General features: G+C 38.4%; 3 protein-coding genes, 1 non-coding gene and 3 pseudogenes across 12 annotated transcripts; 4 read left to right on the top strand and 3 right to left on the bottom strand.

Annotated features, from left to right (window-relative positions):
• Nucleotides 1-142: 142 nt before the first annotated feature.
• On the bottom strand, nucleotides 143-514 carry LOC122737814 (annotated as a pseudogene).
• A 19,822-nt stretch (nucleotides 515-20,336) lies between these two features.
• LOC122737651 lies at nucleotides 20,337-20,438 on the bottom strand. The gene has a single exon (XR_006354462.1). It is a non-coding gene; the product is annotated as a U6 spliceosomal RNA (small nuclear RNA).
• Nucleotides 20,439-33,513: 13,075 nt separating this feature from the next.
• Nucleotides 33,514-199,333, top strand: GFOD1 (glucose-fructose oxidoreductase domain containing 1). Its single transcript, XM_043988035.1, is given in 3 exon segments — nucleotides 33,514-33,555; nucleotides 33,557-33,767; nucleotides 189,941-199,333. Coding segments are annotated over 3 exon segments (1,173 nt in total). The 3' UTR covers nucleotides 190,861-199,333.
• A 52,158-nt stretch (nucleotides 199,334-251,491) lies between these two features.
• Nucleotides 251,492-280,984, top strand: TBC1D7 (TBC1 domain family member 7). Its single transcript, XM_043975375.1, is given in 12 exon segments — nucleotides 251,492-251,847; nucleotides 252,901-252,971; nucleotides 254,175-254,292; nucleotides 255,113-255,118; nucleotides 259,222-259,300; nucleotides 264,097-264,115; nucleotides 264,117-264,176; nucleotides 264,178-264,282; nucleotides 268,759-268,896; nucleotides 273,070-273,215; nucleotides 277,222-277,351; nucleotides 280,478-280,984. Coding segments are annotated over 10 exon segments (882 nt in total). The 5' UTR covers nucleotides 251,492-251,847; nucleotides 252,901-252,971; nucleotides 254,175-254,180; the 3' UTR covers nucleotides 280,565-280,984.
• A 21,544-nt stretch (nucleotides 280,985-302,528) lies between these two features.
• PHACTR1 (phosphatase and actin regulator 1) lies at nucleotides 302,529-993,072 on the bottom strand. Of its 9 annotated transcripts, none has more exons than XM_043963320.1 (16): nucleotides 992,861-993,072; nucleotides 975,891-976,012; nucleotides 973,940-974,074; nucleotides 945,542-945,688; nucleotides 562,779-562,943; nucleotides 475,638-475,718; nucleotides 430,152-430,319; nucleotides 427,780-427,986; nucleotides 403,967-404,288; nucleotides 372,177-372,424; nucleotides 370,334-370,490; nucleotides 330,742-330,797; nucleotides 322,323-322,384; nucleotides 316,614-316,754; nucleotides 309,083-309,159; nucleotides 302,529-306,503 (listed from the first exon to the last, which is right to left on the bottom strand). In XM_043963320.1, the coding sequence occupies exons 3-16, from the start codon at nucleotides 974,013-974,015 to the stop codon at nucleotides 306,488-306,490; spliced, it is 1,923 nt and encodes a 640-aa protein (XP_043819255.1). In that variant the 5' UTR covers nucleotides 974,016-974,074; nucleotides 975,891-976,012; nucleotides 992,861-993,072; the 3' UTR covers nucleotides 302,529-306,487. The 9 variants fall into 9 exon arrangements, with proteins under 9 accessions (XP_043819255.1, XP_043819262.1, XP_043819269.1 ...); XM_043963327.1 differs by lacking the exon at nucleotides 992,861-993,072 and adding an exon at nucleotides 976,460-976,476; XM_043963334.1 differs by lacking the exons at nucleotides 975,891-976,012; nucleotides 992,861-993,072 and adding an exon at nucleotides 974,342-974,578.
• On the top strand, nucleotides 461,335-462,017 carry LOC122725982 (annotated as a pseudogene).
• Nucleotides 602,471-602,935, top strand: LOC122725993 (annotated as a pseudogene).
• Nucleotides 993,073-1,153,433: the final 160,361 nt, after the last annotated feature.

Genomic DNA, 1,153,433 nt, shown 5'->3' with positions numbered 1-1,153,433 from the left:
CACAGCTAGTAAGTGTTAAGTGTCTGAGACTGGATTTGAACTCAGGTATTCCTGAATCCAGGGCCAGCGCTTTTAACCACTTCGCCATCTAGCTGCCCCCAATACGCTTATTTTTGAAAATGTACACAACAATGTTGAACCATTTCATGCATCTTCAGCAGCTGGAGCATCTCCACCCTTGGTGTTCCTAGTATATATCACTTGTGCTCTGTTTGGAAACTAACTTAATCAGACCTTTACTGAACAGTTCCTGAAGGGCTGCCTGAGCCAGAGAACCCCAAATCTTCAGTCTTTCTGAGACCACTGCAGGGGTGATAAGTTTATAGTTGGGGACCTCCTTGCAGAGTTTATCATATGTTGCTCTGTCAAAAAGAACCAGATTGTTGAGCTTGTCTCACACTTTTCCCTTGGACCACTTCTTCTTCTTAGCTTTGCCCCAAGACTTTTTCACAGGGTTCTTGTCCTTGGCTGACTTGCCGGCATCTTTCTTCTTAATATCATCCTTGGGCAGCATGGTGAGGCTCCAGGAACTCCTGCTGCTGCTGCCTCCAAGGTAAGATGTTGGACAGAAAGGAAGGGGATGGCAAGACAACATTCATTTTTTAAATAAGATATTGAGTTCCAAATTTTTTTTCCTTCCTTCCTCTTCCTCCTCCTTAAGACAATTTGATATAGGCTATATATGTGATAACTACCAAATTTACTGAGAACTGATTCCCCACCCAGTCCCCCCTACCCAGGCAGGTGAATTGCCTGGGGCTAACCAATCTTTGTCAATTCCAGATTCTTGATTGACTTATGGATCTCCCCCAAGCAAACTATCCCCTCCCAATGGTTCCCCACCTTACTCTCTGAACTTTATGTTACTATGTAAAAGGGTCTACCTACATTAATTAGTTTCTATTTATACTTAAGTAGTGTCCATACTTAACTCAGGAGCAGTTCTATGGTTTCTTTTGTTAAAGGTTCATTTACATTAAGTTCCCTTTTGTTCTGTTATCCCATAAAAACCCCCGTCCTGGGTTCCCATCTTTGGGTATTCCTAGCTTCTGCCTTTGCAATACAATACCTCCAGCTATAGTTCCTCTGCCCCAATTAAAGACCTTATTTTCTCCTATATTTATTGTTTCATTAATTTACAGGTTAACCATGTATAATCATGCAAAACATATTTCCTTATTAGTCATGTTATGAAAGAAGAAACAGAACAAAAGGGGAAAAAAACTATGAAAAAAAAACAAAGAAAGTGAAAAAAGTATGCTTTGATCTGCATTCAGGCTCCACAGTTCTTTCTCTGGATATGTATACCATTTTCCAGTCTTTTGGAATTGTCTTGGATCATTATATTGTTGAGAAGAGCTAAGTCAATCATAGTTGGTCTTTGCACAATGTTGCTGTTACTATTTACAAGGTTCTGGTTCTGCTCATTTCATTTTGCATCAGTTCATACAAGTCTTTCCAGGTTTTTCTGGAATTTGTCTGCTCATTATTTTTTATAAGTTTGTGGGTTTTTTTGTTGTTTTGTTTTTTTAATTTCTGCAGGGCAATGAGGGTTAAGTGACTTGCCCAGGGTCACACAGCTTGTTAAGTGTCAAGTGTCTGAGGTTGGATTTGAACTCGGGTACTCCTGAATCCAGGGCCGGTGCTTTATCCACTGCGCCACCTAGCTGCCCCTCATTATTTCTTAATATGAGGAAAATGTGTACCTTGATTTGTTTGAGTCCCCCAATGATCCAGATAATCAGAACAACTTATGAGGAGTGGCTGTATTGGCTAACACATCAATAATCCTTTGGAGTGACCAGAGTCAACCTAACTGGAAAATTAGTAACTCTGAAGCCAATTAAGCTAATACCAGCATTGAAGCAGATTCTGAACTATTTGGTGATGGTGGTTTATGGACCTTCAAGAGACATTCCTATTGACCTGGGGCTTAGGATAAATCAGAAATTTCTCCTGTGAGAAACAAAACCAAAGATGACCAGATAACAAAACAGACAAGTCTAGGAATCAAGGGACTATTAAAGTTTAGATTGACCAACTAGATATCAGGACAGACACACCTAAGAAGTAAGGGGAGATAAAATTCTATAGCAGGAAAGTCAATTAGGTGAGGTTACTACCTGATTGATCGAGGAGACAGAGATAACCCCAAAGGTCAGGACCATCATTAAAAAAACAAAACAAAACAAAAACCAAACAATAAATCCTTGACTCTCAGGAATATGACAAACATTCAGGCTCTCCCCACTCTGCCCCAAAAAGGAACTTTCCATTTTCAGGTGAACACCCCATATATCCTCTATAAAAGCTTTTGCCTTCCTTCTGCTCTGGGAGGAGGAATGTTTCTAAACCCTCCTACCTAGGGGTGGTGGTGGTGAAGTCTTTGACTTCCCACTCAGTCACTGTCTTTTTTTTTTTCTGGGACAATGAGGGTTAAGTGACTTGTCCAGGGTCACACAGCTAGTGAGTTTCAAGTATCTGAGGTCAGATTTGAACTCAGGTCCTCCTGAATCCAGGGCCAGTGCTTTATCCACTGTACCACCTAGCTGCCCCTTCAGTCACTTTCTCTAGCACCAAATAAAAGACCACTTTAATTCTAATTGGGCTGTGTGCCAGAGTGTAATTCTTTATTGAAGAATACCTAAGGACACCCACCTTCCTCTTCTGTGACACTATCTTACCTGACTACAAGTTATGAGACTACGAACATATCCCACTTACAGTCTAATTATCTCCAGCTCTCCCCCAACTCTGGTTATGGGACTCAATTTTTTGAGAGATTTCTTTATCAAGACATCTTGTAATCAAGCCTTGAACTGTGAGCTGCTTATCACCAAGGATACTTTCTGATTTGTATATCAAAAGCCACCTCCTTGACCCCTGGAATTCCTTATTCCCCCTACCCTTGGGAATGGAACCCACTGACTCATTCCTTTCTAAGCCGACCTTCCCCTCCAAAATTTCTCAATTGCCTTTGTTTTATATATATATATATATACATATACATACACATACACACATATATGTATACACACATATATGTATATACATACATATAAATATACGTACACATACATATATGTATATACACACATGTATACACATACACAAATATGTATATACATATATACACATATATACACGTATACACATACACACATACATACATATATACACACACACACACATATATGTATATATATATGTATGTATGTATGTATGTATATACCCACACAATCTATTACCTGGTGTTCTATTCAGCATAGGCAGGATAGTACCCTTGCAGCACGTAACATTTTTCTTTTCTTCCCTGCTTAATAAAAACCTTTCTTTAGTTGAACAGTCATTGTCTTTCTCTGGTTTCCTGCCCTTTTAGGAAGAAGGGGATTTAAACTATAAGTACTGGTCTTTGCATTCTCCTGTCTTTCCCTTTGGGGAATGATAGATCTAAATTCCATAGAGAGGTTTGCCTCGGTTTACATACAATAGTATACCATTACATTCAGTTACCACAATTTATTAATTTATTCCTCAATTCATGGGCACGCTCTCAATTTCCAATTCTTTGCCACCACAAAAAAAACCCAGCTATATTTTTGTACATATTAATCACTGTCTTAACAATCTAGACAAATCATATTTTGACTTGTAGGTATGACAATTTCTGGGTTTTAAATGCTCACACTGAAAATTTAACAATTGCCTCCTGAGAACACTTTTCATCCAACTCCAGCATATACCTGGTTGGACTGGTAAGTACAGAGCCTTGTTACACAAGATCTTGGGCTTGAGAAAAGCACTGAGGACAGCAAGAAAGGCATTTGAAGCTCTGTTAGGGGCTAGAGAAGGAACTAATAAAACTACTCCGGAGGCAGGGGAACTCCTCAGCTCTTCTTTGGCTTCTGTTTTCTCTCAAACTCAGACAGATTCCAGAAAAATCTAGAAAGACTCATGTGAACTGATGCGAAGTGAAATGAGCAGAACTAGAACCTTGTAAATAGTAACAGCAAAATTGCATAATGACCAACTGTGATTGACTTAGCTCTTCTCAACAAAACAAAATGAGGAGATAGTGAGAGAATATCTCCTATCAATAACTTCAAGTAAGAGGATCCCGAGGAATCCCAGGGTCCTAATGGAATTTTCAGAGGTGATTACAAAAGTACTGTCAGTGATCATGGAAGACAGGAATGGTGCTGCAGGACTGGAGAGAGGCAAATGTCCAGTTTTTCAAGCTTGGGGGGAAGGTGGAAGCTCCAATCAATTACCCTCATATTAGTTGGTGGGGGGAAAGGAGAACTGCTAGAATGGAATATTAAAGGGAAGCTCTATTAGCATTTAGAAAGGGAAATAGTGGCCACTTACATTCAGATATGTGTTTGTTCACAATATAATGCTATATTAACCTGATTTCCTTTGTTGATAGGGTTAATAGATTAGGGAAATGCCATGGACATGGGCATAGGATATTTAGATTTCACTAAAGCACTTTGCCAGATTTCTCTGTGACATTTTTCTGGATAAGATGGAGAGATATGAAGTATGTAACATTATCATTCAAATAGAGTTCTGAATGGATTGACTGACCAGACCCAAATATTACTTGCTGGGTTGATGCTAACCTGTAGTGATATCTCCTAAGGCTTTGCCCCTGGCTCTTTTTTATTCACCATTTTTTATTAATGACTTGAATGGCAGGTTTACCAAATTTATAGATGATTCAAAGCTGGGAGAGGGTAGTGAATACATTGGAAGATCCAAGAAGATTATTGACAAACTGCAATAATGGACCAAATCTAAATAAAATAAAAAGTCCAAGTCAATACTTACGAAAATCTTTGTAGTATCAGAGTGGATACTACTTCTACAAATCAACCCTTCCAAGCCTTGTAAATAGCCTTCATGAGTTACTGTAACCAAAAACCCCACCAAAATCCAACAACACCTTCCCAGTCTCCGCCACCATCTGGCAGTTAACAATCTCATGAGAAACTTCTCTGAACCACCTAGGTTGATTGTTATAGAATACATATATAGTCCATTATTTGGCTAGTATGATAAGCCTTTACAATGTAATAGGGTCTAACAGAGGTTATGCTTTACTGGTGTGCCCTTTTTGAGAATATCAACTACTTGTATTGCCTACTTCATTGGGTCACCTCCACTCACCAGTGAGGCATTGGAATAGGACTTTAGTGGAAGAAAAGTATGATGTATTCCTGCACAAATAACTGCAGCAAATTAATCCATATTTCAATGCTTTATTCCTACAATATATGTGCTACTCAATAACTTCATGTTTCTGTGCTATGGTGTCAACCAGCTGTGAACAGGAGATGAAACATTTGTACAAGCGCCAGCATTTGGCATGACTTTTTCTTTAAGGGGGTGGCAAGAAAGCATTTGTTTACTCCAGGCAAGATTTGATAATTGCACTGTTCTTGTGTAACTGTCAATCAGAGACTGAGCTATTGCTATAATGCATAGGACTTGGATTCTCACAAAATAAATAAAACTGTGCCATGAGTTTTCTGGCTTTAAAAAATATGTGCATTTGTTTTTTGTTTTTTGTCTTTTTTTTCCAGTGAGGCAATTGGGGTTAAGTGACTTGCCCAGGGTCACACAGCTAGTAAGTGTTAAGTGTCTGAGGCCGGATTTGAACTCAGGTACTCCTGACTCCAGGGCTGGTGCTCTATCCACTGCGCCACCTAGCTGCCCCAATACGTGCATTTGTAAAAGGCAAAATGGAAATATATCCCTTGTTTTCATATCTCTCCCACCCCCTGTTGTAATCACGGCTGCTAAGTCTACATTCCTTTGTCCCATTTCTAATGGCTGGCATTTGGAAGCTTAGATCAGCTTGAAAGAGCATTGAGTGAATACAGAAAATCAGTTCATCCACTGTCAGTTTCTCTTTCACTCAGTTTGTTTTTCCTTGGCTCCTGTGACTCCTCCATTTGTCCTGATGGGTCTCCATTTTTGTCCTTGCTTTGGAGTCCTCTTCATAGCTGTGTGGTAAGGTGCAAAGAAAGCTGCATTTGAGATCATAGGGCCTGTGTTCAAATCCTGACTCCTACCACTTACAAACTATGTGACTATGAACAAGTCACTCGAGCTCTCTGTTCCTCATTTGTAAAATGAGAGGTTGAGGGGCAGCTAGATGGCACAGTGGATAAAGCACCGGCCCTGGATTCAGGAATACCTGAGTTCAAATCTGGCCTCAGACGCTTGACACTTACTAGCTGTAAGATCTTGGGCAAGTCACTTAACCCTCATTGCCCAACAAAAAACAAAAGAAAAAAAATGAGAGGTTGGGCCAGGTGACCTCCAAGACCCCTTCCAGCTAGAAGACAATGATTTTTATGGGAGTGACCCAACTACTTTCTCAGTTCTAGCTCTTTTTTCCTTCATACCCTTTGATGTGATGATTTCATCCTTGATTTTCCCAATTATGGACATTCTGTGTTTCATCTACTCCATCTCCCTCTTGGCTGTTCATCTGTCTTTTGTTGGCCTGCCTTGCTGCCCAGGATCTCAGCATCCTAATATCAAAAATCCTTGTCACTGAAATACCATGACGATGATCCCTTTTGGGGTGTCATAGGCTTGAAATGACAGAGGCTCAGTTTCCATCATGACAAAAGAGCAAATCGAAAGTTCAAACATACGATCAATTTCCTGTTTAATTTCTGTGATGCCAAATAACTGGTTTGACTTTTTTTCCCTCTTGTTCAAATGACTGGTTCTTTTTGGCACTGGGCAGACATGGCATGGTGAGTTAAGAAAGAAAATGCTACAATAATAATAATAATAATAATAATAATAATAATAACTGTTAACATTTATATTAAGGTTTACAAAGTATTTTTCATACATTATCTCATTTAATCCTTATGACACCTTTGAGGTAGATACCACAGATATTACTATCCTTATTTTACAGATGAGAAAACAGGCCCAGAGAGATCGGTGAATTATCCAGTAGGATACAATTAGCAGGTGTCAGAGACAAGATTTGAACCCCAGTGTCTCACAAATGAAAGTCCAGCATTCTTTCTTTCTTTTTCCTCTGCAGGGCAATGAGGGTTAATTGACTTGTCCAGGGTCACACAGCTGGTAAGTGTCAAGTGTCTGAGGTCAGATTTGAACTCAGGTCCTCCTAAATCCAGGGCTGGTGCTTTATCCACTGAGCCACCTAGCTGCCCCCGCACTCTTTCTTTTATGCAGCCAGGTGGTACAGTAGAGTCCTGGGCCTGGGGTCCAGAAGACCTGAGTTCAAATCCAGCTCCAGGCATTTACTAGTTGTGTGACCCTGGGCAAGTCACTTAACCTCTGGCTGCTTCAGTTTCTTCAACTATAAAATGGGGGTAATAATTGTACCTACCTCATAGAGTTGATGAATCAAATGAGATAATATTTGCAAAGTGCTTAGCATGGTATCTGGGGCACAGTGGGAGTTCTATCAGTGCTTATTACCTTACTTTCCCTTCCCCTGGTGGTTCTTTATAATTATGTACTAAACTTTGAAAGGAACAGGAGATATGACTGTACTTAGTTGAGACATGACCCTTTGCAAGATAAAAATGCCTGAAACTGAACACAAAGGTTAAGAAAGTCTAAGGGGTTCATTGGACTGGTTAGGACACCCAAATGAAACTGGAACTGAAGCTTTTGCTCTTTGGGTCCTATGAGTAAGTGGAAGAAATCCTCATGGTGTCAAACAACAATAGCCTGTTAATCTATGGTGTTAATTGAATCACTTATCCATGGGCTGACTCAGAGAGGGCGGATTCCATGTCCTGATCCAAATTCCCAGACTCTACTGCCCATGATTCTCTGCCAGAAATGGGCTTGCCAGGGCATGCGTTGGTAATTGAAACAGATGATATCATTGGGAACTTGTGTTTGCGAGTGGGGCCACTTAAGTGAATATTGCTCTCCCTTAGAAAAGAACATGACCTAGGTATGTGTTGCTGACTCAGTAGCACCTAAGAGAATCCCACAAGTGATGGAATCACATTAGTTTAAGAGGAAATTGAGGTGATAAAAATACCCCTGTGTTAGAATTATAGGACCTAGTGCTGGGAGAGTGGGGGTTAGTCATTATCTAGTCCAAAGATTTTAGGCTTTCAGAGTTGGATGGGACCTCAGATGGCATCTAATCCAATTTACAGGTGATTAAGAATTGTGTCTACAAAATACACTGAAAGAGGTTATCCAGTTTTTTCTTTAAGACTTCCAATGAGGGGGATCCTACTATTTCCTAAGTCCAATCTGGCCTCAGACACTTACTAGCTGTGTGACACTGGGCAAGTCACTTAAACTCCATTTCCCTTAATTTCCTTAACTGTTAAATGGGGATAATACCTACCTCCCTTGGTTGTTGTGAGGATCAAATGAGATAATAAATGTAAAGTGCTTAGCACAGTGCCTGGTACATATTAAGGACTATATAAATGGTATCTATTTATTATTGTTGTTGCTATTGTTGTTATTATTATTTTTATTATTATTAGAACTTCTATAATTGGGCAGCTAGTTGGCACAGTGGATAGAACTCTGGCCCTGGAGTCAGGAAGACCTTAGTTCAAATCCAGCCTCAGACACTTACTAGCTGTGTGACCCTGGGCAAGTTACTTAACCCTGTTTGTCTCAGTTTCTTCATCTATAAAATGAGCTGGAAAAGAAAATAGCAAACCACTCTAATATCTTTGCCAAGGAAATCCCAAATGGGGTCAGGAAGAGTTAGACATGACTGAACAACAATTATTGGGAAGCTTTCCCCACCTTTGAGCCAAAATCTGTCTCTTTGTAGCTTCAGCCACTGGTTCTAGTTCTGTTGCTTGCCACCTAATAGGACAAGTCTTATCTGTTTTCCACATGATGGTCCTTCAAATATTTGAAAACACCCATTCAATTCAACAAACCTTTAAGGCCATACTATTTATGAGACATTGCATTAGGTAGAAGTGACAAAATAAACACGCAAACAAAAACAAAATAAGGGATACAACATTTATCCAGTTAAATAAATACAAAATATGTAAAAATAATTTCAATATAAGCCTTTCCTCAACTGATAAATGGTCAAAGGATATAAACAGGCAGTTTTCAGAAGAAATCAAAGCTATTTGAAGAAATGCTCTAAATCACTATTGACTAGAGATATGCAAATTAAAACAGATCTGAGGTTACCACTTCACACCTATCAGGTTGGGTGATATGACAGAAAAGGAAAATGATAAATGTTGGAGGTGATATGGGAAAATTGGGACGTTAATGCATTGTTGGTGGAATTGTGAACTGATCCAGTCATTCTGGAGAGAAATTTGGAACTATGCTTAAAGGGCTAGAAAACTGTGCATAGCCTTTGATCCAGCAATATGACTACTAGGTTTGTATTCCAAAAAGATCACAAAAAGGGAAAAGGACCCACATGTACAAAAATATTTAAAGCAGCTTTTTTTTTTGTGGTGGCAAATAACTGGAAATTAAGGGGATGCCCATCAATTAAGGAATGGCTGAACAAATGGTGGTATATGAATGTAATGGAATAGTATTTTCCTATAAGAAATAGTGAGCAGGATGCTTTCAGAAAAGCCTGGGAAGACTTACACAAATTGATGCAAAGTGAAGTGAGCAGAACCAAGAGAACATTGTATGAAGTAACAGCAACAATTTGTGATTATCAGCTGTGATTGACTTAGCTCTTCTCAGCAGTACAATGATCCTTGACAATTCCAAAAGAATCATGATAGAAAATGCTATCCACATTCAGGGAAAGAACTGGCTGGGAACAGATCACCATGGTTACTGTCCCACTGGAGTAAGAGAAGACCTGGTCTTTTGTATTTTTACAAAACAAAGACAGGGAAGGGAATTACCAAAGCAGTACTGGGAGGGAAATGCAACAGTGGAGAGGATTTTGGAATAATGGGCAATGAGTAAGATATACAGTACCCATCCATATCTTTTTTTTTTCTGAATACAAGTATTTTATTATTTTTCAGTTACATGTAGAGATAGTTTTCAACATTTGTTTTTATAAGACTTCCAATTTCCAATTTTTCTCCCTCCCTCCCACCATCCCCTAGACAGCAGGCAATCTGATATAGGTTAAATATATATATATATATATATATATATATATATAATAACATTAAACATATTTCTGCATTAATGCTATAAAAGAAGAATCAGAGCAAAAAGGAAAAACCTCAAAAAAGAAAAACAACAGCACCAAAAACAAAGGAAATAGTATGGTTTTATCAGCATCCATATTCCACAGTTGTTGTTTTTCTGGATTTGGAGAGCCTTTTCCATCGTGAGTACTTTGGAACTTTCTTGTACCATTGTATTGGTGAGAAGAATCTAGTCTATCACAGTCAATCAACACATAATGTTGATCATATTATGTACAATGTTCTGGTTCTGCTCATCTCACTCATCATCAATTAATGCAAGTCCTTCCAGGTTTCTCTGAACTCCTTCTGCTCATCATTTCTTACAGCACAATAGAATTCCATTACATTAATATACCACAACTTGTTCAGCCATTCCTGAACTGATGGACAACCTCTCAATTTCCAATTCCTTGCTACCACAACAAGAGCAGCTATAAATATTTTTGTACATGTGGGTCCTTTACCCTTTTTTATGATATCTTTGGGAAAAAGACCTAAAAGTGGTATTGCTGGGTCAAAGGGTATGCTCAGCTTTATCGCCCTTTGGGCATAATTCCAAATTGCTCTGCAGAATGGTTGGATCAGTTCACAGCTCCACCAACAATGCATTAGTGTTCTAATTTTTCCACAGCTTCTCCAACATTTATTATTTTCCTTTTTTGTCATATTAGCCAATCTGGTAGGTGTCAGGTGGTACCTCAGAGTTGTTTTAATTTGCATCTCTCTAATCAATAGTGATTTAGAGGATTTTTTCATATGGCAATAGATAGCTTTGATTTCTTCATCAGAAAACTGCCTGTTCATATCCTTTGACCATTTCTCAATTGGAGAATGACTTGGATTCTTATAAATTTGATGTAGTTTTCTAAAATACATTGGGAACTAAATCAAATTTATAAGAATCCAAGTCATTCCCCCATCCACATCTTTCATATTATATAAGGAGGGCTTCGAATATTAGATTGAAGATTTTGTATATTATCCTAAAGGTAATAGGGAGCCACTGGAGGTTTTTGAGTAGCAGAGTGACATGTCCAGATTTGTGTTGCAAGAATATTGATTTGGCAGAAATTTGAAGGATGTGAAAAGGAGAAAGACTAAAAATAGGGAGATCAATTAGGAGGCTGTTGCAACAGTCCAGTTAAGAGGTAACGGGGGCTTGAACTAGATTAGAGGCTATGTGAATAGAGAGAAGGAGATGATAATAATAATATGGTACCTAATATGTGCCAGGCACTTTGCAACTATTATTTCATTTGATCCTCAAAGCAATCCTGGGAGATAGGTGCTATGATTATCTCCATTTTACAGATGAGAAAACAGAGGCAAATAGAGGTTGAGTGACTTGCCCAGGGTTACACAGCTTGTAAGTGTTTGAGGTCAGATTTGAACTCAGATCTGTCCTGACTCCAGGCCTGACACTCTATCCACTATACCAAAAAGATTTGACAATTGACTAAATATGGAAGAGAGAAGAGTCACAGGGAATTCTGAGGTTGCAAATCTGGATGACTGGCTAGTGGGATGGAGTTATCCTTAACAGAAATAGGAGTGTTTGGAGGAGGAATGGGTTTTGAGGAAAATAGAATGATTTATAGAGAGGCATCATGGAGCTGGCCTTGGTGCCAGGATGTCCTGGGTTTAAGCTCTGTCTCTCACACATATTGGCTGTGTGACCCTGGGTAAGTCACTTAGACCCTCAGTGCTCTAGCCAAGGTTTTTAAGGCTGCAAGCTGTGGAGAAGGTGTTGATCTGCTTTGATACAGTGAGTTTCTTCACTCAGTAGTTCTTAATCTAATAAAGGGCCTGTCCCCTAGTCTGTCAATTATTTGCTTCATCTGACTCCAAATCAGGGTTCTTCCCAATGCCTTTCTTCTGTGGGTGCTATGCTGTGATTCCTTAGTATTGGATGAGATTGGGGCTGTGATTTAATCAGTAGAGGGAAATTCTGATATTTGTCAGTACAGATCTTTCCAAAAAGATCTTGACATGCATTGGGCTGGAACTACTAATGTAAAATTCAAATCATGCAGCCTTATACCTGGAAATAATAAATCAACTTCACAAGCATAAGATGGAGTAAGGGATAGAAGGAAGTAAACAAGCCTTTATTAAATACCTACTATGTGCCATCTGCTGTGCACTTTACAAATGGTATTTCATTTGATCCTCATAACAATCCTGGGAAGAAGGTTGTGAGAATAAAATTGGATATTAGATCATAAATCTCCCCTACTTAACTTTTCCCTAATTTATCTCCCAGACTAGTAAATGGAAGAAGCTTCTGGTTTTCTAGGTAGAGCCTTTATTGTATGGTAGTCACAAGGTGATGTTGATTAGAAGGATAGGAAAGTAGAAATACAATACAAATCGTCTTAAGTCTAGGCTTAGTCTATATTCCTTATAAAAACTCACCAAACCGAAAAGGCCACCTTTGGAGAGAGAGAGAGAGACCGTCTGTGCCGCGCCGTCAGGAGTCCCGCCAAGCAGGCAAAAAGGCCTACTGCCGTTCTCTCCACCCCGGAAGTCAAAAACCCGGCAGGCAGTCTGACATGCGCAGCAGGCGGACTGTTCATCTCCTCCCCAAAAGGGTGGTCCTTGAAAAACTGGCGTCTTTCAGGTGCTTCAGTGCTTTTGCCTGTGGAAGGAAATGCTTGTTAAATTTTAAGGTATTTAAGCTGCTAGAGTTTGGGGTATGCCACATTGTTTTAACTGGTTCCCCAATTCTCTGCATGCCAAAGTGGCAGGGGTTTCTGAATTGTCATTGATCTTTCTAATGCTGTCATAATGTTCTTTATGGTAGAAAATGTGGAGTTCTCTAGCATCAAGGTGCTATCACTATCCCCACATTACAGTTGAGGACTGAGGTAGATAGATGTTAAGAGCCTTACTCGGGGTCATACAACTCTTAAAATGTCCCAGGCTAGATTTGAACTCAGGTCTTCCTGTCTCCAGACCCAGAGCTCTATCCATTGTGTCAGCTGGCTTTATGGATAGACAACAGTTGTCCTGAAAAATTGGTGGTGGTAGATTTTAGTGGACTGCAAGATAATGCGGGGCATAATTTATAAGACTAGGGAGAAAATCATCTCCCTGTAATTTGCCTTTGAGAGACCTCAGTCTTGTGTTTAGGTACCACGGTTTAAGTATTATAGTATCATTATCATCATTGTCATCATCATCATCAATAACTGATAAACTGGAGATTGTCTAAAGGAAGGCAACCAGAATGTTCCATGCTTTGAGTCCATCACATGTGATGTTGGGGGAACTTTCCATGTTCCTCAGTGGAGAACATGACAATTGTATTCAAGTATTTGAATGATTATCACATGGAGGAAGAATGAGACTTGTTCTGTTTGGACCCACAGGGGCAATGTATGGAAGTTACAAAGAGGCAAACTTAGGTTTCATATCAGGAAAAACCTCATAATAATTAGGACTGTCAAAAAATTGGGATGGGAAGCCCCAAGAGGTGGTGGCTCCCCACTCCTTGAAGGTCTTCAAGTAGAACCTGGGCAATCATGTATCAGGTACATTATAGTGGAGAGTCCTTTGATTATGGATTGTATTAGATGGCTGCTGAGGTCCCTTCTTGAATTCTGTTATACTGTAAGATGCCTATGGGACATAAAGTTGGGAATGTCCAGTAGGCCAACACACTGCTATTATTTCCCCAACCCCCAAGTCTTCTTTTCTCCAGTTTAAACAGATCCATCTCCCTTATTTTACATTTATGAAAATTGAGACCCAGAAAGGTTAAACCTTTTGCCCAAGGCCACCAGGGTATGAAGCAGAACAGCTGGAATTTGAGCAATGCTTCTTGGACTTTGGATCGCTTTCCACTATACTACAATGCCTTCCTTTCATTCTCTTGATGGATTCAAGGTCTGGACTCTTCCCACATTGAATACCTGAGAACAATATTAATAACTAATTACAGGATCAGGACCAGGATTTTTCTCCTTTTCTACATCCTCATCTAGAAATCAACCAGTGTAGGAAATCTTTCTCAAAGACTTACCCAGGACAAGAAATTTTAAGTTTAGGCTAATGGGTAGATTCCTGTTCATTCTATTTTCTCAGGCAGGTTTGGGGAAAATATGGGTTTTCCCTTTTTTCAGACAGGAGATATGGAAATTGATAAGTCTCTTTGACCCGAGATTTGGATCAAGACCCTCATTGGAATATAACCCACCTCTCATTATAATATTCATTCTCTCATTAATTGTTAACCAGTCAGACTTGATTGCCACTCTCAGAAACACCTGCTCTTCTAAAGACATATGAACTGTGAGCCCACAGCCATGAGGGGTCTTTGGCGTTCAAGAGTGCCACTGACTTTTTTGTATTAATAACATGCTAGCCTTATTAATAAAATGATTACATCACCCAGAAATTATGCCTTTCAAACTTTTAAACACCACATACCTCAGGTTTTCATGGATCTGGTTGTATATGATGAGCCTAGCTCTCCATCAAACCCTAGCTTTCTGTATTTGAGGGAGGCACTTGTGCTAAGACATTTGCTCTGCATGTCTACTGCTATTCTGAATGACTGGTTTTGGACTCTTGGCTAAGTTCTTCTGCTTGTTAAATTCGTTGTAGTTTCCCACTTGCCTTCTCTTTCCTTCTGTTAATTAGTGAATCTGTGTGGCTGATCAACAATGAAACACGTTTCATTTTGCAACTGTACTGTCTTTAATGAGAAATTCAGGGTATAGAGTGGTCAATGTGTTCTTCTATTTAATTGGGTATATTTGAGGGGAAAGGGGAAGAGACATTTAGATTGAAAAGCTGAGGTCATGATCCCCATCTCTCAACTACAAATTGCTCTTGAAATTCGTGATCAATTTTGAACAGCTGTTTTTATAAGCCAGACTTTTAAACTGATGTTTTTCTGATTTGCTAATAAATGTGTGTCTGAGTAGCTTGTTAATGATTCAGGTTGTTAAACAGTTCTTCCCCTCCTCCCCCCTTGTACCTATTGATCTATTTTGAAAAAAACACCACATTTGCTTTCTGTTTATTTATAGAGCTATTACACTTTGTTACTACATCCTGTGCTCTAGATTCTTAACAGGCTGACCAAGGTAACAAAAGTAAAACAGTATCCCATTACTCCTCAGAAATCATGGATCCAAAGAGGAAAGTGCCTCAAGAATTCTCAAGAGGTGGCACAGTGGATAAAACACTGGCCCTGGATTCAGGAGGACCTGAGCTCAAATCCAGTCTCAGACACTTGACACTTACTAGCTGTGTGACCTTGGACAAGTCACTTAACCCCCATTGCCCTGGCCCCCCCCCCAAGAATTCTCAAGAGGTCAGGATTTAACTGTAGTATTTTTAATCTTCCAGATGGATTCAGGTATATTACTATCAAATACCTGTGCATTTCCTTTAAATTTATTTATTCTATTTGCTATCCACCCTCAGTAACACCATGATTTGGTTGAGTTTGCTCATGAAGTCTCAGATCTTTCCTGTAACATCAAGATTCACACTGAAGAGAAACCTGTGGTCTCACATTTGCTTGGGTTACAAGGCCTTTTGAGTCATGTATGTTAACTGGGTACAGCATAGGGATAGTTACATAAGCTCAATTTCTTTGAAAGTTCTCCCATTTTGTGTCACACATATCTGTAAAAGGAGATTTTGGCTGAAGCCAAGTGGTTGATTTTAAGGAGCTGAAATATATTTCTTCTAGGCAAAGACTCTTAGCAACTTTGATTGGAAATTAGTTCTAAGACATAAGGGGTCAGCTAGGTAGTTCAGTGGATAGAGCAGCAAGCCTGGAGTCAGCAAGACTGAGTTCAAATCCAGCCTCAGATACTTTCTGTATGACCTTGGGTAAGTCACTTAACCCCTATTTGTCTCAGTTCCTCATCTGTAAAATTAGTACAGCACTAAAGAAGGAAATGTCAAACCACTCTAGTTTCTTTATCAAGAAAACCCCATGGACAAAAGTCTGTGGGGTCATATAGAGTCAGACACACTGAACAACAGCTAAGAACTATAGAATTGAAGGTAACATTTTAGGAAAGAAAAATCAAGGACCTTATGCCAACATTAAAACAAAGGTTTTTTATTTTTTGTATTTCTTTTGTAAAAGTCTATCAGAACATTTACAGTATTTGGTGAAGGGCTAGAGAGCAGTGTAAGTTTTCCCTGATGATAATGTAAGACTATAGATTTAGAGGTGGAAAGGATCTTTGGTAGATGATGTATGTGCAAAGTTAAAGTAGTTTCATTTTTGAGAATAATAGGAATATTGGTGAATTTGTTATTTTTGAATTTCCTTGTTTTCCCTTGACTGAGAGGACAAAGAGAACAAGTGATTTAAAGTAACGTGAATTGATAACCAAAATTCCACCATTCATTAAAAAGGCTCTCTGGTTGAGAGATCTATGATATGTACAACTAGGTTCTGATTAGTTTGAATAATGAATCCCATAATATGGCTGCATTATTCTAATTTCCACCATAAATTTCCATTGGGCTGGAACCAATGACCATATTTTGCATAATTATAACTTCAAACAATGTGAATTCAAATACTTATAATCACTTCTTGGGATTCATTATTACCCTAATTCAGGCCTACTTATACAACTGGGAAGTGATCCTGGCCTCACTGAAGACTTCTTATGCATCACTCCCTTCCACACAATTTACAGAGAAGACATTTTGGTCTATTACTGTTTCTTACATACAACTCTCCATCTTCTACTTTTGTATTGTTGTCTCCTATGACTGTCTCCCATGACTATAATGTTCTCCTTCTTCATCTCTGCCCCTTGGAATCCTTGACTTCCTTCAATACTCAGCTTAAGTGTTACCTTTTGCATGAGGTCTTTCTGACATACCAGCTCCAAATTTCTAGGGCACCCTCTTCTGGGTTATCTAGTAACTACTTTCATGTATTTTGTTTATACATATGTAACCTCTGTTTCAATACTTTGATTAGAGATAGTATAGATACTTCATTACTGTAGCTTTAAGAGCAAATGGAATGTTGTAGAAAAATCAGTGTTGATGTGAAAACTGAAAAATATCTTTCGAAGAGGTAGAGAGAGAGATCAAAAGAGAAAGAGTGAGCTTTTCACATTTGCTATGAGATAAAGTGTAGATAAATAGACTATTGAGAATAACTTGAGGGAAACGTAAGAGACTGTTTCCTGTCATGACTGGAAAGAAGCTGGAGAAGACACAGAGAAAGGATATGGAGAGATCATTTGTGATGAAGTTGTTTTCACTTTCATCTTGCAAATAGTAATTTTAAGAAGAGACTTTACTTAATATCTTGAGAGAAATGAATGACAGAGGACTGTTTTTCACAGATAAAGAGAAATCAACTGGCATTATATTGAAAATCTGAGGTGCCACTGGGATCTTTCACATAGTCAAGTTGTTTGTAAATGATTATACCTTTATGTTTATTATTTATTTCATGTATTAATAAATTGTATGTTCAGCAATTTTATTATTTAATTATGTGTTTAAGCAATTTGTTACATACAAAAAATAAGTGTATTTTTAGGATAAGAGATTTCCCCCAGTTCATTAAACCTCATATGGGTAAGACCATAAATTATAGTATCAAAAATTAGAATGGAAGTAACTTTGGAGGCCATTGAGTCTAACTCCCTTATTTTAACAGATAAAGAAATTAAGATTTAGAAGGGTTAAGTGGCCTGCTCAGGGTCATGCAACTGGTAACTATCTATTGTCTCCCCATTACAGTATAAACTCCTTGAAGGTTGGAACTGTGAATTTTTGTTGTATTCCCAGAGCCTAGACTTAATATATGATTGCTTGCTTGATTGACTTTGACTCAGTGTACCAGGTGGGTAAATACCAAAACTGGCTTGGGGGATGTTCTGAAATGGAAAATGTTATTCTTGTTTGGAGCCCATGAAGCACTCAACCATTTTGAGCTAAAGGAAATTGGAATGGGCCATGCTGTTAGGCAAGGGGAAGTGTCGGTAGATAGATTACTTTAGGAATTGTATTCTCTAGTCTGGGATTAAGGATTTTTATTTGTGCTTCTCTTAACCTTACATTTTCTGTATTACTTTTGAATGTATATTTCTTTTGTTCATTTGTAAATAAATCCCCATAAACACACTTCTGTGGTCTCAAATGTACACCTGGTAAAGAGAGAAAGAGGAATAAATGCTGGAATTTAATACCCAAAGATACTGTTAATGGTTAAGGAAGGAGAGGTGAAAGAAAGGTTTTGTGGTAAATAGTAGAGCTGCAAGTGAAACCTTGTTTTCTGACACCAAATACAATGCTCTGTTCAAAATATCTTACGAAAGATGAAAGCCATAAGGCCTAATATAAAGATTTCCTGGACAACTTCCAAGAGTGGGAGCCAATGCCCAAGTCAGCTGACTGAAGTCAAGAGCCCAGGATGCTTCATGTCTTTCAGCTTAGAGTCACTCTACAACAACAGAAGGTTGAGTAATGGAAGAGTATGATGCAGAAGAGAAAGGAAGAAGACTACCTTGGAATTGTTGGAGCAATGTGGATTTGAAATTCTTCCTTTAACAGGTAGAACTTGACTGACTGGGGTAAAGGTTGGACTAGATCTAGGCTTCTTAGGTTCCTCAGAGGTCTTGGGTCCTCTGATTCTGTAATGAGTAAGCTACTTCCCAGGCATCATAGTAAGAAATAGAAGCTCTTTGGTTTCTCCCAGAAGCAAGAACATCTGTCATTTGTCTTGGGATGGCATAAAAATTGGACACCCCCATTATAACACATCAAAATGCAAGGGAATCCTTACTGTCAAGCCAGCCTTAAGATCAGCTTATTATTTGTTTAGAATGTCAGCTAACCAAGGATTATTTATTATTTCTATAGCTTGGTATATTTCTAATTATGAGTCCTCTGGAGGGTGTACATATGGGGGAGAAGGGAACAATGTGAAGAGAGAGGAATTTTCTCCTTGTGCCCAATTAATAAAGAGAAGTGGTGGACCCTTCAACATACCAGGCCATTAGATATTTTCCAAAGCTAGTGTGCTGGTCTGTCTGCCTCGGCTTCTGCTACTCTAATGATTTAGATAAAAAAGGAGCTTTAGTTCATATAGTTTGGAGCTTTCATTATCCATAGGAAAGCTGTAATGACCCCCAAATTAAGGAGAGCAAGGTAATAAAAATAAAGAAAGAACTAATTTTGAAATATTTTGTTTGAAAATATACTTATTTATTATGCAAAAATCTCCCTCTGTATTAGGTCAATGATTTGCAATTCTAAGTGGCACTGACTTAATTTTCATTAGTATCTTGTGCTTTTGCACATAGCAATCACTTAATAAATATTTGTTGAATCAATGAGTTAGAGTATTTCTATAATCTAGTGCAGCACTTGAAAAATTGAGAGAAAAAGATGGGTCATATTTCCACATAGCCACCTAATAGCTGTTTTGGTTCTAATTATCTTTCTTTGGCCTTAAACTGTTGATTGTGAGGTTATATTTAAACTTATTATGAAGACAGTTAAATAAACCAGATGCAGTTTTTAAAAATTATGCTTTTGGTCATATGGGCAGTCCATCAGATTAATCCATAGACAAGTGCTTTAGATGAGTCATAGATCTAGGGTTGGAAAGGTCCTTAGAACTAGGCTCAGAATAGAAGAAGAGGGGGGAGATGAGCTGGGTTGCATCTGGGAAATGGAAGACCACTGTCAATGATCCATAGGATCATAGATTTGTAAATATAGAGATGGAAGAGACCTCAAAGGTATTGAGTTCAAACCTTTTATTTTACAGATGAGGAAAGTGAGATTAAGTTACTTGCTCTGGGTCACACCAGGAATAAGTAGCAGAGTCAATATATGAATGAACTCAGGTACTCTGACACCAGATTTAATGCTCTTGTCACTGTGTCAAAGGAAGGTTTATAGGAGAAGCAGCTTGGCACAATGAATAGAGAGAGCATTGGACTTCAAGTGAGGAAGTAGAATAAGGAAGAACATTTCCAATCCTGCCTTGGAAGCTTATCATCTGTGTGACCCTGGAGAAGTCACTTAACTCTTCTCAGGTCTCAGCTTTCTCATTCATAAAATAAAGGTAATAATGGCTTGCCATATATGCGTGGTATATCTGTTTTACTTACTTCATAGTGCTGTGGTTTTTTTTGTAAAAATATGAAATACTTCATGAATTTGTGTGTCATCCTTGCAGCGGGGCCATGCTAATCTTCTCCGTTCCAATTTTAGTATATGTGCTGCTGAAGAGAGCATTGTAGTTGTTGTTTTGATGATTGAATGAGGTAATGTGTGTATAATGCTTTGCAAACCTTAAAATGCAATTTAAATTCACATTTCCACTCTTATTGTCCTTTAAAAACCTTTTTGTTGTTGTTTAGTAATTTTTTTAGTTTTATCCAACTCTTTGTGACTCCATGGGGTTTTTCTTTTTGTTTTTTGGTGAGGCAATTCGGGTTAAGTGACTTGCCAAGGTCACACAGCTAGTAAGTGTTAAGTGTCTGAGGCCGGATTTGAACTCAGGTACTCCTGAATCCAGGGCCGGTGCTTTATCCACTGCGCCATCTAGCTGCCCCCTCCATGGGGTTTTCTTGGCAAAGATATTGGAGTGGTTTGCCATTTCCTTCCCTAGCTCATTTTACAGATGAGGAAAGGGAGGTGAATAGGGTTAAGTGATTTGCCCAGGGTCACAAGCTAGTAAGTGTCTGAGGTTGAATTTGAACTCAGGTCCTCCTGACTCCAGACTCAGAACTCTATCCACTGTGCCTTCCAGCTGCCTTTACAAACCTTAAAGAGCTATATAAATATTAGCTATTATAAGTGCCTTGCCACCTCCTTTGAGATACTTATCTCAAGTCGCCCAATGCTACAAAAGTACCTCTCTTGAACACAGAAAGTCTTCTGGGGATGCTCTCCTGGAATGTAAAGATCTCAGAAGAACCAAATTGCAGGTGACCCAAAAGATTGTGGATGTGAATGGGCTATAGCATATCAGCAACAGTAGCACACGAGTCAAACAAAAATTATGTAACAAAAGTTGCCATTGTGGAGAGTTATGGTGTTATTAAAGAAGTGGGCCAGCCACTCAGAGTGAATGAGAAGAGGAGGAGAGCCTGGGCAGGAGCTGCTGTGGTCTCCACAAAATACTTTTAATGTTACTAAAGTCTGCATGAAGTTTTAAGTAATTAAAGCTTAATACTCCCTGAAGACTGTAGTACAAGAATTAGATGAAGGCCTCTAGAACTTTGGACAGGTCTTTTTGGAGGACATATTGAAATACGTGAATGTGAATCATGTAGAAAGAAAAAAATAGCTGGTCCCACCAAACCCTTATTTTACCATTGAGGAAACTGAGGCTCTAATAAATTAAATGACTCCCACATGAGTGGGAGTGCTCTTTCCATCTTCCTGTGTAGAGTCTAAGGTATGGATTGATTATGTTCTCCATCAGAGGAAGCTGTTGCTGTTCTTTGTCCTTAGTTCTCAAAGGACAACAGGTGTTTGAGGGCAATTGGGGTTAAGTGACTTGCCTAGGGTCACACAGCTAGGAGTGTCAAGTGTCAAGTGTCTGAGGCTGGATTTGAACTCATGTCCTCCTGACTCTAGGGCCAATGTTATATCTCCTGCGCCACCCAGCTGCCCCTATTAAAGGAGGCAATATCTAGATGGCAGTTGCATTGGATGCATAATCTCTACATGGTGACATTTTGATGAAAAGTTTTAAAAAATAAGTCATATGGATATGTTTGTTCTACATGTTGCTAAACATCTGAATATTTGTAAACATCTTCAATATTCCTCAGCTTTGAGACATCTGGATACTTTGTAGAGTACAAACATTCAGATGATAGGAATGCATTTATTTCTTTTGGCATTTTGCCCCAGAAGATCCATCATAAATATCCATTGCCAGTTAAGCACTAGTGACAAACTTTCTTTTTTTGTTGTTTAAATCTTTAACTCACCTTTTATTCCCTCTACCTTCTCCACCCTCACCCCACACCATCACAGCTATATATTTCAGCCAAGCAACTACACAAACATGAGGTTTCCTGGAGATCTAAATTATTCTCCAACCTGAATGGCACACTCCCCACAACTGCCATCAGTCAAGGAAAGGGAGGGATGATGTTCAAGAATAAACTAAAATGTGCTTCTGTTCCCTTGAGTCAGGCAGCATTATTTGATGGGTGAAAATGTGCTGAGCTAATTGTCACATTTTTCAAGTACTCATCAAAAAATACAAGGACAAGGAGAAAGCAAAATAGCTAGCTATAATGGAATGGTAAAAGAAGATTTTAAAAGTCTACCAATGGAAACATTGGGAATATAATACAGCATGAAAAATTATTAGAAATGTTTAGTACAGCCCTAGGATTTCAGGTAGCTATTAAAATTCCCCCCACTTTGCAAAACTTAATTCAGGAAGGAATTAAATGCTTCATATTCTACAAATGTTAAGACCTATGAGAAGGATAAATATTTTTGGAATAGTCAAATCAAAATGCCCAAAGCAAGTTCCTTCTTAATTTGGTTCTAATAAATACAAGTGAGCCTTTCTCATAGTAAAGTGGCATTTTGGCTAATAATCAGATGTAGCTAGCAAAATTGTAAATTCCTTTGCTGTGGATATTTCATAAATATTAAAATTTCTAATCCAAGGACAGAACACCTAAACCTATACCTATATTTATAAATCCCTACAGCTATAGTCACATATATATACATATTTTAAATTATTTAAATTAAAAACTACAATATAGAATATATAAATATATCTATCTACATTTTTTATCTTTTAAAATCCTATTATTCTATTGTTATATGAAAGTCTTGGATTCTTTAAAAAAACTTATTGGTATCTTTTTTTCTGTACCACTATCATTTCCAAACTGCATCTTTCCCCCTTACAAGGAGCATTCCTTATAGCAAAGAACAATAAAAAAAAAGGAAAAAAAAAAAGCAGCTCAGAAAACCACCCAATGCATCAATCAAAATATTACAGTACATGAAATGCTCCTCACTCATATTCCCCAACATCTTCAAAGAAGGGAAAGAGATGCATATTCTCATGGAAGTGAAAGGCCTGATATAAGGGACAGAGGTAACAGATAGGACCTTGTACAGGAAGAGCAGGGAGCAAGTCAGTTTGGCTGTAGAAGAGGATGCAAGAGGAGAAGTAATTATGTAATCAGTCAACAAAGATAAGCGAAGAGATATAATTGAAAAGTTTTAAATGCCAAACTGAAAAGTTTGTATTCTGGCAATAGGGAACCATTGAAGCTTCTTGAGCTGAGGATGGGAGCCAAATTCCTTGTCTCTAGATAAATGGCCTATTATTGTGCTTAATTTGTAAGAATGAATACTCAGTGCAGCTATATTGTTTATTGCCTACAGATGCACATGTGCATATTAGTATGTAGGTATGGGTTTTGTATTATTTTTTTTGTTGTTTTTGTTTTTTTTTTGCATAAGGCAATGAGGGTTAAGTGACTTTGCCCAGGGTCACACAGCTAGTAAGTGTCAAGTGGTCTGAGGCCGGATTTGAACTCAGGTCCTCCTGAAACCAGGGCCGGTGCTCTATCCACTGTGCCACCTAGCTGCCCTTGTGTTATTTTTAATATGTGTAGCAGGTCATGGTATTGTGTGATGAGAATTATGTTGCCTTCTAATTAAGCTTCCATTGTTGACTAGAGCAATGTTTTGCATTGTTCACCAAATCAATTCTACCACTACGGGGAATGAGAATTGAGACTTCTGACTCCATTCTTGCACCCCAGGGCTCCCACAGACTAAGACTCAGTTTCCTGGCCACCTGTTCACTCTATGGGTTGGTCTTCTTTTTTCTTAAGCAGCTTAAGGACAGAGGCATAGATGTGCTGGTAAATGTTTAACAGGTGAACCTCTTGGGGGAGGGTAAGTTTGCAGGACATACCCTTAAGTTTAATCTACATCATCAGTTTTTTTCTGCATCACTTTATAAAATATGCACAGTAAAAAATAAAATGTGCACAATCAATGGAACAGTAAATGAAACCCTGGTTTGTAGTATTTGCTGATTTCCCAGGTAAATGCTCACACTGAAAATTGTCAGCTTGTTGGACGCTGGCTCTAGCACACTGCTGGTAGAGCCTGAGTTTTGTATTTGTATTCCCAGTGCCTAATAAAGTGCCTGGCACACGGTTGGTGGCCTAATGCATGATTTTCATTCATTCATTCATTCATTGAAGATGTATTCTTCAGCTTTGAAACATCTGGATTCTTTGTATAAAGCAAACATCCAGTTGATAGGAATGAGCTTACTTCTTTTGGCATGTCCACCCTTGAAGATCCCTCACGTCTCCATTCCTTACCAGTTAAGTCCCAGTGACAAACTTCCTTTATTTTTATCTTTATCTTCACTTTTTATTCCCTTGACCTTTTTCCAAACTATTACAACTTTAAAAAAAATTAAACATGAGTCACAGGTAAACTGTTCTTGATGGCCATTAGGTTTAATGACTATTACTATTTCAACCACAAGGCAAAATATCAACATGATCCCCATTAGAAGAACTGACCATGATTAAAATCTCATCTACAAAGGTATCTGATAACCTTCTACTAAGCTTCTTCCTTGCTAAGAGCCAGCTTATAGAAGCTATCCTATGGTTTTGGGGGGGGTTTGTGATAGGGCAATGAGGGCTAAGTGACTTGCTCAGGGTCACACAACTAGTAAGTGTCAAGTGTCTAAGGCTGAATTTGAACTCAGATCCTCGTGAATCCAGGGCCAGTGCTCTATCCACTGTGCCACCTAGCTGCCCCCAAGACAAGGGCTTCTTATACTGTTCTGCTTTAGACCCCCTTTTTACCCAAGAAATTGTGATGTAACTCTGTGCATATAGGTATGTAAAATAGGTATACATAACCTTTAACTTTTGCCCAAATTTTTGTGACCCCCCATATTCATTTGGGTGACCTTCATCTGGGGTTGAAACCCACAGTTTAAGAAGCTAGGGCCTAGGCTATAGTCAAGAGCAATCCAGCAAAACCTACTCCCTCTGTATTGGTCAAGTCAATCAATCAACTAATTTAACCAATTCCTACTATGTGAAAAATAATTTAATAAAAATTTAAATAAAATTAAAAAGAAAGCTTCTGGTGCTTCAAATCTCTTTCCAAAAACTCAGATAATTAACCATCTGGAGAGCTTATAACCAAGTCACCAACTTTATCTGAAAATAGTAGGGGGCAGGATACTAAAAAAATGTGGATTAGGGCAAAACCAGGTTTCAAACTTGTTTCAATATTATTTTAAAATAACAAAAATGAAGTTTGAAGCAGGATTTAGTACTCAGTTGTGACAAAAGCCTGATACTAATATGTCACCTTTTCATTTAAAGGCCTGAATCATCTACAAATAGGCATGTCTAACAATCTATGCAATAAATGACTTGTTCGAATTCTTTACCATGCTCACCAGATGTCTTGAAGCACTATATGGGAATGAAATCCTTGGTAAAGTACATAGGAACTGCTCTTTTCAAAACTTCACTGTGGTGAAAATACCAGGAAATGTTTTTCATCCTGACATGTTTATATTTGAGTTTACTTTATAATGTACTTTGAAGCAGCAGGAGTAGGGGAAAGGGCACTTGACCTAGGACTTGAGTTCCAGGTTTCTAGTCTGTATCAATGATTTTTTAACATGACCTTGGTAAAGTCACTTAACTTCTTTCAGTTTCTTTGGAGATAAAAGTCTATTAAACAAGGCTGGGTTTCAGGGTCCTTTGATTATATCAGAGCAGGGATCCCCTGGTGAAAAATACTCTCCCTCTAACAATGAAGATTAGGGTCATTATTTAAAAAAATTTTTTTTTGTTTTTTGGTTTTGTTTTTGTTTTTTGCGAGGCAATTGGGGTTAAGTGACTTGCCCACACAGCTAGTAAGTGTCAAGTGTCTGAGGCTGGATTTGACCTCAAGTCCTCCTGAATCCAGAGCCAGTGCTTTATCCACTGTACCACCTAGCTGCCCCAATTTAGGGTCATTATGATCAAATACAATATTTTATAAAAGCTTTGAAAAAGTTTAAATGTAAGGTAGAGCTTTATAACATGGAAGGGCCTTATCCCAATTCTCACTCATACTGACAAGTAAGGTCCCCAAGAGAAAGACTATTTATATCTTTCCTTGAGGATTTTAGAGGTATTCCTGGGGAGCTTAGGGGGTATCTTTCTGTTGTTACTGACTCAAGTTCCTATTCTATTGTGTTCTCCATAGTATCAATCACCAGTTACAGTTTACAGTATCTTTACAGTATCTTCCCTGTTTCATTGATTGACCCAGTGTTTAGTGCCCTAATATCATTTAATCAATGAACACCGATATACCTTCTGCCATAGGAATATTTACTGAGGGGATATATCAAAAATAGAAGTTGCAAAGCATTTCCACCAATACCATGGGTACCCCCTCCAATCCCCCTATACTATCTTTGTTTGTTTGTTTTTTGGTGGTTTTTTTTTGTGTGTGGGCATAGGGGGTTAAGTGACTTGCCCAGGGTCACACAGCTAGTAAGTGTCAAGTGTCTGAGGCCGGATTTGAACTCAGGTACTCCTGAATCCAGGGCCGGTGCTTTATTCACTGTGCCACCTAGCTGCCACTCCCCCTCCCTGCTATACTATCTTGATCCCTGGATGAGAGTAGGCTCAAATGTAAAGTAGTTGCCACAAAACTTTCCCCCAGCGAAGTCTCAATTTGGAATGCGGCATAGTAGTACCGGTCAAATTGCTCAGTTACTATAGGACATGGCCTTTGACCTGATTGATTTATGGCTAGGCTGGATCTCCCAGGTTGCTCACTGGTGTCATCTCAGACTCAATTGCCAGCAAACTGGTGCAGAATCCAGTTCCTGGACCTCTGATGCCTCTTTCTTTTGACTTTTTGAAGCTCACAAGGGTCACTAACCCATCTCCAGTATTATACACAAGAACATAAAAGAGTATACATGACACAGAAAAACAGACAGGGATGTGTTCATGGGCTACATGTTGGACAGTGTAGGGAGGGCTTGAGACCCTCCCCAATTAGAGGCTTAGAGTGTGAATTCTTTGATCACTACCAGGAGAGAGATGATTTGGATGGTTCCTGCTTTTTGTAAGCAATTGAAGTTTGGGCTCAGCTGCCAATCTCACCCAACACAGTAAGCAGATGGAAAATAGTCTCTGCATGCTTCCAAGGTCCACACAGGGAGTTCCATCAGGCTGAGAGAAGAAGCTGAACATGCTCACAAGGCTCGGGAGCTCATTAGCCCATTTCACCATTACAGGAATTGGCAAATGATGAACTGGAGAGCCAAATCTGGTTACTACCTGTTTTTGTATAGCCATCCAGCTAAGAATGATTTTTAAATTTAAAAATAGATAAAACTGATTTTTAACATGAAAAAAAAACCCATTCTTAGTTCGGTAGTGCCCAAGCAGGTGGTAGGCAGGATTTGGCACCATAGTTTGCCAGTCTCTGACTTCTGACAGCTAACCTGGTGGATGGAGGGAAGAGGAGGGAAAGGAACAAGCATTTATCAATGCCTACTATGTGCCAGGAATTGTTGTTGTTGTTCAGTTGTTTCAGTTGTGTCCCATTCTTCATGACCTCATTTGGGGTTTTCTTGGCAAAGATACTGGAGTGGTTGCCCCCCAATTCCTTCTCCAGCTCATTTTACCAGGTGAGAACTAAGGCAAACAGGGTTAAAATGACTGGTAAGTTAGTAAATGCCTGAAGTCAGATTTGAACTCAGGAAGAAGAGTCTTCCAAACTCCAGACCTTCTCTTTATCCATGGTGTCACCTAGCTGCCCCAAGCACTCTGCTAAGCTCTTTAAAATATTATCTCATTTGATCTTCACAATAGCCCTTGGAGGTAGTTACTATTATTATCCCCACTTCATAGTTGAGGTAACAAGGCAGAAAAGGTTACATAACTAGTAGGTTTGAACTTGAGTCTTCCTGATTCTGGACCCAGTACACTATCCACTGGGCTACCTAGCTGCTAGGATATAGTGCCAGGCTTAAAGTCTGGAAGAACCTGGGTTCCACATAGTCTCATTTTGGGTTCAAAATAAACAATGATTCAAATTAATTTATCCAATGTGACCCCTGGGTAAATCACAACTTCTCTGTGTTTCAGGCAACTCTCTGGGATGAATTTACCAGGTTGTGAAGGAATTTTAAACGCCAAATGGAATTTATATTTATTTGTTCCTGGACAGAGGAGAGAACCAAGAGAAGAAAAAGTTTCAAAGAGGAGGTGGTCAACAGTGCCAAGTGCTACAGAGTTCATTCTTGAAGAGCACAAATAACATTAGAAGTGATGTCTTGACTTGCAAGTGAATTGGATGTAAATGCGTCAGAGCTGAGCAAGGTCATCAACCTCATTCTCTCCTCCAGAGTCACTGGAATCCAGTGGCAAAATATAAGTCAAGACTACTGTCAATGGCCCCACTACAGAGAGGTCAAGAAGGATGAGGATCAAGAAAAAAGCCATTAGATTTGGCAATTGAGAGCTCTTTGGTAATTTTGGAGAGGGTAGTTTCAGTTGAACAATGAGGTTGGCAGCCAGGTTGCAGGAGGTTAAGAGGAAAGTGAGAGAACAAGGGAGGCATCTTTGGAAGACTGCTTTTGCAAGGGGTTGACCTGAGAAGGGGAGGAGAGATATAAAATGATAGCAGGCAAGGATAGTCAGATCTTATCCATGTCCTCCCCCAGGTCTCCTCAGGAGATCTTCCTCACTCAGGAAGGCTTTCGCACTTTCTCTTTCCATTCATCATCTATGGATCACCTTGAAATTGGGTGTCAAAGTTGTTTTTTGCCCCAGAGCCCTTTGCCCCACCCCTTACTTTTCACTGGCAACAGCCACTTGCCTGTAGTTTTTCATTTGTTGTTTTTGTACTTTTTTTTAGCCCTGCCCTCAGATTGTTTGGTAATCTCAATGGCAGCTGTGACAACAATTAGTATTAAAAAAAACAAAAACATTACAATAATGGAGGCCCTGGTGGGTCTTAGCATTGTTCACTTTAATTACTTAATGCAGCCATTTAAAAAAACTTCACTTCAGAAAAGAACTCTTTTAAATTAGAAGTGGCTAAGTGGAAGCTAATGACTCCATGAGACATCAAGAAGCAATTAAACAAAGAATGAAAAAGAAAGAAAATATGAAACTATCTTATAGGAAAAACACCAACTTGGAAAATATGTGGAGGAGAGAGAACCTTAGAATCACTTTACCTAAAAGCCATGGTCAAAAAAAGAGCTAAAACATTTTTTTTTGTGAGGCAATTGGGGTTAAGTGACTTGCTCAGGGTCACACAGCTAGTAAATGTCAAGTGTCTGAGGCCAGATTTGAACTCAGGTACTCCTGAATCCAGGGCCGGTGCTCTATCCACTGCACCACCTAGCTGCCCTGACATCATATTTTTTAAATTACAAAGGAAAACTGCTCAGATATTTTAGAACCAGATTGCAAAGTAGAAATGGAATCTACCAGTCACTTCCTGAAAAATTACAAATGAAAACTCCTAGGAATGTTATAGCCAAATTCCAGAGCTCCCAGATCAAGGAGAAAACACTGAAAGTAACCTGAGGAAAACAATTCAAGAACTGTGGAGCTACAGTCAGGATCACACAAGATCTAACAACTACTACCATAAAGGAGTGGAGGGCTTGGAATATATAATACTCTGGAAGGCTAGGATTACAATTAAGAATATTCTACAAAGCAAAAGTGAGTATAATCTTATTGAGGGTAAGTGGAATAATGTGATTCCATATTTAACCAGTTCAACTTGATTCTCTTATTCCCTGTTCTCACACCCCAGTTCTGATTACTCCCATTACCTGCCTTTTTGGATTCTACAGTACTTCTATGGTACTGAATGCTGATGAAGGAAGTCATAAAATTTTGCTGAGTAGGATCAGGACAAAGTTATGTTATATAATTTCAACCATGCTCTCACAGTCAATTCTGACTGACCCTCTATCCCATTCCCCTCACTATTCTATACCTTCTTTTCCTTTTACCATCTCTTCAGTAGAGAACCTAGTTAAATACTTTATTGAAAATATTGAAAAATCCATGGTGCTTCACCTGAATCCAGATCTGAAACTAGAGATTCCAAGAAGCAGAGATGAGGAGCAAAATGCATTCCAAACATAGGATGCTGAAGTGTTGAAATTAGGAGATACTTGAGGCAGGAAGACCAATTAGGAGACTATTTCAATAGTACAAGTGAGAAGTACTGGGACTCTGAACTAGGGCAGTAGTTATCTGAGAGATGATAATACTTAGCACTTATATAGTACTTTAAATTTTGCAAAATGCTTTATAAATATTACCTGTTTTTATCTTCTCAACAAACCGCAGGAGGTAGGTACTATTATTATCCCTATTTTACATATGAGGAAGCTGAGCTCAGAGAAGTTAGGTGACTTGGGCCACACAGTCAAAATTTGAACCCAGGTCCTTCTGGACATCCTGTCTAAAACTGTATATATTGCCACCTAGCTGCTATGGAGAGAATAAGATGCATGGGATTTTGTAGAGGTAGAAATAAGATTTGTTAACTAATTGGATATGGGAAGTGAGAGTTGTTGAAGAGGACAGAGGTTGCATACCTGGGTAACTATAAGGATAGTGGTGTTCTCAACAGAAAAAGTGAAGTTCAGAGGGGATTTTTTTTTTTTGAAAATATAATAAGTTCTACTTAGGATACATTGAGATAGAGATGTCTATAGGCTTTACAATTTGAAATATCAGTAAACCCCCTGTGGAGAGAGGACCAACCAGGGCTTGGAAGAAAGACCACGTCTGTATATACATAGATTTGGGAAAGAATTAAATCCATGGGAGTTCGATCAGGTTAACAATTGAGAGAGTATAGAGAGAAAAGAGAAGATGCTTTAGGGTACACCATACTTAGTGGGCATGTCATGGATAGTGAGCCAGGAAAGGATACAGGAGAGTGGTCAAACAGGATAGGAAGACAACCCAAATACATACATACATACATACATACTACATACATACATACACACACATACATTGTATTTTGATATTCAATTTTCTATGTGTCTTTGTTTCCAGGCCCCTATACTCCATCCTTCAAGAATTTTAACTCCTTTTATAGACAAGGACCAGAGGGGTTTTGTTTTTTGTCATTGTGTTCCCAGTGGCAGGCACATATTATACACATGAACTTCATAAAAGTGTTTTTTTTTTAAATAGCTGCATTAAGTAATTAAAGTGAACAAGGCTGAAGACAAGTGCCATCCATTATTTTAATTGTTCTTTTAAAAATGCTAATTGTTGTCACAGCTGCATTGAGATTACCAAACAATCTGAAGGTGGGACTAAAAAAAAGTAAAAAACAAAAACAAACAACGAAAAAACTACGGGGCGAGTGGCTGTTGGCAGTGAGAAGTAGGGGTGGGGCAAAGGGTCTCTGGGGCAAAAAAACAACTTTGACAGCCAATGCCGTGGTGATCCATAGACTGCAGTGACTATGAACTTGGCAACAAGTCTGTTTGCAGTCAGAATGAATGAAATCCAATGGGAGAACTACTGCAGGAGGGCGACAAGGCTTGTTTAACTTAACTGGCGATCCTTATGAAAGCTGATAATTTTCCTGCAGAAGAGCTTCTGCTTCAGAGATGACAGCAGGAAAAACCTCGCACTCCTTTGCAGTCTCCAAGGCAGACCCTTCCCTGCCTCCTGCTGCAGCGTGAGCCAAGCAGGCTCATATTTCCATTCACCTCAAATCTCCTTCCAGCGTTTAATGCATTGCCTAGGACTGCACACACAAATGAATGGGGAAAGGGGATGTGGCGGGAGGGGGAGGGGGCAGTAAATGAATGGAGCTCGTGAAAGGAATTTTTTTTTTTCCTTTCAAATTACGCTTACTTGCTAGGGGGAGAGGAAAGGGAAAAGAGGCCCGGCGTGTGATGTAGAAAGTAGGATATGAAGAAAGGCTAGGCAAGCGGACAGTGGATGCGTTGTGCAAGGATCTCTAACTGCGTTGGAGTGGCCTGTGGGCCTGCTGTATGTAACCCAATCCAGACAGGCTGGCTCTGCCTCACAGCTTCGGGGAGGAACCAGCTTGGGGTATATGGGACAGGACCGGAGCTGTAGGTGCCTGGGGAGAGGTTACAGTCAGCAGCGCCTGACTCCCCCTGGTGCTGCTTGTCCAGCTGGGTTAATAAGCACGCCATCACGACCCTCTCTACATTTATTTGGGGCGGGGTTGGGAGGGAAGAGAGGAGAAAAGAAGGGTGAGAAAGGAAAAGAAATAGGAGAAAAACCAGAAGGAGGTGGAGGAAGAGAAGGAGGAGTGGAGTTGGGGTTCTGGATGGAGGAGATAGCAGACAGAAAAAGAAAACAAGCGACAAGTCCGGAGGGCGGGTGGGGCGAGGCGGGGTGGGGGTGGGGGCACTGCTCAGCCCGGAGGCCAATGGTGTGGGGAGCTCCGGAGAGGGCGGTTGCAGGAAAACCCAGGGAGCTGACAGCCAAACTCCCTAACTCCGCCTTCCTCCGGGCGCGAGCGATCCGGGAGCGGGCTAATGCTGCTGCTGCTGCGGGCGAAGATGGCAGAAGAATGAGGGGGGATGCCGATCGTCCGTGACTCTCCGCCGCTCAGCAACTTGGACCCCCACCCTGCCAGGGGAGCTCGGCATCCTTCTGAGCGAGCCTCCTTGTGGCTGCTTCGTTTTGGTTGGTTTTGTTACGGGGAGAAGAGGATAAGGACAAGACAAGCAGATCCACTCCTCGCTCTGGAAGGTTGCAAGCTTTTTGCTTTTGGGGGGCGTCTGCGAGCTGAGGGTGGGTGGGACTCGCAGCCGCGAAGACAGTCGGGCGCGTGTGTGGGAGGGGTGAAGCGGGAGCCCTACCCACCACCCCCGGGGCCGCAAAGGTGGGGACGCTCGGTGGCGGCAGTGGCGGCAGAGGAGGTGGAGAGGCATGAGCCGGCTATGGAGCTGCCCGGGCTGCGCGCGCGGAAGTGGGGTGCCGCTGTGGCTGGTGCCCAGCCTGAGCCGGTGCTCCGCTGGGCATCGGGGGCATCTGCGTCTCTGCAGCCACCAGCGGCGAGGGCGGGAGTCTCTGGAGGCCGGGTGCAGCGGCAGCAGTGGCGGCGGCAGCAGCGAAGACTGTGAGCCACCAACTGCATCCCTGAACTGGGCTCGGTGCTCCAGAACCCTTGCGTGGCGCACGGCACCCGAGGGAGCTGGCTGGGGCTTCAAGGTCCGGAGTGGGGGGTTGTATGTGTGTTCGACTGGAGATCCCGGTGGCTGCACTATTTAGCGGCCATGCTGCCCGGAGTGGGCGTGTTCGGCACCAGCCTCACGGCCCAGGGTCATCATCCCACTCCTGAAGGACGAGGGCTTTGCGGTGAAGGCACTGTGGGGCCGGACGCAGGAAGAAGCCGAGGAGCTGGCCAAGGAGATGAGCGTTCCTTTCTACACCAGTCGCATCGACGAGGTGCTGCTGCACCAGGATGTGGACTTGGTCTGCATCAACCTGCCTCCTCCTCTCACCCGGCAAATCGCGGTCAAGACCCTAGGTGAGTGAGCCCTCTGCCTTTGCGCCTTCCTGAGACTCCTCACTGTCAAGCCCTGTGCCCTTTCTCCTCCCCTTTCAGGCCTCTCCCCTCCCACCCCCCCTTCCCACAACCGTAGGGAGAACCCACAAACCCAAACCGTACCAGATACTCCGTCTTTCTCTGCATTTTTTCTACCTTCTCCAACCCCAAGCCTTCCCTTCTCTGGTTCTAAGGACGCGCATCCTCCTACACGTGTATTAAGAGGATGGTGTGTGTGTGTGTGTGTGTGTGTGTGTGTGTGTGTGTGTGTGTGTGTGTGTTTGTGTAGGGGGAGCCGGGGTGATGCTGAGACGGGTCAGATGCTGATTGCCAAGCTTGGGCAAACCGGCAGTAAGAAGAAACCACATGCTGAGTCGTGTGTGTGTGTGTGTGTGTGTGTGTATGCAGGCGTGTGTTGGCCTGTGCAGTACCAGCTAACACTGAGTAAATGACACCCCACGTGTTTGGGCTTCTCCTGGCGGAGGGGGGGGGGCGCTGAGAGTTTGCTATATAACTCTGCCAGCACTTTGTCTAGGTAGTTTGTCTTTTTTCCCTTTGGGTTTGTTTGATCACAGAGGCTTTAGAGGGAAAGGGTTCTGGGATCGCTAGGGTCTGGAAGTATTCCAGTCTGAGCCCTTAGGACAGGAGGTGGAAGGAAATAAGGTGTCTCCCCCCGAGGATTTTCTGTGGCTTTTTGAGGTTATTCAAACCCAATTGGGCTAGCTGGAAGGCTTTGGTCTGACTATATGTTTATTTGGGCTTTGCTAAAACTGCAAACTTTGGAGCTGTCTTTGACGTCCCTTTTGGTCATAGTCAAGCTTCAGGTTGGGATTTACATAACTGCTCTAAAATTCTATGAGAATGGAAGTCATGGTGTCCTAAGTATAATCCCTATTTGTACCCAGGAAGGCAAAGTCTCCCGGGTTCCTTTTGTAAGTACTGTTGTTTCCATCCCTAATGTCTTTCAAAAGCATTTCTAAAGCTTTAGTGTTGAAAGGCTTGATGGTGATCTCATTAACCTTATCATCCCAGTCTCCTAGATTAACATCTCCTTCATACTCTGGAGGAAAAAAAAAAACTACCTCACAGTACACTGTATTGTTAATCTGGAGTCCTTCCCAGGGACATTGCACACCGTTTAACTGGTACTAGAAAACAAACATTTGTCTGAAGTGTCATCAATGGGGTGACATACTGTTCTTCAATATTGGGCTTTTAGTGGGAAGAAAGAGGCAGAGCATGCTAAAATGATCTCTTATTGCCAAAAAGTTGGAGGGAGAGATTAAAAAACAACAACACCAGAACCATTTAAGAAATACTCTACCTATAAAGATTAAGCAAGATCACATTCAAGGAAGAATCCTAGGGAAATTAAAAAAAATTATCCTGGACTCTTGACAGGTGAAGGTTGTACGAACTGTGACTAAATCACAGAGTTACAAACGGGTTGTAAAAAGATTTCTCAAGAAATAAATAATTTTTACTAGCACATGCTACTAGTAGATATAGTATGGGTCTTAGAATCAGAAAGAGGCAGGCTCGGATCCTATTTCAGACACAACAGTTGAGTGACTCTGGACAAGTTATCTAACCTCTTAACCTCATTTCTTCACATTTAAAATGGGTTTAATAGGGGCGGCTAGGTGGCACAGTGGATAAAGCACAGGCCCTGGATTCAGGAGAACCTGAGTTCAAATCTGGCCTCAGACACTTGACACTAGCTGTGTGACCCTGGGCAAGTCACTTAACCCCCATTGCCCTGCAAAAATAAACAAAAACAAACAAAAAAATAATATTGTTAAAAAATGGGTTTACTAATAGTACCCATCTGACAGGGTTGTTGTGAGGTTCATATGAGATAACAGGCAAAACACTTTGCAAACCTTAAAGTGCTATATAAATACTAGATACTATTGTTATCTCTAGGATCAACCCTGGAGATTATAACAGTTTATATTCAGACTTAAGGAGTCCAAGCACAGGGTCAACACTTTTTTCCTTTTTTTTTTTTTTTAGACATGTACTATGGTGGGGTATGGTAGAATGACATGGAATCAGGAGACCTGGGTTCAAAATACTGACTCAGGCTCTCACATTTGCTAGCTGTGTGGCCCAGAGCAGGGTCATTTGAGGTCTCTGAGTTTTAGTTTCATAATCCTTAAGAAAAAAGATGATACTGGTACCACCCCTCCAATATATTTGTTGAGAGGAAAAGCACTTGAGAGTTTGTCATATTGGGGAGGACAATAAAATTACTACTTTGGTCTTTGCATACCAACATGATAACTGTGCAATAACAATTTCACTTCAGCGGGAATGTGGTATGAAGCTTAGTCAATTTTGGGCCAACAAACTGGTTCGTCTAGACCAGTAAGGCTATACCAGCAGGATTCAGTTTCTGATATTCAATTTACAAAAAATATTTGTTAAGTGGTTGCTGTGTGCCAGGCACTTCAGATACAAAGACAAAAATGAAAATGTCCTTACCCTCAAGGAGCTTTCATTCCTTTTTTTTTTTTTTTTTTTTTGGTGGGCAACGAGGGTTAAGTGACTGGCCCAGGGTCACGAAGCTAGTAAGTGTCAAGTGTCTGAGGTAAAATTTGAACTCAGATCCTTCTGAATCCAGGGCTGGTGCTTTATCCACTGTATCACCTAGCTGCCTCTAGGAGCTTTTATTCTAATGGGGAGGACAACATGTCCATATGAATACATAGAGATCCATGACCCAGGGTGGGGAAGAGGGTGACAGAGCATCCTTTTCTACTAAGGGACCCCCATCTCTGGCAGTTACTGAGGATCAAGCTCAGTTCTGGGGGAGACTGAACTGTAAAAGAGGTTGATAAGGAGATGACAGGTCCTATGAAGCTGGAGAATATTTGAATTAGAAGTTTGCTGGTCCAGTTTAAGAAGCATTGATATAGGGAATTTCCAGTAGAAACCTCTCTCTTTTAATGCTGACTGATGTTTGCTCTGCATCTTATAGCCAGTAGAGAGCTCCCTGGAGACACTTAGGGTTTAAGTGATTTGCTCAGGGTGGCACAGCCCAGTCTTGTATTCTTCAGAGACAAGAACTTGAACCCACGTTCTTGATTCCAAGGTCAGCCCTATTCTCTATTCCAGGTAGCCTCAAACTGGTTTGCAAAGTGTTTACATACATTATTATATTTTTTGAGCCTAGCAACCTTCCCCTCATCCCAGGTAGAAATAACAGGTTATGCTTCCAGTTTAATAGATGAAAGGTTTGGGCATAGGGTCATTGATTTAAGAGATGGAAGGAAGTGGGCAGCTAGGCGGTGCAGTGGATAAGGCACCAGCCCTGGATTCAGGAGGACCTGAGTTCAAATCCAGCCTCAGACACTTGACACTTACTAGCTGTGTGACCCTGAGCAAACCACTTAACCCCCCATTGCGCCCCACAAAAAAAAGTAAGCATAAGAGATGGAAGGATTTTAGAGGTCATTTGGTTCAGTAGTGTCAAAATGAAATAGTAATGGGGGCCAATACTCCCTAACTAAGGATCCTTTGGGGCCTGCCTTTTGACATAGTTTTAAAATTATTATTATCTACGGTTTATGGTATTTTTATTTATTTTGTTAACTATTTGCAATTATAGTTTAATCTGGTTCAAAGGGCGGTGGGGTCAGCTACATCTTTGACACCTCTGATGTAGCTCAATTCCCTCATTTTTTAGTATCCTAACATCTAGAGTGGGAAGGGAAGCCATCTAGTTCTACCCTTTATTTTACATTATGAGGAAATCTGAGGCCCAAGGAGATTAAGTGACTTGCTTGAGGTCTCAAAGGAGGATTAGAAGGGAGATCAGCATTCATTAGAGTCAGCATTTATTCCACTAGACCAGATTGCCAGTAAGAGAAGTTCCACTGGCAAAGGTTTGAACCCAGGTCTCTCTTTAGTCCAGTACTCTATCCACTTCTGCTGTCTCTGTTTATGACAGAATTCTATCTGATGGTGTGGATCCCAAGGATAAACACATTATAGGAAGGATCTATTGCAGCGGTGGCTTTGGGGGGTCCCAGAGCTATCCACTTATCTGGCATGACCTAATGCTTAAATATATCATGATGTGTCTGTATGGAGGGAGTGGGGTTATGTTGCCTCACGATAAATAAAACAAGCCTTGTTATGCATCAGTAGTACTCTCTTTTGTCATAAAACATTCTAAATAAAAATGGTGTTTGTCTTTTTAAGAGCCTCTTCAAACCCAAGATTTAGCAGCTGGGTGTGCTACAGCTCAGAGAATAGAAGGCCCATCCATAAAGCATGATTGGACAAAGGTTTTTGTTTTTGTTTTTTTCAATTTTTCTATTGTCCTGGGCCTTTTCATATTTTTTTCTTTTTTCTTTTTGCAGGGCAATGGGGGTTAAGTGACTTGCCCAGGGTCACACAGCTAGTAAGTGTCAAGTGTCTGAGGCTGGATTTGAACTCAGGTCCTCCTGAATCCAGGGCCAGTGCTTTATCCACTGTGCCACCTAGCTGCCCCTTGGGCCTTTTCTTAAGCCTTGTAGTATCTCTTTAGTGCTAATTGGATTAGAATTCAACCTTTACTTTGTTGCTGTTGATTTCTAGATGTGGGCTAAAGTTAGTGGTGCATCTATAGTAGAATTAGACTTTGCTAGGATTTAGGTCTCCAGGGAGCTCTCTACTGGCTATAAGATGCAGAGCAAACATCAGTCAGCATTAAAAGAGAGAGTTTCTACTGGAAATTCCCTATATCAAAGCTTCTTAAACTGGACCAGCAAACTTCTAATTCAAATATTCAGGAAACAGTCTTTTTTTGCTTTCCACTCCATCACTGGGAAATCCAGGGAACAAAAGCCATTCTTCCAGGAGCACCTGCAGATGCACAATAGGTTTTTCTTTTTTGGTTGACTCTCTAGTCACAGTTGGATCTCCAACAAACACAATGCGGTAAATGAATGAAGCAAATAGGAGATTATATTACTGAAGCTGGGTTGGGCTGCACTCAGCTTGTTTGTATTTAGTGTTGAAATTAATGTAGATTTGAATTTTTATTAGTAATATGTGTTGCTCTTTTTTAATATAAAGACACCAGGGCCAACTCACTATCAACAAGCAAGAGTTTCTTAGTTGTTTATAGAAGGGCTGACTGGCTCACCTTTTTTTTAAACTTTATAAGCAGAATGGTCCTTTTAAGTGGAGTTATAGTCAGGCTACTTTGTTATCTACTACTACTACTACTACTACTACTACTACTACTACTACTACTACTACTACCACCACCACCACCACCACCACCACCACCACCACCACCACCACTACCACTACAGCTAGGTGGCACAATAGATAGAACACTGGCCCTGAAGTTGGGAGGACCTGAGTTCAGATATGACTTCAGGCACTTACTAAATGTGTGATCCTGGGCAAGTCACTTAACCCACAGTGGCCTAAACATCCTGGGGCCCTCTCCAGTTATCTTGATATAAATCTTGCCATTGGATCCAGATGGCCCTGGAGGAGAGAGTGAGGTTGGTGACCTAGCACAGCCCTCTCTCACTTAAATACAATTCACTGCAAGGCATGACATCACTCTGATGTCATATAACAATAACATCTAACTAGCATTTATAAAGTACTTTAAGATTTGCAAAGTCTTTTTACATATATTAACTCATTTCATTATATAGGAATCAGATCTTTGATTAGTTTCATTATACAGTTATCCCTTCCACATGGGGAGCAATTAGGATGGGGTGCCCCTGCAATCTGGAAAATCTGTGTAAAATTTTCCCCTGTCCCTTCATACTAGAGAAGAAGTCTGATTTTCTTCTTTTTCTTTGATGGGCTGTTTACAGTACCTTATTGTAAAATTTGGGTTAAGTATTTGGTCATAGGCTCCGTGTCGTCTGCTGGCCTTTGAGTGTTGTCTGAGGCTTTCAAAAAACTTCCCCAAATTCCCATTCAATTTCTTATGTCAACCCTTGCTATATTGAAACCAAGATGTGGAAAGTCGAGATGTGAAGGGGATAACTGTCATTGTATATTAACTAATTGAGCTACTGGCCACGGTAACCACTATTTAAACACCAAGTCAAGTATTATAATAACAAGGCATCTTTCATAGAACCACACTATTGATAGAATGTAGAAATCAATGTATATGACTGCGGTGCTTTCTGACCTTCTGCCTCAGTAGACATCAAGAGTTGAATAACTGAGATTTTGTGTTTATGTGCAGGCGGCCTTTGTTTTCCCTTTGTAAATTATTTCTAGCCAGAACTGCATGGTAACGACTGTTCAAGAAGACATGAGAGGGGCAGACATTTGACACTTACAAGCTGTGTGACCTTGGGCAAGTCACTTAACCCTCATTGCCCCCCCCCAAAAAACTTAAGCAGACATGAGAACTGTTGTCTTTAGAATATTGAATCTTTGTGGCCTGCAGGAGGACGGACTGTTGTTGGTGAATTGTGTCCTCTGGAATAAGTCATCCTAAACTGGACTTTATTTTCTCTATTTTCAAAGGCAAGGTGGTCATTTCCTCCACCTTTTACAAGTGACTATTGAAAGCGCCCTAGATTTGCCTTGTAAGTACACCCACTATCATGATGGAGGAAAACCAGTGGCTAGAGCCAGCTATCAGGACTAGAAATGAATTAACAAAAAAAGCATGATTAATCACTGCGTTCTGAGTACAATGCTAAGTACTCTGGATACAAATACAAAAGCCCAATGGTCTGTGCCCCAAGAAACTTTATATTCTAGTAGAAGAAACCATAGATAGAGAGGAATGGTGGTCAGGGAGGGTGATTTGGTTTAGAAAGTTAAGATAGTAGTCCATAGAATTATAGAGAAGTATCCGACACAGCCTCTCCGGGGCTGTGTTGTTGTTGATCAGATTATAGTTGTAATGATGCTAGGGTAGCAGGCATGGGTGGCAGGAGGTAGTTCCAGTAGGCAGGTGTCTAGTTGTAAAGTGAAACAGGCTGGGAATGTAGAATAGAGTGAGTCATGGGAGGCACTCATGATCCAGGCAGCATTGGTCCTAGGAGTTTCAGGGTTAAAAATGTTGTCGGTCCCAGTAAACATTTATTAACCACATACTATATGTCAGTCAGTTAGGTGGCACAGTGGATAGAGCACCAGGCCTGGAGTCAGGAAGACTCATTCTTCCTGAGTTCAAATCTGGCCTCAGACACTAGCTGTGTGACCCCTGGGGCAAGTCACTTAACTCTATTCACCTCAATTTCCTCATCTGTAAAACAAGCTGGAGAAGGAAATGGCAAACCACTCCAGTATCTTTGCCAAGAAAACCTCAAAAAGGGTCAGACTTGACTGAAAAACAACTGAACAGTAATATATGCCAGACACTGTGCTAAGCTTTGGGGCTACAAATAAAAAGAGACAATTTATGCAGCCAAGGAGTTTACAATCTAATGGGGGAAGTCAGCACACAAAAGGAAACTGAAAAGGAGACCATAAGAGGGTGGGATGGTCTAAAAGCATTGTAGCTGGTGGGAAATGGGAGAACCCTTGTACTGAGGCCCCTCTTTAAGGCTGATTAGATGCCCTGAAGCTTGGCCCTGCTCTACATTTAAAAGGTCCAATCAGAGAGGCAGAGGGCATGATGAGACTTGAAGACCAGGCTGATTCAATCTTACAGGATACTGAGATGTCCCAGTGATGACTTTCCTGGGGAAGGAAGCCTTTGATAGTGAGGTCCAAAGAAGTCCCAAAACAGTGGGGCTGGTTTAAGTGGGGAAGATTTAAGAGCACAGAATCTGGTTTGAGGGGGGAGTCATTGTCCATTGTTGGTAGGGAGGGAAAAGAAATGTTAGCTATATTGTAAGTAGTTGTACATTCTGTATGACCAGCGGCATGACCCTGGACAAGTCACTTAATCTCTGTTTGCCTCAGTTTCCTCATCTGTAAAATGAGGACAATAACAACATCTACCTCCCAGGATTGTTGTGAGAATCAAATGAGATAATTGTAATTTGCTCAGCGCAGAGCCTGGTACATAGTATTATGTAGATTCTAGCTGTCTCATATCAACAGAGAATAGACACTCTTAGCTATTGTGCTGTGAGAATCTAGAGCCCAGAGTGAGCTCTTCCTCAGACCATGGGCTAGGCTGCCTGCATGTGACACTTGGCAGCGACCATGTAGTAGACTTTTCAGAAAAGGTTGCTAAATAAATTAACAACTTAGAGAAACCGAGCCCTTCTAGCTTTGCCAGAAAGAGTTTTCTTCCCCCAGAGACAAAAATAGAATTTAGAACTTCCTTACTCCAAGTTTTTTTGAGCTTGTGCTCCTGGAAAACTGACAATGACATTTCTCATCCTTTGTTTTATATCGTAAGTTATCATTGGAACATGTCAGAATAGTGATTGCCCTGTGGTAAAAAGTGACAGTTTCTGTTTTAATGAGTTTCTTTTTTCTTCAACAAAAGATCATAAACTTAGTCCATAGGTCTCTTTTAGACCTGCAAATTGTGGTTTCCTTTGGATGCTAATGAAGATTTTAGGGCTTCAACCTAAGCTTTGATCTTGAGTACATTGAGGCCGAGCCAGCCTTTGCCCTAACTTGTTTGTAATGGACTTGGCTGAGAATTTCAAGATTCCTCTCCTTCCTAGTCTTCTCCCAACCTTGTTGACAGCTGCTTGAAGGTAGAAAGTTTTACTGCTTTGAGGGTCTTATGCTCCCAGAGGCTGGACTAGAAGATGAGGATGTAGATGGGTTCAACCTACTGCCATCTCTGTCAAGAGCAGAGCTATCCCAGAAGAGGAAAATGTACCCTGGACTTAAGTATGTTTCCTTCTAGCAGGGTACTCCATGCTGGGTTTTCCATGCCTTTTTTAAGGTCCCCTGTGGCCTCCTCCACACCTTTTGTAAATAAATTGTTTGGAAGCACTGGTGGATTACTAGTAAAATTCAGATACACGAATTTGCAGAGTATGAGAAGTCCCCAGACATTGCATAAACAAAGGAAGCTACTGTAATTATTTCTAAGAGTAGCTAGGTAATGCCATTCTCATTGTGTAGAATTGAAATTTTGTTAATTTGAACCATCACCAAACCGAATATTTGCTTTGAAAAAAAAAAAGAGACAATTTTACGGAACTTTAAAGTTAAACAGAGATGCTAGATGTCTTTGAATTCCTCAAACTGAAGGGGAAAGAAAGAAACCTCAGGGAGTCAAGGCTGGATGTATTTTGTGTCTTTCACCAAGAAAGAATGAACAGGTAGTCAAATAGATATTTTGGCTTAGAGTGATCTTATGGCACAACAGAAGAATTTTATATGGATGGTGGCTCCCACTGAACTAAAGAGAGAGAGAGAACAAAAGCTAGCCACCCGATTACATAAACATACATTAAGCCTATATAAAGAGTGGTATGAGAGATACAAAGCTTAGCTAGCTGGTAGTCCCTGCCTTTAACTGAAATGTTAGCATTACAGGTTCAAATGAGATAATTCTGCTTAGCAACATGATCAGTAGTTAAGTAGCATTTCAGTTTTTTTTTTTCTTGAGGACATTTAATTTTTCTGGATTTTATCCTCTAAATTTACAGAAATATAGTTAATTTTAATTAATTAATTAATTAATTAATTAATTAATTAATGAGGCAATTGGGGTTAAGTGACTTGCCCAGGGTCACACAGCTAGTAAGTGTTAAGTGTCTGAGGTCGGATTTGAACTCAGGTACTCCTGACTCCAGGGTTAGTGCTCTATCCACTGCGCCACCTAGCTGCCCGATAGTTAATTTTTTTAAGTGAAAGGACTTGATTTTAAAGATTTTAGACTATCTGAGTCTCTTTATACTTGAGATTTTGAAGGAATCACATAGTGATGATGAATTCAGGAAAGGAACTTGGACGGAGGTAAAAAAGTAAATGATATTTAAGGAAAATCCAGAAAAGTCCAAGCCTATTTTTATTATTTTCTTGCAGCAAAGAAGTTTCATCTCTGATCCTTATTGCTATTATTTGGTACCTTCAGCTTTTAGATTCTATATTCTTTTGCTATATTCAAAGCCATTGGAGTCTAAGAAGAATGAAGACTCCAGTGCTGGTCAAAGAAGTAGAGTGCATCCTTGGTATGGAGAGTTAAATTGGGAGTTGCAATGAACTGAGAATGAGGAGACCAGGGTTCCTATATTGGGTCATTCAATCTTCCCAGGCCTCAGTTTCTTCATCTGTTAAATGAGAAAGGTAGACTTGGGGTATCATGAGGACCAATGGCTGGGAGGTGTGGGGGGATGTTGGTTCACATTAAGAAGCAATTTTCTAATAATCAGGTCTATTCCCTATCAGGGAGCTGGAATGACTGAATTGAGTGAACGGTTGGAGTAGATCCTAGTCTTTTAAACTGTGGGTTTCAACCCAATATGGGGTCATGTAACTGAATGTAAGGGTTGCAAAAAATTGGCAACAGTAAAAGGTTATGCATGCCTATTTTATAAACCTTTATACCCAGGATCATGTAAAAATTTCTCATGTGAAAAGGGGTCAAAAGTGGAAAAAATTTAAGAATCCCTGGATTGGATGACTTCCAAGGCCATTTCCCTTACTCCCAGATGGAAGAACGCAGGTAGATACAGCATGGGTTGAGTAAGTGATTCCAAAACTTTTTTTTTCTTTAAATTTACAGCAGCACAATGTTAGTATTATTCCTTGCTATCAGCATCATGGCACACTATGGAAGAGTCTGGAGATTCTCCTTACTTGAGAATATGTTGTACTCAATTGCTGAGGATGGATTTCATACAATGCATATGTAGTTCCAAGTATAAGTTCCATACAACTAAGGGCCCACCTAGCTGATATCCTGCCTTTGAGAATCACGGGTTAGACCCAGTGGTGGCCCGCTTGTGCCCACAGGTGTTCCACATCCCACTGCCATAAAGCAACAATAGTAAAATGTTCATATTGAAAAAAAAATAGGTTTTTAATGGGAAAGCTTAGAGTCTAATAAAAGGACTTTGCGATTTCTCAAAGATATTCTAGTCCCCACTCTTTTCCTTTTCAACCCTAGGACCAGATTGCTGTCCATTTGCGTGGCCTGTCCCAGATGCACACTCTATTGGACAAGCTCTCTGTAGGGTCTCTCCAAATACAAGTTGAGATCTTCACTATCTCTGATCCTAATGCTCTTTAATAAATACTTAAACACTTAAATACTCTTGCTAAAACTTATAATTTATTGGCGACCACTCATTAGATTTTAGATAGTATAGCTAGAATTTTAGCCCCCTTACATTTCCAAATGCAGCTTTTCTGAAATGGCTTTTCTAAGATCTTCACCATCTCACAACTCACTGGAAGATGTATAGTGTATTATAACCCATTGTGCTTCTTGTTTGTGGATTGTGAAAAAAGGATTTCACTCAATAGAACAAAACTCTGTCTTCTATGTTCTTTTGATAAGTCTCTTCTATTTGGATAAACATGAAAATCATTATAGATTGCTTAGAACAGAAGTGTCAAACTTGTAACCTTGGCTACAAGGCTGATTAGGAAATATTTAATCAAATAAATAAAAGCACAATACAACACAGATAATGTTAATTTGTGGTTTTTGGAATCCATTTGCAGCTGGCTGGGCTCCATTTCTACTTTTCTGACATCACTGCCTTAGAAGATGTAATGACAGAAGTAAATCTGTTCAGCGGTCCTCTGATAATAAACATCAAGTCAGGAATAAAACAGGAAGCTATATGCTTGCCAAAGGTACTGACTGGCAGCTGTGATGGAGGAGTTTTTTCTGATAATCATCTTTTATCTTTCCATCTCTCTTTAAGCCTCACTCTGAACCTATTCTTTCTTCTTCTTCTTTCTTTCTTTCTTTTTGGTGAGGCAATTGGGGTTAAGTGACTTGCCCAGGGTCACACATTTAGTAAGTGTTAAGCGTCTGAGGTCGGATTTGAACTCAGGTCCTCCTGAATCCAGGGCTGGTGCTCTATCCACTGTGCCACCTAGCTGCCCCGAGTAATTAACTTTTGACTTTAGTTTCCTTATGTAAAGGTGAGAGTAGACCTTTTGGAAATTTGCTACAGTTATTTTATGAACAGAATTATTCATTTTTTGAAAATTTGATTGATAGCTTTTATTTAAAAATTGCTTTTATTTCTGTAACAATTGGAATGACGCCACCTGCTGGGGAGTTACGGTAGGAAAGCTCCACCATGAGGAGAAGGCGTCTGAGGGCAAGCCATGCACTCAGGTCCTTGGCGTCAGGAAGTGACATTTGCTTGTGGGTACTGTCTATCAAAGCTACCAACCAATTAGCTTGGAGCTGTGTGTGAGGGATGTTCCCAGTTTCACAGGAGGCTTCTTGGAGGAAGGAGGAAGTGTTGAGTCCTTTTTTTGTTCCTGACCTCGCCATGGTGGGTTGGATGATGGGGTCTCTTAGAAATAGTTATATTTTTACCTTTATCTCTGATCCTAATGCTCTTTAATAAATACTTAAACACTTAAATACTCTTGCTAAAGCTTATAATTTATTGGCAACTACTCATTAGATTTTAGATAGTATAGCTAGAATTTTAGCCCCCTTACATTTCCAAATGCAGCTTTTCTGAAATGGCTTTTCTAAGACTTTTGAGACAGCAGGCATGTCTTCCCCCTCCCTTCTCCACAGATTCCTTTTCTTGTAACAAAGAAAAAAAAGTTAAGAGGGGAAGAAAAAACAGCTCAGAAAAATGGATCAACATATCAACTAAACTTAATATTTATAATACAATGTTTCACACACATAGTCTCCTATTTTCATTATAGGTAGGTCCATTTTTTTTCTGCTTCCTTTCTAGATCAAGCTTGCCCATTATTATTGTGCAGCATTCAATGTTTTTTTGTTCCTGTTCTTTCCATTTCCATTGTCATAGTCATTGTAAAAAATATTTTCCTGTTAGCCTTATCCCCACCATTTAGCATAGTGCCTGGCACTTAGTTCATTGGCTGTTTCTGCTTATTCCACTTTGCATCAGTTCATATTAGTTTAAACATGTTTCTCTATAGTCATCATAGTCATTATTTCTTATAGCACAGTAATATTCCATAACTTATTTAGCTATTTCCCAATTGTTGGGCATCTACTTTATTTCCAATTCTATGTTACTATGTTCCAATTCTAATGTTACTAAAAAGTAACATTAAAAAGAAATATTTTAAAATAGAATTATTAATATAGAAATATCAACTTGTATCTATCAAATGAGGGTTCAGAACTAGGTGATCCCTAAGGTAAAGACCTTACTGGCTCATTTCTGATTTTAACCATAGGACCATACAGCTGTATCCACATAGTTTTGCGTGACGATCTTGGAGGAGAGTCAGGATCAAAATTTGTCTGGATGAATGCTAATTGCATATGCACACCAGATGGTGAGACACTTGAAAGATAGGTGTGAGTCTGGAAAGGAGAATTTCAGGTTTAGTTAGCTATTCATAGAAAACTGTCTTGGTAAGCTCAAGAGACAAGGGGAGGATCCTACAGGAAATATGACTTCTAAATACTGTTCTAAAAACTGTTTCTTCCAGAAGAAGGATGTGTATGAATGTGGTTATGCATATATATGTACATATATATTATATGAGAAGCTATTTCCCTATTATGGTGGTATGTTGGTACTTACTTAAGGTGAGGTAAAAGAAGATCATCAATCACCTGTAGGTATTACTAATAAACACATTATTCCAGCCAGTCCAGCTACTCATCTTTGAAATTGTGGGCTTCCTATCAGGGTGTTTGGACAAATCAGGGATGCCTTGGGTGGCTGGACTTTGTATTGTATAAATCAAAAGTAGGCTGCTGGCCCCTAAAAAGAAAAAAAAAATCACTTCGCAAAAATTTCTTAATAGAATAGAATAATATAAGATAGTCTTTATAAAATATTGCTTGTCTCCATTCACCACCTTTTGCAGTTTTGTTAGCTCCTGGCAATATGGAGATCTTTTCCTTCAATTAGTCTACTTTCCACTGTCATGTGGTGATTCTATAGAGCCAGCAGGACCTTAGTCTTTTGATTTTTGAGGTAATTAGTGTTAGCTTTTGTCCCTGCATTTCCCAGTTTGGTTTGGTATTGTGGTATCTGTCAGTCATTGTACAAGTTTTCTTGGGTTCTCCACACACGCATGCACATGCGCACACACACACACAAGGATGAGATTTAGCATTAAAGAATCTTGTTAAACTTCCTTTGAGAAATCTTGTATACTCAATTTCCAGAGTTTATAACGAAGGATACTGCAGACTTTGAAGGTGGTTCTCTTAGAGGAGGCCATGAGAAGCTTATTAACCAACCAGATCATTGAGGCAGATCATTAAGTGGTTAGAGGTTGACATTTGTAGACAAACTCATATTGGGCCCCCAAGATAGATTCCATTCTCAATGAGTGGGTTTTCTGGTTCCTAAAAAGTAACTGTGATAGCCTCATCTTCTTCTCATCCTCAGTCATTTTCTCAGCCAGACATGGGTACTTTTCCACGATGCTTTATGGTTTACAGAATGCTTTGAGATACTGATTCTTATAGTGACCTTGTTAAACAGGTAGACCAAGTGTTATTATTTCCAATTTTTACAGATGAGAAAACTGAAGCTCAGAGACATTAAAATGTGCTCAAGATCATACAGTTAGTGACAGAGCAATGACTTTCCATTTTGAATGACACTACCACCACTGTTTTATTGGCTTTTCATTTATTCAACAAAATTTACTTAGCTATTGCTATAGACACAGTACTGTGCTAGGCACTGTGGGGAATACAAAGAAATAATAACATAGTTTCTGCCCTTGAGGAGTTTATAACATAATGCTATTCTATTCAATCAACTAAAAAAATTATTTATTGAGGGCATATTGGTCCTAAAAAAGGAGCTGTTTATTTATTAAGGACCTGTTGGGTACAGAACACTGTGCTAGGCACTACATAGCTTTTTAGCTATATTGGGGTTACAGCATAGTAGGGGGATAAGATACGGAGACAGAAGCAAAAAGGCAAATATAAAATAAAGTATAAATTAAGGCAAAAAATTAACATAAGTACATTAGAGAGTTGGTGGTGAAGTAGATAGAATTCTGGGCCTGGAGTCAGGGAGTCTCATCTTCCTGAGTTCAAATTTGGCCTCAGAGACTTATTAGCTGGGTTACCCTGTGTAAGTCACTTAATGTTTGCCTCAGTTTTCTCATCTGTAAAATGAGCTGGAGGAGCTCATTTTTGCCAAGAAAACGCAATGAAGAATTGGAAATGACTGAAATGACTGAGCAACAACAATAAGAAATTCAACAAATGAAGGAGGAGAAGGGTAACATTTCAGCCACAAAATATAGGCATGGAAGTAGGAAGGTGTGGGGTATGTTTGGGGAGCAGAGAGTTGTCCAGTTTAGCTGCAGAATAACATGAATAAGAGTAACATGAAACAAAACTAGAAAAGTAGCGTGGTATCAGATTGTCCAGGAATTTTACTATTTGGCAAAGGAGTTTAAACCTTATTTGGCAGACAATGGGGACGTATTGAAGATTTTTGAACATATGCATTATATGACCAGGTTGATTCATAAGGAGAATTATTTTGGAAACAGCATATGTTTGGATTGGAGACAGGAGAGAACAGAGGCAGAGAAACCTCTAAGGTAATACAGTTCAAGTAGATGGTAATGAGGGTTTGTACCAGAGCTGTGAGAGTGAGAATAGAGAGTAGGGGATGAATGCAACAAATATTGAGGAGGTAAAAGTCAACAGTGTTGGCAATTGATTATATATGAGAAGTGAGGGAGTACTCTTGTTGACATGACAGAGAATTGTGGACTAGATGGTATTCCAAATTAGTGGATTCAGAATTACCTGAATGAATAGATCCAAAAAGTGGTAGCCATGTTAGCCCGGGACTAAGTTTCCTGGAGTGTCCCAGGGGTCTGTAGTTCACTCTTTTTCTTAAATGAATGAATGAGTGAGTGAGTGAACAAGTATGTATTAAATGCTTCCGCTTTGTGTGCCAAGCACTGTGTGAAGTGCTTGGGATACACACATTTTTATCAATGACTTGGATGGAGATAGATGGCATGCTTGTCAAATTTTCAGCTGATACCAATCAGGGAAGGATACTTAAGAAGGGTTGAATCTCTGTGTTCACAAACTAAGGTCCTTTCTAGCTCTAACATTCTTGGATTACTCCATTTCTAGAGCCACGGATAAAGTCCAGATGGAAGGGTTGGTACCCTGGCAATTTTTCAGTGGGTTATTAACTACCAGGATTTTCTTCCTCATATGATCAGAAATGCCAGCATTCAGGGAATTGAAACTGAGCAAAGAACCACAGATGAATTAGACTTAATGTATTCTAACCTTCCTCCTTCTTCATTCTTTTCTTGGAGATCAAACAAATTTTAAAAAGTGATTTCACTGATTTGCTTATGCAGCAAGGTGGTACAGTAGATAGAGAATTGGACTTGGAGTCACAAAGACCTGAGTTCAAATACAGCCTCAGACACTTAGTAAATGTGTGAAACTGGGCAAGTTACTTAAGTTCTGTTTGCCTTAGTTTCCTCAGGTATAAAGTGGGTATAATGTAGTGAGGATAAAATTTGTCAAGTGCTTAGCACAGTGACTGACACATAAGTGCTTATTCCACCCCCCCTCCCATGTAATATAAGCACAAATAAGTGAAAGACATACTTTCTACACTGCATAGCTGGGAGAATTGAAGCTTAATGAGGTGATGTGCTTTGTAGCACTGAGCTGGTCAGTTAGCATTTCTTGAGGATGACATTGAAAGCTGGAAAATCCTAGCTGTCACTGATGCGAATAGGCAGAGTTCAAATATACTTCCTCTCCATTTCTACATTTTAAGGCTAAATAAAGCACTAAGTAAAGAACTTCTGATTTTCTCTAGATTTTTTCATATTCAAGATACAAAAAAATGGTACCAAGAAGTTTCATTCTCATCATTCACCACAATTGCCTCCTCTTCCTCATCCATCATTCCATCTCATTGTATCTCTAATTGAGATAATAACAAAGGACACAGTTACATAGGGGGAAAGAAAACAGCTTGGCAAAAGGCTGGAGAGAATCTTAATGAGAAAAGCTCACAAAAGCTGCAAAAATTTTATGCTGCAAGAAAAGTTAAAGGACAAATGCTCTCCATGTGGTAGACTCAGTCACCTAGTTTGGAGAAGAAAAAGAATGATTAAATTAGGAGAACCTATGCAATCTGAGAAGGGGGTGATCCAACATTACTCTGTTAATGGTTTTCTATATAGTGGCTAATGTTGGATAGATTTTCTTTGGATGCCTAGTCATTTTGCTTTTTCTAGTACAAGAGCTGCTGCTGGAATGCAGCTGTAACCAATTGGATAAAAGAAGATAAAAGTTCTCCTGCAGGGAAAAGATGTCCAGTGAAAGAGAATTTTGACATATTTTTCAATAACCTCATCATTGTTGTTCAGTTATTTTTCAGTCGTGTCAAGTCTTTGTGACCCCATTTGAGGTTTTCTTGGCATGGATACTGGAGTGGTTTGCCATTTCCTTATCCTCCTCACTTTACATATGAGGAAACTGAGGCAAACAGGGTGAAGTGACTTGCTCAGGGTCACACAGCTAGTTAGTGTCTGAGGTCAGATTTGAAGTCAGGAAGATGAGAACCTCACCATCTATGAAATGAGCTGGAGAAGGAAATGGCCAACTACTCCAGTATTTTTGCCAAGAAAACTCCAAATGGGGTCATGAAGAGTCAGATACAACTGGAAAAAAAAAAGACTGAATACAACCTCATCATTAGGCAGTGACAGTTATTAGAATTCATATAACAATAACAGATGGGATTGAACAATGCAACACATTGACTATTTAGCTTATGTAAAGCTTTGAAGCTTAATATTGGGGAAAAGGTTAATATTAGGAGAGGCACACATCAGAAGATCTCTGAACTCGAAAAATGGTCACTTTCAGTGATGTAGAAATCACTGGGGCTTGTATTTCAACTAATCATTACTGATCTTCGTGCTGGCTTTGTTTTTAGACTTGAAATTTAGGACCGTTTTTCAGCTTTATATTTCCAGTGCTTAGCACAGTGTCTGGCACATTGATGGTACTTCATAAAATGCCTATTAACTTGGCTTACTTGTATAAGATTAAAAATAATTGATACAGGGTTGGCTTGGTGCAAAGTATGAAATCATCTGCTCAATTGGCTTCCATATTATTTGAAAGTGAGAGAGTAAAGTACTTTTCAGTTAAAACATGAAGGGAATATATTCCATTTTTAGGTCACTATAGGATTGCTTCAGGTGTTATTGGTGACCATCAATGTGAGAAGACTGTGAAAACATTAGCAGGTATCCTAGTTAGCCAATACTGACTAGTCGATCAATCAGTCAATCAATCAATTAACCAATCATCATTTTTAACTGTCTACTACATGCCAGGTAGTATGATAAATGCAGATGATACCAACACAATAAATGAAACAATCTCTGCCCTCAAGGAAATGATATTGTAACAGGAGAGAAAAAAAGATGTATCTATACAGAACATGTATGTGTACATATATATGAAATTTAGATAAATACACAGCAGTTTAATGCAGAGTAGTTTGAAATGGAGTATACTCCAAATTGAGGAGATCCAGAAAGACTTCATGTAGAAGGTAGTGCCTGACTTGCATCTTGAAGGATGAGAGGGATTTTTATGAGGTGGAGTTAAGGGGGGAGTGCATTACAGGCATGATGGACAGCCAGCCAGAACAAAAACATGGAAATGGGAGATATGGAGTATTATATGTGAGGAACAGAGAAAAGACAAGTTTGACTTAGATTGCAGAGTTCAGGAAGGAAAGGAACATCTAAGAGGCTGGATAGATAGGTTGGGGCTATGTAGTAAAAGACATTGGAAAACCAAATAGAAGAGCTCGATGAAAATGGTCATTCTTATTTCATCCAAAGATTTCTTCTTTGTCTGATTTCTGTCTTTCAGATTTTTTTTTCAGATGTGGGAACTGTATCTTAGAAGTTGTTGATTTCTCAGAGCCATACTACAGGATGACTTTGTTAGGCATAAGATATTTTGTTCCTTCTCTCTTTTTCCTCCTCATTACCCCATTTCCCTTTCCTCTCTATGTGTTAAGACTAAAAACTACAAGTTTTCAGTAAATAGAGATGCTGTGTAATTAGAGTTTCTTATGAATCCTCTATCTGTCATTCCTAGTTATGTGGCCATGGGCAAAATAAGCTTTAGTTTTCTTACCTGTTTTTTTTTTTTTTTTAAAGAATGGAGGCAGCTAGGTAGCACAGTGGATAGAATGCTGGGCCTGGAGTCAGGAAGATTTATATTCCTGAGTTCAAATCTGGCCTCAGACATTTACTAGCTGTGTGACTCTAGGCAAGTCACTTAACCCTATTCACCTCAATTTCCTCATCTGTAAAATGAGTTGGAGAAGGAAATGGCAAACCACTCCAGTGTCTTTGCCGAGAAAAACCCAAGTAGGGTCATAAAGAGTTGGACATGACTGAAAAAACAACCCCCCAGAAATGGAGATAACAATCCTCACATCCACTTCACTGGGCCATTATGAAGAAACTGTGATGTAAACTTTAAAGTACTATGTACATGTGAGTGAAGGTGATAATAATTTTAGCTCCAAGTACAATCAAGTCTCCATTACTTGAGATCTACTTAGTAGATTTTCCTGGGTGATCTGGGGTCCAGTAAAATCAAACTTACTAGGGGGTTTAGTGGCTGCTATTAGTGGTGAGTGAGTATGTTTGCGCACAAGATGGTATACACACACTAAGTGTGTCTTAATATATGCTTCTTAACTCAATTCCCAAACAAATTTAAAAATTATTTATTATATTTTATCACCCACAATTCTTTTTTCTTCCATTAGCATGTATAATCAAGAATGGATTGTATAAAAATGTCATTACCCTTGCCTAACATTCTCTTCAATCTCCCTCCCCCAAACTCCCCCACAGCCGAATAAATACATCAGAGGGGGAAGAAAAAAGAATCAGACAAAAAATGCATTCTGGGCAGAAATGTCTGTGCCACGTGCAGCCTCCTCAATGCACGTGGCTGTGTTTGCCTGAGACTCACACAGCAACCCTTCCTCCCCACATCCCCCGCCCCCAACCCCCAGTAGAGCCCATATGGGAGATTTGTTTATACCCATAATGCACTTCTCTTAAAATCCTGGGGCCCAGGTTTATAGCCATTTGGGTATGGAGTTCTCTCTGACTTAATGTGCACAGCTGTTCACGTCAAGGGCACCAAGGCAGGCTGCCTTTCTCCCTCTTAGCTCATGTGCGCTACATGGTTTTGTCTCGGTGGTTCTAAACAGTCTTTTCATGCTTACATAAATTGGCTTACAGCTGGCATGCAGTTCGTTGCTTTTCCCCAGGCTGCATTTGTAGAATTAGTTCTGTCCGGAGTGCAGTCTCTTACACTGTGATGAGGGATTTACTAAGGACAGTTGACATCTGTTTATTCTTTTCTGTCTCCTTCTCTCCTCCCCCCACTGCCAATCCTCTTACTATCAGGTATGCTAGCTTTATACAGTCCTAGGGGAAATCAGTGGGAGCTATGCATATATACATCCCCAGGTGGAATATTAACATATTTATTCATTTTCAACTTTCTTTTTTCAACATTTATCCATTTCACTTATTCAACAGATGTTTGTTGAATACCTACTGTGTGCAAGATACTATGAGGGGATACAGAGAGGAAATGGGTGTGGTCCAAACATAAAAATAGTTTATAAGGCTGTACTGTGAGAATGTGATGAATTATTCCAAGTACACAGACCACTTTATTCCATTAATGAGGAGCTTTGTAGCTTTGGGAAATGCATGCATCAGACAATAAATATCTTCCCCTAAAAGACTGAAAAGTTGAACAAATGCTAATTATCTTCCTTTCTTTACTTGAGTACATTTAAAAATCCTAAAATAGTAAGTTGATGGATGGGATGGAATGTGGCTCTTTGTCTCCTCTTATTTTAGTCTTAAGATATTTTCTAGGTAAATGTAATGATATACTGCGCACACCCAGTTTTTCCATATGGGATTGACTAATGGTAGAAACGGAGGCAGCTAAGTGGTACAACAGATAGAGCACTAGGCAGGAGTCAGGAAGTCAGGAAGTCTAATTTTCCTGTGTTCAAGTCTGGCTTCAGACACTTACTTACTTACTAGCTGTCACTTCAACCTGTTGACCTCAGTCTCCTCATCTGTAAAATGAGTTGGAGAGGAAATGGCAAACCACTCCAGTGTCTTTGCCGAGAAACGCCCGCCAAACCTTCCCGATATATTAAATTAAATTTATTAATGACTGAAACAACTGAACAAATGGTAGTAATGGACAGGAATGGGTGGTGGTAGGGGGATATGCATGTGTATTGCCACAGGCATGCGGTCCAGTTGAGTACCTTTAGTTTTGTTACCATGACAGACTTTTGGGAAAACTGGAAGCATGGCTATGTGTCCATATGTTGGTATCATAACACTCTGAAGTGTTGCTTTGCAATCAACCTTGCAGCTATGAAATCAAGTCTTTGAGCCATCTTTACCTCACCCTGTTCAAATCCAAGGCTGCCCTGGGCCCTGAAAGAAATGTCACAGATGATAGGAAGTTTATAAAAAAAAAAATCTCACGATGCCCCCAATTTTTTGTTCACCACATCTCCTTACAATTAGCTCCATGGCACACATTCTTTTACTCAAACTTGCCTCCTGAACAGCTAATGTGGAAATGACACCAAAAGCAGCCTTTTCTCTTAGAGGAAAAGCTGGTCTGCTTGGTTGGGGGAACCATCACAGAGGGAGAGCTTTGTATAGTAGAAAGAATAAATGAATGAAAAAATATATATTAAGTGCTTACTCCTGCATGAACCAAACACCATGCTTTACAGATATAAATGCAAATCTAGTGCCTCCACCCAAGAAACTTATATTCTATTGAAAGAGTAATGCATACAGAGGAGTAGGGGCCAGGAAAGGGTATTTTGGTTTGGAAAATTACAGGGATGATGGGTGGAGCCTTGGGGAATAGATTGGCCCGCCTTTTCCAGTAGCTGCTTTGATTATACCACCAGAACTGGGATGTGGGAGAATTGGTATCAGGACCATACCCAGGCCATGGAAAAGTCACTGGCTGGAGAGTGAAGTGAAATATGACAAGAACCAGGCTTACATGTAGTGGGTGACATTGTTACCAGTCATGATAGTGTGTGTGTGTGTGTGTGTGTGTGGGTCCCCTTTAAGTGACTCATGAGAACCTGGCCAGTGAATGATGTGGCTAGAACAAGGAAGAGGCCCAGTACAGATACCTGGCTTCCAGTTAATAGTAACTGTGTGATGTTGGGTAAATGATTTCATTTTTCTCAAGATATTTCCTCAACTCTTAAGAGCTGACATTTATACAGAACTTGAAAATTTGCAGACAGCTTTACCCTAAGTATCTCATTGGAGTCCCCTAATAACCCTAAAATAGGCTCTATGGTAGGTTCTATTATTCCCATTTTACAAATGGAAAAATGGACACTTGAAAAAGTAAGTTTCATAGCTAGCATCAGAGATAAGATTTGAACTTAGGCCTTCCTGGGTCCTGCACTCTCGCCATGCCCCATAGCTTCTTTGTAAAATGAGGAGGCTGGACCAGATTATCCCCGAGGTTGTTGCTAGACCTAAGCATTTTATGACTCTGACAAAACCGTTCACATCTTACAAAAGTGCTTGATTAGCTGCTTTATTTTCTTCATTCAGCTTCTCTCATGTTCTATAGTGTCAGTGAAACATTTGGTGGAAGCAAGCACAAATCATTTAAGGAAGTATCGCATGTGTGCACACAATCGTATTTTCAGTTGTAGCTGAAAAATATTCATCTTTGTTTCAAGTCTGATTTCTTTAAGGCGCAGCCTAGCTTCATTCAGTCCCTGGATCCATTCTGGTTCATATCATCACTTTTGAGCCATCTTTTAGGGTAAATCATTCAGTGTGTGTGTATGTGTGTGTAAAACATTGTGACAGGGACAAGGAAGGAGGATAGGGCCTTAGACACAATCCCTGCTGCCCTTTGGAAATCTGGCAAATAATCAGACCACTTGATTGATTACTAAATCATAAGATTCCTTTGCATCGCCTAGGATTTGAAGAAGCTTATTGATGACAATATTAATGATCTAGAGTCAGAAGGAAGTTCAGAGGCTAGGTGGTCCAACTCTCTCAATTGGTAGATGAGAAAAGTATGTTTCATGGAGGCTAAGTAACTTGTTATTACTACTTCATTTATTGTAAATTTTACTTTTTCATTTTTCATTTTTTGAGGGTTAAGTGACTTGCTCAGCGTCACACAGCTAGTAAGTGTCAAGGGTCTGAGGCCGGATTTGAACTCAGGTCCTCCTGAATCCAGGACTGGTGCTCTATCCACTGTGCCACCTACCTGCCCCCTAAGTAACTTGTTTAAATTAACAGGTAGTAAGTAGCAGAACCTAGATTTGAACCCATGTACTCTAGATCCTAACCCAAAACTTTTCCCATTGCATAATGCTGAATATAGTTGTAACTTTTTGTATACGCCATGAAGTATTTTTTAAAACAACAACAACAACAACAAAACCCCAAACTTGTCACTGGCTGAGTAGGTCTACTTTATGTGACATAATTTTTTAAAGGCTCACCTTTAATTTTAATTTTATTTTTTCTCAATCACATATAAAGATAATTTTCAACATTCAGGGTTTTTTTGGGTAGGTGTGGTAATGAGGGTAAAGTGACTTGCCCAAGGTCACACAGCTAGTAAGTGTTAAGTGTCTAAGACCAGATTTGAACTCAGGTCCTCCTGAATTCAGGGCTGGTGCTTTATCCACTGTGCCACCTAGCTGCTCCTCAACATTCAGTTTTGTAAGATTTTGAGTTCCACATTTTTCTCCTTCCCCAAGACAGCAAGAAATCTGACATAGGTTATACAGTACAATCATGTTAAACATATTTCCACATTAAGGCTCACTTTAAAAAAAATTGTTTTCTTCCTTTCCTGTTATCTCTGTTGTATGACAGGAGAGAACATTCTTCCCTTTATCTTCCAGGGAGGAGATACATTCCATGAGCGTAGTAGAATGATTGGTATTTTGGAAGATAGTCAGCAAGGTAGCTAGTGTGCATGTGTGGGCACACACATTCATACTTGGTGGTGTGGGGGGTCTTGGCTTCTGACAAAGCCCAGCCTGATGTGCACCCTCCTGATTGTGTAGGTGCTGCCACTGTCACTGAAGCATTAAAAGGCGTCATGTGTCATTTCAGGACATGCTGCAGGCACCTGAGGTTTGTTTTCTCTGTGGGCTGCCCTGGACAGCTGTCCTACCTGGCAGTTGGGAAAAATACAGTTTTGCCAAAGCACAGATACTGCCCTGTCAGCTAAAGAGCTTCCCAGGGCCTGAATCTGTCTTTGTGCTGGCCAAATTCAGAGGGAGGTAAGGGGAGGAGGGACAAAGCAGAGCTTAACCCTGCCAGGATTGAGTAAGTGGCTAGGTGCCATCATCTTTCATAAGGTGACCTGCATATGACTGATTGTCCCTGCATTTCATTATCCCACCTAACAGAGAGTAAAACATAGAACTCTAAGTTATTAGTGCATAGCCATCACCGTTCTGACACTCACACTACCCTGCCAGGTCAACCTGAAAAATAATCTCAATTAAACTCAAACATTGACTAAGTACCTACTTTTTGCAAGGCCCTACTACACTAAAAGTATGAAATAATTTTGGAAGGACAGATTTTGAGATTCCACTTCCTTAGGAAGACAGATTTTCTCCCAATACAAGAATGATTAGTTGTTTTGAGTTTGTGGTAGATGATAAAGCTATTAAGTGCCATTTATTCTTTATTCTCCAACTGCAATTAAATAAGTAATCAAAAAAACCATAGTACCAGATTGGGACTCCAGGGGATTGAGTCCAATGCTTTGCCTCCACAAAGGACAACATTCAAACCAGCCCAGGCAGATCACCAGTTACTGGTGATTTCTGGAGATCTCTGGAGAAGGCCAGTCAATAGCTGCACTTGCTATTATAAATACTAATTCAAATATTTGCCATTCACTACAGTCAAGGCAGTGTTTCCTAATGTCTAACTTAAGTTGAACCTGACTCTTTTCATAGCAATTTCTATTACTTTTCTCCCAGATGGAACAGACGTCTATCATCATCTGTAGGTTGGTTAATTCAGGTGTTAGCATTTTTACCATTAGGGCACATATCCTGTCTTTTAAAATTCTTCTTGGGAGTCAGGAGACTTGAGCTCTAGACCTGGCTCTATCATGAACTCTGTGACCCAAGACAATCCACTTCATCTCTCAGGGCCTCAGTTTCCTTATCTATAAAATGAGGTAGTTCAATTAAATTATCTGACGACTCCTCCAACACAATGATCCTTCCTTCCTTCCTTCTCACAGCCAATGGCCTTTGATATGAAGATCCATTTCTGATCACTTGTAGCCCTCTTCAGAAGTTGGATGCTGCTGCCTTGGCACTTATCTTGTTGGGAAGAGAGAGAGTGTTACATGTGTTTGTGTTCATAGACTCACCCTTAACATAATTTGGAGAGTGAAGCTCAGCAAACTGCCTTTGTCCTCCTTCTTTTTCATTGCTTAATGTCCTTCTTTAAGCCACTGGGTAGTGCAGTGGAGTCTGAAATGACCATTGGAAGAATCACTCTGATAGTTCTCCAGACCTGACCTCCCTGTGGCTATTGATGTTGGCCCTAAATACTCCATACCATCATTTCATCCATCTCAGATACTTTGTGGAGTAGCCAGGAGAGGATGGACCCCAGCCTAGGAGGCCAAGGAGTATAGATTTTCCTGGTTTTCTGTAATGACAAACATCTTTTGATAACTGGTGAAGTTCAGTAGGTTGGAAGGAATTTGGTGTTATCCAAAGAATGCGATGAGGTAATTTGAACTGGTTTCATTTCCGAGTGGCATGCTCTCCTCTTCCTCTCACACTTGACCAAAGCGAAAGTATGTTGAAAATGAGACTCATGATCCCTCAGTCTGTTCTACTAAGCCCTGATGTGATCTGAAAGAAATTAATAATGCTTGTTTGAGATTTGTGTGAACCAGTCTGTCACTAGGGTTGTGCAGCATTGCCTATTTGTATAGTCTCAATCTCCTTGCTACATTGTAAACTTGGGGGCAGGGAAGCACTATTCCACTCAATAAACAATTATTATTATTATTTTTTTTAGTGAGGCAATTGGGGTTAAGTGACTTGCCCAGGGTCACACAGCTAGTAAGTGTTAAGTGTCTGAGGCCATATTTGAACTCAGGTACTCCTGACTCCAGGGCCGGTGCTCTATCCACTGCGCCATCTAGCTGCCCTTTCAATAAACAATTATTAAGATTTTACTACATACAAGGCATTGTGCTAGGTGATGGACAGATAAAGACAATAAACAAATCAGTCCCTAGCTTCAAGGACCTTCCATTCTACTTGGAAAGGTATATATAGTACACAGATGCCTAGATAAAAAGTAACTTGAGGAAGGAAAAAGCATGAATACTTTGGGGGGTGGGGAAGGCTTCATAGCAAAGGTACCTGAACTGAGCCTTGAAAGAAGATAAGGAATTTGAGAAGCAAAGATAAGGAAGGAGTAAGTTCCAGGTAGAGAGGAGGGCTAGTGCCAATGGAATGCCAAGTATGGGTAACAAATGTTGCAGTTTGGTTCTGATGTGGAGAATGTGACGTGAAACAAAAGAAGTTTAGAAAAGTAGATAGGAGCTAGATAGCAGATTATCTTCAATCCCAAGATGAGGAGTTTGCATTTTTCTCTAGTCAATGGGAAATAGGAAACCACTGAAGATTTGCTAGCTGGAGAATGACGTGGTTAGACCTGTGCTTTACAAATGTTATTTTGGCAGTCACATTGACATTTTTTTTTGGTTTCTTTACCAGGTATGGCCTGATGATTTCTATATCTTACCTGCTTGATAAATGATTATTAAATGGTTTGATGAATGGATTCTGATAGGAGTTTATGGCAAACTAGTTGATGATCTATAGGACATATCTATCTGTATCTATATCTAGTATAGTTGTGGCTAGATAAAGGAGTTTACTGATGTTTCTCTTTGGGTGTCTCAATCAATGATAGGGGCAACTAGGTGGTATAGTAGATATAGTGCTGGCCCTGGAATCAGGAAGACTCATCTTCTTGGGGTCAGATCTGGTTTTAAGACATTTACTAGCTGTATGATCCTGGGCAAGTCACTTTACTCTGTTTGCCTCAGTTTCTGTATCTGTAAAATGAGCTGGAGAAGGAAATGGAAAATGACTCTAATATCTCTGACAAGAAAACCCCAAATGAGTTTATGAAGAGCTGGACATGACTGAAAAAGAACTCAAAATTTTAAAAAAATCATCATTTTTCAATTAGATGTCCATTTTAGAGTACTGCTATCATATATGTGGGAGAGCTTGGCCCTTTATGACTTCTTTTACCACCATCTTCGCCGTAGATCCACACATAGTTTTCAGCATAGGTACATGGGCATAAGAATAATCATGCCTAGTATGTGTGAATTTTGGACTTTTTATCAGTGGCACCTAGACTTACTCAATATTTTAAAATTATGTATCTTACATGTTGTTACCTGAGATAGTCAAAGCACCAGAGGAAGGCTTTTTAAATAGGATTAGATCCTCTATGGAAGGTTTATGGAAAGACAGAAAAAAAATCCCCCAAGAGAAAAAATTCTGCATTGGTGATAGGAATGCCCACATCACTGAAATCCGAGACCCATCAAATTATCAGTCTCTTTGTAGTTGAGACACAGGCTTTTTAAAAAAGGGACTCTAATGGTTACCATCCTTCATGATAAAGAAACAGCTATGATAAGAAGTCAGAAGACTTTGACTTTAGCCCAGGATCCTGACACAACCTATTTTTGTGATATGGGGCAAGTTACTTAATCAGTCTGATCCTTATTTTCCCATCTATAAAATGGGTATAATCATTCCTATCCTGAGGGTGCAACAGGATTATGTGAGTATGGATACATACACACACATACACATGCAATACTTTGTAACTTACAAATGCTACACAATATAAGGTATTGTAACTAAAGATATATTTTATTCATGAGTATGCTAATCAATTCTGTGTGGCATGTTTGAGCGGTAGTCTTAATAGAGTTAATTCCATCAAGCTGGGGAAATTTGATGTTTTGGTTAATAAAATATTCCAATTTTTTCTTTCTGTATTTACATCATGCTGGATCACCATCCTCAACAAATTAGAATGCAATATAAAGACCTCAATAGGGAAGCTGCTGGACATAATTTAATCTCTCTCTGATGAATCAGAAGGGATTGAAGGATCTTGCAGTGACTGAGGGTCATCATCAGAACTATAAAGATTCACTTTATTCATCGGGACTGGGAAACAAACGGTAGTTCACAGAGTTTTACTAGACTGCTCACTGACAAAGGGTTTACAGTATGGGAAGTCCAAACTGCTTTCTTCTCCTACTAAGACTGTTTAACAAACCACGAAAAACAAGCACTTTTTTTTTTTTACCTACTTTGAAATACCATATATCTTCTGTCTGGGGCTCCTGGTCCAACTGGTGCCCAAGGCAAATGCTTTCTGTTCTTTTCCTTTTAAATCCTGATGCAGGATTTGCATGAATGATAATGGCTCTGACATAAAATCTCATACATTGGCTCACAAAAATCTTTGAATAGGTGTTTATTTGCATTGTGAGCATAAATTTGTTGCCTCTAAGCTTTTAATTCCTATAAATGTCTGACATAAGAGTCAGTGTGGGAGGGGCAGCTAGGTGTCACAGTGGATAAAGCACTGGCCCTGGATTCAGGAGGACCTGAGTTCACTGGCCTCAGACACTTGACACTTAACTAGCTGTTTGACCCTGGGCAAGTCACTTAACCCTCATTGCCCTGAAAAAAAAAAGAGTTAGTGTGGGAGAGTGGAAGATCATGAGATCTGGAGACAAGGCCCCAGTCTGGGGTTGCAGCTGGGTCACTTACTTGCCATAAGACACATCACTTAACTTCTTTGAACCTCAGTTTTCTTATCTGTGAAATGGGGTTGATTATATAACCTACCTCCAGTTAGCTCATGTGAAACCTAAAGTGCTATTAATATGCATCCTTGACATCACCATCATGATCATCTTTAAGATGGAGATCATTGTCTTTGCATTACCTTCTTCCCAGGCTCTGGTGAAGAAAGTATAAACCATAAAATAGCTACATAAATATAAATTATATTTATGGCTTTCTAAATATAGCATTGATATAAACTTGCATAAAGAATTTGAACTTTACAAAGACAAGCATTGCGGTGGGTAATAGGTTACCTACATAATCTTGGACTCATTGCCCTATCTTTCTGATCCTCAGTTTTCTCAATCAACCAACCAGCATTTATTAAGTATGTAGTATAGCTCAGGTGCTCTAGCTTGCATTCTATTGAGGGGAGACAACATGTACAAGAAGGAAAATGTACAATGTATACCAAGTATGGTGGGTGAAAGATAAAATGACTGAGGAAACAAAGGTTCGATCTCCTGAACATAAAGATTTTTAAAGCAATGCATGACAATTGCCTAACAAACTGGGATTAGACCTCCTCATCTTAATACAGGGGGCATAGAATAATTATACATTAAGAATAATGAGGGGCAGCTAAGGTGGCACAGTGGATAGAGCACCGACCCTGGAGTCAGGAGTACCTGAGTTCAAAATCCGGCCTCAGACACTTAACACTTACTAGCTGTGTGACCCTGGGCAAGTCACTTAACCCCAATTGCCTCACTAAAACAAAACAAAACAAAACAAAACAAAACAAAAGAATAATGAGTTAAATAAGATCAATTAATTAAAAGGAAACAGGACATTAAGTAATCTGATTTCTAATTGGATGAAAGATGAGGAACTTTCCAATTTGGGGTGGGGGAATTGAATAGGTGAAGTTTCCTGAATTCAGAAAAAGAGGTAACCTATTCCCCCAAGTGTCTGTAAACAATCAAAGGATTATGGAAATAATATTTTATGGATCAGTACAGGGCAAGACATATGAGTTGTTTGAGATATACAGTTGTGAGAAAATTCTTTGCATCAATCTTTGGCTCTGACTGGGTTTCTAGTCAGCATAACCTAGGTCCTTGGTTAAGGGTCTCTAAGCAGGTAAGGAGAGGTGGTGGTCCATCCAGTTTTCCAGCCATGCAGGGCTAGGTTCAAACAATACCATAATTGGGTTTCTCTCCCCCCAATTCCACAATTAACAAACTTTTCTTACAGGACAGAAATTTGATTAGACCCATACTGAATAGAAATGAACTGAGATAGCTTCAGAATTGAGTCACAGGATGAAGTCTCTGACAGTTCCTAAAATGAACAACTTGCTGTCCTAATCCCCTGCAATTCTCACAAAAGTAAATATAAGGTCAATTCAGGAAAGTGGAAGGGAATGATGAAAAATTAGAAGGTCGGACTAGATTCCATCTGAGGCCCTATCTAGCTGTGACATCTATAAAATTTGAAACACATTTTCTGAGTCCAAAAGGCAAACTATTATTTAATTAATCAAATCCTAAGACTCACATACATTATTATTATTATTCAGTAGTTTACAGTAGTGTAGTGTATACACATAACTCCTTTTGCTTGTAACTCAGGAGCTTATTCCCTTCTCCTGCACCACCATCCCCCATCATCAGGGCCCCAGGCAACCTGTGAATATCCCTATGTGCCATAAATGTGAGTTATTTATCTTTTTTAAAAAGTAGAGTTACTGGAAGGAGACACAGTCATTTGTGGCTCCCTATAATCAATTCATACTCTTAGGATGATGTTGGTTATTTGAATTTGGGATTGACACAGCACATTAAACCGAAGGGCTCAGCAGTATCATTTGAGCAGCATCCTTGGTGCATGGGGATTTGGAAAGCTTAGATAAGCCTCTGGAAATGTGGCTCCATTAGGTGAACACTGTCTTTCCATTTTCAGAGTCTATTTCACTTACCTTATTCCACCACAGGAACTGGTCCAATAATGAGAATTTGCATTAGCAGTCACTTTCCTCAGAGTTCATGGCACTTTCCAGACATGATAATCACATGTTTGATCCTTACAAGTGAGCAGGGAGCAGGTCTTATCACTCTTCCCCACTTTACAGACCTTGGGGCTACAGAAAGCTCTCTTGGATGCAGTAAATGCTATTGAATACTCTTTATTGCAACTGTTATATCCCTCTGCTTGGTGCTACTTCCTGGGAAGGACTGAGTCTAGATTGAATGAAGTGATATGATTAAGAAAGGATGCCCTTCATGTATAACCTCTATCAGATTGCTTACCCTTTCAGAGAGGTGGGAGGGAAGGGAGGGATGGATAGAATTTGGAATTCAAGACTTTAAAAGAAAAGTTAATAATTGTTTTTATACATAATTGAGGAAAAATAAGATATTATTAAGAAAAGAAAAGAAAGGATGCCCCTTTCCCTCCCCATGGCCAAAAGGCAAACATATTCCTGTTGAGAGAACTACAAGGATAACTGAGAAAAGAAAAATTGAGCACCACCATGGCACTAACAAAGGTGGTTGACAAGAAATAGAGTTACTAAAGTAAACCGCTTTTTTGGTGCTGACCAGTACCTTAAGTGATGGGAGGCATACAAGTAATGGGTTGAAGGGTGCATATAAATATCAGAGAAGGGAAGGGAGGGAAGGAGTCTGTTCTGGTTAATTAGTTGCACTGTTACTGCAATGATAGTGGCACAGTGGAGGAGTCACAGCTATGGTGATGTATTTAAGTCACCTGAAATGTTTCAGTGTTGGATACTGCATTGAGAGTCAGAGTCTAGCTGATGGTGGGAGGAGAGCTGACATCTAAGACTTCATACAGGCTTTTGACGACTACTTTGACCATGTCCCTAGGGAGCACCAAAGGCTCTAAGGGTATGCAGTGAGCTGAGGGTCCATATTGATCCTCATTGTTATCACCACCAATAAACACTTATGGAGCATTTTCTGTCTGTGGGTCAGGGGCTAGGCAGTGGTGGTCATGAGCTTATAGTCTAGCCAGGCTTAGAAGACATATAATATGAAAACAAGAAATTTTTACATTATAAAAAACAGCCTACCATGACTGCTAGGTGAGTTGCAGAGATTTAAAAACCTTTTAGGAAGCTATTTCCTTCCCTTTGAAAATTCTTTATCACCTCTACTGGACCCTAGTAATAGATGGGTTGACTTCTGAGAATGCTGGCCCAACAAAGAAGGTCATCTCTGGAGTATATTGAGGTCTGGGTCTCATTCTCAATACTTTACTCCCCGTGAATATTATAGTGTCCAGGAGGGCTCCAGAAAAAGGCCTCCCTTTGAGAATTGATGGAAGAAGGTAGAAAGGACTTCTTTGAACCCCTGACTCTAACTTCTCTTTTTTTTTTGCCCCTTCCCTCCTCTTTCCTCCCATCGACAACTGAATAAAGGCAGTATGCTCACAATGACTCCTTGATCCCTCCAAAGTTTTACCTCTTTGGCTAGAGTGGAGGATGGAAATTCTCAATCCTTGCAGCCTGATGTGACAAAAAGATGTGAAATCAGGGAAGGAAAAAAAAAAGTGATTCCAGCTCCCATTTTGGCCCAACTTGGCTCTTCCTTTAGATAATACTGGGATTTTAGCTTTGTTTAGATGAAATAAATGTGTTAGAAGAATTTGGAAGGAAAAGGAATCATTTTCTGGGTCATTGACTCCTTGCTGAATTTCTAGGAATTGCATTCGAAAGCCTGTACTCTTACCTACAATTAAATTTCTGTGCTTCGAGGGAATCTTCATCATGACTTAATGCTGACTTAAGGCTGTGAGAAATCATCACCCAGTGAGGAAAAACAACATCCCTCCCTGCCCCCAACTAATCTAATTAAATTGAATGAAAACACATGCAAGTTTCATAGACTCCTTGAACAAAAAACATGATAATTAACTTTTAAGGTGGAAAAAAAAGTGGCCTTTTAAAATCAGGCAATGAAATTCCTTGTAGTAGTAAGCTAGAGATATTCATGAAGTATTCATGTCATGAAATCATGAAAAATATAGAGTTGGAAAGAGAAAATTAGAAATCATCTTTCCAACCCTTTTACTTAAAAAAAATGTTATGAACTAGGAAATATTAGCACATGTGACCATTTCTGTCTATATCCAAAGAAGGTCAGAAAGAGATTGCACATGAAACAATAAGTCTATTGTATACATCTTATTTTAAAAATATATATACATGTATACACACATGTATATATAATATATGACACATGTATGTAAATATATGTGTATGTATACATACACATACTTTAATTTGATAGTACTAATAGGTCCTTTTTTGTTGATCATTTCTGAACCTTTTTGCTCTTTTCTGTGCATTGTTTTTTTTGCAGGCAATGAGGGTTAAGTGACTTGCCCAGGGTCACACAGCTAATAAGTGTCAAGTGTCCTGAGGCCAGATTTGAACTCAGGTCCTCCTGAATCCAGGGCCGGTGCTTTATCCACTGTGCCACTTAGCTGCCCCCCTGTGCATTTCTTAAATTGTTTCATTGATATTATTTTTAAAAACATTATTGTCCCCACTGTTCTCCTATCTTGTACTCCACTCCCCACTATCCCCAAAAAGCAAATAAGTAACATTGAGCAAAACAAATTCGTATTGGTTGCATTTGAAAATTTATGTGTCCCTTTATATAATTTCAGTCCACCACTTTTCACTGAGAGGTAGGAGAAATATTTCATCTGTAGTCTTCCAGAGCAGGAATTAGTCACTGCATTGATTAGAGTTTTTAAGTCTTTCAAATTACTTTTCTTTACAGTGTTGTGGTCACTCTATAAGAATTCTACTGTTTCTGCTCATTTTGCTCTGCATCAGTTCATATAAGTCTTCCGAAAGACTTCTCTAAATCCATTTCTTGAATCATTTTCTTATACTAGCTTCCTCATTTTACAGAATTGATGGAGGCTCAAAGAGCCTCAAGTGATTGACTAAGGTCATCTCAAAGTCATTCATGAGTTTCCCTAATCTAGCCTGGCAAAGACAAGAGACAGTTCAGCTCAGACATCTCTTCCTTGCTCACCTGACAGTACTACCGAGGATTTCTCTTCACTGACTTCTCCCCCCTTTCAGCTTCTTTTTTGTGTTTTGTTTTCCCCCATTAGATTTTAAGCTCCATGAGGGCAGGGACAGTCTGTCTTTCTTTTAAAAAATATGTATTTGTATTGCCCAGCATTTAGCACATTGCCTGGCACATAGTAGGTGATTAATAAATGTCGATAAATTGATGCCGGTCCCATATGTTTTCCATTTTAACCAAATTGATTGTCATCAAGTAGGATTCTCAGTTTCCCCTCCTCTAAGCACATGTTCTTCTGAAGAACTGCTGCTATACAGCTGAAAGTATCATGTGTTAAATGTGTGTCACATGGGTAGGAATATAGATATGTGCACTCTATCCATATGTCATGTGGGAGGATAAAATTATATGAGACAGAATTGGAAGAACATCTAGGATGGAGGAAGCAGATGTGCCTGCAGTATGTCAGGCAGCAACTTAAAGTAGGATGGCCCCTTTGGAGTTAGACTAAATGAAATGAGCCCTTTGAGAATTCATTGCCTAGTACTCTTTAATTATCTCTTTTGCCTGCTCTTGTTAATTATTTTAGAGCATTTTATATCTTCAGCATGAATGTGTGACAATAATGGGTGGGAGGCCAATGCCATTCTCATATGGCATTGAACCTGTGTATAGAGAAGGCAAGTGATTTGGCCAAAGTCATTTCATCTGTTAGTGCCACCTTGTACATAATACAAAGAAAATTTTCTCCCATCTGCATTGCTTTTACTAGTTTTCTTTCCTTGATAGCATTTTCCCTAACCTAACAACAAGGAAGCAAAATTGTTACTCACCTAATATAAATTCTTACCCTAGGCAAGTGGTAGGTGGTTATTATCAAAGCTGTATTAATGGTAGAGTAGGTTTAGAATCCTCCCTCAGCCCTAGAGTTTCTAGTCTATATATAAACCCACTGAGCCACATGGAACTTCAAGGTTTAATTACAGTCAATGGATAACATTTGAAAGAAAATGCCACATCTCCACTGGTTCCTTTTTAATGGAAGGATCCAGGTGCAGATGGCACATGGCCCTCTGTATAGAGATCTCATAAAACTGGTCTGACTCCCATGATGCTAGTTCCTGAGCTGGATATCTAGAGATAGCTGGCAACAATTCTTTATGATCAGCAAATATTTGTTCAGCAGCTACTGGTGTGCCAGACACCGTGTGGTAGGTGCGGAGACACTCATGTGCCATTGATAGTCAACTGTATCAGTGGAAAAGTAAAGAAGGTGAAGATCACCTTCTTGCCTACTTGCCTTCTGGTGTGGTCTGAAACTGTATGCACTGACTGGGAGTGGAATTGAAAAGAGAGATGCACAAAGTGTCTGCCTCTGTGTATTTCATGTGAAGAGAGATTCTAATTTCTCATTGGCTGAGAGAGTCACCGTTTGCCGGTCCTATACTGTTTTCAATCTTGTTTCATTGCCCTGAAGGGCAGCTTGGTACTTTGGCCCTAAATGAGCCACCCTGTCTTTATTTGTTCCAAGTGGGTTGGTCTGGGCTACTAATAGTCATTTGGTAGTTTGACATGGAGGGAGGGAAGAGGAGAAAGTGTGGATATGTTCCTCTCCCAGGGGAATATCTAACTCACGGAACTGTACTCAATGGCAAACTTTAGAAAACAGCATTCTTTTTTAGATTACTCTTATAATAAGAAAGAACTAGATTTTCCCTCTTCCTTTAGAAAAGTATCCCTTGCTCTTAACCCATTGTCTAACTTGGAATCATGAAAAAAAAAGTGTGAGAAGGAGACTCTTCCAATCTATTAAGACCTACCTCCATTAGGAACTTCGTTTTCATTCTGCAAGTTTCAGCTGAGTCCTGTGCTAGGTTAACAAGAAAAGAATGCCTGTATAAATGTTGATTTTCTTCCCTCCCCTATTCCTACCAGTGTAGGACATGTTTAACTAATAGACAACTTGGTAAAAATGGGGGCAGCTAGATGGTGCAGTGGTTAAAGCACCGGCCCTGGAGTCAGGAGTACCTGAGTTCAAATCTGGCCTCAGACACTTGACACTTACTAGCTGTGTGACCCTGGGCAAGTCACTTAACCCCAATTGCCTCACTAAAAAAAAAAAAAAAAAGGAATAATAGCTGTCATTATATAATGCCTACTATGTGCCAGGCACAGTGCTAAGTACAAATATCATCTCTTGATCCTCACAACAACCCAGGGAGGTAGGTAATATTATTGCCCCCATTTTACAGATGAGGAAACTAAGGCAAAAGAGGCTAAATGATTTGTCCTGGATCACCCAGCTCGTAACTGTTTGTGGTTGGATTTGAATTCAGGTCTTCCTGACTCCAGGTCCAGCACTCTATCCACTGTACCAGGTAGCTACCTGAATTCAGCCAATAACTAAATTCATGTGTTTGAATATGACCCAGTTAAAGAGTCTTATCGATTATAGGACTTAGAAAGCCAGAATTGAACTTAAAAAACCAGGGATCTTCTGTTCTCTCATTTTTCCTTAGGCTCAGAGTTGCCCAAGTTAAGAGACTTAACCAGAATCACACAGGTGGGTGATTAGGAAAGCTAGGATTCCAACACAACTTTTACAATACCCAACTGTGGTTTGATTTTGGCTCAAGGAAGAATTTGGGGTTAATTTGTTTCTCTGACTGCCCCTCCCCCCACTTCTTTTAGAGTTCCAGTGAGTGAGTTTATGCATTTTTAAGTGAAGGAAGATAACTGGTGCTACTTGACCTTCTGTGTACTTCACACTGCCCTAATATGGGGCTTTGTGTGGGTGTTTCCCATTAATTTGACTGGGCTGCTTCTCTGAATTAGCTTGTTTAGATCCATCTATGTTTGCAAGCACGGTATGCAACTAAATATCAAATTTGCTGCTGGCTGCTACTTGGACTTCATGCCTGAGGTCAGACTTTTCAGGAAGCTTTGCGATGTTTAGTGAAACGTGTTGTGACTTAAAAAAAAAACAACACACCAAAAAACAAAAAACTACCTTTCATTCCATGCCCTTCCCATTTCCTAGTGCCTTCTAAAAACCAATTCTTCTGCTGAAGTTTGTTCAATTCAATTCCACAGATACTTATTAGGCACCTAATATGAGCAAGGCTCTGGGGGAGTGGTCATACAGGGAGAAGGAGATCCAGGCAAGGGCAGCATCCCGGATGCTAGGGGTGAGCAAAACCCTTCATTGTGGGGAGTGAGATTGAGTAACCTCGATACATACGTCTGAAGTTGAGTTCAAAACAGCCTTTTAGAGGCAGAGGCATTGGCTAGACATATGAGCCCTTGACAATTTGGGAGTTTCTGTTGCCCCTTGGAATTCCCCTGCTGAGGAAGATCATTGTAGTATCTGTGAACCTAGGATTGGCTTTCTCCCAGGAAACACAAGCCCCAGTGAGCACTGACCAGGAGGCTGGAATTACCTGGGTGATTTATTGATAGGAACTTCTGAAAGAATTAGTCCTAGCATGTAAAACTGAGTTCAGATCAGGTTAGAAACAGGACGCATACCTGAGCCCCTAGCAATATGTTGTTCCTTGGTACCCCCTTGCTTTCTGGGGATCCTTATGCTTCTACTCAGAAGCAGAGGGGGGCAGGTGTCCATTTTAGGATGTATCCTGTAACGGAGTCCATTTACATAACTCTGTGTGTGCCTGTCATGCTACAGAGTGATAGGGCCTAAGGTCAGTCATTAAGGTCAACCTTGGCAGCACAACAGAGCCTCATCCATATTTGTTAAGTATCTCTTTGAGATTTTTAATGTGAGTGACAGCAGGAGGCAGACAGCAGAATTCCTGAAAGCTTCAGTTTGTCCACCCAGGCATGACCCTTAATCCAACCTATAGGGAATGAATGCTTCTCTCAGCACACAGGAAGACTAAATAACATGAATATTCATTGGGAGCTGTCACTCTAAGTCCCATGCTGTGTATCTGAATCAGAACCATGCAGTAAGCACACCTCAGCCCAAAGGAGTGTAAAGAATACAATCAGCAAACCTGTGAAGTCAGTGTGAGAAGTTTCATCTTATGTGAATGTGTGGTTGTATGCATATGCATAGGGGCACCAAGTCTCACCCTGAGGAGGATGCTGTAAATAGGGTGTTATAAGGAGGCAAATCTTGAAGGATTAGAAAATGCAAGGGCAGGATTGGAGGATATGATAGGAAGGCATGTGTAATCATTGTTTATTACAAACAATAATGTAAACATAAGTTGCTATTATTATTATAACTATTAGTTACTAATAATTAATATTAATAATTTAATAATCATATAGTGTGCTAAGGTTTACGGAGTGTTTTACACATGTTATTTCATCTGTTTTCCCAATATTCTAAATTTAACATCCTTCTGTTTGCCCCTTTCCTTACTCTAAGTGGATCTTTTTAAATGTGTAAGGTATTGACATGTGTGTGTTGGTTAGGGGTGTGGTCCAAGGAAGGGAAGAGAGAATGATGCCTTGCTCTCTTCACCCTTGTGCTCACAAAATTGAGGAAATAGAGGGTGATAGTGGTGACCAGACACTTCCATTGATACTCTAAAGATTTTTCACCTCTATATTCTCTACATATTCTTTCTCTTTAGTCTTTCAAAAGAGAGTGGTCTCTTTGTCACACAGTATTACTTCTCTCCCAGAGAAGCAGGCACATTTTCCTTGGTATAAACTTGGTTCAAAAAAAGGAATAGAAGATACTGCCTCTACACGTGAGGAGCCAAATGGGAGAATTAAACACTTAGTTACCATCTTTCCCAAGATGCTCTGAGCATTAATAGGCCTCAGCATACTCAGTGTGGGAAATGAAGAGCAGAAACTCTAATTTGCAATCCTAAATATCCTATTTTAGGGATCAGAAAACTGAGCTGCAGAACAGTTAATCCATCTGTGCAGGGTTGCCAGCAAAAGTTTATTGACCATTATAATATATTTATATGTTTGTGGTTGGTTTTTGTAGTTGTTGTTCAGACCTGTGATTTCATAAATGTGGGTAACTTCCAGTGAGGAAACTCCACCCACTATTTGTTTCATTCAAGTCTGACTCTTTGTGACTCCATTTGGGCTTTTCTTAGCAAAAACACTGGAGTGGTTTGCCATTTCCTTCTTCCAGCTCATTTTATAGATGAGGAAACTGGTAAACAGGGTTAAGTGACTTGCCCAGTGTCACAGAGCTAGTATTTCAGGCTGGATTTGAACTTAGGTCTTCCTGACTCCAGGCTCTAACCACTGTGCCACCTAGCTGCCCCTAGCACCTACTTATATAGATCAGCCATTCTTTAACTTATCTTTAGAGACTTGCCAAAGGCTGAGAGGTCATAAATAGATCACCTGGGGTCACATATCTAGTAACTCTCAGAGACAGGACCTGAACCCAGGTTTTCCTGGTGCCAAGGCCAGTCCTCTATAGTCTGGGTTAGGCTGCCCTCACCATGTTCTGGTTATAAAATACTTTAAAATAGGGGCAGCTAGGTGGCACAGTGGATAGAGTACTGGCCCTGGATTCAGGAGGACCTGAGTTCAAATCTGGCCTCAGACACTTAACACTTATTAGCTGTGTGATCCTGGGCAAGTCACTTAACTCCAATTGCCTCACACAGCACAAAGAAACCTGCAGAAAATTCTTTAAAATACGTGATCACAGGGGCAGCTAGGTGGTCAGTAGATAGAGCACCAGCCCCTGGAGTCAGGAGTAACCCGAGTTCAAATATCCGGCCTCAGACCTTAACACTTACTAGCCTGTGTGACCCTGGCAAGTCACTTAACCCCAATTGCCTCACTTAAAAAAAATAAAATATCATGATCACTCTTGATCCTCACAAAAGTCCTGTGAGCTCTGCTGCAAAAGTCTTAATATCACCAGTTTTATGAGGAGGGAACCATGTCTCTAAGAGTTAAGCAGCTTTTTCATTGCCAGAAAGCTAGGATGTAGTAAAACAAAAAACCCTAAATGCAGGTCTTCTGACCCAATCAACTCTCTCCACCATGCTACCGTTAGCCATTTGGCAGATCCCAATGCATCTTCTGTAACTTCTCCAAAAGGACAAAGAAGGGTATGCTCTGTCAACAAGATTATTTCTTGTGCCTTAAAGTTCTAGAGACATAAAATGGGAGAAATCTCTCAAGCTCCTCTAAACAAGAGCATGGGAAAAATAAGTAAAACTAAGAGTCAGGAGGGAGCAGGGGCCTCGAGTTCTTATCACAACTTGAACACTTACTAACTGTGTGACTCATCTTTACTTGCTCTCAATTTCTTCATCCATAAAATGGAGATATGATATTTGCACTAACTACTTCACAAGGATTTTGTGGAGAAAGTGCTTCTTCATAAAGCCCTCTCTAAACAGGAAATATTATGAATACAGATCGTGTTGATATCTCTTTTGGATTATGACTACAGTGGTTACTCTATAAGTAGTTCTATAATGAGGGCAAACACATTAATAGCAACTTTGGCTTAGACATGGGCTAAGGTACCTCTGCAGCATGGCAATCTATCGAGCTGTGCTGTCCATCAGAAATATATGGTATGCACGGATACTGTGTCTCTCTGCTTCTGCTTTTGTCACTATCTCTCTGTTCTCTCAAGCAAGTCATATTGGCCTTCCAAACCCAACTCTTCATTTTCCTGAATGTCTAGTGCTAAGGAAGTAGAGTCTATATAACATCTGACACTTCAAAGAGATGTGAGTCAGACAGGAGATGGAGGTCCTAGTCCTGGCTCTCACTCATTGAATGGAAATGCAAAACTGGGGGTTTCCCAAAGCCCTTTATTCCCCCTCCAATTTTTTTGTGGGGCAATGAGGGTTAAGTGACTTGCTCAGGGTCACATAGCTAGTGTCAAGTGTCTGAGGCCAGATTTGAACTCAGGTCCTCCTGAATCCAGGACTGGTGCTTTATCCACTGCACCACCTAGCTGCCCCTAATACCCTTATTTTCAAAATTATTGTCATGGGTTTATTTTTTTATTTAATGTATTTTATCCCCTTCCCCTAATTACATGTTAAAACAAATTTTAAAACGTTTAAAAAAAGTTTTGAGTTCCAACTTTGATCCCTCCCTCCCTTCTTTTATGAATAAGGATATTGAAACCCAGGAATGCTAAGTGACTTGCTTACAATCCTCATAAAGTGTTTTATAATTTTTAAACTTTAAAACTCCTCAATATTAATAACTTGGGGTGAAGGCATGATAGAAAAAATATGAGCTTTTATTTGATGACTATCAGTTAACCACAGGATATAGTTTTCTTCTTATAGTCAGCCAGGTGGCTCAATGGATAGAGCCCTGGGCCTGGAGTCAGGAAGACCTAATCTTCAAATTTGACCTCAGATTCTTACTAGTTGTATGATCCTGGGCAAATCATTGGTCCTCCGCCTCAGGTTCCTCAACTGCAAAGTGGTAATAATGATAGCACTTATCTCCCATGGTTGTTGTGAGGGTCAAGTGAGATCATATTTGTAAAGAGTTTAGCACAGCCCCTGACCCAGAGTAATCCTATATAAATGTTAGTCGTCGTCATTGTCTTCATCATGATCAGCAGCAGCAGTAGTTCTCCTCCTCAGCATCATTGATACAAAAAGTTGCTGTCCTAAATTTTAACTTAGTTTAGCAATTTCTTTTAAGCACCATTTATAGTGTTTTTTAAAAAAATAGATTCATCCTATCACATCCGTAGATATTAAGTTATAAAGTGTCAAGGTACATGAATGGTTTTTATGATGATTTTGTATTTTTCTCCTGGTCTCTGGTTAGAGGTGCGGCTTGCCTGGCAGATGTGTTGTGGGCCTCTGTCATGTGACAGTGCTACCATGTTACAGAGAATTGGTGTGGCAGGGAAAACATATTGCATTCCTTTGAAGTGATAACACGTAGAAGTGGCTTTGTGCTCATCCTAGGTGAGGCAGCTAGTTGTGCTTCCCTGTAGAGATTCTCCAAACAGCTCACAATCTTTGTGTAAAACCTACTGAGTAAAGTTCAGAGTTATATATACACTTGTGATTCCTTCAGTGTAGCTTAGCTTGAAGTTGACCCACAGTTAGTCTCTTTGAAATGGACCAGTGACTCCTAGAAACAGTATTGGAGTTACCATTTGGATCTATCTACTGGCCCCATTGACAGCTAGGTAGTATAGTGCATAGAGCACTGGGTTAGGAATCAGGGAGACTCATCTTCATGAATTCAAATCCAGCCTCAGGCACTTACTAGTTAGTTGTCTGATGCTAAGCAAGTAATTTAACCCTGTTTGCCTTGGTTTCCTGGGCTGGAGAAGGAAATGTCAAATCATTCTAGTATCTTTGTCAAGAAAACCCAAGTTGGAGGGGTTTCATAAAGAGTTGGACACAACTGAAAACAGACAGCAACAACAACAATGGCCCTCTACTTTATGGAGAATGCTTCTCTGTTATACCTTCCTCTGACTCTCGTTGCTGGAGCACTTCACTCTGCTGTTCTATAAGTATTTATTGAGTTCCCACGTACTATACCCAACACAATGCTAAATTAAGGCAATCCTAAAATGTAGTCTGCCTTTGTGAAGCTTATAGCCTAGTTGGGGGAAAAAAGAGACTGTCATTGGATGGTACATGATTAGATACTAGAAACAGTGGAACATAGAGAAGGGATATATCAAAGCAGTGTGCTACCATGGAAAGAACACTGATCCATTAGAATGTAAGCTTCTTTAAAAAAAATGCAAAAAAAATGGGGCAGCTAGGTGGTGCAGTGGATAAAGCACTAGCCCTGGATTCAGGAGGACCTGAGTTCAAATCTGGCCTCAGACACTTGACACATACTAGCTGTGTGACCCTGAGCAAGTCACTTAACCCTCATTGCCCCACAAAAAAAGATATAAGAATGTAAGCTTCTTGAGAGCATGGGCTATTTTATTTTTGCTTTTGGATGTGTATGCTGCCTCTATAACCTACTCTAATTTCTGGCACAAAGTAGGTATTAAGTAGATACTGTTGAATGAATAAATGAATGAATGAATGAATGAATTTGGAGCTAGAGGACTTATGCTTAGACCTTGCCTCTGCTCATTACTCTCTGGCACCCTGGGCAGATTACTTCAAATTTCTGGGTTTTAGTTTCCTCATCTGTAGAGTTTTGGGGGAGAAGTTGGACAGGATCTTAAAAATTTCCTTTAGTGCTAGATCCATTGATCCTATATAATTTGTGAGACCATGTGAGAAGAAAGCATGATGGTGGTGAAACTTGAGCTAAATCTTGAAGTATAGCTACATTGTCATTCTAAGAAGGACCATCAATCAGTCCTAACTGGATTTCTCCCTTCCCCTAGCTTTCTTCATCATCCCACGCAATAAATGGCATCCTTGTATGGAGTTGGTCCATGGGAAAGATTTCAACTCTTATTATTTTTGGGGGGTGGGGCAATGAGGGTTAAGTGACTTGCCAAGGGTCACACAGGTAGAACTTATTTTTTGAAGCTTATGCCAGCCCATCCTAAGATGCTTGTGCCTTCAGTATACAGTTGTGTGATATTCACTTGGAGGTGTTAGCGAGGGCTGGGGGGTGGACAACCTATATTAGAATAATAAAGTGTAAAGAGGGTTAAAAGGTATCTTTTAAAAATATACCTGGGGGGGCGGCTAGGTGGCGCAGTGGATAAAGCACCGGCCCTGGATTCAGGAGTACCTGAGTTCAAATCCGGCCTCAGACACTTGACACTTACTAGCTGTGTGACCCTGGGCAAGTCACTTAACCCCCATTGCCCCGCAAAAAATTTAAAAAAAATATACCTAGGTCTGTCTGTAGTGGAAGGCACTATACCTGAATTCAGGAGAGATCTGGCTTCCAATCTTAATTCTGACATTTATTAATTGTTCGATCATGAACTGAATCTCAGTTAAGGAGAGGGCAATATGTGATGGAATATTTCTGGGCTATAAGAAATGATGAGCTGGTCGACTTTAGGAAAACATGGAAAGACTTGTATGTAATAATGTAGAATGAAACGAGCAGAACCAAGAGAATGTTGTGTACAGTAACAGCAATATTGTTCAAAGAATAATTGTGAACAACTAAGTTACTCTGATTATCATACTCAAATCAACTACCAATGACCTATGAAGGAAGATTCTATTCACCTCCAGAGAAAGAACTGGTAAGAAGTATGCATATATATATATATATATATATACACACACACACACACACACACATATAAATATATATGCATATCTGCATCAAATGGTGGCCTTCTCTTGTGCAGGGTGGGGAATGAAGGAGGGAGAGAGACAATGCAGAACTTAAAATGAAAAAAAAAATAAAATAAAAAAGAGATAATTACTTCTAATGTCTGCCTTAGAGGATTATTGCTAGAAAAAGAACTTTACAAAATTTAAAGCACTATAAAAAGTTCTTCTTCATCTCCTCCTCCTCCATTACTCTATTTTTGGGGTTTGTTTATTTTGTGTGTGTTTATGTGTGTGTTTTTCGGAGCAATGAGGGTTAAAGTGACGTGTCCCAGGGCCCCTTCCTCTATCACTCTTACTCTTGGTCCTACTCCTATTCCTATCCCTACTACTCTTTGCCCATATTTTTGTAGAGAAGGGGGAAAGTCTCTTTGGAACCTCACTCAAGGGTTGGGTATAAATTTGGAAGAAATAATTATGGCCACAATTTTTTTTGATAGTAGGAGGAAGGTCTAAGGCCCCCAGTATGTTCACTGTGTCCAGATTTTACCACTTGAGTTTCCAAGCACTTTTACATACATTATCTCACAGCTCATTGATTTGGAGCCGGAAGGGTACTTTCAAGGGCATTTATTCTGCCTTCTTCATTCTATAGAGAGACCCAGAAAAGTTTAGTTATTAGTTGTTAGCCTAACATCATACAGGTAGATAGTGATCGAGTTGGGATTTGAATAAAAAATCTTCTGATCCTAAATCGAGCATGCTTTCCAATGCCTAGTAGTAGTCAAAACAATTCTGGGTGTTTAAGAGGCAAACTATTATTATCCCTCTTTTATGAATGATGAGACTTTTAAAGGGCATTCAAAGGCTTGAGTTGGAAGTGAGGTTTTTCTGACTCCAAGGCCAGCACTTTCCCCATTACACTATGAAAATTTGGACACTTTTAATTTAATTGGCTGTAGTGTTCTGTTAACCAGGAAATAGGAATTTGCACAGATTTTGTAGGGGGCCAGAGAAGTGTATTATTCCATATGGATACTACATCCCAGATGGAACAAAAGAGAAATATCCCAGCAAGAAGGTCCTTAATATGCATCTCTTTTTTTCTGCTTGTCAGCCTAGCACTGACTTTTTTTTCTTTTTTTTTTTTCTTTTGCTGCCCAAGTGGCTGGGGATTTCTGTCAGACTCTGCAAGCTGACTGAGGGAATCAGCTGCATGTCAGATTTTCTGTTTAGTTTATTTTAGTCGTGTCTGACTCTTCATGACTGACCCCCATTTGGGGTTTTCTTGACAAAGAAACTGGAGTGGTTTGCCATTTCCTTCTCATTTTACAGATGAGGAACCGAGGCAAGCAAGGTTAAGTGACTTGCTCAGGGTCATACAGAATTTCAGATACTGCCATTCAAAAATGAAACTTTCCTTTTGAGAGAAACTTGAGCTCTGGGTCCAATATTAGAGACATCTCAAGTTTTTTTGTTACACATTTAATTCCTGCAAACAGGATCCTCAGAGATTGCTTTGAAAATGTTCATAAATTCAGTCACTACTTTGTGGGTTGAAGATGCTGACTTTGCCTAGATCTAGGTCTTTAAATGACTCCTCAGACTCTGTATTTGGAAAGATAGAACATATTTTGAAGCATATACTCCTTCTAATTTGGTTGGCAAAGCATGGTCATTGTGTTCCATTTTGTATTTAGGAAGGATTCTGAATGTAGCATCTGATTGTTTGCAGTTTCTTGCAGCAGACACTCCTATCTCTGAGCCTTCTCATTGGCTGTCCCCCATGCTTGAAACAGCTTGCTTCTTTCAAGTCCCAGCTAAAATCCTACTTTCTACAAGGAGGCTTTCCTGAGCTCTCTTTAATTCTAGGGCCTTCCCTATGAGATTATCTCCAATCCATCCTGTATATATTATTTGTACATAGTTGTTTACATTTTGTTTCCTCCATTAGACTGTGAGCTTTTTAAGAACAAGGTCTGTTGTTGTTTGTTTTTTTTTTGACATTTGTTTGTATCTCCAGTGCTTAGCAGAATGCTCAGTACAACATAGGCACTTGATAAATGATTGTTGTCTTTTCATTTTTTTCAGCCAATATTTACAGTATGCCCATTTTTAGGGAAAAGTAAACAAATACAGAGTGGGGCTTGCTCTGGACTTCCAGTACAATGAAATGTCAGTCGGTCGGTCAACAAGCATGGCTCCCTTATTTCACTGGAACTAAAACAAAAACAAAAACAAGGCAAGCAGTGTAATAGCATTTGATGTGTGTGTGTGTGTGTATGTGTGTGTGTAATTGCATATTTATTAAGCATTGTGTAAGGATGCAGAAGAAAATGAAGAAATGGTCTCTCTCCTTAAGCTCTTATTCTTCCTGGGGAGGTGGGTACCATCTTAAAAATAACTAAAATACAATTATAAAGCAACATATCAGACGTGCCAATTAACAGAATATAGACTGTGTTAGTTCTGAGGGGTTGCATCGTAGAGCAGTAATTTAGACATTGTAATAGCTGATAACTAAGACCCCTTTTATCCAGCAGCAATTTCTGTTTTAGGTGATAAATAAGGCTTCTGGATAGAGGTTTGAGGTCAGTCTTGAAAGAAGTGAAGGGCATAGATTGACAGAAAAAAATATCCTGACACTCAAGTTCTCTGGAGAAGTATGGGTTCTAAGAGAGCCCTGATGGATCCAGACAAGATTTGGGGGTTGAGATTTGAGCCAGAGGATATATGACAGGAGCTCCCTTGGCTTTCAAGGAGCTAGATATACTTCTATCGAATCTGATTAGCCCTTAGGCTAGAGGGGATGGGAGAAATAATAGAGGGGCCAGAATTGGGATTCCCAGGACACCGCCTCTCTTCAAGAGGAGTTCTAGATTCTGTAGTCCTTTCTCCATGAGAAATGGGGTGGAGAGACATGGATGAGAGGAGTATTATCCATTTGTATGCATGGGCCCTTCATTAGGGGGCAGCTAAGTGACTCAGTGGATAGAATGCTGGCCATGGAGTCAGGAAGACTCATCTTTTTGAGTTCAGATATGGGCTCAGACACTTATTAGCTGTGTGACCTAGGCAAGCCACTTAGCACTGTTTGTTGCCTCAGTTTCCTCATCTTTAAAATGAACTGGAGAAGGAAATGACAAACTGTTCTAGTATTTTTGCCAAGAAAACCCCAAATGGGATCTTGAAGAGTCATTTGAAACAACTGAACAACAACAAAAGTAATGAAGGGTTCATCTATCAGAGGCAGCCTGTATTTTTATTTTTGTAGCATAAAATCTTAGGGTTGAAAAACAATTTAATCTAACTCCCTCATTTGACAGATGAGGAAACAGGCCTAGAAAGATGAGATAATTTGCCTCTGGTTTCATAGCTACTTAGTAATAGAATAAGGATTTAAATCCAGGTCTTATGAAACCCAGTCTAACATTTTTTCCATTGCCTCAATTTTCCTTTCTTATTAGAAGCCTCTATTTGTAATGGTTTTCTCAAATTATTTTGTTAAATTTGTTCAATGTCACAATATGTTATGTACTTGTATTATAAATAACATTCAGAAGTCATGAATTATGTCAGTCCCTTTTGTGACTTCTCCCTCAAAGTTGCCTCTGATGTTCTTTTAAATCTTTATTTCAACTACCATAAAAATGCTGAGGGGAAGGGGTGGGGGACCTACTCATTGTGACTTGTCCCAGGCCCTATTGTTTATTATGTATGACCTTACCGGATATCATGTGAAATTGGATCTCTGGGATGCAGAGGTGGCCATTAAATGATCCTGTGGTGTTTGACTATTGGATAAGACATTTTGCTTATCCCCCTCACAGGAATATCTAGCTCATGTGTGGTGATGGGGAAGCAATGCTCCACACACTGCAAATCCCAAAGTGGGAGGAGACCAGGGTCATCAGTACCACTTAATTAAAGATCCGAGATTACCTTCTATTTACATCATGTATCTCATGTGTGTATGGAGTTGTTTGCATTGTTCCCTTCCCATCAGAATGTGAGCTACTTGAAGCCAGGGACCATATTTTGGCCCTTTTTTGTATCTCCAATGTTTAGTACAGTGCCTGCTACATACACCTCATAAAATGCTTGTTGACCTAATTTGATTTTAGTGTATGTCCTGATGGTCACCAAAAAGTCTAGCTTTGCATCTGGATGAGAATTACTGGTCTCATTTTTTTCATGGTCTAGATATGTGATTTCATTGGCATAGGGAACTCAACATGAGGAAAACCCTCTACTAATGCAGAATTGCAAATGTTCTGCAAATTATCGTCTCAGAGAATTGATAAAACATTGAGAAATTAAGTGACTTACCCAGAGATTAAGTGACTTCAGAAGTGGGACTTCAGTCCAGGTTTTCTTGACTCTGGGGCCAGCTCTCCATCTACCATGCCACACTGATTCTTCTCTTCCCCCACTTTTCTCTCTCTTCTTCTTTCCCCTCTTTCCCTCTCCCTCTCCTCTCCCCTTTCATATAATGTATATAGATATAGTATATATGTGTACACACACATATGGTAAAGAGTCAGTGTGTTACACACACATATAATGTATATACAGGGGTGTATGGAGTGTTCAGGGAGACACCTCTGGTGTGAGGGCTGCTGAGCCCTTTTCAGGGCTGCTCATCTGCTTTTGGTCTTGCCCTTCATCCAACTTTCACCTGTGGCTCCAGGAAGGTGTAGCATGCACAGCAGCCACACCCTGGTAAAACCATCTCAGCAGACAGGTTGAGGGTAACCTTTCACCAGGTCTTAAACCTGTTGGTGAATTAGGGGGATGTCTACCCCAAGCATGTGAAGACTTCTTTATGGAGTGGGTAGCTGAGAACAATTTGTTCCAATGGTCATGAAGGTGGATGAAGCTTTTAGTTATAATTTATTTACAATAATTAATATGATATATAATTATATCAACATATAATGTAATATATAAATATATTATAGTACACTAATCATATATAAATGTTATATATTACATAATACACATTAATAACTATAGTTCTATCAATATATGATACATAAATATATATTCTTCTTTGATCCCGAGAGACTTTATACCAACCTTATCAGCACTCTTTTGTACATGTTTATTTTTTGTTTAACATATACAAGTGACTACAATACCAATGCCTTATTGTGAAAAAGAGGTGACCATGAGCTCTTTTATGTTATGTCAACAGAGTGTAAACCATGGAAGGTCCTACCAAGCTGGAAGAATTTTTTGTATAAGTCTGGTGACAGATCATGTGCCTGTTGTCTGTCTTAGCCTAGCTAAATCTGGAGAGGCTCATCACCAGACTGAGCACAGGTGATCCATTTTTCATCCACTCTACCTCTGGAAACCCCTCTGCTGAGTTAGGGGCTATAGGCTATAATGGTAGAGGGAATATCTACATTAATAAATCTGACGATCCTTGATATATAGATGTATATTGAGAAAAGGACTGGACCTGTGATTTCATTGGTGTAAGGAAGTCCAAGGTGAGAAGACATTTTCTACCAATGTAAATTGGTACCTTCTTTGAAACTTTATAGTCTTAGAGAACTGCCCATATCACTGTGACATCAAGAGACTTGCCCAGGGTCATGCAGCTAGTGTGTGTGTGTGACAGAGGCAGGACCCAGGTCCTAATGGCTTTGAGGCCTGACGGTTCTTGTTATAACATACATGTTCTTATAGCTGTAGGGAGGATGCCAAGGATACCTCCTATAGACTTCTCCCATTAGTACATCAGTATAATGGGTTTTCAGATTAGCAAGTTATTACCTGGGGAGGGGAAGGTGGAGAGATCTTGCGTGTAAACTCTCCCATAGTGTAATGGATTTGGATAAGATGTGATACAGAAGGAAACTGTGGTAGGAGGGAACAGGGCTATTGAATAGGAAAAAAGACTAAAGAGATGAGGCCCAAGTGGGTACCATATTTGGGGCTTTATGACTGGAACAATGGGGTGTGGATTTGGAGATCTTAGGAACTCTAAATCTGAGCTCTTGTTAATTTGTTTATGCAGTATGAGATGAGTTAACACACAGGTTAGTCATTCAACTTGGATAAAAAGTCCTGTGTATATGCTCGAAAAGTCCATATGTGGGTCAGGGCCTTCTTGAGGTGGGGGTGGGGGAGGGTGGAGGAGAGAGGAGTACAAAGACCCACTGAGAGCTCTCCTTGGTGCTGCCTCAGACCTCAGCACTCAGAACTAGCCTCTTCTGCCAGTCCTGTCCATATCCCTGTTTTCAACTAGCCTGTCTCGTTTTTACTGTTATTGCTCTGATATATCCTCATGACCACATCCCTCTCCCCTGGAATTAGACCTGCCTTATGTGTCTTGACAGTTAGCACTATATTTTATGAAATGGAAATGATGATTCCCATTCATTGGAATAATGTGGTATTCCCCAACTAGGTTTCCAAAATGTTCTGTCCAGAACTTGTTTTTGCTTTTAAATTTTTGATAAACTAGCGTTTGTTAATTTTATCTTACAAACTCCCAGCATAGCAACTGCAGAAGCCCACTCACTGTGCAATACTGGGGAAAAAACCCCCTTATAATCTTGTTCCTGTTCTTTGGATAGGTATATATTTATAGCAGGAGGTTAAAGTCAAGGTTGTGGTATGGTGCTTCAGTGACCTCCTTTTTTTCCTCCAACATTCTCCTTGAATTTCACTGCCGGCACTTTGGAAAAAAATTCTTTTTGTATTTGAACAAATTCACATATAAATCTGTCTCTGCCACCCAGTGCATTCTATCTAATCAAGGCAACAAGCTGCAGGTTTCCTTTTGTTGTGATCTTTTATATGGCCTCTGAAGTGCAGTGTACAGCATGAGATGTTCGAACTTGCAGAAATGGCCAAATTTGTATGCGATGTGACTCTGTGGGAGAGATCTCTGCTGCTCCTTTCTATTAAATGGCATTTCTACTCAGCGGTTATCACAGGCATCAACATCCTAATTTTAGGGAAGTAGGGAGAAATTGTGGTTTTTCTTTAGAGTATTTCTTTCAGGAAGAACAGAAATACTACATAACAGAAAAACATATATTCTGTTTTCCCTTTAAAGTCTTCCTTACCTGGCCTTGGGTAGTTCCCTAAAATTGTATATTTTGCATCTGCCAGGAAAAAAAAGAAACACATCATACTAATGACTATATTCAGACTGTGTTCATTTGCCTTTGGCTTGGAAAATAAATAATAGGATCTTACTTTTAAAAATAATTATGATTTTCTAAGTATTCTGATGGGGAAAAGGATATTTGGACCGAAGATCCTTAGGAAAAAAAAAGACCTAATCTAATTGGAGAGGGCTATTATTATTGTCATTATGGAAGGGTTATGGCCATATATGATTTTAGCTGAATGGTAAATCTTAGCTCCTTATTTAGATACAGATTGAATATTTCCTTCAGAATTTAAATATATATACGTGTGTGTATATCCATATATGTGTACATAGATAAACACACACACATATAATTATCTTTCTACCAATAATTCCCATTTCTTAAATAGAAACAGTCATATGAATATATGAATATATATTCATATTTATACATTTATTCAAATATTCACATGCATATATACTTATGTGTGTATATATGGAGGAGTGGCAGAGAGAGAGAGAGATCACTGAGGAAGGGGTAAAACAAAGATTGCCTTCTGATGCCCTTTGCAAAATGTTGAATTTTTTCTCTCTCATCCATTCAACTCTGAGGAGGCTAGATATTGACGTCTGACTATTTACCTTGTTTGAGATCTTTCTTCTTCAAGCATATACAGGCATTTTAGTGTTTAGCTGTCTGAATTTCAGGTTCATGACATGCTATTCTAAAATTTTCGCTATTACCCTTATTTTAGTCTGTGAAATATGTAAAGGTATAATTGTATTTTAGAAGGCAATGGGAAAATATTAGTGGCAGTATTTTATTTTTGGCACAAAATTTGATAAAATGGATTAAGTTTTAAATTCGGATATTTTCCAAGATGCTGCAGGCAGAATTTATTTTTGTAGAATACGTCACTTGCAAATGACATTTTTCATAGTTAGAGGCCTATTGTCTGCAATTATTTCATATTCTTTGCTTTCCTAGAAGCTTCTCACATCAAACCATGAATTCAGTAACATGGAAATTAAAAATATAGCACTTTATAATGGAAAAAATGGGCATGAAAAGGGATAAAAAGAATATTCAGAGATAATAGAGAAACCTAAAAAAGACTACATAAAATGTGGAAGAAAATGGAATAAGGATATTGTCTGAAAGGAATATGACTTTGTTTCTAGTTGAGAAATAGAAGGAATTACTAGAGAAAACATAAATGTTCTTGATTATATGAAAATAAAATATTTCATATAACAAAACAATATAATAAGAAAACAAAATATTTAAGGCAAATATTTCAGATAGACTTAACAACTAATATACACATGCTACGTAAAATCTACAGTCCTAGTTTCCAATGGATAGTCAGTGGTTGTGAACAATTTACAAAAAAAAGAAACATAAATTGTTACTGCTCTCTTGAAAAATGCTTAACCTTATTACTAAGCAAGAGGTACAAGTTAAATCCATTCGGAGGCCTAGACCCACCAAACTGACAAGAATAATTAAAAAACACTGACAATGCCAGTTTTATGGAGAAGCAGGCATACTCATTGTTGGTAGAACTACAAACTTGGGGGTTATTTTTAAAAAGTAATCTGGCACTATGCAGCTAAAATTGTAAAATAATCATGTTGTTTTATCCCATAATTCCATTTCTGGTTCTATAGTATGAGAATGTTTTTTTTTAAAAAGCTATTCAGAAAGTTATTTTTTAATAGCACCCATTATTTGTGATGGCAAAATAAAAGCAAAAACACATGTGATAGCAGCCTTAATGTTCAATGATAGCAGAATGGTTAAACAAGTTGTGGCACATTAATGTGGTGGCACACTATGCAGCTAGGTCCTAATTATTGTGATCAGTGAATCCCCTGAAGTGATCCTCATTGCATAGTTCCATTGACCATATTTTGCATAATTAAAACTTTGGATAATGCAAACCAGAATACATTTGACCACTTCTTGAGACTGATCGTTCACACTAATAGAGACCTGGCTGTAATGCAATTAAAATGAAGAACTTAAAAAAAAAAAAGGGAAGGGGACCATTCAAGAAGGGGAGAGAACAGGTATTTATTAAGTACCTACTATGTGCCAGGCACTGTGCTAAGCATTTTATAAATCTTATCTCATTTTATCCTCATGACAACCCTGGGAGGTAGATGTTATTATGATCCTCATTTTGGGGGGGGGGCAGAGCAATGAGAGTTAAGTGACTTGCCCAGGGTCACGCAGCTAGTAAGTGTCAAGTGTGTGGGTCAGGATCTGAACTCAGGTCCTCCTCAATCCAGGGCTCATGCTTTATCCACTCCACCACCTAGCTGCCCCTATGATTCTCATTTTACAGTTGAGGAAACTGAAGCAGACAGAAGTTAAACAACTTGCCCAGGGTCACACAATTAATGTCTGAGGTTGGATTTGAACTCAGGTCTTCCTAACTTCAGGCCTAAAGCTCTATCCAGTATGTTCTCTAGCTGCTTCTATATGAAAAAGGAATTTCTATGAAATAATTCAAATTGAAAAAAAAAATCAGAGCCAGAACAGAGCACAAAACTACAATTGTATAAAAGAGAAAAGTAAATTGGGAATGAACGGATGAAGAAACCTGATAGAGACTTAGAGGGAACGACTGAAAAGTTAGGATATCTTACATGCTAAATTTTGTTTAAATTAAATTGTTGCAAAGATGGTTTGAGCAAGTATAGATGTTTAATAGTAAATTTTCAATAAATCACTCAAGGAAAACAAAGAATATCCACTATATGTTCACTATATGCAATCTTGTCAAATGAGAGAATTTAGAGGGGGAAGGCACCTGGGGAATCATTTTGTCCAACATCTGCCTTTTGTAGATGAAGAGACAGTGCCCTGATGCCAATGAGTGACTTCCCAAGGTCATGTGTCCCATTAGTGGTAGGGCTCCTCTGCACCCCCTCCCTTCTTCCCTGAGGCCAATGCTTCTTCTCAGGAGCCTGTCAAAAGCAGGTAATTTGGTACTCACCAGTTCCTTCAGTTACTGACAAAATGAGTTCTGACTTGAAATATTGTCATCTCTTGGTTTGGTGGTGGTCACTTTCTGAGTTTAAGCCAGTCCTGATAAACTGCTACTTATCATCTCAAAGGATATGTTTACTTTGGTTCAACAATGTTTATTCAGTTCTTTGACACATCTTTGATTTCGCTCTTGTGGATACTGTCTCCAGCTGTGAAGATAGTAAGCCTTTGAAGCCTCCTCCTCATCTTGCATATATGGTAGTAGGTAGGTGTCAGCGTATAGAGCACTGGGCTTGGAGTCAGGAAGACTTGAGTTCAAATTCAATCACAGACACTAGCTTTGTGACTTCTGTCTGCCCCAGTTTCGTCATCTGTAAAATGGGGATAATAACAGCACCTTCCTACGAGGATTATGAGTTTTAGATAATAGTTATAAAGCTCTTAGCATAGTGTCTGGCACATGGTAGGTGCTTAATAAATGCTTGTTTCCTTCCTTCCCTGATCCTGCCATCCTATTGGAGGATATGCAGAACTTACAAAGGTATTCCTGTAGGTCTTTTGTTATCCCTCTAGTGCCAGTGCCAAGGCTGTCCCCTTGTCATCCTCCTACTTTAACTATATGATTCTCCGACCTCCTTTCTGGTCATGCATTTTCTCAATGATATCCCAATGCTACTTCCTTCTCACAAATCATTGTGGGTAATAGGGTAAAGTCCATTTATGCTCATTATACATTTCTTGTACTTTGGGGCTTCTATGTCCAATTTTGGTTTTGGGGGGATGATGTTTCATGTTTTGCAGCTGTGTTGGTACACCAGAAGGCATGGGTGGTGTTTAAAATTTCTTTTTAATGGGAGTTGTTTGGAATTGTTGAAACAAATGCCCTAAAGAGAATCTAGCCCTTATTCTTCAATTCAGTTCAGTTCTTTGCCCAAGTCATTGGCCAGTGAGCTGACCAGTACTACTTGTTGTTAATAAATATCAAGGCCTTACTATGCATTTACAGGTCATAGTGACAGGCACTGTTGGGAATGAAGGAAAAACAGATTCACTTAAAAAAGTATAACATTTATCTGCTTATTGTCTGATCCTATAATGAAAGAAAGTTCAATTTTGGTACTTCATTGTAGTATACATGTGACCCTGGATTTTTCTAGGCTTAGCGAAAGATAATACAAAATAGAAAGCTTCAACTATAGGCTTAGTAATAGATTTAGTGGCTATGCCCAAGAATCAACCTAGCTAAGTGAACCAAGGCCCATTTCTTTCTGTTTCTCTGTCTCTGTCCCTGTCTCTCCCTCACACACACACACACACACACACACACACAAACACACACACAAATTCATAACAGTTCATAAGAAGCATCTGGTAAGGTGTGGTAGAGTTTAGAATCCTAGGTTTAGAGCCTAAAGGGACCTCAGTGGCCATCTAATCAAACTTCCTTATTTTACAGATGGGGAAACTGAGGCATAGAGAGGTTAATTGGCTTGTACATAGTCTTGTATATGGTCATATAGGAGGCAGTGAGTGACAAACGGAGGATTCAAATCTAAATCGTCTGACTCCAGGTCCAACTCTCTTTCCATCACTGTATTTCACTGCCAGTTGTAATGTATATTGGTGGATGTTTTATGCATGCTGATGAAATCAGTTTTTGTTTTGTTTTGTTTTGTTTTGGCAAGGCAGTGAGGGTTAAGTGACTTGCCTCACACAGCTAATAAGTGTCAAGTCTCTGAGGCTGCATTTGAACTCAGGTCCTCCTGAATCTAGGGCTGGTGCTTTTCCACTGCGCCACCTAGCTGCCCCCTGAAATCAGTTTTTTTTTTTTAATATGGTCTAAATTTATTTTCACATAGATATGAACTGTCTCTGCATGGTATAAAAGGCAGTGGATTGTTGGCAAATAACAAATGAATTTGAATCTTATAGATGAAGCAATCTGTCCAAGGCCAAAACATCTTATTTTCATTCAATTCATGTTTGAATTATTCAGATAATTGCATGAGCTCTCCAATTAACTTGTGAGGAGAGAGCCACAGGGAAGAGCAGTAACTAAAGGTGGAATAGCAGGATGGAGGTATACTGAAGGAATGCAAAATTTTGGCAAACATGAAGCATTAAAAAATTAAACCAATATTTAATGCTTTCGTAATGAGGGGAACTAATGGTGTTCATATAATAATCCAATTACTGTTTACATTGAAAGCTGTTCCCTGATTGAATAGAAAACATATCTGGTTTTGATTTCAGCAAACATTTGTTAGCAAGATTGCTGCCTGGAGACCAAACCAGTCTTGTCTGTTGATTTTTCTAGGAAAGTGTAGAGTGTTTCTCTTGTGTCATAGAAAGTCTACACTGAGAGGAATAATATGAGTTAACCTTTTAAAAGTCTTGCATATTTAACAGTCTGAATTAACCTGATATCTCAGTGAGTATATTATTATTATAATAGGTAACACTTACATATGTGCCAGGATTTCTATTAGGTCTTTGGGTATATGGGTACCCAAAAAGCAAAAGAGAGGACTCTGTTATCCCATGTTCATATGATGTTACCAACCTACTTCCTTTTCCAGTCATGTCTCTCGAACAGTGTCCTTTATGGCTTTATAGAGTTGGATAAATGTGAATTCTCTTTCTTCTTCTCTTCTATTTCCCTTTATTGCCTTCCCTTCCTCATTTCCCCTGCCTCTTCCTTCTTATGATAGTTATAGTAGTTGGACACAATAGAGTGTCAAAGATGACAATGATGATGACAATGACATTCTCTTTGTGATACAGTGACCCATAGGATGAATTTCTCTCATCACGGAAAGGTGTCATTAAAGTGTAATCCTTGTTCTTCAAAGCTAGCATTATGACAGTATTAAGGGAGGCAGCATAGTAAAATCAATCTAGCAATCAATAAGCATTTATTAAATGCCTGCTAGGGAGGGAGGGAAGAGAGGGAACACAGATTTAATAAGCACTTTGTGTGTACCAGGTACTGAACTTTACAAATATAATCTCCTTTGATGTGTACAACAACCCGGAAAAGTAGATACTATTGTGATGCCCATTTAAAAGTTGAGGAAACTGAAGCAGTCAGAGGTTAACTTTTGCCTAGGGTCATACAGCCAAAATGTCTAAGGATGCAATTGAACTCAGGTTTTCCTGACTACATGTGGCCAGTGTTCTCCCTGTCCCTGTCCCTCTCCCTGCTCTCTCCCTCTCTCTTTTCTCCTTTCTCTCTCCCCCCTCCTTCTCTGTCTCTCTCCACATACACACATACACATATGTGAATATATACATAAATGTGCATGTATATATGTGCTTATATACATATACCCACATATGTTGAGGTGACCATAACAAAAATGAAACAGACCATGCTTACATTTTATTTAACAGTATACTATAAAATAAATTGACCTGGAATTAAGAGAGTTGGGTTCTAGACCTGGCTCTGATACTAACTAGTAATTTATTTCACCTCTTTGGGCCTCAGTTTCCTTATCTGTAAAATGAGGGGGGTTGGACTTGATCTTTGAACCTCTTTACCACTCCAACATTTTAATTTCAAGATGTCCCAATCCTTACTATTAAATCTGGTTTTGGAGGTAGTGCAGCTTCTATTTTTTCTCATTCACCCCTCCCCCTATAGCTGCTGCAAGGGAAAAGCATGATTACCCAGTGGATTTTAGACCCATAGCCTCTGCAGCTCAGTAACTTAGGAGAGTTCTGCATTTCAAAATGAAATGGAGAGATGAGATAATTAGCAGCATGTGTTCAAGAGTGAGGGCTTCTAATGGATTGTTTGTATCCAATGTTGTTGTTGGTTCATAACTTAATGTGTATTCCTAGGCATGCCCAGTGTTACCTTGAAATCCCTCAGTGAATTTGTACCTTGTCCTGAGAGTAGATACAGTCTCTTTTCAACTCTTCAAATAGTCGTTATCTATATCTATTAGGTCTCATGAGGACTGTTTGGGAATATGTTTCCTAGAGGAGAAAATGCTTTTTTTTGGAGGGGGGATCATAATAGCTGCCTTTAAGTATTGTACTTAGATATTTAAGGATTAGGTTTGTTCCTTTTGTCCCCAGAGGGCAAGACCAAAACTAATGGATAAAAGTTTCCGGAAGAGAGCTGTTTTCTGCCTCAGTACAATGAAGAACTTCCTAGTGTAAAAATGGGACAGGATGTTTCATTAGGCAGTGAGCTTCCTGTCATTGGAGGTGTAGAAAGACTTGAGGGACACATTTTGAGTATGATGTAGGGAGTCTTTGTGCATCAGGAAGGGGATTGGATTAGATGTCTTTTAAGGTCTTTTCCAACTCTGAGGTTCCACAATTTTATGAGCCTCAAATGGCTGGTGCTGCCCATTTTCTTTTCTCTTGCCCTTTGACTTTGGGACCTTTTTATGGCTCCATAAGCTTTCTTGCAAACCAATGGCAATGGAAATAGGAAGTTCATAGCTTTGGTAAATTGGTGGGATTGGTTAAAAAGTAGTATCTGTGAATTTCTGTTATTTGTGTCTGTACTTCTAGTCACTTAGCATTGCAGATAATTAAGTAGATGCAATTTTTTATTTGTTTATTATTTTTATAAATAAGTTTATTATTTTGTTATGCATCCCAAAGTAAAGTTTTTGTAGAACAAAGTGCATAGCTTTTTGGGCTGTAAAAATACTTTCATGCCAGAGACTTCGAGCTCCTTGAGAGCAGAAGCTATATTTTATCTTTTTTTGTATCCCTAGTTCTTAGCAATTGGGCCCTTAAGAAATATTATTGTAGGCAATGATTTTTTATTTATTTCAAGGCACCTAGTAGGCACTTAATAAATGTTAATTGACTGTCCATTTTGGTAAGGGATGAGAACATAAGAGCATTTCCTTCCCTAACCAATAACTAAATGTTTAGATTTAGTTCAAGTACATTGGCAGGATAGGCCCTGGATGGATGATAATTGCATGCTATTGATGCACATCCATGCACTGGTTCACATTGGAGCTCTGGGGGCTTCCAAAAACACTTAGTTCTCTGCTTAGTTTTATATTTTGACTGTTGATCATATTATCTATCTGTTTAACCACTGAATTCTAGAAGTTCAGCAATGAGTCAGTCAGCTAGGTATAATGGGAGATGCAAGAGAAATTTAAAATTGATGACCCTCTAGCGACTTAACAATTTGCTTGGGGATCCATGAAAAACTATTAGAGGGTGTGACAAAAAAGGATAATCATGGACTAAATTGTATGATAGTCAGATGATCTGCTGTGACTTCAATGAATTCAATTAAAATAGATTTTTTAAAATTTCCCTTCCAGAGAAGTAATGGAACTAAAATCCAGAACGAGACATGCAAATTTGACATGGCCAATGTGGGAATTTGTTTTTCTAGATTCTGTATATTTATTGTGAGCATTTAACAAAAAAATTATCCTAGGGAGGAGTAGTATGTGAGAGAGAAAATAAGTAAATAAATTAACAAACAAACAAATAAATAGATAGATAGATAGATTAAAAAGTCTTTATGCAGTCGATTGAATTTCAGTAGGACCTTAAAGATTGGAAAGGATTTAGAAAGATGGAGAAGAGAACAGACAAGATTCTAGATGAGGGTAAATAAAATAAAGGACACAAGAATGAACATGATGCCTGAGTGGGGTACAGTAAAGTGACTGTCTTTATTAGAGTAGCCATGTGGTAACATCTTCCTCAGCCTTTCCATTTTTGAATTACTAACTTAACCAGGAGTATGATTTACTAACATGTTACTCTTGCCATTTCTTGGGGTCTCAATTTCTTTATCTGCAAAATGAAGTGTATGTGTGTGGGGAAGGGGAGTAAATGGTCTTTAGCCATAACCAGTTAATGAAAGTCACATCGAATCTCCACTATTTAGGAAGGATTCCTAATGAGATGTAGTAGTCCCTTAAGGTCAGGAACTGTTTCTTATTGGCATCTCCAATGTGGATCACAATGCCTTGTCTATTACAGGTATGTCAAATTTTTGTCAAATTGATTTTTGTTGAACTGAAGTAAAAGAATTTAGTGGCTAAATTCGGGTAATCTTGATTGATTTCTATTTTTTTCTTAAGAGCTCAGTTGAACTATTTTATTATGCGATAATTGAAACCATCCATTTTCATCTCAAGTCCCCTGGCTTTTCAGCACATCTTTTAACTGGTGAAAGGGCTGGCTGCTATCCCCATGGAGGTGACTTCATTTGTCTTGTTTCCTGAGTGAGACAGTTACATACCTGTAATGTATGTGAGTGATATAACAAACAACTGCTCGGGGAGTACTTTGTGGCCATCTGGTGTGGTACGAAGTCCAGGTCAGGGTTAAATCCCCTGTGAATAACGGAAGTCTTCTTTTCCCATTATTATTTTTTTTTTTAAGAGGAGCAGAGTGTGGCTGCTGCTGGGGAGGGACCGGCCATCACCTCAGTGACTGTGCATTCGGGTTGGAGAGAGGTGATTTTTCATGCAGTATATCATATGGGGCAGTGGGATGTGCACATTAAAGTGGCTTCTGTCAAGCATTATGTTTTGAATGCAGGGGAAGGGTATGAGGAACGCTGGGAAAAAGAACTCAATTAGAGCCTCTTAGCTGGCAAAGTTGCACAGTCTGTGGCAACGTGGGCAGTGAATGATAAACAGTCATTAAACATTTATATGAAGGTGCTGTGATTATTGGTTTGGGATTTTTCCTTGTGGTTGATGAAAGGACCATTCCTGAAGTATGATTTAAGTGGTGAATTACAACCTCGCATGTCTTTAGATATGCCTAGGTCACAGAAGAGGGCATACAGAGGAGGCACACGGAATATGTCCTTCATCGATAAAAATGCTATGCCCTTCCCTCAGAGACCTACAGGGTCCAGACTCTTTGCTGATCTGATGGAGCCCTTGAACCCCTTTCAGAATAGTATTTGTAAATGCGCAAGATAAAGTACATAGGAATATAAAGGAAACCAATTTATATGTTGTTTTGTTTTGTTTTGTTTTAGTGAGGCAATTGGGATTAAGTGACTTGCCCAGGGTTGCACAGCTAGTAAGTGTTAAGTGTCTGAGGCCGGATTTGAACTTAGGTCCTCCTGACTCCACGGCTGGTGCTCTATCCACTGTGCCACCTAACTGCCCCGAAACCAATTTATATGTAAACATACGAATGTAGAAATATAAACATGTCTGCATACAAATAATAAACTATAGGAATATAAGTACATATGTATATACATATACATAGATACATTTATTTTTCTGTATTTCTATTTCTTATTTTCATATTATTTAAATTTTTCTCATTAATTTCATATCGTTTTCTTAATTTAATATTATATTCCTACATATATTTTGATAACTTTCAGTGTATATATGTGTATATGTACATATACATATAATGAGCAGCTAGGTGGTACAGTGCATAGAGCACTGGGTTTGGAATCAGGAAAACTCATCTTCCTGAGTTCAAATCTAGCCTCAGAAACTTATCAGCCATGTGACCCTGGGCAAGTCATTTAACCGTTTGCCTCAGTTTCTCATCTGTAAAATGAGCTGGAGAAGGAAATGGCAAAACACTCCAGTATCTTTGCCAAGAAAACCCTAAATGTGGCCATGGAGAGTCAGACAGGACTGGAAAATGACTGAATAACAAAAACATACATATGAGAGAGAGAGAGAGAGAGAGAGAGAGAGAGAGAGAGAGAGAGAGAGAGAGAGAGAGAGAGAAGGAAACACATAAAGTTCATGAACCACACTTTAGAACTGTTGACTCTAACGCAGGAGAATAACAATAATGCTAGCTAACATTTCTATAGCACTTTAAATACATTGTCTCCCTGAATCCTCACAACATCATGTCATCATCATCATCATCTCTCTTTGTTGTTTGTTATTGTTCAGTTGTGTCCAGCTCTTTCTGTCCCCATTTACAGATAAGGAAACTGACCTTATGAGAGATTGTTACTTGCCCAGGGTCAATATAGCTAGTGAGTGTTTGAGGTAAGATTCTTCCTAAGTCCAATACTATGCCTCTAATAATCAGGTCTATTCCTGCAGATGGAATACAGCTTTGAGGGAAAACTTGTGTAAAGTTATACATAAATTATAATAGAGCATGTGAAAGGGGGAGGTTGTAGTAGGTCTTTTTCATGAACTCACTGGAAAAATTGCCTAGGAGCTACATTTCATGGTGATCCCACAGTTCTGCTCTGAGCAGCTACTGATATTGAGCACTTTGTATCCCTTGTACACTGCTGATTATACCAGACTCGTATGTATATATAGCTTACTATTCTTTTGTAGCAGCTAATTCCCATGGACGACAAAGCCAACCTCTAGTATCGCTCTGGGAGCATTTTGACAGCAGTACTGGAGAGCAGGGTATCAAGAAAGGTGGGCTCAGGGGCAGCTAGATGGCACAGTGGATAGAGCACCGGCCCTGGAGTCAGGAGTACCTGAGTTCAAATCCGGCCTCAGACACTTAACACTTACTAGCTGTGTGACTCTAGGCAAGTCACTTAACCCCAATTGCCTCACTAAAAAAAAAAAGAAAAAAAAAAAGAAAGGTGGGCTCATTCCTTGTTTTTCTTCTGCATGAGATCATTCCCATGCTGTTAAAAATATTCCCTTTGAGGAAAAACACTTTTAGTTCAGATGAGATAAAAGTGAGACAGTGCTGGAGAATCATGGTATTGTGGAAATGGTGCTGGACCAAAATCTGAAGACTGGGGATTCTATTCTTGGCTTTGCAGCTTACTAGTTGAGTGATCTTGGGCAAGTTAATTAACCAGCCTAAGCTTTAATGTCCTCATGTATAAAATGAAATGCTCTCTAAGGATATAGGTTATAGAGCTGGGAGGAATCTTGGATATAAATTAGGTCTACTCTCTTCATTTCATAGATGGGCAGCTGAGACTTAGAGAGAGGATCATAGACCTAGAGCTAGAAGGGAACAGAGAAGTTGTATCTGAGGCCAAGATTTAATTTAAGTGACTTGGTCATTTTCACAGATACTAAGCAATAGAAGTGTGATTCAAACCCAGGTCTTTTGAATCTGGATGTAGTAGTGGTAGTAGTGGCAGTAGTAGTGGTAATAGTGGTAGTGGTGGGGTGAGGGTGGTGGTGGTGGTAGTAGTAGTAGTAGTAACATTCATATAGATGAAGCTAGATGATACAGTGGATAGAGTGCCAGACCTGGAGTCAGTAAGACTTCTCAGTTAAAATCTGGCCTCAGGGGGCAGCTAGGTGGCGCAGTGGATGGAGCACCGGCCCTGGAGTCAGGAGTACCTGAGTTCAAATCCAGCCTCAGACACATAACACTTGCTAGCTGTGTGACCCTGGGCAAGTCACTTAACCCCAATTGCCTCACTTAAAAAAAAATCTGGCCTCAGACACTTACTAGCTGTGTGACCCTGGGCAAGTCACTTAATCCTGTTTGCCTCAGTTTCCTCATCTATAAACTGAACCAGAGAAGGAAATGGCAAACCATTCCAGTTCTTTGCCAAGAAAAACCCAAATGGGGTCATGAAGAGTCAGACATGACTGAAAAATGACTAAACAACAACATTCATGTAGCATGTTAAGGTTTGCAAAGTACTTTTACATATGTTATCTCATTTGATCTTTACCACAACTCTGTAAGGTACATGGTATTTTTATCCTGATTTTACAGATGAGGAAACTGAGGGGGAAAGAGGTCAGGTAATTCACTCCTAGGGAATACATTGCTGCTAAGGCAGTTTTTGAACCTAGATCTTCCGGACTCTTCAGTCCAGCACTCTTATACCCATGACACCTCCTCCCTCATTTCTTCTAATGTCAAGATCTAAGTTTATATGAAACCCTATCTTAGTGAATCTAGAAAACCACATCCTATTTATGGTAGTGAATTGGGGTAGTGAACTGTTCATGGGAACTTCAGCCTATCTTTCTATTCTTGCCAGTCTTCCTGGTGTGAAATGGAGTGAAAACTCTGGCAAAAAAGAACCAAAACAAAAACCTAGCATCAGTGGAAAATAGAGATTACTTTGATGGGACTCTCACTTACCCTCTTAAAGTTCATGGGCACTTGAGGCTCAGAAAAAGAAGAGAAGCCTTTAGCAGAAGAAACAACTCCTATTGTCTTACTAGGAGGCTGCTAGGTGACTCAGTCAATAGAGTACTGGGCCCAGAGTCAGAAAGACCTGAGTTCAAAACTGGTCCCAGACACTTACTAACTGTGTGACCCTGGGCAAGTCACTTAACCTTTGCCTTAATCCACTGGAGAGGGAAATGGCAAACCACTCCACTATTTTTGCCAAGAAAACCCTATGGACAATATTGACAATGCTATAGTCCATGGTGTCATGATGAATTGGATATGACTGAATAGCAACTCTTCCACTAACTGCTGTCCATAGGTAGCTAGAGGCTCAGGGGCTACAGGGCCACACCATTGAGTCCATGGAGAAATTCTGGTGGGCCTTATTTAGAGTCATCTAGTTGCCATTGTAGTTCTGTATCAACCCTGGCCCCAGGCTCTGTCTCTTAATTTCTTTTCCCCTTTCTGACTTTCTAACATTTTTCAGGATCCAGGAGTAGTGTACTAGAAAATCCTACCTGTGTTTACCCCAATAGCTAGGATCCTGGATCTCAATGGCTTCCAAGCACTGATTTCACTTGAGGAGCAGACAGCATGACATAGTGGATAAGTTATTGGACTTGGAGTCAGAGAGACCTGGGTTAAAATCTCATCTCACATTCTTATTATCTGTGTGACCCTGGGCAAGTCACTTAACCTCTGTTTGTTTCGGTTTTTTCACTTGTAAAACGAGGATAATAATAGCACTCATCTCCCAGAGTTATGAGGACCAAATGAGATAATATTTATAAAGCACCTAGCACAGTGCCTGACACATAGTAAGAGCTATATAAATGTTGGCTAGTATTGTTTATTATTCTTAAGCATGTGGCCCTGGGCAAACAGATTAGATTTTTGGCAGATTTGAATTTTTGGGAATTCAACAAATGGACTAAATAAAGACTTATTAAGCACACACTATATACAGTTATATATAGTACATATGTACTTCGCATGAAGATATTTGTCTTCATATACAACATGTGGAGGTTAGACCTGATGACCCCAAAGGTGCTTTCTGGCTCTCATTCTGTGGTCCTTTTATTGAGCAAATGGCCTGCCTGTCACAGAGGTTCTGGTGAATTTATTGAACACCTAGGTCTTTTAGCGCACAGGTGCCCTATCCCTCATCAACAAAATGATTGTTTTAGGTGGTCCAAAACCAGTGAGACTAACCACATTTCTTGCTGTCATAAGCCTTCCTGAAACCATGATCTACTTCCTTCTAGGCAGTCTGAGGCAAAACTCTTAAAATGATGACAAGAACTCAGATCACAGAGACGCGCCTCCTGATTGGGCTCCAGAAGTGTCAAGGCAAACTTGACTTGGGCATACTGACTTTCCAAATCTAAACTTTTCCACTTCAGCTGCTATTGACACAGTCTTGGTTCTTACCCAGCAATGCTGGAAAAAGTCAGATGTGGGATGGAACCTTCTGTTTTCTCACTGTCAGAGAGAGGAGTGTGATTCACCCACTACACAGCACAAGCTGTGAAATCCTACTAAGGTTTCTCTGGAGATCAGGCGATTGACATTTATGAAACTGGAGCAAACTGGAAGTGCATCCTGGGTATTGGCACACAAATGAGCAAGTTAGTTAGCTATGTCTGGTGGCCATCTCACATTGGACCCAGAGGCTCCTTTGGACAATGCTATGACCTCTCCACACAAGGATAGCTTTTTGGTTTCCCAGTAGGAAACCAAGAGAGTCTCCTAATCATGAGATGTGGCTTCATTGCCTCAGTCCCCTATAGCAAGTGTTCTGAGTTTCTTCTGCTCCACTGGCTTGATGGGTCATGAATTGGCCTGTGTTTTCCCCTGGGCTTGTCTTGAATGCCACTGGTCACTCATCAATGCCTTTGTGCTGTAATTTAGTTTATCTGATGGATGAGGGAGCTCATCCATCATTCTTTTGACCTCATACCTTTGCATCGGGGAATGTTTAAAAACGCAAATGGTTCTGTGCTCTCACTGATGTGGCTTCTCCCTTCAGGGATGCAGCTTACAACCTCTGTGCCTACTCATCTTACACTTTGTCTTCTTCATGTTCTCCCATAAGTTTGCCATAGAGAGTCCACGCATTGTGATGGAGGTCTTTTTTCTCCTCTGATATAACAAGGCTCCTAATAGAACACATTGTTGTTGTTGTTCAGTTGTCTGAGTCTTTGGAATTTTTTTTTTTGGCAAAGATATTGGAGTGGTTTGCCATTTCCTTATCCAGCTCATTTTATAGATGAGGAGACTAAGGCCAATTGGGTGAAATGACTTGCCCAGGGTCACACATCTAGTGTCTGAGGCTGGATTTGAACTCAGGAAGCTGAATCTTCCTGACTCCAGGTCCAGCACTTTATCAACTGCACTATCTAGTTGCCTAAGAACACATGGGCTACCCAATAAATCCTGGACACTTTTATTATCCCTTGCTCTTGCCATAGGAGGATTTCACAGTTAGATACTTATCTTTTGTTCTCTCTGTATTAGTCACCCTGGATTGGAAGGATGCCACTGCCCTTGACAGAAATAGGGAAGTGGGAAGTGGGAAGGTTTTTTTTTGCGGGAGAGGGAAGATGAAGAGTTCTGGGCATGTTGACATCTGGGACATCCAGTTTGAAATATCCAATAGATGATACAGGACTGAGGGAGAAACTGGGGTTGGAAATCAAGATCTGAGAGCCCCTCCCCCCTAGAAAAGTGTGAGGATGATCTACAAAAGAGTAGATCATTGAAGATGATACTTAACTCTCCACCCCAAAAGGTGCCTCTGATGTAGAGGGGGTAGAAGAGTCTCTCAGTGAAGCTTTTCTGTGCTTTTAAACGAGCCTCCTTGTGGGCCTTCCTTTAGGTTCCATTGTGCTTTTTAAGTAAGTCGGCCGTCTTCAGGGGATCCTTGAAATGCTGCGTACTGTTACCATACTGATAGCAGAAAGTCAGGCATCTTGGGCATCAGAGACCAGTAAGTGACCTGAAAATGAAGTCTGCATTTCCACTGATGATTGCAGTTTCTCTTCTCTCATCTCCCCCACATCCTCCCCCACCTTCCTTTCTTTTTTCCAGTTTCCTACACAAGGTAGTGACTAGTGTTCTGGGGTGAGCAATGATCACACTCTTTTGAGACTTCAGTATGAGGCTGCTCGGTGTGGAAATAATTACCGAGGAGCCACCGATTTCCAGGGAGACTGAAAATGAGGGAGAATCGGGGGTGGGGAATGGTGGTCAGTTTCTGATATGGAATTCCTATAATTGGAAGGGCCTTTAGGGGCCATCTAATTTGGTACCTGCCTTACCCTCAAGACTGGTAGAAGCTGTAGTGAGCTCTAGTTAATTGCATTTTTTAAAAACTCTTGTCAAATTCTACCCTGGACATTTCTATTTAGTGTAGTACCTGCCATTATCATTTGATGTTTAACTGCTTATATGTTGCTTGTTACTCTTATTCGCTGGCCACCTTGACATACTGGAAGATATCTGAAAAGGGAGGAATTAGTTGAAAATATTGATTATTCACTAAGCAAAGTGATTATGGTATCTACGGCAAGGACTAGGCTTGCTTTCTTTAAAAAAATTATTTAAAAATCTTACTAGAAATCTATTTTTCTCTCCATCCTACTTCTTCATCCCACTGGGAAAAAAAGAAAAATAAATTCCTTTTTAATAATATGTACAGTCATACACAAAATTCACTTCATTGGCCATGTTTAAATATGTATATGCACATATTTATGAATATATACATATATATATTTTGTATGTGTGTGTATATGTGCATATGTGTGTATATATTATACACAGTCACAGACACACACACACATAAATTTCATCCTTGATCTGTCACCTCTGTATTGGGAAGTGAACAGCACATTTCATCAGCCTTCTGCAGTTAATGGTGGTTGTCTGTCTTTTTTTGTTTTGTTTTGTTATTGTATAAGTTGTTTTCCAGGTTCTGCTAATTTCATTCTTCATCATTTTATAAAGGCCTTTAAATTGTTTGTTTTTATAGTATTGATGTTATAGTGTAAATCGTTCTCCTGATTCTGTTAGTCATTATCAATTCATACATTTTTTCATGTCTCTTTGGAATCATCTGTTCCCTCATTTCTTTTTCCTTTTCTTTTTCTTTTTCTTTTTCTTTTTCTTTTTCTTTTTCTTTTTTTTTTTTTTGCAGGGCAATGAGGGTTAAGTGACTTGCCCAGGGTCACACACCTGATATGTGTCAAGTATCTGAAGCTGAATTTGAACTCAGGTCCTCCTGAATCCAGGGCCGATGCTCTATCCACTGTGCCACCTAGCTGCTCCTGTTTCCTCATTTCTTAAGCACAATAGTACTCCATCACATTCATAAGCCTTCTTATTCCTGAGTTCAAATCCCATGTTCAATACTTCCTACTGTATGACTTGGGTCAAGTCACTTTCTTCAGTTGCAAAATGGGGTTAATAATACCTCTCAGGGTTCCTGGGAAGATTAAATGAGATATTTCTGAAGTGCTTAGCAGAGTCCCTGGTTTAATAAATAAGCACTTAATAAATATGTATTTCCTTCCTTCTCATGAGTGACATGTGGTAATGACCAGCAAAATGGCCGTGCAGCCCATTTCTGTCCTATGAAAAGTTCATAAGGGCAGTGCCCATCACTCATGAGGAAATGGGAAAACAAACTCTGCCTAAATCGCCTAAATTTCTGTTTGTGAGCACTGCTCAGAGACTTCAGCTGGAGGAGGTAGCCGTGGTATGGTTGTGCTCTAAGAGATCTCGATTTGGAATCAGAGGACCTAGGTTTGAATCCTGTCTCTGATGTGGAACCTTAGGCAAGCCACTTATGCTTTCTGGGCCTCAGTTTCCTTATTTGTAAAATGAAACAATTGAACTATATGATCTGAGGTCTCTTTTCTAGCTCTCTGATGTTAGGCAGTCTTTGTAGTCCTGAAAATAATTCCATTCAAATTGTGTGAATTTAGTCTTTTTTCAAAGTGCTAGGGAAACCCACTAATAAAAATCATGGCATTTTAAAGTTTGTAAGATGCTTTACATACCGATCTAATTTGAACCTCCCAACAGCCCTCTGAGGGAAATACCACAGCTATTTTTATCATCACCATTTTATACTGAGGAGGAAACCAAAGCAGAGAAGCTAAGAGACCTGCCCAAGGTCACATAACTAAATAAGTGTTGGTTGAGATTTGAATTCAGGCCTTCCTGACTCTAGACTGTTTTTCTATCTCTGGGAGTCCCTGATATTTCACTTTTTTTTCTTTCCAAAGTTAGCCTCTGTAATTTCATTTGAGCTGCCCCTCCCAACCCCACATAAGGAAGGTAGGATTTAAAAGAACCTTGTGGTAAATACTTCTGTCAAGCCAAACAAACAAGTACAACAAAAACAAACAAAATCACTATATAATACAAATAATGAATCAAGTGGTTTTTTTTGTTTTGAAGTTATAGATTTTTGTATAGCATGTTGGGTGTATTATTAAAGTGAGTGAGCATCCCAACACTCCTGCCACCTTCTCCTTCAGAAATAGGGGCATAGAGAATGCACTTATTCCTCAAATTCCATCTTCACAATACTAAGGGTATTGTACCAGGGGTGCTGGTAAATATTTAACAACCAGATCACCAGGAAAAAAAAGTGTGTGCATTATACAATTTGAAGTTTAAGTTGCATTAGTAACATTTTCTCCATCACTTTCTTAAGTCTAGACTATCAACAAAACCGAAAATCAACTCCTGATTTGTAGCGTCTGCTGATTTCTGTGTTGTAAATGCTCCAAGTGGAAATTTAACAATAGCCACTCGAGAACTTTTGGAGCTGGCCGAATTCAGCGCATGGAATCATAGACCTACAGCTCAAAGAGATCTCAGAGGCTTTTCAGCCCAACCTGCTCATTTTACAGATGAAGAAACTGAGGCCCAGGGAAGCTACATAACTTGCTCAATGTCACACTGATAGTAACACCTGAAGAAAGATTTGAACCCAAGCCCTCTTGACTCCAGAGCCAGTGCTATTTCTACCATAACAGGACATTCAAATCAGACTTTGAAAGTGTGCTCTCTCACAGTAGCAGAAGTCAGTTGCTATTTTAAGGACCATTCACACTTTGAGGCACCAGAACCTGGCATGTTCTTTAGCCGGATCTGCCGCATTCCTAATGCTGTGACCTTCATGCTGGGATTAAGTGTTCTTGACAGGGTGTATTATATATTTTAAAAATATAATCTCTTGTCTGTTCTAATTGATATATCTAAACTTTGAAGCACATGGGTTTGCTCATATTAGTATCCATCAATAAATCACCAAACATTTATGTGCCAGGCATCTACAAAGTCCTGGAGACACAAAGATTAAAAATGAGAGTTCCTGCCCTCAGTTTATATTCTATTGGGGGAGATGATATATACATGTATAAGTGCACATGTATGTTTAAGTGCATGCACATAAATTCAATGCAATTTTTTTGGTGGTGGAAAGCTCTAACAACTTGGGGGGGAATTAGGAAAGCCTGTTATTTTTGTTCAGCCATTTCAGTCATGTGAAGACCGCATTTGGGGTTTTCTTGACAAAGTTTATTAAAAGCCAGGCAGGTAGTACTGCTTCTGTCTCTTAGAGAGTCACTTAATGCTCTGAACCTCAGTTCCTTCATCTATAAAATAAGGGAAAGGGGAAGGACAGATGTTCTCTCTGGTGTTTTCCATTTTTTTCTTTCTTTTTTTTTTGGCTGGGCAATGAGGGTTAAGTGACTTGCCCAGGGTCACAAAACCAGTAAGTGTCAAGTGTCTGAGGTCGAATTTGAATTCAGGTCCTCCTGAATCTAGGGCCGGTGCTTTATCCACTGCGCCACCTAGCTGCCCCCACTCTCTGGTGTTTTCTAGTTCTAAAATTCTTTAATTCCAAGTACCTGGCACTTTAATATTAAGTGGAAGCTCTGGTACTCTTCAAGAGTTGGGGTATATTAAAGGAATGCCTGTTTAAAATATTTCTTTGGGAAATTTGCCTAGAATCTTCTTAATACTCTCTTCATTAGGTACTATACATTCCAATCAAATTGGCCTTCCTCCTGTTGCTCACACACAGCGCTCCATCTTCCATATCAATGTTTGCACACTGACTGGTCCCCAAGCTTGGGATATACCTCCTCCTCACCTCTGCCTGTTAGAATTCCTAGTTTCCTTGAAAAGTCAGCTCAAATGTCAGCTAGGTGTCACTTGTAATAAACTTTTTTTTGGTAATAAACTTTTAATAAACTCACCCTATTGCATAAAAATCCATACTTGTTAACAAAAAGAAATATTTCTCACTGTCTTGCTCTCTTGCTTGCTCTTCTCCCTCTGTTTCCTTCTCCCTCTTCCTTTCTTTCTTTCTCCTTTCTCCCCTTACTCCCTCTCTCATTCTTTCTCCCCCCCCCCATGTCTGTCTGTCTGTCTCTCTGACTCTGTCTCTCTGTCTGTTTCTGTCTCTGTCTCTCTGTCTCTCTCGCCACAAAGCAACCACAGGGTTACTTTGACACTATTCCCTCACTAGGTTGCTGTATCAAAGATTGTTAGCACTGTGAAACCTTCCTTTGGAAAGTTAAAAGTGTTAGAGAAATGTAAAGTGTTCTTGTTCCTTCTAGTATTAGTGAATGTGAAATGACCTTTTAAAATTCATAGGATTATAGGTTGAGAGGTAGAAGGGATCTTAGAGGTCACTAAATCCAATCCTTTTATTTTACAAATGAAGAAATTGAGACCCAAAATTTAATCCTGGACATTTTATAAAAGCTGGGTTTTATAGTAATAGGTGTTCAACTCCCTTTGGTTCATTCTCCTTTAAATCATTCAGGTATCACTGTCAAAAACAAGATAGAACAGGAATCCCTCAGCCACAGGCTGCCTTCCTGCTATTTTGTTTGGCCTAGTGGCCAGAGTCCTAAGGTTTCCATCCCCCTTGGACATTCTGAATGTGCCTGACTTATTGATTGCTGTATGGATTGACCCAGGGTTTTTGTTTACAAATCCCCAGGTGAATTGTCTTCTGGGGGAAGCATCCATTCTCTTCTCTGCATGTTGCTGATGCACTTGTCTGCAGCAAACAATTCTACCCATCGTGGACACCTTCCTGCTGGACACCCGCAGGGCATTGACTCAGTTTCATGACAACAGGGACTCTGAGGGGGCAGGAAACCTAGTTGGGGTCCTTGTGGACCCACTGCTGCTGACCAGCCTCTGCTGCAGTTGTCGAAAGGAGTGACTTTGGTGCTCTTTGGAAGGGAGTGCTCTACTGTGTCCTCTCTCTGCAATTAGGAGCTTTTTTTTTCAATTCATTTCCCAGGAGCTGCCCTCTGATCCAGATAACACAATAAGTGATGGGCAGGATCAGTCCAAGGCCTGGGATGCTGAGCAAGGTGAAGTAATGTGTCTGTGGTTGCCTGGCACTCGTGTCTTCTCTTATAAAGCCAAATCATGCTGCACTCTCTCCTTTTGTGTACAGCATTCTTGCCTGCTTCGTGCATGGAGCAGGATTTTTTGTCGGACTGTGGTCACCCTCCAAAAACCAAGCTGGGTCCATTGTGTGAGGAAGGAGTCAGAACCAGGCTCAAATGTGTGTCTGTTTCATTTACCTAATTTCTCCCTTTGGGTGGGTGCCCCTCAGCATTGTGGTGCCCATTTCCTGTCAACTTTACCTCAAGGACGCATAGGGAGGAAGAGGAAGCTGAGGTATGGGGGTCCCTGCTCATGTCAGCAGTCATAAACAGATATGAGCAAGGGTGCTCAAACTCTCTGCCCCATCCTCCCTTCTGAAGGAGCAGGGATCATATATTTTATTTTGTTTTAGACCAACCCAGAGAGAAATGGCCAGCAATTCTATTTGCTTTCTTTTCTTTCTTCTTCTTCTTCTTCTTCCTCCTCCTCCTCCTCCTTCTTCTTCTCCTCCTCCTCCTCCTCCTCCTCCTCCTAGCCCTCCTTGGCAATGGGGGTTAAGTGACTTGCCCAGGGTCACACAGCTAGTGTCAAGTGTCTGAGGTCAGATTTGAACTCAGGTCCTCCTGAATCTAGGGCCTATGCGCCACCTAGCTGCCCCAAATTCTATTTGCTTTCTGGTGAACTTTAGCTACTAATGGAATGAGTCAAGGCAAAAAGTTGGGTGGTCTAATGTAAGCTCCTTGAAGGAAGGATTGTTTTTTTTTTGTTTGTTTATAGCAGCCAGAATGGCGATTTTCATACACCAGGCACCTAATTGTTGGTTGATTTGTCAGGAGAGGGTGGAAATTTTCAGTTTTTTTCAAACTTTGAATGAGGATCCCTGACCCAGAACCCTGAATCTTTAGATCAGTTCTTGAGTGGAATACAACATTTTTTAGTACTGTCAACTTTTGTTTGTTTCTAGGCCAGGAATTGGGAACACAAGAATAGATCTACAAGATAGATGTATGGGACATGCTACATTTAGTGTTTGTTTTATTTTGTTTTGCAGGGCACTGAGGGTTAAGTGACTTGCCCAGGGTCACACAGCTAGTTAGTGTCAAGTGTCTGAGGTCATATTTGAACTCAGGTTCTTCTGAATCCAGGGCCAGTGCTTTATCCACTGCGCCACCTAGCTGCCCCCTACATTTAGTGTTGGACCAAACTCTTTTCACCTATAAAGGTAGTTTAGTAAAAGTCAAAATTTTTGAGCTAAAATGGTACTTTCTCTGATTTGCTTATGAAGCTTCCTTGTAAAAAGAAGATGTAGGGGAAGGATGATATTCGTCTTCCTATGTTTGAAGTGATTTTATGGAAGTGGGAGTAGACAGTATGCTTGGACACAAAGGGCAGAACTGGGATAAGTGGGTGCAAGTTACAATGAAATAGATTTTGGTTCTACATACATAACAAAGAACTTTTGAATGGGTAGAATAGTGAATTTCCAATCACTGAGAGTGTTCAAGGAGAGGCTAGATGACTTGATCTGGAATATCACAAGGGGGACTCTGCTTTGGGTGGGAGATTGGTACTTTCCAGCTAAGATTCTAAAGGAAAAAGTTGCCCACCTAACTCGAGAATATGCCATATTGATGCCCTTAGTGATGAATTGCAGCTGTTCTGTCTCTAAAAGCTGACCTAAATTAAGTGCCAATTGGGACTTTGTGATTATTCTTAATATTCTTATTATTCACATCCCAGGAGTAGAGAGTTTCTCTCCTGGAGACTAGATGATATGTTTACTAATGAAATAATCAGAGAGAGTAGAATGTGGAAAGTGGAACAGCTCTTCCAGGGTTGTGTTTTACCTTCCCCTGTATTTTTAGAAATAGCCAATTAAACCAAGATAGTTAACTCCTTGAAGGCACTGACTCTTTCACTATGTGTTTATACCCTCAGCATCTAGCACAGTGCCTGACACATAGAAGGCATGTAACAAATGTTTATTGATTATGAAGTAATTGGTTTTAAAATAATTGGTGTTCCAGTGAATAGAGCACTGGACCTAGGGTCAAGAAGGCTTGAGTTCAAATTCAGCCTCATACATTTCCTAGCTTTCATTCTGGACAAGTTATCTATCTTCTCTCTTGTTTCCTCATCTGTGAAATGGGCATAAAATAGCACCTATTTCCTAGAGTTGTTGTAAGGTTCAAATAAGATATTTGTAAAGTGCTTTGCAGACTGTAAAATACTGTATAATCAACCAATGAACATTTAAAAATGCCTACAATGTGCCAGACATTGTGCTAAGTACTGGGTTTTCAATGTTACACATATGAGCACAGCTATTATTTTATTTTCATTAATTGGGGAGGTAGATAAGGGACTAGAAGGAGATAAAATAAGTTGTCATATATAGACTACAGAATTTATTCCAATAACCTTGGGCATTGATTGCTAGTATAGACTGATACTGTCCCAGAGACATACTTCTGATGAACCATGGATGAGTCCAGGTCTGCAAGCTTCCTGAAGCTTTCAGGGAAACCTTTGGTTTAAACAAAGAAATCAGACCAGTAGTATCTGGAAGGACTTAATACTTTCCACTGAGATGGAAATAATCTGAGTAAAAAAGATTGATTTCCCCCCTCTTCCATATGAATGAAGAACTCGGGGATGAGCCACTTGTCACTTGCAGAAATATTAGCAGTGAAGGGTTCCTGTTTGAGAGTCATTTGCTTTGGGAATATTTTATTGATGCATCTGCCAAGACCTTTTCTGGCTCTTCCCAAATGCTAGTACCTTCCTTCCTAAAGTTACCCAGTGTCTCATATGCCTGTGTATGTGTTGGTATATCTGTACAGACTGTCTTCCATGACATTGGAGCCTGCCATGCCTGACTACCCTCCCTAACTACATTATATTTAAGTACATGGTACTGATTTGTATGAATTCTCTTTATAGTTTTTCTCTTTAAACTGATTTGTGCTTGTCTCCCTCATTTCCTCCTTTTTTTGTGTCTTTATATTCACAATGCCAAGCACAGTGTGGCACATAGTAGGCACTCAATGAATACTTATTGATTAATTGATCTAGTAGGCATTTGATAAATGCTTGTTGATTGACTGCCAAGGTATAATTTACACCCAATTATAGAATTCCAAAAGGGAGAAACTATTGGGTGGTAACTGGGACATAAATTGGTATGGGTATACTCCTCATGAAGCATCATTGCCAAACACTGTTTGGCTTCTTTGAGCCTCAGTTTCCTCATTTGTAAAATCAAATGATCTGACTAGATTGATGTTGTTTATAGTTCTTTAAAATTATATGATTTTCCCATTCTCATTGGTTTATTGAGATTCAAGGTACACACAATTCACCTATAGTTTCAACACAAGGGTTCTTTTGACATTTCAGACCTCAGAATCAAAACTCCCAATGTCTTGTTAATGCCACCAGAACCTAACCTAAGGATTGAATTAGTTGGAGGAAAGGAAGATTTTTGCATCTGTGTCTATAGAGAGGCCTGAGGAAGATGCTCCGTATGATGCTTGGGTCATAGCCAGTCCCTGTTTTTCAACAGCATATTGGTTTATTTTTTCCCTTCTCACTCTATTTTTTTCTATAGAAATTACAGCTTACAATTTCTGGTTCTATTAGGTTGAGGCTTCTTAGTGGAAAGGAAGCAGCTGTTAAAAAAAAATCAATCCATTACAGGTTTCTATGTCAAATTATACCATTAGCAGACCAGCCCTGGGGGAAAGTCCATGACTGACCAGCAAATCAGCCTTGACCCTTTTGAAAAATCTACTCTCTTTTCCACAATGTCCCTATGGCAAAATGGCCTGGGAACTCTTCTGAGACTGTCACAAGTCTGTCTGGAAGGATTCTTTAAAGCAAATGTGAGAGAGGTGGGGAAACTGAGCCTATGAGTTTGAGTCAGATCATCAATCATGATGGGACTGATAGGTGTGAAGGAGTTAATGAAAGGTTTCTGTAGGTGTATACACAATCCTCTGTTGAAATTATCCTGTTTTAATTTTCCTTTGACCCAGAGTTTTGTGTTTGAATGTCAGTTTTATGCAAAGAGACAAAAAAAAAGCTGAAGAGGGGAAGAATGGCTTGAATAGTTTTAGGATTTTATTGGTATATAGCCAGTTATTTGGCCCTATGTTGGATGAAGTTGGAGCTAGCAGGGGAGCAAAGATAAAACTGTTCCTCTCTTATGGAAGCTTTGTGACTCAGGATCAACCCTTTGTTGAATCATAGCGTCGACCTTTTACTGTGGCAAAAAGAAGCCCTGAAATTTAAGAGCCTCACACACACACACACACACACACACACACACACACACACACACACACACGTGAGATTTAGGGGAGGAACTCTCTCATCTCTGACTTGATTGTTATTTCATATAAATTGCCAGGCAGAATATTTCAACAAGAACACTGAAAAATACAGAATAATATGTACTTATTTTTTTGGAGGAGGGGTGGATGGGTCATGGTAAAATTAGCCCAATGTTCACTGCTAATGCTCCATGGAAGTGTTTGGTGCCTTTGATAGGGTTCTGGAGCCCTCGTTGCTTCATTAGGCCCGTTCTCTTTCATTTCTTCTGTTTCTACTTCCCTTCTCTTCCCCTCAAGTAATTCCTTTAACATTCTAGCTGTTGCCAGGGCTTCCCTCCTGAAAGATTACCAAGGGTATTTGGCTAAATCCTGAGCAGGGTGAGATGATTCCACTGCAGTCTGGGAGATGAAGCATTAGGCCTTGGGTTAGAGGAAGCTTTAGAAGGGGTTTGTCACCCTTTGAGAGACTAAAGTGAATTCTGTTGCTTCATAAATTTTGTATAGAAACTCACATTATTTATAAACCAAGTCCCATGTGTATCTGTTGTGCCCAGAGGGTGTTAAAGAAGCTGGAGGGCCAAACTGGATTCTAGTTTTCAAGTAGAAATTTTGTTGACTTACTCAGAGACTTGAATTCTGGGTACTGTCATCTAAAGAGGATGTTTTCTCTGTCTGCTCCCTTTCTACAACTTAATCAGAATGTCAAGTCAACTCAATCAGCATTTGTGAAGTGCTTACTATGTGTCAGACACTGGGAATACAAACACAAGCTAAAAGAAAGAGTAGACCTGCTCTCAAGGAGTTTATATTCTGATGCAGGAGGGCTACATGTGAAAGGGAGCTGAAAAATGATGGGGGGAGAGGGTGAATAATATATTTATCAGGTTTATTGTTAATTTAATTATTAACATTACTTAATATTTATTATTATAGCACTTATGATATGCTAGGAACTCTGTAAAGTTTTTGACAATGATCTCATTTGATCCCTGGAAAGCAGGGGCTATTATTACTGTCATTTTACAGATGAAGATACAGAGGCAAATAGGGGTTAAGTGACTTGATTAAGGTCCCGCAGCTAGTAAATGTCCAGGCCAGATTTAAACTAAGGTCTTCCTGCCTCCAGGCCTGTACATTATCCACACTAGCTCTCCTACACACTCATGTGTAGACATGGCAGAGAGAATCTTGGAGAGTCAGGAGTAGAGCCGGGACAGGAATGACTGGTTTGGGTCCTTCCCTTAAAATGATAGTTCTGGGAGGAGCTGACCAATCAGAGGAAAGGGCCACAAGGGTGGAAGGTACTTCCAGGGTGAGAAGGTCACAAGGGAAGAATTAATTTATAGGCTGAAGTTCTACCTTCTACACAAAGACTGCCCTGGCAGGCACAACCCTTATTGATCACCCCATTTTGAGCTCTTACAATCTTTTCAGGCAATACTTCGGAGCTGGTTGAGTGACCAAATCCAAATAAAAGTCAGTGGTGGATCTATGTCCTTCAAGTTTTCCTAGAGTGCTTTGTCTTGTTCCCTTTTTTCTTTCTTTTCTTTTCTTTCTTTTTTTTTTTTTTTTTGGTGAGGCAATTGGGGTTAAGTGACTTGCCCAGGGTCACACAGCTAGTAAGCGGTAAGTGTCTGAGGCTAAATTTGAACTCAGATCCTCCTGAATCCAGGGCCGGTGCTCTATCCACTGCGCCACCTAGCTGCCCCATCTTGTTCCCTTTTTTTGCCCTCATTGTGCTCTTACTGTTGATCTCCCATTATTCCTGCAATAGAAAGTAAGTTCTTTGAAGGTAGGTAAAGATTTTTGTAATTTTTAGTCTTGGCATCCTCCCTGTCAAGCACAGTGTCCTGTACAGAGTAAACAATAAGGGGAAAGTCTCTGGTAGGGTGCTTCTTGTATCACCATTTAAAAATCAATGACTTGGGGGCGGCTAGGTGGGGCAGTGGATAAAGCACCGGCCCTGGATTCAGGAGTACCTGAGTTCGAATCCGGCCTCAGACACTTGACACTTACTAGCTGTGTGACCCTGGGCAAGTCACTTAACCCCCACTGCCCTGCAAAAAAAAAAATCAATGACTTGTAGGATCATTTAGATTTAGACCTGGAAAAGTCCTTAGAGATTATCAAGTTCAAACTTTCCATTCTACAGATGAGGAAACTGAGTCAAAGAGTTGAAGCGACCTGCGAAAGGTCACACATTTAATAAGTGTATGAATCAGGATTCCAGTTTAGGTCTTCCTGACTCCAAGTCTATCATTCCATCTCTCCTGGCTTTGCTTCTGACTTCTGAAAATGTTACCATCTTGGCTTAGCTGTCTCATCATGCTGGAGCTTTCCTAAGTACTTGGTACCTTCTCAGCTCACCCTGGGACATTCTTATGTCATGCTAGGCCCCCTGTCCCATTGGTAAGTTCCTTCCTTTGAGGACCTCCATTTTGGGGATGAGTCTATTTTATTCCCTTCTCAGCTGTGCTTCTAGCTCTCTCTCTGGATTTTCCCCCCATGGCCCCATGCAGGTACCTTCTTCCATCCCCATCTCTAATCCCCCCACATCCCTGGGGGCAGAGTTTATCTTTTATTTTGCTTTTATTTGTTTCTCCAGTACTTAGTACAGGGCCTAGCACACAGTAAGCACTTAATCAATACTCTTGCCTTGCCATGCCTTGTTTTACCTATCTACTCTGCTACCTAACTGGCTTAAAACAATATGGCAGGATTATTAACATTTTGGATGATAATGGGGATCCAAAAGAATCTCAGTAGGATTAGAATAATGAGACAAATCTAACACGATGACATTTAATAGGGTTATATGTAAAATTCCATGCTTGTGTGTGTATTTTTTTTAATCAACAGCATATGAACAGAATGGAGAAAACATGGTTAGACAATGGGGTTAAATGTGATAATGTATACAAACTGCCTTATAAGCTGAAAAGTACCTTAGACATATGAGTGTGCTTGGATTATCATCATTCTTTCTCTCAAGACTTACACACTGCTGAGTGGGGTTCCTGCCCTCCTGCCTACCCTGACAAATCAACAAGGATGTATTTGGTCACCTACTGTGGACCTAGAATAGTGCTATCTTTAAGACCATGGCCCTTTGCTTTCCTTGTTTCAAGTCTGAAGCTGTAGAAAATGGACCAGATGAATGGCAAAGTTGCAAATGCAGGACCACAGACAGAGGTGATGAGGTTCTTTTCTATAATCTTACAACAGAAACACAGTATAGCCTGTTGGCTATACTAAGGTCACAGTGTGGATTGATCATATATTCATCCCCTAGTTGAGTAGATTGTTGTTGTTATTGAGTCGTTTCAGTTGGGTTCAACTCTTTGTGACCCCATTTGGGGTTTTCTTGGCAAAGATATTGGGGTGGTTTGCCATTTCCTTCTCCAGCCCATTTTACACATGAGGAACTGAGGTAAATAGGATTAAAGTGATGTGTCCAGGCTGACACAGCTACTAAGTGTCTGAGGTCAGATTTGAACTTAGGAAGATGAGTCTTCCTGATTCCAAGCCCAGTGTTCTATCCACTGAGCCACATAGCTGCCCTGTTGAGTAGATTGGGGAATTTTAAACACCAGGTTGGGGAATTTTAAATACCAGCACTTCTATAATTTATTTTTGCATGTGTGAGGCAATTAGGGTTAAGTGACTTGCCCAGGGTCACACAGCCAGTAAGTGTTAAGTGTCTGAGGCCGGATTTGAACTCAGGTACTCCTGACTCCAGGGCCGGTGCTCTATCCACTGTGCCATCTAGCTGCCCCCAGTACTTCTATAACACACTAGCAAGTTAGTATTTATAGTTTGAGGGGTTTGGACTAACTGATCTCATAAGATCCCTTCCAGTTCTGACATCATATGGTTCTAGGATTCAGTGGTTATTTGTAGTCACAAAGCAGGAAATAACAAGTTTGTCTGTTTCCTTTCCATTGTACAAAGAGTGGTCTAAGGTAGGAGTTAAGACTTTTGCACTTAGAAACTTCTGATTCCATTTGTGGCCCATTTTGCCTATCTTGTGGGGTCTTAGGTCATAGACTCATAGATTTAGAGATTAGAGGGACTGCAGAAGCAATTTAGCCCAACCCTACTCATTTTACAAATGAGGAAATGAGACCCCAAGAAAGTTAGCTGACTTACCTAATGGTGTTGTTGTTGTTTGTTGTTTAGACATGACTGACTCTCATAACCCCATACTATCCATGGGGTTTTCTTGGCAAAGAAACTGGAGTAGATTAAGGCAAACAGAGATTAAGTGACTTGCCAAGGGTCATACAGCTAGTAAGTGTCTGAGGCTGGATTTGAACTAGCATTCTATCCACTGAGCCACCTAGCTGCTTAATGTCACACAGAAGTAATAAATATTAGAGTTGGGATTTGAATCAAGGTTCTCTGAGTCCAGAACTAGTGTTCTTTCTGCTGTAACCTAGTGTCTCTTTTGGACTCACTACTTCCAGCTGATAAACAGAAGCATCAGTCTTTCCTATCAACTTCCCTAGGGAGAGTTAATACACCCTTTAAAAAATTTAATTTAATTTAATTTAATTTAATTTAATTTTATTTTTTACCATTTGAGTAGACAGCCTAGAATCAAAGACCTTCCCATGCTAGAAGTAACCTTGTCATTTGTGGTATAATGGAAAGAACAATGAACTTAGAAGACCAGGGCTTTCCATACTGGGTGATTGTGAGGAAAGCTGAAAGGGCTCTCAATATAAATGCAAGTTACCATGATTAAATGAGAGCTTCTGAGGAAACTGGGCCCCAGTGACTTGCTCAAGGGCAAAGAGCTATTTCAGAGCTGGCCTAGGACTAGAATCTAGGTTTCTAGAGTATGGGTCCCTCTACCCTTTTGCCTATGATTTAGGATTGGATTTCTCTGTAATTAAATGATAGTCCTCAAGCTATGCTTAACATGCTTGGGGAAACATGAATGTATGACAGGCAATCCTATGACAGTGTGGATCTACTGACATTATATCCTACTTGACTGATCTGCTTAAGGAAACTGGGAGAGGGAGAGTGATTGGTGAAGAACAAAAAGTTCAGCGGTTGCAGCATCATGGAATTTCAGAACTGATAGGGACCATGCCAAGCCTGTAGTTTAACTCAGGGCTTCTTAATCTTTTCCCACTAATGACCCCTTTTCACCCTAGAAATTTTTACATGACCCCATGTATATAGGTCCATAAAATAGGTATATATGACCTTTTATTGTTGCCAATTTTTTTTGCAACCCCCACATTCATACAACCCCATATGGCATCATGACCTACAGTTTAAGAAGTTAGGATCTAACTAACCTCCTTGTTTTTTAGAATGGAAATGACTGAGATTAAGTGATTCACCCAAGGCCACATGGCAGTCTGAAAACATTAAGGACTGAAAGAAAACAGTTGTGGGGAATGGGCATATCCCCTGAACTGGCAAAATGGCAAATGCAGGACCACAGACAGAGGCAAACTAAATTCCCAGTTTGGTGTATTTTCCATTATAGCACAGTCTCTTTTGTAGGTGCTCTTAAAACTATAGCTGTTCTTCAAGGGTTACTTTTGGGGAAATTGCAGTAAACAATGAATAAGGGGTCTGATGTGGTGGTGCATGGCTATAGTTCCTTCTACTAGGGAAACTGAGTCTGGCAGATCTTGAGCTCAGGAATGCTAAGCTGTAGTAGAGCTAAAGCAGACAATCTAGTGTCTGCACCAAATATAGCACTAATGTAATGAACCCCAGTGATTGGTGGGCCACCAAGCTGTTTAAGGATGGGTGTACCAGCCCACTTGGGTAAATAGAGCAGCTTAAAGCTTCTATTCTGATCAGCATTGGGATCAGCCTGTGGAAGACTGTTGGCACTTGCTGCCTGAGTGAGATAAGGAGACCCCATTTGTCTGTATCCTTTCTTTCTATTCCCTCCCTGTCTCCCTCTTCTCTCTTTCTCTAACACATATACACTACAGATATAGCATAAATATGACATACATATAGCACATATACCACAATATACAGAACATATGCTACATATATCACACATATAACATATTTATATATAGCATATATACTACATATGTGCAGTGCGTGCTATATATACATACACATATACACATCTATACACACATATACAAGCTTAGTTCGGCTAATACATCATGTCCCACTGTATCATGACAATGGTTTTCTTCCTGAGTAGAACCTGAATAAGATAAGGAGACCCCATTTGTCTGTCTCCTTTCTTTCTACTCCCTCTCTGTCTCCCTCTTCTCTCTCTCTTCCCAATACATATATACTACAGATATAGCATAAATACTATATATAGCACATATGCTACACATATTACATATATAACATGCATATACAGCACATATACTACATATATGTAGTATGCCAAATATACATGATATATACATACATATATACATACACACACATATATAAATTTAGTTTGGCCAATACATCATGTCCCACTAAAAACCATAACAATGGTTTTCTTTCCGAGTAGAACCTGAGTAAGATAAGGAAAGCCTATCTGTCTGTCTCTTCTTTCTCTCCTCTCTCTCTCTTCCTCTTGCTCTGAACACACATGCATATACACATACTTACATGTACACATATATAGACCATGTATATGTACACACACACTCACTTATAGAACATGTACATGTCATATATACTTGTGTGTATGTGTATAACTGGTGGGGGAGCCATAGAATGGGGACAAAGCCTCAATATCTGTAAGGTTCAGAGATTTTACAAACATTAGCAGTGGTTGGAAGAAAACCATTATTATGGTAAGTGAGACATGCTATATTGGCTGAACTAAGTTGCTTGACCCTATAAGACCAAGGCTGAAAAGACACCTCTCTCCCCAACAGGCTAAAGTGAAATCCACTTCTAAGTTCTGGCCACCCTGCCATTGATTTCCTAATGGCAGGTCTTTGGGGGAATTGAAGTAATTGTTTGGAGCTTCACATTCCTCCTCTAGGAAAAAAGAAATAATAGGTTGAAGAGGAATAGGGGCCAAGTGAGCAGTCCTTCTAATACCTGCTGAAGGGTTCCTTGGAGCTTGAAGAAGGGTCCTTCCATAGTAAAAGGTGTTTAGTTGTATTATTATGATGATTATAGAGGACACCATCTCTTTGTGGTTTAATAGAGAGTACAAGTCAGAAAAATAATAACTGACTTTTTCATATATCATCAACTCATTTGATCCTCAAAATAGTTCTGTGAGGTAGAAACTACAGGAATTATCCTCATTTTGCAGATGAAGAAACTGATGCTGAGAGGATACATGGGTCACACCATTTGTAGATATCAGAGGTAGAATTTAAAACAAAATCTTCTTGACACCAAGTCCAACCCTCTGTAGACTGTGCCATGTTCAGTCTCACGGAACTAAATGGGAAGGTTATTCTATCTTTTTTGGGGGGGGCAGGGCAATGAGGGTTAAGTGACTTGCCCAGAGTCACATAGCTAGTAAGTGTCAAGTGTCTTAGGCTGGATTTGAACTTAGGTCCTCCTGAATCCAGGGCCAGTGCTTTATCCACTGTACCAACTAGCTGCCCCTGGAAGGTTATTTTATCAAGCAAGAGTCATTAATGTGACTTCAAATCTGGTGGCAGATACTTAACAATCTGTGTGACCTTGGGCAAATCACTTAATTCCTGTTTCCCTCAGTTTCCTCATCTGTAAAATAGGGATAATAATGGCACCTACCTCCCATGATTGTTCTGAGGATCAAATGAGATGATTGTCAAGTGTTTAGCACAGTGTCTGGCACATAGTAGGTGCTTCATAAATGTTAGCTATTATTATGATTATGATTATGATTATTATGATAGAACTTTTAATTGGTATCAAAGTTCTGTGTCTGGGGTGTGAAAGTACAGCCATAGCCACAGGAGCATCTGAGTATTCTCTTTCCTCTTAGGCGTGTTTCTGAGTCTGTCTGCTTCTGTTTAGGTCTGAGGCAGAAATACATAATATTTCTTTCATTAACCCCATTTTGGATGCAATCCCACCTCCCAAGCTCAGAGCATAGGGTGGGGAAATCTTCCTCAAAGTACATTCTTCCACAGGGAGCTTTGTTGTTCATTTGTTCAGTGAGGTGACTTCCTGGACTGCAGCATGCCAGGTCCTTCTGTCCTCCGTTATCTCCCCAAGTCTGTCCAACCTTATGCTTGTTGCTTCCATGACATTATCTATCCATCTCATCCTCTGCATTCTCCTTTTGCCTTCATCTTTCCTAACATCAGGGGCTTTTCCAATGAGTCCTGTCTTGATGTTATGTGGCCAAAGTATTTAAGCTCCAGCTTCAGTATTTGTCCTTCCAGTGAATAGTGCGAATACATTTCTTCATTTACTGATGGATTTGATCTCCTTGCTGTCCAAGGGACTCTCAAAAGTTTTCTCAGGAGAACCCAAAGTCTTAGTTGGAGGCAATTCTATCAATTCTCATTTGTGCTGAGCCTCCTGCTGGGTGGGCAAAGTGTTTGACTTACTTAAGAATCAAATCAACAGTCAATAAGTATTCCAAGAAATTTTCCTGGGGAGTGCACAAGCAATTGGAAGAGTCAAGATGGGCTTCTGGTCACTCAAGCTGAACCTTGAAGGAAGCTCAGAATTCCAGGAGGCAGAGGTGAGGAAGGAACAGATTTTCAGAATGGAATATAGCTGCTTCGAAGGTAAAGAGATGGGAGAGGAAATATTCTCTCTAGGGAATGGCAAGGAGTCCTGTTTTGTTAGATCAGAGAGTGTGATGATAAGGGTAATTTGTATTAAGTCTGGAAAATTAAATTGAGACCAGATTTCGGAGAGCTTTAAAAAATCAACCTGGGGGATTTTTAATTTTATCCTAGAGGCAAGAGGGAGCCACTGAAATTTCTTGAGCAGAGGAGTAATGTGGCCAGACTTGTGCTTTAGAAATGCCAATCTGGCAGCTGTAGGGAGGGTAGATTTGAGATAGGGAAGGACTGGAGGTTAGGAGATCATTGTTGGGGGGGGGTGTCAGCTATTGCTGTGGTCCAGGTGAATGATGATAAGGGTCTGAATCCTTTTCTGTCTGAGCTCTCAACCTTCTCTACCATGCTCCAGAAATCTCTTTATCCTGGAAGCCCATTACACCCCTGGAATTCACACATTGGAAGTCCCCTCTGCCCCTGTAGCCTCCTTCTCTTGATTGGATAGCTCCTCTTAGAAGCTCTATTTAAGGAGGGCACCCAGGCTAGCCATGTCTTTATTCCTTTCTAGGCTTCACTCCCAACTTTCTTTACCATGGCTTTGCTCTCTACCACCTCGTCAATTTTCTTTTAGGTTCTGTCTTCCCTTATTAGAATGCAAGCACATTGAGGGAAAGGACTGCCTTCTTCCTTCCACCCCCCAGATATTTGAATTCCCAGTGCTTTGAATATAGTAAGTGCTTCATAAATGCTTGTTGACTTGTTGACTGAACTAGGGTGATGGATGTGTATGAGTGGATAGGAGGGGACAATCCAAGACATGTTGTGGAGGGGGTAGTCTGGGTTCTTTAGGCAATGTGGTGTTAGATTTTACTTGGGCTTAAATAATAATGTTAATATTAATAACAGAATAGCTAGTATTTAAATAGAACTTTAATTTTTACAAAGTGTTTCATATTTGCTCTCTCATTTGATCCTCACAACACCCCTGAGAGGTAGGGGTAACCATGGACAATTTTCTTCTCTTCTCTGGGCCTGGTTCCTCATCTGTAAAATAGCTTTAAGTTCCTTCTCACTCTCTAAATCTGTGAACTTGCTTTGTTTAATACCTGCTTTGTTTTCTAATAGGACCTTGTCTTCATGCTACTAGTGGAATGGGAGGCTTGGGATTCAGTTAAATGGTACATATTAATTAAGGGCTCATATGTGAAAGACTCAATGGTAGGCATTGGCAATGAAAAGAAAACAAACAGTCCCTGTCCTCAATAAAAACTTCATTTTCCTAGATAAGAAATGAGACTTTAGAGGCAGAGATGGAAAAAACAAAATCTAGGTTCAAGGGAGTGCTTCCTAAAGACATCGTATCTGAGCTTGAACAGAACCTTGTTCCAGCCTAGAGGTCTTTCTTCAGGAATTACACACTTAGTATTTTAAATGATACTGCTTCCAAGGCTGAGCCGCATTTATCAAAAAGTGGGAAGGCATAGAAATTGAAGAACATGGTTATATAATCACCTTTTCCCTTTTTCAAGGGATAAAAGAAACCCATTTGATATCCGTTGCTATGAATTCAATATGGATTTGTTTATCTATCAATTTGTCCTCTCTGTAGGATTTCCATTTACCTTAAGAGGATGATGAGAATGGGCCTTACATTTTCTTCCCCTGCTTGCCCCCCCTGCCCCCCGCAAGGACTATCCTGTTCCCTCCTGTAGCAGTCTCCATTTCGATTTCTGTCATCCTTGGTTTTGTTATGATTTATTGCCCAACCTGTCCCCTGCAGTGGTTTCAGTGGAGAACTGTAGTGTGTGGGAGGGTGGCTGGTTTCCAGAACTGACACATACAATTCAGGGCCAACACTAACTCTGAGACTGTTGTTTTGTGGGGCTGAAGCTTACAACTGACCCTCTCTGTGCAAACAGAAAGTTCACAAGCTTTTTTTCTCACTCTCTCACACATCTGGGATAAAGAAGCCAGATGTCAGAAAGTTGAAGGGGTTGGGGAACCAGTGGAATATGATCTTATAGCATTTGTTGTTGTTGTTGTTTGGTTGTTTCAGTCATTTCCAACTCTCTGTGACCCCATGTGAGGTTTTCTTGGCAATGATCCTGGAGTGGTTGTCCATTTCCTTCTCTAGCTCATTTGACAGATGAAGAAATGGAGGCAAACAGGGTTAAATGACATGCCAGGGTCAAAAAGCTAGTAAGTTTCTGAGGCTGAATTTGAATTCAGGTCATTCTGACTCCAGGACTGATGCTTTATCCACTGTACCACCTAGCTCATCTTTTTTTTTTTCAATTTAAATTTTAAAATTTAATTTAAAAAATTACTGATATTTAATTTGTTATAATTATCATCAATGCAATGCTAAAGGTGTTAATGTTCTCAAAAATGTATTACAGCTATCCCTTCCACATCATGACTTTCCCCATCAAGATTTTGATCTATCATGGCTCATCATAAGAAATTAACTGGGAATTTTTTTGGGGGGTGTTGCAGAAGCAGCAAATGACACTAAAAGGCCAGCAGATGATACAGAAAAAGTTTAGAGACACAGAAATGCATAAAATGCACGTATAGTATTGTGTAATATCAACACATTTTATCTTTTAATGCCATAATAATCTAGACTTCTCTTTATGAAGGGAGGGCCAATTATACAGATTTTCCAGGTCATGGGGGCTGTGCTCACCCTAACCCCTAAGATGTGGAAGAGAGCGGTATTACCAAGGATGACAACAACAACAACAATAGCAAATGATGTGTTAGCAGTGCATTGAGTTGCTGGTCCCAACCTACCTTTCCAGCCTTCGTGTACATTCCTTTACTCCTCACATTCTGCCCATCCAGCCTGGTCTGCTCTTCCTACTGTTCCTCACACATAACATTCCATGCCCTGGCCTTTTCACTGATGTCCCCCATGCCTGGAATCCACTCTTTCTTCACCTCTGCCTCTCAAAATCCTTGGTCTCCTTCAAAACTCAACTTAAGCACCATCTTCTCCTACTTGGTACCTTTCCTGTTCCCCAACAGGTACTGGAATCTTCCTCTGCCAATTAACTTTGCATTTCTTTTGTGTATACCTATATATATATGTATATGTTCTCTGTCTGCCCTCTTTCCCTCCCTTCTACACCATCCCCCAAATGCAAATTCCCTTAGGGCAGGGACTGTTCACTTCTAATTTTTGTATTCTCAGAGCCAAACACAGTGCCTAACACAAGTAGTTGGTGTTTAATAGGTGGTTTGTGATTGATTATACACACAGACATTCTCTTCCCAACAGACTCATAAATCAGGGCAGGAGTTCTTTAGACCTTTTTTGGCATTATGGATCCATCTGACAGTCTGGTAAAGCATATGGACCCCTTTTCAGAATAATGTTTATTTGCTTACACTTATTATGGAAGGAAATACTAAATTTCAGTTAGAGGTTGGTGAAAATGAAGATGTATTGTTTTTTCCCATATACAAGGTCACAAACCCTACTGAAATCTATTCAGGGACTTCTTCATCTTCTTCTTCATCACCATCATCACCATCATCACCATCATCACCATCACCATCACCATCACCATCACCATCACCATCATCATCATCATCTTCTTCTTCTTCTTCTTCTTCTTCTTCTTCGTCTTGCTCTTGTTCTTGTTCTTCATAATATTTCCCCTCAATTGCATATTAAAACAACTTTCAACATTTTAAAAAAGTTTTGAATTCCAAATTCCATTCTTCTCTCTCTCCCCTCCCTCTCCAATGACTTCTTGTGTGGACATATTTGCTTTTTTTAAAAAGTCCATAAACTAAGCTATGTTATCTCAGTATTCACCAGTCTTGCAATTAGAAATTATACTTGACTCTGTGTTTCTCTTTCCTTCCCTATGGTGGGCAGTGTTACCACCTTCAGTTATGAGTCATGAAGTCACAGAATATGAGCTTTAGGGGGGACCTTAGAAGTCACATTTTATTTCGAAGTATATAGCACTATACCTTGTATAGAGGAGGTAATCAGTTCATAAGAATTAATTGCTCAGGGCAGCTAGGTGGCACAGTGGATAAAGCACCAGCCCCGGATTCAGGAGGACCTGAGTTCAAATCTGGCTTGACACTTACTAGCTGTGTGACCCTGGGCAAGTCATTTAACCCTCATTGCCCCACACAAAAAAAGAATTAATCGCTCAACTTAATTGTCATACTCTGCTAGGTGCTAAAGGAAGGGAAGAAATTTGAGCTGCACTGGAAAGTTTTGAACTTGGAGGCAAAGGATCTGAGATGATAAGAGCACTTTACAGTTAAGGTTTGCAAAGAGCTTTATAAATACCATCTCGTTGGAGCCTCACAAAAATCCTAGGAGATAAATGCTATTATTATTATCCTCATTTTACTGATGAGGAAAATGAGGTGGAAAAAAGTTAAATGACTTGCTTAGCAAGTAAGTGTCCGAGGCCTACATTTGAATTCAGGTCTTCTTGACTCCAAGTCCAGTGCTCTGTTCACTTGGATAGTATCCCAGCTTTACCTGTTAGTACTGTGCCTCTGTTTCCTCCTCTCTAAAATGGGGCAATTGACTTAGATGACCCCTAAGGTTCCTCCAACTCTAGATCTAAGATTATCTGATAGGAAAAGAACCCATAGCTTGTTCTCCTCTAAGTCAACAGATGGTAGCCTTCTGACCGCACTTCTCTCACACATAGAATCGTCCCTATAGAATTTGAGAATCTCTGAGAGCATCTGGTCTAGCTCCTTATTTAACTGATAAAGAAATTGAGGCTCAGAGGAATCCAAGTGATTTGCTTGGAGCCATCCACTTAACCAGCTGCTTCTGTGATTTTGCCCGAGACATTTCCAGGACTCTCCCCACTCCAATCCTCTGCTCATTCCTCTCTGACTGTTCATATTCTGTACCTTTATTAAGGCCCAGGTTGATTCCCTTTTCCCTGTTACCCTTTCAGAGGCAGCTAGGAATTACTGTAGATGAAGGCCTAGGTTTACAGTGAAGAAGACCTGAGTTAAAATGTAAGCCTTAGACACTTACTAGCTGCGTGACCTTGGGCAAGTCATTTAACCTCTGTCTGCCTCTGTTTCCTATCAACTGTTTAAAAAAAACCAAAACCCAAAAAAACAAACCTGTAAAAAAAAAAGACTATAATGGTCCATACTTTCCAAGGTATGTTGTGAGGATCAAATGAAATAATGTTTTTAAAGCATTTAGCACAGTGACTGGCACATAGTAGACACTTAACATGTTTATTCCCTTCCTTGCTTTCTGACCATTCTGACTCACCGTGATAGTGAGACCAGAGGAGGAGAGATCACTGTGGGTTGGAACGGTGACTTCTCATGGACTACCTTGTATTATTAGTTATCTTATCCTTGAATTCTTTACCTTCCTTCCATTGTCAACTCTTTCCAGTCCTTTCAGGACCTGCTTCAGTGTTTGGTTGATTTTGTTATGCTGTCAAGTGTTAGTTACAGTTTTTAGGTCCTAAGGATGGAATTGATGGGGAAGCCGTAGGTGTCATACCTGCTGGAGGCCTGGGCCTAAGGCCCACATAGAAGCTGAGACACCACAATACTCTGTCAGCCATTCACTTGTTTTGATATGTAATGCCTTAGGGATGGCAATCAAAATAAGCCAGACTGGACACTAGTACAGGAAATGGATAGAGATCTCCACTCAGAGGAAGGATGAGGGATAGGATGATTCAGAGGTCTGTTGATACCTTAAGAGCTGAAATCTGCCCTCCCCCCGCCCAGTCCCCCACATCCATTTTTGAGAACTTCACGTTCTGAAGTCTACAGGCAAGAGAGGAGATTGTTTAAAAATACCAGGAGGGGATGGGTAGATGACTCACATGTGGTGGGAGGTGCCATTTCAACCGCAGTCATTTTGTTCTAGTGGGAGCCTTTACTAATCAAATTAAGGCCCTCGGAGAAGCTAGTTTTGAAGAGGGATTAGTAGCAGGAAAAACAGGTCAGACAGAAGCTGGGGGGCAGGACAGATGAGGCAGTTCTGGTTTTTTGAGGAGAGCACAGAGTCCCAAGGAGAGGACTGGATTTGGAAACAGAGGACCCTAACTTGAGTCCCAGACACCTGTGTAAAACTGAGCAACTAACTCGCTTTTCCTCTCTGGGTCTCCCTCTCCTCTGTAGAGTGAGGGGGTTGGACTCAGTGACCTGGTCCCTCCAGGCTCAAGAACCTAGAAAGTAACAGGAACAAGATTGGAGGAGAAAGTTTTCATTTGCTGGCCACAGCTTGCACCAGCTCAGGCCTGCTGCAAAATGGGCTGAGAATAAGAAAGCAAAGATGAAAACGTCTGCTTGCTAAAGATGGAAGCCCCCGCTCCACCCCTAAATGGGCAACACAGCATATTTCCCAACTTGTAGCTTTTCTTCAGCTGCGGCTCTTTCTGTTACAGGAGGCTCGATGTGCTTTCCATTCAGCACTCACACACTTTTGTTTCTAGCTTGGAAACGGCCCGCGTTAATGCATCAGCTATGCTTACCACTTTGGCTGACCAGTAACTACCATAGTCACTAGACTATATGACCTCTTTTGTCTTTTGAAAAAAAAAAATGGGCTTGCACTAAATATCCTTAAGTCCATATAATTACTTTATTCCTTTTAATTTGACTTGGGACTTGGAGTGAATGAATCATAGAATCATTGAATTCTAGAGCCAGAAGAAACATTATAGATCAGAGATTCTGACTCCTTTCCATTTTGCAGATGAGGAAATGGAGACATCTGGCATGTAAGGCAACTTTCCCAAGGTCCCACATTACATCCTGATTCCTGGCATTACTTTCCCTGACTCCAGGCCCCCAGGTGTTCAATTATATACCAATGATCAGACAGTTCTTATATAGTAGCAATCTATATTTATATAGTGATTTAAAGTTTATAAAGTGCTTTCCTCCCAAATGTCCCATGAAGTAGATGGTGCATTCTTATTCATATATATGTATACTTATATATACATACATATATGAATAAGAATATATATGTTTATGTATGTATGTATGTGTGTATGTGTGTGTGTGTATGTATGAAGAAACCTAGTTTCAGAAAGGTTATATGACTTCCCCAGAGTCACACAGCTAGTAAATGCCAAAACTGGTATTCAATGCATTTTCTTTCTCTCTCTCTTTCTTTCTTTCCACCAGGCAATGAGGTTAAGTGACTTGCCCAGGGTCACACAACTAGTAAGTGTCAAGTGTCTGTCTGAGGCCAGATGTGAACTCAGGTCCTCCTGAATCCAGGGCTAGTCCTTTATCCAGTGTGTCACCCAGCTGCCCCCTTCCATGTTCTCTTCTTAATGTAGCTTTATCTTTTTACTACTCAACAGAACCTGTCCTGGTTTTCCAGGTAGATGGGAAAATGAAGTTATTTAGCTACTGTTAGTTGGTTTAGTTTAATAGGTAGGATTTACAGTGGCATTAGTTTAATCTTTTGTTCTCTGAATTCTTTTTAAAAAAAAATTTTTAGGTGAGGCAATTGGGGTTAAGTGACTTGCCCAGGGTCACACAGCTAGTAAGTGTCAAGTGTCTGAGGCCAGATTTGAACTCAGGTACTCCTGACTTCTGGGCCAGTGCTCTAGCCACTGCACCACCTAGCTGCCTCCGTTCTCTGAATTCTTATGACACTATTATTCTATATTGTCTTCTGTTGTTCCCTAGGCATTTTATGGAAGAAAGATTAGACTTGTTCTTCTTGACTCCAGAGGCAGAATTGGGACAGTTGTATGAAAGTTATGGAGAGGCTAGTTTCTGTTCAATATAAGTAATTGTGTGATGGTAAATGCTTAACAACTGGCTCTTTCAGGAAAAAAAAAGTATATATATGTGGCACACTTCTAAGTTTAATCTTCATTATTAATATTTTCTCCATCACTTTTATAAGTCTAAACAACCATAAAAAATAAACCAAGCCCTGTTTGGTAGCATTGCTGATTCCTGAGGTGTTGATGCTCATAATGAGCTTTTAAGAGTCAGCTCTCAAAGCTCTGGCTCCAGCATATCTTCAAAATATAAGTAAAAACTTTTTAACAATTCAGAAAGTGGTCAGTTCACCATCACTGAAAATCTTCAAGAAAAAGCTGAGTGACTTCAGGATGTCATGGAGGGAATCCTTGTTTGAAGTAGGGATTGGACTGGAGGATCCTTTAAAATCTTTTCCAGCTCTAAGAGTATATGTATATCTTCTCTCCCTATCTAAACCATAAGCTTCTCAAAGACAGGGTTAGACTCTCTGACTTGTTTGGCTTTACCTGACATACCTAACATGGTGCTATGTAAGTACACTGTGTATGACCATTTGGATTTTGAAGAAAAATAAATTCTTATCATCTTGACAGCCAAATGGCAAACCACAATTAGAAACTTTTAAACAACCTGTGGGATAAGGTGAAAATAAATATGTGATTTAGACACAAAGGTTGATATCATAAGCAAATCAGGGTAGTATGGAATATATTACCTGTCATATCTATGGACGAGGGAAAAATTTGTGACCAAAAAGAGATATAGAGCATTACTGGATATAAAATGAATAATTTTGATGACATTAAATTTAGAAGTTCTTGCACAAATAAAAACAATGCAGCCAAGATTAAAAAGAAAGCAGGAAACTGGGAAAAAATTTTTATAACAAGTTTCTCTGATAAAGGTAACATTTTTCAAATATATAGAGAACTGAGGTGGTTTAATGGATAGAGTACTGGGTCTGGAGTCAGGAAGATCTGAATTAAAATCTGGCCTCAGATACTAGCTGTGAACAAGTCATTTAATCCTCTGTTTGGTGAAGAGGAATCTACTGGAGAAGGAAATGGCAAACAACTCCACTGTCTTTGCCAAGAAAACCTCATGAACAGTATGGAGAGTTGGACATGACTGAATAACAACAAGAGTCATTCCCCAATTGATAAATGGTCAAAGGATATGAACAAGCAATTTTCTTTTCTTTACTGATATTTTATTTTTCCCAATTACGTGTTAAAACAATTTTTACATTAAAATTTTTTTTGAGTTCCAAATTCTATTCCTCTTTTGCTCTACTCGCCCTTCCCTGAAATAGTAAGCAGTCTGATATAGATTACACAGAGCAATCATGTAAAACATTTATATATTAGTAATTTTGTGCATGAAAATTCTCAGTAAAAAAAGGAAAGAAGGAAGGAACAAAGTGAAAAATAGTATGCTTCATTCTGTACTGAGACAATATCAGTTCTTTCTCTGGAGGCAGATAGCATGTTTCATCATGAGTCTTTTGGGATTGTCTTGAATCATTGTATTGCTGAAAAAAGCTAAGTCATTCACAGTTCTTCATCATAGAATATTGCTATAACTGAGTATAGTGTTCTGGTTCTGCTCATTTCACTTTGTATCAGTTCATGTAAGTCTTTTCAAGTTTTTCTGAAATCATCTTGCTTGTCATTTTTTATAGAACAATAATATTCCATCACAAACATATAACACAGCTTGTTCTACCTTCCTTCAATTGATGATCATCCCCTTGATTTCTAATTCTTAGCCACCACAAAAAAGAGCTTCTATAAATATTTTTGTACAAATAGGTGCCTCCCCTTTTGGTCTTTTTGGGATACAGACCTAATAGTGATATTGCAGGATCAAAGGATATGCATAGTTTTATAGAACAGGCAATTTTCAAAAGAAGAAATAAAAACCATCTGTAATCATATGAAAACATTCTCTAAATCACTATTTATTAGAGAATGCAAATTAAAACAACCTACCTATCAGATTGGCTAATATGATAGAAAAGGAAAATGGCAACCCCCCCCCCCACACACAAAACCCAATCCTGGTATATTAATGGATTTTTGGTGGAGTTGGGAACTGATCTAACCATTCTGGAGAGCAATTTGGAACTATAACCAAAGGGTTATTAAACTTTGCATACCCTTTGACCCAACAATACCCCTGCTAGGTCTGTATCCCAAAGAGATCAAAGAAAAAGGAAAAGGTCCTAGATGTACAAAAATATTTATAGCAGCTTTTTTGGGGGGGGGGATGGAAAAGTATTAGAAAGTGAGGGGATGACCATCAGTTGGGGAATGGATGAACAAGTTGTGATATATGATTGTGATGGAATATAATTGTGCTATAAGAAGTGACAAGCAGGATGATTTCAGAAAAACCTGGAAAGACTTACATGAAGTGATGCAAAATGAAGTGAGCAGAACCAGGAGAACATTGTACATAGTAAAAGCAATATTCTATGATGAAGAACTATGAATGACTTACCTATTCTCAGCAATATAATGATCCAAGACAATTCCAAAGGACTTATGCTGAAAAATGCTATCCACCTCCAGAGAAAGAACTGATAGAGCCCGAATGTAGAATGGAGCATACTTTAAAAAAAATATTTTTCTTGATTTATTATTTATTTTATTATATGTTTTTGGTGTTTTCTTTTCTTTTTTGATTTTTTTGTTTTTTGTTTTTTCGGGTGTTTTTTGTTTTTTTGTTGGGCAATGAGGGTTAAGTGACTTGCCCAGGGTCACACAGCTAGTAAGTGTCAAGTGTCTGAGGCCTGATTTGAACTCAGGTCTTCCTGAATCCAGAGCTGGTGCTTTATCCACTGCGCCACCTAGCTGCCCCCTGTGTTTTCTTTTATAATATGATTAATATGGAAATATGTTTTGCCTTCTCAAGGAGGGGAGAGGGGAGAGAACTTGGAAATCAAAATTTTAAAAATAATGTTAAGAATTGTTTGTACATGTGATTGAGAAAAAAATTAAAACAAAAAAAACATTCTGTAGAATGCTTCACATTGATACTAATGAACCTTTCAGCTCTTTTCAAAACAAGTAGGATTTGTTTTGTTATCTGTCAAGTAGCAAAAAGCCTCTTCATTGGGAATTCTGATTCTAATTTCTAGGGGGGCATTTATGCTCCAACTATTCTGTGGGACCTGCATTTGTTCTCCTTCATTTGGTATCTTTTACCCAATCCATGACCTCTCCAGGATGACTGATGTCCCCACAGACATCAGGAAAAAGGAGAAATTATAGACTGGGGTTTGTCACTGGTTCTGGCTGGCCTCTTTAGTCCTATTTGCCTATTTCTCCATCCCTTCCTTCCTTCCCTCCCTCACTTCTTTCCTTCCAGAGAAGGTAACACTGCTATGATGATCATATACTGGGTGACACCCCATAATCCTACAGAATACCCTAGGGATTGCTTTCCTGAGGGAAGCTGTAAGAATTGTGACTTTCTCTCAGTTTGGCTAAAGAATATTCCAATGGACATTCCTTCCAGTTCAGCTCATTCTTGGCTTACCTTAGGATGAGGGTAGGGAATGAAGTGAGAGTTAGGCAGGTACTTTGTGTCTTTTGGTTGTCTGAATGCCTTTTATTCCCTTCTGGATACCCCCTATCAGAAAGGATTTTTTTTTTGGCTTCTTGGACCAGGTTTTTTTCCTCCTCTTTTTCTTTTTTTCTCCTTCTTTGGAGTGGAGAACTCATGTTGATTACTTACTGAACTGATTTTGGCTGGGGCTCCTATCTGTGGTCATGACATTAGAGAAAATCAGTCATCGAACAGGCATAGTGCAGTGTTGACTCTTCCTCTGGAGATCAGAGAGGTTGCAGTCCCATAATGCCAGAACATAGACAGATATGGGGAGTGCTGTTTGGCCCATGAGATATTGCAGTAGAGGGCAAACAGCACCAGGGCAGAAATGAGAAGAGTTGAGCTCCAGTCTTAGCTCTCTTACTAATTGGGACTATGACTTTGGACCTCAGTATCATCATTGATAAAATGAGGGAATGGGCTAGAAGATTTCCCTGACATCCCTTCCAGCTCTCAAATTTTCCTCTTCCTTCACCACTACCTCTTCCTGCTCTTCTCAAGTAATTATAAAAAATACAGTTTGTCCCAGGCAAATGATCAGCTACCCACAGAAGCCATCTGGCTCCATAAAAATGTTGCTTTGGACTGGGAATGGGGGATACAAGTTGTCTTTGAAGTTTGAGTGAGGAAATTCTAGGGAAAAGTTTCTGGAACTGACTAACATAGAGGAGGAGCCCGTCGAGAGGGTGTGTTGAGCAAGAAGGTCCCTAGCCATTCTTAGCATATGGTTTACTGAAGGTTTCTTCCTTTTTCTCTAGGCCCCTTGTTTACCAGTTGTGGATGACAGAAGGCTTTGGATGAACAGTACAATTCAAGCAGAGCAATTCTACAGTTGTAGATGCTTTGTTATATTCTTTATTGTTGTTCAGCCATTTTTTTTTTCAGTGGTATATGACTCTTTGTTACCCCATTTGGAGTTTTCTTGGCAAAGATACTGGAGTGGTTTGCCATTTCCTTCTCCAGCTCATTTAATAGGTCCTCTTTTGATTCTAAAGCCTCAGGGGCCTTGATAGCACTGATATGCTAGGTAGATTCTAGGAAGGTGTTTGGAGGATATGCTTCCCATTGGCTAAAGATGTCGGTTAAGTCCATGAATGGAAGGTTTATAAAAATATTAGGTGGTACAGTGGATAGAGCACTGGCCTGGAGTCAGGAGGACCAGAGTTCAAATCTGGTCTCAGACACTTAATTAGCTGTGTGACCCTGGGCGAGTCACTTAACCCTGGTTGCCTCTAATAATAAAAATAAAACACTTTGCTAAGATATCAATATGTAGAGACAGAAAAAGACTTTAGAGATCCCCTTGTTCAAATGCTTCATTTAACATGTGGTAGCTGATGCACATTAACATTGCTCAAGGTCAGAGAGCTACACATGGGATTTGAATTTGGGTCACCTGACTTGGAAGCCAGTGTTCTTTCTTCACACAGGGTCCCACAGTGAGCTAGTGTCTAAAAAAAGTTAGACCTAGTTCTAGGTCTAAAAGTAACTCTTGTATATTTGCTTCATTTTCATTTGCAGACTCATTTTCTGTGGTATGTTTTTTTTTTTAAGGGTTCCATAGGCTTCACCAGATTCCTTTCTTTCTTTCTTTCTTTCTTTCTTTCTTTCTTTCTTTCTTTCTTTCTTTCTTTCTTTCTTTCTTTCTTTCTTTCTTTCTTTCTTTCTTTCTTTCTTTCTTTCTTTCTTTCTTTCTTTCTTTCTTTCTTTCTTCCTTCCTTCCTTCCTTCCTTCCTTCCTTCCTTCCTTCCTTCCTTTCTTTCTTTCTTACTTCCTTTCTTTCTTTCTTTTGGTGGGGCAATGAGGGTTAAGTGACTTGCCCAGGGTCATACAGCTAGTAAGTGTCAAGTGTCTGAGGCCAGATTTGAACTCAGGTACTCCTGATTCCAGGGCCAGTGCGCCACCTAGCAGCCCCTATGGTATGTTGTTTTTGAAAAAAAATTTCATAAAGGTACAGTTCTTTAATGGATTCTTTCCTTAGACTTCTACTTGTTCCTTGGGTTCCTTTTCCTTTTGAGTGCTTCATTAGGAATTCTCCTGTTGCTGATATGCTACTCCAGGGAATCCCCAAGGAGAAAGTCAAAGGTATTCACTCAATAAACATTTATTAATTCAATTCAGTATTCTTAAATGCCTCCTATGTGCTAGTAACTGTGCTAAGTGCTGGAGATAAACAAGCAAAACACAGTCCCTGCCCTCAAGAAGCTTACAATCTAAAGGGGAGGCAGCAATAAAGCAAGCAAATATAAACAAAGTAAGCTATATTGAGGATGAATAGGAGATAACAGAGGGGAGGTGCTGGAATTAAGAGGGATAGAGGAAGGCTTCCTATAGAAGGTGAGATTTTATTTGGGACTTAAAGGAAGCCAGGGAGGTCAGTAGTTGGAACACCTACTATGTGCCTGGCACTATAAGTTCTGGGGATATGAATAAGAAAGAGTTCCTGATCTCAAGAAGCTTACAATGTAACAGAAAAGGCAAGCTGAAAAGGGAGGAGGGGGAGGTTGTTTAGGGTCATGATGAAATCTGAAGGGAGTACAGCTGAGTGGGAAATAACAGATTCAGGCACATGTGTTCACCTTTCAAATAGTGGTGAATTCTTATAAGGTATAAAAAATCAAGTACAAGGCCTCAAAAATGCCAATTGAGTCTTTAACAATTTCTCATAAAAAAAAAAAAGGCCCTGGGCCCTGCAAATAGGAAATTGTACCATGTGAGTTACTTCAAATTTCAGGATGTGCCAAGGACCCTGGCTGGAACTTGCCTCCATTGTTAAATGGAATGGTTAACTTTTTAGTAAAAGGAAGAGAGGAAGAAAAAAAAGACCAGTGAAGGAAACTCTAGGGTTAGAAAAAAAGATGGGCAGAGCCCAGCTGTGGAAATGGTCCTCCCAGAAGGACTGACTTGATTATAGTTCTGTTGTTGCCTTCAGTCCCAGCTCCCTCCCTAATGTGTGAAAACAAACAAACAAAAATCAGCAACCCATTGTAATCCAATTTTAATATGAAACCTGCTTCCTCCAGATGTTGAGCCAAAGAAACACACTGGGCTGCTCCATACATAGAGAAAAGAACATTCCCTTTTCCCTCATCAGGAAGGTGGCTACCTTCCAGTAGGGAAGGGTTCCCAGCAAGCCTATCTTGGATGAATTGTCATCTGACTGCACAGCCCACCTTGGAGGAATGGTATTTAAGCTACAATATCAGTGGTGGAATGAACAAGCTTCCAGTGAAAGGAAACACCTAGCAATAGAGACATAAATGAGGTACAATTCTCCCCCTCCCCCTCCTCCTCATATTTATTGGATGCTTTTAGGTTTGCAATGCATGTGGTGGGTTTGAGTTTTGAGTTTCTTCTATTTACTAGATGTATAACTGGGCAAGTCACCTTTTTGGGTCTTGGTTTCTAGTATAAACTGGAAAAAATAATAGCTAGCTTTTATTATCAAATGAGCAAATGAATTCACCACTATTTGAAATGTCTTTCCCCATTATCTCCTTACCATTCTGCCCCAGTCACTCAGCAAACACAATCACTTTCTTTGGACTTTGGTTTGATTTAGTTGCCTGATGGAGAGGGAATAGAGAATGAAGGACGGAGGGGTGGGGCATTAAGGGGCTTAGCTTTCAGTGCCAGGATTATGAGTAATGCCTCCTTAAAATTTTTTTCCCTCCTTTTCCTCTTTGGATTCCAAACAGTGAAGGACCTACATCAGCATATCCTGTATGGGTCTGTGACATTGATTCCAGGTCTCAGAAATTGTTCTCTGGTTTCCTCTCAAATTCCCACCCTTTCCAGTGTTCTGGGAGAGTTTAAAACCCTTTTTTGTCTGTACTAAGCCAAGTGGGCCACCTGTAGTTGAAGTTTTCAGTCCACATGTTGTCAGGAAGTGTCAAAGGCTGTGAAGAGTGAGCTGTATCTAAAGGACTGGAATAGTCCACCTGGCTGCCTGAGGCTCTTCCTCCTTCACTGGGAAAAAGCAGAGTTGGAGCTGGACAATAGCTTCTTACCCCCACTTGGATTCTAAGTATCTAGATAGTATTCCCCCAAACTTTGTTTTAAAGTAGGTGTTGGTGTCTTGCTTTCCCAGGCCATCACCCACTGGCCTTGGTTTTTGCCTTGGGTATCTGACTGTTTTTTCTTACTTCTGTCTGGTAATACACCTCCCTGTAAGCAACTTGATTCTAGTCTTGCAAATCTATCCAGATAAAAAGAATATCTCAATTGGTCTTTCTCTTTACATAATGTTGCCAAACGAACCAGTTCCTAGTTAATTTTATTTAGATGTAAAAAGAACCTTAGGGATCATCTAGTCCAAAACTCATTTTATAGGTGATGAAACTGAGGTTCAGAGAGTTTTGAAGGAATTTGTCCAAGGTCACAGAGATCTTCCTTTGTTTCAAATATGAGCCTAGGTTGACTGTTTGAGTGACTTAGTGTTGCAATTCAGAGCTCCACATGTGGATACTTTAGATTTTAAACTTTTAAAAGTCGAATTATATGATCTATTGTCTTCAAAAGGGTGTTGTGAGGAAAATGATTTGTAAATCATATATTTATCACACATATACATACACACATGTATGCATGCACAGAGACATGCATATATACTTAACAAACCCTATAATTTCATCAGTGTAGGGAGAAGATAAAAAACTCCATCTACCACTGTACATAAGTACCTCCTTTGTAGTTCATAGTCTTAGAGAACTGGTTAGGGTATTGAGAGATCAAGTGATTTGCCTATGGTCACATAAGCTGCTATATGGCAGAAGCAGGGCTTAAGCCCAGATCTTCTTCTGAGACTAGCTCTCTATAATTACCATCATCATCTTCATTTAAATAATAACTAGCAATTATATTCAAAGCACTTTACAAATATCATCTCAGTCGATCTTCACAACAACTCTGTGAAGTAGGTACTATCGTTATCTCCATTTTACAGATGAGGAAACCGAGGCACAAATAGGTTAAATGACTTATTTAGGGTCATGCAGCCAGTAAGTGTCTGAGTCAGGATTCAAAATCAGATCTTCCTGAGTCCACCTGCCTCTACTAGTTGTTATAATAATGCAATTCATTTTAGCAAATATTTAGTGCTGACCATGCGTGGGGTTGTCTTGCTTGACATTGTGAGTACAAAGATACCTCTGTTCCCCCATCTATAATATCTGGGAGTTAGAGAAGCAGATCTCAAAGGGTCTTTCCCATTCTACATGGCTGACCTGAGGGACCCATCTAGGATTCCAAATCGATTGCTTTTCCCTGTATACCACTCTGTGCCTCGTAGTAGTGAGAATGAGTAGGCGAAGGGAATTGTGCCTCCAAAATGTTATTTTCCACCCTTTCCTAAATCTTGAACTGGTTTGTGACCTGATTTCTTGTCGACCTATTGGCCTCATTTCTCAGGCTCTGCCTTCAACACACCTGCGCTGTTTTGCATGTCTACTGTATCCTTTACAGAGAGGCTCACTACACGAGCAAACCTCCCAAGGAGAAACAAATTTTCACCGAACCGGCTCCATGCCAGCTGCCTTTGGGACTGCAATGAAAACAACATCCTTCTCATGACTAACATTGTTTCCGAGCAGAATTCTCCCCATCATCCCCAACTCCAACTTAAAAACAACGGGAGGAACCACAGGGAGGCATTTGCCTCACTGACTGAGATAAGGCACTTGCCATATTGTGCGGAAAATTTAATTAAGCCAAGTGAGACAATTGGAACAGCATCCTGCCCAGAGAAGGAAAGGGAATTAACCTTTGCCCGCTGCTGCTGTGCCCAAGGTCACGTTGAGTCATGTTATGATCAGACTTGCTTCTGAGCTCGAGGGCAGATGCCAGCTGATACTCTGCCCCTGTGCAGAGCCTGGAGAGACATTGGGCTCAGGGCTTCTAGCCTTTCTTCTTTTGCGATGTTTGGTCGGGAAGAGTGTATTTCTTGCGTGTCTTAGTCAGAAGATAAATTCTCTGGGAACAAAGCCAAAGGCTTCTGTCTTTCAGAAGCTGACCTGGGAATCCCTCTGACAGCTATCGATCTTTGGTTGGGTAAAGTCAGAGGCAGCCTCTATTTCTTCATAGTTCACGTTGAACAAACAGTAGCTGACCCTCTTATTGGACTCTTCATTTTAGAAAGCTGTTTCTGTGTAATAGATGTAATCCTCACATTTGTTCAAAACATTTTTTTAAACAAGCAAGCTTTTGTGATGGAGAATTATGTGCATTATTACCCATATTTTACGGAAGGGGAAATTGAGGCTCAGAAAGGGAATTCTCTAAATGGCATGCAGTGGCATGAGTGGTCCCATTCTGATGAGTACTACAAACAAATCATGTTTACATGGAGAACCTCAAGCCTGAGTAATGCATTCTACCTTACTTTGGCAAAAACAATCTTCCTTAAGGATTTTAAAAATAAAACAGACACTTGCCTTGGGAGCCCGGGTAAGTCACTCAACCTCTGCCTGCCTCAGTTTCCTCATCCATAAAATGGGGATATTAAGAGCACCTATCTCACAGAGGTATAAAATGAGATTGACATTTATAAAGTACTTTGCAAACCATAATGCACTATATAAATGCTATTGTTATTGTTATCCTAGTGAAAACATTAATTACTAGTGGTCAATGTTCTGGTGATTGCCTCTGAACACTTAGCTAGGCCGATCCTTAGATAATGGCCATATATAGTAGTTTCCAAGCCTGTGCTCTTGTAAACTTTGTCAGCTTGGTAGGATCTGCCAAAACTTTCCTTCTGCTGATATAATTTTCAAAAACCAGGGTCATTCTCATTCCCTGATGAGGTATGGGAACAGGGCTTCAGTGAAGGGGAAAAAAAACACCCAACCTTGTAGACAAACAGACCTCTTTTTTCTTTTTCTTTATTTTTATACCCCCCCCCCCGAACATTTAAAGGAAAAACTAAGATATTCTCAGGATCTGACCAGGGACAAAGGCACCTGTGGCACTAAAAGATTGTCCATCTTCCAAGTAGGCTTTGCAAAAGATGGTATTATTTGAAAGGCTTCTGTGGGGCAAAAGGAGCTCTTACATAAAATTACTAAGAAACAGCGAAAGCATGTTTGATTTTCCATTAGCCAGGGAGGCATTTTATTTCCTACAAAAATGGTAGCAGACGAGAAAGCAATTAGCGTTAGTGGGTTTACAGTGACGTCCCTGGAGTCAGTATAATACTTGGGCCAGATGTCTGTGCTTCGCTGGTCTTCTGTTCAGAGAACATGTCAGAGTTATTTCTAACCCTACCCTGTCTCCCACCCTGTCTCTCCTTCATCTCTCTCCTCCCTCTCACCCTCACACACAGCCCCAAAATAACTCTGTTAAGAGAACAAAATATTCCCTGAACAGCTGAAGAAGGGCTGTTCTTTGGAGAATGAACAAGCATGTAGCTTTTTGGGAGGGGAAATCAAGAACAGGGAAAATGGACTAAAGGCCTGAGTTACTAAACAGTTCAGCCTCCTGATTCCTTTCCTCCCCCCTACCTCATGAATCTGTCCCAAGGGTTCCTTTATGCCAAAGCTTATCTGGGACCAGGTCTTAAAGTGGATTGTAGGGGGAGAACAGGAAAAGAAATGTTCTATTTCCCTTCTTTATCTCACTCCTACTGTCCTATACCTCTCAACCTGCCCACAGGCAGGAGAATCAAGAACAAATCAGGGAGGGGCAGCTAGGTGGCGCAGTGGATAGAGCACTGGCCCTGGAGTCAGGAGGACCTGAATTCAAATCTGGCCTCAGACACTTAACACTTACTAGCTGTGTGACCCTGGGCAAGTCACTTAACCCCAATTGCCTCACAAAAAAAAAAAAAAAGAACAAATCAGGGAAATAAAAGGGTGAGGGGGATGAAAGTAGAGGGAAAAGAAAAAGATGAGAACTTTCCCTACCCACTTAAACCCCTTAAACATTTGGAATGCTATTCCAGCTTCTTCCAAATTTTGTCTTTTTGGGGACCACAAAAAAAACCCTTGGGATTAATGAATTAAACTTCATTCTGAAGTGGCCCTGTCACTTCTTCCAAGATCTGGTTTTTAATGGTTTTCAGGAACACAGCATGAATCTGTGAAAATCATAATAATCACATATTCACATAGCCTTTTACAGATACCAAGCACTTTCACAAAAATCCTCATTTGAGAATTTGGGTCATTTGAGTATAACAAGCTAGAGGTATATAGAGCCAGTGCTGCTTTATTTTACATATTGGGAAACTGAGGCTCAAAGAGGTCACATGATTTGCCTTAAAGTTTCATGGGTAGTAAGTTAACTAAGGTAGGATTCAAACTTGGGCCTTCTGATTCCAAATTCACTAGTCTTTTCACCATCCCCATGCTGCCTCTTTAGTGTAAGGTTATAAATCAGAAAATCTGGGTGCTAGTCCTGTCTTTTCATTTAGTTGTGTGATTCCAAGCAAATTACATAAATTCTCTGGGCCTCAGTTTTCTTACGCATAAAAGGAGGGAGCAGAACCAGATGATCTCTGAGGTTACTTCCAACTCTAAAAAAATATTATAATTCCATAAGTCAGTGGATATGAGGAAGAATGGGTCTACTGTATACTACAGTGTTTTCTTAATTTGTCCCTGCTTGGCAACATCCAGCAACCCCTCCATCCCATTGTTTTCATATCATATTCACTCAGGAGATTTTCGTATTTTTCACACCAAGAGAACTTATGCCTATCTCTACTGGAGGATGAATTCAAACCATCATTGCTCAGTCATTCTGTATTGTAGCAGATGCAATGACCTCATCCTAATCTAGTCTTTGCTGTTCATTCACTCATTCATTCAATCACTCATTCATTCACTCATTCATTTGACAAGCGCACTTCCAACAGTGCAAAGCACTGTGCTAGATGGTGATATTGAAGCAAAAAGAAAAGCAATCTCTTCTCTGAAGGCATTGATATACTGCTGTTAGCTAACAAGAACACCTGATTTGGAGTCAGGAAAACCAGTTCAAATCTTGCCCTAGACACAGATTAGCTGTGTGACCCTGGGCAAGTCACCTGATTTCTGTTTGCCTCCATTTACTTATTTGTAAAAATGGGGATAATGATAACACCTACCTCCCAGGGTTGTTTTCAGGAGAAAATGAGGCAATATTTCTAAAGCATTTTGGAAACTCTAAAGTACAATATAAAATGTTTACTATACTGGGAGGAGATAGCATTTCCACAGGTAACTTTGAGGGAATTTGAAGAGAGAGATAATACTAATAAATATGGAAATCAGAAACAGCTCCCCCTAAGAAGTATCATTATTTTAAAAAAGAAAGGGTCAAGAAAACATCCATAACCACCAACCCATATGCCTGATTTTTTATCTATGAGAAATCTTTATTTAAATGATCATTACATATATCCAGACCACCCTTGATAAAAATATGAGAAAGACCCCTGGGCAAGTTTTCCATAATACATGTCAATTTCATAATCAACACAATTAAAGATGGAGAGCACTCCATTGTATTATTTGGTGGTGTTGTTTTTAAAAACCTTTGACTAAGTAGAGCAAAAATGGGTACTTGAGTAGCAATTTTATCTCAATGGTACAGGTGCTCCTGACTGATACAGATTGGAATCAGTGCACTTATTTTCAGTGTATGAGATTTTGTCTGTGTTTTCTCATAATTTTTCCAAAGAAGTTTTACCCCAAATATTCTTCCTCTTGTTTTTTTTTTTTTTTTTTTTACCATCCCACGGGTATTAATGTATTACTTAGATTATTCATCTTATCTAAATTGTCTCTTATCTAAATTTGTGACTGGCTCACCTTCTTTCCACTGTTTAATATATTGCTTGATGTCAGTGCTCAGAAAATGACAGAATGGTGCTTTCTTCATATTCTTTTCTATCCTAGAATCTTGTATGATTTTGATGTAGTCTTGGATTATAAGTTCATCAGTCTTAAAACAGGAAGAGGGCAGCTAGGTGGCACAGTGGATAAAGCACCAGCCCTGGATTCCGGAGGACCTGAATCCGACCTCAGACACTTGACACTTACTAGCTGTGTGACCCTGGGCAAGTCACTTAATCCCACTGCCCCACACACAAAAAAAAAACAAAACAAGAAAATAGGAAGAGATGTTAGAGTCCACCTAGACCAATCCCCTCATTTTACAACTGAGGAAGTTAAAGCCCAGGCAGGTTAAGTGATTTGCCCCTTTTTCTCTTGGGGGAGCCTTCAAGTCTGCATTTTTGTCCTGTCAGGTCAAAGGTTTTCTTAAAAATCAATAAACAGTAAGCATAGAAGCATTTTTTTATCCTTTATATCTCTCATATCTCTCAGCTAGTTGAAAGACTATTTTCGATATGGTCTGTTGTAGAAAATTGTCTATAAAAGCTTATCTGTTCCCTTCTCATGTTTTCATTGTGACTACCCTCTAGGCATGCATAAATGATTCTGCTAAAGTTACTTTTGAATAATTTCAAATTAAAAATACATTTATTGATATCTTTTATTTCACACTTTCTAGATTTTCACATCTCTCTTCTTTCTCTCCTCCCATAGTCATCTCTAAAACACTGTATTTTTCTTAAAAAAGGAAAAAAAATTGAAAGAGATCAATATATTTTGTAAAATTTGACATTATGTATAATGTTCTACACCCATGGGCTTTCCCCCACCTCTACAAAGGAATGTCTTCTTATATCTTTTTTTATGTGACTTGGGCTTTCTTTGTAATTTTGTAATATTTATTTTCTTCTTTTTTTTTGGTGGTTCTTTCCATTTACATCTACTTTGTTTCTGGGTTGTTGTTTTTTCTACTACAAAAAGTATTTTGTATATTTTGGTGTATATGGGACCATTCTTTTTTTTTCTTAATCAATGACCTCCTTGGGGTATATGCCCAGTGATGGAATCTCTAGGTCAAAGGGTATGAACATTTTATTTTCATTATTCTGAATTGGTGTTCAGAATGGTTGTATTAATTCAAAACTCCATTGGTGTTCAGAATGGTTATATTAATTCAAAACTCCATCAACAATGAATTAGTGTACTTGTCTTTCAACACTTCTTCCAACATTGATTATTCCCATTTTTTGTCATCTTGGTTAATTTTCTGGGTATAATTTCATATTATTCATGAAATAATTTCTGAGGTATAATTTCAAGGTTATTTTAATTTGTATTCCTCTTATTATTAGGGATTTGGTTCATATGATTGTTAATAGTTTACAGTTCTTTTGAGAGCAGTTTGTTCATATCCTTTAACTACTATCTATTGGAAAGTGACTTTTGGTCTTATAATTTAACTGTCTACTCAAATCCTTATCTGAGAAATTCAAATCAAAGATTTTTTTAAATCATTAAATCAACCACTTCCCTTTTTATCCTAGATGAATTAATTTTTTCCAACAGTGTTTCAGTTTTATGTAATCAGAATAATGTGTTTTATCTTTTTAAAATGACTATTCTGGGGCAGCTAGGTGGCACAGTGGATAGAGCACCAGCCCTGGAGTCAGGAGTACCTGAATTCAAATCCAACCTCAGACACTTAACACTAGCTGTGTGACCCTGGGCAAGTCACTTAACCTCCATTGCCCCCCCTCCCCAAAAAAGACTATTATTTGTTTAAGAATTCATCTCCTAACTTTAGCTGTGAAAGCTCCTTCTAATTTATTTCATGGTATGATCTTTAATGTTTAGATTTTATTTTTCATTTTGAATTTGTTTTGGATTATGGGCTAATATGTTGTTCTAAGGCAAATTTTTGCTAGGTGGTTAGGCGGCTTCCTAGTTTTTCCCAATATTTCTGATCAAATAGGCAGTGCCTTTTACAGTCTTTCCAACATTGATAATTTCCATTTTTTTTTTGTAATTTGAGTAGTATGATGTAAAGTCTCACGATTATTTTAATTTTCATTTCCCTTATTATTGGTGGTTTAAGGCAAGCTTTCATGTGCTTGCTGATGTATTTTTTTAAAATAGCAAAGAAAATCATTCATCAGCATTGTTTATTTGCCTAGTGATATTTTGTGTTGCAATATGAGTTTTTTTAAATGTAGAAAATTATACAATGTGTTTATTCTTATTCCTTTTAAAAAATTCTAAGTTTGATAAACATCATTTAAAGTGCACATTTTCATATACATAGTGGAACAGAGAGGACTATACATGAAACTTTGAAGTTCTTTTGAAAATTTTTTAATTTTATGCTGAACAGTTATCTATTGAGACATGATTCTTGGTTTTTATATTTGTGTTCATTTCTGATCTACTGGGATAACAGACTTTCAAACATTCTTTCCTAATTGACAGTTTCCCTTCCTATCTTAGTTTCTAAAGATTTTTTGGAGCTTAATAAAAACAAGCATATAAGTAGATAGTTGCTGATGTCTTAGTTTTTTTGATCTTAATTTCTGTTTGTGTTTGTGTATGTATGTATGCATTCTTTGTTTTTGGTAGAAGCACCTTATTTGAGCCTATCCATCCTTTTGTGATGTCTCCAACACAGAAGTCTACAGTATGTATTTTGTAAGTGAAGCCTTTATGGTCAAAAATTTGTCTTTAACCTGGTTTCAAACCTTACTTGCTACATGCACAGGGAAGGACAAAAAAAAGATGAAACATATTTTCTTAGAAGAAATTTCTTTGGTTTTCTGATTTATAGTAATAGACTAGAGTTAGTGGTATAATGGAAAGATTGTCATGTTAAGTCAGCCTAGGTATGATCTGAACCTCTCTTCCTTAATAACCGCCATGGTCTGAGACAAATCATTCCCCATTTCTGGACATTGTTTTTCTCAACTGTACCATAAAAGGAGGGACTAGACTGATGATCTCATCCGGCACGAAGTCCGATGACCCCTCCATAGAAGTAATATTGCTTCTCTGACAGAGCACCTATGAAAGAGAGAGCTTTCTTAGTGGAGGTACAGGAAAAGACCACTGCTTATTTGTTTCCCCTTAAGCTATTCCAAAGACCCACCCTTTAGTAGGAGGACAACAGCAAAAATATTACCCATTTCCTTCTGGTATGGAAAAACTGTTCCCCATATGTCCTTATCATTCTTGTATTCATTGGATCTTCAAAGCATTTTGTAAGTATTAGCTCATCAGCACAAATGCCTGTGGTGGGAAGAGACTGTCATTCATCCCATTTTACTTGGGAGTGGGCAGCATCAACTAAGAAATAATTTAGTAACTTTGGATTTAGACATTTCCCCCAAGGTTAGCACTGGAGATTGAATCATGGAAGGCATTTTATTTCCCAGTGGTAGTGCTGAATTCAAATAATCAGACTGAATTTTCTCCCTAGATTTCCCAAACTCTTACCTTCAAGGTACAGAAATGGAAATAAGACATAATTCTTCAGATGGGACCTCATCAGTATGTAAGACAAGGTTACTTAACTCCTTTAATGCATTCCAGGCTCATGTAGGAGACCAGGAAATAGGAATTCATGGCTGATTCACATTTAACTTGTAGCCTTTGGGGCAGCTAGGTGGCGCAGTGGATAAAGCACTGGCTCTGTATTCAGGAGAACCTGAGTTCAAATCTGACCTCAGACACTTGACACTTACTAGCTGCGTGCCCTTAGGCAAGCCATTTAACCCTCATTGCCCTGCAAAGAAAAATAAATAAACAAATAAATAAATAACTTGTAGCCTTCTATGCCTCTCGGATCCCCCCCCCTTTTTTTTTTTTTTTGCTATTTTCATGCTTAGTCATATGTTCCCTATACATTATTTCTATTTTCATCTCTAAGTATACAACCCTTCACTTTGATCTTATTGAGTTGCTCAGAAACCTTCAGTGATAGTTCATTAATTACAGAAGAAAATAAAAGCTCCCAAATCTGTTGTCCAAGGCCCTTCACAACCAAACTCCAATGCATTTCAATATGTGTCACCTACCACTTCCTTTCACTCTGTCTATTTATCAGCCAAACTTGACTACTTGAATTTCATTCTGTCCTCTTCTACCTACATGCCTTTGTATCCATGACCTCTGGTTTCTGGAGTGTTTGCCCCTAACATATTTTTCTGCCAAAGTCTTTGAGATCTTTCAAAGTTTAGCTTAGCTATCGCCTTCTCCATGAAACTTTCGCTGAATACTCCATGGCCCGGCTACAAGGAATCTCTTCCTCCTCAAATCTCTCATTCCACTGTGTTTGAATTTTTTAATGCAATTATCATAATTCTGTGTGTATGTATTTACTACTAAACCCATTCCCTTACTGAATCATAAGTGCCTATGGAGCAGAGATCAATCTTGTTTGGTTTTATTTTTCCATATTCCTGGGTCCTGGTAGAATGCCTTGCATACAGTGGGTGTTTAATAAGTGTTTGTTGCTTTGAATTGAATTCCATAATGGTCAGCCCACATATTTCAACAGATTGGCTCTAATTATTCTCTCCCTTTTCATCTTTATTTCTGTGGAACTGGCTCAACTTTCCACTTAGGCATTGGAATGAGGAGACTTTATTCTCTTAGACATAAGGGAAACCTCTTCTTCAAAAATTTTAGCCTTATGTAGAAATTACTATGGGACTTCAAAAGGTATAATTTATGTATTTATTTATTTATTAGGATAAAAGTTCAACTTCTGGGAAAGTGGACAGGGGCACATACAACTTTTACAAAAGAGTCTGAAAGAATCTATTTGAGTATAAAAAAGGGAACGTTGCCTCAGAAACAATACCACCTTTCTCTTTTTAAACACATTGTTACTGTAACTGGCTCCTGATTAGTGTTTCCAGGATTAGGAGGAATGAATAGAATTAACTTGTGTCCGTGGAGTTATCATGAATAGAGCTTAGAGATGGGCTCAGAAAAAGGACTCAGTTGGTGTCCAGTAGGTCTCTGAGTCTCCTAAATGTCAGTCCTTGTTTCCATCCTTGAGCGTCTGTGCTCAGGAAGCAATTCCAGCTGGTGTTAACCCAGACCAGGAGACAGAAATAGTTATTCATATCTAGCAGCAACACAGAGAGCTGAGTGGATCCAGCTGTGAGGGCCTGATTCAACGGTAGAGCAATGGACTGCCCCAGTGCCTCTGGAATACAGAATTACCTCCTTTCAGATGGAATCTGGTTATAAATCTATGATCCTGACAGAAAGATAAGCATCTATAATTTTGTGGGGAGCAAGAGCAAGGGGCAATTAGACACTCAAGTTTGCCTGAGAGTCCTATTTGTTGTTTTAGTCATCACAGGATTTTAAGCTGGAAGGGAAGTTTGGAGACCACCTACATCTCATATCCAGGCTTCTACCTTCCGATGATATGGCAGAGCTGGCCAGTGGTATGACTCTTCAGAGGCCTGCCTAGGATATGCCATATAGAACTTGAAAGTAAAAAGGGAAATGAAAAGAGATATAGTGATGGGGAAGATAATCTCATCACAGGAAACTGAAGAATGAAAGGAAGAGCAGCATTATATCTGCTTTTTTTGGTGGGGGGGGGGGCTTTGTACTCTACTTCTTATCAGCTCTGACAGAACTGAAGGGGCAGAGTGGTAGATAGGGCGTGGTTCACCATTAGCTGTGTTCGAGATGGTGACCATCTACTATAAGGGCAACGGGCCTCCACTATGGAGGTCTTTTTTTTTTTTTTGTGGGGCAATGGGGTTAAGTGACTTGCCCAGGGTCACACAGCTAGTAAGTGTCAAGCGTCTGAGGCCGGATTTGAACTCAGGTCCTCCTGAACCCAAGGCTGGTGCTTTATGCACTGTGCCACCTAGCTGCCCCTGGAGGTCTTCTTGTAACTAGGTTCTCAGGCCAGTGAAGAAGCTGATTTTGAGTCTTTAAAGTGTGGCAGAGATACTTGAGTGGTTTGCCATTTCACTGAATGGCTGTTTTCTCTGAGACTTTAGCTTATAAAGGCCAAAGTCTCCCACTTCATCCAGAGCCATCTCCTGTTGTCCTGATGTATATCTTATCACTGGACCTAGATGACTTTGGAGGAGAGTGTGAGGCTGATAACTTTGTATAGCCCTGTCCCACTTAAATCCAATTCACTTACAATTTCAGACATCACCTTCCTGATGTCATTGGCCCTCTTTAAGACTGAAGGACAAACAACAACAACTAAAACAAACAATAGTGTCCCCATTTTACAGATGAAGAACTGAGTCAAATAGGGGTTAAGTGACTTGCCCAGGGTCATACAGCTAGTGTCTGAGGCCAGATTTGAACTGGAGTCAGATCTTCCTGATTCCAGGCCTGACTCTTTAACCATTCATTGTACAATGTCACTGCCAATGAATACACAGGATCTCTTAAAAATTATAATTTTTAACATTGCTTTGAATAGTTAGTTAGCAGTGGTTCTCTAAGAGAAACAATGTCTTAGTTGAAAAATTATGTTATTATAATATATAATATATTAAAACACAACTATATTTGAAATATAATTATAATACTTATACAATTATAATTGTATTAATTATATATATTATATTATGTATAATACCTCTGTCTTTTAAAATAAAATTCTTTTTAAAAATTCTCCATATAACAATTGACAAATGTCTGTAACATAGCTTTCCTCTAATCACATTTAGCCATAGATCTTAGAATATTATATCTTAGAATATTATATATGATATATGTAATTATATATAATACATATTTCATTGATTTGTTTAGTGACTTTATGGTTTAGACCCAGCATTTCTTTCACATGGAGTGACCATTTCATGTAGGCCTATGCACAAAATCATAGTAGACAATACTGTAGACAAAGCCCTATATAGTAGAAAAAAACAAGGGTAAATAGAATTAGGAGATTTGGGTTCAAGTGCTGTCTCTGCCATGTATGAACTCTATAATAATATGTCTATATTTACCTTTCAGAGACTCAGTTTCCTCCTCTGTGTAAATGGAAATTAATAAAATTCACACTGTCTCTCTCATGGATATAGAACTTGTGAGGACAATCCTCTGTAACTTTATAGCATGATATAAACATGAATTCTGATTATTAATTATTATTATTAGCTTTTCCCTATTTAAGTTATTATGATCCTCCCCAGGAAAACTTGGACTGACTCAGTAACAATAGATCACTTTATCATTTTATAGCGCAAGTAGAGTATAAGCCCCTTGGGTACAGGGGGTTAAAAAACACTTTCTTCCTCCTCATTCTCATCTAGCACCTACTATACAGTGGAAACTCAATAAATGTTGAGTGACTATTATTAACTAGTCAAAAAGAATGTGATCTTGTCTTTTAAGGAGCTCTGTGAAGTTATACAATATTATACATGCATATGTGTATAATAGTGCCTATGTAAATGTTGTTCCTGAGAGTCCAGCTGTGTAGAGAAATAAACACTATTGATTTTTCTTGGTTGCTTTGTGATTTTCAAAGCAGAGATTCCCAGTGTTTAAAGATCCATAATGATGGGAATATAGGTTTACATGGAAAAAGATCAATATGAGTTAGCATACATCAGTAGAACCTACAGAGGAAAGTGATTTGCTAATTCAGCCTCAATCCTTTTTCCTCCTCAGGAATTATAGGGAGGAATAGAGTATATATCTATAGAGAATGTGCTACACATTTATATTTATATGAATTTCTAATCATTCCAATGAAACATATTCTAATACATGTTTATGTGAATGGGAGTGGTTTAGATTATAGGATATGAAATTGTGTATCAGCTCAAAATCAAAACTACTGTGCTATACTTAAAGGCAATAGGCAGGCAACAATCATATACATATATAGATATAGATATAGATATATCTATATCTATGTACATATATGTGCCTATGTAAATGTTGTTCCTGAGAGTCCAGCTGTGTAGAGAAATAAACACTATTGATTTTTCTTGGTGCAACCAACATTTACATAGGCACATATATGTACATACATGCACACAAATATATGTTCCCCCAATTAAATGTTAAAACAATTTTAAACATTTTTTTAAGGTTTGGGCTCCAAATTCTATTTTCCATCCCTCTTTCTCCTTTTTCCTCCCTGAGACAATAAGCAATCAAATATGTTATACATGTGCAATCATGTAAAACATTTCTGTATTGGTCATTTTATACAAAAAGATGCAAACGAAAAAGAATGAAAGAAAGTGAAATATAGCATGCTTCAGTCTGTATTCAAACAATATCAGTTTTTTTCTTTGGAGGTGGATAGTATGCTTCATCATTACTCCTTTGGGATTGTCTTAGATCATTGTATTGCTGAGAATAGCTAAGTCATTCACAGTTCTTCATTGTACAGTATTGCTGTTACTGTGTGCAACATTCTCCTGGTTCTTCTCATTTCACTTTGTATCAGTTCATGTAAGTCTTTCCAGGTTTTTCTGAAATTATCCTGCTTGTCGCTCCTTCCCTTCCCTTCCCTTCCCTTCCCTTCCCTTCCCTTCCCTTCCCTTCCCTTCCCTTCCCTTCCCTTCCCTTCCCTTCCCTTCCCTTCCCTTCCCTTCCCTTCCCTTCCCTTCCCTTCCCTTCCCTTCCCTTCCCTTCCCTTCCCTTCCCTTCCCTTCCCTTCCCTTCCCTTCCCTTCCCTTCCCTTCCCTTCCCTTCCCTTCCCTTCCCTTCCCTTCCCTTCCCTTCCCTTCCCTTCCCTTCCCTTCCCTTCCCTTCCCTTCCCTTCCCTTCCCTTCCCTTCCCTTCCCTTCCCTTCCCTTCCCTTCCCTTCCCTTCCCTTCCCTTCCCTTCCCTTCCCTTCCCTTCCCTTCCCTTCCCTTCCCTTCCCTTCCCTTCCCTTCCCTTCCCTTCCCTTCCCTTCCCTTCCCTTCCCTTCCCTTCCCTTTCCCTTCCCTTCCCTTTCCTTTCCCTTCCCTTCCTTTTCTTTTCTTTCTGTCTTTTTTTTTGGGTGGTTCAATGAGGGTTAAGTTACTTGCCCAGGGTCACACAGCTAGTGTCAAGTGTCTGAGATCGGATTTGTACTCAGGTCCTCCTGAATCCAGGGCCAGTGCTTTATCCACTGTGCCACCTTGCTGCCTACTTGTCATTTCTTCCTTCCTTCCTTCCTTCCTTCCTTCCTTCCTTCCTTCCTTCCTTCCTTCCTTCCTTCCTTCCTTCCTTCCTTCCTTCCTTCCTTCCTTCCTTCCTTTCTTTCTTTCTTTCTTTCTTTCTTTGGTGAGGCAATTGGGGTTAAGTGACTTGCCTAGGGTCACACAGCTAGTAATTGTTAAGTGTCTGAGGCCGGATTTGAACTCAGGTCCTCCTGAATCCAGGGCCAGTGCTCTATCCACTGCGCCATCTAGCTGCCCCTTGTCATTTCTTATAGCACAATAATATTCCATCACAATCATATACCACAGCTTGTTTAGCCATTCCCCAGTTGGTGGGCATCCCTTCAATGTCCAATTCTTAGGTACGACAAAAAGAACGGCTATAAATATTTTAAACAAGCATTTATTTTAAGCATTTACTATGTATCAGGCACAGTGCTAAGTGCTAGAGATACAAATACAAGCCAAACAAAAGATGGTTCCTGCCTACAAAGTGTTTACATTCTAAAAGGAGGAGGAAGAAATAAGCATTTGTATAGTGCCTACTATGTGCCAAGCATTTTTTACAAATATTATCTCATTTGATCTTCACAGTAACCCTGTGAAGTAGAAGCTATTATGCCAATTTTACAGTTGAGGAAACTGAGGCAAGTAGGTGCAGATCACACAGCTAGTAAGTGTCTGAATCCAGATTTAACTTCAGATATTCCTAACTCCAGGTCCAACGCTCTATCCACTGCACTACCAGCTACCTCAGTTTCCCCCCAATGGGGGAAGACAACACATAAAAGGGAGCTGAAAAGCAGCTGTGGGATAGGGAAGAGAGGGAGATAATGTATCCCTGCAGAGGTATGAAGGAGAAGGAAGTCTGGAGAATGCTACACTGTATTAGGTATTCAGGACACAGGGACAAAACCAAAAAACTCCAGGAGTTCTGTTAGAATAATATAGCATGTACACAAATAAGTGTAGCATAAAGAATATTCATGTGGGGGAGTGTATTAATAACTAGGAGGATCAGAGAAGGCTTCCTGGATGAGCCTTGAAGGATGTCTAGAATTTTGAGAGGTAAAGATAAAGAAGTTAGTAATGTTCCTGAGAGTGCCACCATGCAGAGAAATAAACACCATTGATTTTCCTTGGTTGTTTTGTAATATTCTAACCCCATACCATTCATGGGGAACAACTTGTAGAAATGCACAAGGATGGGTTATGTAGTATTGAGCTCAAAGGACAGCTTTTAGTCCTGTTTGACTGGAATGTAGGGGAATGGTATGAAAAGTAACAATAATAATAATAATAATAATAGCTTGTATTTAAGGTTTGCTAAGTTCTTTACAGATGTCAACTCATTCAATCTTCCCAACAACCCTCAGAAGTAGGTTTTACATTTTACAGATGAGGAAACTGAGGCATGCAGAAGTTAAGTGTCCTGTTCAGGGTCACAGAGGTAATAAGTGTCTGAGTCTAGATTTGAACTCAGGTCTTCCTGACTCCAGGTCTAGAGCTCTGTCCATTGTGGTACCTACATGACTTTAAGTAGATGGCAGTTAGGTTATGGAAGATCTTCAATACCAGGGTAAAGAGATTTGAATGAATAAATTGTGATTTTTGAAATACTCGTTGTCCCTCCAAGTAGTTTGTTGGCTAGTCTAAAATCCATAGCTAGAATGAATGAGTGAATGAACGAATGAACGAATGAATATATAGGCTCTGTTTGACCACCAAGTTCCTTTAGGTGGTTTTTCAACTAATCCAGGATAGAAAGGTATCATGTATTTGTTCTAGCCCAATCCATGAAGAAGTGAAAGACTTTAAGTGACTTTTTCTGCTAAAGCTATTTTGAGGGTACTGGGTAGTCAACACGATGCTGCTATCACTTGAATAAGGAACAATGAGATTGGATCCCACTCTCTGATCTCATATCTAGACTGAAGTGTGGGTCGTTTTCCCATAGACTTATTGTTTTTGTTTTTTTGTTTTTGTTTTGCGGGGCAACGGGGGTTAAGTGACTTACCCAGGGTCACACAGCTGGTGTCAAGTGTCTGAGGCCGGATTTGAATTCAGGTCCTCCTGAATCCTGGGCCAGTGCTTTATCCACTGCGCCACCTAGCCGCCCCCCTTTCCCATAGACTTATGAAGGAGAAAGGAAGTTAGGGTAGGAGAATGAAGAAAGTCCTTTTGGAGTAGATCATCTTTGTCTCTTGTGCCCTCTCCCCACTGTTTCCTACCTATGGAGTATACCCACCACTCTATCACTCCTATCTCCCCTGCTCTCATTTGTCCTCCTCCTGCAGCCTGAAGCTAAAGGGTCAGCTAGCTTAAGGGTAAATTGAGTCAAAGGTCACTGCCCAAGAAGAAGCACTTTTCTTTGTGGCAAGAAGTGGTTTGGATCTTCAGATGGTCTTCAGGATGTCCCTTCTGTGTCTAATCAGCCCCGTTCTGAAATCATCCAGGAAGAATGAACCATGTGAGTCCTTCTTACACATTTTCTAAGAAAGAAACTCCCTTGATAACAGATTTCTCACAATAAGGAAGTTCTTAGTTCCTAATCTAACTGTCTACTGCTATAATTTAAACCAGTTCCCCTTTTTGTGGTCTTCAGGGCAGTGAAAAGCAACGGCTCCTCATCACTCATCTCATTTGCTTTCACATGCTTTAAAGTTGCACTTATGTCCCCCACTCCTCTTCTTCTCTAGGTTAAAAAACCTAGAATGGTAAAATGAAGATAGCTAAGAACATCTAATAATAGCTGACATTGACTATGTGCCACGCACTGTACTCTAAAGTACTTTACAATTATTTCATTTTATCCTCACAACCACCTGGGAGCTAGGTGCTATTATTATCCTCATTTTACAGATGAGGAAACTGAGGCAAAACAGAGGTTAAGTGAGTTGACCAGAGGCAAACAGCTAGTAAGTATCTGAGGCTGGATTCAAACTCAGGTCTTCCTGATTCCAGGTCTAGCATTCTATCTACTGTGCCTCCTCTCTGCCTCCAGGTTTAGCACTAGACTTGTAGTAAGAAGATCTGGGTTTCATTGTCAGATCTGCCTCTCAGCAGTGTGACCCAAGGCACATCATTTTACCTTTTGGTCACATTTTCCTCATCTGTGCAATTGAAAAACAACAACAACAACAACAACAACAACAACAACAATAACAATGACACTTTCCTTACAGTATGGTATGGGGAAAGCATGAAGAGCACCAAATAAATGAGAGCTACTTTCAATTTCCTCATAGAACTAATTTCTCTCACTAAGTATTTTTTGAGCATCTGCTACGTTCAAAATCCTATGGTGAGCACTGTGGGCAATAGTAAAGGTTTTGGAAGATAGAATTCCCATCCTCAGGGAATTTATAATTTAGCTTTAGAGCTAAACATGGACACGTGAAAAATTAACTCATAATACATAGCTGCTAAGTACCCAAAGATCAGCAGAGAGAGGAAGAGTTAGCAGCAAAGTATGATGGAAAGCACTGGATTTGGAGTCTAAGGAGCTGGGTTTGAATCCCAACTTTGTTCCTTACCACCTATGTGACCTTGGGCAAGTCACTTAATTTCTCTGGGTTGAACTAGATGCCCTCTAATGCCTCTTGTAGCTCTAATATGATTCAGTGAGGAAATGGTATTCCAGATGAGAGTCAAGCATGAGCAAAGGCACAGAAATAGAAACAAGCAAAGTATATTAAGACCAGCAGAATTCCCATTTGACTTTCATAGGCAATGAGGCTAGAAAGGTAGGGAGGCTCTTCATTGCAGAGAGCCTTGAATGCTGGGTTGAGGGATTTGGGCTTTTATCATGTAGGCAATGGAGAGTCACTGAAGGTTTTGTGACTCAGTTAAAGATGAGTATAGCAGTGATGTGCAGAATTAGAGAATGGAAGAAAAATTAGGAGTCTGACGCCATGTTTATAGAAATAGAAAGGGAGGAACGTTGATGTGAGACATTAGGAAGGAAGCAGTGATGGGTTTCAGTGACTGAGTATGAAAGAATAAACAATCATGGAAAACTCCAAAATTAGTCCTACTCTTGTTACATTGTTAAAATGCATGCAGTGTTTCACCATTTTTAAAAGGATGTAGTCATGGAATTTTGTAAAAAAAACAAAAAACCCCACTGATTCATAATTCAGCCTAGACTACTAGAAAGACCCATCCTACCTGTGGGATACGTTAATTACATGCCTACCATGCTAACCTCTTTCTTGACCTCTTCTTTTACTGCTTCTGCTGCCAGATAGCCACAGTTGGCTCACACAACTGGAGGGGTGGGAGTGGCCATTCTTGTGCAGATACTTTCTCCAAATTTGCCTTTTCCCTCACCTCCCCCAAGTATTTCATTACACAGTATTGTGCTAAGCTCTGGGGACCCAAAGACAAAATGGAGCAATTTCTGTCTTCAAGGAGCTAACATGCTATTGGGGAAAAACACCCTGAACACAGAAAAATAAATTCAAAATTGTCTTTCATTTTCGAAGAGGACCAGTGACATCAGCAAGGTGATATCTTGACTTGCAAATACAAAAATATGTTCAAAGAAGATACAAAGTTAGTTCCAAGAGTAGGGAAGGGCACCTGCTACTAAGAGCTTGGAGGGTGGGGATGGGGACAGAGAGGGAAGGGATCAGGATATGTCTCCTTTGGGAGGTGCCTCCCTTTAACTTAAGAGTTGAAGCAGGGGCAGCTAGGTGGCGCAGTGAATAGAGCACTGGCCCTGGAGTCAGGAGTACCTGAGTTCAAATCCAGCCTCAGACACTTAACACTTACTAGCTATGTGACCCTGGGCAAGTCATTTAACCCCAATTGCCTCACTAAAAAAAAAAAAATAAATAAAAATAAAGAGTTGAAGCAAAGCTGGGGACTCTAAGAGGTAGAAATAAAAAAATGCATTCTAGGGCAGCCTATGTGAAGGTATGGAGATAAGAGATGGAATGTCATGTACAGGGAATAAGTAAGCTGGAGAAAATGAACTGTTGGCCCGATAAGGTGGTGCATTTCCTGTAATCTTTGTTACCAGGGAAACAGGCTGGTAGATTGTTTGAGTTCAAGAGTTTTGAGCTGCAGAGGACTAAGTCCATTGGATGTCTGGCACCAACTTGGTGAGTCCCCATGAGTGGGGATCCATCAGGCGGCCCAAGGAAGGCCCAGGTTGGAAATGGAGCAAGTCAAAGCTTTAGTACCAATTAACAATGGGGTTGGGCCCTTGAGTAAGTTACTGCACTTCCAGCCTGGGAGAGATAGTCCCCTCTCTACCTCCCCCAAAAGAAATGAAAATACTCTTTTATATTCTTTATCTATTGCATTAGGAAATGTCCAGATAAAGCATACTCCTGGTTTTGTTTGTTTGTTTATTGACATTTTTTATTTATTTAATTTTGAAAAAATTAAATGAGGCAATCGGGGTTAAGTGACTTGCCCAGGGTCACACAGCTAGTAAGTGTCAAGTGTCTGAGGCTAGATTTGAACTCAGGTACTCCTGACTCCAGGGCCGGTGCTCTATCCACTGCCCCACCTAGCTGCCCCCATTTATTGACATTTTTAAAGAAAGAGGCTTAGTCTCTGGTTAAACAGAATGTTCCTGGAATATACTATTTAATACCCTTCTGGGTCAGGTAGAGATGTTCATAATGTTCTCTTACATTTATGTGGCACTTTATGTCCTATTTGACCGCATCATCCTCTTATTCCATAAACCCCAGTGGCTCTCTATTACCTCCAGGATCAAACTTAAAATACTCTGGCATTGGTAACCCTTCATAGCTTGGCCCCTTACTATTTGCCCATTCTTCTAGGCTTAACAAAATAGTGAGAAGAATAGTGTTCTGTCTCTGAAGCTTGTGAAACACCTTACATCCAGGGGTTAGAAATTAAAATTGAATCATCTGGGGCAGCTAGGTGGCACAGTGGATAGAGCACCGGCTCTGAATTCAGGAGGACCTGAGTTCAAATCCAGCCTCAGACACTTGACACTTACTAACTGTATGACCCTGGGCAAGTCACTTAACCCTCATTGCCTTGCAAAAAACAAACAAATCCCCCCAAAACAAAAAAATATAGAGAAGAGCAAGATTTAAAAAAAATTGAATCATCCAGTCAACTTCCCTTGCTCTTTCAACCAAAGTAAGAGTGTGCTTACAGATGAACCATCTTTAAACCTCATCCCACTTTTAGAAACCCATGCCCCTTTAAAAGAACAACAGCAGCAGCAATAACAAGAGTGATGAACAGTGAATTGAAGGACATGTTTTGGGGAATAAATGGGAAATTAGAAGATGGCAGCAGCCAACAGGAAACTGACCTGTGAATGTTTTTGTTTGTTTGTCTGCCTAAAAGTTGAGCTTCTCTCCAAGAGGGCAAAGGCTCCTTTGCCTGGGGCACAGTTAGTTTACTCCTCCATCTCTGGGGAGTCTGGGTACATGTGTCCTGGATTAACTTGCAGACACTTGATTTAGAACTGCTGACTCACAAGCCTTAGTCTCTTCCTCATTGTTGTTGTTCAGTCGTTTGAGTCGTGTCCGACTCTTCGTGACCCATTTGGGATTTTCTGGGCAAAGATACTGCAGTGGTGTGCCATTTCCTTCTCCAGCTCGTTTTGTAGATGAGGAAACTGAGGCAAAAAGGGGAAAGTGACTTGCCCCCAGTCACACAGCTAGGAAGTGTCTGAGGCCAGATTTGAACTCAGGTTTTTCTGATGCAAGGCCTAGTACTCTATCCACCCAAACTACATGAAAGAACAAACTTACATTTATACAGAACTTTACAGTTGACAAAAGATTTTATATTCATTATCTAGTCCATTGGATCAAGTCTAGTTAAAGCATTTTGTTTGTTTTGTTTATGCACATTTTAAAAGAAAGAGGCCTGGGCTCTGGTTAAACATAACATTCCTGGAATATACAGCTGAATAGTGGTCAGGAAATTCGAGGTCAGGAAATGATGCCTATGATGTTGCCTTGTGTTTATGTAGCATTTTGTATCCTATTTGATCTTGGCCTCCTCCTATTCAATAAACTCCAGTGGCTCCCTATTACATTCAAGATCAAACATAAGATACTCTGTTTGGCATTCAAAGCCCTTCATAGCCTGACTCCTTCCTACTTTTTCAAACTTCTTACATGTTCATAACCCGACCCCCCACTCCAAACACATACACTGTGAACCAGGGATTCTGGCCTCTTTACTATTCCTTGCACAGGACACTGTGTCTTCCTGCTCTGTGTGTTTTGCAAGCTGTCTCCTTTGCCTGGAATGCTCTCTCTCCTGATCCCTGTTTCTTGACTTAAAGTCCCAGCCAAAATCCCACCTTCTAGAGGAAAGTTCTGTGATTCCTACCCACTCCCATCCCAAACCCTTGAGCCTTTCCCTCTTTTAATCATCTCCAGTTTCTCCTGTACCTAGCTTGTCTGTACATAATTCCTTGCATGTTGTCTCCTCCATTAGACTGTGACCTCCTTGAGAGCAGGTACTGGCTTTTGCCTTTTTCCCCCCAATCCCTACTCTTCCACAATAGGTGTTTAACAAATACTTCCTGACCAATTCTGTGATTTTTATCTCTGTGTTTGCTGCCACGACTCCTCCTCAAGATCCAGTTACTTTACCCTTCATCTCTGGCCATCTAAACCCCAAGGTCCAGCCCAAGGCTTTCCTCCTCTGAACCTATAGAAGGCATTCCCTCCTGAGCTCCTATTATTATAATAGAATCCACCCACATTTATATTTATTTATGTCCTCTGATTCACAGTTCATTTTAGATACACTTTTTACCACATTGGAGCTTCACAACCACCCTACATGATAAGCAGGATAGGTATTTCCATTTTACAGAGGAGAAAACTGAGGCTTATGAAATTTAAGTGGCTTATCTAAGGTTACATACATCAAGAAAGTAAGAGGTATGTTGGAACTGAACCGAACCCTAGTCTTCTGATTTCAAATCTCTTGTGCTTTCCAGTGTAGCACCCTGGTGACTATAGCATTTACTATCCAGAGTACTCATTTCAGGGCAGGTAGGTGATGCAGTAGATGGTGTGCCAGGCCTGAAATCTGGAAGACTCATCTTTGAAGGTTCATCTCTGGTCTTAGATACTTACTAGATGTGTGACCCTGGTCAAGTCACTTACCCCTATTTGCCTCAGTTTCCTCATCTGTAAAATGAGCTGGAGAAGGAAATGGCAAACCACTCCAGTATCTCTGCCAAGAAGACCCCAAATGGGGTCGGGAAGAATGGGATGGGACTGAACAACAACAATACTCATTTCACCCTTGTCAGTAATGCCTTGTGACAACACTGGTATTTTATTGTTATCTAACTCATTGTTATTTGACTTTTTAAGTTAGATTCCATTTTCTTCTCAGGCCATCTCTAAGCTGTTCAAAGGCAGAGTCCTTTGGTTCTATCCTCCAGAGCCCCAGGCTGTGTTAGGTGGAGTTAAATGAATGGAGGAATGAATCTTGGCATTAAATCCTTAACTAGGTAACATCACTCTGGGTCCCAGATTCCTGAGGAGGTTGAACTTGGTCCCTACCATTCTTTCCAGCTCTAAATTCAGTGATTTTTATTACAGCCGCAAGAGTGAATCTTAAGTAAGACCAAATTGCCTTTTGTAACCCACAGCTGTAGACTACTCTCTCTTCTTGCATGCTGGAAGGAGAGCAGGGTAGCAAGCTATATTACTTTTCTCTGTGTGATATTTTCAAGGACAGCAGAACCTCCTTGCAAACACTCTGGACTTTCCAAAATAATAAAGACTTAAACAAGTACCTTCAGCGGTTCTACACAGTGGACCCCTTTTAGGTTCTAATACAATCTAGTTCTCTTGGAACAGAGTGGCACCTAAGGGGAGGCTTAGCCACATACTCTATCTTGATAACCCAGTAAAAGGCAAGGCATATACCTGAGATTAACCCACATTAACATTATAACATTACAAACCTCTCTTCTGGTTTTTGGTGCTATGTGCAGTAGCAGTTGCCGGGCAACCAGATTATCTGTATCTTCCCAGGGTGGCCAAGTAGGGCCAGGCTGTTCCCATTGTCTGAAAGTGCCAGGTGTAGGGATCCCTCAAGCAGGAGGTTAAAACAGTGACACTGTTTCCAGACAGCTGGGCATCATCATCTGGGCAGACTTCTTCCTTTTGGAAAGAGAATTTTCCAAGAAGAAGAAGAAGAAGAAGAAAAGAAGGTTTCTTTGCGTAGGTTAATTAGAAAGTAGATCAAATCAGATCTTAATCTAAACGATTGACTTATTGGGATAAAAAATTAAGACTCAGTTTTATAGATTATTATTGTTGTTGTCATCATCATTGTTGTTATTAATTTCTTACCTGGATGCTCCATTGAACCTTCTCCATTGTTTTCCTAAACTCATGTGCTGAAAAATCAACTCAACTCTTCACTGCCTCAGTACTCCTTGCCCCAGGGCCTCTGCCTCCCTCTATCTGGAGAGGGTGTAGGGTAGACATTGGAGAGCTCCTCTTGGATCCTCTATTTAAGGAGGGGACAAAGGGCAGACACCTCATCATTTCCCACCTCTCCACAGGACTTCATCATGCCCGTTCAATTGTAAAGGCAGGATTGGCTTCACCTGTCTTTGTATCTTTAGCATTTAGCACAGTGCATGGCATATAGTGGGTGCTTTATAAATGTTTATTGACTGGTTCAGTATAATATTTGTGCTGATGTGGAAAGAGTATTGAGCTGGCTGCCAGAAAACTGGGTTCTTCTAGTAGATTCAATTCAACCAATACATTATTACCTACTATGTGTGGGGTATAGAAAGGCAGAGTGTTTTAAAGTTGTCCTCTGATTCAAGAAGACCTGAGTTCAAATCCTTCTCCTGACACATAGTGGTTGGGTGACCCTGGATAAATCATTTAACTTCTCAGAATCACCCACCCGATCCTACCCTGCAACTCTTAAAAACTCTAAATTGCAAAAGAGTAGGCAGTCCATATTGGTAGAACTCTCACATGAGAGTTTCCCTATACCAATGAAATCACTTGTAGCATTTTGTTTTGGTCTTATCTCTTCAGGGTTCAGCAGAGAAATTTTGGTTTTGTTTGTTTGTTTTGTTTTTTCCATTTGTTTTTTGGGTTGTTGTATTTTTAGTTTATACATTTGAAAACATTTATTCTGAAAAGGGGCCCATAATATGAAAATTATTAAGAAGCTCTACTTGAAGACAATAAAGTACAGAGATGCTGACACACATTGGCCAATTGTGTTACCTCATTCAGGATTTCCCTTTACCAACGAAATTACAGGTTCATTCCTTATCCCTGATGTCCAGGAGACATCAGATATTTCTCTGATTGACACTCTGTGCAGACCCAAGACTCCTCAGTAGGATACAACAGCTTTATATACATACATACCAGTAGCAGACTCCCAACCCCTAGTCTGGCAAGAAGAAGCACAAATGGAAAATATTGTTGCATTCAAGGGAGTTGCAATTCAGCTTATTTATACCTGGGCATATAGATTTGATAGAAAACTGTTATCCCTTTTCTTCAGACAACTCTTGGATCTTTAATTGTCCCAAATGGGCAAAATGCAGACCTTCACATCAGTTAAACAGTAGATATTTAGTAGTGCAGTAGCATTTTATTGAATATATGAATTTTATGTTTTGAGTATATATATTATTTATTTTGAGTGTATTTGTTTTATTTTATTGAGTATATTTATTGAGTAGTAGAGTATGGTGGGTTTTTTTTTTTTTGGTTTGGTTGTTTTATTTAGGAGCTATCGAAGTATGATCATTCCCATTTTAGAGACGAGAAAACCAAACTTCAGATAGCCATGCTCACAAAACTCAAATCTTTTGGCTTCTAAGACTGGAGCTGTTGCCTACATAGAAACACAGATGCTGAGAACAGAACCATGCCTACCTCTGGTGATTTTAGAATTGCAGGGAGTGCTTAAAATCTATGGGCCTCAGTTTCCTCATCTGTTAAAAAGCAAGAGGGTTGGACTAGATGTCCTTGGAGATATCTTCCAGTTCTAAATTTATGATCCTTTGTTGCTGGAGAAAGACAAAATGGGGAGTGGGCACTGAACGGAAGGGGGAAAAAAGGGCTGTTCCTGAGGGAGAAAAGTTATAAAGGAATAAGAAGAGGGCATGGCAGGGAAGTCAGATATACAAACTTGACAGTTTGGCCTAGGGTTGTCTTTATAAGGAAGTAGGTTATATGACATTGCCTTAAGCAAGAAAAATGTAGCTAGCATTTATTTTGTGCTTTAAAGTTTGCAGGTACCGTTATCCCTTCCACATCACAGGGGTTAGGAGTGTGGCTCCTCCCCCCGCCCCCATGATTTGAAAAATCCATGTAAAATTTTTTTGTCTCTCTCTTCCTACCATAGAAGTCTGAATTTTTTCTTTGTCTTTTATGGGGTATTTACAGTACCTTATTGTAAAATTTGGGTTTTGATCGTATATGATATTATACATATATTTTCTATGTTTTTGAATTTCTAAACTTTTTCTGTGTTATCTGCTGGGCTTCACGTGTCATCTGTGGCTTTGGTAAAGCTCCCCACAAATTCCCATTTATTTTCTTATGCTGACCCTCAATATATCTAAATCTCGATGGGGAAAGTCAAAATGTGGAAGGCAGAACTGTATCTCATTTTATCCTTGCAACAACCCTGGAATGTAGGTGATATTGTTTTTTTTTTAAAATAATAAACATTTTTATTTAAGGTTTTGAGTTCCAAATTCTATCTCTCCTTCCCTTCCTGTCCTCCCCCTTCCCTGAGTCAATTAGTAATCAGACATAGATTATACATGTGCAATTATGTAAAACATTATGTAGGTGCTATTATTATATTTTACAGATGAAGAACTGTGGTCAGCAAGGTTATGTGACTTGCCCAGTGTCATACAGCTAGTAAATCTCAGAGATTAGATTTGACCTCAGGTCTGCCTGAGTCCTTTATTGACGGCAAAGCTTCTTTTTTTATGGACACTCTGACTGGGCTTAGTCCTTTTCTTTTCTCTCTCTCTCTCTCTCTCTCTCTCTCTCTCTCTCTCTCTCTCTCTCTCTTTCTCTCTCTCTTTTTGGGTGGGGCAATGAGGGTTAAGTGACTTTCCCAGAGTCACACAGCAAAGTAAGTGTCATGTGTCTGAGCTCAAATTTGAACTCAGGTCCTCTTGAATCCAGGGCTGGTGCTTTATTCACTGTGCCACCTACTGCCTCCTTAATCCTTTTCTTGAAGACCCAGAGGATATACCTCTGTATCTGCATGTTCCTGGACTCTTCTTTTTGCTTATTCCCTTCTATAGGTCCCCTTGACAAAGACTGGGTCTTAGGCTTCTTTGTATTGGAACATAGTGTCTTGCTCATACTAACTTTAATATTCAGAAAGGTCTCTAATCTCCTGTTATTGATCCAGATCCCAGCCATTCCCTGCCTTAGCAGACTATCTTCTTAAATCGCTGTGACTCCAAACAGGCATCATTTGGTGGCCAAACTGCTCGTGATGAGCTGCTGGGAACTCACACAGTTCTAGCTGGTCCACCAGGGGCAGACAGAGTTTGATCCATCACTCAGTATTCAAAGCCTTTTCATATTGGCAGGTTCTGGTGGGACTTTGGGTTTCACTGACATAGTCATTGTGAACAATGCCATGTTCATTTAGCACCTTAAGGTTTGCAGTTCACTTTTCTACCACCACCACCACCAGCAGCCAACAACAAAATAAACAACAACAACGTGCTGCAGTGGTGCAGAGAAGAGAGATCAAGGAAGAAGAAAGTGTCACTAGAGCTGGCTTTTGAAGGATAGAGAGAGCTTTCACAGGCAGAGATGGGGAGCAGGAAGAAAGAACAGGCCCACTGGGATCCCCAGAAACAGCTGAAAGCTGGGGGTCATTTGTTCCCTGGAGAGTCACCTCTTTCTAACCTCAGTTCCCTCATCTGTCACATGGGATAATAACCTTTTCACTGCTTCTCAGGGTTGGTATGAAGAGAACTCTCTGTAGACCTTAAATCACTAGAGAAAGAAAAGACCTTCCTGGCATCATGGTGCAGTAGAAAGAACATTGGATTTGGAGTTAGAGAGTCTGGATTTGAATCTCAGCCCTGCCTGCTACTTAATACCTGTGTAATCTATGGCAAGTCACTCCTTAGGCCTCAGTTTCCTCATATGTAAAATAGAGGGGATGGACTAAAACTTAGAAATTTTTTTTACCTGGAGTCCATGAACTTCTTTTCTTTTCTTTTCTTTTTTTTTGGTGAGGCAGTTGGGGTTAAGTGACTTCCCTAGGGTCACACAGCTAGTAAGTGTCTGAGGCCAGATTTGAACTCAGGTTCTCCTGACTCCAGGGCCGGTGCTCTATCCACTGTGCCACCTAGCTGCCCCTATGAACTTCTTTTCAAACAAATTTTTGATGACTATATTTGAATATAACTGGTTTTCTTTGTAATCCTATAAAAACATTATTCTGAGAAGAGGTTCATGAGCTTCACCAGACTGCCCAAGGGGTCTTAGACACACAAAAAGGTTTAGAAGCTTTGGAATAGGGGGCAGCTAGGTGGTACAGCAGATAAAGCACAGGCCCTGGAGTCAGGAGGACCTGAGTTCAAATCCAGCCTCAGACACTTGACATTTACTAGCTGTGTGACCCTGGGCAAGTCACTTAATCCTCATTCCCCTTCCCCCTTCCCCCGCCCCCCCCCAAAAAAGAAGCTTTGGACTAGATGGTCATTGGGTTCCCTTTTCCAGATCTAGGACAATGGTTCTATAAACCCTGTGAGGAAGATTGTACAAGTATGACTATATACTCATTTTATAGATAAGGAAATTGAAACTTTGAGAGAATATAATTTGCCCCTGATAACACAGCTAATAATTATCCAAGTAGGGTTCAGATTAGGTCTCCTGAATTCCACTCTTTAACAGGCTTCCTCTGAGTGAGGACACAGTGCCCTTCTCACATGAGGCACGGAGGACTAGTACAAGGAAGAAAGGAATGAGTGAGTGAAAGATTGAAGAAAAGATTGGCCTAGGAGCCTCAGGTTAGCCCAGCCTCCCTCACCTACAACCAATGAATGAAGCCCTCTTTTCCCCAGAAAAGCTGCAGCTGCATTTATAAAATGATCTTAGTGGTATTCGACACTGCAGGGAGGATACGGGGGAGTCTGGGTTTGCTGTGTGTCTTTATGCCTACCCTTTCCTTCCAATAATCAGGTCATTGTCTGAGGGAATTTAATGAACTGTTCTTCCCCGTTTCCTGACTACTTCCCCATCCGTGAAATGGGGACAATCTATCCTCTGTCACTACTAAGAAGAGCCAGCGAGTATTGGAATCTTTCCATCAGAGGTGCTTACAAAGGGTGGCCTGTTTTAAATTAATTCCAAGAGGAAATCAGGCTCGTCCACTGGGTTTTACTGCTTAAAAACAGTCTGTATTGTTTGCAAATGTAACAAGCCGAAGAGGACCACAGGCCAGTGCTTGGGGTTGGTGCTTGAAATGACTGTCTCCCCCAGTGGGGTGAGTGATAAACCAGCTTTAGGTGGCTTTTCACTCTTGACTGGGGAATGTTGTCATCAGCCCCAGCTGGTAAAAATAAAGCTCTATCTCCTTGATACAAATGGCGGCAGGCAGGAAAAGAAGAAGAAAAAAGAAACCACAACAGCTGATGTGGGGGGGGGGGAAGGAAAAAGGACCTCTGGTGACAGGAGGATGAGCCTGTCAGGGGAGCATGTAAGTTGTTCCTTGTTGCTCTCTCTCTCTCTCTCTCTCTCTCTCTCTCTCTCTCCTCAGCCCACTGAGCAGGCTCAACACTGATGTCTAAACATCAGCCCAATTCATCGTGCAGAGAGGAGGGAGTCCTGGAAGTTTTGTTCCCTGGGGAAACAGGGTCTGTGTATCACCAAAAGAGCTGATGCCTGACTGTATTTTTTCATTTACTTGGAGTAGTATCATCTATTTATTTCTCTAGAACAGCTAACAAGAAACTCACACTGGGGGCAGCTAGGTGGAGCAGTGGATAAAAAACTGGTCCTGGATACAGGAGGACCTTAGTTCAAATCCAACCTCAGACATTTAACACTGTGTGACCCTGGGCTAGTCACTTAACCCTATTGCCCTGCAAAGAAAGAAAGAAAGAAAGGAAGGAAGAAAGAAAGAAAGAAAGAAACTCACACTGAAGGCAGTGTTCTCCTCTGTTTTCATCCCACAGTTGTAGGTGCAGAAGATACATAAAGGAAATATTTCCCACTTCCATTTTTCATAACAAATTTCAATGAACTGGAATAGGCTCTGAATTGCTGTATATCTTTATTTTTTTTTTTGGAGGGCAATAAGGGTTAAGTGACTTACCCAATGTGTCACGGTTAGTATCAAGTGTCTGAGGCTGGATTTGAACTCAGGTCCTCCTGAATCCAGGGCTGGTTCTTTATCCACTGCACCATGTAGCTGCCCTGCTGTATATCTTTTTTTTTTGGGGGGGGGGTGTGAGGCAATTGGGGTTAAGTGACTTGCCTAGGGTCACACAGCTAGTAAGTGTCAAGTGTCTGAGGCTGGATTTGAACTCAGGTCCTCCTGAATCCAGGGCCAGTGCTCTATCCACTGGAGCACCTAGTTGCTCCACCACTGTATATCTTTAAATAAAAAATGAGATGTGGCCACTTGAGAGTTAAATGGCCTGTGTTCCCAAGGCACGGATACCACCCTAGGCTAATAGAGTTATGGAGGAAAGGCAATATATCATACTGTCCCTTGCCCAAGGAGAAGGGAAGAGGTAGAAGCTGCAGGGAGTACTCTAGCCTCATGGACCAAGGGCCGGGTGCCTCTCTCTTCAGTCATCTTCCATGCAGTGTTTCTATGAAGTCTGGGAGGCAGATAGACAAAATTGAGCTTCCCATTTCCTTTCTCAGGGGTCAGCTGAGGATTGGGAAAGCACAGTGGTCATCAATGGGCCTGCCCTGGAAGCTTAGCTTGTACCTTTTCTAAGTAAGTCAGAAGGGTGAGGGTTAGAGATATTGAGAATGAAAGCAAACCTTTGTGTAGTTGTGATATCAAACATTCATATGCTACTCATCCAAGTCCCAAAAGTCCACAGGAGAAGCCTAGACCCCCTTTCTGGTGGAGTGTGAGATGAGAGCAACTGCGAGGAATAGTTGGGGGTGGGAGCATATTTCCTCATCTTTGTAGGGGGGCAATACAGGTTTCATCTTTTAAATAGACTTTTATCTTTAAAAGTTGGGGGGAGTAAAGGGCATGAAGGAGTATGTCAATATGTTAGATCATTTGGGTCAAAAGAAAACAAACAATATAAAATTGCCTCTTTTTGTATCTTCAGCACTCAGCACAATGTCAGGCACATAGGGACACTTAATAATTTGTTTAGTGGTTGGTTGATTGATTAAAAATGTAATATTAAAAAAGGGGAGGGGTAAGGGAATCTTTAAAAGGAGAAAGCACCCCAGGGAAAACTCTGGTCTGGGACACACTTTGGGGCTTTTCTTTGTCCTGTTTTCAACTTTCTAAGTGTCTCATGTTTAGCTTTGAGATTCTTGGCATAGTTCTCAAGCTTATATTTTTTCATCTTATTCATTCTCCACTAATTAAAATGTTGTTGTTGAGTTGTTTTTCAGTCATGTCTGGCTTTTTGTGACCCCATTTGGGGTTTTCTTGGCCAGGATACTGGAGTGGTTTGCCACGTCCTCTATCTCAGTTGAGGAAACTGAGACAAACAGGGTTAAGTGACTTGCCTAGGGTCACAAAGCTGGTAAATGTCTGAGTCTAGATTTGAACTCAGGTCTTCCTGACTCCAGGTCCAGTGCTCTATCCACTGTGTCACCTAGTTGCCCCACAAATTGTGTAAAGTTTTATCCTTTTATCCCAAACTGCTTTCATATCAAGGCATTTCTGTGTCCTCACAAACCTTCTTTTCTTTCCTCTAGTCTCAAAGGATGTGGTCTCCATCCTTGCTAATGCTTCCACTGATACCCTTAATATGAACTATCATTTCTGGAAGCAAATCCAGTGGCATTCTCTCAGTCTTGCTCCTTGCCCTACCTGCAGTATTTGTCACTGCTGACCAGCCCCTCCTTGAAAGTCTCTTCTACTGGTTTCATCAAAACTACTTTCTACCATTGGAGAACCTGTCTGACCTGATTCTTTTTGTCTCTTTCACTAGTTAATGTTCATCCTCACCCCTAAGAGTGAGTGTCTTCTAAGGCTCTAATCTCTTCCTTTTCCTCTACTCTTTATATCTAGGCAGTGAGGTGGCACAGTGGAGAGAATGCTAGCCCTGGAGTCAGGAAGATCTGAATTCAAATCTGGCCTTATATACTTACTATCTGTGTGACCTAGGGCAAGTCACTCAGCCTCTGTCTTCCTCAGTTCTCTCAACTATGAAATGGCAATAATGAAAGTACCTACCTTCCAGGGTAGTTATGAGGAGTAAATAATATTTATAAAGAACTTAGCGCATAGTTGATGCTTAAAAAATGTTTGTTCCCTTCCCTTCTGTCCTCTCCTGTGGCAGTTTCATCTACTCTTATGACTTCAATAATCACCTCTGTTCATTTGATTCCCAAGTTTATGTAAAGTACTTTGCAAACATCCAACTCTTTGTGACCCCATTTGGGGTTTTCTTGGCAAAGATACTGGAGTGGTTTGCCATTTTCTTCTCCAGGACATTTTGCAGATGGGGAAACTGAGGCAAATAGGGGTAAGTGACTTGCCCAGGGTCACATAGCATAGATTTGAGCTTTGGGAAGGTGAGTCTTCCTGATTCCAAGCCCAGTGCTCTATACATTTGATTGTCTGGCTGCAGATAGAGTGCTGGACCTGAAGTTAGGAAGATTTGAGTTCAAATCTAGTGTTAAACATAGTTATTAACTGTGTAGCCCTTGGAAACATTGTCATGAGAATAAAATGAGATAATATTTCTAAAGTTTTTTATAAACCTTAAAGAGTTATACAAATGCTATTATTGTTGATGTTATTGTTAATATTATTCTTCAATCCTCATTTCTGAACACCAGGTCTACGTTTCCAATTTCCTGTATGACTTCTCCAGACAGATGTCCCTCTACCATTTTAAACTAAACATATCCAAAATAATAATAATGATGGTGGCGGTGATGATGATACCTAATATATAGCACTTTAAGGTTTGCAAAGTGCTTTACATATATGAACTCATTTGATACTTCCCAGAATTCTGTTGGGTAGATGATATTATTTTGTCTAAACATGTTTTCACATTAGTCATGATGTAAAAGAAGGATCAGAACAAAAAGAAAAAAAAAGAATAAATAAGAACAATAATAAAAAAGCAACAACGAAAGTGAAAAATAGTATGCTTCAATCTGCATTCAGATTTCACAGTTCTTTTTCTGGATGTGGAAAGCATTTTCTACCATAAGTCTTTTGGCATTGTCTTGGATCATTGTATTGCTGAGAGGAGCTAAGTCTATCACAATTGATTGTCACACAATGTTGTTCATACTGTGTACAATGTTCTCTTGGTTCTGCTCATTTCACTCAGCATCAATTCATATAAATATTTCCAAGTTTTTCTGAAATCCATTTGCTTATAATGTCTATTTCTATTACTATTTCACAATGGTATTCCATTACATTCATATGCCAAAGCTTGTTTAGCCATTCCCCAATTGATGGGCATTCTCTGATTATCTAATTCTTTGGGGTAGGTGATATTATTATTCTTATTTAGAGATGGAAAAACTGATGCCAAGGGACATTCCTAGGCTCACATAACTAGTAAATATATCTGAGGTAGGATTTGAACTCAGGTCTTCCTGACTCTAAGTTCAGAATGTTATCTGCAGTGTCAACTTCTTTACCCCTGAAGTCTGGTCCTTTCCTTAACTTTCCTATTTCTCTTGATGGCATGACTGTGTCAATCATTAAGGGTCAAAACCTTTGAAGTCATCTTTGCCTCTGTCCTCTCTCCACACCTATACCCAATCAGTTGTGAAGTCTATTTCCACAATATTTCTTCTTCTCCCCTTAAATTGCCACCATCTTGGGGCAGCTAGGTGGCACAGTGGATAGAGCACTGGCCCTAGATTCAGGAGGACCTGAGTTCAAATCCAGCCTCAGACACTTGACACTAGCTGTGTGACCCCAAGTCACTTAACCCTCATTGCCCCTCAAAAAAAAATTGCCACCATCTTAGTCCAAATCAATCTAGTGGAGTAGCCAGATGGTGTAGTGGATAGAGTGCTGGCTCTGGAGTCGAGAGTTATATGAGTTCAAATCTCACCTCAGATACTTATTAGCTGTGTGATCCTGGGCAAGTCACTTAAGCCCAAATTACCTCAAACATCCAGGGCCATCTCCAGCTCTCCTGATGTATATATTGCTACTGGACCCAGATGGCTCTGCAGGAGAGAATGAAGTTGGTGACTTTGCACAGCCCAACCTTGTTTAAATCCAATTCACTGCAAGTCAGGACATCACCCCATGGGGCAGCTAGGTGGTGCAGTGGATAAAGCACTGGCCTTGGATTCAGGAGGACCTGAGTTCAAATCTGGCCTCAGACACTTGACACTTACTAGCTGTGTGACCCTGAGCAAGTCACTTAACCCCAATTGCCTCACTTAAAAAAAAAGATATCACGTCTTGGTCCTCTTTGAGAATGAAGGACAAAACAACAACAGGTCAGTCTTGTCCTCTCCAGCATCCAGAGTTCTACTGGTTTTTCTTTCCATCTTTGGGAAGTCCCCTCCCCCCTCAATTCAATGTGAACTTTCTTTGCTTAGATTTTACTATAGCATCTTGCCTTTCTCTCTCCTTTATTTTTATCTCATTATGCCTTATTACTTCCTTGTGTCTCTGCTATACTTTCTCTATTAGACTTTAAGCTATTGAAGGGCAGAAACCATCTTTCTTTCATCTTTGTACCCCCAGTGCTTCCCAGAGAGAGCCCAGAGGGCTCTAATTATGTGAAGTTTTTTTTTTTTTTTTAGTGAGGCAATTGGGGTCAAGTGACTTGCCTAAGGTCACACAGCTAGTAAGTGTTAAGTGTCTGAGGCCGGATCTGAACTCAGGTCCTCCTGACTCCAGGGCCGGTGCTCTATCCACTGCGCCACCTAACTGCCCCATTTTGTGAAGTTTTTAATAATTTGTTAAATTGGAAGCATCATTTCACTCACTCTTTTCACCAGCCTTGTGAAGTAAGTAGGATAAATGTCATCATCTCTGAGGAAACAAATTTGTTCCGAACAATTTCAAGGTAGAACCTGGCTCTCCTGATTTGTTGTCTCTTTTCCACCCTATGTCACAGCCTTTTGCTACCTAAAACTTCTTTGAGCACCCGTGCTCCACCCCACACAAGTTCTATTGGGCCCTGTCTCCTGTTGGGCTCCTAATAGAGATGACCTCTGTGGCCCCTCAGCTCTAAATATACAATCCTATGAGCTGGGAGCAGACATTATTTTTTGTCTGGAACTATTTAAAGGATGATTCCAGGTTGCTTTCTTAGTGCACACCCAGGATTAGTAAAACAAACACAGTTGTTCCATTCAGGGCAGGGCACCAGGGCACAGAAGTTGGATTCAAGTCCCAGATCGCATTATGGAAAAGTCACTGAATCTCTCAACCTTCATTGCCTCATCTTTAAAATGGGAATGATATTTGTAAATCTACCTCAAAGGGTGATTGGAAAGAAAAAATTTCATAAATCTTACAAAGTTATAGTGGTTTATTTTTGATTGGTAATTGACTATAAATAAATGCTTGGTGAATGAATGAATAGATTGGGAGCCTTTTGAACTAGTTTCCCTGACATAAGTACACTCTGGTCATAGATTAGATAGTTCTTAATTCCACACTTCCTTTCTCTCATAATTCTTTTTCATAATATTAGGCTGTGCTTAGGGAATAGGATGCTGTGCTTGAAACCAGGGAATGTGGACTTGACTCTACTGGCTCCGATAATTGCTAATTCAGCACCAACAAGAAGAATCTTTGTGTTGGAGTCTAGAAAGCAGATGTGGGTAATACAAACAGTTCACAAAACTCACTGCTGTTTGACAGGCCCAGAATGGGGAGGGGGCAAAGAAAAATGAGCTCTTTTGGTGGGTGGGGAGCCAGAGGTTGGGGGTGGTTGGCCCTCCCTCTCTCTCTCTCTAAGAGAACCATTGACTGCACAAAGCTACCCTTCTTTCTGCTGGCCCAAGAGTCCTGCCCAGGCGTTGGCAGGCTGCATGTCTTCTTTTAGGCAGCACCTCAGGTTTCTCTGACAGCCAGCTCATTGCTTTCATAGAAGGTGGGGAGCTCTGTGGCAAGCCCTTGGCTGGCTGGGCCCTTTCTGTGGTGTGTGGTATTCCACTGGGCATGAAATGAGACTCATCTGAGAGCTTTTGCTTTTGTGGCTGGGAGTGTCGCCTAAATTGCAATATGTCTGCGTGTGGATATATTTGTGTTTCTTTGACTTTATCTCTTCCAGTCCCATGCTTCTGACCCTGGCCTGGTTAAAGAGCCTGGGTTTGGGGGCCTTCTGACCTTGAGGTGGTCTCCGCTCCCTGTCTCTTCTCTGATATCCACCCTCAGTTGATCTGGCCAGGTCCAGGGCCATGGGAGGCTTGCCCTGCTCTGAAGACTGATCTGGGGCAGTGACCTTTGTAGTAGTTCCCTCTCCCTCTGGCACCTGCTGCTCTTCCTTGGATGCCAGACTGGGTTGCCTCTGAAGCAATCTTGTTGAGGTCTGGTAGGTCTGGAGAAACCCGGGGAAAGGGTCATGTTTCCCCTACTCACCTTGTGTGAGTCAGGCCATCTGTCTCTGGTTGAAATGTCCTGGTCCCACCTTTGTGACAGCAGCAATAAAATGCTAATGGCTGCTAGATTGAAAAGAAACCTCTTTGTTCCTGGGTCATACCCTGAGGTCACATAAGACATCTTGGTCCTTGGAAGCAGAGTTTTCAGGAACTGGCTTCCAATGAGCTTTTCTATTATTTTACCAAGTCAGAGAAGTTGACACTGTCTACCTCAAAGGCACATGGGTCAGCTGGTTTTGTGCAGCTGAAAAGCAGTGAGTATATTGGATTTAAAGTCAGGAATTAGCCAGCTACTCAGCAAGCATTTATTAAATGCTTACTAAATGCCAGGCACTGGATTCATTCTAGAGACACACACAAAAAGGCAAAAACACAGTCCTTGTCTTCAAGGAGTTCCCATTCTGAGGGAGACAATGTGAACAACTATGTACATATGAGATACATTGTTGTTTATCTTTCCTTCTTGAAGAGGACCATTACATCGGGAGGTGATGTCATGACTTGCAGTGAATTGCATTTAAGTGAGGGAGGCTTGTGCCAAGTCAGCAGCCTCACTCTCTCCTCTAGAGCCATCTGGGTCCAATGGGAAGATATAGATCAGGACGACTGGAGGTGGCTCTGGATGCAGTGGGAGACCTTGGCCTTTTTAAGCTAGAGTCTTTCTCAGGTTTCATTTTGTCTGAGCTAATACCTATTAAGTGACTAAGGCTACGTAATAAATGAGGTGAAGAATGGTCTCTTTTACTTTGTCAAAAACCAAATGAATGAATAAATGAATGAATCTGGGAGAATGTAAATGGAAGGCAATCCCAGAGAGGAGACATTAATAGTATGGAGGGTGAGGAGGAAGGAGGGGCTGGAAATGACCCCTTACAAATACTATGATTCGAGCTGAGCCTTGAAGGAAGCCAGGGAAGCCAAGAGGTTGACTGAGACCGGGAGACAGAGCATTCCAGTCATGGGCAGGGGGAGAGCAGTGCCTAAAAAGGCAGCAATTTGGGAGATTGAGCGTCTTGTAGGAGACCAGTATAGCTAGACCAGAAAATATTGGGGAGGGGGGGGAGGCAGCTAGGTGGTGCAGTGGATAAAACACCGGCCCTGGATTCAGGAGGACCTGAGTTTAAATCCATCCTCAGACACTTGACACTTACTAGCTGTGTGACCCTGGGCAAGTCACTTAACCTGCATTGCCCCACCCAAAAAAAAAAATATCTGAGGAGAATAAAGTGTAAGAAGACCGCAAAGGTAGGAAGGAGCCAGGTTGTAAAGGGCTTTTGAAGCCTAAAAAGGGACTTGATATTTGATCCTGATGGAGATTTTGGTTCTGGTGTTGATTCCTCCATTCATGCTCTGTGTGTCCTTTGACTCAACTTCATGTAGTCACAACTTTGTCATGTGTAAAAAGAGGATAACACTGGTCCTGCCTACCTCTCAGGGTTATCATCATAAGTACCAAATGAGGTAACACAGCATGGAAACTACTAGACTGGGAGCTAACCTTGGAACTTAATTCTCTTGGCCTCAGTTTCCTCATCTGAAAAAATTAGGAGGTGTTGGAGTAGATAATCCCTAACTTCTCTTCCAATGCTAATATTCAATGATTCAATCAATCTATTGATAAATATTTAATTAGCTAAACAGGTGCTGCGGTAGACACAGGTGATATACATTTAAAAGTGTACTAATTCCTGCCCTTGCGGAATTTACAATCTAGCCAGAGGAGAGAATATGTCCCTATATAGGCATAGACAAAATAGATACAAAATAGAGAACAGGTATTTGGGGACAGGGTAAGGGAGCAGAAGGAAACTAGTACTTGGGAAGAGAGGGGAAAACTTCATTAGAAATTTTTTTTTTTAAGATTTTTTTTCCCTTTGTTGGGGGCGGGGGAGCGGCAGTTGGGGTTAAGTGACTTGCCCAGAGTCACACAGCTAGTAAGTGTCTCAGGTCTTATTTGACTTTAGGTCCTCTGGACTCCAGGGCTGGTGGTCTATCCCAGTGCGCTGCCCAAAGCTAGGAATTCTGTATGAGGAGTAGAGGTGGATTGGTGCCTGATTTTGAAAGTCTTTAATTGCTAATCAGAAGAGTTTATGTTTGACCCTAGAGGTTACCGGAAGACTCTGAAGTTTATTGAGTAAGGAAGTGACTGTCAGAAGTTGAGCTTCAGGAAAATAATTTTTTGGCAACTGTGTGGATGATAGATGGAAGTAGGGAGAGACTTGAGGCAAGAAAACCAACCACTACTATAGTTAATAGTTAACAATATTTAGTTAATACTAAATAATAGTTACTAAATAACAGAAATGATTACAATTATAATAGCATTGGCTAGTACAATCATAGTCTGGGCAAGAGGTGATTCTAATGTAGAGAAAAATTCTTTGAAAAACGGGCAGTACTTTAGAGTGCAAGACATTATGAATTCCATAGGAAACCATCCTGGTTTAAGGATTCAAGCTTCCAGGTTTCACATATTTTCTGTGCATGATAACATGGTTTTATATTGATTGTTACTTCCAGAAGGTGCTTTAGCCCCTCACCTCTCTCCCCCTTATGGTGTCTCTATAAGGAGGGTATGAATAGGCTTCTTTTGAAAGGGAGATTAGCAGGCATTAAAATATATATTAACATCTAATTAGAATGCTCTCCTGGCTATAATCAGAAAAGCTGAAAAAGCATAAAAAAGGTGGAACTTTAGAGAAAAAAAGCAGGCAGCCATAACAATAATTATAGGCTCCCAGATTTATAGTATCTTTAGGGTTACAGAATTGCTTTCCTCCCCACAATCCTGTGAGGTGGCTAGAGCAAGTATTCCTAGTTCTTTGGATCACAGGGGTCGTTTGAAGCTACACCTCAGGAACCTGTATTTGCACATGGATTCTGATATAACCTCACAAACAAATGTGAGTTGTTATTCTTACCTAAGATTCTGAGGTTTTTCTAGCTGTAGGACTTAGAAGGAATTTTTAAAAAGCTCCAGTTTTTAAAACCCACTTGATTTTGACAAATATCAAATGAACTCAAGTCTTCTATCCAGTGATTGGCTCCAGGTTTCCTATCACTAGGCTTTTGTAGCCAAAGGGGATCAGAATTTTGAGCCAAGAGGGATCTTAAAGATTACATAAATTCATGCCTTATTTTTTACAGATGAAGAAACTGAGGCCCAGAGAGTGCCCACAACCACTAAAGAACAGAAGCAAAATTTGGACCTGCGTACTCTGAATGTTGTGGGAGCCATGTGAATGAGGCTACTCTTCCTCTGTAGCAAACTCATCCCAGTCTACCCTTCTTCACATGGGGCTAGGAATACTAGGAGCCTTGGCATATGGAGCTGAATATAGGTCATGGTGACCCATTTTCAGCTTTGGGTTTGAAATGAGGCAAATATAATTGCTTTGGGACATGTGTTTGGTCTCAAGCTAAGATTCAGTTCACCTCTATATACCACCACAATGTGTAGCATTGACATAGGGTGTATATGTGTGTATGTGTGTCTGTGCACTGGCATACATGTGGGCACTCATTTGCCCTTGGACTCCTAAACTCTCAAATTTTCTACTGTATACTTTAAATTCAGACATGCCTATGTCCACATATCATCATTAAAGATGATGGAATCCAGGATGAGTTTGCTGTAAAGGAAGGCTTGCCTTTTTATCCTGTTTCCCATCAGTAGCATGGCAGCCTGGACTTTTTAGGAAGAGAAAGTCTGATTCCAAGCTTTGCTCTTTCTTAGTTATGAGGAAGTTGTCCTACGTCTCTGGGCTTCATATCACCACTGAAGATGAAGTTATGGGACTTCATTGGGTTCATCAAATCAAAGAATTTTAGAGCTGACATCATGGTGTCATGGAAAGACCACTGGATTTAGGGTCACTGGAGCTTTGCCACTTACTACCCATGTAACTTTTTGCTAATAATTTCTAGTTACTGGGCCTCGATTTCCTTATCTCACCCCTTGTAGACCTACATTTTTTTCTCAACTGTAAAATGAGGTGGTTGGACTAGGTGACATTTTAGGTCTCTTCCAGTTCTAAATCTATGATCATAGGGTACTTTAGGAGAAGGAACCATCAAACCACCCCGGTGGTTTCTTTGTCAAGAAAACCGGCAGTGGGATCGGCAGTGGGATCGCCAAGACTTAGACATGTCTGAAAAACAACTGAGCAACAACAAAAGGTATCTTAGAGCTCATCTAGTTGAAAGTGGGTGTATACCCAAGTTAGGTGATTTGCTCAAGGTCACAGAGTTCTAATAATACCCAGACCATTGTTCTTTCCTTTGTATCATGATGCCTTCCCTAGAAAGAGTTTAGCTCAAAGAATAGATCAGATTAAGGGATTGGGAATCTTGTCTACTACTGGAGCTGCAGGGGGCATTCAACCAGAAGAGGGAGTGTCCCAACACCAGCACTTAACTAAAATGTGATTTTAGGTAAGCCATTTAAATTCTGTGAGGCAGTCTTCTACTTTATAAAGTGAGGATACTAATACTTATGATACTTTCTTCACTGGGTATTTGTGAGGAAAAAATGTGAACTTCAGGGTATAGTGGATAGGGAGATAGCTTTGGACCCAAGAAGTTTTGGGTTCAAGTATTGTCTCTGACACTTATGGTTATGGATGGGTCACTTAACCTGTCATTGCCCTAGGCAGCTCTTTAAGGCTGTAAATTGCAGAGTTGGTGCTAAGCTTATAGGACTGTAGATTTAGAGCCAGAAAGGACCTTAAAGACAACTAGTCCAAGCCTTTCATTTTACAAGAGAAGTTAAGTAACTTACCCAAGGTCACATGGGTAAACAAGTGTCAGAACTGGGATTTCAACCAAGAAATATCAATGAATAAGCATTTATTAAGCGCCTACTATATGCCAAGCAGTATGTTAAGCATAGGGATACAGAAAGGCAAAAGACAAGTCCCCGCCCTCAAGGATCATACAAAACTTTTTATTCCTTCCTTCTTTCCTTCTTTCTTTCTTTCTTTCTTTCTTTCTTTCTTTCTTTCTTTCTTTCTTTCTTTCTTTCTTTCTTTCTTTCTTTCTTTCTTTCTTTCTTTCTTTCTTTCTTTCTTTCTTTCCTTCTTTCTTTCTTTCCTCCCTCCCTCCCTCCCTTCCTTCCTTCCTTCCTCCCTTCCTCCCTTCCTCCCTTCCTCCCTTCCTCCCTTCCTCCCTTCCTCCCTCCCTTCCTCCCTTCCTCCCTTCCTTCCTCCCTTCCTTCCTTCCTTCCTTCCTTCCTTCCTTCCTTCCTTCCTTCCTTCCTTCCTTCCTTCCTTCCTTCCTTCCTTCCTTCCTTCCTTCCTTCCTTCCTTCCTTCCTTCCTTCTTTTTCCTTTTTCCCATCTTTCTTTCCTTTCTTTTGTTCTGGCTTAGAATAAACTCACATTTATTAATAACTTCCATTGTAAACCATAAACCATTTTCAGGCTTGCGAAGCACATTCCTCACAACAACCCTTTGGGGGTAGGCAGTGTATCATTATTTTTGATTTTCAATTTAGGAAAATGAAGCCCAGGGACATTAAGTGATTTTCCCAAGGAGTTATACAGCTAGAAAGGATCAAAGTCAGCAGCTGAATTCCATTTCACTGACCACAAGCCGCCTCACACTTAGAAATGCAATGTTTTTCAATCACTTTTTTATGGTGCCTCTGAATTGTTTAATTGTTTTGTGTCCCCCAGCCAAAAAATTGTCACCTAGCAGCCAACATACTTTTGATATGCTTCTCCAAATTGAGCTAGGTTGGTATTTGGACAATAAATTCAAGTCTCTCTTTTTTTAAATAAAGCCAAATTAAACACTCATTTAATTGACTGGTTTTGGTTTAAAATCCCCCCCCCTTCTGTCTTTTGACTCCCAATCCAGTCCCTTATCAATGAATCCCAAATCCTATCCATATCCTTATCTTATTGTTTTTATTACTGAAGTCACCTGCTGATATAGCCTCTTATCTTCTTTTGTATTCATTCTTCCAAGCAAAAAATGGGGAATGGGATCAGGGTGCTCCACTGTTGGTCCAGCAGGTTTGAAGTTTGGGGAAGAAGAGTAAAGTAGAGCAGGTTGAGACTAGGGAAAGTTCAGATGGATCTCCAAGTGAAGTAAATGACTAATTGACTGAAGTGAAATGTGCAAGTGTCTGGGCAGATTTATAAAAAGGTTTTATTTGTTCAAACACAGCTTCTGCTGCAGTCCTGAATATATTCTTTGGGATAGCAGGATGGCATAGTGGATAGAGCACTGGCCCTGAAGCCAGGAGGACCTGAGTTCAAATCTCAGTTCAAATACTAGCTGTGTGACCCTGGGTAAGTCACTTAACCCCAATTGCCTTAAAACATCTAGGGCTATCTCCAGGTATCCTGATATATATCTTGCTGCTGGACCGAGATGACTCTGGAAGAGAGTGAGGTTGGTGACCTTGCACAGCCCTCTCTCACTTAAATCCAATTCAGTACAAGTCATGACATCACCCTGATGTCATGGTCCTCTTCAAGAATAAAGGACAAACAACAACAATCAAAATCTATTATTTATTGGGCCAAATTCTGCTGGTTTTACCTCTGAGAACATTTGGCAAACAAGACCCCAGCCTTACCTCTGTATTATCCCATCTACAGGGAGAACTGTCTTGTAAATGAAGATTTGGATCACCCAGCTGGGATAGAGATGGGAAGGAACATCCCCATAACTGGGAAAAGAGAGAGGAGGCCATATTTGATTATGATTGATTATGGAGAAACACAGCTGCAAGACCAAGCTGGCCCTAAGTTAATGTGTCGTGAGGACTCATGCATCTGATTTGACTCCCAGAAGAGCTGGGGCTGTCAACAGGAATGGGATAATAAGAAGGAACTCTTGGGATATAGTAGTGACTTTGCAGATTTCCACCATTAATTAGAAAAGAAAGTGTGTAATTGGAAATTTTCCAGCAGGGAAGAAAGACTATGATCATATGCTGATTCTTTTAAGGAATTGCTGGAGTCCTTGAATGGTGGATTGGTAGCAACACTGTGGGTGATCAGTGATCACCCCTAAATCAATGGGCCAATGGCCCATATGGAAAACTGCTGCAATTTGACCTTTCTTGGGATCTTCTTTGCATCTCCCTGCATAGATTTGGGCTTTCTCCTAAATCTTGTAATTAATGACTGATGGATAATGAGATAGCAGGTGGTGGAAGAATACTGGGAATGTAAACTGATGGGGGAGGAGCTACCCAGCAATAGTCTCTTTCCTATTGGCAATCCCTGATAGCATGGGGAGAAGGGGTATAGCAACAACAACTACCTTGGAAATCAACCAGCGAAAACTTTCAGATCTATCCATTGGTTATTCTTGCCCTACAGTGGAAGTCCTTAATCTGGAGTCCGTAGAACCCCTTCCTGCCCTCTAGAGGCCCATGGATAGATTTCAGCAGGTCTAAGAACTTGGATTAAAAAAGTATATATGTATACACATATATGTGTGTATTTATATCTATCTCTTTTTTTTTATTAACTTCTAACAAAAATTTTGTGTTCATTTTTTTTGTGGGGCAATGAGGGTTAAGTGACTTGGCCAGGGTCACACAACTAGTAAGTGTCAAGTGTCTGAGGCCGGATTTGAACTAAGGTCCTTCTGAATCCGGGGCTGTTGCTTAATCTGCTGTGCAACCTAGCTGCCCCCTACATTCATAATTAAAGATGAACACAGGGACAGCTAGGTGGCACAGTAGATAAAGCACTGGCCCTGGATTGAATAGGACCTGAGTTCAAATTTGGTCTCAGACATTTGACACTTACTAGTTGTGTGACCCTGGCCAAGTCACTTAACCCCCATTGCCCCGTAAAAAACAAAAAACAAACAAACAAAACCCAAAACAACAACAACAAAAAATTATGAATGTAGGCAGCAAACACTCTGAGAGGAGATCCATAGGCTTTACCAGACTGCCAAAGTGGTCCATAACACAAATATTATAAAGACCTCCTGCCTCCCAGTATTAAAAATAAGACTCTTATCTTTAATGGTGGACTCTAGCACTCAATGGGCAGCTAGGTGGATAAAGCACTGGGCCAGGAGTCAGGAGGACCCGAGTTAAAATCTGGCTGTATGACTATGGACAAGTCACTTAACTCTGTTTGCCTCAGTTTCCTCATTTGTAAAATGAGCTGGAGAAGGAAATGGCCAACCACTCCAGTATCTGCCAAGAAAACCCCAAATGGGATCACTAAGAATCCAACACAACGGAAACTACACAACAACACTAACCACAACTAACACTCAAACACTAGGGTTTGACTTTCAGTCCAATTCCAGAAAATGAGTTAAAACAATTCTTCTAAAATACTTAAGTAGTCCTTGAGTAGAGTCTTTGGAGGGAGCTGATTCTGTTTTTCCCAAGGAGGTGATGAGAGTGTCATTGTGAGGTAGATGATAACAGTAAAGAAACCATTCTGAAATCATTGTGGCCCTGGCAGGGGCCCTGGGATTAATAACAGCCACAACACTGATAATAATAGCATAGAAAGTTAGGACACCTATAGAATCTGGGATTAACTTCCTGTGTGACCAAGGGCAAGCCACTTCACCATCCGAACCTCATTTTCTTCATGAAGGTCATGGTCAAGTGGAACTAGTGATGGGTTGGAACTCGTAAGTTCTGGCTCTCCCATCTATACCTTTTTTAGACCTCAATTTCTTCCTCTGTGATATGAAAGTGTTGGACTAGGTCAATTCAACAAGGAAGAAAAATAAGTATTCCAGAAGTGCCTGCTATGTGCCAGGCACTGGTGCTAAGCACTTTACAAATATGATCTCATTTGAACCATACAATAACCCTGTGAAGTAGGTGTTATTATTATTCCCATATCCTGGTTGGGGAAACTGAGCCAGAGAGGGACTTGCTCAGGGTCTAGCTAGAAAAGGTTTGCAGCCAGATTTAAATTAGGTTTCCTGATTGTGTTCTAAATAGGCTATTTGAGGGGCACTTATTATGTTCCAGACATCGTGCTAAGGGATGAGGATACAGAGAAGGATAAAAGCAAACTAGGTTAGCCTTCAATCCCCTCTAAGTCTAACATCCATTGGCTTTCATTTCTTTCATACAGCACTTTAACTTTTCAGGTGTTTCTTATTTATCTACCAGTACTCTAATCTTGTGATGTATGCAGTAAAGGCATTAGTCCTATCATTTTGTGGATGAGAAGAGAATGGGGTTTATACTTCATTTTCTTTGAAGACAGAGGTCTAATGGGTGCAGAAGGGGGGAAAAGATGGAAAATAGTGAAATTCATCTTTCCTTCCTTCCTTCCTTCCTTCCTTCCTTCCTTCCTTCCTTCCTTCCTTCCTTCCTTCCTTCCTTCCTTCCTTCCTTCCCTCCTTCCCTCCTTCCTTCCCTCCTTCCTTCCTTCCTCCCTTCCTCCCTTCTTTCCTTTGTTTTATTTTCCTTCTTTGTCTTCCTTTCTTTTCTTCTTTCTTCTTCCTTTCTTCCTTCCTTTGTTTTTCTTTCCTTCTTTGTCTTCCTTTCTTTTCTTCTCTTTTCTTTGCCTTCCTTCCCTCCCTCCTTCCTTTCTTCCTTCCTTCCTTCCTTCCTTCCTTCCTTCCTTCCTTCCTTCCTTCCTTCCTTCCTTCCTTCCTTCCTTCCTTCCTTCCTCCTTTCCTCCCTTCCCCTTTCCCCTCTCATATCATCACTGTAGGGAATTATTGTTGAGGTAATGTTTTCTGCCAATACAAATTAGTTACAACTGCAACTTATAGCCTTCAAGTCTACTTTTTCAATTTTCAAATCAATAAAAGATTGACCATCACTAGAATCCTGGACAAGATCTACTTTCTGTGGGAATCACTCATCCCTTATTGAGATGCAAATAGTCTGTGAAAAGAGAGGAAGGTAGAGGACAGTGCATCTTACTACAAAAAAGAGTAAACTCCTGTCTGGAGATGGGTACAAACATTTCAGGAGGTCATTTTGATGAAATTGAATGCCCAGGAACAGATTACTTAATTGAAAGCAGAGGACCTGAAGGGAAATAACTAGCTTCTGGAGTGCTTAGTTCACAAACTTAAATGGATCAAGGGTCACAATGTCACAAGTGTCTACTTTGGGGAGGATTTAATGCCATTCACTCTAATTTGACCTGATCAGCCAATAGCATTTATTAAACAGTTCTTTCATAGAGTACCCTGTACCAGACATTTGTGTTTGGGTTGGATACAAAAAGAACTGAAAGCATAGTCACTCTCCTTCAGGAGCATACAGAACATGGACACAAACATTTCCTAAATCTAAATATTTAATTACATTCTTTTTTGTTTGTTTGTTTTTTGGAGGGGCAATGAGGGTTAGGTGACTTGCCCAGGGTCACACAGCTAGTAAGTGTCAAGTGTCTGAGGTTGGATTTGAACTCAGGTCCTTCTGAATCCAGGGCTGGTGCTTTATCAAGTATACCACTTAGCTGACCCCCTAAATCTAAATACATGGAGCTCTCCAAAACCCCAACATTCACATTAATGCAGATAAATATAATTCAGAGCCTAGTACTTAAGGACTAAGGATGGGGTAAGAGAGGAATCAGGGTCCAAATGCCGAGCTGAATTGGGGGTTCTTTATCAGCATTATCCTCTATGTTATCAAGAATTGCAAGGACCAGGAAATGAGTCAGGTAAGGGTTAGGGAGAGGTAGAGGGAGACAACTTCATGAAATCCACTTCTGGATGGCTGAGAGAGATAGGTGCCTCTAAAAGGTGAATGGGAGAGATGCGACAGGAAGTAGAGACAGGGGAGGCAGAGCCAAGATGGCAGAGAGAAGCCAGGAAATTGCCTGAGCTCTCCTGAATTTCCCTCAGAAATAACATTAAATCAAGCCTCTAAACAGATTCTGAAGCTACAGAGCCTACAAAAAGACATAGAGACACAAACTTCTCCCTAGAGATAATTTAGAAGACTTCAGGAAAGTTCTGTCTCACTTGGGCCAAAGGGGAGCACAGTGCAGCTCAGTGCGGTGTGGAGGAGGTCTAGGCAAGTCAGCAGGAGGCTCTTGGCCACAGCACAGATCAACAGCTGAGGGCCCTTCGTCCTGGCTCAGCAGGCTGGTGGTGCAGCAGGCCAGTTGTGAGATTCACCAACACTGGCTGAGAGGCAAACTGCCAGCTAGAAAACCACCCACAGGATAGGTGAGACTGGGCCAAGCTGTTCCAGTACAGGGAGCAAACCTAGGGTGGTGAGGAATCCATAAGCCACAGAGGCCTCAGAGCAGAAAGCCAGTGAGCAGGCCCCTATCCTTCAGCACAAGAAGGGCCCCTGTGCCCCAGGAGCAGACTTCAACTTTAAAAGTCAAAAATAGTCTAAAATATGAGTAAGAAACAGAAAAGGACCCTTACCATTGAGAGCCTCTGTGGTTACAGGGAAGAACAAAACACAAACTCAGATGAGTACAATACTGTCAAAATGCATATATGTGAAGCCTCAAGGGGGAAGATGAATTGATCTCAAGACCAAAAAGTCTTCTTCGAAGAGCTCAAAAAGGATTTTGGGGGCAGCTAGGTGGAGCAGTGGATAAAGCACCGGCCCTGGATTCAGGAGGACCTGAGTTCAAATCCGGCCTCAGACACTTGACACTAGCTGTGTGACCCTGAGCAAGTCACTTAACCCCCATTGCTCTGCAAAAAAAAAAAAAAAAAGGATTTTAAAAATCAAATTAGGGAGGTAGAAGGAAATATGGGAAAAGAAATGAGAGTTATGCAATAAAATTATGGAAAAAAGAAAAGAAAGAAAGCCCAAAAATTGACTGAAGAAAACAATTCCTTAAAAAAATACAATTGGCCAAATGGGGAAAAAAATCCACAAAAGAAATCAACTCCTTCAAACATAAAATTGGCCAAATGGAAAAGGAGGTTCAAAAGCTTACTGAAGAAAATAATGCCTTAAAATTAGAATTGAGCAGGTGGAAGCTAAAGACTCCATGAGACATCAAGAATCAGTCAAACAGAATCAAAAGAATGAAAAATGGAAGTACAGACCAACCATGTACTAAGCACTAAAGAATAGTGCTATTTTTTTTAATAATAGAAACAGTGACCAAAAAGGTCCCACTTGTTGGGGGTGGACAGAGCTAGACCATGTTTTTTTTTTTTAACATCTTGAGCTGCTTTTGGAAAGTTTGGGGTTTGGCAAAACACAAAACACTTTTTCCAAAGAACTCAATCCTTTTCCCCTTCTCCATTTTGTACTTGTGTTTATTTGGAGGGAAATAAATGCAATCCATATGGTTCAGATTTCTTCACTTAATTCTATGCAGCATTATTTTTTTGAGTAGCTGTTTGATGTTTAAGAAACTTTTTGATCTTTTGTCTTAGAAGAAGGAAGCAACATCTTGTTATGAGAGGATATAAAACCAGATCCCCAAAGATCTGCCTTTGCTGTAGAATTGAGACATCTGGGGAAGAGCAGATTTGGGCTTGTTCTCAACCTGCTTCTCATCCTGTGGAGAACTCACAGACTTTCTCAGTCCTTAAACTTGGCACAAAGGAGGCAAATGTATTTTTACTTTATCACTGAATTCCATAGTTTTACAACTCCTCAGCCAGAGACACAAGTCACAAATGGTTGTCACTTGGAACCTTCTGGACTCAAGAAGGGATGCTTTACCTCCATGTCATATGAGGTCAATTATTCAACCAGTCAGAGTAGCTCCATAGGATAATTCAATCTCACAACTCCTTTATGCCTTCAGTCATGATAATAGTTACTGTTGACCATCACCTCTGTGGTGAAGGTGAGACCTAGTCTGTTCTAAACTACAACTCGAGGGAATAACATATCAGGTCGATGGCCTTGAGTGGGTCTATAAGATGTATATGTATCTATTTTGGAAGAGTAGAGACATAGGTATTGAACACTTTTCCTGTCCCCAATAATCCCTATCTTCATTCTATCTGTGTAGAAGGGAGGGAATTTTTCTCAAAATAAGCAGTTTTTCTATTTCTCTTTCCTCTCTGGATTTAGGAAGAAATCTTGTGTATTAGTTATAGGTATAGAGAAATACCTGGAGTATTGACTCAAGTACCAGTGATCTAGCTTTGTTTAAAAAAAAATAAAAACAGATTGGAAGACAAAGGACTGTTTACATTTCCTGAGAAAACAGTGGTCTCTACAACAGGTGTTCTCTAGGTTGTAGAACCATTTGGCTTTAGGCAAAAAGAGAGAGTATGTCATCTGATGGGAAATTTCAGGGAATCCTGGACATGTACCATGTTGCAAAGTATACCTTCCCTGACTCACTGTTTGATGCCTGAAATTATGCAATAAGGTCTTCTTCCCCTTGACTTAAATCTTAGAGTTGAAACTGATTTTGATGGCTGTGGGGTTGTTTGTAGAAGTGACGTATTTGGTCAGAATATTAGAATATCAGGACATTAGATGGGTGGAGGGAAGGAATGGTCAATTGGAATCTGATGGTCCCAAATCCAAGCTTCACCTAGTTTATAGTATTTCTAGGGTAGGTACCAACATGATTAGTGAGAAATGAGTGTTGGATTTTTTTTAAAGATTCGAAGGGAGCCTATTTCTATGAATGTATCACTAAATATTTCAAGTAGGGACTCTAGAATGCATGGTCGGAGCCTCCTTCTTGCATTCTTCCTTTCTCCAGAGTCCAAAAGGCAGTTGAATTTAGTAAAACCTCTGGCGGTTTGGATGGAGTCTCTGATATTTAAGTGCCATGGGAAAACAATGGAGAACTATAGTCTTCATTATTTATTAAGATGATTTGGAATGTAGATGAAGGGAAGGTACTGGTCTTGTGTCTTACTTCCTTACTTCTCACCTGTTGTTTTAAGGTGCAAAACTCTACAAAAAATCTTTTGAGTTTTGAAGATAATATGTTGAAAAATGTTCCTTGTGCTAGTCTGGAAGGCATAGGTTTCATACATGCACGAATACATAATAATGTAACAAAAATTTAAAACGAAACAGAAAAACATAATTTGGCAAAACCAACTGACACAATCACTATGTCTGAGAGTATATACAATTATTCAACCAGTCAGAGTAGCTCCATAGGATAATTCAATCTCACAACTCCTTTATGCCTTCACTCCTGAGAATAGACCATCACCTCTGGCTACCATCTCTATAATGAAGGGAGGGCAGTACATTTTCTCTATCCTTCTCTAGTGCCCAGCTTATTCATTATGATTATTTCACAGCTTTCAGTTTTATTTTATCTTTCTTTCTGCCATAGTGTGGTTGTCATTGTATTTATTGTTTTCCAGGTTCTGCTTACTTTTCTCTGTATCAATTTATATGTCTTCCCATACTTCTCCAAATCCTCCATACCCATTAGGAAAACATGGGTTTTGCAGGAGAGTGATAGCAGAATCATAGGGAGGCAATTCTTAAACAATACTTCTGGAGCACCTGCTGGTGCAGAGCATAATAATGCTCTTTACCTCTCTAGGTGCTGTGGGTACCAGGGAACATAAACAATGGAGGAGCCAATAGTCATCCTTGAAGAGTCACTAACCTAGAAATACAGAATTTAAGGGCTGGAACACTAGCTGTTCTAATCCTTTCTCCTCCATCTCCACAACCCATTTTGCAGGTGAGGACTCAAGTGACTTTCCTACGGTCATACAGCTCATTACTGGAAAAGCAAGAACTAGATCTTTGGACTCCTCTGCCAATTATACCACACAGGGAATAGATTATGTCTATTTGCAATGATTTTTAAAAAATACCATTATACAGCAAAGTTGCAAGTGTAAATTAATTTAGCTTAAATATGGTGTGTTGAGAAAGTACCTGCTGGAGGCCCTAGTACTGGGGTCCTAGCTGGGGTAGGCCACTGTGTATATCTAATAGGTCTCATACTGCTTTAAGCAACACCACCTAATCATGAGCAAGCTGATACACTGTCCTTCCAATGACTTATTAACATGTTTATAGGTAAATTTGTCCCCAAGTGCATGAGGCTGTATTTAAAGATTCTAGGGATTCCATGACCACATTGAAAAAGTATGATGTCTGAGGGAGGCACAAAATCTTAATATAAACCAGAGGCCTGCCAGCCTACTTCCAATTTCTTCTGTTACTTCCTGACCCAGTTGCTCTGAGTTAAAGGAACCCCATGATTTCATTTGACCTGATGTTGTTTTTTGATTCATGGATGCCAGGGATATAGAGTTAACTCGACTTATATGGAATAGGATAGGAGATATAATCTCTTAGCAGTTTATTTGCAGCCATTTTATTCCAGGGTCAGAATTATAAAAATATAATGGACCATTAATTTATAAATGTGGAGGTATATATATATATATATATGTATATATATATATATACACACACACACACACATACATATAGGTATACACACATATATACCATCATACCCAAATGAATACATATGGGTTTATATGTGTATAAAGAGAGCTATATAAACATACACATACAATAATATACCTATTATTTTACCTTTGCAGATGCTATGGGTATTGGGGAGACACAAACAATAGAAGATTATATATATGCATTATATATTTAATATATATATTTATTAATACACATGTATATATATGTATATTTGCGTGTATATGTGTGTGTATATACATATGCATATATAAATAAAATCTATTGAAAAGTGTTTCTTGAGTCTTGATGCTATGCCAGGGAGAGTATAAAGTAATTTACCAGGCTGCCATTCTGTATGGGCAATTCTCATCTAATGGAAATACACTCTGCTGGAATCCACATTTGAAAAAAATTCAGCAGAAAGGACCTTGTTATTGCATAGCTTTTATATGGATTTGGACACGCTTGCAGGTCAAATCATGTCCTGCAAAACATAATAAAAGCTCAATGTAATAGAGTTAACCTATCAGGCAGAACTTAGCCATGTACTCTGACACTAGTGGCTGATTAATTTAATAGCATGGGTGTTAGCACAGCTGGATCCCTGCCTTTCCTGCAACAACCTAAAGACTTGGGGTTCTTTCTTGAGGCCTCAGCCTCAGCAACATAGTTTCTTCTTCTCCCCCTAGGTATCCTGTACTCATTTTTTCCTGGGAATTCATCATGACTCTTGGGTTTGTCTTTTAGAGTTCTATTTCACTATAGATAGGAAAATTGATGACGAGGGTGTAGATAGACAATTCCAAGTAGCTAAAGCAAGTATAAAAGTCTATAGATAAGACTTATTGACTTCATACAATCTAGTTCTAAATCTAGAATTTTAGAGTTGGAAGGAATCTTAAGGAATATGAAGTTCAACCCTATCATTTTACAGATGAAGAAACTGAGGCGTCAGAGAGATGAAATGACTTGTACCCATAGCATATAATCATTGGAACAGGTAATTGAACTCAGGTCCCTTAGTTCCAGCACCGTTTCCACTATATCAGGGGTTCCTAACCTTTTTGTGTGTGTCCTGGACTCTTTCAGAAGTCTGGTGAAGTCTATGGACTTCTTCTCAAAATGTTTTTGAATGCATAAAATAAAATGCAGAGAATTACAAAGGAAACCAATTATGCTGAAATGCAGTTATCCAAGTATGAAAAAAAACAAGTTCACGGACCTCACATTCTATACTATAGCATGATGGTCCTCTGACTCTGATTGTCCTAGAATTCTTCTAATTTCCTGAAAAGTCTAGAAGAATGTCAACTCTTCAAGGGCCAGGACACTTTTTCATTTGACTTCTGTATACCTGGAGCTCAGCAGAGTTCCTTGTACATGGTAGGTGTACTTGTTTGATGTCTCTGTTGGCCTTAGCGTTCTGTCTTCTTCTTCTTCCAGTTTACACTGTGTTCTTGGTTGAATTCTTCTGGGTCCCCATGTTTATTGGACTAAATTTACTTTTTCTTTCTTTAAAGTAGGAACTCTTAACTTTTTTTTTCTGTCATGAACTCCTTTGGCACTCTAGTAAAATCTACAGACCCTTTCTTAGAAGAATTTTTTTTCTTTTTTGAGGCAATTGGGGTTAAGTAACTTGCCTAGGGGCACACAGCTAGTAAATACCTGAGGTCAGATTTGAACTCAGGTCCTCCTGATTCCAAGGCTGGTGCTCTATCCATTGTGCTACTTAGCTGCCTTAACAATGTTTTTAAATGACTAAAATTCACAGGGTTACAAAGAAAACTAAATATATTGTAATACAGTTATAAAAAAAAAAGTTAGTGGATCCCAGTTGAAGACCCTTGCTCTAAAGTATCATCTGCCTCTAACTACATTCTTAAGTTGCCCTTTGATCTGTTATTTCCTGGCCCTAAATCTTTTAGTTTCTCTTGAAAGATTAAAAGAACCAATATTCATTTATTCTTTGTGGTTTAATAATAACCCCTTAACTGCCATGGAATAAATATATTTACTGTGCATGTATTTATGAGGTAGGGTCACATAGGATCTTATTGGTATAGGGAACTCTAGGGAAGAAAACCCACTTTAACAATGCAGATCAGCACCTTGTCAGCAACATGCAGTCTTAAAGAGATGTCTAGAGCACTTAGAGGTTAAGTGACTCAACCAGGGTCAAATAGCCAGTATGTGTCAAAAGGTAGGCCTTGAACCCAGGTCTTTGTGATTTCAAAGCCACCTCTCCATCCATTATACCAATCTTGTTCACAGAATTACATAATGGGTAGAATGATGGACTTGAGACCTGTAACTAAATCCTACTTCTGATACTTACTAGTAAATAATTTAACCAGCCTCAGACTGCTCTCTAAGACTTACCTACAGAGTTAAAGAGGTTTGGAGATTTTTGGATGGAGGAAGTTCCCAAACTTGGGCAAAGTTGATTTCTCATGATTAACTAAAAGTAGCCCTTTCCACCTCCTCCCCAGTCACATTTAAAGGGATAAGGAGGCTGTTAGCAATCATAGTACATGATACCCTGATCTATAGAATAAGTCATCCCTCACCAGCTGTAAAGAACTTCAATAGGATGCTAAACAGTCATGGATGGGCACTAACCAGAATCGTTAAAAAAACAAATTGAAGAGGTAGTGCAGGAGATGAAGTCCTTATGTTCCTTTATACTCATGAAAACATCTTATAAAGTTACTCCTTCTCCCAGGCCCAAGAATAACTTCAGGGGCTAACAGGGCCAAAAATACTTCTCATCTCCCAATACACCTATGAATTCTTATGTTCTCTTTTCTTCCTTAAAGGTATTGGAAAGAACGTCATCTGTGACCGAACAGCTACACCCCTGGATGCCTTCCGGATGATGTCAGCTGCCCACTACTACCCCAAACTCATGAGCATTATGGGCAACGTCCTGCGTTTCCTGCCTGCCTTCGTGCGTATGAAACAGCTCATCCAAGAAGGCTATGTAGGGGACCTGCTGGTATGTGAGGTACAGGTGCACAGCGGGAGCCTCCTGGGCAAGAAGTACAATTGGAGTTGTGATGACCTGATGGGAGGTGGGGGCCTGCACTCCGTGGGCACCTACATCATTGACCTGCTGACCTTCCTCACCAGCCAGAAGGCAGTGAAAGTTCATGGGCTACTCAAAACCTTTGTGAAGCAGACGGACCACATCAAGGGCATCCGCCAGATCACCAGCGATGACTTCTGCACCTTCCAGATGGTGTTGGAGGGTGGTGTGTGCTGTACTGTAACCCTCAATTTTAATGTGCCGGGGGAATTCAAGCAGGACATCATCGTGGTGGGTTCTGCGGGGCGGCTGATGGCAGCTGGCACGGATCTCTATGGCCAACGGAACAGTGCCCCTCAGCAGGAACTTCTGCTCCAGGATGCTACTCCCGTTAGCAACTCCCTGCTGCCAGAGAAGGCCTTTAGTGATATCCCCTCACCCTACCTACGGGGTACCATTAAGATGATGCAGGCAGTGCGACAAGCCTTCCAGGACCAGGAAGACAGGCGGACCTGGGATGGGCGGCCCCTCACCATGGCCGCCACCTTTGATGACTGCCTCTATGCTCTGTGTGTTGTAGACACCATCAAACGGTCCAGCCAAACAGGGGAGTGGCAGAATATCACCATCATGACTGAGGAGCCAGAGCTGAGCCCTGCCTACCTGATCAGCGAGGCCATGCGCAGGAGCAGGATGTCTCTATACTGCTAGCGTGGGTTAGGGACAATGTTGACCATAGGAAATTTGGGGATGGTAGGGGGGAAGTGACACAGGGGAGGTGGAGAAAGAATGCAGCTGAATGCTTTTGGTGGGTGGAGGAAATGAAACCCTTTCTTTGCTGCAAAAAACAAAAACCTAAGGGTTTGTGGGGAGTGGATCCCCAACAGGATTCTTTGTGGGCATGAACTAACCCACATGAGGATGCAGAATCCTCTGGGCTGCCCTTGGCTGGTCAGCAGCCAGTAGTGCTAGCTGGCTGAGTTCAAGGTAGAAATTTCTATGTGTTTTATCTGCCTCTTTTGCATTTACTGTGAAAGGTAGAGGGCTTTTTTTTTTAACCCTTCCTGCCCTCTCTCTGCATCACATGTGGCTCTACACCCTACATATACATCCATCCCAACTTTCCTCCCAAGCCACATGGTGCTGGTACATCAGGCTGCATTCAATGGCTAGCTCTGTTTGCTGCTGGCATGAATGACCTTCCCAATACCCAATTCTGGCACCATGCAGTCCTGCAATCTCATATCTCCACATATGCCCATTTTCTCCAGAGGAAAAGGATGAGTAGAATGTGTGTGTGTGTGTGTGTGTGCGCGTGTGCGTGTGCGTGTGTGTCTGTGCAGTAGATGGGTGTGAGAGGATTGTCAAGTGTGATGATTTGGAGCCTGGGCAGCCACTTTTTCAGACTATAGTGTTTGAATGAGAAAGCATCCTAAACCTTATTCTATAGGGAAGAATATAGCTTTTCTGGGTGACACAGTCCCCCCTTCTACTTGCTGTCTATTTCCTGTCCCTCTCTTCTCTTGCAGGTTGGCAGTGAGGGGCTTTCCAAAAATTGGCCAGCACCAATTGGTCTCCCTTTCCCCCCCACATTACTTTGATTAGGATAGCTTGATGAGAAGCTGAAAGAAGAGTTCCCTTTGACATTTTTTCTTTACAAAGTTGGGTTAGGATATAGTGTTAGAATTGAAGAAACCACTTGAATCTGTTAATAGGTTGAATAACCATACTGAAACCTCACTATAACACTCATTAGATTTTTGTATGAGGTTGGATTAGGGTTTATGGATAAGTTACTGCAATATGGTTTTGTCTGCCAAAGTGATTGCACAGCCCAAACCTCAGGTGCATGCAATATTACAGAAGATAGCACCCAGTGAGGTCCAGTTTTACTCAGACGACAGCCCTATCTTCTCTTGGTACAGAATGAGCAAAAGCATATGACTTGACATCATTGGTATAACAGCCCAGACTGAAGTTAAAGCTCACAATAGTTTTGGAATTGCCTTGAACTGTATTAAATCTCTTTTTCTTCACCTGGAAACCAGAACAGTTGCTCAGATTTTTTTTCAGTAGGTTTGAAAGGGAAAGAGCTGGTTAGTGCCTCATATCTCTCAAAAAAGAATCCTTTCTTTCCTGCCTCCTTAGAGAAGTAAGGGTCATCTGACTTGCCTTTGTTCCCAGGATCTAGGTCAGCTGCCTAATGGATTTTGGGTATGACCTTTTAAAAATGAAATCAAAGGGCATAATTTTCAAGGTTTTCTTGGTTTGATGGGATTTGGATCCTTCTGTTTATTACTACTCCTATAAAATTACCCTGCCTTGGACAAGTCCCTTAGCCTCTCTATGCCTCAGTTTCCTACTCTGTAAAAGGAGGGGATTGGACAAGATGATTTCTATGGTACCTTCTAACTCTAAATCTGTGATTTCGTGATTTTCTGGGTTAAAGGTAGAAAGTCATAGAAAATGTGTTGCTCCCCTGTCTGTCACATACCCATGCCGAGAGAAGAAAGCTGACTTCAATGGGGATGGCAAGAACTTTGAGCTACTTTTCAGTTGACTGAAATAGAATGAGAAAAAACATCTAAAAGGCATCTGGTATAGTCTACTGCCACTGGGCAGGTACATGTCTATAATGAATGGGATCATTAGCTTCTTTTTTCTTCCTTCCCTCCCCACCACTGAAATATACTGTGGGTCCCTGGGCTACTACAGTATATTCAATTTTTTAAAAAATAAATTGAAATGCTACTGGAAATGTTCTGCTGTTTCCAATGAAAAGAATTAAATTTAAGAACCATCAAGGTTGAAACAATTCACCCTCTCTGCTGGGGAGTTTAACTGGAGTATCCTATACATTTTGATCACCGACCTAAAGCTATTACCTAAGGAGTTCCAGCCTCTTCCTTCAGTAGATTCAACGTGAGAAAATTGGTAGGATTTAAAAGTCTCCTTGGAATCACCTTAAACTTCTTCAGGAGCTCCATTCCTTTGAAGTATTCGCCTGCAGCAGGACCTCCCATTCCTCTTTTCCTAGGTTTCAGGGCTAGATGGGGTGCTTACATTTGGGTAAACAGATTCTGTGGGTCCTGAGTGAAAAAGAATTTAAATCCTAGCCTGTTTGAAAAGAAATGGTTGTCAGCAGGAAGAGAGAGAGAGAAAGTCAGATTAGACTCCTCTCTTTGTTTCAAAACTCCAAGTCACATGCTAAAATTAGGAAAATCCTTGGCAACTCACCATAACACTAGGGAGATATTTTCAAAGACTTTATGGCAGAAATTCAGAGTCCTTTTTGGTAGACTGTGAGTGCCCCTTTGAAGATGGGATGTGGATGGAATGTGTATTTCCTAGTTAGGAAAAAACACAGAAATCAACATTTTCACCAAGGAAACCCCAAAGAATGGCTCCTGGAATGCCTCTGATGCAGGTACAGGAAAGAGAAATGACTAAAAGTAGTATGGTTCTCATAGTTAAAAAGTCAGAGTAAAATCCAACATGACTCAGTTCTTGGGTCTTAACTTCTGCCACAGTGACAACAGACCCAGAGTCTTCACAGATGGAGAGGAAATAAGCATTTCTTTTAAAAAGATTTGCATGGTTATCTTTTGTTTTTATGTTGCCTAGATTTCTCCCTATATTCCTCTTCCTCCTTCTCCCAGAGGGCTATCTCTCATAATGATGATTTTTTTTAATAAAGGAAAAGAGGAAGAGGAAAAGAAATCAGTAAAACAGATCAATATTTTTTAAAATTCCGATGTTGTATGTGAAGTTCCACACCACGGATATCAACCTCTTACAAAGAAGCTGGGGGAGGTCTCTTCCCATATAGCTAAATTCCCTGGCAGGCTGGGGATAGAACCCCACAGGCAACAGGGCCATCTACTAATCCTGGATAGCTCCAGCAGTTGCTGACCCACTTTTGGCTGCTTGCAGTGATACCGGGGGAAGGAGGCTGCCCTTTCACTTTGCTTAAAACTCTGCTCCCTATTACTCTGTTGATTTGCCCCATCATTGTCTGTGCCCCTGCCCAGTTAAGACCTGTGGGATAATACCAAAGATTTCATCTCCAGTTATTTTATGGGAGGAGAGATGAGATTCTTCCACAGTGACTTCATTAAAGCACCTATGCATTTATAGGCTGGATGCAGAATTCCTTTACTGAGGCTAGTCCTGCTAGCTCCAAGCTCAAGATGACCTCCCTGAGGGGAGATCCCAGAATGCCAGTTGGAAGGAACTTCACTGCATCCAAACCACACTCAAGCTGAAATTCCTTCTATAACATCCACAAGTAGCTTTTCAGCCTCTACTTGAAGACATCCAGAAATGGAGAACTCACTACCTCCTAACCCAGCCAATTTTATTTTTAGACAGCAATAAGTAATAGGCATTCTTCCCTTGGATTGAAATCTTAAAGCTTTCTCTTTATACTACTCTCTGCCCATTGCTTCTAGCTCTGTGATCCATCCCTTCCCTTTCCCCACTTTTTCTTCAACCAAATCCTGTGGCATGATTTTGAGTCCCTTTAACACCCTGGTTACTCTTTCCTGGGTGTGATCCAGGCTGTCAATATCATTCCTAAAATGTGACACTTCTCGATAACAATACTCCAGATAAGATCTGACTAGAGCAAGCATCACCCGTCTTGTCCAAACACCCATATTTCTATTAATATGGCAGAAGGTTACATCACTTTTTTTGGTTGTCATGTCACAGTGTTGACTCATTGAGTTTGTGGCAAATAAAAATACCCACATCTTTTTCCCATATGAGTTATTGTCTAGCCATCTTAGAGACCCATGCAAATGAATTTTTGAACCCAAATGTAGGTACATTTATTTATCACCATGGAATTTTCTGTTAATTAATTTGGCCCATTGCTCAAGCTTATCAGGATCTTTTTGGATCTAATGTATTTTCTACTTCCTTCAACTTCATACCATATGAAAATTTGATATATAACATCTATGTTTTCATTCAGGTCACGGATTTTTAAAAAATGTTAACTAGAGTAGGACCAAGGACAGAGCCATGGAATGCTACTGAAGACCTCCATGATCTGCTGGTCATCACTTTTGGGCTTCAGCCTTTACCCAGGTATCCAGATAGTTGACTCTCAGCCAAGATCTCTCTGCCTTGTCTCAAGGATATCACAAGAGGCTTTGCCAAATGTCTTGCTAGACTCAATGAGATAACAGCTATAAAGAGCAAAGCAAAACTTATAGTACCATCTAAATGCTAGACATTAAATTATTATTGTCTAGGACCTTCTACTGAACTACCAGTTGAATAACCAAAAAGGGCTATGAGGTTAGTCTTCCCCGACTTGATCTTAATGGACCTTTGCTGCCTTTTAGTGATTGCTCTTCTCTAAGTTCTCAGATCAATTCATTTCTATACTCTGTAGGAGACAACCCTCCATTTGGGATACTTGACCTTTTGGAACATTGCTAGCAGTGAAGAGGGCAGATGTGGCATCATCAACCCAGAACTGGAAAAGATATAGGAAGCCAATCAGTATAACCCCCTCCTTTGACAGATGAGGAAACTGAGGGTAAATAATTTGTTCAATGTCCACAGGTAGTAAGTGGTAGAGATGGGGTTTGGGCTTGGGGTCTCTGATTCCACATTCCATGCTCTTTCCATTGTATTATGATGCCTCTCAAGAATGTGGTCCTTTTATCCTTGGCTTCATTTATTGGAGCAAGCATCACTCTCTTCCTCCAGTGACTTGATGAGAATATTTTCCTGCCTGTTCATATCTGAGTGATTAAGGCTTCTCTGTACTATCAGTGACACCCAACCTCCTGTTTTATAGGATGCAGCACTTGAGTTTAGGCCAGATGATTATTGAACTGCAAAAAGAAGTCAATTTTTTCCTCCTTTGAGAACAGAAATGTCACTCCCTTTAAAATCTTACTTTCTGAGTTAATTTTGATTGCAGGTGATACAAGAAACCACAGAGCTAGGCATTTTTGAAAGACCCAAGATTGGCTTATTGGATTCTTTTTCATCTCTGGCTTGCTCTGGACCAAGTATAATAGAAAAAAAGATCTTGTCTCAGTGAATGGTATTTTTTGTATTCACCTGTATATGTACCCAGAAGCCTTAGTTCTGGGGAGCTTTGAGTTCATTGTACTGCCTTACCCTGAATCTTATCACAAAATTGTAGCATAAGGTTCTAACCAGCAGCTGTGTTCTAGGCTGATGTTCAGCAGGGCTTAAACCAAGTGAGATCTCTCACAAGGTGGGATCATAGACTGTTAGAGTTGGAAGAGACCTTTAAGTTCATTTAACCTTTCATTTTACAGATGAAAAAAACTGAGGCTTAAGCAAATGAAGTAATTTACCCAAGTTTGCAAAACTTAATAGTATCAGGACTGACACTGGAACTCAGCTCTGACAATTTTGAATCCAGAGTTCTTTGAGGTCTAATTTTGCTTTCTCTGATCTGGTGTTTTTGAATAGTCATGGGGTTGAAGAGGGTGGTGGTGGTGACCACCTGGGGAGAAGGTAAACCTAACTTCACAGAGAAGGAGAAAAAAAAGATATATTTGTATCATAGTCATGAAATCATCACTGAAAAGGATCCCCTTCCAAGTTCAAGATCAAGAAATTGAGCACTTGGGGGCAGCTAGGTGGTGCAGTGGATAAAGCACAGACTGTGGATTCAGGAGGACCCGAGTTCAAATTTGACCTCATACACTTGACACTAGCTGTGTGACCCTGGGCAAGTCACTTAACCCTCATTGCCTCGGGAAAAAAAAGCACTAGAAAAGGAAAATGACTTGCCCAAGGTCACTTAGATTTTGAGTGACAAAGTCAGAATTAGAACCCAAGGTTCTGGTCTTCCTGTCCTATCCCTTTCACTATATCATTCTGCTTCTTTAAAAAGTTAGCTAAATAATCCTCTATAATGGTAGCTTTAGAACTGAAAGGAAGCTGAGAGGCCAGCTGTATCAACCTCTTCAATTTGTAAATGAGGAAACTGAGCCCCAGGGAAATTGAGTGATTTGTCCAAGGTCACATAGGTAGTAAATTGGAGGTAGGGATTGCACTCAGAATTTTGGACTGCAGAATTAATGCATTTCCACTGCACCAAACTGGAGTCCTTGCTAACAGTCCTGATTCCATTCCCTACTCCACCCCCCACCCCTTACTGAATAAGGGTGTGTGTGGGTGGGTGGGTGTGTGTGTGTGTATGTATACACACACACACACACACAATTTTTCCTTTTAACTTTCAAAGCTATGAAATTTAAGGCCCAGGTAGTGGACTGCCCTGGAATTCATGCTTGCATTCTATATTTTTACATTGAATGTTCCCCCACTTTTTAAAGTCCATAACTCAAAATGTCATCTTTCTTTTATACTTATTATACTTATTCCCCCCCCCTCCAGGATATAAGGAGCAGTGAAATAAAATATCTATAGATTTTTATAGTAAGATCCCATAGGGGCATGATCATTCCATAATGTGGAACTAGACTTTTTTGTTCCCCACACACCTAGAAAGGTACACAGGTCCCAGGGAGAATGAGCTGATTTTCACCACCCTAGCACTTCAGTACTGATAGATGGGCTTTGTCACCTTTCAAGGACAGACTAGAGGGAGTGTGGCCACCATTAATATTAGTAGGAGCGATTTCATTTGTTTAAAAAGAAATGAGGATGGGGCAGCTAGGTGGCACAGTGGATAAAGCACCAGCCCTGGATTCAGGAGGACCTGAGTTCAAATCCAGCCTCAGACGCTTGACACTTACTCGCTATGTGACCCTGGGCAAGTCACTTAACCCTCATTGCCCTGCCAAAAAAAAAAAAAAGAAGAAGAAGAAGAAAGAAAGAAATGAGGACAATGAGGGGGAGGGGGCTCTGAAAATTAAGTTAGCATTACATCTTAAGTGATTAAGTTCATTGGACTGGAGATGTGAGAAGCAAGGAGACCTGCTCTCTCCCAAATGGGTTAGCTTTCCATTGTAGGGAATAACCCTGTCCTCTCTTCTGTTGAAGTTACAGTTCAAGATAGTACACTCTGGAAATTCCTATATCTGTTGTATTTTCCTTCTCTTGTCCCACTTTCCACCAATCTCCTGACTCCCTGAATAAAGGGTAATAAGAATATGGTGCATGCTGTGGCTTGAGGTGGGGGTGGGGGGGTTTGGGAGTGTTGGTGTAGTAACGGAAAGGGCTGAGCAGATGTAGACAATCTCAAAAACAATTGCATCCAGGAGTTTGGGGTTTTGACTCAGCTGCCCTTCTCCTCAGTCCACTCTTCTGCTGATCTCTCTAGATGACCTTCTTAGCCCTTCCTCTCTCCACCCTCTCCAGCCCAACCATAGAGCTAAGCTGCAGAATGAGTCAGCTGCCCTCAATCCTTAGCCTTGCTCCAAAGCTGCCTTTAGTTCCAGGTTTGGCCCAGTGGGCAGGATGAGAGATTTCTGATACGGAAGCTAGTCCCCCATGAAGGGAATTCAATAAGAGCAAGTGACCCCACAAGCCCCTTTACCTTCACATCTAAGTCATTAACGTGCCCAGTGCCTTGTCCTGGGGAAGGACTGAGCCCCTTGCAGGTTTTCATTCTTGAATGCTGCCTGGGGCTTTTCCAGTACTGCCTTTGGTTTGTTTTGTTTTCATTTCTTTCCTTACCAACAAACCTCGCATTCATTTTGTTGCTGTATCGATGTGAAGTATGTATTTATTGTGTTTTACATATATGTGTACAAATACAAACATATATATATATGAGAAAAATGTCAACGCATGAACATATGTACAGTAGATATTTTAAAGAGCTATTTATCAAAAAATATGTGTGTTATAAAGTAAACAGAGTCTATATTTTATATATGATGTAGATAGCAAAAAAAATAGCATTTAAGTTATAGAAGGATTTTTTTTTCTTTTGGTAGAAAAAAAAAAGGACAATGAATGTGTTTTGAGTCTATGCGCTGTGATCCTCATGTTTTAGCAGGCCAACTGCTTGGTGAGGAAGCTTTTCTGCTCTACCTGGCCTCTTAGGGCCCACTTGCTTTGCTCCTAGGAGGGGCTCCCTTGGCACTGCCCTGGGGAATGTTGTTTGCCTCACTCGGCCACCTGGTATGTGATGCATAAAACATGGTTTCCGGCTGTTCTACATGTTTGTATTGATGGGATAAAGGAACTCAAAGTGGCAAATAAAGACATAAAAGAAGAATGTAATTCCAGCTGTTTTCCTTTCTTCTATATTGCATGCTTTCCCCCCACCATAGCTTGCCACCTGCACTTGGTGGGGATAGAATTCTCTTCCAGAGACACTTGGTGAGTGGGTTACCTGGCTGTGTGTTAGTCTTTCCGAGGGTAGGGAACAAGGAATGAGAAGTATCTGTGTTAGCAAGGACCAGCACAAAGGCCAGCATCATGAATCAAGTGATCCTTAAATTTAAGATCAAGAACATTAGACCTGCAATGGAGATCATCAAGTTGATCCCTCTCATGTAATAGATGGGCAAACTGGGGCTTAAGAAAGCAAACCTAGCTAGGGTCACACGGGTAGTAGATAGCAAAGCTGGATTTGTACAGGTCCTCCACCTCTAATTCCAGTGCTTTTCCCATGACACAACTGCTTCTCTGCCTTCTTATCCTACAAACATGTTAGTTGTTATGAGGTTACTCGTCACTTGTCAGAGACTGGTCTATTTTGGACCAAGCCCTTTGGAGTAAGGTTGGGGCCAGGGTCAGTACAAGACTGTTCCCAGGGAATATCTGGACTTTGTTTGAGAACCCCTGAGAGTTGGCTAATCTCCGTCCTTCCTAAGGATATAAATTCCTGTTTAGCCAGCTGAGAGGTCTGGTCTAATCTGGGAACCTTCTGTCAGCTAATGGTGACAACTACAAGAGGGAGTTTCCAAATTGCCCCCTTCTCCCTAGAGACCTCGAGTATAACTCAGGGCTACATAATCAGTTAATAACTCAATATAGAATGTGTGACTGACACTGAATCAGTCTACAACTGTAAAGAAAAAAAATGATCATTCAACTGGCTACATTTTCTGGTGAAAAGGTAAGAAATTAGCAGTACAGTGTTTAGGATGAGGAACATATTCTGGAATTCTATCTGATATTAGAAACTCAACCAGCCACTAATTCTTGAAAGATAACTTTAGAAAAATTAATATCATTTTTTCTAATGAACAAGAATTTATTTCTCTCCTATATCTCCTCCTCCAACTGAACAATAAAAAAGAAAAAGAAAACCCTCATAAAAATATTCATAGTCGAGCAAAAGCAATTCTCACATTGATCATGTCCAAAAACATAGGTCTCATTCTTCATTCCAAGTCTGTCATTTCTGGCAGGAGCAGGGAGTAGCAGGCTTCATTTTCAGGGTCTGTGAATCATTGTATGATCAGGGTTCTCAAGTCTTTCAAATCTGTTTTTCTTTATGTTTTTGCTCTTGTACAAATTGTGTTGTTGTTTTTTTTTTTAGTTCTGCTCACATCACTCTACGCCAGTTCATAAAAGTATCCATTTCATCATTTCTTATGAAGCAATACTATTCCCTCATATCCACATACAATAACTTGGTTAGCCAGTTCCCAATGGGTAAGCAACCCCTTAGTTTCCACTTTTTTTGCTACTAGGAAAAGAGCTACATAAATATTTTTTGCATATATGATTCCTTTTTCTTTTCCTTTGATCTCTTTGGGGTCATGAAAGATAACTTGTAGCATCATAGCATCACAAGGCTTTCTAAAAGCACTTTTATCTTCCTCAAGTGTACTAAAATGTAGCATTTGTCAATAGATAGAATCCTAGAGTAATCCTTAGGAGAATGAAATCCAAATTTACCCTAAATACGGGCCTTCTCTCTCTCTTTTTTGGCAATGATATAGATAATGCTAGGGGACATAGGAAAATTAAAAAAAAAAAAGATCTGTCTGCTATTCTATGCTATAGCTCAAATTGTTATTTACCTCAAGCTCTTTAAAAAAAATCACCAAAGAGCTATTCTTATGTTGAAAGCTTCTTTATAGGGTGAACTTGACATTCAAGCATCTCCTATGTAGATTTGCACCCAACCAGTCATGCATATGGCCTTCAGTCAAACACACCCCTTTCTTCTAGACTAAATCCAAGCAAGTTCAGCAGAGAAGAGACCTTTAATGATCCATGATTTCATTGGTATGGGTATTCATTCCTTCTGATTCAGATCATAATCCCCCCAGGCCATCTCCTCCTGGAGGAATGGAGACTGTGGTGCAGGGGATCGGTCATGGAAAGACCTTGCTGTTGTTTGTCCTTCTTTCTCCAAGAGGACCATGATATTGAGGGAGGTGATGTCATGACTCTCAGTGCATTGGATTTAAGTGAGTCAGGGCCGTTGGTGCACAGTCACCAGCCTCACTCTTTCCGGGACCTAGACTCGAATTAGAGTACTGCCCTGGGTTGAAATCCCATCTCCGTCTTTGGGCAGGTCACTTCCCTGGGTCTTATTATTCATTATCTAAAAAATCAAGGGGTTGGACAAAGTGACCTCCCAGATCTACATCTAGGACTATAATTATCCATGTTTTCTGACATATCTTCTATAGGGGACCTTCCCAATATACTATATACCTTCCTCTAGTTCTGACAGTATTTTTCTGTGTTTTGATTATTTGAGCTATCTGCCCTCTCTCATTCTCCATACATGATGAACCCACCTTTTTCATCATGATAATATTATCCATATTTATATGTTTTATGTTCCAAGTAAAATGATACTGCCATTTACCTGATGTAGTTTTCCCTTGGTGATTATAACAAGGACTGACACACAACTAAAGATGAACATTTCTTATAAATTTCATGTTTTAGAGAGAGAGCTCTTTATTAAAAAACAAAACAAAACACATTATCCACTTTCTGTCCCCAGACCAATGTGAGGAGACCTGTACCACTTTCCCACACATATTCCATTCACACAGACACAGGGGGATGTTCGAGTTCTCTGTGGTCTGGTAGATTTATTAATCTTTTTTTTTTTTTTGTGGGGCAATGGGGATTAAGTGACTTGCCCAGGGTCACACAGCCAGTAAGCGTCAAGTGTCTGAGGCTGGATTTTGTGGTAAAAAGTTTTAACAGTCCGTTAGATAATGGAGATACGCCAGTTTTTTTTAGGACCACCCTTTTGGGGAGGAGACCAACAGCATGAGCTATGCATACCAGTCCGCCTCCAACGCAGGCCAGATTGCCTGCTGAGCACTCAACTTCCGGGGTGCAAGCTTAAAAGGCAAGGAGAGAATGGAAGTGGGGCCTTTTTTTTCCTGCTCTGCTGGTCTCCTGGCTGCGCTGCACAGACAGATGAGGACTGGAGTTTGACTCGGCCCGGCTCTCAGTTAACAGCACGCGCTTGACTCGGTCTCTGCCCCAAAGGTGGTCTTCCGCTTTTGGTGAGTTTTATACAGAATATAGACTAAGCCTATACTTAAGACGATTTGTATTGTATTTCTACTTTCCTATCCTTCTAATCAATATCACCTTGTGACTATCATACAATAAAAGCTCTATCTGGAAAACCAGAAGCTTCTTCCATTTACTAGTCTGGGAGATAAATTAAGGGAATGGTTAGTAGGGGAGATTTATGATCTAATATCCAATTTTAATCTCACAATTTGAACTCAGGAACTCCTGAATCCAGGGCTGGTGCTTTATCCACTGTGCCACCTAGCCGCCCCCTAGATTTATTAATCTTGAGCAGTTCTCTGTCTCTTGTAACAAGCACCTGCATGGAGAATTGTAAACCATAAAACCCTGAATCATCATAAACTGTTTAACTTTCTTTCTTTGTAAACCAGGGATAATCACAGCTTCTATCAATTCACAGGCCTGTTGTGAATGATCTATTATAAAAAGTGTTAGAGCTCTTGATTAAAAAATAATAGATAGGGGCAGCTAGGTGGCACAGTGGATAGAGCACCGGCCCTGGGGTCAGGAGTACCTAAGTTCAAATCCAACCTCAGACACTTAACACTTACTAGCTGTGTGACCCTGGGCAAGTCACTTAACCCCAATTGCCTCACCAAAAAATAAAATGGATAATGTTTTGCATTTTGCTTTCTGTGTACTTCACATTGTCTGCCCAAATGCAAAAAAAAAAAAACAAACCCACACCCATTTTTAATGTCTGCAAATTTTTCCATCCCTTAGGATGTATCTCCTTCTTTCTACTCACATAGTCACAAGTCTGGTTCAGGCCTTTACCACTTCTTCTTCTTCTTCTTCTTCTTCTTCTTCTTCTTCTTCTTCTTCTTCTTCTTCTTCTTCTTCTTCTTCTTCTTCTTCTTCTTCTTCTGACAGTGAGGGTTAAGTGACTTGCCCAGGGTCACACAGCTAGTAAGTCTCAAGTGTCTGAGGCAGGATTTGAACTCAGGTCCTCCTGACTCTAGGGCCAGTGCTTTATCCACTGTGCCACCTAGCTGCCCCCTTTACCACCTCTTCTTGCCAGGCCTCTTACCAAGCAATTAACTGGTATCTCTGTCTCAAGTCTCTCCTCACTCCAAGTCACCTTCCACTCAGCTGCCAATGGGATTTTCTCAAAGTTCTGGTCCGCCCATTTAACCTTCTTGCTCCATGAGCTCCACCAAAAGCTCCTTATTCTCTCCAGTATCAAAAATAAAGTCCTTTGCATGACATTTATGGCTCTTTATAAGCTCCCCCCTTCCTACCTTTCTAGTCTCCTTCACTTGATTTCCTTTAAGTCCCCCTAAATAAAACAGTGATGAGGTTTTCCACTTTATTTGCTCAGTCTTTTTACCCGGTTTTTACCTGAGTAGAAAAGATGCATCTGGCTACAAGCTTTGTTGGCTTCTGGTTATAGTCCCTCCTCCCAGGTGACAGATGCAATAGAGCATCTTCAAGTGGGAGACGGGCTCACTGGAGAATCTACAGTGCATCTAGACTGAAGAGATGAAGAAGACGCACTATCTGATGGAGTTCAAGTCAGGTCATGATCAAGTGCCCAGATAGCACTAGGTTTTAGCTGAGCCAAAACCTCAAGTTAAAAAATAAAAACCAGGGGGTGGCTAGGTGGCGCAGTGGATAAAGCACCGGCCCTGGATTCAGGAGTTCCTGAGTTCAAATCCGGCCTCAGACACTTGACACTTACTAGCTGTGTGACCTTGGGCAAGTCACTTAACCCCCATTGCCCTGCAAAAAAAAATAAATAAAAAAATAAAAACCAACTGGTGCTAATTGAAACCTCTCAAATGCTGAGTACAAATGACTCAGGCTTTCACTTGAACCTCATCACTGGTTCTTGATCTGTGGGATGAAAGTCAGCCTGATTATAGGAACTATTTAATTCCAATCCATAAACATGGATTAAGTGCCTACTGTATGCAGAGGAGGTTGGAGAGAGAATAGTCCAGTTTGGCCAGAGTTTAGAATAGACATAGGGAGGAAGAAGTATGTGATAGAGCTGGAATGGCACTGTTTCTAGTCAAGAGGAGTTTGGAATTTTACTCAGCAGGCAGTAGAGAATTACTAAAGATCCACAAAGAAGAATTATGTGACCAGATCTATGCATAAAGAAGATGCCTGGGGGCAGCTAGGTGGTGCAGTGGATAGAGCACCGGCCCTGGAGTCAGGAGTACCTGGGTTCAAATCCGGCCTCAGACACTTAACACTTACTAGCTGTGTGACCCTGGGCAAGTCACTTAACCCCAATTGCCTCACTAAAAAAAAAAAAAAAAAAAAAAAAAAAGAAGATGCCTGGCAGTGCTGTCAATAAATAGTCATAAATGTTATAATAAATGTTGATTAAATGTAATTTAAACATGATAAAATATATAATATACTTAAAAATATAAACCTAATGAGTGTTCATTTATTAAAGGCCTACCATGTTCTAAGCCCTGTGCTAAGCACTAGGGATACAAAAAGAGGCAAAAGACAATCCCTACCCTCAAGGAGTTTATAATCTAATGGAGGAGATAACAAGCAAACAAATATGTATGAAACAAGATTTATGTAGGTTAAATAGGAAATAATTAACAGAGGGAAGGCACTAGAATTAGGAGGGGGTGGAGAAGGCTTCCACTAAAAGATGGGATAGTAGTTGGGACTTAAAAGGAAGTCAGAGAGATCAGTAGTCAGAGCAAGGGAGGAAGAGCATATCAGCCATGGGGGATGGCCAGGAAGAATGCTGAAAGCTGACAGTTGGAGAGTCTTACTCCTGAAGCAGCCAGGAGACCAATGTCACTGGAGCAGAGTACATGGGCAAAGTTGCATGGCTGTCTGATTACAATGACTATGGCTGTAAGGTGTGTATGACTGTAAGAACTTCAATAGTTTAGGTTAGCCCAGGCTGAGATTCCTCTGGGGCATCCATTTCATCAGTACCAATGATTTCAGAAGCCCAGATAACATTCAGGTCAGACTAAATACTTTGGGTGGCTCACTAGGGACCACAGATTGCTCCAGTAGGTCCAGGGTCTATGACCAAACTAGGCAAAGGTTCTGTAAAGACCTGCAAAATGGAGAGAGGGGAGCTAGGACTCATTTGGTCTCCCTAGGACCCTTAGCGCATAGCTGGGTGGACCCCTCTGGTACTTCTATGGTGGAAGACAAAGGGAGCAAGTGGGAGGAAGCCTCAGATTAGAGGGTCCCAGCTGAGCTGGGGTAAACATCATGATATAAAGGAAAGACTATTGACCTGAGAATCTGGACACTTGGGTTTATATCCTAGGCCTGTCACTAGCTATACGAACTTGAGCAAGTTCCTTTTATTTCTCTGAACTTCAACTTATTTGCCTGTGAAATGGGGAAAGATACCTGCACGTCCTGTCATATAAGATTGCTAGAGAAATGATTCATAAAACTCAAAATACTTTAGAAATGTTTTTTAAAATCATTTCTGCAAATGAAATACAGGAGTCAAAGAACTGTTCAAGTTGCTACATAAATGGTTAGTGGCTACCTTATTAGACCATGTAGTTTTTTTCTTTTTTCTTTTTAAAATTTTTATTAGTGAGGCAATTGGGGTTAAGTGACTTGCCCAAGGTCATACAGCTAGTAAGTGTCAAGTGTCTGAGGTCGGATTTGAACTCAGGTCCTCCTGACTCCAGGGCCAGTACTCTATCCACTATGCCACCTAGCTGCCCTGCTTTTTTCTTTTTTAAAGAGCACTTGCTGTGGAGTATGGGGACTTGGATTCAAATATCACCATGGCTGCTTATTATTTGTATACCCTTTTATTTTCTTATCTGTAAATGAGGGATTGAACTCAGTTATCTCCATGGTCCTATAAGCATTTTTAAAAACTCCTACTATGTGGGTACATCTGTACTGGGAGTCATAAGAGAAAAACAAAATAAACATGGTTCTTATTGGGTCCCCAAGAGTTGGGCACAACTGAAAATGACTAAACAACAATAAGTGCTTCCTACCTATGTGATCTTGGGCAAGTCACTTAACCTCTTTGGGCCTCAGTTTCCTCTCCTATAAAGAAAGGAGATTGGGGGCAGCTAGGTGGCGCAGTGGATAAAGCACCGGCCCTGGATTCAGGAGTACCTGAGTTCAAGTCTGGCCTCAGACACTTACTGGCTGTGTGACCCTGGGCAAGTCACTTAACCCCCATTGCCCTGCTAAAATTAAAAAAAAAAAAAAAAGAAAGGAGATTGCATTCAATGACCTGTAAGGTCCCTTCCCCTCTAACTCTATAATTCTGGTTCAGAAGACAACACATTTTTGTGAAACAATATGAGAACAGCATTAATTAATCATCACATTGAGTACTCATGATATGCCTATGGCAAAACACTCCCTTACCTGAATGGAAATGATGTCACTCAGTGTATGTTTGAAATGTTTTTGATCTCATGAAGCTGTAATGATAGGATTCTGGACCACCCTTGGTGGGGTCAGGAACAGGTCTGAGTGATGGATGAGTCATCAAAGAGAACCTAGTAACTTATACCAGGAAGACTTAACTATTTATTGTGACCAGACTAGACTATCATCTCTGTTCTGGGAATGTGAAAAGAGCTAAAGGTCTTTCCTAGGTGGAAGCCAGTAAGTTTAGTAAACAGCCTGAAGGAGAACATGGATTTTTGTTTTCTTTTAAAATCATATTGATACCCATTTTTAAAAATGCCACAGTCATTCTCATGGATTATGCACATCCCATGTAACAAAGAAAAACAATTAGGTTAAATCTCTTAAGAAAACCTGATAGGTTATACAACATTTTGCACCCATAATTTCCCATATCTCTTCCAAGAAGAAGGAAATGTGTTTTATTATCTGTTTTTCAAGGATCGAGATTGGTGGGGAGCATGGCTTGTTTTTTTTTATTTTCTTTTTCTTTTTTTTTTAAGCATGGCTTTTAAAATAAGAAGAGACAGAGAGTCTGCTTTTTGTGTTTGAAGTAATATGATGCCAAACTTAAAGGCTCCAGGTAAAAATGGAACCACCGTCAGGTTGCCAACAGGCTGGTGTTTATCACAGTTGCTTCATACTGACATGGAGTATTCTGACTATTTTATGTATTTATTATATTAGTGGTCTTGAAACATAATTGGTAGAATAAGTTACTAGCTTTCCTGGGGAAAAGTAACTCCTAGCTTAAATTTGCCAGTATGTCTACTCCCACCAAATGCTGGTTACACAAAAGACCATCACGAATAATGAATAGCACTTATCCGGGCAAATAGCATACAGAAATCAGAGAAGTTATACAGAATAGAATTATACCAGAAAATATGAAGAGAGAATGAGCTCTCCTTCTGGGAGCAAGATATAACAGCTCAAACCAAGTGAAACGATCTCACACAAGAGGAAATTCCCTAAAGCCTCTAGGGAAACAAGTTGGAAATCAGGTTTATGTGGAGGAGTCAGCCCCCCCCCCCCCACTTGTCTGTAGCTTCCAAAGTCTGTTCCTCTCTCCTGATATGTTTGGAATTGGTACTCAAGAGAGGCTGGCACCATGCAGATTCCCTTGAAGGCTGCATGAAGAATATGTTTCTTCTCCAAAGATCTCACATCAATTCCTCCTATCATTCAGTCACACTGCATTATGTCAGCACCTTCTCCTCCTGCAAAACACCCCATATTTGGCTATAAACCTGGGTTTCATGACAATTAAAACAATGCTTAAGCAGAACTCGAGTAGCCAATTTTCTTAATGTCCTTTGAATGAGATTTAGGATTACAAAGTGGAGGATAAGGAAAAGCTGGAATCTTCCTCAACTGGCATCAATCATGTTGCTAGAGGAAAAACCTAAGGGGAACATAGTTTAGAGAAGTCCTCTGGGGGGCAGCTATGTGGTACGGTGGATAAAGCACCAGCCCTGGATTCAGGAGGACCTGAGTCCAAATCTGACTTCAGACACGTGACACTTACCAGCTGTGTGACCCTGGGCAAGTCACTTAACCCTCATTGCCCCAGAAAAAAAAGAGAAGTTCTACATTTCCGAAGAAGTGGCTTGGAAATTAGATGCAGCTGCCAAAACTGTTAGTCCCAACTTTGAGCAACAGCTGATGCCTCTAAGGAGTTTGCTTATCTGTGAAATGGAGATAATATTAACACCGACCACACATAGGGTCATATGAGATAATATGTAAGCATTTTGTAGACCTTCAAATGTCATATAAATATATATCAGATGATGCATCAGAGAAAGGACTTGAAATCAGGTTCTCTGAGGCCAGAACCAGTATTCTTTCCAAGGTCCTGCACTGTCTTTCTAAGGAAGCTCAGAAGGGTCTTGAAGGAGGTGATAGATGTGAGTGAGCAGAAGGATATTCTTGGTATGGCAGAATGCCCTGAGGAAAGATACAAAAAATTTACAATTAGCAAGTCTGGGGCATCAGTTAACCTGGAGCTAAACTGACAAGTATTTAAACTCTATTGCAGAGAGTGCAACTCCAATGGGCTGGCCACATTATTTGAATGCCAAATGTACATTTGCCTAAAAGAATATTTTTATGGAGATCTAATGTAAGGAAAGAACTCACATGGAGGTCAGAAGAAGGGATACAAGGACACTCAATATTTCTCTGAAGAACTTTGGAATTGATTTCATGACATGGGAGATGCCAGTGAAGGACCACCCAGCATGATGTGCCCTCATCACAGAAAGTGCTGTGCTCTATGAACAAAGTGGAGTTACAGTAGCTCAAAAGAAAAGTGAGATGCACAAATTTAGAGAATCCAACCCAAATGTTCACATGGATCATTTGTGCTCAACCTGTGTTAGAGCTTTCTGAGCTTGTATTGGTCAGACCCACTATCCCTTAACTCCAACTTAGTGATGTCATTTTGGTCCTCTTCAAGAATGGAGGACAACAACCAACCAACTAGCTGAGGAGACAAGGTGGGAGGGGGAAGGGGAGCAAGGCAGGATTGAGGGGGGAGGTATTTGGGGGCATTATCCACAGGACTCTCTCTACTGCATGCTGCTGCTGTTGTGGCTGTGAAAAGGAATCAGACCCAGGAAGAGCAGCTTGGTATAAACGAGCCTATAAGATGTCTCTGTGTGTCCCTGAAGATGCAAAGGGGAAAGAGGGGAAGGAGAGGAACAGGAGAGAGAGAGAAGCAGCTTATGCCAAAGAGAGGTGAGGAGGAAAGCTGTATGATATGAAAGGTTATGGAGATGAGTAAATGTTGCAGAAGAACTTTGTACCATGATTCTTCTGTGGCTAATAGACCCTCATTTCAGAGGAGGAGGAGGAGAAAGAGGGCAACAGATAAGATGGGATGGTGATGATGGTGGGACCTTATAGGAGCTTTTAAAGATTTGACTCAATCACTTTTGTAACTAGGTTAATATTTCTTCAAAGCTTTCCAACCTTCAGTGGATCATTTGCTGAAATATTTTCATTAACTGCTCAAAACCCATACTGCTCTACCTCCAGGAGCTCCAGTTCAAGACTTCCTCCCTCTGACCACATCCTTCTTGTTTTTTTAAAAAAAAAGTTTTTAGTGCCTTTTTGTTCCATTTTGTTTTATAGACTGACTCTCCCTTTTACCCAGGCTGGAAGTACCTGGGTCACTCATAAGACAGGTATGGCTCGGATTAGTGCAGGAACGTCGATCTGTTCTATTTCTGACCTAAGCCAGTTCATGCCCTCCTTAGGCTGTGTAGTGGCCCCCATTCCTGTTCCTTGGGTTCAATATATTATTGCCTGACTTAGTGTGGATACTCCATAAGCTTAGTCCCATTGCAGCTCAGAACTCCTGAGCTGAAGCAGTCCACCAGCCTCAGCTTCCTTGGATGTGCTCTACCATGCCCAGCAATGCCCTTATTTTTTTTAAACATTACATCTATTCCCTGATACATCCTCCACCCCACTCTCCATCATTGAGGGTTTTTTTAAATTTATTTTTTCAGGGCAATGGGGGTTAAGTGACTTGCCCAGGGTCACACAGCTAGTTAAGTGTCAAGTGTCTGAGGCTGGATTTGAACTCAGGTCCTCCTGAATCCAAGGCCAGTGCTTTATCCACTGCGCCACCTAGCTGCCCCCCATCATTGAGTTTTTGCCATGTAATAAGCAAAAACAATTAAGCCAAACCACTCATACAGAGACCACTGCCACATGTGACCATATATACAGCATTTTGTATTCTTGGTCCCCAACACATTTCGAACTGAAGAAATGTTGACCACAGCCTTCTTAGTTTACTGTCAACCCCACCTTCCCCACCCCAGAAACCTACTTAATGGGACCTTCTCAGACTAGACCCCCTGCTACTCTACCCTGTTTATCAACCACACTATGATCAAGTCAATCTAATTCAACAAATGTAAGAGGTTTCTATGTGTAAGGTACTGAGCTAAGCCATGGGGAAACAAAAATAGATCCAACATATTCCTTCTTCTCAAGGAATTAAAAGTTTAATAGAGAGGAAAAGACATGTACACAAACAACTGTGAGAGAAAGGAGAATGGAATGGGGGTAAAGGAGAGATCATCACCAAATGCTCTGCTTATCTGTGCTAAGACTCTGGGATCTTGTGATTTGCATATGCCTGATTTTCCCTCACTAATCTGAACATTAGCTTTTGGGTTTCTTTCTCTAGAGCATCCTTGGTGCTTTTCCTTTCTCCAACTGAGAGATTGCTTCTGGTCTGGTAATCAGAAACTCTGGCAGGTGGCAATGCTATGCATTTAATGTAAAAGGTGGGGGAGACTCAGTTTGGAAGAGGTAAACAAGAGGATAGTTATAGGAAATTCAGCTCAGCAAACACCTACTGTGTGTGCAAATCCCAAAGAAATAAAAACAAAAAGGAAAAACAGTGTCAGTCTTCAAGGATTTCACATTCTACTGAAAAGCAGATAGTACCATTTGATTGGTACTGGGGAGAGATTGTGAGATAAGGGACCTGGGAAGCCATCTAGCCCATCCCATTCCTGAAGAAGAATCTCCTCTACTATTTCTGTCCAAAGAACTTGAGTTATGGGAGACCTACTACCTCCTGAAGCAGCCCATTTCACATAGCTCTAAGTCAGAGGTTCTTACCTTGGGATCTATGAACTTTTTTTTATAACTGTATTCCCATATAATTGGTTTTCTTTGTAATCCTATATATCTCATTGTATGGGGTGTTCCAGGAGAACTAGCATGTCTGGTGTGAGGACTCATCTACCTTTGGTGTCCACCTATTATCCAACTTTCTCCTGTGGCTTCAAGAAGTTATAGCACACACAATGGCCACAACTCAGTAAACTCTTAGCAGATAGGCTAAACCAGGTTAAGGGTAACCAAGAGACCTCAAACCCATCAGGGAGTTAGGGAGATGTCTACCACAAGCATGTGAAGACTTCCCTTGGCAAAATAGGTATATGGGAACAATTCGTTCCAAAGGCCATGAAGGCAGATGAAGCGTTGTTGTGGAATGTTTAGAGCTTGGTCAGACATCAAGGTCAGCCACTGCATCCTGGGCTGTTGCCAGTCTTCCTGACTTTTGTCTTGCCACTGGACTTTGATGACTCTGGAAGAGAGAGTGAGATTGATGACTTTATACAACTCTGCCTCACTTCAATTCTATTTACCTCCAAGTCAAGATATCACCAGTGATATCACTGTCCTCTTTGAAAAGGGACAATCAACAAAAATCTCATGGCATACATTTAAAAAATATTCTCCTGAGTTGTCCATAAGCTTCACAGACTGACAAAGGGGTCCAGGACACACAAAAAGGGTAAGAACTTGCTAGTCATCACAAGCAACACCTCAGCTGATCAATCAAGGGGGAGCATCTCCTAAATGTTGGAAAGGAAGCTCTCTTTAAAGATCTCCAGAGCCACAGATTGGGGCTGAGTCAGTCCAGCTCAACCTGGCATTCAGTTCTTACCTCAGACACTTACTAGTTGTGGGACTCTGGGCAAGTTACTTAACCTCTCAATGCCTTGGTTTTCTCATCTGTAAAATGGGGGTGATAATAATAGCTCCTATCTCACATTGTTTTGGTGAGGATCAAATGATATAATATATGTAATATGATTCACAAACCTTACAGAGCTATATAAATGCTGGCTTTTGTCATTTCAGAGGAAGCTGGACCTGGAGTGAGGAAGATCTGAGTTTAAATTCAGGTTCAGAAACTTACTAGTGATCTGATCCTGGGCAAATCTCTTAACCTCTGTCTGCCTCGGTTTCCTCATCTGTAAAAATGGGTATAATAACAATATCCATCTCCCAGGATTGTTGTGAGAATAAAATATTTGTAAAGCACTTTGTAACTTTAATGCTATGTAAATTATATACACTCATTTTTACTTCAATTACTTTCCTTACACATTTCCCCTGATATGTTTTTTCCCCCCTCAGAGATCTTGGGTCAGTTGTTGTACCTTTCTGGGTCTCAGTTTCCTCACCTATAAAATAAAGGTGTTGGACTAGATGGTCACTAAAGTGATCCAGCTTTGTTTGACTCCTCTCACCATATGCTGCTTTAGCTTTTACTTCTTTGGCACTCTCATCCTTCCACGACATTTCCGAGGGAAAGTTGTTCTTCCTCTTTTCTAAAAAGAACCCCTCTCCCTGTGTGCTGAATTCCATTGCTTCCCACTTTTCAATGGACCTTGGTCCCACTTGGTCCCATCTATATCATTTATACCCTTCTCAGTGTCTTCAGTCATTTGCCCTCCACTGGCTCCTTCCATTCAGCTTTCAGATATGCACCCAAAAACCTTTCCCTTGACACTACCATCCATTTAGCTGTCATTCAATACAAAACAAGAATAGTTTATTAGACAGATGGTTTATGAGAGAAGAAAATAGCATTAGTGTGAGACAGCCTAGGATTCCTCAAGGACAAGTCATCCCAGACTAACCTCATTTTCTTCTGTGATAAGAGCCTTAGACTGTTTGATCAGGGAAATGCCACAGATCCATACTTCTGGAAGGAATTGAACTGTGTTTCACAATGCCCTCGATGACAAGATGGAGAAATGTGGGTCATCTAGTTGGCTTTGGAACTGGTTAAACAACTGGAACCAGCTCCTCGTGTAATGGATCAATGACAACTAGCAAGGTGGTGTCATTGATAACAGTGTTACACGTGGAGTCAGGAGACCTAGGTTCAGATGTCACTGGACATACCAGCTATGCAGAGATGGGCAAGTCATCTCACCTCTCATCAGCTTCCTCATCTTAGAGCAGGGATTGTTTTTGTGTATCCTGGGCCCCTTGGGCAGTGGGATGAAGCCATGGACTCCTCAGAATAATGTTTTTAAATGTATAGAATAAAGTACATAAGATTATGAAGGAAACAAATTATACTGAGATATAATTTTCAAATAAAAAAATCACAACCCCCAGGTTAAGATCCTCCAACTTTTAGATAGTTTACTACATTTAGAATCAGAAATATCTGGTTTTGAATGCTGCCTCATATACTTAGTAGCTGTATGACCCTAAATTGGAATGTGTCTCATATACTTAGTAGCTATATGACTCTGGGTAAGTCATTTGATCTCTTAATGTCCTCACCAATAAAAGAGGGACAACAATAGCATGTAATTCATGGGCTTGTTAAGATCAAATGGGATAGGGGCAGCTAGGTGGCACAGTGGATAGAGCACCGGCCCTGGAGTCAGGAGTACGTGAGTTCAAATCTGGCCTCAGACACTTAACACTTACTAGCTGTGTGACCCTGGGCAAGTCAGTTAACCCCAATTGCCTCACAAAAAAAAAAAAAGATCAAATGGGATAATATAAATTGAGAGCTTTGCAAATGCCAGCTATTATCTGTAAAATGGGAATAATTATACTTGCACTACTTTCCTCACAGGTTTGTTCCACAGGCATTTTGCTAGCCTTAAACTGCTATACACATAATAATGATTGATAATAATCGCAATATGGGGCAGCTAGGTGGCCCAGTGGATAAAGCACTGGCCCTGAATTCAGGAGGACCTGAATTCAAATCCAGCCTCAGACACTTGACACTTTACTAGCCTTGTGACCCTGGGCAAGTCACTTAAACCTCATTGCCCCGCAAAAATAAAATGAAATGAAAAAAAAAAGAATAAGATAATAATAGCAATAGTTACTATCATTCTAGCTAGCATTTATATAGCATTTTAAAGTTTACAAAACACTTAATAAATATTATCTCCTTTGCTTCTCACAACCACCCAAAGAAATATGTACTATTATTAACCCCATTTTACAGATAAGGAAACCAAAACAGAAGTACAAATTGGCAAAGATCTGGCATTGTAGTTCATGTAAAGAAGACTGGACTTTTTTTTTTTTTTTAGCACACCACAAGCTCAATATGAGTCAACAGCTTAGAGTGGCAGACCAAAAACCCCACAAAAACAAAGAAAAAATTACCCTTCCCAAACCTAATGCAAAATTAGGCTTTACATTGATAGAAATATAATATCTGGGGTGAGGGAGCAAATGAACCTACTCTCTTAGGGCCTGGGCAAATCACAAGAGAATAATTTGGTTAGTTCTGATGGCTATCAGATAGTTATAAAATGTCAGAGACAAGACTTGAACATAGATCTTCCAGATGTCCACAATTCCCCTCTATCCAATATTCCAGTCTATATTTCCATTGTTAGATAATGGCCCAACTTGTGTGGATTAATGTTTTGCACCTGCTCATAAACATAATATATTTAAGGATATTGCCAAGCTGGAATATATTCAGAGGACAGTAAAGAGAATAGGGAAAGAGCTTCAATCCGTGTTGTATAAGGACTGGCTGAAGCGAGTTGGGGATATTCAAACTCACAAAAACCCCCTAACGAGTAATAAAAACATAGATACGATGATGACCAGATCTAATAGCTCTTTGGCCACTAACTATGTTAATGGCTTTGTACAATCTCCGGGCCTGTTTCCTCATTGCTAAATTAGGACTTTGAATTAGATATAAGTCCTTTTTAGCTCTAAGAACCTAGGTTTCTAGCTAGTGGAAATCTCCTAATCAAGAAAATGGATAGAGAGTTCTCATTTTGAAATTATTTTTCATCATTGATTCAGTTTTGGGGGTGCAGGAGAGAGAATACACATGGACATAGCACCTACTAGGAGTCAAGCATCTCATCTGTAAAATGAGTTGGAGAAGGAAATGGCAAACCACTCCAGTATTTTTGCCAAGAAAATTTCCAATGGGGTCACAGAGAGTTGGAGGCGATGGAAATGACTGAACAACATATGACAAACACTGCACAGTTTGTACTTCTGTTTCAGTTTCCTTATCTGTAAAAGGGAGATAATAATAGCATATATTTCAAAGGGTTATTGTGAGGACCAAATGAGATTTTTATTTTATTTTGCAGGGCAATGAGGGTTAAGTGACTTGACCAGGGTCACACAGTTAGTTAGTGTCAAGTGTCTGAGGTCGCATTTGAACTTAAGTCCTCCTGAATCCAGGGCCGGTGTTTTATCCACTGCGCCACCTAGCTGCCCCCTGAGATAATATTTATAAAGTGGTTTGCAAACCTCAAAGTGCTATATCAATGCCAATTACAATGACAATAACTATTGCTATTGTTAGTATTAATTATTATTATTTGAATTGTGTTTTTAAGGCTAGTGTGACAATTGAAGTGATGCCACCTGCTGGAGAGTTACTGTAGGAAAGCTCTGCCATGAGGAGAATAGCAAAGCCTGTGAGGAAAGTAGTGCAAGTATTATTATGCCCAATAACAACACTGTTGAGGGAGGTGGTATTATTATCCCAATTTTGAGTAAACTGAGATAAAGAGAGGTTAAATGATTTGTCCAGAATCACAAAGCTAGTAAGTATCTGAGACTGCTTTTGAACTCAGGTCTTCCTGACTCCAAATCCAGTGCTCTATCCACTGAGTCACCTAGGCTGCCCCTGCCTGCCTAAATTATTTTTAATTCAGGCCTGCCCAGAGCCTGTGGAAAGGATGAGGTTTGCTTATCCAATTACTAGGGAAATGGTAGATGAGGGAGATTCTCAGAATCTCTGTTTTTCCAGAACCAAAACCTAGATTTAAAAAAAAGAAAAAAAATCAATCAATTAGCATGGCTTTATGAAGCACCTGTTGCACTTTAAGAAACATTCTCTATGCTGGGAATTAAAATCAAATGAAAGAGTGCCAGCCTTGAAGGATGTTATGTTCTATAGGGAAGGGGGAGAGGGGGAACATAAGGGGGGAGGGAGAAGAAGATGATAAAGAAATCTTTATTCTCTTGATTATGAGCAGGTAGCAAATATTAATCCACACAGGCTGTGCCATTACCTAACAATGGAGATATAGACTGGAATATTGAAAAAAAGGGAAATTTAGATGACAGAAAGATATGTGTTCAAGTACTGTCTCTGCTATATGCTATCTTACATATGACCACCATGAGTATCATGGGACCTAGGCAACTTTCTATCAACTGCAAATGAGTTACCTATTTGTATCTGTGGAGAATGTCCACACTGGGAGTATCTCATCCTGATAAATCATTGATCTGGACAAAAAGGAAACTGCCCACCTATTTGAATGTTGTGTCCAAGGTTCCTTAGAAGGGATGTATCAGAGCCACCTCAAGTAGGTTTGGGAAAGCCAATCATCCAATGTTCAGAATGAACATTTACATCTTGGAAATCAGCAAATGATACAAATCAGAGCTTGATTAATCATTTTATTGATTATCTAGACTTAAGAAAGTAGTATAGAAAATGTTAATACAAATTAAACTCAGTGCGTTGTACATACCTTCCCCCCGCCCCAAGCTGGCTGTTAAACATTTACCAGCACACCTCTCCTTATTGGTGTTTAAAGCATAGAAAAATTTTTTCTTTTAAATATTATCTTATTTTTTCCAATTACATGTAAAGACTATTTTAACATTCTTTTTTGTTTGTTTTGTTTTTGTTTTTGTGTTCACAGGGCAATGAGGGTTAAGTGGCTTGCCCAGGGTCACACAGCTAGTAAGTGTCAAGTGTCTGAGGCTAGATTTGAACTCAGGTACTTCTGAATCTGGGGCTGGTGCTTGGTCCACTGTGCCACCTAGCTACCCCAACATTCATTTTTAAAATAAAAATTTGAGTTTCATACTTTTTCCTTCCCACCTTTCCCTTCCTACTCCCTAAGATGGTAAGCATTTTAATATAGGTAATATATGAAGCACAGAAATTATTGCATGCAGCCAGTAGAAGTGGAAATAAAAACCTATCCACATTGGAGAAAATTAGCCTTAGACTAGTAAACAAACCCTTTCTTAAACAAAAGGGGAGAAAACTGGCAATTCCTTTAGTTTGTAAAGGAACCAGGGGATATCAACCATTCAGTATTAGCTCCGAAAGAACAATGACACCCTGTGTTCCCTTTCTCTTCTCCTTGCCTAGCTTAAGGGTTGTACGGACACTTAAATTCTGCTATTGCAGAAGGTAGTTGTGTAACTGTGCTGTTGATAGCTCCCAGGAAGGCTGCTCTAATCAGAGAGACCTCCCCTGACCCCACCCCCTCATGACAATGGTATTAAAATGTGAAAGGCTTATATTACACATTTTTGACCTTATCCGTGGTATAATTTAACATGAAACAAATATTCTGAAATCTGAATTGATTTCCTTCTCAGTATTTCCAATTCATCATAACATATCTGTTGGTTCTTTTTCAATCATCACTCTTCCCCTCATCTTCTGCTTTCCTACCTTGGAGACAAAATGACACAGATGGAAAGAACATTGGGCTCTAAACTAGGGGTTCTAAACCCAGTGTGTGTCTTAGAATAATGTTTGTTTTCTCCATTCATAATTGAAGAAAATCTTAAATTTAAATTGGAGGTTAGAGAGAATTTTTTAAATGTCATTTTAAAATTTTAAAATTTTTCTTTTTTTGTGTGGGGCAATGAGGGCTAAGACTTGCCCAGGGTCACACAGCTAGTAAGTGTCAAGTGACTGAGGCCAGATTTGAACTCAGGTCCTTCTGAATCCAGGGTCAGTGCTTTATCCACTGCACCTTCTAGCTGCCCCCAAAAATGTTATTTCTTTTGTCATACAAATTCATGGACTCTCTGAAGTCTTTTCATGGGACCCTTGGAGATCTGTGGACACCAAATTAACAAACACTGTTTTAGAGCCAGAAGACCTTAGTTCAAATCCTGCCTCTAATATTTACTCCCTGTATGGCTGACATTGGGCAAGTCACTTAACCTCCTCTAGGCCTCAGTTTCTTGATCTGTGAAATGATGCTTATGGTGGCAAAGAGCTGGAAAGTGAGGGGATGTCCATCAATTGTGGAATAACAAAATAAGTTGTGGTATATGATTGTGGTGAAATACTACTGTGTTATAACAAATGACAATGTTTTAGAAAAAAACAACATGGAAAGACTTGCATGAAATAAAGCAGAACAACAAGAGCCAAGAGAACATTGTATACAGTCACAGCAATATTATTCAAAGAGTAACTGAGAATGAATAAGCTATTTTAAGGAATATGATCACTTATATCAACTATGAAGGACTTATGAAGGAAAATGCTATCCACCTCCAGAGAAAGAACTGATATATAAAGGTATGTATTGTGTGGTTTCATATATAGATATATTTTTCAAAAATACATTAAAAATGAAATGATGATGTTGAGCCAAATGGCCTTTGTTGGGTCTATTCAGCTCTGGCTCAATGATTTTCTATGTTAGTGACCATTTAGTCTTTGAGGATCAGATAAGCGGCTCTGTGCTGAATCTGTGAGATACATTATCCTTACGTCATTTTCTTTGTTGTTTTTTGTTTTTGTGCTCTGTTTTGAGGCTCTGGCTTGGCCCTATGGAATCACATGTGGATATGTGTGTGTGTGTGTGTGTGTGTGTGTGTGTGCATGTGTGTGTGTGTGTGTGTGTGTGAGAGAGAGAGAAAGAGAGAGAGAGAGAGAGAGAGAGAGAGAGAGAAGGGAGGGGGAACAAAGACACAGTCCACAAGCTCCTGACTGCTTCACCTAGAAAAGTAGTGATCAGTAATACAGAGAAAACATGGAGGAGGGACAGAAAGGAACATCAGAACTTGGCCACAACCCCGCCTCATCACTGCTTTCCAAACTTTACCAGGATATTTGCTCCTTTGCTCTCACCAACACAGATTGGTGAATAAACACCCCAAATTGGTAAGTTTGACATGTATACACCCACGCCAACTGCCACAGACCTTGTGGAAACACCTTTTCCTCTCTAATCTAAGTACAGGTGGAACTGTGGAAATATGAGGTCCTTGATCTATCCCTCCACCTATCATACCCATTTCCCTGTATGTCCTGGATCAGCTTCCTTCACTTTTCTGGGTCTTGGGTTCTTCATCTGTCAAATGAAGAGGTTGGGCTAGCTGATCCATAGTGTCCATTTCAACTTGAGGGTTCTCAGATTCTGGGCTGTTAATGTCTTCTTCTGCCTCTTCTTTGTAATCCAAGCCCTTCGCTCTCTCTTTTATGCCATGTTACCTCTCTCCTTTTGCCTCATCTTTTTTTTTTTTTTTTTTTTTTTGCGGGGCAATGGGGGTTAAGTGACTTGCCCAGGGTCACACAGCTGGTAAGTGTCAAGTGTCTGAGGCCGGATTTGAACTCACATACTCCTGAATCCAGGGCCAGTGCTTTATCCACTGTGCCACCTAGCCACCCCCTCCTTTTTTTTTTTTTTTGTTGTTTAGCAACAAAGATTTATTTTATTTTCCATTTACATGTAAGGGTAGTTTTCAACATTCATTTTCATAAGATTTAGAGTTCCAAATTTTTCTCCCTCCCTCCCTTTCCTCCCCCCTCCACAAGATCGCAATCAGGTTATATATGTACAATCCACAAGTGTTCTTTTTATCAATTCTTTCTATAGCAGTGCATAGTATGCTTCCTCATTAGTTCCTTGGGATTGTCTTGGATCATTGCACTGCTGAGAGTAGTTAAGTCATTCACAAATGCTCATTGAACAATACTGCTGTCTCCATGCACAATGTCCTCTCAGCTCTGCTCATTTCACTATACATCAATGTTCATTAGTCTTTCAAGGTTTTTCAGGGATCATCCTGTTTGTCATTTCCTGTAGCACAAGTCCATTCCACTACAATCATATAACACAGCTTTTTCCATCATTCCTCAATTGATGGACATTCCCTTGATTCTCAATTCTTAGCCTCCACCAAGAGTTGCTATAAATATTTTTTGTACAATTTTTCCCCCTTTTCTCTTTTTCATGATTACTATTGTTAGCTGTTTCCCTTCCATCCTATTCCCTTCCCCATGATATTTATTCTCTTATCCATCTTCTTTCATCCTATCACTCTTCAAAAGGGATTTGCTTCTGTCTGTCCCCTCCCCCACTGTGCCCTTCCTTCTTTTGCCCCTCTCTCTTTATCCCCTTCCCCTCCTATTTTTCTGCAGGGTTATAGAGATTACTCCACCCAATTGAGTGTATGCATTATTACCTCCTTGAGCCAATTCTAATGAGATTGAGGTCTTTGAGCCAATTCTGATGAGTGTTAGGCTCATTTACTGCCCAGATTAAATAGATTACTCCACCCAGTTGGATGTGTCTGTTAGTCCCTCCTTGAGGCAGCTCTGATGAGTTTAAGATCTTTGAGCCTTTTCTGATGAGTGTAAAATTCATTTACTGCCCTGCTCCTCTCCCATCTCTTCCCCCACTCCATAAGCCTTTTCCTGTTACTTTCATGTAGGATTTCACTTCTACCCTTCCCCCTCCTCCAGTGAATTCCCTTCACCCCTCAATTTAACCCTAAAGATGTTATCATCTAGCTAAGTGACACAGTGGACAAATCATCACCCCTGGACCCAGGGGGGTCCCAGCTAAAACCTGGCCTCAGACACAAGACAGTCGCCCACTGTGCGACCCCAGGTATGTCCCCCAGCTCCAATTTTTTTTATGGTTCTCTAGGGTCTTGTATTTGAAAGTCAAATTTGCCATTCAGTTTAGGTCTTTTCATCACAAATATCTGAAAGTCTTCTTTTTCATTAAAGTACCATTTTTTCTGCTGAAAGGTGATGCTGAGTTTTGCTGGGTAGGTGATTCTTGGTTGTAATCCCATTTCCTTTGCCCTTTGGAATATCATATTCCATGCCCTTCGGTCCTTTAATGTAGAAGCTTCTAGATCTTGTGCCATCCTTACTGGGGCTCCACAGTACTTGAATTCTTTCTTTTTGGCAGCTTGCAATATTTTCTCCTTGACTCGAGAGCTCTGGAATTTGGCTATAATATTCCTACTAGTTTTCCTTTTGGGATCTCTTTCTGGAGGTGATCAGTGGATTCTTTCAACTTCTATTTTAGCTTCTTCTTCTAGAATTTCAGGGCAATTTTCCCTGAGAATATCTTGGAAGATGGTGTCTAAGCTCTTTCCTTGATCATGGTTTTCAGGTAGACCAATAATTTTCAAATTATCTCTCCTGGACCTATTTTCCAGGTCAGCAGTTTTTCCCTGAATATATTTCACATTGCCCTCTATTTTTTATTCATTTGGATTTGCTTTATTGTGTCTTGGTTTCTCATAAAGTCACTGGCTTCCATTTGTTCGATCCTAATTCTTAGGCAATTATTTTCATAAGAGAGCTTTTGTACCTCCTTTTCCATTTGACTTTTCAAGCTGTTGACTTTTTTCTTATGTCTTTCCTGCATCACCCTCATTTCTCTTTCCATTTTTTCCTCTACCTCTCTAACTTTATCCTTTCAGGGGGCTTGACAATGTGTTTCTATTTAATAAGCAATAAATCTGGAGAAGCATTAATAACTTGAATTGTCCAACAATCATCACGACAAGCTTCTTAGATTTTAAACAAGAGACTCACTCTCTTTGTGAACCAGTTGACTGTTCATTAGATTTAACCTCCTGCCCCAAGGAGATAATAATAATATTGTTGTTAAGCCATTTCAGTTGTGTCTGACTCTTCATGACTCTATTTGGGGTTTTCTTGGCAAAGATACTGGAGTGGTTTGCTATATCTTTCTCCAACTCATTTGACAGATGAGGAAACTGAGGCAAACAGGGGACTTGCCCAGAGTCACACATCTAGTAAGTGACTGAGTCCTGATTTGAACTCAGATCTTCCTGACTCTATCCCTGGCACTCTATCCACTGAGCCTCCGGGTTGCTTCATATTAATAGCTAGCAAGTATATCGCGCTTGAAGGTTTACAAAGCACATTTTACATATGTTATCTCATTTTATCCTCACAACAGTCCAAAAGAAATGTACTATTATCATCCCTATTTACAAATGGGAAAACTGAGACAGATGGGTTGAGAGATTTTCCTAAAGTGATGCAATATAACTATTTAAAGCACGATTTGAACTTGTCTCCCTGACATTTAGCCCGGCACTCCAACTACTGTGCAATGAGCTAGATTCCTTTTCCTGAGAAAAGTTTTCTAGAGCTGGAGACAGCAAAAGAATCAAGAAAGACTGCATCCTTAGTATTAGAGGGGCGTGCCAACCAATTCACTCTGGTTCTCTGATCAATTTCTTATGTTCTGAGCAGATAGCAGCCCTTACTTCTCTGGGTTATATCTCTGGGGTTGCTCGTTGTGTTTTCTCCTGGCTTATTGGCTCTTGCCTTTTCATGAATTATACACCTCTGCTTCTGTCTCCCATCTCTCCTCTCTCCCCTGGATTTCGGATTTTTCATACACTCACAAACTGTTTCCTTTATTACAAAACTCTATTTTTTTCCACTGAACTGCTTTGTCCATGATTGTCTCTGATTTGGGTAATTTTTGAGAAATAGTCAAAAAGTTATCTATGGATAACTAGTTTTCCCTCATGGCTGTCTTCTGCCAAAAGTTATATTATTACCTTGCATATGGATCATCAGAGTATTTTCATTTTCCAATTAAATAAAATTGTATCTTTCCAAAGGTCATTTCATGAATAAAATTCTGGCAACTTCCTTACATGGTAATGAGTGTGAAATACATGATGCTAAGGTGTGGAGGTTGATGTAGTCCCAGGTAATCTTGAGAACCATGCATCATGGCATGGCGAATAAAGGATAAATTCTGGAGTCTTGAGAACATGGGTTCAAATCCCACTTCTGATGCTTATAACCTGAGAAACCTTGAGAAAATCACTTAATTTTCCTGAATGTCAGTTTCCTCATCTATAAATTGAGGGGGTTGGATAAGATGACCTTTGCAGGCTCTTCTAGCACTAGCTGAAGCCTATGAATTTCATGCCTCCCAGCTTGTATGATACCCACTAGAGATTGTTTGGAAGCGCCTTAGAGTCTCATTGCAAGACTAAGCCAAGTTTACTTAAATATTCAAGCAGATCTGTTACCAGATCTCCTCCTTCTGCTTTATTTCTGTTCTTCTTTGGGGTTCCTCATTGGTTATATCTTGTAACCTGCTCACACACAACTTCTATAGCCTCCAAAGGCTTTGACGTTGAATAAGCACTGGTTTTAGAATCAAAGGGCCCAGATTAGATCCTAATCTGGTATGAATTTCACAAATTCAAAGAACTTTTTAGAGTTGGAATTGACTTGGGGGAATAAAATCCAACCTATGCCCAACCTAGAGTTTCCTCCATGACAGTCCTTATGAACAGTGGTTCAGCTCCTGTCTGGAAACCCTAGTGTGAGGGAACATAAGGCAGTCCATTGCACTTTGCACAACTCTAAGAATTTGTTTTCCTCTACATAGGGTTGAAATTGGCTTCTCTGAAACTTCCACCCATTGTTCCTAGCTCTGTCCTCTGGAGCCAAGCATAACAAGGTTAATTAATCTTCCATGTGATAGCCCTTCAAATATTTGAAGGCAGCACTCATGTTTCCTTCTCCTTTAAGTCTCTCTTCTCTACTCTAAACATTCCCAGTTCCTTCAAATGAACCTTATTGTGGCATATGTTCAGTCGGTCCCTGCTTCCCCTCCCCCCCTTCCTGGTCATCTCCTCTGGATATGCATTAGCTTATAAATAGCCTTCCTAAACTGTGGTTCCCAGAACTGAGCAGAGTAATACAGATAGGTTCCAATCAGGGCAGAGTCCAATAGGATTTTCACCTTCTTTGTTCTTTGCACTCGGTCTCTATCAATGTAGCCTAGAATGAATGAATGAATGAAAAAGCATTTTATGAAGCTGATAAATCCTGGGGATAAAAATACAAAAGCAAAGACAGTCCCTGCCCCCAAGGAGGAGCTAACATTCTAACAGTGGGGAGCTAACACATAAAAGAGTTGGGGGCTAGGGAGGGATATTTTGATTTAGAAAGTTACAGAGATGGCAAGTGGAACAACAATGGGGACGGAGTTGAATTGATTAAGGGTCCAGAAATGTAAAGGTGGGGGAGAGGAAGAACAAGAAGGGAAAGAGCTATGCTTAGGGTAGTATGGCAGCTGGTGAAGAAATGGTAGAGGAGAGAAATGAAGGTCCTGAGTGTCTGAAGAAATCACCAATCAAGACAATGGGGCCCCAGGGGAGGAGTTCCAAGCAGAAAATGTTAAATCTTCCAGGTTTTAGTTTCTGGACCAATCATTACAGTTGAGAGTGGCAGTGGGGCTTTCACTTTAGCTTAGGAAAAGAGAATAGTCAGCTCTTAATTGTATTCTCTACATGTCCAAAATTAAGGGACCATTAACATCATCACCATCATCTCTACGGATGATAATTATCATATTCTTGTACTAAGATAACTGTAGAAGGGCTAACATGGCCTTAGTCACTTTCTTATTTTCCCAGTTCCCATTGCATTCTCTTCTGGGTAATTAATAAAGATTAATTAATCAGCAACAAGGCATTATAGGTTACAGAATGCTGCCCTATGAGACAGAAGACTATTCTTCCTTGTCTAATCACCTGCTTTATGGCCTTGAACAAGCCACTCGAATTCACCAAGTCTCAGTTGTGTTTATATAATGATGATTACCTAACCTGAATGTAGGGGAACAAAAAGTTTGTTAAAGGTCTTTCCAGTTCTGTAAATCCATGATTCTAGGTGCTCACTGAGGATGCTTCTCAGTTAGAATGCTCACTGTATTTGTTTTGCCACCTGTGAGACGGACTGGCAGAAGGTTCACTGAGTTGATCAATTCTGTTTGCAATTCTGAGAAAATAGGAAATGCCGGTGCTCTGAACAGAATATAATCTTTAAAAAGAAAGGAGAAAAAAATTAAAAAGAAAGGAGAGAAAGAAAGAAATACTACTAAGAAATTAATATTCTCATTCAAAAGCCTACTTTGGTATTTGAATGGATCTGTGACTCACCCATCATTTCTACATGCCATATGATTCCCATATTTCTTCCCTCCTTCTTCTTCAGGATTCCTCTTTGGTTATATGCTGTAACCTGCTCACACCCAATTACTATAGCTCCAAAACAGTGGAATGGGTCAAGGAGTTTGGTGGGGGAAGGAAGAGAAGAGAAAGGGAAGTGAATAAGCATTTATACAGCGCCTACTGCCTATGGTTTATTTGTTTGTTTGTCCTTTTTTTTTTTTCATTCAACAAGCATTTATTAATCACCTACTATATGCCAGGCGCTGGGCATACAAAGAAAAATAATTAAACAGTCCCTACTTTCAAATAACCTTACCTTTGATTTTGAAAAAATAAGAGGATATGAATTGTATCAGTGAAGAGAGGACCCACAGTGATGAAACTGTCTTTTGGACTACTGCATCCTTCATTTTTGATGAGAACCAACGACATCCAGGGGGATGTCTTGACTTGCTTGTAAATTGGATTTAAGTGAGGCGGAGTTGCACGAAGTCATCTGCTTCACTCTCTTGTCCAGAGTCATCAAATCCAGCCGCAAGACAAAAGTTAAGATGATTGGAGACGGCCAGGGACGCACTGGATGACCTTGGCATCTTCTATGTCTGGTTAGTTAATTAAATTAATTAAAATTGGTTAATTTTAAGCACTCCACAGTGCCTGCTTCAGCCCCCTTTGTGGCCGATGGCACAAATTGTTCTCATCCGTTCATTCCACCAGGGGAAGCCTTCATGTGCTTGGAGCAGACATTCCCCTAACTCACCAACAAGTTCCACGACCATTAGTTACCCTCAACCTGGCTTAGCTGGTCTGCAGAAGCAGTTTTACTGAGGTGTGGCTGACTGCTTCTTGGAGTCACAGGTGAGGTAGGACAGAACTAAAAAGAAAAAACAAAGATAAGGTCGAACAGAAGAAAAACCACATACTTGATTGCGGTGGGGAAATTATACAGTTCTTTTAATGACCCAAGGTTCTCTTAGAAACAAAGTTCCATTTTTAAGCATAGTTTGGAGTATATCCACTACTATATAATACTGTATATAGTACCAGGCTCTGTGCTAAGCCCTTTACCAAAATTATCTCAAAACTCGTTTTGGAGTCAGAGGGCCCAAGTTTGGATCCTAGGTTGCTATTTTTTTTTTCTGGGCAATGGGGGTTAAGTGACTTGCCCAGGGTCACACAGCTAGTAAGTCAAGTGTCTGAGGCCGGATTTGAACTCAGGTACTCCTGAATCCAAGGCTGGTGCTTTATCCACTGCGCCACCTAGCCGCGCCCCCTAGGTTGCTATTTGAATCTCATTTTTTTCCCTTTTTTTGGGCAGGGCAATGAAGGTTAAGTGACTTGCCCAGGGTCACACAGCTTGTAAGTGTCAAGTGTCTGAGGCTGGATTTGAACTCAGGTACTCCTGAATCCAGGGCCGGTGCTTTATCCACTGCACCACCTAGCTGCCCCCTCATTTTTTTTCAATTGTAAACTGAGAAGAGAAATAGAAATAGAGTGCTGAGAGAAATAGCATAACATATGCTGAATTTGTAATAAGAAAGGCCTGAATTAGAATTCTATCTCAGAAGCTGACTCTGGCCAAGCCACTTAAACTCTCTTAGCCTCAGTTTTTAAGTTTGTAAAATGGGGGTAACAATATAGCCTCTATAAAATCTCTATAAAAAGAGAATAATAATACCCTTCCTCAAATGGTTGTTGTGAGGATCAAATGAGATAATCTATATAAAACAACTTGCAAACCTTACAGTTCAATATTTTGAAGTTAGATGATATGATGAGATATGATATGATATTATACGATTCAATACATAACACAATACAATACAACATAATATATATAAGGAGCAGTTAGGTGGTATGGTGGGCAACTAGGTAGGTGGCACAGTGGATAGAGTGCCAGGCCTAGAGTCAGGAAGACTCATCTTCCTGAGTTCAAATCTGGCTTCTGACACCTATCAGCTGTGTGACTCTGGGCAAGTTTCTTAATTCTATTTGCCTCAGTTTTCCTCATTTGTAAAAGGAACTGGAGAAGGAAATGGCAGACTACTCCAGTATCTCTGCCAAGAAAAACCCAAATGGGGTTACAAAGAGTCAGACATTGCCGAAAATGACTGAACAAAAAAATTATTATATAAGGTCCCTTCCATCTCTATGTCCTGTGATCAAGGACAATACAGATGAACAGAATTCCATAGCTCCAATCCACATATATAACCCTATCATCTTTTCCTCCTAACCCTTCTCCTTGCTTCATACTATACCTTTCACTGTTCTTTCCATTTGTGAGTACTTACAAAATCTCTCTTAGACCTGCTGCTTAATTTTTTTTAAAGCTCACTTCCTTATTTTCTGAAAACTAAGGTTTGGCTGTGCCCCTTCCCTTTCCCCCTCCCAAAGACACAAAAAAATAGAACTGAAGGGTTTGTTCTAGAGAAGAAAAATGACAAACATTTGGGAGTGACTCCATATCAGGGGTAGTTAAGTGGTAAAGTGAACATGTCATGTTCGGGAATCCCTTCAAAAAGAAAGAAAGAAAAAAAAAAAGAAAATGGGAACACAGCCAGGGAGGGGAGCCAAACTTTCCCAGCCTTGTTTTAAGTCACCATAGAGACAGCCGAGAATACAGGACATTATGTTTCACCCCTAGTCTCCACCTACTGACTTTCTTCACTCCCTTCTCTCACCCCCTGCCCCACCCCTTCTTTATTTCTATAATAAAAAAAAATCCCTCTCTGGAGGAAACTTGGGGACAAAGCTTTTATCAGTCACTCATCAGCACAAGATCTAACTAGATTTAACTAGCTCTGTATAACTGAATATTCATCTGCCTCCTTGGCTCAAGTCTGTAAGAGCAGCTGGCAAGGAGCTCGAAATCTTGGTTTCTGTCTGGAGGAGATTAGGGACTCTTATCAAGATTAAGGTCTTTTATTTTGTTCTCTACTTGCTGGAGATGGTACTGTAACTATGGCACCTACCTCTTGAGTTCACATGGTGTCATACAGAAAGTTTTTCAGGACTTAGGCAGGTCCCCAAGTAGTATGCATTCCAGGTCTGGGTTCTTGTTGTTATAGGGAATTATTATTAGTATCAGTGTCATTTTTTCTTAATACTTTGTTAAGCATTTCCCAATACAGAAATATCTTAAGTCTATATCTTTAAATTTTGTTTTAAGCCATGTTATATTGAATTGTGTATGGTTCACAATAAATATCCCTGATGTTTAAAAGTAAATAGTAACAAATATAGGAACAGGTCCATATTGATAAGGTATTGTTATGTTTTGTAATGATTGGAATGACGCCACCTGCTGGAGACTTACTGTAGAAGAGTTCCGCCCATGAAACGAAGGTCTTTGAGGGCAAGACCAGGAGTCTTTTCTTTGGTGTCAGGAAGTGACGCGGGCTAGTGGGAGGAGGAAGGAAGAGACAGGCACTCGGTCTCGCTCTCTTTCCTCAGGACGCTGGTGGAGAGGGGAGCTAGAAATGTGCTCTCCCTTTAATAGATAGGAATCTAGGCCTTTCTCTCTCTCTTTATCAAATTCTTATTCTCCTTAATAAATGCTTAAAAGTCTAACTCTTGCTAAAGCTTATAATTTATTGGCGACCACTCATTAAATAGTTTAGACAGTTTAGCTAGAATTTTAGCCCTTAACAGTTTAAAATCTAACTATTATGACTAAAAATCTAATGTGTGGTCGCCTTAAATTAGAAGCTTATAGCACCAATCTTTGGGCATTAAGCATTTATTAAAGTATATTAGAAGTTAGCAAAAGAGAAAGGAAGGAGTTCAGAAAGAAAAAGCCTAACTACTCTGGCCCTGACACCACCACCAAGACCTCCAACGGAAAGAAGGATCCTCTGTTCTCCTAGAATGGAAGCTCCCTGAGGGACTGCAAGAGGCGCGGTCCCCACACATAGCTCTAAGATAATTGGCTGGTAGCATGGATTGACATGATTTACAGGCGGTTCTATGAATAAATGTAACTTCCGGGTGCTGGACGCGAGTTACATGCTTTTTCCTCAGGGGGGCGCTGCCCTGATTCTCACAATGTCTTTCTCAGCAGGGGGGTGGCACCCTGATTCTCACAGTATGTAGGTCATAAAGTCAATGCCCATGGTCTATATTAAAACAAAACCATCCTTTTGTGTATGTGGAGAGAAGGCTGATGAAAAAATTGTGGGATTTGAGGAACATCGTCAAGGAACCTTATCGAATAGAGAAAGCTTTGTAAGACATTTTATACATATTTTCTCACTTTGGCCTCATGGCAGCCTTGTGAGGTAGGTATTACCCTCATCTTATAGATGAGGAAAGTAAGGCTCAGAGAGGGTAAATGATTTGTCCAGGATCACACAGCTAATAAGTGTCAGAGGCAGGATTTGAATGTAAGTCTTCCTAACTGCAGGTCCAGGGCTATATCCAATGTCATGCTGCAGTGGATGGAGATTTTCTAGATCTTCTCAAGAGTTGGGGCTTGAGAGAGCATAGATACTGAACAGTTCTATCAGTGATCCATAGTAGAGACAGTACTCTCTAAGAGCAGAAGTGCCTGCAATGGAGTTTTGTGTTGTTCAATAAAAGAATTAATCATATCATTTTGGCTTTGTTTTGGTTAATCAACAGATTAACTTGAATGACAAAAAGGACATAAAATAGCATTCAGCATAACAGTTAAGAGAATACCACCAGTTGTGTATTTACAGGTGTCTAGAAATATTTCAAGCCTTCCATTTATCTTTATGGTTGATCATCTATCAGGATGACTGGAACCAGCCCCAGATGTTTAAGGCAACTGGGGTTAAGCGATTTGCCCAGGGTCACACAGCTAGTAAGTGTCTGAGGTGAGATTTGAAGTCAGGTCCTCCTGGCTCCAGGGCTAGTGCTCTATCCACTATGCCACCTAGCTGCCCCCAACTGATCATCAGTAGCCAATTCAAGAAGAAAAAAAAATGCATTTTTCCCTTTGTATTGGATTTCCACTTGTATCCTGTGAGTTAAAGCTCACATTTCCAAATGTTGATTTCATACATATTTCTATAAATACTGTTATCTTTCATGTCCTTTCCTACTTCAAAGATTCATGTGTCTTCTCCTTTCACCAAGGCAGCTGACAATCCCTTGACACCTCAATAGAAAACCTCAGTAGTCTGCCACAAGAACTACTGTGACTGAAAATAATTACCTTACTGCTTGGTAATGAGTCCCTCTGAATTTTCTAAGGTTGGTCCTTCAGGTTGTTGAGTTCATACTCAAAGCACCCCTTGCCCCAGATCTTACTCTGCTGGTATAGTCTTTGAGACTGCACAGTAACCTCCACACCATGATGAAGGATGGAGGAGGAGGAGGAGGAGGACGGGTTGAACAGGAACCTTCTTAATGTATATATACTCAAAGAATGGATTTGTCTGTGCTAATGGATAATAAATGTAAATCCTCTGGGCTGTTGGAAAGGTGCCAGCCCCAAGTGAACAAGAAGTCCCTTAGGAGGCAGAAAGCAATGAATTAGTTGAGCCCTAGTCACCAGAGTAGAATCCTTTTGTTCAGATTCTTTGAGAAGGGACTGGAGAATAAGGTAGAGCCATCCACTGCAAACATAACTTGGATGGGCTAGATGGAATATGGAAATTTGGAAGAAAGAAGCAATTTCTCAGGGATAGTCTGGGAGAAAAGGAACTGGGTCAAAAATGAAGCACCTGGGGAACTGGCCATAGGCACCCAAGACTGAGGAATTGCTAAATAAGACATTATCTAACTCAGGTAGAGCAGAGTTCCATTGTTTTAGGTGTTATTTGTTCTTCTCCAATTTTTGACCTAATTGGGCTGCTTGGAGTTGATTACTTAAAGGGCAAGTAGCCTTATTCTTGGCATCTTGGCTAAATCCATCAAGGTCTTCTTTTTGGTGAAAACTTTTCCAACAGTGACTCTCTAGTTGATACCATCTGAAGGCCAATGTAATCCATTTCACCCCATTTTGGTACTCTTAGGGAGTTTGGGAGGGGAGGGTCTCTCATTCTCTGCCACTGACTAAAGCACTCACCAATTGTTACCTCAATTTTAGGGGTCCAATCACCTCATTTCATTTAACCTCTTAACAGTTGTATTAGCTTTTACAAAGGAACATTTACTTCAAAAATATAATATGAACACAATACAAAATTCTTCCCCAAACACCTGGGGATATAATCCCTTCTGTGCTCTCTCCTCTCTGGGCAAAGGAAGATTATATTCACAGTTTATATAACATTAGTCCTATAAAATTCCAGGCCCAAAGTCCTCTCTGCACTTGGATTCTGGGATGCTGGCTTCTCAGGGCTTCTTTGCTGAGCTGGTTGTAGATTCTGGCCAGGAATTCTGGACTCTAAGATCCCTAAGGTTTGTGTTCCTGGGCACAGGGACCATAATTCCTGCACCTAGAACTGAAGAGGGCAAATGAAATGATGAAAACTCCAAGCCTGTTTCTCGTGGTTACAAGAGCTAAGGGGGAGGGGAAGTGGCCTTTAGGCTTTTTTTCTTCACTGAAGTAGAGTGGTGTCCCTGCTGTGAATGAATGAGTCCTTCATCTTTGGACACTGCAGGAGAGAGAGGGGGAGGGAGGGAGAAAGGTCGAGAGAGAGAGAGAGAGAGAGAGAGAGAGAGAGAGAGAGAGAGAGAGAGAGAGAGAGAGAGAGAGAGATGAGAGAGGAGAGATTCTGTCCTCAGTCAGGTAGATTTAAAGACACAGGTAGTTGTAGCTACAAAGCCAAAAGAAGAGGCTGTCTTCAAACATGTGGCAGGCCAAGGCAGAATATGGTTCTATACCATTCCTCCTATCTCCCACAAGCAGGTTCTTAGCATTTCCCATATGGGTGTCCTCCATCTTAGGTAATTGGGGTATCACCAAACACCTTACACTATATAAATTGTTTTTTGGGAGGTGGTGAAGTTCTTCTAATCTCATGGACCGTTTATTTCTCATGGATCCTGTTATAATTGTGGTTGTTGTTGTTGTTGTTGTTCAGATGTATCCAACTCTTTATCACCCTATTTGGGGTTTTCTTGGCAAAGATACTGCAGTGCTTTGCCATTTCCTTCTCCAGCTCATTTTACAGATGTTAAAACTGAGACAAACAGAGTTAAGTGACTTGCCTAGGGTCACACAGCTAGTCTCAGGTCAGATTTGAACTCAGGAAAATGAGTCTTCCTTGACTCCAGACCCAACACTTTGTCCACTGCACCATATAGTTATCCTATCCATATTTTTATGGACCTAGGTATATACCCTTGGCTGAAGACCTAGAGAGCTATCTCTGTCAATGTTGAGTGTTCATAATAATTAAAAAAGGTTTTAAAAATTGTCTTTCCCATTGATTCAGTCTCTCCAGATCATAAACTTCCATTTGGGGCTAGCCCGTGCTAGGCCCAAGACAATGATTATTTATAGAGATAATTACTTGTGCATAGGTGCGTCTGACATATAACAGCTATGTGACCCAGGCAAATTTTGAAGACTAAATTGCTGATAATTGCCAATATATATCAGCAGAGGAAGTGTCAATACTTAGAGTTTCCAATTCTGGAACACCACCACCACCACCAACAACAACAAAGAAATTGCCTCTCTTTATGGTGTTTATATTCTTAGGAATCCTTAGCTGGTAAAGTATCTTTCTTTTCACTCAAGACAACCAGCTTGAGTGAGCATTGCTGAAGAAGATGAAGGGAGGTAAAAGAGAAGGACCCCCAAAGCCTCAGGCAAAGGCCATTATTGCCAGTCTGTCCATGTGGTGTTTGTAGCTTTAGAAATTTTCCACTGGTAAAGTAAGCTCTCATCCCTTGTCAACCCGCAGGACTAATTTCTGGTTTTTTGCCCTTTCAAATTTATTCCGAGGTAAATACCATCCATTCCCTTGATTCTGCTGATGCCATCACCCTGATTCAGTTCCTGGAATATCATAAGAACTTCTGAAGTCCCTTCCTCTAGAGCCTCTTTTGCTCTCTCTCCTCCCCAATCTATCCTTCACAAGGCTCCCAAAGTAATCTTCCTACTACATGGGTCTGATCATGTCATTTCCTTGATGTGCTTAGCACAGTGCCTGGGCATATAGTAGGTGCTTAATAAATGCTATTGAATTAATGCTATTGAATTGAATAAAAAAAAAAAAACTTCCTTCCAGTGATTCCCTAGTAATTAAAGGATACAATATAAACGTTAGCATTCAAGGCTTTCTATAAGCTCTCCAATGTATTCTTCTGGCTTAATTTCAGACCCCCTACCTTTTATTCACTCTACATTCTAGCCAAATTGGACTAGTATCTGTTCCCCTATGATCATCCTGCCATCTCTTGCTTCTGTGTATTTTCCTATCTCTGGAATGGTTTCCTTCCACATTTTTTCCTTTTGAAATTCTTCTCTTCCTTCAAGGCCCAAGTCAGGAGCCAACTCTTCCATAAGGCCCCTTTCTCTGAGAAGAGCCTGACCTCTTCCATCTCTCACACCTTTCTGACTTCCCCTATGTAGTTTTTTTCTTCCTAACTACATAAATATATGCAAAATATTAGGACACCCCTTGCCCCAAGAAATTCTAAGCACTTTGGGGACAGAAAGAGTTCTGCTTTTTCCCCTTTGAATCCTCAGAAGCCAGAACATAGTAGAACCTTAAATGTTCCTTGACTATGATGTTGTTGAACCTCCTTCATGCTGAGATGTTAATGACCAGTGAGGTTTAAAGTACTAGCTCTCCAATGTATCCCAGGGGATAAAGGTTTAAGCCAAAGGAACAGATCCCTAATTACGGAATTTCAGGAATTAGCCTGTGAGGTTGTTTTTGGATAAGGGTGCCTTCCTTGAGAATCACACCTCTTGGGTGGCTGCCTAATTTGCGTTCATGTAAGGCCAGCTTTGGGATCCTGTCAGTCTGAATCAGACCCAACTAGAACAATTCAGAGTTGACTTCCTCTAGGAAGGATATCATTTGCAGCTGAAAGAGGACCTTGGCTCTCTTCTCCCTTTCCCCACCACATACCTCTCTTTCCCCCCAAGGCTTTATGTGTGCTTTAACAAGCTTTTTTCTTTTCCTTTTTTCCTGAGAACATTCCCTTTTTGCAGGGGAACTTATTTCATAACCTTTAAAATGAAAGGGAAGGGGGAGAGAAGGCTTAGGTCAATGGGAAGGCCAACAGGCAGGCAGGCAGAGGTCTCTGGAGAGAATGGGAGGCTGAAGAGTTGGGGTAAGAGCAAAGAGGAGCAGATGCGCCCAGGCACTATGATCACTCCAAGCAATGAGGGTGGCTGCATCAGGGGAAGTAGCGAGGCTGGCAAACAGAGACTTTGGTGACTGAGGGTACAATGCTTTGAGTGCCAGGAGGAGAGAGGAGACAAGGATAGGTGAGACGGGGCTTAGGAGCTGAGGGTAGGAGGGAGAAGGGCAGCTCCTGTAGGTGTAGTTTGGCCTATCTACAGGGTACAGGTCCCTGGCATAATCAGAAGGCCCTGCTATGGTTAGAGTGGAGAGAAGTAGCATTAGTGAAGTAGAAAAAGCACTGCCTTAAGGAGTGAGAAAACTTAGGTTTTAGGCCCACCTCTTCTATTTGACTGTGTTGCTCTGGATGTCACTCGCTCTTTAGGTATCAGTTTTTTGATCTGTAAAATGAGATGAGCATGGGGATTGGGTTGATCCTTTCTTGCTTTAATACCAAAGATGAGGCAGACCTGGAGTAAGCTAAGGAGATGGATGATTTAGACTAGTACTCTAATTGAATGATGAATATATAGCATGATGCAATGGAAAGAGTATTGGTCAGGAAGACAGGGATTCAAATTCTGACACTTACCCGCTGGGCAAGCCACTTAACTTCTCTAAACCCCAGTCTTCTCATCTGTAAAATGGGACTAATAAGACCCTTATTACTCCCTCGAAAGGTTGTGAGGCTCAAGTGAGATAAGAGTATAGAAAGCACTTTGTATACTGCCAAGTTTGTTATATAATTGTTAGTTATCATCATTATTAATAATAAACAGCAGCATGAGGCTGGCTTTATCACTGAGAACCCTTTAATGTATTCGACGTTATGATAATAGTTCACATTTTGATACTGACTTATAGTTGGTTGGTTGGTTGAGTGTGTATGTATGTATGTATGTATGTATGTATGTGTGTATATATGTATGTCTTGTATCTCCAGTCCCCAGCACAGTTCTATGCATGTCAATATTTAATGTGTTTGTTGAATCAAAGATGAATTATTAATATTAGTTCTTTTTCTATAGCAATTTACAGATGACAAAACACCTCCCTCCTAACAACCCTATGAGGTCGATGATAATGTGGCCTTACCTCTAAGATCAGGAAGTCAAAGAGCGTTCGTGAAGCTACTCATCTCAAGTCACACTGACTAGTTAAGCAGGGTAGCAAAGACTCTAAGACCTGGTCTTGTAGCTTCGGAACTGGTGCTCATATGAGCACCACCTTATATCCCAAAGCATACTTTTGTCTCTAAATTATTTGACTTGGTCCAAGGGAATGATAAATGAAGGTGAAGATGGGTAGGTGAGGCTAGTTTGCCTAGTCAGAAAAAGATCTGGAAGTTTTAGTGGCCCACAAATTTAATCACAGTCAACAGTGTGATTCATCAGCCAAGCAAGCTAATGACATCTCAGGCTGCCTTGAAAGAAGCATGGCATCCAGGAGTAGGGGGTTGCCTGTCTTATGTAAAAGCTCTTCCCTGGTCAGACCAGGCCTGAAGTACTGTGTCCAGTACTGGACTTATTTCACAATTAGGACACAATCTGGAGAGGATACAGAGGAGGGAAACCAGGGTTATGAAGGGCCTTGAGTTCTTGGAATATAATACCTAATAACTTATATTTTTATAGAGCTTTCAGGTTTATACAATACTTTGCAGATGTAATCTCATTTGATCTTCACAACAATCCTAGGAGGTAAGAACTATTATCATCCCTATTTCACAGATAAGGGAATTGAGGCAGTCAGAGGTTGAGTGACTTGCTCAAGATCACACATTTAGCAAGTATCCAAGACCAGGTTTGAACTCAGGTCTTCCTGACTCCAGGCCCTTTGCTCCATCCAATTCACCACCTATCTGCTACTTAGTTGGGAGGATCAGCTAATAGAAGTAGGAACTTTTGGCTTGGAGAGAAGGTGTTATTTGTTGCTGTTTAGTTGTTTTAGTCCTGTCTAACTCTTCCTGACCCCATTTGAAATTTTCTTGGCAGAGATACTGGAGTGGTTTGCCATTTCCTTCTCCATTTAATTTTATAGATGAGGAAACTGAGGCAAACAGGGCTAAGTGACTTTCCCAGGATCACACAGGTAATAAGTGTCTGAGGTCAAATTTGAACTCAGGATTATTGAGTCATCCTGACTTCAGGTCTGGTACCACCTAGCCGCCTAGAGAGAAGTTAAAAGATGGAAAAGCCACTATAATTTTGTTCCAAGTATTTGAAGGGCTGTTATATGGAAAAGAGATTAGGTTTGTCCTCATGACACAGAACCAAAAGACATAGATTTAAATTCAGGCTTGTATATTAGGGAAAACTACCTAGCAATTAGAACTTTTCAAAAGTGTGTGTGTATGTGTGTGTTTGTGTGTGTTTAGGGGATGGGTGGGAAGTGTAGTATATTACCTCTTATTACAAGTCTCCAGGCAGAAGCTAGATCCACTTTTTGGATTTGTGTGTGTGTGTGTGTGTGTATGTGTGTATGTGTGTGTGTGTATGTGTGTGTGTGTGTGTGTGAGGCAATTTGGGTTAAGTGACTTGCCCAGGGTCACACAGCTAGTAAGTGTAAAGTGTCTGAGACTGGATTTGAACTCAGGTCCTCCTGCATCCAGGTCCAGTGATCTATCTACTGTGCCACCTAGCTGTTCCTGGATATGTTTTAATGGTGATTTTTCTTTCAGGTATAGGTCAGATGAGATGGTTTTTGAGGTTCTCTGATTCTGAGATGCAGTGATTTTACAGAAAAGACTCCTCCTACCTAGGAATATACACAAAACCATCTTCATAGGGTTTTTGTAGGCAAAGTGCCTTGTAATCATAAAAGCAAAATATAAATGCGTACAACGAAACTGCAATATAAAACTAGGTAGAGTCCAATTCCTGAATTGTATAGATGAGGAAACTGAGTGCAGAAAGGTGATGATGACCTGGCCAAGTTCTCATAGATAATAAGTAGCAAACCTGGGGACCAGACCTGGATGATTTCATTGAAAACCTTATTATTAATACAATTCCACCCAGCCTTTCCTTTCTTGGTTGATCTCTTTTTAAAAATTAGCCACCCGTGCTAACCTAAAAATCCCAATGCCCTCCACCCCTTTGGCTTCTGATTGATAGGAATGGGATTCCCTTTTGCATCCCAAGAACAGCAAAAAAAACCTCAGAAGGGCATTACAGAATCAGAACTAGTTGCTCTCACAAACACTTATGGTCACCAAGTAGGCACAGGCGCCATCTTTTGGTAAGGTGTTCTCATTGTTGTGTGTAGTTGGCCAGAAGGTATTTAAGATACCAACCTGCCCTCTTCTGTTTTTCTCAAGAATTGCACCATGAAGTTTAGACTCCTTTAGCAAAGACTGGCACAATTCAGTCCCAGAAGTGTGTGTATGTGTGTGTGTGTGAAATCATTCCCAAATAATTTGATAATGAATATAGTTAACATTCTATATTTTATTCTTAGAGAGCCTCTAAAATATTTGTATATATTTGCTTGTATATATGATGTCTCTATAGATCAAATATAAGCTCTCAGAGGGCAGGAACCATTTCCTTTTTGTCTTTGTAACCTTAGTATCTAGCATATGTGGTGCACAGTAGGGTCATGGGGGCATATATCTAGAGCCAGAGGACATCAGAAGCCAACCTAGTCCTGGTGCTTAATAAATACATGTTGTTTATAACTGCTGAACCTTCGATAGGCTTTCATGAGGAAGAGGGATTGAACATTTCATATTTCACCTCAGTGAGTAGAACCAAGAGCAATGAGGCAGAGTTTTAGCTTTATGGAAGGAGAAACTTCTCAAAATTTAAACTTTGGACTGGGTATGGTAGTGTATACCTAAAATTTACTGGGATAGCCAAGGCTCAGGAGTTCTGAGTTGTAGTAGGCCAAATCTCACCAAGTCCAGTACCAATATTGTGAATGCTTGAGAGTAGGAGACCACAAAACTGTCTAAGGAGAGAGAGTTGGCCCAGGTCAGAAACAGAGGAGGTCAAAGTTCACATAATGACCAGGAGTCACTGTCTGCTTCCCCTCTACTCTAGGAAAGATAGCAAGATCTATTCCCAAAAAGAAAAAGAAAAAAAACCAGTAGAATAGGTTGCCAAAGGATGTGGTAGATTCCCTATCACTGAGGTCTTCAAATACACTCTAGATGGTTATTGGTCAAGGGTGTTACAGGAAGGATGATGTGTTCAAATTCAGGTTGGACTAGATGGGGGGGGCGTGTCAAACACACGGCCAGGGGCCAAGCATCACTCCTGACGTGCAGCCTAACCACATTAAAATGTAACTGAGAAATATTTAGCAAAATAAGTAAAAATACTATTTGTTCTTATTGTTGAGTTGTTTCAGTCCTGTCTGACTCTTTGTGACCTCACTTGGGGTTTTCTTGGCAGGGATCCTGGAGTGCTTTGCCATTTCCATCTGCAGCTCATTTTACAGATGAGGAAACCGAGGCATACAGGGTGAAGTGACTAACCCAGGGTGACACAGTTAGTAAGTGTCTGAGGCCTAGAGTTGAGGTCAAGCTTATCCTCTCTACCACCTAGTTGCCCCCAAATACAATAGAACAATAGATATTGTTAATATGTTATCATTGAAATTAATATACAGCCCATAGTGATCCTTTGTACATTTGGTGTCTCCCTTTTCTATTTGAGTTCAAAACCACTGGAGTAGCTCCTTAAACTTCTTAAACTTTTTCCGCTCACAACACCTTTTTGCCCAAGAAATTTTTACATGACCCCAGGTATAATAGTAGGCCTCCACCAGTCACGGACGACCATAGATCAGCACCTTGAAGAGCCACAGGCCACAGTGTGGCTGTGCGGGAGCCGCAGCTCCTGAGTGACTTATAACCGGTAACTGCCGCACCCCGTGTTGTATCTACCCCATGAGGAGTAGCTGGAGTGTCCTCTCCAGGGCGTTGGCCTGGGCGGATCAATATAGAAAATAAGCTGTTGCCCATGCAGCAGGTTTTCCCTCTCCGCGACATTGGTGGATCCAAAGGAGAGGCAGAGCCAATACAGTTTGGCACCAGTGCCACCGCAGGAGTTGCCAGAGGGATGTGATGTCCAACATCCAATGGCCTAAGGGACTCCAACTCCTGATTTTTCCTCGGGGTTAACTCGGGAAGCCTTTCCCATATATGGGTATAGCCGCAAGGCAGAAGAGGTTTAAAATCAGGGTTTCCTTCCCCTAGGCGGGTTGCCGGCCAAGGCTAACGAGCTGCACCTGCTCAAAGACCCCAGGTATATAGTTATATAAAATAGGCATACGTAACCTCTTCCTGTTGCCAAATTTTCCATGGAGGGTTGTGACCCACGCTACGGACTAGATGACCACTGAGGTTTATCCCAACTCAGTTCCTATGCTACTGTGATTGCCAACTACATGGAGTTTGTTAAGTTGTTATTGTTCAGTCGTTCCAGTCATGTCTGATTCTCTGTGACCCCATTTGGGATTCTCTTGGCAAGGCTACTAGAATGCTTTGACATTTCCTTCTCCATCTTATTTTACAAATGAAGAAAGTGAGGTAAACAGGGTTAAGTGATGCTCCCCGGAGCCACATAGCTAGGAAGTAGATTTGAACTCAGGAAGATGAGTCTTCTTAACTCCCCGGGCCAGTATTCCATCTACTGAGCCACTTAGCTGCCCTATGGAACTCATCAAAACTTCATTTTAAAGTTTTAGCATCACAGGAAGATCTGAATTCAAATCCGACTTCAGACACTTACTAGTTCTATGACTCTGGGCAACTCACTTAACCTCTGTTTACCTTGGAGCAGCAGATGGTTCAGTGGATAGAGTGCTGGACTTTGGAGTCTGGAAGTTGTTTATTTTTGTTGTTCAGTCTTTCCATTTTATCCAACTCTTTGTGACCTCATTTGGGGTTTTCTTGCAAAGATACGGGAGTGGTTTTGCCATTTCCTTCTCTAGTTCATTTTACAGATGAGGAAACTGAGACAAATAGGCGTGAAATGTCTTTCCCAGGGTTCACATAACTAATAAGTACTTGAGGCTGCATTGGAACTCATGAAAAGGAGTCTTCCTGATTCCAAACCCAGTGCTCTATCCACTGTGCCACCTAGTTGCCTCCAAGGCAAACAGAAGTTAAGTTAGTTAAGTCAGAAGCTAAGTTAAGGAGTCAGGAAGACATAAGTTCAAATTTGGCTTAGATATTTACTAGTGGTGTGACCCTGGGCAAGTCACTTAACTTTGCCTCAGTTTCCTCATCTGTAAAATGAACTTGAGAAGGAAATGGCAAACCACTCCAGTATCTTTGCCAAGAAAACCCCAAATGGGGTCACATAGAGTGGACATGATTGAACATCAACAACAATTGCTTAAAGGAACATCAGAAGAGATGAGCAGATCTGGGAAGGGAACAGCTTTATTCTGACCAACAAGGAGGAGCTAATGCTGGAATAGAGAGGATGGGACTGTTGGGAGTAAGTGGCCACTCCATCAATTCTAGCAGCTTTGGCTTGGCCTTCATAATCTGTCCTGACTATAGACAATCACCAGGCTTGCAGTCCAGGAAAACTTCATTCCGTGAGTTCTCTTTGTACTCCTGCTGAACTCAAGCAGTGTTTACAGAGCAATGAGAAAGTGTGCTGGTAAATGCTCAACAATGGGAAAAATGTGTGCATGCACTTTTGAGTTTAATCTGCACTAAGAACACTTTAAGTTTAGACAACTAACAGAACAATGGATTCAAGCATTGATTTGTAGATTGTGGGAATTTCTGAAGTGTGAATGCTGAAACTGAAGATTTAACAATAGGCTCTTTAAAAACTTTTTTATATTTAGTTTTCACTTATGTAATAAAATAAGCATTTCCATAGCATGGTATAATAAAAAAGATGATTTGTACATGAAATTTGCCAATCTATTATGTACAACTTGCAATTCCTTAAACTATATAATAGTTTATTGTGTAAATTTCTTCTTTTTCTTACCCCACCAACCCTAGAGATGACTGTCATTTGACACAAATACACAACACACACACAGATACACATATATATCTGTAAAATCATTCTATACATACTTCTAGTTTACCAGTTTTTTCTCTAGATACAGATAGTGTTTTCCTTCATGTGTCCTTTGTAGTTTAATTTAGGCATTTATAATAGTCAAATGACTTATTCACTCAAAGTTGTTTTAAAACAATATTGCCGCCACAGTATACATTTTCTTGGTTCTGCTCATTTGACTTCTCATTATTCCATGCAAGTCTATCCATGTTTTTCTAAAATCATTGAGCTCATCATTTCTTATAGCACAGTAGCATTTCATCATGATCATATCCCACAACTTGGTTTGACCCAGCTGGTCCTAATGACCCAGGTAGAGCTGCTCCAGCACTCTCCTGCCAAGAGGAGACATGAGAGCCATCTATAAGTATTTTAAGGCTGCCCATGAAACTAAATGAGTTATATTAGTTATATTTTGGCACTGTGGTTGATTCCTCCTCATCTAGTTTTTATGGTTTTCCACCTAGTAGGGGCCATCTGTCTACTTGGTCCTGCCCCTACTTCAAAGGAAACATTCCCTGTATTTCCACGTGGAGGATTTCCTTGAAGCTCAAGTTTAGTGTCAAACTTTTGACAACAAATTAAAGGAGACTACAAGGAGGTACATTGCACAATTATGGCTAAGGGGAAAATATTAAACGTGGGTGGGTTGCTAAGTAGCATAATGTATAGATAGTTAGATTTGGAGTCAGGAAGATTTGAGTGCAAATTCTGCCTCAGATACAAACTAGCTCTGAGACCCTGGGCATTCATTTACCATTTGTCTACTTTTTTTGGGACTTCTTGATTTCCAAAAACTCATTCTACAAGATGACATCAATTTGGAAACTCAAACTTGCTCAGCTCTGCCTGCCCCTGAGGGCCTCTCCCTTCCTCTTATTTGAGAGGATAGAAGGTATATATTAGAGAACTCCTCCCAGACTTAAGGAGAGTGCCCAAGGAATTCACCTCATTGTTTTCTACTTGACTGCTTCCCTGGATTCTATGATCTCCAGAGACTTAACCAATCAGTGCCTGTTGTAAAATGAGAATAGCAACAATTAACAACTCTCTTATAGCGTTGTTATGAGGATCAAGTGAGATAACATATGTAAAGTACTTTGCAAACCTTCAAGTGCTATACAAATGTTAGTTATTAAGAGAGGACCATAGAAGATAAAGTAGACACTTGGAGATTACATAAAATTTAAAAGCTTTTTCAAGAACAAAACCAATACAACAAAAATTAGAAGAGAAGCAGTTAGTTGGAAAAATATTTGCATATGTCATTCATTAAAGTCTAAAATAAAATATAAGGGAGCCAAGTGGGTGAGCTGTGAAAGTGCTGGAACTTTGGACAAAAAGTTGCCCATGACCAGATGTGGAGCTCAATAGACAAACAATGTTGTCTAAGTGCCAATTGGTCAGGAACTATGTTCACCCAGGGAAATGGATCAGACTCTTTAAAAATGGATCCACTGGGGGGCAGCTAGGTGGCGCAGTGGATAGAGCACCGGCCCTGGAAGTCAGGAGTACCTGAGTTCAAATCCGGCCCTCAGACACTTAACACTTACTAGCTGGTTGTGACCCTGGGCAAGTCACTTAACCCCAATTGCCTCACCAAAAAAAAAAAAAAAGTTAAAAAAAAAATGGATCCACTGGAGCAAGAATATTCAACGTACAGTCTTAATTAGATTGTAGAAGACTTTCACATGCTCTTTCCATTGCTGGGCTGTGAATATCCTGGTTAACAGGCATGCTGGGATTAGGAAGTCAAAGTACAGAAAGTACTGGTTAGTTAACTGTCTACATGACTCAACCTGACTCACCAAACTTTGGTCTATTTATAATGGTTGTTTGTATTTCTTTTACCCAACAGGTACTGACATGCCTCCATAGGATTGGCTGGGGGGAAGGATGGGTGGTTCTTTCTTCAAGTTTTCTTTGGACTCACTTGGTAGACAACGGGTTCATACCATCTCTCTCTGATGGACTCATATCTTCCCAAAGGCTGGTATATCATTATTGGTGATAGCTGATGAGCAGTGCTACATTTATCTCAAGATAACTCCTCTCTGAGCCATGAGAACCTGTTTAAGGCCTCAAAGTTGTTGACCAAGACTTTCAGTGACCATGACTGTAACAAGATGCTGCCCTTACATCTAATTTTGTGAATCTGGTCCTTGAGTAGAAGGCCTCAGAATAGCCAGCAGGTTAATGCAATCCCTGCCAACTCCTTGCGGGTTTTCAGTGGGAGTTATTCTAGATTTCATTATGGATCGGTCCTTGGCCCAGGGTTATGGGGCTATCTTTGTAGTTTTAGACATTTAGTTAAGATGACTGGAGTTCTCACCAAAACTGAGGAGCCTCACCATGTGTCCCCAAAAGAATTTCTGTTCCACAGTATCCCTTCTCAAATTCCTCCAATAAAGGTCTCCATGCTTATCTCATATTCAGAGACTGCTCTCTTCATGACCCTCCAAGTAAAGATTAACCTTTCCAGGTATATCATGCTTCAGGGTGATGGGACAACCAAAGTATGCGACTTGAAACTGAGGCACATAATTTTTGGTACCATGCCTTCTGAATGCAGGATTTTATACTCAACTTTGGGGTTGTTTGGGCCCATTCATCTATCTAGCATGTGCTCTTTCATATGCATGATGGCTATATCCTGTAGTTTTCTTTGCGCTTACTATGTGTGCTGCAATTCTCATAGTTAATGACTTCTTGGCAATATTGGGAGTTTGCACAGGCTGATTTATGGCATACCATTTGTGTAGCCAAAGCAGGAAGCTGTCTGTCATTGCACCCAAGGGAGCCATGGAGTGATGATGATCAATGTCTACATATCTTTTTGTAACCTCTGTAGCAACAGGCCTTGCTAGAAACTGTTGTATAGTTTGTCAGTGGGAAGAGAAATGAGAAACTGTAGAGAAAGAATCCAGAAATAGAGTTGACAGTGTGGTACAAGTTTCATAACATATGCTGAAGTCACCTACTCCTTAAAAATTCAGAATGGACCAAATAGAAGCCAATTACTCCATGAGATAAGAAGAATTATGAAAACAAAGTCAAAAGATGGGAAATACAGAATAAAATGTGAGGTATTTCATAGAAAAACAAATCAACTGGAAAATAGGTTGAGAAGAAAAAAATATATAAATCATTGGACTCCCTGAAAACCAAGACCAAAAAATGAGCCTTGAAACCACATTTCAAGAAATAATTTAAAAAAAATTTCCCAGGTCTCTTAGAACCAGAAGGGAAAGCAGAAAAAGAATCTATCAGTCACTTGCTGAAACAAACTCCCAAATGAAAATTCCTAAGAATCCAGACTTTCAGGTTAAAGAAAAAATACTGCAGGCAACCAGAATGGAAAGAGTTCAAGAACTGATCAGGATCACACATGATTTAGTCTACATCATCATAATGGATCCAAGATCTTGGAACTCAATATTCCAGAAGACAAATGATATGGACTTACAGCCAGTAATAACTTACACAGGAAAAACTGAGTATAATCCCAAAAGGGAAAAAATGGATCTTTAATGAAATAAATTACTTCCAAGGACTTGTAATGAAAAGCCCAGAGATGAAAAGAAACTTTAATATGCAAACCCAGGAGTGAAGAGAAACATAATAAGGTAAATATGAACAAACAACAACTAGGAAGTAAACAAAGACAAAATGCTTTCAGTCTAATAGGAAGAGATGTTGCATATGTCTCCTCTGAACCCTAACATCATCAGGAGTCCATAATGGGAATCCAGTTAGACTGAAAGTCTGAGAACTGGTTCTTTTGTAACTTAATGACCTTAAAGAAGATTGTAAAGGGAAAAGAAGAGGAATACACTAGGGGATGAAAGGGAAAGGTTATGGGACATTAATCTCACTTAATCAAGATGTAAAAATAGAACTCTATACAAACAAGGGAGTGATGCTTGGGGAGGGCTGACACTCAAACCTCACTCTCTTCTGAACTAACCAAAGAAAGGAAGACTATACATATAGAAATAAATACATGTACAGGAGTAAATTTGTCCTTCATTCTTAGAGAGGACCATCACCAGGGTGATGCCATGACTTGCAGTGAATTGGATTTATGTAAGGGTAGGCTGTGCAAAGTCACCAACCTCACTCTCTTCTTCAGAGCCATCTAGGTCCAGTGGGCAAGATATGTATCCAGGATGACTGGAGATGGCTTCCTGAATGTTTAAGGCAATTGGGGTTAAATGACTTGCCCAGGGTCCCACTAGTAAGTATCTGAGATCAAAATTTAACTCATATCCAACTTGAGGGCCAGTGCTCTATCCATTGTACCACTTGGCTGTCCCCAACAAGGAAATAGGAAAAGAAGGGAGAAGGAGGACATAGAAGGAAGATGGATTAAGGGAAGGATTAGTCCTAAGCAAAACAAACTCTAAATAAGGATGTATTTATATTTATATATTGCAACTCTTTTTTGGTGGCAATGAATTGGAAACTGAGGTGATACCTCAACTGGGGAATGGCTGAATAAGTTATAGTATATAAATGTGATGGAATGCTATTATTCTATAAGAAATGATGAAGGGGATAGTATCAGAGAAATATGAAAAGACTTGAATTGATGCAGGATTGGAGAACAATGTATGCAATGACAACAACTGCAATTTACAGTATTGTAAATTTTTAACTTTGAAGACTTAATAATCTGATCCATATAATGACCAATCCTTATTCAGAGTACTAATGACAAAACATTCTGCCTTCCTTTTTATTGAAAGATGAAAAGTTCAGAATGCAGAATGAAACCTTTTTTTAAAAATGTGGTCAGTGTAATATAATGCAATTCTAGTTTATAATCAAATGAATGATGGTGGGATGGGGGTGGAGGGAAGAGAGCTAGAATGGATATTATGGTAAAATTATACTGTACATTATTCAGCCAGAAGAAAGAAATGAAGAATAAATTTTGGAAACAATTTGGTTGAATTCAATAAGCATGTATTAAGTGCCTACCACATGTTGAGGATACGAAGATGAAAGAGAAACAGTTCTTGCCTTCAAGTAGATTACATTCTACTAGGAAAAATAGTACATACACAGATGTACATGTAACATAGATGATCAGGGGACAAAGAGTTGGACTTTTACTTCTGTTAATCAACATAGACCCTACTGGAATGATGGAACTAATCAAGTCAAAGTCAACAAGCTTTATTAGGTGTTTACTATATGCTAGGCATTGTGTTGAGCACTGAGGAAAAAAAAAGAAAGACAAGTCCATCTCTCAAGGAGCTTTTTTTTTCCTCCTGGTGGGGCAATGAGGGTTAAGTGACTTGCCCAGGGTCACACAGATGGTAAGTGTCAAGTGTCTGAGGCTGATTTGAACTTAGGTCCTCTTGAATCTAGGGATGCTGCTTTATCCACTGTACCACCTAGCCGCCTGCTCCCTCACCCCTGGTTCTCACTTCTAATAGCCATAGTGACTAAATTCTATTTTCTTTTCTTTACTACCTTGGGATTCAGTGTGCCCACATAGCAATCTCTTGCTGAGTTTTATCATATTCTTTTTCCATTTATCATAAAATACTTTCCCCCTTTCCTTTGTGGTGACAAAGCAAAATTTCTTGAGATTCAAGTAAACCTGAAGTCTTAAGACACTAGAATTGCCTGTAAGGCAAAGGCACATTTCCCCATTACATCAACTACTAGCCTCTCATAGTCCTCTAGGTAGGTAGTGCAAAAATCATTACCCCTATTTTATAGATGAGGCACTGAGATTCACTAATCATATTCCCTCTTTTATAAAAAATAGGTTTACTAGCCTGCTAAAATTGGCCAATGCTATAGAAAGAGTATATTTTTTACATCAAGACTTCTCTCAAGACTGGCCTCAGTGGCCATACCCTCTCTGAAACCTTCTCTAATCTTATTTCCCCTTTGTCTCCATCAATTCCTACTTAGTATTATAGGTATTTTTTTCATTCATTTATTTATTTGTTTGTTCATTTAGTTTATTTATCAATTTATCTATTTATTTATTCCTTTATCTTATTTATTTTTAACATTCATTTAAAAATATTCGATTTCCAAATTCTCTCTCTTTCTCCTGCTCCTCCTTACTATAGATATCTTTATATGTGTTATATCTTCCCCCCCACAAAATGTAAGCCCTTTTAAGTCTAGGAATATAACTTTAAAAATCTTATATTCCCAGGACCTATTAGAGGGCCTTAACCTTAGTTAGATGCTAATAAAAGTTAATTTCAGCAAAACATTTTACAGACTGTAATAATAGCGTGACAGAAAAGATGAAGTGATGTAGACTGGATGATAGTAAAGTTAGGAGTATTCAGAATGAGTTTGAATAACCTAGAGCCCAAAGAGTGGTAATTAATGGATTGAATAATAGCCTGAGGAAGCAGGCCCTCAAACGTATACTTCCTCAGCATTTTTCTGTAGCTTAGAAGAACAACCAGGACTCCGAATGTTAGAATTTGAATCAAAAAAGATATTAGCAGGCTAGAATGATGGACTTCATGGAGGACATAGTTGAGCTGGGGTTAGAAGGATTGATAGGATATTAATAGGTGGAGATGGTTTGGAAGCCAACAAAAAGGTCCATCTTGAGACCAATTCATATTTTTCTTTGATGCTTTGGATATAGAAGTTTTGACTTTGTTGTCTTCTGACTGTTTTGATCTTCCTTGTTACCATAGTAACTTTCAATTCCCCAGCCTATTTCTTGACTTTTTATCTCTATGCTAAAATAGGGCTCTGCTTCCAGGATGGAGGGGGTACCATCCCGAGCCTTAGATTTTGTGTGTGGCTGTTTTCAGAGTTAATTCTGGGGAAATGTAACTTTAAGGTGATATGACTTAGGGAAAGATGTGTTTACTACTCTCCTGGTCTGTGCATTGGTCTGTGAGGGACCACAAATGTGCCCTTCTGCCCTTTCTGCTCTGTGTGGTCTGTGTGACCACTGTGGCCAGCATCCCTACTCCTCTGTAGTTGCAAGCTCTGGTATTCTAGAGGAATGCATCTGATTATGGGCAATGCAACAGAATCCTGCCCCTGGTGCCAGCAAAGAGACCACTGTAATATCCTTCTGACCAGTTGTCTGACCCCCTTACCCTCGAAGACATCACTGCTGCCACTGATTCAGTCACCCTCAAGGCCTGTTGCTAATTTGCTGGGGCCTGGCCTTTTCACTCTCATCCCAGTGCAACAGATCTTTCCTGATGACCTTCTAAGTTGTCTTGGGCTGGAAAATTGTTTTACCTCCCCATTTTGTGGGTTCCACAGCTGCAGAATTTGTTTTGAGGTGTTACTTAAAGTCATTTAGAGGGGAAATACGGGGGAGTCTCAGGCAAGTTCCTGCCATTCTCTGCCATCTATGGAAGATGATTTTTAAGGAATCTTCCAGTTCTAAATATTATGGCTCTTAAGGTTGTCTTAATAGCAATCCATATATATATATGTATATGTATATATATGTATATACATATACATATATATATATTTTAAAGCATAACCACCAGAGGGCAGTAAAATTTCAAAGCAACTTATTACTATGAGGTCTGGCACATGCTATTGTTAAATCTAGAAACAGCCAAGTTTTACATTTTAGGATTCTCACATCTAATTATCCAACTTAACCTGTATTGGGACCTTCAATGACATCCATATGCCTTTTGGAAAACCTGAACTAGATATCCCCCTGGACATCTCAAATTCAATGTATCCAAAACTGAATTTATTATCTTTCCCCCTAAACCTTACCTTTTCCTAACTTCCCTATTACTGTTGAAAGCACCATCATCTTCCCATCCACCCAGGCTTGCAACCTAGGTGTCATCCTTAATTTCCCACTCTCACCTTACATATTCAGTCAGTTGCCAAATCTTTCTGATTATACCTTTGCATCATTTTGTATTTAAGTTCTTTATCTCATCTGATGTTTGCTACCACCCTAGTGTAAGCGCTTAACATCTCATGCCTGTTTTACTGCCTTAGCTTGATAATTGGTCTTCTCTGCCCATTCTACTCAGCTGTCAAAATAATCTTCTTAAAGGGAAAGTCTGACCATGGTCACTCACCATTTCCCCCTCACCCCCAATTCAATTAATTTCCAGTATCTCCAAGGTCAAATATAATTTTCTCTGTTTGGCTTTCAAAACCCCACATACCCTGGCTCTTTCCTACATTTCTGGTCTTTTTACATCTTATTTCCCTTTAGTTACTGTATGATCCAATGACCCTGGCATCTTTGCTCTTCCGGTATGTGCTTTTTCCAATGCCTGTCTTCTTTCTATCCTTGGAATTCCCTCCCTCCTCACTTTCCTGGCTTCTTTCAAGACTGAGCTAAACCCGACCTTTCTGCAAGAAGATGTTCTGGGACTCCCTTAATGCTATGTGTTTTCCATCTGAGATTACCTCCAATTGTCCTGCATATATCCTTGTTTGGACATAGTTGTTTGCTTATGTCTCCCACAAAAGACTGAGTTTCTTGAGAGTGTGGCTTATTTTTTTTTTCCTCCTTCCTTCATCTCCCAGTGTTTATGCATAGTTCCTGACACATAGTAGGTACCTTAAATGCTTCTTGACAACTTTTTACTATAGTTTAATAGTTACTCAAATTTCTATAAGGTTAAAATAAGTGCTTTCCTTACCACAGAATCTGTGAGAGAGACAATGCAAGTATGTAATCTCCATTCCACAGATAAGGAAACTGACACTCTGTTCATAATTTAGGGATGATATAGATGACGCGCTTGCCTTCATCCACAATCCCCCCGCAACCTCCCATTCCTCTCAATCACTTTCTAAGGTGTCACTTTCTAGTTTTTGTATGAAGCCCAAAGGATTAAAATTTTAAAACTTCTCTCTTTGTCCCTGCCCATCATATCTCCACAATGTCTTGCCACGCCTGTGGTCCCTTGGAAGCAGGCCCTGGCTAAAGGTTCTGGGCCAAGGAGAGAAGGGTGCACGTAGACTCAGGCAGATGCCTGCGCGGCGGCCGACTGGCCCAGACTCCAAGCCTTGAGGATGCTGAGATGCTTCTTCCCGACCAAGCGAAAGCTGGAAGCCGGAGACCAGTGGAGAAGGACCGGGGCAGGGGCTGGACAAATCTGGGGGAGGTCTGCTGGGGCTCACGTGGCCTCACTTTTCTCCATCCCCATTCAAAGACAGAGAGCACGCCAAGTAGGGCGCAACCCGCAGCTATCACAAGCCCGCCCAGACCATCCTTCCCAGCTCCCAACCCATCCATCCATCCGTGGCTGGGCGGGGCGAAGAGGGGCGGACCTGGCTCAGTCGTCTCCCTCCCTTAGCCCGCCTCCCGCACTCCGGCCAGCCCCCGGAGCTGCCGTCACTTCCCCCAGCTGGCCCTCCTGCTACTCCTGCTCCTGCTCCTCGGCTTCCTCTGCTTCTCCGGGCCGCTGCCTTCCGCAGGTGACCGAGCGCTCGGGGAACTGTCCCTTCCCGCTTGCATCCCCAACCCTCTCTTTCGCCTAGCGCAAAGGATGGAGCCTCTGAATTCCGAGCGCGACTTAAAGACTCCCTTTTCCTATCCTGTTTCCTGCATCTGCCCCTACTCTTCATTTCCTGTTTATTGCCCTCCTTTCTTCCCCTCCACTCCTTTCTTCTGGTTTATAGTCGCGCCAGGTTCTAAGCGAAGTCTCTCTCTCCTGGGTCTGCCTCTGTCCCTAGAGCCATTATTTAGTTCCTGTCCTAGACCGATTGCATGTGGCCTGAGCTCGGCTGGCAGTGGGAGCTAGTTTAGTATAATGCTGGCAAGGTCTTCAAGATGCTGCGTTAACGTAAGATGCTTCCTTCTTAATCCTATCTCCTCCTCTAATAAGGTGACACTTTGAACTGAGGGGGCGGGCTCCCAAGAAATGGGGAATGGCGTGGGCATTTGGGCTTTAGCATTCATAGGAGCATCGATTAGCAGGTGGAAAGGACCTTAAAGGTCATTTAGTCCAATCCACTGATTTTAGAGTTGGAGAACTTGAGACCCAGAGAGATTCAGTGACTTGCATTATAATTATAAGTGGTAGGATGAGGATTTGAAACCAGGTCCTCCAACTCCAAATCCCTCTCTTTCCACTCTTAGCTGTGGCACCTTGGCACTCTGAAAAGCTTGATTTTACTGCTGCACACCGGGACTTGCCATGAGAAAATACTCAGTGTTCTCTTTTGTCATTTTAGTTAATCTGGAAATAGATTGATCATAAAATCGAAACTCAAAGGAAAGGGATCTTAGCGCAGTGGATAGATCACTAGCCCTGGAGTCAAGAAGACCCGAGTTCAAATCCGATCTCAGACACTTCCTAGCTGTGTGACGCGGGGCAAGTCCCTTAACCCTGTTTGCCTCAGTTTCCTCATCTGTATGAGCTGGAGTAGGAAATGGCACACCATTCTAGTGTCTTTGCCAAGAAAAGCCCAAATGAAGTCGGAAAGAGTAGCTCTGGACTGAAACAACAACAAACGCATGTCATTTATGTATTCTAGTAATTCATAGGTCCATAGATTAAGCAGTAGAAAGGATTTTAGAGACCATTGAATACAATACTCTCATTTTAGGGATGAGGAGACACCCTGAGAGAAATTAAGTGAATTACCCAGGATCACAGTATTATCCAAGGCAGGATTTAAACTGGTCTTCGTGATTCTAGTACAATGCCTATCTTCTATACCACACTGCAGAATTCCTGTATGTACTATTGGTGAGACACAGTAATGAAAGATTAATTCCCAGGGGCATTGGGGCATATAGGGCCTATGTATACTACATGGCTCCATGACTGATTTTTCAACTTTTGAATTCTCAAGTGTGCTTTTTACATTTTTTTCTGTCTCTTCCTTCCCAGCCAGCAGTCACTGTTTGCAGCTACTTCAGACTTGCCTATAAGCAGCCTTTCTATTCTCCTTTTAATTTTTGGTGAGTTTGGAAACCGGTATCTTAAGTAAAGTAATGGTAATAAGCTTTCATTTCATTCATAGGAATTCTCCTATTGAAATTGTCTTAATATGTGTGCTCTTTGAAAGCAGAAAAGGTTATTTTTCCATATATAGGCCTTTTTATTTTACACTGAACAAATTTATAAAATATTACTATTTTTAAAGTATCTTTACTGTGAAAATCTTTTAGACATTTATTTTTCTAAAAAGACCTTTTTCGTGTTTTATCATCTCATTTTCCATTTTCATTTGTGTCACTTTTTTTTTTTAAGTGAGGCAATTGGGGTTAAGTGACTTGCCCAGGGTCACACAGCTAGTAAGTGTTAAGTGTCTGAACCCGGATTTGAACTCAGGTACTCCTGACTCAGGCCAGTGATCTATCCACTGTGCCACCTAGCTGCCCCCATTTGTGTCACTTTTGCTACTTTTGTTACTTTAATCCCTTTTAAGAAAATTGTTATTATCAGTGACACAAGGTTTTATGTAGGCGCAGATTTGTAATTGAGAGACAAAGAGTAAGGGGAGCAAAGCTTATATTAGAATTAAATGGGTGTTTGTTTTATGTATATATACATAGATACGTATATAATATATAAATTAATATAGTAATATATTATAAATATATTATATACCATACATTATCATATAGTATATATTGTTAATATATTATACAGACGACAGACAGACTGACAGACATATGTATATTTATTACGATTAGATACCTTGATTGCCTCTTAGTTTGAAGCTGTATAGATGAGTTACATATTAATGTATTTGTATAGTAAAGGGCAGCTAGTGGCACAGTGGATAGAGCACAGGCCCTGGAGTCAGAAGACATTTTTCTGATTCAAAACTGGCCTCTGATTACTTACTAGCTGTGTGACCCTGGGCAAGTCACATAACCCTATTTCCTCATATGTTAAAATGAGCTAGAGAAATAAATGACAAACCACTCTACTATCTTTGAAAAGGGGTCATGAAGCTTCGGACATGACTGAAAAATAAAAGACTGAACAACAACAAAGAAATTAACTTTTCACAAGTCTCTTTTATAGGGCAGGTGTATTATTATCATGCTTCAATTTGATTGCAAAGGTCAAGTAGTTAACAAAACATTTTTCCTTTACTTTTCCTTCTTATGACTCTTCTCCATTGCTTCCACTCTGCCATTCTCTTCCCACAGTAAAACATGGCTGAAGACTCTCAGAGAAACTTTCGTTCAGTATATTATGAGAAAGTTGGATTTCGTGGTGTTGAAGAAAAGAAATCATTGGAAATACTCCTCAAGGATGATCCTCTGGGTGAGTTTTCAAAGGATGATTCAGATGAATGAAGATAAACTATCCTATGCAAATCTTAAGAGATTTAGTTACAATCTTCACTTGATATGTTTTTTGTGTGGAAGGATAGCCAGAGGTTTGTACTTTGGAGGGAAATTTGAATGGCCAAACTTCATTTTTAACTCTATTTTGAGGCAGAGTAAAATTTTACTTTTTAAAGACACTTATAAGAGTCTGAAACTGTTATTTTCTTACAGACTATTATATTGTTTCCTTTTATCTGATGTATCCATTGCCATTGTATCCAGACATGTACTTTTATTTATTTGTTTGTTTGGGGACTGTGTTGCAGACACTTTTCAAATACTCCATTCCAGGATCTTTACCTGTTTTCCAACTTGCTTTGGTTTTGCCCCTCTTCAGAAAATGTACTGAGCCTGCCTTCCTACTCCCAGGGATTACCTGTTAATTTAGTGAAGCTTAGTCCATTGCAGCTCTGAACTCCTGAGCTCCAGCTTAAGCCTCCCCAGGAAGAGAGATTACAAATATATACCACCATACCTGGCTGGTCACATTCTTTAAAAAAACAAAACAAAAAAACCCCAAAGCAACCTGATCTCTAATAAGTCATAACATAGACAGGAACAACAGCTAAAGAATAAGACTCTATCATGTCCCGTCACGATTGTACAGATACGTTATTTTTTTGTGGTTGTAATTAGTTTGTAGATTTCTCCCCCTTTACATTTACATTGCTTATATCTGGATATCTTTGTATTGTCATTCTTTATAATGAGTTAGCCATAATATGATCTGCTTAGCCATTCTTCACAAACTATAGATTTGGGTTTTTTATAGTGTTTGTTTTGCTTTTCTGTAAGGCAGCTATAATAAGAGGCAATGAACCATGGAATTATGTGTAGATGGGCAGCCTTGAAGTCAGGATACTCCTTTCTCCAGGTTCATTTTTTTGACATATACTGGCTATGTGAAACTCTAATGCCCTAAGGGAGGAAGTTACAGATGATTTCCCACTCTGTATTGGTAAAGGGCATTTCCTTGCCAGAAATACCCCATATTGATGAAATACATATACACACAAACTCCAAAACAACAACAACAACAAAACACCACCAATCTCAAACCACATATATAATATAGCTATAAACATCTCTGTAAAATTGGTTTAAAAATTTTTCCCCCTTGGGCTAGACCCTGCAGTGGGATTACTGGGTCAAAAGATATGACTAGTTTCATGGCTTTTGCTTGGGTGTTGCCTGTTTACAATCTTGTGAATCTGGTATAATAATTCTCAGGCAGATGGCTTTCTCTTCTCTAAGACTGTAGTAATTTACACAGTCCACCAGCTTATTTATGAACAAATCTGCATTGTTCATCCCCTTTCCCCAGTCACCCTCATTGAGTCATTTCAGTTGTATCTGATCCTTCATGACCCCATTTTGGGGTTTGTTGTTGGCAAAGATACTGGAGTCATCCACTGTTTCTTTCTCTAGCTCAATTTTATAGATAAAAATACTGAGGCCCAACTTAGTGACTTGCCCAGGGTCACACAGCTAGTAAGTGTCTGAAGCTAGGTTTGAACTCATGAAGATGTTTTCCTGATTCCAAGCCCTGTGTCTATCCATCTTGCCACCTAGCTGACCCAGAGTCATACTAGCATGAGTTTTATAATTTCTACTTATTTTTGTTAATTACATGGCTATGAGATAGAAACCTAAGGACTTCAATTTATATTGCTGGACTTGGTGGTGCAGAACTATACTCTCTGTTACTGGGAAGTTGAGGGCAGTGATCTTAGAGCTTAGGCATTCTGAGCTTCAGTAGAGTGAAGGTCCATTGGTAGTCTCTGCTAAGGCTAGCAACAATATGGCATCTGCCTGGGAGCAGGGGGCCTTTGGGCTGCCTAGGAGGGGCAGACTGGTACAGGTTGGAACTAGAGCAGGTCATAGTTTTCCATGCAAAGCAACAGTGGCATCAGACCCATGAGTGACAGCCATACTTCCAACCTGGGAGATAGAGAAACCCAGTTTGCTTCCATTTCCCCCTACACAATTACTAGTGATGTTGACATTTTCCTAAGCATTTATTTACTATTGCTGCTCTCTTCTTTGTAAATTCTCTTTGATCTTTCCTTTTTTTTTTACATGGAAATTTATTAATATTTAATATAGTGTAAGTTTGTAATAACAATGTGAATTTGTAGAGCTCTTGCCATGGATTTTGTGCTTTGAAACATTCAAAAGTAATAAGTCCAATGTATCAACGTCATTTCAGATCCTAAAACAAGCAGCACTGATGTCCACAGTTTTTCTATAGACCATAGATCCCTAGTGTGTGTATGTGTGTGTGTGTGTATGTGTGTGTGTGTGTGTGTGTGTGTGTGTGTGTTTGTGTGTGTGTATTGGACCTTTTGGGCACTCTGGCAAAGCCAGTGGGCCCCTTCTCAGGATCCGCTTTTAATGCATAGACTTACAAGAAAAATCAAATACAGTGAAATAACCAGTTATAGAAATATTAAAAAAACAAAGGAAACAAGTCATAGACCCCTGGTATAGCCCAAGATAACCAGAACTGCTTATGCTTACATTTTTCAGTGCTTTAAAATTCAAAAGCCTTTCTTGTATCTCTGATCTTGTGTGATCCTCACACTGTCTGAGTGGTTTGCAGAACAGGAATTATTATCTCTATCTGGGCAATAGGAGAGCTGAGCTGAGAATCTCGGAGTGGGTAAGCAGTAGACTTTTTCTAAGGTTTTATTTGGAAGACCAGAGTAGGAATAAGAACTCAGTTTTCCTGACACCCAATGCTGTTCTGTTTGCACTGCCTCAAATGGACTTTCTTAGATTTAGGTGGCAACAGAGCTAGACCTAGAGTAGGGCAGATGGGACTTTTGCCTCAGATTGGAGAAACTGCCCAAGGGTTTGAAAAATTTTACCTGTGAAAGGAACAATTAAAGGGATGCTGATAATGCTCTGTAAAGTCTGAGACTGGACAAGGCCTGTGGGTTTAATTTGGGGGAGGGATGGGGAGAAGCCTAGTATTGAGAGAGAAAGTGGAGTTATGCCTGGTAAGTGTGATAGGGTTATGACATTTGGGGTCCACTGGGGGAGAATCTTGATCATCTCTTAGGGAATCTCAGGTGGAAGTTAAGTCTTATGGGACCCAGGCTCTGGTTTATCCTAGGGATGAAGAGAGATGCACCGCCGTGGCCCAGGGAGGACATCTTCTCATTGATGACAATGGTAATCCAAAGGCTATCTAGCAGCCCATGTGGCAGGGGACAGAGGAACATCTGGGAAAGGCTTCTTTTCTATCCCCGACTATTTTGTTTGGGAGCATGGTATGGATTAGGAAGGGAACAAGGCAAGAGAAAGGAGAGACCCTCTTGTTTGTCTACAGAGCTATGCCTTCCTGGGGATACTTCTGCTGTCCTGATCCTTGGGGACTTTGTCTTTTACCCCAAGTTTTGCTCTTTAAGGTTTTTCAAACTTTATGATAGCCTACAACCTAAGAGTAGGTAAGCAGGGCTCAGTTGGAAATGTCATGGACTGCCAGGGAGGTGAACTTTAGGGATCTCTGGCCTCTTTAAGGGCCAGTCTGCCCTCTGGGGAGGTGGAAGTGCTTTCCCAGTTCTGAGAGTTCTTTATGCCTCCCAACATCCTGGCAAAGGGGCTATGGGTTAGGGGTAGGGGAGCACTTCAGATGTGGCAGGACAAGGAAGGGAGCCAGTCCCTGAATCCTGATGGAGGGCAGTGCCTTCCTGGGCATGCCTCTGCCTTCTCTATCTCCATGTTTTTATTTTTTCTATTCCTTAAGGCTTTGACCCTCCTAAGCTATTTCAACTTTACAAATGAAGAGGAGGAGAACAGACATGATCACTGGAGCCAGATTGCATCTAATAGGACTGAGGACCCCACCTTTCCTCTCCAGCTCCTTTTCCTAAGTCAAGAGAACAGGAGCTGCTACTTGGGAAGAGCTGGTACTCCTTACCTTTGTCTCCATGAATGAGGCCACATTTCAATCCCTTGGCTAAAAGAGTGAAGGATTGAATTAGTTCTAGTCCCTTCTCTGACATTAATTTTGGAACTCTGTTTCTTCCTGATGTAAAATGAGGGGTTAGACAAGGTGATCCCTTAAGGTCTCTTACCTAACAGACCATGAGTTTGAGATGTGGATTCTATTTAATCTAAGCTCATCCTCAATTTCAGTAATAGTTGAATGAGCCTTCTCATGGCCAGTGGCCACATGGCCACTTCACTTCTCTCTGGGGCCTCAGCTTCCTACACTGTAAAAACCAGGTAGTTAAGATCCTAAGCTTCTTTTCATTTGGAAACTTTGAGCAGCTTAGGAGGTCAAACTTTTAAGGAATAGAGGATAGAGATGATTGACTCATTCCCAGGAAAGCCAACTTTAACATTGTTCTTTGAACTAACTTTTGAGTATTTTGGGGGTGTGAGGATGGGGGGTTGGCACCAAGCCCTCTTTCAACATGCAAAAGCATGAGCCTGCTTTCTATAAGGGTTACCACTCCAGTTTACCCCAAAATAATCAGTTTTCTTGGATGCCAGATTTGAAGAAACAATTGATCTAATCAATAAATGATCAAGAATAATTAATTTACATAGGAAGCTACCAAGTGGATGGATTCCTCTTGGGGTAGAGGTGGGCGGCCTTCATTGCAGTGGCCTTGTGGTATCCTTGGGTGTGTCTTCCCTGAGTGTGAACAAACAATTGGGTTGGTACTATGTACCCTGAGTACAAAAATTCCTAATTCCATTCCTGGCTGGCCAAATAATATCTCTTTATCTGAGGAAATGGGTTATTAGATTTTCTGCTGTTCAAAAGAATAACTTGCTTCTTTAACTTTGTTATCAGTCTCATATAGTTCTCATTCTAATCTTTTGTTTTTCTCCCCTTCTAGACATTGAGAACACTTTGTAACGTATAGTCAGCGGTTCCCTCTTCCATCCATGTACCGAGGCTTCGTGTGGAAGGTGCTTTTAGGTATGACTTTATAGAACTACAAGAGACTTAACCTTGGGAGATATTGGCTACCAGGAATAACCTGACATCTTATGGACAAAAAAGAAGACTTGGATGGGGAATGATTCACTTTGGGCATGGGAAGTCATGGTCAACTTGCAGAATATCTAGGGCCATTTCATTAGGTGCCAGGGTTGCTTGGTGCAAAAGATTTAAAGAACTGGCTAGTTTTCTTCTTAGTGAGAGGAATGTTCTCTGCTTGAAATTATTGTGAGTATTGTTGGTCTCCTAAGTATTTTGGGACTAGCTGTGTAAGTTCCTGGTCATCCAGAAGAAATGAGAAGGGTTGACCTTTCAAAGCAGCCTCTTTCCCGTGGAAGAAGAGTTCTCTTATAAAATTGTAAGTAATGAGTAGGCTTATAGAGAGTGAGCTAAAAGGGCCATCAAAGGACATCTAGTTCATCCATCTCTATTATTTTACAGTGAGGAATTGAGGCCCAGATAAATTAACTAAATGACCAAAGTCACATAGGTAGTAATAAGAGGAGCTGAGATTCAAATTCATGTCCTCTGACTTATAAAGCCAACTCTCTTTCCACTTGTTCAGTTGTGTCTGACTCTTGTGACCCCATTTGGGGTTTCTTGGCGAAGATACTGGGGTGGTTTGCTATTTTCTTCTTCAGCTCATTTAATAGATGGGGAAACTGAAACAAATGGAGTTAAGTGACTTGTCTAGGGTCACACAGCTAGTAAGTGTCTAAGCTTGGATTTGAACTCATGAAGATGAGTGTTTCTGATTTCAAGTCCAGTGATCTATCCATTGCACTCCCTAGCCACCCCACTCTTTCCATTGTATTAAGAGAATTCCTTCAAAGCCAAGTTGTGCCCATGGACTTTTACCACTGTTAGGGCTTCTAGAACAGCCATCCTTCCCCTTGTGTTTACAAACTATAAACTGATGAAATCGGAGCTCTATGAAGAAGATTAAATAAGTGGTAATAGTGTTGGAAAATCTTGGAGGAGCATGAAGATTGAGGTTATAGTCTTTCAGATTCTGGTACAGAGTGTCAATAAGATAGGAAAAGTTAAGTTTTTATTTTGTCAGGTCTTTGGAAGAAGAATCACAGCTAGATTAAACTACTCAGAAGTTCTGGGTATCTGACATCTTCGTGAATGACAAATTTAGGCGAGTGACAAATATTACTAATAGGTTTCTGGGCCAAGTGGTAATTCATTTCAGAATAGTATGCTATTGTTACTAATTCAGACCCAATGATGGATGAAACCATGTGTGCCTAGAGACTAGTCAGAGACCAGAGAGATTGGGACCCTCGTTTTCTGTCATAAAACCAATTACATACAAACCAAAAGAAATACCCACTTCCCAAGTCTAAATTTCTGAACATGTAGGAACCATGTAGAAAATAAGAGCTTTGGTGTGGAAACATCTTTTTCATGTGTTTTAAGTCATAGGTGGAGAGATGGCTCAGTATTTACCAGACAGGCTGACTCTTAACTCTCTCTGCAAAGGATAGATACCCTGGCATTTCTTCTTTATGAAGTTCCTCTAATTAGGGTTAAGATACGAAAAGGAACAGTGAAAACTCAGCACTTAGATAGCAGCCTTATTATATATACACAGATAACTAATTTGTGTGTGTATGTGTGTGGTAGAGGGAGTTGAATTAAAGGTTTGGGGGTTAACTTGTGGAAGCTGTAGCATGATAGATGTTCAAATGAAGTTTTTTAATCTGTATTAAGCCAAATTTATAGAATACTTTAATGTTCTTTTGGCTTAATCACAGCTTGACAAATTGTATGTGACTAAGGTGAGTGCAGATCATCTTAGGAAAATGAATATTCAGAAAATCATTGCCCATAGTGTCCAAATGTAGAATCACAAATTTGGAATTTGATGATTACCATTGTCCAATTTCTGAGGTAAGAAAACTGAAGAGAGAATAAGTCCCTTTCCTGGGAGTATACAGGTAATTGGTGACAAGAACCAGAAACAGAACCTAGATCTTGGGGTATCCTGACCAATTTTATTTCCTCTTCACCATACCGTCTTTCATTCCTTTCCTTTTTCTTTTGTTATTGGCTTGTGTTTTGTTTTGTTTTTTAGGCAGGGCAATGAGGGTTAAGTGACTTGCCCAGGGTCACACAGCTAGTAAGTGTCAAGTGTCTGAGGCTAGATTTGAACTCACGTCCTCCTGAATCCAGGGCCAGTGCTTTATCCACTGTGCCACCTAGCTTCCCCCTTGGCTTATGGTTTTTATACCAAAGCCTTCATCATTGACCTTTCAGTTGGAATAAGGAAAAACAGTTACTCAACAACTGACAAAATGATAACATGATGCAACTTTTGACTCCCAGTAGGCCTCCACCTCTATACTGAGAAGAAATTTTTTTTTTTTGGTTATTGATGGCTTTTGTTTTTATATCACTATGAATTCCAGTATGTCTCTATCCCTTTCCTAGGAGAGTCATCCTTTATAACAAAAAAAAAAAAATTAAAGAGAAAAAAAAACCAATTTAGCCAAAACTAACCAGCATATCAAATAAGTCCATCATTATATCTAGGGTTCCATACCCATAGTCTCCTACCTCTGCAGCCACTCTCTTCTTTTCAGCCAAGCTTGGTCACTATAAATGATAACATTCCTTAGTGATTGTATTATTGTTTATTCTTTCCATTTACATTGTTGTAGTCATTGCGGTATATTTTTCTAAGTTCTGCTTTATTTTACTTTGCATTAGTTTATATGTCTTTCCACATTCCTAAGTATTTATCATATATTTCTCATAGCTCAGTAATGTTCCATATAGGACCTCTAGATGGTGCATTGGATAGAATGTGGGAACCTGGAGTCAGGGAGACTCATCTTCCTGAGTTCAAATCTGGTCTCAGGCACTTACTAGGTGTGTGACCCTGGGCAAGTCACACAGCTTGTTTAGCCATTCCCCAATTGATGGACTATAAATATTTTGCTAAATTTGAGACCATTTAAAAAAAATCATTGACTTCCTTGGGGCATATTGCTAGCAGTGGGATCTTTTTTTATGAGAGGGGCAAAGCCATTTTATTCACTTTCTTAGTATAATTGTGAATTATTTTCTAGAATGTTTGGACCAATCATAGCTCCACCAATGGTGCACTAATGTACTTGTAGAAAATGTGTTTTCCCAATATGTTCTATGGGATCAAGATTAATCATTGCAAATTTATTTGGGTTTGACTGTCTTTTACTGTGTCATCTATAGTATTCACTTGATTTGACTTTCTTCTCTCTGCATAAGTTCATATAAGTTTTCCTATATTTCTCCAAAATCTTTACATTCATTATTTCTTATTATACTTCCATGGATTTTCCATGCTCAGTATTTGAAGAGAAAGACCTGGATGTTGCTCTGAAAGAAATAATACCTTAATGAGTATAGATAGCCTCTTTCAAGATTAAGATATGTAAAGAGAAGCCTAGAAGAAAAATTGGTGAATATAGTACAAAATACCATACACCAGAATGTAAAACCTTAAACTTGTCCTTCCTCTTAACTTTCCAGTTTTGTTGAAAGTGCCACCACCTTCTAGTCACTTTGGCTCATAGCCTTAGAAAACATCTTTGACTTCTCATTCTCCATCACCCTACATACCCAATCAGATGCTATGTCTTATTGCTGTACATCACTCTCCTTGAAACATAAAATTCAAGCCACATCAGACTTCTTTGGGTACCCAAATTCACCATTCTATGTTCTTTCTTTGTGTGTTTTTTCATAGACCAACCCCATGTCGGGGATGCACTTTCCCCTCATCTCTTGGAATCTCTAGCTTCCTTCAAGGCTCAGCTCATATACCACCTCTTATGGGAAGGCTTTCTTTTCTAAAGCCTCTGTTGAAGCTGTTAATGCTTTCTCTTGCCTCCTCAAATCATTCTGTTTACACTCATTTGTCATATCCTATACAATCCTCGGGGGATAAAGACTACTCTATTTTTGATTTTGTTCCCCTAGTATTCAGAACACATTACCTATAGTGGTTGCTTAACTAATTTTTCTTGGTTAATTGAATGGAAAGAATACTATATTTGGAGTCAAAGGACCTGGATTTGAACCCAGCTCCACCACTTTTGACCTGTGGGACCTTCAGCAAACCACTTGAATCTATCAGTGCCTCAGACTCCTCACATGTTAAATGAGGAGATTGGACTAGATATCCTCTAAAACCCCTTCCAACTTCAAATCTGTGATCCTATGAATATGTCAGTCAATCAATCAGCACTTCTTAAATGCCTACTAGGTGCCAGGCACTATGCTAAACACTGGAAATACAAATAGAGGTAAAAGACAGTTCCTTCCCTCAGGGAGCTTGTATGTGATCTTTTTGGTATCATGTAATCTCAAGCTCATACCAAGCAATGATATTATTAATGAATGCCTCAGTACTTAAGGATATAAAGAATGGGTTCTGATAGATAACTTTTTTTGGGGGGTGGGGCAGTGGGGGTTAAGTGACTTGCCCAGGGTCACACAGCTAGTAAGTGTCAAGTGTCTGAGGCCGGATTTGAACTCAGGTACTCCTGAATCCAGGGCTGGTGCTTTATCCACTGTGCCACCCTCGCCGCCCCTGATAGATAACTTCTTAAGAGTGATTCTCCGTGGTTAATAAATGTGGTTGTTAGTCCTTTTGTATGGACCAAGCTAGCTTTTTTGTTTTTGTTTTCATGGATTTCTTCTCCTAGTACTCCTTTCTTTAAATAAGAAGGGCTTGAATTACTGATCCCAGCTCAGTGCCTGGTTTTCTCCTTTTACCTAGGAATCCTGCCCTCCTCACCATGATATCTCATGCTCAGGTCATGATGTACCGGAAGGAGCAGTACACAGATGTCCTACACGCCCTGAAAAGTCATTCGTTTCGTCAGTGACTCCACTCCTCAGGTGGACGTCTATCTGCGCATGTATCAGCTAGAATCTGGAAAGTTGCCTCGAAGTCCTTCCTTTCCTCTGGTTGGTGGTTGCTTTTGCTTTGACACAGGTTTACTCTCAGCCATCTTCTTGCCCTTTATAAACAACAAGGGTCAGTCTTAAGGCCATCACAAACCACTAAAGTCACTAAGTAGCAAAGGCATTAACATGCCAATTTCCTAATGGAGTAGAGGCTCAATTGTGAAAGTCTATAATAATTAAATTGTAATGAGAACACAGATTAATCTTTCCCTCAAATAATTGTGTCCATATTTGTATGGGAAGTCTTTTTAAGGTTGGGTTTTTCTTTCTTTTCCCCTTTGTGGGGAGTGAAAGGGCAAAAGAGGAAAGGAAAAAGAAACCAGATAAGGGAATAATGGGGGAGGGTTTTTTCTTGGACCATTAAAATATAATTCTCTCAAAAACATATAAATGATTTCCCTTCCCCCTCTACCCCTCCCCCACCCCATCCTCTCCACAGTGATTGCATAATCACTGGGGGGAGAAGTTAAAGTCCATTAAATGCAGTGGTGTGAGTATCAGTTGTAGTGTTCTCCAGGATTTATTTAATCTCTTTTTTAAAACAACAGATTTGCCATGTTTATTAACCTTTTGAGTGTTTGATGTTTAACTTCTTCTTTATTTGTAAAGTTAATGATGCAGGGCTGCTGATATACTTTATGGCTAATGACAGTTGCCCATCTTTATTATTTTTGTCAAGAGAAACAGGGTCTCTCGGAAATAACAGGAATACTCAGCAATCTCCATTAATTTCACTTAGCCTTAATAAAATGAAGTTGTTACCATGGCATAGGTTCTTAAAATTAATTTATTATGAGAACTACATATTTCGTCTAAGATAGAGCTATTAAAGTTTTGATCCATCTTCACTCAAAATTTCTTTTTACTTAATTAAATGGTTCGGTGGGCCTCCAGCACAGAGTACTCTCTACTTTTACACATCAAGTACTGTCAGAAACAAGACCCCAAGGGTTTCCTATTAAGGATTTAGGAAGTTGTGTTTTTCTGGTTATAACTCTTTGTTATACACCACCTAAATTTGTATACAACTCAGAAACATTAAAAGGAGGCCTAAAGATGAAAGAATGAAAGAGCTGGAATTTCTAAAGAACTTAATATTTTCCAGAGTGAGAAGATAATATTTAGTTTGGTTTTAACTTTGAAGCATTAGCACTGTTTAACTCAGATAAGATTCCAAAGCATTTTTAGTAGGGGATAATATTTGAGAACAAAAGATTTTCATGCACTCTTCCAGCCCTCTCAGAAGTCTTTTGTTGAAATTTACTTAAGGAATTTAGCTCCATGTTCTAAATGGCATTTTGCAAGATTTTGAAATGGTCGTTCTTTTGATGTGTATAATCTTGGTTCTAGGGCATATCAGATCAAAGTCACTTTAAATTGGTACTTAAAGGTAGGCTGAAATGTTGAAAGCCTTTACTAATATTTAGAAGTAAAGCTTTTGAAATATTATTACTTGTCCTCTTAAGAGTATATGATATTCATTGATTATGGTGTTGATAACAGAGACAGTTTGGCATAGTGCCAACCTTGATCAGAAAGAGCTGAATTTATCAGATCATAGATTGGAGGGGACATTAGAAGCCATTAGGTCTATTGTCCTCATTTTATAGATGAGTAAATTAAGATATGAGAGCTTGAGTGAGCTGCCGTGGATCACATAGCTAAAATATGTCTGAGGTGACATTTGAATTCAGGGCTTCCTGTCTCCAAGTCTACTGCACAGCTCACTAGGTGACTTTGTTGCTTTTCCCCTGACACTTGTTAACAAGTTGAGTTATTTTATATGTGATTCAAGCAGCTCCCTAGGATTTATTTATTGACTTATTATAGACCGGTTGCAATCTGTAATGGTGGATGGAGTTCTACATGCTTAAAAACAATCACAGATCCTTACTGTATTCACATATTGCAGGGACAGATAATTTCAGTTGTTACAATTTTTCACATCCCTTTTGATTAAAATCTGTAGTCTAGGGGTTCTTAACTTTTTTGTATGGTGGACCCCTTTGACAGTCTGGTGAAATCTATGTATGTACCCTTTTGCAGAATAATGTTTTTAAATGCATAAAATAAAATACATAGGATTACAAAAGGAAACTATTATTATCAATTTTTTTCAAAAAATCAAGTTTATAGACCTAGGTTAAAAACCCTTTGGGTAGCATATTCAAACTTTACACTTGAGGACTCAATCAGCAAGAATTTATTAAGGACTTGTTACGTGCCAGAGGCAGTATATAGTCAGGAAGACCCATCTACTTGAGTTCAAAGCTGGCCTCAGACACTTACTAGCTGTGTGACCCTGGGCAAGTCACTTAACCTTGTTTGCCTCAGTTTCCTCATTTGTAAAATGAACTGAAGAAGGAAGTGGCAAACAGTACTTTTGCCAAGAAAACCCCAAATGGAGTCATGAAAGGTTGAGCATGACATGTGCCAAGCTATGTTGGGGATATAAAACAACAGCAACCACCAAAACCCTAAATGTCTTTCTCCTCAAGCACCCTTTCCTTGGGGTTGAGTTTTCATCCTCACTCTCTTCTGTCAGGGTCAAACATTCCAGAAAAAAGTCATCTCAACACTCATCCAGCCCTAATTTTGTGATCTTGTGATCAAACGAGCAAATAGACAGAAAGTAGGTTTACCTTGTGTACCCTTCAAACCTATCTCCAAGTGCCATTTCATTGTACTTTGTTACCTTTATTTTTTTCCTTTGGTGATCTTCCTCAAGTTTCCATTTGTTCTTTGTGTTGCATGTGTCCTTTCCATGTTTCATTGTGTTCTTTATACATATAAATTTGGCAGTTGCATACTATTGCATTACATAATATACCATGATTTATTCTTACGATCCTTTAATTGTTAGACATGTTGTTTGTTAAGTTTTTCAGCTTCATGACTAAAGTAGTCATGATTTTCTTTTTTCTTTTGGACAGAAGGCCAAAGCCATACCTTAGGGCACATCCATGTTTATGGGTCAGGAGGAAGATGAAGAGCCAGCAAAAGAGACAAAGAAGTAGGCAGAGTGTTAGGAGACCCATGATAATATATAAGATGTCCAGGGAACAGAGGGTACTTGTCAGTAGTATCAAATATAATTTGGGCACTTGCTACTGGGGCAGCTAGGAGGCACAGTGGATGGTCTCACTGGGCCTAAGTTCAATTCCAGCCTAGACACTTATTAGCTGTGTGACCCTTAAGCCACTTTAACTCTTTTCCTCAGCTTCTCATCTGTAAAATGGGGATAATAATATCACCTTAAATTAGCTCTCCATTTTTAGACTAAAGTATAATTTGATTTCCAAAGACGTGGAAGACAAGATCAAAGGCTTCATAGCTTTAAGTGTTTCTGTCATTGCTCCAGTGTATTTTCTGTAATGGAAACATATTTGGAATGTTTTTCTTTTCCCTTAGAAATGATAATTCTTAAATTATTGCTGCTTTAAAAATTCTCACAGATTATATAATCTAAGCACACACATATGGATACATATACATAGTACACGTGAGTACACACATGTTCATGCATGCTCTCACACATGCACATATATGTATACATAATACACGTACGTGTGTGGGCATACATTTGATGTGAGGGTCAAATGAAATAATATTTGTGAAGTGCTCAGCAGAATGCCTGGCACATAGTCAGCAGTATATAATTGTTAGCTCTCTTCATCATTACCATCCTCAATATTAGGTCCAGTGAGGTCAAAGAACATGAGGACTAGGAGCAGGCTCTTAAATTTTTCAATTAAGAAGTCATTCGGGGTAGCTAGGTGGCACAGTGGATAGAGCACCAGCCCTGGATTCAGGAGGACCTGAGTTCAAATCTGACCTCAGATACTTGACATTTACTAGCTGTGTGACCCTGGGCAAATCACTTAACCCCAATTGCCTCACCAAAAAAAAAAAAAATAAAATAAAAATAAAGTAGTCATTCACATTTAAAAGAACTGTTTCTAAAACAATGGTAGTGATGGACTCCATATTCTTTTTTTTTTTTTAATGTATAAGGTATTTTATTTTTTCCGTTACATGTAAGATAGTTCTCAACTTTTGTTTATACAAGCTTTATAATTTCAGATTTTTCTCCCTCCCTCCCCCTTCCCTCCCCCCCCTCCCCTAGACAGCAGGTAATCTGATATAGGTTATGTCTATATATCTCTATACATATAGATATAGATATAGATATATACACACACATATATATATATATATATACACATAAGGACTCCATATTCTTAAGAGCATGAGCAGTGAATGTGTAAGAAGAATTTGGAGGTAGTGAGGAGAGGCCATGACAGGAAGAAAGTGAGGATGAAAACTGAATGCCAAGGGATAAGCATATTGTCAACATACAATTTGAGAGGCCCAAAGTTTTGTTCACTTAACTTAAAGAAAAACCGTTTTATCAAAGAAAAATATATTCTCTCCCTCCTTCCCATCTAGCCCCAAATTAATTTTTTTTTCTTCCAGGAACCAGAAGATGAAGTATTTCTTGCTATTGCCAAAGCTATGGAAGAGATGGTTGAAGATAATGTTGACTGTTATTGGCTTATCAGATGCTTTGTGAACCAATTAAATAACAAGTTCCGGGATTCCTTACCCCAGCTGGTGAGAATGTTTTTTGATCTTGGGGTGGGGGGGCACTGGGGCTAATACATTTCCTAGAGCTACTGTGACCCTTTAGGACTGCTGGTGGTGAAAGTTGATTCTCTCCAATAACCATTATCTGTGGCCAACATCCAACTCAAGTGCCTATAGAAGGGGGCTAGTCTTAAACATGCAACTGAATGGCTGCCTATCAGGAGTAGGAATGATTCTTTGCCTTTTCCTTTTCATAAACAGCTGGAAGGGACTTTGAGGTCATCTAAGCCAAATTTGCTGATTGAGACCTGAAAAATTCCCCAGTGTAGGCTGAACCAGATTAAAATGTAATTGGGAGGGGCAGCTAGGTGGCACAGTAGATAGAACACTGTCCCTGGATTCAGGAGGACCTGAGTTCAAATCCAACCTCAGATCCTTGACACTTACTAGCTGTGTGACCCTGGGCAAGTCACTTAACCCCAATTCCCTCACCAAAAAAAATGTAATTGGGAAATGTTTAATAAAATAAATAAAAATACAACATAGATAATGCTTATTTGTGGTTTTCTAAGTCATTATGCTAGGGCAGCTAGGTGGTGCAGTGGAGGGAGCACAGACTCATCTTCGTGAATTCAAATCTGGTCTTAGATACTATTAGTGTGTCCCTGGGCAAGTCACTTAACCCTATTTGTCTCCGTTTCCCCATCTGTTAAATGAAATGGAGAAGGAAATAACAAACCACTCCAGTATCTTTGCCAAGAAAACCTCAAATGGGGTCACAAAGAGCCAGACACAACTGAACAACAACAACAATAAAAATAACAAGTCATTCTGCTGCTAAACCAACCCCTTTGTTTCACAGTTGAGGAAACTGAGACCCAGAGATGTTGAGTGACTTGTAAGAAAATAAGTAATAGATAGCAGAACCAGAATTTTAACCCAGGTCCTCTGACTGAAGAACCACTGCTCTTTCCACTCCACCATGGGGTGCTTCCCTATCTCTTTTCCCTATTTATCACTCCTTTAATTTTCTCCCTTTATCCTGACACTTTTTGAGGAGTAACATGAGGATCTATATGTATAAGGATCTATATGTATAAGGATAACAAATAGGTATGAGGATATTTATGATTTGATTAAAGAAAACTTTATTAAGTATTAGCATGATGTAATTTTTACTTCTTAAGTCAATTATAATTTCCAAAATTTGCCAAAGCTTCCTTAGCTACTTTCCCTGTTTACTTCAGTGACTTTGGATAGTTCCCTGTTAACTAGAGGTGATTATCCTCTCAGATTCTTGAAGTTGAAATAATGGTGTAGTCAGCACTTTTAAAGGAAGAACGGGGAAAAGTATGTCACTTGAAATCAGTGGTATTAGCATTTTTGTCCAGGGCATCTTATAGGTTTCCTATTTCCTATAGAATCCGATAGCAGTAGCATTATATAGTTATGAAGTTTTTAAGAAGAATCTTTGCTAAGCATAAGAAAACTAGCCAGTGGTTGTGCTAATGTTTGTCTTTGTCCAAAATTCATTTATTTAAACTTTTCTGTTTGGTTAAACAGTGTGAACTTTTAAAAAAAATAACAACAGCAGCAACTTATAACATGGATTTTTGCTACCCATCCTCTTACAAATGCAGAGTTATCATTATCCTGCCATTTTCTCAGATTTTTAAAGTGTTGCCAAACAGAATTGCAATTACAAAGCAAAGACCATCTTAAAGTCTCAGGGAAGTGAGCACATGGTGGATATAACAAGGACATTTTGGCATCAGGAAAAGATCAGAACATACCTGGATGATGAGCCCCCTAAGTATATTTCAGTGTTCTGATTCACTGGATCCCACCAACACCTTCTCTCTCCTTTAGAAGGCTTACTGAGATCCTGACCTCTCATAGATGGCCTCACTGCCATATACAAAAGGACTTTTTCAAAATTGTATAAAATTATAAAGCACAAAAGAATCTCATAGGTAACCTAGAGCAGGAAATCTTAACCTAAGATCTGTGAACTTCTCCTCCCCCCATAATTTGAAAATTTTACTTCAATATAATTAGTTTCTTTTGAAACCCTATGTATTTTATTTTCTGCATTTTTGCATTTATGCATTTATTGTTCTGAGATAGAATCCACACTCTTTACCAGACTGCCAAAGGAGTCCATGAAACAAGAATGAAGAGCCCCTGATCTATCCCATCTCAGACCAAAGGGGACCGTGTAACAATCCAGGGGTTACCTCCCTTTTGGTGTAGCTACGAAATCTTTAAAGATGCTCAGGGTAAAAAAGGTTTTTTGTAAACAAACTTATTGACTTCTTTCTAGTTATATTCACTAAACATTAGGTCAGCATCATTGTTCATAGCTAGGTATGTAGGGGGAGCACAAAGACAGATGAAACATTTCCTGTTTATATTCTACTGGAAATGTAACACGTGCACAAATACGCCTAGCAGAAGATAAATAGTAAAGTAGGCAAGAGAGAAATCAAAGGGTAATCTAAATTAGTTCCCATGTAATTCAAATTATTTCCCATCTTCTTCCTCTCCCCTTCCTCCTTCCTTGCCCTCAATCTAGTCACTGAAGTTACGGCATAGTGGATAGAGATCTCGAGGTAAGAAACTCTAGGTTCAAATTTTACTTATGACACTTAGTAGCTAAGTAATCATAGATAAGTCATTTTATCCCTCTGAGACTCAGTTTCTTCATTGATAAAATGGGGCTAGATTTTTGTCCTCATATATCTTGAAAAAAAATGAGATTAAAATATGTGAAGTGCTCTGTAGACATTAAAGTGCTATATAATTCTGGCTGCTATTAATTATTATTATTATTGCTGTTATTAATATAATCATTTATACACCTAATGGATGTATTATAAGGCTTAAATAGAATGTTTGTAAAGCAAACTAAAAACTTTAAAGTGCTTAGTTAAGTATCAGTTATATTATTATTCTTTTAAATTCTACTCATTCCTTCTTCCTGAAACTGTAGACATATGACATGAGAACCTATGCTAAAGTCCTACTCTAATGTTTCAAAGTCATGTGGTTCCTTTGGTTCTCATAAGACCATTGCTCCATCACCAGAAGGCTGGCCTCCTGGTGATAAATTTTTGTTTGAGGCAGCTCAGGAAACTGTTGACTAAGGACAACCTTAGTGGAAGGAGCAGCAACCTTGGCCCAGACTCAGGAAATCTTGTAAACGTGGGAGATATCACTGAGACCCTAGTAAATATTGTCTTGGAACAACTCTCCATTGATTCACCGAACTAGAATATTAAATGTATAAATTTTAATTTTATCAAGGTGCTTTTTAAGTGTTTTTTAAAAACCCCAATTCATTTTAATTTGTTGCTCTCAAAACCATAACAACACTTTAAAATTTCTCTCCTCCAAGTCTTGCTGACTTCTGCTAACCTTTGATGGTTTTCTTTGTACTAATTATAACTAAGAAACACAAATTAGGGTCATAGAATTATAGGGTATTTTAAAGTCTACTAAGGACTTTAATCTATTTTGTATGATATACAAGGACAAAAATCTAGCCCATTTTATCAGTGAGGAAACTGCATCTCAGAGGTATGAAATGACTAACCTATGATTGCATAACTTAATGATCTATCATTTTGTAGATTGGGAAACTGAGGATTTGAGAGGTTAGGTGATTTATCCAAAGTCAGAGAGCTAATTGCTATCTTAACTGGGACAAAGACCTAGGTCATTGGTGACCTATGACCCTAGTTTTTGAACCAGTAGGATTTTAGGATAAAAGCTTAGACCTGAAGAGGACCTGGGAGGTCACCTGGTCCAATCATCTCACCTTATAGATGATGATGAGGCTCAAAGAGGATTTTTCCCACTGTAAGTGTTTCTCTCTTCCTTTCTAGTTTTCCTGGACCTCTCTCTTTATGTTCTTCTTCTTATTTTTTTCTTTCTTATTTCTTCTTCTTTATTGTTTATATCCTTCCCCAAATGCTGAGTCTTAGAGCTCAGAAAGAGGACTGCTGAATCAGGCTAGTCTGATTGATAGATTTTTGCTTGAGGGGATTGTGTCTGCCCAGCTCTAGGTATGTATTAAATTTTTAGCTCTAAGCACTTGCTTTTATTTAACCCTTAGAAGATTTTCAACATTGCCTGATGTAGCAGCTGATATATTTTATATCATTGGACATCTTTCCCATCTCTTTCTGTCTCCTTTAGCCAAAGGCTTTTGAACAGTACTTGAATCTTGAAGATAGTCGTCTCCTGAATCATATGAAGTCATGCTCTGCTATAACCAAACTGCCTTATGATCTCTGGTTCCAGAAGTGTTTTGCTGGCTGCTTACCTGAATCCAGTTTACAGAGGCAAGTATTTTTTTTTTTGAAGGTCTTGAAGGCTTGGGTTCTGCTGTTGGTCAGCATTGCTAGCTTGTACTAGGCATCTCAAATGCAACATGTCCAAAACAGAACTTGTCATCTGTCCTCTCTAGCCCCACCCACTTCTGGATTTCTCTTTTCTGATAAAGACTTCTTCCAGTCTTCCTAGTTCATAACTGGCATTATCCTTTCTTTCCATTTCTGTCTCCACACAATGTTTCTCTTGCATCTAACCCTTTTTTACTCACACAATGACCACTTTAGTTCAGGCCCTTATCACCTCTCACCTGAACTATTGCAACATGTCCTTCTAATTGGTTTTCTTTCCTCAAGTCTCTTTCTACTCCAATCAATCAATCAATCAGTAAACATTTATCATTCAACAAATATTTAATAAGTCAAGAGATGGAGTGACTTTTTTGTGAAACAGCCAACAGGCCAGTGTCACTGCATCAAAGAGTACCTCTTGGGAAAAACGGTGTAAGAAGATTTGAAAGGTGGGTGTGCTAGGTTATGAAGGGCTCTGGATACCAAACAGAGCATTTTGTATTTGATCATGGAGGGAATAGGAAGCCACTGGAGTTTATTGAGTGGGAGGGTGGCTTGATCAGACTTGTGTTTTAGAAAAAAACACTTTAGTGGCTGAATGGAGGATGGTTTGGAGTGGGGAGAATCTTGAGAGAGGCAAACCCACCAGCAGGCTATTGAAATAATCAGGGCACAAGGTGATGAGGGTCTTCACTACAGTGCTGGCTGTGTCAGAGCAGAGAAGGGGGAACATTGGAGAGATATTGCAAGGTTGAAATTGACAGGCCTTGGTGACAGCTTGGATATGAGGGGAAGGGGGAGTGTGAGAGAAAGAGTGAGGAATTCAAGTTGATTTTTAAGTGCAGATCTGACCATGCCATTTCCTGACTCAATAAAACTCCAGGGGTTTTCTGTTGCCTTTAGGATCAAATGTAAACTCTTCCATTTAGCTTTTAAAGCCTTTCACAACCTTATCATAACCTACCTTTCCAGCCCTACTGGATACCACTCCCCATCTCACACTTTGGGAACCAGCTCAAATGGTCTTCTCTCTGTTCCTCATATGATACTTCATCTCTTGTCTCTTTGCCTTTGCACTGGTTGTGTCCCATGCCTGGAATATACCCTCCCCCTCACTTCTATCTCATAAAGTCCCATGATGATGATGATGGCTAGAATTTACATCGGCACTTCAAGATTTACAGAATGCTTTACAAATATCTCATTCATCTTCACCACAACCTTGGAGGGTAGGCCTTATTATTCCCATTTTATAGATGAGGAAACTCATCTTCAAACAGAGGTTTAATGACTTATCCAGGGTCACATAGCTGAGAAGTATCTGAGGCTGAGTTTGAACTCAGGTCTTCCTGATTCCAGGTCCATTTTCTCCTACCTACCACCTAGCTTCTTCCTTTAAGCCACAGCTGAGCACTACTTTCTAGAGGAAGCCTACCCTGATTTTCTCCTGATTACTACTGCCCTCCCTCTTGTACTACCTTTTATTTAACTACTTATTTATGTGTATGTATTCTGTATATATCTCCTCTGTTACAATGTAAGCCCCTTGAGAATAGAGATTGTTTCATTTGTAGGCCACTAGGTGGCACTGTGGATAGAGCATTGGACTCAGAGACAGAAAGACCAACTTTCAAATTCTGCATCAGATCCTAAATAATTAGGCGTCCCTGGGCAAGTTACCTCTCTCATCTTCGGTATCCTCATCTGCAAGATGGGGATGCTAATAAAAGCAGCTACCTCCCAGGGTTGTTGTGAGCCCCAAAGGAGATTAATACATGTGAAGCACTTTGCAAACTTTAAAACACTATGTAAATGATGGCTAATACTATTACTATTATCATTATTAATATCAATATAACTATTAATAAAATGAGAACATAGTAATGTAGTCATTACTGTTATTAATTATTAGTAGTAATTATCATCATTCCTTCATTCCTTCATTGCATTTGTAGCCCCCGTGCCCAGAAATGCCAGGTATATAGTAAGTGCTTAATAAATAATTCATTGGTTGATTGGACAAGTTCCTCAAAAGACTGTTTCTTATTTGTCATTGAATCTTCCTTATTACCTGGTACAATGCCAAGTACACAAAAGACACTAATGTTTATTAAGTGAATAAAAGAATAAATGAATAAGAGGAGGATAAACCACACTTTCCAGATCCTCAAATAGAGAATTTTCTCCAGAGGAAAAGAATGCATCATATTTTGCAAATGACAAAGTGGTACCATTTCTGCTTAGTATTGAGATAATACAACATTGCACAATTTATTATGGTTTCTTATTTGAGGGCTCTCAAATCATTAAGGGCTAGTTAGATGACGCAGTAGAATAGAGTGCTGGACCTGAAGTCAGGATGGCTCATCTTCTGGCCTCAGAAACTTACTAGTTATATGTGACCCTGGACTAGTTAGTTAATACTGTTTGCCCCAGTTTCCCCATCTGTTAAATGAGCCGGAAAAGAAATAACAAACCACTCCAATATCTTTAATAAGAAAACCCCAAACAAGATTACAAAGAGTCAGACAGGACTGAAACAACTGAACGATAAATCATAAAACTCACAGTGGACATAATCTCTGAGGACTTGTGTGGAAGAGCTGCTTTTCTTGTGAAAGTAGTAGAGTTCAGTTCTGAGAATGGACTTAGAGACATGTAACTTCACTGGTGTATCACTATGTTTATAAAGAAAATTAATTGAACACAAGGATGCACCTCCAAATACCATACCAGTTAATCAACATGTATTGAACTATAATTCTAATTTTAATGGTAACTTTTGTTTTTAGGAATACTTTACTATTATCTTCACCATCATTATTATTATTTTGTTTTAATAATACCTTTATTTCTGAATACCCAACTATCCATCCTTTGTAGCAAAGAATCAAAAAAGGATGATTGTCAAAAAATCAGTTCAGCTGAGTTAACCCACACATCAACAACATTGGATAGTGTGTGTAGTGTTCCATGCCTATTGTCCTTCCTCTTCTATAAAGAAAGGAGGGAAATGTCTTTTCTAAACTCTTCTCCAAGACCAGGCTGGGTCATTGTAATTATAGTTTTGGTTTTTCTTCCCATTTACCTTGTTGTAGTCATTGTGTATATGGTTTTGTTGGTTCTGCTTACCTCACCATATATCAATCAATAGAAGCCTTCTTATGCTTCTCTATACTCTTAATTTCTCATGATTCAGTCATATTCCATTATATTCTTGTGCTGCTTGCTTAGCCATTTGCCGATTGAGCATTTGCTTTGTTCTCAGTTCTTTACCCTACAGAAAGTATTGATATGAATATCTTGGTTTATATGGGAACTTCCTTTCTATCATTGACATTTTTAGTGTATATATTTATCAATGAAATCTCTGGGTCAAAGAATATGGCTTCTTTATTACTTTTCATAGCATACATTTAGGTACCAATTTCTTTTGCTTTGCATTAATTACATTTTTAAAAATAAATTTTGTCTTTAATTTTTACATCAGCTATATTTCTCCATATATTCCTCCTCCTTCTCTGTCACAGATTACCATACCTTATAACAAAGAATAAAAAAGAGGGGGGGAAACCTGTTCTGTAAAAACTAACCAATGTATGGGAAAAAATTCTGACCTATACAATGCACTACCCCTATAGTCCTCCACTTTTGCAAAGAAATGAGAAAGGTAAGTCTCCAGTTTCAAAGAGAACATTAGAGATGAGCTTTTCATTAGATTTATTGTATCTAGATTATGTTTTTCTTCTTTTCCTTCTAATTTCTAATCACATCGGAGACAAATTCAACTGAACTTGAAATGCTTCATGAATGTCAATTTATAAATTTAATGATGATTCTCTGAAAAAAATAATAGTTAAAACAAGGAATAATTCTGGATTTTGAGGAAGCTTCAATAATGTAAAATTCAGCAGTATCATTTAATTTGATATTTTTATTTTTGTAGAGTTTGGGATAAAGTTATAAGTGGTTCCTGCAAGATCCTAGTTTTCGTTGCTGTGGAAATTTTATTAACCTTTAAAATAAAAGTAATGGCATTGAACAACGCTGAAAAAATCACAAAGTTTTTGGAAAATGTAAGTGTACTTTATCTTCATTTGCTCATTCAACAATTATTTCATAGAATTATAGGATCATAGATAGAGAACTGGAAGCAGGTAGGTGGCCCAATGAGTAGAGTGCTAGGCTTGGACTCAGGAAGACCTGAGTTTAAATCCAGCCTCAGACACTTAACTAGCTTTGTGATTCTGGGCAAGTCACTTAACCTCTGCCTTCATCAGTCCAGTATCTTTTCCACGAAGACCCCATGGACAGTATTAGTGTACTATGGTTCAAGGAGTCCTGAAGAGTAGTACATGACTCAGTGACAAAAGACAGAGAATAGAAGGGGCCTTAGAGTTCATTTGGTCCAACCATTTCATTTTATAGAAGCATTTGTTTTATTCTGACCAACAAAACAAAGTAGATTCTCCACCAAACCAGATTCTTCTAGTACATAAACTATTACTCCCAATAATAAGTTATAGTATTTATTGGATTATAAAGTATCTAGTCAAGGGGAAGGCTATGGATATTGTTATTTCAGATTTCAGCAAAGCAAGTGATAAAGTTTCTCATACTATCCTTGTGAACAAGATGGCAAGAGGCGGTCTAGATCCCAGCTTCTCAAACTGTGAGTCATGACCCTGTGTGAGGTTGCATAACAATGTGGGGGTTGTGAAAAATTTGGCAACAGTAAAAGTTAGGTATGCCTATTTTATATACCTATATACCCAGGGTCGCATAAATATTTCTCAGGTGAAAAAGGGTCGCCAATGGAAAAAGTTTAAGAAGCCCTGAGCTAGATAACATTATAGTTAGGTGGATTTGAAATTGGTTGAATGACCTGAAGTATAGTACTTACTTAATGGGTCACTGTTGGTTTCATAAATAATCTTGACTCTATTGTCCTAGGGCCTTGTTCTTATCCCTGCACTGTTTGATGTTTATATCAAGTACTAGAAGAAGGCATAGATCACATTTTAATCAGATTTGTAGATGTCAGTCATTTTTCAGTTGTGACTGACTCTTAATGACCTCATTTGGGATTTTCTTGGCAGAGATACTGGAGTGGCTTGCCATTTCCTTCTCTAGCTCATTTTATAGGTGAAGAAACTGAAGCAAACATGGTTAAGTGACTTGTTCAGGGTCACACAGCTAGGAAGTGTCTGAGACCAGATTTGAACTTAGAAAGATGAGTCTTCCAGGCCCAGCACTCTTATCTACTGCACCATAGTTGCTCCCAACAGTGAGATATGACAACTGAAAGAACATCCCGAATTTGGTCTTCAGGTATGTTAAGAGAGGCATAGGGTTTAGAATGGAGGAAGTAATAGTTCCACTGTTCTCTGCCCTAGGCAGATCCCCACTAGAGTATAATGTTTAGCTCTAGTATCCTTTTTTTAAGTTTTTTTTTTTTTAATTTTTTTGCGGGGCAATGAGGGTTAAGTGACTTGCCCAGGGTCACACAGCTAATGTTAAGTGTCTGAGGCCAGACTTGAACTCAGGTCCTCCTGAATCCAGGGCCAGTGCTTTATACACTATGCCACCTAGCTGCCCCCTCTAGGTATCCTTTTTTAGGAAGGACTTTAAGCATCCTGGATGGTGAAGGGCATGTAGATTGTGCTATTTATATTGGAGCACCAGTTGAATGAACAGGAGATGTTTAGCCTGAAGAGGAGGTGATTTGTGGAGGCTGTGTTAGTTGTAGTCAAGCACTTGAAGGGCTGCCATAGAAGAAGATTAGATTTGTTCTGCTTTGTCTGAAAAGGCAGAATTAGGATCAGTGGTTGAAAATTGTAGAGAGGCAGAGTTCACTTCCTTGTAAGGAAAAACTCCTTACAATTAGAACTGTTCCCTAATGGAAAGGACTGCCTTAGGAAGCCATGGACTCCCCCTTCACTCTAGACTACTTTTTTTTTTTTTTTTTTTGCTGAGCAGTGAGGGTTAAGTGACTTGCCCAGGGTCACACAGCTAGTAAGTGTCAAGTGTCTGAACCCGGATTTGAACTCAGGTTCTCCTGAATCCAAGGCCGGTGATTTATCCACTGCGCCACAGAGCTGCTCCCTAGACTAGGGGTTCTTAAGTATTTTTGTGTCACGGACACCCTTTTGGCAGCATGACGAAGCCTGTGTATCCCTCTCAGAATGGTGTTTTAAGTGCATAAGATTAATTACACATAGGATTACAAAGGAAACCAATTATATTTTAATAATAATCAAAATCTTGAAAGAAGATTACAAGTTTACAGATCCCAGGCTAAGATCCCTGCTCTAGAGGCCTTCAGTTAAATACTGGAATGCCCATTCTTGAGGACGTTTAGAGGGGATTCCCAGGTATGGTTGGGATCAGTTGGCATCTGAGGAATTTTCCAACGTGTGATTCTTCCCTGACTTCATCACTGTGATCCCAAAGGGAACTTGGTTTAAAATTGGCCTTTGTCTGAGAATCAGATTACACTTGGCATCCTTTGGAGGTGATGTCCTGAACAGCATGTGGCCATGGATTTGGGAGCATGCAAAATGGGACTGTCTGCCTGGTGTAATTATTGCTTACAAATTGAGGTACCTTGGCATAAATAATTTGTTAACAGAACAGGAATCCTTGAAGGTTAAGGAGAGTCTAATGGAACAGGAATCCTTGGAGGCTAAATAGAATGGGGGGGGGGAATTCTTCACATCCTTTACTATTCCTGTTTCTTAATAAGCCAAAGCCCATGGTTTTCCTTCTCTCTGTTGCTTAGAGTCCCTTATAGTTAGGTGGAATAGCAGAAGGGGGTTCACAAAGATCTGGGAGCTGTTGCCCTTTTTGAATAGGGACATTTCTTGCACCATCTTATTTGATGCTACTTCCTTCTCCCCACCCTTCCCTTTAGTAGTAATTAAAACCCTGCTTGGGGGGTGGCAGCTAGGTGGCACAGTGGATAAAGCACCAGCCCTGGGTTCAGGAGAACCTGAGTTCAAATCCAGCCTCAGACACTTGACACTAGCTGTGTGACCCTGGGCAAGTCACTTAATCCTCATTGCCCTGCCCTACCCCCCCCCCCCAAAAAAAAAAGCCTGTTGGAAAGAACTTTCCACACCACAACATATTCTGTACTGTGATTGCAAATGACAAATTTCACAAATTTTACCCTTTTAATTTTGCTTTTCATTCCTTCACAGATCCCTCAGGACAGTTCAGATGCAATTGTGAGCAAAGCCATCGATCTGTGGCATAAACACTGTGGGACTCCAGTGCATTCCATGTGAGCCCTTCCCTTCCTTTTAAACATCCACCCGATGCACTCTGAGCACGTGCTTTTCAGAGGCTGACTATAGAGTTTGCTAGAAACATATTCTCCTGAGCTGACTAAAAATGCTTTGGGACTTGTTTTCCTTATCAGTTGGTTTTTTTTTTTGGATTGTCTCATGTTAAAAATGTAAATATTTTTTCAATAAAACTTATTTAATTAGAACACCTGTTATTTCTGTGATACGGATCAGGGTTTTTTGAGGGAGCTTGGATACAAATTCAATTCCCTCTGCCAACTGTTTATCAAGGGCCTAGGATTTGTAGCTGCCTTGTGCTAGGTACTGGTGATAAAGGGCGAAAAAGGACATAGTACCTGCCCTCACAGTGCTTACCTTTCACTAGGGGCAACATGACAAAGCTCAGTGTTGAGGGGTATTTTTTTGGGGGGGTTGTTTTCTTTTTTGGGGCAATGAGGGTTAAATGACTTGCCCAGGGTCAGGTGTCTGAGGCTGGATTTGAACTGAGGTTCTCCTGAATCCAGGGCGGGTGCTTTTTCCCGCTTTACCACCTCGCTGCCCTAGGAGGGGTATTTTTTAAGGGCTGCTAGGAACCTCAGCCCGGTCAAAATAGATACATTAATAAGCAAGGAAGGAACAAAACTTCTCTTGCCGCTCTAATTAGCATTAAGCTAGTTACTCTCTAAGATCTATTTCAGGAAGGGAGAGCCACTTCCTTTTATTAATGCTTCTGAATCTGACTCTTTGTTAGTATAGTGCTTGTTCAAGAAGGAGGTGGCTCTCTCTGTAAGTTTCAGCTTGCTAAAGATCTTTTTTGTTTTTTAATTTAAAGAGATTTACATTCCCCGCCCCCTACCCCCCATCTCCTGAGTTGTGGTGGGAATGAAACATTTCCCAAAATAACTGTCTAAATTTACTTATATGGAGAAAATCTATGTAACCCAAATAATGATAATAATAATAATAATATCTAGCATTTATATGACATTTTAAGATTTGCAAAGCATTTACAACTATCATTTTTTTTACAACAACTCTGGGTGGTAGGTGCTATTATTATCATCCCCATTTTCAGATAAGGAAACGGAGGCTGAGAGTGGTTTAGTGACTTTCCCAGGGTCACTCAGATAGGCAGTATCTGAGGCCAGATTTGAAGTTGACTTCCTGACTCCAGGTCTAATGCTCTATTCACCTAGCTGGTGTTTGTCCAGTTGAGACTTTCTATGGGTAGATAATGAAATGCCCTGGGATGTATGAGCATGTAATGAGAATGAAAGAAAGCAAATTAAGGTTAATAACCTCTCAGTTGTGCTGTGCCTGTGGTGACAGCTGTGCACTGAATAGGCTGCCCAGAGCATGAGACAGAGTTTGAGTGAAAATTTGCCTTTTCCCCTTCAAAATTGAGGTGTGGGGGAAGGGAAGGGAAGAGAAGGGAAGGGAAAAAACAAGTACCTACTATGTGTCACTGTGCTAACATTTACAGATATCTCATTTGATGTTCACAACAGCCCTGGGAGGGTAGGTGCTATTATAACACCCATTTTACCATTGAGGAAACTGGGGCAGACAGAGATTAAATGACCTGCCCATGGTCACATATCTAGTAAGTGTCTGAGGCTGGATTTGAATTTGAATTCTCAAAGGAACAGAGTATATCAAAGGAACAGAGTATATTTTGAATGTTATCATACATCATTGTTTTGTATTTGTTAAAACAAGGAGCTAATTGCAGAAAAATCTCGTTAAATATATAATTCATGACCCAGAATGACTTAAGCCAAGTTTATATAGACTAGGCTCAAACTTGGGCCCAGTCCTAAAAGATCATTATCCGTCTTTGACTCATTTTATCTCCTCTCTAGTCTGGGAAACTATAGCTTGTGTTTAATTTGTGTCTAACTTTCAAGGTCTTCTTCAAGCACTCAAGGTAGCAATGCATATGCCAGTTATAGGACAGCTTTTATATTACCTCACAGAAAATTTGAAAAACAACATAAAAGATTCACAGGACCTTATAAACAAAGCAAAAAACACATAAAAGGACTCAGCAATTTACAAAGAATTTTCAGATTTTTTTTCCTCTCTGGAGAGGGCTAGCATCCCCAGGGTCCTAAAATATTTTATACTCATAATCCCATCCTGTAGTTTGGCCTTGTTTCACAAGGCAAATGAACTTGATACTTGCATATAGATAGCCCTCTCATAATCTGCTAAATCTTATTTACTATTACCCCCAAATAACAACATAATCTTGGTTTATTATTGTGAGGGCATGGATTTTCCTGGTAGGAAAATGAACCTGAGTTTGCTGGAGAGACCACCCATTTTTCAATGGACACATACCATCTGACTAACAGTAACAGCAGATAGTAAACTTTAGTCAGTCAGTCAACAAGCATTTATAAAACACTTACTATGTACTGGGGCAAGAAAGAAAGGCCAAAATATGGCCCCTGTTCTCAAGAAACTTAGATTCTATTTGAAGAGACAACCGATATATAATTATATACGTTATAAGAGTATCCAGTGTAAATGGAAGGAAGAGGGAAAGCCCTGATGGAATGGGTGGGGAACACCTCAGCAGGAGCCTCCTATAGAAGATAGGTGTTGAGCTAAGTGTTTTTAATAGTATTTTATCTTTTCCCAATTATATGTAAAGACAATTTTTAGCATTTGTTTTTACAGAATTTTGAATTCCAAATTTTCTCCCTTCCTCCCTTCCCCTCTTCCTAAAATGGTAAACAATTTGATATAGGTTATATATGTACAATCATGTAAAACATATTTCCATATTAGTCATAGTTCTGAAAGAAAAAATAGACCAAAAGAAAAAAAAACATGAAAAAAATAAAGTGAAAATAGTATGTTTTAATCTGTATTCAAAGTCCATCAGTTCTTTCTCTGGGTGTGGGTTAGCATTTTCCATTATGACTCCCTTATAATTGTCTTGATCATTGTATTACTGAGAAGAGCTAAGTTATTCATAGTTGGTCATCATGCTGTTACTGTGTACAGCATTATCCTAGTTCTGCTCATTTCACTTTGCATCAGTTCATATAAGTCTTTCCAGGATTTTCTGAAATCTGCCTTGAGCAGATTAAAGAAAAGGAGAACATGGTGGGTACAGTCAATGCGTAAACATGGAAATGGGAGATGGAGCATCATGTATGAGAAATAGCAAGGAGACCAGTGTACCTGGATCCTAGAGTACATGAAGGGGAATGATAAGCTGTAAGAAGACTGGAAAGGTGAGAAGGTCCTGAAGGCCATTGGGAGCCAATGGAATTTATTGACTAAGTTTGTGATTTGGTCAGACCTATACTTTAGGAAGCTCACTTTGGCAGGTGAGTAGAGGATGGATCGGAAGATGGCAGGGAGACCAATTAGAAGACTATTGATGGGGGCAGCTAGGTGGCGAAGTGGATAAAGCACCGGCCCTGGATTCAGGAGTACCTGAGTTCAAATCCGGCCTCAGACACTTTACACTTACTAGCTTTGTGACCCTGGGCAAATCACTTAACCCCCATAGCCCTGCAAAAAAAAGAAATAAAGAAGAAAAAGAAAAGAAGACTATCGATATGATCTAGAAGAGAGGTAAGAAGGCCATTGTGTGAATGAAGAGAAGATGGTGTATAGGAGAGATATAAAGATGGAAGTCTGCCAATGGTTTAGATATATGGTGTGAGTAAAAATGAGGAGATGAGGATGACACTGAAATTGTGAGCTTGGGTGACTGGGAGGATGGTGATGACATCCTATTTGGCCATAATAGAAAAGTTGGGAAGAGGAGAGGATTTAGGAGGAAAGATACTGAGTTCTTTAGACTTTGAGATACTTAGGGAACATCCAATCCAGGATGTCCAAAAGGCAGCACTAAAACTCAGGAGAGAAGTTAGGGCTAGGAATTATCAACATAAAGATGATAATGTAATCCATGGGAACTGATGTGATTGTCGAGAGAGATAGTATAGAGTGTAAAGAGAAGATAGGTCAGGCCAAAGCTTTGGGAGACACCCGCAGTTAGTATGTGTGACCTAGATAAAGATTGAGCAAAGGAGAACCAGGAGAGAGCAGTCACAAGACCCAGAGGCTTCAGTCAGTCACCTCCTGCTTCTTCTTCAAACTCTGGAGGCTTCAAGGAACAGCAGATAGGAAGAATTCAAAAAAATAGATGGAAGGCTTGTACAAAGTGGTGGAAAGTGATGAGAGGGGAGCCAAAGGAATAGTACATGTTGAGTGGTATTATGTCAGTGAAGACATCTTTAAATGGCCACAAGACTCAGGCTGGGGACAATGGATGATGTTGGTGCTGCCTTATTCAACTGAAAGTTTTCCTTTCTTGGTTCAAATGGTAAATTACTAAAGTATAGAGTGCTGTGAACATAATCTCAATTTCTTTTTGTGCTATTTTGCATAATTGTGCTACTTTAGGGGAACTCTACCTCGTGGTTTATGTGCACGTTTATGTTTGTCTGCTTTGTTACAACAAAATTTATCCATTAGAAAATACTATATTCTCACTTTGGACTGAAAGGGTGTCTGGTTTTTAGTTTTTTTTTACTCTCCTGCTTTGCTGTCACACTGTGAGGGAAAAAGACAGTCTCTGAGGAGCTATTTGGGCTTAATGTATATTCACTGTATGTATGCCCAGAGGGAGAAAAAGGCTGAAACATCTTTGGCTTTATCTGTGTATTATAGGACTGAGGGACTAGAGGTGAAGGGAGGACTTCTCTTATAGCTTCCCCCAAAGCTTATGGGGAGAGTTTTCTTTCCTTCTAGAGAGCTAGAATCTTAATGGTATAGATGGATAGATGATGGAATGAAAGGAAGGAAGAAAAATCTATTGTGTTAGAACACTATGAGCCAGAATCAATCAATCAATCCATCTCTCTCTCTCTCTCTCTCTCTCTCTCTCTCTCTCTCCTGCATCACAGTTTAAATTATAAATATACTCCTTGTGTTAGAATTTGGATAGGTAACTGGTAGGGAAATCCCAAGCCACAAGATTCAGAGAAAGACATGGATTAAATTATAATTTGGGCAGCTAGGTGGCACAGTGGATAGAGCACCGGCCCTAGATTCAGGAGTACCTGAGTTCAAATCCGATCTCAGACACTTGACACTTACTAGCTGTGTGACCCTGGGCAAGTCACTTAACCCCCATTGCCCCACAAAAACAAAAAAACAAAACAAAACAAAATTATAATTTCATTCATTCAACAAGTATTTATTTAAGCCTCCACTAAGGAATTCTTAACCTGGAGCACATTAACTTGTTTTTTTTATATATATATATATATATATATATATATATATATATATATATATATATATATATATATACACATATACATATACACACACGCACACACACATACACACACAAATATATACATATACACATACATACACACATACATACACATATATATAAAGCAACATTTCAATATAATTGGTCTTCTTTGTAAATCCTATGTATTTTATTTTATTCAATTAAAAACAGTAGTTTGACAATGGGTCCATAATCTTCACCAGACTGCCAAAGGGGTCCATGACTCAAAAATGGTCAAGAACCCCAGTCTACAATATTCTAGTCCTTGCCCTTGGGATTGAGAACACAAAGTAAGAGATATTTTCAAGAAGCTTAAAGTCTGCTGGGGAAAAGAATGTAACAGTTTTTGGGTTAGTGGTTGGACTGATAATTGATGGCAAACACCAAATCATGTGATTCAGAAAAACTTTCTTAAACCTTTGTTACCTTCCACTTGAAGGCACACTCATCATATCTTTTATTGCTTAATGTTTCTCAGATGCTGCTAAATTTATGCAATGTGACAATCTTCTGTTTTTTCATAGGGTGCTTACTTATGTAATCTGGGAAGTAGGTAGTAGATATATTATTGCCATATATATTTTATAGATGAGGAAATTTGAGATTCAGAGAGAGTAAATGACTTACCTGAGCAAAGCTGGGACTAAAGCCTGTCCTTTCTCTTTTCATGTCTTGAAAAAAATATTGTTACTTTCTTGTACCCACTGTGATCACCTCCCAGTTTTTACTCCTTTTTCCCCTCCTCCTATAGAGTCCAGCTTTGCAACAAAGAAATATAGTTAAGTCAAATGAACCAATATATTAGCTCAATCTGACATTCTGCTCCTATGCTCCACCTCCTCTTTGTGGGAGACCTGTGTTTCACAATATTTAGTTCTCTGAAGTCAAGACTGTTCACTGAATTCATCGGAGTATTGATGTCTTTCAATGTTATTTTCCTTTTGTTAAGGGTTAAAATTCTAGCTAGTCTGTCTAAAATATCCAATGAGTGGTCGCCAATAAATTATAAGCTTTAGCAAGAGTTAGACTTTTAAGCATTTATTAAGGAGAATAAGAATTTGCTAAAGAGAGAGAGAAAGGCCTAGATTCCTATCTATTAAAGGGAGAGCACATTTCTAGCTCTGCTCTCCACCAGAGGCCAAAGGAAAGCCCGAGAGACAGAGTGCTAGTCTCTTCCTTCTTCCTCCCACTACCCAACGTCACTTCCTGATGCCAAAGAAAAGACTCCTGGTCTTGCCCTCAAAGACCTTTGCTTCATGGGCGGAACAGTAAGTCTCTAGCAGGTGGTGTCATTCCAATCGTCACGCTTTACATGATTAAGATCGTTGTATAAATTGTTTTCTTGGTTCTGTTTACTCCATTCATCATCAGTTCTTACACGTTTTCCCAAGTTTCTCTGGATTCTTCATATTTGTTGTTATTTATGGTGTAATAATATTCCATTTCCAATGTTCTTTCCACTATGCCCATTTTTCATTATGTCAATATTTTCTTCTCCTATTACTTTATTTGGTATTTCTAGTTCAGCAACAGCTTATTAGATTCTGACTAGGCAAAATCCAAACAGTCATTGCTAACAGCTGCTACAAGCAAAGAGATATGGGAAGATAGCTCCCTTAACTCCTTTGCAAAGGTGGGGATCCACAGGTATGAAACAAGTGTGTATAATGTCTGTTTTTTCAAAGTGTTTTTGGTTTTGCTTATTTTTTTCCTCTTCTTATTTTGGTTATAAGAGCTGGCTTTCTGGGAAGAGGGAGAGGAAAGGATATAAAGGGAAATATAGATGTAATAACACAGGATAACAATAGACTATTGTTAAAAAGAGACAGTGTTTACAAAGTTCTCTGTTAGCTGACAGAAAGTTACAAAACAGGGTTTTGGTAGAAGTTCTGGAATTATGAGATGTAATATTCAGTCTTATGAGAAATGTATTCCTTTTATTAGATGTTTGACCATTAAATTGGTAGGGAAATCCCAAGTCATAATATTAGACAGAGTTAGTTGAACCTTTGTGACCCAGTGCTTACAGACTGCTTCCTGTCTTATATCCACGTGCCATGCTGTCCCCTTACATAATGTAACCACCCTGTTTGTCCAGTTTCTGTAATAGAATGTTGTCACTCTCTATGAGGACATGCAAGGTGGAGAGAGTTTGTTGGAAGAAGAATCACATTTGCTTTGACTGGAGCTTAAGACTCGTCTCTGATTACCAATGAGACAATCACAGAGCTCATTAGGGTCCAAACCTATACCCACTGGTTGCTTCTTCTGGCTCACAGAGTCACTCTCAACCTTTGGCAATGCTTCGACTCAGGTCCCTGTTATCTTCAGTCTGAGTTGCAGACAATGTTGCAGGCATATACAACCTGCTTCTGCATTTTGCAGTAGCCTTTGAGCATAAAGAGTCTTTCAGGATTAAGAAGCTTTTTGGTATTCAAGCAGAGATCTGCTTTTCTTTGTTTAAAAAAAAGTTTTTTTTTAATTATTGCAAATGCCACCTTTCTGCCTCTGGCATGTAAGAGATGAAGGGAATTTCTGTAGTAGGGTTTAGGAGAATTTCTCTCACTGGATGAAACAAAGAGCATTTGCTCCCAGGGACTCTCAGCCAATTGAAACTGGCCTGTGGCTGTTGGTACAAACTAAATCTTTCTAGATCAAATGCTACTTTGCCAAAGCTGATGCTTCTGTGGTTGGTTCAGAATATAAAGAGAGAAGGAGAGGGAATCAATCACTTTCTACTTCTTTACTGTGGGTTAGTTGTTATGGTGGAAAGATTCTAGAGCCAGAAGTACTGGGGTCAAATCTAAACTCTACCACTTACTAGTTGTGGGACTATGAGAAAATTACTTTATCATTCTTAACCTCAGTTTCCTCACCTGCAAAATGGAAATAATCAATGTATTGAGTAAAATACTTATTAAACCCTAGATTATAATCAAATAATAGCTACAGGGTGGGCCAAAATATATAAAGAGGTTTCAATATTTAAAACTCTTATTTTTTGTTTTTAATTTACAATATCATAGCGTCATATAGAGTATATATAGGAAATAAATCTATTTTACGTGTGAAAAATCAAACATGGTAAATGTTGAAAAATAAAGAAAAATAATTTTCAAAAAGTTATTAAAATGTCATGACTTTTGGCCTACCTATTATTATTATTATTTCTTTATATCTTTTAGTCAACCATGAAATGGTAAAGATATGGTAAAGATGTGTGACATAAAAGTTCAAGAGGCATAGTTTCTGGGTAATTAATCATTTTATTAATCATGTTGGCAATAATTGAGGGAATAAACTCTCAAATTCCAAAGATCCCTCATGGAACCCATTCAATGCTTATATGCCCTTGGAAGAACAGGTGTTCCTGAGGGTGGCAATCAACTCTGATTGCTTAAAAATTAATGAGAAGAATGTATATCATAATGAGAGGTGGACCTATTCTAATGAGGGGCTGGGGAACATGATTCTGATCACTGTCTTAGATAAGGACACATCTCTTATCCACACTATCTCCACTTAGGGCAATCTAGGTGTGAGATTTAAAATTGGATACAAAAGCATTAAACTCCCCTTTAACCTTTCCCTTATTTATCTCCCAGATTAGTAAATTAAAGAAGCCTCTGATCTTTAGTTAGAGCTTTTATTGTTTGGAAATTACAAGGTGATGTCGATTAGAGGGGTAGGAAAGTAGAAATACAAACAAATAGTCTTAAATCTAAGCTTAGTCTATATTCCATATAAAACTCACCAAAAACCTGTATAGGACTCACCAAAAACCCAAGGCCACCTCTGAAGCTGAGAGCCGAGTCAAGCACCTGCTGTTATGGCGAACCGGGCTGAGTCACGCTTCAGTCAGCGTCTGTGTGTGCAGCACAACCAGCGGAAGAGGAGAGCGGACCAAAGACCTGACTTCCGTTCTCTCCTTGCCTTTTAAGCTCGAACCCTGGAAGTGGAGTGCCTAACAGACGGAGGTGGAGTGCACAGCCGTTCGTCACGGTCTCCTCCCCGAAAGGGTGGTCCTTCAAAAAAAACTGGCTTACTTTTTACCACATAGGCAAAAGGGGGGTCTACCTCTGCTCAGGCCTGGCTGAGTAGAACACAGGGAGACAGAATTCATCTTAAATACTTTAAGTTTTCTAGTTGGGCAAGGTCTCCTACTCAGGATTGAAAAGCATATACCCTGAGCATTTAGGTAATCTCATCCATCAACAATGCCCTTCAGTTCAATATAATTAATTATTTCTCTCAGATGTTGATTATGAGAAAGTATTTTGATTTCTTAGAATGAAACTCTGTCTTAAAACTGTTTTACAACAAAGTATCCCTTGTCTATCCATCATAATCATTCAAGAGTCTTTAAAAGCTATAATAACAGAAATAACCCTTTTCAATGACCCTGTGAACATACACATCAAAAGATATATAGAATGGGGAGATATAGGTTCGTCAAAGGTCTTAAAGAGGGATTCCTCGTGTAGGTTCTTTAGAGGTTCCTGTTTGTGGATGACATTGTGTCATTGTTATGATGCCCAACAGCATTGCTGAGCCCCCTGAAAAACATTTGTAACCACTCAAGAGAGTTTGGCCTGATTATCAACTCAGGAAAGACAAAGTAGAATGAAGAATGTCTATTGGCCAAAGAGGTTCCTAGAGTGAAGAAGCGATGTCATAGAATCTCTGAATTGGAAAAGTTTTCAGAGGACATCTAGTCTAAACCACTGACAAATCTCCCCAACAAATAGTAAACTACCTTTTGCTTGAACATCTCTATTTTAATTACCACCCTGCCTCCCCAGCCCCCCTCCCCCAGCCCCCAGCTATCTTCACTCCTCAACAGCTTTAACTGGCCTGATCTGCCAGTATTATTTTCTCAAAGAAGGCAATGGGGTTAGTTTGGTGTGACCTATTCTTGGTGAAACCATGTTGTCTCATGGTGATCCCTGGTTCCCCATTTGAATGCTTGATAATGAAATGCGCTAGACTCAGTGAAGCTTCCATTCCTGTCACCATCCTAGTTTTTCTTTGTGTTCCTGCTTCAGCTTGTCAGTGTCCTATCTGAAATGGGATGCCCTGAACTGAATGCAACATTCCAAATGTGGTCTGGGTCTGTGCAGAGGACACAAGGGACTGACACCTCCCTTATCTCCCTGTATTTTTTAATCTCAGGCCAATAATATCTACTAAGGCCTCCCCCAGCTTGTATCTGTGGAGTTTGTTGAATGTGAGTGAAGGACTTCACATTTATCTCATTAAACTACAACTCGTTCAATCCTGTCCATTGGTTTAAACTGTTGGGATATTTTTTTGGATTATAAAATGGTCATCTAAAATGTAACAGACTCTCCTCAGTTTTGTGTCATCTATACATTATATGTGTGTGTAAATATATATATATATACATATATGTATATATATATATATATCTTTTTTCAAATCACTGAGAAAAATATTAAATAGCAAAGAGCCATCACAGTGAGTGATCACTCCTTTGAACACTCCACTGGAGACCTTCCAAATTCACACTGAACCATAGTTGATTATACTTTGGTTGTAGTCATTCATCTCATTTTCAATGCACCTAACCCTATTGTCACCTTGCCTGCATCTCTCCATCTTGTCCATGTAAATAGGATGAGGCAGGTTTTGTTTGTAAAATATGAGCATACTGTGTCCATAACATTCCTTTTACCTGCCAGTCTAGTTATTCTATTCAAAAGGGAAATGAGGTGAGTTTGGTATGAAACCATATTATTTCAAAGGGATCACTGCTTCCCGCTTTAAGTACTCATAAAATGAAATAGTTTGGATTAAATGGCCATTATAAACTATACTACCTCTTAAATTCTGCAAATTCTGTGAACCACCCCCATTAATAAAGTGTTATAGAATTTTGCCAGGAACTGGAATCAATCTCTCTGGTCTTAAAGGCTCCATCCTTTTCCCTTTTAGGAAAATTGGTACATTTTCCCTTTTCTAGTCCTTTGGGACATCTTCTGTTCTCCATGATCTTTCGGAGATCGGAGAGATTGGATATATAATCACATCATCCAATTTTTTTAGGATCCAGGATGTCATTTGTCTGATCTGGTGAATTGAACTATTGAGGGTAGCTAAGGGTACTCTTGACATCTTTTTACCTGTTGTGGTCTCACTTGCCAAAGGCCACAGAAGAAATAAGGCAGCAAAATGAGAATTTCTTTTTCTCCAGACTTTGCCACCGTGCCTCAGATGCCTCCTCAATTTGGAATGTTCCTAAGTTTTCCCCTTCTATTAGTGAGCTCCTCCTAAGGCCTTCCTATTGAAGAAGAGCCCTAGAACTGCCAGCTTTCATTCATCTCCTGGCTCTACTTCTGACCTTCTAAACTAAATTCCTGTGCTTTTAGGTGGGATTTAGAATTGGAAGGAACTTTAATGCCCCTTCATGTCAACAGAACTTAGGTCATTTGTCCAAGGTCACAAGGTACTATTTAGCAGGATCAGGATTCAAATCCAGGTCTTCTAACCCCAAATCCAACATGCTTTCCACTACAACATTCTAGCTCTCATTCTGTGAGGCTCTTAGAAAGGGGAGGGATGCAGAAACAGGAAGGCTGGGGCAGCAGGCCTCACCAACTTGGAAGTTCTGTCCTGTGGGCAACGTCTATGATTTTTAGAGAAAGGAAGAAGTGGCCAAATTGTCCTGTACACACTATTCTTGCTGAGGTCATTTTACTTCCCTAGGGCCATTTCCTCATTTCAAAATGGAGACAGTGCTGGGCCTCATTCTGAGAGAAGGTGTGGGAATCCGGTAAAGGTTCTAAAACAGCCCTATCAAAATAATGAGAGGCATCTTGAAGAGTAGGAGGCCTTGAAGTCAGGTTCATCTTGGTTAAAGTATATACATTTGTACTCTGACTGTTTGAGCTATAAGGGACCGCAGACTTTAAGCAAATTTTGTTGCCAGGTGGGGAATGAAGAGATGACTGGCCTGGAGTCCTAAACCTCTTGTATATATGAAGAAATTGAGACCCAGAGAGAGGAAGAGACTTATCCAGGGTCGCACAGAAAAGTTATGACCTTCCACTCCTCCCACTCCAGTTATCTTATATCTGCTCTGTATGTGCATTGTATCATCGTGTGTGTGTGTGTGTGTGTGTGTGTGTGTGTGTGTGTGTGTGTACTACCTCTCCTCATTATAATGTAAATGCCTTGAAAGTAGGGACTTTTTCATTTCTTTGTATCCTCAGCATCCCTCTTGGTGTCTGGCACATAGTAAGTGTCTAATAAATGCTTGTTGATTGATTGATTGGTTTGTAGCAGAGTTGGACCTCCAGTATAGCAAGTTGCCTGTGAGCACTAGAAGCTTCCTTATCTTTTCCTTTCTGAGTCCGTGGATATTGTATCTCCATTGGAGCCTTAGGCCGGGTTGAGTTCTCAGCCCCAGTCAGACAACCTGAGCAAAAGTGAGACTTTCCCACAGAATTGAGCCCAGGCCCATCATTTTCCTCTACCTTTCTTGCAGGATTTGTTCCCTTGGAATGTCAGGTTGGAAACATGCACAGACCAATGTTAGTTGGTCAGAAGGCAGTAATGTCCCCTGGGGCCCAGAGGTGAGGCTATTTACCTTTCTAAAGGGGAATTAAGTTTGTGTCAAGTTCTTTGGGACAACCTCCCTTCCTTCTATCAGGGCCAAAGAGAAGCTTTCAATTCATATTCATCCCACTGCCTCTTCTTCCCCTCTAAAGCTAGGCTGCCAAGAAATGAAGAGTAGTCTCATCCCATGAGACATCTATTACTGCATGTCAGTCACACCTACAAGGCCGGCTCTCATCACTGGTAAAACAAATGAATTGGGTCCCTTTTCAGGTCTAAACTCTATGTCTTTACTAGGTATCCTAGAAACCTCATATCAGTGTGCTCTGCCTAACATCATTAATTGGTTCCATAAATGCATGACATTAGGTGAAACACTGTCACAAGTGGCAGGAACTGTGTTATGAATGGGCAGTTGGGTAGGCAGTGTTATCAGATAGTTTTGTGTTGCTAGGTTGAGATTTGAAGCTATTTTGAAACAACGTTGGGGAGGCCTCCTGAATGGAATATGTCTGTGCAATAAAATGCACTCACTAGGAAGGTTTGATGAATTTAAAATTCAACGACACATTAAGTGGCCACAGGTATGCAAGCCCTACTCTTTTTTTTTTCTTAGTGAGGCAATTGGGGTTAAATGACTTGCCCAGGGTCACACAGCTAGTAAGTGTTTAGTGTCCGAGGCTGGATTTGAACTCAGGTACTCCTGACTCCAGGGCCGGTGCTCTATTCACTGCGCCACCTAGCTACCCCTCAAGCCCTACTCTTGGCACAAGTTTGTGGTGGTGTGAATGGATGAAGGTGGGGAGGGAAGGGAAGGGAGGTTTGATGTCTACACAAAAGAATCACCTGCAGATGTTGGAATGTTAGAGGTGCAAATTAGGCCACCAGCATTACCAGATCCTATACCTTGAACTTTCTTAGAATAACTCAATTCAATCAGCATTTATTAAGTACCTACTATATTATGACTATATTAAGTACCCTCTGACCTGGGGACCCCTCTGAATGGAGTGTAGAGGAGGGTCTCCAGGCCAGCCATCTCTTCACTGCCCAGCAGGTTAATACCACTTTGGACTTTTTCTTCATGCCCCTGGGCCTGGCGCCTTGCAGCCTCTCTGGATCAGCTTCCTTTGATGCATTGTCATCTCTCATTAGACTGTTAGCTTATTTAAAAAAACAACATTTATTCATTTTATTTTTAAATAGTGGAATTTATTAGCTTCTTTTCTTTCTTTCTTTTTCTTTTCTTTTCTTTTCTTTTCTTTTCTTTTCTTTTCTTTTCTTTTTTTTTGTTTTTGCGCAGGGCAATGAGGGTTAACTGACTTGCCCAGGGTCACACAGCTAGTAAATGTTAAGTGTCTGAAGCCGAATTTGAACTCAGGTCCTCCTGAATCCAGGGTCAGTGCTTTATCCACTGTACCACCTAGCTGCCCCCCATTTATTAGCTTCTTCCCCCCTTTTTATTGGTGGGGCAATGAGGGTTAAGTGACTTACCCAAGGTCACACAGCTAGTAAGTGTCAAGTATCTAAGATTGGATTTGAACTCAGGTCCTCCTGAATCCAGGGGCAATGCTCTATCCACTGCACCACCTAGCTGCCCCTATTTATTAGCTTCTTAAAGGCAGAGACTGTCTTTTCTTTTCCATATTTGTATCCCCAGAACATAGTATAGTGCCTGACATGCAATGAGCACTTAATCAATATTTATTGACTATTGATTTTTTTTTTTACCCCAATCAGTTGGACATTCCTAACTTCAGAACATCTCTTGAATAGGCCCCCTTCTCTCCTCTGACACTGCCACATCCTGTTGCAGGATGTAATCACATCACACTTGGACTTTGGGGGCAGCTAGGTGGCACAGTGGATAAAGCACCAGCCCTGGATTCAAGAGGACCTGAGTTCAAATCTGATCTCAGACACTTGACACTTACTAGCTGTGTGACCTTGGGCAAGTCACTTAACCCTCATTGCCCCACCAAAAATAAAATAAAAGGAAAAATAAAAGAACATCACACTTGGACTATTGCAACAGTCTGCTTGGTGGTCTCCCTGCCTCAAGCCCCTCTCCACTCCAATCCATCCTCCACTCAAGAGCAGATCTGATCCTGTCCCCCTCCACCCCCATCCAATAAACCTCAGTGGCTCCCTACAACCTCTAAGATCAAATATAAAATCCTCTGATTTTTAAAGCCCTTTATAACCTGGCCCCCTCCCACTTTTGCAGTCTTCTTACACCTCACTTCCTTCATATCCTCTGATTCAATGACACTGGTCTTTTGGCTGTTCCCCTAAACAAGACACTTCATCTGATGCTGGGTATTTTTACTGACTGTTCCTCATGCCTGGAACTCTCACCTTCTTTACCTCCACCTTCATCCTTCTCTGGCTTCCTTCAGTTCTCAGCTAAATTATCATCTTTCTGGCAAAAAAAAGCTTTTCTTTATCCCCTTTGTTGCTGCTGCCTCCCCCTTGATATTATCTCCAATTTAGCTTGACTATATCTTATCATGTCTTCCTTCTCCCCTATTAGACTGTGAGCTCCTAGAGAGAAGGTACTGTTTGTTTGTGGGTTTGTTGTTGTTGTTGTTGTTTTGTCTTTCCTTGTGTCCCCACCCTGTAGCCTGGCAAAAGTACTTGCTTCATGTATAATCTATATAAGATTGCTTATTGGGATTGGGGAGGGGAGGGAGGGAGGAATAGAATTTGGAACTCCAAACTTTAAAAAAATGTTTAAAAGATTGTTTTAATAAGTAATTTGGGGAAATAAATTATAATAAAAATATGTCCAATATTGCCTCAAAAAAAAAAAGGTTGGTGCTTAATAAACGTGTTTGAGTTGACTTGTTTCCTGCTCTGGGGGTCCCACTTAGAGAACACCCAGGACTAACCTTGGTTACTTCCTGCTCTTCCGGGCCTCCTTCCCCTTTCTGTTCCTTCTATGACTCTCCTTCCTTTGGATTTCTGCTCTTTGGATGTCCTTGATGCACATACCAAATATCCTTCTAAGAGTTTGCCCAGATAGGACACAGCGCTCAGAAAAACCTCAGCCCCCCCCGCCCCAATCATGGTGCTGTGGCTGAACCTCAGCTTAGACTAGGAAAGACCTGCTGTGTACAAGATGTGTTTGCTGTGATGCATGGGTGAACAACTGCACTAGAATGGCTAAGTGGGAACATTTCATTGTCTGCCCTATCACAGCTTGGTGCCTATGTTCATTCCTCTGGCCAGCTGTTGTCTGATCGGCTGTTACCTATGCTGTAGGGTCTCCTAGGCCCAGAGACATGGTCATTTACCAAGTGGAAGGAGGGCAGGGTCTGCATTCTGGGTACTTTTCGACAGAGACAAAGAATAACAAAGACCCGTTGCCTCTGGGATGACAGCCCAGTGGCTTGGCATCCATCACTGGAATTGCCCCAGCCTGCTTTGGGGCAGTAGTCTTAACCATGCCAGTGACACGAGTTAAAACGAAACAAAAACATGATTAACAGGCAACAAGGAACCCTTGTTGCCAAAGTCAGTGTGAAACGTGAGATGATGGGGCTGGGCTGGCTGTAAACATTTTAATGAAGGCTTTGAAAACTGTCCCCAACCCTGAGGCAGTGCTCCCTGGAGACTCTGAATGAAGTTAGTATCTGGTGCCTCACTTAGGTCAGACTTAACTTGCTATTGTAACTCCCGGGTCTCCTCCCAAGGAGGAGGCTTCAATACCAAGGGGCCTTTGTTTATGCTCCAGGGGGCAATCCAGAAAGCCCAGGTGTTGCAGAAGGAGCAATGGCATCCCCCTGGTGCTTTGGGTCTTCTAATAAGCACTGCTGGACAAGCTGAAAAAGGAAATATGTAGCTTAGAGGAACCATGATTATTTGTAGAGTCTCTAAGGGAAAGAGGGAAATTTAACTCTGGCTGAGGCTGGGAGTAGATTGTTTTACTGAGATAAATTTTACAGATTTATAACATGCTTAAACTGCATGGCTGAAAAGCTGCTGTTGTCTGTTCATTATTACCATGAAAAAGATTTGTTTCTATATGTTAGCCCCCTCATAAGTTGTTAGGTTCTAAAGATTTGTACTTTATGTAGCACTGTTTCCCTTCAGAGAAGACCCTCACACTATGAGAGCCTTCAGGGTTAAAGTTGCCTTTGGAGCTAGGGATACGGGTTCAAATTTCCCCTGTGATGCTCAGTCACTTTGTGTGTGACTTTGGGCAGGTTCCATCATCTGCAAATTGATAGGGTTGGGCTAGATGATATATGTGATCCCTTTGGGTTTCAGATCTATGATACCAAGCACATACTATGCTTCTTGCTACCTACTTATTCCTCATCTTTAAAAACAAGGAAACTAAACTAATGAATTAGTCTCTAGTCCAAACTTGACTCATGTGGATGAACTGGGGAGTTGGGATAGTGCCCTGGTATTCTTAATTTTGCTTTGGTGTTGATTCATAAAAACTTTGGCAGGTCATCTAGCCCAAGAGCCTACCCAATGCCATAGACCCTTGTGTAACACACTTGATAGGTGACCTGGGAGACTCTGCTTGAACATGGCCAGAAACAATTCAGAGATTTAGAGTGGGAGTGACTTTAGAAGTCTCTAGTGCAACCTCCTGATCTTCCAAGGTGTTACATAAGTGGCAAACTGCAGTGCCGAGATTTAAACCCAGGTCCTCCGACTTTGCAATGGATAGAGCACTGGGATTAGAAACAGGAAAATTCCTCTCCATTAGTTCAAATCTGGTTTCAGACACTTAGTAGTTGTGTGACCCTGGGCAAGTCCCTTAATCCTGTTTGCCTCAGTTTCCTCATCTGTAGAATGAACCGGATAAGGAAATGGCAAACCACTCCAGTATCTCTGTCAAGAAAACCCCAAATGGGGTCATGAAGAGTCAGACATGACTGATACAACCAAATAGCAGTCTCTGACTTCAAATCCAACACACTTTTCATTGCACTTGATAAGAGGGACTCACGACCTCATAAGATAGCCCCACCCATTGGACCGCACTAATTGTCTGATAGTGCTCCATTACATGTCTATCTTCTTTCTTCACTAATATCCGCAACCAGGAAGTTAAATGAGTAAATTTGCCAGTCCTGTGCTTTGCTATATATTTTCAAAGACTAGTTTGTTAGTTGGTTTCATTGAAGTCCCTTGTCTTGGCAGTGTTATTCTATAAATATATTTGATGATGCTGGCTCCCTGCTAGGAAATACAAACAGCTTTCATTTATACCAACAGCATATAGTCTGAGTAAAGCATTGTATTTACATGAGCAGACAATTAGCTTTAAGAGTAGAAGTGGAAACAGAAACACAATCAAAGAATTGATGAGTTATTCTTCCCTGTTGAACATCAGCCAAAATGTCTTTCTTAGTCCAACTCCCTGAACAGCCCATTAGCAGGTTGCATATAATGAAAAGTTCTTGTGAATGTTTAATCTGTACTTGTTGTCTGACATGAACAATTATGGAAGTTTCACAACCTGCCCATACGTGTGCAACTGGAGAGATGGGTCAAGCGTTGGGTAAGCCTGCATTAGAATCAGAGAATTTCAGTTTGGAGGGGTGGTCATCTCTACCATCTCCCACCTGAAGCACAAATCCCTTCTATTATATCCCTGAAGCAAAGCCATCCAAACTTTTCCAGAACACTTCCAGTAATGAGGAATTCAGTGTCTCCTGAGGCATTCATTCCTCTTTCTTTCCTAATACCAAGGCACACTTTGCATCAATACAAGTTCCCCTTGTTTTTTTGCTTTCTAGTTTTGTCTTCTGGAGCCAAGCAGAACTGCCATTACTTGAATAAAGCTACCAGGTGCTTCCTAAGCCTTCTTTTCTCCAAGCCAAACATTCCCAGTTTCTTTGAGCTTTCTATGACCTGTTTTTAGTCTCCTTACAAGTACGGCCACTTTCCTCTGGATACTTTCCAGCTCTTCCACATCCCTTCTAATATGCAGCGCTGAGAACTGGACATAAGATTCTAAAGTGATCTGACCAGGGGAGAATATGGTGGGACTATAACTTCTTTCATTCAGAGTGCACTATTCTTAACATCGTAAGGCCACCAAAGTTTGCAGTTTCAGTTAAACCTTCCACATCATGGGGGTTAGGGGGATTGGTGCCCTGTGACCTGGAAAATCCACATAAAATTTTTGGCCCTCCCTTGGTAACAGTAAAGAAGTCTGATTTTTTTTCTTTTGTGGGGTGTTTTACAGTATCTTACTGTAAAATTTGAGTTAAGTTTTTGGTCAAAGGCTCTGTGTTGTCTGCTGGCCTTTGCCAGCATCTGTGTCATCTGTGCAAGCATCCAGTGTCATCTGTAGCTTCCACAAAAACTCCCCCCAAATTCCCATTTAATTTCTTGTGCTGGGGGCAGCTAGATGGCACAGTGGATAAAGCACCGGCCTTGAATTCATGAGGACCTGAGTTCAAATCCAGCCTCAGACACTTGACACTTACTAGCTATGTGACCCTGGGCAAGCCACTTAACCCCCATTTTCCCGCCACCCCCCCAAATTTTCTTATGCTGACCCATGATATATTGAAACCCCTTGATGGGTAAAGTCATGGTGTGGAAGGCATAATTGTAGTTCTTTTGGCTGCCATGTTATCTTATCACTCATCTTGAATAGTCTTGCAATCTACTAAAACCAGCAGGAAACAGGCCTAGCAGAAATGTGATGGAAGATATTGGTAGCCTTGCATCTCTGAACACACGAATTATCTCTATACATGTATATTCTTACTGAAGTTCCTTATTTATATACTCATCCATTTTGGCAGCTAGGTGGCTCAGAGGATAGAGCATTGGGCCTAAAGTCAGAAAGATGCATCTTCATTAGTGAAATCTGGCCTCAGACACTTATTACCTGTGTTACCCTGGGCAAGTCACTTAACTCTGTTTGCCTTAGTATCCTCATCTGTAAAATGAGCTGGAGAAGGAAATGGTCAACCACTCCAGGATCTTTGCCAAGAAAACCCCAGATGGGGTCACTAAGAATCTGAAATGACTGAACAGCAAAAAAATTTGTCTTTCCAAGATGGGCATTCTCTTCCCATTGATGGTACAGGTATTTATAGGAGAGTAGTCCCCAGGTTTATGGAGGAAATACTGTATCCTTACTTTTCTTATTATGCTATTTCATTAAATGCTTTTCTCTTAAATTAGTTTTATGCTTTGCCTGACTAGTAAAGTAAGGGCATCTGTTGGGGTTTGGGACTGTGATTTTGAATGCATAGGAGGGCCCCCCCATGGAAGAAGGGGGTACTCTTGTGCTGTGCAGATAAGAAAATGAAGCCAAGAAGGGAAACATACTTGTTCAAGGTCACAAGCTATCTGTCAAGGAGCTGATCTTGTTTAGATCAAATCCACTGGATTCCTGAAGATCCTTTCTTCTGAGCTAGTGACCAGTATGCAATTGAAACACTTTTCTTTCTGAATTATTCCTTAGTAAAGTGTGCCTTCTTCCAGAGCAAGTTTCTAGTGCAAAAATCTCATACATAGTTAGTGGCAAAATAAACAGTACATAGAACACTCCCACTTACTCGGAAACCATTTAGCCAATATCCTTATTTATTTGGAACATAGCAGGAAATATATGTCTGATTCTGCCCCCTGCCAACCTCCCCCCCCCCACAACTGTCTCAGTAGCCAAAAGAGTTATGATAAAGCCCATGTACTTTACTATCTAGGCCAAACCTTCAGGCTTCCATTCAAAGAATCAAAATACTAATTTAAATTAAATTAAATTAATTAAAATACTAACTTTAAATTTAAATTTAAAATTTAATAATTTAACTTTAATAAAATTTAAAATTTAAATTTAACAAATTTAATTTTGAATAATTTTATAATTTAAATACATTTTAAAAATTTAGTTTTATAAAGAACTCAAAGAAGTCTGTTTATCTGGTTCCCTCGCCTCTGTATCTAATACAGAAGTGAAACGGGGCTGGTTGAGTAGTCAAGCAGTGAATACTACTGAGCCTGACAGCAAAGGAAGAAGGTTTAAAAAAAATGTCTATAAAAACATACTTAAACTTAAAACTCATAACACCTAGTAGTTTGGGGCCATAGAGCCAATGAGGTCTTTTCTAGCTCCGAAGCTAGAATTTTATGGTTCTGGAATAAACAGCTCTATGTGACTCAACAGCTCCTGGAGGTATTGCATAACATTGTAGAGCTAGAGTAAGGAAATAAGCATTTATTAAGCTCCTACTATGTGTCAAGCATTGTGCTAAGTACTTTATGAATATTATCATTTATAATACATTATTTAAGTATAAAAAAAGTTATGTACTGAAACATCAAGAAGAGTTTAAATTATGTTCACAATACTCAAAGATGGCAGGGAAGAATTATGATACATTTTAGAACAGTTTCCATTATAAATGGTATGAAATGGAAAAAAAAAAGTATTTTAAGGCTAAGCTTCACTTATTTAGAATCTGTGTTCCTTCTTTCCCTGGGGCTTAGATAAGAAGTTTTCCTGTATCTCTTCTTTTACTTATATCATCTCTCTACTAATGAGAGGAAGCCCTCTGGAGGCAGAGTTGGGTTCAAATCTTCCGATGTTTACTTCTTGTGTGATCATGAACAGGTTGCTTAATATTCCCAGGCCTCAGTTTCCTCATCTGTAACATGAGGGTCTTGGAGTTGATGGCCTTTGAAGTCCCTTCTAATTCTAGAGTTATGCTCCTATTGTCCCTAGGGTTCTTAACTGTGTGTGTGTGTGTGGGGGGACAGTTCTGTGAATTTGTATTATTTAATATTTTGGTAACTCTATTTCAGTAGAATTGGTTTCCTTTGTAATCCTATGCATTTTATTTTATTCATTTACAACCATCATTCTGAGAAGGGATCCAGAGACCTCCCCAGACTGCCAAAGGGCTCCTTGGCACAAAAACAGTTAAGAACTCATTCTGCCCAGTAGGTATCTTCTGCTTAAGAATGAGCCCCATAGCTGAGGAAAACAAGACAAGAGACAGGAATACTTTTTTTTTTTAAAACTTTTTTTTGTTGTTGTAGTTGTTGTTAAAGAAACTGCATACATCATCAGAGACAAACAATAATTTAAATACCATGCAGTTTCTGTATGTACAAAACCCAGGACACAGAGATCCAGTTGAATTGTTCTCCTATTTACAGATAATTTCTTGTTCATGATCTGGTCAATTACAATACTTGAAGAGCACAGGATTGACAGCCACCACATTCACTCCTATACAAAGACGAGCTATGTACAGACACTGGGTTAGCAACTGGAAAATGCAGCTGGTTCTGGATTTAACAGAAACGTGGGAAAAAGCCATTTCAGATGCCCTTGGCTAACTGTGGATGAAGAAGTGTTAAATACCATTCTTCTGAGTGTGTGCCACCATCTTGGTCCTGCAGTTTGTAAATGCTACTTTCTCAAGAAGGGAAAAGAACGAAATCTTAACAGCTGTATCTTTTTCACTGACCATCACTCTGTGCATTTTCTCTAATTGAATGGAAAGGCCCTCCAGGTTCAAGGGACCCACTATGTCCTTAGATGCAGAAACAATATCATTTGTGTGGTATATAGTGGCATCAGACTTGGGAGTCAGGGGGCTTAGGTCCAAATGCTGAAGCTTTCCCTTACTATTTCACCTGGGGAAAGTCTTGACCTCTTTGAGTCTCAAATGAAGAGGTGGAGCTAGATAATTTTAAAGGTCCCTTCCAATTCCAACCTGTTGCAATTGAAGATGAATTGGCCTTAGAACAAGAAAAACAGAAATATACATAGCTTTCTTTTTCTTCAAGCATTACGGAAAGTCTACATTTGGTAAAGTTAACCTTGTCTAGAAATGTCACATCTTTTTTTTCCCCTCCTTAAGATTAATCCAGATGTTCAAATATCTGTTTAGAAATAGTACATTTTTCTTTTATGATAATCCAGATGTTCATATAGATTTTAAAGTACATCACATAAAAGAAACCTTCATTTAAAAACTACAGCTTCCTCAGAAGAGAGATGCAGTTTAAACAGAATCTAGGCCACCCCTTTTCTGTCTGAATTGGAATCGAAGTCTTCCACAGTAATGTATATTGGCTCAGTTGACATAGCAATGTGGTAAAAAAGAAATGACAGATTTCCACAGAGAACTCAAGATATTGCAAAAACAGCCATAGATTAGAGGGCCTCCGCCTGCAGTCCATATTTGTTGGTGCTACCCATGGCAGATGGTGGGAGTCAGGTGGGCGTAAGAGCCACAAAAATGAGACTGGAAATAGCCTACATTGGCTCTGCGAGCACAGTTCTCACTGTTGATAGAGGTCTATGAGGATACACATCTGACAGTGCAAATGATGCCTGGAGAAAAGGTGCTTTGCAGGAAGGCAAAAATAAATTCAGTTAATCTTCCTGTGTATAAAGTGGACTATAGCAGTTGGGCACTTTAGGGAGAAAACCCAGGTATGCTGCTGGTTGGTTCCTTGTGAGATACAGGAATGTTGTTGCATGGAGCCCTCAGAGGGCTTAAAAAGCAGAGGCTTCTCGATAGGGGTCTAGCCCACAGAAGATGCTTCCCTCTACTCCAAGGTAAAACCAGGGGTATTGTATCTCATGAAGAAGTTACTGGAAGTTAGCAGAGACATGACTGGGGTAGGCAAAACCAATTCCCCTCAATTTTCCCTGGAAGCCAACACAATGCCAGCACTTTCAATACTGGGTATAGGAGTCAAACAATAGGCCCCTAAATCTTTCATCAAGCCACTCGCACATTCACATGTCAATAAGCATTTTGGGAAGATCTTATTTACCGCTGTATTAAAATCCTGACACACTGTCCCTGAACAAAATATCTTCCCAAGACAATAAATAGTGGAACTCAACATTTGAAAAAAGATAAAAAGCCTCAGTAATAATATACACACCAAGATGGACCCCTTGGAATGCTCCTTCCTGATGACATGGAGGAACTCATGGGTGGGGGTCCCCTAGCTGGTGAGCTCTGCTCTGAGGAACTGTCCTGAGCTGGCCCGGATACATGCTGACCCCATGAAAACAGCATGACCCCAGCTGCTGGCAGGAATTCAAAGAGGAATTTTCTCCTGCCATAAATCAAGTATGGTGTGTATAGTGGTGGTGGTGGTTGGGGATGGTGATGGGAATTACCTATCTTTTTGTTTGGGTGAAGGCCTAGTCAGTTTACCTCTAAGTAAAATATACATGAGGTGGAGAATCCAAGGATCACATCAAGTTATTAGAGTGATAAGCAAATCTTCACAAATATCTAAGCTTTGCCATTTAGGATTTACTGGTTTTCTCAAAAATAAAACTAAACCAAATATAACTCCCTTGGGCACAATAATTGTTATGCCCATTGTCAGGGATGAGATTAAGAATTGCCGCTTTTGTCATAATGAATTGAGCGATCCATATTCCCCCAAGGTCACTGCATTTTTCTTTTTACTGTTCAGATTGGGCCAGCCTTCTTGTAGACAAACTCATTCTTATATGCATTCTGAAAGAGATGATGAAAAATAAATTCATGCTGGTTTTAAAGGATCAGTATGGACATGGCTGGTGTTCATAGCTGCACAGTTCTCATGCATGCTGAGCTCCAAGTGACCTCTTCAAAACCAAAGATGAAGGAATGGAAAGCCACCAAGTGTCATGCTTTTGGAGGAGAGGCCTATCTGTTATTTAAGAACCAGTGTCAGTGCAGCTAGGTGGCACAGTAGATAGAGCCCCGGCCCTGGAGTCAGGAGGACCTGAGTTCAAATCCGGCCTCAGACACTTAACACTTACTGGCTGTGTGACCCTAGGCAAGTCACTTAACCCCAATTGCCTCACCAAAAAAAAAAAAAAAAAAAAGAGAGAGAGAGAACCAGTGTCAGTGGCATGAACTCTGCCAAGCAGCCTTCAAGCTTTGGTACTGTGCTCAGTTCACTTCCAAGACATACATAACCTTAAAATGGTGCACTTTACAAAAACCAGCATTGGAGCATGTTAGGAAAATTAAGAACATTAGCCAAGCTGGGTAGCTATCTTGGCCATTGTGCCTATTTTTTACATGTACATGCCTATGTAGCCATTGTACCTTAATAACATTCAGGTGTGTGTGTGTGTGTGTGTGTGTGTGTGTGTGTGTGTGTGTGTGTGTGTAAATGCCAGTGACATTCTGATTTCTTAACACTTGTGGGTCCTCCACTTTTCATTAAGAAATAAAGATGCCGACTTTATTCATTCTAAGCAAGTTTGGCTAGAAGGAGAGACAGCTTTGGTCTGAGGTGATTCTATAAGTTAGCCAGGAAGAACTTTCTACTCCCCAAGGTGCACATACCTCTTGAGACCAATAGTTGACTATAAACTCAGGTAGAAAAAGGGCTTTCCTTTGTGTTCAGCATATGGAGGATGGAAACAGGGATGGAATGGAGGGAGTGTAGGGAAAGGGGTCACTGAGAGCAGTGCTCCATGACTGCCTCCTCCTCCTCCTCCTAAGGTGCTTCCCCAATCAGAAGCCACGTTTGGTTAAGTGCTTGGGACTACTTTACTTAAAAGGCCAGTCTGAACTTTTTTCACTTTGTATAGTCATTCCCGAAAGAAACCCATTGCCTCAGCTTTCTTTGGAGTTGAGTGATAAACGCTTGCGAGGATGAGGGTGGCTGAAGACAGAATGAATGCAGTTACCAGCTGGGCTTGGACAAATAGGACACATCCACATGCCAGAAAGTCTTAAAATGAGGACGCCAAGCTGTTGTCCTTGGCCCTGCCAGGGGTGGGGTGGTGGTGGTGGTGGTGGGGGGGTATTTCACTGTCAGAAGTTATGTCAGCAGGTCTGATGACTGAATGGTAACCATCAAGTTTACAGATATGTATAATATATATATAATCCTCATTATGTTTATTTTTCTTCTTTTCTCTTCTTTTAAAAAAAGGCAGTTCAGAAGATTTACATGGTAATGGGAGAAGTGAATAATACCAGCACTTATGGTTCTTATAAATTCATGTTTTGAAGACAGCATAGCACTCAAGTGGAATTTAACTGCTACGGTCGGTGAAACCTATGGAAACAAAAACCAAAAAAACAGGAAAGTGAGTGGATAGACAGGTGATGCCATGACTCCACACCCCACAAAATGGAGTCCTCAGGCACACTTGTCTTATTTGTCATCCTGTCTTTACAACATCAATCAATCAATAAGAATTTGTTAAATGCTTTCTATGTTCTAGACACTGATTGGAGAAATCAAGACAAAAAAAATGAAACAGTCTTTGTCCTTAGGGGGTTTACATTCTAAAATCTCCAAAAAGTGGTCATTCAACCCCTCCCAGAAGATCTTTAGTGATGAGAAATTTGCAGTAATGATATTGGCTCATAAGCTTCTTGAGAACAAGGATTACACTTAAAAAAACCCCAAACCTTTTTTATCTACAGCACCTAAATATAATTCCATGACATAAAGTGTCTAATAATTGCTTGTTGAGTGTAATTAAATCCAATTTTTAGCTTTGTGTGTAAAAAAGAGGAAGGCTCACACTGACCCTTTGTGTGAAGGAAGGTCAAATATTCACAGGCAATGGGAAGGAAACTGATAGATGACTCTCAAAGAGAAAAGTCAGGGAACCCCTAGCACCCTGAATACCTGCCAAAGGAATTTTTACCATTATTTTTTCTTCTTTGTGACTAAAGACAGTCACAAAAAATATGTCAAGTATTGATCTGAGTTCCAAATGACCCCAGGGAATGCTGCTACTTCTGTGGGTCTCAGCTTTTCTATATGTTACATAGCGATGACAAATACCTACTAGCTCTATCTCCCAGGGCCATGCACAACAAGGTTTCTGCTCCTCTGCCATCTTCACATCCGTCCAAATGGAAACTTGGATTGTAACCTTGGATTTCCCAGGTCTGATAGCTGAACTTTCACCTTATTTTTCTGGGAAGCAGGATTCCACATCACTTCTCTGCTGTCTCCTCACCATGTCCCTGCCAAACTTCCAGCACCCCTTTATATTTTGTCTTCCTAGACTAGAATGTAAGATCCTTGAGGGTAGGAACTGTCTTGCTTGCTTGTATTTTATACACCAACTACTTAATGTTAAGGAACAGTAGTGCCTGACAAATAAAAAAATTAATAAACATTCTATCTCTCTGTCTATATCTGTCTATCTTAATCTCTATTCATCTGTTAGGCAAAGCAAATTAGATTAGACTTTGGAAACCGTGCAAGCCAAATTGAAGGTGATGATCCTTTTTGGTATTTGGCCTTTTATTAGAGACAGAGTGTGTAACTATGGGCAAATCATTTAACCTCTCTGAGTCTCTGTTTTCTTCTGTGTAAAATAGTGTCTGTTACAGGCCTGGGTACCTCATTTGAATGGCCCTGGGTACCCCAGAAGTTTTGTGGGGTAAATCAAAAGAACCTTCTCCTTGAGAAACTAAACCAAAGGACAGAAACACCAACAGACAGACCTAAAGAGATAAAGGACACTGGATTTGGACTGAGCTAGCTCCAGGACCACCACCCTTTATTCCAGTCCCTCCCACTCCCTCAGGGAGATAAGATTAGGTGTGACTGCTGCCTTTGTGGCATGAGGACTACAGAGATGGTTTGAGAGATCTGGAGCTGCCCTTCACCCAACTTCCCCCGGGCCACCACCAGTGGGGAATGGTCCTCCCCCAAAAAGGGAACTTTCCACAGTCAGATGATCACTTCATGGGACCACCATCAGTCCTGTATAAAAGTACCTGCCCGTCTCCTGCTCGAGGAGAGCCATGTCTCCTGTATCTCAGAGAGCCATGCCTCTGTGCCATGCCTTCTCCCCATGAGAAGAAGTCCTAGGACTCATCTCTTGGTTTCTTTTCCCCAGCACCTAAATAAACTATTATTTTACTCTATTTGGATTTGTGTGCAAGAGGGTGTAATTCTTTAAAGAGGAATTCCTAAGGAACCCTACCCAAAATCTCCCACCAATTTCTCCCATAACATGCATATATACATATATATACATACACATATACATATATGTATATTATATGTGTATATATGTAAACACACACATATATATATTTAATAAAACCTCACAGACTTAACATTAACTTCTCATAATTATCTGTCAAAAAGGGAGTGCTTGCCAAGAGGGTTTTACCCCTTGCCATTCTTTCTATCCAGGGCTTACCATATATTGCCTGGTCAGTTATAAGTACTTTAACAAATTGCTTGTTGACTGAATGACTCAAAGGCAGTCCTGTTTACCAAGCAACTCTGTACCCTTTAAAGTGCTGTATGCCATAAATCCCAGTTCTTATTATTAATAATGATAATAATTAGGGGGGCAGCTAGGTGGTGCAGTAGATAAAGCACCGGCTCTGGATTCAGGAGTACCTGAGTTCAAATCTGGCCTCAGACACTTGACATGTACTAGCTGTGTGACCCTGGGCAAGTCACTTAACCCCCATTGCCCCACAAAAACAAAAACAAAAACAAAAAGAAAAACAAAATAATGATAATAATTATTATCATTTCTCATAACCACACCAATGACATCAATCTTGAAATTGGGACAACTGCCTAGTTGAGAAGCTGCCATTGCTTCCTGGTAAATTTTTTTTTTAAGTTCTTAAAAAGCCTCTACCCACCTTGTTAGATGTCTACTTAATTCATGGACTTCCATTTCAGTGCTTTTAAATTCATTGAGTTCCTTCCGAATGGCAGCCTGAAATGAAGAGCGGCCCATAAATACGTAAATTAGGAAGATGGAAAGAAATACATTAAAAAATTTCAAACAATAAATTTTCTTAAGCAATGACAATAAAAGGGCTATAAAATGGATTCCTTTACACAGAGAAGAACCACCCCCCCCAACACCTGAGAAGCCCCTTTAGAACCTGTAAAAGAACACACACTCTAGATTGCAAATCATGGAGGGAAATGCATTTCTTTTCCCTCTCGTCTCTTCTCTTTTTTAATTTAATCTGTTTTTCTCTCTCCCTCTGTCTCTGTCATCTCTCTCTCTCTCCAGAACTGCTACATATAGTCATCAGATTGATAATGGACATACATGGACATACATCTGTACAGATAAATCATAACCATGCTTAGGCCCAAGTGTCAACCCTTCTTCTTACTGAGGTGAATAAACAAAGTTGTTGCCAAATACCAGGATTCCTTCAAAAATAAAATGCAAAAGTACATTGAGAAAAGCAAGGGCTTGCTAGGCACCTCTACTCCCCACCTTCCCCATCCCTGCCACTGCCTGCCCTTCTTTATTTATGAATACTTTCTCTTGTTATTTTATCAGCTCCAAGGTAATATACAATCACGAACTTCTAGAAGCAGGTATATCTTTGGGAGAAAAAGAAATCATAATATTTTCTCTTCCATCCTTGACAAATTCATTCCCACTGCCCTGTCCAATAGTAAGGCTACAAAAGAGAGTGTCCAGGGCCTGGTGGCCTTGGCCAGAGGGGAGAGAGGATGGGGTTGGGCCTGGGAGAAGTCAGGAGTGAAGATAACAGTGAGAGGTTCTCACTGCTCAATTTTTTTCTTAGGGGTCAAGACTTTAAACAATTGCTACAATAACAGAAATGCCCTTCATGTTTGATTTTATGGGTATATTAAGTAGTATGGAAGTTCAAGTTTAGAAAACCACCAGGTTCTCAAATATAGTAGACTCAAGGGGAAGGAGAAAGAGGCAGAGATGGGGAGGACGTGGGGGCAGAGTGGGCATTATCTTTAGCTAACAAACGATTATGACAAATGTATGCTCATTTTTCAGGGTGTTACTATTTCCTCTTCTGTTTCCTGTTCATGCTTCTCCTGCTAACCAAATGAGAACATTTTTGAGGAAGTAGGTTATCTTATTGCTCAAATAATTATACATCACTTTATCATTTGCACAGTCATGTGGAAATGTGTATCTCTATATATGATGACATCAATGACATCAAGCCTGTTCCTGAAGAGTGCTTTTCCTGGATTTGTAATGACGCTATGCTGTGGCAAGAATACTAGACTTGGAGTTATTTGATGGCGTGGGTTTGAATCTGGGCTACACCACTTACTAATAGCTATATGATATTTACTAAATCACTTGCTTCTTCCCTTAGCTGTTTCCTTTGCTGTAAATCCTCATACCAGTTAGAAAGTTGTGGTGAGGTTCAAGTGAGATGATACTTGAATTATGACTAACAGTAAATGTTGGTTCTGTCATGTGTCAGCCCACGTGATTGTAACTTCTGTGGGTTCCAGTTTTACTATTTTTAAAATGAAGAGGTTTGACTGGACTTCTGAGGTTCTTTCCAGTTCTAAATCTATGATCCTATCTTATGTGAGCTCTTAGTAAACTAGCAGCCGCTGTATTGATTGAGAAGTAAGAGGAACGAACATGGAGAACTGGGTATTGAGTAGTTCAATACCTGCTCCAAGTCCAAGTAGTAAGTGAGAGAGTAAGAGAGATTGTTGTTACTGTTGTTCAGTCATTTCAATCTGACTCTTAGTGACCCCATTTGGGGTTTGCTTGGCAAGGATCCTGGAGTGGTTTGCCATTTCCTTCTCTAGCTCATTTTACAATGAGGAAGTGAGGCAAACAGGGTTAAGTGATTTGCTGGGGGGTCATACAGCTAATAAGTCCCTGAAGCCAGATTTGAACTGAGGAAGATGAATTTTCTTGACTCCTGGCCTAGCACTCTATCCACTGAGCCACCTAGCTGCCCAGTAAGAGAGAGAGGCCACATCCCTTACATGGAAAGGAAGAGTTATTTTGTTCTCCTGCCTTCATAACTGTCCATACAGAGCTGTAATTAGACATTTTACACTTAGGAAAAGCATCAATAAATTCACCCAAGAGAAGGAACAAAAATGGTCCATCCTTACAAAAGCTTATAATTCATGATAAGAACATGATACAAGAAGAAATTGAGACAAATTCAACTGACTGTTGGGATGGGGTGGGGTGGGGTAGGGTAAGAAGTGGAGTCAGTTGCTATATTGGCTTCTATGCTACCGAAGGAGTGCATGTGTTAGTTATTTGTACACTAAATTTTGGGGCTCTAGGACAAAACCCTTGTCCTAGTTATGATTCTGGTCTACACAATGATATCAATATATTAGGAGAAGGAGAAACAGGCACATCCAGAAAGTACTGGTGACCCAAATCACTTCTATGACCATGAAAAAGTTACTCCAGGAATTTCTTATAAGGTATTCTTCAAGAATTCATGATATGGGGGCAGCTAGGTGGCGCAGTGGATAAAGTGCTGGCCCTGGATTCAGGAGGACCTGAGTTCAAATCTGGCCTCAGACACTTGACACTAGCTGTGTGACCCTGGGCAAGTCACTTAACCCATATTGCCCCCCCCCCCCCCCCGCCAAAAGAATTCATGATATGAAATTACTTTCTGAAGTTTTGGTCCAGTTTACTTAAATCTTTCATCCCTATAGTGCTAAGTGGAAATATGGAAGTAGTTCTTCCTTTAGCAAGGCCATAGATGATCTAGATAAAAACAAGGTTTTAGATATTGTCATTTTTATAAGTGCATCTCCTATAGTCCTTTCCCTAGCACAGGACATAATGCATTATGAGTATCCTCTTTATACATATATACATATATACATACCTACATATATATGTGTGTATGTATGTATGTATATATGTGTGTATCTCTCTCTTTTTTTTCGAGGCATTGAAGGTTAAGTGACTTACCCAGGATCACACAGCTAGAAAGTGTCAAGTGTCTGATGCCGGATTTGAGCTCAGGTCCTCCTGAATGTAGGCCTGGTGCTTTATCCACTGCGCCACCTAGCTGCCCCTACTATCTCTATCTCTTTATCCACATCCACATGCACATCCACATCCCTATTCATATTAATATCTATATCTATATCATCTATCTCTATATCTATTTGTTGAATGAAATGTGAGAAGTGTAGCACTTCCTGGAGCCCAATCCTTGCACTCCTTCTTATGTAGTACCTGGGATAGTAACAGTTGTCTGTTCTTTAAGTACTTATTCCTCTTGTCTTCAATTTAATGGAGAAAGTAGGTACTAAGAGAGAAGGTAGGAGTACGAGGAAATAAACACTTGCTGAGCTCCTACCATGTATTAGGCACTGTGGCAAGTGCTTTATAAATGTCATTTCATCTGATCTTCATAACAACCCTGGGAGGCTGGTGTTACTATTATCTCCACTTCACAGTCGAGGAAATTATGATGGACAGAGGTTAAGCAACATACCCAAGGTTACACAGCTAGCAAGTGCCTGAGGCTGGATTTGAGTTCAAGTTTTCCTGACTCCAGGTCCAATGCTCTATCCATTCATTAAGCTATATAGTTGCCTCTATGAGGAAAAGAACCAGAGTAACCCTACCACAGATAGACAAGTGTTGCAAAGATAATGTCACACTGATGCTTCTGAGGAATGGGAAGAGGATAGATGTATGTGAGGCATTAAGTAACTGGTAGGCTTGTAAAACTATTGAATTTGTTGTCAGTTCTTTATAATTCGGGTTATTTAGAAGGTCGCATATTGTATTAGGTGCTAGAGCTACAAATACAAAGAATAAAATAATCCCTACTCTGAAGGAACTAATACTGATTGATCACTTGAAGTTGGGCACAGATTGAGATTGGCACCAACTCTATAATGTATGCTTTCTGGGGAAATCACTCTAACTTGCTTTATCCTTTAAAAGTCGGGGATTGGGTTAAGGATATGGCCAAGATATTCGCTGCCTCAAGCTGACTGGGTTAAAAGTGCTCTGAGTAATTATGTGTTTTTATGATTATAATTATATGTTTTTAATTAAGTAATTATGACACTATTCAGAAAGCTGGCTAGAAGAGAGAAGAGTGGAGTGTGAGGAGTGGTCCTAGTGTATTGGTGACTGGTTGTGATGAACTAGGATGAAGTCTCTTTTGGAAAGTTTAAACTCCTAGCAAGCATATCCTTTAATTAAAGATCAACTTTTGTACATCCAGCTTAGTGTTATGCGGGGTGTATCAAAAAGTCTTAAAGTTGAAAAACACACTGAGACTTTCAGGACTTCCTGTATATATACATGAGTGTTTAATTTATCAATTGATATAATGTATATAAAAACCTTAAAATATATGTTGGTCATTATCAGCTGTTAAAAAGGGCACTCAGGTTCATAATATTAATTTTTTGTGCCAAGTATAACAGATTTTTTTCTCTCTTTCTTAGTCCCAAAGTGAAGTTTAACTGCAATTATGTATGCATTTCTGCTATGTGTGCTGTTATATGTTTTCTTACATATCTATTATGACCTGGCTGTCATTTCCTTAACTGCAAAGGAAGGTAGCCCATCAGTTATCTCTCAAGTTCCCAAAGTGATAAATATTGCCTTCAAACATCACAAGTGTCATAGCCTGGAGCATGAAACATCAAATTGAAATTTGGATTCATTCTCTTTTCCCAATACCAGCTGATCCCTTCCTAACTTTTTCCTATTTCTGTTATTTATGGAACCAATATTTTAATATCATTATATATTATTACATTTACATAATATTATATTTTATATTATTTATATTATAGCTGTATATTTCTGGTATCAATATTTTAATATTATAATATTTATATCACATTATATTTTATATTATTTATATTATATCTGTATGTTTCGGGAACCATTTTTTCTCAGTCACATAAGCTCAAAACTTTCCTTTTATCTCTGATCCTCCCAACTCCCTCACTTTTTGTATCCAATCACTTGCTGTATTATCCTTTTGATTCTAACTCACATATAAATGAAAGTATCCGGTAGTTGGAAGGGGGACTTCAGGGGCTTGCCAGTTTAATTCACACACACCAGCAAAGGAATTCCCACGATATTACAACTGATGAGTAGTCATCTGGCCTTAGCTTTAAGACCTTCATGATACCTCAGTCAGTGAATAAACATTTATTAAACACCTGTTATGTGCCAGGGCACATATTATTTTTATTATTGTTGTTGTTATTAATACTATAGGGAAGCTAGGTGGATAGAGTACTGGGCCTGGAGTCAGGAAGACTCATCTTTCTGAGTTCAAATCTGTCTTCAGACACTTAATAGCTGTGTGACCCCAGGCAAGTCACTTAACCCTGTTTGCCTCAGTTTCCTCATCTGTAAAATGAGCTAGTGAAGAAAATGGCAAATCACTCCAGTATCTTTGCCAAGAAAATCTCAAGTGGGATCAAAAAGAGTCAAATACAACTGAAACAACTGAACAATCACAACAAATTATGTGTCAGCAACTGGGCTAAGTGCTGGAGATACAAAAAGAGGCAGAAAAGTCCATGCTCCTTTGCAATTCTCATTCCCACCAAATTAGTTCAAACTTTCACTAATTACCTAGACTTCTGAACTGGTCTCCCAGCCTCTAGTATCTCCTATCTAATTCATACTTCATATTGTTATCAAAGTACTATTTTAAAAAGCCAATTATTTATTTATTTGTTTGTTTTTCTGGTGAGGCAATTGGGGTTAAGTGACTTGCCCAGAGTCACACAGCTATTAAGTGTCAAGTGTCTGAGGTCGAATTTGAACTCAGGTCCTCCTAAATCCAGAGCCGGTGCTTTATCCACTGTGCCACCTAACTGCCCCCCTATCATTTATTTTTAATTTTTAAAAAATTGAGTTCTGAATTCTTTCCTTCACTTTTTCTTCTGACTCACTGAGAAGGCCAAAAAAATAAAAATAAAAAGGTCACAATTGCACATGTGAAATTATGGAAAACATTTCCATAATGGACATGTTGCAAAAAACAAACAAAAACAACAAAACAACAACATCATCAAGAAAAACAAAGCTTAAAAATCATGCTTCAATCTGTACTCAGACTTGACCAGTTCTTTTTCTAGGAGTGGATAGCATTTTTCATTGCAATTCCTTCTGAATTGTCATTGAATTGATAAGAATAGCTAAGTCATGGGGCAGCTAGGTGGCGCAGTGCATAGAGCACTGACCCTGGAGTCAGGAGTACCTGAGTTCAAATCTGGCCTCAGACACTTAACACTTACTAGCTGTGTGACCCTGTGCAAGTCACTTAACCCAATTGCCTCAAACATCCAGGGCCATCTCCAGTGGTCTTGATGTATATCTTGCCACTGGAACCAGATAACTCTGGAGGAGAGTGTGAGGTTGGTGACCTTGCACAGGCCCCCCTCACTTAAATCAAATTCACTGCAAGTTATGACATCACCCTGATGTCATGGTCCTCTTTGAGAATGAAGGACAAACAACAACAACAGCAACAATGGTACCAAAGACCTATAGATACTTATGACCTATGTGAACGTTGGGCAATGTCACGACCTCTGGGGGGAAACTGAGGAGAATGGATTCTATGCCCTTTGAGGTTCTCTCTCTAGCTCTAAATCTATGATCTTATAATTATTTGAATAAATATCATACCTTTCCCTTAGATTATAAACTCCCTGAGGACTTGGATGGTATTTTTGCATCTTTTCACCCAGCTAGGTATAGTGCAAAAAGGAATCAATTTCAGAAACCTTTGCTGACTGACACTGAACTGAGTACATCAGTCCAACTTCAGTCATAAAACCCTGCTCCCTTCCTTGCTATGTGGCAGGTAACAAGCTAGGTGATGAGGCAAGGACAAGAAAACAATCTCTAATCTCAAAGAGTTGACATTTTATTTGGAGGAGACAACATCCACAAAAATAAGGATGTGTAGAATAAGTGTATGTAGGATTCAACATTAAATAAATCCAAGAAGAAAGAGGAGGCAGTGGTCTGTGACCCTTAGCATCTCCCTCTGCTTTTCTGCGGAATCAAACTCCTCTTGCCTCCTTTTATTCCTCTCTGTAAAGTGGGTGTGATTGTATCCATCCTTTGTCTGTGACTTTCCTAGAGTGGTGAGAATTAACTCTGGGGATGATCATAAGCTATTTGGAGCTCCTGCTAGAAGGTGTGATGGAAATTGCTCTGTTATTTTCCCAGCTGTTGGCCCTCCCTACCAGCGTTGGGCATTTGATTGCCAGCTGAGATTGTGACTAATACTTTGGGGCCTGGTCTCATTAGAGAGCTTCCTCATACCAAGTGTGAAATACAATGACAAATTCATCATCCCCAGGGCAGGAGCTAGACTCTGGTATCCAGCTCTTTTCTTTCCCTCCCCCCTTCCTTAAGGCTCCACTTACTTTGTCTGCAGCGGTGAGTCGAGTCCAGGGCTTGTCTGCTCTCCTGTCATAATCCTGAGCATCGGCCACTTCCACATAGTCACTGAAGCGAATGAGAATCTTCCTTTCACGGAGCTCTTCAACTGTAGGCCTCTGACTGAGCTGTAAGGGAGAGGGAGACAGATGGTAACTAATGCATCGTCACAGTATCCAGTGCTTTTAAGAGCGGGAAGGTACATCAGAGGCCCTTTGGTTTAATCTTCCCATTTTATAGATGAGGAGCCAGAGAACCAGGGAAGTGAAGGGACTTGGAAGTTACATAGGGGAGTAATCATCAGTGGTAGAATTTGAACCTGGAGTCAGTGCTCCTTCCTAATACCATGCCTCTTCCATGCTGACTTATCTAAGGTCATAATTAGTTAGGACCAGAGTCTTTATAATCTAGAGCTCTTTACGTTATGCCACCACGAGTGCCATTTTCCCTTCTTAAGGCTATCTTTTCAGGTTCTACTGCTATGGACATGGGCACAGCTGCAGTCAGAAGACTTGTTCTAATAGCATGCAAGACAAAACAAACACATTCCAGACTGTTCTTGTTCGACAGCGTTCTGGTATCATGTGGTTCTTGGCCAGAGCTGGAATGTTTGTTCCCTACTGCCAGTTGGAGGACGTGGGGGAAGCAAGGGGCATTGTCTGGAAGCCAAATGGGCTAACAGGCTTGTGTAATGCTCCTTAGCCCATGGGAGGACCTGGGCAGGTCTAGGAGTTCTGTGGAGTCTAAAACTGACCTAGAATACCAGGAGAATATATATAGAAATAGCAGAGGCTCTTAACCTGGGGTCTAAGAATCTGGTTGTTTTCTTAAAAAAAATTGGTAACCAAATTTCAATATAATTGGCTTCTTTTGTATTCTTATATATATTTCATTTTATGTATTTTGTAATGTTATTCTGAAAAGGGAGTACATAGACTTCACCACACTGCCAAAGGGGTCCATGAGAGGTGGCTAGGGTGGCACAGTGGATAGAGCACTGAGCTTGGAGTCAGGAAAACCTGAATTCAAATATGGCCTCAGATACTTACTAGCTGTGTTACCCTGGCCAAGTCACTTAACCTCTCTCTCCCATTTCCTCAATCTTAACTAAAATGGGGATGATAACAGCACCTACTTCCCAGGGTTATTGAGAGGATCAGGTCAGATCATATTTGTAAAGTGCTTAGCACAGTGACTGACACATAGTAGGTGTTCTATAGATGCTTCTTCCTTCCCTCTCTTCCTCCTATGACACATAAAAAGGTTAAGAACTGCTGGTACCTAGAGGGTCCTAGAGATCACCCAATCAGACTGAAACTGATCTTTCTAGAGAAGCTTCAGATCAGGTCTGATCTCATTTGATCACCCTGAGATATAGTGTTGAATCGGGCAGCATGACTTGATGTGGCCTGCCGTGTTGCAGTAAAGGCTATAAGGGGAAGTGCGCCTAATTCTAATAATTTCCTATTATAATTATGACAGTAAAGCAAAACATTCATTAAGGTTCACTGCTTTTAGAATGGCTAAACAAAGAGTCTTGCTCTTGTAAGCTCCCTATCACCAGGAGGGCTGAAAGTAAGGGTCGATTTCTTGATATTTATGGACTCCATCAGGCTTTCAAAGTCCAATCGCCATGCAATCCAGAATGCTGCATTTTACTGAGCTGTTTGTTGCAGGTTTTTGGGCATGAACAGCACACTCAGTTTAAAAGCTGATGATGGGCAGTGGAATTGATCTCTGCCCTTATAAGGGTCAAGCAAAAACCTGAGCAAAGTCTCTTGCTTATGTGGAGCCCATGTAATAAATGGATACAAAGAGACATTGTTATTAGGACTGAATCTTTCTGCTGTCCTGAATGAGGGCTGGGGGAAGCACAACCATTTGTCTGCATTTGGCTACACACTTGGTATTGGGGGGTGGGGCGGGAAGAGGACATATGGGAGGGAAGATGTATGCATGGTTACTTTCTGTGTCACCTAAAGAAATCAGATTTGCCTCCAAGCTCAGGTCTGTGGGGGGCAGTGGGTTGTTTGAAGTGGGCCATTGGGTGGGAGGAGGTAGCAGTTTCCTTCAACTTGCGGGCCTTTACAATAAAAATGTATAATCTCACACACATCAAAGCCAGGAAATTCAATGAGACCAAAGCTCTGCTAGTGTCTAAAAGCCCAAACCAAGACAAGGAAAAAGGAGGAAAGGAAGGACCGTTGTTCTCTCTAGCTTTGCTTTCTAGACATAACCAAACTAAAAATCTACCTTACTCAGTATGAAGATTATAACAGGGGCAGCTGCCGCTGATACCAAAAAACCCACCAAGGTGCTATCATTTGCTTTCCTGCCTTACAGAGTTTGTTAAAATTAAGTGGGGGTAATTTAGGTGAGGAAAGCAGAGGGCCAGGGGGAAGGTGTCTGTCTAATAAGCAGCAGCAAGGACCAGCATCTGGCTGGTCTGTGATAAGGGCTCAAAAAAAAAAAATAGAATTATGGGACAGGAAGCAATGTATATTCCCTACCCTGCTCATCAACTTCCTCACCTCATCTTAGCCTGTTGGCAGCCTGGGGCTGTGAATGGAGATATGTGACCACACTATATTCAGGGAAGCTGCCTTCTCATTCTTTCCTCTCTCATACCACACTGTACAAAGCTGTCCCTTCACTCGGGAGCCCACTATTTATTTCCCAGTCACTAGACTGATAACCAATTGAGGATGGCTAAAAAGGAAATGATGATGCAGGAAGTGATATCCTTTGGGAAGTTGAGCGGGGGGGGGGGTTAAATCTTTCTTTAGGCACCTGAAAACATGACAACTCTATTGATTTTTTTTTTTTTTGGTGAGGCAATTGGGGTTAAGTGACTTGCCCAGGGTCACACAGCTAGTAAGTGTTAAGTGTCTGAGGTTGGATTTGAACTCAGGTCCTCCTGACTCCAGGGCTCAGTGCTCTATCCACTGCACCACCTAGCTGCCCCCACTCTATTGCTTTTTGTTTGTTTTGGTTTTTGGTTTTTTGGTTGTTCAGTGAGGGTTAAGTGACTTGCCTAGGGTCACACAGCTAGTAAGTGTTAAGTGTCTGAGGTCAGATTTTAATTCAGGTCCTCCTGACTCCAGGCTTGGTGCTCTATCCACTGCACTAGCTGCCCCCACTCTATTGCTTTTTAAGGTTGTTTCCTTTTAGATTTGCCCAGACCACCATGAAAAATTCATAACCATTGGCCCTGAAAATGGCAAGTTATCACTTAGGTTATTTACGCTGAGACTCTCAAAAGTTGTGTCTAAGGGTAAGAGCGAAGGCTTACCTCACTTTTTCAAACAAACTTGAAATTCTAAGGAATTGGTGGGTCCAATCAATTGTGACTTTTAAATTTTAAAACTTCTTTTGAATGCCTAAATTTTTTGGGGGGCATCTTAGGGGAGCAACTATTTGTTTTCAGTCCCTTTTATTATTTTATTTTTGAGGGGCAATGAGGGTTAAGTGACTTGCCCAGGGTCACACAGCTAGTGTTAAGTGTCTGAGGTCAGATTTGAACTCAGGTCCTCTTGAATCCAAGGCTGGTGCTTTATTCACTGCACAACCTAGCTACCCCTTTTCAGTCCCTTTTAGAGACATAAGCCAAGTTATTTTGTTTTACTTGCTACAAAGGCCAGGGAAGGGGTAGAATAGAGAACCCAGGGGAATATGTTCAAGCCCCTTCCTGGGTTATTTATACTTGGTTAGCACTTTAATTTTTTTTGTAAAATACTTCCCTCCCAACAACTTTTATGAGGTAAGAAGCAGAAATATTTTCATTCCCATTTTAATGATTAGGAATCTGAGTATCCAAAAGGTTAAGTGACTTGCCCAAAGTCCCTTGTGTTTCATTGGACGTAGACTCTTCTTATTATGAATGAGACCCACCAATCAGCCTACCACCCAAGGTCATGGCATAAGAACTGAGCTGGGTGATTTAAACCCAGGTCCCCTGAATCTATGCTTGTTTTTCTTTCCACTATATACCATGCTGCCTCTCTAACAAGGACTGAGCTTTTGACAAGACAGCTAAATAGTGTTCTATAGACTCATGGGGCAGGAAATTGCAGCTTCTACTATGTGAGGATGGTAAATGTTTCCAAAGTTTTCACTTGAGAATCTGGCAGTAGTTGATCTCCAAAACAATGGGGGAGAATTTAAAGGCCCTGTCTGAAAGTCTTTCCAAATGTGTGATACTGACCAAGGCACTTGCTCTTTTGGGGAAGGCATCTTCCTTCTCTGTTAAGCCATGGTGATAGATGGCTTGGTACCAAATGTTTGGAAAAGCACTTAAGAAGGTAAGATTTGTAAACACAAATCATGATTTTTAGTAAGGATGATTTTCACAGGATCTCTAAATTACCTTATTTTTATAATTAAAGATTAAAGATCCACTAATAAATATTTATTAATTTTAATGGATCTGCTGTTGCCAAGATTTGGGGCATTGGTTCTCTGAAAATGCTGACCGTAAAAGGCTAAGGATGTTGTTTAATAATAATAGTAATAATAAATAAAATAGCTGCCATTTATATAGCCCTTCAAGGTTTATAAAAAACTTTAAATGGTATATCTCATTTTATCCTTATAACAGGCCCATAAGGCAGGTGCTATTATTATCCTCACTTTACAGATGAGGAAATTGAGGATGACAGAGGTTGAGTGACTTGCTTGGGGTCTTAGTTAAGTGGCTGAGGAAAGATTTGAACTCAGGTCTTCTTGGTTCCAAGTCTGGCACTCTATCCTCTATGAATGTGGTTTTCTATCTTCTTCAGAGCCTTATAGATTCAACAGTCTTGTCAATATCAGCAAAGAACTAACCTGAATAACTCAAATGAAGGGTCTTATTGTAAAAGAGGTCACTTTGATCATTTTAGAGGTGTTATAATTAGCGCTTATATTTTTTACATGCATTGCAATACTTCAGCTGCCAAACTTTTGACTAGGGTCCTTTAAAAACTTCAGGTATTGGGGTAGCTAGGTGACATAGTGGATAAAGCACCAGCCCTGGATTCAGGAGGACCTTAGTTCAAATCCAGCTTCAGACACTTGACACTTACTAGCTGTGTGATCCTGGGCAAGTCATTTAACCCTCATTGCCCCACAAAAAAACCAACAACAAATAAACAAACAAAACCAACAACAAATAAACAAAAAAACACTTCAGGTATTTTCTGATCAGTTGACTTAAATTGGGGCCTTTGAAACTCCTTCCTTTGACCAAATGATCTCAATATTGTACTCTTTGAGTAAGTCAGTCTGGATGGCAACATAAGTTTGCATTTATTAGGATAAGAAACATCATATCATAAGAATAATTACTGGATCTCCCTGATTACTGGAGAATTCAATTTCCTATCTAGATTGGTGGTTTTGAGAGATCCCTACTGTATTGGATTAAGGGATCAGAAGAGTGTATGGAAAGTTTCAAAATTAAAAAAAAAATCACTTTAATTAAAAATAAAAGACAGGAAGTATCATAGCCTGAGGGAGACTCAGAATCACTAACCCAAAAAGGTGGGAGCAGGGTCTAGCAGAAATAAGGGATCCCCTACTTAATGTCATTGAAGTTGCATTGTAGGTGACAATCGATTTACCACTGGAGCAATGCCAAGGCCACACAAAAGGATGAAAGGGGGTGACCTTGCATCACTAATTAAATCCTCCAGGATCATTTATTGGTCCCCTCTTACCTTTCGAGTTAGCCTCCTCTTGATCTCTCGTTTTTCTTCTTGTTCTTCTTGTTCATTCCGGGCTGGAAGAGATATACAAGATTCTTTTGATTTTTGTAAGTGGCTGAAATAAAGATTCATCATCAAAGTTTTTCTTCACTTATTTATTTATTTACTACTCTTACAGGGTACTTCACAGTCCATAAAAAAGTTCTTCTGAGAAGAAGATGGTCCCTGTCTCTAATCTCTTCTGGCCGTTCGTCTTTCTTTCATCATATATGCTAGGATTTCTTTCCAAATTGCCCGTGCTCATTCAGTGTGGTCTAAACAGTACTTGTTGAACTTCTAATTGTGGTTTCTTTATTTCTCTCAGTTAGCAGTACCCATGCAATGAGTAAACATGTTAGAATTGTGATGTTACAAGAAACACATAGAAGACTTTTGAGCAGGCTTTGGGGAAGAAACAGGAGGCAGTTTTCTTCTTCCAATGTAACTGCTGGCTTTGCCTAATTGCCCAGCCAACCCAACCCATCCAGAGTTAGCTCCAGCTTATAGGTTCTGCTGCCTCACAGAGACAAGACCAGGGCTCATTATGATGTGAGTCTTTTCCCTAATTCAGCATGGGAGCAGTTGAGGTTACACAAAGGTTGCTACAAAAAACCAAACCAAACCAAACCAAAACAATAACCCCAAACAAAAGCAAAAAAGTTAAAACTGCCACTAAGACCCCAGTGGAGGTCAGACAGGAGAAATTCCAGAAACTTCTACCTGAAGAAATTCCTTGAATAAAATCTTAGTCATCAACATAACCAATGTAATGTTTCTGGGACTGGGCTGTTTGTTACATGGATGTATGCAGTAGCATGTAGCTGTCTTCAGTCTCATAGGAAGTGCCCCAGGAGCTCAGGAAATTAATTCCTGAATTATTGTAGGTTCAGTGAGGCAGAAGAATGACATATTCATTTTTTTAAAGACCCATATGTCTGTGTGACCCTGGGCAAGTCACTTAACCCTCATTGCCCTGCAAAATAACCCAAAAATTAAAAAAAAAGAACCATATGCAAGATGATTGAGGAAAGAAAGCCTAGGCTTGGAGGGCAGCAAGCCTTCTCTCTGGTTTACTGAAGGCCCTTACAAAATCATCCCATCCTAGAAGTCAGTGTAGAACAATGAGAAGAGCACTGGCTCTAAAGTCAGAAGACCTGGGTTCAAATTCTGCTTCAGTATGAGAGAGAGGAGAGAGAGAGAGAGAGAGAGAGAGAGAGAGAGAGAGAGAGAGAAGAGAAGAGAAGAGAAGAGAAGAGAAGAGAAGAGAAGAGAAGAGAAGAGAAGAGAAGAGAAGAGAAGAGAAGAGAAGAGAGAAGAGAAGAGGAGAGATCAAAAGATGCTTATCTTTTCTCACTTGCATATGAAGAATAGGGAAGCTAGATAGCACAGTGTAGGCCTTGAGTCAAGAAGACCTGAGTTCAGATTTGGTCTCAGGCACTTACTAGCTGTGTGACCCTGGGCAAGTCACTTAATTCTGTTTGCCTCAATTTCCTCATTTGTTAAATAAACTGGAGAAGGAAATGGCAAACCACTCCAGTATCTGTGCCAAGAAAACCACAAATGGGGTCAGGAAGAGTTGGACACAACTAATAATGAATGAACAACAACAAATATGGAGAATATTTATGTATAACACACACATTTATACACATACATAAATTTAGTGAATGCTCCAAGTTACCAATGGCCACATCAGTTAGTACTTCTCCTCATTCCTGATTGTCTCAGAACAGGGAAATATAGGGAAGTAAGTGGCCATTGACATACTGTGGCTCCTGAAAATCAGGGGGTTAACTTCCAACTCAGACCCTATAGAGAAGCAGTCAATGAAAGGTCACATTTAAGTTGGCTACCGAACCGACTCTCAGTACAAACATTTGATGTCAGGAAGGGAACTAGGGGCCCAGAAACAAGAGATCTTTAGAGCAGGAGCATCAGATATCAGGGGTTATTATCTAGTGCAATCTCTTTATTTTAAAGATAAGAAAACTGCTGCACAGGGAGATTTGCTCAAGGCTATACTTGTCACAGTGAGTGGTAGAACTAAGATTTGAACCCAGGCCCTTTGACCCTAATCCAGTGCTTCTTCTGTAGTCAAACTGGCTTTGTCAAGTTAACAAAGTGAGAGAGGAAAACCAGGAATAGAGCCAAGCTGCCATAATTATCATTGACATTTATATTGATTGGTTTCACCTCATAGGGAAGGGACAATTCCTTCATCAAGGCCAGTCTTACATGAAAGCCGAGTAAGAGGTTGGTTGCTTCCATGATGTGATTTGAGGAATGTCATCAAAAGATCTCCTTCAACGCCCCCCACCCCAAACCCAACTCCCACCAAACCTAATAACCACCAAGCTGCTTCTTTTTCACTAGCCTTGACACAATGTTGAAAATGACCATTTTAAGGGATTATATTGGGTTTATTTTCTGTTGTGTTTAAAGATCATTTTTATGAGTCACCTTTCAAACTGTAATATGCCTCTTGGAAAGAAAATACATTAAGCCACTACCAGTAATTAATATAACTTATCATGTATGAATTTTTGTGTTAGAAATGAAGGTCACGGGGCAGCTAGGTGGCACAGTGGATAAAGCACCGGCCCTGGATTCAGGAGGACCTGAGTTCAAATCTGGCCTCAGACACTTGACACTTGCTAGCTGTGTGACCTTGGGCAAGTCACTTAACCCCAATTGCCTCACTAAAAAAAAAGGAAAGAAAGAAATGAAGGTCACTTCAGAAGGCAGGAGTGGCCAGGAACAATGAGACACTGGAGAGAGAAATTTTGAATGAGGAAGGAGGCTGGAAAGGGAGATCTGTAGCACTATGACCTGCTAGGAGAGGTCAGGCATGGGTGGCATGTCCCCTGGGGTGTTGGGGGCTTGGAGTGGGAGAAGGGAGAATTTCTTAAAAGATATGATAGAAACTCAAGAGCACTGGGTCTCTGGACCCTTGGGCATCAAGGTCATAGGTTGTGGCCAAAGTCAAATTTCAAAGAGTCTTAGAATGCTGGAGACCTTCAAGATAATCTTATCCAATCCTCTCATTTTACAAGTGAAAAAGAGGTCAAATGACTTGCTGAAGGGAGCAGAGGTAGACAGAACCCAGGTCTCCCAGTGTTCAGGCCAGTAGTATTCTTTTTAATTCACCATACTGCCTTAACAAACTTTGCATTTTTGTTGAGGCCTAACTAGCCTTGTCAGTGACTACATGGAACAAACCTTAGGCTAGAAGTTAACATCCTCTAATTGCCATTGACCAGCACCCAGAAGCCATAGGGTATACATTCCAAGAATAGCATTGTGGGCTTGGGAATCCCACTAACATAGCCCCTAAAATAAAGGTCAAAAGCCCTCACCTAGATTGCCTAAAGCTACCTCTCCAGATAAAAGCACTTTCTAAACAGGAGGAATGTAATAAATACAGGGGTTGTCATGGGGAGGGTCAATGACTTCACTACTATGGTCAGCATGAGTTAATAGTGTTCATTATTTGCTCATTTATCTAGGATGCTGAACTGGCTGCTCGACAGAAAGCAGGAGAAAGGGGCTTATCACTGAGCAGGTTGGGGCTAATCATTATTTATATACCTCTTAAAGGTTTGCTAAGGCAGCTAGGTGGTGCAGTGGATAGAGTGCCAGGCCTGGAGTCAGGAACATCTGACCTCATATAATTACTAGAGAGTGACCCTGGGCAAGTCACCTAACCCTGCTCAACTGTTTCCTCATCTGTAAAATGAGCTGAAGAAGGAAATGGTGAACCACCCCAGTATCTTTGCCAAGAAAACCCCATATGGGGTCAGGAAGAGTCAGACATGACTGAAATGACTGAACAACAACAACAAAGGTTTGCTGAGTGCTTCACACACATTGTCTCATTTGATCTTCAAAACAGTGCTTGGAAGGCTGGGTCTAACAGATATTGTTAGTCCCATTTTCTAAATAAGGAAACTGAGGCACAGAGAGGTTGTAGCTTGCCTAGAGTTCATAGATTTAGGACTGGAAGAGACCTTAGAGGAAATATAACCCAATTCTCTCATTTTACAGATGAGAAAACTGAGGGACACAGAGAGGTTAATTGATTTGGCTAAGGTTACACAGCCAGGATACAACTGAGGCAAGATTTAAATTTAGGTCTTCCTAATTCCAAGTCTAGTTCTGGAAGCTCTTGGCTCTAAAGCCAGATCTTTTTTTTCCTTTTCTTTTACTGTAATAGTGATAGCCAGCATTTATAGTATGCTTTAAGGCTGATTAAGTGTTTTGTGTATGTGTACTATCTCATTTGATCCTCACAACAACCCTAGTACATGTATTATTGCTACCATTTTACAGATGAAGAAACAGAGAAATGTAGTGGTGTTTCCTAAATTGTTCTTGTTCAGTTGTTTCAGTTGTGTCTGACTCTTTTGGAGTTTTCTTGGCAAAGATACTGGAGTGGTTTAATACTTCCTTCTTCAGCTCATTTTACAATGAGGAAACTGAGGCAAACAGGGTTAAGTGATTTGCCCAGGATCACACAGCTAGTGTCTAAAGCCAAATTTGAACTCAGGTCTTCCTGACTCCAGACTTGATGCTCTATCCTTTGTGCCACCTAGCTGCCCCTAAGACCACACATTAATATAATATCAGGGTCAGTGTTCGAACCTCCAATTCCATTTTTCCTTTGCTGTATGGTCTAAAAGTATCTAAAACATATAAAAGCAACGACAACAAAATCTATCTAGTATTCTCTATATTTAAAAAAATGATCAGTTAAAAATTATGCCAGAATTTTGTCCTTCATGGTTTGGGGTGAGTTTTAGAAAAGCTCTGGATTTTAGAAAATGTAAAAGGAACAACATTTTTGAATTTTGTCAGGCATTGCTCGAGGTAACAGGACTTTTGAGGGGAAGAACATTATGAGCCATGGGGCAGGGAATAGGGGGAAAAAAATTAAAACAGCTCTCTTTTTTCCTCAACTCCAGATTTCCTTAATCTATACTAGTCTCTGCCTGCTTCAGGAATGGATGCCACCCAAAGCCAAGCCAGCCAGGCTAGTCTAGGCAAGAAGTGTCTCAGAGAGGTAACGAACCTTGGAATCAGGAAGACGGTCCTGGGTTTGAGACCAGTTACTAATCAAGGTATCATGGACAAGTCATTTAACCTCAATTGCTTTCTAGATATACCTGACTTACAATGCAGCTGGGAATCAGGGGGACTATGGGATTTCCATCCCCTTTCCCAGACAGCCTTGCCACTGCTTCTGAAAGAAAATGCCTGGATTTGACTTCTGGATGTGAAGTGAGGAAGAGCAGGATTTGAATTCTACCAGAGACATTTAATAGTTATGTGTGACTCTGGGCAAGTCATATCTGTCAGACTGGGTGTTTTTCATCTGTGAAATGAGGATAACATATGCTTCCTTTACCTAGCGGGACAGTGAGTGTCGAATGAAATCATGCTTGGTCAATCTTAACTTGCAGGAGTTGTTGTCTTGTGGGGGAGTGTTTCCATGCAGATTGTCTGTTTGCTCAGAGGCAGCATGGTGAACTGACTCCAGGGACAGGGGGCCTAGGGTTAAATCCTGCCTCTAATAGTACTTCTATGACTTTGGCACAACCCTTGACATCCTTGGGCCTTGAGTTCCTAATCTATAAATTGAGAGGCTTGCATGTTAGGCCTCAGAGCTCTCTCCCAGCTCTGGCTCTATGATGCTTGGCTAGGCCCTAGTGGGAAAGCCTCACCTCAGAAACACCCCAGGTGAATGGTTTTACCTCAAACCCTGAAATTTCAAAGTATGTGCTATAAGGTGAATAGGGCCTTTAGAGGGGGAAAAATGGGAGAATGAAAGTGGCTTTGCTTATATTTGTGTCTGTTTGATCTCTGAGATAAATGGGAGGCCTTGAGTAGGTTCATTATTTCTCTGCCTTTTCCTATCTCCAGTTTACAGAATGATAAGTATATAATGGATCAGAGAAGATCAGAGGGGAGCTGAAGGGTCTGACATCATCTGGATGGAATTTTCCCCCAACAATGAAAATCACTTAGAACAGATTACAATTCTCTCTTGGGAGTTAATGCTTTTACGCCTTCCCTTCTTTTTAAAAAAATTTTTTTTTTTATTTTTTTAGTGAGGCAATTGGGGTTAAGTGACTTGCCCAGGGTCACACAGCTAGTAAGTGTTAAGTGTCCGAGGCCGGATTTGAACTCAGGTACTCCTGACTCCAGGGATGGTGCTCTATCCATTGCGACACCTAGCTGCCCCCTACCCCTTCCCTTCTAATTTCCCATCCAGAAAGAAACTTTCTAAGGGGACCCTCACATACCAGGAAAATAAAAGAAACTCTCTTGTGGTGTGGGAAGTACTCAATGAGTCTTCAGAGTAACCTTGGACCAAGAGGGAGACAAGGGGTGGTGAGGAAGAACCACATGCAAGGTAGGTGAAGATAGAAAACATAAGGATGATGTTTTGGAGTAGAGTTAGCCTGAAAATCTTTGTACCAGACTGACCCCTCATCTTCCCAAGCTCATCTACCCCAAGGAATTCAGAAGTGACCAAGTTATTTCATTAGACCAATAAAAAGTTTGACAGCAAAAGTAAAATCAAAGAAATTGCAACATTAACGACAGGGGGAATTCCCAGTTATTAAATTTAGAGGTCACATGTTCTCTCTCTCTACACAAATACATTTGTAGAGAAAAATGAGAATGTGTGAGAAAGATCAGTAATAGCAAAACTACCAAAAGTTTACCTTCTTTTACTCTACTTTCTGACCCATGAGGTAGTTCTTTACCAATCAGTCATAAATACATAATAGACACACAATACCTATACATATATACATATAGTTATGTACATATACATACGTGTATGTGTGTGTATGTATTTTCCCCTCCCTGGGGCAACTTGTCTCATATTTATATGAGAATTATCAAGGCACAGTGGATAGATAATGAGCCTTGGAATCAGGAAGACTGACCTGGGTTCCTGTCTAGCCTCTGAGACCAGTTACTAATTGTGGTATCACAGACAAGTCATTTCATCTCTCAGTACCCACGGAAACTCTCTAAGAATATAAATAACAGATGAATTATTGATTTGCATTCATAAAGGAAGTTTCCATTCCTAGAGTTCCTTATATAGATGGAATCACAAATTCACATAAATGCATATATATATATACACACATATATGTATATATATGTATAAGTATCATGTGTACATTATATATTTGTATATACACACATGCATATATACAATTATAAGTATATGTGTATACATGTGTGTACATATACACACGTATATGTGGATGTGCACAGTCCCAATCACTATCGCATGTATACATATGCTGTATGTCCACACATACTATATTCTGCATGTGTATATATGTATGTATGTATCTACACAAACCACAATCTCAATATATACATATATATGTATATGTGTATATTGAAACATGCATGCATTTACATACATATATAGAGAGAATGAGAGATCTTTCACAAATATAATCACATAGAGTCACATGCATTGAGATAGCTATCATGAATTGGCAGTAGTTGGTGTTGGAGAAGGGTGTAGGCAGAGAGAGATTTTGATTTTCTAAATGCTTCCTATGTGTTAAAGGCTATTGGGTTTCATGTAGCAACTGCTTCCTTTATGTTTAGTAGAATGTCTTTTAAAAATATTTTAATATGAAGTGACTGTTCTCAATAAATCTTCACATATTTCTTTGCTTGAACCAAAGTGCTTATTTATTTTATTTAAAAACTCACTATTACAGAGAAATTAAGGCTGTTCCTGGGGTAGAGCATCAAGCAGGCATACCATAACCAAGTTGTGGGAATTTTAAGAAATTGAAAGTAGGTACTTTTGGAACACATTTGCTAATACTTTCTTAGGCTCCAACTTTAGTGATCAAAAGGATGAGAAACTTTATTTGGATCAGAGCTTGAATCAAGTTTACTCTTTCTCAGCTGTTCTGCTGGTGGTTTCCTTATCTCAGCAATCCATATTTGTTCTCTATTTCTTTTTTGTCTATTACTGATTTTTTTCAAAGTGGCCCTGTAAAAAACAAAATTCTTTCGCTGATTGATTTTCCTCCTCTATTTTACATGGTATTTCTAGCCATAAGGCAATAATTAAAATGGCTATGATAAGGTAATGTTCGTATTTTGTAAATGTTGAAATGAAGACAACTGCTGTTGTTTATTGGGAATTTGTGTTTGGTGTGCTCATGTTAGTAGAGTTTCCCTTAATGTTGAGAATTCTCTCACTACTGGCCCTAGTCAGAGCTGTACCCAGAAATATGTGTGTGTATGTATGTATATGTATGTTTATATATGTATGTGTGTGTGTGTGCTAAAGGTGGCTACAACAATCCCCAAAGACCAGAGATTCTTAGAAGTCACTTACGTTTCAGAATGTTCCTTTGCTCCAACTCCTCAGCAGTCGGCCTCTGGCTCAGTCGCCTGCGGAAAAAATCCAGGAAAAGTTTTTGGACCATATCACATCCTTCTCAAATCACTATTCTTCAGTGATCCTTCTAGACACATGAAACAGGGGGCTTGGAGGGTGAGCTCGGTCCATCATGTGTTCTGAAGGGCTGAATGTCCCCGAGAACACTTTTCTTCTCAGTTCCTCTATTTCCAACCCCAGGAAAGGCACAGTGTGTTGTGTCATGATGAAGCCGACCCTCCTCCTTCCTCCTTGCATTGGCCCCTCCCTCCCTGCTCCCTGCCCCCACCCCCTCTGCCTTCTAGGCAAGTTGAGTGAAACTTAGACTGGACACAGGTCTTCACAGAATTTGCTTCCTCTCACTGCTGACTTGCTAAGTGACTTCTTTTCTCCCTTTCGATGATGTAGCCAGTTTTGAACCCTATGACCAGTTTGCTCAATCCTGTTGAAACCTAAAGAAGTCCCCAGTCAATGGAGACTTAACAGGGCAGGTCTCAACTACTTAAATACTTAGCACAATAGGCCTCCTTCTTCTAGTCTCCACCCCGTCACCCTAGGTGCTTTATTAGACTGTGAAATGACAAAATGAACCGGATTAGAAATGACACTCTTGGGCCAGGCACATACTTTATTATTATTATTACTATTTTTTTTTTTTTTGCTTTAGCAAATAAAACATCACTAAGGGACATAGGATGGTATGAACTCAACCTAGTAGGGAGAAGAGTAGGAAGAAAAATCTACCCCTAAGAACATGAGTATCAGCAACTGGAATGGGAAATATGAATGGTACCTAAGGAGGTAAACACATACTTTCATTCTTATAAAAAGGTCCAGGAATGATAACACTTAACATAGTGCAAGTGAGCATGAACAAGAGAGGCCTGTATTTTTCTGAAGCTTTTAGTGATTATGAAACAAGTCTGTAATTATCAAGAATTCTCCACTGCCCTCTGTGATGAAGTGTTTGTAAGGAGAAAGTTCTGGAAGGAATGCCAAACTTCCCAGACTCTTCCATTGGGAGTTAGTGATGTGTTGTAATTAATGGAGTTCTCAACACACAAATGCTATTACGCCTACCAGTTGCCAGCTTCTACTGTTGGCAAGATTGTGAGATTGGGGTTTTGGAAAGGGTTTCTAGTGAGAAACTTCAAGGCCTAAGGAGTTCTAAAAATCTCTATCATTATTGCTATCTGATGGCTCAGCATAAGTACCTGGAGGCTATCCTAGGGGACAAGGCAGCGTGGACAGGTGGTTACCAAACAGGAAAGACCACAAATCTGGGCACAGAGATTGACCAAATCTTGTCATTTGGAGACTACGTGTGTTCAGAGAGATTTGTAGTCAGGGTGTTGGCAGCAGGGGATATATTGACTTTAATACTCCTTTAACCCATAGAGACTGTCAACTAAGGCCAGGAGGGGATGCTATCTGTTCTGGTGGAAGATATATACAACCACACTGATGAAGTCACAGATCTTTAACCTCCTAAAGGATCTTCAGCTACATCTATTTTTCCTTCCCTGGGTAACTAATCAATGCTTCTCAGTTTTAGTGATGTCAAGCCAAGATCATCATATTCACTGATGCTGAGGAAAAAAAGCAAGGAGGGTAAACTCAAGAGAAAGCATTTTAGATTAGACATAACAAAAAAAAACCCACCTCCTGATTATAAAGGTGGTGGCACCTGCAAATTCTTAAAACACTCGACTTTGCTGGGTTTTTGTTTTCCTCATCTGTAAAATGGGAAGATGGAAGAGACAGAGGCCCTCCTATCACTAAAACGTTATTATGATCAATTCTATAATGAAATCAAGGCAAGGTAGTAGAAAAATTGGGATTAGGACCCATATTTCTTGACCTTTTTGTTTGGGATTCTTGGAAAGTATATAGTCTATTCTCTTTTCTGGTTTCTATCCTGGTCCCCACTCCCCGAGCCCAACCTTGAATATTTTTGCTTCCTTTTAAACCATGAAAATAACAGTTCATATGTATATAGAATTTTAAAGTTTGCAGAATGCTTCAATGTATTACTTCATTTGATATATACGCATGTACGTGCACATATGCATATTATATATAATAGTATATAGTATATATGCAGTATAATATACCATTAATACAGATCTTCCTAGGATGGCTGTAGATAATGGGCAGAGATTCCAGATCTAGGCTGTATGAAGAGAGGGCTGCTGGGATCCTACCTCTATTAAACCAACCCCTGCTCTTTGCAGATTCTTCAAGCAAATCATCCATGGCTTTGGGTGGTGTGTAGAGAAGGGTAAGGGGAGAAATTAATTTTTGGCTTGTGTCAAATATATTACACTAGTGATTCCACTACCACATCTCCTTTCTGTGATGGTCTTTTTATTACTTTCTCTTAGGGCTCATTTTGCTAGGGATGGGGATAGGAGGGGCTTAAAATCACTTATCTCCATAAGTGACGGGGTACAAGTAGGGGTCTGTGAGTAAATTGTTTGACAACCAGCTTTCAAAAAATACATGATAATAGGACATTTTAAATTTTAATCGGCATTATTAATATTTTCTCCTTCACTTTCTTAAGCCTAGACAATCAAAACAATAAACCAAGCTCTGATTTGTAGGTGTATATGTTCACAATGCAAATTTAACAATTTACAAAGCTAGTTGGAGCTGCCTCCATTAAGAAATTTCATGTCTCAAGCAAAGTGGTTTCAAGGAAAACATATTTTATGGTCCTATTCTCTGCTTGTTTCTTCATGATGTCCAGAAGTGAGGAATCCCCCCTCACCCACCACATTGTCTCAGAGTAATAGTTCTGTTGATTACACAAGCATGTCTGATTAATACCATTAATAATGGGAAAATGATTTCCATAAATCAGATGGTGCCTGCTCAGTATAAACCAATGCTAAACGATTCACATTAAAATCAATCTGGAAAATCACTTGTTTCCTGCTTTAAATGCTACTCAGTGTCATTTACCATAAGTGGCTTTTCTTTTTCAAATGGAATTTAAAATATGAACCTGGCTTGTTTACTCTCAGTTCAGATGGTTTGGGCTGTACTAGTGATTGAGTGAATGAAACTCTGCCAACATATAATTAAGCACCTACTATGGACAAAGTACTGCTCTAGGTGTTGGGATCAAATTAGACATTGTTGCAGAAACAATTACAGCACAAAATGGAACATGTTAAATAAGTCAACAAGAGAGATACCAAGTGCTATGTGAGCTCTGTGGAAGGGTTGTATCCAAAGGGAGGAAGCAGGGAAGGATGTGGGGGTGGGGGTGGAGGAAGACAGTTGAGCTCAGTTTCAAAGAATGGCTAGGGTTTCAACAAGCAGAGATTGTGGAGGCAGAGTCAGGGATGGTGGAGGAGGGTGTTCCTGGCCCAAGGAATAGTGCCAGCAAAGGTGCTTAGTTGGTAAGGTACAGAACTCTAATGAGTAATTCTTTCATCCGGGATAAAAACCAATTGTGGGGTATATTTACCCTTTTCATGTTTAATACTGGCAATTTGGTTTTCTTCTATCTCTTTTTTAATCAAATTAACCAATAGGTTTTTTTTCATAAAACACAACTCCTAATTTTATTTTACTAATTGAAGTGTTTTACACTCAATTTTATTGATCTCACCTTTAATTTTTAGGATTTCCAATTTAGTGTTTAATTGGGAAGGGGGATAGTAGATTTTGTTGGTTCAAAGGACAGTGGATAGCTTTGAAAGGAGAGGATGTGTTCCCCTCTAGCATCTGGAGCTTGCTGCCATAGGAGATGGGAGGAAGGTGAGCACCAGAAAGGAAGTACTAGCACAAGGGGATGCTGGGTGTGGTTACATGAAGGAGATTGTACAGTAATATGGGCAGAGTGCTGGGATGGCAATTGCAGTGGGGAGGGAGGGGACTACCCTGGATATTGGCTCCCTGGACAGTCTTATCCTTCTCATGCTAGGTATGGTTGTGGCCATAGGACATGTTTGGGAAATGCCAAATAGTCACTTTGAGTACAAGGAGGCGAGGAGGATGAAATAAGGCTTAAAGGGCAGATTGGAACTGGAATGTAGAGGGATTTAAAAGCCAGGCAGAGGAGGTTGACAATAGGGTATCATTAAACGGTACCCTCCCCGTCCTTTAGCTTTCCATCATGAAAAATGAACTGGGCATGCCAAAGTCTGGATATCTCTTCTTTGGCATAAAAGGACCAAGATAGAAATGGGGAGACAATCCTCAGTTGGGAATACCAGATTGCTTATTGCCAGAATCCCAAACATAGCCAATAAGGTGGCAGAATGACTCAGATATAGATAGACCCTTTGGAGCCTGAGGGCGTTATCTCTGCAGATTATACTGATGCCCTAGAAGTGACAAAATCCTTATAGCCTCCCTGGTAGGAGCACTGAACACCATGTAGGATTAGTCTGATTGTACATGCTAATGATGTTTCTGCTTGTTTGACAACAGCAAGGTCACAGCTTTCACTGACACTTAACAACTGTTTCTGTTTTTGCTGCTCTGAATTTAAAGTTGGGTTCTCTGCTGCAGCATCAGGATGTGCAAGGAAGAAGAAAAGTAGAACTGGGTTAATTTTCTGCACATGAGCAGCAGAGTGATGTATATAGCACCTTACATACTGATGCCACGGGGCACAGAATTCCAAAGAGGCTGCCCAAGAGTGAATGAAGCTGCCCCAAACCACTCACTTCACTGGTAGTAGAAGGGGTGTGATTTCCTATTAGACAACCATATTCAGCCATTACCCATAACTACCTTCAGGCAAAGCCTAAGACCTCCATGAAGGTGCAGGGACACAAGACCCCAGAGGCAGAACTGGGAGCAATGGTGGAAGTGCTAGAGAGGCAAATTTCAGCAAAACCTTCCTAATAATTAGAGATGAATGAAAGTAGAATGGAGAGCCGCAAGGAGTGCTGGGTTCACCTCAATGTTATTGTTCAGTTGTGTCTGATTCTTCTTGACCCAGTGGACCATATTTCCTATGGCATTTCCATGGCAAAGACACTGGAGTGGTTTGTCATTTTCCTTCTCTAGCTCATTTTATAGATGACAAAACTGAGGCAGACAGGGTTAATTAAGTGACTTGCCCAGGGTCACACCACTAGTAAGTGTCTGAGGCCAGATTTAAACTCAGGTCTTCCTGACTCCAGGGCCAGCGCTCTATCCACTGAGCTATCTAGCTGCCCCTTCAATAGCAATCTTCAAAAAGAGGCCAGAGGACACTTCCTTGGATTTGTTGCAGCAAGGATTCTGGTTTGGGCATAGGTCAGAATAGATGGCCTCTGAGCATTTAGATCTAGTAATTCTTTGAAAATAAACATATAGTGCTAAGTGTGAAGAGAAAACTTGGTTCTGAATATCTAATAGTGATGGTTAACTTGGGACCCTTTGAGAAAGCTTATAGTTTCCATGGCCAGAGGCACTGTGAACTATGTCTAGTAGAAGGGCCAGCCTTTCATTCATTTTTAGTAAGGCTTCTGTAAAATATTCTTTCTTTTCTTTCATTTCAAACTGTCCCCCTGATCCCCTGCTTTCATCTATTGTTAGCCCCTCAGACAAGACACATATTCAGACTGAGCAGATCTACTCTGGACTTTTGAAAAGGAGTCTGGGGGCCATCAGGCTAAGCCCCCTCAGGGAGGGTAAGCAGCTGGTTGATTTTCTTCTGACTCCAGCTCTAAGACCTTCTGCTTTTTCTCTCTAAACTAAGCATACCATCTGTTTCATCTCTTTTCACATTGATACACATACACACCCACCCAGCTCCTTCCATGCATTTTGGTTATGAGTACCAACCTTTATTCCCAATAAACTTTTTGCTTTAGTTGTTTCTAACCCTCTATTCCAACCCTCTAGATCAAGTATAAGAGACCTAAAATGGAACTTTTCTTTCCTCAGAGACCCGCTACTCTTCCTGGCTTCCCAGTTTCTGATAAAGGTGCCACAATTCTGTTTCCATGGCTTGTAAACCTTAGAGATACATTAGACTCCTCCCTTTCCTTCAACCTATACAGCTAATGTGTCAGGATCTGGCACATCCTTCTCCTTGAGATCTCGCACATTTCTTCCCTCCTTACCTTTTTTCATTGCTACCATACTCATTCTGGTCCTCACTATCCCTTACCTGGACTACTGCAATAGCCTCCTACCTTGTCTCTTGGTCACCTCTCTCCCTCATAATTCATCCTGCACTCTGCTGCCAAATTAAATTTTCAATTACATAGCTTAGACTACATCATTTTAATAACATAAATGGCTCCATATTTCCTACTGAAAAGCAACCAAGTCCACAACTTTAACTATCAAAGTAGTCACATTTAGACTCCAATCTATCACTATCTAAAATGCCCTTCACCACTCCCTTCCTCCTCTCCCATCTCTACGTGTTAAAATCCTACCTATCTTTGTTGTTTGTTTGTTTGTTTGTTTGGTGAGGCAATTGGGGTTAAGTGACTTGCCCAGGGTCACACAGCTAGTAAGTGTCAAGTGTCTGTGGCCGGATTTGAACTCAGGTTCTCCTGAATCCAGGGCCAGTGCTTTATCCACTGCACCACCTAGCTGCCCTAAATTTGAGGTGTCAAGACTACTTATTAATTATATATTATTATTATTATTATTATTATTTTGGGCAGGGCAATGAGGGTTAAGTGACTTGACCAGGGTCACACAGCTAGTAAGTGTCAAGTGTCTGAGGCCGGATTTGAACTCTGGTCCTCCTGAATCCAGGACCAGTTTATCCACTGCGCCACCTAGCTGCCCCCCTACCTATCTTTCAAGTTTCAGCTCAATTGCTGTTTCCTCCATGAAGTCTTTCCTCTAGATCAGGGATTCTTGAGCTATTTTTGTGACCCGGATCCCTTGGACAGTCAGATGAAGCCTATGGAATCCTTTTCAGAATATTTTTTTAAAGTTATAATGGGGGGCGGCTAGGTGGCGCAGTGGATAGGCACCGGCCCTGGATTCAGGAGTACCTGAGTTCAAATCCGGCCTCAGACACTTGACACTTACTAGCTGTGTGACCCTGGGCAAGTCACTTAACCCCCATTGCCCTACAAAAACAAAAACCCAAAACAAACAAACAAACAAAAAGTTATAATGGGAGGAAATGTTAAATTTCAGTTAAGGGTTAGTGAAAATAAAAATGTATATTTCTCCATCCAACTTCATGAACCCCCTGAAATCTATATTCTGATGATATATAGACTACAATTTAAGAACTTCTGCTCTAGATGGAAGTGAACTTCTTTCTCCTATGAATTCTCATAGTATCTTGTTTGTAACTCTTCTATGCCTCTATCAGATTTCATTTTATATTATAGTAATTTGTGTATGACAGTCCTAGTTTTAGATTTTCAATCCCTTCAGGGAAAAGAAAATTTGTTATTCACATTTGTATCTTCACTGGTACCTAGCACATTTCCTGGCCCTCAGTAATACGTAGTTGTCAAATAGATAAATGAATAGACTAGCATTTAGAACATCTGGGATTTAGTAACATCTGTTTCCAACTATGTGTACGACCTTAGAGATGTTGCTTATGCTCTCTTGGCTTGAGTTTTCTGATATATAAAATGGATATACTCATCCCAAAGGGTTATTATGATGATGATGATGAGATAACTTCCATGGATGGTACTTTATACTTTAAAAAAAAAACATAAAGTACCACATAGTCAAGAATTATTCAGCAACTTGGAAAAAAATCAGTCTCCTCAAATTGGATGGTAGGCAATTCCTAAGTGGAAACCTTTCTTTGACCTTACCCACTGAGAAGGTGGGTCAGGGTTGTGATCCACACTGCTGGAAGAGTATTCACCCAAGGGAAATCCCAGCCCCACCAAACGATGAATGTACAATTTGGCAAAATAGGCAGCTGGCGTGTGCATCTGTTGGATAGAGCAACTTCCTTCCCAGAGGGTCAAGATGCTTTTAAAATGAGCTTCTTTCATTCAGCTACATCATGTTCTTTTGAGAGGTAAGAGCTTCATCAGCTTCAGAGGTCAGTGAGTTGGAAACAGGAAAGCTGCAGCTTCCTGCCCTCTCCATCATTTTGCACTTCTTTCTTTTTTTTTTTTTGCAGGCAATGGGAGTTAAGTGACTTGCCCAGGGTCACACAGCTAGTAAGTGTCATTCTTCTTATTTCTTAAATTTTTATTTTTTTTAGTGAGGCAATTGGGGCTAAGTGACTTGCCCAGGGTCACACAGCTAGTAAGTGTTAAGTGTCTGAGGCCAGATTTGAACTCAGGTACTCCTGACTTCAGGGCCGGTGCTCTATCCACTTCACCACCTAGCTGCCCCTTATTTCTTAAAGGTATAGTTGTAAGTTGGAAGTGTCAAGTGGTCATGGATTGGGGCAAGGAATGGAGTACAATGAGAGAAATCAAATCTGTGAAAGGTTGAGCCCATGGAAGAGGATCCCTTGTGATGGAAATAGTGCTGGGTATTCTGAGGGCCATTTAATTAGTTTAGTGGCAGGTACTGAAAGAGAGACTTGAAATGAAAAAGACACGATCCTTAATCTTACAGGACCTTAACAGTCTAGTAGAGGAGATAACATTTCTGTATTGCTATTTTTAGGCATTGTTTGGTTTGGTTTGGTTTGGTTTTGGGATAGGATTTGGGATTTCATCAGTGAAGGAATTTCCAGTGAGGAACTTTGCCTGTATCAATGAAGATAGCACCTACTATGTAATTTCACTGAGAAGTTAAGTGACTTATGCAGGGTTATATTTGAACACAGGTCTTCCTGATTCTAAGTCCATCTGTTATGTTAGGCTGCCTCACATTTGCCTTTTATGTATCTATAGCTATTTGTATTTAATAAGCAATGACATATATATATATATAGATGCATAGATATATAGATGCATAGATATATAGATATATGAAACCATATATATAAAACCAGAATACAAGGTAGAATATTTTGATAATTGTTTTACTTCAGTTACTGAGAGGAAGAGAAACCGCTCAGGCAATGCTATGTGGCATTCTGGATATAATGTTGGTCTGGGAGAGAGGAAGACTCTAGCTTCAATTCCTGTCTCATTTAAAAGCCAGGTTACTAATCACTTCATTTCTTGCAGCCTCAATTTCCTTATCTGAAAAATGGGGGAAGTTGGGGAAGCTAGGTGGAAGAGTATTGGATAGCGCATTACACCTAGAGTCAGAAAGACCTGAGTTCAAATCCAGCCCTCAGACATTTATTAGCTATGAATTCCTGGGTAAGTCACTTAACCTCTGTTTACTTTAGTACCCTTATCCATAAAATTAAGATAATTATAGTATTTCCCCCCATAGTTGTTGTGAGGATCTAATGAGGTAATAATTATAAAGCGCTCAGCATAGTATATGGCACATAGTAGTTGCTATATAAGTGTTAGCTATTATAATAATAGCACTTACCTTACAGGGTTGTTGGAAAGAAAAAATGAGTTAATGTTTGTAAGGTGCTTTACAAACCTTGAAAGTTATATGTTTCTGGAGTCAGGAGGATCTGAGTTCAAATCTGATCTCAGACATTTGACACTTATTAGCTGTGTGACCCTAGGCAAGTCACTTAACCCTCATTGCCTCACAAAAACCAAAACAAAACAAAAATGAAAGCCATATGTAGTTGTTCAATCTTTTCTTTTTTCTTCTCCCAGTTGTGTTCAATTGTTCATTACTTGATTTGGGGTTTTCTTGGCAATGATACTAGAAAGGTTTGCCATTTTTTTCTCCAGTACACTTTATGGACAAGGAAACTGAGACAAATGGGATTAAGTGATTTTTTTTCAGGGTTACCAGCTAGTATTTGAAACTGGATTTGAGCTCAGAAAGATTAGTCTTCCTGACTCCAGGCCTCATGCTGTATCTGCTACACTACCTAGCTGCTCCCCTGAAAGTTATATAATGGTATACAAATTTTAGGTATTAATCTTTCCTCTTGGGCTCTCATTTTCTGGGAACTTGAAAGCTTCAGATTTTTAAAAAATCATTTTTTCCAAATAGAAAATATCAGCATAAAATCATTAAATGAATCAAAGCAAGGGAGATTAGAGTGCATATGCAAGAGATAAAGGTTGAGAGGCATGAGCTTCCATCTTTGAGGAAAAAAAAACCAAAACTGGTTTGCCAGCCCCCTCATGGGAGACAGTGCAGCGATCCTCAAGGAATTATGCTAGAGTATTTGGCCAGCCCTTCTTTGGGTCAGTCTCTGTATGCAATTCTTAGGGTAGCATAGCCCTCCTTGCTGAGCTTCTTGGATAATCACCCTGTATGCAGACAGATATTGAGAGTATCAGCATTGTGGCTCTGAGGAACATTTGCTCAAAATGATCTGTTGGAGTGACACTGGTCGTAGTGTGCTTTGACCATTTGATTGCAGCCAGGCATTCTTTACACAGAGCACAGTCAATAGTCTCTGTGACTAACACACTTCGTAAAGGACATAATGGAGACAGAAATGGCAAACCACTCCAGTATCTTTGTCAAGAAAACTCCATGAAGATAGGTGTACAGGCCCATGAGGGGTCAGACACGACTGAAATGACTCAATAATACCTCCACATAAAAGTGGAGCAATGGAATCAAACAGAATTGGAAACACAGGTCACTAAACTCTACATAAGGATCCCTGTAGGTTACATATTAACCTAGAAAACAACATATTAACATTATGTTCTATTGTATTTTATTGTTTCCCAATTACACTTTAATTTGGTTCAGGTCTGGAAGCAATGCAGCCAGTTGACCAAATGCTTGCCACCTCTGACATGGAGAACTGATAGCACAATTTCCAGCTGGGAAAGTCAACATGGGGCACCAAGCCCCAAACCAAAGTGAACAAAACTCGATTCCCACTGGCCCACACTGATCTTGTTCTGTAAACTGACTCTACTAGAAAGACAAGGAAACACCCTGGAAACTTCCCTAATGTCAAACCATTAATTTGTGACAATCACCAACTATATAGATAACTAGAAAAAAATATTTTAAAAGTCTGAAGCATTAACATTCCTGAAGATGAGGAGCCAAGAAAAAATATACAGTTAAGGGACAGGAGAATTGCTTGTGCCCAATTTCTCTTTTTTTCAGTGACTGAAGCAGAAAAATCCTAGAATAACACAAATCTGTGACTGTTAAGATTGGTAGATTTTTCTTCAAGCCTAAGGCATGTCTGAGATTCCCCAACAAAGTTGTAGTCAGATGATTTGGATTGATAGGGCTAAAATGCTACTGTTAAATCTTTGCTTTGCGACATGACCACATGCTGAGCAATGCAGAATAGCATGAGAAGAAATTGTGATTCTTCTTGCAATTTTCTCTCTCCCACTGAAGAAAGAATTTCTGACCCTTTGAGGTTAGCAAGTAATTAGCCACCTGAAATTTAATGTTCCTTATTTTCCTTTTCTTTTTTTTTTTTTAAGCTCTGATCAACTGTAGTTTAGCCGTAATATCTTAGATTTCCCCACCTACTTGGTGTACTAATTACAGGGTTGCAATGGAATGCAGTCATGTTCTTTTAATGGTAGCATTCCATTGAAATGTTTTCATTTCAATGAAACCTCAACAGGTATCGTGGGGCAGGACCAAGGTAGAGGTATTATTCTTAATGTACTTAATCTATTAATAAGACATTGCTTAAGTAGAGAACTAAGAAGCCATCTAGTACACCCCAATTCCCTCTTATTTTCAGATGAGGAAACTGAGGCCCAAGGAGGTTAAGTGACTTATCCAAATTCAATTAGATTTGAATCAATAAACATTTATTAAGCACCTACTATGTGCCAAGCACTGTGCTACACAGATAGGAAGCATTACAAACTGGGATTTGAATCCATTTCCTCTAACTCTAGAGCTCCCCAGACTTTTCCCACTATACCAGGCAGATATTACATTTTGGGATGGTTTAGCAAGTCTGCTGGAATCAACCCATAAAGCTGGTAGTTAAATTTTCAGTGTGAGTAATGAGCAAGTGTTACAAATCAAGTCTTGATTTACTGTGTTGTTGAATGTAGGCTTAAGAAAGTAATGTAGAAAATGTTAATAATGCAGATTAAACTTAGAGTATTGTGAGAACATTTTTTTCCCCCTTGTAGAGTTGGTTGTTAAACATTTCCTAGCACACTCTTGGATGGTTCTGTCAATACATATAAGATTACCTTCCATCTACACTAAATATATTTTGTACACACTCATACAAGATATGCTGTCTTCCCCTTTAAAATATGAGTTTGAGAGTAGAACAGTGTTATTGCTTTTCTTTGTATCCCTAGTGCTTAGCATAATAATTGGCACAGAATAAATGCCTGGTAACTGAATTGCTGATATAATGTGTACTTGTTTCACCACTTTCTCTTTATCCTCCATTCTATAACCCATCATTTCTTTCCTCTCTCCTTCCTTCCCTTCCTTCCTTCTTAAGTGACTTGCCCATGGTCACATAGTTAGTAAGTGTCTGAGACTGAATTTGAACTCGGGTCCTCCAGACTCCAGGGCTGGTGCTCTATCCACTGTACCACCCAGCTTCTGTGCCTCATTTTTTAGAATTAATATTTAGGGGTGGGGGAAGCTAGGTGGCACAGTGGATAAAGCACTGGTCCTGGATTCAGGAGGACCTGAGTTCAAATCTGGCCTCAGACACTTGACACTTACTAGCTATGTGACCCTGGGTAAGTCACTTAACCCTCATCCCCCCCCCAATTAATATTTAGGGACAATTTGGCCTTTGTATTCTTGGATTTTTGCCTTAGCTATCTTGGGGGTCTTCATAATCTCCTTAGAACATTATCACTTTCATTTTGTTATTGTTCTTCAGTTGTTTCAGTTGTGTCTGACTCTGTTACCCCATTTGGGGTTTTCTTGGCAAAGATACTGGAGAGGTTTGCCATTTCCTTCTCCAGTCCATTTCATAGATGAGGAAACTGAGGCAAATAGGGTTAAGTGACTTGCCCAAGGTCACATAGTCAGTGTCTGAGTCTGAATTTGAATTTAGGTCTTCTAGATTCTGGGTCCAGTGCTCTATGTACTGTATCACGCAGCTGCTACTTCTCTCTCTCTCTCTCTCTCTCTCTCTCTCTCTCTCTCTCTCTCTCTCACACACACACACACACACACACACACAAAATGTCAACATTTTATATTATGAGGATGCCATTTTTCTACATAACCCCAGATCCATCCTTGGTATGCTTCCTTGCTATAGTAGCCATGAGGTCCACACTGCATACTTTCTCAAAACCTGTGGTTTGTGTTTGCTCAATAAAGGTGAAACACTAACAAACACCTCCCATAGCGCCTCTACTCAGTCACTTGAGAGGTAGTCGAGTTAGACACTGGCTCCGGCCTACTCATTCTCTTCTTTATGCTTTCCCCCTCCCACCATTTCCCCTATTCCCAAAGTTAAATATGGACCTTGGCTTTCTTCCATCAGGAAATGGAGAACTTTTATCAGTCACTTTGAAAAAATGATGTTAGATATGAGACTTTACTGGCTAACCACATCATGCAACATTTCAATCTCTTTCACCATCTGAGGGAATATACATGCTGAGTTTACCATAGAAGGGACTTGAAAGGGGGGAAGTAGAAATAGATGCAGTTATCTGTACTTCCGTGTCCCTACCCTCTCCAACAATACCTGCCTTTTGCTTCAGCAACCTCTCTCACATCATCTTCCTGCTTCTAGTGAAAATCACAGAATCGCAGAGCTAGCTACTCATGGAGGCTGCTTGGCCTAACCTAATACCTGGACAAGAATCCTTCCTATAACCCTCCCAACAGGTGGTCTTCTGGCCTTTGCTGAAAGGACTCTTGGAAAAAGGGAGCCACTGCTTTTCAAGATAGGACAGAACCGAAAGTCTGAGCTCAGAAAAAAAGCCACAATTCTCCTGGGCTTTTCTAAGCAGGGCTGCTTAGATAAGCAAGGAGAAAAACATTCAAGTAGAGATCTTTTGACAGATTATTTTGAAAAGGTTTTTTTGTATGTCATATTACAGAATACCTTCTCCACCTCCAGTCCCTCCCTCCACCCACAATATTTAGTATCCTGCTTCTAATTTGAAACCAAATTGTACCCCAGTCCAAATAAATGAATACTTTGTTATCCTAATCAAAATCGCTAGAGGCCTGAAAATACTTACATAAAATACACTTCCTAAATAGTAGAGAACAAAGAAGAAGGTGCAGCCAGAGATACTTTCTTTCTCCTAACTTTCATAAGCTTCTAGGTAGTCTAAATAAATGAAATGATTTCCACACCTCAAGAAATGGCACATCTTAACCTTCGGAGGAGACTTGGCTGGATACATTGTTTTCATTTTTGTTTTTTCAAATGTTATCCGTTTTATGTAGTCATGGATCAGTAGGTATATTATAGGCAAGAAGGGAGAAAGAATAGGGAGTATAATGGCAAGGAGATGGAAAGGTGGGGTGTTAGCACTGCATCACTAAGGGACCTAGCTGCCTCAAATTTTTGTTATCCTGTTCATGAGCTAAATAAATGAAATTGATGACACATTTGTCTGCCTTGTCTACCCTACTGAATTTGCAAATTCTTGGGTGGAAGACACTGTATCTATTCATAAATGCCCCAAACATGGTGAGTATGCAATAAATACTTGACTGAATAATGGACTGGTCTCAACGAACATTAGTCCTTATTAGCAAATTGAGTATTTTTTATATTTGAAGTTGTTGTGGGTGGGCCTGCTCCCCTAAGCCCTGCAGCTCTTTAGTGTTGAAGACTGCATGCAACTCCTGTTCACTTTCTTTTAAAGATCACATGCGTCATTTACCCTTTGGTTAGTAACTCTGGTTGGCTTCTTCTAAGACCTGTTGGTGGACCTTTGTAGTGGTGGTTGTTTAGTCATTTTCAGTTATGTCCAATTTTTTGTGATTCCATTTGGGGTTTTCTTTGGCAAAAATACTAGAGTGGTTTTGCCATTTCTTTCCCCTGCTCATTTTACAGGTGAGGAAACTGAGGCTAACATGGTGAAGTGATTTGCCCAGGGTCAAGTGTCTGAGGTTGGTTTTGAATTCAGATCTTCCTGAGCCCAGGGCCTGGCATGCTATCCACCTCGCTGTTCCATTGGCGGATCTTAGGACCATAGATTTGCAGCTAGAAGGGACTTTTCAGAGGCTCATCTTACAGAAGTCAAGTGATTTGCACAAAGTTCCATAGTGACAGAGGAAGGGTTTGGATTCCAAATTCACTATTCTTTTCATAGCACTACATCTTGTAGGGTTAAAAATTTTTTTTAGATGTTTTGGGGAATTATATCCTCAGCTAGTCATAAGAAAGAAAGAAATTCAACATTATTTCTTTCATTTGCTTCCTTCACAGCTGTGCCTAGCAGTGTCTGTGACTCCCTTCACTCCCGGCTAATAGAAAGCTTTCTTTTACCTGGTCCCAGTCATCTTCATCCTCTATTTGTCTGCACGGCTAGTCACTTTCTTAACCAGCCATTGCTTTAAATGGTGCTTCAGCATGTCCTGAAACATCTCTCCAAATTTCTCAGTGAGTGAATCTTAAATTTAAAATGGAACATGCCCAAAGTAGAATGCATAAAGCTTTATGATGCTTCACAGACATACTCAGGGTAATAACAAAAGTCAATGAAATAATTGTGATTAGGGAACTCGGGGCAATGCTAACCCACAGTTCTGTGAGAATGCACACATAACACCTGCCCTCTTGCCCCACTGCCTCAATTTGAGGCTTTGCAGTTCATTCTGTATTTGATACTATATCCTCAGGGGCCATATCTTCCTCACTGACCCTGGTCTAAGGACTAAATTTTATTCCCTTCTCCCCCAATACTCCTTTAGGAAGGACAATGACAAAACTGGAGTGTAATCACACAAAGTAAACCAGGATGGTGAAGGGAATGGGGCAATCAGTTGAAAGAATTGGGGAATATTTATCTTGGAAAAGAGAATTATTTTGGGGGGAGGGACATAGTAATTGTCTTTAGGTATTTGGAAAATAGATTAGACATGTACTGTTTAGCCCCAAATGGCATTAGTAGGAACAACTGGTAGGTAGAATAATAACAGCTAATATATATATATATATATATATATATATGTATGCTGCCTACTATGCCCCAGGCACTGTGCTAAGTGCTTTACAATTATTCTCTCATTTGATCCTCACAACAATCCTGGAGGTAAGTGGTATTATTAACCCTATTTTACAGATGAAGAAACTGAGGCAAACAGAGGTTAAGTACCCTGCCCAGGGTCACATTGTTAGTAAATGTCTAAGGTCAGATTTGAACTCAGGTTTTCCTGACTCTAGGCATAATGCTCTAACCATTTGTACCATCTAGCTACCTGATACAGTGGAAGACAGATTTAGGGTTCCTAATAATGAGGTGCCCCAAAGTGGAATGGGCTGAGGGCTCCTCACTGAAGGTCTTTAGGAGAAGGCTGGATGACCACTTCTGGGGGATTTTATTGAAGGAATTCTTGTTCAGGTATAGGTTGGACAACATAGCTTCTTGAGGCTCTTTACAACAAATGCAATAACCTCCCAAGTTGTTGTTGGATATGATATCCCATTTCAGACTGTATAAAATCATGACTAGTCACTGCTTAGGGAAGAGTCTTAACCTGGAGGGGGCAAATACTGTATAGCTTACTGTCTTTTTTAAAATTTGAGCTTTAATGAACAACTTTAAAATTATATGAACCCCCAAGGGAGGGACTGGATACTTAAGTAATCAGACAAATGAAAGATAAATACTTTTTTTTTTCTGGAGGAAGAAAGGGAAAGAAAAAAGAAATGGGGATAATTAACCCTTCCCCCCAGTCCCCACTTTTTCTCATCTTGAGAAAATTCCAGCCACGGTATCAATGGAATTTCCCAGGCTGCCACAGAGAACGGCTCCATTTCGTCAAATGAACGTGAAGAGAAGGGGAACTTTATGATCAGCCAAAGTGGAAGGAAATATTTTAAGGACATATAACTGAGGCAGTGTGGTGGTATGGAATGAATGCTGTGCTTAGAATCCAAAGACTTGAGTTTGAGTCATGACTTTATAGTGTACATTAGCTCTATGACTCTGTGCAGGTCACTTATCTCCACTAAGGTTCAGTTTTCTCAACTGTAAAATGGGGGAAATAGGGAGCAATGGATAGTGGATAAAGCACCTACCCTGGATTCAGGAGTACCTGAGTTCAAATCCAGCCTCAGACACTTGACACTTACTAGCTGTGTGACCCTGGGCAAGTCACTTAACCCTCATTGCCCCGCAAAAAAAAAAATAGGGAAAATAGTTCTAGATCTCAGGCAATCCTCTAAGGCTATAAATGACAGAAGAGAGTTGCTTATCTGTTTTAGTGGAAGAAATTTATATACTGGAAATTCTCTCACTAATGAAATCACAGGTCCAGACCAAAGAATATATTCTAGCATTAAGTACTTGAGAGATCTATGAGAAAAATATTTTGTAAACTAAAACACTTTATAAATGATCCTTCTCCTCCTTCTCCTCTTCGTCCTCTTTTTCCTCTTCCTCATTGTCTTCTTCTTTCTGCTCTGTCTTCTCCTCTTCTTCCTTCTCTTTATTTTTCTTTCTCCTCTTCTTCCTCTTCCTCTTTTTCTTTCCTCTTCCTACTCTTCATCTTCCCCTTTCTCCTTCCTTTCCTCCTTTTTCTCCTTCTCTTTTCTCTCCCCAAACCTTCACTTTCCAGTACAAAATAACAAGAAAACCAGATGATCATTATTCGACATGCCTTATTAAAGAATCTTTGACATTCATAACCCTGAAGTTAGAGGAGAGCTGAGTTCTTCAAGGAGTTAGACTGAAAAAAGCTATGGACCTTCCCAAACAATATGGGGGAATAAATGTTGCCGCTTTGGCATTAGTTATGAAACCCTTTGACAGTCTTTCATTTTGATTTATAGGCTACAAGTGGAAAGATGAAAGCATGAAGCCCTACTTACCATTAACATCATTCCTATGAATAAGCAATCTGCAATAAGTCATCTCTCTTCTACCCTAAGCCCTTTCACTATCTTTTCTCCCTCGTAGTGGTTGCATTTAGAATGACCAACTCATGGAGTTTAGAGCTGAAAGGGACCCTGGAGTTTATTTAGGCTAATCATCTCCATTTTATAGCTGGGTGGTTTTGGAACAAGCACTGTGTGATGTAAAAATGTCCCCCCCCCCCTTATTTTGTGTTAATTACTATGAGAACAGATTCATGTGCCCTATGTGCTGGAGGCCCTTTGTAGAATCCCTGCCCTGATATGATAATTAAGTCATTGGGCTCTCTGCTGTCAGATCAGATCTGCAGGGATGGAGATGAAGTTATTTATAACAGTGAAAAGCCTGCTTCTTCTAATATGATTTATTGCCCCATTTATTAATTGGCTTTACTAATATGATTTATTTCCTTTTCTATGGCCCACAGTCTCAGTGCTTTATTCTGAACTCAACAAGAGGGTGATGTGATACACATAATTGTGGTAAGAGTATTCCTCCAAATCAAACTTCCCTGTTAACATTCAATTTGAATTATTCTGCACAAATGGAAATGAAAAACAATTTCGATGATCAAAATAAAAAACTGACTTCCATGTAGCTTTTATCTTTAAGGAAGACCCTAAAACATGCTACATTTATGTGATTTTTTTGTTGTTGTTTGTTTTGTTTTTTTGCGGGGCAATGGGGGTTAAGTGACTTGCCCAGGGTCACACAGCTAGTAAGTGTCAAGTGTCTGAGGCCGGATTTGAACTCAGGAACTCCTGAATCCAGGGCCGGTGCTTTATCCACTGCGCCACCTAGCCGCCCCCCATTTATGTGATTTTTATAATTTAATGTCTCTCTATGTACACAAAACATACATGATATAATAATCCATCCAACAGTGTATCTTTGGTCAAGGTACATTAGTTCTCAGTTCCTCATTTCCAAAAGGAAGGGATTAGATGCAGTGGCTTCTAAAGTCCTGTCCAGCATTAAATCTAAGATTTTTTTTTAGGCCTAAATAGGGCATCCTGCAGGTGATAAATTTATAAAAGCAAATTCTGGTTAATTTGTGCCATGCTACACTTCTCACATTTATTGTCTTCCTTTCTGAACTGAGATTACAATTGCTAACTCCCTCATGAGAATCATTTAAGTAAATGTCTGATCCATTAAGTATTGATTAATCAGTCTCTAGACAGAAATGTCTACATCTGACTGGCTTAAAATTTCTCTAGGAGCCAGTATAGCCACAGAATACCCCCATAAAGAAACCTCTTCATTGTTAAAAGCATGTTGAGAGAATGGACAACTTTATGATGAGCTAATAAGTTAAATAAGCATCACTGCATCAGATGAAGTGGTTTAAAGTCACACCATATTTTATTCTGAAGTAACCAAGGTAGAGTGAAGGCAAATGCACCATTAACAAGTGAAAGAAAAGTATGGCAGTTCTCTTCCTTCTATAGGGGCACTAGTCCTAGAAAGGGTAGTAATTTTTGAAATATTCTATCAATGACCAAAAGAACCTTCCTTTTTTGTGCTGAGTTCTATGGTGTAGTGTTAACTAGCTTTCATTTTTTTTTACTTCCTTAATATCATATTCCATTTGACACATAGTAGGTGTTTAAGAAATGTTTATTGATTGAGGCTCTTTAGTTCTACCCTGTTGTAATTTCTAGGGTAGTATTACCCCACCCCAAGTAGTTTTGCAGAAACAAAGCAGGTAAAGTTCTATTTATTCATTGGTTGTTTACTGATACCAAACACAACAGTCACAGCTTTTGGGGGGATGGAGTGGGGTACACTGGAAAGCTATTGCATTCCATTTGGAACATATTGTTTATAATGTAATGTGTCTCCATTTGGAAGGGAATCCCCTTCACTTCATGTCCACCTGTTGAAATTATATTCATCCTTCAAGATTCAGTAGCATTGTGATCTGCTCTGGTCAACCATTGGTGTGGGGAACTCTCAGTGTGGGAATTCCTTTTACTGATGTACCTTGACAGCTGTCTAGAGCTTCTCATAGGATAACAGATCTACAGCTGGAATAGGCTTTAGAGTCTGTCTAGTCCAACTCCTACATTTAAACTGAGGCCCAGACACATTAGAAGGCTTTTCACAGCTGGTGCCAGGGGCAGGATTTGAACTAGGTCTTCCTGACTTCATGTCCTGTACTTATCCACTTTACATCTTTTTTTTTTTTTTTTTAGTGAGGCAATTGGGGTCAAGTGACTTGCCCAGGGTCACACAGCTAGTAAGTGTTAAGTGTCTGAGGTCGGATTTGAACTCAGGTACTCCTGACTCCAGGGCTGGTGCTCTATCCACTGTGCCATCTAGCTGCCCCTCCACTTTACATCTTAAGAGTATGTTGCAGGGGCAGCTAGGTGGCACAGTGGATGGAGCACCGGTCCTGGGTTCAGGAGTACTGGAGTTCAAATCTGGCCTCAGACACTTAACACTTACTAGTTGTGTGACCCTGGGCAAGTCACTAAACCCCAATTGCCCAGAAAAAAAAAAAAAGAGTGTATTGTTCAAGGATGATTTCAAAAAAACCTGGAAAGACTTACGTGAACTGATGCAGAATGAAATAAGCAGAACCAGGAGAATGTTGTACACAGTAACAGCAATATTGAACTATGAGCAACTGTGGATGACTTAGCTATTCACAGCAATACAATGATCCAAGACAATCCCAAAGGACTCATGATGAAAAATACTGTCTGAATCCAGACTTTCTTTCTTTCTTTCTCTCTTTCTTTCTTTCTTTCTTTCTTTCTTTCTTTTTTTTTCCTTTCTTTCTTTCTTTCTTTCTTTCTTTCTTTCTTTCTTTCTTTCTTTCTTTCTTTCTTTCTTTCTTTCTTTCTTTCTTTCTTTTCTTTCTTTTCTTTCTTTTTCCTTCCTTCCTTCTCTCTCTCACTTTATTTTTTCTCTCTTTCTTCCTCCCTCCCTTCCTCCCTTTCTTTTTCTTTTTGAATTTTCTTCCACAAAATGATTAATATGGAAAAATGTTTTACATGATTGCACATGTATAAACTATATCAGATTGCTTGCTGTCTCATGGGGGGGGAGAATTTGGAACTCAAAATTTAAAAACTGTTAAAATTGTTTTTACATGTAATTGGGGGAAATACAATATTATTTTAAAAGAAAATAAGGGGCAGCTAGGTGGCACAGTAGATAAAGCACCAGCCCTGGATTCAGGAGTACCTGAGTTCAAATCTGACCTTAGACACTCGACATTTACTAGCTGTGTGACCCTGGGCAAGTCACTTGACCCCGATTGCCCCACAAAAACAAAAACCAAAAAAAGAAAATAAAACATAGCTTTAAAAATAGTAATATTGCCTGGGGAAATGAGATTAAATGATTTGTTCATGGTGACATAACTAGAATGTACCAAAGGCACATGCTATATACACATACTTGCATGCACATACACATACTTGAACCTAGGTCTTCCTGATTCCAAGAGCAGCCACTACTCCACACTGCCTTTAGGAAGAATTCAATGAAAAGTTTAATTATCAAAGAGGAATTGAGTGCCTCAGTTAAACTCCTTTCCAATACAGATTCAATTTATTATCTATCTTTTTTTTTCTTTTCTGAGGTCTATTCCTGGCTCTCCAGACTTCCTTCTTTTCCATATCACAGCAGCCTTCTTACTCTGGTAGATACTTTGATCACCATGATCCTCCACAGGAATCCCCCACTTCTTAGTTTCCTTTTAATGTGTTGCCTTCCTCCATTAAAACGTAACCTCCTTAAAGACAGGGTTATGTTTCCATTTACTTCTATTTATATTTTTAGTGATTAGCCTGGCACATAGTAAGTACTTAAGTAAGTTGACTTAACACTATTTTTAAATGATCAACTCCCAACAATTAACATATAAAAATTTCACGAGCAAACTTCCCAATTTGGAAGTTTATTATTCCCTTGTAGATGATGTCCCTTACTTAAATTGTCTCAAAATTGCTACTTGGTTAGTCATACATGCAATTTTTTATAGAAAACGCAGGCAAAACTACTACATTGTACATTTCTCAACTATAAAACACCAAGGCTCAAAATATTCAGCATCATGATACACACTGGGCAGGAGTTATAGAAAAGCATATTGAGGTGAAACTTGTCATGAATTTGTTGGTTCAGAGGACCATGACTCACCCTGGAAATGATCCTGGTAGAGATCATGGATAGCCTCTTCACTACTGCAATATGGATCAAGAGGATGGTTCTTAATGACCATGAGTGTCTCAAGTTTCAATTTTATAACTCATGTAAGAGGCATAATTATTATAAAGAGCCATGTGATTACAATTAATTTCCTCTTACTCAGTCTCATGAGGAGATGGAGAGTTAGTGCCCTCTAATACAGCTGAGAACAGTACTTTGACTCCAAGCTAATTCTAAATTCTTTAACTTTTCTTTAACAAACTCTAGAGGAGTTCTGGGCCAGAAGAACTGGGTTCATGGACTGCCTCTGATTTATATGAGCTGGGCTACTCTAGAAAAGTCACTTAACCTATAAGTGGATGACTTTCCAAGTTGAAGAGAAAACGCTTCAATGAAATCAGAGGTCCAGTCCAGATGCTATCCTTAATCTCTGTTTTATATATTTATTTAGCTTGGTTTTCTTTGGCTTTCTTGGGTTTTTGACATCCTTTAAAAATGGAAATGGTTAGGGGCAGCTAGGTGGTGCAGTGGATGGAGCACCAGCCTTGGAGTCAGGAGGACCTGAGTTCAAATCCGGCCTCAGACACTTAACACTTACTAGCTGTGTGACCCTGGGCAAGTCACTTAACCCCGATTGCCTCACTAAAAAAAATATGGAGATGTTTTATTTCATATTCTCCTTCCCATACTTAGCAAGATTGGATTAGTGTCAGTTCCTGAACACAGTCTAAGCTTTTCACCTGTAGGCTTTTGATTATTTCATTCTATTGGCAAGGAAATCCCCTTCCCTTCATCTCCATCTGTTGAAACTGTATTTCAAGATTCAGTACAAATGTGATATGCTCTAGAGAGTATCCAGCAGTGGGCAACTAGGATAGGGGAGGTCCTTATGATCCCATGAGGACTGGATGAAGGAAATGGGTATATTGTTCAACATTTGTAGCATGAGATATTCTTTAGTTGGAGATGGATGTACTGATACACCTCCTTTCTCATTTAGTGAAGCCTAAAGCTGCTGACAACTCGGTCATACCAGAGAAAAGTGTGCCAATCAAAGGCTCAATGGGGTCTCCAAGTGGTAGGCAGCCACCTTGTGACCTCCACCCCTGCAAGAAGTTTTAAGATACAAAAACCTATAAAACATTAACCCAGAAGAGAGGACCATTCTCTGTCCACATTATCCCCGAAAGGAGCCTGTGCCCTTGGAGAGCAGAATGTCACTTAAATAATTAGCCATTTCCAAAAGCTGTTTTTGCCATGAAATACAAAACCCATTAACGACTAATACTTCTCTCTTAGCTGCTTGGTTTCTCCCATGAAGGACACTAAAAAAAAACCTTTGTGAATTTTAAACACTGAGATCAATTCTCTTTCTACTGGGTGAAAGGGTACACTTATATGAAATTGCACTTACTACATCTCTCAAAAATGTATGGGGTGGTGAGGCAGCTGGGCCTCAGAGAGAAGCTGGGCTTTCGAAACACAGGACAAGTTGGGCCTTTGTTTCTGAGTATCAGCTCCAAAGGAAAACAACTTATGTGATAGACAGAAGCCACAAGGCTTCAGGTCCCAGCTGTCATAGATCAGCCTTCAGTAGTGGAGAACACAGCATCAGGGCTTGCTCCATCTCTCAGCAGAGTGGGCAGGAGTGATGCTAGAAGTGTGCTAAGACATGTTTATGATACACATGTCTATTTTCTAGATATGGTATAGGCTTTAATGCCAGAATCTCTATTTGGGTGATTTGGGACCTGTATTATGACCTCCTGTGGCAGCATGGAGTAGTAGATAGAGAATCAAGGCCTCCTTCTAAGACATATTTGCTATGTGGCTCTCAGAAAGTCACTTAGTGCCTGCAGGTGACTCTGTGTGTTACAAGGGAATTACTGAGCTACATTTGTAGAGGAATGGTTTTATTTATTTATTTGTTTGTTTGTTTGTTTATTTTTGTGGGGGTAATGAGAGTTAAGTGACTTGCCCAAGGTCACATAGCTAGTAAGTGTCAAGTGTCTGAGGCCAGATTTGAACTCATGTCCTCCTGAATCCAGGGCCTGTGCTTTATCCACCTAGCTGCCCAAGGAATGTTTTCATACCAGGAGTTGCCACACCAATGATTCCTAAGTAGGTCTGGATCCAAAACATGTACAAACCTACCCCCCAAATGCACCATATGGTGCCTTATCCTACTCCAATCTTCTTCTAGACAGCTCCCTAGCTCTTTTTTTTTTTAAAGCAAGAACATCTCCATCTAATACCCTGTCAGTCAAACTGTAATGTATCCATTGCTCATATCAGCATCTTCAAAGATATGTCAGCCTAGGCCAAATCATCTCCTTGAAGAATTTGATTATCTTTTATTAGCTTCTATTTTACTGTGTATCCAGCTTCAGAGAGATGTCCAATGATATGAAAGTGGCTCAGTTATCCAAACGGAGCAGGTATTTGTTATTCAAATACCATAGGTTTGCTCAAAATGCCTTAATATGCCTCACACTTCACCTTAACCCAGTTTGTCCCTTTCATATAACTGTCTATTTGAACCAAGGGCTTGGTATATGATTTCAATTTCAGTTATTTTTGGCCTTAGAGTCTAGAAAAAAAATCTTTTAAGCTAAGGTTGGGTTATTACTATTCATTCCTCATGGACATAAAGATTATTCAATATATTTGCATACTATTTGCATCTGGCCTTGTTCAAACCTCTCACTAATCCATGTGACCTTCACATACTAAAAGACTGTCAAGGACAGAGAGCTGTAAGTGGCCAAGAAAGTGGAAAGAAAGTGGAAATTTCATTCTAAAATAATATGAGAGCTTATTTATTTTTCTAATTAACAAATAATATTTGTATATCTCTCACAATATGTCAAGCATTGTGTTCAGTGCTTTACAATGATTATCTCATTTGACCCTCACAACAACCCAGAGAGGTAGGTGTTAATATTATCCCAATTTTTTGATGAGGAAACTGAGGCAAAGGGTTAAGTGACTTGCCCAGGGTCACACAACTAGGAAGTATCTGAGGCTAAATTTAAACTCAAGTCTTTCTGACTCCAGGCTTGGTACGCCTGCAGCAACCACAGTACCACCTAGCTGTCCCATGAATAAAGACTCAGTGTGCTATGTATAGGGAAGGCACTGAAGTGTTTGAATTGAATTTGTAGAATTACATACTATTCAACTGAGCCTCTGTATTGTGGAAAGCACATATGTGTTAGAAGCATTTAGGATGAAACCCTGGCTTTGTTTCTTACTAGCTGTGAGTCTTTGGCCTCTCTGGCCTCAGTTTCCTTATTTGTAAGGGAAATATCACTACCTACCCCATAAAATTGTTTAAAGGGATTCATGCATTAATGTATACACACATATACATATATGTATGTATGTGTATGCAGGTATATATATATATATATACACACAAATATATATGTATATGTATATATACACAAATGGGCAGCTAGGTGGCTCAGTGAATAGTGTCGGCCCTAGAGTCAGGAGGACCTAAGTTCAAATCCTGCCTTAGACACTAACTCTGGGCAGGTCACTTAACCCTGTTAGCCATGGTTCCTTATCTGTAAAATGAGCTGGAAAAGGAAATGGCAAACTACTCTAGTATTTTTCCAAGAAAACCCCGAATGGGGTCACAAAGGGTCAGGTATGATTGAAATGACTAAATAACAACAACAAATATATACGCATATATGTGCAGACATGTAATTACATGTAACACATAATTACACATATAAGTACGTGTGCACATATACATGTATATGTAGTGTTGAAAAGACCAGGTTTTATATTTTTATATACACATATAGATGTGATTACATATTGATATATAAATATATAAATGTGTGTATGTATACACATACATATAGTCAAACATATACATATATTGTTGAAAGGACCAAACATCTCTATTTACACATGTATTGGCACACATATAATATACACCTATAATGAAATGTTGCCATACCATTATATGTGTATATACATATACATATGTGTGCACACATATACACAGTACATATTGTTGAAAGATCAAATTTTGTATTTGTATGTGTATGTATACATATACAATGTGATCATATATCTACATATTAATGTGTGTATATACACATATACATACATATTTTTGAAAGGACCAAAATATCTTTTTCTATATATGCAATGTATACATACATATATGTAATGACATATCTTTATTTGCTTCTTACTAGCTGTGAGTCTTTGGTCTTTATTAATATACACATATACATATACATATTATTTCAAGGACCAAATTATATATGGGTATATATACACAATGTAATGCTATAGCTACATATAATGTCACGATACATATGCATATATAATCATATACACTTGCATATAATTATACATCTATATACAATTACATATACTCACATACATAAAACATACTTTTGAAACTGTATAGGGCATTTGAGGGCAAAGTTTTTTATCTCACAAGGCTCAGCTGATTCCTTTTTTATTTTATTATTTTTATTTTTGGAGGGCAACAAGGATTAAGCGACTTGCCCAAGGTCACACATCTAGTAAGTGTCAAGTGTCTGAGGCAGGATTTGAACTGAGGCCCTCCTAAATCCAGGGCTGGTGCTTGATCCACTGTGCCACCTAGCTGCCCCTTGGCTGATTCTTCTTATTTGTTGTCCTAATTCATAGGAGACCTCCAGTTGCCACTCTGTGACTCGGAGTCAATGTGGCACTTGAGCACATCTCTGCCCAAGCAGAAGCCATCTCCTGCTGTAACATCTGATCAGTAGTCAGTGCTCCTGTACTTTATTTCTTCCACCGGAAGCCCATGCCTGGGCTTTTCATACTTTATCTTGTCGTGGGCTATAACGTAGCAAGTATAATCTTGTCTTGGGCTATAATGTAGCAAGTATAAAGTCAGGTTCAAAGTCCTCTCTACAAAAACCCAGACTCTTTATGTTGGATGGGACTTCAGAGGTCATCTATTCCAACGAGTACCTGAACAACAATCCTCTTTATAACACACCTGACAAATGTTCACCCATCCTTTGCTTGAACACTCCCACTGAAGGGGAGCCCACTACCTCCAGGGATAGCTCATTCCACTTATGATTGGCTCTAATTATTAGTTCTTCCGTACATTAAGCCTAAATCTGCCTCTTTGCAACTTCTGCTCATTGTTCCTGCTTCAGCCCTCTTGGGACCTTACTGCTCTACATTTTGCTTGCTTAACGAACTATATCCCAGTGTGAACTACTTCAGAGCACATAAGAAGAGGATCAGAGCAGCCCTTTAGCATCTTGTTGAGCTGATTTATCAGAAGAAAAGCATAATGGAGTCTGTGCCCCCCCCCCCACACACATACACACACACATACACACACACAAACACATACACACACATATGACTGAAGGTCCTCCCTCAGGGGTATGATTACAAAATAGATTTGCAGTTTTATGTGCAATCATCTTTAAAAAAATATACTATGTTATAGAAATGCTTGTTTTATTCTACAGATTAAAAATACAATAAAAAAGAATGTAAGCTCCTTGAGGGCAAGTACCATTTTTTTTTTGTGGGGCAATGAGGGTTAAGTGACTTGCCCAGGGTCACACAGCTAGTGTCAAGTGTTTGAGGCCAGATTTGAACTCAGGTCCTCCCGGATCCAGGGCTGGTGCTCTAACTACTGTGCCACCTAGCTGCCCCTGCAGGTACCATTTTGACCTTTTCTTTTGTATCTCCATATCTTAGCACAAAGAAGGGACTTAATAAATGCTGTTGCTTAATTAAAAAAAGAAAAAAGAAGAAGAGAAGGGAGGAGAAAAGGGGAAAGGACTTGGACACCATGTCAAAGGTGATGTCTTATTTCTCTGGACAACTTCTGGTTACTTTTTATATTAATTAAGCATCCATAAGATGATCCATTTTCCAATTTGGCAAACATTCATTAATTGCTTCCCTATAGGCAAAGAACTGTGCAAGATGCTAGGGATACAAAGATGAAAAATTCTAAGTCTCTCCCGTCAGGGAGCTTAACTTCTCTTGGAGAAAAATGACAGGTTAACAAAAGAATCCTGTACAAGTTACAGTATAATGAAGCCAAAGGAAATAAAAAAGCTTACTAAGAAGACTGGAGAATTGGAAATAATATTTTAACTAAAAGGAGGGCTAAAGCCAATGAAAGCTTCATGGAAAAACTGGCCACTGAGCTAAGCTTTGTAGGAGAAGACTGATTTTAGATGGATGAAGGGAACCTCTGGCATCATGAATAAAGCTCTGGACATACAGTAAGGAATACCTGGCCTTGAACCCTGCCATAAATGCATAAAAGCTATGTGACCCTGGGCAAGACCCTTACCCTTTGTGAGCCTCCATTTCCTTATCTGTAAAATGGGATTAATGATAGCATTAACCTCAAAGCAGTTGTGAGGTTCAAATAAGATGGCATATGTATGTAAAGCACTATAGAAGTGTTTGATATCATTATTATGAGAAAGGAGGGCATTGCAGGCTTCAGGGTAGGCCACCCATATGTAAGGAGGCTGCATATGGCCTATTATTATGTGATAGGTGATGCATTTTCTAGTTGAAGCCGTGGATTCCCACCATTCAAAGGTCATTGTGCTTCAAACCTTGTCCTCTATCTGACATTGAAGAAGAAAGAAAATTGGGGGCTTCCCTCATTGTAACTTTCAATTATGCTAGCATTCATTTGAAAAGTCACATGTATGATGTCTGAAGCTTAATCATGGCTACCCAATCAAAGACTGAGGCATGGTATTTAATGAATATTCTTTATAGGAATATGGTGTTCTCATCTCAAAGATCAAGCCAAAGAACCCAATGAAAATAGTAAAAATAGATTTGGATCCAACAGGGATCTGTTTCAAAATGCTCTATAGACACAGATTTTTATGAGCATTTTTTTTTAAACACACCAAACAACAACCTGGCTTGAGTCCTTACTGCTCTGTGCAGTATTATCAATAACATCCCTGAATATACAGCAAGTGTGATAAAGAATGGTTCTGTCACTCTCCTTAATGTTACCACAATTAGTTCTAGCAAAAACTGTATCTTTAACTGGTAGAGACCTAGCAATTCTGAGTTTGCCCATAGCGACATGTGGGATGTCAGCAGAAGGGAGGGTGGCTAGCAAAACTAGCAAGCCTGTCCTGGTATTCAAAATCTGTCTGGAAAAAAGGACAAAAAGGAGATTCAATCCCTCAAACAAATGTAGGTAGCTAACAGCTTCTCCTGAGGGATATTTTTAGATTTGAGACATGGGGGCTGGATCTATTTGCAGCTCAGGTGGGTGCTTGATAGATACCAATGGGCAGCAATGACAAAAATGAGGAAGGTGTTTTTTCCTTCTGGGTGGGTAATGTCTTCTGTTAACACTGGGAAGGAATTCCAGATTGATAGGGCTGGTCTCTCAGCAAGGAGAGTGCCTCCTGTCCCTCATTCCAAAGTTTTATTTAGGACCAAAAGGCTCTTATAAGCTGAGAAGGTTCCAAAAGGTTTGTTTCCCTTCCCTATCTTTCCACCTCTGTCAAATGATGAAACTCATAAGAGTTATTAGGCAGCACTGGGCAAAAGGTTCCCATAGGCAGCATCAGATATTTTTCTGGGTAGGAAGGAAGAGGAGGTAGAACTCAGCCTCTCCCTAAGTGATATGACTCAGGTTGCTACTAGAAGCCCCACTCTCAGAAGTCTTGGTTTGATATCATGGGGACTCTGCCCAGTTGTCTGACTCTGTCAATTCATCAGAGTCCCATGTTGAAAAGTAGAGTTGTTTGGAGACACCATCAATGGCTGACTAGTTAGGTAAAGGGTAGCGTTCTCCTGTTCTTTTAAAAAATGATTTTTACATTTTGGAAATATGATTAAAAATAGATGGGTCTAAGCCACGAAGGTAGGAGTTTGATTGTGTTCATTATTAAGAAATATAGCAAACCTCCTGGGCAAATGAAGAATGTTAGAGTCATCACTACCTAGAGAGGTGACAGTGGTTATAAACTTTTAAAAGCTGATTTTTTTCTCTAGCAGCCTGAACAGTCCTGTGAGAATACAGAGGACAGGGAGCTTTGGAGACTATGGAGTAGGCCTAGAGGATCCTGGGGCCCTACATGCTTCCCTTGGCTTATAGTTTGGGGAACACAATGACCTAGGGCTTGTAACGACATGAACAGCAGGTATTGTTCACCCCCCGAAGCTCAGCCATCTTTGGATTGAACACAACAGCATAGAGAAGGGAAAATGAAATAACCACTTGCTGTGCCAATCACAGCCTCATCTTGGTGATGGCAGACAGCTCCTCCCTGACTCACTGACTTATCTGAAGCTGCTCGTTTTATTTGACAGTCTTGACAAGTGACTAAAAGAAGGTGAAAAAAGTCATCTCAATGATACCTGAAGGAATAATTCCTTGTGCTTCTATCTTTGAGCACTGGGGCTTATTCTGTAGATAATCTCCATCCTTTTACCTGTCAGTTTTGCATTTCCCCCTTGGGAATCATCATGGGAACCCTATGGCTCCTCACCCTTCAATTAGCCCAGAGGGTAGGACAATTGGCCACACTCTTCATTTCGTTGAGATTTCCTGAGTTGCTTCAGATGGCAGAGAACTCCAGCCTTGGAGCTTCAAGGGTACACAGTGTACAGAGCACTCTTACATTTCTCTTGCCTCCTTTCCATGATATAAAATCCAAACATTTTGTGCATGGTAATTCCTAGTCAACTCAACATAGGAACCTATAGGGACTTGAGGTCAACTAACTTTGTTCCAATAAATCCTAGAGACCAAAGACTCTATCTAGACTTTTATGGATGGGCAGCACTCAAATCTGGGGGACATCGGACTCTGGCTAAGAGTTCAATATAAAGATAGTGTTCCTTCCCCCTAGTTTCCTTCTCATAAATACAGCATGCTGGTGAAGTGCCGATGTATCATGGTGATAGGTGCTATATTCAGACAGAACATATGCTGCTGTCTACAGAACCTGGCTAGACTATCCTTTATTTCTCAACTTTGTTCTTGATTCTTACTTTTGTCTGTATGGCTACAAATACTGGGCTTAATTTTTGTTCTGGGAGAAGAGGTCCTAAAACTTCCTTATGTAGGGGGGACCTGAGATGCTATTTCACCGGTGTGGGGAAATCCCAGTAAGTACATTCCCTCCGTGATTGCAGGTTAGCACCTGCTCTCAGCCGATGGTTTTATAGGGTTCCTAGGGGCACCTAAAAATTAGGTGACTTGCCCAGTCACATAGCCAATATTTATCAGAAACTGGACTTGAAGCTAGTCTTCCTAACTTTAAGATCTATTTTCTATTCAGTAGTGCCAAACTGCAATAGATCCTTGTGGGCACTTGGAAGTTTTTCATATCCCATATACCTCCTGTGCATTTTATACCTCTGCATTAAATCACACTGCATACTTAGAATACTACTACTACCACCACCATCACTCATGATAACAACTAGCATTTATATAGCACCTACTATGTGTTAGACACTCTTCTATGTGTTTTATGAATATCTCTTTTTATTATTGCAACAACCCTTGGAATTAGGTGCTATTATTATCCCCATTTTAGAGAGGAGGAAATTGAGGTTAAGTGACTTGCCCAGGGCCATATAGCTAGTAAGTGTCTAAGGTCAGATTTGAATTCAGATCTTCCTGACCCCAGACCCAAGTCTCTCTCCACTTCACCAATCACAATGGTAGCATTAGTTATTCACATTCTTATAGTACATTAGGGTTGCAAAGCATTTTATAACATCATCTCATTTGATTCTCACATATTGAAGCAGGCAGGTTCTATTTTTATTTCCATATAACAGATGAGACAACTGAGTCTCAGAGAAATTAAGAGACTACCTCAAGCCGCGTAGTTAGAAAGTGTTTAATGTGAGATTCAAAGCTAGGCCTTTTTGACTCCAAGTCCAGGGCTTTATCCACCATGCCACATTAAAATCCTATTTGATACACTCCCCTCCCTCTAAAAAAGAAAACTGAAATGAGAATCTGGTCTATCCATACCATTTTCCCACTTTGATATTTAAAAAAACAGCTATTTTGAATCCTTATTGAATGTTCACTGTCTAACCAAGGTGACCTTCCTAGAGGAGAGACAGGGATGTACCATTTTGGAAGAGTGAGCAAAATTCTAACAAAGCAAAGTTATTGGTCAGCAAACCTGGGCTAATGGTCACATTGTGAGCATGCTCACCATCTGCCCAACACTTAAGAATTTGTGGATTACTCTGCTTTATTTCTGTCTGAGATGGTGAACAAAGCAGTGGAATCGACATATACCATAACACACTTTCATAGGACCAATTGGTGTTGCTCCACAGTAATTGGTAATTGCTCAAAGAATCCATGGCACCATGGGAATCCCTGTGTCTCTGCTGGTATATGGAATTGAACGATGAATGAATGAATGAATGAATGAATGAAAATGATTTCATTTAGCACTAAGCACTGTGCTAAGCTCTAGAAATACAGAGAAACGTGAAAATGGTATTTGTTCTCAAGGAGTTCACATTCTAACAGGGGAAGACACAATATGTGTACATTTTCAGCTGGAGGACATATGGAAAATCCATTTAAGACCCTTCACTTTTCCTCTGTCCCAAGTGCCATGTTAACTATGAGTTCTGGTTATATTTTTTGAGTGACATCCTGTGATGTCTGAGTATGAGGAATGTAGAAGCACAGTAAAGAAAGTGTTCCTATGCCAAGAGGCTGCCACAGAGACCAGAAATAGCTTCAGATGCATGTGCCTTAGTACAGTGTTATTGTTGTTGTTTGGTTGTTTTTCAGTCATATCCAGCTCATCATGACCCCATCTGGGATTTTCTTGATAAAGATACTGGCATGGTTTGCTATTTCCTTCTCCAGCTCATTTTACAGATGAGGGAACTGAGGCAAACAGGATTAAGTGACTTGCCCAGGGTCACACAACTAGTAAATGTGAGGTGAGACAGCACTGTCTCAGTGCAGTACTTGGTGATCAATTTATGCTAATTCATTCATTCATTCATTCACTTGCAAATGTCCTCTTCAGTCTTTTACAGTCTCTACTTGGTAAAAGGATAGGATTGTGTGTGTTGGGGTAGGGCTGGTGGACCTGGAGTCAGGAGGGTCTGGATTTAATCCTGCCTCTGACACTTGCTAGTTACTTAATGTCTTGGAGTGCCAGAAGACCATCTGATGCTCTGAGTTTTTGATGGGTGGCAATCTGTGTCCCTGCCAAGTGCCATCACTGGTTCTCCATGGAACTGTAAGTAAGGGGGAAGACCTTCCCTCTGCCCTGGGAAGGGTCTGGTATAGCTGACTAGCCCTGGAAGTTAGTCTAAGTTACATCATATAAATGTGAGTAGGCTGAGACAAAGTCCAAAAAACAAAGGCAGCCTGGCAACATAATGGATAGGGTGCTGGCTTTGGAATCAAGAATAGAGTTCAAATCCTGATTCAAAGACTTCCTAGCTATGTGATGTGCATCTGTGGGCTCAGATTCAGTTTCCTCATCTGTAGAATGGAGATAACAATAGCACCTACCTCGTTACAATTGTTCTGATTGAATGAGACAATATATGTTGTGTTTTTCAAACATTAAAATGCTATGTAAGTAGTACTTATTGTTTTTGAAACAAACCAGAAATGTTCAAAGTACAAAGTAAACTACTTGGAAAACAGTTTGTCACTTGTTTTCACATTAGGAAAAAAACCTTATAGTTATAGACGGTATAAAATAAATGGCAATCTTGCCCCACCTCCTTCCAAAAAGATCTCAGACAGCTACTAGAAGAGGAATTCTTAAACATTTTCAGTATACTACCTAATTGCCCCATTATACATCCCTGCTTGTCTTCAATGTTGTCCTGAATACCTGGCAGTGGGGGAGGGACTTGGCTGTGGAGGGAGAAAGGAGAGAAAAAGATCTTTAGAAAGCTTGAAGCATTTGCAGGCAGTAGTAGCAGCAGAAGCAACCCAGGGGTCTCCACAGTGACAGCTCTAGGGATGAGGGGATTAGTATTGTAGCCCCCTCTGCAATATCCTCACATTTTCCAATCTGGGAATTGTGGTTCTAGAACCACATCTAGGGCAATTTTCCCTGACAATTTCTTGGAAGATGCTGTCTAAACTCTTATTTTGGTCATGGTTTTCAGGTAGTTCAACAATTTTCAAATGATCTCTCCTGTACCTATTTTCCAGGTCAGCTGTTTTTCCAAGGAGATATTTCAAATTGCTCTCTATTTTTAAAATTTATTTGGATTTTCTTTACTGTGTCTTGGTTTCTCATAAAGTCACTAGCTTCCATTTGTTCAATCCTAATTCTTCGGCAATTATTTTCTTCAGAGAACTTTTGTATCTCCTTTTCCATTTGGCTTTTCAAGCTGTTGACTTTTTTTCTCATGACTCTCCTGCATTGCTCTCATTGCTCTCATCCACCTCTCTAAATCTTCTTTCTATCTCTCCTACTTTCTCTTCAAAGTCCCTTTTGAGCACTTCCATGGCCTGAGACTAATTCATATTTTTCTTGGAAGCTTTGGATGTAGGGGCCCTGAGGTTGCTATCCTCTTCTGAGGGTGTACCTCGATCTTCCTTGTTGCTAAAGAAACTTTCTATAGTTCTCAACTTTCTTTGCTTGCTCATCTTGTTGTCTTTTACTTGACTTTTAACTCCCTCTTACAATGGGGCCGTACTACATTGTCCCAAGCTTCAGAGGGTCCTGGGTGTTTTGGTTTAAGGGAGGGCAGGTTTTTCTCTTGCCTGGCCTGTTCTCTGGTCTGAAGATAACCTCAAGCCAACTTGCTAATTAACCAACCAGCAGAACTTTGTGCTCTGTGGTGGTCTTAGCTCTGATGAACCTGTGCCCCTCCCCCACCTGGGCACTCAAGATTTCTTCCTGGTTTCCTGCTGGGGTGGGATAGCCAAATTCCTCCTTAGGTCCCACAGACACCCCTGTATTCCTCCAACCCCCCCGCCGCAGATAGCTGTTCAGCCCTCTCACCCGACCATAAGCTTAGTTCCAGAAGATGCAGGTGCTGCAGCTGATTCAGAGGCTCAGTGGTAAATTGTTCTGGTGCAGCATACCTGGGGACTGTGTTGGTGCAATGGCAGGGTTGAACTCTTCTAACAGCCCAGCACAGCCCCCTCTAAGCTGTCTTTGGCTGTAAAATAATCTCAGTCCATCTTTTTGTGCTTTTTGCTGCTCCAGGGGTTGTTTTATTGCTGTTTTGGGGGTAATTTTGTCAGGAGCTCTGTGCGTTTAATGTCTTTCCTCCACCATCTTGGTTCCACCCCTGCTCTAGAACCACATCTAAACACCATGAATGCATGAAGGGGTGTGACACCTAACTTTCAATCTCTCTATCGCTTCCCTAACATCCAGCTAACATTTAAATCTCCTCTGATAAAAACTTTCTTCTCCTCTGCTCCTGAAGCCTAAATCGATCGCCTGTCTACTGCCATTCCCCACCCCCCCACACACACACCTATTGTTTATTGTACATTTTACTTGCACTCTTCTTTATGGAAGGGCTCCTTCTGAAAACTGTTGATCCATCCAGTGGCATCCCTCCTCTAAAGTACTCCCAATGTCAACCCTTCCTTCACTGGTTAACCTCAATTTATCTGGAGAAATAATTCTTCTCAAAGTTCAGGTCTCTTTCTGTGAAGAATGTTTGTAAACTCTCACAGTTTGAAACCACTTAGTCCAGTTAACTTTGTGTTCAGTTCCTCCACCTTCCACACCTGAGGGCTTGGTGAGACCATCCAGGAATAGGAAGAAAAGCAGAAATTAACCATGCCTTCTTTCTATTTACTTTCTTGTTGATTACAAAGGTCCAATTCCATTTCAAAGGTCATTTTCTTCACAGGTGTGAAATCTTACTCTGGGAATCACAAGGAGTAAGGGTTTCACTGACATGAATTATTCGCTAGCCTAAGAGCAAGAGCTAGTCCAGATGATTTTCTTCTTAGTCCATCCCAAGACTTGAATACACCATCTTATTTGTGATATTTAGTTTTCCCAGTCCTATTTATTTTTTGTAGACAAGGTCTCTTTATATTACCTAGGCTTGAAATGCAGCAGTCACTCAAAAATCCAATCCCACTACACTCATTATGGGAGTGCTGACCTCTTGGATTTTTGACCTGGGACAGTTCTCCCCTTCTTAAGCAGCCTGGTGGTCTGCTGGTCCCTGGGACATACCATATTGGTGCCAGATTTAGTGTGATACCCAGTTGGCCTCAGGGCATTGTAGCTCAGAACTTCTAAACTCCAGGAATCCACCAGTCTCAGCCTCCCCAGTAGTAGGGATTACAAGTGTGTGCTGTCATGTCTGCTCCTCTTAGTCTTAGCAGGACAGACTGACAATATATGGATATTTTGAACAACACAAAGGAAAGATGATGGTAGAATAACCCTTAGGTCAATCACAACTCTCAGACTAGAAGATTCAGAATAGTATTCATTCCTAAGCCTTCCTTAGAAATCCTCCTGTTTCTAGGTTAATATTAAATCAAACACTTCCTCTCAAATACCATGGGGTTCCTTCTAACCCAGCCTGAAAAGGACAAAAAGGGAAAGAGATGGGCATCAGAGAAGCTTTCGGACATAAGGTTATACCACCTTGACACATCAAACTGTGGCATGCTCCAGGGGACAAGCAAAATATTAAAGAAAGAGAAGTTCTACTTAAGTATCCTAAAATAACTGTCTACTAGACTGATTCAAGAGTGTGTTACCTGCCCATCCTTTGATAAAACAGAATCACAGTCTCAGGGTTGGAGGGGATATCAAAAACCACCAAGTCCAACTTCTACCTTAACAAGCATCTCTTCTATAATATCCCCAGCAAAGGTTATATGGTTTTCACTGGAAGGCCTTTTCTGAAGGAAAAACTTCTAACACCCGATCTACTTCTGGATAGATCTAATACCTAGGACATTTTCCGTTACATTGAGCTTTAATTTTCTTCTTTAAATCTTCTAGATTGGCCCTCTGGGATAGAATAGAACAAGACTAGTCCTTCTTTCAAAGACTAGTCCTTCAAATATTTGAAAACAAATACGAGTTTTCTTCATCAGGCCAAATGACTCCAGTTCCTTCAATTGATGCACTTATCACTATTGCTTTCTTTTGGGTGTTCCCTAGGCTATCAATATTCTTCCCCCAAAAGGTGCCTATAATAATGTAGAATCAGTTTGTGGTAAAAAGTTTTTAAAAGTCAGTTAGTGAATACGGAAAGACGCCAGTTTTTGAAGGACCACCCTTTCGGGGAGGAGACCGACGGCCGTGCATGGGCTACGCACGCCAGTCGGGCTGCTAAGCACTCCACTTCCGGGGTGCGAGCTTAAAAGGCAAGGAGAGAACGGAAGTGGGAGCTCTTTTCGGCTCTCCTTGTTCACTGGCTGCGCTGCACACACAGAGGCTGACTGGAGTTGGACTCGGCCTGGCTCGCCATAACAGCACGTGCTTGACATGGCTCTCCCCCGCAAAGGTGGCCTTGGGCTTTTGGTGAGTTTTATACGGAATATAGACTAAGCTTAGACTTAAGACTATTTGTTTTGCATTTCTACTTTCCTATTCCTCTAATCAACATCACCTTGTAATTTCCAAACAATAAAAGCTCAAACTAGAGACCAGAGGCTTCTTCCATTTACTAGTCTGGGAGATAAATAAGGGAAACAGTTAAAAGGGGAGGTTAATGCTCTAGTATCCAATTTTAAATCTCACAAGTTTGACCAGTGCAGACCACCTCATGATTATCATCTTCCTCATTCTGGAATAATACCTCTTAATGCTTCAAAGTTCATATTGATTTTTTTCTTTTTAGAACAACTCAGTAAAATAAAACATTTGTTTGTTGATGTTTCATATATATGTCAGAGAAACAAAACAAACATTTAAAAACAAAAGAGCAAGAAATTTCAAACAGCAACTTCATGGATAAAGAAAAAGGGAAAAAGGAAAACAAAAGCATTTTATTTCTAGCCTTCCAACTATCAAGTTACAAATAAATTATTTATTTTATAGCTAAATATAGACACACACAAGTTATTGGAATGCTTGGAATAAGATTATGTCTTTTATCATAGTTCTTTTAAGCATGTTTTTCTCCCCTCCTTTGAGATTGTTAGGAATATGATCACTTCACAAATAAAATCAGAAGCAGGAGAAAGAACCTATCAAAAGCTATTTAGTCATCCAAAATAATGGAAAAATGACTGATCACTCCTAAAATATGTGCAAAAATATAAAATCTCAATAAAATACAAACATATTTTTCTTTAACGAGCTTTTCAGAAAACCAAGGCCTGAAAAATTTTAGTTCTTTTTTCTTTTTCCTCTTCCTGTTGGTAATTCTCATTGTGGTTGGAGGTCATCAGGAATATGTTATCTGACTGGGTTGCAACATAGGCCTGGGCTCTCTATTTGAGGGTGGCAATGTTTGGATTATGAGACAGGAAGTTGAGGGTTAATAGGTCATTGCAGCCTTTTCTTTCTTTTAAAAAAATTAACCCCTCCCCTCATCCCAACTCTAATGTCTGGTTATCTTATTGGTATTCTGCTTTTTGATTTTATCAGCCTCCTCTTCCTCCTCTTTATCTTCCTATTTATTTGATTATAGTTTCTTAGCTTCTATATCCTCATCTCCATCTTCTGCCTCATCATATTTTTCTTAATCCCCTTCATTTTCCTCATCTATTTCACTGTCAACCTCTTCTCCATTTTTCTCATTAGCATTACCATTGACTGCTTCCTTTCTGTCATTTTCTATCTTCTCCACAATTTCCTTCCTCTCCCTTAATGCCTTTGTAGAGATCTCAGAGCTGGTGTACATGGCTATGTCTGACATATTGAGGAGGGAGGAAGCAGTAGGAAGAGAGTGAAAATTTTAAAAAGGGGATGTCAAAGTCTGAATGACAAAGAACACAGGTGAAAAACACCTCCAGCATGGACAATGAAGCAGTTTCAGGCCCAGACATAGCAGGAAGGGGGGTAAGGAAGAAGTAAGAAGCACCAGGAGTAGCACCAGAGTAAGAGGCCACTATGGCAATGGCTACAGTGGTAGATGCACAGTGTAGACAGCAGCCTGGGAACTATGTATGACTGTGTCTGACTTACCTGTAGCCAGGAAACTATTGCTGTCCGCTATAATCTCACTTTTAATATTCATTTTTTTTTGATGGGGCAATGAGGGTTAAGTGACTTGCCCAGGGTCACACAGCTAGTAAGTGTCAAGTGTGTGAGGCCAGATTTGAACTCAGATCCTCCTGAATCCAGGACTGATGCTTCATCTACTATGCCACCTAGCTGCCCCCTATAGTCTCACTTTTTAAAAAAAAATATTTTTTTAAATAAGAGAAATAAGAAAGGGCTGGCCAGCATCCCTACCTGGTAAGCTTGGTACCGATCTGCTGCCTCAGTTCCAATCTCTCCTCATCAGTCTGCCTGGGCAAGATGTTTTTCTCTTCTAACTCTCGCTTGGAGGGCCTGTTGCTGAGCTTAATGGCCAAGGAATCCTTTCGACACACCTTCATAGCCAGAGAGCCTGGAAGAAGACAAAAACCAGAGAGCTTACCTCAACAAGCACCTGTATTCCCTTCCAGCATGTGTACATCCAATAGTTGCATGATAATATTGGAAAGAAATATCCACAAAGAGTTTAATGCTCAAAAGAGTTTTACCTTTTGTTCAAATGCAGATTTATAGAGTTCAATCAAGCAAGTTGGTATTGGGTGGGGAGTTGTAGATAACAGAAACATGAGGTATGATCCCTGCTTTTAGGGAACTTACAGTTTTTTCAGGGTGATAAAATAAATGCTCATATAACAATGCAAGGACAACAAATTGCTAAAGAATGTGTTAGTGACAATAAATATGATAGGGGCTCAGCAAAGGGAGAGATCAGTGTGGGCTTTGGTAGCTGGAGAAGCCTTCATTGACTTATATGAGTCTTCAAAGGATGGGTGGAGGCCGTGGAGAAAACGCCATGAGTAAAGTCACAGGAATAAAAATGAGCATGTTGTGAGCAGACAGCTATTGAGATGTTGGCCTCACTTGATCAGAGGATCAATAATTGGGTAGACAAGAGGAATTTAGGTTATGGAGTATCTCATACTGGGGAATGGTCTTTGATAGCAGTTTACTTTTTAAGAATCAGTGCAAACAGGGGCAGCTAGGTGGCACAGTGGATAAAGCACCAGCCCTGGAGTCAGGAGTACCTGAGTTCAAATCCGGCCTCAGACACTTAACACTTACTAGCTGGGTGACCCTGGGCAAGTCACTTAACCCCAATTGCCTCACTAAAAAAAAAAAAAAAGAATCAGTGCAAACAACTACTCAGAGGCTACTTGTCACAATGCATACAGAGCTGGATTTGGAGTCCTAAGTTCTGGGTTCAGATCCTGGCTCAGATACTTATTAGTCTGTGTATCTACAGTCCTTCAGAGCATTCATACTTGCACTACTTACTTTATAAGGTTTTTCTGAAGGAATTACTTTGCAAACTCTAAAAGCCAAATCTGAATGAGATATTATCAGTAACCAGAGCCAACTAATGGCATTATATTTCTTGAGATACAATGGGCTCCAGATGACTGGGGGTCTGAATTTTCATGTTGTGGATTATTAATAACATTGGATCATTGGTTGTTCCCTCACTTGCTTTTTGACCATCATTAACATTCCTGTCAGGGTCCCTTTGCTCATGTTGTTCTTCCCCTGCAAGAAGAACAATTCTGCTAGTTATCTGCAGTACAGTTAAATGGTTTGGTGGGAAAGGAAATTGAAGATATTGACAAAAGGTTTGGGGATTTCCTGTGTATTTTGTTTATCTTATCTTTCTCCCTTATTTTAACTCAAATTATCAGGACTATAGGTCATGCTACATTGAAATCAGTTCTGTCTTTAAAAGGACTTCTTATTCAGGCCTAGAATTATGGATTTTGAACTTTTCTCTTCTTTCCCTACTTCCTTTCTCAGCACATTTCAAGACACTCAAATGGAACATTTAAATTCTGGTCTTTCAATGTTGTTGGTGTCTGAATGAAAATGAATAATTACATACACAACAGTTGGCATTAATTATTGAGCACTCTCTGTGGCTAAAAAAATTCTGGTGATACAGTCAACCTCTTTAAGGAGAATATGAAGTGTGCTTTCATTTTGGCTTTTCCTAATGCTTTAAGGAAAAAACAAAAAGATTAGTTGGAAAGGGGGAATGGTTCAGACATACTAGTGTATAATGAGCTGTCATCATCCTCATCTTCATCCTCATCTTCCTCTTCCCTTGTGTATAGGCAGGAGGAATCTTCATAATCAGATTCATGAGGCACATTTTCTTTATTGTCATCACATTCAATCACAACAGTTGGCACTTGTCTTAGGTCTGGAAGGCCCATTGGTCCTGATTTTGTGACACCATCACCCGAGTGCAAGCTAGAACTGTGGTAGGAAGAAGAACAGGGCACTCGCTGGTCAGAACTAGAAGAAAAAGAAAGAATGGATTCAGCCACATTCACCATGTACATGTCTCAGAACTTCCAAGGTTTTCTGTTAAAGTAAAGAATTCTACATTAATCATCCCACATTAAGAAATCAAAGTACAATTAAGACTTAGAAAGTCATATTTCCAGGTTGCAGAAGCCAAAGATTGGTCAGGTGATTGAAACTACTTTTCTAGGATGCTACTTATGCATGCATTTATTAAGCATTTGCTGTGCATGAACACTGTGCTAACCTGTTCCTAGAACTTTTTTTTTAATTGTTTTAAATACATGATTTAAATGTTGCAGAGCCCTTTGGTGAGGAATATCCTTCTACCAAATGACATGCTTTATAACTCAGAAGTTAAATGATTTGCTCAGGATCAAATGGCTGTTATTTGTCAAAGATGGGACTTGAAGCCAGGTTGTGTTGGTTCAAAGGGCAGCTCTCTTTCTGTTAGGCCGCTCTGACTCCTGGAGAGAATGAAATAATCCCTGCCCTCAGAGAGATTACATTCTACATGTACACAAATAAGTTACTAAATACTTTAGAATGGCAGTGTGGCTTTGTTGGATAGTCTGAATGGTCTGGAGCAAGAGGTTTCAGCTTCTCATCTCCTTTTCAACAACAATAATAACACTAATTCTGGAACTATTTCTGATTTGTCTTATCTCCAAATAGGTATGTGTTATCATTTTCTTTTCTTTTTTTTTGGTGAGGCAATTGGGGTTAAGTGACTTGCCTAGGGTCATACAGCTAGTAAGTGTCAAATGTCTGAGGCTGGATTGAAACTCAGGTCCTCCTGAATCCAGGGCCAGTGCTTTATCTACTGTGCTACCTAGCTGCCCCTGTTATCATTTTCTTAAGGCAGTCAAGTGTTGCAGTGGATAGAGCACTGGGCCTGCAGTCAGGAGGATTCATCTTCTTGAGTTCCAATCTGTCCTCAGACACTTACTAGCTATATGACCCTGGACAAGTCATTTAACTCTGCTTCAGTTTCCTCATCTGTAAAATGAGCTGGAGAAGTAAATGGCAAACTATTTCCAGTATCTTTGCCATGAAAATCCCAAATGGGGTCACAAAGAGTCAGACATGACTGAAAAATGACCCAACAACAAGAACATTATTTGCTTTTCTACTTGATTCATAACAAAAGGTTAATTTGCCAGTATATTGCTCAGACATCATGTTTTGGATAGCCAACTTCATCATATTTCATCTTCCTGCCTCTCTCATGAAGTCATGCATAAACTCAGGTAAGGGAGTAAGGGTCACACTAAAAGTGATACTAGATACCACTTGGAGAGTTCTGCATTGTGTAATGGCAAAAGGTGAAGGAACAGGTGTCTGGAGACCTTGGTACAAGTCAATAGGAGGAGGAAAGCGAAGTTGTGGATCTAGGATCCACATTATCTTTTCTAAGCTACAGTCTTTTATTTTTAAGATGTCCATCAGGGACCTTAGGTAAGGATGGTATTTTTGGTTGAATAAAAAGTGGGTAAGAAGCAAAGATGATATTTTTGAATTTCTCTCTTAAGCAGAGTCCACTCAGTTGAAGGACTTATTTTCTTAGTAAGGTACAGGGAAGGGTCAGATTGATTACTGAAGTTCCATAAGTTCCTAGATGATCATAAGCTGAGCAGTCTAGGATTCTTTTGTAACAGGTCCTATATCAAATTGAGCAATGAAACATGTGGATAACTGCCATACTTCTGTAGATTATGCCAAAGAGGTAATTGCATTCTTAATTTTTTTTTTTTTGGTAAGGCAACTGGGGTTAAGTGACTTTCCCAGGGTCACACAGTGCATTCTTAATTTTTAACTATAAGATCAAAAATTTAATTGAAATAAATTTCTAGGGGCAGCTAGGTGGCACAGTGGATAAAACACTGGCCCAGGATTCAGGAGGACCTGAGTTCAAATCTGGCCTCAGACACTTGACACTAGCTGTGTGACCTTGGGCAAGTCACTTATCCCTCACAGCCCTACACCCCGCCCCCCCAAAGAAAGAAATTTCTATTTCATATATAAAGATAACAGATTCCACAGTCATCAAATTTTTTGGCAATTTAGAAATAAGCAACCTTGTACCCAAAAAAGTAAAAATGTTAAAGAAAAGGGTAGCTTACAGTTTTATTTTTGGACAAAAATCTTGCATATATATTATTATTATTATTTTTATTTTTTAGTGAGGCAATTGGGGTTAAGTGACTTGCCCAGGGTCACCCAGCTAGTAAGTGTCTGAGGCTGGATTTGAACTCAGGTACTCCTGACTCCAGGGCTGGTGCTCTATCCACCATGCCACCTAGCTGCCCCAAGCATGCATATATAAACACATAAATACTTATATATGTGTGTGTGTGTGTATATATATATATATATACACACAATGCAGTATGTGCATATAGATGTTTGAATATATGTATAGATACATACATATGTGTGTGTGTGTGTGTGTATATATATATGATAAAATACTGGGATTAGGCAGACGCCCAGGAGCCCCACCTGAAGATTGATTTAGAATTGTTTGAATTGGGTGAGACTAAGAAACTGACTGAGTACCTAATTAAGGGTGATTGGATGGAGACCACACCTGGCTGACCCTGAGTGATGTGTTGTTCTCAGAGGCTGGGGACTACTGACATCAGCAGGAGACCATTCTCAACCAATTAGCTTGAAGGACCTTCCTTTTTAGGGAGGGAAAGAGGAACTAGGAAGCAGAGGTTAGCTCACTGGATCTCTCTTTTTTTTGTTGAAGAACTTGCACGTGGTGGGAGAGAAGGAGAAAAAGAGAGGGCCTCTTTTCATCCAGGACTTTGGTGTGGTGAGGGACTTCACTTGGGCTGCTAGGAAAGGAAGTTTTTTTTTTTTCTCTCTGGCTATACTGAATTGATCTAAACCAGGATTTTCCATGCTATAAGGAATCTGTTCTCAATCTCTCTCTCTCTTCACTAATTTCTAATACACTTTAATAAATACATAAAAGCCTAAACTCTTGCTGAATTTATCAGTGATTTCAGCCAGGTTCCCCCCAAAAAACTGGGGGTGCAGATTAGAACCCACATTTAGATTTTAAACACCTATATATATATATATATACACACACACACACACATACATATACACACAAATGTATATAAATGTTTAAAGGCCAGCTTCCCTTTGGTTGCATCAACTCTAATTTCATGCCATTGAATACAAATTTTAAAAATCATTTATTTCTTCAAGATCCTCAATGTTGTCATTACTCATCTCTGTTCATTTCTCCTCAATTACATCATTAATGTCATCTGTAAAATATTCTTGAATAAAGGTTTTATCCTTCACTGAAATTGAGGAACAGCAAGATAATTTCTCATAAAACCCTTTGAATTTCTTTAAAATCAGTTCCCAAAGTTGCAAGGCCACACATTGTTATTGAATATTATTTCTTTGTTCTAAGAATTTTGATTATTCTTCTGATGTGTGTGTGTGTTTATTTTGTTTGTTGCTTTCCACTTCTCTTTTTCATTTTCTTCTCTTCCCTTTCTTTTATTGTTCCTCAACTTAGAAGTCTGATTCTAGCTTCTTGTTTATGTGAATTTTCTGCAACGTTTTGCAATCTCATTTGGAAAATTCTTTTTTAACCCTTTTTTCCTAATTTAATGATATCATGCAAACATTCTCTTTTAGCCTGTTGGTAATGAATAGATTCTATAGGGAAGGATCTCAGGCAAGCAATCATTATCTAACTAGGTATTGCTTGTTAGGTGTCCTTTGCAGTCAACAGAAGTGGATTCAGGTTAGTTTGCAGCCAACTCATTATCTATCCTGCACTTTCAGGTAGTACTCTCTGTCTTACTGATGCAGCTCTGATGATTTCTGAGATGTCCTGTCTCAGTCGCTTGCACCTCCTGTCCTCACTTAAGTTATTCTTCAAGTTGAGAGATTCCCGAACACAGGAAATCAATTCATTTCAAGAGAAGATACATCCTGCCTACTCAAGTATATGTGATTAATGAGAAAGTGGATAGTCATGGTATGTATTGTTTGTTTTTCTTTTTCAGGGCAGTGAGGGTTAAGTGACTTGCCCATGGTCACACAGCTAGTAAGTGTCAAGTGTCTGAAGCCAGATTTGAACTCAGGTCCTCTTGAAATCCAGGACTGGTGCTTTATACACTGCGCCACCTGGCTTCCCCCTATATTGTATTTCTAACAAATTTTACTTTAAACAACTTTATTCAAAAAGTAATTTTCTGATGTTAGGAAAAATTGCATTGTGCATCAATGCATGATGGCTTCCTTTAAAATTTTCAATTATCCTATAACCTAATGATATGCCTTATTTTTTTTAATTCAGTTAACTTTTTACCTTTGTGAATGAATGTTTTAATTATTATCTTTGGTTCCTTAAGAACATAAGTATTCTCTCTCTCTCTCTCTCTCTCTCTCTCTCTCTCTCTCTCTCTCTCTCTCTCTTTCTCTGGCATGTGTGTGCCTTATCTCACTCAGGTGGCCACTCGTGGGCCAATCTCACTGCTGATCAGCACAGAAACTGTATTGACTTGTTATTTTTGACCTGGGCTAGTCCACCCTCGCTTAGGCAGCCTAGTGGACCCCTGCTTCTAAGAACTCACCATATTGATGCTAGACTTAGTATGGATGCCCCAGTTGGCTTAGCCCACTGCAGCTTAGAACTCTTGAGCTCAATAGATCTGGACAGATTTCAGATATGAGCCACCAAGCTTGGCTAAAAATAACTTTTTAGTAACAAATATATTTTTTAGCTGGGCAGCTAGGTGACACAATGGATAGAGTGCTGGGCCTGGATTTAGGAAGATTCCTTTTCATGAGTTCAAATCTAGCCTCAGACACTAGCTGTGTGACCCATGGCAAGTTATTTAACTGTTTGCCTCCATTTCCTCATATGTAAAATGAGCTGGAGAAGGAAATGGCAAACTACTCCAGTATCTTTGCCAAGGGGTCATGAAGAGTTGGACATGACTAAAAAATGACCACCACCACCACCACCACCACAATTACACAATTATAATAACAATAGTTACTATACAGTGCTGACATCTAATATAAATGAATTAAAATAAAACAAAACCCCAAAGGGCTTATATCATTCTATTTTCTAAATCTGTCAATTCTTATTAAATATTGGAATGTCAAGGAGACCCATATTCCATGGAATTTAATATATAGCAAGAAAATGGATTGCATAGAAGTTGACATTGACCTTCAGGGTGACCAAAGAATGAGATGCCTAAAAGGCAGGTGTAGAGGCAAGTCATATTTCCATTATATTAGGTGTCCAGTCTGACAAATGTCAATACTAATTGCATCTTAACTGTCCAGAGCAGAATATTAAGCACTGTGCTTGAGGGTGATTTAAAAAAAGACAAGCTCTCTACCCTCATGGAGCCTCTGGTTGAATTAAGGACGAAGCATTAAAAGACCCGGAACTGGGGATTAGGACATTGAATGACACCAGACAGTGGATTTTCTTGGTTATCAAAAATAGTCTGCTGGGAAATAATTAGAAATGAGGTTTGTGAGACTGGGGGACAGGATCATGTTCCCGAAGGCAAGCCAGAGGAGTCTGGATTTGAAAGGAAACAGGGAAGCATTGTGAATTCCTAATCAGTACCTAATAGGAAGGTGATGTTTCCAGAATCAGAAGCCCTGTGTTCAAAGCCTCTCTCTAATGCTTATGGACCATATGTCTTTGGCAAGTCACCTATCATCCACGGGCCTCAGTTTCCTCATCTGTAAAATGAGGGTGATGGACTAGATGATCACTAAGGTCCCTTTCAGCTCTACAGTTATGATTCTATAATCCTAAGTCTTTATAGAATTTGTGTTTCCGATAGAGGAATAGGAAGAGAAAGAAAGCTAGAAACTCTGGCAGTGATTCATTGATGAGGTGATGAGAGGCTGGCTTAGGATGCTGACAAGGGAAACAGAAGGGAAGACATTATTTTGCAGAAACAACCAGAAACACTTTTTGATGGGTTGAATTTAAGGGGGAAGGGAGAGAAAGAGATTAAATATGGCTCTAATGTTTCAAGACTAGAGGACTTGGAGAGTAGTACCTTTTCTTCCTTTTCTAAAATAAAAAAAAGAGATCTTATGATTGCCTTTTATTTTTAATAATACTTTATTTTTCCCAATTACATGTAAAGACAATTTTAAACATTCATTTTCTAAAATTTTGAGTTCCAAATTTTCTCCCTCCTTCCTTCACCTCCACCTCCCCCTTCTTAAGACAGTAAGCAATTTGACATAGATCTCTCTCTCTCTCTCTCTCTCTCTCTCTCTCTCTCTCTCTCTCTCTCTCTCTCTCTTACACACACACACACACACACACACACACACACACACACACACACACACAATTTATGATTGCTTTTTACAGGGATTTTTGTCATTGCCAGTTTAATCTCTTTCCTGCCATAAATAGCTCTGGGTAAGAATGGAGACCCTTCTTCACATTCTGTAGTCACTGGATCTTTCAAAAAACATTTGAGGCAATGTTCTAGAACTCAGTGAATAGATCATTTCCTAGAAATTGACACCTACTCCAAAGTTGGCTGGGTCAGATTCAATCTAAAGATTGTATAGAGGGGGAAAAAAAGCTTAGATCTGTATCCTAAATTCCGAAGCTAGCTATCAAAGAAAACTTTTAAATGTGATAATCTTTTTTCCCCTTTAAAACCATGATTAGGCTCTGTTCCCATGCCTCTGATGATATTTTGTCAACCAGGCAACAATGAATACAGATTACTCTAGCTATGGTATCCTAAGGGCATTCACTGGAATATCTAGATGAGAATCCTAGAAAGGATTAAGTATTTATTGGCTGACTGAAATCTGGCCTGCTGCGTTTACCTCTAGCTGAATTTTGAATCTGGTAAGAGATAACATTTACAGACATGGCCAACATGTTAATTTGTTTTACTTGACTAGACTTATTTGTTAAGAAGGGAACATTTCTGTTTAGGAGAGGGAGTTAGTGTGTTGTGATAAAAAGAAGGGAAAAAAAAGAAATTGAGAGCATTAGCAAGTCATTAAAAATATATATATATACATACACACACACATATACACAGACATATATATGTATGTATGTGTGTGTATATATATATATAGAGAGAGAGAGAGAGAGAGAATAGGGGCAGCTAGGTGGTGCAGTAGATAGAGCACCAGCTCTGGAGTCAGGAGGACCTGAGTTCAAACCTGACCTCAGACACTTGACACTAACTTGACCCTGGGCAAGTCACTTAACCCCAATTGCCTCACCAAAAAAAAAATAATAAAATGTATACAAAATAAAACAAAGTTCTAAAAGGGACATAGAAAAATGATTCTGTTATTATAGTGTTAAATTTAACACACAAAAAATGACAATCATACAACAGAAGTTTTTGGTTTCATATATAATGCTCCTTTGCTCCTCTTTGTAAGTTAATGTTTGTTGATGATTATCAAATTCAAAATCAAAAATAAAATTAAAAAAATTTTTTTGAGCCTAACAAGGCAGAGGATCCCTTGCTTTCAGGGTATCATTCAGTCAATTGTCAGAGGCCTTGCCTTCATCCCTGCCACAGTCATGCCAACAATGGAAAACGCCCAAAGAGAGCTATATTTGGTGAAACAGTTTTCCTCATGATGTTACCTTGGCCCAAAATTTATTAAATAATGGACTGAATGAGCGGCTATACCTTTCAAAGTACTTTCTTAATCTACTCCCTGGGAATGAGCAAACTCTTCAAAATGGACTCTTCACACTACCGGGAATTGGGAACTAGGATCATTGGGAATGCCAAGTTAATTTCATTCTATGCATGGTTTTTTGTTTGTTTTGTTTTGGTTTTTGTGTGTGTGGGGGCAATGAGGTTTAAGTGATTTGCCCAGGGTCACACATATAGTAAGTGTCAAGTATCTTTGGCTGGATTTGAACTCAGGTCCTCCAGAATCTGGGGCCCGGTGCTTTATCCGCTGCACCACCTAGCTGCCTCCTCTATGCATGTTTTGTTCAGTTATACTTCCTGTTAGAGATTAGGAACCAAAACCAGTCATCCATTTGTAAAACAGAAGGCAATTAGGTATTTGAAACCAGGACACTAGGACTGGCTATGTTGTATTACCCATTACTTTTTTTTTTTAATTATCCCCAGAATGACTAAAATTATTTCCCCTGCTTGGTTGAAAATCTTAGTATTGGTAGAAAACTATTTTTATGAAAGTAGAATGAAAGTATTGAAAGCAGTGGTGGATGCTAGGTGGCTCAGTGGATAAAGCACTGGTCCTGGATTCAGGAGGACCTGAGTTCAAATCCGGCCTCAGTCACTTGACACTTACTAGTTGTGTTACCCTAGGAAAGGTACTTAACCCTCATTGCCCTGCAACAAACAAAAAAACACCCCCAAACCCCACCAAAATAACAAAAAACAAACAGCAACAACAACAACAAAGATTTGAAAGCAGCAATCCAGGAAGATAGTCCTAAGCAATATAGCACAGGTAACATAGCACAGAATATGTAATGGTACCAATGTGCCATTCATCCTAACTTGTCTATGAAAAGAAAAAGAAGAAATTACATGGAAAAATTTATTCTTATCACAACATTTTTCAGCTCAGCATTCTGGGTTGTCAGATCAGGTCAATTAAAAACATCCATCAGAACACAGTGGAGGGAGGGCGGAGCCAAGATGGCGGAGAGGAAGCAGCAAGCTGCCTGAGCTCTCCTTCTGTTCCCTCAAAACGAACATTAAATCAAGCCTCTGGACGGATTCTGAAACTACAGAACCTGCAAAGAGACAGAGAGACACAGTCCTCCAACCAGAGATAATTTAGAAGACTTCAGGAAAAGGTCGGTCTGACTCGGGCAAAAGGGAGGCCCAGCGCAGGGCAGCAACCCAGCGCCGAGGGGGTCGGGCAAGTCAGCAGGAGCTGCGGGCCACAGCCGAACAACTGAGGCTCCCGGAACCTGGTTCAAAAATCTGGTGGCCAAGAAGGACAGTGGAAAAACCTACCTGCACCGGCCGAGAGGGCCACGAACGGCAGGATCAGACGCCGGGGTCTGGCACCTGGCTGGCTGAGCACAATCAGACAGGAAGTGCAGGGCGGGGGGATCTCCACACACCATAAAGGCCTCAGAGTAAAAGCCCGGTCACACAGCACCTATACACCTGCACAAGAAGCCTAAAACAGGGACCCTGGTGCCCCCAGAGCAGACCTCAACTTAAAGAATAAATAAATAGGCTGCAATAATGAGTAAGAAGCAAAAAAGAGCCCTCTCCATTGAGAGCTTCTGTATCAATAGGGAAGAAGCCAACACAAACTCAGATGAGGACAATAGCCTCAAATTGGCTACATCTGAAGCCTCACAAGGGAAGGTGAATTGGTCGCAAGAACAAAAAGCCTTCCTGGAAGAGCTCAAAAAGGATTTTAAAAATCAATTGCAAGAGGTAGAAGAAAAAATGGGGAGAGAAATGAAAGCAAAACAAAAAAACTATGAAAAAAGAATCAGCAGCTTGGAAAAGGAAGCTGAAGAAAACAAAGCCTTAAAAAATTCATTTGGCCAAATGGAAAAAAAGCTGCATAATCTCACTGAAGAAAACAATACCTTAAAAAATTCACTTGGCCAAATGGAAAAAAAGGTGCATAATCTCACTGAAGAAAACAATACTTTAAAAAATTCACTTAGCCAAATAGAAAAAAAGGTGCATAATCTCACTGAAGAAAACAATGCCTTAAAAATTAAAGTGGGACAGTTGGAAGATAAGGAATCCATGAGACACCAAGAATCAGTCAAGCAGAATAAAAAAAAATGAAAAAATAGAAGAAAATGTGAAATACCTCATTGGAAAGACAACTGATCTGGAAAACAGATCGAGGAGAGACAATTTGAGAATCATTGGACTGCCTGAAAGCCATGACCAGAAAAAGAATCTAGACACCATATTCCAGGAAATTATTAAGGAGAACTGCCCTGATATCATAGAATCAGAGGATAAAATCATCATTGAAAGAATCCACCGATCACCTCCTGAAAGAGACCCCAAAAGGAAAACTCCAAGGAATATTGTAGCCAAATTCCAGAATTATCAGGTGAAGGAGAAAATACTCCAAGCAGCCAGAAAGAAGCAATTTAAATATCATGGAGCCACAGTCAGGATTGCTCAGGACCTGGCAGCTTCAACATTAAAGGACCGCAAGGCTTGGAATATGATATTCCGGAAAGCAAAGGAGCTTGGATTGCAGCCGAGAATCTATTACCCAGCAAAAATGTGCATTTTCTTTCAGGGGAAAAGATGGACATTTAATGACATTGGGGACTTTCAATCTTTCCTGGTGAAAAGACCAGAACTGAATAGAAAATTTGATCTCAACATACAAGACTCAAGAGAAGTTTAAAAAGGTAAACAGAGGGGGTAAAAAAAAGTTACCCTATTAGGTTAAACTGTTTATATCTCTACACAGGAAGATAATACTCATAACTCGTAAGAACTGTAAATGTATTTGGGCAGAGAGAAGGACTTTATATAGAGGGTATAAATATAAATTGTCTTTGATGTGATGATACAAAAGAATTAAGGGGATAAAAAGGGAGTCTATGGGGAGGAGAGGAAAGGGGAGGTGGAATGGGATGAATTATATCATATGAAGAGGTGGAAAAAAACCTATTACAATAGAGGGAAAGAAAGGAGCGGGGAACATGGTTTCAACCCTATTCTCATTAGATTTGACTCAAAGAGGGAATAACATATACGTTCATTGGGATAAAGAAACTTAACTCATTCTTTAGGGAAACAAAAGGGGAAGGGAAAGGGGGGACTGATAGAAGGGAGGACAAAAGCAAGGGAGAAAAGGGTAAAGAAAAGAGAGGGGGGTGATAAAAAGGGAGGGCAGATCGGGGGAGGCAGGGGTAAGAAGTAAAACGTCGGTGAGGAGGAATAGGGTGAAAGAAGGGGGGAAAAGTACAAAGGGGGTAAATAGAATGGAGGGGAATAGACAGTCAGTAATAATAACGGTGAATGTGAATGGGATGAACTCTGCTATAAAACGGAAGCGAATTGCAGAGTGGATTAAAAACCAGAACCCTACAATATGCTGTTTACAAGAAACACATTTGAAGCAGAGAGATACACACAGAGTAAAGGTAAAAGGCTGGAGCAGAATATATTATGCCTCAGCTAAAGTAAAAAAGGCAGGGGTAGCAATCCTTATCTCAGACAAAGTGCAGGCAAAAATAGATCTCATTAAAAGAGATAAGGAAGGAAATTACATCTTACTTAAAGGTACTATAGATAATGAAGTAATATCAATATTAAATATGTATGCGCCAAGTGGTATAGCATCCAAGTTCTTAGAGGAGAAGTTAAATGAGTTACAAGAGGAATTAGATAGTAATACTATACTAGTGGGGGATCTGAATCTCCCCCTCTAAGAATTAGATAAATCTAGCCAAAAAATAAATAAGAAAGAAGTGAAAGAGGTGAATAGATTACTAGAAAAGTTAGACATGATAGATGTCTGGAGAAAATTGAATGGGGATAGAAAGGAATATACCTTTTTCTCAGCAGTACATGGCACATTTTCAAAAATTGACCATGTATTAGGGCACAAAAACATCATAGTCAAATGTAGAAAGGCAGAAATAGTAAATGCATCCTTCTCAGATCATGATGCAATAAAAATTACATGTAAGAAAGAGCCAGGGAAAAGTAGAATGAAAATCAATTGGAAACTAAATAATTTCATTCTAAAGAATGAATGGGTCAAACAAGAAATCATAGAAACAATCAATAACTTTATCCAAGAGAATGACAATAATGAGACAACATACCAAAATCTATGGGATGCAGCCAAAGCAGTGCTTAGGGGAAAATTTATAGCTCTAAATGCTTACATGAATAAGAAAGAGAAAGAGGAGATTAATGAATTGGGCATGCAACTTAAAAAGTTAGAAAAAGAACAAATTAGAAATCCCCAATTAGACACTAAATTAGAGATCCTGAAAATTAAAGGAGAAATTAATAAGATTGAAAGCAAAAAAACTATAAAATTAATCAATAAAACTAAGAGCTGGTTTTATGAAAAAACCAATAAAATAGATAAAATATTGGTTAATTTGATTAAAAAAAAGAAAGAAGAAAACCAAATTACCAGTATCAAAAATGAAAAGGGTGATGTTACCACCAATGAAGTGGAAATTAAAGCAATAATTAGGAAATATTTTGCCCAACTGTATGCCAATAAATTTGACAATCTAAATGAAATGGATGAATATTTACAAAAATACAAACTGCCCAGGTTAACTGAAGAGGAAATAAAATCCTTAAATAAACCCATATTAGAAAAAGAAATTGAACAAGCTATTAATGAACTCCCTAAGAAACCAAACATTTAAAGAACAATTAATTCCAATATTATACAAATTATTTGGAAAAATAGGGGAAGAAGGAGTTCTACCAAATTCGTTTTATGACACAAATATGGTGGTGATACCAAAACCAGGCAAAGCAAAAACAGAGAAAGAAAATTATAGACCAATCTCCCTAATGAATATTGATGCTAAAATCTTAAATAAGATATTAGCAAGGAGATTACAGCAAGTGATCACCAGGATAATACACTATGACCAGGTGGGATTTATACCAGGAATGCAGGGCTGGTTCAACATTAGGAAAACTATTAACATAATCAACCACATCAATAAGAAAACCAACCAAAATCATATGATTATCTCAATAGATGCAGAGAAAGCTTTTGACAAAGTACAGCACCCATTCCTAATAAAAACACTAGAGAGTTTAGGAATAGGGGGAGCTTTCCTTAGAATAATAAACAGTATCTACCTAAAGCCATCAGCAAGCATTATATGCAATGGAGATAAATTAGAGGCCTTCCCAATAAGATCAGGGGTGAAACAGGGATGTCCATTATCACCCCTATTATTTAATATTGTTCTAGAAATGTTAGCTTTAGCAATCAGAGAAGAGAAGGGAATTAAAGGAATTAGAATAGGCAAGGAGGAAACAAAACTATCACTCTTTGCAGATGATATGATGGTATACTTAAGGAATCCTCGAGAATCAAGTCAAAAATTACTTGAAACAATTCACAACTTTAGCAAAGTAGCAGGATATAAAATAAATCCACATAAATCATCAGCATTTCTATACATGACCAACAAAGTCCAGCATCAAGAGATAGAAAGAGAAATTCCATTTAAAGTAACGGTAGATAATATAAAATACTTGGGAGTCTACTTGCCAAGACAAACCCAGGAACTCTATGAACACAACTACCAAACACTCTTCACACAAATCAAATCAGATCTAAATAATTGGAAAGATATCAATTGCTCATGGATAGGCAGAGCTAATATAGTAAAAATGACAATACTGCTTAAATTAATTTACTTATTCAGTGCCATACCAATCAGACTACCTAAAAATTATTTTATACAGCTAGAAAAAATAATAACAAAATTCATCTGGAAAAACAAAAAATCAAGAATATCCAGGGAAATAATGAAAAAAAATTCACAGGAAGGTGGGTTAGCGGTACCAAACCTGGAGCTTTACTATAAAGCGGCAGTCATCAAAACTATCTGGTACTGGCTAAAAAATAGAGTGGTAGATCAATGGAATAGGCTAGGCTCAGGAAATGCAGTAGTAAATGACACTAGTAATGTAGTGTTTGATAAACCCAAAGACTCCAGCTTCTGGAATAGGAACTCAGTATTTGACAAAAACTGCTGGGAAAACTGGAAGATAGTATGGTAGAAATTAGGCATAGACCAACATCTTACACCTTATACTAAAATAAGGTCAAAATGGATACATGATTTAGACATAAGAGGTGATACCATAGGTAAATTAGGAGAGAAAGGAATAGTGTACCTATCAGATCTTTGGAAAGGAAAACAGTTTTTGACCAAACAAGAGATAGAGTATATTATAAAATGCAAAATGGATGATTTTGATTATATTAAATTAAAAAATTTTTGTACAAACAGAAGCAATGCATCCAAAATTGGAAGGGAGGCAGAAAGCTGGGAAACAATTTTTGAGGCCAGTGCTTCTGATAAAGGCCTCATCTCTAAAATATATAGGGAATTAAATCAAATTTATAAGAATCCAAGTCATTCCCCAATTGAGAAATGGTCAAAGGATATAAACAGGCAGTTTTCTGATGAAGAAACCAAAGCTATCTATTCCCATATGAAAAAATGCTCTAAATCTCTAATGATTAGAGAGATGCAAATTAAAACAACTCTGAGGTACCACCTGACACCTATCAGATTGGCTAAAATGACAAAAAAGGAAGATAATAAATGTTGGAGAGGCTGTGGGAAAATTGGAACACTAATGCATTGTTGGTGGAGCTGTGAGCTGATCCAACCATTCTGGAGAGCAATTTGGAATTATGCCCAAAGGGCGATAAAGCTGGGTCTTTTGCCCAAAGAAATCATGGAAGGGGGAAAGGGACCCACATGTACAAAAATATTTATAGCTGCTCTTTACGTGGTAGCAAGGAATTGGAAGTTGAGGGGGTGCCCATCAACTGGGGAATGGCTGGACAAGTTGTGGTATATGAATACAATGGAATACTATTGTGCTGTAAGAAATGATGAGCAGGAAGAGTTCAGAGAAACCTGGAGTGTCTTACGTGAGCTGATGATGAGTGAGATGAGCAGAACCAGAAGAACATTGTACACAGTATCATCAACATTGAGTGTTGACCTACTGTGATGGATTATATTCTTCTCACCAATGCAATGGTACAGAAGAGTTCCAGGGAACTCATGATAGAAGAGGATCTCCAAATCCAAGAAAAAAAAGAAAGAAAGAACTGTGGAGTATAGATGCTGATTGAACCATATTATTTCTTTTGTTTTGGGTGCTATTTTGAGGTTTTGCATCACTGCTCTGATTCTTTCTCTTGTAACAGGATTAATGCAGAAATAGGATTAATGTTATTATGTGTATATATATGTGTGTGTGTGTATATATCTATATATCTATATGTATATGTATAGAGTTATATAGATATAACCTATATCAGATTACCTGCTGTCTAGGGGAGGGGGGAGGGAGGGGTGGGAGGGAGAAAAATCTGAAATTGTAAAGCATGTATAAACAAAAGTTGAGAACTATCTTTACATGTAATGGAAAAAAAATAAAATACCTCATACATTAAAAAAAAAAAAAAAGAACACAGTGGAGGGTCATGAGGTTGTTGTCCATCAATTAAAGCAAACACCAGAAGTATCCATCTTCACAATATAAAAAGCATGGGAGAACAAGAATAATGGGAAGAGCTTTTGTTCCTAGTTCTCTGCAGTTAAAACCAAAGTAATTTTCTTGACATTATATACAAGGGAGGGATGTGTTGCAGGTGACGAGTACTTTGTGACATTTACAACAGAACTGGCAGTTATGCCATTAGGATTACTTCCATTTATTTTCTCCAATGAACAAAAAGGCTCAAGAATGCAGTATAGAAAAAAAAGCTCTGAAGATCTGGATCAGATCTGGATCAGAAGATCTGGAATCAAATCTTATCTGTGATGATCTTGAACAAATCATTTGAACTTTCTGGGCCTCAAGTTTTCTCATTTTTAAAATGAGTGGCTTGGGGTAGATGGACTCTGAAATCCCTTCTAGGCTTAGAGCTATTTATCTTAGGATGTAGAAGCAAGACTCCTCTTGTTAAAATTGGTGGTCCTTACCTTTTTCTGCATATGCAAATGTTTCATGCAAATTTATACCCTGAATTGAACTGCACCCAGTAAATATGGAGTGTGACTGCACTGCTTCCAATTTTGTCAGGCTTAACTCACTCTTCCCTAACTCATTTAGGAACCTGATTGAATTTCATCCAAATAAATGAGAAAACAGCCATTGGTGTTCAGAGCATTCTTAGTATGATGTAATTGAGTTCGAATATCATCAGGTTCCTATTTCTATCTCTAATTTATACATGCACATGTTATATTTGCCTTTATCTCTTGAGTCCATATATCACTCTTTTTTTTGTGAGGCAGTTGGGGTTAAGTGACTTGCCCAGGGTCACACAGCTAGTAAGTGTTAAGTGTCTGAGGCCGGATTTGAACTCAGGTCCTCCTGACTCCAGGGCCGGTGCTCTATCCACTGCGCCACCTAGCTGCCCCCATAGGGCCAGGCCCTGGAGTCAGGAGGACCTGAGTTCAAATCTGGCCTCAGACACTTAACACTTACTAGCTGTGTGACCCTGGGCAAGTCACTTAACCCCAATTGCCTCACTAAAAAAAAAAAAAAAGTATTACTGTTGCCCGATAGTTTTACATAACAATAATTTCCAGATAATGTCTGTCATTGAGAGCTCCCTTTTTTCTTTCTTTTTTTTGAGACCTCCCTTTTAACAAAGGGTTAAGCAAAACCCCAAAAATACGGCCTCAACGGATAGTATCCACAACATTCCAAACCTAGATTCTATCACCCTCCCATTTTGCTGCTGAAAGGAGTTGTGTTTCATACTCTCTGAAATAAATGGTGAGATTTGAATTCAGGTCCTCCGTACTTTAGGGCCAGAGGGACCTCAGAAGCCATCAAGTCTAACTCTCTCTACGGATAAGAAAAGTGAGGCACGGAGGGATTATAACTTCCCCAAGGTCACTCAGATAGTAAGTGTTCTAGGTAGGTCTAGAACCCAAATCTTGACTCCAAGTCTAGGACCCTATTGACTACACCAGTTCCCCCTTTTCCCCCACCCTCAGCAATTCCTAGTTTGAATACTTGCTCAGAGTATGCCAGGAAGAGCAACTTTGAAGTGGATACTATACTGCACTAACAGAAGAGAAAAAGGATGTATGCACACCTAGTCTAAGGCCCTTCATATAATGTGTCTAATAAACTCTGAGTTAATATTATTGAAAATAAAAGTTGTTGTTAAGTCATTTCTCAGTCATGTCCAATCCATCCTGACCTTGTTTGGGGTTCTTTTGACAAAGATACTGGAGTGGTTTGCCATTTCCTTCTTCAGCTTATTTCACAGATAAGGAAACTGAGGCAAATAACAAACTTGTCTGGGTCATACAGCTAATGTTTGAAATCAGATATGAACTCAGGAAAATGAGTCTTCCTGACTCCAGGCCTGGCACTCTATCCACTGTGCTACCAATTGGTACAGAGGATTGAAAGATTCAAAGGTTATGGCCAAATGTTAAGTAATGCTGCCAATGGGAAGACAGAAGAAGTTAAAAGTCAGTTTTAATTTTCTTCTCTATCCATCTCTCTTTCCTTAGTCTATACTCATTCCACTCTGAAGTGTTTGGTAGGGTAGCTTAACATAGAGGAGAAAGTATACTGAGTACACCAGTGGTTGTGTTTGCCACTTGGCAATTCAATTCATCTTAGTTTGATGAATTGTTATGTGTGAGGTATTGTAGTAATTATTGGGGCTACAACAAAGTCAAAACAGCCCCTGCCCTCAAGGAACTTACATTTTACTAGGGAAACACAACATGTCTGGTAGATAAGTAGTTTTTATTTTTATCTATCTATCTATCATGTGTAGATATAGATACACATATACATACACACAATATTACAAATAATATGCAAAATAATTTTGTCAAGAGTGGAGGATGAAGCAGAGAACATCTCCCCTTCCTGCTTTGTCTGACTTCATTGGGGCCAGTTTCCAGTGCTTAATAAATTTTTTTTGAAAAGAGAAAAAAAAAAGGAGAACTGTTGAGCTGGAGCATATATAGGCTCTCTCTAATATCCTCTTTTCACCTTTTCCTCAACAAGGGAGATCAGCTTGTACTTCAAAGATTGAGAAACTCACTCCTTTTTTTAGAGCTTTCCATCTTTGTCATTTTTCCACCCATCATGGGAAAGGACCATATTAATAACTGACATTTACATAGGTCTTCATGGTTTACAAATCTCTTTTCTCATAATAGCCCCATGAGGTAGAGAGTGCAAATGCTATTATTACATTTTGTAGCTGAGCTAGATGGTGTAAATATTATTCTCAATTTACAGATAAGGAAAGAGACTCAGGGAAGTTACACAATAAGATTCAACAACAAATATGTATTGTGCCCCAAATCCAGTCTATCTACCATGTTGCTTCCCATATTATGACATTCTAAAGACTGGGGATATCAGGGTTACCTGATTTGGGAAATGAGAGACAGATTTTGAGTATTAGAATTGCTGGCCATTTTACCCAGTTATTTTTGTCAGTGATCAGCCTCTGATCTTCTTCGAAACATAGTGAAGATGAAATATTCAACTTAATTTCTAATGAAAAACATGTTAGGAAGGAATATCACTTTCTGCTATCTTTTTCAAGTATACTTAGTGTCAAAATGAGGGGAAAAACACACTCATCTCTGCAGAGGAAGGAGCAAATTTATTATCTGAAAACATGGCACTGAAAATGAAATTAAACTTCAACAGATGAGTCTTTTGTAATTTACTCTGCATCCGTTATGAAGAGAGTGGCTGCTTTTTCAGGGGAGAGAGCAAACGAGAGCAAGAGAGAGGGAGAGGGAACAATCAAGCATTTTTTCCTCTTGGGGACCAAAAAAGTGTCAAAGATTGTATTACAAATTGCAGCTCCTGAAGCTGAAATGTGACTGGAATAATTATGAGAGCATGAGGAAAACAAGAAATCAGCCTCCTCCTCAGAATACCTGCGTGTGTGTGTGTGTGTGTGTGTGTATTTGCAGTGTGTTTTTATCACAGCCTCTGCCCAACCTTCTAAGAAAATGAATAGTGTCACCATTGTTTGGATGGTCACCATCCTGATTCAGATGTTCCAGTCTTCATTGCATGGAAAATACTGCCGCCCCACTCTCAATGGGTCATATCCTTTGAAATGTCTTTCCTGTCAGTGTGATGATCATGCTTTCTTAACTGATTCCTTTTATGACTAGCAATACATGCTTGAAGAACAGCTGGTCAGGGGTGAGATGCAATGAGTAAAAAATGGCACATAGTCAGACTTATATAAGCACATAGTGGTCTGCACAAAGTCAATGCTTAGTATTTGTTGAATAAGGCAGTGTAGTGGGGGTAGAGAGAGTGCTGCAACTGGAACCAGAAAGACCTAAGTTTGAATCCCACCTTAGACACCAGATTTGTAACCCAGGGTAAATCACTTAATGGCTCCCTGGCTCAGTTGACTCATGTAAAATGAGGATACCAATGGTACCTATCTCATGGCTGAGGAACAAATGAGATAATGTCTATAAAGTGGTTGGCAAACTTCAAGGTGCTTTATCAATTTTAGCTATTATTGTTAAACAAATAAGTGAATGACACATTCAGATACTTATTCTGTTACTGCCAATGGTATCAATGAATGTTTTATGGAAGACAAAAATGGTTTCCCTCCAAGACATTATTCTTAGAGGTTATGTTTGTTCTCCAAACATTCCTGACTTCTTTTCAACTTTTCCTTTAACAAGCCATTATGATTCTCTTTTCTAAGCCTTCTTGAAATTTTTATGTTTTGGACTTGCCTAAGATTTTAGGGCACTGAATTTCATAAATTGACTATTATGCTCTATAAGTAAATTACCTAGATGAGCTCTGAAGGAGAGATGGGAATCAGCATAAACATGGCAGGCCAAACTATTACCACTATCTCCCTCTCATACCCCAGTGAAACCAGCCCAAAACCCTGTGCCTAAGAGCTTTGGGAATTGTAGTTATACTCAGTGTCTTTTTCCCGCTTCCAATAGCAATAGTTAATTCTTGTTGTTCAGTAATTTCAGTTGTGTCTGACTCTTTGTGACTCCATTTAGGGTTTTCTTGACAGAGGTAGTAGAGTGGTTTGCCATTTCCTTCTCTAGCTCATTTTACAGATGAAGAAACTGAGGCAAACAAAGTTAAGTGACTTGCCTAGGGTCACATACCTGGTAACTTTCTGAGGCTAAATTTGAACTCAGGAAGAGAAGTTTTGCTGAATTCAGGTCCTGCACTCTATCCACTATACCACCTAGTTGTCCTAGGCACTGTCAAATGGTTCATTGTTGGAAATTAATGGCACTACAACATACAAACACACACATAAATATGTATGTGTGTGTATATATGTATTTATGTATGTATGTATATACATACACACATATGTAATTCCAGAAAAAAGGCACTATGGAGGGTAGGGGTAGGAAGATAGTATTTAAGCTGAGTCTAGGAGGATGTTAGGGAATCCAGGAGGCACAGGTGAGATGCAAGAGTATGTCAGACATGGTGGACACTAATGGAAAGGCAGGAGGGAGACAGAATGAGTCTCTTTGTATCCAGAGCTGCTTGATCATAGAATACTTGGAGGAGAGTGAAGTGGAAGAAAACTGGAAAGGTAGGAAGGGGCTGGGTTGTTAAGAGCTTTCAACTCCAAACAAATGATTTTATATTTGATCCTTAAGGATATAGGGAGCCACTGGAGTTCTCCCAATTGAGGAGGGTGGAGTGACATGATCAGATTTACCTAGACTTTAGGAAGAACACTTTCTTGGTTGAGTGGAGCATGAGCTGGAGTTGGGAAGCCTTTAGGCCGCAGTTCAATCAGAAGGCTATTGAAATAGTTCAAGTGAGAGGGTGATGAAGGCAATGTTGGAGGAGAGAAGGGGAGTAAATAGAAGAGAAGTTGTAAAAATTAAAAATGACAGGATCTAGGGGGCAGCTATGTGGCACAGTATAGAAAGCACCGGCCCTGGATTCAGGAGGACCTGAGTTCAAATCCGGCCTCAGACACTGACTAGCTGTGTGACCCTGGGTAAGTCACTTGACCCCCATTTCCCTGAAGAAAAAAAAAGCAAAAACAAACAAAAATGACAGGACCTAGGAACAGATTAGAACATGAGGAGTCATGGATGACATCCATGTTGGGAGCCTGGGCGACTAGGAGGACTACTCTTCATTGTAACAGGAATGTTCAGAAGAGGGAAAGGTTTGGGATGAAAGATAAGTATTTCAGTTTGGGGCATGGTGAGTTTGAGATACTTATGGGACATTCAGTTTGACATGTTCTGCAAGTCTAGAGCTCAGGAGAGAAGTTGGGGTCCTTGTATAGATCTAAGGAATCTTTGCATAGAGATGAAAACTGAAAGCACGGGAGCTGATGCAATGGCCAAGAAAGAAAGGGCAGAGGGTGAAGAGAAGGGGCCCAGGACAGAGCCCTGCTCTGGTTAATGGATGGGATCTATAGGAAGACTGAGAAGGAGGGGGTGGTGGTCAAACAGGTAGGAGAGATTCAGGAGAGAAAGGATCATAACAGCCTAGAGGGGATAGAGTGTCCAGGAGAAGAGGGTGTTCAATAGTGTCATAGGTTGAAGAAAAATTTTTTAAAAAGGCCTAGATTAGATTTGGCAACTAAAAGAATGTTGATGACTTTAGAGGGAGCAATTGAAGTCAGATGATGAGGGTGGAAGTGATTTTAAGTGTGGTGGGGGGCAGCTAGGTGGCGCAGTGGATAAAACACTGGCCCTGGATTCAGGAGGACTGGAGTTCAAATCTGGCCTCAGACACTTGACACCCACTAGCTATGTGACCCTGGACAAGTCACTTAACCCTCATTGCCCCAGTCAAAAATAAATAAATAAATAAATAAATGAATAAATGAATAAATAAATAAATAAATAAATAAATAAATAAATAAATAAATAAATAAATAAATAAATAAATAAATAAATAAATAAGTGAGAGGAAAAGAGATAGCATAGGCTTTTTTTTTGGTGAGGCAATTGGAGTTAAGTGACTTGCCCAGGGTCACACAGCTAGTAAGTGTCAAGTGTCTGAGGCCGGATTTGAACTCCTGAATCCAGGGCCGGTGCTTTATCCACTGCACCACCTAACCACCCGATAGCATAGGTTATTGATTACTTTCTCAACCACTCTGTGATGTCATGAACAGTTGGTCACATGGTTTAGGACTTATATAACTAACAAGAAAAAACATTCCAACTAATCAACAAAATAGAAAAATAAACTTTTTGATACCTAAATTCATTAGATATTAATAATTCAAGGACATTTACTGTAGGTATCTGTTATATTTATATGTAAATGATAGCAACAGACAACATTAGAGAGGCAGGGTGTCATTATGGTTAGAGGGCTTCCCTTGGAAGCAAGAATACCAGGGAAAAGTTCTGCCTCTGATATTTAATAGCTATATGACCTTGGGCAAGTCATTTAATCTCACAAGAATTCAGGTAACTCTCTAAGACTATAAATCACTTAGTAGTTACTGATCTGATTTGGTAGAAGAAGTGACCTGTGCTGATGAGTTCACAGGTCCGCTAACAAATAAAAACAAAACAAAACAAATCCCATCACCTATGAGTCCCTTAGGTTTCTCTTTATGTGTTCTAAAGCCAATTTATTTAATCATTCCTTACAGGTCCTGTTTCCACTCTAAAAATATACACAGTGCACAAAATGACCTACTAACATTAGTATTTTGCTCTTTTTGTTTTTGAATCTACTTATCTATTCAGGGATTCTGGGCTTTGATTAGGTAGAATGAAAATTAATTTACTAGAGCTTTATTTGTTTTTTTTCTTCAAAGCCCCAAGATTTAAAGATGCTTTAATAATTTAATTTAGCAGAACCATATAAAATATTTAAACATTTCTAAACCAAAAACTCAATATGAGTTGGCAGGCTTGATAACAAGAGATTTTTCAATAGCAATATAAATGTCATTGATTACATTTTTACAACCAAGAATTGCATGAAAGAAGTAGTGTAAAGGATATTTTAGAGATATATGATTGTTGTTGTTCAGTCCTTTCAGTCATGTCTTACTCTTTGTAGCCCCACTTGGGGCTGGAATGGTTTGCCATTTCCTTTTCCAGCTCATTCTACGGGTGAGGAAACTGAAGGTAAAGAGTTAAGTGACTTGCCCAGGGTCACAGAGCTAGTAAGTGTCTAAGGCTGGATTTGAACTTAGGAAGATGAGTCTTCCTGACTTCAGGCCTGGCACTCTATCTATTGCTACACCTAGATGCCCTTTAGAAATGTGTAGAACTGGGGGGAAAGTCTGTTCATGTGGCAAGAGCAAGGAATAAGTGATGGATGATAACCTCCACTGTCATCCGTGCAAAGTCAGGAGAACTAGGAGGTCCCAACATGTTTCAAGGCCCTCCATTCATATGATGGCTTTACAGGAGACATGGACAAGAGTCCCACAGGATAGGTGGGCATAGATTGGGTTGGCTTGCAACTCAACCAGATGGGTTGCAATTTTTCTTGTTGGAGGGAATACCTGTCTCTATGATATCACAGATCCTTAAAGAATCAATTTAATATTTGTACTTCAATGCTATAAATTGGGTTTCAAAGTCCTTCTTGTATGTGAATTGCCTAGTCCACTATATGATCCATATTTGAATGTTAATGTGTTAACCTTTGGTTGTTACATGTGCCATATAAATATATATTTTGGCAAAAGGCTGGAGCAACTGTAGACAAAAAGATCCACTTTCTAGTATATGGAAGCTCTGAACCAAATTAGGTAAATGTTGGGTCTGAGGCAACACAGTGCAGTCGAAACCATACTATTTTTTTTTTTTGGTGGAGGGAGGGAATATGTGTTTTAAAATTAAATTAAATTTTTTATTTGTTTTTGTGCAGGGCAATGGGGGTTAAGTGACTTGTCCAGAGTCACACAGCTAGTTAAGTGTCAAGTGTTTGAGGCTGGATTTGAACTCAGGTCCTCCTAAATCCAAGGCCAGTGCTTTATCCACTGTGCCACCTAGCTGCCCCAAAATTTTTGAATGAACGAAAATCTATATTCTCTCCCTCTCATCTCTCTTCCTTGAGAAAATAAGAAAAATAAAACTAGCAAATATGCACAGTAACAAATATACATAGCTAAGGAAAACAAATTCCTTTATTGGTTTAAGTCTAAAAACATATGTCCCATTCTGTCTCCTGAATTCATTGCCTCTGCCAGGAGGGGGAAACTACCTAATTTGTAGTCAGAAGATCTGGGTTTGATTGCTGATTTCGTTACTTACTATATGACCTGTATTATCTTAGGGAAGTAACTTTTCTATTGTAGATCTTAGTTTCTCTAGCTGTAATATGAAAGTTAGGATAAAATAATCTCTAAAGTCCCTAAATTCTGTTGTCACAGATAAAAGTATCTTTGTACCCCAAGAACAAAAGTCATGTTTTAGAATGTTAGATGCTTTAAAATTTTTATTAATAAGAAAATAAGAAAACATTTCTAGAAAACCAGAGTATCCAACGCTAATCTATACTATATTGACCATTGGAATGACAATAAAGAGCAGTAATGATAATAATAATAGCTAACATTTATGTAGCACTTACTATGTGCCAGGCACTACATACACTACATGCTTTACAATTATCTCATTTGATTGTCACAACAACCTTGGGAGGTAGGTTCTATTATAATCATCCACATTTTGTTGTCATTTTTCAGTCATTTTTCCATTGTGTTAGATTTCTTGTGACCTCATTTTGGGTTTGCTTGGCAAAGATATTTGAATGGTTTGCCATCTCCTTCTCCAGCTCATTTTACAGATGAGGAAACTGAGGCAAACATAAAGTAAGTGACTTTGCACAAGGTTACATAGCCAGCAAGTGTCAAATTTGAACTCAGGCCTTAAAACTCGAGGTCCGGATCTCTATCCATTGTACCACTTTGCTGGCCCAAACAAGATAATGGGATATCAAATAAGAAGAGATATAGGAGTCTAATTCATTAATTTTATAAATGAGAAAATAGAGTTCTAGAGACTTTCCTTAAGTCAAACATCCCAGGGCAGAACTAAGATGAGAACCTCTGCCTTCTGATTCTCTTCCAGGGTATTTTCATATATATATATGTATGTATATATATATATATATATATATTTTTTTTTTTGCGGGGCAATGGGGGTTAAATGACTTGCCCAGGGTCATGCAGCTAGTAAGTGTCTGAGGCTGGATTTGAACTCAGGTACTCCTGAATCCAGGGCCAGTGCTTTATCCACTGTGCCACCTAGCCGCCCCTATTTTCATATCTTTACCTTCATTTTCAGTAGGAATTATAACAGGTGCTATTAAAAAGAAAATTATTTTGTCTTTCTCATGACTTTCCTTAACATTATCAGAAAGATTCTAAGTCCTATGAACTCACTGCTCTCCTTTTTACTTAGAGTTTCTAAAATAGACTTCTTATTGCAGTTGAAAACCCTTTAAAAGCTATTGTGATGGTAATGATGATGATGATGAAGATGATGATGACAAAGGAAGAGCAGAGACAAGATGGTGTAGAAAAGGAAAGGTCTTGCCTGAGCTTTCCCATAGTCTCCTCTAAAGAAAGTTAAAATAATACCTCAAAATGAACTCTGGACTGGCAAAACAAACAAAGAAATGGAGGGAAAACAATTTTCCAGGCCAAAACAACTCAGAAAGTCAGCAGGAAAGGTTAGTTTCACTGGCATGAGAGTGAATTAAAGTCCAGTGTAGGTGATGCCAGTAGTACCAGAATGAGGGGGAGTACCAGCAAGAGCTGAAATACTGGTCACATTATTATGGTGGAAAAGAGTATTTGCTGTCAAACCCCAGGAGAATATTGACTATACCTCTACTTAAACCAGAACTAACTCTGAAGAGAGCAGCACAAACAAATCTGAAGCTTGAGCACTCCCCCCTTAACCCTGGTAGCAGAGTCCCAATTTAACATAAAGATAAAAGTCAAGAAATAGGATAGGAAATATCAAGCAAAAGAACCTGATTGTAGAAAGCTACTTTGATGACAAGGAAGATTAAAACACAAATTCAGAATTCAGTAATGTTAAAGAGCTACATACAAAACTTCAAAGGAAAAAAAATGTGAATTGGTCTCAGGCCTGGAAAAGTTAAAAAAATGATAAAAAAAAACAACCCCTAAAAAACAAATAAAGGAGCAGCTATGTGGCACAATGGATAAAGCACCAGCCCCGGATTCAGGAGGGCCTGAGTTCAAATCTGGCCTCAGGCACTTGACACTCACTAGCTGTGTGACCTTGGGCACTTAACCCTCATTGTCCTAAAAAAAAAAAAGGGAGGTACAGTAACAATTGGTAAAAGAAATGAGAGTGACTCAATAAAATCATGAAGAGTGAACATATATGCCAAATGATAAAAAAAAATCTACAAAACTCATTGAAGAAAAGTAAATCTTAAAAAGAAGAGTTGGGCAAAAGGGGATAGATAAAAAGGGACAAAAACATACTGAAGAAAGTAATTTAAAAAATAAAATTGGGCAAGTGAAAGCTAATGACTCCAGAAGACATTAAACAACAATAAAGTATTATGATATTAATAAAATAATAGAAAAATGTGAAATATCTAGTTGGAAAAAATGGACTTGAGAAATAGATAAGGCTAACCTGAAAGTCATCTCTCTCTCTCTCTCTCTCTCTCTCTTACACACACACACACACACACACACACACACACACACACACACAAAGTGCCTAGATATATTTTGAGAAATTATCAAGGAAAATTGACCTAAAATCCTAAAACTAGTGAATAAAATAAAAATTTTTTAAATCCACAATCACCTCCTGAAAGAAGTCCAAAATGAAACATGCAGGGATATCATAATCAAATCCTAGTGCTCTAAGGTAAGGAGAAAATGTTGTAAGCATCCAGAAAGAAACAATACAAATACCAGTGAGGCAGAGTCAAGATAATGCAAGCTTTAGAAGCTTTTATATTAAAAGGAGTGGAGGGCATGGAATATGATATTCTGGAGGGCAAAGGAGTTAGGATTATAACCAACATAGCAAAACTGGGTGTAATCCTTCAGGGGGAAAATGGATATTTAATGAAATTGAGCACTTTCAAACATTCTAGATATAAAGACTGGAGCTTAATAGAAAATTTAATTCTGAAATACAAGACTCAGGTAAAGAACATAAATGTAAATATGAAAGAGAAATCATAGAGGATTCAATAAGGTTAAACTGTTTACATTGCAACATGGAGACATGTTTTTTGTACCTCTTCAGATCTCTATCAGTGTAAGTGCAGTTAGGAGTCTTCATAGAAAGAAAGCATCAGGGTTAGTTGATTACGATGGGAAGATATTAAAAAAATAAAATTAAGGGATAATAAAGAGGGATACACTAGGAAAAGGGGGTAAGAGATAGGTTGAAGGGGGTAAATTGTCTCACATGAAAGAGACATGGAAGAACTTTTACAATGGAGGTAGAAATGGGAGTTGGCAGGCAGTGCTAGAACCATTCTCATTAGAATTGACTTTAAGAGAGAATAACATGCAATCAATGAGTTTAGAAATATGTTACCTACAGGGAATTAGGAGAAGAGAATGATGACAGAAGGGAGTGAAATTGGGTGAGGATATGGTCAGAAGCAAAACACTTTTGAGGAGGGACTGGGTAAAAAAGACAAACAAACAAAAAAACCCAGAGAGAAACATTAGAAGTGTGAAGGTGGGGTGGGAACTCAATGTGAATGGGATGAATTCACACATAAAATGCAAGCAGATAGCAGAGTGGATTAAAAAAAAACAACCAACAAAGCCAAACATAGTTCTACAATAAGTTGTTTACAAGGAACCCACCTGAGGCAGAGAGACACACAGACAGAGTAAAGAGCTAGAGCAGAATATATTTTGCTTCAGCTGAAGTAAAAAAAAAAAAAAAAGCCAGGGTAGCAATCACCGTCCCAGACAAAGCAAAAATAGATCTAATTAAAAGACATAATTAGGGAAACTACATTTTGCTAGAAAGTACTATAGACAATGAAGTAATATCCATACTAAACACATATGCACCAGATGGTATAACATCCAAATTCTTAAAAGAAAAGTTAAATAGCATACAAGAGAAAATAGAAAGTGAAACTATACTGGTGGAGGACTTCACCTCTACTTTCACAACTAGATAAATCTAACAAAAACAATTAAAAGCAATAAAGAAGATATGGAGATAAGTATTTTTTTTAAGTTAGATATGATAGACATCTAGAGAAAATTGAAAGGGATGTAAAGGAATATACCTAAACAAAATTGGCTCTGAAACAAAACTGTCCATACACTAGGGCATAAAAACTTCACAAGCAAATGAAGTGATGCAGAAATATTAAATGCAGCCCTTTCGTTCTATCTAGGCAGACTATTAAAACCTACTTGTAGACCTGACCTAGCCTAGGAGGCCAGACAGAAGTAGGAGACAAAGTGCTTGGCAGTGGTGACACTAGAATGTCTAATTCACCTCTGTGCTCTGGGCCTGCTTCCTCTTTGACATCGCATTCCATTTAAGACCCTGAGCCTATCTAGACTTGACCTCACTCGATGCATTAACACAAGCAAAGCAGACAACAATAGCTCCCAGACAGAATCATTAAGCAGGGAAGGGGGTTGGAAATGGCATGTAAGTGGTCATTCCTGCTTTTTCTTAGAACTTTGAAAACTGCATGCTTTCACTGAAGAGCTTGGAGCAATGAAGGCCCTAAAGAAAAGCATCTACTTCAGGGTTTCTTCTGGAAATTTCAAATCCTTGTGAAAACCACAAACTTATTTCTGCACAATATATACACATATAAACACATTCACATTTTACATATATACATATATACATATGATTATATATGTATATATTTATCTCTATCTCTGTCTCTATCTCTTTATCTCTATCTCATCTATCTACCTACCTAAACAAACAAATAAATGAATTAATAGATAAAGAAATGAACAAAACAAATAAATGAATAAATGAATGAATGAATAAGAGGCCATACTGGGGGCAGCTAGGTGGCGCAGTGGATAAAGCACCGGCCCTGGATTCAGGAGTACCTGAGTTCAAATCCGGCCTCAGACACTTGACACTTACTAGCTGTGTGACCCTGCCTGGGCAAGTCACTTAACCCCCACTGCCCCGCAAAAAAAAAAAAAAAAGCCATACTAACTGATCTTTTGTTCTTTAAGGAAATTAACTTTTTCTTATAGCAAAGGGAGGAGAAGACTGGAATTAAATTAATCAGATGGCACTATTAAACACAGTCTTAAACGTAGCAATGAAGGAAGCAAATGGGCATCACATGGGAAAGGGGGACCTCATGGACCTGGCAGAAAGTATCCATTTCATCAAAAAGAAATGTTTATTTCAAAAGCAATAGAAACTAGATTCCCAGAGTAAATAATTTCTGCCCCTCTCACTGGTCAGAAAAGAGGATTGGGAGGGAAGAATCAATCAATGACATTTATTGACTGCCATGTGCCAAGTACCATATTATGCAAGACAAAACCAAATTAACCCCATCTTTGCAGAACTTATATTTTTTTAGAGGAGGCAAAATGTTCATGTAGGAGTACATGCAAAATATGTACAAGGTCATTCTGAGAGGGAAGACATTAATAACTGGAGGGATTAGGAAAGGCTTCATGTTGTTGTTCATTCATGTCCAACTCTTCATGACACCATTTAGGGTTTTCTTGGCAAAGATACAGGAGTGGTTTGTCATTTCCTTCTATAGCTCATTTTACAGATAAGGAACTTAGGGAAATAGGGTTAAGTTATTTGCTCAGGGTGTGTCTGAAGCTGAATTGAGGAAGATGAGTCTTCCTGATTCCAAGCCCAGTACTTTATCCATCATGCCACCTAGCTTCCCCAAAGCTTCATTTATGATGTGATGTTGAAGCTAAATTTTGAAAGAAACTAGAGACCTAGAGAAGGGGAGGTGAAGAGAAATGAATCATAGGCAGGAAAGGCAGCTTGTATAAAGGGGCTGAGATGAAACATGGTATGAAGAATAGCAAGAAAGTCATTTTGGCTGGATCATAGAGTACATGAAGGATGCTAATGAACAAAAAGCTTCAAAAAATAATCTAGAAAAAGATCTATCAGGAGGCTATTGCATTAGTCCAGGGGAGAGGTGATGAGGATCTCAGATATTGTGATGGTTGTGTAAATTGAGAGAGAGAGGTATCAGACATGTTGTGGAGGGAGAAGCAACAAAATTGAGTTGTCCTGAGGAAAGAAAAGAGACATTTAAATTTGACTAAGCAAACAGTCTTAAAAAATGGTGGCCCCCCCAAAAAATTTTTTTTAAAAATTAAAAAATGGTGGCCCCCTTAGTGTTAATTCTCTCAGTGGCATAAAATGTATGGGAGTGATTCTTCCCCTTCTCTATTTCATGTAGGGAAGAGGCAGGGGATGCTCTGGGAAAGCTGTTTAGGCTTTTAGTTATTTTTATTTTTTTTAGTTTTTAACATTTGTTTTTATATGATTTCTAGTTTCAAATTTTTTTCCCCTCCCTCCACTCCATCCCCCCCTCCCCAAGACAGCAAGTAATCTGATATAGGTTATATATGTACAATATCAGTTCACTTTCAACAATGCATTCTTCCTCTTATACTGGAGGATCAAGACATTGGTCCAAGAACTATACTGGATGGGGGAGTGCTTTTTTTTTTTTTAATTTTTTTTAGTGAGGCAATTGGGGTTAAGTGACTTGCCCAGGGTCACACAGCTAGTAAGTGTTAAGTGTCTGAGGCCGGATTTGAACTCAGGTACTCCTGACTCCAGGGCCAGTGCTCTATCCACTGCACCACCTAGCTGCCCCTGGAGTGCTTTTTTTAATGAGACTGCTTCTATTGGAGGAAATGAATGAACTGCAAGGGTTCTGAAAAGCAGAGGGACAGGAGGATTGCGGGATTAATATTTTAGAGCTGAAAGAGGTCTCAGAGACCATCTTGTCCAGAGTTTTTTAACTTGGGTTCCATGGATCCCCAGGGAAGTTATGGATAGATTTCAAGAGGTTCATGAACTTAAAGAGAAAAGTTATATCTTTATTTTCATTAATCTCACTGAAATTTAGCATTTCCTTAAAATATTAATGTAGGCAACAAACCACAGCCAAAAGGGTCTATATCACAAAAAGAAATTATGACCCATGAGCCAGTCTAACCCTCTAATTGTATGGATAAAGAAAGACTCCTATAGGTTAAGTCATTTGCCCCAGGTCACAAAATTAGGTTGTAGTAGGGAACTAACTCAGAGAATTAGCCCCAGGAGAAATAAGTAACTTTGCAATTAGATTAACATCATCCCCACCCCCATCACCACCATCATCAACATCAATAAAGAAAACCTCTGAGACTCATACATATAATCAGCCCATAATTCCTTTACTTATTACCAAGGAAAGGGGGAAGGTTTCATCATCCCTTTCCTCCCCAATTCCCATGTTATTTCCATGACTTTTTTCAAGGTTTTATTCCATTTGTATAAGTATATTTTGGGGGGCAGGGCAATGAGGGTTAAGTGACTTGCCCAGGGTCACACAGATAGTAAGTGTCAAGTGTCTGAGGTCGGATCTGAACTTAAGTCCTTCTGAATCCAGGGCCGGTGTTTTATCTACTGCACAGACTATGTTATATATCCTGGGCCCCTAACTCCCCTAAGGATGGATCCTGGGAACAGGAGCTCTCCAAAGATGATTCTGAATCATATATTGCTCTTACTCCCCTCAAGGCATATAGGAAAACTGGCATTACCTTTCCAGTCGCTGCATGGTCATAGCCAGTGTTTTGTTCAATTCATCTATCATCCTGCAACCTGATGGCTGCATAGGTAGTGAGCTGGAGGCGGAGGGGAGGTGCTGGCTGTGGCTGCCATACTGGAGCTGGTGCTGCAACTGGGATGGCAGGACAGTGTGGTGATGCTGAGCCATGGTCTGCTGGGCACTCTTCTGGGCCGCATAGGAAGCGAGGGAGAGTTCTGGCCCTCCTAAAGGCATGCAAATCATGACTTTCTTTGGAGGTAGCGGAGGAGACAGTTTCACTGGCAAGCAAGGCAATTTCACAGGGGCACCAGGATCTAGAACAGAAGGAAGAAGGGAAGCAGGTGTGACTTTCAGGCATCAAACACGAGCATTTGTGTACTACAGTTCTGCTATCTTATTGCTCAGAAGGAAACATTAATCAATGGTAGGTGGCCCTGTATTTCCTGTATTGTGGTGCTCCGGGTCAGTACTACAAGATGCAAAGGGCTTTGGGCAGTATCAACAAATGCCAATGAGTGTGCATTTCTACCCAACTCCTTCCGACCTTCTCTCTTCAAGGCACACTGGGGCAAAGGACTTTTGGTTCCTTGTGCATTCTAAGTACAAAGAAACAAAACGGAGCTGCCTTGTCACCCACGTGGGCTTCAGCTGTCTATAGCTCCCTCAACACTCATCATGCAAGTTCAAAATAAAATTAAAAAAAAATAAAATAAAAAGGTCAGAATAGGAAGAGGAAATTAAAGATATCTTAAAAGAATGATCTGTTAGAACAACAGAAGCAAGGCCAAATAGGATTACAGACAAGCAGGACAGCCTGGAAAGCTACAGGTTGCATCTGTTATAGACTTTAAAAGAAAAGCAAGTTATATATAACAGAGATCTTTAATTTCATGAACAATCTTATTTTGCTGTTTAGAATAAAGAGTTCAGGGGCAGCTAGGTAGTGTAGTGGATAAAGCACCGGCCCTGGATTCAAGAGTACCTGAGTTCAAATCCGGCCTCAGACACTTAACACTTACTAGCTGTGTGACCCTGGGCAAGTCACTTAAACCCCATTGCCCCGGAAAAAAAAAAAGAATAAAGAGTTCAGAATGAAAATAAATACTTAAAAAACCCCATAATGATCTGCTCATGGGACTGACATTCTCCCATCAAACAGACCTGCTTCTAGGGTAAAGCAGGTTGAATAAATTGCCCATCTCTGTTAGCTAGAATTATTCTTTCAGGATATCCAAGTTATGATTATTATGATTATGATTGTGATTATTGCAGGGGAATGAGGATTAAGTGACTTGCCCAGAGTCACACAGCTAGTGTCAAGTGTTTAAGACTAGATTTGAATTCAGGTCCTCCTGAATCCAGAGCCGGTGTGTGTTAGATTACTTTCTAAGCATTGTTGCTTACTTACTGAATGAAAGTCATGTAGCCTCAGGCAAGGCACTGCTTCCCAATACCAATGAAAGCACAGGTCTAGACACTCTTCCACCCTTCTTGCTCCAAAATCAAACACACCAAATCAACCAGCCAAACAAAATGAACTCTTTTTTGGGGGGAGAGGGGGGCAATTGAGGTTAGACTTGCCCATAGTCACACAGCTAATAGATGTCTGAAGCTGGATTTGAATTCATCCTCCTGACTACAGGGCCAGTACTACATCTACTGTGCCCCCCCCCCAAAAAAAACACCACCCCAAACTCTTAAAAAAACAAATAAGAAGAAAAAAATCTCTAAACTAGAATACTGTTTCAGAAAAGATCTAATATGGCTCCCTGGGAAGTCAAGAGTAAAGCAGCACAAATCTAAATAAATCCCTTTATTATTTCATGCACCATCTTGTTCTCCTAGAAATCTGTCGTAGCAGGAAGGATTAGATTAGACCTCAGGTTGTCTCTCTCATCATGTATTGTCTTCTCATTGTCTCCCATGTCTCTGAGAATGAGGTGAAACATCTCCAGCTGCCAGGATCTGTGAGCCTGTCTGATTGGACTCATACTTGGCTGGAATTCTTGTCCAACATGTGCAGTGGCCTTAAGAAGTTGGAAGCTCACACTGACAGGAGGGAGTCTTCAGAAATACATCTTGTAACTCCAGGCTTTATTGTCCCCAGGGAACACAAGGCTACTGATTTTAACCTCCCATCATCTGCTCAATTTCTCTTCAGTGAGCAGGATTTGGTAAGTGCGATTTAAGCTTTGATCTTTCAATTTTCCAACTGACCTCTATCCCTTTTGCTAGATGATCATCACCACATGAGATGATCTAGATAGGAGCAATGAGGTTAAGAGTGTTTTAAGTTTCTAGTATAATCCATTTGGTGGAGTCACAGTTAAAGCACTGATCATTCCACTGAGATGTTGGAGCTACTCAATTGAGTTGAAATTATTCAACTGAGAGGTTAGGCACCAAGGCAGCATGATGGATAGCACAAAGATCTGGAGTCAGGAAGACCTGAGTTTGAATTTTGCTCAGATTCTAAGAAAATTCACTAAAGCCCAAATTGGAGAGTAGTTCATCTGCATTGGGAGAAGGGGCTTCCTCACCCAGGAGCACCTACACTGATGATATCACAGGCACAGACCCCCTCCCCCCAAATAAACCAACCCATTGCAATGGCAGAGTTACTTTGGGTTTCACTGCCTGTTCTGAGGCTTAGTAACTGAACCAGAATGATCAGCTCCTTTAAAACTTGGTGATTTCAGCTCACACTCAGCACCTGCACTGTGATGAGTCAACAGCCCACAGGTGAGATGGCATGTGCCTCCTGCTTGGAGCACCTGCCTGCCTTTCCCTCTCCCAAGGCAGCTGGTATTTCTGATTTGGCCAGCTCTAACCCTGATCATCTAGTCAGCAGAAGGCCCAGATAGGATTGCTCAGCAATTGTTTCTCTGAGTGTAGAGCCAGTAGTGATTAGAAATTAGGTCGAGGGGCAGCTAGGTGGTGCAGTGGATAGAGCACTGGTCCTGGACTCAGGAATACCTGAGTTCAAATCCAGCCTCAGACACTTAACACTTACTAGCTGTGTGACCCTGGGCAAGTCACTTAACCCCAATTGCCTTACTAAAAACAAACAGGGGCGGCTAGGTGGTGCAGTGGATAGAGCACCGGCCCTGGATTCAGGAGGACCTGAGTTCAAATCCGACCTCAGACACTTAACACTCACTAGCTGTGTGACCCTGGGCAAGTCACTTAACCCCAATTGCCTCACTAAAAAAAAACCAAAAAAACAAAACAAACAACAGAAATTAGGTCAAACTCATCACAAGGGGCTGCCTGAAACCCACCTAGACATACACACACACACACACACACACACTCCCAGCCACATGCACACTCACAATGCAGTCTCATACATATACATATGCTCATGATTCAGCCATGTATACTCATACAGGTATTGTATACATACTCTCATGCACACATAAGCATAACCTCATATGCACATAGCGCTCACATAGTTGGGTTCAAAAGATCACCTCCACAATATATTGCATAATATAAGGATCAGTAAAAATAAGCTCACTTGGAAAAATCATAGGAGACTGGAAATAAAAGTACAAGGAAGTCCTTTCACAGATAAGAAAGCTGATGCCCAGAACATTCCAAGGTCACACAGAAACTGCGTGGCAGAATTTGGACTGGAACCTGGGTCCAATACTCTTTCTATTAATTCATTGTCTAATCTTCTCTAATGAATTAGTTAAAACAGCCTCAGGGATTCTGGGTGGTACACATTGGCAAGTTTCAATGTTTGCAACACAACCCTTAAAACGGAGTAGAAAATAGTTTAGATTTTCAGGTGTGACTGTGATGCATTCTACTGGTGGAGGATCTCTATTGAAAGGGAGTATAGCAGAAAGAAAGTACTGGATTTGGATCTAAGGGAAGGGTCAAGTCACTTGAACTAGTCTTATCTTCATTTTATCATTTGTCAAGTAATAGGGCCAGATAAGACAATCTTTAAGAATGCTTCCATGATAAATGATTTATGTGTGGCTCTATGACCTAGATTCTAATCCTGGTTCTGCCACTAACCACTTTGGACAAGTCTTATACTCTATGGGTCTCAGATTGTTTACTTCTAAAATGGGGATAATGAAATCTGACCTATGTACTGTGAAGGGCTATTTTGAAGGTCAAATGAGGACACTTCAAAAAACAGGTCCTTAAACTCAGTAGATACAATATTCATGGGTTGTATGATATAGAATACTGTGCACTCATAATCCAGGCCTTATTAATGATGATAATAGTGACAAGAGAAAAAACACAAGCCTGACTTGAGGATTTATGGAAAATATATGAGTCCTCTGCTACAACACTGAGCAAGACGTGGCATATTCATAAAAATGTCTGTGTTGATGGAGGACAACAAACAAAACCTCCTGTTGTAGAAAACAGGGAAAAGAAACCCAAACTGTGTTGCACAGGGTGATAAAAACCCCGTGAGGGCTATATTTCCTAACTATGACACTACCCGGGCTTCCAACTTGAGGAGTGAAATGAAAAGTCAAGATGGCTTCATCAGTTTCTTATGCTCCTGGATCATAGCAAACACACCAAATTATTTTGAATAAAATTGTTTTTCCTCCATTGTCTCTGCTCACACCTCACATAATGATGACTGTCCTCTGTCCTGGCTGTGAAAGGCCATTTATAACTAATTGATAGTGGCTTATGAGCCCTTTCTCAGTAGAATGGGACTCAGCATCCCAATGACCAGCCAAGCTATAATTCTCCATGGGTCCATTGGCCACAGCTCCCATGTTCAGCCTCTGTCTAGAAGATGGAAGCAGTAAATGCTAGGATGAATGCACCAGTCTGGTGTATCTGGTGCCAGGAACAGTGAAGGCAGAATTAAAGCTTGCCTAATTGCTTCACTTCCCTCAAACATAGAGTCAGTTTGTTCCAGGTAAAGGAAGACACTTCACAATTGATATTTATATTTGCACATTCAAGTGTTTTTTTGTGTGTGGGAGTGAGGCAATGGGGATTAAGTAAGTGACTTGCCCAGGGTCACACAGCTAGTAAGTGTCAAGTGTCTGAGGCAGGATTTAAACTCAGGTCCTCCTGAATCCAGGGCTGCTGCTTTATCTACTGCGCCACCTAGCTGTCCCCGAACATTAAAGTTTGTAAAGCACTTTCTGTGCATTATCTTATTTAAGTCTTACAACTTCACTCTAAGTAGATACTGGTAGGTAGTATTACCCCCATTTTATAGATTGGAAAACTAAATTTTGTTAAGTAGCTTGCTCATGGTCACATAAATGCTAAGGATGGGGGGTGGGATTTGAATTCAGGGCTTTCTGACCCCAAGTCCAGCATTCTATGCCCTACTTCTTTTTTTTTGAGGGGAAATGAGGGTTAAGTGACTTGCCCAGGGACACACAGCTAGTAAGTGTCAAGTGTCTGAGGCTGGATTTGAACTCAGGTCCTCCTGAATACAGAGCCAGTGCTTTATTCACTGTGCCACCTAGCTGCCCCCTACACTTTTTTTTTTAAATGCCCTACTTCTAATTGAATCATAGGTTCTCAGAGTTTGGGGAAACCTTATCTTGTCTTGCTCAACCCCTATGTAAATCATGAATTTTTTTTATAACATCTCTGTCTAGTGTTTATCCAGTCTTTACTTGAAAACTTACAGTGATGGGGATCTCACTACCTATTGGAATAGCATATTCCCACATTGATTCTTTCAGTATAAAAGGTCATTGCCATTTAACAGATGGTTTTAATTATAGCCTAGGGTATTCAATCTGTCAATCAAATGTATATGGAGGGCTCAGTGTCAATATGTCAGGAAGTGTCCAGGGGACTTATCCAAAGGATTTGTACTTAGGCACCTGAGCATTTTTTACCCACATGTCTATAGCTGGCATACTCATCCAATTTGCAAATGACACAAAATTGGGAGTGATAAGGAATACAGTAGATAATGACAAATATGTTTTTTTTTAAATCTTGATGTGTAAGAGCATTAGTCAAAATCTAATAGGTTGAAATTCAATAGAGGGGCAGCTAGATGGCACAGTGGATAGAGCACCGGCCCTGGATTCAGGAGTGCCTGAGTTCAAATCCGGCCTCAGACACTTAACACTTACTAGCTGCGTGACCCTGGGCAAGTCACTTAACCCCAATTGCCTTACTAAAAAAAAAAAAAAAAGAAATTCAATAGAGATAAATGTAGGGGCAGCTAGGTGGCGCAGTGGATAAAGCACTGGCCCTGGATTCAGGAGAACCTGAGTTCAAATTCGGCCTCAGACACTTGACACTTACTAGCTGTGTGACCCTGGGCAAGTCACTTAATGCTCATTGCCCTTCACAAAGAGAGAGAGAGAGAGAGAGAGAGAGAGAGAGAAATATAAAGTGTCATACAAAACAAACAAACAAGCAACAACAACATGTTCACTTGCACAAGACTGGGGAGGTTTGGTTAGGCAGCAGTTTTGAAAAGAATTTGTTGGTTTTAATGAACTGTAATTTCAATATGAGTTAGTAGGGTGACATGGCAGCCAGAAAAGCTAATTTGCCATTGGACTCCATTAAGAAAGGCATATCTCAGCTAGGTGGTGCAGTGATAAAGCACTGGCCCTGGCGTCAGGGGTACCTGAGTTCAAATCCGGCCTCAGACACTTGACACTTACTAGCTGTGAGACCCTGGGCAAGTCACTTAACCCCCATTGCCCCGCCCCCCCCCCCCAAAAAAAAAGAAAGGTATATCTCTTAGGAATAGGGAGGTGATTTACCATTGTATTCTGCCACAAGCCGATTTCATCATGAGTATTGTGTTCAGTTAAATGTTGGGAAGCACACTGAGAATCTGGAGAGTATCCAGGACAGCAGTGGAAAAGGATCTTGTGCCCATGTCATTTGAAGATTGATTGAAGGAACTGGGCATGTATAGCCTGGAGAAGAATTTTTTAAAATCTCGAGTATAGTAAGAAATATTGGGGTCTATGAGTGTTTGAAAAATCTATTAGAGAGAGTTTGGATGTGTGTGTGTGTGTGTGTGTGTGTGTGTGCATGCGCATATATATTTTCATGCACATAGTTTGGGAAATTTTAAACATTGTATAATTACATTCAATGTACATTCATTTACCTACCTACAGAAATGTGTCAAAAACTATTCAAAGCAAAAACAATAAAGGCTTTGTAAAACAAATAAATGAAAATAGTTTCCCCATAAAAATTGCATATAGAGGTAAAATATGTTGAGTGTGGTTTTTTTTTTTGGGGGGGGAGAAGGGGGTTGCAAGATGGGATGGAGCCAGAATGTGCTAGAGCCCGCTTAGACCATCATGGAGATGGAAATATTAAATTTCCAGTGTAAACATTTACATCTTAGAAATCATGAAACACTATAAATCAGAGCTTGATTTATTATTTTGTTGATTTTCTAGATTTAAAAGAATTGTGGAAAAATACTAATGCAGATTAAACTTTAAAAGGTGTGACATAAATTCTTTTTCCCCCCACTGGAGAGCTGGTTATTAAACATTTACCAGTACCCTCTTGGGTAAAGCACTAATAAAGTTATATATTTCTATATTATTGTAATTCATCAGAATAGCATTTAAATAGCACTTTAAGGCTTATAAAGTGCTTTACAAATATCTCATTTTATCCTTATAACACCCTAGAAGGTAGGTGCTATTATTATTCCATTTTAAAGATTAGGAAACTGAGGCTGACAGAAGTTAAACGATGTAACGATTGGAATGACGCCACCTGCTGGAGACTTACTGTAGAAGAGTTCTGCCCATGAAGTGAAGGTCTTTGAGGGCAAGACCAGGAGTCTTTTCTTTGGCATCAGGAAGTGACGCCAGCTAGTGGGAGGAGGAAGGAAGAGACTGGCGCTCAGTCTCGCGCTCTTTCCTTGGGACTCTGGTGGAGAGCAGAGCTAGAAATGTGCTCTCCCTTTAATAGATAGGAATCTAGGCCTTTCTCTCTCTTTATCAAATTCTTATTCTCCTTAATAAATGCTTAAAAGTCTAACTCTTGCTAAGGCTTATAATTTATTGGCGACCACTCATTAAATAGTTTAGACAGTTTAGCTAGAATTTTAGCCCTAAACAGATGGCGACCACGAAGAGGAAAGCTGAACCTCACTTCTGATCTTTCGGTTGGGTAAGAAATTTCCCCTACCCTAACCCTTTAAATCCGAAGTACTGCTGAATTGCCAGGTGTTTTTCCTTTAAATTTTTTCGAATGGACCTTTTAAACTCCCTAATTACCCTATTTTTGATTTTAGTCTGTTTAACCAGACAAATGGGAGATAAGATCATGTTAATGCTTTGTTTTTGTGGATTTTCTATTTTTCTTTTTATTTTTGTTAAAAGAGCCAGCAACTTACTCACACAAGGAAATATCTCTCCCTCTCCCAACCATGCTTTTTCAGAGAAACCTGAAGAGATTCCTGCAGCTTTTCCCAGTTCTAACACTAATTGTTGCTCTAATTTTGCATGCCTGGAGGCAATGACCCACCCTCTAGAAGCTTTTAATAACCTAGCACCTGGAGGCAAAGTGGGGGAAGAGGAATCCAGGCCTGAGTTCAAAATCAAGTGTGATTCAAATTGTGCTGGTCCCTCCCCTCCTCTCCAGACCCCACCCTCTACTCCTCCCATGGCCAAGCCCATTGCTTCCCCTGCCTGGGAAGTCCAGAGATCTGATGCGCATGCTCAACTTTAACTACATTTGCAGCTTCAGGCTCAGCCCTTCCCCAGGCTGGCTGTGCTTCTGAGACAACCTTAGAAAACCTTTTAAATTCCAGATATGCTTGTTTTGTTCATAATTTTGCTAACCTGATTTTGTCTTTAATTAGTAATCTTATAAAGCATTCGTATGGTGAAAAGACTGACAAACAATATAGAGGGGTTAAAGAAGAAAAACTTAAGCTGAATAAGAATGACAATCATCAACATAGTTCAAGACTCTGCTTCTTTTGGCATGGAAGGGTATATATTGTACAGAAATGTAGAAGTAAACAGCAAGATATTGATATGAGTATTGGGGATTTTAGATATCAGAATCAAAAGTGTTCTGAATTCACTCAGAGTAATAGTATCAGTTCAGAGGTTACATAGGATTTCTGTGCTATTATATATACATTTTGAAATTAATGGTATGGGTTTATTTTCATAGAGATTTTCATGCTTTTGAGATTGTGTCTTATACTTAGTTTCTAAAACAAGGAGAATATTTGTAAAAGCTTTTTATAGTCATGTGATCAAGTTTATATTTTATAATACTCTTATTGATATTAAGTTCATATTCATTTAGATTTCCTTAGTTTGAATTTCACTGTATTTTATTGTTCCATGTTTATTTTCTTCTATTCATTTGTCTATCTAATTTTGAAACATTGCAAGATGGTTTTGATTTTATTATACAATGTTAATTCTAGGAGTATTGTGCTCCCATATTCTGAGTTGTTTGTTTTTGTTATTTTTTCTCAACTGATTATTTGATCAAACTCTTTAAAGCATTTCCCTGGCAAATTGTTTGCCATGGCAAGTGTAAATTGATTCTAGAAGTATTATTTTTGATAAGCATATTCCAAAAAAAAAAAAAAAAAGAGGGGAACATTTGTAAAAGTTTTCTTTGAGATTGTGTTGTGCTTTAACTTGTATTTAAATATGTTCAGATTTTTCAAAAAAGTAATTGTATACTAAGTTAAAAAAAAGGGGTATTATTTGAAATTGTTGCATAATTATATATTGTGTTCTGAGTCAAGATGTATTCACATTTTTTGCAATCATTTATTATCCTCAATTTTTAAATCCATATGAGACTTGGATTATGGGAACTTATCATTTAAGACATTAATTGCCTTTATTCTGAGTTATCAGATGCCAGTTGGCCAAGATGCCATCCAATCACAAGAGGAATACATGCAAGAGCAGACACTGAACTGTCACATGAGGGGAGACATGCATGAAGTCAAGGTATGGCCGAGGGAACGGCTTTTGACAAATGTTGAGGTTGGATTCTCTTGGTTTAATATTTTATTTTATTTTTCCCCACAATATTGTACAGATGGCTGGAAGTATTCATCCCACCCATCTCACTCCTACACCTGGCTTCTATGCTCCCTCCTATATGCCTGATGCCATGGACATCTCAATCCCATGCATCTGATTAAGTCTGACTCAGTTTCCTCCAATATGTTCGGTGGCATGGACATATATTCCATTCACCTATTTTAAGCCTGGCATACTGCATGGACAGTATATATTGCTCAAGTGTGGGAATGCTCATATCCCATCATTTCTCTGTTCTTTTATGGTAACCCCCATAATTATCTCAGGTGTCATGATAAATAACAGTGTTGAATTTGGCCTTGACACCTGTTACCAATTATATTAGATTTTCTAATTTCTCATAATGGCATGAGGATAATTAGGCAGATGATGCAAAAAGTGATGAAACAAAGATAAAAATTATTTTTAAAAATTAATATCGCAGCAATTGTCTTCTCAATTACTCTCCATAAGGGGGGACTATAATAATAATATAATTTTAAAGAATGGTTCAATTTTTGTTTTATTGTATTTTTCACGTGTTAACAACTAAGATTCTGTATTCCCTTAGACATGTTTTTGAGAACTTTCATTGTTTGATTTGATTATTGACAAAGCTATTTTAAAGTTGTGTTAAGCTCAATTTTGTAGGAAATTTTCTGGCTGATTACCAGTATCCACACATCAACCCCTGAAAAGACTTCCATTCCACGACTACACCTAGAGGACATCTGAGAAAAGACTTTCAGAGACTTTAAATGAACAGTTTTGATTTGTTGTTTTTGTTGTTTTTTTCTCTTTCTGTTATAATATACACCATCTGTAACATGTATTCTCTGCAGAGGCCCTCCCTTTGCAAGACTAATGTCAAAGCGTCGGTTCATGAGGACAAAAAAAAAAATCGCCCCTCTGGACAAAACTTTCCTCTCTTCCTTTTCTATATTGTTGTTCACATATTATTAGTTAGCAATAGTTATTATATTGTTTTTACTGTTCCATCAAGGAAACATTTTGTTTCTTGAGGAACAACAGGGGGGACTGTAACGATTGGAATGACGCCACCTGCTGGAGACTTACTGTAGAAGAGTTCTGCCCATGAAGTGAAGGTCTTTGAGGGCAAGACCAGGAGTCTTTTCTTTGGCATCAGGAAGTGACGCCAGCTAGTGGGAGGAGGAAGGAAGAGACTGGCGCTCAGTCTCGCGCTCTTTCCTTGGGACTCTGGTGGAGAGCAGAGCTAGAAATGTGCTCTCCCTTTAATAGATAGGAATCTAGGCCTTTCTCTCTCTTTATCAAATTCTTATTCTCCTTAATAAATGCTTAAAAGTCTAACTCTTGCTAAGGCTTATAATTTATTGGCGACCACTCATTAAATAGTTTAGACAGTTTAGCTAGAATTTTAGCCCTTAACAACGACTTGCCCAGGGGTTACAAAACCAGTAAATCTGAGATCAGATTTAAATCCAAGACTTCTGGACTCTAGGTCCAGCATCCTTTACTACCTAGCTGTTATTTTACACAACACAACTTTAGTTCTATCTAGTAAGCCAGATGCAGCTAGGTGGCCCAGTGCATAAAGTACTAGGGCTGGAGTCAGGAATATCTGAATTTAAATCTGGCCTCACACACTTATTAGCTCTGTGACTCTGGGCAAGTCACTTAAACTCTGTTTGTCTTAATCCAATGGAGAAGGAAATGGCAAACCATTCCAGCATCTTTGCCAAGAAAACCCCATGGACAGTTTGCTGTGTTATGGTCCATGGGGTCATGAAGAGTTGGACGTGACTGAGCAATAAATAAGCCAGAGGTTGCCCTTTTCACAAGTAACAACCCACTGATGATCAGAAACTTTATGATTTGTAAATTGTACACATCAGAACATATGATAGTATTATCTTGACAGATTTTTTTTGGTAGGCTTTTCAGGGAGGGAGGCAGGGAAGGAAGCAGTTCTATATAGTGTCAAGATTGGTAGGGATGGTTTGTATCTAAAGTGATCAAATTTGCCTGATCTGTTATTAGCCAGTGACTTTGAGCAGACATGAGATGGAAAGAGAGCACACATGTGGTAAGCTATAATGACTAAGGAGATGAGGTGGATCAGAGAGAGCACTGCTTTGTATGGACTAAAATGAGTAGGAATTAACCGTCTAGAAAGGCAGTGGCTGAGATGGGCTGGGAACAAAGCTAATAAAATCATGAAGAATATGTTTAGAATGAGCACAGAATTCTTACCCAATCCCAGAATACTAGAATTAGGGGATACCCCTTTGGAACAGGAAAGAAGTTAATTTAGGCCATAAAAGAGAGTCTTACCCCTTATAGTAGCTGGTAAATTTAGAGAATTCGTTATTCAAAAATTTTATAGGATGAAACTAACAAATAAGTTCTTAAAAGACTTTAGATTTGTGGATGTTAGAATTAAAACAGATTATTAAGGGACTTTAGAGTTCATCTGGTTCAATTTCCTAACTTTATAGACAAGGAAACTGAAGTCCAGAGAGATTAAATGTTTTACCTTGGGTAATATAACGTTCATTTTGGGCAGCTAGGTGGCACAATGGATAGAGTACTAGCCTTAGAGTCAAGAATACTCATCTGAGTTCAAATCTGACCTCAGACACTATCTGTGTGACTCTGGGTAAGTCACTTTACCTTATTTGTCTCAGTTTTCTCATCTGTAAAAGGAGCTAGAGAAGGAGATGGCAAACTACTCCAGTATCTTTGCCAGGAAAACCCCAAATGGGGTCACAAAGAATCGAACACGACTGAAATGCCTGAAAAACAACAAACTTCCAGTTTGGTCTTCTTTCCAATATACCATAGATGTATGATTACAGGATCATAAATCCATAGATGTAGAATTATATGGGTCCCCAGAAGTCTTCTAAGTCTACTCCCTCATTTTACAGAAGAGGAAATTAGGTAATTTTTTTCAAGGTCACTGAGGCAGTCAGTGGTAGAGCCAATATTTGAACTCAGATCTTGAGTTTGGGTTTTGTTTTGTTTTGTTTTGTTTTTGTTTTGGTACTGTATCATAATTCTCTACGTCTACTATCTTGAGATTGATGTCTGCATGGTTACTATTTCTTTCTGTAGCATATTCCTTTTGGCTACAGTAGCTGCTAGGTGGCGCAGTGGATAGAGCACTGGGCTTGGAGTCAGGAAGTCCTGAGTGTGAATTCTGATTCAGGCACTTATTAGCTAAACAAGCCTGAACAAGTCATTTAACTTCTGCCTGCTTTAGTGTACTAACTTATAAAATGAGGATAATAATAGCACCTCTCTTTTAGGGTTGTGAGGATTAAATAACATATATAAAGCACTTTGTGAATCTGAAAAGTAGTATACAAATCCTAGTTATTATTATTATATTTAGAACTTGAATATTGGGTTGGATGGGACATAGGTATTACTCTGGATGAGAACTTACATTCCAATCTCTCTTTTGAAAAACAAACAGTATTGTGTGTGTCTGTGTCTGTGTGAGAGACAGAGAGAGAGAGAGAGAGAGAGAGAGAGAGAGAGAGAGAGAGAGAGAGAGAGAGAGAGAGAGAGAGAGAGAGAGAGCTGGGAGGTTAACCTCCTAATACCTTATGACTTACACTGAATTGGATTTTAAGTGAGGGAGGGCTGTGCAAAGTCACGAACCTCACTCTCTCCTCCAAAGTCACCTGGAGCCAGTGGCAAGATATATATCAGGACAACTGGAGATGCCCCTGGATATTTAAGGCAATTGGGATTAAGTGACTTGCCCAGGGTCACACAGCTAGGAAGTGTCTGAGATGCTCTAACCACTGCACCACCTAGCTGCCCTTTTTCTATAAGGCAAATAAGGTCAATAATACATGTGCTACCTTCCTCACAGAGGTCATTATGAGGCTTAAATGAGGTAATAAGATAAAACACTTTGTAACAGAAATCATGCATAATTAATTTGTAATTATTTGTCATAAAGTTTGTGTTTTTTTCAGGCTTCAAGAGGGCAAATGTTGTTTAGTCATTTTTCAATCATGTCCTACTCTTCATGACCCCATTTGGGGTTTTCTTGGCAAAGATACTGTAGTGTTTTATCATTTACTTCTCCAGCTCCTTCTAGATGAGGAAACTGAGGCAAACAGGGTGAAGTGACTTGCCCAGGATAACACAGGATTACACAGCTAGTAAGTGTCTGAGGCTGGATTTGAATTCAGGAAGATGAGCCTTCCTGACTCCAGGCCCAGTGCTCTATCCCTGTGTCACCTAAGTGCCCAAAGAGGGCAAACAGATGGCACTAGAAAATATGGGGCACCCCAGGTTTCTCCACATCTAGTAACATGGCTAGAAAATCATAGAATTTAAAACTAGAAGGAACTTCAGAGACTATCTTGTTTAATCTCTCTTTTCCATAGTGCAAAAATTGTTTTCTACAGAATCCTGACCATTGCTCATCCATCCTCTCTTTCCTTTCTCAAAAAGCAGCTCATTCTATTGTTAAACAGTTCAAGTTCTTAGAACTTAGGTCTGAAAACAAACAAACAAACAAACAAACAAACAAACAAAAGAACTTAGGTCTGTCCTGTGCTGAGTCAAAATGAAATGAGTTCTACTTGTCTTCGGAAGCAGTGCAGAACAAGTACTTTTTTTCTTCAAGATAGCTCTTCAAAGACATAAAGATGGCTATCATCTTCCCTCATTTCCCCACCCCTGCCTCCTCGGACAAATTCACCAAATTCTTGATAGGACTGATATCTACCAAGATTCTCCCCTTCACAATCACCACCCAATGGGAATTAGTTCAGATCCCTGCCTCCCAAGAGGCAGAATCCTGGTCACTTATGGGCACAAAAAGTTCCACCCACCTGCAATCAGGGCCTTCTCTAACTTGGATGTCTGGAGACCACTTGAATCACTTTCTTTGCTTTGCTGATCAGTCACAGGCTTCCATAGGGAGACTCTCTTGTCTAGGCCATGCCTAGAGAAACTAAGCACAACTGTATCCTTGTTGCATACCCTTTCTACTTCAGGCTACATTTAGCCTCATTTTGATAACTCTTCAATCATTTATGCATGCATCATATCATTCCTAAATCAAGCCTGAACCAAGAGGATGTTGGAATCAGGCCCATCTCTAACACTGGCTATCCTTCCCTGCACACATTCCAATTTGTCAATACCCCTTGTAAAATACAATTGCTAATCAAAAACAACTCTCCAGATATTGTCTGGCCAGCTCAGAGTATAGAGGGCCTACCCATTCCCATACTTTGAATGTTACCTTTAATATATTGACTATTCAGTCAGTGGTCTCACTAACATGGTTACTCCTTTCAGAGGTACAAACTAAAACCCATCTATACTTTTTTTTGGGGGGGGGGCAGGGAAATGAGGGTTAAAGTGACTTGCCCAGGGTCACACAGCTAGTAAGTGTCAAGTTTTTGAGGCCAGATTTGAACTCAGGTCCTCTTGAATACAGGGCTGGTGCTTTATCCACTGCACCACCTAGCTGTCCTCTCCTCTACACTTCATAACATAACATGGGTGCCACTACAGTACTCAGTTATATACCAGTTATCTCTTGCTCTTGCTGCATGAGTAGCTCACCTATCGTTCCAGGTTCCCATCTCTCTGATCACAGCCTTTTTTCCACTTCTTCATGGTTCTTCAGTGGTAAGATATTAGAGCTTATTCTTGTCTCCATGACACTTTGGGTTCTCTGGAATTTTAATTCCTTAGAGACTTTGGCACCCCATGACTCACAGTCATATAAAATCACCAGAAGAATAATGATGCTAAAAGCCCTTGGTTTCAGAATGAAGCTTCAGGCCATTAAACACACTAAGCAATTTCCCAAAGCCCTTCCAATGCTATTCCTGAATTTTGGGTCCAATTCAGTGACCATCCATAGTCTGTCCAAGATATGTGCATGGCTGAGCGATCAGCTCTTTAGTTTATCTGTTAAATTATTATGGTTTGGAAGCTTAGCATCCTTCATTTGCTTAGCTTTTCCTATGGGCATTATTAGGCTGGATTCTTTTGAGTGATTAAGAATTTCATTAAGATGTTCCACAATGTTTTGGCTCTGGATGTAATCAACACAAAGTCATCTGAACACAGGAGTACTGCGGAAGACTTTACCATGTAGCAAGAGTTCTTAGCCTAGGGTTTGTCATGTAACTTAAAATTTTTTAATAATTGTATTTCAATATAATTGCTTTCTTTTGCAATCCTATGTTTTATTTCACGCATTTAAAATCATTATTCTGAGAAGGGGTCCATAGGCTTTACCAACGGGGTTTATAACACAAAAAAGCTAAGCATGTTCCTGATCTACAGGGAATCCTTCTTCCATTTCAACTCTGCAATCTTAGATTTCATTGTTTTTTCTCAATAATCACATCATACTATTGTCTCATTTCAACTTTGTGATGAAATGAAATATTTAGATCTTTTCCACATAAACTGCTGCTAGGCATGTATTTTGTGCTTTTGTAATTGATTTTTTTTTTTTGTGGGGCAATGGGGGTTAAGTGACTTGCCCAGGGTCACACAGCTAATAAGTCTCAAGTGTCTGAGGCTGGATTTGAACTCAGGTACTCCTGAATCCAGGGCCAGTGCTTTATCCACTGTGCCATCTAGCTGCCCCCTGTAATTGATTTTTTAAAAGGCCCTTGTATACCTGGCTTTAAATTTATCCCTTTAAAGTTTTTTGTTTTTGTTTTGGTTTAATCTCAGTGTCCAACTTGCTGAGATTGTTTTGAATTTTTAAGATGTCATTTATGGTGGCAACCTCTCTCAACTTTTTACTTTAAATTGTAAATTTGATAAATGAGCTTTCTATTATTTTTTTTACAAGTGGTTAATAGAAATAGTATAGAGTCCTATGGCACTTAAGGAGAGACCCTCCTCCAGACTCATCAAGTCATTAATCAATACTTTTTCCTGTTATGGTTGTTTAGCCAGCACAAATCTAAATCTATAGGTAATTAGGTAGCATAGTGGATAGTGTGGGGACCAATTTTTAATTGGGGAGTGTTAGCTAAGCGGCTCGCCGCAATATTGGGGCAAGGAAGGAGAACGGCAGCCTCCCTCAAAACAAAATAGGATTTATTTTAACAAGAGTGAACTAAAAAAAAAAACCACAAACAGGATCAGTAGGATCAAGGGAAAGGAAATAAAATGGGGAAAGGGAAATTATACAACCTGAAAAAATACCACTGCCCAGGAATCAGCTGAGAATACACAGAAGAACACCTGTTGCCTCCCAGTGTCCAGCTAGAATGCCCAATTCTCCTCCCCCAATCCCAGAAAATCCCATACAGCCCCAGCCAATGGGATGGCTGCTCTGACAGTCACATGACTGCCCTCACTAGGCTTCCAATTATTATAATTTTGCCAGGCCCATGTAGGCGTCCTCGAGTGGTGATGACGTGAGGTGCCAGCACCATGGCAACGGCTACAACCAGTGGGTGGAGCACCTTGCAGTTTGCGGAGCCCCAGGCCAGTGCGGGAAGAAGCATAAAAACCTCAAATAACAATTAATTCTTTACAATAGACAGTTGTCTATTGTCTGGAGTCAGGAAGACCTGAATTCAAATAGAGCCTTAGATTCTTACTAGCTGTGTGACCCTGGGCAAGTCACTTAACTTCTATTTGCCTCCATTTTTTCTTTTTTCTTTTTCTTTTCTTTTCCTTCCTTCCTTCCATCTTTCTTTCTTTCTTTCATGCTTTCTTTCTTTCTTGCAGGGCAATGAGGGTTAAGTGACTTGCCCAGGGTCACACAGCTAGTAAGTGTCAAGCATCTGAGGCCAGATTTGAACTCAGAGGTCTTCCTGAATCCAGGGCCGGGGCTTTATCCACTGTGCCACCTAGCTCCCCCTATTGCCTCAATTTTTTCAACTGTAAAATATGTATGATAACAGCATTTACCTCCCAGGATTGTTGTGAAGATAAAATTAGATACTATTGATCATGGTGCCTGGAACCCAGTAGGTGCCCTACAAATGTTTATTCCTTTCTCCTTCTTCCTAAACAATTGGATTATCATCCAGTCCACACTGTGCCATCTAATCTACTTGAGTTTATTTCAGTTCAGCAAATAGCACATCTTCTCACAGAAGTTTTCTCAGTTTTCCAGTGGAAATCAAGACACACTCTATGTCCATGACTTTTACTGACAACAATTCTATCTACAAAAAGCAAGATGTTGGCACTATTTTGGTATGACTTGTTCTTGGTACATTCACATCCTTCCTGGTTCTGATGACATAGACCAGAGTTTTTAAGAAAGCCTGTGGGCTTTAATTCAGGATTAGCCATGAGGAAGTATACATGTAATTTTTTTTTTTTTTTGGTGGGGCAATGAGGGTTACAAGTCCTCCTGATTCCAAGGCCAATGCTTTATCCACTGTGCCACCTAGCTGCTCCTGGTGCTTTATCCACTTAGCTGCCCCCACACATGTAGTTTTGATACATCTAAGGTTTCATCTTATCTTCTGCATTTTGAGGGGAAAAGAGCAGACTCAAAGTATTTTGGATCCCAAGGAAGTGCTGTATATTTTTATTCATCATGCATCCAGAATGCCATTACTCTTTCCCAACAGCCAAACCTTTACTAATTAATGTGGTGATGATGCTGTTATTGATCCACAACTGAGAGTGTCGTTGTTTGCAGTGATGTCATAATAGGTATGTCAATATCCCATCCCTTAAACCATTATATCTTTTTATCAGAATAATATACTTGAGAAAGGAGGCGCTTTATAGACAGGGTGATCAGAAGGACAGGTTCAAAGATCTTTCTAAATCACATTTGGCCCTTGGCTCCTATAGTTTGGCTGAATTTGGGGCATAAATAAGAACCATGGTCTCACATGTAATCTGGGCAGACAAGAAATTGACTGAAAAGTACCTTTGGTTAGAAGTTAGAGCATGATCATGAGACTATGGATGTGTGAGACTGTTTGACAGTTGGAGTGGTAAGCAGAAAATGCTTCTGAAGTTATTTAAGTGGAAGAAGCATCATGCATGCCTCTCTTCCTAAAGGTTGCCTGGTCTGGGTAGTATAGACTTCATTCTCCCCTCCTTCTGGGCAGAAAACACCTTTTTTTCCTCTTGTGTCTCCATTCTCTTTGTTGCACCAATAGACTTGAGCTGTGAGTTGGTTCCCAACATCTGGATCTAATTTCTGGCATTGAGATTCTGATTTGACCCAATCCAATAAAATCCTTTGACAAAGGGGAAGTTAGATTGTATCTTAATATTTAGGTTTAGTGATAAAGTGCAGAATCGTAATTTATAGATCATATATTTCATAGATTCACGTTTTGATATTAGACCAGAATATGCGAGTGTATTTTATTTGGGGTTCAGGCATTGGTCTTATTGACAATGTTCTATTAGACAACTGTAGATTATGCCAAGAATTTTAGGAAACTTACTGTAAAGAAGGGATCCTCATAAAACCATCCCTCTGATTCTCCTATTGAAGAAGGGGGTAAAAAAAATCAAGTTTTTGTTGACTTAACTTTTACCCTCCTTCTTTCTGTTACAGTACAGGATGGTGGATAATGAAGAAGCTGAGATAAATTGAGATATGTCCTCTGGGGCAGAGTGGAGAAGCACAGAAACTTGGCATTAGAAGGGATGTCAAATTTGAGAGAAAGAAGGGGGGAATGAAATGAAGAAAAAAGGAGAAGAAAACTGGAAGAAAAGGAAGGAAAGAAGGAAAGGAAATGAAAGGAAGGAAGGAAAGAAGGAAGAAAGGAAGGAGGGAAGGGAAGAAAAATTGGGAGGCAGAGAGAAAGGAAGAAAAAACTCCTAATTTGTGGATGTGACTATGTAACCTTGAGTATGACCACATAGCTTGAGAGGCATATATAAAAAAGAACATCACTTCTGGTTTAATGAGAATGGGGTGACAGTCCTTAAATGTGGGGGTTAGAAATGCCAGAGGCTAAAGAGATTATTTGTCAGGTAAATTCGTAGTTAACACTGTAACTAGCAATCAACCAAGTTTTGATAATACACTAAGCACCCATGTATAGATAGCGCAGCTCAGCCTTGGGCAGGTTCACATTACCCAAAGCCCTTGTTTATAAGAATCCATCATGGTTGCCTTCCATAGCTGCTTTTTTTTTTCTAATTGCAGCCCAGTGTTCCCCATGTGATTTGTCCCTGCTTTTCAGCTGTTGTGCCTGAAATTTACAGGCTTGTAATCAGGAGAAATCTTCTTTAAAATCCAAACACAGCAAAAGTCCTTCTCTTCACAGACTAACAAGACTGAGCACTACCAGAACACTTTCTTTTTTAAAAGACTGCATATATTTGTCTGGAGTCCAAAAATAAAGGGAAGGGGGAGATAAAGAAGTGCATGTTACAGCCTCGTTTTTAGGAAGTTCCTGAGTTCCTGTGTTGACTTTGACATCCACTAAATGTGTGACCATGGGCATTAACCTGTCCATTCCCCAGGACAAATCTCTAGAACAAAAATAACAGATGAGTTGCTGACCTGTATCAGTGGTGGGAAGTCTTTACACTGCTAACACCATAGGCTCCATTTTTCTTAAAGAGGGGAGCAAGGGTCAATGAGTTTAGGAAGGGTAAAGAGGCATTCCTTCCTCTTTGGATGAAGAATGTAGAGGGAACTGGTAAGAAAAAGAATGCCCCCATTTTCATTATCATCATTTTCATGACCAAGTGGAAAAGAGAGCCAAATCTTGGAAACGCTTCTGTCCTCCTCTGATCGGTCACATACCTGGAATGAAAACTATTCCCGGGACACATTTCCTCCAGAATGCTACCAGACCATTAACCACTGTCACTTTCCATTAGTCATGCTTGGTGTCTCTTAATCTGTCCTCTGTCCCCTTTTCAAAAATGTCACTAGAATGGCAGACATTGAAAACACACACACACACACACACACACACACACACACACACACACACACACACACACACACACACACACACACCATGGAGAAGGTGTAAATCTCTATGTAGAGTTCCAGAATCCTTACTTTATTAATTCTTTCACTCACAACTTGCAGATGTCTCCGGAGTAATTAGAAACAGAATAGGGTTAATGTCACTGCCTCATGGTGATGCTGATTCATTATGACTGATTGCTCACTTACACAGATTATGCAAGTCTAATTAAGTGAAAACCCAAAAGGATTAGCATGAGACATACCTCATGTAGATACCTCTTTCTACCTCCCCCCCATCTTCTTTCCACCATATTTCTAAAGACTGCTGAGAACATTAGAATAAACCTATTATTCTTTAAATGTTTTGGTTCATTAAAGCTTGGTATGTAGAGGTAAAGTTTATAGATAATAACAACTTGCTATTCCTGGGAAAGAATAAATCAGGCTGGAGACTTGGGGCTAATTTATATATCCCTATTCCCTTTCTTACTTCAAAGAAGACCTGTGTACAGCAGAATGGTTGCTGGCGGCAACTGTATTTCTCTGGGGCTTGTACTTAGAGTAAATGCATGTCCCTTCTTTTACAAAAGTCCAATGAACAAAAATATGAATTTGCAAGACAATAAATGAGAGCATAATTCAGCCAGGAAGTCCTGTTGACTTTTCCTTTGAAATGGTCCTTTCATTTCGAATCAGTTCCTTCTTTTTCATCCTCACTGCTACCTCTAGGCACTCTCCCTAAAACTGCTTCCCATGCTAACTGCTCTCCCTGCTTCTAGTTTCTCCATTGTTCAGATTTCATCTTTCTAAATCACTTTCATCATGATATTCCCTTGACTGGAAAACTCTAGTGGCCCTCTATACAGGAGTATTGCAGGACAAAGTCCAAACTATCTGGGCTGGAGTTCAAGATTCTCCAAAATTTGGTTGTGTTCAATTACCAAACCTTAGCTTCCATTACTCCCCAACATACATTCATCACCAGTCAAGCCAATATCTCCACTGTCCTTGGAAGATGAAATGTTTATTCCTAACTCAAAGCTGTTCCCTTTTAGAATGTCCATTTTCCTCCCCTGTGCTTAGCCAAATCCCATGCAGATTTCAAGACCTGGGTAGTAGCCCAACTCTTCTAAAATGCTTCCCATAATTATTCCATTCTTTTCCTTCTCTCAATTACTAATATGCATTGTGTATATCACTTATTTGAGGATTTCATCAAATACTGCCTGATATTCTTACTTAACTATTTCTTGTCTACATGTCATATCCCCATGTAGCTTGTAGAAGGCAGAGGCTGTTCTGCAAAATTTTAGTGCCTATCACAGTGCAAGGCAACCTTTTTCTTTTATCTTTTTCATTCCAGATTGATGATTTCATTGGTGTGGGAAAATCTTGGCAAAGAAATACCAATGCACGCTATTCTGGGGGGAGGCAGTCTGTAAAGTTTTTTTTTTTTTTTTTAGTATTTAAATAACTATTTCAATATAATTGGTTTCTTTTGCAAACCTACATATTTTATATATTTAAAAGCATTATCCTGAGAAGAGGTTCACAAGCTTCACCAAACTGCCAAAGGGGTCCATGACACAAAAGACGGTTAAGAACCGAAATCTTAGAGGATACCTTGGGGGGCCACTGGGATGTCAAGTGACTTACCCAAGATCACACAGTCAATAGTATCAGAGACAGGACTTAAAGCTAAGTCTTCCTGACTATGCCATGTTGCATCTTGTATCTCCTTTTAGACATTCACTATTATGTAGATGCTAAATATCTGCCTGATGAATCAATCAATGAAATTTGGCCCATATATGAACACTGCTATTGTATAAAGTGAATTATAGTTGTAGAAGAAAATAGTCATTTGAAGGAAATTCTGTCCTTTTGGAATGCCATTTCGCTCTTCTGAATGACATCCTGAGCAAGAAGGTGGAAGACAGATGGGCAGATGATGCTAGCTTTTCTAAGTAAGCTGTTATTGATTGAAAAAAAATCAATTAATTATTTTGCATCTCAGTTTATTCCATCTGTAGAATAGGTGAATACCGCCCTCTTCCAGCTTAATTTTTCTAAAAAAATCACAGTAACAGTTGCTTAGATACTATTTGTAAAAAAAATGTTCTTGGCTTTGACTGACAAGGGATTATACTTACATAAGGCAGTCTCATCAACACTGCAAAAACAACTCTCAGAAATCTTTTACCTCCACCAGTTACATCCCATTCCTAGACCATAAAGTGGTCTTCCTATTCATTTGTGAAGCACAGTCAATTTCTCTATATGAGTATTTTAATAATTATAGGCACATTCATTAAGTAGCACTTTAAAATGAAAATGTAGAAAACATTTAGGTCTACATTTCAAAGCTTATTATTTCATCAAATATAATCACTAAGCCATCACATTGCATGCTATTGCTATCCGGATTTTAAAAAATGGAGGAAAGACATTCTTGCGATAAAACAGAAGATGAAAATAAACTAGACTTTCAGAGTGAAATTTGAAGGGAAAGGTGGGAAATCTAGCCAGACTCCAGCTATTAAATAGAAAAGGAAAAGAAATCTGTCTTATCTTTGTAAGCATTCCAAAGCTAAATGGAATAAACCCAGAAAGGAAAACACTTTGGGATTTTTCCCATGAATACAAAAGCACACATTGACAGGTACAAACATGGAGGGGCTTCTCAACTTCTTGTGGGAGACTGAGGGATGTATATGTACGCATGTTGATACATAAATCCAGGACTGATGCACACAGAGTTCCTCTACTTTTTGGAGAACAATTGCCCAGGAGAGACACATTCAAATTTCAGTTTGGGACTGAACCATCCCTTGAAGGGACGGGCTGGCCCTGAGCCCTTGAGAGAAAGTATTTACTTACCCGTTAAATGGTTGGCAATCCTGGCAATGGGTTTAGGAGGCAGGGCAGGGGGCTGCTTGAGGAGGGGCAACTGTTTCACTGGGGTCTCCTCATGGTCTCCAGGGAAAGCAGCAGTTTTTTTGGGGGGAAGTAGCAGGACTGGTTTAGCTGAAGGATCTTGGGACAGGAGGGCTCCAGATTCACTGGTTGAGGGGCTTTCTTCAGACACTGGAGGGCACAACCACATTATACACACAACAATGTTACAAGCAAGGTAGCAGATATCAGCAGCAGCCAGGACAAAGAAACATAGCACATTGTGGACATGTTATCAGCACAACTAAGAGAACACTCAACTTCATTTTACATACCTAGAAAACCAAGAAAAGGAAAACAAAGCTTTGTTGAAAGAAAGAGGAAGAGGGAAGATAATTAGAGAAAGGAGGAGGGGGGAGAGCAAGAAAAGAGAGAGAGAGAAAATATAGAAGAGAATGGAAAAGAGAACGAATATTTCCATAACACCATCAAAAAAGCTTTCAGATTTCCATCTCTATATTTAGAAGTTTTTGGATGCATTGCATTGGAGTCTGACATCATCATACTGGTGGATGGTATGAACTAAACAATGAGGACACTTCTAAACCTTAACAGTCACTTATTGCTGCCTGCCTTTCCCTTTGTCCTGATGATTCTTTTGGCAGATAATAGGACAAAGTGGAACTATTACCGACCAATCCTCATCCTCATCCTCATCCTCATCCTCATCCTCATTCCTCCCCTCCCCTCTTCTCTTCTCCTCTCCTCTCCTCTCCTCTCCTCTCCTCTCCTCTCCTCTCCTCTCCTCTCCTCTCCTCTCCTCTCCTCTCCTCTCCTCTCCTCTCCTCTCCTCTCCTCTCCTCTCCTCTCCTCTCCTCTCCTCTCCTCTCCTCTCCTCTCCTCTCCTCTCCTCTCCTCTCCTCTCCTCTCCTCTCCTCATCTTATCTACTTCTCCTCTCTCCAGGGCTCTAGAACAGCAGGTTATAATAATTAGAACACAAAAGGGAGACTCAACCAGCCATGCTCTGTACCACATGCTTATGGAAGCCAGCTAGGGACACTCATCGAGGACCACATATAGTGATTACTAAATGTCAGCCACTAAGTTGCTAACTTAGATTCTTAAGGGTACCAACATGCCACCTGATTGCTCCCTCATCTTCTTGGGAAAGTCAAAAGATACCCAATTTTCTCAGTGGGCTAGAACTTGAGTAACCATCTGCAGATCAGAAATTGTAGAGTGATATTAAGTTATCTTTGGAATTATTCAAGTTTCATTACAACATTTCTCCTGCTTTTTATCACTAGCCACAACATGAAATCATGGATATGATTTCTCATCCCCTTTTTTTCCTCTTCAAATCAAGGTCCTTTTTTGTGTGGTAAGTTCAATGCTTCAATGAGAATACTAAATGATCTCCTTATCTTTAGACATATTATTGCCATCTATTCTGGTCATGTGAATGAGAAAGGGAATCATCAGGGTCAAAAATGAGGCATTAGAAATTCATTTTTCAAAAGACATTTTTCTCTTCTTTTGCTATACTCGCTCCTAAAGTGTTTGAAGCTCAGTACATGATATAGCAAAAGATGCTTTACTCAAGCACCATATACTCTAAGAGGTCCTTCTGTTTGGCCTGATCCCCCTGAAAGGAAACATTTTTTCATGTGCAAGAATGAGGAACCTATCTGGATGCTTAGGTGGATTCTGGATGTTCACCACCATTCCTACAACTCTTTAAGAGATGGGATGTTAGTACCCCAACCAACGTGAGAACAAAACAGACTAAAAGGCAAGGCTGAGACATTCTTCAAGTTATCTATTATCAAATTAAGAACATAAATCACCACAAGAAGTTATTTTTAGTCCACTTGGAGGGGAATGAAGATACATTTCAATGGCAATGAACATGGCAAGTATAGAAGGTAGATGAAGCATATTATAAATAGCAGGAGCTTGGAATCCATCTGTTCCAAAGTAACAGTAGAAATGACTAGGAAAACAAACTATCCCATTTTAAAAACTGCTAAAGTTGACAAGAAAGAGAATCCATTCTTCAAGAGAATAATTTTTAAAAATTGAAAACCCCCAAGCCCCCAAACATTATGGCATTACAAATCTATTAAACACAAATAATCAAAACAAATACCATGGCAAAAACTAGAAATAGAGGTCTTTTTGCTCCAATATATTTATTGATTGATTGATCATGGCTTGTCTCATTTCCCAATCTTCATCCTCGGTCATATGGATAGAAACACAAAGCAAGTCAGGATAAAGAGCCCATACACCATACTACTGAGAAATCTTTACCACCTGTGCAGCCTGGTTCTGATCATGACAAGGAACACATTACCTGTCCCATCCATGATATCTGAGGGTTGGAGCACCTCATAAGAGCAGGGATCCCTGGGCATCAGAACTGGTTCCATTTCTGATAGGGCAGGAAGTGAGAGCTGACTGGAGCTCAAGGACTGGCCATTCTCCAGGGATCCATCTTCACTGGATATAGAAAGTTCTCCATCTGGAAATAAAGGAAAGAATTCAGAGACTGAAAAAAGAGGGTTTTGCTGGTAGAAAAATGGAAACATTGAAGGCCTGGAAGTAGACTTCATTGCTCTTAAACAATCATTATGGAGATCAGATAGAATTCAGAAGAACGCAATGCATCTTGTAAAGATTGCGTTTGGTCCTTTTCTCTCTTTCATTCTTCCTCCCTCTCCCCCTCTACTTCCTATACTGGGAAATAAGCAATCAAGGCATAACGGCATATTTCTAGATATGGAAATTCAGATTGGTTATTTCACAGTCTCTCTTCTCTTTTGCTCCAATGAAGTAATATTTTTCAAATATTTACTTTCAAATAATTTTTGTTTTTCAATTAAAAATTTTAATTCCATGGTATCTTTTGAAAAGACTAGAAATCTTGGGGTGTTGCAAAATCAGTTTGGGGAATCCATGAACTTGGGGGAAGATGGCTTTTCCCCCCAACAAACAACCAGCCAGTGAGCACATATAGTATTCATCAATTCAAAGAAAGAGCTCCTCACCTCTATTCTCCTCCCCAAAAGAATATTTGTCTAGTGCTCTCATCTTACTCAAAACTGCAGTAGCCTAAGGAGAACCTCTCAGTCATGTAGTCCTTCTGCCTAGAGAGATCAGCTGAACTGTACATGTCAATTCTTTATCTTGTTTAAAGTTCCTGCAGCATAAAAGGCAGCTAGTTAACACCAGAGGGGAGATCAAAGTCTGCTCCACAATGGTCATTTATAACATCAAAATTCCCCCAGTGCGAATTAATCCTGGCCCAGAGGAGTACTAGACAAGCAGACATAAAATTCAAATTAATTTTTAAAGAGCCCTGAAAGCTGTTCCAGTTAGATGATTACACAAGTGAAAAGCCCCTAACTTAGGCCTAGGTTAGAAGCTAGTCGTGCAATTATGACTGTAGAAATGGAGGGCAGAGGGAAGGACTGAGTGATGACTTATTTGTAGAACCAAAGCACTGTTAGAATTTCAGCATCAACATCACCTTATTGACACTTTCCTTTTGCTCTGTTTTCTTCCATCAATCTCATTCACTAGATATGCTGTCAATGATAAATGGTAGCTGATAATAATAATGGTAGCTAATATTTATATGTTAAATACATAATAGATACAGCACAGTTTGTATTTATATATACTTATGTAAGGGGGCAGCAGGGTGGTACTTTGAAAGAATGCTGGACCCGAAGTCAAGAAGACACTTAATTTGTGAATTCAAACCTGGCCTTAGACACTTACTAGCTGTGTGACCCTGGGCAAGTCACTTAACCCTCTTTGCCTCAGTTTCCTCATCTGTAAAATGAGCTAGAGCGGGAAATGGTAAACCACTCCACTATCTTTACCCCCGCAAAAAAGAACCCAAAACAAATCAACAACAGCCCCAAGGAGGGTCATGAAGAGTTAGATGCAACTGAAACCACTCAACAAGAAGACATTTATATAAATATGTTATAAAAACATTGAGTATATATTAAGTATTATAGCACTTGAAAGTTTGAACATGCATTATCACGTTTTTTCTCATAACAACCTGTGAGTAGGTACTATTATTTTCCCCATTTTACAGATGAGAAAACTGAGGCTAAAAGAAGTTAAGAAACTTGTTCAAATTCACATATCTGGTAAATGTCTGAGTCAAAACGTTAATTTAAGTTTTACTGAACTCAAGTCCACCATCTCATCACACTAGCACCTAGCTGCCACAGTAGCAAAGAACTTTTTGCCTGATTTGAATTATCTTTCTTCAATTCAATTTAAAAAATTCATTTATGTATCTACTATGTGCAAGGCACTGCGGATATAAAAGAAATGATGTTTCATACAGACTTTAAGGAAATTTATAACTGAATGGGAGTAAAGCTATGCACACAAATGTTATGCGGGAAGACAGGGTGTGGTGACTGATCAGTGAAACTAGTCCTTGTGAGCACATACAGAGAGCTTTGCTAAGGTCATCTCCACGTGAACTTCCCAGCCCACCCAGGTATTGCTTCTGGTCTGGTTACCACATGAAGAATAGGAGAATGTTTCTGAATAACTGCTGAGACAGATGTGAGAATGCATACAAAAGGCACTGAACAGGCTAAAACATTTTCTTTTTTCTGCCAGGCTAGTTTAGAGTGAAGAGTAAGCCTCTGGTTGAGGGCTATGGCCTGAAGCCTTCGCTTCCTCACCTAAGCACTGGTATGTGGCCCAGGATCTCAGGGCTAATCTGTAGCTTCTATTTCTGTTCTTTCTAATCTTTTCTGTGTTTTGGTGAAGAATCAGTAGGCTGCACCCTTATGAGCTTTTAAGGATTAGGACAGTGAGCCACCAGAGCTCAGGGGGTCAGGGCCCAGTCCAGACTTTTTTGTCAATAGTACAGCTCTGAGGAGGGACCTATGGGACCCAGACCAGCAGTGGATTTACTCTACAGCCAAAATGCCAGGTCTTTCAAGATGAAGTAACACATGCATTGGGAAGTGAACTTAATGGGGCAGATGCTTTGTTGTTGTTCAGTCATTTTTCACTTGTGTCTGACTCTTTGTGACCTCCTTTCAGGGTGTTTTTTGGCAAAGATATTGGTGTGGTTTATATTTCCTTCTCTAGATCATTTTATAAGATGAAGAACTACAACAAACTGGGTTAAGTGGCTTGCCCAGGGTAACACAGCTACTAATTGTCTAAGGCCAGATTTGACCTCAGGTTTTCCTGACTCCAGGCCTGGCACTCTATGTACTACTTTGTACTAACAGTGCTTCAAGTCTGAGTCCTCAGGAAATCAAATGGTATTGGAAGAGTATATCCCCAGGTTTTGGGACAAATGTTCATAATTATAATCTTACTAGATCTCCTTAGTAAATTTTGTAAAAGCTAATAGATGTTGATTGATTAAATTATACTGGGCTGCTCATCACTATAGAATATTAATGAATGATATAAGGGTGATAACTGTTATTGACAACATTGGGGAGAACTCGCTGGAATGTGGACTGAAGCCAATGACATTAGAAAGAATCAATCTGATGCCTCATGGGTGCACTAGAACCCTGAGGGGGAAGACATAGCTTTGTTCTGGGGGACCTGACTCATCAGTATGAGTGTGAGTTGAAATAAAGATACTCAGAGACTTTGTTATTTAGTCATTTTCATTCGTGACTCCTCTTTTTGAATTTTCTTGGCAAAGATACTGGAGTAGTTTGCCATCTCTTATTCCAGTTTATGTTAGCAGAAACGGAGGCAAACAGGGTTAAGTAACATGCCAGGGTCACACAGCTAGTAAGTGTCTGAGGCTGGATTTGAACTCGGGTCTTTCTGACTCCAGGCCCAGTATTTTATCCACTTTGCCATCTAGCTGCTCCCAAGAGCTTTAGAAAGCCCACACAAATAATGATGACACAAGGGAGAGTGAAACAGAAGTGGATCCCAAACATTAGGAAGGTAATGGTTGATTGAGAACTATCTGCTACTGGACTTGAATCTGATGTAGGCACAGATGGCAAGGACAGAACAAATGAGCTAGAAAATGGATGGCATCCTGCTAGTAAGAAGAATCCAAAAGATTTGAAGGCTGGAATAAAATACAAGTGCATGGACATTTTGGGCACTCTTCTACTTTAACACTGTATTAATGGCCTATTAATGGGGTTAAGTGACTTGCCCAGGGTCACACAGCTCTGAGCAACAGAAGGCTGATGTGGAAGGCCGGATGGCTGAAGAAGAGTCGAAAGTCCTATGATCAATCTATCAACCAAATAAGCCTTTATTAAGTACCTTCTCTGAGCTAGGCACTGTGTCAAGTGCTGGGGATATGATGGCAATACATGAAACAATCCCTACTTCCAAGGAGGTTATCTTCTGTAATGATTGGAATGACGCCACCTACTGGAGACTTGCTGTGGAGAGCTCCACCATGAGGAAAATGCCTCAGAGGCATTGTGGCTTTTCCTTGGCGTCAGGAAATGACGCTTGCTCATGGGTGCTGTCTATCAAGTCTACCAGCCAATCAACTGGAGGAGCCTCCTATGGTCTGGGAGGAGACAGGAAGGAGGAAAGGGAGCCTGCGCAGAGAGCGCGGGCCCTTTTGGCTTCCGGACTTGATGGTGGTGGCGGCAGAGGACTTCACAGGAGATTTGAGGAAAGATAGGAATGCCAGACTGTTAGAATTCTGTTCTCAATCTTTTTTCTTTCTATTTTCCAATAAACCCTTAAAAACCTAAACTCGTTTTATCAGTGATTTTTAGTCAGTTTCCCCCAAACTGGGGGAACACATTAGAATCCACATTTAGAATCTTAAATTACACACTTCTAACAGAATGATGAGATGCCATGTTGTCAAGGTTACAGGAAGAAGGTCAGAGGCATCAGTGGTGATGGACCAGTGACTACAGTAACATGTAAAATGTAAAAACAATTTCCATGAAAAGCAGTTTAGTTTAAGTTTAGACTCTAGTTACTTGGCTGACTGGTGCAGCTGCCACTTCCTTTATTCCATACACCTACATTAAGCTGCTTTTAATTTTGGCACCGACAACACTCACAAGCTCTGCTAATTATACTTTCCATTACCTACTACAATATGTATATGTCTATGTATATATGTCTAACAGAAATATGTACACACACACACACACACACACACACCCTGTTGGATTGCTTGTCAAATGTTCAAGTGAAATATAACTGTCCAAATTTATTTTTCAATCATGATTGGTTCCAGAACTTATTAAGATTAACTAAGGATTCTTCTTCTTGGTTATATCACATACACAGATCATGTATTACTTTGAACTTCACCTTTCTTTGGAAGCTCACAATACATATAACTATCCCCAGCTGAGGGCAGCTAGGTGATAGAGTGGATAGAGTGCCAGGCCTAGAGTCAGGAAGACTCCCCTTTGTGAATTCAAATCTGGCCTCAGACACTTACTAGCTGTGTGATCCTGGACAATTTATTGAATTCCTTTTGCCTCAGTTTCCTCCTCTGTAAAATGAACTGGAGAAGGAAATGGCAAAACACTCCACTATCTTTGCCAAGAAAACACCAAATGGAGTCACAAAGAGTTAGACACAACTGAAAATGACTCAACAACAACAAACAATGGCCCAGGTGCCATTTCTATATTTTCAAGTTTGAGCTTGAAGAGATCCCAGAATTCATCTAATTTAATCATGTCATCTTAAAGATGAGAAAACTGAGGTCCAGAGCGCTATGTTTCCAAGGCCACAAAAATAGTTGTACAATCCCAGTGGCATCCCTCAGTGGGTTCCTTGGATGGTGACTATTCCAGATTCAAGGTTCCACACTCCTAAAACTCTAAGTCATGAGCCCCTCCTAATGTGTTTACAATAACAGTCAACCAGAAGGAACAATTAAATCAAAACAAAGGTACTTACTAAAATTCCATTATAAGCTCAGCAATAAAACATCTCCCCTATCTACCTTGGGGTGCACTTTGCCAAAAGTATACCCAGCACCAGTAGTGAGAATAGACATTCTTAGAAATCACAAATGTGGAAATGCACATGAAAGCAGCATATCTGGCCAAGGCACATATGGGGAGAGCCATACATTCAGGGAACACGTGTGGCTGAGGCATGAGCAAGGAAGAGCAACTTATGCCTCTAATGCTGCTAAGCTGCAGGTCTTCTAAGGACTTCATCCTGAACTTCTCTGATATATCTGATATAGCATCTTCTTCTCGGATACAAACTTATTGTTGAAGTTGTTCAGTCATTTCAGTCATGTCTAACTCTTCATGACCCCATTTGGGGTTTTCTAGGCAAAGATACTAGAATGGTTTGCCGTTTCCTTCTCCAGCTCATTTTATAGATGAGGAAACTGAGGTAAACAGGGTTAAGTGACTTGGCTAGGGTCACATGACTGATCAGATTTGAACTCAGGTCTTCTTGACTTGGCTTGGCGAACCTATCCACTGTGCATCTAGCTGCCTGTAATGTATACTATTGACTGCTTTTTAGTCTTCATGACACCTCCAGCTTTTGGGATAGCTGAACCAACTGTTAGTGTCCTGCAATGGTCCTTTAGAATAATCAGGAACCCTTAACCTAGGGTCTGTACAAACTTTTCCTGCTCTGATTTCTTAACCAATTCCTGGATCCTCAAAGTGTGAATGCTTTTTATTCCATACCCTTACATTTAGCTTTGTGCTTTAAGTAGAACATGCTTAGGAACCACATGGACTATCTTTTTCCTTTTCCAAAGAGCAAGATCCATCAATTTTTCCTCTCTCTAACTCAAGAGTAAGTGCCTGGAACTCTTGAATCCAGGAACTCTTGACCTTGGACTTATGAGACAACTCTCAAAGCCAGTGCTATCCCAAAAATCTCCTTCCTCTGCTAGAAGGACAGAGTCCAGCATCATGTTGTCTAAGTGATTAGGAATTTTTTGTCCTTTATGCATAGAGTTAAGTATCACACATCTATGTCCTCCAATTCCCTCCTCTGGCCTCAAGCAAGTGTTGTCTTTCCATTGTAAATGCCTCTAACCTAAGTCACCATTACTGTTTCTGGTTGGGAAGTCCCCAACCCCATACCTCTCTACCCTTTGCTACACCAAGGAAGATGCCAAGGGAGAAGGTGAAGAGCTGAGAGTTGAAGCTTTGTGAGACTAGTTTGTTTTTGGTTTTTAGACCATAAGGGTATGATTAAGGTCAGTCAATACCTAGAAATTCCCTGTGTCCCATCAGTTGCTTTCATCCAATGGCAAACATCCCATAATCTCTTTCAGGCTGACTAAGGAATTTCTTCACTTAATCAGCAACTAATAATGTACTATATCCTATAGGGATATCATGTTTAGGACACTCCTTAATTTTATCTGAGACTCACCTCCATTACATAGTCAATAGTGGAGTTGCTATATATATTTTTTGAGACAACCAAGGTTAAGTTACTTGTATAAGCTCACATAGATAGTAACTATCTGAAGACTGATTTCAACTCAGGTCCTTCTGACTCTGGGGCTGGTACTTTATCCACCACACCACCCCCAGTGTTGGGATATTTTTTTGCAGGGCAATGAGGGTTACATGACTTGCCCAGGGTCACACTGCTAGTACATGTCAAGTGTCTGAGGCCGGATTTGAACTCAGGTCCTCCTGAATCCACTGCACCACCTAGCTGCCCCCAGAGTTGGATTTCTAACTAAGACTCTAAATCCAGTACTCTTATCCTTGGTCCTAGGGTCTATTGGTTACCTCATCTTAGCCAGTGAATGATGAGCTTGCAACTAAGAGTTCACAGATTCAGAAATAGAGACCAAGCTTACTCTAGAAGAAGTTAGGCTGTGAGAATCATATGGATCAGAGTCCAGGGATTTTGAGGCCCATGAGCCATGAGATCCATAATTCACAGGGAGAAGAGACAAGTTTAGCACTAAGGACTTCTCCAACTAGCAAAGATCCCCCTCAAAGAAGGCTCTTTGGGTGTGCTGGAGAAAGTTAAGATTTGCTCTTACTGGCCCAGGGAAAGGAGATCTTTGGAGAGGTAAACTCTATAACCTAGGCAGAGATAGCTCTGACCTCCTAAAAGGGAAATGTAACTATCAATGGGAGTAGGGGATTGGGGCAGAACAGTAGCTACTTTTCCATACCTTGAGTATAGACTGGGATGAAATAGCAAAGAAGGGTATGCTTAGGCCCTGGATTCCTATGCCCCAAAATGAATGACTAGGAAAACAGATTCCATCCAAAGTGATGATGTAGTGACCTGACCACTAAAAGCTATGGTAAGGGAATTAGAACTGAATTAATAATCAGACTAAGATGAGGTCCAAGGTTAGGCAGGATGATGCTATGAAGAATGGATGGATATCCCAAACATGGTTATCCATTGGTGGCAATGACCATAATGAAAGTATAAGAACTTTTGCCACTTAAAAACCTATTCCTTGGGGCGGCTAGGTGGCACAGTGGATAGAGCATCGACCCTGGAGTCAGGAGTACCTGAGTTCAAATCCGGCCTCAGACACTTAACACTTACTAGCTGTGTGACCCTGGGCAAGTCATTTAACCCCAATTGCCTCACTAAAAAACAAAAACCAAAAAACCAAAAATAAAAACCAAAAACCTATTCCTCCTCCTTCTTTCTCTCTGCCTCCATGCTATATTTCCCCTGTAGTATATTTTATAACTCTCTTTTTGAATCACATGAGGACATGGTTTCGTGTTGCTATATGATAAAAAGGTAAAGTCAGGGGAGGGATGAATCAAGCCTTGTAGCTTGCTCCCACAACGGCATTCCTTGTAGGCATGCCAGAAGTGGTGATGATAATGATCCAGTGGAAGTTCCAACAGGCTGGATTTGGGGTTGAATGGCTCTAAAGTGATACATCCAGTGTCTTAGGGCTGGAGGGAGCTGGCAGTATGCCCCCACCTCTCCAAATCCAGGTGACATGGCACCACTGATACAGAGAGAGCTGTACAGTAGAGTGATGATTAGAGAATCCAATAACATATAACACAATGCTTATTGTTTGGTAGACACAAGAAGTGTGAAAGGAGGCAGGAAAGGGAAAGATCAAAGTGAATTGGTGCTGTCAGGGAAGGAATCACAGAAGAAGTAAGATTTGATGAAAAAGCAGTTAAATATTAAATTTAGATAATAGGTTCTAGAGCAGGGAGGTTCTAATGAAAATGGTATATTAGGAAGATCAATCTGGCATTGCTGTGAGTGGGGAGACTAAGTATCTAGCAGTGAGGGATTAGTGACAGGGTTAGGACTAGTGGAAATGGAGATTAAGTGACCAATCCCTCCTTCCCCCCAGCTGCCCCAAATGCCTCAAAATCAGCAAGGAAATAAGGGGCTGATTTAAAGTGAAGAAAGAGAAGAAAGGGTTAGGGATCACATGATTAGACACCATCTAGTTCAACTTCATTTTTCATATGACAAAACTAAGGCTCAGTAAAATGACTTGTCCAAGGTCACGGAGGTAGCAAAGAGCAGAATCAGGAGTCAAACCCAAGTCCTCTGAGTTTATGTCATTCCTCTTTCCACTATCCCATGTTTGCAAGCCTTCTAATGATGACTTCAGTTTTGAGGCTGGAAGAGGCCAGGGGCTGTGTCATTAAATTTTTTTTAATGTGTCTAATAGTAGCAATCTCTAGGGCAGGGTTGGGGAGGGGAGAAAAAAAAAGAGAAATTTACATGATCATTTTATTACATTTTTAAAAGGAATAACAAGTTGTACATAGTAGATTTGCAGTTTCCTGTGCAATCATCTTTTCTATTATGCTATGTTATAGAAATGCTTGTTTCATTCCATAAATTAAAAATAAAATAAAATTTAAAAATGGAAAAATTTTAAATAAAATGAACGTCTAAACACAGTGTCTTGGACATAATACAGAAACCATGTTTGGTGAATTGAACTGAAAAAATTGCAGCATGAGGATGAGGAAAAGCCTCAAGGTCATGCTCTGTGAGGACTGTTGAAAAAAGTCAGAATGACTAGTAGGGAAAGTCAAAGACTTAGCAGGGAAAGGATGACTTTCTTTACACATCTGAAGGGCTGTTGTGTGGAAGACCAGACTTGTGCTTTTGAACCTCCAAGAGGGAAATGGATGGAAGTTGTAAAAAGGGAAATTTAGGCTTGATGCCAGGAAAAAATTTCCTAATAGTTGGAGATGTCCCAAAGTGGAATGTTCTGTCTCCAGTGGTGCTGGGTGACCCTTCCTTGGAGGTCTTTGAGCAGAGGCTGGAAGGATACCATGTTAAGGATGTGGTGGGGATTCCTTTTTTAGATATGAATTGAATTAGATGGTTTTTGAGGTCCTTTCCAACTAGAAAATCCAGCAATTCCATGGAAGAGGAAATGGTTAAGAGCAAGGTCCTTCAGGAAGGACAGGAATGAAATGAATGAATGAATGAATGAATGAATGAATGAATGAATGAATGAAAAAATAAGTGAATGAAGGGCCTATTAATACAAATGGAGGGGTTAGCTTTGGAGTGTGAGGGACCCTTATTTTTTTAAAGACTAGAAGAAAGGGGGAGAAGATATAATGTAGGTAAAGCTAAGCAGGACAATGGTGGGGAGAAAGGTTGGGTGGGGGCGGGGATAAGGGTCTGATGAATACATGAAGACTTCAGAGGGAATGAATTGAATTAAGTGAGTGTAGAACAGGTCTGCAGCATCTCTCATGGAGATAGAGCACACATTACAGTGGTGAAGGTGAAAGCAAGGAGGGAAAAGAGATATAGAAAATAAAATAAAAGGAGTGTCAGGTACAGTGGGCCAGGGACAGAAGTCATCCAGGAGGGCAGAAATAGCTCATGGAGGTAGTAGACAAGGCTGTGAAGCTGCCATGATATGAAGAGAATTGTGAAGATGGATGAGCTATTTGAAGGAGAGAGAATGATACTAAGTAAAGAGGATGTGGTCTCAGAGACAGTAGCACTGAATGAGAGATCTTGGAAGAAGACATTGTTTTGTGATGATGAGGTACAAGGTAAGCCTGTACAGGTGTGTGTGGTTAATGTGGAGTGAGGTGAAAGGGGGTGATGTGATGACTCATTAATCTAAATGCCAAAGTCACAAAAGATCATGACAGAACAGGATGGAGACAAATTATGCGAGCAAGGTATAGGAATCACCTGGGAATGTAGGGCATGGGGTGGCAGAAAAGATTATAAAGCAGCAGCAATATTAAGAGAATGCTGATGATGGATGGTGTGAATGTCAAATCAAACATAGGAAAGGTGGGAGATCCATGATCCAGAACTGACAAAGATTGAAGAGAAAGCAAATCTCCTCCTGTTCCATTTCCAATAAGAGAGGGAATGGAGGGAAAGGCTGGAGTACCATGATAAATATGGCATCTTCTGGGGAATGCTCTCACCACTAAGGTGGTGAGATTGAAGGAAGAGGAGAGAAAGAGATTAAGGATAAAGGGGAGTTTGTCCACTACTGAACAGGCATTCTATAAGGCATAGTGCAAGAGAATCATGACAGCAAGGCTGGAATGAGCTGAGGACAAACAGAATCATTATAAAGATTTGGGTAGAAGCAGCTGGAGTGAGGAGCTGGGACAGGTGAGATAAGAAGTGATTAGGAAATGAATGAAACATACATACATATGTATAAACATATACATATACATATACACATACATATACACATGTATGAGTATAAATTTGAAGCAGGATTTGGCTATGTACACATACACATGTATGTGTATATGTACATACACTCATACACACATAAAAACATAAATACATATTAATATTTATATAGCACTTTCAGGTTTACAGATAAATATCCCCACAACAATCTTACTGCAAATTTTATCTTTATTCTACAGATGAAGAAAATGTGACTTGCCCAGAGTCACACAGTTAAATGTATATATTAAAAGATGGACATGGGTCAAACTGGGCCAGATGACAAAATTCTAAATAGGCAGCACAAATATTTGAAAGCAACCATCTAATTGCAGATTAATGGATTAGAAGTTATTGTATATAGGTTTTTCAGGCAAAGTATCAAGTAGGAAATAGGTAAGAACTTGTGTGTATGTGTGTGTGTGTGTGTGTGTGTGAGAGAGAGAGAGAGACAGAGAAAGAGAGAGAAGAGAGACAGAAACAGAGAGACAGAGAGAGAAGAGATAGAGACAGAGACAGAGAAGAGACAGAGACAGACAGAGACAGAGACAGAAAGAGAGAACAAGAGAGAGCGAGAGAGAGAGAATTTGTAACTGGTTAACTTCAGAACTGGATTTTGTGCTTTAAACTTTGACACCATGGAAAATGATCACCAAGAGTCCTGATGCTTGTTTTTTTGTTTTTGTTTTTTGGGTTTTTTGCAGGGCAATGAGGGTTAAGTGACTTGTCCAGGGTCACACAGCTAGTAAATGTCAAATGTCTGCATTTGAACTCAGGTCCTTCTGAATCCAGGGCCAGTGCTTTATCCACTATGGCACCTAGCCATCCCTGAAGCTAGGTTTTACAGTCAGCTCAGTAACATTTGCATATTTCTCCTTTTCTTCCTTACATGGGAGATGGGCCTTCAGGTGCTTTATCAGGCCTTTAGAAGCTTTTGATGGTTAAGAACAAAATACACAGATTATGAACATGCTTAACAATTATGAACCAGCTTAAAAAACTCCAACCTATCAACTAAATGAGATTTGCCAGGACAACACTGAAATTTAATATGGAAGAAAAACATGCTTTCAAAAATTTTATTTTTTTTTGTTAAATGAAACTTTAAAATGCTATAGAATAAAAATGGGAAAAAGTTATCTTCTTCTTTTGGAGACAGGAGTTGACAACATGAGGAGAGGAGTGGATATAGCACTAGAACTGGAGATAGGAAAGCCTGAATTCAAATGAGGCATCTGACACTTAACTAACTGTGTGGCCCTGGGCTAGTCATTTCACCTTTGTCTGCCTCAGGTTCCTTATTTGTAAAATGGGGATAATTACAGTAGCTACCTCCCAGGGTTGTGAGGATAGAGATCATATTTTTAAAGTGTAGTGCTTGGTACACAATAGGTGCTTAATAAATGCTTGTTTCTTTTCCTTCCTTCCAGGTGAAGTGATCAACATTATGTAAGGGAGCAAATAATAAGGGTTCACACTTCCATAACACTTTTTTTTTAAATTTAGTAAGCACTTTTCTAACAAAAAGCTTATGAGCTTGGCAGGGAAGCATTATCACCCCCATTTAATATGAGAAAACTGGGGTTCAGAAAAGTGAATTAATGGCCAATGGCCACCAAGCTAGTCAGTGTCAGAATACAAATCCGAATGTGTCTTTTGCTTCCAAGTACTGCATGATGACAGTCATCAGAGAAGGAGGTACTTTGAATGGGGCCTGGAAAACATTCATCTAAAGACAATGGGGATGTATTAGAAAGCATAACTACCAGCATCCCTGACAGGTAGCTGAGAACAGGCTAGGGCACACAGTGTATTTGTTCCAGGGATGGAAATAAACCCTGGCACAGGATGTGAGCAAGAGAAAAATTACAGTGTAAGCAGCAAAGAACATCCCAGACTTCAAAGTTTTTCTTTCCTTTTTAAACTTTGTTCCATCTGAGCAGTTGACAGTGATAATTAGAAAGTGAAACTAAATAATTTCTGTTTTGTTTGTGGCTAAATAGTTCATTTAAAAAAAAAAACCAAACTACTGGTGAGTGTAGTAATTAATGAAGCTGGGCTTCCATGTTGGAAGAGGTCTATCTAGTAAGATGGTGTTTTCACTAATGACCAGTCTATCAATCAATAGGCATTTATCAAATGGCTTCTGTGTGCCACACACTCTGTTGGGTGCTAGAGATATCCATATAAAGAATGCAACAAATCCTACTCTCAAAGCACTTTCATTCCCTTGGAGGCAGCAACCCAGCGGCGAAGGGCATGAAAGTTTCTTAAAACCCATCTCCATATGTGGAAAAAAAAAGGGGAAAATAAGTGGAAATTACTGAGATGACTGTAAAACCTTAGCATCAGGTCTCACAATGACCATTTTCCATGGAACCAAAGATTAAAGAGGACTGGTATTAATGGGCCAAAGTACCTTGAGAAAATGTAAAAAAAATGCCAAAGATTTTTTCCTGAAACTTTCAACCTTAACAGGCAGAGTAGAATGTTATATTTGTCTATATGTATATGTATATGTATATGTATATGTATATGTATATGTATATGTATATGTATATGTATATGTATGTGTATGTGTATGTGTATGAGTATGTGCATGTGTATACGTACATATGCAGACACATGTATATATGTGTATATCGATGCACATATGTATGCATATATATGTACTGAGAGTGTGTATATACATATACAAATACACACATATGCATATAGATACACATACACATACACATACACACACTCAAATATTGAGATAGATCTGAGATCTCATTTTGGGTATTCCTTCCCATGATATAGACACTAACCAATTCATACTGGCCCATGCTTGAGCAACTCTTGCCCATGTCATCCAGGAAATTTATCATAGGGGGGACATTCAGTGGGATGCCTCATTTTCTCTTGGCATTTTTAGGATATCAGTGGTCATCCTTCATCATGATCATAGGACCAACCTGTCTTTTTTTTTTTCCATTACACATTTTCATGATGTCATGAGTACCTGGCTTCAACTCAGAAAGACTTCAGTTTAAATGTGACTAGATACTACTAGCTGCATGACCCTGGAGAAGTCACTTAGCCTCTTATTGCCTCAGTTTCCTCTTCTGTATATTGAGATAATAATAGCACCCCCTCACAGGGTTGTTGTGAGGATCAAATGAGAGAATATTTAAAAAAAATTTTTAATAAAAGTATTTTATTGTTTTCCAGTTACATATAAGGATAGTCTTCAACATTTGTTTTCATAGGATTTTTAGTTCCAAATTTTTCTTCCCCCACCTTCCCTCCCTCCTCCCCAAGATGGAAAGCAGTCTGATATAGGTTATATATGTACAATCACATTGCGATAAAATAATGGAATTTAGCAGATGTCCAGGGGCTCCACCTGATTGAGTTAGTATTGTTTTAATTGGGTGAGAATGAGAAATTGACTAAGTACCTACTTGGGGAAGATTAGATTGTAGCCACACCTGGCCAGCCCTGAGTGATGTTGGTGTACTACTGACATCAGCGGGGGACCATTCTCAGCCAACCAGTTTGAAGGACCTCCCCTTTGGGGGAGAGAGGGAGAAAATAGAAAGGAGAAGTCTGGCTCTGAGAAGCTCTCTTTTCTTTTGGGTGAGCTTCGAGAGTGGACCGGAGAGGGACTGCACAACTGATTCTCATTGAAACTGTGGACCCCAGGTAGTAAGTTATTAAAAGTGAGGCCAGCTCTTTGAGCTAGCTGAACTGGAAGCAAGTTTGGGGTTTGAGTCAGTCTTTGCTAGAGCCAGGGAGCTTATCTGTTTTTCTCTTCCCCTATTTCCTTGTCCCTGGCTTTATTAAATTCACCTTTGTTGTAAATTTTATTCCCATTAATAAAACCTGGTTTGTTTGTGGAAAAGAGGATGTTAATCTCCTTTCTTATTAGCCTGGGAGAAATAACTTAAAAAGGAAGTTTGGAAGGGAGGAAACTTTGGACCTAGAGGTCTCTCATTATTTTCTGAGCCCCAATATTATGGCAAACCACCCAATTAACTCTCCCCATAATAAATTTGGCCCCTACAACATTAAACATATTTCTGCATTAGTCATCTTGTGAAAGAAGAATCAGAGTACAAAGGAAAAACCTCAAAAGAGAAGGGAAAAAAATAGCCCAAAAGTAGAAACAGTATGGTTCGATCTGCATTCATAATCCACACTTCTTTTTTCTAGATGTTGAGAACATTTTCTATCATGAGTTCTTTAAAACTGTCTTGGATCATTGCATTGCTGAGAAGAGGCAAGTCTATCACCATTGTTCATCACACAATGTTGCTGTTACTATGTACAATGTCCTCCTGGTTCTGCTCCTCTCAGTCAGCATCAGTTCATGTAAGACCTTCCAGGTTTCTCTAAACTCCTCCTGCTCATTGTTTCTTACAGAGCAATAGTATTCCATTACATTTGTATACCACAACTTGTTTAGCCATTCCCCAATTGATGACCATTCCCTCTATTTCCAATTCTTTGCCACCAAATGAGAGAATATTTTTAAAGGACTTAGCACAGTGACTGGTACATAAGTAAGCACTATATAAGAGATATTATTACTAGTGTGTTTTTTTCCAAAGTTCTTCATTTGTTATAGTTGTAGCCTATTCAAACCTACCATGCATCTCTCCATTGTCTTCTGTGGCATATTCTCTTTCAGTTCTCAAGAAATTGTGCTAATCAGGAAGACTTGAGTTCAAATGTGACCTCAGACACTTAGTAGCTGTATAACCTTGGGCAAGTTACTTAACCTATGTTTGCCTCAACTTTCTCATTTGTAAAATGCGGCTCATGATAGCACCTATCTCCCAGGGTTGTTGAAAGTATCACAAAAGAAAGTATAAAGTGCTTAGCATAATGCTTGGTATATAGTAGGAGCTCTTTGTATTATATTATTATTATTATTACTACTATTATTATTATTCTACATCTCTTAATCATATAAGAACATAAGAATATTGATATTGAAAGATATCTTTTGTTTCTGGGATAATCTGGGGACATTAAAGAAGTTTTGCAATTTCCTTTTTTTTTTTTGGCAGGGCAATGAGGGTTAAGTGACTTGCCCAGGGTCACATAGCTAGTTAAGTGTCAAGTGTCTGAGGCCAGATTTGAACTCAGGTACTCCTGAATCCAGGGCCGGTGCTTTATCCACTACGCCACCTAGCTGTCCCCTGGTTTTGCAATTTCCTAAAGGCAATTGAGCCTGCTTTCCTCTTCTTGCTTAATTTTGAGACCAAGTCATAATCAATATGTTCTATCTGTCCCATATACATACTGAAGGACAAACTCTATAGGTTGTCTATCCAATAGCATGCCATAATTTGAGTAATAGACATTCTTCATCCACTTGATTTTTCTTGTATAGATGGTCAGTCTAAACTTTTCTGAATGATTAAGGATAACTTCTAGCAACTCTGCAATGTTCTGAAGCTTAAAGAATCAAGCATGATGCTATCTTTAGATAGAAGTATCTGGCAGACCTCATGATCCCTAAGGTTTGACTAAAGATCTAATCATATCACAATGGAGTAGGGATTCTTAATCTTGTGTGTGTGTGTGTGTGTGTGTGTATGATAGACCCTTTTGCAGTATGATGAAGCATATGGACTCTTTCTCAGAATAATGTTTTTAAAAACATAACATAAAACACATTGAGTCAGAAAGGAAACCAATGACATTAAAATAAAAATATAATTTTTCCCATTGAAATTCACAGACCACCTCTAATTTTATCCATTGAATCCTTGGAAGACTATGGACAAACATTAAGAATCCCCCTTGAAATAAGATTATTTCTGTTGTTTTAAAGGGCTTTTTAATGATTCTTATGTGTGAATGGCAGATAACTTTATTGAAGGATAGTCCTTAATGGAGCATTTTGCTTGCATCTCAAAGACATCAAAGAAAGAAGAAAGGTCTTATATGTATAGAAATATTTCTATTTTCTTTTTATAGTGAAAATGAGTTGGGAACTAAGGGGATACCCACTAAGTTAGAGAGAATGGCTGAACAAATTATGGCATATGAATGTGATGGAATACTATTGTGCTACAAGAAATGATGAAAGAGATGGCTTTAGAGAAACTTGGGAAGACTTTATGAACTGATGCAAAATGAAATTAGAAAGAAGAAAACAATTTATAGTGTAACAACAACATTGTAAAGGAAATATTTTGTCCTACTCAATAAAATGCCTTTATAAAATCAAGACAAAAAAAGAACAAGTGGGATCTTTAAAAAACAAGAAAACAAATTTATTCTTTATATTTGATCCACATGTGTTTAAATGTATAAGAAGTTCAATTTAGTAGTTAGTTATAGCAAAAAGCCAAATAATATCCATAGTAGAGAAGAACATTAGCAACATTGTGGATCAGGATTCTTCTTTATTATTCTATTTCAGAAAATATTGCTTAAGTGAAATTTCATACATTGACTCTATAAGAATGAAAAAAAATACTATTTGCTGTTCCTGGTCTTTGCTAATGATCTGATACTTTCAAAATCAAATATATTTGTAAAAAAATAAGACATACTTTCATTTACTGATGGGCATAATAGGTTTAATCATGGTAAATGATCTTAATAAAGAAGTTTATACCCAACAATAAAATGATAAACAGAACCCAAATTAGCAAAATTTCTCATTGCCCTTGCTTATTGGAAACTCGTTATTCAGACTCTAACTTTAGACCACCAGAACTACTGTTTTGCTTAGGATGACATCCTTAGAGGGTCAAGGATGCTTTTAACTGTGTTTTTATTCAGAGCAAAGGACTCACTAATATCAGTAAATTAGAGGCTTTCTATAATTTCTTTTTGACACTGATCTACTTTTATCCTTAGAGAAAGGAAAAAGTGTGAACAAGCATATTTTTTGTAATTTGCTAAAACATGATTTCAGAGCTATAAGATACTCACAAAGGTTGCTGCCAATCTCAATAACCTATTTAATTTCTATAATCAAAGCCATTTGCTGTTCCATTTTCATTAAGGTGACAGTGAAAAACAGCCAGAAACTTGATTTGTGTGCAGATGAAAAATAAAACTCAGTGGCAACTGACCAGCAAACCAAGATGATGTCCACTGTGGGGCCCCCTTTCTAAGAGAAAAGAACCCAATAGTCAGCCCATATTTAAGTACCCAGGGGAATGCAAATACTGAAAGAGCTCTTAAGAGTTTTTCTTAGACAGGGTCAGCAGTTGAGGCCACATGGAAGAAATGCAGAAGGAACCATGAAGGATTCTCTCCAATCTCTCTTTTACATAGCTACCGAAGTTATATTCTTATTCTTTTAAAGTTATTTTTATTTTCAATTCAGGGAACAAAACAAGCATTTCCATAACATGGGATAATAAAAAAGAAGCTTGCATATGAAACTGAAAATCTACTATGTACAGCTCCAAATATACAACAAAATTATTAAAGTTATATTCGTAAAGTATAGGTTTGACCATGTCATTCCTTTGCTCAAAAAGGGTCAATGGCTCCCTATTACCTCTACAGGATAAAACACAAATGCCTCTCTTTGGCTTTTAAAGCACTTCACAATCAAGTGACTTTTCAGTCTTATTACATATTATTTCCCTTCATACAGTCTGCATTCCAGCCAAACCAGTCTATTTGCTTCTCTTTACACAGGGCATTTCTGTTTTCTATCTTTACTGCCTTTGCCCAGGCTAACTTCTATACCTCCCTCCACCTCTACTATTTAGCATTCTTAACTTCCTTTAAAGCTGAGCTCAAGTGCCACCTACCAAATAAAGCCTTTTCTAATCCCCTCAGCTGCTACTGCTTTGTGCCTCAAATTACCTAGTACTATTTATTTACTTATATGTGTATATGTTGTTTTTCTCCAAATGGAATATAAACTCCTGGAGAACAGAACTAGATTTGGTTTTGAATACCTAGCAGCTCATACAGTGCCTCAGACATAGTAGACAATGCTTGCTGATTAATTGATTGACCCATGGTGGAACTTCCCACATGCAGCAACTTGAACCTAACAGAAGATAGTTTGGCTTGATAAACGTACACGTACAAAAGCATTGACCGCTGCATGTATCATAAGGTTAAATATGTTCTCTTCAGTGACCCAGGTACAGACAGAACCATTGGAGCCTATCTCTCACACAGCCCCAGCTGTGTTCTTCAGTGCTTGCACCTATTGTTAATACTGGCATTTGGTGATTCTTAATTAGTAATTGCTTCAATTCAGTCAGATGTGTTCTGCAGGAAAAAAAATTCTCCATTGTGTTATGTTTGTATATTACACAGTTCCCTTTTGCCCTTAAGAGGAATTACCAACTTCTTAGCATCCCATTTAAAGTCCACTAAAATGTGGAACCAATCTGTCTGAACTTATTTCTCTTTATTTTTCTTTATATCTTCTATGTTCCTGTTAAAGCAGACTGCTAGCTGTTCCCTGAAATCAATAGGCCACCTCTGCCTTTGAGCATTTCCCATTCCTAATTCACATCATCCTTATCTCTGCCTTTCAGAATCTTAACCTTCCCTGGAGGCTCAGCTCAAGGACTCTTTCTTTCATTGGGCCTTCCTCATCCAACTTCCTATTGATATTTCAAACTGTATGTTCCATGTTTATCTTAAATGCAACATGTTCAAAATTGCCCATTCCCCTTCCAAACGTTCCTATTTATGCTGAGGGCAACACCATTCTTCTAGTCATCCAGGTATACAACCTCAACATCACCCTTGATTCTTACTCCACTTTACCTTCTCCTTCTTCCCTGTCACTATCCCATCACAGACCCTTATTTGCACCAGGATGAAGTAGGACCACGTCTTTCTAATGGGTCTTCCTGCCTACACTCTCACACTAATCTATTTTTCAGGTTGTAGCCAGATTGATATTCATTTTTATACAGACTGTTTCATGGTATTTGCTTGCTCAAAATCCTTCAATGGTTTGCTGTTGCATACTGAATTATGTTTAGATTCCTTATTGTGGCATGTAAGACCCTCTATAAGCAGGATATACCTACTCTTCCAGTCTCATACTACTATATATAGCATACTAGTATAGTATACTTTATATATAGCATACGACTATATATACACATACTAGTATAGTATACTTTATATATAGCATATGACTATATATACATACTAGTATGGTATACTTTATATATAGCATACGACTATATATACACATACTAGTATAGTATTATACTTTATGCCATATTATACATTATGCTTTATAATACTAAAACAAATTACTTGACAACACTTGTCCATGCCATGACTACACCTTTCTTCACATTCTTCCCTAACCTTGAAAGCCCTTTCTGCTTTCTATTTGTTGAATTCCTAGACACCATTTAAGAAACAACTCAAATGGTACCTTCTCTATGAGGCCTTCCCAGATTCCCACCAGTAGATGATACCCTTTCCTCCTTTGGACCTTATATGACACTTGCATTGCACTGGTCTTATGCACTTATCATTCATGAATGACTATTTTAGTTACCTCTTTGTCTGTCTATCTGTCTCTGTACATATTTATATATCTCCCTAGTAAACTATAAGTTCCATAAGGAACTGATAGTTTTTTTTCCCTAAAATGTATGTCTTTTCTAACATACCTACTATAGTGTACTGTAACTTACTTAATGTTTGGAAGATTTATTGAATGACCCATACTGAGGAGCTCTCTTGAGCATAACAGATGTGTACAAAGGTTTGTTATCACAGGATAATTTATTCTGACTCTTGATGGACGTTTGGCAAGTTGATGTTACAAACAAGAGCTGGAGAAGTGAATAACCGCTGTGCTACGGAAAATAACAATAATAACTAACATTTATGTCATGCTTTAAGGTCTCTGTAAAGGACTTTAATCACAACAACCAAGTATTATTATCTCAGTTTTATAGATTAAGTAATGGATATTAAATGACTGAGACAAGGTCACAAAGCTAGCAGGGGTCATGTCCAAGATATGAACAAATATTTCCTATCTTCAGATCTAGCACCCTTTCTCTAGCCATATTTGTCTTCAAATAACATATATATGTATGTATATGTACACATGTGCATGCATATACACACATGTATATATGTATATTGAAAAATATGTATATGTATATGTTCCAAAATAATTGTAAGGACCAAGGGGAGAAAGATCATAACTAACTGGGAAGGTAGCAAAGTGATGCAGTGGATAAAGTATTGGGCCTATAAAAAAGGAAGAACTGAGTTCAAATGTGACCTCAATTACTTACTAGCTGTGTGACCCTGGGCTTAACCCCTATCAGACTGTTTCTTCATCTGTAAAATGATACCTACTCTTTAGTGTTATAAGAATTAAATGAGTTACTATCTATCAAGCACTTTACAAGCCTCAAAATGCTATCTAAGGGGCAGCTAGGTTGTGCAGTGTATAAAGCACCGGCCCTGGATTCAGAAGGACCTGAGTTCAAATCCGGCCACACACACTTGACACTTACTAGCTGTGTGACCCTGGGCAAGTCACTTAACCCCCATTGCCCCGCAAAAAAAAAAATGCTATCTAAAGAGTAGCTGTTATTATATTCTAGATGCATAAAAATGAAAAAAAAAACTTCCTCTGAAGTAGTGAGTGCATGATGGGTTTTATTTGGTATTTCTAACATGCCTTTTTCTCCAAGGACTTGAAGTCCTTTAAAATGTTTTTAGGAGGTCAGGTGTCAGATTTAGAGCTACCTTTGAAATATGTCACATAACATTTTTTTTTTTTTTTTTTTTTTTGGGGGGCAATGGGGGTTAAGTGACTTGCCCAGGGTCACACAGCTGGTAAATGTCAAGTGTCTGAGGCCGGATTTGAACTCAGGTACTTCTGAATCCAGGGCCGGTGCTTTATCCACTGCGCCACCTAGCCGCCCCCACATAACATTTTAATAAAGGAACTAGAGACTGAATCATTGTTTATCATCCCATTTTTCTCTAATAGATGGACTTCACTTGGGAATGAAGTTTCCTTGAATTAAAATGTAATGCATTTTTAGGTCTAAAGGCACTTGATTTGTTCGTGGATTTTGATACTAGACTCAGTATATTATCACTCAGAAAATAATGAAATTTTATTTTCTAGTGTGTAAAGAAGCTTTAAATTATCCCAGACTTTAATACTGAGAGCGACATTGGGGATTACCTGCTGAATACCCAGTCTCAGAGTTTAAGTAATAACTTGACAAGGCAGAGTTAGGGCAAGAGGGGTCTAAACAGAAAAAGTCCTTTTATTTTTTGATTTACTAATGTCTCCACCTGCATTCAATAAACAAAATGAAATTTAGAATTTTATATTTTATAATTTCACTGCAATATTTGGGTCCCTTCCCAGGTGATGAAATATGAACATTTCATTTCAATTGCTCCAGAGCAGGGGTTTTTAACCTGTTTTGTATCCTGGACCACTTTGGCCACCCAGAGATCCCTTTCCAGAATATTTTTTTTAATCATAGAAGAAGAAAATCCCAAATTTCAGTTGGAGGGTAGTGAAAATGAAATGTAATTTTTTAATCCCATCTAAGCTTAATGACTCCTGGAAAGATAGTTGTAGTAAAGAACACCTGCTTTAGAGGTTAGAACACCTGAGTATTGTGAACATATAGGAGGAGCAGGTATTAATTCATGGACACTGAAGTCCTTCTTAACTTTTCCCTTTGACCATTCTTTCCACTGACTGATTCCTAAAAATCCCATCAAAGATTTATCCATTCATTTTATGTATTTGGTCATTATTAATATGTGAATACCCTTGGGAAAGTTCAGCATTTATCATCATCAAGATTGGTTTGACTTGCAAGACTTGCCTACTAATGCCTACAAATCTGGTTGCTGCCACAAGTGTTGGTCTCCAACGGAGAATCAAAAGAATTATGATCAGACTTTATTCACTTGTGATCAGTTGAGAGGGAAAATATTTAGCCCAATCAAATGCTTTTTTGTCCAGAAGACATTGTGTGTATCTCTCTCTCTCATCTACATACCTATACCTATACCTATACCTCTATTTCTATCTCTATATCTCTATCTCTATCTCAGTGGTTCACATTTAGTAGTTTGCAAACATTTTGAGAGTGGGAAGGAAGGGAAAGTACAAGGGATTTTTGCTAAAAATTTTTAATGACAACTTAAGCAGCAAATAATGACAGAATATTGTAAATAGTATATTAAATTAACCTGGAGTTCACAATATTTTTTTTGGTTGTTGTTGAAAGGGGTTCATGAATCAAAAAACATTGAGAATCACTTCTTTATATTAAAATAATATGGATTAGGGGGCAGCTAGTTGGTGCAGTGGATAAAGCACTGGCCCTGGATTTAGGAGGACCTGAGTTCAAATCCGACCTCAGACACTTGACACTTACTAGCTGTGTGACCCTGGGCAAGTCACTTAACCCTCAGTGCCCCACCAAAAAAAATAATAATATTGATTAATTAACTACTATATATGAAATAAGCAGAGAAGTAGTAAAGTGCCAAGATAGAAAATAGGGATAGGGATTGGGCCTGTGATTTCATTAATATAGGGAACTTGCCTTTTTTTTTAAAGTAATAGACATTTTTATTTATAGTTTTGTGTTCCAATTTTTATCACTTCTTCCCTTCCTCCCCTTCCCCCTCTCTGAGGTGGTAAGCAATAAGATATGGATTAAACATGTATGATTATGTAAAACATTACAGTATTAGTCTTTTTGTATAAGAAAACTTGAATAAAAGAAAAAAATGAAAGAAAGTGAAAAATAGCATGCTTCAGTATGTGTTCCATCAATATCAGTTCTTTCTTTGGAGGTAGGTAGTATGCTTCATCATTAGTGCTTTGGGATTGTCTTGGATCATTGTATTGCTGAGAATAGTTGTCCTTTACAATTCATCAAATGGTATTACTGGCCCTGTGTACAATGTTTCCTTGGTTCTGTTCATTTCACTCTACATTGGTTCATACAAGTCTTTCCAGGTCTTTCTAAAATCATCCTGCTTGTCATTTCTTATAGCACAATAACATTCTATCTCTATCATATACCACAGTTTGTTTAGCCATTCCCCAATTGATGGGCATTCCTTTGATTTCCAATTCTTAGCCACCACAAAAAGAGTTGATAGAAATATTTTTTGTACAAAAAGGTCTTTTACTCTTTTTTGGGATGTCTTTGGGATATAAACCTAGCAGTGATATTATTGCTGGATCAAAGGGTATGCACAGTTCTATAGCCCTTTGGGCACAGTTCCAAATTGCTCTCCAGAATGGTTGGATCTTTTCACAACTCCACCAACAGTAGATTAGCGTCCAAGCTTTCCCACGTCCCCTGATATAGGGAACTTTCTAAATTTTAAATTATTATTATTATTATTATTTTGTGAGGCAATGAGGGTTAAACGACTTGCCCAGGGTCAGACAGCTAGTAAAGTGTCAAGTGTCTGAGGCCAGATTTGAATTTAGGTCCTCTTGAATCCTGAGCCAGTGCTTTATCCACTGTGCCACCTAGCTGTCCCCTATAGGGAACTTTCAATGAAGAAACTCCTTCTAGCAAAACAGATAAGCATCTTCTCTGAAAGAGAATTGCTTAGGGCACTCAGGGGTTGTGACTTGCCCAGGGCCATAAAGATTGCATTTATCAAAAGCCTTTGAATGAGCTAGATTCAAAAGAAATAGAAATACCCTAGCACCTGCACATCCTCTAATTGCTATTAATTCTTGCTTAAGCCCAGCTTTCTCTTTAATCCTTTTAGAAAACTCTTTAACTTGAAAAAGTCCCCAGATAGGGATTATCTATAGCTATCTGTAAAATGCTTATCTTTCCAGACAGGTTTCACCAGCTTTCCATCATCATCCCTTATTGCTTTTTAAAATTATCCATCCAGGAATCTGGCTTATCCAAAGAGATTCCTCTACTTGGCTTTTCTGGCCAAGGAATCTTGGAAAGAATGAAAGGAATCTCCTTCCATTAAGTCCCTCAAGTTGTAAAATTTGGCGTTTCTGTTTTCTTTCCCTTGATTAGGGTAGAAGGCTCCCAAAGCACACAGAGTCCAAGCGATGTGTTTCCTCATGACCTCATCTTCTAATCAGGATCAGTTTCCTTGGTGACTATTTTTTATTGAGGACTTCCCATTCTCTACCACCTAGCAGAGAATTTTAGTCAGAAGAGACCTTGGGGATCATTTCATTTTATTCATGAAAAAAATGAGACCTAAAGATTTTAACCAATGACTCCACAGTCACAGAGCTAGTAATTCTCTTACTATTAAGCTAGTAAAGACCTAGAAGGGGCACTTAGGTGACACAATGGATAGAGTGCCAGGGATGGAGTCAGAGAGACTCATCTTCCTGAGTTCAAATCTGGCCTCGGACACTTACTAGCTCTGTGACCCTTGGGCAAGTCACTTAACCCTGTTTGCTTCAGTTTCCTCCTCTGTAAAATCAGCTGGAGAAAGAAATGGCAAATAACTCCAGTTTCTCTGCCAAGAAAACCCCAATTGGGGTCACAGAGAGTCAGACATGACTGAAAACAACTGAACAGCAAAAAATAGTTAGGTAAGGTCAAAAGCTGTTGGGGGGGCAGCTAGATGGTGCAGTGGATAGAGCACCGGCCCCGGAGTCAGGAGTATCTGAGTTAAAATCCGGCCTCAGACACTTAACACTTACTAGCTGTGTGACCCTGGGCAAGTCACTTAACCCCAATTGCCTCACCAAAAAAAAAAAAAGTTGCTGGGTGTGTTTCTGAATTAATGATGCTGTGTTGAGTAGCATTTAAGGCATTTCATTCTTTCTTCCTAGGAATTTTCCAATCCCTTATATTTATTTGATTGAAAATATGGATGGCATAGAAGTTTGTAAGGAAGGTGTTGTTGAAGATATTTCATGAGAATATGAGAAAGGCCACAATGAAAAGCTAAACTCATGGAACTGGCTATAGCAGATACTGTATTCTATAGCCTCACTTATCCATTGCCATTATATCTTAGGGAAACTTGACATTGAGTGAGGTATGTTGGATTTGGATCAGAGATTTGGGTTGAAGGCATAGCTTTGCACCCTCACAGCTCTATGACCTGAGTCAAATTATTCAACCTTTCTGAGTTTCGGTTTCCCAATGTGTAAATTATTGAGTATGGAGAAGACAGTCTAGGCTCTAAATTCTATGAGTTTCAGATTAGTTCATTTATATATCTCTTGTTATATGGAGGTAACAACTGATCATTGCTTGATACAAAATGCTGTTTTGAAAGCATTAAAATATGTGAAGGATCCTATGGCTGTATTAGGCTATCAGTATTATTTATAATATGGGCAGCTAGATGGTAGAGTGGATAGAGCACTAGGCCTGAAATCAGGAAGACTTATCTTCCTGAGTTTGAATTTGGTCTCAGACAATTACTAGTTGTATGACCCTGGGCAAGTCACTTAACCTTCTTTGCTGCAGTTTCCCCCTCTGTAAAATGAGCTAGAGAAGGAAATGGCAAACCACTCCAGTATCTTTGCCAAGGAAACCCCAGATAGGGTCATAAAGAGTCAGAAATTATTGAACAATAACCATTTATAATAGCAATGTATCCTGAAGATATTGCATAATGTGTGAGAAATAATTATTAATCAATATCTTGAGGGACCCAAATATTTCTCTTTCTCAGTTCTCCCTCTCCCTCCACTTAAAAGGCCAGTTCTCCTTGAGAGATTCTATCATCTTAATAGGTCAAACCTAACCAAACCCCAAGCTCACAAAAGGAGCCTAAGGTGGAGACAGATTCTTTTGTCTACATAGTTCAAGGACTTTACTGATAAGATTAAACCACACCTGATGAGATCAAACCACACCTAGGTTTTACTCTGACCAGCTTCAGTGGGGGTCTTGTATTCTTTTCTTTGATGTCATCAGCTGGACTTCATTTTGGTATAGCCTACTTTCAACTCATGTAGGCCAACTGGAGTTGAATGGTACTGACCAATTAGATTTGTTTGATGTATAATGACCTAATTAGATTTGATTGATGTATAATGACCTACTTCTTATGGAAAAGGAATAAAAAAAATCTGTACAGGTAGTCATGTTGTCTCTTTTGGGATCACATACTTGCTCTGGGGGTGCATATATGCTGTATGGGAAAATGAGAAACTAAGGAAGAACCAGTAGAAACTGATACATTGATAATATGCTTACCCAAAACTTGTGTCTATAGTAATAATTTAACCATAACAATGCCATGGGCCATGGTGGAATTATTCCATAAGTAAATATAAAATAAGCCCAGGGGTTCTTACTACCCTTAGAAAACATACATCATCATAATGAAATAAGGTGTGAAGAACAAGGAAAACAGTAAACTGAGGGAAAACCCCTCCAATATCCACATCTGGAAGCAACTGTCAAGATTGTGGCAAAACATTCTATTTCTAGTTTTGTAATTAATCATAACTAGCTGGCAGAAAAATCATTATCATTTATGAGGGATTCCTGTTGATCATTGCAATGTACTTTTAAATAAAGCCTTCTGTCATAGGATATTTTTCCCCTGGGGTGGGGGATGAGGAAAAAAAATGATAATTCAGGGAAGCTTATAATAATTTCTCCCTCTTGACATCCCTTTGCATGACTTGTCATTTAAATTCTGTTCATTTTATACCTTTTAGCTGTGATAAAATAATGGAATTTGGCAGAAGCCCAGGTTTCCCACCTGAATGATCTTACTGTTTGGGAAACTGGCTAGGGATGATTGAATATGGGCCACACCTGGCCTGCCCTGAGTGACATATGCTGCTGATGTCAGCAGAGGAACCACTCTCCACATCCAGCTTGAAGGACCTCCCTTTTGGGGGAGGGAAAGTCAAAGTAGAAAAAGGAACGCTCACTGAGGGGAGCGAGTCTTTTCCTGCTGGTGAGCTTCTGGGAGAGGCTACTCAGCTGTTTCCTATTGAAACTACAGACCCCAGGTGGTGAGTTAATAAAAATGAATCCAGCTCTTTGAATTAGCTGAGCTAGAAGCAAGTTTGGGGATTGTGTTAGCCTTTGCTAGAGCCAGTGAGCTTATCCATTTTCCTCTTTCCCTATTCCCTTGTCATTGGCTTAATTAATTTCACCTTTGCTGTGTATTTTATTCCCATTAATAAAACCTGATTTGTTTGTGGAAAAGAGGCTGTTAATCTCTTTTCTTATTGGCCTGGGAGAAATAACTAAAAAAGGTAGTTTAGAGGGGAGGAAACTTTGGGCTTAGAGGTCCCTCATTATTTTCTGAATCCCAATATTATGGTGAGCCACCCAATTAACTCTCCACATATTAAATTTGGCTCCTACATAGAAAACTAGTTGTAAATGATTATTTATAACTGATATTAAAGGTGTAGGCTGATTTATAACCTTCCTTTCAATATCACACAGTTGTACTCAACCTCAGCTTTCAAAGACAACATTTCTAGGTAAGGACTCAGAGAATTAGCAAGTATTGTATAGGACTAAAAATGTGACAGATATCTGGCCAGATGAAAATTTCAGTTAGTCAGTAAGTCAAAAACCATTTATTAAGTACTCATATATGTGTGCACTAAGTGCAGAGAATACAAAGAAAGGGGGGAAAGTTCTTGTTCTCAAGTAGCACACATTCTAATGAGGGAGGCTACATGTATGTGTGTATATTATGAGGGCCAAATTTAATATAGAGAGAGTTAATTGAGTGGCTCCCTGTAATATTGGGGTCCCAGAAATAATGAGGGATCTCTAGGTTCAAAGCTTCCTCCCCTCCAAACTGCCATTTTAGATATTTCTCCCAGGTCAATAAGAAAGGAGCCTAACAGCCTCTTTTCTGCAAACAAATAAGATTTTATTAATGGGAATAAAATAAACAGCAAAGGTGAAATTAATAAAAATAAAAGATAAGGGAAAAAGGAAAAAGAAATATGGATAATCCTCCTAACTCTAACCTAAGTCTATACAATCCCCAAACTCCCTTCAAGTTCAGCTAATTCAAAAGAGAAGGGCTTTTATGTTAACTCACCACCTGGGGCTTGTACCTTTGATGGAAAATGGCCAGGGCCTGCAGGACAAAAGCTGCTCCTGCTGCTGCTCACACCACTGGGAGGAAAGTGACACTGGAAGAGAGCAAGCTCCCCTCAGCAAGCACTTAATCTTCCTTCCCCAAAAGGGGAGGTCCTTCAAAACTGCCTGTGGAGAGTGGTTTCTCCTGCTGACATCAGGAGCACATGTCACTCAGGGCAGGCCAGGTGTGGCTCATCCCAATCAGTCAGCCAAATTCCAATAATCTTACCACAATACATACATAAAATAGAACACACACACATTCACACACACATATATACATACACACATGTATATGTGTTATATATACATATAGGTATATATGTGGATATATACACACACATGTAGTCTCCCTCATTAAGATATACATCTATATATCCTAATATATCCATTTATAATTATATGTCCATATAATTATATATGGATATAGACATATGCATGTCTACATCTATTTATCTATCTATCATCTATATGTATATACACACACACATACATCCAGAAGGTAGAATTTGAAATAAATTTTGAAGGGAGCATGGAAACCAAAATATAGAATGAAGAAGAGGGGAGAGTATTCCAGGCATGGGAAGGAGTCAGTAAAAAAAAAAAAAGACATGGAGATGGGAAATGTGTAAAGAGTAGCAAGTAGATTAGAGTAGCTGGATCATTGAATGTATGTAGGAGAGTAAAATAGAAGAAGACTGGAGAGGTAGGAATGGGCCAGATTATTAAGAGCCTTAAAAGCCAGACAGAAGACTCTACATTTATCTATTCAATTAAATTCAATTCAATAAACATTTATTAAATACCTGCTATATGACAGGCACTAATCATTGAAGTTGCTTGTTGCAGTTGTTTGACCTTCATTTTCTTTTCTTTTTTTTTTTTTTTGTGAGGCAATTGGGGTTGAACAACTTGCCCAGGGTCACACAGCTAGTAAGTGTTAAGTGTCTGAGGCCGGATTTGAACTCAGGTCCTTCTGAATCCAGGGCCGGTGCTCTATCTACTGCGCTACCTAGCTGCCTCCTGACTTTCATTTTCAAAGAGGACCAATGACATCATGGGGGGATATCTTGACTTGTGCATGCATTGGATTTAATCCTGGAGGCAATAGGGAGCCACTGGAGTTTATTGAATAGGGGGGAGTGACATGATTATCCTTGAAAATTATTTTGACAGCTGAATAGAGGATAAGTTGACTTGAGGCAGATATACCCATTAGATGGTTACTGCAGTAGTCTAGGCAAAAAGTGATGAAAGCTTTGGACTAGGGTTTTTCCTGTGTGAGTAGAGAGAAGGGGACACATATAAGAGATATTGTGAAGGTAGAAATAGAAGTATGTGGAATGAATGCAAGTGAGGAGTTTAGGATGACCCTAAAGTTGTGGGAAATAAAGTTTTGGTAATCATCTGCATAGAGATGATAACTGAACCCATGATAGCTGATAATATTACCAAGTGAGTGAGACACACACACCCACACCCCCCACACACACACCCACACGGAGGGGGGGGGGATTCTTAACCTAGAACCCATGAGCTCTTTTTTTTTCCTTTAAAATTCTGATAGCTGTATTTTAATATAATTGGTTTCCTTTGTTGGTGACAAGAGGGACTAGGGCTAGGCGTATAGATCTGGGAATCATCTGTATAGATTATTTTTCTTATTAAAATATCCTGTGCATATGTAATAATGAATAAACAAAGGAATTAATTTTTTAAAAATTATCTTGGACTTCTGGGGGGAAAGGGTCGTGGGACCTTGGGCTTAGGGGGCCAGATGGGAGTAGCTCCCAGGGTCCAGGCTTGGAAAGCAGGGGCTGTGGGGCCTACTCCCCAGGGTCCATGGATGAGGATGGGCTACTTCTGATGGGGTCAGGCATAGATCTGACCAAGGTACCAGCAATTCAACAGAAAAGGACTGTTGTATTTATAAACCAGTTTGTGGTACAAATAATATAGTTCCTCAACCAATTTTCTCCAGTTTGTGAAGAGAAGCTGTCAGCTCTTTCTCTTTAGATCCAACAAATTGAAACAATTCTCAATATTTTGGATCCAAAGCTATCATCTATTCTGGGTCTAGAAGATTTCAAATTTGAAATGTCAACTCCAAGTTTTAATGGTGTTACAAATCGTCCTGAAGCCCCTGAAGGTCAACAATGATCTGTCTGCTTAGTCCAAGCAGAACAGTATATGAGACCCTGGACCACAGAAATGTGAAGTGGTGGGAGAACATATCTTGACTGTAGCCAAGGATCCAAGATATGCCAGATATCTCAAAATGGTTCAAGTGGGTGTTCCTGTGATGGTGATAAGAAACAAAATGATATCTGAAGGACTGGACCCAGATCTTCTTTTTGTTGTTGTTGTTGTTGTATTTTTTTCTAGACAATGAGGGTTAAGTGACTTGCCCAGGGTCACACAGCTAGTTAAGTGTCAAGTGTCAGAGGCCAGATGCCCCAGTGCCTGATGGGGAAGGTGAAGTAAATGCCAAAGAAAATTCAGATAGTGAATCTTTTAATGAATGAACTTCATGTTGACCTTATGGAATTTACATATCTATATAATATATACATGCATAGAAAGAGGGATGTTTTTACAGTTTATATGCTTTAGGCCTAAGGTGAAATCCACATCAATTATATTGGAGGGTAACAACTTCCAAAGATGATCTTTGTTACAAAATATTTACTAAACTAAGTTTTTCCAGCTCTTCATAATGGCTTCTAATCACAAGTTGAAAAAAATATTTTCTAGGAATCATCTTAATTTGTGAAAATTTTTTTTAGTGACTAATTTGAATTTTGTCTAACCTATAAAGGAATTATTAACTAACCACACAATCAGTCAAAAATTATTTGTTTTAAAAATGCAAGGGATTTTTTATTATCATGGTAGAGAAGTAACTTGACAGTGTATATCATTACCATTTGGAAGTATCTATAATTATAGTGTACCTGAATATGTAAAAAATTGAATGACCTAATTAAAATAAAGCATAATGGTATTACAAGCACTAAGCTGTGATACTTGAGTAATGTGGTATAAATGGAAAGAGAAAACCCATTTACTTAGAGTTTAACAGGCAATGTACTTCTTAATTAGCTCTAACCAAACATTAAACTCGGTTGGATTGCTGAGGCTATTTGTACTAATCATTTTAGCATGAAAATGTTCACATGAGCTCAACTTTCATAAGATTTACTAAATAATTTTCTGTCCAAAAGACAATACAGTTCAAAATCACCAAGTTACCTAGGGAGATTTCAGGGTGTGGTTGTGAAGATGGTTCTCTTCCTCTTTGCTAGAGTATAACCCCTTTCAGCACTTGGTCATTGCATGTTGCCAAGGTCAGAGTCAATGGTAAACACTGACTGTAAATACAGCATCCTCTTGAAAGATTTAGATGAGCATCTGAGTTACCCCTTATGACTGGCTGTTCAAAAAGACGAATTAATTTGCACATGTTGTAGGAACCTCTTGCCTTTAGAGATAATCATCTATAAATAATGGTGCACAACAGGGAGTAGCTTAAGAAGTCCAAAACATTGGTTACATGGAGAAATTGAGAAACTTACTCATTGAACTGATCCACATTTACTGTTTTACTCTAGAAGTATAAAATTGTTCTTTCTTCTTCTATCTGAAGCTAGATTTGATGCTAAGCCATACTTAAGACTTCCAGAATTTTTCTATTTAAAAATTAATTTAAAAAACTACCAAAAATGAGCAAAGGATTAACAAAAAACAAGTCTACATGTTTAAAAATTTATCTTGATCTTTTATTTTTTATATCATCTTCATTTCCCAATATATCTCTTCCTCCTCCCTGACCCAGAGAATGATTTCTTATAACAAAGAATTAAAAAGAAAGAAAAGAAAAACATGTCATCAAAACTAATCAACACATTAACTAAATGTGGCAGTATATTGTGTTCCACACCTATAGCCTTTCATCTCTGTAAAGAAGGTAGGAAGGGACATTCTCAAATCTCTTCATTAGGGCCATTCTTATTCATTATAACTTCAAAATTTTGAGTTAATTGCAAAGTATTCAACTTCAATGTTGTAATCATAGTATATATTTTTTTCTTGAGTCTGCTTATTTCACCATATGTTGTTTTTGAGTTGTTTCTATTGTGTTCAACTCCCTTGGGGTTTTCTTGGCAAATATACTGGAGTAGTTTGCCATTTCCTTCTCTAGCTTATTTTTCAGAGGAGGAAACTGAGGCAAACAGGGTGAAGTGATTTTTTCCAAGGGTCACATGGCTAGTGTCATATTTGAACTCAGGTTTTCCTGACTCCAGGGCTGGTGTTCTACCCACTGTGCCCCCTAGCTGCACTTCCCCATATATTAGTTCATATAAGTCTTCCCCTGCTTCCCTCTATTCTTCAGTTATCATTTCTTTCTTTCTTTCTTTTTTTTTTTTTTTGGGCAATGAGGGTTAAGTGACTTGCCCAGGGTCACACAGCTACTAAGTGCCATGCCTGTGGCCGGATTTGAACTCAGGTCTTCCTGGATCCAGGGCCGGTACTTTATCCACTAGGCCACCTAGCTGCCTAGTTATCATTTCTTATAGTGACATAATATTCTATCACCTTTGTGTAATGGGATTTATTTAATTATTCTGCAATCCACAGACATTAAACAAAGGAATTTAAAGAAAGGGTAAGCCTAATGAGAATCAGTGTGGTACACTAAACAGAAGGCTGATTTCAGAGTCAGGAAGACCACACCATGTTGCAGTGTTAAAAGCCATGACTTGGAATTACAAGGACCTGAGTTTAAATGTGATCATTATCATTTATTATCTTGGACAAGTCGCTGAACCCCTTTAGGACTCAGTTTCCTCTTTGGTAAAATTAGGGGGTTGGATTAAATGACCTCTAAGGCTCTTTCTAGGTCTAGGTCTATGATCCTAAATTACAAAGAGTTACCTGTCTGTACTGGTAGAGGGCCTCTCTGCTAGAGAATCCTTAAACTATAATCAGCTTAATACTGTCTGATATAAATATCACCTATTTACATATTTAAAGATGATGACATTTTAATTTAAATATCAGGCTTTTTCCTTTATAATACCAGTAGGAAAAAATTGCAGCCTCTGCATAAAAGTTATACATTTATTTTAATTTGTACTTGTGCTCAAAATTAACAACATCTCTAAATATTTCTCTAATTTGCTACCAAAAAATTCAAAGTACCTTATTGTATATTATGAAACATTATGTCAAATTTCTAGTGCACAATGGAAATGAGACATCCATTTGAAAGCAATCAGCTATATTCTTTAGCTATATACCCTCACTCATCCTCTCTACTTGTGAGAGCTATGTTTGATCAGAGGCAGGGGTCTGCTAAAATTAGCTCATACTGGTTCCTGAAAGCTGATAGTTAAATTTTCAGTCTGAGCATTTTACACTTCAGAAATGGGTATATACTGAAAATCAGGACTTGATCTTATGTTTTGTTGATTGTCTTTTGACTTAAGAAAGTGAGAGAAAAATGTTAAAAATACAGAGTAAACATAGAAATGTGTCCCAGCTACATTATAAACACACACACACACACACACACACACACACACAGAGATAGATAGATAGATAGCAAGATAACTAGATATGTAAAGAGCCAGTTGTTAAACACTTACTAGCAAACTTCTGATTAGAGAAAGAAATAATGAGACAGTAGTAGAAGCCTAAGCTAAATTCTCCAAAAGAAGAAAAAGAAGACTTGATTTTATCTTCTTGCACTGCTCTTAAAGCTGTGAAGACCACAGTGTAGGGCAATGCCATTTTATGAAGTATAGAAAGTGTTATGTAACAATTGGAGTTATGCCACCTGCTGGAGAGTTACTGTAGGAAAGCTCTGCCATGAAGAGAAGGCATCTGAAGGCAAGCCATGTGGCTTTTCCTTGGCATCAGGAAGTGACATTTGCTTTTGGGTACTGTCTATCAAAGCTACCGGCCAATTAGCTTGGAGCTGTGTATGCATGTGGATGGGGGATGTTCCCAGTTTCATAGGAGGCTTCTGGGAGGAAGGAGGAAGCGTTGGGTCCTTTTTGGTTCCTGACCTCGCCATGGTAGGTTGGATGATGGGATCTCTTAGAAATAGTTAGATTTTTACCTTTCTCTCTGATCGTAATGCTCTTTAATAAATACTTAAACACTTAAATATTCTTGCTAAAGCTTATAATTTATTGGCAACCACTCATTAGATAGTTTAGACAGACTAGCTAGAATTTTAGCCCCTTACAGTTAGGAATTAGTGTTAGGATAGGGTTAAGAATCAAGATTCTTGAGTTCTCGTATGGGCTTTGCACTTAATAGGTTTATGACCCTGGACAAGTCATGTCATCTTTTTGGGTTTCCAACTATAAAAATGAGAGGGTTAGCCTGAGAAGATAAAAGTATGTTCTATTTTATTCCTTTCCATTTAGTTATGTTCTGATCATTATTCTGGTCTGGAGAAATTTTTTTTTTCTGTTCTTCAGTCATTTTAAAACCATGTCCAACTATTTGTGACCCATTTGGGATTTTCTTGGCAGAGATACTGCAATGGTTTACCTTTTTTCCCTCCAGCTCATTTTACATATGAGGAACTGAGGCAAATAGAATTAAGTGACTTGCCTAGAGTCATACAGCTAGTAAATGTCTGAGGTCAGATTGGAACTCAAGATGATGAGTCTACCTGACTTTAGATGCAGTACTCTATTCAATGTGCCACCTGGCTTCTCTTATCCATGTACATGGTGTACCTATATCCACTCTTGTCTCTACATCTCTTATTACTTATCAGTGTACATGTTGTTTCCTCCCATTACTCCCATAGAAGGTAAGCTTCTTGAGGGAAAGTACTATTTTTTTCTGTATTTGTATTCCCAGCACCTATATAGCACAGTGATTAGAACAGAGCAGTTTCTTAATATATGCTTACTGAATGAATGAATGACTTGAAAAATCTAAGAATCCTTTCTGGCACTTACTACATATGTGATATTCTACTTGCATTGTTCACAAGACAAACAAGACAAATGTGTATTATATAGCATGTACAGCTAAAAAACAGAAAAGTAGGAACTTTTAAGGCAGGGGTTCTGAGAGGGTAGAGCCAAGATTTCAGAGTAATGCAGGAACTCACCTGAACACTCCCAAATCTACTTCCAAATAATTATAAAAATAATTCCTCAAAACCAATTCTGTAGTGGCAGAGCCAACAGAAGTATGGGGTGAAACAACCCAAGAAAACATATAAAGTAGGCAGGAAAGGTCTGTCTCACTGGAATAAAGGGGGAGTGCTGTCCAGTGCATGCTGGGCAAGCTAGCCACAGGTTGTGCCCCAACAAGCCAGTGGCAAGGCCCCAAGCTCCAGGACAGGCCAGCAATGGGTCCCTGAACCTCTAACACAGGTCAGCAGTGAGGCCCCACTCTCCTGGTATAAGAACCTTGGGACAGTGTACCCACCACCCGAAAAGTAGAACCCAACTATAACAAAGTTAAAAGTCATGATACTGGCTTGAAAAGTGAGCAAAACAATAACAACAACAACAATAACAACAATAACAGCAAAAATAACCTGACCATTGATAATAACTATAGTGAAAGAGAATACCTAAACAAAATGAGAAGAGAAAAAACAATGTCAAAACATGCAAAGCCCTCCAAAGAAAAATGTGTATTGATCTCAGGTTGAAAAAGAATTCCTGGAAGAGCTCAAAAAGGATTTTAAAAACCATATAAGAGAGGTAGAAGAAATATTGGCAAAAGAAATGAAAGTGATACAAAGGAATTAGAAAAAAAGAGTCAATACCCTAGTAAAAGAAGCATGAAAAAATAATTACGTGCAAAAATTGACAAAAACAATGCCTTAAAAAGTAGAATTGGCCAAATGGAAAAGGAGATACAAAAGCTCAATGAAGAAGATAATTAAATATTACATATTTAATTATTTAAATTAAATATTAGAATTAAAGAAGTAGAAGCTAATGATTCCATGAAGCATCAAGAAATAATAAAATAAAATCAAAAGAATGAAAAATAGAAGAAAATGTGAAATATCTCATGGGAAAACTACTGATCTGGAAAGTAGATTCAGGATAAATAACTTAAGAATTATTGGGCTACTTGAAAGCCATTTTCAAAAAAAAAAGAGCTTGGACATCATATTTCAAGAAATTATCAAAGAAAACTTCACTGATATCCTAGAACCAGAAAATAAAACAGAAATTGAAAGAATCCACTGATCACCTCCTGAAAGAGATCCCAAAATGAAAACTCCCAGGAGTATTATAGCAAAATACCAGAGGTTCCAGGCCAAGGAGAAAATATTGCAAAAATATTGCAGGCAAAGCAGTATTTAAGGGAAAATTTATACCTCTAAATGCTTACATCAATAAAACAGATAAAAAGCAAAACAATGAATTGGATGTACAACTAAAAAACCTAGAACAAGAACAAATTAAAAATATCCAGTTAAACACTAACTTAACAATCTTGGAAATTAAAGGAGAGTTTAATAAAATTGAAAGTAAGAAAACTTTTGAACTAATAAATAAAACTAGAAGCTTTTTAAAACAAAAAACCCCAACAAAATTAGACAAACTATTGGTTAATTTGATTTAAAAAAGAAAGAAGAAAACCACATTACCAATAACAGAAATAAAAAGGGTGGATTCACCACCAGTGAAGAAGAAATTAAAGCAATTATTAGGCCCTATTTTGTCCAATTATATGCCAATAAATCTGACAATCTAAGCAAAATGGATGAATATTTACAAAAACATAAATTTCCCAGATTAACAGAAGAGAAAATAGAATACTTAAATAATCTTTTTTAGTTAAAAAAAAATGAACAAGCTATCAATGAACTTCCTAAGGAAAAAAAATCAGGGCCAGATGGATTCACAAATGAATCCTACCAAACATTTAAAGAACAATGAATTCTAATACTATATAAACTATTTTGAAAAATAGGCAAAGAAAAAGTCCTACTTATTTTTACAACACAAATATGGTGCTGATACCTAAACCAAGAAGAACAAAAACAGAAAAAGAAAACTATAGACCAATTTCCTTAATGAATATTGATGCAAAAAAACTCAAATAAAAAACTAGCAAGGAAATTACAGCAATATATCACAAGGATCATACACTATTACCAGTAATGCAGGACTAGTTCAATATTAGGAAAACTATCAGTATAATTGACCACATCAATAACAAAACCAACAGAAATCATATGATTATCTCAATAGGTACAGAAAAAAGCTTTTGATAAAACACAACACACATTCCTTTAAAAATACTAGAGAGCATAGGAATAGTGCTTTCTTTAAAATGATAAGTGGTATATATCTAAAACCATCAAGAAGCATTATCTGTAATGGGGATAAACTAGAAGCCCTCCCAGTAAAACCAGGGGTGAAGCAAGGATGCCCATTATCACCACTATTGTTCAATATTGTATTAGAAATGGCAATAAGAGAAGAAAAAGAGATTGAAGGAATGAAAATAGGCAATGAAGAAACAAAATTATCACTCTTTTCAGATATTATGGTATACTTAGAACATCCTAGAGAATCAATTAAAAAAACTAGTTGAAATAATTAACAACTTTAGTAGAATTGCAGGATATAAAATAAACCCACAAAAATCATCAACATTCCTATATATTACCAACGAAGGCCAGCAGCAAGAGATAGAAAGAGAAATTTTATTTAAAATTACTGCAGACAATATAAAATACTTGGGAGTCTGCCTGCCAAGACAAACTTAGGAACTATATGAACAGAATTATAAAACACTTTTCCCACGAATAAAGTCAGATCTAAACAACTGAAATAGAAATGTCTCATGGGTAGACCAAGTCAATATAATAAAAATTAAATTCTACATAAATTATATACTTATTTTGTGCCATACCTAACTATCAAAAACTATTTTATAGAGGCAGAAAAAATCATAACAAAATTCATTTGAAAGAACAAAGGGTCAAGAGTATCAAGGGAATTAATGAAAAAAAATATAAAGGAAAGTGGCCTAGTTGTTTCAGATCTCAAGCTGTATTATAAAGCAGCAATCATCAAAACTATTTGGTACTGGCTAAGAAATGGAGTGGTGTATCAGTAGAATAGATTAGGTATATAATATACAGTAGTAAATGACCATAGTAATCTAGTGTTTTGTAAACCAAAAGATCCATTGTTAAACCCAAAGAACTCACTATTTGACAAAAATTGATGGGAAAAGTGGAAATGGTATGGCAGATACTAGGTATAGACCAACATCTCATACCATATACCAAAATAAGGTCAAAATGGTTACATGGTTTAAACATAAAGGATGACACTATAAACAAATTAGAGACACAAGGAATAGTTTACCTGTCAGAACTATTGATAAGGGAAGAATTGATGACCAAAAAAGAGAGAGTATTAATAGATGTAAAATGGATAATTTTGATTATATTAAAAAGTTTTTGTATGAATAAAACCAATGCAACCAAGACCAGAAGGAAAGTAGAAAGCTGGGAAAATATTTTTTTATAGCAAGTTTCTCTGATAAAGGCCTTATTTCTCAAATATATAGAAAAATATGTAGTCAAACTTATGAGAATACAAGTCATTCAACAATTGATAAATGTTCAAAGGGCATGAAGAAGTTTTCAGATTAAGAAATCAAAGCTAGGGGCAGCTACGTGGCACAGTGGATAGAGCACCAGCCCTGGAGGCAGGAGTACCTGAGTTCAAATCTGGTCTCAGACACTTAACATTTACTAGCTGTATGACCCTGGGCAAGTCACTTAACCCCAATTGCCTCACCAAAAAATAAATAAACAAATAAAAAAAATCAAAGCTATCTATAATCATACCAAAATGCTCTAAATCACTATTGATTAGATAAATGCAAATTTAAAAATTCTGAGGAACCATCTCTCACCTAACAGATTGGCTAATACGACAATAAAGGATAATTGATAAATGTTGGAGGGGATGTGGGAAAATTGGGATATTAATGCATTCTTGGTGGAGTTGTGAACCAATGCAACCATCCTGGAGAGAAATTTGAAATTATGCCCAAAGGGCTATACAATGTGCATACCCTTTAATCTGGCAATATCACTACTAGGTCTGTGTACCAAAGAGATTTTTTTTTTTGGGGGGGGGGAGGCAGGGCAATGTGGGTTATGTGACTTGCCTAGAGTCACATAGCCAGTAAGTGTCAAGTATCTGAGGCTGGAATTGAAATCAGGTCCTCCTGAATCCAGGGCCGGTGTTTTATCCACTGTACAACCCAGCTGCCCCCAAAGAGATTTTTAAAAAGGAAAAAGGCCCTGTTTGCACAAAAATATTTATAGTAGTTCTTTTTGTGGTGGCAAAGAATTAGAAATTGGGGGGATGTCCATAATTTGGAGAATGGCTGAACAAATTGTGGTATATGATTGTGATGGAATACTATTGTGATGATGATTAACAGGTGGATTTCAGAAAAACCTGGAAAGACTTACAGAAACGGATGCAAAATTAAGTGAACAGAACCAGGAGAATGTTGTACACAGTAACAGCAAAACTGTACAATGATCAACTGTGAATGATTTCTCTATTCTCAGCAATGCAATGGTCCAAGATAATTCCAAAGGACTCCTGATAAAAAGGCTATCCACCTCCAAAGAAAGAACTAAAGGGTCTGAATGAAGAATAATATTTCCCACTTTACTTTTACCATTTTTGTCTGTGTTTTCTTTTATAATATGACTAATATGGAAATATATTTTGCATGACTGCACATATATAACATATCAAATTGCTTACTATCTCAGGGAGGAAATAAAGAAAGGGGGAAGAAGGGAATTTGTAACTTAGAACTTTGAAAAATGAATGATAAAAATTCCTTTTAAATGATGAGCTCAATAATCTTAGAAAAATGTGGAAAGAGTTGCATGAAAGAATGGAGAAAAATGAGCAGAACTATGATAACATTGTATATAGTAACAGAAATATTGTTTTAAGAATGAATGAACAAATCATTTTGACTATTATAAATATCCAAATTAACTATAAAAGACATATAAAGAAAAATACTATCTGAATCCAGATATAGAATTGATAAATAGATGTATAGAATAATTTATATATATATGTATATATATGTGTGTGTGTGTGTATATATATATATATATATATATATATATATATATATATATTTACACACACCTATTTGTGTCTAATGGTAGCCATCTCTGGGATGGGGCTGGGGGGGAAATAAAATAAAATAATATACCTGATAACTTTATTATATATTTAAAAGGAATAGCAAGAAGTACATAATAGATAATGCAGTTTCATGTGCAATCATATTTTTATTATACTATGCTATGGAAATGCTTGTTTCACTCCATAAATTAAAAATAAAACAAATAAATGGGAAAAATGTAAATGGGAAAAATATTGTTAGAAAAAGGGATTCTTTTTTTTTTTTTGGTGGGGCAGTGAAGGTTAAGTGACTTACCCAGGGTCACACAGCTAGTTAAGTGTCAAGTGTCTGAGGCTGGATTTGAACTCAGGTCCTCCTGAGTCCAAGGCCAGTGCTTTTTCCACTGCACCACCTAGCTGCCCCCTGAAAAAGGGATTCTTAATCTGGGTTCCATCAATAGATTTTAGGGGGAAGGGGGAGGTCTGTGAACATAGAGGGGAAATTTTACTTCTTTATTTTCTCTAAACCTTTTATTGAAATCTATCATTTTCTTCTATTATGAATGTATGCAACACACCATTTATTCTAAGAAGTGGTCCCTTCTCTTTCCCAGACTGCCAAAGGGGTCCATAACACAAACAAAAGATTAAGAACCTCTGTTTTAAGTAACAAGAAGACTTCAGGGGAAGAATCAGGATGCTGTTGTAAAAAGACAATAAGATCTCAAGATACTTGGGCCCTCATCCTAATTCTGTCACTAGGAAACATTCTAAGTCATTAAAATTCTCTGGACCTCAGTTTCCTCATCTCTGAAGTGACCAGATGTTTTCTAAGCTGTGTTCTGCTTCTGAAATTTTGTGATTTCATTAAATTAGGTTCTTTACTATACAACATTCAGGGAGCCTAGTATTATTTACTATATATACTTAAGAATAAATAAAATTATATTTCTTTAAAATATTATACAGGGTATTTTTACACTAAATTTGCTTATTTGTATGAAATCTATAAGCTGAGTGAATTACAGAGGTTGGTAAAAAGAAAAGTTAAGTGCAATGCAGTTATATAACTAGATAAAAGCAAGCTCTGAGGATGGTAATAAATAATAATAGCTTAAATTTCTATGACGTTTTGCAGTTGGCAAAGCACTTTACAAACACTATCTCATCTTCAAGAATATTAAGGGCCATTATACATCATCTTTAAAGGATAGAAGTAGAAGGGCAAAATTTTACATAGCAGTAGCATGGGGGATTTAGGTTAGACTTTTAAAAGAGGGCTCCAAGGTGAGATAAGAAAGCAGGGAGCTGGGGCAAATCAATGAGATTATGACTTGTTCTTTGAAAAGATTTTAATAACAAAGTAAATAACCACTCTGCTTAGGTGTTTTTCAGTGCTGTTCTGCCTCTAGGTAAGGGAATAAACTCAGTTTCCCTTGAGATCCCTTTTAGTCCCAGTAGTCTATAATAATTTTGGAAATTACTTTAAAATGTTGGAAATTTCCAATTTCTTCTAGCTCTAATTTCATTCTGCCACTGAGTTGCTACTTTCTCTATCACTTACTTGCATTTATTTCTTTTAGGCAAAGTACCTGTCAAATATTCCTCTCTTTGTCTCTCTCTCTACCCTCCTCCCCCTCTGCCTGTCTCTGCCTCTCTGTCTATATGTCTCAATTATTGATACTCAAAATTCCTGTAAAGTAGGAATTGCCCCCAACCTCATACCTAATCCATAAAGATAATTCCAGATGCTAGGGATTTTTAACATTTGTTGTGGGAAGTCTGTGCCAACAAATCTACCCCAAATCACAACCAATTGAATTGTAACCTGGCTGTACATAATCATTTCTTTCACCATGTGGTTATTAGATATTGGGGAAAAAAGGTGAAGCTTATGATTCTCTCTAGTAAAAGATAAACACATTTAATATGAGTATGTGGTTTCCATCAGCATTTCATACAGTATCCTGAAGAATTTACTGTATTTAAGAGAACCACAAGAAAGGCATGGGGCAATTTCCATGTTAGCTATATCAAAATCACAGATTTTAGAAGTTAGGTGGGACTATTAGCTTAACCCCTATCACAACTAGAATCCTCTCAACCGCAGGCCCAATGAGTGGAATTCATTCTTTTCCTAAAGTTTTTGAGTGGAAACCCACTACTTCCCCAGACAACACATTCTACCTTTCAAAACCTTTAATTTCAATTTTAATCCTAATTTTATTCATTCATTCATTCATTTATTTATGTATTTATTTATTTTTTGGGAGAATGAGGGTTAAGTGACTTGCCCAAGGTCACACAGCTAGTAAGTGTCAAGTGTCTGAGGCCAGATTTGAACTCCTTTCCTCCAGAATCCAGGGCCAGTACTTTATCCACTGAGCCACCTAGCTGCCCCTAATACCTTTAATTTTTAAATAGTCTTTCCTTAAATTGAGGCTAAATCTGCCTCTCTATAATGTCTACCTACTGTTCCTAGTAAAGTCTTCTGTGGCCAAGAGATCCTACATCCCCATGACAACCCCAAAGATTCAGACTGCTCTTTTCCAACCCAAACATCCTGAGTTTCTTTAATTGGTTCTGATGTGGTTCTCTTTAAAATAGTAAGTGTGGAATTATAAATACACCCCAAATTCTTAATGCATATTCCAATCTGGTCAAAATTCCCCAATTATTGCTTCCAGATTTTCCCCATTTCCTTTGTCCTGGCATACTCCTTTCTATCTTCTAAGGTTTTCCAGACTAGGATTTATGGGTTCCATCAGTATATTCTAGACCCCAAAATATACTATGGCCAAATTAGTTTGTACAATTCTTGTCCACACGGATAATAACCATTCTTATATTATCTCTTTAATATTTTAGTACTGCAAATCCTTATATAAAGTAACCTGACCAAATGAAACTAAGGCTGGCAAAAGATGCATGATATAATCAGCATGGGAACTGCCCCCACCAACAAGGATCATAAACCCTCCATGTCTCAGGAAGAAGGCTTCATGAGTTGTTGTGGCTAGAAAAATTCATTACTTTGGCCAACTTTCTGACAATGAGTCTCTCCAAACTTTGCTTATCTAGTCCACATTGACACTGTTCATTATCAGCCCTGAACTTAAAGCTTTTCACACCTTTTGAGAAGTTGGAGTCAGGCAGTTCCACTGTGCTCTATCCTGGTCAGATTGAATTTGGACTATTGGGTTCAATTCTGCATGCCATATTTTAGAGAGAGTATCAATAAGCCAGAGTTTATTAAGAAAAAGGCCAGTAGGGCATTTGAAATCATTTTATAAGAAGACTGGTTGAAAGAACTGGGTTATTTGGCCTAAGGAAGAGACAATTCAGGGGAAAATAATCACTATCTATATATCTTTGAGGAGCCAGCATGTGAAAAAGGTGATTAGATTTGTTTTGATTGGCCCTGGAGAACTAATGGATATAAGTGGCTAAAAGGAATATTCTTACTCATAGCATCTTAGATTTAGAGCATTTGGAGGCCATTCAGTCTAACCTCATCTTTTTTTATAGATGAGAAAACTGAGGCACAGATAGGTTAAGTGATTTGCTCAGGTCACTTGAAACAAATCAATTTATTAAGTGCCTACTATACATCAGACACTGATTAGTAAGTATCTGAAGTGGGATCTGAAACCATGTGTTCACAACTTTCAGACCAGCTCAATATCTACTACTCCATGTTGCTTCTTGACTTGATATAAGGAAAAACTTAAGAAAAATTTCAGCTTTCCAAAATGGACTGCCTCAGGAAGCAGTGATCTCCCTGTCATTGATAGATGACTATTTAATCATCAGAATGTTATAGAAGGAATTAGTGTTTCAAGAATAAGTTGGCCCGGGTGACCTCTGAGGTCCTCTGTGACTGAGATTCCACAAAAACATATCCACATCCTGCCACGACTCTATTTATTGGTTGTATAATAGACTGATTCCTCTTACCTTTATCATAGATTTCTTTCAAGACCCCTCGTTTTATAAGCTCCTCTCTGCTTTGTCGCATTGAGATTTTTCTTTCCAGGGCTATAAGGAAATGACAGAGAAACAGGTTTGAATTGGCACAAGCACACTGCAAAAAGCAATCCCATTTTAACAAGTAAAGTTCAGCATGCCAATCATTACACATTGTTCCTGCTCCTGACATCTCTTCACAGATGGCGTTTTTCTTTGAAACCTCTAGTACATATGCATTATTTCCCACTTAGTCCATGCTTTCCTTCCTCCCCTCCCATCCCTCCCCAATAGTTTTAAAATTGATGTGGAAATGTCAACTCCTCTGGTTCTATTTTAGTGTCAGGATTGAAGTCTGAGGGTAGCGGAGGGAGTAGAGAAACACACACTCATGGGTTGTTCCACCTTTGCCTCTCCTACTATTTGGCTCATCTTCAGAGCAACCAGGCATGGAATGAACTGCACACCGTCACAAAAAGCTTCGACCATTGCTCACCAAGGTCAAATATCCAGGAGAGCTTGTGAATAAGGGTCAGGCACCAAGAGGAGATGTTCTCCTTGGAAGAGCAGGAATAATGGAGATGAATTCAAGTGGAAAAGAAGCCTGGGACAAGGTGAGGGGGAAGCTAGAAACAGAAAAAAAAGGACAAAGCAAGGCCAAAAAAACTGGGGTGGTGAGGGGAACAGACTGAAAGGAAGCCCTGGGGCTATGTTTTAAAGTGGAAGAAGAAAACTGTGCTAGCCACAGATTGGTTGTGATAAATACTTTGGATAACTTTTTTTCAGGCTTAGGGACTCAACACTTGTTCTTAAAGGCAATTGGGATTAAGTAAATTGCCTAGGTTTGCACAGCTAGTAGGTATCTGCGGCTGCATTTGAATTTGGGTCCTCCTGAATTTAGGGCTGGTGCTCTCTATCTGCTGTGACACCAAGCTGTGCCTCAACAACCTTTAAAAAAGCAATTAGCTTTTGACAAAAGTGACTTATAGGGGCAGCTAGGTGGAGCAGTGGATAGAGCACTGGTCCTGGATTCAGGAGGACCTGAGTTCAAATCCAGTCTCAGATACTTAACACTTACTAGCTGTGTGACCCTGGGCAAGTCACTTAACCCCAATTGCCTCACCAAAAAAAAAGTGACTTATAAAATGAGAAAGGAAAATGACCAGAAATAAGATGGAGAAGAGAGAATAACTGTAAAAAGACCTACTTAGAAGCTATTTTCTTACAGTCAGTTCAAATAGGTAGTAATAAAGGTGGTAAAAGGTAATAACGTCCCAACTCTGAATTTATATTAAGGAATAACTACGAAGGACATAAGAAGAAAGATATTTTCTGCATCCAAAGAAAGAACTGATAAAAGAATATATAGAATGATTTTAATATATATAGCATATTTTATTATATATTATTTGCTATATATTTTATTATACATTTTTCATGAAATATTTTATATATTATATATATTTATTACATATTTGTATCTAATGATAGCTATCTCTATGGTGGGAGAGACGGGGAGGGAGGGAGAAAAAAACAATATAATTTACATGATAACTTTATTATATATATAAAAGGAAAAGCAAGATGTACATAATAGATCTGCAGTTTCATGTGCAATCATCTTTTTATTATACTATGTTATGGAAATGCTTGTTTTATTCCATAAATTAAAAATAAACATACAAAAGAATAGCAGCGTTATTTCAGCAATTAGAAGACCTACTCTGTCTATATCTTATATGTAACTGGTTATTTACATATTGTCTCCCCCATTAGAATTTCAGCTCCTAGAGAGCTGGGACTTTTTTTTTTTTGCCTTTGTATCCCCAGAATGTAGTAGAATGCCTGGCCCAAAGTAAGTATTTAGAAAATACTTGTTGACTGACTATGCTCTAAGTCTAAAGAGATAATATAACCTTAGACGAGTCACTTAACTTCATGAATTTGTTTCCTCATCTATAAATCATCTCTAAGCTTTTTGTTGTTGTTGAGTATTTACTTTTAAGTCATGAAATTTAAGCTTGGTATGATATTTATTATAGGAAAACTTTCATTCCGTTTAAGCTAAAATGTTTTTTTTCTCTCTCTGTAATCTCTGTTTCTCAGAGACATAACTTAAAAACTCTTTAAACTGGGTGAATACCACTGAACAGGGTGGAAGTGGGGATGGCAGTGGTAAAAAGCCCAGTCTGCCTAGGAGGGCAGGCATGCCAGTGGCTCAGAGTCTGGCCTTTGTCCCCATAACAGTTGTGTCTGCATGTGTATATATATCTAGGGAATTGGTTCAAATCAGAGCTTAATTTTTTTTTCCACTCCCAACTCCTTTTCACCTGAGAAATTTTTATGTGACCCTGGGTATATAGGTATATAAAACAGATATACATAACCTTTTACTGTTGCCAAATTTTTCAATGCCCACACATTCAGTTACATGATGCCACATGGATCATGACCCACTGTTTAACATACTTTGTTCCAGATGATATGCACCACAATGATGAGACACTAAAGGGGAGGCCCTTTAGGGGAGCCTACTGAAGTTACATCATTGTAGAGGTTGATAGATAAAGGCTGAAATTTTGGAAAAGTGGTTTCTATAGGGAGAAATTAGGTACAACGCACATGTTGCCCCCTCTCTGTGGTTGTTGTTCTCCTGTCCCCACCCTTATTATGACCTATTTGAACTGTAAGAAAATAGCTTCTAAGCAGGCATCCTTGCCTTTACTCTTTCTCCCCTTCAATCCATCTTTCATATTGCTACCAGACTAATCTTGCTCACATAGACATCTGGGCATATTATTCCTTTGCCCCCGAACCTTTGACTTGGGCAGAGAGATGGGTCACTACTTTTTACTATCATCTCAGAGAAAGAGGTGATCCATCTCCTTGCCATAGCTGTTTACCTTATCTTCTCTTTCTTCCTGGAGAAGCTTATCCTGTCAATCATTCCTTTTCTTCAGTTTCTCCCTATTTACTGGCTCCTTACCTACAGTCAGGTTCAGGTTTCTTAAAAGATTTTTAAAAAAATGTTCAGGTCAACTCAGATGAATCTACCATTCATTCAAGCTGTCATCTTACGTCTCTCTTTCCTTCTACTACCAAGTCCCTAGAAGGAATCATCTATTCTTACTGCCTCCAGTATCCCAAAATTTGTTTACTTTCCCAAACTTCTTACAATTTGACTTACAACCCCACCACTCTAAGAAAATGGCCCTTCCCAAGTCAGTTCTTAAACCCACTGGCCATCCCTTTCTCTCCCTCCTCCTTCCTCCCACTTTCTTACTAATTTTCACCTTATTATTTAATTTGACCTATTGTTCCAGTCTCTTATGTTCCTTTTGATCTTGGTTCAATTATCTTTCTTTCCAAGTTTAATGTCTTTAATATCACCTTTCATCTAAGGTACTTCACACTTCTCATTTCAAGTAATTCACATATGATTCTAATCTTGTCATACTATTTTCAGTAACACTTACAAAAATCACAATATAGCTAATTACTATAGCTTTATAGATAACATCACCACTGCCCTGAGAAGGCACATAAACAGTCAGGGGCAAATAACAGAATCCAAATCACCTGCATCTGAATATTTTGAATTCCTTTTTTTCTGGCTGCTTGAAATATTTTCTCCTTGACCTGGGAACTCTGGAATTTGATAATATTCCTGGAGGTTTTCCTTTTAGGATCTCTTTTAGGAGGTGATTGGCAGATTCTTTCAATTTCTTTTTTTGCCTTCTGCTTATAGAATATCAGGACAATTTTCCTTGACAATCTCTTGGAGGGTGGTGTCTAAGCTCTTGTTTTGGTCATGGTTTTCAGGTAGTCCAGTGATTTTCAAATTATTTCTCCTGGATCTGTTTTCCAGGTCAGCTGTTTTTCCAAGGAGATATTTCATGTCATCCTCTATTTTTTTATTCAGCTGGATTTGCTTTACTGTGTCTTGGTTTCTCAAAAAGTCATCAGTTTCCATTTGTTCAATCCTAATTCTTAGGCAATTATTTTCTTTCTTTCTTTTTTTTTTTGTGAGGCAATTGGGGTTAAGTGACTTGCCCAGGGTCACACAGCTAGTGTTAAGTGTCTGAGGTCAGATTTCAACTCAGGTCCTTCTGACTCCAGGGCTGGTGCTCTGTCCATTGCACCACCTAGCTTCCCCAGGCAATTATTTTCTTGAGAGAGCCTTTCTATTTCCTTTCCCATTTGGCTTTTCAAACTGTTGACTTTTTTCTCATGACTTTCCTGCATTGCTCTCATTTCTCTTTCCATTCTTTCCTCCATCTCTATAAGCCTTCCTTCTATCTCTCCTACTTTCTCTTCAAAGTCCTTTTTGAGAGCTTCCATGGCTTGAGGCCAATTCATATTTTTCTTGGAAACTTTGGATGTTGGAGATTTGACTTTGTTATTATCTTCTTATGAGGGTGTAGTCTGGTCTACCTTTCCCCCAAAGAAGTTTTCAATGGTCAGTTGCTTTCTCTGCCTGCTCATCTTGGCTGCCTATTCCTTGGCTTTTAACTCCTTCATAAAGGGTAGCACTGCTTCCAGGACACACTGTTCCAAGCTACAGCATGGCCCAGGGGATGATTGGGTTTCTTCTTAGCCTGCCTGGCCTGTGAGTAACGTGCCTCTGAATATTTTAAAGGAATACTGGATTTGTTTTTTAACCACAAAATCAAGGGAAAAGAAGGCTTGGGATGGGCAAGAAATAATCTATGATGGTTCTCTTCCTGCTCAGGCCAAAATAACAGTTATCTTCCTGTCCACCTTGAAAAATATCTGCCATATTATTGGGACTTTGGGAATGAGGTTCAGTTCTAAGCACTTTGTTTTACACTCAGAACATGAAAGATTTTTCTTGAATCAAATTGAGGAGGAAAAAAGAGAGAAGTATCAAGTCAACAGGCTTATTAAATGCCTGCTATATGCCACGGACTGGGAGTGGGGATACAAAGAAGGTTAAAAAAACATCCCTGGCCTCAAGGAGCTCCCAATCTAACAAGGTAGAAGAAGAGACTAGGGGGACGGGGATGTAGTAAGAAGGAAAAAGAAATGGATTCGGCACCTACTGAGAAGATGGGGAGATGAAACCAACTGTCTAAATGGCAAAGGAGTGCCACCTCCACCCCTTTCCGTAATGAGGGGAAAATGATAGTGATCTGATGTTGGGAGAGAGGGTGGAGTTGGTTCTAGCAATCCAGCATGTGGGATGAGAAATGTGTGTAACAGATAAGGAGGCTAAAAAGAAGCTTCCATATCTATATTTTAAGTCTGAAAAAGCTGCTCTAATACATAGGCATCATTTTAATATTATATTTCAAAAAACGATACCAGAGCCATATGGAACATGATGACCACTATATGAACAGATGTCCACTAAAGGACAATGGAATGTGTCAAAAAGAAAATGAAATTAAATTGGCTCCCTTAGCACATAATTAGGATAGCTAATCAAAATGCTGCAAATTGAACAGAAGAGAGGTTCACACTAAAGTGAGAGTTATGATTTGTAACCTCCCAAGTAAAAGCAACCCCAAATAAAGGTACTTGAACAACTCTGAAAAATAACTAACCAGAGGAACCACAGTAGAGAAATTAGACATTTGATACCACCTCCCCCATATGAATATTTGTAAATATCTTACCAGATGGCAGGCATGCAGTATTAAAAAAACCCCAACAACAACAACAACAAAACACCCTACAACCCAACAACAACCTCAAACCTTTCTCATCAGGAAAGAACTAAATTTCCAGTCTGCTGAAGGCAATTTGTTAGAACAGACTGTAATATCAACATAGATAAATAAACCTTCAGCAAAGCATGCGACACACTATGTCAAGGGTCATTCAGATAGAAAAAGAAATCTAAATCAAGATAAGCTAGCTTTAAAAAACTGATTTTATTTCAAAGTTCATCTGGTTAGAAAAAAAATCTAAATAAGTATATAAGCTGGCCTTAAAAATTAGTATACATTAACATTGGATAAAGAATCATTTTAATGACTCATTTTTTAAAAACTGAGAGATGTAGATATTTGCACGTCTATTAAATGAGATTTACAGGCACCTGAATTTGTTGTCTGGTCCTACTAGAAGTGATAGTATCTTAGATTCACATTAGTGATTTAAGTTTAAATAGAGGCTTTCTTTCAAATGTCTTATAAGGTAGGTGGTAAAAGTATTAGTCCTATTTTTTAGATCTAGAAACTGGGGCTCAGTGAGGTCAATGGATTTGCTTAAGATCAAAGAATTATTAACCTTTAGAGCTGGGATTCAAATCCAGATTTCCTGGTTCCAAGTGTAGTGCTCTTTTCATTATTAAATACTACCTCTCGGGTAGTTAGGTGGCGGAGTGGATAGAGCACTGGCCCTGGAGTCAGGATGACCTGAGTTCAAATCTGGCCTCAGACACTTAACACTTACTTGCTGTGTGACCCTGAGCAAGTCACTTAACCCCAATTGCCTCTCAAAAAAAAAACCCACCCCAATAGTACCTCTCTCAGTGTGTTGTTGTTCAGTCATGTCTGACTCTTCCTGACCCTGTTTGGGGATTTCTTAGCAACAATACTGAAATGGTTTGCCATTTCCTTCTCTAGCTCATTTTACAGATGAGGCTAGTGAGGCAAACAGGGTTAAGGGACTTGACTAGGGTCACATAGCTAGTAAGTGTCTGAGGCTAGATTTGAACTCAGGAAGACTCATCTTCCTGACTCCAGGCTGAATGCTTTATCCCCTGAGCCATGAAGCTGCTCATTGCTTACAAAAATACCATACAGATACTAGACACAGTTGATGTTACAGTGGATAGAGTGCCTACCCTGGAGTCAGGAAGACCTGACTTTAAATCTAGTCCCAAACACTGATTTGAACTCAGGAAGATGAGTGTTCCTGACTCCAGGTCCGGGCACTCTCTCCACCATGCCACTGAGTTGCCTGTAAATCTACAATACTGTGATTCTAGAATAATAAAGAGAAGCCTCTCTATTTATACTTCTAGAATGAGGATTCTATTTAATTGTCCAGAAATTCTCTTGCTAAGAGGTTATATGTGATAGATAGGCACTTGAAGAAATAATCCTCAGTTACAAACCACTTTAAAAAAAATTAATTCTAATAGAATGACCAAGATGGCTTGTCTTTGAAGACAAGACTATTACATCATAAAGTACAAGATCGCAATCTGTGTTCAACCCAACTATGCCACTTATAACTACTTATGTCACCTTGGACAAATGATTTATCATTTTTGGCCTTTAATTTCTTCATCAAATCAATGATGGTGTTGAAATAAATTATTTTCCAGGTCCCTTCTAGCTTTAAATTCTATGATCCCAAGAAATAAAAGCTCTCTTCTGAATAACTTTTGATATACTTTCCCCTTCTGCCCACTCCATCTTAAAAGGCTACTTGCCTCACCCCTTTCTCTAATTTCAAATACTGATGTGTGAATGCTGTTCCTGCATTTCTGCAAAAGTCAGTGAATCACAGACCTTGTTTGTCACAGAAATTCTAATCAGGATCTAGAAATAATAGGAGAAAATTCCCTGGATAAAATGGATTGGTCAAAGGGGACTGTTAAATTTTCTGTGTACCAGGTCACAAAACTGACCGAGGAAGCAACTTCTTATATTCTTTTAAATAGCTTAAAGATTGATTTTCTAGATACAAAGAAAATCGAAGGATTCAGAAAGGAAGCAAGTTAAAGTTGGAATAGTTCATCTGGGGCCAGTTTATAGGTACTTATCCAGATTCACAGGTAAGTCAACTGACTTTAAATCTTATTTTGGAAGGGGAGTGGTATCTGAGACAAGAAAAGAAGAAAAAGTTGAAAAATTGTGAAACTCCACTGGAGCTGATCAGTGTCCTTCCTTCAATCCACATAATGTTCATCAGGACAAGTCTAATCTTGTCTATACCTCCTATTCTTTTCCACTTAGAGTTTTTTTTCTTTTTAAAGTCTGGTGAAAGGGGATTTGTAGGCAATAAAGAAACTATTAGGAACCCTGGTAGTGGACAGGGAAGAATCAAGCCTGTGGTCCTCCTAGATTTGGAGCTAGAAGAGGCCTTAGGAGGCTTTTTAGTTCAATTTATGCATTTTACAGATGAAGAAACTAGGGATTAGGGAAATTAAGTAACTGGTAACAGAGCCAGAATTTGAAGCCAGCCTTCTCCATGGTACCATATTACCTCCAAGGAACAAGAAGTACTCAACTTTGTAACAGGTGAAACCTAAGGTAGTCTACCATGACTTTAGGAGAAATACCACTTTTAATCGTGTGTGATCACGGCACAACCCTAACTAAAGCACAATGATGTTACTCTGAATCAATCAATCAATCAACCAATCCATTTATTGAGCATTTACTATGTGCCAGGCACTGTTGGGCACTAGGCATACAAAGACACAAATGAAACAATTCTTGCCTCCAAGGAGCTTACATTATATTAGGAAGGGTAACATGTATATACATAAGAATGTACAAAAGACATGCAATGGCACGGAGATGGGAAATACAGAAGAGCAAGAAAGCCTGCTTGAAGGGGAATGCTGTAAAAGGCTAGAAAAGTAAAGTATTGCCCAGATTGTGAACGGCTTTAAATAATCTGAATGGAAGTTTACATTTGATCTTAGAGATGTTTAAATCTGGGTTTCAGAACTATGAAGAGATTATGCTGATTGGCTTCAGAGAAGCCACTCCACATATAGCTTAAAAATGTTCAGTCGTTTTTCAGTCGTATCTGACTCTTTGTGACCCCTTTTGGGGTTTTCTTGGCAAAGATGCTGGGGTGGTCTGCCATTTTCTTCTCCAGCTCATTTCACAGATGAGGAAACTGAGGCAAAGAGAGTTAAGTGACTTGCCTAAGATCACACAGATAGTCAGTATCTTAGGCCTCATTTGAACTCAGGAGGATGAGTCTTCCTTACTCCAGGCCCAGCGCTCTATCTACCCCACATCTTACAAAAATACCATACTAGCACAAGAGGCATCTGGTGTTATAGAGAGTGCCTAGTCCAGAGTCAGGAAGACCTGAGTTAAACCCAGCCTCAAACACTTACCAGTTGTGTGACCCTGGGCAAGTGGAATCTCTGATTCAATTTCTTCAGTCGAGGGATAATTATAACACCTTTCATTGTTCTTGTGGGGATCATATGAGATAAAATTTGTAAGGTGTTTAGCACAATGCCTGGCACATAGTAGGTGGGAAATAAATGCTTATTCTATCCTCTTCCCCTCTACAATATATTGGAAGAGAGGAAAGAGGGACAAGCAAAGCAATGTTATAAATTTGAAATGATACCTTACTTCAAAATATCATTTCATAAAGAAAAAATATCTTCTCCTACAGCTTCCTCCCTAGATTGGTGTCAGAAAAAGGCCAAAGCTTATTACTATGTGAACCAGAAAGTGAAATTTGTATGGACTCTTGACATTTTTGATTTCCACTGAACTTGAAGGATGTCAGATGGCCCCATGAAGGTCTAAGGAATTTTGATGAAATATTGAGCAGCTAAATAAGGAAGGCCTTACACAGTACATGATTAGCAAAAGGAAAGCTTATCATCATGCATAGGCAGCCATTCTGGAGGGAATTCCTGAGAGATTTTTGTAGTTAGGGGGCATTTGGGAATTAGGACAGAAGGATTGCTTAAAGTCACAGGCTGGAAAATTGGTCAGTTTTACTCTTCAAGGTCAAATCAGTATAATAGTTCTGATTCTGTTGGAGAGAAAGGGGGGAAAAAATCACAAAAACCTTTTCAAACAAGAGGAAGCTAATTTCATTCAAGAGAGAGAATTGAAAACCTGCGTCTCCTATCATAAGTAAAGTTGCCCATAGTATGGGGCCTGCACTTTTACCCATGAAAAAGAAGTAATTCCATAGCAGCAACAACACAGTTGGTGCTATGATTTACAATGTGGACCATAGGTCAGAAATGCCACCAAAATACAGTGATTTCATGTTTATAGCTGTGCTTTGTTGGCTTTAGACAAGATACATCAGTGAGCATTCTGCTGCTTAAAAGTGATTTCTAACATTTGAATTCAAGTTAGCAGCTTCTTAGTATACATGAATCACAGGATCGAGATGTCCTATTTTTCTGGATGAACTCATTTGAAAGGTCATCCAGCTTTCCTAATGCTGATTTCCTCATCTTTAAAAGGAAGGGGTTGCAAGGAGTTCAAAGATAAGAAGAAAGTTCAATATATGTTCCAGGCTGTTCATAGCAGCATTTTTTTTAGTGGTAGCAAAGAACTGGAAATAGGGTGGAAGTTCATTGGTTTGGAAATTGCTCAACAAAATTACAGCATATGAATGTAGCATTATTATATGGTTTGTTGTTTGGTCAATTAGTCATGGCTGACTGTGGTGCCATTGAAGTTTCCTTGGCAGATACTGGAGAACTATTCTTCTTCTCCAGCTCATTTTACAGATGAGGAAACTGAGGCAAATAGGGTTAAGTGACTTTCCAGGGTCACATAGCTACTAAGTGTCTGAGGCTGAATATGAACTCAGGTCCTCTGACTCCAGGGCTGATACTCTATCCACTGTGCCACCCAGTCACCCTTATTATGTGGTAAGAGATTACAAATATGAAGAATTCAGAGAAGTTTGAGAAGCTCTGCATGAAGTGATACAGAATGAAACAAACCAAATAAGAAGAATCATATAAATGACTATAGTAAAACGAAGTCAAACTCTGATTTAGGTCATAATAAACAGTCTTCATCCTGAAAGGAAGGTAGAGAATGAAGCAGATGGAATATTGCATACAGCATCCTTCAAACCTGTGCCCAAATAACCCTCCAAAATCTGCTGATAAGTTTTTAATCTGCCTTGGCAGAGGGAGAGTTCTACATTCATGAAATCACAGGTTTGGGACACCCTCCCCCTGCCCCCCCCCCAAAATCTTAGACTCCTTAACCCCTTAATAGTGAGCACAGAGCTACCCATGTTCTCAGAAATCTTCTGTCAGCAAAGAATTAATTACTTGTATGATTTTCTCCAAGTTAATTAGACTTTTCCATTCTGGTCAGGAACTGTTGTTCATGGTATAGAAGGCACTACAAGTATATTCCAACTTTTGAGTCTCAATATCAACGTGATTTCATATTCAATTTAGAGCAGTGCCTCTCTACAGAAATCCATGATGAAGCATATCTTTTTTGTCACGTTGACCCCTTTCTTATGGGAACATGACAAGATATATTTAATGAAACAAAAAGATGGAAGGGAATTTAAATCCATAGTCTCACAAGTCCTAGTCAACACCTTTCTCTCACTTGTTATTAGAAAATTTTCATTGAAGGTGCCAAGAGTGCCCCTGGAGCAACAAAGCATGCTATACTGAAATTGTTGACTTTGTAGATAAAGGTTCAGTGTTTTGGGGTTTGTTTCTCTTATTTGTTGGAAAGTATGTCTAGCTTTTTGTAATTGTGTTCCAAACTATCATTCACATTTCTACCACGTTCTCTGTTGTTTCTAACATTCCCTACAGGAATAAAAAAAAAGAAAAATCCATTGATTTGGGACTAGTTGAGTGGGTTTCTCCATGCAGGAAAAATAATGATGTACTGTATTTCACTCTGGACATCTAATTATTATCGATTGTTTGATAAGAAGTGTATTGCCTAAAGGACCCAAGAAATAAAAATATAAAATTCTACCAGCTCCATATAATAATCTAGCCATTTCCCATTTCCTGATAGGCAGAAGAGCTCTACACTTTCATATTAGTAAAGAAAATGTGCAGTAATATGCCTGCATGCTTCTCCAGAATACTAGATTAGTCTTGTTGAAATACTGGGTGGGGATGGGTGGGTGGGGCAGCAGTTATGGGGTAGTAGAAAGAACAATTCTCTAGGAGACATGAGACTTGGTTCTGGCTCTGGGGCTTTGGGGGCAATTCACTGATGCTCTTCAATTTCAGCCTCCATAAAACAGGGATATGTGTTAGGGTCTTTTCTTCCCCATAGCAGTTGCCTAGATGGAAGACATTATAATATATGAAATACTGAACAAAAGTCTAGAATCAAAACAAAAATCCTGTTGCAAACAAATTAAATTGTTTACTACAACTATGCAGTTAACATGCTTTAGTGTCTAGAGGCTTAGGAGAATTGAGTTATTAGAAATTCAGGCCACAAGCAAACTTAATGGCATCTTTGTCCTTCCCCCTTTGCCCCATGAAGCACCCATACCAACTTCTGATGATTAAATGGTTCTCTATATGGAGAAGTGAAGCCATATAGGCTAGGAAATTTAGAGAAAATGTTTCACAGACCCCAACCAAAGCCTTGAGAATGGAGGTGAACATTTGTAAAGAAAGTCAAGTAAATTATTATACACATATAAGCTATATTATATTGCTTGCTCTCTTGGGGAGGGGGGAGGAAAGAAAGGGAGGGAGAAAAATTTGGAACTCAAAATCTTGCAAAAATGAATATTGAAAACTATCTTTACATGTAATTTGAAAAATTACTATTATGATTGGGGAAAAAAAGAAATTCATGTAAAGAAAGTTTTGTTTTCCATTTCTCCCTTTTATACATTTTCAACCAGTTACAGTGATCAAAAGTCTCAAAGTACAAATTGGGCAGCAAAGGCTACAGATAATACCTTGCCTTTGTACCAATCACTACCCCTGGATACCTGGGAAGAAAGGAAAACTGGTGATCACTGAGACACATCAGTGATGGGACCCTTCTTATATAAAATGGGAAAGGTGGGAAGCCATTTTTAATATTGCCGAGTGACTATGAGCTGATCTGAAAACACATGGTCTTCAGGTGCCACAACAGTTCATGATTAATTAAAAGAGGCTGTCTTTTGCCTCACTTCTTACCTAGCATTAATCACTGAATGGGTGGTGCCTCAGACAAACTGAGACCTGCATTGAGGTAATCTCTAGTCATCCTGATCTTTGTCTTGTGACTGGACCCAGTTGACTCTGGAGGAGAGTGCTACTGGTGACTTTGCACAGCCCTGCTTCAGTTAAATCCAATTCACTTGCAAGTCTAAGACATCTCTTCTTGATGTAACGATTGGAATGACACCACCTGCTGAAGAGCTACTGTAGGAAAGCTCCGCCAATGACAATCATCATATTTCAAGAAGACAAATTTTGCAGAAATGTAGAAGTAAACAGCAAGGTATTGATATGAGTATTGGGGATTTTAGATATTGGTATCAAAAGTGTTCTAAATTCACTCAGAGAAATAATGTCATTTCAGAGGTTACTTATGAGGAGAAGGTGTCTGAGGGTAAGCCATGTGGTCAGGTCCTTGGTGTCAGGAAGTGACGTTTGCTCATGGGTGCTGTCTATCAAGGCTACCAGCCAATTAGCTTGGAGATGTGTGTGCATGTGGATGGGATGTTGCCAGTTTCACCGGAGGCTTGTGGGATGAAGGAAGTGTGGCTCCCTCTCTTTCGTTTGGACTCTTGTGGAGAGTAGAGCTAAATGCACTCTCCCTTTGATAGTGTGAGATTCAAAATTGGATATACGAGCATTAAACTCCCCCTTTTAAGTTTTCCTATATATATAGATATAGATATCTATATCTATATCTATATATATCTCCCAGACCACTAAGAAAAAAGAAGCCTCTGAGCTTTAATCTGTGAGGGATTAGTTTTTATTGCTTGGGAATTAATTAGACAACAAAAGGTGATACCAATTAGGGAAATAGGGAAGTAGAAATACAAATGAATAATCTTAGATCTAAGCTTAGTCTATTTTCCTTTATAAAACTCACTGAATCCCAAACTGCCCGCCAGGCCCGAGAACCAGCACACCCAAAGCCAAACACCAACCATGTGTTTCCTCTCACCCGTGTGCACCGACATGGCTAAGTTTAAAAGTCAGAGAGAGCAAACTTCTATTCCTCCCTCAGTTTTAAACTGGCATCCGGGAAGTTTGTCGTGGTCTCCTCCCTAAAAGGGAGGGCCTTCAAAAGCTGCTTCAGTAGCATGTGCAATCTGTCAAATGATTCAGCGAAAACTTCCAATATATATCTTTACCACAAATAATTTTTTACCACAATAGATAGATGAATCTAAGCCTCTTTTTCTCTCTCCTCACCAAATTCTTATTCTCCTTAATAAATGCTTAAAAGTCTAAACTCTTGCTAAAGTTTCTAATTTATTGGTGACCACACATTAGATATTTTAGACAGACTAGCTAGAATTTTAGCACCTACATTGATGTCATTGGTGCTCTTAGAAAATGAAGGACAAACAACAAGTTAACATCTGAAAGACATTGCTGATAATGAGAGATTGGATTAACTTTTCCCTCAATCTTGTTCAGACCTCACCCAAGTTAGGAAACCCCTTGTGTTCTACTCAGGTTTGGCTGGGGGATAGATCCTTTGTCTATATTGGGGGTGGTGGTGGTGGTGGTATGAGAGTAACCTTGATCAAAGTCATGTCCCCTAGCCCCTCATTAGAATGGATTCACCTCTTATTATAATATTCATTCTTCTCATTAATTGTTAACTAACCAGACTTGATTGCCACCTTCAGGAATACACAATCTTCCAAGGGCATAGAACTATTGAATGGATTCTATGAGGGATGTTTGGCATTTGAGAGTTCCATTGATCCCTTTTGTTAATTATTGGCTAGCATAATTAATAAAATGATTGATTATCCAAAAACTTTGTCTCTTGAACTTTTGGTAAGCCACTCTTTCATACTCTATATATGTATATCCTAACAATATAAAATAAGGTCTATTATGACTAGAATTAAATATCCCAGTATAATGAAATAATTATTTTTCTAGATTGGCTTTTAATAAGGTAGTCACTGTGTGATATTTTTCTTTGAATCCTCAAATGCCTAGCACAGTATCTTGTACATAGCGGATAATTAAAAATGTTTGTGGAATTCAATTGCATTGAATTTCTCAAATGGGGGAACTATTCCTCTTTGATATTTGTTTTATACTTCTCTCTGAAATCATTACATGAAACTAATAAAAATTGCATATTAAAGAGAAGTGCATCCTACACCTTTGTGCCACAAGGAAATCAAATTTATAAGAGGCTTACAAGTCTACAAAGCTCTTTGAAGAGTAGGAATCCTTTTTTTGTTTTTGTTTTTGTATTCCCAGTGCTTGGCATAACAACTGGTGCATAATAGCAGCTTATTAAATGCTAGTTGATTGATTGGGTTATTGAGGGAAAAAAAAAAGTATTTTCTCTTCTACACAGTCAGTGTATCATCCTTCATCTATCTGGTTCTCCTATTTCATAAGCAGATCTTTTGTTCAGAAGCATGATTTGGGTTTTGGCTGTCATCTTGGCATATTCTTTAGTCAATGATGATGACAATATATAAAACAGCACCTTCTTCAAACAGGCATCACTCTGGATTTCTGGGAGGGTAAATTTATACAGCACATATGAAACCTCTAGCATTCAAGTATTTTGAAACACTAGCTAGTGAGTCAAACAAAAACATCTTACTTAAGTCCAACTGGGATGTGGAGAGAAAGTCAGGAACAGAAAAGCAAAAAAAGAAACCAGAAAATATATGACACGTAGTAGAATGATTTGTCAGAGCTTTCCTTCAGGCACAGTTTGCTCTTTTCCAACGTCATCAAAGCCACGCTGTTATGATGGGGGATTGCCAACAGTTTCATGCATCATATTACTCACATCATAATTCTTTGCCTTCCTTGGCTTAGGAGGAAATCATTAGTCTTATGCTTTGAGATTCTGAGTTATATTTCTGATGGATGCTTTTCCACTTGCTTTGAAGTAAAATGTAGTATGCACAGCCAAGCCTGGCAAATCAGTCAACCTTAACTGGAGTGGAAATATAAGATTCAAAATTCTATGATTTGATTGAGATTCCATCTATCCACATTATGAATGGACTAGAATAACTCAGCATAGTGCAATAATTTTTCATTCTTTTTTCCTGAATTGGTTTCCAATAAGCTTATACATTGAATTTTTTTTTTTTTAAGAAATCTAGGCAGTGGTGTGCCAGTTAAAGAAATAAGGTATGAGGCAAAACGTGTTGCATTTGGACTCTGAGGACCTGGATTTGAATTTCAACTCTGCCACCTATGTGGCCTTGGACAAGTTAGTTTATCACTTGGCCATGGTTGTCCTACCTATAAAATAAAGTGATTGGACTGAAATTCTACTTTAAGGTTTCTTCTAACCCTAAAGTTATATTTCTTTTTGCCAATTGCTTGAAATAGTCTGTCTTTACCTAGGATATTAGTTCTGATGGGGGCCTAGCTGGAGTGCAAAGAAAAACATAAATACAATGGTTGTTTTTTTTTTCAAACTATGCTGCAGGGACAGCTTAACAGCAAGCCTTGCCTGAGGCTATGTTTACAGAGAAATGCAAGATCAAGAGTGTTGACCAGAGAATTGAGTCAATGCTGATGTGAAAGACCCTTAAATAGGACTTTAAAGTTTGTGAACACTTTACAATTCATTATTTCATTTGAAATTACACGTACACCCCCCTGCATTTTTATATGAATATAAAATACATAAATGCATATACACACACACACACACATATATATATATGTATATACATATAAAGAAACATAAATATACACATATATATATTTTTCCTGGAATTGTCATTTCTTTTGTATAAAGAACTCCTAGTCTGGAATCCTCCCTTTACAAATGCAAATCAGCAATTGATCATCAAATAATAGTCTTAGAAAATTGTTAGAGCCCCAGAAAGATTATGTAACTTGTTAAGAGGGACAAAAGGAAGCTTTCAGATATAGGAATTAACCCTATATATCTTCTTGATTCTGAGGTGAGGCCAGCTCTCTCCTCTGCTATGTTGCTTCTCCTTTGAATTTTATAGTAAGGGAGATTTCTTAGGCAAAGCCAGCCTTGGGGATTTGCCTCAAGAGTAATCCTAAAACCCACAAGGCAATACAAATTACATTCAGTGAAGGGCCTTTGATGAAAGGATTAAAAATTAATTGGACACTAAATAATTTATTCTAAAGAATTGAAGGGTCAAAGAATAAATTGCAGAAACAAAGGAAAATTTCATCAGAGAAAATGACAGCAAGGAGATAATATACCCAAACATTAAGGGTACAGTTAAAGCAGTCTTTAGGGGAATATTTGTATCTCTAAATGATTTCATTAACAATGTATAGAAATGAAAGATTAATGACTGGGGATGCAACAATACAACAACAACAAAATAGAAACAAAACACCAAATTAGAAATTCTGAAAATCAAAGAGGAGTTTAAGAAATTGAAAGAAAAAATCCATTTCATTTCATTGAAAAAATTCAAGCTGTTTTTTGAAAAAAAATTCTAATAAAATAGAAGAATAGCTAGTTTGATTATAAAAGAGAAGCAAGTTGCATTAAAAATATTAAAGGACAATTTCTAGAGTAAACTATGAGCAATCATGAGCCAAAGAGGTATTCATCATACAGGACCAGAGATCATAACATTCATCTCTGATTCTTAGAATACACTGCTTTGTTCAAAGTTCAAATTTGTTCTCAGTTATTCTTGAGTCATTTCAGGCATGTCTGCCTCTCCATGACCCCATCTGGGATTTTCATGGCAAAGATACTGGAGTGTTTTGACATTTCCTTCTTATTCTACAGATGAGGAGACTGAGGAAAACAGGGCTAAGTGACTTGTCCAGGGACACACACCTGGTAAGTATCTGAGGCTGAATTTGAAGTCAGGTTCTCCTAACTCCAGGGCTGGTGCTCTATCCACTGAGCCACCTAGCTGCCCTAACTGCTTTCTGAAATATTTATGTATATGTTTATTTGTTTACTTATTGTATGTTCCTAGTAATATTCTAGCCCCTTGAGGGCAAATAGTGTTTTAAATTTTTTTTATATCTCCAGAACTTAGCAAAGTGTCTTCTACAAAGTAGATAATATATGTTTGTCAAATCGGTGTTGTTTTTTTCTTTTTCTTTCTTTCTTTTTTTTTTTTTGAGGGGCAATGAGGGTTAAGTGACTTGCTCAGGGTCACACAGCTAGTAAATGTCAAGTGTCTGAGGCCAGATTTGAACTCAGGTCCTCCTGTATCCAGGGCTGGTGCTTTATCCACTGTGCTACCTCGCTGCCCCTGTTAAGTTGAATTAAAATCTAGCTCCAAATATGTTTGCTCTGTCCCTCTTGCCTTCATGTATTTGCACACATTATCCTTATCTAGAACAGAATCTCTGCCTATTAACATATTGCCTTTTCTTCAAGGTCAAAGTCAGCTGTCTCTTTCTGAAAACATCCCAGGCCCAAAACTATCACCTTCTCCACCCATACTCAGCTAAGTGATACCATCTTCCTCTGATCAATCTTACCTGCTTCTCTGGTTGAACATGCTTATGCATTTAATGATATTCTAACTCACATCATAGTTGCTTTGTGTATGTGTCTCATCTCCTCTTAGGAAATTGCAAAATCCTTGAGGACTGGGATTGAATTTCCAGAATTTCAAATTAGGAGCTTGATAAATATTTGTAGATTTGACTGTAACCTGAACATCACTTTTATTTGAATGAGCTAAAAATACTCATTTGGTATCAGAAATCAGTTGAATTTTCAGAAATAGAAACTTTTTCATAGGAAGAGATAAATTAGAAGGGTCTGTAAACAATACATATGATTTCCATCTTAATAAAGTTGCTTTAGCTCAAATTGTGGAAATATCACAGAAACCACAACCAAAAGACCGTGTGTGTGTGTGTGTGTGTGTGTGTGTGTGTGTGTGTGTGTGTGTGTGTGTGTGTGTGTGTGTGTGTACAGTAGGCAAAGGGGGAAAAGAATGAGGAGATGTTTTTCCCCCATGGAAGGAAATCATGTGCTCTTTGCAAAGTGAACATTTTTATCCCATATATTCCTTCTCTCCTGGTGCATTCTTGCTTGAGATTAGAATGAAAGCAATGTTATCAGACACATATATAGTATTTCTACTTGTGCTCAAGAGAAGACTCAAAATATGAGTCTCCTCAGTTATAGGAAATTAACCTCACATTTCAGTCCACTAGGAAATCTGGTTCTGCACGTTGCCTGTCTCTTCCACAAATCCTTGTGGCTTGAAATAATTCAGTCAGTGCAAGTTTAACTATCCAAATGAAAGTATCCTCACCTTTTGAGGGAACAATTGACATAGCAGGCAGGTACAAGCTTCATATTCCTTCTGACCCCGTGACTTCATTATATGGAAAATATAATGGGGCACATAATTGCTTTGTGAAGATTCACAAGAACTCAGGGGAAGAACCATGAACATGAGCCTTTTTTGGCAGGTATTTGAAGGAGGAACAGATTTTCAAACCTATGTGTGGCAGGATACTAACACTATCCTGCTGACATGGTTTCTTTAGATGCTAAGTATCAAACTGTGGCTTTCACTTAAGACTAATGTGTTTCATCTGCTCCATGTGGTGTTCAACCTTCTCATCTTCAATTGAAAGAAGGGCAAAATTGGAGAAGAAAAAAAATTGGATTTAGAACCTCCTCATTAATCAATATTTTGCTTTCTACAAAGAACTCAGTTCTATAGAAAGAGATAAACTCCTAGTGCTGGCAAGTTAAAAAGAGGATAAGGAAGAGGAGGGGCATGTGTGTGTATGAAGGGTGTGTGTGTGTGCACATTCATGTACATGTCTCTGTGTGTGGGAATAGTGAAAATCAAGACTATTTTTGTGTGAACAACTTAGCATGCTTTTACTCCTGATGTTAGGCAAAGAATGCTATCTACACATGGATTCTCTCCATCAATATCGATTGGTACCCCAAACTTAGAAAAATAGTAGATGATCAATGATTAGGGAATAGCTAAATAATCTATGGTAATGAATAGAGTAGAATATTAATTGTGCCATATGGATCAACAAATATGAGTAATGCTGAGAAACATGCAGTTTTCTTGGACCTATGCAGAGAGAAGATAACAGAACTAGACCAATACACACAACTACTATAATAATAGGAATGAAAACATTATGAAAAAGTAGGTGAACTGAAATTAAATGCAATGCTTAACCTTGGACCTAAAGGACAGATGATAAAACACACTTTACTCCTTTTAGTAGAAAGGCAGAGGACTACACAGGTACAGAGTATTACATACACTGTTAGATATGGTCACTAAAGTGGTAAGTTTTAAGAGAAAGTTCAATGATGATTGTATAACAGGAAGTGATTATGTCTTGAAAAAACAAGTAAGGAATAAAAGACTAAAAATAAATTTTTTAAAGAACTAGGGAAAAGGTTATTTCATGTTCAAATCTACTTATAGATTCATAAAAAATGTTTCATTTCAGTGAAGAAAAACTGATTATGCTAAGCAACATTATGTTCCTAGTTGCATTGTGGCAAATTGCCAAATTATAGTTTAAACTATGATTTCTTCTTTTATACCAATTAATGGAAAAAAATTAAAAGCAAAACACCTTATGGTACATCCCTTTCCCTACATTACCAAATGATAACACTCAACATGGTATCTAGTGCATAGTAGGGTTCATTAAATATTAGTCCGATTGATCCTCCATTCTTAAGAACTTCTTCCTCATTTCCTTAGGCATTTACAAAGTATTAGAATGAGAATCAGTTATTCCAGAATATAATCTTCCAATTCTTTGTTTTGCAATTCTCTCCCCCAACCCCACACAATCCAAGGTTCAGAAGGCATATTAGAAGTGCTGTGTTAGAGATAAAGTTTTAGCATTTTCCCCCTCCCAGTAATATCTCATGAACACAGACTCATCTAATGCTTGTAGACTCTCTGCACAGCCTGGAGTGGGGTGTGGGGGAACATACAGAAATTCCTCACTCCTCTGGTTGCCTTTCTAGGGCTCAGCATCCTCCCAAAAAAGACATCATGCCATTTGGAAAGTCTTTTAAGAATTCCAACAACATGGACATACCTTTCCTGAACCATAGTATCACATGGCTTAGCATTAGGGGGTCAGTCTGTAGCTACTTAAAGCAAGATCCATTTTCTTCCCTTTAAACCCCCCCCCCCACATGTCACCCTTATATTCCCATAACAATGGTGCAACACAGCTCATTTGAGACAGTTTCAAATGGATCTCAGAATAATTTTTATTCCACTCAAAGTTCTCAACTGTCTCCTAGCCCCTGGCCAGGGTGCTGAAAAGAAAGAAACAATAACCTTGTAACATAGAATGATTCTTAAAATTTGCGTCCAATACTTCAATTTTTTTGTTTTGTTTTGTTTTTTACTGCAGAACACAGTTATATCCAATAAATCTTATAGGCTTTTTGTGTAAACAACATTTTATTCATAGTAAGAACCCCATATATTACTAAGTAAATAAAACACGACTCTAGGCTCAAGAACCATTGTAACCATATAAACATTAATAGCAAACATTTATCTAATGCCTCCTAAATGCAAGCTAATGTGTTAAGCATGGAAGATACAAAGAAGTAAAAAGACTATAACTCACCATCTTTGAAAAAATGTATATAACCTAGTTGAGGAGGAAGGGCTAACATTAATAATATTTCACATTTCTATCATTTTCTAAGGTTTACAAGGTTCTTTCCTCCTGTGACACTTGTAAAAAATGAAAGATAAGTTAATGAGGCCAGATAAATGGCACAGGCATTAAATATTATGAAAGTTCAGAAAAGAATTATGCTAGGCTGTGGAGGAAGGAAGGCTTCTTTGAGGAGGAAGAACTTGGGTTAGGCCCTGAAGGATTTATTTAATGTTAATATGAGTCAGAGTGTATCCCAAATTGATTAGTTCCTTCCCTGATGTCTAAAAGCCTGCTCAAGTCTCCCCTAACCTTGATAATTGCTGCATGGAAATTCTTCTATTTCTCCTTGAGTCTGGCACTATGGTTTTTTCCCCCTTCATTTTTAATCCCCTCAAACCCCTTACAGAACCCCTCATCATTCTCTCCAAGTGGAGGACTTAACTTCATGCTTTGCTAGGTCAACTGAGGCTATCAACTGTGAGTCTCCTCTTTTCTCCAATTCTACATTTCAAATCCCTTCAGAATTCACAAGAACTGAGGATAAGAACCAAAACCATGGGCTTTTTTGGCAGGTAGTTAAAGGAGGACCAGATTTTCAAGCCCTTGTGTGGCAGGATACTAACACTAGCTGAAGTCAGAGTAGAAGGCTCTTCCTTACTGTGGGAGCAGCCAGCTCAATTCATTATGTACTGAAGGCAGGTCCCTCATTTGCAGAAAGGTTGCAGCCTTATTCCTTGGTTTGGAGAATATGTATTTTTTAAAGTTTTTTTAAAGAAATATATTTATTTAAGCTTATAATTCCCATATTAAAATGTTTACCAATCTTTACCTTAAATTAAGTCATGGGAAAAAATTGCATGGACCCTTTAATAAATAAATCTGAAAAGGTTGATTAGAAACAACTGTGACATCAGAATGCTTCAATATAAAAAGAAGCTAAAGAGGGATTTGCAACTGAGGGGGGACTAGAATATGTTTGTTCTTGAGAAAATGTTAGCCTTAAAGAGAAGGCAGGGTGGAAGGCTGTGTGGTTTCCTTCAGACTGGGTGGATTAAGAAAAAACTGTGAGGCAGCTAGGTGATGTAGTAGATAAAGCACTGGCCTTGGATTCAGGAGGACCTGAGTTCAAATCCAGCCTCAGACACTTGATACTTACTAGCTGTGTGACCCTGGGCAAGTCACTTAACCCTCATTGCCCCTGCAAAAAAAAAAGAAAGAAAGAAAAAAGAGAAAAAAACTGTGGCTCTTTGTAACATAGTTAATAGAAAAGAACATGATTTAAGAGCACCAGGATTTTATTGAGGATAAGCAGAGAGTCAACCAAAAGAAGGTTGAACTTCATAGTTACCTTAAAATTAAGAGACGAAATTAAAACATCTTTCTGTTCATTCTTCCCCTGATTTTACAGACTTGTTGTACTTGGGGTTATGGAGTAACTTCTCCATTTGACAAGTGAATTTTCTACTTTTTTTTTTTTGCCGGGCAATGGGGGTTAAGTGACTTGCCCAGGGTCACACAGCTAGTAAGTGTCAAGTGTCTGAGGCCGGATTTGAACTCAGGTACTCCCGAATCCAGGGCCGGTGCTTTATCCACTGCGCCACCTAGCCGCCCCCGAATTTTCTACTTTCTAAATGGTCATAAGAAGCAATGGGGCGTAGTAGGACTACTGATCTTTATGTCAGGAAGACCTGGGTTTAAGACTTGTTCCTGACATACTGGGTGTGTGGCCTTGAGCAAGTAACTTAATTTGTTAGTGCCCAATCATTCTAAGACTCTAAGTTGTAAAGCAGGTATAATTGGTGGGCATTTTATTTTATTTAATTTTTTTTTGTGGGGCAATGAGGGTTAAGTGACTTGCCCAGGGTCACACAGCCCTTGGTGGGCATTTTAGAAGCATGGAAAAAGTTGATGCAAGGTCTTCAAATTCATACCCTGATCCAGAAAGATAAAATGCATGAACAAAAATGCATTTTGAAAAAATAGAGCTATGGATAATAAATTTATAATATTATGGATATGTTTCCAAATTAAAAAATACAACTATCTTACCAGTAGAATATAAGAAATCAAAGAACTGCTTATTAACTATTTGACCAGTTATAGAAGTCAGTCTCATTTTGATTTGAGAGACCCCATATTTCAAAAAATGAATGAATATGGATCTCCTCTATTATGGACAAATGTCATACATTTGGTTTTATTCCAGCTGATCAAGAATAGTTGAATAGTTGATTTTGTTTTGTTTGTTTGTTTGTTTGTCTTTTGGGCAGGGCAATGAGGGTTAAATGACTTGCCTAGGGTCACACAACTAGTAAGTTGTCAAGTGTCTGAAGCTGCATTTGAACTCAGGTCCTGAATCCAAGGCCGGTACTTTATCCACTGAGCCTGAACAAGAATAATAAATAGACTTGTGATAATATGTTGACATAAACATTTAAGTCTGAAATCTTATTGTATTTTGGCTATGAATGAAGAATTCACAAAGAGACACAAATTTTCCCTATCATTTTTTTTTTTGGTGAGGCGATTGGGGTTAAGTGACTTGCCCAGGTTCGCACAGCTAGTAAGTGTCAAGTGTTTGAGGCTGAATTTGAACTCAGGTACTCCTGAATCCAGAGCCAGTGCTCTATCCACTGCACCACCTAGCTGCCCCTTTCCCTATCATTCTTACACCTTATTTATACAAAATGAAGTGTTCTGCTGTAGCTGTTACAAAGACAAAATACAAATTTTGATTAGTGGTTAAAAAGACTTGTTTGTGGCAATAGCATTAATGAGATATTTCATGAGACTTTGAACTCTGAATCAAGCCCACCCCCCAAATAATAATGTTAGTTATTATTTTACAAGTTACATATGTCAAAATTATAAACAACTTTATCAATCAACATGTGCATATATCATGTTATTTTTACTGTATGTTAAAGAATTATCTGTGTTGGCTTGCAAATTGTAATAAAGTGTGCACTAAGAAAATTATTTGCATAGATTGTTTTGTGCAAAATATGGCAAGTGTATGGTAATTATTTTCCATAATATTTGTAAATCACTCCTCTAGGTAGACATTGATGCATTAATCTATAATACATTTTAGGCTTGGTCAGCCAATCAGTTCCTCCCCCCTTTTTTTGTGGGGCAATGAGGATTAAGTGACTTGCCCAGGGTCACACAACTAGTAAGTGTCAAGTGTCTGAGGTTGGATTTGAACTCAGGTCCTCCTGAATCCAGGGCCAGTGCTTTATCCACTGTGCCACCTAGCTTTCCCTAGCTAATCAGTTCCAAACCCACCTAACTTAACTATGATCCAGTTCCTACATGTTCACCCTTTCTATTAAATGAGACAATATTTGTAAAGAGCATTTTGCACAGTGCCTGGCAAAAAGTAGGCACTATATAAACACTTCTCTTCTCTTTTCCCTTTTCTCTTCCCCTTCCATGAACGGGTTGATCAAGTGCCTTGTTAAAATCCAGGTACACGATATCTGGCTTTCCCTTTGCCTAGATTAATTAGTCTAGCAATACTGCCAAAAGCTGGACTATATGTGTTTACATTGAGGGTTTTATTTTTTGGTTTTGTTCTCCAATTGAGGGGGAAGTGGGAAGAAAAGATTATATTTTTTAAAAGAAAAATAAAAACAGAAAAGCAAGTCATAATTTTTTCTATGTAGTTTCCTTATCTGTAAAATGTGAATGATAATGTTTGTACTATTTATAATGGGAAAAGAGCCAAGAGATAAGAGCTGTCCATAGTTAAATGAGATGATCATAGGTAAATGACTGGAGGAAGAAGAGTTAGTCAAGGAGAAAAAGAAATAGCTATCAGAAAAAGGACTTAACCACAATACTAGATTTGAACAGTGCAATTTAAAATAGGAATGCAAACCTGTTTCACAGGATTGTGTAACTACTATTGACAAAGTGAATGAAATTAAAACTGTCACTCAAACACAAAGTGCAATTTCCCCCCTTTGTTTTTATGTGTTTCATTTAAATTTCTTTTCATTTTATAATTTGCATAGCCTAGGTAAGGTATCATTATAATTTGTCAAAATGATAAGAAAATTACACATTCCAAAAAAATTTGTGTGGAAACTCCATTAATGAAAATTGCCTGCAATTCTTTTTCTACAGTCGCAATAAAAGAGCAGCATTCTCTTTCCATTTGGCACCTGGAAAGATGTACAAAGAGGTAGCTGATTTCAGATTTCCCACTTTCAGAAAATGATCTATGGAATTAAAATGGTTAACCTGAATCAATTCATTTCCCCTAGGTTTGCAAAGCTAGCATTTGAGTTTCCTACAGGATGGTCATTAATTAAAATATACCTGCACTTTCATTTTTAATTAAAGAGAAAAGAGCTTGCTCAGATTAACATTTTGAAAAGAAGTTGTTTATACTATCTCTAAAATGAGCAAGACATCAGAAGTAGTATTGTGATGAAGCAAGAGGGAAAAAAATACCTTAAATAAGAGTACACAGAATGTTGACTTTGAATCAGAAGACCTAAGCTTCAGTCCTGGCTCTGCTAATTATTAATTATGGGACCTTCGTTCCCACTTCACCTCCTTTGGCCTCAGTTTCTGTCTCTGTAAAATGAGGAAGTAAATTATATCTATGTTCCCTTATAGCTCTAACATACTGTGGCTTAATCCCCCTTGTAAAATAATCTCTATATTACTTATTGATTTTAAAATTAATCAACCAAACAGATCTGCCAATAAAAGTGAGTTTTCAAAGTACTTCAAAATGCTTTCTGTAATATTTTATTGCACTAACAGCACACTTACCTGACAACTTCAATTATTTGAAACATAGTTAAGAATTTATAAGTAAACATAAAAAGGGCTCTGAGTAGTCAAATTATATGCCACAGATTCAGGCACCAATTCCGGAGAAGTCCTCATTCATGCCTTATATTACTTTTGTTTCACACACAATTGTAATAACCACTGTTATATAATTTCTAAAATTACAGAAAATTTTTGGCAGCAAAATTAGAGAGGTGGGGTGCCTGGGTGCTGCTTTGATACACAAACACACACACACACACATACACACACACACACACTGAAAGTAACCTATCTGAAAGCAAAGAAGTAAAGAGAAAAAGAATTTAAAGATAGACACAAGACCCCCAAAATTCTAGTATAACAGCTTTCCCTATTTCAGTAGCTTCAAAGGACATCACTACATTATAGCACTGGACAAGTAATTTTGCTATCTGTGACCTTGAGTTATTAGGAAAAGACTGCATGAATTGTCATGGTGGTAGATAGACCAAGCCCTGGGCCCAGATTCAGGAAGACCTGAGTTTCCTCATCTATAGAATCAGCTAGAGAAGGAAACTGCAAACCATTCTAGTATCTTTGTCAAGAGAACCCCAATAGGGGTCACAAAGGGTCATACACAACTGAAAAATGACTAAACAACAAACACATGGATTATACTTAGCATACTACACTAAAACGGCAAAAAGAGCCATGTAATACACTTCAGAAAGACTTTCATTCAATATATTAAAAACAATCAATTTTAGAAAACAAAGCGAAAAATTCAGTTATCTGGAAAACTCATTTCTATGGACCAAGTTATGCTAGATAATGTTGGCTAAATGAAGCATTTACTATATTAATAATGATTATGTAAATTGCTATGAATCACACAAAATATCATTATTCACAAAGTTGTGGGACTATGTTGCAGCAAAAGGATAGACTACCAGTCCCAAAGAAAGGAACAGTATATTAAGCAGAACAACTTTCATTTTAAATTTCTAAGTTGCAGTCACAAAGGTTTCTGACAGCTGTGTCTGAATGTGAATCTCATTGAGAGGGGGAGGGGCAACTAAGGACCAATGGTTAATCCTTAATCTTGGTCCATTGTCTCTGGCTCATAAATGAGAAGATGTAGATAGTGTATAAACCATGAAATTTATTACTCAAACTAAAGACAGTGAAAGGTTTAGAAAAAGAGATAATACTGTCAGCCACAAACATAAAGTAATGTTCATACATATACAAATATAGCAATACCAACACCACATATAACATTCACATCTATTTGAATGTGCCCCTACATAAAAATTTTCTAAAGTGAAAAATCCAACTTTTTCATATGATAATTTGGCTGGCAGTGTGCTTAAAAGTTACGCTATTCTCTTTCCCATTATATTCCTTACTCACTTCATTTGAAATAATATAGGAGTTTTGTTATGTGCATTAAAATCAACAGAGGAAATGATGTGAAGGGTAAGAAGGAAAGCAAGTTCCAACAGTTACTATTCCAAAATTTGCCAGAGAGGAACGTCTACCCAAATCTAAGGAGCAATGGTAGGTGGGTTTTCTCCTGCATATTTCCATGTGGTGTGTTAAATATCAAAACTTATATATCACTGGGGCAGCTAGGTGGCTCAGTGGATAAAGCACCTGCCCTGAATTCAGGAGGACCTGATTTCAAATCCAGACTCAGACACTTGACATGTACTAGCTGTATGACCCTGGGCAAGTCACTTAACCCTCATTGCCCTGCAAAACAAAACAAAACAAAACAAAAAACAACAACAAAAAATTATATATCACACATAAAAGTATTTTGATATGTATTATCTCCATTAATTTTATCTTTCCCCTTTCCCCTAAGCACAGTACTTTGCACATGGCAGATGAGGATTGAGTGTATTTGTGTAATTGTGGGAAATACTCAATATATTAAAATTGCTCAGTATTAATATCAAACAAATAACTGGACACAGATGTCCCAAATGGGCTTCTTCCATGTGGAAATATTTCTGTTATCTTAGCACAAATGGCATTAGATCAACCTGGATTTTATTTAATGTAATATTTTAAAAACACATAAAGCATGCCAATTAATACTGTAAATTCATTAAAAAAATTCAGTTTCAAAGGAATATATTTCCCAGGGAAGAAAATGCCACTAAGTGAAGTTTTGTAGTTAATTAGGAACGATAAATTTATCTATCTTTGAGGATTATCAGCAGGAAGAAAGCATTAGTGATGGATTTCCAGTGGTCAGTCTTCCTTTGGAGGTGGCGTTAAATGAGAGAGAAAACTACAAGACAATACCTAGGAAGAAATGTTGGCATTAGCAGCTGGATCAAATCAAGCTGCCAAGCAGGTTGTCATAGAAAGACAATTGCTATGTTTATTACCCACAACACTAAGAATGTGAAAACAAAATTAGAATATTTGTTTCTATGATTTGTTCTTAGTTCTATCCATTTTTTTCCCCTTAGTCTCTCCTTAGGTAGCCATCTTTGACTCATCGTTACTATTTTTACTGTGTTATGGTTTATAAGGGATATGTTCTAATTTCTGCCTTTTTACATTTGTCTAATTCCTTTATGCCCTAATCCACTACTGATTTCTCATCTAGAGATCTAACTTATTTGCACTGAGGCTCTCTAGGATTCACTATTAATTGTGCTATAAATGTTTATCCCCAAAGCAGCCAGTGTTGTGGGTAATAAACACTCACTCCCCCTGAAACCTTTTTTCCATTAGTATTTACTTGAATATACATGTGCATTTAATTTCTGGTTAGAACATTTGGTCCTTGATATTTGGCAACTTGGTAGCATGTCCTTTGTTTAATTCTAGAGTATACTATGGGATGACAAAAATAGGTGTATTTCCTAAAACACTACAGGTTATTCAAATCTATAAACAAGAATGCTTAAATAGAGGTGTGACCTACTTGGAAGGAAAAAAAAAGCCATAAAACAAACCTGAACTGATAAATCAGATAGAGTAGTGGGAGATTATTCTTATTACAAAAAGGCTTCACCATATGTTATTTTAAATGTTGGTCTCCCTTAGGGCCTTTAAAATAGGATTTATTTAAAAGAGATTTAAAAAGTGAATATATCTATTGTATAATGTAAGGTATGTCAACATATCCATATAAACACCTGCATTTATGAGCACATACACACTCAGAATAATTTCCCTTTAAGTGAAATGCTGACTCTGAATTGGCTAATGGAAACAAATTCATAAGAGGTGGATGGAGAACCAAATGAAGGGAAGAGATGGAAGGAGTTTCATATACTCACATACTAATTATATCAGGAACAATTCCACTAGGACTCTGGGACTGGCACCACAATGACTGTAAAAATTGACCAGGGGGCCTACATGGCAATTCTGAAAGTAGGCCCAAGCTGGTTGTGGTTCTTTACTTTAACTCTATTTAAACCCCCCCCCAACAATTCCAATAGAGAAATGACACCTGCTGCCAGAGGCTGATAGCTTAGGGAGAAATTCTATGGAAGGTGTAACTCTCTAATTATCGCTGTCTCTAACTCATTTTCCCCTGGAGAAGTGATGAACAGGGATGTCATCCACAACAGGGAAAGGAAACATTATCTTTTTGGTTCCTTGTTATGAAATAAATAGAGCACTTTCTCTGTACTGATCCAACCCCCCAGACCATAGACCAGTAGAAACATGGCAACTTTAGAGTAATGGTTTTCAAATATCCAGAGACTGTGGAATATCTCAGCATTGTTTGTTGTGCTATTTTTATGGTTGGCTCTGCAGACAACTGACTTAAATGACTAGCTCATCTACCTATCATTTGTAATATACCTCTGGCAAGGAGCCTTGGGAACTCCATGGAGGGCATTGAACATAATGATTTAGAGCAATGCAGAGAGATGCTCCTCACATATGGTGCATGCTGCACCCCAAGGAATCCTTGGGCTGTCAAAATGGTGACATTTTTTTTCATCAAAATCTGAAATAAAGAAGTTTTTGAGAAGAAATGAGGGGCTCTAAGGCATTCTTTAATTCACCAAGTGCCATGGACACAACAGCCTTAGATTGCTCTGGGTGGCCCGGAGACATTTGCTCATCTGGAGACCGTTATGAAAGAAGTCTTTTGGGTAGCCTGGGAAGCCAGAAAGCTCTGTAAGAGAAGGGTGTGGATTATTCTGCTTCTGCCCTTCTTCACACTCCTTTCCTTCATCTAGAACCCTAGTGAACCAAACAGTATGAAATGATGGTTACATAATCTGCTAGCTTCATCTTAATTTTTATTACTAGAATGATCTGAATCCTGATCCCTAAATAATTGTTCCAAACCTTAAACCCTGGACTATGAAAAACTGAAAAATTTAAGCGCTTATTGTATGTAGTAAGTACTATACTATTTGCTGGGGGGGGGGCAGGCATCGAAAAAAGAAGATAGCGTCTAACCTAAGGAAATTCGATTCTAATTGAGGGAAAGGAAATAAAAAGTGTAGTAGTGGACAGGGAGGAACATTTTGGTTTGGAAAGAAAGATACAGGGATGATGAATGGAGCCAAAGGAGAAAAGACTGCCATACCCTTCAAATGACAATGGCAGTATTGACTTAATTATGCTTCCAGAACCATAAGGAGAAGTTACATTTGTGTGGTAAGGCAGCAGAGAATTTTCTGGTCCCCGCTGGTCCATAGAACTTGGTTTTGAATGAAACCAAGAAATTGTGATTTCCATTGTTGGTGCAGGACAGATGAACAAAACCTGTGAACACTTTCTTGCTTCCAACTTGTTAGACTTCTGCCTTTTTATAAAAGCTATGAAGAAATATTTTCTTTCTTACCCTCCAAACTATAAGAAAATTCATGTTTTCTAATATAGCATTAATCACCATGTTTTTTTACCAAAAAAAACCAAACCTTTCCTTTCAATGTAGTAAACAGGAAATAGTTGCACACAAAGAAAAGATGTCAATTTGACAGGGAAAAAATTATTTCCTATGTTTAACATGTTTGCACGTGTATAACCTATATCAGACTGCTTGCCATCTTTGGGAACGGGAGGCAGGGAGGGAGGAAGGGAGAAAAATTTGGAACTCAAAATCATAAAATGAATAGTGAAAATTATCTTTACATGTAATTGGGGGAAATTAAACACTATTTATAAAAAATGATGATTTCCACTTTATCAAAGCTGAATTTGGGCTACAAAAGGACTTTTGATCAGGTCTCTTAAATATGCTAGAAATGTATAGGTCTTAATATATTCTTCAGTCTTCTAAAGATGTTTGATAAATAGGCTAGCAAAATTATTATCAATAAAGCTGTATTTTGATGAAATTGGCGTCTCTTAATCTGAATTTGGGGAACCATCAAAGATAACAGAGGTATATTAACTTAGTGGATCATAACTTTTCTAAGGTTTATAAACTTGCTTTGGAAGACTTGTGTCTCACCATATATCATGTCTTTAGAACTAGAACTTCACCTAATTACAGCCATGAGCTGTATATGATAAGTTTTCTGGACTTAGTCATCAGCACTTATGCGACCTAATTAAAAAGAACTTTAGACAGCAGAAGGGACTTAGTGAGTGAAAGAAAACTGTAGTGTAAGTCCTTATTGGCTGAGGTCATTTAAAAGGGTTTTCATTTTCATCAAAGAAATTAGACTAGTTTATAAATTTCCTATATGTTTTCCATTAAAGAAAAAGACTTCCCAGGTGGAGTGAGGTTGGAAGTTATAAGATTTTTGTATCAGACTGCTTTTATTCCAAGTAGAAACAGATATACACCTACTTGAAATTATAGCCATTCCTAGATCTCTATTTTCCATTTCTCCTCCCACCTCAGTCTAGAACATGGTACATCACATCAGCTACCATTTTCCTCACAGGAACATGTATTTACAAAGTTGGGTGGTTATGTAGCTCTTATAGCATGATAAAAACTTGGGCCAGTGGAGTCAAAGCCCTGAGAATCATAACAGAGGGCAAGGATTACACCCCCCGCCCCCCCCACACACGGATGCACAACAATCTCCAAAAATGTATGGTAACAACCTCTGACAAAGCCCTCAGCACCTGATTTAGTTTTTCCCAAAGGAGGCAAATTCATAATACAAAAATTGCCATTAATTAAGAAGGTCATATTTAATACTCCTGCTGGGATTTTGGCCTCACTACAATTCCTTGAACTTCCCCACATATCCTTAGTGGAAGAGAGGAAAAATATGTCTTCTTTAGTCACTTTATATATTTCCACGACTATGACAGCCAAAAAAGCAAAAAACCAAAAAATAAAACAAAACAAACCCCCCCCCAAGCCCCAAACCCCAGACTATCTCCTCTAAATTGTGCTCTTTGCAATATTCCCTGCTGTTGTCTGAAGCAGACTGGCAACATTCTTGAATTAGTCAAACAGCCCTGGCTCTGAGCTTAACTCATTTGAGGATATAATTTTCTTATGAATTCTCCCTGCCGAACATCCAAATCTCCAATGTGAGCTGTGTGGATTTAGGACGTGCCCCACAGCCATACAGAGGGGGATTTTATTCTGAAATTCTGTGGGGTCTTTTGCTTTGGCAGTTTGTCTTTTTTCAAACATGAAAGCAGGCAGAGAGAGCTAAGATTGTGAAGGGGTGCTCCTGAATCATGCATAACCACAATCTCCCTCACAGAAAAAAAGGAAAAACCCAAGAGAAAGCTTTTTATACAGCTTACATATCCTGCAAGTTTGGGGAATGGGAATGAATTGATTGCTGAGGAAGAATGAGAAGGGTAGGCTGTGAAGGAAATGTTGAATTATCAAATGCAGTTAAGTATATACTGCACAAAGCAGCAGCTTGTGACTGGTAAGGAATCAGAGAAGCCCACTGTACTTAGAAAATTATTGTGTTATAGAGGGTAGAGTTGAAACCACTCCAGTCCATTTTAGTTCTGATAACCTTAACTGGTTGAGAAAATGTTTCCTTCAATCGATCAAAAGACTTTAGACTACGTGTGAACATCTTTGAAAAGTATTTGATGTGAAATGATGCCTGTAAAAAGAGGTCAGTTTCAATTGGCTGTGAGATTTCATTATGCCCTCTGGGTAAGGTATAAAAGTATCGCTTTAGCTAGAATGGGAAGAACTGAAGGAAGTGTGGAATTTTAACTGTAACCTTGGAGAAGAAACAACCCAGAAGGGAAGGAGAAGCCTTGGCTAAGTCTCCTTCTCCTTCCCCTTTGGCCAGAGGAGGACTTCTTTGGACCTCTCTTCCTCTTCTCATGAGTGTCCTAAATGGTGCCCATAGATCAGCTTGTAAGAGTGTCAGTCAAGTGGACAGTTGGAAGACAACAAAATGACCAAACAAAACCTTTAATAATAGGTTTAAATTTTTGATATAGAATAAAAGCTAGCATTTGAGGTTTGCAAATCACTTAAAAATATTATCCCACTATATTTTTCTTTCTTTTATCTTGCTCTTCCTCTCTTTAATATGAGATAATTTCCCCAATTCTTCCTCTCCCTTCACCCTTCTAGGGTATTTCTTTTTTCTCACCCATACTTTTTTTTTTTTTTCATCATCCCAATGTAATCGACTTACTCCCATGCCATCTGTCTAGGCAAAATCCTTCAAACTGCCCTAGTAATGATAAAGTTATTAGAAGTTGCATGTATCATCTTCCCAAATAGAAATGTAAGCAATTTAACCATAAGATTCTTATGATTTATCTTTCATGTTTACCTTTATATGCTTCTCTTGAGTCTTGTATTTAAAAGTAAAATTATTTATTTAGCTCTGTTTTTTTATCATGAATTCTTGAAAGTCTTCTTTTTCATTAAATATTCATTTTTCCCATGAAGGATTATACTTTGCTTTGCTGGGTAGATTATTCTTGGTTGTAATACTAGCTCTTCTACTTTCTGAAATATCATATTCCAAACCCTCTATTCCTTTAACATGAAAGATGCTAAATTTTTATAATACTGACTGCTGTTTCTGGCTCCTTGAATTATTTTCTCTTTGACTTGGGAAGTCTGGCGTTTGGCTACAATATTCCTGGGAATTTTCATTTTGAGATCTCTTTCATGTGGTGATTGGTGGATTCTTTTAATTTCCATTTTACTATCTGGTTCTATGATATTGGGACAATTTTCATTGATAATTTCTTGGAATATGAAGTCTAGGCTCTTTTTTTGATCATAGCTTTTAGGTAATCCAATAACCATTAAATTATTACTCTTCAATCTATTTTCCATTTTAGTTGTTTTTCTGATGAGATATTTAACATTTTTCTATTTTTTCATTTTTAAACTTTGTTTGATTGTTTCTTGATATCTTTTGAAGACATTAGCTTCCACTTGCCCAATTCTAATTTTTAAGGAATTATTTTATCCAGTGAGCTTTTTGTTTCTATTTTTCCATTTAACCAACTCAGATTTCTAAGAAATTATTTTCTTCAATGACTTTTACCAAGCTATTAATTGCCTTTTCATAATTTTCTTCTTTTGCTCTCATTTCTTTACCCTTTTCTTCCTCTACCACTCTTATTTGAGTTTGAAAACCATTTTTTAAAACTCTTCTAAAAATTCTTCTTAGGCCTTTGTCCAATTCACGTTTTTTCCCTTTGAGGTTTTATAGTTTATAGTTGTTTTGAATTCATTGTCTTCTCAGTTTGCATCTTAATCTTCCCTATCACCATAGTAACTTTTTATGGTCAGGTTCTTTTTTGTTATTTGCTTATATTCCACCCTATTTCTTGACTTTGAACTTTGTGTTAAAGTTGGACTTTTCCCCTCAACATGAAAAGGAAGTGGCACTCTCCCAAACTTAAGGTTTTCCCCCCAGGTTTTTTTTCCTATTCATTCATTCATTCATTCATTCATTCATTCATTCATTCATTCATTCATTCATTTATTTATTTTGCATGACTGTTTCCAGAACTAGTTCTGAGTATTTGGAAATTTTCAGTGATTCCTAAGTACCATGATCTGGGGAAAGGGATGGTCACTGCTCTTTTGGTCTGTGCTCTTGTCCTAGAATAGGCCCCTGATCTCTTAGGACTGTAATCAATATTTCTACTCAGAGTCCCTACTCCCTTAGGACTGGACATGACACTGTTCTTCAGGTTCCTTGATCCCCTGTGACTTAGAGTGATACCGGTCTTCAGGGATCCTGTTTCCATGCAACAGAATTGTTCTTCTCTATCTGTGAACTGTGACCCAGAAGTGGGTATGGGCAGTCAAGTTACTCATCAGTGTCTGGTCATGTATCTAGTGCTATCACAGGAGTCCCTTGTAATCTCTTTTTGACTGTGATTCCTTTACTGTCTCTGGCAGCTGTTGCTGCTTCTTTTACCACCACCTGGTGCTATCATTGGTTAAACTATAATTTTTTATAAAATGAAATCTGAGGCTAAGAGTCTGGGATCATGCAGAAGAAGGAAGTTGTGGTCTAAATCTCCTTGACCTTGCCTTCTACGGTGAACTCAAGTCAAAAAAAGTGGAAGTGAAAAGATCTCACTAAACACATAAATACCAGTGTTATATGGCAGCCAAAATTACTAATGTGATTTTGAGTTACATTAAGAGGGGCCTAGCTTCCAAGTGTAAGAAGGGAGTTGGAAATCTTGCCACACCCTGTATGTATAATAGATAGAATGCTGGACTTAGGGAGATGGAGACCTAGGTTCAAATACTGTGCCTGATATTCCCTAGCTTTGTGATCCTGGGCACATTACTCAACTTTTCTGAGCCCTGGTTACATCATCTATAAAATAAGAGAATCAAACTAGATGGTCTCTAAGGCATTTTGAAGTTCTAAATCTATGATGCAATGAAATAGCCTCTCTCCATAAATAGATTCATTTTCATTTATACCACTCCTAAGTGTTAAGTAGTCATTTAGCCTCTGTTTGAAGATCACCAAAGAGGGGCAACTCATTATCTCCCAGGGCAACCCATTACACTTTGAAAAGTTCTAATAGGAAATTTTTCCCAACATTTGGTCTAAATTTACCTTTTTCAATTTCTACCCATTGTTCTTGTTCCCTCTGAAACCAAATAAAATGACTCTAACCCATTTTTCACATGACAACTAATAAAATACTTGAATATAACTATCATGTTCTCCCTGAGCCTTTTCTTCCATAGGCTAAGAATCCCCAGTTCCTTTTAGCAAATGAACTGTCCTTTTGGCATGGACTTAAAGCAAGCCATTCCCCATCCTCACTGCTATCCTTTGACCACTCTCCAACTTGTGAATTGCCTTCCTCATTGGTGGTACTCAGACTGACCAGTATTCTAGATGTGGTTTGACCAGGGCAGAGTACAAAACTACTCTCTTCTTATTTCTAGAAGCAATACCTCTTTTAAGGCAGTTCAAATTGGCATTCAGTTTTTTTGGCTGCTATATTACATTGATATTTATGTATTGAGCTGTTTTTACTTCCATTTTTTTTTACTTGAGCTTACTAACTGTGGAAAATAGGGTCAAGGAGCTTTTATACCACAACTTCCTTATTCTGACTGACCTGACAACTTCTTAAAATAGAAAACCTTCCAAAAGTTGAATATGTTGCTTAAGAGATAAAGAATTTCCCAATACTCTAGGTCTGGCTACCCATTTGTAGGGAGTTTTGTGAAAGGGATTCCTTCCTATACAAGTACAGGTCAGAACATGTGACTTCTAAGTCTCTTCCAACTCAGAAAATCTAGGATTCTTTTTTTTGGGTGGGCCAATGAGGGTTAAGTGACTTGTCCAGGGTCACATAGCTAGTAAGCATCAAGTGTCTGAGGCTGGAATTGAACTGAGGGCCTCCTGAATCCAGGGCCAATGCTTTATCTACTGTGCCACCTAGCTGCCCCAAATCTAGGATTCTTAAGGTCTTATGCTTGGTTCTGACAATGCAAAGATAAAAAATAACTCAGTGCTTCCTTGTCTTCAAGGAGTTTACAATCTAATTAAGGGGAAAATGTGGGTATATAATAATAACTTCTGCCACATCCCATTTCTGTTGGTCACACTGTTCCTCTACACATGCTAGAGGTAGTGTGTATATAGCTCCAATGCAACCCTGTCATTTGCTAGCTGTGTGACCTTACAGAATGTACTTCCCTGGCACTATCTTCTTTTATAGGCAACTATGTGGCACAATGGATAGAGTGCCAGGGACACTAATCTTTCTAAGTTCAAATCCTGCCTCAGACACTTACTAGCTGTGTGAACCTTGGCAAGTAACTCAACCCTTTTTGCCTCAGTTTCTCATCTGTAAAATGAGGTGGAGAAGGAAATGGAAAACCACTCCAGTATCTTTGCCAAGAAAAAAGAGAGAGTTGGGTAGGATTGTTTCTATGGCCCTCTCCAGTTTAAAAATATTATGATTTTAAGGACCTCAGGGTTACAAAAACCCAGAGATGACCTAGATTAGAATGGGTGAGATAGGTAATGAAAATGAAGAAGATATATTAAAAACATCATCTGTCTACACTGAACTGTACTAAGCTTGGTCCCCTCTGTTAGTTATAAATGCTCATTCTATGATCTTTAATTTAAAGGTTTAGTCAGGAAATTTTTGGGTTCTGCCAAAAAGAGACTAAATCTTTACCTAACAATTGCTCCTAACTGCATAGGTTTCTAACCATGTGACATTCTTCCCAATTTGCTTGACTAGGTAAGGCTAAGTCCTTTTGAATATCCACGGGGCTATACTTTTATACATATCACATCACTTAGCCTCCATTTTGAAGTCTGGATTATCTATGAGGCTCCTAGGCACATCACCTAGTTGTATCAGCTATGGCACTATATAGTAGCTTTCACTTTATGCCTTAAACTATCAAAAAATAGTAATTTCTCCCTCCTTTGCTATTTCATAATTGAAAAGGGACCTTTCAACATTATTTTGAGGTAGTCTTTTCCTTGAAAGAAAAAAAAATATTCTTACTCTGCTCTCTTTATCAGTGGTTTCATTGGCTTTCATTATTTCCCTTATTATTTCTATTATGCAGATAACACCCAGATTTTTACCCTTTATCTCATTTCTTAACTTCAATCTCATACCACCAGCTGCTTCTAGATATTCTCCCTGGTTGTCCAGACCATCAGTATCTCAAATTCAATATGTACAAAATGGAACTCATTATCTTCCTTCCTATGCTCCCTTTGGACCCTCATTTCCTTATTTCTACTGAGGACAGTTCCATTCTCCTGAGCTTGATAAATGATTCCCTAGGTTCAAAGGTGACTGCCTGTCACTTTGGTTCACAAGTAACCTCAAAGTTGTCTTTAACTTAAAAACAAACAAAAAAAAACCTTTTAATTTCCAAACCCAGCTGATTCCACAATATTTCTCAATCTGTTCCCTCCTCTCCTTTTACGCAAACTAATTGACCTTGACCATATTTTGCCTGGATCATTGTAATAGCTTCCTCATTGGTTTTTCTGCATTCAGTCCCTCCTCTTTCCCACCCATTTTCTATAGCAATTATATCAAACTCAAATAGACATGGGAACAAATAAATATTATTTAAAGATCTCTGCCCGCCACATATTAACTCGGAAAACCACAAATTATCATTATCTATATTTTATTGCATTTTTATTTATTATGTTAAATATGTCCCAATTACATTTTAATTTTATTTAGGCCCAACTTGGGAGTGTTGCATGCTGTATGTGGCCCACAAGCCCTGTATTTGACACACTTGCTCTTTGTGGTTACCAACATAATCTTCCTGTGATACATATTTGAACATGTTACTAATTTGCTTAGAAATATTCAATGGGTCCCTATTGTATCTTGGGAAAAATAAACTTCTCAAAATCAGAAACTCTTTAATTCCTACCTCCAAACAACTCTTCTAGGATTATTTCATCTTACTCTTCTTTAGGTGTTCTGTATTCTAACCAAACTGCACTACAAGCAATCACTACCACTTAGCATTCTATCTTCTGACTTCATGTATTCATGAAGCTCTCTCCCATGCAGGTCTTTAAGATTTAGCTCAAGTAAGAACCAGGAGAACATTGTACACAGAATCATCAACATCATGTGTTGATCAACTGTGATAGACTAGATTTTTCTCGCCATTCCAACAGTACAAAAAAGTTCCAAAGGACTCATGATGGAAAAGGCTCTCCAAATCCAGAAAAAAAAAAGGAACTGTGGAATAGGGATGCTGATTGGACCATACTATTTCGTTTGTTTTTGGTGCTGTTTTTCTTTTCTGAGGTTTTTCCTTTTTCCTCTGATTCTTCTCATATAACATGACTAATGCAGAAATACGTTTAATGTTATATATATATATATATACACATATGTATGTATATATGTGTGTATATATGTATATATATGTATATATGTATATATATATAAAACACCTATATTAGATTACCTGCTGTGTAGGGAAGTGGGGGAGGGAGGGGAGGGAAGGAGAAAAATTTGAAATTGGAAATATTATCTAAACAAATGTTGAAAACTAAAATAAAGAAATTAATTTAAAAATAGATTTAGCTCAAGTGCTATATCCTATATGAAACTTTTCTGGATCCCCCCCAGTTTTTAGTATGCTTTCTCTTCTCTATTACCTTATTTTTAGTTAACATTTTACGTTCTATATCAATCCAGTAGAACATCTTGAAAGCAGGAAGGGTTCATTTTTATCTTTGTATGACCGTCTAGCATAGGGTCTTTCACATAACAGGAATGTAATCAAACATTAAATTGAGTTGGATTGAATAAATAAATAAGGCATGCAAAGCAGTTTCCTAATCCCTGGCCTCCAAATACTTTTATATAATATTTTTTGTCTTTCCAACCTTGTCCTGTATTGGAGCATAATCCCCTTTAGCTGTCATTCAAAATATGACTCACATACTTCACAGAATTCTGGGTTTGGAAAACTGTTTTCTATTTATTTAATGGACGTGACCTTTATCTTCTCTCTGGTTGGCCGATCATCATGGGCAACTTCCTCATTAAAACTAATAATTCTAGGGAAGGGAAGTCCTGGAAGCTTAATGAAAGCTGCTTGTTAATTAGGTTTGTCAAGCCCTTCACTGAAGCCAAGCAAGCTGAAAGAAATCAGGGGTTTTTTAGCACAAATTTGAGAGAAAAAAGTGAGTGTGTCAAGCAGTGATGCCTTCTGTGGAAGATCAATTTCTGGGGCACAAGCAGTTACCTAGCATTACCACTACACAGCAGACAAACCTCTCTATGTTGCATCAGAACATAATGGTATCCTAAGCTAGAATGAAAAAAAAAATCACAAGGCTACTGTTTCTCCATTGTATCTTGTGCTACATGGCATTCAAGAAGAAATGGGAAAAAGAGGCCTATTGGCTTCTCTCTATCGTTACCAAAAGAGGAGAGAGCACTGGTCTTGAAATTGATCTTTCCTTAGTTGTATACTAGGTGTGTGAACAAGGACAAATCAAGAGGATCATAGACCAGGAATTGGAAGGTACCTCAGAGACTTTCTAGTCCAACTTCCTCATGTAACAGGTAAGGAAATGAGGTCCAGGGAGATTATGTAGAAGTAAGTCTCAGAGGCAGAATTTGAATTCAGGTCCTCTGACTCTAGAATCAGCGTTCTTTCCTCTGTACTTCAGTTTTTTCATCTATTAAATAGGGATAATAATAACGACTACCTCATATATTTGTGGGGATCAAAGCAATAATATATGTACAGTTCTCTGTAAACTTTAAAGCACTCTATGAATTCAGGATATTATTACTGTAGACCCTCCAAAAGCTAACACTATATTAGTGTATCTTGCACATCATAGGTACTTCATAAGTCATGAATGAATGATTAAGATAAACTTCCATATCAGATTGTTTGCTTTCTCAGGGAGGGATAGAAGAGGGATGGAGGAAAGAGTTTCAAATCAAAAATTTTTTAATGAATTTTTAAAATGTTTGTTTACATGTAATTGAGGGAAAAATGAAAAGATAAATTTCAATTAGGAGAAAGAGAACTATATTCAGAGTTGGGAGACCTGGATCATAGGAAAACAGAATTTAGAGGTCATCTGGCCCAGCACCTCTAATTTTACATACGAGGAAATTGAAATACAGAGATGCCAGTGTCATGCAGGTGGTGCCTCAGTTTCTGAATCTGTCAAATGAAGGAGTTAGAGAAGATGATCTCTATATATACCTTCCAGCTTTTGATTCTGCAGATAATTGTCAAAGTTCAGTGGTGATAAGGCTTTAGAGCTATTGCCTATTAAATCCGTGAGCTATTTATTTGGTATATCTCCTCTTTTGGCAGAATTACAAAGAAATCTGTGAATCTGAATGATAGGATGCTAGAGGACAGAGGGTTGTTTTGGACTCCATTTGTATCTCCAAATTGACTAGAATACGAGCAACATTCTAATCTCCATGTCCTCTCATCATTCCCCCACACCCATAAAAGTTTTCTTCAGTTTCCACAGTTGGATCTAATTCTTGAGATCCTTCAGGGGGCAATGATTTTATGCCATGGCACAAAAACTCCTATTTATTGCCTTCACCATAACCCAAAGTGGGTGATGTTGCTTCTGCCTTAGGTAGTACTCTTTCTGCCCTCCATGGAGTTTTTAATTGGAACCGTCTGTGCTGGCTAATTTCCATTCCTCCCTTACTCCATTTCTAGCTGTGAAGAAAAATCATTGGCTACATGTTTGAATAATAAATGTCTATGGGTCACTTATTCTTTTTTTACACTAGCGACATCATTTCTGCAAGATAAAATTGTGACACATTGAAATTCCAGGAAAATTCAGAAGCAATTCTCATCAATTTTGCTCCCTCCCCCTCCACAATAGTATGTATCATTAAGTTAGAGCCATAAGAAATGAGAGTATGAAATGTGAAAAGTCTACTAAAGCAGAGACTAGTTCAATTAATCAATCAATTAAACCATTATATTATTATCTCATCACATAGGTATTTCTAAACATCTACTATGTACTAGGCATCATGACTTGCACTAATTAGAATTGCAAGAAGTTTACACTTGAGTAACCTCTTCCTCTCACTTCAACTATATTAATTTGGAATCTGTAAGATATGGACAAATTGGCCAATAAGCACTGATTGAGTGCCTACTATGTACCAAGAAGAGGGTATGTTAAAAAAAAGCAAAAATATAGTATCTGCCCTCAGAAAGTTCACATTCTAATTTACCTTTGCTAAGCCAACCATTTTTTCATAGACCAAAATAATAAGAGAACTATAATTGTAAGAGAAATATTTAAGTAAATAAGCTCTTTTTTTTGCAACCTCAAGAAACTTAAGCACATTTCCAACACTCTATTGGATTTAAAAAAAAAATCTTAGCCAGATGGGTAGACTCTCCAATAAGGCAGTCCACAACTCACCCACATCTGCCCATTCTGTGTAACTTCAATTCTTATCTATGTCATCTCATAAATTCACAATTAGTCCATTTACCTAACACACTGGGCCCTTCCTCATGTTCTTCTGACTTTAAGAGGATAGGGCATCTTTTATAGTCATTCTTCCATCATTTTCAACTCCTCATGACCTCATTTTGGGTTTTCTTGGCAAAGATACTGGAATGGTTGGCAGTTTCCTTTTCCAGATCATTTTGCAGTTGAGGAACTAAGGCAAACAGGGTTAAGTGACTTGCCCAGGGTGACACAATTAGTAACTGTCTGAGGCCAGATTTGAACTCAGAAAGATGAGTCATACTGAATCCAGGCCCAGTACTTTATCCACATCTGCTCACATACAAACTGTAAGGGGCTAAAATTCTAACTATGCTATCTAAAATCTAATGAGTGGTCGCCAATAAATTATAAGCTTTAGCAAGAGTATTTAAATGTTTAAGTATTTATTAAAGAGTATTAGGATCAGAGATAAAGGTAAAAAGCTAACTATTTCTAAGAGACCCTATCATCTGACCCACCATGGCAAAGTCAGGAACCAAAAGAGACAGAACCCCTCTGCCAGCGTCCGCTTCCTACTTCATGTCCCCCTCCCAGAAATGGGAGGCTCCTCAAGTTGATTGGTTAGTAGCCTTGATAGACAGTACCCATGAGCAAACGTCACTTCCTGACGCTAAGGACCTTGACCACATGGCTTGCCCTCAGAGAGTTTTTCCTCATGGCAGAGCTTTTCTATAGTAATTCTCCAGCAGGTGGCATCATTCCAATCTTTACACAAACAGCACATATGCTAATTACAAATCACCCTTATTTAATGATTGGTAAAGTTCCCCTAGCAACAGAGTGAATTGCTAACTTATTTATTGCATTGTGTAAAGTAAAAGAATTGTATTTCTTTCTAAAATTCAAGCTCTTTGACTAGTTCAGATAACCTTTTCTGTTCCATTGTATTTTTCTTAATCTGTAAGATGAGGAGCAGAAGTAGGGTAAAGGAAAGACCTAGGCAGAGGACATAGAGTCAGTTTCTCACTCTGTCACTAAACTTGTGTGTCCTTAGGCCTCTTATCCTCTAAAACAAACAAACAAATGAAAGAACAAATGAATGAATAAATAAAAAAACCTTAAAAATAAATAAGTAAAACCATTGCCCCCAGAAGGTTCTCAAGAGTTTCTGTAACGTAAACAAGATGGCCTTTAAGGTTCTTTCAGTCTAGGTCAGTTATCCTGAAATCAAATGACCTTTTTAATAGCTCCAAACCTCTGTTATTATGAAGTAAACCTTTATTAAACACTAATTGCAAAGCATCATAATGGTTAATAAGGAAAAAGTACAAAAATAAAAACGGTCCTCCGGCCCATGGGACTTGTTTGTTCCTCATTTTCAAAGAAAGCCAATGACATCACAGGTGATGGATGTCTTGACTTGTGCGTGAACTGGATTGAAGTGAGGCAGAGTTGCACAAAGTCGTCAGCCTCTCTTTTCCAGAGTCATTGAAGTTCGATGACAGTACAAAAGTCAAGGCACCTAGTAATGGGCTGGGATGCAGTGGATGACTTTGGTGTCTTTGATGTCTGACCAGGCTCTAAGGTCTCCATATCACCTGCTTCAGCAGTCTTCATGGCTTTTGGAACAAATTGTTTTCATTCTCCCATGCTGCTGGGGAGAGTCTTCATTTACTTGGGGTAGACATCCCATTCTACTGGGTGGATGGTGAGGATACAAAATGTTTTCTAGAAGGCGAGGTTTACTGATATAGGTGTGATAGGATCATAGATGAGCATGGTTATTGATTGTTTTGTACAATCTTTATATTTTTGAGGAGTGATCTAATCTATGTTAGATACAATTTCTTTCCAAAAGCTCCAAGACATTAAATACACAGAAGAGTAGATTTTTAAAAATACTGATTAATATAAATCTTATCATACTAATCTTATTGTACTTGTCATCATAATCACAACAGACACATCTTATAAGGTCAATTCATTCTAGAAAGAGGTGGGAAAAGTCCTAAGTCACAAGAAGTGAGGTAGCAGAACATCTGTAAAAAAGCTAATCATTGCAGTTTACAAAACACTGTAATCAGTCCTCATCTTTTGCATATTATTTCATAAAAGATTCAGATACCAAACTACCACTGAAATTGGTCCAGAGTTCACATAAAGCATATAAAGCACAAAGTCATCTCTAATTTGCATTTCAATCCCCATTACTCTGTTGATCATGAAATACTAATATGCTGCCTATGAAGGAAGCAACAGCTGAGGAGCAAATGACCACTTTACCTGGCGAAACATAGTTTTTTGGTTTTCTACATTACAGCACTTGGCTGTAAAGGAAAAAAAAACCCATGGGATTTGGAGTCAGAAAACCTGGGTTCAAATATCAACTCTGCTGCTTCCTAATTGACTTTGGACTTTTCTCTAAGTTGAACATCTTAAGGAACTTTGACTTTCTGGGCTTCAGTTTTGTTTTTCTTTTTGTTTTTCCTTTTTTTCTTTTTCTGTAAAATGAGAGGGTTGAAAATTCCAGAGGACTATCATGGAGCAGAATGAGACATAATTTCAGGACATTTTTTTAAACCATAGATGTTTGTTTAAACGTTTTTTTTTCTTTTTTCTTTTCAATGGGAGGGATATGGGAGCAAGAAAAAATAAATTTTTGTTAAATGAAAATTCAATAAAATTAGATTTGAACAATTCAATAAAATAAGCATAATAAATTAACAAGTAGATTGTTGTCCATTGAAAATTAAATACAAAAATAGAGACCAATCCATACTAGAGAAAACAAACCTGTTAAGTGGAAGAGAAAATAACTTCTTATTAATTAAAAAAAATAAAATTTAGCTAAAAAATAAATAGAACTAGGGGTTAGATGACCTCTAAGTTAGCTTCCAACTCTAAATCTATGATCTATCATACCTGCAACAAATCTTAAAATAAATAAGAAAATACAGATTTTCCCCATTCATTTAGGTCATCTAAGCCTATCTCTAAAAGTTTTAGGAGAAATGGACTTTTCAGATCAGAAGTGAAAAAAGGTAACTTGCTTTAACAAGCTGCTCTTCAGGATACAGTCAGATACAGGATAGGTCCCTATTACTAATTACATGAGTGCATGGTTTGGATGTGAAGCATGTACAAGATGATGCTGTGTATATTTTCATTGTAAACATTTTTGGTATTGCTCCACTACAGTTTCAAAGTTATGCTGGACTGTGTTCTATGGGTCAGCTCAGTGGATAGAGTGCCAGGTCTGGAGTCAGGAAGACTCATCTCCATAAATTCAAACCCAACCCCAGACCCTTAGTAGCTGTGTGACCCTGGGTCAGTCACTTAACCATGTTTTCCTCAGTTTCCTCACCTGTAAAATGAGCTGCAGAAGGAAATGGCAAATTGTTCCAGTATCATTGTCAAGAAAACCCCAAATGAGGTCATCTAGGCTTGGACAAGACTGAAATGACTAAGAAACAACTATATTTTAGGGGGCAATGGAAAAATACTAGATTAGTTGTCAGAGGACTTGGCTCCTATCCTATCCTAGTCACTTCCTACCTGTGAGACCTTAGGCAAATCAATTAAACTCTCTATGCCCTAGTTTTCTCATCAGTAAAGGGAAGGGCTGGACAAGCTGGCTCAGGGCCCTTCCATCTCTAAATATGTGATCTTGGGATCCCACAAGTCTTTTTATTTTGGCAGGGCAATGAGGGTTAAGTGATTTGCCCAGGGTCACACAGCTAGTAAGTGTCAAGAGTCTGAGGCCGGATTTGAACTCAGGTCCTCCTGAATCCAGGGCTAGTGCTTTATCCACTGTGCCACCTAGCTGCCACCCCCCACAAGTCTTCCTTAACATGGAATAGAATGCTTTTCCTTCTTAAAAACTAAAGGTCTCCCAACTGGAGAATGAAGCTTTGCTCACAGTTTTTTTTTTAAAGCTCTATAATACAGACTTTTCACTGAAAAGATTGAAAGCACTCCTTCCTCCAGTAGAATTTATAGTGAATTTGTTCTGTAGTTATGGAGCAGAAGTTTAGCTTTGACATGCTCTGCTGGCTCTGTCCTCTACCTCAAATCATTTTACATTCCATGGCTGTTGTTGTTTTTGTCTTTCAAGAGTGGAAAAAGACCCTGAGCTGCTGAAGCATGGTTATTCATAATACTAGTATAGGACCAACCTACCATTCTTCCAGCACAGCTGACATACTCTCCTTTCAAGATAAATGTGGGGGATGGATAACTTTCAGATGAATTCCCAGTACTGTTGAGTCAATGTTGACTGCTGTAGATTAGTTAGACTCTATTTCTGAAACTTAATTGTATTTATTTCCCCTCCAGGCCAATCAATAGCCTTTTCTTTCAGGTTTGTTAGAAACTAATTGTGAAATACAGTATCCAGGCCCATACTGCCCTATGGGAAAAAGAGAGATGTCATTCCAATTGCAGGGGTGAAATCAAGGTGGAAGCACAAGGCCATTGTCCCCCCACTGAGCCAAAGGTGACAAGTACCTTCTGCTTCCTGAAGAGAGCCTTTGTTTAGATGCTTAAATGCAATATGAATTAGGCTATTTGATGCTTAGCCAGCCGTAAGAACTTGTTGGCAGACATGACAGATTCAGAGGTGAAATTTAAGTTTTAGAGGTCTAAATATCAACTTGTGGTTAGAGAAGCTTCCAAGAATTATAGGGTAGCACCTTCCTGTCCCCTGGGTGATATGATGCTTTGTTAGTCTTAGACAAATTGGATGCTGGAGGTTTTGTTTGAGAGTGGCACCCTGATTTTTTCTTTTCATAGACACACAGGGCTTAGCTCATCACTTCATATCTGGGTAAAGATTTGTTTTTGCTCTCTTTTTTTGAGTTGGGGAGAAGAGGCTAGAAAGAAATCTAGTGACTGAGAAAAAGTCTTTTGTCTGTCCTTTTACTGTGTTCTCTCCTTGAGCTAAGCAAATGCTACTGATCATCTATGTGGCTTCTCACGGAAAAGTATTTTTGAGCACTTACTATTCAGCATCTGATGGAATAAGCCTCACTCAAATAGCTGTTTCATCTTTCCATGCCCCATTTTGTGATTTCTTTGGCTGGAATTATGGCATGTACCCAAATATACTGCACTTTTCCAATTCAAGATCCACAAATGCATATACTTACTGAGTACCTGCTATGCGCCTGGCCCATAGTAGGCACTTAATCAACGTTTATTGGATTGGATAAACATAGAACTGTGTTAGAGACAGCAAGAAATATAAAGATAGTACACAGGCCCTAATCTTGATGGGCTTACAATTTAATGGGGAGAAGAATTTGTGTCTTCTAATGTAAGAATGGAAATGAAAGAGAAATTATGTGATAAACTGTTCTTGCTATTGACTGGATGAAGTGTAGTTCATCTTGAAAACAATTTTCCTGACTCTCTATGAGCCTCTAAAAAGTTGTTAAGAGAAATTTGGGATGTGTGAGCAATAAGTAGGGAGTGAAGATGAAGAGTGTCTGGCTTAGAATCAGGAAGACCCATCTTCCTGAGTTCAAATCTGGCCTCAGACAGTTACTTGCTGTGTGATACTGGGGATGTCATTCATCTGTTTGCCTCAGTTTACTCATATGTAAAATGAGCTGGAGAAGAAAATAGAAAATCACTTTACTACCTTTGCCAAGAAAACTTCAAATGGGGTCATGAAGAGTCAAACAAGACTGAAATGATTGAATAACAAAATGACAATGAGCTATGAGTGCTTGAAAACTATTTCTTGTACTTTCAGCTAACAATCATTCTGATAGGTCTGTGTTAGACATTCAATGAATATTTATGGATTGATTGTTGTTTGACTGACTGATTCAGCTCCTCCTGGAAATTCTTCCTGCTTGCTCTTATTGCCATTGTGCCATAGTTATAATTAAAGCTGGGGAAAAAATCATGGTGGTCTGCTGAGGTGAATTCATACATGCACAAATCATCTAGCTATGCTTCAAAATTGAGGAAAGAGGCACAAGAGAGAATTTCTATGTAGGTGTGTGTGTGTGTGTGTGTGTGTGTGTGTGTGTGTGTGTGTACCAAGGAAGAATAATTATCATGTAAAATTACAAAATTCATGACTTTGGGTCTTGGCAGTGACTTTAAATATTATTTAGCTCAACCGGCTCATTTTACAGATAAAGAAATTGAGGCTTAAGAGAAAGAAATGAACTTGCCCCAAATCAAACAAATTATTAGAGAAGGGACCAGAGTCTAGGGCTACTAATTCCTAGATCAGCAGCTTTTTTCATCATCATCAAAGACAGCAAGCCTGAGAAGGAAACTTGGAGAGCACCTACATAAACCACCACATCATTGAGGACAAGTGAAGTAATGTCATTTACCCCAAATCACAGAGCTGGTTGATGACAGAATTGGAATTAGAATGAAGGTCTCCTGCCTTCTAGCAAGAGCCAATTCAATGCAACTCAATAGCCATTTAAGGGGCTACCCTGTTCAAATCACTAATGCTGTTGGACTAAGAATACAAGTTACTCCTACAACACCACAACCTGTACATAGATCATGGAATTTCAGAGTTGAAAGAGACCTCACAGAGCACTTCATATCTATAACATCCACAACAAGTGGTTATCTAACCTTTACTCCAATAACAGGGAATAAACTATCCCTTGAGGCAATTCATTCCACTTCTGGATGTTTTCAATTGTTTGATGTCATTTTACTGAATGCAAGCAAAATGACTGTAGAGAGTGGAGAGTAGAAGAGTAGGGACCTGGGGAAAAAGATATTCTTTCTTTCCATCCCCTCTGCATATAGGTCATGTCTTTGTGACTTTGTGACAGCTCTATCCTTGAGCTATTACATTTTTCTATTTTCAGTTAAGAAATATATTTCTCTCACATATTCTTATTAGGTTTCAGTTATCCTTGGGGTGTCAGGGCACTGCTGTGTTCTTCAGATTATTTGATAAAAATTCTACACCTCCAAATTGTAGAGGGCTATGCCAATTGGGTTTCCATACTAAATTTGACATTAATATGGGAAGCCATGCAGAGTGGAGAGACACTAAGTTGCCTAAGAAGAAAAGAATTAGTCCAGATCATCAACAGAACAGGTCAAATCTCCATGACATGAGTGGGATCGGGTCTATGAAAAACTCTTAAACTTCCATTCTGGGTGAGATAGGGAGACCCATTCATTATTGTCATTGTCATCACCACCACCACCATCATCATTGACATCTTTCATCATCATCATCATAATGAACAGCATGAATTAGGAGATAAAGCCTAGGTACTTATCAGACAAAAGTCAAGTTCTAGCTTAACTCATGAGTTTGAATGCTTCAAGAATTGACCAGGATCACCAACTGGTTCAAGGATCCTAGAAAAACTGAAATAAGTATAGAGATTCTCTGAGATTGAGGTAACTATTCTGAAACCCCAAGAAACTAGTTCTTTACAGCAATGGGGTCAAACTCAAACAGAAATGGGGTATGTTAAACCATACATAAAGAGCCCTGCAGGTCTCATATTGACTTAAAAAACCCACATATTCATGTTATCTGTCATTTTAAAAATTTATTTTAACTCCTTACTAATTGCACATTAATCTGATTTGGACCTTGGTCAGGTGTATTGGTGCAGGCATGTTTGATGTATCTGCTCTGTGTTATTCTCAAGACCCATTTCAGGTGACATAAATCTTTGTAGAAATCAGCCTAGATTCAACTTGGCCTCCTTGGTGAAGTTCTAAGGACATGGGATGACTCAGGTTTGGCCTGAAATTTCCTGAAGCTGTTACCAACAGAGCAGACTCCATGTCTATACTATGGATATCAGGTAGAAGTAAATTTGAATATATCCATAAGACCAAGAGAATTTAGTACTGTCCATAGGTGTGGACTCAAAGACCCTTTTTGTTGACTGACAAGAATTCAATTAGATTCAATTTGGCAATCATTTGTTAAACACCTACTCTGTGTTAGACACTCTATATGCCAGGTATATAATATACTCTGTGGATCTAATTCAAAAGTAGAAAACAGTCCCTAACCTTGAGGTGCTTCCATTCTAGGGAAACAAGTTTATCTTCATGATTTGCTTATTTTCCCATTTAAAAAAAGAGTTAAGTAGGGAAGGACTCAGCACAGAGTTAGGGCTACCCTAAAAGACAACAGGGCAAGAAGATTGATGGGAGAACCCCATCTTCTACTAGGTTATGTTCTTTTCTGATGCCACTTGCTATTTTCTGCTATGTACTTAGTAAATGAAACACCAAAAATATACAATACTTCAGATACAAAGGTGGCACCTTGTGGTCATGGTGAGCCACCACTTCTTGGACATGTGCTAGGGAATTTGGTTTTATGTCATTGGACAGGCTCATCTATACTCTCTAGTCTGTTTCCTTAATTGACTGAAGATATGCATTTGTGAGGCAGATAGCCAGAGAAAGAGATAAATTCAAAGTCCAAGGAACAATTTGTCTTTAAGCAATTAGCTGATCCATACAGGGATCACACCAGCTAAAATAATCAGATCAGAATTTTAGGCTGAATGATTTATCACAAGTGTGAAAAGTACTCAAACAACACCAATAATTGGCATACTAAACTGATTTTTATAGATGAACTTGGATTTACATGGATATTATTTCCACTGAAATGGACATGACCTTGGTAAGTACAACATTTTGCTTTTTTTACTTGTCTCTAGCCGGAGATCTAAAAGCAAACTTTGTAAATTCCTGATGGATGGGTGGCAATGTCTCTAAGCTCAAGAAGTGCCTGGAGGGCTTCAGAGAGATTGGAATGGATGGGTCAGCACCCTTTGATTGGAAAAAAACTAAACTGGTCTGAAATATATATATATATATATATATATATATATATATATATATATATATATATATATATATGAATTCATCAGAGAACTTACATTAATGAGAAAACTATACTTCCCTAAGTTCTTTGTGGCAAATGACACCTTATAAATTTTGACAGCAAAGGAAAGGGTTGTCTCTTCTTTTCAGTGTTATGCTGAATACTCCCTCAGCACCTGGTTATTTATTCACTTCACTGGCACCACACTTGACCAAGGAGACATACCCTCTGTCTTATCCTATTGACTAGTGAAAAAATGAAAGGCAGGGCATAATCTCTCCAGTCTTGAGGTCCTATCTCATTGTTGGCAGAAACTAAATGCTTCAAGACTCTCTCTATTGAGCTTGTCCTGACCCTGCCTGCTCTTGTCCCCCAGACACTTCTATAGACACTAGTTCTCATTACAAGCAAGGATCATTAATTCTCTGCTCCATGGAAACAAATAGATTTGCCTAAGCTATTGACCCACAACCAAAATCAGAATAAATTTCTTAAATTGGATAGAAAACTTGACTGTGATATAAGAAGAATGAAAATCCAACCTAAATGACTTATAAAAGGAAAAAAAAAAGAAAACAGTAACACTCTAATGTTGTTAGATTCCTCATTTGGACTCTCCCCGACAGCCTCAGCACACCAAGTTCTGTAACATCCTCAGGCTTTGCCCTTGAGCCCAGTGGTTCTCTCCTCTGCATTGAATGATAACATCCTTCTTTTGTGACCACAGCCTCTCAGTATAATTACTGATATCAATCTGGACTCACATGTGTCATCAAAATTTAATTTGCTTCTCCTTGGAGGCTTTTTGGAGTCTGGATTCCCCAAGTTCCAGAAAGTAAAAACTGAGATATGCATGAAAATGGTCTGTTACATCTAAATCCTCCTTTCCTGGCTTTCTTTGCTTTGTTTCCAGGGCTTTTCAGCTATTTCTGATTATCCAGTATAGATTCTAGAACACAATTAGACTCATGCAAAACTGTCATCAACTCCATTTAGAAAAGAGACTCAATGTCACTTTAGGATTATCTTGCAAAAAGTCACCCATCTACTGTTACTCCTCAACCCCCCCCAAAACAACAAAACAATATTTAATCCAATACAATCAACATTTATTAAACTCCTACCATGTGTATAAGAAGGATACTAGACTCTGGTGCTCTGACTCCAGAATCAATGTTCCTTCCACTAAACCTAACCAATTTTTTTTTCCAAACCATTTTGAAAAAAAAATTCGGATCAATTCCCCTTTCCTTGTCAATTTCTACTACTGGAGAGAGCAGTCTGGTAAAAGTATTTATATGGGTGGGAAAAATTATTCAGCTTCTACTCCTGCCTAACAACATTATTGGCTCTGGCATTAAAAGTATTCAATAAAGCACAAAAATTCACAAGGAGACCTTAGTTTCAAAGGCAATAAATGGGTATAATAAAGGGCAAAAGAAGTTCATTTGCAATTAAAATTATTTCAGAGGGTAGCTTTGGGCATGAGGAGGTGGGACAGAGTGAACTGACAGAAGCAAGAAGAGCATAAGATTTAATTTGTAACAGAGTTCAAAGGTCATCAAGTCCAACCATCTCATCTTACAAATGGGGAAATTGAGGCCCTGGAGCTGTGTGGAGGTGGGATTCAAATCCAGGTCCTCTGATTCCAAATGCCATGCTCTTTCTAGTACCCCATTCAAGTACCTCTATCAGATAATACCGAGGATCATACATCTAGAGCCAAAAGGAATCTCAAAAGTCTTCCATTTCAAGCTTCTCATTTTATAGAGGAAGAAATGGGAGGAGTCCTGGGGAGGTTAATTGACTTGTCTATGGTTACCTTTGGTAGATCAGAATTTGAACCTAGGTACTTATACTCCAGCATCAGGATTCCTTCCACTAAGCCAAGCTTTTTCTTTATGTTATTTTTTGAGTATCAAATGAAATCCATCAGCTTCTACTTAAGATTCTACATAGTCCTTTAGATATTTAATATACTTATTATACAACATAGGGTGTCCTAACAGTCTTAGTGCAGCTTTAATCTTCAAACTGCACCAAGACTTTTGGGACACCTTGTTTATAGATGTTTATAGATACCTATACTGATGTCTCATTTTTCTATCTGGCTCTGTAAAGGCAGGGGTTACATCTTATCTGAACTGTGACTGAGACATAATTCCCTGTATATATTTTAGGATTCAGTTAGGTCTGTGATATCATCTGTGATAGGAACAATTACTACTTACTAGGGTTCTCCCTACACCTGCCATATTGGCTAGGCTATTTTTTTTCATTCCTCTGAAAGGAGATGAAATTATTCTTAGGACTTGATTGGCCCATGTAACTAAGGTTCAAACTTCCCATCCCTCAAAATGGCTTCCTGGGGACTTCTATATATATTGGAATGGCTTCCTGGTCTCCTAAGGTAATAAAAAGACCCACTATATGGATTTGAGGCCCTTCAGACTCAGCGAATGTTTGGAGGTCATGTGAGTCCCCATACCCTGCTCTGCTGTAGAGAAGGACCTCCCTAAGCAAGCAATGGGAACTGTGACTGTGCTAAGTGCTACAATATTTTTGTTAAGTGTCATTTCTATGCAAGGTCTAGGTACACCTTCTTCTGTTAACTGTTGAATGACCTATGAGCATTTTATTTCATTCTAATATTGAAGCTAAACTCTCTTGAGTCAACCATCACATCATGGGTATGACCATTCCTTCACAATCATGTCAATAACAGTACATTAATCATTGCTGCCTATCTTGTGTGAGTCTCACTTCTATAATATACTGGAGACCTTCCTGTATGCTCTTGACATTGGGAGGATGGCAGTAAAATCCATTGTTTGTTATTATCCCTTGTTCTTACTACGTGATCAGAATGCTTTATTTTTCCAGACAGACATTTCTTTAATCTTTTAATGGCTCTTTAATTAATTACTCATAATTATTACTCATAATAATTACTCATAATTTCTCATTTGTAATATGATGTGGCCTGATCAGACCCATCTTCAATTCTTCAGAGACTATAGAATCCCATGACTTAGAGTAACATGACATAATTGGGAGAATAATGGTGTTAAAAGCCTGGGCTTTTGTTTATGGAGATGATTGGAATCATTAAAGTAACTTTACAATTTCTCTTCCTGTTCATTTTTACCCTGGGCCATTGTCCATTTACAATATTTGTCCAAGACCCACGCAGTGAATGACCAGTGAAGGCAGTTGTCACATCAGATAAGCATTAAGATGAGACTCTGACTCAAAAACAGACTTTGAAGTGGTCAAATGTGTACAAATGAGTGTATGGATTACTTTTTAGTCTGTTTAGATTATCTCATTCTATTTTGTTTTATCTGCTCATTTGAGCCTTTGGACAACCTTGCACTGGCTTTTGTTTATTTCTAATCTGTTTTCTGAATGATAACTCCACAGTGAAATGATAATATAATGAGGTTCACACTTCATAATCTTTCTACTTCAAATGATGGAAAACTCACCGGGACAGGGCCTGACCTGTGAATGAAGAAATGAAAAAAGAATTTATTAAGTGTCTATTACAGCTATTATGACCTAGGCTTTGTGCTCCCTATGGGGGATATAGATACCACACCAAAAAAACAAACAAATAAACACACAGTTCCTGCCTTCAGGGCAGCTTACATTTTAAGTGAAAACAACACAAGAGAATGGTGGCCAAGGAAGGAGAATTTTTTTTTTATTCTGGAATTCACCAAGATGGTGAATAGAGTCAGAGATCAATTGCATTAACCTATAATCACTCATTTAGAAATATCTGCCACCAGATGAAGGAAGGAATATAGGTTAGAGAAACTGCGTTCAAGAACAACTTCCTTCAGGGCAAGGGGAGGTGGGACCTAGTTTTTATTGTGTGGCAGAATGCACATTTCCATGTCTAAGTGTACACTTGATAAAATATTGCAATAAAGAATAATGTTGGCAAATTACTGAAAGGCTTTTGTTTCTTAAAACGTTCAGATTAGGAGGACATGGAATCTTTTTGCATTATAAGGACTTTAGGGTTTTTCAGAGCAAATTAAAGGAATACTGAAGATGTCACACATACAGTCAATCAGCTCTGTGAGCCCAGGGAAGTGTTGGAGAGTGGGTTTGTACTGGCTGAGATATGGTGTGTATATGTTCCCAATACTGCAGAACTTGGAGATAGGGATGATACAAATACAAATACATTAACATACATCTCCCAAAGCCTGACAGCAAATGTCAATAAATTATTTAAATATCAGTGCAGATAAGGTTTTTTTAAAAAAAGTTGTCTTGTGTTACTATAAGCACTATCAAGAATATAATAAATAATCCTACATCTAGATAGATTCCTAAAAAGCCATCTACTTTATTCCACACACCCACATGATGACCTCTGAACTAGCTCAAACCAAGGAGAAAATTTCTTATTCTTCAAGATCTGAGGAGAAGAGTTCATAAAACTTCTTCCAGGATACATTCCATGATAATAATGTTGGTAGCCAGAATTTGTATAGCATTAAATATGTGCCAGGCACCATGCTAAGTGATTTATAATTATTATCTTGTCAATTTTATCAATATTATCTTTTTAGGGGGCAGCTAGGTGGTGCAGTGGATAAAGCACCGGCCCTGGATTCAGGAGGACCTGAGTTCAAATCAGGCCTCGGACACTTGACACTTACTAGCTGTGCGACCCTGGGCGAGGTCACAACTGTGACCTTGGGCAAGTCATTTAAATGAGGGTTAAGTGACTCGCCCAGGGTCGCACAGCTAGTAAGTGTCAAGTGTCCGAGGCCTGATTTGAACTCAGGTCCTCCTGAATCCAGGGCCGGTGCTTTATCCACTGCACCACCTAGCTGCCCCTTTTCAATATTATCTTTACAAATATTACAGATATATCCTCACAACAACCCTGGGAAGTGGGTGCTCTCATTGTTCTCATTTTACAGTTGAAGAAAATGAGGTAAACAAGTTAAATGACTTGCCCAAAGTCACACAGCTAGTAAGTGTCTGGTGCTAGATTTGAACTCCGGTCTTCTTGACTCTAGGCCCAGCTCTTTATCCATTGTACCTGATTTCAAATCAGCTGGAGAAGAAAATGGCAAACGACTCTAGTATATTTGCCAAGAAAACCCCAAATGGGGGGTCACAAAGAGTCGGTCATGACTAAAAAATGACTAAACGATAATTAAAGCAACTTCCTTCCTTCCTTCCTTCCTTCCTTCCTTCCTTCCTTCCTTCCTTCCTTCCTTCCTTCCTTCCTTCCTTCCTTCCTTCCTTCCTTCCTTCCTTCCTTCCTTCCTTTCTCACTCTCTCTCTCTCTATATATATATATTTCTATCCTTAGTGCCTAGTATAGTGCCTGGCTTATTCTAGGCCCTTTTTAAATGCTTGTTGATTGACCGCAGCCAAGTTATTTAAACTCTATCACCCTCAGTTCCCTCATCTATAAATGGGAATACTGGCACATACCTAACAGAGTTATTAAAAGAATCTTATTTTGGGGGGGTCTGTGTTTTTTACAATATGACTAATATTGAAATATGTTTTATATGACTGGGCTTGTCTAACCTATATAAAATTGCCTGCCTTCTGAATGAGGAAGGGAGTGGAGAGAAGGAGGGAGAGAATTTAGAACTCAAAATTAAACAAAAAACAAACAAATGTCTAAAATGTTTTACATGTAATTTGCACATAGCTACATGTAATTTATATGTAATTTGAAAAAATAAAATATTTAATTAAAAATAAATGGATTGGAATAACATATGTAAAAGAGAAATATAAAGCGGTACTTGAAGGTGAGCTATTTATCATCATTGTCCTCATCCATCATAACTAAGATGTATCTCTGAAATCGTAATTTGTTTCAACTCAGTGAATGTGGAAAATAGATGATCAAAATTCTTAGTATAGAAATATTCCTTAAATGACTAGTCAATAAGCAGCATCTTCATCCCCATCAATCATGCAGGCTCCCCACTATGGTCCTTTGCTTGGGTGGGACCTGTTTATGACCAGGCAGAAAGGAAAGAGATTCCCATCTATCATCCTCTTCTTTCTTTACTTTCTGAAGAATTGAAGTCAGAGAATTATGTCCCCTGAAGTCAAATCATAGTGATAGCTAACTAGTGATACCCTGCTGAACCAAGCTGTATTGCCTGGAGCTGCTTAAGCCAGATATACCTTTGACGGAATGAGAAAAGACAGCTTTCCACTCTAGCAAACAAGGTGAGGATGTTCCCCTCTACTTGGCTTCTTGACTCTGGACTTCTCTGATTGCCTGCTCGTGCGGTCATAGATTCCAAGTGACATGTCCTATTCTTCACGGGAAAGTTATTATTTCACATTTAGAAGAGACTTAAATGATGTAACAGGTGCTGCAGGCCAAAATGTATTCATTTTCCTCTTCCTTTTTGAGGTACCTTCACTTGTGTCAAAGAGACAATCATTTTCTTCAGTTTTATAAAAGTGGCCTCATGAATCTTCCTTGAAATGGCTCTATTTTATTTACCAAAACATCTGGGAGCTATGGGGATGTACTTTATCCATATTACTGCCAGGGTTGGAATAATTCCACGAACTGGATCACATGAATCCTGTCTATGCCAGACCAGTGGGCAGATTTTCCAAGGACAGATGGATGCTACTGCTTGATTAAACCTCCCTTCCTTGCCCCATTAGCAATAAGGTTGTGGTAACAATTGTTAAGGAATGAAGGCCCAACTCCCCAATTTATATCGTGTGTCTGATGATCTGTTTCTATGAAGAGGAAAGGAAGGAAGGAAGGAGATAAACATTTTTAAATTTCCTACTCTGTGCCAGGCACTCTACTAAGCATTTTATATCCATTATTTCATTTGACCCTTGAAATAGCCTTAGGAGTTAGGTGCTGATATATGGATTTTATAGATGAGAAAACTGAGACATAAAGAGGTTAAGTGACTTGCTCAAGGTCACACAGCTGTTAAGTGTCTGAGGTTGGATTTGAACTTCAGTCTTCTTGATTCCAGGTCTAGCACTCTATCTACTGTGTCAACCAGCTGCCAGGGTTAGCTTATGTAAGGTAGACTTTAAAAGTACCCATTTAATGTTTGATTGCCATATAAATTTCTAATACTGTAAGCATTGTAAGGGGCTAAAATCCTAGCTATACTGTCTAAAATATCTAATGAGTGGTTGCCAATAAATTATAAGCTTTAGCAAGAGTATTTAAGTGTTTAAGTATTTATTAAAGAGCATTAGGATTTAATGATCAGAAAGAAAGGTAAAAATCTAACTATTTCTAAGAGACCCCATCATCTGACCTGCCATGGCGAGGTCAGGAGCCAAAAGGAACCAATGTTTCCTTCTTCCTCCCAGAAGCCTCCTGTGAAACTGGGAACATCCCATACACACACACACACACACACACACACACACACACACACACACACACACACACACATACACACACACACACACGCACGCACACACACAGAGCTCCAAGTTAATTGGCTGGTAGCTTTGATAGACAGTACCCATGAGCAAACGTCACTTCCTGAGGCCAAGGAAAAGCTGCATGGCTTGCCCTCAGATGCCTTCTCCTCATGGCAGAGCTTTAGGTGGCATCACTCAAATTGTTACAGTCCCACTTTTGTTTCTTCGAGGAACACGGAGTTAATTCCAGGCTTCTTTGATTGCCTGCTCCTGTGGCCATAGATTCATGGCCGGATCATGACTGAGGTGCCTAGAAAGCCTACTCTGACTTGGACGCAAGAGGCTCCACCTAGAAGACTCATCATGATCCCATTGCCCAGCTTTCCTACTGCCCTACCTTTGCTCATCATTTCCCTCTAGCTGCAATGATTTGCCTTTCTTTTTCTGAGACTAGAAAGCTGACCTATCCACAAAGAGGCAGCTCAAATGTTACCTCTGCCACATTATAATACCAATAGATCCCATATGAACAAAATAATTTTCCATTTGAGCTCATCTTTGATTTTCTTCTTTATCAAAGCTCACGACTGTGGAGAAGTATTCCACATTTGGTTTGGTGTCATCAAGGACAAGGGAAGATTTGTTCCTAGAGAAAGCATTCCTGATTCAGTAGTAAAATAGTTCTTCCCTGAAATATTTACTTCTAGATAAAACATATGAGCAGTTATTGTTATGGTTCACTGAAATAAAAATCAGCACATTACCACTGTTTTTAATCCCACTTTGTTTATTAAGCCTTTTGATGATTAGGCTTTGGAATAACCATCTGCATAATAGGAAGAGTCTCACGAATTTGGAGGACTTTGGGGAAAGGAAATCAAGTGCACCATTTATTTATTTATTTAATCTGCCACCCTGACAGACTTACCCATTTTTACCCTGTTTACCTCTCCTACAATTAAGACACCTGAGCAAAAATGTGCATATGGTTAATTTCACCAGCTAAGCAATTTCACATTTAGAGATCTGTCAGGCTCCGTGCAGACATCTCTGGTTTACTCCAGAGCTATGAGACTCCAAAAAAAAAAAAAAAAAAGAAAGAAAAAAAAAGAAAGAAAAAGAAAAAGAAACAAGTTTAAAATGACCCTTAAAGCAATTTGAAACACTTTCAAATGCAATAAGTGAAGTGTACACAGTGAAGGTAAGATGATGAATGGGGGTGGGGCTGAGGTTACAGGAAAAAGAAGGTGGAGGAAGGCTTGGGGGGAGCAAAGACTAGTGTAGCCGACACAAAATGTGAAGGAAGAGCTGAGTCAGGATTCTATAATGATAAACTCTCTATATGGCATAGTTCTTATATAAAGCAAGGTGCAAATTTATTCTTTAGCTCTCTGGGGCACACTTTGTCTCTGAAGGACAGGTGCTAAGCATCTTTTCTTTATTTTGTCAGGAAATCATCTCTAGTTGCTGTTATAGTATTGTGAAGACATTCTAGTAGCATGGGGTTTTAGAGCTTGAAAGGAACTTAATCTAGTTTATTTAGCCCACTGATGGGATGTATAGTGGATAGAATCCTGGATGTGCAAGTTAGGAAGACCTGAGTTTGAATCCTACCTCAGATACTGACTGAGTTACCAAACCTCTGTCCTAGTTTCATCACCTGTAACTTAGGGATCATAATATCATCTACCTCTAAAGGTTGTTGTGAGGATCAGATGAGATACAGGTTTTCCAAAAAGTCTGAGTGCAGTTTTAAGGTATTAAAATTTTCAAAAATAAAAGTTTTTTTTATTATTTTCCAGTTACATGTAGAGATAGTTTTCAGTATTTGTTTATATGAGATTTCCAAATTCAAATTTTTCTCCCTCCCTCCCCTCCTCCCTCCTCCCCTAGACAGTAGGCAATCTGATATAGGTTTTATATATATATACACATACACATGTGCGCACACACACACACACACACACACACACACACACACACACATATATATATATATATACACCTATATATACATAACAACATTAAACATATTTCTGCATCAGTCATGCTATAAGAAAAGAATCAGAGCAATAAGGAAAAACCTCAAAATAGAAAAACAACAGCACCAAAAACAAAAGAAATGGTATGGTTCAATCAGCATCCATATTCCACAGTTCTTTTTTTTTCTGGATTTGGAGAGCCTTTTCCATCATGAGTCCCCTGGAATTTTCTTGTACCATTGTATTGGTGAGAAGAATCCAGTCTATCACAGTTGATCAACACATAATGTTGATGATACTGTGTATAATGTTCTTCTGGTTCTGCTCATCTCACTCATCATCAGTTCATGCAAGTTTAAGGTATCAAAATTGAAAACTGCACTCAAACTTTTAGGACACACCATGCATACAAAGTTTTGCCAGCCTCCATGTGAAATATAAATGTTAACTATAACTATTCTTATTCCTATTGATAACTTTTACATATAATTTTATAGTTTGCAAAGTATATTCATTCACATGTTATCTCATTTGATCCTTACACCAATTCTAGGAAGCAGGTATTATCATCCCTATTTTGCAAATGAGGAAATCAAGATCCAGATAAATTAAATGACTCATCCTGGCTTACATAGCTTGGTAACGATAAAGGTGGAATTGGAACCCAGGTCCTGTGTTCTTTATACTCCATCTTACTTCCTTTTTTGTTTGTTTGTTTGTTTGTTTGTTTGTTTGTTGTTGGGCAATGAGGGCTAAGTGACTTGCCCAGGGTCACACAGCTAGTAAGTGTAAAGTGTCTGGAGCCAGATGTGAACTCAGGTCCTCCTGAATCCAGGGCTGGTGCTTTATCTAGCTGCCCCCTTACTTCCTTTTTTGTACAATGTCATGCCAGTTAATGGCAGAATTGGGAGTGAAATCCAGGTCTTCTATCTCCTGGTCTAGTCTTCTTTCTATTCTGTATTGTTGGGCTTCCCAAACAGGCAAAAATTTAAAGAAGGAAGAGGATAACAGAAAGAGGGTTTTCAAATGTTCACAGAACAGTGCCATAGTACTGTATTTTTTAGGCTCCATCTAGAAGAGGTTGTAGCTGTCACAAAGTCTCATAGGGCCTACATAATTATAGCATAAGCAAGACTTCTGATATTGGGTTTTTCACATGCCCAAGCCCCATGGGGTGTGTTTCTGTGACATCTCACTAGGATACTACATTGCTTTTGCTAAGCATTTGTTGGCCTGTACTCCTGATGCTGTATATCTGTGAGTCTCCAGCTGGGAGAGGAGTGAAAAATTAATGAGGAGCTGAGAAAAGCTCATTTTCGGGGCCCTAGAAGTCGGGAGGGCAATGGAAACTGGAAGCAGAAGCAGAGTTTCAAACTCTCGTTCTCAAGCCACGGAAAAACATAGAAATGAAATGTACGTGTAAGCTAACACCAGTAGAACCGTGGAAAACAGGAAAACTGGAATGGAATTTATAGGCACCAGAGGCAGAGTACATATTCTGAGGGTTCTCATCTCTAGAGGGACCTTCTGTCCAAGGGCTGTTTGTTTATAGATGATCTGTGACACACATTGAAGCACCCACCTTGAGATTTCTTTCTATTATTTAATTTAATTAATTATTTAATAATTAAATTTAATAATTTAATAATTAAGTAATTTAATTATTTTTTAATATTATTAATTTATATTATTATTCTTTCTATTTCTTTCTATTAGGGCAGGGTCCCTTGACTGTCTACAAATGTGTTTCATTAGTGACATATAAGTAGGCATGATAGCTCACAAACTTTTGGAGGTTTTTTATTTGCAAAGAACAAAAAGATTACTATAATTTTTCCTAGTTTTTATTTTCTCTTCTTTTCGTCTAACCAGGTAGTGAACAAAACTCCATCTTTTAATCAAACAAACGACCAAGTCCTGTTTTGCAAGATATTTTATTGACTAAGGTGGAGTACTTCAGGTACCATTCTCACTATGGGCAATACCCAGAGTACCACTCTCTGCCAAGAAGAAATACACCTTTGTTACTTTTCCTGCCAGAGATGAAGCAGGTCAGTTTGGATTTCTTCACTTTGTGAATAAAAAAACAATTGAATCTTAAAGGGACTGGTTGCTTTTCTCCCTCTCCTAGGAAAGAATGGGAGTTTTCAAAACCTTTCTATGAATGCTAGGAATTGCGGTCTCAGACAGTGAGCATTGTTTTCTTCCCACCTTGGGAGGATGAGTGCCACGGGAGTTGTGTATTTACACACCAATGTGGACAGGAGGACCAAGGCTGGACCAATATTGCAGTGGGCATAGCTTGAACAATCCAGGGATTATATCTTAAGAGATGCCACCAAGGGCAAGGATGAAAGAGAAAGAGAAGTAAATCCTTTCACAAGTCATTCTTCACCTCCACCTTCTAAAATTTATTAGCAGAGAAGGCTACAAGGGTATGGTGAATGCATGCATAAAAAATATTCTGCTATCTTACAGCATCTGCTTAACACTTGCATTTTGTGGGCTAGCTTGGTTTAGGGACTTGCTTCCACCTACCTTGATTCATGGGGGAATGGAGAAAGGTGTCCCCAGAGGTATTTCACTAGTCTGAGGGAAGCATGTATTCTTTTTTTGTTTTGTTTTGTTTTTTTTTGTTTGTTTGTTTTTGTAGGGCAATGGGGGTTAAGTGACTTGCCCAGGGTCACACAGCTAGTAAGTGTCAAGTGTCTGAGGCCGGATTTGAACTCAGGTACTCCTGAATCCAGGGCCGGCGCTTTAACTAATGCTCCATCTAGCTGCCCCAGAAGCATGTATTCTTACATGGGAAAACCTTTCTATGAAAGTCTGAACTTTTTTTTTCTTTAGTCCCCAACTCAGTGCAGGAAAAGATCTGAAGAGGGAAAAGTATAGGGAAATTGGGAATGTGCTAATCACACCTATAACTCACATACTGACATTTTCCTGCTGATAGAAAATGTTTGCTAGTTCAATAATGGACTGTCATCATAGCTCATTTGATATTGCATTCGTTCTCTCTCTTTCTCTCTGTCTGTCTCTCCACCCCCTCTTAAATAGATTAAAAAAAGATTCATCACCCATCCACCCCCACCCCAGGAAAACTCTGGAAATAAAAAGAATACTGGCTATCCACAGGGATTTTTAACCTGGGCTTTCTAGACATTAAAATAAAATGCACAGAATTATAAAAGAAATCGATGTTATTGAAATAGTTATCAAAAATATTTTTTAAAATTCATAGACCCCTTGAAATTTATCTTGGACCCCTTTGGGGTCTAGAGAGCCTAGGTCAAAAACTCCTATCCTGGGGATAGTATTTTTTATTTCTAGAATTTATCTGGGGGGTTGGGATGGTTAATGGATCTTTAAAAAATATCTATTTAAGAAAGAGAGACAGGGGGCAGCTGGGTGGCACAATGGATAAAGCACCAGTCCTGAATTCAGGAGGACCTGAGTTCAAATCTGACCTCAGACACTTGACACTTACTAGCTCTGTGACCCTGGGCAAGTCACTTAACCCTCATTGCCCCTCAAAAAAAAGAGACAGAGACAGACAAAGACACAGAGACAGAGACAAGGAGAGACAGAAACAGAAAGACAGAGAGGGAGAGACAGAGATAGTGAGACAGAGGCAGTGAGAGGGGTATAAAGATAAAGTAGAAAGATCAAGAGAGGGAGAGGAAGGTGAGGAGGAAGAGGAGAGAAAGTAAACTGATAAAAGTCCTCTTGACCTTGTCCCCTGCCATAATCTTTCATGGCTTCAATATCTACCATAATAGCCTTTCAAATACCTGGGTCTTACAGGCATTTGACCTCCTCAATTCCAATTACAGGCATATATTAGGGAAATTGCAGGTTCTGTTCTAAACCAGAATAATAAAGTGAATAATGCAATAAAGTGAGGCACAATGTTTTTGGCTTCCCAGGACATATAAAAGTTATTTTTATACTGTACTATAGTCTATTAGTTGTGTGATAATATTATGTCTTTTTTTCTTTTTTGGAGCAATGAGGGTTAAGTGGCTTGCCCAGGGTCACACAGCTAGCAAGTGTCAAGTGTCTGAGGTCAGATTTTGAACTCAGATCCTCCTGAATCCAGGGCTGATGCTTTATCCACTGTGCCACCTAGCTGCCCCCGATGTTATATCTTAAAAAACAATGTATATATCTTAATTAAAATAATTTATCGCTAAAAAAATGCTAACCATCATCTGAGCCTTCAGTGAGTTGTAATTTTCTTGCAGGTCGAGGGTCTTACCTTGATGCCAATGGGTGCTGACTGATGGAGGTGGTGGTTGCTGAAGGTTGGGTGGCTGTGGCAAGTTCTTAAAATAAGACAACAATGTCGTTGCTGAACCCGATGTACTTTTCCTTTCTCTTGAAGACGTATAGGATTATTAATTGGCCTAATTTCAATATTATTGTCTCTCCAAAAATACGGAAGCCGGGGCAGCTAAGTGGTGCAGTGGATAAAGCACCAGCCCTGGATTCAGGAGGACCTGAGTTCAAAATCTGACCTCAGACACTTGACACTAACTGTGTGACCCTGGGCAAGTCACTTAACACTCATTGCCCCACCAAAAAAGAAAAAAAAATAGGGAAGTCTAAAAAGAGATAGGTAGATGGAGAGGTGCTGGTCAGTGGAGCAGTCAGAACATACACACAACATTTATCAGTTATGTTTGCTATCTTATGTGGGAGTGGTTCATAACGCCCCCAAACAATTACAATAGTAACATCAAGGGTCACTGAGCACATAACAAATAATGAGAATTACCAAAATATGACACAGAGACATGATTGCGAGCATATGCTATTGGAAAAATGATGCCAATAGACTTGTTCAATGCGGGGTTGCCACAAACCTTCCATTTATAAAATAACGCAATATCTGGGAAGCAACATAAAGCACTCCAGTTCAGTCACTTTAGGCCTTATCTTATTTAGAATTACTTCACTTCAAGGCAACCCTAATATTCTGATGTAAATGGGTCTGAAGCTGAAAATAAAGAGAATAAACAAGAAATGTTCCCGTACTGGCTGTAGAAGGGAAAAGCATTATCTTTCCCTGATGAGGTCATGCCCTATGGAAACCAAGAAGATTTTTCCACAAGAAACTCAACTGCTGACTGAACAGTGTATGAAATATCTCAGCACATTTAATATGAAGAATAGTAATATGGGTAAGGTGTTTGAAATATCCCTACTCTACCACTTTTAATCTGTGTCAACTTTGGAATCATCTTTCTGGATCTCATTCACTGATTTTTAAAGTGAAGAAGGCTGAACTAAATGATCTCAAAGATTTCTTTCAGAGCCATATCTATCTCTGATCCTATGAATCTCTGAAACTGGACCAAGGAATTTAGAGATAGAAAAGACCTTCGCTATCACCTGGTCCAAACCCTTTAATTTATATAGGAGAACAGAGGCCCAGTGAAGTGAGATGATTTGCCCAAGTTCACCTGGTAATTAGTAGAGAAAGGAATCAAACCTGCAATTCATAATTCCAAAGCCAGTATTCTTCCATTACAAAAAAAGAGCTTGTAATTTTGAGCTTGGAAATCCATAATAGCATAGAATAATAACATTGAATTGATCACCTAAAAGAAAATGAATCTGGTATTTGGACAAATTCAGTGTCTAATGACATTTGGATTCTAATCCAAATACATTACTTTTATATATTAGGGAAATTGCAGGTTCTTACCATAGTTTATCCTTACCTTTCACATGCAGATTGCCTTTTTTATGGTTTATTTGGTTATGACATAATCTGGAATTTTGTCTGGATAATATCTATGTACTTTGTCCTGTTTTCCTGATGCCACCTGTTTTCTTTTTCTTTTTTTTTGGATTTTAATGTTTTAAAAATATTCATTTAAAATTTTTGAGTTCCAAATTTCCTCCCTCCTTATCACCCCCTCCCCACCCACTGAGAGGGCAAGCAAAATATTGTCTATTATACATGTGTCACCTACTTTCCAAAGGTATCCAAATATCCTTTGATATCTGCATTTCCTTATTACAGAGACAGCCTCCTGGAGGGGTGGTGGTGGTGAAAGTACTGGGTTTAGAGTCAGAAGACTTGATTTTGAATTCTCTTATACTTACAAGGCATATATCCTTGGACTGAGTCTCTGTTTCCTTGGCTCATAATAATAGCCACCTCCCACACCTCCCATTGTTGTTGGGAGGACCAAATGAAATAATTTTGTACTTATGTCCACTTCACAGAGTCCTCATCTTCCTCCAAAACACACTTTACAAACAGGGCAATTTTTCCACATTTTATGATGCAAGATTTTGTACAGCAAAATCATGTTTGTAGAATACAGTCCTTTATTTCTTTCTCCTATTAAACAAGACCTTTCCTGAACTTTTCTAGTTAGCCTTCTCTCCTTATTCAAATAACTTAATGGTATTTCCTCTGATGGAATGTAAGCTTCTTGAGGGCAGGTACTATTCCATTCCTGTTTATGTATCCACTAAAGCATAATACATACTTAATAAATGTTGCTGAATTAAATTGAATCACATACAGTCAAGTCTCAACTTTTATGGAGGGTAACATTCCTAGAAAATAGAAATAAAAGTAAAAGTAAAAAACATGAATGTTGATACATTGACTGTATGGGAAATTTGGGGATTAGGTTCCTGTGACCATTAAGAACTGTAACCTTTTTTTGGGGGGGGGCAATGAGGGTTAAGTGACTTGCCCAGGGTCACACAGCTAGTAAATGTCAAGTGTCTGAGGCCAGATTTGAACTCAGTTCTTCCTGAATCCAGGGCTGGTGCTTTATCCACTGCACTACATAGCTGCCCTACTGTAACCTTTTGTAGCCAACAGCAACTGCAACCATTCTGGAATGAAATTTATCTAATAGCTTTCTTTTCTCACTAAGGTGCATCACTAACTTTGAACTCTTGGGCTTAGAGCCCAAAGGACTTACACTACACTGTGGGGCCATAATTGCAACACAAAACTTGAGTTTAAAGGTAAACAATGAAAATATGCAATGAATGTACAGAGAGTTCTTTATTTTACAAAGGTAGGGTGAACAAGGCCAGTGAAGCACCTAGGACAACAGCTGCTCCGTCAGCTTGTACTGATCAGGTCTCTCATTTTTTTCTCTACTGAGTATGGCCGTGAATGTGCACAGTTGAGAACTTGAAAATGAAAATGATTTTACAAATAAAAACAGGCAAATGTTTGAAGTTTCCAAAGTTAAAGTTCTGAACGTTGAGGATTGATTATATTTGAAAGTGTTTTGTAGCTTTAAAACAATCTCTATGTAAAGGTTAGCTATTGTAGTTACATGGATAATTGCTTGGGTCATTAAGAACAAAAATAACCACCACCCAATCACACTGGTCATCATATTACTACAAGAGTCTTATTCAAATTTATATAAAAAGAAGCAGAGTTTGGGGCAGCTAGGTGGCACAGTGGATAAAGCACCGGCCCTGGATTCAGGAGAACCTGAGTTCAAACCCGACTTCAGAGACTTGACACTTAATAGCTGTGTGACCCTGGGCAAGTCACTTAACTCTCATTGCCCATCCAAAAAAAAAAAAAAAGAAGCAGAGATCACTGATTGAATCATAATGATTGAAGCCTAACCTAGTCTGGGTAATTTCTTCACTTATCCCACTGAGGGCAATGCTCAGCAATAGTGGAGAGAAAATTCCAAAAGATACATTACTACAAGTACCTTTTAAAATTAATTAAAAAAAACATTTTACTTGATACATTTCTATCTGGTGATACTCCCTGGTACTCATCAAGTGAAGGGCATGTTTTTTAGGTGATATATTTTCCAACATCGCTTTTTAAAGATAACTGACACATGACCTAGTGTCTCTATGGAGGACTGTTATATAATATATGTATGTGTGTGCGCATATATATATGTATGTATATATATGTGTGTGCGTATACATATAAATGTACACACACATATATTGCAGAGGAATTCATTATTGTAGAATTATGTTGTGGAATTACAGTTCAGAGTTGTTTCACATAATCTTCACAGCAGCTGGAAATGTAATTAGCATAAAAACCAAAGTGCCTCATTAACCATCCCTTTCCTGTATACAGAAATGCATTAAAGGGCCCTTTTCACAAACTCTCCATTAAAGCAGTATGCAGTGGTGGTCAGGGGGCCAGTTTGGCTTCACAAGGCTCTTTGAAGACATTGAGAAAGTTGGAAAGTTAGGCTTTAGAAATATAGCATGGAGCAGCCTCCAAGAAGGCACAAAGATGCTGCTATGCTAGGGAATAAATATCCATTTTCCTCAGAAATTAACATTTTAGTGATTTGAGTGCAAAAATAGACTGATGTTACAATAGTCTTCTATGCCAAAATTATATCCACACCCAAGCATCATCCAGCACCCTTCTGACTTCTATTCCATTTAAACACACACATGTACAGTTTCTCATATTTAATTATAGAATCATCAAAATTAGAGATGAAAAGTCCTGTGAGATCTTTACAGTTATCTACTCTAACTGCGTTCTTCAGTTCCTGGTGTGCTTCCTTGGATTCACAGAGGGTTCGATATCGAAAGGACTTTAGAAATGTCCTAGGAAAGCCCACTCTTTTTAAACACAAGGGATGACAGACCCCTACAGATAAAGCTATTAGTTGGTGACAAAGCTGATACTAGACCCTGCGTCTAGCACTCTTTCTACTATATCATGTTAACTGTTTAAAGAGGATTCCATTAGTCGGAATTCATACCCATCAACTGTTGAACCCAAGATTCATTACAAATCAATCTCTCGTTCAATCTCTATGCCAGGAGCTAGGGTTACAAAAATGAAAGTATAATTGTCAATGTCCTTGAGATATTTGTTGTTGTTGTTCAGTCATTTACAGTTGTGTCTGACTCTGTGACCCCATTTGGGGTTTTCTTGGCAAAGATACTAGAGTGACATTCCATATCTCTCTCCAGCTCATTGTACAGATGAGGAAACTGAAGCAAATAGGGGGAAGTGACTTGCCCTGGGTCACACAACTAGTAAGTATCTGAGGCCATATTTGAATTCAGGAAGAGGAGTATTTTTAATTTTTTTTTTGTGGGGCAATGGGGGTTAAGTGACTTGCCCAGGGTCACACAGCTAGTAAGTGTCAAGTGTCTGAGGCCGGATTTGAACTCAGGTACTCCTGAATCCAGGGCCGGTGCTTTATCCACTGTGCTATCTAGCTGCCCCAAGAGGAGTATTTTTGACTCCAGGCCCAGCACTCTGTCCAAAAATGACAATCTAGTAATTGAGGTAGCTAGCTAGGTGGCACAGTGAACAGAACATTGGGCACATAGTCAAAAAGTCCTGAGTTCAAAACTAGCTTCAGATATTAACTATCTGTATGACATTGGGCAAATCATTTGACATGGGTTTACTTCAGTTTTTTCAACCAAAAAATGGGGATGATAATAGCACTTACATCACAGGATTGTTGTGAGTATAGAATGAGATAATTTTTGAAAAGTTCTTGGTATGGTACCTGGCACAAATTATTATTAGTGAAAGGAGAATAACACATACATATGTGTGTATAGAGACATAGAGACATATACATTATGTAGCTAGGTGGTATAGTGAATAGAACATATATATATGCATATATATACATATTTTTCAACATAGATACATTACATATATTCAAAATACAAAATATGTACTATATATACATACATATATATATATATATATATACATACACACACATATATCTTCAAAACAGATTTCGGGGGAAAGGCATTAACAACTGAGTAGATCAGGAAAGGTGTCATGTAAGGCTTTGAAGGAAACTAGGGATTCCAATAGGCACATATGAGGTGGGAATGCATAAGAGACAAAAGGCTTACTCAGTACAAAGATAAGGAGATGGGAGACAGAATGTTGTGAGAAATAGGAATGAGGACACTTTTCATGGATCATGTGTAATAAGCTTGGGAAGATAGGATAGAGCTAAGTTGTGAAAGGATTTTGATGCCAAGGGAGGAATTTATGTCTGATTCTAAAGCTAATAGGGAGCCACTGGAGTTAATGAGTAAGGGAGTGATGCACACACTACTAGTGTGGCTCAGTAGGGAGGGATGTTGTTGCAAAGTATGCCATTACTTGTATATTCAAAGAAGTGGAACCCCTGAAATTCGGAGTAAAGAACATTAATAATCACGATGTGCCCTCACTATGCCTACTTCCTTTTGTTTTCTACAGAAAGTAGAGATTCTTTCTTAAGTATACAATGGGGCAGACAATTACTACTTCCCTTATGTTAACCTTTTGTGGTGTGATATTGCCCTTGGGCTACAAAGTCACCAAAATGGATCTTGCCAAAGGCTGAGCTGCTTAATTCTGCCAGCACACAGAATTTGGCTGTCCTATATTCCTCCCAAGAGGTCATCATGCATTTGGAAGATAATATTATGCACTTACCAAGTGCCCAACACTCTGCCAGGTGATATGAAGAAAACAAAGATGTCCAAGACAGGCTCAAGGCTCTCAAGGGAATTATACCAAGAGAAATAAGCCAGAAAGCAATAACTATCATATTAGGTTCTTGATTTCTTAGCAGTCAGGCAGGATAGTTAGAGAAGTAGCTGCCAAATCTTCCTTCTTTGTGAAGAGGACCAATGACATCAGAAGGTGATATCTTGCCTTGTGTGTGAATTAGATTTAAGTGAGGCAGAGTTTCATATAGTAATGGGGTGAGGAAAATCTCACAGGCAGCTTGGAATGATGGCTACTTTTCTTGGCACCACCAAAAATAATAACAAAAGATATAACCAGAATTATTGAGAACATTGGAACTTTTAAAGATGAGATGACCAATTGAAAAGCTCAAATTGTTGACTTATAGGAGGCAAGATTAACAAACAATGACATTGTCATCTGATAGACATGATTACTACATAAACATAATCCTGGGCATGCCTGGCAGGCTTTTATGGACCATAAATGTGGTCCATCCAACACTTGAAGACATCCATTGAGCTACATCAGAACTCAATGGCCAGAAGTTGATCTTCTCTCCAAGATAAGCTTATGAAGAAAATTGGGAGAGCAGGAAAATAAAGGGCTTCTCTTCTGTTTTTAGGAGAGGATGCTGCTGGCTTCCTTCCAGGAAGAGAAATGTTTTGTTTTGTTTTTAAAGAGAAGTGCTGGGCTAAATGCATGTGGTTGTCTGGTTTTCAAGCAATATTCTTCCTTTGAAAATACAGACAATAAACCCCTAAAAACCAGTTAACAGAACATTCAGTCATTTTGTAATCCATCTGAAAGTGTGAATGACCCCCAGGCAATATGATTAAGAAAAAAATCATTTTAGCACAGCATCAGAAAAAATGACAGATTTAGTGAATGATTGAGATTGGAAAATTTAATAGATGAATGGGATTAAAAGATTGTACCCTTTGATGAAATCAAGAATCAGAATATAATGTTAAAATAACATTGAGGTAGTATAAAAAGGAACCACTATTTCTCCAAACCAAACCTTCCTGGAGAAATTTGAATCACATTTTCATGACTGATGAAAATTTTGATTGTTTTCCTATCATTTCCCCCCCGCCAAAAAGCTTATATAAATTTACACATAGAAGGGGCCTGAGAGCTCACATATCACCAGGGGTTCTTAACCTTTTTTATATCATGGACTCCTTTGGTAGTTTGGTGAAGCCTATGAACCTCTCAGCAAAATCATGTTTTTAAATGTACAAATATATATATTCCATAGGATTATAAAAGAAATCAGTTATATTGAAACATGGGCATGAATTTTTTTTAAGTTCATGAATTCCAGGACAAGAACTCATGATCTAATCCAATTCCTGCATTTTACAAATAAAGAAATTAAGGCACAAGAATTTATGGAATTGTTTTTCAAGGTCACACACTAGCTATTGAAAGACAGAGCTGGAATCAGGATTCCTATCTCTTGTGCTCATTCTCTGACCATAAAGCATTTCTGCTTCGTCTCTGTCTTAGCTAGCACCACCTGTTCCAGCTAAACATGTAGCGTGTGGGCACCTTGAAGTTTCAAACAAAATCTGTTTCAGCCTTGAAAGCAGGGTATTTTAGAAGTACATTGAAAACAAATGAAAGAATTAGTCAGTAGATATATATTTACTCTTTCTTCACCTTTCTCTGAATGTGACTGTGAACCTCAGATTATGCAAAGTAAGAAATCATCACCAAATCCAGTATCAGGGAGTTGATTTAACTACAATTGGCATCATAAACACAGCATACAAGTCTACAAAGCCTAGAGATCTTGCTTAATTCAGAAGACTCAGTGAATAAGTCAACACAGTTCCACATATTGTGTACTAAGTCTAGAGAAAGCAATGTTTTTATAACAATAGAAATACATGGTTCTTTCTTGCTAATCCTAGAGTGAAAAGGCTAGAAGGGAGTTTGAATGGTCCAGGGTTTTAATTTCCTAAGCCCTGACTGAGATTTTTTGCTTCAGCCCTCAAGTAGGGCTGTATTCAAACCTACCCTTCTCTCTCTGCCTGGTGAGAACTAATCCTTTTTTAAAAAAGGCTTTCAGAGGAGTAGATGAAGAGATACAGTCAGATGTTTCTACAAATGATACAATGCTGAATACCCTTACTGTCAGGAAATCCTTCCTTTAATCTTACATAAATACTTCATTATGGAGATTTATCCCATGTCTCTATGTTCTGAACTCAGAAGAGGAGCAAACTGGTCAAATCTTCTGTGTTAAGATATTTATATACCTGAAGGCCATTACTAAGTGTCCCCTCAGCATTCTTTTCTTAGGACAATAGAGTCAGGTGTTCATATGTTTGGTGCTTTTTACTACAAACGAAATATATCCCCATTAAGACTCTAGCTTTAACAAATAATATTTATCCTAGCAGTACTTTGACATACTAAAAGAATGTGCAATGTCAACGATGCAAGTTAGCGAATAAGACATTAATGCTCTAAGGACCAATGATATTGTTGGTATGAGTAGGGAGACAACAGGGTATAGTATGAAATAGACTGTCTCTGGAGTTAGAGACTTGGATTGAAATCCTCACCTCTTATGTTTACTACTGATGTGACCTAAGGCAAATCACAACTTTTCTGAATGTGGGTTTTCCCATCTGTAAAATGGGGAGAGGGTGTGTAGATTCCTTCTAAGGTCCCTTTTAATTAAAGATCTGTGATCCTAGATAGTTCTTCTATCTATAGAGATCACAACACATATTTACCTTAGTCAATCGTTTTTATGATTCACTGTAGCTGAAAAAATTAAGTTACCCCATGGCCCACCTGATAGTAACTGAGACCTTATAAGTTTCCAAGAGTCACTTCAAAGACATGATAAAGGGGGTAGCTCCATGGTGCAGTGGATAAAGCACCGGGCCTGGATTCAGGAGGACCTGAGTTCAAATGCGGCCTCAGAGACTTGAAACTTACTAGCTGTGTGACTCTGAGCAAGTCACTTAACTCTCATTGCCCTGCAAATAAATAAAAAAACCCCAACCCCCCCCCCAAAAAATCCCAAAACCAAAAAAAAAAAAGCAAAGACATGATGAAGTTTTGGAATAGAACTGTAGTGAAGGGAACTGACTTTCAAATGAAATAAATAAATAAATCACCATACATTTTCTTGTGATGGTAGAAAAAGCAAACACACATGCAGACAGAGAACTATTTAGCATATGATTTTAATAAGAAATAATTAAACCAAGTTTAATTGCTTTCAACAGCTGCTGGATCATATTCTCCTTGGGGACTGAAATTTTCATATTTTTTTAGAGCTCATAGGCAGCCAAAGTATAAGTTCACATAGACATCCTTTATGGATATAGCCCTATCATGACCCCCCAAAAAAGAATGTCTAGGGACAAGATGGCCATGGACAACTTGGCAAAATTTATCAATGAAAGGTTCCATTTAAGTGGGAGATAATCTCAGAGTGGGGCAGCGAGGTGGCGCTGCAGTACATAGAGTGCCATCGTTGGAGTCAGGAAAACTCATTTTCCTGAGTTCCAATCTGGCTATAGACAATTACTAGCTGTGTGACCCTGGGCAAGTCACTTTGCCTCAGTTTCCTTATCTGCTTGAAATGAGCTTGAAAATGAAACCATGATCTTTGCTAAGAAAACCCCAAATGGGATCACAAAGAGTTAGACATTACTGAAAAATAACTGAATAAATCTCAGAGGAAATGCTTCCCTGGAAATCGCAGAAAGGCTTCTTAAAGAAGGTGAGATTTGAGCTGAAACTTTAAGAAAGCCAGAGAATCCAATAGGTGGATGTGAAGAGGGAGAACATTCTAGGTATAGGGAATAATCAGTGATAAAAGAACACAGTGGGGGCGGCTAGGTGGTGCATTGGCCCTGGAGTCAGGAGGACCTGAGTTCAAATCCGGCCTCAGACACTTAACACTTACTAGCTGTGTGACCCTGGGAAAATCACTTAACCCCAATTGCCTCACTAAAAACAAAATGAAACAAAACAAAACAAAACAAAACAAAACAAACAAACAAACAAAACACAGTGTAGAGGGAGATGACCCTGGAACCAGGAATATCTGGGCTCAGATCCTGTCTCTGATACATATACAATTTTTGGAGACACTGGGCAAGTCATTTGACCTTTCAGTATTCTAGGAAAACTTGTAAAACTAAGTTTCAGAGAAGATACAGGCTTGGCTTGATAGAAAGAAAAAAATAACAAGTTGAGTCCCCATCCCCCTATGTGCTAAGAATTGTAGAGACATTGTAAGGGGTAGGGGGGGTGGGGAAGGAGGGGAGGGGGAGTCCAAATTCCTGTCTTTGAGCAGTGGGTTATTCATTAAACTATCACAGTTTGGGGTTCAATGATATCAGTCGGCTGCTTAGGTGACTCACTTGGGTAGCATTTCAGACTAGATTGTGAAACATTTGTCCAAGAAATCGGATCTTATCATCACAGTTAGAAACAATGTCACTGCCAATGCAGAAGGGTGAGATTTCATTTTTCTGATATTGTTAAAAATGAAGTTCACTCAGGGACAGTAATACAGAGGTGATAAACCAGATCTGGAGTATCATGTACAGTTCTAACTACAAGGGTTTAGGAAGGATATTGATAAAACAGAAGATGTTCAGAAGATGGTGAACAACATGGTAGCGGGCCTTGAGTCCATGCCATATGAGGATTAGCTAGAGAATCTGAGATCTTAACAGCTTGTAGGGCAAAAAGCCTTAGAAGGGATGGGATAACAACTTCAAGTTCCTAAGGGATCATCGCATGGGAAAGGCATTTTTCTCATTCTGCTTGTCCAGAGAAAGCAGAACTAGGAACAATGAGTGGAAGTCACCAAAAGGTAGATTTAGGCTTGGTTTCATCAACAGTTTTCTAACCAACTGAGCTTTAAAGACTTGTATGAATGGCCTCAGTGGGTAGTGGCTAGGTTTCTCCTCATTGGAGGTCTCCCAGAAGGGCTAGGATGAACCCTTGTCAGGCATGTTGTAATGGAAATACATCCTCAGGTATGGGTTGCATCAGATGGTGACTGAGGTCCCTTCTGTCTCTAAAATTCTGCCTCTAAAAATGTGTTTCTATGAGTTGTTAAAATAATAGCCTCTGATGCTCTCCTTTTCATGACCTATTTGATGTTTACTTCTGTAAACTCAAAAGCTAGATTCACAGTGAAGATGAAAGCGCACAAAGTGCATCCTATAAGGATTGACACAATGAGTTATTCTGACCCCAACCAAATGAAACCTTTAGTTATTTCACCCTGTGCTTTCTCCTGAGCCCCATACAATATAAATGACTACATGCTCACACATGCTTAGACAAAGTGATAGGGCTCATTTAGCATTTGACTTTCTCATAATACATACACTTTTTGGAGTAGATGGTAATTATTTTGGTTATTATATAATCCTCAGGACCATTTCTATAAATGAACATAAACTTTACATCATTGAGCCGGACCACGATGCATGTGATTGGACCTGCCATCTAAAAATAGGAAGGTAGTCAGCATCTCTAGAAATATATTTCTTTTGTAAATATGAAAGCATGTTACAGCAAATAAAAAGAGTTTCACATTTTAAGCACTGGGGCATGAAATAAAATGGAAACAGATTCCAGCAGTTATGTCATAGTTAGACAATGCTCGTATTGATGACAGTAAGAACTGTCTCTGGATAAAGTTATAGAAGTCTGATCTTGAAGAAGCTTGACTATCCCAGAAAAAAATCAACCAAAAGAAATCCTATCAAAAGTAGATATGCCCTTTTCTTCTAAGACTCCTCACAATCTATTTAAACTTTAGGACATTCATTTTTGTCTTGGCATTCTCAGCAATAAACAAAGTGCCAGGCATATAGTAGATATTTCATGAATATGCTGTGATTGATTGATTGATTGATTTTTCTCCCACTGTTTACAATTAGCTAAACAATAAACAATTAGCTAGAAAGGTAGTGTGGCATAGTGGATGGAGAGTTGAGTTATTGCATTCTTTCCTTCCTCCATTTTTTCCCACTCTTATCAAGACACCTACTTTTTCTTATTTTCACCCCCAATACTAGTAAGCATCAATATCTTTGCTTTACTTTTGAGTTTCTCCTCAAATCTTCTACTTAGCTTAGTGCCTATTCATCTTCCTCTACTTTTCCTTCTTTTCCTTTCTCAATCTTTTAGAAGCAAATTTGAATTTTATCTGATTGGTTATATTCTTTTATCATTACCACTTACCTTTCTTTTTGACTTGTCCTTCTACTTCTGTTGCGTTCATATTTTCTTATATATGTCCTGAATCCATTTCCTTTTATTTCTTTTCAAATTGTTGAATTCATAGAGAACTCACTCATTCTTAGGAGAATTAATTCATTCTCAGTTCTAGCAGGAGCTTCATACATCGATTGGACTGATTTCTATTCTGATGGCTTGCAAATCTTTATCTCCAGTCCTGACCTGACTTGTTTTTTCCAGCTATTTCCTATGGATCTCTACATGGCTGTTCCCTGATTAAGAACATACAATGGGTTTTGGGGGGGAGCAGGGCAATGAGGGTTAAGTGATTTGCCCAGGGTCACCCAGCTAGTGTGTCAAATGTCTAAGGCTGGATTTGAACTCAGGTCCTCCTGAATTCAGGGCCAGTGCTTTATCCACTGTGTCACCTAGCTGCCCAATACAACGTTTTTTTTTTTTTTATTGCCTATGAATTAAATGTATACTTCTCACCTGACTTTTCAGGGCCCTCCACGATCTGGTCCCATTCTATTTCTTTCTTTTTTTTTTTTTTAGTGAGGCAGTCGGGGTTAAGTGACTTGCCCAGGGTCACACAGCTAGTAAGTGTTAAGTGTCTGAGGCCGGATTTGAACTCAGGTACTCCTGACTCCAGGGCCCGTACTCTATCCACTGCACCACCTAGCTGCCCCATTCTCATTCTATTTCTAACCATAATACAGTCTTTCTTATTATTGTAATAATTCTTAACTAGTCTACCTCTTTCCAGTATCTGTCCACTTCAATCCATTCTTCATACAACTCCAAGAATAAGTTTTTTAATGTATATGCCTAGAACTAAATTGAACATCTTCCCTACAAAGGAGTTTCCACTTCCAATATCCTTGTCTCTGATAATTGGGTCACCAGTAACTCCATTAGCCAAGTTCAAAATCTTGTAGTCATTGTTGACTCATTCCTTTCCATCCTTCCCTAAATCAAGCCAGTCACTAATTACTCTTGACTGTCTCTTCCTTTTCCTCTTACGATTATCCTAGTTTAGGACCTCATAACCTCCCACCTATATTACTGAAAAAGCTTTCTAGCTGGCCTCCCTAATGGCAGGTTCTCTCCTTCCAATCCATTCTGTAGATTAGTGCCAGACCGTTTTCCTTAAATACCAATTTCATCATGTCTCGCATTGGTCCTTTAAGAGCATACAATAGTTTCTTAAGGTTCATTAATTAACCCACAAACCTCCATCATTATTCCCTCCATAATTTGCTTCCATACTACCTGTAAAACTTGTTTTTACAAATCTCCAAAAACACACTTTCCAATCATTCCAATAACACATGTAAAGCTCTTCATAGATTTGTAATAACAGAATCATATTATACATATGTAACATGCATATAACAGATGTTAAACACGGCAAATATTGTTATGGGAAGGCCCTGCATAATACATGTAATATACAGCACATATGTTAACTATATGTTTATATCACACCAATATGCATTATATAACATATTATACAAATATAGTATATTATAATGTATCATTGCATATTGTGGAAATAGATAATATAAATATATGTAATTAATATATTTAAGGGACAACATAAATACTAGTTGTTATTTAATCATTATTATTATTACCTCACATGTATCATGTTCATTTCTCCCTTCATATTATTATATATCCTTAACTGCCCTGACTCCCATTTCTTCAAACAATCTTTCAAAAAGTTGCCAAAATAATTGTCCATACGCACAAGTCTAATATTATCACTAAAATTCTTTAAAACCTTTAGTAGCTCCTTATTGCTTTTAGAATAAAACCCATAATCCTTAGAATGCCATTTAAGGCTATCATAACTTGGCTTCCCAATTTTACTTTATACTACTCTTTCATATACTATTTATCCCAGCCAAGGAATAGTGCAAGTGATGCCCAATCTAGTCCTGAGTTCTCTATGATTTTACATAGGTTAAGTGGTAGCTAGGTGGTACAGTGGATAGAATACCATCCCTGGAATCAGGAGGACCTGGGTTCGAATTTAACCTTAGACATTTACTATCCATGTTACCTTGGGTAAGTCACTTAATACTGATTGCCTCAAGAAAAGAAAAAGAGTTATTTTAGACAGACTAGTTCTGATGGAATGAATACAATCCCATATTATTGCCTCCTATTGAACTCTTTCTTTTTCCTCTAGACCCAGCTCAGATACCAATTTTTCCATCTAGTTCTTTTTGAGGAACTCAAATGAACATGATTTCCACCTTTGAAGATTTTCTTGGGAGTTTTTCCTGGAACTCTCCTTTTCTCCTATCAAAATCTACCTAATGTCTTCCTTATTTATCTAGATACTGTATTGTATATCACCTGTTCTTTAATTTGACTATAATCCTTGTGAATGCTCACTAAATATTAAAGGAATAAAATGCAAGTTATTATTTCTTTATTACTGATATCTCTACTTTTTAATCTTTGCATTTCCAGAATCTAATACAAACAGTTCCTGGAACATTAATTCAGACTTACAATTTTATTGGTATAGGGAACTGTACAGGAAAGAATTCCCTTGATCAAAGCAGATCCACAACTGCTTAGACCTTCCTAATATTCTTTATTCTCCTTGACGTACTCTGTCATGAACCAGTTACCTTGGCTGGTTTGCTCTTCCCTGCACATGTCACTACATCTCTTGCCTCTGTACCTCTCATTCCTGGAATGCTCTTCCTCCTCACCTCTGCCTCCTGGCTGCCTTCAAGACTCAATTCAGATCCCATTGTCCCCTACACCTCTTCTCTCTGAGATCCCATTCCACAGGGTATATATATATATATATATATATATATATACACATATGTATACACATATATATATGTATGTATATACATATATGTATATATGTGTGTATATATATATATATATTGTATGTACAATATTGAAATCCTCCCATCCTTCAAAGCCCAGCTCAGTTAACTGATCTCAAAGAAAGCTCATGTTCCCATTTTCTCTTGGTCTCTGAAGGCATGGAGAGAAATAACTCCTTCAAGAGTTCTTTTTCAGTCTAGATTGTCATTAGGCAGACGTTTATTTTACTTCAGGCAAAAAATTATTATAGTCAAAACCTTGTTGGCCCTTCATATTTCTCAAAATCTCCTTCCCCTCTTTCCTATGAGTCTTTCAATAATTCTATAACCAAGTGCTTGGAAAAACCTTTAAAATGATTTGAAAATGAAATATATTTAAAAGTCTATAATGTTTTCTCCACTGAGTAGCTGCCAGTCTAATGGATTTGTAGCTGCTCTCTGGAGATGAGGTGAAGAAAGGTCTTGGAATTTGTAACATGCAAAACATTTAATAAATTACCACTTTATGAAAGGCACTGTGCTATGTATGGGTGATAAAGATCAGTAACATGAGGACCCTACCCTCCAAAAACTTCCAATGTATTTGTTAAAAGAAGACAAGCAAAAATAACCATAATACAAATCAAAATCAAGTCGATGAATAGGAGAGCTAATAAGCATTATTAGAATGATGAGGATGGAAAGGTTTCTTCCATTGGAATAAGGAGAGAGGAAGGCATCTGGAAAAGCTTCATGGAAATACTAGAGCCTGAGCTAGACCCTGAAGGATAAGAAGGATCAACAATCAGTAAAAGTGTACTCCCTATAAAGCCCATACACTTTCAGCCAACTCAGAGGACTCCACTGGTATAAATATGTCTGGGACTCAGGGGAGATCAGGGCAAGCTCAGCCAGGCATGCTGAATCTGAGTGCCATCTTTTCTAAGAATGATCTTTGACCCTTCTCCTCCTATCTCCTCTCATGCTAAACCAGTCATTTTTTAAATTAGAAATAAAATTGTAGAAAATTTTGATAAACGACAAAGTACAAAGAATTTAACAATCCCATATTAGAAAAGACCTTCAGTTTAGTTTTTTTTCTCTTTGATGTGACACCTGGGGTTTGATTTCCCACTGTCAGAAGTTGAAATATGAGAGGTAGATGCATTTCCATGAGATGTTGCAGAACTGTCTTAAGGGGAATTAAGGACCACTGTCCTCCCTCTCTGAAACCTATACCCATAAATATACCATTCATGTACATACATATGAATGATATATGAATATATGTATATTTATATATATGTATCTCTAAATATCCATCATATCTGTTTTTCTATGTACCTGTCCATATATCTACCCACTTATTTTTATGTTTCTATCATTTATCTATTATCTATCTATCTATCTTCTGACTCTGATGAGATTAAAGTGAAAATGAGAAGGCAGTCTTGCTCTTTTTCAAAGACCTTTGGCTTCCTTCTTTAGATCAAATAAGAGATTAGCTGGTATAGAAAAAGAAAATATGTGAAGCTAAGTCAACATATTAGGCAATAAGGTCACCATCATATATGGAGTGAGTAATCCCTTTGTACCTTTGCTGAAAATGGCCCACTAAAATTAGCATTCATTCTTGTCTGTATGTGTTTGTCTGTAATCAAGTAGGGTCATTTTCACCATTTGTTCTAACTAAAATATAAGACACATTTATTGTTCTGTGCAAAGGCTTTTGCTAATTTATTTGGTAAATGCATCTTGACTTTACTCTTGCAGACCCACAGGGACTTTTGGCTCTCTCTGTATTTCCAAGGCCAACCCCTATAGCTGACGCCTGGCTGTCAAGAGAGAATAAAAGAATGACTATGTGGCATCATCATGGATTTTTCTTTGCCAATTTTTCTTTTCTATAAATATAATCCTCATTTTCAAGGAACTCTGGATAAGATTACTGCATTTAACTATTTTGGGGAAGTACTGTCTGTTCTATGTTGGGGTTGGAAGGGATGTTCTCATTTGTTTTCATCCCTGTGGCAGTGCAGTTATGGGGCATGGGCATCCTGTTTGAAGCTTTCACAGAGTGCCTGGGTCCGGGAGGTTAATTTAGAAAATGCTCTATAAGAGACTAGTGAGACAGATGGGCTGATGTGGAGGTAGAAACAATGTATTAGGATGTTCTATCACATTGTTTTCCTATTCACTACTTTATTTCCCCTTTGATATCATAGTAGTTGTTTGTTCTTCCAGAATCTATCAATATGAACAGGATTAGTGTTCTTTCTTCAGAAGCATCATAAAAGCTAATGCTTTTTCATAGACCTGATATTATAAATTGTGCCAGCTGGGTAGCACAGTGGATAGAGTATTGCACCTGGGGTCAGGAAGACCTGAATTCAAATCTGGTCTCAGATACTTACTAGCTGTGTGACCCTAGGCAAGTCACTTAACCTCATTTGCCTTAGTTTTCTAATCTGTAAAAATGAGCTGGAGAAGAAATTGGTGAACCACTGAAGTATCTTTGCCAAGAAAACCCCAAATGGGCTCACAAAGAGTCAGTAACGACTGAAGGGACTAAAAAGAATAATAGATAACTACATAAAGAACAGGTGACAAACAGGAGGGGCAGAAGGTTTCTTTCTTGAAATCATAACACTTCTGATGTCAACCAACAAACAATGGGCTGGTTTCCCAACCCAGGTTTTTGTTTGTTTTTTGTTTTTTAACCAACACACCAGGTACAAAGCAAGGATCTATTTGTGCATCTAGATAAACCTTTGAGAGGGTCTGCGTGCCTTTGGAGTCAAAAGGTAGTCACAAACCATGACAGACCCTATAAATGACCAATTAGTGGGCTGTCCTACAAATACGTGGACATTATTACTAACCCATCTTTAGCAGGGAATATAACTTAATTATTATTCCAGTAGGTGGTGATGGAGTTCACCCAATCCAATCCATCAATACATAAACTCCTCATACTAATGCAGATTCCAATCATTCCAGTAGGTAGCCTCATGGGCTTATGGGATAAACTTGTGAGCAATTAATTAAATTATTTTTTGAGTAATTAATCAACGTCCCACATTTTTCTTGGTAACAGAATATAACCCTGACTTTGGGGTTATCTTAATCCAGTGAGAATTACAAGAATAATAGACTTGAAACAATAACAAGTGATGTGATATATAATAATAAAGGTAAGCAGAAGGAAATATTGAATATAAGTAACAGATACAATATTCAATTATATGTACACAATGCATTATATGTTTATATATGCATATATAACAAGATAGAGTCATACATATAACTGTATATATGTATCATATGTGTAGATATTACCACATAGTAAAACTATATATAACTATGCATGTAATTATGCATATATAAAGTTATTGTATATACTACATATACAGAGAAAGAGTATGTATATATATATCATTATATATGTACGTGTGTATTGTGTGACTGTACGTGTATGTGTAAACCATTTTGTACAGGTCATAAGTGCTATAGGACTTCAGAAATATGGTTAAGTAAAGTCTCCATAGAAGAAGTGGGATTTGAGTTGGCCCTTGAAAGATGGACTTGATTGGGCTAAATGAAGAAGAGAAGGGACTACAAGCAAGGGTGACAGCATAAGCAAGGTCTAAGGAGGTACAAGTGTGACATGTCACTGGGCTAAAATGGAAATTGTCCTGACTATGGCCCAGGACAAGTCCTCCCTTTTTTCTTCTACTCAAACAGGAAGGTATGTCCTTTATAGTAGCTAAGTGGCACAGTGGATAGAGACCTGGACCTGAAGTCAGGAAGAGCTGAGTTCAAATTTTACCCCACACATTAATAAGTACTAGCTGTGTAACCTTGGGCAAGTCGCATAACCTCTATATACCTTAGTTTTCTTAAATATAAAATGGGGATAAATAATACTTCCTAACTCCCAGAGTTATTATTGTGGGGATCAAATGAGATATACTTGTAAAGCCCTTAGCATAGTGTCTGACACATAGTGGGTACTTAATAAATACTTATTTCTTTCCTTTCTTCCTTGATAATATTATTTCAATTAGCCTCATCACTGGCATGATGCTTTAATCGCCTAATTTAGAGCTGGAAGTAACCTTAGAGACAGCTGAGTCCAATCTACTCATTTTACAGAAGGGGAAATTGAGGCACAGAGTATTGATGTGACTTGTCCAGGGTCATATATCTAGGAAATATCTAAGGCAAGATTTGAACCCTGGTCTTTCTGATTCCAGGTCCACTGACCTATTCATTGCATATCAATCAAAGATTCAGGGCTAGAAGAGACCTTAGAAGGCACTTAGTCCATCCCCTTCCCTTATTTCATGGTTAAGGTGAAAAAAAAAAAAAGTTGAATAAGGGTGAAGTCATTTGCCTAAGGTCAATTTGAAACTAGGTCCTTCAATACTAAATCCAAGGCTCTTTTCTTTTGAATGATAATATCTCCCTTGAAATTTTCTGCTTAGTAGCATCTGCCAGACTATGTATTACTATAGAATAGCCTCTAAAAACCCAGGGTCACCTCCAAGTTTTGAGAATAAATCAGAGTAAGATTCTAGTAGAGGGTTTATATATAAAGAACAAATAAACATGTCTAGCTATATGTGATAGGTAAGTATAGAGAATAATTTCTTTCTCAATACTCATTTTATCAAGTCAAATCAATAAGCACTTATTAAATACCCACTATGTGTCAGGCAAGCATCTACTAAGCACCTACTATGTGAATGGTCACCTACTATGTTATTTGTCCCACTATATATCAGGAATGTAAAGACAAAAAAAAAACCTGCCTCAAGGCATTTCCAGTCTATTGGAGTAGGTTGACATTTCTAATTTTAACCTAATGGTCTTTTGAAATGATGGTTGCTATTCCCATTGGAGCCTATTTGTGCATCAACGTTATGTTTATTGAGCCTGCAAAGCACAAAATTGGTCTTTTTTTCACTCCTTGGTTCCCAGGAATAATTGCCCAAAGTGTGTTTTTGATATGTGACCTTTATCAGAAGTCATCTCCTTTCCATATGAGACTTTGTAATTCTGAATCAAATTAGAAACAAATGGAATCCTGGGGTGCAGACGTACTGATATTAGTGAACTGAAGTGGCCTTAGGGTCAGTTATACATTCTTTTAATCTCATCTAACAGGATCTAGGGATAGTTTCTTCTTACTTTCCGTCTTTTTCCACTTACAGGGCCATAATTTAAGGGGCTGAACTTCTTTGAAAAACAATACTAAAATGCTCCATTCTCCTGAAATATCATTGACAATTACCCAATGCCTAACAAAGTGCCTGGCATATAAAAGGTGATTAAAATATACTAGTTGACTGAATGATTGATGGTCATTTAATTTTCATGAACATGTTAAGAAACGTTAATGATAAAACCAAGTTAAGAACTTGAGAAAATGGTGTATTTTAAACTTTTCCTCTGTGTGTATGTGCATTTATGAACCCAAAGTTCCATGGAAAATAATGTGATTTCTTTGTGCTGTTATTTTTCAGAAAACACCTTTTCTAGAATCTTGGCAGGTCTGGAGTCATCAGTCTGGCACCTTGGTGTGGAAGCGGCACTGAGGTCAATGGTCCTGCCAAACCTTGTAGATGAAGCTATTGCTTTTCTAAGTGAAAAATTTGTCCATGAATCTATTTCCTATTATTCTTAAAATCATGCTGATGAATTGTAGTAGGATAAATGTAAAGTTTCAAACACCTTTTGAATATTACAGGCCATTTTTCCTAGCAAAGTCAGAGAGGGTATTCACTTGAAAACATGAGGCTTAGATGGATCTCCTAAAATCTTTTGGAGGATGTATCACTACATTGCAACCTTTGCCCTGATGCCCAATCTGGCTCTCTGCTCTTTCTACCAAATAGCTTTAGTTATATAGACTGTTTCAATGCAATGAACCCATAACTTTGGCTTTTATCCCAAATATTTCTCTATGAATGATTTCCCAATTTCTTTCTGGTCAATAAACAACAACAATGATGATTCATGTTTATACTGAGCACTTGAAAGCTTACAGAGAGCATTTGTTTCAACATAACTCTGTGAGGTATATAAAACTAGTAACTGTGTAATAGACTGGTCATGATGATACGTTTTATAATTCTACTCTTGGTTTTTAGGAATAATCCATTAAAACCCCCAAATGAACATACTTTTCTCCATGTTCTTAGCTACCAAAGACAATGATGATTTTACTTTTTGATTTGTGCCTTGATTTCCTCTTGAACTGATGGAAATGAGCAGTGAGAACTTCTACTTTCACTAGGGGAAATAGGAACCATGATTTGCTAATGCTAGAAAGAGGACAGTTAATGCTGGGCAGTCTCCCTGGAAAATTCAATGCTTATTCTGAGGTATATGAGGGTAAGGAGAGGATCTTAGGACACACCATTTTATTTGTGGGTGTCAGAAAAAAATGATGATTTAGTATCTAATTTTATGTGAAGTATCAATGAGAAATATAAAAAAACATAAGATGTAAAAGAAAATGCAAAGATTATGCTCCACATGAAGGCATTTTTAAAAGTCACTTTGGTTGCCTCTAAGTGGCAGGCATGATCAAATATTAAAGATTGACTTACCTTACCTTTCATAGTCAGCAAATCCATAGACATCCCATTGAGAACAAGAAGACCTTACCTGCTGATGTGTGCTTGAACTTTTCACTTTTCTTCTTCCTCCATTTCCATGGCTTGAAAATCCTTCCCAGGTTGGCAAATTTACTCCTCCTCCGGATTGGCGGTGTGTGGGTGCCAGGGACCAAAGAGTCAGAGCGCATTGCCGCCAGTCTCTCCACTTCCTCAGCTTTCCCCAGGAGAAGAGAAAGGAAATCAGAAGAGAGGAAAGTGTTAAAAATTAAAGCCCAGATGGCCACTGTTTTCCATGGTTACAGATAATAGAAACCACATGACAAGAGCCTCTTTTCTTTTTTCCTTTTTTTTTTTTTTTGCCCCTTGGCATGGGACCTACAACTTACGGTGCTATAACCTTCAGTTTAACCTTCAGCTAAGCATTGTAGAGTTCAAAATTGAAAGAGGTTTTGACTACCCTAGCCTACTCTCACAGGAAGAGAAGGCTTTCTTTGCCAAGTCATAGTCTTCCCTGGGACAGAATCTATGTGTGTGTGTGTGTGTGTGTGTGTGTGTGTGTGTGTGTGTGTGTGTGTGTGCATGTGCATGTTAGGATAGAAGGGCAGGGGAGCAAAGGGATAAAGCAAGAAGAGCCAAGTGAGAAAATCAGACCAATTGGGGATCCAGTAATCCTTCAAGCAAAAACCTGGCAGATGTATGTACTTGACTACAACACCGTCTGCTGAGAAGAAAAGGAGGGGGCAAACATTTCCTCAGTCATCTACTCCGGCACCAGCTCCACTTCCACCTCCTTCTCTCTGCTAACCCTGCTTGGTTCAGGAACTTCAGACAGTTTTGAAATGTATCTGCTAAGCAGTTGTTCTACCTGAGGGCTAGGAACCAATTTTAGCATCCTGTACTCCCAGAAATTATTCTTCTTTCTGTGGAACAGCCCTCCTGTTTTCCCCAGGTTTTATTTGTTGTATGTATGTATGGGCTGTCTGTGTGTGCTTTTTAAAAATGGATTCCTATAATTGTAGCTATGAAAAGGCACTGGAGGTCACAGAGGGTGATTCCCTCAGTTTATATATGAAAAAGCATCTTTCATCTTAACACAAAGAAAAGTGGTTCCTTCCTTAAAAAAATTATCTCATTTTATTTTTTTCTAAAAAAACCTCAAATGACTCCTTACAACCTCCCAGTGAGAAAAAAATATTTTGCAGTCTGAATTTTTCAGATAAGGCAGCTGAAGCTTAAAGAAATAATGGATGAAGATGTAGGTAGAATCCACTTTTCTAAAGAGAAAGGTAAAAAGGAAAGGGACAAACATTTATTATGAGCCTACTATGTGCCAAGGACTGTGCTAGGAACCTTGGATTCTTGATTCCCAGAGGTGCCATTTAGTAGCCTGGTATCAGGTATCTACAACTACTTTTATGCCATCCTCCAGTGCCCCAGGTTTTACTTCTGACTGCCCTGGCCCTCTGGCTCTGGGCATCTTCCTCCCCCTTCCCCCACTAATAGCTATGGAAACAAAAAAGTAAGCAAACTTTACATCCATTCCTGGAAAGTATATACTAATAGATTGTCATAAGACTCCACCCACCATCCTTGTGATGTCCCTGACCATACACACTTACCTAGAAACTACTCCCTTGTTTGTGTTTTATTCTCCTGGTACAATGTAAGGCTCTATAGGGAGGAACTATCTTGCTTTTATATTTGTATGCACTGCATTTAATACAGTTCCTGGAAGATAGTAAACACTTAATAAATGTCTTTTCATAGATTCATTCATTCATTCATTTCACTCACTCACTCACTGACTCTTCTATATGGTCAAATTTCAGATTCTTAAAGGTAACTGTATCATTATATTCCTGCTAAGTCTTCTCTTGCTCAAGTTAAACATATGCACTTCCTTCAGCCAATCCCCATATGGCATAGCTTTCATTCTTCCCATAATCCTTGTCACTCTTTTGAGCACACTCCAGGCTATTTATTTTCTTCTTAAATTGAGGCACCCAGAATTGAACATTACAGATATAGGCTAGCGAGGATAGTGGAAATGCTATTAATGCAACCTAGACACTTTTTTTTAAAAAATTGGCTACCAGGTCATACTTCTGACTTACATTGAACTTTTGTAGCTATAAGCCTAAATTTTTTTTCATACTAACAGTTATCTAACTATAACTTCTATATTTACATAATTTATTTTTGTAATGTAATTAGTTTTATATAAGGTAATTTTCTATACTTATGTAATTTATTTTATACAATATACCCTCCTATACTTAATGTAATTGATTTTATACAATCCAACCATCTCTACTTATATAACTGATTTTTTGAACCCAAGTGAAGGATTTTACATTTATTCCTACTAATTTTTATCTTACTTGATTCTGCCTACTATTCTATCTTAATAATTATGAAACTGTTCTCTAATATGCATGATCAGTGATCACCTACTTGTACTAATAGACCAAAATACCTATTTTCTGCTATGCTTTGGTTCTTTGAGGTATCATAGAAAGGAACAAAATATTTGCGCTCTATGGAAAATGATTTACCTAGCTCCCATTTAGCCATTTAAAGCAAACTTTATAAAGCTAAAAGTGTGGGCTAATTTCTTCATGCAACACTCCTTTGCCCCAGGGTCAGAATAATTTTTTATTGCTGGAGTTGTTAAGTTAGATCACTTTTTGTTGCTAGAATAGAGAAGGAAAGAAGATGAATACATGGACTCCCTTTGAAAAAATGGAGATGATTCATTAGTATTGATATTATTTAGTCAAATTTAGCTCATTCTTAGATTCAATCAGTGAAGTAATGAATGTGAGTATTCTTTACAGCATTGTGGAAAACCCTCTTGTTTCATAATTACATCTGTATTAGATGAAGGAACAGTTCCTCAGAAATATCCACAGCTAAGTAAGCATAATATGAAATTAGGAGAGCCTTTAAGAAATCTGAAGTGACAAGGAACTGAAGAATTGTTATAATGGCATAATTATAACCAAGTGGTTAAATGGTCTCCAATTAAGCATATTATTGATTCAACTCAAGTTATTCAGCCACTAAACACAGACTACATCTCTAAGACTTCAGTAGCCTGTGAGCATAGTGTATTTATTACATTTAATTGGTTTATTTTTTAAAATTGTCTAAATTACTTTTCTTTTGTAAACACATTTGCTTATAGGCCTTGGCTCTCTATTTTATTGCTGTATCACAAAAGAATAATGAAAGGCTGAGCTTGACAAGGAAGAGCAGCCCACTTCAATGAACTCTGTTGACAAATCAGATGAAACCAAAGGAATGCAAAATAATGTGATCCACTTCACAGAAAGGAAGAAAGATCAGAGAAAGGGAAGAGGACAGGTGTCAAAGGGAGCAGACAAGGAATGTTGATGATCATTTCTTTCCTCCTTTTGTAAACAGTATCCAGAAATGATGATTCTGCACAACCAAAGGCAGGGGACAGTGGCAGAGAGAATGCTCACTGAAACACAAGGCTGATGTAATGACATCTTGCCAGAACCTAGGATGATGGACCCAATGGTAGGACCAGGCATTGCTGTACTAAAATCGCTGAGGGGACTGGGCCAGATCATCTCTTGAAATCCTTTCCAGCGCTAAGATCTAAGTAAATACTCTAAGAACCAGGCAATTCTCTTCCCCTCAGAATTTAACTGAGTTTGCGATATCCTCCAGGACAAATGTCTTGGGGATGACTTCACTCTCCCTTTGAAAGAGAAATGATCCAAGGAAATGCTTGATTTATGTCTCATTTTAATTGCCTGAAGATGAGGAACATTTAACTGCTTAAGTCTTGACTCCAAACTGACTTGGGAGTTGGATCTGTGTAAAATCTTAGAGAATACTTAGAGAAGAGGTTAAGAAAGGAACCCTTTACTAAGCATAAGAAGAAATAGCTTTCTATTTAACCTTTATATCTCTGATTATGGCTGGGGTTCATCTTAAGGCTTTTTCTAACAAAAGTATCAAATGCTTGGGTCCCACTGAGCTATAGGATTAGATCATATTGAGTAGGAAAGCATCTTCCTAAGCATTTCAGGAAGAAAAATGCAAGGATTTCTGCTCTTCCTCATCTGTGATTAAGTGGGAAAAGCACTGGACTTGAACTATAGAGACCCAGGCTGTAGCATCTAATAATTGTGTGACCTTGGAAAAGTCACTAAATTTCTCTGTGCCTCAGTTTCTCCCAATGTAAAATGGGAATAATGGTGTCAGCATGACTTACCTCATAGGGTTGTGAGAACAAGCATTTTTAAAATCTTAAAGCATTATATATATATATGTACATATGTGTGTATCAGTTATTTTATCATATCTCAGCTATATACTGCTTTATAGTTCTCAAAGTTTTACAAAGATACATATATAAATACACATATAGTTAGGTTCTATATTATATGAATTATACATAATATAGTATACATAGCTATTACATTTATATGTATTTATAGTCTATGTAGCTACATAGACTATATTATATATGATTTACAGAAATATGTATATAATTATATGTAATAAAATATGTATTATATATGTAGCCATGTAATTTAAGCCTTACAACTCTTTAAAGTAGGTTGTAGAGGTATTATTATCCCTGTGTTACAGATGAAGAAACTGAGTCTCAAGAGGTTGACTGACTTGCTCAGAGTTAGTGTCAGAAGAGATGTGAATAACACAACAATAAAAATAATTAATATTAATAATAGCTAACATTTGTAAAGCACTTACTGTATGTCAGGCACTGTGTTTTATAATCATTATCTCATTTGATCCTCACAACAACCCTGAAGTTAGGTGCTACTATTAATCCATTTTACAGATGAGGTAACTGATGCAAACAGAGGTTAAATGGCTTGCTCAGACTCACAGAGCTAAATGTTTGAGGCCTGATTAAAACTTGGGAAGATGAGTCTTCCTGACTCCAGGTCTGGCATTCTATGCACTGTACCACCTAATTGTCCCATTGGATTGCACTGGATTAGATTAGATGGTCTCTAAGATTTTTCCAGCTCATAATATTATACAATTCTATCATATGTGTTCCTTACTCTGAGAAATATGTAGGGTCTTTCCTTCTAAAGTTATAGTAAGCATTAAGCATTAAGTTCTACTTCCTCTCATACAGATGAGCAAAGAAGTTCAAAGTTGGAAGAGAACTCCAAGGTCATCTGGTACAACCCTAAACACTTTACTGGAGATTGAGAGTACATTTAAAGAGTCAAAGGCACACAACAGGGCTTCAGGAAAGGGCTCTACAAGCAGTTAAGACTAGCTGTCCTGAATGCAAAGTATATTTGTGCCATACTCACCTCACATCCCTCAAAGATTAGATGCCATCTATTTAAATGGAGATGCCAAAAAGCACTTGGCTCTTTTGCCGTCTATGTCAGGATTACCTCTTCTCTGAGTTGCAAATGCCACCACAAAGCAAACCTAACCATTTAGAGAGTACCACTTAATGGAAGAACATAACTTTTTAGGCAGTACACAACTTTGCAGAGTAAACTTGTCTTATAGAACCTGGCAGTTGTTATGTGGATTTGCCAAGTATATGAAAGAAGGATTTTTTTGTCCATTTTCCCCTCTCCAAGACAAATGATATCACTGCCATATTAAAAGTCCACTTAGAGGGATATGATTTTGAGTTGGAAGGGATCTTGGTGGCCATGTGGTTTAACTTTTTCATTTTTCAGATGAGAAAACTGAGGCACAAAGAAGTTAAGTGACAACTCAAAGTTACAGAGGCATTTAGCAGAGGAGGGATTTGAACCCAATTTCTCTGACTATGGAACCAGTTCTCTTTCAATTGTACCACACTCTCTGTGAAAAGTGTCTTCTCAGGCTGTAGTATCTGCTCATCCTAAGACCACATTCTGATAACCAAAGCACGTTCAAAATCAGCTTTTTTTTCAAGAACCCAGACCCCAGATATAGAAACTGCTTTCTTCCAAATAGTAGCTATTCTGCTTGCAATTTCTCTACTTCATTTGGAGAATATACATAGATACATACATTCAATTTTTTATTTTTTGCGGGGCAATGAGGGTTAAATGACCTGCCCAGGGTCACACAGCAAGTAAGTATCAAGTATCTGAGGCCAGATTTGAACTCATGTCCTCCTGAATCCAGGGCCGGTGCTTTATCTACTGTGCCACCCAGCTGGTCCCTCACCTATACATTCATACATACACATAGAGAGACAGAGAGAAACAGAGTCAGAGAGACAAAGAGACATTGACAGAGACAAACAGAGACATACAGATAGAGACAGAGAGAGATGGCTTTGAACTGTTATTCTAATTGTACAGAAATTAAAATGCAAAAATTATACATCAAAACATAGCAGTGGGACCAGTTCTAAGCAAAACTGTAAATAAGGTAAATAAACTGTGTCCCTTTTATGCGGCTGGGTAAGAAGTGCCTCCTTCCTTTTTGATACATTTCCCACCAAAGTACATACATACAGAGAAATGAGGGACCTCTGTTATCATCTAATAGTCCCTGAGGGAATGGGTTAGACTAGGGGACCAGAATTGCATTATCAATTTTAGCCAAGGTGTTAATGGCTGATAATAGATTTTTGTTACTGACCTGCTAAGTCATTTACGTTTTAGGAACTATCTACAATCTTAATCCAAATGTCAGTAATGTGGAGAAGCTCCTGGAAAGAAGATTGGGGATTTCAGTGAATCTTAAATCAACCCCCAGGGGTCTTTTATCTGACTATTCCCTACCAGGGGAATCACCAAGACTTTACCACAACCCTCAAACAAATCACAACTTACAAACAGGCAAACACAACTATCCTATATCCTAAATCCAACCCCAAATACAGCGGGACACTTTACAACTGTCTTTCCAGTAACTGAGGAGACAAGAAATAGAACATTTCATTATCTAGTACATTGCCTTACACACAACTGGTGTTCAATGGTGATCTGATAAATTTAGTGTTTGGTACATGCATTGCAATCTATTGTTGCAGTTCCTTAGTAACTACAGGAACTAAGCTATGCCTTAGTCCTTTAGTAACTGCTTATGAAGGTTATAAATTGCAGGAGGAATATAAAAGCACTTGTGCCCATATAATATAGTCCTTTTGGGTGAGAGGAAAAAAAAACCTAAAGCTACATTTAAGTAAGATGCTTCTAGTTCTTGGCACATTTTCTCCATCACTTGGCCAAGTTTCCTCTTTTTCTGTAGCTTCCAGAGATTTTTGGCTGGGAGTGGGCAGTGCCACCTACTCCCAACAGCAGACTCTGTGGGATGCTTTCACAGCCTTGCTCCCCCCCATATATACATTGCTTATAGGCTTTACTGTAAACAAGCACAGTCCTGTTTTATTTAGAGCTCAGAAAAAAGGGGAACATGCCAGGAACTCTGGGCATTTCTACCAACTTCTGCCCTCCATCAGCCTTGGAAAGGAGGGAGCTGGGAAAAGTGCTTGGCCCTACCTGTGGACCCTGAGTCATGATTTTGTCATCTTTATTTTATAGTAGCTGTAGTTGAAATCTAAGATCAAGCTCTGCACCCCCTCCCGCCCTAGCCCCAGACCTGCTGGCATTTCTAAGAGATGCCCACTCCCACAATTGCAAAGGTACATACTACTTTGAGCTCTAGAATCTTGAACAGTTATGCTGGGAACAAGAATGCTGTCCAGACAAAGCAGAAGTATTTTCTCTCCATAGGATGAACTTTCATAAAAGTTTAACTGATCACTCTCAGCTTCATGGGAAAGTCTAAACAAGGTCTGTTTTCCTTTAACCACCAGTGGTGAAGAACTGGCGCCCACCAACTCACACACACACATAAGTATGGCTTGCAAAGTATTCCTTTAGCATGCCAGGGAAAAGATCCTAGAACTCCAGGAGAAAAGATGAAGCAGCCTAATTATAGTCTGTTTCTTTCTAAGGATCGTTTTCCCTCTGTGTTAATCCCAGTTTTTTGGATTCTGACAGGGTGACATAGTGAACGGAGGAGTGGATTTGGGGTCAGGAAGCCTTGAGTTCAGATCCTACCTTAGACATTTACTAATTGTGTGGCCCTGGACAAGTCATTTATCTTCTCTCACCTTCAGTTTCCTTGTCTACAAAATGGAGATGATGAAATTACCTACCACAGTGTAAGCCCCAATCAAATTAAAAATGTAATTGGAGGGGACAGCTAGGTAGCACAGCGGATTCAGGAGGACCTGAGTTCAAATATGGCCTCAGACACATGACACTTACTAGCTAGTGACCCTGGGCAAGTCACTTAACCCTCACTGCCCTGCAAAAAAAAATGTAATTGGGAAATATTTAGCAAAATAAATAAAATACAATGAAACATAGATAATATAACATTTTACAATTAATATGAGGCCTACAGGGATATATGGAATCCTGGTACTCTATTATTTGAAGTTGTGAGAATCAAAGAAGGTAAATATAAAGAACTTTGCAATCCTTCATGTTAGGGATTAATATGACAACAATGATGTAGGCTGCCATAAATTTCCTCTACTGCACCAAAGGAAAGTTGGAATTAATGATGCACAGGAATTTCAGAAGGAGGAAGAATGTGATGTCCTTCATAAGCCACAACAGAGAAGTGCCTTAGAGGTGTTGATCAATAAAGCTTTCCAAGGTTACATGCATATGCCAAAGGGCCCAGCCTTGGAAAGCCCTCCCTGGCTCTCCCTAGAATTAGAAGACAAGATTCAATTTCCTAATTAGAGCTATGGTATTTCTGGATGATATTAGCTTCTGGTACTATCCCATTATGTAACACTTGCATTTGGAGAAGAGTTTTATTGCTCTCATATTGGAAACCTGCTGCATTTAGCAAATGCTGTACTGAATGCATCCCTAAGCCAGATAGGCTGCAGTCTGTGGTCCAATGGGAGAGAGTGCACACAAGAATTTAAATGGCATTAGAGAAATTTTGAGAATCTGAACTGAACTGAGACCCATTCCTTTCCCAACCCTCCATTGAAGGCTTTTGAAGACTAGCCTGGAATCTTCTTAAGGGGTTCTAGATTTTCTTCCTCTCAAAGCTCTCACCCAGAAAGTGGTTCAGTACAGAGTGTCTCTGACTCTATTCACAGTCCTCATGTGGTTCTGGGGTGCATGTACTGGGGACCAATTATAGTCAGGTGAGTGACTAAGTCAGATACAAGGGGTAATAATGTGGATGATAGAACTGTATAGCCCACACTTTTCTTTGGAGCCTCCCAAATGCTGAGCTAGCTCTGACAATGTGTGCATTAACCTCATTATCAATGTGTACATCCTTGGAAAGTATACTGTCAAGGTAAGTGAACTTAGCCACAGTATTCAAAACTTCCCTATTTGTTGTAACTGATAGTCCTCCATACGTATGGAAAGACAGTGTGGTGCTAGCTAATGGAACACCTGTGTTTTCTGTTTTCTTGGTATTCATTGTTTGGCCAAAATTAGCACAAGCAGCAGAGAATTGATGCATACTTTGTTGCATCTCAGCTTCAGAGGCTGCACTGAGTGCACAATCATCTGCAAACAAAAAAAAATTGTGCACGAACACGCTCTCTCTACTGTAAGGGCATCCACAAGCTGGACCCTCCCTCTTCATGCCTTCAACAAATGGCAAGAGCAGGACCATGGAGCTGAAGCCCATCTCCTGCTCTTTTACCTGAGGATGCTTACAGCTTTATGTCCAATTTTGGAGAAACAGCTTTAGGACACACAACTCCTGGGGAACTGGTGCAACCACAGCCTGGGTAAGGAGAAGCTGGAGAAGCAGCTACATTTCATCTTAGCCATGACCAAAAGGACTGTGGGCAGGTAACTTGTCACTATCACTGGATACAAAAGCAAAGCCAAGTAAGGACACTTGAGAGATCCTCTTTGGTATTTTCTTTCAAAAAGAAGGAGTGTTTTCATTGCTGAATAAAATCTGGAGGTGGACCATTTCAGCAAATGAATGCTGGGCTTGTGCCTGCTCTGCCACAATCATCTCCTGCCAGCCACAAACAAGGCATCTATAGGAAGGTTTTCAAGGCTTAACGACATTTCATCAACTTTCCTCCAGGTTCCCAGAAATTGTTTCTGTGTGGGACACTTTGCAGCACCCTGGTATTTCCTTATTAAGATTAAAAATCAGCCTTATTTAAACCTCACAACAAACTTGTGAAGAAGGCAGGTCTGATGTTATTGTGTAAAGGATTTAAAGAGAAGGGAGCTGAAATGTTTACAGGTGAAACGACAGAGTCAGGGAAGCACAGGCAGGTAGCCGAGTCTGGAGTGCAAAAATGCAGGATTCCTGAATCCAGTCCGCCACTCTTTCATACCATCTTCCCCTCCTGCTCCAAATGGCAGGGGAATTGAGTGACTCCTCAGGAATGCCCACTAGTTCATTCTCAGGGTTGGAGAAAGCTTTGTGGGTGACTCCATCCGAGCTGTTTTAATTGTTCCCTCCTGTGGTTGGCAGGGTCAATACATTAGCATCAGTTCCCTGCACCTGTAACAATAGCCACTCAGATTGCCTATGGAACAGCATTGACAGAGAACCTTATGAAGCTGCTCACTGCACAAAAGAATAATTTCCTGTATTTGGCTTTTAAAATTTTTAAATAATCGCTTTTCTTCCCCCTTCTTCTCTACTATAAAGCCCCTTCTTGGGCTCCCATCAGCATCATGACCATACTTTTCAGCTGCTAGCCTTTGAGACAGCTAGATAATGCAGGGGATAGAGTACTGAGCCTAGAGTCACAAAGCCCTCAGCTCAAATTCATCCTGAGCCACTTATTAGCTATGTGACCATGGCTATGTCACTTCTGCCTGCCTCTTTCCTCAACTGTCAAGTGTGTATAATAATAGCACCTACCTCCAGTGTGGTTGAGGGAAATCTAATGAAATGAATGATAATATTAAAAATAATGATGATGACTAACATTTAAAAAATTTATTTCCTTTTGAATTTAATAAATAAAACAAAATGAGGGTGAATGGTTGTGTATATGTCTAGACGACCTCTAGGTGCCTTTCAGCTCCAAAGCTATGGTCCTTGCTCCTTATGGCCTAACTACTTTGATTCATAAGGTTTAGCACATGATAGGGGTATGGTTTCTTTCTTGGATGGAGAGGACCACCCTGTTTGCTTTGAGAACTCCTCTCAACTTCATTAGCCACCAGAACTGTCCAGGGCCTTTGCTTTTGTTTTTAAATTCTACATGGTAAATTCCCATTCTGTCCCCTGGTTAGTTATTTCATCCTCTCTAGGAAATATTACTTTTGCCCTCCCTTCCCTCCCTTCTCCCCTTCCCCCCTCCCCCAGTTTAATCCTCACCTACACAGATCCAGGCCAGACCAGCATGGAAAAGTGGAAAGAGCAGAATGATGGAATCTGGGTTCTTTCATTTCGGTTCTATAATTTTCTACCTGTGTCACCTTGGGAAAAAAATTCGCTTCTTTGTGCTTCTGTTTACTCATATGTAAGATTGATGTGTTTGACTAGATGAATTTCTAAGATATCTACTGGAGCTTAATATTCTGTGATTCTCTTTAACTGATTCACTCTATGACTCATGCAAGTTACAACCTCTCTTGGCCTTTGTTTCTCATCTGTAAAATGAATGGGTTGAATGAAGTGGCCTCTAAAGTCCATTCCAGATCTAAAAATTCCAAGGTAGAAGTCCACTCCTTGATTCCCCCTATTTTTTAAGTTTTAAATTTTAATACATCTGGGTTAGTTTTTAAAAAAATGATCCTTTGATACCACCGTTGGTTTCAATTTATTTATCAATAAGATCAGTAATATCAGACTTTGGAAAAAAGATCTGTATTTACTTCCTTTTAAACAATAAAAATGCATGATTCTGAGACACAGATTTTGGGGGAAGGGATTTTTAAAGCAACATCATTTTAGGAAACACACATTATTTCAGCAGAGTTTAACTACAAATTACCATCAACTGACCGTTTTTTCCAAAGTACTGTCTGAGATCCAAAGCCAAATAACTTTTCCCTTACTACTGTGAGTTATCTCTTTTCACAAAACTCAGGTTGCAATTTGACTTGTGATAGGGGTATCCCAGAGACCAGAGCTATGTCTCTAAAAACTTGGTTCATGAAGGCAGCAGACACATATGAATGTGAAAGAAATGGAGATATTTAGCCTTGATTAGAAAAAGATAGGTGTCTTAATGTATTTGCATGTTCCCATGGGTAGACTGAGGAACAATCAATAGAAATTACAATAGGGAGATTTGGTTCCTTATACGGAAAAACTTCCAAATGAATTACAGCTGTCCAAAAATGAAATATACTGGCTCTGGAGGTAGTGAGTTTTCTATCACTGGAGGGGTTTAAGTGGAGACTGGATGAGCAGAGGGGATTCCTTTTCAGGTAGGGATTGAATTAGATTTCCCTACCAACTCATCTTCTACCTGGCTAACTCTCAAGCTCCTTTGCTAGCTCATCACAGAACCCATGTCCAATCATTCAGTCAATGAGTCAAAAAGCATTTCTATAAGTGCTTAAAATATTCAATGATTCTAGGAACAAGACACTTCCAACATATCACCTAGCTCTACTTTCTAGACCCTCTTCTCAATATTGTCTTCTACTTCCTCCCAAATTTTATAATTTAGAGTGAAAGCTAGAGGTGAAAACCACAAGATTCTTTCCCTCCCCCATCCCTTTTTTTTTTTTTGTGTGTAGAGGTGACATAGGGTCTTAGGAAAAGTCTCAGAGGAGCTATGAAAAGAAAAAACCATTTGCAAGCCAAATATTCCCTAAGCCAGGAATCTAGAGACCTTGAATTCTAATCCTACATCCAACATTAAGTTGCTGGAAAATATAAAGAGGAATCATTATTTTTTCACATTTAAGTTTTCCCCTCCTCCCTTCTCTAAATCCATATAGTAACATGACAGTAATAGTAATAACAGTAATATCAACAACAACAACAATGCTTCCTGTTTATTTGTATTTTTCAAAGCTGTGTCATTTACATTTCTAATTTGATATTCACGACAAAAGGCTCAGTGGACAGGATTGCCATTTAGAAATTGCAAAGCCCCTTTAATTACCCCAAACTTCAACACAGGCTTATTTTTTTTTTTTTTACTACTAACAGGGTTGCCATAGGGCAGCAATGTATGGAATATGAAAATCTCTGAAGAATTTTAAATGAATATCAAAGGAAAATAGAGAGACTCATGATGGGTGGGAGGAGTTTGAAATATAGGAACCGTAAGGAGTTTAGAAGAACAGGAATAAGAGAGGTAGGTCTTCAAGCATTTTTTTTATATTATCTACCATTACTTTAAATGGAATTTCTCTTTCTATCTCTTGCTGCTGGACTTTGTTGGTCATGTATAGAAATGCTGATGATTTATGTGGATTTATTTTATATTCTGCTACTTTGCCAAAGTTGTTAATTGTTTCAAGTAATTTTTTAGTTGATTCTCTAGGATTCTCTAAGTATACCATTGTATCATCTACAAAGGGTAATAGTTTTGTTTCTTCCTTGCCTATTCTAATTCCTTTAATTCCTTTTTCTTCTCTGACTGCTAAAGCTAACATTTCTAGGATAATATTAAATAATAGGGGTGATAATGGACATCCCTGTTTCACCCCTGATCTTCAAGCATTTTTATGAAGAAATTATGAAAATTTAGAAGAGATGCTGGGCTGGTCCAATGAAAAATATGAGGGATAAGGTAGACAAAGTGTTCTCCTGGTACTCTCTTAATGTTGGGAAAAATCAAGGAAGATCTTCTTCAGGTTAGGTGAACCCCTTCTAGTAAATTTATGGGAGGGCAGAGATAGAGTCATTCAGGATGAGTAGCAAGAATAGATGAGTTGTGATCTGTATCATTGGTATTTTTGTTTTCGGAGACTGGATCTCCTTGTCTTACCCTGGATGGTAGTTCAATAACTGGTCACTCATGGGGCTGACCCCACCACTGATTGCAACAGGAGCTTTGATCTGCTTCATTTTGGAGCTGGGGTAGTTCACTGATCCTCAGGCACCTTGCTGATGCCTGATCCAGCAAGGACTCAACTTATTAATACCAAATTCAGTGTGGACATCCAATTGGTGTAACCTATCACAGCTTATAATTCCCAAACTCAGTTGATCCACCAGCCTCAGTTTCCCTAGGAGGAAGGATTACAGGCATGGGGCATCCTGCCTAGAATAATCTGCATCATTGGAAGGAACATCCAAATTGATGAGATCACAGATTCATTGGAATTAACTTAGATCTCTTCCTTCTTACCTAATGCTCTTTTCCTTCTGCCATATTGATAGGTGATGATGATGATGAGAATAAGTCATTAACAAACCAAAGTTCCTTGATCTAGGAAACTAGAGACCTTGATATAAGCATCCAGAGACCTTCATATTAAGAAGCAGTGAATATCTAGACAATCTCCAGACTGTGATGCTTCAGAGGATTTATGATCTTATCCAAGTGAGTAAGTGATCACCTAATCAGAATGCTGGAGGTCTTCCTTTTGGGTCCTTTAATCTTTTGTGCATATCAATGAAACACACAAACTGTTCATCACTAATTCCTTGCTTTCATTACATAATGAGCTCATTTCTCTTTCCTTCCTTTATGGTGCCTTTTATACCACTTGTCACGCACAAGCCATTGTTGTTAATATGCTATAGCATATGCCAGCTACTCTACATCTTTCTATTTCCTCTTTGGGTCATCCACAATTTTTATTTTTCTAAGATTGTGGTGTTTTATGATTCAGAGACAAAAAACTGATGTTGAAAAGATATACTTTGATATTACTGAAAGCACTGTGTGATTTGCCAAATGTGATCCAGCCTGTACTTTTCCTCCTAAGTCTGGATCATTGTCCATCATCAAGGCCTATTTAAGAAATATGTGCTGTTGGATCAGTGCTTTTACATAGTACTTTAAGGTCTCAAATGGATTCTTCAATGACAGAATTCAGAAAATAAGAGTAAGAAGGATCTGAGGTTTGAGTCGTGAGTTATATACTACAAGTATTATAACCTCCATTTTACGAATGAGAAAGCACACAAAGAGATGTTAAGTAACTCCCCAGTGTCAAACAGCATGCAAATGTTGGAGCTGAGATTTGAATCCGGGCCTTGAAATTGAACCCTCTCCCTTTAAATACTCTATTCTCTCTGAGTTTTTGTGACATAATACTCTCCTTGTTTTCATGTCTGAGCCTTTGAAATCCCCTTTGCAGGCTTTTTGAGGAATCCAAGTCCAATCATTAATAGAATGTAAGATCCTTGAGAGCAGGACTGTTTTTACATTTCTTTTCTTTTTTTTTTTTTTAAGTGAGGCAATTGGGGTTAAGTGACTTGCCCAGAGTCGCACAGCTAGTAAGTGTTAAGTGTCTGAGGCCGGATTTGAACTCAGGTACTACTGACTCCAGGGCTGGTGCTCTATCCACTGCTCCACCCTTTACATTTCTTAATACGTGTTCATCCTTCATTTTGGAAGAGGACCAATGATGTCTTGACTTTTGAGTGAATTCGATTTAAGTGAGCTATACAAAGTCAACAGCCTCACTCTTCCAGAGTCAATGAAGTCCAGTAGCAAGACAAAAATTCAATACATCTGGCGATGGCAGGATGCAGTGTCTGACCAAGCTCTAAACACTCTACAGAGGCTGTTTCAGCCTCCTTCATGACCGCTGGAACAAATTGTTCTCATCTGCCCATTGTAATGATTGGAATGATGCCACCTGCTGGAGACTTACTGTAGGAAAGCTCCACCATGAGGAGAAGGCCTCTGAGGGCAAGGCCATGTGGCTTTTCTTTGGCATCAGGAAGTGATGTTTGCTCATGGGTACTGTCTATCAAGGCTACCAGCCAATCAACTTGAGGAGCCTCCCATTTCTGAGAAGAGGACACGGAATAGGAAGCAGATGCTGGCGGAGAGGTTTGTTCTCTTTTTGGTTCCTGACCTTGCCATAGTGGATCGGATGATGGAGTCTCTTAGAAATAGTTAGATTTTTACCTTTCTCTCTGATCCTAATCCTCTTTAATAAATACTTAAACATTTAAATACTCTTGCTAAAGCTTATAATTTATTGGCGACCATTCATTTGATTTTAGATAGTATAGCTAGAATTTTACCCCTAACACCATTCTGCGGGAAGAAGTCTTCTCATGCTTGAAGCAGTCATTTCCCTAGCTCACCTACAAGCTCGAGGCTTGTTGGTTTCCCTAAACACCTCATACACCGTGTGTCTGGCACAATGTAGGCATTTCACAAATTCTAGCTGACTGACAATCATTCAACAAACATTAATTAAAAGTCTACTATATTCATCCTTCTTTACTTCAGTATTTGCCTAGAATTTTAGAACCTTAAAATACTTTCAGAATCAACCAATGCACCTGACTCAATGAACGGATTCATTTTTTCTCTCATCTATTCATTCAACAAAGATTGAATTGCCTACACAAAGATCAAGTGGCTACTCTGTGCACTCTCACAGGAGAGGCACCAAGGGAAAGAGATAGCTAGACAAGTAAAGGTACAGGCCTTGTCCTCAAGAAACTTTTAATTTACTAGGACTGGTAAAATATGTACACAAATGTAGCTGGAGGAAACTGATCTCCAGAGAGTTTAGGGGACTTAGGATCATAGATTTAGTGCTGGAATGTACATTAGAGGTATCTATCAACCAATCAATAAACATTTAGTGTTTGCCTTCTATACGCCAGCTACTGTGCTAGGCAACTATTTAATCTTGTCCCACAAGCTTCAGTGACTTGATTAGTGCTACAGAGGTGGGAAATGGTAGAGTCAGGATTTGAACCCAGGTTTACCTGGCTACAAATCCAATATTCTCTCAACTACATTAAATTATCTCCCAACTTGTCCATGGTAACATATTGTGCAGCAGAGCCAGAACTAGAGGGCCAGTTTCCTAACAGTTCACTGCTCTTTTCAATAGACCATGTTATCTCCATTCCACTATATATTTCTAAGTTTCCTGAAAGACAGACATGACCTAAAAATATCTTTCTGACTACTTCTAGGATTACCTAAATTTATAATAGGGGCAGCTAGGTGGCCTGGAGTCAGGAAGACTCATCTTCCTGAGTTCAAATCTGACTTCAGACACTTATTAGCTGTGTGACCCCGAGGAAGTCACTTAACCTTGTTTGTCTCAGTTTCCTCACCTGTAAAAATGAGCTAGAGAAGGAAATGGCAAACCAGCCCAGTATCTCTGCCAAGAAAAGTCCAAATGGGGTCACAAAAAGTCAGACATGACTGAAAAACTATTGCACAACCACCACAACATTTATAATGTTGCTTTTTTTTTTTTTGGTGAGGCAATTGGGGTTAAGTGACTTGCCCAGGGTCACACAGCTAGTAAGTGTTAAGTGTCTGAGGCCAGATTTGAACTCAGATCCTCCTGACTCCAGGGCCAGTGCTCTATCCACTGCAGCACCTAGCTGCCCCCTGTAATGTTGCTTTGACAAAGATACTTTGGCAAAGATATTCATCAGGATAAACTTAAAATATCATTTCTTAATGCAAATCAATCTGTTGTAATCCATCCTAGAACCAAAAGTCCAATTGTTAAAGATCACATTAAAGGCTCTCTCCCCTAACTACCACAGACACGTTTCACAGGTTATAAAGACCTTCTTTCCCTCTACCCAATCACAATAAGCTTCTAGCAGAAGGAGCAGGTGCAGCATCTAAAATGCTTTGGTGACTTTGCATTAGATTTTCTGACCACTCCTTAGATAGCTCTCTGATGGGATCACTCCTTATTTTCTATCACCACTGAAGGCCTCACATTCGATTACCAGTAATGTCCTCATTACTGGACAGGTAAGCAGTACAATGGTCTGAGTGTCTTATTGGAATCAGGAAGACCAGAGTTCAAATATGACCTTAGATACTTACTAGCTGTGTGACCCTGGGCAAATCACTTAACTCCTGTTTGCCTTAGTTTCCTTAACTATAAAATGGTTCCTTCTTTCCTACAGCTATGCCAGAATCGTTCAGCCCCTGACAATATCATTTGAAGACTATATGGCATATAAACACACATAATCATAATGCAATCCTTAGTTTTCCTCCAGCAGGAATTATTCCTTGTGGAATGAAAATACCTACCTCCCAGGATTATTGTGAGGATCAAATGAGAAAATATTTGTAAAGCATTTAGCATCATGACTATCATATAATAGATACTTAAATCCTTTCTTCCTTCCCTTCCTCCCTCTTTCCTTTGTTCCTTTCCCCCTCCTTCCTGCCTCCCTCCCTTCCTTTCTTTTTCCATCTTTTTTCATCCCCCTCTTTCCCTCCCTCCCTTCTTCCTTCCTTCCTTCCTTCCTTCCTTCCTTCCTTCCTTCCTTCCTTCCTTCCTTCCTTCCTTCCTTCCTTCCTTCCTTCCTTCCTTCCTTTCTTCCTTCCTTCTTTCCTTCCTACAGCTATGACAGGATGGCCCAGCACCTGCCTCTATATCATTTGCAAACTACATGAGATGGATACTCACAGAATGCAACTCTTAATTTTCTTCTACCAGAAATCCTTCCTTGTGGAAATATTTCCTTAGGAATCACAGCTAGTGAGCAATAGGGATAGTATTGCTTATAGCACAGCTATTAAAATGTTAGCCTTAGTCACTAATTTCAAGCTGCTTCTGAAAGACAAATAGAGATTGCACAATGGTCTAGAGAATTGGCTCTGAAGGTGTTGAAGTGAAACTACCCAGGAGGGACCAGTTGTGACTTGGATGAGAAATGGTGTCACTGAGCTAGGGAAATCAGCCTTCAAGCATCTTACAGATTTCCCCTGACATTGCAAATGATAAAGACAGACTCTCAATACAGTTGGGTAGCAAGAGAGACAGAGGAAGGTAATGCCAAAAAATATGGGCAAACCATCACCACTGTTTATAGAGGGCCCCTGAACATCCAAATGAAACCCTGAGTGCACAGAAGATCTCTTTGGGAATAGTCACAGAACAGTATAGGTCAGACTAGGAGAGGCTAAATTTGACTAGTGCAACATGGTTTGAAGGATGGTGTGTACAATTCAAATCAGCAGAAGCCATAACCAGGGTTACGTGTTTAGTATAAATGGAATTATTGAAATTTGTGAAGTTCTTGGGTATTCCTAAAACTTTGCCAGGATCAGCAGTGTCTGTTTCATGAAAATGTACATTCTTGGTTTGGGATGGTGCCTTATGTGTGGACAGTCCAGCCAAATTGACCTTTGAAGGCACTACATCTCCCATCTCTGCACCTTTGCACTGGCTGTCCACCATGCCTAGAATGCACTCCCTCTTCACCTCTGCCTCTTGGAATTTCTGGTTTCCTTTAAGATTTAAAAAAATATTATACTATATTATGTAAATGCTCATTTTATTCTTCTGCATTGAGCCTTTCCAGTTTCCCCAGTTGGTAATGCCTTACCTCTCTTTTCATATTGTCCCTCTCATTAGACTATAAGATTCTTGAGGGCAGGGACTATATTCCCTTTTCTTCCTAAACTCTCCAAATTTGTCAATAATCTCTTAATTACCAAATAGGATGATTTTTTTTCCTCAGGCCTTGTCCTTCTTGACCAATCGGCTGCATACTGTTGACCAACTTCTAGATATTTTCTTCCCCAGATTTTTGGGAATCCACGCTTTCCTGGTTCTCCTCCTGTCTGTCTGACTGTACCTTCTCAATGTTCTTTGCTGACTCATCATCTATATCAGGCAATGTAATTGTGAGTGTTTCTCAAGTTTCTATCCTAGGTGCTCTTCTCTTTTCCCTTTAGACAACCCGTCTTCAGAACTTCATCTTTCTCCTGAGTTTCAATTCTGGATCACCAATTGCCCATGGGGCATTTCAAACTGGACCTTCTGAAGAAATCCCAAAGCCAACATGTCCAAAACTTGAACATGTTAATTTTCCTTGAAAACCTCCCCTATTAAAAAAGAAAAAAGAAAATTTCCCCTATTCCAAATTTCCCTGTTTCTGTCAAAAAATACCACAATCTTTCAAGTCCCTCAAGTTTATAACCTCAGCATGATTCTCAGCTCCTCAGTCTCCCTAGCCCCACATATTCAATCAGTTCCCACATCTTGCCATTTCCGCCTCTGCAATGATACTTTCATATGACCCTTTCTCTTTACACACAGCAGCTACCACACTAGTTCACCTCTTATCTAGATTTGCAGTATCCCCTTAATTGGTCTCCCTGCCTCAACTTTTTCCACTGAAGTCCATCCTACACACTTCTGCCAAAGTAATTATCCTTACATACAGATGTGACCATGACTCATCTACTCAATCAACCCTAGGGGCTTCCTATTGCCTTGAGGATAAAATACAAACTTCATTGTTTCCCATTTAAAGCCCTGTACAAACTGGCCTCAACCTCTCTTTCCATTTTCATTGGCTACTACTACCCCTCCCTCCCTTTGTGGTTCAGCTAAAGTGGCCTTTTCTCTGTTGCGCACACATTCATTCTATGTGACAACAATGTTCTCCCTCCTTACCTAAACTTCACAGAGTTCCTCTTCCTTTAAGATTCAGGGCAAGCATTTGCTTCTGTATGAAGCCTTTCCCCTTCCCTCTCCACAGATAGTGCTCATCCTCCCAGACTACTTTGTGTTGTGTTTCACCCTTTTATACATATTTGGTTTTTATTAATTTTTACTTATGCTATATATATGTATATATATGTGTTAGTATATCTATATCTATGTATATCCATCTATCCACCTACCAATACATCTATTCATCCATCCATCCATCCATCCATCCATCCATCCATCCATCCATCCATCCATCCATCCATCCATCCATCCATCTACCTACCTATCTATCCATTTATCTATGTTATCTTCCTCCTTAAAATGTTAGCTCCTTGCACCTCGAGATTGTTTCACTCTGTACTCATATCCTCAGTGTTTGGCATTGTGTGTAGCCCATGGTAGGCACTTAATATTTGTTGATTAATACACTGATATACCCAGCACCTGTCTAAATATTTAAAACAAAGTAAATACTTAAGTGCTTAATATTTGCTTATTGATGGATCCTCAATTGCCTAATTCATGTTATGCTTCATTTTGTATGCCACCTCAAATCCATTTGGATGTAGGTGAGTTTCCATCCTATATCTATATCTATCTATCTATCTGTCACCTATCTATCATCTAGCTAGCTAGCTAGCTAGGGATAGCTAGCTAGCTAGCTAGCTAGGGATAGCTAGCTAGCTAGCTAGCTATCACATACTTTCCTGCCAAGGAAAAACCTGGTTACATTTCCTTCCAGTTTCCAGTTGCCTTCATACAACTTCTTTCTATGCCCTTGGGCTTTCTTCTCTGGTTATAGTTCCTGCTTCTATGTCTAATTATCTCACAGACCACCTCAGCTCAAATCAATACCTCTCTTGGTATGTCCTGTTCCCTTGCTACACACAACCTGTTGATTTTCTTCTTGAAAGAAAAGCTCTGTACCCCTGACTCTTGCTTAAATGAGGATGTTAAAAGCTCCAGGCTTCTACAAAACTCCATGGCTTTAATTGCCCTAGCAAGGAACCCTATCTGTGATCGCTTTCACTTAATTTGAGTAAATGCCTTAGGTTGCTTTTTCCTGAATCTCGGTCAGCTCTTCGACTCTTCCCTCTTCCATGATTAGAAACAAAAATATAGGACAAAGATCATGGCTATGTACATTCTGCACTTTTTCTGTAGCCTTTCCCCGAATTTTCCAAAGTCAAGAGTAATAGGGAATAGTCTCTATCTCTCTCTTTGTCCCTCTGTCACTGTCTATCTCTGTCTCTATCTCTGACTCTGATTGTCTTTTCATCCATCTGGCCTGCATGTGAATACCCAAGAAGACATACAATCCTGTTTTGGGTTAATTCAAGAAACATTTATATAATGTTCATTCAGGGTAAGTCAGTATTCATCCAATGCTTAAATATTCAGCAGGTTTTCCTTCTTTTTTCAAATATGATACTAATTTTTTGAAGAGTTGACTCAGAAAAACAAAACTGAGTTTAACTTTCATGAATACATGTAAATGGAATAGTGGTTTCTTCAAATGGTCTTTTTGGGGGGGGCATTCCTGACACAGATCACTCTAGGTATCTCTGGGAAAGAGAAAAGATGGGATCAGAGATCCAGCTCAGTTCAAGTATCTTTCCCCCTATTCTGAAAAATCAAACAATTAGATAATAGGCTGTCAAAATGGTACTTCTTTACCCCTGCCCCAGACACAATCATGTATGGAGATGAGAATTAGGATGTGGGATTCAAGGTCTCCACTGATAACCAGGAAGATGCACTAGTACATTGCTTTTCATATAATGGGGACACTAAAAACTAAAGCTTTTCTGAAAACTATGTCTCCAATTAAATTATCACAGACTTTTAACTTATTAACTTATTATTTAACTCATTAACTTTCCATGTTCATTACATGTTAGCCTTTAAAAGATTTGCTCCTTTTTAAAAACTCAATTTGGTATATTAGTAAAAGATAGCAGTTTACACCTTAAGTTTGATTTTCAGTTAAGTCCACCACCTTGAAATTAAAATGGTTAATGCAAATGTTCAAATAGGCATATTTATAAATAATATTTTATGCCTTTCATTACAATGTATTACATTATATTGATGGGATAGAGTTAGAGAGGTAGGAGATTGTAGTTGTCAGGTATAGATTTTATAGAAATACTAAGTATGCTGAATTCTCTATCATTTTTATTATCTTTGAGATAAGATTCATAGCTCTACTACCACAAAATGAATAAAAATAACATTCATACTTTCCTAAAAGTTTTATTTTTCTTTCCTTAGTTGATTTAAACAATTTCTGCATCTTCAATCCCTGCTTTTCTTAGGTGGTTGAGGTATGGATTCTCCTGTTATCAGTGAACTGTAGCTCCCATATTGTACTTTCTCTTCAACACTTCTTATCAATGTTTATTAGGTACTTATCACATAGCTATGCTACTAGAGAATGTGAATTTTATCAATTTTGTTATTCTTTCCATAAGTGAAACCAGAAGATGGAAGGAAGTTGCAGCTAAATAGAAGGTCGGGTCATGAACTCTCAACTTCAGGATAAAAAAAAAGAGTTGGTAGAGTTGGTTTTATTATGAATGCAAAGACAACAATGTCTCATGAAATGAGACATTTAGTAATTTCATATTCGGGACTCATGATAAGCATTTGCAAAAAAGATCATCAGGAAAATTCTAGTCTCCAGATTAAATCAACATGACTTCTTACTGATGTTGGAGTCATTTATAAATCAGCAGTCACTGTGTGAACAGTCCATCGAATGGTTGGAACAAAGGACAAAGTTTATATGAAACTAGAAGAATGAAATCTACAACAAACAACAACAAAACATGGCAGAAAACTAAAATAACTCCAGTCTAATCTTTTAAAACAAGTTATTGATGCCCCAAATAGAATATATATGTATGTATGTATATATACATATATGCACTCAATTATCATAAATTATTCAAATAGATATTTAACCTATAAAGATCAATTGCCAAAGTGAAGAGATCAAAGGACTTAAAAACAGTACAGTCAGAAAACCTTTGGTTTCTTCATTAAGTGCATAGAGATGGCAGGCAAGGGAAAAACCAGCTTAGAATGTTAACTTATTTGTAAAATTTTTCAGAAAAGTATGGTAGCAGATTTTGAGCAATATCAGCTCCTTACGGAAGTAGAAGATATTTTAAAATGCAGTTAAAGAAGGGTTGGTGAGAGATCAAACTAAGCAGAGCCATCCTGAGGACATTTAAGGATGAGGCTGGAAAGAGAAAAATGAGCAGTAAAAAAGTGTAATCTATCAAAGAGTTTTATAACAAACTCATAAAACTATCAAGCGTGGAGCTATCACACATGAATTCCAGCATCCCAATCCCAGGTATGCCTGTCGAAGAGGTAGAAACAGCACTAAACAGAATTAAAGATGGGAAAAGCTACTGTTATTGTATACAGAATGCTCAGTAGAGGTCCATACTACAGGCAACACAATTGTGAAGATGTCGAGAAATTGATTTTTCAACGTGTCTGGAGAAGAATAATACACCAAAAGTATGGGAAAAATCTTTGACCCTATTTCTATCAAGCACACACACACAAAAAAAAACACATACAAAACACACACACACACACACACACACACACACACACACACACCCAATGACAGAGAATACCCAGAACTATTGATCTATATGCCTACTTTCCAATTTTTATGACAATAATCTACACATGTACTGAAAGCAAGTTTGATAAATGTGTTAGTTATGGGGAGTCTTTCAACATGTCTTTTGACTTTATTAAAAGCCAGAAATATACAAAAACAGTGAAAATATATTAGGAAACATTGATTTGGAGTAAGAAATGAGAAAGGCCAAAGATTTTCAGACTGCACACAAGTCTTATGACTATATAGATATTTTCCTCAAGACAAGAATGAGAAGGGCCCAGATATGGTAAGTATCAAATAACATCTCAAAAATGGTTATGGTTTTTTTTCCCTTTTTTTTTGTTTTTGCAGGGCAATGAGGGTTAAGTGACTTGCCCAGGGTCACACAGCTAATAAGTGTCAAGTGTCTAAGGCTGGATTGAACTCAGGTACTAATCATTAATATTTGGCAAATTGTCAAACAGGGAGATGCATGCATATAAAAATTTTCCTGTTTCCCATGGGGGAGATCCAGTGTGGAGTCCAAGTGAAAATTATTTGCAGATACTTCTCTTTTCATATTGTACTGATTGTCTGATGGCATCAAATCCCATTATACTACAAAGTTTCTTGAATAACCACCATAACCAATCAAAAGACTTTGGCCTTATATATTATTTATTCCAAGATCTATCCATACTATCACTTGGCTCTTCTAGCAATAGACAGGCATGAGTGCTTTATAGTCTGCATCTTTAGAGAGAATACCGATATTGATGAGATCCCTGATCATTTGGGTCTGAGTATCATGAGTCTAGCGCTATTCAAGGTACTTTGGGGAATATAACAAAGCATAAAACATGGTCTTTGTTTTCAAAGAACCTATGATTTAGGAGCCTGAGTATAGATAGTCAGGGTAGTATGGCAGAGGGGAAGTGTTGGCTTCTATGCTAAGAAAAACTGGATTTAAATCCCACTTCTTACCTATACTAGTTGTATGGCCCTGGGTAAATCATTTCATCTCTCTAAGACTATAGCTCTAAACAATAAAACTTGAGGTGGCTGAGAAGGTGCCGACCTGCATGGGTAGATGTTTTCTCCTCTAGAAGTTCTGTGTACTGGGGGCAGCTAGGCGGTGCAGTGGATAAAGCACTGGCCTTGGATTCAGGAGGACCTGAGTTCAAATCCAGCCTCAGACATTTGACACTTTCTAGCTGTGTGACCCTAGGCAAGTCACTTAACCTTCATTGCCCCACAAAAAAACAAAACAAAAAGCAAAGTAAATAGAAGTTCTGTGTACCAGTGAAATCACAGGCTCATTTCCTATCTTTAGCCCAAATGCAGCAGAGAAATATGCATTAGATTGTATGATAGCATGTTTTTTCTAGAATTCTGGGAGTTCCTTATAGTTGGCCAGTTGACTTTATGTAGGAGGTGACCTAGACAATGAAGGACTCTGATAAGCAGGAGGTAGTTGGGGGATGGGGGATGTATTCCAAGAAATCCAAGCAGCATAAGTTTTTAACCTTAAAAAATAAGGACTTTTGGATCATTTTCAGCTAACCAGGAAATCACTTTTAATCCTGAAATAGCTGAATACTTAAAAAAAATGATATATACACGTCATAGGTGGATTCTTTTCTATAGAAACACATTTTTTTGAAAATCTTGATAATATTTAGTGAAATAAATGCAAGAGTGGGGTTAGGAGCAGAGGAAATTAAGTTTACAAAAATGATTCATCACAAAAAATGACTCACTTTACCAAAAAATTCAATTAATAGTCATGTTCTGGGAAATTGTGAAAAATGAAGTTGGCCTCCTGTATTTAACAAAAGAGAAAAGATTCCATTTCAAGAGCATACTAAAGCATATTTCTGCTTAATTTGGTACCATGTTAAACTTTTTCATTTAGTGCTTTCTTGATCTAACTGTCCAATGATGTGAACCAAAAGGTCAATTACCCAGAATAATATGAAACAAATATCTTTTTCAGGTTGTGTTTTCTATGGGAAAACAAAACAACTTCTATCTTTAAAAAAATCCATAAAGAAATTGAACAAAAAAGAAAGAATAATTAGAATGTGTCTATCATACTAACCTACATGGTAGGCACTCAATAAATATTTGATTAAAACAATTCCCCTCTTTTGTTGGCTCTTAAATGGAGACTGCATGAGTTCTGCTGTGTATCTACTCATGAATCATTTGGGAGTTAGATATGAAGTAGCCAGTACATTATTATAGGTTTTCATATTGTTTTATGTCATCATGCTTTTATGTTTGCTGAAGTGTTCTTCAATGACATTTAAAGTTATTCCTTGTTATGTCTTGGCTTCTCACTAGCTTAAAAAATAATACTTTTTCCTGTTTCATCACTTTCCCTTCCTCTTCCCTAAATACTCCTTTGACACTTGAAAAAATTGACAAGGTCTAGAAATTATACTATAGAGTAGGAGCAGGGGGAGGGGGTATCTTCATCTGCACAAGTTGAAGTCAAAATTCTTATTTATCCAATAAAAAATCATGTTCTTCTCATAGCATTCAGATTCTCATCTAGAAAAAGAGAAATCCTTCAATAACTAGGAGGTGTTTGAGGTTTGTTTTTAATTTAGTTGATTTTTTTTTAATTAAGGTGCATTTCCTGTTTTAGAATATAATGGGGAAGGAACAGCTATTCACTGAAGGTTCTCAAATCACTGAGAGAGCAATAATGGATCAGTGATGATCTAGAATCATTGGGAGGAAAATATTTTTTAAATCATAGAGCTACATAAATGCGAGTTATTACTTCTATCATTACAAATAATGAAGGGCAGCTAGGTGATGCAATGGATAGAGTGCTGGGCCTGGAGTCAGGAAGAATCATCTTCGTGAGTTCAAATCCAGCTTCTGCCACTAGTTGTGAGATGCTGGGCAAATAGCTTAACCCTGTTTGTCTCAGTTTCCTAATCTGTAAAATGAGCTGGAGAAGGAAATGGCAGACCACTCCAATATCTTTGCCAAGAAAAACCCAAATGGGGTCACAAAGAGTTGAACATTACTAAAAAAAAAACAACCAAAATCAAATAATGAAACCTTCAAAAGAATAGATACAACAGCAATCAGAGGAAAATGGTCCATATAAAATGCATTAAAAAGCAAACAAGAAGCTCAGAACTCAAACTTGTACCACCACTTAAGTCTTTTATGAACATGACTGAATGTGGGGGAAATAACTTTCAAAATTTGTCTCCTAAGACATGATATTCCCTTTGCTCAGGAGTCTTCTGAAAATGTTCCCTAAGACCCTTTTGCTGTCTTCCATTCCAACAGGTTCTACACACATTGACATGTGTAGTATGGGTATATAAATAGCTATATCAGTCTACCTAGATACATGTCAATATAAAATCTAGAGGTTTAGGTAGATTATAGATATAGATTTTGTATCAATAGTTCTAAACTAGCTTCATAATAGACCTGGTCCATTCTTTCCAAGTATACAAAGGATGTAAGGAAGTTTAGGGAGGAATAGGAGGGGAAGGATGGAAAGGAAAATATCTATCAATTATCTATCTATCATCTATCTATCTCTAGATATATGTATAGCTCTATCTATCTATAGGAGTGAGATAGGAAAAATATATGTATATATGTATGTATGCATGTATGTATATATTTATGTATAGAGATGTTCCTATCTCACCCATCTCCTCCTCCCTAAATACTGTTTAAACACTTGAATAAATTGATTAGGTCTCTTCTCCTCTTGTCTCCTCTCTTCTTTTCTCCCCTCCTCTCCTCTCCTCTCTCTCGATATGCATATACACACATGTCCCCACATACACATGTATATATTGTTCATGTACACATATGTATATAATGATACTATGTTTACACATGTTGGTGTATATATACAGTATATTCCTATGCATGTCTGCACTTATAGGTGTATCCATGTATGTATGTATATATATAGGCATATACTTATGCATACATGTATGCATAAGTATATGCATGCATGCATACAAAACAGTATAAGGTTGTGTTACTCTGAGGAAGATGCTGGGCTTCATGAAGATTTCCCTCTCTGAAATCTGGGAAGGGTTTGCATTCTAGAGTAACCAACACAGGCTGCCCCAAGGTCTTGTGCCAGGGCCTGGTTCTATATGAATTAAGCCTTTAAATGTTTCCATAGAGCATGTCAGCTCCAGATACCCTCTGCTTCCCTTTCCCACCCCTAGGACTGATGCTTCTTGATAACAACTGTTTAGTAGTTACCAAATTCCTAAGAGAGCCAATGTAACTGGAAGGGGAAAGCATTGTGGCCTAGCTGTCTTAATAAAATGATTTTTCTTTGTGAGTTCAGTGATAACAGCCATGTAGGCCTGTTTATGGAAAGAAATGATGATCTGCTTGCTACCATTAGTGTTAACGGGGGCATTTCTGGCAGGGTTTGTGGATGTAAGGCTGTATCTATAAAGATCCACTTGTCCATGAAATGGATAATAATTTTGTTTTTATAGTGCCACCATGATAATGGCAGCTTGCTTGGCTTTGTGGCAAGTGGGTACAAACATTGCAGCCAGAAAATGAGAAATAACCTTTGAGTTATTTCCTTGATAGGAGCAGGGATTGAGAATCAAGAGGAGAAAAAGGAAATTTTTAGAACTTTTACATAAACCCCTAATTTCCTAACCAAAGGTGTCCTCTAAAAGGTAGAAGTGACAGACATTACTGATTTATGCTGAAAAATATCCAACACTATGGATGAAAGTAAGGAAATTAGGGTTTATTAAGAGCCTCTTCTCCCTTTACAAATTCCTTAGTTGGGGGGCAGCTAGGTGGTGCAGTGGATAAAGCACCGGCCCTGGATTCAGGAGTACCTGAGTTCAAATCCGGCCTCAGACACTTGACACTTACTAGCTGTGTGACCCTGGGCAAGTCACTTAACCCTCATTGCCCAGCAAAAAAAACAAAAAAACAAAACAAATTCCTTAGTTGCTTTAGGGAAGTGGATATTTGGAGCACAGTTTGGAATAGAGTATCTTTGCAATGCTGTCTATCTGGAAATAAAAGATAAAGATGTTGAGCTTGAATCTTTCCATGTTATTCCTTATTGTGTGGGGTCTAACCAAAGGCCTTGACAAATTGAGTCATAGGCTAGTTCCCTCAAGAAAGCCATCAGGGATATATTTATTTTTCTGTCCAGCTTCTTCTGCCTGCTTTGCTGTGAATAAACTATTGTTCTTAGCAAAATTTCCTGATATATTTTGCTGTTAAGCTAATGCTGATAGTTTCAACTTTGGTGCACGTAAAAGTACAAGGAGAAGACAGAGGGAAAATGTTATAACAATTCTCAGACTTCAGGAAGAGTTTTCAAATTAAAATAATTCTTGAAGCTTTATAAATTATATCAACTTTCTCAGCCTGTACAATTTCGACACAAAAGAAACCTGTCATTTCACAGTCATCAGCCAGGCTGTCAGTGACGAGGGCCAGTTATCAAACATCTCACAAACACACAGAGTTTGAGGATATTCTGCAAACACGTCAGAGAAGAAGCTGGCAAACCTTCCTTGAACATCTCAGAACAAAATTTATCGTTTTGAATAATTTAACTCGGATATTGCAAATAGAACCAGATCTGCCGTGATTTCAAACACTTTGCCAATTCGATTCAAGGCACCATGCTGATAACTCAAAATTAACAGAGGTTTATTGTCATTTATTCATGCAGTGCTACTTCCACAGCCCTGATACTAATGGACCAAAATAGGAGAGTAAATTAATGTGGTCCTGTATATTATCGTAGGTTTACAGCTTTGGAATGCAAAGAAATTAGGCTGGATATAAAAGAACTTATACTCTAGGAAAATAAGAAGTTTAATAGAATTGAAATTGTTAATAATAATACAATAGTGTTTTTCAGGTAAGAGATTTTCATAGTCACTTAATGCATTTAAGTAAGAGAAGGCCTGGGAAAAATGTAATCTAGCAAATATATATGTGTATATGCATACACACATAAATATATATATATGTATCTGTGTGTACACATACATATACACATGTATACAGATAACACACACATAGATATGTGTAAAACACTATAGATAGGTCCATGTATAGATAAATGCACACAATGTATACATGCACATTTATACATGCATATGTATACACACATGCGTGTGGGTGCACTTACATGTGTACATGTACATTTACACTAATGTATTTATCTATACATGGGAATGTCTATATGTATACATGTGTGTATATACACACAAATTTGCTAGCTTTCAACATTTTCCCTAGGCCTTCCATTTCTTAAAAGCATTATGTGACTATGAATACCTGTGTGTATGGAGAGATCTATATCTATATGGCTATATTTACATATATTCATATATACAAACATTTAAATGTGCCACATGTAATTATATATCAATATTTTTTATATAGTTAGATTGTGATCTGCTTGACAACAGGGATTTTATCTCTTTTTTTTTGTATCCCCAGTCACTGTGCATAGTGCACAGTGACTGGCACATACTAGATGTTTAATGAAACACACAAATGCATGTATACAAATATACATATGTGCACTTACATATACTTATATGCATAAGTACATACATATACACATACAGTCTGAAAGGTGTTATGGCTATGGCTTAATTACCGTAGTGCTTTAGATCAAACAACATTGTTCCCAAAGCAATCTATACAACAGGCAAACTGTGGCTAATGATGAAAGCTTGGTCTTGCTTTAGGTTAATAAGTTCTTAGAGGTATCCAAATGGTGTGATGGCCAGGACAGAGATACATATGGTAACTATGTTTAACACCTAGAGTTTCCAGGGATATTTTAAACACTGTCAGTGTCCTCATGGAGGATTAAAGGAGGTATAACACTTAACTCAGTGCCTGGCACATCATAGTCATTTATTGAAATGCTTATTCCCTTATTTCCTTTACAGATTGTTTGCCCCCAAGATCATATAGCCAGTGCAAGTGGTAAGGGATTATGATTTTACTTCTTATATTTCTTGAATATTTTTAGGGTAAAGGTGGATCCATGTTCTGGTTGACTTTCTGCATTGATTTTCGTGGCTAGGATAACAACACCTCTGTTTTGCAAATGAAATAAACACAAAAAAGCAAAAAAAAAAAAAAAAAGATAAACTACTTGCCTAAGCCAATGGAGGAAATGTGTCAGAAATCATAAGGGAATATGGAAGTTTCTCATGCCATTGTGTATACCATCCAGCAATGGTTTCTCTTTCCTCTCATTTTATAGTTATAATCATGGCCCTGTAGAAAAGTCACATGTAACTGACACAACTCATCACTGTAAAGGCACCCAATATTCTCCCTTTTGTATACCTTAGTACTCCAAGAGAGGAATTAAAAAAAACAAAAACAAAAAACCCAAACCTTCTACTTCTGTAACACAAAGTACCAGTTCGTGGTTACTGCTGAAATTTTTCATCATTGGTAGCCTATAGGACATCAACTTCTCCCTACGTTTTGTTGAAATTCCAGTAAAGAGGACCCCATACTGTTTTTAAACAACATTTTTAGTAAATAAATGTAATGATGACAAAGTTTACAGGTTAGAAATTTTGTTCTATGCACTAATCAGATTCCATCTAATATTTATTTTAACTTCAAATAGTTACATGTCCATAGAGGTATATAAAATATGATGGCTCCAGGCCTTGATGCCTAAATCAACCTATGACCTAATATACCATAAGCATGCTCTGGATACAAGGGCTATACACAAGCCAGAATAGAATGGAATTTCCCAGGCTTGTCTGATTGCATTCTGAAACCTTTTCCCATCACTATTGTTGATCAAAAGAGTTCCAGAGAAGCCAAGTCTAGTTGAACAGATTCTGTGTGACCTTGAGCAAGACATTGGATTTCTCTGGGATTTATTTTGTCTCCTCATCCATAAAATGAATGAGTCAGACTAGATGGGATATGAGGTCTTTCCCAGTCCTAGACCTATGATGAAATGACCTTAGGGTTCTGTTTTATATAATAGTAAATGATCCCTGACCTAACAGAGTGCCTTGTTTCACTGCATCATTACCCTGTTTGAGAATCTATGCTAAACTACCACAACCAGTCCAAGCTCCTCTCCCTGGTTTGCAAGGCTTCACTGTACTTACTCAACCTCATCTTGTACTTCTCAACATGTATCTTCTAAAAATGCCAGCCTGTGCCATCCTTGTCATGGAAAATCACCACACTTATTCCTGCCTTTTTGCCTTGATGTATATTATTCCTTATACCTGGAGTACACTCCTTCTTGGGTTCTGACTTAACCAATCCCTTCCATTTCTCAATAGGGATGGATATAGTGTCCTATTATTCCAATCCACATTGACCTCTCACTCTCTTGAATTCCTGCTTAACTTGTCAGTACCAAAGAATTGATTACTTCATTGTCTGTGTCTCTGTCTGTCTGTCTGTCTGTCTGTGTCTGTGTCTCTGTCTGTCTGTCTCTGTCCCTTTTTAATGCATTTAAGTTGTCACTCTAAATCCAGGAAGAGAAGTCTTATATGGCACTGGGTTTGACATGTAATTGGGCTTCATTTTGCTAATTTATTTAGTCCACAGCACCCACTACATGGATAGGCACACAGTAGTCCCCTGGTAAGTACTAGTCAGTTGACAAATTGAGTGAAATTGTCCATAAGGAAAATTCACAACCAATGAATACCTTTGTTTATGCTCAGATTCATTGAAACTAATACAAGGTGGGGATACTTAGAAATACTGGTCCTTACTTCATCCCCTCTGACTCATCAAAATGACCTAGTCAAGTCTTGTACTTTATACTAGGAGTCATATAAATCCATTCAATATTTAAATATGAAAAGATACCCCTGATGAATTTATAAAGCATAAAAACTAGCTACTAACTAGCATTTAGGTTTTAGAATCTATATACAAAGGGCAGCTAGGTGGCACAGTGGATAGAGCACCAGCCTTGGATTCAGGAGTACTTGAGTTCAAATTCGGCCTCAGACACTTAACATTTACTAGCTGTGTGACCCTAAGCAAGTCACTTAATCCCAATTGCTTCATCCAAAAAAAAAAAGTATCTATATACAAATGAAAGACTTGCCAAGAGATTGCAGAATCTTAGAGATAGAAGGCACTTTACAGATTTAGCCTAACCCCCTCATTTTACAGATGAGGAAATTGAGGTTCAACGAGGTTAGACAAATTTGCTCAAGGCCATAAAGTCAGTTTGTAATACAGTCAGAAATAGAGCTGAAGTCTCATGACATGGTCCAATGCCCTTTCTTTCCACTAAATCACTGAGATTCATTTATCTAAAAATACATTAAAATTTCTCCATACTGCCATATACAAACATGGCTTCATTCATTAATTCAGTACACAACATGAGAAAAATACTGTGCTAGTTACTTTGGGGGAAAATACAAAGATAATTGCAATATAGATTCTGGTCTTATGGAATTTGCTATTTGGGGGCAGGGAGCAGGGGACATAAACACATGTACAAAAATATGACAACACCTATAATTCTAAATAGGATATTATAAAAACATAAATGAGCATAAAGTATAAAATTAGAAGAAAGGTTAATGAAGACTTTAAGGAGAAGGTAGCATTTGAATTGGTGTGTGAAGAATAAGTAGGATTTCAGGGTTGCTAGGTGGAGCAGTGGATAAAGCACTGGCCCTGGATTCAGGAGGACCTGAGTTCAAATCAAGCACTTACTAGCTGTGTGACCCTGGGCAAGTCACTTAACCCCAATTACCTCACCAAAAAAAGTAGGATTTCAAAAAGGAGGGATAAAAAGAAGGACATTTCAGGGACAGGAATCCAGAATGAGAAAAACAGAGAGATGGGAAAGCAATAAATGTGTACAAGGAAGGGCAAACCAAATAGTTTGGCTATAGCATTGTACTCGTTGAGGGGAATAATGAGCTACAGGGCTGGAAAGGCTGGAGGGGGGCAGGTTGTAAAGAGTCTTACATCTAAAGCTAAGGATTTTGTACTTACGTGGATAATAGGGAGCCATTGAATAATTTTCAGCAGTGGAACAATATGATCACAAAGAGGCATAAGGAAAATTAATCTAGCAGTGCTGGAAAGGAAAGATTAGAGGGAAGAAGAGACCAGACTTAGGAAGACTGGTTAAGAGACACAAAGTAGTCTAGGGAGAGCTTTAATGAGAGTCTTTACAAAAAGTGGTAATAATAAGACTGCAGAAGAAAGAAGAGATGCAAAAGGCATACTAAAAGTAGGAGCCAAAGTATTTGGTAACTAGACATGAGGAAGAGGGAAAAGTCAAAGAGAGTATAGAGATCTGGACATGGTGGTGCCGGTGAAAGAAAATATGCCGTACAGTGATCAGAAGTCAGTTTTGCTGTGATGCTGTGGTCAGTCTTGTAGAAGGGAACCCTGACTCTGGAAATGAAGCTGGGGATATGTGACTCTTTCCTTTAAAGACCAGAGATAATGTCCTCCAATATGCAAGTGGATCTGTGATCTCACTGACCAGAGTACTCCCTCCAGTGTTAACAATCCCATTCATGCCTACCCATCTTTTTGGACTCTTGCCCATGTCTTTCTATAAGGTAATAAATAACATACAACATATGGATTCTCCAATGTCAGATAGTCCATAGTACAATGTTATTAGCAGAATAGATGGGAAGAACCACCTCAGTCTTGGGAACAAGAAGGGGTTTAAATATATTTTATTTAACATACTTGGGAATTGGGGGAATGTCATAGCATTTATTAAACATCTACTATTTATTATTAACTTATTATTAAACACTAATCATTATTACTATTTATTTATTAAACACATACTCAAAGCTCCATATAGACTTGATTCAAGGTTGTCCTTCATTCTTGATGAGGACTGAGGTGACAATGCTATGTTGGGATCAAGGTTTAGTTGTGTCTGAAAGTGGTTAATCAGACCAATATGAGCTTAGAAAGCTCTATCACAAGTCAGGCACAAATAGTCCATATAAACACTTGCAGTGGAGATTGATCTAAATTTGCTCATCTCACAGTTAAGCTGTGACACCTTTTGGGACATCTTTTCTAGCCTCTTCCTCAAGCCAGGAGTTGAGCAGTGTGGTACTTAAACAGTCTGCTTAGATACCCAGGAAGCTGCCAAATCCCACTGCTGCCTTGGTCCAGTGAGAAGATGACCCTACTGGGGCAGCTAGTTGGCACAGTGGATAAAGCACCGGCCCTGGCTTCAGTAGGAACTGAGTTCAAATCCGGCCTCAGACACTTGATACTTACTAGCTGTGTGACCCTGGACAAGTCCCTTAACCCCCCATAGCCCCACAAAAACAAAACAAAACAAGATGACCCTATGGCCTTGGGCTGCCTGTGTGCAGGGTTGTGACTATAGCTCCCAGTGTATCTGTACCTGCTGTTTCATCACTTGTCCATTTCCACAGGACTCTGAAATAGGTAAAAAATGGTAAAATGTTATGGGTAATGTCTTTTGACTCATATGTAAATTGGATTTAAGTGAGGCAGAGCTGTGCAAAGTCGTTGGCCTCACTCTGTCTTTCAGAGTCATTGAAGTCCAGTGGCAAGACAGGAGTCAAGACAACCAGCTATGGCTCAGGATGCAGTGAATGACCTTGGCATCTTTGATGTCTAACCAAGTTCTAAGGGCTCCATGGTGCCTGCTTCATCTGCCTTCATGGCCACTGAAACAAATTGTTCACATCCGCCCATTCTACCAGAGGAAGTCTTCACACTTAACTCACCAACAGACTTGAGGCCTCTCGGTTACCCTCAAACTGGCCTAGCTCAGCTGCCAAAATAATTTAGCAGAGTGTGGCTGTTGTACATGCTACAGTTTCTTGGAGCCAAAGGCAATAGTTGGGTGGCAAGTGGGCACCAAACATGGAAAGAGACCCTGAAAAGGTCTTGGCAGGCTTCACAGTAGAAGTATTAGTCTTCCTGAAGCCTGAAGCAGGAAAACTCATCTGTATTATTTCAAATCTGGCCTCAGACAAATACTACCTGTGTGACCTTAGACAAGTTAGTTAACCCAGTTTGCAAACTAGTCCCTTTGCCAGAAAACACCAAATGTTGTCACAAAGAGTTGGATAAAACTGAAATGACTGAATCTATCTGGGGCCCAATTATCTGCTGAAAGAAGTTGAATTGATTCGCCAAATCAGTCCAGTTCAATTCCCTTGCTCTCAAGATACTGTTCCCTATCATATACATTCACAGAAATGCAGAATTTCAGATCTGGAAGAGACCTCAATGGCCACCTAGTTCAATTCATGCTGTAATTTGGCTCTAATATTATGATAAATGTGTCCCACATTTCCTGAATGCACATTGTTTCCCTTCAGCTAAGTATGGTCCACCCCCTTTTGTAACTAATAAAAAATGTGACATTGGGGTATGACAGTGCCTGGTGGAGAACATATTCTTCTCTCTCCATGAGGAATGGGTCTCAGTTGTTGGGTTGAAGGATCACTTGTTGTATAGGGGCGGGGATACTGATGGAAGGCAGTGATGGGGACTCCTCTACCTAACTCTATCCCTGCCCCTAACTCTGGCTGGGGAGTGTCTTGAATGTCTGCCTAAGGAGATTTCATTTTATTTATGTCTATCCTTACTTTTGGCAGAACATTAGGCCTTATGGATCCTATTCCCAACCCCACTTTTCACCGATTAGGCTTAAGCTGTGATTATTGAATAATATGATGAAAATACCACAGGACACCCAAGTTCTAGAAATGGTTTTGCCACTAACAAGCTGCATGACCTCAGACAGGTGACTATCTTTGGGCCTCAGTTTCCTTATTTGTAAAAGGCATTTGGACCAGATGGAATCTAAAGACTTTCAGCTTTAAAAAAATTGATTATTCTAGTGTTAGTTTTAGGTTCACCATGAAGCAATATTTTGATCAGACACCTTCAGGGGAGGGTCTTTAATCTCTTAAAACTACAAAAATAGTAAAGGCATCTAATGAATAAATTAACATTATGTTTGATTGCTATGGTAAATAAAACAATTGGTACCTCCAATATTTCAGGGAGAGCTTCTTATCCACCACAAATGACCAGACTGCAGAAGGGTTCAGGGGACTAAGATAAGCTGACAGGTACATTTGTTTCTCCCAAATTCCTTTTCCCCTTTCCATTCTTATAAAAAAAATTATTGATGTCTTTTGTTTTAATACCACCTTCATTTTCAAATATGGAAATTTCCCCTCATGGCCAAGGGAAGTATGCTTTATAATACAGAATAAGAGAGGGAGGAGAAAGCAATGCAGCACAGCTAATCAATACATCAACCAGATCTAATAGTATCCTGCAATATTCTGCACCTGTAGTTCCCAATTTCCACAAAGGCGGAAAGTTCATATTTTCATCTCTTCTTCAGGGCCAAGATAGTTCATTATAATTACAGAGCATTCAGCTTATTTGTTGTTATTAGTGTCACTCTTTCCACTAATGCTGTTGAAGTTATTGTTTATATTGTTTTCCTAGTTCTGCTTACTTCACTTTTCTACTCAAGGTTTGGGAATGTGCTCCATTAGTTTCTGAGATTCCCATCAGGCCATGGTTGGGGGAGGGGAGGGAGCTGTTAATATGTTGGAATAGGGAAAGTTGTATTGTCCTTTGCAAAATTTGGTTTTAGGATAGAATACAAATATAAAACAAGACAAATTGGTTGAGTGCTTTGGCTTAAGAAAAGTTCTTGGCTTTTTTATCTTGTTACCTGGAGCTAATTCCTGTTCTCTGATTTCTAAGATATCCTTCTTATTCTATGTGTGGATAGCCAAATTCAAATGATGAAGGCAAACATGCCAATTAAGGTATTTTCAATGACAAAGGTTTTTTTTCCCCACTAGAGGCCCGAATGAAAAAAAAATCATTTTATCCTAGCTCTGTCTTCCAAGAATTTATTTTGGGTTAATGTCTGCAGAAAGGTATTAATAAAGGTCCTATTGTGAAGGGAAAGTAAAGTCATTTATTATTTTAAGGTACTGAGCTTGCTTGGGAAGAGCCCTTTTATTAAAATATTAAGTGAAATTACCCTTTACCAAAGGTAAGAGCTGTGCAATTTGCACATACTTGTAAAAATCTAGTCTCTTATTTGAGGTTTCTTATAAAAAATGACTAATATGGTAATCTTTTACATTATTGCACATATATAACCTTTATCTGATTGCTTACTGCCTCAGGGAGTGGGGTAGGGAGGGAAAGAGGGATAGACTTTGGAACTTAAAACTTAAAATAAAAATGTTTATTAATTTTTTTTTAAATCTAGCACGTTTTCTCTGAGTAAGGACTCTAATTAAGTAAAGAAACCCTCCTTCCTCCATCACCCATTTAATTTTCCTTTATAACAAAGAAAAATGTTTAATCAAATTGTGGTAAAATATGAAAGTTTTTAACAGTCGGTTAGGATAACTGAAAGACGCCAGTTTTTCAAGGACCACCCTTTTGGGGAGGAGATGAACAGTCCGCCTGCTGCGCATGTCAGACTGCCTGCCGGGTACAGTCCGCCTGCTGTGCATGTCAGACTGCCTGCTGGGTTTTTGACTTCCGGGGTGGAGAGAAGGAGAGTAGGCCTTTTTGCCTGCTTGGCGGGACTCCTGACGGCGCGGCACAGACGGTCTCTCTCTCTCCAAAGGTGGCCTTTTCGGTTTGGTGAGTTTTTATAAGGAATATAGACTAAGCCTAGATTTAAGACGATTTGTACTGTATTTCTATTTTCCTATCCTTCTAATCAACAACACCTTATATACAATAAAGGCTCTATCTAGAAAACCAGAAGCTTCTTCCATTTACTAGTCTGGGAGATAAATTAAGGGAAAAGTTAAGTAGGGGAGATTTATGATCTAATATCCAATTTTAAATCTCACAAAATGCAACAAACACAGGAGGCATCATGGTCCATTGAAAAGAGCTTAGAATAATGAACTGAAATTGTTGGACACAAATTCAGATCCCAGACTGAGCACTGACTACCTAAATGACCTTGGACAAGTCATTGAACCCGGGCTTGGATTTTGTCATCTGTAAAATGAAGGGGTCAGATGGGTTGCCTCTGAGGTCGCTTCCAGCTGTGGTTGCATGGTTCTATGATTCCCTTGACAACATACAGCATCTGGGGGCTCCCACTTCCTTACAGAAAGGATGAGGAGTGTTTCATGAGTCCCCCACAACATTTTCATTATACAGATGTGGAAACAGACTTTGAAAGATTAAACAACTTGATGAGGTTATAGAGCTAAGCAGGAATAGAACTAGGATCTGAGTCCAGATTCTCTGATCCTCAGTCCAATGCCCTTTTTGTCACAAGATACTGCCACTCCATTACTTGCATTTGACAATGCACAGAAATACCCTAGATTGTTATTCATTTTTATATTTAAATATTCTGCTCCCCTAGCTTGACTATAAACCCCTAAAAGGCAAGGAACACGTCCAACATCTCTTTGTAGCCCTAGTACCTATTGCAATGGTTCATACATAACATGGGCTCAAGAATTGTTTGTTTAGGCCCTTGTCCAGCCTCCCAACATGGCGCAGTAGGTGAACATCACAGAGTTGTCGCTGCCACAGCTGGAGCTGTTCAAGAACCAGCTGGACCAGGAGGTTGAGTTTCTCTCCTCATTCATCGTGCAGCTCAAGGTTGTACAGACCAAATATGTGGAGGCCAAGGAGTGTCTGAATGTGCTGAACGAGTGCAACGAGGGGAAAGAATTACTCGTCCCATTGACTAGTTCTTTGTATGTACCTGGGAAGTTACATGATGTGGAACATGTTCTCATTGATGTAGGAACTGGCTACTCTGTGGAGAAGTCAGCTGACGATGCTAAAGACTTCTTCAAGAGGAAGACTGACTTCCTCACTAAGCAGATGGAAAAAATTCAGCCAGCTTTGCAGGAGAAGCATACCATGAAGCAAGCTATCATGGAGATGATGAGCCAGAAGATCCAGCAGCTCATAGTCCTGGGGGCGACCCAGGTGGACACCAAGGCCTGAGGGGGGTTGGGGGGTGCTGGGAGGAGCTGGGAGCATGTGTACAGAGCCAATAAAAGTGCCTGCTGGGTCCAAAAAAAAAGAATTGTTTGTTTATCATTTATCATCTAGGTGGTGTGGTGGAAGTCCTGCTTTCAAATATGGCCTCAGACACTAGTTATATGACCCTGGACAAGTTATGTACTCTGTTTGCCTCAGTTTCTTTTATCTGTAAAATGGGGATAATAGCACCCACCTTTCAGGATTGTTATGAGGATCAAATGAGGTATTTATAAAGTGCTTTGTAAGCCTTAAAACATTATGTAAATGATAACTGTTACTTATTTTTACATGTTTATATATAAACATATGCGTATGCATGTAGGTAATAGCAAATAGCAACACAAAAGGACATGACAAATTAATTTGGCAACTACCCATTTTCATTAGAATAGTTTTTATGCAAATACATTGGACAAAGGTCAATAGAAGTAGTTTTTTAAAACCAGTGATTCAGGTTTCCTTATGAAGTGAGAGGCATGATTTTTGTCTGAGACTGCATGTGGCTAGCAATGTGGCAGGACACTCCCACAACACAGACGGACTAACTCTCTTTCCAAACTGTTCAGCTGGAACAAAAATGCTCTTGCTGGTCTCTATCAAAACCTCTACAGAGCCCTGTGGCAGGAGTTTGGGTCATTATGTGAAAGCCAGACTAGACTTTTAAATAGCCTGATATGAAAAGATGCCTGTGTCTTTCACTTTCATTCCTTAGAAAGGAAATATTGCCCTTGGCGTGATCATGTCTGGACACTGGAGACAGTGATCATCCTGCATCTGTACAGTCAATAGAATTCTTCTCCTCCTCCTCTTTCTTCTTTTTTTGTGGGGCAACAAGGGTTAAGTGACTTGCCCAGGGTCACACAGCTAGTAAGTGTCAAGTGTCTGAGGCCGAGTTTGAACTCAGGTCCTCCTGAATCCAAGGCTGGTGCTTTATCCACTGCACCACCTAGCTGCCCCCATATACAAAATATTTAGAACAAAACTTTCTATAGTGGCAAAGAACTGAAAACTCAGGGGATGCTCATCAATTGGGGAATGGCCAAACAAATTATGGTACAGGTCATATGTATGTAACTGGGCCACTGTGCCCTAAGAAATGATGAGAGAGATGGGTTCAGAAAAATCTGGGAAGACATATGAAATGAGCAGAACCAGAATGATGTATAAATTAATAGCATTGTAGAGACAACTTTGAAAGACTTAAGAACTTTGATCAATGCTATGATTCTAAGGTACTAATGATGAACTATGTTATTTACCTCCTGATAGAAATGAAACATTCATTTTTAGACATAACCAGTGTAGGAGTTTGTATCATGTGACTACCCATATATATTGCAAGTGTTTTGATTTTTTTTCTTTTTCTTTTAAATGGGGGGGGGTGTAGATGGGAAAGAAAATAAATGTTAATTGAAAAACAAAGTATTGTTTTTCCCCTTTCCTAGAAATCACAGAATCCAAGTGGTGGGTTCCTGGTTTATCCTCTACTGTACAAAAGTAATGATACTTGGCTGGAGAAGAAAATACTTGGGATGTGTATGTCTTTTTTTCTGTGGAGAGAGCTTAATTAGCACCATCTGCATATGAGAAGGGAAAAACAGAACCTCAGGTGTTTTTCAGTTTTTAAAACTTTTACAAATAGTACCTTAATTCTTTTAATCCTCTCCAGAGAGGAGTAATTGGCCCTCCCCCCCAAACTCACACTGTTGTATATGCCACAACAGAAAGGGAGAGGTCAGATGATTTGCATGTCAAGGTCACCTGGGATTGAAATAAGATGTCTTGATTCCCAGATGTGTGTTGTTTTTGCATCTCACCCTCTCAGTTGCTAATTCCTCTTCCCTTTGGGAAATAGTGACAAGGATTTAACTTTGAGAATTTTTCAAGACAGTCTGGTCTACAGGGAGAACCTTGGACTGAGAGATGAGATTTATAAATCCAAGCTCCGCCATTTACAAGCTATCAAGTCACATCAGCTTTTTGGGCCTCCTTTCCATCAGTCTCAAGTGAGAAAACTTGACTTGGGCAATTCTTCAAGTGTTTTCAAGCCCTGAAATGTTATGATCCTAGGTTGTAAGTCTTTTCTAAACCACCAGTCTCTATTTATGATGAATTCCCTTGCACTTAAATATCATGATTTGGATGACAATAGTTGATCATTCGAATGAAACCATTTCATTCAAATGTAGTGCCAGGCACTGCATTTAGTCATTCATGGAAACTGAGACAGAAAAACAAAACAAAACAAAACAAAAAACCCAGTACCTGCCATCAAGTACCTTATGTTCTACTGGGAATACAATATTTACACACAAAAAAAGAATAGTACAAAGCAGAGGGAGAAAAGAGAGCAGATCACCAACTAGGGAAGGTTTCACAGAAATTTGTCTCCCTCCATTTGTTGAAACTGGTTATGTAAAATGTCCCAGCTATCATATTGTAACGATTGGAGTGACGCCACCTGCTGGAGAGTTACCGTAGGAAAGCTCTGCCATGAGGAGAAGGCATCTGAGGGCAAGCCATACGGCATTTCCTTGGCTTCAGGAAGTTACGTTTGCTCGTGGGTACTGTCTATCAAAACTACCAACCAGTTAGCTTGGAGCTGTAAGTGCGAGTAGATGGGATGTTCCCAGTTTCACGGGAGGCTTGTGGGATGAAGAAGGGGTGGTTCTCTCTCTTTCGTCAGAACTCTTGTAGAGAGTGGAACAGGAGACACTGTCTCCCTGAGATAGGTCTAAATTCAACTGTCTTTCTCTCTCCACCAAATTTTTATTCTCCTTAATAAATGCTTAAAAGTCTAAACTCTTGCTAAAACTTCTAATTTAAAGGCGACCACTCATTAGATATTTTAGACAGTATAGCTAGAATTTTAGCCCCTTACAATATTTTCATCCTGGATGCCAGATATCACACTAGCTGCACTAGCTAGTCCATCAATGAACAGGAATATCATGAACAATTTTAAGAAGAGAGTAAAAGATGCTGACTATCTCTTTTTCTAGAGCCGGATACATTCTAAATGATTGTTATTACTGACCCACAGTTACTGCTGACGCAAGTTTGGACAGGTCTCTTGAAACAGTCTCAGTCTACAAACATGATATTACCCCATCGCTTGCATGACTCTCTCGGTCATGTACAATTTCCAAGACCTTACAATGTTGGATGCTTACTGTATTTGGAGTGCCGAAAATTTTCCTTGTGGTAACATTGTGACTTAGGGTAAATGGTATGATTTTCTAGTTATTAAAAGATGTTTATATTCCCGTTAGAAAAATCTTAATTTTCTATTTATTCCCTCTCTCAGAATTCTTTATACTTGTTCTAAATGCCCTCTAGAGCATCTTTTTAATGACAACATCCTCACTTTCAGATTCTGCAGGGAAGTGCATAATTTTACTTAAATAGGTTTTTCCTCTTCCTCATATATCATTTTCCCTCCTTTTTTGTTTTCTGAACATTGTGACATAGTTGTACAGGCCTGCTGGGCCCACTGAGCATGGCATCACACACACACACACACACACACACACACACACACACACACACACACAGCCCTCACTCTCACCCCCATTACTCTAGCTATTGGCACTCTTTCTGGTTCCACCTTGTAAACAAAAGCTTCTTTTCCCAAGAGAAATGTGCACATCTGACCACAGACATGCCTTCTAAAGCCCCCACTTCACTCTGGAAGCTGGCTAGCTTTTTCTTCTTCCAGACTACTCCACAGGGCTCATTTATTGTACACCTTTCATTCTGAGTCAGGCACTTCTCAGTGCTGCAATGTCTTGGGCTATACACAGTTTTACTGTGGGATGAAGCACATTGACCATGGGCTGTTTAACAGTGAATGAATTATTCATTGTTCTAAAAATACAGCCTTCTATTCATCCTAAATATAAAAAATTTAGGGTCTTGGACAGGCAAGGAGGTTTGTTTGTGTGTTCATTTTGGGGAGGATGAGTTCCCCATCTTGCTGCCTTCGGGGAGCTACTTAGGGGAAGCCACATATAAATCAGTTTGTTCCTTGAATCTAGAAATGGTGATTCTTGAATATATAAGATACTTAATGGTTACTGTCATAAGGCTCTGCTTTCTCTATACATTCTTCTCACTCTGTACAATGTCCTGGCTTATCAACTGGCTGACAGTTCTCCAAACAGATAAATAAATCTTATCCAAATCAGTAGTTGGGTCCACCAGACACTCAGAAATAGATTTTAAATCACTCAAGAGATCACCTGACCTGATATATGCCTTGCCTGTCAAGAGAGGATGATTTCTCACTGTGCACCAGATTTCACTCTTCAACCCTGGCCAGTAAATACTGGTGCCAATTCTTACTGTAACTACCCCACAGAGTCTAAAGGCCACACACTAAAAATTCAACCTCCATGAATTCAGGCTCAATCATAAAGTAGATGCTTCCCCTTCCCTTTTATTTTCATTTTCTACAAACCCAAGGCCTGAAATGTCACTTCCTCTACACCCAGCACTCCTCTTCAGCACAATCAGAGTTGTGAGTGGGTAACATGATAAGGGTCTTATGGTCCCCCATAAATTACTATTGTCTCTGGATAATAGTAGAGTTGACGTATGGGGAGGAGGACAGGAGAGGGGGAAGGATATTGAGGCTTTAAACAATGAGAATTGAATGATGGGAGATGCATTAATTTATTTATTTTTCCAAGAGCCATTGGTGAGGTTACATCTTATTTAGAAGACAATCATTTGATTTTATAATTATTTTTGTGGGTTGCAGAATAATTACTGAGGAGGCAAATCTCCTCTGTGCTAAAATAGCAGAAACCATTGTTTCAAAGTGCAGGCTAAAACAATAACCAATTTCAGATTTTTAGGTCTTAGGTGGAGATTGTTAGAACTCTTTTCTCTTTTGCAAGAGATGTGAGCCCAGAGCTAACATAGAAAGGTTTTAGGGGTACCAACCAATAAAATATATAAATAACCAAACTCCCAGCATTCATTTCTTTCTAGTTGGAATGGAATATTTTCAAGTATTTCCAAAAGGGAAGGAAAGGGAAGAATCACTTACAAAGCACTGCACTAAGCGCTTTAGGAATATCTCATTTTAAACCAGTATGGGCTTGGATGAGTGACCTTTCTTTCTCACACACACGTTGGAGGATGGACAAACTAAAAACAGGGAGACTAATTAGCAGGCAATTACAATAGTCTAGGCAAAAGGTTATGAGAGCATCAATTAGGGAAGGTTGTAAGGGACAGCTGTCCTCCAGGTAGAGTTTGCATTTCAAATGATGTGGAAACACTTGTCACTTCATTTCTCCCTTGTGGCCTATTTATAAAATTCTGGTGCTTCTTCCTAAAGAAAATATGTTAATATCAATTCTTTCCTCACCAATTTGAGAACTAGAGACTTACCCCAAATCTTAGTTCCTCTTTGTCTATATTATTACTACCTTTTTTTTTTCTACCACCATCAGCTCTTTTACCAGCCCAAATGCTCCAGCCAAGGTCATCTTCTTTCTCTACTCTATCTACCACAAAAATCATTGTTTCTTTATGATTTTTGTAGCAATCTTACTATGACCCATAATTGACTAATGCATTCCTATTGTGAAGCTTAAAATTTCTAACTGTAATGTCTAAAAATCTAATGAGTGCTCACCTTAAATTAGATGCTTTAGCACCAGTCTTTGGGCAATAATCATTTATTAAAGTATATGAGGGGTTAGTCAAGAGAGAGAGAGGAAAAGCCGCCTTCACCTACCTATCTAAGAGAGAGAATGCCTGCCGCCAACAGCCATTTCCTGAATCAAAAAGGCCCATCCAGCAAACCACCCTCACCTTCCTACTTCCTGTCTCCCTTCCAGAAAGGGGAGGTCCTTCAAGCTGACTGATTGAGGGTGGTCTCCTGTTGATGCCTTAATCCACAGCCTCTAAGAAGACACCCCAATTAAGGCTAGCTAGGTGTGGTGTCGATTTAATCATCCTTAAGTAGGTTCTCAGTCAGTCTCTCAGTCTCACCCAATTCAATCAATTCCAAATCAATCTTCAGGTGTGGGCCCCTGGGCATCTGCCAAATCCCATTATTTTATCACACTATCTAATCCAACTCCAACCACACCTAATTATGTGCCCCTCCTTGCAAATATGGGCTTCCTGAGGGCATGGGTTGTTTCGCTTTTGTATTTGTATTTCCAAGGCCAAGAACAGTGCCTGAACCATATTTAAGAAATGTTTGTTGACTGAGTCACTGAAGTCCCAATCCCCATATCTTGCATTAAAGAGTGTTACATTTAAAAGCAGGCAAGTTTATGTAGTTAATCAGGCTAGAAGAATGAATGCTGGATGTTAGTAATCCATTATAGTACATGGGTATTGATGTTGTATCTAATTGAGGGTCATGAATTTATAATATCCCTATTAATTCCAGCTAGTTTCTTTTACCCTTTTAGCCATTTGGGTGGGCCAATTTTTAGGCATTATATTACTTGGATTTTTAGATGAACAAAAGTTTAAAATAAATCAATACTGTTGATATTTAAATGTTGCCTTTAAACAGACAGAAACAGTAGAAATAGGAGGGAAAATTACCATCCATCTGAAGAGATAGTAAAAATTAATATTCACTGTTATATTGAAAAGTTATTGGTGAAGATTTTGGCCACGTGAAAAAAAAATCCTTGATTTTGCCTCAAGAATATGATGAAATTTTGGAGTCTTTTACTTTTCTAAAATGTCTTCTGCTTCAAAGGTCTTAAGACTTCTAATTTGGGGCTATGGCCTTGGGATCACAGCCTTTTCCCTTTACCTCTCCTCCTCAGTAAATAAAGACTGAAAGCAGCAAACTGTGATCAACTATTTTGTAGTCACTCTTTTTTTGGGGGAGGGGGCAATGAGGGTTAAGTGACTTGCCCAGGGTCACACAGCTAGTAAGTGTCAAGTATCTAAGGCCGGATTTGAACTCAGGTCCTCCTGAATCCAGGGCCAGTGCTTTATCCATTGTGCCACCTAACTGCCCCCTGATCAACTATTTTGAGTGCAGAGAAACTTTCATTTACTCCGAGTTTCCTCATTTGTAAAGTAGGAATGATAGTCACAACTACCTCGCAGGGTTGTTGTGAGAATAAAACAAGAGACAGACAGTCTTTTGCCTCTTTTTGTACCCATAACAGTTATCACAGTACCTGGCACGAAGTAGGTACTTAATAAATGCTTGTTAAATTTTTTTAAAGGTTAGGTCCATTTTGGGCTTCATTCAAAAGGATTTAACTACAAAAAAAGGAAGGTAGTATGGTATAGAAGAAAAGAGAAGAAGGCTTGGCATTAAGGAGACGAGTTCTATTGCGGTACTGCCAATATTTGGTTGCATTAATTGAATTTTATTCAACAGACATTTATTAGTATTTCCTATGTATTGTGCCAGAAGCTAAGTAGTATAATAAAAAGCAAGCTGACCAAACCAAAAAGTCAGGAAGACCCAGATCAAAGTCTAATTTTTCTCTCAAATTAATTTGTGATCCTGGGCAAGTTAGCTTAATCTCTCAGTACCCTGGGCAAGTATCTAAAACTATAAGTTGCAAAACAGTTATAGATTTGCATTGGTGGAGGGAATTTCCTTATGAAGTATGATGAAATCATGGGTCTAAGCCCTCCTCCCAACATACATATACAAAAACATATATACACATACACATACATATACACAAACATATACTGCAAAGCACTATGGATGTAAAAGATAAAAATGACAAAGTTTCTATTCTCAATGAGCTAATAGGATAAGTCATTTCTCTTCCATTGGTCTCAGTTTCCTCATGTGTAAAAGGAGGGAGTTGGACTAGAGAATTCCTAAAATCCCTTATAGCTCTAAAATTCTACAATTCTAAGTCACAGAAAAGAACCTTCCTTTAAAGGGCATTAGAATGAATGATTCATAATGATAGAAGTTCAGTGAATTTCTAGCATAATGATACTATGTACTGATGTATCTAAGAACATTCATTTTGGAAATTATTTTGAAAAACATTTTAATAGTTAAGTCCCTTAGAAAAGTGCCACTATAGGGGGCAGCTAGGTGGTGCAGTGGATAAAGCACCAGCCTTTGATTCAGGAGGGCCTGAGTTAAAATCTGGCCTCAGACACTTGACATTTACTAGCTCTGTGACCCTAGGCAAATCACTTAACCCCATCGCCCTACCAAAAAAAAGAAAAGTGCCACTATAAAGCTGACAGGACTAAAGGATGAATTAAAGTATTTATAGATAAATATTTGTGAAGTATGTACCTATTTTTTTTTACTTGTATAATGATAAACTTGTGCTGTTGGCTAGTGTGTAGGTAGTTAAGTCTCAGGAGCCTAGATTTATAGAACCTCAGAGTTTGAAGGTGCTCAGAGGTCATCAGAATCCCACCAGGGCCCAGAAACAAATCCCTACACCAGCTTCCCAGGAGGGGTCATCCAGCCTTGACTTGACAACTTCCAGTCACTGGAAACCTTTATGCTTGGAAGCAAGCCATTCCATTTTTGGATAACTCATTTTTAGCAGATTTTCCATGACAAGTTCTGCCTCTCTGAAACTTCTACTATTGCTCCTAGTTCGGCCTTCTGGGGCCAGCCAGAACAAGTGTAATTTCTCTTCCACATGACTGACCATTCAAATTTATATCATGTTTCCCCCTAGTTTACTTTTGTCCAAACTAAATATTCCCCGCACATTCATCCAAGTCTTGAAACTTTCAGCCCACTAAAACTCCTAGATCTTTTTTTTTTTTAGTGAGGCAATTGGGGTTAAGTGACTTGCCCAGGGTCACACAGCTAGTAAATGTTAAGTGTCTGAGGCCGGATTTGAACTCAGGTACTCCTGACTCTAGGGCCGGTGCTCTATCCACTGCGCCATCTAGCTTCCCCCTAGATCTTTTTCAAATGAACTATTTATTAATGGTGGAGCCATTACTTTCCATCATTCTGTACTTGTACATTTGATTTTTTTTAATGCAGGTGGAAGACTTTAAATTTATCTGCATTGAATTAACTTTTAAATGTGTTGGTCCATTGGTACATCAAGGTCTTTTTGGATTCTTACTCTGCCATCCAAAACGTTACTTATCCTCCTAACTTTCTGTAATCTGCAACTTTTAAAAACAAGTCATCTAAGGGGCGGCTAGGTGGCGCAGTGGATAGAGCACCGGCCCTGGATTCAGGAGTTCCTGAGTTCAAATCTGATCTCAGACACTTGACACTCACTAGCTGTGTGACCCTGGGCAAGTCACTTAACCCCCATAGCCCTGCAAAAAACAAAAAAACAAAACAAAAATAAGTCATCTATGGCTTCATCCAAATCTACAAAAATGTTAGAAAGTAAAAGGACAAGGGATACATCCAACTCCTAGTAAGTGGCTCCACCTTCATTGGAACAAGCTCACTAGAGGATTCTCTCTAAGATAACATTGGACCAGTAAAGACTGCTTTGGGGCTGTAGCCATTTAACCAGTCCTGTCTATTGTCTAGCCTGCTTGGCAGACCATGAGCCAAGAATGACTTTTAAATTTTAAAATACAATGAAACTCAATTAAAAAAAACTTCATTTAAAAATATTAGCTGGGGGCAGCTAGATGGTGCAGTGGATAGAGCACCGGCCCTAGAGTCAGGAGTACCTGAGTTCAAATCCGGCCTCAGACACTTAACACTTGCTAGCTGTGTGACCCTGGGCAAGTCACTTAACCCCAATTGCCTCACTAAAAAAAAATAGTAGCTGTAAGGGGCAGCTATGTGTTACAGTGGATAAAACACCAGCCCTGGATCCAGGAGGACCTGAGTTCAATTCTGACCTCAGACACTTGACACTTAGTAGCTGTGTGAACCTGGGCAAGTCACTTAACCCTCATTGTCCCACAAAAAACAAAATAACAACAACAACAAAAAACCCAAAACAAACAATAAAAAATAGTAGCTGTAGAAAAGCAAACTTCTGGCAAGATCTGGCATGCCAGGCTATAGTTTGCCAACCTCTGGTGGCCTATATCTCTCTATCTTGTCAAACAGAATATAAGAAACTATCAAATGCTTTGCTGAAATTTATGCATACTACACATAAATCTACCATACAGTTTCCATGACTTTTCGATGTAATAACTCTCTTATAACCCTGTTAAAAGGCTAATGAGGTTAGTTTGGCATGACTTGTTTTTAATGAATACATGATGTCTATTAATAATTACTTCTTGCATTTTTAAATGTCCACAGACCATCCTTTTAATAGTTAAGCAGAAAATACCAACCAGCAATTTCAGCATAGTCTGCTTTGCTTTCAATTATATTTTCCTCTCTTAAATATTTATTATATATATTCATAATTTTGGAATCACTTTATATATTTTTATACATACACATATCTAAGAAGAAAGAGAAAGAGAGAGAAGTGCAGACAGAGAGGAAGAGAGAAAGATACGTGGTTATGTAGGGGATAGAGATATGTTGTTACAAAAAGTTTTTTTAAATCTTAAGAAAAATTACATAACCATATGTTTAGAATTTTATTTCCTTTTCAAGGTATTTGAAATTGCATCAATCAAGTTTAATCCATAGGAGTATAAAGTCAAGATCATAGGACTTGAAGCTAAGAGCATGAATTGAATCCCAACTCTGACACTTAATACTTTATCCCAATAAATACACTATTTAACCTTTCTCAGGCTCTGTTTATTCAAGTGTCTTTCTTGTGGTCAGTCAGCTAATAAGTTTTAGAGGTAAAATTGAATCTCATGTCTTTCCTGAATTTAATTCTAGCCTGCATTCTAGTAGATGACATTTCCCATTTAGATGCACCTTGCTGCAATAGGTTTATTTTTCAAAAATTGTAAATAAGACTTTATTTTCCTTGACTTCTACAATGCTTTCATTGATTATCTTTCCTCATTTATGACTTTTTTTTTGAGAGAGGAGACTTCTAACTCTTTAACTTTCTCTAATTTCCCCACCCCATACCAGTTTATGCCTTCATCCAAATCCACAAAAATGTTATAAAGTAAAAGTACCAAAGAAAGATTCGAAACTGGGGTTTTTTTTGTGTCAATTAACTTTAGTTAGATTTGATTAAAAACCTTTTTCCTGCTGGCCTATTGTGCTATGTAGGTAAATAAATGCTTAAAGGTACCACAAAAAGCTTCTGAAGGACAAAGATTTCCCAAAAAAGATTAGTAATGCTTCCTAGTTATCTCTTTTGTGGGTCCTCTCTTTTAAATATCAGATTTTCTTGAAGTTAAACACAACTCCATATACCACAGGAAATACTGAGGTACAATTTTATTTTAATGAATCTGACAAACCGAAAAAGGGGCCAATTCAAATTTGTCCTATTCAAGGGCCATGTCTTAAACTTAAAAATTTTAACATACCTGCTAATGTTCCTTAGAACACTCTGGCTGGAGGGGCAGCTAGGTGGCGCAGTGGATAAAGCACTGGCCCTGGATTCAGGAGGACCTGAGTTCAAATGTGACCTCAGATACTTGATACTTACTAGCTGTGTGACCATGGGCAAGTCACTTAACCCTCATTACTCCGCAAAAAAAAAAAAGAAAAAAAAAAGAACACTCTGGCTTCTCAGATAATCAAATTCTTAAACTCCTATAACTTCCATCTTCATTTCATCTCAGACACACCCAGGGATGGTCATATCCTTTATCTGACCATCACCCATAGCCTTTCCACTTCCCGGTTCTAGAAAGCTAAAATTTCTCTCATATCATGACCTCATATTCTTCAATCTCCTCCTGCCTTATCTTCCTAAGCCTATTCTTCATACTTATCATGATTCCAATGCCCCGCATTCTTTTCTATTCTCCCTGTCCATCATTCTTGCTCTGGCTTCACTTTCCTATCTTCAGTCTTAACCTTATGTTTGACCAGTTCAACCATATTATCAGCTATTTTTGCTCCTTTTCCTATTGCCAAATCCCAATTTTGGATTAGCCCCTTAGTCCACCTTCTTCTTCCTATTCACATGTTACTAAACACTGCTGGATAAAGTCATGCCAACATTCAACTAGGCCCATTACAAATTGATGTTATCTATTCTCAGCTGGGCTCTCACTGTTTACTACACAGCAATTTGTTTATTCTTTTCTGATTGATTCTGTAAAATTTCACATAACAGCTATTCTTAATGTTCTTTTGTCATTTCAGAACTCTTTATATGGCCTTTTATATTTTAGTAGAAGACCTAGGTTTCTATTTTACTGAGAAAATAGTCTATCCAACAATATATAAATGCTAGCTATTATTATGATTATTTTCCTCCACTTCAAACCTCTAAACCTTTTTTGAATATGGCACAGTTCTCTCATCCTTTGCTACCTTCTCTTTGTCAAGCAAGGAAAATCCCTTCCCATACTTTGGCTCTTCATTCCATTCCCCCACTTAGAGCGACTTGCTATCTTGTTCATTCCCTATTTACCCCTTCTCTCCATCCCCTGGCTATTTCCCCACTGCTGAGAAACATGTATGGGTCTCTCCCATCCTTAAAAAAAAGCAAGCAGGGGAAGCTAGGTGGTGCAGTGGATAGAGCACCAGCCCTGGAGTCAGGAGTACCTGAGTTCAAATCCAGCCTCAGACGCTTAACACTTACTAGCTGTGTGACCCTGGGCAAGTCACTTAACCCCAATCGCCTCACTAAAAATTTAAAGAAAGCAAGCAAACAAAAGCCTCTTCATTTGACACTGACATTTCCTTAAGATATTATCCTATATCTTTTTCTTCTTCCATAGCCAAACTCTTAGTAAGGGTTGACTGAACTTGTTGCCTTCATTTCCTCATCTTCAACTCACTTTTCTTTCTTTTTTAAATAGCATTTTATTTCTTCCAATTACATGTAAAGATAGTTTTCAACATTCAATTTTATAAGATCTTGAGTTCCCAATTTTTCTCTCTCCCTCTCTCCCCTCTCCCCAAGACAGCAAGCAATCTGATATGCCTTAAACATGTGCAAACATCTTAAACATATTTCCACATTAGTCACATTAAACTCACTTTTCAATGCCTTGCTTTTGCAATCTGACTCATGATACTACCAGAGCTCTCTCACAAAGTCACCTGTGATCATTTACCTGCTAACCCAATGGAATTGTCTCAGTCCTGATTGTGTCTAATCTCTTTGTAGCCTTTAACATTGTTAACCATCCTCTTTACCTAGACACTGTTTCCTTTCTTGGCTTCCATAACACTCATTTTTCTTGGTTCTCCTCCTATTTGTTTGGAAGTTCCTTAGTTTCCCTTGATGGGTTATTTTCTTCCTCTCACCCATTAATAGTGGGTATTCCTTAAGGCTTTTTCCAGGATCCTCTTTTCTGTATACTCTCTTTATAACCTCATGAGCTCCCAAGGGTTCAATTATCATCTAAATACAACTGAATCCCAAATCTCAGTCTCTGTCTCTGTCTCTGTCTCTCCCTCTTTCTCTCTCTCTCCTTCCCCCTCCCCCTTCCCCCTTTCTCTCCTTCTCTGTATAGACACACATAGCTTTCACTTCCCTCTAGAACTGAACTCAAATTCTGTATTTGCCACCTACTTTTGCATATCTCCAGTTGGCCATCATATAAGCATCTCAAACTCAACATGCCCACAATGACATTCATTGGATGTCTTCACAAATCCTGTCTGTTTCTGTTGAGTACATTCACATCCTTCCATTTACCAATATTAGGAATCGTGAACTCTTCTGCCTACTTCAATTCCCATATTCAAACATTCCTCAAGTCTTCTCATTCTTACTTTTATCAAATCATTCTCCTATCTCTTCTACCCTAGTTCGTAGTCACCTATATATGGGAGTCTTCTTGCCTCTAAGCTTTCCATGCTCCAATGTGTTAATCTCCATACCACTGCTAAACTGATATTCCTATAACACAAATTTAGCTATGTCACTCCCCATTCCTCACCCCCACTTAAAAACTTCAATGGATCACATATACAATATTACACATTATTTATCACATATGCAATGACATATCATTAAATGTATAATACTTATTACATATATAATACAAATAAAATTGCATATACAATAAATCTTCTTAATATACAATAAAATATCTCTGGCTTCTTCAACACACAGTTCAGGTACTATCTTCAGCATGAAGCCTTTCTGCATCATACTCAATTAATATAACTCTCTCCTTCTTTAAATGTTTGTGCTTGACTTTGTAAATATTTCCTATTTTATCCATGTATCCACATATATGTATTGTATTCTGCCAGTAAAATAGGTGCTTCTTAAGGTCCAGTGTTGATTTTGTTTTGTTTTGTTTTCTGCCTTTGTATCCCCAACACCTGGTATGTGGCAGGTGTTGAATAAGTATTTATTGAATGAAATAATATTGAAGCCACTTGCTATGCCACAGGGGTGGGGATAATGTTGAGTTTGTGTGTAGCTCTTCTGAATAAAACAAGTGTTCACTTTGTAGTTAATTTGAAACAATAATATTGTTTTGGAAGCTTTGGATTATTTTTGAAGGGAGTGTGTGTGTGTGTGTTTCCTTTGTCAATACTAATCTACTCTTTTATGCTTGTTTCTGTATCCTCAGATAAGCCTCTGATACCTGTATTATTACCATACCCCCATATCCACCCCTTCTTTCCCCTTCTTCACTAGTCTAAGTGGCTTTTTACCCTACCTATCCCTAGCACTATAACCCAACACTGTATTTATGTGTTTGTTTCTTTGTTTATTCATCTATTCATTCATTCATTCATTCACCTATTTATTTATTAATTTATTTATCTATTCATCTATTTATTTATTAATTTTTATTCATTCATTAATTCATTTATCTATCTATCTATGTAGCTATTTATTTATTTTTGTGGGGGGAATGAGGGTTAAGTGACTTGCTCAGGGTCACACAGCTAGTAAGTATCAAGTGTCTGAGGCCAAATTTGAACTCAGGTCCTCCTGAATCCAGGGCTTTATCCACTGCACCACCTAGCTGTCCACCAGCACTGTATTTATATCCAATATTAAAATTTAAGTTCTAAACTAAATCATATTGTTATTAAATAGACTGATGGCACATGGCAAAGAACAGGTAAATATATCTCCTCTATAGTTCTTTTTTAAAGAATCAAATGAAAGGCCAGAGTTGCAGTGTTGCTAGGTATGGTAGATATTAGAAACTACCAGGCGACTCCAGGTCTTTTCAAAAATAATCTTAAACATGTATGTGTGCATACATATGAACATACACAGAGAGAAATACAAAAGGGAGGAAGAGAGTAGGTTGGAAAATATTTCACTTTAAATGATCCCCAAATGTTCCCTGATCCTAAGGCCCATTTTTCAATACTAATATTCTTCTGGGACACTCTATGACAGTAAATCATGACCTACCACACTCTCATAATGGTAGGTATAAGAAGGTTGCAGCAAATAACCAAGTATGACAGACACAAATATTGCTGTGAAAGATACTATCAAGGGTATGTATGAATGGAAATAGAGGTAGTCCAATCACAGTGTGAGAATAAAAGATAGAAAGCCTGAGTATGGCAGTGGTGTCTATGAAATGCTAAAAGACTCAGAAGACCTTCAGGATCTTGGTTAGATCCTCCATGGGGATTTATGGAGAGATGGGAAGAAGAATAGCACAGAATGAAAATGCATGGTTGGGTTGCAGCCTATACATGTGGGAGCTTTCCTATAAGATCACAAACCCATCAAAGCACCAACACAAAGACAAGTAATAACAGCACAAACATGTAACAATCTCACTAGACGTTTGTTTTTTCTTTATGGAAGTTTATGGTATATGAGACTAATAATTTTATCATGGATTGCAGTTTCAAATATTCCAAAATACTTTCTGAAAATTACAGTTTTATGAATGAAGAAAACTGTATGAACACCATAGCTTTGCAAAGTCAATGGGCTCAGTAATGAAAAAGGTAAGGACAGAACCAATGAATTTGTTCACATCAATGAGTGGCACCTCATTAAAACAAAACAAAACAAAACAAAAACCACCTCTAATATTTTTGACATCAGTAACAAAAGTATGATCTGTCTCTTGTGGATACAGAATTGTTGTTCCTTCATAGAGCATGAGAGTTCAGTCCCAGAGCTTGGGTACATTCTGAATAGCTGGAATAATAGATCATTGGGTGGAATGTAAGATAAATAGATCTGAAGGTGTGTACTCCCTTAAAAGAACATGTTATAGGAAATGGTTAATGTTAGTGTATCCTAGGTTTTGAGAGCTAGGAAGAATCTTAGAGGTCATCTAATTCAGAGGTATCATACAGGTCGTTCAAAGGCTGCATGTAGTCCACAATGCTCCCAGGTGTGGCTGGAACGAGATTAAAATGGAATTGGGAAATATTTAAGAAAATAAATAAAAACACAATAAAACAGGGATATTAATGTGTTTTTTCTAAGTCAATATGCAACCTAGAGAGATTGTTATAGCTTAGTGGCCCCTCTTCCTGTTTGAGTTTGACATCCTTGATCTAGTTCAATGTCCTCATTTTAAAGGAAAAGAAACTGAGGCCTGTAGAGGTGAAGTGTCTTACCTAACAGTTCCAGAGGAGGGAGGTTATTTACATTTCTAATGAAAATTCCCTGAAGGCTTAAATGCAGAACTCTGCAATACCTTTTTCAATATGATTGTAGTTGCAAATATTCAATTTTCCCAGAATTTTTTTTGGGAAATATATCTATGCTTGCTGCCTGACTCACCTAATGTAAGAATATCATAAGGTAAGAGTTATAATATGTAGGGATACCTCCAACAATTCAACAAACCCTGTTTGCCTTGAAAAAAAAGCCTGGTTTAACTGTACTTACCACATAAACAGATTTTTCCAGAGGACTCAGTCACCCACACTTTCCCACTAAAAGCAGAAGGGTTAAGTCCTTCACCTCGTTCTCTTTAAAGGTTTAAATGAACTCCCCATACATTTAGGTAGGCATCCATACAAAATGATAACTATAAGACATCTCAGTGTTCCTTCAGAGAGAAACCAATATAATCTTCCCTGTGGTTAGACTTTTCTGAAATTAAGTACTTTCATATCAAAGGAGGTATCTTACCTCCCTAAATCCTTCTGAATAATTAGAGAATGTAGAGTCGATGCAGATAAGAAATTCCTGCTGTGAGCAGTAAAATCTATGCCTCAATAGTACTAGGAGTGCAGAAAATAGGAAGGAACACACTAGTGTATATGCAGTCAGAAAATGTGTTTATGGATACACAAATACACACATGCATAAGTAAAATGATGTTGCTTTCTGGTTATGCCAACATCTAGAAATACTAAATTGAGACAAATATGTGATGGCTGTTGACACTTTTTCTTTAGGGGGATCAATTTAGCTAAACTAATAGCATGAGTTTCTTCAGGACGAAAAATGTCTTAGCCTGCATTGAATCTCAATATAAATGCTTTGTGCTTTTATCATACATGACTTGATTTATAGTCACTGGAACTGTGGTCCCCAAGAAAGAGTAAGAGCAAGAATTGCAAAATTATGCAACTTATATATGTAGCATCATGCCCGCCCCCCCCCCCATGATGAGTCTTACTTAGCCTTAGTATTCCCAGAAAAAGAATCCTTTCCAGTGTAATCCCAGGTTCTCTCTAGTCTAGGCTGAAAAACCATTCCACACAACCTCCCTGGCAGTTTAATCAAAGAAAAGTATAATTACACTAGCAGGACTCTAATTTTGAAAAGACATTAGTGAAGCCCTCCTCACTTTCATTATGCTGAACTCCACTGGTTGACAAAAGAGAGTTCTCAGTAATATTTGCTGCTCTGGTTGGAACACACTAAACCATCTCTGCTTGTGCGAAAATTTCCCTCACTAGTGAAATCTAGCAGGTACAAGGGCAGGAAAGAAAAGGAGCTTCTTAATGCTTACCTAACCTTATGATGATGTTTGCTACCTAAAACTTTTATATGACCTTCAGGAATAAGAGGTATATTCAAGGAGTTCTAGATGGTACACCCCTGCCTCCAACCACCAAATCCCCAGTGAAATATCATCATGTTTGGTGATAACCTGCATGGGAAGGTGTGTGTCTGGGCTACTGTAAGCTAGCCTTACTTATTTTCAAGTTCTTTTTTGGTGATATATTCTTGCAAAATTAACCTCTTTTAATTGCTCTGCTTAAGCTTTGATAGGTGGGAAGCACCCTGGATGGACATAGGCACGGATGCCCTCAGGCAGTCAACTGCGGTGTCTCCCCTCCCCTCCCTTCTGGATTTGGGATGTTTGCTTCCTTCAAAGCTGTCGCTAGGCAGCTGTCAAAAATCCAAGGCCATATTTCACTACCCTGAAACATCATCCTATAGCTCCACCAGTCTTTAAGGGGTTGGGCTTTCACCCTGGGGTGCAACCACCACACCCCAAAGACATATTGCAGAAAAGGCAACCTCCCCTAACAGTCAAGCTCAGCAAAACCTACTTCCATAAAGGGTGAAAGTTTGGGGTGGGGTGGGGGCAAACAGGGCGAGTAAAAATGACCCTAGCCACTACAAACCTGGCAAAGTCCAGCAAGCCTACCCACATAGTGATCTAACAGCGTTATCTGGTCCTTTCACCTGTTTCAAAACCTTATTTCCAACGTCAGGGTGCTTCCCACCTATCAAAGCTTATTCCTGGCTCCTCTCGCTAACGCTTCCCCGAAGTCCTCCGAGTGCCTTATTCCTGGGGTCTTTCTCTGCGCCCCTGCAGGCAGAGATCTCAAGCTAAGCATCCGGCAAATGCCAACCATGCACACACGAAGAGGAGCAAGGAAACACAAACAAACCTCCCCGTCTCTCGAGCCGCTCCCTCGCTTCCCTCTCGTACAAATGCCTGCACGGAAGACAACCCAGCACTCACCGTCCCGGGTGTCCTCCCCGCGACTGCAGTTGCTGCAAATGTGTTTAATCTCCTTGCCTATGTGGCAATGGATCACGAAGGATACATTGTTGTTAGGCGTGGGTTCCTTCAGGGGTTTCATCCTCATCAAATAAAAAGCTTTCTTTTTAGGTTTCTCCAAGCTCGGGTCTGGCCCCAAGCCCTGCCTGCAGCCCAGGGAAGGCAAAGCAAACATCCCAGGCTGCCCTGTGGGTGAGTGATGTGCCATCCGCTCACTCTCCGATGAGCGCTGATCTGTCACACGGGCAGGGACTCTCTCTCTCTCATACACACACCCCTTTCCCCCACCCACCAAGGGGTGTATGGCTCCAGTTTTAGCTATTAAACGGGAAGGTAGGGAGGAGGTGAAGGGGAAAACTGAGGGGTGGGGGCAGGGAGGAAGCACTAACAAAGTCTGAGTGACCTCTACAACCTATCTTAACCAATCTCCCAAATCTTAGCCGGAGATTGTCCCCAGGAAGTTGATTTCTTGAACCTACCTGAGGTGCTTCTCCCCTCCCTGGGTCTCAGATGCACAGATTTCTCTTACACTTCTCTCCTCCTCTTCCCAACTTAAGCATCTTCAGCAGCAAATCAGAGCTTGATCCTTTCTCCTCATCTCCAGCTAACTTTGCGTACTCCAGGCGCCCATCTCCCTCCCCTGATAAGTATCATCACCCAGTTCACTGCCATTATGAACCCTCGAGAGAGAAACAAGGTGCCCATGTAGCATCTTTGGAGGCAGAATAATCTACTATCCTCAAGCCAAATAACCAATGGCACATTGTTTCTACTCCTAGCAGGCAGACAAGTCATTTCAATATCACGGGCATTTTACTATATCACTGACACTCAGATCCAACCTGCAGCCCCATCTTCTGACAGGACCCAAGGTGCTAGGCTGTAGAGGAAGATAACTGTCAGCCCTTCTATTTTTTTTTTCAATAGTGTTACCCCTCCCCCCTTTAAAGTTAATATTTTCTTGCCTTTAATTGGGTTAATTGAAAACCCCTCGGGCTGTGCAGGCATCACTGATAAAGCTCAGCAATGATTAGTGACACAAAATTAAACTTCTAAATAGATGATAGATTCTTAAAATAAGGCAAATACATGGCTCACTAAAGAGGCATTGCTAATTTCTAGCTGAAAACAATAGCCTTTGCCCTCATTGTCTTTTCCATCAAAGCAGCTTCATCTAAAAGATTGCAATGTTCTTGCCAGTTTTTCAAGGTTAAATAGCCTTCTAGGGCAGGTTGGGCACAGTCTCATACCGAGATCTAGGGAGCATATCTAAAGGTGGTGTTCCATTGCTGCCCCCTCTCCCAAACCTGGAAAGTACAAACTATATAAGATACCCAACAGATTAAAAAGAACTAACTATGTAAAACCATAACTAGGGCAGGGTGATCAGAACTTTTTGCAGGGTGCCACAATTTTTAGGATTTTGCAAAGGCATTTGCAGTATTTCATCAACCAAAAAAAACTAAGTTTAGCAAAATAGGGAATAGGGATCAGACCTGTCTTTTTGTGATATAACAGATTCCCTCCACAATGAAAATCAGCACCTTTCCTTCAACTTAAACTCTTAAAAATTGTCTAGAACAAAGCTTCTTAAACTATGGGCTGAAACTGAATGTTGGGGGGGGGTCCCCTAAAATTTGGCAACAGTAAAAGGTTATGTATACCTATTTTATATAAAAGAAGCCTTGGAATAGAATACTGGGAGGTTAATCAAATGAATTGTCTAAGGTCACAGAGCCAATGTGTGTCAGATGCCAGTCTTGGATTGAGATCTTAGCTCAGAGATCATCTCTCTATCCAGTATTCATGCTGCCTTTCCATTAACAAGAATAATTTATTAAAATTGGAAACCATCAGATAACCCATTTCTATCTTTTCCTCTCCAAGGCCACCTCCAGGCAATCTCCACTGCTACCCTTCCAGGATTTACCAACGTAACTATTGAATTTGTTTCGAAAAGTTGATCTGAGGGTGTGCTGTGTTTCTTTCTTTTTTCTTTTTTTTTTTTTTTGCCCCAGTTCTACAAATATGTCTTCAGGGGTAGTTTCACCTATGCCTTCTTATTTTATTACTATTGTCTAGGTGTAAATTCTCACCTAGGTGTAAATACTATCACCTAGAAAATGCCTTGCCCAAATCATATTGATGGCATGGTCTAGTCTAATAGGAAAGCAACTACAAACTTTCATTACTACACATTCAGAGAAATGCTAATGACCAGATTTTCATGACCTACTGAAAAAGAAATTTGTGAACAATAAAAGAACTCTGGTCCTCCTCTCATACTCATGTACAATTTGACCTTAACCAACTCCTTTTGTGTAGGTATCAGGAGGCTGAATGACTTTTCACCTCTAGTCTCTATTACTAAACAAATACCTAATGACTTTTCAAACTAGCCACAGCTCAGTCTCCTTGTAGTTGGTTCTTGGCAGAATTATGTCACTTAACTCCTGGCTAATTATAAGCCTGAATTCAAGGATGGGGAAAGCCCTATTTGTCATGCAGCTTGAGCTATGCAGAGGCAGATTAAGGTCTTCTGGGGGCCGTAGGCACCTATAAATTTGGGGGACTGTGAAGTCTTTTATACTATTTCAATGTTCTTGTTTTAAAAAAGAAACTATGGTGTCATACCCAACAAAACTCCTTTAAAAAGGGAAAATGAGATTATTTTTCTATCATATTATTTTACATTTTAGTTTCTATTTTAAGTTAACAATTTAAAGAAGGCATTAATACTACTCTAATTTTATTTTTAGAATATAAGAACTGTTAAAAAAGAATATAAGAACTGGTAGAATATTAAAAACTAGATTCATAAAACCTAGAATTATTTGGATTATAAATTAAACTTAAAACAAATAATAAACAAACAAAATAAGCAAATAAAACAAAACAAAACATAGCAAAAGAATTTGTGAAAAATGTGACAGCTATTAAATTAAATGAAACAATCATATATTTTTTCATAACTTGGACTTCTACCCAAATAAGAGCAGAGAGAACTATGCAATGATCAGTAGTAAACTGGAGCCTAAATCTTTAGAAAATAGCACTGGGGTCAGCCTTGATGGGAGCTAGGAAGATCGCAGAGGCTAAGGAAACTTAATAATAGGAGTACATGCACTGTGCTGAGTTAGACTTCAAAAATAAGATATCAGTGGCAAATCTTCTGAAATGGCTGTATAAAGATGGTAGATAGAGATACCAGTAGGGCACATTCAGAAAAAGAAATAATTTCAAATGTGTACTACAAATCTATTACTTATGGAGTTTATTCTAATCTTGGGAGCTCCTAGTGACAAACTGAGAGTAACTATGGGGTAACCTGGCACCAGATATAAGCAGATGTTGCATAGTACTATGTTACAAATAATATATAAGTATTATCCTTCTCTTTTTACTGTCTTCCATTTAACAGATATATAAATATATGTATACATAAACATATGTATGTGTATATATATACATATACATACATATGTGTGTTGTATATTCTTAGCAATCAATAAAAATGCCCACTATGTGGTAGTCACTGTGCTAAGCACTGAGTATACAAATGTAAAGAATGAAATAATCTCTACTCTCAACAAATATATACAGAATAAACATAAACAGCACATTATATATATATATAAATATGTGTATACATATGTATTATATGAAGCCTTTTTTATTCAATATTTAATATAAAATTGTTCGAGAAGTTAAACACATATATATAAACAACATTGTACTAGTAATTTGTTTTTTGTGGGGCAATGAGGGTTAAGTGACTTGCCCAGGGTCACACAGCTAGTAAGTGTCAAGTGTCTGATGTCACATTTGAACTCAGGTCTTCCTGAATCCAGAGATGGTGCTTTATCCATTGTGCCACCTAGCTGCCCCTGACTAGTAAATGTTTAACAATCAGGCTTTCCAGAAAAAAAAAGTGTATGGACTTAAAAGTTTCATATGTATTACTAACATTTTAAGTATGGACAACCAAGAAATCAAAGCAAACCCTGATTTGTAATGATTGCAAGTTTCTGAGGTGTTCACATGGAAAGTTCTGAATCTGACTAAACCACTGAGTGATTCCTTGTTCAGCTTCAGTTGTTGAATAATAATCCTGAGTTTTTGAAAAGACAAAACAGGCTTCGTAAATAAGAAGAGGTCAGGTCAGGAGAATGGAGGGAGAGAGAGGAGGGGGGGAGAGGGAGAGGGAGAAGGAGAAGGAGAGAGAATCTTCATGAAAAACCACATGTTATATATATATATATATATATATATATATATATATATATATATATATATATATATATATATATATATATAATATCACATCAATGTTATTGCTCTGAGTTTGAAGCAACTGCTAGATTCATAGCCTCCAATCTCTCTGCTTGAATTTAGGGAGGATTATGTGTAGTTTCAAGAAGGAAGAAACACTTTGTTCTGTTGTTAGAAGGGAGGGTCAATTGGGTATCTTGAAGTCAAAAGGTAGTTTAGATGCCATTTAATGTCATCAACCTCCTTACCTAACTTTTTATATAGGCTTTTTATTTTTTTAATTGTTTTAAAATTTTTAATTGTTTTTTTTTGTTACCTAACTTAATCAAACAACCAAAGAGCATATATTTTGTGCCTGCTATGTGCTAGACATTGGGAATAGAAATACAAAGAAAAGTTTAAATTTTATTCTTCTGTCCATCCTTTCTGAAACATCTGACAAGCAATGGATCAAGAGATTCAGTATTTCCTCAACATCTTTTGGGTACTGAAATACTTTTCTCCCTTAAAGGCCTATTTCTGGTGCAATGTGGCTTTGAGCGAAGGCATAATACAGAGGCTTCCCTGGATTTAAAGTCAAAGGACTTGAATTTGAATCTGGTTTTGTCCTTACTAGTTTAGAGACCTTGGGTAAATCACTTAATATTTTCAGTCCTCATTTTCTTTAGTGACTATAAAATAAGGGTTTGGACTGATGCCTTCTAAGTTCTATGAACTTCAATCTCTAAATCTATGAAAGTTCCACTCTAACTCTCCTTTATACTTCTTGTTGTTCAGTTGTGCCCACCTTGATATGACACCATGGACTTGTCCATGGGGTTTTCTTGGTAAAGACACTGGAGTTGTTTACCATTTCCTTCCCCACTGTGTCCCCATTTTACTGATGAGGAACTGAGGCAAATAGGGGTTAAGTGACTTGTCCAGGGTCACATAGCTAGTAAGTGTCTAGGGTCACATTTGAACTCAGGTCTTCCTGAGTGCTCTATCCACTACACTACCTAGCTGCTCTGGATATGACTACATATCATATTAATTTATATATATATATATATATATATATGTATCACCCTTTCCATTAGATTATGAGATCTCTGATGGCAGCATGTGTCATTTTCTACCTCTATATCCACAATGCCTAGCATAATTCCTAGCATATAGTTGGTGCTTAATAGATGCTTATTAGAGTTGGGTACCTTTCTGTCCTTTTTATAATTTTCCTGGTTGCCAGCTCTTAACAGGATCAATATCAGAGGAAAAAGAAAGCCCTCCCAGGTCTTGTCTCCTAACATGCAGGTACCATGTGTACTTAGCATATAGGCTTCCCTTAAACCATCTGCCAACACTCTTCTACTATAACAAGCCAATGGCATTCAATGCCAAGATCGCCTTATAAAGAATCTGCATTTGCCTCAGCCCATAAGACAAAAATATGTTCAATTATGGTCTACATAATTATGGCTAGAGCCTGCTGTTGCTGCTGCTAATCAAACTCCTTGCACAGATAATGGAAGAAAATTAGCATACTGCAGTATTCCTAGAGGGAAAAAAAATGTGGTCTTTTTTGGCTTTTATAAAAAGAAAAATAAAGCAGAAGGGACAGACAACAGCAGCCATTGATGAAACACTATGAGACTCCAGAGGGAGGCAATGTTTGGGCGTCACATGCTGGGATGTCGCACCTGCTTGCTCTGCAACACCTTCTGAAACCTACCAGGAATCTGGGGCTGTCTCCTCCTGCAGGTGCACAGGGTTTGGAATTCTTCACCTAGGATACTGGGCAGTTGCCGTAGACATACATATTGAGGATCAACTAAATGAGTGCTATGAAGAGGTATGAATGACATTTGACATGATTCTTTCCTTCTGGGAGCTTAAAAAGTATTAAAAGAGAAGAGGAACATATGTGTAGGATATCTATGGGCGATACATCAGGGTAGAACCCTTAGCTGAAAACCATATACCTAGTATAGTGTCTTGCACATGGTAGACCTTTAAGTAGATGCAGTTAGGTAGTATAGTGGATAGAGCACTGGTTCTGAAGTTAGGAAGACCTGAATTCAAATCCAACCTCAGACATTTACTAGCTGTGTGACCCTGGGCAAGTCACTTAACCCTGTTTGCCTCAGTTTCCTCATCTGCAAAATGAGCTGGTGAAGGAAATGGTGAACCACTCTAGTACCTCTGTCAAGAAAACCCCAAATGGGGTCAAGAAGATGTAGACACAACTAAAAAAAGGACTGAACAGCAACAACACTATGAGAAGTACAGAGTTACATGTCTAAGCTTTTGGAGAAGTCTGTAGGATGGTGGGGATTCTGGAGTGATTAAAAATAGGGAGCTACTTAGGGAAACTGTAAGGATGAAGGTGAGTTTTAAGCAATATTTTGAAGTTGAGAAAATAAGTTATTTGGCAGAAAGCAAAATTAGAGAGGGCAAGGTGAGGTCAGAGACTGGAGAAAGTAATGACTGTGCCAGGCAATAATCAGTATTATTTGGCTATATCAGAGAATTCAGGCTGGGTGTTTCAGAAGAAAATAGAGTTATCAAGGAATGTGGCTAGAATTTATTGTTGTTCAGTCATGTCCAACTCTATATGACCCTATAGACTTTGTTCACAGACTTTGCTTAGAAAAGATACTGGAGTGGTTTGCTATTTCCTTCTCCACTGTGTCCCCACTTGACAGATGAGGAAACTGAGGCAAACAGGGTTAAATGACTTGCCCAGGGTTACACAGCTACTGAGTGTCTGAGGCTGGGTTTGAACTTAAATCTCCCTGATTCCTGGTCTGGTGCTCTATCTACTGTACCACCCAGCTGCTAGCTATAACTTGTATCAGTGTTTAAAATACTAAAGATGATCTTGGGTAAGATAGGAGAGGCAATAGTTACACTTGTTAGACCTGGATTTTGTTCTTGACTCTGTGACCTTGAGATGATGGGCATTTAACTCCAATCAATCAATTATCAATGATCCACCATCCTATTGATTAAGCTTAAAGTCAAAACCAAGAATTTAAATCAGGAAATGACTCTGGAGTGCTTTGAGATCCAATAGGAAATCCTCTAAAGGGACACAAATATGATTATTAAATTCAGCCAGAATCAAACTACAACTAAATTCCAAGATGTGCCTAAGGAATTCAATAGTTCTCAAAACTATAGTATATAATACACTGAATTGTTTCCAGAATTTTTTTTAATCCATTTCTTATCCTGATATTTTTTTTTTCCTTTTCTGTAAATTTACATCTGATGCATTGAACTTCCCCCTCCCTCCAGGATTTGCCTAGCTTCCCACTTATATCTTTACAGTGAATACCCCAAGTTTGGAGTATTAAAAAATAAAGCATCATATAGATTAGGGGCATCATGTTATAGTGGGCTTGAAGTCAGGACAACCTGGGTTCAAGTCCTGTCTCTTACTTACATTGCCTTTGTGAACTTAGGCAAGTCATTTAACATCCCTAGGAAACATGTAAAGACTGAATTACATGTTTTACATAATTGCACATGTATAACCCATATCTAATTGCATACTGGCTCGGGGAGGAGGGGGAGGGAGGGGAGGAGGCATAAAACTTGGAACTCAAAACTATAAATAAAAATGTTTATTATTAAAAATAAAATATAATATAAAAAGACTAAATTATACATACTTTGCTATCTGCCTATCGAGAAAAGGACACATCTACTTCCCTCTCACTCTATAACAAAATTATCTGTAAAGGATAGAGTCTAGCTATTCAGACTTATTTATAGGCAGGGAAAACCTCTGAAACCTAACTGTGAAATCTAGGAATTGTAGTTCTGGACAAAGAATGTTATTTTCTCCCTATTCTGAAAGGGAGATTCTTGTAGGGGGTTGTGCATAGAGTTTCTGGGATGGGAGGAAACTCAGCCAAAGCAGCTGAGAATTTAGGTTCAAAATTGGAGTAGAACAATCATGGTGCAGTGGCACAATGGGTGTGAGAGAGAAACAGAGAGACAGAGAGACAGAGACAGAACCAGACAGAGACAGAGAGACCCTTGACACTTGTAATCATTTTGCACTGCAAGTTCATGGACTCTGTAGAGTCTGGCCATTTCAGGCTTGCTTCCAGTAGCCATGGCCACCGTTTATTAGTCAAAACCTGAGAAGAGTGTAGTGTAATGCACTTAAGCTGCTGGCTATTGTCACTCTTGAGATCAGCAAAAGGATAATGAAAGTTGAACTTCCTCTGGTGTCTCTAACTGTCAGAATCTCCATACACAATTGTTTTCTCTACTATAAAGTATATGCACTGAATTGTTGCCAAAAATTTTTCTTTTATACATTTTGTACTAATATTTTTTTCTTTTCTGCAAGTTTAAATCCATTTGCCTTGAACCTCCCTCCCTTCAGGCGTTTTCTAGCCACCCACTCACGTCTTAACAATAAATACACTGCTCCCTCCCAATTTGGAGTATTAAAAAAGACATGACATGGATTAGGGACAGTATGGCTTAGTGGCCTAGTATAAATAAAAATTTGTCCACATAAAGGCTCTGTGACTTACATCTGTTAATTGAATACAGGGGATTGTAGTGGTAGAAGCCAGTGGATAAACTTGCAAATATACAGCACTAAACAGGACAGAGGTTTTGAAATTTGCTCCAAAACAGTAAAGATATTTTCCCCCTTCATTGAGGTCTGAGCTGAATAAGAGAGAAACTTCCAATTTTTTCTTCTATAAATAATTCTTTTGTGCTACTAAATGACAGAGATAAAGAAAGCATGTGATTTTTGATGTTCATCTCTAAGCTACTGAGTCTCAATAAGTGAGCTATTTCAGGCAGTATTAAGTAATAATTATCTGATCTCTAGATTTTAAGGGGCAAAGTAGAGGCATGAATGAAGGGAAAGTCATACCCCTTTTCCAGTCCAGTGAGATGAGAGGTATAGTCTTGGAAAAATGCCAAATTCCTCTAGGGCTAGTTCAAATTTCAAAGGTGAAAGGAAAAGAACTTTTAGTTTCTCTCATATAGCCAAACCCTGCCTAATAGTGCCATCTGTTGGTACATGGATACTCACATAACACTCTTTTTACTAGGATTTTTTTCCCAATAGTTGTGTAAATAATTGAGCATAAAAATGAGGGATGATATGGCACAGTAGAAAGAACACCCAGTCTCAATACTGGTTGCTGGCTTTTGTACTGATACTTGTTGACACTTAGCAGAAGTTATTTAATCCCTCTGAACGTCATTTTCCTTGTCTGTGAAATAGAGACAATCATATTTGTACTACCTATTTCAAAAAGTTATTAGTGCTAAAAGCAACCTCAGAGAACATAGCCCAACGCCCTCATTTTACAGATTAAGGAAACCAAGGCCTGTAGAGGTTATGTGATTTGCTCAAGGCAATTCATGTATTAAATTCTAACTCTAGAATTCAGGATATTGTAAGGCAATGGTTTTGAAAGTCTTAAAGAACAAAACACATGGCAGATAATGTTACTAACATAAACCCTTACCTAGAAGGTTAGAATAGAATGTCTTTTTGGGGGGTGGGGTTGGGGCAATGAGGGTTAAGTGACTTGCCCAGGGTCACACAGCTATACACAGTTAGTGTAAAGGGCTATAATTCTAGCTAGTCTGTCTAAAATATCTAATGAGTGGTCGCCAATAAATTATAAGCTTTAGCAAGAATTTAGACTTTTAAGCATTTATTAAGGAGAATAAGAATTTGGTAAAGAGAGAGAGAAAGGCCTAGATTCATCTATATATTAAAGGGAGAGTGCATTTCTCACTCCCCTTTCCACCAGAGTCCTGATGAAAGAAAGTGAGAGAGCCAGCCTCGCCCCTTCTTCCTCCCACAAGCAAACATCACTTCCAGACACCAAATAAAAGCTCCATGGCCTTGCCCTCAGAGGCCTTCTCCTCATGGTAGAGCTTTCCTACAGTAAGTCTCCAGCAGGTGTCATCACTCCAATTGTTACATTATTAAGTGTCAAATGTCTAAGCCTGGATTTGAACTCAGGTCTTCTTGAATCCAGGGCCAATGCTTTATCCACTGCGACGCCTAGCTGCCCTGTAGAATAGAATGTCTTAATGTTTAATGAGTTGTTTTTTCTTTTAAAAAGTACCAATACAGCACGACATTGGCAAAAAAATTTCTGTGGTGCATATATTGACTTTAGTCTGCCACTCAGAAGGTAATCTGGATGCAAAGATTACTGCTATTATTTATGATGTTGTTGTGTTTCTGACAATGTGCTGTAAGACTAAGTGAGACCCATCTCTTGCACATTAGACTACATATAAGGATTAAGGAGGGGGTACTAATATTTCATTGCACACAAAAGTAAAACAAAAACACCCTGTACAATGGTATTGAGTATGAGCTCAATGGAAATTGGTGCTGAAGAAGAGAGGCACAAAATACACAAATGGACTTCTCTACCTTTTTTTTCAAAGGCTAAGGGTGGTGGGGATGGAGTGATATACGTGTATAGAACACTGCATAGATACAGTCAGACTGTGTTGATTTGTTGATTAGTCTGTTCCTCCTCTTTCCAATTATTTTTTATTCTTTGTAAATAGGAACTACACACTGCATAAAGGTGGAAATGAAGGTGATATTAGGAAAGATTTTAAAAATGTAAACAAGCAAAAAGAACCCCAAATGAAATATAAGTGTTTGTTGAATGAAAATATGCAGTATTCTGAATACTTAGTAGTTATCTATTGGTGTGTATCATTGTGTCATATAACCTTCCATTATATTATCCTTTAAGCTGTGCCTTGGGAACTACTACAATGACCCAGTAAATGGGTAGAAGGCTTTGGGGTGCAGGGAAGGGAATCTTGTCTTTACCTTTCATCAGTTTCTTTTTTCTAAGAATTGCTCTTCTCTGCTTCACACTTTTGGCATCAAGGCCTTGAATGGATGAGACTGGGTAAATGTGGAGATGCCCTACTTTATACTTCTATTTAAAAATTCTATTATGTTCTGTTGAAAAGTCCTTTTTAAAAAGTTATTTTCTAGTACAGCTGAGATTTTTATATGACTCCAAAAGCCCTTTAACACAAAGCACTTTTGTAGTTAATCTCTGGCTTGCTTCAGAATGTGGACCTCAGAGTCAGTCCAGTAAAACCCTCTGCGTTCCTAAAAACTAAATATGTCTGGCAGCTCTTCAGGAAGTTGTAACCAGAAGACATTTGATCATGTTTTCAGAGCCATGCATGGTTAGATTTTCTGCATGCATTCTTAGTGAAACTTAGTTTGTTATGAAGAGAAGACTTCACCTTGATTACTCTCCTTACCCTGTTATTTGTAACAGTAATAAACATGGCACAGCTTGCTTTTTCTCCTTCCTCTTAATTAGACTTTCCATACCACTGGCATGCCCAGGATTATTCTGTCTTTTTTTTCTTCTTTTTCTTTAGAGGACCCCCAGTGCTATTTTAGGACAACAGCATATGGCATCATAAAACATGACGAAAAAGGTTACATGGCTAAAGTTATAGGATGTGGATGCTTTGCTTGCCCTGCTGAGAACAGCTGTTGCTGAAAGTGAATGAGATAAAAATAGGAAACTGACTTTATCCTATACATTGGCCAGTCCTTGTCCTATTGATCTTTAATGATACTTGCAAGTATAAAATATGAGTACATATTTGGTTAACTTAAGGACTATGTGTGTGTGTGGGGGGGATAAAATAAAAAGTATTCAGCCTGGCACTTGTTTTCTCAACAATCATTTCCAAACTACTTTTCCAGCCTTATTTCCCATTAGTCCTCTTTGAATATCTGACCTTCTGGGTAAGTTGGGCAATCAACTGTTCCTCCATATCAACATTCCATTTCCTGCTTATGTGTATTTGCTTAAGCCATTCCATAGGACAAGAACAGACTTCCTCAATATCTCTGTCTTTTGGGAATTTTATCTTCCTTCAAGGGTCGCTTTGGGGGCTACCTCTTTAATGAAGTTTGCATTAATCCCTCCAATTGTTAGTACTCTCTCCTTCAAATAACCTTGTGCCCACTTATTACTATACATGCAATCTTCTTCCCTTCTCATCAAAGTAGAGTGTAAGATCCTTGAGGGCAGGGATTGTCTTGCTTTAGCCTTTGTTTACCAGGCTTCCTAGCCCAATGACTGTATATATTTATTAAGAAATGTTGAAATTGGCACAGTGGATAGACCACCAGCCCTGAGTTCAGAAGGACCTGAGTTCAAATCTGTCCTCAGATGCTTGACACTTACTAGCTGTGTGACACTGGGCAAGTCACTTAACCCCAATTGCCTCACAAAAAAGAAATGTTGAATTGAACTGATCATCATCAGACTGTTAAATGTGTCATGACTATATATAACAAAAATCAGTAGTAGTTGGTAGTGAAATTGAAGACAGAATGACATTGAATGTCTGCATAGGGCTGGTACTAAGAGAAAGCTAATAGGATGATGTAACTTTGGCAACAATTTCAGGCTGGCCATTTTGCCAAGTATAAAATGTATCTATAAATGCCACATTACAAGGGATTGTGATCATTTCTTGACATCAAGCTGTGTGTGGGCAGTTGTGGGTAGACTGAAATGGGGAAACTATTAATGGGTATTACAGCTATGTGAAAAGTACAACATCTGCAACTCTTACCTTCAAGAAAAGTGAGATAGTATTCACTCACTAAGGAAAAACATAATCAGCTATGAGAGGCAATATGGTATGTTAAGAAGGTGCCCTGTTGGGGCAGCTAGGTGGCACAGTGGATAAAGCACTGGCCCAGGATCCAGGAGGACCTTAGTTCAAATCTGATCTCAGACACTTGAAACTTACTAGCTGTGTGACTCTAGGCAAGTCACTTAACCCTCATTGCCCTGCAAAAAAAAAGAAGGTGCCCTGAATTTGTCAGAAAATCTATGAGAGTTCTAACACTTGATGAAGGGTAAGTTATTCTCTGAGTAGCTCTCTGAGGCTTACTTTTGTTTATAAAATATGAATTATAGTAATTGGACTATCTTCCTCCTAGAGTTATTATGAGGGAAGAGCACCGTCAACCTGAAAGTAACACAAAACTGTGAAAAGGGAAAAACCAAGCTGTGTATCTGGGTTTCTACTATTCTCGAATTTAGTCTTTCAGCCAAGCTATCATCTCATCTTATATCTGTAAAGACAACCTTGGGTCTTATTGATGGCCTAGAAAGGAACAATGATTATGGGTCTAATCTTCATCAATAAGAAGGAACCATGTGCTGAAGTAGAAATTATGGAAACATTGAGGGGAAATGAGCACTCCATATTAAAATAAGTTTTACTCTATGTTTTTGGAGAGCAGATTTCAATGAGTTCCAAGAAAATATAAGGTAGAATGTCATTGACTGAAATATTTTGAAGGAAATGTATCTAGGAGTGGTGGGACATCCCAAAGAATGACATTTTGAAGAAAGAAAAATAAAGTTTTGATGAGGAAGAAAAAAGACCAATGTGAATGCACAAGGAATTAACCAAACAATGTAGATGTTTAAAAGTGGATAGATAGATAGATAGATAGATAGATAGATAGATAGATAGATAGATAGATAGATAGATGATGGAAGCAAGGGCAAATAATAGAGTAATTTAATTTAATTCAAGAAACCTTTAAAAAGTACCCACTATGTGCATGGCTTTGTGCTAGGTACTGAAGATACAAAAGCAAAATTAGATAGTCTTTTTCATTAAGAAGTTTACATTCAACTGGAAGGCTATAACATGTAACACAGATAAGGAAATACAAAATATAGTCAAAGTAAAGTGAAGTTGGAATATGCTTAAGGCATGGGGATTACCTGTGCAAAAGGTGGTTGTGGGATGGAATTCCAAAATGGTGCACTGTGTATAAGGAATAGCTATCAGGCCAGTTGAGCTGGAATGGAGAATACATGGAAGGTATTCAAAATTGACTTATATTTTGGAAAATAAAATTCTATTAAAAAATTTTTTTAAAATTGAGTAGAATACAAAAGTACAGCATGGCCTGTAAGAATAATACGAAAACATGGCAGAGCCTGGAAGAATATCATGGGGAACAATAGAACGCAAAATAAAACACTGAGGTTAGTGAGGAATGTTAAGGACAACAAAAGGTTCTTTTTTCTTACTGAGAAAATGGTGAAAGATTAAAGAAAGGATAACACCTGGTGGTGCTCAAGGTGAATAGGATAATGATAAAAGCTGATGGAGGGAAGACAGGGCTGCCTAATCCTTGTTTTGCTCCTCTTTTCTCCCCCAAAGAGAATAATCTTAATACTGGAAAATGCAAATCAAAATGGTTTATAGGATGTTTAACAATCAAGAAGAATAGGGAGATAGTATAAGAATATCTGTACTAGTTAAAGTCAAATCGCTGGGTCCAAGAAACTTCATCCCAGTATAAGAACTAGAAGTAGAGATTGTTGGTCTCCTGCCAATGATATTTAAAAGTCTATAGAGAATGGGTAAGATATTTTAGCATGACGGAAATACAAATGTTGTTCTGATTAAAAAGAAAACCTCAGCACTTGTAATGTTAATATGTTAATGTTAACTAATAGTTTTATTAACACATTAGATAATATGTTAATAAGCTTACAGGGGGCATGTTAATACTTTTTGGATATTAGAATCAACTAAATTTTAAAAACCTGGTGTTTCCTAAGCCAATTGTGAGTTCCATATGTGAGAAAATTATTAATAATAGGGTTTTTGGGGGACCCAAGGACCCACCCTCCAACTTGGGGCCTTGCTGGTTTCTCAGAGCCAGCTAGGGTCAGTAGAGTTGGAGATCAGACTGACTCAAACACTCAGTAGACAACAGAGATTAAAACCACACCTATTTGAAAGCCTTTCCCCTCAGAGGGTCTGTCCTTTGGACTGTGACCTCAGCATGTACTGCTCATTTTAACATGGAAAACCCTCAAGTCCAATAAACCAATAGATCTGATTGATGCTAGCCAATTAGCTTTGAGCAGTGTGTAAGGGCCACCTCTGTTCCAGACTGCAGGAAGGTTAGAGCTCTCTTGGCTGGGACTCCAGAGAATGCAGCCACATGGCAACCATCTTTCTCTATCTAGGTATGTAGGAATTCTGAACTTTGGGAGCCATGTGCTCACTCTCTGTGGTAATGGGGATTTTCTACTTGCTGTAAATGCAGTCAACTCTTTTTTCCCCCTCAGGGCAATGAGGTGAAGTGACTTGCCTGGGATCATACAGCTAGTAAGAGTCAAGTGTCTGAGGAAGGATTTGAATTCAGTTCTCCTGAATCCAGGGCCAGTGCTTTATCCATTTCACCACCTAACTGCACCCCCCGAAATCTTTACTAATAATTTTCTGATTTACTAATAAGCATTTAATAAATGCTTAATGCCAAAATTGGTACAATAGCTTCTAATTTATAAATAGCAATATATTAGAAACCCCAGCTAAGTTCCCCAATAGCTTAGAATAGAGACAGACACCCCCAATATATTTCAAATGACACACCATAAGATATTTCACACACAATTTGGGAATATTACCCATCAAACAATCTCTCCTGGAAAGGCTGTGTGTCACATCTAAAAATGCCTTTAATCTTGGCCATAGCATCATCACTAATGGAGATGACTTTTTGCCCTATGTATCAGGAAATTAAATTTTAGACATGCAATTAATTATAGGAGATATGTCCACTGCCCTGCAAAAGTGCTTTGTGCTTTAAACTTTTCCCCAGATTTAGTAAATGTATCTGCAGTAGGAGATTTCCTCCAACTGTTGTATATATGTAAAATAGGCCTCTGCTATTTTCTTGGGAATAAACATTGGGACCTTCCAAGTAAACCAAGGGAACCTGTATCTTATGCCTCATTGTATAAAATGGCAGCTTGCCAGAGTCAGGAAAGAACTTAGTGCAGCTGGAGTTTTTTTTCCCATTAAGTAAGATGTGAAGTATTGGTGCTAAAAGAGATGAGCATCATATTTTGTGAATTTACCTGGAGATATAGCAGCTTATAGCAGAAAGCACACTGGAGTTGGAATCAGGAAAACCTGCAATTGAGTCTGTCTCTGACACCTACTGGTTGTGTGATCATGACCAAATTATTTTAACCTCTTGAAACACATTTTCCCTCCCTGGAAAATGGGAGCATCACTTCACTCACAATTGTCGTGGGGTTTTTTTGGTTGTTGTTTTGGGGTTTTTTGCAGGGCAATGAGGGTTAAATGACTTGCCCAGGTTCACACAGCTAGTAAGTGTCAAGTGTCTGAGGCCAGATTTGAACTCAAGTCCTCTTGAATCCAGGGCTGCTGCTTTATCCACTGTGCCATCCAGCTGCACCCTTTTATGGTGGGGAGTTTTTTTGTTTTTTTCTCTCACAATTGTTGTAAAGGTCAAATGAGATAATGCAAACAAAGAGCCTTGCAGACCTTAAAATGCCATAAGATGTCAGCTATTATTATTAAAACTCAATTGACTGTCAAAAAATAAGGAAGAAAGATGGGTGGTCCAGGAGGAAAAATGATTCATTATATGGGGATGCCAAAATATTAAAATATGAATTGGTAAATAAGTCTGATATTGGTAAATAATTACCTCAAAGACCCAACACCTAGAACAGATTAAATGCTTAACAAAAACTTTCTGATTGATTGTGTTTTGGTTAGCAATAGCAAGAGAAATAAATAAATTTATCTGAACTACAAAAAAAAATCTGATTTTAAAGCTTAGATTGATTTTTAGATGCCAGTGAAGAAAGGAGGCAACTAAATGGTTCAGTGGATTAGAGTGCTGGGCTTGGAGTCAGGAAGACCTGAATTAAAACCTGACCTCAGACATGTAACTAGTTGTGTGACTCTGGACAAGTCACTTACCCTCTGTTTGCTTTAATCCACCGGAGAAGGAAATAGCAAACCAGTCCACTCTCTTTGCCAAGAAAACTCCATGGATAGTACTAGAATGATATGGTCCACATATCACAAAGAGTCACAAAGAGTTCGACATCACTGAACAACAGTGAAGGAAACCCATCTCTTATAAGGTGCTTAGTAATAAATGCTTATTGAAACTATTGTTCTTTCTACTCTTATTTCATATTAATAGCTTGTAAATTAGCAACATGTTCTTTGGTGCTAATGATACTTTGAAGGAACTGAATGGAGGGATTCATCAGAGAACATCACAAGTATTTAAAGCAGAGTAGTAAGAAAGCCAGGGGACCAATGGACAATTTTCCAATAGAACAATCTAAAAATTTGGTTTCCCTCTTCCAGATGGTGATTTGAAATATTGTTTTTGAACCAAAGCAAATAAAGAAGACAGGAAAGTTTAATGCTTTTATTCTGATTAATGTAAAAACCTTATTATCTGGCTCATCATCCTCTAGATATCCTACAACTTATCGATAGTGAATCCAACTTAGCCCCTAGAATTGAATTCTGTTCTACAGATAAGCTCTTCTCAGGAAAGAATACAAAGGCAATAGAACCCCCATCCCTCTGGACACTCATAATTCTACTAGATTTAGGTAAGATCTTAGATAGCCACATGGTTTAGTTACATACTGAATTTGGATTCAGGTTACCCAGATTCATATTCCATTTCTGTCACTAGCTACATGACCATGAACAGTCACTGCTACCTAAGGGGTTTTTTTTTTTTGGATCCCTGTTTTGTATGTGTCAGCTATCCCTCCCAGCTTTATGTAATACTTAAAATTGGTAAGCCTAAAATCTATGCATTCATCTAAGCCATTGATCAAAATATCAGACCCAGGCCTAAGAGATATTAACAAGCTATCTCCGTCCCAGTTGACATTGATCATTACGCATAACTCTGGGTTCTTTCTGTTAATCAGTGGTAAAACTCCACCAAATGTACTATCATCCAGCCTACAACTCTCCATCTTTGTCAAGAGGATAGCAAGGAAAATTTTTTCAACTGACTTGCTGAAATCCATAAATGCTACTTTTTGTCTGTGATATTCCTTTGATCTACTAATCTAGAGCCATGTAGGTGGCATGGAGTATTGACCCTGGAGTCCAGAAGCCCTGAGTTCATATCCAGCCTCAAATCATTGCTAGCTGTGTGACCTTGAGCAAGTAATTTGACCTATCTGCCTCAGTTTCATTATCTATAAAATGAGGACAACAATAGCACCTACCTCCCAGGATTCTTGTGAGAATCAAATGAGATAATAGTCACAAAAGCACCTAGCACAGTGTCTGGCATACAGTAGGCACTCAATTAATATTTATTTTTGCTATTATTATTATTTATAATTCATTTAATAGGTATTGTAACTATAATAATAATACCAATATGATTCAATGTTAATATTATAAATCATCACCAATTTATTGATATTAATAGTCTATAAATAATAATTATTTATATTAAATTTTTTATCAGTAAAGTAAATTATGTTAGAAATTATATTACTTGTTTTTAATAAACCCGTGCTGGCTCATAGTGATTACCTCTTTCCTAAGTTCTGAGAAATGATATTGTCAATAACCACTTCTATATTTTAATTACCTATTTATATGCTATTGTTTTAGCTTCAATTATCTTCTCATGATTTCCCCTCCTATACCTAGAATAACTTCTCAATTCTCAATTTAATTTGTCACAACTTTTCTTCTCTGAAGGTTTCATTAAGAATGATTTCTAGAAAACCAAGCTGAGTCAACTTGCATGAAAAGATAATGCTTTTCAAAGTAAGTAGCACTAAGTTATCACTATTTTATAGTTACTTGAGATACATACAATCTGAGAAGGTTATATTGAGGAGGGAAAAAAACATAAGGAACTGATTAAGTTGAAAGATGAAAATGGGAATCCAGTTAAATGCAATAGCTTTTGGTAAACATTTAAGCTTTGAAGACACCCAACCTATATTCAGTACTTCTACTTTGGTTGTGATTTGACTTCTATTAAAAAGTTCCTCACAATTTGGCATTTCCAAAATCAACCAATGAGTAAGTTAGCCAAAAATATGATCTCTAACACTCCTTCTAGATCTAATAGCCTATCTAGAATTCCACAAACATGATGTGGACCACAATAGGAACTGAGAAAGTGGAAATACTGTGAAATAAAGGCAGTTCTTAGTTAACTCAAATGGAATCTCATTACACTGTCCATGGTTCTTAAGTTCTTAAATTTCTCTCTCTCTCTCTCTCTCTCTCTCTCTCTCTCTCTCTCTCTCTCTCTCTCTCTCTCTCTCTCTCTCTCCCCCTCTCCCTCTCCCTCTCCCTCTCCCTCCCTCCCTCCGTCCTTTAAATTATTAAAAACTGTGTGTAAATTAAATAATTAAAGCTAAATTCCTATTGTATAAATACCACAAGTCCTAAATATAGCTTCTGACTATCTAAGTATGCAATACATTGAAACGAGAGAAGAGCCTTTTGACAATTTAATTAGCATCTTTCCAAGTCTCTTTCTATAAAATACAGGGGTACCTCTAAATGGCAGAGAACTTTTTTTAGTTTGTTTCTAGTCTGAAGAGGGTATACCCTGATTCCTCCCTTATTCTCTGTGACTAGCATTTACAAAGTGTATAGGATGGAGTTTAGAAATCAGAAAGAGGAGGTTAAGGCTTTGGTACCTTCCTTAGTCTCTTTTATTCTTTTACTTTTCCTCATGTAAGGCTAAGGTTCATAAACCATCAAGGCCAATCCATGTGTTGGCAGTGGATATATGTAGCAGGGAAGAGCAAAGACTGTTTTCCATATTTATAGGCCTCAAAAGCAATCAACAAAAGAAGTGCCAAGAGAGTTTGAAGACATATTTCTACAATCAATTACATATATGGATTCCAATCTGAAAGCTGCTCAGCATTTTATAACATCTGTTGTTCAGGAATGTTTTTATAAGCCAAGATCCTGATCTAGCTTTCAGTAAAGTGTGTTTAGAGGATGTCTTTCATATGAAGGAGATTTTTTCCAAAGTATATCAGATTAAAATAAATCTATTCAATGCTCATGTTTTTTCCCCTGTGTGTTGCTTATTAACAAAGACACTCAAAATCTCAATAAGGGCTTCTTGCCTTGTGCACAGAGCTATTCCTTCTTTTCCATGAGACAATGGATGGTTGCTCATCTATCATTGAAAAGTTCCAAATGCATTTGTGTTGTGACTAACAGAATGAGATGCAGGATTGACCCTTTGTCACAGGGTTAAAGAAAGAATATTTTAAAGAGTGAAAGTATTTGTATATATATACATGTATACAGTATAGATATGTGTATTTATATATGTACATATAGGTATATATGGAAGTGTGTCACATTCACTGTCTACAATACTTGTATAATATTAGCAAAATCAAGAAATGAGCATGACAGTAACCTGACTCCAGTCTGTGTTCCTCACCTTATACATCACTTCCTTTCCAGCTTTCTATGTATGATCCATTCAAACTTTGTACTAACTCCACACTCAGTGCACTCCATCTTCTTTAACACTGGCTCTTCTCCATTCCTCAATTACACTCCCTCCCTGCTCTGCATTTTGGAAGTGTTGGCTTCCTTCAAGAAAGGAATAGTTCAAGTGATGCCATCTACACAAAGCTTTTCCTGATCTTCCCTCCCCCCTGCCAGTTGCTAGTACCCCTGCAAGTATTTGTATTTTGTATATGTTTTTAATGAACATGTTGTCTATGCTGATAGAATATAAACTCCCTGAGGGCAGGGACTGTTTCATTTGTAGTCTTATATCTGTAGCATCTGGCAGAAGACCTAGAACATAGAAGGGATGCTTGTTGGTAGGTTTTATATATCAATGTCCTCCTTTAGAAAATTTTCTCTGCTGTAAATCTTTTAGTCATTTCATTAAATGAAACACTCATGGTTTCCAAGAGAATTCTCAGAACTTTGGCATCCTATCCTCAAATAATTTAAAATATTTTACTGCTTTTAGAATAATAGCAACAACCTCCTAGGGTTATTTTGAAGAACAGATTAAATAATATTTGTAAGGCTCTTTGCAGACCTTAAAACAATATATAAATGCTAGAAAATAACGATAATAATGATGATTCTTATAATAATAATAATAATAATAATAATAATAATAATAATAATAATAATAATAATAATAATAATAATAATAATAATAATAATAGCAATACCCATGTTGCCTTGGATACAAACTTCAGGCTTCTTTCTGGTCTGGAAGATGTGATAAAATACAAGGCAAAGCATTTTTAGATCAGTAGCAGGTCTTAAAAAATGTTACTCAGTGGGCCATTCAAAAGTAGAAAGTGCATGGGAGCTCTGCATTTGAATTATACTTCATATTCATAATGTTTTGGCATCTCAATTACATAGAAGAGTATTTGGTTCTGAAAATGTCAAAGCACTTTGAGAATATAATCTCATTTGATTTGTATGACCCTGCATGAGTTGGTCAATAAGCATTTATTGTAGGACCTCAGTTTCTCCATTTGTAAAATAAAGAAGCTGTATTAGATGACCTCTAAGGTACCTTCTAACTCCAGTAGTGTATGATCCTTGCATGTTCCTCACAACAAAGCTGTGAGATAGTTAGGGCATGTATTGTATTATTGTTCCCATTTTAGAGATGAAGATGCAGAGACTGAAAAGTAAATGATTTACCAAAAGTCCCATAGCAGGTTGCTGGCAGAGCCAGGATTAGAAGGCTGTACTTCTCATTACTAGTGCCAGTCTTACTAAACCACATTACCTTCCCTATATCACCACTGGATTCTAGTCTAGTGACTGAGGCTCTCTGAGTTGGTGGAAAATAGGAAAAATTAAGCTTTCTTCAAAATGGGACTGTAAATTCCTCAGAATAAAATAGGGTGTGAAGGGGGTTGCTGAAGTGTTTTTCTTGATTACCTGATGGGCACCTATCCCCTCATTGTGTACCACTCCCAACAGCATTAATGAGGATTACAAGAAAGGATCTAAAGGAAAACTGCTTGTTAACAATTCATTATAAATATTTAATATGGTATCCAGAAACTTTTCATACATTTTATAAATCCTCCCCTGGATAATTGGTAATTTATGCAATGTAGTCTCTTGATGTGTAATAATGTTTTATGTAAAGATGATTTTTGAATGAAAGCTACAGAATGTAGATCATTCATGATAGTTCTTTTGCCTACTGGGAAGTTCTAAAGTAAATGTTGCCAGTGTTTCTGAGGTCCCCTCACCCCCAAGCAACATGAATTGCAAGTTGATTCAGAAGCATTTAAATGCGCTTATTTTAATTCACATTTTTTCAGGTGGCTTACATGGTTGCTGGTTTGATTCCTGTAAAAGTCATCTAACTGTTCTCTGTTCAATGGCCTGAACCACAAACCTTGGTCAGAGATATGGAAAATATGTATTACTTATTATGGGCCAATAGTAGATAGGAATTTATGGGGATAAATATCCAGAGAAGGAAGGTATCTTTCTGATCATCTGGTTGAATCCCTTTTTGCTTTATAGATGACAAAATTGAGGCTTGAAGGAAAAAAAGTGATTTATGTAAGGATGTGACAGGATTAAACAGCAGTTACAATTAAAATTCAGTCCCTCTGGCCTCTTTCCTTTGTGCTACCCTACTTCTATATTCATGTTTATTTTCAATTTTAAACATTCTTAGAACAATAAAAGGGTCTCTCTAATAACTTCTTTTTGTTGTTCAGGTGTTTTCAGTCATGTTTGACTCTTTGTGACCATATTGGGGTTTTCTTGGCAAAGATACTAAAGTGGTTTGTCATTGCCTTTTCTAGCTCATTTTACAGATGAGGAAACTGGGACAGTTAGGTGGCTCTGCAGTGGATAAAGTGCTGGGCCTGAAGTTGGGAAGAATCATTTTCTTGAGTTCAAATCTGGCCTCAGACACTTAGTAGCTCTGTGATCCTAGGCAAGTCACTTAATCCTGTTTGCCTCAGTTTTCTCATCTGTAAAATAAGCTGGAGAAGAAAATGTAAAACCACTCCAGTATCTTTACCAAGAAAACCCCATATAGGATCATGAAGAGCCAGGCACAACTGAAAAACTGAGGTAAACAGGGTTAAGTGACTTGCCCAGCGTCAGACAATAAGTGTCTGAGGCTAGATTTGAACTCAGGAAGATAAGTCTTCCTGACTCCAGGCCCAGCACTCTATCCACTGTGCCACCTACCTGCCCCTATAACTTCTTTAATAGGGATTAATTAGTGCCTTTAGGTAAACTCTCTGAGAAAAAATGGCAAAGACTAATATTTGTCACTTTTAAAATGAAGTGACAGTATGTGCTCCCAAAACTAATGACCTGGCAGCTAGTTAGCACTGGCACGTATTGATTAAAATAATTCTTTATGCTTTCCCTCTTCTCCCTTATCAGTAGGTTCTACAGCTTTATTTCAGGAAGGAAAAGAGACTACTGTTCTCTAACAATAATAGCAACTCAGACCTTTGCCGTGCTTCAGTGTATACAAAGTTTATTTTACCTTTTCAATAACCTATGAATTGGTAGGTATTATTATCTCTATTTTACAAATGAGAAAACCAAGGCACAGAGAGGTTATGTACTTATCCAGGGTTCATATAATTATCTAGAGTCATAGCCAGGATCCTAACCCAGGTCTGTTCTTGATTGGTGAGACTTTGCCATACATAGGCATCCCCATACCATGCAATTGGGTCATATTCCTGACATGTTATTGTTCTCCCCCCTCCACCAACCTGACATTCCAGTTTCTTGTCGTGGGGCAATGGCTTCTTTAGTGGCGACCATTCAGTATATCTAGGTGTCTCTGGACCCAACATGATCACTCTGGCCATTTTCCATCAAATTTACTTGCTGTCTGTATTCTATTCTCCTCCCTCTTCCTTTGACTTTCCCCTGGCCCCAAACTCCTTTCTTTTGGGGGGAACAATAATCAAATCAACCCTGCCCAGAAAGGACATGCCAATCAATTGCCACAGGACTCCATTCACTATTTCTCTGACTTCTTGGACCAAATCACAACCTTTGTCCACCACTCCTCTGTATGTGTTGTCTTCCTCTATTAGAAGGTAGCCCCTTGAGGCTAGAGACTACCTTACTTTTTGTCTTTGTTTCCCCAGTTCCTGGCACATAGTAAGCACTTAATAAGTGCTACTCGTTCGTTCATTCATTCATTCATTCATTGTTCTGATTTGGAAACCAGTAAACTTTCCACTATACTACATTGCCTGGAGATAAATAGGGATTTGGGGTACGAAGAGAAGAAAAATAGAACATAGAAAACCATTGGAGAGTTGTTTGGTGTAAGGACAAGCTCATAACTTGATTGTTATCTCAAGGGTACCCAACTTTGCAGTTGAGAAGTAGAGGGTATTCTGTTTTGATCCAAAGAGAAGAAGGCATCATTCTTTCAAAAGAGAAACTGCATTGCTGGATACAACAAACCGTTGTTTTAAGGAAATTTATTTTTTAGAATGTAAGTGAAGCCATTTTCATACCTTTTCACAATATTTGGTTGGGGAATATCATGCATAGGGAGATGTGATTGAGGTAAAGTGTCCTAAAAGCATTTGACACTCAATATGCCTAAAACTGTGCTCATTCTCAACCAAGCTGACTATCAATTCCAAACTGGCCATTTCTACATATAGCAGGACAGTTTGCAGTCACCCATAACTGAAATCTTGGAGTTGTCCAAAAAACCTTTTGTTTTTATTCTTTTTTAAAAAAATAATAAAATTATTTTATTATTTTCTAGTTACATGTAGAGATCATTTTCAACATTTGTTTTCATAAGATTTCTAGTTCCAAATTTTTCTCCCTCCCTCCTTTCCTTCCCTCCTCCCCAAGACAGGAAGCAATCCCATATAGGTTATATATGTACAATTTTTTGTTTTTATTCTTAAAAAAACAAGTGTACATAGTAGGTCAGGTGTGGTAGCATATATTTGTAATCACTGCTATGAGGATGGTTGGAGCTGATGGATCCCTTGAGTTCAGGAATTCTGGGATGTAGTACACCTAAAAATGCATGAGTGTCCACACTAAAAGTTGCACCAAAATGGTGAGGCCTTGAGAGCAAGAAGGCCACAAAACTGTGTAAGGAGGGGTGAACCTGCTCAGGTTAGAAACTGAGCAGCTCCTATGTGACCCTGAGCAAATCACTTAACCCTCATTGCCCTTCAAAAAAACAAACTAAAACAAAACAAAACAAAACAAATTGAGCAGGTCAAAACTGTGTTGCTGATCAGTGGTGCCTGGTGCCTTGGGCTCATGAGTGGTCATTGCATTTCTTTGATTTTTTGTTGTTTTTTGGTGAGGCAATTGGGGTTAAGTGACTTGCCCAGGGTCACACAGCTAGTAAGTGTTAAGTGTCTGAGTCTGGATTTGAACTCAGGTCCTCCTGACTCCAGGGCCGGTGCTCTATCCATTGCACCACCTAGCTGCCCTGGCCATTGCATTTCTAAAGCCTGGATGAGACAAGGAGACCCAGGCTCAAAAAAAGTGAACATTGATTTGAGCAATGATATTTTCATAAAATTATGATTTAATGATTTTTAGACACATCATAGTTCTGGCCAATGTTTTCACAACAGACCCTGATTAGCCTTCCCTGATCTGAGCTCATCCTTTCCTGGATGTTTCTGCCTACCCACCGGAAATTGCTCCTTGTGTTTAACTGTGTTTCTACTTATTGGATGCACATAGATTCCATTTTGTACTATGGACATATATGTATACAGCATAGTTTCCTACTTGACTATGCTCCTAGAGAATATGGCCTCTTTTATTAATGTTAACATTAATTAATTGTGCAAACATCGCATCCTTCCTTCTATGTAACACACACAAATATACATAGACCTATGTACATATGCATATATGTAAGTATATATGTACACACAAAACATGCATATACATATGTATACAACATCCATATTTATACATAGACACATGCTTTTTTAATGGATTCTTATGCTCTCATTAATCATACCCTCTCTGGCCTATTCCTTTGTGTCATGACACTGTCCCCATAGCCTTTTTGTTATTCAAGTTAATGGTCTGCAAACTGTACACAGGCCTCTTTGTTGCAGCAGGACATATAAAATATTACTAGTAGCCATCCTGAAAACAATTATCATTTCAGTCTGTAACACAAGATTCCAGCTCAAGGGTAAGAAAGTCACCCATGAAGATTCTAGAATCTTATTTATTTTTGTAATTCCTATAACATCCAACACAGTATACTGCATTTTGTTGTTCAGTAGCTTTTTCAGTCCTGACTGACTCTTCATGACCCCATTTGGGGTATTCTTGGCAAAGATCCTAAAGTTGTTTGCCAGCTCCTTCTCTAGCAATATACTATACAGTGTAGGCATTTAATGAATGTTTGTTGAGTGAACCTAATTTTGTTCTATATATCCATTTAGAAACCTCCCTCTTCTTTGTTCTGGCCTATGCCAGTTGCCACAACTAAGCTCCAAAGATTGATTTTTCATTTGGAGTTAAGGCCCTAGACTCACCCCCTGGAGATTGGGTCTCGACCTGAGGAGTCTTTTAGATCATGGGAGCAGCCTATGCAGTTTTAGCCTGCATAAAGTGCCACAAACTGCTGCTTTTCAAAGTACTATTAAAAATATATGCTTGGAGAGATGACAATGTTATTTAACCTCACTCTTACATAAGTAAAAATTTGCCTTACTGTTGTTTGAATTGGATGAAGATTCAGTCTTGTACACCAGTGGAATTTTTGTGGTTTAGATGATGTCAGCTGAAAGGAAAATCCATCCCCCCCCCCCCCCCCCCCGCTAATATAGAATAGTTCCAAAATGTAGAAGTTAGAATTTTCAAATAAAGATGGCTATTTTAGTCATTTATCCTGGGCTAAATTCATTTTCCTACGTTTCCATTAAAGCACTGTCAAATTCTCCACGTCCCTCTGAGGCATTATGCAGGTGTTATGAAATGATAACTTGGGGATCCACCAAGGCCTTAGAAACAGGACTATCAAGATTCCCGGGTATAAAGCAAATTTGCAAGATAACCCAGATTTGGGAATGTCTGAACACTACATACTTTTTTCTCCCATTTTTTTATAAAGCCAAAAGTATTTGGAAATTTGTTTGAGAAAAGGTATCTATTGAGGCAACCCAAAATATAGCCTGGTTAATCTCTCCCAAATATCCAAATCCAAAGCACTGATGTAATAGAGAAACTTTCTTCTTGGGGCTCCTGGGGTAAAAGAAACTAGAAGCTACTACTGATGAAAATTACTAAGATGAAAATATTTGGCTTAATTCGTAGAGCTAGTCTGGTGCCATAAAAATTTTTGCTGGGTAGAAAGGGTTTTTTTTTTAAAATGATATTTATTTTATTTTTAATTTATGAAATAAAACAAGCATTTCCATAACATACTAAATTTTTTTAAGAAAGATGATTGCGGGGCAGCTAGGTGTCATAGTGGATAAAGCACCGGCCCTGGATTCAGGAGTACCTGAGTTCAAATGCGGCCTCAGAAACTTGACACTTACTAGCTGTGTGACCCTGGGCAAGTCACTTAACCCCCATTGCCCCGCAAAAAAAAAAAAAAAAAAAAAAGAAAGAAAGAAAGAAAGATGATTGCACATGAAACTGCAGATAGAAAGATAGAAGGCCCAGATTATAGCCCTTTGCTATGTGTCCTTGGGTATATCACTCATATTTCTTCAGTTTCCTCTTCTGTAAAATGAAGAGACTAGACTAGTTCAAAGGTAATTAACATGATGTTTAAAATTTCTTTCTTTTTTTAACTTTGACAATTGTATTTCAATATAATTTTTTCTTTATAATCTTACGTGTTTTATTTTATACATTTAAAGACATGATTTTGAGCAGGGGTTCACAATCTTCACCAGATGAACTACCAAAGGGGTCCATGACACAAAATAAGGTTAAGAATCTTTGAACAATGGGGGCAGCTAGGTGGCACAGTGGATTAAAGCACTGGCCCTGGATTCAGGTGGACCTGAGTTCAAATCCGACCTTAGACACTTGACACTTACTAGCTGTGTGATCCTAGGCAAGTCACTTAAGCCTCATTGCTCCACCAAAAAAAAAAAAAAAAAGGAATCCTTGAACAAGATATCTTTCTTTTCAGCTATAAACATCTATGATCATGATAGACTAGAAACTATTCGAAGGCAAGAGCCCTGTTGATTTTCATCTTTGTAAGACTAACACTTAGTATTTTGCCTAAATAGTAAACTGTAAAGCTTTCTTGAATTGGGTTCCATGGATAAATGAGTTTGATTTAAAAAAAAACAACAACTTGTATTGAAGAACTGATCACCAATAAGAATTTTGTTCTAAATATATTTTCTTCTGTTTTATTACAAACTAGAAAGGTTTAAAGGATATGAGTGTAAATGTGGACTTTGTTGAACTTTATAAAGATGCATTTTTCCCCTTGGGATGTTATTACAACAAGATTGGCTATACAGGAGAAATGAAGGATGGATGACTATATGTTCCACTGGTATCCATGTCATATCATGACATCTAGAGAAAGGCCCTCAAGATGTTGGGTACATCCTCTGTGGAGGATATTAATGAAGATGGATTTGGCCCAGGTTGAGTAGGATGCATTGTGCAGCAAAGAATATACTTATTTTCTTGCAAAGTACCCATGAGATTGATTATTACAACAAAAATAATAGCCAACATCTATATTGTACCTTATACCTGAGAAATAATTTTCTTCACAATAGCCCAGCAAAGTAAGTACCACCACCACCACCACCACCATCATCATCATACATTGTTCTTGACTTTGCTTCAAATTTTTCCCCCAGTTACTATTGCTAACTGTATTCCCCTCCATCCTATTCACTCCCCATGATATTTGCTCCCTTTTCTATCTTCTTTTACCCTAAACATCCTCAAAAGTGTTTTGTTTCCAATTGTCTCTCCCCGAATCTGCCTTCCCTTCTTTCACTATACCAATTTTTGAGGGAGCTTAGTTAAGGCACAAGCTTAACAATAGAGGCATGAACATCTAGCAGAAATAGATGTTGTACTTCATGAATCTGGTTTACCCAGCATACACTGAGAACTTAAGTCACTGAATACTGCTTCAGCTGGGAGGATATAAAGGTTTTTTTGTCTAAAAGAGGCCAAATGAGTTTTGACTCCATTTCCTTGTCTTGGCACTTGGCTTATAAAAACTTGTGTACTTTTGACTGCTTTCTTGAAACAGATAAACTGCTCCATCCTGACTTCTAGATTTTGTGTATTAAGAGTATGAGGTTCTTAACTAATTAAATAATCCCATACCCCACAATTCCTGTATTCTAGCCCAGAATCTACTTAGACTTTCTTAGTCTTGAATTGTCATGATGATTCTATTATTCCTTAACTTTGCATGGTTCAAGATAGATCAGAGAAAGAACTACTAGGAGACAAAGGGCCCAGGAGAAGAAAACTTGTTAACAAAGTGCTATTGGATTGCTGGGAAAGCACTTCATTAATAACTTTTCTGGATAAGGATTGGGTGGTTTTTGATATAGAATAATTTTGATGTAGAATAATTTGATGTAGGATAATTTTTGATGTAGAAATTGGGGAGTTATCCCTGGACCTCAGTAAAAAATGACTGGGATAGCTAGGTGGCACAGAGGATAGAATGCCAGGCCTAGGGTCAAGAAGACTCATCTTCCTGAGTTCAAATCTGACCTCAGACACTTACTAACTGTGTGTCCCTGAGCAAGTCACATAACCCTGTTTACCTCATCTTTAAAATGAGTTGGAGAAGGAAATGGCCAAACAGTCTAGTATCTTTGCCAAGAACACCCAAGATGAGGTTGTGAAGAGTCAGACATGACTGAAACAACTAAACAAATAATGAAAAAGAAATGATTGAGTCCCTAAACAGGGATGTATATGATGGAAGATTTACCTGCTCTGGGGATAAAATATATCCGACTTAAAATTGAGACTACATAAAGAGACGTAAGCTGGATTTAGTACTTATGCTGTGTACCTATAAGGTAGAGCTACCTATATTTAATTTTCATCTGATAACAAAGTAGCTTCATATGACTATTAGCTGGCTGGGCATGAAATAAGAGGAATATACACTAAGATATTCACTCTAAGATTAAACTATATAGAGGAAAAAACCCACCCTCAGTTCTTTGAATGGTGATAGCAGGTTACTAAAAGTAATAATAATAGAAACTAGGATCTATATCATACTTTACATACATTATTTCATTTGATCCACAAAACAACTTTGTAAGGAAGGGTCATTAGCCCCATTCTACAGGCAAGGAAACTATAACTGATAGAGGCTATGTGCTCAGGGTCACCAGCTAGTAAGTGTCCAAAGCATGACTCAAACTCAGAACATGTAGATTCCAACTCCAGCACTCTATCCACTGAGCTCCCTAGGAGCCTACAACAAAGGTGAATATCAGATATAATCTGATGTGGCTATGGTAGACAACATCACAAATTCATTATAATAGAAATCTTTCATGTCTGAGCTTTCTCAGAATGCCTGCCTTCAGTCAGTCAGAGAGGGAAGGTATTGTTTCAAACTGAAACCCTGTTTATTCTTTCATGGTAGAAATCAGGAAGTACTGAAGCCTACAATAATGGAAAGATACTTGTTTGAGCTTCATAAAACCTCCTCTTAGAATGATTTGCTTTCTTGGGGGGAAAATTTCAGTTTTGTATTGAATTTAGCAGCTTTTCTTAGGCTATTTGAAAACAACAAACAAAACAACATTTAGCAACTGCTACATTCAGCAAATTTACTCAGGAAAACTGTGCTTTTTGGCAAGCACAAAACCTCCCATCAGCCCAGTGTAAAGGCCAATGTTATCACCATTTTCTAAAAGGCAGAATCAATGAAGAAAGATGAAATAAATCAAGTGGAAGTTTCCACAGAAACACATCATTAAAGAAGAGCTTATAGCTAAAGAATTTGGGTTCCCATTGATGTTTGTCTGGTGAGTGTCTTACTTTGTAAACTTTGGGGCTACTTAGCCAATAACACACAGTCAGGGCACTGGGCAAGTGCCTTATTATATCATCTACCTCCTCCATATCAGGAAGTATCAACCCTAAGATATCTTAACACCATCATAAATGACACAGGTAACTTCAGTCATTGTCGACGCTTTACTCTCTATTGTCAGTGACAATTTGTCACTTGATTCTGAGATCGGGAAAGCTACTTCAACCATGGCTAAGCTTGCAAAGCATGTCTGGGGAAACAGTAAACTGACAAGATGAACCAAATTTGCTGTCTATAGAGCATGCGTCCTGAGTACCTTACTGTATGGCAACAAAACATGGACTACATACACTATACAAGAGAAGAAGCTTAACAGCTTCCACATGCACTGCCTTCGGCGCATCCTTGGCATATCTTGGTCAGATAGGATCACCAACACAGAAGTGCTCCAACTCATGCAACTTCTGAGCATCAACACACTATTGAAACAAAGATGGCTGTGCTGGCTCAGTCATGTACACCACATGCAAGATGGGCACATTCCTAAAGACCTGCTCTATGACCAGTTAGCCTCAGGCCAAAGACCTGCTGGACACCCCCAGCTTCACTACAGAGATGTATGCAAGCAAGACTTGAGGGCTCTGGGAACAGACACCAGCAGCTGGGAGGAGATGGCCAAGGACCTCAGCCGATGGAGTTCAGTACTCAGGAGCAGCTTGCGCGCAGCTGAGATGGGCCTTCGAGCTCGGGAGGAAGAAAAACGAATGAGACACAGAAACCAACGGGCAACAGAGAGCACAGTTTTCAGATGTCCTCGTTGTGGCAGGAGCTGTGGCTCCCGTATGGGACTGCACAGCCACACTGTGGCCTGTGGCTCTTCAAGGTGCTGATCCATGGTCGCCCGAGACTGGTGGAAGCCTACTACTACTACTACTACTTTTTTGTTGCACGGGAGGACTTTATTTAGCAAAGAAAAGCCAAGTTGAGCAGGTAGTGATAGAAATGGGAAAAAAGGAGCAGCATCAAAACATTTTTAGAAATGTACAGAAGAAAACAAAAAGTAGTACAGAAGCGGCTCATAGAAAATAGAAAAATTTTGTGACTGCTTTGTTAAATGCAATACATGTTTGTGAAAAGCACACATCAATAGGTCATAGTTTCTTAAGAAAGCTTCTTTCTAGATATTTGCATATTGAAATGTTTGTGTTTCCTGATGATTGCTAAATTCATAATAAAAAAATGAGCAATTTAAAAATCATGCCCCCCTAGGCTTCAAAGAATCCCTATATCCACCCTCAGTGGGTCTTTATCTTCTCTAGTTGTTCCCCTTGCTGCTGACTCTAGCACATTGCCCTGCACATAATAGTTACCTAAGAAATACAGATTGATTGATTAATCACAGTATCAGAAGAAAAAACACAACCTCTGTGGACTTATTGGAAGTCAACTCTAATCAATGACTACCAAACCCAATTAAATTTATTAGCCCAAGACTAAGCACCAAATTATTCCATTCTCAAATAGATATGCACAGATAATTAATCAACAAGCATTTCTTAAATTTCAGGTATGTTCCAGGAGCTGTCCTGGGTGCTAGGGTCACAAGGACAAAAATGAAAGAAGTAGGAAACTGCCAAAGAAGTATTACTCTCTCCTGGATATGAAGGACTAGACCCATTCCTTGCCATCCACTCCCTTCAAAACCCAAGATACTGATCCAGAAGGAAGCACAAAGAGTTAACACAAGAGGAAGGGGGCCTATTTACCAGATGTTACAGGGTAGGGTTCCATGGTAGGAAATATGTAGCCACAACCTCCCTGGTGGTACTCCTCTCAGAGGCACAACTCTGCACTCACCTTCCTATGAGTTGGAACCTGGACATATTTTTTTTTGCACTAGAAAATAAATGGAGGGCACCTAGGTGGCAGAGTGGATAGGGCACTGGCCCTGCATTCAGGAGGACCTGAGTTCAGGTCCGGCCTCAGACACCTGACACTTACTAAATGTGTGACCCTGGGCAAGTCACTTAATCCTCATTGCCCCTCAAAAAGCCCAAATAAATAAACAAATAAACATACAAACAAATTTAAAAATAAATGTTTGAATGAATAAATGAATAAATAAATAAGTGAATAAACAAATAGATACATAGAGATAGATAAAAGAAAAGAAAAGAATTGGACTTAAAATTGCTATGCTGTGCTGCCATCTCCAGCTGTGGGTGTGAACTGTGTCATTAGAGATATCAGTGTAAAGAAACACATTTTAATTCCTGGGAATGGCTGATACTTTTTAGAAAATAAATTCTTGACTAGGATATGGCAGTGGCAGGACCTATCTTACACAGAATGAACTGATTAGATAAAAGGAGCAGTGGATTAGAGTATTCTATCAATAAGATATACTTATGTGATTAAATCCATGAAAAAAAATGAAACATGGTGGAGAGCATTTGGAAGAGGAAGAATGGCGGGGTATATTGCAGACCATTTGGCAAGAAGGAAGAAACAAATGAACTTCTGAATCAGATAACAAAACTGGCACAAAGCCATATTGATGGGAGACCTCAACCATATAGGCATCTGTTGGACATCTCTCTTTGCTAAAAGCATTCTGGACTTGCTACTATAATATTATTATTCTTCAAAAAGCTGGAGGAAATAATAAGTGGAGTTAATACTAACCAATAAGGAGGAAGTGATTAAGTAGAAATGAGAAATTTAGGGGAAATAACCATACCACCCTATGATCGATAAGGAAGAAAAGGGGTACAGCCTGATGTACATCATAGATTTGGGGAAAGAATATTTCAAAGATATGAAAAAAGGATAGGTAGGATCCCTTAGGCCAAGAAGCAGTAGGGAAAGGCATTTCAAGAGGATAACATGCTCTCACACACACAAAAATAAATAAAATAATGAGACATTAGGTAGTTATGCAGTATATTGAATAATTTTGGACTTGGGAGTGAGCAAGACCTGAGTTTGAATCTTGCCTCAGACACTTAGCTGTGTGATCTTGAGCAAGTCACTTAACTTTTCTTACCCTCACTTTCCATATCCATAAAATAGGGATAATAAATAGCACCTATCACATAGCATTGTAAAGATCAAATGATAAAACACATATAAAGTACTTTGCAAAGCTTTAAAACACTATATTAATAGTGGATATTATTGTTGTTAATAATAATACATTATTTCCATGAAGAAAGAAGTGGGCTACATTATAGAAAGATCAATTCAGCTGTACAGTGAAATCACTGCTCTGTTCAAATTTTTAAGACATTTACAGTAAAGGATACCAAGGACAGGCAACTCAGAAAAAATACTCAAAAAACACAGTTCTTTAAAAATATTCCTAGAAACATGAAAGTCTAGAAGGAACTGAGACTTGCAATGAAAGCTAAGGACAACAAAAGGGAATTTTTAAAAGAAGCAGTGTTACAGGAATGGTGAAGAACAAAGAAGGGGGTGGATAGGATGACAATAATGGATGAAAGAGAGAGAGAAGAACAATTCAGCTGTTATTATACTCCTGTTTTCTCTACCAAGAATAATAATTTTCAGAGAGGGAAGGAGAGAACAGAAATATTTAACAGATAATTCAAAAAAGCAACAACAAGAGAAATCAGGTTTCCAGAGATCACCTTGTTGTTCTCAAGGAGTTTGATTTTCTTGGCTTAGATGAAGCATATGGAAGAGTCCTGAAAGAACTGATAGATGTGATTCCTGGAACATTGCTGGTGTTATTTGAATATTGTGGGAAAATGGGAAAGGTGTCACCACAGTAAGAATAGACAAATGTTGGCAAAATTATTGAGATGGGTGAGAAGATGAATCTTGTGAACACACAAATGTGCTTACCCTTGGTTCCTAGGAAAATTCTAGAATGCATAACTAAAGGGATGGTCTGTGAGCACTTAGAAAAGAAAATGACTATCCCTATGTTCAGCCTAAGTTAATTTGCTTTTTTTTTTTAACCTGGTCACCATAGACAATATAAACCTGAAATTTCAGCAAAGAATTAGATTAAAGAATTTTCATTATAATCTTATGATGGAGGAATGTAGGCAAGGTGATGGTATCATTAGATATTAAAATGGTAGAAGCATTAACTCTAAAGAGTAATTAATAGGTGGAATCAATGGCAATCAGTCACAACAATGTAAGACAACGTTTTTTTTAATAACATAAAGCTAACCTGTTGGATGACAAAACCAATTTCCAAAGAATTTTGACTGATAATCATGTCAGGAAGCAGACACAGGGACCTCAGGCAAATATTAGGCAAAGGTCTAATATTGCTCTGATTAGGCCTCAGATATCAGAAGAACACCAGAAAGACCAGGACCTCAAACATTTCACCTGACATAGTCAAGAACACGATAGAAATGTGTGATATCTTTTGGTGTGCCTCATGTCCTGACATCTTGGTATTTAAGTACTATGCCAAAGCTGTTACTTGGTGATGAAAACTGTAACTTGAATTCACTTTTAGCAATACCCTCAGCTCTTGGATGTCATTGCCTTCAGTCAAACACGAGGCACTGAAAAGTAGAGACTCTAACCAACTGGACTTATCCTAGGCCCATAACTATCAAATTTATACGTAGTAGTAGTAGTAGTAGTAGTAGTAGACTTCCACCAGTCTCGGGCGACCATGGATCAGCGCCTTGAAGAGCCACAGGCCACAGTGTGGCTGTGCAGTCCCATACGGGAGCCACAGCTCCTGCCACAACGAGGACATCTGAAAACTGTGCTCTCTGTTGCCCATTGGTTCCTGTGTCTCATTCGTTTTTCTTCCTCCGGAGCTCGAAGGCCCATCTCAGCTGCGCGCAAGCTGCTCCTGAGTACTGAACTCCATCGGCTGAGGTCCTTGGCCATCTCCTCCCAGCTGCTGGTGTCTATTCCCAGAGCCCTCAAGTCTTGCTTGCATACATCTCTGTAGCAAAGCTGGGGGGTGTCCAGCAGGTCTTTGGCCTGAGGCTAACTGGCCATAGAGCAGGTCTTTAGGAATGTACCTATTTATTGCTCTCCTTATCCCATTGATTCAGAATCCTTACCTCCTGGGGACAGATCATTGCCTTTTCTCATACATCTCTACATAATGCTATCCCCATCCATTTCAACCCTAATACTTCTAAGACCCTTTCTTCTTCTGCCCTCTTTACCCATTATGCTCCCTAAAACACCATCCCATCATTATCAACAAACACACTTCTTTATATTTGAACCTGGTGATTCTCAGCTGAATGTGACCTCTAGCATGAAGATGTCAAATTAGGATGAAGATGCATCCCTGGATGTCTGCATAAATTGTATACTGTTTAAAAGGGGGAGGGGAGTAGGTGGAGCTATGAACACTGCCACACAAATTTATTTTTAAAGAGATCAGTGTGGGCAGATTCCAAACCTGCTTGGAAAATCTGACAATTGAAAATGATGACTAAGGAAGGTTTCATAAAAGTATATAAATAACTGCAAGGATACCTCTAGACTAGTCAATCTTTGGCCTCCTCAAGGGTTTCTCGTGATAGGAGAAAGAAGATCTTAAAAAAAAAAACATGCTAGCTGTGTGACCCTGGGCAAATCACTTAACCCCCATTGCCCTGCAAAAACACCCCCCAAAACAAAACAAAAAACCATGAGGAAATACTTTCATAGGATCCTGAGGACCTTAGAGAACCAACATTTTTAATTTACAGATGAGGAAACTGAGGTCCAGAGAGATTAAATGATCTGCCCATACAAGGAGTAAATGGCAAAACTGGCAACTGAACCTAGATCTTCTAATTCCAAATCTCATGTACCATGCTAGTTCTCAAGCAGAGAGTATATACAAGTATAGCAGAAAAGACTTGGAGCTAGAAGACCAGAATTCAAATCTAAGCTCTGAAGACTTACTGGTCACATGACTCTGGATAAATCCTTTTACCTCTTTAAATCTCAGTTTGCTTATATGTGAAATGAGGATAATAAACCTTGTGACATCTGCCTGATAGGGTTGTTTTAAGGTAAGTAGTTTGCAAACTTTAAAGTGTGTTATTAGAATGATTTCATACAGAATAGGTTACCCTAGTCCTGGAAAAAAAAAAAAAACCCTTTTACTATTTTCCTAAAACAACAACAACAACAGGACATACAGGCTTAAAATTCATTCTAAAATACAGTACTGAGTGAATTAAGATTCGTCAGAATTCCTATTCTCAAAAGCTCCTCTGTTCTTCCATATGAAACAACAGAAACTTTCGCCTGCTTTTTGTTGTTGTTCTGTTTTGTCTGACCCTTCATGACCCCATTTGGGATTTTCTTAGCTAAGATACCAGAATGCTTTGCCATTTCCTTCTTTAGCTCGTTTTACAGATGAGGAAAACAAGGCAAACACGGTGAATTGACTTGCCCAGGATCCCACAGCCAGTAAATGTCTGAGGCCAGATTTGAATTCAGGAAGATCAGTCTTCCTGACTCCAGGTCACCACTGCTAACTAGTAATCATATAGCCTGGCACAAATTCAGGTGTGTGTGTGTGTGTGTGTGAGAGAGAGAGAGAGAGAGACTGAGACTCAGAGACAGAGAGGAACAGGGCGGGAATAGAAAGCAATGATTAGTGTTCACCAAAGGTAGATGAAGTCCTGCCTAGGGAAAGTCCATCACCTATCACCTGCCACCTGTCAGATGATGATGTCCGTGTGTGTGTGTGTGTGTGTGTGTGTGTGTGTGTGTGTGTGTGTGTGTGTGTGTTTGGGGGAAGAGCAAACATAAATCATGATAGTAGAGGATGAGTGTAACTTGATCTTGGGAGAGGGTGGTAGCTCAGCATTTAGTGAGGTGTGAAGGATGATAGTGACTGAACTAGAAGGCTGATAGAAAACTACAAGTCATGAGAATGGTGGGCAGCGCTCTCATTCCCTGCTGGTGCTCTGAAAAAGCCCCAGTTACCCAAGGCTTAGAAGCAATTATGTCTGCAACTAACTTAATACCTCCCACCTTCACTGAGATGATTCTAAGAAATGACTACTATTGTGCCTGACAGCGTTCTAGGCACCAGGGATACAAAGAAAAAAAGCGAGACAATCAGAGGATCATGGACTTAGAGGGATTTGAACTCAGGAACATGAGTCTTCCTGACTCCAGGCCTGACACTCTATCCCCTGCACCATTTAGCTTCCCCAATCTTTTGCTAGAGATTGCTAAAATTACACTTTTTTGCTTTCAATTCCTTATTTAAAAAAAAAAAACATTAATTCTGACAATATGCACTTTTCCTAACACTATAACCATGAAACAATCCATAAAATTCAGGGGAGAGGAGACATGACTCTGAAAGGACAAGGAGGGGCAGTGATGTCAGAAGAACCCTGAGGTAAAAAAAGGGAAAAGGGCAATCTGCCATCTCTAATCTCCCTTTCGCCTCTGTGGTTGACCTGTTCCCTGATGAAAATTTCTAGTCTGGGGTGAGTCCTGCCTACAGTCAGAGCCAGCTCAGCAGGGCCTGTTGTGTCTCTCCACTGAGCTCTGCTGCTCTACTCTGCACTGCCAGAGGCATGGATTGTGGGGATGGGAGTGGGGAGGGAGGGACGGATAAATGGTAACTTGGCCACACAAGTACGTCTCTCATTTTTTTCTTTACTGTACATAGCCTCAGAGATGTGTGGTTACCAAATGAAAGTGAAAATGAGGTTACTAATAAAATCATATTTGAAGTCCCAAAAATTCATGGGTGAAATGTTGAGAATTGACTGTGTGTGTACATACATATATTGCATTATATACACAAACATATACAGAAATACACACATGCACGTTATCCTCTAGTGGAGAAAAATTATCATATATCTGTAGGGTAAAGAAGAATAAGTCTAATCCTTTTGTTCACAACAATCCTTTAAATATTTGAAAATAGTAACCATGCCCTAAATCTTTTGTAGGGTAAATACTTCTAATTTAAGTCATGGTTTCAAGTATCCTTGACAGCCTAGTCCTCTTCCTCTGAATATACACTTGTCAATGTCCTTTCTTAAAATATGCCACCCAGAATTGAATACCACCCACTAGATGTGGTCTTGTTAAGACCATGTGATTATCACCCCTTGTTCTCTACACTAGACTTTTGTCTACATCTTTGCATACCTACATATATAAAATATCATATATCTTAGATAATTTTCCCTACTAGGGGATAATATATCATGCCAAATATATAAGTAACTTCATTCTTAGCAAAAGAATAGGTACAATTCAACATTCTATGCTTTGGATGGGAAACAAGTTTCTTATAATCAGTCATTGTAAATAATTCAAATTATTTAGGAAGTATTTGACAACTGATGAATGAGAGCATTTTTTTTTTTATTGTTTGAGATAATAGCATAGTGACTTTTGGATTTCCAAAAATATACTACCACTATCTGTTTAACTCATGCTATTTAGGTCATTTGCTTCAAAAAAAAGCTCATTGCATTGGGCATCCTTGATGAATACCCATAGCACATATTTCCTTGTATTCTCTGGGTGGATAATAATAGAGTAGCAGTCTTACAATGCACTTACATTAAATTCAGTCACAATGAAACATTACAGAGAGTCATGGGATGGATATGCTGTATATTCCAAATGTTGAGCCTATGTCTCTCCCAAATGCCTAGGTCATGACATTTGTGTATTCATTTTTGGCCATATACTGGGACCCAGGGAAGCCTAACCTTCCAATTAGTCACATAAGAATCTTTATTGTTTTGATCAATAATCAATCAATCCATCAATCCAGCAAAACAATTTTATTAACTACCAGTTATTTGGTAGGTCCTGCGGATACATAGGCAAAAGCAAGACAGTTTCTGTCCTCAGGGATCTTACGTTTCTACTTTTATTCCTCTGGGGTCTAGACATCACATTCAGATAGGGGCTGAATAGCTTCTTATAATTGTTTGATGATTGCAATTGTGATGATGAGTCATTTTAAAATCAGAAACCCTAGATCCCAAGTGAATGCTCCTGAATTGTTTGAAGAAAGCAGATAGAAACAGGGTATCCTAAGATGAATTCTCTCAACAATATCCTTGATAATTCAATTCAACAAGAATTTATTAAGTGCCTACGATATGCCAGGTACTGTACCACATAAGCATTTGTCTAGTCTCTGCTTGAATACCATTAGCAATGGGGAGCTCACTACTTATTTAGGCAGCCCTGATCATTGCTAAGAACTCTAATTTTTAGGAAGAGTTTCCTTAAATTCTATCAACCAATATACATTTATTGAAGTGAAATTAGCCTCTCCATTTTCTAGACATTGTTCTTGGTTCTCTTAGGTAGTAGAATAAGTCTAATATTGTTTGTGACAATCCTTTAGATATTTGAATATAGTAACCATGCCCTAAGTCTTTTCTAAGGTAAATAGTTCCAGTTTAAGTCATGGACCCTTGACAGCCTAGTTGTTGTTATCATCATCATAATCATCACCATGATTATTTTCTACTACTTCTCTTCCTCCTTTCATTTCTTTTATTTTTAATTTATGAAACAAAACAAACATTTCCTTAATATAGTCCAACAAAAGAGACGATTGCATATGAAACTGCAAATCTACTATGCACAACTTACTATTCTTTTCAAATATACAACAAAATTATGATGTCAATTTCTCCCCCCCACTTTTGTCTTCCTCCCTGCCCCTGCCCTAGATATATTCCTCTATATGTACACTTGTCAGTGTCCTTACTACAATGTAACACCCAGAACTGAACACAACCCATTAGATATATTCTCATTAAGGCCAAAATGTAGTTATTACCTCCCTTGCTCTGAACACTATCAAGCAATAGAATTCAGGAGGTCAACACATATAGTTAACAGATAGTCAGAAACCTCTGGAAGGAATGCACTTTAGCTAAAAACAGGGACTCCCTATATATCTATCAATCAATCAATCAACCAGCATGTATTATCTCATAGAATCATGGAATTTCAGATTTCAAAAGAATCTCAGTGGCCATCTAGACCAGAGCTTCTTAAACTTTTTCCACTTAAAACCCCTTTGAGCTTAAGCAATGTTTATATGGCCCTGGATATATAGGTATATAAACCAGGTATGTATGTATGTATGTATGTATGTATGTATATACATACATACATGTATATGTGTATTATGTATACACACATATATACACACACACACACACATATATATATAATATCTATCCAACAACTATCTATCTATCTATCTATTTCCTTTTACTCTTGCCAAATTTTTCATAACCCCCACATTCAGTTACATGACCCCATATGGGGTTGCAATCCACAGTTTAAGAAGCTAGGATCTAGACAAACCAAAAATTATATTTTGTCTCCCATAGGGAGATCTTTTACCTCCATAGTAGTCATCACTCCCCATTCCTTAGCTTCCCTTAGCTAAACATAGCCCATGTTCTTCTCTATAGTTAATAGGGATGAAGCTGGAGCATGGAAGGAAATAGTCTAGTGCCTGATCCCTTCTCTCTCCAGAGACAATGGATCTCAGTTGCTGGGATGGTGGATTAATGCTGCTTTTGGGGGGAAGGTAGAAGGAAGGAGGGGAATTTCCTATCTGATCATATCCTTCCCTTGATGTGTCATTATATTTGTGTTCTTATGTCTTCTTCAGGAGATGACAGAAACTATGAGGGTTTTCCTGCACATTTTGAAAGGCAGAGTTAATTTTCTTCCCCCTCCCCTTGCCTTGAAATACATACATACATATGTCTATGTACATATGCACATAGAGTATATGTGTATATCCATACACATATCCACACTAGCAGATTGCATATTTATATTTATGTACATATGCTGTATATATTTGTATGCATGCTATATATGTGTGTATGCCATACACATACATGTATATAGCATCTTACTGGCAAGGGGCTTGAGAATGTTTCATTTCCTCACTTTATCCTACCTCTTAAAGATCGATGGGAGGGGTAAAGAAGGAATGAAAATTGTTTTAAATATACATGGAGATTAAAGAGCTAACAGCTATTTTGTACTTTTAGCTTTTAAAATGGGAGGAAACAATGTATATTAGCAGAATCATGCAATGTAAGAGCTGAAGGTACCTTAACTGTCATTTATTTTTATTTATTTATTCATTATTTATTTGTTTGTTTGTTTATTTTGGTGGGGCAATGAGGGTTAAGTGACTTGCCCAGGGTCACACAGCTAGTAAGTGTCAAGTGTCTGAGACAGGATTTGAACTCAGGTTTTCCTGAATCCAGGGTCAGTGCTTTATCCACTGTGGCACCTAGCTGCACCACCTGTCATTTATTCTTTTTATTTTTAATAAAGTATTTATTTATTTTTCCTCATTACATGTAAAGATAGTTCTTAACTTTTGTTCATACAAGCTTTCCAATTTCAGATTTTTCTCCCTCCCTCCCCCCTCCTCTAGACAGCAGGCAATCTGATATAGGTTATATATATATATATATATATACACACACACACATACACACATATATACATATATATACACGCATATATATAACATTAAACATATTTCTGCATTAGTCATGTTATAAGAGAAAAATCAGAGCAATGAGGAAAAACCTCAAAATAGAAAAACAACAACAACAACACCAAAAACAAAAGAAATAGTATGGTTCATTCAGCATCTATACTCCACAGTTCTTTTTTTTCTGGATTTGGAGATCCTCCTCCATCATGAGTTCCCTGGAACTCGTCTTTACCATTGCATTGGTGAGAAGAATCTAGTCCATCACAGTAGATCAACACATAATGTTGATGATACTGTGTACAATGTTCTTCTGGTTCTGCTCATCTTACTCATCATCAGCCCACACAAGACCCTCCAGGTTTCTCTGAACTCCTCCTGCTCATCGTTTCTTACAGCACAATAGTATTCCATTACATTCATATACCACGACTTGTCTAGCCATTCCCCAATTGATGGGCATGCCCTCAACTTCCAATTCCTTGCCACCACATAAAGAGCAGCTATAAATATTTTTGTACATGTGGGTCCTTTTCCCCTTTCCATGATCTCTTTGGCGAAAAGATCCAAAAGTGGTATTGCTGGGTCAAAGGGTATGTACAGCTTCCTAGCCCTTTGGGCATAATTCCAAATTGCTCTCCAGAATGGCTGGATCAGTTCACAGCTCCACCAACAATGCATTAGTGTTCCAATTTTTCCACAGCTTCTCCAACATTTATTATTTCCCTTTTTTGTCATTTTAGCCAATCTGATAGGTGTCAGGTGGTACCTCAGAGTTGTTTTAATTTGCATCTTTCTAATGATTAGAGATTTAGAGCATTTTTTCATATGGGAATAGATAGCTTTGGTTTCTTCATCAGAAAACTGCCAGTTCATATCCTTTGACCATTTCTCAATTGGGGAATGACATGGATTCTTATAAATTTGATTTAGTTTCCTATATATTGTCATTTATTCTTAACCCTTCATATTATAGATCAGGGAACTGAGGCTCAGGGAGGCCCTTGCCCCTATAGCTAGTTTGTGGCAGAACCAGGGAGTTAATGTGATAACAGAATGAACACTGGACTAGGAGAAAGAAAACATGGATGTTAATCATGGTTTTACTTTGAATTAGTTGTGTTAGCTACAAGTTACAATCTCTCTGTGCCTCAGTTTCCTTTTTCTAGAAAATGATGAGTTACAGATAGATTACTAAAATTTCATTATTGAATTGAAAAGTTGACAAACTCAACTTTTCATACATAAAGTGAGGTATGCCCAAGTCTGGTTTTTATTAAAATACTGTCTATGCTACTCACATACGGCCTTTTAAAGGCAATCTAAAAGTCAGCCATCCTCATTCCTTCTACTGAAATGTGAAATTATTGAAGTTTAAAATACCTTGGGCAGCTGTCTCCTTCCTCCCCACTTATTCTCCTGAGTGACTGATTGCTCAGGCTTCTCCCACACTTCAGAGGAGTTTGAAAATCAGGAGTTCAGAAATGAAGTCCAGAATGGAGAAAAAGATCTTTCATTAAGTAATGTCATCCTGCTCACCCTATACATTGCTAGAAGCTTCTCTAAATACCAGTTTTATAAGGAGCAACAGTTGAAGAACCAATTACCTAGAATGTGCATACTTCTGTGTCCATAAAAGGAAAGCTGTCCAACAGATTAGCTCATGGATTAACTAAAGAGAGCCTTTGCTATCAAAGATATCTGATAAAACAGAAGGGCAGAGACTCTTTCGTTTCTGTCTTTGTATTCCCAGCACCAAGTCCAGTGCCTGGCATATCTGTGTATCAAGTTGTTTTTCAGTCATGTCTGACTCTTTGTGACCCTAGTTGGTGTTTTCTTGGCAAAGATGCTGGAATGCTTTGCCATTTCTTTTTTTTTTCTTTCTTTTTTTTTTTTGCGAGGCAATTGGGGTTAAATGACTTGCCCATGGTCACACAGCTAGTAAGTGTTAAGTGTCTGAACTTGGATTTGAACTCAGGTCTTCCTGAATCCAGGGCCAGTGCTCTATCCACTGTACCACCTAGCTGCCCTGTCATTTCTTTTTCCAGTTCATTTTACAGATGAGGAAACTGAGGCAAACAGGGGTCAGTGACTTGCCCAGGGTTCCACAATTAATATGTGCCTGAGACTGGATTTGAATTTAGGTCTTCTTTCTGACTCCTGGACCAGTACTTTATCTTCTGTGCCACCTAGCTGCCTACCTGGCACCTAGGAAATGTCTATTAAATGCTTGTTGATTGATTGACTGAAAGCAGCACTGTAACATAATAGAGTGCTGAAGCAGGATTCAAATTAACTGGATTCAAATCCTGTCTCAGACACTTACTAGCCATGTGGCAAGGGATGTCATAAAATCTTTTAGATGCTCAATACCTTTATCTATAAAACAAACATGATAATATCTGCAGATCCAACAACATAGGATTATTGTAAAGCTCAAATCAGATAATGTATATAAAAATGCTTTAAACTTTAGGGCAACCAGTAAATGTCAGTTTTCAAAAAGTAACTTCAAACCAGAAATTTTGCTTGAGTTAAAATAATACTTGACACTTTAATCCTCTTTGAACAATGGTTAGAGAAGGAAAAAAAAAGGTATAGGAAAATATTTGTATAGCATATAGTTTCTGTAGTATTGTGTACCACAAATTATTGGGCATACTTCTCCCCTCCTATTTTGAGAAATCTGTAAACTACAGAAGTTACATGTTGGAGTCAATGCTCTCTCTCTCTCTCTCTCTCTCTCTCTCTCTCTCTCTCACACACACACACACACACACACACACACACACACACACAAATTAACCAAAGTCAATTTCAAACTTCAAAGAATTGTATATTTCTGTCTCTTAAAAAAGAATGGGGGCAGCTAGGTGGCGCAGTGGATAAAGCACTGGCCTTGGATTCAGGAGGACCTGAGTTCAAATCCAGCCTCAGACACTTGACACTTAACTAGCTGTGTGACCCTGGGCAAGTCACTTAATCCTCATTGCCCTCAAAAAACAAAGCAAACAAACAAACAAAAAGAATGTCTTTAATTTTTATTTGAACCCTTTTGTATTTTACTTCTAAAAAAGCAAAATTTAGAAATGTTATGACATCCCAGAGTAATTTGCATCCAGAAATAATGCACAAGCCGAAAGTCTCCCATAAAACAATACTACAATATTCCCCAGGCATGAAAGCCTAGAATGCCAATCACTGAGTTAGTGAACTACCTGGAAGGTAGGGCACGACACTGGAGAACAATGCTTCATAGGGTCCAGGATTTAGAATGAATAAAAAAGAATTTTTTAAACACGCTGCTGGTGTTGGGAATACAAGCACAAACGTGAGAAGTTATTTGTCTCAAGGTGGCAAATAGCAGCAGCAACAACAACAAAAAGATGCTGAATCACTTTTCCAATTTCCTAATTTAGCATTTCCAAATTTCCTCTCTCCTTAACCCCTACATCTACCCAAAGCAAGTCACTTAACCCTATTTCCCTGTTTCTTTATCTGTAAAATGAATTGGAGAAGAAAATGCAAAACTACTCCAGTATCTTTGCCAAGAAAACTTTCCATGGGATCATGAAGAGTCTGAAATGACTGAGTAACAACTACTTAGCATTTCCCAAATTTCTCCTCTCCTCTCTCTAAAGGAAATCAAAAAAGCATTTTTTACTAGGCCTCTAAGTTAGAAGAACAGGATACCTGTAAGTCACCTAATCTAAATCCTTTCATTTTACAGATGTTGAACATGTGACCTAGAGAAGCAAAGTCATTTTTTTCAAGTCTTTAGAGCTATTTATCCACAAAGCCAAGTTTCCTGACTGAGACCTATGCCAAGTTAATCACCCGGGATATAATGTGAATAGCATCATCACATCTAACTGAATTAAATCGTAAGAAATTGGTTTAGAGATGAGAATCACATGGTGAAGGCAATAGGAGTTATGCAAATGGAGAGACACTATTTATTATTATCCCTAATCAGAAATGTGACTATAGAAGAATAACTGAATACCTGAAAGATCTATGATGTGCTCAGCATATGGAATTTTCGTGGGCTGTAGAAATTTGCACTAAAGCATATCATAACTTATCTGTGTCTTAGACACTAAGTCCTAAAGAGTAGACTTAGTCACTTTCTCAGGATCCCTCAGCTAGAAAGTGTCAGAAATAACATTTAAATCCAAGGCTTCTTGACCCTAAACCAGCACTCTATCCACTCTACCAGGTTATCTAAAATACAGGAAATCCACATATAGAAGCCAAAAGCCAATGCATAACACATCTTTATGATTTAAACTTTGATCATCCAATGTTCTACCTTTTATATTTTACGTACAGGGAAAGGTAAGAGCCCTTTCTGTTCTCTACAAATGAATACGAATCTATTAAGCACGATGTGCCCAATCACTGAGCTAAGAGCTGGGGATAAAAATATTAAAAAGAGAGAGGGGGCAGCTAGGTGGCACAGTGGCTAAAGCACTGGCCCTGGATTCAGGAGGACATGAATTTAGATCTGGCCTCAAGACATTTGACGCTTAGTAGCTGTGTAACCCCCGGGCAAGTCACTTAACCCTCATTGCCCCGCAAAGAGAGAGAGAGAGAGAGAGAGAGAGAGAGAGAGAGAGAGAGAGAGAGTCACTACTCTCCATCAGTAGATTCAGGAGTTTAAATAGCAATAAATGCACATTGTTTCTAGATTTGTTACCAGAATCACACAGGATTCAATCTTGTCTCATGACCTATGGTTTTATTCTTCAATCTTCTATTGTAATTAGGTACCTTCTTTTGTTTCTTGACATTTATAATTTACATTTGTTGTTGTAGTACTGTAATACAGTGTTAAATAAACATGGACACCCCCACAACCAATTTTTAGAGAAAGACATGTGTCTTTTTGTCTTATTGTTACAAGGTCACAAGTAAGTCTTAAAAGGAATCATGGAAGAGAAAGCATTAACATTCTGAGGCTGCTACTCCTGTTCTCATTTGTAGGATTTTTGCATTCTTGTCTCACATGTTATCACTGAGGTCTTGACAGGCTGGAAGTTGCCCTTTAATTCAACAGTAATAGGATAGATGCTTCAAGAGAAATTTTCATTTTTAATGGATCATGAGGGTTTCATTTATTTTATATTCCTAAGGTTTTGAATAGAGGGCATTTGAAATGAAAAAAACAAATAGCAGTATCATTTCATGTTCATCCTGTTTTGGTTATGATAAATACACACGCATGCAAGAAAATCTCCTGCTCAGTTTCAAAGAGAAAAATGGATTTATATATATATATATATATATACACATATATATGTATATATGTATGTATGTATATAGATAAATGCAAATAGATATAAATCATCAAATTGTGTGTGTGTGTGTGTTTCACTTATACTTACTCCATCCCTAGGTACAGATATTTGAAAAGAGTAGTTTGGAAGTAATAGATGTTACTATAAGATATATAACAAATATATAACAATATGTTTGTATACACACATATATGTGTATGTATATATGTATGTATCATTCCAAACTGCTCCTTTCAAATATCTATATCTAGGGGTGGGGCAGATATACATATTATAGCTGGAAGAAATTTATATGCAGGTCAACTTTGTACATTGCATCTAATCTTGGCACAGGTGGTTTCACATCTGTGAATTGAATCATTTTGATCAGGGATTCAGGTTACCACCTCTGGATGTCACACAAGATAATTTGTCATATCCCTGCCCATCCATCTCTTACAAAACAAAATTTTGGAGATGCCACAGGCTATAGGGAAAACTCCAAAGACCCCCTAGACTCATTTAGCATAAACAAGCATTATCTAAGGAGTTCTATGCCCAGGACAGAAGTCAACAGCCTAGGTAAGAGAAAAGACTAGAGGGTTTTAAAAAACAACAATGGAAGTTATTATATAAAACACTTTTATTGGGCTCAAAAACATCAAAAGCAAATAAAACATAAAGACTAAGGGTTTCTTAATACAGGATCTATGAGTCTGTTAAATATTTTCAAAATTGTCAGTATAAATATTTTTTTGTAAAGAAAATAATTTTTTTATTTTATGGATTTTAAAATATTATTCTGAGAAGTCCATAGGCTTCATTAGAGTGCCAAAAGTGTCTATGACACTCAAAATGGTTAAGAATCCCTAAAATGATTTTTTTGTATGTATTCCTTATGTCACCAATATACTTCATAGGGCATGATTCTGGATATATTCAATTAGGCAAAGAATAATATTTCACTAAGTCATAAAATGCCATCAAATTAAAATTTTAGATGATAGAGAGAATCATAGAATTTGAAAATTGGAAGGGGAATTATTTACTATATAGTTCAACACAAATGAAAGCAGAGTCTATTTGAGGTAATTCATATTAATGTGCAAATTAAGCAAAACTACACAATAAAAACTGCATGAGAAAAGGGGTTAGGAGCACAAAATTCAAAAGTTTCATTAGTGACAAAAAATAGAAACATAATAAAAATGGCAACATAGTTTTTTATAATAGTTTAAGTGATCAAGAAACACAGAAATACTACAATAAATAGTGGTATTTGGAGAGGAGAAGAGGTGGGTTGACCAAGTTGAAGACCTTTTCAGTAGCAAGAGACCAAGGCCATCACAGAAGGGGAGGTTTGGTGGGGGTAAACATTGTGGATGCAGACTAGTTCCCCTCTGCCCACAGTTCTTACTGCACTAGAAGATATACAATTGTGGAAGTTGACATTGGAAAGGTTGCAGCTTGTCCATTACTCTGAAGTGGTGGTGCATTTTTCTCACTTCTTGTTTTTCAGGGACAAAATTGCTCATAAGCAAATGTGAAATTCACAAACCACACTATGCTCAAAATTGTTCCCTAACAGATCAATTATGTTGGAACAAGTTTAAATTTTCAAAACAAGCATTATGGCAGAACTGACTATATTTAAATGGGTATGGAGACAGAAATCCCGACTTACTATCAAAATCTCCTTCCCTCTGCCTGCCACCCCCACCCCAATTACCTTTGCAATCAGATTCTCTCTTGTGTTTGCTCTCACAGGAGGCTCCAGGTTTCCCAAGGCCTGAGTCTTGCTTTGGCAGGAAGAGTTTTACCAGAAGCCTTGCAGGAGCTTCCTGACTCAAGTAGAGCTTGGGCTCAGTTCTTGCTGTATTTGTGTGTACTATCCAGCCTCCTTGCATATATGCCGATCCTCTGGTTATGGATCTGCTGGCTGAACCTGTTGTTTTGTCTAAGACTTCCATTCTGGTAGATTCTCAGTCAACTATCTAGTTGGACTTCAGTAGTTCTTGTCTGATTGCCTGGTTCTTGAAACACAGATTCTCTTTCATGTGATACCTATATAATACCACCAGGGAAAGGGAGTAAAGAAACATTGAACTAGAAATCGGGAGACTAGAGTAGATTTTAATTTTGTTGACCACTACCTGCCATTTGATGATCCTGCCTCTTTTGTTGTCAAGAGATCCTATGCTCTCCTGGTTCCCTTCTTACCTCTCTAACCATTCCTTTCTGACTTTTAATCCTTTACCTTATCCTTAGTATGGATGTTTCTCAGTGTTTGTTCTTGGTCTTCTTCTCTTCCCTCTTCTCTCTCATTTGTTTCCTTAGTCTGTAGTAATCTCACTCATTCCCATGTCTTTAATGATCATTTATATGCAAATGACTTCCAGATATGGATTTCTAATTCTGGCCTCTTTTTTTCTGAAATTCAGATGACCTACAGTTGCCAATAGGGCATCCTTACCTGAATGTCTATTGGGTTCTCAGATTCAGCATATCATTTTTCCTTCTAAATCTACTCTCCCATCTTGCTTCATTACTTTTATGTGTGACTCTACCATTCATCCACTCTCTCATGTTCATGACCATGGTGATATTTTTGACACTATATTTTCTTTCATTATTACATCCAATAAATTATGAAGTTCTAGCCATCTTACTCTTGCAATGTCTCTTCTCTTCTCTGTTCCCATCACTAGTATGACAGTACAATCCCTCATTGTCACCTGTTTTTACTAATGTAATGTTTTTCTAACAGATCTTTCCACCTTTACCATTTTCTCCATCTTATCTACTTTTCATTCTAGTGACAAAATGGTCTTTCTGATATGGAGATATCATCATGTTATTTTTCTGCACAAAAATCATCAGTAGCTCCCTATTGCCTACTAAATAGAATCCACACTTCATTTGCCCGACACTTAAGCTTTCAACAATATGGCACCATCCTAACTTTCTAGCCTTGTGGCACATTTCTTCCCGGATATTTTTAAGAAGTCATTCAATGAACTAAAAAGATCTCAATCTTGATCCAAAGTTTTAATTTTGTATAGGGTTTTATCCTTGCAATAAATGACCCATGTGAAATAAAGTAATTGATTTGAAATCATTTGGCTGCTTTCTATTATCAAATTGTTATTGTAACTTGAACTTCTTAGATTTTCTATGCAACTCACTATGATCAAAAATAGAAATCTGAGATATTAAGAAGTACCATTATCAAATAAGATTCCTAGGTCCAGTGCTCTAAAATGAGCAGTTAGGTGGCACAGTGGATAGAATGCCAGCTCTTCCTAAGTTCAAATCTGGTCTCAGACACTTACTAGCTCTGTGACCTTTGGACAAATCACTTAACCCTTTTTGCCTGAGTTCCTCATCTATAAAATGAACCAGAGAAGGAAATGGCAAACCACTACAGGATCTTTGCCAAGAGAACCCTAACTGGGGTCATGAAGAGTCAGAAATGAGTGAACAACAACAGCCCTAGAATAAGGACAAGCTTTGCTTTTTTTTCCCCTCAAGAAAATCTAATTAATAATTAGTTCTTTTAACCATGTTTAATTTTTTCTTTGCATGCTTTCTCTAAAATCACATCTTCATGTCCCTCTCCTCTTAATTTCATATGCCCTGTTGATGAATTCAAAATATCATTTTGAACAAAAGCAAAAATATTAGCACCTATTAATGCCTAACAATTATATTTTCAAGGCAAGTTTAAAACCTTGAGTCTCTCTCTGGGCATGACCACCACCTATGAAACTGGATCTCAGCTTTATCAAATATAGGGAACCAAAACTTCCTTTCCCGGGGACTAGAAAAATAAAGACATTATTTCTAAGATGTTCATTGATCTATTAGAAATATAAGTGCTACCAAAATTTGAAGTTTCATTACATGAACCTAAAATGTTACTTTCCTGTCACTATTAACACTGATTTTGTCAGTAAATAAAGAACATATTCTCTCTTCCCTTCTTCCTGTACTCCCTAGAGGACTTTTAAAAGTATCTGTTTATTTTATCTGAGGCCTTTTTGTTCAAGATACTTTCTTTGTTCTAACATTATGTTAGAAACCCAATTGAGCTTAACAATTTGTAATGTCCCCTCAATTCTTCTACTTTGAATTTAATAAAATATGTTCATGGAAAATAAAGAGTTTGTGCTTACTTTTATTTTAAAATGAAATAAAATAAAAATAAAATAAAAGGTGATTCAGGTTGATATCAAATCATTATTCTTCTTGGTGAAAAAAAAGGAAGAAAAAATAAATGAATGAAAACTGCTAGACATAAATAGCATTGTTATGTGTGTCAGCAATCTCCAGGCTGTAAAACAACAGGAAATCTCGTTACTGTGACATAGCAGTCCTTTATAAAAACCAAAATTTAACATGTACTTCTTCAGATTGATTAATCTCCTGCCATTTCCAGTGGAATGTGTTCTACATTTCTGGAATGTTTTGATCTGTTGTCCATGCTTAACACAGGGTAATGAAGGCAAAGTGGAGACACTTGGCAATGCCTGGAAGAAATTATCTTTATCCCTGCCACCAACTCCCATTTTTCAGTGGGAAAGGAGAAGTGGTTTTTAAAAAAGGATCTTTCTGTGGTTATCTCCAAATCAGCTTAAGCAAAGAATTATGGAGCTATCTGAGGCCCAATTTAAAAACCAAGCTTATCACCAGATACCTTGCTGCTAAAAGAATGAAGCTTTCAAAAGAGATAAGTTGGAGAAATATAATGATAGGATGTATAAAGTATATCAAAGGTTAAGAACCATACATTTTACATGGTGTTTTGATTGCATCCTACTATTCAGAAAGCAGTAATTTATTCATCAAATTGCTATTGTGTCATTTCGATTGTGTCCAGCTCTTCATGATCCCATTTGGCTTTTGTTCTGTTTTTGGCATAGATCCAGTAGAGCTTTGCCATTCCCTTCTCTAGCTCATTTTATAAATGAGGACCTGGGGCAAACAAGATTAAATGACTTGGCCAGGGCCACAGAGCTAGCAAGTGTGTGAAGCCAGATTTGAACTGGGGAAGACAAGTCTTCCTGACTTCAGACTTGGCACTCTATCCACTGTGCCACCTAGCTGCCCTCAAATTTCTGTAGCAAATCCTAAACCATAAGTTATATTATGTCGGCAGGCCTCTTGCTGATTTCTGATATACATATAGCAGCATAGCTATAACAATTTTGTACATTTCACTGAAATTCTAGGTCAGGGTTTCTTAAACTTTTCCCACTCACAACCTGTTTTCTCCTGAGAAATTTTTACTCGATCCTGGGTATATAGGTATATAAAACAGGGACATAACCTTTTACTGTTGACAAATTTTTCAAGACCATCCACATTTAGTTATACCACCCTATATGGGATCATGACCCACAGTTTAAGAAGCTTTGTTCTAGATAGTAAGCATAAAGGCTCAAAATATCAGAAATTATAGAATGAATCATTCAAAAGGTAATTTATAGGCATTTAGAAGATAAAGTAGTGATCCCTGGGAGCCAAGCATAGGCCTGTTAAGAAAAAAAAAATCTTTCGAAATGGATCTTATATTTTAGATGGCATCATAAATACGTTCATACACACACACACACACACACACACACACTATGCCTATTTATGCACATATTCTCTTCTACCATTAGAAAATAAACTCTTTAAGGACAAGGACTGGTTTTCTTTCTTTTCTTTCTTTTTCTTTTGTGTCCCTAGCATTTAGTACAATTTCAGGCACATAGTAAGTGATTAAACAAGGCTTGTTGATGAACTGGTTAAAAAAATGAGGGGAATGCTATGGAAACATTGTTTCACAAAACATCTCCCGATACTTTCTGAATGAGGTGGAATTATGGGAGCTGAATGTTACTAATTAGAAACTAGTTTTTAAAATGTAACTAAATATCACTAAATTAGTATCACTTTGAAGGGACATCCCTAGTGGAAGTCCACTGGATTTTGTACATGACCACATCTCAGCCAATATTTTAAAATGAAGATAGCCATCGATTCTACAGCGGAATACTAGATTTTGAACTGCTTGAGATTTCAATCTTTCTTTCCTCAGTACCTAGCATACTGAACACACCTACTCCCCACACCCCCATATACACACATATATATATATATATGTATGTATGTATATATATGTATATATATACATGCATATATATGTATATACAAATATACACACACATATGTCAAATATAGCTGAGTGGCATGAAGTTGTAAGGGATAAGTAATCCCTTGGATGTAAAGGGAAAACATTAACAATGAACTGTAACTAGCTAGATGAAATGTAATGGGAATAAATAATGGGAATAAACAAATTGGAATAAATGGGAATAAAGTCTTAAATTTGAGTTAAAAATTACTTTCAAAAATACGAAATAGAAGATAAGAGCCATGAATATAAAAAAAATTTGGTTGTCCTTTTCTTTATTGTGAACCAGCATTCCTCACTTCTCTCCACTCAGTGATTATCCTATTTCTGACTGTGATTACCTCTTGCCTGGACTATTACAAGAGGTTCCTGAATGGACTACTTGTTGTCAGTCTATTGCCTCAGATATAATACAGACTCTTCAGCTAGGCAATTAAAGCCCATTACATTTCACTGGTGGCCTTCCCTTGTATATAACTGCCCTTTACCAACTCTCCAATCCAGCCAAATGGACATCTATGTGCTGTTCCCTAAAGTTAGCACTCCAACTCCCATTTCCATGCCTTTACATAGATGTTATCCCAATTTTAAAAAAGCATTCTTTCTTAGGGGCAGCTAGGTGGCGCAGTGGATCGAGCACTGGCCCTGGAGTCAGGAATACCTGAGTTCAAATCTGGCCTCAGACACTTGACACTTACTAGCTGTGTGACCCTGGGCAAGTCACTTAACCCCAATTGCCTCAGTAAAAAAAAAAAAAAAAAGCATTCTTTCTTTACCTTTGTGTAACAGAATGCCTAGTTTCCTTCAATAGAGTGTCTAGTTTCCTTCATTTAGTTTATGACCCATATCCTCTGGGAAGCCATTTGTGAAACCATTTGCTCTTAGTACATTTTCGCTTTTCCTCAAATTATAATGCATATCTGGGGGATAGCTAGGTGGCACAGTGGATAAAGCACTGGCCCTGGATTCAGGGGGACCTGAGTTCAAATCTGGCCTCAGACACTTGACACCTACTAGCTGTGTGACCCTGGGCAAGTCACTTAACCCTCATTGCTCCCCCCCCCCCCAAATATAATGGATATCTGTTCACACATTGTGCTCTTTAATAGAATGTAAGCTCCACGAGGGTAGAAACTGTTTTAGATTTTGTCTTTGTATACCCAATGTCTAGCTTAGTGCCTTCTACCTAGTAGTCATCCAATAAATGTTTTTTGTATTGTTAGATCCATGTGACTTTAAAAAATACTAATGTAATCTTGGGCTTCATTAATGTAAGCGAAATATCTAGATTAAGAGAAGGCAATAGTCTCATAGGACTTTGTAGCAGTTAGACAATTTTTTTTCAGTTCTGGTTATCATGTTCTAACAATGGAATTGGCAAATTGGGGCCCATGTAGACAAAGGTGACCAAGATGATAAGCTTTCTTTTTGGACAGCCTATAAACATTAACTTAGCTGTAGGTAGCATAAACATGAGGACCTTGTACAATGACAAAACTACCCACACTACTAAAGATATGGACTTATATCAATTTTGACGTTCTCACTATAGACACAATTAGGACATAAATTAAGTCATAACTAAATAGAATGATGTTTTTCAGATTCTTCTTGAAGAGACAAATAAAAGAACTGGGAGAGATAGCTTAATTATGCATCCAAAGGTAACAAAAAACATCATTTCTTGACACGCTTGCTCATTTTACATTTCAGTGATAAGTATTTGCAAAAAGACCATAATGAAACTAACTGAAGTTTATGTACCAGTATCTACTGCAGAAGATGAAATGACAAAGAATTAGATTAGACTCTTCTAATTAACTCAACATATATGGTAATACTCAAGACTTCAAGGCAAAATAAGCAATAGACAAGGATGGGAAGAAATATTTTGGAACATGTGGTTTAGGAGTAGGGAATGAGTGAGGCCACAGAAGTTTCATTCTTTACATAATGAATAGTTTCTTTGAGAAAGGATTGAAAAGTTCTAGACATGGCAAGAATGAAATAATATCACAAAAATTAATTAAATTTTAACAGGCAGGAAACTATTACTGATAGAAGACTTACTCCGGTATTAGTTGTCTGTAAAGTCAGATTAACAATTAGTTAGATTACAGTTAACAAAGATAAAAATTAATATAATACTAGAAATATTAAAATGAGGAAAACATATACTATATGAATAAAACAACTCTAATCTGAGCTACTTCAATATATTATTGTTCTTAATAATGGGAAATAGACACAGGAAAGGATATTAAAATTGATTATAATATTTACAAGAAGAAATTTTAACTTGAGTAAATCAATTGCCATAATAAAGAGATAAAATAACCTAAAAACTGCCTTGTCCCAAAACCACTTGACCTTCCAGATTGTGAAATATGGCAGCCCAGAGCAAAAGGATTTAGAATATTAATCCCTTTGTTACATTTTTCAGAGATAGATGGTGAGAGATTATGTGTAGAATAGTCTCACAAAAGAATGAAAAGCAATAGAGGGGAAATAATTTAAATATCATATTTATCCTTTTAAAACTCATTTTATTACATTTGGACCAATGTTCCACCATACAAAGATCACTTTGAATCCCCACTCTGTTATTTACCAAGTTAGATGACCCTCCTGTCTTTCTGAGATATAGAAATTTGGCAAGGATACTACCCATGCCATTGTCCAAATCACTGATAAAAGTACTAGTCAGCACAAGGTCGAGTGTGAATTTTTGAGGCAGTCAAACTGAGAATTCCAAGGTGAGACCAAATCATTAATTCTTTTGGCCTAGTATAAAGTCACCTACCAGTATTATCATCTCACCCATGTCTCACTATCCTTTTAATAATATAAGCATGAGCAACTTTGTCAAATACTTTGTTAAAATGTAGGTAAATTATATCTACAACAGTCCCTTGATTTACCAGTCTAGTACCTCAGCTAAAAAAAGAAATTAGGTTAGTTTGATGTAACATGCTCTTGATGAAGCCATGCCAATTCTTTGTGATCACCACATTCACTAATCATCCCCTTAATCATAGGTTCTAAAATTCTATTGGGGATTGAAGTCTAGGGCTAGCCTACAGTTTGCATACTCTATTCTCTTCCCTTTTTTGAAAATGAGATATTTTGCCTACCTCCAGTATTGCAGTGCCTCTCCTTGTCTCCATAATCTTTCTTTCTTTCTTTTTTAAAAATTTATTGTATTTTTTTTTGGTGGAGCAATGAGGATTGTGACTTGCCCAGGGTCACTCAGCTAGTAAGTGTCAAGTGTCTGGGGCTGGATTTAAATTCAGGTATTCCTGAATCCAGGGTCAGTGCTTTATCCACTGTGCCACTTAGCTTTCCCCTGTATTTTCTTTTTCTTTCTTTTTTTTTTTTTTGTGAGGCAATGAGGGTTAAGTGACTTGCCTAGGATCACACAGATAGTAAGTGTCAAGTGTCTAAGGCTGGATTTGAACTCAGGTCCTCTTGAATCCAAGGCCAGCACTTTATCTACTGTGCCACCTAGCTGCCCCTCCCCTGTAGTTTCAATTCACAGGACAAAACAAGCATTTCCATAACAGTACAATAAAAAAAAAATGAAATTGCCAAGATCTGCATCAATTGGGGAATGCTTGAATAAGTTGTGGAATATAGTTGTGATGGAATACTACTGTGCTATAAGAAACGATGAGCTCAATGATCTTAATAAGGCATGGAAAGACTTGAACAAAATGATGAAGAGTGAAGTAAGCAGAACCAAGAGAACATTATACATAGTAACATCAGTATTGTTTTAAGAATGACTTTTAATGATGAAGTCATTTTGACTACTATAGATACAGAAATTTAAAATAAAGGACATATTAAGAAAGTTGGTATTTGTACTGAGAAAAAATGAAAAATAGAAATATGTATAGAATAATTTTACATATATAATATAATATATACATACATTGTGTGTGGTTTTTGTGTGTATATATATATACATATACATACATACATATACATACATACATATACATACATATACATACATACATACATATATATACATATATATATATATATATATATTTGTGCCTGATGGTAGCCATCTCTAGGGTGGGGAGGGAGGGGAAGAAAGAAAAAAAGGCATTTATGTGATAACTTTGTTGTATATTTGGAGGGAATAGCAAGTTGTAAATAGTATATTTACAGTTTTATATGCAATTGTCTCTGAATTTTTTCAAAAAATCACTGACATGGAGTGGCGAAGTGGTACAGTCAATAAAGCACCAGCCATGGATTCAGGAGTACCTGAGTTCAAATCTGGCCTCAGACACTTGACACTTACTAGCTGTGTGACCCTGGGCAAGTCACTTAACCCCCATTGCCCCTCAAAACAAAACAAAAAACAAGAAAAAAAATCACTGACATTAGCTAAGTAACCACAAATGCCAGCATTCTCGGGCTCCAGGAATAGAGTTCATCTGGATCTGGCCTGTTGGATTGACCAAGGGCACCTAGGGGCTTACAGTGTCCTCACTTATCTTAGATGTAATTCTCCTGTTAGCTAATTTTTAATACTGTACTTTCAAGTACAAAGATCTTTCACTCTGGCTGAGAAAATGGAAGCAACAAATGGTTGAGGTTGTCTTCTCTCTATAATCAGTTATTACTTTCCCATCCACTCATACTGTTGGGTTTATTAACTACTTATACTTCCCTTTTACCCCTGATATAGCAAAAACACCCTCCCTCCTTCAAAGTCCAAATCACTTATTTTCAGTATGTAACTTTTCTTGTCAATCATAACACATTTTGAACTTTAGCATCCCTAACATATTTTTTTCCTTTATATTCAACCTCCTTTACTATTACCTGCCTTTGATTCCAACCCACTTATTTTATAGGTGATGACACTGAAGCCCAGGGAGGCCTGTAAAAGTTTATACAGGCAGTAAGTGGCAGAGTGGGGATTTGTATTCAGTTACCATGACTGCAAAATGAATGCTTTCCTCCCTGTGATACCACATTCATTTCTTTTGTTGTTGTTGTTGTTTGTTTGTTTTTTGTTTTTTGCAGGACAATGAGGGTTAAGTGACTTGCCCAGGGTCACACAGCTAGTAAGTGTCAAGTGTCTGAGGCTGGATTTGAACTCATGTCCTCCTGAATCCAGAGCTGGTGCTTTATTGACTGCACCACCTAGCTTCCCCCCACATTAATTTCTTAAATGAAGAAGATATCATTTAAAGAGATCCATTTACCTAAAGAAAAAGTTCCCTGTAAGGGAACCCATTTGAGCCAAGTCCATGATATGTCACAACACTTGAAATATTTTTGTTTTATTTTATCCAAAGGACTCATAAATATTTAGAGATCATTTAATTCAAACTTCTCTCTTCACAAAGAAAGAAAATGACGTCCACTGCCATACAGTTAGAGGCAGAGCCTAAAGGAAAACCCAGGCATCCAGAAAACCACTCAACTTATCTTTTCTCTTAGCGACAGTAAACATGGACTAACACACTAGAGATTCACCAGAGATAATTAAAAATCTACTTTACTGGGTCTACAGATTATTCATGACTTGTGTCCCCACAACCAGACCCATAACCTGTGCTGCAAAGACCTATTTGTTCTTGGCAAAACTAGACTTCCTGTTTTCAGGATAACACTTCAAAAGAGACATAAAGAGTTATTGGACATAACTTACTCTTCCAAAGCAATATTTTAAAGATTAAACTATAAATGAATCAGACATATGGAACACATCTCCTTCAGGTTTGGCAAAACATGGTCCGGGTTTTATGCTGTCCTGAATGTTTGAAGATCACTTAAGAGCATCCAGTGAACTCAAACATGGTTTAACTTGATGGAACTTCATTCTATACAATAACAATTTCTAAGTACAGAGGAGAGGTGTCTTATGGCTATGAAGATTTCCCTGTTTTTTTAAAAAAAGATTCGCCTGGGGGCAGCTAGATGGCGCAGTGGATAGAGCACCGGCCCTGGGGTCAGGAGTACCTGAATTCAAATCCAGCCTCAGACACTTAACACTTACTAGCTGTGTGACCCTGGGCAAGTCACTTAACCCCAACTGCCTCACTAAAAAATATAAATAAATAAATAAATAAATAAAGATTCGCCTGTTTTCTTGTGTGTATGTGTTCTAAAATAGACAAATATCTATGCAGAATTTGTTCACTTAGGAGTCCAGCTTCATAATAATATTATACATTACTGCTCTCCAGCTGCCCTAAATATCTTTTTCTTTTGGTCTCAGTACATTCAAGGCTTTTCCTTTAGATCTATGAAATCACTTAAAAAAAATCAAAAAAGGGAACTTTTATAGATGAACTCTTTTCCCACTTACCTACAATGATTCAAAATAACTGCTCTTTTTAGGAAATTCCAAATCTGTACTCCAAGGGCAGAAGCTTTTTGATGGAGTGTCTATGGGACTGGGAAGCATGTTTCATGTGGTTGGACAGAATGAGTACTTTTATGTCAGCTCAGGAGTCCACTAAAAGAGAGTTGGTGCCTAAGTGTCTGATAGTTCCCTGAGCTATAGACTGAACTTTTGTTCCTCACATTGATGAAATATTTGTGAATGTAATGAAGTCCTGTGGCCTTTTTTCTTTTTAGATAAAAGGCATTTTGTATTGTATTTAGCTGCCTAAGATCACAGAATCTGGAGCGGAAAGGGCCTTAGCAGGTTCTCTAGATCAAGTTTCCATATAGTACAAGGAGCCCTACTATGGTTATGATGGAGAAGTATCTACCTGAAGACCTCCTGTGAGGAGATCTTCAATCTTAAGGCACCCCACACAAGCCACTATCAGATCCCATTGTTAAGAAATTCTTCCTTTTATTTAACCAGAGTCTACCTATCTTAAACTTTTCCACATTGGTTCTATTTCTTCTCTTTAGGAGCTCTTCAGGTATAGCTAAGCATTCTTTTACAAGTACATCAATTAAGCCTCAAGATTCCTCAGTTCAAAAATCAAAACTATGAGAAATACACTATACTTCTCCCAGTGACAAGACTCACCCTCGATATTAAAGATAGCTATGTAGATCAGTAAGGTTCAAAAGAAAAATGTTTTGCATTTTAGTTGTATTCACAAGTACACATTAACCATACTCCAGTAATAGACTAAGACAACTAGTGTTCATAGAACATTTGTATTAGCATTTTAGCCACATAAACAAGTAATTGGTAATGGCATTGATGGAAAATTGACCTCAGAACCAGGACTACCTGAGTTCAAGTTTGGCCTCTGACATATATAGGCTGTGTGACCCTGGGTAAATCATTTAATCTCTATGCGCTCCATTTTCAACTCTCCAAGACTGTGGAGAAAGTGCTGACCCACATCAGTGAAATGAATTTCATCACCAGGGAACTCCCTGACCCAGTGAACTTGCAGGTCAAGCCCCTATATCTATCCTCTGGATTGGGAAAATTTAAGTAGAGAAATTCTAAGTATCTTTTCCAAATAATTAGCAGGAAACTGTCACAGATGAAAAATGAAATAAGAAAGATTAGTTCCCTGTTTCAAATGATCTAAATCTAAAAAAGAAAAAAAAAAGCAAACATACCACATTGAAATCAATCAATATTTATTTATGTGCCAGGTGCTGGGCAAAATAGGCTTACTCTAAAACTGAATCAGGTGACGTGAGCATATGTAGGTATGTATGAAAGAGATAAAAGAGAATAGGAAGCAAGGTGAGAGTTTTAGGATAGCTCTCATGAGGAGGGAGAACTGAAGCTGATACTTGAAGGCAGCTAGGGATTATACAAGCTAGAAGGAAAAAAGCCCTGCAATCCCAGCATAGAGCACAGCCAGTGTAGAAAAAGTAGATAGGAGATGGAGTTCCATGCTTAAGGAAGAGTGAGAAGGCCATCTTAGTCATATAGTCTGTATTGAGGCAAATAATGCATAATAAGGTTGAGAAAAAAACAACACTATAATGTAACAAATACATTTCAAAATGATATTAAGCTATTCTGGACTAAATTTCTAAAGCAACAAAATCTATTTTATACATCATTTTGCTACATGAAAAATGACTAGAAGAAATCAGCTTGATAATGGACTGATGAACAGAACACAAATAGTAGCTATGATTATATTTAGTAATGAAATGTTTGATATTTATAAAATGCATGATTCATTATCCATATAAACAAACTGACTCTAAAAGTAGCTTCTAATTAGCTGGGAAATCCAAAAGGGACCGAAATGAATTTCCTTGAAGTCTAGAAGAATCAGTTTGATTTCAGCAAACATTCAATGTCTACTGTGTGCAAGATACCATGTTGGATCCTTCTCAAGTTCATTTAAACAATTTGCTCCAGGAAAATATTTGGCGGTCTCTGCTTTCTAGACTCTACTACAGGTGAGTGGCAAAACATTGAAATAAGGAGTAAGGCAAGTGTGAACATATTGAGGATTATATTACAGTCATTTCATTTGTGTCACTCTAATAATCTAAACAGTTAACACTTGGTACTCAGATGGAATGGGTTTCAATAGAATAGCCAGAATAGCCCACCTAAAAAGACCATCATTTCCCCTTGTACTGGAATAAATAATGCAACTATCTAATAAGAGCCTATAGTTCTCTCCAGGCTAGCTGAAGTAGCACCAGCAATCTTCTATATAGGGTTATTGGACTTTATCAATTATTTCTTAAAATTAAGAAAAAGTTGAATATAGTCTTAAAGGCTACGTTCCTAATTACACTCATTTTCCTATCATTCTCCCAACATCACCTCTCCACCAAATATTTTGAGAATGCAACAAATGATTTAATGAAATCTTATGAAATACCATAAGAACTCAAAAGAGTTTAATGTAATTATCCACACTGGACAAACCAAATGGATGAGGAATACCTGTTGCCTAGACTGTGAGGTGCAGTAGGTGGGCAACATATAGCATTGGTCCTTCAGTACATGGAGGTCCTTGGAGGACATGGTGAATGAACAGGAGGAGATGAGTAGGCTGGATTGACTTTGAGAAATTGAGCAATCTTTTGAATAACCCCAAGTTTCTTCTTGAAACAAAGACCCCTCTTTTAAAAAAAATCTGTATTCTTCTGACAATGCTATTTGACTGAGTAATGGAATGTCACAGTTTCTAATAATTGAAACTTGGAGATCAATGAAACTTTAAGGTCAATAGAGAGCCACAAAGTGGGCATAAAGCAGGTAAAACACAATACAGTACTATCAAAATTTCTATGAAAGAAGGGCATAAAGGCCATCAGAAAGTTTTGTGAGTAGAAAAGAAGGTGGACTGGCCATATATGACAACATAGTGGGGAGACATGGGAAATAATAGCAGTAAATAGAATAAACCTTTAAAACCCTAATGAATAACATGTTTAAATTTGTTTTTAAAAATGCAAAACATGGTCAAAAGAACTATACTTTGCTAGAATTGATAGACTAAAAATTCAAGAGAGCTATTCTGTTACTCTATCACCTTTGAAGCACTGCTGGATGCTGTTCTTCCATTACTGTTATTAAAATCAGTAATCATGATAATTCCTATTTACATAGGGCTTTAATAAGCTTATAAAATACTTGCCTTATAACTGACCTGTGCAGTAGTGTCACTATCTATTTTACAGATGGGGAAACAGAGTCAGAGGAGTTAAAGGACTTATCTAGGGTCACATAGCTAGTGTCAGAGACAAGGCTTAAGCCCAGAAAGCCTGATTGCAAGCCAGTGTTTTTTTCCCCCCATTACACAATAATGAAGAATACTTTCACTGTCCATAGGTGGCTTACCCACCATGACTACTTCAAACTAGGAAGGTAAATTTAGTTTAGTTTAGGAAGAAAATATAAATTAGTTTTGGAATATGCACAAATACCCTTATAACATGACTCCCTTTTGGTGGCAATAAATGTTTAATAACCAGTTATCCAAAAATGCAACACAGATTTTTTAAGCTTAAGCTATGTTATTAACATTTTTTTCAGGGGCAGTGGATAGAGCACCAGCCCTGGAGTCAGGAGTACTTGAGTTCAAATACGGCCTCAGACACTTAACACTTACTAGCTGTGTGACCCTGGGCAAGTCACCTAGCCCTAATTGCCTCACTAAAAAAAAATCATCTCTTTCATAAGTCTAGATAATCATCATAACAAGAAATAAATTCCTGATTTTTAGCATTTCCTGATTTCTGAGGTGTAATTGCTCACACTGAAAATTTGACAATTGGTTTGGCTGTCACTACCTGCCTCCTTTATGCTTCTGCTCCCTTCTTGTGCTGAGGTCAAGAGTTTGAGTACAGAAATGGAACCAAAACACAATTCTTAAGAAATGAATTCTATATTAGTTTTGGTAAAGGTTTGGCCTTTGAAGTTCTTTGTGACAAATGCCCATCCATACCAACTTATCAAAGTAGTACCAATGCTGTCTAGAAGCATTGCATGTGGATAGCATTCTAGATGAGCAAAGACAAGACAGGACCCTGTATGGACAAGCTATGGCAGAAAATAGCCAAGGCTACTACTTGGAGTTGAAATTAGATGGATAATAAATTTATGATGTTATCGCCTTCTTGGAATTAGACCAAAACAAAGAAGGGGAAAAGATCCCATTTGGTTTTATTCATGCAACTGCTTTTGTTGCAATTGTGATGCTCAAAAGTAATGTGGTATTGGAGAAGGAATAGGGAATCTTGAGTTGGTCTGCCACTAATTTTCTGTGAGGCTTAAAGCAATTCTTTTCTCCAGTTTTGAATGTAAAATATTGGAAATGAGGACACCTGACAACCTTTATTTAGAGAGTATGGGAGCATTCTTGAATTATTTTTAAAACTTTGTGAGAGTCTCATATGTTGGGTTAAAATAATACAGCAAATTCCATGTCTTTGGGGAATGGGATGTCCCAGTCATTCATGTATTCTGGTTAACACAGTACAGTTTATAGGACCATGGACCTGTAGCTAAACATTCTAGACCCACTTCTTCTTTTTTTTTTTTTTTTTTTTTTTGGCGAGGCAATTGGGGTTAAGTGACTTGTCCAGGGTCACATAGCTAGTAAGTGTTAAGTGTCTGAGGCTGGATTTGACCTCAGGTCCTCCTGACTCCAGGGCTGGTGCTTTATCTGACCCACTTCTTTATTTTCTAGATGAGGAATCTGAGGACAAGAAACATTAAGTGACTTACCCAAGGTTACACAGTTTTTAAATAGACTAGTAGGACTTGGAACTTAGAGTCATTACTTTTTCCACTGTACTATCTTCCTTTTTACAAAGGTAAAGTATAAGAAGTACTGCACTTGAACTCAGGAGACATGAGTTCAAAACCTGTGTCTGATACTTACTAGCTGTGTGATCATCTGCAATTCACTTAATTTCTCTGAGCTTCAGTTTCCTCACGTGTAACAAGAGTATGTGTTAACCTTGGTACCTACTTCACAGGGTTATTGTGAGAATCAAATGACAATATATGTAAGGTGACTCATAAATCATAAGGCAATACACAAGTATCAGGTACTATTATACATGCAGATCATATTGGCTACTAATTTTCAAAGAATTAGACCATAGAAAATTACACAACATTAAAACTGCAGAATGCAATCAAGTTTGTCTGATAATTCAAAAGGCAGTGTGTGGATATTACTATTATTCTGGGTCACCATTATGAACATCCATTATCATCATATTAATGAGGAATTGGAATAGTAGTTATTAGAGCATAGAGCCAGACATATTATAGGTGCTTAATAAGTACTTGCTAATTGAGAGTTCTATTGAATAACATGTTGGAAAAATCAGTTACCTTTAAATAGTAATAAATGCTTACTTCAATTTAAAAAAAAATTCAACCCACATCAGTTTTGTGGGTAGCCCACAGATGCTTTATAATATTAATATTTCTGATCTAATACTTTCATTTTTGCACTAATATTTGTTATGATTTTTTTCTTCTTTATCCACAAACACTGTCATAACCACAATTTCATCTACCCAAATCACATTTTTTATTTATGTTTGTCAAATATAGTACATTTCCAGGGTTTTAGTGAAACTTTAAAGCAAACACAAAAGCAGTTCATCCTCATTCAGAATTTTACCCGATAGAGACATTATTATCTTTTGGGTTTTAACGTCACTATATTTCATTTCGGGTCATGACATATGGTTAAATTAGCCTAGTAATTAGATCTAAACTTTTTTTATGAAGTCATGCTGACTCTCTTTGTTAGGTAAAGCTTCCTATTTTCTCAGTTTAGGGAGCAGGCAGAGAATAACCAGGTAGTCTAAGACGAGATTTCCTGTGCCAGTTGTTGAATGAATGTGAGGTCAATATACCATATTGATTTCATCTCTATGCAGCAAAATGTCACAGCCCTTGATGGGACCCCACCATACCTAGACAATTGCATTTGCTACCTTTCCCTTCCATCTCAACACCCTACCCCCATCCCTTCCTACTATAGAGGCATCTCTGGAAATGAATTGCTAGTTTGATTTCTTTCTTTTTCCTGTCTACAGCCAGAAACTTCCTGAGATTCTGGAGAGCATCAGGCTCAGCTAGCAAGCTACCCTTACAGCATGTCTCCATTGCAGTGAAATCTGCAAGTGAATATTCCTGGTCTGAGGGGGGGAAAACACTGGACTAGCAGCTTCTCAATTTTCAGAGCATTTGTTGCTCTCTCTTTCCTACCTCTGATCTGACTTTGGGGCATAAGCAATGTTCATGCAGGGATGGCTACTACAGGGATTTACGAAAATAATTTGCACCAAAAGCATCTGAGATGAATGTCTCTGCCTACCTGAGAACCTTCACTAAGCTTTTCTTACATATCTACCCTGCCCCTTTGGAGCTATCTCTGTCTCTGAAACAGCTGTGCTTTCTTAAACTGAGCAACAATGTCTTCAAGTGTCAAGGGCTGAAAACGCGCACACACACACACACACACACACACACACACACACACACACACGCACGCACACACACACACACCACTTACCACACACGCACTATACATACACAGCCATGTGGTCTTGCAGTAGCAAGAAGCCCCTTTCCTCCTCCTTCTACTCAGTCATAAGCAAGTTCTAATTCACTGGTCACTGACCAACTCTTGACCAACAGATTAATTAGGGGGTAGTGAAAGCTAAAAGAAAATCAATCCAATTAGCTATTGAATAGTGGCAAAGCATTTTGGTAACTCCTCCCTCATTTCATTCCCTTTTCCCTCTTCCCTCGTAAATCTGCCACATGGACGATTTTTAAAAGTCTCACTCACATCCCAGAATAGTGAGCAGGTATTCTGATTCTTGCGTCTCTCTTACTTAAGCCCCAACCCAGAAACAAAGTCATTTGTCTGTTGGCAGCTCCCAGTTTTGAGGAGAACCATCCCCTCTTACCTTCACAAAGCCACAATTCTTAAGCGCTGATTAGGGTCTCCAAGGGACCATTCATTCTGTGTGACATTGAATGCAGCTTGTTTCAGAGGTAGACAACATAGCAAGGGTGAACCAGGAAAGTCAACCAGTAGTTTCCAGTAGCCAGCGATACCACTGATAACCCCCCACTAGCACGTGTCCCTTTCCCAATCTAGCCAGCCAAGTGCTGCTTTTCTAGTCGTGACTGAGACTGCTAGGCAGCTGTTTCAGTCTCTGGTGAATCCAGATGAAATAGCATGGAAGGCTGGTACTATTTGACTGGATTTTTAAAAAAGAGTATTTGTTGAGCTTTTTAACATGCAGTTTGTCTCCTTCTGCAGGGAATTACTCAGTGAGCAGTCTGTCACATGACTCACAGCAGCACAATTATATAATTCAAACCCTGGGATTCGAGTTCTGATCCGAAAGCCACCCCAGGGAACAAGGGGTGCACACCACACGCTGAACACTGAGAATTAACCTCTTGGGAATCCATCATAAGGTGACTATTTCTAAAGCTTGTTCTTTTTCTCTGTTGTCTTTCTCCTGTAATCTCACAGTAAAGTTATTGAGGATTTCTCAAGAGAGCATATCAACAGTTCCCTTCAATTCCAAGTATCCATGGTTTGGATGAAATCATTGAATTGTTTCCTAACTCAATTTAAAATATAAAGCTAATCGGGGCAACTAGGTGGCGCAGTGGATAGAGCACCGGCCCTGGAGTCAGGAGTACCTCAGTTCAAATTTGGCCTCAGATACTTAACAGTTACTAGCTGTGTGTTAAGCAAGTCACCTAACCCCAATTGCCTCACTAAAAAAAATAAAATAAAATAAAAATAAAGTTAATCAAAAAAGCCTGGTACATCACAAGTGCTTAATAAATGCTTGGTGACTGGTTGATTGGCTAACATATACACAGAGGAGTACTAAAATCAAAATTCTTCTCTCTCATTTGGTGGACAGTGGATTGCCTTCCATGAATACCATGAAAAGGAGTCATCTTGGCGTGTCCTAATTTCTTGGCATTCACAGGCATCCTTAACACCAAAGAATTAGATGGCTAAATTGTGACAATCTTCAATAATTCAAAGATTAGTGTGGACACTCTTTTTACCAGTGTAGATCATGACCCCCATAATCATCAGCAGATAGTCTACATGGGTCATTCTGGAAATAATTCATGATTCATATTTATAATTCAAAGCCATTTATGAAATAATCACTTGGTGACCAAAATTCCAGAGATGGATTTCTCCAAACTTAGGTTGGTCCTTAGATGATATTCATACAACAAAGAGGCCATTTAGCAGGCCTGAAGTAGAACCTCTTCCAACCTGGAAGATGTGTCAGAGATCATTGGAAGAACCCTGGGTGACTTTTATAATCATGATGGGACATTGGGGTAGGTGAGGATTGAGACAGACATATTGTAGATAGAAAGATAGATAGATAGGCAGGTAGGTAGATAGATAGATAGATAGATAGAGAGAGAGAGAGAGAGAGTAGATGATGGATAGATGGATGGATGGATAGGTGTGTTGATGAATAGATGGATGGATAGATGAATGGATGTGTAGATGGATGGAGGGAGGATGGATAGATGGATAGGTAGTTAGGCATGTAGATAGATAGATAGATAGATAGATAGATAGATAGATAGATAGATAGATAGATAGATAGATAGATAGATAGATAGATAGATGATAGATGATAGATAGATAGATAGATGATAAATAAATAGAATGAACATTTATTAAGCATTTACTGTTTCCCAGGCATGTTCTCAGTAGAATCTTCATATCACATCTTGTGTCATAAAAGATTGAAAACTAAAGAAGTATTCCATTAAAAGGCCTATCTTTTGGAGCAATGTTAGCACTAGAATTTATCTTTCATCTCCTGTTGATAACTTCTTTATATAAAATCACCTACATATCATCTCTCCCAACAGAATGTGAGTTCCTTGAGAACAGGAAGTGTTTTTGCCTTTCTTTGCATATCCAGTGCTTAGTAAGATGCTTAGTACAGGGTAAATGTTTAATGTATACTTTCTTGTTTGTTACTGATGTATCAGAAATTGACATGAAAATGGATACCCTGAAAAATGTTAACTTTTTGTATATCCAGAGGACTGGTAGTTCACTAATGGTTCATAGATTAACAAACTTTTTTTTTTAAATTGTGGTGTCTCAGTATATTCCTCATATAGAGGAAAACTGTGATATATAAAATCTAAATGTGCAGTCGCCTTAAATTAGAAGCTTTAGCACCAGTCTTTGGGAATTAAGCATTTATTAAAGCACACCAGGTATTCACGTGGAGTTCAGAAAGTTAAGAAAAGGCCTATCTAGCCTAGAGTTCTGGCTTGGTTGGATTCTTCCTCAAGTCCTCCATCAGGAGCCTGCTTCAATCCATGAACTCCCCAGCAAACTGAATGTGGAAGCTGTGGTCTTGAGAATCATGTATAGAACTTTACACTTATTTATACACTGATGGATACATGAAATAATGGATATTAGTACTCTTTCCACTGTTACCAATAGCAATCCATCTATATCTTTTCAACATTTATGATTCTTACTCATGCTTTTCCTATAAATCATTCATAAAAGATCTACTTGAATTTCTTTTTCTTTCTTTGTTTTTTGTTTTGTTTTTTTTTTGTGAGGCAGTTGGGGTTAAGTGACTTGCCCAGAGTCACACAGTTGGTAAGTGTCAAGTGTTTGAGGTCGGATTTGAACTCAGGTCCTCCTGAATCCAAGGCTGGTGCTTTATCCACTGTGCCACCTAGCTGCCTCCAATCTACCTGAATTTCAAAAAAACTTTGTTCTTGTTTTTAAAAAATCCATAATAACTAATGTTGTCCAACCCTTGATCTTACTACTAGAATGGGCTAACTCCTTTTCTTGTCCTTCATGATATCCTTTGTGCTATTTCTTGCATAAGTCATCTCTGTTATTATGTTATAGACAGTTGAAGCCCATCATATCATTCCATTGTACCGCTTGCCACTTGGATTCTTTTGGGATCATGAGTATTATATTATCAATTGCCATATAGCATGATTTTATATTTATTTCTAATTCATTTAATTTTATTTTATTCAATCTACCATTCTAGCCTGAAGAACAACTTTGGTGAAGTCACTTATGTGAGAATTGGTTTGGCACCCCCTACTGGAGAGATACTGTAAGGAAGCTCCACCATGAGGAGAAAGGATGTGATTTAGAGACCATGTGACTTTAGTATCCAGAAGTTGCATCTATAGAACCACCTGTGGGACCTGTCAATCAGAGCTACCAGCCAATTAGCTTGGAGCTGTGTGCGTGTGTGTGTGTGTGTGTGTGTGTGTGTGTGTGTGTGTGTGTGCGCGCGTGTACAGTCCTGTTGCCTGTTAGAGAGGAGGCTTCTGGGAGGAGGAAGGAGTGAGGGCTCTCTTTTTTGCCCGGGGACCTGGGTTTGAGTGGAGCTGAGATGCTGGCTCCCTGAGATAGATAGATGAAGGAATCATGGCCTCTTTCTCTCTCCTCACCAAATTCTTATACTCCTTAATAAGTACTTAAAAGTCTAAACTCTTGTTAAAGCTTACAATTTATGGCAAATTAGACAGTCTAGCTAGAATTTTAGCCCCATACAGATAGCAACTTTACACTTAACATTCTGGGTTTTAGTTTTCTCAACTATAAAAATGAGTAGGTTAGACTATAATGAGGTCTAAGATCCTCTGAACTTTCTTTACAAAAATGCTTTGTGGGGCAGCTAGATGGCACAGTGAATAGAGCACTGACCCTGGAGTCAGGAGGACCTGAGTTCAAATCCAGCCTCAGACACTTAACACTTACTAGCTCTGTGACCCTAGGCAAGTCACTTAACCCTCATTGCCCCGCAAAAATAAATAAATAAAATGCTTTGTAAGTATTTTCTTATTAATATTAACATTTCACTTTGATATTAACATTTTATTAACATTCCTTTAAATTAACTAAGGACTAATTATTATTGTTTTAAATATACAGATAAAGCAAATAAAAGCAAAGCAAAGCAAAAGATAAGCTCACAGAGTCTATTGTGTACCTGGAAACAGTCGATGTCTCAGTTCCCATGTTCAGTTATGAAAGAGAAAATTCAATTTGAGAAACATGACGGAAATTATGAATGTTTAAGTCTGAATAACAGATTGCTGTCTGTTTATATTTCTGCTTCTGGTATAGTAAATAAAATGTGTTGTGGCAGTTGCTATGGTAACTATTCCTTCCTTAATGAGCAGTAGGGTAAAATGCAAAATGAGATGGAAGAGGGGAAGAAAAGCTTCTGAGGAATAGTACAATAATCAAGGATATTTAACTTATGCACCATGTTGACATAACACTACCATTTCATAACGACCCCAGAAGGCAGGAACGTTAGTCCCCTGGCTATATTTGGATATTTTTGGGTTGATATTTACTTATACTGAGTACACATTGGTCTGTCCCCACTTGGAACATTTGAAAAAATAAATGGCATTTGGTTGGTCCAGGCCTTCTGGAATAACTCAGTGGTGTTCTTTTGAGTGGAGTGGAAAAAAAAAATCAAATAAATTTGGAAAGTAAAATGGTACTAAAGAAAGTTTATTAGGGTAAAGAAAAATAAATCCTCTTTATTTTTAAGATTAAAATAAAAGCCTGCACACTATTGATACCAACTGTGGCTAGGTCCCCTAAAGACATATCATAATCATGGCAATATAGCTCAAATCTTCATCTTTTACTTTTTCCATCATTTAATAACATTTCTTGCTTACCTATAATGTACATTGTACTACCTAGGGTTATGGGAGTTCATATATAAAGATGTTAACTTTTTTAATAAAAGAGAAGACATTTCTTCCTTTATGGAACTTTTAATATAAATAGGAAAAGAAAGGAAAGTTAGTAGATAACAAATGTGCATAATATAAAAGAATATGAAGGATTACCAAATTGACTGTAGAAAAGTATTCATAGAGGGGGCTGCTTGGTATTGTGGAAAGAACCTTTGACTAGGAGTCATGAGAAGCAAGGATGCAAATCCTATGTCTGGCATTTACTCCCTTTGGGACCATAGGCAAGGCATGAACTTTTCTGAGACTTAGTTTCCTTATCTATAAAATGAGGTTAATAATAACTGTAGTGCTCAGGGTTGTTCTGAGTGAGGGAACACATATAAAGTGCTTTGCAAACCTCAGTATGCTAAATGACAGCTTTGAATGTTATTTTATAGTTGCAATCCTAGGGGTAGGTGAGGTAGTTATAAGACAGGGTAGTATTGTGTTTGAATAAAATCCTGGTTAACCTGAGAAAGCTTCATGGAAAATATGAGTTTTAAATAGCCTTTTTTAAAAATTCATTTTTTATTTTTATTTATTGATTTATTTATTTTTTAAATAGCCCTTTGAAGTGGCTCAAGAGGGGGTAGTGTGATGTCATGGAAAGTATATTGGGCAGGCCCTCAGGGGAAAATAGTAATAGCTGACACTTCTACGAATTGCAGAATTGCAGACTTGGATGAAACATTAGAGGTTGTAGAGGCCAACATAAACCTGAATAAGTATTCCCTCTACAGCGTACACAGGCAGCTGGGTTGAGTAGTCTTAAGAGTGTCAGGCATGGAGTCAGGAAGACTCATCTTAGCTAAGTTCAAATCTGGCCTCAGAGACTTTCTACCTGTGTGACCCTGGGCAAGTCACTTAACTCTATTTACCTCAGTTTCTTCATCTGTAAAATAAGCTGAAGAAGCAAATGGCAAACCACTCCTGACTCTTTTCCAAGAAAACTCTAAATGGGGTCATGAAGAGTCAGACATGACTTAAAATGACTGAACAACAAAATTGAGGCTGAAGAAGAGATTGACAGGATCCCACAGCTAGTAAATATCTACTGCTAGTAAATATCTTCCTAATTCCAATTCCCACACTCTATCTACTTTGCTACCCACCTGCTTCAAAATCTACTTAAAATATCTGCTTATTAGATCAAAGCCATACAATTGAATCTGATATTTAAAAGTCCTCCATCAACTACCTGTGCCTTACTAGTGCAAACTCACTTCTCCCTCCCCAACACTCATTCTGCTTTTACCTATTGGGATGGCTTCCCTTGTGCTTTCCCCAGAACTTTTCCTCTCCATCAAAGTCCCTTTCCTATCAATCCCTGTTCAAGGTTCCTCTCTTCCATGCCATCTTCACCACCACTACCTTCCAATCTGGATGCTACCAGCACCAGCAGTTTGCTGCCACCTTGGAATTGTTCACTGTTTCTTGTTCTCTTTGTATATGCAAAAAGTAGCTCAAAGATCTAATGAAGGACAAGAAAGGGAGTAAGGCCAGTCACGTAGTAAGATCAAGAATTGGACAGCATTGGTAGCAATGAAATATATTTTAAAAAGCCAGCACAAAGTTTCTATTGGCATTTGGATAGATCCTTTATGGAGGATTTATGGGAAGAGGGTGATGAGGAATCATACATGTTGAAAAGGTCTATACCTTTTGAATTGATGGCAAAAGATCTTGCCTAATCTCAGACCTAGCTGAGAAGGCTTTAATTCTCTGATGGTTCACATCAAGGAAGTGATGCTATTCAAATTCTGAGGACATGATGATCTTCTCACTTCCTGGTTTCCAAACAGGAAAGAATTGGAGAAAAGGAGAGAAACAGGTTTTTATGGGCTCCAGAAACATATGTGCACTCAGGGTGACATATAGGGGTTAAACTATCACATGCTACCCACTCCACTTATTTACTCACCCTCCATAGTTACATTCCGAGAGACAGTAGCCTTTCCCCCTACCCTCTGCAACCAGCTAAAAGAGTATCATAAGATTTGTTAATTTGTCCATCTCCCGGGACCACTGTCTTTTTTCAGTTCAGTATATTTGCGATGCATTGCTTTATCCTTACTTACTCCTGGCTAACTAAGAGTCTGTATGAAAGGCCCAATGCCAAAGTCAAATTAAGCTTACCATATGTAGCTAAACAGAGATGGGCCTGTTTCTCTTCTCCCCCTTGGAAGGCTTCAGATATCATAAACAAGAAATGTGTGAGGTCAAGAGAACTCTCTCACAGAGGAAAGGTGATCATTTTGCACGGAGTTTACCAGAATGGAGAAGAGGCTGACAGGAAAAGTCTCTGAGACTTCCAACATAATCTATTACGGAGCAGCCAAGACGTCCCTCTCTGCCAACTGGCTGCCACTGGCAATCTCAGAATCCATTTTTCAAATCTTGTTTTTGGCCAGCTCAGCACAATGTCAACATAGCAGCTATACTCTCGGAAGATAATATAAAAGAGGACTTTCCCAGAAACCTAGGTGGTTTTTCTTCCTCCCTGCAACTTACCCCCTATAATGATAATAGCTAGCAATAATATAGTGCCTTAAGGTTTGCAAAATGCTTTACAAATTATGCCTCAACTTATCCTCACAGCAACTCATGAGGTGAGTGTCATTATATTTCCTTTTTACATTTGGGGAAGCTGAAGCAGTTGGATATTAAGCAACATATCCAGGATCATACAGCTAGTAAATGTCTGAATCAGGATTTGAATCCAGGTTTTCCTGATTCCAAGCCCTGTACTGTATCAACTCTGCTACCCAACTGCCTATAAAGAACCACATGAAGTCCATGGAAAGCTCCAGCTAAGAAATTATTAGTACTGTCTCCTTGGTTGTGACATGGGTTATCACCTGGGAAATCCCAGAGAATGAACGGTATTTGGAACAACACTTTCACTTTCCCTTTATGGCAGGAAACTCGAAATGGTATCTTTCAAGGGCTAAAAGCTCAAAGAAGCTTCAGATTGGGGTTTTGGGCACATCTACAAGCAGGGGATACTCCACGCCCAGCCCCCTGGACAAGCCCTGAGTAACCATTCTTCCAGTCGCATTAGGTACTATGAGAAAGTTTGGTAAATGTCCCCTGCCTTCTCTGACTCTTCTTAAAGATACCTTTCCTTTGTTCAGAGGGCTTCATGATTGCCTGATTGTATGGAGCAGGGGATGGGGCAAAGAGAAAAGAAGGGGAAAGAAGGAATCGTAGGTGATTAAATTGGTTCCTTGAGTGATCTGTGTATTCCATATTTGTCATGCCCTGACTAGTGAACATTAATAAAACCACAGCAAATCTGTTCACATGCTTGGTATTATGGTCAATTTCATACTCAAAAATATATGGATGAGTGGCAGCTAGATGGTGCAGTGGATAGAGCACTGGCCCTGGAGTCAGGAGTACCTGAGTTTGGATCTGGCCTCAGACACTTAACACTTACTGGCTGTGTGATCCTGGGCAAGTCACTTAACCCCGATTGACTAACTAAAATATAAATATATAAATATATATATACACATATATATACATACATACATACATACATACATACATACATACATACATACATATATATATATATATATATATATATATATATATATGGATGAGAATTCCAGTTTAGGATATAAGATACTATTGCTACTGATGTATCATTTCTTATCTTCTTGCTTGTTTGTTTACTGACTGAACCCTCTTCTCATCTCCATATCTGCTCCTATAGTCCTACTTACTGTAGGTTCATTGCTTCCTAGAAAGTTATCTTCACTCTTTTTGACCACTCTAGTATTACAAGAGTCCTTAAATATTCAGCATCAACCTTTCCCCTCCAGGAAGTCTTTCTGAGATAAGTACTCTCCTCATACATGCCCCTCAACACACTCCCCAGTCACTTATTTATTATTCAGTGAGCACTTACACTTTAGTTTGTAGTTTACCATGGACAGACAGTTTTGTAATAGTTCAAGATGTTTCCAGAATCTATTCCTTCATTTATTTACTTGTCCAACAAAGACTGATTAGGCACATACTAGGTGTTAGGCATTGCTACATGCTAGGTGTTTGTAAGTTATTAGTGATTCTAGCATCAGAATAACTGAAGGTCTTGTGCATTTCTCTGTACAATTAGGTGTCATGTTTTCTGTTTCCGAGAAAATATCTATAATGCTTGGCACAGTGACTGGCACATAGTAAGATCTTAATACGTGCCTATTCCCTTCTTTTTCTTCCCTTTTGTATCTCCCCATGGTGCCTACTGAATTGTCCTCTATATAGTAGATACTTGGTATACCCTCACTAACCTCACGACCATAAGCTTTAGACCTGGTAGCCTTTTAAGATTCTTTACAACCTTTTCGTTGCTAAAATAAGCATGGAGAGAAGACACCATACCTTTTTGCTATAAGTCAAGAAAAAAAAAAACTATTGAAACATCTTGGAGTCAGAACAATTAGGGATGGATTTGGTAATAAAGTGTAAATTGTTGTTGTTGTTGTTGTTGAGTTGTTTTTATTCAGTCATGTTCCACCCTTTGTGATCCTATTTGGGGTTTTCTTGGCAAAGATATAGTAGTGGTTTGCCATTTCTTTCCCCAGCTCATTTTACAGAGGAGGAAACTGAGGTAAATATGTCTGAGTGACTTGCCCAGGGTCATATAGCTAGTAAGTGTCTGAGGCTTGATTTGAACTCATCTTCCTAACTGCAGGTGCAGTGCTCTAGCCATTGTGCTACCTAGCTGCAGTAATTGAAATATCTATTTGGGGGAGAATACCTTGTTTCTTAGATGTATTAGAGACTTCCTTACATCCAAGATCTCAAGTGCCCTTTTGTTATTACTCCCTAGTTCCTCAAAGAAGTGGGGAAAAGGTTATAAGAACAATATGGAGGGGCAGCTAGGTGGTACAGTGGATGGAGCACCGGCCCTGGATTCAGGAGGACCTGAGTTCAAATCTGGCCTCAGACACTTAACACTTATTAGCTCTATGACCCTGGGCAAGTTACTTAACCCCAATTGCCTCACTAAAAAAAAAAAAGAACAATATGGAAAGATTTTTTCATACCAGTCTCTTGCTGTGGTACACCCCTAAGGCAGGATGAGGTTAGAACTGCCACTAGCCTCTGTCACTGGGATTTTTCAACCACCTCTCCCTCCTTCCCATCTGTCAGTACCCCTCTGAGATGATATCTCTTAGTCTGTTGTTCTAACAGGTGCAATCATGCAGCATTGTTTCAGACAATCTAATCAATCTTTTCTACCTGGGCCAGGGCATAAATATACTGCCATCTCCCTTGATGCCCCTGAGGTTCTAGAACAGGGGTCTTCTTGTCAATTGCCTCAGTTATGCATGTTCATCATAGCAGTCATTACCTGTTGAAAGCTGCAGCATGCTTAGGCCCATTAAAATGAATGCACAGTATGATCCACTTTGGCTAAGAATCTGTAGGACAGCCTATGTTAGTTATTTCTTTAGCTAAACCCAGAGTTTCTTTTTCTGGCCCAGAATCCCCATAGTACTTTGAGAATTATTTCTCATTCATAGGTCTGTGGGAAGTTGTGGAAAGAAAAAGCTAAGAAGAGAGAAAAAAGATAAGGAGAACTTAGCCTTGACTTTTAGATACTTATTCAAAGACAATCACTGATGGATTATTGAGTGTTGGGGCTGATGGAACCTTAAAATTTCCCAGTCCAACCCTCTCATTTTACAGTGGAAGAAAAAGGAGTACAAAGATGAAGTGACTTGCCAATGGTCACATAAATTAGTGGCAGAGCTAAACCCAGAATAAGGAGCTCCTAACTGGATTAAATTTCCTTTAAAAAGAACTTTAGATCTACAAAACACTTTCCCAAAAATAGACCCTATGAAGTAGGTAGTGCAAATATTATTATCTCCCTTTGAAGATGAAGGAACTGAGATTTTGAGGTAAAGTGATGGCCCGTGGCAAACTGTTGGTTAGTGTCCAAGTTGGAAAAGGAAGCAAAGTCCCCAGACTCTGCTTACAGCCTCATTTCTAATATATTATTCTGCCAAATATCATGTTCTTTAACTCTAAAATTGGCAAGGGACCATTGGATTAATCTCACTTGTTTGGATTTCTTTTCACATACTTAAAACTATTTTTGTACTTTGTCATGTATTTTCCCCACTAAATATATGTAATATTGATTTTCACTTTCTTCAGGGAATATCTTTAAATGTAATAAGAAATCATCACTAACTCACCTCTCTCCTGACCAACAGGAATAACCATCATAGACCCCTAATGCCATCTGAGAAAGATGAATACAGATATTCACATGAGAAATTTACATTTAGGCAGCAAAATCATATGCTTAATGAGCCTTCTTTTAAAAAGTACTTTAGAAAAGTCAATAACTTTTATTTGCACAAGAGTAGAAGTGACTGTAGTGATTTTGGCAGCAGCAAAAATCCACCCTTAAACCAAATATTTAATTCATCATGTGAAAATAATATAAAAAGTAATTAAGAGAAATTCAGTTGAGTAGGAGAGAGGAATCCATTACTATAGCACTATGTCGTGCCCTCTCTATTCTGATGGTCTGGGTAATCATCTAGGTTGTCACACCTAGGTATGGTTCTGCATTTGCAAAATTAAACAGTCAGAAAGAATGAATTTGAATCACGTGTAGATTGTGGCCCAGGTTTGCCCCAGTTTGACAGCTAGAGATGTCAAATGAAATTCATGACAACTAATCATGAAAATGTGATCATAATAGAGCTATTACCTTACATTTGAATAGTGCTTTTCAGGTCTCAGATTTAATCTTGGAAGGGAACTCAAAGGCTACTTATTTCACCCCGTGCCCCCATTTTATGGATGAGGAAACTAAGGCACAGAGACTATACACAAACTTGCCTGTGTTCATACAAGTAACAAGTAACAGAGCTTTGATTTGAACCCAGGTTCTCTGACTCCAAATCCAGCATTTAAAAAAAAAAATTGCACATTACAAAGCAGTCTCACATACATCACATCTCTTAGAAAGTGGAAGAGCAAGTATTACTATTCCCACTAGAATACCAACTTGATGAAAATTACAGAGCTAATAAAACATGGATTTAAGCCTCAGATCCAGCCCTACTGACTTCAAGTGCAAATAACTGTGCCATGCTTTTGACCAGGACTTAAAAGAAAAAAAACAAACAAACAAAAACCTTAAGTACACAAAGCAAACAAAACCTGTGCTTATTGAGTCAAAAAACAAATAAGTTTTAAAAACTATTAAGTTAGGGGCAGCTAGGTGGTGCAGTGGATAGAGCACCAGCCTGGGAGTCAGAAGTACCTGAGTTCAAATCCAGCCTCAGACAGACACTTAACACTTACTAGCTGTGTGACCCTGGGCAAGTCACTTAACCCCAATTGCCTCACTAAAAAAGAAACAAACAAACAAAAAAAAACCCTATTAAGTTAAACTTTCACCAAAGTCCAACTCTTATGTTTCACTATGGCATGAATGTGACCTTGGGTTTTCAAAGAAATATGACAGGGAAATACAAACTTTGGCAGGTCCTAGAAAACTTGAGGGAATTTAGGTAGAGGCTTAGCATTAGATTGTATGTCTGCTTAGAGTCCAGTCTAGCTGGTGATTCTTGATAAGAGGGCTGGCCATCCATTTAACCTTAATTGCCTCACCAAAAGAAAAAGAAAAAGAAAAAAAAAGAAAAGAAAAAAAAGAAGATCATTTAAGGGGCAGCTAGGTGTTGCAGTGGATAAAGCACCAGCCCTGGATTCAGGAGGACCTGAGTTCAAATCCGGCCTCAGACACTTGGCATTTACTAACTGTGTGACACTGGGCAAGTCACTTAACCCTCATTGCCCTGAAAAAAAAAAGGGCTGGCCATCAGGTGAGGCAGTTTTTCTGGCCACATGGATTCCTGAAGACTATTTATTATAGTGTGGCAGACCACAATCTGTATCAGGCTGGGGGGTATACCCACACTAATGAGATCCTGGAGCATTGAAGAATTGAAGTTAAAAATAGTAAGTCTACTTTACCAACTTAATGTCTATAAAATGACTTTTTAAAGTCAATATAAGGAGGGAGGGAAGAAGAAAATTTAAAACACAGAATTAGCTCAAAGACCTTAATCTCATTAGAGTTGGTTCCAGGAGGGAATAACATAGACACCCAATTGGGAGGAGAAATTTATCTAATCCTGTAGGAAAGTAGGAGGGGAAGAGGATAAAGAGGGAAGGGTGAAAGAAGGGAGGGCAGAGAGGGGGAGGGGGTAGTTCAAAGCAAAACACTTTTGAGGAGGAATAGGGTAAAAGAAGACAGAAAATAGAATAAATATCATGGGAAGGGAATAGGGTGAAGGGAAATAGTTATGGTGATTGACTATAATGGCAAAACATATGGTACCTATTTTGCTGGGCTATTGTGAAGAAAATTCTTTGTCAAGTTTAGGTACTATATAAAAATTATGATGAAGAGGATGCTATCAGAAAAACCTGGAAAGACCTACATGAACTGAAGCAGAGTGAAATGTACTGTACACAAAATAATAGCAGTAGTGTGAAGATGATCTGCTGGTAAGGACATGGTTATTTTCAGCAATACAATGATCCAATATAACTCTGAAGGACTTATGAAAATTGCAATCCATCTACAGGGAAAGAATTGATGGTATCTGAAAACAGATTGAAGCATAATTTATTTTTATAGTTCCTTAATCTGAAGTTTTGTTTTTGTCTGTTTTCTCTTACACCTGGCCAATGTGGAGATGTTTTTCATGACTATTTATGTATAACTTATATTGAATTGAGTTCTTATATATTTGAGTTCTTGGGGTGGGGGTTGGGACACAAAGTTTAAAAAAAAACTAATGCCAAAATTTGTTTTTACATGTAATTTGGAAAATAGAATTATAAATAGAAAAAAAAATAAAGTCAATAGAAGTATATGAAGTTCCTCTCTTCCCAGATTTACACCCCCCAACACATAGACCTCATTTAAAACTTCTTTTTAAACTAGTAGAAAGGCAGAAGAATGTATTAGAGGGCTTAACTTTTTTTTTTTTGTTCATGGATTATTAAAAACCAAGTTCACAGATGCCCACATTAGTAATCTCTAATAGTGGAAATAATGCTGGATTTGGAGTCAAAAGAACTGAATTCTCACCCTGACTCTACCACAGTGTGGTTAGCTGAGTGACCTTGTATGACATCTTTGAACTTGAGTTCCTCTCATCTATAAAATAGCTATAATATCACACCCACCCTGCCTACTGCATAAGGTTTTTGTACCACATAAGCTCATGCGTTATAAAAGTGTTTGGGTGGGGGCAGCTAGATGGCACAGTGGATAGAGCACTGGCCCTGAATTGAGGAGGACCTTAGTTCAAATCCAGCCTCAGACACTTGACACTTACTAGCTGTGTGACCCTGAGCAAGTCACTTAACCCCAATTAGCTCACCAAAAAAAAAGTGTTTGGGTGAATTGTAAAGTTTCTACATCTGTAAGGCATCATTTTTATTGAATCGTCTGATGTGCTTTGCAGTTGGACATGTTGCTTCCATCAATTTTCCAATTAGTAGATCAGATTGCAAATGGATCTAGGGTAAATATGAATGTTCTCCCTCCTTACAGCCTTTCTTAGAATCCCTAATTTTTGAAGCTCAACTCAAGACATCACATGCAGAAGTCTTTAATGATCCCCCCTCCTGCCACTGCCTTCCTCCATAATGTATATGCCTTCTCTTTTCATATGCTTTCTCCCTCATCTAGAATATAACCTCCCACAGGGCATGGGTATTTTGTTTTTGTCTCCTCAGTACCAGTATATTGCCTGATACATAGAAGGCAGTGGGCAAATGCTTATAGAATTGAATTAGATGGAACCTTTAATCAAACACTTTCCTTTTTACAAATGATGGAAGCAAGGACTAGAGAGTTTACCCTTACATACCTTGCCCAAGGTCAGACAGTCAGTTAGAAGTAAAGAGCCAGGACCAGATGCAGGTTTCTTGACTCCCAGTTTCAACTTGACAATAAATGTATATATATACTCATTCATGGAGCTGAATGCATATGATCCCCTGTGCATTGAGGTTGCTTGTTGCCTGGTTTTCCTTTCTTTTACTCCTGGAATACCTGTTTAATTAAGAACCCTTGCATTTGTCATTGTCTGCTATTGGGAACAGGAATGGAGAAAGGGGAGTAGAGAGGTATGGAAGGGGTGGGGAGAAAAGAAGAGGGGTTAAAATTGTGTGTCTTTATCTTACTGCAAAATCAAATTCAAATCCTCTAACAAAGGGATAGTGTGTAAATCTTACATTGGAATCTTGGTCCTCTACCACTAATGACTCTTCTAAATAAATAACTACTTCTTCCAAGGCTGCCTTTTTTGCTGTTAAAACCAGCCAGCCCTTTGTTATCAGTAGAGCAGAGGGTAATGTCTCTTAAAGGGCAGAAGGAAGTCATGCGAGGTAGTGAGGCTATTACAATTGTTTCCAATTAATCCCACAGACAATTTGCTAAGGTTAATATTCCATAAAATGACCTGGAACTTAAATATGCAGAACAGGCATGCTTTACCACCAGTATTTTTCTAATATTCCAGTGAAGTTGAGTGAATTCAGTCTTGCCTCATTGTCCAAGAGTCTACTGCTGACTTGTGGTAGAAGAAATTCTTAAAGGACTGCTCTCTATTTTTTTCCTTATAGCTACCAAAACACTATGTGGGGGACACAGAACAAATGTTGCTGAAAAATTTGTTAATTGCTTGATGACTTTACTATGAAGTTTAAGGACAGTGTAATGATGAAAGGAAGCATGAGGGTTTACAGACTAGCACAGTTTTAAAAAGTTAAGAACCTCTGGATTAACAGAATGAGCTAGCTTTGCTAACTTTGTCTGAAGAATTACATTAAAATATATGTGAATGTGTAGCAGTAATAAAGATATTTTTGAAATACTATACATATGGATTTTACACATTTTTACACTACTAGGTAATGATAAAATATGTGATGGCAAATGATCATAAAATAATCATTTCTTCCCAAATATTAATTTAAAACTTTGTTATATAAACAATTTTCAGCAAAAAAGGAACACTATTCGAGCAATGTTAAAAAAACAAACCCAACAAAGATATTTTTGAATGTCCTGAGTCTCAAAAGAATATTTTCTTTAGGATACTCATCCACCTCTTCAGCAAGAATTAATTAAGGCCATTTTGATTAATTACACACACACACACACACACACACACACACACACACAAACTTCTACTAAGCAGTAGACTTCTAGACAGTGAGGCAAGACTCTGGACTCCTCCATTCTACCTGTGTTTGTTCACACCCTCTGGTCAATGGTGGCTGATTCTCTCCCCCTGTATACATTGAAAAAGGCGGCTGTGCAGTAGGAATGATGAGTGGGTCTGTAGGTGCTAGGAGGAGTACTCCTGGTCTTTAGTGTCAGAATTTACCATCAGTTGCTGTTCCCTCTTCTTTTAATCAGGGGCAGTCACTTAATTGACTAGATCTGCTGGTTAGTGGCTGTTTATACCCTGAAGTATTTTGGGCCCTGAAGAGGGTGTATAGAGGAAGCCTCTGGCTGAATCTGGGTCTTGGTTTGTTTCTAGATCATCTCTCATCATATTCTTATATTGACTCCTGTTTTGTATTGACTTCAATCTCCTATTCCTGACCTTCTGCCTGTCTTGACCTCTGATCATCACACACCTCTAAGATCCTGTCTTACTTCTCTCAGTAATCAAATTTAACTGAATGTTTGGAAACAGGTGTGCTTTGCTAATGTCTGGTTCAGTTGGTCCCAATATCCACCTTGTGGTCCTCCCTTGGCTGTCCTCTCCCCAGTCTTCTTCAGAAACAGAGGCTAGAGTGGGGGAGAGCAAGAAGGAAGACATTTAAGTGGAGGGTCATAGATTTTGAGCTGGAAGGGACCTCAAAGGGCATCTGGTACATTTCATTTCACAGATCAGGCATACTGAGATTAAGTGACTTGCCCAAGGCCACATAGTTGGTACGTGTTATGTGTGGGGTTTTATATTTAGGGGAAAAAAAAAGGCAGAAAAGGGAAGGGAATGTTTATTTGTCAACAGGTTGGGCTTATCGTTATTTGAAGAGACTATTTTGCATTTTGTTTTTGTATCCCCAGTACTTAGCACAGTGTCTTGAATACAGTTGGTACTTAATAAATGTTTTTTGAATTGGGTTAGATTGGACTCAAAGTAGAGTATGCTGAAGAAATTCCATTGAGTGAAGGCATTCCTTTGCCTTCCTTTTTTGTTGCTTTGCTCTTCTTAAACCATCCTGTGCTTCTATTCACAAATGTGGTTAGGAAGAAAGACACATCACCTCCCCCACAGGGGTGATGCATGGCCTATCAAATGGTCATAAAGTGCTGCACAACTCTAATCGGTCAAACAATGGCTGCTATCAAAATACATTCACCTCACACCAGAGAGATTCTTGATGTAGAATGCAGGAAGCTGGTTAAATATTGCATCCTCCCTACCTGTAATTAATCTGACAGAACACAGGGACACTGCTTGGAGAGTTCCTCAGAACTGATTTCTTTCCTCCTGCACCTGTCAGTGCCTCTGGTGCTGATACAGTACAGGCAGCAGGTGCTCTCCTGGCTGCTTTTGGGAATCTGCCAATCATCCGGCCTATGTGGCTACAGCTGCAGCTCCATGTACCATGGAAGTGGGTTACCAGTAGTATAGAGCAGTCTAGCTTCAGCCTACGAGAATCCATTAATGTGATGACTTGTCCTCCGTAGTCTGAGAAGCATACTACACAGTCCTGCATCGCTGGTTATTGTCTCTATTTAAAACCCTTCATCACCCAGCCCCCTCCTACCTTTCCAGTATTCTTACACTTTACTCCCCAATATGCACTTTTCAATCCAGTGACACTGGCTTCTGGGTGGTTCCACAAATAAGACACCTCCATATCTTAATTCCAGGCATTTTCTCTGACTGTCCCCCATTCCTTGAATGCTCTCCTTCATCCCCTCCTCCATTCTGGAGTCTTCTTGGTTTCCTTTAAATGCCAACTAAAATACTATCTCCTACAGGAAGCCTTCCCCGACCCCTCTATATTCTAGTGTATTCCCTGTTAATTATTGCTTATTTGTCCTGTATATAACTTGGTTGGAATATATTTCTTTTCATGTTGTCTCCCCTCCCCCACAATTAGATTGTAAGATCCTTGAAGGAAGGGACTATCTTTAACCTCTTTTTGTATCCCCAGTGTTTAGCACAGTGCCTAGCACATAGTAGGTATTTAACAAATATTGGATTAAATTGAATTTTATCAAAATGCTGGTTATTTAATATCCCTGCACTGGATCTAGATTATGAGTTCAGAATATATTCTGAGTCTTAGAAAATGCTTCCCCATCATCCCACTCATCTATCCTTCAACAGAGACAAAGTCCACCTTCATTAATTTAAAATGACAAAAACAAAAATGACCATTCACAAACTTCTATCAGGTTCTCAATAGACTATCGGACAGTTAGTTAAGACTCAGTTTTCCTGTTCTACCTAAATTCACACTATTCTCCATTCATACCTTCAGGTCACACAAGGGAAGGAACCTTCTTGCCCATGCTGATTTTTTCCACATTAATGAAGTCAGCTGTATGGTAGTCAAATCAACAAGTATTTACAAGAATTTATAGTAGACACTATGCTAAGAATTGACAGCATTTGACAGCATTGGATAGTGAGCGAAGTGGTGGTGAGATACAGTGAGAAATCAAATATTATACTTAGGCTATGAGTCTGGGTGATTAGGGATATGGTGATGCTCTCAACATATCAGAGAAATTTAAAGGAGGGAAAGATTTTGGGGAAAAGATAAAGAGCTCAGTTTTGGAATCATTGAGTTTATGATGTCTACAGGACATTCAGTTCAAAGTATATGAATGGTAGGTGAAGATGTGAGACTGGAATGTAGGAGAAAGGATGGGACTGGACAAAGAAATCTTAAAATCACCAGCATAAAGACAGCTTAGAAGGTCAGCAGAAGGGGGCTGCTGTGCAGAGGCAAGAATGAAGCCCAACCCCACAGTCATGCTGACACAGATCCAGTCCCAGGCAGGCTGATCCAGGGAAAAAGACCCCCAGAGCCTCTGAATCAGCTGCAGCACCAGTGTCATCTAGAACTTATCTCACGGTCTGGTGAGAGGGCTGAACAGCTAGCAAGGGAGAGATTACAGGGGTCTATGCTGGTGCTGAGACAGAACTTGGGTTTTTCACCCTTGCTGGGAACCAGGAAGTAGGCTTGAGTAGCAGGAGTCCAGGTGGGGGAGGGGTGCAGTCTCTTCAGAGCTAACACACAGCACACAACATTTTGTTGTCTGGTTAATTAGCAAGTTGGCCTGGGGTTCTCTACAGACCAGGGAACAGGTAAGGTGAGTGAAAAACCTGCCCCTCCTTAAATCATACCACCTGCAACCCCGTGAAACTTAGGACAGTGCAGCCTGGAAACAGTGCCCCACTTTAAGGAGTTAAAAGTAAAGTTAAAAAAACAGGAAAGATGAGCAGAAAGAGAAAGGTGAAGACCATAGAAAGTTTTTTTTAGTGACAAGGCAGACTGAGGTGCACCCTCAGAAGAGGATAGCAATGTCAGGGCTCCTACATCCAAAGCTTCCAAGAAAAATATGAATTGGTCTCAGGCCATAGAGGCACTCAAAAAGGACTTTGAAGATAAAGTAAGAGAGGTGGAAGAAAAATGGAAAGAGAAATGAGAGTGATGCAGGAGGGTCATGAAAAAAAGTCAACAGCTTGAAAAGCCAAATTGGCCAAATGGAAAAGGAGGTACAAAAGCTCTCTCAAGAAAATTATTGCTTAAAAATTAAGATTGAGCAAATGGAAGCTAATGACTATGAGAAATCAAGACACAATAAAACAAATCTAAATGAATAAAAAATAGAGGGCAATGTGAAATATCTTCTTGGAAAAATTGCTGACCTGGAAAATAAATGCAGAAGAGATCATTTGAAAATTATTTGACAACCTGAAAAACAATGATCACGGAAAGAACTTAGACAACATCTTGGAAATTGTCAGGGGAAATTGCCCTGGTATTCTAGAAGCAGAAGGTAAAACAGGAATTGAAAGAATCCAAGCTTACCTCCTGAAAGAGATCCCAAAAGGAAAACCTTCAGGAATATTATAGCCAAATTCCAGAGCTCCCAGGTCTAGGAGAAAGTATTGTAAGTAGCCAAAAAGAAACAATTCAAGTACTGTTGAGCTACATTCAGGATAGCACAAGATCTAGCAGCTTCTACATTAAAGGATCAGAGGGCATGGAATATGATATTCCAGAGGGCAAAGGAATTGGGATTACAACCAAGAATCATGTATCTAGCAAAACTGTGTATAATCTTTCAGGGGGGAAATGGGACTTCAATGAAAAAGAGGACTTTAAGGTATATGTGATGAAAATACCTGAACTGAATAGAAAATTTGACTTTCAAATACAAGACTCTAGAAAAGCATAAAAAGGTAAACAGGAAAAAGAAATTAAAATGGATGTTAAAAGGTTAAACTGGGGGGCAGCTAGGTGGTGTAGTGGATAGAGCACTGGCCCTGGATTCAGGAGTACCTGAGTTCAAATCCGGCCTCAGACACTTGACACTTACTAGTTGTGTGACCCTGGGCAAGTCACTTAACCCCCATTGCCCTGCAAAACAAAACAAAACAACAACAACAAAAAAAGGTTAAACTGTTTACATTCCTACATTTGAAGATGATACTGATAGCTCACAAGAACTTTCTCAGTATTAGGGCTCCTTGAGGGCAGGCATCATTTTTCAGAATGTATTCGTATTCCCAGCAGCTTAACACAGAGCCTGGAACATAGTACAATAAATTCTAGTTGATGTGAAAAAAAAATCACCAGCATGGAGATGACAGTTGAATCTGTAGGAGATAATGAGGTCAACAAGTGAAATAGTATATAGGGAGAAGAGAAGAGGGCCCAGGACAGGGTATTTCATGGTCATCTACCATTAGTTAGTATGATCTGGACAAAGATTCAGCAAAGTTAAGTAAGTCACTACTCCCTGGCTGGAAAGTGGAGGTAAGGGAACAGTTTTTGATGGCAAACCCCAATGATAAAGGGCCAGGATTTTTTTTCTGACTATTGCCCAACTCACTCATCTCTGTCAATTCTTCCTTTTCAATATCTCTTGTAGATAGATACCCCTTTCTCTCTTCTGCCTATAACACCACCATAGCTTAGAACCACATCACCTCTAGCCTGGACTATTGCAATGATGTTCTGGTTGATCTTCCTGCCTCATCTCTCCCCATTATAGCCATTCAGCTACCAAAATGGTCTTCATTTGCCCTCTTGAACTATAAGGATCTAGTGACCTTGACTTCTTTTTTGCTCCCCCAACAAGATATTCCATCTCCTGCTTTGAGTCATTTTCACTGGCTATCCCCCATACCTGGAATTTTCTCCTTCTTTTATTCTACCTCCCTGTCTCCTTTGTTTCCTTTAAGTGTGAGCTAAAATTCTATATTCTGCACAAAATCTTTCCTGGTTTCCCTTAATGCTAGTCCTTTCCCTCTGAGATTAACTCTGAGTCATCCTGTAGCTATCTTGTATATAGCTGTTTGCATGTTGTCTCCACCATTAGACTGTGGACTCTTTAGGGAGAGAGACTATTTTTGCCCTTTTGCTGGGAGGGGGGTAATCCCCAGTGCTTAGCATAGTTCCTGGCATATATTAACTCTTAATAAATGCTTGTCGACATGACTTTATGTCCTGGTTCAGGCCTGTCTATACCCCAAAACCAGTTCTATTCTTGGGCAAAACTCTAGGATCAGAAGGTTATATATTGGTCATTCAATCTATGCATGTCCTGCTCCTTTTTCTTCCTTTTATTTGCAAACTGCCATATCACAGATTCTGAACCCTATAATATAGGCCTAGCCTATTTCTTCTTTGTGGCATGGAGGTGTGATCTTAGAATCTTGGATGCCTTGCTACTGGAGAATAAGCTCCAGCAGGTTCTATTGAGGTGCAAAGCCTTCAAATCTCAGTCTTGAGATAAGTCTGTGTCTACTGTCTGAGAGTAAGTTAATAAACTGCCCCCGTTCAGAATACTGACCATCTCTGGAAATCATCTACTAAGGCCCTGGAGAGACTACCTACCCTGATGAAAGATCACATCATTGGAGCACAGTACCTAACCTAACTTCTTTCTATCAGTCTCTGAAACAATTCTGTCCCTGTAGAATATTTACCACCTTAATCAGAAACTCTCAGTTTGGTGGAGAAATTGTTTGTAAGAGGAATGACTCCAAATAAATTTATTAAAGGCTGTACTGAATAAAACATCAACTTCTTGCTTTTTGTTATAAAAATGCATCTTTTCATGCTGGAAGATTAATAAGAATTCTAAAATTATTCACATTCTAGTCAACACCTTTAGGAACTTAAAGAATTGAAATAATAAGACCCTGCAACAGCAATCATTCTTTAATTAGGCTACACTTAGAGGCACAGTTGCTAATGTGTGATTTCAGTAGATTCAAAGGGGAGTGTCCTTGTGGAGTTGTATAGCCTAGGCCAAGAAGTATTTCAGGTTCGATTGTTAAAGTGTGAATAATTATAACTTAAACCTGCTAACTGCCAGGCTGGGGAGAAGTGAATCATTTCTTTCTTTCTCCTTATTTTAGCTTCTTCTTTAAAAAAGATGTTCTTTTCTACTGGCATCTACCTAGATTGCTAGGTGATACCCTGTGACATGTGGCATGGGGGATGCAACACTTGTCACTGACTCATAGTGTCTGCATCCTGTAGTAAACAATTATCCAGAGGATTTTATCCTTACTTGTTAGAAAATGACAAAAGGCATCATGAGCACTGAAATATGTATTGCATCATATAAAAATGTTTTCATAATCAACATCATGCCATAACTAGGAGTACGAAGATAGCATCTCTGAAGTTTGGTGTTGGGAGGGTGGCCATTTGGTCCTACCAGTATCTTAACATGGGTCTCTTCTCCAAATCATGAAATAAATGGTCAGCAAGTCTTTTCTTGAAGACCTTCAGCGTGGAGAAAGAAGGGATTCTAGGGGAAGTCATCATCAATTGTCAATTTTGAATAGTTTTTAACAGGAAGTTTTTATTTTCCTGACCTCAAGATTAAATTTGCCCTTTGCCTTCTCCACCCACAGCTCTTGTCCTCTGTATCCAAGTGGAACAAATTGAATCTCTTTTCTAAAATAACCATTTAAATATTTGAAAATAGATACATTTTAGTTCAACAAGATTAAATATACCTTTATTAGTCACCTACAATGTAGACAAAAAATTTGAAACAGTCTACCTTCAAGGAACTTTATATCCTTTCTGCAGGATATAACATGTATAGTACAAGAAGAATGGAGCAGGGAGAGAGGGGAGAAAGAGAAAGGGAGAAAGAAGGAGAAATAGAGGGAAGTGGAGAGGGAAAAGGAGAGGAGGAGGAAGAGGAGAGAGAGGGAGAAAAGAGTAGGAAGGAGAGAGGGAGAAGAGAGTAGGAGAGAAGACATACAGGAAGGGAGAGATAGGAAGAGGAAGAAGGAGAAGGGGAGGGGGAGGGAGGGAAGGAGGAAAGGAGGAAGAGAAAATGAAGAATCAACATAGAAAATGAAGATCAGTAAAGGTGGTACCTGAGTTGAGTTTTGAAGGAAGATAGGTATTCTAGGGGGTGGGGAATGAAGGTGAGGGAAGGGAAGATACGAGGAGAAAATGTATTCCAAACATGGGGATTGGCTTATGTGAATGAACAGAAACAGGGAATCGAGTATCAAGTTTGGGGTGTGATCAGTAATTTAATTTGACTAGAATGTAGTTTATGCAGAACAATTATTAGGTGGAAGCCAGATGGTGGAGAGGAATAAAACCAAGGTTTAGGACTTTGCATTTTATTCGATAGACAACAAGAAGCTAAACAATCAAATAATCAGCAAACATTTATTAAGATCTTACAATGATTCAGGCCCTGTGCTAAGCAATGATGATAGAAAGGCAAAAATAATTCCTGCCTTCAAGGAGCTTATATTCCAAAGGGATGAGACAATATATAAATTATCTATCTATCTATCTATCATCCGTCTGTCTATCCAGATATCTATCCATCCATCATCTATCTGTTATGTATATATGTATTTTATATAGAAAATGTTATTAATATTAATTATATTATAAATTAATTATATTAATATATTATGTCATATAATTTCATAATATATAATTTTATCTTACATATTTATATATACCATGATTTTAAATTACACCTTTATCTATATAGGTATGCATATCTATCTATCTATCTATCTATCTATCTATCTATCTATCTATCTATCTATCTATCTATCTATAATCTTAGAAGGCTTTAGCAGCTGGTGACTAAGAAAGGCCTCTTTTAGATAGCCTTTGAGCTTAGTTGTGAAGAAAGTAAGAGATTCTAAGAGGTAGAAGTGAGGAGAATCATTCTAGTTATGAGATATAGCCAGTGAAAAAGCATGGAAATGTGAGATGGAATGTCATATGAGCAACAGTCCATTGAAAATTTCTGAACAGGAAAGCAATATAACCAGACCTGAGCCTTAGGAAGTTTATTTTTTTTGGCAAAGTGGAAGATGGATTGGGGAGGGCAATGATTGAAAGGAAGGAGGCCAATTAGGAGACTATTCCAACAATTAGTCCAGGAGAGGCATAGCTGGGTCTTTAGGCAATTTCCATAGTTATTAATTGGTTCTCGTCAATCTCTTTAGCAGCAGTGTGGGAGACCTACCTAACAAGTGTATAAATTCAGACACCTAGGAGTGAATTAAGATTTATGTAGTTTCTTTTTTTAATCTAAAAATTGCAAAAGAAGTGATGATATCTTAACAAGAGACAAAATTTTATTAACACAATACTAAACAGAAGCAGTGTGTTTTAATGGAAATAATGAATTTAAAGTCAGAAGATTTGGATTCCAATACTGATTCTACTTCTTACTACTACTACCTGTGTGTGTGATCTCCACAACTCACTTCCCACTTTGGACTTTGGTTTCTTCATCCATAAAATGGGGGGGGGGGACAGACCTAGATGACTGCTGGGGTTTATTCCAGCTATCAGTACTATTTCTACCCCAGAGGTCCCCTGGACCCTTTAGATACCTCTCACCCCCAAAGATGGAAGTGTTCAGAGGAGACAGAGTCTTTTTTTGCAGGGCAATGAGGGTTAAGTGACTTGCCCAGGGTCACACAGCTAGTAAGTGTCAAGTGTCTGAAGCCAGATTTGAACTCAGGTCCTCCTGAATCCAGGGCCGGTGCTTTATCTATCAAAAGAGTCTTTTAGACCAGTAGATGGCTGGTATGGGGAGGAGAAATGAAATAGCAAGAGGTCCTGAACCCCAGCCTTCTAGCAGAGGAGTGAGATTTCCTAAAACCTCAACTGTGTGGAGGACCATTAAAACTTCTTAGACCATAATGCAGGAGAGTAAGACTTGGATTTTGCTGTACAATGCTAACAATTTGGATTATACAGACCCAATGGGAAGTGGTTATCTATCAACTTGTGAGAGGAAATCCAAGCCTTTCATATAGTTAGTATAGAGCTAATGGATTGTAGAGGTCACTGAAATGCCAAGTTAGAGAATGTGAATGTTAGAGAATTGCCTCTCCAATTGGAGGGTCTGACTCTCTATGGTATTACTTATATGGTATCTGTATAATGCTATTGACCTTTTAGATAATTGGGGTTTAGGCATTTTTACTACTCCACCACTTGATTCTCCCATCCACAACTGCAATCTCTGAGTCTGAGGGGAGTTTGGCATGGTATGCAGAAAAGCAGGGCTTATTCTCTCCCCACCTTGGGCCCCCAGATCTGCTCTCAGGTTTCTGGACTCTTTCTAGCTCTTTCTGACTAACTCCAACAAGTTGATCCACTCTTTTTTGTAAATACAGTAGAAAGGAATAGCACTAATTCATAATGACCTGAGCCAAATATATTATGCCCAACGCTAAGACGTGATCACTCAATACAGATTTACTAAGTACCAATATGTGCCAGGTACAGTCTAAGCACTAGGAATAAAAAGAAAGGCAAAAGACAGTTAATTCCATTGAGATGATCACAGTCTAGTAGACGAGCTCATAATAACCATGGGATGGTTCAGTTTTTCCAATTGAGTTTAACTCTTCACGATCTCATTTAGGGTTTTCTTGGAAAGATAGTGGAGTGGTTTGCTATTTCCTTCTCAAGCTCATTTTACAGATGATGAAACTGAGGCAAACAGGGTTAAGTGACTTGCTAAGGGTCACATAGCTAGTAAGTGACTGAGGCTGCATTTGAATTCAGGTCTTCCTGACTCCAGGACTAGCACTCTATCTACTGCACCACCCAGCTGCACACCAGAGCTCTCCTCACATAACAAAAATCTGTGGAAAAAAAGACTCAACTTTTTAAATCTTTCAAGTTGACCAGACCCTACTGAGTGATTCTTGCCATGTATTATTTAAATTTCACCAGCAATAGAATTTTCACTTCCCCACTGTCTTTCTCAATTTCAATCACATGCTCCAGCTCAGTTTTGGCTAAAATCACAGAAAAGTCAGCAAATTCTTCCATGCTAAGGGAATTCTGCTAAAACATTTATGGGCATAAGGGATAGTCTTTTAAATAATAATTTACTTGTAGGAGTAGGTTATGGGATTCTATAAGAATATACTTTAAAAAGTATAACGGTCCCTGGAAAGAGGTTGATTGGGCACAAAATCCACTTGGTTTTTAGTTCTTTCCAGTTTGGGAGGGGGTAGAATGCAGTGGTTTGCAAGAGGTACAGAGGAGGAGGGTGGAAAAGAGGTGTTTGTTTTTTTCCATGCAGAGTGATGGTAGAGTTTGTGGGGACTGGAGGAGAATAAGGAGAGAAGGTAAAGGTGGTGGTTGTACCATAATCATCAGCATGACCTAGGCAGCAGCCAGCATCTACCACTTCTGCAGTTCTCCCTTTTAAGATCAATTGGTCAATCAATAAATATTTATTAAATACCTATGTTCCATGAATTATGCTAATCACTGGGGATGAATGATCTATTTATCTATGCATCTATCTATCATCTGTCTGTCTATCTTTATACTTACAGAATAAATAGGAAATAATAGAGGGAAGGCATTAGAATTAAGATGGGATTTTAGTTGAGACTTTAAGGAAGTCAAGAAAGAGAACTGTTTTATAACAGGTACTTGCCCCAGCAGCAAGAGCTCTGAGAGAAACAAGCTGGATGAGAGAGAGGAACAAGTAGGCCCTATCCACCCTAACCTTATTTTTGCCTCCTTTTTATATTGCTCCGTGTTCCCTCATTTTCGGCACAAGGACACCTTGGACCTTTCCTAGCCCAGGGCTGGGAGCTCAATCCCCAGCCCATTGCTAGAGAATTATGCTTTCTAATGGAAATAGAAGCATGGACCATTTAAAATTACCCTCCTAAGTGCAGGGCAGCTAGGTGGCACAGTGGATAGAGCACCGGCCCTGGAGTCAGGAGGACTTGAGTTCAAATCCGGCCTCAGACACTTAATACTTATTAGCTGTGTGACCCTGGACAAGTCACTTAACCCCAATTGCCTCACCAAAAACAAAAACAAAAACAAACAAAAAATTACCCTCCTAAGTACAGAATTCAATTTAGTAAACTTAAAAATATTGAAGGTGAGTAGTTGATATCATAGTTTTACATTTTTAAATTAAGTTGTTAAATGAACTTAGCATTTTCTTTATATAGTAATTCTTCAACATTTACTTCTCTGTCTCACTGTTTCTCCTTGTCTCTGTCTCTGTCTCTCCCTGTCTCTCTGTCTCTCCCTCCCTCTCCCATCTCCCTTTCCTTCTCCCTCTCCTCTCCTCTCCTCTCCTCTCCTCTCCTCTCCTCTCCTCTCCTCTCCTCTCCTCTCCTCTCCTCTCCTCTCCTCTCCTCTCCTCTCCTCTCCTCTCCTCTCCTCTCCTCTCCTCTCCTCTCCTCTCCTCTCCTCTCCTCTCCTCTCCTCTCCTCTTCTCCTCTCCTTTCCTCATCTCTTTTCTCCTCACGCTTCTTCTCTCTTCCTCTCTTCCTCCTCTCTTTCTGTCTCTTGCCTGTCTCTCTGTCTCTCTCTCTCTTTTACTTTTGAGTCATTTTTTGTTTTGTTTTTGTTTTTTTGTTTTGTGGCGCAGTGAGGGTTAAGTGACTTGCCCAGGGTCACACAGCTAGTAAGTGTCAAGTGTCTGTGGCTGAATTTGAACTCAGGTCCTCCTGAATCCAAGCCAGTGCTTTATCCACTGTGCCACATAGCTGCCCCCACTTCTGAGTCATTTTTTATTAATAATTAAAGAGAAGTAAGTACAAATTTTTTAAAGCCATCAAAAAACCAATAACTTGTAAGGGACATCTGTACATAAGTGATAAAAGCTGAACATCTTATTTTTTGATTTCTCCTCACACACATGCAATCCCTTATTTCTAGGCAAGTATCATAGTTTTAACAAATTCCCAATTTCAAAACTACAAGTCTCCTTCAACTTCCCAGAAGCCTATTGTTCTCAGTTAGATCCATTGCTTCTCCTCCCACCTCTCCTTAGTTACTTTATTCTTATCTCCCTCCTTCTACAGATTAAGGGAAGAGGAGCTGCCTCCTATTATCATCTCATTTCCATCTCAGAAAATCCACATTCTGTGACTAATCTCTCAGGAATAGAATAACTGGGAACATGTCCCACTTTCTTAAAGAAGGTAGTGATTGTGTTTGTGTGTGTGTGTGTGTGTGTGTGTGTGTGTGTGTGTGTGTGTGTGTGATAGAGAGAAACAAAGAGAGAGAGAGAGAGAGAGAGAGAGAGAGAGAGAGAGAGAGAGAGAGAGAGAGGCGGAGAGACAGACACAGACACAGAGACAGAAGGGGCAACAAGGTAGAAAATGTAAGTCCTTCTCTCTCCCTCTCCCTTGCCCTCATCTCTATCCCCCCTTCCCCATCCCCAGTTGTTATTTCTGAAATCCTCCCCACTTTAAGATGCTAAGGGCAATAGAAGCCAGTTTGTGACTTTCTTTGTGCTTAGTAGGGATAAAATAAATACTTATAAATGCTGAACTTCCAAGAATCTTATTATGTTTCTCCTTTCTCCTCTTTGCCTCCTTCTCCCACCCCATCCATCGCCTCATTTCAGAGATTGCTTCTTTAAAGTCATATTTGAAACACAGCTGTCTAGGACATTCACGCATGCTTAATTTCTTCTGCGGCTTAAAGATATATTAAACAAAGCTTATTTCTGATGGTTTTGAGCAACGGCAGTTAGTTCCCTTAAATATAGGCCTGACTAAATATTATTCAATTCCTGTAATTTCTTATAGACATGATTTGAGTGCATATGTTTTTATTTTTGTCAGAGATATGCTTTTTGCATTACTGTTGATGGACCAGTGACATTTCCTTGGACCAGGGCTAATGGAAATTTCATTATAAGGAAACTTTACATTAGCTAAAGCAACAGAGCCCCCTGAAGGAGAGACAAGATGCAGCAAGTGCCAGGAAATTCAAACCACCACAACCACATCAACTGTGATCCCTGCTTGGACACTGATGGAGACACCCCAGTCCTATCATTTAAGAGTCTTGAGAGTAGCAGTGTTCCCCAAACCACAAGAACTGCTTCTTGCCTAAGCTCTGCAGCCACCGTTGAGGGGAGAAACCTTTGTGGAGAAGTAGCCCACTTTCTTCATCACTACCAACTGCTAACCAGCTGCCACATGATCCCTGGGAGTGGCAGTGCTCCCCCCCCACCCCCTACCACTAATCCTGTATCCACTCCAGCCATCACAATCATCATATGGGGAGATAACTCCTGTGGAGAAGGGCTATGTCATCTCCACCAGCTACCAACCAACTCTATCCACAGGGGAGGCAAGTCAGTCTGGCTGAAGCAGAAACAGGATGTGAAACAGGAGACAGCCAGGGAAGTTACCACTTTTACTGTCATCTTTCCTCTGAATCTGATAGAGACATCCCAGGGCCCTGACCCAAGATCCTTGGGAAGAGCAATGCTTCCAACTCAATGTCTGCAGCCCCTGTGGAGATGCAGCCTGTCAACTTCTCCTAGAGATACTACAATTACATCTATTAAAGATCCAAAAAGAAAGTTCTCATTACTGAAGTTCTTTGCATTGTAAAATGATTCAACATCAGAAACTGATAGGATTTTTACCAGTGGGAATGACATTAAAGAATAGGTGTTACCATTTGCTTTACCAAAATGTTGTAAGGACTATGACATCTTTCCTTCTGATTTGAAGCTGAAACCTTCCATCTGTGTTGTATCCCTCATTAGAATGTGAGCTCCTTGAGAACAGGGGCTGCCTTAATTTTCTATTTATGTTTCAAGCACTTAGCATAGTGCTTTGCACATAGAAAATGCTAATAAATCTTACATTCTTTTATGCATTCATTCCTCTGTTATGGATTAGGATGGATAGGAAGCATGGGTCAGTGGCAAAGGGGCTGAATTTGGAGCCTAGAAACTTGGGTTCAAATCTAGGTTTAGAATTCTAGCAACATGGCCATAGGCAAGGCAATTAAACTATATAAATCTGTTTCCTCAAAATGGGATATTAGTTGTACCATCTGTCTCTTAGGGCTGTGATGGGAAATTGTTTTGTAAGTCTTAAACCAGAATATAAGCCCCCTGAAGGCAGGGACTCTTTCCATATATATACATACATACACACACATATTTATATGTACATAGGTATATGCATATATGTATGCATACATAACTGTATATATATACACATATATACACATACACACATGCATAGATATATATATACATATATACATAAATGATTTCTATCCATTGTGCCCAGGTCAGCTCCCTTGAACTTAATAAAGGCTTGTTGATTAATTGATAATTTATTATGCTCCTGTGTTCCAAGTGGCACAATGTAGAAAGCCATTAGACTTGCAGTCAAGAAGATACAAGTTATCTTCCTGACGCATACACCATAGATGTGTGACCTTGCACAACTCGGTTAACTTCTCTCAGCCTCAGTTTCTTCATTTGTAAAATGAGAAAGTTGAACTCACTGACTTCTTTCTGGCTTTAAATCTATATTCCTGTAAATCTATAATCCTTTCCATGATTCCATTTGATATGAAATACCATGATCTCTGAAGCATCAAAATTATGTATGCACCATAAGATGGTACAGAGATGTATGGTTTTGGTGAACTCTGACATATTATGAATGATGAAGTGTAAGATGTGGCATAAGATAACATCCTGGAAATATTTGATCAAAAGAGATGTTGGATCACTCATATAGTGAAAGGAAATGGTACTTATAGACAACATGAGCACTGAACTGGTGCTCACAAATGTGCACAGACCTAAGGAATTTCTTTTGGTACATTGGGGAAATGCTCTATGAAGGAATTATAGTAGGTAATGGACACAAGTATTGTATGTTAGAATATCTTGATACTTTACAATTAGAAATATAGAACCTGGGGCATCTAGGTGGCACAGTGGATAAAGCACCAGCCCTGAATTCAGGAGGATCTGAATTCAAATCCGGCCTCAGACACTTGACACTTACTAGTTGTGTGACCCTGGGCAAAATCTCTTAACCCTCATTGTCTCACGCTGCCCCCTCCAAATACATACATACATACATACATACATACATACATACATACATACACACACACATATACACACATGAATACATATATGCATATATGTGTGTGTGTAGATGTATAAAACCTGGCTTTGTGATTCTGATTTTCTGAACTTGATTTTTCTGACCTCAGTTTCCTCATCTGTAAAATGGAGTGGTTGGACTTGATCTTTTAAGGTCATTTTCAGGTCTAAATGTGTGATACTAGGATAAGAAGGCATTTGATATGCATTCTTGAAGTATAACCATAAATGAAATGATGAATTCATTGAAGTATGTCCATTTTTCCATCTATTCAGAGTACACAGAACTTTATCTTCACCATAAGATTACAGGACATTGATATTGTAACTTGATTTTAGACTGTGAAGTAGATCTCACCTCTCAGAATTCCATCCCAACAAAAGACTTTATACATAGATTTTTCTCATTAGCATTTACCATACTTTTATTCTGTTCTCATTTCTCTTGTGTTATCTGTTTGTCATTGTAATTGCAACTTAATTATGTATTCAGACACGAGGCCTTAAGGGCTTGATTAATTATTATGAATATTGCTATTATTATATTAATATAGATGTAAATAGCTGGGTGTTCCCTGAAAGCATTGCTATAAGTCTGATTAAATAGAACTTACCAGAAGAAAATTCACTTAGTTTGATTGAAAGACCATATACTTATACACATATGTATACATGTATGTACATGTGCACACAATGTACATATAGAAACATACATGCACACACATAAAATAATATACATTATCTAAATATATTATTATAATATATTATATATTTATACCAAGTAGAAAAAGAAAAGCCAAATTAAAATCTTCTAGATCCCATACACTGAAGTGTGAAACTCTTCCTATGAGTCAATATAATATATATCATAATATGTAATATTGTAATATTCAATACATTAATAATATGAACATTAAAATAATATATTAATAATATATAATAAACTATACAGTATAATTAATAGAATATATAATAATATACAATGAAAGAAATTCCTATTGCTATTGTCAATCTAAATAACTGTGTGGGTTTGTGTGTACGTGTAAGTTTCTTCCCTTGATGTTGCATCAACAAACTCTTCTTTGCTACAGACGTTCCTACTTTGAATAGTCTTTTTTTAAAAAAATATTATTTTTTTCCCATTTCATCTGAAATCCAGGGAGACAGACTCGATTAAAGTCATTTCATGAGAATATAGTTTGAGAAATTCAAGAGGACATTTGTTTCCTGGGATAGTATCATCACAGTAAGAGAATAACAAGAACTTGGACCATAGACCTAGCTTTTGACTCACAAAGAGGGTCTCATGCTTCAGTGTTTGGCTTTTATGTTTCCAGGATAATTCCAGTATTAATTTCCATTTATATTTATACTTAAACTTATACTTTCAATTGATACTCAGGTATATGTATTCCAGCAGCCATGGTTACCAGGTGAAAGTAGATCTTATAGTGTTTTAGCTTACCATTACTACTTGCAGTTTTGTTGGAGAAGATGTTTTATCACATTCCATGCAAATTAGCAAAGATGAAAAAAAAGATAGAAATAGTCAATGCTGGAGGGGCTGTGGGAAGACAGACACACTGATATACTATTGGTAGAACTATAAAGTAGTCCAACTTTTCTGGATTCTAAGTTGGAAGTATTCAGTAAAAGTAAATTATCCATATTCTTTGAGCTAACTGTCCTGTTATTGATTATGTATCCAAAGGAAATATTTCCAAAACAAAAATCCAATATATACCAAAATATCCGAGTCAGCATTCTTTGTGGTAGCAAAGAACCAAAATAAAGTGAGAACTCATTGTTTGGGGAAAGGCTGAAAAATCCATGGAGTATAAATGGGATGGAATATTAACATGCAACAAGAAATGATAAATATGAAGAACACTGAGAAATATGACATTTAATAAGAACTGATGCAGAATTAAATATATAGAACCAAGAAAATAATGTGTGTAGTAACCACAGCAATAGAAATAGAAAGATCACTAAAAGGAAGATGAACTCTGAGAAAACCTAATGAAAGCTCTTGAGGAAAGACAATGAAACATTTGTCCTTCCTCAAAACAGAGTGGTTGGAAACCACTAGGACAGAATACTGTATTACTTATTATACCATTTTTCTATATAATTTTTTTACTTGTTTTCTTTCTCACAAGGGAAAATTGGTTTTTGGGATGACTGTAACATAAAAACAAAAACCATAAATAAAACTTATTTTTAAAAAGATAAACCAGTGGTAGACTTTGAGTTATGAAGACCTGGGTTCAAACTCTGATAACACTAGCTATGTGTCATGGGCAACCAGTCAATCAACAATCATTTATTAAGTGGTTACCATGTGCTAGTGCTGTGTAAGTCAATTAACATCTCTGAAACTCACCTTCTTTTTCTGTAAAAATGAGGTTGACCCAGATGGCCTCGAAGATACTACCCAGCTCAGAATCTATGACTCTAAGATTACATGGCTAGTTAGTGACAGAACTGAGTCAAGGGCCCATGTATCCTAGCTCCAAATTAATCACTCATGAAACTATTCAACAACTATTTTTTGAATATGTACTATGTGCAAGTTCTGTAGCAGGTACTAGTGATTTTGTGGGGCAGGTCAGTCTAGACCCGCAATGTCATAAATATAAGGAACTCCCAGTGTGGAAATGTTCTCCCCTCTCCACTGCAAGTCAATAACTCATCTGAAATTTAGAGTCAATATTGATCTTGAGATCTTGTTCCCATGGGAATAGGACTGGCACTTTGGAGACCCCTCTGATAGTCTATTAATTGTGTGAATACCACATCCTGGTCCATAGGCAACAATCCCCTTTCTTCCTTAGTGCCTCTTCCTCTCTGTCATCTCCCTGACTGAAGCTACTCTAGGTCTTAAAAATGTGTTACTGTTCACTAGGGAAGATGGAGGGTTCATCAACTAATTACAAAGGTTTTTTTTTTAAATCTATGTAAAGTGTTTTGGAAACACTTTAAAAGCAATGATAGTGAACCAGGAACATGGAAAGCAATGCTATGCTATTTAATGTGAAAGATGACCCTGAAGGCACCTCTTATTTGCATCAAAACCTTTAAATCTTCATTAACTAACCATGAGGGGACAGAGCTTGTGGGATCATGAGGAATTTAAAAGAAAATTAAAATTATTGCTTTTGACAAGCATGGATGAAGAAAATATCCCAATGGAAACTGTTTAGGAGTATGTAAGTCAGGAATCATAGATGCATTCTTCAAAAGTGAAGAAGGGAAGAAACAAGCATTTAATAAGTGCCTACTATGTGCCAGGCACTTGCTAAGCATTTTATAAATATAATCTTTTTTTTTTGATGAGGCAATTGGGGTTAAGTTACTTGCCCAGGGTCACAGAGCTAGTAAGTATAAAGTGTCTGAGGCCATATTTGAACTCAGGTCTTCCTGAATCCAGGGCCAGTGCTTTATCCACTGTGCCAACTAGCAGCCCTATAAATATAATCTTATTTAATCCTCACAACAATCCTCAGGGGGAGGTGTCATTATTTTCCCTATTTTATAATTGAGGAAACTGAGACAAAGAGAGTTTAAGTGACTTGTCCAGGATCTGAAACTCAATTTGAACTCATATCTTCCTGAATTTGAACCCAGAGCTATGCCACTATTTGAACCACTGTGCCACCTATCTGCTTCAAAGAAAAAAAAAAACTTCTACTAACTCTCTACCACTTCTGTGCCCTTGAAAATGATGCCTCTGTGTCTGGTTTCTCCCAGCATCCTCTACCCCTTACATCTTTTGAAATCCTTCTCTTCTTTCAAGGTTCAGCTCAGGTTTCCCTTTTCAATGAAGTCTTCCCTCATCCTCTTGGCTTCCCTCTTGGAACCTCTTGGGTCACTCTCTTGGATCTTTCTGATCTATTTCATCATTTCCTAATCTGTGCTACAGGGATATTTTGTTCTTTTGTTAGAATGCAAGCTCCTTGAGGGAAGGAAAGTGTGTGTGTGTGTGTGAGAGTGTGTGTGTCCTTAGCGCTTAGCACAATACCTGGCACATAGCAAGTTCTTTAAAAATAGCATTTTTGTTGATTGATTATTAGATTTCAGCACTGGCCACTGGGAAAAAAAGAAGAAAAGATATATGACTTAGTCTTTTTTATCTCTGTCTTTATAGTACACATATACATATGTACATATATATATATATATATATATGCATTTATTTATAGATAATGTTTTCCACTGTATCCTTGTGATCTTGGGCAAGTTACCTAAACTTCCTGGGACTTCATATACTCATCTGCAAAATGGGGGTGGGGAGTTATGTGTTATGCTAGATGGCCTCTCAGAGCCCTACCAACTCTAGATTTATAACACTATGATGTCAGATAGCTAGATATGAAGCATTTATTAAGATTGATGATATGCAAAATATATTTAGATTCAAAGAAAGTATGGGGAATTTTTTTTTTTTACTTCCAACCAAAGGGTATATGCAGTCAAGTGACAATTAGTTCTATGAAAATACAAACAGATGAAATGACATTACAAGGGGGTAGTTCCACAAGAACAATCTTATCTATGTAATAGTAAGATGATGGAAGATTCCTGGAGTTTACAAGGCTAAGGGGTTCAAGTGATAATTGGGAGAGGTTCTGGCCATCCAGTTTCCATGTTGGGCAACTGGATAAGCAACATTACAGCAGAGTTTCTCAGCACTGTAAATAGCATTTGGTGAATTTCTGACATTATTGTGAAACTACTGGTTTGAGTGATGGTCTGAAGGATATGACTGTACTTGTGACTTGGGCACAACTCATTGCATTAGGAAACCAATTTGATACTTAACAGTAGGGAAGATAAAAGTATTTGAAGATATTTGTATTGAAAATTACATCATAAATTCCCTAAGAGATATTAAATTGTACATGAAACACCAAAGATATCTGTTCTGGGGACCATTAAGCAGCCTGCCACCAGAAAAGCAGATGCCAGGGATAAATATGCAACTTCAGTTGATAAATCCAAAAGAGAATCAAATAGTACAGAAATGGAGCACCCTGGCATGAGGATGTTTTCCTAAGTGATTTTTTTCATAAGTGATATGTAGCAGAGTTCAACATAAATAGAAATGACTGGGGAAATGGATGTATTTCAATTACAATCATCAACTCATAATGCAAATGGGAAGGAAACAATATCACTCTATTTTCAAGACATGTACTTAGGGGACTAGGAAATAGCATAAAATTAATTAACTCAGAATAGCTAGAATTTAAGGATTGCAACTCAACTTACATCTCATTTAGTACTCCTGAGAATTAAAATCCAAGTAGACCATGGTGAGTCAGGGCTAAGCCACCCTTGCAGATCTAGTTCAAATGTTCTCTTCTTTCTGAGGTCTGTCTCAGTGGTCTCTGGTCATTAAGGATCCTGGCCATCCACAGAGCCCTTGGGTTATTGTTGTTCTCTTATGCACTTAACATACTCTCCACAGGTAAACTCCTTAAGGGTAGGGATTGCTTTCAGTTTTGTCTTTGTCCGGTGCTTAGCACAGTGCCTGGGACATCCATAGGTTCTTTGTTAATCAATGAATTAATAGGATATTGAGTTGAGTCAAGCATGCAGGGGTTTATGCTACCAGGAAACTCTAACCTCTAGAGCTCTTTATTCTTTAGCCTTTACTGACTCTGTTTCCATCTTTACTCATCTTCCCTACTCTTTTCCCCAGAAACCTAATCCTTTCCCCCATAGCTCTCTCCCTAGCCTCAGGCCAGTTGGTGCTCTTGGCTCTAGTCAAGGGAGCTACCACCAGTAGCTCTTAGCTGGGAGAGTCCTCACTTCAACTGCCAAGCAAGTAAGAGAAGTGATGATATCTAACATTACTATTTGTGCATGTTGGGCTAAGGGGACTTTTTGCATATTGCATTAGAACTCAGTGAATTTCCCCATTGTTACACAAGATGGTTCAGTTCTATAGTTCTATTGACCCAATTCTTCAATGTAGATATATCACTCATGTAGGATCAGCTCTGGGATTTGAAGGCAGCTCCTCAGATTCCACATCCACCATTCTTTTTTTTTTTTTTTTTTAGTGAGGCAATTGGGATTAAGTGACTTAAGTGACTTGCCCAGGGTCACACAGCTAGTAAGTGTTAAGTCTCTGAGGCCAGATTTGAACTCAGGTACTCCTGACTCCAGGGCGGGTGCTCTATCCACTGCACCACCTAGCTGCCCCTACACATCTGCCATTCTTTTATGCTGTGCATTAAACTGTGTGCTGCTTGAAAACAGGAACTGTCTTTTATCTGTATCCCCAGTGCTTAGCATAGTGCCTGGAGCATAGGAGGTGCTTAATAAATGTTTACAGATGGGGGCACGTAGGTGCACAGTGGATAAAGCACTGGCCCTGGATTCAGGAGGACCAGAGTTCAAAATCTGACCTCAGGGGCAGCTAGGTGGAGCAGTAGGTAGAGCACCGGCCCTGGAATCAGGAGTACCTGAGTTCAAATTCGGTCTCAGACACTTGACACTAGCTGTGTGATCCTGGGCAAGTCATTTAACCCCAACTGCCTCACCAAAAAAACAATTAAATTAAATAAAAAAAATAAAAATAAAATCTGACCTCAGACATTTGATACTTAATAGCTGTGTGACCCTGAGCAAGCCACTTAACCCTCATTGCCCTGAAAAAAACAAAACAAAACAAAACTCTTTACAGACACTTAATTAAATGTTTAAAAAAAGGTTTAATAGGGGCAGCTAGGTGGAGCAGTGGATAGAGCACTGGCCTTGGACTCAGGAGTACCTGAGTTCAAATCCAGCCTCAGACACTTGACACTAGCTGTGTGACCCTGGACAAATCACTTAACCCTCATTGCCCTGCCCAAAAAAAAAAAAAGATTTAATAAATGATTATTGTTTACTTATGGTGTGGCTCTGGAAATTACCTCCCTAGTTTCATTTCTGATTTTGCTTTCAGCTGTTAGACTATTCAACAGTACAAGGGATCCGGAGGCTATAGCAGGGATTGGAATACCTAAATGCTTTAGAAGGTTTTGTTTGTTTGTCTGTTTTTAATCCATTAAAAAAAAAATCAAAATCAAAATACTTAAGCCCTGAAATCACCGTATCTGATTATCTCCCTGCAATTTTCTAACAGTGAAAAATCACTAGAGGGCGCCAGGTCTCCAACATTTTTCTCCTCAGATAGCTATAGTCAAATATTAGGGTGTTAGACTCCTTCCTTCAGCTCAAGGTATAGTGCCTTTGGACTAGAAAGTCCCCTTGGGTCCCTGGGCTAACTCTAGGGTATTTAGGACCCCTAACATATCCTATCCCACAGATCACAAGGGTAGCCCAGGGCTACCGAAATGGTGATGAGGCTGGGGTACCAGTGGTAATGAACAACTGACTGTCCCAGGGATTCTTCCCTCTTAGTATGTGTTGGAAAATTCATCGTTTTAATTCTGAGATCATTTCCTCTTGAATATTAATTTTGTGATTGCCTCTGGAGTCAAGTGGAAGCTCTGGGTCTATCCTACATCAACGGTCCTCTGACATTTTGGCCAGGACATATTCCCTAATGTCATAAAGAATATTCAGTAATATGAAAATTCGTTCCTATTAAACTTAACCCGGGGCTTGTCAGGCATAGCCCAAATTGTTAGTTCCCTCCCTTGGTGGCTTTGAATTAATTTTATATAGAGAGATAGGGACCTGTGATGTCATTGTAATAGAGGTTTAAGGAGGCCACTAAGGAAATTTCCCCTACCAGCACAAGTAGTCACCATCTTTGAAACTAATAGTCAGAGGGTGCTCTGGGATGCTGAGGAGATGTTAGGGGACTTGCCCAGAGTTACACACCACAGGCAGGAATTAAACCCAGATTTTTCCTGGCTCTATCTGCTTTGCCATGCTGCCTTTAATTTCCTATATATACTATATTTATTTATCTGTGAACATGTTTTATCCCCTAGTAAAAATGGAAGCTCCTTGAGGGCAGGGACTGTTGTATGTATGTATGTATGTACACATACATACATACACACATACATCCTTAGTATCTAACACAGCGATGGATATAGAGAATTGCCTGTATAGTAATTGAATCTGGAATTCATTAGCATTAAATATTCAATAATTTATTAAAATGTATATACTCATAAGTTACTATTAAAAATTAACCATTGGGGGCAGCTAGGTGGCACAGTGGATAAAGCACTGGCCCTGGATTCAGGAGTACCTGAGTTCAAATCTGGCCTCAGACACTTGACACTTACTAGCTGTGTGACCCTGGGCAAGTTACTTAACCCTCATTGCCCTGCAAAAAAACCCAAAACAAACAAAAAAAACCTAATCATTAATTTGTCTGGCCCAGACCGTGAATGCCCTCTGATAGTTGGAAAGATTGCTTGTCTTCTGATAAAAACCACAATGATGCTCTTTGTTCTTTGATAGTTGGTTTTGATTTTTCAACTAGAGGTCAGCATCTTGCTTTAGGACAAGGAAGCCATGTTTTTAAAATATTGGATTACACCTTCATAGGCACCCTGTTTTAAGTAAAACATATCAATCCTGGAGCCTCATCCATGATGGACTCTGGGGTACACATGCTTCTCAGAAATGCCATTCCATACTCAGAAAGAAGAAAGAGAAGGGGCAGATTGAAGGCTTGAGGACAGGCTGGGGACAAGGTAATATGATTACACTGGCAACTGACCCTCCATTAGTGCTCAGCTCATAAAAACCCTCAAAACAAACAACAACAAAAGTCAGCCCTATCTCCAAGTAACCCAGTCTGTATTCTATAGCTAATAAAATAAAATGGACCCTCTTTAGGGCCCTCCTCACTCCTCTCCCCCTGCCCAAAGTTACAAATAGCTTTAGGCATGTGGCTGTCTACCTGACAGGTAGTAGTTGACAATACTTGAGATTTAAGGCCTTCAGGGGAATGCATAAAGGCCATATTTTTTCCCCCTTTATCCTGTATTTGACTTTAACACATTTTTCCTTGCTAGGGGTTTTCGGGCTGAAAGTTAATAGAGATTTGGAACAAGAACTTCCAGGTGGTGCTACATTGACTCAATTTGAGTTGAGTATTATTATGGCTTGTGGTACAAAAGCAATCACAGTGATAAATATACCCTCCCCAACCCCTTAAAAATTAAGGGAAACAGTGAAGATTGGTGGTGAAAGGCCTGGGTAGGAATCTTGACTTTACTAATTGGATGACTGAACAATTTATATGTCTCACTGTGCTTCAGTTTCCTCATCTGTGAAATGAGGGGTTTTGGACCAGATGAAAGCTAAATTGCTTTTCAATTCTAAATCTTCATTTCTTTGAGGCAACTGGGATTAAGTGACTTGCTCAGGGTCACACAGCTAGTCTGAGGTGATATTTGAACTCAGGTCCTCCCAACTCCAGGGCTGGTGTTCTATCCCCTGGGCCTGCTAAACTTCCCTATTTAATCTTAATTTTAAGGATGCTGCCTACAAACCAAAGTTCCCATGGATTTATGGTTCTTGACTTTTAAGGCTTATATGTTTGAAAGAGAAAATGAAAGTGACATATTTTGAAGTTAGAGAACATAACATAATATAATAACTTTCTTTAAGTATCTGGAGTTCTTGCCTCTGTGGTGAAATACCAAACAAATATAGTTTTGTCTATGTTAACCCATCTGATCCCACCCCACTGATCATTATTTAACAAATGCTGCCCCCTAGCAGTTAACACAAAATTTCAAGTACTTTTTATTCAGGAGCCCACTTTTTTTTTTCTTTTTAAATCAGAGCATCTTCTGTCAGTTCTCTGGAAAAGTTATAAATTCTCATCAGTTGGAACCATTGATAAGTTACCTTACAAGTATATTTTCCCTAAGGGAGGAATTCTGAGATGAACTACCAAGCCAGAGAGTTGATTTCCTCTTAGCAGCTGTCAGAAACATAACCCTCAGCCAAATGATGTGCACAGAGACTGGAGCTGGGGTGGGGGGGTGGGAGGCGGAGAGGATTAGAGGAATCACAATGAGACTCCTTATACTAAGAACTAAGGGGCAAGCAGGGCTAGAGCTGCACAAGCGACATGAGACACAGGGTACCATGTCAAGTTTGCCAGTATTTATGAAGCACTTTTTTTTTCTAGTTCAATTTTTATTTTCCAGATTAAAAAATTGAGGCCCAGAGAGGAGATATAATGTTGCCAAGATCACACATTTTGTGAATGATAGAGTCAAGTCAAGACTTCCAGATATCTAGAGTCTTATTACTATCTAACACTTTGTATGAAGCATTTTTGATATGCTCAACACAGTGTTAAGTGATTCTGGGGATAGAAATAGGAGGCAAGTCCCTGTCCTTGAGTCTATATGTATTGTTTTGGTTCATGTGGAAGTATCCGATATAGAGCTAGGATGGATGTTAGAAGTCATCTATTTCAGTTCATTTTTCTTATTTGACAGATGAGGAAACTGAGGCCTAGAGAACTTAAGTGGCTTATTTTTTTTTTCAGGGCGATTAAGGTTAAGTGATTTGTCTAGAGTCACACAGCTAGTAAGTGTCAAGTGTCTGAGGCTGATTTTGAACTCAGGTCCTCCTGAACCCAGGGCTAGTGCTTTATCCACTGCACCATCTAGCTGCCCCTTAAGTGGCTTATTTAAAGTCACCTAGCATATAGCAAGTTAGTGGTAAGGCCAAGACTAGACTACAACTTTTATACATATATTATATGAAATGGTATTTTCTCTGTCTTCATGCCTTTGAATTAGCTATGTATAATAGAGGTTAAGTTGAATAATAAATTGACTTGTGATTGAATCTACTCCTTGAGGATTATAAGACATTTTAGATACCAATAAAGAGCATGTTCTACTCTATCACATTAATTTATTTATCTAAAAAATTAATAACAAAACATCAATGAACTACCAGCAATGACATCCTTTTCTGCTCTTAAACATCTACTGTTCCCAGCCCTATAAGTCAAAGTCTCTGGCTTTTTATTGATTAGCTTAAAGTTATGATAGTGTAAAAGGAATACTTCTTAGGATAGGGGAGAACTAAGTATGGTTGTAAACAGTGAGAAGAAAGCAGTAGAAAGGGAGAAATTGAAGACAGAGATAGAGAGACATGTATAGAGAGATCAAGAACAAGAGAGAGATAGAGACACAGAGGCAGAGACAGAGAAAGACATGAAGACATGGGTATGATCAATTAAGCAAGGAGATGAGATGAATTAACCAACCAATAAGATTTTATTCAGTACTTACTTTATACAAAGGCATTGTGCTAAGTGTAACACAAAAGGTTAAAATGAATAAGGAGGGGGCGGCTAGGTGGCGCAGTGGATAAAGCACCGGCCCTGGATTCAGGAGTACCTGAGTTCAAATCCGGCCTCAGACACTTGACACTTACTAGCTGTGTGACTCTGGGCAAGTCACTTAACCCCCATTGCCCTGTGCAAAAAAACAAAAAACAAAAACAAAATGAATAAGGAGGAGGCCACTTGTTTTAGAGTATGGAGAGGAGAGCCTGGACAAGAAGGACACAGAAAAAAATTGAGGCACAGAGGCTAAAATGAAGGATATCATAACGAATATCCATAAGGAAATGCATGGCATCACAGAATCTCAAAGTTGTAAGGGACCTTAGACGCCATTCAGTCTGAACGATACTGAGTCCGTAAATTGTGCCATCCCTTCAACCCAGTGATGCTGCAGCCCCTTTATAACAAAGAAATGGAAAAAAGGAAAAGGACCCACATGTACCAAATTATTTATAGCACCTTTTTATGGTGGTAAAGAATTAGAAACTAAGAGGCTAAACAAGTTATGGCACAAGGTACATGAATGTCATGTAAATTATTGTGTTAAAATAAATGATGAAAGGGATTTCAGAGAAACCTGTGAAGACTTGAATGAACTGATGCCTCTCTGCCATTCTCTGGCTGCCTATTGGCTATCTGAACTGGATGTCCTGTAGACATCTTACACTCAACATACCCAAAACTTAAATAAGTATCTTTTATCTCAAATTCTCTTCTCTTCCTAATCTCTTACCGAGGCCTTTCAATTTTACCTTCATGATATCTCTAGCATACATGCTGTTCTCTCCTCTGTCACTGCCATGTCTTTCACTCGACTAGGCATATTTTTGCATTTTTCCTTCTCTTTTTCAGTGGGGAGAGATGGAAGGGAAAGAAGGTGTTTTTATTTTTTAAATTAAAAAAGAAAATGTAATAAAAAACCACACTTGCATAGGAATCCCATCTACAACATTTGGGACAAATGGTCATCAAGTCTGTTTTTAAAGACTTAGTGGCAGGAAACCTACCTTTTTTCTGGGAAAATCTCTTTTACTTTGTGATAGATCTAATTGTTATAGAGCTTTCCCCCTTCAATTTAGTCTACCATCCATATTCCTTTTTCTAAGCTCTGGGCCAACAGACAAATCTAATCCATGTTTTACACGACACTCCTTTATTCAAATAACTTCAAAACAGCTATTGCATTTCTCATTCTTTTTTTTTTTTTTAAGTGAGGCAATTGGGGTTAAGTGACTTGCCCAGGGTCACACAGCTAGTAAGTGTTAAGTGTCTGAGGCCAGATTTGAACTCAGGTACTCCTGATTCCAGGGCCAGTACTGTATCCACTGCGCCGTCTAGCTGCCCCTTGATCCTTCATTCTTGTTGCCCACTTCTGGACACTCTGCAGATATATCCTTCCTAAAATATGGTGCCAAGCACTGAAATTAATCCTCTAGATGGATCCTACCTGGAGTACAGAGATATTATCACTTCTCACTTGCTTTACACTATGCCTCTCTTAATGCAACCTAAGATCTCACGAGCTTTTTTGACTATTATATTGTGTTTGATTTGTATTAAATTTGAGGTCCACTAAAATCCTCTGATCAGTTTCACATAAACTATTATCTATTCACCACCTCCTATGTTGTACTTACGATGTTGATTTTTGTACCGTAGTGTGATACTTTATGTCCATTAAATTTTATTCTAGTAGATTTGGTTCAGCATTTTAACCTGGTAAAGTACTTTCAGAATCTCTCATCCAGAGAGAGTAAGTCATCACTCCCAGCTTTATGCCATTTATAGTTCTGATGAATATTCCATCTATGTCTTCATTTGAGTCACTGACAGGGATTTTGAATAGCACAGGGACAAGGACAGATCCCTGAAGCAACCTGTGAGTCACCTCTTTCCCAGCTGACATAAATCCATTAATGAATAATCTCTGGGTCCAGTCAACTAACTAGTTTTAAATCTGTTTGTCTATCTAATCTATCTATATCTATCTTTCTATCTATCTGTCTGTCTATTTATCCATCCATCCATCCATCCATCCATCCATCCATCCATCCATCCTTCTATCTATCTATCTATCTATCTATCTATCTATCTATCTATCTATCTATCTATCTATCTATCTACCTTGTCCAGAAAGACAATGTTAATAGGACATTATCAAATGCTTTTTTGAAATCTAGGTAATATGTCTACAGCATTTCCATGATTTACCATTCCAATAATTCTGTGTTTAAAAAATAAAAGAAATTAACTTGCTGGTATTATATGATTCAAGGTCAGCTGTTAAGTCATTAATTCAATAAACATGTATTAAACATCCACTATATGCCAGGCATTGGTTTGTATGTGCAAAGAAAAAAAGTAATTTCAAGGTGTTTAGTTAATGTTGAGAAGCAAGTTGCTGAGACTTAAAGGCAGGAACAGATTACCACTGGGCATTGGGGAGATCTCTTTCCTGGAGGCTGGAGGATGAATAAAATTATTTCTCTCTCCCAGAGCTCCTTTCTAGTCTGATTGATTTATACACTAATCATACAAAGCCACAAGACTGAACGTTTTATTTCATTATCTACTAACATGCATTATAGTGATATTATCTTTTTTGGTGTGTAGTGGGGTGAGGGATGACTACTTTTGATCAAGTTCCTGCTCATGAAGCCACCTGGGAAAAGAGACTGTATCTCTATCCACACTCAACCTGGATTGTTTCAATAGCTTCCTTTATTCTGCACCAAAGGTATAGCTTGAGAAGTAAAAATCACTATCATCTTTCTCTTCCTTTTTATTCCCACTCCCACCAGAGCCATAACTAGGAATTTTGGTGCTCTGGGTAAATTCAATTAGGGAGAGTTTATGGAGTCTGACCTAGTAAGGTTTAGTTGAGTCAAGGAGGCAGATGGTAGGGGAAAGAAAAAAATAGGGGTTGAAGGAAGAGATCAAGATACAGTGGTGGGGAAAATGGTGACATAGGGAGCCAAGATAGTGGAGGAAAGTCAGTAAGCTCTTGAAACTCATGACCCAATCACTCAAAAAACTTCAAATAATGCCATAAGACAATTCCTGGAGCAGCAGAAGCCACAAAAGGATGGGCTGAGATAATTTTCCAGTCAAAGATGGCTTAGAAGTTCAGCACGAGGGATCTGCTGTACCAGGGTGGGAGCAAAGTCCAACCAAACAGTTGCACTGACATAGATGCAGCTCCAGGCAGGCCACACAAGAGAAATTTAACCTCATAGCCTCAGAATCAGGTGCAGTGCCAGCGTGTTGTGGAATTAAGCTCATGGTCTGGTGGGAGGGCTGAGGGGTGGACCAGGAAGAGAATACAGTGGTCTTTGCTGGATCTGAGACAGAATTTGGTTGTTCTACCCCAGCGAGAAACCAGGAAAAAATCTTGAGAGGTGGTGGCCCAGGTTGGGGAGGGGCACAGGCTCACTGGAGCTATTGACCTAGCAAAACAAAATTTTGTTTCCTGGTTGGATAGCAAGTAGGCTTGGCATTATTTATAGACCAGAGCACAGGCTAGGCAAGTGAAGAACCTGCTCCTCCTTAAATCATACCACCTGGGACCTCCTGAAGCTTGGGACAGTGCAGCCTGGAAGTAGGACCCCACTTTAAGAAGGAGTTAAAAGTCAAGTAAAAGACAGGCAAGATGAGCAGGCAGAGAAAGATGCGAACCATAGAAAGTTTCTTTAGTGACAAGGAAGATTGAGGTGCACCCTCAGAAGAGGATAGCAATGTCAGGGCTCCTACATCCAAAGCTTCAAAAAAATATGAATTGGTCTCAGGCCATAGAATCACTCAAAAAGGACTTTGAAGAAAAAGTAAGAGAGGTAGAGGAAAAAATGAGAGTGATGCAAGAAAGTGATGAGAAAAAAGTCAACAGCTTGAAAAGCCAAATTGAAACACTCTCTGAAGAAAATAATTGTCTAAGGACTAGGATTGACCAAATGGAAGCTAGTGACTTCATGAGAAACTACGACACAATAAAGCAAATCCAAATGAATAAAAAATAGATGGCAATGTGGAATATCTTCTTGGAAAAACTGTGCTGACCTGGAAAATAGATCCAGAAGAGATAATTTGAAAATTATTGAACTACCTGAAAACCACAATCAATAAAAGAGCATAGACATCATCTTCCAAGAGACTGTCAGGGAAAATTGCCTTGATATTATAGAAACAGTAGGTAAAATAAGATACAGTGGTGGGGCAGGGCCATAAGGTCACTTGCGGCATTGAATGTGACTGTTAGAGGACTTAGAAGCAGAGATACAATAGGCTGGAGGAACATTATGGGAAGAAGCATTATATGTCCCAGATGACAGCACCCCAAGGTAATGGCCTGAATAGTCTGCTTTGGTTATGGCTCTGAATTCTATTACCTTTGCTCTGTAATTTATTTTTCTATGCCTGGAATTTTGTGATAGCCTTATTACACATCCTCTGTGCTTCCACATTCTATGATTTCCAAACCATTTTTGCAGTCACCAAATTAATTAATCTTCCCAAATTACTGTTGTGAGTCTCTTTTCTCTAAATCTTCCAAATAAAGCCCCCATTTCTGAGTCAGACATTGAATTATTTCTAAATAATGCCCCACTTCCAGGTTCAATTCCCACCACTCCTACTGAACCATCCTCCAATTTCTTAACACATCCTGAGCTTTTCTACCCTGACCTTTGACATATAATTCCCTCTGCTTTCAATATCCTTTCTATAGAAATCTTTTAGTCTTCCCTGGTCAACCTATCATACCTCCTTCCTTTACACTCTCATGGCCCTTTTGCATTGCTTTCTGGTGTTTAACACATACTGACTTACATTTCACTTATTTATTCACATTATCCCACATTGGATTATAAAATCCTTGTTTATAAGAACTGCATTTAAATCTTCTTTGTGTAATTCCATTCTCCCCCAATAGTGCTTTGCAAATAATAAGTACATGATAATATTTACTCAATAATTACACATGGAATTTGAATCATGAATTGTTTCATCAATATGCATTAAGAGAATTTTATCCCTCAATAGAACCTTTGAAGGTAAATCATACAGAATTATAGATTTAGGGCTGGAAAGTACCTTAGAGGTTATCTAGTCCAATCCCTTTGGTTGATAGTGAAGTCCAGAAAAGAACAGTAACTTAGCTGAAGTCACAGAATTACTAAGTGAACCATTTGGGATTTGAATCAAGGTTCTCTGACTCCAGATCTGGGGCTCCTTTTTTCATTGTATCTAGCCCAACTTCTAAGCAAACATGAATCTCTTCTCCAACTTCCCTAACCTATTCTACACTGGAAGACCTCTAGTGATAAGAAATTTACTACCTTTGAAGACAGTTCATTCCATGTGGGAATAAGTCTAATCAACTTTTCTATAACTTCTACCCATTAATCCTAGTTCTACTCTCTGAGGCTAAACTGAATAATTTGGATTTTTTTTCAAGTGGCAACCCTTTGCCTACTTCAGAACAGTCAGGAAGTTCCCTTTTTCTTCCTATGTATAGCTTTACTTTTATTCATTGTTCTGGTAACCTTCCTTTTTTGGACTAGCTCCAATTTCAATGGATAAATCAATAAACATTTATTAAGTGCCTATTTGTGTCAGGTTTCCCAGAAAATAAAGTACTTGGACTCAGTATTTCACATTCATGTGTGTCCATAACTGGACACAGTATTCCAGATTTTTTTTATTGATCCTTCTATCCTTGACATTCTACTTCTCTTAATACAGTATGGGACTACATTAACTTTTTTGGCTGCCCGACTTTGTCAAGGCTTATTGAGCTTGAAATCTATTAAACATATCAGGATTTTGCTATATGATTACAATATATGAATCTGAAGGAAAGAAAGAAAGGTGGAAAAAAGGAAGAAAAATGGAAAGGATATCTCAAAAGAAAGAAAAAAGTAAGAAAAAGTAAAGAAAGAGAAAGGGGTGAAAAGAAAAAAAGAAATAAAGGAGATAGAAAAAGGAAGAAACAAAGAAATAAAAGAGGGAAAGGAAATAAAGGAGGGAAAGGAAAGGAAGAAAGGAAGAAAGGAAGGAAAATAAAATGAAGAAAACATAACATGATTTCTTTTGCATGATTGGTTTCACATTTCCCAGTTACCTCTCACTCCATCCCTCATTTATATTCAGTATTTGTACACCAACTGGTTGCGAAAAAATAATGTAATTTGCCTTGGTCTTTGCTACTTTCACTTTTATATTGATTTCACATTGTTATGCTTACCTTACTTTTTTTGGTTCATGGTTTGTCATTTCAAAGAAAAATGACTTTGGGTGGTTGCAAGAAATCACCAGATGATTGTTGATGAATGCATTTTGGTGCACCTGTTGACTATCTTAGGGGAAAACACACCCTGCTCCAGGCTGATAAATATGCATACCTACCTACCCACTTACCTACCTACCTATACATACATACATATACATATACATACATACATACATATACATACATACATACATATATATGTGTGTATATATATATATATATATATATATATATACATAAAAGAACTTGTTCTTTTGTTTCCTTTGTTGTTTTGTTAATTGATTGGGACTCTAAGCTCATCCAAATGCAGACTGGACTTGAATATAGGACTTTGGAGACCATGGAGTTGAAAGGGTTATGAAAAGGAGCTGGCCATGTACATACTCACTTTTCATTGCACTTGATCCCCCAGAAGGAATTCAAGGGGATTGGGGACATCTGTCATTGTCCTCAGCACAGATTCCACATTGGCAAAGACAGTGAATTGTCATAGACCTTGGAAGGAACATATAGGCCAGTCTATTTACATCCATTAATACGAAATAGCAAAGTTCTCTTTTCAACTAATAATGATCTCCCTAATCTACTCATTATGCAGGAACTGCATCAGGTTCAATGCCATGCCCTCTGATATTTTTTCAAGTTACTTCCATGTTCAATTAATATAATTATACAAGCAAGTCTCAAATTGATGACTCATATAATTATAGATTCTGCAACTCAGCATATGCAAATAAAAGAATCCATATTTATTATGACAATGGATTCCCAAGCAATATGAAGCAGTAATCTTAATTGGGGTTAAGACTGGCTGGCAGGGTTTGGTAATTAGTGACACAATTATTATTTTAAGGCAATTAAATTGTGATGTTGGCATGAAGACCCTTTATAGTATCAAAGAATTAGAGCTGGAAAGAACCTTCAAGGTCATTTAGTTCAATATTCTCCTTTTACAGATGAGGAAACTGACATCTAGAGAATTTATCTATTGTTGCACAGGAAGTAAGTGATGAAGGAGGGATTTGAACCCTTCTCCTGTGACTACAAATTCAGAGTGCTTTCCACTGTACCATGCTGACTCCCAGTTTATCTTTAAGATAGGTATCCCTAAACTTTCCAGATAAAGAGAGGGGAGACACACACACACACACACACACACACAGACATAGAGAGACAGAGAGACAGACTGACAGACAGAGAAAGAGATAGATAGATAGAGAGATAGATAGATAGATAGATAGATAGAGAGAGAGAGAGAGAGAGAGAGAGACAGAGAGACAGAGAGACAGAGACAGAGACAGAGAGGAGCCTAAAAGCTTAAGAAATAGAAGGAATAATTTCTCTCCACTCTCTGTATCTTAAAAAAAAAGAATGAAAGAAAAAGAAAGGAGAGGATAGGAAAGAAAAGGAGAGGAGAGGAGAGGGAAGAGGGAAGGAAGAGGGAGGGGAAAGGAGGAGAGAGGAGAACAAAGGAAATGAGGAGAGTGGAGGTAGAGAGGAGAGGAAAGAGAAAGAGGGGAAAGGAAAGGAAAGAAAACAGGGAAAGGAGGGGTGAAAAGGGAAAGGAGGGGTGAGGAGAGAAGAGGAGAGGGAAAAGTGGAGAAGAGAGAAAGGAGAGGGAAAGAAGAGGAGAATAAAGAAGAGGCAAGAAGAGGGGAGGAGAGGAAAGGAGAAGCAAAGGAGAGTGAAAGAGGAGTGGGAGAATCCCATTCAAGTCAGTTTTAGGACTGGGGTTCAATTTTTGCATTTGTCATTTAGCATTTATTGGATGTGACTAGACAGATATTCTGTGGATATGAGGAATGGAAGTACCTGGAAGAGAGGGTTAGAGTAGAAGAATGTAACTCAGTCATTACCTCAATTTCCTTGAGTACTTTCTTATTCATGTGGTATGGGGTAAGATCACATGAAAATACAGGAGGCTTTAGAGCCTAGTGGAAAGATAACAAGATGATGTACATCTTGATTCTAGTCATTTCTGTTACTAACTAGATATATGACTGTGAGTGTGATCATTTCATCTCTTTGGCTGGCCATTTTCTCATCTATAATATGAGTTTGAAATTGATGCTCTCTAATGTCCCTTCACCTCTCAGATTATATGGACCCATTAAGGAAATTCCTGAGTGTTGCCAGGGTTCTAGGGTTTTAAAGATGAATCTGATTTATTCTAATTCAGTTCAATTTGGTAAACATTTCTTAAGGACATACAGTGTGTGTGTGTGTGTGTGTGTGTGTGTGTGTGTGTGTGTGTGTGAGAGAGAGAGAGAGAGAGAGAGAGAGAGAGAGAGAGAGAGAGAGAGAGACAGAGACAGAGACAGAGAGACAGAGAGACAGAGAGACAGAGAGACAGAGGGAGAGAGAGGGAGAGAGACAGAGGGACAGATACAAACTGAATCAGAGACAGGGAGAATGAATTACAGAGAAACAGAGACAGAAATAGAGACAGACAGACAGATAGACAGAAAGAATCAGAGAGCCATATAGAGAGCACAAATACAGTGAGAATGAGAGAAAGCAAGAATGAGAGACAGACAGACAAACACAAACTGAATCCACAACAGGAAGAATGAGCTAAAGCAGAGAGACATACACAGTGCACAAAGAGAGTGAGAGAGTAAGGGAGTGAAACTCCTTGTCCTTAAAGAGCTTACACTCTACTGAATAATATAATAATTACACAATATACGTACATACAAAGTATATCCAAAGTGACATAATATAGTTTGTTTTGGGGTGGGGAGGTGGGGGGGAGGGACATAATCAGGGTTAAGTAACTTGCCCAGAGTCACACAGCTAGTCAGTGTCTGAGGCTGAATTTGAACTCAGTTTCTCCTGACTCCAGGGCTGGTGCTCTATCCACTGCACCACCTAGCTGCCCCAACACATGATAGTTTCAAGAGGGAGAGAGTGTTAACAGTTTCAAAGTAAGGAAAAATGAGAAGGAGGTAGCACTAAGGTGTGTTTTGAAGGAAACTAGAGATCCCAAGAGGGGGATATGAGGAAGGGTGACTAACTCAGTTCTAAGAAGCTGGCTATGAGCAAACAATAAATAACAGTTGGAAACTTGCTGTCCTGCCATGAAAAAAAAAAGTCTACCAGAAATAATATAAGGGCATCATAGAATGCAGGGCACATATTGATAGCACCAATTTGAAGCTTGCCATAGACTACAGGCTATGTATGGATTAATCTCTTACAACAGTTTCTCAAAATTGGGTCTGTTAAGAGTCATCAAGGGGCAGCTAGGTGGTGCAGTGGAAAAAGCACCAGCCCTGGATTCAGGAGGACCTGAGCTCAAATCCGGACTCAGATACTTGACACTTACTAACTGTGTGACCCTGGGCAAGTCACTTAACCCTCATTGCCCCACAAAAAAAACCCAAAAGAAAACAAAAACAAAAGAGTCATCAAGGTAGTATGCTAGCTGATTTAAGACATGAACACAAGCTGTTCTGGCTTCAGAATGAGGCCATTGACTAGCGCAGAGAAAGGGGAAAGGAGAAAAGAAGAGCTGTTTACTTTTACTGTCGGTGATTTTATTGATGGGAGCTCTTGCACTTCATCTTGAAGGAGATGGGATAAGTAACCTGCCTGATGCCATGGCCAGCTGGCAGTCCTTTCGTTCTGGCTCTCTGCTCTGTACTGAGAGGAAGTCAAGGCAGGTCATCCTTTTGGTACTAAAGACTAGGGAATGGCAGAAGGGTGAGGATATAAAATCTTGCTGAAGATCATATGGAAAACTGAATACTAGCTCTCCTCCTATTCCCAATCCTACACTGTCAAGAGCCTGATTCTTCACCTTCATAAGGTGATGTATCCAATGGTTCTAAATGCCCCTTGCAGGTTTTTCTTTTATATTAGAAAATGAAACCAAATAAGATAGGAGGTCCAAGAGATCTTTTGCTCTAACAAAGTGATTCACTGGCAAAAAGATTTTTAAAAAACCTATATAACTTTCTGCAGTTAGAATTTGTAATTCAAGGGACATTGATTACATGTTTTGGTGAAAGTCTAAAATGGGGTTAATGTCATAGGAACCAATATTGATGTTGACCAAATTTAATATAAGATCTTCTTTGCTTAAGGAGTCAGTATCTTGATGTTTATCTAATGGCATTGTCCTATCCACCATGGCTCTGCCCCCCCCCATTATTCTTTCACACTGATTATCAGCAGGAAGACTAATCTTTCTTTGAGAGTGGGATGGTAGATAGAACAATGACAGTGAGTTGTAACTCAGGAAACCTGGATTTGAGGGCTACTACTATTGATTACTAGTTGCATGACCTTTTCACTTCTTTAAATTAAGGAGATTGAAGTAGTTGATGTCTAAGGAATTCTTAGGTAAAGATGTGCTGGGGTCAGTTCCTCCTCTCCCCTGAAAGGTGATTGTTAAATTTTCAGAGTGAGCATTTATACCTCAGAAATCAGCAAACACTACAAATAAGGGCTTTATTTATATGTTGTTTTTTTTTAACTGCCCAGACTTGAGAAAGTGATGGAAAAGAGTTAATAATGCAGGTTAAAGTACCATACATGTACATTTTCTCCCTAGAGAGCCAGTGGTTAAATATTAACCATTACAACAGTGCTTCCAAGGCACATGTTCAATGAGTTTGAAATGTAGAGATACATAAGCTGCATCAACTCTTCCCTTCCATATTCAAAACCCCTCTGTGTTCACCCATAGTCTCCTCATCTCATTCTGCCTCAGAGAAAGAATTAATTTTCCTTGTTAAGATTAATCCTTCCTCTGGAATCCTGGTTTCATGGTATTATAAGGACAGTAGCTCATGAGCTAAGCTTTGAAGGAGGGCAAGAATTTCAACATAGTAAGCTAAGGCCTGGAGTGGTAGGGATCAGTAAATTTGAGGAATGGTGAAAGAGTTTGTTTTGGTTGGAACATAAAGGACATGAGTGAGAGTAATAAGAGACAAGGTTGGAAAGGTAACTTTGGAGTAGGCAATTGTGCAGGATCTCAATTTTATGTACATTATCTTATTTAATTCTATCAACAACCCTGTAACATAAATGCTTCAAGTGTTTTATGCGAGTTTCACAGATGAATAAACTGAGGCTCAGAGGTTAAAATCTCTAAAATTGGTAAGAAAACTAGTAGTTGTTTCATTTCTATGGAACTGTTTCTTCATCTGTAAAATGACAGGGTTGGAGTAGAAACCAGTTATAAATCTATGATCCTAAGTGTCAGAGGGAGAATTTGAACCTGTCTGCTAAATGCAAATTCAGCTCTTTTTACACTCCACCATGTTGTTGGGCTAAGGAGTTTATATGATTGAGAGGGAGTCATCAAAAGTCCTGAGTGAAGGAATAATATAATCACATTTTTCCATATAGAGAGTAATCTGGCAGTGGCAGGTAGGAAAGAATAACTATATGAAGAGAATGGAAAAAAGAGAAAATGATTAACAATCACAGAATCAAAGTCCTAGGGCTGGAAGGGACTTCAGAGATCACATGGTCTAACCCCCTATTTTTATATAGAGAACCAAGGTAGCTAGGAAGGAAGGAAGGAAGGAAGGAAGGAAGGAAGGAAGGAAGGAAGGAAGGAAGGAAGGAAGGAAGGAAGGGAGGAAGGAAGGAAGGAAGGAAGGAAGGGAGGGAGGGAGGGAGGGAGGGAGGGAGGGAAGGAAGGGAGGGAAGGAAAGAAAAGAAGAAAGAAAAAAGCAAAGAAAGGAAAGAGGGAGGGAGGGAACTGAATGAATGAGTGAGTTAACTTAAAATATGTATTGTTTTACTATCTGCCAAGTATAATTAATGCTAAAACTAGGTCACAGCAATAGGATCATAAAAAGGGGGATGAAAGTGGTGAGATGGTGAATGTGGACGAGATAAGATTTGGGCACTGATTAGATTAAGTCAATTAAAAGGAGGAAGAAGTCAAAGACAGTTCATTTCTATCTTGGATGACTAAAAGAATGGTAGTATTATTAACAGAAATTGTGAAGTTTGGGGGAGGTGCTGTTTTGGAAAGAAACAATGGACTTGATTCATGTTTAACTTGTGGTGCCAAGGGCACATCAAAATGGAGACATCTTGTAGATAGTTGGAAAGATCATACTGGAGCTAATGAGAAGATTCAGAGCTAGATACTGAGATGTTAGTGATATGACCCAAACATTGAAATGATAGGTAAAATACAAGAAATCATCCACTGTATCAATTATAAATAGACACCCCAACAGAGGTGAGAAACTGATATTCTGCATTAGTAAATGATGACATTGAACAGAGTGCTATTTAAGACTTACACTAAAACACATACACTGAACTAGAAACTGTTTTTAATACAGTGTGGTACTGCTTCCTGGAAAAGAACCTGCAATAGTCTGTGCTAAGGCATACAGAATTATACTGTAGAGCTCATGTAAAAAAGCCTTAAAATCAGAGAATTATAAATTAAGCTTTCATTTTAAGATGGCATATCACCTTAGCTAATTATTTGAAAGAACCTGCTCTCATTTTTATAATTATAATATTTTATATGGCAGTTTAAGATTTATGAAGATACCTCATTTTTTTTGGTCAGGACCTCCTATATGAGCTTGATAATATTAAAGAGGAACTTGAATGGGCAGAGAATTATTTCTTGACAATTTCAAACATTTAAGAATGATAGGTAACCATCATGTGACGTTTCCATAAACTTTATTATAGTGTTGAGGGGTAGTATACCAAAATAATTACTTTTTTACATAATTTTATACATTCATTCACTAAATGTCATGGTGTCAATAAAATGATTAAAGAGAATCTGAGTTTCTCAATCATTATGGCAATAAAAGTCTAACATATCAATATCCTTGTCCTTGGCATTTGTAAGTTTATTAGGATAATCCACCACTGTACAGCCCCAAATTACATTATTCTAAGAGACTTTAGAAAAGCAATTTCTTGTAATCTAAATAGAGTTCCTAGGGCTATCTAATTAACATTATCTTTCAAGTGTCATCTCAGGGGCAGCAATGGTTATTTGCATTATTATGTGCTTTCAAATCTATATTTGGCCAAAAGTTAGATCAATTCTTGCAAATGAGTCTTAGGACTTGAGTTTTGTTTCCAACTTAAATTTCTTGGTGGTATCGAAAGAAAGCACCAACAACTTATTTCCTAGTCCTCTCAAATCGGATGGCAGTCATAGAGAGAATAGTTGTGGGAGAAAATAGTTGTGAGAAGTAAGTCTTTTTTTTTTTTTTTTTTTTTTTGTAAATCAAAGCTTTATTGGTTCTCTCTTTTTTTTTTTTACTTTTTTTTTTTTTGAGATATTTTATTTTTTCCGTTACATGTAAAGATAGTTCTCAACTTTTGTGAGAAGTAAGTCTTTTTAAGACACTTTACTGGAGAGTCTATTGAGTTCCTACATGATGAGATGAAGTATTGCTCTGATACTATGGTAGCTGAGTTTGAAGGTAATGATGTAGTTTGCAAATCATCCTAAGGGCTAGGTTATATGACTTCTGAGGACCTTTTGAACTCTGTAATTCTATGAATATAGAAAAAATATAGTTCCATTTTATGACCATTCAGATGGATTATAGAGAGAATTCTCAGCCAGTTACATATTGTAGAAGTCTGAGCCTCTGATTATAGGTCATAGGGTCATAAACTTAGTGTTGAAGCAGATCTTAGATATCATTTAAACCATTTTCCTTGTACTACAGATAAAGAAACTGAAGCCCAGAGAAGTTATATAACTTGACTAATGTCACACAGATAATGACTAGCAGAGACAGAGTGGACTTCTTCCAGGAACTGATGAGTTTCCTATGTTAGAGGTCTTCAACTGAAGGTTGCATGACCACGTGTTGGGATTGATGTAGTGGGGATTCTTCTTTGGGTCTAGGTTGGACCAAATGGCCTTTGAAGGCTCTTCCAGCTCAGAGATTCTGTGGTGCTGAGTACAACAAAGGATATTGGCTCAGTGAGGCTTTGTGGTCAGCTCTGTATTACTCTAATGTTTTCTTACTTTCTGTTAGAGCTTTGAAACACTTGACACATTTTGTTGTCCTGCTTGGAATAGCAAGTAAATCCTTTTATTTCAATTCCTTCCTAACGCATGGAAAAATCTCTGACAACAAAGACACTTTAAGTTCTAAGGCATGGGCAGGGTATATCTTGAGGAGTGATGTCAACAAGGGCGGTGGAGAAAATACAAATTTGAGTCAGTGGTTTTGACTTGTTATTTCTTTTGCTCATTGAAGAAGTAAAATAATATTGTCTTTGCATCTCCAGTGCCTGGCATAGGATGGTTACTTAATAAATGCTGGTTTATTAAATAAAGTAAAAAGCATTTATTATATGTTCACATTGTGATAAGTGTTGGGGATATAAATACTAAAGTGAGACCATCCCAGCCTACCTGAAACTTAGATTCTATTTGGGGAAGCAACGTATACCATGAAGTGGTAGCCAAGAAATTTATTCTGCTTTGGGGAATCACAGGGAACATGACTTGATCCAAAGAACAGTCCATTGATGTGATCTTTCCAGAACCAATGTTAGTTTTAATTTTATTATTGTGCTTTCTGAGAAAGAGTTATAATTGGGGTCTGTTGGGGGGGGAGGTAGAGTATATTTGAAAGATCTTAGAGATAATTCCTCATTTAGGGGAAGAGAATAGTTGGGATTCAAATATTGAATCAAGGGGGCAGCTAGGTGGCACAGTGGATAAAGCACCAGCCCTGGATTCCGCAGGACCTGAGTTCAAATCTGGCCTCAGTCATGTGACACTTACTAGCTGTGTGATCTTGGTTGGTCAAGTCACTTAACCCTCATTGCCCCTCCAAAAAGAAAAACAATAAACCAATCCCCCCAAAACAAATACTGAATCACAATTTTCTGAAATTAAAAAGAAAGATGCAGAAAGGTTATATGATATTTTTTAGATTACAATGCAATTCACTTGTATATATGAATTAATTTATTAGGCAGCTGCTATGTGTCAGGCACTGTGAAGGCTCAAAAGAGTGGGACAGGACCTCAGAAACCATATAATTCAATTGATCCCTGAACAAGAATGGTGTTTCAAAAAAAAAAAAGAAAAGAAAAGAATGGTGTTCCCACTCTTCCTGACAACTGGTCATCTGGCCTTTGCTTGGAGACTTTCTCGGGGTGCACCCCTTACTTCACAGGGCAGCCCATTCTATGGGCTGTGGTGGCAAAAACTGTTCCACTTAAGCTTTTGTATTCTCAGCCACTAGCTCGATGTAAGTGCTTAAAAAATCTTGTTGATTATTTGATTGATTTACTAACCTTTCCACAGTATGTCTGTATTTTTACTTTCTGGAGTACAATCCCAGACCCCAAGATTAATCTAGCCCCTCTACTATTACCCTCACAATTTACAAAGGAAAAAACAAGAGACCAGCAGTCATAATAAATACTTCAACAAATAGTTAGAGTGCTTTCTGTATCCAAAGATAAACGAGGTATAATAAAACACACTACTTTGGGGGTAGTAAAAAGATTTTTTTTTTTTGGTTCATTGGTTAATAATATCTTACTAAGAAACACTATTGGGGGCAGCTAGGTGGCGCAGTGCATAAAGCACCGGCCCTGGATTCAGGAGTACCTGAGTTCAAATCTGACCTCAGACACTTGACACTTACTAGCTGTGTGACCCTGGGAAAGTCACTTAACCCCTATTGCCCTGCAACAACAACAACAACAACAAAAAGAAACACTATTGGGAGCAGCTAGGTGGCACAATGGATAAAGCACTGGCCCTGGATTCAGGAGGACCTGAGTTCAAATCCAGCCTCAGACACTTGCCACTTACTAGCTGTGTGACCTTGGGCAAGTCACTTAACCCTCATTGCCCTGCCCCCCCCCAAAAAAAAAAAGAAAGAAAGAAAAGGAAACATTATTGGGGCAGCTAGGTGGCGCAGTGGATAGAGCACAGGCCCTGGATTCAGGAGGATCTCAGTTCAAATTCAGTCTCAGTCACTTGACACTTACTAGCTGTGTGACCCTGGCCAAGTTACTTAACACTCACTACCCCACAGGGTGTGGGGTGGGGAAAGAGAAACATTATCTAAGCTCCAACAGAAACCTTTTTGGGAAAATACATTTTAACTCTGACTTATTAAACATATCAGATTGCTAAATGCGGTCTCTAGGGATACATTACCCTCCCCAACTCCAATTGCTCTCACAAACTGTTTGCAGAAACTCTCCTTCTTTAGGACAAAATTAAATTCTACACTTTTCTTCTTTGTCTCTCAATTCTTCACACTTTCTGGGAATACAATATTGTCAAATTTGAGAGGATCTGAAATTGGAGCCAGTAACATTCAGAATATCTTAACCAGAGACATGGGCTCCTCCAGCCTACATTTGATTTATAAGGATCTTTGTAGTTAGTCAACATATCAGATATTTAGGATGTGCTTATTACTTCTAGTAATCTACTGGAGAAGGAAATGGCAAACCACTCCAGTATCTTTGCAAAGAAAACCTCATGACATATAGTCTATGGAATTACAAAGAGTCTAACACAACTGAACGACTGAACAGCAACACATTACTTCCAGAAGAGGGCGCAAGCATTCAGATATAATATTAGCAAAAAAAGGAAACTATAAGTCTGGGTGTAGCTTTACTGTTTTCTCCAGTTAAAGAGAACATAGCTTTAAGAAAAGCTTCTCCTAAGATAAATGCAAGTTAGCATATGGATTTCATTATTTTTACTATCTAGGCTAACTTTCCAAATCTGTCACTAGCAAGTGACCCAATTTATCTGTGAATCCTCTCAACAATAATATATACCAGAAATCTGACTGAGAATTGGCACCCAGGTTGTTAGGAGGTGGACAGAGAGGGCTTAATGGCTTGGCTTTAGTTTTACTCTCTGTATGTTAGCAAGAGACATAGGATGATCTTCCCAGTGTTTCAGGGATAGAAAGAACTTAGTGGCCAGATTAGGTGTCTGTGTGTGTATGTGTATATATAAACACACATATATGGTGGTATGTATATATGTATATATGGTAGTGTGTATATATGTATGTATATGGTAGTGTATATATATTTATATATGATGGAATATGTATGTATATATATGATGGTGTATATATATGCTTTATATATCAAGTCACATCACATCACATATCATATGTTATATAGGATGGTGATGGAAGGGGAGGTGATGAAAAGAAGACAAAGGCTACACAAATCTAGATCCATTATATGAGAAGGAAAATGTACAAAATACTCTTTATTTTCTGCAGGATTTTATGTCATACTTATATCCTAAAGAAAAAATTAAGGAACATTTCTGAACTAAAAGTGTCCATTTTCTGAATTTACCCTACAGTTCTTTGAACCGGGATCTCCCATTCAGACTGTATACTTTCTTTCCAGCCATAATGCTTTCCTAGGTGCTAGCTGATGGACATTTTATTGAGGAAGCAGAAGGGTCTTAAAGTTTTTTTGGGGGGGGCGGTAGGGGGGATCATCATAGAATCCCAGAATCCCTGAATTGGAAAGGAATCACAGAGGATATCACTTCTGAGGATATGACATTGATACTGAAACTCCCTGGCATTTCTTGATGCTGATGGTGCTGGTGGTGCTGGTGGTTGTGGTGGTGGTGGTGGTGATGATGATGATGAAAGAAGAAGAAGAAGAAGAAGAAGAAGAAGAAGAAGAAGAAGAAGAAGAAGAAGAAGAAGAAGAAGAAGAAGAAGAAGAAGAAGAAGAAGAAGAAGAAGAAGAAGAAGGAGGAGGAGGAGGAGGAGGAGGAGGAGGAGGAGGAGGAGGAGGAGGAGGAGGAGGAGGAGGAGGAGGAGGAGGAGGAGGAGGAGGAGGAAGAGGAGGAGGAGGAAGAGGAGGAGGAGGAGGAGGAGGAAGAGGAGGAGGAGGGAGAGGAGGAGGAGGAGGAGGAGGAGGAGGAGGAGGAGGAGGAGGAGAAAAAGAAGAAGAAGAAAATTTGTATTCATCAATCCATATTTCTGTATTCAAGAGGTCATCCATTGAGGAGGCCAATCTCCTAGTGATGAACCATTCCAACTGAACTATGAGGCTCAGACAACAGATAGGTTGTCTGTCTGGGGTCTCCCCTTGAGGTCCTTGCAGCTTGGTATTTATGACCTGCCAGAGCAGGGGCTGGACTAACCTCTGACAATCTCAAGTCACCTCTAGGGTGCGACAAAGAATTGGAAAAGAGCTTGAGTGGAGAGTTAAACCTGATTTAAGAGATTGATCAAATGGATTTTTATCATAATTCTAGCATTCGGTGATAAAGATACCTTTGCTATGCAAACTGTCTGTACTACTATTCTACATCATTTTGTACGCAGTGGAACATAATTTAACTTGTATGAAAACTGAAAGCCACAGTATGGTAAGGCCCTTCACAATAGAGATACAGTGTACTTATGATATACTCTGAAACTAATGACATTCTAAGTCCAGTAAAGTACCCTTTAATCTACACTTTTCTAACTAATTCCCCCAGTATAAACCCCAATTGGCAGAGTTAGGAGATTGAATATAGCTGTGTAGATTCAACACTAAATCAGCCATACAATATATCAACTCAAAGGCATCATATTTGTTTAGAGAGCAATAGAACAATAAACAAACATTTATTAACCATTTCCTATGTTCCAGATGCATGGTAGGGGCTAGACAAAACTGAACCAACTGCTGCCTCCAAGGAGTTTATATTCCATTGGAATTTGTGGGAAACACATGTAGACATTTGAGCACATATATAAAATGAACGCAAGGTAATTTTGTTGGGGAGGAATTAATAGCTTGTGAGAATCAAGTCTCACCATTAGGATGTAAGCTATTTGTGATTAGTCACCTAGCACAATGTCTGACATGCAGTAGGTGCTTAATAAATGCTTGTTGATTAACCGATTGATATAGGAGGTGATGATTGATACAAGCTTTGAAAGAAACTAGAAATTCTAGTAATATAAAACATTCATCTTGGATCCTTTCTAAAAATTAATTTAAATTATTAAAATTAACCCAAATAACAATAGTTGATATTTATATGATATTTAAAGTTTACAAAGGGTTTTCTGTACATTAACTCATTTGATTCTTATAATATTCCTGTAATGTAGGTGCTATTCTTCTTTTAGAGATAAGAAAACTCAAACTCAGAAGGTCAGAATTATTTGCCACAGTCCCATCCATGATTAGGTGTTAGAAGTAGAATTCCAAAACACATCTCCCCTCTCTCTAAGTCCAGAATCCATCCTACCACAGCATATTTCTTGAAATATCACTTCTGAGGACATGGCATTGATACTGAAATTCCCCAGTCAGTGTTTCTTGATGATGGTGGTCATGGTGGTGGTCTTTAAGGCTCCAGAGAGCACTGAAAACTTGCATTCATTTACCCATCTTTCTGTGTTCAGCCTTGTATTCATTATAGGCAAAGTGAGTATTGCTCACAGTTTTCCCTATATGTGAATGAATAAGGAGCAACTTGAAGCAGCTGTTGTGGTACCTAAATAATAAAAAAAATTGCTTTTACTCCCCTTCTCCCTGTCTCACAGTTGCAAAGGGAACAGGGAAGGTATTGTGACCCATTAAATACCTGGGTCTTTAGCAGCTGAATGAGCTTTACAGAGTGAAAAGAACAGCATGACTTTAATGCTGGTCGCAACAACCACACTGTGCAAAGAGGGACACTTCTTAATGCTTTTCAATTACCCTATTTCTTCCTGGAAACAGAAGAGGACAAAAGGCCAGGGGTGCAGAGGCTGCTAGGTACTTCCAAGCACAGGTGAAATCTTTTTGGCAAGATTATGCCTGCCTGGACTTCCTCAAGTGAAATGTTTAAAAAAGCCACAAGGGGGAGGTAAAGATTTATAAGTGATTGAAGGGGAACCCCTCCCCCCCCAATGCAATAACACCATCCCCATGACCAAAACCAGGATATGTGTTTTTGTGCAAATGCTTGTGAATGTACTCTAATTGGCAGCACATGTTATCATCTGCATGGGGACATCTTTGTTCCCCAGTCTGGATAAGGGGGAGCTGGGGGGGGGGGGGGGCTCCAGTCAGCATTAGGAAGCAAGGTTCCCATTTGCCTCTAGCCAAGAATGAGGCCATCACTCTGAATCCTGCCTTGAAGGCAGAGGGGAAAAGATTGGAGGGTTCTCCTAAGCTCTGTCCCTCAGGAGATCTGGCTTATGAAATTACAGGGGAAGAAGCAAAAAGCAAAAAAAAAAAAAAAGTCACCTCATCCTTTCCTCAACTGGCCATCCCAGGCACTTTAAGTGCACAGATGTCTAGGAATGCACATTCAAATTGGTTGAAACATAATAATTACATTATTACTATGCAGTACACAAAAGGCATGGGTTTGAGGCAGATAGACTAGAGCCACAGGGGAGGTGGCTTTCCTTTTTGGCTGAAAAGAGGAAAAAGAGAAATGGATTCCACCAAGAGAGCAGAGAAGAGAGGAGGGGGTTCTTAACCTTTTTTGTATCTTTGACCCTGACCCCTCTGCTAATCTGGTGAAGCCCATTTATGCCTTCTCAGAATCATGTTTTTAAATGCATAAAATACACAGGATTGCAAACAGAACCAATTATATCTATCAAAATATGATTCTTACAATATTTTTTAAAACCAAACACAGATGAAGAAGGGCCCTGTTCAAGCTAAGAAACCCTGGAGTAGAGGAAGGAATACTGGATTTAGAGTTGGAAAGAACGGGTTTCACGTCCCAGCTCTGTTACTTATGACTTGTATAACCAAGGGTAAGTCACAATTTCCTCTCTGGGCTTCAGTTTACTCATCCATAAAATGAATAGGCTGGTTCCTTAAAGCCTACTGGAGCTCTAAATCCTGTGATTCAAATTCAAGGACTGATCATCTAATTTATGTCCTTTCCCCCCTATTACTTTGGCAAAGACCCGTGATTTCATCAGAAGAGGGAAATTCCCTCCACGAACTCAAATTAATTCATCTGTAATTTCTAACCTCGGAAAGTTGACTGGAGACCTGGTGACTTTAAGTGACTTGTTCATGCTCATGCAACTAACAATAGAGGAGATTGGGAAAGACTGCATGGGAGGTTAAGCCTTGAAAAGCTAAGAGCAACGGTAGGGTGGACTAAAAACCAGAACCTGAGCATAGGTTTCAAGTCTAACCTGTTAACTACTGTACCATCTATGCTGTCTCTCTGTCTCATCTTGGAAGTTGATACTTGTCTATGAACCATTTTGCTCTTGCTTTCTCCCAATCCCTGGCACTGTCATCAATCTACACATTTCTCAATAGTCTGTATTATCTCTCCACCATTACTTTGTGTTTACTATGCATCTTGTATTTATTATATATGTGTATTGTTTCCCCAGTTGGATAGTAAGAAAGCAAGGACTTTTTCTATTTTGTCTTTGTATCTACAGCATCTAATACAGTACCTGGTGGAGAACAAATGCTTAATTAATGCTGGTTGTGGGGGACAGCTAGGTGGCACAGTGGATAAAGCACCGGTCCTGGCATTAGGAGGACCTGAGTTCAAATTCGGCCTCAGACACTTGACCCTTACTAGCTGTGTGACCCTGGGCAAGTCACTTATCCCAAATTGCCTCACTAAAAAAACAAAACCAAAAAACCCCAAAATTAATGCTTGTTGATTGATTGATGTGTGGACAATTCTGTTTTTTTTTCTCCATAACTCTGGCACCTGGCACTGTCTTCCTTTCTTCTCCTTCCCTACTTTAATTCTTCAAGATCCATGTTAATAACCTAGAATTTTGTCCTTACAGTTCCTTGAACTCTTTAGATCCTATGACTTCCATCTTCAGTTCACTTCAACTATATATACCAAGTTGGCTATACCTTTGATCCTGTTCCACTAAAAAAAAATATTCTACCTCCAAAATCTTGAACCCTGAAATTCCTCTCTCTGAACATAATCTCTTCTTCTACATTTCCATTGACTTGCTCTTCAATTGGTTTCTATAATCTCAGATTCTATTCTTTTGTTCCCATTTCCCTCCCTAACCAGTCTTGACCTTAGGGTCAACCACTTTAAAAATGTCTTCATCATTCAAAAAAAAATCACAAAATCTCAACTTGGAAGGTCCATTGAATCTAATAATATACCCTCTGTGCCACCCTAAACAACTGTTCAGAAAGTCTTTGTTTGAAGATTTCTATTAAGGAGGAAACCACACCTTTCAGAGGCAACCCAATTAATTTGGGGATGGCTGTAATTGTTAGGAAGGTTTTTCCTCTTAAATCAAGTCTGGATCTGTTTGTTTACAACTTCCATTCATTGTTCTTAGGTCTGCCCAATGTAGCCAATAAGAATAAGTCCAAACCTATTTCTATATGATATCCCTTTAAATACTTGAAAACAGCTATTGCCTCCCTCCAAGTCTTTTCTTCTCCAGATTTGCCATTCTCGGTTCTTTCAATCCATCTTTGTATGTACAGTTTCTGGTCCCTTCATTATTTTGGTTGCCTCCTTCTGTATACTCCAACTTATCAATGTACTTCCTAAAACAAAACTGAAAACCAAATGTAGTGCTCCAGGGCTTACCAGGATAGAGTCTACTGGGATAAGCAGCACCCTTTTTGTGGATTTTACATATATATATTTGGACTAAAAGCTTTCATTATATATATTTTTTTGGTTATGACATCACGTTTTTCTTTTTTTGCAGGTCAGTGAGGGTTAAGTGACTTGCCCAGGGTCACACAGCTAGAAGTGTCAAGTGTCTGAGGCCAGATTTAACTCAGGTCCTCCTGAATCCAGGGCCAGTGTTGTATCCACTGTACCACCTAGCTGCCCTCAGACGTTGTTGATTCTTTTACTCCTCACTTGGGAGTTTGATTTTTTTGAACCCAGATATCATTATATAAGATGGCCCATTGTTCTAGCCTGTCAAGACCTTTCTGAACCTATTTCATCCAGTGCTAGCTATTCTTTCCAGCTCTATGACATCTGAAAATTTGATAATCATGTCATTTGTGCTTTCAAACCAAGTCTTTGATCAAATATTGAGCAACACAGGGCCAAGGGCAGTTCCTGAGGCACTCCATTAGAGACTTCCCTCTGAGCCATTAATGACTACTCTCTGTATCCAATCATTCAACCCGTTCCAAATATTGTACTATCCTCAAAGCTATGTCTCTCCACCTTTCCCAGAAGGATAGTGTGAGAAAGTTTGCCAAATACACGGCTGAATTCTGTGTATACTATCTTTACTATTATGCAGATATTCTAAGTGGTTAACCCTGCCTAATAAGAAAATAAGTTTAGTTTGTCATAACCTGTCTTTGATGCAGCCATGTTGACATTAAGTGATTGCTTTGCTTTCTAAATATTTAATGGTGGTCTCTTTAGTAATCTATTCTAGAAGTTTTTAGGTTAATTAAATTTAAGCTGACTAGCTTATAGTTTGCAAATCCCATCCTCTTCCCTTTCTAGAAATTCAGGCTATTTTGCCTTTCTCCAATCTTATGGCATCTCTCCTAATCTCTAGTTTTTCAAACACTACTATTAGAAGCTCAGAAATTCAATTCAATAATAAATATTTATTATATACTTGCTATGTGCAAAGCACTCTGCTAGGAACCACGGATGCAAAATTTAAAACAACAACAACAACAAAAAACCAAAGGGACAAAAAACGGCCTCTCCCTTCAAGAACGTTTATTCTAGTGAGGTATACACTTTGTAAATAGATAAGTAAAAACAAAATAATTTGAAAAAGGAGGAAGCATTAACAATAGAGGAGATTGGGAAAGACTGCATGGGAGGTTAAGCCTTGAAAAACTAAGAGCAACTGTAGGGTGGACCAAAAATCATGAAGGTGTTTCAATATTTAAGAACTCCTTTATTTTTTGTTTTTAATTGATAATACCATAGCATTGTATATAATATATACAGGAAATGAATTTACCTTATTTCTGAAAAGTCAAATCTTATAAATGGTGAAAAATAAAGAAAAAAATAATTTTCAAAAAGTTATTAAAACATTGTGACTTTTGACCTACTCTATAGGTGGCCAGTGGAGAGAGTGTTGAACCTGGACTCAAGAAGACTGAAGTTCAAATCCAGTCTCAGATACATACTAGCTGTGTAACCCTGGGCAAGTTCCTTATCCTCTATCTGCCTCAGTTTTTTTCAGCTATAAAAAAGCAAATCATAACAGTATCTACCTCACAGGGTTGTTGTGAGGATAAAAATAAGATCATATTTGTAAACCTCTTATCACAGTGAATGGCACATAGAAAGAGCCTATAAATGCTTATTCATTTCCTCATTTCCTCTTCTTCTCCCCTACCCTCCCCACCAATGATTCTGAGAAACAGATGAAAAGTGAGAACATTTCAGGCATGGGGAACAGCCGAGGCAAAGTCATGAATGTGGGGAATATAATCCTGAGTTCAGGGAGCAGCCAGTAAACCATTTTAGCTAAAACTGAGAATGTAAAAGGAAGGAATATGAAATAAATATGAAAAGGTAAGTTAGAGGCAGACTTTAAATGTCAGACTGAGCAATTCACATTTTATCCTGGAAGAAGCAATCATTGAAGATTTGGGGGCAAGAGAGTGACATTGTGAGCAGTTAGATGGCACTGGGCCTACAGTCAGGAATTCCTGAGTACAAATCTAGTCTCAGATGCTTACTAGCTATATGACCCTAGGCAAGTCAATAGTTTGCCTCAGTTTCTTCAGTTATAAAATGTGGATCATAACAGAACACTACCTCCCAAAGTTGTTGTGAGGTTCAAATGAGATCATATTTGTAAAAAGCACCTGGCCTGGTGCAGGCACTAAAGAAATATTTATTTCCTTGACCTCTTAAATATTCCTCTTGGGGCAGCTAGATAGCACAGTGGATAGAGTACCTGCCCTGGATTCAGGAGGACCTGAGTTCAAATCCAACCTCAGATACTTGACACTTAACTAGCTCTGGGCAAGTCACATAACCCTCATTGCCCTGACAAAAAAAAAAAATCTTCCTCTTGATCCCAAGATAGCTTTATGTAAATCCTATCTGAAATGTTAATCCATCATAATCTCTCCCTGCAGATTTTGTTACGTTTTTGTGGAGCCATGAGCGTGAAGTGACTTGCCCAGGATCACACAGCTAGTTTCAAGTGTCTGAGGTAAAATTTGAACTCAGATCCTCCTGAATCCAGGGCCAGTGCTTTATCCACTGTGCTTCCTACCTGCTCCCCTCCCCACCAAGATAGCTTTATAAAAAAGAGACTTTTTGACACCATTAGACCTTTAAGCTTTCATTCACTTTCTCTTTTTTCTTCACTTCCAAACTTGCAGAAAAGAAATAGTGTTTGCTCATTGCTTTTACTCTCTCATTATCCTCTTACTCTGCAATTAATTAATTATTAATCTGATTAATCAGGATTTTGTGTCTCTACATTCCTTGTGCCCCATTCTGTGCCTTACCCTGACTTCCTTATTTTCATTAATGGCATCCCCATTCCCCAGTCATCCAGGTTTATAATCTAGAAATCACACTTATCTCCCCCATCTCCCTCAAATTCCCATCTAATCAATTGCTAAAGCATTATGATTCAATGGAAAGAGTGACTGGTTTGCCTGTCAAAGGACCTGCCTTTTGTGTCATCTATAATTTATTTGAAAAGTAGCATGGTCCAGTGGATAGGACAGAGTGATGGACTAGGAGTCTGGAAGACCTGGGTTTGAATCCTAACTCATACAGTGACTCTGTGATTCTGGACAAGTCACTTCTCTCAGTTTTTTCATTATAAAATGAAGGGGTTAGACTCAATGACATCCAACATCCATTCCAGCTCTAAATGTAGAATCTTGTAGATTCTTTTTGTTTGGCTTCTATAAGTTTGGCTTCTATATCTTTTCTACGGGAGATCATATGATTCCAAGACAGAATTCAGCTAAGAGATCATCCCCCTCAAAGAGAAGCTGAGAGATGTCAAGCAGCTTGCCAAATTCATAAACACAGTAAAGAATAAAGCCAGAATTTGAACTCAGGTTCTCTAAGGATAGCCTTCTTTGTCTTTGCTCCTACAACACAACAAGTTTGATCTATGATTGCATTGCCAGTGGGTAGTATATTGTGTTGCACATGATGGGTATTGGCAGGTGAAAAGGAAGCAAACCTTAAATCTGTCCCATTATAACATTTCTTGGTATAGGTGAGGAAGGATTTGGTGATAGTGGTGGTGGAACTTTTGGCCAAATGCAATTTCTTACATTATCTGTGTATTTCAGGTGTTCCCCCCCCCCCATATTTTCTCTCATTACCGTGGTTAAATTTTAAAAAATGGTTCTAAGGAACTATGGCGATTTCTACTGACAAATCTGGGGCAGTTAGTTACCTTGATCCTGCCTTGTTGTCCTTTGAAACACAAGATATAGTCAAAATAAACAAGAATGTTTTCCAAATCTAATTACTAACAGTGAAAAAGACGACTCAATTTGAAGAGATTTTCAAAGCTAATTTCAGAGAAAAAATTCTGTAAATCCATGTGGGTATGTAAATATTTGAAAGCCAGCCTGGCAAAGTGGATAGAGAGCCAGGAAAGACCTGCATTCAGGTTCCATCTCTGATACACACAAGCTGTGTAATCTTGGGAAAGTCACTTACCCTCCCAATTCCCTAGACAACACTCTAAAATGATCAGTTTCAAACCTGGTGCTAAACTGTATTGGTAGAGGAAATTTTCTCATCTGGAGGTGCTCAGTACCAGTCCTTGTTCCTATGTAAATATTATGATTTCCCTCCTAGATACCCACAGATGTAGCTCGCTCTTAGTGGTTTATATGCCTAAAGAGCTGTTATTGAAGCCACAATAAATTATGCATGTATAATATGTTTTTGCATGTATTGCAGACTTTACTAAATGTTTAAATGATAAATAGTTTGGCCACTATCCTGATGCCATTATATTTTTACAAAGTGTACATTTTTCTCCAATGAGCTCTGTTGGCTAAATCTTCTCATATTGATAACAAAATTCCAACTCATACAAGCTCTTGCTGTCTTCTGAGATCACTATATTTTCCTTCAACTCTGCCTGACACAAAGGTATGGGTCTTCATCTTCCCAAGGCAAACCTTTTTCTTTATATTCACAAGAGATCACATTCCTTCCTGTTTTCTTCAGCAGATTGTCCTTTCTATCATACCCACACTTTATTTTTTTTTCAGTGCAACAAACATTTATTTTATTTTTTTCCAATTACATGGAAGGGTAGCTTTCAACATTAATTTTCATAAGATTTAGAGTTCCAAATTTTTCTCCCTCCCTCCACCACAAGACATCAACCAATCTGATCTAGGTTATATACATACAATCCACAAGTGCTCTTTTTATCAGTTCTTTCTATGGAGGTGGATAGTATGCTTCCTCATTAGTCCCTTGGGATCGTCTTGGATCATTGTATTGCTGAGAGTAGTTAAGTCATTCACAAATGCTCATGGAAAAATACTGCTGTCACTATACACAATGTCCTCCCAGTTCTGCTCACTTCATTATACATCAGTTCATATAAGTCTTTCCAGCTTTTTCTGGTATCATCCTGTTTGTCATTTCCTATAGCACAATACCATTCCACTACAATCATATACCACACCTTCTTCAGTGATTCTTTAATTGATGGACATTCCCTTGATTCCCAATTCTTAGCCACCACAGAATTGCTATAAATATTTTTTTATACAATTTCCCCCCTTTTCTCTTTTTCACAATTACTATTGCTAACTGTTTCCCTACATCATATTTCCTTCTCCATGATATTTACTCTATTATCTATCTTCTTTCACCCTATCCCTCTTCAAAAGGGATTTGCTTCTGTCTGTCCCTCCCCCAATCTGCCCTTCCTTCTTTTGCCCCTCTCTTTTTGTCCCCTTCCCCTCCTATTTTCCTGCAGGGTTAGATATATTACTCCACCCAATTGAGTGCGTACATTATTCCCTCCTTGAGCTAATTCTGATGAGATTGAGGTCTTTGAGCCAATTCTGATGAGTGTTAGGGTCATTTACTGCCCAGATTAAATAGATTACTCCACCCAATTGGATTTGTGTTAATCCCTCCTTGAGGCAACTCTGATGAGATTAAGGTCTTTGAGCCTATTCTGAGGAGTGTAAAATTCATTTACTGCCCTGCTCCTCCCCCATCTCTTCTCCCACTCTATATGCCCTTTCTTGTTTTGTTCATTTGGGATTTCACCCCATGCTAAATTTGCCCTTCCCCCTCCCTCAGTGCATTCCCCTTATCCCTCAATTTTACCTTAAAGATGTCATCATAGAGCAGCTAGGTGACAAGGTGGACAAAGCATCCACCTTGGACCCAGGAGGATCCCAGCCAAAACCCAGTCTCAGATACAAGACAGTAACCCACTGCACAACTGCAGGTATGTCCCCCAATTCCAATTTTTTATGGTTCTCTAGGGTCTTGTATTTCAAAGTCAAATTTGCCATTCAGTTCAGGTCTTTTCATCATGAATACCTGAAAGTCCTCTTTTTCAATGAAGTCACTCTTTAATTTTTAATCTTTTCCTTCTATTGATTTGCTGTCTTACAAACAAGTCCATGACTGTCCAATCCTCAAAAAAACCAAAACCAAACCAAAACCAAACCCAACACTCTCATTTGATCCACTCATCCCCACTAGCTATCTTTCTCTAAAGTAACTAATAATTGATTAACTGACAAAGATGGACTTTTCTCAGTCCTCATCCTTTCTATCTTTTTGCTGTCTTTGGCACTGTTGATTATTTTCTTCTGGATCCTTTCTCCTTTCTAGATTTTTATGATGCTGCCTTCTCCTGGCTTTCTTCCTACCTGTCTGATGACATCTCACTCTTCTTTGCTGGATCTCCATTTATAGCTTGCTTATTAACCACAGTTGTTCCCCAACAGTCTGTCCTGGGTGCTGAACTCCTCTCTCTCTCTCTCTCTCTCTCTCTCTCTCTCTCTCTCTCTCTCTCTCTCTCTCTCTCTCTCTCTCTCTCTGTCTTTCTCTCTCTCCTCTCACTTGGTGATCTCATTAGCTTCCTTTGATTCTATTGTCATCTCTATGCAGATGATTCTCAGATTTATTTATCTAGTCTTAGTCTCTCTCCTGACCACTGTTCTTACATGTTCTTACAAGATGTCCAATGGACATCTTGAATTGAATATCCTGTAGACATCTCAAACTCAACATTTCCAAAACAGAACTCATTATATTTCCCCTCAAATACACTCCACTTCCAAACTCCTACGATTGTTGAAGGAAGGTGCCACCATCCTACTAGTCATTTACATTTGTAACCTTGGTGTCATCTTTGACTCTCAACTTGTACTCATCCTAGATGTTCAACCTGTTGCCAAGTCTTGTTATTTCTACCTTTGCCACATCTTTTGAGTATGTCCCCTTCTGTCTGTATACACAACTACCATACTGATACAGGCCCTTATCACTCTAAGATCTCCCTACCTCTCCTTAGTCCAGCTCACCTTGTCAGCTGCCAAAGTAAGGTTTGACTATATCACACCCTTCTCAAATTCCAGTGGTTACTTATTATCTCTAGAATCAAAAAATTTTCTGCCTGGATTTTAAATTCTTTCATAACTTGATTGTTTCTTACCTTTTCAGTCTTCTTATACTCTTACTGTTTCATGAATTTTTCAGTTCATTGAAATGTAGTAGCACTTTTATGTACCCAGTTAGTTGTGTTTATGTATTATTTTATCTAGTTTTAACTAAATTGTTTCAATCCTCAAATGAATCTGGGATTTCATCAATTTGGGAGTTGCTTTCAATAATACACATTATAATTCATCGATGCCTGCCCGTTCTGTGGGATTGTCTGTATCTTACCAAAAATTCAGCACATGGGGTTCATCCAATAAGCTAGAGGTGTTCTTTCAATTTCAACATACCAGTGGAATCCATCCAATCTTTTCTTACAATCATATATAACTAAACTAACCCTCATAAGACACTGTAGACCCACGGTTTAAAAGCATTCCTGGGGGCAGCTAGGTGTCGCAGTGGATAAATTGTTGGCCTTGGATTCAGTAGTACGTGAGTTCAAATCCGGCCTCAGACACTTGACACTTACTAGCTGTGTGATCCTGGGCAAGTCACTTAACCCCCACTGCCCCCCAAAAAAACCACATTCCTACAAAGAAACTAAAGATTGAAGATAATTCTAACAATTCAAATACAAGCAAACAAGGAAATGTTAGAGCTGACATTTCTACTCCCAGTATGAATTTGTCATCAGCTACCTTAAATAAAAACATGTATGTTAAATAAAAAAAAATGATGATCTAATCAGATCTTCCTAGGATTTGGCAAAAAAGAGGAATGATTGAAATTATTTGAACTATAGATTTGTATACTCTACCATTAGTGATGAAACCTATCATAAGTATATATTGTGCCTTGACATAGCAGGTAATGATAGCATGAAACCATCATAATTTGAAAAACACATTTAGGATATAAAATTTTGCTGTTGAAAATTATAGAAGCTTGTCATCTGAAAAAAACCCTCATATTTTAACACTTAAAATACCACTCTTAGAAATAGAATATTATAATCTATTTAAATATCTTCCAAAGAGTTTTAGTGAGTTTTAAACTCATTTGTGGAATATGTAATATAATATTTTTGGATTAATTTGCAAGAACAATTAACTAACATTGAAGATGGAAATTTAATAGCTGAATTTTAATGGAAACTTTTACATAACTGGCAAATATGACTGAAGCAATGAGTATCATGATTTAGTAAATGCTACTAGTCTTCCATTTGGATAGTATATCTTTGTGATATTTCTTTTTCATCTATGAGAGTCATTAAAACCAAGTATCATGATAAACCAAGCTTAGAACCACATCTTCTAATCACTTTAACCCAAGGTATTAAAATACATTTTTTTTAAAAAGATGAAGCAAATATTTTGTCAGAGCAAAAGGGATTTTGTAGCATTAAGAAATAAAAGAAATCTTAAAATTTTAAATGTTTACTTTATCCTTTTAATTTATATTTTGTGTATCTTTTATAATATATAGAATACATAGTGCATGTATATAATTTATAAATACATATACATTCATTGGGGATGCATGATAAAAATTATTTATTAATAGAGGTATATGATCCAAATTCTTCAGAGATTGTTTTTCTATGTTAACACCTATACATTTGTATATAGCCATTGGAAAGGGGTCATGAAAGAATATAATCTCGGTTCTGGACCAAATCCCATTAGGAATATAATTATATTGACATGAATACAGTAAAATGTTGTCCATTTAGAATCCAGTAATTGGATTATTTCTTAAAGCATCAAACTTCTTATTTTAATGATTTTAGATAAAATGATTTCTAAAATTTCATACATTTCCTTGATTTCTCAAACAAAATATACAAAATATAATGTAAGTCAGTTATTTTTAAGCTAGGTGGTTCAGTCTATAGAGTTCTGGGTCTAAGCTCAGGAAGACTTTATTTCAAATCCAGCCTCAGATATTTACTAGCTGTGTGACCTTGGGCACATCACTTAATCTCTATTTGCCTTAGTTTCTTCATCTATAAAAATGGGATTACAAACAGTACCTGCCTCCCAGAGTTATTATATTATATGTTATTTTATATTATCATATAATCTTATAAATATTGCATTATATTATATTTTAATATTATATGCCAGGTGATGTGCTAAGAGTTTTGTAAATATTATCTCAAGTGTACTTGGGAGGCAGGTACTATTTGCATCCCCATTTTATGATAAGAATGCTCCTATGCCTAGTTTCAAATCCAGGAACCAGATGCCCCTTAGGTTAAGTTCATTACCCTTAATCTCATCACCAAGCTGCTAACTCAATACTTGATGGGCACCACCACCCTCAGCCTCCTCTCCTTTCTCATCAGAATACTAGTAGGTAGAGTACTATACTCCTCCCCATGCCTTCCTTTATAGGAGGCAGAAACTGGACTTTTCAGGCTCACTCCATTCTGCATTTGGTCTTCCTCTCCTTTTTCAGCCTTTTTTTGTGTTCTCCCCTCCCACCTTTAGATTGCAAACTCTTTGAAGGCAGGGTCTATCTTTCTTTTTATTAATTGTAATTCCAATACTTAGCCCAGTGAATGGCACAGAGTAGGTACTTAATAAATGTTTAATGGATTAGATTGGAAAGCTATTATGTCTTCATTCCGCAACTGTTAATGTCCTTTTAAAATTTTTTTTAACAAATTCTAAGATAATCTTGGATTTTTCAATGACAACTCTGTGAAAGAAAGCATTCTTAATCAGAAGAGAGAAAATTGAGGATTAATAAAAAAAGATCCCAAATTGATCTGAGCTATTTATTCATTCTTTAAAGTGTTGTTCTAGAAGATGCTTTACTTTCTAATTCATACTAAACAGATGCTATCTTAAGAAATACTACATGTATTTTATGTTAAGAGAATCTCTGACTTTATTGGCATGGTGAGCCCTCTATATCAATGCAAGTGGCTCTGTAAGGAGCTGCTTAGGTACACAGAAGTTAGATAATTTTCCTAGGGTTCTGCAGTGATTAAGTATAGGAAGTGAGATTTGAATCAATGTTTTTCTGACACCAAGTCCTGCATTCTATCTATTATACTATGCGTCTGGGAAAATGTTGTAATATCCAGCCTATATAAAATATATCTAGGCAAAAAAACTCACTGTATAGACCACGTGGTCATGATCAAGGCATCATCAATGCTTGGTGAGTTTGTTCTAACCTTCAGTTCAACTAATTGAAATTGAGAGACAGAATGTTATAGGAAATCCAGAACTGGTCTTGAAGCTAGGAATACTTGGGTTATCTTGACATTGACACACACTAGCTGTGTGACTCTAGGCAAGGTACCTCTTAGTATTCTAGGCAACACCCTAAGTCTATGAGTTGTAGAGAAGGTAGACATGCATTAGCAGGAATGGTTTCCTCCTCCAGGGAGTATGCCACACTTCTGAAATCACAGTTCATTTCCAGTCTTTACCTGAATTTAAAATTCTTTTGAATGCTGATTTTAGAAACTTGTGTCTACTAGGTTTATTGGATGGATGTCACCAAATTAAACTTTGAAGACATCTACCCAAATAATAGCCAATATGTTTTTGGTCCTGGTTTGGATAATTGAGAGCTGATATATTGATTGCTGAAACATTGATAATGCCATGGAAAGAGACTACTGGGTAGTGGGGGTCTGGGTTGGTAGTGAGGGAATGACAAGAATGAATGTAAGGGACATGAAGAGACCCCAGCTTTGCCAAGACATTCTGAACTAGAGAGATCTTAGGGAAAGAAGAGCAGAATCCATCTGCAGAAGCATGTGAGCTATATTGCCTGCTTATGGAAAATAAGCAGAAAGCTGCAATGTATTAGGCTTATTTTAACTTCAAAACTTCTCTTTGCCATCTTCAGGCGCCAACCATTCTAGCATGAAAAGTCCCTGCCCTCAGTGTCTTTTTTTTTCTTTCCTTTTTCTTTTCTTTATTTTGTTGTTGTTGTTGTTGTTGTTTTGGTGCCTGCCAAGCTATTGTTCAATAGGATGGGGGAATTCCTGTAGGAGAGGGCCAGTTGGAGTTGAGTTTCAGAAGCTTGGGAAGAGGTCCTAGTTCTCTCAATCAAGGGAGGATCAGACTAAAGGAAAGCAGAGGCCCCTTAGTGCTGGCAAATGAGAGTGATCACACATGGCTCATGACGAAGGACCAGAACTCATTTAATAAAAATGTAGCAATTCAGTCATCAGATGTTGGCAGCTCATCCTAAATCAGGAGAGATGCTATGGTTCCTATGGACTATTGGATCTATTTTTCCTCCTCAGGAACAGCCCTGTCCCATTTTGTGGTGGCTGTTAAATTGTCACTTTGTTCCTAAATTCTTCTTCAATATGGAAGTCTTCCTTTAAGAGAGAGAACAGAAAGGATCTTAAGTTATGATCATTATATGTATGGGAACCAAAGTTCCCTTCTCGCACATCACAGATTTAGTGTTGAAAGGGATGCTAGAGGTCATTTAGTCCAATCCAACTCTTCCAGGCTTACAGATAAGGGAAATGAAGCCTAGGGGCAGCTAGGTGGTGCAGTGGATAAGCACCGGCCCTGGATTCAGGAGTACCTGAGTTCAAATCCGGCCTCAGACACTTGACACTTACTAGCTGTGTGACCCTGGGCAAGTCACTTAACCCCAATTGCCTCACAAAAAAAAGAAAGAAAGCAAGAAAGAAAATGAAGCCTAGAGAAGTGATTTATTTAAGTGGAAGAGCTGGGATTTGAACCCTGACTAAAAATGCAGGGTTCTTTGTCTTGCAATATTCTGCTACAACCTTTCTGTACCACTGAGCTGTGCGATTACCTGCCCAAAGTTGCCTTTTAGGCTGGGGTTCCATTCCCTCGCTGGCCACTGGACTTGGAGCTAAAGGGAAACTCAGACTTAAAGGTGGAATTTCAAATGAATTATAGATGGGTGGTATTACTCCTTTCATTTTCTTTTCTTGCCCAATCAGAAAGAGTATATTATTCCACTAAAGAATGAAACTCTAGGGGGCAGCTAGATGATGCAATGGATAAGGCATTGGCCCTGAATTCAGGGGGACCTGAGTTCAAATTTGGACTCAGACACTTGACACTAGCTCTGTGAGCCTGGGCAAGTCACTTAACCCTCACTGCTCTGGAAAAAGAAAAAAAAGAAAAAGAATGAGACACTGCTGCAGGTACCCTTGATGTATACAGTGCCCTTTTTACGATGAAGAATGTTGTTTACATTTATGCAATAAATTAATGATATTTCTATACTTTTAAAGCTGTTTTACAGGTAGATTTTGGTTTGTATGATTATGTGTGTGTGTGTATGTGCACATGCTAATTTAATGGGATTTCACAAGAATCAATGATGACCTAATTTTTTAAGGTTCGGGATTAAGGGGTAGATATCTTTTCTCTTTCATTAAGCAGTTAATGCTTGGTTGTTCCCATGAAACATCACTTTGGTTCTTAACCAGCCAATGGTATTCTTTTATTGTCTAACCTCTTACTGTAGAACACGTGGCAGGGTGAGAGTGGCTGCCTGCCACTCTTCTGTAACTGCAGGGATGAAGGCAGTTTGCATCTCTGTGAATAATGCCAGAGAATGTGATACCCTGACTGAAATTCTCCAACTGCTATCCCTTTGGTGAGTTATAGAGTCACACTAAGAGACACAGGGAAAATGCATTTTTACTATTTGTCGAGTCAGAGGACAATTGCAAACTTCAGAGTAAAAACGAAGAGACAATCATAATACTAATAAATCTACAAATACCTTCTCCACAGCCTCAAACAAATATTATTGGAAAACCAGCTTTTTAGATAATAGGAGTTCTTTGATCAAAAATATGTTCATTTTAAATGGTCCCATTTGTATTTTAAATGAAAACTGCCTGGATTAAACACATATGAGTTAATAAATTCAGCAGTTGTGGGTTTTATTTTTTTACACCAGCAAGAGATCTGCTTGCTGATTGAGGGCAAAGCTTTTTTGAAAAAAGTTCCATGTGAATGTGGATGAATGTAAAAGGGGCACTTTGGATCTGGATGAAAGGATTTACTTATGTTATGTGGTCTTTCTGGGTAGGAAACCTGGAAAACTCTTAATGTGATTGCTACACTCTTTTGGATGTGTGGCAACTTTGCCTCAGTGTTACAAAATAAAGCTGCTATCAGCTGACTTCTTAGGCTGCCTCAACAATCCAGGTTGTTGGAAGAATAATAAAGTTAGAAAGTATAAGGGGGCTGGGGGTAAGAGGAATAGACAGAGTAGCTTTCATTTTGAGAAGTGAAAACAGTTTTAGCTAACCAACAAATATTGTTATTTGTTTCTGTGAAACATATACAGAGACTTAGATTTGGGGTCAGATAATCTGAACTTTTCTCCTGGCTCTGCCATATAAGATCCATAGAATGGGTGGGTCCTCCATGGTAATCTTGTCCAGTCCTCTCATTTCGCAGATGAGGAAATAGGCTCAGAGAGATGATAAATGGGAAAATGACAATTAAGTGGCAGAGGGAGAATTCACATTGTAGGCACTTAGTAAATCCTCTTGCTTTGAGTTATCATGGACTCCAAATCCAGCACTTTCCATTGCATCACATTTCCCCATTCATGTTTTCTCTGACCTTGGGAAAGTTATTTCAAGAGCTTGTGGCTTAATTTCTGCATCTGTAAAATGGGGATGATAATAATAGGGATACCATGTCACAAGATAGTTTCAAGGAAAGTGACCTCTAAACTCTAGAGCATCAAAAAGCAAGTGTCCTGCTCCTCCTCATCACATATCATCATTGTCATTGTCACCACCACCACCACCACCACCACCACCACCATCACCACCACCACCACAACTACCATCAACATTATCATCATTACAGGGCAGCTAGATGGCACAGTGGATAGAGCACCGGCCCTGGAGTCAGGAGTACCTGAGTTCAAATCCGGTCTCAGACACTTAACACTTACTAGCTGTGTGACCCTGGGCAAGTCACTTAACCCCAATTGCCTCACTAAAAAAACAAAAAAAACAAAAAACAAAAAACCCCAACATTATCATCATTACTATTGCTATCATTATTATTAAATAGTGGAAAGAATGTTACATTTAGAATAAGAAGCCATGAATTCTCATTCTAGTTGACAGTTTACTAGAGTTGACCTCTCTTGATCCTCAATTTCAGTCTATAAAATTGAGACAATAAGAAGCAGCTTGGTAAAAATTCTACTGATTCCCTATTACAAACTCAAATTACAATCAAACACAAACTGCTCTGTATGGTTTTCAAAATCCTATATAATCTGGTTCTAACCTACCTTTCCAGATTTCCCTTCTAGCACTCTATGAATTAGCCAAATCAATCTTCACTTAGCACTAAGTCTGTTATCTCACTTCACTTTCCTCCTCCAACCTCATCCCAATAATAGCTGTTTTGACTCTGCACTGGCCTCTGCTCTCTAATCCTTGGCATCCTTATCCTATTGTTGTATATCCCTTGCCAAACCTCAGTCCTGGATTACTCCCACCATCTGGCTCTGCCAATCCTACTCACATGCCGCTGAACAGAACTGGAGGAAGTCACATAACTGTGTTGATTGAGTACAATATAAAGTCATGTTATCCAACTCCCTCATTATGGCAAGTCAATCCTTTTATTTTTCCCTAATTGATTCCATATCTCCCTCTCCACAAAACCTTTCTGGAACCTTCTATTCTTCCTTAAACCTTCTCCTGAGTTGAAGATGTCACTTCTTACTTTGCTGAGAAAATTGTCATTTGACATTATCACCTTCAGTTTCCATTTTCTTTACCTTGAAACCCCTTGCCATCACCCCTCCCCCAAGACATTTTCTTCTCCTTGTCAAGACCATAGATGCCCTTGATTCTACATGTGACCTTGATTCCATCTCTTCCCCTCTTTTCCAATAGATTGCAATCTTAATAATTTCCCCCTTTCAACCTTTTGCTATCGGTTCCTTCCGTACTGTCTCCAAACATACCCAAGTTTCACCCATACCTAAAAGAGGCAAAAAAACCCCCCACCTTCTTCATTAAGCACTAGTATCTCTTTAAATTATTATCCTACATCTCTTCTCTCTTTCTCTACCATACTCTTAGAAAAGTCTGTTGACATTTATTAACTCCACTTTATCTAACTTCCAATTTGGCTTTGGCTCAACTAAAACTTTTCTCTCTAAACTTAGCAATAATCTTTTTAGTTGCCAAATCCCATTTTTTCCAGGTCTCTTCTTACTTGACCTCTCTGCTGCATTTTACACTGTTGGCCACCCCCTCTCCATTCTCTGTAGTCTTTTGGTGACATATATCTCTCCTGGTTCTCCTCCCACCTGGCTGACACTCATCAGCTCTTGCCTCAAGGATCTCATCATTTCAACCTATCCTACACACTGCTGTAAAAGTAATTTTCCTTAAGGGAAGATCTGGCCTTATGATACCCCTGCTTCAGGGGATTCCTATGGGCTCTGGGATAAAATATAAATTTCTTTGCTTAGCTTTTAAATTCCTTTAAATTTACAAATTGGGCTCCAACATACCTTTCTTGCCTCATTATATATTATTCCAACTTCTGCACTCTGTGATCTAGCCAAACTGTTCTTTTCTCTAGTCTTCATATATAATGATCCACCTCTTATCTCACATCATAATCCTTATGTTTTGCAGATGAGGAAACAATCCCAGAGAGAGGAAGTGTCTTGTCCTACCCAAAGTCATAGAGCAAAGAAGTGTCAGAAAAGGGATTTGAATCTAAGTCCTCTAACTGAAGATGGATTGCTATTTGCATTGAATGTTCCTAAGGCCTGACTGGAATGCACTTCCTCATCACCTCTGCATTGAAGAATCATTATCTTCCTTCAAGATGCAGCTAAATCATACCATATAGATGAAAACTGTTCTGATGCCACCAGCTTCTAGTACTCTCTCTCTCTCTCTCTCTCTCAGGCTGCCTTATATTTAAATTACTTTGTATTTGTTCTCTTTATGTTCATTTTGCATATAGATGCATGCATATCTATCTATCATCTCTCTATCTGGGGTTTATGAGGTATTCAAGAGACTAGCACCTCCTGTGTGAGGGCTTGCCAATGCCTTTTCAGGGCTGCTCATCCACCTTTGATGTCCATATGTCATTCAACTCTCACCTGTGGTTTCAAGAAGTATAGGCAGTAGCCACACTTTATCTTGGCAGACAGGCTAAACCAAAATCAGGGTGACAAGAGGCCTCAATCCTGTTGTGAGTCAGGGGGATGTCTACCCCAAGCATATGGGGGAATGAAAACAATTTGTTCCAATGGCCATGAAAGTGACAGAAGCTCAATCAGACATTGAAGATGTCAAAGTCAACCACTGCATCCTTGGGACCCCCAAATGGGGTCACAAAGAGTTGGATGTGGGGGCAGCTAGGTGGCTCAGTGGATAAAGCACTGGCCTTGGATTCAGGAGGACCTGAGTTCAAATCCAGCCTCAGACACTTGACACTTAACTAGCTGTGTGACCCTGGACAAGTCACTTAACCCTCATTGCCCTGTAAAAAAAAAAAACAAAACAAAAAACCAAAGAGTTGGATGTGCGTGAACAAGAACTGAACAATTGAATATCCTCTATATGGTTTATCTTGTATTTGCACTTTATCTCCCTTATTATATTGTAAGCTCCTTGAGGGAAGGGACTATCTTTTTCCTCTCTTTGTATCCCCACAAGTGCCTGGCACTTGCTAGGTGCTTAATTAATTCTGATTGATTGATTGATTAATAGGATGAAGTGCACTGGATTTGGAGTCAGAGAACCTGGGTTTGAATCCCAGTTCTTCTAATTACTATTTGTGTGATCTCAAGCAAGTTATTTTGCCTTGGACATCAATTTGCTAATCTACAAAATTAGGGGGTTGGACTAAATGATCTCTAATGTTTCTTCCAGTTGGAAATCCTGCTATCAATTTATAGTACCTTAAAGGTTGTGAGGATGAAGAACAAAATACAAAATTAAACAACTTAAAAGATAAGACTGAGCCAAATGAAAAATTTAGAATGGAAAGAGAATATTTATTATGACCATGAGGGGAAAAAAAGACAACAAGAGAATCAAATAGCTGGCAGTTTGGCTGGCAGTTTTGTCACATTAAAAAGCAAAAGGGCCACATATACCATGACTCTGAAAATTGAAGCTCAGAGAGAAGGACCTTATACAAAGTCACACAGGTAGTATTAGAGAAAGGATTTGAACTTGGGCCCTCTAACTCAAGATATATTGCTTTTTTTCTAGAGCTTAGCACAGTGCCTGGTATAGAGTAGGTGATTAAAAATTGCTTCTTGACTTTTCTCTGTGTCACCTTGCTAAGCACAATCAAGCACAGGATAATCTGCTTTACAAGGATAAGAAGTCAGAGCTCGGAAGGCAAAATGGAAATTTGCAGACCTTGGAGTTCCTTTCAATCTGCATGGCCTGGTTCTTTCCAACCCTTTCTTCCATTCAAATGCCTTGTACTCACCCCAGGCCTCCGTTTTTATCTGTTCCCTTTGGTGTATTTGACCTATCTTTCATGGTGGTTACTCCCATTCTCTGCCTCTCTGATTTGCATCTGGCCTTCATAACATAGACTATGGCTCTCCTTATCTTTGCTCATCTTCCCATCCTCTGTAAGGCAGCAGCTCTGCTATTAACTCTTATATTACTGGCTAATTGGACAGTTAGTTCAAAAAATGAAAAAACAAAGCTAAGAAGGAAGGAAGGAAGGAAGGAAGAAAGAAAGAAAGGAAGGAGGGAGAGAAGGAAGAAAGAGAAAAAGAAAGGAAGGAAGAAAGAAAAAAGAAAGCCGACTGCTTCTCTCACAGGGTGTGATGGCCATAAGGAATAGACAATGTTTCTAGAATGCTGAGTAAGGTGTACGGGGAAGGACTGAAGATAGAGAAGGATGCTCTAAAAATGCTATGGAAAGAATTTTCTGGTTGGGTTTAAAAAAATAAAAGGCATGTTCTTTTTGAATCCACATTGACCCATGGCTCTGAGTAGAGTCCCAGGCTTCTTAGAAAGTGCATAGAAGTGCTCCAGGAAATAGTTTCCCCTCCCCCTTAATTGAACACCCCCCCCAATACCCCCTGGTTCTATTGGTGGTTGCTGCCAAATGGAATCTGCCAAATTCTTGTGGATTTGGGACACAAACAAATGGCAACTGGTCTCTTTGCCCACCAAGGAGAATTTACTTGTGATTAGGGAAAAGGTTGAAAGTTAGTTCTTTAAAGAAACAATTATCCATGATCCCTCCAAGCCTGGCCTCCTTAAACATCTCATTTTGAGTCCATATCTGACTTCAGGAGGAAGACCAACCTGCATCATCATATGACTGAATAAATCACTAAAGACTAAAGTTTCCCAGGATGTGTGTAGGATGAACTTGAAGGAGGATGAATCTTGGTTTCTCTTAATTGTGCTTGACCATCCCCTAAGTGACAAGATGTTTCCTTTTAACAATGTCCATGAGGTTTTTTTTTTAATATTGAAATGTTTTTTAACTCTTTGTTATTCTGAATTCTTTGAGAACTGATTGAATTTTCTTTCTCCACCTCTCCCTTTCTCTGTCTCTTTCTGTCTCTGTCTCTGTCTCTGTCTTTGGTTTCAGGAAAGAAAAGGCCAGCTTGCAGTTTGCCTCTTTTTATAATCCTGGCCTTCCACAATGATAACCTAGGGCTGCCTCTCTGATGTCAGTGTTTGCCACACTGGCCATTCATGAGAGCCTATTAATTCTCTTGCCAGCTGATTTTGCTTTCTAAACAGGTGCTTTGGAAGTCCTTTACACAAGGAGCTGGAGATAGATTAATCATCACATGATGGGTGAACACAAAGGAGTCTTGTTATGTTTGGAATAATGAAATCACTACCAAGACTTTTTACACCCTTTACATTCATTCGATCAGGTCCCCAAAGTTTGCCATTGTTACTGACACTTTCTAACTAATGTGGGCAAAATTCTTAGGAAAGAGATAAAGAGCAAAGGAGTATCCCTATTTCTTAGAATAAGAAATTGAGACATAGAAGAAGCAAATAGCCCATTTTACCTTGCTCCTCAAAAGATAATTAGTCTATGGCTGAGTCAGAAATCCAACTCATTCCTTCTGCCAATTCTGACCATTCTAGTCCTTTCTGCTCATTTTTTTTTATTGAGGCAATTGGGGTTAAGTGACTTGCCCAGGGTCACACAGATAGTAAGTGTTAAGTGTCTGAGGCCGGATTTGAACTCAGGTACTCTTGACTCCAGGACTGGTGCTCTATCCGCTGCGCCACCTAGCTGCCCCTCATTTTTCACATATTGCCTTAAATGATCTATTATGGCTTGAGATTTATTTTAAACAGATGAAAATATTTAATTCCACATTGCAACTGCATTAGGGATTACTTATTTATATGTATTTTTGAGTTTTTCTTCACAATTCTCTCCTTTCCCAACCAATCATACATAGTAATGGCAGATCAAACTTCTTCATGCATGGCTCTTGTTCTATCATTAATATCTTCAGAAATATGCAATGAATCCTCTTATAATAACCTCAAAACTCCTAATCTGACATTCAAGACTCTTAATGAACACTCATTTCAATTTACCTTTCCAACTTTTTTCTTATGGTGGTCCGTTGTATAGGCTTAATTCAAAACTGGATTACTCTCTGTTCCCTGAATGTGACCTGTACCAAACAATCCTGCCTTTGTGCCTGTGCATATACCATTAGCTACACCTAACCTAGTCTCTTCCCCATCCCCTGTTTCTAAACATTTATACTTACTGAAATTTCTCTTATTCTTTAAAATGGACCTCAATTGTCCCTTATTCCATAGAGTCTACTATCTCCTACCTGAAGCAAATTTTCCTTTTTCCCTGAAATATTATAACATGTTATTTTCTCCCTCTCTCATGCATCCCTCAGACACTTTTTATTATATAGATGTATGTAGGACACACACGTATGTATCTTATCTGCACTAATAGTTTGTAAGCGTTATTAGCCTATCCCACTTCCTTCAAGTCCAACCCAACACCTTGCACATGGTGCAATAAATATTTGTTGAATCAACGTGTGCAAAGATGAAACTAAAGTATTGAGACTGATTTCTGTAAGGAACACACGAAGCTCAGTCCCATGGCTTTGTAGTCGAATCCTTGTATTTGTTAGATCTTCCCTCTGATGACTGGAGGAGAGAGTGTGGCTGAAGACTTTGTGCAGCTCTGCTTCACTTAAAGCCTTTCTGCCTATCTCAATTATTCTCATTCTTCAAGGTCAGGGATAAGTTTCTCCATGAAGTTTCCTCTGGGAATTTTTCCCTTTGATTATCACCTCCCTATCCCTAATGTTCTGTCTCTCCTTCTCCACTGGTTCCTTCCCTGCTGCCTATAGACATTTCTACATCTCCTTTATCCATAAAAGAAACTTTCATCTGATTCTCAAGATCTCTTCCTATACCTCTCTTCCTAAAAAGGATGCACATTCTTAGAAAAAGCTATGTATACTTATGTTCAATAACTCTCTCAATCATTTCCCAACTCTTAGCAATCTGGCTTCCCACTTTAACCTGTGATTGAAACTGCTCTCTCCAAGGCCACCAATAATACTTTCTTACTTACTTTCTTTCTTTCTTTCTTTCTTTCTTTCTTTCTTTCTTTCTTTCTTTCTTTCTTTCTTTCTTTCTTTCTTTCTTTCTTTCTTTCTCTCTCTCTCTCTCTCTCTCTCTCTCTCTTTCTGCCTTCCTTCCTTTCTCTCCCTCTCCCTCTCCCTCTCCCCCTCCCTCTCTGTCTGTCTGTCTGTCTCCTTTCCCCATCTGTCTCTCTCCTTCTCTCCCTCTCTTTCTTTCTCTCTCCCTCTCCTTCCCTCCCTTCCCCTCTTTCTAACAACATATCTCTCCTATCTCTTAAATTATGTCTTGCTGATATCTTTTCTTTTCTTTACATCATAGACATTTCCAACCAGCCTCCTCCAGATTGAACTCTCCTTGGTGCTAAGGAAAATAATTAGGCAAAACATGTGATACAGAGACAGTCTGATGATGTACAAAATATTCTGTCCTTTTAGTTCCTCCTGCTGTGAGGCAGGAGGCATGTTTCATTATCTCTTCTCTGGGACCTTCATTGGTTTTTTAATTACTCAGAGTTCAACTTTCTTTTAGTGATCTATTAACTTACATTATTGTAGTCATGGGGCATATTGTTCTCTGGTTGTGCTTATTTCCCTCCCATAATTTCTTATAAATCTTCCCATGTTCACCAATGATCTCTTAGTCACTAAATTAGTCTTTTCAATTTCCTTGTCTTCCTTGACCTCTGTAGCATTTGACAAAATAGACCACCCACTTTTTGAATTCTTTATTCTCCCTGGTTTTCATGACACTGCTCTCCTTTTTTCCCCTCTTAGTTGTGATGAGCTATATTTCCTTTTAAAAAAGAAATTAATAGAAAAATAAGTTTTAAATTCTCTCCCTACCTTCTGATCCTATCCCCATTGAGAAGGCAAGCAATATGATACCCACTATAAATGTAAAATCATGCAAAACATATTTCCTTATTAGCCATATTGCAAAAAAGGGGAGAAAATACAGTGAAAAAAAGTTTCAATCTGCATTCAGAGTTTATCACTTCTCTCTCTGAATATGGCTACCATTTTCATCATGACTCATTTGGAATTGTCATGAATCATTATATTTATCAGAGTAGTTGTCTTTCATAGTTGGTTTTCATTATCATATTGCTATTACTATGTAAAGTTCACTTGGTTCAGTTCAGTTCCCTTTATATCAGTTCATATATATCTATCCAGGTTTATCTGAAATAATCCTGTAAGTTATTTCTTACTGCACAATTGTATTCCATCACATTCATATATCACAACTTGGTTATCCATTACCCAATTGATGGGCATCCCCTCAATTTCCAATTCTTTTGTACCACAAAAATAACTGCTACAAATATCTTTGTACATATAGGTCCTTTCTCTTTCTCTTTGATCCCTTTGAGATACAGACCTGGTAGTGATATTGTTGGGTCAAAGGTGGCCCTAAACCCTTCCTTCTCCTAACTTTCCTATTTCTGTCAAGGGCATCTCAAGTGCCCAAGGGCACTCACCCATGTTTGCAAGTTAAGAATCCCCTTAATTCTTCCCATAACCCTATACATCTAATCAGTTACAAAGTGTTGTAGATTCTACCACCACAGTATATCTTATATATATCCCTAGAGTTCCAGTTCAGACCCTCATCACCTCTCCCCTAGACTGTTTGCAATATTCTTCTAATTGGTATTCCTATCTCTTGTCTCTTACCAATCTAAATTATCTTCCACACAGCTTCCAAGTTGATACTCCGAAATCATGGGCCTGATGCTGTCACTGGCCTGCTGAAAAAGTTTCAGTGGCTCCTAAATGCCCTTAGCATTAGAGGGAGCTTGAAGGTATAAAGCACCTGAGGAGTGTGTCAGAAGACAGTAAAAGAGGCTAGTGGAACACCAAAGACCAAGGCTGCCTACACCATAGTTTTATTAAAGTCAGAGCCTTCTGAGAGTATCAATGCATGCTTGGGCTTGGGACCTGGCCACTGACAAGCTGCTTAAGTTGTTCTGGGCTTTGCTCCTCTAGGGGAATAAAATATACACATGAAGTGTCACTTAACTCTGTTTGTCTCAGTTTCCTCATCTGTAAAATGTGCTGGAGAAGGAAATGACAAACCACTTCAGGATCTTTGTCAAGAAAACCCTAAAAGGAGTCAGAAAGAGTTGGACATGACTGAAAAAAGACTAAACACCAACAAACAACATGAAATAGTTAAATTAAATACAAGATGGGAGAGATAGTCATTGGACAGCACTTCTCAAGAATATTTGTGAATTTTAGTGAATTGTATGATCAATACAAGTCAGCAGCCTTATATGACATTCAAGAAAGCTAAAATACAATTATGGTGTATGAAGAAATACATCTTTCCCAGAACAAGTGTGGTGACAGCCCCAATATACTCTATCATAGTCAGATATTTGCAGCATAAAATTAAGTTCTGGACATCATATTTTAGAAAAGATCTGGGTATCTCTAAAGGTGGACAACAAGGATAGTTAGAAGGTTCTTGAATTTATGCCACATGAGAATTTATTGAAGGAATTGGTCATGTGTAGCCTAGAAAGGACTCTTAGAAGACATGATCTCTGTCTTTAAGTATTTTGAGGGCTGTAACATGGAACTGGAGTTAGATTTCTTCTATTTGGTCCCCAAGAAGAAATTAGATGCATAGATGGAAATGTAAAGAGGAAGATTTAGAGTTGATGTAAGCTAAAGCTTCTTAACAGTTATAGAGACCTCAAAATTGAATGGATTTCTCAGGAAGTAGTTGATATAATTTAAAACTCCTGAACAATTACATTACTGCTATCCTGTGCAGAAGCAATAGTAGAATGAATGAAAGGCAAATAGGAGTGGCCGAACAGTCTTGATCACCACCCAACTTCTACCACATAATTTTACATGAAAGAGCAGTTTGATAGATTTTGCTTGCTCCTGGAAAACATAACTGGGACAAATTGATAAAGGTTGAAGTTAAATGGAGGCAGATTCAGATTTCAACTCAAGAAAGAGAAGAGCTTACAAAAAAATGAACAGTCCAAAAATGGAATTAACTGCCTCAGCAGCGGGTTTCCCATCACTCAAGGTTTTCTGAGGCTGGATGACCCCTTTGTGAGGTATGTTTTAGAAGGTGGCACAGTGGATAGAATGTCAGACTTGATATCAGTAAGACTGATCTTCATGAGTTCAAATTTGACCTCAGACATTTACTAGTTGTATGATCCCAAGTGAGTCACTTAAGTGGGTTTGCCTCAGTTTCTTCATCTATAAAATGAGTTGGAGAAGGAAATGGCAAACCACTAGTATCTTTGCCAAGATGTCTGTCTCACAAAGAGACAGATATGACTGAAAATGACTGAACAACAGCAGCAATAATTCAATAGAATTTACTAGTTAATCTCTGAGAACCCTTCAACTTTAAGATTCTATGCTTCTGTGTTCTAAAACATTTTATTAATTATCCAATCCTAAAAATACTTTTTAAAATCAATACACCAATGATCATTTTATGATCCTCAATAATCCTTTGTGTCTCTATGTCTTTCCATATATTTTATTTACACATATAAAGTGGATGGGATGGACGGATAGATGGATGGATGAATAGATGGATAGAGACAGTTAGAAGTTGATCATAGATAGATTTAGAGGTGGAAGTGTCCTTAAAGAAAATCAAGCTCAACCTATTCACTGAAGAAATTGAGACCCATCTGGGTCTCAGAGTAGGGCATTTGTACTTAATCTTCCTGATTCTAAGACTTACACTCTCAGTCTATCACACTGATGACTTAGCCATTTGTGTTTGTAATTATTTTATGTGTTTGTCCAGTTGGAATATAAGCTCTTAGGGTTGGGAACTAAGTATTCCTATATTTTTAATACTTCATAGAATAAAACTCAGTGTTTGGCATGTAATGGGTCTTTGACAAAGTAATTCCTGGATCCTACTTCATACTGGAAGTCTTCAGTTACATAGTTTTTTTTTGTTTGTTTGTTTGTTTTGTAGGGTAATGAGGGTTAAGCGACTTGTTCAGGGTCACACAGCTAGTGTCAAGTGTCTGAGGCCAGATTTGAATTCAGGTCCTCCTGAATCCAGGGCCCATGCTTTCTCCACTGTGCCACGTAGCTGCTCCCCTTCTTCAGTTACATAGTAATTATATCTACTTCTAGACATTTCCAAACCAGCCATACATTCCTTCTTCTCCTACCCTCTATTTCTATTTTTAAAAGTTTATTTTTTTTAAGTTAAAGATTTCTGTTTTAATATTTCACAGGTGCAAATAGCTAGCCCTTTATACTGGCTTCCAAGCCCCTAATTTCCATGTATACAGAAACAGCCTAGCTTCCTAGTTTTCTTTTGTAATGGTACTTACATCCCAGACATGAGATAATAGCACATTGAGAGCTAATGTGCAGGAAGGTATAGCATAGCCAGGTGAAGGATGTTAAGGCATGAGCAGGTAACTCTGTGGCCGACTTTTGTCTATCGTGCTGCATCACTCAGGAATTTGGTATGATACTCACATCCTGAAGCTAAAGACCATAGGAGGCAAGGCTGTGCTGGATTGCCTTTTCTTTCAAACCTAGTGTTTCTGTGATTTAAGTTCTGTATCAGTCGATTGAAACTAGGTGATCTTGAGCATGTGCAACATTGCTTCATTTACCAATTGTCCAACACCCAAATGCTTTGTGTCCTTAAAACAGATGACTTAAAAAACTGAATTAAGAGATGACTTAGAAGAGAAGCTAGTGCCAGCTTTGGAGCACATAATTTCACCCTTAGAAGTCTTTGCTGCATCTTTGTTCTTATCAAATAGGGTAAAATTTTCTATTTTAATGGAGATTGAGGGCTAGAGAAAGAAAGAACTAAGATATATGAAGCACTTTCCATACCAGATATTGAATACGTTTTCTTTTTTTTTTTTAAGTGAGGCAATTGGGGGTTAAGTGACTTGCCCAGGGTCACACAGCTAGTAAGTGTTAAGTGTCTGAGGCTGGATTTGAACTCAGGTACTCCTGACTGCAGGGCTGGTGCTCTACCCACTGCGCCACCTAGATGCCCCTTGAATACATTTTCTAGCCTTCTCTCTCCAGCATAAAAGAAGGAGGTTTTAATTTTTATTTTTAATAAACGTCTGTATCTTGGCAATCAAGGCTCTCCACAAACTGGTTCCAAACTCCCTTCCTGGTGTCATTCCATATCACTCCCTTTCATGTACCTAGTTTCCAATCTGATTCATCTTTTCAGTGTTTGCCAACCTGTTTTTTTTTTCTATCCTACATTTTCACATTTCCACTCACTTACCCCTTGCCTTCTTCACATGTTTGTTGAAATAGCTTGGTGGTGCAGTGGATAGTGTGCTGTATCTGGCTTTAGGAAGACCCAGTTCAAATCCCACCTCAGACACTAACAAGTTGTGTGACCCTAGGTAAGTCACTTAAACTCTGTCTGCCTCAGTTTCCCCAACTATAAAGTGGAAATAATGTTATCACCTACCTCCCAGGGTTATTGTGAGGATAGAATGAGATAAAATTTCTAAACTACTTTGATAGCTTCAAAATGCTATATAAATGTTAGCTATTATTTTTGAAATCTTTCTTTTCCTGTAAGGCCCAACTCAGCTTCTACCCCCTCCATAAAGCATTATTTAATAACTCTAGCTACAAGTACTTTCTTTCTCCTCAGGTTTTGCCCTGGATTATCTCCTATCTGTCCTTATAATTTCTTATTTTGTATGATAATTGATGGACACATATCATATCCCTGTATTAACTAGATATTTATGAACTCCCTGAAGAAAAGGTCACTTTTCATTTTTGTGTGCTTAGTACCTACCTTACCTCACATATAATAAGATATATGTACATATGGTAGGTGCTAAATTTGTTGTTGTTGAATCATTTTTCAGTCACGTCTGACTCTTTGCCACTCCATTCAGAGTTTTCTTTGCAAAGATACTGAAAGGTTTGCCATTTCCTTCTCCAGCTCATTTTACAGATCAGGAAACTGAGGCACACAGGGTTAAATGACTTGCCCAGGGTCCCACAGCTAGTAAGTGTCTGAGAACAGATTTGAACTCCCAAATGAATCTTCCCAACTCCAGACTTGCCACTGTGCCACCTAGTTGCCCCACTAGGTGCTAAATAAGCATTTATTCAATTGATTTTACTGCTGTTGTTAGAGATTATATGATCTGAGATCACGGTTAGGTCCTTTGAAAGGTAAATTTAATCTTTCCCATGTTCCCCCTCTGTGCTGGTCTCTTCTAAAAAACAAAACAATTTTTTTTAAACTTGGGATCCATGAATTTGGCTTGTCAAAAATATTTAAAAAGGGGCAGCTAGATGGCACAATGGATAGAGCACCGGCCCTGGATTCAGGAGGACCTGAGTTCAAATCTGACCTCAGACACTTAACAATTACTAGCTGTGTAACCCTGGGCAAGTCACTTAACTCCAATTGCCTCACAAAAAATAAATACAAATTTAAAAAATATATATATATATATATTTTAAAAATTATTTCAGTATAAGTTGTGTACTTTGTTATCTTAGGTTTCTTATTTTATGCATTTAGAATGATTCTGAGATGGGGTCCGTAGACTTTAATGGACTGGCAAAGGAACATATCTCACACACACACACACACACACAAACACAAACACACACAGAATTAAGAACTCCTGTTATATAAAAACAATTTTTCTTAACTCAGGAGGAGGAGGGGTTGGTTTCCCAGTAGGGGTGATGGCCCATATACCCTTTATATCCAGTACCTTTTGGGAAGAAAGGCATTCAGATATGTGATAGCTAGCTATAATGCACAGAACTCAAATCTATGGTCAGGGAAGAGATCAAACCCCCACAATCTCTACAGATTTAATCCATGGCTTTGTGTGCATCATCCTCGAACCAACTGAGCTAATCTCTTACATCAACCATGAAAATTACTGTTCATTCTTGGGGAGGGTTTGGCATCTCATAAGTTCTATTTGTGAGCTCATCTATAGGTTACTTTAAAGAAAATAAAATATCTCATGAGCTATCAACATATTGTCCTTTGTAGGAGAAAATAATGCAGCCGGCTGACTGTTAGTAGCAGAGTATTTCATCTTTTTTTTCTGCACGAGTGGGGATGGATTTGCCTTGAGTTATACAAGCAAGCTCTCTTGCCAAGTTCCCCTTGTGAGCACTGGTGCATATCTGGAATGTGATTATATCCAAGAGACTCGGTTGGAAATAGTTTTCATATTGTTTTTCTTGTTTACTCAGACATTGGAAAAAAAAAACCCAAGAAATAAATGGACAAGTAAAAATAAGTCCATTGGGATGAAACTAGTGTTAAATGGCTTTTGGTCTGCCCTTTCTTCAATAGAGTGCCAGCACTTCCTGCTAACTAGTCTTCATCCACTTCCTTTACAATCTTGCCAATAGCCTTGCTGTTCCCACGAAAGACCCTACCCTAGAAGAATTTCAATATTGGGTCTGGCTTTTCTAATTGGGACTTGCCTCTCCTGAACCACTATTTGAGAAAACCTTAAATCATCCTTCATTTCACTCCTTATTCTCCAAGCTACCTCCTCCACAGCCTCAACCATCTCCTTGCCCTACCCCTTCCACTCACCCCTCACTTCCCCATATAGTTCTGGACCCGTGGTCAGTTCTGCCATTGTCTTTGAATGGAGTGTGTCAGTCCACTTGGCTCTACCTCCACTTACTATCCCTGTAACTTTCCCTGGCTATCCCTTTCCCTATGTGTGTTGTCTCCCCTATTAGAATATAAGTTCCTTGAGGCCAGGGACTATTTTGTGATCTTGTATTTCTATCTCCCATGTGTACCATATAGTGAGAGCTTAATAAATGCAATTTCATTCATTCATAGTGTTAAGGCTAAACTTCTAGGTAGTCTGTCTAAAAGATCTAATGAGTGGTTGCCAATAAATTATAAGCTTTAGCAAGAGTTAGACTTTTAAGCATTTATTAAGGAGAATAAGAATTTGGTAAAGAGAGAGAGAAAAGCCTAGATTTCTATCTATTAAGGGGAGAGTGCATTTCTAGCTCCCTTCTCCATCAGCATTCTCAGGAAGAGAGAGCGAGGCAGAGCACCCAGCTCCCCCTTCCTCCTCCCACCAGCAAACGTCACTTCCTGATGCCAAAGAAAAGATGCATGGTCTTGCCCTCAAAGACCTTCTTTTCATGGCAGAGCTTTTCTACAGTAAGTCTCTAGCAGGTGGTGTCATTCCAATCATTACAATAGAGAGTTGGATTTAAGTGGCTATTCCTCTTATAGCAGTGGTTTTCAAAGGGTGCACTACATATGCCATATGCCATGGCTAAGTGTGCTATAAATTTTGTGCAATTCATACCTGTAATCACATCTGCCAACTTGAATCCCTCTTGTATCATATAGAAATTGTATAGAAAATGCAATAGCACATGTGTGTGAATCTCTCATCTAGTACCTAGTGTGGCCATGATTCCTCATGGGAAAGAATAAAACATTGTGTTGTGCACTAGAAATGTTTGAGGACAACTGGTGTATAGGATAAAATACAAATCAATGTCACCCATGGTCTAGCTCCAACCTACCTTCCCAGACTTATTTTACATTGCATAATAATAATAGCTAGCATTTATGTAGTGCCTACTATATGTCAGGTACTATCCCTTTATAATCATTGTGACATTTTTTACTCCTGACAACCCTGGGAGGTAGGTGCTATTATTACCACTCCCATTTTACAGATGAAGAAACTGGGGAAAAAGAAGTTATGTCACTTACTCTGGGTCACACACCTAGTAAGTATCTGGGGGTGGATGTGAATTCAGGTCTTCCTGACTCCATGTTCTATCTATTGCACCACCTAGCAGCCTCAATATTTTTTATTCCAGCCAAACTGGGCCACCAGCTGTTCTATGAACTGAGGATTCCATTTCCTGTCTTAGTGCATTCCTACAGTCTATGACCAGTATATACTTCCTTGTTGAAACCTTTAACTTCCTTCAAGGTTCACTTCAATTGTCGTCTCTTTTATGAAGCCTTCCCTGATCCCTGCAGCTGAAAGCTCCTTTCCTTCCTTAACATTTTCCTTGAGTGTTTTGTCCTAATACGCTCTACATTGTACCACAAATAAACTTGTGAACATAACACATGCCTCCTATTAGATTGTAAACTTCTTAAGGAACAGAAGTGCTTTTTTTTCCATTTTACCTTTATAGAACAGGTGCTTCTTGATATAAGTGGCTATATTCAGTATTTTGGGCATACTGAGAAAAGCTTGCAAGATATTGTATAAAGAAACCAGGACTATCCTACACATTTTCCATTCAGTTGTACTCATAACTATTACTCATTACTATTACTCATGTTAATGTAGCATCCCAATAGCCCCTGGTAATTAATGAAGACACCCAGGCTCTGAAAGGTCCAGTGCTCTGTCCATGGTGACAGAGCTAAAACATTCAAAATTTGAACCAAGTACTCAAGAACTCTTGCTACTCTATTGCCTCTCAAGGAACTAACTGACCAGGGAAAGTTAGATAGCTCAGTTTAGATTTCTATTTGCTGAACTGAACTAAAATAGGTTCTATAAGAACCACCCTACCTGTGAGTTTTAATGTTAGGAGAAACACACACACACACACACACACATCAATTGAGAAAACAAAAAAACTTTTCCTCTGAAAGTTCTAAGTCTTGGTCAGTGGTGTAACTGTACTCAACCTCTGGGTGCCATTCTATGATTTATAATGTGCCCTCAAAGAGAAGGTAGCTTCAAATCCATTATTTTATTCATCAAATTTTAGACATTATCTCCCCTTTACCCCAATTTTCCCAGAAGAAGAAACTGAGGCATAAAGCAGCTCGCATCACTGGCCAGTGGCAGAGCAGGAGCCAAGTATTCCTGACCTATCTCCCAGTGTCCTCTTCCCTTCTCTAATCCCCTTACATTCTCTAGTCCTACTCAAGATGCTAAAGTTACACTCAACATTTCTAACAGTGCAATGAAATCCCATCCTTCATGCAGAAGGCAAGCACTTAGGAGTCATAAAATGGAATAAACCCTTTTCCCAGATATTTTGAGCATGATAAAATAAACATATACTGTATTGAGCATATTTCTTATGAAATATTAAGCCCATGTGTGTTTCCAAGGAATTATGGCCCTTATGTTTCTGATTCACTTGAATTTGACTCATTTAACTATTATTTTCAAATCTATTTGATGTCCAAAATGTCATTTAAGCTGAATATTTTAATAAATTTTTCTACAAAGATTGAAGAACCTCTGATTTGCTCCAAAGAAACATATCTGAACTCAAGAAAGCTTTAAATTTCATTTCAAACTTAATAGCTGTTTATTTGTTTGTTTTCAGACTGGATCTCCCTTCTTGCCCAGCCTAGGAATGTAGCAGTAGCTCATGCTAATTGACACTGTAGCTTTGACACCTGCATGTCTGGCCCAGTCTGTTTTGCTCCTTCCTAGAGCAACCTAATGGGCCCCTGTTTTCCCCAGCTCAAACATATTAATGCAGGCATCTAGTTGGCTTTAGCCCTATTGGGACTCACAACCCCTCAGCTCAAAAGATTTAGCAGTCCTAGCTTCCCCTCATAGTGAGGATTATAGGCATGCACCATCATGCCTGGCAATACCGACCAAATTTAAGTAGACTGTTACCCTGGTCAATGTGCGCGCGCGCACACACACACACACACACACACAGAGTGTTATCACTCTTCCCACTTCAGTATACTCTACTAGTCCTATTACCAAGAATAGAAAGCTAGGAATCAACTCATTGTGCCTGGTATGAACATCTCAATTTTACAGCAACACGTGAACAACACTGGAAAGGGGAGAGTGGAAAATCAGCGTGTTATTTTGCTTGTCAGTGGTTCAACGATCTAATGGATTTGCTATTTTGTTTCATTAGACATCTCTTCAGTTGAACACCATATTTGGAAATGCATTAGAGCACCAATGACTTCAACCATAAAAGAGGCAGAAGAGTGGGTGGCTTAGCAGGGACAAGGTACAGGATGGAAGTATGCAGTAGCCCAAGAATTACATAGCCAGCAAGTCATAAAGGAAGGCAAAGAAGGGATTATGCTTCCTAATTGGCCATGAATGATAAAAATAGTACTGTACTTCTTCACAAAGCTGTTGTGAGGAAGAAAGAAGTAATTTATGGTTGGACATTTTGAATTTATAATTTAGGGGTCATTTTCAGGCTGTTCTGAAAATAAAGATCATGTTATTATATATTTAGTCAAGCTGCTCCCAGGGATGAATCCTACACTTTCAGGGGAGACAGATTTCTAAGTTTCCATTATGTTCAGTGGAAAGAAAGCCAGATTTGGAGTCACATGACCTTGCTTGAATCCAATAGCTTGGTGACCTTATGCAAATCTTTTCCCATCTTTGGACCTCAGTTTTCTCCCCACCTATAAAATGAAGATTAGATAACCTCTAAGGTGCCTTCCAGAGCTAATCTAAATTCTATGATCATAATAAATTAGCCCTTATTGTGCAAGGATTCATTCAGTGATACAGTGTAGAGCCCTAGAAAATGTCAACAGTAACCTGGTTTGTGGGGCATAAAGCAGATGATGCAGACCATGTGGTTGGTTATGTTTTCCAAATACAAGTAAAACAATTGGTTCTGGGTCATCAGAAAAATATAGTGGTGGCACTTGAAAGGAGGATTCTTGATGGCGTGATGCAAGTGGGTAAGAGTATTATGACTACATACTTGGGGAAGATACTAAATGCCATTCTATAACATAAATTAAAGCGTTCTTTTGTTGTTTTTCCTTTATACAAACATGCAGGCAGCTGTGGAAGGGCTTAGGGAGTGGGGGAAGTGGGAGGCCTTTGGTTAAATCATTAGATTTAAGCCCTTTTATATCAGCCGCTGATGTGCTTTACAGGTAATACAGAACATCTATTCTGCTGTTGTAGGAGATGGATTTACTGGGACTTCAAATACAGTCTGATTTTTGGGCTCAATCTTACAAGTTTCACCAATCTTGATTTCATTTTGATGGAAAAGGAAAACACTTCTTTCTGTAGTAGCAAAAGAACTAGAAGGAAAAGTGAGGTAACCTTCAATTAGGGAATGACTGAACAAACTGAGGTAAAAGAAGGTTAGAAACCTCTAGGAATTGATCTAGATAAGCCTATTTGCCATTCTTCAACACATGCCTGCCCTCCTCTCCTGTGACTCATAGCTTCCCTGCCCGCTTTCAAGACTCAGATGGAATCCCACAGCTCCTTGGCAGAGACACTCTTAGGGATTATGTTTGTGATCAAATTACTAATAGTCAAAAGTGGCATCATTTGATTGAATCCTGGAGATCAGTAGCATTTGACAGGTCTGACCATCCCCCCCTAGGAGGGAGGTGCTTTCTTTTCCTCTTGTCCCTGGGGATTTTGTGATCCTTCTGGTTCTTTTTCTGTCTAAGCATTCCTCTCCCTTGTCTGTTATGTATTCATAGTTGTACACTGAAATTTAGTACACTTAGTTCCCTACCCCTTCAATCTCTCTCTCTCTCTTACTCTCCCTGTGACTCTCTTTCCTCTCCCCTCTCACTTTCTCTATTACTGTTTCTTCTCCTTACTCACTCTCACTCTCTCTCATGATATTTGTCTTTTTCTGTCTCTTTACCTTTTACAACTCTTCCAACACTCACTATCTCTCTACTCTTTCATTCTTTCCAACAGTCTCTCAGTTTTTTGTCTTTCACTTTCTCTCATTCTTTCCCCCACTCCTTCTATCTGCCTTAAGTCTTTCCATCTCTTTTATCTGGATGTTGAACTGAATCTCACAAGTTTTCCCCTTTCATTCTACCTCATAGTCCTGCTTTGCCTGTCTATCATGTACCCAACCCCTCAATTGTTTCTTATGTGGCCAAAATCTCTTAGGGTCTTTCCCTCCCTAGTTGATTATTTTGTGAAGGCAAAGTAGGCAATATTTTACCTCATTTCTAACCTAGCTTTAAATTACTGAATGGGCGTTGCACACATATCTGGTAAATGTCTGAGGCTATATCTTACCACTAGACCTTGATGACTCTGGAGGAGAGAGTGAAGCTGATGACTACACAGCTCTGCCTCACTTAAATCCAACTCATAATCGAGTCAAGACATCATCTTGATGATATCATTGGTCCTCTTTGAGAATGAAGAATGACAACAACACATAGGGATTCTCATCCTGAATTAAAAACAGAAAAAATGAAAAGTGGGAAAAGGGGACAACACTTTTAACCCACACAGGTCTTTGCCCTCATTCAGGACACTTTGAGTCATCACAGGAACAAAGTATCTAGTACTATACTTAAAGGGGCCTTAAAAAATTACTAGTCCAAATTCCTCATTTTACATCTGAGAAAAATAAAGAACTTGTCCAAAGTCACCTAGTTGGTGAGCATCAGAGGCAAAATGTGAACCCAGCTCTCCAGCTCTTTCAAGATCCAGACCCTGCTTTTCTCTACCTGATATTCTGTGCACCTTTCTCAGCTCTGGCACTTGCTTTAATGTAAGAAATGTCAGTGATGGGTCTCCATTCTCTATGGTCTTACAAGAATAGCTTTACAGCTAAAGGTGATCTCAGAGACCATATAGTCCAACCTCCATCATTTTATTGGAGGAGTTCAAATGACTTGCCCAAGGTCATAGCATTAAGTAGGGCCATACGAGTTGAGAGAGGAAATCATTACAATAAACTCAAAAGCAAGATGACCTGACAGAATTGAAAAAAAAGTTATTTTACTCTAAGTGAATTACACTATGCAAGGGGAGGAAGGAAGAGGAAAAGAACAATCTGAGGAAGATGGGCAAAACAGTATTTTTGTTCTTAAAAAATGCGATCTAATGATTTCATAATAGTCCCCGGCCTGCCTCTTATCAGCATGTAGTCATAGGCAAGTTACCATAACATGAGAAGTATCTCTATGGTCCCTTCTTGCTCTGAAAGTGCAATGAGATTGTATATTTCCAGTGATTTTAGAACCATATATCTAGATTTGGCAAAGGACTTTCAATATCACTCACCATAACACTTTCATTTTACAGGATGAAGAAAAAATTGAGGCCCTGAGTGGTAAGTGATTTGCTCAAGGCCACACAAGGTTTTGACAAAAGGGACGATTAGAATCTAGGTTCTTTGAATCTAAAGCCATTGACTTTTCACTCTCATGTTCTGTCTCTCATGAATGAGGGTCAGTGAGTTCTCTGTCTTGTCTAATTCTCCTGGAAAGGGCTATCACCATAGAATTTGGGCATCAGCAGTGAGGACTTTGTGGCCAAAGATTTTGCCATCACTGCACTCTTAAGTTCCACGCTTCTCGCTAGGTCTCCATCTTTAACCTTCACATTAAGTAACAGAGAGGGGGGAAGAGAATGAACAAGGCAATTGTGAGATGGGAGCACAACCCAGTACTCTGCAAGGAACCAAATATTTTCATTATAAAGATCCCAGAAACCCACATTTAAGCTAAACTTCAGTGAGAAGTAGTTGGGCACTTTGGGGATCATGTATTGTTCATAACAGTATTTCATTGAAGACGCCCCTTTCCATTGTTGGTATTTATTTCCTGTTGCCAAAGCACATAGGCTGTTCTCAGCAATGCCTTGAAAAAGCAACTTGCATAAAATTTATTATGAAGGAAAAAAGTTAGGGATCATGCTGAGGTAACACAGCCTTTTTGAATGCAAGTGGTCCATTTTCTATACACCTCCTTTATTTCTTCATCTCAGCAAACAAAGAAGTGACATATCCGTGGGAAGGGAAAAGAAGTCTGACAAAGCTCTGAGGTTTAGCTAGCAAGGAATAAAAATTCAGCCTGTAGGGGGTGGGGGGCACCCTCTTGTGATTGTTGTGTTTCTGGCACACTTAAAAAAGATAGAAGTGTTAATATTGCCCAAGGTAATTTGGTGAAGGGGAAGATTTATCATGAAGCAGATGGAAGAGGGGCCTGAGAATACTGACCTTAAAAATTAGGTTCAAATTTTTACCAGCTAAACAATGGAAATATTTTTGCTAGGTCTTCTTGACTGGCAGGAGGAATCCGGGGGTTACCGTAAATGAAATCAACTTACCCAACGTACCCTGATTTATTTTTGACCCAGCATGTAAGAGAGAAGTCAAGTGAAAAAGGCTTCCAATACACAATAATAAGTGACATCATTTGGTATTCACAGATTATTGCTCGTTTCATCCCCTTGTTTAGAATTCTTCAGTGACTCCTTATGATCTCTAAGGTAAAATGGTAACTTCTTAGCCTGGCATTTAATATCATATGCAGTCTGACCTCAACATGCCTCTTCAGATTTATTTCACATTATACCCTTTAATGTGACATAGTCAAACTGGTCTACTAGCTATTTTCTGGACTTGACATTCTGGACTTGCCTACACATGTACACCCATTGTCCTTTATACCCAAAGTATTTCCTCTTCATCTCTATCTATTCCATCAATGCTTCCCTGATTTTCCTAATTGTCACTGCTTTGACTCTTCTCAAATTGCCTTGCTTTTACCCACCTATACTCCTATTGTGCAATATAAGGTCTTTGAGGGCAAGGTCTATTTAAACCAAGTGCCTAGGTCAGTCCCTTACAGAAAGTAAGCACTTAATAAAGTTTTGAAGCTCATCAATATGGAGTATTTTTCTTTCTTTTTTTTTTTTGGTGAGGTAGTTGGGGTTAAGTGACTTGCCCAGGGTCACACAGCTAGTAAGTGTGTAAAGTGTCTGAGTCAGTATTTGAACTCAGGGTCCTCCTGACTCCAGGGCTGGTGCTCTATCCACTGCACACCTAGCTGCCCCTGAACTCAATCAATTGAAAGGCAAGATAAGATTTGACATTTTTTTCAAAATAATTTCCCCCTAACATCCTTGTATAGACAGAAAGTTTTGCATACTCTCTCCATTTCACAAACAAAGCAAACTTCACTTTGGAGACGTGGCCCACAGTTACTCAGACAATGAGAGAATAAGGATTTTTCTGATATCCAGGCAAGATCCCATGGTGGAGGAGGACACTTTGCTTAACATGAGTAGAAGACAAAAGAGGTGAAGGGAAGGTGAATAGAGACACTTAAAATTTTCCTACTAACCATATACTGAGTGGGAGGTTAAGAATCATAGATTTGGGGCAGCTAGGTGGTTGCAGTGGATAGAGAACCGGCCCTGATCAGGAGGACACTGAGTTCAAAATCCGGCCTCAGACCCCTGAACACTTACTAGCTGTGTGACCCTGGGCAAGTCACTTAACCCCAACTGCCTCACTAAAAAGAACAAAAAAACAAAAACAAAAAAAAGAATCATAGAATTTAAAAGTTTCTAAAGTCTTAAAAGATCATCTAGCTCAGACTTTTCATTTTACAGACAAGGAAACTGAGATGAAGGGAAATTAAATTCCTTACTCAAAGTCTTAGTGGTAGATCTGGCATTTGAATTCAGGTCTCCTTCCCTCCCTCCCACATCACTATGTTATTGCCCTAGAAAATTCATTTTATTTCTTTGATTTTAAAAAAATTTCTTGATCTTAAATAAATGAAATTCTTTTTAATAAGTATATTGAATAATTGGGGGAATTCTAGCAGAATATACTTGTTTAGAAGATGGCATCCTGATGCATGTTTAGGTCTGCTAGTTATACTAACAGTTACTGTAACTAATTGACTTTGGGTCCAAAAGTCTCTTCTTTCTCTTGTGTCTGAATACTTCCCTCTTCTTTAGGTCATGGGGAATTCCTTGTCCAGAAAAGGTCCAGACAAGCACTATTCCTTCCCCTTCCACTAACCAATCCAATACAATCCAATAAACATTTATTAAGAACCTATTATGTGGGGGCAGCTAGGTGGCACAGTGGATAGAGCACCGGCCCTGGATTCAGGAGGATCTGAGTTCAAATCCAGCCTCAAACACTTAACATGTACTAGCTGTGTGACCCTGGGCAAGTCACTTAACCCCAATTGCCTCACCAAAAAAACCCAAAAAAACCTATTATGTGCCAGACACTGGGCAGACACTAAGAATACATTCAAAAAGAAGATACAATGAATGAAAAGAAAATTTAAATTTAAAATTAATAATAAGAAAAAACCATGCCTGCCTTCAAGAACAATCTAATAAGGAGAGACAACATACAAAAGGAGTAAGGAGGTATCCATGACAGGAGCATCTTATCTTATCCCATGGACTTCAAACCAGGCAAAGTAGCAGATGCAAAGTGGAGTGAGCTGAGAGTCCAGTTTCTGCTTTCTATAAAGGAAGGCATTGGGGGGCGTTTAAATAAACTATAATCCATCAATAAAAAAAAGTAGCACTTTCTAAACAGGTTTCCTCACAACAACTTATGGGGTAACTAGCATAAGCATTATTGTTATCTGAATACTGAAAAGAAATAATTGAGTCTCAGAGAGGCTAAGTGATTGCTGGATGTTTACAAGGCTATCACATAACAGAGCCTAGACTCAAACTAGTATTAAAACAATCAATTCAACACTCTTCCCCTTATGCCACACTGCCACTCATAAATAGGCCATTGAAATAATTATAATTTATTTAGCACCTACTACGTGACAAGCATTTTGCCAAGCATTTTACATATATTATCTCATTTGTTACTCATCACAAATTGTGACCTCCATTATACAGTTAAGGAAACTGAGTCACAGCCTTTTGCCTTTAGCATTAAGTGATCCTGGCACTAACACCATCACTAAGTGCAACATCCTGAAATCCAGACATCTAAAGTCAACCATGAAATCCTTTAAACTACTGACAAAATTCATAATAGAAACTCAACCCTTTGTTCTCATCAGGGTATTCTGCCTGCTAATCACTCAGGTTTTGAATGGATCAGCTCAGAAGGATAAAGTAGATGGAATGATTTTAAAAATCAAATCCTAAGTGGTGGGGTGTCATTTCTTTGAGATCTTTCTTATTATAAAAAGATGGGGTAGGGAGGAAGTTCTTTGCCTTCTAAACTCTCTGGCATCTTTCCTTTGCAATCCAGTTTGTTAAGCAAGACACCTAGATAGTTCCCAGGTCTTTTCCTATTTTTTTTTTCTTCGCTGACAGGTTTTTGTTGTCTGGGAGCAGTTTTAGAAGTAGAGAGGAAACAATTAACTGAAAAGTCTTGCATTTGGTGCCTTTCTGCATTAGATGCCTTTGATGTGCTCAGTCTAACCCAACTGTTGGAAATGTTCATTCAAGGCAATGTAACGATTGGAATGATGCCACCTGCTGGAGACTTACTGTAGAAGAGTTCTGCCCATGAAGTGAAGGTCTTTGAGGGCAAGACTAGGAGTCTTTTCTTTGGCATCAGGAAGTGACGTTGGCTAGTGGGAGGAAGAAGGAAGAGACTGGCGCTCTGTCTCGCTCTCTTTCCTGAGGACTCTGGTGGAGAAGGGAGCTGGAAATGCGCTCTCCCTTTAATAGATAGATGAATCTAGGCCTTTTCTCTCTCTCTTTACCAAATTCTTATTCTCCTTAATAAATGCTTAAAAGTCTAACTCTTGCTAAAGCTTATAATTTCTTGGCGACCACTCATTAGATTTTAGGCAGTTTAGCTAGAATTTTAGCCCTTAACAGCAATCACGAGGTTTGCTTTTATTAAGCATTTCATAACCTCCCATTTATTGTTGCACCTCTGGTGGATGAGCAAAATGGATCATTTTTCAAACCAAAGGGCAGTTGGAGTTACAAATTTTGGAATATTGATGGCAGCTTTAAAATTTAATTTCAGAGACATGCAGACTTCTAATACAAGGAGATGGGTATTCCAGGTTGCAGTAATTAACAGGCGATGAAATGTGCATGGAAGAATCGTTAGTCCCTAAAGGATAATAGTGGCACATGCAAACCAGGCTTGCTGTTGCTGCCTTCCTTCTCCTCATGCCCCAGGCCTTGATGAACAGTGAAAATCACAGTACAATGGGGTCTCTGTGGTGTATGTTAATGAGGCAGAAGTGGTCAAACACTGCAGGACTTCTTGACAGATAAATGAGTGATAATGACCTACTTTCAACTTTCCTTCTGGCAGAGACATATAGCCCTATTATGACTAGAGGAAAGGGAGGAGGGCTGGGATTGCAGAACAATAAACACCCTTCTTATGGGAATCATTACAATAATTATTGTTACTACTAGCATTTACATAGTGTTTACTATGTGCCTGGTATTGTGCTAAGCACTTTATAGATAGTGCTCATTTGATCCTCACAACAATTATAGGAGGTAGGGATGCTTAATTGTCCCCATTTTACTGTGCAGGAAACTGAGGCATATACAAAACTAGTGTCTGAGGCTAGATTTGAAGTCAAGGCTTCCTCACTCCACTTCCAGCACTCAAATCCACAGAATGATGTAGGTGCCTTTGGTCCTCAGCACATGAAAGCACCTAGAGTAGAGTTTTTCTTATGTCCACCATTTCCAGGTAGTTTATAAGATCATACTTATTTCAAATTCCACTTGTCAGAATTGAGATGCTTGGGTTTCAGCCAAGTTTTTGATGGAGGTTAAATTTTGGTATTCTGTTTCTGGTTGGGATTATGATGTGGAGGTTAAGATGTCAAATGGTTCATGCTTTATTTACCCTTTGACCCAGCAATACCACTATTAGACCTATATCCCATAGAGATTAAAAAAAGGAAAAGGACATATATGTACAAAAATATTTATACCAGCTCTTTATGTGCTGGCAAAGAATTGGAAATCAAGGGGATGCCCATCAATTAAGGAACGGCTAATCAAGTTGTGATGGAATACTACCATGCATTAAAAAATGGTGATCAGGACAGTTTCAGAAAAACCTTGGAAAATTTGCAAGATTTATATGAACTGATGCAAAGTGTAATGAGCAGAACCAGGAGAACATTGTACTCAGTAATAACAATATTTGTACAATGATCAACTGTGAATAACTTAACTATTCTCAGTAATACAATGATCTAAGACAATTCATAGGATGACAAATTCTATCCATTTCCTTTTTTTTTTTTCTTTCTTGCTCCAGGGTCAGTGCTCTATCCACTGCGCCACCTAGCTGCCCCTATCCATTTCAAGAGAAAGAACTGAAGGAATCTGAATGCAGATAGAAGAATACTTTTTTTGAACTTTATTTTTCTTTCTTCTTTTTTTGGTCTGTTTTCTTCTGCAACATGGTTAAGTTTTATAGGACTGAACATGTATAACCTATACCACATTGTTTGCCTTCTCATTGAGGCGGGAAGAGGAGAGAGGGAAATAATTTAGAACTCAAATTAAAAAAAAAAACACACAAATGTTAAAAAATGTTTTTACATGTAATTGGGAAAATAAAATATAAACTTTTCACTTCAGAAAAAAAGTTCATATTTTTCCAACAATGGAGGAATCTGACTAATGACTGGTAAATAATGAAAGATGAGGAAAGGAAGAAAAGGCAAGAGGAAGGAAAAACCACGTTAAGTTGAATGCTCATAAGTCTTTAAAAAAATGAAAAACAAAAACATAATAAAAACTGTTTTCTTTCCTCTGAATGCAAAGAGACCTTTTGACATGGTAAAATATTGGGTCAAAAGTAACACAGTAAGGGGCATTTTAGGTGGCGCAGTGCGTAAAGCACCAGCCCTAGATTCAGGAGGACCTGAGTTCAAATCTGACCACAGACACTTGCCAGTAAGCAGCTGTGTGACCCTGGGCAAGTCACTTAACTGTCATTGCCCTGAAAAAAAAAAGGAACATAGTGGTACTATAAATTTCAGCTCTAGGACAGTAGTCATTTATTCTCAATTCAACAACTGTCCTAGGAAATAAAGACTTAAAGAAAAGAAGGGGGTAGCGAGGTGGTACAATGAATAAAGTGTCAGGCCTGGAAGTGGGAAAACTCATCTTCCTGAGTTCAAACCTGGCCACAGACACTTACTAACAGTGTGACCATGGCCAAGTCACTTAGCCATCTTTCCCTAAGTTTCCTCATCTGTAAAATGAGCTGAAAATGGCAAATCACTCCAGTATCTTTGGCAAGAAAACCCTAAACAGGGAATGAAGGAACAGACATGACTGAAAAACAAGTTGTAAGAATCAAATGAGATAACATTTGAAGTTTTAAAACAGCAAAATAAATTAACAAAAAAGCCATCTCCTGTATTCTAAAAGACTAACTTCGTAAAACTTTTCTTAGGAAACTTTGCTTTGCTCAGCACTTGGAGTCAACATCTGTTGTCCTCATGCAACTGAGATCCTTGGCTTGTGAAGGACAACACATTAGCCTTGCGCAAGGACACAAGGGAGTGGTTGGGGATCTGTCCTAGGCAGCCAGACTAGGGACCAGTCAAACATTTGCATGGCAGCTAGATTAGCACTGGTGGGTGACTGGCTAATTTATTGCATTGCTGCCCTAAAAGTGATGTCTGTCTGTATGGTTCTTGCTCTAGCATTTAGCACCTATCAAAAATAGTCCTGATTTTCATCAACTCTCTGCTTTTGGGTATTTGCCTACAGAAAGCTAATCACTGAGGCAGGTCTAGAATGTGCATGTTGTTGGCATTGGGGATTATGATTCATTTAGGCCTTTTAAAAGACCTACCACAGCTATATAGGGGGGGCAGGAAAGAAAAGATTCCAGCTCCAGGCACATTAGCTCTCCACTATTATCACTAAGTTGAGATGGGTACTGGGCAGCCCTTCCCAAGATACAGATGAACTACTTCAGTTTTCATAATGTGGAAAAAGCTGATCAATGAGGGTCATGTGTTTTATTTGTTTTAAAGGAATAATGTGGTTTTAAAAAGTACCAATTTTTTTTCATCAGTCCTTCCTTGCTTTCTTGCTGTATAATATAGAATAGGCCACTTATTCAAGAGTATTTGAAGTGGGAGTAATTGCCTCTAAGCTCTTGATTTTAGAATGAGAGTGCCAGGAGTGGACAGGACTATGAGGTAGAAGAACAAGCAGAGGCGTAAAACACTCACAAAGTGCTTCCAGAGAGGCAACATTCTTCACATGGTATGACTGGCAAAAGGGCTTTTAAAATCATGCTTAATTAAGCTCTTCTTGTCTCACAGGGTCACAGAGTATTAGATCCAGAGCTGAAGAAGAATTTAGAAGACATAGAGCTAAGCCTTCTCTTTTTACAGATAAGGAAACTGAGGTCCAGAAAGGTTAAATTCAGAAGAGTAAGTTAAATGTCTTGTCCAAAGTCACAGAGGTAGGAGGTGAAAGAGGCAAGATTTGAACACATATTTTTTTTAGCCACAGCCAGTGCTCTTTCCACTGTATCACTCTGTTTCCTTATATCTTAAATGGGAATCACAATGGTCATGTTTCTTATTTTACATGGCTGTTGGGCTAAAATGAAAAAGCACTATATCAATGTCTTCTTCCTTCCCTCTGTTTCTCTTCTTTCCTTCTTTCTCTCTCTCTCTCTCTCTCTCTCTCTCTCTCTCTCTCTCTCTCTCTCTCTCTCTCTTTCTCTTTCTTTTCTTCTCAACAACAAAAATAGTCATGAGTGGCAATATGCTATAGTGCCTTGATAAGTGGCCTTGGAGTAAAGGAAGACCTGTATTTAAATCCTGACAGTCAACCAAATAATTAAAAAAAATAATTCATTGAATGCCTACTGTGTGCCAGGCAGCACTGATGCAGCGGCTATATAGCTGGTCTAAGAAGCAGGATGACCAAGATTCAACGTTGACCTCTGGCATATAGTGTGAGTATGATCCTGAGCAAGTTACATAAATTCTCATTGATCTATACAACTCTTTAAGACTAGTAGATCTTTAAGAACTAGATCCCTTATGTGGTAAGTGCTGGGCATAAAAAAACAAAAATGAAACAGCAGTTCCTATCTTCAGATAGCTTACAATCTATCAGGTAGGGTCAACACAGACTAACAATCAGGGCAAGTCTCTTAACCTCTCAGCGTTCCAGACCAGTGGTGTCCAACTCAAATGATATGGGAGCAGGGGAGCACTAAACAATACACAATGATCCCTGTTGGTATATATTGAATTAGAATATTATCTATGTTTTATTTATTTTGTTAAACATTTCTCAATTATATTTTATGTGGTTTGGGTTGTACTTGGGAATGTTGATCTGCTCTAAACAGTTCTTTAAGACTATTCAGTTGGGGGCAGCTAGGTGGCACAGTGGATAAAGCACCGGCCCTGGATTCAGGAGTACCTGAGTTCAAATCTGGCCTCAGATGCTTAACACTTACTAGCTGTGTGACCCTGGGCAAGTCACTTAACCCTCATTGCCCCACAAAAAATAAAAAAAGACTATTCAATTGTAAGGTTGCTAATCTATGAAGGGAGCTTACACACAGGGAGTCTCTGCATGGAAGACATTATAGTATTTCTCCTTCTATAGACATATTATTCTGTCTTGAGAAAATGTGAATTTCTAACTTGCAACATTATTAATCTAGCTTTAAGTTCTGTCACTTTGTTCCTTTATTAGGACAATACTAGGTCTAATTTTATCTAGGAAATTCATTTCCATCTGCTCATGGCCTTGAATCAAGATATAGATCGCAGAGAATATAAAGCAGAATCCAGAGAAGGAATATACCAATATTTCCTCTGCTCCCAACCTCATCCCCACAAAGCCTCTGAAGCTGCATAACCAACTGTTCCCACCTTTGAGGCTTACAAATATAACCTTCTCTTCTGGTTTCTAGACTTAGCCACCATCATATGTTCTGTGGACATCAGGGTCCATATGGAATCTGGCATTCCTCAAGTAGAGAAGAAGTATCCCCTTTGGCAGAACAAATGAAATGAATTTTTGCTGTCTTCCCATATAGTCTTGCATTAGAACCACCACCATTGTGAGTCAACTGTAGATTCAAGCAAAGCTCTGACGCAGCTCAGTAGCTTTTCCTGGCCAAGAAATCCCAAACTTACTAAATCTAATTTTACTCTATAGAAAGACATATAACTGTGGAATTCAGAGTAGGATGGAATTCGAAGTGATGATCCTGTGGATACCTCAAGCACAGTGTAGCCAAAATGATATATAATTACCTGACATTTCTATCTGATGGGTGCCTTTGTCCTAATGTCATTTCCAGATATGAGCCAGATAGAAAAATTAGGTATACAACATAGCCCTGAACCAAAGTCATTCATCACTCTCTGACAGTTTCACAAGTACACTATAAAGTATTCCATTGGGACCAGAAGAAACACAAACAATAGTTACAAGGTTCAAACACCTGCTGAAACAATGCAGTGTTACCAAAAATACATCCTATTTGTTCTGCCTCCTGCCCAGCATCTGGCAAGATGAACTGAAAATGAAATAACTGTATTTCCATGGAAAAATGTTTCTTATGATCTTGGTGGAGTACTGACAAAAAGAGTTTAAAATCTTCTTTTAATCTCTATTGATCTATTTGTGAGAAGAAGAAAAAAGAAAAAGATGGAAAAGGAGAAGGAGAAAAAGAATGAGGCATCACTCTATCAACAAACATTTATTAAGCACCTACTATGCTCTAGGAATTATACTAGGCATAGAAAAATCAAAGTCTGTGCCATTAAAAGTTTACGTTCTTGGGGCAGCTAGGTGGCACAGTAGATAGAGCACTGGCCCTGGATTCGGGAGGACCCTAGTTCAAATCCTGCCTCAGTCACTTAACACTTAATAGCTGTGTGACCATGGGCAAGTCACTTAACCCCAATTGCCTCACCAAAAAAAAAAAAGTTTACTTTCTCAGGGCAGCTACGTGGCACAGTGGATAAAGCACCAGCCCTAGATTCATGAGGAGCTGAGTTCAAATCCAATCTCAGACACTGTATACTTATTAGCTGTGTGACCCTGGGCAAGTCACTTAATCCTCATTGCCCCACAAAAAACAAAAAAAACAACAAACCAAAAAAAAATGAGGGTGGGATGGGTTTTAAATGTCAAAGAGCAAAGTTTTTATTAAGGAATTAATTATATTAAGGAATTAAGGCTTTGAACTTATTGAAGTACACAATGATGTGGACAGATCTAGGTTTTAGGAAAATTACTTTGACAGTTGTATACAGAATGGATGAGAGAGATTGGAAAGGGTCTTGCTGCGGGGGGACCTCCTATTAAAGACTATTGTGATGGTCCACTTGAGATATAAGGGAATGATTAGGTTGATGGCTATATGAGTGTGAATTGAGTGAGAAGTATTTGTAGATGTAGAATGAACAAAACTTGGTAACTAATTGTTTATACATTGGGCAGGGAGAGAGAGAGAGAGACAGACAGACAGACAAACAGACACAGAGACAGAGAAAAAGAAACAGACAGAGAGACAGAGGCAGAGACTAAGATAGAAACAAAGAGAAACAGAGAGACAGAGACAGAGAAAGACAGTGGGGGTAAGGAAAAAGGAGAAAGAGGAGGAAGGGAGGGACAGAGACAGACAGACAGACAGACAGAGACAGAGACAGAGAGAAAGACAGGTACACAGAGAGATAGAGAGAGAGGGAGATGGAAAGAGAGAAAGGGAGATTTAGCAGCCAAGGGCAAGTTTATCTTGAAATGAGAGGAACACAGGAAGGAAGAGAAGAAAAAAATAACATTTCTTTCATTTTTTGAACCACTTAGCAGTGCCTGGCAAACAGGAATAACTCAACAACTGACTGTTGACCAATTAATTATGTGACCTTGGACAAGTAAGTCAGCTTCTCTGAGATTCCACTTCCTCATTTGCAAAACTGTGGGATTTACAACATGAAGTTCTTTCTTGGTTTTTACCTTCTTGCAGCCTGGAAGTAAAAGACGTCCTTGGTGATCTCTGGGATCCTTCATAGTCTAAAGAATTTATTGCCTATACATTTATAGGCAGTACTTATTTTCACTGTGGGTGGTTATATTGGGGTTCGACACCAAAGAAGATTTTTTTTCCTTCTATCAAATAAATACTATGAGTTGGAAGAACTTAACATCCTTCAGAGGAATCATTTTTGAAGCCCTAATATTTCCTCTTTTCTGGTGGTTCAAGAATGTATTTCCCTTTATCTTCCTTTGTCTGAAAGTGTCCCACTCCCATTCACCAGTCCACTGTGATATGTGTTGATTCCAACAACACTTTCAAGAGTTTTTTTAACCCATTGGACCTTGAATTTTATAGCACTCTATTGAAGCTTTCTTTGTTCCATGGACCCATACTACAGCAAGATCATATAGTTTTAAAGGTAGAAGGCAATATCTTAGAGATATTATCAATCATCCCTTCTATCCAAACCATCCCTCTTGCTGTTCTCCATTCACAATATTCCACATTCCATCTTGACATGGGCAACTCTCAGCCATTCAATGACTCTTAGAATCCCAATATTCCTTCTAACATCACTTCAAATGCTACCACTAGCACAAGAGACTTGCTAATACTATCCAGTTAGTGTCTCCACTCTGAAATTGGGATATATTTATTTTATATACATGTTTTCTCCCTGATAATCCTAAAGAGCAAGGACTAAATATTTCACTTTTGTCTTAATCTCTAGTGTCTCACACAATGCCAGGCACATACTAAAAAGTTAATAAATGCTTTTTTGATTGGTGGACAGATGAATTGCCTAGGGCTTGAAATCTATTGAATACATGAATTTTGGGGGGGAGGCAAGAGAGAGAACATAGAATACCCCTATGACTGAGGAGGGAACATTTGTAGCAAAATAGAGATTAGTCTTATTTTCACTCACACTGCCATGTGTAATAAATAATTGTGCAGCACTTACAAATTTTTATTACATGTATGAACAAATAACCCATATTTTCATGTATACAGTTTTGGAAGAAAAATATTTTAGTGTCGATATTCTAGCTTATTAGCCACCTGGTAGCTAGCTAGCTGAATGCATAATTTTTAAAAGGTAAATGTCACTGGTATAGAACATTTCCTGTAGAACTCCTGTTTTCATTCCATGGAAACATCTGGTTTCCTATACTTTCAGAAATATTGATCGAGTTCAATTCTGTCAGTCTACAAATAAAGAATGTGAGATCCAGAGATGGAAAAGTGTTTTTAATGATGATTTAAGTCAAGTCTTATTGCCTTACATGAGTTTGGAAGGGAAAATACTTTGCAAACATTCAAGGCTATAGAACTGGTCTGCGACTACATTAATTGCTTGCCTCTATAAGATGGAATAGGGTTGGGGGTTGGCGGGGTTGGGGGGGGGAGGAAAATGAGTCTGCCTGAAATAGTGTGTAGCCAGCTAACTTTAGAGTTAGGTAGATCTGGGGGAAAATTCTACCTCTGGCACAAAGACATATACTCTGTGGCCCAAGGAAAGGAGATTTAAAGGTTGAGCATATTTGTACATAAAATCGTTGAAGTAAAATTTGTGATCAAGCTTAAGCTGATATGAAATGTGTGGGTGCTTATGATTTGCAAAATCAAGTTAGAGGCATGGGTTCTCTATGACAGTGGGCATTTTTCATACATGCAAAATTTTATTGTCAAGGAACCAAGCTACCTCCCACACTGACTCAAATTCTTCTGGGATCATTTTGAAAGTCTATTTTCAAGTCATGCAAATGTCTGAAAATTTCAATATAAAATGAGTTTCTCTTCTTCAATGCCAAGTGAATTCAAACACACAAAATCCTTTTCTGTACCTCGATTTTCCTAACTGAAAATATGTATAACTTCTCTATAGCTGCTTCAGATAAGGTGAATTTTGGATGGAAGGTTTTTGAAAGAACATTTTGTCTATTTCTCAGTATAAAAAAGTCTAGGAGTCAAGCAGCACTTCCATTCAAGGGTTCTTCAATAAAAGAAATTATTTTAGGCAAACAGAGGGAGCTTTGTCAAATCAAACATGTAGGGTTAATTTCTAGTTTTTCTTCCTGAATGTCTAAAGGAAGAATGGGTAGGAAATGGATAGTTATTTCTGTCTGGAAATTGGACTGATGTTAGAAAACTTTTGTAAAGGACATATCATCAAAAGGCAGCATTACACAGTATGTAGGAAGAGTCAAAAGACCTGGGTCTAGAGCAAGAATCAGTAAGTCTATCAACAAGAATTTATTAAGTGCTTACTGTTTACCAGGCACATAGTTAAGTGCTAATGACACAAAGAAAGGCAAAAATAGTCCCTGCTCTCAAGGAACTCACAATCTAATGGGAGAGACAAACATAAAAATACTTAGGTACTTACAAGATATATATAGAGTTGATGGAAAGTAATCTCATTGTGGGAGGCATTAGTAGCTAAGGAATGGGAGATGGTCTCCAACAGAAGGTAGAATTTGAACTGGATTTTGAAAGAAGTTAGGAAAGCAAGAGATGAAGAGGGATGGTATTCTAGGCATGGATGATAGCCAGTGAAAAGGTACAAAGATGGGAAGATGTAGAACCATTTGTGAGGAAAGCCAAGTGGGCCAATTTAGCTGACTTATAGAGTATGTAAAGAGGTGTAAAACATAAGAAGACTGAAAAGATAAGAAATGGCCATGTTGTAAGAGCCTTAATTGTTCAAGGAATTTATATTTGATCCTGGAGAAAAGAGGAAATCATTGTGGTGTATTGAGTATTGGGGGGGGGGGTTGGAGGGAGGTTGGAGGGATGACATGTGTACACATACAGTTTAGGAAAATCACATTCATTGGTAGCTGAGTGGAGAATAGATTGGCGTGGTAAGGCATGAGTTGAAGAGTCCAATTAGAAGACTAATGTAATAGTCCGGGCATGACATCACGAATTAGGGTAGTTAGTGTTGGAAAGGGCACTTATAAAAGAAATGTTATAAAGGTAGAAACAAGAAGAATTTTCAGTGGATTGGATATTGGGTTGAGTGAGAGTGAAGAGTCAAGTAGGACACTGATGTTTTGAGCCTGGGCAACTGGGAGGATAGTAGTGTCTTTGACAGTAACAGGGGCATTTGGAAGAAAGGAGGGTTTCAGTGGAAAGATAATGAGTTCTGTTTTGGATATGCTAAATTTGATGTTCAAAATACAATTGGTAGTATGGAACTAGAGCTCAGGAAAAAAGTTAGGGTTGTGAATAAATCAATCTAGGAATCATCTTTTTAGAGATGATTATTGCACCAATTAGAGCTGATGAGGTCACCAACTAAGGTACTATAGAAGAGGGTCTTGGACAGAGCCTTGGGGGAATCTATTGGTTAATGGTCCAGACATGGAGGAAGAATCAATCAAAGAGATTGAGGAGCAGTTATACAAGTAGGAGGACAACTAGGAGAGACCAATGTCATGAAAAACTAGACCATAGAAAGTACTTTCATAAAGAGTGGGTGATTAGTGTCAAAGGTTGCAGAGAGGTGGAGAAGGATAACATTTGAGAAAAGCCCATTAGATCTGTCATTTAGGAGATCACTGGAAACTATCGGAGAGAACAGTTTCCAATGGGTGATACATTTACAAGGTTGCTCATAGAGGTTTTAGAAGAGAGTGAGAGAAGAAATCGAGATAATTAGTACAGACAGCTTTCCTCAAGGAAATTAGCTAAGAAGCAGAGGAAAGATATAGGGTGATATGTAGCCAGGATAATAGAGTCAAATGAGGACTTTTATAAGGCAACAGAGAAAGAACCAGTAGTTAGAGTAGGGAGAAATTGGAGCAGGGGAGGGAGGAGAGAGGGGGTAGGGAGGATGGATAGGATGATAATGGGCATAATTTACTGGAGAAGATGGGGGAGATGAGGGACAAGGGTTCATGTAGAAGATTTGGTCTTAGTAAAGAGAAGTCACTTTTCATTTGAGACCAGAGTCAAGGAGAAGATAGTGGGGAAAGGTGTGAAATGAGGGAGGTAGAAGAAAAAGGAGCTTTTGGCAAATGGCAAAGTCCATACAAGAGTGAGCAGGGGTAGGAGAGGCTCAAAGGAAAGACAAGAACAGTATTCATAGACAGTGATTCTATTAGGAAGGAATGATTACTTTGATAGCAGGGATTAGATAACATAATTATAGTTGACTCAATCAGTATTGTACCATGATTTCCTTCAGCCCATTTCAGTGAAAATTGAATAGGAAGGAAGTGGATGGTAGGAATAACCCAGGATTCTGGTTTGGCAAGGTATGAATGGTGATAGGACAAGAGAGAAAGGGCTTTCAGAATAGAGGATGGTGTTTAATTGAATTGTCTTAGCCAAAGATTTAGATAGGAAAAGGAGGGGAATTTAGACAGTGTAGGAATGACTCATGATCCAGCTTTGACAATTATAATTGTGTAACCTTGGAAAAGTCTCCTTTAACCTCTAGATGTGTGACCTGTGACAAGTGACTTAACTATTCTGGGGCTTAGTTTCCTCCTATATAAAATGGGAATAGCACGATCGGAAAGATCACTTGTAAGGTTCCTCAAAACTCTAATCCTTTGATTCTTCTGGGCCTCCAATTCCTCAGAATTAGGTTAATAATTATTCAGGGTTATTGTGAGGAAAACACTTTTTAAATAAACCTTAAAAAGATGTGAAACATTGAGCTATAATAATAGTGTTTCACAAAATGTTTCACATGCATACTTCAGCTTATTTGATGTTCACAACAATCTCTGGGGGTAGGTAGGACAGAAACTAGTATCTCCATCTTATTGATGAAGGAAGCTAGGTGCAGAGACATTTGCCTTGTGTTGCCCAAGGCCACACAGCTTTCATCGAAAATGGAGGTGAGGGGATGCTGCTTTCATTGTATTTCCTCTTCTCCATCCCAGCTCTCTACTCAACAGAGCCAGGGGTGACTATTCCTTGGTCCACTGGGGCAAGGGAAGGTTTTCGACCTCGACTTTGATGTCATTCTGAAAGGTTCTCAATTGCTCTGTTCCTCTGTTCCCTTGACACACGGCTGTGATTGCCATTCTGCCCTCTTGCTCTTCTCTAGGGATGGTTCCTTGTTAATTATGCATATATGTTGCTTTAGCTTGTCAGGTCTCCACTCCTCTGTTTTCTCAGCTGTGGCCATCCATCTTTCAGACATTTCCTCTTTTATTTTTTTTTTGCACCACCATCTCATCTGTTTCTAGCTGTGCTGCAGAGTCCCCAAGTTCCTGAGTCATTCCAGAGGTTCTCTGTTTTGCTTTTGCTGTCTTACCCCAGATGTACCCTTAACTTCCCTTGCTCATTTCTGGCAGGTGTTCTCACCCTCAACTGACTAGGTCTACAATAGCCTTTGCTACAGGACTACTTAATGCATCAAGTGGTTCCTATTCACAAAATCAGAGGACCCAGAATTGACAGCTAGGTAGTAAAGTGGATAGAGTATTTGACCAAGAACTATAAATACTTGAGTATCTGAGGCAGGATTTGAACACATTAGCTGGGTGACCCTGAGTAAGTTACTTAGCCACTCAAAGTTTCCTCATCTGGAAAATGGGTATAAAAATCAAATCTCCAGTTTGTGGTAAGGATGGAATGAGATGAACTAGTGTTTTGCAAAACACTTGAGAAATGCTTGCTGTTATTACCATCATCCCTGGCTCCCTAAATCTCTACCTTAGTGTAGTTATTTTTCCATTGGCAAAAGGTAACATTTCTTCTATGCCAACTATGAAGAGAATGAAAGGTTTAATCACTCCTAAGAGGGTAGCAGGATTTCTTACACAGAATCCTATCATACCACCATTTAGTTATAGGAGGAGCACAGTAAGAGCCTTTTACAAAGGTGTTATTGGGATAACTCCTCTATAGGCTCAGAATGTTACACCAGACTTTTTTTTTGAAGGTAAGCATTATTTCAGGGACCATAATTTGATTTGTAGGATATTAAATTCATGTAATAATGAGCTGAGTTGTAAGCTGGGTTTTCTGTAAGAAGCTTTTATTAATCTTACTATAGGGATTAATATTCAGTGCATAGAAAATAGAAATAGAAATGGGGAAATTCTAATATATAGAATGTTATAAATAATTTAGCATTAACTTAAAATTTTGTAATTTTTTTTTGGGTGAGGCAATTGGGGTTAAGTGACTTGCCCAGGGTCACACAGCTAGTAAGTGTTAAGTGTCTGAGGCTGGATTTGAACTCAGGTCCTCCTGAATCCAGGGCTGGTGCTCTATCTACTGCGCCACCTAGCTGCCCCAAATTTTGTAATATTTATAATAGAAAATACGTTACATGTATCTTGGCCAGTAAGGTTTTTATTTTTTCTAAATAACAGACATATCAAAATGTATCCTTAAGTATCTAGGTACCAATTTTTAAAAATAGAGAAACTAGGAAAGGTTTAATTCTTTGCCCTGTGTTTTCAGGTTCCTATAAGTGACAGAGGGAGAATTCCACTATGTCTTATGAGCAAGAATTTCCTTCCCCCAGTGATTTACTTGGAATACTTTCCCCCCTCTAGTCCTTAAGCAATATCTTCAATGGGTTATAAATCAGAGCTGCCTTTGATTTTGGCCTTATGTTCTATGTCACACATTTAGAAATTAATCTTGTCTATGTCTTGTCATAGGCAAACTAGGTGGCACAGCAGAAAGAGTGCCAAGCCTGGAGTCAGAAAGACTCATCTCTCTGAGTTCAAATCTGGCCTCAGACACTAGCTGTGTCACCCTGGGTAAATCATTTAACCTTGTTTGTCTCAGTTTCTTCATTTGTAAAATAAATTGGAGAAGGAAATGGCAAGCCATTCAAGTATCTTTGCCAAGAAAACCTCAAATAGGGTCACAAAGATTTGGACAAGATTGAAACTACAAAAGAAACCTTGTTAGGTTTTTATAAACACACACTTGCATCCATACACATTTTTACATAGTCTGCATTTTATGCACATACCTATTCTTTAACGTCTTATAACATTACATGTAAAAAGATGATCTTAAACACCTGCTAAATAATAAATGTGAAGTTTTCTATTGTAATTTAATTTGTCTTTAGTTTTGTTTTTTTTTTATCCTACCTGGGTTATAAGGCATTACAGGGCAGGGATGATATTTCTTGTTTCTCTGCCTTCCCCTCGATGTTCAACTAGTATTCTGCATGAATTCAGTGCTAAATAAATGCTTGTTGAGGGGTACCTAGGTGGTATAGTGGATAGACCACTGGTCCTGAAGTTGGGGAGATCCTGAGTTCAAACCTGATCTCAGACCCTTATTAGCTGTGGGACCCTGGGTAAGTCACTTAACTCCAATTACCTTAAACATCTGGGGGCATCTTCAGTCATCCTGATTATATATAGATAGAGATATAGATCGAGATCGAGATCAAGATCGAGAGATAAATATAGAATAGACATGCATGTATATATGTATGTATATGGGCAGATATATATGTATATGTACAGACATATATATGTATGCACGTATATGTGTGTGTGTGTGTATATATATATATGTGTGTATATATATATATATATATATACATACATACATACATACACAAAGTCACACAGATAATAAAAAGGAGCAAGCCTAGGACTTTAATCTGTAGGCCCAGCTTGCCTGTAACCAGATCAATCAACATGTATCTGGGGAGAATGAGGCTGGTAACTTTGCACAGCCCTCCATCACTTAAATCCAATACACTGCAAGCTTCCCGATGTCATGGTCCTCTTCAAAAATGAAGGACAAAACGACAAATAGATGTTGATTGATCTGGTCAAAGACAAGCTGGGCCTACATGAAAAAGCTCAATGATTCTGTTTGAGGCTTGGTATCTGACTGTTGACATTTCCACAACACCTCAGGGTTATCAAAACTCTCTACCCACAGTCACCTCAGAAGTCTGTCTCTCACAATGCTCCAGTGAGGTAGATAATGTAAAGATCAGACTATATTAACTTAATTTTGGAGATCAATAAACTGAAGACCAGGGAGGAGAAGCAATTGCATCAGGGTCACACAGATAATAAGACGTGGCAAGCCTAGGACTTTAATCTGGTCTTGAAGAAGAAGGAAGAGGAGGAGGAGGAGGAGGAAGAAGAGATGGTTTATTCTATCATATTATTGAGGAACCAGATCCATATGCGTTTCTAGTTAGGCATTCCCAAGGACAACTATTTGTTTCACATCCCCATTAGGTTAACCTTTAAAATTTCTGTTCCGATATATGATTTCATTGCTGTAGAAAACTCCCAGTGAGAAAAAATCCTTCTACCCATAAAGATTGGCAACTATCATGAAAAAACCAATATGGTATAGTGGGGATAGGACTATTCTCAGAGACAGGAAGACCTGGACTCAGGCCTCACCTCTGACAGATTGGATATGGGCTGTTGGGCAGCTCACGACTCTCTACCTGCTGAGGTGACCATGCTTCAGCTGCCTTCTCTTTCATTCCTTCAGCCCCCTTCATCCAGAGGGGAGTCTCTACTGTAACCTCCATTTTGAGGAAGGGCCCAGAGCACCAATTCTGCTGTCTTGGCTTCTCTATTGTTCTACTAATCCAGTTGATTCCACTAAGTACATCCTCCACTAGAACCTGGATTTACCTTCCTTTATGTGCAAAGAGAACAAGAGCCATCACCTTAAGCTGGTGGGGTGTTGTAGTCTGTGAGAAGTACAGTAGTGTGGGACACAGGGGCAAACAACATTAGATTTAATAGTGGGAGATTGGGGTTCATAATCCTACCTGTGCTACTTGCTATTTGTGTGACTTGGGGCAAATGGCTTCCCATTTCAGGGCCCCACCTTCCTCCTCTCTCAAATGAGGGGCTTAGACAGGGCTCTAAAACCTAAAATGGATGAGGGAACATCTACAAAGCATTCTGAGTGGTGGGAAGAACTTTGATGACATCTGTCTTGGAAACTCTGAGTGGAACAATCATTGTTCATTAGAGGCACTCAGGTGATGTGTGCTCTGAGAAATTGCAAAAAACCTTCTTTGACATCTTCAATGATGTTGATAATGAGAATCCTTTGATCTTTCCTTAGCAGTTAACACAAAAGCTTAGTGCTTACTGTACTTTTTGTCTTTCTTCATCTTTTATTTTCTTTTACTATTAATAGGCTCTTTTAGTCTATTTAGGTAGATTTCTTCCCTAGAGATCTTCATTTATTTCTCTGTGACAGTAGCAAACCATTTGGAAAGAAGTTTAAAGTGAGAATTCTGGCCTCTTTCTTTGCTCATTGCTGCTCAAGTTTCCTTATCTCATTTTGAGAGTGGTCTGTTAACAGTGAAATGTTTATCAGGATGTGGAAGTGAAAGCTATTAAATGGCATTTGAAGTGAAGATAATCTTTAGGCCTGTCACAAGTGCTTTGTTTAGAATATTTTTTTTCTGAAATGAACTGCTAGTAAAATTTCCAAATGAAAATATTTACAAGTGAATTCGCTTTTTAATAGAAATTGGACTGGCAGCCTGAGAGAAATTGAAAGAGCTGAAAGGGCTTTGGAGAAATGAAGTGAGTAGCAGAAACAATGAAAAAAGTTGTCCTTATATACATGTGTTTTCTTAATTCAGTAAAGAAAATGCATATAACATTTTCACTGACATCCTCTTTGGAAGTGTTATTGTGGTGGAGATGACCCTTGGGACTTATGCATAAATAAATTGGATTTATGACCCTTAGGTCTTAAAAGCTATAACCAAGGACTGAGCTGTGATGAACACCTAGGCACCCAGGGCAAATAGCCTAGGAGACAGGTGGATGTCTATATAACTATATAAACACTATATAACTACTGCTAGAGAGAAGAGTCCTTTTTGAAGGGAGGGGGCAGAAAAGGGTGGAGACAAGCTCACCTGATGTATTGCTATTGTAGGAAGGAAATACATACCATCTGACCAGAGAGATACTAACATCAGTTGTTTCTATACTGCTGAAAGACTGCAAGGATTGACTTCTTGAATTGTTTCAGTCATGTTCAACTCTTCATGATCCCCTTTGGTGTTTTCTTGGCTAAGATACTGGAGTGGTTTGCCATTTCCTTCTCCAGCTCATTTTGCAGATGAGGAAACTGAGGCAAACAGAGTTAAGTGCCTTTCCCAGACACAGCTACTAAGTGTCTGGTGCAAGACTTGAACATAGAAAGATGAGGTTTCCTAATTCTAGACCTTGCACTCTATCCACAGTACCACTTAGCTGCCCAAAGGGTTGTCAGGAGTCTCTAAATTACAACACCCACTGACAAAGACCCAGCTACTCCACCCTAGTTACAGCTCTTTCAGTAGAGTACTACTAAGGTAGAAAGGGTTGAATATGAGCCAAATTAGAGACTGTATATTTGTTATCCTAGGACTATTCTGGGGTAGCTAGGTGGTGCAGAGGGGTAGAGTGCCGATCCTCAAGTCAGGAGACTTTTCTTCCTCAGTTCAAATCTGGCCTTAGACACTTACTATCAGTGTGATCCTGCTCAAGTTACTTAACCATGTTTGCCTCAGTTTCCTCACCTGTAAAATGAGCTGGAGAAGAAAATGGCCAACTACTTCAGTATCTTTGCCAAGAAAATCCCAAATGGGGTCACAAAGGGTTAGACATGACTGAAATGATCCAACAACAAAAACAGGACTAATCTATTTAAGTTTTGAGAGACTCATTATCATCTTGCCTTCTAAAGACTTCATATTAAATTCTCTAGGTGTTGTGATATGCACTGTTGGAGGGGAAATCTAGAATGATGAAATTATGGGTCCATGATTAGCATGTTTCACCCTATTGCTTCTTTATGTATAAAAATTTCTTTGAAGCATTGTGCTAATGATGTCAGTCTCTCAGTTGTCTTTGTGAAAAAAAATTCATTCTCTGCTAAATTTCAAGTAGGCAAAATCACCAGATAGCCAAATTCTACACTGGTAAGGCATTACCATAGGTAGTGTTGATCTTCATTTACAAATATGATGCATTTACAAAGGAGTATAGATAGCAAAATATAGTGGAAAGAGATCTGATGTGAAAGCTATTAAAATGAGTTCAGGTCATTGCACTGAGACCTATTGACTTTGTGTGACCCTGGGAAAAGTCCCTTAACCTTTCAGTGATCCAGGCAGCTAAGACTACATGTTTTATTGATGGAGATGGCTTGCATTGGTAGAAGGAATTTCCTTACCTGGAAGCCAATGTGCAATATTAGGACTCATTTTCGGCTGGTGGCTGCCAATAAGTAAGATCTCTTCATTCACAGTTGTGTTTTGTCCATGTGAGCTGTTGCACAAAAAGGGCAGCACCGTTCTCTCCATTGGTGAATATTTCACAAAAGAAGAATCACTTACTATCTTAAAACAATAGAGTTCAAAGGGACTTGTAATCCAGCTCTGAGCCTAAGTCATGAATCCTGTCTACCACATCCCTCTAAAATGGTAAGCCAGCCTTGGCTGGAAGATCTCCAGGGACAGTAAACTCACCACTCCCTTGAGGCAGCCCATTCTACTTTGGGGCAGCTCTTGGTGTTGGGAAGGAGAGCTCTGACTATTAGGATTTTATCATTTTTCTTATCTTAGTTTTCCTGAAATAGAGAAAGCAAAATTAACTGAAGGGTAGAGTTCTGACAAATGCCACTATTTCAGAGGTTCATTTGCAATGCAGACCCAGAACTTCCAGATTTATTACAACTGATCAAATCTTTGAGTTTACTTAATGTGTTAAATTAGCACTTTGTCTTTCTCAGATGTGAAAAATTCTAGGCCTAGCACTTGAAATAAATTGGTCCAACTCTAAAAGTAATGCAGCAGTGCATGAGCAGGGAGGCAACATGGTGTACTCATAGAAGAAATGTAGTGATTTGGATGTAGGGGACACCTGGGTCCAAAGTCCAGTTCTGATATTAGCTACATGACCATGAAATGGCCACTTAACACCTCAGTTTCCTTCACTTATAAAATGAAGAGAATAATATTGGCCTCTCAGGGTTACTATAGAGATTCAATTAAATTATACCAATAAAGTGCTTTGAAAGCCTGAAGTTCTATATTATTAACTTGATTATTATTATTGTATAGTCACATAAGAGTCCAGCACTTTTTTAAAGCAAGGAGTTCCAAAAGTAAGTCCTTGTATTAAAAAAATGAAACCTTTGCTAAGTATAGCAGGGATGAAGAAAACAGAATCATAGAACACCAGGTTTGAAATGTTCTTTTGTATCATCCATCCCAACCATCTCCTTTCATAGATGAGTAACTGCATCTCAAAGAAGGGTCCGAGTTGGTTTTGAGGCCAACATTCTATAAAAAATCATTTGATTTTTTAAAAGTTCCCATTCCTACATATGCACAAATCTACAAAATGGGGACTCCTTACTTTCCAGTCATTTTTCATTGTCGCATCTTGATTTGACCTTAGAAACAAGGAAGAAATGGAGGGAAGGAGAAAGAAAGGAAGAGAAGAATGAAAGGAGGAAGGAAGGAAGGAGGGAAGAAAGGAAAGAGGGGAGGAAGGAAGTTAAAAGGGTAGAAAGGGGAAAAAGAGAAGACTGGAGGAAGGGAAGAAAAGAAACAAGCATTTATTAAGCACCTTCTATGTGCTAGGAACTGTGCCAAAGGCTTTATAAATATTATCACATTTTTTTCTCACAACATCCTTCAGAGATAGGTGCTATTGTTTTCCCATATTATAATTAGGGAAGCTAAAGCAGAGTTTGACTTGCCCAGTCACACAGCTTTTAAGTATCAAAACTACAGCTTCCTTGAAGATTAGTAGATATGCTCAGCTCAGAGTATGTGTTTCCCCTCCAAGATATAAAGTAAAATGAATGATGTTTTTATTCATTAGGTGCAAAGCTTAAGATGCTTTTTTAATTATACCATGAAATTGGTACTTTCAGTCATGTCCAGGTTAACTGTATGCAAACACTGCATATTTACAGTACATCATGTGCATTCTGTATTTGCCACTAGAGAAGCATTTTTTCAACCTTTTAGAGTATACCAAATTACAGATGAATCATAAGGAACTTCAAAAACCTCTGCAAAATGTATTACTAAATACAGTGCATAATTTCCTGGCTCCTACTGTACTTTCCACCCCCCAAAATAACCTCATGAGTGGAGTTAGAGGGGAAGCCTAAGAATTTTAAGTAATATGTAGCCATTCAAATTACTTAACTTTTATCACACTAATGTTTCATCTATCCAGCATTATTGAGCACATGAATGAATTTTAAAGACAACTAAAGATTTCTCTCTTAAGAGCCGATATCTTTTGTATTCGAAGCATTTTGGATATACTTCCCTGCCAGAGCATAGAGAACATAATTTAACCTTTTCTTAATGACTTCAGGTAATCATTATGAACATAAATGATTGTAGCCTTCTAGATGACAGGTACATACTTAGGAAAGACTGAAAGCCTTAGGACTTTGTGAAGCTTCCTCAAAAGGCTTCAGTATGTAGTCAATAATGAGGAAGAAAATCATACAATCAAATTTGGTCAAATTATGGTGAAAATAAGAGTAAATCAGCTATTAATTAAACAATCAGCAAGCATTTACCAAGTGCTTCCCATGGGCCAGGCACTGGTTCTAAGTAAGCACCTTTTGCTGTTCATTTGTTTCAGTTGTGTCTGACTCTTCCTGACTCCACTTGGGGTTTTCTTGGCAAAGATACTAGAATGGTTTGTCATTTCCTTCTCCAGCTCATTTTACAGATGAGGAAACTGAAACAAACAGGGTTAAGTGACTTGTTCAGGGTCTCACAGGTTCTAAGGCTAAGGCTGGATTTGAACTCAGGAAGATGAGTCTTTCTGACTTTAGACCTGGCACTCTATATATCTGTGTATGTATACACATATGCGTATACACATGTATACATGTCTCTGTAAACACAGCTTTTAAGTGTCTGAAGCTTGATTTGAACTCAGGTCTTCCTGACTCCAGGCACTAGGCTCTATCTACTGCTCCACCTAGTGCCCAAGTAAGCACATACTAGAGTCTAAATTGGCTGTAACTACCCCCATTAGCTTTGGGGCCTTAGGAAAATCTCTAAGATAATAACTTTAAGGAGTTTCAGATTTACAATGGTAGAGGAAGTCCTTACTGGTAGCATCTTCTACTGATTAAATCAAAGGTTCAGTTATACACACACACACAGGCATAGACAAATGTATGCATTAGATAGAACACATGCATGCTGAATATAGATGTATGAAAGCACACATATAAAATGCATTACATGCATGTATATATATATATTTTCAAACCATACATGAATACGTATGTGTGCATGGGCTGTATATGCTATGTGTGTATTTAATATATAACATAGAACATTGTGCCCAAAGTTTTGTTCATTTGGTTGCCAAAGTAGACCTCCTTACTCCAGAGTTGACCTTAGTGTTTGGAAAAAAGTAGACTGCTTCACCATACCCTTTAATTCTCCTTTTCCCTTTGCTTAGACATAAATTCAGATTTACATGTCAGCAAAGGAGTTGACTTTGTATCAAATGGAGGTAAGGAAGAATACAGTGCAATAGCTGTGTAAAGTTTGCAGACAATTAATTGGTTACAATTACAGGCAAAATAGCTTGAAGCAGGAGAGAGACTTGGTATGAGGGGAAAAAGTCATTTTTGCCAAAGCTAAAGGAATGTTGTCATGCAAGAATATCCTGCAGCTAGATAAACTGCCTCTTAGAAGGAGCAAGATAAGATGAACTACCATTATGCATGTGTATAATCCTATAGCAGATAGGCAGAAAGGAACTTAATAAACTAAAAAGATTTGGCATGCAGACATGCCAGTGGCAGGCTAAAAAGATGCATTAACCTTGGTAGTTATCTTTCTTTTCTATTTTTTTTGTAAACAGTGCACAAAAGTCATATATATGATAATAATCTCTTCACATTAGATTTTCTCAAGACCAATATGAAATAATAACCCTTATGTGGAAATGCCCATTATGCTGTACATGACAGTATTGTGAGCCAAAACTAAGCTAAAAGAACATTTGGCATTAAAGTGGATTTTGAGCAATGACATCTTTGGCATTTTTATCTCCCCTTCATCTGTAAGTAAATGAGGTAGTTTCTGAAAACATATGCTAAAAGGAAAGGCACAGAATGTGGTATAATTTGTAAATGGTCTCATGCCACATAAAAAGATTGATAGCTATATATCATGAGATCTGGGCAAAACAATGAAAAATAAATATAACTTAGGAATTTTTTTTCACCTTAACCAATAGTTATGTAGAGATTACTATGCATACTAAGTCAAGGAAATCACACATTAGGAAAACATATAGAACTTTCAAGAAACACACATCCATACACAGAGGTGTCCATTTCCTTCTAATTGTATTGTAGTGATACTCTCCCACCTCTCCTCCCACCATTCTGTTTTAAATTATCCTACCTGCTTTATACTGAAAATCAATATGGAACCAAAAGAATACCAGAGGTCTCCTGGAGATGCTATAAGACTGTGAATCATGGTACAAGACCATCTCTAAAGAATTAAAGTGATGAGTAGCTCAAAAGGCAATGGCAATCAGTAGCTTTTGCGTTACCCAAAATGGTCATCCCAGGAGAAGTAGGATATGTATGATCAATAATGGAGATGGGCCAGTCAGATGAGAAAGATGAAGAGCCCAAGCACAATTGTGTTTAACAATCATATGTTAAAAGACTCAGAGTAAAGCACCTTGTCTCTTGAGTAGAAGAATTTAAAAAGAAAGACCAAAAAAAAAAATCCAATGAAAACATGGAAGTCACCATATTATGTCAAAACTGTTTTGACATTGTAACTATATTTCTGTTGCATCTCCAGCTCTGACCCTCAGAAGTCTTTTCTTTCTCTATTTTCTGTCTCCTCACTATTATCCTGACCTTGGATACTGTAGCTCCCCTCCATCACAACACTGCATTTTTGCTCTTTCTACTGTCCTTTGTCATTATTTGGTTACTATAGCAGGCTCTGTTCTCTGTTTCTATATTCCAGACTTTCTATTTTAACATCAGCATTCTCCTTCACCCTGCCTTTCATTACATCCATGCCCTACCTTTCTCCTTGTTTCTCTCTCTCTTTTTTTCTTTTGGTGAGGTAATTGGGGTTAAGTGACTTGCCCAGGGTCACACAGCTAGTAAGTGTTGTGTCTGAGGCCGGATTTGAACTCAGGTCCTCCTGAATCCAGGGCCGGTGCTCTATCCACTGAGCCACCTAGCTGCCCCTCTCCTTGTTTCTCAACTGTGTACCACTTTCATATCCTGGCTTTCACCTCTGCCTAGCCCATGAATCTCAGATTGATCAATGCACATTTATTTACTTGTTACTATGTTTTTGCACTTTGTATCAAAGCAATTGACAAGCAAAGGATATTTTTCTGGTGTGTACAATGTGCTAGGAAATGGAAATACAAAGACAAAAATAAAATAGTCTCTGCCCTCAAGGAGCTTACATTTCCATATTTCATTACAGTGTCTTCCACTTGGTTACACAATATACATCCACATTTTCAAAGCAACTGCTGTTGACTTTCATTACATTTAAAAGCTACTAAGATCCCACAAGTGTCTTTGAATACAGAGAACTCCTGTCTAGTCTGGGGATATGTCTTGCAAATCTTACAATCTCCTTTTTTAAGGAGGAGGCATTTGAAAAGAAAGGGATGGAGAAATTGTACCATTCTAGATAGGTAGAAACAAACCTTCCTATTTTTTGTTGTTTGATCATTTTTCAATCCTGACTCTTTGTTACCCTCCTTTGGGGTTTTCTTGGCAAAGATACTGGAGTGATTTGCAATTCTCTCCAGTTTATTTTACACATAAGGAAACAGAAGCAAATAGGGTTAAATGACTTGTCCAGGGCACATAGCTAGTGTCTAAGGCTGGATTTGAACTCAGGTATTCCTGACTCCAGGCTCAGTGCTCTATCCACTATGCCACCCATATGCCCTCCTAAGATATCCTTAAGTAATGACTTTTGTTATGGGTTCATAAAGGAACAGCAGTAGCTTAGTGGAAGGAAAAAAGGACCAGATATATAGTTACTATAAATATGCAGTTACTCTATACATACATATACATGTATGTATGTGCATTTGTCTGTACATACACATACACACATACAAATCAACATACATATACATGCATGCATGCATATATTTACCAGTTACTAATTTTAGGACCTCTGCTGAGGAAATTATTGAGTACAAACCTGCTTCCCTCAAACTTCTATCAATTGGTTCTATGAGGTCACATAAAAGGAAGACTAATTCCTCTCATAAATGACATTCTTTCATATATTGTGCAGAATTTCAGAGTTGTAAGGTATCTCAGTAGCTCTATAGGCTAATCCATAACTGAAAAAGACTGTCATATGTAACATATTTGACAATTAGCCATGCAACTTTTTCTTGAAGACCACCATTGAGGGAAATCCCAATACCTTCCCAAACTTATCATTTCCACTTTGGCATAGCTCTAATTGTTAGGAAACTTTCCCTGACTTCAAGCCTATATTTGATTCTATAATTTCCCCTAAATGCACCTAGTTTTGCCTTCTGGGAAAAATAAATAAGTCTCATCCTTCTATATGACAGCCCTTTGAATACTTATACTCTTTTCTAAGTCTTTCCTGTGGCTTGTTGTTGTTGTTATTGTTGTTGTTGTTGTTCTGACATCTCCCACCATAGCAGCCAAACTGGTTTCTTATTAACAAACATGGCTCATAAGATTACATTTTTGGATCTTTGTTCATGCTGTTTCCCCTGCCTTGAATGCCCTCCCCATTCTCTCCACTAACCAAAATTCATCTGATAATTTAAAAGCCAGCTCAAACTCTATCTGTCCCTGAAACTCTCCTGGCAATCCCAATTATGAGAAATCCTGCCTCTGAAATCATAGGATCATAGATTGAAAACCTGATGTCATTAATCTAACCCATTCATTTTATAATTGAGGAAACTGAGACCCAGGGAGATTCAACAATTTGTTGTAGGTCACTCAGTATGCTAAGTAATAAGGCAGGATTAAAACTCACTTTCTATTCAAATCTCTATGCTTTCCACTGCTCTTTGTATTTATATGTCTTTCTTGTCTTCACATAGTCAACTCAATTCCATTCAACAAATAATTTTCAAGTGCCTACTAGGTTCAGGATACTATATTATTTCTAAATTAGATTTAAAAATTTTTAATAAGTAATTTACAATGTAACTATACCAGCTTTAGACAGATCAAATTTATGATACATTGGATCTTTCATTATGTGCTATACATAGGTCTGAGATCCTCATATAACCAACTGTATAATATAGTTGTGTTCATTTTATAGGACTTGGAGGATGATTACACTCTCTGAAATGTTTATAGAGATTTATAGTTGTGACTTTACTTTACTGACATATTATTGGCCATATATGAAATTTATTTCATGGCAAACCCTTGTTTGAGAACATCAAATTGTAGCATTATTCCTTTGGGAAACTATGAGCTAATTTACAACAATCCACTGCACAATATGATTTCTAAGAAAACATTCTGACAAAACGCAAGCATTGCCCAGATAGTATGTGTTGCTTATGTGAAATATATGTCACATGGTAGCACTAGGTTCCAAACACTTTTCTAGAAAACAAAACAAAACAACAAAACAAAACAAAACAAAACTGACTTTGCCAGGCCAGAATGATTGCAAGTAAGCCATTTTTATATTCTGGGAAATGATTCAATTGACTTTTAAAGGCAGAAATTTGCACAATTTTTTTCCTCCATCAAATACATTTTCCCATTATTAATTCAGGGTGTATCTTTTATTCTTTTTTATCTGAATAATTATTTTATGAAAGGGCCTGTGACAGAATTATATGTTAATTCATCTTCATGAGCTGAAACTGGTCCATTCTGGTCCTATAAATAATCAAGTCATGATTTTCTTTATGTGTTAGAAATCTGAAGTAGATTGTCAAGACAATACCAACAATTTCCAAAGAATATCTCTTTATTTTTAAGAATAAAGGTGTTAAAATCCCTGAGGCAATTGAAATAGAGATTGCTTAATTAAGAGATAAAAAGGTAGAAAAGAACATGCTCAAAGATAATGACTTTTCACTACAAGAAATGTAGTAAGGCAAAGCTGAATCTTTATCAAAAGGATAATCTGATGCAAATTGAAGCTGTTTCAGGTTCAAATTAGACAACAGTCCTTCTTGATTAAATTTACAAGATGCCAAATTGGAGATATTGTAAGTATTTAAAAAAAACACATTTCAAAACCATTGGTACTAAATAGATTTTCTATGGTCCCATAATTCAATAAAATTAATATGAAGCTTAATTTTTATTGTTGTGGCTAACATCTTCCTTCCATGAACCATTGATTTCCAAATCTATGGTGCACTGCAATGTGGATTCTGTTTCATTTCACATCATTTGCACCAAATGCACAAATTTAAGAGGTGGTATGTTGTGTGTCTCTGTGGAAATTATGATTCTCAATGTGCTTCAGTAGAAAGAGAACTGAGAAGGAAACCAGGAGACCTGGATTCTCTTTCCCATTCTACCACTCAACAGCTTTGTGGCTGACTTAGGTCTTTGGTTCTAAGATTTTTCACCTATGCAGTGAAGGGTTAGATGATACTATCTCTACTATCCTTTCCAGGGTTAACCTTCTGATTCAGTGATGTCTCTGCATATTCTTCCCCAGGTCTAACTGAATCATGGCATATTTTTGCAAAATGGCTGGCTAGCAGCAGTAGAGGGCATTCAAAATGATAGGAACAGGATTAAACTATGTGGAATATATATATATATATGTGTGTGTGTGTGTGTGTGTGTGTGTGCGCGTGTGTGTGTGTGTGGACTATATATGTGGACTATATATATATATATATATATATATATATATATATATATATATATATATTCTTCCTTAGAGAGATGATGAGGTTTTCCAGGAGCTCCTGCTTGCAGATGACATTGTGCTGCTTGCATTAAAGCCCAGAATATTTCAGAGACCCAGTAGTTTCCACAGCCACTCCAAAGGAATTGAACATAAAATCCTCACAAGAAGAACTAAATAGATGATGGCTGCCTATGATATAGATTGTAATGCAATTAGCAAGTTAGTCCATTTGCACTGTACGTCATTATCTTGGACAGGTTCTCTATGTGAGCAATTAGTTGTATCTAAAATTTAATAGGACAAGAAAACAACCAAGATTACATTTCAAATATTTTGCAATGTTTTAAATGATTCCAAAATGGTCCCTGGCACACACACACACACACACACACACACACACACACACCCCTTTGTATAACTAATATTCTCCCAGTACTGCTAAATAGCTACAAATTTTGGATTTTCAATGATGATTTACATACAAGAAATGGTCATTCCTGGGGCAGCTAATGGCAGAGTAGATAAAGCACCAGCCCTGGATTCAGAAGGACCTGAGTTCAAATTCAGCCTCAGACACTTGACACTTACTAGCTGTGTGACCCTGGGCATGTCACTTAATCCTCATTGCCCCACCAAAAAAAACCCCACAAACAAACCAAACCAAAACAAACAAACAAAAGAAGTGACCATTCCTTCTGTCTTTTCCCTCTGCCCAAACAACAAAGAACTCTTGCATTTTTGTGAAGAGCTCCCTTAACACATTTTGGAATGTCCTTGTATTGGTAGTCACCTAAGGACAGAGTCCAATACTGGATCAACATCTGATTCTGGCCCAATTTTTCTGGGAAGGCTCTAGGGAAAGAGTCCTTAATCTGTGATCCTTGATTTAAAAAAAAATAACTGTGTTGTTGTTATACTGTTTTCAGTTGTGTCCAACTCTTTGTGACCCCACTTGGGGTTTTCCAGGGAAAGATCCTGAAGTGGTTTGCCATTTCCTTCTCTGGCATCTTACAGATGAGAAACTGAGGCAAACAGAATTAAGTAACTAGCTAGTAAGTTCCTGAGGCCAGATTTGAACTCATGAAGATGAATCTTCCTGATTCCAGTTCCAGTGCTTTATCCACTGAACTACCTAGCTGCTCTATGAGTAACTGCATTTCAATATAATTTGTTTCCTTGTAAACCTATGTATTTTATTTTATGTATTTACAATATTTTTCCAAGAAGTGCTCCATAGGCTTCACTACACTGCCAAAGGGTTTGATAACACAAAAAAGGTTAAGAATCCCTTCTCTAGAAAACAGAACTAAGATCAGGGACTCAATGAATGGTTAGTTGAGACCCAAGGGTCTTTACTAATGGTTCTGTTCCAGCCTTTTTTAAATTCAGTAAGCATCAGTAAGTCAGTCAGTCAACAAGTATTTACTATATGTCAGGCATTCTATGTGATACTTAGGGCAAAACTACAGACCCTGCTCTCAACAAGCTCACCTTGTAATAAGAGAGACAGCATGACAAGTAGTACGCATGTGCAAGGTGTATAAAATATATAAGAAAGTGATCTTTGAGAGGTAGCACTAGCAATAAGAGGAACCAGGAGAGGCTTCTGGCAGAAGGTGGGATTTGAGATATCTTGAAGGAAGCCAGGGAAGTCAGGAGGTGAGGAGGGAGAGCTTTCCAAACACGGGAAAGAGCAAATGAAGTAGCATGGCACTGGGAGATGTCGTATCTGGTGTGAGTTATAGCAAGTAGGTCAATGTAGCTTGAGTATATAGTTAACTAAGGGAAAAAAAGGGTAAGAATACCAGAAAGGTAGGAAGGAGTCAGGTTGGGAAAGGCTTTAAAAGCCAAATACATAATGGTATATTTGAACTTTGAGGTAAAAGAGAACCATGGAAGATGTTGGAGCAGAAGGATGACAAACTGGAACTTTCAGGTAAAGTAGCCAGGTTCATGGTGCCATTAATATACCATAAGCACAGGAGAGAGAGGGAGGGGAATCTCTCACTCATTTGATACACTAAAGTAGGCAAGTTCTTCTAGTTCATTCTCCCTACCAGGTGTATGGGTCGGCAGTGAGGCCAGGGGGACAATAAAAACCCAATCTAGGGGGCAGCTAGGTGGCGCAGTGGATAAAGCACTGGCCCTGGATTCAGGAGTACCTGAGTTCAAATCCGGCCTCAGACACTTGACACTTACTAGCTGTGTGACCCTGGGCAAGTCACTTAACCCCCATTGCCCCACAAAACAAAACAATAAATAAAAATAAAATAAAAAACCCAATCTATTCCTTCTCCACAATGTTGATAGTCGAACAAATGAGGAAATGCCCCATGGGCTCTCCTTAGAGAAGTTCCTTAGAGAAAAGTTCAGTACATACATGCAGGTTATTGTTAGAAATCATTTTAAGCATTTTAAAATCATAAGCGTTTTTCAGGAAATGCGTGGCTTGTATAACTAGTTCTGGCTTTCTCATAGCTAAGAGAGCAGAATGCAAAATACCTAATTTAGGCTTCTCACAATATTATACAAACTGCTGATCAACTCTGACATCTAGAGATGGAGCCTAGAGCTAAATGAACCCTTTATTGGGATTTCTAATTGCTCTCTATAACATTCTTTATTGCATCCATTCTGGAAAATTTGCATTGGTGATGCCTTGAACAGTTCTCCTGGGAGATTTTCACCTCTGAATATTGCTGCGGGGCCTCCTGCTTTAATATCCAACCTAATATCCTTCTTATCAGACTAATGACAGCTACTTCCAACAAAGAGAGCCAGGAAAGAAGCCAAGTCCTCTGCACACACATTTCCAGAAACAAGATCTCATGGCCAATGAACACTTATTAAGTGTTTACTATGTTCCAGGGTCGAGAGTGAAGTTGCTGAATATCAGCTTTTAAATCTACCAAGCTATCTGCAAAAGGATTCAGATAAATCACTGGGCCATTAGGAAAAATTTTTGTTTGTTTGGTTTTGCCTTTTTTTTTTTTTTTTTTTTGCTCTACTATCTGTCTTGTTCATTTAACTGAAACTGAACTTGAAAAGTTGGATTATATAGTAAGGAAATAATGAGTCCTCCCATCACGAAGTCATTCCCTACGTTCTTCTTTTATTCTTACTGCGAGGGGCAGCTATCTTGGAAAAGAACAAGAAAAAACAAAAGAGAGAATTCACTGTTTGATCTTGTTTCTCAGCAACTTCTTTCTATCTCATTTGTAACTCTCCCTATAAGAAAATCTATCTTTCCCGTAACTTGTTAGTAATAGATATCATGCTCAGTAATGTGCCTGGCAAACTTTGGAGTTCCAATGCAAACAAACAAAAGCATAGTTGACGAAGCTCAAAGCCAGGAAGGACCTTTGATGTCTGTTAATCAAACCTATATAATTTTATGAATGAGAAAATGGAGTCCAAGAGAACTTAAGTGACATGCTCAAAAGTTGTCAGCTAAATAGTAGTAGATCTAGGATTAGAATCCAGGACTTCTAACGAGAACTGGAGTATTTTGAAATTTTTTCTAGGGTTCTTGACATTTTCCCAAGCTTCGTGGTCACTTGACTAGTAAGCAATGGATCTTAGGTCTTTTAACTTCTGGCCTAGTATTTTAGAAGTATTTTTTAAAACTGAATTTGATCATATACACCTGATCTAGTCCTAGATTGTCTCCTAGCTTTCAAGGCTATTGACCATAAAATATTTATTTAGGTCATCCAATCTGTGGAATTCATAAAATCCTAGATCTAGTGTTGGAAGAGATTTCATGAAGTCCCACACCTTCATTTCACAGATGAGTCTATGAAGTTGGAAGAAATATAGTGGATGATAGCTTCATATCCTAAAATATTTTGGTGGTCTCAATCACATAAGATGAAAATTGAATAAGGGGTAAATATAAAGTCTTGTACTTTGGGTTAGCTAGGTAATGGAATGACTGCAGAACATAGGAAACCTGGTTATTCTATAGTTCAGTTAAAAACAAAAAGAAAGTTTTAGGAATTTTAGTGCACTCCAAGCTCCAAAACATCAACAATATAATGTGACAGTTATTGGCTAATGTAACATTAATATAATTAAAATAAGCCAGAATGAAGGAAATGAATATTAGTCATACACATCCCTGGTTAGATCAAATTTAGTATACTGTGTTCAGTTCTAGAAAACATTTTTTAAGAAGGAAAATAATAATAGTCATGATCTTGATGATGATAATAATAACAGTATATATTTATGAAGCATCTTAAGGTTTGAAGAATGATTTCCTCACAACTTCATGAAGTAGGTAGGGCAAATATTAATATATTCATTTTACAGTTATTCAAGTGAGTTGCAAATAGATGAATTGAACACTGTCACATTATCAGGAAGTATTTCAGGCAGGATTTAAACATGGGTTTCTTGACTTCAGAATACCATGTTGCCTTCTAAGGATATAGAAAAGTTAGAACACATGCAGAGGAAGGCAAGCAAAACAATGAGATGCTTTTAACCAATTAAATTAAGATTTGTTGAAGGGGCTGAGGAGTAGTTAGACTGGAGAAGACTGACAGAGATTGGGCATGACCATCACTTTTAACTATTTATAGGTTGTCATGTTGGAAAAGGGATTTGACTTGATCTACTTGGTTCCAGAGGGTAGAAGTAGGACCCACAGGGAGAAGTTACAGGGAAATAAGTTTCAATCTAATATAAGGAAAAAAAAACCTTCTTAATAATTGTAACTATCCAAAAATAGAAGAGACTGCCCCATATTTTAGTGAGTCCCCTTTAATCAAAGGTCTCCAAGTTGAAGCTGAGTGATCTCTTTTTGGGGATACTGTGGAAAGGAATTTACTTGGTGGGGGGCTAGACTAGATTCCTCTGATGTCCCTCTCAGTTCTGAGATTCTATGAACACTCGTGTATAGCACTTATAAGGCTATTACCAGAATAAAGCTGTTATATGGACAGAGATATTTGCATGCTCTGTGAGTCTCTTGGGATATACGGAATATAGAACGTTAGCCCTTTTGAGAAGGGTTATTGTCTTCCTGTATGTCAGGAACTTGAAAATAAGTATAGCTCAAATTTATAATCCTTCATGATTTACAAAGGATTTCCCTCATTTTCTATATATCCTTTGAAATAAGCAGTGCAAGTATTTAACAGAAAAATAAACCAGCACAGAGAGGTCAAGTGAGTGCCCAAAGTCACACAGCAAACAAGCACCATAGCTGACTGTGTGTACAATCATGTATGGTAACTAATTGTTTTCCATACTTTCAGAAAGTCCATTCATTCATTCAGGCTTGAATTACTAACACTATCATTTGACAAGAAACCTCAGAGCATGAGAAGGAATATTTTTGGGTGTGAAGGATAGGGAAAAGTTTCTTTTTCATCACCAAATTATTTTAACTTCTGGAGATATGGTGTGAAAGAGAGACCAGTGGGAATGGGGGAAGAGAAGGAAAAAGAAGTGAATGACAAAGGAAGAGAAAAATAGGAGCAAGACGAGGATGAACAGAGGGGGAAAGTGAGAAAAGCAAATCTGACAAGCCTAACTTAGCTTGATATTTTAAAGCTCTGTCAGTTATTTTCAGACCCTTTTAAAAGTCAGTGGAAATTGATGACTTCCTGATAGGTTTTAGAAAGTAATTCATATTGGGGGGAAAAAAGCCCTAGCTCTCAATTCAGCATCACAGCTATTATCCTCCCCCTTTCAGTATTAAAAGATCTTCCTGTCTGACAGGGCTTCATAAAGAAACAATGCAGACATGGTTGTTTTAAAACTTCTATTTAAAGTCAAAAGGCACAGAGGCATTTGGGATTTAGCTCTTTACAATATTTAGAGAAGGTGAGTATGTAAAAGGTAATCCAACATGATTTGTGGTCATTTTTTATTCTTACCTTTCAGACCTTTTTTTTTTTTTAAACCAAACTGTTCCCAAGTTCTGTCCTACCTTTAAGCTGTACCTCTTAATCATTCCCATTGTCCCTTTCCTATTCCTAGATCATATTAACTTATATATCAAGCACCACAAGAATCTCCTAGCAGTTAGCCTATCCTTCAGTTTATGGGATATAGGGGAGTGGTCTAAGAGAGTTAGCCAAATGACCATCCTTTTATTAATGAATGTGCTTGGAGGCAGCTAGGTGGCACAGTGGATAAAGCACTGGCCCTGGATTCAGGAGGACCTGAGTTCAAATCCAGCCTCAAACACTTGACACTTTCTAGCAGTGTGACCCTGGGCAAGTCACTTAACTCTCATTGCCCCATAAAATGATTAAATTAAATGGAAACTATATCTCTTGTACCTTTTTAATCACTACGCTGTGGTGTTCTGTGAGAGCAGTAGAGGAAGGGGAAGCATACAAGATAATTTGAGCCTTTTGCTAAAGCATACTCTTTGAGGGCAAAGGTAGAAATGTTGGGGTGATTTTTGCCCAGGCCAACAGACATCCATCTCTAGCATCCTGATCTTGAAAATGCCAAGAGGGTGCTACAGGGAATAGTCTAGTTATCCTCATTTTAAAGATTTGGAAATTGAAGCCTCAGAGAGTCCTATTCAGCAGCTAAAGTGTCAGAGTCATTTATCAATACCAGATCTTCTGACTGTGTACAGGGTTGGTTCTTGCCACTATATCATGATGCTTCTCAAGTGACTTGAATTTGCCAGATTAATCTATCTAAATCACTACTTAGAATTTACCCACTTGAATATTGTTACTACTCTGTTCTCCAAACTAGATTTGCCCTCTAATTTATAAAATCTCAAGCCCATGTTCCTCTTTTTTTTTTTCCAGTTGTCCCCATCTAATCTATTCAACATATTTTACTTTCCTCTTAACTGCTGACCAGGAAAATAGTACTCTTTCCCAATATGCCAAACAACCAATCAATAAAACTGCCTTAGACATACTTAGCTTTAATAGGGGAAAAGTAGCTACAAAGATCTGATGGAAGAGATGAAGTTAAATAAAATTAACTTAATTAACTTAGTAAAATAAAACTTTACTTAGGAAATATTAATTAAAAATACTAAAAATATACTTAATAAATAAAATTAACATATAAGTTAGCTGAAATAAGAAGAGTCGGGAATTAGGATGATAAGAAATTTAGAGCTAGAATGGATCTTAGAGGAAATAAATATATCCTAGTCAATGATATTCTCCACATGAGGACACTGAAGCCCAAAGAAATTGAGTTGCTCAAGATTCCCAGACAGCTGGTGGTAAAACGAAAGAGTGGTAGACTAGGACTCAGAAACAGTATGGTGAAGTTGAAAGAAGATTGAATTTGGAGTCAGATAACTTGGGTTTGAATCCTGCTTCTGCTACTTCTTTCTGTATGATGTAATTGAGTCCTTTCCACTCTCTGATCCTCAATTTTCCTCATTGTAAAATGGGGTGCTTGACTTGGATACCTTTAAGGAAATCTCAGCTTTAAATCCTCTAAGTCTAATTAAGGAACCCAGGTCTTCTAACTTCCAGTTCAATGACTTTCCTACATCTCATTGTTATTTTATAATCTTACCCCTCCCCCCATATTCAAGTGTTATCCCAAAGGCCATTGGTATGGGGCTTTCTCCTTACTGGTAAAAGGCAAATTATTGTTCAATGAAAACTCCTGCTTGGAGAGTCTCTAAGTGGCACTCCCAATTGAAGAATCTTTGAAGAAGGTCTGGATAAGGACTGACCCTCTCACTTTTGGCATCTTTGCTTCACCACTCATGCAGAGCAGAGCCTTTATCTCTACCAATAAGGAGAGAGTCCCACATCAACCTGCTTTGTAATAGGGATTACATTCACATCACCTCTTCTACACTCACATGGCTACCATCACACTTGAACAGGTCCTCATCACTTTTCATCTGGAATATTGCAATAATCTCGTCTTTAGTCTCCCTTCTTTTAGTCCCTATTTCAAATTCATGCTCCATACAGTGGAGTGATTTTCCAAAAAACTGAGTTTGGCAAAGCACAGCTCACTTTTCTACTCAGTAAACTTCAGTGCCTCCCCATTAGATCTAGAATCAAATATCAATCTTCTATCTGACATTTAAATGTGTTTACAGCCTGACTTCTTCTTTGCTTTCTAGTCTTCACATACATTTCTCCTCTCCATATGCTCTGGAATATAGCCTTACTGGTCTACTTTTTTCCAATGCAAGGCACTCTATCTGGCATCTTTCCGTTGCACTTCCTTTGTACTGTCTGACCTTCATGTGTAGAAGGCACTCCTTCCTTACCCTTTTGAACTACCTAGTTTCTTTTCTTTATTTTTAAAAAATAATAAATATTTTTATTTAAAGTTTTGAGTTCCAAATTCTATTGCTCCTTTCCCATCTCTTTCCTGAGGCTGTAAGCAATCAGATATATGTTATACATGTGCAATTATGTAAAACATTACCATATTAGTAATTTTGTACAAGAAAATTTGAATAAAAGAAAAAAATGAAAGAGGGAAAATTTCCTCACTTTGTGTTAAATCAATATCAGTTCTTTCTTCCTTCTTTGGAGGTGGATAGTATGCTTTATCATTCCTAGTTTCCTTTCAAGATGCATCTCAAGCACCATTTTCCAGATGAAGCCTTTCCTGATCCTTGCAGTTGCTAATCCATTACCTCCTAAAAAATAATTTGTATTCATTTCATATATATTCTGTATAAATATGTGTATATAAAAATATACATAGGGGCAGCTAGGTGGCACAGTGGATAAAGCACTGGCCCTGGATTCAGGAGTACCTGAGTTCAAGTCTGACCTCAGACACTTGACACTTACTAGCTGTATGACCCTGGGCAAGTCACTTAACCCCCATTGCCCTGAAAAAAATATATATATATACATATATATACATACACATACATATAGATTTATACAAAAAACATATACAAATATATATATGTGTGTGTATATATACATATGCACACACACAAACATATATGTCCATATTATCCCTCTCCATAAAACATAAGTTCCTTGAGGGCAGAAACACTTTGTTTTAGTATCCCCAGTGCTTAACATGGTGTTTAATAAATGCTTATTTATACATTTGTCTGACTTTTTTATTTAAAAAAACTGCTAAGGTGAAAGATATCTCTGACCTAACAACTAAATCAAGGCTACTCTGAGAGAAGACCTATTCCATACGGACTCAAATCCTAATTATCAACATAGAAAAGATGATATAGAAGAAGAGGCCTTTTTCCTGTAGTGAGTTGGATGGTCAACACATAGAATTGGTCCATCAGTCCATATTCCTTTACTAGACTTTTTGAATAGACAATGAGATGGACCCAAAATTTAATCAGAGACACAGGTTACATCATCCTTGGAGATTGGGAAGTGCCTTTCATCCCTTCAAGATCCTCCCTGAAACAAAAACCCTTCTTTTTATTACTAATATTCTTCCCATAATTCTCTATGTCTGTGTCATGGAATACCACAGCCTTTGGAGAAATATATCATAGTGTGCATGAGTACATTGCAATATATTACTAATGAATAAGTATGTGAATAAAAACATTATAAGGATTCATATACATATATGTACATATTCATATACATTTGTATATTATGTCTCCATATGTGTATATAAATGAACCAGTCGTAGTATGATATGCTCTGTGGACATTCACACAATGTCAAGAGATATAGAGAAAGAACCCAGAGTATTTTGGGGTGGGGATACCCCCTTATGGAGGATTTATGGGAGGATGTGGAGAAAAGTCACTCAAAGTGAAAAGAAACAGATGCATTTCATTATATATTTAATTTTTCATGTGCATAGTATTTCCCTCCAATATAATGTAAGTTTTCTCAGGACAAGGACTATTTCATCTTTTTTTCTTCATATCCTTAGCACCTAACACAGTACCTAGTATATCATTGATATTTAATGAATGCTCATTGAGGCAGCTAGGTGGTATAGTAGATAGAATGGCAGGTCTGAAGTCTGAAAGACTCATTTTCATGAGTTCAAATTTGGCCTCAGATATTTACCAGCTGTTTGAACTGTAGCAAGTCACTTAACCTTGTTTGCCTCAGTTTCCTCATCTATAAAATGAGCTGGAGAAGGAAATGGCAAAACATTCCATATCTTTGCCAAGTGAAACTTAAAAGGGGTCATGAAGTGTCAGACACAACTGAAAATGAGTGAATGATAATAACAAATTCCAGGCTCTGTGCTAAATGCTTTACAAATAGCTCTTTTGATCACTGGGAGGCAGATGCTTATTATTATACTTTTTACAGTTGAGAAAATTGAGGCTTATAGAAGTTAAGTGGCTTGTCCAGGGTCATACAGCTAATGTTTGAGGCTGGATTTGAACCCAAGTTTTCCTGACTTCAAGTCCAAAGCTATAGCTACTGTACCACTAAACTTCCTAGTAGAGAGATATAAGGCAAATATCTAATAAAAGGGAAGAGAATCTCAACTCTCTGAAATAAAATGGAAGAAACAGAGAGATAGTAGAGGGGCAAATAGAAGGGGGGAGGGAAGAGGAGGGAGGGAGAGAAGCAGAGAAACAAAGAGAGAGAGGACAACAGACAAATGGAGACAGACACAGATGGCGAGAGACAGAGGGATATAGAGACCAACAATAATAGAGAGACAGAGAACAAGAGATGTAGTGGGAGAGAAATAGAAATAGAAAGATATAGAGACAACGATGGAGAGACAGTAGGAAGGATGGAGAGACAGACAGAGAGACAGAGACAGATAGAGACAGAGACAGAGAGAGACAGAAATAGAAAATTAATAAATGGAAAGATCGGGGTAAAATTTCACTGAAAAGATGACATTTGAAGTGAAATATGAAGAATAATTTGAATTCTGAGAAGCAGAAATGAAGATGGAATGCACTTCAAGCATGGGAGACAGCTTGTGCAAAGACCCAGATGTGGATACTGGAACACTGGATTCAGCGGTCACCTAGAAAGCCAGTTTGTTTGGAAAAGAGCATACATGGCGGAGAACTGTTTAAAATAAGACTGGAAAGGCAAGAACCCAAATTATTGAGGCATTTGTATTCTCCCATAAGCAATAAAGAGCCACTAAAGGTTTTTAAGGAAATCAAACATGTGCCTTCAATGGATTATCATAAGAGCTATTTAGGTGATTAGTCTGAATGTTGGCAAGAGGGGAAGAGGAAAAGAGAATTCTAGCTATAATTCTAGAGCTATTTGGAGAACCCGCTTGTTACAAGTGGAGGCAAATCTATCACCTTACCCTGAAATACTGTATAGTAGAAGCCACCCTTGCCCCCATCTGGAAAAACTTCTGTGTTTCCTAACCAAGTTGTGAGAGATGGGAGGAGGGGAGCAGAGCAGAGAAACTCCTGGTTCAGTGTGCTGATGCAATTATACAAAGATGCTTTCAAGTCAGGTCCTCAAAGACTGGGACGCTATCAGCTTCTGTGCAAAGCCAGAGACTTCTTGGCAGCAAGGTATCCTGTATTCAAGTATTCAAATGGATCTGTGTCTGAAAATTCCCCCCAATGACATGGTCACAGCTCATTTGGACCTGACTGGCCTGAGCAACTCTTACCCAGGTCTCTCCATCAATTTGCCACAGGGCATCTATCTGATAAGCTTGGAACTTTCCTCGCTAATTTATACTGACATTAATCCTATTAAAAATGGTTCTGCTCATTTTGGTGTAACTGATTAGTGAGGTTGTCTATCTCCTAAACTTGATTTTATGGCTTTCTGCTGCATTGTTCTCTGGTGGATAAAGAATATCATGGTTATCTGAATACCCAAATTGTTATCCAAGGGGAGAAAATGTGCCCATTCTATACTTTGTTGCTATCACTCACCAACAGACATCACAATTACTCAAAAGAGGATGTGGAAGAACAGTGAAGTTAATCATCTTTTATGAGAAAAAACAGTTTCAAGACGCAGTTCTTCCCTCATCTCCCTTGTCAACTGACCCTTTCTTAGTTTTTGTCATTTCTCTAATTATACCCCTGCCTTGTAAAGTATTTGAAATATATTTAGATACTTCGGGGATAGGGGACCTCACTGATATAGATACACCTTCTATTGGTGCAGATTGTAAACTAGTCAATTCAATTCAGTGCTGTTGTTCACTAGGGTCTGACTCTATGCAAAGATAATGGAGTGATTTGCCAATTCCTTCTCTAGTTCATTTTATAGGTGAGAAAACAGAGGCAAACAGGGTGAAGTGACCTGCCCAGGGTCAGATTTGAACTCATGAAGATAGATGAGTCTTCCTGACTCCTGGCATTGCCCCACCTAGCATAGAGTAGTAGTAGTAGGCCTCCACCAGTCACGGACAACAGCACCTTGAAGAGCCACAGGCCACAGTGTGGCTGTTTTTTCTGTTGTATCTACGCCATGAGGAGTGTCCTCTCCAGGGTGCTGGCCTGGGCGGATCAAAATGGAAAACAAGCTGTTACTCATGCAGCAGGTTTTCCCTTTCCACGACATTGGTGGACCCAAAGGAGAGGCAGAGCCAATACAGTTTGGCACCAGTGCTGCTACAGGAGTTGCCAGAGGGATGTGATGTCCAACATCAAACTGCCTAAGGGACTCCGACTCCTGATTTTTCCTCAGCGTTAACTATATAGAAATCACTTTAAATGTGTGTTGCCTTACTTATGTACTGAAAGTTAATGGTTTTCTCTGACCTCAGATAACCTCATATATATATATATATATATATATATATATATATATATATATATATATATATTTAGTTCTGAACTCAAATTCCTTGAGGACAGAAACTATTTTTCCCCCTCTCTTTGACTTTATATTCCCAAAGTCTAGCACAATACCTTGTGCATGGTAGGCGTTTTAGAAATGCTTGGATTGAATCAGATCACAGTCTCCTTAGAAGCAGAAATGGCCCTTAGCAAGAACCTTCAACTTTTACAACTTGCCTCTCATACAAACTGCTTCCTGGAGCAATAAAGCCTTTTTTACTGCAGGGTATCACATTTAAAACGAGTTTTTAAGTTTAGTTTTAAAGGCGGTTCCTGGCGTGAAGTAACAAAAACAACAAATCTAAAAAAGGTGCAGATAGAGATGTGAACATTTGGGAGGAACCAGAATGCAAATGAGCACTACTCTTGCCTGAAATCAAGTTCAGGAGGAAGCTGAGTCAAGTCCTAGATCAGACATTTATTAGTTATGTGACCTAGGTCAAGTTACTTTCACTCTGACCCCAAATCTCCTCATCTTCAGACTGAGGGGTTTGTCCCCTAAGGTCCACTCCAATTTGGCTGCCCTGATTTTATGACCAGAAGCCATATGCATTTGTAGAAATTCTTTTTTTTTTAACATATAGTCCAAATTTGCTCCTGTTCCTGTGTTCTCATACTTGTCTTATGCATGCTGGACAAGCATGATTATTCTAGGGAAAATTGATCTTACATCAGTCCTAATCACATGGAAGCAGGTAATTGCAGGGAGCTGTGACAATTCCTATTTAGAGGTAGTTAGTGTGGATAGGCAAAATGTTCTGTTCTAAGCCCACAAGTTTCATAATCTTCCATAAATAGAACCTCCCGCAGCACTGGCATCATATAGAGCATAATCACAGAATGACAGCTCTATGGCCTACCCACTCAGCCCGCTGTGATTGGCTAAGTTTCTGTAGGTAATCAAAGCCCACAGCTCCTTCTTGGTACAAATAATTCTAGCTCTGATTAACCTGACAATCACATTCAGAAATTAAGTTTTCTAATGAAAAGGGGAAAAAAATTAAACAATTGTTGAATACCAAAATGATTGTGTGATACCAAACCAGTCTCCCACCACCATCACCATGTGATGCCTCTAATTCCTTCTGTCCCCTGCCAACCTTTCCCCTTCAGATCTCTCTGACAGCAGAAGGAAAGTTAATCTCTATTTTAATCTGCAGAGTTATGCAGTATGGCAGGAAGGTGGATATAGCCCCGTGGGACAGATAGTGCAGTTATTATCATTCTTGTTTTCTAGGTAAGACAACCAAGGATCTATGAGGTTATATGATGTGTCTATACCTGCAGTTAATGTCTGGATTTGAACCCAGATTTTTCTTGCTTCCCAGGTGAACATTTTATCTCATATACCACATTGCTTCTCAGTAGAGGATGCTGATGGATAGGCTCCCACTCAGCTTTCTAGATAACAGCAGGCCAACTGAAGTCTTCCCAACAGTTTTTGGCAGTTTCGATCTTGCCTTTGATTCCACAGAAATATTAAAATTAGGTACTCTGAGAATATCACAACAGCAAATACCATGTTCTGCCAAACCTAATAAGTTGGATCTGCATCCATGTGGAGTTGTGTATTTCTTTTTGCATCAATGAAATTCCCTTATGGTCTTTTTATTCAAATTAATTTTGGGATGTGTCAAATTGAGTCACAGAGCTAGATTTTTCCAGTTGAGGGCTTTCATTGGTGGAATGTATGTTTCAGCATCACAGGTGCAAAATGACTTCAATCAAACACAATAGATAAGATGCCCAGAAAAGATCTGATGGAATGAATTTCATGTTAAGTTTACTTATACAGAGGTTCGGTCACCCTAGATCTGTTTACAGAGGCATGAAAAGTCACAGATGGAAGAAAGTTCAGAGACCATCTAGTCTAGTTTATACCAGAATGGAAATTCTCTCTCCCAACATCACTGATAAGTGGCCATCCATCTTTTCCTTGAAAACTTTTAGCAAGCCCACAATTTTAGGCAATCCATTACAGTTTTGGACAGTCTAATTGCTGAGTGGGCAGCTAGCTAGGTGGTGCAGTGGATAGAGTTGGGATGTGGAGTCGGGAAAACTCATCTTTATGAGTTAAAATCTGGCCTCAGACCTTACTAGTTATGTGACCCTGGGCAAGTCACTTAACCCTATTTGCCTCAGTTTCTTCATCTGAAAAATAAGGTAGAAAAGGAAATGGCAAACTACTTCAGTATCTTTGCCAAGAAAACTCCAAATAGGTCACAATGAGTCAAATGGAACTAAAAAGGACTGAACAACCACTAAAGTCATTAAGAAGGTTGTTCCTTAAGAAGAAGCCTAAATCTTTCTCTTCATAATTTCTACAAACTGCTCCCAGTTGTGCCCTCTAGGCCAATCAGATTCAGTCTAATCCCTTTTTTCCAAAGACCTTTCTTTAAACACTTGAAAATAGCAGATATACCTCTTCCTCTTCCCTGTGCCCACCCAAAAGGCATAGCTAATGTAAGTAACTAGGTGGGGAGAAGAATCTCCATTAATGTTTTGGGTCATAAATTTCCATTAATGTCTAAATGGGACATTTCATCCAAGTGCTCTTGTTGGCCATAAGAACATAGTATATACAGAGAGTCTTCTAAAGCAGGACTTCTTAAATGTTTTCCACCAATGACTCATTTTCACCCAAGAAATTTTTCTGTGACCCCCCACATATATAGGTATACATAAACTTTTATTGTAAACAAATTTTTCACCACCCCCACATACAGTTATGCAATCCCATATGGGGTCCCACAGTTTCTTAAATCACTAATCAATCCCTAAGGGACTACAAATTTCCTACACAAGAGACACCAAAAAAAGAGATAAGGAATGAATTGACATGATAAATATACTATTTGTGAGCCATTTTAATAACAAAGACAACAAAGATAATGGTTGGATCAGTGAAATGTTTGGATTTTTGAATTAGTCATGGGGAAAAATTATTCTTCCTGCACACCCTCCACATTACAGAGCCTTATAATCTCAGCTAATGCTTTGAACTATATTAGGAAACACACAGTCTGCAAACCATTCTTCCTATAAAATGTGATTTGGCCAAAAAGGAGTGTGGGAGTTGCTGAAACTTAATCCCCATATTCTTCAAAAGAAAACCTTAATCTAGATAAAATCCCTCTGCTATGAAACACTAATAGGTGGCTGTGAAGAAATAACTCCCTACCCCCACTCTTTATGAAATCCACTGTACCCCTCACCTCTTGGTTAATAAAAAAAAAAGGTTAGCAAATGTTAAAGAGGGTAAGCAAAATGTGCATTTCATGATTTCTTGATAGGAAAGAGGACCAGCAGAGCAAAGAATGTTAATGACACTGATTTAGTCAACTATTGACTGGATAACAGGAGACAGGACAAGGGTAGAGAGAAAAGGAAGCTTTAGAGAAAAATTTGAGAGTAGAAAACAGAAAATGTGTCCAGATTGTAGGAGCCAATGGATGGATTGCAAAGAGGCAGATTCAGGCTAGATGTCAGAAAAGGGATGACAGAGGAGGAGAGGAGGAGAGGAGGGGAGAAGAGGGGAGGGTAGGAGAAAAAATACAGTGACCCAAAAGTCTCACTGTACTTTTAAGCCTTTATAAATTTAAAACTGCCTGATGACTTGGGACTACCCTATACTTGATGTCATCTATTGTATCCCCTCTTTATTGTTCTCAATATTTGTTTTATTATTTTATTTGTTCTGCAGCCTCAACATGCCCTAGTTCATTCAACTGTTCCACATATTGAATGGTATCAATGCCTTTCACCATCTTAGTCACTATCCCTTGGATGTTCAAATGTGGCATGCATCTTAGAGGAGATGAACCATAGAAATCAGGTGAGGGGCATCTAGGTGGTGCAGTGGATAAAGCACTGGCTCTGGATTCAGGAGGACCTGAGTTCAAATCCGGCCTCAGACACTTGACACTAACTGTGTGACTCTGAGCAATTCAATTTACCCTCATTGCCCTGAAAAAAAAAAAAGAAAGAAAGAAGGCGGGGTGCTCTACTTCCCTACTGATGAGTGTAGCTGAACATGAAGCACACTCAATTATAAGATTTGAACTGGGTGGGAAGGACCTTAGGTATCATCAAGTGGAACCTTTTCATTTTATAGATGAGGAAACTGAATCACAGAAAGGAGAAGTGACCAGACTCTGGTTATAAGGTCATAATGTTATGTTAAGGGTTAAAATTCTAGCTAGTCTGTCTAAAATATCTAATAAGTGGTCGCCAATAAATTATAAGCTTTAGCAAGAGTTAGACTTTTAAGCGTTTATTAAGGAAAACAAGAATTTGGTAAAGAGAGAGAGAAAGGCCTAGATTTCTATCTATTAAAGGGAGAGCACATTTCTAGCTCCGCTCTCCACCAGAGTCCAAAAGGGAAGAGCCCCAGAGTCAGCGCCAGTCTCTTCCTTCCTCCTCCCACTAGTCCGCGTCATTTCCTCCCGCCAAAGAAAAGACTCCTGGTCTTGCCCTCAAAGACCTTCGCTTCATGGGCAGAACTCTTCTACAGTAAGTATCCAGCAGGTGGCGTTATTCCAATCATTACAGTTATAAATAATAAGTCCAGCATTTGAACCAAGGTCCTCTGACTCTATACCTAGTATTTCTTCTGCTACTTTATGTTACTTTTGGAATTGAAATATAAGGCTTTAGGTTTGTTAGTTTGAAAGTAGATAGGAAGGCGGAGTGAGGAAGTAGAATCAATGGTAAAGGCCTCTAAAACAAAATAAACTAGTTAATTTGGGTAGAGTTAATATGAGTTAATAGCCATAGAGGGCAACTAGGTAGTGCAGTGGATAGAAGGCTGGGTCTGGAGTCAGAAGACTCATTTTCCTAAGTTCAAATCTGGTCTCAGAAACTGGCTGGTGACCCCAGGCAAGTTACTTAACCCTGTCTACCTCAGTTTTCTCATCTATAAAATGAGCTGGAGAAGGAAATGGCTAAACCACTCCAGTATCTCTACCAAGAAAATCCCAAATATGGTCATGAAGAGTCAGACACAAGTGAAACAACTCAACACCAATAATCCTACAGAGAAGTTTTAGGTTCAAATCTCACCTCTGACCTATGTAACCCTTCTTAATATCGCCATTCCTCAGATAACTCCCTAGGAGTGGTGTAAGAATCTTAAGCATGGGGGCAGCTAGGTGGCACAGTGTATAAAGCACTGGCCCTGGATTCCAGAGGACCTGAGTTCTAATGTGACCTCAGACATGTGACACTTACTAGCTGTGTAACCCTGGCCAAGTCACTTAACCCTCATTGCCCCCAAAACAAAAACAAAAACAAAGTAAGCAGACTGTGGTTTGTATCCACAGTAAGAGTTCCTCCATCAAGAGTTCCCTATACTGACAAAACCAAGAACCCTTCAAGTATTTTCCTATATAGATTATAACCTCTTCACCAAAATTATGAAATTATGAAACAATGTTTGTACTCTAAGCAAAATTTCTTTTTAAATTAATATAAACAAGCAAATAAACATACAAAGAGACTTTAATACAGAAGTCAGCTGGGAAGTTTAGATATCTGCTTAACCTAATCTGGAACTGAGTTTAAAATAAATTCAACTGAGCAAATACTAATGAAAAATCTATTATGTGTGAGGATGTATTTGGAGTTACAAAAATGATGCATAGCCCCAACCCCAAAGAAACTTACAATCTAGTAAGTGCATAACTATTTAATGAATTTAATTAAACTGAACCTGTAAAGGTTTTCAGGAGGGAGCAGTGAATGTCAGGCTATAGCAGGAAGAGGTCTTGGGGGGGGGGCGGCGGCGGCATTCTCATTTAATAAGTAGAAAAGGACAGTGTACAGGAAAGCAGCGTTGTGAGCTAGAAAGAATGTGTATCCTTTAACAAGTTACTTTACAGGCACCTGGTTGCACAATAGATAGACTGCTGGGCTTGGAATAAAGAAGATCTGAGTTCAAATCCTGTCCCAGACACTTGCTAGCTGTATGACCCTGGGCAAGCCGTTTAATGTCTATTTCAGTTTCCTCAACTGCAAAATATGGATAAATAATAACACTTTCTTACTACTATGCTACTCATAGATTACTGAACACCTATGATCCCCACTAAAATATGTTTGAGTTCTTTCTAAGCTACAAAATTGAATCTAAACATTGGAGAAAATAGCATTGCATGGTCATGTTGTTCAACAATGTACTAATTCAAAAAAGGAGGGATTCTTATACTCATGGATATTAATATTATTCCCATCAAGTCAAACTTCAGACCTCAAACATTACTGTACCTTTTGAAAGTTTATGAGTTAAGGAGGTAACATCATATAATGGGGGAAAGTACTTTGGAAGCAGAGGATGTGAGTGTGAAATTTCATGATGCTATTTGTTTTTGGAGTGACTGGTCAAGTTACTTCCCTTCTTTGTGTTGTGGGCCCAAAGTTCCCCAAAGTTCTCTGGGGCACATTGAGGAATCTTCTCCTTGAGAAACTAAACCAGAGGACAGATATGCCTAGAGAGATAAGCAGAAGCAAATGGGACTGAGCTAGCTTTGGGACCTCCACCCTTCATTCTGGTCTCCTTTACCCCTGGGGAGATAAGTTTGGGTGTGGCTGCTGCCTTTGTGTCCTGAAGAGAGACATGGCTTGAGAAATCCCAAGCCACCCCTCACCAAACTCCTCTAGCCACCACCAGTGGGGGATGGTCCTCCCTCACTAAAGGAACTTTCCACAGGCAGATGGTCCACCCCCATCAGCCCCCTATAAAAGTACCTGCCAGTCTCCTGCTCAAAGAGATTGGTACCTCAGAGCCTTTGTGCCTATCTCTCCATGAGAAATCCAAGGATATTTTTCATGGTTTCCCTTCCCTTCCCTTGCCCCTAAATAAACTACCACCTTATTCTGACTGCTTTTTGTGTGCAAGAGGGTGTAATTCTTTAAAGAGGAATTCCTAAGAACCCCTACCCCTAACCCCAACCCCAAACCCCATTTTCCCCCATAACATTTGGATTTCCTATTTCCTTATAAGTTAAATGAAAGGACAGGAAATCAGGACTTCTTAAATCTGAGCATCTTTTCTCTGAGACTATGCCCAATTTATCCTGTATATATTTAGTTTGTATGCAATTATTTGTATGTTATGTCTTCTACTTGAGAACAAGGATTGTTTTTTGTTTCGGTTTGGTTTGCATTTATCTGTATCTGCAGAATTTACCACAATACCTAGCCCTCAGGAGTTACTTAATAAATGCCAGTTGACTAAATGAATGGTATGAATGGTAAAGGTAAAAATGACTGAATGAATGGTAAAGGAAACATTTCTTTTTCTAGTCTCCATGACTCTATCCACAGAATCTAAATGCTCCAAATTCCATCCCAAACCACCTACATCCCCAAAGAAAAGGAGAAAACCATTCAACGAATCTTTAGGCCAAAGATCCTCAAAGGGAAAAGGAAGCAGGGTAGGGAACATCCTTCTGGATTAGTAGCATTCAAACTTTCTGCCATGTTGAAAATGTCAGGTGTGCGACTGGATTAAATTCCCTAACAAAGAACACTGTAAGAGGAGCCCCAGGCCAATAATATTGGAAAAAAAGAATAATTCACACCCTGGTGGAAGCAACAAATGATCCCAAATAGTTAATGTGGTTTTGGTTACATTTGTTTGCAGAATTTTATGGTTGTTTAAAGACAAGATGAATGAGCACTATTTAGGTCAGGAATAACTTTAATTAGAAACCTTTAGAGCAGCAGTAACCAATTATGGGCATTTATAGAAACAAAATATTCAGACAATACAATGGAAATAACTGAAAATAGAAAACGAAATTGAAACCCACAGCTGTTGCTGAATCTTAATAATGCCAATCAGCATATTGTGCCTCAATGATCAGGCCTAAAGTATGAATAGAGGTCAGTTTGCCCATAGTTTAGGGATTGCACATCTTGGGCTCCTGGGCTGTGTTCCTTGTTCCACATAATTTCTTTCACTAAGGAAATCAACAAACATTTGTATAACTTCTTTCATAATGATTTATTTATTCTCAGTAATACAATGATCCAAGACAATTCCTTTTTTTTTTTTTTTAGTGAGGCAATTGGGGTTAAGTGACTTGCCCAGGGTCACACAGCTAGTAAGTAAGTGTCTGAGGCCGGATTTGAACTCAGGTACTCCTGACTCCAGGGCCAGTGCTCCATCCACTGCGCCACCTAGCTGCCCCAGATCCAAGACAATTCTGAAGGACTCATGAAGAAAAATGTTATCCATCTCCAGAGAAAGAATTGATAGAGTCTAAATGCAGGTTGAAGCATACTATTTCTCACTTCATTTTTTCATGGTTTCTTTTTTTGGCCTGCCCTGTGTCTTCTTTCATGACTTAACTAACACAGAAATATATGTTGCATGATTGCACATGTATATGTTGTTGTTGAGTCATTTTAGTTCTATCCAACTCTTTATGATTCTATTTGGGGCTTACTTGGTAAAGATATTGGAAAAGTTTGCCATTTCCTTCTCCAGATCATTTTATAGAAGAGGAAATTGAGGCAAACAGGGTTAAGTGACTTGCCCAGGGTCACATAGCTGGTAAGTATCAAAGGCCAGATTTGAACTCAGGAAGATGAGTTTTCCTTACTCCAGGCCCAGGACTTTATCTACTGTACCAGGTAGGTGCTCCTCTTTGTACATGTATAACCCACATCAAACTGCTTACCATCTCAGGGAAGGAAAGTGGGAGGGAGAGAGAAAATTTGGAATGCAAATTTTTTTAAATGAATGTTAAATTTTTTCTTTACATGTAATTGGAAAACAATTAAAAAAAACAAACAAACAAAAATTCTTCTTTCATGTCCTTACCCAGGCCTCCTCTTCCTTACCATCACAGCTTGTTAAATGGATCTGTAAATATCTAGAGAGATGGCATGAGATAATCCAAAGAGTGCTGTACTTGGAGACAGAGGATCTGGCTTTGAAATAGAACTTCAACATCTACTAGTTGTGAAACCACTGGGAAATCTGAGCCCCAGTTCTCTCAATCTATAAAATGACATTAAAACTGCCTTCTAGGGGGCAGCTAGGTGGCGCAGTGGATAAAGCACTAGCCTTGGATTCAGGAGGACCTGAGTTCAAATCCAGCCTCAGACACTTGACATGTACTAGCTGTGTGACCCTGGGCAAGTCACTTAACCCTCATTGCCCTGCAAAAATTAAAAAAAAAACAAAACAAGACAAAACAAAACAAAGCAAAAAACTGCCTGCTAAAAAACCCCAAACAACCAAAGAACAAAACAAACAAACAAACAAAACCAGCCAGTTTACTTTATCTACTATGCATTTCCACAACCCCAATGTGGTTGAAAGGAAAGTAACTGATAAGGGCCTGGAGTCTTCATTTTAATAGATATCAAATGATAATGATGAAGATACTATTTATATGGTGCTTTAGAGATTGAAAATCAATTTCCATATGATCTCATTTGATCCTCAAAATTCTGTAAAGTATCCACAGATGAGGAAATTGAGGCAGGTTTGCCTCAAATTATAACTTTCCAAGGGTTACCCAACTAGTAAGTGTCTGAGGCCTGATTAGTACTCAAGACTTTCTTAGTCCAGAACTCAAAACACTGCACCTTCCAGCTACTTCATTGTTCACAAAATAAATGCCCATGTGTCATGGATCAGGGATTAAAATTTTGCATTTATAGAATGTTATGGTTGTATATTTTAAAATTCTAAATGTGGGTTCTAATCTGTCCCCCCAGTTTTGGGGAGAAACTGGCTAAAATCACTGATAAATGAGTTTAGACTTTTTAAGGGTTTATTAAAAGATATAAGATAGTAAAGAGAGAGAAAGATTGAGAACAGATTTCTTATAGCATAGAAATCCTAGCTTTCCTACCAGCCCACTTGACATCCTGCCACTAAGCTGATGTCTTCAACCAAAAGAACCAGATGTCCTCCCCCAGCATCAACTTCCTCCTTCATGTCCTCCTCCCATAAATGGGAGGTTCTTCAAGCTGATTGGCTAGCATCATTCAAATTCATTGGTTCACTGGACCAATTTGGAAGGTGGTCTTGATGTAAAGTTCAAAGTTTTTAGCTTCTGAGAACAATAAACTCTTAAGGGCCAGCCAGATGTGCTTACAATCTAGTTAACTGGAAGTAGGCTAATCAGCAGTCAATCACTCTCATTTAATTCAATCTGTTTAGATTAATCTCCAGGTGGGCCTTTTTATCTGATAAATCCCCTTATCTACCACATTCCATTATCTTGACAGGTGGTAAAATGTGTCTTTTGTTGCATCTCTCTGAGTGTTGTGGTCTAAATAACCACCAACTTTGCCTAACATAATCCTGGCTCTGCCTAAATTTACTACAAAGTGACAGGAACTATGACCAAGTACAAAGAAATGCTTGATTTAAAACTTGAAAAGTAATAAAATTAAATTTAAAATACTAAATACAAGTTAGTCAAAACCTCAACTTCACTGATTTTTTTTTTACCTCAGGGTTATTGCTCTTCAACTTAATATCATATGAAAGTAGGAGTTATGAGACACACAATATTGGACAGATTTATTTTGATCTTCATTGGATATGAAGGAAACTTTTTTGGGGGGAGCAGGGCAATGAGGGTTAAGTGACTTGCCCAGGGTCACACAGCTAGTAGTGTCAAGTGTCTGAGGCCTGATTTGAACTCAAGTCCTCCTGAATCCAGAGCCGGTGCTTTATCCACTGTGCCACCTAGCTGCCCCGAATATGAAAAAAACTTTAAAAATTATATATTAAATCACACAAATGCCTACATTATAGGTTACTTCAGGATAAGGGGACCATATCTTATTCTTCCTCTTTGTTATCTAGCCCAGTACCTTTCACAGAGTAGGCTCAGAGGCAAATTAAATTACCCCCTAAGGCCAGAAAGATGATATTATCTTGCTTGGCTGTGATAAAGCTTTAACTGCCCAAGGTTAGAACAAGGCAAGGATCAGATATTGGCTTAAGCTGATTATCATCTGAATGCTTTTTTGGCAAAGGGGACAGGAGAAGGTTTGGAGAAAGCTGGACACATCACTTCTAATAAAGTGATTTTCCTAAGTATTTTACAAGGGTGATAGGGCTGATTTATTATTATAGATTTGCAGATAGATTAGAGACAACAAAATAAGATTTAAGAGGATGGCAAAGTGGGTAGAGCACTGGCCCTGGATTCAGAACTGAGTTCAAATCCAACCTCAGACCCTTGACACCTACTAGCTGTGTGACCCTGGGCAAGTCAATTAACCCCAATTGCCTCACCAAAAAAAAAAAAGGATCAGAGGGAACACAGAAGTAGAAAGGACATCATCTTGGTGGGGTGGGGCAAGCCTGTAATCCTTGCTACTGGAGAAGGTTAGGCTAGTGGATCTCAACCTCAGGGTTTTAGAGCTCCAATATTTATAAGCCAATTGGGCATCACAGTAAGTCTGGCACCAATATGCTGAGCCTCAGGAAATAGAGGACCACCAAGCTACTAAGGAGGGGCAATCCAGCTCAGGTAGGAAATGGAGCAGATCAAATCTCCCATGCTGATCAGTGACTGGGTCATTTCCATGAGTGCCTGTTGTCTTTTTATACTAGATGAGAAAAGCAGATCTAGTTTCCATTCCCCTGACACCATCGAAAAGGAGGGACCTCAAAGGTCATGTAGTCCAATCTATATCTGAGCAATAATTCTCTCTATAACTGAAAAATGGTCATCTGATTTTTATTTTAAAATTTCTAGTGAAAAAGAACCCATTACCCCCAAGGTAGGCCATTTCATTTTTGGCTAGCTATATTATTAGGAATTTTTTCCTTCTTAAAAAATGAAACTTAAGTCTGACTCTTCTTTACAAACTCCACTCATCCTTCCAATTCACCCCTCAGAGGCCAAAAAAGAAGTCATTTTTATTCTACAGTACAGCCCTTCTAATGACTGAAGACACCAATTAATTGTGTCACTTATACTCCGTACCCTTCATTATTCTGTTCTCAAGTTTGAATACCATCAGTTCCTTCCAAAGACTTCAATAATGCATGCTAAATAAATGTATGAGTAATTTAAATTCATAGATGAAAATAAATTAAAACCCAACCTCTCTTCTAAACTGTTGCCAGAATCCTATTAAACATAAGTACTAACTCACAAATATTCTCCTTTGATGTCTCATCATGGTTTGGATGAGACCCTGGGTCCTCAAAGCTGAGCAAGTAGAAAACAAGCTCTTCAAGCAGGTCCTCCCACCAAACTGGCATGGCTTTATTTATGTATAGGGGCTGGTCCAGATGTGATCTCAAGACCAGCCTAGCTAAGTTCAGAAAGGCTCAAAACCACAAGATTGATGGGAAGCTGAGGATTTCCTTTATGGCTCTAGCAATTGTTAAAGACTGTTCTTTTCTGTTGTTTTTTGTTTCTTGTTTCATTCATATAGTGTTTTAAGGTTTGCGAAGTACTTTTTATATGTTATCTCATTTGGTCCTGGCAACCATGCTGTGAAGTGGGCGTTATTAGTCCTATTTTAGGGACAGGTAGGTGGCTCAGTGGATTGAGTGATGGGAGAGCAATTTGGAACTTTGCCAAAAGGGCTATAGAACTGTGCAAACCGTTTGATCCAGCAATACCGCTGCTAGGTTTACATCTCAAAGACATCCCCCAAAAGAGAAAAAGACATAGTTGTACAAAAATATTTATAGCAGCTCTTTTTGTGGTGGCTAAGAATTGGAAATCAAAGGAATACTCATCAACTGGGGAATGGCTAAACAAGCTGTGGTATATGATGGTGATGAAATATTATTGTGCTATAAGAAATGACAAGCAGGATGACTTCAGAAAGGCCTGGAAAGACAGATATGAACTGATGTATAGTGAGGTGAGTAGAACCAAGAGAAAACTGCACAGAGACAGCAATATTGTTTGATGAAGAACTGTGAATGACTTGACTATTCTCAACAATACAAAGATCCAAGACAATCCCAAAGGGCTATTGATGAAACATACTATACATCTCCAAAGAAAGAGCTGATATTGATTGAACACAGACTGATGCATGCTATTTTCCACTTTGTTTCATTTTTTCTTTTAATAAAGTTGTATTGTACAAAATGACAAGTATGATAATGTTTTACATAATCAATCATGCATGCATAACCCATATCTGATTGCTTGCCTCCTCAGGGAGGGGGGAGGGCAGGGAGGAAAGGAGGAATAGAAATTGGAACCCCAAACTATAAATAAAAATGTTTAGTACATTAAAACATTTTTTAAAAAAGAATAAAGGGGGGGGCGGCTAGGTGGCGCAGTGGATAAAGCACCGGCCCTGGAGTCAGGAGTACCTGAGTTCAAATCCGGCCTCAGACACTTGACACTTACTAGCTGTGTGACCCTGGGCAAGTCACTTAACCCTCACTGCCCCTCAAAAAAACCAAAACAACAACAAAAAAGAATCAAGTCTTTCATTCCTTCAACTGTCTTTTAGAGAATAAAAGTATCATTAAAGCAAGTCAAAAAGTTACTCTGTATTTGACAGAGATAAGACTCCAAAACAGGTGCACATAATAGAAATCCCTGATCACTACAATGTTATGATTTCATGCCAGTTTCTAATCTCTCAAAGACCATTCTTGAAGACAACGATAGTTTTCATTTTTGTATTTGTATGTCCAACACCTAGCACATTTCTTGCATATGCAAGAGGCATTTAATAGATAAGTACCTGGTGGATAGGAGGCAACTGGGTGGCTCAGTGGATAGAGCATTAAGCCTGGAGTCAGGAAGACCAGAGTTCAAATCCAGCTCAAATGCTAACTAGCTGTGTGACCCTGGGCAAGTCACTTAACTTCTGTTTGCCTTAATCCAATGGAGAAAGAAATAGCAAACGACTCCATTATCTTTGCCAAGAAAACCCCATGGACAGCATGGTCCAAAGGGTCACAAAGAGTCAGACAAGACTGAACAACAACAAGAAAATGTTGAATAAGAGGCAGTTAGGTTATACCATGGTTAAAACTCTAGCCTTGAAGTAAGGAAGACATGAGTTTAGATCCTGCCTAAGATAATTACTAGTTGTGTGACTCTTTGTAAGTTACTTACCCTTACAGCCTCAGTCTCCTCATCTGTAAAAATGGGGATGATACTAGCACCTAACTCATAGGTTTTTTGTGAGTTTCAAATGAAGTAATGTATTCAAGAGCTTTGTAACCCTTGACATACTATGTAAATGCTGTAAATTCTATCATTATTAATTGAATCTATCAGGTCAAAGAAGGTTTGCACTCTGCATCCTTAAAGGGAAGTATTTACATTGCTCAAATTACAAATCATTGTAGTATTGAAATAAGGAAATTAGCAGAGAAATGGCCAGCCACCTTTCTAGTCTTCTTACACATTATTCCCATCCACGTTCCATAAACTGTGTGGTTCAGTCATACTGACCTACTCTCCATCCCTTATGCATCAAGCTCCATCTCCCATTTCCAATTCCATGCCTTTGGATTGGCTGTTTCCCCTGCTTAAAGTACTCTCTCTCTCAACCTCTGCCTCTTGGAATCTTTGGTTGCCTTTGAGACTCAGAGGAAACTATAGCTTTTGCAGGAGGTCTTCCCTGATCCTGCAAGTTGCCTTTCATTCTAAAGTTATGTATGTATCTTGCATATATATATATATATATATATATATATATATATATATATATATATGTGTGTGTGTGTGTGTGTGTGTGTATAAATACATATATATTATTTATAACTGCATCTGAATATCTATATATAAGCATCTTTAGCTATGTCTGCACTACATATATGCACCTATATCTAAATCTGCATTTATCTGCATATCTACATGCATCTATATCAATATCTGCATCACATATACACATCTATATCTATCTATATCTGTACATGCACTTATATCTATCTATATCATCTGCGTCTATATCTATATCTACCTATCTATTGAAAAAGCCTCTTTAAATTATAATCTCCTTGAGGGTAGAAAATGCTTTGCTTTTGTCTCTTAGCAGACAGTAGGAGCTTAATGCATGGTTAATGATTTATTCAGATGTAGAGATCAGATAGCCTTGCCATTTAGGGATAATGAGCTTTTGAGTAACTCCAAGTTACTATGCCTCAAATACTTCCAGAAAATAGACTGATAGAAAAAGTATTGAATGAAATCCCGATTTATGGCCTATATTCATGACTTTTCTAACTAAGAATGTGATCTTGAATTAATTCCAATCTAAAAACTGGGAAGGACTCCCTTATGCAGGAGTTAATAAGCATTTATTAAATGCTAAGTATATGACAGGCACAGTGCTGGGAACACAAAAGAATGAAAGTACATTCTTTCAAGGAGTTTACATTCAAATGGGGAAGGATGTTGGTATATATGAATACATAGAAAATATAAACAAAGAAAAGTAAATACAGCGTGCCTCATACCCAGTTACATAGATGCAGAATAAATTTTCCTATTGTCATAAAGCAAATTCAGAAGGGGTTGTATCATCTGGGTGCCCTGTTAAATTAATGTGAAATGGATCCTTAGAACATGGGCACAGTGCTCTTTGCTTGTAGATCCCTGAAAATGAGCTACTATAGAACAAGTATTCAAAAGCCATCCAGCATGTTGGGAAACTTGGGAAATTCTTGTTTTCACTAGGAACTCCAATGGTCTTCGATGAAAGCTCAAACACAATGCAAGTGCCATAATTTTTTGCCCATGCAGATCTTGCCTATGGAACATTGGGTGGATGCCAAAAGTTAAGCTCTAGGCAGTCATCTCAGAGAGTTTTTCTAACACTCAAAGAGTGTTAGTTAGTGTTAATTCTGCCTACTTTTTTCCTGTATCAGTTTAGAATATTATATGACAAGTCAAAGAAGGCCCATTGAATTATCAGTCATTCAATCCTTAAAAATTTAGAAAGTATCTTGAAATGGAAACAAAATTGTAGTAAAGACAAATGAAAGTTTAGTGTAATGAGATTTAATTCAATTCAAATTTCTCTAAGTGCTTGGCATAGAAAACCTGGGAATACAAAAGTAAAAATGAAGAAGTCTGGCCCTCAAGATCCTTACCTTCTATTGGGGAAGGGGTGGAAAGTGAGAGGGGGACAGTTTACAGTTCAGGGAGAGGTGCTTCTGATGACCATGATTTCCACATTCAGATGAGAAATTCTCTTTTGTTTGTTTGGTTAGTTTTTTGCAGGGCAATGAGGGTTAAGTGACTTGTCCAGGGTCATACAGCTAGTAAGTGTCAAGTGTCTGAGGCCAAATTTGAACTCAGGTCCTCCTGAATCCAAGGCCAGTGCGTTATCCACTGTGCCACCTAGCTGCCCCCCTTTTCTCACTTTTTTTGTTTTAAGATGAGAAATTCTGAAAAGAGCAGCTGCTTTTTCTTTCTTTCTTTTCTTTTTTTCTTTGTTTCTTTTTGGCAGGTCAATAGTGGTTAAGTGACTTGCCCAGGAGCACACAGATAGTAAGTGTCAAGTGTCTGAGGCCAGATTTGAACTCAGGTCCTCCTGAATCCAGGGCCAGTGCTTTATCCACTGCACCACCTAGCTACCCCCTGCTTTTTCTAATCTTTCCCAAAGTGTACATTCCTTTTCTCAGAGTCTCTTAGAAAGAAGCACTCTGGCTTTCCCTACTGCCAACTCTCTTAGAATTATATGAGTGCAGAATTGTCTATCAACATGTTTTCCAAGTCATAATGAGGGGACTACTTTGACTTCATTCATGAAACCCAACTTTAGGTAAGAGTCGTCCATTTCAATAACTCTGAAATCCACATACCCATGTTTGTGGGTAGGTAAATGGTGAGAGCTGACCAGACAACTTCAGTGTAGACAAAGGCATGAAGATACTCAATTCATGTTTCGTCTACTTGCCTTTGGAATTCAAACTGATAACCTTCGTAAAAGACATTCTAATTTGGCCATAGAATATCTTTGGACTTGAACTATATTGATGGGATCCTAGATTTTGTTCTGCAAGGGAATTTGGAGGCCATCTAGTCATCAAATCTCTAAATGCTTAAAGGGTGCAAAGGGTATGGGATATCCCTGGGATAAAAGGGTGCTGGGGAAATTTTGGAGCAAAAGAGAGCAAATTGAGCCTATTTCTATATCAAAAATATGCTGAACATAATAAGTATTTTTGATACACACATAATTCCATGATTAATATTTTCAGAGGGAAAATATCAGTAGCATCCAAATTATCTCATGAAAGCCCTATTCACACTTTATGGAACACAAGGGCTTTATATAGCCCAGGTGGAGAAACCCTGCAGAGCATCTCTTTTTTCTCCTCTGAGTGTGTGGGAGATGGGAGGGACTTATCCCAGGAACAATGAGAGAAAAGGCTGAGCTATCCAAGAGACTGGTTATTGTCTCAGAAGAGAATAACAGTGGCAGTTTTGTTGGATAGTCACTCTTTAACAGTTTCCTTTGCTCTTTATTAACAGATTAATCTTGGAGAACTGCACTGGAGCTTTGCTCTTACTGAACTGGCTGAATCAACAAATTCAGAATCAGATTTTTTTTTTTTAGGAACTCTGCATGTATACATACAGATATTATGTATATACACATACACATGTATATACTATATATATGCATATATGTGTTTATATCTACCCTTATCTGACTTGCAAGAGTTAGTTTCATTGTGAAGACTGTGAACATCCTCAATCGGTATGCCATGGAAAGGAAAAACTGGGGCTTCCTCACATCCACATTTCTTAGGAATAAGTCATATGTATTGAATTGATCACATACCTACATGCATACATATATGTGTGTGTATGCATGTGCACACAAGTATACAATATGCATATTAACATAAAATATGCACACATGTTGTGAACAATATGTTAATCTAATACTATATACACCTATGTATATTATATACATGTGTATCTATAAATATACACATTATACATATGCATTTATTGAAACATATATAGAGCCGATCACAAACATATAGCCACAATACATAGCATATATGTCCACATACCAACACACATATGTGTATACATATATACATGTATGTATTTATATGTGATCACTTTAACATGTATGGTTTATCCTTAAGAAATGAGGAAGTAAAGAAGACCTTTAAAAAATTCCATGGAAAATCTAATGAGGATATTCACAGTCTTCACAATGAAACCAGCACTCACCATTTAGAGAAAGATCTGCATGTGGACTCAGAGGTCTAGGATGGAGAGCTTAGCTTCACCATTCATTTCCATTCTGATACTGGGCAAGTCACTTCCTGAGCCTGTTTCCTCAACTGTAAAATGAAGAATTTGGAATAAATGGCCTCTAAAGTTCTATCTAGTTCTGCATTATGATCCTCTTAAAATATGATGATAATAAAATAGGGCAGCTAGATGGCGCAGTGGATAGAGCACTGGCCCTGGAGTCAGGAGGACCTGAGTTCAAATCCGGCCTCAGACACTTAACACTTGCTAGCTGTGTGACCCTGGGCAAGTCACTTAACCCCAATTGCCTCACTAAAAAAAAAATGATGATAATAAAATAAATAAAATAACAAAATAGAAGTATTTCCTGGTTCTCACTAGAAGACCCAATGGCCTTTCTGCAAATAAGACTGCTGAAGTCTTTTGCATTATGACTTTCTAGTTATCTTCGCTCTTCTTGATGGACAGCTACATGACACAGTGTATATAGAACACTTGACCTGAACTCAGAGTTCAAATCTGACCTCAGACACTTACTAGCTGTGTGACTCTGGGAAAGTCACCTAACCCTGTTTGCTTCAGTTTCCTCATCTGTAAAATGAACTGGAGAAGGAAATGGCAAAGCCCTCCAGTATCTTTGCCAAGAAAACCCCAAATGGGGTCACAAAGAATCAGACACAAGTGAAACAACTAAATAGTAACTCTTATTGAGATAGGAAAGACATTTTAAAAAGCAAGGGAAGGAGAGAAAAAACACTCAAGGTATTCCTCTCTTCCTGTCTTCCTTGCTTCCATTACAACCTAGATTATAAAATGGTAAAATGCATACTATTTTCCATGTTCCACAAGCATGCTTACAAATCAGTGATACTTCTTTATGTGGAAGGAAAGGACAACATGTCGTACATGACTTCATTGTACCCTAACAACATGGCAAATCTCTGCATCCTGATGTAACCTAATGCAAAACACTCAAGAATTAAAAAAGCCTTATTTCCCAAGAGCAATAATTTTCCCCTGAGGATTAAGTCTAATCAGGTTCTATCTCTCCTTTGCCTTGAAATGGCTTATGAACTCAGAGCCAAATTCCATCTGCACAGATAATAACGGCCGGTAAGATTCTACCTTGCAGAAAGCACCAAAGATGAGGAAAAAAAAATCTATTTTGGGGAGTCCATAAAGAACAGGCCTTATGAAATTAGGAAAAGAATAAGAAGCATATCTTCCTTTCTGGAATCATTTGTGCATCTGAGCAATTAAATTAATAGACTTCTTGGTACATTTGAGGGGACAGGTAGGTGGTGGATAAAGAACCAGGCCTGGAGTCATGAAGACTTATCTTCTTGAATTCAAATCTGGCCTCAGACACTTTGTAGGTGTGTGACCCTGGGCAAGTCACTTGACCATGTTTGCCTCAGTTTCCTCATTTGTAAAATTAGCTGAAGAAGCAAATGGCAAACCACTCTAGTATCTTTGCCAAGAAAACCCAAATGAGACCATGAAGAGTTGGAAATGACTGAAAAATGACTGAACCACAACAATAACTGGTACATTTGAGAGAGAATTTGTGTACCTTTGCATTAATGATTTCAATTTTTAATTTATATCGACATGGGATTATTTAAAATGCCCTTGGTGAAAACTGACAAAATAACAGTGTCCTATTTTTTGTGTGCCAAGAAATGACACCAACCTCTGTGGACTAAGCCTTTGGGGTTATTTGTACGATGGTAGGGATGAAATACACTAAGTCACCTGTGCTCTCTTGCCTTTTTCCCCCATATTTTTATTTTCTATTTTTTTGCAGGGCAATGGGGGTTAAATGACTTGCCTAGGGTCACACAGCTAGCAAGTGTCAAGTGTCTGAGGTCAGATTTGAACTCAGGTCCTCCTGAATCCAGGGCCCATGCTTTATCCACTGCACCACCTAGCTGCCCCTTTCCCCCTTATTTTTAGAAGTTTAATCCCAGTATCCACTGGTTATTTCCTAAGGAAAAGTAATATCCCTTGTTTCTTCTAGGAAAAACATGAAAAAGGATCAAATATAGGAGTTGAAAGAAGAAAGGTAGTGGGAAGAATAGGAAGGTTGTTTAAAACCCAGCAGTTTTACCTAGTATTCAGTTCCAGGATACATGCTCTTATGGAGCTGTGAGAATCCATAGTAATCCTTTATATAGAACTTAAAGACTATAAAACCATTTATATATTTTATGTTATTTTAGCCTCACAATAGCCATTCTACTATGAGTAGTATGATTCCAATTTTATTTCAGTCTTACAAATGGAGAAACTGAGTCTCAGAGAGAAGTGACTCATCCATGGTCACACAGTAAACATCAAAATAGAATTTAAATGAAGGCCTACCTGACTCTGAGTCCATCACACTGCCACTCTGAGACACTCCTGTAAAGCCCCATAGCCAATGTCTAAGTGTAGCAAGAGTAAGCATTAGGAATTTTACTACAACTATGCATGTGCATTTGCTGGATTATATAATTCAAGACAAAGCTATTAGAAAAGTCTCACTTAGCAACAGTTTTAATTGGCTGCACCCTAGACTAGATCATTACAGTGACCATTTGCACCATGATGGATGAACAAAAAGCACTGGAGCTTAAAAATGAGTTTTCTGTTTTGGCATAAATTAATTTGCAACCATGTTAAAGTCAAATGAGGTGGGCCAAAGCATGAGAAAAAAAAATTAGTAGTGTCTCCAAACAGAGACCACACTTTGGGATTTTGACTAGATTGCGCATTTACGGCAATTCAAAATCATTAATGGAAGGGAATTAGCTAACAAGGAAACAGCACATTTAAAAAAGCTTTGTCTTCAGGGATACTCTGCAAATACTGTATAAATCCTATTTGGCAAACCTTTTCTCATTCTGGTATAAATATCTGGTAGGAGCTTCTAAGAGAAATAAAAGGAGAGGGTATAGGCCCGAAGGGGACCTTTGAAATTATTTAAGTCCCATTTTCGCTCACTTTTTCTATTGTACAGATAAGGAGACTCAGGCCCTAGGAAGTATATATATATATATATGTATATTTGTATGTATATATGCGTGTGCATATATATCCCAATGTCACACATGACAGAGCAGGGAATAAAACCAAAACTTTGAGATTTTTTTTTCATTACATAATGAATTTCTGTTAGAGTCAGTCAACAAACATTTATTAAGTACCTACTATGTGCCAGTTCATTTCCTCAGCTTCCACAATTTGCCTTTCTTTCTTCTTCAGGAATCTGAGAATCAAAATTACTGTAATGTGGCATAGTGGATAGAGAACAAGGAGTCCGAAAGACCTTAATTCTAATCTGATATCTGATAGACACTGGCCTGCTCCCCTAAACCCCAAACAAACCCCAAATGATGTTGGGGTACCCTCTAATGCCTGTAGGATATTTGTGGTATTGGCATTGTAAGACTGAGACCTTTTTGGTGATAATTGTGAAGTTTGTATGATCAGGGTAGGGTGGTATCCAAACACTACCATCCTAAAGAGAGTGAGGATACAGTAGAACGAGGGAAAAATATTGAAGGCAAATTATAGTTAAAATATTGTATATGGACAGTGAACTGAACTGAAGTCATGGAGGAAATGACCTGATATCTCAGTAGTGAACTAGGGGGCAGGAGACCTGAATTCTACCCTAGACCTCCAAGTAACTGAGAAATTGTCTGACTTTGCTTAAGACAGATTCCATCCCTGGGTCTTGGATTCTTTTTCTTGGAAATCAAGATGGAAGAGGATGGTTAATATAGTCCCAAAATGTTGGTAGGGATAAGAAGGCTTTCTCAGAAGGGTTTGACCTCAGTGACTAGTCTCTTCAAATTCTAAGATTTCTCAACTCTGGGCAGCTAGGTGGTGCAGTGGATAGAGCACTGACCGGCCCTGGACTCAGGAGGACTTGAGTTCAAACCTGATCCCAGACACTTGATACTTACTAGCTGTGTGACCTTGGGCAAGTCACTTCCGCCCAATTTCCTCATCAAAAAAGAAAAAGATTTCTCAACTTCATGGGTCTCTAAAGAAGACAATTTGTATACTGGAAAAATATTACTTCCATATTCACAAATGCTCCTTTTTTTTTTTTGATAGATCTGTATATAGTCTGACTCCTCAAATAGCTGCATAGTCCTAGTAAAGTAGTTTTTGTAGCCCATAAAGTGTTCCTATCTATGACATGGTCATACAGGAAATGTTAGAAGAGCTAACTTTCCATAGTTACAATTACAGTTACATGGGGGCAAGAGTGGATGTGAGCCGGGGAGTCCCCAAGTCCTTAGGTAAGGTCAGTGAAATCTGACAGCTTAGGCAACTTGATTACGTGGGGGAAAAGTCTCAGACAACTTGCATATAGTTCATTGTACTATTCATAGTTCATGGTACTACATAACTCCTCATTAAACTCTAGCTCTTCTTAGCACTCAGCACATTTCTTGGCTTAATAACACTTTTATTAAATAAATATATTAAGCCAATTAAATAATTTAATTAATATTAATATTAATGGAAGTTCTTTGAATCAGGGACTTTCCATTTCTTTTTTGTATACTCATACAATAGGGGCCATGTAAATTCTTATTGAATTGAATTGAATTGAATGCAGTCTCTACATCAGACACTCTAAGAAGCTCTCTCTATAACAAACTTGAGTAAGACTTTTCCTCTAAATCCTACCTAAGAGGTTTCTCAGAATAAAAATCTAGAAATGATGTGTAATTAAACTAAAAAAAAAAAAAACAATCACACTACACTGTACTTAGCCTTTCACCTAACACTATTGGATGTTCTTAATATAACAGTTAAGAATTGAAAGGAAAGTGGGTACCCATCAATTGGGGAAAGTGGGACAAACTGTGGTATATGAATATAATAGAATATTATTGTGCCATGAGAAACAAAAAGTAATGAAAAATTCAGAGGAACTTGAGAAGACCTGTGTGAACCAGTGCAAAATGAAGAACCAGGAAGACAACATATACCATGGCCCCAATAATGGAATGTGAAACAACATGGAAAGACTTCAGATTCCTGACCAATGAGGAGAGGAATCATAGTTTCAGAGAATTTGATAGTGAATCATGACATCACCCTCCTGATGTCACTGGTCCTCTTTGAGAAGGAAGGATGAACAACAATCTGGTGAAACATAGCTCCTCCCTTTAGGCAAAGTGGTGGTGGACAATAGGTATAGATTTAGACAAAATTTTTTGGATATGACTAATAAGTTGATTTATTTTTGCTTTATTTTGTATTGTTACAAAGGAGGTTTTCATTGGGGGGAGAGGAGAAGAGAGGGAAGTTGTGGAGATGGGGAAGTTAAAAAATGAAAAATACATAATTTTAAAAGAGTAGGAATGCAGGAACAATAACTAGTGAGAGGTAACATATTTATAAAATTTAAAATGAACATATTGAGGTAACAACTTGTAAATATTTAAATATCCATTTAATACATAATAAGATCTCTCTCTGTTTTCTATCTCATAATCATCCTTAATGCCCAACCTCCAGAAAGGCTTTAAAAAAACACACAAAAAAAACCCCTACTATCTAGTTGGCAAGCTTCACAGCCAATTAGAGAAATAAATAGGCTTAATAAATTAATTATTAAAATTCATTTCTCCTGTTGTTTCGTCAATAATACTCATGCATATTCAAAATACTTTCTCTCATCAATAGTTTAAACAAAGCTTGGAAGAAGTCTACCTTCCCTACTGTAAATCTAGTCTGCCTTAGCATGGACTATCACCACTTTGTGCAATTCATTTTCTTAGGCTCCCATTCAATGGGAAGCTAACTTTTCCCAATTGAAGTCCCACATAAATTATGATAAGACTTGAAGCAGTTAATTGGAGCAGCAACAAATAGATTTGAAAAGAGTGAGGGATGCTTTGAGGAAATGCCCAATTGGCTCACTCTGCTGATGACTTTGCACAGCCCTGTCTCACTTAAATCCAATTCACTCTTAAGTCAAGACATCACCATCCTGGTATTATGGATACTCTTTGAGAATGATGGATGAACAAGAAAAACAATCTGTTGGTCCTCTATAGGATAATCATTTGGGGAGATTGCTTATCACTCCCTCACTGTGGATCCAGTGGATGAAGTCACAGAATGAGCGTCATTGCACCAAGGGCTCATGGAGCACTGAACATCAAACAAGTCTTTAGCAAGCTCCAGTTGTATGCCTAGCCCTGTGCTTGATATACTGGGGATACAATAGAGGTATGAAGCACTCTTGTACTCTGCAAGGATTTTCACATGAAGGTGCTCTATGTAAACTGGACCTTGAAGAATGGGTAAGATTTGTACAGGATCAGGAAGGGGAAGGGCATTTCGGGAGGGAGGTGAAGAATAATCAAGAGCATGGAGGAGAGAGAGAATAGGCCACTTCTCTATACAAAACCTTTTCTGTGATCCTTTGTTGCTTGATGAGTGAAATTCAAACTTGCCTGTCTGGAGTATGCTCTAGTTCAGTCACTCCTAACCTCGAACATGAATTATTATCATGACCTTCTAATTGTTTCCCCTGCTACAGTCTCTCCTCTTTTCAATCCATCCTCCCCACACATCCTCCCCTCCTGCCACAACAATCATCCTCGCATAAATCTGATTTTTGTCAATCTCTTGCTTAAAAACCTTCAGTGGCTCTGTATGGTCTCTGGAACAAAACAAACTCTCCGGCTTGATCTTGAGAGCCCTTTATATTCAGCTCAGCCTACCTTTCTAGATCTATTTCACATTTCTGCTCTTCTCATAGTCTTTGTCCTCTTCCCAGGTATTTTATTCAAGGTGCCTTCATCAGCCTCAATCTAGCCTGACTGCTTCTTTGGCTCTGTCTTTTTCTCAGTATCCTCCCCAGTGCTGCGGATGCTGCCCTAGACCAGATTCACCTTTACCTCCCAGCTCCAGCCTTCCCTTCTTCTATATCTTCACTTCCTCTACACACTCCCTACTCTTGCCTATTGTGGGAGTTCATTACAAGATACCACATCACTACAAATCTAGGATGGACCTCAATTGAGAATCTTGATCGAATCATTTGCCTCTCTCAACCAGTCTCTTCAGTCCATGATCATCTGTTTGAACTCTTTCCTCAATCGTGAGCATGTTCCCATCTCCTTATAACATCTCCATCCATCATTGTACAAACCTCATTCTCTATCCTCCACTGCTGCTGACTTACTGCCATGTCCCTTATCCCTACCCCATAATGCCCACCTCCATATCTATCTGTCTCTTCCATGCTCTCTGGAATGCCTGCTCCATATTTAGCAAATGTGCTTCCTCCTAAATCTTTTCCTTTCTCTCTCTATCTTCTGGCTTTCACTGAAATCTCTTTCACTCCTATTGATACTGCATCCCTGACCACGCTTTCAAGTACAAGTTGTACCTTCATTCATTCCTCACACCCCATCCTTCATAGTAGTCATGACGGGAGAATCAGAATATTCCTTACTCTCCCATTGCCACTTCAGAATCTCTATCACTATTACTCAGCAGCTTTGCTCCCTTGGGATTCATTTAATTCAGACTTAGCAACCAATCAAGATGCTGGAAGCAATTATCTCGCATCTGTCATGACACTCTCCTTCCTTAATGATCTCAGCTCCCTGCTCACAGTATTTCTCTCCACCCCAACTCCTGACCTCATACTGGTAAACTCCAAACATGCATATTGATACTTTCTCAAATACTCCGAATTCCCAATTCCACAGTTTACTTGTTTCTCAAGACCTATTCCTCCTCTCCATATCAGCTTTATCTTTAAACTCTTTGGGCTTCACTTTCCTCATTTGTAAAATAAGGAAGATTTCTAAGATCTCTTCCACTTCTAAATCTATGATCTTCAAATGAAGAAAGGATAGGAGAAGAGTATTCTGGTTAACAAAGTGACTCAGCTTTGGAAGCAAAAAACCACACAAACCCCACAAACCTACACATCCAATTAAATTCAAAAAGCATTTATTCACTGTCTACTATATGCAAGGCAATGCACTTATTTAAAAGAAGTCAAATGTTTAAACATCCTCAGCTTATGAGTAGAGAGCCATTATACTCCAAGAAGTTGCACCATAAAACCAACCATATATTTCCCCATATGCTTCAAAGTCACCTCATATTTACCACAAAGTTCACTTATTTTTGAAGTTCAATTGTTCATTGTTCAGTTGAAATCCCATAAGCCATTCATCAAAGTGTCTTGTTTGCCATGCATAACACTTAAAAATGCTTTTTCATTCATTCATTCATTCATTTAATTCATTCCTTGTATGCATGAAGTAAAGGATTTCCAAAAATGTCTTAAGTAATCTATAAGTAAGACAAATATGAATGAGAGGCAACCTTAGGCACTCCTTCCCACATTCCTCTTGTTATTGAACTATTTTGATTAAACCTGACAATAGCAAACAAACCAAATCCTTTGAATTCTGAGAAGTGTTCTCTTTCAATCCTTTATAATTGAGAGGACATATTTATATCAATTCCCAGGAAATCAAAACTTGATAGAGAAAAGTATCTCTCCTCTGCTTGGGGTGGGGGGAATCAAAAACATAAGAGAAAATATCAAAAAACAGGAAATAGTAATAGCCATGGTGATCACTAGCAATAAATGACTAGTGGTAATTGTTCAGGGAAAATTTCCATGTTGTTCTGCAGGAGATGATTTCACATTTATGACATTTGAAAGCCACCTAAAATTGAAGAGTCATACAGCTTACTCAGAGAACTGATCTGAAGAAAAATTGGCAAGAAAACAGTATTCCCGTGGCAATCAGTTATAGGGTACTCCCTAGCACTTTTATCAAACATTTCTTCCAATGGCATCTCTTTATCTATAACCCATCTAACTTTTAAATTGGAGACAGCCTTAAAAACATCAGGTATGTAAAACTGATTGTGGTAAACAGTTCTCATACTAGCTGTTGACCCTGGTTAAGTCACATAAGTTCTCTGTACCTTAATTTCTTTATTTGTTAAATTGGGTGGTGAGACATTGGGCTTAATGACATCTTATGTCTTTTTCAATTCTAAATCTATGATCCTATAAGCGTATGACTCACTCCTAATGGATGGGAGAAGAAACTTTTTACTTGTATCCCTAGTGCCTGACACATGGTAAGCACTTAATAAGCACTCATTGATTGATTGATAAATGTATAAATGCAATTCATCTTCCATTTGGTTAAAATTCAAACAAATCTGGCCTGAGGAAGCCAAAAACCCCTGAATGACTCTTTGATAAGGAATGATTTTGAGGGTTGCTATGAATGTTAGGGCAATAGGGACAGGCCTCTGTTGAAGTGGCTTCTCTTCAGGGAGACCTCAGGCCAATAAGAACCATTTATTTCTGGTGTGATGGAAAGAAAATGGGAAATCAGAATCAAAAGACTTACTTTTGAATTTTTACTCTTTAGTAACTATATGACCTTGGATATGTTATTGTCTTTGAGATTAGGTTTCTTTCTCTGTAAAATGGTCATCATGATGACTTCCTTACCTACAGTACAGGGCTGTTTTAAGGAAAGTACTGTGTAAAACATAAATGTTCAGGCATATGAATTATGATAATTACTATCTTCATTGTAATCAGTTTCATTTACCATGAGCCAATAGTATTTTTTTCCATTAGCAGTCTACATACTTTTGTAAGGTATAATGTGTATACACATATATGTATATGTAAGTATATGCACTTGTGTATATATGTATGTATTTTACATTGTATATGTATGTATGCAGCATGTGCACATGTATATTCCAGAGTAGAGCAGGAGTCAGCTCTAATGAGCTTTTGAGAGCAATTGCTATATTTTCATTGTGAGCATTTATACCTCAGAAATCTTTGAATCTCTAAAAATCAAGTTTTGATTCATTGTTTTCTTAATTGTCTAGACCTAAGAAAGTGATAATAATGCAATTTAAACTTGAAAGTATATATGTAGGGGCAGCTAGGTGGCACAACGGATAGAGACACCAGCCCTGGATTCAGGAGGACCTGAGTTCAGATCTGACCTCAGACACTAGACACTTATTGGCTGTGTGACCCTGGGCAAGTCACTTCACCCCAATTGCTTCATCCCCCCCCCCGAAAAAAAAGTATATGTGTATATGTCTCTCACCCACCTACCCCTAACTCAGTTGTTAAGACATTTGCCAGCATACTATTGTATTATTCTATAAACATTGCTTAAACTCAGCAGAAATACAAGAGAAGACTCAAAGGAATGAAGTCATCCTCTTTCTGGAAAGCTAGTGATTATGGGCTAATAATAATAATAAATTTATATAGCATTTTAAGACTTTTTATATCAATTTGAAGTTTGTAAAATACTTTGAAAAGTTCTCGTGAGCTTTTCAAAACCCTCTTGTAGATAGACAGATAGATAGATAGATAGTCAGACAGACAGACAGATAGATAGATAGACTGATAGGTAGATAGATAGACTGATAGGTAAACTGATAGACAGATGCAGATTATATAGACACACTAAAATACTAAAATGGCAGGTGGACATTTTCTTCTGATTGTTTTATAGGCACTGCAAATTCAGACTCACTATCCTTCCCTAAACCCAGCTGTCCTTCAAACTTGAAGTTAAGGGGACTAGTTTTGTTATCTGAGATTTATTCTTGACTCTTCCTTCTCCCATCATCCAATCAATAGCCAAATCATAGAGGACTTGACATCCAAAATAACTCTTGCATTCGTCCCTTTCTCTTCATTGACTTGGTTATTATTTTAGTTCAAATCTTCATGAGTTCTCTCCAGGATTATTATAATAGCTTCCTAATTGGTTTCCCTGCTCCCAACATCTCTTTTTTCTATATTGCTGTAATCCCCCCCTCCCACCAAGGCAAAGGTCTAGACAAGCCTCTTGGCATCTGTACATGCAGTTGACCCTTTTTCCATCAGGCTCCTCATTTTCTCTTTTAGGGCTAGGACTAAAAATGCTAGATGGATGTTGAGCTATTGCAATTTTGTAAAAATACATTAGGACTCTCAAAAGAATAGCACTAAATTTTAAGAGGCTGCTAATAAAATCTGTTGTGGAGATCAGCAATTAGCATGCTCTCTGCATATATGATAATACTAAAATGCATTAATGCCATATTTGGAACTGTGTGGGCAGCAAAATGCTTTATTTAAATGTAAAGACTTAATGGAGAAGTAACCTTCTCACGAACACCTTGACTCATTAGTTTGGGTCAGGAATCCACACATCAAGCTCAATATTTTAAGACAATGTGGGAGAGAATCATGGAAAAGATAATTATCTTGAGAGGGTAAAGTGAGTGATTCTTACATCATGCTCTAAAAATGGTCTGCCCTATAGGTTGAAAATGAATGGCAATATTTTACACAACTAAATCAGCTTGGTATAGGGCATTGTGTGCTGTGCTTGGGGACAGGAGAATTTTGGTTTATGTCCTAGTTCTGACATATACAACCAGATGTGTGATTCTGGACAAGGTACCTAAACTTCCAGTACCCTAGAAAACTTCCTAAGACTATATTAGCAAAAGAAGTTTCTACACTGGGACTTCCTTATTGCAATGTAATCAAATTCATAAAAAAGAAAGGGAAAGGGTAGCTAGGTGGCACAGTGAATTGAGCACCGGCCCTGGATTCAGAAGGACCTGAGTTCAAATCTGGCCTCAGCCATTTGATACTTACTGGCTGTGTGACCCTGGGCAAGTCACTTAACCCCAATTGCCCCCCCACACACACACACACAAAAGGGAAAGAAAAAAATCTCCAATTTGTGAAGCATAAGAAAGGTATTTTAAGCAACTGGACTCTGTGTAAGTAATAAATATCAAATGCCTCCCTTGGGAAAAGCATTTTGCCAGGACAATACTCCACATTGCCATAGTTTCCCTGACATGACCCCCTATTACCCTGTTGGGGAACAAAATACACACTCAGGATTGCTTGGTAGAATGTATTCCCATACCCTACACTGTGACTTGTTCCTCTTTGCTAATGTCTCTATCCTCCAAGGAGTCCTTAAAAATAAAGAGGATACTTCTTAGAAGACAACAAAAATTGCAGTCAACATCATACTGCTGTGTGCTCAAATACTATTTCTAGACAATTTAAGAAAACAGTAGTTTTCTAGTAGTCTATTGGGGACTAGAAAAGATTGGAAGCTAAAGTACAAATAAAATAATCTTATAGGATTTGAAGCCAGGACAGGACCTCAAAGATCATTTAATATAACTCCTTGATTTGCCAATTCAGGGTAATGGAGAATAGAGAGAATTAGCAATTTGTTCGAAATCACAGCCTGAGCAAGTGGAAGGTCTACTGACTTCTGGTCCAGTCTTTTTTCTACTCTAAAACCCTTCTCCTATAGCTTATAGATTATTGTGCTAACATAAAACCAAAGAATCTATATTTGAGATTACTCAAGTTTTCCTCAAAGTTATTTTTAAAAAATGTATACCACCAACTCCAAATGAATAGAATAATTGCATCATGCAAATGATTTTTAAAAAATGATATAGTTAAAATTATCATCTTGCAAAGTCAGAGTCTTCATGTTTTAAGAAAGAGGTTTGCCAAAATGTTAGAACTTTGGAGAATGAATTATAAATGCTTTTGGTCTTAACTCCAACATCTGTTTTGTAAAAAAATCATAAATAATCATCTTGTATTGAATATACTTTGTCAACTTGTCATTTCTTTTTTGGATTAAGGATAGTAATTATGTCATAGCTATTCTATAAACTGAGTCTCTCTATATAGATATATGTATGCATGTATTGATCTGTTCTGCATGGTATGTTTATGAAGAAAATGGATATACCAATGGCCATAGGAATGAATCTTATTCTAGATCTAACTTATAATTAATTAGGCTCATTGCCATAACTGGTCAGTACTCATGATGGGGCTTCAAAGTACAGCAACGTGGCATCATTAAATTGGCTAATACCCCAAACAGTGTTGTTTCCAAGAAATATTTTAGGAATAGCAGAAATCCATAAACATTTTCATAAACTATGAAATGGACATTTTAGAAACACATTTACAAAGTCCCATTCCATGTCTTCTGTGCTCTAAAAGTGCCATTTCTAGTACATAAAAAAGCAGTCAACCTCCTTTGCACCATTATACATTCATTAAATGGGACTAAATCAGGCAAGGCCCAGTACCACCATTTAGGGACAATACTTAAGTGGTTTAGTTTGGATTGGAGCTTGGGTGTGCTCCTAATGAACTTAGTATTGCCAAATAGAGGCAATTCAGTAAAAGGTAGTATCAAAATGCCCTTAATCTACTTGCTGGTAAAAATAAAAGGTGTCTCTTGCCTAGTTCCATTCATAATGAGCAGAAGAAATAGCATAAAGGTGAAATGTTCAATAATTTATAGTCACAGGAGAGAATACATATAAATGACTTCTATTGATATATTACTGGACACAGAAAAAAAAAAAGATGAAGGGAAATGCAATTAAAACACTGCCTTTGTGTTATTTAGTTGTTTCAGTCATGTCTGAATCTTCATGACTCCATTGGGGGGCTTCTTGGCAAAGATACTAGAATGGTTTGCCTTTTCCTTCTCAAGCTCATTTTACAAGGAGGAAACTTCATTTTACAATGAGGCAAAGAATGAGGGCTAAGTGACTTGCCCAGGATCATACAGCTAGTAAGCATCTGAGGCCAGATCTGAACCCAGGTAGTTAAGTCTTCCTGTTTCCAGGCCTGGAACCCTATCCACTGTGCCACCCATTTGCCTTTCAAATGCTTCTTCCACAGCTCTATTCTTTCATACTGAATAGACCAGACCCATATCTCTTTTAAAGTTTGTAATATTTTATATTAAACACACAGACTTCCTAGATTCTCCACTTCAACCCACACCTGAAAAGTCATTATCTGACCTCTCCCCAAAGCCCTCCAATGATGGGAGAAAATCATTATCTCTCAAGACATCCTGTTCTTTGGAAAAGCATTAGTTTTTAAGGGAGCTGTTCCTTAAATCTAGCTGAACTCTACATCTTTGAAACTCCTACCTACTGTTCCTCATTCTGTCCTCTAGGTCCCAAAAGAATAAATCCAATTCCTTTTTCTAGACTGCAACAGTCTTTTCATCCTGGAAGATTTGGCACTTAGCACAGTGCCTGGCACATAGTAGGCACTTAATAAATGCTGATTTCATGCTCTCCTTCCTCTGGGCCTGGTTTCTGATTGTTCATGCTTCTTTCTTTATCATGGTCTAACAACCTTCTTATTCTAGAACATCTCTCTCCTGTACCTTTCTCATGCTGGAAGATTTCTCTCTTCTTGTGACCCATTCCTCTGATTAGTCATTGCCTTCTGGAACTTCCATCATAAAACTTTGAGTATTTTGCTTTTTCCCCCAATTCCATGTAAAGAAAATCTTCAACATTCATTTTTTTTAACGACTTTGAATTCAAAAATTTTTCCCTCCCTCCTTGCCCATCCTCTCTACATTAGTCATTTTGTGAAAGAAGAAACAGAACAAAAGGAAAAAAAAAAAACACATGCAAAAAAAAAAAGGGAAAATAGTGTGCTTTGATCTGCATTCAGACTCTATAGTTCTTTCTCTGTATGTGGACAGCATTTCCCATATTGAGTCCTTTGGAATTGTCTTAGGTCATTGCTTTGCTGAGAAGAACTAAGGTCTATCGTAGTTGATCATTGCACAATGTTGTTGTTATTATGTACAATGTTCTCTGGGCAGAACCTCCATTTTAAGGAAAGGTAATTGGTTTGGCCAAGTTCACTGTTACACTACTCTAGGACCTGATCCTGGTTCTGAAGACTTAACCTCTCCCCTCCCATCTCTTTTTTCAGATACTTTTATATGTTGCTTTCTCTTATTAGAATGTAAGCTACTTGAAGACAGAGAGTGCCTTTCTTTTCTATCCTATTTTTAAACCCGCAGCTTAGCATAGTGACATATAGTAACTGCTTAATATGTTTGTTGACTTTTCCATCTGAAAGCCTTTCAAATAATTGGAGCTATTACTTACCTGGGACTGCTACTATCCCCAAACACTCTAGAAAAGCTATTTTCTTCTCAAGGCTAATTTTCTCTTGTTCATTTGATCCTAGTGTGGTATGTCCTCAAAATAAAAAAGTCATAGGCACAATAGTCAATGTTGGAGGGATTGTGGAAAGATAGGCGCTCTAGTGAACTTTTGGTGGAGCTATGAATTAGTACCAGCCATCTTGGAAAGTAATTTGGAATTATGCAAATAAAGTGACTAAAATGTCCACACCCTTTGTCTTTTCTGTTGTTCAGCATATACCACAAAAACTCATTGATAAAAAGACAGGTCCTGCATACACCAATATATTTATAGTAGTACTTTTTGTGGTAGCAAAGAACTAGAAACAAAGTAGATGGCCATTGATTGTTCAATGGCTAAAATAAAATGTATATGAATGTAATGGTATTTTACTGTGCTATAAGAAAGAATGAATATAGAGAAGAATAGAAAGAGAGCCAAAAAAGCAATATACACAACGACTATGACAATGGATATGGAAAGAAGGGCAATCATAAAACAATTGAAAATGAATCTTGAAAAATAACAAATAACAAGAATGAATCCAAAATAGAGATATGACTGGGCACTCTTTCCCCCCTCCTCTTACTATTTTGTAGAAGTGGGAGACCTACAGGTGTGCAGCATTTTAATTATTTTAAAAAATTGATGGATTGGAAAAAATTGATGGATTGATCAGCTATGCTGATAGCTTTTTCACTTCTCACTCTTCTTTTTTCTTTGGTGAGGCAATTGAGGTTAAGTGACTTGACTAGGGTCACACAGCTAGTAAGTGTTAAGTGTCTGAGGCCTGATTTGAACTCAGGTCCTGCGGACTTCAGAGCCAGTGTTGTATCCACTGCACCACCTAGCTGCCCTTATCACTCTTCTTTTAAAAAATTCTTATGGGGCAGCTGGGTGGTGCAGTGGCTAATGTACTGGCCCTAGATTCAGGAGGACCTGAGTTCAAATCCAATCTCAGACACTTGACAACTACTAGCTGTGTGATGCTGGTCAAATCACTTAGCCCTCATTGTTCTGAAAATTTTTTTTTTTTTTAGTTATATTGGGTGGCTTTCTGGGAGTGGAGGAAGAAGAGGTTTATAGGAGAAATTTAGGCAATATAAAAACAAAAAGGTATCAATACTTTTAAAGTATAGGATCCAGAGCTTGAAGTTACCTTAAAAGCCATCTAGCTTTTTTATAGATAAGGTCGTTCAGAGAGGTCATGCCAAAGGCATGCAGCTAGGAAATGGAAGAGTTGGTATTTGAAAAAAGGTCTCTTCACACTGAATCCAGGGCAATGCATTTGAACAATACATGGAACAATGAATAAAATTAAAAAAAAAACGAGCACTTCTTTTTTAGGTGATAAGGACCCTATTATACTGTGACCATTTGCCATATGCACCATATAGTACCATAGTACTCTCCTCCAGTGGTATACAGTCTATCTATCTATCTATCTATCTATCTATCTATCTATCTATCTATCTATCTATCTATCTATCTACCTGTCTTTCTATCTGTCTATCTATTTCTATGTATGTATGTATGTATCTACAAATCTGTACAGTACACAGTACCATCCACTATCATTTAGTACCGTAGTTCCCTTTCCCAGTCTAGGACAACCCTGAATTCAAGAAAAGCATATTATTAAATGTCTTTGCAACAAAGGAATTACCTCCTCCATCAAATTTCCATTTCTGATTGGAAAAGATGTCTGCAGGACAGGTTAGAAAAAAAAAATCAGTGGAGGGGATCTTTGCACTGGGTTGGTGGTATGATCTTTGAAACTATGTGATCCGTGACTTAAAAAGCACAAGCTGCCCATAAAGGGCATTTGTGTGGGCAAATTCAGATGTATTGCTTTTAATACTAAAAACAGGTTCAGAGATAGATGCTTGACTTCTTGACCAGGCAGAACTCCACTCTTTGCTTCCAGAAATCCCTTTGGGGGAAACTGCTGGAGGAAAGACAACAAGCAGTTCATGGGCTTCACAGGAAACCAAGCCCATTTTGAAAACATAACTCCCTGTCTTTGTAACACAGCTATGCAGAAGAACTTGTTCATTTTTTTTTCTGAAGAGATCAGACACACACAATCTTCTAAAGCACATACCACTGTAACAGACAGGCCCTTCTCACAATTGAAACAGCATGCTAGAATAAAGAGGGGATTTACTTTATTAGAAGAAAGAAGTCACTTAGCCAACTTTCAAGCCCTATATCATTCTCAGTGCTCCCCCTCTTCCAGATGCTTGTCAATTAGATCAGACAGGAATCAGAGAAGGTTCCTGCTCTGTTTTATGATCGGCCCCTTAGCAAGCAATAATTTGGAAGCCTCTAGGGCAGATTCAGCCTTGTACTGTGCCTATTAGCTGTGTGGCACAAACAATTTCTACATAATCACTGGAACTAACCCAAACTCTTAACTGACAAGATCTTGTTTAAAATGGCATCGCATTATATATTTATAGGAACACAACTTTTGAATAATTAATGGTATTCCCCTATTCCCTTCTACTTCCTCTTAGCTCCTTCCAATGTTTTACCTCTCAAAACAGGTAACAATAACAGCAAAATAATGATAGCTCCTATTTATATAAATACATTACAGTTTACTATTTTTCTCTAATTAATTCTAGCACAAATGTTAATATCCCATTTAGCAGATAAAGGAAATGAGGCTAAGAAAGGTTAAGTGATTAACCAAGGTACTGGCACTGGACTTTCAGCCTGGGTCTTATATATAAAAGAGAAATGACATGTGGCAATTAGCTAATGAATCTGGGTCACAATGGCCATTGTCAAGCCAGATCATTTAGGATGAATACACACATGTTTATGTGTAAAAACACATATATAAAATCATGGAGTTGGTACTGAAAATTAGTTTGCAAATAAATTTGACAGCATGTTTATTAAGAACTTTAAAATATGGCATTTTCTGTAATGACAGAAACTCACATTTTAATACTTTAAAATTTACAAAGCTTTATATATGTTCCAGGGATGATGCTAGGCACGAATATGCAGTATAAGTTCTCTGAAGAGCTTTGGAATTGATTGTGAGACATGGGAGACACTGGCAAAGGACTGCCCAGCATGGCATGCAGCATCAAAGAAGGTACTGTGTTCTATGAGCAAAGCAGAAATGCAGTAGTTCAAAAGAAACATGAAATGCACAAATGTAGAGAAACTACCCCAAATGTTCACATGGACTATTTGTGCCTGACCTATGGTAGAGGCTCCTGAGCTTGTATTGGTCTGATCAGCCATAGTTAGACACACTGTACCTTGACCCCAACATAGTGATGTCATTTTGGTCCTCTTTGAGAATGAAGGACAACCACCAAAGAACAAAAAAATGAAACAATCTCAACTTTCAAGGATTTTGCAATCTAATGGGGGAGACAAGAAGTACATATGTAAGTGTATACAGAATAAATGTAAGGAAAATAAGTACAATGTAATTACATAGAGGGTAGCTAAGGAGATGGGTCACTAGTGGTTTAGGAATAAGGAAAGCCTAGGCAGGTGTTTCTAAAACATAGAAAAGATTTCTCTGTGCAGGATTTAAGAAGGAAGTTCATTCCAAGCATTGAGAGAAGAGATGTGTGTGGGACAAATTAGAAGACTGAGGCACTTCAGAGATGATACATGATTTGCTTATAGTTATACAATAGTAAATATTGATGGCAGGATTCAAACCAACTCTAGGTTCATTATACTGCGTCATTTCATAGTATCTTGGAAAAGTAACTTTTTTAAGAATCACAATTTCTAATAACTAAGATGTTGAGAATAGTTTTTAAGCTTCTTTTTAAATGTTAAATTATGGTAGAGTAGAAAAAAGAGTTAGCTCTATAATCAGAGAAATTGAGTTCAAATTCTAGGAGACTTAATGTGACCTTAGGGAAGTCACATAAGGGTATTAAGAGTCACAGAGATTATCTATAAAATGAGAGGCTTGGGCTAGATGGTATCTCAGGTTTCTGCCAGCTCTCAATGCCATGAACTCGGGATTATCTGTACTTGGCTTAGATCAGAGGTTCTTAACCGGGCATTTATGAACCTATTTAAAAAAATATATTGATAATTATATTTAAATATAATTGATTCCCTTGGAATACCATGTTTTTGTTTTTGTTTTTGTTTTTGTTTTGTTTTTGTTTTTGTTTTTGTTTTGTTTTGTTTTTTGCGGGGCAATGGGGGTTAAGTGACTTGCCCAGGGTCACACAGCTAGTAAGTGTCAAGTGTCTGAGGCTGGATTTGAACTCAGGAACTCCTGAATCCAGGGCCAATGCTTTATCCACTGTGCCACCTAGCTGCCCCTGGAATACCATGTTTTTTATGTATTTTAAAAAATATGATTCTGGGAAAAAGTCCATAGGCTTCACCAGACTGCCAAAGAGGAAGGATGACAACACATAAAAGTTTAACATTTAGAACCCCTGGACTAATCTCTAAAGTTCCTTTCTAGTTCTGAAATCCTATTACTCATATGTACTTATACTAGATCTTCAAGAGAACTTTGTGAAACCTGAGAAACCATTCAATTTAACTATCTTGAATTATAAATGAAGAAAGTAAACCCCAGAGAAGCAAAGTTACTTATTTAGGGTTCCACTATGAGTTGGTACCAAAAGCTACTTCTTTATGTTACTGATGTTCTTTCTCATCTGAGGGTCCATTGGTATAATGTATATAAAGTGCTTGCAAATATTAAAGAATTATCTAAAAGGGGGGCAGCTAGGTGGCACAGTGGATAAAGCACCAGCCCTGGATTCAGGAGGACTTGAGTTCAAATCCAGCCTCAGACTCTTGACACTGACTAGCTGTGTGATCCTGGGCAAGTCACTTAACCCTCATTGCCCCACCAAAAAAATACATACATACATATATATGTGATATATAATGTGTGTGTGTGTGTGTGTATATACATATATATATACATATATATATATGCATATTTTGGGCACTACTTTCTGTTGTACCATCTCCACAAATTTGACCTTGTGGGAACTGTTGGGAAGAAAGTCCATAAGCCACAAAAACATTAATATATAACTACTGTTTGACCTTTTAAATAAGCCAAAGTGTTGAAAAAGCCAAGGATTAAAATTTTAAGCCAAGGTTTTTAAAAAAGCAACATTCAGGGAAAATCTTGGCTTCCCTTCCAATATCCCCTCACCCCTCCAATCCCAGAAGATACCTTAGCCCTTAGCCATCCTTTTCAGTTGTACCTTGTCCTGGGTTGGAAGGGGCAAAGGGCTAGTGTCAGGATATTCCTTCCTGTCCAATGCCTACAGAACCACCCCATGTTATAATCACTCCAGAAAACTCTTCTCCTTTGAGGTTCACTCTATCCAGATATTTCCCCCAATCTAAATCCTGTTGGAATTTACCTAACAGCCACCAAGTCATTCTTTCTCCTTTCTCAAGGAGCTTAGCAAAAGGCTCACTCTCTTCCTTTCCACCCTTAATACCTGCTCTTGTACTAGGAAGCTTGAACATACAAGTTAATGTTCTTTCAAACAAGGTAGCCTACCACTTTCTCAATCTCCTCAACTCTCATGACCTAACTACTCCTTCACTCTATCACAATGCAGAAGGACCACCTGGATGATCCCACCTCTGGCCACATCATCACTCACAATTTTCTGCTGCCATGATCAAGAATTTTGATTTTTTCATCTGACCATAACATAACTTTTCATCTCTCTCTATAATTCACCCTTCTTAAAAATCATTATTGTGACCTCTTGATTCTCCTTGCTTCAGAGCTCTCCCAAACATGCTCTGGTTTCAATATTTTCTCTTCCCAGTCTTGATCCCATAGTCCTCTGCTCTTAAATCCCTTGCCTCCTTGTCCTAACTACTCATGCCTTACCAAACTTCAATCCTCTATTACTTTAAATAGTCACCTTCTCCACTGTAGCTCACATGCTGCTAAATGATATTGAAGGAAACCACATACTGATTAGGTCTACTTCAAGTTTCATAATCCATTGGACATTTCAAATTGGTGATTCTGTAGGCATCTCAATATGCCTAAAACAGAACTCATTGTCTTTTCCTCTTCAAACTCTCCCTTCTTCCAAGCTTCCCTAGTTCTATTGAGGGTGCCACCATCTTTCCAGTTTACCCAACCCTAGAAATTTAGACTCATCACTGACTCCTTGTTTTCCCTAACCACACATATCCAAACAGTTGCCACACCTTGCTGATTCCATATCCATCTACCTCCCATCTGTCCTCTCCTCTTCAATCATGAAATCCAGCTGTATCTCTGCATCTCCTCTCCTCTCCTTTCTTCTCTCCTCCCCTCCCCTCCCAACCCATCCTTTCCCTTCCTTTTTATTCCCTCCCCCCCAACCCCAATATCATTAGCCTCTGTCCATGGATTCAACTCTAGGCATGAGTTCCAAATCAACATATACAATCTTCATCTCTTTCCTCACTTCCAGTCCAACATTTTCTTCAAAGCTCATCTCAAGCACCAACTCCTACAAGAAGCATTTCCTGATTTCCCCCAATTGCTGGTGTCTCTCTTACAGAAATATTTTATATTAGAGAGAGCTAGCTAGACCACACAATAGATAAAATGCTGGACCTGAAGTCAGGAAGACATGAGTTAAAATCCATCATTTGGCACTGGTTTCAGTAAGTCATGTAACCTTTGCCTGATTCAGTTTCCTCATCTGTAAAATGGGTTTAATAATAGCATTCACCACACAGAGTTGGTGTGAGGATAAAATGAAATAATATTTGTAAAGCACTTTGCAAACCTTAAAATGTTATATAAATACTAGTAGAACTATTATTAATATTGTTATTTATTATTATGACATATATTTTGCATATTCTTTTATATGTATATACTGTCTCTTCCAAATAGAATGTAAGTTCTTCAAGGACAAGAACTCTTTCGTTTGTTTAACACCTCCATTGCTCAGAACAATGCTAGAGACATAGTAGAAGCTTATTGAATGCTCATTGCTTGATGGATATTATTAAAATATGATCTTCATGTTGTAGGAAAGTACCTTAAGGTACTTGAGGTAGAGGTGAAACAAGCTTGGCACAGTTTTCTAGCTCTTAACTGGAAGGCTTTAATTTCATTCCACTTCTTAATTGGTTAAAAAAAAAAAAAAAGCTCCAAGATATCCTCCATAGCTTCTCTCAGTTTCCCGCTTTCTCTCTCTCTCTCTCTTTGTGGGGCAATGAGGGTTAAGTGACTTGCCCAGGGTCACACAGCTAGTAAGTGGCAAGTGTCTGAGGTTGGATTTGAACTCAGGTCCTTCTGAATCCAGGACTGGTGCTCTATCCACTGTGCCACCTAGCTGCCCTTCCCACTTTCTCTTGTTTGATCCCCTGAAGATGAGGCATTGAGAAAGATGGGATTAGTCTCTATCTCATAGAAGGATGGGGAAAAGGAAAGGGAAGTCTTCTGACTTCTTACCCCTATCTGAAATTGGGAGGGGTCCATGTGGCTGGCTCCAAGGCCCCAGAGCTCTATATCTTATTTGGTGGCATTGCTTACAGACAGTGCTTTAAAACAAGAGAATATACAAAGACAAGTGACAAAGTAATGAGGTCAAATTAAAGCAGACTCTAGCAGCAGGAAGACAAGCACTCATATATCCTGTCATTGGGATACAATTACATTACACAAGTTCTGGGAGGATGAGTCACAGAAACCTGACATTCTGACACTACTGGCACCTTAATTATGTCATAGGAAATAAAACAAAAACAAGTGACACTCAAATAAAAAGGATACTAATTCTTTGGCAAAAAGTTTATTTTGCTATGCTACCATGCAAATAAGGGCAATGAGCTTTATTTAATAAAAACAAAAGACATATATTGATATAGACCAGCCCTGATTCCCTATTTTATCTTAGCTCTCTTCTTAACTGTCTAATTGATTTTTAAAATTTTCTTTTTCAGGATCAACATCTGTGACTCATCCCTTCCCCAGGTGTTGGCCCTCCCCTCCCCTCCCCTCCCCTCTCCACTCCTCTCCTCTCCTCCCCTCCCCTCTCCACTCCTCTCCTCTCCTCTCCTCTCCTCTCCTCTCCTCTCCTCTCCTCTCCTCTCCTCTCCTCTCCTCTCCTCTCCTCTCCTCTCCTCTCCTCTCCTCTCCTCTCCTCTCCTCTCCTCTCCTCTCCTCTCCTCTCCTCTCCTAACCCATTCTTCTCCCTTTCCTTTTCTTCTCCTCCCCTCTCCTGATCTCATTAACCTCCATCCATGAATTCAACTCTATGCATGAGTTCCAGATCTACATATCCAATCCTCATCTCTCTCCTCACTTCCAGTTTAACATCTCCAACTGCCTTCAGGGGACATGTCCACATGGATGTCCCCCAGGTACCTCAAACTCAACATATCCAAAATAGAATTCCCCTTAACTTTCCTATTTCTCTCAAAGTATAACACCATTCTCCCATAGTAACATAGGTGGCTGACCCAAGAGTCATCCTTGAGTCTTTACTCTTAATCATCCCTCATTAGCTGCCAATTCTACCTCCACAATAGCTCTCATCTCTTCAGTTATACCACAACTCATCCTAGTTAGTCTTTCTTGCCTCTTACTGGATTATTATAATAGACTACCAAGTAGTCTGCCTATATCTTGCCTCTCCTGAATCCAATAAATGCTCCAGTTGTTATTTCTAAAGCACAAATCTGGCTATGAGACAGCTAGGTGGCTCAGTGGATGGAGCACTGGCCCCGAAGTTGGGAGGATCTGAGTTCAAAATCTCACCTCAGACACTTACTAGCTGTGTGACCTTCGCAAGTCACTTAACCCAACTGCCTTAAACATCTGGGACCATGTCCAGTTGTCCTGATGTATAGCTTGCCATTGGACCCAGATGGCTCTGGAGGAGTGAGGTTGGTGACTTTGCACAGCCCTCCCTCACTTAAATCGAAGTCATGACATCACCTTCCAATGTCATGGTCCTCTTCAATAAGGAAGGACTAACAACAAGTTTTCAATCTCAAAGCACAAGTCTGGCCATGTGACTACGTTCCCCAATAATTTTTAGTGACTTCCATTTGCTTTTAGACAAGGAAGGAAGGAAAGAAGGAAGGGTATGAGGGAAGGAAGGAAGGAAGGAAAGGAGGGGGAAGGAGGAAAAAATTAGTCAGTCATGTTGTATATTCTTACCTATTTTACTCATAATTGATCACAACTTACCACAATCCTTTATGATTGAGAATAGACAAGCCACCCAGTCATTTAATCAACGAGCATTTTCAAGTGCTAGCTATATGGGAAGCCAGGTGGTGCAGTGGATAGAACACTGGGCTTGGAATAAGGAAGACTCATCTTCATGAGTTCAAATCTGGCCACAGAAACTCACTAGCTGTGTCACTCTGGGAAAATCACTTTACTCTGTTTGCCTCAGTTTCCTCATCTGTAAAATCACCTAGAGAAGTAAATGGCAAACCACTCCAATATCTTTGCCAAGAAAACTCCAAAATGGGGCCATGAAGAATTAGACACAGATGAAACATGACTGAACAACAACAGCTATAAGGTAGGCACTGGTATGAACTGGAATTTTGTATGCACCAATTTATTTTCCAAGCAGAGCTGGCTGACTCCTACTTGTTCCTCACCTGTGTCATGATATTTGTCAGGATTAGGCCAGAAGAATGGAATTTAGGTGACTACGTTGTAGATGAACATATACATACCTTGGCTGTATTCCTTGGGCTGATACCAATAAATTATAGTTAGGCCAATTCACACAATGTGAGCAGAAGCATTTTCCCTTGAAAACAAACTGCAACACACACTTGGATTGTTGGGACTAAGGTAATTCCTACTTGAATTATTTTTGAAATTTTGTATAAATGTAATCATATTCATAACTAGCTAAACCTGAAGTGAAAGCCTTTTCTGATTTCAAAGAAACCAATCATTAGATGAAAATGATACTATTTCTCATCTTTTTTTTCTCTAGGCTTTTAAGTCTGTGCTTGAGTGTAGGTTTACAAATATAGTACAGTTGTTTACATATCAAAAGAATGACAAATTGAGGTTATATTCACTCTTTTGTTCCTGGGGCTAACTTCTTCCCCCCTCCCCTTCTTTTGATGTGCTAATAGGAGACTAATAACCCTTGATATTTATTTATTCAATAAACAGACCAGAATTTAGGAAATAAAACAATTCCACTAGAAATTAGAATATACTGCCCACCCTCCACACTAGGTAATCAGTAAGTTTAATTACAACATTCACAAGTGAACATTTAGAGCAATGATTCTCCCATGTTTTAAAGTGTGTGGGCATTTAAGTCCATGGGGTTGTGAGAGATAAAAGTACTTAGACTTAAACCTAATGTGTTTTGTGTGTACTTCAAAGATCTTTGCTCCATGCAAACCCATAGAAGTGGGACAGATGAAGCACCATGTTTTTTTTTTTTCCAGTTTTTGTTAACTTCTTGCACATATTATCTATCTATCTATCTATCTATCTATCTATCTATCTATCTATCTATCTATCTATCTATCTATCTATCTATCTATCTATCTGTCTGTCTGTCTGTCTGTCTATTTATTTATTTTCATCAAAGTATTTTATTATTTTCTAGTTACATGTAGAGAAAGTTTTCAACATTTGTTTTTATAAGATTTCTAGATTTAATTTTTTTCCTCTGTCCCCTCCCTCTCCCCTCCCCAAGACAGCAAGCAATCTGATATAAGTTATATATGTACAATTACATTAAACATATTTCTGCATTAGTCATGCTGTAAAAGAAGAATAAGAGCAAAAAGGAAAAACCTTGAGGCACCATGTTTTAGCAGAAAGATTAGTCTGGGTACTTAGAAGTCTGCGTTCTCATGCCACTAATCATAACTCACATTCATATGAAACTTTAAGGTTTACAAAACAGTTTTTCCGCAACAACCCTAGAGTATAAGATCTCTCTCTTTCTCTCATATATATATATATATATATATATATATACACACATACACACACATATCTACATCTGTATCTAGATCTATATCCATGGTTATCCTCATTTTAGAGGTGAGCAAAATGAGGTTCCCATTGTTTAAATGATTTACCCAGTGTTCACACTGTCCATCTTAATCCATGGTCCCATTGATCACACTTACATTTTGTGATGGCTTTCTGGAGAAATGAAGAACATTGAGGTCCTCTGGCTATAGAGCTGTGAGTTTTGACTCCATGTGTTCCTTATGCATGTATTTCACCATCATATTTTGAGTTTATTTTCATTTCCTCCCACCAACTGGCATTGTATGCATTAGTGGGAGAGTATACCCCTAGGTTTTAGGGGGGATGCTTTGTAACTAGCATGCTTACTGTGTCCTTTGAATAAATGTCTTTGCTAAAAAGGTGGGTCTATTGGCTTATTGTTGAGGGGAAGTACCCTGGCTGGAGCTCTTATGCTACAGGTTAGGAGAACCATCCCCAATGTTACCCTATGACCCTGGAGGTAGTAACTGTCCCCATTTTGGAGGCTCAACTGCCAGGCCCAGTGTCAGAGCAAAGTGGGGACTCAGTTCAGAGCTAATGCTACAACAGTATCTATGGTCTCTTTTGAGTAATAATTCTGCTATTGTCTTTTGTGTTTAAAGAGGACCAAGATGACATCCCTATGACAGGCTCAAGGTACTGTGTGTCTGACTGTGGCTGAGCAGCCAAATATGATCTTGGAGAGCTCTACCACAAGTCAGGCACAAATAGTCCATAAAAAAATACCTTTTTAAAAAGGTTTTATTCAAGAGGTCTTGCTTTTAAAAGGATTTCTTCCCCCTTTATGAGACATCTTTTCTCAATTTCCTGAGCTTATTTCAATCTCTTAATCCCAACTAGACTCCTTTGATAATGGTCCTTTAAAGCTCTGAAGTTCTACAATCCTGGGATTCTAATAAATTCCTCCCCCCTTAGTGTTTCCATCCTTGATGCCTTCTTTACAATTCATTCCTTCCCCTCCTGACACCCATTCCCTGGCATGGTTGTTATTTAGCCAGTGGGGATATTCTGTTCTTTTCACTTTTCCTCCTATGATTCAGGCTTTTCAATTATTTTTGTTGCCCTTCTCTGAACTCCATCCAGTTTGCCTGCATTCTTTTTATTTCTTTTTATTTTTTTTGTATAATGAGATGCCCAAAGCTATACATAGCTTGATAGGGAAAGCGCTGCCAAAGTCTGATCCAGGGGCAAGTAGCTCTAAGGTCCCTGACCATAACCTGGAACTGCATGAGTCACTTGGCTGCCCTATGAAATTGCCACCATCTATTGAGTTTGTTATGCATGCTATCTCCCCATCTCCAAACAAATAAGCTTGCATTTTTTCCAGGACTGATTGGCATTGATAATTCTAAATCCTTGGCATTTTGTCTCTCATCTGATTACCACAAATTCCATTAATATGACCTACCCCTTCTCCCAAGTAATTTTGCCAATATGAATAATCAATTTCTGGGTAGTAAACATTCCTTAACTTGTAGGTATGTAGCCCACCTGTTTTATCTGTTGTCCAAATGACTTTAGCACAAATTCATTGGTTAACACCATCCTCTTCCCTTCAACCCCAATTTGCCACTATTACATTCTACCTTTTCTGGAACTTCAAGGCATTTCCCTAAAGTATTATATAAAAGATAGTCTTTCCACATTTTTAGAAAATAATGAATTATTACAGATGCTGGAAGGGGCTTTCAGAGATGACTTGGTCCAATACTACCTTGAAGATTACTGTATTCAAATTGATGTAATTGTCTAGATTTAGCTACTTCCAAAGCCTAGTTGTTTGTTTGTTTGTTTTTAATAATATATCCCCCAAATGAAAAATAAGAACCGTTCTGTCACATTTATCAAAGAACAATGGCACACATTCAAGAAGAAACTCAATGTATCTGTCCCAGACTGGGGAAAGTGTATAAGAAATGCCAATTGGATAAGGTTGGTCTCTTTTCTCTTACCATGTGTTGCCTACTGAATATTCTTGGCTTGGAACTTATTGGTGGTCTGCCCAGATTGAATGATTTTGCTTTCACACATATGGAATGATAATCCCTGTGTTTTAAAAAATTTATTTCAGGGATTTGACCTTGTTTATTATCCTAACTGGAAGAAAGAAAAACATCTGGCCATAAAGAGGATAGAATCAAAGTTTACACACACACACACACACACACACATACATGTGCATATAAATATATATATAAATATATGCATATACATATATCCTCATATGTATGCTATACACATATGTGTATATATATATATATATATATATATAATTAACATGTATTAAATGCCTACTATGCACAAGGTCCCATGATAGGCACTGCCCACTCTATCTATTTTGTCCACTGCCATCGTCTTGTACTGTCTACCAGCATCGCTTCTATCTTCCTTTAATATCTCTCAGTGGGCATGATGTACTCTCTGGCATTATTGGTGGTTTTTTTTTTTTTTGAGGCAATTGGGGTTAAGTGACTTGCCCAGGGTCACACAACTAGACAACTAGTAAGTGTCAAGTGTCTGAGGCCATATTTGAACTCAGGTCCTCCTGAATCCAGGCCCATTGCTCTATCCACTGCACCACCTAGCTGCCCTGGTATCATTCTTTTTTTTTTTTTCCCTACTTGGTGTTCTATCTGTCTTTTATACCTGGCATGTGCCGCCAAATCATCTAAGCTTCCCAAAAACTGTCACTTCATTCAAGACCATGTTCATTTGCTACCTTCTCTAGGAAGGTTTCCCTGATCTCCTAGTAGTACTATATTCTTTCCTCAAAATGTATATATTTATGTGTTTATATGTTGTCCATGAATGCAAATTCCTTGATGGCAGGGGTTTTCTGTGTGCCTTTAGTGCTTAGAACAGTGTTTTACACATAGTAGACTCTTAATATATACTTATGGGAAAAATTGGAATGGTTACCTTTGAGGGTGGGGATCAGGGAGAAAGAGCCTCTTTAAGAATCTAGAATGATTTTATATATAGAGAGATTTATATGTGTGTATATTATACACACCCACACCCATACACACATTTGTATTTAATGGTAGCCATTTCTAGGGCAGGGGAGAAGGAAGAAAAAAAAGAAATTTACATTATAATTTTATTATATATTTAAAAGGAATTGTAAGTTATACATAATAAATTTGTAGTTTCATGTGCAATCATTTTTATTATACTATGTGATGGAAATGCTTGTTTTATTCCATAAAATAAATAATTTTTTAAAAAATCTAGCTTCCCTTTATCAGTTCCAAATAGAGGCTAACTTCAGGCCTTAGGAGAAAATACTCTCAAAGTCACAATATTAGAAAGTTGAGTCACAGAACGCAAAAAGAAAAAGAAAATCCGGGTTTCATGGATCAAATTCTAAGATTTTGTTCACATTAGCAATGTGCCAAGATTAGTGGATGACATCTGCATTAAGAGAACTAGGCTGCTTTTCTCCTGAGTCTCATTTTTAGCCAAGATGAAATTTGATTAGCTTACTCATTTCTGTTGAGAGGAGTAGGAACATTAAAAAAAATAAATAGATCCTTAAACATCATGAGGGATCCAAACTTGGCATCATCCCACAAGTTTTTCCCATTACAAGCAGGGACATAGTGTGGCACCGATTTGCTCAGAATAATAATAATTGAAAATTTATTAATATTAATAGCTAGCATTTATATGGTGCTTTAAAGTTTGCAAAATGCATTACAAATGTTATCTCATTTTATCATCACAACCACCTTGGGAGGTAGATGTTATTATTACCCTCATTTTACAGATGAGGAAACTGAGCCTGAGAACTGCCCATGGTCATATAGCTAGTCAGTATCTGAAGCAGGATTTAAATTCAGCTCTTCCTGACTCTAGGTCCAGGACTTAATCTACTGTACAACCTAGCTTCATCAGTGTAAAACCTAGAAAAGGTTCTCTTCCTTTGAAAAATTACATTGTCAAAATTTTAAAATTCTGATTATTGTTTTTAAAAAGTAAGTAATGCTTATACCAATGAAAAGATGACAAAGTGATTCCCCCCTATATTTGTACTCTGGACTCTGAAGGACCTTTGACCTTTTGTTTCATTGCAACTAGAGATATGCTATCCTTCACAAAATGCTATCCTTCTCCCTTTATCAATCTACATGGCGAATGTTCAATTGAATCACATGCATCTAGCATGCATAACAAAAAGGTTAAAAGGAAAAAAAATGCACCTCGCTATTCAGAAAGAAACTCTGGCAAAGTCTGACATTTTAGAGTTGTCATTCAGTCTTTTCACAATGTGACACAAATATGATGTTGGTGAAAAATATATTCAGTTTGCTACATGGGGATCAGAATGAGGAAAAGCAAAGGAATAATGTCACTTGACAAAAAATCCAAATGTTCTGAGTATTATCAGTGTTTTTATTTATAGGAACAATGCATGAATGGGTTGGCTTGAGCTCAATTAAATAAACATTTATTAAGCACCTACTATGTACAAGGCCTGCACTGAATACAGAGAACCAAGGCATGATAAAGGCTCTCTCTAGCCTTTGCAGACATCAGGGATTGTTAAAAATAGTGTGGAAGTTGGAGTCAGAGGGCCAGAGTCTAAATCCCAGGTCTCCTATATTCACTCCCTTTGTGATGCTGGCCAAGCCATTTTTACCTCTGGGCTTCAGTATCTTAATCCATAAAAATCAGGGGACTGAATTGGATAATCTCTTAAAGTTCCTTCTAATAGTAAGAACTTTAGGAGGAGATTTTTGTTGGTGGTAGGGAGGAGAAGCAGCCAATTCAAGAACTCAGGTGAAGGAATGGGTATTGAGAGGACTTAGAAATATCCTTGCTGGGGCAGCTAGGTGGTGCAGTGGCCCTGGAGTCAGGAGGACCTGAGTTCAAATCTGGACTCAGACACTGAAAAAAACCAACTTACTAATTGTGTGACCCCAATTATCTCACCCCCCCCCCAAAAAAAAGAAATGTCCTTGCTAACTTCAGCATTACCTCTTTGGAATTCAGTCTTGTTTTTTTGTTGTATGAGATTCAAAATTGGATGCCTTTCTCCTTTATCCTCATAAGAGAGCCATTTATTCTAACAAAGAAAAAAAATCTGAGGAGAAAAAATACTACAGTAAAACTAACAAAAACATCAAGTGAGTGGTCATACTCATACTCATATTCATAGCTCTTTTAAATGTCCATTTATATTGCTATAATCATTATATATATATATATATATATGTATGTATGTATGTATGTATGTATGTATGTATGTATCTATATAATTTTGTCTGAGGCATCAGAAAACCCATTAGTTGGATTTCCTTATTAAACATTACCAAATCTTACAATTTCTACTGAGGGACCTTGTTAAGTCTGAGGAAGTTATACAGAAGCATTCAGTAGGTGCTCAGTTAATAGCCTGAAAACCATTATTCCTGGGTGAGATTGCACTGTTGAATATACAAAGAGGTAAAAGCAAGGACAAAGGCATTAGCATTAGTGGGCGCCAAGTAATGCCCTCAAAAAACACACAGATGCATATAAATAATGCTGGGGAAAATTCAATGTTGCCAGAATAGCACTTTAATCCAAATTGGGTTTTGGTTATACTTGTTATAAAACAGATAGTATCCACATGTTTACTAAGGCCAAAGATCATACATAAGATCATTAGCCAGACTTCTTAAAAATATCCCATCTAGTTCTAATATTCTATAGTCTATCCTTCCACTCTACTTAAATACCACGGCAGTCACATCATAGGTACCCCTCCCCAAGCCCCAAACAAAACAAGAACTTTGTCCTCTTCTTTTCCAAACCATTTCCCCCCTGCCTAACAAAGTAGAAAACTACTCATGATGAGAGGGAAAGTTGGAGGAAATTCACCCAGTATTAAATCTTTGGCATCTAAAGGAAATGAAATCTCTAACTTGGAATCCTTTATACTGTAAAAATCCTTCATTCAATTAAATATTTTCAATGGCCAAGCAGCCTTTCAGCTCTTCTTAAAATTTTGAACACAGTAAGTCATGCTCTTTCCCCATAACTTTTGGATTCAGATTTCTGAAGTATAAATTCTCCCTAAGAGCAGAGATTAGCATTCTGTCAATATTTCTTCTTGTGAAAAATTCCACTCCTCTCAAAGAGAGATCTTACTAACCTGGTTGATTGGTTTTCCTTTTTAAAAAGTCCACAATTGCACTACTACAAATCGGAAACATCCTGAACTTTTGTATTCTTATGAGTACTATTAATATTCTACTTCTCTGCTTACCATCTCAGGAAGGGGAGAGGGGAGGGAGAGATAGAATTTGGAACTCAAAACTTAAAAAAAATAGACAAGGGGCAGCTAGGTGGCACAGTGGATAGAGCACCGGCCCTGGAGTCAGGAGTACCTGAGTTCAAATCCGGCCTCAGACACTTAACACTTACTAGCTGTGTGACCTTGGGCAAGTCACTTAACCCCAATTGCCTCACTAAAAAAAAAAGAAAAAAAAAAAAATAGACAAATGTTAAAAAAAATGTTCTAACATGTAATTGGAGGAAAATAAAATATTATATTAAAAATTTTACTACTCTTAAGATTCCTTCCAGCTTTCAATGTGTGATCTTATGATCCTATCCTTTAGCCCCACAACCAACCAAATTGAACACTTGATATAGGTTATAGATACCTTAATACTTGGTCTTATCAGCTACACATCTCACCTGTACACAGATAATTATCTTACTACTCAATTCAGTTCCAAGTCTCTCTTACCCAGTAGCAATAAGTCACAGACAATTTATTGTTCAAATGGGTCCATCCTTCAGATCCAAATTAATGAATTTCCTCAGCAAGGTAAGGCAATGAAGAGCCAATAGCATACAGCCTCTACTTTTTTGCTAAATAGACCAGGGTGTCTAACCTGCTTCCAAGGAGGCCACGTTCTAAGTAGTTAACATTTTATAAGTACAGCAGACATAGAACTTGCTTTTTACTGGTACTACCCTTTCCCTTGGCACTTATTGACACAGTCACTGATCCCCAAAGAATGGTTTTAGAGATGGGAAGTGGAGGAGTTTCATTGCATTGAACATTTGTAGTTGTTTCATGATGACAAATTGTCAAGGAAATGCATATGAGGAAAGATGATGGATCTTTAAGGGTAACAGAGGCCAGCAATAAAAAGAGCACTGGATTGAGAGCCTGGAGCCCTGTGTTCTGCCACTAGCCATGACACTATGAGAGTAGACAAGCCCTTTGTGAGCCACAATATACTCATCTGTAAAATAACAGTGTTTAATCAGATGGCTTTAAAGGAGCCTTGTAGCTCGACATTTATGACCCCATGATCCCATGATCCCATGATCCCATAAATGAAGACTGATCACAGCAATGAAGATACTGAGGAGTTCCAGGACACACAAGGAAATTCCAATACCAAGTCTCCTAGAGATAATGATGCCGATTTCCTGGAGCAAGCAAAGGTAGGAGAACCAAATAGAAGCTGGACCCAAAGAGTGAAGGATGGAACCACAATGAGGAGAAACATAGATGGAGTTTGCTTTTGTGAGATACAGTGAGTATCTCATAGCTAGGTAGCGCAGTGGATAGAGCACCACTGGAGTCAGGAAGACTTGAATTCAAATCCAGCCTGAGACATTTACTAACTGTGATCCTGGGTAAGTCACAACCCTATTTGCCTCAGTTTCCTCATCTGTGAAATGAGCTATAGAAGAAAATGGCAAACCACTCCTGTATCTTTGCTAAGAAAACCTTGAATGGGGTCATAAAGAATCAGAAACAACTTAGTAATAAAAAGTATTGCTTTTCACCTTATCCTCCTGACAATTGAAAAAATAAAAAAAATTTAATTTAAAAAAATTTAAAATAAGAGGAAGGGTATACTGGCACAGTGAGTAGAAAAAGCACTGACTTTGTAGTGAGATGACAGAGGTTCAAATTCTGCCTCTGATGCTTATTACCTATGTGTTCTTGGGAAACTCACAAGCTTCCTTGCCTTCAGTTTCCACCTCTGTAAAAGGAGATGTTTGAACTAGATGACCTCTGAGGTCTCTTCCAGGTTGTAATCTATCATCTTGTGAGCCTAAGGAAGTTAATGAATCTGAAATGCTATCCTGTGAAATCTCGTTTCTGTGGCAAGAACTTGTGGGAAACAAAGAAAACAAATGAATCTCAACAACAACAACAAAACACCTCACAAAGATGAAAAAAGAAATATTACATTCAAAGCTCTGCAGTTACAAGGTTTCTAACCCAATAAAACCCCAGAGTAGGCACTACTGGGAATCACTGCCAAGTCTTTGGCATAAGGAAACAATCGACATATGTTCAGTTTCAAGTTTAAAAAAATGCTCAAGAAATACAGACTTAATAATCTACACTGGAAAAAAAAAATCTTGTAACAATTGAATTAAACCCCAACCTTTGTAGGATATTTAATATGGAGGGGGGGGAAGAGGGAGGGAGAGAGGGGTGATAATCATTCTGATGTTCAGAAGACAAAATTAAATTGACAAGCCATATGAAGTTGACTGAGAGCAAACAGAAGCTAAGCTCTAAGTTGGGTCTTTGACTGCAAGACAGCTTGCTAAAAATAGCAGATATGTAGGTGGAGTCAAAACAGAAAAGCTTCATGAATCTTTTGATGATAATTGCTTGAGGGGAGCAATTTAGGCTACAAATAAAGCAGAAGCATTAGTAGCTAGAATGCTCTTAGTAATTCTTCAACTACTGGATTCTATTTAGTATATATATTGACCCTGTAGTTAACCTATTCAATTCTATATAGTCCTCTTATTTCTAATCCTTCCAATTCCCCACTATTTTATCCACACTAATGCCTTTCAAAAATCCCAAACTGAATCATTGTCATCATTTGACTCCTGAATTCCTACTCAAATACTGCTGAATAGTGGCAAAGGAAATCATGAAACCAATCTAATTGGGTACCTGGCATATTTCTGATAACTAATCATAACTGGTCTTCACCGCAGCAAGGCAATGCTTTTAGTCTTCCCTAATTGATTCTTTTCTTTTTTCTTTTTCTTTTTTTCTTTGGTGAAGCAATTGGGGTTAAGTGACTTGCCCAGGGACACACAGCTAGCAAGTGTTAAGTGTCTGAGGCCGTATTTGAACTCAGGTACTCCTGAATCCAGGGCTGGTGCTCTAGCTGCCCCCCAATTGATTCTTTATTTCACTCCTTCCAAAGGCTGTTCTCTCTCACACAATCCACTCCCCACTCTTTCAGATGAGGACCTCTCCCTTATACTTTACTCAAAAAATATAAACCATAGCCATATATATATATATATATATATATATATATATATATATATAAATATATATACATGTGTGTGTATACACAAATGCATATATACTTACATATATACACACACATATATGCTTTCTCTCTAGGTAGTCTATATATGTATATATACACATACATACATATGTACATATATACACATACATACACACACCTGTACCCATTCACTGTATATATACACATACATACATATATATATATATATATATATATATATCCTTTTTCTCCTATTGTCTATGAATCCCAAACTCTTAACATAATCCTGTGATCCCGTATCTCCTACTTTATTCTAGTCTCAGATAAAGAGGTGACCTTTTTCCTTGCCACAGCCAATCAACTCTTCTACAAGTACCCCTGATCCCATCTTCTCCTATACTCTCTAGCAGATTGCTCCCCAGATCAGCCTGCCTCCTAACTTTAATTTCTCACCATCTACATGTTCATTCCTTATTGCCTATGAATATACCCATCTTTTCCATTTTGAAAAAAATCAAAACAAAACAAAAATCCATCAATAGAACCCTATAAATCCATAATGATTGTGGATATCCTATGTCTCCCCTCCTTTTCACAGTCAAACTCCTGGAGAAAACTACCTACACTCATTGCTTCTAATTCTTCTCTCACTTGGGAAGTGTCACAGTCTTTTATGACCTAGCTTCCAACCTTATCACCCAATTGACACTGCTCTCTCCAAAGATACCAATAATATCCATTTCCATATCTGATGGCCTTTTCTCAGTCCTCATCCTTCTTGACTTCTCTGCATCATTTAACACAGTTGATCTTCTCTTGGATATTTTTTCTTCTTTGAATTTTGTGGCATTGCCTTCTCTTGGTTTCCCTCCTACCAGCCTGACTGATCTCCTTTACTGGTTCATCGTGATATCTTCTTCCTAATTTTGGTTGTCCTATAATGCTCTGTCTTGTATCCTCTTCTCTTATCTCTCTCTCTACTCCTTAATTTAGGGATCTCATTAGTGCCCATGGGTTTAATTATCATTTCAATGAAGATGACTTCCAGATATATATATATCCACCCATCATTTCCTTCCCAAGTTCCAGTCCTGCAATATGCCTATTGGATATTTCACTCTGGATATTCCATAAGCATCTTGAACTCAACATACCCAAATATTTCAGTTTCCCTGTTTGTATAATTAAAGGTTCAGACTAGATGATCATCAAGGCTCTTTCTGGCTGTAAATCCAATATCTATTTTTGAGAAGCTTCAACAGCTATTCCATTGCTATGGCATAAAGTTGATCTTGTCTAGGATAAAGTATATATTCAGCCTAGCACCCACACAGTCTGACACCTCCACAGAACAAATGGGGATGGTGAGGCCAGACATTCTTACTACTTTTCACTAGGAACTGAATGTTTCAACCAGGCATCTTTCCACTGTAACCTGGAAGACTGGTACTCATTCTTGACTCTAAATTTTTGCTTATGATATTCTCCCTAAAGTCACACATTTTCCCCTCCTTTATACCTGTTAATTTCCTACTAATTCTTCAATGTCCAGTTCAAATTCCATCTGCTTCATGAGGTTTTCCCTGTCAGATTTTCCTTTAAATTCTCTAGCCTGTGATTTAGTTGATTTAATCCCTCAGATTATTCACATGTAAATTGGAAGAAATGATGAGAACCAACCATACATTAGTGAAGTCAAGTCTGGGAGAAAATTTCCTCTATGGAGGGCACAAAATACACAAATTTTAAGTAAAATATTCCCTCATCTTCCCCTCCTCTCATTCCGCTATGGGGTTTTCATTCACATTAAATTGTTCTCCTGCCCTATAGAAGCCTTCAAACCATCCCTTGCTTTGCATGCTTCCAAATCTCTCATTAAAGAGATGGATGCAAACTATCTCAGCTACAAAGAGTAGCAGCATCAATCTTGTTAATGGCAGAAATTCCAACAGAGAAAAAGACAGTATCAGCACTGTTACCCTGGGAGATAAAGAGAATATCATCAAGCATATTAACTGGAAACAGAAATAAGAGGTTTAGCAGTGCTGGAAAACTAATTCTGCTTAAGTTATGCTAAGATTCACTTGGCCATTGACCCATCCTTGAGACTCCATGCCTGACCCAAGATCAGCTGTCATTATAATCTGCTTTTGGGACCACCTGGGGTCATCTGTGCTGTCCTATAATGACCTCTTGCTGTCTCTTAGCTCATGAGAACTGGTGACTGGTTAATCACTGCCTTCTAAGTCAGTTTGTCTAGTCCTCTTTTAATTCTGCTATGATGGATGTACTGTCTCCTGCTACCAAGATTTTGTGGAAAGAACACTGAATTTGTCATCAGAACTGACTCTGAGTCTTTTTTTACACTCCCTGTGTGACCTTGGGCAATTCACAAGACCTTCTCTGCTTCAGTTTTCTTGTTTATAAAACAAAGTAATTGGATTAAATTATCCTCTAGGTCTAAATCTTGTGATTTTTATGACCATAACAAAATATGGTCATTGATTCTTTTTTTTTATTTATCTTTTTGGCGGGGCAATGAAGGTTAAGTGACTTGCCCAGGGTCACACAGCTAGTAAGTGTCAAGTGTCTGATGCTGAATTTGAACTCAGGTCCTCCTGAATCCAGGGCTGGTGCTTTATCCACTGTGCCACCTAGCTGCCCTCACCGATTCTTTAAAAGACGTTTTGTTCTTATGGAAGAGGAAAATCAGAAAGTTCTTAAGCCAGCCTGTGTCAGGCTGGGCAACTTGTATATTTTTCTGTTTCCTTCCGGATCCTTGGGCAAAAAACTTCTCAAACCTAAAATAACATTCCAAAAATACTTTCCTGGTTCCTTTTATTTTCATTCTTCTGAAAAACAAATTATTCCTTGTATAGGTGAGGATTTGTCTTTTTGTGTTTTGGCATGGTACATGAACCCATCCCTCCTTGTGGAACCCCCCCCAAAAAACCCCAAAACCCAAAACAACAACACCCTAACACGGCTTCTACCTTCGACTAAGAAGAAGTGGTTTATGTGTGGTGTGTGTGTGTGTGTGTGTGTGTGTGTGTGTGTGTGTGGTTTTGCGTGTGTGTGTGTGTGACAGACAGAGAGACAGAGACACAGAGACAGAGAGACATAGACAAGAACACATACAGAGAGAGAGAGAGGGAGGAAAGGAGGAAGGGAGGGAGGCAGAGAGAGAGAGAGAGAGAGAGAGAGAGAGAGAGAGAGAGAGATTGAAGAACCATTATATAAAGAAAATGCTATGTTCATTTAACAACTGAAATAAAAAATGTGAAACTATGGTATCAGTTGCCTACGTTCAACATTTTTAAGTTGACTAAATTTTTTTTATTGAAATGATCTTTGTGGAATCTTTAACTCAGCTCAGTGGTATTGAGCATATAAATGTAGCTTCATTTATAACATACATGGGAGAAGCAATATTATTCTCTGTGTAGAGAAAATGTATAGATAATATATATATATATATATAAGACGTGGTATCTAACTATATATAATATGGTATATAACTATGATAATATATAAATATATGCTATAATTATTGATAAGATAACTTTTTGCAGAAATACTTGGAACTAGTATATTTTCTTCAATTAACTTGTACACTCCTGTTAGTTACCATGTTGTCAAAAGCCCCATAATAAATACAGACTTCAGGGTTATAGAAGGGGTTACAAATGACACCTATGTAAAAATTATGTAGCCCTTATAGCATACTGAGAATATTATTATCTTAGAATGCTATTTTGGAGGTACATCATAACAAATTTCACTTTGGGATTTGTCACATGGCCATGTATCACACAGCCTTTTGTGGAAGCACAGACGTCTCAGGTAGAGCTCTTTTTCATCCACAAGGGACTTTCTCATTGTTGAGATATCATACCATCATGATGCATAATGAAATACTGGTTCACTGTCAGTAAGGATGCTTTGGATGTGGCCAGTATAATTCTTTTTGGTCATCACTAATGACATATTACCATTTGGGAAGAGGCAGTAGACAGGCTGAATTGCCTCATGGGACCCCTTTCACTCAACTCTATCATATAGCCAGTTCCACCTGACTTTAATCTTGTATCTAATAAGGTTTCTAACCAGGGAGAGTATGTTTCTGTGGAGAGACACTGGCCTGGGTTTTAGGAAGCCTGAATTCTTAGCTTTGCTACTCAGGAGTTATGTGAGCTTGGTTCAATCTAGGAATCGGTCTCTTTATATGATGAAATAAGATACATTCTCATCCAAAGATGTTATGACTCTATGAAGCATCCCTTTCTTTCCTGTCCTCTTTCAGGTAGGTAGCCAGATACCAGTGCAAGGCTTGTAATGGAATGACTGCAACATGCAGAGAAGCATTAAGCTACATCTTTTCCTTCTCAGCCTTGGGAATCTATTCACACTACCTCTAAATTTAAAATGTAACCATTTCCTTTAAAGGGGAAAAAGTTTTTTACCTCCCAAATTCCACAAATAGAGATATTCCTGTGACTATTTTAAAAGAAAAAAATTAGAATGTCTAACATTTATATAGCATTTTAAGGTTTAGAAAGCACTTATACATTTCATTTGATCTTCACAATATCCCTTCAAGGTAAGTGCCCTTGTCATTGTTATTGTTCAGTTGTTTCAGTAATGTCTAATTCTTCATGACCCTGTTTAGGATTTTCTTGGCAAAGATACTGGAGTGGTTTAACATTTCCTTCTCTAGCTCATTTTACATATGAGGATGCTGAGGCAAACAGGGCTAAGTGACTTGCCAAGAGTCACAGAGCTAATAAGTGTCTTGGGCCAGATTTGAACTCGGGAACATGAGTCTTCCTGGCTTAGTGCTCTATCCACTGTACCACCTAACTGCCCTCAGTGCCATTATTATTCTCATTTTGCAGATGAATACATTGAGGTTGAGAGAGTTTAAGTCACATGCTCAAGGTCACACAGCTAAATGTCTCAGGCAGGGTTTCAAGTCAGTTCTTCCTGAATCCCAAAAATTGTTAATGAGTGTTCCTTTCTTGTGGTTCTGGTTCTGCTTAGGAGACCAAACAACTATTTCAGAAGGACAGCCATTGCTTTGCTCAAAATGTTTTCAAACTCTCATTGGAGAGTCAACTGTCTGTTATAGTCTTTCGGTTCCAACACCGAACAAACAAGTCATATCTCTTTATAATTACATAGGAACAAAAGATTATATGACCAGGCGATTGTTGGGAAAGTCCTATTTCTTGGGGGAAAATGTGCAGTGTCTATGCTATCTGTGCTTATGGCAATCTACTTAAGGCCCATGACCCACAGATGAAAGGAAAGGTCAGTATAAATATAGGGTACGTTGAGAGTGTATACTTGTTTGTTTTCTAATTCTACCAGAGGTAGGTTAAGGAAAAGGAAATATTTAAACTCTGAATGCTATTGCAGTTACAATATGGTACTCTGAACTTTAGGCATTACATTGAACAGAGAAATCCATTTAGTGATGTCGGATAAATATGTACTGAATAAAGGAAGCCATAATGGAATGAAAGGGGAGGCAGCATGGTGCTGGAGAAGTGTTAAGATCTCGATTTTACAGGATCTGGGTTTGAATCCTCCCTCTAACAATTTGTAGCTTTATTATACTGGGCAAAGAATATTTGCCAAGAAAACACCAAAATGGGGTTATAAAGCATCCGACATGACTGAAACAATTCAACAACAACAACAAATAAAATAAGGGGCTGGGGCAGGGGTCAATGTTCTCTAAGGTCACATTCTGGTCAAAACCTAAGATCTCATGATCAATGATCCTACAATAACCTGTATGACCTGGGTAAATGAAAGACCCTGGGTCTTATTTTTATAGGATGAAAAATGAATCTTTGTTGTGCCATTTATCAGCTGTGTAACCTTGGACAAATCACTTAACATCTCCATTCCTCCATTTTCTGACCTGTAAAATGAATAGATTAGACTAATTCACCTCCAAAGTCTCTTCCAGATTTAAATCTGTGACCCTATGATTCATTTTTGGTAGAAATGAGTAATAATTTCATTCAGAGAAAAATGGTCATGTGAACTTCTAGCCTTTCATTGGCCAAGCCTCTTTCTAGTTTCAGAGGCAGAAACAGAATTTTTAAAATGTTGTTGCTTTCTTTACGTGAAAAATATGCAATGCTCTCCATTTCCCCTCTGTTCAGTCATTACCCTGGAAATGAAAAATTCATTAGTCAACCCTCACAAATCCTTGGAAGGGCACTTAGAGAAATGTTGACATAAAGTGTCACTGCAGTTTGGAATTTCTTTCTTGAACACAAGAGGGACAAGATACAACTCTACATGTAAATATGTATACATATACAGAAATATGCAAACAAATACACATGGGAAATGAACCTGGAAATATTATGTGTATCCTAAAGTATGACTGGACATAAATCCAGTGATCTCTTTTTAAGTTACACACAAGTCCAGTGAGTGACATAGGATACTTGTTTTTTATACTTTACTTCTATGTGAAATTCATTTTTTATTGTCCCTTCTAACTTCACATTTGAATGAAGAACTTCAAGAGAGCAATGATCATGTGTATCATTTTGCTTCCTCTCCCTACAAGTCCAGCATATGGTAATTAAATATTGTTCTTAAAAAAAAGGAAAATTGATCTCACATATTTCTTCCTCAGATACCTATAGAACCCTAGTTTCTCTAAAAACCTTTCCTTCTAGCATTTAATATATTCTCTTACCTTGCTATTTTACTGTTTTACGTATGTATGTCTCCTTTCCCCAGTAAAAAGTAAATGCCTTGAAGAAAGATGCATTTTTCTTTCTATCTTCAGCCCTAAGCATTTTCCTGAACACCAGAAGCATTTAATTCATGTTTGTTGAATTAAAAACAAAGGAAACCCATTGCATTATGCAGTAGGCACTAGGTTCACAAACACATTCAATGAATCAATCCCTTCCCTCTGAGAGCTTACATTTTAAAAATTTTTTTTTTTTGGTGGGGGCAATGAGGGTTAAATGACTTGCCCAGAGTCACACAGCTAGTAAGTGTCAAGTGTCTAAGGCAAGATTTGAACTTAGGTCCTCCTGAATCCAGGGCCAGTGCTTTATCTACTGAGCCACCTAGCTGCCCCATGAGAGCTTACATTTTTTTTTTTTTTAGTGAGGCAATTGGGGTTAAGTGACTTGCCCAGGGTCACACAGCTAGTAAGTGTTAAGTGTCTGAGGCCGGATTTGAACTCAGGTACTCCTGACTCCAGGGCCGGTGCTCTATCCACTGCACCACCTAGCTGCCCCAAGAGCTTATATTTTAATGGAGGAAACAAGTACACAAATTAGTGGTATAAGTAGAACAAATATAAATAAATGCAAGGGAAGATCAAAAGGGAGGTCAGTAGAATTTAGGAGGCTTTGTGGAGAAAATAGTGGTTAAATTATGACTTGAGGGAAGAAAGGGATTATTGAGGAAAACATGAGGAGAAAGTACTTTCCCCTTGTCATGAGGGATGATGACTAGTGCAGAAGCTGAAAAGAAAACAGAAAATGGTTCTATGCATGAAGAACAAAGAATAGTATTATATAGTATATATTATACACAGTAACAGCAATATTGTTTTTTTGGGGGGGGGTTTGTTCCCCCTCGGGGCAATGGGGGTTAAGCGACTTGTCCAGGGTCACCCAGCTAGTGTCAAGTGTCTGAGGCCAGATTTGAACTCAGGTACTCCTGAATCCAGGGCAGGTGCTTTATCCACTGCACCACCTAGCTGCCCCAGCAATATTGTTTTAAGAACAACTTTGAGTGAATAAGTAATTTTATTAATATTTTATAAATATTTATAAATATTATAAATATCCAAATTAACTACAAAGGACACATGAAGGAAGAAAGTATCTATATCCAAAGAAAGAACTGATAATAGAAGTATGTATAGAATGATTTTATATACATACATATCTATATATGTAGACACATTTGTGTCTGATTGTAGCAATCTCTAGGGTAGGGAGGAGGAAAAAAAGGAAGTTACATGATGACTTTATTATACCTTTAAAAGGAATACCAAGTTGTACATAATAGATTTGTAATTTCATGTGCAATCATCTTTCTTATTATACTATGTTATGGAAATGCTTGTTTCATGCCATGAATTAAAAAAAATAAATTTTAAAAAATAACAAAGGAGGCCAGTTAGACTGAATCATAGAATGAGAAAGGAGGAATAATGTACAATGAGGCTGGCAAGATAGATTGAGACCAGGACTGAAGGGATTTAAAAACTAAAAGGAGGAGTTTTTATTTTATCTTAGCGGAATTAGGGAACAAATGGAACTTACTGAGTAGGAGAGTAAAATAGTTAAGTCGTTGATTAAAGAAAAATCACTGTGGCAGCTATGAGGAGAATAGACTGGACTTGGGAGAGACTTGACACAAGCTCTTAGAAAAATCTGGGTAAGAGATGAAGAGGTATGGATGGACCACAGAAGTCACATATAAGATGATAAGATTTGGCAACTTGCATATAAACAGAAGAATCTAAGATAAGTTTAAGATTTGCTGCTAATGCAAGCTGGCAAATGTGGTATCATTGACAGAAAGAGAGGTTTGGTGTATTTGTTGGGGGTGGGGGATAAATTTTGTTTTGGACATGTTGACTTTATTTCTGGAACATTCAGTTGGAAATACTCAGTTGATGATGTAGGTCTTTAGTATAGGTCAGAGACTGAGGCTGGATGGACATTTAGCTCTGAGAGTCATTTCCATAGAGATGATAAATCAAACCTTGGAAGCTAATGAGGTCACCAAGAGAGTACTGTGAGAGAAAAGAGAAGGGTGCAGGATAGAGCCTTGGACAATAGACATAATTACAGCATGTGATGTGGAAGATGAGCCAGCAAAGGATAGTGGGAAAGAATGATTGTGATCAGACAGGCAGAAGAAAAGAGAGAGAATAGAAAACCTATGGGGAGAGGGCAGCTGGGTGGCACAGTGAATAAAGCACCTGCCCTGGATTCAGGAGTACCTGAGTTCAGGTCCGGCCTCAGACACTTGACACTTACTAACTGTGTGACCCTGGGCAAGTCACTTAACCCTCATTGTTTCCCCCCACACACACACACAAAATCTAATGGGGGAAACAACATGCAAACAACTATATACAAACAAGCTATGTGCAGAATCAATAGGAAATAACCAACAGAGGGGAGGTACTAGACTTAAGAAGGATTCGAAAAAGCTTCCTGTGGAAGGTAGGATTTTACAGATAAGTTGTCCTGTATCTGTAGACACTAGAGAAAATCTCAGGTCTTAAAAACAAAACAAAACCCAAACACATTTCAAATTCCTATAATAGGATAGGTTCTGTGTTACAAAGGAAGGCATAGACCCAATCTAGTTAGAAGTTTATAGATGGCCAAGTGGATAGAGCACCAGCCCTGGAGTCAGGAGGATCTGAGTACTATTCCCATCTCAGACACTTACTAGCAGTGTGTCTCTGGGCAAATCACTTAACCCTGATTGCCTCAAACATCCAGGGCCATCTCCAGTCATCTTGATCTATATCTTGCTACTGGACCCAGAACGCTCTGGAGGAGAGAGAGAGGCTACTGACTTTGCACAGCCCTCTGTCACTTAAATCCAACACACTGCAAGGCATGATATCACCTCCAGATATCATGGTCCTCTTTGAGAAGGAAGGACAAAACAACAACAAACAAACAACAACAACAACAACAAAAGTTTACACCCTTTGAAGTGAAACTACCCAACTTGATACAGTAAAAATTTTAGAGTTAGATAATATCTTTTATCAAGCAGGAGGCAGTCTGGTAAAAGGGGTTGGAAGACCAGAGTTCTTTCCTTGGATATTTACTATCTGTGTAACCTGTACCACTTCAGCTGTCTAGGCCTCAACTTCCTTATCTGAAAAAAAAGGTGGTTGGACTAGCTGACTCCTAAAGTCCAGCTCTACATCTATAATCTATGTCTACCTTCATTTTACACATTAGGAAACTGTGGTCATGGAGGTAACATGATTTGTTTAAAGTTCATTTACACAGAATATAACAGTTCTAGGGTTCCTTCCAACTGACCTGATTCCAGACCAACTTGTACTTGTTTTTATTATCTGTATATCCTACTGAATCTAGGGAAGCTGAGAAACCCCCAGGTATTCCTCATGGGATCTACAGTAGCCGGCAGTAGCAATGAACAGTGACACTGGAGCCCTCTCTGGCTCCTCCTTTCCTACCTCTTCCCATTCTCCTACTATGGCTCAATCAGAGCTGAGGGTCTTTCTACTACCACGTTGGCCCAGATCAACCTTGCCCCTAAAATATGACCTAGACTGTCTAGTTGGGCCACGGGAGTATATCATTCAATTATGTAATTGTTTAGTTTATGATGGTTCATAAATAGGTTGGGGGGAGGAGAGTCTATACCTAGGATTTATCTAGTTTAGGCAACTCCCAGTAAAAAAGACCTCTTTGCTAATGCAAGTCAGTGACTGTCCTCCAGTTGAGAACCTTATACTATTAGTTACCTGAAGCACTCAGAGGATGGGTAACTTCCCTAGATATGCACAAACTGTACTAGGTGGAATAGTGGATAGAGGGTCTAGCCTGGCCCTGGGTTCAAATCTGACTTCAGATACTAACTGTGTGACCTTGGGCAAGTCACTTAACCCTGTTTGCCTCAGTTTCCTCATCCATAAAAATGACCTGGAGAAGAAAATGGAAAACCACTCCATTATCTTTGCCAAGAAAACCCCAAATGGGGTCAGGAAGAGTCAGACAAGACTGAACAACAACAACATGTCAGAACACAAGTCTTCCTCATTCCCAGGGATTCTTGTTGCTCTCTATTTCACCATGCCTCTAAAATAGTTCATTTAGTGTTATAAATCATTTTTATTATTGAACTCTCTCCCTCTCTCTACAATAAAAGCAAAATACTTATCTTCCCCATTCCACCTACCAACGATCCTCAAGTAGATAAAAAGTACACAGACATAAGGAAATCAGTCATAAAATTGCTCAACTTTATTCCAGCAGTTTCTTATTTGCATGTGTAAATGCCATAATCCTTTATGCAAATAGGAGCTATGTGAAGGTTTTGTGTGTACTCAAGGATCTGACCCTTGAAGTATGCAATTTTTCCACCTACAGCTCCTTTCTTGTTCAGGAATCTGCCAAATAGATAGGCTGTATAATAAGTAAAATTGTCACAGACAATTCAATTGTTTACTTCCCTTCCTGAAATTCCTTTTGAAGTGAACAACCACATGGTAACAACTATTCACTTTCCACTCATCAACAGTGGGTGCACAGAAGAGAAGGACCAGCTCACCTACACCAAGGACACGGTTTCTCCAGTCCATACAATTTCATTCTGAAAATAATATTTCCTGCTTTTCCCAGGCCACCCATGGAATTTAGATGTAAGAAAATAAAACAAGGTCCAGGCAAGTTCTTGAGTCCTGAGTTAATCTGAAATCTGGTATTCAGTGAGCAATAAAGTTTGATGTGTAATGCTAGGTAGATGGCTAAAATATACATAAATCTTCTTTAATGTTTCTTCATTTTACTAAGCAGCCAGCCTAGCACGTCAGCTATCCAACCTCTGGAATCATGTAATTGCTTTTTGGGGAAATCAATGTCACCTCAGGGACAAAGGGGAATGACCAGAAACTCATTAATCTCTTCAAAGCAGGTGTTCTTTATCTGGGGTCCACAAACCCATGAATGGCTTTTGGGGGTTCATGAACTTGGATGGGAATAAAATTATGTCTGACTTTCCACTAACTGAAATTTAGCATTTCCTTCATTATTAAAAAATATGATTCTGAGAAGGAGTCCATAGGCTTCTACAGATTGCCATGACCCTTAAAAGCAGAACTGAAATCTAGTTCATTTTGCTGTCCCCACTGACACATAGCATAGTACTTTGTACATGGCAGATATTCAATAAATGTTTACTAAAATGGATCTGGAAGGGATCTTGAAGAATGTCTAGGCTAGCTCCCTCATTTTATTCAATAGGAAACTAAGGTTCAGAGAGTCAATAATAAGCCATGGTGAGACTGCAAGTTTAGAATAGGATTGAGACTAGAATCCAGATTACTTGAGTCTCAGGCCAGCACTACACTAAGTCACATCTAGGGACCTCTTTGAGAAGTGGTCATTTTTGGAAGAAGCATATACAAAATCATCATTTAAAGGTCATGAAATGGCTTATAGACTTTTTAGATGATTTCATATATCTCATGAGTGAACAAATGAAAACATGCATTAAGTACCTGTTATATACTATTTAAATATTTGTAAAGGATTTTACAAACTTTAATGTGCTATGAAAATACTTATTATTATGATGATGATTATGAATCATTATTAACAGGCACTGTGATAGGTATAACTACACAAATACAAAGGTGGCAGGGTGTCTGTTCTTAAAGAGTATTCATTCTAATGGGGGAGACAACACATTTAGGGGAGCAGTAGCCAAGTAAGAATGATTTGTTCTGGAGAGGCATAGGGCTTATGAGTGGAGTCATAGGGCACTAATTTGTCATTCCTCTCCTAGTAGCAATGAAGTTTCAACAGGAAGATTTCATTTCAACACAAGAATTTAGGGCTTGGAAAGAAAAGTGAGAGAATTCCCTTGGAAAACAGCATTGTGAACTGGAATCCTATAGTTTAAATTACCAGAAAAAATGATACCTTGGCTCTCTTTATACAAAAGTTGGAATTCCCAATTCTGTTTAATCCTCCTCTCATTTTCTTAATTTTATTTCTTTTCTATGTAAGCAATTTCTTTTTCAAACACACAAATAATATGTTTTATTCATTAGGGAAAAAATAAGTCTAAAAATTGCAGTTGTCAATGAGTAAATTGGTTACCTAGCAGAGGTTTTCAAGCAATAAACTTTGAGTATTTAGAGTCTCTAAAGTCTGTAAATGGAGCCAGATGAGTCACATTTCAGAACCCTGTGCATTTTTTAAGGTATTATAGTTTTACCCAAGTGGTATGAGGGACAAACTAAGTCAAGAAGGCTTTTGTAAAATTTACAATTCCTAACTTGCACCTTTGCTACTGAAAAGATTAGGGGAGGATTTCTTCCCTTCTCCCAAAACAAACTCAAAACCAATTTCTTCCTTAAAGTTTTCTTGATTACTTCCAGGCTAATGTAGTCATATCCCCTCATCTATTGTCAATTTTGTCCCATAGATGGGTATATTTCCCAGAGGCATTTGCTACTTTCCAGAAAGAGACTCTGCATAGATTTCAAATGGAAAAGAGACTTCTTGTAAATGATCAGGTCCTCTAGATTCTTTGGTTCACTGATAATGTGCTATTGGATCAAGCCCTGGAACTAATTATAGGACTTCCTCTTGAGGTCCATGATTACTCAAAAGAGATGGACCTAAAAAATCAGATGAAAAAATTTACATAACACCCTTTGCAATCCCGAAAGCACTTATAGAGGTCAGGTATTATAATTATTATTGATTCACATAGAAAAATTAAATGGATGAAAAATACCTATTTTCTAGGCTAGGACATAGATTTCCAGTCCATTGATTTAGCCTTATTACATATATCTGAGACTGGCACTGTAGATGGACAATGAGTTGGGCAGGTAGTACAAATTAGATTTCATTTGGGAAAACAGACTAAGACAGAAAAATGGGACCATAGATATCAACACATTTTTGAGACAGATCTCCCTGAAAAGATCCCTTAACTAAAGCTATCAGTGAAAAGAAGGGAAAACCCCCCAACAAATCTTTCCCCCCCCAATTTAACTTTAGTAGACAAAAGAAATCTTTGAAAACTTTCAGGAAATATTGAAAATTTGCTTGGAGTTTTGAGAAGCAAGAGAGTAGGCAATTGGGAGATACTTAGTAAAGAATTTGTTAAAATAATTATTAATAAATATGTGAATTCCAAGTTGCTCCTGAGTCTCTTAGCTGGAATAACATGCACAGTCTCTGAGAGTAAATTAAAAAAAATACTGTAGTCTTATATTTTGAGTCCGGCAAATTTTGAGAATAACTTCTATACTTCGGATTTGGATTTCCTGGGTGCAAGACAGACTTCACTGTGGTTAGCAGTTGCTTAGGAGCTAGCATAATTCTCTTATTTAATCTCTCTTCTCTTCATCCCTGACCTATTCCCACTCCCACTTCTACTTCTGCTGTCAGTTCCATTTGCATAAAGTTCTCAAAGATGGGGAAGCAATCTCAAAATGATATTTAAAATACATTTAGTAAGGTCTGGGCAACTAAATGACACAACTACATCCTGCACTAATAACAAGATTACATAATTTTATCTCTCTTTAAAATCTCCAACCATATGGAAAAGACTTCACTTCAGCTAAACTACCCTGGCTTTGCCATTTACTAACCACCTATGAGCTTGGATAAGCACATAATCTTTCTGGGCCTTAGTTTCCTTATCTATAAAATGAGGGCATTGGGCTGAATTCATTCTTAGGTCTTTTTCAGCTCTATGAGCCTAAGTAATGTAAAGAAAGATTTTATTTATTTATGTATGTATTTATATATGTATACATTTATAAATATACATATTTATATATTATATCTACTATATATACATAATCTATGCATTATATTATATATATAACAAGAAGGAACTCTAGATGGCACAATGGTAAGAATACTGGCTATGTAGCCAGTGGACTTAGCTTCTACTCTTAGTTCTATTATTTAAAATGAGCTTGACTTTGAATGGGCCATTTCATCTCATCTTGCTCATGGAGAAAATGAGGGGACTGGACCACATGTCTTCTGAAGTCCTTTCTAGCTCTGATTCTGCCATCCTATATGTCTATGATTATGACAAAGCCATCAAGCCTATAACTTATCCCAAGGATGAAAATGTTGAAAATATAATACTTAGGAATGATACTCAGGGAGGGATTTTAATTGATGGAGTAGGCAAAAAAGAGGAAATGGACCCAGGATCAACTGGCAGAAGTTGCAAAGGAAGAAAATTTAGATTTGATCTCAGGGAAAACTTCCTAATGGTTTAAATTACTTAGAAGTGGAATGATCTGACTCAGGAATCAGTGATTTCCTCCTTTAGAAAAAAGCTGGTTCAGTCTTTTTCAGGTATGGATTTGACTAGAATGCCCCTAATGTCCCTTCTGACTCTGAAATTTGGATTCTGAATGGCAATAAAGTTGACACAGTTTTCTGAAGTAGGTTCTAGGTACCAAACAGAGTCCCTATGTGGCCCACAATTTACTATCTTCAGCATTGTAGCCTAGGATCATGGGATCATAGATCTTGAGCTATCAGGAGTCTTAGAGAACATTTAATGCAAACTACTCATTTTCTATGGAATAGGGGTAGGTTTTCCATAATGGAGGCCCTCCAGTGCAGCTTCAAGCCCACTGAGTCCCAGAGACAGGGTTGGTCCCCAAAGTCATAGAATTAGCAACGTCAAGACTAAAATCTCGCTCTTCTAACTCCAACGCCAGTTACTCCATACCATGGTGCATCTTGTTATCAAAAATCAATGGTGTGGGGCAGCTAGATGGAGCAGTGGATAGAGCACCGGCCCTGGAGTCAGGAGGACCTGAGTTCAAATCTGGCCTCAGACACTTAACACTTACTAGCTGTGTGACCCTGGGCAAGTCACTTAACCCCAATTTCCTCACCAAAAAAAAAAAATCAATGGTGTCAAACTCAAATAGAAAGGGAAGCCACTAAAGATCCCTCTCACCACATACTGACTTAGAAAACCACATATAAATATTATTCATGTTCTATTATATTTTTATTTATTTCACCACATATCTCCCAATTACATTTTACATCTGCTTCTGGCCACACTAAGGAGTGCTGTGAACCTTTGTTTGACACTTCTATCATATACAAGGTGTCCAGTTCTAGGCAATAAATTTGAAGAGGATCATTAACAAACTGCATTGGGGTGTATTGAGGGGACAATGACCACACTTGTGAATTATTTGTAAAACACATTTTTTTTTAAAGGATGTTGAAGGACATGGAGATATTGAAGCTGACAAGGGATTTCCCAGGAATCTGAAAGCTGCCTTCCATTATTTGAAGGGCTGTCAAACAGATAAGAGATTAGATACTGTTTGTAAACCTAAAAGACAAAACTAAAACTGATAGGTAGATTGGGTTAATATAAGAAGGATTTTTATTTTATTTTTTGCAGGGCAACGAGGGTTAAGTGACTTGCACAGGGTCACACAGCTAGTAAGTGTCAAGTGTCTTTGGCTATATTTGAACTGAGGTCCTCCTGAATCCAGGGTTGATGCTTTATCCACTGTGCCACCTAGCAGCTACTAGAAGGAACTTTTAATAATTACAGCTGTTTAGTTTAAAAGTCAGAAAGTGTTCTTTTGAAAAAAAATGCTTTGTACCAAGAGCTTACCTTCAAATTGCTCTGATACACTTGGTGAGGTATATTTTTAGCATTTCAGAGATATTTTGTCAAATTAATTTTGGCATCTTTGGCTACTTTTGTTAACATGTAATTGATCTTTATAGGGTGTTTATTGAAAAGATCCCCTCACCTCCAATGTGCATTGGGTGACTCCAGTGTACAAAGCATTACTACTTTCAGAGGCTTTCTCAAGGTCATTTTTAACAGACTCATTTGTTGGAAGATGTCTGTTCAAACAAAGAAGTTTACAAAGCACTTAATCTTCACCATAACCCTGGAGGTAAAGAGTTATTATCCATACTTTATGAATGAGGAAATTGAAGGAGACAGAGGTTAAGTGACTTGCCCAGGGTCACACAGAGACTGAGAAAAGTCTAAGGCTAGATTTGAACTCAGGTCTTCCTGATTTGAAGCCCAGTGTTCTATCATGGATCCACCAATTGCCTAAAATGCTGTTATTATCTCAATTTTACCATTGAGGAAACTGAAGGAGAGGTTAAGTGATTTACTCAGGGCCACACAGTTAGGAAGTATATGAGGTTGGATTTGGGCTCAGATCTTCCAGAGTCCAGTCCCAACACCCTATCCACTATACCACCCAGCTGCCTTCATAGTTCTTTGTTACAGCCACTGGAAACAAAATGTAAGTTTCCAAGATTGTCAAATATCAGATTTCCATTCAGGCAGTTTTTTAGTTAAAAGAGAAGCAAAGCACCTGTTTCTGCAGTCAGCATATGCCCAGAATTTATTCCATTTGATTCTGTAGCTTACATGTCTAGTTTTTTAAAAAATTAAAGGAAAACAGAAAAACCCCAAAAAACAGTTGAATGAGCATATTTTCTCAACCCAGGTGAATTTTAAGAGGTAAAGATAAAATAGTTGCTATTCTATCACTTAAATTCTATAAATTACAGTCCCCAGAAGTAGCCATAAGCTTTCTGTTACTGTTAAGAAACACCAGTAATGGAATAGAGTCCCATTAGGCAAAAAGATTAATTATTTCAGTGAATGGCAACAGATTTATTTTTTCATATTGTATTTACTACATTCTCAGTTCACTCTGTGGCAACAGATGGTTAAAAGCCTTTAAATAAGTGTTCTGGAACACTTTTGAAAGAATTCATTTTAAACATTTTGTATAGGAAGGATTTCAAAGGGATGTTTTGTTTCCCCCTACAACCTACAATCTTACTTATATAAAATCATCTACATGTGTACTTCCACTTTCTCTCCTTTCACTCTTCTCAAGTCTCCCCTGTCTGGCTTCAAAGATAATTCAGCTGAACCTCTTCTCCCCTAAGTTACTAATGATCTCCTAATGAACAGAGACCTGTTCTGGTCCTTGGAGCTGCTGTTACCTTCTCAACTAAATTTGTCTTCCATTTAATCTATATACATGTTGTCTCCCATATTAGAATTTAAGCTCCTTGAGGGCAAAACCTATTGTAGCTTTTTCTTTATTTCTCTGGCACTTGGCTTGCTGAAAGTGCTTAATAAATGCTTGATGTTTGACTTGAGGTTATTAGGCATGAGCTCACCAAAAGTCATAGTTACATACTGCTAACATAATGGAACTGTGAAGATGCCTGGGAAATTAATTTCTCAGGAATATTAAGCAAATATTAGTTTGTTTGGTTAAATTTAGACTGATTTTCCTGACTGGCCAACTTACTTCCTCCTAATCAACCTCCAATCCGACTCCTGCTACCCCAGCCCCTTGTCTTGGCTGCTAGGAGAAGAGGAGAGTAGAGAAAAGCAAGGAACAATGGCATCAGTCAGTCCCTAAGTACTTTATTCTCTCAGCATACTCTACCACCCTTCCAGGTAAGGATCATCTGATCTTCGGGAGAATACAAAATAGCTCCTTAGCAGGGAAAGATGGAAGATCCTTGGTTTAGTCCATCACTCAGCTTCAGATCTTTTCCAAACTCCAGGATATATGAGTTTGAATCAGTGTTTCTCTTATTTAGTAGAGTGCCAGCAGCTGTAGCTGTAACAGCTGAAAATGAGAGCTTTCAACACTGGAATTTGTTGATATAACAGTTGCTTTGGGCCAAGTCATCATAGTACTGACTATTTGTTTGATTTTTCTCACATCCATAAAATCAAAAGGATAAAAGTAGCAATCCACCAACTCTCAAGGGAACTGTGCAGATCCTATAATCAATATCACTTTATGGAGTATTTTAAAGCCTTCCAGCTATCCCATCTCCCACCCTTTTTGCTTGTCTCTATCTCTGTCTCTGTCTCCCTTTGCCTCTGCCTCTGTCTCTGTGTCCCTGTCTGTGTCTGTGTCTGTGTGTATGTCTCTCTCTCTCACCCCTCCCCCCCTTTGATTCCCTCCCTCTCTCCTTCTACCTCTTTCTCCCTCTCTCCCCGGCATCCTAAGTACAACTACAGGCTAGATGTTGAGAATAAAAAGACAAAAGTAAAAACTGAAATAGCTCATGCCCCCAAGGAGTTTATATTCTTTTTGGGGAAAAACTAGTATACAAGAAAGCAAATACAAAAATATATTTTAAAAATTTCCAGAAAGATGACACTAGCCAATGGAAGGAAGAGAAGAAGGTTCTGGCAGGAGGAAACACTTGGGTTGAATTTTCAAGAAAGCTATGGATTCTGACAGGAATTGGAGTTAGGAAGGGAGGTATTCCAGTAATCAGGGGCAATCTGAGAGGAAATAATAAGTAGCCCAGTTTAGGCGGTACATTTAACCCAAATCTTTTGCTGTTGTTGTTGTTATTTGTCCTTCTTTTTTTTTTTAAGGGCAATGAGGGTTAAGTGACTTGCCCAGGGTCACACAGCTAGTAAGTGTCAAGTGTCTGAGGTTGGATTTGAACTCAGGTCCTCCTGAATCCAGGGCCTGTGCTTTATCCACTGAGCCACCTAGCTGCCCTGGCCTTTTTTTTTATTTGTCCTTCATTTTCTAAGAGGACCATGACATCAGGGTGATATGATTTGCAGTGAATTAAATTTAAGTGAGGGAGAGCTGTGCAAGGTCACAAACCTCACTTTCTCCTCCAGAGCCATCTCGGTCCAATGGCAAGATATACATCAGGATGACTGGAGATGGCCTGTACCTTTAAGGCAATTGAGGTTAAGTGACTGGCCCAGGGTCACACAGATAGTATGTGTCTGAGGTGAGATTTGAACTCAGGTCCTCCCAACTTCAGGGTCAGTGCTCTATGCACTGTGTCATGTAGCTGCCCCAATACAATTCAATAAACATTTATTAAGTGCCTACCCTCTGCCAGGCACTGTGATAAGTATTGGGTATACAATTAATAAAAAAGAAAGACAGACTTTTTACATAAATTATATGAAGGAAAGTTAAAGGCATGGAAAAAATGGTATGGGCATATATAATCCACAATATCTTAAATATTATAGCAAATTCTTATGACATCTCACATATTTAACTGGAAAAGGTTTCAGTTACTAGGAACTAAGGCGAAATTTTGTTTAAAAGGTCTGCCACTATTTCAACTTGTAAAGGTATGCTAAAGTATGAAGAATAACTTTGTCCCTTGAAAAGTTTTACATCAAACTCTTATAATATCTATGCATATATGTATATGTATTCATGTATACACCCACATGCTAGTTTACGGCACTTCAACCTCATGAAAGACAATAGGAAAAATGTATACAGTTTATATCCATGGCATTTTTTTCTCTATCATCCTTCATATAGTCAGTGTGGCAGATCATAGGTGATTCTCTATCCCCCATTTATGATGGTCCATCTTCTCTGTTCCATCTCCTTTGTATAGGCTATCCCTCTTAGCTCAACAGGCCATTATAGGTGAGTCCATCCATACTAGAGTAGATTTTAAAATATTTGCTTGTTGGTTTAATATATAAGTAGTAGTAGGTTTCCTCCAGTCACAGATGACCATGGCCACAGGCCACAGTGTGGCTATGCAGTCTGATAGGGGAGCCGAAGCTCCTGCTACAACGAGGACATCAGAAAACTGTGCTCTCTGTTGCCCGTCAGTTCCTGTGTCTCATTCGTTTTTCTTCCTCCAGAGAAGTATACATACGTATATATGTGTCTATATATATATTATGTACATATGTACATAATGTGTGTATGAGGTATGGATGTGTATACATACCTTTGTATAGACATATATGTACATTTAGAGTTTGCAATACATATACACATATACATACATGCATATGTATGTATATATATATACTTGTATACACACACACATGTATGTGTGTATATATATAGAGAGAGAGAGACAGGCAGAGACAGAGGGAGGGTGTTTAAACCCATGCATTGTTTATTAGAGTGTATTTATCATATTGAGATGTATGTGTACTCCCCTGGTTTGAGGGGAACATTTTTTTTTTTAACAAAGTCTTAAGACATTTTTTTCATAAATCCTTTTTCTACAAGTTAATTCACATCTCCTAGCTAATGATTACTGGAGAACATACTAATGAGGGCTTGTGAATAGCAATATCAGAAACTTGGCCTCTTAGGGTTAATCCTAGGACTATGAAAATATGAAACAGCTAGGTGGCACAGTGGATAAAGCACTGGCACCAGATTCAGGAGTACCTGAGTTCAAATCTGACCTCAGACACTTGACACTTACTAGCTGTGTGACCCTGGGCAAGTCACTTAACACTCATTTGCACTGCAAAAATTAAAAAAAAATTAAAAAGAAAGAAAATAAGATAGCTGCCTCTCTTAGGACCCAAGTAGTCAGTATCAGTGAGAATTGGGGGATTGGTCCTTGATGGATGTGAAACAAGAATAATAGAACTGAATGCCTACTATATGCAACAAACTGGGCTTATCTCAGGGGGAGGAGAGAGTGAGGCTGATTACTTTGTGCAGCTCTGCATCACTTGAATCCATTTCACTCACAACTCAAGATATTATCCTCCTGATATCATTGGTCCTCTTTGAAAACAAAGGATGGGGGCAGCTAGGTGGCGCAGTGGATAGAGCACTGGCCCTGGAGTCAGGAGTACCTGAGTTCAAATCCGACCTCAGACACTTAACACTTACTAGCTGTGTGACCCTAGGCAAGTCACTTAACCCCAATTACCTCACTAAAAATTAAAAAAACAAAAAAAAAAAACCCAAAACCCAAAGGATGAACAATAACAACTAACAACCACAATCTGGGGTGGGGGGAGAACATAGAAATAAAAACATGTTTTGTGCCCTCAAAGAGTTTTACGGTCTGGCAAGGGAGGTAAAATATAGCCATAAAAATGTTACTCTATATTCAACATTAGTTGATGAGTTCTTTAAAAAAAAGTGGTTACACATAATTAGAGTTATAGAAATTCAACAGAAAGAAGAGAAAATCACTTTCATGCTAAATGGTCATGGAAGATTTTTGAAATAAATTGAGCCGAGGTGGCCTTTGAAGTTGACCTTGAAGAATGAGGATCTATTATACTAGATTAGTCTAAATCAGACTACAGCAAATGCATGCATGGCATATTTGAATTCCATGGTCTCCTTGAGTCCCATGATCTACCCCTTCATTCTGTCACTGAAGAATGGTTAAAAATTGAATCTCACCATTTCCCACAACATACTACTACCTGAATTAGAGACCCTGACCTTCCTCTACCTCATTATATGCTCCTATTCTTCTCTCTCTCCTTATGTCTCACCTTTACTAAACCTATTCTTCCTTCTCACCATAGCCTCCAATTACTTCACTCCATACTCCACTTCGACTTTCTCAGACCATTAGCCCTGCTTTAAATCCACTTTCATCCCCTTCCAATCTCAACACTGTAGGTAGACAAACAATTCAATTTCTGACTGCCATTCACGTTCAAATCCCTATCCCCACTCCCCTGTTTTCACTGTTCAACTCTTGCCAATTCTCAGTCCTGGATTACCCCTACCATCTGCCTCCTCTGCTCCTACTCATATGTTCCTGTCTTCAAACATGTTCAAATTTACCTCATCCTCAAAAAACCTTCACTACACCCCAACATCCCTTCTAACTAGATTTCTCCACTCTTTCTCAAGCCAAACTCCTTGAAAAGAGTGTCTTCACACTTTATTTCCTTCTATTATTCACTCCTCAGACCTTTGTAATATGACTTCTCAACTCATTACCTTACTGAAAGTGCTCCCTTGAAAGTTGCCAACAATCTTTTAATTACTAAATATGACGGCGTTTTCTTAGCTCTCATCTTACTTGACCTCCCTAATGCAGCTGACACTGATGATCACTTCTCCTTTTATATTCTCTACTCTCTAGGCATGATTTCTTCCTTCTCTTCTTACCTGTCTGCCTGTTCCTTCTCAGTTTCTTTTACTGGTCTATCACCCATATCATGCTCCCTAACTGCGGTGATATTACCATTTTCTGAGTCCCTCTTCTCTCTACCTATTCCCTCTCTCAGGACCGGTCTTTGTTCTTAAATGTTTAACTTTCATCTCTATGTAAATGATTTTCGGTGATCTCCATCTTGATATCTCTCCATTGATATAACACTCTCTTGATTTACAAATCTATCTATCTATCTATCTATCTATCTATCTATCTATCTATCTATCTATCTATCTATCTATCTATCTATCCATCTATCTATCTATCTATCTATCTATCCATCTACAATCTGTCCTCCAGGCTTCATTATCTCATCACCAACTTGATATTGAACTTGATATTTACCTAAGTATCTCAAACTCAACATGTTGAAAATGGAATTTACATTCTTTCTCCCCAAATCCTCTCTCTTATAGACTTTCCTATTTCTATCAAAGGTACTATCATTTTTATCCTCAATTCCTCAATCTCCCTTACCCAATTTGTCCAGTAAATTGCCAAATATCTCTACGATGTCTTTTGCATACAATTTCTTCTGTCTACTCACACAGCTGACATCTTAGTTCAGACCCTTATCATTTCTCACCTCAATTATCATAATAGTTTCCTAACCGGTCTCTCTGCTTCAAGTCTTTTCCCACTCCCCACAGCTAGAAAAGTGATTTTCCTTAAAAGCACATCTAAGCCTACCACTTCTTACTCAATAAACTCAATTTTATCCCTCTCACCTTCTGGATAAAACACAAAACCCTCTGTTTAGCTTTTAAATCACTTTAAAACCTGCTCCTTACCTATTTTTCCAGCCGTGGTGATCCCCCATTGCTAATGCTCTCCTCTCCCACACTATCTTACACTAAACTACCTTGTATATATTGGTATTTATTCACTTTGTATTGATATCGTATATGGTTTTTGGTTTTGTTTTTGTTTTTGATTTTTGTGGGGCAATTGGGGTTAAGTTACTTGCCCGGGGTCAAACAGCTAGTAAGTGTTAAGTGTCTGAGGTCGGATTGAACTCAAGTCCTCCTGAATCCAGGGCTGGTGTTTTATCCACTGAGCCACCTAGCTGCTCCGATATTGTATATGTTGATAATGTAAACTTCTTTTTCCATTAGAATTTAATGTCCTTCAAAGCAGAGATTGCTTTGTTCTTTATATCTACAGTGTCTAACACCAGTTCCTAGCAAATAGTAGGCATTTAATAAATGCTTATTGATGGATTGATTGATGGATTCTTTTATGACTATAAAGGAATGAAAATTACAGGTTTGTTGTTGGACACCAGTTTCATTGTTGATAATATGAGATGTGTAGAGCTACATGCAACTTTTCTTATGTAGCATATATTTATTGTTTCCCTAAATTTATAGGTGTTTATTCAATGCAACGTGATATATAATTCAATTCAACAAACAGTTATTATACATTTATGTATAAGTTAAAGTACTAGATCCTAGGGGATATGAAAAGTTTTTTAATGCTTTATTAATACTTTAAAAGATTTGGTAATTACCCCCCAAAAAATTGCTCTTTACTACCATCAGCCCACACAATCCACTCTAAGAAAGATATACAGGGTATCAAACCAAATAGACACATAGACTAAATCTGACAGTAGATGAGTATATAAAATGGGTAGGAATCAAATCGCCTGAGGGCCAAGGGAATGGAAAAGACCTTCCTGGCATAGAGGACAGAATGAATAAAACAAGGTCAGAAGGGCAGGGTGTTCACAGATGGTAGTTTGACTGGAGGATAGAATTCATGGAGGGGGATGGTACAAAATGAGATCTTGCTTAAATACATCTTTAAGTATATAGCCCATAATGGAAGACCTATGGAAGACCTTTCTTTGCAATCCCATTATCTTCTTTTGCTTTCTTCCCTCTATCCCCACCTCTCTAGTTTTACACATTATATATCTTAAACAAAAATTGTAAGAGAGTTTTGATATCATATGGTACAATAGCTTGTTGAAGATAGAAGGGGACTTAGAGATCATTCCATTTAACCTACTCATTTCACAAATGAAGAAATTGAGTCTCAGACTGGGGAGCCAATTTGCCCAGTGCCACATGGAGAGATTAGAGCAAAGCTGGGGCTCAAATCCAAATCTTCCTCAAAGCCAGGGCTCTTTCCACTGCATGTGCTGGAAGTTTTGCATTGAATTTTCTGATGTAAAATTCAGAGAGGTTTTCTGGGTACTAAAGAATAAACTCTCAAAGGTAAAAGGGGCTAATCTGAAATAATAAGCAATTTAAATATCAGGCAGATGACAAATAGGGTCCATTGGCTGTGAAACTTTTAAAGAGAACAGCAGATTCTCCAAACAGAAGGAGATTTCAGACTGCAGGCAGGGGAAGAAAACAAAGTTTGATTATTTTTTTCTTGCCTTGAAAGGGAAAAAAAATTATCTGAAAAAGTGAAACACCCAAGTTGTTTTAAAGATTTTTTAAAATGCCAAATTGATGCTGGAAGCCAACCTTCATCGTTCAGTTTTTATGAGATCTGTGAGATCAGAGGTTTATAATTAGACTCAAAATGTCTTTAACTGGCAGCCTTCTGGCTCTACTGCAGAAAAAATAGGGAGCATTTATATAGCTCTTTCAGTTTTGTAAAGTGATTTACAAATATTATCTTAGTTCATCCTCACAATAATCCTAGGTAGTAGATGCTATTAATGCCCCCCGCTTTACAGATGAGGAAACTGAGGCATGGAATGGTTGAGTGACTTGCCCAGGGTCACACAGCTAATAAGTGTCTGAGTCTGGGTTTGAATTCAGGTCTTCCTGACTCCTATTCATTGCTCCATTTTATGGTTGAGTTGGAAATATAAGGTTTTCTGAATTTTTATAATTAAATTTTAAAAAGACAAGTTAAATTTGTCATCTTTCCCTTCATAAATATCTACAATGGTGAGAAATCTATGGGAATCAAATGAAGCCATGGGAATCAGAAGTGTTCTTGGTGAAGTCATGTTGGATAGCAAATCAGGAAAAGAGAATTCTTTTACCCAAAGAGTAAATTCATTTGGTGGAAGAGAGATGGGTCCTGCAAACCAAACACCAGTTTGGTGAGATTCCAGCAAAGAGTGTTACAACATGTATATAAACAGCAACAATTCATATAGTACTGAGCAATTTAATTTTCTAAAACATAAGGGGGAAAAGAACTATTGGTCCTCAGAAGGCTACATATCCATTCCTTGATTCATTCAGTTTATTCAACAAGCAGTTATTCTGAATGAAGAGAAAATCTTCAGTTAATAGGAAGCTTATGCATCAAACTTTGAAACATGTAAACTGTAAACTATATATACTCTCGGAAGTTACCAAATTTTAATTGCCAAATCTAATGTCATTTTCCCAATCCTTCTTGAAATCTCTGCAGCCTTTGGCACTGTGGATAAACTTCTTTTCCTGAATACTCTCTCTTATCTAGGTTTTTGTAACACTCCTCTCTCCCAATTTTCCTTCTACCATTCTGACTGTTCCTTCTCATTTTCCTTTTCTACATCTTCATCAAAATCACACATACAAGGTGGAATATCCCCCAAGGCTTTTTCCTGGGTCCTCTTCTATCTTTCTATAATTTCTTGCTTGGTGATATCATCAGCTCCCACAGATTTAATTATTGTCTAATGCAGATGACTCAAATCTATTTGCTGCTCCTAACTTCTCTTCTGACCCCCAGTCTTGGACATTTCAAGCCAGATGCCAAGACACCATAATTTCAACATGAACAAAATAGAACTCATTCCTCCCTAAGCCCTCCACTTTTCTTAACTTTCCTGTGTCTGTCATGGGTACCACTATTCTTCCAGTCACCCAGGCTCTTAATAGTGTGATCCTTGATTTGCCCACCCCACATATCTGTGTCCAAGTCTTGGCCTTTGCAACATTTCTCACATATGTCCCTTTCTCTCTACTCTCACAGCCACTACCTTGGTTCAGGCTCTCAACATCTCATACTTTGACTACTGCAGTAGTCTGCTGGATGGTCTCCCTCCTTCAAGTCTCTCCCCACTCAAAACCATCCTCCATTTAGCTGCCAAAATGATCTTCCTAAGCACAGTTCCGACCACTCAATCATCTCCAATGGCTCCCTTCTACATCCAATGATAAATTATAAAATCTTCTCTTTGTCTTGTAAAGCCCTTAATAACCTGAATACTCCCAATCTATCCAATCTTTACTCCCTGCTATGTATCCTGTGACACAGAACATACCATCTGCCAGTATTTTCAATGGTTGTCTCTATGCTGGGACTGTTATCTCTCCTTACCTCCATCTCCTGCTTTCCTTGTTATTAAAATAATAAACATTTTATTTATAGTTTCTAGTTCCAAATTTTATCCCTCCTTCCCTCCCTCCCTTCCCCCTTCCCTGAGGAAGTAAGCAATAAGTTATTGATTATACATGTGCAATTATGTAAAATATTACCATATTAGTCATTTTGTAAAAAGAAAGTGAAAATAGCATGCTTCAGTCCATGTTCAATCAATATCAGTTCTTTTGTTGGAGATGGATAGTATATTTCATCATTAGTCCTTTGGGATTATCTTGGATCATTGTATTGCTGAGAATAGTTAAGTCATTCACAGTTCTTCATCAAACAATATTGCTATCTCTGTGCACAATATTCCCTTGGTTTTGCTCACTTCACTATAGATCAGTTCATACGAGTCTTTTCCTGGTTTCCTTTAAGATTCTGCTCAGGTCTCCATACTTCTGCATTCTCTGTGAGATTATACCACTCATTTACCCTGTATATATCTTGCATGTACATAGTTGTTTGTATATTGTCTCCACCATTAGAATGTAAGTTCCTTGAGAAAGGAACTGTGTTTTTGTCTTTCTCTGTATCTCCAGTGGTAAGTACAGTACCTGGCACACAGTCAGCACTTAATAAATGTTTGTTCACTGCCTGATATCTTATTAAGGAGAACTGACCTCTGTGCTTTGCACCTCACCCCCAACTGAATTTGGCCTACTAAAGAATGGGTACATGGAATGGTAGGGGAGTAGGACCTTGGGAAAGGGCCAACAGAATGAAGGGAAACTAAAAGTAGCAGAAGAAATCTGGGGCTATTGTGCAAAACATCAAAGATTGGTAGAGGACCCCAAGGATCAGGGACAAGACTGTCCTCACCCTAAACATCATGCCCTAATTATAGTCTTATTAGTTGAGGAATAAGCTAAGATGCAAAAGGGTTATGTTCTCCAAAGCCCTCAGAGATTAAACATTCAAAGTGAAAACATCACCAGGTCCAAATTTAAGAGTCAAAGCAGATTCTGAAAGTTTTAAAATAGATGAACAGCCGTTAAATAACCTGGCATTAAAATGAGTTCAGCCCTAACATCTGTATAGTAAGGTACCCTATAGGCCTTTCAGTAAGTTCCCAGAGAAGGGTACCCAGAGTCTCAATTGTGGTCACTGCATTGCCATCATTTTTTCTTCCAAGCTTACATCAAAAAGGTATCCTCTGCTTGGTCATGATTTCATTCTTCCTATCAATTAAAAAAGCAAATTTTCTTGTGAGAGGCTTCTACAAATATCAGATATAGGCTGCCAGGGAAAACCCTATTGCATTTTTAGGGCCAATTTTTACTTTTAAAATGAGATTGAGGGGGTAGCTAGGTGGTGCAGTAGATAAAGCACTAGCCCCAGATTCAGAATGACCTGAGTTCAAATCTGGCCTCAGACACTTGACCCTTACTAGCTGTGTGGCTCTGGGCAAGTCACTTAACCCTCATTGCCCCACAAAAAAAAATGAGATTGAAACTGTGGCCCAGAAAATAAATGAGTCACTTCCTCCACATTTCTGTACCTAAATTATGTGGCCTACTTCATCCCAAAGACAAATCAGAAATCTAAAAAGATGTAGCAGCAAGAGGATGAACCGACTGCCAGGTTCCAGTTGGCTAATCTCTCAGACCCTATTGATGTATAAATTTTTATCAAAGTATTCTAGCATCTCTTATTGCAGGGATGGGAATAGTGACTTATAATTCTGCTAGCATAGGGAATTCCCAGATGGGAAAACTTTCTTGATTCATGCAGGTCTGTGCAACTTAGAGTCTTAAAGAGTTGCTTAGAGCATGGAGAGTTAAGTGACTTCCCCAGGAGAGTTAAGTGACTTTTCACAGTTTTTTAGGTTCCAAGGCCAGCTCTCTGGTCACTATACTTTGCTGCATCTCAGCCTTGTATAGAAGACAGGCTAAAAGTGATACTATTTTCCTCCTAGAAGGTCACTAGCAGAGAGGAAACAACTGAGCATATTCTCTTGGTGAGACACCCGCTTTCCCCTACCCTTAAAGTACAGTTTTGAACAAACTCTATACAAGAAGGAGCATATGGCCTATTATTTGTGATATAGGAAATTATAATTAGCAGTAGGAGAGAGGCCAGATATATTACCAATTTCGCTCGGAGCCAATGAATTTAGAGCAAAGTGGGTTTAAAATGTCTTAATATTTCAAACTCAAAATGAAATAAAGAAAAAATTCAATGAGAACCAAATGACTATTGAGTGAATTACATGCTTTTTTAGAATTGTACTGGATGGCTATAATTTCATTTCATAGCACCTTCTATATATGCACACATGTGTGCATGTGTGTATGCATATTGGTATACATATCTACATTCATGTATATTGTATATGTACATATAAACCAACATATGCATATATGTGCTGTACATGTGTATACATAGATATGTATGTGTGTGTGTATATATATATACACACACACACACACACATACATGTGGGTATACACAATAAAGGCAGGACTTTGTGGATAGAGTACTGGGCCTGGAGTCAGGAAGACCTGAGTTCAAATCTAGTATCAGACACTTACTATCTGTGTGACCCTGGGCAAGTCACTTAACCTCTATTTGCTTTAATCCACTGGAGAAGGAAATGGCAAACCACTCCAGTGTCTTTGTGAAGAAAACCCCATGAACATCATTGGTTTGTTATGGTCCATTGGGTCACAAAGAGTCATGCATGACTAAACAACATAGGCACATACATACATTTTGTATTCGTATACATAACAGCTAATATTATACAGCCAACTACCATGCTAAATCAAATCTCATTTGCTTTTTATGGCTAAACTCCTTGAGAAGGTTGACTACAACAGGTACCTCCACTTTCTCTTCTCTCATTCACTTCTTAACTCTCTACAGTCTGGCTTCCTAACTAATCATTCAGCTGAAACTTCTCTCCAAAGCTAATAATGATCTCTTTTATTTTAATTTTTAATTTTTTTAAGTGAGGCAATTGGGGTTAAGTGACTTGCCCAGGGTCACACAGCTAGTAAGCGTTAAGTGTCTGAGGCCAGATTTGAACTCAGGTACTCCTGAATCCAGGGCCAGTGCTCTATCCACTGCACCACCTAGCCACCCTAATAATGATCTCTTAATTGCCGAATCAATTGGCCTTTTCTCAACCTTTATCCTTCTTGACCTCTTTTTAGACTTTGGCACTGTTAATCATCCTCCTCCTTTATACTCTCTTCTCCCTTGGTTTCTGAGATTCTAGTGTCACCTGGTTCTTTTACCTATCTGACTATGCCATCTCAGTTTCCTTTGCAGCATCTTCATCCAGGTCATATCTGCTAAGCATGGTGGCCCACAAGGCTCTTCTAGGCCCTCTTTCCTTTTCTGTTATGCTACTTTACTTGGTAAACTCATCAGTGCCCATGAATTCAATTATCATCACTATACTGGTGAATCTCAAATCTACCTCTCCTGCTCTAAATTCTGTGCTGACCTTTAGTCTCACACTTCCAACTGCCTTTTAGACATCCTGAACTAGAGATCCTGTAGACATCTTAAATTCTATATGTCCCAAACTGAACACATTATTTTTCCTCCCACACTCTTTCCCTTTCCAAATGTCCCAATTGCTATTGAAAGCACCACCATACTCCCAGTGCCCTAGGCTCACAACCTAGGATCCTCAACTTCCTTACTCTCTCTCATCCTGATATCCAATCTGTTGCTAAAGTATGTTGATTTTGCCTATGTAACATCTCTCAAAGACATCCCCTTCTTTCCTCTGATAGTGCTGCCACTCTGGTGCAGATGCTTTTCCTCACTTCTGGACCACTGCAATAGCCTGCTGGTTGGTTGTCTGCTACAAGTCTCTCTCTAATTTAGTTTATCCTCCATTCAGCTTCTAAATATTTTCAATAAACTCTATTGGCCTCTTATCAGCCCCAGAATCAAAATTCTCTGGCATTAAAAATCCTTCATAATCTCTCCACAGCTGTCCAGTCTTCTTGAACCTTATTCCTCACCTTCCTCCCCACCCACCCCATGAACTCTGTGATTCAGTAACATTAACCTTCTTGCCTTAAATAAGACATTCCTTCACCAAACTCTGAACATTTTTTTCTGGCTGTCCCTCCATACCTGGAATGTTCTCCCTTTTCATGTGAGCTTCCTGGCTTCCCTGGCTTTCTTCAATAATCAGGTAAAATGCCACCTTCTTCAGGAAGCCTTTCCCAATCCCTCTTTTTTTTGTGGGGCAATGGAGGTTATGTGACTTGCCCAGGGTCACACAGCTAGTAAGTGTCAAGTGTCTGAGGCCGGATTTGAACTCAGGTACTCCTGAATCCAGGGTCAGTACTTTATCCACTGAGCCACCTAGCTGCCCCCTCCCAATCCCTCTTAATTATAGTGCCTTCCCTTTTTTTATTATTTCCTACCACTCCTAGCTTATTGTACATAGTTTACATGTTGTCTCCCTCATAAGATTGGGAATCTCTCAAGACCAATAATTGTGTTTTGCTTTTGAAGATCCTCAGCACTTGGCACAGTCACTGGCTTTTAGTGAGTACTTAATTGTTGTTGTTGTTGTTGTTGTTGTTTGTCCTTTGTTCTCAAAGAGGTCCATGACAACAGGGAGTTGGTGTTGTGACTTTCAATAAATTGAATTTAAGTGAGGCAGGGCTGTGCAAAGTCACCATTCTCACTCTCTCCTCTGGAAACATCTGGACACTTAATAAATGCTTATTGACTGACCAACAGACTTGAAACATCTTTTGCATCCATCCCCTTATTTCTACTCATTTGGACACAATTTTATTTTAGATAGTTGTTTCCTTTTTTTTACTTACATTTTTAAAAAATTCATTTTTAGATTTTCGGTTCTGAATTTTCTCCTTCCCTCCAGCCCCATCTCCATCCATTGAGAAGGCAAACAATTCTCATATCCTTTTTCCTGAATTACTGAAACTGTACCCTGCCCCTATACCTCCCTCTAGTCTCCTGTCTCTGTAATCTTTCTAAGCCACAACTGATTCTACCACTCCCCTTCTCAAAAAATCTTTAGTGACGTAATTTGGCCTCTATAAGTAAACTTTTGTAGACACCCAATTTTACTCCAAACCACTTTGTACAATGAACTAAATACAAGATAAATAGGAAATAATTAACAGAGAGAAAGCATTAGAATGAAGGCAATGTATGATCCAGTCAAGGCATTTCATCTCTGTCCTGGAGACCTTTATACATGTTAGCCCCTATGCCTTGAAGGCACTTCCTTTTAATTCTTTTCTCTTTGAATCCTTACCTCCCTTCAAAGTTGGGCTCAGGTGCCAACTTTCAGTGAAATCTTTCTTCTTCTTCTTATTTTTTTTTGGGTGAGGCAATTGGGGTTAAGTGACTTGCCCAGGGTCACAGAGCTAGTAAGTGTCAAGGGTCTGAGGTCGGATTTGAACTCAGGTCCTCCTGACTCCAGGGCCGGTGCTCTATCTACTGCGCCACCTAGTTGCCCTGAAATCTTTCTTGATACCCCACTCTACCCCTTCAGTTTGTTATAGATCTCTCCCACTTCAAATTTACTTCTATTTATTTATGATATTTATTAAACATAATATCTAATATGTAAATATAATTTATATTTGTTTTTTGTTCTCCCCCACCCATTACCACAGTAGAATGTAATTTATTGAGAAGGGATTCTAGCACTGTGCCTACACATAGTCATCTGGGCTCGATAAATGGATGCTAAGATAAATTAAATTGCCAAGTGGGCATGCTTTGACTCAGTGGAAAGAACACCAAATTTGAAAATATTCCCTCTCATTGAGCCTCAGTTTTCACATCATGAGATGACCTTCATGGAATATGATCATATGATCCTGCCATCTCTTGTGGTAACCCAAAGGTAAGGTTCTCTGTATTTAAAGCCAAGAGTAGAGTGTCTCTATAAAAGTTTAAGGGACCAGTTCATTAAGATGGTCAGGCATCAAGCTCTGCTTCACAGAGTGGAGCTGGAGCTGGATTTAGATTCAGAAGATCTGCTTACAGTTCTTACAGTTCTTCTGGGTGTGTAACCTTGACCAACTTACTTAGCCTCTAGAAGTATCAGTTTCCTCTTCTGCAAAATAGGCATAAATACTAATGATATCCCACATCCATCTAACGGCAATGTTTACAAAAGGATTTCTTAGAACAACACTGGAAGGTAAATCTTATTACCTCATTTTTATGAAAGAAGACAATCATAAGTGCCAGAAACAAAGTTATCCTTGGGACTCCTCGTGCCCAGTCTAGTGTCCAAATCCTGCTTCCGGGGGTAGTTCCAGGGATGAAGGAGGGAATTAGAATAACTGCATTACCTAATCACACTGTTGTGGGTTAGATTCAATGAGGTAATCTATGTAAAATATTTTGTAAACCTTAAAGCTATAAATATGTGAGCTAAAATGTTGTTGCTATTATTATAACTATAGATATCTTTCACTTTCTCCCAACTTCTTATAGAACTTACAAACTGTATGAAAATGCTGCTCAATACCATTTTCTAGGTTAACTCTCTACTAACATAATGGAAAGAAGATAGGATTGGGCATCAGACAACTTGGGTTTCAATCTGCAATACATCATTTACTTTGTGATCTTGTAAATGTCATAACCTCAGAGCACCTCAGTTTATTCATCTCTAAAATGGGATATTTGGACTAGATGACATCTAGTCCAAGACCCCTTCTAACTTTGATTCCTGTGATCATATCCTCTTCCTCTATGCTCAGTTTGAGTTAAATACTTGACCTTCTACCTGCATATTGTGTCTGACTTATATAACTACCTAAGGATTAAATAAAATTGCTTTGGAACTCATACTTGCTCACTTAATGCTCTGACCTGTCCACCCAGGAGATCTTGTTCTGGACAATGTCCAACACAGGAGGTTAGAGAGGGTTTTCCTCTGAGCTTTCTCATCAGCTCAATTTAGAAGAGGAAAGCAAAGAGAAGCCATGACTCACTCAGGGATCTTGCAACTCAGCCAGCTGGCTCTAGGCACTGAGTCGGCCCGCTTCTCTTCTCCCAGCAGGTGCTAATTCACTAAAACTTATTAACAGCCTGTGTTAACTGGAGGAGGATTCAGCCTCATCCCTAGAACACTCCTCCCCACACCAAAACAGAATCTCTGTAAATGTACATGAAGGAAGAAACAATAAGAGGTAGACTTTCCGTTTCTATCTCTGTTTCCCACCCCCATTCCTCTGTCTCTCTCTGTTTCTCTCTCTTTCTGTCTCTGTCTTTCTTTCTCTGTTTCTGTCTCTCTGTATCTGTCTCTCTGTCTTTCTGTCTCTGACCCTCTTAGTCTCTCTATCTCTCTCTTTTTCTGTGTCTCTGTCTCTCTTTGTCTCTCTGTCTGTCTCTGACCCTCTCAGTTTCTCTGTCTTGGTCTCTGTCTCTTTCTCTTTGTTTCTGTCTCTCTCTCAGTGTTTCTGTCTCTCTGTCTTTGTCTGTGTCTGTTTTTGTCTCTCTGTTCTTTCTCTGTGTCTGTCTTTGTCTCTCTCGGTCTCTGTGTCTGTTTCTCTCTCTCCCTTTCTCTTCCTCTAATAGCGCACTAAAGGCAGCTAAAGTCAATCTCCAGTGAATTTGCCTCCTGGGAACTATTGCTAAACAAGGGGTGCATGGAAGCAATGACCACGTTTCTAAGTAATTCTCCAGACTAAAAGGAATAAAGCTATTGTGACTCATCAAACCAGACTGGCCAACGGAGGCCAGGGAGTTGGCGGGCTGCCTATATCAACATCCCAGGAGGCTTACTCTCCCTGCCCACAAAGACCAACACTCTAGCTAAATCAAAGGGGAAAGGGAGAGGCCATTGTTTGATAAATTCAGGTTCAATACCAGTTAAAATTCTTTATTTGACATTAAACTGTGCTGAGACCAATTATATTGGATCTGTTAGTGCCTTTTACATTCTCTTCTGTCATTTTCCCTGGAATTTCCCGCACCTTATTGTAGGGCTCTTTAATTTTCTTAAGTAGTTACTTCTCATTCAAAGTTGTATTCTAAGCTTCTTTCTAAATGCCTAAGTATCCAGAAATGATTAGTGAGAAAGAATTTAAAGACTCTTTGAAATGACTGTTGTTTTTTTAATCTCTCATCAGCTGAGTCCCTCCCTCTGCTACAGAGACAAGGCTGTAATTTGAATCCTTATCTGAATATGGTGGGACCTACACTTATTTGAGGATTATAAGAGGGGAGGAAAAGGTTCCCTTTCTCTGCAGCAATCTAGTTTCCCCCTGGGATGCCCATTTGAAAGTAGAACTGACTTCAACAAATTCACAATTATTTAAAAACTAAACAAAATCTCAATGCTTTCTTTTTAAAAAAATATTTATTTCATTTTTTTACCTCAATGCTTTCTTTAAAAACTTAGGTTCAAGTGCCCACTTGAATCCCTGGCACATTATGGAAAGGTTTTCTTTGCAATGCCCTAATAGGGCAATTTTCTCATCTTCCTGGTTAAAAGTTTTTGTTTTTGTTAGCTTGTTTACTTTGACTTGGTTTTGGTTTTGCTTTGTTTTCCCTAGTGATAGCTGTTACTGGGGGTGGTCAGCTCTCCAGGATCTGACTTGAAGCTTTTAAGGGTATGTTTGCAGCTTGTAAGGCTAATGAGGACCAAGGAACTGACTTGGCATTTCTTCAGTTGCAACTGGATTCACAATACATAATTCATTAGGGTGGCCTTAGCTGGGAAATCCTAGATGTGGATTTTGGAAAACCAAGCAGCCTGACCTCGTGGTCGAATGTGTTATGAAGAAATTCTTTGTAAACTCATTGTCATCCAAAGCAGCAAAGGGAGAGAGAGAGAGAGAGAGAGAGAGAGAGAGAGAGAGAGAGAGAGAGAGAGAGATCTTTCATATAGGAAAATTAATTTAAAATATCCATATGTGCCATGATTATACATCTTGTAAAGCTAAAGAATATTTCTTTAATCCAAGTTGTAATCTTTGTTAAATTTTTCTTTAGGTCCTCCTATTGGAGCACTAAAATAACTCTGCTTATGAAATATAACACATTGATCTTTTGAAGCAAATAAACATTTTGTTGGTTCAATTATCAAGTCAGACCATGGGAAGACATTTTGATGATCCTAACTAGATATTTTGTGCTTCCAATAAAATAAGCCTAAATGACTTACATTTAAAAATGCATCACATATTGATTATATGGATCTCAGATCTTACTCTGTAAATTACCAGTGGTAGTCTTGATTCATAAGGTTTTCCCTGGAAGCTGTCTTTCATTTCTTCTCATGGTCCCAAGGCATTTGGATTTTGAATTTAAGGTAAAAGCAACAAAAATATACCTGAGAAATAACTAAAAAAATCCCCAAAATAAACAAGCAAAAACCCCCCAACCCTTTGCTAATGTCTCCATATATAAATATCTCAGAGGCAATTCGATGGAGTGGAAAGAACATTGGGGGGCAGCTAGATGGTGCAGTGGTTAAAGCACTGGCCCTGGATTCAGGAGTACCTGAGTTCAAAGCCGGCCTCAGACACTTGACACTTACTAGCTGTGTGACCCTGGGCAAGTCACTTAACCCCCATTGCCCCGCAAAAAAAAAAAAAAAAGAAAAAGAAAGAACATTGGTCTAGATATAAAGGAAATCTGGGAGTAAATGCTTACTCTATTACTAAATGGCTCCATAATCTACTATTTATTTACTTTATACTTTGTACATGTGGGTATATGTTATTCTTTAAAGAGATAAGAGCTTCTTGGGTATTGTTACTGTTTCACTTTTGTCTGTTTACCCACAGTGCCTAACATAGCGTCTGGCTCATATTAAGTGCTTAATAATGTTTATTGATAGATTGTTTGATTGATCTTAGGTAAATCAAACTTTTTTTACCTTTTTTTCAATATTTATAAAATAAATGGGGTATAGAGATATAGAAGATGAATTACAATGTTCTTTCTACCTCTAACATTCTGTGGTTTTCTCTGGTTTTTTTTAAATCTATGGTGACAACATTGACCAAGGATTGGCCGAAAGTGGAAGGTTATCATCTCAGTATCATGGAAGGGGAGTTGGCACATGGAATAGAATACCAGGCCTTAATGAGGAGGACAGCTTCCTGAGTTCAAATCTGGCCACAGACATTTACTAGCTCTGTGATCCTAGGCAAGCCACTTAACCCTGTTTGCCTCAGTTTCTTCCTCTTTAAAATGAACTGGAGAGAAAAATGACATACCATTCCAGTATCTTTGCCAAGAAAACCCCAAATAGTGTCATGAAGAGTCAGACATGATTTAAAAAACTCAACAACAACAAACAAATGAGTAATTCTTAGTTCTAGTCACAAAGCTCTGCTGTCTAAATGTAAGCTACAGAACTGACTTTTTAGTCAGCTTCTATCCCTTGGCAGTTACAGATCTTCAGTTTACATGTTAGTAAATGCTAAGCTCAAATGATATTGGCATGGTTCTTGAGTAATGCACGGGGGCATTCCCCACTGTGGTTGGGTAGTGCAATGTTCCTAACAAAAAGGGGAAGCTTTACCAATCATATCTTAGCCTCCAAATTTCCATCTCAGACACAAAGCCATCCCAATTCTTTACCACCTGGAAAACTTTAGATAACTTTTGTGTTAGGTTCTTTCTTTCTTTGCCATTACCATACTGTTGATCTTTTCTATAGAGAACCATTCCTATATGGAACCACTTAGAAAAAAATCATAAACTATCTATTGATAAGGAACACTTCAAAACTTTAAAAGGTCTCTGATTTCATCAATGTGGGCACTTCCTCCACTGAAGTTGATAGCAGTCTCTCAACGACTTTATGAAAACTCTATGACTAAAATCAGATGTATTCATCCCAAGGAAAAACTTGACTCCTATTGCCATTATTCTTTTTCTTCAGCTGCTTCTTGATGGAGAGCTCTGAAGTCTATGCCAATGGAAAATAGTTCATTAAATCCCAAGGTGAGGACAAGATTGTGATGTGGAAAAGTGATCCAGAACTTAGGGACTGAAGAAAGCCCATCCTGGAGAAAATATTTTCTGCCAGGAATATATTTGTGGAAATAGAATGTTTATGGAGAAGAATTAATTTTTTTATGGGACAACATGACTAAGTTGCTTTTCTCATATCACCAAAGAGCAGAAAGAGAAAAAGTTAGCTATAACTTAGATAAAACACTTTCATAGGAGCAATTGGGCCTTATAGGGACTTGTCAAGAGGTTCACAGAAAATAAAATGCAATAACAATTAGTAATTAAAAGAAAACAACTCTATGACCTACAAGTGGTGGTATATTTCTTTCTACTTTGAGCTGCCCTTAATGCCCTAAATGATTTTACACATGTCACCAGCTATTTGATGGAATGGCTCTAGTTTCATTGAGTTCAGCTCAAAAATTTCCCAAGAAGGAACTGTTGTTAACTCCTTTACACTACACAGATGGGTATTTGCTGCTGAAAAGTTCCTATTTGAACCTTGTCTGCTATTTGCATTATATTGCCTTCAAGATTGATGCTCAAACTTATCTCATTAATAGATAATATTCATAAAAAGCTTTAAAGTTTGCAAAGTGTTTAGTACATATTATTTCACTTGATCTTCACACCAATCCTTTGAGCTATTATTATCCTCATTTTAGGGATGAGGAAACTGAGGCTTAGACTTATAGGGCTAGTAAAATCTGAGGCTAGATCCAAACTGAGGTCTCTCTGCCTGCAAGGGTGGCATTCTATCCACTATAGAAGCTTCTTCTCAAATTGATAAAGTATTCTGTTATCTATGTTAGCTTCTCAAACTACACAATAACTAAAAAACAATGGAAAGATCATTGGGATAGGTACCATAATACTTTGATTCAAGAGTTAGTAGTTGCATACACTGGGGAAAGTCACTTAGTTTATCTTTAAAGTGTGATAATAAAAGCTTCACCATTTGCCCCTCAGTATTATTTTGAAGAAAAGGCTTTGCAAACCTATAAGTTCTAAGTTAAAATCTCAGAGTTGGAAAGGGCCTGGGAAATCACCTAGTTTATACATGAGTAGGAATCTCCTTTATATCACTAATAAGTGGTACTCTGGACTCTACCCCAAAACCTCCAGAAATATTGAACTTGCTGTATCCCAAGTCAGCCCATCCTATTTCTGGACAGCTCTAATGGTAAGAATTGCTTTCCTTAATAGGTCTCTCTGCAATTTCTATTCCTTACCTAAAGCCTCATAACACATACAACATCTCTCCCAAGTCTTTTCTTCTTTTCTCTAAGTTTAATCTCCCCAGGTCACTTAATTGCTCCTCAGCTAGCCTGAACTCCATCCCAGTCACTGAACTCTGAATGGTCTCCATCTTAGGAATGTCTCTTCTAACTCGTGGCACTAAGAGCCAAATGAGATTCTCTAGATGCGTTCTGAGCAAGGAAGAGTCTGTTGGGATTCTTGCCTTCCTCACCCTAGATACTATAATTCTATTACTTTACCCTAAGATTAGAAGGAAGTAGAATGTATAATTTCAGACAGTCAGGAAGAGTTGTGTTCAGTCCTTGTCTCCTACATAGATTGTCTGCATGACTCTGAGCAAGTCACTTAAGTGTTCAATGCCTCAGAGAACTCTAACACGAACAATTACACAGTAATTGTCAGGCTACTTTTGGAGAGGAGTTTTGCTTGCCAGCAGTGAGGACGAAGAGATTACATTAGATTTTTTTTTAGCTGCTATATCCTATTAGTAACTACTTGGAATTTGCAGACTACTAAAACCTCCAGGCTTTTTTTACACAGTAAATATTTTCCAGTCTTATTTTCTCCTTCTGTACACATGTAAAGTTGATTTAAAAAAAAATCCAAATATAGAATTTGACATTTGTTCTCATTAAGTAGCATCTTATTAGATTTGGCCTGGTGTCTAGCCTATTGAAGTGTTTTTTTATCCCAATTTTTAATAGCTGGTGCTAATTGATTTTATTTTACCTCTCTGAATAAAGTTCACTCTCTTGGTAGAGAAAATAAAGGCAAAGTACTAGGTAAGCAGTGCTATATTCTCTCTGTTACCTCTTATCATTTTCCCATTCAAACCAAAGTGAAATTCTATCTTTCCTTTGAAACGAAGAACTACTTTTTCTCAGCACAGATTAAAAAAGGAGAAAAATGTTTTGTCATCCTTACCATATATCAACTTATTCTGATACTAACTGCTCCTGTGATTCTCACAGGACCCTTTTACTCCTTTGTATTTATCCTCAGTTACCGGCTCATACTATTGCGTTATGTTGAGAGCAGTGGCAGACCTCTGTAATCCTAACTATTGGGAAGACTGAGACTGGCGGATGTTCTGAGCTCTGGAGCAAGCAGCGGTACCAATTGTTGTCTGCAGGAAGTTCAGTCTGAATACAGCGAGCCCCTGGGAGAGGGGGACATCAGGTTGCCTACAGAAGGGTGTATTGGTCCAGGTTGAAAGTGGAACATATCAAAGCTCTGATGCCAATCACTGGTAGTATTGGACCTGTGAGTAGACCTTACACATTCAGCCTGGGTGAGATAGGGAGGGCTTGTATTTGAAAACATCATCACCACCACCACCATCATCATTGGGCAGCTAGGTAGCACAGTGGATAGAGTGCCAGTCCTGAAGATAGGAAGAATCATCTTCCTGAATTCAAATTCAGCCTCAGACACTTCCTAGCTGTGTGACCCTGGGCAAGTCACTTAACCCTGTTTGCCTCAGTTTCCTCATCTGTAAAATGAGCTGGGGAAGGAAATGGCAAACCACTTCTATTCTTTGCCAAGAAAACCCCAAATGGGGTTACAGAGAGTCAGACATGACTGGAAAACAATAAACAGCAACAACAACAATCTGAAAAATATATAATCCGAGGAGTTAATTTTCTATGTAGCCACATGTGTCTCTTTATTTTAATTATTCTACTTTTTATTCCTTGTTAGAATAAGTAGTGATTGTGCCATCAAAGTTTTATTTTTGAGATCATTATATTTTTGTTGTTGTCATTTTCAGTCATGTCGGACTCTTCCTGACCCCATTTGGGGTTTTCTTGGCAAAGATACCAGAGTGGTTTGCCATTTCCTTCCCCAGCTCATTTTACAGGTGAAGAAACTGAGGCAAACAGGGTTAAGTGACTTGCCCAGGGTCACACAGCTAGGAAATGTCTGAGGCTGAATTTGAACTCAAGTCTTTCTGACTCCAGACCTGGTACTCTATCTACTGCACCACCTAGTGGCCCCTGAGAACATTATATACCTTTTGAAAATACTTTTCTTACAGAATTGTAAGCCATGAGACTGATACTATGCTTCCTTTGAGTTGTCTTAAATCTGTATTACAAACATCTAATTTATATCTTGGACTCTTTGGCAGTTGTCTAGCAGGAAATCTAAGATGTTGTGCATATTCCCTTTCAAGATGCCAGTTTCATTTAGATTTAGCAACTAGTTCCTGTTTATTAGTTACCATGAGCTATGAAATCATATTCCTGTTGGTCACTTCTGCTTTCTGAAAGGAGAAATTGATTGGCAGGGCCTGTTAAATATTTGAGTAGAGAGAAACCTCGTGAAGGTGTCTGGATGACTAAAGTCTCCCTAACTATTGTGTCTTACTTTTGTGTGAGCTTTACGATATCTTTCTATGACTCACTCATTTCTTCCTTCTGGCCAAATGGTCTAGAATATCATTTTATCATGACATCAATTCTATTTCTCCTTGCATTTATCCTCATCAAAGTGTTCTGCACCATTCTCTCCCTCTCTGGTTGATGGATTTCCACACCAATTTTATTGATATGTTATGTTGTTCCACTTCATCTTTTATACTATCTCTTATTTTATATTAGGTATATCTTTCCATTGCCACATTCTAGCCATGAAACACATCTCAAGTCTTAGTGATGCCTATGTAGTTCTATGTAACTTCTTTCTAAAGTAAGCTACACTATTTAAAAAATAGCTATAATAATAATAATAATAGATAATATGATATAAAGGATGAAGCTATATAGTGAGCTGAACTATAAAGATACTAAAGCCAGCCATATTTGAAAATAAAGGTTATTCTAATATGAAAATATGTTTTACATGATTTTATAAGTGTAATTGATATATTGCTTGCCTTCTCAGGGGATGTGGGAGGGGGTTAAAGGGAAAAGAATTTGAAACTCAAAATTTAAAAATAAAATAATTTTTAAAAAATTAAATGTTAAAAAGAGAAAAAAAGAAAATAAAGTCCATTAGTTTAGAGCTTGATTTTATACTGAAAGAGACTTGTAACCATGAACACAGTATAAAACAATGAAAGCTGACATTTATGGATTGCTTCAAAGTTTACAAGAGAGCTCTGCAAAAAATGTATCATTTAGAGGCAGCTAGGTGGTGCAGTGGATAGAGCGCCGGCCTTGGAGTCAGGAGGACCTGAGTTCAAATCCGGGTTTAGACACTTTATACTTATTAGCTGTGTGACCCTGGGCAAGTCACTTAACCCCAATTGCCTCACCAAAAAAAAAAAAAGTGAATATAAATGGTACCATCTTTCACAGTTGTAGAGATTAAATGAAATACTTTTTTGGGGGGGTGAGGCAATTGGGGTTAAGTGACTTCCCCAGGGTCACACAGCTAGTAAGTGTCAAGTGTCTGAGGTCAGATTTGAATTCAGGTCCTCCTGAATCCAGGGCCAGTGCTCTATCCACTGTGCCACCTAGATGCCCCTTTTCACTTTTTAGAGATAAAAAAATGGCTATATCCACTATGACACCTAGCTGCCCCACTACAAACATCAGCGTATAGAGGCATAAAATCTTTGATTTGGAAAGGACTTTAGTGCTAATCTAGCCCAGTTACTTAATTTCAATTGTTCTGGATAGGTTATGACATATTAATGTATAGATCTCATGATAATAGCATAGAAGAGTCCAAACAATATAAAATTAAGAATTCTTAAGTCTCCAGGATAAATTATATTCCAATATATCAGTTCTTACTTAAATCTTTATTCCTATTTACCAAAGACTACTTAGATGTCTTATTGAAACTAATTGACAGAGATTTAATGCAGGTCTTTCTGATACTTTATTGGCTCAGAAAGCATTAAAATATATTTGTTATATCTTGCCTTTAATGCATCAATACTTTATATGAACCTGTGAACCCATTAATAATGGTATTACAATAGATTGCAACCCTTCCGTGCCTTTTCATTGCATGAAATTATTGTTCATATTCTCCCATATATTTTCCAAAGAGATTCTCCCAGTATGCTAGAGGTCTTTCCTGAGGCCCTCAATTACTAGTGCCTTCCCTCTCCTTGAGAGTGGAAAAAACTGATTATTTTTTTTAAAAGAGTGTAAGATCCTTGTGATTGGAGCCCATTTCATTCTTTGTATTTATATTCCTAGCCCCTGATTATTTGATTGATTTCTTCTAGGTATTTTAAAAACATTTTTCCCTAAGAGTAATAAAATCAAATTACTTCTCAGCACAAAATCCCATCTTGATTTTAGACAAAAATATTTTCTGATTGAAACTGTATGTTTGTAAATGTTGGGCCACCACAATTTCTAAGGAAACAACATGTTGATTTTCCCGAAGTTCAATGGAGATATGTATGGTAGGTACAAGTAGGCTGCAGAATATCTCCAATCTCTTTTCTATTTATCCAAAATTCCTCATCAAGTCTTGGTCTCATGACTAAAAGGTTTCATCCATCTACCTACTCTATTTCTTTACTTTTATTTAATCCAATATTTCCTTAGGTAATATTAATATCTGGTTTAATTTTATTTTAAAAAATCTAGAGAATAACTTGTTGAAATGTAGTTTCAAAAACACATAGGTTTCTGAAAGATCCTGTGTAAAATTATTAATTATGACTGTCAGGAACATAATATTTATTTTTTTAACTTCAAAAGTGCATCTAACCATATAATAAGGTCTAATATCTCATTCTTAGTGGGATTCATTAAAGGAATTTGATTTTTAACAAGGCTGCTTCATCCTGACTGTCAAAAAAAAAAGCCATTTTCTCAAGATTAGAAAAAGAAAATTTTGAACCTCTTAAATTGACATCTGCCACTCTAACAAATTTTTCTACTCCAGTTCTTTCTTACTGTGTACAACAGCTCTAAGAATTTGTCATCCAATTTTCCCATACTTATTTTGTTTTTAAATACAGATTTTCTTTTTCTTTTCTTGTTAAATGGTAAGCTTGAGGGTGGTGACTGGTTTTGTCTTGTTTTTTTTTTTTTTTTTGTCTTTCTTTGTAGTCCTGTGGCTTAGCAGGGTACCTACCATAAAAGTGACTACTTAATGAATACATCTTGATAAAGTTATTGACTAATAAGAATTTTTCTTAATCTGAATCTTTGGAGAAGGTTTTAAAAATCTTTTTGTTTTGTTTTGTTTTGTTTTTGAGGCAATTGGGGTTAAGTGAGTTGCTCAGAGTCACACAGCTATTAAGTGTTAAGTGTCTGAGGCTGGATTTGAACTCAGGTCCTCCTGACTCCAGGGCCAGTGTTCTATCTACTGGACCACCTAGCTGCCTCTAGATTTTTAAAATCTTAATCTTCATAATGAAATTTTTAATGCGATTTTTACTCTATAGGGTTTTAATCATTGGCGTGTCATTTTCTTTCCTTCCTACACTTTTACTGCCCCCCAAAGGTCTTGCTATATAAATGAGGAGTGATTAAAAGGACTAGCTATAAGTAATCAAATCTCAAATGAATATAGAATCATTTTTATGAATTTTACCACATTTTAGAAAAAATAAGTCTGGAAAACACAGAAAATAGACTCATAGAATGGCATGTAGTATCTACTTAAAGATTATTTTTTTTTGTATGACAAACCACCTATAGCATACTAACCAACCAACATGGCAATAAGACAAAATTTAAATTGTTTATGATTTGATGAATATGCCAGACTTTTCAATACTAGTTAAATACAGTCTTTGTTACCTTTCCACATCAGTGTTTCTACTACATTATCTTTAATAATGTGGAACAGGAGAGAAGATGGAATAAAGACATGAGAGACAATAATTCTATCGAGTTGTTTTTGTAATTGAGTTCATGAAGGGACTGTATAGATGACATAGGGTCTTTATGAGAGAGCAATGCCATAGAAAGTGATCCCTCATATTCTATTGTATGAGCTGCTGCATAGAGGCCTAATAAGGTAAATCTAAAACTTGGTTTGGGCTTGTTTCAGGTCACTTCTATGTTATTTTAATAGCAGTCTTAAAACTGTTGTTGAATTAGACACAAAACTTGTATTTAACAAGTACTTTGTAAGCAAAATGGTGATGCGATTGGGTTCTTGTTTTGTTAGTTTGGCAAAAAAAAAGTAACAGACCTGTTGTTTCCAGGGATGCAAATGCTATTTAGGAGAAATGAAAGGATATTAATGGTCATGCAGATACAAATATGCAAATTAACTCTGGAATATGAGGAAGATATTTTCTAATTAACTAAACAAACAACACAAACATCATTTGTATGTTTGCCTGACAATATATTGAAGTTGTTGCAAAACACTGGAGCCATTCTAGTGGTGTGTGATAAATATAGTTCTCCATGGGGAGCTGGGACCAGTGTCTGCTAAGATTTCCAAAACCTCACTAATGATTTATTTCTACAAAATGCAAATTACCTTCTTGTTTGAGAAGAAAATAGAAGTTACTCCAGGCATTTTGTAACTAAGAAAAAATTTAGCCATCCTGAAGTTTTGGGCAGTTTTAATAATGTATTAAGTGGTTAATTTGCTTATAAACTATTAAGCAAATGTCTCTTTATGTCAAAGTACTGTAAAATACACTCATAAAATCATATTGTATCATAAATTATGTATAATAGGAACATACTGATTAACCGAAATTTGCTGTGGTGGGCAATATCCATCATGGTTCCCAGCTCAAATTTTGAGTAAAGCATCAACTAACAACTTTCCCTTTAGAGCAAAGACATGGATATTTCTTTCTTTACTTCTTTCTTTTTGGAGGCAATTGGGATTAACTGACTTGCACGGAGTCACATAGCTAGTAAGTATCTGAGGTGATATTTGAACTCAGGTCCTCTTGACTCCATGCCCAGTCTCTATACACTGTACAACCTAGCTACCCCTAGACATGGATATTTCTGAGTATCTCCCAAAATGCAAAATCCCAAACATCAACAGAAACTATGGATTCTCATATTTTCCCTGGACATTGGTGTTTTGTTTCATAATTTCTAGCTGTCAAAATATCAGAACAAAGGGGGAGCATGCAGTGGATAGAGAGCTGACCTTGGTGTCAGGATGATCTGGGTTTAAGCCCTGCCTCTAACACATTCTGGCTGTGTGACTCTGGGCAAGTGACCTTTCAATGTTCCCTGGCAACTCTCTAACAGTAATGTAGAAAGGGTTCATATCTACATTGTTAGAGGGAGTACTACAAGACAATGAAGCTATATATCCAGTCCAAATAAACAATTGTCAGGGCAGTCCTGCAACTTGGTCAATGATCTCTAAGATTTTCTGTGACCACTGAATCTTAATAGTTGGGAAAAAATTCTCTGGAGGATACAGCTGTTCAAATTGTAGAGTCAGAATATAGCAGCTGGTTTCTCAATTATGCATTCACTGTGATGTTTAAGTGGGAGATTGTGATGGTTCCAAGGGGGTATGTTTTAAGTATCCTGCCCCCTAGGGATAAGGCTTTGCTCTATTATTCAGGTATTGCCTTCCATAGGTCAAAACAAGTAGTCTTCTGCTCAATTCCAAGCACAATGAAATCCCTTCATATAGTTTGACTTTGTATAGAACTCTAGTTAAAGGCAAGTCTAGCTAATATCCCATATAATGAGGTGCCAACTGGTAGCAAAATCATTAATTATTATGGAATGGTGGTGTGAAGAGCATTCTGGTTTTTACCTTAAGTAAGGCCTTTGTGATTTCACTGGTTCGGGGAATCCTGTTTGGAACTTCTTACAATGCAAATCTCTGAAATTTAGAGTCATATGGAGAGCTCTCTGGAAACATTGAAAGGTGAAGTGACTTGCTCATGGTTACACAGTCAGAAGGTGTCAGAGGTGGATTTGAACCCAGGTCTTCTTGATTCTGAGAGCAGCTCTCTATTCACTACACCACATTGCTTTCCCCTTGTGCCTTCTTAAGGGCTGTCCATGTACAATAATGAGAAAGGCAGGCCATTTTTAATAAAATTTAATATTTATGGAATTATAAACACTTGTGAAATTCAAGCACATGACCTTTGCTCATTAAAGGCCATGCCTACCACATAAATATATTTTAAGCAAGGGGTATAAATTCTTGTTGAAACATAAATAGGGCCTAAAGTAATGAATTTGCTAATTCCAGAATTATTTCTTCTTTCTGAGTCATTCATCTAAATTGAATCTTAAATGAGTTCATAGAAAAAATCTTATCCTAAGATTATAGACACTATAACCTGTCTGTCCTTTGTGCTTGAATAAAGTCTCTTTCTATTGGGGTTAACTTCTCATCATGGAAGGATTAAAAGTTTTTCTTGGAAACCAAAAGATAAAGAATCAACAAGGTCCTTGTGGGGATTTTATCAATGTAAAAGTAAAATGGTTATCTTCCTGGCCCCATACCACCTAAGAGATTACTAGGTCTTCTAATGAATGATGCTTTTCACATCCATCTGGCTCCTTACCAAAAATTCCATTGGTTGACTCATGAATTCCATCTCAGAGAATGGATTATTTTCAGTGTAACCCTCTTTTTTCCCTGTTAAACCCACTCACATCTGAAGCCAGCTTGCCTTTCATCTTTTGGAAGAGATAGTAAGCCTACTTCCATTCATACTGTAGCCTAGCAAAGAAAGTAGTGCAATTGAACACCAGAAGAATTTGCTCTTTGTGTCAGTGTTCTCAGATCAGTAGCTATTTAGCCCATTGTCCTAGTGTATGGAAAAGGGTAACCAAGTGACCACTGGATAAAATGAAATAGGGAGCGTCTAGGTGGTGCAGTGGATGAAGCACTAGCCCTGGATTCAGGAGGACCTGTGTTCAAATTTGGTCTCAAACATTTGACATGTACTAGCTGTGTGACCCTGGGCAAGTCACTTAATCCTCATTGCCCATCAAAATAAATAAAAATAAAATAAAATAAAATAAGGGTATGGTTGAACCCAAAAGTACAATGAGACAAATTAGTAGTCACAAATATGTATGCTCTATGTGTATCCTGATTCACCTATCTCTACATCCTCTCTGCTCTTCTGTATTTTCTCCAATATAGACTGATAACCAGATATTGCAGTACTCCTAGCTACAGATGTTAGAATTGGCCTTCCCCTGAAGTCATGCTTTTTTTGCAGGTAGGAAAAGTTTCTACATGTGGGAAAAGGCAGTTAGAGAAGATGTCCTAGAGAACAAGGCATCAGTGTAGTATATTTCCTCAGCCCTGCCCTTTGCCATGTCTGTCATCAGGGCTGACCATGCCAAAACCTATTTATGAAAATTTATTCTCTTGCTCTACCTGCAAACGTGGGGCATAAGCAGAGTTGAAGAAACAGTCTCTACATTCTTGTCGAGGGGCATTTTTAAACTATTCAATCATTGCCCTTAGGTTAAACTGATTAACTATGGTCCGCTTATGTGTCAATGGGATTAGTGGAGATGGATATAGAGTGATAATTATAGTTATATTCCTATATAGATGACTTCAGATGATGATGAGTTTATTATAAGTTAAAATATCATAAGGAAGAACATATAAATAAGTATCTGAAAAGAATAGTATTGTGCAGTGAGTATTTAGAAGGCCAGCATCAAAACAAGGAAGACCTGGGAGAGAGTCCTCTGATGCATACTGGTAGGATTCCCATTTTAAATTATTTAACCCCTCAGTACTCTAAGCAATTTTCTAAGACTATGAGGTAAAGAGAAGTTTCCTAACCTGGGAGTTCCCTATAATAATGAAGCAACAAATCAAATACTGACCATTATCCCTGTCTGCCACCAAATATGTAGGGATGAGTAAATACAATATAGAATGCAGAAGAAAAACTCATGCTTTTGATGAAAAGATTTGAATTACCAGCTGCCAGAGCACTTATCTCTTGGGCATGTAAGTGTAACCATTAATAACCAGTAGATAAATGCTTATTGGTATATAAAAATTATGATAACTGCCAAGTTTTGATTATTTACATTGCATAAGGTAACATAGAAGGACAGAGACAATCATCATTCAATATAGTTGTAAAATTGATTTCAAGTCTTTTCTTTAAAGATTCTTTGTAATATAAATACCTTGTAAATTATACCAATTAAAATAATGAGACCTCACTTTTCTGAGCTCATCTAGACTTCACTGAATGCAATATGGAAAAGTCAACCTTATCAGCATGAAAAAATCAAAGTGGAAGGCATTTAGTTTTGTCATCTGTTCAAAAAACAACCATAAGGGGCAGCTAGGTGGCGAAGTGGATGGAGCGCTGGCCCTGGATTCAGGAGTACCTGAGTTCAGATCTGGCCTCAGACACTTGACACTTGCTGGCTGTGTGACCCTGGGCAAGTCACTTAACCCCCATTGCCCCGCAAAAAACCAAACCAAACCAAAACAAAAACAACCATAAAGGACATATAAAGAAAGTTGTTATCTGCATCCAGAAAGAACTGATAAATAGAAGTACATATAGAATAATTTTACATAGGTATACCTATTTGGCTGTAATGATAGCTATCTGTAGGGTAGTGGAGGGAGGAGAAGGAAGAAAAAAAGGAAATTTAGATGATAATTTTGTTGTATATTTGAAAAGAATAGCAAGTTGTACAAAGTAGATTTACAGTTTCATATGAAATCATCATTTTTATTATACTGTTTTGGAAATGGTTAATTCCATAAATATAAAATAAAATTTAAAAATTTTTTAAAACTCCAAAAAAATTATTTTTTTTTATAAATGGGTATTTAAGGCTCTCATTTTAAAAAATATCATATTGGTTCTAAAGTATATAGTTTCTGCTGACTCTATATAGCAGGAGCCAGCAAATTGTCACCAATTCCAATGGCCACCTGTTTTTGTTGGGCCTATTGCCTAAAAGTGGTTTTAACATTGTAAAATACAACAAAAATGCATTTTAAAAATTAAACAAAAAAATTAGCTTGAGGGATGTAATTTTACAACTTTTATAAGCATAAGGGGAAAAAGTCATTCTTAGGAAATTTTCTGTCTTTATTTTGCCCTGAGTGACTTTAAATACATAATTAACCACTTAATGGAGTGATTCTACTTTTGTCCCACTCAGCCTAGACATTTCTCAAGAAGTAATCACCAACTTTCCTACATAGCTGGGTCTGTGATGCTAATCATCTGCTATTTTCATACTTTATTTTTTAAAGTATTGATGTTCAAAATATCAAAGGTAATGGTATATAACTACAATACAATTTGGAGTGGTATCCCAGAAATCAGTAATATTAATCATGGTTATTTGCTTTTATATTTCAACATCCTAGGTGTAAACAAATATAATAAAGAAAATTCATTTCCTCTGTTTCTAAAACTTTATGTGTGGGACTGCAACTTGATGGCTGTAGATAGGACCAAGAGAGTTTCCTAAAGCTCTGAGAGATTAAATGACTTGCCCATTGTCACACAGTTAGTATCAGAGGAAGGATTTGAATTTATTAACTCTACTGTCATGCTGTTTCTATAATGTACTATATCAAATACAAAATGTATATACTGCATACATGCTCATTTTGATCCAGAGGGTGCTCTCTATTTGATGTGGATTTTGTAAAAAAAAAAAAAAATCCCCTTTATAGTTAGATTTTATACTAAACATTCTGTTACTAGCTATTCTATTTGAAATTCAAAAAGGATACATTTCAATTTAGTTGTACTCTGATAGTTGATATACAAATGTTCATCTACATTGATAATTTAAGTGGATTTTACTACAGGATGAGAGAAACAATGACCTGTTTCCTTTCACAAATCAATACAGAGCTTTAACTACCAATTTTTGCACCTGGAGTGTGTGTAATTTAAAATTCTAAATGTGGGTTCTAATCTGTTCCCGGAGTTTTGGGGAAAACTGACTAAAATCACTGACACAATGAGTTTAGATTTTTAAGGGTTTATTGAAATATAGGAAGAGAAAGATTGAGAACAGAATTCTTACAACCTCTCAATCCTATCTTTCCTCAGCTCCTCTCTGCCTTTTTTTCCTGCTGTCACCACCAAGTCAGGAACCATTGGGCTGGAAGTTCAAAGTTTTTTTAGATTCTGAGAACAATGCTTTCTTAAGTACTCTCAAGTACCAGCAAGATGTGCTTAGAATCTAGTCAACTACTAATCCAGTCAAATCAGCCAGTAATCCACTCAGGTGGGCTCCTGAGTATCTGCCAAATCTCATCTATCACATTCCATTATCTTGACAAGTGAGGGACACAAAACATGAAAAACAAATGACTTAAAACTCATCCTTTATTCAATAAGGGAGAGTGAAGAAGGAGAGAGGGAGACTTAGAGGCCAGCAAGGGGAGGGTTGGATGGAACAAGGCAGAGCTAGTCAAGGAAGGCATTCACTTGGAGTGTGCCCATGGGAAGGCAGTAGGTAGTTTCCTATTTTAACTAATTATTCTAATGTGGTGCTAAGCTCAGTTGTTTCTACAATACTAGAGAGAGTTGAATTACATGGTATTTGAGCTTCCTTCCAGCTGTAGATCATGATCCTATGACTGAAAGCTCTTTTAGAACCTGTAAATATCGGCATCTTTAGTACAATGTTCCAATTGACTCTATCCTAGTTGTGGCTCTCCATAAACAATATGTTGTTGTTGTTGTTTCCATTAAGAAGACTTTTTAAAAAATTGCATACATACAAATGCACCTACAGATATACAAAATCATCAAATCTCAGGGATGGAAAGGACCTCAAAGGCTATCCAATCTGCCTTAAAAAGGAATTTCATTTACAATATTTCTGACAAATGATCTTCTAGCCTTTGCCTGAATACATCTAGGAAGATCTTCAGGTCTTTACATTTTATTCGTCTCCCTTTGGCAAGAAGCATTTCAAATCTTTGGCACATAATTTAATTACATTCTAATTACAATTGGGAATATTTTATATGGTAGATGCTATTTATAGGACTATCATAATAATTCAAAAGCCTAAAATCATCAGCTATACCTAGAGCCTGTTAGAAGTACAAATACACTTTCATGGATAGAGAATGAGATTTAATTTTGCTTGTTTTTTACGGGCAAAGCATCATAGCAATTTCCTGGTCCAATCATTTGTTTTTACAGATGAGGAAACTAACACATAGAAAGTAATTTGCCCAAGATCACATAGCTAGTTAATAGCAAAATTATAATCTGGAACTATTTGCATCTAGTCCATTGCTTCATTCATTTACTATGCCACACTACCTCCTGCTTTTCAGAGGTTAAATAATCCAAGAATATACCATACCTGGATATTATATTCTGTGGCCGTATGGGTAAAAGCAACTAGCATTTAAATGTTTACCATGCCTCAAATTGTGGCTCTTCTGTTTAATGAGCTGAATTATTCACATCTTTTTTTTTAAACCAGTAAAACAGGCTTTAAAAATAATTCAATAATGCCTAGATTTAAAGTTCCAGAAGTATTTAGTAATTTAATCCAATATTTTTTATAATTATGAAATGGTTTTATATGCAACATGAGTTGATTATATAATGGCACAATATGTGTTAAAAAATCATTAAAAAGAAAGACAATACAGAGTAAGTGGACAGTCAATACCAGGGTCAGAATACAAATGTCAGAAAGACCTATGTACAAGTCCTTCCTTGGATACATTCCAGCTGTGGGCAAGTCATCTTACCTCAGTATTCCAGGGTAAATCTTCAAGACTCAAATTACAGAGCAATTTCTTTGCAGCATTGTAAAGGGAATTTCCTCTCTGGAAGGACCCCCCTCCCAAGAAATAGAAGATTCAATTTTCCCTTCCCCAAAAAATTCATGGAGAAGGATGCATCTTCTTTTCAAGTTCTTTGTAATGTTTTGTTTGTTTGTTTTTGTGTTTTTGGTCGGGCAATGGGGGTTAAGTGACTTGCCCATGGTCACACAGCTAGTAAGTGTCAAGTGTCTGAGGTCGGATTTGAACTCAGGTCCTCCTGACTCCAGGGCCAGTGCTCTATCCACTGCACCACCTAGCTGCCCCTTTTGTAATGTTTTTCTTGGTGTGTGTGTGTGTGTGTGTGTGTGTGTGTGTGTGTGTGTGTGTATGGGTTTATTAAAACCTCTAAAAATTCAAGATGACAGTCTGAGGTAAAATTTGGGCCTAATGCTAAAAAAGAAGGAAAAAAGATTGAAGATGAAGCAATATAATGTAAGTTCCTTGAGAACAGGGATTTTTTTTGTCTTGTAGACTTGCATATAGCACATAGCACAACACATAATGGATGCTTAAAAATATCACTTGCTACTATCATAGGACAAATAAGACAAAGAAAGTGTTTTATTAAGATGTATTGTTGTGTAAACTCTTGAGGACCGTTCCTTGAATCTTAAAGGATTAGAGCTCATATATCAAGTAAATAAAGGAATTTAGGATAATTACATAGGTCATTCAATGGGCATGTAGTCTCATCCCTTCTTCCAATCCCTGCCCTCTCCCCCAGGTGGGGATCTCTCCATATAGAAAAAAAAAAAGAATCGAGTTCTCCTTACTTTGAGGGTTAACTCACCACATGATGCAGAGGTTAGATGTCTACTTGTTGGATATGTAGTAGTGGGGCATATTTTTAAAGCATGGGTAGGACTCAGGAGTCCCTTTAGACTTTAAAATTCCATGATTTCATGATTTTGTAACTATAAGCAGCTGGCAAATTAGGATAAGGGTCCTTTTAGTTGGGATGGGGGAGCATTAAAGAGAGAGTAGAAAGGATTAACAAAATAGAAACTTCAGTTACTTCACAACTTTACCTAGGGCCAGAAAAAGCTTTTTTGTTTGCAAAAGTGAAAAATGTCACATTCTTTACTGCTACTTCTTCAAATTATGCATTCATTAGAGGAATGAGGGTTTCTTTCTTAAATTATCAAGGATCAATAGAGTCAGGAAAGTGGTCCCTCCATTCCCAGCTTGCACTTTTATATGGCTGATATTCTTGCAGTTAACCAGGGTGAGCCATTTCTGACTATCATTGGCCTCTAGCCCTAACAGGAAGGAAGAGGCTAGTGGTGGTCAGAAATAGCTATCCTTGGATGACCTCCAGAACTAGAACAGGTTTCATCCTGCTAGAGAAGATGAATTTGTCAGGATTTCCTGATATTGAAGACTATAAGAACACCCATAAGGATAAACTTCTGATACTGCTTGATTTCCTACCACTTTTCAATGCTGATCACTATTGACTGTTTCCATCCAACCTCTGTCTCACACACACAAACACACACACACACACACATAAGAAAAAAAAACAAGATTATGAACCAAAGGTCACTAGGATAGCCATCCTGATCTCTTTTGACCTTTAAGATAGAACTTTGAATGCAATCACTATTGGTTTTTTGTTTGTTTGTTTTTACCTACCAAACTGATGCTCTTCCTTTTCCTCTTCACTGGATTTTTATTTTAGTCCTATTTATTTCAATTATGTAGGTCCCTATGTTCTCTGACAGGATAGTTCAGATGAGCAGTAGCAAAATCCACTTCATAGTTGGGTTTATGGTGCACAGAAGTGAGTGAATGTTTTCATAAGGCAGGATGGTTCCTTACAAGCTGTCAGTGGTGCTCATTACTAAATGAGAACACAATGGCACTTCCTAATAACAGTGAGAACATACTCTTCTGTTGGGTAAAGGACACCTTTTGCACACATTTAAATTTCTGAAAAAAAAGAACCTTTTAAGTGATTTTTTTGTCTGTCTTATTTTAGGTAAAATGAAGTTAATTTATTAGCATAATAAACATTTATTCTTATGATTCATTTACATCTCCAGAGGTTGAAAATCACCTATATGATCTGCTAAAACTAAGATACAGGGGTTTGTATATAAATGAATGCCAAAAGATACAAAGTGTGTAAAATTCCTGTTCTCTCCCTGAACTATGGGGGAGTAGAAATTATAACATTTTAGTGATGTTCTTTGATTGTTTATGGATACAGATGGTTGGGTGCTATCTTGGCCTGAAGTGAAAGGCAAATGGGAGAATAGCTTATTCTTGCTATGTTGCTACTTATAATTTAATATAATATTAAAAATCACACTTGGATATGTATGGACCTGGAGTAAGAAGACATGAGGCTTGGGATTGAGCTTTGCTTCTGCCACGTAATAGCTGTCTGATCTTTGATAAATTATTTGAGCATTCTCTCTAAGACTCAGTTTTCTCATTTGCAAAATAGATATAATAATACATGTATTATCTGTATCATAGAGCTTTTGTGAATAAAGTACTTTACAAATCATAAGTTGCTATGAGTGTGAATTAATTAACTTGATCATCATTATTATTCTTATTGTTAAGAAGACTACCTGCCAGATTACAATGTATATACTTTACAATCAAAATGTGAACATAGTTAGAGTTGCAAATATTTCTAAAATTTAAAACTTCAATCTGACTTATCTATAAATGATGGATGGGAGGAAAAAAATGTCCAACAGAAATAACTAAAATCAACTAAGAATTTAATTATAAATAATAAACAATAAAGTATTTTGAGGGGGGCAAATATAAGATGCCATGCTTAAGTTTTATAAATTGTTGAGAAGTAGGCCAAATCCTCTCTATGCTCAAATTGTGTAATTTACTCAGTGTGCACAATCTCAACTCTTCAGCAATGCAGATAACTGCAGTAATAGTTTAATTACAACTTGAAGCTCAAAGAGATAAACATGACTTTCTTTTAACTAGGAGTTACAATTACTTTTAAACATAGGGGGAAGGCACATTTGTGAAAAGAGTTTACTTTGTCAAGAAAGTAACCAGCCCTGCTGTACTATAAACAGCCAAAAGAGGAAACAGAACAAAAAGTAGAGCTACATGCAAAAGTTGAACAGTGGAGCAGTAGGCTGAGGCATAGTAAACAGACACCAAATGTAGGTAGATAGGAAAAGTAAAGTTTTCAGTGCCCACACGTCCTGCATTTAATAACAGTTCTGCCACTGAATGGAAATGGGCATCTCCCTATCCTCTCAAAGTTCTCCAAATTATCTTCATTGTCAACAGGCCTTTCATTTCAGCACCATGGAAGAAGGGACAGCGCTCTTGACAGTAGCACACTGGGCTCTCTCCTTTTATTAACAGAAATATTCTCGTTTCTTTCCCTTTTATTTATTTATTTAGTAGGCTAATTAGTTTTTAGATGTAGGAGAGAGAGCAGGACAAACACTTAATTGCACAAACAAATATGAAGGAAATAAATAAAACTCATTGACAAGTGAAAGCTACAGTTCTTTTTTACTGCTATACATTGCTGTTTCATTGGGAAAGTACTGGTCAAATGTAAATAAACCATGTTCAGTAAAACTGCCCTACTCTTTAACCACAAAATTAATTTGAAAGCAATAAACATTGTATGAGAATAACATGACTATTAGTTAAAGGAACAATAAACAGCTATCCCACCTCCTTTTCTTCCTCCCTCTCTCAAAAAATAATTTTGCATAGATCCAGGAATACTCTATTAGCAATGATCATACATAGAGTTTCCCAGGACACAGACAACAATCACAAACCAACCTGAAATACTTAAGGGGAGATATGAGTATATACTACATTGATTGTTACACTAAATACTTAAGTATGCTAGGAAAAAAAAAGTCATTGCTTTTCTTTAGGCTTTCCTTTCATTACAGAGCTAAAGTTTATATAGGATCAGAAAATCACCAATTATACCCCAAAGAAGTTGAGTACATTCTCACTGTGAGAAGATGAAAACACAAGGTGGGCAATTTTATTTGTTAACTTGGCCAAGCAGATAGCCATCACTGTACCTATTATAATAAACGTTATTTTTTTTTAAGTTTTTTTCCCCATTTTGTCTTAAAGAGAGGAAAGGACCATGTAGAAGCAGATCAGTGAAGTCAGCCTACATAAAAGATTCTTAAGGTTACCTGTAAGGTACTAACATCATCAGTAGCTGACAGCTGCAGCAGATAGGCTTCACAGGTCAACCTTGAGCTAGTTCTGTGGAGGCATTTCCAACTTGCTCAGTTCGTCATGGCTCTTTCTAGCTCTGTCTTTCCCTTCGTTCTCAGCCTCAAGTATTATTTTCACTTATTTCCATTTGAGCCTCGTTGGTCACAGGGTAGCGACAATCACCAAATAAATCCTCTTACACACATGGAGTAAAAACATCATTGCTATCATCACCAATGCTAGTATCCTTATTTACCCCCAAACTCCTTGGAGAAACATTCATTACAATCCCTCAGAAAGCCGACATGCAGACAGGAGACCAACACTATAGCAGTGGTTCTACGGTCACCAAGTTCTGCCCTATGTTAGATCCCTCACAATCTGACCTCTTCAAAGCCCTTCTCACACACTCCACGGACTGCCCCAACCCCTTTCTGGATTATTTTAATTACTGATACCATTTTCTCCCTGTCTTATAGGAAGATATGACTAGGTGGGAAAACCCATGTGTGACACTTTCAGAGAATGTCATATTTCACATGCTACTCTTCCCCCTCCCCCCTCCACAAACATACACACACCACACACCCTCTTTACTCTGGCAACACAAAGAGAGTGAGTGAAGGAGTGAGTACAGGGCACTCTCCCTGAGCAGGTTGCGGGGCGGGGGTGGGAAGAGGCACTGGGAAGGGAGAGGAGTGGGAGATGACTGGAGGGGGCGGGGGACTGAGCGGAGGAGAGAGGAAGGGAGGAAGGGAAAGGAAAGAGGTTCGTTCTTACCTGCTCCTAGGTTAAAGGAGATCCTAGCCTCGGCGAGATACGGGGTATCGCTCTTGGACCGGACTCTTCTGATGGGCCGCCGGTCTATATCATCCTCCGAAGATGCCGCCATTAATGTGGGAGGAAGGAGCAGGGTCGCCCGGCGAGCTGAGAGGGAGAAGGAGATGGAGAGAGAGGCGGAAAAGAGGAGGAGGGGAGAGGAAGAGGCGCGCACACATAGAAAGGGGGATGGGAAGGGAGGAAGGGGTATGGGAAGGGAGAGGGAGGGGGATGGGGGAGGAGGGGGAAAAGAGAGGGAAAAAGAAAAAGAGGGAGAAACAGAGAGAAGGAGAGAATGGGGGGAAGGGAGAGAAAGAAAATCCGTTAAGGATCTATGGACTGGAGCAGAGATCAGGAAATCACTCCTTTCAGTCCAGTCCCCCCACCCACCCACCGCACCCCTGCAGCCCTCTGCCACAGGGCAAGGGGGTTCAGTATCCTCTACTGACCCCCGCCCCTATCCTGATCCTCAGCTGTCAGCAGAGATAGGAAGCCACAGGCTTGTCCCCTGGAGGGAAAAAATAAAATTCTAAGGAAAAGATGCCCAGTCAGCAGTGTACATCTCTCCCTGCCAAATATACTTACACTGCTCTTCATGTGTGTTCACACACTATCATCTTAATAAACAATACTGTCCTTGTTGAAGGTGTTCTGGGTTGTTTCGCTGCTCTTGCTTTCCCTTATTAGAGTCATTAAGCTGTGGTAGCCTAGATCATTGACCGTTAAGGGAAGAGGTGAAAGCTGCCGCATTGGGTATATCCCTGGGTAACACCACTCTTCACCTCAGGGTGGTCAAGTGAAAATTTGACCTTTCCTGAAAAATACAAACTCCTTTTGCCATGCTTTTGCCCGATTGGGGGTGAAGGAAAGATGACAATATATTTCAAGTTAATTCATTGCCATAATGATTTATTAATTCAGTAGACATTTATCAAGTTTCTACTAAGGCAAGTACTGAAGTTAGTATGTGTAAAACACTGGTCTTGGTAATGGACATACAAAGACAGCAAGGAAAGAGTCTCTGTCTTCAAAGGGCTTATATTATACCATGGTGACGTGTACAACAATAAGTGCAAAGAGTAGGCATTGAAAGAGGCAAAAGAAATGGCTAGAGGAAAAGTTGAGGATGAAGAAAACATTTCCTAAGAGCCAAGGAATCAGAGAATACTTTACAGATGGACCTGACTCTAGAACTGAACTTTGAAGATCAGGATTCCAAGAGCCTAGTGTGAGGGATTGTTGTAAAGGTATAAAAGGGAGGCTTTTGCAAATGAATGGAAGTAGGGTAGGGAATGTTGGATTCCAGGAAAAGTTAGTAGTTAGAAAGAATATAAAATGTAAAATGTGAAGGTCGACAATGGATTGTAAAACCTCATAAATGTCTGACTGTGGAATTTGTATTTTATCTCAGAAATAGAGAACCATTGGAGATGGTTGAGTTGAGAAATGATGAGGTTAGGTCTGAGGCTTGACAAGATTGTTTTGACAACTATGTGGAGGGTGATATGGAGAGAGGATAGACCTCAGGAGAAAAATTAGTCAGGAGATAGTTACAATAGACCAGGCAAGAGGTGCAAACTATCCTATACTTAGAATTCAAAGATTCTTGAGTGAATTATCCTAGATCTTATGTTTTAGACCTATGAGGTGATGGGTTTAACCCCTCTGATTCTGTTTCCTCTTCTGGAAAATGGGCATGATTTTTGTACTTTCTCACTTACATGGTTGACAGGAGGACTGTGCTTATTAAGCCTTGAAACATTAGAGAAATACTACATGAGTTATTGTAATATATTTCCATAACCATCAACCTTGTTCAGGTTCTTATTGCCTTATGCTTGGACTACTGAAATAGCCTCCTAATTGGTCTCCTTTGTCTAATTCATTCTTAGAAGTCATCAAATTAATCTCCTTAAATGCTTTCATTAACTTTTCCCTTGCTTTAAAAAAAGTCTCCAACGTCTTCATCACCAATAGAATAAAATTCCCAAATTTCCTGGTCTTGCTTTCAAGGCCTTTCAACAATGTGATCTGCACCCTACTATTTCAATCTCACCTCCTGCAATGCCCTTAAGTGGATTCTTCAAATAATCTATATGGGTCTTAATTTCTTTGTCAACAAACTGAGTATTGGATCTGTAAAGTTCATTCCAACTCTAAGAGGTCATAGTGTTATTAATCACTCAAAGCAGGCATTGTTCCCTCAAACTGCATTATTCATCCATTCTTTGGCATCTTTGATTGGGTTGTCTTCTCCCTTGCCCCTACATATGACTGGAATACGTCTTCACTCCTACTACTCTATCCAACTCTACCAATTCTATTCCTTTCCCATGAAGGTTTCTTCTTTGAACTTTCAAAGCACATATTGACACCTGGCATTTAGCAAGTTATAGGACATAGCATGGATCAATGGAAAATATATTGGCTCTAGAATCAGAAAACCTGGGTTTGAAACTTTGGATCCGACACCTTAGTGACCTTGGGCTACTCACCTTTTCTGGGCTGAATTTCTTCATCTGTTGAAGTAGATGCCCTCTAAAACTCTTTCTAGCTCTAATTCTGTGATTGCCTTGAAGTATTAACTAAAGATACATTTTAGTTCTGTCTGGACAATGAGGTCAAAAGCTCTTAGAGCGTAAAGACTGCATGTAACACATATAAAATTTCCCTATCCCTGTTATATATGCTTCCTCATTCCTATCTCTTAGAATGCCTGGCTTCCTTCAAGAATCAAGTCAAATACTACCTGTGAATGCAAATAAAGAAACTGAGGCTCATCTAGGTTAGTTGAAGTGTCAAAGTAAGGGAATTGAAGGAAGTAATATTGAAGTGGTAGGGTGGAGACTTTCCTAATCCCCCAGCAATTAGGACCCTTCCCCTTCCACATTACCTTCACATTATGTTTTTTTTTTTTGTGGGGTAATGAGGGTTAAGTGACTTGCCCAGGGTCACACAACTAGTAAGTATCAAGTTTCTGAGGCTGGATTTGAACTCAGGCCCTCCTAACTCCAGGACAGGTGCTCTATCCACTGTGCCACCTAGCTACCCCCACATTACTTTTTGATATTTCATTTTCATATACTTAGTTTTTACTTAAATGGCTAGATTTTGTTTTCCTCCAGTAGAATGTAATCTATCTGAGGGCAGGAAATGTTTTTGGTTTTGTATCTCCTGTGCCTAGCATATTTAATGAATACTACATAAATGTTTTTGTTGTTTTTGAATCCCACCTAACTTAATTCTTATGCACGTGGAAATTATTTTTTAAAAACCTGATTGATCTTCCTCAGGTTGGTGGTGAAGCAACTAGGGTGCTAGACCTGAAGCCAGGAAGATTTGAGTTCAAATGTAGCCTCAGGTACTTACTAACTGTGTGGGTCAGTCTCTTAATCTAGGTCTGCCTCAGTTTCTTCATCTGTAAAATGGGGCTAATAATAACACCTATATTACCAGGGTTTTTGTGAGGATAAAAAAATGGAATAATCTTTGTAAAGTACTTTGTAAACCTTAAAATGCTGGATAAATTCTACTGCTGTTGTTCTTAGTATTATTCAAAATTAACCTTTATTTGATTTTTACTTCTCCTTTCTGTCCTAGTTCTCCATGGTGAAATGAATATTCCCTTACAGGAGGGGAAAGTGTGAAAATCTATCCGTGCTGGAAGGAATAAAAACAGCCCCCATTAATTCTTACTATGAGAAACAATCAACTCCACTTTAATGGTCAAGTAATAATCAAGAGCTGAAAGTTTGATGTTAGTATTAAGTTATTCTCAACCTCATACTATAAGCAGAATCAAGTATGCACAGGTTGGCTTTCCTTAGTGTTCTTTGAACCTACTTGAAATAAGATAATATACTTACCCATTCATTATAGTTTTCCTGTTAGATTTCCTATCCAAATTTTTCCTATGAGAGTTTCTTTCCTTTCTGTGGTTGTTGTTCTTTTATTTTATTTGGCCTATTTGTAACCTTTTGAGCTGGTGAAAGGGGTGTTGGATTAGTCATGACCACCCATTCTTCCAACTTGGTGGAACTCAATCACAATTTATATATAGAAAACCTTCTGTAGGTGACATCAAGATGGTGGTTAAAGACAGGAACTTGCCTGAGCTCTCCCCGAAATGCCTCCAAATACCTTTAAATAATGACCCTAAACAAACTCTAGAGCAGCAGAATCCACATAAAGATGAGTGAAACAATTTTCAAGGCAAGACAATTTATAAGGTTGGCCGTAAATATCTGTTACACCAGGGTGAGAGAGGATTGTAGCCCAGTGCAGTCTGTGGCAGCAGACCAGACCCCAACAAACCAGGAGCAGGCTTTGGGGTGACTGAATCGGTGGCAGCAGTGGTCATTTCCAGACCTCTCAGCACACAGATGGTAAGGGAATCAGACAACAGTTCAGAAGATTTAGAGAGGTCCCTTTGCTGGCACCAGGGACAGGATTCTGTTGCATTACCTATACTTGGATCTGGGTCACAGTCTTAGGTTTTAGTCCCAGTTTAAGGAGGGGAACTAGCAAATGAGAGCTTGTGGCTGCAGTGGAGTGGGGACCCTGGTCATAGTTCCAGGGTTGAAAAGAATGTGGTCACTCACAAACCAGTGCAAAGTACAGAAAAGTAATAAACACCTTGGATGAGCCAAAAACTTATAGGTACCCAGAATTACCTCTGAAAACAGCTGTACAAAAAACCTGAAGATTGGGATAGTGCCCTTCCAGTTGGAAAGTAGAGAAACACTTTAGTATAGAGTTAAAAGCCAAGAAATAGGCTTGAAAATGAGCAAAGAGAAACAATTTTTGACCATAGAATATTACTATGGTGACAAGGAATATTGAAACACACAAAGAAGGCAACAAAATCAAATTCCTGCATTCAAAGTCTTAAAGGAAAATATTAATTGGTCTCAAGCCATGGAAGAGCTCACAAAGGAATTTTAAAAACAAGTAAGAGAGGTAGAGTAAAAATTGGGAAGATAAATAAGAGTTATGGAAGAAAATTATGAAAAAAGAGTCAACAGCTTGGTAAAAGAGACACTCAAAAATACTAAAGAAAGTAATACCTTAAAAACAGAATAGGCCAAATGGTAAAAGAGGCACAAAAATCCATTGAAGAGAAAATTGCCTTAAAAAGCAGAATTGGCCAAATGAAAAAAGATATAAAATAATTCAATGAAGAGAAGAACTCCTTAAAAAGTAGAAGTGGTTAAATAGAAAAGGATGTACATAAGCTCACTGAAGAAAATATTTCCTTAAAAGTTAGAATGGGCAAGTGCAAGTTAATGACTTTATGAGACATCATGAAACCATCTGGTGGTGGTGGTCCTTCATTCTCAAAGAGGACCATGACATCAGGGTGATGTCATGACTTAATATTGAATTGGATTTAAGTGAGGAAGGGCTGTGCAAGGTCACCAAGCTCACTCTCTTCTCTAGAGCCATCTGGAACCAGTGGCAAGATACAAATAAGGATGACTGGAGATGATCCCAGATGTTTTAAGGCAATTGGGGTTAAGTGACTTGCATAGGGTCATAGAGATAAGTGTCTGAGGTGAGATTTGAACTTAGGTCTTACTAACTTCAGAGCCAGTGAATGATCCACTAAACCATTTAGCTGCCCAAGAAACAAACAAAATCAAAAGAATGAAAAAATATAAGAAAATATGAGTTGTCTCCTTGGAAAAATAATTGACCAGGAGAGATAATATAAGAATTACTGGACTACCTGAAAGTCATAATCAAGAAAAGAACCTAGACATCATCTTTCAAGAAACTGTTAAGGAAAATGGTCCTTATGTTCTAGAACCAGAGGGAAAAATAGAAAATGTAAGAATCTATCAATCACCTCCTTAAAGAGATCCCAAAATGAAAACTTGCAGGAATTTTTAGCCAAATTCCAGAGCTCCCAGGTCAAGAAGAAAATACTGCAAGTAGCCAAAAAGAAAGAATTAAAATGTCATGGACCCATAGTCAGGATAACACAACATTTATCAGCATCTACATTAAAGGATCAGAGGACTTGGAATATGATATTGTAGAGAGCAAAAGAGTTAGGATTATAATCAAGAATCACCTACCCAACAAAAATGAGTATAATCTTTCAGGGGAAAAAATGGAAATTCAATGAAATAAAGGCCTTTCAAGCATTCCTGATGAAAAAACAGAACTGAATAGAAAATTTGACTTTCAAATTCAAAATGCAAAAGAAGCAAAAAACCGTAAACAGGAAAGAGAAATAATAAGGCATTTGGTAAGGTTAAAATGTTTATATTCCTACGTTGGAAAATGATATTTATGACTCCTAAAAGCTTTCTCATTATTAGGGCAGTCAGGTGTGTACATAGACAGGAAGTAGAGATATGAGTTGGATGTGATGGCATGATTATCTAAAAAAAAATTAAGGGCTGAGAAAGAAGAATGCACTGGAAGAAGCAGAAATAGGTAAAGTGGGAGAAATGTCACATAAAAGAGGCCTGTAAGAGATTTTACAGTGGAGGAGAAAATGGGGGGAAGCAGGGAGGGGAGCACATGAGCATTATTCTCATTGTAATGGGCTCAAAGAGGGAATAATATGCACACTGATTTGGGTGTAGAAATCTATCTTACCATACAGGAAAGTAGAAAGGGAAGGGGATAAAAGAAGGGGGTGGGGGAGCTGATAAAAGGGAGGGCAGTTTGGGGGAGGTAAAAGTCAGAGGCAAGACACATTTGAGAATGGACAGGGTAAAAGGAGAGAGTAGTAGTAGTAGTAGTAGTAGTAGTAGTAGTAGTAGTAGTATAAACAGAGAGAAAATAGGATGGAGGGAAAATACATATTTGGTAATTACTGTGGAAAAAATTACAATGATTTTCTTTGATAAAGACTTCATTTCTCAAACATAAAGAAAATGGAGTCAAATTTATATAAATAAGAGTCATTCCTCAATTGATAAAGGATCAAAGGATATAAACAGGCAGTTTTCAGAAAAAGTAAAGTTATCAATAATTATATGAAAAAATGCTCTAAATCATTATTGATGAGAGAAATCCCAATTAAAACAATTCTGAGCTATGAACTCACAGCTATCAGATTGTCTAATATGACAGAAATGGAAAATGACAAATTTTGGAGGGGATGTGGGAAAATTAAAATACTAATGTACTGTTGGTGAAGTTGTATATTGATTCCAAATTGGAGCTATTCCCAAGGGCTATAAAACTATGTATACCCTTTGACTAAGTAATACTACTACTAGGTCTATATCCCAAAGAGATAAAAAACTAAAATTAAAAGGACTAATATGTACCAAAATGGTTATAGCAGCTCTTTTAGTGGTGGCAAAGAGTGTAAATTGAGGGGATGTCCATCATTTGGGGAATGGCTGAATAAGTTGTATGCAGTTGTGATGGAATACTATTGTGCTTTAAGAAATGATGAGCATGGGGCAGAAGGTGGTACAGTGGATAAAGCACCAGTCCTGGATTCAGGAGGACCTGAATTCAAATCTGTTCTCAGACACTGGACACTTACTAGCTGTGTGATCCTGGGCAAGTCACTTAACCCCCATTGCCCCACAAAAAAAAAAAATGAGCAGGATGTTCTAAGAAAAAAAAGCATGGGAAGACTTACATGGACTTACATGAACTGATGCAAAGTGAAATGAGCAGAACCAAAATATTTTACACAGTAACAGCAATATTGTATAATGGTATATTGTGAAAAACTTAGCTATTCTCAGCAATAAAATGATCCAAGACAATTTAGTAGCACTTATGATGAAAGGTGTTGCCCATCTCCAGAGAAAGAACTAGTAAAGCCTGAAAGCAGTTCAAAGATACCTTTTCTTTATTTTATTTTTCTTGGGTTTTTTATGTGATTTCTTTCACAGAATGACTTACATGAAAATGTGTTTTTGCATGAGTCCACACATATAATTTATGTTAAATTTCTTGCGTTTTTAGTGGTTCTGGGGCGGGGGTGGGGTGGGGGGGAGGAAGAGAGAGAATTTGGAACTCAAAATTTTAAAAATGATGTTAAAATTGTTTTTACGTGCAATTGAAATAAATATTAAATAAGAAAAAAAAGAAAAACTTCCTTACACTTGAGCTCTCCATTCTTTTAGTATTCTAGATATTCAGGAAAATAATACTGTCATCCTGGGTTTCCTCTTTTTCTTTTTTTTTCTTTTCTTTTCTTTTTTTTTTTTTTTAGTAAGGCAATTGGGGTTAAGTGACTTGCCCAGGGTCACACAGCTAGTAAGTGTTAAGTGTCTGAGGCTGGATTTGAACTCAGGTACTCCTGAATCCAGGGCCAGTGCTCTATCCACTGCGCCATCTAGCTGCCCCTCCTCTTTTTCTTAATAATTTAATGTACCTTGTTGTGTATTATATTCATCTAGATTTTTGTCTTAGTAGCATTCATGGATGTCTTTTTTTTTTTTTTTTTTTTTTTTTTTGGTGAGGCAATTGGGGTTAAGTGACTTGCCCAGGGTCACACAGCTAGTAAGTGTCAAGTGTCTGAGGCCGGATTTGAACTCAGGTACTCTTGAATCCAGGGCCGTTGCTCTATCCACTGCATCACCTAGCTGCTCCCCATGGATGTCTTTTTAAAAAATTCTTGAAAACAATTATAATTACTAGGCATATCTTAGCTTTTAACATTTTTCCATTTCATATGGTTACTTTCCCTTCTTTCAAAATGATAACATAAAATTAATTAAAATTGAATCTTCCTATTTTGTTTTCTTTAATATCTATACTCTGTTATTCTTACATGTTACCCTTACCATAATCTCTGCTATTTATTTAGCCATGATTATATATTTCACCCTTTCTGGTAATCTTATTTTTTTAAAGTTACCTATTGGGGCAGCTAGGTGGCACAGTGGATAGAGCACTGGCCCTGGAGTCAGGAGTACCTGAGTTCAAATCCAGCCTTACACACTTAACATTTACTAGTTGTGTGACCCTGGGCAAGTCACTTAACCCCAATTGCCTCACTAAAAAATAAAAAAATAATAAAAAGTTACCTATTAACAGTATATTTCTTAAGTGTAAACCCTTCTCTCCTCCTCTATGCTCTCTTTAGTTAAGGTTATAATTCACATATTTTTAATCTCTTTACTTCCGGGATTCTCTGTATACTTTTGAAAGATTTATCATGAAGCATCCCAAAACATGGAGCAATGAGAACCTCATTGGTCTTGGAATTAAATGTCAAGTTTCAGCAGGCCATTTTTATTCTAAGGTTCCTTGCAGTTTTAAAGGACAACACTTTTAGAACTTCTTATGATATACTTCAATGCATATTTATTTTCTGAATCTTTAAACTTCATCTTCTATTTGATAAATAGTTGGTAAGTTAGATAAATCATATTTTATCATTATTCCTCTCTAGAAATTTCCTATTATCTCTATTTAAAATGACTAGTATGTAGATATACAAATGTGTACATGCATATATATGTATATATGTGTGAATATAATTTAATGTTTATAGAATTTTTTAATATGCATTAATTGTCTCATTTGATCTCACATTTCCATGAGGATCAGATTAGAAAGATTGTTATAACCATTTTTATAAAGAAAATAACATGGTTCAAAAAGGTCCAATGGCTGGCCACATTCATACAGTTAGTAAATGACAAAGGAAGGACTTCTACCCATATGTTTTATGCCAACTTGAATTTAAGTCACAGTGACTGTAGATTAGAATTCAATGCTAGAGGAAGAAAATGAGAGACAGTGGCATGTTCACACTGCAGTTGGGAGTGGGATGAGGGGGCACGGTTCATTCTATAATTCCTCACTTTTTTTGGCACTTTGAAATGTTGCACATAGAGGAATTTTCCAGATAAATAAAGCTTATCCTTTAAAGTACTGACTTTAACTATTTTCATGAAAAGCTATAAATCACATTATAATCTCACCAGGCTTCCTAAAAGAGAGTAACTTAACCTCTTAATAACTTGAGGTTATTATTATGGTAATTAATTATCTTACCATATTTTAATTCAGCATTTTCCTATCTCCTCCATGTTTTTAGGCTATCATTTGTTAATTCTGCTTTGTATACCTTACTCTACTACCCCTTCCCTTGATAATCTATTTGTAGTCTGAAAAATCATATAACCAGTACTACAAAAACTGTGTAAATGATGAGTTAATAAGCTATTGTAGGTATGAATCAATTGGTAGATTCTCCTGGATACTAAAGTATAGGAGTTTTATTGAAGCTTTGTGATAACTATCTTAGCATTTAGAGGAAATTGAACAGTAAAAAACAAAGAAACCAACAAAAGAACCCCAAATCCTTCATGGTTTGTGTTCTCGGTGGTTGAAAGTGGTAGAGGGTTACCCTAAAGATAAGTGGAATGTCATTGTAAATAATGATTTGATGAAGATGAAAGATCAGGTCTGTGTCTATATGCACAATCTGTGTTGGTTCTTAACCTTTTACAAATGAAAATATTTATAACTGACTTTCCTTGTCAGCCAAAACATAATATTGCCATAGGCACAACTGAAGCATATATCTAATAACTTCTGGCAGCACAGATAAACAAACACACTCATACATATATACATATACCTATGTGGCATATGCACATGTATGCACATGCATTTGCATACATGCACATATAACATATGTCATAACATCTGTATATACATACTGGTATGATATATGTTTGTATGTGTATATGTGCATATATATGTATATATAATTTAGACAGTTTATAAAGTATTATATGATCAGAGGAGAAATTGCTTCCAAATGAGAAGGGAGAGAGGTGCCACAGGAATGAAGGAAAACTTCAAGGAGAAAGTGGTATTTGATCTGTGCCTTAAAGGGTCGGAAAGAGTCAATTGGTAGGAGTAAATTTGATCCAAGTCAACAAACATTGATTAAGGATTAACTTTAGGCAAAGCTCTATGTTTTGCGAGTGACAAAGTCTAGGTAGTAATACAAATAGAAAACATGTAAATAGTGCTTACTATATGCCAGGCACTTTCCCAAGGGCCTTACAAATATTTCATTTAATTCTCACAAGCACTCTAGGGTGAGGAAACTGAGGCAAAAAGGTTCGGTGATTTGGCCAGAGTCACACAGCTAGTAATTGTCAGAGCCTGGATTTGAACTCAATTCTTCATGAATCCAGCCCTTGCACTCTATCTACTGACCCAAGATGTGATACCTAACCTAAAGGAACTTAAAATGAGTAGATAGAGAAGGGACAATTAGAGTACAGTTCATGGAATGGAGTTATGGGGTAGCATTCCACTGTATGTATCTGAGATTATATTCAGAAAGCCAGTTGAGGCTATCCCCTTCATTCTGAGTAAGCCAAACTTTGGGAAAATGTACCTTTCCTCTTTGGAGGAATTTAACCCTGGTGTATACCAGCTAATTTTAAATTCTTATGATAAAAAAATAAATTAACTCATGCTAAATAAACATATTGAGAGAGATTGAAATCTGAGGTTCTGTGATTTGAGAGAAGCTCTAGCAATGAGGTCTTAAGTGCTAGTTATTGATAATAGCATTCCATTCCGGCAAAATGAGGAAATGATGGGGCAGCTAGGTGGCCCAGTGGATAGAACGCCGGCCCTGGAGTCAGGAGTACCTGGGTTCAAATCCGGCCTCAGACACTTGACACTTACTAGCTGTGTGACCCTGGGCAAGTCACTTAACCCCAATTGCCTCACTAAAACAAAACAAAACAAAACAAAAAGACCTGAGGAAATGATAGAAATCCTAAATTTGAATCATTACTTTCTAATGTCATAGGAAAAAAACCAAAAGAAGTTTTGAAAACATCTTCATTTACAATACAAATAATTTTATTGTTAGAGGAGAATAATATCATAAATAAAGAAAAATAAAGCATTCTTAGGGTAGGAGGTGGGAGAGTGCCACTTCACAGTATCAAGGCATTGACTATTTTTTTTTAATTATCCAGGAGTTCCTTTGTCCATTCACCCAATTCCATAGAATTTTAGAACTTCAAGGTCCTAAGAAATCACCTAATTCAACTCCTTCCTTATAGGGAATAATGAATCAATGCCCAGAAGATGGTAATGACTGACTCAAGACCGTTTGGCTAATAAATCTGAGAGATAGGAGAAGATCTCAGCTTTCCCAATTCCTGAGCTTAGGGAGGTGTCAATTCACATCAATGGAAGGAACATGAGCAATAATAAGTCACCAGATCACTCCATATGAAACAGGTGGGTACCCAGAGCATTGCATTGTGCCCACTGAAAGTTACAAGACTTAGAGGAAAGCTCCCAGAGTTTTTGAAGGGCTCTCTAGATTTACAGAAGCATGTGGGAAAGGGAGAAAAGATGTGCATTGATCATGCTTTTTAGTCTTGAAGGAAGTAGCCTCATAGAGAAGATCCTAGATCCATCAGAGTTTCAAAGTCTCTGAACTCTGTTTCTGGGTGACTTCCCTTCTTCGCACATCACTATTCTCTCTCCCTTTCTGTGACCTCAGACTGCTGAACCCCAAACAAGAAAAACCACATAGAAATTCTCAGTTATTTTCTCTTATCAGAGGGAAGCATTCATGTGAATCATTTCCCAAAGCATAGACTCTCTTGCCTCCCTCCATTAGGCAGAGTATCAAGGAAGTTAAGTCTCTGGGCACAGAGAGAGGGAAAATAATATTTCAGTGTCAATATACTGACATTAGTTGGAAAAAACAAAACAAAATAAAATGTGATTATATTTATGTGCTAAAATTTACCATTTGTGATATATGGTTCATTTCCCCAAACTTATTCTTGGCTATTTTAAATAATAAAAGCAAGCTGTATCCTCTGATTTTTGTGACTTTTATATGAATAACCCTTAATGGAGTGACTATAATGAAAGAAATTTGGCTAATCTCAATTTTGAAGTTGAAAAGCTGAATCCTAGTTCAGATTAGCTGGCTGCTGAGGATCCTTACAATTTAAAGATTCTGCAATATTTTAAATTCCGGTCACGTAAAAGTTTCTCCATGTATACAAGTAGCGACTTGTCCTTAATAATATTGTCCTTCTAAGATGTAGTAGGCCATTTGGCTAGTGTATTTATATGTAGTATATTTGTATCCTAGTCTGAGAACAAGAGACAGCCTGTTGGAATCTCACCTTGAATCCTTTTCATAGGAGCCCACACTGAGTAACAATAATAATAGCTTATTTTATATAATACTTGATATGATCTCATTTAAGCTTCATGACAACACCATTGGACACTATTGATCTCACCATTTCCACTTCATAGATGAGGAAACTGAGGGTTAAATGAATTGTCTTTTGTCCTACAGCTAGCAAATGATAAAGGGAGGTTTCAAACTTAGGTCTTCTTGACTATAAGTCCAGAACTTTATCTACAGAGACTAATTTCCTCAGTGAAGGAGAGTACATCAGACTCAGGGGATCTGGGTTCTATTCCTGGCTTTTTCACTAGCTACCTACATGAGTTTTACTTCTCTAGGCTTCATCTCACTTTTCTCATCTACATATTAAAGAAAATTGACTCTAAAGCTGAAAATTCAGTCATTCTGTGAATTATTCCTTTAAACAGAAGGGAAGTCTGGTCAACATTTCTCAGCATATGATAAAGTATAAGATATTACAAGAAAAAACAAAATATGGCAAAGGTGGAATAAACACTTACATTTAGGATAGAAGTTAAGTGTAGATTAAATCAATTCTTTTAATTCTGTTTTAGATTATATTGACCATAGATTGTCATAATCACATCATAAAGTATAAGTCAGAAATACTCTCTGAAGAAAAATGTGTCATGGCAGATTATTAACCATTGATACAACTGATGAAATAGTTTGCTGCTCCTATAACTAATATTTTTCCCTTCGGGGAAAATAAAATATGGCAAAATTTGATTTGGTCCTGTGTGTGTCCTGTTATTTCACATATGTAACCCAATCATATAAGAATGGAATGAGTTAACATATGCAAAGTACTTTGCAAACCTTAAAGGACTGTATAAATACTAGTTATGCAGTGAATAGAGTTCTGGGCGCAGAGTCAGGAAGACCTGAGTTCAAATCCTTTCTCAAACACTTACTAGCTGTGTGACCCTGGGAAAGTCACTTAACCTCTGTCTACTTCAGGTCCCTCAACTGTAAAATGATGATAATAATAGCAGGTACATCCTAGAATTATTGTGGGGATCAAGTGAAAAAATATTTATAAAGCATTTTACAGTGCTTGGCACATAGTAGGCATTTAATATATGGTTCCTCTTTCTCTATTTCCTTTCTTCCCACTTTCTGTCTTTTTCCCTCTTCCTCTTTTTGTTCCTCTTCTCTTTCCCAAACATTAAAAATATATGTTATTGTTATTATTTATGATGATTACGATGACATTGCAATGAAACCAGATCATCTAAAAATAAAGAAATTCACATTTTCTTTAAAAATATTCTCCTTCAAGGGGCAGCTAGGTGGTACAGTTGATAGAGCACTAGCCCTGGAGTCAGGAGGACCTTAGTTCAAATCCAGCTTCAGACACTTGACACTTACTAGCTGTGTGACCCTGGGCAAGTCACAACTCCAATTGCCTTGCAGAAAAAAGAAAATCTCCTTTGAGAGACATGATTCTTTTCTTGCAGGCAGTTGGTAATTGAAAGTCTAGAGGAAAGAAAGCCACAGAACTTGGATATAACTTTAAAGTATAAAGTTATCTTCAAGTTGGAGAAAAAACAGATGTGGTGTTTGTTGGGGAGAGTTCTCAGACATACTCTCTTCTCTTTTGATTTCTGTTGTTTGTATGTAGGGAAAGCAACATCATGTGATAATTTACCATGATAGACTTAGCTTTTCTCAACAATACAATGATCCAAGACAATTCCAAAGGACTTATGATGGAAAATGCTATCCACATCTAGAGAAAGAACTATGGAATCTGAATGAAGATTGAGGCATACTATTTTCATTTGTTTTTGTTTTTTTTCTTTCTTATGGTTTTCCCCTTTTGTTCTGATTTTTTTTCTTTTACAACATGACTAATATGGAAATATGTTTAACATTATTGTACTGTATAACCTATATCAGATTGCTTGCTGTCTTGGGGAGAGGGAGGGAGAAAAATTTGGAAGTCAAAATCTTACAAAATGAATGTTGAAATCTATCTTTAAACATAATTGGGGAAAATAAACTACTATTAACTAAAAAAATGAAAAAGACTAGTTTTGGATTTCCTAAGAAGTTTGGAATGAGGGGCAGCTAGGTGGTACAGTGGATAGAGCACCGGCCCTGGAGTCAGGAGTACCTGAATTCAAATCTGGCCTCAGACACTTAACACTTACTAACTGTGTGACCCTGGGCAAGTCACCCCAATTGCCTCACTAAAAAAAAAAAAGAAGTTTGGAATCAGTAAAATACTTTTATAATTTCTTGAAATTAAGCCATCTTGGTCTCCTCTTCCTTTTCAACTCTGGGTTAATTTCATCATCCATCTATATTGCCTCAGATATATATGCTGTTGGACAACCTTTATAGGGTTTATATCTAAATGCAGGTTGAAATCTTGGCAATAGACATTATTTATCCACTTGTTTTTGCCTATGTAAATGGGTAGGCAAAATTTTTCTGAGTGGTTACAGACATATTCCAGGAAGCTCTACAATATCCTGAGACTTGATGCATTCAACACAATGCCATCAGCAAATATGAACCTATGGAGGACCTCAGCATCCCCAGAAAACCTTGGTTCAACCTGAATTTCTCCAACAGAGCGATGTATAGTTTTGGTGAGGATATATTTCCCTTTCTTTGATTTTGGTTTGAAATATCTATTGAACAAGGTTATTTTTATTGTTTAGACTATTCAAGAAATTCTGAATGAACATGATATTTAATTGGAAGATATCATTCTATAAAAGTCTGAATCAATTGCTTTTTCATAATTAATAATCAAAATCAATCAAAGAAGCATGTATTAATAACCCACTCTATGCCAGGTCCCATGCTTAGTTCTGGCAATGAAATAGACACTCATTAGCTGGGTGACCCTGGGCAAGTCACTTAGCCCCAATTGTCTAAAACATCTGGGGTATCTCTAGTCATCCTGTTGTATATCTTGCCATTAGTCCCAAATTAACAAAAAGGTTCCTACTTCCAAGTAGCATATTCTCTACATTTTTCAATTAATTTCAATTAATTGTAATATTTAAAAATATGATCCACCGCTGTATGTTGCTCACTTGTTTTATAAAACCTATTGGTTTTCTCCTAATATTCTCATCAAGCATGTCTTAAATTTCTTTAAAGAAAACTCTCACAGCTATTTTGTAGAGATGAGAGAGTAGGCACATCAACCAGTAGTTACTAATGCTCTCTCATTTAACCTTTTTCAATATTAACAGAATCTGTGATCCTCCCCCACCCCACCATCTTTGATATCTTTCCCTCATTCAGATACCTTATATATCAGTCTCTAAATGCCTTCCCAATTGTACTGCCTTTGGCATCACCATATATGTCTGGTCCAATTTGGCTTCTTTTCCATCTTTGTTCTTTTTTTTTTCAATTTCTACTTTCTCTTTAAGCAACTTGGGCATTGTAATGTTAGGATCCAATTGTGGTGATTCCACTCTCCTAGATGGAAAATTCCAATCAGCTGAAATGACTTTTGCAAATCTTTTCCATTTTTCTTCTGTTTGCAGTCTTTCTATTTTCATCTTGTAATGCCTTTGCAATGACTTTTATTAGTAAAATAACTCAGCATACTTTATTTAAACTGGTTTTGCCCTCTGCAGCTTCTCCATGCCATATGAGACAATATTTTTTATCATCTTTCTTTTTAAGATTTTGTAGACTGGTTTATATCTAAACTGGTTCTGCCTTTGGCAACCATTTCTCTCCATTTGGCAAGTAAGTTAGATGTTTACTGACTAGGATGCTTTCTAGAATCTTTTTATCTCCTTGTTGTGGCAATGAATTTACATTTGTTACACTTCTGGATGAAAGTATTACAGTCACTTTCAATGTCACTTTAAACTAATGTTTAATTAAGTCAAGGTTCATTTTTTATTATGATAAATATATTTTTCTTTAAAATTTTTTTTTATAAATTTTAATCTTTGATATGATGAGATGATATAATTGTAAATGGTATAAAGCTGACTTTGATAATTCACAGATCAATAATAAATTTCTGAGAGAGTTAATTAAGCCTTTTAATGGTTCATAGGTTCATAGATTCAGCTGACAGAAATATTATATTCACATCTTAAACATCAAAATGTGTAGAAACAAAAACAAATACATGAAAAATGTTCCTTGGCACCTTTTTATTTCTTCCTATCATGTCCTCTTGATCCCAAGGAGTATATACATATAGAAGTCAGTATGCTATTATAACGTTTGTGGTAAGTCTCCAAAACCACTTTCTGTCAATTCTGAGGCCAAGGTTTTGGTCTTGATTAAAGGAGAAAAAAGGATTAAATTATGCTATGCAAAGCAATTTCTTTCCATGCCTGTCACCCATCAAATTTAGTCACCAAACAGTGCATAATCAACTAAATGTAACAGAAGATCTTACAGTGTGGTTTCCGAAATAAAGTAAGATCTATTTTTAACGAGCTCTGGCTGAATCTTTCCCCCCTATTTTACTCTGCAACATGCTATAATTCTGTAGACTGATCAAGCTACATCCCCCACCCCCCACCCCTGCCCCATTTCTTTAGGATATATCAACAATGGTTAACTTAAAATTTCAGTTGTGATGAAAACAGGCTAGAATTTAAAGTAATATGGGTACTTTCAAAAGCTCAGTTTATGCAAATATTTCAAATAGACTTGCAACCCTTAGGGATCCGTAAGTATTTTCAGTGAAATCATTAGAAAGAAAATGAAGCTAATTCATTTAAATAAACCCAAATTCAAGGAGGGGCCAAACTGAATTCCCATCAGATTGGACTCTATTAAAACATATACTATATTAAGACTCTAATGTAGGAAAGCAACACATGGTAGAGGCAGCAATTCTGCTGATCTCTCCCAGCATTCCTTTCTAAAAAAGTTAGAATGACATAGGAAATAGAATTCTGGAGAGATATAGCCAATAATAGGTCAAGGTGAGACATTTTCCCAGCTAAAGACAACAGCAGGAGAGGTCTGTGACACTGGGGTGGAGACTGGTCTGAAGTGCACATGGCAATAGCATCAGCAGTGAGCATTGGAGGCAACCATAGTGGTGGCAACACCAGAAGTGGGCACAGCTTTCAGCTAAGGTATGGTAAGGGGATGGGACAATTGATGAGCTGACAGGGGCTTCAGCACCTAGTGCCATTTGGCAAATCCATTGCCTGTGTGAAGTTCTGGGTCAAATTTCCAGGGCAGAGAGGAGTACTTGTGGTCAGTCAAAAGAAACAGTATTCTTGTTTGCAGTTCTAGGGGAGAGAGGACTGCTAGTGGTTATGGCTCCAGGGGAGCAGGCACCCTTCTTCATTAAAGAACAGAACATAGATCAGTAGAAGTGTGACCACATCTCTTCCCAGATCACACCACATTGGAAGCATCAAAAACTTCCAAACTCTGAAAACTAGGTTCCAAAACAGTATCACAGAAAAAGCCAAAATCTTTTGACAATGCCCCATACCCACTCAAATGAGCAGAGTCCAACTTAAAAATAAAGTTTATATTCAAAAAATAGGCTGGAAAAATGAGCAAACAACAATAACAACAAAAAGAGCCTGACCATAAAAAGTGGCAGGGAAGATCAAGACACAGACTCAGAAGAAAACAGTATGTAAAGAGCTATAAGCAAAGCCTAAAATGAAACAAAATATATACCTAGTACACAAGCCCAACACAGATTCCTGGAAAGTTGAAGAAAAGAGATAATGGTAGTAGAAGAAAAACTGGGAAAACAAATGAGAGTGATGCAAGAAAATTATGAAAAAAGAATGAACAATTTGGTAAAAGAGGCACCAAAAATACTGAAGAAAATAACACCTTAAAAATAGAATCAACTAAATGGTAAAAGAAGCACAAAATTTATTAAAGAAAAAAATATTCATTTAAAAGCAGAATTGTCCAAGGGAAAAAAGAGGTCATTGGAGAAAATAATTCCTTAAAAACTAGAATTGGACAACTAGAAACTAATGACTATGAGACATCAAGAAACAATAAAACAAATTCAAAAGAATAAAATAATAGAGGAAAATGTGAACTATCTCACTAGAAAAACATCTTATCCGGAAAATAGATTGAGGAGGGATAGTTTAAGAATTATTGTACTACTTGAATTCCATGATCAAAAGAGCCTAGACAGCAGCTTTCATGAAATTACAAATGAAAACTGTTTCAATTTCTTAAATCTATATGGTAAAATAGAAATTGAAAAAATTCACCAATCACCCCCTGAAAGATCCCAAAATGAAAACTCTCAAGACTATCTTAGCCAAATTCTAGAGCTCCCAGTCAAATAGAAAATATTGCAAGTAGTTAGAAAGAAATAATTCTAATATCATGGAAGCATAGTCAGGATCACACAAGATTTAGCAGCTTCAATACAAAAAGAGAAGAGACCTTGGAAAAAATATTTCAGAAGGCAAAGGAGCTAGGAATAAAACCAAGAATAACATATCCAGCAAAATCTGAATATAATTTTTCAAGGGAAAATGGATGCTTAATGAAATTGAATACTTGCAAGTATTGCTGATGAAAAGATCAAAGCTGAATAGAAAATTTGACTTAAGACACAAGACTCAAGAGAAGCACAAAAAAGTAAACATGAAAGAGAAATCAAAAGAGCCTTAATAAGGCTAAATTGTTTATATTACATATGAGAAAATGATTCATGTAACTTCTGAGAACTTTATCATTAACAAGGCAATTAGAAATCTACATAGACAAAAGGCACAGGTATGAGTCAATGGGGTTATCTAAAAAAAACAAAAAAAAGTGTGAGAGAGAGGGAAGCATTGGGAGAAGGGACAATAATGGGGAAAATTATCTCACATAAAAGAGGTGTGCAAAGACAGTTTTACAATGGAGGGGAAAGGGGAAACAAATGAGCAATATTTGAACTTCATTCTCATTGAAATTGGTTCATAGAGGGAAGTAATATCAAAATTTATATAGCAATTTTCTTTCATAAGGGACTCCTTTCTCAAATATATAGGGAATTGAATAAAACATAAAAATAAGATCCATTCTCTAACTGATAAATGTTCAAAGGATGTGTATGGCATTTTTTCAGAAAAAGAAATCAAAGCTATCTATAGTCATGTGAAAAAAATGCTCTAAATCACTAGTGATGAAAGAAATGCAAATTAAAATAGCTCTGAGGTACTACATACCATTTATCAGATTGGCTAGCATGACAAAGAAAATGACAAATATTGGAAGGGATGTGGAAAAACAAAAAGTCTAGTACACTGTTGGTGGAGTTGTGTACTGGTACAACCAGTCTGGACAACAATTTGGAACTAGGCCCAAAGGATTATAAAACTGCATATACCCTTTGATCCAGCAACACCATTATTAGGTCTAGATCCCAAAAAGATCAGAGAAAAAAGGAAAAGGACCTGTATGTACAGAAATATTGACAGCAATTCTTTTTGTGGTAGCAAAGAATTGAAAATTCAGAGAATGTACATCAAGGGGAATGGCTGAACAAGTTGTGATATATGATTGTGATGGAATCTTACTGTGCTATGAGAAATGATGAGTGGGATGGTTTTAGAAAAAATGGGGAAGACTTATCTGAACTGATGCAGAATGAAGTGTGCAGAACCAGGAGATTATTGTATACAATAACAGCTATACTGTAATGATAATCAACTATAAAAGACTTAGTTACCTTTGATAAATTTAATGATCCAAGACAATTCCAAAAGATTCATGATGAAAAATTCTATCATCTCCAAAAAGAGAACTAATGAAATCATTAGTGTACAAACTGAAGTATAATAGTTTTCCATTTTCTTCATTTTTCTTATTTTTTGACATGGCTAATAATGGGTAGGGGAGGGCTTGGAGGGAGAGGATTTAGAACTCAAAATAAAAAAAAACACTTTTAAAAATAAATAAATGTTATTTTTTAAAAGTTAAAAAAGGAATCTCACATAGCTTTAAAATGACTCCCATAAAGTAGTTAAGGACATGCTTTATCTTCAATGAAGCCCTTCTTTGATGTTACATGTCAGTTGGCAGATGACCCTGAATTATTGAGGGTTCTATCAGCAGAGTGCTTTGGTAGATCTGGAGGTTTCCAGGGAAGTTTTGAAGGCTTCAGGTATAGTACTTAGGAAAAAACTGTTACCTAAAGACCAACTTAGCTAATTTCCAAGATTTTATTTTAGATTACAGAAACGCAAATGATTACCATCTAAAGGCATAAAAGATCTATGATTTCTGTTTGTGAGAGGGAATACTGGGGCAACTAGATAGCACAGTGGATAAAGAACTGGCCCTGAAGTTGGGAGGACCTGAGTTCAAATCTGATCTCAGATACTTACTAGCTGTGTGACCCTGGGCAAGTCACTTAACCCCAATTGCCTTAAGCATCTGAGGCCATCTCTAGTGATCCTTATGTATATCTTGCCATTATATCCAAATAGCTCTGGGGGCAGCTAGGTGGCACAGTGGATAAAGCACTGGCCGGATTCAGGAGTTCCTGAGTTCAAATCCGGCCTCAGACACTTGACACTTACTAGCTGTGTGACCCTGGGCAAGTCACTTAACCCCCATTGCCCCGCAAAAAAAAAAAATAGCTCTGGAGGAGAGAGTGAAGTTGGTGACCTTGCATAGTCCTCCCTCACTTAAATCCAAATCACTGCAAGGCATGACATCACCCCATGTCATAGTCCTCTTCAAGAACAATGGACAAACAACAACAGCAAGAGGAAATACCTCTACATATTTCATGTAGGTATACCACCTATAGCAACTAGGTGGCATAATATATAGAGTACTGGGCCTAGAGTCAAGAATACCTGAGTTCAAATTTGGCCTCAGATACTTACTACCTGTGTGACCCTAGACAAGTCACTTAACCCTGTTTACCTTAATTTCCTTATCAGTAAAATGAGCTAGAGAAGGAAATGGCAAAAATCTTCTATGTCTTTGCCAGGAAAACCCCAAATATGGTCACAAAGAGTCAGACACAATTGAAATGATTGAATGAACAGAAGGAAACCCATACTTAAAGAGTCACAGATCCTTGAAGTAATAAAATATTATACACCCTATTCTCTAGAATACTGCTTGTCCATCATTACAAATCTTGGCCAAATGACCCCAAAATTAAATAGAAAGAGAAGAGCAGGTTGGCTTCCCTTTTGGAAAGTGTAAAGCTTCTTTGAAGCCCTCAGACTTCTCTTGGGGAAAAAAAAGATTCACCACTTTATAAAAATATTTTGCCAGTGTCATCGTATGACTGAGATTCATAGAACACTAGACTCTGAAAAATAGAAAATGACATAAAAAGAGAGCAATAGAGAGGTACGTGGTAGCTATAAGCATGCTGCAACAAATAAGGAACATATAAACTGAACTACAGTAAAGGATGCAGTCGCAGAAACGGATAATCAAAGAAGGCATTTTATATTTGGTCCTGGAGGCAATAGGGAGCTACTGAAATCTGTTGAGTAGATATGCCCCCCACCCCCCCCCAAAAAAAAAGAATCATTAGTATAAAAGCAGCTAAGAGGCACATGGAATAGAACACCAGCCCTGGTCAAAAGGACCTGAGTTCAATTCCAACCACAGACACTTACTAGCTGTGTGACCCTGGGCAAATCACCTAATCCCAATTGCCTCCCCCAAAATCATTAGAATAGGGGTGGTAATTAAATCTATGAGAGTTGATGAGATCACTAAGTAAAATAGCATAGAGGAAGAATAGGAGCTGTCCCAGGAAAGAACCATGAGGGAAACCTATGGTTAGGGGGTGTGATCTGGAAGAGAATCCAGGAAAAGAAACAGAAGGAGCAGTCAAATGGATGGAAGAACTAGGAGAGAATGGTGTCCTAAAAAACTAGAGAAAAGAGAGTATCAAGGAAGAGTGAGTGCTTAAGGCTGCAGAGGTCAAGGAGAATGAGGCTTGAGAAAAGACCATTGGATTTGGCAGCTAAGAGATCATTGGTAATTTTGGAGAGAATAATAGTGGTGTAATGATAAAGTCATAAACCAGATTATGAGGGCATAAGAAAGTGGAAGGAAAGAATGGGGAGGCATCTATTATCGATGACCATTTTGAGGAGTTTAGACACAAAGGGCAGGGAAGATTTAACACAACAGTTAACAGGAATGGAAGGATCAAGTGAATGCATTTTGAGAATGAGGGAGACATGGGCAAGTAGGGAATGAACCAATAGACAAGGAGAGTTTGAAAATAGATGAAAGCAGGGATGACAGAGGGCGTAATCTCTTAGATGAGACAGGATGGAATGGGATCACTTTAACAAGTAGAGGGGTAAGGAGTCTGGCCAATTCCTAATGAGAGAAAAAGGTTCAGGGACAGATATTGGTGGAAGACACCTGAATGATAGAAGAAGAGAAAGAGGGGGAAGGAAAGAATTCATGGCAAATGGCATCAAATTTGTTCATATACTCTGCAAGGTTCTCGTCTGAGAGAGTGGGGGCAGGTGAGCCAGTGGAAGTTTAAGGTGGAATTGGGCCACTGTGGAGCGGGGGATAGTGAGTGGATAAAGGAGGGAGAGTGGGATTGTCTAGCAGCAGGGGCAGACTTCTGGGAGGACATAGACAATAGCTAGACAGAAAGGGAAGAGAAGAATGGGTCATTTTGCATTGATGGAAGAAACATACACAATTAGGAGATTATAAATCTAAGAGTATTTGAATATTCCCCCAAAAGGGAAAAAATAGGACAAAAACGCTCAAGCAACACATCAAAAACCAAATGGTGAAGAAATGCTAGAATTTGAACTAGGGCTCTGAACTGTTAGTTCAGTGTTCTAGTCAATACATGTTTACCTCTTTCCCTGAACAAGGTACCTACTATGTGCAAGGCATTGTGTGAGGTAATGGAGATACAAAGATAAAATGAAAAGCAGTCCCTATCCTCAAGGAACTTCTGTTTTACTGGTTGTAGTACAACAGATACACAGAGTATGAATAATGCATGATATATGTTAATTCCAGGATGGAAAGAATATTAATGACCAGATCAAAAAAAAATTTCCATGGATGTCTCTTTATTAATTATAAGTCAAGATGATTAATCATTTTACCTATTTGTCAAAATAATTCTTTAAACACTCAAATAGGGTATCAGTGCCTTCAGAAGACAATATATAAAATTTAAGCCTTTGCAAGCCCTCCTCTGTATGAGATGCATTCTTTAAATCAGATTATGTTCACTCTTTACTTCTAACCCTGCTTCCCCCAAATCCAAGTAATGTTCTACACTCAGAATCCTAATCCACCATAGAAGAGAGGCAATTAATGACCAATAGACCATCATTTGCCCAAAAAAAAAACCCATTAAGGTTGTAAAAATAAAGGGCTGTGCTCTAAACACATATTAAGTGCTCAATATACATTTGCTGAATTGACCACAAAATAATTTATAAATTAAATCTAAGAACCCAAAATGCTAGGTTTGGTTAGTTTTACAGCTTAATAGATGAGTACATAAGTGGAGAACTGTTAAATGACTTGCCTGAATCAAGCAACCAAGAAACATTTATTAAGTGCCTATTGTGTGCCAAAAATGTATCTGGTGATGGGGATGACAAGACAAAAGTGAAACAGTCCCTTCTCTCAAAGTGTTTATATTCTAGTAGCAAGGTCAGTGTATAAAATTGAAAATAGAAATATCTGTTTGTTCATCCTGAGAAAATGCTGAGTTTAATGTTTCTTGCAAAATTAGAGATTGCTATGAAAGTAAAAATAAAATGTACACGTATTAGGAAGATATGGAGGAAATATATTTAGAAATTTAAATAAATTTTTTAAAAAAGGAAATAATAAAATCTTAACCTACTTCACAGAGTTACCGTGAGGAAAGTGCATTATCTCTATAAATATAAGCTTGATGATGATGTATTTTAAACGGCCTATTCAGAAAATCTTGAAAAGAATGAGCTACCCTTTAGGTGCTAGTCTCCTCCACACATGGCCCTGCCAAATTCTCACACAGAGGGTGGCACTGAGAGATTTTTTTTCCAGAAAGCAGATTTGTTTGCGAAAATGATGAGTGGGAATTCTCTCCTGAGCACCTGTGAATTGTTTATGCTAATTGGGTTATGGTTGATGATTGCTGTGTGGGTGAAATTTTAATCCACTATTTTTTGGATGCCTTATGAGAGAGTAGGTGTTTATTAATTGATTGGAAGTATTTCATTGTATTTCTCTGCCATTTTCTCTCCTCTCGTTTTTTTTTTTTTCTACTTATGAATCCTGAATCATGGGGAATAGAAAAACAGATTCTTTCTGGGGCCAAGGAGCCAGAATGTCATAAAGGGTTTTATTTGGGTAAATTGCAAAGCACCAGAGCTTTAGTCTAACAATAATGTGCAAGGCACAAAGCATTCTGTTGGCACAGCGGTGAGCCCTAGCATGACCCTATTTATTATTGACTGATTGGCTAGGCTAGCCATTATTTGTCATCACCTCCCTCCTCCTCTTCTTCCTTTCATACTGAACACTTCATTCTCTTAAAGATGGGGTTTAAAAGACTGGGTGTGGGAGATTAGAAATCTAAAACAGAGTACGTAGGCAGACAGGGTGCTAGGCTAGTTAGTGTACTTGTCCTGTGTTAGTAAAGGGTAGCACTGCACTTCCCAGATAAATTTATATATTCACCATCCCATGACATTTCTTCAGAGACTTGCACTCAGCTTTCCTGGGACCAGCAAGCTCCTAAAAAGACCTAACATTCCCCACTGCCAGATTGGGTTGGAAAAGCTGATCATTAAAAAGGTTCTGCTGATCATGCCCCTCCAGCAACAGCATTTCTCTATTTCCTGCTGCTAATCAGCACAGTGGGAGAACTCTCATTCAACTGGACTGAACTAGATGGAACAATGTACAGATGGAGGCACCTCTGAGTGTTGCTTCCCTTTATAGCCTTCTTCCCCAGCCACAAGGGAGACAAGGACACAGATGAAGCTGATGGGAGGATAGAGGGAGAGCCTGTCCTAACGCTACCTCCCTCCACCCCCAGTACATCCATGAATTCATTTGTATTTTAAGAGAACTTATTTTGCTGAGGGCAGGGTGTAAGGAGGATGGTGCTATACAATACAAAGAGAGGAGAATTAGATAATGAACACTATATGATAGAAAGACAAAACACATACACGCACACACACACACACACACACACACACACACATACTCTAGGGATCAATCAGATTAACTAGAGAATTTGGAAATCCTTTTTCCTAATGCTCTCCATAATTGATAAGAGCCATTGAAGAGGTGTGAGGGATTCTGAAACAATTAAGGTTCAAGAGATGTTGGCAGGAATGAGATGCAAAGGCAGAACAGGGCTCACAATTGGAAGTGCTTCTCCTCTGCTCTAGGAGCAGCTAGGTGGTGCAACTAGGATAGAACACTGGTTTTGGAATCAGGAAGACTCATCTTTGAGTTCAAATCAATCCTTAGATACTTAATAGCTGTGTAACACTGGACAAATTATTTAATCCTGCTTAACTCAGTTTCATCATCTGTCAAATGACCTGGAGAAGGAAATGGTAAACAACTCCAATATCTTTGACAAGAACACCCTATAAGAGGTCACGAATGACTGAAAAACCATTAGTAACAATAACAATATGTGATGTCCACAATCTGTTTAGAATTATAAGCTCATAGATGTAGCCCATAAGGGACAGTAGATACCATTTGGTTCAATGCTCTCATTTTACAAGAGGAATCCGAGGTCCTCAAAGAAGAAGTAGTGATTCACCCAAGGTCACACAATATTTGAGGCAGAATTCAAACCCAGGCCTTTCTGACCTTATGGTATGTTGTAGCCAACAGGATGGTGACTCCCTAATAAAGAAGCTGAGTTTAGCTAAGTTCTCAGGTGCTAGAAACGCAGTTTGTTTCTAGTCTCATCATACTTTAAAACTTTTCAGGTCATAGAATCACAGATTTAGAGATGAAAGAGATTTGAAAAACTGTTGAGTCTAACTCCCTCATTTGAACAAATTAGGAAATGGACACTTAAATAGCCTCTCTCATCCCATAGTTCAGAAAAAATGAAATAGCTATACAATGACTCTTATCTATAACCTAGGAAAGAGAGATCACCTTTATTCCCAACTGTAAAATGTGGATTCCCTACTCCTTCTTCCCTAATAATCATTTTGGACATCTAAGCATTTGACACAACCCTGATGATATACTCTGAAAGGTAGAGCATGAGACATGATTCCTGCCATTTAGAAGTTTGGATAGGGGGCAGCTAGGTGGCACAGTGGATAAAGCACCAGCCCTGGATTCAAGAGGACCTGAGTTCAAATCTGGCCTCAGACACTTGACACTTACTAGCTGTGTGACCCTGGGCAAGTCACTTAACCCTCATTGCCCCCCCCAAAAGTTCCAATAAAAATGCCCTCATTTCTTCTGAGATGGACTTTATTCCCATGATCTATTTGGGGACAATCATTACTGTTTCCAGTTAAAGTGTTGGAGAGCAGATTCCCAGAGGATAGAATAATTGATCTAGACCTAGAAGGACCTCAGAGGTCATCAAATCCCACCCCTTCATTTTATAACTGAGGAAATGAAGTTCTAGAGAGGTTAAATGAGTTGTTCAAGGTCACATAGATAATAAATGTCAGAGGAAGAACTTGAATACAGGTCTCTGACTCCTGAGGCACTGTTTCTTCTCCTGTTCTTGTTACCAAGAGCTACATTCATTATTCCTTACCTGGAATGCATTATTAATCTACTAAAGGGGACTGACTTAACTCATCCAAGAACAATAAAAGCAGGAATATGAGCTCAATCTTTTGGTTCCCAGTAGCTCTTTACCAGTCAGTTTTTCTTGACAAGGTTTCCTTAGGTCAGTGCAACTCAAATGACTTATTTCTTTCCAGATCTAGTTAGCATTCATTACTAAAATCTCATAATTTAGTCTGTGATAAAAGAGCCCAACAATATCAATGGTGGGTCTTGGGGGAAGGGGGTCTTCCATTTGAGATCTTACCAGAAAAGGGCTATTTTCTGAGAGATTGCATGAGTCAGAGCTTTCCTCTTTTCTTTTCATCCCAGTGGCTCCTTTAATGGGCTAAAGGTTAGCAATCTCTATACCCATTTCTAGGCTTCTAAAACACACCTTGAAGTGGTAGAGCTTTAACCATCCTATTACCACCAGTGATCCTAAGCAAAAGTATCAGAATTTTCCTGTCTTTTCCCTTTATTATTACCTTGAGCTCCTTGACTGTAGAACAGTCTGTGAGCAGATTCAACATCCAGAAAATAATCCATCTTTGGGTAATCCATCCTTGATGTAACAAATGTGCTGCTTCTTTAGTTTCAAGGGGGAAAATGCAGATCAATTCCTAGAGGAGGGAAAGGTATTATATTTACAAAGTCAAGCATATTAAAAACAAAACAAACAAACAAAAACAACCATGACTATTTTCTGGAATAAAACATGCAGTCATTAGGACACCCCATCCTCTCTCCCCAAATCCTTATTTCCAAAGCATGCACCGTAAACTGATTTTCCTATTAGGTATTTAAAGATTTAACAAACAACCAAATAAATATAATCTGCTAATGAGAACAACAACAGAGACTGAACCAAAGGAAGAGAAGCAACCTACCAGTTTTCACTTGCTATACAGTGCTTGCCGATGGACAGTAGGAATTCATCAACCATTGATTTTTTTTCAAAGGACTGTTTGATAATCAGCATCATTAAAAGATGCCAGCTGTTCTTATCTCTGAATCTCAATTGAGACAAGCAGGCAGGCTGAGCATTCCCCTAGAGCAGCCAATGTGCCTTGCCTGTGAGTAAGAGATTCCTCTCAAAGACAACATTGCCTTTATGACACATAGTGTGACATATTCCTTAGAGGAGTGCTGGGGATATCATCTCTTCCTGACATTCCCTCCAACATTCAAGGTTAGTCATAGAAGTGCACCAAAAGCAGTCTGCTTTTAAAGAACTGGTTCAAATTTGCTCATTAGAAACAATTAGCTTCCTATTGTAGAAGCCACACTTAAGCTACCTGTTATTGAAAGCTAGTTTGTCACCAGCTAATAAACTTCATTAAGAAACAATCAACCTGTTGGTTTTCCCCTTCAACCACTGTTATATATTTATTTGCTGTTTGCATGAATGAAGAATCCCAATTTCAATAATACCTTTTTGAAAGGAATTAATAAGGTGCAACCACTAAAAGCACACTTAAAAACACCACCCAATTGCTTTTCCCCACCAGGAACATGGGAAATTTTAATTTAAGAAACCAAGTCTGATGAGAGGGAACTTTGAAAATTCCCCCAAAGCATCAACTTTTGCTTCATTACCTACCCTCCAATGTAGCTTCTCTGTACTTCTCAAAACCAAGAACTAAGTCCAGACCAGCCAGCAGAGACAGCTAAAGGAGTTCTAAGCCAGAGCTTCTCTGATCTCACTAAATACCACCAGTGTAAGTAAATAATTTTGATTGTATGATTGGAACTATGATGAATAATGCATGTCATCTCCAAGTGGACTTCCCTTATCAGAAAAAAAAAATGGCCAGAATGTTACCTTAGCAACAGAAAGTGATGCTAACATCTGCCTCTGCATAGCTGAGGTTACCAGGAAAAAAATCATCTTTTTTTCTATTTAAAACTTTGCCCAGAAAAAATAAAATAAAATTCATAGCCAGTCATCAAATAAATCAATTTCTCACTTTATTCACCCCCTTGTAAGCTAGGGCTAAGAAGCATCATTATGGTTAACAAAAGAATTTTATTTTATCTAATAATTTACTTTTATTGCTTTAAGTCCCTTGTATGATTTGTAATTACAACCCAAAGAATGTGGAATGATTTCTCAGCAAACATAATGGAAACCCCATCAAGAAATGGTTCAGTGACCACCTGTTCTTATCTTTCAATAGGCTATTTTGACTCAAGTTCATTAAACATTCTCCTGCTATCATTAATACACAGATTAGCCATCAGCATCTCATACAGCCATAGGGTTTTCTTTCCCTCTGCAGATCAGTCTCTGCACAAGAGCTTTAAAAAGCGGCTGGATGGTTCCCAGTCATTTGAAAGAGAAAACGCAACCCAGATCTCCAAAATGATTTCCCCCCTGAAAAGAAAAGACACAGGAAAAGAGACAGGGAAGGAGTCTTAAAGTTAGAAGGTACTTACCAGCACTTATGGACCCCCTTCTATCATGCTGCAATGCATGGAATGGAGCTGTGTACTACACCGGAGCCTGCCAGCCAAAATGAACAGTTTCTAATTTTCCCTTCAAATCCGATCCAAGAGCACTGAGAAAAGAAAAATGATGGATTTGCCTATTTTATATTATGATGAAATGCAACCTTTAAGGAGAGATCTAAGCTGAACTGCTTTTTTGAACACATTAGACTGCTAATTTGGGAAAATGGAAAGGTTTTGTTTTACTGTCTTTTATATATTCTCTCTGCTACCCCCTCAATTTAATTTGCATTTAAAATTATTCTTATGTCTCCACTCTTCTCCAAGGTGTGGAGCACTTTCTAATCACGACGGATGTCGATGTGGCTCTGTGCAATGCCACTTTCTTTCTGAGTCGCAAAACAAGGTGAGTAATTATAATTGCTGCTTATTTGCAAAAATGAGGCACAAAGCACATGACCTTCTTGCCTGTCCTACCCTTCTCTTTCCTTTTGCCTTGTTTGGTCAGAGTTCTACTGCAAATCATTTCCTAATGCCCATTTAACTAGCCCTCTGACCTTAGCTGAAAAGACCTAAGGAACTTCAAGGAGGTGCCAGACAGCTAAGACTGGGGAATATGCCTATCATTCTATGTAATCACCCACAGAGGCAGAACTCAAACCTATGTCATTTGACAGAACATCTAACATTTTCACCACTGTACAACTCTGACCCTTTTCCTTGAGTTGTTGAGGCCCTTCCTATTGTTTATACCCAAGGCCAGACCACCTGGATATTTTTTACAAACTGATTTATTTTTTTCTTTGCCTACCAAATAGGGTTTTAAGCAAAAGCATGTGTAGCTTCATTTTTTGAGAAAAGTTACATTTTAGGAACCTCTCCAAGAAGAGTGTCACGACTACATAAAGCAATGGAGAGTGCACCAGTTACCTGGAACTTCTTGCCTCACCTTGAGACAAATCCCTGGCTGGGTAGGCTTGTGGTCACCCTAGCCAATCAGAATGAATTCTGCACCAGGCTGATGACTATTGAGACAACAGTCAATCTACCAATCACAAGCCCCCTTGTGGCATAGACCAGATATGGACTCCGAGTACTCAAGTGTGTTGTTTAGGGTCCAAGGACTCGATCTTCCAGGCTTGTCTTTCTTCCCAGTCAAAAATTGAGACATACGGAGCACTTGACATTTATAAATGGAGAGAGCTGTCTGCTGGTTTCTTTAGTTTACAGTAAGGTGTGGGCGACAGGTTCTGAACTCTCTATTGTGAATCTAACTGAGATTGTAGTGACTCATAGGAGAGAAAAGAGAGAGAGAGAGAGAAACTGGTGTGTGTGTGTGGGGGGGTGTTCTGACAAGCTGACAAATACTGAATATTAATGTGAATGCAAGTGAATGTGCTATTGGATAAAAGGAGGACAAATGGACAGTAGAAAAATAGAGCTTTTTTCCCAGGGAGATTGAAGAGAGGGCAGTGTATGTGATGGGGGAATAAGAATAAATGTTTTTCATCCAAATCTGAGGAAAACACATTATAACAAAAGCAGGCAACCATACAGATGCACTTTGATTTATAAAGCTCTCAATATACACAAAAATCCAAACTTGTAATATAGACACACTTTTTTTATAAGTAAAAGATTCAGCATGTATTTGTCTCTCTGTCCCTCCCTCCCTCCCTTCCTTCCTTCCTTCCTTCCTTTCCATCTATCCATATCTAGTCTCCCTTTCTTATCCAAGCTGAAGGTACAGGAGCTACTCCTGAGCCTGGTCCATTAAATTGCATGAGAGGCTTTACCTGCTGTGTTTCTGCTTTGGCCTTACTTAGGCAACCTATTGGCTCTAGGCTTAACCATATTAATGCTGAAATTAATGTGGATTCCCTATCATCTTAGTTCTCTGCAGCTCAGAACTCCTGAGCCCAAGAGATCCTCTTGTTTCAGACTTCCCTGGAAGCTGGGATCATAGTTATGTGCCACCATGTTTGACTGTCATGTTCTTTTTAATTAATTTCAAATAGCATTTTCCATGTAATTTGAATTACACTGAATTACACTATACATGCTGCCCTCTCTTCAGTCTCCTTAGGAAAAATGCTCTATTTTTCTTCTCCCCATTTGTCCTTTCCTTCTCCAGTAGCACATTCACTTATATTTACATTTATATTTGGTGCTTGTCTGCTTGTCTTTTTACCTTTGGGTATCGGTATTAGGAAATACCAAACAAACTGCAGGGGTGAAATTCAATAATTGTTCAATTTAACAATCTCTTCAGTTGAGCTCTGCATAAAAATGTCTTTATTATAACCAAAGCTAATGGATATTAGGGTATCTTTTGTATTACATTGTCCAGTAACAAGGACTAGAAGCATAGAAAATGGAAAAATACAATGTCATACTAAATGTATAAATATCCTAATAATGATTCTAAAGCATTAGAAAGGCATTTATATAGAATCTGTTAGTTTAGTTGTAAACTTCTCCAAGGCATCATCCATTTTAAAAAATTAACCAGATTTTGTTCTATGAGTATCTATACTCAAAAGGTAGATTTAGATCTTTAGATATAGATATTGACAGGGGTATGCTGAAGCAATAGATGTAGATAAATATAGATATAGACAGGACTATGCTGGAACCAACATGAACCGGCCTTTGAAAGCTGATTGTTAAATTTTCAGTCTGAGCATTTATACCTCAGAAATTGACAAATGGAACAAATCAGGACTTGTTTTTATCATTTTGTTGACTGTCTTGACCTGATCTATAGCCTCAGGTGAGAAGAGGAGCCAGAATTTTATCTGACCATGTACCTTCCAACCTCTATGTGTGCCTCCTGTGGGAAAGCCTCAAGGAGGATGGGCATTCACCTCCCTTCATGCCCCCCCCCATTCTTAGCAAAGAACCTTGCCTCATATTTTTTTTTTTGGTGAGGCAATTGGGGTTAAGTGACTTGCCCAGGGTTACACAGCTAGTAAGTGTCAAGTGTCTGAGGCTGGATTTGAACTCAGGTCCTCCTGAATCCAGGGCCAGTGCTCTATCCACTGCACCACCTAGCTGCCCCTTGCCTCATATTTTATAGAAAAAATAATTGAGGCCATTCATCATGTGCACTCTCTTGTCCCTTTTTCCTCATCTTATGTCACTTATATGTCTTCTTCCACTATATCCTCTTTCAGCCCTATTTCATATGAAGAGGTGACTCCTTACCAAAGTTAGCCTCTTTACCTTCACAAGCAATCCAATTCCAACCGGTCTCCTCCAAGAGACAGTCCCTTCTGTCTTTTCCACTCTCTTGGTTATCTTTAATTTCTCCCTATTTATTGGAACATTCCCTATTGCCTACCCACATGTCCATGTCCTCTACCACAATCATTACATACCCCTCACTCCATTCTTCGATCCCTGCTTACTGTCTTATATTTCTTCTGTCTTTTGTATCTAAACTTGAAAACTTTGTATACAATAGGTGTCTCCATGTGTTTTCTTCTCACTCTCTGCTTCTGCCTTTGCAATCCAGCTTTCAAACTCATCATTCCACTGAAACTGCTCTCTTCAGAGTTACTAATGATCTCTTAGACAAATCCAACGACCTTTTCTTTATCCTAATTCTACTTGACCTATGTGTAGTCTTGGAATTATTGATCACCCTCTTCTTGATACTCTCTTCTCTCTGGATTTTTTGAGACACTACTCCCTCCTGGTCCTCCTGTCCATCAGACTGCTGTTTCTCAGTTTTGTTTGCTGAATCCTCATCCAGATCACTCCCTCTAACAATAAATGACCCACAAGGTTCTGTCTTGGACCCTCTTCTCTTCTTCCTCTAGACTACTTTACTTGATAATCTCATCAACTCCCCTGGAAACTGCCATCTCTATGCTAATGGTTCTAAAATCTGCCTATCCTGTCCTAATATCTCTGCTGACCTTGAATTTCACATCTTTAACTACCTTTCAGACATCTTGTACTGGATATACAGTAGACAGCTTAAACTCTCAGTGACCAAAATGGAACTCATTATCTTTCTCTTTAAACCCTCCTCCCATTATTGGAGAAGGCAACACCACCTTCCCAGTCTCTCATGCTTGAGACCTGAACACCATCCTCGCCTCGTTTCTATCTTTCATCCCTCATATCCAATCGGTTGCTTAGGCATGCCCATTTTGTCTTGAACACAGTCTCTTTTCTCCTCTGACATTGTCACCACTGTGGTGCAGGCCCTCATCACCTTACACTTGTACTACTGCAATAGCCTGCTGGTGGGTCTGTCTGCCTCAAGCCTTGCTCCACCCCAATCCATTCAAATCAGCCACCAAAATAATTTTATTAAAGTAGACCCTTCTACTCAATAAACTCCAAAGACTACCTATTGCCTTTAGGATCAGATATAAATATCTGTTTGGAATTCAAAGCCTTTCATGACTTTGTCCCTTCCTAGCCTTCCAGTCTTCTTATGCCTTACTCCCTACCACACATTCTTCAGTCTATTGTAAGCAGCCTCCTTACTATCTTATGAATCTCTCAATTCCAGGCATTTTCTCTTTTTGTCCCTCATGCCTAGAATGGTCTTCCTCATCATCTCTGTCTATTGGCTTTTCTGGCTTCCTTTAAATACCAACAAAATTCTCACCTTCTACAGGATACCTTTCCCAACTCCTCTTAATTCTAGTGAATTTCTTCTTTTCTTCATTCATTCATTCATTCATTCATTCATTCATTCATTGTTGTTTGTTTATTAATTCATTGTGTATAAAGCTTGTTTGCTTGTTCCCTTCTCCATTAGATTGTGAGCTCCTTGAGGGCAGGGATTTGTTGCTTCACTTTTTGTATGCCCAGAGCTTAGCACAGTGCCTGGCTCATGGAGGCCCTTAATAAATTTTTGTTGAATGACTGACTGAAGAAAGTGATAGATAAAATGTTAATAATGCAGATTAAACTTAAAAGTATGTAATGTGCATTTTTTTCCCTTTTTTTGGGGGGAAAGCTATATGTATCTTGTAAGAATTGAGTGAAGCACACTGACTCCATCTTGTGATTTTATTCTGGATCTAGCTCAGTTCCTTTTCTATTCAATTATGGATCTAGTCCAATTACTGTCTATTAAATAAACTTTATTCAGTTGTGAGAATTGTGAAAAAAAACTTATTCTATTGTTTGAACCTGGCCTCAAGTGTTTAGGAAATTAGACCCCTCCTCTCTGCAGCTTAGAAATCCTTAACCAAAGACCTAGGTTATGCTGACCAGAAACTCAATCAGATTCATATTCAAGAAAGGAGTTGACTCTTCCCCTCCTAACTTGAAAAGTCCCTAATCTTTTTTCCATTTTTCCAAAAAATCACATTTCCTAATTTTGTAGCCTGGTTAATTGTTTTCTTTTAATTAATTGGTCTTTTTCAATTAGTTGTTTTAATGCATAAAAAGTTTTCTTCTCCCTGTATTCAGAGTCCAGTGACCAAGCTGAAGAGTCCTGGTCCTGATTTGTTATGCAATTGGCATGCATAACTTCATACATTGATATTCTCAGAAGCTTGAACCTTTGCTTCCTGAGTCATTTCATCTTTCACCCACCACAACCTATACCTATCTATCTATGTATCTAAGTATCTATCCAGACAGAGAGAGAATGAGAGAGACACAGAGACAGACAGACAAATAGCCATACAAACAGAGACAGAGAGAGACAGAAGGAGGGAGAGGGAGATATCTTAGCCTTTTTCCTGAGGCAAAGTAATTAATATATATTTGACTTCCACTTGGACGTTTCTAACTGAATGTCTTCTAGGCTTCTCTAATCATACCCAAAACAGAACTTGTTATTGTCCCACAGAAACTCTTCCTTCTTCCCAACTTCCTTATTATTGCTGGTCATGCAATACATCACTATCCTTTCAATTGAATGAAGAAGATGATGATTGACAATGATGAGGATTGACCGAGGATGATGAGGATTGATGGCTGTTGATTGATTGATGATTGATGATGATGATCACAAAATGTATGGTACTTTGCTGGGCTGTTGTGAAGAAAATTCTTTGTCAAGTTTAAGGTACTATATAAAAGTTCTCTATTACTGCTGTTGCAATAATGAACCTCATGGGTTTATTGTAAGGAAATCTCTCTTTAAAGCACTATATAAAAATAGTTTACTATAAACAATGATGAGCAGTATACTATCAGAAAGACCTGGAGGGACCTGCATGAGCTGATGCAAAGTGAAATCTACTGTATACAAATTAACAGTAATATTGTGAGATGATCTTCTGAGAATGACCTGGTTATTTTCAGCAATGTAATGATCCAAGACAACTCTGTAAGGTCTTATGAAAAATGTAATCCATTTACAGAGAGAACCGATGGTATTTGAATATGTATCGAAGCATATTTTTTTTTGTTAGTTACTTTATCAGAAACAAAAAAAAGTATGGGTCATGACACCATATGGGATTGTGTAACTGAATGTGAAGATCACAAAATTATTTGGCAACAGTAAAAAAGTTATGTATACCTATTTAATATACCTATATAAAATAGATATAAATTTATATACATATTTACATATTTACATATATACATATATAAATGCAACTGGGTTGCATAAAAAATTTCTCTGGTTAAAAGGGGTCTCGAGTGGAAAACATTTAAGAAGCCCTGATCTAAACAACATAGAGCAAAAAGAGAATATGACTTACTTCAATAAAGTCCTACAGAATAACATTGATCTAATAATCATGACACTTTGAGTCTACTCCAGATTCCATTGAACTATAATATTATTCAGCCTGCAACTCTTTAGCTTTTGAAGAGTAACATGAGAGTTTGGGACAAATGCCTAAAATCTAGGTTTTAATGTCCATGACATTTTCCACAATTAACCAGTCAAAAATGAGCATGAGATTAGTCTAATGAGACCTATTCTTCTTGAGTTCTCTGGTTTGGACTCATTGATGCTTTCCTTTAAAATCTTAACAAACCATACCCTTAATAATGTATTTTACAGTTTGCAAATAATTAAAGTCAAGCTCACTGGCCTATTTTTGTAAGATTGAATGATCTTCTCTTTTATTGAAAATCAAGATATAATGTTCCATTTTTCCAACTGTGTCATACTGTTTTCATCCCTCAAATTTTTAAAAGATTGCTACACATAGCCCAGTGATTATATCCATACATTCTTTCATTTTCCTAGGATGTATTTCATATGTACCTGAAGTCTTGAACTCATTGAAGGTATCTTAGTGCTATTTTCCTCTTTCATCACTGCTTTTAGGTTTAAATTTTCTGTTAAATATTTTATTTCTGTTTTCAAAATAAAGATCATTCTTCTTGGTAGAAAAGACAGAAGCCTCGACTCATCTTTATTATGTTTTATTAGATCATTTACCCTGAACAATAGTCCACTGTCTTCTTAGATTATCACCAATATGGGCAAGAAGCTTTCTTAGACATCTTTTGTATTCATAATCAGTTGTAATTCTTTCTAAGCTTTAGCACTCCTGACTCTCTTGTTATAGGACAGGAAACTCCTTTGTATTTATCCTTCATTACCTATAATTGTTATTAATTTTGTAATTAATTTATTTAACATTCATTTAAAAAAAATTGAGCTTCTGTTTCTCTCTCTCTAGGTCCTCTACCACTCACTGACAAGGAAAGCAATATGATATTGATTATACATGTCAAGTCATGCAAAACATATTTCCATATTGCCATGTTGCAAAAAAAATTAAGAAAAATAGTGAAAAAAGTATTATTTAATCTGTGCTCAGATTTCATCATTTCTCTCTCTGGATGTGGATAACATTTTTCATTTTGAGTCCTTCAGAATTGTCTTAGAATATTATATTGATTAGAATAATCAAGTCTTTCACAGTTGATCATCATTACTGCTGTTACTACATATAATGTTTTCCTGATTCTGCTCACTTCATTTTGCATCAGTTCCTATAAGTCTTCCAGGTAAATTTTTTCATACTTCCTCAGTTTGCTTATGATATCATCCTATATGTCTAACTCATGTGCGAATTTAACATTTTCTTCTGGACAATGTGAGATGTTCATCTTTGCCTAGTTTCTGCCAAACTGCTTTCCAGTTCCTCCAGCAATTTTTGTCAAATAGTGAGGTCTTGCCCCTGTAACGATTGGAATGACGCCACCTGCTGGAAACTTACTGTAGAAGAGTTCCGCCTATGAATCGAAGGTCTTTGAGGGCAAGACCAGGAGTCTTTTCTTTGGCATCAGGAAGTGACGTTGGGTAGTGAGAGGAAGAAGGAAGGAACTAGCGCTCTGTCTGGGCTATTTCCTCTGGACTCTGGTGGAGAGCGGAGCTAGAAATGCGCTCTCCCTTTAATAGATAGGAATCTAGGCCTTTCCCTCTCTCTCTTTACCAAATTCTTATTCTCCTTAATAAACACTTAGAAGTCTAACTCTTGCTAAAGCTTATAATTTATTGGTGACCACTCATTAGATATTTTAGACAGTTTAGCTAGAATTTTAGCCCTTAACACCCCCAAAGCTTGGATCTTTGGGTTAATCAAAAATGAAACTGCTATGTTAATTTACTACTATATAATCACTGATCCACAACTCTATTTCTTAGCTAGTAACAGATTTGTACAATAAAAAATTTAATTACATTCTTTATATGCTTTTTTTTTTATAAGACAATGAGGGTTAAGTGATTTGGCCACGGTCAAACAGCTAATAAGTGTCAAGTGTCTGAGGCTGGATTTGAACTTAGGTCCTCCTGAATCCAGGGTCAGTGCTTTATCCACTGTGTCACCTAGCTGCCTCCTTTATATGTTTTTTTAAACCTCTGAGTCAGTATGTTTATTTCCTTTGCATTTATATTTGTCCCTTTGGGCAATCTTCTCTTTCCTTCCTCATATGAGAGGTTTTGTTTTTTTGTCTCTTTGTTTTGTTTTGAATTTCATTTGTGAGACTTGACCATCTCTTTTAGACCAACTACCCCTGTACATTTCCATTAGGTCATGGAATATTTCCTACCATTATATGAAATGATAGTTGAAATTTATTTTCCCCAAATTTAAGATACAGTTCAGACTATGCTGAATGTAAATATTTTTCTCTATCACAAATTCTAAAATTGTCACTTTTTCCCAAGGTTCTCATCATTTCCACATTAGCATCAATGTTTCTCCTTTTGAACAACTGATTGAGTAGCATTAGATCCAGAATAGCAGTTGCTTCATTTGCTTCTTCTAATATTGAATAATATAACTGCCATTAATATAAGTCCAAGACTTATTGTGTTCTCTTCTTTGAGAAAAAGAACTCCAATTGCTGTCTAGAACTAGCATGCCTCCATATCATGCCTCATGACAGATTTGTCATCTGCTTTCCCAATTTCCTGTCCACTTTTTCTTTTTGTCCAGGTATTCTATAATATGTTCCCATGACAATAAAATTTCTGCTTCTCCTACTGTCCCTCTATTGCATAATTTACTCTGTTTTAAAGACTGTCATCCACAAATCACACTCACAAAATATTTATTATCCTCGAATGTCATTTATATAGGTCTGGTGGCCTAAAAGTCATTGAAGACAGCTAAATTATCTCTTATCATGCCCCTACTTCCTTGGGCTTCAATTCCTTATGGACCATCTTTTTCTACACTTTTTAGTCTTAAGAAAATTATTCTTGTTGGAGAAAACAGAACAAAATATTAGGTGAGTAGTTCTCCCTTCTTTCTCAACCAATGGTTCTAGTCCTTTGATCTTTTCTCCAATATCAATAAAACTGTTTTCATTAACATCTATTCTGGAATCACAGAATAATAGAGTTGTATGGGACCTTAGAAATTATCTAGTCATCAGAGATTCAAATAAATCAGCTTTTTTTAAAAATGAAGAAACTGAAGGCCAGAGAAATGAAAGCTGTTTAGCCAGGAAGTGTCAGAGGAAGCATTGAAAGCCAAGGTCTGACCCCAAATCTAGAGCTCCATCACAAAACTTTAGGTCATAGGTCATTCTAGACTTAATCATTCCTGACTCTAAATTCTTGTAATACTATACTTTACTTTTGTATTTATTCCTTCTTCTATTACCTCTCTTTAATGAAAAGCATAGTGGACTACAGGATAGAGCAATGGCCACAAAATCAAGATAATCTGGTTTCAAGTTTCAAGTTCTATCTCAAAAACATTGTAAGCCTGTGCAGTTCACTTATCATGTCAATGCTCCATTCTCTAGTTGTAGCTTTGTCATCAATACACATCGGTAGAATGGCTTCCTTACTGGGAAACTCTTTACTCTGGTAGAATCATAGAGCTAGGCTAAAACAAAACTGTTTTTAATTCTGACTTCTCTATATGCTTTTAAAATATGAATTGGTCAGTTAAGTCCATATGCATTCACAAACATAGCTGTTTGCACGATCAGAATTTTATTCCTTAGACTTTCTCCTTCCTCTTTTAGTTAACTTCCTATGTAAAATTTTGGCTACAGGATGCTATCTCCATTTTCTACCTACCTTCAAATGTAAGGGATATATACTTGTGCAGCCTTTAAATAGGGATTAAGATAGAAAATGGACCTGTGATTTCATTGGCATAGAGAGCTACTGATTGAAGAAACTCCCACTAGTGATGCAGGTTGGTAGGCAAAATTAGGTTGGAATCTGACTATTGAGGGGGAAAAAATCTTTGCTGCAAAGTCCTCTTATAAGGATCTCATTTCTAAAACATATTAGACACATTCAAATTTATAGGAATAAGAACCATTCTTTAATTGATAAGTGATCAAAGAATATGAACAGGCAGATTTCTGAGGAAAGCTAATGTATCAATAATCATATGACAAATATTCCAAATCTCCAATAATTAATAAAATGAAAGCAACTCTGAGATTAAACCTTACACCCATTTGTAAATTTGACAGATAAGGAAAATGACAAATGTTGGAGGGTCAATGGAAAAACAGGCCTATTAATTTGGTAGAGCTGAAAATCAGTCTAACCATTCTAGAAAGCAAATTGTAATTATACCAAATAAGTTGTTAAACTGTGCATATCCTTCAATTCAGCAATACCAATATGAAGTCTATGTCTCAAAGAAAGAAAAGAAAATAGAAAATAGAATATGTACAAATATATTTATGGCATCTCTTTTTGCAGTGGCAAAGAACAGGAAATTAATGCTATGTCTATCATTTGGGGAATGAATGGCTGAACACATTTTAGTATATGAGTCTAACAGAATACAATTATTCTACGAAAGGGAAGGGGAAGGAAAGGAAATGAAACAAACATTTCTATATTGCCTACTATGTGCTAGACACTGTGCTAAGAGCTATTAAAAATTATCACATATGGCTGATAGAATGCTGGTTAATTCTTGCTTCACATATATACTGCCAGGTCTTCCTGACCCCAGAATAGCACCCTATCAACTTGAGAGATCCATTTACGGAAGCTCTCAGTAAGGAAAGATTTATGTTGTAGGGCAAAGGATAGTTGTCATTTGCTTATAATTTCTGAGACTTTCTGCTTTGCCCTCAGCTTAGATTCAGTCTAGGTTTAGCCAAGAGGCACTTAATAATGTACCTTTTTTAAATCAGAAATTTTACTTTATTCTTCATACAATATAGTGAATTTCAACAAAGAATAAAAAGGGGACACATGGTGGGCCTGAGCAGACTGTAGATAGAAATTGTATAAAGGAGGCCAAAGGAGATGAGTGAACAACAAGATAGACTGGTCTATGTGGGAGAAAGAAGAATAAAGCGTATGTGTTCCATTGGCATCCTTTAAATGTCAAATGATGGTTAAAAGCCCTGATAACATTGAATGGCTTAGTGTCCCTGTGACATACTTATGAAAGGACATGAATAATACACACATGGATGAAGAGTGACCAGTGGCATTGGAGGAAGTGCCCCTGTAGCTGAGTTCACATATATCATGTGAATGTCAAAATAATTTCACTGTATTTCATTTTCCTATAAGCAAAGTTTGGATGATCACTTGTTGGGGATGGTGTAGAGGGGAGTAGCAAATGTCGGTTTAGGTCCCTTGTAAATAGTAAACTCTATGAGTTTGTAACTCCAAATGCAGACCTCATTTTCCAATCCAATTGTTCTATAGATGGGCAAGGAGTCTAGGTGAAATTTGTTAATATCGCAATCTTGAAAATGATTTGCAAAGTGGCAATCATAATAAAAATCATTATGGCCTTTGCGGACAATTGGTAAAAACACTCCCTTTCCCCCTAACATTAGCTTGAATATATACACATATGTATGTATACATACACACAGATACACACAAATGACTTGTCTGTTCTATGTCGTACATTTTAATGGTTTAATTTCAGGAAGCTCATCATATCTACCAACACATGAGGTATTTCTTAGGGTTGCAGTCTTAAATTCATCTCAGTCTTATTGGCTTGGGAAGTAGTGTTTGAATGGAGAGGATAAAGAAATGTTCCCAAGTGGTTTTCAAATTCCTGAGTGGGAAGCAAAGGGAAATATGTGTTTAATGGAGGAAGAAACCGTTTGCCACTGATATCTTTTTTAGCTAGACTTGAGGGGATAGAGTAATGATATTTGACTTTGTATCCTCAGCAAAGAGAATTTGAATTGCCCAGAGCTTCCATAAATGTGTAGACATATAATTTATTTTTCACCCACCCCAAGGGAAACTGATAAATTAATCAGAACTTCAATCACATTTTCCTGCTCGTTCAAAAAATCCTGAAAAAGAATCAGTGGAATAGATTAGATATGTTGAGGAAAGAAAGAAAGAGAAAAAGATGATCATCACTGAATGTACAATGTGTGCTACATATTGTACAGAAGCCACAGAATGAGGCCTATAGAGGTTTGCTTTTCAAGAAGTGCAGGAGAAATAGAACAACAAAGGACAAGAGGTGTTTTGTTAGCTGCCAGATAAAGGAAATAATATGTGTCAAATTGTTTTTGCTAACTGTTTTATTGCATCTAGATTTTAATCATACTAAATCTCAATGTACATTAAGAAGCATGCATTCGTTGTTAACATTATTTGTCTTTTGCATATATGCAATATTATTTTAAATATATTTGCATAATAAATATTTGTATTACTATTCCTTGGTTTGATTTTTTCTTTTTGATGGAAGTTAAATGCCTTTGGGGTATGTTATCTTTAGAGATTACATAACATCTCTGGGGCCAGATTTTAAAATTGGCACTGTGTTTCTGCCTGAATATTGAAAATATTGGTAGATCAAATTAAAAAAGAGGACAAAAATGGAAATTGATACTCATGGGTAGGGATGTGGGAGGACATTCATACTAGTGCACTTTTGGCAGAGCTGTGGATTGGTCCTACTCTTCTGGAAAGCAAATTTCATCTGTACCCAAAAGTCATTTAACTTGTTAATCTCAGATCCAGGGATAGCACTATTGGGCATATGCCCTAAAATATCAAAGAAGCTATATATTAAAAAATGCACATAGCAAAAATTTTTGTTGTAACAAAGGACTGGAAAAAAAAAAAGTATGTGCCAATAAGTTGCTGAATAATTGACCAAAATATGGACAGAACCAGGAGAACTATTATACAATGGCCAGAACATTGTAAAGAACTAACAAATGCTGTAAATATTCATGTTATTCTTTTCCCCTGTGAGAATGTAAGCTACTTGAAAAGAGAAATTATAAGATTCTTTTCATCTTTATCCATGGTGGTAGCACAGTGGCTGGTACATAGTTAGAGCTTAATATATATTTGTTGATTGATTGAATGAAATGGTCAATCACCACTCTAAAAGACAGATATTGGAATGTGCTTCCCACTTCTTGGTGAAGGGTTGGTAGTCTGCAGGTGCAGATGAGGCAAACATTCTCAGATATGGCCATTGCAACAACAACATGAATAATATTTTGATGATTGTTTTTGTTTATGATAAAAATTGGAAGGAAGCATTGGTAGATGTGAAATACATTTATAGATGCATAAAAATCAATGTATTGAGGACATGATTTCACAGGTGGATTTTTTAATGAGAATGCTAAAATGTAAACTCTTAGAGATTTGCCTGAGATTCCAAGGTACAATGACTTCCTCATGATCACTCTCAAATACACGTGAAAAATAAATATACTTATACCATTATATGAGATGTTACCATAACATAGCATAGTATAGCATGTATATTATATTAAATTGGATTATATTATATTGCTCACTATATTTTATTATATAATGCTATACTATACCATACCATACCATACCATATAATACTATACTATATTATACTATACTGTAATATATACTGTAATCAGAGGCATCATGGAGTGACATGGTTGATAAAAGACTGATCTGGATTCAAGTTCTATCTCTAATATGTAATGATTGTATAACCATTGGTAATTGAGTAAACCTTTCAATATGAGATACATAAATAAGAAAAATAGCTGGATCAAATTAGAAAATCTTATCAGAATTTTCATGGAATATTTGAAAATATGAATGTTTAATTTTTAAAGGCTCTCAGCTAAAACATCATTATAACTGATGAATTAATTAGACTTTATTTCTGTTTGTTGTCTTTGACTCTATAAGCTACAGAAGAGCTACCCAATTTGCAGATGAGATTCTGAGCTGCATTGATAGAGGGTAAAGGTTTCTACACTGGGATTTCTACACATGGATGGAATCAGAGACCAGGACCAAATCTATACTACCACGCTCAATTCATAAACGTAAGTATATTTGTGCATTGTATACATGTTGTCAAATATGCATACATGCATATATGATAAAGACCTAGAATGTATATATAGCAATCATGATCCAACAGAGGCCTGCTGGTAAAAAGAGAGCAAGCTCTATGCTTAGACCTATTAGCGGCAGGGAACTTAATACTTTTGATTATTTGGACACAGGAATGCTACTTTTATTTAATACCATCTTCATTTCTTGCAACCCTTATAAGCATGTATTTCAAGTGACTTTTTTTTTTTTGCGGGGCAATGGGGATTAAGTGACTTGCCCAGGGTCACACAGCTGGTAAGTGTCAAGTGTCTGAGGCTGTATTTGAACTCAGGTACTCCTGAATCCAGGGTCGGTGTTTTATCCACTTCGCCACCTAGCAGCCCCCTCAAGTGACTTCTAATTTAGATATTTAAATGCTTAAAAGAAATACATCAGGCAGATATTCTAAGTTTATAGATAAAGTCTCATTTATATACATAAGGCAAATGAGACAAAAACTAGCCCAGGGATCCAGGTCTCTAGAATAGCCAAGAATTTAAAATTCAAGTCTCTGAGCTCTACTTTGTCTCCCACTCAACCATAAAGACTCATGCTCAAGTGTTTCTGGGTAAAATTTTGTGGATTTGCTACCCAGTTAGCTAGGTTCTCAACATGTTGGTTGTTTTGTAAATAAGAGAGTCCCTGCTGAGATAGAGATTTTCTGAGGAAGGGTTGGTAGAAAGTCATCAGTAGAATGATCTAGTAGGCTGAGTTCAGCAGCTAGAAACAGATGCCTAGAGCAGACAATATCCAGTTGGTCATTGTTCCCATCTCAATTGGCCCAATGCTTTTTTTTTTCTTGTGTTAATGTTAGGGTTTCCAACAATCAGTAAAAGAAGATAATAAGCAGTCCACATGCTTTGTGAATTCCTAGAGTAGTGTCTCAAATGAAAAAAAAAAAGGTGGTATCCTTTTTGCTATAAACTAATAATGGATAGGGTATTTTTCCTAGAGTTACTTTCCCAGAAAGGCTTGCAATACGATTAAAAAATCGAGCTGAGTGTTGGACCATGTTGGCAATAGTGGCTGATGATGAATCAAATTTATAAGCACTTTGAAGCTTACGGAGTGCTTACCTCAAAATAACTCTGTCAAGCAGGTAATTCTAGGGTTATACTAGTTACAAACCTGGATTCCCCTTTCATCTTTGAGAGCTGCTATCTTTTATACAAGATAAAAACATCCCTTCCTAGACACTCCCTTCCACTGTGACACTTGTTGCTACAAACCCCTTGATGGGATTCTCTCACCAAATAAAGGCAGGCAAATTTACACAACAAAATGTCCGGAGAATTAAGACTTTCTGAATTAGATGGCATCTGATGTGTTTAACTGCTCCACCACTTGAATAATGTAAATGAAAAATCTCTGCCAGAGAAAACATAAATTTTCTACTTAAGTCTATGAAAATGTTCAACAAGGGAAATGATATTCTCTTAATAAAACTTTGAAATGGTGAAGAAAGAACAAAGCGGCTGATGAAAAGACCAAAAGACTGGCTATATAGGGGAATAGGGAGAGGGAGGGAAGAGGAAAGGGAGGAGAGAGAGAGAGAGAGAGAGAGAGAGAGAGAGAGAGAGAGAGAGAGAGAGAGAGAGAGAGAGAGAGAGAGATTTTCTATGTTCTAATGAATTAGCTTTAGAAAAACCAATTGTTCTTTGAAAACAGTTTTAACCACCTGTTTTATTTATTCTACTAGGGAAATTTAATGATGATTGCCTAGAATGATTTATCACTCATTACAGTCTCTGCTGTTTTTCAAAAACTCTGGAGAACCCTGGAGGGTTATTTCTATACCTAAAGGCAAGGACAGCAATGAGCATACAGACTGAAGTAGGTTTCTGCCTTCACAGATGCCATAGTCTTGGCAGGGAGCTGAAGATGACATTTTCTTGGTTATCATAACCTCCTCTGTGTGTCAGAGGAGAGAGAAAATTATATGAAACATCATGGAGAAAACAATGCACAGACTTTAAAAAAATATTCTTTCACTATAAGTACCAAGAATTAAATAGAATATGTTTTTTAAACACATAGCATCAAAGGAGCCATCAGTTAAAGCCGAAGTCTTCCTATTCCTATGGCAACCATCAGAAGCATTCAACTAATGAGACATTCCCCTATGTTACCCCAGCATGTGTTCTTACCACCTCCACGTCTCCTTTTGCTTTGATTTTCATTAAAAAAAAAAAAAACAACTCACCCTGACCTGTGGAATCTATTCTGAAAATGCTCTTTGATGGTCAAGAAGGCTTGGAATCCAATATCCACAAAATCAAAAGTGCAAGCATGACAAAGATAGTGTCCATCCCAGAGGAGAGATGACCAGACCCCTGGGGAGAGTGCAGCCCCTTCATAGACAGATGCCTTATGCTTCCTAGATCTGTGAAGTTGAAGAGCTCATTCTTTCCAAAGCCAGACTTGTCTCTGTGAAGAGGTTCCCTTGAGTTACAACTCTGTTCAGTGGGAACTACTATGTGGGTGCCATATGTGATAAAAGCTGAGCCAATTCGTACCCACTGTGCTGGGAGTGAGGCTTCAGGAACATTTCTAACATATTCCCAGGAAGCTACAGCAGTTAGTCAGAAGAACAGAGAAAAGGAAAAAAAAAAAACCTTCCAAGTACCCCATGGAAGCTGGGTAATAAGAATAATAATTCACATTAAAGCTTGTAAAGTTTGTTTTCATATACAGTGTCCCAAAAGTTATAATGCAGTTTTAAGTTTTAATGATTTAATTTTTTAAAATAATAAACTTTTTTTTATAGTTTTGAGTTCCAAATTTGATCCCTCCCCTCCCTTCCCTTTCCCCTCCCTGAGGTGGTAAGCAAGCAGAAATGGGTTATACATGTACAATGATATAAAACATTACCATATTAGTCATTTTACACAAGAAAAATTGAATAAAAGAGAAAAATGAAAGAAAGGGAAAATAGCATGCTTAAATGTGTGTTTAATCAATATCACTTCTTTCTTTGGAGGTGGATAGTATGCTTCATCAATAATCCTTTGGGATTGTCTTAGTTCATTGTATTGCTGAGAATAGTAAAGTCATTCACGGTTCTTCATCAAACAATATTTCTCTTTCTGTGCATGATGTTCTCTTGGTTCTGCTCACTTCACTATACATCAGTTCATACTATTCTTTCCAAGCCTTTCTGAACTCATCCTGCTTGTCATTTTTTATAGCACAATAATATTCCATCACCATCATATACCACAGTTTGTTCAGCCATTCACCAATTGATGGGTATTCCTTTGATTTCCAATTCTTGGCCATCCCAAAAAGAGCTGCTATAAATATTTTTGTAAAAATAGGTCTTTTTTCTCTTTTGGAGAATGTCTTTGGGATATAAACCTAGCAGTGGTATTGCTGGATCACAGTTCTATAGCCCTTTGGGCATAGTTCCAAATTGCTCTCCAGAATGGTTGGATCTTTTCACAACTCCATCAACAGTGGATTAGTGTCCCAGTTTTCCCACATTTCCTCCAACATCCAATATTTTCCTATTTTTGTTATATTTGCCACAAGTTTTAATGATTTTAAAGCTCATATAGTATCTCAATTAGAATTTTTTTTTTCCTTCAGGGCAATGAGGATTAAGTGGCTTGCCCAGGGTCACACAGCTAGTAAGTGTCAAGTGTCTGAAGCTGATTTTGAACTCAGGTCCTCCTGAATCCAGGGCCAGTACTTTAGCCACTGCGCCACCTAGCTGCCCCCCCATTTAGTTTAATAACAATTTAACAACTCTTTTGGCAAGGTACTAATATTATCTTTTGCTCTAGGTTACATTTACAAGTATTTTAAGGGGGATTTAAACCATAGTCTTCTGGATGGTTAGTTAAATGTCTAACCTCTACCTCATAGTGCCCATAGGCAGTAGATTGTGCTTAAAAGAGAGCTAAATTTGGAGGGATTAACTTCATATCATCAGATCTGAGTTCTGCCACTTGCTGAGTAACCTTAGGCAAATCATTTTCACCCTGGTGAGTGTCTGTTTCCTCATCTATAAAATGACAACATTAGACTAAACACCTCAATGATGCCCTCTGGCTCTAGAGCTATAATGGAGAGTCAAACACTCAGTTTTCATTTTTCTACTAATACTTTAAAGGCTTTATTTACCTCCTCCCCCCATGCACCCTTATTTGGAACAGTAGCAAGTTTGAGGGGAGAAAATAAAAGACCCAAAAGCAACTGTATAGTGCTCTCTCCTACTCTTGCTGAACTTTTAAGAGAGGAGTTGATTTTGCAGGTAACAATAGCCCAGGGCTCCTCTGAGCAGAAAGTCTCACCAAGCAATATAAGATAATTATGCAAAGGATGTTTAAATGACCTCATTTCCGTTGTTGGAATCATTTGGCTGAGCCTTTTTGTGTCAGCTAGATCTCTGCACCCACCTCTGTCGCCATTTTCTCTATTCTTTTATTCTACCTCAGCCCAAATGTCTGGTTTCGTAATGAGGTCAGGTTAAAACTCTTGCCACAAGCATTATACAAATTTGTTGTTTAGTTATTTATTCAGTCATATTTGATTCTTCAAGACCCCATGAATAATACTGTCCATGGGGTTTTCTTGGCAAAGATACTGGAATGGTTTACCATTTCCTTCTCCAGTGGATTAAGGGAAGCAGGGTTAAGTGACTTGGCCAGGGTGACACAACTAGTAAGTGTCTGAAGTCATATTTGAACTCAGGCCTTCCTGACACAAGGGCCAGCATTCTGTCTGCTGATCCATCTAGCTGCCCTCGTTATACAAATAGTAAACAATAAATAAAACAATTTATTGAGTTCAAATCTGGCTTCAGACATTTAATAGCTTTGTGACCTATGGGAAGTCAATTCACCCTTTTGGCCTTAGTTTCCTCACTTGTGTAATGATCTGGAGAAGGAAATAGCTAATCACTCCTGTATTTTTGCCAAAAAAACCCCACATGTGGTCACAAAGAGTCAGACATGACTGACATGATTGAACAACAATGACAAATAACACAGAATAAGCAGGAGTCAGGAAGTGATAACTCTGGCCCTGATTCTGCCATTACTTTGCTCTGTCATGGTAGACAAATCACTTAGTCATTCTGGGCCTTTGAATCCCTATTTGTAAAGTGAAGTCAGTGTTCAGACTAAATTATTTCTAGGAGCCCTGATCTAGAATTCTATGATTTTTAGAACGAAGGTCAACTGAACCTTTGCTATTTTCTAAAAATATCAAAATCCTGTGACTTTTGTTTTTACTTTTATAAAGTATGGAATTAATTTATCATTAGATCTCAAAGTTCCTGCAATATTCTATAATTCTAGGTTAGATAGTAATTGCCTGATGGCACTATGAGAATTATGATTTAAAATCATGATAGAGGTGGAAATTATGTCATTTCAATTGGGGAAAAAACCAACTAGTTTCATAGTTATTCCTTAGCAGTTCTTTTATTAATTTTGTTGTTATTATTCAAGTTTGATATAATTGACTCTCTTAAGCAAAGTGACTCCAGGCTAGTTGTGGCCTGTGTGGCAGTGGGCATATGAAAGAGAGAAAGCATACAGTAAGAGTTCCCCTTGGTTGTACTCTGGAACTCAGTGCATTACCTAGTCAATCTCCAGTTGGCTTATTCCTATCATGTACACCCTCCCTAAGCTTGGAGTGATTTTCAGTAGAACAGAATGAGGCTGTCAGATCAACCTTATCTGTAAAATGGGAGCTGTTGTTAGGATCAAATGAGATAGTATATGTAAAATGCTTTGCAAAGTGTAAAACACTGTAGAAATGCTTATTGTTATTCAGTTGTATCTGACACTTAGTGGCTTCATTTGGGGTTTTTGTGGCAAAGATACTGAAGTGGTTTGATACCTCCTTCTTCAGTTCATTTTCCACATGAAGAACTAAGGCAAACAGGGTTAAGTGACTTGCCCATAATCACACAGCTAGTAAGTGTCTGAGGCCAGATTTGAACTCAGGAAGAGGAGTCTTCCTAACTCCAGGCCTTGTGCTCTATCCATTGCACCAGCTAACTTCCACAGAAATGCTATTTCTTATTATAGCGCACTTTATCATCATTACCATCATCATTAATATCTAGATCCCTTGTTAAAATTTCAGGAAAATCATAATAAGCCTTCTGACAGTGGCATACATTATTACTATTTTAATTATGTTCTTCAAGAACTTTCCTGGCCTTTTCATGGTATTAAAGAATATGAAGTGCTTTCATGTCTATTTCTTAGAGCATCAACATGGGATTGAGATCTGGAATCATTTAGTCTCAGCCCTTCATTTAACCAATGAGGAAACTGAGGCCAAGAAAAATGAAGTGTCTTTTGTCCAAGTTCAGGTTGTAATTATTGAAACCAGGATTCTAAACCAGGTCTTCTGTTACCAAATTAATTGTGTCTACTACTATAACCCATTGCCTCCCTTTGCTCACATAGGTGACATTCCCCAGACAAAGGAGCTGAGGGGAAGAACCTTGCCAAGGCATTCGAATTTAGTGTGAGAGGAAGGACAAGCATTGGATTGGCTCTATTACCTGGGCCTTTACTTCAGCATACTGGCCTAGCATCTCTTTTGGATTTAGTGACCAGAAGTATGGTCCAATTTTGCTTCTTGGGTTGAATATTTGTACTCCTCATAAGCATTTATTATGTTCTCTTTCATGTTATACTGTAGTTATTTATGTATGTGTTACATCTCCACCCTCTTCTCCACCTGGACTGTAAGTTCCAGAAAAACAAAAATAGTCATTTTATCTTTCTTTTAACCTTCTCCATTGCGTAGCAAGTGATTTGTATTAATAGGTTCTTAATAAATACTTGTTGAATTATTGATTTGAATTTTCCTCTCTTGAGCCACTTCTTCATCTTAATTTGAAGTCCATAGCACATCAATTCCCCTCTTCTCCTTGGTCTGGTGCATGAGCCAGAAATCAGGGATCAGAGAAAACTCTTCAAGTATAGAAAGCATCAAGAATTAAGGTGTGTGGGGGCAGCTAGGTGGCACAGTGGATAGAGCACCGGCCCTGGAGTCAGGAGTACCTGAGTTCAAATCCGGCCTCAGATACTTAACACGTACTAGCTGTGTGACCCTGGGCAAGTCACTTAACCCCAATTGCCTCACTTAAAAAAAAAAGAATTAAGGTGTGTGAAATGTGATCTTCTGTTGTGCTCTAAAATATCCAAATGAATCTGTGACCTTATTGATGTAGACATTCCCTCCATTAATGTAGATGGCAACCTAATCATGCCTTCCCAGCCTCTGTGACTCTTGCAGAAGTGCACCACAAGGGATCCACGCAACATACTTGGGGCCTTTCACATTTTTTCTTAACATTGTGAGTATCCCAGTAGAGTGTATAGGCTGTCCATTGTGTAATTTTTCTATTTAACTCTAACCTTCTTTCTTTTGTTTTCTCTTTTATAAATGTCAAGATGGATCCAGTTCAGTTTCTCCAGTAGCATTTATATTCATTAGTCTTTGAAAAGGATCTCACATTATAGTATTGATAATTAAGCTACAATTTATAGGAGGCATAAAAACTGGACTTCATTGGTATAGGGCACTTTTGACAAGGAACTTCCTCTATCAGTTCAGGTTGGCATCTTTCCTTTTCTTCAGTCTCTTAGAGTCACTTGACTTAGAAAGTCACTTGGGGCCTTGAGAAATGAAGTGACTTGCCCAGAGTCATACAGCTAGGTAATATCAAAGGAGGGACTTGAACCCAAGTCTTCCTGGCTCCAAGGCCAGTTCTCTATCCATTATGCAACTTGTCTTCCTCTCATGCTGCCTTTATAAACAATTTAAAAATCATGAATCTTATTACCTTCTACCCTTTTATTGTTTCTGTGCCACCATCACAGAAGAAGAAGATGGGGACAAATGGGATTGAGAAACATTTAATGTCCAAGAATTTCCATGGCCAAAGGATTCGTTGCCAAATGTCAAGTCAAGTGGTGACAATATGTCTCTGAGACAAAAGGGTTTTCATGAGGAGTGAGAAGCATCAGGTCACACATACCAACACTAGTTATCATAAAATAATAGCAATTGTTGCCAGAATTTTGTTCACAACTCTTTCAGCCTGGGAATGTTTGCCAAAACTGGTCTCCTGCTGACACAGCTTTGAAAACCCAGGGTCACCTTTGTGACTTGATGAATCTTTGGAATAATGTTTTATAGCCATCCCCTGATGTACCATCTTCATAATAGAAATTGTATTAATATATTTGGAATGAATATGCTTGTGGCAAGGGAAAGTTGTTCTCTTGAATAAAGAAAGCATTGCCAGTACTTGAGAAGCCCATCCAAGGGCATACTTAAAAACCAGAGGGAAGTAATGTGGCATATGGGATTGAATGAGTTACATAGAATCAAAAAGACCTGAGGATAAATACTACTTCTGACACTGACTACTTGAGTGACCATAGATTAACCTATTTGGGTTTCAGTCTCTTTATCTGGAAAATGGACTTAATAATCCCTTTGTTACCTCTAACACAATGCTGTTGTAAAGCTCAAATGCAGTAATATGTAGAAAGCATTTTGCAAACTTCAAATTGCTATATAAATGTCAGCTATATTTATCCGCCCTGGATTCCTCCTCACTTTTAAAATGCTATTTCTTCAAACAAGACATCTTGCACAGCCCCCAGCAACAAGCATGTGGGGCACAGTGATGCAATTGCTCTGTGTGTGCACGTGTGTGTGTGTGTGTGTGTGTGTGCATTTCCTTCAAAAATCACAGTGCAGCCATGGAACGATGGCTTTTCTTTCCACAGCAGAGTGGGCCCAAATATTTTGAAATTGTTCTATGCAATTTCAGTGAGTAGAATAATAGAATCTCCCTATCTATTTTGGGGGGGACGGGGCAATAAAACTTAAGTGACTTGCCCAGGGTCACACAGCTAGTGTCAATTGTCTGAGGCCAGATTTGAATTCAGGTCCTCCTGAATCCATGGCCAGTACTCTATCCACTGCACCACCTAACTGCCCCCCTCCCTATCTATTTAAAGGAATTCGGCATACATCTGAGAAAGAAAAATAATCCCAAATAAAGTAATAGAAACTTCTCCTGGTGAAAATGTGGAAAATTACATATACTTGATGTCCCTCCAAATCTATATTAACTGGATGAATAATCAGTGGTACCTCAATTCAGTTTAATAAAAATTATCAAGTACTTATTTGATTTTCCTATACAAAAGATAGATGAGGCAATCATTTCTTAAAGGATTTTCTAGTCTAACAAGGTGAAATCTCTCTCTCTCTCTCTCTCTCTCTCTTTCTCTCTCTCTCTCTCTCTCTCTCTCTCTCTCACACACACACACACACACACACACACACACACACACACACACACACACACACTCACCACAGTTCAAAATAAAAAGGGGGGGATGAGAGAGGTAGGGAGAAAGAGACAGAGACAGAGAGAGGCAGAGAGATCCAAATTGGTTCCAAGATTTTTACCAAAGGCTCACTTGATAAACAATGAAATTACCCAGACCCCCACAACTCCTTTTCCTTTTTCCTCCTTCCTTCCCTCTGTTAGAGCCTGACTTTTTTGTCTCCTCATCTTATAAAGATTCCATATACGCATTTAATGCTCTCCCTATGGACAGACTAGAAATTGGTTCCTGTTGTAGCAAAACGTCTAGTATTGGTTTTTTGGCTAGGTTAGAACTTGGCCTTGCTTATGAAAGTTTTCTTGTCAATGAAATGTGTGCAAGGTAAAACAATTCATCTGAAATCCTAGTTCCCTACTTTGAGCCATCCTTCTTTCTGCATATATAATGTGTAACTTAAAATTCTAAAGGTGGGTACTAATCTGTTCCCCCAGTTTTGGGGAAAACTGACTAAAATCACTGATAAAATGAGTTTAGGTTTTTTGAAGGATTTATTGAAAGATAGTAAAAGAAGAGAAAGATTGAGAACAGAATTCCTACAACCTGGCAATCCTATCTTTCCTCAACTCCTCTGTTTTCCTCTGTTGCCACTGCCACCACGGTGAAGTCAGGAACCCCAAAGAGCAACAGTGCTCTCTGCGTAGGCTCTCCTACCTCCTTCCAGTCCCCTCCCAGAAATGGGAGGTTCTTCAAGCTGGTTGGTTGACTGGGCTAGAAGTTCAAAGTTTTTTTAGATTCTGAGAACCATGCTTTCTTAAGTACTCTCAATACCAGCCAGATGTGCTTAGAATCTAGTCACTACTAATCCAGTCAAATCAGCCAGTAATCCACTCAGGTAGGCTCCTGAGTATCTGCCAAATCTCATCTATCACATTCTATTATCTTGACAATAATAATAAATAACTAGCAGTTATATAGTAATTTAAGGTTTGCATTGTATTTTACTTATGTTATATTTGAGGAAACTGAGGCTTAGAGAGAGTAAGATTTATGCCCAGGGTCACACACCATCATAAGTGTCTGAAGCAGGATTTCAATATAGGTCTTCCTGATTCCAAGTCCAGCATTCTGTATTTACCTCTCCACTTAGCAGCCTTCATCTCCTGCTTTGATATAATCTGTCCAGACTCTTGACTGTTGGCTATTTCCTTTGCTTACTTTTTCACATTTGTGTATTTTTGGTTATAGTTGCCTGCATGAGTCTAACTCTCTGCTTCCTTGGATCTCTCTGGAATACCTGAATTCCTTGCTTGATTTCTAATGTACTAGACCTCATTTATATAACCAGTGTGTACTTCAACTCCATGTTGTTCCATAGCTTTCCTACCATTGACTATTTTGACTTGTAGCCTATGAATGTCCTACACATAACCTATTCCTGTGCCAGCTTCTCTAGCTAACCTAACTCCCCCAATCTGCTCTATTTCTCCTACTTCTAGTGCCTAGCCCAAATCCATGATGATGCTACTCACCATCTTCATGGCTTCAGAGGGTAGAGGATGACATAGTACAAGATCAGAGTATGAGGGAAGTCTAGTGTATGGGGAACCTCCCCACAACTCCTAAAGAATTCCACTATTATTCACCATGGACATGGCTAGAGACTCTCACTGGGTGGCATCTTGGAGTGTTCCACTGGGCTGATTTATGGAGATGGGGCAAGAGAAAGTTAGAACATGAAGATCTTAGACAATGATAGATTAGGAAGATAGATATTTAGAAAGCAAGATGGATGGATGAAGAGATGAATGGATGGATGTCTAAATGGATGGGGAATTTTTTAAGCATATACTATGTGCCAAGAATTATACTGGGGATACAGATAGAAACAAGCAAGATAATCCCTAGTTGGGAAGGGGGAGAGGGAGGGGGAGGTACCTCTATGGGGTCAAGGTGGCTGACAAGGAAGAAAAATCCAGAAAGCAAGATGAGACATGAGTGGGGCAAAGCAGAGCAGGAGCCCTTCCTGAATTAGGAGTCTGGTCAAAGGAGTCACCAATCAGAATACTAGACTGATTGGATAAATAATGCATAATCACCAGGAAACTGTAAGGTCTTGAGGTAGTAAGTGGTAGTCTGAAGTGGAAGCAAATTTTAAAAACTTGACCATAATAAAATCAAAGGGTGTAACAAGTGGTAGGTTATAGACTCAGGCTGCCACAGTAATGTACTAAAGTAAAAAAATAAGGTATCTAACTTGACAAAATGTTCTCTCAGTCTATGTTAATTAATACAAGGAAGAAATTGCCTTTTAGATTTATGTATAGGGAAAGAGTTTGTGACTAAGTGATAGCAAAAATTGCACAATAAAAATTAGATAATTCTAATTATATAAAAATATAAAAGTTTTTGCATAAACCAATCTAACATATTTACAATTAGAAAGGAAATAATAAATGGGGGAAATCTTTCCCTTTTCTTAGCAATTTTCTCTGATAAAAGTCTTCTATCTAAAGAATATAGGGAAATTATTCAAATTTATAAGACTAAAAGTTATTCCCCAGGAGACAAAAGGTCAAAAGACATGAATAGGCTGATTTCACAGGAAGAAATCCAAGCTATCAAGAATTACATTAAAAAGTACTCTAACTCACTAATAAATAAATGTAAATTAAGAAACTTTGAAAGTCCATCTCATACATATCAGAATGGAAAAAATGACAAAAATAGCAAAATGACAAATGTTGTAGAGGTGGCAAAAAAACAGAAACAAAACAAAACAAAAACCCAAGACATACTGATGCATTGTTAGTGAAGTTGTGAATCAGTCCAGCTATTCTAACAATTTGAAACTATATCAAGAAACTTACTAAACTTTGCAAACCTTTTGACCCTTCTATACCAATAATATGCCTACATTGCAATGAGATCAAAGAAACAATATATATGTACAAAAATATTTGTATTAGTTCTTTTTTGTAATCATAAATTGGAGCTCTGCCTTGGGCAGAGCCAAAATGGCATAAGAAAGGCAATGCCTTCTTGGAGTGCTCCTCCAAAACCCTCCAAATATCTTCAAATAATGCTATAAGACAATTCCTGGAGCAGCAGAACCCACAAAAGGATGCAGTGAGACTGTTTCGCAGCCAAAGATGGCTTAGAAGGTCAGCAGGAAAGGTCTGTTGTACCTGGGTGAAAGTGGATCGCAGACAGCTGCACCAGCACACATCCAGCTCAGGCAAGTTGCCATAGGCCACCCCAGGCCTCAGGAGCATTTGAATCAGCTGCAGCAGTGGCTGCTTCTGGAATTCACCTCATGGAACAGTGAGGGGTTTGAGCAGTTGGCCAGGGGGAGATTACAGGGGTCTCTGCTGGCACTGAAGTGGGACTCTGTTGTTTTGTCAGTGCTTGGACTCAGGAAGCAGTTGGGCAGTGACCCAGGTGGGGGAGGGTCTTGGGCATGCCAGAGCTTGCAGGCACAGTGAAATGGAATTCTGTTCCCGGGTTAAAGGGCAAGTGGGCCTATGGTTGCTTGCAGAACAGAGCATGAGCCAGGGAGAGTGGGGAATAAGCTTCTCCTTAAATCATACCACCTTGGATCCCCTGAATCTTAGGACAGTCCATCCTCAAAACTGTGCCCCACTTTAAGAAGGAGTTAAAAGTCAAGAATAGACCAGGAAAATGAGCAGACAGAAAAAAAATAAGGACCCTAAAAAGTTTCTTTGGTGACAAAGGAAGATCAAAACACATCCTCAGAAGAAGATAACAAAGTCAAAGCTCCTACATCCAAAGCTTCCAAGACAAATATGAATGGGTGGAGACCCATTCATAAATAAAATTAATAAAATAAAGTAAGAGAGGTAGATGAAAAAAATGGAAAGAGAAATGAGAGAGTTGCAGGAAAGTCATGAAAAAAGTCAACAGCTTAAAAAGTCAAATGGAAAAGGAGATACAAAAGCTCTCTGAAGAAAATATTTGCCTAAAAATTAGGATTGAGCAAATGAAAGCTAATGACTTTATGAAAAATCAAGACACAATAAAACAAATTCAAATCTATGAAAAAAATAGAAGGCAATGTGAAATATCTCCATGAAAAAAACATCTGACATGGAGAATAGATCCAGGAGAGATAATTTGAAAATTATTGGACTACCTGAAAGCCATGATCAAAAAAAGAGCTTGGACATCATCTTCCAAGAAGTCATCAGGGAAAATTGCTCTGATATTCCAGAAGCAAAAGGTAAAATGGAAATTGAAAGAATCCACCAATCACCTACCAAAGAAGTGATCCCAAAGAGATTCCAAAATGAAAACTTCCAGGAACATTATATAGCCAAATTCCAGAGCCCCCAGGTCAAGGAGAAAATATTGCAAGCAGCAACAATTCAGGTACTGTGGAGCCACAGTCAGGATAACACAAGACCTAGCTGTTTCTACATTAAAGTCTTGGAGGGCATGCAAAATGATATTCTGCAGGGAAAAGAAACTTGGATTACAACCAAGAATCACCTACCCAGAAAAACTGAATGTATTCTTTCAGGGGGGGGAAATGGCAATTCAATGAAAGAGAGGACTTTCAGGCTTTCTTGTTTGTTAATTCCAATTCCTTTGTCCTCCAAAATATCATATTCCATGCTTTCCTATTGTGTTATCCCAACTGTGGATCCATAGTTCTTGAATTGTTTCTTTCTGGGGGCTTGCAATATTTTCTCCTTGACCTGGGATCTCTGGAATTTGGTTATAATGTTCCTGGAAGTTTTCATTTTAGGATCTCTTTCAGGAGGTGATCAGTGGATTCTCTCAAATTCTATTTTCCCTTCTGCTTCTAGAATATCAGGAAAATTTCCCCTGATGATCTCTTGGAAAATGATGTCTAAGCTCTTATTTTGATCATGGTTTTTAGGTATTCCAATAACTTTCAAATTATCTTTCCTGGATCTATTTTCCAGGTCAGCTGTTTTTCCAAGAAGATATTTCACATCTTCTATTTTTTCATTCATTTGGATTTGCTTTGTTGTGTCTTGTTTTCTCATAAAGTCATTAGCTTCCATTTGTTCAATCCTAATTCTAATTCAATTATTTCCTTCAGAGAGCATTTCCATTTGGCTTTTCAAGCTGCTGCTTTTTTCCATGACTTTTCTGCATCACTCTCATTTCTCTTTCCATTTTTTTCCTCTACCACTCTTAATTTATCTTCAAAGTTCTTTTTGAGTGCTTCTATGGTCTGAGACCAATTCATATTTTTCCTTGAAGCTTTGAAAGTAGGAGCCCTGATGCTGCTATCCTCTTCTGAGGTTGTACCTCGATCTTCCTTGTCACCAAATAAACTTTTTACTGTCTGCATCTTTTTCTGCCTGCTTATCTTGCCAGGTTATTTCTTGACTTTTAACTCCTTCTTAAAGTGGGGCACTGCTTCCTGGATGCACTGTCCCAAGCTTTAGGGGGTCCCAGGTGGATTGATTTAAGTAGAGACAGGTTCTTCACTCATCTGGTCTGTCTCTGGTTTGTAAATAACCCCAGGCCCACTTGCTCTTCAATAAGGAAACAAAATTTGGCTTTGCTAAGATTGAGAGCTCCAGCAAGCCTTCTCCCCTCCCCAACCTGGGCTGTTGCCACCACTCAAGACTGTTTCCTGTTTCCCTGCATGGGCCAGTGCTAGCAGAGACCCCTGAAATCTTCCCCTGCCAAAGACTCAGCCATCTCACCAAACTGTGAGCTTAGATCCAGAATATGCCAGCACTGCAGCCGATTGAGAATCTCTAGTGGTCTCATTCTCTGGTGTGGCCTGCCTGGGGCTATATCTGTGTCTGTGCAGTTTGGGTCTGGATCTGTGTTGGCATGGCCTGGATCTTGGTTGCCTGCCTTGGGCTAGATCTGTGTTGGCATGACCACAGGGTTAGGCTCCACTCCTACCTCAGAACAGCAGCCCCTCCTGTTGATCTTCTAGGCCATTTTTGGCTGAAAAATAATCTCACCCCATCGTTTTGTGTGTTCTGCTGCTCCAGGAATTGTCCTATGGAATTATTTGGAGGTTTTTGGCTTGATCATGTGGAGAGATCCAAGAGGTTACTCACTTTCAGGCATTCTTGAGGAAAAGACCTGACCTGAATAGAAAATTTGACTTTCGAATACAAGAGCCCAGAGAAGCATAAAAAGATAAACATGAAAAAGAAACCATGAGGGATATTAAAAGGTTAAACTTTTTACATTCCTACATGGGAAGATGATACATGTAACTCCTAAGAACTTTCTCATTACTAGGGCACCTGAATGGAGTATAGTTAGAGAGAGGGCACAGGTGTGAGTTGAATATGAAGGGAAGGTATCTTTAAAGCAAATTATTTATTATTATCATTATTATTGTTGTTATTATTATTATTATTATTATTGCATGAGAGGTGGTCAGGGTTGGATGGCTTGCCCAGAGTCACAGAGCTGGTGAGTGTCAGGTGTCTGAGGCCAGATTTGGGCTTGGGTCCTCCTGGGTCTAGGGCTGGTGCTTTGTTTGCTGGGGCATCTATATGCCCCGTTATGACATATTTTTAAAAAACAAAATTAAGGAGTGAGAGGAATGTACTGGGAGAAAGAGAAAGGGAGAGGTGGAATGGGGTAAAGTATCTCACATAAAAGAAGCAAGAAAAAGCTTATGTAATGGGGGCAGGGGGGGAAGATGGGGGAGGTGCATGGGAGTGACTGAGCCTTACTCTCATCAGTATTGGCTCAAAGAGGGAATAATACACACACTAAGTTGGGTATAATAATACATCTTGCCATACAGGAAATTGGGAGAGGAAGGGGATGAGGGTGGAGGGATGAAGGAAGGGAGGACATATTTGGGGAGACGGCTGTCAGAAGCAAAACACTTTTGAGGAGGAATAGTATGAAAGAAGATAGAAAATAGAGTAAATGTCAAGGTGAGGGAATAGGATGGAGAGAAATACAGTTAGCAATAGTAACTGTGAAAAAAATTTGAAGCAGAGATTAGGATGGAACACTAATGTGCTGTAATAAATGAAAATCAGGCTGCTATCAGAAGGACTCATAAAAAATGATATCTATCTACAGAGAAAGAATCAATAGCATCTGAATACAGATTGAAGTATCATTTTTTTGTTAGTTCCTCTTTCTAATTTTTTTTTTGGTCTGTTATGTTTTACACGACTGTGCATGCATAACTTATATTGAATTGCTTGAGTTCTTAAGGGGTGGTGGGGTGGGAGGGAGGAAGAGAATTTGAAACACAAAGTTTTTAAAATTTGTCGTGAAAATTTGTTTTTACATGTAACATAGGAAAGTTCTAAATAAAGAAATGAATGAACAAATGAATAAAAAATTGAATGAATAAACAAATGAATAAATTAATTAATAGATAAAGAAACAAATAAATAAATTGGTGGATAAGTATATGAATGAATGAATAAGTAAATAAATAAATAAATAGATGAATGAATGAATGAATGATTGCATGAATAAACAGTCAGATAAATAAATAAGTTGAATGAATGAATAGATGAATGAATGAATGAATGAATGAATGAATGAATGAATGAATGAAATGTTATAAATTTAAAAGTAAACGATTGTTCTCTTGGGGAAAACTAAAATTATGATATATACATATAATAGAATATTTTTTGCCATAAGAAATGATCAAAGGGGTAATTACAAAGGAAACTGGGAAGATACCTATGAATCAATGCAGAATGAAATGGGAAGAATTAGAAGAATGATGTTTTCAGTTAAAACAATATTGTAGAGAAAATAATTTTGAAAGACTTCAAAATTCTGATGAATGAAATTATAAACCATGAGTCTAGAAGAACAAGGATGAAACATATTATTCACCACCTGACAGATAAGCAATGGACTTCATGTGGAGAAGGAGAGAGAGGAAGAGAGAGAGAGAGAGACAGATAGACAGAGACAGAGACAGAGAGAGAGAGAGGAAATGGAGACAGAGAGATAAAGACAGAGAAAAAATGACAGAGGGAGACAGAGAGTCAGAGAGAGACACAGAGACACAGAGAGAGACAGAGACTGAGAGAGACACAGAGACACAGAGAAACAGAGAAAGAGACAGGCAGAGATAGAGACGGAGAGATATATGTCTTCTGACATTGTTAAAGTAGGAAGTTTTTGGGGGTGGGACTCAGCATGGAGAGTTTATTTGTTGTTATTTGCTGTTATTGTTGAATAGGAGGTAGTGAGGGGACAGATCATAAATTTGTTAACACAAATATTTAAAAAGGAAGCTGTTGGCTTGTGCTATTTTTATATCTTCTTATTTTAAGGATGCCATTAATCATCTCATTTAAGTTATTTGATGATTTTCTGAAAGTGATACTTTTTCCCACTCTTTACTGATTTCTGTGATGTTAATGTTTTTCTTTTTTATTTCTATAGCTAGAATTACTCAAAAAAAGTAAAATCACAGGGGGCAGCTAGGTGGTGCAGTAGATAAAGCACAGATCCTAGATTGAGAATGACCTGAGTTCAAGTGTTCAAGTCTGGCCTCAGACTAGCTGTGTGACGCTGGACAAGTCACTTAACACTCATTGCCCCACCAAAAAAAAAAAAATGTAAAATCACGGAGGAAGAGGCAGCATCCTGGATTTACTCTTGTTTTGGGAGAAAAGTTTCAAGCATTTTACCATCTAAAGCAATGCTGACTTTTTATTTTAGATATATATATTTATTAAATATGGTCCCTTTTGCCTTTGTTTTTAAGATTTTTAAAAATTGTATCATGTACATGATATGTTGTTGGCTTTTATTCCATCTATTCTGCCACTTGATTTTGATATATTGTATTGTTTAATGCATTTATAGAATTTTAGGATGATAGATTTAAACCTGGATAGGAATATCATCTCTGAAATAGTCAGGGAATTTTAAACATGAGGAAACTGAGGACCTGGAAGTTAAATAAAGTAACCTCATCATCTATCTTCAGATCCAGTGGTCTTCCTACCTCTCCTTTACAAAATTCTAAAATTTGTCCTTTCTTTTCTAATTGTGTTCAAACTCTGGGTTCTCTATGCAAATAATGCCACCTGAGCTTATTGCTAATAAGTAAATTCTCATTGACTTTCTATGATCAGATAAATTACATTTGTCCCATAAAATAGTAGAGATTCGGTGGTCATATTTCCCTTATTATTAATCTAAAAGTTCTCCAATTTATCATATATAAATCACTGAATAATTATCTCTAATATTCTAGAGTTTGTTATATTCAAATGTGCAGATACAATCTCAAAACTCTGAGTCAAACTTACTTTAGGAACTTTCCTTATGACTCTGAATAAACTTATACCCTGTTCAAGTGAACTGTCAAGGCAGAAAACTAAGTAATTGCTTTTTTCAGAAGCATACCTATGTTCCAGAGAATTGAACTCAAGGGTCAGTCCCTTAAAATGGTCACTATCTTATACTTTTTAATTTTTTTTTAGTGAGGCAATTGGGGTTAAGTGACTTGCCCAGGGTCACACAGCTATTAAGTGTTAAGTCTCTGAGGCCGGATTTGAACTCAGGTACTCCTGACTCCTGGGCCGGTGCTCTATCCACTGCGCCACCTAGCTGCCCCCACTATCTTATACTTTGAATCCCGTCTACTTCCAGTTTCTTCCCCATCCCCATTTACCTGGCTATCTTAAGTCTCATGAATTAACTTAAATTGTTAACATCCAGGACCATAGATTTAGAAATGGAAGAGATATTTGAATGCATCAAATCCAATCCCTTCATTTACAGATAAGGGTCACATAACTAGTTATTATCAGAGAGATATGCAGGTCCTCCTGACTCCATATCTAAGTCCCTATTAATTATAGCATATATTGCTCCTTCCTTCCTTCCTTCTTTCCTTCTTTCCTTCCTTCCTTCCTTTCTTCCTCCTCTTCCCACCTCTTCTCTCTCTCTCTCTCTCTCTCTCTCTCTCTCTCTCTCTCTCTCTCTCTCTCTCTCTCTCTCTCCTACTTTCCTCCCTCTTTTGGCCTTTTCCTCATCTCTCAATACCAAGTTAGACTATTAGTTCAATCTTAAATAGAAACAGTGTCCCTTAATTGATTTCCCAAGTCATGAAGTCTTATCCCCTCCTTTAACATACATCTTGAATCTCTTCCTCCTATCTCTGGTTCTGTGTACCACTCAAGGTGCTGTCTTCCCTTGAGGATTTTATATATCATATTTATATAACCTGTGATGAAATGTAGACCTAGTAAATAAATAATTTTTAAGAAGGTGATCTCACAATGAGAAAATAATCCCTGGGGGAGAAAAGCAACCATTCATAATTTCTCTTACCATAGACATACACTATGTTCTTCTCTCCCATGGGAATACCACCAACCCCTTTCTGGACCACCAAGAGGTTAAATCATATAACTAAAGTCCAATGATCTGTGTCTATGAGAGAACAGATTTGAACCCAGGTCTTCCTGATCCCATGGTTCACTCTTTGTCTACTAATATACTCTGTCTTTGAAGGCAGAAATTTTCTTTTCTTTTTTTTGTTACCAATTCTAAAAGTTTTTTTTCTAATCAGTCAAAATTCAAATTCTCTTTTCCCTTATTAACAACAATAATAACAAAATTCTTTGTACAAACATGCACTCTCTAGTCAAGCAAAACAGATTTCTGCATTGGCCATGTCCAAAAGAAGAAAAAGTATGCATACATGCATGTGTGCATGTATGTATATATGTATTCACATGTGTGTATATAATTCTGCACTGAATCCATAATCTCTCTCTCTGGAGATGGGTGGCATGCTTATGATTAGGAGTATGGAATTATGGTTTTTCATTATGCTAATCAAGTTTCCAGTTCAGGATTTTCAAGTTGCTTGTCTCTACAATATTGTTACCACTGTATAAATTGTTTTCCTGGCTCTCAGCTTCACTTTTTATTGCTTCATTTCTTTTTATAATTCCTTTTTTCTTTTCTTTTCTTTTTTTCTGTGGGGCAATGAGGGTTAATTGACTTGCCCAGGGTCACACAGCTAGTAAGTGTCAAGTTTCTGAGGCTGGATTTGAACTCAGGTCCTTCTGAATCCAGGGCTGGTGCTTTATCCACTGCACCACCTAGCTGCCCTCTCTTTTTATCATTTCTTACAGTACAGTATCATTCTATCAAATTTATATAACATCATTTGTTTATCCATTTCACAATTTATGGCCCCCTCCCTCAGATTCCCATTCTGTGCCATCTCAGACAAGAGCTATAAACAATTTTGTACTTCCATAAAGTGAATTTATTTTGCTTAGGACTAATTTTTCCTTTCACTTTTCTTTGGTCATGGCATTCAGGTAATCTAATGATTCTAAAATTTTCTTCTACTAGATCTATTTTCCAGGTAAGTTGCTTTTTCTACAAAGAACCTTATATTTTATTACATTTTTTTTCAGTTTTTTTTTACTTTTCTTGTCTTATTCTGTCATTGACTTCTATTTATCCATTCTAATTTTCAGGGGATTTGTTGCTCCTAAAAGGTTTGTGACTCTTGGAGCAAGCTATTAATTCCCTTCCCAGTTCTTTCTTTAATAGCTCTTATTTCTTTTCCAGTATTTTTCCCTCTAGATCTTTCATTTCATTGATAAAAGCACTTCCAAAATTCTTATTTTACTTCTTCCATGAATTCTTGTTGGTCTTGTGTTCAAGCTATGTTTTACTTTGAGATTTTGCTTGTGAATGTTTTGGAATCATTCTCTTTCTCTGACTTGTACCTTGAGTGACCTTGTGAATATAATAATTTTTATGCTATTTTTTGTTTTGTTTTGTTTTAGTTTGGGGGATTGTTTTGCTCCTTCCTCCTGCCAACCTCCACACATTAGACTTGATGTTGGTGTTCGGATCTATGCACTTCTGTAGACAAAGTCTGGGCTAGTTCTGTTGTTACTTTCTTGGGGGTGTTGAGTAGTGTATTGTTCCAGGATCTTAGGGTTAGCTCAGGGTGGGGATCTGGAAGCTTTCAGTATTACTAAAGTATTCTGATCCAAGTCAGCCTAATTGCTATCCCCTTGGTCTGAACTCTACAAGATCCTGACCTGGGTTTGACTCCTCCTCAAGCTTTTTGACTGGGTCAGCATCCATTTCATGCCCCTTAAATATGGGTATTTCCAAAGATTCTTTTCTGGGTCCTCTTGTCTCTCAATAATAGGTTTTCCTAATTTGATGCACCTACTGGGGAGATAGCTGAGGTCATGTTTTAGATATTTAGACAAAGATTATGGGGCAGGCTTGGGGCTGGGGCTGGAGGAACTCAAGAAGTCTAATAATGGACTAAAGAATTTTAATCAAAAGACAAAGATACTCTCTAAAATGATAGATTTAGGGGTAGCTAGGTGGTGCAGTGGATAGAGCACTGGCCCTGGATTCAGAAAGACCTGAATTCAAGTCCAGCCTCAGACACTTGAGACTTACTAGCTGTGGTACCCTGGGCAAGTCACTTAACCCTAATCGCCTCACCAAAATAATAATAATAATAATATAAAATGATAGATTATCTGAAATTGAGAATGGCACAAGTATAATGCAATATGAAAATGGTTGCCAAGAGTTGAACCTTGCTGGTGGGATTCCTTAACTGAGGCAGTCTCAGAATTACATAGTCAGAAGTTAACAGAGGGAAAGGAGCTACTTGGAAAAGGTGCCTTGGTCCAGCAGTGGGGCTCAGCCTATGCCCAGGTCACCACTGAACCTGAGCCCTTTTGTGCCAACTCCTGCTTCCTGCCCATGCTGAAGGCTGGGTTAGGACAAGCATCAAGCCTCTTTGATATCCATTTACCCCATAATTTCTTAGTCCTTCATTACTAGGTAAAAATATTTAATATTATTTTGTTTGGTCACTTTGCATGATGAAATAGGTAAACTCATCTCTTGATTTTTGAAGGAATGACTTTATTTCTATGTATTTCTTCAAAGTCATATTATTTTTCTTTGACCAATAGGCTCTGATTTGCATGATATAATATTTTGCGGTTGCAAACCAAAATTCTTCACCCTTCAGAATATCATTTTCCAAGCAAGGAGCAATCCTTTTATTCTGATTAATTATCCTTGAAGTTTAATGATCTTTAACATTTCATACTTCTCCTTTCAGCCTACAACATTTATTATCTAGTGTTTGATATCAAATTCTATAGTTTGTGTTGTTTATTGGTGAGTTAAACTTTGTTTCTTGCTGTTGTTGTTCTGTGGATCCTCTTGATTTGTACTTTGCAGTTTGATTTCAGTAATTCTACATAGTATTCCTGTACTTTCTGATATATTGTATTTAACTTTCCCTTTTCATGATGATTTTATGGAAGACTTATTATCCTTTCATTATTTCTTCACAATCTATTTTCAAGTATATTATTCTGATTTTGTAAAATCTCATGTGTTCTCACAATCCCTCAATCTTTTGATTTTATTTAATTAATTTTCCTTCTGTCTTTGCATTTTACTTGCATCATTGTCAATTTCAGAGAATCTATCATTTTAAAGAGTATTTTTGTCTTTTGATTAAAATTCTCTAGTCCCTTATTAGACTTCATGATTTCTTCCTTAAGAACTCTAATGTCCTTGATTGTTTCTTTGATATTTCCCTTTATTCTTTGACTGTTTTTCTCAATCATGTTAGAAATTTTTGAGTTTTTGCATTTTCATTACAAGAGGCCTTGCAGAATTTATCAGACTTCCTTCATTTTTTCTCAGGGGATTTTGATTCAATTTCCTTTATTTTAAATTACTCTTTTATTGTAATGGTTCCTTTATTTGTTTGTACATTTCTTTTCCTCAGCCATCTTTTATCTGTCCTTATCAATTATTCTGCTTATTTTTTCCCTTGGTGTCTTTACTGTAAACATATGTTTATTATTTATCATTTTCCTTACCTAAATCCAGTGTTTGTACCTCTCTTGATCCCTACTTACCTTATTTTTTCAGACTTAGAGGGAAAGGTAAAATCTGCAACCCCAAAAGAGTGAATTTAATCCAATTGAACACCAATATGGGAAAACTCTGATAGATCACAGTAGTTGAATCCATTCTTCCCCCCTTCCCAGTTACATTATTCTTTGTTAGAGACCTTTTCTAGCCCTTTAGGCTGACTTGGGGACCTGATCATGAATGAGTTAAGATATGTCTCCCAGAATACAGCTGAGGTTCTTATAATTAGGTCTCCTCCTTACATTTCTTTCATTCTTTGTTGCCTATTTCCTCCTGTCCTGTAATAAATAGTGGCAACCTATGCATGACTTCTGTATACTACCCTCCTATATAACTTCCCTCTCCCTCCTTCTATATGACAGTCAAGAATTTGCAATCAATCCAAGAACTGTGAAGTTGCTTAGCCCAAATCCATCAGATATTGGTTTTTACAGAACTGGTAGCATTCAAAAAAAAAAAGATGTATCAATCAGGTTTTGGGGGGCTGTTTTCAAGAGAATTATACTTGCAGATAAAAACAAACAAAAAAGGGGCATCTAGGTGTCACAGTGGATAAAGCACTAGCCCTGGATTCAGGAGGACCTGAGTTCAAATCCTGCCCAGACACTTGACACTAACTAGCTGTATGACCCTGGGCAAGTCACTTAAACCTCATTGCCCAACCAAACAAACAAACAAACAAAAAGCAAACAAGTCATTAGAGTCAAAGGGGAAAACAAATCAAAGTAAAACTTGTTGTGGAAAAGCAATCTAGATTTATATAAAACTGAATTAAACCTGAATTAAGTAGAAAAGGGTAATGGTTAGGGTTCTCCAACATCTCTACCATTACTTTCATTCCTTTATTGGGTACTGTGATTCTTATTAATGCTTTTGCTTTATTATTTTCCTGGTTGAGGTAGTAGTGTCAGAGTTCTCTGGCATTTTCATTCTTTAAGGTAAGCCTTCTCCATCATCTTCTAATGTGAAGCACCAGTCTTGACTAGTTGACTAATGATTATAGTTTCCACTGTGTGATGTTTATGATGAACGGATAAAAGACTCCAAAATGACAGCCTCTCTCAATTATTTGACTACATACCCTCTGTGAGCAGTGGCTGTTGGGATTAAGTAAGTCAACTAACCAAAGTTCAACCCACTCCCCATCTCCTACTCATTTAGAAAGCTGAATATGAAGAATAGGAGTCCTTATAAGAATGGTTAAAGAGATCTGAGCTTCTCTAAATGCCAAGGATCTATAAATGGGCAATAAGTGACATCAAACATTGATCAGAAAAAACAGGGCCCACAAGAAAGCTTTCTTATCTGGTTCATGAGAAGTTCAAAGTACATTCCTCCAAAAACAAAGTAAACTGGACAAATGTTGATGATACCAAGTCGTTCCAGGGGTGCCAGACCATTGTTCCATCCCCTCATAGGAAAAAAATATAATACAGATGATCATGAAACAAATACTAAAATTCCTGTGGGGTGGCTAGACATATAGTTTCTTTGGCTTATGACTGGTGTAGCTGTCCTATTTTGATCCAGCAATTTAAATATTTATTGTTTCTAAAGACATTATTCCACAGTCCACGCTCAGATAAAATTTGAATCCTGACTCCTTGTATAAGAGATTATATAGATCCTTGGAATGTTAAGGTAGAAAGGATATAACAGTTTGTCAAGTCCACTCATTTTAAAGATAAAGAAATGGAAGAGCACAAAGGTGAAGTGGAATATCCAAGGATTTTCTCCTAGTTAGTGACAGAGCAAGGATAAAAATCACCCATCTGCTCCAAACTCCTAGTCTAGTGCTTTTTTCTCCTTCAGCATGCTGTCTACAAATAGGTATAACTTAAAGTCTATCTTTGTGTTTTGTGTAGTTAAAGAGAACTATATTAGCAGACAGGGCAGTAGATTTAGACTTAGAGGAATTGGGCTTGTCTTCATTCTGTAACTTATTGGATGTGTGGTTGTGGGTTAAATCATTAAACATCTCTGAACCTTGGTTTCCTTAACTGTAACATAGGGATAAAACCTGTCTTACCGACCTCCCAGAGATGTTGTAAGAAAAGTCCTTTTTAAATTGTAACACAATCTATGAATATCAGCTATTATTATGATGTAATGCTCATATCTTCCCACTTTTTATAAAAGAGGACATCATTCTATACAATGCTGATGGTGACTTGAATTAATTCTCCCCATCAGCATCTTCCCAGCCATTGGATTCCAAGCACTACATGAGAAGTTTAGTATTGACAATTGCTTGCTCCTTTCTTCAAAAGCACTGCCAATTCAACTGTCACTCATATGCCAACGAAAAGGAGGTTAGAAGCTGATCAATGTAGGATGAAGTAGAGAACTGATATGGCTCAGTGGCAAATAGAATGGAATCCAAAGCATGGTATTTGGGAAAACTGCAAGCACAATGTCCCTTACTGGGGCTGTAGTTATTCTGAAGGTTTTTATTTTATTTTAATTTTGTCACCATTTAGCCACTCCATAAGCAACAGACAGAAGAATAAAATTTGTCCAGACATGGACTACAAATTGTAGCTCAGTTCAGTTGCTTTTTCAACTTAGAATTGAGCTTCCTTTAATGTTTAAAAAAAAAGACTTTTAAACTGAGGAGAGCACTTTCTAAACACTCAAAAGTTTGAAACACCTACTCATCTTTAAAAAAAAGAAGAAAAAGAAAAAAGGCAAGAGAGAGACCAAACTTGCTGATGTCACTTAGTAGATGTCGACGCAGTTTGCCTGTCAGTTTCTAATTCTGTTCAGTCAGCCATTGCCTCCTACTTCTACTTATAGAATGTAACTTAGAATTTTGGCTTTGTTCAAAGTCTGGTGACTGTGAAGTCATAAAAAGTGGGATACAAGAAAAATACACTGAAAACCACTTCAGGGTGGATTGATCTCTTAGGTTTTTTCACAGGATTTGGAGTCGGAAGGTACTCAGAGGTGATTTAGTCGAACCATTTCCATTTCTAGATGAAGATAAGGATTGGGATGCTGAGACTGCCTTGTAGGATAAAAACGTTAGAGTCAAACAAGATCATTTAGCTAGCAACAAAAAAGAAAAACAAAAAGCAAAACCCCAAAATCTCAATCCGTCAATCTGTATGTCTACTTATGTTTTGTTAGTGTGCTAAATAGAATTCTCTGGAGACATTTGCACTATAAGACAGGTGAAATTTCAATGTGGATGACTTAGAATAACTAGTCAGAGTGGCATAGTGGCAATGCCAGTGCTCTTGGAGCCAGAAGGATTGAGTTCGAGTGGGGATTCTGGCATTTACTTACTAACATAGACAAGTGAGTCACTTATGTTCCCTCAGGCTTAGTGTCTTGATGTTTAAAATGGGGAGAAAAATATCTATAAAACATGTCTTATGGGGTGAGTATGAGAAGTTGAATTATTATTATAAAAGTTTTTTGTTTGTTTGTTTTGGGGGGGGCAATGGGGGTTAAGTGACTTGCCCAAGGTCACACAGCTAGTAGGTGTTATGTGTCTGAGGCCGGATTTGAACTCAGGTACTCCTGAATCCAGGGCCAGTGCTTTATCTACTGTGCCACCTTAGCTGCCCCCATTATTATAAAAGTTTAAAATCTAAATGATTAAATAAGATTATGGTCATAGACCTTTAGAACTGAAAGAGATGTTAGAATCCTCAAGTTCAAGTCCCTTCATTATATATGTGTATACAGAAAATGATTTTCTGGGTACATTCGTTAATGACTCAGTGTTTTGTACATGGTTGATATTCATTATGTCATAAGTAAATATTTTTCAAATTGAATTCTCCAGGGGCACATGGCTACAGTCGCTAATGGCAGAACCTACTCTTAGAATGAGTACAACAGAGAAAGGATGAAACCATTATATGTGCCTTGCTCTTTTAATAGTAGGTATCCTTCATCTCATCATGAGAGCCAATGGAGCATTTCAGAGATATGGCAAGGTATAGTGAAAAGGGCAATGGATACAAAACCAGAGGAAGTGGGTTTCATTACCAACTTTGAAACCTGATTATATATGACCTTGGAAAAATCACTTAACTTCTCTGAATCTCCATTTCCTCTTCTGTAACATGAGGAAAATATTTATACTGACTTCCTCATAGTTTTCTTGAGAAAGGACTTCTATAAATTACCATGTAAAGATGAACTATTATTACTATTCACTTCAAATGAAATAAAAACAATTTGAGATCTTAGGCTTTCTGTCTTTAGTAAAATTTAATGTTATAGTGTACACCTCCAAATTTAAGTAGGTGAAAATATCATAATATCCTCATATAAGAAAATGTACTAAAATATTAGGTTGTACTGTTTTCTAAGATCTTTTACATTACTCAAGCTTACTTGAGTAAGTTGGGTTTTGATGGAGAGATCTGAACATATGGCAATGATAGAAGGTAACAGTCTTGCCAAGTGTCTGCCATAATCCTCCCTTAGACTGCGGCTAGAAGAACACAACTTAGATTTTACCAAAGTTTTGCACTATGATTATAAGACAACATAGAAGTCTAGTTTTGTAGTCTGATCTGGATTAAAATATATGTAAATGTTTAGGTAAAAAAGGCATAACTTGATAAAAATAATCTTTGGATTACTCCAAATTAATTTGAGAACATGTTGTTTATGACATAAAATGTTTTTCTTGATAGATTTTTGAGATGTATTTTGTTTTTATATCACATGGCTTCCCCTCTGTGTCTTCCCCCTACCCCTCTCTTACAGAACTTTTTAAAAGAAAGACAAAGAAGAAAAAGATTGACCAGAATTGTTCAAGATATTTTTAAAAATCTGATGATAAAAGCACACCTGTGGATTCTGACGTCAGTAAAGGAACAGGAGGAGATGTCTTGTTCTTTGTAACTGTAACATTCTGTTTTATCTTGTGATCATCCTTTCCATTGTCCTAATGATTGTTCTCCGTGGCTGTGGTCATTTTGTACATTATTTTCCAGGCTCTGGTTACTTCATTTTGAGTCAATTTATCTAAGTCTTTGTATGTTTCTGTGTATTCATCATGGTCATCATTTCTTAAGGCACAATACATTACAATCATATGCCATAATTTATTTAACCATTTTTCAATTGAAGGGCATCTACTTAATTTCAGATTCTTTAGTACCACAAAAGCGCTACTATTAATATGTTGCTACATATGGAGTCTTTCTTTTTGTTAATAACCTCCTTGGAGTATGTGTCAACAGCAGAATCTTTGAGTCAAAAGGTATTGACATTTTAATTACTTTATTTGTGTAATTCCAAATTGCTTTCCAGAATGGTTATATCAATTCACAAGAGTGTATCTGTCTTAATACATTGGGGTAGCTAGGTGGAGAGGTGGATAGAAAACTGGGCCTAGAGTCAGGAAGAATCATCTTCATGAGATCAAATCTGGTCTGAACACTTGAGCAAGTCACTTAACCCAATTTGCCTCAGTTTCCTCATCTGGAAAATGAGCTGGAGAAGAAAATATCAAATCACTGCACTAACTTTGCCAAGAAAACCTCAAAAATGGGGTGATAAAGTCAGACGAAACTGAAAAACAACTGAACAATAAAACTTAATACGTTACTTTCAACATTGACTATATTTTGACATCTTTGCAAATTTGCAATGTGTGAGGTAAAAGCTCAGAGTTTTGTTCTTTGTTTGCATTTCACATATTAATGGTCATTTAGAGCACTCTTTCATGTGGTTGTTAATAGTATGCATTTCTCCTCTTGAAAACTGTTCACATTTTCTGAACACTTCTCTAATCAGAAATGGCTTTTGCTGTTATATATTTTGTAAATCACACGCAGATCAGAGATATTTGATTAAAAGATATTTTTCCTTCAGCCAATAACTTCCTTTCTTAAGTTGGATGCATTAATTTTATTTCTGCAAGATATTTTAATTCATTTAACCAAAATTATCTATTTTATTTTTTATAATTGGATGGCAAAAATTTGACATATTCTTCAAGAAGCCTATGTGGTTTTATTATTATCTAATTGTTCATAAAAAGAAGTTCTATTCTTTTAATAAGTTATTTTAAAGTTTTAGAAAGTTAGCATAGCCTACTGGAGCCAAAACTTGTACTGTGATTAAAGCAGGTTGGGAGAGAGGGAGGGAGCAAGAAAGGGAAAAGGGGGAGGAGTATTTTTCTTTTAGTGTTTCAGAGCTAGAGTTAATTTTCCAAACCTCAGAATGATGGTATTTTGTAAGACTGAAAGGTTTTGTGTAGGTGTAGAAAGAATGTCAAGGATGAGTCAAAGATTAATACCTAAATTATAGGGTATGAAATGGGAATTTTGTGCCTTAGAAATCAAGTTGGGAAGTAGGAAGTATTGACTGATGCTGTAGTGCTCCTTATATTTGCTTTTAGTTTAATTGAAGGGAATTATTCTTTATTCCAAGACTGGAGAAATAGCCCTACAGCATGGCATTTCATATAGAAATGCAATATTTTTGAGCCATAAATGTAGACATTATCGTCCTTTATGAAAGTAGGATTCAATAACTACCTCTTTTCTTAAACTGAGATTCACTTCATAATTTCCAATTGTGGGCTATGCAACAATCTAATATGCAATTTCTCAAAAATGCCCAAATCATCTGACAGTTAAATCTTTGAAATTTCTCCAAGACTTGTAGGTAGATATTGATGGCCTAACCATATAATGACTTTCCCTACAGGTATATCTCACTTTGTAGAAGAGTTGTGTTTCTGAACAGTTGTCTAAAAAATTAATTGCTATATTCACTCACTCACTTATTACCTGCATGTTTACTGAGCTTGTACCATATGTACAGAATTTTGCTGGATACCTTGGGGGACACAGAATAAATATGTACTACCTTTGTCCAAAAGGACCATTATAAAATTAAAGTTATCCTTTTCAGAAAAAAATCTTTATTCTTAAGATGCAACAAAATCATACTTGACAGCAAACATAAAACAATTTTCAAAATAAAAGTCTTCAATAATACTTAAAGTAAGTCACAGACTACGGATGAAAATTTGGCTAAAGCTGTTTGACTATCTGGCATGACTGTTTGGAAGATATAGCTCAGTACAACAGCTCAGTGGAACAGATCTCTGGAATTGGAGACATAATATAAAATGGACCATTTTTGTAATCTAAGAGCATAGGTATAAAAACATGTCCCTGGCAACCTTTGAATTGCTTGGGACTTACTAAAGGACAGGTCTCATCTCACTTTATTTTTCAACAAAAGTAAAGATGGACCTTTCTGGAAGTTTTACATGGGATCTAAGAATTTTTATTTATGTCACTGCCACAGAATCTGCTATCTGGCTTTCATAGAGGCTGCACAATAGAATTAATGGGTTGAGTAACTGATGCATAAACATAAGAAAATAATACAAACTGAAGCAATAAATAAATAAACAAATGTGAATATATTGTTGCTCAGTCATTTTACAGTTGTGTTCAATTCTTCCTGACACCATTTGGGGTTTTCTCGGCAGAGATACTGAAGTTGTTTGCTATTCCCTTCTCCAGCTCATTTTACAGATAAGGAAACTGAGGCATTTTACAGATAAGGAAACTGTGCTCAGGGTCACATAGCTAGTAAGTGTCTGAGGCCATATTTGAAGATAAATCTTCATGACTCCAGGCTAGGCACTCCATACCCTGACTCACCTAGTTGCCCCATATTAATATATCCATACAAATCAGGGTGAGGACTATGTCTTCTACATCTTTTGTGTTCTTCATAGTGCCTCTCCTACCACTACCCAATGAACCAACAATAGAGAATTATTGAACTAATGAACAATGGAAATCACATTTATTGAAATATATGGCTAAGAGGACCTTGAGAATCCAGCAACAGTATCTTCAGATAAAATATATTAATGAAGCTTCCTTGTTTGTGAATTGTATAAAGGATTTTCTGTACAAAGAGGGTCCGTTGAATATAAAAGGGGAAGAATAGATTATTCAGAAAATGAAATCCATGATGAGATTCTTGCTTAGAAGGATCTATGATTTTATCGATATGGGTATTCCCTCTAAAAGGGCAGCTAGGTGGCACTATGGATAAAATGTCAAGTATGGAGTCTGGAAAACTCATCTTCCTGAGTTCAAATCTGGTCTCAGACACTTACCACCTGTGTAACCCTGGGCAAATCACTTAATCCTGTGTGCCTCAGTTCTTCATCTGTAAAATAATCTGGATATGGAAATGGCAAAGTACTTTAGTAATCTTTGTCAAGAAAACCTCAAATGAGGTCATCAAGAGTTGGATGTGACTGAAATGGCTTATCAGAAACAGCAGCAACAAGAACAACAACTTTTCTAATACTGTGTATCACACCCAATCTATGCCCCTTCATACTGTTCAATTTTTGTCCATGTATTCCACAGAGGATCCATCCAATGCACAAGTGGGTGCCTTAAAGGTCTGTTAACATTCCATGCTTCCCAGTGCAGCATAGAAGCTATCCTGGTTTTCTCTTGCTGTCTGACTGGCCCACCTCCTTTTTTGTTTCTGTTTTTTTTTTTTTTGGGGGGGGGGGGCGTTTGGTGAGGCAATTGGGGTTAAGTGACTTGCCCAGGGTCACACAGCTAGTAAGTGTCAAGTATCTGAGGTTGGATTTGAACTCAGGTCCTCCTGAATCTAGGGCCAGTGCCACCTAGCTGCCCCTCAACTCCTTTTAAAATCACATAGCTGGCTCAGTGGATAGAGCACTAGACCTGAATTCAGGAGGACTTGAGTTCAAATCCAGCCTCAGACACTTGATATTTACTAGCTGTGTGGCCCTGTGCAAGTCACTTAACCGGAATTGCCTCAAAAAAACATTTAAAAAAAATCACATTACTGAGGTGGGGGAGCCAAGTGTGGGGGGGGGGCAAGTTGGTGGAGGAAAGGCAGTAACTTTTGAGAGCTCCCCACAATCTGTCCACATACCTCCAAATAATGCCATTAGACAATTCTTAGAGCAGCAGAACCCACAAAAGAACAGTGAGATCATTTTCCAACCAAAGGTGGCTTAAAAGGGTGGCAGGTAGGGTCTGCTATATTGGAGTGAGAGTGGAACACAACTACCACAAAGATCCATCCCCAGGCAGGCCATGCCTCCACAGCCTCACAAACATCTGCATCAGTGACTACTTCTGGAACTCAGATCATGGACCCATGAGGGGGTCCAGCGGTTGTCCAGGGGGAGATAGTAGAGGTCTCTACTGGAGCTGAGGTAGAGCAGTGTTGTGTAGCCCAGGAAGCAGACTTAAGTTGCAGTGGCCCAGTGGGGGAGGGGCACAGGCATGCCAAGCTTCCATTCACAGAGAATCAGATTTCTGCTTCTGGGTTAAAGAACAAGCGGGTCCATGGTTACTTACAGGCCAGGCCAGCTGAGAATGGGCTTCTCCACCTGAGACACTCTAAAGCTTGGGACAGTGCATCCTAGAAGCAGTGCCCCACTTTAAGAAGGAGTTAAAAGTCAAGAATCAAGAATAGATGAGGAAAATGAGCAGACAGAAAAAATGTGGACCCTAGAAATTTTCTTTGGTGACAAGATAGATCAAAATACACCCTCAGAAAAAGATAACAAAGTCAAAGCTCCTATATCCAAAGCTTCCCAGAAAAATATGAATTGGTCTCAGGCAATGGAAGAACTCAAAAAGGAGATACAAAAGCTCTCTGAAGAAAATCATTGCTTAAGAATTAGGATAGAGCAAATAGAAGCTAATGACTTTATGAGAAATCAAGACACAATAAAGCAAATCCAAATTAAAAAAAATAATTAGAGGGAAATGTGAACTATATCCTTGGAAAAACAGCTGACCTGGAAAATAGATCCAGGAGAGATAATTTGAATATCATTGGACTCCCTGAAAACCATGATCCAAATCATAAGAACTTTCTAAGCATTAGGAAAGCTGAAAGGAATATATTTAGAGAAAGGGCACACATGTGAATTGAATATGAAGGGATAATATCAGTAAAGTATTTATTTTTTGTTTATCTTTTTTTTTTGTGGGGCAGTCAGAGTGGGGTGGCTTATGTCTGGGGTTGGATTTGGCTCAGGGCCTCCTGGGTCCAGGGCTGGTGCTTTGTCCACTGTTTCACCTAGTTGCCCCATGATGATATCTTTAAAATAAAATGAAGCAGTGAAGGGAATGCACTGGGAGAAAGGGAAAGGGAGATGTGGAATGGGGTAAAGTAGCTCACATAAAAGAAGCAACAAAAAGCTTATGGAGTAGAGGGAAAGATGGGGAAGGAGCAGAGGAATGAGTGAGCCTTACTCTCATCACAATTGGCTCAAAGCATGAATAACATACACACTCAAGTGGGTACAGTAATATATCTTGCCCTGCGGGAAAGTGGGAGGGGAAGGGGATGGGGATGGGGGTGGGAGAGATGAAGGAATGGAGGGCAGATTGGGGGATTGGCTTTCAGAAGCAAAACACTTTTGAGGAGGGATAGGGTGAAACAAGATAGAAAATAGAGTAAATATCAAGGGAAGGGAACAGGAGGGTAATACAGTTAGCAATAGTAACTGAAAGAAATGATGAGCAGGATGCTATCAGAAGGACTTATGAAAAAAGCAATCCATCTACAGAGAAAGAACTGATGGTATCTGAATACAGATTGAAGTAATTTTTTTTTGTTAGTTCCTCTTTCTAAAATTATTTTGTCCATTTTCTATTACAACCTGACTAATGTGAAGATGTCTTGCATGACTGCATATGTATAACATATATTGAATTGCTTGAGTTCTTAGAGAGGGGTGGGGAGGGAGGGAGGGAGGAAGAGAATTTTGAATGCAAAGTTTTTTAAAAATCGATGTGGGGGGCAGCTAGGTGGCACAGTGGATAGAGCAGCAGCCCTGTAGTCAGGAGTGCCTGAGATCAAATCTGGCATCAGACACTTAACAACTACTAGCTGTGTGACCCTAGGCAAGTCACTTAACCCCAATTGTCTCACTAAAAAAAAAAATCGATGTGAAAATTTGTTTTTACATGTAACTTGGGGCAAATTCTAAATAAATAAAGAAATTTTTTAAAAATCACATAGCTCCTAGATAATATGCATTATGATTCTTCTTTTGTCCTTCAACTTTAACATCATGTTACTAATATTAGTCATTGGACTTGGGAAACCATAAGTAATAGTGGATAGAAGATTACATAGGATCATAAAATCATAAATTAAGACCTAGAAAAGATCTCCAAAGTCATCTAATCCAACCCCTCCTTTTGCAGATGAGGCGCAAGAAGGGTCACTTTCTTTCTTTTTTCTTTCCTTCCTTCTTTCTTTCTTTCTTTTTGTGGGGCAATGAGGGGCAAATGACTTGCCCAAGATCACACAGCTAATAAGTATCAAGTGTCTGAGGCCATATTTGAACTCCGGTCCTGAATCCAGGGCTTGTGCTTTATCCACTGTGCCACCTAGCTGCTCCCAGGGAGGGTAACTTTCATAAGGAAACAGGTAGTTATTATCAGAAGCAGGATCCTAACTTAGATTTTTTGATTCTAGAATCAAAGATTTTTGTAAATTTTCACAGTGTTTAGTGTTCTGCTAGCCACTGAATGAACATATAGGGAGTTATTGAACAATTGAGCAATGGACCAAGAGGACATTGAGAATTCCAGAAACAGAATCTTCAGATAAATTAGCTTCCTGGTTTATGCATTGCATAAGAGAGACTTTTTCTGCAGAGTGTCTTTATTTTTTTTTAAATTACTTTACTTTTTTTATAATTAAACATTTTTATTTAAAGTTTTGGGTACCAAATTCTATCCTTCCTTTCCTACCTCTTCCCTGAGGCAGTAAGTAATCAGATATAGGTTCTACATGTGCAATTATGTAAAACATTACCATATTAGTCATTTTGTATAAGACAACTTGAATAAAAGAAAAAAATGAAAAAGTGAAAAATAGCATGCTTCAGTGTGTGTTCAGGCAAAATCAGTTCTTTTTTTGGAGGTGAAAAATATAATTAGTCCTTTGGGATTGTCTTGGATCATTTTGTGTTGGTTTTTGTTGTTGTTGTTGTTTTCAACATTTGTTTTTGTAAGATTTCTAGTTTCAAATTTTTCTCCCTCCCTCCCCTCCCTTCCCTCTCCCCAAGACAGCAAGCAATCTGATATAGGTTATATATGTACAATCACATTAAACATATTTCTGCATTAGTCATGTTGTGAAAGAAGAATCAGAGCAAAAGGGGAAAACCTCCAAAAAGAAAAACAAAAAAGTAGAAGTAATATGGTTCAATCTGCATCTATATTCCATAGTTCTTTTTTTCTGGATTTGGAGAGCATTTTCCATTATGAGAATCCTTTGGAACTATCTTGTACCATTATATTGCTGAGAAGAGTCAAGTCTATCACAGTTGATCAACACACAAATGTTGATACTGTGTACAATGTTCTCCTGGTTTTGCTCATCTCACTCAGCATCAGTTCATGAAAGTCCTTCCAGGTTTCTCTGAAATCTGCCTGCTCATCATTTTTTACAACACAATAGTATTCCATTACATTCGTGTATCACAACTTGTTCAGCCATTCCCCAATTGATGGGCATCCCTTCAATTTACAATTCCTTGCCACCACAAAAAGAGCAGCTATAAATATTTTTGTACATGTTGGTTCTTTTCCCTTTTTATGTTCTCTTTGGGAAAAAGACATAATAGTGGTATTGCTGGGTCAAAGGGTATGCCCAGCTTTATAGTCCTTTGGATATAATTCCAAATTGTACTCCAGAATGGTTGGATCAGTTCACACCTCCACCAACAATGGATTAGTGTTGTCTTGGATCATTTTGTATTGCTCAGAGATAAGGCATTCACAGTTCTTCATCAAACAATATTGCTGTCACTGTGCACAAGGTTTTCCTGGTTCTGCTCACTTCACCATAGTCAGTTCATATAAGTCTTTCCAGGACTTTCTGAAATCATCCTGCTTGTCATTTCTCCATCACAATCATCTAACACAACTTGTTTAACCATTCCCCTATTCATGGACATTCCTTTGATTTCCAAATTTTAGTCACCACAAAAAAAGCTGCTACAAATATTTTTGTACAAATACATCATTTTTCTCTTTTGGGGGATACAAATTGTGTCTTTGGACTACAAAAAGAGTGGTGTGAGATTTAAATTTGGATATTAGATCATAAATCTCCCCTCTTTAACCTTTCCCTTAATTTATCTCCCAGACTAGTAAATGGAAGAAGCTTCTGGTTTTCTAGTTAGAGCTTTTCTTGTATGGTAGTCACAAGGTGATGTTGATTAGAAGGATAGGAAAGTAGAAACACAATACAAATCGTCTTAAGTCTAAGCTTAGTCTATATTCCGTATAAAACTCACCAAAGCCGAAGGTCACCTTTGGGGAGAGAGAGACCGTGTCAAGCGCGTGCTGCTGCTAACCGCGAGCCAGGCCCAGTCGAACTCTCATCAGCATCAGTCTGTGCAGTGCAGTCAGGAGACCAGCAGAGCAGGAAAAAACTCCACTTCCGTTCTCTCCTTGCCTTTTAAGCTCGCACCCCGGAAGTCAAGTGCGTAGCTCATGCCGTTGGTCTCCTCCCCAAAAGGGTGATCCTTCAAAAACTGGCTTCTTTCAGTTATCCCAACTGACTGTTAAAAATTTTTCATATTTTTTTTACCACAGTGGGCATTTTACAACACTGTTTCCCTTCCAAGCTATTCTTGGCACCAAGAAGTATTCAAATTCTTCCTCTGACACTTAGTTGAATGACCAGGGGTAAATCACTTAACGCCTTTGACCTTCTATTCTCAGGAAAATGAAGATAATAATATCTGCATCACCTGCCTCAGAAGGCTGAATAAGGTAATGTATTAAAATGTTAAATTGCAGTAGGAACTTCATCTCTTATTACAAGAGGATTGCTAGTTCACTGTACAGATAGACTTATATTGTTGAAATCATTTTGTACCTTTAAAAAACCCCTTTTCTTTCTTTATTCTATATAATTTTATTTAAGTTTTTCCACATTTCTCTGAATTGATTCTTTATTTATGGTAATGCAACAATATTCTATTCCACTTGTTAAGGGCCCAGGCCACCCCAGAAGTTCTCTGGGGTACATCAAAGAAACTTCTTCTTGAGAAAGTAAACCAAAGGACAGACAAACCTAAAGAGATAAGCGGAACTGGATCGGGACTGAGCTAGCTCCAAGACTACTACCCTTCCTTCCAGTCTCCCCCACCTCTGGGGAGATAAGATTAGGTGTGGCTGCTGTCTTTGTGGCCTGAGGAGCAGAGAGATGACTTGAGAGAGCTGCAGCCACCCCTCACCCAACTCCTCCAGCCACCACCAGTGGGAGATGATCCTCCCTCAATAAGGGAACTTTCCACACTCAGATGATCACCCCCATATATAAAAGTATCTGCCTGTCTCCTGCTCGACAAGATTGGTATCTCAGAGCCACTCTCTGTGCCATGCCTTCTCCCTATGAGAAGTCCAAGGATTTCTCTCTTGGTTTCCCTTTCCCAAGCCCCTAAATAAACTACTATCTTATTGTATTGGATTTGTGTGCAAGAGGGTGTAATTCTTTAAAAAGGAGTTCTTACAGAACCCAACCCCAATTCCTATCCCAAACCCCCCATCTATTTCCCCACAACACACTCATATATAGTAATTTAGGTTCAGCCCAATCATTGAGCACATGTTTTAATCCCATTTTTTGTTGTAGTTATTTTGTTGTTTTGTTGTTATCACAAATGAACTTTTTGTACTTAAGGGTCTTTCCTTGCTATCAATAGCAACCTTACGATTAAGAACTACAAAATTTACTGAGAACTGATTCCCCACCCAGTCTACCCTTTCCCAGACAAAATGGGGATCACCAATCTTTGTCATTTCCAGACTCGTGATGGCCATATGGACCTTCCACCAAGCAACTTATCCCCTCCCAATATTTCCCCACCTTACTCCCTGGACTTTATGTTATTATGTAAAAAGGGTCCACCTACATTAAGTAGTTTCTATTTAGAGTAAGTAGCATCTATACTTAACTTAGGAGCAGTTTATTGTTTCTTTTGTTAAAGGTTTATTTACATTAAGTAGTTGTACTTGACTTTGGAGCAATCTTTTGGTTCCCTTCTATTCTGTTACCCACTAAAAACCCTAACCGTCTGTTCCCATCTTTGGGTATTCCCAGGTTCTGAGCTTTGCAATACTATGAGCTATAGTTCCTTTGCCCTGATTAAACACTTTATTTCTCCTATATTGATTGTTTCCTTAATTTCCAGATTAACAGGATATATACTGTAAGGGCCTAAAATTGTAGCTAAGATGTCTAAAATCTAATGAATGGCCACCTTAAATTAGAAAACATACAGCACCAATCTTTGGGCATTAAGTATTTATTAAAGTATATTAGGGGTTAGTAAAGAGAAACACGTGAATAAAGTATGATATTTGCCTGCTCTTCCTATCCTGCCTGTTTCTGCCACCAAACCCCTGTTTGGAAACAAAAAGACCTCGCTCCTCTGCAGCTTCTCCCAGAAGCCTCCTGTGAGACAGGAAACAGGGCTGTCCACACACACAGCTCCAAGCTAATTGGCTGGTAACACTGAATGACAGGACCCACTGGTGGCAGACATCACTTCCTGACTCTGATCTGACCTTTGAAACCCCATAAAGGTCACTTCCAGATGCCAAAGTCACATGGTTTCTTTTCAGGCCAGAGCTCACAATGTCCCTCCCAGCAGGGGGTGTCATTCCAATTCTCACAATACTCTGTAATGGTGTCTCTGGATCAAAGGATATGAACAATTTGCTAACTTTTCTTGAATAATTTCAAATTGGCTTATAAAATGGTTAAACCAATTCACAGTCCTAGCATGAGTTAATTACTGTGCTATCCTTACCATAACCCTTCCAACAGAGTCCCCCCTCCCTCCCCAGGCATATTGGCTGTGGGACTTTGGTCAAGTTACTTAACTTCTCCAGTGCTCTAGCAAATTATCTTAGCCTGTAAGTTACAAAGAAAGTTCTAAACTGTATTAATAGAAGGAGTTTTCTCATCTAGTGGTTTTCTATTTCAATGAAATCCAGTTATTATACCTTTCCTTTAACACCTTTGCTATCTTAATGGGCTGTAAGACAACACCTCAGAGTTTTATAAATTTATACCTATTGGATTATTATTTATTTTGAATAATTTTCAGGCATCTCATCTTTTGAAAGTTATTTAGGTCATTTGAAAATTTGGCTGTTGGGGAATAGAAGTACCTGGCATGGAGTGGGCACTTAATAAATATCTATTGACTGATGTTTTTCTTTCTTTCTTTTTTCTTTTTTGGCAGGGTAATGAGGGTTAAGTGACTTGCCCAGGGTCACATAGCTAGTAAGTGTCAAGTGTCTGAGGCCAAATTTGAACTCAGACCTTCCTGAATCCATGGCTGTTGCTTCATCCACTGTGCCACCTAGCTGCCCCCAATTGATGTTTTTCAATCTTCTATGCACTTTGCATATCAGAAAATGATATTGATGGAAATTATGTCTTGTGGTACTTTTCCAACTGAAAGTTAAAATTTGGTTTTATATAAAGTATCCTCATAAATGAATGGGTATTCAAAACAGACAATTTCATACATATATGCATATACATATTTATTTATGTATATATACACATACATACACACATATACATACATAAGTATATCCATTTATATATGTGTGTGTCTCTATGTATATATTTATACATACTTAAATTTGCAGGAAAACATGAACTTAAAATGAGATGGTTTACCTCAAACACTCCTAAAATTTAAAAATACATTTAGTATGCTCAGTTTAAATAGTGGAAATGGTATATAGCAAGGCTCATTGAAATGAACCCTGGCATTATTTGAAGAGGTTAAGAGTTCAAATCCTATTTATGATACTCACTACCTGTATGACTTTGGGCAAAGTACTTTATTGACATGACTCAGTTTTCTCATATGTAGAATGAAGAACTTTGGTAAGATGGCCTCTGGTACTCAGTTCTAAATCTATGATTAATTTGGAATCAACTTTTGTAATTTCAAAATGTCAGATATGCCAAATTTGTAAAATGGGAAGGCTTTTCTTTTAATGGATTTACCTAGAGGTATGAGAAAGGAAAGCCCAACAAAAAACCCTCTTGGCTAGAGTTTGAGGGAAGCTGGTTATCATTATTTGGAAATAAAAGAAGCAATGGGAAATTGATTCATTTATGTTAAAACTGAACACAACCAGTTCTGATCTTGCCCTCTATCTTCTTCAGTACTTAACCTGAGAAAAAACATGGGCACAAATATCACTTGAAGACATCACATGATTCTCTTTCGGTCAAGACATGCTTCTTTTTTATATATAAACATTTTTTGTTAAAGTTTTGAGTTCCAAATTCTATCCCTTCCTTGCCTCCCTCCTCATTGAGGTGGTAAGCAATCAGATATAGGTGTGATGTTTAAAATCTAAATGTGTGGTCGCCTTAAATTAGAAGCTTTAGCACCAGTCTTTGGGCATTAAGCATTTATTAAAGCATACCAGGTATTAGTGAAAAGAGAACATGAGGAGTTAGGAGATCTGTCTACCCTGCCTGCCCCTGCTGCCACAAGCTGGTTCCTGAATGAAAAAGGCCAATCCTCCATGCATTCCAGTGGAAGTTTCCTGCAGGACCAGAAGAGGAGTGGTCCCCACACACAGCTCCAAGCTAATTGGCTGGTCCATTGATTGACATGACTTATAGACAGTCTATGAATCGACGTAACTTCCGGACAACCAGGTAGCTTCCAGATGCTAGTCACATGTTTTCTTTTCAGGGGGGCATCGCCCTGTTTCTCACAGTGTCTTCTCACAATGTCTTTCTCAGCAGGGGGTGGCACCCTGATTCTTACATAGGTTATACATGTGCAATTATGTAAAACACTACCATATTAGTCATTCTTTATAAAAAGACTTGAATAAAAGGAAAAAATGAAAGTGAAAAATAGCATGCTTCAGTCTCTGTTCAATCAATATCAGCTCTTTCTTTGGAGGTGGATGGTATGCTTCATCATTAGTCCTTTGGGGTTGTCTTGGATCATTGTATTACTTAGAATAGTTACATAATTCACAGTTCTTCATTGAACAATATTGCTGTCACTTTGCACAACATTCTCCCGATTCTGTTCATTTCACTATACATCAGTTAATTTATTTCTAGTTCCATCACAGTTACTTGGGCAGACTTTACCTATAACCTGTGTAGTAGAAGTAAAGTAACTGATGAAGATTTTCACTATGCAGAATGGCTATTCCAAGCCCATGTCATCCAGTGTTCTCCCACATCACTGCAGCTCTTTCCCCATCAGAAAAGAGAATATTTTTCTCTGTTATTGGGAAAATAAATATGGGAAATCAGAAATAGTTCAGAATTTAGAACAAGGACTTTTGGGTCAAAAACTCCAAGGTAGCTCTCAATTCATTTGTATTAGGAAGAAGGAAAGGTGTTTTGTTAAAGATCTGGACTTAGTTCAAGAAGTACTTTTTTTTCTTTTTTGGGGGGGGCGGGGAGAGGGCAGGAGTGGGGAAGGAAAAGTTGTCAAAGATTTCAGAAAGTCATAATCATAACAAATCAAATAAGTAGAAGCAGAATACTAAATGTTAGAGTTGGGTTAAGATTCGCATATTTTAAAAAGTATATTATAAACCAGTTTAGCAAGCTCTTTAAAACATCTTTCTTATCTGCTTTAACTCCTTGTCCGATGAACTGTGAACAATTAAATGGTAGAGGAGTTTGCATGATATAGTAGTAACATTTTGGGGTTGAGTTATTTGGGGTAAGACTTCCTAGTAAGGCTCTGATAGACTTGATAATTGAGGTGAAGAGGTAAATTTCTTGGCAAATAGAGGGAGAAGAAATGGAAGCATTGTCAGATTTTATGTTCTTGGGTCCAAAGATCGCTGTAGATGGTGACTGCAATCATGTCATTAAAAGACACTTGTTTTGGGGCAGCTAGGTGGTGCAGTGGATAGTGCACCAGCCTTGGATTCAGGAGGACCTGAGTTCAAATCTGGCCTCAGACACATAACACTTCCCTGGGCAAGTCACTTAACCCCAATTGCCTCACCAATAATAATAAAAAAAAGACACTTGTTTCTTAGAAGGAAAGCTATGGCAACTCTGAGCAGCATACTAAAAAACAGAGACATCACCTTGCTGACAAAGGTCCACGTAGTCAAAGCTGTAGTTTTTCCAGTCGTAGTGTATGTCTGTGAGAACTGGAGCTGAGCAGCACAGAATTAATACTTTTGAATTGTGGTGCTGGAGAAGACTTTTGAGAGTGTCTTATACAGCAAGGAATTCAAATCAGTTAATACTTAACGAAATTTATTCAGGCTATTTATTGGAAGGTCAGATTCTGAACCTTAAATACTTTGGCCTCATAATGAAAAGGCAGGGTTCATTTGGTTTTGGGAAAGATTGAAGGCAAAGGAAGAGGATGGGAGTGGACAAGATGGATGTATAATATCAAGGAAGTAAGAAACATGAACTTGGGCCGAATTTGAGAGATAGTGGAGGATCAAAAGTCCTGGCATGGTATGGTCGTGAAGGGTCATACATGAATAAGTAACTGAACAATAACAACAATAACAAAAACAACAAAGTTGGGTGAGCTAGATGGCACAGTCGATAGAATACTGTGCCTGAATTGAGGAAGACCTGAGTTTGAATTCTACCTCAGATGCGTGCTAACTGAGCTTGGACAAATCACTAAATCTCTTTTGGTTTCCTCATCTGTAAAATAAAAATAACAATGCCATCTATGGCATTGTTGCAAAGGATGATTGAGAGCAGTGGTTATAAAGCATCTCTCCTCATATCTGGGAAGCACTCTCCCACAGATATACAAAGAGTCCATGAGGAGAAAGTAGAAGGTACAAACTTGTAATACATGGGGAGTGAATCGTATATTTTGGGAGCACCTGTCTCCTAATCCACAGCTCTAGAATTAACAACTTTGATATTCTTTCTCTGAACAGTCTGTATGAAGTTTCCTAAGGGCTTGGGTGTTTGTTTCAGTGATGGATGAGCTGTTCTACTACTCAGCTAGACTTGTATCTGGCAAAGTTATACATTTCAGTTGGTTATGTCTCCACTGATTTTGAAGCTCCTAGGACATGGTGTCTCTGATGGCTGTGTTGTCCTGGATTGGCTTCTTGGACACGGCACTGGCTGTTTATAGAGTACAGCCATGACCCTGATAGGTTAGGCAGGTTGCTTAGTTTCTGGGTAGATTCTTTGCAGGGTGAAATATCTCTATGGGTTGGGTTAATCTGCAGGCACTAGGCTCATCCTCTGATGGGCAGCTATAGTAGACATTACTTCCAGTCTCGGGCTCAATTAGGTGTTATATTATTCTTTTTTGGTTAGTGTTCGCTTGGAAAGAAAAGAGACTCAGCCAAGGTTTGGTAGAAACTTTTGCTTCTCTTCTCTTCTTCTTCAAGGATTTTTGCCCTCCAGGACAAAGGTGGAAGAACTACAGTGTCTCCTATTTGACAATTTCTTTGTAGTTAACATCTGGTTTCCCTTACTGAGGGATACCACCCTGGTTTATGGAAATGATCTCAGTTACATTTCCCAGATTCAGGTTGGGTCTTACAGAAATGAGTGACTGGAAATAAAGGTAGCAAGTCATTCTGTGTACCCTGGCCACATGTTTGTCTTTGCAAATGCAATTGAGCTATTTAAAGCCTCAGGCCCTTTCCAAGTTGTAAAATGTTTCCTTTAAACCCTAAAGAACTTTCCTCCTATAGTTTATTGGCTATGTTTTCACCTATCCAGACCTTAAATTTTGTTAAAATCTAACCATAGCAGGGGCAGCTAGGTGGCACAGTGGATAAAGCACCAGCCCTGGATTCGGGAGAATCTGAGTTCAAATCCAGCCTCAGACACTTGACACTTATTAGCTGTTTGACTCTGGGCAAGTCACTTAACCCTCATTGCCCCACCAAAAAAAAAATCTTAGCATGGAACATCCTTATGCAAGCATCTAGAGGATAGTTTCCAGGATGGTTACTGACAGGTGAAGGGTCATGCCATATCAGGGTGATCATTCAATAGCAGGAATTACTAGAAATGTTTAGTTTGGAGAAGGGAGAACTTTGGGGAAACATAATAAGTATCTTTAAGTATTTGAAGACTATCAATTAGAAGAGGGAATAGACATATTCTGCTTGGCCCTGGAGGTCAGAACCCAAAGCAATGGTTGCAAAATGCAAAGAAATAGAGTCAGGATAAGTGTCAGGAAAAAAAAAAAAACTTCATAATTAGACCTGCTGGATGGTGCAGTGGAAAGAGCATTGGGTCTAGAGTATGTGATCCTGGGTAAGTCACTTAACCCTGTATGCCTCAGTTTCCTCATCTGTAAAATGAATTGGAGAAGGAGATGGCAAACCACTCCAGTATCTTCACTAAGAAAACCCCAAATGGGATCACATAGCATGGAAAGAATCAAATGACTGAACAACAAAGTGGAATGGGTTCTCAGTCTGTGTCTTTATTATATTTTATTTTATTTTACTTTACTGTGAGGAATATCACTCCTCCAATAACTTCTGGAACTCAGTGTTGGTGATGTGTCAAAGGCTCATTTATTAATGGGTCATGTTCAGCGGGTGGGTGACTACAAAATGGAGGCTTTCAGGCCTTTTTATCTCCTAGTCCCTAAGGTAAATGGCCCCTCCCCCTTTTCACCATTATTTCCATTTTTCAAGGATTGCAATCTACACTCAAGAACTGGCTAATCAGGATGCAGTATTCCCACCCTTCTGCTTGACTTTTCCCTTTGGAGAAATCTCTCTATCTTGATTCATTCATCAGTTAATACACTTTCCCAGGCTCTTAACTAGCCTATAAGTTAACCCCCACCTGTGGATACACACTCCCAGATGGTTCCAAATTAGCTTTTGAATTGATTCCTACTGAGAGGAATATTAGCATTAGAGTGTCTACTTTTATTCCCCAGGGGAACCCCTGAGAGGAAACAAAGACCCCCCATTTCCTCACATTTACTTTACTTTACTTTATTTTATTTATTTTTGGAGGCAATTGGGGTTAAAGGACTTGCCCAACTTGTGTCTGAGGCCAGATCTGATAGTCAGGTCCTCCATATTGCTTTATCCACTGTTCCACCTAGATGCCCCAGCTACCTCTCTTTAGAGTTCTTTCAGAAAGAGTCTGGAAGACAAACAAACAAATAAATGAACAACTAAAGGAATGAATAAACAAATGAAAAGATGAAAAAATAAGTAGATAGATAAGTAAGTACTGTTAAGTGGTAAGTGTATTTCAAAGCAATCTTCAGGTAAAATAGATTTCATGCCTGAGTCAAAAGTAGTTTAGAGTCTGACATTGGATAAATTTTTTGAATGAAAATCTTAAGTAGGCACACAACCAGAGAGTTTGGCTTCTGTGTGAATTAAAGTTAACAAAATTTTCTATTCTTAGAAAGCGACCTTATTTGTATTAACCATTGTCCTCTAATCCATTCACTTTTTTAGCAAACTTTAAAAAAAAACACCTACTAAGGGCATGACAAAGGCCCTGCTCTTAAGGTGATTAAATTTTAATGCAGTGGGGGCAGCTAGGTGGCGCAGTGGATAGAGCACCTGCCCTGGATTCAGGAGTACCTGAGTTCAAATCTGGCCTCAGAGACTTAACACTTACTAGCTGTGTGACCCTGGGCAAGTCACTTAACCCCAATTGCCTCACTAAAAAAAAAAAAAAATTAATGCAGTGGTGGGTGGTGACATTGACTAAGAATGTAGAGAGAGATAAATGTCAAAAGGTCCTGGCAATGTACTGTGAAAAGATAACAGAGGTGGAAGAGTTCTCTTTGATCCTGCTACAGTTGGAGAAGTGAGTGGGGTCAGAGAAGCCTTCACAGTCTACAATGATTCTGCTCTCCAATTCTCACATATGCATAATGAGGGAGAATTAAAACCATTATTTTAAAGACTCAAGTAAATAACTAAGGTGGATTTGAGGAACATATATTAAAAGCAATTGGTAGCAAGAGAAAGGATATGTCTAATAGAATTTGTTCTGCTATTCTGCTATTAACAACAAATCAATACTCTTTAATGTAAATGCTCTGTTAAGAACCACAGTAAATAGAACCAACTTAGAGAAAACATAACAGATGGTGAATTATGCCCACAGCCTATGGATTTGATGGAGGTGCCTTCTTATCCAAAAGTATTTTTTATGAAACCATGGATTAATAGGATTAATAAGAACAAAAAATCCTTCAAATGAACCTAGATAGCTAGCAGATAAAAGACCCTATCTAGTGCCTTCTTTTCCCTCAGGATAGTAAGTCCCTATCTTATGGTGACATCTGGGCATCTTTTTCCTTGCAAAACTCCTTTTTTTTTGGAATCCTGTAATCTTATCATGATGCTTCTGTATTGCCTCCATACTTGTTCTACCTGAAAATTTTAAATTGCCTTTGCTTCTGTATCATACTATTGAAACTGATAACACTCTGCAATCCATGGATGAAAAAAACCTTGTATACTCTCAGAAAAGAGGAGTTCCCAAGCTCCCTTCTGAGGAAGGGGTTCTCCAAAATGATCATGGTTCTTTCTTCTTGGGACAAAAAATAAATTGTGATTATGTTTTTCTTATCCATTCTCTGATCTGGTTTATGTGAGGTACCTACTTCTGGTAGGAGAGGCAGAAATAGCCTTCTCTGATCTGGGTGAACAAATTGTAGGAGATATTATTATTTTATTATTTTTTTTTTTTTTAGTGAGGCAATTGGGGTTAAGTGACTTGCCCAGGGTCACACAGCTAGTAAGTGTTAAGTTTCTGAGGCCGGATTTGAACTCAGGTACTCCTGACTCCAGGGCAGGTGCTCTATCCACTGCGCCATCTAGCTGTCCCTCGCCATCTAGCTGCCCCTAGGAGATATTATTGATGTCTCTGATCTTTTTATTGTTTTTGTAGGAGGATGGGCATGAAAACGATATTTTAATATTCTACATACCTAACTAATATACTTCTTAGGTTAACTCTTTGTACATTCAAAATTGGAAATGTAAATGTTGAGTAAAAATGGGAACAAAAGTCATTCAATATTTGTATGCAGTGAATATATAGTACTCTTTAACTGAAAGACTGTGAGAAAATGGGTAATTGTCTGCTCTCAATGAGGATATAATAGTCAGTCTAACAGTCAGTCGTACTCCTCCTGACCTGTTTTAAGGACAAAGGTCTCAGATCCCCTCCTCCCACTCTGGCTAAGAAAATCACATGGTTCAAGAAGCCTGGTCTCAATAAGGTCCACTCAGGAGTTGTGTCCATATAAGGAAGAATATGCTTACGGATGGGAATACTGCGTTCTGATTAGTTGGTTTTTACGCATAGATTGTAACACTTGAGTAATTGAACCAATGATGAAAAAGGGGAGGGTCCATTCATGTTAGAGACTAGGGGTTTAAAACAAGGCCTGCAAGCCCTCATTCTGTGCACCCACTAGCTGCACACCAGGGTGCCTCCTTCTCATGAGAAGGAAATAAACCAGCCTTTGTCACATCTCTGCTGAGTTCCTGAGAATTATTGAGAAGAGGATTGTTTTCCCTCACAGACCTTCACTCATCTTTATTTTCATTTGTTTGTTTTTCTTTGTGGGGCAATGAGGGTTAAGTGACTTGCTCAGGGTCACATAGCTAGTAAGTGTCAAGTGTCTGAGGCCAAATTTGAACTCAGGTCCTCCTGAATCCAGGGCCGGTGCTTTATGGACTGTACTACCTAGCTGCCCCCTATCTTTATTTCAGAATAAATTAATCTTGCATAATCTACTTAATCACATGGACCAAAGTAAAGAAGCCACCCTCACTAAAGATTTGATAGAATTGAATTCAGTGACCTTTGTTGATTTAATCACTTTATCCTCAACTTTCCCTCAGCTTCTCTCCTCTTCAGCATCAGCTAATTTCTCCAGCTACCTTGGGGAAACAGATATTTGCCTCAAGAGATGTTGACTTTAGCCATTTCCAATAGCCATGAAGATGGCTAAAATAGGCTCTGTGGAGCACTTAATGCTTAGTCAGACATTGATGATAACACGGTCATCCACTGAATCCAAGGTCATTGTCAGTCATCTTGATTTTTATCCTGCCACTGGACGTTGATGACACGGGAAGAGAGAATGAGAGGCCAAAGTTGTCAGCCTCACTTAAATCCAATTTATGTTCAAGTCAAAAGACATCACCCATACTATTTTTTAAAAATCATTTTTACCTGCCCCAGAGTCCTATGATGTCAGTCAAGTGACAAACTGGCAGGTGTGGTGGATATACTGGGAGCTGTAGTCACAGGCCTGTACATGAGCAGCCCAGGCCTTAGGGTCACCTTCTTACTCTACTGAAGCAACAGTGGGATTCAGCCATCCCCTAGGTGTTTGAGGAGCCTTTTGGTAAAGACTGCACTGCTCACTTCCTGTCATAAAGAAGGTGCTAGAAAAGGTGCCCTTTGTATACAGTAACACATCGTAATAGTAGTATATTGTATACAGTAACAGCCATGTTTTAATAATGACTTTGAGGAAGTCATTTTGACCATTATAAATACTCAAATTAACTACAAAGGACAGGTGAATAAAGACACTATTTGCATCTAGAAAAAGAAATAATAAATTGGAGCATGTGTAGAATAATTTAACACACACATGTGCACCTATTTGCGTCTAATGGAATAGCAGCTAACTCTAGGGTGGAGTTGGAAGGGAAATATAAGGAGGAAAAAAAGAAAAATGAAACCCTCTTTGTATATATGTATTATGTATGTATGTATATATATGTGTATATGTATATGTATATATATACATGTCTACCCACACATACACATATATACACATACACGCATGTATATATATTATATATATGTATATATATATAATATATATTTCTATAATATATTAATGGAATAGCAAGTTATACATAATAAAAAAAAGAAAAAAAAAAGGAAAAGTGCCCTAAAAAATTTCTCCACCCAACCCTGGCCTGGCCTGCTTGCCTGTCACCTGTGTTGTTTATAATCTAAATTCTGGGTTCTAATCTGCACCCCCCCCAAGTCTAGGGGGGAAGCTGGTTAAAATCACTGATAAATTCAGCAAGAGTTTAGGCTTTTAAATATTTATTAAAATATATATTATAAGTTAGAGAAGAGAGAGAGATTGAGAACAGATTCCTTCTAGCATGGAAATCCTAGCTTAGATCTAATTCGGTATAGCCAGAGAGAAATAAATCAATTTCCTTTCTTAGCAGCTCACATGAAAGCTCTCACCACTAAGCCAGTGTCTGAATGAATAAGAGGGCCCCACCCCTGTTCTCTATCTGCTGCCACACTCATTCCCTGGACGAAAAAAGGCCAATCCTTAATGGCTTCTCCTAGAAGTCATCTGTGAAACAGGAAGCAAGGATGTCCCCACACACATAGCTCCAATCTAATTGGCTGGTAGCTTTGATTGACATGACCACAGGTGATTCTATAGACGTAATTTCTGGACGCTAAAGTCACATGGTCGCGAAATCACATGCTTTGTCCTCATGGAAGAACTTCCCTACATTATCTCTCTAGCAGGTCAAGGAAAAACTTTATGAAGACCTGGAGATCCTCATTATCAATGTGCTAAAAGAGGACAAACTAGTATTTCTGGGTGACTTTAATGCCAGAGTAGACACAGACTATGAGTCATGGCAGGAAGTACTTGGGAGAAGAGGAGCTAGAAATAACAGCAGCCATCACTTACTATTGAAGACTTTTGCATCTCATGACCTTCTCATCACCAACACTGTCTTCCATTTACCTAAATGCAATAAAACTTCATAGATGTAGTCATACAGTAAACATTGGCATTTAATAGACTACGTCGTTGTAAGAGGAAGAGACAGACAGGATGTGAGAGTGACAAAAGAGCAGAGTGGTAAAAGGTGCTGGGCCAATGTAGACATCTCCTCCTAGCTAAACATTCTCATTCAACAAAAGGTGAGGCTCCCAGACAAGATAACCACTACTCTGAGCATGAAGAGTTCTCTGCTAACTTGGAGGGAAAACTGAGGCAACACACCATCGGTAACAATGGAACAGAAAAGGAGTAGGCAATCTGAAATGAAACATTTGCTAGCTGTGTGACTCTTGGCAAGTCACTTAACACTGATTGGCTAAAAATAGAAACAACAACAAAACACACTAGTGGATAGTGTGAGAAAATAATGAGATTTGGCAGATACTCATATGCTCACCTGGAGATTAATCTAAACTGATTGAATTAAGTGAGAGTGATTGACTTTGATGATTAGCCTACTTCAAGTTAATTAGATTGTAACCACACCTGGCTAGCCCTTAAGAAGGTATTGTTCTCAGAAGCTAAGGACTTTGAACTCAACTTGAGACCACCTTCAAGTTCAGTGAACCAATGGATTTGGATGATGCCTACCAATCAACTTGAAGCAGTTTGTAAGGACCGCCTCTGCTCCAGACCTATAAAAGGCTTCCACACTTAGTTTGAGATGAGTTCATGGTTGAAATAAGCTCATGGCTGAGGACTTGAGGAAGAACCAGACCAGGCTGGAACTCTAGGCTAGATAGGCCTTTTCTTAACTCCACATGTTCTTTTGCTTTAATAAATGCTTAACGCCCAAAGACTGGTGCTAAAGCTTCTAATTTTAGGTGATTTTAAACATCACAATAGCTGTCAGAGATTTGGTATATAACACCGCATTTATTCATCTGAGCTAGAACACATGCAAACATCAAGAGTGGTTGGGCAAAAATGGTCGGGAAATTCAGAAGCTCCTAAACAGAAAGTGAAAACTCTACAGGGTTTACCAGCAGGATAGTTCATCCATCTCTAACAAAACAGCATTTAATTCCATCAAAAGTAAAGTTCAGGGGCAGCTAGGTGGCGCAGTGGATAGAGCACCGGCCCTGGAGTCAGGAGGACCTGAGTTCAAATCCGGCCTCAGACACTTAACACTTACTAGCTGTGTGACCCTGGGCAAGTCACTTAACCCCAATTGCCTCACTAAAAAAAAAAAAAAAAAAAAAAAAAAAAAGTAAAGTTCAGGGGCAGCTAGGTGGCACAGTGGATAAAGCACCAGCCCTGGATTCAGAAGGACCTGAGTTCAAATCTAGCCTCAGACACTTGACACTAGCTGTGTGACCCTGGGCAAGTCACTTGACCCTCATTGCCCCGAAAAAAAAGAAAAAAAACGTAAAGTTAAAGTGAAGCTTAGAGAGATGCAGGATTCTTGGCTCAGTGAAAAGACAGATAAAGTTCAGTTTTATGCTGATCATGTCAACTCTGGGAACAAATGACTAAAGATTTACAGAACTTTTACAACCACTGTTAACTCCAAAAATACCAATGAGCTCACACAGGTTAGAAACAAAAAGCTTTCTTTATTTCATTGTGGGAGAGAAATTAGACACATGTTCAAGGACTTCCTCTAGTAAGACACCCAAGGCAGTGGGGCTAATCCTTGATTTATATATTTGTGGCTAGACAAAGAATAAAACAGTGTAATGTAGCAGCAGTAGTGAGGTATAACAGTAACAGTGAGGAAAGGTTGTCTAGTGATAAAAAAAAAAAAGGCCATTCATAGCAGGGTTTCATGTCTGGGCTTATTGATACTTGCCTGAGCTCAGGGACAATCACTTCTGTGATTTGGTTATAGCAGTTTTCATCTTAGAGACTGAGTATAAAGGACTGTTGTTATTTTAAGCTCAGGACATATCTTGCTTATTGGGTCTTAGCTCTGGAAAATAGAGTATCTCCTAATAGTCAAAAAAGAGAAATAAAAACAGACAGGTGGTCTTGGATCCTGACAATAACAACAATCCAAAGTGCTTTTGTGATGTCCAGAGGGCTATTTATGGGTCAAACACCTGTGGTGCAGTTCAAGGACTAAGTGCTGATGAAGCCACATTGATTAGTGATAAGGACAAGATCCTGGAGAGATGGACTGAACCCTTCCATAGTATTCTCAACAAACTGTCATCAATCAATGCTGAAGCCATTGACTGTATACCTCAGGTTGATGTCAATCTCTGTCTAGCAGAACTTCCAACTGAAGAAGAGGTTTTGAATGCCATTATGAAATAAAGCAGGTATTTCCATAACATAGTAGAAAATAAAAAGAGAATTGCATATGAAACTGCAAATATATTATGTACAACTTGGTGTTCCTTTCAAATATATAACAAATTTATTATGTCAATTTCATTTTTTTCTTCTCCCCCCCCAGCCTTAGAGATGGCTACCATTATGTAAAAATATGTGTGCATGTGTCTATATTACATATATATAAATATATATATGTAAAATCATTCTATACCTACTTCTATTTAATAGTTCTTTATCTGGATGAAGATAGAATCATCCTTCAATATGCCCTTTGTAATTAAGTTGGGTCTTTATAATAGTCAAAATTACTTATTCTCTCAAAGTTGTTCTTAAAGTAGTATTGCTGTTACTGTAACAATATATATTGGTTCTGTTCATTTCACTCTATTATTTTGTGCAAGTCTATCCATGTTTCTTTAAAATCAATAAGCTCACCATTTTTTATAGCATGGTAGTATTCCATCATGATTAAATAGTACAACTTAGTTAGACTTACAAAGCAGGGACTCCGCTCTTTATACAAATGCTGACCAAAATTTTCCGGGTTTTATGGCAAGAGGAGAACATCCCCAGGGAGTTCAAGGATGCCTCCACTGTCTATCTCTGTAAAGGAAAAGGAAATAGGTTGTTCAATAACAATCATGGTGAGGGGTAGGGGGGAGTCTCTGTTAGTCATTACTGTCAAGATTCTTGCCAGAGTCCTCCTTACTAGGCTGATCCTTCACCTGAAATATGGTCATCTATATGGCAGCAGTGTGGCTTCAGAAAGGGCTGAGGAACTGTTAAGATGATGTTTACTGCTCAACAACTCCAGGAGAAATGCCAGGAGCAGATCAGAGTTATGTATACAACATCTTTGATCTGCCCAAGGCTTTTGATATTGTCAGTTGGGAGGGCTTGTGGAAAATAATGGCAAAATTTGGTTGCCAGGAGAAGTTAATCAGTATTTTACATCAGTTTCATAATGGCAAGCTTGCATGGTTTCTGGATAATGGATAATAATCTTGTGCTTTCCTAATCACCAATGGAATGAAGCAAGGCTGTGAGTTTTCTTTTTTGGCATCTCTTTCAGGAGGTGATCAGTGGATTCTTTCAATTTCTATTTTACCTTCTCCTTCTAGAATATCAGGGCAATTTTTCCCTGACAATTTCTTGGAAGATGATGTCTAAGCTCTTTCCTTGATCCTGGTTTTCAGTTAGACCAATAATTTTCAAATGATCTCTCCTGGACCTATTTTTCATGTCAGCAGTTTTTCCAAGAAGATATTTCACATTGCCCTCTTTTTTTGTTTTAATTTATTTGGATTTGCTTTATTGTGTCTTGGTTTCTCATAAAGTCACTAGCTTCCATTTTTTCAATCCTAATTCTTAGGCAATTATTTTTGTCAGAGAGCTTTTGTACCTCCTTTTCCATTTGGCCAATTTAGCTTTTCATGTTGTTGACTTTTTTCTCATGTCTTTTCTGCATCACCCTCATTTCTCTTTGCATTTTTTCCCCTACCTCTCTAAATTTTTCTTCAAAGTCCTTTTTGAGTGCCTCTATGTCCTGAGACCAATTCATATTTTTATTGGAAGCTTTAGACATAGAGGCCCTGACATTGACATCTTCCTCTGAGGGTGCACCTCGATCTTCCTTGTCACAGAAGAAACTTTCTATGGTCCTCACCTTTCTTTGTCTGCTCATCTTGCCTTCTTTTACTAGACTGCTGCACTATCCCAAGCTTGAGAAGGTCTCAGGAGGTATGATTTAAGGAGGATCAGGTTCTTCACTGGCCTGGCCTGTTCCCTGGTCTGTAGATGACCCCAGACCAACTTGCTAATCAACCAGCTTTGTGTGTTGTGGTTGTTAGCTCTGATGAGCCTGTGCTCCTCCCCGACCTGGGCCACTGCTACTCAAGCCTACCTCCTGGTTCCCAGCAGGAGTGAAAAATCCAAGTTCTTCCTCAGCACTAGGATAGACCCCTGTAGTCTCCCCCCTGCCAAGGGTCAGCCCTCTCACCAGACTGTGAGCTTAGTTCCAGATGACACTGGGGCTTCAGCTGATTCAGAGGCTCTGGGGGTCTCCTTCTCTAGTGGGGCCTTCCTGGGACTGGATCTGTGTCAGGGTGACTGTGGGGTTGGGTTCCACTCCTGTCTCAGCATAGCAGCTCCCTCCTTCCAACCTTCCAAGCGATTCTTGGTTGGAAGATGATTTCAGCACATTCTTCTGTGGGTTTTGCTGCTCTAGGCATGGTCCTTTGGCATTATTTGGATATTTTTTGGAGCAATTGTGTCATGAGTTTGAGAGCTCACTGCCTTTCCTCCACCATCTTGATTCCACCCTGGAAGTCTCTTTCACCTATGTTTCACAGTATAAAGTGGCCTTATTGCTTACCAAGGCTAATCCCTCTGCTTGTTCAAGTGATCCCCATTCTATTCTGTCTCCTGCCTCAGATTACCCCCTCAACAAAACTCAGTTACTTCTTTTCAATCTCTCCTTCTATGAGCTCTTTCTGTTGTGGGCCCAAAGTACTCCAAAAGGTCTCTGGGGCACATTAAGGAATCTTGTCCTTGGGAAACTAAACCAGAGGACAGATAGACCTAGAGAGATAAGTGGAACCAGATTTGACTGAGCTAGCTTTGGGATCTCCACCCTTCATTCTGATCTCCCTTACCCTGGGGGAGATAAGTTTGGGTGTGGCTGCTGCCTTTGTGTCCTGAAGAGAGAGATGGCTTGAGAGATCCATAGCCACCCCTCACCCAATTCCTCTAGTCACCACCAGTGGGGGATGGTCCTCCCTCACTAAAGGAACTTTCCACAGTCAAATGGTCACTTCCCCCCCCCCCCCATCAGTCCTCTATAAAAGTACCTACCAGCCTCCTGCTTGAGGAGATTGGTACCTCAGAGCCACGTACTTTGTTCCATACCTCTCTCCCCATGAAAAGTCCAAGGATTTCTTTCATGGTTACCCTTCCCCCCTCCCTTCCCTTGCCCCTAAATAAACTACCATCTTATTCTAACTGCTTTTGTGTGCAAGAGGATGTAATTCCTTTTTTTTTATTATTATTGTTGTTCTTGTTTTTGTTTGTTTGTTTGTTTTGGTTTTTTTAGTGAGGCAATTGGGGTTAAGTGACTTGCCCAGTTAGTAAGTGTTAAGTGTCTGAGGCTGGATTTGAACTCAGGTACTCCTGACTCCAGGGTTGGTGCTCTATCCACTGTGCCATCTAGCTGCACCTGAAGGTGTAATTCTTTAAAGGGGAATTCCTAAGAACCCCAACCCCTACCCCAAACCCATACCCCATTTTCCCACCATAACAATACCTTATTACCTACAAACATACCCATGTCTCCTCATACTGAAAAAAAAAATATTGTTTTCTCCTTCCATTTTTGCTCTCTATCCTCTATCTTCTTCTCTGCCATTTGTAGGTGAACTCATTGAAAACGTTGACTATAATAGGTGCCTCTATTTTTTCTCCTCTGTTGTTCAGTGATCTTTTTCAGTCATGTTTGACTTTTTGTGACCTGATTTGGATTTTTTATTTGGCAAAGATAGTGGAATGGTTCATCACTTCCTTCTCCACCTCAATTTACAGATGAATAACTGAGACAAACAAGGTTAAGTGACTTGACCAGGGTCACACAGCTAATAAGTGTCTGAGGCCAGATTTGAACTCAGGAAGATGAGTCTTCCTGACTCCAGGCCTGGTAGTCTATTCGCTGTGTTATCTAGTTACCCTTTCCTCTAACTCTTTTCTTAATCTCTTGCAATCTAACTTTTCACTTTATCATATAGCCTAAACTGCTAATATTCTCTTACTTGTTAAATCCAAAGGCCTTTTAACCTGTATTCACTTTTATCTCTGTATAGCTTTTGACACTATTGATAATCCTTTCTTCCTTGATAATTTTTTCCCTCTAGGTTTTTGGGACACTACTCTCTCCTGGTTTTCCTCTCTGTCTTTTCTGGATCCTCTTCTGGATCATGCCTTTTAACCATATGTCTCTATCAGGGTCCTTTCCTGGCCTGTTTTCTCTTCTCCCTCTCTCTGACTTCCCTTGCTGATCTGATCAGCTCCCATGGATTTAATTTTCATCTCTATTTTGATGATTCTCAAATCTACCTATCCTGTGCCAATCTCTGCTAACCTCCAACATAGTAACTCCCACTGTTTTTCAGACATCTCCAACTGGATGTTCAATAGACATCTTGAACTCAATATACCCAAAAAAGGACTCATAATCTTTCCCCACTAAATTCTTCTTACTTCCTAACTTCCTTGTTACTATAGAGGGTAACACCATCCTCTCAGTTCTCGATGCATGACCTCTGTATCATTATTGACATCTCATTATCTTTCACTCTCCCCCCCCCACCCCTATTTCCAATCTGCTGGCCAGGTCTATTGATACCATATTTGCATCATCTCTGGAGTATTCCTCCTTCTCTCCTCTGACACATCCATCACTTTGTTTCATCACTTTATTTCTCACTACCTTTTTCTTGGACTATGGCAATAACCTGCTGGTAGGTTTGTCTGCCTTAAGTCTCTCTCAATTCTAATAACATTGTCCATTTAGCTAACAAAGTGATTTTCCTAAAGCATGGGTTTGACATGCCATCTCCTCCAATTCAATAAAAACCAGTGGCTCCCTACTACCTCCAAGATCAAATACAAAATGCTCTGTTTGGCCTTCAAAGCTCTTCAAAACCTAACTCCATCCTACCTTTCCAGTTTTCTTATACCTCCCTCTGACACATATTATTTTACCCAGTGGCCTCCTGGCTATTTCATGAATAAGACTCCATATATGACTCAAAGAATTTTCTCCCCAGCTATCCCCCATGCCTAGAATGCTCTCTTTCCTCCTTTCTGCTTACTGATCTCCCTGGCTTCCTTTAAGTCACAACTAAAATCTCATCTTTTACTAGAAGCCTTCCTCAACTTTTTACTCTTGCTGCCTTCCCTCTGTTAATTATTTTCTACTTATCATATATACACACACACACACTCACACACACATGCACACACACATATGTATGTATATCAAGTTGCTTTGTACTCACTAATTTGCTTGTTAACTCTACCCATTAGATTTGGAGGAGGGGGGTGGGGCAACGAGGGTTAAGTGACATACCCAGGGTCATACAGTTAGTAAGTGTCAAGTGTCTGAGGCTGGATTTGAACTCCAATCTTCCTGAATTCAGGGCCGGTGCTTTATCCACTTTGCCACCTAGCTGCCCCTACCCATTAGATTTTTTTTCTTAATTATAAAAGTATTTTATTATTTTCCAGTTAAATGTAGAAATAGTTTTCAACATTTGTTTTTATAAGATTTCTAGTTTCAAATTTTTCTCCCTCCCTCCCCTCCCCCCTCCCCCCTCCCCAAGACAGCAAATAATCTGATATAGGTTATTTATGTATAATAACATTAAACATATTTCTGTATTACCCATTAGATTTTTCTTTTCTTTTCTTTTCTTTTTTTGAGGCAACTGGAGTTAAGTGACTTGCCCAGGGTAACACAGCCAATACGTGCCAAGTATCTGAGGCCAGATTCAAACTCAGGTCCTCCTGAATCCAGGGCTGTTGCTCCATCCACTGTGCCACCTAGCTTCCTCTCATTAGATTTTAATGAGGGCTGGGATTGCCTTTTGCTTCTTTTTGTATCTTTAGCACTTGGCACAATATCTGGCACATAGTAGATGCTTAATAAATATCGATTTATTGATTGAAAGAACTAAAGAGTCAAGGGATTGGAAGTCATGATGACAATGAAGAGCAGGGTCTGAGATTACAAGGTAGAAGTGAAAAGTCAAATAACAAATGATTGCGATCAGATAAGAGAATTTAAGAGTTCACTTAATTAGAGCATTTGTGAACTATGGCAAGATCAAGTATAGTGCAATAAGGAGGAGGAATATAGCATGGGAAATAAACAATTTGAGAAACTGGCAGGTTAGGTTGTTTGACAAAGTCCCCAGGTATGGGTGTGGGAGGTATGTCAAGCATTTAATGCATTGAAGAAAGAAGGGTATTGTCCTGGAGGTCAGTTGACAGTGGCTATCAGAATTTTGATTTGAAAATAATTTTCAATTGTGTTAACCTCAGAGGAGGAAAGGCTCCTGAGTGATAGACCTTCTAAATTCCTGGAAGTAGCAACTGGGAGCAAGGAATATTGCAATTCTTCCACCTCAACCAGCGAGTGGGGGAATAAGTGAGAGTGCAACCCCTGCTGAAAAGTGAAGTCAAGGACCCTCAGGAAGCAACTAGGTTTTTATAAGAGCTGGAGATGAAAAGAGTAGGAAAGAAAGATTTAAGATAAAAATAAGTGTGTTACCCTTAGGGAGCAAGCATTCCAGAAAAGACAGTGGAAGGGGTGGGTTACTGTAAAGGGTCACATTGGGAGGAGTGGGCTGACAGGGATGGGGATAAGAGAGCTGAGAGTGGGAGATTCCCTCTCCCCTGGTTTCACTAGTGGCCTTTTTTCTGTCTTTTCAAAAAAAGTTAATCATTATAAATCAAACAATTTTTTGTGCGAGCTCTTGAGACTTACTCATCTTTTGATTTCTTCTCCCCTCCCCCTTCTCTCTTGCAGCTCTCTCCCTTGCCTGCCCTAGATCTCATCCCACACTACTGCCTTGCCTCTTCTCTTCTCTCAACACCCACTCTTCACTGAATCTTCTTTATTTCTTTTCTTAAAACATATCTCTCCCTCATCTTCTTATCTCTGGAAAAATTATCTCACTGATGTTACCTTTTGATACATATACATGTAAATGTACATGTTCATGTATACATACACATACATACATTTGATAGAAGATAGATAGATAGATAGATAGATAGATAGATAGATAGATAGATAGATAGATAGATAGACTCACCCCTTATAACACGGCCAGTCCCTGGATCCATTCCTTAGTGCCATGCCAATAACCTTCCAAGTTGGACCTCTGGCTCCCTCCGTTCTTCTATTGATTGGTGAGAGCTTACTATATGTATCTTTTTTTGTCTTTGCCTCTCAGAAAGCTTATCTTCCTTTACATATTACCTCAGATATCAACTTTTCCATGTAATCTTTGTTGACCCCTTCAGTTGTTATAGTTTATTCCATTCTAAAAATTCTTTAGAGCACTTTGATTTCCCTCTTATGTCCACCATTTCTTTCTTCTTCTTCTTCTTCTTCTTCTTCTTCTTCTTCTTCTTCTTCTTCTTCTTCTTCTTCTTCTTCTTCTTCTTCTTCTTCTTCTTCTTCTTCTTCTTTTTCTTCTTCTTCTTGGCAGGGAATGAAGGTTAAGTGACTTGCCCAGGGTCACATAGCTAGTAAGTGTCATGTCTGAGGCCAGATTTTTTTTTTTTATGGGGCAATGGGGTTAAGTGACTTGCCCAGGGTCACACAGCCAGTAAGTGTCAAGTGTCTGAGGCCGGATTTGAACTCAGGAACTCCTGAATCCAGGGCCGGTGCTTTATCCACTGCGCCACCTAGCTGCCCCTGCGCCACCTAGCTGCCCCTGAGGCCAGATTTGAACTCACATCCTACTGAATCCAGGGCTGGTGCTTTATCCACTGCACTACCTAGCTGCCCTGTGCCCACAATTTCTGACATGACATCTGTTTGTGGGTCACATCACTCACCTGGCCCACCAACTATTACCCAAATTAGTAAGTAAGCTCTAGCAAAATGATCAATGTCTAGTACATATTTAATAAATATTTGTTCATTTGAATTCCAAAGCAAAAGTCATTGGACTTGGATTTAGACAACATGGGTTTGAAACTGGACTCTGCTACATTTCCTTGAACAAGACACAATCTCTCTGGGTCTCTCAGTTCTTTAAACTGTCACATAAGAATGATACCTGGTCTACTGATCTCACAGGGTTATTGTGAGGAAGGGATAGGATTTTATATATATATATATATATATATATATATGTATATATATATATATATGTATATGTATATATATATACACACACATACTATATATCTATGATATAGATATGCTATATATACATATAGAGATATGCTATATATACAGTATATATGTGTATGTATGCATAGATAAATAAATATATTTTTTCTAGAGATAAGGATGTGTGTGTGTATAATTTGAAAACTTATAAGTACTATGCAAATGAAAGGTGGTATCATAAACACAAGATGTATTCCAGTAAAGAAACTTCTAGTTTTCCTACTCTTCCTTCAGGGTTTCCAGTAGGAATTACACAGCCTGATCTCATCATTTTGCTCTCAACCTTTGTTTTCCATGTTTTCAACCACTGATGAAACACACCCATACATGCACGCACACACACACACACACACACATGCATCTTGAATACACAAGCACACAAAACATAAATGCACACATATGCACATATACTGACATACACAGAGAAGGTTTCATCCCTTTGCTTAGAACTTGGATTCCTTGTCTGGAAAAAGCCTGGGCCTTGTTACCTGAAGAGCTCTTAAATGACACTTTTAATGTCAGTGTTATAAAACAATTTGACTACTCTATGTAGGACACTGTGCTAAGTGCTTCTGAGTCAAAGATTTAAAAATGATAGTCTCTGAACTTAAGAAGCTTCCAGCATAGTGGGAAGGCCTTTTTGTTTATACAGAAATAATGGTGAATGGCCAGATATCCTCTGCTGGCTTCCAGTAAACCACATTGGGGGCTTTGGAAGCCTATGTCCAGGTAAGTGGGGTTCTGGGGATTGCAAATGGAGATGACAAAGAGTTCCCTAATTGGCTGCTGAAATAGAAGAACTAATGACACCATATGTACAAAATGAGCTATTGAGCTCCCTACTTTTTCCTTTCTTTCTTCCTTCCTTTATTCTTCTTCCTTTCTTCCTTCCTTCCTTCCTTCCTTCCTTCCTTCCTTCCTCTTTAGTAATTTTAGTATTGGTATCAAGCTTTTGAGTTCCAAAAGGTGTAATGGTCCTTAAAGGCCAGTAAGCATGGCATCTTTGATGTCCCCAGTGTCAGTGTCTGCAAACAAGGGAAGGCTCTGCATCAGAGAGGATCACCATAAGAAAGAAGTTCAAGTGTGACTTAATTAATACAGTAGCTAACCAGGAGAAATGTGAATTGCCTAATTAGCAATGTTTTCAAAAGCGGTTTAAGTTTTGATGTTGTTTAAACATTAGCCTCCCAAGTCATGGTAATTTTAATTCTGTAACTTAATCTTCATTCTGTTAATGCACTTTATGATTCTTATATGTTTAACATTTCTTTTTCTGTGGGTAAGAATAAATAACCTATTCTCATGTCTTACTGTTATTGTACACTGACTAATTTTGTTACTTTTCCTCTTTAGGGAAATCCCAGAGTTGCGATCTATAATTTAGCAGCATCCCCAGGATGGAGGTTTGTGAGTCAATAAGTGTGACAAAAGGGATACTCTGGGACTGACCCTATTCCATAAACTTTAGTCCCTGGGTACAGGACAGTGAGGGATATTTGTTCCAAACCTTTGGGCTCACTCAAGTGGTCTATTACTAATTCAGTGCTATTCAGATAAATATAATACGAGTATGATATATAGAGACAAGAGAAATCTAGACAAAGCATAGGAAATTTTCAAGTTTAAAAAAACCTTTTTGTCTAGGGACAAGGAGATTAATGAAGACTTTATGGAAGGTGACTTCTAAACTGAGGCTATGCGGAAGATTTTAATAAATGGGGATGATGACAGAATATATTCTAGGCATATAAGATGGACTGCAATAATTAATTCAGATAGGATATAGAATGCCAAGGGCAAGGATTGATTTGCCTTTTCTTGTATCTCCAGGGGTTAGCACAGTGCCTGGCACAGAGCAGAAATTTAATAAATACTTATTGGATTAATTTGACTTAATAGTGATCTAATTTGGCTGGTATAGAAAGTGTGTGTGTGTGTGTGTGTGTGTGTGTGTGTGTGTGTGTGTGTGTGTGTGTGTGTGTGGCAACATCAACTAAGGCAATTAAAGTTAGATTGTTGTTTAATCAGTTAGTCATGTCTGACTCTTTATGACCCCATTTCAGGTTTTCTTGGCAAATATACTGGAATGGTTTACCATTTCCTTCTCCAGCTCATTTTATAAGAAACTTAGGCAAACAGAGTTAAGTGACTTGCCCAAGATCACATATCTAGTGTCTGAGGCTAAGTCTTGACACTGGACCCGGACTCTGGTGAAGAGAATGAGGCTGATGACTTTGCATAGCCCTGCCTCAAGTAAATCCAATTCACTGGCAAGTCAAGACATCACTCTTCTGATGCCATTGGTCCTTTTTGAGAATGAAGGATGAACAACAACAACAGCAATTTGTGAGGCCAGATTTGAACCCAAGTCCTCCTGACTGGAGGGCCAGTCCTCTCTCCACTCTGCCACTTAGCTGAGTGTTCCTACTGGAGCTGAGAGTTAAACCAAGGTCTCTAGTATAGTGCTCTTTTCCCATGTGTGTACACCAGAAGGCAAGTGGGTTAACTGCGTCTGCCTCTCACTTTTGTGGAAGCCTTTCATTGGTTTACCACTTCAGATGACATTGTAGAGTCAGTGTTGAGGGTCCTAAATAGAAGACAGAGAGAGTTTAGCTGGTTGAGCCACTGGGCAGTGTGAGTGGGGGAAGAAGAAGCAATGTCTGTATGGGCATGTGATCATAGTTATATCTCTGTAAGGGACACAGCCTACTAAAACTGCATGAACTGGACTTAGAGATCTGCTCTCCTCACTGTGGAGTCACAAGGAGCTTGATCTGGTTGCCCTGCTGAGACCTGCTGAGCTCCTGGTGACTCTTTCTGGGGAACTCAAATGACAAGCATACATTTGTGCAACAAGGAAAATCTAGTTCTCTGGGGGGCAGAAACAACTACATAAATGGAGTTAGAAGATTTTTTAAAAATCATAATAATGTTCTTTCATCCTTTGGAGATAGTGGTTTATCTGCACAAAGAAGGTGGGGATGGAATTTGAAAAGGGATTTCATTGGCAAATTCTACCCACTTATCCAAAAACCTTTTTAATCCCATTTAGAGAGGCCATTTGTCCAACGTGAGCTGCCTCCAGTGATGAAATGGTGGGTGGAAATGGCAATCAAATGAACAGTTAATACTTGGCACGTGGTAGAGGCAAGCCTACAAGCTTAATAAGTAATTCTAAAAGAATTTTAGTTTAACATAAAGGAGAGCTAAGAGTTAAAAGAATGAAATTAAACACAGTAGCAAAGTGCACTCAGAAAACGCCCACATTTCCAATACACAGCATAGCCTTCCCACTCCCAACATATTTTTCTGGCTGGTTTCACAGCCCACGGTTAGCATTGGGCCTTTATGAAGAACCCTTCTTGCTTTTTTTAGTGGACAATTATGCCCTCCTGAGAATTATATTGCCTCATTTCTGCAAGTCTTCAAGGCCAGGACCAGGGGGCAAGAAGGAAAGATATTTCTGTTCACATCAGCTCAAATAGTATATTATTTTACCCCAGGTTTCTCACCTATATTTTAGGTTCTGTTCTCAGGTTGTTTCAAACCTATGTTTCAGAGGAGCATTTGGTAACAGAATGTAAACCCAGCTAAAACCCTTTCCAAATCTGATGAATTAAAAAAATATATCAGACTATGATTTACATGATTTTCTCAGTCTAACATTAAAAAAAATCTTGCTATATTTTCACATGTATCAAAAGATACATTATAAAGAGAATGCTAGTATAGAAATTTGGACCTAGGCTAAGAGAAGAGTTTTAATAAAATGGATGCATTGTTTAATATTAAGTATCTTTGCTATCTTTGTCATGTGCTTTAACTTCTGTCATACTCAGTTTTCTAATCCAAAAAATGATGGGATCTATCTATCTATTTATCATCTATGTATCTATGTATCTATGTATCTATATATCTATTTACCTACCTACCTATCGGTTTAATTAATGACCATCCCTAATAGATAAAGTTCAAAGGACAGGAATAAATGGTTTTCAAAAGAACTAAAAAGTATTCACAATCACATGAATAAAATCTCCAAATCACTAATAATAAGAGAAATGAAAATCAAAACAACCCTTGAGTTTCATGTCATACCCTGCAAACTGACAAAAAGGACAAGAAATGGCAAGTCAATATGGAGGGGACGTAGGAAGTAGGCACATTGATATATTGTTGGTCAAATTGTAAAATGGCAAAACTATTTCTGAAAGGAATGTGGAATTGTGCAAATACAGTGACTAAAAATGTCCGTACCTTTTGAACCAAAGACTCCATAATTAGACTTATACTCCAAGGAAGCTATTAATAAGAAAAAAGTCCCCATATATTATAAAATGATTATAGCAGCAATTTTTTGCAGTAAGTAAGCATCAGAAGCAAAGTAGATGCTCACCAATTGGGGAATGGCTAAACAAATTTTGGGATTTAATACAATGGAACACTATTGTGGTATAAGAAATAATATGTACTGTATATAGAGAAGCATAGAAAGATCTTTATGAACTGATGCAAAGTGAAATAAGCAGAGCCAAGAAAACAATATACAAAGTAACTAGAACAATTTAAATGGAAAGAACAACACACCAAAAATTAAAAGTAAATGTTACAAAAACAGAAAGACCAACTGCAACTCAAATGAAGAGCTACAAGATACCCTCTACCTTCCCTTTTGTAGAGATGAGAGGTCCACAGTTATACTTTGCATGTTTCCAGATTTTATCAATGTATTGATAAGTTATGTTGACTTTTTGTTTTTCCTCTCTAAAAAATATTTTTTTCACATAATGTGTCTCCTAAGGAGGGGAAGGGATATACATGTGATATCATGGTGATGTTAAGAAACAGAGAGCAGCAATGAAAATGTTTAAAAAGAAAGGAAAAGGAAATAAAGAACACTAATTGTAAGTATTTATTGTCTTATCTTAGTTGTATGGTAAAGAGAAATGGAAGGGACTATTTTGTGGACCCAATAGAATAATTATACTCCTTAGTGTTTTAGAATCTTTTTGCAAGGCTGATAATAAGCAACTTTATCCTTTCATTCACTTTCCTCATCTATAAAACTGAACAAGCTGTATCACCCCGAGGATTCTCAACCTATAAAGCTCAGAACCCCTGTACTCAATGGAGTTATTGGAAGGCATATTCAAATGCATATGTGCACTACATATTGACATCTTGGTCTTTCTTACTCCAATAATATTCACCACAAATACTGCTTTGGGTATTTTTAGATTGGTTTAATTTTATTGACACCAAGGACTGGTAATCATAATTACGCTTGAAACTTCTTAAAATCTCCCATGAAATAAAAAAGAAAATCAAAAAGTACTAGATCCACATCAGAGACTGAGATAGTTGCTATGACAACAATTGAATATAATATAAGCAGTCTGGTGGCAATATGGAATTAAACTGGCTGAACTATCTGAACTTCATCTTCTAGAGCAATATAGCTACTGTACATATTCTTGTCTTTACCTGCATTTTACTCCCATTAGAAGCCTAAAGCCCCAATGTAGGAGCTGGAGTGTTGGCTGATCTTAGGCAGAAGATGAGTTACAGTATCATGGGAGGATGATGGTAATAAATTATTTGACAAATTGCAATATTTCCTAAAGATCTGGAATATTTTCAATCTATTGCTGGAGGCAGGCACTATACTGATGAAATCACTTATGTTTGAAGTAAAGAATTCTGTTCTATGTAGATGAATACCAATGTCTGCATATATGTTTCCTATCATGGAATTTTATTAATAATGATATATAGCATTTATATAATGTTCAAGGTTTGAAAAGCACTTTGTCAATTTCCATTTTAAATATGAAAAAAGTGAAAAAGAGAGGCATGAAGTGACTTACCTAGGGTCATATAACAGAAACAATGTCTGAGGTGACATTCAAACTTAAGTCTTTCTGATACCAAGTTCAGCACATTATTCACTGGATGACATAACTATACCATTTTTTATAACATTTATAACATAGAGGCAATTAAGTATAAAGCAGACAGTCCTTATACCCCATGTCATATAACTTATTTCCTAAATCATCCTAAAGTCTTTATTATAAAGAGACTCTCCTCTTATAATGGTCACACAGCTGGACTTTGAATGCAGTGGCACAGCAAGACATAATTCCATTATATATTATCATCCAAAAGATACATCTTACGCTATCTTAAAAATACGAAGGCAAAGAACTTTGTACTTTTGGTCAGTTTTCAGTTTTTTAGCCCAAGTTCTTCTGTTTACTAGCTTATGGCTTTGAGCAACTCAAAGAGAAACTAGAAGGCATAGGTTCGAATCTCAGATCTGCTATTTTTCAGAATTATTAATTTAGAGCTAGAAAGAACTTTAAAGTTTATCCAGTCCAAGTTCCTCATTTTACCAATGGGGGAACTGAAGAATAGAAAGGTTTAGGGTTCAAGGACCCATTGGTGGTGTTTTACTACTTACTGATATCACCTTGAGTAAGTCATTTAAATTAAATTTCTTCCTATGCAAAACTAAGATATTGGAGAAGATAATCTTTCTGTTTCAAATCCTAATCGAACCTTAGCTTCCTCTTTTGGAAAATGGGGATAATACTTGTGCTATACACCTTCTTGTGGTAAAGATAGAATGAGATCATATCAGTACTTTTTTAACAATAGAGTATTGTACAAATGCGTGCTATTATTATTATAAGAATGATTTTTTTTATCTAAATACCTAAATTAGGATAAAAGTTAAGAGACCACAAGCATCAGAGGAAAGTAGTTTCACCTGGTAGATCAGCAGGAAGGCCCTTCTCTTGGAATACCAGACCTTAAATATTTTATTCTCCCTTCTTCCTCCTTCAACATCTCCTCAGAATTCAGGGGTTACACAGAAGGCAAATTGCTCAGCATTGTATATGGATGCAGGCTTTTTTTCTTGCACTAATGAGTTCAAATTCATATATGAAACTCAAGCAAATTTAGATTTCCACTGAAGAGCATATCTTGAATGTAAACTTCCCCACACACCTGCATGTGGGGAACATGCTTCCTCTAAACATTATCACCTACTGTTAGTAATCAGAGAAGAAACTGCTGATGGTGGATGTTTTCCTTCATCTAGAACCTGAGATGCTTCTACTCTGCCATCTGTTCTCCAGATTATCTTATTACCTGACAATGGCTACACACAATGAAAAGAATCAGAGTAAATGCTCTCAGGAGAAAGAAAATCTGTCTGAATAGCTAGTTAAGGATATGAATCTGTTTCCTGGAGAAGTTATACATTGCATCTGTTCTCCCCACCAAAAAAAATAGATTCACCAAATAATCTAAAATGAGCTGGAAATGTTTATTGTCTGACTGACTGACATTCATGGACTGCATGTTAAGAAACCATGCTCTTAAAAGACTTAGGATTGTCTCACACATTATTATATCATTCGGTAACCACATCACATTGCAGATTAATATTGAACTTGAGGAACATTAAAACATCCATATCTTTTCCATAAGAATTTGCATGCACACACACCCCTACCCATACTCACAGAGATCTTCCACATCTTGTTATAAGTACTCTGAGAGACAACATCATGTAATGGGTTGTGAGCTGGAGTTGGTATCACAAAGGTCTGGGTTCAAATTTGATCTCTGGTCCACATTAGCTGGAACCATAGGCAAATTCATATATGAATTTGAGTGCACCCAACTGTCTAATTGTATGTATTATAAATGGTTTAATAACTGAGAAATCCCAACATTGATGAAATCATAGGCTATAACGAGAACAACAAATCCTTAATTCCTGGATAAATTCAGAAATATCACATTTTCTATTGGGAGATGAATTTTTTTTCTCCTGGTAATACTTGTAGATAATCTCCTAAGAGGAGAGATTAATGAATGCATGCCACTGATATGACATCTCTAGTGGAGTGTCACAGGAATCTATCCTTGACTTAGTACTGTTTAACATTTTCACCAGTGAAGGCAGAGATGGCATGATTATTGAATCTGCATATAACAGAAAGCTAGGAGATACAGTGGTCTATATCTACTAAGGTGAAATCTAATGCATCTTAAATACTACTCTTGGATTTTAAAAAAATCAACAACACAAGGACAAGATGTGAAAGTGCTAAATATATAGCAATTCCTATGGAAAAGATCAGGATGTTTTAATGGACCTCGAGTTCAATATTAGTCTACAGTGAGATGTGCTTACCAAAAAAGCTAAAGGAATCATTGTCTGCATATAGAGAGGCATAATGCCCAGAATAAGAAAGGTGATAAATCTTTACTCTGCCCAGATCACACTTGTAATAGTGCTCATTTTGATATTGAGAAAGACATTAAAGAGTTAGGATACATTAAAATACATTAGAACATGATAAGATGGTGACCAGGATGTTGAGGGAACTGGAGACCAAGTCATACAGATTTTAAGGAATTTGTAATATTCAACCTGGAGAAGAGAAGACTAAGGATCATAGGATTATGAATCTAAAAAAGATTGGAAAGAATCTCAAAGGCCACTTCATCCAACCCTCTCATTTTGTAGATGAGGAAATAAAGACACAGATAAGTTAAATTAGTTGCCCAAAAGACATGATAGTAGTCTTTAAATATCAGGCAATCATAGGGTGAGAGAGATTAGGTTTATCCCACTTGACCCAAAAGACAATTAGTAATAATGGGCAGAAATTCAGTTCAATAAAAGGGGATACATACTTACAATTAGAAATACTCACAGGTCAGTGAGTGGATAAGCATTTAAGTACTTACTATGGTGCCAGGCCAACTGGCATCCAGTCTTATCCCACTAACTTTCCATGTCACTTATACTGTGGTGCTTATCACCATGGGAAAAAAATTTCCACTGCTTCTACATTACCTATACATCATACTTTTCCATAATATAGCTAAAGTATTATTCTGACTGTCTTCTTAGTTATTTCCTTCTCTGAATTACTGGACGCCTCATTCATAGGTTTGACCTTTCTATGCTATTCCTGATGGCCTCCTGTTTTACATTATCCTGACATTTTTCTCCTTCGCCTGCTTTGATTTTAGATCTCTTCTGATGAGCAAGCCTCTGGCCAAATAAGTTGCTTCTAGTGCCTCTGGGAACAACCTATTCCTAGCCAAAGGCCCAATATTTTGGTTTCTTACAATGTGGAGGAGAAAACTAAGCCCCAATCTTTATCACCATTCCTGTAGACAGCTGTTCACTTTTCACACATTCCTTTTACCTCTAAAGCTTTAACCTTACATTGGAACAAGACATGAAATCAAGATATCCAATTAAATATATTGGGCTTCATAGGCCCTAGAGATATTAATAGAAGAAACTTACAGTAATATAACTCCCTCCGCCCCCTACATGAAGATACAACTCACACGGAAGTGGCTTATAATGGGCTGATTTCTCACTCTTAAAGATGTCTTCATCCTATTTTGGATGATGGTGATGGTGATCACATGTTCTAAGAAGATGATATATCTATTGGCCACTTCAAATCTAATATGGCTACTGCCTTCCTCCTCAGCAATAATGATGATGATGATGATGCCGACACCCACAAGTTAACAGATTCCTTCACATCTGTTGGTGACTACTGATTCTTTTCTTTTTTCTTCCTTCCTTCCTTCCTTCCTTCCTTCCTTCCTTCCTTCCTTCCTTCCTTCCTTCCTTCCTTCTTTCTTTCTTTCTTTCTTTCTTTCTTTCTTTCTTTCTTTCTTTCTTTCTTTCTTTCTTTCTTTCTTTCTTTCTTTCTTTCTTTCTTTCTTTCTTTCTTTCTTTCTTTCTTTCTTTCTTTCTGACTAGGTCTCCCTATTTTGCCCAGGCTAGAAGTGCGATGGTCACTCTCAGTCCCAATACCACTACTGGTCACAACAAAAGCTTTGCTTTGACTTGCTTTATATACAACCTAACTCAGTTTGTTTCCTCTTTAGGTAGTATAGCAGAACCCCACTCCAAGGGGGCACTCCATATTGATACCAGACTCACTGTGGACATTATATTGTCTTTATCTTTATTATAGATCAGAACTCCTAAATTCAAGTAATCTATCATTCTCTACCTCTTCATGTAGAAAAGGTTATACATGTATACCACCACACCTGGCTTTCAGATCCTCCATATCATTCTGTGAAGGAGAGGTGTGTGTGTGTGTGCGCGCGTGTGTGTGTGTGTGTGTGTGTGTGTGTTTTATCCATGGGTGTCTACATATGGTTCATGAACATGTCCTGTGCTAAAGCAAAAGCAGGTATGTTTGTTTTTGTTTTCTCTGAAGTTTCTAGATCCCTTGTGATTGCAACCCACTATTTGTATAGCTCTGATAGTTTAGTTTCTTTTCCTTTCTATTCTTGTAACAACTTACCATTGGACATGACTTGATTCTCCTTTATTTTCTCTGAATGTTTCTTTCCTATGTTTCTTGGGTTATTTTTTACAATCTGTATAAAATTTTTTCATTTTCCTTAATAAACTCAAGCATGAGGGAGTGTGTCTCAAGCCCTTTCACATTCCATTCAAGCAAGAAAAGCAGTTTGCATTTAATATAATGTTGATGTTCATTCTAGAATGAAGTCATTAAACATGAAGTCATCTCTTTCCACATGATGGGAGATTGAGTTTAGTTGCAGAGGATCCTTAGACTGAATCTGAGGAATGTTTCATCATCTCTCAGATCCCTCTTTTGATGTATCACATACTTTTGCTTCAGCACAGGACATGATCATGAACCATATGTAGACACCCAGGGGAAAAACACACACACACACACACACACACACACACCATATGAACTGCTTATTGCCCTGCTGACTGCTTTCCTCAGGGAGTTAGCAGTCAGGATTAGATAAATAAAGCATATAGAGAAAGGAGGAGGAACCTCAGAATCCCATAGCTGAGCTGTCTCAGGCACCTCATATCCTTTTTTTTTTTTTTTTGTGAGGCAATTGGGGTTAAGCGACTTGCCCAGGGTCACACAGCTAGTAAGTGTTAAGTGTCTGAGGCTGGATTTAAACTTAGGTCCTCCTGAATCCAGGGCCAGTGCTCTATCCACTGCACCACATAGCTGCCCCCATCTCATATCCTTGTACACCATAAGAAACTATGAACTCTTCTTATGTGTTTTGTTCTTATCATGATTTTATGTGCATGCCTATGCATAGATCCATACTTGTTATTCATATATGCATATACACACAATATGTATGTTTGTATGCATGTGTGTATGTAGTTACCCCTCTGTGCTTATTCCTTACTCTCTTTTGTATATGTGGGTTGGGGCCCGAGAGGGCAATTTCCCCCTCCTCTTTTCCATTGACTATTAGCCAGAGTTAATTTATTTTAGAATTGGTTATTTACTAAGCATATTTATCCAGGTCAGTCAGTTTAAAACATCTCAGGCCCACAACTTGGGGCAAATGATTCCCTGGCAAACAAAAGATTCTTAAGGAGAATGGGTTCAAACTTAGAGAGAAAATGTGGCCAAAGGGTAAACTCCTAGCTCCTAGAGTCCTGAAGCTGCCTATCCTTGGTGATGTTGAGACCTTTGGTGAGTGGAAACCCATTCCCTCCTAAGGCAGCCATTTCACTTTTGGACAGCTCCAATTCTTAGGAATTCTCTCATTATGTCTCCCACTGTTCCTAGTCCTACCCTCTAAAACTAAATGTTAAAAAAAAGAAAAACACACACACAACCATATCCCTTTCCCATATGAGAGTCATTCAAATATTTGAAGACAATTAGTAATCCCACCCACTGTTTTCTCTTCTCAATGATTTATCTTCCCAGTTCCTTTATCTATACTGATGTAACTCCTTTTGACCACATTAACAATCCCTATAACTTTCCAGGGGCAGCTAGCTGGCACAATGAATAGAGTGCCAGGCCTGGTGTCAGGAAGACTCATCTTCCTGAGTTCAAATCTGGCCTGAGATACTTGCTAGCTGGCAAGCAATTAACACTCTTTGTCTCAGGTTTATTTTTGTTGTTGTTGTTGTTGTTTTGTTTGTCCCCCCCCCCCTCCCCGCAGGGCAATGAGGGTTAAGTGATTTGCCCAGGGTCATACAGCTAGTAAGTAACAAGTGTCTGGGCCCGGATTTGAACTCAGGTCCTCCTGAATCCAGGGTTGGTGCTTTATCCACTGTACCACCTAGCTGCCCCTTGTCTCAGTTTTCTTAACTGTGAAATGAGCTGGAGAAGGAAATGACAAACCACTCTAGTATCTTTGCCAAGAAAACCCCAAATTGTGTCAGAGTCAGACACAATGGAAATGACTGAACAACAATAACGTTCTATACCAAAATGATTTTCACAGGCCATCACTCCGTTTTGTGTGTTTTCTTCCTCTTGTCAAACGTAAGCTCCCCAAGGAGGACTGTTCTTTACTTGTTTTTGTATCCCGAGTGCTTGGAATATAATAAGTGCCTAAATCATGTTTTTAGTTCATCCATCCATTCATTAACCAATATTCTTGCAGTATAAACTCAAAGACCTTCAACATTTGGTTGCCTTACTCCGAACCCTCTCCTGCTTGTCAACATCTTTCTTAAAATATGTAGCCTAGAACTGAACACAACATTCCAGATGGTCTGATTAGGAAGAAGGCGATGTGACTGTCATTTCCTTTACTTTGGACACTATTCCCCTCTTTTTGCAGCCTGACATAACATTCCTTTTTTGTCTCCCATAGTTGTATTCCAAACTCATTGGGCTCAATATCTACTGAAAGTCCTAGATTCAATTCAATTCAATTTAATTAAAAATGTTCATTAAGCTCCTACTATGTGCCTGGTACTGGACTAGATGCTAAGAACATAAAAATAAAAGTGTTCCTGCTCTCATAGAGTTTATATTCTACTGGAGAGATGTAACATGTATAGAAATAAGTAGATGACAAGATATCTGAAGGAGAAAATACTATTTTCAAAGGTCTAGGCAAAGAGATTTTACAGGAGTGAGAGACATACTGTACAAAGATCTTCCCCCCCCGCCCCCCCGATTCTATTTCTAACTTTGCACTTATAAAATAGATTTTGGAACTCAGGTATAGAATTTTATATTTGTTTTTTATTAATTTCATTCTTATTCCATTGGATCTATCATTCTATCCTATTGAGATCTTTTGGGATTCTGATTGTCATATAATGTGCTAATTATGATGTCATCTATAAGCAGAGAATCTACAGAATTTCAAAATTGGAAGAGAATTTAATTTCTACCTGAAAAAATAATTCACTCTTAAACATATTAGAAAAAGCATAGATAAAAATGGTAAGCTGCACGAGGTCATGGGGAGGTCCTAAGGACACTGAATCAGAGACATGGCTAAGTTGATGTTGAATCAATAATGACTTAATGTTCTTTGGGTCTAGTCACTCAACTGCTACTGATCCACCTAACTTCACTATAATTTAGCCTATATTTTTACATTTTGTCTTCAAGGATTTGTGAAAAAAATTTGATTTTATTAATCTCACTATACAATGTCACCTCTTAAACTAGCTCTCATCCCTCCTGTTACTGCCTCGTTCCTAATACCTAGTAAATTAAAAATCTGAAAAATAACTTGCACAGTATGTTTCTCATATCCGAAATGTACTCCCTCCTCAACTCCACCTTGTAGACAAATTAACTTTCTTCAAGGTTCAATTCAGGTACCATGTTCTGTAGGAAGTCTTTCTTAATCTTCTTCATGTTAGTGTTCCATTTCTCATTAGGTTCTGTCTTTTAATTACAAATGCCAAAACCTGGTTTATAATCAGCAAACATGGAAGAAATTAATTAACATTTTTTAACTGTTATCTTTCTTGCTCTTTTTGTGATAGCCTATTATTTGCTGGCAGTGACCAGTCCTAGGCACTTCTGTGGTTGCCAATTAGGCCAATTCCCAGTAATAATCAGGTCTCTCAAGTATTCTCCCAAATAGTTCAATTGTGACCTTTTTTTAAACAAGTTATAGACTCAACCTTTTAATTGTCTACAAAATAGCTTCAATTTGAATGTCCTACTAGAGGAGCATGTCTAAAATTGCATTCATCTTTTTCTTAAACCTGTCCCTGTTTCTAACTGCCCTACTTTGGTCAATGGCACCATCATTCTTTTTTGCCAGCTTAATCATACTAAGGACCTTGAAATCATTTCCCTCTGCCTTCAATGTATGGTTCCAATTAGTTCACAGTTTTTCAAGTTTCTACCCCTTCCTCATCTCTTATATGCATTCCTCTCTTTATATTCCCTCTGCCATTCTTCTAGTTTCATACTTCTTTCTCCCATGCCTAGCTGGTCACAATGAACCCTTAATTAGTTTCCTGGCATATAGCTTCTTCCCTTTACCATTCATACTAGACACATTGCTGTCAGCATAATCATTCTCTTGCAAAGGGCAGATGATGTCACTTCTCTGTGCACAAACTCTGTGGTTCTAATTGAAGAGGCAGCAAAATATGATAGAAAAGCTTCTGGAGTGTTATATTAAAAGCAGTATGAATAACTCTTTTATCCACCACTTTGTGAAGTTAAGTTTCAACCTGATTATAGGAAAGTCAGAAAATGGGAAAGTCAGAAGACTACCCCCCTTTCTCATATCATTTCTCCTGAGCCTCTCCACCAATAAGGAACAAGGTGGCTCAATCCCTACATCCTATTTTCACCCCTTTAACTATTTATTTAATGTGTAAAAAACAACATTCCATGTCTTTTTGTTGACTAAGAGCCTTGTACCTGATTTGCTTCCTAGTCACATGCTTTGCTAAATAAATTGTTTTCTGCATAAGCCTTGGAATTTTTATTTCTCCATAACAGAAGAAGACTTGGGTTCAGATTTGGGTTCCTTCCCATATTTGCTTTTAGACTAGATCATCTATAAGTTCTCTTCTAACTTTGAAGCAGTTAGGTGGTGCAATGGATTGTGTATGCATTTGGAGTCAAAAAGATCTGAGTTCAATCTTGCCTCAGACAATTCTTCCCTATGTTCTCCTAGCTAAGTATCTTAGTCTCTCTCAGACTCAGTTTCACTATCTGTAAAATGGGGTTAATAATAGCATGTTTCTCACAGGGTTGCTTTGAGTATCAAATGACATAACAGATATAAACATTAAAGGGCTAAATAAATGTTAATTATTACTGTTATTTCTATCATCATGTTGCCTAACAAATAATATCCAGATTCTTTAGCCTGTCACTGAAGTCCCTCTGTAATCTCACTTCAACCATTTTTTACCTTTTAATCTTACATCAGATACCTCCACATGGGGATAGAAATTGTCCCTATGATTTATTGATGTAGAGGACACCCTCTGCAAGCCAGCGTTCTTTTTCAACCTTTAGTTTTGATTGAGAGCTTGAGTGCCCAGGGTCACATAGCCAATAACCCAAACACGCCTGAAGAGAGAGAAGGAATCTCCTTCCTTCCCTCTGAATCTCAGCCAAGCACAATAGGCACACTCAAAGAACCCCACAGGCTTCAAGATGAGTTCTCTATTCATTTGTCATGGTCTTTCACCATATGTACTCACCATACATAAAGTTGTGTACATATATGTGTGTCTAGGTATCTGTATATGCACATGTGCTTGTGACTTTATATGAGAAGCAGCTTACCCTAGTGGATAGAGTTGAGGAGGAACTGGATTCACATTATGCCTCTGACAGACTGGCTATGTAACCCTGGCTAGGCCATTTAATTGCTCAGTGCTCTTGACTAGTGCTGTCTAACTCAATTAGAAAAGGGAGGGGGAGGTGAAGGGGGGGCACTAAACTGATCCCTGCAGGACACAAATTGGCATAGAAAACCACATATTAACAGTATCTTTATTTTATTGTATTTTTATTTATTTGGCTAGATATTTCTCAATTATCATTTAATTCAATTTTGATGGGATTTAGAGGTGTTGTGGACCTTGTGTTTGACATCTCTGCTCTTTGCCACTCTCTAAGACCATAAGGTATAGAAAACACCTGGGACACACCTATACCAAAACCAGTGAAATTATAGCTCCAGTCCCTATTCCCTATTTTATACATATATAAATCCCTATGTATGCCTAGATATTAGAACCAACTAGGTAGGTGGCATAATGGATAGAATGCTGGGCCTGGAGTCAGGAAGATGAATCTTCCTGAGTTCAAATCTGGCCTCAGATACTAGTCATGGGATCCCAGGCAAGTCACTTAATCATATTTGCCTTTGAATACTTCATGGTCACCATCTGAATAGTTGGTGTATGTAAGGTAGCTAAGATTCTAGCTAGACTGTCTAAAAATCTAATGAGTGGTCACCAATAAATTAGAAGCTATAGCAAGAGTTTAGACTTTTAAGCATTTATTAAGGAGCATAAGAATTTGGTAAGGAGAGAGAAAGAGGCCTAGATGCCTACATCTATCTATCTGAGGGAGCCGGCATTTCTGCCTCACTGCTCACAAGGTCCTGTCAAAAGACAGAGAGAGCCTCGCCCCTTCTTCATCCAATAAGCCTCCCTGGAACACAGAAACAGCCTGCCTCCTTGGAACACAGAAACAGCCCACCTCCCCCCCCAGCTCCAAGCTAATTGGCTGGTAGCTTTGATCGACAGTATCCACGAGTAAACATCACTTCCTGAGGCCAAAGAACTGACCTTCCAAGCCACATGGCTTGCCCTCAGCCGCCTTCTCCTCATGGCGGAGCTTTCCTACAGTATCTCTCCAGCAGGGGGCATCACTCCAATTATCACACTGTAGTTTCCTCATCTGTAAAAGAAAATGGCAAACCACTCTAGTATATTTGCTAAGAAAACCCCAAATGGAATTATGAGTTGAACATGTATGAAATGACTGGACAACAATGAAATAAATGTTGAATGTTGCCTGCTGAATTCATGCTAATCATCAGTATTCATCCCTTGTTGCCTGATTAACTTGATGCACTTTCTAAATTCATTTTAATTTTTATTGTGTTATACCTACTTTTATAATCCTGTTTAATTTTCCTCTGGAAGTAGATAAAAGAACTAGAAGAAGATAATCTTCTTCCTTTCTCATTGAGGGTTTTCTTTTGTGTCTGTACTATTATAATTTACTTTTGGTATTCCTAGAATTATCTTCCTACTTTTAGTCTGGGAGGAGATGGGAAAGGAGTTGGTTAAGGGTGAGTGATACAAGAAGTTTCCCAAATAATTGGAAGTATTGCTGAATTTTCTAATGCAAGCACTAGCATGTCCTGGGTAAACAGACCCAATTTGGTCTTCTGGTTCATGTTTCTTGAAATGTGGATTTCAGCTCTGCTCATGTTCCTTTGGGTTTAGTTCAATTATCCAACAGACTGCAACATCTCCACCTTCTCAGGTAATTGAAGCTACTGGAAAAGATCACTGAGTCTGAAAGAATTTCTATTTGATCACAATCATTAGACAATGTTTTACACAAGAGTGTTCAAAACAGAAACTGGGCTTAAAGATTTAAAAATTCTTTCTAGAGAGCATTGTACTCCTAATCACTCTTAAATCATTGTGAGGGGTTATCACTTATTGTTGAAGAATTGAAACATTTGGGTTAGATCCAGGTCCTAGGTGACAAAAGTTGATGGCCTGATGAGGCATTACAAACTGTAGAAAGAGCCCTAAGGGATGCAAAAATATTAACAAGGTATTAGAGCTAATGGAACTCTAATGGCTGTAAAGAAAACCCCTTTTTTATAGCTATGCTGCATAAAGGAGAAATATTATTAATGGACTTTGACTAATCAAAGTGTATCAAAGAATAGGGACAATTATAATTATGTTCATTTATTGGCCATGTAAATATGATGAAGGTTAAAACTAATGAGAAAAATATAAGTCTTACATTAATCTATATTGATTTAAATGGCCAAAATGCTGTATTGATTAGGCCATCCCTCCCCCCCCCAAAAAAGGCAAGTACCTTTTCTTTCCTGTATGTACATTTGCTGTCCAAAATGAATACTTGTGGAATCCCTCCCTGAGTATCTTAGGTTTCCAGGTTGCCTGTTGTTTTTCCCCTCATCTCCAGTCCCTTCTACAGCCTCTCTGTTCCCATCTATGAAGACAAAGGACAATGGAAGAAAAATAACAAAATGAGGGCTAATCGATAAACATTGTCAGGTGTCTTCAGGCATACTATGTGGAGCATATCCCACCTACATGTCAACTAAGTTGGTTTTTGCTTTTCTTTATTTTTCATTTCACCAGGAAAAGGCAAATGAGGCAAATTTCACAGAAATATTGTAGAGGATTGTTACATTCCTAATGAGGAAGTTGTTTTATTGTTTTATTTTTTAAACTCCTCCCCCCCCTTTTCTATCAAGGTTGCTCTTATTATAGTAAGGCAATGTGAAAAGAAAATAATGAAGAAACAGGAAGAGAAAAGGAAACTTTTATTTTTATAATAATTTGAAAATGAATGCTGCTATTGACTTTTTTCAGCCCAAACAAGAAGCCCATGGTAACTAATTCCTCCTGTCAAAAAAATTCAAGCAAGTGAAACTGAAGATGCTAAATCTGGTCAAACTTGATTTTGCCAAGACATACATATGAGGGAGCTGTCCAGTAAGAGACAATCTTTTATGAAACCTGATGCCATTCCTGGTTCTGGCTTATATACAGCTGTTCTATAATGGGTTCCTGTCTGCTGACTTTGTGATGGGGGGAAAAGCCTTTTGATTGGCTGGTATATCAGAACTAAATTTACATATAAAAGGGCTGTAATTGGTCAAAGTCAACTCTCTTTTCAGACTTTTCTATTTTATCTCCAATATCCTTTTACCTTAGGTAGCAACAAATAGGCACATTAAGGTAAGAAGTAAAAGTGGGCCATGACTTCATGTCACCCTAGTTGAGGAGAATAGGCTAATGGTGCTCTCACTACCTATAGGCTTACAGTGTTCACTACCTCCTCACTTTAATGCATCCAGACAGGAAAGAGGGCTTGCTTTGGTTTGTTAGTGTACTTTTGAATGCATATTCATCAGACAATGATAAGGATTTTTTCCCCTACTAGGTAACCAGACAGGAAAAGATCATAGAATATATTTTTCTATGTGGGCCATAGCATGAGACTAAATACATTATTCATGTTCTTAAGAATTGAGTAGTCTTCCACCATACACAGAACCAAATTTGCTCAAATTCAATTTGAACAAGCTAAATAGGATTAAACCCATAAAAATGTTCCTTTCTCTACTATAGATTAAGTATTGGGGTGGCTTGAATAATGACTCCTATGCAGGTGGTAAAAATGAATATAGCAAGCACCATTATTCAGAATAGGACTTTAAGGACAGAACCCAAGAAATGGAAAAGAGGTATGACATTATCTAGGTGGTGTTCTCCTTGCCATCAAATGGGAGTTTCTGTTGTTCTTCATAGAAGATCTTAGAACTAGAGGGAGAATGTTTCTTAGAGGCCTTTGAGTACAGCCCCCTCATTTTACAATTGCTGAAACTGGGTTGAAAAAAGTCAAATCAAGGTCACACAGTTATTAAGAATCACAAGAGGAATTTGTGCCCAAGTCTTCCCTGCAGCAATTCCAATGCTTTATTATGGTATTTTGTTTCCTACCTTGTCAAACCTGAGGTTTGTATATCACCTAATCATTTCTTGAAAGCCAGAATTTTTATTATTTTTCCACTTTCAAAATCCTTTGTTTCATGTTCACTGGGAAGATTCCCTGGCTAAAGGTGCTTAGTATTGCTGGCTAGATAACATTTATCCACAGTGCCTAGCACAGTGCCTAACACATAGTAGGCGCTTTAAAAAATACTTGTTGAGTTGAATAAAAGCACACATCCCACTTTCTGTGGGTCAGTAGCAGTATGTCTTAATAAGAAGTGAATATGCATCCTTCAGAAACAGGTTGGTATAGGGTAAGGGGCACTGGGCTTAGAGTTAGCAATCTTCTCCAAGGGGGACTGAGAAGGGGCCATGACATGGGGTGTTTGTTTGTCTCTATGGGGGCAGAGGATATTGGACTGGAATTATATTTGTCTCCTTTGTAAATACTGCTAAGATCTAGGGGTGTGATTTCTAGGTTCAGAAGTCAATGGCATCCCTGCCCCTTAAAGGAGTAGAGTACCCCAAACTTAATCCCATTATCTTGGCCCCTTCTTACCAGGTTATATAGAACTCAGGCTCATTTTCTTTACTCATGAGTACATCAAGGTTAAGAACATTTGACTTATTTTTTCTCCTGGGATGCATGAGGATAAAGTGGCATAAAAGATTTTTAAAAAGTGAAATCACCATAGAAGTGAGGCATTGATGCTTTATCTGTAAATACCAGTTGATTTGAATGACTAATTTAAACTTACAGCCAGAGCCTCAGATATCACATGCTTGCATATTTGTTCAGGCTAAGCCAGGACTGTGAGCTCAGTAGCAAATGGAAGGCTTGGGAGGAATTACAAATGTGGCCCAGTGTGTTGCAGTTTCACTTTAGTCATCTGAGGCATTTAAATTCTCACACTTAACAAAATGTGTAAAATCTTTTAATAAGTGAGGTGGTGGCCTTCCATAATGTAGACCTTTGAATTTTCTAACTAGTGTTAAATACCTTCTTTCCAGCTTGTTCTAAAACAACAACAACAACAATACTATAAATAGATTGTGATTTTCCAATATTTGTTGAACAAAGCTTTAATTATATCTTTTCAAACTTACCTCATTCTACTATCTATCGTGTGTCATAAATTCTAGTCAAATTGGTCTATTTAATATTTTCTGAGCATACCTTGTACTTTTAGGAATCGTCTCATAGAACAGCTAGGTGACAGTAGATTGCATGCTGGACCTGGAGTCAGGAATGCTTGAGTTTAAATACTCTCTCAGGTACTCACTAACTAAGGGATCCTGGACAAGTCATTGACCCTCTCTTACATTCCCTTTATATGTAAAAATAGAAATAATAATAGCATTAACCTTATAGGGCAGTAGTGATGATCAAATGAGACTATGTATGTAAAGCCTTTTGTAAACCTTAAAGAGTTATTGTTGCTGCTGTTGCTATTCCTTGTGATTAGAATGCCAGTACCACTTCTCACCCCTTCGCTCACCTCTGCTATTTGATTCCTAATTCAAATGCTACTTTCTTCCATGTGCCCTGACCTCCACCTCCTCCCATGTGTGATTTCTTCTGCCTTTGACATTTAATAGAATTTTTTTAGCATGTTGAACCTCTGACTGCATATATTTATAATATTCTTCCCTTCTTCCTTTCCCAAAGTCAAGATGTTCTAATAACAAGAGCTGACATTTATATAATGCTTTAAGGGACTCAAAGCATTTAATATCTATGATTTTATTTGATTGAATAGTTGGTAAGCTTTGAGCTGAAAAGATCTTAGATTCTAACTTCCCTATTTTACAGGTAAATAAAGTAAGTTATAGAGACATTAAGTGCCTTGCCCAGCTAGTAAACATCTGAGGGAGGATTATGCACCTATGTCTAATCCCTACTCCAAGACTAATGCCCTGGCCACTAGGCTCTAAGGCAATTCTAGTACTGTCCTTGCCATAGAATGGTAGATGAGCACCTGTCAACTTCCAACTGGCTTTTGCTACTGGTGGCCTGCAATGATGAGTGAGGCATGCATCTTGGGATATCTTCCCCACCATCTGCAAAATTACGATAATTTTAGCCCTTGATAAGCCTTATGAGGTCAAGCCCCAAGGAAGAAAGTCTGTGAAAAGGTTCCTGCTCCCAAGCCAGAATGGAGTTCAACTCCAGTGGAAGCCAAGGTTGGGGATTGTGTCTTTGATATCCCCATGGCTGCTTTCATCTTGTGCAGGGCAGCTAGATGACATGACTCTCTGGAATCTGGAGGACCTGAGTTCAAATGTGACTTCAGACACTAGCTCTGTGACGGAGCGGGGTGAGGGGGGGGCAAGTCACTTAACCCCAATTGCCTTAAACACCTGGGGGCTTCTCTAGTCATACTGATACGTGTATGTGTGTGCATGTATATCTATATGTAACACATATGCACACACAAACATGTGTATATACATACATATGTGTACACATATATTCCCCCCCCGCCAGATGGCTATGGAGGAGAGAGTGAAGTTGGTGACTTTACACAGCCCTCCCTCACTTAAATCCAATTCAGTGCAAGTTATGACATCACCCCGATGTCATGGTCCCCTTGGCGAACAAAGGACAAGCACAATATTGGACTTGTGCATGTGGGATGGAACTAATGAATCAGGCAGGAAAGTTTCAGGGAGGTATAGTATTTCTATATCTTCTTTTACCCCTTTCTTCAACCTATGTTCTCCTCCTTCGCCTCCTGGAGTCACGAGCAGAGTTTTCTAGGACAAAATTTACAAATCAGACAGATTTTCAAGGATGTGGGGGTAGCTGTATGCTGTGATATCAATAATCCCAGTTTTCCCTGAGATGTCCTTTATCTTTCCCCACCACTGTCCTTTCTCCTCCCCTTTTTTGGTTTCTTTTTATTTTCCTAACCCTGCCTTACCCACAGAGTCATAAGTCTGTTAGATCCTGTTTTACAGAAGATTGCTCAGAACAAAGAAACAAATTACCTGAGGCCACACAGTAGTGGACTAATGTCTCCTACCTTCAGGTGAACTGTGCTTTCTTTAGCAACCTGGCCATCAGCAGTCATATTAACCTTTTCTTGCCTTTTGACTCTGATGACTCTGGACAAAAGAGAGAGGCTGACCACTTTTAGCAGCTCCGCCTCACTTAAATTCAATCCATGGACAAATCAAGACATCATGGTGATGTCACTGGTTCTCTTTAAGAACAAAAGACAGGGGGCAGCTAGGTGGTGCAGGGGATAAAGCACTGACTCTGGATTCAGGAGGACCTGAGTTCAAATCCGACTTCAGACACTTGACACTAACTGTGTGACCTTGGGCGAATCACTTAACCCTCATTGCCCTGGAAAAAAAAAGGGCAAATAAAAACTCTAGGCAGATAGAGTCAGGAAGATCTGGGCTCAATTTTTCATCTGACACACACTCCTCAGCTATGGGAAGTTGAGGAAGTCACCTAATCTTCAGGCAACTTTCTAAGACTATAAGGTGTAACACCTGTTTCATTACCAGGGAGTTTTCTCATTAGGAGTTCTCCATATCACTGAAATCTCAGGGCTCATTAAAAAAAATTCTCTCCCTCTCTCCTACCCATAATTTTCTATAACATTGAAAGTTCCTGAAATGTAGGAAATCTGTTTAATTCATTTTATATTGCCCTTAGTGCTTAGCATAGTGAGGACTACATCAAAACAACAAAACGAAATAAAACAAAACACTTTTTTTCAGTGAAGAGCTCAGCCTGTCCTATGTAATGACCCCAGTAGCCTCCCAAATCTATTAAACTAAGAAGCTCCAGGAAAGTTAAAAAAAAAAAAAACAACAAACCTGAGGAATCCTATCAGAAGATGCCAAGCAATAATGTTTCAAAGTCCATCCACCTTTTTTTCTGAGGAGGGGGAATTCGCATATCCCCTAGTCTTGAATTCTCTAGGAGTCTTTACTCACTAGCAAGAATCAGCTTTAATCCCTAAATTCAGGAAAATGCCTAGACTATAGAGATGGAGTGTTTTGTTCAAAGAACAGCAAGGAAACCAGTGTGAAGGGACTAAAGTATAATACGACTGGAGGCAAGTTATGAAAAACTTTTTTTTTTGGGTTTTTTGGTTTTTTGCAGGCAATGGGGGGTTAAGTGACTTGCCCAGGGTCACACAGCTAGTAAGTGTCAAGTGTCTGAGGCCGGATTTGAACTCAGGTACTTCTGACTCCAGGGCCGGTGCTTTAACCACTGCGCCATCTAGCTGCCCCTATGAAAAACTTTGAATACCAAAGAGAGAATTTTATATTTGTGGACAGGATAGGGAGATATTAATGAAAATAGAAAAAAGTTATTTTCTTTATCTTGCCCAATTTTTACAGCTCTGGGTTTTCAAAAAATCATATGATGATAGCTAAAGACACCTTATGGTTCATGCTGTCCAATGCCCATTTTGCAGATGAAGAACTGAGATTCTTCCCCAAAGTGGCATAGTCAATATTGGTGCTCTGATTCAAATCCTGCTCCTCTGGCTTTAAATCCATCTTGTTACCCACTATACCCATTTTGCTTTTTGTATTTTAATATCCTATGCTGAAATTGTGTTGGCTCCTCAGAAGTTGTATGTTGGTGAAGTAGGGAAAGAACCACAACAACACTGTATTGGGAGTCAGGAGACCTGGATTTTAGTCCTGCTTCTGCTCTAATTAGTCACATGACCAAAAATAAAGTATTTAGCTGCTCTGGGACTCATCTATAAAGTGAAACCTTCCAACCTTGAAATTCCAAGACTGTATGACTCTAAATATCAGTCAAATTAACAAATCAATGGAAATTTCTTGAAAGCTTTCTATACTTTGGGAAGAGAATAGCTTCTGAAGAGAGAGCAATGAAGTTGTAAATCATATACATGCAGTCCTCTGTTTCCCTCCAGAATGGACTAAATGAGGAAGTCTGCCTTAAAAAAACATAAGCAATGCGATTTGGTTATCCAGATACACGGATCTATCTCATTGAGCATTCATTCTTTCATTTAAAAATCAATTTTTAAAACTATTTGCTATGTATAGAAAGCACTGTGCTCTCTCTGTGTGATTATGTGATGGTGGGAGCATGGAGTGCACCATATTAAAATATAAAGGTAAACAGGAAGGGTTCACTTATCTCAAGGATTATAGATATATTTGATACCGTTTTGAGAATGCTATCAAGTCCTACAGGCTTAGCATCTTAATAGTTTCTGGCCAAAAGCTCTAGGGATTATAGCTAATAAAAACATAATTTGAATGTGGTCCTATTTCTGGTATACCTAAAGTCTAGCAAGAAGGAAGCCTCACATATGTACATATACAATGACTATACAGTAACCATAATAGATTGTAGAAAATATCAAGAATGGAGAGAATCTGAAGGACATTAAAAAGAAAAAAAAAACCAGCTCAGATAAAGATAATTCCTCAACAATAAGTAGGACAAGAAATAACCAAGTCCATTTTTGTTATTGAATATTTTCTGGACCATTTTTCTCTTCTTCCTTTCTCTTGGGCCATGTGTCAATATCAAACAACATTGTCCTAAATTTTGTAGGAGGCATTCACTCACAGAGATTTTTATGCAGATAACAGCTAGGGAAGAGAAGGAGGGAGAACCCAAACATATTGAGATTAAAGGTACCAATGGGTAATACCAAACATGTTTTTGAAGGTCAAATCTGATATTACCTCCTTTCCTACATTAAATGGTTCACCTAATGTGACAATTAAAAATATGAGACTGTTTCTGGATAATATAATCTTTTTATTAATATAGTCAGTGGGTTATTAATAAAATTAGGTCTATGGCCAACTCTCTCAGACCAAAGACCCCTTCCTCAATGTCAGGTTTCAGTTCCTAGACCCTTCTATCACACAGCAATCACATCTAATTGGTTAACATCATTAAAATCTAATTAGTTGATGTAATTAGAGGTTGGTTACAACATATTAAAATGAAGTCCAGGGATGACTCATACTGATCATTGCATTGCTGAGAAGAGCTAAGTCTTTAACAGTTGATCATCATACAATGTTGCTGTTACTGTGTTCAATATTCTCCTGGCTTCAATTCATTCAGCATCAGTTCATGTAAGTCTTTCCAGGGTTTTCTTAAATATGCCTATTCATCATTTTTCGTAGCATAGTAGTATTCTATCACATTCATATACCACAACTTGTTAGAAACCATCTCATCATTTCCTTATATTCTAGTATATTCATATAACATAGTTTATTCAGTCATTCCCTAATTAATGAATACCATTTCTAATTTCCAGTTCTTTGCCACCACTAAAAGAGCTGCTATAAATACTTTTATACATATGCCCTTTTCCTTTTTCTTTGATATCTTTTGAGTATAGAACTGGTAGTGTATTACTGGGTCAAAGGTTATGCACAATTTAGTAATTTTGGGAGAGATTATTTAGTTTCAAACATAATGTTAAGATGTTAGTAAAGACTTCATTGAGTTCAAATTTAACATTGTCTTTTTGTCAGAGATTTTTATGGCATCAAAGGGCTAAATACCTTTTGAGGGACTCCCAGATCCTCCATTTAAGGAAGCATTCTAGGACAGTCACTTCATTATTTTTCACCCAACTCCTTTCCTGGACTTAACCAAATCTAGAAACTCAAAATACTTCATGATTGAATCAACTTGCAGACTCACACCTCCTCAGATCATGTCCTACCCTGGCTGCTTGACTTCATCACACATGGTAACCCTCATTTCCTAACCTCAACTTTTCAACTTCTTTTTATGTATTATTTCTTTAATTAGTTTATGAACCCATTGAGAGTAGGGACTGTCATGCTTTGGAACATAGTAGGTCCTTAATAAATATTTAAGGACTAACTGACTTTCTCATTTAGAAATGCAATTTCAATGAATATTTGAATTGGAAGAAGCGTTAAAAATAACTTAGTATAAGCTCCTCATTTTACACATGAGGAAAATGAGGTCCAGAGTAGTCAAGGAAATATTGGTCACATAACTGGTCAGTAACAGAGCAGAAATTTGACCTGAGATATCTCAATTATTAGTCAATTGTTCTTTCCTCAATGCTACCGTTGGCTCATAAAATGAAATCTGGGAAAATGTTTGAATGGTACCATCCAATATACTGAGCCTTCAAATATTAGCATGCCCTTTACAATATCATAAAGGAAAGTCTTATTCCTCACAAAAATGCTAGAAACTCTTGACTAAAAACCATTAAGTTTAAATGACCCCTCTGTTAGAAATGATTATTTACAAACAATAATTTGGGAAATTCAGAGCCCTTCCCCCCTATTTCTTCCAAAGCCCTGACTTTTAGAGGTCCAATTTCTTCTTGATAATAAGATTGCATTGAATCTCTTCATCTTGGTAAGACCCATACCAAACTTGTAAGGAATTTAATGTGAATAAGCTCATTATGTTTGACTTGGGCTTAGGTGGATCCTCTTATCTAGATAGTTGAAGGCTTCTACATCTAAGGGGGGGGGTCACTCAGGCAGTCCCCTTTAAAGAGGAGGAAATTATTTGAATTGCTAGCCCAAGATTGTAGATAATCTCTCTGTAAAAGGGTCAATTTTTGGCCCCATTGACCACCTATTCTTTATAAGCTCTGTGCTCCACCACCACAATTGTCTTTGGTCTGAGGGAGAAGGCCAAATGACCATAATTTTATTAATAACAGGCCAGCTTTATTAATAATATAATTAAATTACCCAGAAACTATGTCTCATCAATTTTAATCATCAAACCTTAATGCAAATCCCAAGTTACCAGCAGTCTTAAAGATTGGGACTGCTTTGGCTGAATACCATGAGCCTTGTCTCTGCTAGAGATTACCTAAAATGGATCTTTTCAGAGCTCTCTGCTGTTTATATAGTAAGTGGCTCCAGATGCTGATCTCTGCTGCCTTCAGTCTGTGAGGTCTTAGTATGGCTCTACCACTTCCTTATAATCTCCATAAAACAGGCAGGAAACAAAGGCTTCAAAAGGTGTTTTGTTTTTGTTTTTGCTTTTTGGGTCTGGTGGCAGTTGCATCTCTCAGTATTTCAATGAGTAACAGCTCCAGTGGGGCTACAATAGCCTTTTGAAGAGAATGCTTTTCAAGGAATAATTTCCTCAGCTAAACAAGTTATGGCACATGACTATAATGGAATATTACTTTACTGTGAGAAATGATATCTAGACAGATACAGAGAAGCATGGAAAGACTGACATGAACAGATACAATTTGGAGGAGGTAGATGGAGTTAAACAGCATATACAGTGACTACAATAATGAAAAGGGAAACAATGAAACAATTGTAACTGAATGCTGGGAAATAATCACCAAGTTTGGCTCCTAAAAAGAGCTTGAAGATACCGCCTATCTTTGTAAACATGGGTGTCTATGGCTATGGGTGTCTATTGTCTGCAGACAATTTCAGACTCTTTCAAAGTGTTAGTTCTGTTGAGCTTTTGTCTTGTTTCCTTAGTATAAGGTATGGTTCTCTGGGAAGGGAGTGGGAAAGAAAATATGGGTGCTATAAAAATATATTTTAAAAAAAGATATTCTTTTTACCATATATTCTGCACACAAATTACCACCAGAATGTGGTCTCCAGTTGTATTGCTCTTTTGTTTCCTTATCACTATCTAGATTTGGGACAGTGACCAAAAGCCTTGATATTATTCCCCCCCCCATCCCACATAATTCCTGGAAACCCACAAGGGGGTTCTTCTCTTAATAGACTACTGCTTCCTTGTCTAAGAGTCAACAAAATGTCCCAGCCATTCATTTTGATATGTATTAAATTCCTTCTGTATGAGGAATACTGTAGGTCCTTGCCAAGTTTGTAGCTTGCAGTGTATGGCTCACATTGTAGCAAGTAAAATTAACATGAAAAATAGATAATTGTAACAGATGGTTATTACACAATAAGTGCTTTAGAAGGGTATAAAACAAAGTGCTCTGTGAGGTATAAGGAGAGTCATTACTGATTAGGGGAATCAGGGGAAGCTTTATGGGAAACGTGAAATTTTAATTGGATTTGATGCCTAAAACTTCAAAAGAAAAATAGAAGGGCAGAGGACATTCAAAGAACAGGAAGTAGAGTAAATGATGTGGAAGAGTACAGGATATATTCAGAGGCCAGAGAATCTAATTTGGGGGAAAACCTAGCAAGTGGAGGGAAGTTATATATGACAGGGAGGGGGAGATGAAGGTTATATCTTATTGCAAAGGACTTTGAATGCCAGACAAAGGTGTTTCAAATTTACATGGTAGGCAATAGGGAGCTACTAAAAAAATTTTATTAGAGAAGTGATATGACCAATATCTATGTATAAGTAAATTGTTCTGTAATTAGTAGGAAGGATGAGTTGAAGGAGAAAGAAAATGAAAGCCAGAAGCCCTGAAAAGAACCTATGGCGATATCATAATCTGGGTAGGTAATATCAATAAATCAGTGAGGATTCTTTAGGCATCAGCTTTGTGCCAGGCATTGTGCTAAGTACCAAAGCTACAAAGAAAGGCAAAAGAGAATCTCTGCTCTCAAGAAGTTCACAGTTTAATTCAGGAAACAAATGAAATCAATTATGTGGAAACAAACTTTATACAGGAAAATCAGTTTGACAGCTGAATGAAGAATGGATTGAAGTGTGGAGACTTGAGGCTGAGAAACCAACCAATAGGCTATTGCAATATCCTAGACATGAGGTGAAATGGATCTGGACCAGGCTGGTGGCAGTATCAAAGGAGAGAAGGTGAAGCACATACACGAGATATTATTAAAGTGAAATCCACAGGATTTAGCAACAGATTGGATATGGCGTGGGGGGGGGGGAAATGAAGAGTTGAAGGTGACACCTAGGTTATGAGCTTGGTTAACTGAAAGAATAGTGGTACTTTTAACAATAATAGGAAAGTTTTTAAGAGGGGAAGGTTTAGAGGGGGAGGAGGAATAATAAATTCAGAGTTGTATATGTTGGGTTTGAGATATCTACAAGATATCTAGCTTGAGATGTCCACTAAGCAGTTGGAGATATGAGACTGGAGTTCTGGATAAAGGTTAAGGCTGGATATGTAGATCTGAAAATCATAAACACAGAAAAGATAACTGAATTCATGAAACCTAATGAGAATACCAAGTGAAGTCTTATAGAGGGATAAGAGAAGAAGAACCTAGAGACAGCCTTGCAGAGAGAAAGGGGTGGGGGTGTCATGCACCATTAGTGGACAAAGACCCAGCAAAAGAGACTGAATCTATAGGGCTCTGTGTGTGTGTGTGTGTGTGTAGGTATAGTTTACATATGTATATTATATATAGTATATAGGTAGGTATAGTTTATATGTGTGTATGTGTGTGTGTGTGTGTGTGTGTGTGTGTGTGTGTGTGTGTAGGAGGAAAATCAGAAGAGAGTAGTGTGATGAAAATCTAGAAAGAAGAGAGTATAAAGCAGAAGATGATAATAAAGAGTTCCAAAGGCTTCAGAGAGTGCAAGAAGGGTGAGGACTGGGGAAAGGCCATTAGATTTGGCAGTTAAGAGAACATGGAGGTTAGACACAGGAGACACAGTAGTAAATGACTTTAGTAATGTACTGTTTGATAAACCCAAAGACTCCAGCTTCTGGGATAGGAACTCAGTATTTGACAAAAACTGCTGGGAAAACTGGAAGAGAGTATAGCAGAAACTAGGCATAGACCAACATCTTACATCTTATATGAAAATAAGGTCAAAATGGGTACATGATTTAGACATAAAAGGTGATACCATAGGTAATTTAGGAGAGGAAGGAATAGTTTACCTCTCAGATCTTTGGAAAGGAGAACAGTTTATGACAAACAAGAGATAGAGAATATTATGAAATGAAAAATGGATGATTTTGATTATATTAAATTAAAAAGATTTTTTTTGTTTTTTTGTTTTACAAACAGAAGCAATGCATCCAAAATTAGAAGGGAGACAGGAAATTGGGAAACAATTTTTAGACCCAGTACTTCTAATAAAGGCCTCATTTCTAAAATATATCAAGAATTAAATCAAATTCGTAAGAATCCAAGTCATTCCCCAATTGAGAAATTGTTGAAGGATATGAATAGACAGTTTTCTGATGAAGAAATCAAAGCTATCTATTGCCATATGAAAAAATGCTCTAAATCACTATTGATTAGAGAGATGCAAATTCAAACAACTCTGAGGTACCACCTGACACCTATTAGATTGGCTAATATTACAGAAAAGGAAAATAATAAATGTTGGAGAAACTGTGGAAAAATTGAACACTAATGCATTGTTGGTGGAGCTGTGAACTGACCCAACCATTCTGGAGAGCAGTTTGGAACTCTGCCCAAAGGGCTATAAAGCTTTGCATACCCTTTGACCAAGCAATACCACTTTTGGGTCTTTTTCCCAAAGAGATCATAAAAATGGGAAAAGGACCCACATGTACAAAATTATTTATAGCTGCTCTTTTTGTGGTGGCAAGGAATTGGAAACTGCGGCGTTGCCCATCAATTGGGGAATGGCTGAACAAGTTGTGGTATATGAATGTAAAGGAATACTATTGTGCTGTAAGAAATGATGAACAGGGGCAGCTAGGTGGCGCAGTGGATAGAGCACTGGCCCTGGAGTCAGGAGTACCTGAGTTCAAATCCGGCCTCAGACACTTAACACTTACTAGCTGTGTGACCCTGGGCAAGTCACTTAACCCCAATTGCCTCACTAAAAAAAAAAAAAAAAAAAAAAAAGAAATGATGAGCAGGCGGATCTCAGAGAAACCTAGAAGGACTTGCATGAACTGATGATCAGTGAGATGGGCAGAACCAGGACAACATTGTACGCAGTATCAACAAGATTGTATGTTGATCAACTGTGATAGACAATGGTCCAATACAATGGTCCAAGATAGTTCCAAAGCACTCATGATGGAAAATACTCTCTAAATCCAGAAAAAAAAACTATTTAATCTGGATGCAGATCAAAACATATTATTTCTGTTGTTTTTGTTGTTGATGTTTTTCTTTTCTGTGGTTTTTCCTTTTTGCTCTGATTCTTCTCTCATTACATGACTAATGCAGAAATATGTTTCAGTTAATTGTATATTTATAAACTATATCAGATTACTTGCTGTCTTGGGGAGGGGGAGGGATGGAGAAAAATTTGAAACTAGAAATCTTATAAAAACAAATGTTGAAAATTATCTCTAAATGTAACTGGAAAGTAATAAAATATTTATATGGGGAAAAAAGAGCCCATGGACAATTTTGAAGAGGGTATTTCAGTTGAATGATAAAGTTGGAATTGTAGAGAGTTAAGAGAGTGAGAGATAAGGAAGTAAAATGTCTGCATTTGTATTCTGCCTCATATATTCACTTGTTGTATAACCCATATCAAGTATTTTCCTTATAACACAACCCACATGAGTTTGCATAAAGTTGTGATAATTGTAGCACCTTTCTCATAGAATTGCTGTGACGGTCACATGTGAATAGATATAGATATAGATATAGGTATAGATATAGATATAGATATAGATATAGATATAGATATAGATATAGATATAGATATAGATATAGATATAGATATAGATATAGATATAGATATAGATACATCAATCTATCAATAAACATATACATATATACACATGTATGTGTATATACATACACATATACTAAGACATATATATGGAAACTATGTGTATGTGTATATGTATTTGTCTGTGTATCTGTATGTATATGCATGTGTACACATGTATGTATATGTATTTTTATATGTATGCATATACACACAGATATACATATCTCAAAGTAATATTTAAATGGGAGATCTCCTTTTTAGATAACCTATTAGATGAGAATTGATGAAGAGAGAAAATCAGAGGTAAACCCAAGATTTTAAATATGCAAGTCAGGGTGAAAGTACTGCCACTGACACAAATAGGGAACCTAGAAAGAGGATCAGGTTTTGGGCAGAAAGATAATAATAAGCTTTGTTTTAGACGTGGTAAGTTAGAAGCCCAGGTGGTATATCCAGATGGAGATGTCCTGTGGGCAGTTGGAGATGTGGGCCTGCAGCTCAGTAGGCTGCTTAAAGCACTTGTAATGGATTATTCAGACCACCCAAAGATGTCAGTATCTCTACTAGGCACTAGCCCAATTCTAGGTAACTCTGCCTTTGCTGTACCTTAAGGCTGTGACCTCCAGCCATTCTCTAAATCATTTTAGTGCTTGAATCTTCCCTTCTTCCACCTTTACTCAGAGTTGATTTGAGTAATGGCTAGAGGGCTCCATAACCAAAGGGATTATCAAATAAAGCTCTAGCTAGGGCTGAGATAGTACCTGGTAGAGATGCTGACAGCTCTGAGTCATTCAACCCAACCCATTTGCCTAATTAGACTTAAGAGCAGTAGGTCTCCATCTTGCAACTGCCTACAGTCATACAAACCTTTAAGCTTTTGCTTTTCATCTTCCTTCTTCCAGAAGCATGACAAGTTCTCAGGATCATAGGATTTAGAGCTAGACAGAGACTTCAGTGTCATCTAGTCCAAAAGCCTCACTTGACATATGAGGAAACTGAGGTCCTTCCCAGGTGAAGTAACATGCTTAAGTTTATACAGGGGTAAGTAGAAGAGCCCAGGACCTGTGAATCCAAGTCCAATGTCTTTGTCATCATACCACTTTAAAGCAAATCAGTGGGACAGCTAGGTGGTGCAGTGGATAGAGCACCAGCCCTGGAGTCAGGAAGACCTGAGTTCAAATCCAGCCTCAGACACTTGACACTTACTGTGACCCTGGGCAAGTCACTTAACCCTCATTGCCCTGCCCCCCCCCAAAAATAGTAAATCAGTCCCCTAAGTTGTAGTTGTTATGGGAGGAAATAATAAAACCTTCCTTCAGAATAATATATATATAATGGTATCTACCTGAAGTTTCTGCTGGTGGATCACTTGAATTCAGAAGTTGTGAGTTTCAGTAGGATTAAAGCCCATGGGTTAGTCATATTAAAACTGGCATTAATATGAAGACCCCCAGGAAGGGGGTCCTCATATTCCTCAATTCTCATTACATAATATTTCATTACATTTATGTGTCATACTCGGTTCAGAAATTTCCCAATTTCCTGTCACTTAAATTTCTTCATTTGCAAAATAGAGATAATAACATCAGACTTAATTGCCTCCAAGAATTGTTGTGAGAAAACTGCTTTGTAGACTGCACAGCACTTACAGAAATGTGACCAAAAAATCCTGGATATTCTTGTCTAGGTCCTAGTGAGTACAAACCAAAGCTAAGAAGACAAGGATAGCCTTGGACATAAAACTAATTCTCAATTGTTTTAAAAAGGATAATCTTGGTCCCTTGTTTCTTTTTTTCTCTCTCTTGCTATATCTACCATATGGCCATCTTACTGTTAATTAACACCTCTACCAGACAGTGGGCTGAGAAAGAGAGAGGAGGTGAACTCCAAGGCATCCATTTGGGGTGTTGATTCCTGAATTTCACTCCCTCTAACACATTATTCAAGAACTTTTTTTGAACTCATTGCACGAGGTAGAATTGCTTCTATCTGAGAGCTGATTTTTACATAACATAAGTATGAAACTCAAGAGAAGAGACTACTTGCAGTTAATAAAGGGGAAAAAATAACACCCTTCATAAGGAATAGAAGAATGCCACCCTTTTCCCAGTTAGCAGTGGTTGTCATAGCTGCAGGTATGTTTTTAAAAAGTGCTCAATTTGATATTTGTGATACTATCTACTGAGGCATTCTTCATCTGAACCAAGTGTAGATTTCTGTATTTATAGATTCATATCACTTTTCAGAGTTAAAATAATAAAGTGAATTGGAATATATTTTACATGCTCTATCAATTAAGCTGATGTTTGGGGAGGGGGGCGTTCCAAAACCTTATTTCCTAGTGTTGAGAATCATGCAGAGGTTTAAGAAGATTTTACAGTCCACCTTTAATATTTTTGGTCTATGTTCCAATGTTAACAGCATCAGCACTGCCAGTTTGAGGTGAAATTGTGAAGTAGGCAAAGTCTGTATTTCTGCATCCCATCCCTATGCTTTTGTGTACTGTGGCTACAAGCAGCCTCAGAATGGAAGAGAGATTGGTGCACTCCTCAGGGATAGCAACAGCAGCTGCTCCCTTCCTGCCCCCACAATTCAACTGTTCTTTCTCACAGCATTCCAGAATCTCATAATTGTCAGAGTAATGAGGCCATTCTAATCTAATCTATATCTGAGAAAGAATATATGATAGAGTAATCTCATTCCAAAAAATGAAGTGATGGGGAAAACAGATATATCTAGAGATAATCCATTCTATTTCTGGAGAACTCTGATTGGGAATTTTTTGGTATATCTACCTGAAATCTGCCTTTATACAACTTCAACTTCTACCCCTTATCTCTAATTCTACCCTCTTGGAACCACACAGAAGACTAATCTCTCCTTCATGGGACAATAGTGATTATGTTTTCCCCATCTCTCCACTAAGTCTTACCTTCTCCAGTTTAAAACTCCCGGGTTCCTTCAACCAGTCCTGAATGGTGTGATGTGGATGCCCTTCACCATCCTTTTGTGTTCCTCCTTTGAACATTTTCCACCTTACCAATGTTTTCCCTAAGAATAACTTGAACTGAACACATTTCTGCAGATGTGGTTTGGTCAGAAGAGTGCAAGAAGCCACTTTACCAATCTCTGTCTTTGTTCTATACATTTATAAACAGTGATGTGCTGGTAAGTATTTACAGCCAGCTCTAAAAACACAAGAAACAAGTATGTTCAACATACTTTTTTTTTTTTTTTAGTGAGGCAATTGGGGTTAAGTGACTTGTCCAGGGTCACACAGCTAATAAGTGTTAAGTGTATGAGGTTGGATTTGAACTCACGTCCTCCTGACTCCAGGGCCAGTGCTTTATCCTCTGTGCCACATAGCCACCCCTGTTCAACATACTTTTAAGTTTAATCTGCATTAATCATATCTTTTTCATTATTATCTTTGAAGGAGATAATCAATTAAGCAAATAAAGCCCTGATCTGCCACCAATTTCAGAGATGTAAATGCTCACACTGAAATATTTAACAAGTTAGCCAAACAATCTGGCTCCAACACACCCCTGCATAAGCAGCCCAAGATCATGCTAGCTTGTTTGAATGTCTGATAGTAACAATACCTGCTTAATAACTTGTGAAATTACCCCACATGGTAGCATCCTTTGTAATCTAGTCATATGACCAGTCCTGACCATCAGCACAGGGGAATAAAAAACAAAAACAAAATTGAAGATGGTATATATCTCATTATCTCAGAACACTAAACTATGGTTCCCCTTGTTTACAATTAAAATGTTACCTTGTGGGCTGATTTCCTTCAAACCTGAGCTAATTTTCTCTAGGAACTTGGCTATTGAGCCCTTGCTAATTTACGGAAATGAGGTGTCTGTTGTTACAGATGTTTTGATTTTTTTTTTTTGGCTCTTGTGATACACTGAAGGGGAGTGGGTGGTGACAGGAAGGGGTAGCAGGAGAAATTCAGGTCTGATCAAGCCAGGAAATTTATTCTTCTTCAGCACTCAAACAACGAATAAGGCAAGTGTGATTGTTTCAACATGCTAGTAGCATTCCCTTTTTTACCATTTAAATTAGTGATGGGCAGATGGATTTGCTTAAGCTATTTTTGTCTTAGAAGATCTGGGATATGTGCATGTGTGTGAAGCAGGAACTGTTGATTTATTCTTTTCTAGGCTCATTTAAGCTTTTCATCGTTTCAGATTTGGTTAGGAACTTCAGGTCATCTTGTCAGAACTCCTAGTTAATGCAGGGATCCTTTTTCATCTCTGACAGATGGTGATCCAGCCTCTATCTTAACCCCTCTAGTGATTATCATTTATAATTATCATTTAAATATCATTTTAAGGTTTGGGGAACTTTAAATATATTATTTGATCATCACACAACCCTGTGGGGCAGGTGCTATCATGACTCCTCTTTTACAGATGAGGAAATGGAAGCCAAGCCAAGTTCAATGACTTTCCCAAGGATACACATCCAGTAAAGTTCTGAGGCAGGATTCAGCACTTTAGGCACTGTGCCACATAGTTGTTTTTGTCTGGTGACCTCTAAGTCATTATTGCCAGAAGCAACCCATTTTGTCCTCTAGTTAGCTTTCAAAGCCCTTTATAATTGGGTTCCTTCTTACCTCTGCAGTTTTTCTACACCTTACTCCCTCCAGTGTAGTCTGAGATCCAGTAACCACAGCCATCTTGCCATTTCTCATAGATTTATACATGATACTCTCCCACTCCAAGCGTTTTTACTGGGTGTTCCCCATGCCTGGAATGCTCTCTCTCCTTTTCTTGGTCTCCTGATTTTCCTGACTTTCTTGGCTAAATTCTCTAAAGCCTTAGCTAAATTCCCTTGTAGTACAAGTAGCATTTTCCAGTTTTCCTAGGAAAGGCTTAATGTCTTCCTCTAAGAGTACCCTTAATTTATCCTATCTATGTCTTATCTCCTCATCTTTGCTTGCACGTTCTCTCCCCCATTAGACACTGAGCTCCTTGAGAGCAGGGATTATGTTTTTCTCTTCTTTGTATTTTTCTTTCTTCACATAGTACCTGACACATAGTAGGTGCATAATAAAACCTAATCCTCTGACTGATGCTATTATTGTATGATTCTAATTATTATAAAGTTCAATTACCAAGGATGCACAGTCAGAATCACATGTGATTTTGCAGCCACAACTTATAAAAGAGCAGAAAGCTTGAAATACAGTATTCCAGAAGGCAAAGGCATACAACCAAGAATAACTTGCCCAGAAAAACTGAAAATAATCCTACAGGGAAAAATGGATCTTTAATGGAACAGCAGGATTTCAAACATCCCTGATAAAAAGACAAGAGGTATGTAGGAAACTTTGAAGGTCAAACACAGGAGTTAAAAGAAATATAAAAGGCAAATACGAACAAACAATGACACAGGACCAAAGATAACCTGCTTAATTTAGATATAGGGAGATGATACACTTGTACTTTCTGAACTCTACCATCATTATGGGTCATAGAGGGAGTTTAATTAAGACAGAAGGCCTGGGAAAGGTTCTGTTATGGCTTAATAACCCTTAAAAAGAATAGAAAACAAGGGACAGGGGAATCTACAGGATGGGGGAAGAGAAAGGAAGGTTAGGAAAATTATCTCATATAATTGGGGTGGTCAAGTAGAAGTCTGTATAAAGAAGAAGGAGTAGTGACCCATGAACCTCACTCCCATCTAAATGGATTAAAAGAGGGAAGAAAAAACAGACACACAGAAGTAGCTACAGAAATACATTTCATTCAACATAGAAACAGGAGGGAAATAGTTGGACCAGTAATTAGAGAGAGGAAAGATCAAAGGAGGTTTAAAGCAAATTAAAATATAAAGATGTACTAAAGTATTTATTACTATTTGAGATAACAAATAATGGGATTCTGAGGAAGTGCCCATCAGTTGAAGAATGACTGAGTTGTGGCATATGGATGGGATGGAGTACTGTTGTGCTATAAATCTGGGAAAACTTATATAAACTGATATATAGTGAAGTGAATAGAGCCAGGAGAACAGTGTAGAGTGACAAAATCATAGCAACAGAGTTTTGAAAGTCTTAAGAACTCTGATAGGCATAATGACCAACCATGATTCCAGAGGACTAATCACTAAATGTGCTACCCAACCTCTGGTAGGGAGGATAGAAACTTGGACCTCAGAATAAGACACATATGTGTATATATCTATATGTGCACACATTTACATATACACATATATATCCGTGTGTGCATGTGTATGTATATGTATGTATACCTATATACACATGTGTATGTTTGTATATATACATATACACAGACACACATATATGATATGTCTATCTATCTGTCTGTCTGTCTGTCTGTCTATCTATCTCAAAATGTGTGGCAGCTGTGGGGAGGACAGATTGGAGAGGAAAGACACTGGAATAGGGAACTCCTGATTAGGATCCTGTTACATTAGTTTAGGTAAGAGATAATATGAGTGGAATGAAGGTGAATGAGATATGTTGTGGAGGTAGAATTAATAAAACATGTCAACTTATGGGATAAAGGAGGTGCGAGTAGGGAAAGAGCCACAGAGGAAGTTGATGTCAAAAAACTGAGTGACTTCGAAGAATGGTTATGATTCCTACCTGAACTGAATGTGATATGTCACAGACGGCCTGGCAAATTTAGAGTACAATAGATTTTTAATTTATTTTGAAACCATAAAATTATAGCTCTGTGGTAGAGCCAGACCAAGGCTTTCTCCAACATTTGGGTTCTTTCTGTAGTGCTGTATCTAGTAATTTTTGTCCCTGGAATAAAAAGGAAGAAAGATATCCTTTCCCTCTAACTACCTCCTCTATTCCTTCTCTGCTATGGTAGCCAGAGGATGGGATAATGAATAACTGAGTATTACCGAAACCCATCACTTGTTTGCAGCTAACAAATGTTTCCTCCACTCCATCCCTGTGCCTAGTTATCTAGCATATTCTATACAGTTGTTTAAAGATTTAGGGGATGGCCTATTCTTCGCAAGGGGCACGTAGATGGCACAGTGGATAGAATGCTGACCCTGAAGTCAGGAGGAGCAGGGTTCAAATTCAACCCCATACACTTACCAGCTGTGTAATCCTGGACAAGTTCCTTAATTCTACTTGCCTTAGTTTCCTCATCTGTAAAGTGAACTAGAGAAGGAAATAGCAAACGACTCCAGTATCTTTGACAAGAAAATCCCAAATGGAGTCACAGAGTTGGTTGGCCATCAACAAAACGATTGAACAACAACAAAACTCTTCCCATCCCTATCTTCTCCCTTTGCCCCCACTCTCTAGCCCTAGCTCAGATGAGGGATCCCAAAATATTAATTAGATCTATGGCCAGAAAAAAGAACTACCTGACTTTTATTTCTATAGATTTCAAGAAGGATGGCGGTGATTCTACCGGGGGGCAAACTGCTTTACCAGAAGAAAACAAGAGTTGACAAAGGGAAGGAAATGAGCTATGGCTGCTGAAGAGGAAATTTTTTTGGGTCCTTCCCTACACCATTGTTGGATCACCTCCTTATTGATAAAGCCAGAGCTGTTACTTTCCATTCCCCTACCTGCTTGGGGTAGGCTTTTGGTAGATGACCTCCAAATTTGGTAGATGACCTCCAGCTCTGGTTCCTTGGGTAAGTTACCTTACTAATTTGGCCTCGGGGTTCTTATCTAAAAAATGGTGATGTGGATCTGGGTCAGCTCTATGGTACCTTCCAGATATAAAATGGGATTCTATGATTTTGTGAGGTTGGAAGTCACTGAGGTGAATTTTGTAAGTTGGTCTATGGACAACCTCTATTTCTCATTTACACAGAGATTCTTTTCCTTGGATCTAGGAAAATTAGTGAAGTTGAATTTTTTTTTCATTCTCTTTAAAAATGAGTTTCCTGGGGCCAGCTAGGTGGTGCAATGGATAAAGCATCAGTCCTGCATTCAGTAGGACCTGAGTTCAAATCTGGCCTCAGACACTTGACACTTACTAGCTGTGTGTCCCTGGGCAAGTCACTTAACCCTCATTGCCCTGCAAAACAAACAAAAAAAACAAATAAAAAACAAAAAATAAATAAAAAAGATAAAAAAATAAAATTAGTTTTCCTATCTTGTGCAGCGAACAAGTGCTGGGGCTATTCAAAGGCCAGTCCCACTCTGATTGGTAAGGGAGCTTTGACCTCAGTTTTCTGTTCAATTTTCTGACCTGGACTAGTTTACCCCTCCTTAGGCAGCCTGGTGGTTCCCTATACCTGCGGACTCATCAATTTATTGCCAGACTTCTTGTAGACACCTAATAGGCTTAGTCCATGTAGCTCAGAACTTCTAAACTCAAGAAATCCACTAGTCTCAGGCTCCCTGATAGCAGGGATTATAAGAGTGTACCATTCTCCCCCGCCGCCCCCATCCCATGTCTAGATAAAATAGAATTTCTCTAAATTCATTTTCAAGATGGGAGACTTGTTGAACCTTAGATGCTGTCTGCCAATATTTGGTTCCATCTTTCTGTCAGTTTCTATACGGGGGCAAGATTTGTCATACTTTAAGCCCCAGCTCATTGATCTCAGTATTTCTCTGTCATCTGGCTCACTGCACTGGCCTGCTGTATGGGCAAAGCTGACATAGCAGATATATTCATTGGGTCTAGACACACTAAATTCATGGTGTCCACCTTCTCAATAATCCTCCTTGACTTCTTTAGAGAATATCCTTAGGGAACTTCAAGATATACTCCATGGAGCCCAAACATTAATAGCCCTCTCTCTAAAACCACAGAGACCTAGATCCTGTATTGTCTGTTGTAGCATTTTTGAATGTCTTTTATAAAATGATGATATATAATTGTCTTTTGGAATCTATCATCCAGCACAGAAGGACATTTCACAGCTTTAATCCTCACAATCATTGTTGTATAAGTTCTTATGAGTCAAGTCAAAATCACCCAGTAAAGTGAGGTGATGGAGCCTATCCTAGATCCTTCAGGATATAGAGAAAGCTCCATTAATAAGCCTGTCCCATTTTCTGAATTGAGTTGGTCCCATTCAACTTCTGAAAAATTGGGGCCTTGGTTCTTCTGTTTAATAATTCAGTGTTTGTGGTCATTTAATCATTGGTAGTTTACATTGCTTTGTTGTGACCTCTGGTTTCATAGAACTTAGTATATTTGGAAAAAGCAGTTCTGCCCTTTTTTCCATTTCTTAGCAGACTTTCCCTGGCCTTCTGCCTTTGGGTCAGGGTGAATAAGGGTAGTTACTCACCTTGTTTCATTAACACATATGTGAGAATATGTTTTTTTTTGTTGTTGTTGTTTTGTTTTTTAGTGAGGCAATTGGGGTTAAGTGACTTGCCCAGGGTCACACAGCTAGTTAGTGTCAAGTATACAAGGCCGGATTTGAACTCAGGTCCTCCTGACTCCAGGGCTAGTGCTCTATCCACTGCACCACCTAGCTGCCCCGAGAATATGTTTTTGCAAGCAGTTTTCTCCTCCTCCTCTTCTTCCTCCTCCTTCTCCTCCTCTTCCTTCTTCTTCTTCCTCTTCTTCCTCCTCCTTTTCCTCCTCCTCTTCCTTCTTCTTTTTCTTCTTCCTATTCTTCTCCTTCCTTTTGCCCTCCTCCCATCCTCCTTCTTTCCCCAACCTTTATCATCATCACCACCACCATCATCATCTCTTCTTCTTCTCTTCCTCCTCCTCCACTTCTTCATCCTCCTTCTTCTTGTTCTTTGTCATCATCATCATCTTCTCCTCCTCCTCTTCCTCCTTCTCATCCTCTGCCTTTTTCATTTGTTCTTCAAACAATTTTATTGTTTCCAGTGCCTTATTGAATCTAATCTACTTTTTCAGCCTTTTCCCAGATCTGTTCGGTGCTATTATAACTATAAATCATGTAGCAGCCCAGCACTTACTTGGGATGACAATCTAACAGTGTCTATTGTTGGTTTCATTGCTCCTCTCACTGCCAGTCTCAGAAGCAGTCTGTCCATTGACAGCATTAATTCAGAGGACTACTCACCTTCCTGGTGGAATATTCTGAGGTACTGAACATAAGTTCTGTGTCGATTCTGTATACTGTCAAATTACTACTCTAGTCTTCAACATTAGCATGTTGTTTAGTTTAAGTCATTCTAACAATGGTATAAGGGTCTTCTAATTTTAGACTATTCATGATTTCATGCTGGTCCCCTGAGTTTTTCCTTTAGTTTCCTTCATTTCTTCTCTATTTATTTGCCATTGCTATAATATTTTAATGATATATCATATCTAGGACTCAGATGATTCCTCTGCAATGGCAGTTCTGTTGAAAAGGAATGTGACTTGGAGGTAGCTAGGTGGTGCAGTGGATAAAACACCAGCCCTGAGTTCAGGAGGACTTGAGTTCAAATCCAGCCTCAGACACTTGACACTAACTGTGTGACCCTGGGCAAGTCACTTAACCATCATCGCCCTGGGCAAAAATAAACAAACAAATCAATAAATAAGTAGATGAATGAATAAATAGACAAATAAATAAATAAAACAAAAGAATAAATAAACAAACAAATAAATAAATGAGCAAATGAATGAATGAATGGATGGATGAATAAATGAATGAATGAACAATCAATTAAATAAATAAACATAAGTAAATAAATAGATGAATAAATGAATAAATAGATGAATAAATAAATAGATAAATAAATAAATAAATAAAAGGAATGTGACTTTGAATAGAGGGGGTTCTTACATTGGCATGTATCTTGCTTGTTCTCCATATGTATATGTTCACCTTCATACATCTTGCAATGTCTGCAGAAAACCTATCGCTTTGTAGGAGAGTCCCTTTCTTTCTACAGCTTTCCCTCTTGATCTCTGGTTTGTATGAGTGGATTACTCAATCAAATCCCATCACTGGTTACCATTGCATTTATTATCTGTTACTTGTCTGATTCACATATGCATATCATGACATCTTCTAAAGTGAAAGTTTTTGGAGGTCATACTTGTTTTGTACCTCCCATAGCACCTAGCAAGGTCCAGTTCACATAGTAGACCCTCAACAAATACATATACATATACATATACAGATACAGATACAGATACAGATACAGATACAGATACATATGCATATGCATATGCATATACAGATATAGACATAGACATAGATATAAATAATACAGATATAGATATAGATGAGATATAGATAGGTACAAGTACAGATACAGATATAGATATAGATAGGTATAGGTATAGGTATATAGGTATAGATTTAATTCACAATTCAGTACAAATAACCATTTTTTATCAAAGGTGGCTTTGGACTATATCTTTTTTTGTTTTGTTTTTGTTTGGTTTTGGGGGGGGGCAATGGAGGTTAAGTGACTTTCCCAGGGTCACACAGCTAGTAAGTGCCAAGTGTCTGAGGCCAGATTTGAACTCAGGTACTCCTATATCCAGTGCTGGTGCTTTATCCTCTGAACCACCTAGCTGCCCCCTTTGGGCTATATCTTAAGCAGAAATGGTTTTTCAGATGCATAAATTGTTTTGCTCCATATATCTTTTCTCACTGGTAATTTTCATATGGAATCAAGTTCTAACCAATTTCTTGCTTCTCCAGAAACTGAAATCCTATTGGGTAGTCTGGAGAATTGCACAAGAGAATGAGCTTAAAACCCTAAGGAATAGTTGTCAAGATTCTGGCTGATAAAGGATTATTTATTATTTGCTTATTATATTAAAAAGAATGGGATCCTAGCAACAGCATTCTGGAATTGGCATGTAAAGATATTGCCATGTAGAAAATGGGGACAGCATCTGAAGCCAGCCTCACAGTTGATTTGACCTACCTACCCTATAAACAAAAAATGTTTACTCATTTAGGAAAATAAATATAAGCACTATGAAAAAATCAGAAAATGCAAGTGCCCTGAAATTCAGACTCCAACCTCAATTGAATCGAAAAGGATATTTATATAATATAGGAGTATACCCCTGTGTCTAGCTAAAGTAGAATTTCTCTAAACTTATTTTGAAGATGGGAGGTTCATTGTATCTTATATTTACATTTGTATATTTATACATTTATATTGCCTATTTGTTTTCAGTCTTTTTTTTAGATCAAAAGGAAGTGTTGGCTCTTTATACACATATACACACGTAAACATTTATTTAGTTTCTATTATGTCAGACATACATATTATATGCTAGATATCTAAGTAGAATTTAAGTGGAAATATCTCACCTTAAAATTAACTCAGGATTTAAAATAATTTAAAATACACAATATATGTATTCTGTTATATATATATATATATATATATGTGTGTGTGTGTATGTATGTGTGTATATATGTATGTATGTGTATATGTAAATGCAGCAAGGTAGTGCAGTGAATAGAGCACTGGGCTTAGAGTTAGGAAGACATCTTCCTGAGTTCAAATCTAATCTCAGACAGGTACTAACTATATGACCACTAACCTTTAACCTAAGCCACTTAACCCTTTTTTCCTTACTCTGGTCATGAATCTTTTCCTGAAAGATCTAGCCTTTTTCAGGTCAGTTAAATTTTAAATAAAGCACAGTATGGTACAGTGGAAATAGAAACTGTCATCAGAAAATCTGGGTTCTAGTTCCAGCTCTGGCACTAATTTGCTCTGTGACCTTGGGCAAGTCACTTGACTCCTCTGAATCTCTTTTTTCTATAACATAGGGTAGAGTGGACTAAATTATTATTAAGATTCCTTTATTTTTTAACAATCTATAATCTAGAAAAAAAGTTCTAGTCAGACCTCAGTGTTTGTTAGCTACCAAAAAAATGGTGTTGTGTTATTGCTTATTTGTTTTCAGTCTCATTATTTTAGATCAAAAAGAAGTGTTGGTGGGGCAGCTAGATGGCGCAGTGGATAGAGCACTGGCCCTGGAGTCAGGAGCAATTGAGTTCAAATCCAGCCTCAGACACTTAACACTTACTGGCTGTGTGACCCTGGGCAAGTCACTTAACCCCAATTGCCTCACAAAAAAACAAAAAACAAAAAGAAAAAGAAGCGTTGGTTCTTTACACACACACTCACATGCATATGTCCATATGAACTTCAAGATTGTGATTTGACTTTTTTTGTTTGTTTTTAAAGTTGTTAAATCTTTGAAACTCAAACAAGAGTTCATAAAATTAAACAGTTAGCCTCTGGATTCTCCCATATTTGAAGACAAACTTTGATTTAGCCTTAGGATAGGGAGGAAGAGTAAGAGGTCAAACCTTCCATCAATAAGGTAAAAGTGGCTAAAGGGAAAGGAGAAATAATATTTACTCTTTGTTTGTGTGATTGCCCATCTGTAAGTAGATTAATGTGAGCTGTGAAGTGTGTTTTCATCTTCACCTGTCTAAAATGTTAGAAGAATCTGTCAGTCAATGGCAATACACATCATTGGTAGTGGAACATGATGCCTGATATCTAAAATGGGTGTCACTGAGAGAGATTTCAGAAGCACTTTTATGTTGTAGCTAAGACAATGATGAAAGAATATCTAAAATAAACTTAGTCTGCAGTGGATAAATAACAGGTACACAGGTAGTCCATATAAGCTTGAATGAAAGATGGACAGAGATTTTTGAGGTAATGAAACTGACAATACAAGGGAAAAGAAACTGACCACCTCCATCTGTCTAATCTGTGTGTGAGTGTCCCCTGCTGGACATCCAAGGAAAATTATGGATTTGGAAAAGTCTTCAGTCTGGACAAATTTCATGGGTATCATGCAATGTCCTCTGAGGCATCATTTGCCATTGAATGGGAGATCAGATAGTGACTCAATGAGTAAAGAGTTTTTCTCTTCCAAAATACCTTAGGAAATTAACATTTAAGGATAGCCACAGAAATTATTATTTTGTATGACAATTGAAAGCAATCTCCTCTCTTCTCTACCTTTTCTCTGTTTTTTTTTTAAAGATCTGTTATTTCATCAGTCCCTTCACCAGTGCTAAATACAACTCTCCCTTCCCATTGTAGATGATCTCTGTGATTTTTAGAGGCCATTTGGTGACCAACCTTCTGGTGATTAGCTTCTCCAAATTGAACAATATTGGTTCTCAGTATTGCTGAATTCATATTAGAAAGCTTTCCAGTTTAATATGACCTTCCAGAGTCACTGGCCTCTAAGAACCCAGGGCCCCTTCTATGCTATTATGAGGTATTTACTCATTTATTAATTCATTCAACATTTATTTAGTTTCTATTATGTGTTAGACATATGTTATGTGCTAGATATCTGAAGAGGATTTAAGTGGAAATATCTCACCTTAAAATCAACTCAGGGGACAGCTAGGTGGCACAGTGGATAAAGCACCGGCCCTGGATTCAGGAGGACCTGAGTTCAAATCCGGCCTCAAACACTTAACACTTACTAGCTGTGTGACCCTGGGCAAGTCACTTAACCCACATTGCCTCACCAAAACAAAAAAAAAACATAAAAAAATCAACTCAGGTTTTAAAAATAATTTAATATATACAATGTATGCATTATATATATTATATATGTGTGTGTGTATACATATGTATATGCAGCAAGGTGGTGCAGTGGGAGAGCACTGGGCTTGGAGTCACGAAGACTCAAATTCCTAAATTCAAATCTAATCTCAGACACTTACTAGCTATGTGACCCTGGGTAAGTCATTTAACCCTATTTGGCTTAATTTCTCATCTGTAAAATGAGTTTCAGACTCTCCAGTATCTTTGCCAAGAAACCCTCCCTCCACAAAGGGTCACAAAGAGTCAGACACAAATGAATAACAACACATATTTTATACACACACACACACACATGCATATATGTGTGTTTGTATGTATATGTAAATGTATATGTATATGTATATAATAATGGTTTGTGGTGTGAACAATAGTTAGGTGAGTTTACTAAGGATCAGAAACTTAAAATTAAACTACAAATATCTACTACCCAAGCCAAGATCTCATTTCTTTCCTAGCATGTCATTACCATGAAAGTTCGAAATCTGAATCATATCCTCACCATTTCCATGTTTTAGTCAAGTGGAGGACATATAACAGTGACACACGCAATTATAATAAGGATGAAATCTGATTTAATGCTATAGAGAAGGCATCCTGCTTCCAGATGTGGGGATAGATATAAAAGGAGACAAGAAAGGACCCCATATGTGAATATTGTATTGGGGGGGAGTGATGCTTAAATCAATTTGCATATTCCATGGATTATAATTTGAAGCTTCATGTGTTGTTATGTGTTGGAATGACTGAGTCAGAAATTCTCTCAAAGAAATTCTGTAGGGATGGATGTTCCAATGTCTTATTTGTGTTCTTGTGAAGGGTCCTGTTTTCATGCATCAGATGCTCTCAAGCCTCCTACTGAGTTAGGATATGGCAAAAACTACATGAGAGCAGCAAAGGATTGAACCTTCCAGTTTGATGGTTTTAAACATTTCACTCTCCATAAGGGAAACACTGTGGTAGAGTAAAAGACAACAAAGTTATGATTCAGAATGTCGTCTGTACAAGCACTGTAATGAGAGAGGCATCATAGTTTAGGGGAGAGAGTGCGGACATGGGATTAGCGAGACCTTTGTCCAAACTTTGCCTCTGACACTTACTAGCAATGTGACCATGAAATAGTCACTTAACCTCTCTGACACACAGGGGATTGGATTAAATGATCTCTAAGATGAATTATAGTCCCAAATCTTTGACTTATGATCTATGTGTCTACATGTCTAAATAAAGCCAGTTGGTCCAAGAAAATCTGGGACCAATTTGTCATTGTACAAGAGGCAACTTGGGTGAAAGAAATGATTGCCCTCAGTGTGTGTTTATGTGTGTGTGTGTGTGTGTGTGTGTGTGTGAGAGAGAGAGAGAGAGAGAGAGAGAGAGAGAGAGAGAGAGAGAGAGAGAGAGAGAGAGAGAGAGAGGCGGGGGGATGGAAGGAAAGGGGGGAGGGAAGAAGAAAGGAACAAAGGAAGGAAAAAAAGGAATGGAGGGAGGGAGTAAAAGAAGGAAGGAAGATGGGTGGAAGGATCAATAGAAGACAGAGAAGCAAATTATTTATCAAGTACTTACTATGTGCCAGGCTAAATGGGGTAAAGCACTATTGATTCAAAAACAAGAAGATGATGTCCTTGCTCACAAGGAGCTTAAATTCTAGTAAATTTATTCTAATATGTGAAAAGAAAACATAAAGGGGAGCTGGAAAAAGGAAGCAGGGAATGGGGAGGACAGTGTCTACCCAAGTACAAGGTGATTGGAATGGAGGTAGAGCATGCCAAAAACTGTGTTGGGAGTGAACAGTATTCACTTCTTGAGACATGGAAGTCTGGACAGAAAATGGCACCTTTCAGAAATAGAAAAACTAGACAAAGGAACAGTTTTCAGGCAATAGATAACCAGTTTTCTTTGGGATAAATTGACTTTGAAATAGCAAGATATCTAGTTTGACTCAATAATCTCACCTGGAGAAGTTCTGTATCTGGGATAGGAATGCTGACATATCACCTGGATATTTTTCTTCTGACAAAACCAGTATTTAAGTCCAATGTGTCTGCATATCTGAGTTTTAGACCATCCAGAATCACTGACAAAAGTGCCAAAGAAGGCTCTTTTCTGCCTAATGAACCAATCCCCTTCAGTGACTTTATAAATGAACGAATTCCTACAGGTATTACTGATCATCAACAACCATGTACACTCATTTAAGAAAATCCCAAAGAGGAAAAATTGCTGCATGTGAAGAAAAAAAGGAATAATTGTAGAGGGACACCTCAAATAGTATTATCACCAACCGTGACTCATCCCCATTCAGATCTGTTCAGGAAAAAGAACATCCAAAAGTGGGAAAAGGACCAAATAGATATGGAGATACCTGGGATGAGTGAAAAATTATGAACTCTCTGTTCCTGTTTTTTGATTGTGTCTGACTCTACATGACCTCATTTGGGGTTTTCTTGGCAAAGATACTGGTTTTCCATTTCCTTCTCCAGCTCATTTTGTAGGTGAAGAAACTAAGGCAAATAGGGTTAAGAAACTTGCCCAATATCACACAGCTAGTGTCTGAGGCTAGGTTTGAACTCATGAAGATGAGTCTCCCTCCTTCTAAGCCTAGTGTTCTATCTACTGTGTCACCTATCTTGCCACTACTGGAGAGAATTTCAACTAACCAGTTTCACCTTGGTGGTCCTAAAGGTCTGTACCAGAGTTAAGAAGCAGTTTTCCCAAGTTTATTTAGAACAAGAACTTGGTTTTTTAGTGGCTTATCAGAAGGTTTAAAATGAACTTTGGATTTTAAGGTTATAGTGTGTAAATGCTCACTGCTTGGGGAACTCAGAGTGGGTGTAAATAGCAATTGTTTATGTTCTGGCTAGAAATTCTGAGGATGACTGATTCTTTTATGAAAGCAAACTAGGACTTTTTTGCCTCAGTTCTTACCTAGCCTTTAGTTACTGAATAGGAATTACCTCAGACAAACTAAGACCTGGGAAAAACTTCAGTTTTAAAAGGCCAAGATCTCCCACTGCATCCTGGGCCACTGCTAGTTTTCTATTTTTTTTTGTGGGGCAAAGGGGTTAAGTGACTTGCCCAGGGTCACACAGCTAGTATGTGTCAAGTGTCTGAAGCCGGGTTTGAACTCAGGTACTCCTGAATCCAGGGCTGGTGCTTTATCCACTGTACCACCTAGCTGCCCCCCGACTGCTAGTTGTCTTAACCCATGTCTTGACACTGGACTCTGATGACTCTGGGGGAGAGAGTGTGGCTGATGAATTTACACAGCTCTGGTCACTTAAATCCAATTAATTTGCAGGTGAAGACATCACCCTCCTGATGTCACTGGTCCTCTTCGAAAATGAAGGACAAACAACAACAATAAACAAGCTCGAGGAAGCAGATAATGAAGGCACTGGTATGAAGTTATAGTAGGCCTCCACCAGTCACTGACGACCATGGATTAGCCTCTGAAGAGCCACAGACTACAGTGTGGCTGTGTGTTATATCTAACCCACGAGGAGTAGCTGAAGTGTCCTCTCCAGGGCGCTGGCCTGGGCAGATCAATATGGAAAACAAGCTGTTGCCTATGCAGCAGGTTTTCCCTCTCTGCGACATTGGTAAATCCAAAGGAAAGGCAGAGCCAGTACAGTTTGGCACCAGTGCTGCCTCAGGAGTTGGCAGAGGGATGTGATGTCCAACATCCAACTGCTTAAGGGATTCCAACTCCTGATTTTTCCTTGGGGTTAACTCCCGAAGCCTTTTCCATATATGGGTACAGCCACAAAGGTTATATTATGTTATGTTATGTTATGTTATATTATATAATATAGTTTCTGAAATTTACAAATTAGTTGAACTACTTGTTTAAACCTATCAAAAGCCTGTAATGGGCATATTAACTGAAATGAGCATACAAGCAGATTGGATAACTTCTGTTTCAGCACATGTGGACAAAGAAACCAGAATATTATATCTTAAAGCACTACCTGAAAAAGTTTAAAAATTAGCTTTCAATTCCTTCTTCTAAGAGGTTTGCCATATTTTCATGCAGCTAATCCTTAACAAGTAAGACTTGAATCTAAGACTTTCTGAATTGAAGATAGGCCTTCCACACCTTACAACATACCGCCTCTCAAAACTAATTCATTGTTAAGTTGTGTCCATTTCTTCATGACCTTGTAGACCACACTGTCCATGAGATGTCCTTGGCAAGGGTACCGTTTCCTTCTTCAATGGATTAAAGCCAACAGGGGTTAAGTGACTTGCCCAAAGTCACACAGCTACTAAGTGTTGAAGCCAGATTTGAAACTCAGGTCTTCCTAACTCCAGTCCCATAGCTTTATCCATGAGCCACCTAGTTCCATCCCCAAACTGTAACTACATACATAAAATCTTCAGTTCAATTTCCTCCACCTATAGAGATAATTGAATCTGATATCTTCTCCATTCCCTTTAGAGGAATGCTCATTGGACTTCAAGTTTCTTCTCAAGTTTTAACGGGCTTCTAGCTCTGACCAGTGTGGTCATGCATGCCCAATGAGTACAGCAAGCCCACGATAGAATTGGGATTGCAACCCAGTTTCTACAACCTGGAGAGCATCCATTAAGCCATGACACCTGTTAGGATCTCCACAAGACTAATAGAAATCACATTAAAAACATTTTTCTCTGATCCCTGGTCTCTCCTTCCAGCAAACATATCATTGGAAATTCATGATGTCTCCCGTCCAGAAACACATACTTCCCTGACCATTAACCCTGACTCCTAGGGGCTCATTATGCAGGACCACCTGACAAGAGGGTTACTTGCCAGTGAAAGTGAAGAGCAGGTTTCCAGAAAACCATGGGCCAATGAGAGATCTTTGGGTACATGCATGACATTCTCCACAGGTTAGGTTTTTACTTTTTTAACCAGCGTTTTCTGCATCTAAATGCACATCCTTGAATAATATCAAGAATTTCAAAGGGAAAGGCGCATCAGTTCTGCACAGTAGAGAAGAGAAAGCCTTTTGTTTTTTTTTTCTAATCATGAGTAGAACTAAGTGACGAGTCTCAGATCTGCAGACAAACTTCTATCTTTTCTTTCTCTCAGATTTGCCAGCACAGATGGTTGATAAGCCAAAGATAGATGGATGTAATCTTGATCCCAAATAAGGGAATGTGATTTCTACAGTTACTTCCAACCTCCAAATAGGGGTTTACCCAAGCAGTATATGTATTCCTCATTAGTTCCAACTTGAGAAAAGGATGAAGTTTAAAATTTTATACATACATATATATATATATATACACACACACACACACACATACATAATAGATATGTATATACACACATATGAATGTATATGTATATACATGCATGCATAGATACATACACACATATGCACACTCAGAGTTTTGAATGGTTCATTTATTTCTCGGCCAAATATTAGAATATGGCCATATGACCTGAGTCTCAAGTGAAACTCCTAAGCTTCTCTTCTCTTTAGAGTGCGACAGGGTTTGTAATGATAGTATATCTTTATGGCTCATGTCTTACTTGTGTTTTGTCTCTCTCTGTATTCTGTTGGAAACCTCCAAATTTAGTTCATTACTGGTTAGAATATTTAAGTCAACTCATCTAGAAATAGAGACTATCAATAACCATTTAAAAATAAAGCATATTTACTATAAAGCCGATAAAGATAGATAACAAAAACAATGCCACAGAAATTTGTAGTGTGGGGAGAAAAACTCATGATAAAAGAAAGGAAAGCCTCTGTTCTACTGGCATGGTTGGAGAACCTCACTGAACTCAATTTAGTACCATCCAATTAAATACTTTTTAAATGTATACTTTATGCCAGGCATTGTATTAATGTGCTAGGGATATCAAGGCAAAAATGAAATCAATGTTCCTGCCCTCAAAGGGCTTACATTCTGCTGGGGTAAAACAACATGGATATGGAAATACAAATAATAGCCAAAGTAATTCCAGTGGTAGAAAACATTAATAACTAGGGGTCAGGCATCAGGAAGTTCTTTTATGAAGGTGGAACTTGAGTGGAGTCTTTAAGAAAATTAAGGGTTCTAGGAAACAAAGAGAAGAGGGAGACAATTCCAATATTGGATGAACAACCTGTACAAAGTCATGGAGATGGGAGATGAAATGTTACATATAGGAAATAATACATCTGCCATTTTGGCTCTATAGTGTATGAGAAGAAGCAATAGGAAATTAGTCCAGAGAGATAGATAGCAATGATTTTATCAAGGATATTAAATGCCAAACATCCAAATTTATATTTTATCCTGAAGTCTCTGGAGTAGGGAAGTGGCAGAGTTAGATCTGTGATTTAGGAAAATAAATTTTTCAGGTGTATGGATTAAAGAAAATGTTGATTGTAGGCAGGGAGGTAAATTAGGAGGCTATTCTGAGAGTATAGATGGAAGGTGATGAGGATCTGAACTAGGGTGATGCAACAAGAAGGAAAAGAACCAAGAAAGAATATTAAGGGAAAAGAATGTCTAGGACATCACATTGTCAACAACTCTAGAATATCCAAAAAGTATGAGACCTGTAATAAAACCATTGAGATTGAGAGCTTATTGGTAATAGTCTTTATTGGAATAGCAATAGAAATACCTTGGAACTTGCAGTTTTAGTCAAGTGGTAGGGTGAGAAGTCATCTCAAGTCCTGACTTGCTTGACTCTGCATCCAGATCTGACCCCCTCCCCTCACTCCAGGATTTGTGTATCAAGCCTGCATAATGTAGCCAGGACATCATAGTTTTCACAGTTCCAGCCTCATTCCTGGTACCCCTTGATGCTGGCCTAATAGCCAATTCTTCCATCATAGCAACAAACTCTTCCGTTCACTGACATAACTTGTGATGCCTTTCCTAGGGCTAAGTTTCTGTTTGTGTCTCAAAAATCTCTGTTTTATAATCAGAGGCCATGTGGCATTTGAGAATCCCTTCTGCCCTTTGATGAATGCCTATGCCTCGGGTTGAAGGCATTAGAAGAAAGTAAGTTATTTATGTATAAATAAAAACAATAATCATTCCAAACATCTATTTCCCCTCAAATTCAATAAGTGATTCACAGTACAGAAAGTAACTTCACATGAGCAAAGGAGGTGCATAGATCAATGTGAAAACACAAACCCTGCCTTCTGTGTTGGCAGACGAGGAAGCCACCAATAGAAAATAATTTGGAGGTTTCCAGGAAAAGCCATGGCCCCCAGATCCTCACTCATTAACTGATTTTCACCTAAAAGTCACCAGTAGAGCTTCATTTCTTTAGCATAGTGTATCTTAACCTTTTTGGTGGCAAAGACATCTTCAACAATCTGGTGATACCTATGGATCTACTCTTAGAATAATATTTTGTGGCCTACATCCATAATTGAAGGAGCTAAATTTTAATTAAAGATTAATAAAATTAAATATTTAATTTTTCCATTCAAATTTATATACTTCAGAGGAGGGATAGTGGTTGGAACCCAGGTCAAGAAACTGCTTTTAGCCTGAGAATTTGATACTTTTTAAATAGCAAATGTAGCTTATATCTCACTTTCAAGTCACTTCTTTTTTTTTTTAATTTTTTCTTTATTTGTTGTGGTGCAATGAGGGTTAAGTGACTTGCCCAGGGTCACACAGCTAGTAAATGTCAAGTGTCTGAAGCCAGATTTGAACTTAGGTCCTACTGAATCCAGGGCCAGTGCTTTTATACCCTGTGCCAATTAGCTGTCCCCTCAAGTCACTAGTTGTTGTTGTTGTTCTTCTTGTTCTTGTTCTTCTTCTTGTTCTTCTTGTTCTTGTTCTTCTTGTTCTTGTTCTTCTTCTTGTTCTTCTTGTTCTTGTTCTTCTTCTTTTTCTTCTTCTTGTTTTTTTGCGGGGCAGTGGGGGTTAAGTGACTTGCCTGGGGTCACACAACTAGTAAGTGTCAAGTGTCTGAGGCCGGATCTGAACTCAGGAGCTTCTGAATCCAGGGCTGGTGCTTTATCGACTGGGCTACCTAGCTGCCCTCTTTAGTCACTTCTTTTTTTAAGAAAAGGGAAAGATCTCAAAGGCAATGAACAATTATGAAGTATGAGGAAGAGGGGGGAAAGAACAGAATGAAGAGATTGAAAGTATGGATATCTTTTGTCTTGTTCACAATATCATTGAAAGTGACCATTGTGGATATGCCTATGATAAGCCACACTCAAACTAAGTGCATTGTAGATGCTAGGTTTAATTTATAATACTTTCACTTATAAGTTCTTCCAAAAAGAAAAAAAAAGATAAGAAAAACAACATAGCATGTATTTTATTTTGGAAGTTTCTATTCCAGGATCTGTAAAAATAGCAATGAATTGTCTCTAATAAAAGGCATAAGGGTCAGGATGTGTACATATTTCTTCATTTGTACTGTAATGTTTTCTTTTGACTAAAATTTTTCATTTTGACAGCAGCAAACAAAGAAACAGGAATCAGGTGACTCGGGGCTCCATCATAAAAGGATCATGAAAAATATTTACAAACACAATGTCACATAAAAATGTCTCCAGGAAACTTCATTATGATTACTTGGAATTTTATTTCCTTAAGTAAATTTGGCATCATATCATCCTAATATCATAACATAACATGTAAACACCTATAAACAATTTTCAAAGGGCATTAAAGCATTATCCATGGGAACATAACATTATCCATATATATATCAAGGGGACGAAACATTAAGATACCAATGAGCTGACATTTTCTAAAAGAGAGACAGCTTTTTTAGAAAGAGGGGTAAATGGTCTTAGAGACACAACACTTTTGTCTGGCTCTTCTAGGGACAAATCCTGATCATTTTGTCATGCCAAAATGAAAGAAATGGGGATTTGGCCTGCATTCATATTTCTGAAAATGGTGGGGAAGTAAGATTTACAGTGTATTCCTAGGAATTCTTCCTTTGTCCACTGGGGCATAAATAGATGAATTTGTATCTACTACTATTCCAGTGATTTAAAAACCAAGCTTGTTATTATATTACATTTTAGTTGACTTGCAATGGGTAGTGAAAAGGTTGAAATTAGGGCAGCTGGGTGGCACAGTGGATAGAACACTGGCCCTGGAATCAGGACTTCAAATCCAGCCTCAGATACTTACTGTGTGACCCTGGGCAAGTCACTTAATCCTAATTGACTAAAATAAAGTTTGAAATCTACTAACAATTCAGTTGGGAGAGATAGTTTACTCAATTTCTTTACCCATCCCTGGGAAAAAATTGTGAATACAAGACTTAGTGATAATTACCTTAATAAATCATGTCCTAAAACCAGATCTCATTGAGAGAATGGCCTTTCTCAAATGCCACATATAAATTCAAAAGGTTAAAATTATAAAAAATAGAGATAGTTGAACATAAATAACTAGAATATATTGTCTCTGAAAAATTTATGTAATTTTATGAAAAAAATAAAAAAGCTAGTCTTAAAATCCCTCTTTGAAAATTAATTGACTAAAAAACTCTTAATAATCCCCTAAATTGTATTGTTTTTATTCAGAGGTATTAGGGCTCTTTTTGCCATTCATATCTTCCATCTCTCAACCATTCTTTTTCTTTCTTTGCCTGTCTGACTCTTTAGGCAAAAAGACCCCAAGATCCTGCTGCCAACGGGCATTCCAACCAGTTCTTTGAGATGTTAAAGTTGACGTAGTTCATCAAACAGACATATTTTGAGATAAATAGTTGAAGTAGGCTGTCAAAATAAATGTATTTCAAAATGGCCAATCCAATCATTTTAACCATTTCACCAGTCAAATAGAATTGGTCATGTAGACCATAAATCCTCCAGAGAGGTCCTTCCCAATGCAATGGTATCCTTCTCAACCTACATAACACTTTTATTTTTTTAAGTGATAACAAAGAGCTACAAACAAAGTAGATATTCATCCACTGGGGCATGGCTAAACAAATACTGATACTTAAATGTAGCACTAAACATTTTCCTATAGAACATGACATATTTACTCTTTTGCACCTTATAGACAGTGGTTTCAGAGTTTTCCTATACACATAAATACCAATAAAATATTACATAAAGAAGACAAAGGAAAATTAAAATGTGGTAACTTTCTCCTAAATCCTTTTCATTCAGTGTTGATTTTCATGACTGATGGTTTCTCATTCTCAAATCAAACCCAGCTGTAACATATCTTGTCGGTAGATTAAACAAGTCTAATATGTCATTTAGACAATGTATGTAATATTTTAAAATTTGAAGAATAAAATATGCTCTCATGAGAATGATTCATTAGCCAGAGGTAAGATTTGGAGTGTAACAAACTAGAGTAGAAAGAGCTAGGATAATGGGTAATGGACTTGGTTGTGTCTTCAACTAGGTCTGTAGCATTTTGTTTGCATTTTCCTCTTGAGGTTTCCATTCTTTCTTCCTTTTTTTTTTTAGAATTTTATTTTATTTTTACCTAATTACATGTAAAAACAATTTTCAACATCCATTTTTAAAATTTTGTGTTCCAAATTTTCTTTCTCATTACCCCCCACTCCCCCCTAATGAATACAAGCAATTCAATATAAGTTGTACGTGTAAAGTCTTGCAAGACATTTCCATATTAGATTGTGAAAGAAAATGGACAAGAAAATGAAAATTAAAAAAAAAATTGCTTCAATCTGTATTCAGACATCTCCAGTTATTCCTCTGTAGATGGATCACATTTTTTCATAAGTCCTTTAGAGTTGTTTTGGATCATTGCACTGCTGAAAGCCAAGTTCCATTCATATTTTTCTTGGAAGCTTTGGATGTAGGAGCTTTGACTTTGTTATCTTCCTCAAGGATGCATTTTGATCTTCCATGTAACCATAGAAACTTTCTAGGGTCAGCATTTTTTTTCTATTTGTTCATTTTCCCATCCTATTTCTTGACTTTTTACTCTTTCTTAAAGTGGGGCACTGCTTCCAGGGTGGAGGGTGCAATGTCCCAAACTTCTGGGGGGTTTTGTAGCTATTTTCAGAGATACTTCTAGGAATTTGTAACTTTTTAGTTCTTCAAAGGTGGTATGATTTAAAGAGAGGTATGTTTACTACACTCCTGGTCCGTGGCCTGTTCTGCAAGAAACCACAGACCTGCTTTTCCTTCCTTTCTTTCTTTTTTTGGAGTTCTTTTTTTTAATAATAAACTTTTTGTTTATAGTTTTGGGTTCCAATTTTTATCCCTCTTTATTTCCCTCCCCTCTCCTCTCCCTGAGGCAGTAAATAATCAGATATGGGTTATATATGTATGATTATGTACAACATTACCATATTTGTCATTTTGTACAAGAAAACTTGAATAAAGGAAAATATGAAAGAAAGTGAAAAATAGCATGCTTCAGTCTGTTCCATCAATATCAGTTCTTTCTTTGGAGGTGGATAGCATTTTTGATCCATAGTTCTTTGGGATTGTATTGAATCATTATATTGTTGAGAATAGTTAAGTCATTCACAGTTCTTCATCAAACAATATTGCTGCCTGTATACAATGCCCTCTTGGTTCTGCTCACTTCATAATACATCATTTCATATATGTCTTTCTAGTCCTTTCTGAAGTCATCCTGCTTGTCATTTCTTATAGCACAATTATATTCCATCACCATCATATACCAGTTTGTTTAGCCATTCCCCAATTGATGGGCATTCTTTTGATTTCCAATTCTTAGCCACCACTAAAAGAGCTACTATAAATATTTTTGTACAAATAGGTCTTTTTCTCTTTTGGGGGATATCTTTGGGATATAAATCTAGCAGTGGTATTTCTGGATCAAAGGATATGCACAGTTCTATAACTTTTTGGGCACAATGCCAAATTATTCTCCAGAATGGTTGAATCTTTTCACAACTACAGCAATAATGGATTAGTGCCCCAGCTTTCCTACATCCCTCCAACATCCAATATTTTCCATTTTTGTTATATTTGTCACTCTGATAGGTGTAAGGTAATACCACAAGAGTTGTTTTAATTTGCATTTCTTTGATCAATAATGATCTAGAGCATTTTTTCATATGATTATAGATAGCTTTGATTTCTTTGTCTGAAAACTGCCTGTTCATATCCTTTGTTCATTTATCAATCAGGGACTGACTTGTATTTTTATAAATTTGACTCATTTCTCTATATATTTGAGAAATGAGGCCATTACGAGAGATATTTGTTTCAAAAATTCTTTCCCAGTTTTCTACTTCCCTTGTAATCTTGGTTACATTAGTTTTGTTTGTGTGTAAGCTTTTTAATTTTATATAATCAAAATTACCTATTTTACATTTAATTTTATTCTCCATATCGTCTTTGGTTCTAAATTCTTCCCCTGCCCATAAATCTGACAGGTAAATAATTCCATGCTCCCTTAATTTGTTTATGGTTTCATCCTTTATGTGTAAATCATGTACCCATTTTGACCTTATTTTAGTATATGGTGTGAAATGTTGGTCTATACCTAGTTTCTGACATACTGTTTTCCAGTTTTCCCAGCAGTTTTTGTTAAACAACCTGCTTTTCTGCCCTGTAATTGTGAACACAATCCTGCTCCACTGTGGCTACAAGCTCCTGAGTGCTTGTGCTCTTCACCAGCCTGGGACCACCATCCAAGACTGTGGCCTGGATTTGACTATGAGCAAAACAACAGAGTTCCACCTCAGTGCTAGCAAAGAGACCCCTGTAATCTCCTTCTGGCCAATTGTTTGACCCTCTGAAGGCTAAGAGTTACAGAAGCAATTGTTGCCATTCCTGGTTTGCTGTGGCTGTGGCTGTGGCTGTGCTGGGCTGTGCTCCACTATCACCCTGGTACAACAGACCTTTCCTGCCAAACTTCTAAGTTGTCTTTGGCTTTATTTCATCCCATGTTTTTGTGGGTTCTGCTTTTCCAGGAATTGTCTCAGGGCATTATTTGAAGGTATTTGGAGGGGTCTTGGGGAGAGTTCAGGAAAGTCACTGCCTTTCCTCCAGCATGTTCAAGGCTTCCATTCTTTCAACCATAATGTGAAGGAATGGCACTAGATAATCTATAAGGTCCTTTCTAATGATGAAATTTTATATTTTAAACATGACCAGTAGCAGAATTTTCAGTAATCATCCCATGTTACCTTAACTTAAAATTAAACTAAAATTTAAACTTAAAACTAAAAGTTGAGTGATAATTAGTTCACCAAGTGGGTCAAAAGAACTTTCAAAAAATCTTACGAATGAAAAATGAAGATCAAAACAACCATGAGTAAGACACACCTGTCAGTGTTTTACAGGCATAACTGAATGCCAAGATATGAAGGTTTATCTTCCCACTCATACGAAAGGAACTGATAAATGGATACATACAGGGCAATCATCTAATGACTAAGTATAAAATCAGAAGCAGCATAGACTTCATAAAATAAAAGTTGCTATTTTCTAAGAAATAATGACAAGGAGTTATTGGGAGTAGTTCTATTACCTACTAGGGGAAGAGAAGAAAAATTAATACCTAATTTAAAAAAATGTGAAGAGGAAAAGTAAGAATTGAATAGAGATAGATCTTCAGTGGAGGATTCTATTAAATAAAAGACATATAATTTATGGAAGGTGGTTAAAAAGTGTTTTGTTTTGTTTTTTGTTTTTTGTTGGGCAATGAGGGTTAAGTGACTTGTCCAGGGTCACACAGCTAGTAAGTGTCAAGTGTCTGAGGCTGGATTTGAACTCAGATCCTCCTGAATCCAGGGTCAGTGCTTTATCCCCTGGGCTACCTAATGGCCCCCCAAAAAGTATTTTTTAAAAAATCAGATATTTTTTCTCTCTTCTGCCTAGTTATACTTATGGCCCAACTTTTCTTGAAATTAGTGGAAGCTCCAGGATAGATCAATATAATAAATATGAGGTGGCTTCCATACTCTAGAATAGGAGGTATGTTCACTATAGATTTAAAAGAAATAAGAGAACACTATATCATAATCTTGAAAATGACTTCACAAAAAAACAATAAACAAAAACATAAAAGGGGGCATCTAGGTGGCACAGTGGATAAATCACTGTCCCTGGATTTAGGAGGACCTGAATTCAAATCCAACCTCAGACACTTGACACTTACTGGCTGTGTGACCCTGGGCATGTTACTTAACCCTCATAGCTTGCAAAAAAACAAAAACAAAACAAAAACAAAATGAAAATGGAGTCACTTTGCATCAGGACATAAATTTCTAAGTAATATTACTCTACCACAAAGTGCCATTTCTTATGGTATATTAGTATTGCATTACATTCAAGTACCAATATTTGTTTAGCCATGCCCCAATTGATGGCCATTTACTTTATTTGTAGTTCTTTGTTATTAACATAAAAAATAAAAGCATTGTGTAGGTTGAGAAGGATTCCATTGCATTGGGAGGGACCTCTCTGGAGGATTTAGGGGAAGGCATAGGTAAGAACTATATATGCTAAAATAGGGTAATGGGATTACAATCTTCACATGTCAAGGGAACATCCTCATTGATGGAATTATGGATCCATCAAAATAGCAAAGTGCATTTTAGACTAAAAAATAGCAGTTCACACACATTTATAGAAATGCATTCACTTAATGATTGCCATTCCTTTTTTTTTTTTTGTGAGGCAATTGGGGTTAAGTGACTTGCCCAGGGTCACACAACTAGTAAGTGTCAAGGGTTTGAGGCTGGATTTGAACTCAAGCCCTCCCGTCTCCAGGGCCTGTGCTCTATCCACTGCGCCACCTAGCTGCCCCGCCATTCCTTTTTATAGCAAAATCTGGGAACAATATTGAATATAGGACCATTTTTTTAGGTATCATTTTCATATATAAAATCAACGATTCCCTTTACATATAAAAAAATCTCAAGTTGAAATTATTGATGAATGTACTTTATTCTGTAGTCCAACCAATGTAATCAATGTTTATTCTTCCTTTTGGAGATCGGCCTCTCACTGATTTTAATTTATTTGAAAAATTTCAAGTATAGCATGTGTGTATTGCAGCTATCTCCTTGGCTTGGTATTACTGTATAAAGCCTCAAGATTTCATTATCTTTTTTGCTCAAAATAAGCATTATATATGACATGACTTTTTTTCTTTCTGCTTTTTAGCCAGTCCTTCATGAGAAAAGGCAATAATCTCATTTCTTCCAGATGCAGTGTGATTTATAGACATAATAGTTATTGAGTTATTAAAAGCAAGGCTTAAAGTCTTGGGAAGTAAACATCTCTGGAATGTGAACCACTCAAACAATAACTTTCCAAATGAAGCCAACAATTCTCTAAATTCTTTGGTCCCACCTTAATTGCTCCGTAGAATAATAAGTCAAGGCTCTCAAAGAAAGCTTCAGGCACTAGCACTGTACTTTTCTTATACTCTTTTCTCAGTGCCTAGAGCTAAATGTTATGATCAAAGGTTGCTTTGGTTTGTGACTTCAGCAAGGTTTGTTCTGTTTTATTGCAAACATTAGCAAGTCAACTCAATAGTAACAGGAATATGCCACCCGGGTTAAGAGGGTACACCCGCACGTGCGAACACACACACACACACACAACACACACACACACACACACACACACACACACACAACTACAATCTCCATGCTGTGGACCTTTGTTCTTAGTGAATAGGAAGACAAGAATTTGGAACTTCTTCTTGGTCCCCTGAATATGCCTCTCTTCATATCTTAAAGGAGGAGAAGGCTCTATAGAAATGCTGTTTGTTGCCCTCATAGCGAGCTAGCCAAATGGAAAGCTAGAAGTGCAGAGAGGTAGGAGGAAGTGATGAGATATATTGGCTGGCATCAAAGCTCCAGTTTCAGAGGGGGTGTGATATCAAAAGGAGAGGCAGAAAGCCTGTGCTGCAAAAAGCTAAAATTAGGAATTAGGAAAAAGAATGGTAGAAAGAAGACATTTTCTCCCCACCATGCTATAATAACTGGGAAAGATTTTTTTTTGGTCATAGCCTATGAAACCCTACTTATTTTTCTTAAGCCCTTTAAAACCAACTGTCCAATAATCTAGGATGTATGTTTGCCTGTGCCTTCCTTTCTGCTGCTACTTTACCATGAACTTGAAGGTGGAGTAGTTATTTCCCCTCAAAGATTTGAAGGCAGTTCCTCCATTTTTTTAAGAATCACATTTTCTTTCTCTTTCTTTCTTTCTTTCTTTCTTTCTTTCTTTCTTTCTTTCTTATTTATTTATTTATTTATTTATTTATTCATTCATTCATTCATTCATTCATTCATTCATTCATTCATTCATTTATTTATTTATTTATGTATGTATGTATGTATGTATTTATGTATTTATTTATTTATTTATTTTTGGTGAGGCAATGGCGGTTAAGTGAGTTGCCTAGGGTCACACAGCTAGTAACTGTCAATCGTCTGAGGCCAGATTTGAATGCATGTCCTCTTGAATCCCGGGCCAGTGATCTATCCACTGCGCTACCTAGCTGCCTCGAATCATATTATCTTTCATTATGATATGTCAAGAATTGATTGACGGATTTGCTTTTGGCAAGAGTTATAATTGATGTCTAGATAAATTAAGTCCTTCATAAATCCTCCATCATGTTTCTGTTCACAATTTGTTTTATATATAATAAACTCATCTATTTTCTCATTATGTCCAGGTAACTGTAGTGCATTCACACAGTAATATTGTCTATTTCTCCTTCCACTGAACTTTAGAGAAATGATCTGAACCAGGCTTCCTCTTTCTAGTACCTACATATATATATATATATATATATATATATATATATATATATATATATATATATATATATATATATATATTCTGAATGTAGAATTTTATTTCACCTTTCCCTCCCTTTGTCTATTGCATTCTTTTTGAATAACATTACATTGCAGAGCCTGGGGAAAAATCACAAGTCCCATTCGACAAGTATTTGTGAAGTCTCAGCAATTTAATTTGAGTTCTTGTGTTAGGATTTCTAGGATCTACTTTCTAAGCCACACTCTATTCATTTGTGGCCTCTTCTGAGGCCATGGATTTTATTTCTGGTTTCCTTCTTCAATTTAATCTCTCTGAAATTAATTACTAGTTCCTTTAATATTATTCTTATGATATCTAGCTTTTTGTTTGTTTGTTTTTGCAGGGCAATGAGGGTTAAATGACTTGACCAGTGTCACACAGCTAGTAAGTGTCAAGTGTCTGAGGTCAGATTTGAACTCAGGTACTCCTGACTCCAGGGTCAGTGCTTTATCCACTGTGCCACATAGCTGCCCCTTATGACATCTAGTTTGAGAGACCTATATAAGCCATTTTCTTCTTCTCCTTCCCTCCTCAATTTAAAATACTTTCATCAGTCAATAAATATTTTTTATTAAGCACTTACTATGTGCCAGACACTGTGCAAAGCAATGAGGATGAACATAGAAGTGAAAAGGAAGATATTCCCTGCCTTCAAATAGCTTATATCCTAATGGAGGAAGACAACATGGAAAAGGGAGTTGAAAAATTGAGAGTAGATGGTTTTCCAGGTAGGGACAGGGTTTAGAAGACTGTAGGCAAAAATATGTATTTTAAAGACTCGTGTCATATATACATATATACATATATATGTTATATATTATATATACAGATATATATATAAATATATTTTTATATATGTGTGTCTATATAATATATATTCATATAATATATCTCTATCTATCTATAAACAATCCTCATTTGGTGCACATTATCTGTGACCAAGAGTCCATCACTGTTATGTTTCAGATTATGGTCAAGAAATTTATAACTGAATTTCAGGTATTATTTTCATGACCTTCTGTTCACTTCTCAAATCTGCTTTTTTCCTCTGATATCAACATCTTCAATTGTTGGCCATGGTAAAAAGAATATTTGTACTCCTAAGAACTTATGTTTCTTGCCTAACACTTCATTATGCTTAGCAATGTCTTCCAGATTGCTTTTTACATTGTCATCTGAGTCCATATGAAACCCCAGAAGTGGGTAGTAGTCATCAGGTTTGAAAATTCTTTTCTGATGCCCTCTCTCCTCATGATGACCGTAAAGTCACTGGATTGTTCCTTGAGGCACAAGAGGCTTCTTGTTCCCATGAGGATTACATTCTTCTTCCCCAGCCCATAACTGTGCATAAAAAGCTTTGTTCTTGTTGTTTATCTATCCAAATATTCAGAGGTCTTTCTCCCTCGCTTTTCATGAAGCTTCCTCCTAGCTTCATTTCTCTTCTTTCCAACTTGCTGACATAAATCAGACTTCCTTTTTCCCTCTTTAGTCTGCTTTAAGTTGAAGTCATTCTCTTCTTTTTTCCTTTCTTTACTTTTACATTTTCTTTTTTCCCCAATTACATCTAAAAACAATTTTTAACATTTTTTAAATTGAGTTTCAGGGGCAGCTATGTGGCAGAGTGGATAAAGCACCAGCCCTGGAGTCAGGAGGACCTGAGTTCAAATCTGGCCTCAGACACTTGACACTTACTAGGTGTATGACCCTGGGGAAGTCACTTAACCCCAACTGCCTCACCCCCCCCCCAAAAAAAAATCAGTTTCAAATTCTTTCCCTTCCTCTCTCCTTTCCCTCCTCGTCCTCCTTCTTATTTTTTGTTTGTTTGTTTTTTGGTGAGGCAATTGGGGTCACACAGCTAGTAAGTGTCAAGTGTCTGAGGCTAGATTTGAACTCAGGTCCTCCTGATTCCAGGGCCAGTGCTCTATCCACTGAGCCACCTAGCTGCCGCTCCTTTCCCTCCTTCTTGAGAAGGAAGGCAATTTGATGTAGATTATACATGTCCAGTCATACAAAACACATTTAAATATTAGCTATGTTGCAAAACCAACCACGAAAAAAAAAGTTTTTAAAAAGCATACTTCAATCTGAATTCGTATTTCATCAGTTCTTTCTCTAACATATATAACATGTTTCATTATAAATTCTTTGAAATTATCTTGGATAATTGTTTTGCTGAAAATAGCTGTCATTCACAGTTGATCACCTCACACTGTTATGTCAGTACAATGTTGTTCTGATACTGTTCACTTCACTTTACAATCAGTTCATGTAAGTCTTTCCAGGTTTTTCTAAAACCATTTTACTCATCATTTCTTATAGCACAATAATATTTTATCAATCATATTCCACAGATTGGTCATCCATTCCCCAATTGATCGGCATCCCCGCAATTTCCAGGGTTTTTTTGTTATCACAAAAAGAGCTATCATTATTTTTATAAATAAAGGTCCCTTTCCTTTTTTAAAATTCCTTTTGGGATACAGACCTAGTAGTATAGTTGCTGGATCAAAAGGTATGCAGTTTTATAGCCCTGTGGGCATAGTTACAAATTGCTCTCCAGAATGGTTGGATCTGTTCACAGTTCCACAATTGCACCAACAGGGCATTAATGTCCTAATTTTTCCTCATCCCCTCTAACATTTGTCATTTTCCCTTTTGGCCATATTAACCAATTTGATAGGTGTGAGCTGGTACTTCAGAATTATTTTAATTTTCATTCCTCTAATCAATAAGTCTTCTCTTCTTTCATGGAAAACTTATTCTCTCTGATAACCTGAAATTTTTCTATCTATTTTATTTTCTATTCAATGAGAGAAATCATCCTGCATTTTGAATATACCTACTTGGCATGGCTGGAAACTTAAACAAAATACACTATATACATCTTGGGTAAAATCCCCTTTCCCTCCACTCTTGCTGAGAAGTAAAATATGGTCTTCTTGTACTTATTAAATAACTCCTGTGACTAAATGCTTTGGCAATCAACCCATTTGACAACTTTGTTAACTTACCTAGAGGCTCAATGCTTGGCAACTCCTCAGTAAAGTTTTACTAACTGGTTATACTTATTCTCTCACTCTTTTTTTTATTCTAAAGATACTTACTTGCTCAACTTATTGGAAAGTCATCTTCCAAAAATACAATGAAAAATAAGTTACCCTGTATTGTTCTTTGTGATGAGGAAGCAAAATTGAGTGAAGTGAAGCAGAGTTCAGTTACTGGCCACTTTCTGTCTGTTGCAGATGACAAAATTCAACGCAGGATAGTTAATAGAATGGAAGATAGAATAGGGAAAAAAAAAGAACTTCACAAAGTAGAACACTGAGGTGACTTTAATGAGGTGAAATTTAATAAAGATATATTTGGAACTTTTTAAAACAACTTTACAAATGAAGATAGTGAACAAATGATTAGAGTTATTTATCTAAAAAGATCTGGGGGTTTTAGAGGTCTGCAAGCTCAATATGAGAATCAAAGGATTATAATCTTAGAACTGAAAGGTACCTCAGTGACCATTTGGTTCAATCTTTTATCTCTATTTTATATATGAAGAAACTGAGGCAAAGAGTGGTTAAGTCACTTGCACAAGTTCATCCAGTTGTATTAGAAGTGGAATTTTTAAACCAAGCTGCTCTGACTCTTGGCAAAGGAAATGGCTAAACACTTCAATATGTTTTGCCAAGAAAACCTGAGATGGAGTCAGGAAGAGCTGGCCATCCCTGAAAACAAATGGAAAAAAATACATTTCTGACTCTGGAGCCCATGTTCTTTCTATTAATTGAACCCCCCAAGAAAGCTAGAATGATCTAGGGCCCAATGAAGAGTAGCATGGCTTTGGGAGGGGGAGGGGGAAGAGGTAAAATCTCATTGTACTCCACCCTGTTCTAACCACATATGGAGCATCATATTTGGGTCTTTGTGCTATAGTTTAACAAGGGCATGGATGAGCTTGAGTATGTATAGAGAAGGAAAATTGAGATGATACAGTGCTTTGAGTTCTTGATAAGTAAGTATCAGTTAAAGGAAATGGAGATGCTTAGCCTACAGAGATGATACAGTGGGGATTATGATAGTTGTGTTCTGGTCATTTGAAAGGCTGTCATGTGGGAGAGGAATTAGGCTTGTTCTGCTTGGTCCTAGAAGAAGGAACTTGGAAGACCAATGAGTAGAAATTATAAAGATGTGGTTTCAAGCTCAATGTCAGGAAGTCTGCCTAGCACTTTGAGCTATCCAGAAATGGAATGGGCTTCTTCAGGACGTCATAGATTTTTTCACATTTGATATCTTCAAGAAATTGTTAGATGACTACTTGTCATGTATTTTATAATGGCTTACCCATTTTCGTTAAGGGTTGGAATTTATGACCCTTGAGGTCCCTTCCAAATATCAATTCCATGGTTCTGTCATTTTGTCTACCTCTTCTATTCTGTGCCTTTCTTCCCATGCCCCCACTCTTCTATCCTCTCAAAATGATAAATATTTTAGAAGCTGGAATGGAAAAACCATAGGAAAGATTCCAGAAAACAATAATTTCCTTCTCCAGGAATTTGCTGAGAAACTTAACATTCTTATTCAGTAACAGTTCCTCTTAGACATGATTGCTTTCAGCAGCTGTTCACGTACTTCACCACTCCCACAACCCTTGAAATGCAATAATGTGAAATTTCAGAGGAATGAAAATCATTTAAAAATCATCTTTGGGGGATACATATCTTTGACAAAAGGCCATTCTGGCCTGTGTTACACAGCACTGGGATCTTCCTCTTCCTATATCTTGGTATTTGGGAGCTCTATATTTTCTCCCCAACTCCCATTTGTTTATTTATTCCTTGTCTGTAAAATGAGAGTTGGTCTATATAATCTCTAGGATACCTTTCAACTCTAAAACCTATGAATTCTTGGCTTTGTAATAGCGACCTTATTTTTTTAATTCAATAGTATTTTATTTTTTCCCAATTACATGTAAATATAATTTTCAACATTCATTTTTGTAAGATTTTGAGTTCTAAATTTTTCTCCCTTCTTTACTTCCCTTCCCCATCCCTAAGACAGCAAGCAATCTGATATAAGTTATAAAGTAAAATCATGTTAAACATATATCCACATTTGTCATGATGTGAAAGAAGAATCAGGACAAAAGGGGGAAACCACAAGAAAGAAAAAAATAAAAGCAAAAAGTGAAAATAGTATGCTTCGAGGGCAGCTAGGTGGTGCAGCAGATAAAGCACTGGCCTTGGATTCAGGAGTACTTGAATTCAAATCCAGCCTCAGATACTTGACACTTAGTAGCTGTGTGACAATGTGCAAGTCACTTAACCCTCATTGCCCTGAATAAAAAAAAAGAAAGAAAATAGTATACTTCATTCTGCATTCAGACTCCATTGTTATTTTCCTGGATGTGGAAAACATTTTCCATCATGAGTCCTTTGGAATTGTCTTTGATCATTGCATTGTTGAGAAAAGCTAACTACATCATAGTTGATCATTGCACAATGATGTTATTGTGTACAATGTTCTCCTGGTTCTGCTCATTTCGCTCAGCATAAGTTCATTTAAGTCTTTCCAGGTTTCTTTTGAAATCTGCCTTCTCCTCATTTCTTATAGCACAATACTATTCCATTCCATTCATATACCACAACTTGTTCTCTAATTGATGGACATTTCCTCAATTTCCAATTCTTTGCAACCACAGAGAGAACTGCTATAAACATTTTTGTACATGTGGGTCCTTTTGCCCTTTTTATGATCTCTTTGGGATACAGACCTAGTAGTGGCATTGCTGGGTCAAAGGGGATGTGTAGGCACAGTTTTATAGTCCTTTGGGCATAGTTCCAAATCACTTGCCAGAATAGTTTGATCAGTTCACAACTCCACCAATTTTTCCCACACTTCCAAGGTTTATGATTTTCCTTTTCTGTCATATTAGCCAATCTGATAAGTGTGAGTGGTACCACAGAGTTATTTTGATTTGCATTTCTCTAATCAATAGGATTTAAAGCATTTTTTTCATATGACTATGGATAGCTTTAATTTCTTCATCTGAAAACTGCCTGTTCTTATCCTTTGGTTATTTATCAATTGAGGGATGACTTATATTTTTTATAAATTTGACTCAGTTATCTACATATTTGAGAAATGACGCCTTTATTAGAAACACTACCTATAAAAAATATTTCCCAGATTTCTGTTTTCTTTTAATCTTGGCTGCATTGGTTTTGTTTTTGCAAAAATGTCTTAATTTAATTTGATCAAAATGATCCATTTTGCATTTCATAATGTTCTCTATCTTTTCTTTCATCATAAATTATTCCCTTCTTCATAGATCTGACAGGTAAACTATTCCTTGCTCTCCTGATTTGGTTATGGTATCACCCTTTATTTTTAAATCATATATCCATTTTGACCTTCTCTTAGAATATGGTGTAAAATGTTGGCCTATGCCTAGTTTCTTTCATACTATTTTCCAGTCTTTCTAGCAGTTTTTGTAAAATAGTAAGTTCTTATCCCAGAAGCTGGAGTCTATGGGTTTATCAAACAGTATATCATTATAGTCACTTAATACTTTGTCTTGTGTACCTAACCTATTTCACTCATCTACCACTCTGTTTCTTAGCTAGTACCACATAGTTTTGATGACTGCTGCTTTATAATATAGTTTTAGATTTGGTATGGCTAGGCCACTTTCCTTTGCATTTTTTTTCATTAATTCCCGTGATATTCTTGACTTTTTATTCTTCACATGACCTTTGTTATTATTTTTTCTAGCTCTATAAATGTATAGCACCTTTAAAGAGAGGCAACATCATCTAGTAGAAGGGGCTAGTCTTGGGGCTGAGTGCCTCAACCAGTGTAAGCCTCAGTTTCCTCAAATATAAAATGGGAATAATAATGCTTACAACACCTACCTCACAGGATTATTTTGGAGGGAAAAGTATTTTGTAAGCCTTAAGGTGGCATCTAAAAGTGAGCTATGATTATTAGAGTCTATCTATAATAGAGGCATACAAACAAGTAGACAATGGATAGTTAGGTCACAGAAACATACATTTAGAGCTGGAATGGATCACAACCACTACCACTCCATTTTAAAGATAAGTAAACTGGAACCCAAGAAGTGAATTGCTCCAAATCACATATGTAACATGTCAGATCTAGGATTCAGAACAAGGTTCTTTGACTCCAAACTGAAGCCCAGAGATTAAGTGATTTAATTAAGACCACAGGGCTAAATTATTGTTTCATCAGAACTAGAACCCAAATCTTCTGATTTTAAATCTAGGACTTTTTCTATCATAGTCTGCTGATTCAGAGGTCTTTGTTTGCTAAATAATACATGGTCATACATGCAATATAAGTTTTTGAGACAAACTACATGTAGGTTTAATATAAATGATAGTTATCGTCATCATCATCATTAATTTATATCAATAAACATTTAATGAATACCTGTCAAGGGATGGCAAGTTTCTTCCACATTTCCTATCCCTAGCAATTTGTAGGATTGTAAAGCTTCAATGGTGAGTTTGACAAGAAAGAAATATGCCTTATCTCCTCATTAACTAAAGGTCTTTCATTCTGTTCCTCTAGTCTTGGCTCTGCTACTAACAAATTGTGTGAACTTGAGTGAGTAACTTAATTAATTGTCTGAGTTGCTGATTTCTTGTCTATATTCTTTGAAGTCTTTCTACTCCAGATTCTATTATTTTAATCCTATATTGTGAGTTTATCTCTCCTTCTCGATCTCTCATATGTGTGCATATATGTACCTGCATATTTATTATGTGCACATAAAGGATATATAGATACATATTATATATGTATATGGTACACATATACCTCAGGCATAGAGATATATACATACCTGTGTATATAGAGAGACAGAGAAACAGAAAGGAAGAGAAAGCAAAGAGGCAGAGACATACACATCCAGACATGGATATAAACACACAGGGAGATAGCGGGGTTAGTGGATAGAAAATTGATTCATGTCATGTTCTGTCTCTGAAACATACCAATCTTGTGACCCTGGAGAAGTCATAGATAGATAGATAGATAGACAGATAGATAGATATAGACATAGACATAGACATAGACATGGACACGGACACGGACACGGACACGGACACGGACACAGATATGGATTGAGATACAGATACAGATACAGATACAGATATGCATACACATACAAGTAGATATAGCTAGCTATAGGTATTTATATCTTTAAGATATAGAAATAGATAGAAAAAGATAGATACCTGTAGTTATCTAATTCTATTTCTATCTATAGATATATATCCAAAATACAAATGTTCATGCAAAGGGTGGGCCAGAAGTCACGATGTTTTAATAACTTTTTGAAAATTATTTTTATTTATTTTTCACCATTTTTGCGATTTGATTTTTTACATGTAATGCAAATTCATTTCCTATCTATATTCTATATGATGATATGGTATTACAAATTAAAAACAAAAAAGGAGTTATTAAATATTGAAATCTGTTTATGACTTTAGGCCCACTCTGTATATATTGATATGCATATATGCATGCACATGTATACATTAATATTATATATTACTAGGTATATATTAAATATGTAATTTAATATTGTTATATAGCTACATGTAGTTTATACACACACATGTGCACACACACACACATATATATATATATGTATGTATATATCTTCCACAACTTTAAGCTTTAGAGTAATTTTATTCATAACTCATTTCATTTTCATTTTTGTATTGGCAACTGTGCACATTGGCAGCCATATGCAATAGAAAAAATGAGAAATCTGATGGATGTAAGTTTGTGGAGTTGATGGCATCCTACTAAGTGCTTCATTGGTCTTGTTGACCCTACCATTATAAAGGGATCCTTGTGCATTTGGGGTTTCGTAAATGATGTCTGGACCTCACCGCTGTCAGCATCTTCTGAAAGTCATGACTAACATCCCAATAACCCTCTCCCTTGGTTTCCAGAAAGTGACCAAGCTAGAGAATTTTACAGCAGTATGGTTTTGTCTAAAATCAATGGGCTTTTTTGTTTTTATTTTGTTTTTAATTATTGAGAGAGCACAAAAGGTCACAGAATTCTAGGGAATAACTAGCAAAACATTTTTTTCATGTTATCAATTTTACTTTGTGTACTGCATTTTTGGGTTACTTTATGGTTACCATGTTAGGAAAAGTGCATATTCTCAGAATTAATATTTTGTTGTCAAGAACTGTATGTAGAAAATGAATGATATTTTCAGCACTATCTAGGGAAAGATTATAGTTTTTGGTGGTTGTGGGAACCTAATCCCTCATTTCCCAAAGGTTCAATCTATTAACATTCACTTTTTAAAAACTTTCACACCATTTCCTAGGAACATTACCTCTCACAGAAGTTGAGAATCAACCATATATGTATATATATATATATACATGTATGCACATACATGTGTACATATACATGAAGGCAAGGCATATGTGTAGGCAGTGCACATGCATTTTTCATATGCATGTTTATGTATGTATGCAATACAAACACTCATGTATCTATACACATGAAGTACATGTACATATGTGTATATGTGTATGTGTATATACATATATAACTCATGTATATATGTATAGTCCCTGAGTTTATTTCTATGTTTATATATTTATTTAAATTTTTTTTTGTGGGACAATGAGGGTTAAGTGACTAGCCCGTAAGTGATGCATATTATGAGGTAGAGGTGAAGAATTGAAGTTGCACTGAAACAGATACTTTGTCTCAATATAAGGAAAAGTGTTCCAACTATTAGCATGAGGAACACACTGCCTCAAAAGCTAGGAAGTGAGTTATATGTTGCCAAAGGTCTTCACGTGGAGACTGGACGATGCCTCGTGAGGTATTTTTGCAAAGAAAATCTTTGTTCAGATATAAGTTGGCCAAATGACCTGCTCCACAAACTGAACATGCTAGAATTCAGCTATAGTAATGCTGAGCTGGGGAGGGCACTGAACCTTAAATGCTTGAAATAAAACATTCTGAAATGACAAAGCTCCTTCCAAAGCCAAGATTTTATAAAAATGCAATGTATGAGAGTAGACTAAGATTACACATACATAGAAGGTACACACACACGCACATACATAAATGCGTAATATATGTGCTAGACAGGTATACATATATAGAATGTATCCATCCATGCTAGAAACACACATGTACATATGTATATGAATATATAGGTATGTGTGTGTGCATGCTACACAGAGTCACATTGATAAAATTACTTGGCTTTCTAATTGGAAATCTGTCATAGGTAAAGTCTAGGTACCACAAGGTAAAGAGGGTGAAAACCTTCCTGCAAATGAAAAGTTACTTTGGGTCCATGTGTGCCTATGATTAAAAAAAAAAAACAAAAACACCAAAAAAAAAAACCTAAAAGAAATCGGCACAGACCCTTTGTGGTCTAGAGTCAACTTGAGTATTTAAGCATTAAAACAATGTGAATGTTCTTCCACTCCTACAAATTCAGATAGACAAAGTGAGTCTCATAGTTTGCTATTGTTTTTACTGTTTTTGTCTTGCATTTTGTTATTGATTTCCAAGTCAAATAACAGATATAAAGTGTCATGCAAACCTTAAAAGTGCTATGTAAATGTTAGCTATTATTGTTTTTTTAATAGAACCTTGAATTGTTATGGTTATGCTCAATATGTGCAAAAGCAAACTTGTCTTTCCTCCTAAACCCATTCCTCTTCTGAACTTCTCTATTTCTGTGGAGTTGGCCACTATCTTCCTAGTCACCCGCAAAGTAAGAGATATCTTTTACTCCATTGTCCCTTATTGCTCTCCCTGCCCCCTGAAGTTGCCAGTCTTGATGATTGTACCTTCATCAGATCTTTTGCATCTGCCCCGTTTTTCCAGCCACAAACCACTTCTCTAGTTCAGTCCCTCAACTACCTTTCACCTGGACTATTGTGTTAGCCTTTTCATTGGTGTCCATGAATCTAGACTTTAGCACCTCTCCAAAGAGAACAAATTTTTATATTCAAAGTACTGGTCTGACTAAGAGTCTTTTGTTCTAGAAACTTCAGTGGCTCCCCAGTGCTGCTAGGAATTAAATACTGCTAGGATTAAATACAAACTCCTCTTTTTGCCATTTATAGCCCTTCAAAAATTTCCTCAGAGTATCTTTCCAGGCTGATTACACACACACATTGCTTCCCCTTACACATGCCACAGTCTAGCCAAGCTGTCCTGTTTGTCCTTCCTCACATACAAAAAGAACTGATTTCCTCAATTGTTTGTGCTCCCATAAAATCATTCAGTATTTATTTTATATCTATCTAATATTTACTGATCTGTGAACATATTATCCCAGTTGTATACAAAATCCTTGAAAGCAGGAATTCTCTTGCTTTTGTATCTGCATCCACAATATTGTGTATATATAAAGCTATAAATAAATGCATATTTATGGATTGATTATTCAATAATCCATGATATTGGTTAATTTTAATATTTCATTTTACTTTCTTTCATTTTGCTTTCTCATCATAGGCACATGTGGTGACAAAGTAGTTTTTTTATTATTATTATTATTTGCAGGTTGTCAACTTTATCTTGTAGAATAGATAAAAAGCTAGAAGAATCTTAGGATTTACATAGTCCAACCTCCTCATTTTTACAGAAGATAAAACTGAAGCCCAGAAAGAAAGGGATTTCTTGTAATATTCTGTTTATATACTTGTTGAGCCAGTCAGCAGAAACAATGGATAAAACTCTAGTGAGGATATATGGATGTTGTGATTGGTGTTAGATAACATTCTAATAACTGTCTGTCTTCTTTCATTTCTATCACCCTTTCTTGTATTACTGTACCTAATCATATTATTTTAGTTTTAAAAGACACGTATAAAAATCAGAGTGATATTTGTTTCTGTGTTTCTGATTAATGGAAAACTCCCTTCTCCCAGGCATGTTCTCAAGAGTAATAATATCAGCTAGACAGGAATGAAAATATAAACACAATTTAATTGCCCCTAATGTAACAGCTGGATTTTTGGTGCCAATCATTTCTTTTAGAACTGTTGCTCTTTATATACATACATACATACATATATATATATACACACACATATACACATACATACATATATAATAAAAAGTGCTTTAGCAATAACAGGTTTCAACAAAAGCAGTCGCTACGTGGGAGGAATTGAAAACAGGGACAGGCATAACATTTTCTCCTGCTTCATCCCTTCCCCCTTTCCATGATGTCAGTTATGTATGCAATTAATTGTGGCTCATCACTTTTTCTTTGAGAAATTTGAAATCTTTCAAAACCCACCAGGTTTCTAATGTCAGTTCCCCGATTCTGCCTTACATAAAGTCATTTTAAGAGTTCAGAGAGCTTTCTTGAGAAAGTTTGACTTTTCTGGATTGAAATAAAGAAAGCCAGTAGTTAGATGCCCTCCTTTATCCCCCATTCCACCTCCACACACCTAAAGATCTTCTCCCCACCTAGAATTGTTCTAGGGAAGAAGATGGTCATTCAGTTTTTCTTTGCATCAGAGAAAATCATATATTGAGGTTTCTCAGAATTTCAGGCCATAATAACAGCTATCTCTCTGCTGGTCTTCTGTCTTTTTTTTTTTTGCTTTTTTAATTTTTTTTTTCCTCTGGGGCAATGAGTGTTAAGTGACTTTCCCAGGGTTACACAGCTAGTTAGATGTCAAGTATCTGAGGCCGGATTTGAACTCAAGTCCTCCTGAACCCAGGACTGACGCTTTATCTACTGTGCCACCTAGCTGCCCCTTATCTTGTCTTAATCTCTGCATGGCTCTGTTCTTATGTCTCTCTTTCTCCTCTGTTTCTCTCTGTCTTTGTCTCTTTATCTCTCTGTTCCTGCCCTATCTCTTTTTTTCTGACTCTTGCTCTGAATCTCTCATTACTGCTCAGTCCTTGTATCTGTCTGTGTCAGTCTGCCTGTCTTAGTGTGTCCCGCCTTTTTCTCTGTATCTCTCTGTGTATGTATCTCTCTCTCTCTCTCTCTCTCTCTCTCTCACTCACTCACTCACTCTCACTGAGGGGCTAGGTGCTTATCATTGTTCTTGCAACATAGTAAACACTTATAAATATGTTTTGATTTATTAAGAAAGCCCCGGGGCAGCTAGGTGGCACATTACCTTATCCTCTTGTCATTGGTCATCCTTCATCCTACAATTTTTTCTTCTGGAGAGAAGAATATTTATGCCACAGTGAAAAACTAAAAAGATAAAGGATCATGGCGAATTTCAACTTTTAATATTTTAAATTCAGAACAGCTAAAAAAATTCAATCCAGACATTACTTTTATTTATAGTTAAGACAGCTACATTTCTCATTAAAAATAGGACTTTGTCCAAGAAGGTATGGCAGGGTAGAGATTGTCATTTTGCTTTTAATATACCAGTTCAGCTTTACCCACTAGGAGGATATCCATAAGGTTTTGTTTTTTTTTAAGAAATATGTTTCCCTATTTAGGGAGTACTGAAGTTTCTCTTTTATTCCACATTTGGCTATATATCATATGTCTTTGGAAAATTCCATTTTAAAAATTTTCCTTTGGAAGGATAAAGCTCTTGTTTGGGAAACTGAGATATGATCTCTGCATATACTCATACAAGCCTGAGCAGGAATAGTGAATCAGATATAACTTCTGGGGTTTTGTCAGGAGTGTGTTGGTTTATGCTTAATAACCATCTGTCCCCAAATTTAAAATATTCCAGTTTAATAAGCATTATCAACATTTTCTCCAGCATTTTCTTAACTCTGGAGATTTAAAAAAATATCAATTAATACCTGATTTGTAGTGTTTGACAATTTCCAAGGTATAAATTTCTCACTGAAAATTTAACAATCAATTCATGTGGGTCCAGCCAATTGGAGAGGGCTCCAGCACATCCCTGAATTAGCCTACTGAATGTCGTGTAGCATGAAGTTGAAAATTTCACATGAAATGGTGAAATGAGAAAAGAAGTAGGTAGGAGGTAGGAGAAGAGAGGTTCCAATCTGGGTCCTGCCATAAGGTCATCAAACTAGCCATGTGACTTTGGGCAAATTATGTAATCTATTTGAGCCTCATTTGATTTATATGAAAAATATGCTTTAGACTGTATTCAACAAACATTTATTCTGTTGTAAATATGTGAAAGACATGTGGGTGTGATCTCAATATTTAGGTTTCTATGACTTAATGAAAGTTTACTTCATAATTAGTAAAAATTAACTATGTTCTTGGGAGTGCTTTGAAGGAGACTACAATGAAATCTTAAACTTTCTTTCTTTTTCTTTTTTTGGTGGGTCAATGAGGGTTAAGTGACTTGTCCAGGGTCACACAGCTAGTAAGTGTCAAGTGTCCAAGGCCATATTTGAACTCAGGTCCTCCTGAATCCAGGGTTGGTGCTTTATCCACTGTGCCACCTAGCTGCCCCCAGATCTTAAACTTTCAAAGGCAAATGGGAAAAAAATCCCCGAAATAAAACGGAAGATTCTGGGAGGGAAGAGAAACACTGATTTGAGGAGAATTATTATAAACAATGATAGCTCTATAAATATGATAGAATAGAAAACAGGCCAGGTCAAACCTGAAACCAAGGAACTATAATGCTAGAACAACAGGTTACTTCATTTCAGACCAAAGTACAATCAGTCATCTAGTCATTCTGTCTAAACAATACCAGGCTGAATTCAGTGTTTAATTGAATTAATAGACCCCATGTCCCTGCATTGTGGAGATAGTCTGAACACTTGCACTAATTTAATTGAATTTAGTATTTTTTTAAAAAAGTTTTATTGAGTAAGTTAAATAACTTAACCTTGGTCTCCATGATGGTAAGTAACCCAATTTGCCCTTTCACAGAATATTGAAATTGGAGGAAACCTAATTTAATAGTCATCCCATCCAACCCCTTCCATTTTATAGATAAGGAAACTGAGACCCAGGGAGGGTAAGCAATTTCTCTTAGCTCCTGACTCTCAGTGTAGTGACCTTTCCAGTATATTATACTTTCTCCCCAAGAATTGTATGGACAAAACAGTTATTAAGTGCTTACTCTGTGCTAGGCACTGCACTTTGCAGTGGGGCCACAAATACGAAAGTGAAATGGTCCATGCCTTCAAGAGGCTTATATTCTAATGGAAGAGACAACACAAAGGGGAGTGATATTGATGAAAAGTAGTTTTGCTCTGAGAACTCAAGGTACATGAATGGCTTCAGGACACAGGGAAAGATGTTTGTGGTGAGTGGGATGTGGGGCGTGAATATAAAGCATGTACAAAGAAAATCAACAGACAGATAAAGCCAATGTGTATTAGCTATGTAAAAAAATATCATGCTGGTTCATCTCCTAAAGGGTATGTGAATGGTATGCAGCTATAACATGTGAGCTGACCTTTTTCTAAATGAGCTGACTTCACTAGCATTTCACAAAGGGAGGGTAACAAGAGACAAGGGATTCATAAACATATACTGATATTCTCAAACTGACGACCTATATCTATAAGGTCAGAGGGGATGATTGTCAACAATTATGACACTAGGAGTGTGTGTGTGGGCTATTTTGTGTGTGTGGGCTATTTTGAAGCTGTTTCCTTGTAATAAGGCAGGACTGCTGAATGTCAAAAGGAAAGGCTTATTTTTTCCTTCAGGAATATTTAATATTGCTGATTTTTAAAAGTTGCTCAAAATTACTGATTAGTTCTTTGATTTTCTCATCTATGGAGAGGAGCAGATGTAAAAATCAATTTCTCCAAGCATCTCATATTGGTATTTATTCTATTGGTGTGAGACAAGGTTCAACAAAGGCCATCCTTGGATACCATCATTAGGCCACCTAACAATGATACCTAAGGAAAATATCTAATTATAGGGGCCTTGCTGGCATTTCTGGGATGTGGAGTCCTTCACTGCTGAAGGACTTTTGTGTATTCCCGCAATTGTAGAAAGTAATTATTCTTAACATTTCAATATGAGCAAATCAATGGCAATGCCAGCAGAACAGACAAACGTTTCCTGTTTGATATTGATAATGCATTTGACATGAGTGTTCTCTGCCTTCTTGATGTAAAGCAGGAAACGTCAGTAACTTTTTTTTTTATAGAATGGAATGCTTATTGTGATCAGTCTTGTTACAAACATGTGAGCAATTGACAACTCAAGTATCAGAAAATTACCTTTCAAGAGGCTTGTTTCACATGGGAGATGTCCTTCATATATTTTATCAGTAAAGATTTTTGTTCTGAGCTTCAGTAATTCTGCAATGTAGTATGTGTGTGTGTGTGTGTGTGTGTGTGTGTGTGTGTGTGTGTGTATGTGCATGTATTTCTTCAGCATGTCTACTTTCTGTTATGGTTTGCCATCTGAGTAATCTTTAGCTTCTGATAACATGAGCTTGATAAATTACCTCTGCATAAATCTATCATCGGTGTAGGGTAGAGTCAATGCTGGCCAAAAATAAATCATTATTTGAGATCTTCCTGAATTTAGCAACATGCCTATTGACCAAAATAAATAAGCAAACAAGAAATACTTGAGATTAAAAATCATCTTAATGTTGGAAGCTAAGCCTTATAAATTGACTGGTTCAAATAAGGAATTTTGATTTCTTTAATTTCTCACTTCTAAAGAAATTTAATTTTTTCCCCTCTCAACTGTAAGTATTCAAAGCTTTAAAAGTGGAAGTAGGAGGCAGTAGGTGGTGCAGTGCATAAAGCACTGGCCCTGGATTCAGGAGGACTTCCATTCAAATCTGGCCTCAGATACTTGACACTTACTAGCTGTGTGACCCTGGGCAAGTCACTTAACCCTCATTTCCCTGCCAAAAAAAAGTGGAAGTAAATCCAGCACCTTTTCACTGATCTCAATTGCAGCTTTTTCTATATCTACCCAGGAAAAACAAAGTGGGATACTTAGTTATTATATGTTCAACTTAATTACACCTAAGCTGAACTAAGAGGTATCATGGCATAGTGCAAAGTCACAAGACCTGGGTTTGAATGCTTGTTTTTCATCCCACTAGTTCTGTGAGCTTGACTAAGTAACTTCTCTTCTATGGGCATTAGTTTTCCTGTCTATAAGATGAAGTAATAATACTCGTTCCATCTCCCTCACAAGGCCATTTTGTTATGATCTAATAGCATAATGAATATATTTATTTGTTTGTTTTGAGGGCCAATGAGAGTTAAGTGACTTGCCCAGGGTCACACAACTAGTAAGTGTCAAGTGTCTGAGGCTGGATTTGAACTCTGGTCCTCCTGAATCCAGGGCCAGTGCTTTATCTACTGTACCACCTAGCTGCACCTGAACCACCTAGTTGCCCCCTGATGGCATAATGAATATAAAAAGCTTTGTAACATAGTGTTCTCTAAGGTCCGCTGTCATTAATATTGTTGTTCAACTTAAGTTTATGATCAGGACATTTTGCAAATGGTTTGTCCATTGGATATGTCCTTGCTTCAAACTGGGATTCTTGCCCAGACCAAAAGGAGAGAAGAATATGTGTATGCACGTGTATGTCCCTGTGCACTTATAAGCACATGTCTCTACAGGTGTCCTTGAATATGAACTCAAGAGTTGCAGAGAGTACAAGTTAAAAGAATAACAGAAGTAGTGTGAGATAATGTGAATATGGGGGGGGAGGTGAAGAGATGGAGAGAAATTGTAGAGAAAGGTCAAGAGTGGAGTGAGTTTTTTTCTTTTTTCTTCCTTATCCCTTTAAACTCAAGTTTATTTAATTCCTTAAAGTGCTAACTATACATAAGCTGCTGAGTCAGTCACTCATGTCTTCTAATATTCTACTGCAAAGAAGTCACAGAACAGACTGTTACTTCTTGTCCAGGCACCTTTTCACTTCTGACTAAATCCATTGCCTCAAAGAATCCTCTGGCAAACAACATTCACTCATTTAAGAGAGGTCCATGCAATAGAAGAAGCTCTACTCCTATTTAAGCACCCTTTTGGGGATCTGCAGTGGAGGTTGGAGACTTCCCACCACTCAGTCAGCATAGGCAATTATCCCCACCCACCTCTTTAATGATAATTCCTCTGCTGATTTCCCTTCAAATAGTTGATTTTCAGATTTTGATAACTTCTTCTGCCCACCTGAGTGCACATCAATCAGACTTTATGTAATGGTACTGCATGCAATTCCAGAAATGGGATCTATTCTTCAGAACAGCTATTAATGGAAACAGGCTCAAAGAGAAAAGATGTCAAGCACTCTGTCACCTCCTAGTAACAGTGTAGATTTTTATAATTAATGTATGACACCATTGGAGCTGGATTTCAAGTGGAAGATGGGAGGGAACAGAAGGCAAGCGTTCCCCAGAAGAACTAGGAGAGATCTCTTCCTTAGAACCACCTCTAAAGAGCATACCCCAAGAAGGGTAGCCAATTTCAGATGTAAAAATCTTTAATATGTGGTCATTGAAAGACTACTATAGTCATGGTGATGAAATTTTTTCTAGAAGAGAAACATTTATAAACACTTTCATAGTTCATCTTGTTCAGTCACACAACTCAAAAAGGACTAAAGATGGTTAAGGTGATATCCTGGTTTCACTCATCATTGGTTCAATTTTGATTCCCATTCTCTGATGTGGGATTGTAATTGATGCCAAATAAGATCTTGATGACTTAAGAAATCCTTAAGGTATCATATGATTATGCTCTCAGGAACCTTGATCTTTGGCAAACCCTATATAGTTCCATAAGTGGCTTTTCTCATTTCATTGAATCAAGATTCAAGAGAAGTGGGTGTTTGCTGGACACTAGATGGCAGCAAATTGTTAAGAGAAATATTTAGCTAAGGGATGATTCTATGCAACTTTTGAGCATGATCACCAACTCTCCATAAGAGAAGAAGACCAGGGAAATGGACTTCATATAAAACATAACAAGATCAAAGAAAACAGCAATTGCAGAGATTCAAAGGATAATGCTAATCTCCACATGTGTCAGTTTCCTTCCTTCCTTCCTCTCTTTCTCACAGAAGTCCCAAGTTATCTTTCCTTCTGATGAATTTTGATAGCACTCCCCATTTATTTATGGTTATATTTTATCTTTCCTACTCTATTGCAAGGTCCATGAGAGAGAAAGCCATATCCCATTTATTACACGAAATGAAGAATGTATAGAAGCTTCTTTAGGGCAGGAATTGTTTCATTTCAGTCTTTGTATTCCCTTCACCTAACACTAACCATGGCACATAGCAGGTGCATAATAAGGGTACATTAATTCATTGAGTGGTACCTGTTGGGTATGAGCAAAACCCTTAACAAATAATAGGCACAATATTATGTGCCTTGAATATAGTAGGTGCTTAATAAATGTTGATTGATTTATTGAAAAGCTTTATTATGTATTGTGTATCTGGTGAAGGGAAAGGAAAGGAAAGGAAAGAGAAAAAGGAAGGAAAGGAAAAGAAAAGGAAAGGAAAGGGAAGTAAAAGAAGAGAAAAAACATAGGCTCTTCAAGGGTAGGGACTGCATCTTCTCCTTACTTTGAAATTCTATAAAGCAGTACTATGCAAGTAGCTACTAACAATTTCCCTATGGTAATATAAATGAAATTCTTCTAATGCCAAATAGACATTGTAATATCTTGTGCATCTGGAAAAGTTGAGGCCCTGTGCTGATGAGTTACATTTTGCTTTGATCAAACTTCTAATTTTCCTTTACATACCAGCATCTAAATTTAAGCTATCAAAAACAACAGAGAGAACTTTTTACATGGAATTACATTTTAAAGAATGAACTTTTAAAAATATATGCACTGTCTTTGTGTGGTGAAAAAGAAATTGAGGGGATGGCCATCAATTGGGGAATGGCTACACAAGTTCTAGTATAGAAAGGCAATGGAATACTATTTGCTATAAGAAATGATGAGAAGGCAGATTTCAGAAAAACCTAGAAAAAGTTACATACACTGATGTTAAGTGAAGTTAGCAGAACCAGGAGAACACTGTGAACAGTAATAGTAATACTCTGCAATGATCAGCTGTGATTGGCTTAGTTCTTCTCAGCATACAATGATCCAAGACATGATTCCAAATGACTCTAAAAGATTCACATTGGAAAATGCTCTCCACATCCAGAAAAAGAACTACAGAGTCTGAATTCAGATTGAAGCATACTATTTTCACTTTTTTCCCTGTTTCTTTTTATTTTTTGAAGTTTTTCCTTTTTCTTCTGATTCTTCTTTCACAACATGACTAATGTGGAAATATGTTTAACATGATTATACACATATAACCTATATCAAATTGATTTCTGTCTTGGGGATGGGGAGGGAGGGAGAAAAATTTGGAACTCAAAAGCTTATAAAAATGAATGTTGAAAATTATCTTTACATGTGATTGAGGGAAAATGAAATGCTTTTTGTTGTTGTAGTTGTTGTTTGTGAGGCAATTGAGGTTAAGTGACTTGCCCAAGGTCACACAGCTAGTAAGTGTTAAGTGTCTGAGGCCGTATTTGAACTCAGGTACGCCTGACTCCAGGGCCAGTGCTCTATCCACTGTGCCACCTAGCTGCCCCAATGAAATACTTTTAAGATTAAAAAATATATGCACTGCTTAACTGAACTTTATTCATCATTCATCATTACCTTAAAATGCACACTTATTAGAATATATTTGAAATACTATTAGATTATCAGGAAGAATTCTATACACATAACAAATGAAAAATAAATCAAATGAAAAATGTAAATTGATACCAAAGACAATTCTTATTAATAGATGTGGATGACACCATACTATCTCATCCTCAGGAATTTCTCTGTAAATCATTGGGTTCTATTCTGTTCCATCCCACTAAAATTGACAAGCTCTATTTGGAAAAATCAACATCTGGCTGATTTCATAAGAATATAGCCATGAAATATAGTGTATGTAGATATAGATCATGGGATCCCTCTGTTCAGCTTGTCAAGCTCATAGGGTAGCTTGAGACTTTGCCTCTTTCCGTCGAGAGTGTGAACACGCCTACTAACAATTTTCTTGAGAGAACTGGGGGACATTTACTGGGGCATGATCACTAATGTTTCACAGAATAATGCTAATTATGAAACCTCTGGTTTATCTGGCCTCCTGGGACTAGTTCAGGTGTCTCTAAAACTTATTAGCCATGTCACCATGTGTGATTCTTTTAACCTCTCTGAACCACTATTAATAATAATAATAACTACAACAACAACAACAATAATAATACCTAATATTTATAAAGTCAGCTAGGTAGTACAGGGGATAGAGTACCTTTCCTGGAATCAGGAGGACCTGAGTTCAAATCTGGCCTCATACACTTATTAACTGTGCAAATTTGTGCAATTCACTTAACCCTCTTGGCCTCAGTTCTACATCTGTAAAATGAGCTAGAGAAGAAAATGCCAAAGTACTCCGGGAGCTTTGCCAAGAAAACCCCAAATAGAGTCATGAAAAGTCAGACATGGCTGAAATGACTCAACAACAACAAAAATTTATAAAGACCTTACTGTGTATCAAGCGCTTTGTAATTATTATCTCATTTGATCTCACAACCACCCTGGTAGCTAGGTGATATTATTATCCTCATTTGACAGAGGAAGAAGCTAAGGCAAATAGAGGTTAACTGCCTTGCCCATGGTCACACAGCTAGTAGGTGTCGAAGCCAGATTTGAATTTAGGTCTTCCTGACACCACATCCAGCACTCTATCCAGTATGCCACCTAGCTGCTGCCCTTTGTAGGCTAAACTATAAGGTTATTAAGTGATACCTGCTCATAGTCTGACTCTATGCATGATGATATCATTCTGAAGAGGTAGAGGATCATAAATTTAGAGTTGGAAAGAACATCAAAGATGGTTTACTCCAACCCCATAATTTTATAGATGAAGAAACAGAAGAGTAATAACATTAAGTAATTTGCTCAAAGTGGTACAGTAGCAATTGGAAGGGATTTGAATCCAATTCCTCTAACTCAAAATCCAATAACAATTCCAGTATTCCACATTAGAGTCTTAATTGAATTGCAGTAGGTTTCCAGTCATGTATGGTATACATACTTGGACTATGTGCCCTTTCCTACTTTCAAGCTTTTCTAACTCTGAAATTCTATGATCCCATGATTCCATGAAATGAAGATTTTGGGAGTGGTTTGAAGAATCACTGATAGGATTGGGTCTCATCATTATCTCATACTGTTCCTTAAATTTTTTGGGGGGGGGGTAGGGCAATGAGGGGTTAAGTGACTTGCCCAAGGTCACACAGCTAGTAAGTGTCAAGTGTCTGAGGCTGGATTTGAACCCAGGTACTCCTGACTCCAGGGCCGGTGCTCTATCCACTGTGCCACGTAGCTGCCCCCTGTTCCTTAAATTTAATGGTTAGAACAATAATTTGGGATTGTGTGAGTTGAATTTTATTCCTTCAGAATGATATGAGCATGGGGTGGCTAGGTGGCGCAGTGGATAGAGCACCGGCCCTGGATTCAGGAGTACCTGAGTTCAAATCCGGCCTCAGACACTTAACACTTACTAGCTGTGTGACCCTGGGCAAGTCACTTAACCCCAATTGCCTCACTTAAAAAAAAAAAAAAGAATGATATGAGCGTGTTGAGTTTCTAAATTTCTTCCAGCTTGGAATAGTGATAGATGATATGCCTTCTTATCTGCCAAAACTGGGTATCATTAAAACTTTTCTTGAGTGGATAAATTATAATACAAGATAGTTATTTTGTAAGGTAACTAATAATATGCTTCTGACTCAAATGAAAATAAAGTTATGAATTTATAAATAATTACGTCTAGTTACTATGTCTATGAAATGTTTACTCCCTTCCCCAGATATTATAGATAAAAATGTTTTTTGTTCTACTTCCCATCTAGGCTTCTTCACGCCATCTGACTCCAAGTGTTGGCCAATATCTAAACATCTAGTAATGGGGCAGCTAGGCGGCACAATTGATAAAGCACTGGCCCTGTATTCAGGATGACCTGAGTTCAAATTTGGTCTCAGACACTTGACACTTACTAGCTGTGTGACCCTGGGCAAATCACTTAACCCTCACTGCCCTGCCCCCCCTCAAAAAATTCTAGTAAGAATGATGAGTTTAAACAATGATGAGTTTAAAACAATAAGGACCATCATGATTTATCATAAGAGATTAGATTTCTTCTCTACTTCAGAAGGTAACAAATTGGCTCACAACAGTATAACTATTTGCATTAGCATCTGAGGGCTAGTTTTCTGAATCATATATTTGGAACTAAAAGGCACCTTGTAATAGACAACTGGAAGGCATTTGTATGGAGAAGATACTTAATTTGATAACTGATGTACCTGAGAACCTTAGAGGTCAAAGGGTCATAGGACAATGGATATAGAGGTAGAAGGAACATTGAAGTTATCTAATCCAACCCCATCATTTTTCAGAGGAGGAAATTGAGATCTTAAAGATGACATAATTAATCCAAGGTTGCAAGGCAGTTAGAGGAAAAACTGGAATCTATATTTAAATTCTCCAACTCCATACCAAATACTCTATATAGATATCACTACCTCCCTTATTTGAACTAGACAGGGGAATGGAGAGGTAAGATAAATGGAACATGGGCTACCTGAAAATTTGGTAGGTCAAATAACAACCTGAAAATATAAGCTCACCATTCTCCAATCAAGCTCCACCCAGTACTAAATGCCAGATTGTTTTCTATTTCACTGAAGTCTATTTTTTTGATTTGCAGTGAAAACTCCAACATATGGTGGCAGTGGTTAACATTTAATTTGTGTAGATGTCATTTTCTCCAGGAGAACAAGTCAGTACCACTAGAGGTCACTCCCATTCCAGTTTATTGGCTTCAAAGCATTTGGAATGCCCGCCCCCCAATACTTACTGCAAACCCAGCTACTGAGAAACTAACCCTTCCTTTTTACCCCCAGCAACTTTGGAAGAAATCACCTGATTCTAATAGATGGTGAGTTTAGAAATATATGAAACAATAATAGTTTAGATGCGTATTGCTTGCACTTTGGCTTTGACATAACCCCAAATATGAAGTTATTGTCTATGCAATGAGAAATAAGCACACTTAAAGAAAAAAAAATGAAATCCTTTAAAAATTATCAAAATGATAAAGCAGGATTACAAGTCTGATTGGATTGAAAAACATGGTGGACTACTAAGGCAGACAACAGAGACATTGTGAAAATTAGTCAAAAAAGGTTAAAATTAGGAGAAATTCCAGGAAAGCTATTTTGTGACACAGAAATGGGACAACTATATTCCTAAGGGTGAAGGTGAAGGAAATAATACTTTCCTCTTAGCTTTCAGTTGGATAGTTTTATTTAAAAGTATTTATGTTGCATTTTAGTCCATGAATTCCTACTCTGATCAGTCTAAGGAGTAGCCCAATAGTTCATTATTAATTTCTTGATCCAAAAAGCATTGATTGTATTAAATCATTTCACATATGCCTCTTCACCAAAAAGTAGGTCTTAAAATCTTAACTTAAGAATTTCTTTCTCAACTATTTTTTAAAAGAAGAAAGTGATCCACACTCACCCCGTGCTTCAATTATTTAGTTTAACTCTTGGAACAAATTTGTTTCTTCTCCAAACATTTTAAGTAAATTCAATAAGCATTTATGAAACTCTGACCATATGTTAGATATTATGTTAAACAGCAATCTTTGCCCTCAAGGAGCTTGTTTTCAACCAGGGAGGAACCCGTACAAAATATAAAATTTACAAGCAACTTTTTGATTGACAGGGTTGGTATGAGGTTTAAATATGGAACCGATAAAATCTATTTTCTGTATCATACCCTTCCTTTTATTCCTCTATCCCTGGCTGCTCTGTATTCTACAATATCATATCCTACCTATGTTAATTCTCCATCGTCTGACTTTTACTTCACTAACACCACCACCACCACCACCACTACTACTACTACTACTACTACTACTACTACCCATCAAATGGTGCCTAATTTATGCCCCAGACACTAGCCTTTGGCAATTTCTGGGTAACTGGCTGAATGATCAGGTCAATTACCTTTTTCTTTTTTAACAGAGGCCCTTATTAACCTAAAGTAATGACTTGTCGGGGGCAGCTAGATGGCACAGTGGATAAAACACTGGACCTGGATTCAGGAGGACCTGAGTTGAAATCCAGCCTCAGACACTTGACACTTACTAGCTGTGTGTCCTTGGGCAAGTCACTTAACCCTCATTGCCCTGCCCCCCCACCCCCCAAAAAAAGTGGTGACTTGTGGTAGGGATTTAAGGCACTCAAATCTTTGGTGGCAAGAAATTCATTTGGGATTTTTCAGGTTAGACTAGACATACTAGACCTACCCGAATGCTTAATGTAAACATTCAGTTGATAAGCATTTATCAAGCTTCTGCTATTTTCCAGGTACTATGCTGGTTGCTGGATGTACAAACTCAAGAATAAAATAGTTCTGCCTTAAAGATACTTACTGTTTATTTGGAGAGACAATATAAATATGTATGCACGTGGAAACATATATACATAAAATGTAAATATAATAAATATAATGAAATTTTGGAAGGAGATACCAGCAGCTGGGAGTAATCAATTGAATGACCTATTATGTGGGTAAATTGGGCAGGGAATGAATCAGATAGGTTATTTGACAGGATTCATTTTATCTAAAGTGGTCATACCAAACACTCTTATAAAGTCATTTATTCACTTATCTGTTGTGGCAACTAGGTGGTGTAATGGATAGAACACCAGACCTGGATTCAGGAAGTCCTAAGTCCAAATCCATCATCCGACACTTAGTAGCTGTGTGACCCTGAGCAAATCACTTAACTCTTTGTCTCAGTTTCCTCATCTGTAAAATTAACTGGAGAAGGAAATGGCAAACCACTACAGTATCTTTACCGAGAAAATCCCAAATTGGGTCACAAAGAATTTGTCATGACTAAAACAACTGAATAACAACAACATTTATCTTCTTCCCTCCTCCCTGTTTCTTCCCAAATTTAGCTTCATAACCTTGCCCTGGTTTAGAAGAGATTACATTGGGTCTATTCAGTAGTAATGAATCTAAGATTAAATTTTCCAGGGTTACCCAGAGAAGACCTTAACAATTGGGGATGCACCTAGTAGTCTTGGAGTAGGCATCCCTATTGCTAAACAATGTCTCCCCTTCGTACTGAAGCATGATGGTATTTATATATTTACATAACTAATTTCACTGTACCATCCTCTTAAATATGCCACCATACTGATTTGAGATGAAGATACTGAAGCAAAAGAAGTTTAAAATAAGTTTAATATTAAAATGTAATATTTTCCCCTTCAAGTCATGGGGCAAATCACTTCAAAAGTAGCTTAAAACTCACAGCTCCCTGATTTTCTGTTTCTAGACTTTGATTCAGGAAGACATAGATTCAGATCCTATCTCTGATGCCAGTTCAGTGACAAAGGACAAGTTGTTGCTCCATTATGAGTCTCAGTTTCCTGATCTGTAAAAAGAGGATGAAAATCATACCCACAGTACCTATCCCACAGGTTTATTGTGAAGCTTACATGAGATAAATATGGAATAAAAGTCCTTTGCAAACTTTTAGGCCTTCATACCCTGCTTTTTGAAGAGCTCCTCTCATGGCTTAGAATATAGCTAGGGGAGATAGGTGAGGACCGTCTGATGAGGATGATGAAGGAGATTACTTAGATGTTTTTCAATGACCAATTTATTCTCTACTTGTTGTTCTGAATGTCACATGGAAATCTTCAGCAGAGAGACCTTTCCTCCTCATAGGATCCATCTATCTGTAAGGTGGACAAAGTATTACATAGCCAGGAGAAAAGCCCCCTAATCTCAAGACGGCCCTCTCTTTCTTAAAAGTCTTCTTCTCCCTGCTTTTCCCTCTTGGCTTGCCAGGTAGTGACATTACATAGTGGGCAATGCCCGAGGCTGAGTAATACCAATGATCAGGCATCCTCCTCCTTGCCTGCCTCCCATCCAAACAAACACCAAAGTTGGCACCTGTACCGGCTGGCGTGTGGTTCTGGGATGGAAAATCAGGAAGGTTTCAAAGTTTCATATACAATAACAGGAAAAAAAAGATTAAACAAAGGAACATTTTAAATGGCAGTCCCCACCTCTGAACTACTCCTTTCCCGGCTCAGCTAACACTCAGCATACCTAAATTCCCTGGAGAGTGGAAGGTTATAAAACCTCTGTTGAAGACTTTCTTTGCACCACTGATGAGGAAATCTAAACTTTCTCCTTTACTCTTATTTGTTCCTTGGTAGGACCTTCTAAAATGAAAATAGTGGGAGTAGGGTGTAGAGGTGCCCTCAATTGGTCATTTACTCCCTGCGACATAGTCTTTAGAATAAGCAGTTACCTCAAGATTTTCTGAATGAAATTTCCTTTTTTTTTTCTTTTGCCTCTTCCTAAATTTTATTCTTGATTCTCAAGAATTGAAAAAAGTATCAGGTTGAAGTCTCTCTCCAGAACATGGGTAGAACAAAAGGAAAAATAAGAATGATAACAATTTTGTCTTTCTTTCCCCAGCACTTTAGAATAGTACATAGCACATGGTAGGCATTTAATTAATGCTTGCTAGCTGATTGAAATTCATATATATTAGTACTTTACAAATCAAGGCAAGAAGCATTTATTAAATGCTTACTCTTTGCCAGGGACTGTACAAAGTGCTGATTATACAAAGAAAGGCAAAAAATAAAATAAAAATGAATACAGGCCCTTCTATCAAGGAGTTCACATTCTAATGGGGAAGAGAGAATACAAATAACTAAGTACAAACAAGATGTATGTGTCAGTATAAATCAGAGAGGGAGGACATTAGTATTAAGCAGGGTTGGGAAAGGCATCTCTCAAAAGGCAGAGTTTTTGCTGGGACTTGAATGAAGCCATGAAAGTCAGGAAGTAAAGATGAAGAGGAAGAGAGTTCCACGATCAGTGAAAATACACAGTGTGTCACAAGGTGGAATATCCTGTGTGAGGAGGCTGGATTCCCTGGATTGGAGTATTGGGGAGGGTGGATGTGACAAGAGGGAGAGAGGGAAGGAACAAGATGTAAGAAGGTTGGACCAGTAGGAAGGATCCACGTTAAAGGCTTTAAAAGTGTTCAGTCATGTCTGAGTCTTTGTGACCTCATTTGAGGTTTTCTTGGCAAAGCTACTGGAGTGGTTTGCCATTTCCTTCTCAGGCTCATTTTACACATGAGGAAACTGAGGCAAATAGGGTTAAGTGACTTACCCAAGGTCACACAGCTAATAAGTGTCTGAGAATGGATTTGAATTCTTTTTTTTGGATATTTCTTTCTTCCTTTCTTCCTTCCTTTCTTTCTTTCTTTCTTTCCTTTCTTTCTTTCTTTCTTTCTTTCTTTCTTTCTTTCTTTCTTTCTTTCTTTCTTTCTTTCTTTCTTTCTTTCTTTCTTTCCTTCCTTCCTTCCTTCCTTCCTTCCTTCCTTCCTTCCTTCCTTCCTTCCTTCCTTCCTTCCTTCCTTCCTTCCTTCCTTCCTTCCTTCCTTCCTTCCTTCCTTCCTTCCTTCCTTCCTTCCTTCCTTCCTTCCTTCCTTCCTTCCTTCCTTCCTTCCTTCCTTTCTTTCTTTCTTTCTTTCTTTCTTTCTTTCTTTCTTTCTTTCTTTCTTTCTTTCTTTCTTTCTTTCTTTCTTTCTTTCTTTCTTTCTTTTTTGCAGGGCAATTGGGGTTGAGTGACTTGCCCAGGATCACGCAGCTAGTAAATGTTAAGTGTCTAAGGTCGGATTTGAACTCAGGTCCTCCTGAATCCAGAGTCAGTGCTCTATCCACTGAGCCACCTAGCTGCCCCGATTTGAATTCTTAAAGATGAGTCTTCCTTTCTCCACATCATCACCTAGCCATCCCTAGCTGCTATAAAAACCTTAAAGTTTTTTCTTCTTTTTGGTGGGTATGTTGTTGTTGTTTTTTCCTTCTTGAGGTTTTTCCCTTTTGATCTGATCCTTCTTTCACCATATGACTAAGGCTGAAATATGTTTAATGTGATTGTACCTATATACCTATATCAGGTTGCTTTCTGTCTTGGGGAGGGATAAAAATTTGGAACAAAAAACCTTGTAAAAACAAGTGTTTAAGACTATCTTTACATGTAACTGGAAAATAATAAAATATTTTTATGATTTAATAGATAAAACCAAATCACAGCAAACCAAACCAAACAACAACAAAACCTTACAGTTTCCAAATTGCTTTTCTCAGTCCAACATATTAATAGGATCATTGAGCTAGAGCTGGAAGGGATAAGCTTTACAGTCTTTCCCCTTCCATGCCCTCTATCGAAATGTAAGCTTTCTGAGGGTAGAGATTGCCATTGTGTTTATAGTTTCATCTCTAGTGCTTATAGTAAAGAAATTTATAAATGTTTTTTCATCCATTCATTCATAATCACCCTTGCTCCAGCTTTCCAAAAAAAAAACCAGGACGGTTTTTGGAAAGATTTTTAATATGGTAGAGACATATGCCTTAAGGTTATTTGGGGGTTTTTTGGTGGAAAATAGATTGAAAAGGGGAGGAATTAGAAGTTCAAAAACCCAGTTAGGAGGCTATTTAGAGGCCACTAGAGGGCTTCCTCATAGAGGCCACCTAGTTGAACTCCCTTATTTTACATTTGAAGGGCAGCTAGGTGTGCAGTGAATAAAGCACTGGTCCTAGAATCAGGAGGATCTGAGTTCAAATTTAACCTTAGTAACTTACTGTCTGTGGGACCTTGGGCAATTCACTTAACCCAAATGGCCTTAAAAACATCTGGGGCCATCTCCAGTAGTCCTGGCCACTGGACCCAAATGGCTTTGGAGGAGAAAATGAGATTGGTGACCTTGCACAGCCCTCCCTCCTGTAAAATCCAATTCAAAGCAAGTCATGACAACACTCTGATGTCATGGTCCTCTTCAAGAATGAAGGATAAAGGACAACAGCAACAAAACATTTGAAGAAACTGAGAACTAGGAAAGTTAAATACCTTGCTGGAGGTTATACAGGCTAAGTCAGAGGTAGGCTTGGAATGTTGGTCTTCTCTTTCTTATTAATCTTTCTGTGGCTGAATTTCTTACGCCAACTATAGGCAAAGCTCTGTGCTAAGCACTAGGAAGGCAAAATTCAAGAATTAAATATTCCTGAATCTTGAGGAGCTTCATTCTATTGAAGGATTATAACATGAGCACACATAAGTATATTATAAGATTAATAGAAAGCTAGGGAGGGAGTGATAAAGAATGAATGAAAAATCAGGTAGTGAGTACTTACCATAAGCACAAGAGATAGAAATACAAGAATAATGACAATATCTAGACTTATACACCTTATATTTGAATAGGGCAAAACAACCCGCATTGGCAGTGGTGGCCAGGGAGGGCCACATTGGTGTGACTTTCCAGGAAAGACATGGTAGTTCATTTGACATGGTTTTAGAACTCTAAGGGGGTGTTGGAAAAAAGTATACACATGGCAGAAAGGCAGTTGGTGAGGTTGGTGAGAAGAAGGGCAGGGAGTAAAGTAAAGCATGGCTGGGACCTTCTTGAAGTAGTGGACCAGGAGAATCAGGAGCCAAACACCACAGTTAAATCCATAAATTCTAAGATGGAATTCTTAAAACCTTCAGGGCATGGCAAGGGCAGTAAGGTTATTGAAAAGACACCTAAGGAGGTAGAGATGGCTTCATGAAGGAGTTGATACCCACACTGAGCCTTGAAGGAAGTCAAAAGATCTAAGAGAAGAAGAGGGAGGGCTTACCAGGTTTTGGTGGATTGCTTGTGTCAATACACAGAATCAGGAGATTACTACAAAGTAGTAAAGTTTAGCTGGAATATGGAGTTCATGGAGCTGAGCAATACACAAAAATGCTGAAATGGCAGAAAGGTGCCAAATTGTAAAGGGCCTCAAATACCAGACTGAATAATTTATTTTCCTTCTTCTTTCTTTCTTTCTTTCTTTCTTTCTTTCTTTCTTTCTTTCTTTCTTTCTTTCTTTCTTTCTTTCTTTCTTTCTTTCTTTCTTTCTTTCTTTCTTTCTTTTTGCTGGGCAATGAGGGCTTAAAGACTTGCCCAGGGTCACACAGCTAGTAAGTGTCAAGTATCTGAGGCCAGATTTGAACTCTGGTCCTCCTGAATCCAGCACAATGCTTTATCTATCAGCTAGCTTTATCTGCCACCTAGCTGCCCCAGGATTTATTTTCAATATAAAGACTATGGAGAAAAATGAGGGGTTTTTTTTGTGTGGGGGGGAAATTGATATGATAGAGACTTATGCCTGAAGTTTATTTTGACAGTTATGGTAGATTGGTGGAGGATGGATTTAAGAGAGAGCAATTAGAAGATTGGAGACCAGATAGGAGGTTATTTTAGTCATCCAAATGAGAAGCTATTGCAATAATAATAATAATAATAACAATCATCATTATTTATATAGCACTTTAAGCTTTGCAAAGCATATTAGATGTGTCATCCCATTTGATCCTCATGACAACCTCAAGAAGTAGAATATATTCATCATTCCCAGCCCCTTACTTGAAAGGGGTTAAGTAACTTGTCCAAGGCCACACAATTAATAATAAATATCTAATGCAAGATTCAAACTCAGGTTTTCCTGACTCTAAGGTCAACACTCCTTCCATTGTACTACCTAGCAGTGATGTTGGTCTGCATTAGAGCAGTGGATGTATGAATATAGAAGAGGAAAGCTACAAGATATATTGTGGAGATAAAACTGACAAGAATTGATAATGATCAGAAGTAGAAGATGAAGAAAGGGAAGCCTCAAAGATGATATTGAAGCTACAAACCTGTTTGGCTGAGAAAGATTGAGGTGCCATCACTAGGAATAAGAGATTTCAAGTAGGAGGGTATGTTTAGAAGGAAAGACAATGTTCTTTTCTAGGTATACTCACAATAACTCTGTGGATGCTTTGACCCAGCAATACCACTATTAGGACTTTTTCCCAAAAAGATCATAAAAAAGGGAAAAGGACCCAAATGTACAAAAATATTTACAGCTGCTCATTTTGTGGTGGCAATGAATTGGAAATTGAAGGGATGCCCATCAATTGGGGAATGGCTGAAAAAGTTGTGGTATATGAATGTAATGGAATACTATTGTGCTGTAAGAAATGATGAGCCGGTTGATTTCAGAGAAACCTGGAAGGACTTGTGCAAACTGATGAGGAGTGAGATGAGCAGAACCAGGAGAACATTGTACACAGTATCAACATTGTGTATTGATCAATTGTGATAGACTTGATTCTTCTCAGCAATACAATGGTTCAAGATAGTTCCAAAGGACTCATGATAGAAAATGCTCTCCAAATCCAGAAAAAAAAAGAACTGTTGAATCTGGATACAGATTGAACCGTACTATTCCTACTGTTTTTGTTGTTGTTTTTCTTTTTTGAGGTTTTCCCTTTTTGCTCTTATTCTTCTCTCATTACATGATTAATGCAGAAATATGTTTAATGTGATTGTACATATATAACCTATATTAGATTACTTGCTGTCTTGGGGAGGGGGGGATGGAGGGAAGGGAGGAAAAAAATTTGAAACAAGAAATCTTATAAAAAATCTTATGAAAACTATCTCTACATGTAACTGGAAAATAATAAAATATTTATATGGAAAAAAAATAACTGTAGAGTTGGTAGTATCATGTTACCTCTGACCCAGGGCCCACCAAGATCACTGGCCTTCTAGAGAATCGCATTTTATCCTGAGGGCATATAAGAAGGTGACTTTATCTCTTTGGTTCTGCGCTTACTCCCTAGAGAAAAACTCCAGGGAAATCTTTAAAGCTAAGCAAAGCTTTGGTACAGCTTATGTCTAGCATTGTTCCAGATATAAGTTTAGGTTCAGTCCCACAAAAGTCTTCAATATATAATGTGGATTTAAGGTAGGGAACAATTTGTTTATATCTTTCACTACAGAAAAACTCCTAAAACACAAATGACTAATACTTAATTTAGCCTATTTGATCTTTAGCAAGTCACTTAGTCTTGCTATGCTCCAGTTTTCTCATCTGTAAAATAAAGGCATTGTACTGGACGGCTTCTGTTGTCCTTCAGACTTTTATTGTCTGAGCAACCCACAGCAATGTCACAGCATACTGGCAAGGTCCAGATCCCAGGTTTCTTGGCTTTTCATGGCATGACTAGTCCTCTGGCTGTCTGGCTAACCTCTTCCTAAATCCTCTTCTTTATCTTATTTTCTTCCTCCTCCTCCTCCTCCTTCTTGTTTTTCTTGATGTTCTTCTTTCCTTTTCTTCTTGTCCTTTTCCTTTATTTTTCTTCTTCTTCTCCTCCTCCTCCCCCCCTTCCTCCTCCTCTTCTGTTATAAAGGTAATTTCATTCATTTGGGTGGCTGGTAACTCAGGCTTGTTCCCTGCTTCATGAAACGAATAATAATTTTTACCTCTGGCCTCAAACTCATATATTGGAACTCATATGTTCTCTTTGCTTGGCATTTAGAGTCTTTCATAACCTGCTTCCTTCCTACCTTTCCAGTCTTTTTACAATGTACCCTCATCTATACATTGGAGATTGGCCACAATCTAATGACACTGGCCTTTTTGGTGTTCTTTTAATACAATACTGTATCTCTTATCTCCTCAGTTTTTCACTTGTCTTACTCACTGCTTGTAATGCTCTCCCCTCTCACCTCCACCTCCTGGATCCTCTGACTTCCTTTCAGACTCACCTCAAATAAACTTTCTACAAGAAACCTTTTCAGGTTTCCCTGATGCTAGGTCATGCCTCTCAGATTATCTTCCATTGGCCCTATGTATATCTTGTATTATATAATTACTTGAATGTTGTCACTCTTCTTGAGAACAATGACTGTTTTTGACTTTCTTTGTATCGATAGCACTTAGCACAGTCCCTTGGACACTAATTAATTGATTGATTGATCAACTGCCTCCATTCTGTATTATGCCCAGAAACACTAATAGAAAAATACAAGAAAGCAGCCAGGAATTGGAGATCCAGGTACTTCTGTCAGGCTTTCTTAGCCAAGAAGAATCCACTTGCCATGTGACCTCTTGCTAGTCACCATTTTCTTCTCTTTGAGGTGGGAGGTGGGAGAAAAACCCTCCACCCCTATTCACCTATTCCTTGTTGAACTCCAAGAGAGTGAAAACAAAAGGAAATGGATAAAAAGAGCTAAAACAGATGAGCTGTTCTGCAGTTCATTCTTATAGACCACAGAGAGGGTGGCATCCCTGACTAGAGTCCATCTCTCTAGATTCAGAGGGATCAGACATTTTGAAGACATTTCCAGTCCCTAGGGCCCAAGCAAGAGAGTTCCCTTAGACTTCTCATCAAGGGACTGGGTCACAGACCTATCTCTATGGGAGGTGTCCTTTCTGACAAAGGTCCAGGCCTTGGCACCTCATCAAGTTGATTGGAACCAAACATCAGATTAATCAGGATTCCATGATCATCACTATACACAGATATTTCTATGATTTCCAGTTTTATAAATGTATGGGGAAGCTGACACTCAGTTTTTGGGGGATTATACAACTTGATCAAATTCATACAAGCTAGGAAGTAGTAGAAGTAGAACCAGTGTACTTTTCCCTTAATCATACTGTACTCAATACAACATCTTCCTCTTCAGGTAGCCCGTGTCCTTGTTTTCTGTTGTCTTTCATTTAAGCAAATATTTAATTAGTGCCAATTGTATGCCAGGTCATGCACCTAATAGTTACCTCTGGGGAGTTACAGAGATGAAGGGTTCCTTAGTCATCAAACTTAGGGCACTTTATAAATAAAAAAACACCTCCACCCTTATTCTTAAAGTTATGATACTGGGACTTGAATATCTTATCACTTTAAAATTTTGGTAATTCTCACTTGATTAATAACCAGCATGGCCTAGAGAATTATACTTATCATTTACATATGCAGATACAGTGGCAAAGACACATGAAATTGACTTGCTTAAGGTTATGCAGAATGGGAATGGCCTACAATAGAATTATACTTCCTCTTCCTGGGTCTTAGTTTCCTCAATGGACTAGATGAATTTTCTAAGAATACAAGGAGTGCTAATTTTTATAGCATTATTTTTTAAAATTTTTATGATATCTTTAAGAGGTAATAAGAGGAAGATATTTTATATCTTTTAAAAAAATTTTTAATAATATTTTATTTTTTTTTCTAATTACATGTTAAGATAGCTTTCAACATTCATTTTTGTAAGATTTTGAGATCCAAATTTTTCTTCCTCTCTCCTTGCCCTCCCCACTCCCAAAGCCAGCAAGCAATCTGACATAGGCTATAAAATAAAATCACTTATACTTTTTTAAAGGAGAAACTGAGACAAAAAAAATGAGATGATTTGTCCTAAATCATATTGGGTAACTGAGGCTGGAGCTCAGGATTTTAAATTCACAACCTAGTGTGTTTTTTCCCCTCTATAATCTATATTCTTCATTCTATCAACACCTACAAATTGGTGTGAATAATAATTCTTACAACTTGTTTAAAATATTTAGTAGGTCAAATTAATCCCAATAATTCAATTCTTATAATCAAATGGATCTTGCTTTGATGTTTTTTGGTATGAAATAACTTATCTAAGAACATTTATCTAAGTTCCTTAAAATAGGATTATATCATTTGCATGTAAAATTTGTGTTTTATAAATATGCAGACTATCACTAAATATCTGATTTTGCGTAAAAAATCAAATTAACAAAAAACTATTGGTTAACAGCCATTCCTGACTTCTGAATTATTCTGTTCAAACATAAAACTCTTTGAACTATAAAAGGATCAAATACTGGCAATAAATTCTGGGTCCCTTTGAAGTGAGGCAAGATGTGGACATTTATTAAGTTTCTAAAAAGGAGAAATTTCAAAAAATTATAATTAAGAAGCATTTAATAATGTCTTCTATATTCAGGGCACTGTGATAGGTGCTGGAGATACAAAGATGAAAAATGATTGTTTCTACCTTCAAAGACATAACAGTTTCCTGAGATGAGGCCCACCAGGATTCGACATGCCCACAAATAAGGTAAAATAAAAGAAATTGCAATAGCCTCCTAATTAATCTCCCTGCCTACAATATCTTTCCCATTCTAGTCGAGCCTCCAGACTGCTGATAAAACTATATTTCTTAAGCACAGCTCTGACCACGTTACTCACCTACTCAATCACTTCCAATGACTTCCTATTGCCTCTTTTGTTACTCAGTCAATTTTCAGTAGTATTTATACTCTTTATATTGATTCTGTATATACCTAAATGAGGTAAATAGATGTCTCAGAGGATAGAGCACTGGGCTTGGAATCAAGAAGACCTGAGTTCAAATTTAGCCTCAAACACTTATTAGCTGTGTGACCCTGGGCAAGTCACTTAAGCTCTGTTTGCCTTAATCCACTGGAGAAAGAAATGACAAACTACTCTAGTATCCTTGCCAACAAAACCCCATGGACAGTACTGGTGTGCTATAGCTCACAGGGTCATGAAGACTTGGAGAGGACTAAACAACAACCTACCTATATAGTTACTTCTTGTCTCTCCACTGGAATATATGACTCTTATGAGTAGGGATTGTTTCCTTCCTAGCAGCTGTAATTTGATAGATAAATACATGAAGCATGGGAGAAGTGCTTAACAAGAATGCAATAGGAGAAAAGTCAGATCCAAACAAAGCAATCTAGGACAAACTGAGGAGGGAAAGATCAGTCTTTGTCAAAGAGGTGATACCTTTAAAGAAGAGAAGGATTTTTACTGTAGAGATGAGGAAAGTGGGTGTCCCAGGTATAGGAAATAGTCTATAGAAAGTCATTTATGTCACATTTCTTTCTTTCTTTGTCTTTCTTTCTTTTTTTTTTTTTTAGTGAGGCAATTGGGGTTAAGTGACTTGCCCAGGGTCACACAGCTAGTTAAGCGTTAAGTGTCTGAGTCCAGATTTGAACTCAGGTACTCCTGACTCCAGGGCCAGTGCTCTACCCACAGCGCCACCTAGCTGCCCCACATTTCTTTATGATTGATATCTTTACATAAGTTAGACCATTGCTTTGGAACTACTTAAAAATGGTGCTATGTGGGGGGCCAGTGATAAACCTATGAGTGCTTAATCACATAGCTGAGACTCTTAACAGTGATGGAGTCCTATAAAAACATTGAGATCAGCTCTCAAGGAAGGATCCTCTGATGTGGTCACAGTAACACAATCTTTCTGGAAGACATTCTTAGACCATCTCTCAAAAACCAAAAGCTTTGGTGGTTCAGGTCCTTTGGGAAGCAGTGATGGATGAGGCAGTTCATAAAGTCTGACACCTGCAGAGCTCTGTGCAGGACAACAGGACTGCTTCTTTGCATTCCAGCAGGAAAGACAACTTACCACAATGCAAAGAGCAAAAGACAAAGTTAAAAGACCAGGATACTAGTTCCAACTCCAAGGAGCTGTATGACTTTGGAAAGGCCACAACCTTTTTGGCCTTAATTTCTTCCTTCATCAAGGAAGGGACTTGGATTAAATCACCTCTGAGAATATTTTCAGCTCTCAAATTCTGCTAATCCATCCAGTTCCTAAAAACTATTTGAAGTGCTATTTTGAAGCTCAATAATGTTCCCTGATTAACATGTTATCTTCATATCTTTACCAAAATACTTTAGTTTATTTTCTTCTATGAAGATAATGAAAGGAATGATCCTAAATTGGATTTATATAGACTTGTTCTTCTTAAGAATTCAAAGAAAATTTACATGTATCATTTTACTAGATTCTCCCTAGTTCCAACATTACTGAAGATCCAGGGATGAAAATATTATTATCTTTATTTTATGAGTAGAGAGTCTGAGTCAAGGAGAGGTAAAATGAAATAACCTGGTCTCAGACAGTGAATCAGCTGTTCTTATTAATGCCTTTCTCTTTCCTACTTCCCACTGTCCATTCATTACTCTGATGAGATCTTAAAGATCAAAAGTTGTTAACTTTTCCTACCACTTAAGGCAATACTTCATAACCTTCAGATAATGCTACTTTAATCCAAGTAGTTTTGTTTGGTAGCTATTAATTAACTAAATTTTATTTGACTAAACTCTAATCAATATCTGGGTGTATGCCCAGAGGCAGTGAGGTATCATACAATTCTCAAATTTGCACTCAGAACCTGGATTCAAATCCTGCCTCAGGTACTTTCTTTTTTTTTTAACAATAAAAGTCTTTTATTATTTTCCATTTACATGTAGAGAGAGTCTTCAACATTCATTTATATAAGATTTCCAATTTCTAATTTTTCTCCCTCCCTCCCCCACTCCCCCAGACAGCAGGCAATCTGATATAGGTTATGTGTGTGTGTGTGTGTGTGTATGTGTGTGTGTATATATATATATATATATATATATATATATATATATATATATATATATATATTCACACATACATACATACACACACATATATATGTATGTCTGTATATATACACACATATATATGTATGTATATATGTATATATAATAACATTAAACATATTTCTGCATTAGTCATGTGATGAGAATAATCAGAGCAAAAAGGAAAAACCTCAAAAAAGAAAAAACAACAGCACCAAAAACGAAATAGTATGGCCCAAATCAGCATCCATATTCCACAGTTCTTTTTTTTTTTTCTGGATTTGGAGAGCCCTTTCCATCATGAGTCCTTTAGAACTTTCTTGTACTATTGGATTGGTGACAAGAATTTACTCTATCACAGTTGATCAACACATAATCTTGATGATACTGTGTATAATATTCTCCTGGTTCTGTTCACCTCACTCATCATCAGTTTGTGCAAGTCCTTCCAGGTTTCTCTGAAATCGCCCTTCTCATCATTTCTTACAGCACAATAGTATTCCATTACATTCATATACCACAACTTGTTCAGCCATTCCCCAATTGATGGGAAACCCCTCAATTTCCAATTCCTTGACACCACAAAAAGAGCAGCTATAAATATTTTTGTACATGTGGGTCCTTTTCCCTTTTTTTGATCTTTTTGGGAAAAAGGCCTAATAGTGGTATTGCTGGGTCAAAGGGTATGCACAGCTTTATA

The sequence above is a fragment of the Dromiciops gliroides genome, chromosome 1, assembly GCF_019393635.1.
Source record: "Dromiciops gliroides isolate mDroGli1 chromosome 1, mDroGli1.pri, whole genome shotgun sequence".
Taxonomy (NCBI): domain Eukaryota; kingdom Metazoa; phylum Chordata; class Mammalia; order Microbiotheria; family Microbiotheriidae; genus Dromiciops; species Dromiciops gliroides.
The sequence above is the reverse complement of the archived record's forward strand: the minus strand, read 5'-3'. Positions and strand labels throughout refer to the sequence as shown.

What these genes read in the sequence shown, in the direction of transcription:
- PHACTR1 (XM_043963310.1), bottom strand. Translation starts at nt 622,079, where the DNA reads ATGGCACATCACTCACCCACAGGGCAGCCTGGGATGTTTGCTTTGCCT. An exon ending in ACCATGCAGCGACTGGAAAG is followed by an intron (nt 372,425 to 403,966) that starts GTAATGCCAGTT and finishes TTTTTCTTCTAG; the next exon opens with TTCTGACCAGCGAGTGCCCT. An exon ending in GACTCACCGCTGCAGACAAA is followed by an intron (nt 309,160 to 316,613) that starts GTAAGTGGAGCC and finishes TCTTCATTTCAG; the next exon opens with GCTGCCATTCGGAAGGAACT.